Source organism: Galleria mellonella, unplaced genomic scaffold, assembly GCF_026898425.1.
Source record: "Galleria mellonella isolate WM207_F2 unplaced genomic scaffold, CSIRO_AGI_GalMel_v1 utg78, whole genome shotgun sequence".
Classification (NCBI taxonomy): Eukaryota; Metazoa; Arthropoda; class Insecta; order Lepidoptera; family Pyralidae; genus Galleria; species Galleria mellonella.
This window is the reverse complement of record NW_026442151.1, coordinates 6,754,275-7,667,500: the sequence shown is the minus strand read 5'-3', so window position 1 is coordinate 7,667,500 and position 913,226 is coordinate 6,754,275. Positions and strand designations below refer to the sequence as shown.

The window sequence follows — 913,226 nt, the reverse complement described above, 5'->3', positions numbered from 1 at the left end:
GTAGTGGAATTAAACAAAATAAATCTACTCATATAACTATTGATTAAGTCATTGAGTCATCAAGATTATAGATAGTAAGATTCCTTACCTCGCCATCAGATTTCCCCAGAACGGACTTGAGGCACCAGTCAGGTGGCGCTAGTGTGTCCACGAGCGCGACCGCGTCCGGCGTCACTTGGGCACACAATCGTAGGATACCTTCGCGGAGGAGTAGACCCTGTGTCCCTGAGAAGTAGCCTCCCTGGAGACAATTAATTTTATATTAATTTTTTTTAGGCAAGAAGCTGACACTCCACCTGATGTCAAATAGTAACCATCGAGGGGAGGGATTGTTAATAATGCAGACTAAAGATCCCATTGCTAGCAATATACCCAAACAGGTCAACCCTACGTGGTCCCATATGGAAACCATCGTGCTGAATTCCAAGTGTATTCAACACGGTGGGCTAACTGACCTGTCTTTTCATTCTCACCTATCACTCACTGGTGCCCCGCCAGCGTATATCGTATTACGGTAATTCTTTAAGAAGGTATCCCTTTAGTTTCACCACCATTCACCCCTAAAATTGTCCCTAATTCAAACTGCTAAAGAACAATACTCTTCCTGCTTATTTCTGGCACCGTCCGGTGTTAAGTCCGCCATATGTACACAGAATTTTACTGTGCATTAAAGTTTAAATAAAAAATTTGGTTAACACTTACAATATACAGTGTCGCCAGTTGCTTCTCCAATATGAAAGCACCATACAGCGAAACCAGCCTCAGTAGAACATTCCTACACGCTGCGTCTGGGAAATTCTTCACGGTGCTGTAGAAATTATTTAGTACGTAGTTCTGAAATAAAGAAAGAAAGGAACCACCAAGTTTAAAGTACCAAGATAACAAACAAACTCACATTCCAACATTTATAATGTTTAATAAAGATAGTACCTCTCCATAAACAACGGATAAAGCGACAGCATTGTACGCCTGCGATTCATTCTTCGCCTGGAAGTTGTCTCTGCCAGCGCTCTTCAGTTTGGCCACTTTATCGTACGTCGACTTCAGGGTGTACGCAGTCAGCCATTTGTACATGTGAATGATATCTGATGAAAAATAATATTTTTAATATATTCATTGGTATATTTTATATACCACTGAGGTGGCAAACAAGCATACGGTCCACCTGATGGTGTTTTTTTTTTTGATGGGTGAAAATGGTATAGTAACCCCGCCTGCGCTAACGGGATACGCTGACAGAGCACCAGGGAAGGATGATAGATGAGAATGAAAACAGGCCAGTTAGCCCATTAGACGAATTCAACAGGAATTAACCATGATAGTTTCCAGGAGGAACCGCGAGGAGGTCGACATGGTTGGGTATATTGCTAGCAATGGGATTTTCAGTCTCACATACTAACAATCCCTTCCCCCCTGATGGTAAGTGGTTACCGTAGCCTATGAACGCATGCAATGCCAGAGGTATTACGCGCGAAACCTCTTTATCCCCCTTTTGAAGAACCCCATAATACTTTTATTTCAAACTTTTGTACATAACAATTTATAGTTAAGTTAATTTTAGTGAATTTACACACACGCAAACACGTATACAGGCACACATGCACGCACACAATATATTTACATAAATCAAACCATAATGTAATAATGGTGGGCCCTGATGATTTAGCGGTTTAATACATTGCCTCATCAGGAAAACAGGAAAAAATCGACGAACCCTGGTATTGTTAGTAATAAGGTCTAATAGCCCCGTTGCTAGCAACAGACCCTCCAGGTCGACCTCCACGCAGTTCCTCCTGGAAACCATCATGGTTAATTCTTGTCGAATTCATCACGGTGGGCCAACTGACCTGCATTCATTCTCACCTATCGTCTTCCACTGGTGTCTCATCAGTGTATACCGATAGCGCGGGCGGGGTTACCATTCCATTTTCACCCATAAAAAAATATACTTGTAATTCACAAAAATACTAACTGGTGGGTTCTATGATATCCTCAATGGTGTTCCAGGGGCACGTCTCCTGCAGCAGTTGGTCCACGTTGTCCAGGAAGCCGAGGGTGCCGAGCGGTGAGTCGTCGGCGGTGAGCTGGCGGCGGCGCGCCCACACGCCGAGCAGCCAGTTGCTGGCCTGCTGCACGAGCAGGCTGTTCTCGCCCTCGTACGTGCAGTTGGCGTCGTTATCGTTACGGATGTCACCTATGCCAGCCGCTGGATGGACCAAAACAAAATTACATCAATTTGTAGTTGTACAAAATCAAGTATTCCATTTAAGAGGATTCAGGACGAATTTTTTTTTTATACAACTTAGAATGGCAAACAAGCTGACGGCCCACCTGATGGAAAGTGGTAACCGTCGCCTATAGACATGAGCAGTACCACGGACATAACAGAGTATACTGTTTCGCCCATGATACCCCCCATGCGTTGCCATTCCTGAGGACTCAGGTGTTACTCCTCTGTACCCAGTAAATTCACGCCATATCCCTTCCCTTCAAACCGAAACATAGCCATGCAAACAACTGCTTTACGGTTGAAACACGAATGGGACAGAGGTATCCAAGCAATCGACTTTTGTACAAAGTCTCCCTCTTATAAAATATGGCAAAATATCTTAAAACATCTCCAAAGCCTAACTCCGGTTCCCACGGGAAAGAAAGGGGTGACACAGAATAGACCATTCGATCCTTTCCCGTGGGTGTCGTAAAAGTGGACGAAGGGAGGGCGAGAGATGGGCAGCAGCATCCCTCTTAAAATATCTCCTAAGCCTAAATGCGGTTGCCAACCCGCTTGCGAAACGTGGCAACTACTCAAAACCCCTCAAGGGGGAGGCTTATGTTCGACAGTGGAGAGTTAGAGGCTGATATGGTAGTGATAATGATGATGACGAAATATGGCAACATTCTAATTATCTTATATTACAATAGGATATTGCTGGGGGGAAAGGGATTGTTAGTAATGGAGACTGAGAATCCTACTGCTAGCAATATACCCAATCAGGTCGACCTCCTCGCGGTTCCCCCTGGCAACTATCATGGTTAATTCCTGATGAATTCATCATGATGGGCTAACTGGCCTGTTTTCATTCTCATCTATCACTCTTCACTGGTGCTCCGCCAGCGTATCCCGTTAGCGCAAGCGAGGTTACCATTCCATTTTCACCCATTAAAAAAAAAAAAAAAGGATATTGCTTGAAACAGAGCTGGCTGGAAGATACATCAGTTACTTGTCCTGACAAAAAAAAAATCTACGACTTACAGTAACAATATATATTGATGACAATTTTTACGTCAATATATATTAAGACTCTTTTTCGTTTGCATAATTAAAAAACTTTGTGACGTTTGAGTTTTAGTTTATCTGACATCTATGTTTCTGTCTTTACAAATCCTATATATTGTAAAATATTAAATACTGATTAAATGTTATTGTCGATTGCCGTTCATTAGTTTCCTTCTGTCTTTCAACTGCAAGATAAATGGAATCTTTCAGCAAGCAAGGTTAGTGGCTGAATGCAGTAGATATCCTTAGTCACTACAATGACTAATACGGAAGATCGTTTGCCGTGTAGTCCCAGCACAGAATGGACCATCCTTTCTTTTCCCATGGGTGTCGCGAGAGGCAACTAAGGGAACTTAAAGGACGAGGGGATGAGCAGCAGTGTCTCTCTTAAAACATCAAAAGCCGAACTGCAATTGTTAACCCATACCCCCTTATGGGGAATGCCTATGTACAGCAGTGGGCAGTTAATGGCTTATGGGAATGGAAAATCATAGAATTTCTACTAACAGTAGTCAATCTTCAAACACTGGCACTATGAATACTAATGACAATGGAATTAAACAAAATAATTCTAATTGACTCAGGTTTTAAGTCGTAAGTAAATTGTTACTAACAAAATGGACCAAATTGTAGTCTGAATAATAAAGTATATATATACCACCAGAGGGAGACTTTGTACAAAAGTCGATTGCTTGGGTACCTCTGTCCTATTCATGTTTCAACCGTAAAACAGTTGTGTTTGCATGGCTGTGTTTCGGTTTGAAGGGTGGGATATAGCGTGAATTTACAGGGTACAGAGGAATAATACCTGAGTCCTCAGGAATGGCAACGCATGGGGGGTATCATGGGCGAAACAGTATACTCTGTTATGTCCATGGTACTGCTCATGTCTATAGGCGACGGTTACCACTTTCCATCAGGTGGGCCGTCAGCTTGTTTGCCATTCTAAGTTGTATATATATATAAAATACCTTTCAGGTAGCCGTGTCCGCCGCACGCCTCCCTACAATGCTGTATGCCGTCGCGCGCCGTCCAGCCCAGCGCCGGCTTCGCGGCCGACGACAGCGCGTGCATCTCCACGCCGCGCTGTGCAGCCAGCTCGTCGTTGCCTGCGAGTGCATCAGGAAACAACTTGAACTTGAAACTTGACAACTTTACATCACGTGACTACACTAACTAACCTGTAGTTTTTTTTTACAATGGAATGGTAACCCCGCCTGCAGGAACTGTACACGCAGTGAGAGAGGAAAATTAAAATTTCCTGAAATTTTCAGGGGTAGCCACATGGAAGTCGAGCTAATAGAATATGTTATTAACAATGAGACTAGTAGTCCATAATTCCTTCCCCCCCCCCCCCCTCCCACTATACGTAATATTATTTTGCCAGACCAAACGCGTACCGTGAGCTGCACTAGTGTAAATTGGCCCTATAACGGACCTTAGATTAAAAATATATAGACTGGTAATATAAAAGAGAAAGAACATATAAATATATATATTCTTGAGCACAATATAAGCTCGAAAAGGATTTGACAGCAATATGAACTATATAAACGATTGTAATATTCAATAAATTAGATTTGCATGCCTACAATTTTAAGGCAATTAAACAGATGTCAAAAAGTTTTGTCACGTGGCTCTTATAATGTCAAATGTCTGTTTAAAGCAAATAAATATTTCATTTCATTTCATTTTAATAAATTACGTATTTATTACTGAAAGTATAATAAATTAAATTCATATAACTTTTTTATTTATGAACCGATTGAAGTAAAACACTAAATGTTAAGTGGATTAAAGCGAAACGTTTTAGTGGAAACCGCGTTCAAATCGGTTAAGCCGTTTAAGATTAGCGTGCACAAACGTACAGACAAACAGATACAAATTCTAAAAATCATTGTTTTGAGTTCTATTGCGTTCATAAAACCCCCTTACAATAGTTTTTCTTATATATCTCCCATGTACAGACAGCGACCAGTTACGATTATATTATATACTAGCTGTTGCCAGCGACTTCGTCCGCGTTTCCGTGGTTTTTCGTAAAATAAATAGCCTAAGTCTTTCCTCACGGTTCAGTGGTTTAGATGTAACGGACACATTTCCCTTCACTGCTCTGCTCCTATTGATCGTAGCGTGATGAAAGTATACTATAACCTGCCCAGGAGTATGAAGAATAATTGTGCCAAGTATCGTTAAAATCCATTGAGTAGTTTTTGTTTCTATAACGAACATACAGACAGACAGAGAAAAATTTTACTGATTGCATTTTTGGCACCAGTATCGATCACTAATCACCCCCTGATAGTTATTTTGGAAATATATTTCATGTACAGAATTGACCTCTCTACAGATTTATTATAAGTATAGAGGATATATTAATACATATATTGCGATAAGCAGAAACAATGGAATAGCCAATGTTGCAACTCGACCATCTCTTTCCCTCACACTATTTATTAATTTTTCGTAAAATACGTAAAGTACAAATTACAAGGACAATTTCGTTGCGAGACACTGCCTTCTGCCAATTCGTATAAGGTTTAAATTTGTATACGTACCACCCATAATGTTTGCTATAACCATATTCATATGGGTCTCCCCGAGCCAGCAGGAGAACACCTTCATTGCATACGTAGCAGCCAAGTACGGGAGCAGTCTTATTTGCTGGAATAAAAAAAAAATTAGTAAACTGTATTATTTGAGTCAATACTAGCGGTATTGTATACTCTACCTTACACTAGCGATAGGGGGGGAAAGGGATTGTTAGTAATGGAGACTGAGAATCTTATTGCTAGCAATATACCCAACCAGGTTGACCTCCTCGCGGTTCCCCCTGGAAACTATCATGGTTAATTCCTGATGAATTCATCATGATGGGCTAACTGGCCTGTTTTCATTCTCATCTATCACCCTTCACTGGTGCTCCGCCAGCGTATCCCGTTAGCGCAGGCGGGGTTGCCATTCCATTTTCACCCATAAAAAAGAAAAAACCACTAGCGGTAGGGAGGAAAGGATTGTTAGTAATACGTTGTTAACAATATACCCTAACAGGTCGACCTCCACGTGGTCCCCCCTGGAAACCATCGTGCTGAATTCCAAGTGTATTCATCACGATGGGCTAACTGACCTGTATTTGATTCTCACCATACTGACATGTATTCACATCTCTCTAAGGAGAGGAGATGACAAACTAACCCCCGGCAGAAACACAGTCGGACGGGGTTCAGGGCACCAGGGAGAGAAACCGGCGTACAATGCGGGCAGTATCTAAGAGCACCGCTTTCTGCTTACTTCCCAGGAGTGAGCTGCTTCGGAATCCCAACCGTCTGAGATGTTGTCCCAGACTGTTTGGGATAAGACCGTTCACCGATAGAACGATTGGAATAATTTCGGTGGACGTCACCCCCACATTTCGGTCACCTCGTGAGCCAGGTCGAGATATTTTCTCTTTTTCTCAGTTTCGGCTTTCACGAGGTTCTCGTCATGCGGTATGGCGACATATTATTATATTATTAAATTTTGCATACCAGTATTTTGGTGAAACATGCAGCTCGAGGGGGCAAAAGGGATTGTTAACAATGGAGTTTGACAGCCCCATTGCTAGCAATATACCCTATTAGGTCGACCTCCACGTGGTCCCCTTGGAAACCATCGTGAACAATTCTTATTGAATTCGTCACGATGGGCTAACTGACCTGCTTCATCCTCACCTATCATCCTTCACTGGTACCCCGCCGGTGTATCCCGTTAGCGCAGGCGGGATTACCATTCCATTATCACCCATCAAAAAACATGCAGCTCGAAGTATACACAACTAAATATCTAATATAACCATGTTTAATGCAAATAAAAAATTGTAGAAAATAACTTTGTGGCTTTTCCATGGTTTGTGACAGAAAAATTATTGAGAAACAATGGTCTATAGATTGAAATACACACTTGCTGTTGATATTCCAAGACTGGCAGCTCCTCAGTTGAGTTCTCCGGTCCGAACTGCTTCCTCACACCGGAGTATCTGATGGCAATCACGATCGCTTTCTGTAGGTATGTTGTTATAATGCTTGTTATGTGTACGCGACCACCTGGTGAACAATTTAATATTTATTTTATAGATCATCCTTTCCCAAAGTGCGCGATAACGCCCCTTGTAGGCGCTGCAGGCCTAAAGGGGGAGGTAAAAGACCGAGAAAAAAAATGGGGGCGTTGTTGTTGGTGATTGTTGATCTTGAAGTAATAGTGGTTTTTAAGTAGGTGAAAAAATGTTTTCTTTTTTATACAACTTAGAATGGCAAACAAGCTGACGGCCCACCTGATGGAAAGTGGTAACCGTCGCCTATAGACATGAGCAGTACCATGGACATAACAGAGTATACTGTTTCACCCATAATACCCCCCATGCGTTGCCATTCCTGAGGACTCAGGTATTATTCCTCTGTACCCAGTAAATTCACGCCATATCCCACCCTTCAAACCGAAACACAGCCATGCACACACAACTACTTCACGGTTGAAACACTAATGGGACAGAGGTACCCAAGCAATCGACTTTTGTACAAAGTCTCCCTCTGGTAATTTGTTGATCTTGAAGTAAGTGGTTTTTAAGTAGGTGAAAAAATGTATTTTATTTATTTATTTAAGGAACACCAACAGCATATTGCATTATAACATATAGGTATAACAAACATTAAATATAATACAATATTAATGCACACGCCTATTATAGGTATTCACAGCATTCACTTTAACATAGTTATACAGTGTAAGAAAATGAAGTAACAATTATATTATTATATATTTATACTTTATACAATATAAATATATTATGAATGAATGGATGGAATGGAATAAGCGCCCTGCCGCGGTTTGTCCAAGAGACAACAGCATGGGGTTCTTCAAAAGGGGGGTAAAGAGGTTCCTTCAGAGTCGGCAACGCGCGCGTAATACCACTGGTATTGCAGGCGTTCATAGGGCTAACTGACCGGCTTTCACCCTCACCTATTATCATTCACTGGTGCCCCGCCAGCGTATACCGATAGCACAGGCGGGGTTACCATTCCATTATCATCCATTAAAAAAAAATCAAATTCTATGCAACTTCATACAACGGAGGGGGCAAGTTGTATGAAAAATTATTTTGTATCTAATAATTAATAAGTTTGAATTTTTTTTATACAATTTATAAACTTTTATAAAAAAATGTTTGTATTTATATGTATAATCTAAAAAGTAATAGTAAGCAAATAGTGAGCTCCCTGCAGAGGTTTTCCCAAGAGACTACAGCATGGGGTTCTCCAAAAGGGGGGTAAAGAGGTTTCCTCAGGGTCGGCAACGCGCGCGTAATACCACTGGTATTGCAGGCGTTCATAGGCTACGGTAACCGCTTACCATCAGGTGGACTGTATGCTTGTTTGCCACCTCTATGGTATAAAAGAAAAAAAAAAGCATACCATACCAGATAATATGCCCATAGCGGCACCAAATCTCTTACTGGGATCCTTGAATGGCGTTCGATAATTGCCGTCATCGTCGACGCCACCCAGTTTATCCAAAGCGGCCTCCTTCGGTACGTGATAGTTGTCAAAGATTACAAATCTGAAATATAATTAAATAAAATGTTTGTATTTTATATACATATTTACCAGAGGGAGACTTTGTACAAAAGACGATTGCTTATGTACCTCTGTCCAATTCGTGTTTCAACCATAAACCAGTTGTGTTTCAGTTTGAAGGGTGGGATATGGTAGTGAATTTACTGGGTACAGAGGTTTAACACCTGAGTCCTCAGGAATGGCAACACATGGGGGGAATCATGGGCGAAACATTATACTCTGTTATGTCCATGGTGCTGCTCATGTCTATAGGTAACAGTTACCACTTTTCATCAGGTGGGCCGTTAGCTTGTTTGTCATTCTAAGTTGTTATGCGGGGGTCGCTAGTAGTTGCCACGCTTAGCAATCGTAGTTAGACTTTGGTGCTGTTTTAAGAGGGATGCTGCTGCCCATTGCTCGACCATATTAAATTCCCTAAGTCACCTCTTACGAAACCCACGGGAAAAATGGGCTGGCCTATTCTATGACTGGACCACACCTAGTTACTTACCCATTATCAACACCATTGAGTCCGATTTTCTCGCCAATGTCGCCAACAATAACCCCTGGGTATGGTTTCAGTGTTTTTGGATCTCTTATAGGCACGACGAAGGTGTGCAGCCCGTGATCTTTACCTTTTGATATCAGTTTGGCATATAAAATGGCATGGGTAGCACATTTACCTGAAATATTAATGAAAAAAAAAAAAAAACAATTTAAAACCGAGTTAAAAAAAAATAATTGCAGTAAAACCTTTTCTTTTTATTTGAAAACGAAACTACTTATCCGATTCTGATAAAATTTCTATGGAATGAATGTGTAAATATATCCTTTTAGATAAAAAATTCCATTGTTTCTGCCTACCCTAATGGGAGACAGGCGTGACAGATATGTATGTATGTATGTATGTATGTATAAAAAATAAAATTTTCCAAATTGGTTTACAACTGACAGAGTTATGAGGTAACATTTAAAAAGTACAACTGAATTGAAAATCTCCATTTTTAAATTTGGTTGATTAATAAATTTTTACTAATATTATAAATGTGAAAGTGGATTTGTTTGTTTTATTTATTAATTTATAGCGCCTTAACGGCTTAACCGATCCCTATGTTTGCTACACAAGTGCCATATGGGATGGAAGAGGATATAAGCTACTGTTTAATTTAAAGTACGCAATGACGTAGATAGGGCGGGGGGGGGGGGGGGATTTAGGCCCGTTGCTGTTAAAATGAAAGATCCCAAGAAAATTAAACAGTTCGTTTTTGCGAAGTCACTTAATTATGACTTCTGCCTTATCAAAAAGTTTTTTTTACCCTATTTTAAACATGGCTCTATCTAGCTAAGCTACGTACGTACGCCTTATACGGGTTTGACCGTCATTCGAATATTAATTAAGGGGGGGAAAGGGATTGTTAGTAATGAGGTCAAATAGCCCCATTGCTAGTAATATACGGTCTCAGGTCGACCTCCACGCGGTTCCTCCTGGAAACCATCTTGATTAATTCTTGTCGAATTCATCATGGTGGACCAACTGATTTCCATTCATTCTCGCCTATCATCTTCCACTGGTGCCCCGCCAACGTATACCGTTAGCGAAGGCGGGATTATTATGACATTTTCACTCATTAAAAGAAATAAAAAAAAATAGATTAATTAAGAAAGATATGTTCAAAGATATGTCTCGATTTCGTTCGGATATTACATATATCCGATCGAAATCGGGACGGGTCGTCAGTTCATTATTAAAATGTAAATACGTATAAATGCATTGCCATTGTAACAAATATTGAGTAGTCACTCATTTAGTATTCCGTGCATTTATTCTATTTAATTAACTATGTTGAAGTAAATTCTGTGAATACCTTTAATAGGCGTGCGCATTAATATTGTATTATATCTAATATTTGTTATATGTATATATATAACAATCTGACACGATCTTAAATATTGATATATGTAACGAATCCTATTACGTCAATCACTAAGTTGTAAACAATTTTGACATTTAAATATAGAATTAATTTAAATTTCAATAAAAAATTTGAATCTAGAATAAGATTTTGAATTTGTCGGTCGGCAAACTAGGCCAGACCTGTATCTATATTCATGAAGTATCTGAATTCATGAAGAGTTCCAATGGGAATGTTATACGGGAACTACACAATTAAAAGTGAACAACGCCGGGGGAAACGGCTAATAAACAAATAAATATTTATAAAAAAAAACCTATGTGCCATGCACGTGACACACCTAGTATTGCAGGCGTCCATAGACTGCAGTAACCGTTTACCATCAGACGAGCTGTATGCTTGTTTGCCACCACTGTAGTATAAAAAAAATCCCAATTAAAATCGAGTTACAATTTTATAATATTAGTTTTATAATAATAAAAATATAAAGAAAAACATACCAAGACATCCGACCCAGAACTTGGCAGCTTCAAAATCGGGTGAATTTAGCACAAATTGTTTCTTATCCGGCAAGTATGTGGCAGTCGTTCTCATACCTTTGGCGTTTGAACCGTGGGACACCTCCGTCAATGCAAAACAACCCCCAATTTTCCCATCTTTAAGGTCATCCAAGATCTCGAAGTGGTGTGATCTGCCATTCCCTTGTATCGAGTTAAAAAACAACCGAAATGTCAATGATAATTTAACTGCTAAGGAACTGTCAAACATAAATATAGCCTCAGCTTCCGCTTGGAATCGTTTGGGATCTTCAAAAATCTGAAATTAAATGTAAAATTCTTTTATGCAACACAGAATGACGGACAAATGTAGCAACCCACCTAATAGAGGTGGTATACTAGCAATATACCCTGTCAGGTCGACCTCCAAGTGGTTCCCCCTGGAAACCATCGTGGTTAATTCTAGTTGAATTTGTCAAGATGGGTCAATGACTCACTTTCATTCACATCTGTCATTTCTCACTGGTGTCTCGCCAGCGTATACCGATAGCGTAAGCGGGGTTTTTTTATGGATGAAAATGGTATGGTAACCATGATGAATTCATCAGGAATTAACCATGATAGTTTCCAGGGAGAACCGCGAGGAGGTCGACCTGATTGGGTATATTGCTAGCAATAGGATTCTCAGTCTCCATTACTAACAATCCCTTTCCCCCCGCGCAGGCGGGGTTACCATACCATTAACACTCATAAGAAAAAATAGAGGTGGTAACTATAAATTATAAACATGAATAGTCTATACCGACTTTTAAAAAAAAAGGTTACTATACTCATCTTCATGAATAATAATAGTATATTTTATATATGTTTAAAGTAGGTAAATATTATATTTATGTAATATTATTATATGTAATATATTTATATTATTAATACACCAGAGAAAAACTTTGTACGGAAAGTCGTTTGCTTGGGCAACTCTGTTCCATTCGTGTTTCTGCCGTGAAGCAGTTGTGTTTGCATGGCTGTGTTTCGGTTTGAAGATGTGGTATATGGCAGTAAATTTACAGGGTACGGAGGATTAAAACCTGTGTTCTCAGGAATGGCAACGCATGGGGGGTATCATGGGCGAAACAGTATACTCAGTCAGAAAGTGGTAGACTTCCATCAGGTGGACCGTCAGCTTGTTTGGCCTTCTCTGTAGCATAAAAAAAAATGTTGTTCATACAACGTTTGTCCGGGGGAACGATTTTCCCAATGTTGTTTTGCTGAAACAGTGGCGTATGGCGGCGGTTCCTGCATGATGTGGGCTGGTATTTCCTTAGAGGGAAAAACTGAGCTTGTTTTCGTGCCTGGGGGCGGCCGAGGAGGCGGGCTAACAGCTGATCGGTACATCACCGACATCCTACTCGATCATGTTGTGCCCTACGCAAGGTTTGTCGGCGATGACTTCGTGTTAATACAAGATAATGCCCGCTGTCACACGGCACGAGTCACTCGGCAGTTTCTTGAAGAGGTCGAATTGCGCACGATGGACTGGCCTGCGCTCAGCCCGGATATGAATCCCATCGAGCACTGTTGGGATGAGCTTAAAAGAAGAGTTCGGGCAAGGAATCCAGTCCCTTCAAGCGTAGATGAACTAAAGGCAGAATTGTTAGAGGATTGGGACGGCATTCCTCAAGAAAATGTCAAAAAATTGATAAGATCAATGAAAAACAGACTGCAGGCTGTAATAAGGGCAATACAAAGTATTGATTTAATATATATTTTTTAATTTTTACCATTTTTTTGTTTATTTTCCAAAATATGGGACCTAGGCCCTTTTCCTAAATTCAGACATCATTTACTTAAGAAATAATTGATGAATTTCAATGATAATGACATCAAATTAAAGCTGACATCTTAAGCTTTCAAATGCCATATATAGTACAAATCTCCTTTATATTAGTATAGTACTTTCTATTACTCCTTCATTTGTACTAGTGTCAGTGAATATCAACACATGGTCATTTTTGTACACTCTTCCTCTTGTAAAGGGTTAATGGGTTGTTAAACATAATGCTGGCAAACTATATATGATTATAGCAAGTTTAAAAAATTAAAAGTAAATATTTTGAGGTAAAACTTACTTTTTCATATGGAGTAAAGTCTTCATTAAATATAGCATACATTCTTTTGACAGTTATATGTCTTTCTTCATCTAAAGTAAGCGATGCATCTGTATATTTGAATAATGGATGATTTTCCATAAATGTCCATATTTCATTCTGAAATTAATTAAAAATTGTATGATTCCAATTATAAAAGGAACAAAAATGGAATGGTAACAGGGTTTTGGTTTATGCTGCTACCAGTGAGGGATGATAAGTAAGTATAGGTCATATTGTCAATATAAGGCTGAAAAAAGAGGTCTTGCATTGGCTTATTTAAGATCCTTTTTTAAGGGGAAAGGGGAGACGCTGACCCCTTAAAAATGGCATATATGTATTTTAAGACATATCCTCGCCTAGCTCTAAGCTAGCTCACAGCTCTATTTTTTATTCTATGGTGGCACTAGATAATTCAAGTGTGGCCACAGTCTACCCGCTCTGTTAAATATGCCTATAAGAACTTAATATTTTTTTTAATCTGTTAAAAAATATAATAAATAAATTTTTGGTTGGACTCATCATAGCTTAATTAAAATAATATCCCAGTCATTACCCATACATTGCAGAAAATAGGTCTCCCCCATAGACTGCCATAAGGAACGATCCTGAGCCACCTGCATCCACTGACTCCATGCAATGCATTTGAAGTCATCCAATTATCATACATCATCCATTTTTATTTCTTATAACAATCTATATATATATAAAAATTAATGCCACTTTTCTTTGTAAATTTATAACTCAAGAACGTGCTCACCTATCCAAACCAAACGTTTAGGCTTTGTTCGGACTATTTAGTAGATGGTGTATGAGAAGTTTGCACAAAATCGCTTGAGCAGTTCTTCATTTATCACATTTTTTGTAACAAATGAATTCAATAAATGGCCGAAATTTTTTTTTTAATGGGGATTCTTTTGTCAAATTCAAACTTTTTTTTTAAGATAGGGATTGTGCTGTCGAATTGAAACTTTTTTTCAGTGTTGGCATTTTTTTTTGTTTGAATAAATGAATTTGATGTTAAAATAATTTTTTTTATTATTTCACTTTATGCATAGCGAAGCACATACCGGACCACTAGTATATAATATACTGTTCTAAGTAACAAAAAGGGTCATCAGAGTATTTGTCTCAATAAATATTGTAAAGAACATGTTTTGTGACATATTTTAATGGTTATTGAGGATAAGTATGCAAGAGAATAGGATGAGCTATGAATGTAGATTAAACAATATATAACATGTTAAGTTAAACAACTAAATAACTTCTTATTATAATTAAATAAATTATTAATTAGATATAAGACACCGTGTGTGTTGGAAAGCCGCATAAAGGTACCCGAAACTGATCGAAAACTTTAATTGATAGTATATTTAATAATTTTTGTCTATAGGCCCTAGTTAACGCTTTCTATCTGGTGAACCAACTTCTTTGATATTTTTATTTGATAAAAAAATTAATACTTATGTAAATGGGCCTCTTAAGGTGTAAAATAATCCCTTAAAAGTATTCACTGATCAATAATTCCATGTACTAAATAAATAATAGCTTTGACTTACTTTTAAAGAAATTGTGTTCAAATTTTCATAAATGAGTTTCATACGGCGCCAGTCAAATTTAACATTTTTTCTATATCTGTCCAAAGGTCCAGAAGGTAAATTCGGGAAATATTGGGCAAGTTGCTCGTCGGTAACCGGTAATGATTTACTTTGTTCCATTTTTTATTAAATTCAACAACAATAAGCGATTGATTAAATGGAAACTAAAATTTTAATTAACTTATTTAAATTAAATTGTACATAACTACAATTTCCACAGTTCACATGTAACGGCGAAGATAAGTTAATAAGTAAACTAAACTTTGGACACAAATTATAAATGCGTTAGATTGACTGTCAAGTAGGTAAAAGTTATTGATACCTATATATATATTATATATAGACATGATTAGTTAACGATTACCGACAATGGCAGTGTTGCTAGATGGAATTTTTTATTTTTACTCAAACGTCAAATATTTTTCTCCAAGTCGTTACGATTTTCAGGACTTTTCCCAATCACAAACGTATCGTTTGTCACTTCGTTTTGTCATGTACCGTAAATTGTAAGAAAAAAATCCATTTCTAGTTTTATTTTATCTTATTACCCTGTACGACTAATGTCGCCCTGTAAAAAAGGCGCATAATGTACACTCTATGTTAGAGAGCCATTGCTTAGCTTTTGCTCATATCTTAAGGTAAGCACCAGACTATGTTGGGGTGGGTACGCCGCCCCACCCCATCTCTTTTAAATACGCCGATGCCCATCCTCTGTTTTAATACCTTCAGTCATATATTTTAATATATTTACATTTAATCTATAAATTTTGTAAAATTTATAGATTAAATGTAAATATATTAAAATAATACTAAAACTAACTAAAAAAATTATTAAAATTTAGCCACTCCAAAAATTTCTTCAAATATTTAATTTCCCTAAGATTCACATAAAGAAATTTTTTACCCAAAATTACGATAAAAGTATCAAACTTGGCAATACTGAACAATGACATGAATATTGTTATTCGCATGAAAATGATAATAAACTTTTAGTAATGGGGGGGGGGGGGAGGAGAGACTAGCAGTCCCATTCCTAGCAATATACTGTCGAATCGACCTCCACGTGGTACCCCCTAGTAAACATTGTGCTGATTTCCGAATGTATTTATCACGATGGTCTAACTGACCTGCCTTTTTATTCTCACCTATCATCTCTCACTGGTTAGAGTATAACGGGCTACCGTTATACGCAGGCGAAGCAACCATTCCATTATCATCCATTAAAAAAACTATCAAGGGCAATAGGTAGAAAACTGTAGAGACCGCCGAAATTGAGTATAAATATTCATACTTCTGCTGATTTTCAAGCCAACTTTCCTAGATTCTTTTACCATCTATCCAATCTACTTTGGATTTGAAATCCGTCTTCCCCAGTAAGAACAATATTATCGGCCAACAGTATACACTAGTATATTTATTATTTGAAAATTACTCACCACACTTATAGTCTCCCAAAATGTGTAGTGAGCCATAGGTTTATTTTACAAACTTACAAATTTTGTATATTTTAAAAATATATCTATTTTGTCATTAAATATAACAATATCTGGCTGCTGAGCAATTAGAGAATTGAGCAGAGAAATAGCCTGATAAGTGGGAGTAAACTGAGCAGTACAGGTGCAACCGACCGTGCGGATGGTAATCGACAAGCACGCAATCGCATGCAGCGTTGGGGTGCGTACAAAGAACAACGGCTGAGAGTTGCAGGATTGTCTATTCCGCCGTTGAGCAACAGATAATAGTTCATCATCAAATTACACTTTCGCCTTACCTCGAATAGTATAGTATAGTATTATATTATTAGTGATCAGGACATCAGTAAGCGATGATAGGTGAGGATGAAGCAGGTCAGTTGGCCTGTCGTAATGAATTCATCAAAAATTAACCTCGATGGTTTCCAGGTAGAACCGCGGGGAGGTCGACATGATAGGGTATATTGCTAGATTGCTTACTAGCTACTCAATTGGTGAATTTGTCATAATGGACTAAGGGACTTGCTTCATCTTCACTTATCATCACTCACTGGTGCCCCGTCAGCGTATACCGATAGCGAAGGCGTGTAAACATTCCGTTACCATTCATTAAAAAAAAAAGTAAAGAATATGGAATTAGTGATGTGCCACGTTAAGCTGTCTCGAATATCTATTGAGCACTCAGGTACTCGAGTACACTATTAACGGAATTCTAATACACGGTGAACAAATATTGGTTTCAAGTAATTGTGAAAAGGTACGAAAATGCTATTAGTATCTATTTTTTTGTTTTAATAATTTTTTTCCTTACTGCAAAGGAACTATTTTTAAATAATAAAAATTTTGCTTATTACCATTATTAAATATGACTTTAGTTGAACCAAAATGTTAAAAATTGTCGAATGCCGTAAAAGGCCAACTCAGCCTAGATAAAATTATGAATGACTTGACTGCGATTAATATAGTACCAAGTCGTGTTCACTCGATTGAAGTATTGATTCGATAACACAGAGCTCATCTACACAAAGCTACTACGGAATGATTATTTAATTACATAGTACTTTTCTCACTGCACCAAAGTCTAATAATGAAAGTCTTACTGTTAAAAAAATATATATTACTAGTTGTTTCCCCGTGTGAATCAGTATATAAAATATTTTATGTGTTAAGTTAGGATAATAATCTATCCGTGAATCATTATTAATTCAAATCTAATCAGTCGTTGATAAAAAAGTATTGAAAGCATGAATGAGCAATAAACATCTAAATATTCAACATCTTTACAAATTAATACATTTATAATATTAGGATTAGAAAGATGTAAAGAAATCACCTGGACATATTAATTAATACTCGATAACATTATTAATAATCGATTCTGAATATTTAATCACCAATACAGAAGGTTATCGTTAGGCGGCAATACCGGCATCCACAACACTAGTCAAAAACGTCACTTTTTTCAAATGTTTTGTTTGTTTCAATATTTATTAAAATAATATGCTTTTTTTTCTTTATAAACTAAGTTTACAAATTTAGTTTAGGAATTTTCAAAATTAAAAGTATAGATAGAAGTGAATTATTCGATTTTGTTTTATTTTACTGTTTCAAATATGGACAAAAGTAAGTACCTAAATCCATTAATTACGATTTGTTTTTTTTTATTATCATTTTCACAAAATTCTTTCGAATATATTAATTCTTTTTTATTGTTAATATATTTAGTTTTCATTTAGCCAAATTTTAAATCAATATAGGTATAATTTGAGTGAAGTAATCAGTGTAATTATCAACTCTACCCACATTAACTAAATAACTATCTATTGAAATTTAAAAATAGAATATATATTTAAAAAGTAGAACTAAAATCTTAGACTTTGAGAAGAGAGCGTGATGTTTTTTTTTATGAATCATGTTAAGAAATGGACAATGGGTAAGTAAATAATAGATAATAATAATATCTACTGACCAATATTTTAGATAACCTATGTCAACATATACCGATAGAGCAGGCAGGGTTACCAATAACCTAGATATATGATGTGTTATTGTTAAAGAGGAAAAAATTGTTTGACACAAGTTCCTATATGTAATGTAATATAAATTACTATTGGACTATAGCGTTGTCTCTCATTTGAGCCATCGAGCATATGAGTCGTAGCTAATACGGCCAGTCCAGCTCTGCCCAGAAGCATAGAAGCTTCTTGGGATCTTCATAGCCCTCACAGAGTGACCTCACTGTTCCGAGCATATTTAAATGTTGAGGGGCACAGCTTCACATTCCAGGATTATGTGAACATCTGTTTCTTCGGCGTTAAAACAGTTTTAACATTCAGAAAGCTGTCACACAAGTCCTAATTGCAAGCTTTATGTTGCTATCAAGTTGATCATTACTTATCTTTAAATTATTTAAGATTTTTTTTTATAAACAAAGACGGGAGGGTATATCCAACTATGCTAATAATGTTCAGTAAAGAGGTAACAGAGAATGGCTCGCTTATACTTTGGAGACACCTCCAAAAGCAAGTAAAGCATGAACCATATCAGACACCTTTGTGTATAATAAAGAATGGCGGTAGGATCTTTTAACACCAGAGGGTGTCTATGTTAGCTTATTTGACCCACATTGGTGAATTCACTAAGAATTAGCAGTGGGTTCTAAGGGGGGGGGGGGGGAATACATATATTCAATAGTGGATAGTTAATGGCTGATGTGATGATATGATGATGATGAACAGATGATTATTGTGACAAACTACCCTCAAAAAGTGGCTTTTTAACAAATATTTCTACATTTTTCATTTTATTGATGTTAGATCATAGATTGTGTTTATCATTGTTATTATAGTCTTTATAAAGTAATAATTTCCAATTATTTAATAATTTAAAGACAATTTTTTTATTCTAAATTTATTTATTGTAAGATTAATTAGTAACTTAAAAAAAAATACTTTTTTTTTATACAACTTAGAATGGCAAACAAGTTGACGGCCCACCTGATGGAAAGTGGTAACCATCGCTTATAGACATGAGCAGTACCATGGACATAACAGAGTATACTGTTTCACCCATGATACCCCTCATGCGTTGCCATTCCTGAGGACTCGGGTGTTATTCCTCTGTACCCAGTAAATTCACACCATATCCCACCCTTCAAACCGAAACAGCCATGCAAACACAACTGCTTCACGGTTGAAACGCGAATGGGACAGAGGTACCCCAGCAATCGACTTTTGTACAGTCTCCCTCTGGTAATTTGCAAGCATAATATTAGCTGAATATGGAACTGTCTATGTATTAAATGAGAACTCTGTATCGCCTATTCAAAGCAAATCAAGTCTTCAATACCATAGGAATTTCTTTTTTGTAATGGATGGTAATGAAATGGTAACCCCACCTGCACTAATGGTATACACTGCTGAGTACAAGTGAGGGATGAAAAGGTAGGTCAGTTTGCCCAATGTGATGAATATTTATTTATTTATTTTACACTTTATTGCACCAAGTAAAAAGACAAATAACAAATACAGTAAATATTAATGAGAAGTGATACAAAAGGCGGCCTTATCGCTAAGCAATCTCTTCCAGACAACCTTTGGGTAGAGGACCTGGAATTCAGCATGATGGTTTCTAGGGGGGGACCACGTGGAGGTCAATTTGACAGGATATTGCTAGCAATGAGACTGGTAATTCGCATTACTAATAAACCCCCTCTCCCCGATACCATGGAAATTGACGCTAAGGCAATAACAAACCTGTTTTTGAAAGTAAAAGTTTTTAGCTTTTAATTTTCATCATCAGATTTCAGGCACTACATAGGTTTTGTCAGGACAAATCAAATGAGCTTAAACACGATGGATTTCTCACGCGTAGTTTACGAGTTCCTATGGCCATTTTCTGTCGTCATCTTCAGATCACCTTAATGGTACCGTGATGTATTGTCACGGTACTTACATAACTATGCCAAAATTTAGTACAAGCTGTTAAAAAATTGATCGTAAATTTGAAAAGGAATATGTAAAGGTTTACCTTTAACTTTCCACTGCTGAATATAAGCTTCTCCCTAGGGAGGTTTTGCCAGTAGTTGCTGCGTTTGGCAGGTGGATTGGCAACTGCTAACTGCGGTTTGGCTTTGGAGATATTTTAGGAGGGACGCTGCATTCTATCCCTCGCCCTCACGTAGTCGCCTCTTACGACACCTATGGGAAGGGAAGAGGTGGCCTATTCTATGCCGGGACCATAGGGGCACTGGTACTTATTATATATTAAATAATGTTAAATAAAAGTAATTTTAAATTGTAAAAATGGCACACATAGCTACACATTTAGTTGCGACATCTAATCACGTCCATGTCTATGGTCTTATTTTCTATAGGTACTCTGTAGTCCTATTTTCATTGGACATTATAAAAGGGACATTTAAAAAAGCCAATCGCGAGATGGAACCAATGCAATATGCACGTAAGCTATTAACTCGGTCCAAGTAATAGAACGCCCCCTCTCCCCCCCCCCCCCTCCAATCTCGCCCACCCTTTTATTAGCTTTGCAAAATGAAGCGCTCTTGTTCTTTTTTTAAAAGTGGCCATTATTCGAAATAAGATTGTTTATGTGTACCCGACGAAAAAGTTACGTTGTGTTCCCTTCAAAAATTAAAAGCTTGTTCCTGATTTACGACGCAATATGCAAAAATACAAGAAATTGTACAACGTTTTCCTTAGAATAACTTTTAGTAATTTTCCACGCTGTTTTCTTGGAATATCTGTCGGCTATGATTTTCAGGTACAAGGCTTTGTGTTTTTTTTTTTATTAAAATATCTTTTATTTTTTAATGCCATGGTATATAAGTTTATGAAGAATGTACTTCAGTTAATAATACTGAAGTTTTAATACTGAATAAACATCGAATTCCATTGTAATTTGTCATTATAATAGGAGTCGGGTATTTTTATACGTCCGTACCACAACTTTTGACCTTAAAACTTAAATCATTCTACTTTCGCGGCTTTGTTAAGTTAGTATTTAATATATATAAATATAGTAAGCTAAATTAATATATAACCTACTATGTACCAAATTTCATTCATATCCGTTCAGTAGTTTTTGTGTGAAAGAGTAATAAACATCTATCCATCCTTATCAATTTCCGCATTCATAATATTAATAGACTCCGACTGTCATGGGGGGAAAGGGATTGTTAGTAATGGAGACTAAGAATCCTATTGCTAGCAATATACCCAACCAGGTCGACCTCCTCGCGGTTCTCCTTGGGAACTATCATGGTTAATTCCTGATGAATTCATCATGATGGGCTAACTGGCCTGTTTTTATTCTCATCTATCACCCTTTACTGGTGCTTCGCCAGCGTATCCCGTTAGCGCAGGCGAGGTTACCATACCATTTTCACCCATAAAAAAAAAACTCCGACTGTCAAAAACTGGGGGAAGAGCTTATTAGTAATGCGGACTACCAGTCCTATTGCTAGCAACATATCTTGTCAGATCGACCTCAGCGTGATCCTTTCTGTAAACCATCATACTGAATTCCTAGTGTATTCATGACGATGGGCTGACCGACTTCCCCTTTCATTCTCACTTATCATCCCTCACTGGTTTGTCAGTGTATATCGTTAGCGCAGGCGGGGTTACCGTTCCCATTATCGTCAATTAAAAAAACGACTTCCAAAAATTAATTTTTCAACCAACTTCAAAAAGTAGACTTCAATTCGGTTCAATTTTGTTTGTTCGTTATCTCGTCAATCTAAACTGATTTGGAAAATTATTTTTTTTTTATCTGAAAAGATATATTTACAGATTGTTCTCGTGGAAGTTTTATTAAAATCGGTTCCATGCTTTAGTTAGATAGATAGATAGATAAATAATTTATTTGCCTTACTTACAGCACACAAACAATAAAAGTAAAAATGCAAAGTGAAAAATGATAAAAAAAGTACAAAAAAAAAAATACAAAAACAAAATCAGAATGCATAAAATTAGTAACGATTTTTTTTTCTTCATGCGTGTGCCACAGTAATACAAAATGGCCACAACTCAGTTTTTTGCTTTGTCCTAAAAAGAGCAAAACACTGATATTCTGTTGTGGCCAAAAGTGAGCCGCTAAATACTACTGAAAAAATAATAATAATAAAAAAAAAGTTATTAGTTCATAATGACTGGTTTTGTCACAACTGAAGTCTTTTTTTGGAACACGATCTTTAATTATCTTCAATTTAAAAAGTACCATTCCTGATTCGCCGTTACGTATACTGTCGTAAAGTATTTCACTTTTAAGACACGTACCAGACTTTTACTGTTTAAACGTGAGTCCTGAATTTCGGTGATTTCAAGAGAAATAAAAAAGGTCTAATATCTGTACTGGATTTTACGTATGAGACGTTAAAAAAATATATATAGATTTTTTTGGTTATGGAATGAGCTCCATGCCGAGGTTTTCCCAAGATATTACAGCATGGGGTTCTTCAAAAGGGGGGTAAAGAGGTTTCTTCAGGGTCGGCAACGCGCGTTAAACCCCTGATATTTCAGGCGTTAATAGGCCATCAATGTCCAAAAACATAGATATTGGAGCGGTACCAGTGTTACCTATGCCTAGTAAAGGTGGATAATACATAGCAATATCTATATATTGCAGTTACAATATCTATACATATATTGCCCCGATATGTGAATGTGAATGTGAAAAAGACTCCATTTTCCGCACTTAGCCTCTCATTTGGGCCATTGTGCGTATGAGTCGTGGCTAGTGCAGCCAACCTAGCTCCGTCCAGAAGAGCAGAAGCTTCCTGGGTTCTTCACAGGCCTCACGGAGCGACCTCACCGTTCCGAGGATTTCTAAACGTTGATGGGCCACAGCCTCACATTCTAGGATTACGTGAGCTGCCGTTTCTTCGGCGTTGAAACAGCCTCGACATAGAGGGCTGTCTGTGGCTCCTATTGTGTATAGATGTTTGTTTAATGGACAATGACCCGTTATTGTCCCTATCATTGTTTTGAGGTTTTTTCTGTCTAGATGTAATAAACGTTTTGATAGTCGTTGATTCAACATAGGTACGGCCAATATAGGTATTGCCCCGATAACAGATATATTAAATGTCGGTTATCCAATATATAATAACTAAAAGAAAAACTCTCGTAATGAATACAGGTATCCGACTGGTATTATCGATATCAAAATAGGTGATCATCACTGTCCAGAAATAGTGGTTCCCAACGGATTTCGGAATTCGGTTGTATTTTTTTTTTGTGTCTCATCGTCATATCAGCCGTCGTGTCTATCTATCCACTGTTAAACATAGATCTCCTGCATAGACTGCTAAAAGGAACGGTCCCAAACCTCGTCCGATTTGAGCAATTTGACCTCGTCACTCCATTTAGTGTGATTATGTTTATAATTTTAATTTATTAAAATACATATACTTTACATTTTTGGATGTTATGTATTAAAAAAAATGTTTGTAAGTACATTTGTTGCTTAATTACGATTAAATAGTTTAAATAGTATACTGTCCTACTCAACCCACTGAAACTGCGCAGAGATGTTGTATCTCTGTGCATTTTCTATCGAATTTATCATGGCGAGTGTTTTGAGGAGTTGTTCGGATTGATCCCTGTTGCTGATTTTCACCACCGTACAACCCGTCACAAACTAAAGTTTCATCCCAATCATCTGGACGAGTGGCGGTCTTCCATCGTGCGTTTTTCAAGGCACTTTCTTCCACGCACAACCATTCTTTGGAATCAACTTCCGGCAGCAGTATTTGCAAACCGATACGACAACATAACCTTCAAGAAAAGAGTATATTCCTTTTTAAAAGGCCGGCAGCACACCTGCAATGCCGCTGGTGTTGTGGGTGATCATGGGCGGCGGTAGTCACTTACCATCAGGTGAGCCACATGCTCGTTTGCCCCCTGTGTTGTAAAAAAAAATTTAGGTAATACATGTTGTTTTGTTATTAGTACAATGGTGTACAACAAATAGATAAGACTGAATTCACTAGATAATCCCTTGTATGATTATTTAACGCATGCGCCGTAAACGCTACGTCGTGGTAAACTTTTCCAACGGAAGTTTCGGCCGTCAGTGCTGAAGGAACGGACGGGGGTGGTGCGCGTCTGTCGACCGCAAGTTTTACGAAATGCGTGCGAGAGGTGCGAATTAGAAATTTATATGGGATATATGTATTTTTGTGTTTAAATATATAGTATTTAAAGCTTTATGTAAAACTAGTTGCACCTATCCCGTGGCTTTTCCCGTGATGTCTAGTAGCCTATAAAAGTTATAGAAATGAGCCGTCAAATGCAAAAAGACTAGTAGTTCTAGAGATTAACGCGTTCAGACAAACAAACTTCCACTTTTTTATTATTATTATTATTATTATTATATTAAATAATGTTTTGTTATTTCACATATAAACAAAGCTATTATTCATACTCGAAAATTAATCTTAAAGTTATTGTTTCACTCTTGCACCACCTACCCACTTCTATCTGTTCTCCTTTAACCAAGGTTGTCTGTAAGAGTATAATAACTTTCACGATTTTGCTCTATAGAATAGTTCTTTACATTATGATAAAATTAATTATACGACCAAATAAAAAAAAGGGTTTTACAACCACACTGGTGGATTGCAAATAGAAACCGAAATTGTTTAAAAATTGCCAAAGATATTGTACATATACATATTTATTTATTTATTTCGTATTGCTTTCTGTAATATGGTTAGTAAATATAAAAAAAAAAAAACTATGTACACTGTTGGGTATAGAAAGTAGGAGAGAAATATATATATATAATTTTTGAAAATTTTCTTCATTTGAAATCAAAACATGATATTCTTGCAATTGCCAATAAATATCCCATAATTATTGAAAAAATAAAAGACGGTGAAAAATGATACTTGTTAATTTTTTTTTATTTTGCCTTCATAAATTATACAAATGTATATATTAAAAAAAAAATCGAATTGTTTATAATTACTCCTCTCCATCCAAAGGTTGCCTGGAAGAGATCGTTTTTAGCGATAAGGTCGCCCATTGTTTTCTCATTATGATTATTTCTTGTAATTGTTTGTATTTATAATAAGTTTACTATTGTAATCTTTTGGAGGAAACAATAAAGTTATTTGTGTGTATTGTACTCGTAAGTTATGCAAATATATTCTATTTATTATTATAATGCATTCATGTACATAATATAGAATTGTTACAATGCTCTTATGTTTTTTTTTTTATTGGGTGATAATGGTATGGTAACCCCGTCTGCGCTATCGGTATACACTGGCGGGGCACCAGTGATAGATGACTGATGAGGATGAAAGTAGGTCAGTTAGCCCATCCTGATGAATTAAACTAGAATTAGTCACAATGGTTTCCAGGGGAAACCACGTGGAGGTCGACCTGACAGGGTATATTGCTAGTAATAGGGTTATTTGACCCCATTACTAACAATCCCTTTCCCCCCAATGCTCTTATGTAGAGTAAGTACATGAAACCCTGTTTGGGTGTAGCAAAATTATATTGATAGGTAGCTAATATACATGCATTAATGTCAATTTATGTATATTTATATATATGTATATTATTTGTATCTATGTATCTATACCAAACAATTCGTTAATTAATGTATTAAGATTTTTATTATGGGAGACAGACGTGACAGATATGTATGTATGTACCTATATACATACTTTTATTATGTATTGTCAAATTGGTTGTTGATCAGTGGGATTTTATAAGCCAAGTGCCCTTGAAACTGGTGTTCATACATGATAATGAATTCAGAATATTAACGATGCAAGATATATATAGCAAGATATACAGAGATATAAGGGTAGTCTTCGATATTCGATTCTCTGTCTACAATGAATCAGACCTGTCGTAAAGTTAAATATTTATATATGGAAAAATAATATTATTAAAACTAATATTGTAAAAAAAGATTTGTTTTTTTTTTGTAATCGTTAAATTCAAATTTTAAAAATTCTTTGACATATGTCTTATCGCTTTTTATTAAATATTATTTAATTTTATTAAAAAAAAAGCCAAGCGTAACTGACAGGTTGCAATATTTATTTATTTATTCTTTATTAACGACATTAAAAAAAATTGCAATAAGACGGACTTAATGCTCCCAATAAATCTTTGGAAAACAGAAATGTATATATTTACTCGTATGTATTTAAGATTTTTTTTTTTATATTTCGAAATTTCTTTTTTTTTTTTTTATTAATTAAGTCTTACAAAGAACAATATACATTATAATATTTTGTATGTTTGTTACAGTTGCAACGTTGGTGCTAACTCTCGCCTATTTACAATTTGCTCTTAGTTTCGGTAAGTGATCTCTTTTCTGCTTTAATTCCGCTACCATTAGTATGCATGCGATAGCCAACGCTCTGAGACTGACTAAGTACTATGAGTGACTAGAATTTGTTTTTATTGTTAGCTGTTGTAATGTCTGTGTACGTCACTTAATACTAATTATTATTTTTGCTTTCTATTATTATATTATATTTTTGGTATACAAAAGATCTACAACTTTCCATATGAGCCGATCCCGACCGCTATTATGTCCACTCACGTTTTGCAATGTGTTTCACATCTACACGAATTATTTATTTCTCATGTTATTTGTTAACAAGTTTAAGTGCGTTTTACATTTTGTTTAAATAATTTAATCGATTGATATAAATAAGAGTATAATTTGAGACTAATTAAAGAATATTATATCTTATGCCGTTTCGGTCCCGCCATAGAATGGGCCACCCCTTTCTTTCCCATGGGTGTCGTAAAAGGCGACTAAGGGAATTTATGGTCGAAGGATGGACAGCAGTGTTTCTGATATTAAATGAGCCAAATGTCGATTTAGTTGAAGATTAGGCTGTGTGGCTTAGCTCCTTTGCCTTTCCCACTGTGATTAAATTAATACTATCCATTTTGTTGAGTAAATAATAAATGTTGACACGTTTTTGACACTTTCTAATCTACTAATATAATATAAGCCCATAAAAAATCCTGAAGAAATAAGCTATCAAATGCAAAAAGTATTTTTCAAATTCGACTGGTAATTTTAGAGATTAACGCGTCCTGTTAAAACCTGACGTAATAGAAATGGCAACATCGAACGTTCTTTTTTGATGGATTTAAAACTTGTAGTTGACGTTTTACTTTTTTTATTCTTCTACCCGTTATTAAAAATCATACATCTTTAGTTTGAACGAATGAACTCGTTCTGTGAACATATTTAATTTCTTATTAATAAAAAGTTATTTCTAACTATTTCGAGTATCTTATTGCTCCTTGCTCCACACGTCTTAAAAGACACGTCTAAACAAACCTTTCCGCTATATTATATCAGTTGGTATAGATAGAACATCGTTGGGTGAATAAATTTCTCTGTAGATTTAAAAAAAAATACCAATAAGTGTAATTCATTTAAAAAAATCAAAGCCAGAGTAAACTGAAATAATTTTATACGATCGAAACGAATCAACAAATCGATCATCAAAGTGAATTATTGGAGCGGACTCGAATCGAGTCTGGTGGTCGTTGCGATGCGATCAATCGTGAAGCAAATCGCGCCATTTGAGTGATCATCTCGTTAAACACGAGTAGGCAGATACTGCCTCTCAGCGTAACAGGATTTTGTTATGAGGCAGGCATAGAGCGTAAATGAGAGAATTCCAGATAGGCGGCGTAAATCTTAGGCGTAAATCTAACTAATAGGGAGGAAAAGGGATTGTTAGTAATGGGGATTAGATAGATAGATACTCTTTATTGTTTCCTCCGAAAGATTACAATAATAAACTTATTATAAATATAAACAATTACAAGAAATAATCACAATGAGAAAATGGGCGACCTTATCACTAAAAACGATCTCTTCCAGGCAACCTTTGGATGGAGAGGAGTAATTATAAACAGTTTGATTGGAGGCACAATGAAAATTTATTATTTCTTAATAAGATTTGAAGATATGATACATGTAATAATGTAAAATATATATCCTTACTCATTATATACTATTATATACATATACACATACATATACATACATTTATACATACACATACACATACATACATACATACATGCATATAATCATCTACACAGATACAGATTAGTGACTCTATTACTAGCCAATATACCCTATCAGGTCAACCTCCTCGCGGTTCCCCCTGGAAACCATCGTGATTCATAGTGAATTTGTCACGATCGGTTAACTGACATGCTTATCATCCCTCACTGGTGCCCCGCCAGTGTATACCGTTAGCGCAGGCGGGGTAGCCATTCCATTATCGTCCATTAAACAAAATCAAACTAATATAATTGTCTTGTAACCAGACAATGACTGTACATGGGGGATATTTAAAAAAAGAGGTCTTTAAAATTTAAGGAATTTTATCTGTCTGCCTGTTCCGGTATTACGCCAAAACTACTACATCGTATTGGATATGCTTTTCAGTTGCTTTGCTGTTTGCTGACGTATGTTTTTGAAATGGTATTGCCTAGCAATGCTGTAATAAATATGCGTGTAGCTCCCGGCATAGAATAGACTACTTCTTTGTTAGTAACGTGGACTAGCGGTCCCATTGCTAGCAATATACCCTATCAGGTCAGCCTTCACGTGGTCCTCTCGAAAAACCAACGAGCTGAATTCCAGGTGTGTTTATTACAATGGGCTAACTTAGTGTTTTCCAACCTTCTTGTGCCATGCCCCAGAACATTTCTAAAATTTTTATGGCCCCCGTACATAATTTTTCCTGACAAACTTTACTTGACGACTCTAATCGCCCAGTTGATATTTTAGTAACATCAAACAAAATTATACCTAATAAATATTTACAGCATTTTTTTTAAAAGTTACTTTTTCTGTTAAATTTGGTACCGATATCTGCTCGTAGCATTGCATTTAAATTGCCCTGAGCAAGAGGGTTAAAATCGCTTCGACTCCATTTTTTCGTTGCCCACCACACTTTGCACCATCCCCACGTTGGGAAACACCGGGCTAACTGATCTACACTTTCATTCTCAACTATCATCCCTCACTGGTGTTTCGCCAGAGTATATCGTTAACGCGGTCACGGTTACCATAGATCCATTTCACCGATGGCATTTGGAATATACGATAATCGATCTAAATACGTACATTACGTAGTTATTTGGATTTCATTAATTATTATGTACGTGTAAAGGGGGTTACAAGAATTCTAATTAATTATTGACTCGTCACTAATTCTACATCGCCGTGTAGGTCCCGGCATAGAATAGGCCAACCCCTTCCTTGCCCGTAGGTGTCGTAAGAGGCGACTATGGGAGCTTAACGGTAGAGGGATATGCAGTAGCGTCTTTAGGTAGGTTTTGGAGATGTTCTAAGAGGAACGCTGCTCTCCTTTAATCGCACCTTACGACACCCACTAGTGATTGTTAATAATGCGGACTACCAGTCCCATTGCTAGCAATACACACCGTCAGGTCGACCTCCACGCGCTGCCCCCTGGAAACCATCGTGCTGAGTTCCAGGTGTATTTATCACGATGGGCTAACTGACCTGCTCTTTCATTTTCACTTATCATCTCTCATTGGTGCCCCGCCGGTGTATACCGATAGCGCAGGCGGGGTTGCCATTCCATTATCATCCATTAAAAAAAAAGACACTCACGACGAAGGAAGGGGTGGCCTATTCTATGGCGGGATCATATCCGTTTCAGACCTGAACGATACCGGCGTGAGTTGTAACTTTAAAAAATTCTAAAACCGGCGTGAGTTGTAACTTTAAAAAATTCTAAAACCGCGCGCAATTTATTTTTACGCACGAAGCTGAAATAACATGATAGTGAGATTCTAAACCAGCCAATAAGAAATCATTTTAGTGGCCAGGTGGTGCAGTAGTCTCGTGTGTGCCGGCGAGATGGCTTGGCTCCAAAACACGAAAATATATTTAATCTGAAAGAAAAAAAATCTTGGGTCTGAAAGATATATGGCAAGATAACGTAACACACATAATAATATTTTTATTTGTACGTTAGGTAATGTGTTTATGTGTTAATGTAATTATGTACGAGTATGCACAACCATTATCTTCATTGTTTATGGCCGTTTTCTAGATAACCCCATTCTGATAGTATATTTTGTATTAATATGTATTTCAACTATTGTATCTTATCTTTTATTTGCGTATGGGGGTCAGCTAAGTCGTTGCACGTCGATCTATGTGTTTCCCCGTGCTTTATGCCATCATTTCATAGATCCTAAATGTTACCTTAACGATATTCCGCGGTTTAAGATATCTGTAGTCCCCTGGTTTTGGATAAGCCGTTCCCAGTAGACTCATACGCATACTTGCCAATGAATCGCAGTTGCACATCAAGTGCTCCATGGATTCCGATTTCTTACCACAAAGTCTGCACAGTGTGTCCGAGATAAGACCCATCTTGTATAGTATATGCCTTACTGGTATATGTCCAGTTAAGGCACCTATTATGAGTCTTGCCTGTTTTCTGCCACCGCTGTAGATGAGTTTATCCGAACCCTCAGCGTTGTCGTTTAAGAACTTTTTAGAATGCCTAAGAAAACCCTTCAAAGTCCTCCATTCTTTTGCTGTTTTTCTCTTACATACTTCTTAAGGGCAGAGTTATTTAGTTAACAATGCCTGATGCAAGTGCACTGGCCCATGTATTTCAACTAAATTAATTGTGTAAAAAAATTATAACATACTTGGACAAAGGGAATTTTTAAAATTAGAATTTTGTCGTTAAAGTCCGTTTTTTTTTTTGCTAAGCATTAAGTTATGTGTAGAAAGTCCTCAGCCAAAGTAAGTTTTTAAGCTCTTCGATATATCGAGAATATATTATGACTAAGCGCGCGTCGACTTGCACAACTTAACTGAAACTTCACGACGTTTGTTTAAGTAGTGTTTTAGTTAAAAGTAAGTTGATGCGGAGTGCTGTAGGGGCTTATAGTCGAGCCAACTTATCGTTCCGCTTCTAGTGTTTATATAGGTCTTATGTTTATTTTCTTGATACAGTAATTAGTCGTACGACTATAATAATATGTACCACTGACTTAGCTGACCTCATATCAGTGATTCCCAACCTTTTTTGTGCCATGCCCTACTTGAACATTTTTTTTTTATACCACTGAGGTGGCAAACAAGCATACGGCCCACCTGATGGTAAGCGGTTACCGTAGCCTATGAACGCCTGCAATACCAGAGCTATTACGCGCGCGTTGCCGACCCTGAAGAAACCTCTTTACCCCCCTTTTGAAGAACCCCATGCTGCAGTCTCTTGGGAAAACCTCGGCAGGGAGCTCATTTCATAACCTGAGTGTTCGTGGGAGAAAACATCTCTGAAACCGCGTTGTACGCGACCATTTAGGCTGTAAGGTATGAGACATTTCTAAAATTTGTATGCCCTCATACATAATTTTTCCCGACAAACTTTACTTAACGACTCTAATCGCCCAGTTGATCGCCCAGTATTTTGGTAACGTCAAACGAAATTATACCTAATAAATAATTATAGCATTTTTTTTATTTACCTTTTGTTTGTTAAATTTGGCACTGATATCTACTCGTAGCATTGCATTTAAATGATCCGGAGCAAGAGGGTTATAATCGCTTCGTGTTCATTTTTTAATTTCCCCTCCTAACTATCAAATTGCCCCCCAGTAGGGCGTGGGCCCCACGTTGGGAAATACGGCCTTATATTATATTGGCGATAGTTTTCGCCATGCTGCAGGGGTGGCCAACTGTCGATTGTGACTTTTAGTCCAGTCGATCGTGGCAAGGCAATAAAATGTTTTGCTAATTTAGCGGAAGATGCTCAGACGCAATGCTCACACTAATATAAATAAATAAGTTACTAAGAATAATTTACAGTTTCATGTTTTCCCTCTTAATAAAATAAAAAATACTACAACACTACATAATAGTGTACTGAACTATGTTGTTTCGTTTGTGATTTTAAGAAGCATGTAATTGGTAGATTGCGCAGGGCTTCGTTAGTTTACTAACGAAGATTTTAGATTTAGTCAAGTCGGCCACATCTGCCCATACTATTTTTTTTTGATGGGTGAAAATGGTGTGGTAACCCCGCCTACGCTAACGGGATATGCTGGCGGAGCACCAGTGAAGGGTGATAGATGAGAATGAAAACAGGTCAGGTAGCCCATCATGATGAATTCATCAAGAATTAACCATTCCAGGAAGAACCGCGTGCAGGTCGACATGATTGGGTATATTGCTAGCAATGAGATTCTCAGTCTCCATTACTAACAATCCCTTTCCCCCCGTATCAATAGTGTTAATGTAACAAAATTAATTCGACTCCAAGTAATAATAAATGTTTACACATACTGCAAATGCCTCGTCTGGGTGGGGGGAAGGGATTGTGAGTAATGCGAACTACCAGTCTCATTGCTAGCAATATACCCAGACATGTCGACCTCGACGTAGTCCCCCCTGGAAACCATCGTGCTGAATTCCAGGTGTATTTATCACGATGGGCCAACTGGCCTGCTCTTTCATCCTCACCTATCATCCCTCACTGGTGCCCCGCCAGTGTATACCGATAGCGCAGGCGGGGTTACCATTCCATTATCATCCATTTAAAAAAAATGCCCTCGGTATTTCAGGCGTCTATAGTCTATATTAACCGCTTACCATTAGGTGGGCCGTATGCTCGTTTGCCACCTCAGTGCTTAAAAAAAACGCTGCCGAAACACCTCTTGTATTAATTCTATAATTTACATTTACCTTGGGTTATTTACGTGAAGGGTTTCCAATTCCAATAATAAGTACCGTACGAACACCAATTGCCTGTTTCCCAAGTGAGGCGTAATGAGAAAATGTACAGCCAACGAACCCATCTGTGGCCGCAAACCAGAACACGAACACTGTCCATTTTATAAGAGTATTTTCTTATATTAAATACTAAACGTATCCTGCGGTTCTGCCTGAACCAAATAAAGTATAACCTACCAATGTACAAAATTTCAAATCCGTTTTTTTTTATTTTATTTAATTGGCACATAAAACAGATCACAACCATAAAAAACTTAAGTAATAATAACATTTGTGATTCGGCTAGGCTATAATCCAATTACATTATGTGCACAGCTTGAGTAATTCATGAGAAGCAAACACATAAAATAAAAAAAAATACTTAAAATGTTATATAAATATATAAAAGTTAAAACTATATAAAAAAAAAATTCAATCATATTCTACAAAATAGAAAACAAATTCTTCCTAAAGAGTAAATATTTTGTACCGAATATGTCGATGGATTTGTGGTCGAGCAGTAAGTCGTTATAATGACGACACATCCTTACCACAGGATTGTAATAAGAAGTGTTATTTTTGTAGACTTGTAATGTAAACAAATTATGAGTAGGATTACGTGCTTTGTTGTAGCTCATATGATATGGCGTGAATTTACTGGGTACAGAGGAATAACACCTGAGTCCTCAGGAATGGCAACGCATGGGGGGTATCATGGGCGAAACAGTATGTGTGTGTACTGTTATGTTCATGATACTGCTCATGTCTATAGGCGACGGTTACCACTTTCCATCAGGTGGGCCGTCAGCTTGTTTGCCATTCTAAGTTGTATAAAAAAAAATTAAATTAAGCAGTAGAGATGGCGAATCTATGACGTTACGAATGATTTTGTACAGATATAGTATTTAGTATTAGTCGTTTATGCGTGAAAGAGCAACAAACGTACACTCATTCATCCATGGATACAAACTTTCGCGTTTATTGATAAGATATATTTAGAATAGATCCTTTTAAGGTGTAATTGGAATCCTTTTAGTGTTATTTTAATAGTAACTTGTTATATCCTCCTCTCTCACTCCTTATACCACTCCTTCCTTTCCCGTGGGTGTCGTAATAGACGACTGAGGGAACTTGTATGTCGTGGAATAGGCAACACCGTCCCTTTTAAAACTTCACGAAAGCCTAACTGCAAATGTCAACCCGCCTGCCAAGTGTGACAACTACAGGCAAATCCTCTCTTATTAGGGCGGCCTATGTCCATCAGTGGACAGTTATTATATATAATTATATTCGAGAAAAAATTTCAATTTCTCTGTCAAAGCACTCTCTTAAATGGATCCCAACGATATTGCTTTCACCCTGTGTAGTATGTATATTCGAAACACACTGTTCACCATAACGTCGCAGAGGTAGTCATAGAAGCTTATTGTAACCCATCGAGTAATTATTGATAATTGAACCCGTTCCTAAACAAACAGTAAATGCGTAACCTATGAAATCGTGGTTGGGTATCGCTTTATGAATAGTTTAGTAGGAAATCGAACTATGGGACGGTTTAACCGATCGAAATTATAGGGCCCTGGTAAGAAAGTTCTTTGAATGGATGTCGGCGTAACACACCGCATGTATAGAGTTATTTTGTTATGTAAAATGTAAATGTGATCATATAGTGTAATTAGCTATTGCCCGCGGATTCGCTCGCACGTAAATCTTAAAGATAAATGGTTGTATGGAAGTTTGAGGGGTGAAATTTTCAAAAAGTATGAAGTATATGTTTGTTAGTTTAATCAAGAAACACGAATAGTACGTTTCAAGCAGATAAGATTTTTTTTTTATTTTTATATTAACGTTTCCATCCCATTTCTTTCGTTTGGGGTTAAATTTGCAAAAACGACTAAATACGTGCTTATGTATTTATTTTTACTGAGAATCTTTAATATAAAATTTCGTTCTTTTTACTTAACAACGGTCTCTTTATATAAATTTTAACCTCTTTTTTTACACTAACAATTTTTACCTCTATTTTATAATAGAAATTTCCACCCTGTTTCGCCCGATTGGGGTTGAATTTCCAAAAACGATGAAATACGTACTTATATATGTATTTTTGCCGGGAAGTTTTGTTAATCATCATCTCCTACCCTTATCCCAATTATTATTTGCGGTCGGCGTAATATGTTTTCCTCTTCCATTCTTCTCTATTCCCAGTCATTTCCGCATTCACTCCCATTCTGGCCATATCGTCTTTCACACAATTCATCCATGTCTGTTTAGATCTTCCTCTGCTCTTATAGCCATCTACATTAATTTTTAATACTTTTTTTTTTAATATGTTAATATTACATTTAATTCTTTTCACTTAAAAATTTTGGGAATCTAATATAAACAACAACCCTTAGTAAATAGATTTTCAAAACCGCTGAAATACAATAAATACGTATTTTATTTATTTCTAGCCAGAAGCCTGCTAATGAATTTTCATTTCTAACTTTGAAAATGACAGGCTTTCTTACACTCGTTCATTACTCATTTTACTCCTTCAGAGATGGATTTTCTAAAAATCTTAATGGATCGTTCACATCCTAAAAATGCATGTACTCTCAAAATTTAAAATTTTTAAGCCCTATGGTTTGCCAACCCGCTTGCCAAGCGTGGTAACTACTGGATAAACCGCTCAAGGGGAATCCCAATAATGCACCTATCGGGGAGGCTTGTATTCACCAATGGACAGTTGATGACTGATACCATGATGGTGATAATGATTACAGAAAATTCGAAATTATCAGGCAATATTTTTTTAATGAAATTAAACAATTTTCTTTACCAAGAAACATGGGTCGAGAAAATTTTTCAGCCTCTTATTCTAATATGGCGCGTCCCGCTGTCTAATTATTATGGGAGCTATGGGAGGCTCAAAAATTGTTGACGTTATTTTTTGCATAATCCTTCAAGAAGAGTTTTGTTTCACAAGTAATTTTAAAAGGATATTAATTATATTATATATAATTTAACTCTTCATCAAAAATTATTTATACATATCAGTGGTCGCCCCGTGGTCGAAATTCGACCATAACATATATTGTAATAAATGAATTTATTACGGTTTGACATTCAGTAAGACTATGGACAAATAATATTAATCTATTCTTAATTTGACCATTTGAGACTTTGTACAAAAGTCGATTGCTTGGGTACCTCTATCCCATTCGTGTTTCAACCGTGAAGCAGTTGTGTTTGCATAGCTGTGTTTCGGTTTGAAGGGTGGGATATGGCATGAATTTACTGGGTACAGAGGAATAACACCTGAGTCCTCAGGAATTGCAACGCATGTCCATGGTACTGCTCTTGTCTATAGGCGACGGTTACCACTTTTCATCAGGTGGGCCGTCAGGTTGTTTGCCATTCTAAGTTGTATAAAAAAACCATAGACTTTAACAATAAACAAAATAGTTTTAAAAAAAAATATTAACATTCTGCATTTCTTCTGTATATAAACTGTAAGTGTGCGAAATTTCATACTTTGCCGTCCGCGCAATTTTGCTTCACATATTAATATATAGATACTACTACTATTATGTTAAGAACCGGAAATGATCAGAACTCATCACTGCCGTCATCATCATCATCATCATCTTACATATATCTACTAGCGACCCGCTTCGGCTACGCACAGTTTTTTTAAACAAAATTCTTACTGATGTCAGTTTTTACAAATGAAAGAATTATTAAAATTGGTTAACTAGTTTTTGAGTTTATCTACTATAAAAAAAAATCTAATCTTTACTCTTTATACTAAAAGTTTATTATATAATTTACCAAAGACTTAACCGAGCAATTTATACAGAAATCTGGATGAACTGATAATAAACTTTTGAAAATTTATTCAACTAAAGTATAACGTAACCACTTTTGGAATTTCGATATTGGCGTTCACAGTTCCGGGAAATTTTCGCAATCAGAAAATTCCAGAACGCCGCGGCCAAATGTTTTAATTGCTGACTCTTCAGCCTAGCTTTAGTTCCTTTCAGTGAGCATGGATCCTGCCTCTAAACATTTTATCATTTATCGTGCTTCGAAACATTTCCAATCTTGATTTTGTATCATATACTTTACAGCTGTATTTATTTTAATTCTCCATATTGGAATGTTAAGTCCGCCTCCGCTATCGGTAGACGCTGACGGGGCACCAGTGAAAGATGATAGGTGACGATGTAAGCAGGTCAGTTAGCCCATCGTGACGAATTCCACTAGAATTAACCATGATGGTTTCCAGAGGAACGACTTAGAAGTCGACCTGAGGGGTTTATTGCTGGCAATGGATCAGTTAGACCCCATTACTAACAATCCCTTTCCCCCCTTGCAGTCATATTAGCATGGCTATGTCTCAATTAGAAGGATGTGGTAATGAAATTATTGGGTATACAATAATTTCATTACCACATATATACCATAAAGACACTACATCTTACACCTGAAAAATGTTAACCGTAGTAACAAATGTTTGTGGGCTGAATAGCATGGGAGTTAGTATGTCCAGCAGTCTTCTAGTCTTGGATTTAATATCGATACCAATCCAATTTATAATAATTTTGCACTCATGAAATAATAATTAGATATTAGATCAAAATTGGGATCTGTTTGCAATAGTTTGTATTAGCAAATTACACTAATTTGCATCTATCAGAACAATATGGAACATTAAATCGCTAGTGTTGCAATCTTCCTTTGGTTGGTTCTAATATGCAACAGTGATGGTTTTCACTAATTTGATTTAATTGCAATTGACTAACAGATATATAGTCCACATGAAATATGCTTTAATAATACTCCAACAACTATAGAATCTCTGATAATACAAGAATATACAGTGCCGAGTCAATCACCATTATTCCCCGTTCTAAAGAACACGCTACAGCTGTCAAAGGGCAAACATTTTCGAATAAAAATCTGAACGAAATCAGAAAATATGGCGCGGCCGGGGTCGAGCACTTACATTATGTGAAGGTAAAATAAGTATTTGTTCGTATACTTCGGTGTATTACATATTGGTACAGATATAAAAATAACACATTGGTAGATAAACATCTGTACATATTCTCATATCTACGTATGAGTTATTTAGGGTTAGACTGTAGAAGCTTGAAGTGTAGTAAGTAATATTACATTCACTTACATTGTCTTACAAAGAGGATATATTAAAACATATCATATCAGCCTTTAACTGTCCACTGCTGAACATAAGTCTGAACATAAACCTACACCTTGGGGGATTTTGCTAGTTGCCACGTCTTGGCAGGTGTATTGGCTACCGCAGTTAGGCTGTAGAGATGTATTAAGAGGGACACTGCTGCCTATCCCTCGCCCTCCCTTAGTCGCCTTTTACGACACACACGGGAAAGGAAGGGGTGGCCTGTTTTACGCCGGGACCATATGGTAAACATATGACTAATATTTAACACATATTGCATGTAGTCACAATACAAATCCTAACTTTTTGATATACCTATTTCAAGGATAGAAATATTTTATAAGACATTACAACTCATTTGATGAGAACTATAAAGAGAAAATACTTTTATGGTCCGAACGTTTGATGACCTTAAAATCTGTTGTAGGTTATATTTTTTTTTAATATACTAAAATGGAATTATTATCCCTTTTGTACTATTGGTTTGAGCTGACGGGCACCCATGGGGTCAGTTGACATATGATCAAATTTACCAAGAAGAAATCATAAAGTTTTACATGACTGATAGATGGACACAGTCCGATAAACTAAGATAAAGTAAAAAAATATATATTGATATACTCGTAATTAAAAGAAATCTAGAAAAAAAAAGCATAAAATAAACTACACGCTAAGACTTAAATATGAACGTAAGCATGGACTTAGGCCAATGAAATCTTGAGGGCTTAATAAGAAAACATGTTTTTAATTTAGAAACCACTCGCAAGAATACCCAACAAATGACTTTGCTCTCAAAGACGATTAAATGAGAGACGATTGAATTCTGATAAAAGATTTCAACTCGAATGGCTCAGACTTATTTAAATCTTTGAACGTAAAATAGTTACAACCTTTCGTTTGCATTCGCATTGTACTTTCGAGTATATTAGATCTTTTTGCAGAGATAAATGCTATTCTGAATAGAATTTGTTCTAAAAATTGTATAGCTGTAATTTACAGTATGTTTTCTTTTATGGATGATGATGGAATGATAATCCAGTCTGCGCTATTAGTATACGTAGACGGCCAGTTAGTTCATCGTGACGAATTCCATAAGAATCAACCAAAATGGTTTCCAAATGGAAAGCGTGTGGAGGTCTACTTGATGGGGTTATACTGTAGTTATATTATCGTCTCTCTTAAAACATCACCTAAGCCTATCTGCGGTTGCCAATCCGCATGGTAAGCGTGACAATTTTTAGCAAAACCAAATGGTTTTTTTGCTAGTAGTTTGCTTATTTTAAGAGGGGCGCTGGTCCCCATCTCTAGGCCACTTACGTCACCCGCTGAAACGGAAGGGATGGCATATTCTATGTTGGAACCACAAGTAAAATATTATAGTACATTCTCTAATATTTGTTATGCCTATGTTTAGCAGTGGACAAATATGGTATGGTATGATATGGTTTGTTAGTCTTATCTACCACCTTCCTTAAACGTAATGTATTAACTGTGGAACCTAAAGTTTTGTTATTCTCTAGTTAGACTTCAGAGAAAATACATTGGCTAGTATTAATAATAATTGAATTTTGAATGAAATAAGTAAAAGGATGCAGGTATCAAGAATAACCTAGATGGAATCTTTCGTGATCATCCTTACTGTGGTATGCCTATTGTTCCATAAAGGATTTAAAGTTTCCGGAACCAGCGTGTATTCATGAGACAAAATGGGTAAAGTACAATTTATGGGGTGCAAATATGAAATGTAAGTTGGATAAATCGTGATATCTATGTCACAGCGAATTGAGATTACCAGCGATTCCATGAAATATGTATCACGAAATCTGAAAATATTTTAATCAAGCTTTCTGTCTGAAAAAATCAGTCTTATAAGAGATGTTCCATAGGTAATACGAGTACGTTGTATTTTAAATATACAATCAGGTATGTGGTTACTATTTTCCTGTAAAAGTTTTTAAATCTTGTTAAGTCTGGACTGCGTATTTAAAATATGTGTAAACAATGCAAAAGTTTAAAATTAAGTTACGTAAGTAAGTTACGTAAGATACGTTGTGTCGCTAAACTAAATCAATGAATTTTCGGCGTCTTTTTTAATTTTGTGGTATCTCTCAGTATTGCATAAAATTGCCTGTACTCTTATTCCCCCACGTCATGTACAAAGATGCAGACTTTTAGCCTCTCTTCTATTCAATTCGGAAATAAACTACTTCAATATAGAAGCAATAATAGGAAATAAGATGCTAAATATAGAAATCCAACCCTTAGATTTTCGGAAATGGGTGCAATCCTACGGGATTTAGCGTGAATGTGAGCACGAATTATTGATGCTACACTCTCGGCGCGCGCCATCCTCTGCCTTATATGGTTCACTTTTTAGCGATCTCTAAGTGGTTTCTTTTCATTTTTTTTCAGTAGAATAGATAATATACCATTCGTATCTTTCGAGAAGTTTTTTTTTATAATACAAAAGTAGCAAACAAGTCACTGTAGCCTATGGACGCCTGCAACATTAGGTGTGTCACGTGCACGTTGCCGACCCTGAAGAAAGGGGGGAAGGGATTGCTAGTAATGCGGACTACCAGTCCCATTGCTAGCAATATACCCTGTCAGGACGACCTTCACGTGGTTCCCCCTGGAAATCATCGTGCTGAATTACAGGTGGGCTAACTGACCTGTTTTTCATTCTCATCTATTATCACTGGTGCCTCGCCAACGTATAGCGATAGCACAGGCAAGGTTACCATTTCATAATTATCCAATAAAAGTAAAAAAACCTTGAAGGAATCTTAATATATCCTTTTTGAAGAAGAAAGAGGCAATAGTATTTATCAATTTATGTTAATAATAATATTATTTGAAGTAATGTTCATTTCATAATCATCCGACCAAAGTAAGATTGTTCAGAAATCGTCTATTCTTATACAAAACAGCTAAGTAGTGGCATTGTCTTGCGGCGTCTATTTCCTGATTCGTTAAAGTGAGTTGGCATATTCGAGTTTGCGTGTAACAACTCGGATCTCATATCTCATCGTTATTTGACATTTAGTGACATTGTAGTTTTTAAATTGACTTTGAAAATGGGCCAGTCACTCTTTTTGAGGGGATACGTCTTTTAATATTTTTAATTGGTAAAAATGGACGGTAACCCCGCCTGTGCTGTCCGTATACGCTAGCGGGGCATCAGTGAGAGATGATAGGTTGAATGACGAAGATAAATGCAGGTCAGCTAGCCCATTATGAGGGATTCGATAAATATTTACCACGATGGTTTTCAGGGAGAATTGACTTGGTATATTGTTACCAATGGGTCTGTTAGACTTCCCTTTTCCTCCTTCCCTTAAAAGGAGAGGATGATAGTAATGGAGTCTGGTGGTCATTTTGTTACCATCTGAGATCGACATACACGGAACTTTGGAAACTATTATGGTTTAATCAAAGGGCCAACTGATTTGACTTTTTTCTCATTAATACCCTGCGACTGTAAACCAATAGTGCAGGTGCGGATACCATGTTCATACATTAAAAAATCTAATATTTTTTTACCATCATTATATCAATCTTTAACTGTCCACTGCTTAACATAAGCCTCCACCTTGGGGGGGGGGGGGGGGGGGGGGTTTAGTAGTTGTCATGCTTGGCAGGCGGATTGGCAACCGCAGTCAGGCTTTTGACACGTTTTAAGTGGGACGCTGCTGCCCATCTTTTGCCCTCCCTTAGTCGCCTCTTACGACACCCACGGGAAAGGAAGAGGTATACTCTTACAGTATACTCTGTTATGTCCATGGTACTGCTCATGTCTATAGGCGATGGTTACACTTTCCATCAGTTGGGCCGTCAGCTTGTTTGCCATTCTAAGTTGTATATAAAAAAAAGGTGGCCTATTCTATGCCGGGACCACAGGGGACACAGTATTTTTTTATAAGCTACTTAATAATCTTTACTGATAACTTCATAGTTAATTGTTCAGGAACACATGAATACTATCCAGTGAGTAACTTAGTTCCACCGGCTCAATCCCAGCGGATTCTGATAGAAACCCGTCCATTTGCTGTGACGCGGCGCGGCTACGAATTATTGATGTCTTCCAATGTCGCGCACACCTGGCACCTGGCGCCTGGCGCCTGTTGATGGAAAGTTTTCGAAAGCGGATTAGCATACTGAAATAAATTGGCCGTCCCACTGTCACCGGTGTGTCGCACGTGTCGTGTGCAATGAAATCCTGGCGGAATATGTCGCGTTAAATAACTAATAGAAAAATATACCATCAAATTCAAAACATCTTTGATAAAGGTACTTTCTTAGTTATACAGTACTATCATACCTACTTGTACAACAATTAGACTATTGACCTAAAGTTGTCTTGAAAAGATTGCTCTCAGCAATAAGACCGCCTTACTGTACTTATACAATTGTATCGTTGTGTTTGTTATTTGTCTTGCTTATTTCCTATATTGTATAATGCAAATAAAGTATACTCATTCATTTATTCATCTTTATTCTAAAATAGATTTGTTTACAAGCACTTTAAAATCGTAATCTTTAGACAAGTCTACTGCAAGGTTCGAAAAGTTGTTATCTGCTGAGAAAAATCCGCAAGAAACTCAACATTTACTATTTCAAATCTCTGTTAATGTTATATGTAATTATTTAAATGTACCTACGATGTCTAAAACTGTATCATAAGTTTTTACAGGTAAATAGTACCTACATAACTGCTTCTTTATTGCCGACAATTGTGTAATTAAAATATGTATAAATAAAGCGAAAGGTTAAAATTAACCATGTACGATCGACTAACATCGTGCACGTTTGTCATTCAACATTTACCAGAAGGAGACTTTGTACAAAAGTCGTTTGCTTGAGCACCTCTGTCCTATTCGTGTTTCTACCGTGAAGCAGTTGTGTTTGCATGGCTGTGTTTCGGTTTGCAGGGTAGGATATGGTAGTGAAGTTACAAGGTACAGAGGAATAACACCTGAGTCCTAGCGTTGTATTTCATTAACGACGTGCTTCGGCTCCAAAATAGCAGGATGTCAGTAGATTCTGGAAAAAAACACCTGAATCCTCAGGAATATCAACGCATGGGGAGTATCATGGGCGAAACAATATACTCTGTTATGTCCACGGTACTGCTCATGTCTATAGACGACGGTTACCATTTTCCATCAGGTGGGCCGTCAGCTTATTTGTCATTCTAAGTTGCATAGAGAAAACTCAATCGTTTAGTGTGTAATCGTGCTCATTTCAACTTTCGAAAGCATCCATAGTGTTCGAATTTAATTGGTATCATGTAATATTAACAAGTGGCAATGGGCTGGTCACATAGCTCGAAAAACCGACAACCGATGGGGAAGAAAGCTTCTTGAGTGGCAACCACGTACAGGTAAACACAGTGTAGGACGACTCCCCACTAGATGGAGTGACGAGCTGATATGCGTTGCAGTCAGTGGATGCAGGTGGCTCAGGAATGTTCGTTATGGCAGTCTATGGGGAGGCTTATGTCCAGCAGTGGATGTAAAATGGCTGAAATGATGATGATAATGAATTAACAGACTGGTATTGTTTCATTGACCGAACTATATGGGATTAATCGTATTATGAATCCCATAAAGCGATATTTAACCCCCCCTAAGTACACCATTAGTTGGTTATCAGTTTATGTACTAATGACGATGGCACGGTTTATTTCCTCGCCTTAATTACAAAATGATTAACCAATTGATGGAATTGGTTGATATAAGGCCGCGCATAACTTATTAGATTGTGTTTGTACGCTTCGTAGAAACTTTCAGTGGAGCATTAAGGTAATCAATTATTGAAAATTCACCATGTACTCCCATTACGCAGTGTCATGAATAATGTTCGTCCGATTTCTGAAAAGGAAAACGTTGTGGTTCACGCACGTTACGACTTATACTCAAAAGGCCTCGAGTTAGAATTTGGTGAACGAACATATTGGTGATGGAGACGTTAATCAACGATCCATTAATGGATATATCAATTTAATCCAACTGATGGTAGTAGGCTTATTTCCGTGCAATGTTGGATTTTTATGGGATTTGTGAAATACTGAGTGTTACGTTCACCTTGTGGTGACAAATGCTTGATTACCCCTATATAGCACTACTATATTAGGGGGGAAAGGGATTGTTAGTAATGTTGGCTAACAGTCCCATTGCTAGCAATATACTCTGTCAGGTGGACCTCTATGCGGTTTCCCTTGGAAAGCATCGTGCTGTATTCCAGGTGTGTTCCTCACGATGGGCTAACTGACTTGCTTTTTTATTATTCACTTATCATCCCTCAATGGTGGGTTACTACTCATCCATTACTTTATTACAAAACTCCTGTTAGGGGGGGGGGGGGGAGTGGGATATTGTTAGCAATGGGAACTATAATATCCATTGCTGTTTGTAAGAAATTGCTTTTAGCGATAATATATATATATATATATATATATATATATATATATATATATATATATATATATATATATATATATATATATATATATATATATATATATATATATTCTATATAAATACTCCCAGTATACATCTCTTTAAGCAATTATTATTATTATTGCTAGCAATAAATGCTTCTTCCATCCTTACCTATCTATCCATCTTTCACTGGTGCCCCGTCAGAGTATATCGATAGCGCAGGCAGAGTTACCATTCTGTTGTCATCAATTAAAAAAATCTGACCTCAAGTTTCGTCATACACTGGTACCTCAGCAGCCACATAAGGTTACCATTCCATTTTCATGATATAAACATTTCTCTCTCTGTTAAAAATTATCTAAATAAACAAAACCAGTTATTTTAATGTAATAACTAAATTACTGAATCGATTTTGATAACATTTCTATGGGATCAAACTTTAAGTACATCATTTTAGATAAAAAGGAATTTTCCAAATCCGTGTGTATAACTGACAGAGTTACGAGGTAATAAACAGGAAAAAATAAATCCGAATTAAGGACCTCTTTTTTGAAATCGGTTTAAAATGTAAATATACTTCGCCTTTGCATAATCAATATTTAATGAAAATATGATAAAGCGAGTTAGTAACGAAATTTCATTAAATTAGCTACCATCTCATCCTTGGTTAAACGACTCTTGTACCAGTTTTGAGCAAGTCTTTTTTTATTAAATATACAAAGGCAATCTCAGACGGTTTTTTTTTACCAAGTATGTCAATATTGTCTTTGAAATGTAATTTAGATTAGAACAACAGATAGAGCTTTTGACTAATATAGCCGTTTCGCCTGTCTCCACTCGCCCCCGAGTCCGTTATCTTCGTTTCCCATGGGAATTCCTGCAAAGGGCAATTATATTATTTAAAGAAACCCCACAAAATTGAAGTTAAAAATGAATCAGTTGTGGTTAATTAGTTTTGTCCTAGATAAGTGTCAATGAATTTTTCCGTGAACACAATTTTGTTTACGACTTGTATGAAATAGAAATACTCCGGACGTCACCACCTCCGTCCAGCTTTTTTTTTATACAACTTAGAACGGCAAACAAGCTGACGGTCCACCTGATGGAAAGTGCTAACCGTTGCCTATAGACATGAACAGTACCATGGTCATAACAGAGTATACTGTGTCGCCCATGATACCCCCCATGCATTGCCATTCTTGAGGACTCAGGTGTTATTCCTTTGTACCCAGTAAATTCACGCCATATCTCACCCTTCAAACCGAAATAGCCGTGCAAACATAAATGCTTCACGGTAGAAACACGAATGGGACAGAGGTACCGCAGCAAACGAATTTAGTACAAAGTCTTCCTCTGAAATCTCCAGATATCCTAAATAATATGATTTCCATTGAAAAGAATGTTACTTGAATGTTATTCATTCGAGGCGCGCTATATTCGAGCAATACGTCTTCCACGATGCCGTTATAAAGTGCCCGAATGCGATTTTAATGTGTCGCACCTCAGGTGATCGGGAATTTGCATTATTCATGTCCGGGTTCGATTCCGGGGCGGCGCGCTCGGCTCGCGGATTTGTTCCGCTCCGGGCGGCACGGTATCTTTATGAAAAATTTACGTGCCGTTGATGGTAAGGCGAGCGAGCGGTTTAAGTTTGCGTATAGATTTTTAGTAGCATAAAAAAAAAGATAAATCCACGTAAACTCTTCCTAATGGGTCTATGTTTAGGTATTAATATTACAGAGGGAGACTTTGTACAAAAGCCGATTGCTTGGGTACCTCTGTCCCATTCGTGTTACAACTGTGAAGCAGTTTTGTTTGCATGGCTGTGTTTCGGTTTTAAGGGTGGGATATGGCGTGAATTTACTGGGTACAGAGGAATAACATTTGAGTCCTCAGGAATGGCAACGCATGGGGGTATCATGGGCAAAACAGTATACTCTGTTATGTCCATGGTACTGCTCATGTCTATAGGCGACGGTTATCAATTTCCATCAGGTGGACCGTCAGCTTGTTTGCCATTCTAAGTTGTATAAAAAAAAAATGTGAAAATGGCTTTGTACGTTTGATGACTTACCGCTCGGTAAGGGGGAGAGGGATTGTTAGTAAAAGGAACGTTAATACAATAGGTATATCTAACAATTTACCCTGTCAAATTGACCTCCAAGTGGTTCCCCCTGGAAACCATCGTGATTAATTCTTGTTGGATCCGTCACAATGGGCTAACTGACCTAGTTTTAACATCCTTCACTGGTGCTCCGCCAGCGTGTACCGATAGCGCAGGCGGGGTACCTTTCCATTTTCAGCCATTAAAAAAAAGCCGCTTAGTCAAGCGTTATGGAATCGTTTTAGATAGATGCTAGTGGAGTAGTAACTCTGCCTGCGCTACCGTTACTTGCTGGCGGGGCACCAGAGAGCGATGATAAGTGAAAATGAAACTTAGATAATTTTTTTTTAATGGAATGGAATGGATAATGGAATGGTAACCCCACCCGCGCTATTGGTATATACACCAGCGGGGCATCAGTGAGGGATGATAGATGAGGATGAAGCAGGTCAGTTAGCCCATCGTGACGAATTCAACAAGAATTGTTCACGATGGTTTCCAGGGGGAACCACGTGGAGGTCGACCTGATAGGGCATATTGCTAGCAATGTCGAACTCCATTGCTAACAATCCCTTTCCCCCAACTTAGATCAATCTGTTCACAACTGATAGAGTGATGAGGTAACAACGACAAAAGAATACAAAAGATTTGAGAGCCTCCTTTTTGAAGTTGGTTGAAAAACGCGTAAGGACATAAAGCTTTCAAAAAGGTTAGTGTACAGCGATGCTTATTGGATCCTCGTGCTATAATATGTTGTATGGAACTACGACAAATTTCCTTACACGATCAAATTAATATGCAATTAATGAACACGTCTGTCACTGCCTATCCCATAACCATTATATCATGACTCGTGCACCTCATCTCGGAAGTTCGACGCTAATCTACCGCCTGTCAGCTTCAGTTGAGTCGACGGCGTTTATCAACCGATGAATTATTCATAGACTAATTTTGTATTTTTTTTTTTTTTACATTTTCTAACTGCGGATACGAGAATAAATTTTATAATTTTTCAATAATGTTTTTTATGTATTTATTGAAATTTTATTGACCAATAATGGTATTGGAAAAATTGTATTTCGTAGTATGGTACCAGCATAGAATAGGCCTTTTCCGTGAGTGTCGTAAGAGGCGACTAAGATGAGGCGAGGGATGGGCAGCAGCGTCCCTCTTAAAACATCTCCAAAGCCAGTTAGGCTTTAAAGAATTGAATAAAGAAGGGAAAGGATGTGTCAGTTGCGAGAAAGACAGGTATATACTCTTTGCCGTGTTCGTTCGTTCTAATTAATGTAATTAGAAATATAATTTCTATCACATATCATTTAGCGTTCAATTTGAATAAAATATCTTCTAAATTTGATTTAATATACAGACAGCTGAGATAAATGTGGATGATTATTTGGCTGTAAGTTTGTAAAATTGACTGAAGATTTAAATTTTAATATCATCATCATCATATCAGCCTTCTACTGTCCACTGCTGAACATAAGCCTCCCCTTGGAGGGTTTTGCCAATAGTTGTCACACTTGGCAGGCGGATTGGCAATTGCAGTCAGGCTTTAGAGATGTTTTAAGAGGGACGCTGCTGCCCTTCCCTCGCCGTCCCTTAGTCGTCTTTTACGACACCCACGGGATAGGAAGGGGTGGCCTATTCTATGCCGGGACCACACGGCCTACTACACTATAGTTATTGAAAATTCTACAACAAGTGCTGTAATGTATGTAATATTGGTGTAATAAAGTTAACACTTTATACATAAATACATACATAAATATTTTTATACATATATGTATTCTTTTTTTTTATACCACTGAGGTGGTAAACAATCATACGGCCCACCTGATGGTAAGTGGTTACCGTAGCCTATGAACACCTGCAAGCACTACAGAGTGCTACAGAGGTACTACGCGCGCGTTGCCGACCCTGAAGAAACCTCTTTACCTTTTGAAGAACCCCATGCTGTAGTCTCTTGGGAAAACCTCGGCAGGGAGCTCATTCCACAACCTGAGTGTTCGTGGGAGGAAACATCTCTGAAACCGCACAGTACGCGACCATTGAGGCATTGACATGAGGATGAACTCCTTGTCGATGGCGAGCCGTACGATGGTAGAAAGTGGCTGTGGGCATCTTATTGAACAATTCCTAATAACAATGTATATTTTATATATAAATACCTATATATAAGAAATGATGTATCTGTATGTAAGTCACTAAACATAGCTGTCAATATAAACAGTACAGTATCATATGCCACATCAGTATCGTATGTCTAGCGTATTACCGTCAAACGATGAGTAATAGCGCCACCGCCCACAATACGAGCTGTCTGTCCCCATCAATCACTAGCAGCCAGGTACCGACGTTATCCGCACGGGTAACCGGTTAACAATGTCATACCGGTTATTGCTAGTTGCAGGTAAATCTATACGGGGGTGAAGTCGAAACCATTAGTGTTATATTAATGGTTAAACTGTACATTTCTTAACCGATTTCAAAGAAGAAGAAGGTTGTTGAATAATCCTGAATAAGGATTTTGAGGAACCACTCGATTTATTTAATTAATTTTGTGATAGATACAAAACGTTGTCCTGTTATACGAATATTTTTAATGAGAATTAACTTTTTCTGTTATTTGTGGTCACCATGGCAACGCGTGCGTTTCTCAGCTGCCAGTATTATTATCTATTTATTTATTTGAATAATTGAACCAAACTAAGCTCTATATATATATATATATATATGATAACATGTTTGTATTTATACAATGGACATATAACAGTAGGATATTTAACAGTTGTATAATAGGGTTGTATTTTTTTTATGTTTTTTACCTTTTAACTCCATCAGTTGGAATCCAATTTGGATTTTTTTTTTATCTGAAGGAACATACAGATTAATTATAGTTAGAAATTTTATCAAAATCGATTTATTAGTTTACTTAAGTAGATCTATTTATTTTTGATTAACCAACCGACTTCAAACAAAAGGAGATTCTTAATTCGGTGGCATTTTTTTTAATGTTCGTTACCTCATAATTCCGTCAGTTTTTTTTTTATGGATGGAAATGGTATGGTAACCCCGCCTGCGCTAACGGGATGCGCTGGCGGAGCACCAGTGAAGGGTGATAGATGAGAATGAAAACAGGCCAGTTAGCCGATCATGATGAATTCATCAGGAATTAACCATGATAGTTTCCAGGGAGAACCGCGAGGAGGTCGACCTGGTTGGGTATATTGTCGATTTGGAAAATTATTTTTTTATCTGAAAGGATATACTTACAGATTTGTTCTATAGAAATTTTATTAAAATCGATTCACTAGTTTAGTTTTTAAATACTTATTAGAGGGAGACTTTGTACAAAAGTGGGCACCTCTGTCCCATTCGTGTTTCTACAAGTAAGCAGATGTGTTTGCATGGCTATGTTTCGGTTTGAAGGGTGGGATATGGCAGTGAATTTACAGGGTACAGAGGAATAACACCTGCGTCCTCAGGAATGGCAACGCATGGAGGGTATCATAGGCGGAATAGTATACTCTGTTGTATATCCATGATACTGCTCATATCTATAGGCGACAGTTACCACTTTCCATCAGGTGGGCCCTCAGCTTGTTTGCTACTCTAAGTTGCTTAAAAAAACTTAATTTGTTTTTTTTTTTGGAATACAATTTAAAAATTTGTATTTAAAATATGAATACAATTTAATTGTTATTAAAAGATTATTAATTATATTTTCTTATTGCAGAATCGAGACATGTAGTGTTCGTTATAGTAAGTCAGCCAGAGCCGTACCACGCGAGCGTCGCCGCACGGCTCAAACAAGACATTCAAAACCAAGTATTGGAAATAGATAAGGTACCTATATTTTTATTTATATGGTACTAGCTTTGATGTCTTATGGAACCGAAACATGGTCCAACACTAAGAACAGGGGGAAAGGGATTTTTAGTAATGTAGACTGAGAATCCCATTGCTAGCAATATACCCAACCAGGTCGACCTCCTCGCGGTTCTCCCTGGAAACTATCATGGTTAATTCCTGATGAATTCATCATGATGGGCTAACTGATCTGTTTTCATTCTCATCTATCACCCTTCACTGGTGCTCCGCCAGCATATCCCGTAAGCGCAGGCGGGGTTACCATACCATTTTCACTCATCAAAAAAAACACACTAAGAACAAGGAATTACATAGAAGGAATGATAACTGCTCAAAATTAAAGGGCTTGGATTATCCCGAAACTAGTCGAGAACTTTCGACAAAAATACATTTAAGTCGATCCGGTTTTTCTTACAGTTAAAATAATAAGATATATCTCTACAGAGTGAAGCAAAAGTGCATATAACCCACGAAGAATTCCCAGTGCCAGGCGGCTGGACCATAATACCCCTGTTACGGCCACTAATAAACAAGTACAAGAATACTGACGTGCGATGGGCCTTATTTATCGAGCCACACACGGCGGTCAGGTGTCGCAATTTGTTCAAGGCTCTGGATGCAGCTGACAAACAGGAGGTATAGCTGAATATATACTATACAACGTATATATGTATAGATGTATGTGTGTATCGTATGCGTTTTATTGGGAATTGAAATATCGAGCTCCTTTTCAGTGGACTTTAAAAGGAGGTTCGTAATTTGTTTTTTTTTAACTTTGTTACCTCATTACTCCGTCAGTTGTGAACCGATTTGGAAAATTCTTTTTTATCTGAAAGGATATACTTACAGATTGGTTCCGTAGAAATTTTATCAAAATCGATTGATTAGTTTAGTTTTTAGATCAAAATATCTAGTGTTGTTATAATTGAAGTCAGTTTTTATGTTAGCCACAATATGTTGGAGTTTTAATACTGGCTGTTGACACTGAGGTTTTTTAGAACAATGTATTGTTTTTATGTTTATTCTATGTCAGATTTTTATAAGATATTTTTCATATTTTTTTCACTATACTTATTACTTTATATCACAAATACATGTATGTTTTATTACTGCATCCTGCTATTTACAACATAATACAGTGGTACCATGATATATTTAAGTATATAAATTTCGTGTAGTGAAAGAAATCCTTTCCCTCCTCTTTCTTTCTCGTAGGTGTCGTAAGAGGTTTTTCTAAGGCTTTTGATTATGTAGAACATGACACATTGCTGAAAAACCTAGCTTTTTATGGTGTCAAAGACAATGCTTTAAAATTAATCAAATCATATTTATCAAATAGAATTAAAAAAGTTGAAGTAAATAACGTTACTTCAAACGGGTCGCTTGTGCGAATGGGTGTACCTCAAGGGTTTATCCTGGGACCATTCTTATTTTTAGTTTATGTCAATAATCTTCCATTTGCCATGGATAAGATAGATGTGGCGTAGTATTATTCACAGATCATACTTCTTTTTGATTTTTAAAGTTGATAGATTAACCAAAAATTATGACGATGTGAATAGTGGTTTGGTTTACAGTTAATAATCTAATGTTGGAACGCTAAAAAAAAACAAAATGTTTAATTTTTTCTCTATCTAAATCATAATTCCAATTTTACTGTAAAATTCAATAACGAAGCTCTTGATTTTATAGATTCTATTGTTTTTTTTTGGAATCTCTCTTCATAATAAAACTCAGTGGGGTCTTTACATTAAAAATTTTGCAACTGGATTAAGTTCTGCGGCGTATGTTGTACCCAGGGTTAAACAGTATACTAATATTTAGACTGCTAGATTAATTTTAGTTACTTTCATAGTATGCTGTCCTATGGAATATTATTGTTTTATTTCTATTTTATTTATTCATAAATAAAATAAAAATAAAACATATGGAATTCTTGTTAATAAATAAATAAACAATAATTTGTATTTGAATGTCATAATAAGTACAATATAATTCAGAAGCAGAATATGAAAAAATAAATGAAATTAGGTACAAAAACAAAACTTACGTCCTTTCTTTTATACCACTAAGGTGGCAAACAAGCATACAGCCCACCTGATGGTAAGTGGTTACCGTAGCCTATGAACATCTGCAATACCAGAGGTATTACGCGCGCGTTGCCGATCCTGAAGAAACCTCTTTACCCTCCTTTTGAAAAACCCCATGCTGTAGTCTCTCGGGAAAACCTCGGGAAACGTCAATTTAAAGTAATCTCTTTACTAAGAGATATTTTTATTATGTAGGATGTAATGTGGATTGGTTACCCGTTGAGTGATGAAGAACCGACTATAATTCATCACTTCGCGTTCTACGAGGATCTAGAGGAGGAAGGCGGATTTGTGTACCCGAATTTCGCAAGTGGTTTCGCTATGAGAATGCAGCTTGTTTATTCGTGAGTAACAGCATGCTGACTCTAGTTATACATAGGTAATATGGATACCGATCCGATATCTATATATTGGGTTTCTCTGAACATTGATGGCGTAAGAAAGGTCATCACCCATTTCGATATCGCCCATATCGATCGGTCTTTTTTTTTATACAACTTAGAATGGCAAACAAGCTGACGGCCCACCTGATGGAAAGTGCTAACCGTCGCCTATAGACATGAGCAGTACCATGGACATAACAGAGTATAATGTTTCGCCTATGATACCCCCCCCCCCCCATGCGTTGCCATTCCTGAGGACTCAGGTGTTATTCCTCAGTACCCTGTAAATTCACGCCATATTCCACCCTTCAAACCGAAACACAGCCATGCAAACACAACTGCTTCACGGTTGAAACACGAATGGGACAGAGGTACCCAAGCAATCGACTTTTGTACAAAGTGTTCCTCTTGTATCTATTTTCGAATATGTTAAAAGTCTGTCTTCCAATATTATTTATTGAATAACAGAAACAGAATTTTAACATATTCTTTATTGGACCAGTATACTGATATTGTAGCTAAAATATATATAGATATTGCTATATATGTATTACCTAACCCTAGTTTATATTTAATTTATTAATATTTGTAGGAGTAAATTTTCGATTTGTGTAACTGTGAGCCCATAGCTTGTAACATGTAATTATGCACAAATAAATCATTCAATTTACTTTCATTAATTTTTATTTTTTAATTAAAAATAATATATGTATAAAACGAGGAGCGGTTCTAAGCTAGCTCGCTACACTCACTGCGTCGCCGATTTTTTAAATTACCAAAATTCGATTAGAGGTTATGGATAAATGAGTTTATTATCTACATAAATTTAATGAAAACGACGCTGCAAATTCGAGTTCTGTTGCATTATCACCCGGTGCCACATTTTTGTTCGGTACAGCGTATGATGCATAAACGCTCGAGGGGTTAATTAAAATATCGTTCCCCTATAGATTCCTTAAGCAAATAGAAGGCGGCGAACGTAAGCTGGAAGCTGACTTCTCAATAGACCCGGCGTTCGAGCTCGCAAAATTGGTGTACGGCGGTGCACACAATCCTGGCCCACTGCTCACTCCCGATCTCAGCTTCTGTGTAGTGTCCGGGGACAATTGTGCCACGTATCCACGCCAGTTCGATATATGTGTAAGTAATTTTAGCATTTTTTCTTTATTTTTTTTTTACCAAACAAGTTCTATGCATGTGTACCTCTCTCTTACACGCGTTCCCGCCGCCAAATCACTTCCTAATGTGATCAAGTACCCGTGTCGAAATGATTACGTGATTTATAAGAAGTAATAAGAGAAATAGACAGACAGACGCGAATGGTGACTTCGTTTTATATTATTTAATCTATACTTCTATATATTTGACTGAAACAACAAGTGTCTTTAAAAAGAACCTTCATATTATGTTAATTAATAAATGTTACAATATCCTAAATAAATAATAATGATAAACATAAATAGTCATTATTAGTCGAAAATGTAGTCTCATTTTAATTTGATCACGTAACTACACAGTAGTGTGGTTTGTCTATGATTTTAGTGCTTACACTCGCAGCTCACATTAATCTGTAGAATTGTCAGGTTTCAAGTGCCCATAGGAAGCCACTATGTCTCTCTAAAAATCGCGTTCTCGGCAGGGTAGTGCCATACCTGAGGAGTCGATATACTTCGCCGTGAAGACCTGGAGCGGATTTCACTCTACCAGGGCGAAGGTGGTGAAGAAAACTTGGGGCAAACATGTCAGTAACCTGCTGTTCTACAGCGACAAACCAGGTATGGTAAGATTCCAATAGTTAATAATTTGACCCTCACCACGGCCAGTAATGGGCAGGTTGTTTTACATAAATGAGATCCCGAATTCGAATCCTGGTAAGGCCAATTTAGGGAATACAGTATAGACTCGGATCTCACTGAGTATTGGATTATGTAGATTATTTATAAACTACATCGCTACAGTTAACTGATGTGCTCGTAAATGTAATGTACTTTTTTCTCCAGATCCATCTCTCCCCGCCATAGAGACTGGCGTGCCGAACTCCAAAACTGGCCATTGTTTGAAAACCATTGCCATACTGAAGCACGTGGTGAACACAGTTCGGAATATGCCACACGTCAAATGGATATTTCTGGCCGACGATGACACTATACTGGGGTAAAAATTGCTTAAAACTATCATCATCTCCGTGCCCTTATGAATTCAAATGATTGAATTTGGACTTAATATATTATTACGCAAGATTTTTGGGTTTACGACCGGCCACCTGCTTGACGTTAACCCTCTTTGGAGGAGAAAGGATTATTAGTAATGTGAACTACCATTGCATAGCAATATGTCAGGTCAACTTCCCCGCAATCCTTTCTGGAAACCATGGTGGTGAATTCCAAGTGTATCCTGCCTTTTCATTCTCACCTATCATCTCTCTCTCTCAAAAAAAAACCTCTTTGGGTATGCATTTGTTAGTGATATCTGTCACCTGTAACTGTAACTGTCACGGAGGAAAGGATTGGGGGAAGAGGGAGATGTTGGGAGTAAGGGAGGTTTATGTAAGTCGTCTGCTTGGGTAACTCTTCCACTCGTGTTTCTGCCACCTTATAGTTCTGCTTGCAGGACTGTGTTCCAGTCAGAAAAGTGAGATATGGCAATAAATTACAGGTTACTAAGGCATAATACAGTAATCCTCAGGAATAACAAGGCATGAGGTACTATGGCCGTCACAGTATATTCAATGATGTGCAAGGTACTGTTCATGACTATAGGCGACGGTTACCACCCACCAGATTAATCATCAGCTCGTTTGCCATTTAAGTTGCATAAAAACGTTGGACGTGTTGATTCTATCTCAAGTTGAACAGCTTGACACGGTAACGCAGTATCTAGGCTCGTTAATCCTCTCACCACAATGGCAACCCAAAAATTCAGAAGAATCTAAATATGGCAACCAACCGTGCTGTGAAAGTTGTTAAGTCTGGTTCAAATATATTTAGGTCGTCGTCTTCGAAGGAAGAACCTCAAGTTGAGATATTTTCAGGGTCCATAGATTGTGCGAGGTGCTCAGTTGTTACCGGGGCGGTAGTGACGTCACAATACTCGGGGAGCGGTACGGTTATGGTTATGGGAAAAAGGAAACTGCCGCTAAAGGTAAGTTTTTATTGAGTTCTACATTCAAAAATTAAGCTGTGATGGTATTCATTCATTCATATTACCTGGTAACTGTCCACTGCCCCAATAACTGTCCCCAATAAGGGGGTGTTTGACAGGCGGATTGGCAATCGCAGTTAGATCTTTGGTGATGTTTTAAGAGGAACTCTGCTGCCTATAATATCGGCTTCATGACAATTACCTTTTATGGGCGACACTTTGTCCTTCTGAACGACTTATGACTTACAGTTTACAGCGATAGGTGCTGTGCACTATAAGTCACTACTTGTGTTTTTCTTGTGTTACCCATCGTTGGATCTATTTCTGTTTTTTATTTCTTATATTCATTATCGTGTCTATCCTATATATTTATCAGTGTCTATATGTTAAACTTATATATTTATACACAACGTATCGTGCACACATATGTCCATGAGTTACGTATTTAGGGCCTATTGAAAATCAGTGTCGTAGCTTCAGATATGAAACTACGACATACACTGAGTTAGGTTTTTTGCACAAACACTGCTATATTCATCTTCTGTTTTTTTCTTCTTCTTTTATTCTAATTTCAAAATAAAATAATAATGTTATTATATAATTGTGTAATCTTAATTTCTATATTGTTTTGTCATATGTTACATGTATAATTTATTAATTTTTTTTTTTTTCTTAAAAAGATATAGTATCTAATGAATGGTTAATTATTTAAGTGAAAAATTTGTTCAGTGTATGTGCAAATAAATAAATAGAATAAATAAATAAACAAATATATGACGATTTTACTACCGTTTAATTTTTTTTTTATGGATAGATGATAAATGATCAATGAAATATGAGTGTAGAGTGCACATAACACTGACGACAGGCTACGACTACATCACGGGTGGCGGCGGGACGGCGTTCAGCGTCCGCGCGGCGCAGCTGGTGTCGCGGTGCGCGTGCGGCGCCGGCGCGCCCGACGACATGGCGCTCGGCGCCTGCGCCGCGCACCGCCTCAACATCACGCTCACACACTCGCCGCTCTTCCACCAGGTACTCGCTGAATACTGTTTCTTTTTTTTGGATGAAAATGAAATGGCAACCCCGCCTGCGCTACCGGTATACGCTGGCGGAGCACCAGTGAAGGGTGATCGATGAGAATGAAAACAGGCCAGTTAGCCCATCATGATGAATTCATCAGGAATTAACCATGACAGTTTCCAGGGGGAACCGCGTGGAGGTCGACCTGGTTGGGTATATTGTTAGCAATGGGATTCTTAGTCTCCATTATTCATCCAATTCATTCATCCAATATTCCCCCCCCTCCCCCTCCCGCGTAATGTATTCACGACAACCTTACATTGGGGGAAAAGGGACTGTAAGTGATAAGATTTAACAGCCCCATTGCTAGCAATACACCCTATCAAGTCGACCTCCACGCGGTTCCACCTGGACACCATAGTGGTTAATTCTAATTAAATTAATTGCTATAGGCCAACTGACCTGCCTTCACCCTCATTTCCCACCCTACGCTGGTACTACTCCCTAGTATATACCAAAGGCGCAGGCGAGGTTACCATTCCATCTTCACCCATTAAAAAAAACAACCTCTTAAAAAAAGAATCTCTTCCATTTGGAAGTCACGTCTTCTAAAAGCTTAATATGCTATATATGGCATTTACAGAGCAAAATAATCCATCCATCAATGTAAATACATAATGGGCGACACAGTATACTCTGTTATGTCCACGGTACTGTTCATGTCTATAGGCGACGGTTACCACTTTCAATCAGGTGGGCCGTCAGCTTGTTTGCTATTAAGAAAATCCTAACAGCCCACATAATTACAGGCTCGTCCCCAAGACTATTCCCGCGAGGTGCTAGCCCGAGACCGCCCCGTCTCCTTCCACCGTCACTCGTCTCCAGAACCTCACAGGGTGTACGCAACCTGGTTCCAGCACGACGACATGGCGCTCAAACGGAGACGAACGAAAGACGAGCTTTAGTTGACGGTATAGAGATGAATTTCCATTGTCACAAAATATATGTGCCACATTTGCTTACTGTTATAATCACATTGTAACTAGATGTCTAAGCATAGGGGATATTTAAGGGGAATTGTTAAGAGGAGTCTTAATAGAAGGTAAGCCCATATTTTTTTAGAGTTTTTCTGTCTGTATGTTTGTTCCAACGTACTCAGAAACTCCTAAATTGGATGCTATTTGAACAGTAATGTTCCTGAAGGCCTAATTTAAAATCTGGTACTTGTTTTATCTTAAAACGTCATCTATAAGTGGTCTATTTTATTTGGTTTCCTTCTGAAATTCATACATACGAAGTAACGGGCGAAAGCTAGTTAGATATAAGGAACCAGTGTTACCATGTTCGTTCACGCTGATCTCCTAAACGGCTCGAACGGCTTTAATGAGGTTTTGTAAAAGCATGTTTACTCCATTTTTGACTTGACGGATGTTGTTCACCCCTTGAGGAAGGTGGAGGATCGTTGGGAAGATTCCCATTACTAGATCTCTTGTGTGCAACCGTGATGAAGATGCCAGGCTCATACAATTGAACCGCTGATTTCTTTTTTATGGATGGTATTGGAATGGTAACCTTGCCTGCGTTGATGGTATACGCTTGTGGGGCACTAGTGACAGATAGGTGAGAATGAAAAGGCACATTAGTTAGCCTATCATGATGAATACACCTGGAATTTAGCACGATAGTTTCCAGGGGGGACCACGTGGAGGCCGATCTGACAAGGTATATTGCTAGTAATGGGACTGGTAGTTTACAATACTAACAATCCCTTCCCCCAAACCGTTGATCTGACTCTTGTATTATAACAATTGGAGAAAGATGAAGTGAAAGGTCTCTCGAGGCTACTATCTCCAACTTAAGGGGGGGGGGGGGAGGGAGGGATTGTTGGCAATGAAATTTGACAGCCCCATTGCCAGCAATATGCCCTAATAGCTCGACCTCCACGTGGTTCCCCCTGGAAACTATCGTGAACAATTCTTGTTGAATTCGTCACGATGGGCTAACTGACTTGCTTCATCCTCACCTATCATCCTTCACTGGTGCCCCGCCGGTCTATTCCGATAGCGCGGGTGGGGATACCATTCCATTATCACCCATTAAAAAAAAAACTTGAGTAGGACAGTTTTGATTCCGTTAACAAATAATGAATCCTGTAGATGGCGGTAGGAGGCGGCACCCATATTAGCATGACATATTAAAAATAGATCGATAGAATTCAATACGAGTACTTTGTGAATATGGCAATGCTCCCAGAATGTAATCTCCTTCCCTTCAGACCCCTAAAAAGCGGCTAGGGTTGTCACAAATTACGAATTCATGTACATGGAAAGGAGAATGATAGACATAGATTTAGTGATAAAATTATTTTTATTTTTTAACTCTATTTGATAAAACTGTTATTAAAAACTGTTGCTGACTGTTTATTTAGCTATTTTTTTTTATATAAATTTTATTCGTGTACTAAAAATTATATAATATTTCATTTTATATAAAATTGTCTTATAGCTGTTAGCTTGTTTATTATAGTTTTTATATTCATGTTAAAATGTCAACTAGATGTTTAGGTTAATAGTGTATTAAACCGTATTATAAGGTTCCGTAGTTTTTTTACAGCATGAGGGAGGGGGGGGGGGGAGTCGTGTTTTGGATATTTTGCCTATCGGCCTATCAAAGAAGAGTTTGTAAAAATTTTTGTAAATCTACATTTTTTTTGGAAAAATTGTAAAATTGATATTTTGTAATGACAACAATGACGAAGTTACAATGGTCTTCATCATTTGTCTATGGAATGCTAAAAATATACAAAAATCTTATAACCATTTGTGACAATCTTTGAACAATGCCCCATCAGTGTACTCGTGACAATGGCCGATGAAACCTGCGGGTCTACCATGAAATGAAATTCCGAAATTTCGGACTCAATTTCGTGTGTTTGTTTATACCAAATTCGGACCAATAAATGGAGTTTAACATTTCGTTCGTCATACATCCTATCGTAAAAGTCCAAAGGAACAATATTTTAACATTTTTAATATTTCCCCAAACGGTAAGTATTATGTAATTTTAACATCAAATTTGTTTCGTTTGGCTCCGAAATTTCGGAAAACACTTCATGGTAGGCCCCACTGGTCGAAACGTCGAGGTAATTCAGGTAAATTGACATAGTTTACCTAAATGATTTCGTAATTCTTATCTCTTATAAAGTGTTAAGTATAATATCAAATAATGATCTTGCGCAACGAGCAGTTCGACGTTATAGAAATAAAGTGGCTTAGATTATATAGATAGAGTGTCGAGTGTCAAAAACAGGACAAGTTTTTATCAGCTAATTGTCAAATTAGCTTACTCGTTTTGTTTATCAGTGTTCTACATTTACTCATAAAATGTATTTTGACGTATTCTTTAATAAATAAAATGAGTGTTTACGCATTAAACAGATGTAGAAATTATTAGACAAAATAAATATAGAAGTTATAAAGGAGTTTTACCAGAGGGAGACTTTTAAAGTAGTTTGCTTGGTCACCTCTGTCCTATTCGTGTTTCAACCGTGAAGCAGTTGTGTTTGTATGGCTGTGTTTCGGTTTGAAGGGTGGGATATGGCAGTAAATTTACAGGGTACAGAGGAATAACACTCGAGTCCTCAGGAATGGCAACGCATGTGGGGTATCATTGGCGAAACAGTATACTCTGTTATGTCCATGGTACTGCTCATGTCTATAGGCGACGGTTACCATTTTCCATCAGAGATGGGCCGTCTAGTTTGGCATTCTAAGTTGAATAAAGTCACTCATAACTATTTATCACACAAAATTGTATGAAAAAGTTGTCCCGTTTTTCTCGAAACATTTGTATGGTGACACACTACCTATATAATATAAGTATATCGGTTATATGCATTTAAAATAAGTTTATGTAGTCGTTGTGTTCAGTATTGTTGCATTGTAAGTACTTGTGTAAACATATCAGTTCTTGACTTTAATAAATTTAATATTTTTCTAATAGCAGTTTCATTTCTTAGCATATTAATTGTATTCATACAATTCATGAATGAATGAAAACTATCGTTCCATTCAAGGAATAAATTCCCTACAATATGCACACAAGGGGGGGGGGAGGGATTGTTAGTAATGGAGATTGAGAATCCCATTGCTAGCAATATACCCAACCAGGTCGACCTCCTCGCGGTTCCCCCTGGAAACTATCATGGTTAATTCCTGATGAATTCATCATGATGGGCTAACTGGTCTGTTTTCATTCTCATCTATCACCCTTCACTAGTGCTCCGCCAGCGTATCTCGTTAGCGCAGGCGGGGTTTACCACACCATTTTCACCCTTAAAAAAAAAGATATGTACACAAAAAATATTAATAATTATTATATCAACCTTTAATTGTCCACTGCTGAACAAAGGCCTTCCCTATAAGGGGAGTTTTGCCAATAGTTGCCATTCTTGGCAGGCGGGTTGGTAACTGCAGTTTGACTTTGGTGATGTTTAAAGATGGACGCTGCTGCCCATCCTTCGACCTATACCTTAGTCGCCTCTCACGACACCTACGGGAAAGGACGGCGTGGTCCATTCTATGGTGGGACCACACGGTACGTTATCAATAATTAACTTAATTATAGAAAATAAAGATAAAGAAGCAAAATGAAATGGTTTTATCGCTTAATAGCGATTTTTTTATGCAACTTAGAGTGGCAATCAAGCTGATGGCCCACCTGATGGAAAGTGGCAACCGTCGCCTATAGACATGAGCAGTACCATGGACATAACAGAGTGTACTGTTTATACCCCCCATGCATTGCCATTCCTGAGGATTCAGGTGTTATTCCTCTGTACCCAGTAAATTCACGCCATATCCCACCCTTCAAACCAAAACACAGCCATGTAAACACAACTGCTTCACGGTTGAAACACGAATGGGACAGAGGTACCCAAGCAATCGACTTTTGTACAAAGTCTCCCTCTAGTTATCGAAGTCGCTGGCGGAAGACCCAAAAAAAAAAACAATTTTATAAATATAACTAAATTTAATTCTAAAATTAATTATTACAATAAGTGTCTTCAAATCGATGTGTGATCCGTAAGTGAAGTTATATCGAATCAAACATAAAGGAAATGGGTATTTTTGCTGTGGGAATTGAAATGTTGACTCGACGCAGGTGTCTTTCTCGGTAGCGCACCTTCTTGCGTCATGCTAGGTGGTCCGATAGGTATCTACTATAATACTCTGGTAAATAATAATAATAACAATATAGTGTTACAAACAAACAAACACCCGCGTTTAATACTAGTAGAATAGGATAAACAAATTTCAACTTTTAACCGGTTAGCACACTTACGCTGTTTTAATTTGGTACAGCCCTAATTAATTACTACCCTCTTGTCCTCGCTAATGGAGGTATTCAGTATCTCGGAGTGACTTGCTTTGAGCCGATACCTGGAGAATATTCCAGTCACGTTGCTTAATAAACAAGGGCTTTCGCTTGTTGCGAAATCAAATTAATCATTTTGGCATAATCAATAGATATCGGAGATATTTAAGTATATATAGTATCGATTAGGTATCACAATAGGGGATACAGGAGGGAGAGATTGTTTGCAATGGGGTCTAACTGCCCCACTGCGGGGGGAAAGGAAATGTTAGTAATGGGGTCAAAAAGCCCCATTATTAATTACTAGCAATATATCATGTCAAGTCGACCTCCACGTAGTTCCCCTTGGAAACCATAGCAGCTAATTCTAGTTGAATTCGTCAGGATGGGTTAACTGACCTGCTTTCATCTTCATCAATTATCTATATTATTACTGGTGCCCCACCAGTGTATACCGATAGCGCAGATGGGGTTACCATACCACTGTCACCCTTTAAACAAAAACTGCCCCATTGCTAGCAATACGCCCAATCTGGTTGACCTCCACGCAGTTCCCTTGGAAACCATTGTGATGAATTATTGTTCAATTTCTTACTTGGGTCTAACTGGCCTGGCTTCATCCTCAACTTTGTTTATCATCTTACACTGGGGTCCTGCCGGTGGGGTATCGGTATAAGTAGGGCAGACAGGGTAATCATTTCATTCGGGGGGAAAGGGATTGTTAGTAATGGAGACTGAGAATCCCACTGCTAGCAATATACTCAACCAGGTCGACCTCGCGGTTCCCCCTGGAAACTATCATGGTTAATTCCTATTAAATTCATCATGATGGGCTAACTGGCCTGTTTTCATTCTCATCTATCACCCTTCACTGGTGCTCCGCCAGCGTATCCCGTTAGCGTAGGCGGGGTTACCATTCTATTTTCACTCATCAAAAAAACAATTCCATTCGCCTCTTTTAAAAAAAAAAAAAACAGAAACCACATACAGCTTCCTATGACGAGGTTACGTCGCCGAAGAAACGGCTGCTCACGTAATCCTGGAATGTGAAGCTGTGGCCCATCAACGTTTAGAAATTCTCGGAATAGTGAGGTCGCTCCTGTGAATATCCCAGGAAATTTCTGTGCTTCTTAGCAGAGTTAGGCTGGCTGTACTAGCCACGACTCATACGCACAATGGCCCAAATGAGAAGCTTAGTACGGAAAAAGAGTCCAATTTACGTTACATTTATTTTAATAGGATAGTTGGGTCGATTATCTAAATTTGTCTTTCAAATTTAGTCGTATGGTCCCGGCATAGAATAGACCTTCCTTTTCTGTGAGTGTCGTAAGAGGCAATTAACGGAACTAAATAGTTGAAAGACGGGCAGCGGCGTCCCTTATAAAATATCTCTAAAAATCGAACTGCGATTGCCAACCCGTCTGCCAAACGTGGCAATAACTGGCAAAACTCCTCTTAAGAAGAAGGCTCATGTTCAGTAGTGGACAGTTAAAGCCTGAAATGATGGATCTTTAAATTTTAAATTTGGTTTCACAGCGATATCTTAAGCCAAAGGACCAATATAAACTACATTTCTAATAGGTTTAAGTCAAAACTATCTTAAATTTAGTTTATGATCATTCATCAAACATTATATTATTTAATTTACAAATTGTTTTTGTTAATGTCATGTCATGTCATTTACTCTCTCTGTTTATCGTAATGGTTGACTGGTAGAAAATGCCATCAGGCATTAAGTCCGCCCTGTAGACATATTCTAATGTGTGCAAAAGTATAAATAAATAAATAAAACAGTAATTTCACGTAATTATCAATTTAAAATATTAAGAGATAAGTTAGAAAAACGATCCTTCAGAATTGACCAGACTGTAGTGGACGAGAAGACATTTTTTTAATAAAATTAAAATGGCATGGCAACCCCACCGGCGCTTTTGACGTACGCTGGCCTAAGAACAATTCCGAAATCTTTGACGCTGGCGGAGCACTATTAATTAAAGAAAATATATGAGTATCTTTGGGGGAAATATTCCAATTTCCTTAAAAAGATTAAAATAAATTCATTTTAACGCTTTATAATTTTTAATTAATGTTTTAGGCGGATAAACTTCAGCATCCCTTCTACAAATTATCCAGTAGGATGGGATTACAGTTTAAACATATTCGTAAATTCATCTAGTGGAGTATGAAGCACAGATTAGGCTAATGGCCCGTAAGTACTTAACGGAAAACGTACATAGACTTTACTAAGCTGTACTTAACAACAAAAACTCTCTAGAGATGCTTTTAATACTCTCGGTTGTTACCAATATGTTATAGATATGCTATATATTTTAATAAAATTATAAAAGATCAGATAAATATAAGAATCGTTTAAATTTATCTAGAGTTTTTTGTTACGCCTTGACCAGACACTTTCAATTATCTCTCTCCATCCTAAGGTTGCCTGGAAGAGGTCGCTATTTAGTGACAAGGGCACCTATTGTTGCCTCTTTATCTTGCTTTTATGTATTTAAGTTTATATAATTAAGTACTTATTTTGTTTATATACCTATTATTAATGTGTATAATTTACTAGCGGCCCGGTACGTGCTTCGCTACGTATAAAGTAAAAAAATAAAAAAAAAATCTTAACATCAATATCGCTGACAATTTGCTTTAATCGAACCACGTCCAAAATGAAATGACCGAATGGATGACATAACAACATGCTTGTACTATCGACACTGAAAAAGTTTCAATTTAACAGCACAATCCCCATCTTAAAAAAGTTTGAATTTGACACAAAAATCCACATCCCCAAAAGCAAAAGATGTATAAAAGGATATATATATATATATATATATATTATATATATATATATATATATATATATATATATATATATATATATATATATATATATATATATATATATATATATATATATATATATATATATATATATATATATATATATATATATATATATATATATATATTTATATATATTCAAGACCATTTTTTAGAATTGCAGGGTCGTAGCAAAATCACAGTTTAAGTTAGGCCAATGAAGTTATTGGTAGGGCAGAAACCATAATTCACTTTGAAAAAGCGAATCTAATTTTCAGTGGGTCTATTTTAACAGGTAGGGCATTGATAATTAATGCCCCCCCCCCCCCCCTCCAGCTACGGCCATGCAGTGATGTATTATGTAATGTGTTTTTGAAGAATCAGAATCAACCTGGTGCATCCTCCAAGAGATTATAACGCCTTGTTTTTCCTGGTGATGTTTGAGGGGACCACGGAAGACATAGTAGTTTATGGCTATAGACAAGGGTTTCCACTTCACGTAGTCCATCAGTTTATTTACCATTACTAATCTATCAAATGAAAGGAATCAATAAAATCATTACGTTAAATCTTTGTATTCAACGAAGAATTGCAAAAACCAATCTTCAAAGTCATCAGGACTTTGAAGATCCCCAAACGCAATCTGCCAAAGTGTTTGACATGTACGTCACAAGAAACGTTATTTATTCTAGCAAACTTTCCACGTACTTTGGCAACTTGTGAAAGGATCAAAGAGGGGTCAGGTCGGACCAATTTGTCATTCGTCACGCGATACTTCGATAAGTACTAAAAACTTACATTTTTCATTATGGGAAACTTTCGAGTGGCGTCCAATTCCCAAGACTTCAACAGAAACTAATATTCGCCCTTGTTGTTCAAGAGTTACAGACGATTTCCGTCTGTTACAGACTCGAGGGTGTTTCATCCGAAAAGATGTAAGTCCGAATAAGAAAATATGCCGTCACCTGGCTATATTAAGACCGGCATCGTCGCGGTTACACCGCCGACTTATTACGATAACTTTTCGGAAACTCATAAACGGTTAGGGTCTTATTGGCTTTAGGCTTGTTAATATGGAACTGTTTAAAAATCTCGGAGTTGCACCCTATTCGACCGCATGATACCGTATTTTTATGATACAAATTGCCAAATTAACTAGGAATCGGTCATAAAATCGGAAATTTTTCTGTATTAATCTAGTGTGATTAGTTAGCGATTTTAAGACTAAATTCGCGTATTTAATCTGCGAATTAAAACAAATATCTGCGAGTACATTATATTTTGGTTAGGCATTGGTATTACCAATTTGGTATATTACCAAATTGGCAATATGGATATCGATTCAATATCCATATATTGGATTCTTTTGGACATTCATGGTGGTAAAAAGGTCATCACCCATTTCGGTATTGCTCATATCGATCGGATATCTATTTTCGAATATTGTCATAGTCGTAGAATACTGACGGATCTATATATGTAATATTTGTCAGATCCGTCAGTATTCTACGAATATGACGATATGTTAAGTTTGTTTTATCCAATACAATTTTTTGGATAACAGATTATATAGATATTGCTATATATTATTGACCGCTTATTTTAATAAATAACGAGATAAGTCCTAGATATATTAGATTGAAAATAGGTATTTTCGAATACCTCTTTGATTTAAGAATATAGGAGATTTCGCATCGCAACAAACTGTTTTTTTTTTGTCCACAAACAAAAACGGCAGCTTTAAACATCACAATATTAAAACAAAACCTGAATTATTAAAATTGGTTTCGAATTGGTGACATAATCGCGTAACATACAGGCTAATTCTGAAGCGCCATTTATCTAAACCTATCTCTTAATATACTATTTTAATTTTATGCGTTTCCATCATAAACTAAAATTATATTTGACTTAAATTTGTTAGGAAAACAGTTCATATTGGTACTTACAATAGATAGGTAGATAGATAGATAATTTATTTATACCACTTACAGCATACAAATTACAATAAAAAAAAAAACATAATACACGATAAAAGAGACAAAAGAATGAAAACAAAAAAGCACAAAACAAAAAAAAAACAAAATATATAAACTAACAATCTCCCTTCTTTCTCTTCCTTCATGCATGTGCCGTAGTAACATAAAATGGTCACATCTCAGTTTATTGCTTTGCCCTTAAAAGAGCAAAACACTGATATTCTGCTGTGGTCAAGAGTCAGTCGCGAAACTCCTCATTAAAAATAATAATAAAAAGAAATATAAATAAACTGCATTGTATGTGTCCATTACATTCGCCTCCATTTGATATTATATTTTAACTAAATAAATAAATAACAGATACCATTAGATGAGACAATAAAGATTTCGCTGTAATATCAAATTAAAGTTTGAATTTAAGAGACAAATTTAGAGCTATAGCGCTTTAGAATCGACCACAAAGTCACAATTTTTACAGACATTTTTACAGTTTAGTGCTTAGTATTTCACTCATAGAAATGTTAATAATACCACAGAAATTATACAAAGTTTCTGTTTGAGGGCACGGTTAATAATTTATAATGCTATTTGAAACCGCTTGCTTGCATCTGAAAATATCGCTGACATTTGCAACAACTTGAAACTTACGTTTGGATCATAAATTAAAGATAGTACTTCTACGGTTTGGACAAATATTTATTTCTGTCTGTTTACAAGTATATTTATAGTTTTAGGGTTTACAGGGTACAGAGAAATAACACCTGAGTCCTCAGGAATGGCAACGCATGGGGGGGGGGTATCATGTGTGAAAGAGTTTACTCTGTTATGTCTATGGTATTGCTCATGTCTATAGGCGACGGTTACCATTTTTGATCAGGTGGGCCGTCAACTTGTTTGCCATTCTAAGTTGTATAAAAAAAAAAGTTAATAAATGGTTCATCTTTGAGCGTGTGATTTCAACTTTTTATTTTGCATAACTGCCTACCTATAATGTTTGTACTAATAAAATATTGTTATTCTAAGTTTAATTTAGTTGATTGTAAGTATTAGCGTTGTTATATGCATTAGTTAAATCTTGTTTTTAATTGCAAAAACCTGTAATAAGCTTTTTATCTTTAATGTTTTTTTTTATTATGCAATTTTCTAGCTGTTGATTTTAATAATAAATATATAAAAAATGATAAAGTTGGTAGATAATACACTCATAAGGTGGGCCGTAAGCTTGTTTGCCGTTTTGGCGGTATAAAAAAATGTAGTGTGTAGAAATGGTCGAATGCCATTAATTTAATTTAAAGAGATCCATCTTTAAATAGCAAACAGCTAGCCAATTTTAAATCGTGAAAAGATTTGCAACTGTATTTTAGAAAGACAATATTTCACAGTCGGCCCGTCCGTCCATCCGCTAAGAGCTACAGACCTGATCTCAGATTGTTTAGCTGTGATTAATGGTGGATCCAAACATTCTGCCGCTACCCTTACTCTATAGTACCATTCATTAATTCTCTGTTCCAATTAACGCCGTGTCTATGGTAGCGAGTTTGTTGAAATACAATACAATACTTACTGAGTTTGAGTACTTTATGAGCACACGAATATGAATCGAAGAGAATGAGAGTTCAATGAATTGATTTGGCATTAATCTCTTTATTATAATAATCTAACTACATAATACAAGTCAGAGTGTGGTGTTTAGTGCCTGAGTGTCTAGTGTCTGAGTGTCTAATGTCTGAGTGTCTAGTGTTTGGTGTCTGGTGTCTAGTGTCTAGTGTCTAGTGTCTAGTGTCTAGTGTCTAGTGTCTAGTGTCTGAGTGTCTAGTGTCTGAGTGTCTGGTGTCTGAGTGTCTGAGTGTATGAGTGTCTGCTGTCTAGTGTCTAGTGTCTAGTGTCTGAGTGTCTGAGTGTCTGAGTTTCTGAGTGCCTGAGTGTCTGGTGTCTAGTGACAAGTATATAGTGTCTGAGTGTGTAGGGACAAGTGGGTGAGTGTCTAGTGTCTAATGTCTAACTAGTGTCTAGTGTCTAGTGTCTGAGTGTCTGAGTGTCTAGTGTCTGAGTGTCTGGTGTCTAGTGTCTGAGTGTCTAGTGTCTGAGTGTCTAGTGTCTGAGTGTCTAATGTCTGAGTGTCTGGTGTCTGTGTGTATAGTTTCTGAGTGTCTAGTGTATGATAATTTAGTGTCTAAGTGTCTGGTGTCTGTGTGTGTCTAGTGTCTAGTGTATGATTGTTTAGTGTCTGAATGTCTAGTGTCTGATTGTATAGTGTCTGAGTGTCTAGTGTTTTAGTGTCTAGTGTATGAGTGTCTCTGAGTGACTGATTGTCTAATGTCACTCAGACACACTGACACTAGACATTCAGACACTAGACACTCAGATACACAGTCTCTAGTGTCTACACTCTGATACTAGACACTCAAACACTAGTCAGTCACACACTAGATACTCAGACACAGTCTCTAGACACTAAAATACTAGACACACTGACACTAGACACTCAGACACTGGACACTCAGATACTCGGACACCTAAACACTCAGATACTCGGACACTTAGACACTCAGAGACTAGACACTTAGATTCTCGGACACCTAGACACTCAGATACCGGATACCTAAATACTCAGCTATAGTGAACCAGAATCCGCGCAAACCATGTTTTGTATCCTGAAAGATTATCATCAAAAGAACATTTTATGTAACAAAACTGTATATTTCGTGACATTGCACATTCGCTGTATACGAGTTAGAGGGATTTGGACTACATGAATCTATACGTTTTAAGAAAGCCTCAATGTCAGCGTAAATTACAAACGGTAATTTCAGTTTTCTTTGATATTTATCAAAAAATAATTTATTGCTAGAAATTTCACGACCAAACCAGTCTTTTTTCGTTTTATTATTACTTGGGAGTTCAACGAGACGATGTGTACATTCATTTTTTTTTTTATGGTTTTTTAAACGTTCTATCTCGGAAAAATGCATCAGACAACCATCACACACGTGTACTGCAACATGTCTACTATTAATTTGTTTACTAACCAATCTAGATAAATTCTTAATATAACAATAATGTCCACTGAGTCCGTTAAGGTTAACTTAACCAACTAGGAACGAGTCTCGTCAAATGAGCTTTTTTGGGAGGCCGCCGCCGTGTGAGCCAGAATCCACGCAAACCAACTACTGTTGTAAAATTTTTTTAAATAGGTGCGCGTCGTATACACTGGCGGTGTCTCAGTGTGTGAGGATCAAAATGCAGGTCAGTTATCGTGACGAATTCAACGATAAATTAGTCACGATAGTTTCCAGAGGGAACCGCGTGGAGGTCGACCTGATTTATTATTTATTGATAGCAATGGGGACTAACCTCCCCATTACTAACAATCCCTTCCTCCTGTTGTTAAGATTGAATTGCTAAAAAAAATCTACTTTAACTCTGGCAAAATCAGTTATTTCGATTTAAAAATTAAACTACTCAATCGAATTTGATAAAAATTTTGTGGGACCAATCTATAAGTTTGTCTGTAAGAAATTGCTCTGGCGAGACGACCGTATTTTGTATCTTTATGTGTATATTTTAATCTGTACTTTATGCTATTGTATTTCACTTGAATTGTTTATACACTAGTCACAAAAATTAAGGGATGTACAAAAAAATTCCAAATTTTTGAGTCATTTTCAACGAGCTGTAACTGGAAGGAAAATGATGGTACAGCAAATGGAAAAAAGCAAATTGTAGCTCCAAGTTTTAGCTCTAGTTTTCAGACATGACTATGAATTTTTTTCGTGGTACGTTTTAGGTAATACTAATGCCGGCGGTAAGACAGCAGTTCAAAAAAATCGAGAAAATTTGTAAAAATTTTTTTTTATATTTCTTAAAAAATTAATCTCTTTCATCGAAAAAATAATGATTGTAAGATATTTTTTTTTTTGAAAAAATAAAAATCGAAAAATTGCTCATAATGGTGATTTTTGCAAAATGTCTAGTGTATGTTATTGTTTATTTTTATGTTATCGGTGCTATAAAGAATTAAATAAATAAAATAATTTGTATCCTTTTTAATAAAACAAAATCTAATCGGTTTACAACTGAGTTATGAGATAAGAAAACAAAAAAAAAAATACAACCGAATTGAGACCTCGTTCTTTCTGAAGTCGGTTGAAAATTGCATGTTTTAAATCCCTCAATTGACGGCCATGTCTCATTCGACAATTGCCAAAAAAAGTTGCAACAGCTCTTTGTTTAATATGATATCAACTTAAAAAAAAAAACTTCTTTTACTTACTTCCACTCCATTACCGTCGAATTCAAATTAGTCTGTCCGCGCCAGACTTGTGGGTTTATTGGAGCGATCCACTTTCTAGATTTTTCACTTCTTTTATGCGCTGTGACTCTTTAGTTTTTTATATGTTTGGATAAAAATATTTAGATTAAAATTAGATAAAAACCATAACAAAAAGCTATAGCAGAATATTTATAACAACATTTCCATAATATATATAATAAATAAATATTTAGGCTAAATAGTTCCCGCCATTTTAATTACATATTTACTGTAGTCGCTTATTGTCTTTAAAAAGAATGTGTAGATCTAAGGGATTCATAAAAACATATAACATACCTTTCATGAACCTATTTTGTTTATTAACCTCCTTACATTGCATAAATAAAACATCGAGCATCAAAAACGTGACAAAGCTTAGTCAACTAATTTTTTTTTTTTTTTTAGTACGTTTGTTCCGTTTGGAACAGGCTAAGGTCGGAGGCCATGCTGCCTAGTCTTCAAAAAGATAATTTGTCTGGAATTTAGTCAACTAATTTAACGTTTGGCTGACAACATTTTCTTTTTAAGAAAAAAACGAGCTATTATTTAGTGTTGCCAGTAATTGAATTAAAAATTTCCCACATCATCTCGATCTTTTTAATTTGAATTTTTTGTTGCTTATAAATGAATATACATGTAATAATTAAAACGGTAGCAATTGTTAATTATTTAAAAATGAAAATATAATTTATGTCTATACTCAGATGTAAATCAAAGTATTTAGTAATCATAAGTAACATTACGAATCATTATGCACTGTTTATCTTGTTCTTTTAAATATATTTTTTTAATCATTTTTATTTTTCAATTTAACCTTACAATATCAATTTCTCCTACATGCTTAGTATTTATTAACTGTACGTATTGGTAATTCGATTTACGCATACAAGAATAAAAAAGTCGATCTGTTTTTAGGGAAGCATTTGTATGGAGTCAAGCTATGTATATAATTTAAACATCAAAATGAATTATAATGGACAGTCCATTTTTTATTATTGAATTGTATTCTTTATATATTGAATTTATATTTTTGCAAGAATTTTGTATCATTTTAATATTAGTATGTAAACTATCTATATATATATATATATATTTTATCCAACCTAGAATGGCAAACAAGCTAACGGTCCACCTGATGGAAAGTGGTAACCGTCGCCTATAGACATGAGCAGTACCATGGACATAACAGAGTATACTGTTTCGCCCATGATGTCCCCTATGCGTTGCCATTCCTGTGTACTCAGGTGTTATTCTTCTGTACCCTGTAAATTCACTGCTATATCTCACCCTTCAAACCGAAACACAGCCATGCAAACACAACTGCTTCACGGTAGAAACACGAATGGGACAGAGGTATCCAAGCAAACGACTATTATATAAAGCCTCTCTCTGGTCTATCGTGAATTTATGTTCGTTATTTATTAATATATCAGCCGTTAACTGGACATAGCTTTCCCCTTTAAGGGCAGTGGGTGCCAGTAGTTGCCACCCTTGGCACGTGGACTGGCAACCGCAGTTAGGCTTTGGTGATGTTTTAAGAGGGACGCCGCTGCCCTTCCCTCTACCTTTAAGTTATCTTGGTCGCCTCTTATGACCTATTGGAAAGGAAGTGCGGTCCACTCTATGCCGGGACCACACGGTATATCTACAGTTACTAAGTACATTATTTTAGATGGGTCTTTAGTTTTTCTTATCATTTCACGTTATATAAAAGAGTTTGGGTATATTTATATAAATATATAAAATATTGCTTTATTAAATATATCAAGTATTGCTTTATTACTCTATTCAATAATGCACCGCCTATTTATTTCTCTGTTCGCCCAATGGTCGACTGGTAGAGAACACCGTCCGGTGTTAAGTCCGCCATATCCACATAGAATTTTACTATGCATTAAAGTTTAAATAAACAAAATAAACATTTAAAAATGATATTTACTTTAAATTGCAGTACAACGAATTCGATGCACAGAGAAGACGGTCGCAACTCCACGGATCTAAGTTAATATATAAACCAGAAATAGCTTTCCAATATGGCGCCCGCTTGTACAGAAACGTCGGGAATATTCTTATATTTGGTTTGCAGGACTCTCAAATCTGGAGCGAGGCAGCCTTTGAGGCAAATGCAAATAAAGAGAGCCGTTTTTCAACCAAATCGTAAATCAAGGCACTCCGGGGGAGCGATGGGGCATAGCGCGCGTAAACTTTGTCCAATACACTCGTAGCACGTTGACTAGTATTTCACTGTGACTTCGTTCGCTACATATTGCCTTAGAGGTTTATTAAAAATAGTTTAGCATCTTTATCAGGTTTCTTGGTATAATGAATTACATCAAATTCGAATTAACTAATCCGGAAGCGAATTGAGAATTTACTTAAATAATAAATAATTAAATATAAAATAATTATTTAAGTGAATTCTCGCTTTCGTGTTTGTTTGTGTGTATGTCACGCGATATCATTGCCTGGGCGTCTATGATAGACGAAGTAAGAATAAGTCTTGAAGTCAAAGACGAAACATTATACTTATTTTTCTTCATTTGCCCTTCACAAAAATATTTTAAAGAGTACTTTACAATTCACTTTTTTTTATGCAACTTAGAATGGGAAACAAGCTAACGGCCCACCTGATGGAAAGTGGTAACCGTCGTCTACATGAGCAGTACCATAGACATAACAGAGTATACTGTTTCGCACATGATACCCCTATGCGTTGCCATTCCTGAGGACTCAGGTGTTATTCCTCTGTACCCAGTAAATTCACTGCCATATCCCACCGTTCAAACCGAAACACAACCATGCAAACAGAACTGCTTCACGATAGAAACACGAATGGGACAGAGGTAGCCAAGTAAACGACTTTTGTACAAAGTCTCCCTCTGGTAGTATCGTTTCCCTGTTTGTATTGGGTATTTTTTATAATATTGTTTTTACTGTTTATCAAGTAGAATTACTAAATGAGTTGCTAAGTGGAAAAAACCGAGATCGACCGGACCATGATGCCCAAAGAAGATTCTTATAAAAAAAGTATATATAATATTATAAAAATCCCATTTTTTATTTTCCCATACAAACTGTACCTAGTTTCAATTAATCGTCGTACCACACCTACTATACAATATATATTAGAAAAGGACATAGTCTAATATTTATTACGATCACGCGGACGAGGCCGCGGGTTAAACTTAACAAAATAATACTATCTTCAGAAAGAAAAAAAGAAATATTTTTATTCAAGTAAACGTATAAAATAAAGCATTTTTTAACAGTTAATTATCCAGTAGTAGTTAATTAACACACAAGAAAACAATTCTAGCCAAGAAGAGTAGGCAAAAAACTAAGCTGTAACTTTTTAAAAAAAAAATTATAAATAATAAATTTAAACTTAGAACGCACTAATCAATTTAAACTTGGAAAGTAAATTATAATACTTTACGACTCAATAGAGTCTAAGCTAGTAGGGTTTCATTTTATAACAATTCCCGTTACACAATGGACAACCACCGCCGACAGCGTGTGAGCACTTATCAAAAATGTATTCAAGTCGAAAGAGGAGTCGATCTCGAAGCTTTGTGCACCAATTACTGAAAAAAGCCTTTTCACATCACCGAAGGTAACATCGATGGAAGAAGTGCGCACATTCACCACCGGAACGAAAATGGTTTTGAAAAAATGGTAAATAGAGAGGAAGACTTTGTACAAAAGTCGATTGCTTAGGTACCTCTGTCTCATTCGTGTTTCAACCGTGAAGCAGTTGTGTTTGCATGGCTGTGTTTCGGTTTGAAGGGTGGGATATGGTGTGAATTTACTGGGTACAGAGGAATAACACCTGAGTCCTCAGGAATGGCAATAACATGGGAGGTATCATGAACGAAACAGTATAGGTCATCGTGATGAATTCAACAAGAATTGTTACGATGGTTTCCAGGAGGAACCACGTGGAGGTTGACCTGACAGGGTATATTGCTAGTAATGGGGCTATTTGAGCCCATTACTTACAATTCCTTTCCCCCTTTCCTTCCGGTTAGGTCAGTCAACCCATAATTATGGTATGAGTTCGGTTAATTCATCACGAAATGGTTTCCAGGGGGATCGCGCGGAGATATGTACCTGATAGGGGAGTTGGAAGGGATTAATTAGTAATATAGACTACTAGTCCCATTGCTATATTGTTAGTAAGTCGATCTCTCCACAGTTTCCACTAGAAACCAATTTGTTGTAATCCTGGTATATTACGTATCACGATGGGCTAACTGACCCGCCTTTCCATTTTCACCTATCATCCCTCACAGCTGCTAGCGTATACTGCTAGCGCATACCGATAGCGTAGGCGGGGTTAACATTCCATTATGATCCATTAAAAAATCCATCCATGAAATAATCCGGTTCGGGGTATATTGCTAGCAATGGGAACATTACTTTCCATTACTAACAATTCCCTTGGTAATTATAATGATGGAAGAATGGGGAATTAATAAGAATTAATAAAATTACGGATTCCTGATAAAATAAATTTTCATTTGACAGATATATATCTGTCAAAATGTATTGTCAATATCTTTTTAATTAAAACTAAAAATGACAAACTAATTTTTTTTTAATGGGTGATTATGGTATGGTAACCCCGTCTGCGCTATTGGTATACACTGGTGGGGCACCAGTGAGGGATGACAGATGAAGATGAAAGTAGGTCAGTTAGCCCATCCTGACGAATTAAACTAGAATTAGTGACGATGCTTTCCAGGGGGAACCACGTGGAGGTCGACCTGACAGGGTATATTGCTAGAAATAGGGCAAATAAATTTGACCCCATTACTAGCAATCCCTTTCCCCCAACAAACTAATTTAACCTACACAATTATAAAAAGGTTTTATATAAACAATTAGTGATAACACATTTTCCAACACCCTTCCCACTTACATTCCAGTCATAAGAGTTTATAATAATTATTTCAGCACTGAAATCCACATTGGCCCTCGCGGACGGATTACGCAAGAATTACTATTCCGAAACGTGTTAATCCGCCCCCTACCGAAAGACGTATGTTCACATCTTTGCTATAAATCACAGAGTACATTCATATATAAGAGATGATACAAATACTATATTATAGTTTGAGTGTTGTAATAAAAGAAGATTAATTTCCACGCATCTGGCCTCTGAACACATTCATCATGGCAACCCCTGTATTTTTGTACAGTCATACATTATTCCCTAGTTCCTACATTACATTTGACTTATTTGTTGGTGTTTATATCACTTGATTTTGTATACTATAGTCTAATTCATGCCTATATTCATATATATATATATAGTATATATATATTCCCATTCGTGTTTCAACCGTGAAGCAGTTGTGTCTACATGGCTGTGTTTCGGTTTGAAGGGTGGGATATGGCGTGAATTTACAGGGTACAGAGGAATAACACCAGTCCTCAGGAATGGCAACACATAGGGGGTATCATGGGCTAAACAGTACTCTACTCTGTACTCTATACTCTGTTATGTCCATGGTACTGCTCATGTCTATAGGCGACGGTTACTACTTTCCATCAGGTGGGCCGTCAGCTTGTTTGCCAGTCTAAGTTGTATAAAAAAAAAAAATTCATAAAAAAAAACTAAAACCTACAAATGTATTTTAAGGTGAAATTTTTTATTTTAATAATAGAACTGTTTTCTCATTTTATAATTGAGAATTTAGGAATTTACTGAAATAAAAAGAGACAAGTTCATTAGATTAAATAGATTTATAAGTTTTTTGAAATTTTTATGAATAAGTAGGTCAGATTATATAGATAGAATAGAACAGAAAATATTTATTGCCAGAAAAAGACAATTACAAAAAAAAACTACAAAAATATTACATATATAAAAAGTGTCTCATTTTTGGCAAAAGGGACTGGCTCAGCTGATGCTGTGAGTGTCGTATTGCAATGTAATACAGCTGCACAGCGCTGGTTTTCAGCCAGTTCCTCTCTTAATATTAAAATTAAAGTCAAAAACGTGATAAAATAGCCATTGATAGATATATTTGTATTACTAACAGCACACAAATAACGAATATAAATACATACGAAAATAAAAAAAAAAAAAACTAATAAAAAATACATATACAAAAAAAAAAGGAAAATACATAAAATAAGTAACATATTTTTTTGTTTTGTGAGAGTGCCACAGTAACAGAAAATGGTCACAACTCAGCCTCAAAAGAGCAGAACACTGATATACTGTTGTGGCCAAAAGCCATCCAATATAGTCATCTAAATTGACATTTGGCTAAATCAATTTGACAATTTTTTTTTTAAATACACCTTTAATTGATGTGTTCATATGGCCTTAAGCTTGGTAGGGACGAGTGAGATGTTATTGTTCAGGTAAACTTAGATTTAAGCATTTTTGAATAGTAATTTTTCACTTTTTACTAATTTATAACATTGTATATTGTCTGCTTAATTGTTGTGACCATATTGTTGGTGTGTTTTTTTATAAATAAATAGATGAATAAACAAAAGGCGCTATTGTTTTAGATTTGCGGGTAATTAGATTAAAAATATCCCAGACTTTTTTTCAATTTTGAATTTGGAACTAATTCTTCTAGTGTTATATAAATACGTGTAAACATTTGTGTGCATTGGTTATATAGACAGAGTGCCTCCATACAAATGCTTCGAGAAAAGTGGGTCAACTTTTTCATACAATTTTGCGTGATAAATAAGTATGCGTGTTTCCTTTCTAACTTCTATATTTATTTTGTCTTATAAATTCTGCACCTTTTCAATGCACAAAAACTCATTTTGTTTATTAAATAATTAAATATACATACGTTAATTCAATTCAATTCAAACTATTTACTTAAGAATACACAGTTTATGTATGTATTTAAAATGCATTATTTGTATAGGTATATAGAACATTAATAAATATATTTATATAATCTAAGGTTGTAAATTAATATGAATGTCTTATTAAATATGGCGGCCATTTTCAATTATTTTAAAATAAAAACAAAGGGAATTAAAGTAATTATTAAAGATAAGCATCATTACGAATCACTGTTTATCTTTTTCAAGGATTAAAGCAAGTTAGTTGGCTCATCGAGACACAAACAGGGTTATTTTTCTTTATCATGTCCTAAAAAAATATTGTAGAAAAGGAAACAGAGTTGCATCAGTGTACGCAGGAAATTGTTAGGCATTGTAAAATTCGTAACTTTAAAGATATTTGGATATTTGTTTTTGATGTTTTCACACCTGAATGACTGATCTGATTTGTATGGCAAATTTGTGGAATGCAGCTAGGAATCTACAATTTCAAGGAGAAGAATTTAAATCAATTTTTCATTTGACAAATGAGACAAAATTTGCATGCATAAAGCTAAATACACTGTTTTGATTTAATACCATTTATACTAACCTCATTTGGAGCAAATAAATTGTTATCATTATAAAATTCATTTTAATTTTATATAAATTATTTAAATGTTATATATATATATATAAAGCCGTTTCAAAGGTGTTTGTTACCAAACTCCTCCGAAACGGCTTTACCGATATTTATGATATTTTGTGTGCATATTGGGTAGGTCTGAGAATTGGCCAACATCTATTTTTCATACCCGTCAACGATAATTTTTTTTTTATTTTTCTGACAATTTTTTTTATTTTTATTTTATTATATATTAGCATTGAAAAATACATACAACTTTAAATTTTCATCGTTTTAAGATCAACCCCTGTATATTAATTGCGATTTTTATATTTCGCAATAAATGGTAAAACAACGTTTACGGGGTCAGCTAGTATATATATGTAATTGTCTTGCAAAACAGGTATATACACTTATAGCATATATTTGAATACATATTTGAATAAGAAAACGAAGGAGAAATGCGGTGGACATTTCACCACAAAGTGATTTTAAACGACCCGCATTCAGCGAGCTCTTGAAACATTTTATAAATTGACATTATCTCAAGATAATCTGTGTTCAGAGTAATACTCGATTCAGAGACGGGCCGGGGTGAATGGACATGAACATAACGCCGTCTAGAGCCTTCACCGCTTGTCCAATTTATTTTATTGCACTTTATATCGCCGTTCCGTTTCTCCCACGACCACTCGTAAAGCTGAGCGTCTATTTGGTATGTTCTTTATTTAGATAAACAACGGTTGGGATTGAGATTCGAGATTTTTAGATTTAAATATTAACCGAGTTCAGTTAGTAATTTTCCCCAATAATGGGAAAGTGTTTTCTATATAATATTTTACAACAAAAGTAGTTTCGTATCGTATCAATCGTTAACTGTCCACTGCTGAACATAGCCTATCCCATAAGAAGGTGGGGGAGGGGGGTTATGCTAGTAGTGCCACGCTTTGCAGGCGGATTGGCAACCAAAGTTTGGCTTTTGCTGCCTATCTCTCCACCATAAGCTCCCTTAGTCGCCTCTTACGACACCCACGGAAAAGGAAGGGGTGGCCTATTCTATGGCGGCACCTATAAAGCTTCCACTTATAACAGACTATTTATTTATATACATACATCAACATCGTCCATTCGCATTTTTGTTGTAAATTTAACTTTTATTTGCAAAAAGCAACGGATGTTTCTTGGCCGTTCTCATCTGAACTAGGCGGTACGTGGTAGATTAAAAAAAATACTATTCGAATGCTTATAATTAGGTTTACTTTTATAAAAAATATTTGTGTTTTATTTCTTTTATTCACTTATTCTGTACTGCCCGATCTGTTATCTGTTGTGATAACACTTTTTCTACTTCAATGAATCCTAACGCAGTGGTTTTTTTTTATATACTACTTAGAATGGCAAACAAGCTGACGGCCCTCCTTATGGAAAGTGGTAACCGTCGCCTAAAGTTATGAGCAGTAGCATGGACATAGCAGAGTATACTGTTTCGCCAATGATACTCCCATGCGTTGCCATTCCCGAGGACTCAGGTGTTATTCCTCTGTACCCAGTAAATTCACGCCATATCCCACCGTTCAAACTGAAACACAGCCGTGCAGTAATATTCTAAGCATATTTAGTAGAAATGAAACAGATATCCAGCTACTTAGACAGTTGTCGGATACCAGATACTAAATGATTATGATAATTTCGAAAAATATACTTATATATAAATGATTTTTTGTATATTATTATTTATGATTATTTTCAATTAAAGGTAAAAGAGCAAAAACTTTGAGTAAGACTTTGCTAGCAATGAGACTGGTAGTTTTTTTTTTTTTTTTTTAATGTTTTGCGGTGCAGTATTTAAGGCATCCCGTCCTCGCTATTGGATACGGGTGACGGAATGCCTATACAAGAGGGTACATGGTGGACGAAATTTAGATGCAATATTTGAGGAGCATTACGGCCGGATACTGCAACGAAAAAAGAGTATGTGGTCGGCCCCCAAACTGGCGACCTCTGCTGTCTACCGGTCTCCAGTTCGAGGGACGACCGATTACCGGCCGTAAGAGATGACGCAGGGCGTTTATGAAAACACACAAACAAAAACACACAGGGCGTGTATAATGGCGAACTGAATGATGCAAAGACTGGTAGTTCGCATTACTAACAATATCTTCCCTCCCAGTATAGACGTTTATCAGTAGAACGTGAGGCAAAAACTCATTTATTTGTCACTGGTCAAATAGATTATTTGACCTCCTAACAATCCCTTTGGCCCTGTCATCAGGGCCAAAGGGATTGTTAGGAGGTATATGTATATTTTAAATAAATATAAATATGAAAACAAAAAAAGTCTCTTTCTTGAAGGCGAGAAAAGAGTAGTAAATAAAATCAACAACATAACAAAGCGGTAAAATATATTGTTTTTATTGCAGTAGGTACAATATAACACTAATTTAACGTTAACCTCATTTTATCGTCGCGTTATAACATAATAGTCGGGTAAGAACCATACGTATTATCCGGGCTCGGTCGCCGCGACCTCTGTAAATACGGATAAAGGGATCTTTATATCTTTATGAAAGGCATGTTGGAACGAATAGCTCGTACATATTCTACGGACGTCGTCAAATTTACGATTTGTTGACAGATTTTTCCTTGAATGCCTTTTTAGCCCACTGTTACAGGGAGGAGTGTAATGTTTTTTTGATTGTTTTTTTTTTTTATGCAAATTAAAATTGGCAAACAAGCTGACGGCCCACCTGATTGAAAGATGCAACCGTCGCCTATAGACATGAGCAGTACTATGGACATAACAGATTATACTGTTTCGCCCATGATACCAATGTGTTGCCATTTCTGAGGACTCAGGTGTTATTCCTCTATATGTATAGATATGTGAAAATATATGAATCGCCTTGTAGTTAGATTCAAATACATACAGAGGCTGGGGGGAATTGGTATATATTAGTATGTATACATGTGTATAATTAAAAATAATTGGTTATATTGTTTGCCATTATAAATTGTATAAAAAAAACGTTATGAAATGAGCTCCCTATCGAGTTTTTTCTAAGAGATTACCAGCATGAGGTTCTTTAAAAAAGAGGTAAAGAGGTTTTTACAGGATTGATAATGCTCGCGTAATACCCCTGGTATTGCAGGCATTCATAGGTTACGGTGAACGATTATCATCAGGTGAGCCGTATGTTTGTTTGCCATTTCAGTAATATAAGAAAAAAAAATGTAAATAAAAACTTATTTAATTAACTAATTAATATAATCTTAAATTGACTTAAATCTAATTTAAATTCCTAATGTTATTATGTACCAGAGGTAGGTATTACCAGAGGGAGGTACCCAAGCAATCGACTTTGTACAAAAGTCGATTGCTTGGGTACCTCTGTCCCATTCGTGTTTCTACCGTGAAGCAGTTGTGTTTGAATGGCTGTGTTTCGGTTTGAAGGGTGGGATATGGCGTGAATTTACTGGGTACAGAGGAATAACACCTGACTCCTCAGGAATGGCAACGCATGAGGGGTATCATGGGCGAAACAGTATACTTTGTTATGTCCATGGTACTGCTCATGTCTATAAATGACGGTTACCACTTTCCATCAGGTGGGCCGTCAGCTTGTTTGCCATTCTAAGTCGTATAAAAAAAAAAAATACCTATCCTCAACAATATATTGTGTTTTGTAAATAAATAAAATAAAATTTAGTACCGAGTTAAATTCTACCGTGGTGTAAGTCAGGTGAACTTGGCTCAATTTACCTCAAACAGGCACTGCATTCAGCACTTTTGTTGTTTTATCTCATCAGTGTTTCATCTACGTTTTTTATAGGGTCCTGCTTGTACATTTATATTTAAAAATGAGCTACTCGATGCTCTGCCCCGGTTTTTCACGGGTGAATGATTTTTAAACACAATATATTTTTCGAGGGGGGAAAGGGATTGTTAGCAATGGAGTTTGACAGCCCCATTGCTAGCAATATGCCCTATTAGGTCGACCCCCACGTGGTTCCCCTTGGAAATCATCGTGAACAATTCTTGTTGAATTTGTCACCCGACCGCGCTATAGGTATACATCGACGGGGCACCAGTGAAGGATGATAGGTGACGATGAAGCAGGTCAGTTGGCCCACCATGATGAATTCGACAAAAATTAACCATGATGGTTATATAATCATTCTGCGTGGAGTTCGACCTAAGAGGGTATATTGCTAGCAAAGAGGCTTTTAGACCTCATTACTAACAATCCTTTTCCCCCCAACTGACTATGCTTAGACCTCGCCTTGTAGGCCCCGGCATAGAATAGGCCACCCCTTCTCTCCTGTGGTTGGTTTATTTATTGATTTATGGTGGAGGAATGGGTATCAATGTCCCTCCTAAAACATCACTAAAGAATAATGCGGTTGCCAAATCGCATGCCAAGCGTGGCAACTACTGGCAAAACTCCCCTTATGGGAAAGGCTTATGTTCAGCAGTGGACAATGTCCGGCTGAAATTATGAATGATGATAAAAGAGATATGAACGGAACCATCGTCTCGTAACCGCTTCGTTTGTGCTTACTTGGTTTTCTTTACCGTTACATTCCAGAGCTTGGTTTTTGTTTTAAAGAAAAAAGTTGTTTTCATTGAAGATAGTTATTTTGTGATACCTGGATAAACTTAAACGTTAAACGGTGTGGTTTTACTGGTTAGTTGCTTAGTTGAAGATCTGTAAACTTATATGGTACTGTTCATGTCTATAGGCGACGGCTACCACTTTCCATCCAGGCGGGCCGTCAGCTTGTTTGCCACTCTAAGTTGCATAAAAAAAAATTACAATCGACTTAATTCGGTTCAAAAACCTCCTTTTTTGTAGTCGGTCAAATATAAATTTAAATCCAAATACACTTGTACATACGATACGATAGATTGTTATGTGGTTTGGGTATTTATTTAAATTACTATTTGCTGGTTGCTGGACATTCTGAGGTTGTGTGATTTAATTATGCAATGCAAATTACAAAATAGCTACTGCCTCCTGTTTACACTAGGGAGACATTGTACAAAAGTCGATTGCTTGGGTACCTCTGTCCCATTCGTGTTTCAACCGTAAAGCAGCTGTGTTTCGGTTTGAAGGGTGGGATATGCCGTGAATTTACTGGGTACAGAGGAATAACATCTGAGTCGTCAGGAATGGCAACGCATGGGGGGTATCATGGGCGAAACAGTATACTCTGTTATGTCCATGGTACTGCTCATGTCTATAGGCGACGATTACCACTTTCCATCAGGTGGGCCGTCAGCTTGTTTGTCATTCTAAGTTGTATAAAAAAAAAAATTAATTTGAACCGACTTCAAATAGACGGATGTCCTCAATGTAATTGTTTTTTACAAGTATTTTTGAGTAGTAATTTTTTTATGTTTGTTACACCATAACTCATAACGAATTAATGATAAGGTCCTGCTTAGAGTTAAGGAAAAGAGACAAATTATAAGAACTATTGAGTACATACAGAAAGGGAAAAGATGTTGGGACACTTGATACGACACGACGAACTTATAAACATTATAATAGAAGGTAAGATAGAAGGAAGGAGGGGAAGAGGGAGACCGAGACATAGTTACATCAGGCAGATCAAGGAAGGAGTTGGTGTCGTGTCGTATCAAGAGGTGAAGAAACTCGCTGAAAATCGTAGTGAGTGGCAAGAGCTCCACCGACAAGAGCGTAGCTCTTAAATAGGATAGATAGATAGACTTCATAATTCAGTTAATTATGGCCCATTCCATGCCGGCATAAAATGGCCCATTCTTTCCTTTCCCATAGGTTATGTAAGAGGCGACTAAGGCAATTTAACAGTTGTGGATTGAGCAACAGTATCCCTTTTAAAACTTTACCAAAGCCTAACTGCAGTTGCCAACCCTGCCAAGCGTGGCAACTACTGGTTGGTAACAACTAACCTGATGGTGATAATAAAAGTAATGCATAACATATTACAAAATAATAATTTATTTCTTAAATTTATTCATTTTAGATAACTTGGATCCATTTTTGTTAGTAAGTAAATATAAATCTACCCAAAATATATAATATTAAGAAATGATATACTATGCCATACTATGTTACAATTTTCATAATACTATGACAGAGTTTACTGTTAACCCATGAGTGTAATATATTGCCAGCTTCCAAAGATATTTCCGAACTAAGATCGAGTAGCTAGCTAGTCGTTGTAGATCGTATGCAGTTTGGAAAGTTATACGAAACTCAAACTGCATATTGTCGAATAATAACTATCGTGAGTCATACTCTATTGTATGTTTCAAAATAGGGTCACAAATATTTCTAATTAAATAACAATTTTCTTTTATTTATTTATTTATTTATTTAACTCTTTATTGCACCATAAATAAAAATATACAATGAACAGTGAAAATTATCCTTTTTATAATTTTATATTCTTGTTTTTATTTACTTAAGTTGCATGAAAATTTAAAAAAAGAATAATTATTTTATTAACGTTGATCATTATTGATAAGTTTATGTCAGTTGTTATTATATTTTATTTATAAAAAATACATTTTCAATTACTATTTTCATGTAGGTAGGTATTATTTATTGTTATTTTTTTTTTAATGGATGATAATGGAATGGTAACCCTGCCTGCACTAACGATATACACTGACGGGGCACCAGTGAAGGAGGATAGGTGATGAAAAGGCAGGTCAGTTAGCCCATCGTGATGAACACACCTAAAATTCAGCACGATGGTTTCCAGGGGGACCACGGGGAGGTCGACCTGACAGAATATATTACTAGCAATGGGACTGGTAGTCCGCATTACTAATAATCTTTTCCCCTCCTTATTTATTATTCATTATTATTTAGTTAATATTTGTAAATTATTTATAGAATAATTAATAGAAAAATAAACATCCAATATGTATACAATATTCTAGGACATAATAATATACTTATAGTAAATTGTGATCGTCCAAATACAGAGAGCATAATATTATTTTGGCCCTAAGAAAGCATTAGATAAGCAGCGGTCGCCACAGATGGCCTCAACAAAGACCCATCCTAATTAAGCCCCTAATAAGAGCACTGCCCAATAACCTATCGCCGGTTAGACAATATGGCGGCGCCGTGTGGCGGGAACAGAAACAATAAGGGATATTTTGTTATTGACACAGTAACAAGATCAGATCCAGTCGCGCCCGGCCGCGGACCTGACTTGAATTTTAGATCGACGTACGATATTTGCGACTGTCTCCAGTGTTGTACGACATTTATCCTTACTGCTCGGTACATTTGGGGGGAAAGGGATTGTTAGTAATGGAGACTGAGAATCCCATTGCTAGCAATATACCCAACCAGGTCGCCCTCTTCCCGGTTTCCCCTGGAAACTATCATGGTTAATTCCTGATGAATTCATCATGATGGGCTAACTGGCCTGTTTTCATTCTCATCTATCACCCTTCACTGGTGCTCCGCCAGCGTATCCCTTTAGCGCAGGCGGGGTTAGCATACCATTTTCATCCATTAAAAAAAAAAACTCGTTACATTAACTAGTGTTTACTTGCGATAATATATGTTAACTTCTGAAAGGCTTCGACTGTTTGTTTAAAAAATATATAAAAAAAAAAACATTAAATATTAATAATTTTGTTTCACAAATGTTATACAATAAGAATAAAATGTGGTATCAGTAAAGCATTCCCATCCAGACAACTTTTAGGTAGAGAAGAAAATAAAGAAGATATAATCTGATTGAATTTCACTAATTTAAAATTGTGTTCTATAAAAAAAAAAAACTGACTTAATTTGTGGCAAAATCTGTTATTTTGATAAAATTTCTATGGGTAAGTATATTCTTTCAGATAAAAAAATCCATATCATTTTCCAACTGATGGAGTTATGAGGTAACAAACATGAAAAAAATACAACCGAATCGAGAACCTTCTTTTTGAAGTCGGTTGAAAAGAACAAAGTAACTGCTAAAGTAAGGTAGAATTAATTAATAGAGATATTAATATTTAATTAATTGTGAATAACCGAAATCACAATAAACTCGGATACGCATAAAAACTCCATTAAGAATTAATTTATAAAGCATTATTAAATATGCAGTTAGTAGAAAGATAAATGTACTAAACTGGTTATTATTGTGGTATAACTAATATAATTTTATCATTTGTTTCTCACTCCTCGAGACTATCACAATTCAAAAATGAAATCTCTATTATTATCGACCGCAATACTCGTTCTTATAGCAAAAGGGAACTGTGGTATTATAAAGGGCGCAATAGACTTGGTGAAAGAATCAGCTGAAGTTGTGCTAGACAGTGGAAAAAATTTGATTCATCCGTCACCAATTTCTTCACCAGAACATCAATTCCGAAGACCTTCTGGCGTTATTGGTCATCCGAAACGTCGAGGATTAATCTCAGAAGTTGTTCACGGATTTAAAAATGCAGTTCATTCTGTTGATGATGGTATTACTCATATACTCAAGGGCGGTGGTGAACATGGCGTAACTGATCAAGGTAAAGGTACTATAGAAAAAGCATCGGCCCCATTAAACTCAGAACACAATATTACAAGTAGTCTAGATGATCAACGTGTGAGCTCTGTGGGAAAACTACTAAGTAAAATTCCATTCACTCCAGCTTCTCATATTGAATATGTTACAGTCAAGCAAGATACGGTAACTGTAGCTGGACAAATTTCTTCCAGCCAAGGGTACAATGGCGGAGATGATCTATTTAATCAAGGAATAGGCACTGTAGGAAATGTAGCTGGAGAAGTTCCTGCCAACCAAGAACCTCATGTGGTAGATGGTCTTGTTAATCAAGATTTGGGTGCTGAGCAAATTTTGCTTAACCAAGGACCAAATGTTGAAGTCGGTATAGTTAAAGAAGGTATGAGTGCTGTGGGGAATGTAACTGGACAAATTCCATTCAACCAAGAGTCTAATGTTGAAGACGATCCAGTAAATCAAGGAGTGGATGCTGTGAGAAATATAACTGATGGAATTCCACTAAACACACGACTCAATATAGGAGTTGGTGTAACTAATAAAGATATGCATGCTGAGGGAAATGCAGCTGTACAAATTCCAATGCACCAAGGGTCTAATGGAAATGATCCAGTTAATCCAGAAATAAGTACAGTGAAAAATGTATCTGGACAAAATCCATTCAGCACTGAACCTAATTTTGGAGGCCAAGGAAATCAAATAACGAATCCCGATTCGCACACATTAAGCAGTGATGCACCAGAATTAGATATTAGGCGCGAAATTGAACAATGAAATTTGTAAATATCATGGGTAGATTAGCTGATAATAAAATTCAAAATTATTGGCAATATTAAGCAAATTCTTCTGTGAAACTCATCGTGGTTTATACTCGTAAACGTGTGTATATAATTTATAATGTATTTTTACATACAATACACATACAGTGAAGTGAAGTTGCATTAAAAGACTTCATTAAAATAAGATGAGAGCAGGTAGTAAACCTTAATTTTTTTTAAATAAAATACATTATATATTTTATGCTGTTTTATTTTATTTATATTCATAGTCTCTGTAACATTTTAAAGCTAGTTTTTAATATATAGAAAGAGAAAGACAGAGAGAGAGAGAGAGAGATAATGGCATAGCAACGAAGTGCAAACATAAAAGAAAAAATTAGAATATATATTTTGAACGAATGATTATATTTTATTTGTATTGAACTATTTTTTTTTTATACTACTTAGAATGGCAAACAAGCTGGTGGTCCACCTGATGGAAAGTGGTAACCGTCGCCTATAGACATGAGCAGTACTATGAACATAACAGAGTATACTGTTTCGCCCATGATACACCCCATGCGTTGTCATTCCTGAGGACTCAGATGTTATTCCTCTGTACCCAGTAAATTCACGCCATATCCCACTCTTCAAACCGAAACACAGCCATGCAAACATAGCTGATTTACGGTTGAAACACGAATGGGACAGAGGTACCCAAGCAATCGACTTGTTAACTTTATTCTATAAATATTTTTATAGAACAAAAGGAAATAAAAGAACTCTTCTAAATAAAAGAACTAAATCTTACTAATATATTAAAATTGTAACAAAACCATGTCTGCCTTGCATTTTCCGATTTTTTTCGAAAAGAAACCTTCCACAAATCCCTTTTAGCTGTCATTCCATCCACTTTTTCTTCGGTCGTCTCTTTTCTTTACATCCATCCACTTTCATACTTAGCATTTTCTTTAAAACACGGCTTTCATTTCTGCCCATGACATGACCATACCAAGACATTCTAATATTTAGCAACTTCTCCGTTTGATTAAGCGTTATTAGTATAGATATATTTGTCGTGCGACAATGGAAACACAGTCTAACCGGAACACAACACAAGAGGAATCCCAAACGAGCTCTTAATAATACCTCTGTATGATATCGCCTCTGAATTCAGTAATGGTTTGCTTACTTATTTCAGATTTCCACTCAGATTTGTCATTTTGGACTTTATCTCGATAAGTTTAAGGTTTATTTTTATATTTGACATTAGAATGGTATGGCAATAATAGTTAGAATTGAATTTTGGAGTATATCTCATCGTATAACGACGTGGAAACGAGATTGTTGCGTGGAAAACAGGATATCCGCATTCTATTTTTAGAGGATTTAGTCAATATTTGTTTGTAAGATAATCCTTACTGATAATAAAATAAATGTGAAAATGAGTTTGTTTGTTCGTTTGTTACCTGTTAACGTCGTAACGGCTAAACAAAACTCTATGAAATTTGGTATACATATTATATGAGTTCTTTTTTTTTGCTGGGTGAAAATGGTATGGTAACCTCGCCTGCGCTAACGGGATACGCCGGCGGAGCACCAGTGAAGGGTGATAGATGAGAATGAAAACAGGCCAGTTAGCCCATCACGATGAATTCATCAGGAATTAACCATGATAGTTTCCAGGAAGAACCGCGAGGTCGACCTGGTTGGATATATTGCTAGCAATGGGATTCTCAGTCTCCATTACTAACAATCCCTTTCCCCCATATTATATGAGTTAAAAATAGGCGAGAAATATAACTCGTCTATAATTGGGCATTTCATTCAGATGCTGATCTAGTCGGCTGGCTCACATCTGAGTGAATAGCTTTAATTAAATGTTTAATTGCTTTTCCTTTTGGACCAAATGGACCAAATTGTAGTCTGAATAATAAAGTAATGTTATTATTTTTTAAAGTTCTAGAAAATTCACATAAGTCAAAAATCAAACTTAAGGAGAGGATGTAGCAAACTAAACTAGTCGGCCGGGGTTCAGGGCCCCAGGGAGAGAAACCGGCGTACAATGCAGGCAGTATCTAAGAGCACCGCCTTCTGCATCTTTCCCGGGAGTGAGCCGCCTCGGAATCCCAACCATCTGAGATGTTGTACCAGACTGGTTGAGATAAGACCGTTCACCAATAGAACGATTGGATTGATTTCGGTGGACGTCACTTCCCATATTTCGGTCACCTCGTGAGCCAGGCCGAGATATTTTCTCTTATTATTATTATTATTAAAAATGATAATTATAATTCATATATTTGCTGAAAAACACGCTCACACAGATATAGATTATTTTCTCTATCCTATATGTCTATATACATGCAGGTTTTTTCTCCTTCGGGGTAGATATGGTGTTCACTAACATGCATATATAGGGAGGAAGGGGTAGTTAGTAATGTGGACTAACACTCCCATTGCTAGCAATGGGAGTGTTACCCTGTCTACCTTGTGTGTGACTACCCTGTCAGGTCGACCTCCACGTGACCCCCCTGGAAACTACTATCGTGCTGAATTCCAGGTGTATTCATTACGGTTACCACTTCCCATCAGGTGGGCGGTCAGCTTGTTTGCCGTTCTAAGTTGCATAAAAAAAAATTATTTAAGCAAAATCTAGTCGAATTACTATTTCACATTACACTCTATGATAACCTAAGTTTCCTTGCAATATATTGCTATGATTTATTGCCATTCCGTGTCACGGGCGGCGCCATTTGTGACAACTTTATGATTATTGTGAAGCCGTTGTTTTTGCTGGCTGTACCCCTTCGCGACGGCACCGCTTCTGCGTATCCCTGTGATTTATTGGCCATTGGCGATATAGGCCAATTCAATAAATAGTTCGTGACGTAATTTCACTATTTTGGTATTGAAAAAGTCGACGATCCCGTCTGACTGTCTCTCCGCTTGGTTCTTCTAAACCACGCGATGGATATCGATGCGGGTTTCATCATCATTATCATCATCAATTTACAGGACCTTAAAAGCATAACACCTTAGTCCTCTGGAATGGCAACGCATGGAAGGGTATCATGGGCGAAACAGTGTACTCTGTTATGTCCATGGTACTGTTCAAGTCTATAGGCGACGGTTACCACTTTCCATCAGGTGGGCCGTCAGCTTGTTTGTCATTCTAAATTGCATAAAAAAAATAAAGTTCTCGATTTGGTTGTATTTATTTTATATTAGGTAACAAACCTCAGAATTCTGTTATTTATAAACCTATTTGGCAGAATCTTTTTTCATTTGAATGAATTTGATTTTCAGATTACTTCTATTGAAATTTTATCAAAATTTGATTAAATAGTTTGGTTCTTAAAATAACAAGTTTTGCTAATATTGAAGACGATTTTTTTTATGGAACAATATTTACCTATTTGTTTTTTTTTTATATGTAAGATTAATAAGAAAAAAAAAAATAGAAAATATACGATTGTATGTTACTGTTTCACCAATAATACCTTTCTCCTTCCTTTTTTGAAGTCAATGAAACGAAATACAGTAAAAGATACCAAACTGAATGTGGCCTAATTCTTACTAAAACAAATTAATGGAAATTTGAATGCGGGTAGCTAGTTAGTATAATCACAGTTTAACTCTGTTATTTTGAATTTCACAGTAGTTATATTGTCAAAAAGAAGTTAGGCTTACATTTTCCGTAATCACATCACAGGAGTGTACAAATCCTCGCCAACGTGCGGTGGGCTAATTGAGCCCGTTTGCGGCACAGTTGGGGATATCTTGTTAGGGCAAGTGTAATGATGGGGTTACGGCGGAATACACGAGTGCTGTGACACGGCGGCGTTAACGCGGGAAATTGCGGTAATTTGTATGCCTTTAATTTTCTACACTTACTTTTATATTAGTTTATAGGAAAGTTATGGTATCATATCTATTGTAGTTGAAGATAACAGATAGATAGATAGATATATAATTTATTTGCATTACTTACAGCACACGAATAACAACAGATATTGGTGAATACTCAAAAAAAAATGAATATAGATAAAAAAAAACAAAAGGAAAATATCTAAAAGAGGTAACATAATTAAATAGTTTGTTAATTAATTAAACGGTTTATTAATTGCACATGCTGGGTTGCCCTATTTTTTCTTATATTTTTTTTTTGGAATTTAGAATAGCAAACAATCTGAATGTCACGTATTATTCTTTGTTTAATATTTAGTATATAAGTCGCTATGTGGCATAAAATGGGCTACCTCTTTCTTTCCGATGGGTGTTGTAAAAGGAAACTGATGATACTTAATGGTCGAGAAATGGGCAGCAGAGCTCCTCTTAAAACACCAACAAAATCTAACTGCAATAGCCAACTTATTAAACATGGCAGTTTTTTTAATGGATGATAATGGAATGGTAGCCCCACCCGCGCTATCGGTATACACCGGCGGGGCACCAGTGAAGGATGATAGGTGAGGGTGAAGTAGGTCAGTTAGCCCATCGTGACGAATTCAACAAGAATTGTTCACGATGGTTTCCAGGGGGAACCACGTGGAGGTCGACCTAATAAGGCATATAGCAAAGGGGCTGTCAAACTCCATTGCTAACAATCCCTTTCCCCCCCAAACATGGCAGTTACTACCAAAACCAAGGGGGGTTTAGGGGGGATGGATGGATTGGGGAAGGACTGTTATTTAGCTAGTTAATATTAGGCCTAAAATATATCTCGTATTAATTGTTGAAATATATGTGTCTACCAATCTCATTATATTTATTTATTACACAACGATAGCTATTAACGTTATTTGTACATTTGCCTTCCATTCTCATGTTTCTGTATGTATTTATAGGTATATAATATTTTTTGTATATATTATATTATTTTACCAAAGGGAGACTTTGTACAAAAGTCTATTGCTTGGGCACCTCTGTCCCATTCGTGTTTCAACCGTGAAGCAGCTGTGTTTCGGTTTGAAGGGTGGGATATGGCGTGAATTTACTGGGTACAGAGGAATAACACCTGAGCCCTCAGGAATGGCAACGCATGGGGTGTATCATGGGCGAAACAGTATACTCTGTTATGTCCACGGTACTGCTCATGTCTATAGGCGACGATTACCACTTACCATCAGGTGGACCGTCAGCAAGATTGCCATTCTAAGTTGTATAAAAAAAATATTATTAGTGTCTACAATAAAGTATTAATAAATAAATTAATTAACAGTTATATTTATATGTATAAATATAACGTACCGCACTTTCCGGCGTCGCGGCGACGTTAGTTCCACCCCACGTATGTATATGATGGTAGATGTAACAACGAGGTTACGCCCTTACGTATTCAGGGATAATTGTGTTCACCCTTACATTTATATGTTGGTGTTGATCTGAAAATCCCATTTATCTTGCGACGGTTTGCCACTAGTAGTGTTTATTGTTGCCGTTCATTGTAACCATGATTTTTTTTATACGGTGATAATAGAATGATCCAAACGCTCTATTCGTTCGTTTTTAATCATAAAAAATATAATTCACTTTCATCAATAGCAAATAGCAGCGAGTGTGACATTAAGTCGTTGCTAGTGAGAATCACATTTGTGATTTGTCACACGTGATATGTTTATAACTATGTTTAAAAAATAATAATTCACCTATATGATAAAGAATTGAATGTAACAATAATTTCCAAGTCTAAATATATGCGGAAACCATATTAGACGCGGACAGAGCGGCCGATATCTCCACATTATTTCCGTGGTGGTGTTACGCTCGATTAGACGTTTGAGAGCCAAGATTTACAGTCCTTAACTTCTGGTATGGTCTACATAAAAATATTGTAACATAATAAATATAAATGAATATTTTTGTCACAAACATAGTCCCAAGTGAGTAAACCGAAATTTGTAAAAAATCACTGGAACACTCTCTAATTACACTAGTTTACAAAAAAAAAAAAACTTTTTTTGATCATAAAACGAAAAATATATTATTTATGTAGGCAATGGACTGTAGTTAAAAAATATATATTTTTATTTTTCGTAGCACGTTACAATCTAATATATATATAGAGGTCTTTGTTCTTGATCTACCCGCAATTGTTTAAATACTTTTGTCGTTCTATTTTGTAAACAACTGTGTGATTCATAAGTCTTATTTTTATATAAAAATGTCATCTAGAGTGTGTAAACTACATCCAAACCGATTTTATTACGTTTGTGGGAAAATTGTTCAGTTAAATCGTGGTTTTTCTATAACAAAACCATTGCAAGAAGCCTATTTACATTATTTTGGATTTCCGGTCTCAAATCAAGATAAAGATTGGGTTCCTCATGTGATTTGTACTAACTGGTTGCATTAATTGGCAATTAATTAGTTCTCAGCTCCTGGTATTCAGGTAAAAATAAATCATTGAAATCAATTAATAATAGCAAAATTACGCGGTAACAAACATAAAAAAGGCAGCCGAATTGTGTTTCATCTTTTTTTGAAATAGGTAATTATTTTAATTAAAATAAAATAAATAAATATAACTACTTTTTCTGTTGACCTTATCGTTGTATAGTTAATTTAAACCGCTAGTTGGCAATCGCCAGTTTATCTTCTAACCCAATTTAAGGGTAAATGTCTGGAGTTGTCTTAGCAGCGTACTGTCGATTAAAGGACTGAAATTATTTAGGGTTATTCTACAATCAATTTATTAAACAGTACTCAGCTACTCTTTTCATAGTGATTGGTTAAGTCGTTAAGGTGTTATAAGGTAACAAACAAATAAACAAACTCACATTCACATTTGCAATATTGGAAAGGATATACTACTTTTTATTTAGTATTTTTTTTTTATAAAAAAAACACAACCAAAGTAAAACCCTATTTCGTTTTAAAGTCGGTTGAAAATGTTCGCACAATATATGTACAGTGCGAGCATTGTAGCGGATGCACCATACTAATGTTGTTATGAAATATGGTTTTATTTGCTTAACGGATGCTTATGTTTTGCGCTGTGGGTAACTATAATTGGCTAATATGTAGTAAATGTAATTTAATATCTATTCAATTTTGTAAAAAGCTGTTGTTATCCCAAATAAAATAAATAAATAAATAATTGCATTAAATTTACATACACCGGTTTTTTTTCAGCCCACGTGAAAACTAAAGTTAAAAAAGGCTTTTATAATAATGTTATTACATATTATGTTATATATTATATGTACCTTTCCTTGACTGTTGCTGAAAGAGTACTCTTTTAGAGTTAAGCTCGCCTTTGTACATTTGATTACCTCAGTCATATTTTTATGTATAATAATCGGGTTTTTTTTTTGTTGGATGAAAATGGTATGGTAACCCCACCCGCGCTAACGGGATACGCTGGCGGAGCACCAGTGAAGGGTGATAGATGAGAATGGAAACAGGCCAGTTAGCATTCATCATGAAGAATTAATCATGATAGTTTCCAGGGGGAACCGCGAGGAGGTCGACCTGGTTGGGTATATTGCTAGCAATGGGATTTCTAGTCTCCATTACCAACAATCCCTTTCCCCCCCTAATAATAGGGTTTGACAATATATGGCCAAATACACCCCTTTCTGTTGTTTGTCATTCGATATAATGAATAAAATTCTATCTTATGATACTAAGAAGAGAAGGATACGTAAACCATATAATTCGTAGAGAAGATAAGCTTGCCTCCTGTTACATTGAAGACAAACATGCTCAGAATGAAGGTTATGTCATGCTGTTCATGTCTATAGGTGACAGTTACCACTTCCCATCAGGTGGGCCGTCAGCTTGTCATTCTAAAATGCATAAAAAAAAGGTTTACCACAACGTTAACAGCAGTTAACAATTACCACTAACTGCACCTTCGTTACCAATATACCCTGTCAGATCGACCTCCACGCGGTCCCCCCTGGAATCAACGTGAACGTCAGTCATTCGTCACAACACAATAGGCCTTATTGGTGGAGGGAGACTTTGTACAAATGTCGATTGCTTGGGTACCTCTGTCCCATTCGTGTTTCTACCGTGAAGCAGTTGTGTTTGCATGGCTGTGTTTCGGTTTAAAGGGTGGGATATGGCGTAAATTTACAGGGCACAGAGGAATAACACCTGACTCCTCAGGAATAGTAATGCATAGGGAGTATCATGGGCGAAACAGTATACTCTATTATGGCAGTGGTACTGCTCATGTGTATAGGCGACGGTTACCACTTTCCATCAGGTGGGCCGTCAGCTTGTTTGCCATTCTAAGTTGTATAACAAAAAAAAAACTCAATTATCGTATGCCAATGGCGCAGTAAGGTTTCCATGACATTTTCAACCGATTTGAAAAAGTAAGAAGTACTCAATTAGGTTGATTTTTGTTTGTCACCTCATAATTGTGCCAGTTGAAAACCAATTTGCTGAGTTATTTTTTTTTTTTTATCTGAAGGGATATACTTATAGAATGGGCTCATTGAAGTTTTATCAAAATCAGTTTAGTAGTTTAGTTGCCAAATCAAAATAACTGGTTTTGCCACAATTAAAGTAAGTTTTTTTTTTTGGAAAACAGTTTTAAATTATTCTCCTAGAAATAATACCTTTGACCCCATTATGAATATAGTCGTGAGCATATTATTTTAAATTTTGTTATTTAATTTAAATAGAAAATACCTAAAATGATCAGGAATTCATTAAACAAATAAAACAAAGTGTTTAAATTAAATTAATAAAAAAAAAACAATTTTTTATTAAAAAAAAAATTTTTGGTAAATGCAAATGAGTTACCGATACAAACAACCAAAATACATTACGCTACTATTATTCGTAATTATGGCAACTAATGGTTTAGTCGACTCCACTAGTCTAAAATAGAAGCGGTTTTCTATCAAAAATCTTTTTGATATATTTATATAATTTTTGTAACAAAATTTTTTTCACAGAACTATAACTATTTTCAATAATATATTTTTTTTAAAGTAGAATTTAAGAGAAAGAAAAAAAAAATAAGAAAATGATAAAAAAAAAACACATAGGACACCACTTAAAATTATTAAGTACAACTTTTAGAAAATAAACTTACAACCTCCAAGTGTATTTACATTAAAAAGATATTTTTCTGTGAAAAAAAATATGTTACAAAAATATATATTATATTATATATTACCTACATATACTGTTATTAGATATATATAACTAATTCAATTGTTTTTAATAGAGAATAATTTAAAATCTATATATAGTTACGTATTCATAATAATATATTAAAAAAAATTGAATAAAAAAAAAACTAATTAAAAAATATATATTATATATACTAATAAGTTTACTATTGTAACCTTATGGAGTTTCCTCCGTAAGATTAGAACAAAGATCTATCAATAAATATGTGTTTTTTTTTTAATAATTTATCCTCTATTAATAATAATTGAATTATAAAATATTATTATTAATATAATTAATATATTAAGTAGTAACTGGCAGTTTCAGAAGGCACGCTTTCATATAATTATACTCATTTATATGTACTTACATTTTAAATGTATATACAACATACATAATTTGCTGTACATATTGCTAATGAAGGCATACTGAGTAATTTATTACCTATATGTAATGTAATGTAAGTAAAAGCCATTCTAATATAATTAATTACTTATATAATTTAAATTTAGCTAATTTCACATCAAAATAATTCCGTGTTCTGTTCGATTTTTAAATATAATAACTGTCAATTAATTTATAATATAATATAACAAAAAAATATATATAATCTACAAATTCAATAAACACTCATTAAAAGAGAGGACAAGGTAGTGGAAGGACTTAGAAACTGTCAATAGAGGACATACGTACTTTTTTTCCTATAGGTTAGAGGACAGGGTATTTATTAAAGCGGACATAAGTCGAGAAGGTGAAAACTTAATTTAATATAATAAATTAGAATGGCCTTACAAAAACAGTCCATTAACTACAAAACTACAATTGAAAACATTATTGCTATCCTATATATACCTTAAATTCAAAGCTAGAATTCCACTGTTATTTTGAAATAATCCTTCATTACATACCTATTCAAAAACATGTAGGTATTACAACAATGCCTCCTAAATTAAATTTATAGTTAAAACTATTGAAGCATTAATAGTAAATTAATAAATATATCTTATTTCACATTCATATATAAATACACGTGAAGATGTCATCTCATTTAGTAAAATAAACTTAATTAGTTTAAACATAAATCACATTTCTCAATTATAGATTGTCTATAAAAACATACCACGCCCCTCCAAAATTCAAAGAATTAAAAATGTGCGAGTAAAAATATTTACAAGATATCGACCAAGAAGTATAACCCTCCTCTATCCGGATCGCCATTAGAGACGTGTCCTCACAAACACAAACAGAGCACCATGTCTGAACATGGTTACACACATTGAAGTAAAAGTTGGAGACGCGCGCTATGGTAACATAGACAATCTACACTTCCATACATTTAATAGACACACTTTTTACAGTATCACACTTTGAGATTTATCCCTTCTCACATATACTTTTTCGCTTTTATTTTAAATATTTACTAGTATGGCGACCCAACAAGTTTAATAATAATTGTATTTAATATCGTGACTAGTAATATATTACAACGAAATAATATTTTATATACAGCTTGGGAATATCGTGAAAAATTTACCTATTAAACTTTTTTAATGCCTAAAAAAGTTTAAGGCACTAATTTCTTCGAGTAAGGCACTATCGCACCAGCTGGAATATTTATACGTCTTTATACTATTTTTTTTTATTGTGTACAATTTGATTTTTTTTTTTTTTTAGTAATTGCAAGTTGTCAGTTTTTGTAATATAAGTATCCAATATAAAAGAATCTCCGTTAGAAAATTGTGTAAATTCCACCAACCTCAAAAAATTAGCTATGTAGTTAATTTTTAACTTAAACAAAGACAATCTATAGATTCCTTAATTTATAGTATTTGAAAGTACATATAGTACGTACATATAGCCAATCTGGCTATATGCACGGCTTTGTTCCTTTGCTTATTCTGATTTTTTTTAATAAAATTACCATTGTCTGCTCTATATTTGAAGTGAATAAGTCAGTAATTTATACCATTGTTTTAGAAACACTGTTATAATAAAATTACCATACATCTCTCATGTTTTCGAAATTCAAATATTTTTATTACTTGCAACACTTAAAATACTCAAATCAGTAACAGACCTACATTATATCGAACAAAAAAACGTTCATTCATTAAATTTTAAATTTTTACACTACAAACTAGCTTTTTTATGATACCTATCGATGTTGATATTTTAGACAGAGGTATATTACAAGAAGTTATACAAAACTATGAATATTCATTTTATTATTTCAATACTACTAAATGGTTGCACAAATTCATTTTCCAGTTTCGTCAATATAAGGGCAGTGCTGATTTTTAATACAATGATTATTTATTATGTGCGTATCATTTTAAGAGATGAATTCAGCAATTCATTATTCATCTACTATATGAAATAACCTCTGCATGTTTTCGAGATTCGAATATTTTTATTGCTTGCAACATTTGAATCATCTACCATATAAATTTATGCGTGTTTTTGAAATTCGAATATTTTAATACTTGCAACACTTGGAAATGTTAGTGTTGGAGAACAATCTAGAATCTATAGACGAGTACTTTGTTCCGTCAGTACCGGTCGAGGCTGGTGGAATCGCGGCTGGTGACGTCGCTGGCGGCGTCCGTGGAGGAGTCGCTAGCGGTGCTGGTGCCGCCCGTGTCGCTCGTCAGCCCGAGGTCGGTGGTCGGATATCAGAGGTGCTCGTCGTGGTTGTTCAGTGGTTGCCGCTCGGCGTGATCCGAGGGGCGGTTGCGTTTGAAGAAGCCACACTGGAACGATTGTTTTTATATGATTAGCAACGCTAAAGAGGATAACAATTCCCATAGTCCTGCGGGGAATTCTTAGCAATGGAAAGTAACAGTTTTATAGTCAGTAATAAGCTTTTATCAGATCGAGGTAGACCTGCTACATTATCTAAACTGAAAGTTGAATACTATTTCAGCTAATTCTTGGGGAATTTGTCATGATAGACTAATAAACCTAACTTCATCCTCATTTATCAACCCTTACTTGTACCCCGTCAGCGTAAACCAATGTATAAACACTTACACGTAAAAAAATATTCTCTGATGATTTATGGTATTTTGTCAACCCGCCTGCCAGGGGGGAAAGGGATTGTTAGTAATGGGGTCTAACTGACCCATTGTTAACAATATACCTTATCAGATCGACATCTACGCGGTTTCTCTTGGAAACCATCGTGGTTAATTCTAGTGGAATTCATCACGATGGGCTAACTGACCTGCTTTCATCGTCATCCATCTTTCCTCGCTGGTGCTCCGCCAGCGTATACTTATAGCGCAGGTGGAGTTACTATTCCATTATCATCTATTAAAAAATACCACTTGCCAAACGCGGCTACTTCTGGCAACCCTTGGTATATACGTACTATACGGGATGGAGGAGAGCATAGACTACTTTTTCCCCGATCAGACGCGGGTAAAAGCTAACTAAATTTCAATTAAAAATTAAGTTTAATTTAATTACCTTATATAAAGCATAGATTAGTAAGAGCAGGAGTAAAGCGCCAATAACAGCAGCTAACACCACAACCCACAGCGGTATGGAACCGCTTTCAAGCGCTTCCAGCTGCGGTGTGATCACAGTATTAGCTTCGGCTATCTTCCACGACTGGTCCTGCGGCCGGCCCACTGTTGGCAGTGATGTGACTCGAGCGGCTGTTAGCGTTGATAGCTTGACTGGGCGCTCCCTGGAGATCTGGAGACATTAATTAAAATTATTAATAAGTGCCACACATGCCGTGTAGTCCCGGCATAGAATAGGCCAGGCTTTCTTTTCCGTATGTATTGTAAAAGGCGACTAAGAAAACTCAATGGTCGAGCGATGGGAAGTAACGTCCTATTCAAAAAAAATTTTTTTTATACAACTTAGAATGGCAAACAAGCTGACTGCCCACCTGATAGAAAGTGGTAATCGTCGCCTATAGACATGAGCAATACCGTGTACATAACAGAGTATACTATTTCGCCCATGATATCTCCCATGCGTTGCCATTCCTGAGGACTTAGGTGTTATTCCTCTGTACCCAGTAAATTCATGCCATATCCCACCCTTCAAACCGAAACACAAACACAGCTGCTTCACGGTTAAAACACGAATGGGACATTACTAAAAACTAACTGTGGTTGCCAACCCGTCTGCCAAGTGTGGCAACTACTGGCAAAACCTCTCTTATGGGGAAGGTCTAAGTTTAGCAATGGCCAGTTAACGGCTGATATAATAATATAATGAGTGGCACACAATCACATCTATCGCCTGGTCCCCAAGCCAGGATACCCTGCGTTATGAGAACCCAGGCAAAGATTAAAAAGGTACAATCCAAAATACTTAATCCCTAGCCAATTTATGTTTATAGCCAATATTTGTTTCCTCTTTCGTCCAGATCGAAAAACGAACTTAATGAAATAATGATTTGAAATCATGTGGTCTTTTAACGACTTCCAATAATAGAAAGATACACTATCCAAAGAGTAAGGCAAAAAAAATATATATTTCTGGCAAATAAATATATATTATGGTACTCGTACTAAAAAGTGAAAATTTTACAGAATTAAAATTAATTTTTTTATTTCATATTATAAATATATTATATATTTGTAATAAAGAAAAGATTTATAAATATGTAAAATAAATAAAAAAAAAATAAGTGTTCTAAATTCTCATAAAAGTTATATTTGATTTCTCGTCCTATAGGACAGGTAGACTCAATAGGACAGCTAAATTAAATGCACCACTTTAAATACACTTCTTTCCCTTCCTTAACGATAAATTCTATTCAAAGATTCGTTAACTGTCAACTGCTGAACTTACGCCTCGTCTTGTTGACTTATACCAGTAGTTGCCATGCTTGGCAGATAGATTGGCAAACACAGTTTAGATTTATTGAGGTTTTAAGAGGGGCATCACTGCTCAATCCTCAACAATTAAATTTCCTTAGTCGCCTCTTACTAAATTTGAAACGAAGGGATGTTCCATTCTGGGCCGGGACCACATTATTCTAATATAATTAATAAATAATAATAATTCTTCTCACCAGGGGGAGACTTTGTACAAAAGTCGATTGCTTGGGTACCTCTGTCCCATTCGTGTTTCAACCGTGAAGCAGTTGTGTTTGCATGGCTGTGTTTCGGTTTGAAGGGTGGGATATGGCGTGAATTTACTGGATACAGAGGTATAACACCTGAGTCTTCAGGAATGACAACACATGGGTGGTATCATGAGCGAAACAGTATACTCTGTTATGTTCATGGTACTGCTCATGTTTATAGGCGACGGTTACCACTTTCCATCGGGTGGGCCGTCAGCTTGTTTGCCATTCGAAGTTGTATAAAAAAAAATAAGCTATTAATCTTACCTCGTTTAAGACTGTAGCATTGATCCTGGACCTCAGAGCGAGCCAGATCTCCTGATCCTTCAGTAGGACACCAGTCCTGCATCTCACGACTGCACACTTGTATTTCTGTTCACATTTTTCTAACACCTCTTTCAACTGATTATCCACCTGTGGAAAGAAGTATTTTTATAATTACACCAAATTGTCCAGAACTTAAACTATCATTAATTTTTTTTTAAATTATCACAACAAGAAGTTTTACAATTCGACTTTTTTGTATAAATTTACTACATGACATCTATTCCAAGGACCTACATTAATGGCCTATTGATTGCTCCAATAAATAATGCTAATATTCACCCTCCAAACTGAACACCATAAGGTAATGGTATAGCTGCGATGGTCCATAGTGAAACAAAGAGAAACAAAATTACCTACTTATGCTGGCAATGTTACATTAAAACTCCCCTTGATACATTTAAACAGATATTTAGAAAAATATAAAATAATAGTTACCATATCTTGACGACGCCGCCTGCTGTATACTCGCCTGCCGCCTGATGAACCGTAGCTGCTCTCGGCGTGCATACTGGATTGACCACCTGGAAAACGTTGGCATCAAAATTAATCACGTTACTTTACAAGTAATATATGTTTTAACACAAGTTTAACTGATTAATTTCAATACATTAATCACATATAGTTGTATCAGTCGTAAACTGACCCGTGCTGAATATAGCTCTCCCCATAAAGAGGCTTTTGCCAGTAGTTGCCATGCTTGGCAGGCGGGTTGGCAACTGCAGTTTGGCTTTCGGTATTGTTTTAAGAAGGACGCTGCTACTCTCCACCTTAAACCTCTTAGTCGCCTCTTACGACACTCTACAAGAGTACTAACACTGTTCCATCTAGTTCTTCGTATTGTGACAGCTAATATTTTTTTGTTTCTTTCTTTTTTTTTGTAGTAGTAAAAGGGCACTAGCAAAAATAGTTATTATCTAACAAAATATAAAATTTTGAATGGAAGCTAGTTGTAAAAAGAAATTATAGTATAATTGTAAAATAATTAATTTATTTAAAAACTTGCCTGATTGTGAAGAAGAAGAATAATAGTACCCGCCGCTATTGCTCGCTTGTGCACCTCCACTGCTGTGGTAACTGCCACCGCCAGCATGGCCACCCTGATATGAAACGCCGCCAGCATAACCACCATTGCTGTAACTCCCACTTTGAGAGCTTGCACCACCCCCACTATTTGTAACATCAGCGATTCCATATTTAAACTCGTTGTTTGAATCCTGAGCTGCATAAGCTCCAATTCCCCCGATATTGTCTTCTTCCTCATCACCAAGGACAGTCAAGCCACTATTACTGTGGTAAGTCGAAGAACCGGCCTTCATGACATCAGAATTGACGGTTTCAGTTGTAGCCCACGAGCTATGACCGAACCCTTGTCCAGAACCACGACTATTATAGGAGCCCTGATTATATTGGCGAGATCCTTGAGCAAATCCGCTGCCTCCTTGCACGTGACTATGTTCAGATCCTTGAGAGTAACCTTGTCCATAGTTATGGCTGTAGCTCCCACTAGATCCTTGGTTGTTTTCTCTGTTACCGTAACTGAAAATATAGTTTGAAATTAAAATTACACAATAAAATTAAGATTACCAGAGGGAAACTTTACACAAGAATCATTTCTTTGAGTATTTCTGTCCCACTAGTGTCTCTGCCACAGAACAACTATACTGGCATGATTGTTTCGGTATGAAGAGTGAAATATGGCATTAAAATCACAGAGCAGTCAGACATTAAATCATAGACACTAGGAATGTCAATGCATGAGGTACACTATGGGCATCACAAAGAATACTATAAAGTCTATGACACTGTGACGATTATCTTTTCTATCAGGTAGTATGGTTACAATTCTTAGTTGCATAAAAAATATTATATAGTTATACTTACAGATGGAAAGAGCTTCCAGCTTCACCCTCATGTCCCAAATCTCCGTATTCAGTACTACTTTCAACCTGTGATATAATATTTCCGTCTTTATCATATGTAATTGTTCTGTTTTTGACTCTTACGATCTTCCCACCCTGATTGTAACCTTCACCTTCGGCAACCTGCCAATTGCCTTGGGCATGACTTCCCCCACTGTAACCGCCTTGGTTATAGCTACCCTGACTACTGTGACTTCCATAATCACTAGCCTGACTTCCAGCTGCTACTTTCGCAGCAATTCTCCTTCTAACCAGCTCTTGTTCGTCTTCTGTCAAACCTGGGTCATAAGACTCGCCCCATGTCTTGTTGAATGTGAAAGTGTGGCCATTGCTAGCGGTAACCTGTCCACCGGAGCCCTGATTAACACCGAACTGCCTATGGGTAGACTGTCCCCCTGATACGAAGCTACCACCACCTTGCCCAACCGAAGCTTGATTGTCACCAGACTGACTATAATCCCAGTTCACTGTAAAGATGCAAGATTATATTAATAGATACATCTCATAAGAAAGAAGCTATTTTTCTGTTATGAAGTAGCAATCAATTTTGTGATGTTTATCGAACTCACCTTGTCCATAATAGCCGCTACTACCAAGTATTTCAGACTCCTTATAAAGATCGGTAGATAACATAGCTGAAAATTAAATAAATGCATTAATAACAATACAAATATGTAGTGATTTATTACATATCATTGGGTCCCCCCAATTAATATAAAAGACTACAAAATTTTCACAAATATTTTTTAAATTAATAAACGACAGAAAATCTATCTATCTGATCAGTCTGCATCAAGCTAAGCTGGACGTTTGTATCATTTTTAATATCATTTCTAATAGTTCTGTCCTAACCTCATCCACTGCTGCCACACAATATACGTTATGTCATCCAGCCCTCAGGTTAATGGTCAACAGAATATGACTTAAAAATAATCATCACCTTCCTGCTCTCACCCCAATTATTTGGGGTCGGCATAATATGTCTTTATTTATATTACACAATGTTTTGGTTTATGATTTTACATCCAGCCGTTTGCTTGACGTCAACCCATGTATGGAAATGCATCTGTTGGTGTTACCAGCCACTTATGATGTGGAAGAAAGGATTGAGGAAAACAAAACGGGGGACGTTGGAAGCGAGTAAAAGTTGGTAAAAAAGGAAAAGATAAGAGACACAGCGCTGCAGTTGCAAAGAAGATATTGGTTTACAGCAGTGTCCACTATTTGGTCACAAATTATAAGAAGTAATAACTGCATCTCACCTTCTTTCTCTTTGGTAAGATAGAACGCATAGGGTGTCTGTACGAACAATTCTTCTGGGTTTATATGTTTCGCTATGTCGCACTTCACGTTGCCTACCGTCTGTGGTTGCACCAGCATATACATAAGGTTCTCTCCTGTAATGATGCAATAGTTGATTTGAGAAAAAATCAATTTTTAATGAATAGAAATGACATACTGTTATGTCCATGATACTGCTCATATCTATAGGCGACAGTTACCATTTTCCATCAGGTGGGCCGTCAGATTGTTTGCCATTCTAAGTTGCTTAAAAAAATGATCCTCATTCCTAAAGAGTAAGGTGTTATTCCTCTGAACCCTGTAAATCCATTGCCATATGCCACCCTTCAAACCGAAACACATCCATGCAACACAAGTGCTTCACGGTAAAAACACGAATAGAACAGAAGTACCCAAGCAAATGACTTTTGTACGAAGTCACACTCTGGTAAATGATTAAATTGACGTTCTTTCGAAGTACTAATAATGGAGACGCCAGATATATAACAACTGTTGTTCCTACATACCATCAAGAGTCTGGTATGGCCACATGATAATGATTTCTGCCTCGTTCACAGTAGACGGGCCTTCATTCTTGATGTTATATTTGTGTATCACTTGTGGTCCGAGTTTGGTGTCGTCCTTCAAATCCTGCGATTGGTACAATGAGCCATTGTAGTGGAGTTCAGGTGGATCTGATGTTCTGTAAAAAGAAAAAGCGTAGACTTTTATATCTTCTTAATTAGAACAGAAACTTACTGCTAGAATAATACAGAAGCATACAGAAGGGCGTTTTATTAAAATCATCGTCATCATATCAGCTTTTAATTGTTCACTACTAGTAAAACCCTCCAAACCCTCCCTTGGGGGATTTTGCCAGTAGTTGCCATGCTTGGCAGACGGATTGGCAACCGCAGTTAGGCTTTGGAGATGTACTAAAAGGGGCGCTGCTCACCCATCCCTCGTCCTCTTTTAGCCGCACCTTACGACACCCATGAGATGGGAAGAGGTAGCCTATTCTATGCTGGAGCTACACAGCTAATATTTTTTAAAAAGGATATATTATATTCGCTAACAGAGCAGTTTTTAAATAATCAATCGAAAACATTGAAAAATAGTCAATTGTTTTTGGAAAATGACAGATAAGAAGTACGTTGCCATCCTTGTTGCGTATGCTCTTAAAGAAATAATATCTTTTAAATTCATACCCAATATTAGAAAGAATAGCTCGAGTCACGACATCAATGATCATGTGTTTGACGTTGTCGTAGTTAGTGCCCTGTTCAGGGTTGGTCGAATTGGTCTCCATGTCGAAGACCAGCTTCCTCACGCGAGCGTCCACCTCCAGAATTATACGGAAGTTTACCTGAATCGGAAATAGGACATATGTTTAGAAAAACCTTCTTTAACAATTAACGAAGATTTTGGAAAACTGAAGACGAACTTTTGGTCATTAACAATACTGGACTCTTTTATGAAATAAGTATGTACAAAGGTACCTAATTGAAAATTCGTAATATAGATAACCTATCAAAAACTAATAACAGAAATAGATAAATGATTAAAATTGCGTTCTACGAAAAAAAAAATCGACTTCAAATGTAGCAAAACAAGTTATATTGATTCAGAAACTAATCTACTAAACCGATTTTGACAACATTTTTATGGGATCAATCTGTTCCTAAGTATATTCTTTCAGATAAAAATAATTTTCCAAAGCTAAGAGCATTTATAACTGACGAAGTAATGAGGTAACAAACATAAAAATACCACCGAATTGCAAATATGTTTCTTTTTGAAATCGGTTGAAAATAAGTCAGGTTGTCAGTAAGGAGCAGCAAGTAACTCACTTTCTGTCCACTAGCCAGTGGATTGCCAAGGTCACACTTCAAGGTCCTGTTCGCACTCGGCGCCGTGGTCATCATGGAGCAGTATATGGGCAGTGCGTCTGCGTTGTCCTTGTCCAACCTCTCCATCTTGGCGTACGTGACCCCAGCAGGGAGACCAAGGTAGTAACCGGCTTCAAACGCGTCCTCGCCCGAATTGTCCACTTTGATATCAATGTTGATATTCTCGCCAGAACCGAGAAGGTATTTTGCGACAGGGCTGTGGATAAACAAATTATAAACTATTACAATTACTACTGACTAGCAGTTTCCTGTGGCTTTGTCTGCGTGTTAGCATATAAAAAGTACGTTTTGTATTTAGGATATAAAGACACGTTTTTGAAAATTCCCACGGGGTTTTATAAAGTTCCATAGGTTTTTACGAATTCTACGCGAAAAAACTTACTAGGTTTACTTGTAATACTTATAAATTACGAATACTTTCGTGAATATGCAGGATAAAATTGAAATTATTAGCATTTTAAAGACTTATCTAGCAGTGAAACTGAACACTTTTTCTAAAGGAACAAGAAATGGAAAAATTTCTCAATTTTGAATCTTATTAATAAGCCATATTAAGCTAATATAGTATGTACACTAAAAATTTTAAGTAAATTTTTGACCTATGTTTCTTTAGTAGACATTATCAAATTCACGAATAGAAAACTCTCATAATTTAAACACTTATTTTATATCACAGAACTGACAAATAGACATACAGTTCGTTTGATGGTATACGGTCACTGTAGTCTATGGACGCCTACAGCACCTAGAAAGTCATGTGCGCGTTTTCGATCCCTAAGAAACCTTAATACACCCTTTTTTGAAGAACTCCATACTATAGTCCGTAGAGAAAACATCGGCAAGGAGCGTGTTCCACAGCTTGAGCGTTCGCGGGACGAAATTCTTCTGAAACTGCATTGTACCCGACTATTTAGGTTCCAGTCTATTAGTATGAATTCCCTGTTAAGATATTCTGTGTGAATTTGAATGATTACTCACGTGGTGACAAACATCCTCAAGTCCGGTATACAAATGTTGTCGGGGCCGCAGTTCTTCTGTATGTTGAGCGAGTCAGTGTGGACGATGCTCTCGGTCTGGTCAAGAACGGGCGGCACTATGTCACCGGACGGCTGCGTTATCAGGCGATAGGTCATCTTCGCTTCTATCGGAGTTAGCTTGTCACGTATCTCTTCCTGTAAATATAATATTTGGATGGTTACTTTAAAGATGAAATTTTGTTTCATCCTTAATCGTAAATGCGACCAGGGCCTCTAGACAAGTGGCAAGCGAATTCGTCGATGGAATCGACACCGCTAGCGAGTCCGTGAGACAGAATGAGATAGCAACGCCGGATGACTTATTCCAACTCACGAACTCTCTAGCGATGTCGATTCCATCGACGAATTCGTTTGTCACTTGTCTAGAGGTCTAGTGTCTGTTTAGAATATTTATTAACAAGTTTTTCTGCATTCTGATTCCGATTATTGTTGAAATAATCTATTGATATAAATGGAAAATAATTTTGTTTTTTTTTTTAATTGATGATAATAGAATAGACATCACGCCTATATTAGTATATATTTTGTGGTATTAATGGATGGGTGATAATGCGAATATGCTGGCGGATATCAGGCCAGTTAGCCCATCATGATGAATTCATCATTAACCATGATAGTTTCCAGGGGGACATATATATTCGATATATTGTTCTGGTATTAATAAAATAAAGTTAGAACAATTGGCTCATCTTGACGAATTCTCTTAAAATTTACTACAAAAGTTTTTATTGGAACCATGTACGACCTGACCTGGCGATAGGGAATATCATTACCAAATTGGCAGCTTATTCCCATTATTAGCAATTCCTTTTCCCTTATTTTTTTTTTTTTTTTTTTTTTTTTTTTTATGCAACTTAGAATGACAAACAAGCTGACGGCCCACCTGATGGAAAGTGGTAACCGTCGCCTATAGACATGAGCAGTACCATGGACATAGCAGACTATACTGTTTCACCCATGATACCCCCATGCGTTGCCATTCCTGAGGACTCAGGTGTTATTCCTCTGTACCCTTAAATTCAAATCCCACCCTTCAAACCGAAACACAGTCATACGAATAATTTCCCTCTGTGAAACACTGTGTCTTATCAGTTTACTATGAAGGTATAATTATACTCTTTAAACTATAATTTGATTTGGCCATCTACATTAATATGGGGGGAAAGGGATTGCTAGTAGCGGGGTTTTGCAGGACTATTGCTAGCAATATACCCTGTCAGATCGCCCGCCACATGATTCTCCCTGGAAACCATCGTGGTTAATTCATTATTTCAGAGCTAACTGACCTGCTTTCATCCTCATCTATCATCCTCCACTGGAGCCCAGCCAACGTATACCGATAGTGCAAGCAGGGTTACCACTCCATTACCATCTCATTTAAAAACTTACATTAATATATATGTATGCAAAATAAAAATTTCAAAAAGTTGATCTCACTGCAAATGGCAAATCAAATGATCGAAATACAGCAACTTTAACAACTTACATCAAGGTAAGCGGTGATGTTCCTGCAGGAATGTTGTTTCTGGGTGACTAGAATGTGCGTCGTATAGTTCGTCTCTCGGCTTTCCAGGAACAGTCGCTTCGTAGTCTTCTGCCTCGAGTCCAGCTCCACGGTTACTTCGAAGTCTGGTATAATAATGTACTATTTAATTGACAATCTTTTGCAGCGACATTACGAGGGTTAATAGTGTGGTAACTTAAATTATATACATAGAGTGTCTCCATACAAATGCTTCGAGAAAAACAAATTAACTTTTTCATACAGTTTTGCGTAATAAATAGTTACGAGTGATTCCTTTATAACTTCTATATTTATTTTGTATTATAAATGTATGCATCTTTTTAATGCGTAAACACTAATTTTATTTATTAAATAATACGTCAAGATACATTATATGCGTAAGCATAAAGAACACTGATAAAAAAAACGAGTCAGCTAATTTGATAATTACTTTGTGTTTTTATTCTACTTTTTTTTTTTTTGATGAGTAAAAATGGTATGGCAACCCCGCCTGCGCTAACGGGATACGCTAGCGGAGCACCAGTGAAGGCTGATAGATGAGAATGAAAACAGGCCAGTTAGCCCATCATGATGAATTCATCAGGAATCAACCATGATAGTTTCCAGGGGGAACCGCGTGGAGGTCGACCTGGTTGGGTATATTTTTAGCAATGGGATTCTCAGTCTCCATTACTAACAATCCCTTTCCCCCCGTTTTTATTCTACTGTAAATTGATGGTTTATGATTTACGTAGCCTTATATACGTGACTAGTTTTAAAACTCTTATGATATTATGAAATGTACTGATTCGTGGACGAAGTAGTTTTATGACATTAGTACAGATAAATATTTTTGAATTAAAAAATAATTTATGAAATTCATATATACTTATATATAATACAAAATAGAAGCTATTTTATAGTGTTCATAAAATATATATGTAATTTTTGGTAATTGTCATAAACAAACTTGAAACTAGGTGTTACTATCAAATATTGCATAGTTAAATATTCTTTTGATATTAAGTTAGTTTTAAATTCGACTAATAAATAAACATAATACGAACAGTTACTTTTTCTTTTTTTTTTTCTACTTTTATAGTGATATTTTAACATCGAAAGCACCATGGTGAGCAAACATGTAGTTTCAATTTTAGACATTTTTATGAAATTTTTAATCACATCCCAACAAATTAACAAATATTTATTTCAAAATATAAATTGTAAACATACAAGTAAAAATTTAAATGAGTACAAAATAAATTTGTAATTTTAATTTTGTGTAATAATAAAAAAATATAATTGGACCTCTCTAAAACTTGTAATGTTCGAGATACGTTTCAAACTTAAATATATAAAATTATTTGAAAAAATGTCTAAAATTTAATAATCTAGTTATAATTTAAATAAATTTAGTCACTAATTTTAACGGTGATGGTGAATTTTAAATTTTATTGATAACAGACGCTACTTCAACCACTCACCGAAGTAGCAGATATATCCCTCCGCTTGGAAAAAAGAATACAGAGTGTGACTCAAAACTTACTGAATAGGACTACCAATAAAACTTAACCTATTTACTTAACTTACTTAAGTAGATCATATACGTTTATCAAATGTACCAGAAAATTTAAACTATGACGTATTAAGAGATCTGAGTTAAAATATACAAAGTGAATTTGAAATTATTAGTATAATTTTAAGTGAGTATTCGAACACTGAAATTAAACATTTTTCACAAAGGAAATTGACGTAAAATGACAAAAAAAAAATCCCCATTTTTCCTGAACTAAGTGTTCTCTTCTCTTATTCAAACTTTCACAGTTTGGGAGCTGAATAGGCTCCGAGCAGTGATTTAATAATTTGCCTGAAAATGCCTCATTTAGAGGTGAAACACGTATTGCACGAAAAGGTGAAATACGAACAAAATGGCAGTCGAAGATAGACGGTTAATATGGAAGGTTATGGAACTTTTGGTAGTAATAGTTATAGTCAATTTTAAAGTGTTGGCAATCACATACATACTAATGTTAGCGGAATTAAACAAAATAATCCTAATCAAATAACCACTTCTAATTTTTTATTAACTCAATTTATTTTACACCATATTTTTTTTGGAAATAATATAAAATTTCCCTGCTAGAATATATTATTGAAGGAAGCTAATATTTTCATTTTAACTTAATATAATTATGAAGAAATTTACGAAATATTATTAAATATGAAAATATAAATAATATTAATAAAAAAATACTAAATAAATATAACATTACAACTGAATTACAAGTATTTTTTATTGATGTTAATGTTACATTTATTATTAAACATATTGAAATAAAAGAAAAGGAACTCACTGATCTGTTGGTCGACATTGACACCGCTGTATGTGAGACAGAACATGATGTTGGCGCAAGTGCCGCTGGTGCCGTTTGGCAGCAAACAATTCTTATCAGTGAGCGATATGTACTTTTCACCAGCGAAACTCACTTCAGCCGTCACTTGGACGACCGGACGAGATCTGTAAGGAGAATATTTAAATTTGAAACAGCACATTCCAAAAACAAAAATGATAGTCTATAGAGTGCAGATTCCTAGACTTTTAGTAAAAATTTTACTATTTAAATTTAATTACAAAACTAAATAAAGATATACATGTACATCCAACTTTAACATTTTAGATGAAACGATGATTATACAATGTGTAACAAATGGCAAACAAACTAATATTTGTGTAATTTAATTATATCGCTAGAATGTAGTCATTCTACACAGCAGATTGGATTTTAAATAATTGTCTGTCCATCATATGTATATGTAAAAATCATAAGTCAGTATATTAGTAATAGTATAGTTGCAACAATCAAGTTTTTATTCCATCTAAAACAAAATTTTCCATCTTAAAACAAGTATGAGAAGATCTCAAATTATAAAACTACTCACTTGAAAAACACAGCAGTGTCCGATTTGTAAGCGCCGACAACCAAATCAGGGTAATTGTTGTCATCTAAATCGATGCCTCCAGATAATGAGAAGCCGAAGGTGGACAGCGTCGGAGAGACCTCTTCGGCTGTAATTGCCTGAGAATATTTCTCACGGATCCCGGCGACGCTACCCTGGTATATGTAGACGACACCACGACCATTCTCACCAGCGTACGGAGCACCAACTGCGATATCTGTAATAAACGTTATATGTTAAAGCATTATCCATATATTATAAGAGATTTTAAGGAACCAAGGCAAAGTGAAACTTTAAACTTAGTCTACTTGGCTACCTTTATCTTATTCGTGTTTTGTTTCAATATTTACCAACCATATTATGGAAAGCAATAAGAAATAAATAAATAAAATAGTCCCACTATTTAGCATAGATCTCTTCCTACAGTTGTAAAATATTAGCATTCTATTACCACACAGACCTGGCGTCCTGATAAAGAGCTTTATTTCAAAGCTTTCCTTCTTTTGTACTGGATAATTATATTAAGTTACGGTAGTTGGAGTTAGTAATGGATATAGTAATAGTAGGAGTTAAAAATAACACTGTGACAAAAAAGTGGTGTAATATTGTTTTATTTTTTATCAAGTTCATTTACCTCCAAATCCGTCATAGTTGATGTCACCCAGTGACGTGACAGCCAAACCGAATCTTCCCCTCGACACCTCCCCAGTACGTGAATGGTATTTTGTGTATGACTGAAAACAAAGAAATATAATTTGGAATTTCAATACTGATTAGTTTAATTTTAAAGTACATTTACCTATTAATTGCCATTGTCAGTTACTTAAATGATATTAAGTACAATAATGCTTATTATATGGATTTCAACTTCAAAAATCTCATTCAGTACAGTTCTTAGTAAAAAAATTTGTAATCTGCAATCACTTGCAACATGGTACAACGTGTAGAATTTTGTGTTATTTCTTTATATCGGCTATTTGTTCAGAATTATTTTGTTTAATTCCACTATTATTAGTATGTGTGTGACTGCCAACGCTCGAAAATTGTAATAGTGGTGGTCAATCTTTTAGTGTTGGCAGTCACATACATACTAATAGTAGCGGAATTAAACAAAATAATTCTAAACAAATAACCAGTGATATGGACTTCCGCAAAATAACATCTAGTTCAGTAAAAAAATATTTTTATTTCATATTTGGCGTAGCTAATATAGTTAACTTTTGAGAAGATGATAGAAAACTACAGAATCTTTGAGGGTAATAAGTTGTGATTAGCTAATTATTTAAAAATAAAGAAAGAAAGAAATAATTTATTCAAAGAATCATGCAACTCACACAGTAGCACACAAAACAAGAACAAAAAAAAAACGAAAATAAAAAAACAATAGTATAGTAACTTACCCTGTCTTTCCCTTGGTATACGATGTAGACTCTTCCGTGCTCGTACCCATCGCTCCTGGGTTTTACAAACATGGGTGCACCGATGACGATATCATCAGCACCGTCGCCGTCGAAGTCACCAGCGGCGAGACAGTAACCGAAATAAGCACCTATCTGACTTCCAGTCAGATTCTTTATGGCTTGCAATTCCCATGTGTACAATACAACCTGGAACATTTTACAATTTTATCTTAATGTATAAATTACTACTAATTTTGAAACCATCCAGGACCCTTAGTCTTAAGCAGCTATGACGCGAGCGCTAAACTAGTTGAGCTTTCTCAAGCAAATTACACGTAAGTTAAACCGATAGCTATTACACTAAATTATAATGTGGACTTTAAACAATAACATTTTTTCTTGCTTTAACTTTATATACCTTATCGTTGCTATTCTCAACAAAGGGATACTTTGTATAAAAGTCGTCTGCATAGATACCTCTGTCTCACTCTTATTTCTGCCGTGAAACAGATTCGTTTGCATGGCTGACTTTAGATTTGAATGGGATGTGGCAGTGAAATTACATTAGTCCTCAGAAATGGCCACACTTGAGGGGTAAAATGGACATAATAGTGTATTCTGTAATGTCATAGTCTATAGGCGACGGTTACTACTTTCCATCACGTGGACCGTTAGCTTATTTGCTTCTTATTCTAACTGTCAAATAAAATCAATATTTCTGTACGAAATCCAAGTAATTTGCAATCCTTTATTTATTATGAATAAAACTAAACATTTTTCGTAAAAAAAAGGAATGATCGAAAAACAATATTCATTATTACTGTTCTAATATAAAAAGTAATCCAATAACAGAATCAATTAAACTAACCAAGCCTTTTAAGTCAGCTCCTCTAGGAACACCTACTGCAACACTTTGGATGCCGGGTCCTTCGAAATCTCCAACGGTAATGGAATAGCCCATGTACGAATTATCAAACTTTGGATTAGATTCGGTTGTTCCAATAAGATAAGTTGAATTTCTGGAGTACAGCCTACCTAAAATTTTAATAATCAATGTTAGTAAATGCAAGTAAATTATAAATTGATAGAATCAGTTCCTGAATTGAATGTGTATAATATTAATAAAAAAAAATTGCTTACTGATATTTTAGAATTAGGTAAAGCAAAAAACAAACTATCAACAATTCTCAATTCAGAAACCGTTAGACTTTCAAATCATTCTAACTTAGTTACAAGTACAAACCATACAATCATGACTTCGTTAACTAAATTGTTTAATATTAAATGATACATTAAAAACTAATTTCATCTAATGTTTTAGGCATATCGATTCTGCGTGGAAATGAAATATCTACTTTATCTATTGTGCTATATACAACATAGAACAAGAACTAATTTTGAATAAATTTTACAAAAAAAAAATAATTACTTTTAAAGAATTGATAAATAAAATATTAAGTCCAAACATCTAAGACAATAAACACATATGACGACTAAACATATGACAACATTTATTTGACATATAGATTTATTATTTATTATCCACATAAAAGATACAGATATAAATTTACATTACAGTGGCAAGAAAAACAATCTGTAGACAATGCAGCAAGAAAGAAAAGTTACAGGCGAATTGATGTTTGAAGAAACAATACTATATCTTTTAATGGATAAAACTATGTATAATCATAATGAATTGTGACCTACTAATATTGAAGTGATAATGATGATCAAGTGACACTATGACAGGCAGATGAAAGTAATATTAGAGAAGTTGATACAAGAATTTAAATCATTACTCAATGACATTTACATCGTACTATTTAATATGATATTGGAATTTACAATTTAAAATTGAAAATCTTACGCTTGTTTATTATTAGAGTTCACACCATATGAACAAGCATGATGAAATTATATTTTTAAATTAATAATGTTAAATTTATCACCAAAGCCACGTTATAGCGACCAAATATTATAAAAAGCCAATGAACAAAAAATATTTATTGTATAATTAGTTTTAGGTTTTCAAGCATGGACGCTATTTTCTGTGTTATGAATGTTGTTTGAAGCGTTAATAAAAACCTTTTTACCATATTACTTTAATTGGGGAATATAATTTGTTTATGTAACATTATTTTCTGTTTTAATGTACATATTTATTATATGTGGGGATTTGATATCAATATATATATTTAATATATATGTCTCTTTACCAATTTAATTTCTATCGTTGCTTACATTATTACCGTCTATTTATGTGGAGTTAACAAATAATGTAATACTAAATGCAATTACAATTAAAAGATGACCTTTCGTGCAGTGTTATAAACCGATATGTATTCACTACAACTAAAATAAATGAATATAACTAATTTAGGTCAAAGGTAGGAAGTTTTAAATTTACACAGGTATCTGGAAGAAACCTAGGTTGGTTCCTACACCATGAATTAAGGAAATTATTGAACTACTGTTCCGCAATTATTAAGGCAATATATACTAATATATTAATACAATTATTTTATATTTGTTCTGTTACTTCAGAATATGTCATTATAATACAAATATTGAGGAACAGTTTTAGTTTAAATCTATTCTTCACGTTCGAGTGTAAGCGTTGCAGAGCTTTTAACTCATCAATGTAATGGATAAGCTTATAATTCTCATTATATTGTTTAGTTATATTATCCCCAAATTATTTTTATAGTCAAACAAAAAACTCATATGTATGAATAACGAAATTATTAATATTATTAGTATATTGTTCGATAATGGCAAGTTTATGGTGGTTCCCGAACATTAAAGAACGAGATTTAACCAGTTATAAATGGTCAGATGGTCGGTAGGCGATTATTTTAGAATTAGGCGCTCATAAGCCTGTGTTATGAATGTATGGCACATAACATAGGCGTAAAATATGTTATGTCCGGTTAAAGAAATTAAATGGTCATTTGGCGATACGTTAGCTGTTTACCTTCTTCTGGTATTGATGACATAAAGTACTGGTTGTGTTCGATGGTAATATCTATCGAAAACGTTCGCCCTGTGGATTTGGATTAAAATTTTATAATAATATATTTATACTATATTTGACTTCCTAATTTAATGTTACTATGTCGTTGATTTCAATTAAGTCGTTCAGTGTTCGCATTGGTTTCTAACTACGTATATATAAGATTTGACAGAGATTCGTGAACTATGATTTTTCACAAGTCTAAATCGATCTTGATGTTGTTAGGATCGACTAAATCATTAATAATAAAACTCTTATAAATTAGATAAACTACGAGAATATATAAACGATGTTTATCGAGCGTACCTATTGTATATCGAATTAATAAAATGTAAAATTATATTGTAAATATAAATGACAACTATAAATAGGATAATAAGAGAGTTTAACAATACTTAAGTTCACTGTATTAATCACCCGTGTAGATAGAAGATGATAATTCGACATCACAATTTGAAGAGAACAATAACTGACAACATGAACAGTCACCAAATATGAATATACCACCGCCTACAAAAATATAAAAAAAAATTGGAAATAATATATCATATTTACCTTGCCAGTAGAAGCTTCCAGGTGCACCCATAAACAACCGCGTGCCATCCTGTAAAAGACGTAATTTATGTGTTAAATTTTTACAATAATAACAAAATGCCATTTAATATAGTTCCACATTATTTCTCTGTATACAATTTTGCATCAGAGACAAATATAAAGATTACAGTAAAAAAAAAATAAGTGATGTAAAAAGGCGCCAAATGCAATTCAGATTAATGACCGGCCTCTCCTAGCCGTAAGAGTTAAGACTCTTTCAACAAACCTTGAATGGATTTGCTTGAAGATTCCTCGTTTAGAGCAACCTTTTCCAAAGTGGGCGATAACGCCTCCTTGTGGACGCTGCAGGCCTCAAGGGTAAGAGACTCAAAAAAAAATGGGGGTGTTGTGTAGAGGCTTGGGGGGTGATTTGTAATTTGAAGTAATAGGGGTTTTTAAGTAGGTGAAAAAATAGGGGGAGGGGGGGCTAAAAATAATTTATTCTCAAAGTGGGCAGTAGACAAAATAAGTTTAGAGGTTGGGAACCTCGAAACTTATTAGAGGTTGAAAACGTGCATGAACTAAATGTCTGTCGGAGATTGATAGCTCATATGGAAGGTCATTATGCGCGTACTTATTATACATATTTACTGATATATATTGTATTTTATTTTTATTTATTTATTTTTAACTATAACATTTAAGGCGATTGGTACACATGTATGCCTGTAACTACTAATAAACTGTCAGTTTATCTCTTATTAGGTTTGCTGGAAGAAATCTCTTTTAAAGATAAACTCGTCCTTGTGCACTACTATGATTATTTATTTTAATACAATACCTTTTTGTGTACAATAAAGAATAAGGTTGTAGAACTTCCGATAGTAATAGTGGTGGTCAAACTTTGAATGTTGGCAGTCACACACATACTAATGGTAGCGGAATTAAACAAAATAATTTAGCGGAACTAAACAAATAACCAGTACCACAAAAATACCTAAACGATTACGTTAATACGTTAATTCTCATCTCTTATAAAACAAATCGCTAGTATTTCAATAAAATACTTGTCGATACCATAAGCACATCGTATCGAATGTTTTACGATGGTTCAATGTAGAGGGCTGCTCCATTTTTATGGGCCCACTTATGGTAATGCAAGAGCTCGGCCTAATTGCAATGGGACTGATAATAATACGGGTTTATAAGTGTGTGAAGTCCTTTTATCACACTTCCTGAGTGCTGACGAACTTAAGAGGATCTACAATTATACCTGTCGATGCTGTTGAGACATAAAAAAACATGTTTGAACATACCGATCTATCCATTGAATTTGTCAAATCATCACGTCATTTTGTTATTAAAACTATGATTACTATTTTATAGAAATTAGTAAGTACTTATGTAGAAAATTGATGCGAAATTTAATAATCAGTTGGAGACATGATAAATATACACAACTTCGTTAGAATATATTAAAATAGAAAGCATAGGGAAGGAATTTTGAAACTTACAAGCTCCCTTAGTTGGTAAATATAAATAAATAAAAAATAAAATATAATTTAAAAGAAAGAAAAAATGTAAAAATAAGGTTGTTGAATGGAATTAACTCTTAAAATTACACTTAAAATAACATGGGAATATATAAACAAAGGTATATCCAGCTTCCACTTCGTTTATGTAATAATTTGTGACTTTGACAGAATCGTGTAATCCTTGAGATACAGGGATTGGATATAAGTTATAGGATACCAGCGGGAACTTTCTAATATACATACATATAACATTATCGAGAACATTCTAAATAATTATAATTATGTACTACAATATATTGGGTATATTCTTAATATGGGCTAATTTAAGTTTTTTTTTATACAACTTAGAATGGCAAACAAGCTGACGACCCACCTGATGGAAAGTGGTAACCGTCGCCTATAGACATGAGCGGTACCATGGACGTAACAGAGTATACTGTTTCGCCCATGATACCCCCCATGCGTTGCCATTCCTGAGGACTCAGATGTTATTCCTCTGTACCCTGTAAATTCATGTCATATCGCACCCTTCAAACCGAAACACAGCCATGCACACACAATCGCCGATTCTCATAATTTGGTACAACTACCAAGTAGATAAGAAGCAGCAAAAAACAGACATACAAACTAATGCTCACGTGTGGACATGCCACACAAGCACTCGGTGATTTAAGTGTGGGTACAACGAACAAAACCTGGGAATAAAAGTTGAAATACAGTTTACCGATGTACAGCACCCGTTTGACGTATAAGTATATATTATGTTTTTGTTGCATTTGTTAGTTTGATTTCCATTCAATCATTTCAGCGAACTAAAGTGTTAAACATAGAATATCAGCATTATCATGACATTAGCCATTATCCGTCCACTGCTGGACATAGGCCTTCCCAATAGACTGCGTGAAGTGAACGATGTGACGAACTCAAATGCATTACAGAGAGTCAGTGAACGTAGGTGGCTCAGGACCGTTCCTTCTGCCAGTCTACGAGAGAGGCCTATATTTAGCAGTGGACAGGTAATGTCTGAGATGATTCTGATGATGACGATTTATATTAATGATGATATTTATTCACTAAAAAGGGTTAAAGAAAATTTTCACAAAATCATTCCGTTCAATTCCTCAATGCAAATCGCTAACCACAATAAATATTGAGTCAACATAGAATCAGGATGCGCGCGCGCCGCCGTTGCAGCCCAATGAATAAATATGCGAATACGGCTCACGTCACGCCATATAGAGAACAACATGCGGTGCCCATGGGCAGCGCTCACGGCTTTCGGGCATGTTACGTAGGGGCACAATGTCAAAACCATAGTTTATGGGAACGTTGATCATGTCTAACTGCTGTCACAAGATTGCCGGTGGAACGGGGTTCTTTAAATTGTATTTAAAAAGGGAATATTAAGGTTCCTTCAAAGTCTGCAACGTGCACGTGACACCCCTAGTATAGCAGGCGTCTATAGGCTACAGTGACCGTTTACTATCTGATTTTTTTATACCACGAAGGTGGCAAACAAGTATATTATTTGCCACCTTCGTGGTATAAAAAAATAAGCATGTTATAAATGAGTTCCTGTATCTCGCGTTTGGCCTATGTCAAATGGCCAGTAACTAAAGTATTCTATCTGCTAAGGTAGGATATAACTTACTCATGTACTATATTTCATTCAATAGTTTTTGTATGAAAGCGCAACAAACATACTCGTACATTCTTCCATCCATCATTACAAACTTTCGCTTATATTAATTATAGCTATTGCCTGCGATTTTGGCCGCATGACCGAAACATTTTATTATTAGTTAATGTGCTAACAAACTAAATATAGAAATTATAAAGGAAGCACTCATAATTATAAAAAATATTTATCACGCAAAATTGTATTAAAAAGTTGACCCGATTTTCTCGAAGCATTTGTATGGAGACACTATCTATATAATCTAAGATTTCTTACTATGTGTTTCATTTGAAATTTCAAGATCTGCGTAGGTATTATTATATTCCAGTTACAGTAGATAGTAAAATTTCTACCGCTGGCTTTGAATTGAAAAACAAAAAATATATTATCTATTCAAAATGGCGGACAAAGGACTCATAGAAATAAGCGCAATAAAGAGAAAGCAATAAATGCAACTAGACGTGAATAATTGAATATTCAATGGTGCATCGCATAAATATTGGAAGCATTTAAAATCCAATACGTTTTGCGTACACCTGCGCCTGCGCAGTGCCCGCGTCGCACCATTCAATTGAAACATTGTGCGAGATTCAATGAATATGTACGAGGTGTGGCGAGAATTAATTTTAATGGCGAATTCTGAGGATATTATTAATAACGACCTAACTCGTTAACCTGCGGAGTATTGGTCCGAAGCGGTTCCATGAAACTACAGTTTACAAACTTGCAAAACACCTATTCAATAATAAATCTCCTAATAAATATTGTATTAACATAAAACCCGCATAAAATGGGCACAAAGACACTCATTTAAACAAAGTCAAATATGTTGCAGGTGCATACAACAAACATATTTTATCATAAACGCTATCTCTAGCAGATATATTGTGCTTAAGTAGTAAGGTAATTATGTAAGATTTCATAATAGGCACATTCTTAGTGATAGTAATTCTGAAATTAGGTTATCTATTATCCAAAGAATGATAAGAAACAGCAGTCAAAGAGTGGAAAATTTTAATAGCAAATGCTTACAGAGCCGAAGGTACAATAATAATACAGGTAATGATTAATTGGTCGAAAGAAGAAATATGTTAACATAAACCTACTTTTGTTGAGGATTCGATAAAACAACAAGAACTTACACCACTTTCCTTGGAAATAAACGAATTTCGCCTTTGATCTGAGAAATATCAAAAACCATATAAAACGATGATTCCAGAAATAGAAATAGCAGTCCCTGTCGGCGGCTGTAAGCTGAATAATGGCGGGAATGAAAAAGCAATCGGCTTAAAATAGCGTATATCGGAGACAAATCCCCGTTCGTCGCCATGTTAAGCGAAGGTGCACGGGCGTTTTCCCGCCAACAGCTATTGTCTGCAAATGGCTACCGCTTACGCTCGCGTTCCGAAGCCATGTTTGTAAAACAATGTTGTAACGTCAAAGAATTTTGTTTTATACCCTACGGGGGACAATTCACTGCTCTAAAAACAGTGACGTGACGTGTTTGGACAGTACAAATAGTGTATTCAAATGGCTATATTAGCCAAAGACCACCATCTATGACATCAATTTGTTACATTTATAATTATCATGTCTTATATACAATATTATAATAACAATCGCACTAAAAACGAATTCTAGGTGATGCTAATTAGCATTATTTAGACATGTACATACATTTTTGCACGGGGTTGCCAGATATTTTGATTTTTACCCAAACGCAAAATATTTTTTCTTCAAATTAATACTTACTCTACTACGTCTATGGTTTTAATTACCTCATCCTTTTTTAATTATTTGTCGATGTAGTCACTACATTGTAGCGGGACATTTTTTTTTTCACTCGTTCTGAGCGTGTAAAGTGTCTACTTAAAAAAATTCTAAGTAAAGGAAATTCAAAAAATAGTTGAAATATGGCGCAATATTCAAATTAAAATCCCCAAGACAGGTTTAATGTTTAACAGGAAAACCAACAAATAAATGTTATTATACATTTATTTGTTGGTTTTCCTGTAAAGTTTATTATTAAGTAAAAAGGAAAGTAGGTACAGACACGAAACTTATCGAAACAAACTTGTAATTAAAGTTGTAACACAATACACAATTACAATAACATTTAGGTCACAGTACGTGCTATGAATAACACTGGAATACGTTGAAATTTACCTACGTTTAATGTCATCTTGTATCGGGGCATGTCGAAGCTGTATACTATTAAATTAGTATTCAACACGGGCGTTGAATAGGAATGAATCGCGTCTGCTTCGCGCCTCCGTCCATTGCGCCAATCGTTCGACGTTTGTGACAAATTTATTAAAGTGCCAACAAGCGATTTTATTGGCATATTTGATGAGAAACCGATCAATAGAGTTCACAGAAATTATCACAGTAAAAAACATTCAAGTTCAAAGTATCAAATGTTAATATTACTACTATACTATTACTACTAAATTCTACTATTTCATTTCAGGAAATCTACCTTAACAAATCAAGTAAATAGATGTCCTTGAGTTGGCAGCCTGGTAATGTGTAAAGGGGTTATCCTAGTACCGATACCAGTCTCTCACAAAGATTGTTTTGAATGTAGCTGTAAGTTTTATTATGTTGTTATTTTATGATAGACATAAATGAATAAAATAAAGGAATAAACTACTACAATATATCTATATTGAAGCACAAAATTATGATTAATGTAAAAATAGTCTACAAATAGGTAGTTCATGTAAAATTAATTCACGAAAGTCAATCTATGAAATTGTCCTTTAATCAGTCAACAACGTCTTTTTGTTACACCTACTCTTTATGTTGTATCAAATTAATTCGTCAATAATAAATACAAACACAAAATAGTCTTGCAAATCAATAAATAATTAAAACTAATAATTAAAATTACAGCAATTACAACATCTTCAAAGTACAGCAAAACAAAACATTAAAGTGCCTATTTCTACTAATTTTTTTTCACACAACATGGCCATATTCTTTTGGCGGGAAGGCAAAAGACACCTATCGTGAGGTCACACACTGGCCGCATGTGTAACAGTAAAAAAAAAAAGAATTTAATATTTTTAAAACCACTTTATACTATTGCATTTGCCTTGACGATTGTGTAAAATTGTTTCTATCGACAATAAAAATAAAATAAACAAATAAAATACACGTGCAATACACTTCCTGTATGAGAATGCTAACAGAGATCCAGAGATTACGATCGAACAACAACTTCTGCCCAAGGCAACCGACGAGATATCATCGCTTTCGCCGAAAGAAATAAAACCACAAACATTTTATAAATCTCCGTTGTGATCTACTGTAACACGAGAACAATACGTGATTTTATTATTAAGTGATATTTTATTAAGAAACGAAATAAAGTATTCGCATAATAAAATATATGCTTTGTAATTATTTTATGTATTAAAATCTTTGAATGTTTCATCGACAATGCTGTCAGAATGATTAAACTTAAAAAAATTTAAGGTGGCCCATTTTTGTCACATAGGTACTTAGAAAATAAGACATTTTTGGTATTTTACAGAATTTGTCTTTTACATATAATAATAGCATTAATATAAATTAATTATATATAATTCATTGTTTGTATTGTAATTTCATAATGGAATATTTTTTTTTATATTGTCTATATAATATTAGTTGAAATACTTTTTATTTTTATAAAATATTTTACTACTTTAATCACGTTATGTTTACAACTTTATTTTTCTATGAATAATATGAGTATATTTGATATTAGTCGTAATACTATAATCAAATGCGTTAATGGCATTTTAAGAAAAGGGCAATGGCCCCAGTGTCTTATTTTTATAAGTACAACATATTTGTTCTCTTAACCCTTCTTTGCATAATGGTAGAAATTTCCATCATAGCATTGAATGCCCAGAAATTATATAAATGAACAAGTTCACTTTAAGTTGATCGTGTCTGGATACCTTTTTAATGTCCGTTGCAGAAAAGAAACATAGCCGTCAAATTTAATTTGTAAAATTTTTTTTTTAATAATTTTTCTCTTAATTTTGAACATGAATTATATCACCTTGATTTATTTAACCAATAAAAAAATCATGCAAAGAAGGGTTAAGTTTTTTTTTTTAAATTTGCAAGTTGTAATAAAAAGACAGTTTTTCAGTCAGTCAAATTGCCAGGAATAAACTTAATTTAAAAAAAAAAAGTTTTTGTTTGCTCGATTAAATTTGCTATATTTTATTTAATTTAAATTTATTAAATTCACATGCATAACCGATCTATGAATAAATCATTCCTTGACTGAGATAAAAACAGCTTGTGTCCTATTCCATCCCAAATTGATAGTAAACATACGCTAATATTCGTGACGATTGCTTGAGTTATCAGAACGTCAAGACAGGAAGTAACAAACAAACAACTTACACATATAAAATATTACTAAGGAAGTAATAATAGTAACTTATAAATACTTAATAATGATAAAGTTCGCATTCAATGATATATGCCCACGATAATGCAGTGTCATCTTTATTGTTCCAGTAGGAGATAACGGTAATAAATAGTGCGAGGGTCGGACAGACCCCGAGTAGGTGCGGTTAGAATTTAAATCGGTTAATTAAGGGTTAGAAATAAATTATTTACCGTAAGGGGGCATGACACGAGAGGATAAATGGATAACTATATTCGTTTCGTAGAAAAAAAATGTTTATAAGACTTTGTTTGATTCGATTTTTTTTAATTCCGCTATCATTAGTATGCGTGTAACCAATAAATTATTCTAGGCAAAATATCTTTTATATGTGTGTTATTACTTATAATCAATCAATGTAGACACGCATGGATTTGCTTTTAAATTCAATTTGATTTATTTATTTAAAGTACAGTAAAAGTTCCTTATTCACGCTTCCTTAATTCGCGTTCACTATTCGCGAAGTAAAAAATTGCGACCCAATTCCTATATTCGCGTCTAAATATCCCTTTATTCATGGATCTTATCTGTACATATTAATAAAAAGGATTCGTTATCCTTTGTAAAGGCGTTGGCAAATGGACTAAAAAAAAATTATAACAAACCTAAACAACTACGCCTAAAATATGTTGGCAAATGCTGTCGCCGCTGTATAAGTGGTTCGGTTTTCTATATTTACGGTTTCTTTATTCGAAGCATTTTTAATGAACGTATACCCCGTGAATAAAAAGCTTTTACTGTACTATTAAAAAAAAAAAGGAAAATAATAGCATATGCAAATAGCAGCACTTTTTTATTGTCTCCGTATGTATGACATTCATACTTGCATGTTTCTATAATCATTCAGAATCAAACTGTCACAGCGCAAGGAAAAAAGTCCAATTGTCTCCCAAATACAGAGCAGGCATAATAAAAGAGCAATAAAATGCCTCCCAATAAAGCGTACTATTTTCGAAATAGGAATCGTCCGCCATATTTGTTTGTTTTTTTGCATTGGGAACAATAAAAGGTTTAATAATTCATAAGGAGAGGACTGCGCGCGCAGTCGCATCACGTGCGCGCGCGCCTCCACCATCACGATGGTAATTCAACATGGCAAAAATAATGCTATTCCCACGACCGTAAAACCACGTTTTACATGATACTCTCCACTGTTTTTTGATTTGTATTATGTAGTTCGATATAAAACTACTAAATGTCTTAGTAATATGTTGGATTTTGTAATAAAAATAATTTTACGATGAAATCTCCAAACGAATTGTCATGTATGTCATAATTTATGATGTTTCATGAGAAGTATGTCCTTAAACATATTTAAAAAAAAATCTGATCGTAAAAAAAAATGCATAAATTCATATAATAACTCGTGTCCTGTAGGAGGTTACAATTCCATTTCCAATCATTAATTTTTAAATAAATAATGAAATATGCCGTCTTACTTAGGTTACGAGTATTTTATCATGAAATAATGCGCACAGGCAGAAATACAAATAATGTGCCCATTGTTTTTCTGCCTAAAGTGTAAAGTCAATGCAGTATATAATAGGGATATTTGCGCCTGAACTTTCAAAATCAACAACACTTGAGGGATGCCGTTCATGTCTATGGACAGAGGAGAACTATTTTCCTCAGGCTGGGCGTCAGATTGTTTGCCACTCTAAATAGTTTAAGAATTATTTTCTTTAATTGTAAAAAAAATAATTACCTTGGCAACACCAGCTGAGAAGCCTGCTTGGCATACGCCTGACTTACGTTGACCGTGACTGGCTGGAAAATTAACAAAAAAAAAAATTATATATTATAAATATGTTAAAAAAAATAAACTGAGGGCAATGCTATTTGGCACAGTAGCATGCTCTAGAGTTATCGCATATAGTGCATACCATACCATTATCGTATAATGATATTCATGTTATATATTTTTTATTTATTGAAACTTTATTAATATTTGAATTATGATTAACTAAGCTGTACTTATTATTGCTTTAGATTAAGCTTGAAAAACATTAAAATGTAAGATTTTATTAAAGGTATATATTATTAAATAATGTAGTAAGAAAGTCAATTTCAGACAACATTTAATTATTAAATGATTATACATTAAAAGAATATAATATTATTTTATAGTCATAAATTAATCTTATATATTGGAGTTATAGAACTACAAAAAGAATTAAAAACAAAATACAGAAGACATGAATTATTTATTATTTTGTCAAAGAAATAAAATGCTAAGTGCTTTTCTAAAAATTTACATCTATGTATATATTTATATGTGTGTTTGTCTTTATGGTTAACCTACAACCACATTACAGTCTGTCGAGTCAATATGAAAAATAAAAAAAAAATTATAGTTTTTTTTTATACTTTTAAAAATATTACATCAATACTTTTGACGGCATCAGTCCATGTTGAAAGACCTTGTTCTTAGCTTAGAAATTAGGAAACACTCCTCACTGCTTTAGTCTGTATGGGGTTGCAAAAACAGAAAAATCTTTCTTTTATATTTATTATGTTTTGTAAAGAATTTCTTTGGCTCAGTCTAGTGTAATAATCAATGTTAAACTTTCTGTTTATATATACTTTAATAATAAATACATATTTACATTTTACTTGAACATATTTTTAAAATTCGTCTACCTTTATCTAATGCTAAAATAAAAAATATTATTCCATCTGTGCACCTACACATTTCTAATCATATTTGTGGTCTATCATGCAATTATACGAATAAATTGATAAATAATAAAGAAAATAAACTACATATAACATTGTGAAATAATAAATATACTCAGTACGTATTTTATAAAAAATACTTTGTCTACAATGTGAAATAATCTAAAGGTAGTTTTGGTCAAATATTACTAAGCATATGAATATAAAATTCGTGATATAATTTATACAGTGCGTTAATATAAATAACATCAATATTATATATATAACCTTATTACACAGAACTCACCTTCGTCCACGATTCGGTGACCTAGACAAAGTGTAATATATAAATAGTTGCACATAACCTAAATATTCTATATCTGTGATGATCATTTAAAAAAAATTAAAAATACTTATTTTTATATAGAATAATATAATATTTTAATTAAATATATATTAATAAAATAGACGTACGAATATGTAAATGAGATAAGATCGTCGTTTATATTATTAGAATAATTTCAGTTTTTTTTTAGCTGTATCGATTTGTTCTTGTGCCTTTCCTTTCAAAGAAAAATGTCATCGTAATGAATTAGTATTTATACTAATTCTATTATCAATTTGGTTTATTTCAACGTGCGCATTCGTTCAATCGAATGTATCAGATTATCACGGATTTTTGATGAAACATGTTGAAATTATGAAACATTGTATTTTTTATTACAAAGTATGTAACTTGTCAAAAAATAATTTTTGAATGAATAAATGAGTATATTTTATTTGTATTATACTATATAGGGAATAAGCAAGACAATTATCAAATGCAACGATACAGTTGTATAAGTACAATAGGGCAGTCTTATTGCTGAAAGCAAGCTTTTCAAGACAACCTTAGGGTAGCGAACTAGTTGTTGTACAAGTAGGTATAATAATATTGTATTATTAAACCAGTTTAGAATAACAGCGTAAAACATTATGGAAAATATTTATTCTGATTTACAATATTATAAACTAAACAATAAAATACTAAAAAGTTTAAAAAAGATATAACTTATATATAAAATTACAGATCGGCAAGTCATGGCAATTTTGCGTAGCCATTAGTGAAGGAAATGACCTCGAGCTTTCGCTGCGGCTCGCTATAGCCTTTTGAATTTAACCATACAGTTAGATGGAGGGGTGGACTTGTGGTTTATGCTACCTTTTAATGGTGTTGATTTTGATGCGCCATTTTGTGTGATACCTTCGTCGATGAATTTCACAAGAATTAACCACGATGGATTCGTCGGGTATATATTTCTTTCGATCGTGTGTTTTATTTGGATATATTATATATTGAGTATCCAGTTTCCATATTGAGTTTCCAGGGAGCACCGCGAGGAGGTCGACCTGGTTGGGTATATTGCTATATATAATATTACCCACCCTAGGTCAAAGTGCCTAGCGTAAATTGTACAAAAGCTTTAAGTTGTTAAATTTAATTATGTCACTAGTTGATTTCAACCCAGGTTCCTTTTCAAAATTATCTAGTAAATGTAAACGCCATTGAAACGCGAACCTTTGTGCAACTCACAGTAGACAAAATACGTAATTCATAATTGTATACTTACTCGTCCGACATGGCGAGATTTCCTCCACGCGATCAGCATCCAAGGTCTTGGCGATGAAGCACGTGCCAACTGGATCACGCTGATTCAGTTTGTGCGACACGAAAGAGACGAAGCGAGGCGCGCATGCCTGTAACAATGAATACGTTAGTACCAATGTATCTATCATAATTTTTTTAAGAATGGCAAAGCTGACAGCCCGCCAGACGGAACGTGGTAACCGTCGCCTATAGACATGAGCAGTACCATGTACATAACAGAGTATACTGTTTCGAACTTGATATATTCCATGCGTTGTCATTCCTGAGGACTCAGGTGTTATTCCTCTATACCCTTTAAATTCACTGCCATATCCCAGCATTCAAACCGAAATGCTAACACATACACACAGCCATGCAAATACAACTGCTTCACGGTTGAAACACGAATGGGACTGTGGTGCCCAAGTAAACGACTTTTGTACAAAGTCTCCCTCTGCTAAGTCAACATCGTTTTACACTAAATAAAAGGATGCCCGCAAAAGAACCAATGTAATCGACATAGACTGAAGGATAAGCTATGGCTGCTTATTTTCAATTTTTTTTTTCGATTCTTATAAAATAAATGTACATTCCTTGAAATACAAACATTAAATGATTTACGACCACCGTACAAACTCCAAACATCCTATAACGTTTTGAATATTTGAATTACGTAGAATCATAACATAACTAAAATAACATCCCAAGAATAATTCTTACGTGTATAATGAACTTCAAATTGAGCAGTACATATAACACTGTTTAACTTAATTTATTTCTATATATTTATTAACTGAACGTTGTCTCGCATCCACACAACCGTGGCTCGAAACACTTACTCCCAAAATAGGGTTAACTTTAAACATTTTTAACTAATTGACCAGTGACAAATAAATGAGTTTTCGCCTCACGTTGTAACGATAAACGTCTATACTGGGAGGGAAGGGATTGTTAGTAATGCGAACTACCAGTCTTGGGGGGAAGGGATTGTTAGCAATGGAGTTTGACAGCCCCTTTGCTAGCAATATGCCCTATCAGGTCAACCTCCACGTGGTTCCCCCTCGAAACCATCGTGAACAATTCTTGTTGAATTCGTCTCGATGGGCTAACTGACCTGTTTCATCCTCACCTATCCTCCTTCAATTGCCCCGCCGATATACGACCATTCTGTCGGAAAGTGCGTATAAACTGTTCTGGAATGCGAGAACACGAATGGGACTGTGGAGCCCAAAGCGCAAACGACTTTTATGTCCCTAACAATGCTTCAGTTCTGGTCTGACCGCCGTGCGGTCAACATCGTTTGTCACGCCATCTAAAAGGATGCCTCAAAAGAACCAATGTCGACATAGACTGAAGGAAGAGCAGCGCGTCGTATTTTCAATTTTTTTCGAAACTCGGCAAAATAAATGTGAAATTTTTGAAATCTCAAACATTAATGGGGATGATTTGACGACCAACCGTCCACAAGTCCAAACATTCAGAACGTTTTGAATATTTGAATTACGTTCAAGATGACCCACGTTCAGGACGTCCTTCCACTTCACATTCCGACGAAAACGTATATAATGAACTTCGAACTTGAGTTAATGGGGACCGTCGTTTAACGGTCAGACAGGTGGCTATATATTTATTAACAAAACCGTGGTCCACGAAATTCTAAGAAACGAACTTCAAATGAAAAAAATTTGCGCCAAGATCGTTCCGTGAGTTTTTGAAAAAATTCCATTACGGTGACCGAACACCCCCTTGCCGGATTTGGCCAGTGTGACTTCTTCTTGTTCCCAAAAACCAAATTGGTACTTCGGGGGCACATTTGTAACATAAATGATAAAAAAAGTCTATACTGGGCAGCTGAGAAACCTACAACCAGAGGACTTTCAAGGAGCCTTCTCACAGTGGAAACGGCGTTGGCACAAGTGCATTATGTCACAGGGGGAGTACTTTGAAGGGGATAAAATTGATTTACCTGAATAATTGTAAAATAAAATTTTTAAAAAACTTTTATACGTACTTTCCGGACAAACCTCGTATACCGATAGCGCGGGTGGGATTACTATTTCATTATCACCCATAAAAAAAACTACCAGTCTTATTGCTAGCAATATACCCTGACAGGTTGACCTCCACGTGGTCCTTCCTAAATTAAAATTTAGGTTAATTTGAACAAAAATATTTCATTTTTTCTTTCTTAGTTTTACAACCCTTTTAATAATAATAATAAATAGATTTATTTTCTCTTCACAATTCATTACAGTGAAATACAATGGCATATGCTTATATTAAAGAAATTATCCTAGAAATCATCCTGCTGAATTCCAGGTGTATTCATCACGATTGACTAACTGTCTTTTCATCCTCACCTATCATCACTCACTGGTGTCCCGACAGCGTACATCGATAGCGCAATAAAAGAAACGGTTTAAGTCGCTGTTTTTTTAAGGAGCAAAATATACCTACTTATTTCTGTTACTATTCGTTTGTATTTTAAAACTTAAAATTCATTAAATAAACACAATGTAAATCCACTATTTTACTTAAAAAGAATGTTACGTATACTCCCCTAGTTCATGACGTAATGAAAACAGTTTCACATGCGCGTGCGCAGCTCTAGTTAATAAAGATCAAACTAATACCGGCCGCGTGTGGGCGCCATAGCGGTGCGTATGTAAACAATTGGTGACATCTGGCGGAAATTGCAGGTTTTTTTTTCGTTATTTCTTAATATCTTATTCCGTCGTTACTGATTCTTAAAATAGATCTTATTAGGGCTAAAATTATTTTCAATCGACTTTAAAAGGGGGGAAAGGGATTGTTAGCAATGGAGTTTGACAGCCCCATTGCTAGCAATATGCCTTATTAGGTCGCCCTCCACGTGGTTCCCCCTGGAAACCATCGTGAACAATTCTTGTTGAATTCGTCACGATGGGCTAACTGACATACTTCATCGTCACCTATCTTCCTTCACTGGTGCCCCGCCGGTGTATTCCGATAGCGCGGGTGGGGTTACCATTCCGTTATCATCCATTAAAAAAAACCGACTTTAAAAAGAGGGAGGTTCTCGGTTCGGTTGTATTTTTTTATGTTTGTGACCCCATAACTCCGTCAGGTGTAAACCGATTTTCGGAATTCTTTTTTTTTATTTGAAAGTATATAACAGTTGACTGTAATCAAAAGACCACTCTTTGGAATCAACTTCCAGCAAATTTCCGAACCGATACGACAACATAACCTTCAAGAAAAGAGCATTCCTTTTTAAAAGGCCGGCAAAACAGTTGTCATCATGGGCGGCGGTATCACCATCAGGTGAGCCGCATGCTCGTTTGCCCCCTGTGTTGTAAAAAAAAAAGACTAATTTCCCAAACTTGCTTCTTATTCATAAAAACGTCAAATGCCTCATAAAGCTATTTCAGCTTTTCTTTGGTCCTTTTCATCATCACCATATTAGCGTTTAACTATCCACTGCTGAACATAAGCATCCCCTTGGGGGGTTTTGCCAGTAGTTGCCACGCTTGACTGGCGTATTGGCAACCGCAGTTAGGCTTTAGAGATGCTTTAAGAGGGACGCTGCTGCCCAACCCACGCCCTCCCTTAGTCGCCTCTTACGACTCCCACGGGAAAGGAAGGGATGGCCTATTCTATGCCGGGACCACACGGTCCTTTTACTTTGCGTTATCTTCCAAATTTGAAGGAAAGTGAAAAAACAGTCTCATAGTTAAAAGAGGTTTGTTGTAAGTTTTTTTTTATACCACTGAGGTGGCAAACAAGCATACGGCCCACTTGAGCCGTAGCCTATGAACATTTGCAATACCAGAGGTATTACGCGTGCGTTGCCAACCCTGAAGAAACCTCTTTACCCCCCTTTTGAAGAACCCCATGCTGTAGTCTCTTGGGAAAACCTCCGCAGGGAGCTCATTCCACAATCTGAGTGTTCGTGGGAGGAAACATCTCTGAAACCGCGCAGTACGCGACCATTGAGGTTGTAGGACATGAGGATGAACCCCCTGTCGATGGCGAGCCGTACGATGGTAGAAAGTGGCTGTGGGCATCATATTGAACAATTCCTCTGAGCAGAATCCATTGTACAGGCGATAGAACACGCAGAGTGAGGCAAAATCTCTCCTAAGACTCAAGGGTTCGATACCACTTGAGCCTGGGATCATCGACAATTCTCATAGCTCGTCGTTGCAACGAGTCTAAAGGTTCAAGCTGGTATCTAGGTGCTCCGGCCCATAAGTGACAGCAGGTTGTAGGTTACTTTATAGATTAAGGGCTTTATCTCAAAATAACAATGGATAACTCTTAATTCCTATTTATGCGTTTAAAAATAGCCAACGGGGTCAGCGCGGTCGTCCTGTCCCTTTATGGTCGATCCGTAATGTCCTTTTTACGATCGATTAATAGTGATCGTAAAACCCTAGTTCAACACGCCAGTTTAATGACAGTTAGCTAATTCAACCGTGACCATAGTTACTTATATCAATTGAAGGGGCTTTTTGAAAAAAATGTATCAATTAATGGAAAATTTAAACAAAATTTAAAAACGCTATCAAAGGGAACAATTCAGCTATGTAATTGAACCTAATTGTTTTACTACAAATAAATTAAACACGCGATAAACGGGTGTTCAATACATGTTTAGACAAAATCGTATCTAACATCTGTTTATGTGTAAACAAAAGAAATTCAGTGTTAGTAAAAACTAGGGATCCGGCCCGGCTTCGCACGAGTAGATGTAATTTTCTAAAATAATATACAGCCTATGTTGCTCGCAGAGAATGTAGCTTTATATCGGCGATGGAATTTTTAACATCGGTTAAGTATTTTTTTGAGTTTATCCATTACAAACAAACAGTTAAAAGTGTGTAAAGTAATAAATTTCATTATAATATAATGTATAGAATTTATTATTTTAATTAACAAACATTATTACACTAACTAAACAATTTTTTATTAATTTAAACAGAGTTTTGTTAAACATGTTTTAGTTAAACGCTGTTTAGTTAAACATTATATTATTTTTTTTTGTAAAAAAAATTACAGTTTCAGGTATTATCACTTTTACAGTAAATAAAATATTCTACTGCGTCAAGGTTTAAAAAGGTATTTTATTGTTACAATTAAATAAACTTAACAGAGAAGACTGGTATATATATATATATATATATATATATATATATATATATACATATTTATTATATATATTATATATATATATATATATATATATATATATATATATATATATATATATATATATTACCAGAGGGAGACTCTGTACAAAAGTCGATTGCTTCGGTACCTCTGTCCCATTCGTGTTTCAACCGTGAAGCAGTTTGCATGGCTGTGTTTCGGTTTGAAGGGTGGGATATGGCGTGAAATTACTGGCTACAGAGAAATAACACCTGAGTCCTCAGGAATGGCAACGCATGGGAGTATCATGGGCAAAACAGTACCCTCTGTTATGTCCATGGTACTGCTCATGTCTATGGGCGACTGTTATCACTTTCCATCAGGTGGGCCGTCAGCTTGTTTGCCATGCTATGTTGTATAAAATATATATATACATATATATAATGTAGACTGATAGTCATACGTATTTTTTCTTTTGTTAACTTTTTGTTAACCTTTACATATAAGCATCATACTAACTTACAAGAATTTTACAATCACTCACTTGCAACTAACTAATAGAGTTAGTTAACTCATTATGAGTAAACCGAATACGTACAGATGACTAAGCGAATGACCAGTTCAATGGCCGGCATGAGTCAAGTGTCTGACTACGTTTGACTGTCTCGGCAAATAAAAAAAAAAACATATTGTTCGATATTTAAATTCTTTGTGAGGTTTTATGCAATATTAATTTAATTGTAAAAGAAAAAAACAAGACTTATTTAGTGAGTTTTATTTTTTTTTTAATGCATGATTAATGGAATGGTAACCCCGCTTGCGCTAACGGTATACGCTGGCAGGGCACCAGTAAGGGATGATAGGTGAATAATGATAAAGCAGGTCAGTCAGCCCATCGTGATGAATAGACCTGGAACTCAGCACGATGGTTTCCAGGGGGAACCGCGTGGAGGTCGACCTGACAGAGTATATTGCTAGCAATCGGACTGGTAGCCCGCATTACTTACGATCCCTTCCCGCCTTAGTGAGTGAGTATTTATTTAGTGACGTATAGAGTGGTAGGTACCCTCTCGTATCTAGCTGGCTTTTTTGTTATAACTACAGGAAATAATTTATCATAACTTAGGCACAATATTATTATTTTTTTTTTTATTTAGACTTTAATTGAGCAAAAAAAAAAAGCTTTTTATTTGTACACTATTGTTTTGTTTTTGTTTATTTTGTTCTTGTTTTGTTGCTACTGTGTGAGTCGTATGCTTCTTTGATTAAATTATTTCTTTCTTTAAATGTTATTATTCAAAACATTGGAACTCGTCGATCTGTAAAGCTAAAAATGTTAACACCAGGGGGCGCACTCATACTATATATTATATAAAAATAATTACAAACAGGCTCTATGTGAATCCGATTTAGAAATTACCGTCATAACAGCAAGATAAGGGGGGAAAGGGATTGTTAGCAATAGAGTTCGACAGCCCCATTGCTAGCAATATGGGCATATTGCTAGCAATAGGGCTGTCAAACTCTTAAGGTCTCTCTTAGGTCTAAGAACTCTATTAGGTCGATTTCCACGTAGTACCCCCTGAAACCATCGTGAACAAATCTTGTTGATTTCGTCACGTTGGGCTAACTGACCTGCTTTATCCTCACCTATCATTCTTCCCTGGTGACTCGCCGGTGTATACCGATACCGCAGGCGGGGTTACCATTCCATTGTCATCCATAAAAAAAAATTGCAGGATATAATCCATCTCTTAAGGGAGTAAAGTCCCAACAGTGGGACGCCTAATGGACCTTAAATAAATACAATACTACAAGAAGTACAAAACTATTTGATTTATGACCTATAAAAAAAGAATGCGTTCAAGATGCGCGCGCATTCTCTTTTATCGGTCATTGTATGAGTAAATTCTAGAGCCGCTGACCCTACATTATTTTATGTATATTTGTTTGTATATTATTAACCGACTTCAAAAAGAAGCTTCTCAATTCGGTTGTATTTTTTTTTCAATATTTGTTTACCTCATAACTCCGTCAGTTGTAGACCGATTTAGAAAATCCTTTTATTAACTGAAAAGTTGTACTTACAAATTGATATCATAGAAATTTTATCAAAATCGGTTCGGCAGTTTTGATTTTAGATCAAAATAGCAGGATTTATGACAATTGAAGTCGATAGTAAAGGTTCTAAAAATGGGACTATAATAAAAAATATATACATATATATATATATATATATATATATATATATATATATATATATATATATATATATATATATATATATATATATATATATATATATATATATATATATGCATTATTAGGTGTCTTTTCACTTTTCGATTCACTGCTTATCCCAAAGGTTGACTGGTAGAGAATGCTACTAGCATTAAGTCCGCCTTTTGGATGATATTTTCTTTTACTCAATAGAGTTATTAAAATAAATAAATTCACACGGGTAAACCCGCGGGTCAAACAAGTTATAGATAGGAAAGGTAGAAAAAATTTTACTTTCATAAAACAAACAGGTCTGGCGGCGGTGGGGTTTTGGTCTATATCTTATGCATCGTTTCAAAGGGCCGCCGGCTGACCCATTTTCCTATTCCAGCGGCTGTTAGCAGACCGCGTTATTCTCGGACTCAGAAATAGGACAGCTTGGCCCGTGTCAATTGACGTAACGAAATGCATTACCTACTTGCGTAACGCATTACTTTTTACGCTATAGTTATTAATAGTTATTGATTGGAGATAAAGATGTTTGGTTACAGCACTAGGTACAATTTTAATTTGATAATTTAAAAAAACTACTGTCTTGTAGACACTGTAGATAGATAGATTAAGAGACTACCGACTAAACCGTCTTTCAAAAAAAGCGTTCACGCTCACTTTTTATTTTTATCCGAGCAGTAAGTGCTTTATATTATTCCCAAATTCGTGTATAATATAGTATATATCATACATGTGTAAGTATATTTGTCATTCATATATATTTATTCGTTTATATATGTAATTTTAGTATGTATGTATATCAATAATTACTAGTACCACATTCGAGTATTCTGACATTTCCCTATGGTTGACTGGGAGAGAATGCTTTTAGCATGAAGTCCGCCATGTACACATATTTGTACTAATGAATAAATAAATAAAATAGATAATTTATATGCATTACTTACAGCACTCAAATTACAACATATATATATATATATATATATATATATATATATATATATATATATATATATATATATATATATATATATATATATATGCTTTATATACAAATCCTTTTCTATTCCACTTTCTCCTTTTGAGTTCTCAATGTTGACTGAAAGAAGTCCCTTTAAGGGATAAGTCCGTCTGTGTGCATTTTGTTATCACCTAATATCTATATTATGAGTGAATGTACAATAGTATATAAATAAATAAAGATGGCCGTGTGGTCCTGGCATAGAATAGGCCAAACCTTTTTTCCCGTAGGTGTCGTAAGAAGCGATTAAGAGAAATTAATGGAAGGGAAGGATGGATGATGAGGAACAACTTAGGGTGGAGAGATGGGCAGTAGCGTCCCTATTAAAACATCTCCAATATCTATTTGCAGTTGCCAACCCACCTGCCAAGCGTGGCAACTACTGGCAAAGCCCTTTATAAGAAGCCTATATACAGCGGTTAACAATTAACGACTCAAACAATATGGTAAGGAAAATGTCTAATTAATTAAATAACATCATTTCTTATTGTTAAAATAATTGTCATAACAAATCAATATATGTGCACGATCAGTAAACAAAAATCATCGTTTTGTTTGCGTCATTCAATTAGGTCATTGCAACCACAAACAACATAATACTGGTCAGACAACTGAAGGTTAATTTTTAGTTGCAAATTACCTGTTTTATATAAGTATGAATGGAAAACAAGCTAACTTTAAATTTAACTTTCTAACTATCAAACTATATACGAGGTAGACTTTGTACAAGTAGTTTGCTTTGACACCTCTGTCCCATTCGTGTTTCTACCGTGAAGTAGTTGTGTTTGTATGGCTGTGTTTCGGTTTGAAGGGTGGGATGTAGCAGTGAATTTACAGGGTACAGAGTAGTAACACCTGAGTCCTCAGGAATGGCAACGCATGGGGGGCATCATGGGTGAAACAGTATACTCTGTTATGTCCATGGTACTGCTCATGTCTATACGCGACGGTTACCACTTTCCATCAGGTGGGCCGTATACTTATTAGACACCTCAATGGTATAAAAATGTAGATAAATATATAAATAGATATAGCCTGAGTTGTAAAGTTATGTACCTTGCGACTTTGTTCCTAACATCTTCGTGTCAAAGGGTACGCTTAACATATGTTTAGTAAAAGATTAAAAGGTCAATGTCCTACGGAGGCAGCGTTAAATTTCCCTACAATGTCGGTAGTTGGCATACACAATGGTTGTCTGTCTGTCTGTCACTACGCGAGTTGTAAATCAAAAGACGCCGTTCACCTCTGTTCACGATTATTGCCGGTTAATATTGTTTGTTACTGTGTAGATTTAGTAGCTATACGTTAACGTAAATAAAGTTAAAGCCATTTTCTTAAAGATGTATAACGTGAATTGGAAAGATAATTTCACGATATTTCCTTCAAGATAGGTTTTTTTTATAATACAGCCAAACGAGCATGCGGCTCACCTGATGGTAAGTAACTACCTCCGCCCATGATCACCCGCAACACTACAGGCATTGCAGGTAGAGAAGAACGAGTCCGAAAGACCTCAATATTCATTACCTATTCATACCATCTTATAATGTATTAAAATAATATTTTCCTGATATTATAAATGTGAAAGTGAGTTTGTTTATTTGTTACCTTTTATCGGCTTAACAAATTCAAATATGACATTTGGTAAGGAATAGAATAGAATAGAAATCATTTATTCAAATAAACTTACATTGAAGCACTTTTGAAAAGTCATTACATTTTTTTTAATTTACCGCTCGTTCGGAAAGCTGTCTCATCACAAGAAGAACGAGCAAGAAACTTGCGTGATGCTCTTTTAAATAATTTTATTATTATTTTACATTTTTAAGTTTAATTGTGTGAATACAAACCACCAATTAGCACTAATTCAATTAAATACTCAAAAAGAAAAAAAAAATTGAATACATAACCAACTGGTTAAACAATTAATAAGAGGAAATCAGTCATAGTGATTAGAGCAGACCAGTCCCTACAAGCAGCACCCGTTCACGAGTATGACGGATGAGCCAGCCATCACTGCGCTCGACCATATTTTAGGGAGCCCAATGACCCGGCCCACCACGCCGCCACAAGTCTGGACATTTTAGTGAGCATGACTACTCAAAACACTAGACCACGTCAAAGCTACTCACAATTGCCATCTGATAGTTATAGTATTCACATTTTACATAAGAATGCATGCGGCAATTAATACAAAAAACCGCTACGCTTTCATATTTCTAAAATTAATCAATTAAATCAAGAAAGCAATGAGAAAAAAAAATTATAACGTTGTATGCTAATAAACTAATTATTTACTTGATATGTTGTCATCTATGAATTCGTCTATCCTGTAATAGGCTTTCTTACATAAAAATTGTTTAATATAAGATTTGAATTGCCTCTCTGTCAGATTTAATGCAGATTCCGGCAGTTTATTATAAAATCTTATGCAATTACCATAGAATGAATTACTGATTTTGTGCAGACGGCATTTAGGTAAAATAAGCTTATTTATATTGCGTAAGTTTCTACTTGTACAGTCTTTGAGTTTTTTAAAACTCGCTAAGTTCTTCCGTGTATACATAATATTTTCATAAATGTATTGTGAAGTAACTGTGAGGATATTTGAGTCTTTAAAGCACTGACGTAATGACTCTCTTGAACCCATACCATAAATAGAACGTATGGCTCTCTTTTGTAAAACAAATATAGTATTTATATCGGCTGCTTTACCCCACAGCAGTATGCCATAAGACATTATGCTATGGAAATAACTAAAATATACAAGTTTAGCCGTCGCCACGTCTGTTAATTGCCTAATTCTTCTAATTGCATATGCAGCAGAACTGAGTCTACTGGCCAATTTTGAAATATGGGGCCCCCATTGTAATTTCGAGTCCACTGTTATACCTAAAAAAACTGTATCATTAACAAAATTTACTATTTCGTCATTAAGCAATAACTGTGTATTTATTAGTCTTACATTAGGAAGTGTAAATTTTATACACTTTGTTTTGCTGGAATTTAATAATAGGTTATTACATGTAAACCAATTTAATATTGCAGACATAGCACAATTTACATCGTCTAATTGATTACTTTGACGTCCAATTTTAAACACTAACGAAGTATCATCCGCAAACAGCACTATATCTGCAATTTTCTCTACCATAAAGGGAAGGTCATTTATGTAGATTAAAAAGAGAAAGGGGCCTAAGATTGACCCTTGTGGAACGCCCATCTTAATATTAGCTCCCTTAGATTTTACACCGTCAATATCTACAGTTTGAACCCTATCCTCTAAATAAGTTCTCATTAATTTTAGATCATTATCTCTTATACCATAATGTTCGAGCTTGTACAAAAGCGTTTTATGATCCACACAATCAAATGCCTTTGATAGGTCACAAAAAACTCCGAGTGCATCCTGTGACCTCTCCTAAGATTCGAAAATATGTGTCATTAGCGCAACACCTGCGTCAGTGGTAGACTTGCCGGCGGTGAAACCATATTGCTGACTGTGAAGCAGTCCGTTAACCCTGAAGTGATGTAACATTTGATTTAACATTATCTTTTCAAACACCTTACTTAGAACTGGCAAAATAGATATAGGTCTATAGTTCCCTGGCTCAAATTTATCTCCTGATTTAAATAGTGGGATTAATTTGCTAAATTTCATTAAATGTGGAAAAACGCCATTATCAATACATTTATTAAAAATAGTGGCTAGATATGGAGCAACAATATCTATGAAAGAACTAACTACTTTTACAGACATGCCCCAAAGGTCTTCCGTATTTTTTAAATTTAGCTGTTTGAATATTTTTATGATATGAAAGGGGCTAACATGTGAAAATTTAAATCTTAAAGAACAACAACCGATATTAGTCTCTAGTAATTTTTTTGCTCGAGATTGAGATGAGTCCAGAGAAGATGTAATATCAATCGGAATATTAGCAAAAAAATCTTCAAAAATATTAACTACATCTTTTGTTGTTGTTATTAATTTATTATCATAATTTAATGTAAATTGATTACAGGCTATTTTAGATCTTCCAGTTTCTTTATTTATAATGCTCCAGATGGTTTTAATTTTGTCAGAAGACTGCTTAATTTGTTTATTAAAATAATTAGACTTAGCCATAATACAAACTTTTTTAAAAATTTTAGAATAATTTTTTACATAAGTGGTGAATTTGTCATCAAATCGATATTTTTTTTGATCGTATAAATCAAACAAAATATTTCTACTTTTAAGTATTCCTACTGTTGCCCATTCCGTGAATTTAGATTTAACATGAACTTCTTTTTCTTGAAAAATTGTTCATATTCTCCGGATAAAATATTAATTAGCTTGGTGTAAAGATAATCAGGATTATTACTAGATTGTAACAGCAAATCCAATTTATTTTTAATCGCGCTTTTGTATTTATTAATATTGTAAACGTTTATTTGTCTTTTTGATTTTTTATTATTGTTGACTTTATTGATTTGACTGCTAAACTTAACAACTTGACCACAGTGATCTGAAGGAAGTTTATTTATTATGAATTTTTCTGTATACTCGCAGTTACAAAAAACATTGTCAAGACAAGTAGCAGACGTGGCAGTTACACGAGTGGGTTCATGAAAGACATGACATAAATCAAATGACTGAAATAAACTAATAATTTTTGTACATGTGGGTGTGTTACAAAGAATATCAACGTTAAAATCTCCACATACAATAATTTTTTTAATACTATTAAATACTTTTTTTAAAATATCCTCCATCACCCCTTCAAAAACATTGTAATCACTATTAGGAGGCCTGTACACACATATAAGGATATAATTTTCTAGTTCTATACAAGATAATTCTATACAACACTCAATAGAAAGTCTAACAATGTCAGCACGTTCCTTTACTTTAATATTATTTCTTGCAATTATCATAGACCCGCCTCTGTTAACTGACTTTCTATTGAAGCAGCTGACAACGTTATAATTATTTAAATTGAACATCATATTGCTTTCTTTAAGCCAATGTTCTGTGAAACAGACAATATCAATATTATACTTTTCTAAAAATAATTGTATAATTAACTCGCTGCCGGGAAAACTTTGTATGTTCTGATGAACAATTATTAATTCTGATTGCTTTCCCTTTGTCTTTGTGAGCAGTTTAAATCTGCAGTCATAGTACTTATGTCACAAATATTAATAGAATTATCTGTTATGTCAGCATTTTTATGTTTAAGTTTACCATGTAAACTGTTCATGTAGTCAATATTATAAGCCACTAAAGTGGCTATTTTATTTTTAGATGATTTAGAAAGATACATTGTATCTTTTGTCAAATAAAAATCACTAATAAAACTATTAGTATCAAAAAATGTCAAAATGTCACTATGACGACATGTCAATGTATGTAATAAGTTATTCAGGTAATGTACCTTACTGTTAATTTTTTTATGAAGATGTCTATTTGTGTAAGGAAAAGCGCACAATACAATCTTATACACATTTAATTGTAATAAATATTCAATTCCTTTAATTACATCCTGTCTATTTAATTGAATACTATTACCAAAAAAATAACACAATTGTGGTCATATTGTTCATTTTCGTAGACTTAATTTTATTTATTTGGAGTCGTAGTCGCCACTAAGGTAACTTAATGGTCGAGTGATTGACAGCAGTGTCTCTCTTAAAACATTAACAAAAGCCTGTCGTTGCCAACACGCCAGCCAAGCGTGGTAACTACTTGCAAATATTGTAGTTTATTTTTTAAATCGAAAAAAACTGGTTTATCACAATTGAAGTTTTTAGTGGAGCACAATTTTAAATGATTTATTCCTAATGTCCAGTAAATTAACATAAGATTTTTTTTATACAACTTAGAATGGCAAACAAGCTGACGGTCCACCTGATGAAAAGTGGTAACCGTCGCCTATAAACATGAGCAGTACCATGGACATAACAGAGTATACTGTTTCGCCCATGATACCCCCCATGCGTTGCCATTCGTGAGGACTCAGGTGTTATTCCTCTGTACCCAGTAAATTCAAGCCATATCCCACCCTTCAAACCGAAACACAGCCATGCAAACACAACTGATTCACGGTTGAAACACGAATAGGACAGAGATACCCATGTAGTAATGCAATGAACAAAACATAATTGCATTATGCGCTTCTCTTAACTACACTGATAGGTAATATTGCCAATTCTACTCTCATTATTGATAAAATGTTGATTACAGCTGGAAACGTATACGCCAATAGATTCCTTTAAGTGGATGGAAGATTGTGTTTCTATATACAGAAGAATGTAGGTGAATCCGGCTGTAATAAGCATTATAACAGATAGTTATCGGGCCTTACACAGTTGTAATTTCTGCTTGCGAAATGGCAACACTCAAAATCGATTAAGCACCGATAGTTGCGCGCGCGCAGCGATGTTTAACTTTAAGTGGAATGTGCTGTTCACACGACCGCTTCACTATAGATCAGTGATTCATGTTTGATGGTAGATAATAAATCTGCTGGTATCTGTGTATTTCTAACGAAGTTAATATTATGTGGAGCTGAAATTTGCCCAGTGAATGGTCATTCGCGAGATTGTAAAATATCATTTATCTTGTCCTTTCAAAATGGATCGTAATATCACGTCAATAGAACTGATTTTTAAATGTCACTTTCGGAACATATCACTAATTCAAGAATTAGAAAATTGATTCGTATTTGATGTAAAAAAAAATGAAGCTGTTAATATCTGTAATTTGTAATAAAATCAATAATATATATAAGGAGCATAAGAAGACTTTGTACAGAAGCCGTTTGCTTGAGTGCCTTTCTCCCATTCGTGTTACTGTTGTGAAGCAGTTGTGTTTACATGGCTGTTTTACAGTTTAAAAGGTGGGATATGGCAGTGAAATTACAGGGTACAGAGACATAACACCTTAATTTTTAAGTATGGCAAAGTGTGAATGGTATTTTAGGCATAATATACACTCCGTTATATCCATGATACTTTTTATGTCTATAGGGGATGATTACCGCTTTACATCAAGTGAGCTGTCACCTTTTTTCTATACAACTTAGAATAGCAAATAAGCTGACGGCCCACCTAATGTAAAGTGATAACCTATCGCCTATAGACATGAACAGTACCATGTACATAACAGAGTATACTGTTTCACCCATGATATCCCTCATGCGTTACTATTCCTGAGGACTCAGGTGTTAATCCTCTGTATCCTGTAAATTCACGCCATATCCCCCTTCAAACCGAAACACAGCCATGCAAACACAACTGCTTCACGGTTGAAACTCGAATGGGACAGAGGTACCAAAGCAATCGATTTTTGTACAAAGTCTACCTCTGGTGAGCTTTTTTGCCATTCTAAATTGCATATAGAAAACAAATTGCAATATATGAGATTCTAGAAAGTCATTTTGCTACACTTTGCACTTTATAGCATGATGCAAGGGACAGGTCACTAAAACTATAGAAAAAAATTACAAAAATTCATAAACTATATTATACAAGATCACGACGATCATGACCTTGTATAACTTTAAAAAAAATTCTAGTATTTTTCTCAAAAGACAAACAAAAAGAAACCAAACACCTACTATTTAAAATGGCATCCATAAAAACAAACATACCTTAGCTACTACGTTCACCTGCAACTAGATAATGATAAAAAGTAAGCTAACCGACCGTCGCAAGCGCCGTTAATTTTTACGAATCCAACCTATTTAGGGAGTTAGTGAGAAAATACCGTGTAACAGTGTGCGCAGCGGTATTCCACACTGTATATGGGTCCCGGACCTTTCATTCAGTTCCTGGTGCAGTTAGAAAGGGAAAAACTCGGACTTTAGATTCTCTGCGGTAAATATAGATGGCAGTATGTTACAAAATGGCGGCTTTTAGGTTATATTTTAAAAAAATTATAACTTTTGGCTCTATTTTCTCTATGTAAAGAGATTTAGCGTGAATATATTAAGTACATAGTTTAAAAATAATTACCTCGTATTTAGAAAGTTGTATAAGCTAATATTAATATGTTAAAGTAAGTAAAAATGGATAGAACAACAGATATTTGTTACACTTTCACGCAAAAACTACTGAGCAAATTTGAATGAAATTTGATACATGGGTAAACATAACACTTGGGATAATCGTAAACTAACATCGTAACATGGGATTAAAATATTAGGATTTCTCTAATATTGTTACGCGTTACTTATCTTTCTTTATTTCCGTATAAGGCCGCGGTGTGACATTTGCGCGTGCGCATTTCTCTTCCGAAACGTAGAACAGATGAATCTAACTTGACACCTTTTTATGGGCCGGGCCAATTATGGCGTACGGATATGACATTACAACAAAGCCCATCATTCAGGGGTTTCGCTTACAAATACGGTTTCTTTTGTGGCGTTCAAGGAGAGATGATTTGTGAGTCGCGAAGATGACCAGAATGACAATGAGAAACGGTGATATTATAATGTACAGTTATTTATTCAAACATGACGTCGGAGAGCAATAAAAATTTACAAATTTGTAAGTACATAATCGATAATGTCAGATTAGAAATTAAATAGTATCTAATCATAAATCATATAAGTATGTATGTGTCATTATGATTATGTCATATCATCTACTGTGAATTTTTTTTAAATTAATGAAGCTAAGACTGGTACCTGACTCACGAAAAAGGAAGGATTATGTGTTTTTTTTTATGGGTGAAAATAGAATGGTAACCCCGCCTGCGCTAACGGGATACGCTGGCGGAACACCAGTGAAGGGTGATAGATGATAATGAAAACAAGCCAGTTAGCCCATCACGATGAATTCATCAGGAATTAACCATGATAGTTTCCAGGGGGAACCGCGAAGAGGTCGACCTGATTGGGTATATTGCTAGCAATGGGATTCTTAGTCTCCATTACTAACAATCCCTTTCCCCCCAAGGATAATGTGTTGGATGTGCGTGTATTTATGTTAGTTACCAATGGAAGAACTTATATACAAGTCGTTTGCATTGAAAAAAAAAACTAATGTGTACTAGATATTTATTTGTTTTTTTTTTTGTATAAATATTATTATTATTATTAAAATAAATATGGCGGAAGTAAACTTGTTATTTGAACAGTAACTTCGACTATTGTGCTTTTGTTACGCTCATCAATTTGATGAACCGGATATAAAATGTCAGTACAAATCGGTAGCTTCAACCTTGACCCAGTCTGAAACGAATTCTCGTGTTAAACCAACTGTAACTTTCACGCGAATTACGAGTCGACGATAATGATTGTCAGATGGGTGAGATTTTCAGGTCGCCTTTATTTTTGGTTTATGTTACACAATATCTTCATTAGAGGGGAGGGGGGGAAGGGATTGTTAGTAATGCGAACTACCAGTACCAATACTAGCAATACACTCTGACAGGGCGACCTTCACGTGGTCCCCCTTGTAAACCATTGTGCTGAATTCCTGGTGTATTTATCACGATGGACGAACTGACCTGCCTTTGCATTCTCACCTATCATCCCTCACTGGTGCCCCGCCGGTGTATACTGTTGACGCAGGCGGGGTTACCATTCCATTATCATCCATTAAAAAAAATATCTTCATTTCAGTATTGCCATGTCAATTATATTTTAATCAGAAATTGGGTCACTCACGTTGTAAAGCTACAATAAGTGCTGCTTTTCTTTGCGTTGCCAATAGTTGCCACGCGGGTTAGCAACCGCAGTTAAGCTTTGGAGATGTTTTAAGACACATATTAATCAATATTAATTTTATTATGATAGATTTATACTTCTTTTTTAATTTTTTTTAATTTTTTTTTTATATACAACTTATAATGGCAAACAAGCTGACGGCCCACCTGATGGAAAGTGGTAACCGTCGCCTATAGACATGAGCAGTGCCATGGATATAACAAAGTATACTGTTACGCCCATGATACCCCCCATACGTTGCCATTCCTGAGGACTCGGATGTTATTCCTCTGTACTGTAAATTCACGCCATATCCCACCCTTCAAACCGAAACACAGCTATGCAAACACAACTGCTTCACGGTAGAAACACGAATGGGACAGAGGTACCCAAGCAATCGACTTTTGTACAAAATCTCCCTCTGGTAATTTAACGCCAAAAATTCTAATTTAGAATTAATTGAAACCTACCTACCTAACGGTCTAGGAAGTCACACCCTTGCAGCATGACAGTACTTTGTAAGGCGGATTTCTTCGCTGGCTATAATTATGTACAGTCGCGATCAAATACCGTTAGCACTGAATGAAAGGTAAAATGCTATAAATGGAAAACTATGTTGCTAACTGTACGCAACTTGAACCCCGTTATTGACACATGCTTGGGATGAGCTAAAAAAAAGCACCCGGTTTCACTTGTCTTACTAATCCCCATAGCACAGATATATATATGTAAAAATGCCTATAGTGTACCTTTCTATGACTCGTTTTTACAGCTTTTCAACCGACTTTAATAAAAAAGGTTCACCAGAAGGAGACTTTGTACAAAAGTCGTTTGGTTGGACACCTCTGTCTCATTCGTGTTTTTACCGTGAAACAGTTGTGCTTGCATGGCTGTGTTTCGGTTTAAAGGGTGGGATATGGCAGTGAATTTACAGAGAGTACAGAGGAATAACACCTGAGTCCTCAGGAATGGCAACGCATGGGGGGTATCATGGGCGAAACAGTATACTCTGTTATGTCCATGATACTGCTCATGTCTATAGGCGACGGTTATCACTTGCCATCAGATGGGCTGTCAACTTGCCATTCTAAGTTGCAGAAAAAAAACGATCTATATATAAAACAAATATTAAATTTCTTAATATTTGTTTTATAGATAGAAATCGTCATGATGGGCTAACTGACCTGATTTCATCATCACGTTTCACCTATCGCTGGTACACCGCCAGCGTATACCGATAACTCCAACGGGGTTACCATTCCATTATCATCCATAAATAACACGAGGCAAGCAGAAAATATATATATATATATATATATATATATATATATATATATATATGTATACAACTTAGAATGGCAAACGAGATAATGTGTTAAGAAAACCTTCAACCGAGGTCTACACTTTCCTTTAATATCAGCAAAGGGTTCAACGTGGACGGTATAACATAAATTACGTTTACTACAATGATCTGTTATCTATTGTAGAGGAAATTAGCTTGCCAAAGGTCGACCCTATCGGCGGTGGAAGCGTTAAGGAACCGACCTAGAACTTTATATAGCCAGTCTCATATCTCTATATTTATAACTAGCTTTAACACACTGCTTCACCCGCGTTAAACAGTATTCATCGTCGTCATATCAGCCTTTAACTGTCCAATGCTGTACATAAGCTTCCCCTTGGGGGTTTTGCCAGTAGTTGCCAAGTTTGGCAGGTGGATTAGCAACCGCAGTTAGACTTTAAGGATGTTTTAAGAGGAACACTACTGCCCATCTTTCGCTCTCTCTTAGTCGCCTGTTATGACACCCACGGGAAAGAAAGGCATGGCTTATTCTATGCTGGGACCACACCGTCAGTACTTATTACATTATTGTTAAAATGTGAATAAGCGAATAATGTAGGAAACAGATAATTAAATAAAGTAAAATAAATGCAATTTATTTTATTTTAGTTATAAAATGTAATTAAAAATAATATAAATACCTAATTAACCTAACACTTACATGACTATGTATGGCGATATATGTACTCACTCTACTATAAATATATGTAATATTTAGCGTCTCAAGTGAATAATAATGCTTCGGGCAGTAGTCGAGATAAAATGAAGACAAAGAAATCATTACAGGGCCTTAATAACAATGCTTTTCGCTAGGCCCCTCCCTTTTTCAATACTTGCAGTATTTATGTGCGCGCGCGCATCCGATGCGTGACCGCTAGGCGGGCGACCGCGTGCCGCGTGCGCACAATAGAGCATGTGATGATCGCTTTCGGAGAATTAAGATTAATGGTGCACGCATTGTGTTATAGGTAATAATATGTTGAACACACGATTTGTCCATTTAATTTATAGCTTTTTTAAATACATATATAAAAATACTTTTTTCTCAAACATGCTTGGAAATGTGAGCATTATTTTGACAATCTTCTTAGGGATAAATCAAAATTGTCGTACTGGCCAGATATATGCGGGCAGCGGCTGGCAAAAGTTGTATGAAAATCCATATCTGTCGTGTTTTGCGGCCAGATAAATTACCATGTAAACTCATATCTGTCCTGTAATTTAAAAATGGAATGACCTTGTACTTCGAAATATGGCTACCAAGGAGGTAACTAATAAAAGGTTTTATTCAAATTTCGAACTGGCTTGCAAATAGAAAGCTGTTTATTGAAAAGAAAAAAAACAAAGTAACATTATGGCCCGTGAAAAATTATTATTGTTCGTTATTCTTCATTGAACTTAAAAAGTAAAATTGTGTTTTTGATTACCGCGCATTGTTTGAGAAAAGTACTATACAAGCTTTGGCCACAACTAGGCATTGATAGACTCGCATACCTGTGTGTGCCTCGGCTACGCCATGGCCCACATTTGCACGTTCATCCATCAATGCCTCAATTGCTGGCCACTGCAGTAATGTATTATTTAATATATCAATGGTGTAGCATAATCCTTTTGATTTGGGGAGAGGGGAAGTGATTTTTAATAATGCGGACTACCAGTGTCATTGCCAGCAATATACCCTGTTAAATCGACCTCCACGCGATTCCCCCTGGAAATCATAGTGGTTAATTTTGGTTTAATTGGTTCCTATGAGCCAACTGATCTGCCTTGTTCCTCACCTATCATCCTTCACTGGTAACCAGCCAGCGTATACCGATAGTACAGGCGCGGTTACTACTCCATCTTCACCCATTAAAAAAATTAGTTTTGATTTGGAGAGTAAGGGATATTTAGTAATGTCTGATAGTCCATCAGTTTTATTGCTAGCAATATAACCTGTTAGGTCGACCTCCCTGCGGTCCCCATTAGAAACCATCGTAATTTATTTTCAGGTGTATGCATCACGACGGACTTTTTTTTATACAACTTAGAATGGCAAACAAGCTGACGGCTCACCTGATGGAAAGTGGTAACCGTCGCTTATAGACATGAGTACCATGGACATAACAGAGTATACTGTTTCGCCCATGATACCCTCCATGCGTTGCCATTAGTATGGACTCAGGTGTTATTCCTCTGGGGTGCTAGGTCGGAAAACCTCCTAGTGCGCCCTGGTCATTGTATGGTCGCTTGTCCTGGTGGATACGTCCGGCGGGAACGGCGGCTGACAATGGCTGGGGACGGTGCACCAACGTAAGTGACGTCTGCTTAGAGATGTCGCTTACCGACGGCTAATATTCCGACAGTGGTGTACACAAGTCCTTGGGCCTGTCGTGTTCGTTCGGGGAGCGGGTTCTGTCCCGCGACGTAGGAGTGGTCGGCGGACCCGGCGGGTGCTTTGCTGCACAGCCGGGCTGGTTTTTGTGCCACCGCCGGAAAACCGTAATCCCTCACGAAGGTGTGGTCATGTTTCGCACCCGAGTGAGGGGACGGAGGCCTTGGCTTAATTGCCTGGGCCGCGAGGAGACAACCTCTATAAAAACCGTTTGTTTAAGCTCCGGTGCCTGGCGAGGGACAGTTCACTCTGTGGAGCACGCCGCTGGATACTTATTTCGGTCGGCGTGTTCTGCGGAGTGGGCGGGTCGGTGACGTAACATCGGCCACAAGGGCACCAACCTTTGGGCACCTGCCGCACCCAAAGCGTAGTAGGCCGTGCATGGAAGCAGGGGGCTACCCCATGCACGAAACCAATCCCCCATATTGGGAAATTCATGGAATCTCAACTAAACAAAATAAAAAACATTGACGTAGTGTCCGTGAAGGACGGAGAAGATGTGGTGTCCGAGAAGGACAGTTGATGTGGTCGGCGCTTCATCGAGAGCTTCTGCTAAGATGAAGAGGCAGAATTATCACGCGGCCACAGACATCCAAAAAAGGGGAGCCTGGGTATATTGAGGCTATTGAGGGCTTGGAAGCGAATCCAAAGTCGCTTAGTACGCTCGGATTTGGTGGACGCCAGGGAGACATGGCCTTTTCGGCCTCAGAGGCCAGTGATGAGGAAGGTACAGAGGTGGCTATGCGAGAGGTAGAGCTTGACCGCAGAAAAGTAGACGCGTTACGCGGTCGCAAACCAAGAGTGGCTTATCACGGCTGCCGACCCCGTTCGCGTCCAGAGATTCGTCGGTGGAGTCAACTGCCCGGAAAAGAAAGCGTGATGGTAACTGGTCTCTGATTCCAGAGACTCGAGCGTCGATGTTGGTGGAGACTTCAGGAATACAGTTGTTGGTGGTTCCGGCCAACACTATCATGAAGTGGGGAAGGCCACGACGCACCTTGTTTCTAAGACAATAGCTTTAGGCTATTGTCGGAGGATGTGGCATCCCAGTCGGGACCTCCCAAGAAGAAGGGAAAAGGGAAGGGCAAGAAGTCCCCTCCCCAAACCTCTGAGAAGCAAACGGTGGCGGAAGCGTCCGTTGCCAGGTTGAAGAAGGCGATGCACGCCAACGCGATGCAACTCAGGCAAGCAGTCCGCAAGTGCGGTAATTTAAAGGGGGCTTCCGTTAAGGAGCTGAAGGAGGGTATATCCTCCTTTGAGATGTTGGCAGACAGGCTTGGTGTCGACCTGATCCCGACTTCTATGGCACCAGTGCTGGCAAAAAACCAGCGTCGGAGGACGAGGTCAGGGAGCTGAAGCGCCAGGTGGCAGAGATCCTTGAGGACAGGAATCCGCACCGCGAATAGGCGTGCTGCTCCCCCTCCACCACCTCCAGCGAGGCATGAGAGATCCTCCCTTATTTGCTTTGACCTCCGGAGATCCTGGGCTTTGATCCGGACGAGTTTAAGGCGCAGATCTTACAATCTGTTGGATGTAAACCAGAGGATGGACCTGGTCTGCAAAAATAACGGTCCTCTTGCCTCCCCGTCCAACATCAGTGCTCACTTTCTCGATGTTGAGGGAGAAAAGGAGATGATGTTTGATTATCCAAAAAAAGAATTCCGCGACCTTGCGAAGCCAGCGGCGGGTATCAAAGCCCGCCTTTATAACGTTCAGGCGGCCGGAAGGGTCAGCAACCGCAACCTTTGTCAGATCTCTCTTAAGGTCCTGGATGGGAACTGGCCGTCGCTGCCGACGATCCTCCCCCGGGAAAATCCAGAGGCTATGGCTTCAGAGGAGACTTGGACTGAGGTGTCCAGGCGCAGAGGGCGTCAAACTCAGATGCGGGATAGGCAGATGACTGCTAAACAGCATTCTCGTCGTGCAGGAGGCCCGGCCCAACAGCCACAGAAGAATGGCGGTGGCAAGCCCTCCCAGCAATTCCGTGCCCCGCGTTCAGCAGCGGTGGTATTGGCTCTGAACCCCGAGGCTGAGGGGCGCGGAGTCACTTTCCCAGATTATCCGGGAGACCAGGAGTAAAATCAGTCTCCCACATGGGGATCGGGGGGTAAGAATGAAGGTGGCAGCTACGGGCGCCCGGATTATTGAAATCCTGGGCGCTGAGAATGGTGGTCATGCGGATCAGCTGGCTGAGAGGATCAGACAGGTCCTACCTGAGGATTGGGTAAAGGTGTCCAGGCCTTGCAAGACTGCCGAGATGAGGGTACTGGATTTGGACGATGCTGTGACCCCTGAAGAGGTCGCAGAGGCAGTCGCTAGGGAGGGGGGTTGCCGGCCGGATGAAGTCAGGGCCGGCACAATCCGCAGAGGCCCCTCCGGCCTAGGTACCTGCTGGGTCAGAGGACCCGTCGTTGCGATCAAATGCATTACGACGGCGGGTCGTCTTGGCATTGGCTGGGTCAAAGCCAGGGCCGAGCTTCTTAGGGCACAACCCCTGCGCTGCTTCCGGTGTCTTCACATCGGGCACGTTCGTACCAAATGCACACTTGCGGAAGACCGGAGCGGACTATGCTTCCGCTGCGGAGAGGCTGGCCACAAGGCGGCGGTCTGTAATGCCCCAAAGTGCATGCTATGCTCGGCGGCGGGTCGTCCTGCCAACCACCGAGTGGGGGCAAAAACCTGTACCCCCCCTCAGGGGTGGAAAAGAGGGCCAACTATGACCCCTACCGCTGGACCTTCCCAGAGGGGTTGCAGGAGGCGATGGAACTTCGATAAATGCACCATCGCATCCTGCAAGCGAATCTGAACCACTGCCGCGACGCTCAAAATCTTCTTTTTCAGAGCGTCGCAGAAATGGGAGTGGATTTGGTTGTGTGTTTATCCCTCTAGGGGATAACTGGTTCGGCGATACTGATGCGCTGGTTGCGGTAGGAAGTTTTAGGAAAAAGGCCGTGGGTCTCTTCAGTTCGTCCGGCATCGTTGGTGTGAGCTGGGGGGAAATTCGTCGTCGGGGTGTACTTCTCTCCCAACAGGAGTTTTGCTGAGTTCGGGCAGTTAGATAGTAAAACAATTTTCAACCCGTATGATGGTGCTCGGTGACCTCAATGCGAGATCAATGGCGTGGGGCGACCGGGTTACCACTGCTCGCGGCAAGCTCCTGGAGGATTGGGCGGTCGCGGCGGGCTTAGTGGTCCTAAACCACGGGTCATTGTGTGCGATTTAATGGCGAGTCGATAGTTGACATTTCGCTCGCCAGTTCTACAATCGCACACAATAGAGTAATGGCCGAGGTGGAGAGGTCTGACCACCGTTATATTCGGGACGTCTTTCCATGGCCCCGGCCCATGATCATAGGCACGTCTTCCCCAAATGGGCATTGAGGCGTCTTGATAGGGACGTCTTGATGGAGGCACAATCAAAGTCGTCCCAGGCCTGTGGAGGTGGAAGGGGAGGCACACCAGTTCACGGAGGTATTGACGCAGATATGTGATGCGTCAATGCCTCGAGCCGGTCCCCCTCCTACTCGGCGACAGGTGTACTGGTGGTCGGAGGAGATAGCGGCCCTCAGAGACGAATTGGGGGCCGCTCGACGTCATACACGCGGTATCGCCGCAGAAGGACGGGCCGCACCGCCGAGATTTGAGCTGTATAGGATCTATCGGGGGAAGACGAAACCCAATATCACCAGCGCCAGGAGAGGGCCAGGAAGGACAGAAACTCTCGAGAGGGATCCATGGGGGCGCCCGTATCGTACGGTACAAAATGCGCCCCTGGGCGCCCCCGGAAGCGGAACGCATCCCGCCTCAACAGCTGGAAGAGGTACTGGCTGCGCTTTTCCCAGCGCAGCCGGAGTTAACCCCCTCCCATGTTACCGCGGAGCCATGAGGTTAGTGGTGCCGGAAGGGGCCACGAGAGTCTCCCAAGGATAATAGGCTCCGGGCGAAAAACACCGCCCCGGGGCCTGATGGAATACCCGGCCGCGTTCTAGTCAACCGTCTCCGGGACCTGTTCGACGGGTGCCTGGAGACCGATTTCCCGACGAGTGGAAATGGGCATACGGAAGGAGGGGCACCCCGCAGGTATATATATTCCGTCCCATAGTACTATGGGGGATAAATGTTTGAAAGATATATATCGCCTCATATATAGTCCGATTCGGATTTCAGCACCATCGATGCCGTCGCTCGTGTTCGGGCTCTCTCGGATAGGCGACGTCCTGCGGTGAGGTGCTGTTGGCGGTGTCGCTCGACATCAAGAACGCCTTCAACACTCTGCCATTTGCGTGCATTAGAGACTAAAATATCATCAGGTGCCTCCCTCTTAGGGACGTAATCGGGGCCTACCTAGAGCACAGGATAGTGCACTGCGTGGGACAGAATGGGGCGGTAACGTCGAGGGAGATGCAGCGTGGTGTCCCACATCGGTGCTAGGACCGATCTTGTGGAACATCGGGTAACTGGAACTTGCGGGGTGCTCTACTTTCCGGCAGCGATGTTGTCTGCTATGCAGATGACACACTTGTTGTTGCCAAGGGGAGGACTTACAGGGAAGCTGCCCGTCTTGCCACGGCAAACGTGGCACTCGTCGTCGGTCGTGCGCGTCGCCTTGGGCTCCATGTGGCGCTGGAGAAGTCGGAGGTACTATGCTTTCACAGACCCCGACGAGCGCCAAGAGGGAGCCCACATAATGGTCAGTGGCCAGAGATTGGTCGTCAAGCCCCATATGAGGTACTTAGGGCTTGACTTAGACAGTCGCTGGAACTTCCGTAAGCACTTCCAGAGGTTGGCCCCCCGCCTTATGGCGGCTGCCGGTGCTCTAAGCCGGCTGCTGCCAAACATAGGAGGGCCAGGAGGGAGCGCACGTCGCCTCTATCTTGGGGTGGTGAGGTCCATGGCCCTGTAATAATATGGAATAGGGCCCTGAGCAGGCAAAATGTGGCTTGTTTAAACAGGCCACATAGGGCCATGGCAATCCGCATTATACGCGGATACCGCACTATCTCCACGGAGGCGGCGTGTGTGATGGCGGGCTCGCCGCCCTGGGACTTGGAGGCCAATGCCTGTGCGTCGGTCTATGAGTGGCGTGCAGAGCGGAGGCGCCAGGGTGCCGAGCCTTCCAGGCTGGAAGTTGCGCTGCGGAAGTACCACATTCGACGGGTCCTGCAGCGGGAGTGGGAACAGCGGCTGGCCGATCCATCGGCCGGCCGAAGGACCGTCGAGGCTATCCGTCCACTTCTTAAGAAGTGGATGGATAGGCGGCGAAGGCCGCTGACCTTCAGGATGACACAGATACTGTCCGGGCATGGGTGCTTTGGGCGATATCTGTGTCATGTCGCGCGCAGGGAGCCGACGGAGGAGTGCCATGCTTGTGGAGCGGACCAGGACACGGCGGAGCATACGCTGGAGGAGTGCCCAGCGTATGCCGATGAGCGTCGTATCTTGTCCGCGATAGTGGGGACCGATCTCTCACTGCCCGCCGTGGTTCGGCGAATGGTGAGCAGTGAGAGATCGTGGGAAGCGATGCTCGCCTTCTGCGACGCCGTCATGTCGCAGAAGGAGGCGGCGGAAAGGGAGCGGGAGAGTGCCACTTTCGCACCGTCAATCCGCCGCAGACGAGTCAGACGCAGAAGGAGGGGCGCGCCCAGTTCCGCCCCTCCTCCTTCCCCACTAGGGCCGGGGTGATACCTGTGGGAAGGTATTGTCCCAATGGTCCTGGGGGATGTGCTAATATACCGGCGCATCCTCCGAGTGGTAGGGTGAGCACGCCATCCACCCTATCTTGAGAGAGGAGACCTGTTCTTACCATCTGGGGGCGGGTCGCTGCCGTCTGAGATGTGGTGAGTGCGAAAGCGAACCCATGTCTCCGACATATGGCACCTCGAGGGTATATCGTCTGGTTTTTGGTGGGTATACCCCCACCTTACGGGGGAATTCCCACAGTACCCATTCACCTCCCACAAGGTGTATGGGTCTGCATAAAGCATTTTCCAGACGTTAAAAAAAAAAAAAAAAAAAAAAAAAAAAAAAAAAAAAAAAAAAAAAAAAAAAAAAAGGTGTTATTCCTCTATACCCAGTAAATTCACGCCATATCCCACCCTTCAAACCGAAATACAGCCATGCAAACACAACTGCTTTACGGTTGGTCACACGAATGGGACAGAGGTACTCAAGCAAACGACTTGTACAATGTCTCCCTCTGGTAACTAACTGACCTGCCTTTTCATTCTCACCTATCATCCCTCACTGGTGCCCCGCAAACATATACCAGTAGCACAGGCGGAGTTACCATTCCATTCGCACTCATTAAAAAAAAATATTTAGGTAACTACTATAAAAGGATTACAAGACCTAATCACAGTTGAATTATATTAACAACATAAATAAAGAAAATTAAACATATTCTCAAATAGAAATGCCTTTTCAATTAAACAACATGCTCATACATACCATATTGGGACCGGTATTTCCTACCACAAACACAATTATTATAATAAGACTCCGCTATATATTAACTGTCATTATATTGCGCCAATCCAGTGCAGTTTCTAACTTATATGGCATTGTTAAACAAATAAGCTGATTAGCTTTTAACAAACGTACGGACACGAAAGTGATTGATTCTGAGCTTGTTCCGTTGCGTTTCGTTAAGGCGATCCTCTATTATTCTCTAGAGTAGATATCCCAGACTTTAAAGATAATGGCACACCCACCAAATACCTTTTATTTTATGGAATCCCATATCAAACGATTTCAAATTAAAAACACTGTAATTTAAATAAAAAACAAAAGCTTTTATTATAAAAAAATTTAAAAGTATAACAATTTATAGTTTCTTTTGATTTTTAATGTGAAGTAAATGAAATTAAACAATTTCAAATTAAACAATGTATACAATGAAACCACTGTTTACATAATTTCGCGGAACCTTGGAAGTTTTTTTTACGGAACCCTTAACTTTAACCACTTTAGGATTCGCTGCTCTAAAGGTTAGGATTATAGTATCTCTAATCTATAATTAGGATTGTTAACTACGACTAAATATTGTAATAACTACCGGTTTAACTTAAGTGTAATTAGATCGAGAAGGTTCGACTTTGTTAATTCACATCACAGCCGCTCATTAATAAAGATCACGAATTGATTCCGAAACTAGTTGAGCTTTCTTGATCTAATTACAAGTAAGTTAAACCGGTAGTTATTATATTAAAATATAATGTGTGTTTATGAAATTTTAAACATTTTAAATTTTTAAAAAATTTATTTTACAAAAAATCGACTTCAATTATAGTAAAAAATAATTATTACTGTAGCGTATTTCGTATAGTATAATGTACTATACCTATTTTGATAAAATTTCTATAATACTAATCCGAAAATAGTAAGCAGTAGAGCTAGTAGTCTTTTATTCTTTATAAAGTATTACTCTAAATACTTTTCTAAATTAAATTTTGTTGCCTGCAGCTAAATCGCAAACTAGATAGCTACAGAGGATCGCCTTAAACGAACGTTATTTAAGGCATTGACGTCTGAAGATTTATGTTTAATTAAAAGTATAGCAATGATAGTGTAGGTATATGTTAGATAATCCAGTTGATCAAGCAAAATGCTCGCTTTCCACACGAGTAACAAGTTTTCGAGCTTTATACTGTGTCAAATTTCGGTCTTAGACTAACACAGAATACTGTTGTCTGTGGCAAATACTAAATATATACAAATATACAAAAATATATACATACACATATACAAGTATTTAACTATAACCGTCAATAGATATATATCTTTCCATCTGATAATGGCTGGAAAGAAACCATATAGTATATTAAAAAAGAATTAAAAAAAAAATTTTTGAATTTTAAAAACACCAGAAAAACTATAGAAGTGGTATCATTTTGAAGTACGACGTCCACCATCTACAAGCTTTACATAATCGTAGATTGGAATTGGATAAATCTGTGTAAAATGTCCATTTTTTTTATACAACTTAGAATGGAAAACAAGCTTACGGCCCACCTGATAGAAAGTGGTAACTGTCGCCTATAGACATGAGCAGTACCATGGACATAACAGAGTATACTGTTTCCCCCATGATACCCCCTATGCGTTGCCATTCCTGAGGACTCAGGTGTTATTCCTCTGTACTCAGTAAATTCACGCCATATCCCACCTTTCAAACCGAAACACAGCCATGCAAATACAACTGCTTCACGGTTAAAACACGAATGGGACAAAGGCACCCAAGCAATTGACTTTTGTATTATCCAAATTCATTCAAGTAAAACAGCGGCTTAATACGAGTTAAAGTTGAAGGCAAAAAATAAATAACATAATGTAACGTGGTAGAACGAGAGGGAAAAGGAATTGTTAGTAATGGGGATTAATAGCCCCATTGCTAGCAATATACTATATTAGGTCGACCTCCACGCGATTCCCCCTGGAAACCGTCATAGTTAATTCTTGTCGAATTCATCATGGTGGGGCCAACTGACCTGCCTTTTCATTCTCACCTGCCATCCTTCACTGGTGCCCCGCCGGTGTATACCAATAGCGCAGGCGGGGTTACCATTTTATTATCTCTCATTAAAAAAAAAGAGCGCGTTCTGTCTAAACGTACTCAAGGTCTGGTGGACAATAGCATATATATTGCTAGCTCGCATCCACTGACGCCGCGCCGTATTAAATTATTGCATATCGCCGACTCTTGGCTATTGATCATTTGGCGTAAGTCATTGACGATTTGATAATTTTTTTTTATACAACTTAGAATGACAAACAACCTGACTAAAAGTGGTAACCGTCGCCTATAGACATGAGCAGTACCATGGACATAACAGAGTATACTGTTTCGCCCATGATACCCCACATGCGTTGCCATTCCTGAGGGCTCAGGTGTTATTCCCCTGTACCCAGTAAATTCACGCCATATCCCATCCTTCAAACCGAAACACAGCCATGCAAACACAAGTGCTTCACGGTTGAAACACGAATGGGACAGAGGTACCCAAGCAATCGACTTTTGTATGAAGTCCTTCTCTGTCCAAAGTCAAATCTATTTAATATTATTCCTTTAAATTAAGCGTATTATTCCTTTTTATATAGGTATGTTATTGTATTGATGCTTTCCTGGGTAAGCGTATTGGGAGATTGTAAAGCTCATCCAGTTGATGTGATAAATAAATAAACAAATAAATATCGTAATTTAGCACATAGCATACTATATATACTAATTGGCGCAGGCAAATGAGCAGGATACAACTAGTCTTAAGTAATATTATTATTATTCCGCTGTAAGTTTATGTTTTGTACCAGCATCTCGATTAAGAGAAAATGTACACCGTCCGCTGTTCATAGTGAAGTCATAGACTTATGCACTCGCTAAGAAATGCACGGGCGACGTAATGAGCCTTATAGTGCATCTCTGGTGCAACACGGCGAATTTGTTTAAAATACCCCGCGGATTTGCATAAATGAGCACGCTTTATCTCGACACTGGAGTTTAATTTTTAAGGGACTTTCAATGGAGATGTTTCTAAGTTCCACTATTACTCGTATGTGTATGTGTGCGCACGTGTGTATGTACGTGTGTATGTACGTGTGCGTGTGCGTGTGGATCTGTGTTTTGTGTATATATTCCGCGATATCTTCGTGAATTAAAAACCGATTTTGATATTTTTTTTATTTTTTTTTTTTATATATATACATTTTTTTTTATAGATCTTAGAATATATATATATATATATATATATATATATATATATATATATATATATATATATATATATATATATATATAGGACTCAGGTGTTATATATGTACCCAGTAAATTCACGCCATATATCAGGTGTGCAGGTGTACACACAGCATGGTTGAAGCAGTTGGCAAACTGTGTATATTATTAATTATATATATAAAAAGGATATATACCTATTAAATAAACAAATGCAAAAATAACAAAAATATAAACAATATAGATATATCAAAGAAACTTGACGGCTGTTTGTAAAACATGTTTGAAGGCATTCAGACGCCAGTTGGAAATATCAATTTGTATAACTGTATATGTGTTTGTAGATGTTTATACAATTCTCTTAGATTATATATATAAAGTGTGTCCATAGAAATACTTCGAGAAAAACGGGTCAACTTTTTCCATACAATTTTGCGTGATAAATAGTTATGAATGGTTCTTTTATAACTTCTATATTTATTTTGTCTTATAGTTTTTGCATCGTTTCAATGCGCAAACACTCATTTTTGTTATTAAAGAATACAATAAAATACATTTTATGCTTAATTATATAGAGCACTGATAAAAAAAAAAAAACGAGACAACAAATTTGACAATTAGCTGACAAAACGTTAACACGTTTTTGAGGCTCGATGCTCTATCTATACAGTCTAAGAAAACTCTCTAAACAAATAGCCTTGGAATATCCATTATATTAAAAAAAATACCTTTTTTATTCTGAATAAGAATTAATTTCGTCCCGACTGTGGGTCTATGCTACGATCTATCATCGACCGAGACTAATGTAGGTACACAGAATATAATTTTCTAATGAATAGATTTTAATGAAGATTCGCCGTTAACAATAGAAAAAATTATGTTAACATATTGAATTAGGGATCCGTTGTTGTATAAATTGGATGCGGCGACTTAGATATATTTGTGATGTATAAAAATGTTAACATTTATACATTTTTTTTTATACAACTTAGAATGGCAAACAAGCTGACGGTCCACCTGATGGAAAGTGATAACCGTCGCCAATAGACATGAGCAGTACCATGGACATAACAGAGTATACTGTTTCGCTCATGATACTCCCCATGCGTTGCCATTCCTGAGGACTCAGTTGTTATTCCTCTGTACCCAGTAAATTCACGCCATATCCCACCCTTCAAACCGAAACACATCCATTCACTAGTATCCCCATAATCCCCTTCTTTTTGAAGTCGGCTATAAATAAGTATAATCTACTAATATTTAATCAAAACTAATAATAAATTGATAATATAATTCTACGTGCCCCCTCTAAATTGGACAAATCACGTATTGTCAAGTTTTTTTAACACTTCTAACGTTTCACGACCAGCGCGTGACCAATTGAGAGTAATTTTACCAATTACATGTTAATGCCAGTTTAAGTACCATAATATTAATAGATTTGAACATTCCTCCAATGCCATTATGTTGTCAGCTGTGATAATTGTGTTATTCATCAAGTTAAATAACAATGAGAAATACATTAATATAACAAAAAGGATAAAATAACTGTCGGGAATATCTGATGCTCTCAATGTTGTATATATAATCTAATAAACAATATATATAAGGCATATATATATATATATATATATATATATATATATATATATATATATATATATACTAGAAAAATTCCAAAAGCGACAGGGGGGAAGAAAATTGGGGAGAAATAGCACGATTTCGTGTAGGTAAGTAGTAAAAATCGAGGGGGTTGACGGGGGTAGGGGGGGATGATAGGTAGACGAGGGACAATAGGGAACGAAAACTAACTATTTCAACAAGAAAAAAACGACGAAAAAAGACAATTTACGAGTGATTTTTTGAGATTTCGAAAAAACAATAAAACTACTTGCAACAGGGGGTAGAAAGGGGTGAGGGGTGCAAAAACGATTTTAAACTGTAGGAAGCAACGAAACAACAACTTTGACAACAAGAGACAGCGAGAAAACAGCGAAATTGACTGGAAAAAATCCCTTTCAGGATAAGTCCGCCTGTATAACCTAATATCTATATTATATGTGAATGTAATAGCATATAAATAAATAAATAATAATGCAGTTCACATTGCGATGGGACACTCAAAGCATCAGCTGAGCCGGTTCCTTTTGCTCTAGTACGGGACACTTTATGTATATGTATTTTCTATATTTTATATTGTGATTATGTGTTTACCGGCAATTAATGTTTTCTATTCTATTTTAAGGTTCTTATATATATATATATATACAGTAAGTGTAAACAGTCGTATAAGGAACTCAATTAATATCAGTTACTTGACGGTCCACAAAAAATTACTTACAACTGGAAAAATTCGGAAAACAAGACCACCGCACCCGCTAAATAAGGCACGGTAGCGAAAAAGAATTGCAAAAATCCCACGTGAAGTATATATGAAAATTCTGAAAGAGTGGAAACAATAAAGTGATGTGCCGTAAATGGAGGCATGCCCAGCCCCATCGTGGATAGCTGTCGGCGGCCATATTAGGTGCGCGTGCGCAAGAACTGAAGCATCCGCGGGCCGCCGCTGACAAATCACCGCACAATTTGTTAGCCCGGACCCTTTTTGCTGTGCGTGGTCAGATTTTATTTAATTACACCCAATAAACATTATTGTGGCACGAAGACTGCAGTTGAAAGGTTTTAAAATTAAATTTTCTGCGGTCATCTTTCATGCTATATAAAAACTAAAACACTGTAACTAGGTACTCCATAAATTCTATTGGTAAAAATAAAAAAAATATTTATCAATCAATACCTATAATAATATTGTAGCTAATTATTGTCTATACATGGAAGATATATAAGAAAAACTATTGTTAGGGGGCTTTATGAACATATTCATGTTTATCTGTACGTTTGTGCACGCTAATCTCAAAAACTGTTTAACCGATTTAAATGAGGGTTTTCTCTAATGCGTTGCGGTTTACTCCACTTAACATTTAGTGTTTGTTTTATTTCAATCGGTTCATAAATAAAAAAGTTATATGAATATAAAGAATCACATATAAAATGCTATAAAATAACCGATCAGTTGAATTGGCTGAAACTTTATGAAGGTATTAGGTACGTAATTATTTTTTATACGTATAAGTATATAATACAATATAAGACCGGATTTATGAACAGTTCCAATGGTAATGTTATGCGGGAACTGCATAGTTAGAAGCGGGCGACGCCGCGGGAAACAGCCAGTTTCTAATAAAGTAATTAGTCCTTTAATTTACATGTAACTAACCTATTAATGTAAATAATCTATTTATTGATTTATTTTAAACACAAATTCAAACTCGATAAAGTTCAATATAGAAGTACTATTGTAATTTAGAATTTATTGCATGGCACGTTCCCACATAAACACACATGCTTTTGGTGAGACAATACAGATATGCATTTAGAAACGCGGAGATATCTCACCATCAATCAGTCTACCTATGTCCATTTAAAGATACTTCGGCACGGTCATAGAATAAATATTGTCAGAGGTGCACATTGATACATTTCATTTTTAGATACTTAAAATACCTACACCGGCTTTAGTTTGAGAATTTGTGAATTTAGATTGTGAAAGCTGAGGCTTTTTCCAAATAACTAAATCCATTATATTAATACGTTTATTACGCTTCGCAATCAATAGATACATTTTGCTTAGCTAAAAATCTACTATCTTCAAGAAAATTATAGCTAGTGTCACTCGAGATGATGTAACGAGAATAATACATTTTAGGCACTCACGTAAAAAAAAATAGTGGGTAATTATAATATAAATTTTACCCTTTTGCAACAATCTACCATGAGCATTGCCATGTTTAAGAATAATTTCCAAGAGGGGCTGGCCCCTTAAATAAAGGCGTATATGTCCTATAAAATATATAAATAAGATCCATACCAAAGGGAGACTTTGTACAAAAATTGATTGCTTGGGTACCTCTGTCCCATTCGTATTTCAACCGAGAAGCAGTTGTGTTTGCATGGCTGTGTTTCTGTTTGAAAGGTGGGATATGGCGTGGGTACTGGGTACAGAGGAATAACACCTGAGTCCTCAGGAATGGCAACGCATGGAGGGTATCATGGGCGAAACAGTATACTCTGTTATGTCCATGGTACTGCTCGTGTCTATAGGCGACGGTTACCACTTTACATCAGGTGGGCCGTCAGCTTGTTTGCCATTCTAAGTTGTATAAAAAAAAAGATCCACTCGCATCCTGGAATGGGCACCACACCATTTTGGAGTAGGCATAGCGCACTCGTCCTCATCTTAAATACACCTATAACCGTGGAACATATTTGAATTATTATGAAATAAAGACGCACCGACACCAACGCGCAACTGTTTACCTATCCCCAAGTAGTCTGGGGGAAAGGGATTGTTAGTAATGAAGACTAAAAATCCCATTTCTAGCAATATACCCAATCAGGTCGACCTCCTCGTGGTTCCCCCTGGAAACTATCATGGTTAATTCCTGATGAATTCATCATGATGGGCTAACTGGCCTGTTTTCATTCTCATCGATCACCCTTCACTGGTGCTCCGCCAGCGTATCCCGTTAGCGCAGGCGGGGTTACCATTCCATTTTCATCCACCAAAAAAAAATCCTCAAGTAGTCTATTCTCTTTCTCTCTCTTCAGTTGTACACTCTTGAAAGAGTGGTCGTAGTTTTTATAATAGTGGATCGTCGATGAGGCCCTCCTTCACGATTAAGGTCCTCGCAATGTGTCTCTATCTATTTCTGTTCACAGCCGAGCGAGGGCATTCAAAAATAAACTGCTGTGTGGCCGTTTAGATGAGGTCAGTCCATAGCATTGGTGATCTACCCCGAGAATATTTGCCCTGTACCACTCCTTGGACAATTAGACGTTCCATACAATCTTCATTCCAGATGATATGGCCGAAGTACTTAAGAGTTCCTATTTCAACAGTCGATAACAATATCTCTCTGATTTTCAGTTCGTTCAGAATGGAAACGATAGTTCGAAAGGCAATCCAAGGTATTCGTTACCAGCACCACATCTCTAGAGCATCAATTTCTCTATTCTAGTCTATTCTACAAATTCGTTTAATCTATGACACGGTTGAGTTGTGAATAGATGCGCGCGCGCAACCGGCGCGATGCGGTGTGACGAGGCGACATTACTATATCTGGCGATTTATCGAAGGGGTATTTATTAGCAATTATAATATACAGCTCAATATGTATGCAGTGATAGACATTCATACAATGTTGGCACCAACGAGCGAGAGACGGACAACGCTTGACTTTTGACACTTTAACGACTTAATGCCTGCGAATGCGGACGCCGACATTATCGATTTTCTTACGCACAGCAGACGGTAATTTTGTTAAACATTAACAATTTGACTCTTACTTATATGACAAGATATATTACGTAACCTTCGTTCCAATAATACTCTCCAATTATCTTTCCCCTCTCACCGTACTGGTTACGCTTCAAACTCTTTTCTCCTACATTCTTCACGACTCTGGAACGCGCTTCCTGATGCCATTAAGAGACTACCGACTAAAACGTCTTTCAAAAAAAGCGTTCACGCTCACTTTTTATCTTTATCCGAGCAGTAAGTGCTTTATATTATTCCCAAATTCATGTATAATATAGTATATATCATACATGTGTAAGTATATTTGTTATTCATATATATATATTTATTCGTTTATATATGTAATTTTAGTATGTATGTATATCAATAATTAGTAGTACCGCATTCGAGTATTCTGACACTTGCCTATGGTTGACTGGGAGAGAATGCTTTTAGCATTAAGTCCGCCATGTACACATATTTGTACTAATGAATAAATAAATAAATAAATAAGATATGTATAATTTATTGGATATTAAACATACTATAGAGAGGCTGGAAATCTTATAGGTTTCAAATTTCTATACAGAATTTTATATATCAAACAAGCATGTCCACCAGATTCACTATATTAATACTAGACCCTAAAAAACATCTTTACCTCCCTTGAAGAACTCCATGCTAAAGTATCAAAAATAGTTGTTCGCACGGGTAGATAATCAATCATAACCCATGGTATCCTACTGCTGGGTAAAGGCTTCCCTCAACTGTTTCTGTTACTCAATTGCTGGCCAAGCTGTGTCAATTTTTGTAGACGGATAGATAAAATTTTCAAAAATAATAGGTATATACGTTTTTATAATAAACTTCCAGATGATGTTTTACATTTAAACGAAAGAAAAAAGACATATGTACATATATTAAAAGGATTCTCTGTACAAAAACATATTATAAAATAAATGACTACCTAAATACCAAAAATGCATGGATTTGAATATATAGTATTAATGTGAATTGTATTGTATTTTTTTTAAATTAATGTAATTTATATATAGTAATTATTATAATTATAAAATAGACGTATCATAAGAATCTGTAACAGATGTATATGAATAAAGATGATTGATTGATTGATTGATTAAATAATGATAATCATCATCATCATCACAAATAAAGATTAAGCGCCCTCTGGTGTCAAAAGTTTCTCAGTTACATATAATTTCTACGTCGCTACCGGACGACTTTACGCGCTATGCCATGCGAAACACCACATGAGTTTCTTTACTTTGTATAGACTTATTTGAAGCTTTAAATAAAAAAAAAATACATAGCCAGACATGAACTGAGGCCTTTTCCAGAATCGTCGAAAAAAACCCCGATACGTCAGTGTCTTTTTACAATAACATTAATCGTCCTGAGAGAACGATTAAAGATTCCGCGCGCGCCCCTCCGCCGTGCGTGCGCACACGACAGACAAATGAAACAAAATGCCTAAACAAATTGCGCGAACAGCCGACAAGCTGGACAGCCTGAGAGCGACCGCTTTTTGCACTAATTCGGCATTCCGAAATAAAAATTCCAACTCCATAAGTGGAAAGGTAAAAACAATGCATCTGAAAGCCGGCGAGCCCTCGACATGCGATCACAGGGGAACGCAAAAAGTCATGCAGCGTCGATGATAGCTGCTGATGAATAGCTAGTGAGAAATAAGATAGAGGCTGTAATAAAAATTAGCTATTAGCTATTTTAGGAATGCTATGCGTTTAGAATAAAGATGATCGACTCGTTTTTGCCATGGAAAAAGAATTATTATTGCGCTTGACTGAATCAACAAGATCTTTTTACACATGAATATGGATTCTTTATCCTTAAAATTAAAATCGATTTTTCATTGTTAAAACTTTTTAAAAATATTTCAATATATAGTGTAATTATTTATATTGGCTGTACTCACGTTTTTGACTAGTTTTGTACTCAATAGATAAATAGATAGATACTCTTTATTGTTTCCTCCAAAAGATTACAATAGTAAACTTATTATAGATATAAACAATTACAAGAAATAATCACAATGAGAAAATAATGGGCGACCTTATCGCTAAAAGCGATCTCTTCCAGGCAACCTTTGGATGGAGAGGAGTAATTATAAACAATTTGGTGGGAGGCACGATGAAAAATTGTGTTTGTTCTAAATATGGAGATGTGATACATGTAATAATATAAATATAATACAATTATAACTAAATGACATCTATACTTGGAAAATATTAGACGAAAATTGATATAAAGTACCTTAATAAGATCAATAGACGTTGTACAAAAGTTGTTCGGGTACCACTGTCCCATTCTTGTTTCTATCCTAAAGCATTTATATTTGCATGACTGGATGGAGAGGAGTAATTATAAACAGTTTGATCGGATGCACGATGAAAATTCTATTATTTCTAAATAGGAACCTTTATTAATGAGCGCGGTTCACGGTTGTACTGTGCGACCAGTGCACTGTTGAAACTACTCGAGCATCGTCGAATTTAAAATTAATACATAGATAGTTGCCACGCTTGGCAGGTGGATTGACAACCGCAGTTAGGCTTTTAGAGATGTTTTAAGGAGAACCCTGCTACCAGTTCCTTTACCATTAGTTGCCTCTTACGACAGCCACGGGAAGGGAAGGGGCGGCATTATTATATAAGTAACAATATAATTATGAAGGGGGGAAAAGTAAATTATGAAGGGATTGTTGGCAATGGAGTTTGACAGCCCCATTGCTAGCAATATGCCCTAGTAGGACGACCTCCACGTGGTTCCCCCTGGAAACCATCGTGAACAATTCTTGTTGAATTCGTCACTATGGGCTAACTGATCTACTTCATCCTCACCTATCTATCTATCTATATATATATATATATATATATATATATATATATATATATATATATATATATATATATATATATATATATATATATATATATATATATATATATATATATATATATATATATACACTCACTACTTCCTATGCCAATGTGTTAGGTTGACTGGAAGAAATCTCTTTTAGAGATAAGTTCGCCTTTGCTAACATTGTTATTAACTTATTGTTGTTACTGTATGTTTTAGTGCAATAAAGAATATATATATTAAATCAAATCGAACCTAATCAAAAATCAATCAAGTTGAGTACGTAGAAACGTCCCAACCGGCCTATCAGACATTATCCATATGGGACGCAATTTGTCAATCGGGTTTATCGACGTCTAACTGGGTAACCCCAGCCCGAGGCACTATCTGGCGGCCTGGTGACCCAATACAGCTCCATTATGACGGGTTCGACCCAATTGCAAATGTCAACGGGCCATTTTAGCCACCCTAGTGGAATTAATGGCCCGGTATTGTTCTCCTGTTAATGAAATCTGTTCGCCTTGTTGTTTTAAGGTTATATTATTGTAGTATCGATTATTTTAATATATTTTTAAACAGTTTCCAAAAACAGAAAATTGTTAATGTTTTTTTTTAAAAAAAAACACGTTACACGATTTTAATATTAGGAATGCTAAAATCTTCTAACGATTGACGGTTATTTGTTACTCTTTCACGCAAAAACTACTGAATGCTGACACAAGCTGACGGTCCAACTGATGGAACGTGGTAACCGTCGCCTATAGACGTGAGCAGTACCATTAACATGACAGAGTATACTGTTTCGCACATGATACCCTCCATGCGTTGCCATTCCTGAGGTGAGTCCTCATGTGTTATTTCTCTGTACCCTGTAAATTCACTGCGAAATCTCACCCTTCAAACCGAAATACAGCCATACAAACACAACTGCTTTACGATTGAAACACGAATGGGACAGAGGTACCCAAGCAAACAAACTTTGTACAAAGTCTCCCTCTGGTAAATTGTATAATACATTAGTCAGAAAAATTTTAAATCGTTAATATTATTAACGTTTGAAGATTAATTTAATATTAAATTGTTTGTTCTCGGATGTTATCCGGTAATAAAGTGAATATGGCTTTATGAAATAAATATTTATGAATGAAACGCGATACTAGCGGATATGAGCGTTCAGCTGAGAGACAACTGTGAGCCAACGACTCAATAGGAATTACACCACACTTTTTGTCTAATAATTTTTTTTTTTTGATGTATGAAAATGGTATGGTAACCCCGCCTGCGCTAACCGGATACGCTAGCGGAGCACCAGTGAAGGGTGATAGATGAGAATGAAAACAGTTCAGTTAGCCCATCATGATGAATTCATCAGGAACTAACCATGATAGTTTCCAGGGAGAACTGCGAGGAGGTCGACCTGGTTGGGTATATTGTTAGCAATGGGATTCTCAGTCTCCATTACTAATAATCCCTTTCCCCCTATCCTATAATTTATTTGACGTAACATCAAGACAGAGGCACAGAGCTCTCTCTCTTATTGAACTCAAGTGCTATCTCCAACAACCAAACTGAGATTAAGCACTTATAATAAAGTTATTTATTTAAACTTTAATGCACTGTAAAATGTCTATGTACATTTGGTGGACTTAACACCGGACGGTGTTCTCTACCAGTCAACCATTGGGCGAACCGAGAAATAAGTAGACGGTGCATTATTGAATAGAGGAAAAATATAGTAATATTCGATATATTCATATAAATAATGTCTTTGAACTTCCAAAAAGAGAAGGATTTCGATTCGTATGTATTATAAATACTACCTACTTTTTTTTGTATATATTACGTCATATATTCGTTACTAACTTTTTGCCTGCTAAACTGCTATACGATAGAAACACAAATGGGACAGAAGTACCCGAGCAAACGACTTTTGTACAAAGTCTATTGATCTTATTAAGATCGAAGTACAGATGTCATTTAGTTATAATTGTATTATATTTATATTATTACATGTATCACATCTCCCATATTTAGAACTAACAGAATTTTTCATCGTGCCTCCCACCAAATTGTTTATAATTACTCCTCTCCATCCAAAGGTAGCCTGGACGAGATCGCTCTTAGCGATAAGGTCGCCCATTGTTTTCTCATTGTGATTATTTCTTGTAATTGTTTATATTTATAATAAGTTTACTATTGTAATCTTTTGGAGGAAACAATAAAGAGCATCTATCTATCTATATTACTAACAATTGTTAGCCTTAATACGTCTTTCTCGGCTTTATGTGTTGGCGTATGGCGGTGACGTCACGCGAGCTCTAACAATGACCCATATAGTTCACGGCTCGTCTTGGCACACCCTTCCTGCTACACCCATCAGGGCAGCCCGGTTTGTCGTGCTCGCTTGAGACGCTCTTACCCTAACACTAACTTGCGACCAACTTTAAATAATTAAACACAAAAAAACCGACTTGAAATGTGATAAAATCAGTTATTTTATATATATAAAAACTAAATTATAAAATGGAATTTAATAAAATTTCTACTGTACCAATATGTAGGTATTTCCTTTCAGACAAGAAAAAATCTTAAAAAACATAAAAACAACAACAAAATTGGGAACATCCTAATTTTTAAAGCTGGTTGAAAAAGGAAGACGATCTTCGGTAGTATTTTTTTATGTTTGTCACCTCATAACTCCGTCAGTTATCCAATTTTTTATTTGCAAAGATAAAAGTACTTTCAGATAGATCCTACAGGAATTTTTATTAGTACTTTAGTTTGTTTTTTTAATGGGTGATAATGGAATGGCAACCCCGCCCGCGTTGTCGTAATACGCTGGCGGGTCACCAGTGAGCGATGATAGATGACGATGAAAGCAGGTCAGTTAGCCCATCATGACAAATTCCACTTAAATTTACCACGATAGTTTCCAAGGGGAACCGCGAGGAGGTCGACCTGATAAGGTGTATTGTTAGCAATGGGTCAGTTAGACCCCATTACTAACAATCCCTTTATCCCAGAATATTTAGTTTTATAATATTAATAACTAGTTTTGCAACGATAAAATCTGTATTTTTTTGTGAAACAAATTCCACTTAATTTAAAATGAACAAGACACATCGATCAACAGAGAAAGAGTACGTAAACGCAATATATTTAAAATAATAAATTTTAGAAAGCGTACCTAAACGAGATAAAATTACATGTTAATTCCCATCAATCAGGATTTTACTTCGCAAAGAAAGACATGCGGCTTTAAAAGCTATAAAATTCATATGACATACAATTACTCCCCCCCCCCCCCTCTTACCCCTGCTTTCTTTTTACCCTTCTACGTGAGACTTTAAGCTTGTTTAATTAATGAATGTCTACCTAATTAGTTTTGGGAATTGTTAGTAACTGGAATATGTTATAACATCGTTAGTAACATCCCCATTAATCCCCCCCCCAAGTCATCATGGCTAATTCATTATGACGTTCCAACTGACCTGACTCAATTCTGATCATCACTCACTAGTACCCCACCAGCGTGCAGCGATTGTACAAGCGGGGTTATAACTTCTTTTACTTAATTTTTTTTCTTCTAAGTTCCAGTAGTGTTTTAAAGGTGAACTTACCACAATGGGACCGTTGCTACCGCTGCTGCTGAGGGTGGCTCCCAGCCACTGGTACGACTTCTGGTCGATCTGATTGCGGTGACTGTCCTCGTTGTTATCTAGAACAAATAAATATTTTCTTTTTAAAACGTAAAAAATATTAATTCACTCTTGCGCCACCTACCCACTTCTATCTGTTCTCCTTTAACCAAAGGTTGTCTGTAAGAGGTTGCCCTAGCGATAAGACCGCCTTTTGTACCTTTACGTGTATATTTTAATCTGTATTTTAAACTACTGTATTTCATTTGAATTGTTTATATGTTATTGCCTATTTTTATGTTTTTGGTGCAACAAAGAGTTAAATAAATAAAACAAATAAATATTTATTTTCACCATAATAAAAATAATAAACAAGTATATATATAATTTAAGACTGCGTCCCATATAATAAAAAGAAACTTTTAAATGGTCGCGTATTGCGCGGTTTCAGAGATGTTTTCTCCCACGAACACTCAGGTTATGGAATGAGCTCCCTGCCGAGGTTTTCCCAAGAGACTACAGCATGGGGTTCTTCAAAAGGGGGTAAAGAGGTTTCTTTAGGGTCGGCGCGTAATACCTCTGGTATTGCAGGCGTTCATAGGCTACGGTAACCGCTTACCATCAGGTGGGCCGTATGCTTGTTTGCCACCTCAGTGGTATAAAAATTTTTTATTTTATTTAAAAATTAAATTACTGAAGTGATTGTGATATAATTTCTATAAGACCAATTCGGTATATACATGTATATATCGTGAGGTGATCCTAACATAAGACGTAAAGAGAAACGTAAAGGCTTCTCTCGTCTATTTAGTATATTATGTATCCTATATGAACGCTCACATCGATCAAATTGACATCAATTTTGGATCCATCAATAGCAGATGTAACTTATTGAGGAAAATTTTAGACATAAGTTCTTAATCTACTTATTATTCAGATATTGTTATTGTCATTGTTAATAATTATTAAATATTACAATAGTGCATGTGGTGTTCGCCTGTAAAAGACTTTTTATATTAGGCAAAAATATTTTTTGTGTTATTAATTAAGTAGCATGTAAAATGTAAAAGTTGTATGTGAACCTTATTAAATAAATAAATAAATATATGCTAAGTTAGGTAAAACCTACCAGTGTACCAAACACATGGATATTTCTTACTCTTTCACGTTCCCGTACACGCGGGAAGAACTAGTATTGCATATTTCAATCAACAATTACATTAGAATTATCTACAGAACTGTCTATAAATAAGTAATCATTTTTCTGCATTAAACATAAACCAACAACTTGAAAAATAAACATTATGAAGTAAACCCGTCGACATATAAAATCTCTTATATAAAATTCATTGGTACACGCCATCATTTGTATTCAATAAATTCATCGAATGTATTATTAATATATATATTATTACTATAATTCAACCAGCATCCACATATAGTGATGCTCAATACATATTACACGCCATATTTGGCGTTATGTGACCACTAAATATTACGTGACAAGAAATATCATATATAATAACTTAATTCGTATACCAATACATTCGTCTTCGGAGAAAATTCAATTTTATTGAAACAAAAAACAGTACGTTGATGGATGGAACGTTTTGGTACGGGAATGCGCGTTTCCATTTAATACACATCCGATAATAACGTTTTTATATTATTTATGATTTTATATTTATACATTGAAGTTAATTAATAATTAAATTTAAAATATAATAATTAATTAATTAATTTTAAACTGCGTCATTTACACATATTCTAATTACACTATCAGAACAGCGCGATGAGTATTTTTTGCAGCTAAATAGTACCTACATACCTGCTTTTAAATGTAGGCGATAAATAAACAGGTATGTAGGTATTATTTACATGTAAAAACTTTTCATCGCGTTAAATTCCGATAGTGTATTTAAAATATTAATACTCGTTTTTCAACCAACTTCAAAATACTCTTCAGTCGAAATAGTTTTAACTAAATAAGATTTAGTTAAAACTATTTTTAATTGGTATTTATTTTTGATGCATCAGTAAATTATATTTGCGACAAAGGCATTTAGGAAAAAACTAGTTTATAGAAGAGAAAACGTGTTATATCCATAATTTAAGACTATATTCCTTTAAAAATCCGACTTCTGTTGTAGCAAAACAAGTTATTTTGATTTAAAAATGAAACTACTGTACCGAATTTAATAAAAATTCTATATGACCGATCTGTAAGTATACTCTTACAGATAAAGAAAATATTTTCCAAATCCGTTTACAACCGTCGGAAATATGAGGTAACGAACATAAAAAAAGTACAATCGTATTGAGAATCTGCATATAAAAGTCAGTTGTCAAAAAAAAAAAGAAAACTTGTCTGCCGTGACACAGTGAACTCTCGCAATGGGCGTGAAGGTACGTCCCACTGAAATACTATGCTCACATCACTAAAAGGGGCGTAATTTCTCAAGTCATAATTAATATTTAAGTGAAAGCGTACGTTATTTTTAATTATCCTTCGAGTACGCATTGGTGAGTTAATAACGGGCTCACGAGTCCATTCCGGCCCTCAAGACGGATCGCCCCAGGTTCTCCTCGGATTATAGGGTATTATGTATTAAAAAATGCAAGCCACGTGATTGATTAATCGTGTTTTAATAGTAAACAAAAATGTTGAACAACTATAATTGTAATTTTTAAGGAAGTAATTTTTTCTTGAATGGAAATGATCCTTGTTACTATTATTATTATAAATATAAAAGTTAGTTTGTTTATTTGTTTGTTACTTCTTAATAAAACAGCTTAACCAATTACTATGAAATTTGCTATACACGTACTATATGGAATGGAAAAAGACATAGGTTGTTTCCTATACCAGTCAGTGAGTACATATCTATGACTATTTCAAACAATTTTCAACTATTTCAAAAAATCATATAACAAACTTTGCCATTATTTAAATGCATTTGTCAAACTTAGTCAACATCTAAATGTATTTTGTCAAACTTAGTCAACATCTAAATGTATTTTGTCAAACTTAGTCAACATCTAAATGTATTTTGTCAAACTTAGTCAACATCTAAATGTATATTTGTCAAACTTAGTCAACATCTAAATGTATATTTGTCAAACTTAGTCAACATCTAAATGCATTTTGTCAAACTTAGTCAACATCTAAATGCATTTTGTCAAATTTAGTCAACATCTAAATGCATTTTGTCAAACTTTATAATTATTTAATCGTATTTGTCAAAATTTTATAATCATTATCTAAGCTGCTAGCTAACGTGCAATGTGACGTTAAGAATTAACGTGCTAACTCTTAATAAATTAACTGATACTTATTGATGTGTTTTCTTAAACTTCATTAACCAGAAATTGAACCTCATTAACGTAGAGGCACGTACCTGCCACGTTACAAGCTACGGTGGTCATTAATATTAGAACAAGCGGTCACCCTAAAGACATTTGCATAATATTAAAGTTGGTCATTTTATCATGTCACCCGTCAGACTTAATGACAAGGGCAGCTAATGAGTTACATACGTCACACAAACATTGCCCGCTGCCGACGTGGGCCGGGGACACGGCGACTAATCGCATCCGACTCGGCCTTTTAAACTGATTAAGTACAGTCGGCCGGGGAATTCATATTATTTTTTTTTTGTAAAATAATTTTTAAATAAATTAGAGAGAATTGGACTTTTTTTCATTTATTATTGTTCCTGTGTTTATTACAGACAGTCGATGAATTATTTTTCTTACGCGAATTAATCAGAGAAATACTGTTTATTTATTGTTCCTTTCAAAATATAAGGATTAGGAACAGTAGAATATTTACCAAAAAAAAAGAAATAATAAAAAATAAATCGCATACCTAAATAAGCCGTCCTAGTACTTAAAAAATAAAATAATACAAGAAAATATTAAGTTAAACAATTTTTTTTTAATATTTCCATTAATATATTTTACATATAAATTTTCTTTAAGTCAATTTTTGCTAGAAACTTTAAAAAAAAATATGGTCCATTATTTAATTCTAGTGCTCACTCTGGTATAATCTTTAGTATTTATTTGACATAGTATTATATAGTAACACCATGTATTAGTATATAATAAACACAAAATTTATTTTTTAAGAGTCTTCTGAACAAACAAGAGTCACAAGAGAATCACACTATAAAATCAATTAATTTAAAAAAATGGACTTCAAATTTATTCTAGATACCTTTTACAGCACTACGGAGAATCTCACTACAACACAACCGCAGATAAAAAAGACATTGTACTTTTTTATGCCACAAATTAACGCTTTTGTACTCGACGTCACATAATGACACGTCTGTCTCATTAACTGCTACTGTATTGCTCAACTGTTTTTAGGGTTCCGCACTTAATAATTATCATCATATAATGTTTTTTCTATTTAATATAATAGTTTCCATTTGTCGACGAAACTAATTCATGCATTCTCTTCCAGCCAAGTCTATTCCAGGCCTCTTTCGAGGCATCTTTGACCTTCTTATACGACATGACACTTAGTGCTTCCTTTATCTGTCCCATATAGTTATTTCTCGGTCTTCTCCTACCACTTTTGCCCTCTAATTTTCTTTCTACTATGCTCTTTAAAAAATCGTCATGATAAGATAGTCCAGCATTTTGCCTTTTCTATTCTCTATTGTTTATATTAATGTTCTTTTCTCATTCGTCCTTTTCGAGACTTACTTTTTCTGTCCAATTTATCCTTTCCATTCTCCTCCATATCCACATTTCGAATGTCTAATTAATTAAATATAATATTACACTTTATTGCCCCAAGTAAGTATCTATCTGTCTCCCTATTTGACAAGATTTTATTGTAATCTTTTAGAAAGAATAATAATGAATATCTGTCCATTAGTCTATTTCAATTGAACTCACTCGTAATGCCTTGCCTACTCGGCAATGGTCTAGGCATATAATAGGCTACCCCTACTTTTCCCGTGGGTGTCGTAAGAGGCGACTAAAGGAGGGCAAGAGATAGGCAGCAGCGTCCCTCTTAAAACATCTTCAAAGCCTAACAGCCTGGCAACTAATAGCAAAACCCATAAAGGGATATAAATAAATATTTACCAGAGGAAGACTTTGTACAAAAGTCGATTGCATGGGTACCTCTGTCCCATTCGTGTTTCAACCGTGAAGCAGTTGTGTTTGCATGGCTATGTTTCGGTTTGAAGGGTGGGATATGGCGTGAATTTACTGGGTACAGAGGAATAACACCTGAGTTCTCAGGAATGGCAACGCATGGGGGGTACCATGGGCGAAACGGTATACTCTGTTATGGCCATGGTACTGCTCATGTCTATAGGCGTTGGTTACCACTTTCCATCAGGTGGGCCGTCAGCTTGTTTGCCATAATAAGTTGTATAAAAAAAAAACAATAAAGTAAAAGTAAATAAAAAAATTTAAGATTGTAACTCAATTTTATAAGAATAGAATAGGTAAAAACACGTTAAATACATAGATATGTATCTCCTGACAATTGAAGGCGCATCCTTACTACTATTTGATATTATAAATGTGAAAGTGAGTTTGTGTGTTTGTATGTTACCTTATAGCGCCTTAACAGCTTAACCAATCACTGTGAAATTTTCTATACACGTACTACTGAGAATGGATAAAGAAGCTTTTTATCCCGGTCAGAAAACATGTCCCGGTCACGTGAACAAAGTCGCAGGCAAAAGCTCGTTATTCGATATATAAAAAAGACAGTTTAACTTTAAAAACACTAAAAAGCTTAAGGTTGGACTGGGAGAGAATGTTTTTTGTACCAAACATTTTTTTTACAATATAATTAATAAAGAATAAATTAATTAACACGGAACCCTCAACGCGCCAATTCGCTCGCACTTGACTCGAGTTTTTTAATAGTTCTTTAAGCATTTTTCTAACATAGTGGTGTAACAAAATGATATACGTAGTTCACGAATCGTGAACGAACTCAGGTGACTCATCAGTATGACATTTCTGTTTATATTCACATATCCAGTGTTCCAATTGAGTCATATTGACTTTCTACTGGCACTTCGTGGTTTCGGGAACGATCACCAGTCTTTAAATAACGAGACCCTAAAGTTTTATGGCGTTATGATGGTGATTATTACGATGAGTAATTTTAAACATGATGTTCGTATGTACTTGTGAAGAGCATGGATAATGAACAAAAACACATGTAGAATTTAAACATTGTTTTAAACAAAAATAGAGTATTTGCACATATCTATTTACATTTAGAAATGTAGGAAACATTTATTTATAAACACAGAGCAAACGACCAGTTTACAATACCGACACCATTTTACACTAATGGAAAAAATTAAGATTTGAATTTTTTTTTTGATCCCTTAATTTTTTCCATTAGTGTAATAATAATTCTATATTACGACACTGGCTGGTACCACAAGTTGAAAATAAACATATATTTTAAAAAGAAATAAATATTTTTAATAATTATTTTAAATTTACGATTAGATTTTTAAATTGTATTAAAAATATATGAAAACGTATATGTAATTTGATGTTTCATTATTACTATATATTACAAGTAACCTACACTAAATTCGAAACCTATTTTGATAAATCTCTCTTATTTTTTAATAATAAGTTATTAATTTAATAAATTTAATTAGTAATTAATAGAATAATTAACAAATTTAATTAATTAGTTTATACGATAATAAATAATTCAATATATAATATAAACATTCGTATCTTATGTCCCTTTGAAATATCATAATTGTATACTTATAACAATACAATATTCAACTGATATTTATAAAAAATGTCACCTTGTGGTCCCGGCATAGAATGAACCACCCCTTCCTGACTCGTGGGTGTCGTAAAAAGCAAATAAACGAATTTAATGATTGAGAGATGGACAGCAGTACCCCTCTTAAATCATCATCAAAGTCTAATTACTGTTGCCAATCCGCTTGCCAAACGTCGCAACTACTGGCTAAACCTCCCTTATGGAGGAAGTCTAAGTCCAATAGTGGACAGTTAACGGCTGACACAATCGAATACAGTTTAAACAAACAAAGGCCAAAAAATTAATAAATATTCAACAAAATTCAATTCCTATTAAAAACCGCAAACGCTTTATTTTGCATTCATTTAAATATCCCACTTTTACTATATAAAACATAACAACCCTCCAAAAATATGAAAAACAAATTACTATCTGTCCCATTCGTGTTTCAACCGTGAAGCAGTTGTGTTTGCATGGCTGTATTTCGATTTGAAGGGTGGGATATGGCGTGAATTTACAGGGTACAGAGGAATAACACCTGAGTCCTAAGGAATGGCAACGCATGCGGAGTATCATGGGCGAAACAGTATACTCTGTTATGTCCATGGTACTGATCATGTCTATAGGCGATGGTTACCACTTTCCATCAGGTGGATCGTCAACTTGATTGCCATTCTAAGTTGTATATAAAAAAAAAATACTAAGAGAATTTCGTATAAATTCCGAAAATAAATTAAGCACAATTTACAAATAACTCGCATTCAAAAAATTCATTCGATACGCACGAAAAGGTCAGCGACATACGTAATAAAATATTTACGTTGTTAAACTTAAAGGCCAGTTGTATTACGGAACCCTACAAAATTAAGAATGTACCAAATGATATAAAGAACCCAAGATGTACAATCTGTGATGACCTTTATGGTGCAACTACTGGTTTAACCATAATATATAACAGCTTGATTCCCGCACTATTAATATTTGTAATATGCATGTAATGTAATATACACATGTATATAACACATGTTACACAGCAGCTTCTATACCCGCACTACGAATATTTGTAATATACATGTAATGTAATATACACATGTACATGACCTGGCTTAACACATGTTACCTAGCGGCTTCGATCCCCGCACTACTAACATTTGTAATATGTATGTAATGTAATATACACATGTATATAGCACATGTTACACAGCGGCTTTTATCCCCGCACTACAAATATTTGTAATATGCATGTAATGTAATATACACATGTATATAACACATGTTACACAGCGGCTTCTGTCTCCGCACTACAAATATTTGTAAATAGCATGTAATGTAACATATATACACATGTATATTACAAACATTAAGACAATTTTTTTTAATTTCAACAGCATTTTATATTACTATTTATAACCAGAGACTAAATGGTGAAAATTTTTATAAATTTTTAACCGACTTCAAAAAGAAGGAGGTTCTTAATTCGATTGTACATTTTTATATTTGTTAACTCTTAATTCTTTTTTCTTCTAAAAGCATATACTTACAGATTGGTCCTATAGAAAAATAATTATCAAAATCAGTTCAGTAGATTTGTTTTGAAATTTAAATAATTGAAATAACCAATTATTAACCAGTTATTTTACTGCTGTATTTATACGTATAGTTATTTCACAGCAGTAAAATAACTAGTTAATAATTAGTTTATATTAAATTCTTATAAAACCATAAGAATTTCTCATTTTGTTTTTAAATGTATTAATCTTGTTTTTTTTTTTATATCAATGAATGAATATGGATGGAACCCAACTTTTAGCTGTTCGAGACTCCACCTCCTGTAGGTTTTTCAAGTTAAGTGCTACCCAAAAAACACTTAATGCTTGATGTTTATCAATACAGTACCTTATAATCAGGTTCCATATTTGTCACGGCACTAAAGCCGTGTTGGTACAAAATTACATGTCATTGAATGTCGGAACTGTATAAAGGACTAGTTTAAAACCGCGACTTCATCCGCGCGACCGAGAAAAATATTTGAAGTGAAGAAGAAGAAAGATTGTAGCCATTTAAAGCCAAATAGCCATTAAAGCAATTTTTTAACAGTTCACTGTCAATGTTCTTAATTTTATCCAACACACACAATGACAGAAACATAATGATGATGTGTCCTTATATATCTGACAGCTTTCATAGCGCAGCGGTAAGTATTGCGTAAATTGCGTAAATAATAAGAGTTCGATTCCCGGTTGGGCTAATTTAGGAAACTTCGGAAATATTCCAGATCTGGGTGATCTTGTAAATGTGTCCTTAGATGTTTGTTGGTTGGTAACTTTGTTTGTTGGTAGTTGGTTGTTTGGTAGGTATAGTAGCATATACACACATATATAACACGTAATGCAGGGGGGAGGGATCATTAGTTACTTTGCAAGGTTTATTGCTAGCAATATACCCTGTCAGGTCGACCTCCACGTGGTACTCTAGGCGGGGTTACCATTCCATTATCATCCATTAAAAAAGCAAAACAAGTGCGAATCGGACTCGCGTAATGAGGGTTTCGTACAAATTCATCAAATTTAGTTTTTTTTTATGTGAAATTACTAGAAATTTGCGGTTTCACGCAAAAACTATTGAACGGATTTGAATAAAATTTAGTACACAGGTAGATTATGTCCTAACTTAACACATAGGATACTTTATGTACTGATTCATGCAAGCGAAGCCACAGGACCCTGCTTGTTTGTCTATGTGACAGTAAACGTTTATTTTATTTTCAGTAATCAATTAATAAGTGATTTCTTGTAATTGTTTGTATCTATAATAAGTTTACTATTGTAATCTTTTGAAGGAAACAATAAAGAGTATCTATCTATTTTTTATTAATTCTTTTTATCGTAATTCAAATTTATTACATTATTTTATTTTATATTACATTAAGAGACACGAATTGTTCAGTATGATACCCAACTTAGACGCGTACGGCGCGTTTTCAGAGATGTTTCGTCCCACGAATGCTCAGGTTATGGAATGAGCTCCCTGCCGAGGTTTTCCCAAGAGACTACAGCATGGGGTTCTTCAAAAGGGGGGTAAAGAGGTTTCTTCAGGGTCGGCTTTATTGTACGTAACGACCCTAGTATTGCAGGCGTTCATAAACTATGGTTACTGCTAACCGTCATGTAAGTCCTGTGCTTATTTGCCACCTCAGTGGTATAAAAAAAAATACAAGAATAAAATTTGTTATTTTATTCTTGTATTTTTTTTCTTCTTCAAAAATTCTTCTTTTTTTCAAATATACTATCTATTTTTTTTTATACAACTTAGAATAGCAAACAAGCTGACAACCCACCTGATGTAAAGTGGTAACCGTCGCCTATAAACATGAGCAGTACCATGGAGATAACAGAGTATACTGTTACGCCCATGATACTCCCCACGCGTTGCCATTCCTGAGGACTCAGATGTTAGTCCTCTGTACCCAGTAAATTCACGCCATATCCCACCCTTCAAACCGAAACACAGCCATGCAAACACAACTGCTTCACGGTTAAAACACGAAAATCTAGTTTCTTTCCAATCATTACCAGCCACTTTATTTCTATACAACTACATTTATGTATAGTACATCAATACAGCTACGCTTAAAGTAATCGATTGGCGATAATCGTTATGTGATAATGCAAATCGAGTCATGTTATGACAAGAATGTTTTTTTTTTATAGTCCACTCTAATGTACCACAATTTTGGTCATCCGCCGTATTCGCCGCTTTATCTGATGCCACGAAATTGATGGTTAACAAGAAGTGATATTGGTGGTTTTTTTTTTTTTTTTTATTAATCGCGACGAGAGATTGATGTCTTAATAATAAAGTTTTACGGTCGACAAGAGCGGAAACTTATTCTGTCAATATCGATTATTATCTTTGAATAATAGCTCTCGTGATTAATACGAGTACGTATGGGAATGTAATTATTTCGCGTCCGTCGGAACAGTTATATACAACCGACTTCAAGGAAAGAAAGGTTCTCAATTCTATTGTAATTTTGTTTTATATTTGTCTTATATTGTTTTATATTATTTGTTTTAGATTTGGAAAATTGATTTTTTTTAATTTGAAAGAATAATATATCTAGATGCTATAGAAGTTTTATAAAAATCGGTTCAGTATTTTCATATATGTATAATGGTTATATTTAATTCATTGATCTACAAATAATCTCACTTGTATATATTGACATTTTCTTGTCTTTTTGGCTACATTTTTTGTTTTTTTTTTATGTGTATTGTTTTTTGAATATTTTTTTTTATATTTGTATGAATTGTTTTTTTTATTGTTGTTTTAAAACTGTAAATAGCCGTCCGTGAAATCACTGTATAGTTTGCACAGAACAGCGAACTGTGAAAATAAATAAACTGCTACAGCGTAATGCTAAGTGCTGGCCACGTTGGCAATTAAATGTAGCAAATAGCCCCCTATTGTGGGGTTTTGGCAGTAATTACCACGTTTGGCAGGCGTATTGGCAACCACAGTTAAGCTTTGGTAATGTGTAAACTTTACCATAGATATATCATAAAATATACTGTGAAGATCACGCCCATATCATTCTTGAAAACTAAGGTATACATCCCCATATTCAGTATAGTAAATTATATCTACCAAATTACACTATAATATCTATGTTTTCCCCCTAAAAGCGTTCAAGCAAACATGTTTTACAATCGAGCATCAATAAACGAAGCTTATATTTTATTTGGGCTATAATGAAAGGAAACGAAGCAATTATTCGGTCCAGTGATTCCATAAACTATGGAAGTGTAGGAATATCAATAATAAACACGCCTGCATGCACAATGCACCATAGATGACAACATTAATAGACAGATAAACTAGTTAAAAACAGTTTTGCTGAGATGACAACAGTTATAGAAGGAAAAACAGTTTCTGCTAAGATGCTAGCAGTTATAGATGGAATAACTAGTTAAAAACAGTTATTGCTAAGATAAGAGCAGTTATAAATGAAAAAAAAAAACTAGTTAAAAACAGTTTTTGTTGTTATTAATAACTAGTTTTATTGTTAGCGATTAAAATCCAGATTTTATGATTTTTATGTAATATTTCATCTATCAATCATTTATTTATTCGCAGTCGCCACCTTGTGGACAATGAGGCATCATCAATATCCTCCCGCATAAGGCGGGTTTTGCCACACTTGGCAGGCGGATTACCGCAGTTATAGCTTTTGGTAATGTTTTAAGAGGGGCTTTGCGGCCAATCCCTTGACCATTAATTTCCCTTAGACCAATCTGTGAGTATTACCTTTCAGATAAAAAAAAATAATTTCCAAATCAGTTACAATTTAGGGAATTATGAGGTGACAAATAAAGAGACAATGCAACCGAATCGAGAACCTCGTTCTTTTTGAAGTCGGTTGATTAATTTTAATATTATTTACAACTGCAAACCCCCCTCCCCCTCCCCTCCTTACGGAGGTAGCCTATGTTCAGCAATGGACATTCAATGGGTTATATAAAAATAGTATGAAACCAGTAAGGCTGCACCTCTATTAAGACAAAATTACTGCCGCTATGTCACGGTCAAAAGGTTCCGTACCTACATGCAATTAAAGGACAATATGGAAGCGTCCCTTTTATTTTTAACCGACTTCAAAAAACGAGGTTGTCAATTCGGTTATATTTTTTTTTAATATAAAATTCAAATGGGACCAACACGGGAATAAATTTTCTAGATAGATAGATAATTTATTTACAGCCTACAAATTACAATACAAACATACACATAATACACAGTAAAAGAGATAAAAGAATGAAAATAAAAAAGCAACAAAAACAAAAAGCAAAATATATAAACCAACAATTTCCTTTCTTTCCTTTTCCTTCGTGCGTGTGCCATAATACAATAATACAAAATGGTCACAACTCAGTTTATTGCTTGGGGAGAAAGGGATTGTTAGCAAAGGAGTTTGACAGTCCCAATATTACTAGCAATATGCCCTATAAGGTACGTGGTTCCCCCTGGAAACCATCGTGAACAATTCTTATTGAATTCGTCACGATGCGCTAACTGACCTGCTTCATCCTCACCTATCATCCTTCATTGGTGCCCCGCCGGTGTATACCGATAGCGCGGGTGCGGTTACCATTCCATTATCACCCATTAAAAAACAAACACAACTTCTTAACGGTAGAAACACGAATGAGACAGAGGTGCCCAAGCAGACAACTTTTGTACAAAGTCTCCCTCTGGTGACTATAAATACTATGCTAGTAAAGTCACAAGCCCATTAATACAGTCAATCAAAATCATTCAAACATGAAAGAACATCCAAACATTAATTACACTGTTCCACAGCTTTAGGGCGGACCCCCTATATTACTGTTTGACAATAGCTCATCAGATATCTCTTAAACAAAGGGCTGTAATTACAAAGATTTATTGTACCGATTAATTGGTTACGTTAATTAAACATTTATCTGAAATAGAAGCAGCTGGTCCTATCTGGATTGGATTATAGCAACATTAATAGATAATAGAAAGGGTTAATAACCCTTTCTTGCAGTTGGTAATAAATATTACTTACTGACAAGACTACAAGTGAGTCTATTACCTATATTGGATACTAAATAAATAGACAGATAGATACTCTTTATTGTTTCCTCCAAAAGATTACAATAGTAAACTTATTATAAATACAAACAATTACAAGAAAATATTACACTGAGAAAACAATTGGCGGCCTTACCGCTTGTATTTGCAACTTCGTTTTTTTTTATGCTACTTAGAATGGCAAACAAGCTGACGGCCCACCTGATGGAAAGTGGTAACCGTCGCCTATAGACTTGAAGTACCGTGGATATAACAGAGTATACTGTTTCGCCCATGAAACCCGAAATGCATTGCCATTCCTAAGAATTCAGGTGTTATTCCTCTGTACTCTGTAAATTTACTGCCATATCCCACCCTTCAAACCGAAACACAGCCATGCAAACACAACTGCTTCACGGTAGAAACACGAATGGAAGAGAGGTGCCCATGCAAACGAATTTTGTACAAAGTCTCTCTCTGGTGATCCCTCGTACACTTAAGGTTTCAACTGGTCCTATCTAGATGGACTGACTGCTGATGATGTCATTGAGACAATGATAATGAATGTAATAATCAAGAAGGAACTTTGTTAACACGAATTAGAAAATCGCATTCAAGTGAACCCAAGAGAAGCCAGGTGACTCGTATTGTTTGCCAGCTCTCTCCGAATGTCATCGCTTCGTTTCAAAACCCGTTTGTGGAGTGGCAAACAAACGGTTCAAGTAAATTTCATGTATTCCGAATATATTATAGTAAATATTTAGTTTAATATTCAGTACACGTGTTCTAACTGTTTCACCCGGTGGTAGGGAATTGGTAATTTTTTCTAAATAGCCCCGAACATATGGCAATGCGCCGACTTGTCCTAAAGCAAACAACACTTGTACAATTGGTGTCAGACAACATATTTAATACACTAACGACTCGCCCCGGCTTCGCACGTGTCTATAATATAAGAATTTCTATTTTTTTTAAATAAAATATAATTGAATGTTTCTCGCTGATTGATGTAACTTTCTATAAGCACAAGAATTAAAAAGAAATATATTATTTGTTATATATATATATATATATATATATATATATATATATATATATATATATATATATATATATATATATATATATATATATATACACACACAAAACATTCTGACAGTTAAAAAAAAAATAGTAGGACATTTTAGTAACTGCGATCCCAGTACAGAATAGGCCACCCCCTTCTTTACTGTGAGTGTCGTAAGCGACTAAGGGAGGGCAAGGGACAGGAGGCTGCTTCATTTTCAAAACATCATCAAAGACTAACTGCGGTTGCCAATCCGCCTGCCAAACGTGGCAACTACTGGCAAACTTCCCCAAGGAGGAGGCTTACGTTCAGCAGTGGACAGTTCAAGGCTGATATGATAGAGTAGGTCACCATGAGACCACAATTGTAATATTAATTGACACACATTACAAAAAAAATCATACCAAAAATGAGGTTGATAGTGATCAATCAAGAAACAACATACGCACAATTAACCACAAGTGGTCCGGGCAATTCATTCAATTTCAATTTAGTACAATTGGTGCTACGGTCGGACCACTGATTGATTGCTACGTTATTTACTATAAGAGATTATTAAATTATTCAATTATAAATCTAATCAAATCCGTATTGTATGAATTGTATAGTTTTGTTTTTTTTTATTTTATTATACCACTGAGGTGGCAAACAAGCATACGGCCCACCTGATGGTAAGCGGTTACCGTAGCCTATGAACGCCTGCAATACCAGAGGTATTACGCGCGCGTTGCCGACCCTGAAGAAACCTCTTTACCCCCTTTTGAAGAACCCCATGCTGTAGTCTCTTGGGAAAACCTCGGCAGGGAGCTCATTCCATAACCTGAGTGTTCGTGGGAGAAATCATGTTTAATTAGTTTTAATAACAACATGGTAAAATATATATATATATATAGAGAGAGAAAGTACATATATATAGATTATACATAGATAATTTATTTGCATTACTTACAGCACACAAACAACAATAGACATAAATGCGCAGTGAAAAAAGATAAAAATATACATATTTTTCAAATTTTCCATTCATACGTGTGCCATAGTGACACAAAATGGTCGCAACTCAGCTTACTGCTTTGCCCTAAAAAGTGCAAAACACTGATATTCTGTTGTGGCCAAGTGAGCCGCGAGATTCCATAGAAAAAATATTTATAAAAAAAAAAGAAAGAAAGAAGAAATATAGATAAAATACATTATATATATATATATATATATTAAAAATAAAAAATAATAAAAAAAAATCAAAACGATATTTTTATATATTAATTTTGAAAAAAAAAACCATTTGATAACATGTAAACAGCCAAATATTAAAATAAAATCGATTGTAGGCGCCCAATGCGATTTATAACCAATACATGTAACAAATGTACAATGTACATTTTATCAAATTTGAAAATTCAGGTATTTAAGGGTTAAAAATCTCCCATAAAAGCATGAGTTGGTTTTTTTTTTCGCATAAATTCATCAATGATTTCATTACAATGTCAACCCTAAACAAGAGGTCGTTGAACTGGGCATGTGCGCATACGCATGGACTCGTAATAAATGGCGCTTCTGAAGGAGTGCAAACGCATCGGGCATGACCTCGATACGGAGAGGCGCTAGACGTGCTAGTGTGACCATGTTTTATGATTTTAGTCATATACTAAAAATATATATGTCATTTTATTAAATTTTATACAATAATAAATGAACTTTTTTAATAACCCATATTGTATTTTTACCTATGACTTTGTCCGCAAAACTGGAATGAAAAAACCATATTTTCTTTACAATCCTAAATGCTAATCTTCTTAGTTATAAAATTGTTCTATCTCTTTCTTTTGTGCTAAATTCTATATTATAATTTAAAATAGACAAAACAGTGATATATTTAAAACAAATTTGTAGAAGATTTTAGTTTTTATGAAAAATAAGGGTACATGTATACCAAATTTCATAACAATTGGTTATCGCATAAAGCTCTATGATATACAATGACCAGATAAAGCAAATTTACTTTTACATCTAGTATATAATTACCGTGTGGTCCCGGCATAGAATAAATCACCTCTTTCTTTCCCGTGGGTGTCATAAGAGGCGACTACGGAGGTGGAAGGATAAGCAGCAACGTCCCACTTAAAACATCTCCAAAACCTAACTGCGGTTGCCAATCCGCCTGCCTTGCGTGACAACTACTGGCACCCCCCTCCCCCTTAAGGGGGAGACTATGTTAATGAACAGTTCAAGGCTGATATGATGATGATGATGATACCCTAGTAGTAGTTGAAAATAAAATTAGTAAGGATTCTAATATATTAATACTTTATCCACCATTTGTACGAAACCATGGTCACCCTACATCCACTTGAGGCAACTCATTGATTTATGTTTTATCAGTGCACGATGCGTTAATATTGTGCAAAGCTCTCGACTCGATTTAATGCATTCGAATACTTTAATACGACGTGCACTCAAGTTTACTGCATCTATTTCTTTCAACGATCAATAAAGCAAAGGTTTTGTAACAAACATTTGATGTCTCTATTCCATTTATAGGATACCAAGTTTTACCCGCGACTTCGTCTGCCCGATCGGGATAAAAGCGTATGTTCTTTTCCGTCCCCATATAATAAAGTTGCCAAAGGTTGCCTGGAAGAGATCGCTTTTAGCGATAAGGTCGCCCGTTGTTATCTAACTGTAATTATTTCTTGTAATTGTTTATATCTATAATAAGTTTACTATTGTAATCTTTTGCAGGAAACAACAAAGAGTATCTATCTATCTATATTTATTGAATAGTTAGTACATAACAATTTCACATGTAAATATTTTCATACATCTTACATTATCCTGTAGTGTGATTTAACTAAATCGTAAAACCATAAGGATATAATTTTAAAATTGGTGTTCACAAAATAAATTACTTCAATTGTGGTAAAACCATATACATATATTAATTTAAAAACTACTGCACCGATTTCGATAAAATTCCTATGGGAAAAATCTGTAAATATATCCTTTCAGATAAAAAAAAAAAGAATATTCTGAATCAATTTACAACTGATAATTTTCAACCGTGAAGCAGTTGTGTTTGCATGGCTGTGTTTCGGTTTGAAGGGTGGGATATGGCGTGAATTTACACGGTACAGAGGAATAACATCTGAGTCCTCAGGAATGGCAACGCATGGGGGGTATCATGGACGAAATAGTATACTCTGTTATGTCCATGGTACTGCTCATGTCTATAGGCGACGGTTACCACTTCCCATCAGGTGGGCCGTCAGCTCGTTTGCCATTCTAAGTTGTATAAAAAAAACTATCTTCTTTTTGACCTCGTTTGAAAATAGAATCGAATTGAGAACTTTGAATTTAAAAGAAATTCATTGAATAATGTTCTATATATCAAGTGAACACGACTGGCCCTTACGCACGAGCAACTGCGTACAGATTCATTAGCAATACGCGACCGATTTGCGGTTTGCAATCGACACCCCGCGGCGTGCGATACTTGCACCGCTGCCCCTGGACTATACCGGTGATTGATGCGTTGATTCGATTGATTAATAAACACAATACAACTGTTGTGGGGAGAAAGGGATTGCTAGTAATGGAGACTGAGAATCCCATTGCTAGCAATATACCCAACCAGGTCGACCTCCTCGCGGTCCCCCCTGGAAACCATCATGGTTAATTCCTGATGAATTCATCATGATGGGCTAACTGGCCTGTTTTTCATTCTCATCTATCACCCTTCACTGGTGCTCCGTAGGCGTATCCCGTTAGCGCAGGCGGGGTTACCATACCATTTTCACCCATCAAAAAAAAAATACAACTGTTGTTTTAATACCAATAATAAAAGATGTGAAAGATGCACAAGGTTTTTTTTTTTATTTAATAAATGACCTATTTATTTTAACTTGTATCTTAATTCTAAAGCATGCAAGTATAGTAGTAAGGGCGAAAGGTATTGTTAGCAATGGAATTTGACAGCCCCATTGCTAGCAATTTGCTCTATTAGGTCGACCTCCACGTGATTCTCCCTGGAAACCATCGTGAACAATTCTTGTTGATTTCGTCACAATGGGCTAACTGACCTACTTCGTCTTCACCTATCATCCTTCACTGATGCCCCGCCGGTGTATACCGATAACGCATTCCTCTGTACCCTATAAATTCACGCCATATCTTCACCCTTCAAACCCAAACACAGCTATGCAAACACAACTGCTTGACGGTTGAAACACGAATGAGACAGAGGTAGCCAAGCAAACGACTTTTGTACAAAGTCTCCCTCTGGTATACCTTAGATCACTTACAGACTAGCCCCAAAACATTTGCTATTCCAAGTAATGCAAAAATACGTAAATACCAACTCGACGGTTGGAAATAATTCGTAAAATGGATTTATGGCGAGACCAAGGAAACAAACCAGTCTGCCGAAACAAGTGTCGACTAATATTTGCGTTTCGCATACATACCGGTTTAAGTTGATGTCATTATCTATTCGACTCGCTCTAATGGATCTTTTAGTCTCTTTCTTATGATAGTTCCATCTTTATGAATATTACAAATGTTTAAATTTATTTGGTGACTCAAGACCGTTCTTTGTGGCAGTCTGTGGGAGAGAGAGGGGGGAAAGGGATTGTTAGCAATGGAGTTTGACAGCCCCATTACTAGCAATATGCCCTATTAGGTCGACCTCCACGTGGTTCCCCCTGGAAACCATCGTGAACAATTCTTGTTGAATTCGTCACGATGGGCTAACTGACCTACTTCATCTTCACCTATCATCCTTCTACGCATATTCCAGCATACGACCCACCTGATGGTAAGTGGTTACCGTAGCCTATGAACGCCTGCAATACCAGGAGCATCGCACTTTGGTGACCCAGTATTGGGTACTATTAAATGTACAAAATGTATTAAATATGTAAATCCAATAAATTGAGTTCACCATCATCATCATTTTAGCCTTTTTCAACATACATTACTTACATAGAAAAGAGCATATTCCTTTTTAAAAGGCCGGCAGCACACCTGCAATGCCGTTGGTGTTGTGGGTGATCAAGGGCGGCGGTAGTCACTTACCATCAGGTGAGCCGCATGCTCGTTTGCCCCCTGTGTTGTAAAAAAAAGACTTCTCCCACAGACTTTTTTTTAATGGATGATAATGGAATGGTAACCCTGCCTGCGCTATCGGTATACACTGGCGGAGCACCAGTGAAGGGTGATAGATGAGAATGAAAACAGGCCAGTTAGCCCATCATGATAAATTCATCAGGAATTAACCATGATAGTTTCCAAGGAGAACCGCGAGGAGGTCGACCTGGTTGGGTATATTGCTAGCAATGGGATTCTCAGTCTCCACTACTAACAATCCCTTTCCCCCTAATATAACTTAATTTGAATTAATTAAAAATAAAATGAAATTCAGTAGGTATCATAATAAAAAAAAACTAAAAAAATAAGAAGATACTGTTGGGCGGAACGAAGTTCGCCGGGTCAGCTAAAATAGGCTATATTAAGTTTTGAAAATTCTACAAGTATCCATCCGTGCGAAGCCGCGCCAGATGGCTAGTAGCGTATAATTGTAAACATGCTGTATATACTGTAGCGCAATATCGCCAGATCGTTACCCACTCGACATTAAATACCGTTAATTGTTGACGTACCGAGAGGAAACCAGCAAAACAAACAACAGCAAGTAAACAAGTTGGTGGCAAATTGATCGAGCCGTTGTGACGACCAGTACATGGCCGGATGCAGTCAATTCACGAAATTCTATGAGCCCACGCGACACGATTCGCTTGAGGACAGACCTGTCCACTGCTCCATTGAATAAGAAATACTAGAAGATACATTTAATTTCTTTTTTATTTTACTTTTGAAACATATTCTCGTTTACATATCACGGATTTCAAACTATAATGACATGCTAAAATCGTTTTTAGACATAATTTATATAATTATTAATTTATACCGTTTATGTCGTATAGTCCCGGTATAGAATGGGCCTTCCCTTCCCGTGGGTGTTGTAAGAGACGACTAAGAGAACCTAATAGTCGAGAAATGGGCAGTATAGTTCCTCTTAAAACGTCACTAAATTACAGAACCGCCAGTCAAGCGTAGCAACTACTGGCAACCCCCCCCCCCCCCCCTTATGAGGGAGACATATGTTCAACAGTGGACAGTTAACAACTGATATAAAAATGATAATGATATGACTAATTTATGGTTTATTTAATAATCTTTAAAAAAGGCAACGCATGAAGGCTGCAGTGGGTGTCACAATTACCACTCCAAATTGTCAATCCAAAGCTCTCTGTGTCAATTTAATGTAAAGAACATGCGTTGTTTGCTGCAACAAATAATACAATCATTCAAGACAGGTCGACCTCCACGTGGAAATCATCATGCTGAATTCCAGGTGTATTCATCACGATGGGCCAACTGATCTGCCTTTTCATTCTCACCTATCATCCCTCACTGGTGCCCCAGTGAATACCGATAGCGCAGGCGGGGTTACCATTCCATTATCATACATTTAAAAAAAATACAATGAGTTACATAAACTTTTTATTAAAGTGCGCCCACATTGCTCTTCCATATAATTTAAGGTTACGTTCATAAAAATTTATGTAAACAACATATGATCGTGTAGGTTTGTCTGTATGCAAACAGAATCACTATTACAACAACAGAGAGAGCCTACAGTTGATACTGGTAATACGAAGGAACAACGACATTTAGTTAAAATGTCCCAGTACAAACACTTATCCAAATACAGTCTCACTTTTTATTATTACCTACCGTGAATTATAATTGTCACATATATAATACAAGAAAAATATAGAAGTTACATATTTAATACAAGAAAAATATAATTGTCACATATTTAATACAATAAAAATATAATTGTCACATATTTAATACAAGAAAAATATAATTGTGACATATTTTTCACCACATTTGCCCTTCATACGCTTTCTGTTTTTACCTAATGGTTAGCTCGTAGAGAATGCCATATTATGGCATTAAACTCGCCACTTGTACAAAGTTTTATTGTGCAATAAAGAACAAATAAATAAATGTGCATCGTTGGGCTATTAGCTGGAGAGTGCATGAATTCGTCGTTCCTCCCCCCCCCCCCATATATCCTGTCAGGTAGACGTCCATGTGGCCCCCCCCTGGAAACCATCGTGCCAAATCCCAGGTGTATTCATCACGATGGGAGAGCTGCTTTTTCATTCTCACTTACCAACTCTCACTGGTGCCTCGCCAGCGTATACCGTTAGAGCAGGCGGGGTTACCACTCCATTATCATCTATTAATAACAACCAAATGGTACTACTAGCAATGAGGCTACTAAACCCCATTACTATCAATCCTTTCCCACTCCCCGCGAACGTGGTCGCGGAAGAATACTAGTGTTATTATATTTGACTGTGCTTTAAACTAACACTTGGGGGGAAAGGAATTGTTAGCAATGGAGTTTGACAGCCCCATTGCTATAATATAATATGCCCTATTAGGTCGACTTCCACATGGATCCCCCCGGAAACCATAGTGAACAATTCTTGTTGAATTCGTCACGATGGGCTAACTGACCTACTTCATTCTCACCTATCATCCTTCACTGGTGCCCCGCCGGTGTATACCGATAGCGTAGGTGGCGTTACCATTCCATTATCATCCATTAAAAAACAAACTAACACCTTAGTTCCACGAACGGCATCGGGTTAATCCAACTAGTTCATTAATGCAATCAATACAGGCACCAATAAACGGACGTGGGCAACGATATTTGGTGGTGTGGGCGCGTGTACCGGGTGGGCGGGCCGTGGGTTCGATTCCCGCCACGTGACATTGATTATGTGACAACAGTGAATGAAATTGTTTTCGTAATAGCTACCGCCGTCTGTGTGTTTGTATTAATCTCTACTGGTATTCAGAACAGGTTTATAGAAGTGATAAAGCTATCTGTAAATGGAAAGACTGGTAACTGTCGAGTTGGACTAAAAATAAATTTTTGTATCTAGGTTACTTGCTTTAAATGTAAAAAAAAAATACATACAAACTATATTAATATTTTGCTACTGCACCTTCACATGAAGGACTTAGATACAAACTAAGCCGGCGACTTCGTCTCCGTAACTATACCACTGATTTCATTATTAATATATCAGGGTATTTACTGGGTACAAAGGAATAACACCTGAGTCCTCAGGAATGACAACGCATGGGGGGTATCATGGGCGAAACAGTATACTCTGTTATGTCCATGGTACTGCTCATATCTATAGGCGACGGTTACCACTTTCCATCAGGTGGGCCGTTAGCTTGTTTGCCATTCTAAGTTGTATAAAAAAAAACCTTTACGTGAAGGACTTAGATACAAGCTAAGTCGGCGACTTCGTCTCCGTAATTATGCCACTGATTTCATGATTAATACGTCAGTCGTTTGCTGCTAAACATAGGTCTCCCCCATATAAGGGAGTTTTGCCAGTAGTTGCCATACTTGGCAACAGCAGTTAGGCCTTGGGGTTAGTTTAAGTGGTACGCTGCTGCCTATCCTTCGACCGTTAAGTTCCCTTAGTCGCCTCTTACGACACCCACGGGAACGAAAGTAGTGGCCCATTCTATGCCGGGATCACGCGACAGTAGGTTATCAAGCTTTTTTTTAATGGGTGATAATGGGATGGTAGCCCCGCCCGCGCTATCAGTATACACCAGCGGGACACCAGTGAGGGATATTACGTGATGATGAAGTCAGCTCACTTAGCCCATCGCGACGGATTTGGCAGCACAGTAACATCATGGGATGACCATGGCGTTATTTTAGTATACAAATTTTATTATCATATGGAACACCTACTATGTATGAATAAAATAATATACATGTATCCAAGGCCAGGCGTGGGCAAATATAACCAACGTATATCATTTGTCGTTACAAAATTGGTAAAGGTAGAAGTAATCTGTTTAAATACATTTGTTTTTACCGTAAAATCTATTGAAGAATTAAATAAAAATTAATATAGTCTATTCCGTGTCGGGTCGTGTGGTCCCGGCATAGGATAGACCACCCTTGCCTTTCCCGAAGGTGTTGAAAGAGGCGACTAAGAGAGGACAAGGGATGGGCAGCGGCGTCCTTCTTAAAACATCTCTAAAACCTGACCGCGACTGCCAATCCGCCTGCCAAGCACGGCAACTATTGGCCTGTAAGTATGCCCTTTCAGTAAAAAAAGAATCTTAGTAATCGGTTAATAACTGACAGAGTTAGGAGGTAACAAACATAAAACAGAACTACCGAAGCTAGAACTTCCTTCTTTTTGAAGTCGGTTGATAAGCCGTATGTGTATTCTTATTTTTTTTTTTATTTTTATTTAAATTGACCGTAAAAGAATTTTGATTTTTAGATCAAAATAATTGGATTTGTCAGAATTGAAGTCGATATATTTTTCCTAAGACCCTAAATTGTTAGGGGCCAAGCCCACTCTGGGGAATAATCCTAAATACGCCAATAGGCATAAATACTACAAAAATAGAACGTACAACCCGCCATAAACTAAAGTTTCATCCCAACCATCTGGACGAGTGGCGGTCTTCCACCTTGCGTTTTTCAAGGCATTTTCTTCCACGCACAACCACTCTTTGGAATCAACTTCCAGCAGCAGTATTTCCGAACCGATACGACAACATAACCTTCAAGAAAAGAGCATATTCCTTTTTAAAAAGCCGGCAGCACACCTGCAATGCCGTTGGTGTAGCGGGTGATCATGGGCGACGGTAGTCACTTACCATCAGGTGGGCCGCATGCTCGTTTGCCCCCAGTGTTGTAAACAAACATAAACAATAAACAGAGCATTATATAAAGGTGGCGACGTATGTTATTTGTTACAAATGTGTACTTCCCATGATACCCAGGTCAAGCGTTCGACTCCTGTCGCTACTCTATTTGGCAATGCCGATGCTATCCGATAGAGCACGAATGTCTTGGCGTGCGATCGCGCACCGCGTGCGATATGAGACAATCGCCATTTCTGTGTTTAACGCTTCATTTAAGGACATTACAAACATTATCCTACTTAAATGGACGCGCGAGTAAAGGCTAATTCACAGTAGATTACTAAATAAATTTAATATTGCTACTTACTTTATATCATTCTAATATACCGGCCAGACTTATTTCAGAGCGGGTTAACCATACTCACCCTTAGGGGGGGGGGGGGAAGGGATTGTTAGTAATGCAGACTAAAAATCCCATTGCTAGCAATATACCTAACAAGGTCGACCTCCACGCGATTCCCCCTGGAAACTGTCATGATTAATTCTTCATGATGAATTCATCATGATAGGCTAACTGGCCTGTTTTCATTCTCATCTATCACCCTTCACTGGTGCTCCGCCAGCGTATCCTGTTAGCGTAGGCGGGGCTACCATACCATTTTTATCCACCAAAAAAAAAAAGTCTAGGAGAATATATAATATGCCTTTTTTAAGAGACTAGAAATGGACTAGAATATTCATAGTTACTGTTTTTTTTTAGCAACTTAGAATGGCAAATAAGCTGACGGCCTACCTGATGGAAAGTGGTAACCATCGCCTTTATAAGCAACTACTCTGTCATGTCCATGGTGTCTATACACGAGCAGTTTTTGAAAATTATGACCAAAAGTTAAAAAAAAAAAATAAGTAAGTAATAATCCGTGTGATCCCGGTACAGGATGGGACACCCCTTCCTTTTCCGTGAATATCGTAAGAAACGACTAAGGGAACTTAATAGTCGAAAGATGAGCACCAACGTCCCTCTTAAAATAACATCAAAGCCTAACTGCGGTTGCCAACCCTCTTGGCAACTATTGGCAAAACCTACCTATTACCAGCAGTGGACGGTTAATGACTGACATGATGATAATACGGGTAATATAACAATCATAAGTAATCCAAAACTCTATATCAGGGGTTCCCAAGCATATTTTGTCTACTGCCCACTTTGAGAATAAATTATTTTTTAGGGCCCCCATTTTTTTCGCCTACTTAAAAACCATTATTACTTCAAAATCAACAAATCACCCCCCAAGCCTCTACACAACGCCCCCACTTTTTTTCTGGGTCTCTTACCCCCCCCCCCCCCCTTTAGGACTGCAGCGCCCACAAGAGGGCATTATCGCCCACTTTGGGAAAGACTGCTCTATATGTATAAAAAAGAAAACATATACAAGGATAGAAAAACAAATCTAGTGTCATCCACCACATTCGTCATAATTTTGGAACCACAGATAACATGGGTGCATGCCTTACTTTTTCAGTTTTACCATTTGTTTTTATAAAAACGACTACAATTTGTTCATTATAACAAACGCTTTAGGAATCCGTAATTGAATTGATCATTCGGCGCACGCGCAGCGCACAAGATCATTGGCGCTATACAGAATTTATATAGGAGACCAACATGCAAATGTATCAGATACGATCTGATAGTAACACGGTGATAAATACCATTCATTGATATTTAACAATGATTGTAATGGCGAACAAACATATCAGGGTTCTCAAAAGAATCAAATATCTCTGATCAACTTGATACCGTGGGGGGATAGGGATTGTTAGTAATGCGAACTACCAGTCCCATTGCAATTCACTCTGTCATGTCGACCTCCATGTAGTCCCCCCTGGAAACCGTCATGTTGAATTCCAGGTGTATTCATCACGATAGGCTAAGTAACTTGCCTTTTCATTCTCACCTCTCTTTTTTTTTATACAACTTAGAATGGCAAACAGGCTGACGGCCCACCTGATGGAAAGTGGTAACCGTCGCCTATAGATATGAGCAGTACCATGAACATAACAGAGTATACTGTTTCGCCCATGATACCTCACATGCGTTGCCATTCCTGAGGACTCAGGTGCCACGCCATATTCCACCCTTCAAACCGAAATACAGTCATGCAAACACAACTGCTTCACGGTTGAAACACGAATGGGACAGAGGTACCCAAGCAATCGACTTTTGTACAAAGTCTCCCTCTTGTCTCTCGCTGATGTGCCAACGTACGTAATATACCGTTAACGCAGGCGGGATTACCATTCCATTATCATTCATTGAAAAACCTTAATACCGACTCGTCCTTGATTTATAAAATCTATACACTAATATTTAATATAAAGAGAAAAGATTTGTTTGTTTGTTTGTAGCGGATAAACTCAAAAACTATTCAACCGATTTTAAAAATTCTTTCACATATAAAAAGCTATAGCAATAAATTTACTGGATACAGAAGAATAACACCTGAGTCCTCATGAATGGCAACGCATGGAGGGTATCATGGGCGAAACTGTATACCATACGAGTACTCTGTTATGTCCATAGTACTGCATATGTCTATAGGCGACGGTTACCACTTTCCAATTAGGTGGGCCTTTTAATGGGTGATAATGGAATGGTAACCCTACCCGCGCTAATAGTATACACCGGCGGGGCACCAGTGAAGGATGATAGGTGAGAATGAATGCAGGTCAGTTAGCCCATCGTGATGAATTCAACAAGAATTGTTCACTATGGTTTCCAGGGAAACCACGTGGAGGTCGACCTAATAGGGCATATTACTAGCAATGGGGCTGTCAAACTCCATTGCTAATTGTCAACGTGTAACATAGGACATATAATGTTTTCGAAAATTCTATCTACCTGTGCGAAGTCGGGCTACATAACTAGAATGTAATTCCAAATAATATTATCATAACAATCCAGTTTAATTGCCGAATAATCGCATGCGCAGGTCAACAGTTAACAGTTATGGAGACAACACATTTTCTTTCATGGTTCAGATAAGAGAGTCCGTAAGATAACGCCGGTTCGAGCTGCATGCAAATACGTAGGGAGGGGATAGGTTAATAGTTAAGAAAATATCGATAGATATTTAATAGATAAATCTGTAAATTATGGCGCCGCAACTTCATAATAGAATAAAACAGAATTTAACAGACTAGAACAGAATAGAACAGACTAGACCAGAACAGAATAGAATAAAAAAACATTTATTGCCAGTAAACACACAATCACAATATAAAATACTTGTTAAATCCCGCTGCTTTGCTTGAATTAAGGTAAAAGTACTCTTTTTTTTTATACAACTTAAAATGGCAAACAAGCTGATGGCCCACCTGATGGAAAGTAGTAACCGTCGCCTATAGACATTAGCAGTGCCATGGACATAACAGAGTATACTGTTTCGCCCATGATACCCCTCATGCGTTGCCATTCCTGAAGACTCAGGTGTTACTCCTCCGTACCCAGTAAATTCATCGCCATATCCCACCCTTCAAACCGAAAAACAGCCATGCAAACACAAATGCTTTACGGTTGAAACACGAATGGAACAGAGGCACCCAAGCAATCGACTTCTATACAAAATCTCCCTCTGGTATAAGGATCTCCTCTGTCTGTTAGAAGTATCAAGAAATATATCTTTAAATATCGTCGACTAGCGAATTATACGTGAAATACTCTTTTACACCTTACGACCGGTATCTTGTCGAAACCGTTAAGCAGATTATATTCCTAGACTAAACTTTAGTGATAACAAAACCATATCTGTACGTAATTTTCATTAACAGGTTAATTTATTTGAATATTTAAATCATTTACAATGCTTACCTATGCTGGGTGACATACAAACCTCTAATATAAAACATTACCATTTAAACGATGGACTTAATTAAAATTAATCTACTTAGTGAAATAAATTAAAATAATTATATGCATTTAAGCCGTCTATAAAATAAACACTGAAGAAAGTTCGAAATATATATATATATATATATATATATACGTTTCGGATAAGCAAATAAACTGTCGATTCACCTGGTTAAAAATGATAACTAACAACTATAATATACATATGAATATGAGATATGAGACATCAGTAGACTGACATACACTGTGACAGTATGTTTACCATTCATACATTACTCCTACTGAGATCCAAAGAGTTTCCTTTCCTTGTAAATTCACTACAATGTCGTACTCTTCAAGTCGAAATACAGATATTTGAAAAGAGATAGCACCAAGACTTCAGTAATGGCAACGCATGGAGCGAAGACATCACAGTGCATTCTGTATTAGCCATGGTACTGTTCATGTCTATAGGCAATGGTTACCACTCTCCATCAGAGAGCAATCAGTTTGTTTGCCACTCTGAGTAACATATCAGCTGTTAATTATCTTTGATAGTCTTCCCCATAAGGGGGGATTCGCCAGTAGTTACCACGCTTGGCAGACAGGTTAGCAACCACAGTTTGTCTTTCGATGATATTTTAATAGGGACTCTACTGCCCATCTCTTCACCATAAGCTTCCTTAGTCGCTTCTTACGATAACCATGGGAAAGAAGGGGATGGCCTGTTGTATGCCCTGACCTACACGGCGATACCATCATATACGTATTTCATAAGTAGCTTATATAGAACATTCACTGTATCGATAAATTAGTATCGACATTTATCCATCGATACCAGTTCATCCCTAAAAAGACCCGCTATCAGTCTCCGTTTCGGTGTGGTATTTCACAAGCCCATTGTAATCGATGGCTCCCGTAAACCATAGCCGACTTATCAGCATCTTTCTTATCACGGCACTCTCTATTCTAGGAAGATGCGTGCCCCTATTCTAAAATAAGCTTACAATAGAGATTCAAAACGCTTTTTCCGTTGATAATTTGTCGAAGTTTATAAGGTTAACCTCAGTTGATGTTTCCGGCTTTTGTCGATTTACATATGACCCTTTTGTGCTGTTATTTCAAATAAGTATAGTCGTGTTCAAATATCGATGATTCGAATCGAATATTTTTTATGCAAGTCTCACACGATATCGACAGTTTTGAATCGATTTTCATGTTTCTGCATTTTATAGGATTGTCCCGTTAGTTCCATACGAGAAAATATGTATGTGTTGGGGGGAAAGGGATTGTTAGTAATGGAGACTGAAAATCCTATTGCTAGCAATATACCCAATCAAGTCGACCTCGTCGCGGTTCTCCCTGGAAACTATCATGGTTAATTCCTGATGAATTCATCATGATGGGCTAACTGGCCTGTTTTCATTCTCATCTATCACCCTTCACTGGTGCTCCGCCAGCGTATCCCGTTAGCGCAAGCGGGGTAACCATACCATATTAGATCGTATGTTTATCTAAAAAAAACCGAGTCGGCTAATTTGACAATTAGCTGACAAAAGGTTGACCTGTTTTTGAGGTTCGAGACTCTATCTATTATAATCTAAGGATAAATATCACAACAATATTAGTGAATTTGTTTGTCTGTTGATTTGTTATCTCATGACGCCAACCGTAATAAAATTTATAATACACGCAAATATAAGATGAAGAAGGTCTTAGAATACTTTCGTGTAACAATAATTAGGTTACTAATATAACACTTTCACTGCCCTATAACCCGTTAAATCGATTTTATTCGATTACATTCGTTAACATTCGTAATTAGCGTAAGCCCAGCGTATTAGCGTTACGAAATCGGAATGGGTCACGTGGGTGTGCGTGGGCGCATCGTAGGCGATACCTGCTCCCACAGATTAGATTCGCTTTCAATTTAATCAATGCTGTTTTGGAGCGTGTTGATGACTACAGAATGTCACGACTGAATATTAATACGCCAGTGATTGTCATAGTAATTCGCCAGAGGACCAGAATTATCGACGTACCCAGTTCAGCGGTATCCAAATACCTCCTAATATCTCCTCTCCATCCAAAGGTTGCCTGGAAGAGATCGCTTTTAGCGATAAGTCGCCCATTCTCATTATGATTATTTCTTGTAATTGTTTATATTTAAAATTAGTTTACTATTGTAATCCTTTGGAGGAAACAATAAAGAGTCAACGTTGAGTATCTATCAACCGTTAGAGCAAACGTAATCTGGACACCGTGTACCACCAAGCGCAGTATGGGACGACCTGTGGCTAGGTGAAGCGACAACATACGTAGAGTGGATGATAAAAATTGGAAACGAAGAACTAAAGATCGTGCTCAGTGGCGTGTGTTGGGTGAGGCCTATGTCCAACAGTGGACTACAGTAGGCCGATTATGGCGAGTACTAATATCGTAACTATACAATATACACGGACAGACAAACTGTACAATTAATATTATCTACCTTCAGGGGGTTTTGTCTTTCCAATAATACTGGTACGCGCCCCCATAGACCACAGCTGTCACTATAATCATCATTATCAGTATCAGCCTATATGTCGTAACTTCACAACATAGGATACTTTATATACTTTCCCCACGCGGGCAAAACCACGGGATACAGCTAAGAATTAAATATATAAGGCGTGAATTTACAGAGTACAGAGGAATAACACCTGAGTCCTCAGGAATGGCAACGCATGGGGGGTATCATGGGCGAAACAGTATACTCTGTTATGTGCATGGTACTGCTCATGTCTATAGGCGACGGTTACCACTTTCCATCAGGTGGGCCGTTAGCTTGTTTACCATTCTAAGTTGTATAAAGAAAAAAAAATACATCGTGACTAAAAAACTAAGCGTAAAGAACACCGGCCTGTATTAATTCTAACTGAGTTAGTAGGGGGAAAGGGATTGTTAGTAATGGAGACTGAGAATACTATTGCTAGCAATATACCTAACCAGGTCGACCTCCTCGCGTTTCTCCCTGGAAACTATCACGGTTAATTCCTGATGAATTTATCATGATGGGCTAACTGGCCTGTTTTCATTCTCATCTATCACCCTTCACTGGTGCTCCGCCAGCGTATCCCGTTAGCGCAGGCGGGGTTACCATACCATTTTCACCAATCAATAAAAAAAAACTGAGTTAATTTTAAAACTATATAACTCAAAGCACATTTTGTAAATATGAGTACATTCCGGCTTGAGCCACGTCATTTGTTCCCACGCCAACTCAGTTAAATATAGGCCGATAAACACAAGGGATATTACGTTTAGCAGAAAAATAGCTTTCAAACGGCTCTGTCGTAATCTTTCTGGCGTTCGAAGTGTGATGTATTGTGTACCGTGGATATAGTAGTTCATTAAAAACTCACACCGGCGAAGTCGAATTACTATAATTCTTTTTTTATTGCATTTTGTCGGCCATTGTAACGTATAGATCGTAAAATTCATATTACAATTTCCGGTTAAAAAAATATACTAGCTTTTACTCGCGATTTCGTCCGCTTAATCAAGATATTAAAAAAAAGAAAGAAAGAAATATTATTCAAGTAAACTTTGATTTAAGCATTTTTAAATAGTATTTTTTTTTTTCATTACAGCCTCATTAAATGAAATAAAAAATAGCATATGTCCTTCTAAATTCCATATAGCATCTGCAAACCAAATTTTTTAGTGACTTACCAGAGGGAGACTTTGTATAAAAGTCGATTGCTTGGGTACTTCTGTCCCATTCGTGTTTTAACCGTGAAGCAGTTGTGTTTGTATGGCTGTGTTTCGGTTTGAAGGATGGGATAAGGCGTGAATTTACTGGGTACAGAGTACAATTTACTGAGTCCTCAGGAATGGCAACGCATGGGGAGTATCATGGGTGAAACAGTGTACTCTGTTAAGTCTATGCTACTGCTCATGTCTATAGGCGACGGTTACCACTTTCCATCAGGTGGGCCGTCAGCTTGTTTACCATTCTAAGTTGTATAAAGAAAAAAAAATACATCGTGACTAAAAAACTAAGCGTAAAGAACACCGGCCTGTATTAATTCTAACTGAGTTAGTAGGGGGAAAGGGATTGTTAGTAATGGAGACTGAGAATACTATTGCTAGCAATATACCTAACCAGGTCGACCTCCTCGCGTTTCTCCCTGGAAACTATCACGGTTAATTCCTGATGAATTTATCATGATGGGCTAACTGGCCTGTTTTCATTCTCATCTATCACCCTTCACTGGTGCTCCGCCAGCGTATCCCGTTAGCGCAGGCGGGGTTACCATACCATTTTCACCAATCAATAAAAAAAAACTGAGTTAATTTTAAAACTATATAACTCAAAGCACATTTTGTAAATATGAGTACATTCCGGCTTGAGCCACGTCATTTGTTCCCACGCCAACTCAGTTAAATATAGGCCGATAAACACAAGGGATATTACGTTTAGCAGAAAAATAGCTTTCAAACGGCTCTGTCGTAATCTTTCTGGCGTTCGAAGTGTGATGTATTGTGTACCGTGGATATAGTAGTTCATTAAAAACTCACACCGGCGAAGTCGAATTACTATAATTCTTTTTTTATTGCATTTTGTCGGCCATTGTAACGTATAGATCGTAAAATTCATATTACAATTTCCGGTTAAAAAAATATACTAGCTTTTACTCGCGATTTCGTCCGCTTAATCAAGATATTAAAAAAAAGAAAGAAAGAAATATTATTCAAGTAAACTTTGATTTAAGCATTTTTAAATAGTATTTTTTTTTTTTTCATTACAGCCTCATTAAATGAAATAAAAAATAGCATATGTCCTTCTAAATTCCATATAGCATCTGCAAACCAAATTTTTTAGTGACTTACCAGAGGGAGACTTTGTATAAAAGTCGATTGCTTGGGTACTTCTGTCCCATTCGTGTTTTAACCGTGAAGCAGTTGTGTTTGTATGGCTGTGTTTCGGTTTGAAGGATGGGATAAGGCGTGAATTTACTGGGTACAGAGTACAATTTACTGAGTCCTCAGGAATGGCAACGCATGGGGAGTATCATGGGTGAAACAGTGTACTCTGTTAAGTCTATGCTACTGCTCATGTCTATAGGCGACGGTTACCACTTTCCATCAGGTGGGCCGTCAGCTTGTTTGCTATTCTAAGTTGTATAAAAATAAATAAAAAAAAAAGTTAAAGCTTTTAAAGGCAACAAATAAACACTCACTATCTAACAATATTAATAGACATAAGTAATGATGATCATCGTACTGTTGAACATAGGCCTCCCCGTTAGACTATATAGATAAATTAAATATACCCTGTAAATTCACTGCTATATCCCACCCTTGAAATCGAAACACAGTCATGCAAACACAACTGCTTCACGGTAGAAACACAAATGGGACAGAGGTGCCCAAGCAAACGACTTTTGTACAAAGTCTCCCTCTGGTAAAAACTGGTAACATTAATTATCAATATGATATCGATCTGCGGCGTTAATCTATAGTTCGGAAGAACAGTTCTTGTGTAACGTGTAACAAATAGTTCTTTAATGCTATTAAAATGAACTAGATGGGTCGTTATGATAAAAAATTGCTGTGTAGAACACATTTCTCACGGTGCGATTAGGAGCGTTTGTAATTTATTAACCGCTTTTAATTGAATTTAAATTAGTCTATAGGAGCGTTGGCGTCTTCGGCGACGGTTAGTTACGAGCTACTGTTGTACGCTTCTAACAATCCAGGTGTTGCCAGTTTATTCGCAGTTTGTTCCGATGTTTTTTCGCTAATTTGGGTAAACAAATTTCTTTGCACGTTATTTTGGAGAAATGAAATTCTTGAAGAATAGTAAATTTGCGCAGTTTTTTTGGACAGTATTGGTATTTTTATACGAATGTATAGCAATGCAATGTACGTATATGATAAAATATATCAATGAATTTAACAAAACAGGATTACGGTAAGAGGAGTGGGGGAAAAAAAAATTAATTGTTGAAAATAGCATTTCTTTTTGTCGTTAGTAGTTTTTGTGGCACATGGCAAATTGTACTAAAAATCAATACAAATTTATGATTCGGTAAAAGTGAATGATTTGTTGGGTATAAATAAAAAATGGTATATACAAATTAAATTCCATAGCGGATTTGTAAATTGTTATTTTAGTGATGGTATTTCAGTTTAAATCTTTTTGTGTTTCAGCAATGCGATATGGTCACTTTCCTCATACGTTGAAAGCTTAAAAATCAATTCGTACGTTCTTAAAATAAGCATCAGATGCGACCAAACTTAGTTTTCGGGGGTCGCATCGTTTATATTTATTTAATATGTACATGATAGTGAAATGGTAATCCCTCCTGTGTTAACAGTATGTGGTAACGGACCGTGGAATGTAGGTAATAATGAAAAGCCAGGTCAGCTAGCCCATTACGATAAATATGGAGTTCAGTACGATAGTTTTCAAGGGGGACCACGGGAAAATCGACCTGACAATATATACAGTGGCGCATTACTTTTTAATTGGACGATATTTGAATGTTTATAACTCAATCAAGCTTAAACGGCTGGATGTATTTTAATAAAATTTGTTATATTAACTGTAATCTATTTAATATCTTGAATTAAACTATTAGAATTAATCTAGCTTTTAAACACAAATTGCGCATTTATTTCTTAGAAATATCACTTTTCCTTTAAGCTTCTCCTGCTGGTTACTCTAAGTCATAGATTACTATTTGCTCTTCTATTGCAGTTGTTTTATTTAATTGTTTTATATAGTAATATTTTATGTATTTATTTATGTATGTATATATTTATTTATTTAATATATTATGTATATGTTTATATTATTAAGTATTGCTTTATTTTTCTTGTATTCAAAAATGCACCGCCTACGTATTTCTTGGCTTGCCCAATGATTGAATAGTAGAGAACACCGTCCGGTGTTAAGTCCGCCAAATGTACATAGAATTTTACTGTGCATTAAAGTTTAAATAAATAAATAAAAAATTAACATAAATAGATACTCTTTGTTCCATCCAAAATATTCTAATAATAAACTTAGTAAAAATAAAAAATATACCCTAAGGCTGCAGGTAAAGTTGAGAATACACTAAATATTTGATAAATGCAGGTACTCAAAATTCTGAAACTTCTTGATTACAACGTATAAGTTACGCGGGCCCCTACATTACCAGGCCTTCGTTAATGCATCCTGATCACGGTCCGGAGCATAAAATTAAACCCATTGTGCAACCCAGAAAGATGCCTTCGTTTATTTAGTGCGGTTTGCGGAATCTCGAGAGCTCCGCGTGATTCATTGTGTTTGCATTGTCCGAAGTTCCGACGACCCGCCGGCCATCTTTATTAGGTCACAGCGCTGTCAGTGTTGCCAACTCGGTTTCAGGTTATGGGGCTAACTATCTCATAACAACTCATTCACTTTCCTGTACTGGGAACTGTTTTTTATAGAAGAGGTTTGGGTACATTGATAGTAGACTACTACTGTCAATACATGCCAAACAGCTTAATCATTTAATTAAGCCAGTAGTTGCCACGTTTGGCAGACGGATTAGTAACCACAATTAGGCTTTAGAGATGTTTTAAGAAGGACGCTGCTGCCCATTCCTTGCCCTCCCTTAGTCGCCTCTTACGACACCCACAGAAGAAAGGAAAGGAAGGGGTGGCTTATTCTATGCTGGGACCACACGACCATTCAACAAACTGACTAATATGAGGTATTATTTTGTGATGTCTGTTCTGCTAATGTAAGATGCTTTTGTTCCCTTAATCGCTTTTTTTTTACAACACAGGGGGCAAACAAGCATGCGGCTCACCGGCGGCACCTCATGGGCGGCGGTAGTCACTTACCGCCGCCCATGAGGTGTGTGCCCATCACCCACAACATCAACGTCATTGCAGGTGTGTTGCCGGCCTTTTAAAAGGGAATATGCTCTTTTCTTAAAGGTTATATTGTCGTATCGGTTTTATGGTGAAAAACTGTGGTAACATTACTTGATACTTACTTGGTCACTTGAACTTTTGAAGTAAACTGAATTAAAATAATTTAAAAAAAAGGTTGAATTCAATATGGTAAGCCGAATTAAAATAATAAAAAAAAAATATGAGGTTCAATAAGACTGGGCTTCATCGAACCAAAAAGTGCTAAATTGGCAACATTGGTCACAATTTACGATCGTCGAAAATATTCAGAGGATTTCGCCATTGTGGCTAATATGTTCTGAGAAACTGAGTAATTTTTTTTTATGTAAATTACACTTTTCGCACATTCTCTCTCTTGAGATTGTTTCTCGTCAGATAATAACATTCCGAACTCTACGGTAGAATTTTATAACATGAGGTGTTAAAAATGTAGCAATAAGACAAGCCTAATAATATAAAATACAGATTCTGATATCTCCGTTGGTTCTATGTCTATTTACGTAATGTCCATTGTTCATTCCCATTAATAAATAACACTCAATTTCCCATTACTGATCCATAAATTCACCATATAGTCCCGACATAGAATGGGCCACCACTTCCTTTCCCATAAAAGTTGTAAAAGGCGACCAAAGGAGCTTAATAGTCGAAGTATGGGCAGCAGTCTCTCCTAAAAGCAGCAGTCCTCTAGCCGCTCACGATCAAAGGTCCCGAGTAACGAGAGGAGTAATGGTCCCGAAACTAGTCGAGCTTTCTCGTCCTATTTGTATCTCGTCTATCTCGTCTTATTTACATGTAAATTAAACCGGTATTTGTTACATTAAAATATAACGTGTACTTACGAAACTTTTAAGAATGAAATAGATCATAACCACAAGAATAAATACTCTTTATTTTACATTTTTCGCGTGGTCCCGGCGTAGAATAGGCCACCCCTCCCTTTCCTGTGGGTGTCGTAGGAAGCTGCTAAGTGTGCTTTATGGTCGAGGGTTGGGCAGCAGCGTCCCTCTTAAAACATCACCAAAACCTAACTGCAGGTGCCAACCAGCCTGCCAAACATGGTAACTACTGGCAAAACACCCTAATAGCAAAGGTAATATAGTTAACGTCTGATATGATTATTCATAAATGCAATTAAATGTGGATTACCTTATCAGGTGCCTGTCACCTTGGGGCACCATCACCAAAACAGCTATGATTGTATGCCTGTGTTTCAGTTTGGAGGAAATAATGTACCAATAAAATTACAGATTACATATTCATAACCATTTCAGCCTTATATATTATATAATATATTTCATTAATTTATTATATAACACATATTTCATTAATTAAAATATATATTTCATTAATTAACATATATATTTTATTATACAAAACAAAATCGTGTCCAATTTAATAAAACTAGCTCAGAAACAACACTTAATATTTAAAAAAAGAATCATTAAAATTCTAACAGTATTTGCGAAGATATTTAACATACACATTTAAGTACATACAATAAAAAAATACAGTAGAAATACTAACCGCATTACCGCATATTTTCTTTAAAATACTGTACAACACTATCTTAAACTTGCAAGCTAAAAGACATTACGTTACATGAACAAGCAATAAATTCATCTATACTTACCCACTTGTATCTAGAAACAGAAGTCACTGCAGAAGAAAATGATTAAGGGCCGCGTGCAAACAGACGTATGTTATTATATCATTTGACATGAAGCATTATGGTCGTAGGACCATTTGCGACGGGAACAAAGCGCAGGCGCAACGGCGCGGCGGGCGCAGCGCGGTGGCATCGCACTGCGATAGTGACGTACCAAGTTGGCCCTTTCATGTCATTCGAGTATTTTAGTACTTGTTAAAAAATAGAATCGAATTTTAACGAACTCGAATTTGAAGACTTGAACAAAAATTCGAGTAATTGTATTGGTATTCAAGTACTTTAACAGACTGGAATAATTTTTTAGTTGATTTTTAAAGCTACTTTTTAAAGATATAACAGGTACACGATGATTTAACCATTTGTACTTTGAAAATAAAAAAAAAGTAATCAAAAGATAAAGTATAAATATAAAAACTTACATCAAAACACATGGCAGGTGGGCCGTCAGCTTGTTTGCCGTTCTAAGTTGTATAAAAAAAAAATTATCCTAACAACAATAAAGGAGTAGCCGATGCGATTTCGGCCTTTAGATTCGAGTACCTCAATTACTTGAAATCTGTATTCAAATATCATGTGTCCGAATTCTGTACAGTGAATATTCGAGTACCTAACAGGTATTCGAGTGAACCTGTATCGGTCCATCACTACATTGCGGTATTAAATCAGGCGCGTGCTGTAGCCGACATGCGCCCGCGCATAGTAGCCGAATATATGTGTCAGTCTTCAAGATTTAAACATGAGAAATATAAATAGGCATTATTATAGGCATATTTATAAATTTATCTACTCATATATATCAAAGAAGGTTAATATTTAAGTCTGTTTAGCCTACAGAACTACGTGAAATCTTTGTACTTTGTACAAAAGTCGTTTGCTTGGGTACCTCTGTCCCATTCGTGTTTTTACCGCAAAGTGTGTTTGCATGGCTGTATTTCGGTTTGAAAGGTGGGATATGGCAGTAAATTTACAGGGTTTAGTCAGTCCTCAGAAATGGCAACGCATGGGGGGTATCATGGGCGAAACTGTATACTCTGTTGTCTATGGTACTGCTCATGTTTATAGGCGACGGTTACCACTTTCCATCAGGTGAGCCGTCAGCTTGATTGTCATTCTAAGTCGCATAAAAAAAACAACAAAACAGTCTAAAATGCTTTGTTTTAAAAAATAATACACAAACATTTATTAACTTAGATTATTGAAATTGATTTAACTAGATTAACCAATACCCTAATTAAATCATAATACAAAATGTAATAAATACAGACGATGACAGACAGACGTAATAACTACTCTACATATCATTTATAATCATCGATTTTTTATTAGAGTTTTAGTTTATTTAATTAAAACTGCATGGACTATATTTATCGTATTTCTCAAAAGTATAAATAGATAAATAGATACTGTTTATTGTTTCCTCCATAAGATTACAATAGTAAACTTATTTGAATTATAAATACAAACATATTTAATTCTATCTACATCACATAAAACAAAAACATCTTTGAAAAATACCCAACTATATTTTTCACAACATTTCAAAAGGCAGTCCAACTGGTGATGTTACTAAATCAATCTCTTATATTGAATCTACTGACAATTGGTTGAAAAAAGAAAATGTGGTACAAATAAAAAAAAAGAATATCAGGCAACACCGTATAAGGCCTAATCTACACACGGCGCAATACGTCAGCGTTGAATAAATAAAGGTCCGTTCTCAAATGGGAATGTCCGTTTGTATCAAGAATCATATTTATTTGCCAATATGAAATGGACTGATGCCATCTCTTGTCGTTTGATTTATGCCGCATTTATAGTTTCCTTATTTGTTTCTGCTCGGAGATTTGTACGATTAACGAACTGCGTATACATTATCTGATCCGCTTTCTATATCCGCGGCTTTGTACAACACTAATCATTTTCTGCCTAGTCTTTTACCTTTTTTTTTTTATTAAAAACAGTTAATCGTGACAAATATAATAGTTATTATTATTTTTATTTCAACCGCTAACTGTGCATTGCTGAACATAAACCTTCCCCATATTTTTGGAGAGTTTTGCCAGTAGTTGCCACGCTTGGCAGGCTGGTTGGCAATCGCAGTTAGGATTTTAGAGATGTTTTTAAAGGGACGCTGCTGCCCATCCCTCGTCCTCCCTTAGTCGCCTCTTACGACACCTACGAAAAAGGAAGGGGTGACCTGTTCTATGCCAGGACCACACGGTGATGTAAAAGAAGAGGTGGCCTATTCTATTCCGGGACCACACGGTGATGTATAAGAAGGGGTGGCCTATTCTATGCCGGGACCACACGGTGATGTTTAATCAATGTTTTCGTTCCAAATAATTCTTTATTTAGAACAAAAACGTTGATTACAATATTATTGAAAAACGATGATATCCGCTGAAGTATAAAACACGTGTCGCGAATACCAATGTCTCCTCTTTATTGCAAGATTCCATAATAAACCAAGTAAAATGTGTAGTTATATTAATGAAGACAATTTTTAACAACTGTATTAAAAAAAAAGAAAACTTAAAAATAGCAGCCTATATTTTATTTTCAAATGTGTGCGTGTGTGTGTGTGTGTGTGTGTGTAAATTTGTGTGTGTATGCGATAATAAATTAACTAGTAATTTCTATATTCTTAAATTTAAAAAAAAAAAAAAAAACTACACATTATATGTAGTATTATTTTTTCAAAATAAAGCAGTCAGTGAATTATGTGCAACTAAATCACCGCTGATATAGCTTATAAATTGTGCATTAAATATGGCTTCTGCTAGAATTTGACGTCATGTGTTGATCTGCTATACAAAAATATCAATCAAGTAGAGTGACTCTAATTGACAATAGATGGCGTTAAAACATAAAAGTGTGAAAAATACTATATAACATTTTATTAGGTACAACTACACAATTACAATATGCAATGCTGTACTTACATTTAACCTTGTCGAAGTCCATAAGCGTGCAGGACTGCAGGGGCCGGTACCCGTAACCCCGGGTGGTGTCACAGCGGTACACCGCGCCGGGCCTCGTCACGTTCGGTACGTGGTAGGGCTCCGCTTCTGGTGCGCCCACCAGCACGCTGCAAAGACAAACTCCACTTAGCTAATCGGTCGCTTTTATACAACTGTCAAAGAATAGTCGATATTTTCAGACATAAGAAGTTAAGATAAAATAAATTAAATATATTTTTATAGATTTATTATAATAAAAAAATATGTTTAATATTAATATTATAATAAATATTATATATTTATAAATTTGCCTGGAAGAGATCGCTATTTAACGATAAGGCCCCCCATTGTTGCTTCTTGATTTTATCTAATTATTTAATGTAATATATTCATTTTGTTTGTGTGCATATTTTTAATCTTTATAGTCTGTACCATTCTTTGAAGGGAACAATAAAGAGTTTTCATTCATTCATTCATCATTCATTCATTCATCAATCATTCATCATTCTTTTATTCATCATTCATTTATTCATCATTCATTCATTCATCATTCATTCATTCATTCATTAGAAATATAACCCTGCCTGCGCTATCGGTGTACGCTAACGGAATATCGTTGAATAATAGTAAGAGAGGATATAGTCGGGTTAGATGGATCCATCGTGACTAATTAACCGAGAATTAACTGCAATGGTTACCTTGCTAGTTCCCACGGAGAGTATGTAGTATAATTTGCTAGCAATACCCCCCGCCCCCCTCCCCCAATCTAATTATATTTACCACTCTATAGAATTGTACAATTGCACAATTGCAACATTTTAGAACTGAAGCATTGTTTAGGCGCCAAAAGGTCACAAACAAACAAACTTGTGTGTTCTACTTTCCATTAGTTTGTAAATAATACAGTTTATAAAGAAATTTTAATATTTGTTACTCAAAACGTCGAAACAGATTTGATGGAACTCTCATACACAAATACACTATACCAGGGCTGACTTGACTGGACCCAAGATCTACTGTTTACTGACGAAACCCTGTGCGATCTACCAGTTACATACTTCTTGAAATCTCAAATAAAACAATATATTTTATTTTGTTAAGAGGGAAAACATAAAACTAAAAATTATTCTTAGTAACTACTTATTTATATTAGTGTGAGCATTGCGTCTGAGCATCTTCCGTTAGATTAGCAAAATGGTGACGTGTGAACGGTTGACCACCCCTGTTCTATACCCCAAATTAACACAAACTACATTTACTGTTTAATACCTTATTTAATTCACTCGGACAAAGCGGTGTGATACTATTAGTTCATAAGGTAAGAATTAATGTTGAATGAAACACGACTTCGAAAGGGCGCCGTGCTCCTATTGGACCAACTTTTCGAAGTCCTTTTTTTATTTGTATCAACTCTGCCGGACCAGCGGGGAAGAATTTAAAAAATGTGTTTACATCATCGTTGCATTGTACTTTAGAGAAAAAGGTTTGGGGTGCTTGATTAACGGAACGTTATGTCATCACTAAAGTCCGTTTCACAATAGAGAGAGACTTTGTACAAGTCGATCGCTTGGGTACCTCTGTCCCATTCGTGTTTCAACCGTGAAGCAGTTGTGTTTGCTTGGCTGTGTTTCGGTTTGAAGGGTGGGATATGGCGTGAATTTACTGGGTACAGAGGAATAACACCTGAGTCCTCAGGAATGGCAACGCATGGGGGGTATCATGGGCGAAACAGTATACTCTGTTATGTCCATGGTACTGCTCATGTCTATAGGCGACGGTTACCACTTTCCATCAGGTGGGCCGTCAGCTTGTTTGCCATTCTAAGTTGTATAAAAAATATAGAACCTTCCTGTTAACACTTCTTTGCATGATTTTTTTTATTGGCGAAATAAATCAAGTTGATATAATTCATGTTCAAAATTAAAGGACAAAAAAATAAATTTGACAGCTATGTTTTTTTTTCTGCAATGGACATTAAAAAGGTATCCAGACATGATCAGCTTAAAGTAAACTTGTTCTTTTATATAATTTTTGGCCATTCAAATTATGATGGAAATTTCCACCACTATGCAAAGAAGGGTTAAATCCTTAGTAATTTATTTTTTTCATCGTGTACTCCCTGCATAGAATAGGCCACCCCTTCCTTTCTCGTGGTTGTCGTAAGAGGCGAGTAAGGAAACTTAATGGTAGAGGGATATAGCAGCAGTGTCTCTCTTAAAAAAATTTCAAAGCCTAACTGCCAAGTGTGGCAACCAACCTGCCAAGTGTGGCAACTACTGGCAAAACTCCCCTAAGGGGAGAGGATAGGTTCAGCAGTGGACAGTTTTTTTTTTTTTTGATGGATGAAAATGGTATGGTAGCCCCGCCTGCGCTAACGGGATACGCTGGCGGAGCACCAGTGAAGGGTGATAGATGAGAATGAAAACCAGGCCAGTTAGCCCATCATGATGAATTCATCAGGAATTAACCATGATAGTTTCCAGGGGGAACCGCGAGGAGGTCGACCTGGTTGGGTATATTGCTAGCAACAGTGGACAGTTAACAAGTAACTTCGCCTGCACTATCGATATACCCTAGACCATCTGGTCTGGCGTATCTATACCAATGAAGGATGATAAGTAAGAACGAAAGATGCTAATGGGTGATGATGAATCAGCCAACAGAATTATATTGTTTACTTAGATTATATAGATAGAGTATCTCCATACAAATTCTTCGACAAAAATAGGTCAACTTTTTTATCTATGTGTGCGTAAATCGGGTTACCAGTATGTACAGTTATTACTAAATATGTGGGAGTTTGTAATAATAAGGTTTAATTGAAAAATAAAAACGAAACAAAATTCTTATTTATATATTTAATAGAACAAGGTAAACAGTGCATAATGGTTGACAATGATGTTAATTTTTTATTGAATAATTTGATTTATGTATCTCGGAATATAAGACATAAATGTGTGTTTTTAAATCATTGCAAATGATCGCCATCTTAGTTACTACGTGTATATTAATTTATAAGCAATACGTCATCATCGTATCAGCATTTTTGACAATAGTTACCACGCTTAGCAGGCAGGTTAGTAACCGAAAGACACGAAGAGACAGAGACGAGAGAAATAGGAACGCTGCTACATATCGCTCGACCATTAAGTTCGCTTAGTTACCTTTTATATTACGTTTATATTATATCAGAAAAAAAAATCCAATTTCAAATTTAATAAATCGACAGTACTTGGAAACTTTTAATACAAATACTTGCAACACTGAGAAAACACGCCATTTTGTATTAATAAAAAAAAAATTACATTTAATTTAAGTGACTAAATTTAGACACGTTTTTTTCACTCGATGCTCTATCTATATGTAATCCAAGATTGTTTACTACGAAAAACATTGTTCGATGCTTTGATTGGAAGGAAGGGGGTCACACTATCGCACGGCGACGCTGGCCGGCAGCCAGCACGCAAATAGACGGGGTTCAATCTCCGGCGGGCCACTTGGCGAATCGTATTTCTATATCGCTGAATCAGTGGTGATTTGTATGGCTTAGCGAAGACTGGTGTTGACGTGACACATTGTAATCTATTATTTTATATTGTCATTATTAATTAAAACGGCTCACTAAGCAGAGCTCACTGTGCTGCCTTTTTGGTAGAGGAACATTGGATGTATCATTCCTTTGTAGGTATTTTATTTATTTATTAATTACTAGCGACCCGTCCCGGCTTCGCACAGGTGGACATTTTTACATTTTAAAAAGTGGCTTTTAAGGCTGCACACGCTACGGAAGCTTAAAAATGGAGTAACTTCCCCCGTTTTCCCAACATTTCCCTTCACTGCTCTGCTCCTATTGATTGTAGCGTGCTGAAAAGTATACTATAACCTGGCCAGGAGTATGAAGAATAATTGTACTAAGTTTCGTTAAAATCCGTTGAGTAGTTTTTGTTTCTATAACGAACATACAGACAAAAATTTTACTGATTGCATTTTTGGCATCAGTATCGATCACTAATCACCGCCTGATAGTTATTTTGGAAATATATTTCATGTACAGACTTCACCTCTCTACAGATTTTTTATAAGTATAGATTAAATATCGCTTACTAATTAATATTATAAATATAAATGTGAGTTTTTATTTGTATGTTATCTTATAGCCCCTTAACGGCTTAACCAATTACTATGAAATTTGGTACACACGTAATATTATATAAGGGATGGAGAAAGATATAAGATACTTTTCATTCCATGATAGTAAATATAACAGGTCACGCGAACGAAGGCACAGGTAAAAGCTAGTAGTCTATATACACAATAGAAACCAGAGGGAGACTGTACAAAAGTCGATTGCTTGAGTACCTCTGTCCCATTCGTGTTTCAACCGTGAAGCAGTTGTGTTTGCATGGCTGTGTTTCGGTTTGATGGGTGGGATATGGCGTGAATTTACTGGGTACAGAGGAATAACACCTGAGTCCTCAGGAATGGCAACGCATAGGGGGTATCATGGGCGAAACAGTATACTCTGTTATGTCCATGGTACTGCTCGTGTCTATAGGCGACGGTTGCCACTTTCCATTAGGTGGGCCGTCAGCTTGTTTGCCATTCTAAGATGTATAAAAAACAACTGTACTCCATCGGTTTTCACTAGATATTTGTCACGTTGATGTTTATGAAATCTATTAGAGGATTTTTTTTGATGGATGAAAATGGTATGGTAACCCCGCCTGCGCTAACGGGATACGCTGGCGGAGTACCAGTGAAGGGTGATAGCTGAGAATGAAAACAGGCCAGTTAGCCCATCATGATGAATTCATCAGGAATTAACCATGATAGTTTCCAGGGAGAACCGCGAGGAGTTCGACCTGGTTGGGTATATTGCTAGCAATGGGATTCTCAGTCTCCATTACTAACAATCCCTTTCCTGTACCTGTATTTACATATAGGATACGTTTTACCCTAAATCACGATTTAAATTTCACGGATTACAGTTAACATTAAGAATAAGTTATCACAACACAATATAGGTAAACTAAACAAATTAACAAAGGCGCCCAGTTCGTGTCACATCGGATGTGCGCAGGAGTCGAGCGTGTCGATTATTTCTGGCGCCGGAAGAGGGGCTTATTTTGAGCACGTTTCACCTTAGCTAGATGCTATAAATGCGTGCGTTGCGCCTGTGATTAAATAAGCAAATTTTAACATTGATAAACCAAAAAGTGGACTATGCGTGATAGAATCCGAAACGAGGATACCCGCAAAAGAACCAAAATAACCGACACAGCCCCAAGGGTAAGCAAGCAATATGTCGAAGAAGTGACAACCAATGGGGAAGAAAGGTTTTTTAGGAGCGACCGCGTACGGGTAAACGCAGTGTAGGACGACCCCCCTCTAGATGGAGTGACGAGCTGAAATGCGTTGCAGGGAGTCAGTGGATGCAGGTGGCTCAGGACCGTTCTTTATGGCAGTCTATGGGGGAGGCTTATGTACAGCAGTGGACGGGTAATGGCTGAAATGATGATGATGATATTTATATATTATTCTGTGCTATAACATATATAACCGAATATATATGTGTGTGTGTGTGTGTGTGTGTGTCTGTGTGTGAGTGTGCGTGTGTCTGTGTATGTGTGTGTGTATGTTTCTGTGTATGTTCGCGCGCGCGTGTATGTGTGTGTGTGTGTGTGTGTGTGTGTGTGTGTGTGTGTGTGTGTGTGCGTGTGTGTTTATGTGTGTGTGAGTGTGTGTGTGTGTGTGTGTGTGTGTATGTGTGTGTGTCTGTTTCTGTGTATAGGTATTTTGTAAAATTAATAAATACAAATCATACATAAACGTGAACACATGTCACTTACTTGCTTACTGAACACCTGTCCCCCATAACAAGTTCCTTTAAAGGGTGATAACATAATTATTTTAGCAATTTCCACTTTAGCAACAGATGCGAGCGGCGATCCAGAATTAGGGATCCGCAGGTGTGACTCACATGGCGGGATGCCAACGCCACCTGGATTGTTTTTAGTTTTATTGCGAAACTGACCTGTCGCTTTGACTGTTGCTTGTTTTTGAAATTTATTTATAAGCTTTACATACATATACCTACTTACATACATAGCTGTATACATAGTCTATGTGGTCCCGGCATAAAATAGACCACCCCTTCCTTTCCCGTGGTTATCGTAAGAGATGACTAAGGGAAGGCGAGGGATGGGCAGCAGCGTCCCTCTTAAAACATCTCTAAAGCATAACTGCGGTTGCCAATCCGCCTGCCAAGCGTGGCAACTACTGGAAAAACCCCCTAGAGGGAGGCTTATGTCCAGCAGTGGGCAGTTAACGGCTGATATGATGACGTTGATGGTACATATATAATTTATCTATACTATATTAAATTATATATTATAAAAAATATATTATATTAAATTTAATTTTATTTACTCTCCATAATAATCCTATTTCATATAAATATGTGTTATTCTTTCACGCAAAAACTACTAGACGGATTTGAATGAAATTTGGTACATAGGTAGGTTGTTTCTTTTTACGCAACTTAGAATGGCAAACAAGCTGACGGCCCACCTGATGGGAAGTGGTAACCGTCGCCTATAGACATGAGCAGTACCATGGACATAACTGTGTATACTGTTTCGCCCATGATACCCCCCATGCGTTGCCATTCCTGAGGACTCAGGTGTTATTCCTCTGTACCCAGTAAATTCACGCCATATCCCACCCTTCAAACCGAAACACAGCCATGCAAACACAACTGCTTCACGGTTGAAACACGAATGGGACAGAGGTACCCAAGCAATCGACTTTTGTACAAAGTCTCCCTCTGATTACATAGTTATTTTAATTTAAATACCCATCAAAATACATCCAAATATCCACAAGTAAGTTCTCAATATGAACGCACGCATGTAAATCCATTCCCTTGCTTGACGTCTATCTAATTCTTTCGTTACGCACCAAACTACAATGTTTCCCCCTTTTACAGCTCGAAACTGTAAAATCATGGGCAATAAAGATATTTCCCGACACCGTGAAAGGCGGGCGTGGCATGACCGATCGACGCAACGGGGCTCGCATGGTGTAATCGTATAGTTGGATACTATTCACCATGTGACTCCATGATTTTGGATATTGCAAGTATAATTCTAAAATAATTACATATAAGTAGATATATAAATAAATAAATAGATACCCTTTATTGTTTCCTCCATAAGATTACAATAGCTAACTTATTATAAATACAAACAATTACAAGAAAATATTACACTGAGAAAACAATGGGCGACCATATTTATCGCCAAGAACGATCTCTTCCAAGCAACCTTTGGATAGAGAAAAGTAATTTAAACAGTTTGACTGAAGGCATGAATTCGTTTTTTAAATACATATAGAAATATGCATACTTACGCATATATACTTACACATTCGAATACATAATATTAGCTTTGTGAACGCTTACTTCTTAATAAACAATATTTTATAAATTGTAAACCCATAATTGGCTGTAAGTATTAAAAATAACACTAAAATATTATATATTTTAAGAGCTGTCAATTTAATAACAATAAATAAATAAATAAGTAAGAAAATGTAAAATTGTGGTCCACAAAAAAGTCGATTTCTATAAATTAAATTTCTGTAAAATCAATCTATATCTCTGTTATGTCCATGGTACTGCTCATGTCTATAGGCGACGATTACCATTTTCCATCAGGTGGGCCGTCAGCTAGTTTGCCGTTCTAAGTTGTATAAAAAAAATATCATTTCAAATACAAACATAATTTTCCAAATCGGTTTACAATTGACCGAGTTATGAGGTAACTATAAAAAAGTACATACAAATTAAGAAGCTGCTTCTTTTTGAAATCCGCGTTGATTTTGGTGAATCTTGAAACACGTTTACCGTTTACTTATAGACGGTATGTACACTATACATTTAAATATCTATTCGAAACGGAATGCATATCGAATCTGTGACAGGAACACACCCACGGCAGACCTCGCCTGAACTAATTCACCATGTAATTCCGGTTAAAGGATGGAACAAGCGACTTAAGATGTATTGTACACCCATTCCTACTAATTAGGTACACATTCATCATTATTTCAGCCGTTATCTGTCCACTGCTGGACATTGACCTCCCCATAGACTGCCATAAGGAACGATCCTACGCCACCTGCATCCACTGATTATCTGCAATGCGTTTGATGTCGTCACTCAATCTAGTGTGGGATCGTACTACACTGCGTTTGCCTGTACCGGGTCGCCACTTAGCAACCTTTCTTCCCCATCGGTTATCGGTTCTTCGAACTATATGACCAGACCAGTTATAAATACACATTGGTACATATTAATAGAACCTGATTATCTATGACTATCTTTGACTGTTGGCCGTTTGGTCCCGGCATAGAATAAACCACCCTTTCCTTTCCCGTGGGTGTCGTAAGATGCTAAGGGAACTTACTGATCAAGGGTTGGGCAGCAACGTTCCTCTTAAAGTATCACCTAACTGACCCAACCCGCTTACCAAGCATGGTAACTACTAGCAAAACTGCCCAAATTGTAGGCCTTCTTCATCTTCAGCAGTGGACAGAGAACAGTTGCATCGTCATCATTAATATCTTTGATTGCAAGTATCATTTTTATCCCTTCTTTGCATAATGGTGGAAATTTCCATCATAACATTGAATGCCCAAAAGTTATATAAAAGAACAAGTTCACTTTAAGTTGATCGTGTCTGAATACCATTTTAATGTCCGTTGCAGGGAAAAAAACAGCTGTCAAATTTATGTTTTTAACCATTTTTCCTTTAATTTTGAACATAAATCACATTAATTTATTTCATCAATAAAAAAAAACATGCAAAGAATCGTTAACGACTTAAAATAAGTGATTCCCAATTCAACTGTATTATTGTATCACTACATCGATTTTAATGATTCCTTTTTACACACATGCTTCGGATGTATGATTACAAACAGTATTATTTTTAACTCCAATCCGCAGTGCGAGACGAGTGGCTGTGACGCAAAGCGCCGTACTCCCCTTGAAGAATACTGCCGGAGGAAGTCGAAACAATTGTCGGAAACGACAAACATAGTAAGTTCATACAATTCTCGTTAAATATACATATGTATATACTAGTATACATATAGACATAGTATTATTTTTAACCAATTTAAAATGGGGAAGGTTTAAAAAATGTAGTTGAATATTTTTGCAACCTACTCCATTTTAACTATAAGTATATCCCTTCAAATAAAAAAGGAATTTTCCAAATGGATTTATAACTGACAGAGTTATAGAGTAACAAATATAAAATAGACAACCGAATTTGAAAGTTCCTTCTTTTTGAAGTCGATTGAAAAGCGTCAGACGGATAGATATATAATTTATTTGCATTACTTACAGCACACAAATAACGACAGACATACACGAAATGCGAGATAAAAGTAAAAATATACAAAAAAAAAGGAAAATACATAAAGGAACATAATTTTTCCTTTCGCCCTAAAAAGAGTGAACGAGAAAAGAACATTAATTAAAATAATAGAGAAGAGAAGAGGCAAAATGCTAGGCCACCTTATACGACTTAACGATTTTTTAAGAGCATAGTAGAAGGAAAAATAGAGGGCAAAAGAGTTAGTGGAAGACCGAGGAATAACTACATGGGACAGATAAAAGAAACACTAGGTGTCATGTCGTATAGGGAGATCAAGGATATGGCCTGGGATAGAGCTGGCTGGAAGAAGATGCATGAATTAGTTGCACCGACAAGAGGAAACTCTTAAATGAAAAGAGAGTGTATGCTGTACATACCGTCGCCTACAATACCAGGGGTATTACGCGTGCATTGCCGACCCTGAAGAAACCTCTTTACCTGTAGTCTCTTGGGAGAACCTCGGTAGGAAGCTCATTCCGTAACCTGAGTGTTCGTGGTTGAAAACATCTCTGAAACCGCGTTGTACGCGACCATCTAGGCTATAAGGGTGAACTCCATGATGGCGAACCGTACGATGGTAGACAGTGGCTGTGGGCATCATATTGATGAATTCCTCTGAGCACAATCCATTGTACAGGGGAGTAAGGAATTGTTAGCAATGGAGTTTGACAGCCCCATTGCTAGCAATATGCCTTATTAAGTCGACCTCCACGTGGTTCCCCCTGGAAACCATCATGAACAATTCTTGTTGAATTCGTCGCGATGGGCTAACTGACCTACTTCATCCTCACCTAACATCCTTCACTGGTGCCCCGCCGGTGTATACCGATAGCGCGGGTGGGGTTGCCATTCCATTATCGTCCATTAAAAAAAAATCCATTGTACAAGCGTTAAAACACGCAGAGTGCAAGCAAATAATAATTCTAAAAATTATTCAATGCACTTAACACTTTGTTCCACTATCATACATTACAATCACTGTCAATTGTGTATTAATAATGCCTACTCCTATCAATTGTCAGTACCAATAATAAATATTGAGGGAAACCACAAATTACAAAACAATATGATTATTTTATATTAATAGTAGATAACTAATATTGCTGTTTATAAACAGAAGAATCGGTTTACGTCACATCAGTTATATGCCCAGTACTATTATAACCTTAACAAATACTTATGAATATATAAATATATAAGTTTTTTAGTGGATTTTTTTTATTTGGTGGAAATGGTGAAGCAATTGTGTTTGCAACGCTGTGTTTCGGTTTGAAGGGTGGGATATGGCGTGAATTTACTGGGTACAGAGAAATAACACTCGAGTCCTCAGGAATGGCAACGCATGAAGGGTTTCATGGGCAAAACAGTATACTCTGTTATGTCCATGGTTAAACCTTTATGATTTCTTCACCATGTGCTAACTGACCTGCCTTCATCTTTACCTATCATCTATCATTTGTGCCCTTCCAGCGTATACCGTTCCATTTTTTTTATATACAACTTAGAATGGCAAACAAACTGACGGCCCACCTGATGGAAAATGGTAACCGTCGCCTATAGATATGAGCAGTACCATGAACATAACAGAGTATACTGTCTCGCCCATGATACCTCTCATGCGTCACCATTTCTGAGGACTCAGGTGTTATTCTTCTGTACCCTGTAAATTCACTACCATATCCCACCTTTCAAACCGAAACACAGCCATGCAAACACAACTGCTTCACGGTAGAAACACGAATGGGACAGAGGTGCCCAAGCAAACGACTTTTGTACAAAGTCTCCATCGAATAAAAGTCTAGATAATTAATGAGTAGGCAAACACAAGCTATCATTAAAATCACAGTGTGAATTATTTGCAACACTTTTTTTTTTATATATAACAGCTGCCGATCGATGACATTATAACTATCCTGCTACCGTTGTTTGCAAGTCGCTAAAGATTTTGTTTCCACTCTGTATATAGAAGACGACACTACGTCCATGCAGCGCTAACTCGCTACAATTAGCAGGTCGAATTGAGCGCTGTGCCAAATACTTGACGCTCGCCGACGGTACCTCGAGAGGCTGATTGAACGTAATTACAGGACTAAAGACATTAGTCAGTCGTTAACTTGTCTTTGTGGAATTGTTACTGTTTATTCATTTATTCCATTGTATCCAAATTCAAAACGGGAAAGGCATTCTATGCCGGGACCACACTGCAACATATATACAACGTTTCTATGAATAATATTATAGTTCGTTATCAGAGTACTTTTTAAACCATCCTTCGGAAACATAGCTCGAGTACCGACAACTGATGGGGAAAAAAGGTTGTTGAGTGGCGACCCCGTACAAGCAAACGCAGTGTAGGACCCGCCACTAGATGGAGTGACGACTTGAAATGCATTGCAGAAAGCCAGTATGTGCAGGTGGCTCAAACCCGTTTCTTATGGCAGTCTGTGAGGGTTGCCTATGTCCAGCAGTGGACGGATAATGACTGAAATGATGATCCAAATTCAAAATACACATTGTTTATGTGGGCTTATATAAATTAATTGTATTTTTATAACTATTTTTAATGATATCAAAAGGGAATAAAACACCTGCTCGCGCTGTCGGCATACGGGATACCAAAAAGTAAGGCTAGGTAAGGATGAAAAAGCAAAGCAGTTAGCCCATCATGACGAATTTAACAGTAACTATTTATTTATTTATTACATTACTGTCATATGGATTTATACTACATAGTTCAGGCATTGCAACGGGAGCGAGAGAGATAGACATCATATCACAGGAATAGAAATTTTTATCACTAGCAATGGATATAAAATAGGCAGGAAGTAATCCTCAGGAATGGCAATGCATAAGGGATACCATGGGTATAATAGTGCACTCTATTATATCCAAGGTACTGTTCATGTCTATAGGCGACGGTTACCAATTACCATCAGCTGCTTGTTTGCCATTCTGTGATGAAAACAGGTCAAATTTGATCCAAGGGATTACTCTTCAATCAATGTATTTATACCGTGATGACAAAGTCTTAAATCGACAATTAAGCACTTTGTATCGATTACCAGTTAAAATAACTTTAAAAATCCGCTCTATTAATCTAATATAATTTTAAAAGAGAAAACATCTTAACAAATTGAATTTATTGCTACCATTATAACCGTTCTGTTTTATAGTAAGAATAAATGATACCAGTCCAAACGACACGACATTGTGCTGAAAGCTAATTCCTTGCGTATTCCCATTAGATAAATAATCAGGACCACTTGTCTTCTCCTCGGTCTGATAAACAAACAAACAAACGAAAAACAGGAAGCTATTTTGCATAGCAATCGCACCGGTCGCTACAGTACCTGAGACGTAGCGTTCTCTTAGTCTAGGAACTAGACATGGAAATAATTGCTATTTTTAGTTCATTATCATTTTATGAAATTATTTTCTATCGTCACAGTTATTAATGCTTGTGAAAAATAACCAGTTATTAATTCACATTGAACAATATCATATTCGTATCCAACAGGATTTATTAATAATGGGATTAACATCTGAGATGATCTAAAAATACCAAAAATGGCGTAAAAGACTCAGAAGGGCTGATCCCAAATAAGGAAATAGATGGTAAACTGATATCACTCGTATTGACCTAATAATATATTACTTTTACAATTAAAATTACCATAAGTACCATAAAGAATTTTGTACCGTCCAAGATGCTCTTTATGTCTACATACGATGGGAAATGGTAATGGGATGGGAAACCTTGCGGAAAATGGCAACAGTTAGCTTGTTTACTATTCTGATTAAAAAAAAAGTACGAAATTTTATTTTTATGATCAATGCGTTAAGTCTAGTCAGCCGTCACGAACGTTCAATTGACTGCGATAAATTTCACGATTAAATAAAAACTCTGCGTAGATTTGTGATTTTTCACAAATTGCTACTTTTAGCAGACAATGTGAAGTAGCAGGTGTGACATATGATTTTGCATTGTAAATTTTCTCCAACTACTTCTGTAAATATTCCAAGCGTACTAAGGAGCGGTGTATTTTATGTTAAATACAGCTTTGTGGATGCCGGCAGGTGGCCCTGCTGCCGTGAAATATCGCCCATGTGCAGTGAATGTATAACAAGATGTTGAGACATTGCGGAGACAAAACTATTAGAATACATTAGCGGTTTCTCAACAAATACTCTTTTGTTAAGGAAATGTTTTCAGAGATTAGTGTCAAATGGTAGTGGATCATCATGCAACCTTTTTTTATTTTATGCATTTGGGCATTACGAATTATTATAAATAATGTGACATCTATGCTGTTGTATTGGCATATTTTCATTATTGAGTCGTATCAGTACTGTACTGATTACCGAATCCATAAGCGGTTATCATAGGTTTACACTTGGCACTTAATATTTTAGATAGATATATATATATATATATTGTTTCCTCCAAAAGATTACATTAGTGATGGCAACGCATGGGGGTTATCATGGGCGAAACAGTATACTCTGTTATGTCCATGGTACTGCTCATGTCTATAGGCGACGGTTACCACTTTCCATCAGGTGGGCCGTCAGCTTGTTTGCCATTCTAAGTTGTATAAAAAAAAAGATACAAAAAATAACAAAAAAATATCACAGTGACAAAACAATGGGCGGCCTAATTGCTAAAAACGTTCACGCTCACTTTTTTACTTTATCCGAGTAGTCAGTACTTTATATTGTTCTCAATTTCGTGTATAATATAGTATATGTCATATATGTGTAAGTATATTTGTTATTTATATATATTTATTCGTTTATATATGTAATTTTAGTATGTATGTATATCAATAATTACTAGTAGCGCATTCGAGTATTCTGACACTTCCCTATGGTTGACTAGGAGAGAATGCTTTTAGCATTAAGTCCGCCATGTACACATATATGTACTAATAAATAAATAAATAAATAAAATGAAAACGATCTCTTAAAGGCAATCTTTGATTGGAGAGGAATAGTTATAAAAAATTTAATCAGAGGCATGATGAAAATTCTATCACAATCGAAGTCGGTTAGGGGGAAAGGGATTGTTAGTAATGGAGACTAAAGATCCCATTGCTAGCAATATACCCAACCAAGTCGACCTCCTCGTGGTTCTCTATGGAAACTATCATGGTTAATTCCTGATGAATTCATCATGATGGGCTAACTGGCCTGTTTTCATTCTCATCTATCACCCTTCACTGGTGCTCCGCCAGCATATCCCGTTAGCTTAAGCGGGGTTACCATTCCATTTACATCCACCAAAAAAAAAAAAATCGAAGTCGGTTTTTTTTTTGTGGAATACAATTTTGAATTATTCTGCGAAAAGCCCACTTGCTTTCCACGTGTTGTACAAAAGGTTAGAGCTGTTATACAAGATATATAAATATTGAATCTTAAAACTATTAGGGTAAGTATTAAATTCGCAATATGCATGTATTACGAGGTTAGCTCGCGTGCCGTCCGCCATTCTCACGACAGTGACGTACCATAACGCGGTAACGAGTTGCAATCTTCTCATTGAGACAATCAGCTAAGAAACCGCGAGGGTGCACCGATGCGGGCACCGGGAACCTCTACCCGCTTAATATGTACTGCAGTTTTATTGCTGGATATATTAGAGGGCTTCGCGGAGAAATTAGTTTGCCCCTGGTTTTATGTTGACTTACCTCAGGAATTGTTAATCGTTAATGTTGCTCAATTTATGTACCTATATATTTAAAAAATATATATACAATACTAAATCTTATATATTTTTTTATTATATCAGCACTATTATAAAAGGAATGTTGCGTTGGTTTGGTCATTTGGAGAGGATGGATGAAAGAAGAATTACGAAAGAGATTTATCGAGCAAGAATTAATGGAGATGTCGGTAGGGGCCGCCCTCAACGGACTTATGTTGACCAAATAGGCGACGTGCTGAAGAAGGGCCAAATTAAAAGTACCTGTAACCGGCGAGCGTGTATGAAAAGATTGATGAATGTGGAAGAAGCGAAAGAGGTTTGTTTGAATCGAAGCATTTGGCGTTCCATTGTTTCTGCCTACCCTAATGGGAGACAGGCGTGACAGATATGTATGTATGTATGTATATCAGCACTTAACTTAAAATACAGAGGAATAAGGGTACAGAGAAATAACATCTAAGTCCTCAGGAATAACAACACATGGGGAGTATCATGAGGGAAACTATGTCATGTCTATAGGCGACAGTTACCACTTTCCATCACGTCAGCTTGTTCGCCATTCTAAGTTGCATAGAAAAAATACATTTTCAATTTAATATTTCGTTCAATTTAATAGTTTTTTTTTTTTTTTTTTATTAATCATACGAGAGAAGTTTGGACTAACACATACTTGAATTGTATCTTTTAATGTACTTACATTGTTAGCAATTTAGTTGTATTTATATTTACAATCTGTAACGTTCAAATCACTATGAAATGTTTACCAACATAACGTTAATAAGGAACGCCTTATTTAACGTATGTTTAGCCCCGCGTCGGCACCTCAAACGGCCGACAATGACAATAGTGTCTACTTGTAATCAGTCGCCCTACATTTCGTAGATACGTGTATTGTGCGGTGACAGTGTGCGCTTACGCAACTGTACCCAAATGCAAATGCAGGAGAAAGTTGCGTAGGAGCATTTTTATTGAGACCACATCAGTTCGGCCAATTTGCGAAGGCGTTTGCTTTTGGAGATCGCAGTACTCATATCTAGTTGATAAAGATGTAGTCATCTCTATACCGCAGTAGTTACTGTTTGTTGCAGCGATGTCGTAAAGTACTGGTTCTCTCAAATTCAGATTGCAACGAAAATTATGGGAAATCATTTCTTAATTTTTTTTTTTATACAACTTAGAATGGCAAACAAGCTGACGGTCCACCTGATGGAAAGTAGGCAGTACCATGGACATAACAGAGTATATTGTTTCGCCCATGATACCCCCCATGCGTTCCCATTCCTGAGGAGTTACCCTTCAAACCGAAACACAGCCATGCAAACACAACTGCTTCACGGTTGAAACACGAATGGGACAGAGGTACCCAAGCAATCGACTTTTGTATGAAGTCTCCCTCTGGATTTCATTGGGTACTTTTATTATTGTCATTTGAGTAACATGTTAAAAAATTAAATACGGCACCGTGTTGTTAGATTTATTCGAATTATTATTATTTTATGGCCGATTTTATAGCAGAATGATAGTTTTTCCTTTTCCTCAGAGCATAGACTTGTAGTTTTATTTTTATTTTTTAGTAAAACACTAAATACAAGTAGATTTTGATTTTGTCGGCAAAAAAAGTGTATCAATCATTTTATTATTTTTTTTAATTAAGAAAAAACTGCGATGTATGGCGTGATGATAAAATATTGAATAATAAACAAAAATTCATGTGGATTAAAATTGCAATACACAAAAAATTTTGAAGAGATAAAACTAAAAATTGTAAATCAAATTTTACATATAAAAATAGCTCTTATGTCTTTACGTTTAAGTGACATTTAGTACACCAATACAAGAGTGACACCTAGATAGCGTGTAGGAAATGTGGGAATCACGTATATTTTAACTGATTCATAGTCATGAGGGTGAATTGTCGTATAGGGGTTGTACGAAGGGTACATTTGATTTAAGGAATGGAATACAGGCATAAAATTATATGCCTAATGGCAAGTTAAGTCTTTAAGTTTTTTATTTCATATTATTGATTGACATAAATTATAGTATATGTTTTGTTTAATGGGTTCTTTTATTATTTAAACCCTGTAATGGGACTGTCGCATGTTTGATATAGGCGACGGTTACCACTTTTCATCAGGTGGGCCGTCAGCTTATTTGCCGTTCTAAGTTGTAAAAAAAAATCTATTATAATTGCAATTTGGACAGAAACGTTAAAATTGATCGTAAACTTCAAACGTTAAACAGAAATCTCATGTATAAATACTATAAAACGGGTAGCATTATAATAAAGAGCACTAAAATAGTAGGATGTTAGTTACTACAAACAGAACTCCATGTCTGTCTAACGCAATCAGACTGTCAAAACAGTTCAACTTCGACCGAGAGGTCAACCGATGAATCCAACTCAGCCGGGCAGCGTTCGGAAAACTACGCCACATCATTTCATGCAAAATACCTCAGAATTTGAAGACGAAGGTCTTTAAGTGAGTGAGTGAAAGTTCATGAAGGGATCCGAAACATGGTCCTACACGATTGCCCGTATGTAAAAGGTTCGAATCACTCAGCGGGCTATGGAGAGGGCCCTTTTTTTTAGCATGATAATGGAATGGTGCCCAACCTCTGTCCTATTCGTGTTTCAATCGTGAAGCAGTTGTGTTTACATGGCTGTGTTTCGGTTTGAAGGGTGGGATATGGCGTTAATTTACTGGGTACAGAGGAATAACACCTGAATCCTCAGGAATGGCAACGTATGGAGGGTATCATGGGCGAAACAGTATACTGTTATGTCCATTGTACTGCTCATGTCTATAAGCGACAGTTACCACTTTCCATCAGGTGGGCCGTCAGCTTGTTTATCATTCTAAGTTGTATAAAAAAAAACCTGTGCTATCGGTATACACTAGCAAGGCACCAGTGAGGGATGAGAGATGAGAATGAAGACAGGTCAGTTAGCCCATCGTGATGAATTCAAATCAAAATTAGTCACGATAGTTTTCCCAGGGGAACCGCGTGGAGGTCGACCTTATAGGGTATATTGATAGCAATGGAGACTAACCTCCCCATTACTAACAATCCCTTCCCCCTATGGAGAGGGCTATCCTCAGTATTTCTTTGCATGATAGAATCCGAAACGAGGATGTCCGTAAAAGAACCAAAGTAACCGACATAACCTGAAGGATAAGCAAGCTGAAGTGGCAATGAACTGGTTACATAGCTTGAAGAACCGACAACCGTTGAGGAAGAAAGGTAAAGAATGGCAACTCCGTACGGGCAAACGCAATGTAGGACGATCCCCCACTAGATGGAGTGACAATCTCAAATGCGTTGTAAGAAATAAGTGGATACAGGTGGCTCAGGACCGTTCCTTATGGCAGTCTATGGACAAGTCCCGTATTCAATAGTGGACAGATAATGGCTGAAATGATGATGATGATGATGACGATGATGAATATTACTGTTCTTTTTTTAAATAAATCCTGATTTGGGCATTACTCTATACTCTCTGTAATGCCAATGGTGTTACTCATATCTATACGCGACGGTTACCACTTTCTGCAGCTCGTTTGCCATTATTCTAAGCTTGATAAAAAAAAAATGCACAATCAATGAAATTAAGTGTATGTACTTTTTAAACGCAATAAAAACATAAAACGACCGTACATTATTCTTACAACATAAATCCCATTACCTTATAGAGATCTCACACAGATACTGGAGCGAGTACGACCCTATCTTATCTATATTGGTATCAAGCTATCCACAACGCGCTGGAATCTCACTAAATAATTAGTGCTGTAATCGCGGCTAAGTACGGAAAATAAGTCACAAGCGGTAGCGGACAGTAATATCCATTTCTTATTAATAAATTTGCATGCATTTTATTTGAATCGATTTATATATTTATTTATTTATTCTTTATTGACCATATTTAAAAAAATGGTACAAAAGGCGGACTTAATACTATATAGCATTCTCTCCCAGTCAACCTTTGGCTAAACAGAAATTTAATTATGCGGTGAAGAAATTCAAAATTGCTGTAGATAAACAATTAGGTACACGTACGTATCGATATACTTATAAATATATACTTATTTAATTTATTATTAACCCTTGGTATCTCATTGTTGAGCAAAAAATCTCCCCATCTCCTTTTAAAAGTTCCTATTCTGCGCCATCTTCAACCCATTTAAAATCCTATCCATTTTAAATGTGACCAGGTCATCTAATCTAGGACATTTTTATACACAGCTGCTGAATGACTATATATCCACACAGTAATGATTGTATCAGCATCATCCAGATGAAATTGCTCATGAAATTACAGAAAATTGTGACTAAATTTCATATAATTTTAAGTTTTTTTTATCAAAATTAAAATAGCAAATAAGCTAACGACCCACTTGATAGAAAGCAGTAACCATCGGCTATAATCAAGAACGGGACCGACAGAACCGTGTACATCACAGAGAACATACTGTGATGCCTATAATAGCCTTATGCGCTGTCATTCTTAAGAACTATGGTGGTATACCTCCAGAGCCTGTAATTTCACTGCCGTATCTCACACTTTAAACCTAAATAAGTCAAATACCCGGATAGGACAAAGATAATCATACAGACACACTTTTATAGAAAATTTCTCAGTGGTATTTTTTTTTTTTATATAAATTGAGGCTAAACAAGCATGTAGTTCACCTGATAGTAAGTAATCAGAAGCATTGCAGGTGTTCTGCCGGCCATTTTTAAAGGAATATGCTCTTTTATAAAAAAGTAAAAGATGAGTGCGTTTACTAATTAAATAATGTTGCCACGACCATAATAATTTGATGGAGAGAATAGAGAAAGAATACCCGGAAGTGATAATAATAAAATTATAATTAAAACGCACAATTTGTAAAATCGCTTCTCCATTGTACCATACTCATAATGCGTTTACGATGGTAAAGTATGGAAATTTATGGCGAGCAGAGACGTGCGATAGCTGTCTTGTTTATTGTGGATGGTGCTGTGAACTTGGGACCACCCGGATCGTAACCCGCTGCTCGCAGCCACGTCACGATGCTCAAATCTATGTAAGCAATAGATACTAACTCTCTCTCTCTCTTTCATTTTCTTAAGATCCTTAACTATTTCCTGTTACCATTTCCCCGGCTCTAAAATACAACTTTTATACAACTTAGAATGGCAAACAAGCTGACGGCCCACCTGATGGAAAGTGGTAACCGTCGCCTATAGACATGAGCAGTAGCATGGACATAACAGAGTATACTCTTTCGTCCATAATACCCCCCATGCTTTGCAATTGCGTGATTAGTTCCCGCATCGTTTGTCACTAGGTAGGTATGTACCTATATAGTTATTATGTATATTTTTGATTTATGTACATCTCTGCTTTTCACTATAGAACCATGTCTGATTTCTGAAAATAAATATTTACTTTATAGCTCATAATGTTTTAATCGAGATTAAAAAATGGGCGAATCGCTCTGAACTCATAATTATCTAATTTTAACCCCAGGTACAGGGAAGGAGTCAGTCAGGTACAGTCAACGACAAAATTTAATAAATATCAAAACATTAAAAATAAAAGATATAAAATCATAAGCTGTAACCCGTGGCTTTGCCCGCGTAAATGAAATATATACATATAATGAAAGTGACTAAAGCAAATAATGCAAATACGAGCATGTATAAACGTTTTTTTTAATGGGTGATAATGGAATGGTAACGCCGCTTGCGCTATCGGTATATGCAGGCGGGACATCAGTGAGGAATGATAGGTGAGGATAAAGCACGTTAGTTAACCCATCGTGACGAATTCAACAAAAATTACCACGACTGTTTCCAGAGGGAATCGCATGGGACCTCCATAATCTAATCTGATAGGGTATATTACTAGTAATGGGGTTGTTAGATCCCCATTACTATAAACTAACCCCCCCCCCACCCCTCCCACATATAAACACAGTTAGAAGCCAGTTCCCTTATGTCTACTCCAAAAAAGACATAAATTGTATGACTTTTTCTGGCATTTTTGCAGAGAACAGGGTTAATGATTTTTTTGCTATTTTACGTAATTATAAGGCAAAATTTCATGACAGATTAATGGCAACAAGTAATAATATTGTAAAGACTGTATTTCTCACAGCATACCTGACGACAAGAGATTTTATAACGAAATAATTTAAATTGGTATTTTATAATTGATGTATATTTTAAAAATAATAATAACAATTTATTTAATTAATAATATAAAAATGTTAACTATGGGTATATACCTGAAAATAAAGAGATTTATTATTATTATTATTATTAATGCATTTTTAAATCGCAAACAAGCATAACCTGTCTATAACATTAAACTAAACTAACATAGTTTATAATATACATATAATACAGAAATAACAATGTATGTATTATAATTTTTATTTGCTATCTGTACACACGCAGAGCCGTTGTTTTTTTTTTTAATCAAATCATTCGACACCTGTCTCTGGGCGGCGCGGCGTGCGTGCGTACGGGATGCGCGGGCGCACGTGCCCTTTCAATGCCCCGTGTTATGATGTAAGTAGGTAGATTTTTATACGTATCCATTTATTATAACTCGAATGCATTGATATACATAATTTTATATACGTGTACCGAAACAAAAAGCACACTTAAAGTAATCAAGCTATTAATTTATAAAAATAAACTTATTTGTTCTTTGATTAGAATTATTTTGTTTAATTCCGCTAACATTAATATGTGTATGACTGCCAACGCTAAGTTAACTTAATTAACACCTAATTCAGTAAAAAAATAAAGTAAGCAAGCAAATTGTCAAAAAAGCTTTCTTTCTTTCCTCTTTCTTAAAACATATTTTTAACGGGATTAAAATTAAATGGTAACCCTGCTATTGGTATACGCTGGCGAGGCATCAATGAGGGATGACTTAGTGAGAACGAAAGCAGGTCTTTTAATCCATTGTGACAAATTCTTTAAGTATTAACCACTGTAGAGTTCTATAGGAACCGCGTGGAGGCCTACCTGATACGGTATATTCCTAGCAATGGAGCTGTTAGACCACATTACTAACAATGCATTTCCTCTCAAATAAACATTGTCATAAATATGCATCTATACATTGGTATATTTAAGGTTATTTTCCAGGGGCGCTCTTATCGTCATCATATTAGCCGTTAACTCTCCACTGCTGAACATAGGCCTTCCCCCATGGAGGGGAGGGGAGCTTGCTAGTACTTGCCACGATAGCTACGTTGGTAATGTTTTAAGCTGCACATCCTTCGACTTTTAAGTTTCTTTAGTCACCTCTTATATACAACTTATGAGTTATTTTTATTTAAAAACAAAACTACTGAAACAATTTTAATAAAATTTCTATGGAACTAATTTCTAAATATATTCTTTCAGATAAAACAAGAATTTTCCAAATTACTTTACCACTGACGGAGTTAGAACAAACTAAAAACTAAAAAATAATTGTAAACCTCCTTTTTTTGTAAAGTCGACCGAAAGAATATCGAATACTAAGATGTGGCTTAATTATAGAAGACTTTGTCTAATAGGGTAATTAATAGTATGTACAAGTACGTAGGAGCGAGGTTAAAACAAACAGCCATCGAAACAGGTAAGTAAACAAGATAAAGTGTTGTAAAGGGCGTTAATCCGATAACAAAGTTGTAAGAGCACCTTTCACGATTCGATCAGGATTAAATAGAGCTACCGTAGAAAAATTACTTTTACCTGAGGAAGATTTTTTTTATACCACTGAGGTGGCAAACAAGCATACGGCCCATCTGACGGTAAGTGGTTACCGTAGCTTATGAACACCTGCAAACATGTTTTTTCCCCGGACATTATTTTGCAGAGCCTTCTTGAATGCGGGTTATTGTGCAAGGAATTTGTAACTAAGATTTATTTCTATTGATCATCTACCTATGAAAAAATTGGATTTTCCCTGACAACAAAAGTGTAGACACTTTAAAAACCCCTGCCAGACGGCCACCGAACGCTCTTCAAACTTGGATAAATACGGGGAATTCCGGACGGATGACAGCCCTACTTAATTACCTCTGTCCCATTCGTGTTTCTATCGTGAAGCATTTATGTTTGCATGGCTGTGTTTCGGTTTGAAGGATGGCAGTGAAATTACACGATACCTTAGTACTCAGGAATGGCAACGCATGAGAGGTATCATGGGCGACACAATATACTCTGTTATGTCCATGGTAATGTTCATGTCTATAGACGACGGTTACTACTTTCCATCAGGTGGGCGGTCAGCTTGTTTTGGGGCTAACTTGTATTATTGTAAATATATGTATAATAATACTTGCTGTATTAAAATTATCCCGGCATAAAATAAACCACCCCTTCCTTTCCCATAGGTGTTGTAAGAGACGACTAAAAGAGGGCGAGGGATGGGCAGCAGCGTCCCTCTTAAAACATCTCTAAATCCTAACTGCCAATCCGCCTGCCAAGCGTGGCAACTATTGGCAAAACCCTGCAAGGAGAGGCTTATGTTCAGCAGTGGACAGTAGAAGGCTGATATGATGATGATATTAAAATTTAAATCGTCAGTCAATTTTACAAACTTGCAGCCGAATAATCATCGACATTTATCTCAGCTCCATCTACATCTAGTTTAAGTAAACACTTTTAAATAAATCAAATTTAGAAGATAATTTATTCAAATTTAACGTTAAATGATATATGATAGAATTTATCATTATATTTCTAATTACATTAATTAGAATAACACTCTAACAATAGGCTTAATAGATTAAACTAAATATTTACTACTGTATTATTATAAGACTGATTACACAATTTTACATAATCATTCTACAACGTAATATGTTTTATTACCCGTTAGCGTAGTCGGGGTTACCATTCCATTTTAACCCATCAAGAAAAATCAAAATAAAAAAAAAACAAGAAAAAAATTTTTTATTGTGTTAATCCTAGAGTACTGAACCTTGATAACATTTCAGGCACATCACGATTTTAGTAATTTATCCTTACATTGCTGGTTACATTACGAGTTATTATTTTTTATAGTGGTATTGGAATGGTAACCCCGCCTGCGTTATCGCTATGAGCTGCGAAGCACCAGTGAGGGATAATAGGTGAGAATAAAATGGCAGGCCAATTAGCTCATCGTGTTAAATACATCTGCAATTCAGCACGATGGTTTCCAGAGGAGACCATGTGGAAGTCAACCTGACAGGGTATATTGTTAGCATACGCTGTTACCTCATTACGAGATATTTAAAAAACATCAGACGCCATGAAAACCATTTTTAAAATTTTCATCTATTTTTCTACTTCTTTATTTAGTCTAACTTCAATTAACTTGTCAACAAAAATTCTAAATATTATAAAGGCATGAAATCTTTCGCCTTTTACGTGCATACGTCTGCTCTATAGCTTCGTATCCCTAACCTTTCTATATTTATAATGGCCAGGTATTAAAATATCCAACGGAGGAAGTTGTAAGACATAGGGAGTCCGTTTTATTTTTGGGATGTTTATTTGTGAAAGTTTTTATAATAACGTTGTGAAATACATCTTGAGTTCACGTTGAGGATAAAGTTAATATATAATGGACTGAATTCTACTTTACAATTACTTAACAATGTTAAAAATAGATACAAATTAAAAGATAAGTATATTCATTAACGTAAAATACAAATTTCTAACTGGTTATTTAATTAGAATTAATTTGTTTAATTCCGCTAACATGTGTGTGACTGCCAACTCTCAAAGATTGACCACCACTATTACTGTAAAACATTCGCAGTTTGGGTGCCAAACAGTTAACACTAGATTATAATTTGCCTCATTTAGAGGTGAAACAACGTATCGCAAAATGTGCGTGAACAAAATGGCAATCGGAAATTATGACTTATATGGGAATCTTCTGATTATGATGTGATGATCAATCTTCCAGTGTTGGCAGTCACGCACATACTAATGGCAGTGGAATTGAACAAAATAATTCTAATAAAATAAAATGTTTAATAAAATATTTTCACATGTCTAATTCTGAAAGCTACAAAAATAATCTCCTAAGTAGATACAGCTTGCTTTATCAACATATTAAGCACGGAACTAACAGTGTAACTCATTATAGCTCAAACACTGCAGCTCATTAAATCATCACGTTAGATTAAGGGTATTAGCTAATTGTTTATAGTTAACATAAATTCAGCGGTACATTTTAAAGGCACCTACTCCTTAATCCTATTTTCTTTGTCACCCAATGTCTACATTATAGCTTCGATTTAAAGAAAATAATAATTATATGTCACAGCTTTTCCGCCACTAGTGCTCTTTAACGCTTTCCGTTTTCCATCATTTTCTTGCCCTTATCCCAATTATTTGGGGTCGGCGTAATATAATTTTATTGATATGACAAAATGTTTCGGCTTTTGACTTTACGACCCGCCGCCTACCTGATGTCAACCCTCTTTGGGAATGCATTTATTAGTGGTATCTGCCACTTACGGTATGGAGGAGAGAATTGAAGTAAAAGAAGGAGATTGGGAATGCGTGAGGGAAATTGGTAAAAAAGAAATAAAATATTTATTCCTTTAAAAACCACCAAGAGCATAACTGCGGTTGCCAACCCGCCCTGCCAAGCATGGCAACTACTGGCAAAGCCTTCCTTATGAGAAAAGCCTATGTTCAGCAGTGGACAGTTGACAGCTGATATGATGATGTTATCATGTAGATGTTGCAGTCAAAACTCTTAACCAGTCAAAAGTATTATTGACTAGCAAAATCAGTCAAAAGTACTTTTGACTGAACAGGTTGGTCAAAAGTGGTTTTGACTGAAAATTTGCGGTTAAGTTAGATTAAGTTGGATACTTTTAAGTGTTATTTTAGTCAAACGTATTATGGACATATGGCATACGGTCAAAAGTACTTTTGACTGTTTTTGCTAGTCAATAATACTTTTGTCTAGTTAAGAGTTTTGACTGCAACATATACACAGTGAATTTAAGTCCTATAAACAAAAATACCTATCTATAGTTACTTCATTGAACTGAACATGATGAGTACTCAATTTAGCGAAGTACGATTCCATTAATATCAATAAATCGATTCAATTTGTACACTTAGATACCAAAATAGAACAATGAACAAAGAGTTCTATATAGCAGGCCCTCGCTAACTGACGGCGCGCTAAAATGGTGATAAAGCCCAGAGAAAGGTGTAAAACGAATGTCACTGATAAAGGCGAGGCCACAGGTGTATTCAAGAGGGGCCCAGGTGGGCCGTTCCTACTCCAGAATAGTCTGGTACCTTGAGATGTGAACAGAGTTTTTAAATAAATAATGTGCCTTTATACGCCAATTCGACAGGTGTTTAAAAACTCGGATGGGCAAGCTTCGAAATGAATATTCCACACTGACAGGATGGAAGCGACGCGACAACCGTAAAAGATAACGCTACCACACACAGATAGAATTACCGCAAGGATGTATGCGAGATTAAGTTGTTTGATAAACCTTATAAATTGAGACGTTAATAATATATGTAGTATATTATATTGATAATTTTTTATTCATGTTTAGATAAATAAATGAATTTAATTGAAAATGGTGTATTTTGTGACGGACCAATAATCGATTGGAAAGAAAATTCCGTATATAATTGTAATAAGCAACTTGGCCAGCTAGCCTTTTCAACTAACTTCAAAAAATGGAGGTTGTATTCTTTTTTTTTATGTTTGTTACCTCAATACTCCGTCATTTATAAAACTTTTTTTATCATTATCTTTTTTTTATATGAAAAGATGTACTTACAGATTAGTCCCATAGAAATTTTATGAAAATCAGTTTAGTAACATTTTGTTTTTAAATAAAAAAAATTGGTTTTGTTACAATTAAAGTCTTTTTTTTTTTTTGTGGAACACATTCGTAATTATTATATATAATATTTTATATCAATTTTTGACATTACATTTCTGTACATATCTATTTATTTATTTATAGGATCACCAACATAAGATACAGCTAAACATTTCAATACAATACACTGGTAGATTAGATCTTACTGTTCTTACATTTATAGGCAACCACAGCATGCCTTGTGTTTGATAAACATTAAAATATAATTAAATTATTAAATGTCATTATATGAGTAAAGATATTAACAATATGAATAATAATATAATATAAATAATGGAAACTGTATTTAAATTATTATAAATAATAAACAAAAATAATGTAATGGGGAGGGTACATCAACATTTTAATTTAGTCATGAATACAGAGTGACTATCGTTGTGAATATCAAGTTCAGGCTTGGTTTTTACAATATCGTTATACAGACGCGTTATGCGGACGATAGGTGATTCGCGACCCAAGTTTGTTCGGCAAGCTGCATTACATATATAGATTAAACATAGTATCTGCGATCATTTCTAAATGTATAGCTTTTCTATAGTTGCATATACATTATTAACGAAGTATGTATATTTTTTTTTATTGAATAAGATCCTTTCAGCCTCCACAATATATAATATAATTATAGTCATTACCCATCAAGATAGGTAAATCAATACTATACATGAATATGTATAGTATTGATATATATATGAAGAATTGTTCGGATTGATACCTGCTGCAGATTTTCACCATCGTACAACCCGCCATAAACTAAAATTTCATCCCAACCATCTGGACGAGTGGCGGTCCTCCACCGTGCGTTTTTCAAGGCACTTTCTCCCACGAACAACCACTCTTTGGAATCAACTTCCAGCAGCAGTATTTCCGAACCGATACGACAACATAACCTTCAAGAAAAGAGCATATTCCTTTTTAAAAGGCCGGCAGCACACCTGCAATGCCGTAGGTGTTGTGGGTGACCATGGGCGGCGGTAGTCACTTACCATCAGGTGAGCCGCATGCTCGTTTGGCCCCAGTGTTGTAAAAAAAAATACATGCAATATAGAATAATAATATGAGGAAATAAACAAATTCACGTGCCGTACCAATTAATTCAATATGAATCAGTCACATATATTCGACTGTGATTGGAAAAATAATAATAAACTCTTTATTGCGCGCAAAGCAAGAAGTATAACAAAGTATAATAATACAGAATGTGCATATACAAAGACGATCTTATCGCTAAAAGCCATCTCTTATAAATAACCTATAGAAAATAGCTGCCATTATATATAATAAACAATAACTGTAGATTGAATAGATAGATGTATAATTAAAGATCGTGCCCCATAAAAAAGTGAACAATCAATTGTGACAAAACCAGTTATTTCGGTCTAAAAACTAAAGTAAAGAATCAATTTTGATAAAATCTATATGGAAACAATCTGTAAGTATATAGTTTTAGATAAAAATAAAAAAAGAATTTTCTAAATCAGTGTAAAACTGTCAGAGTTACGACGTAACAAAGAAAAACAATCGAATTGTCTGAATTGTCGAAATCTTTTGTTTTGAAGTTGGTTGATTTTGTATCACCTACACACAAATAATCCAAAAAGGAATGTTAGGTTTGTTTTTTTTTTTTTTTTTTTTTTTTTTTTTAAATTAAAAAAAAAAAAAAATAAAAAACCTAACCTAACCTAACCTAAACCGTCAGGAATGTTGGGTTAGTTTGGCTTCTTACAGAGGATGGATGAAAGAAGAATTACGAAAGAGATTTATCGAGCATGAATGAATGGAGATGTCGGTAGGGGTCGTCCTAAACGGGCATATTTATGTCAATCAAATAGACGACGTGCTGAAGAAGGGCCAAATTAAAAGTACCCGTAACCGACGAGCGTGTATGAAAAGATTGATGAATGTGGAAGAAGCGAAAGAGGTTCGTTTAAATTGAAGCATTTGGTATTCTATTGTTTCTACCCACCCTAATAAAAGAGAGGCGTTACAGATATGTATGTATGTATGTACACACAAATAATAACATTCACAGATAGACATGCACATTAAATTTATTAAGACATGCAAAATAATTCTTTATTATTTCTGTGTATGTGCCTTAGTAACATAAAATTGAGTCAATATAGTGACAAACGTTACAAGCGCTGGTAGTCAAATGTGTGAAGAAATTAATGTATATTTGGAGGTGCGAAAAAACAACGTCATTGACTGAGTTTATATTGTCATTCGTTTAAATTCTGACAAAACCGTTTTCAACATCAAGCCTTAGTAATTCCTATTTAAGATATTGAATTAAAAAAACTATTTTCATTGACACATCATCATCTTCACCCACTAATACACCGTTGGTGTAAACCAAAAGCACAAGCGGAGAAATATCACAAGTTATTTATTCTTTACTTTAATACAGGTATGCATGTAATATTAGCCATGTCAATCCCGGCATAGAATAGGCCTTCTTTTAACGTAAGTGTCATCAGAGACGACTAAAGGAACTTATGGCTGAGGGATAGGCAGCGGCGTCCCTCTTAAAATATCACCAAAAGCCTAACTGCAGTTGCCAACCTGCTTACCATGCGTGGCAACTACTGGCAAAAGCCCCCTTGTGGAAGAAGCTTATGTCCAGCAGTGGACGGATAATGACTGAAATGATGATGACAATAACAGATATGTGTTTAAGGCGGACTTAAAGCTAAAAGCATTCTCTTCCGGTCAACCTTAAAGAAGTGTTTGAATATTCGAATGCGATTGTAGTATTAATTGACATACATACATACAAAAATTTACATAGAAATAGCAATAAATACATATTAAGAAATATACTTGAGAAATACTACATTATACACGAAGATGAAGATAGCATAGATTATACTTATTTCTCGGATAAATTATAAAAGTAAGCATAAACCTTCTTTTAGAAATTGAATTGAATTGAAACAATCCAATTACTGTTTCAATAAAGAAAGTCAGTGATCACATATCTATACAATAAACTTTAGATACGACATTCCATACCAGAGATTTTAATCGAATGATTACTGAACTACACCTTACCCCTGATAATTCAATAATGAAGCCAGTATTCTTTGTGGTATGCGTTAACCATTAGCAGCTTCACCTTTAGGTATCTCTCGGTATCTACATAATACCATCATTGTACTATAAACATGGTATAACAACCAATTAATGCTCACGGTCGCAATCCGGCCAGCGCGGTTCACGTAATGTACAAAAATAAACGGTTATTGGTGCCGAGGTGAACGGTGGCTGATACTGACCAATTGGTTGTACGCGTTGGTGTTTATCAGTTATCTGGAGTAATGTAAGTGTAATATTTATCAACAGGTCTCTTTGCCTATAACAATAGGATCTCTGTATGAACTATATCAAGTGTGAAAATCTCCAATGTTTTTATAAGAGACAATTGAGCTCACGGCTCACCTGAAGGCGTAGTATTTTTTTTTTATTAAATGGATGATAATGGAATGGTAACCCGCACTATCGGTATACACAGGCGAGGCACCAGTGAAGAATGATAGGTGAGGATGAAATATGTCAGTTAGCCCATCGTGACGAATTCAACAAGAATTGTTCACGACAGTTTCCAGGGGGAACCACGTGGAGGTCAACCTATTAAGGTATATTGCTAGCAATGGGGCTGTCAAACTCCATTGCTAACAATCCTTTTCCCCCCGAAGGCGTAGTATTATATTTTCAGTACTGAAGATAATGGGAATGGTCTGACAGTAGCCCATAACATTAGCGACACCAGAAGAGTTGCTGATATATATCTGACTTTTAAGAAGATAGTTCATCCTGGCATTTCCGCACTTGGCCTCACATTCTTAAATTCTGGATTAACGCTTTTAGGATAGCGTTAAAAGCTCCGGATATTAAAGGCGTTCATAGGCTATGGTAACCGCTTACCATCAGGTGGGTCGCATACTTGTTTGCTACCTCAGAGGTATAAAAAATTAAGATTTTTTAGGATTACATTGCATACAAAAGCGAAATTGACTAGGCCCAGTTATAAAATCGGATCAAACCCAGAATTTGTCAACCTTATGAGACTACGGTATTTAATAATGCATCTATAAATATTTTCCGAACAATTCATCATTTCTTTAGCACTCAATAATCATTTGATATTCGAAATCTGTAGATACGAATTGATATAGTCGTTTCTCCATAGCCTGAAGCCCCATACGTCTTCATCACAGCAATATCGGCTCACACAATCGGCAACCATAACGGGAGCCGAACCCACATGCTATTACATGCACAACAACGGCCCAACTAGGGTCAGCGTGGCCGTAAACCGTACAGTGTCGGGTTACGCGTGCCCGCGCTCCAATTTCACTATGTGGTACGTACAGACAGACGGACCACCAGCACAGCACCGTGCGAATCGTGTGCACCTTATGGCATAGATAAAGAAATAATGCTTCGCTTTTACTTTAACACATTTTTTATAGTTGGAGATGCATTTGTTCGGACTTCCCGTTCTCGCTATTTGATACGCATGACGAGATGCCTGCTCTATTGGACACATTGAGTATAGGTACATATGTATTTGAACGTAGAGTGCAAGTTAAGGGACACATTATAAAATAAACTACTACTGAAATAATAAAGTGTTCGGCCTTCGATTGAGCAACCCCAATCATTTTCCGGTCCCCCATTTACTGAAAAACTTTTAAACTGTTACTTTTTTTACCACGAAGTTGGCAAACAAGCTTACAGCCAGTGTAGCCTGGAGGAAAGAGATTGTTACTCGTAGTAATGGAGAGGTTAGTTCTCATTGATATCAATATACCCTATCAGGTCGATCTCCACGCGGTTCCGCCTGGAAACTATCGTGACTAATTTATCGTTGAATTAGTCACGATGAGCTAACTAACCTTTCTTTTCATCCTCACCTGTCCAAACTTCGCCTACGCTGTCGGTATACACTGGCAGAGCACCAGTGAGGGATGATAGGTGAGATGAGGTCAGTTCAGTTAGCCCACCGTGATGAATAAAGCTGGAGGAATTCCGCACGATGATTTCCAGGGGGATCCACATGGAGGTCGACCTGATAAGATATACTGCTAGCAATTGGACTGATTTTCCTACATTCATACATTCTAAGTCGCAAGCAAAGACTAGTCTATAATAATACTGGTACTATTTGTATCACTTTTCCAATAAATCGATGGAGAACTATGAAGGTCGACCACATACAAGTTAACATACAAATGATGACTCCTTATTTATATATGACTCATCATTTATTATTATGTATGAATATTTTAATATTTAATACAATTGAAAGCGGAGTGGTATATGAAATAATATTAATAATCATCAAAACAACTTCATATAACTGATTATTTTATTAGAATTATTTTGTTTAATTCCGCTAACATTAGTATGTGTGTTACTGCCAACACTCGAAGATTGATCACCGCTATTACTACCAGAAAAGTAAAACATGTGTCGCGAAATGTACGTGGACTGAATAATGAATGGAGATTGATGAGTAATATGAAAGGTTGTAAAACTTCCGGTAATTATAATAGTAGTGAATCTTCGAGTGTTGGCAGTCACACACATACTAATGGTAGCGGAATTAAACAAAATAATTCTAAACAAATAACCAGTGATATGGACTTCCACAAGATAATACCTAGTTCAATAAAATGTCAACAATTTCATATATTTTACATATAATAAACTATATCTAATTACTATATACCACTACTAGCTTTTGCCTGCGACTTCGTCCGCGTAACCAGGATATATTTACTCTGGTCGGGATAAAAAGTAGCCTATATCATTCTCCATTCCATATAGTAAGTATATACATACGCAATTTTATAGTGATTGGTTTAGTTAAGACGTTATAAGGTAACAAACAAACAAAATTCACATTCACATTTGTAATATTAGTAAGGATTAAGGATATATATATTCTGTATCTACGACGTTCTCACATTGAAAAAATATTTTCCCAAATTATAGCATGACATGCCATTTCTACTTACTTAATACGTTAGTCGTGTTGAGAAATATGCTTCACATACCTGAAAGAGACAAAAAACATTATTAAAAAAATTACAGTCGGAATAATCAATAACATCCATCTTTTCTCCCACGAACGCTCAAGTTAGATAGATAGATAGATAGATAATTTATTTGCATTGCTTACTTACAGCACACAAATTATAACTTACATATACAGGGGGAAAGGAATTGTTAGTAATGGAGACTGAGAATTCCATTGCTAGCAATATACCCAACCAGGTCGACCTCCTCGCGGTTCTCCCTGGAAACTATCATGGTTAATTCCTGATGAATTCATCATGATGGCCTAACTGGCCTGTTTTCATTCTCATCTATCGTCCTTCACTGGTGCTCCGCCAGCGTATCCCGTTAGCGCAGGCGGGGTTAAAATACCATTTTCACTCATTAAAAAAAAACATACATATACAAAAAAAAAGCGATATAACATAAATGATAAAAAAAAAATACATAAAGCTAAATACAATTTTGAGTTGTGAGTGTGCAATACAAAATGGTCACAACTCAGTTTATTGCTTCGCCCTCAAAAGAGCAAAGCACTGATATTCTGTTGCGGCCAAAGCGAATAGGGTAACAATAAAACAATACTACCAGATTATCCATACAGTAAACAGACAGATATACAGTAAACAGACAGACATAACAGTTTACCTAGCAGACAAATGGAACATGAAATTATGGAATGAGTTCCCTGTTAAAGTTTTTCCAAAAGACTACAGCATGAGAGTTTTCAAAAAAGAGGTAAAGAGGTTTCTTCAGAGTTGGCAACACGCGCATAATGCCTTTGATACTTTCAGCGTTCGTAGGTTACAGTAACCACTCACCATCAGGCAGGCCGTATGCTTGTTTGCCACCTCAGTGGTGTAAAAAAAAATTGTACCATTGAACCCTAAATATATTTAACACTACACAAGTTTTACTTGTAACGGTTTAAAACAATTTCAATGCATATACCACGCCATTTTCCTATTTAATATTCATAATGGCGACCCCGTACCCACACTACGAGTGTTTTGGTGATGCAAAAAACGTAGGTAGACCACCGGTGAAGATAAGATGATAAAAGTATCGTTAAATTTTATGCCTTTTGCCATGTTCACCTAATTTAATTCACTTCTATTCGATGTGTCAATATGGCCAAACATCAATAGATATTTTAAAAAATCCGTATTTTGAAAATTATGACTGGTACAAAGAAAAAAAATTGCTTTTTTTTAATGGGTGATAATGAAATAGTTACTCCACCTGCACTAACAGTATACGCTGGCGGGGCACCAGTGAGAGATGATAGGTGAGAATGAAAGCAGGTCAGTTAGCCCATCGTGATGAATTCCACTAGAAGTAACCACGATGGTTTCCAGGGAGAACCACATGGAGGTCGACCTGATTAGTAACATTGCATAGTAACAATGAGACTGTTAGACCCCATCGCTAACAATCCCTTTCCCCCAAAAAAGAAATTGTGGTTACATTCATACCTCCTTTTAGAGGTACAATTAAACTTCAATATGAAAGAATTGGGGGAAAGGGATTGTTAGTAATGGAGACTGAGAATCCCATTGCTAGCAATATACCCAATCAGATCGAGTCAGAAACTATCATGGTTAATTCCTGATGAATTTATCATGATGGGCTAACTGGCCTGTTTTCATTCTCATCTATCACCCTTCACTGGTGCTCCGCCAGCGTATCCCGTTAGCGCAGGCGGGGTTGCCATACCATTTTCACCCATCAAAAAAAATATGAAAGAATTTCAGAATGTCATACTTTCAACCGACTTCAGAAAAAAGGAGTGTTTCAATTCGGTTGTATATTTTTTATGTTTGTTTTAGAAACCGATTTGGAAAATTTTCTTATCTTTTCTTATCTTTCTTAACTTTCAGTTGGATCGCTTGGAAATATTATCAAAAACGGTTTAGTAGTTTTAAATCAAAATAACTGATTTTGCGACGAAGTCGATGTTTTTTCGTGGAGCAAAATCATAATTTCGTTGACCGAATTACATTTTTTTACAAGCATACAGCCCGGCGCATGGTAAACGGTCACTGTAGCCTATGGACGCCTGCAACACTAGGGGGGGTCACGTGCGCGTTACCGACTTTAAAAAAAATTATTTTACCCTTTTTGAAGAACCCCATACTGTAGTATCTAGGGAAAACCTCAGCAGGGAACCCATTCCACAGCCTGAGCGTTCGTGGGAGAAAACGTGAAATATATGAGACATATATTTCACATTTTTTTATACAACTTAGAATGGTACACAAGCTGACGGCCCACCTGATGGAAAGTGGTAACCGTCGCCTGTAGACATGAGCAATACCATGGACATAACAGAGTATACTGTTTCCATTCCTGAGGACTCGGGTGTTATTCCTCTGTACCCAGTAAATTCACGCCATATCCCACCCTTCAAACCGAAACACAGCCATGCAAACACAACTGCTTTACGATATATAGTAAACTATAAATACCAAAGATTTATAAACACGAAAACACGCCACCTGTCAATGTCATGTTTAAACTAGTGAATCCAAAAATAAGCGTTAAGCCATATTTACATTTCTTAAGTCATGATTAACAACCATATGGCGTTATGTCATGCGCGTGGGCAACACAGAAATAATCATACCGAGAAAATGTAAGTGAGACTGAGTCAATGGTAGTTTCAATCACGTTTTAATGACTTTGTAATCATTGTATACGTCATACGTGATTACGAATTAAATAATTACTACTACATCTATTTGTAATGTGTCATGTACCTATATGTATCGATTATAATACCGTGTGATCACGGCATAGAATGGGTTACCCCTTCCTTTCCCACGAGTTTCGTAAGGTATTTAATCTAATTTAATGGCCAAGGGATCGGTAGCAGCGTCCCTCTTAAAACGTTACCAAAGCCTTACTGCGGTTGCCAGGGGGGAAGGTCAGGTTTATCAAGTCCTTCACGTGGTTCCTCCTGGAAACCGTCGTGTTTAATTCTAGTTGAATTCGTCAGGATGGGTTCAACAACCTACTTTCATCCTCATCGGTCATCTCTCACTGGTGCCCCGCCAGTGTATACCAATAGCGCAGGCGGAGTTACCGTACCATTATCACCTATTTAAAAAAAAACTACGGTTGCCAATCCTCTACCAAACGTAGCAACTACTGACAAAACCCACCAGAAAGAGGAGCTCTGTGTTCAACATAAATGATAATGACTAGATTATGTTTGGTTTATAAATATAACCGATTTATCGTCGTATCGACTTTGCTTTACTCTAAATAAACAATTGAGTTTAATATTACTCAATATTGCACACTTACATATTTATATACATACATACATACATATCTGTCACGCCTGTCTCCCATAAGGGTAGGCAAAAACAATGGAACGCCAAATGCTTCGATTCAAACAAACCTCTTTCGCTTCTTCCACATTTATCAATCTTTTCATACACGCTCGCCGGCTACGGGTACTTTTAATTTGGCCTTTCTTCAGCACGTCGCCATACGTCCGTCTAGGGCAACCCATACCGACATCCCCACTCATTCTTGCTCGATAAATCTCTTTCTTCTTTCATCCATCCTCTCCAAATGACCAAACCAACACATTCCTTTTTCAATTTTTGTTACTATATATATATATATATATATATATATATATATATATATATATATATGTGTGTGTGTGTGTGTGTGTGTGTGTGTGTGTGTGTGTGTGTGTGTGTGTGTGTGTGTGTGTGTGTGTTTGTGTGTTAATAAAAAAAATTATCCAATTAAATAATAATAACTATATACATACAGATCTCTACTTTTACAAGCCACAAACACGCTTGACGTTATTTTTATTCTAGTTTCACGTGGTCCGGATAGAGGTCGCCCGGACCTTACGCCACCGTAGTTGGCAGTGAATGGAGTGACGTCACGCTGAATGGTTGCCCACGCGCATACGCCGTCGCACCATATGGCCGAACCATAGAGTACACATGGCTCGGACTAGTTCATTTGCATTCCGATGTATCTGATAGAGAGCGACTGTCCATCGCGTATTATCTTAAAATTCTATAGATATATATCTTATTCTATTATTATTCTTTTAAACTTGATTTTTAGTTCGTACGCATTGGGATTATTTTTATTTTTTATATATTTTTTTTTTATACAACTTAGAATGGCAAACAAGCTGATGGCCCACCTGATTGGAAGTGGTAACCGTCGTCTATAAATATGAGCAGTACCATGGACATAACAGAGTATATTGTTTCGCCCATGATACCCCCCATGCGTTGCCATTCCTAAGAAATCAAATTTACAAAATACAATTCCGAAAACCGCATTCAATTAGGTCTAGTACTTTTTACTTGAAGCCGAAACAACCATCGTGTAGTTACAATTTTATTAATATTAATAAGTTTTTTTTCTATACTGACTATAGTGGCAAACAAGCATACGGCTCGTCCGATGGTAAACGCCCGTTGCCGACAAGACGTACAAGATGTAAAAGTAAGTTTATTTGTTATCTCTTAACGCCTTAACCGATCGCTATGAAATTTCGTATACACATACTATGTTTCATTTTGTTTAATGGTATTTAACCAACTATGTTTATAATACGAAAATATTATTATATTCTTTGATAGAAATTATATCTTACCAGAGAGAGACTTTGTACAAAAGTCGATTGCTTGGGTACCTCTGTCCCATTCGTGTTTCAACCGTGAAGCAGTTGTGCTTGCATGGCTGTGTTTCGGTTTGAAGTTTTGGTATATGGCGTGAATTTATTGGGTACAGAGGAATAACACCTGAGTCCTCAGGAATGGCAACGCATGGGGGGTATCATGGGCGAAACAGTATAGTCTGTTATGTCCATGGTACTGCTCATGTCTATAGGCGACGGTTACCACTTTCCATCAGATGGGCCGTCAGCTTGTTTGCCATTCTAAGAAAGTCTTTCTCGAAAAGTGGGGCTTTGCTAGTACTTGCCACGCTTGGCAAACGGATTGGCAACCGCAGTTGGCCTTTGGAGATGTTTTAAGAGAAACACTGCCATCTATTACTTGACTATTAAGTTCCCTTAGTCGCCTCTTATGACACCTACTGGAAAGGAAGGGATGGCCTATTTTATGCCGGGGTCATACGGTCAAATATTCAATTACTCACTACCGTAGGAGTTTTTTTTTTGATGGGTGAAAATGGAATAGTAACCCCGCCTGCGCTAACGGGATACGCTGGCGGAGCACCAGTGAAGGGTGATAGATGAGAATGAAAACAGGCCAGTTAGCCTATCATGATGAATTCATCAGGAATTAACCATGATAGTTTCCAGGGAGAACCGCGAGGAGGTCGACCTGGTTGGGTGTATTGCTAGCAATGGGATTCTCAGTCGCCATTACTAACAATCCCAGTTCCCCCCGGAGTGAGTAATTGAATATTTTTACAGCGTCACCAAACCCGCAACTTGATCCTCCTTCTTAAGGTAAAATAATTGGAAGGATGTGGCAACACTGTGTTTTTCTATATAATATGACTACTATAGTATTGTACATTTTGTTAGTAAACTTCGCAGAATGCTACCTTGTTCATTGCAGACCGCAATAGCGTCAGCATCGCAGCGCGAACGTCATCGTCGATCGATCAAAATTTGTCATCTCTGCAAAGTAATGACCTCACAGCGCGCGACATTTAGCGAATTACTCAAAATGTTAGTGATTCACAACCTCTTCATATAAGTTTACATCATGTAAGTTTACAAAGAAGGGAGGTGAAGTCATTGGCATGTTTATTTTATTTATTTCAACTTCAATACACAAAAATAGACAAATGTATATATATAATATAAGTAAATGCAAGTATGGCGGTCTTAATACCATATGTTTTTAAAAGAAAGCTTTATAAGGGTAACTAAGCGTTTTCCCAAAGAAACATGGGCATAATATCTAAAGATTGTGTCCCACAATTGCACTAAATTTACTGGGTACAGAGGAATAACACCTAAGTCCTCAGGAATGGGGGGAAAGGGATTGTTAGTAATGGCGACTGAGAATCCCATTGCTAGCAATATACCCAACCAGGTCGACCTCCTCGCGGTTCCCCCTGGAAACTATCATGGTTAATTCCTGATGAATTCATCATGATGGGCTAACTGGCCTGTTTTCATTCTCACCTATCACCCTTCACTGGTGCTCCGCCAGCGTATCCCGTTAGCGCAGGCGGGGTTACCATACCATTTTCACCCATAAAAAAAAAAAAAAAGTCCTCAGGAATGGCAACGCATGGGGGGTATCATGGGCAAAACAGTACACTCTGTTATGTCCATGGTACTGCTCATGTCTATAGGCGACAGTCACCGCTTTCCATCAGGTGGGCCGTCAACTTGTTTGCAATTCTAACTTGCATAAAGTTGGTCTTTCGCCCATAATACCCCCCATACGTTACCATTCCTAAAGACTCAGGTGTTATTCCTCTGTAGCCTGTAAATTCACTGCAATATCCCACCCTTCAAACCGAAAAACAGCCATGTAAACACAACTGTTTCACGGTAGAAACAAGGGACAGAGGTGCGCAAGCAAACGACAAAGTCTCCCTCTGTTAGAACCGTCACAGAGTCATTTCACACACGATTCATTTGTTCCAAATTTAGAGCCAAATAATATCGCAAACAACAAATCATTTCGCTCAAATCGTTTACGTAACCAAAACAATACAGGACAAGTAAATATTTTTTTAAAACTTCACTCATATTCGCAAGCAAAATAATGAGTAATCACTAATTCAAAAGTAAATGAACGAATTAATAAATTGAACGATTTGTCATCAGGGAAACCCAAGCCGTGCGTGACAGGCTGACATTACGCAGTGCACCTGGAGTTTGGTCTAGTCAAAATACAGGCAAGTGCAAGCTCATGAAATATATATGATTGATTCATGATTGAAGATTTACTGGAAGAGAACTCTTACAGGGTTAAGCTCGCCTGTTGTAAATCTTCATTTATTATAAACTACTATTTACTATGTAATTTTTGTGTACAATAAAGTATAAATAAAAAAATAAAATTGATTCACGTAAAGGTAAAAACCGTGGGGTGTGCTGACAACTACTTTATGAACGACTAACAACCGGCCGCGGCTTCACACGGTTTTTTTTAAATAAAATATAGCCTACATTTCTCGTTATCAAGGTATAACTCTCTATGAGTGAAAGAATTTCAAGTTTTTTGCACAGAAAGCTGTTGTATCCTAAATAACCGATCAATCGTCTAATCGCAATGCGTCCGTAATCCTTATATGTTGCAATTTGCATTACACAAGTGCCATATTTTGCACGTGTTTCTGCTTCAACAATGGACAACTGTCCATAATTGTCGCTTGAAGACGGATTCACGTTGCTTAGACAATGGGGTTTGACGCCCGGATGAGTTGACCATTATGCCGTCAGATGGCGCTGGCGCCCGGCCACAGGCTTTGTATGCGCGGGCGCACACAGCAACGGATGCACACCAGCGACGGAAACGCCGCGTTCAAGTTAAATCGATATTAAAAATCAATTAAAGTCACCATACGACTTAATTATACCACAAATATTTGATAACAGTTTTAAAAAGAGGAGAGATATTATTCAATTCAACTATATATTTGTGCATTAGATTATAATTTATACATACGTTGAGTACATTACGCAATATCTTAGTTGATTCTGGACCGATTTTTATGTTACTTTTTTAATGAAAGGGTTTACCAACACGACGAATGTCCTATAACAACAAATTAAGGTTTATTTTAAAACGAAAGCATATATATATATTTAAATTACCAGTTTTTAAATTAAACTTCAAATGATATTACTATGAAAACCATATCCAATTTGGTGCAGTAATTTTCACGCAACTACCGGAACAAATATACAGATACATAAACAGACAGACAAAAATTCTAAAAACTATTGTCTAAGCTGTTTTTGATCGTATTAGAACCCCTCATATACATTTTCAAGTACAGACATAGTCCAGTTACAATTTCATTATTGTTTTATTTATTTATTTATTCAAAAATTTATTTAAACGAACATTAAATACAATACAATATTCACGCACATGCCTATTATAGGCATTCACTGTGTTTCAATTGTAACTCATGTACATTTTTAAAAAAAATAAAATAAAATTATAATAAAACATCCTGTAGAATAGCACTCATGAAATACAGTGAACATTCAAAACAGCAAAAATGATGGCTGCGAACATAAAGTGGAATGAGTGACAATAAAAACGATCATAAACTAGACATATTACATACAACCCGTCCAAACAACCTCAGCGGCGGACTCACCTGACTCACCTTGACTCATCAGCTGCGACATTGAACGGTGATATAACGCTTCCTTCATAATCTGCGTTCGATAAAACCACTATCAATTACTAAACTATCGAAGTACTTTATATTATTCTCAATTTCGTGTATAATTTAGTATATATCATATATGTGTAAGTATATTTGTTATTTATATATGTTTATTCGTTTATATATGTAATTTTAGTATGTATGTATATCAATAATTACTAGTACCGCATTCGAGTATTCTGACAATTCCCTATGGTTGACTGGGAGAGAATGCTTTTAGCATTAAGTCCGCCATGTACACATATATGTACTAATGAATAAATAAATAAATAAACTACTATTTTGTGATAAATACTAGTATTAAAATATATATTAATGTAAATGGAAAATAAATTTGATATAAAATGTTTAATAATATTTATTTATTTATTCTTTATTGAGTACATTACAAAAAAAACTTTTTGGTAGAAGAAATACAATACATATATAGAGGGGGAAAGGATTGTTAGTAATGAGGTCTAATAGCCCCATTACTAGCAATATACCCTCTTAGGTCGACCTCCACGCGGTTCCCCCTGGAAACCATCATGTTTAATGTTCTTGTCGAATTCATCATGGTGGACCAACTGAGCTGCATTCATTCTCACCTATCAACCTCCACTGGTGCCCCGTCGGTGTATACCGATAGCGCGGGCGGGGTTACTATTCCATTTTTTTTTATACAACTTAGAATTGTAAACAAGCTGACGGCCCACCTGATGGAAAGTGGTAACCGTCGCCTATAGACATGAGCAGTACCATGGACATAATAGAGTATACTGTTTCGCCCATAATACCCCCCATGCGTTGCCATTCCTGAGGACTCAGGTGTTATTCCTCTGTACCCTGTAAATTCACGCCATATCCCACCCTTCAAACCGAAACACAGCCATGCAAACACAACTTTTTTACGGTTGAAACACGAATGCAAGCAAACGACTTTCGTACAGTCCCTCATTAAAAAAAAATCATATATAAATAACTATATATAATACAAATGTATGTCTATTATAAACCAAAAACCAACGAGAAATACTATAAGTTAATAGATGTATTAGCGTCACACAGTGCTGTCCTGGTGTATCGTATCATATTGATTGATTCATTCAGTGAATCATCACCGCCAAGCCCAACCCACAACTGATAGACATTTGAGAATTAATCGAGGACTATATTTTGCCCTCGACGTCTACCACGTGCCACGTTCATTGCCCAGAATAAAAATACTACCAACTATTTATGTATTTATTTATTATAGTGGAGGGATGAGCAGCAATGTCTCTCTTAAAACATCTGTAAAAACCTTTATTAATTTTAATTATATATATATATATATATATATATATATATATATATATATATATATATATATATATATATATATATATATATATATATATATATTAGACATTTGAAGTACAAAAGGCAATCTTATCGGTAAAACAGTCTCTTCCAGACTTTCTCTTGTTAGTCTCATTAAATATTTTTAATAAAAAAAAAACATTACTCAAAAAGTACGCAAGGATAAAATGAAGTGGCAATGAGCTGTACACATAGCTCAAAGAACAAATAACCGAAGGGGAAGTGAAGTTCTTGAGTTAGAACCCCGTAAAGGTAATGAAGGACGACCCTCGACTCGATGGAGAGACGACCTCAAATACATTGGAAGTTAGTGGATGCAGGTGGCTCAGGACCGTTCCTTATGGCAGTCTGTGGAGGAGACCTATGTCCAGCAGTGGACGGATAACGGCTGAAATGACGATGATGATAATGTATAGGAAAATACATTGGGAAAATATTTGTTTTTAATGAAAAATACTTTATCTATTTTAAACCTCAAATCAGACATCTGATAACTGAGACATGTTTTTTTTAATGGGTGAAAATGGAATGGTAACCCCGCTCGCTCTATACCGATGGACACGGACGAGACACCAGTGAAAGACGATAGGTGAGAATGAATGCAGGTCAGTTAGCCTACCATGATGAATTCGACAAGAATTAGCCATGATGGTTTCCAGGGGGAACCGCGTGGAGGTCGATCTGAAGCAAGGCCTATAGTAATATACCCTATATTGGTAGCAATGAGGCTATTAGACCTCATTACTAACAATTCCTTTCCCCCCAACTGAGACATGTTTTTATTATGATAAATATTGACCGAATCACTATAAGACATTAAAAAAATTCTAACAGTCACCAGAGTCCATAGCGTTCATATATTAAGATTCTTAACTCGTTCCGAACTAAGATACATCACTTACTGTGTACTAATATGAAATGACAAAGTAGTGAAAGCAAAAAAAAAAATGAGAGCGAACTTGCAAAATGGTACCAGTGGGCGATAAAAGTTAATTTATTGCCACCGCCAAGAGAGAGGCGGTCACACAACTGGCATTCGAGTCGAGCCGAATTAATAAGTAATCAATTACAATTTCAATACATGTAATACATAATGTTACATTATGTCCCAGTATAAAAACCCTTCGGCTGAATACTGCTTGTAAATTATCATTTACAAGAAATAAATCAAGGGTACGGTTCTGAAAGATTTCTCGCCACAGAGTTCACTTTCAAAATTAATTTAAAAAAAGATTATTGATTGAAAAGCAAAAATTAGATATTCCATCAAATTACCTTTATATATATATATATATATATATATATATATATATATATATATATATATATATATATATATATATATATATATATATATATATATATATATATATATAATAATCGGGTATATATATTTATATATATATATATGTATATACATACATATATATATATAAATATATATATATATATATATATATATATATATATATACACATATACGTACATATATACGCATAAATACATACAAATATACCACACTAACACAAATATATATAACACACATAAAACTGGAAATACGTAGGACTAAGTAATTATAAGGATAGGTAGTGGGATTTAACTAATCTATTGGACCAATTTGTAAGTATATCCTTTCGGATAAAAAAAGAATCTTCCAAATCGGTTTACAACTGACGGAGTTGTGACGTAACAAATAAAAAAAATATAAACGAAAAACTACCTTCCTTTTGAAGTCAGTTAAAAATGAGCTAGCAAATGATAAAATAAAAGATACATTTTCCTCCTTCGAGCCGTTTCATATATTTCAATAAAACACTGCGGTACCCTGATTTGTCCTTAGCAATAAACAATTATGATCTCACGTCTCAGTCGAGCGTACTGACATTTAGAGCATTATCGTGCGCACGCGCATATTAGGTCAAGGAGACCAATACTGGGATACGTTCGTGGAATTACACTTAGCAGCGGTAAAAGGAAATTGACACTGACCCTTCACCAAGGTTTTGGTGAATATGGAGAACAATTAACTATGTTTACGTGTTTAAATTCATTTAACATGTTTTTATTATTAATTTAACATTGACATAATATTTTTTAGGTCAATTATTTATTACTGTGTTCATTTTTAGTCGCCAAATGACTATGTGCCGTCTAAATCAAGGCATAAAATAGGCCACCCATTCCTTTCTCGTGGGTGTCGTAAAAGGCGACTAAGAGAACTTCAAAGTCGAGGGATTGGCAACAGCGTCTCTCTTTAAACATCGCCAAGGCCTAGCTGCGATTGCCAATCTACCTGCTAAGCGTGGCAACTACTAACGGCTGATATAAACATGAATAAACTTTTTTTTATTTTATTCATTACTAGCTTTTACCCGAAACTACGTTCACGTGATTGGATCAATGATGTGCCTCTCCATCTCAAATAATACATGTATTCCAAATTTAATAGTAATTAGTTAAGCCAATAAGGCATTATGAGGTAAGAAACAAAGTCATTTTCAGCATCATCACCTTATAAGCTTTTTCGGCTTTACCACTATTTGCCACGCTTGGTAAGGGGATTGGCAATCGCAGTTAGGCTTTAGAGATGTTTTAAGAGGGACGCCGCTACCCGTCTCTCGCCCTCCCTTAATCGCCGGGAGGCCTACTAAACATCTCTTCTCACTTTATCAAAATGTTCATGTTACATGTAACGACAAAGATGGCTGGAAAGCTACTGGCAAACATCACTCCCTTTTTAGGCAGTCGGTTAAAGAGGTCATACATACATACATCAAGTTCAAAGTCGTATTAGAATTGGTTTAATTAATTTGGCGAAACGAGCTGACTGTACCAATTAGTGAAGTGTCCAATTAAGTGGCAGTCATGTAACAAATTGTAATATTGGTGAGTTGTATTTCATTAATTCCATTCATCATTGTCATCATCCGTGTGATGACGAAGTTAGAATGCAATGTCGATGACATTTGACAATTGTCGCTCCACTTAATGCAATAAGAGGCGACTTAAGTACTAATTTTTTTTATGCAACTTAGAATGGCAAACAAGCTGCCGACCCACCTGATGGAAAGTGGTAACCGTCGCCTATAGACATGAGTAATACCATGGACATAACAGAGTACACTGTTTCGCCCATGATACCCCCCATACGTTGCCATTCTTGAGGATTCAGGTGTTATACCTCTGTACCCTGTAAATTCACATATCCCACCCTTCGAACCAAAACACAGCCATGCAAACACAACTGCTTCACGGTAGAAACTTGAATGGGACAGAGGTGCCCAAGCAAACGACTTTTGTACAAAGTCTTCCTCCCTAAATAAATAAATAAATAATCTCTACTAAATTTATAAGTATGAAAGTGAGTTTGTTTATTTGTTTGTTACCTTATAACGCCTTTACTAGGACACTATTTATCCCGGTCAGCGGACATATACAGGTCACGTGGACGAAAACGCGGGTAAAAGGTAGTTAATATTATAAATGTGAATATTTGTAATCGTGGATATCAATGTTTGTTTGTTAGTCTCTCACTCAAAAACTGCCGAACGGATTTGAATGGAATTTGGTACACAGGTAGGTTAAATCCTAATTTAGCACATAGAATACTTTATGTAGTTATTTATTCACACGGGCGAAGCTGCAGGATAAAGCTCTCTCTCTTTCTTTCACTTTCCATTTAAGAGTTTCCTCTTGTCGGTGCAACTAATTCGTGCATCTTCTTCTAGAACAGAGCTTGTAATATTATAATAAATGAAATTTTATAATGATGCTTCAATGTTTGTTTCTAATAACCATAAACCGCTAAACCTATTTCAATGTAATTTTGAAGACAGGAAGACGAACTAAGATTGATTAGACATAGTACATTTAAATAAATACACATACTGTTAACAAAGTTTAAAAAGAGTAACTGTTGAGTTTCTTGCGGGCTCTTCTCAACAGATACCAAGTTTCCGAACTTAGCAATAGATTAAAAAAAATACGATTTAAAAGTGCTTGTAAACAAGTCTATTTAAGGAAAAATTATTTGAACTTTGTATTTGAATTTTTTTGACACATTACATACATTTTGGATACGCGAGCAAAACCGTCAAATGTAAGTAGTACTATAAAAATACCAAATGTTCACATTCAGAGTCGAATAAAAAAATGGGCTCATGTCTTCTTTCGAGAGCAATATACTTGTCTTCCATTTCGACACCAACAATAGTATTGTTTACAGTGTAAAGTAAACGCAGACTCGTGAGGTCGTCTGCGGACGCCATATTGGAATGAGGTCATGGATATTGCGCCTGCGCAGACGCATGTAAGGTCGTGGATCTTCGACACATAATCTGTTTTTTCGTTACTAACCGCACATACTTAGCAAATTACTCATTTCATTTTTCAGTCTACTTAAAAAAATTAGATCGTTCTACTATACTATTAACGAATACTTGAATGACAAGCAGAATTTATCTTGTAATTTATAAATAAATAATTAATTATGAATTGATAATGATTTAAGACATAGCTAAAACTGACATTGCTGAAATTTTATTATTAAACTATTTATTAATTAATTCTACAATATGAATATAAATAATTATAAACTACAGAATATTTTAAATAACTATATAATACTAATAACAATTACGATATGAATAGATACACATCAATACTTTAATAATTGAATAATAAAAATAATAAGAAAATACGTAGCTATCGTGATACAATTTCAATGACTGGATAATATTGTAACAGATCCTTAGACTATTTCTAAAGTGAAAAAAGTGTTGTCCTTCTCTCTCTTACTTGCTGTACCCAACAGTGGTCTATAATTGAAATATTATCTACTATTTATATTATGGAATGCAATAGGAAATAAATAAATAAATAAATTCACTTTTTTATGTCGATTTATCTTTTTTTTAAATGTAACGGTCTATGGTCGTTCAAATTTTGATTATTTTATTACACAAACTAATTAGTGTCTCTATTTTATGTGTGAATCTCTATTTTACCAGAGGGAGACTTTGTATAAAAGTCGTTTGCTTGGGTACCTCTGTCCCATTCGTGTTTCAACCGTAATGCAGTTGTTTGCATGGCTGTGTTTCGGTCTGAAGGATGGGGTATGGCGTGAATTTACAGGGTACAGAATTGAGTCCTCAGGAATGGCAACGCATGGGGAGTATCATGGGGGAAACAGTATACTCTGTTATGTCCATGCTACTGATCATGTCTATAGGTGACGGTTATCACTTTCCATCAGGGGGGCCGTCAGCTTGTTTGCCCTTCTAAGTTGTATAAAAACAGACCATAGATATTCACATGAAACTTTCTACACATTTCTTCAAAATTGAATCAGCTATTTATGATGATGACGATGATACCAGCTGTTAACTGTCCACTGCTAAACCTCCCGCTTAGAGAAATATTGCCAGTAGTTGCCACGTTTAGCAGGCGAGTTGGCAACCGGAATTAGACCCGGCATAGATGGACCACCCTTTCCTTTCCCATGGGTGTCCTAACAGATGAGTATGGAAACTTAATGAACAAGGGAAAGGCAGCAGCGTTCCTCTTAAAATATCACCAAAACAAACTACGGTTACCAAGCGTGACAACTACTGGCGTAACAACCCAATAGGACAAGAATTGTGTTCAGCAGTGGGTAGTTAACGGCTTATATACATAGTTTGTTTGAACGCGCCAATATTTTATGGCTACGGTAACCGCTTACCATCAGTTGGACCGTATGCTTGTTTGCCACCTCGTTGGTATAAAATAAAACCTCAATAAATCTAATTTTACAAACTTTCCCCTGTTATAAATAAATGAATTCTTGATTAAAGGTAACTAGGATCCATACAATTTTAGCACAATATTAATTTGTACCAAATCGAAACCATTAAATTAAATTATTATATTAATATATGTGACAGTGATTATTTTATTATTAGTTATGCAAACAAAGTGACGAGAAAAGATATACCTAAATAAATACCCGACTACCATGTTAACATTCGCCAAATGTAACTTTTACTACCCAGAACACGAGTTAAAAGATAAACTGCACGATAAACGGACCGCGTCCTTTTTGATGTCGCCGCTTCCCTGAACCTCCACAAAGGTCTGCTGTCCCGCTAAGTGCTCGGCGTCGAGTTATCAGCATCTGAACCGATCTAAATCTAAATTAATTGAAGCTTTATACCCGTTACTATTGTTCACACGACGAAATGAGTAGATTTCGCTCCACAAAAAAAAAGATTTTTTAACCATGACTAAATTAATAGTAATCTTATAAAAAAAAAAAAACGAATAAAACAGTAAACGATGGACTGTTTAATAGATTTAAAAAAAATGCTTTTTTGATTATCGAATTCTATGTCCACAAGTAGACTTAGACAGATGTAGACAGCAATGAAAAACAACGTCACCAATTTTGATAAAATTGATATGGGACTAAACGACATACTATCGACGACAAGAGAAATTTTTATTACTAAAATTGTATTTAACAAAATAAAACCGACTTCAGTTGTTTTCCTACAACCAGCCAGTTATTAAAAACTAAACTACTGAAACGATTTCGATTATTGTACGCACACTGCCCGCTAGTAATTAATGCTCCTTTCCACTCAGGGTTTGCTGGAAGAGAACTCTTACAGAGTTAAGCTCGCCTGTTGTACATCTTTATTTTATATATATTATATGTTGTAGTATTTTTGTGTACAATAAAGAATAAATGAATAAAATAAAATTTCTACGAGATCAATCTGTAAGTACTTACAGATATATCCTTTCAGATAAAAAGAATCCAAATCGGTTTATAACTGACGGAGTTATGAGACAGGAAAGATAAGTAAAAAAATACAACCGAGTTGAGAGCTACCAACTTTTTTTGCCCATATGCAAAAGCTTCAAATTACTCAGAGGGCTATGAAGAGGGCTATACTCGGAGTTTCTTTGCGTGACAAAATTCGAAATGAGGATTTCCGCAAAAGAACCAAAGTGACCGATATAGCCCGAAAGATACGCAAGCTAAAGTGGCAATGGGCTGGTCACAAAGCTCGAAATGTCGACAACGGTTGTCGATTTGTCGAGTTGTCAGTTGTCGGATATCGGATGAGGAAGAAAGGTTCTTGAGTGACTGTCAAGACCTCAAATGGCTCAGGACCGTTCCTTATGGCGGTCTATGGCGGTCTGTAAAGATATGCTAATATGTATGTGAAAACTTTATCATAATTTATTCAGTAGATTAGTTTTTAATTCAAAATAACTGATTCTGTTACAAAATTGTGATCAAAACCAGTAATTTTGAATTGAAGTCGATTTTTTCTGAGATACAGAACTTTAATTCCTTCTTCACAATAAATTGAGGTTATTGACTTTACTATATTAAGTTGGAAGAGACTTGGAAAACAGTGTAATCGGATACTTGAGTAATGTTCTTTGTTATTAATGTTCATTTACTGTATATGAAAGTAGCGAATGATTTCAATACATAATATAGCTAAGTATTTATTGTTCCACATGGGAATGTTAAACGATGCCACGCTTGTTTCTGAGAATCTTATCATGGTAAAAAACAAAACAAGCTTGAAATACGAGTGAATATTATAAGGTTACTTCTTACTAATATTTAAAAAAAAATTTAACTGGACAATGTCTGTACGTAATTGTTTAAAAAAATAATGGAAGGAGTTTTAACATTAGCAAAAGAAACTACCCCTAAACCTAAAGCGCATTTAACGGTTTAACCAATCACTAAGAAATTTGGTATACACGCACTTTATGGGATGGAAAAGGCTATAGGGTACTTTTTATACCGTTCACTAAATATCTCGGTTACGCAGACGAAGACGCGTGTAAAAGCTAGTTAAATTAGAGAGACGACACATTTACGTAATTCCAACATTATCTCGTCATGGAGAGTCGCGGTATTGTAGTAATAAAAACGTAATGTAAACGTAATAATTATGATAATGCAGTAAAGATGTAATCCCAATATGATACTGTGCACATAACAAATTCATATTGTGATACTCAGATAATGACAATCTATCACTGGTGCCCCGCCAACGTGTATCGATAGCTTAGACGGAATCACCATTCCAGTTTCACATACTTAAAAAAAATACTGCAGCTGCCCTGCGAGAAGCTGAAGACCGTGCACAATGGAATAACATCATAAGAGAGGAAACGGACACCTTTCAAGGACACGACCTTCAGTAATGAAGAGGACGAAGAGAAAGAGAGAAAAAAATACACTTATGTAGGTACAACACTCCGCAATTGATCATAATTCTTCATTAATTTCAGTAACCATCTTCATTACATAATGATAATATTATCAAGTTATCATGAAATACTCTTTATACTCGTTAAGTAGTTTTGAGTTGTAATTCATGTCAGTTGGTCGTATTTTGAGTTTGGGGATGCCCGACTAGTTTCTAACACGATAAGAGCCCTATATATATATATATATATATATATATATATATATATATATAATTTTACCCCTCCATTTTCTATTTCCGCAATGAACAACTTTAATAAATTAAGTAGACAATTAGATATTTATATATTTCATAGTAAAATATCCACAGCGAGAAATATATTGTGTAGGCAATTCTTTGACAACGACCTATCTGTTTTCCATTGAACACATTTGTTTTTTTTTATATTATATTATTCACTATGTTATATGTAATGCGCATGTTTGCTTCACGTATGTGGGTGCCTAAGATGAATAATCCTATACTCTTTGAATGATTCATCTGAGGTAAGCACTGGTAAATTTTATATATTATATTACGTCTGTTAGTGAAAACCTAACTAACTAACAGTAATAAGTAAACCTAACTAACAGTACCTTTATTGTTGTTATCTTGTAATTATTTTTTTATACAAATAAATCTTGGTTTTCTTTTTACCAGAGAGAGACTTTGTACAAAAGTCGATTGCTTGGGTACCTCTGTCCCATTTGTGTTTCTACCGCGAAGCAGTTGTGTTTGCATGGCTGTGTTTCGGTATGAAGGGTGGGATATGGCGTGAATTTACTGGGTACAGAGGAATAACACCTGAGTCCTCAGGAATGGCAACGCATGGGGGGTATCATGGGCGAAACAGTATACTCTGTTATGCCCATGCTACTGCTCATGTCTATAGGCGACGGTTACCACTTTCCATCAGGTGGACCGTCAGCTTGTTTGCCATTCTAAGTTGTATAAAAAAAAAGGAAAAAAAACAAATGAATAAATATGTATATAATACTACATGTGTATATAATCTAGTCATACGAAACGGCTTATTCCACCCGCGCAACGTCGATCTAATTAAATAATTAATTCTAAATAAAGATATTTGTTCGATTACCTAATGTGAATCAACACACACTTGATTGATAATTACACAGAAAAGTATGCCGGTGACTTGAGCGAGTGATATGGCGACGGGCGCGAGGTTATCGGCTGACATGCAACTAGGAGCACATGACATGCACGCGACACCCGCTTTTGATCTCGCTGACGGTTTCAAAAAGAGAATGTTTTCAATTCGTATTTTTTGTGTAAATATTTTTTTTTATACAACTTAGAATGGCAAACAAGCTGACGGCCCACCTGATGGAAAGTGGTAACCGTTGCCTATAAACATGAGCAGTACCATGGACATTTCGCCCATGATACTCCCCATGTGTTACCATTCCTGAAGACTCAGATGTTATTCCTCTGTACCCTGTAAATTCACGCCATATCCCACCCTTCAAATCGAAACAGAGCCATGCAAACACAACTGCTTCACGGTTGAAACACGAATGGGACAGAGGTACGTAAGCAATCGACTTTTGTACAAAGCGTCCCTCTGGTTGATTGTATAATAGAATGGAATCTCTTTATTGTACCATTCAAAAATAATCACATTATATTTGTAAATTCGTATATATTGTTTTTTTATACTATGAAGGTAGGCAACAAGCATATAGCTCGTCTGATGGTAAAAGGTCACTGTAGCTTGTGGACGCCTGCAACATTAGAGGTGTCACGACCCTAAAGAAAACATCTAGACTTCAAAATAATTTGGAACAAAATAGTGACTTACAATCTCCTGTTATAAATATAATTTAACTCAAAAGTATTACAAAGACATATTGAAAAGTTACACAAGAACACACATTTAAACCCCCTATGGTAAACCACAGACATTACAAGAGATAGCTCCGGCCAATAAGTGATCAATAAAATGAACGCATTCGACCACAGCTGCACCACATCGACGCATCCAAAGTCATTACTTATCTTTACCATTAGTCGGATAGAGACCCACTTGTTGGCGACTCGAACCTTTACTAATGACATATAGACAAACTAAAAAAATCATTCACATAGAGTTTATTTCGTATGCGTAACCACCATAAATCAAGTGAGAAGCGACGTCGCACCCCACACAACAAAAATAGCCCCGTTCACGACTGAATTAAGTAAAAAAAAGTAAAAAAGGGCGCGCGGTCTGCGCGGACGCATGTGTTGGGCATGTGATGCGCCGGTCATGTTTCCGGTTCCTAAAATGAAATTTTGCGGTGCATTGTCTATGGGGTCGGGATGTGTCAAAGATAATAAAACTGTATCGGGAGAGGATACGAAATAGACAATCTGTTATCTACTGTTTGAATGTAATAAATCTAAGCCATTCATCAATATAGAGTAAAAATACCAAAAAGACAAATATGAAATGTGGAAAACAACTGTCTACATTTTATTTTGTAAATATTAACAGCAATATTTAAATAATTAAAAGTATTTTTTGACAAAGAAGCCAATTAACAAATCTATCTACTTCGAATACCAATTAATTTGTAGCTTGCAGCATGTCATTCGGTTTTCGGATTCCGTAACCAAAATAATACAAAGAAACCCTTATAGTGCGACTTCATTCGTATTTTGGAGCAAAAACCCATCCATATAAGTATTAATCATCAATGTTTGCAAGAACACAAAGATCTGACTATACACAGCATACATAAATGCAGTTTCTGTCTATACAAGTACACAAGAAACCCACTCACACAGTAATAAAAACCACAATATGTTAATCCCGCATGACCCTCATCCGAGTACATGATTGCAATATTTAATTCTACTCTATTAATTTGTAAAGGGTGATAAATTAAAAAGCAACAAAGGGCACATTGTGAAATAACATTAAATACCTAATAGTTAATACACATTGGATCTATCTATTAAATACACATTGATATCTATGTACTAAAAATTTATATCTGCCTATAATTAACTTACATATTAACACATATGATTTTTAAAATTTATATTCATTTTATACATATGTATAGACACATTTACCATGTTATATTATTATTTATTTATTTAGATAAACTATGTATTTGTCAGTGTTAATGTTTAAATTATACATATTGCATCTATCTATTGAATGTACAAAAAGTAATATCTGTCTATAAGTAACTTTTACAAATATTATTTTTATAACTTATATTCATTTTCTAAATATATATATTTTTTTTTCTTTTTATCTATGTATTTATGAGTTTTAATGTTTAAGTTGTTGGTGAATTAACAATTAAGTAAATAAATATTTTCTATTATAAATCTGAACAAGATAATTCAACACTACTCAAATAAAATTTACATAAAGAAACAATTTTGGCTTCCCTTATGGGGGAGGTCTATGTTTAACTAGACTTTCAGGAACGTTGCTACTTCTTCGACCATTAAGTTCCCTTAATCGCCTCTTACGATGCCCACGAGAAAAGAAGACCTAGCCAATTCTATAACAATGGCAGAATGGAATTAAATTATTTAGAAAGTGTCCAATAATTAAATGTTATTATGTTTGTACATATATTGTGATTGCTAAGGGATCAAATTGGGAAACTGTCAAGTTAGTTGGTAAATATAAATAAATAAATGCCAAGATCACACGACGAACGATGATGATGATTCACGGTATAGTCACACTTCTTTGCTGACCAAAATATATTTGTTATGTAAACATACATGTTGCTTGGAAATGTCAGCGCGTTCGTTCGTTGATTTTTTATAATACTATTATGATTTTATTATTATTAATCGAATGAATAATCGATGTAATAATGCTAAGTATAATAACTTGGACCTGGCCAATAATGAATTTGCATGTTTTAGACTATAAGCCAATACTTCACAATAAACCAATTAAAATAAAAACAATGTTCTGGCAAATAAATCTTTCTAATCTAACGATTTTTTTAATGAGTGAAAATGGCATGGTACCTCGCTTGCTCTATCGGTATACACTGGCGGGGCACCAGTGACAGATGACTGATAAGGATGAAGAGCAGATCAGCTAACCCGTCGTGACGAATTCAACGATAAGCTTGTCACGATAGTTTCCATAGAGAACCGCTTAGAGGTAAACATGATAGGGTATACTGATAGCAATGGGGACTAACCTCCCCATTACTAACAATCCCTTCCCCCAATTCGTAACGATTAGCAACGTGTATAGCTGAACAATATTTGTGGCACGCACTATTAGGTGGGCAAAGTATGACAAATACACTACAAAGAAAATGACTCATGCTGCACACTTAATCTTTCTAATCCTTACTAATATTATAAATGTGAAAGTTTGTTTGTATGTTACCTATTAGCGCCTTAACGGCTTAACCAGTCTCTAGTAAATTTGGTATCATCATTATATATATATAGAGGGAGACTTTGTACAAAAGTCGATTGCTTGGGTACCTCTGTCCCATTCGTGTTTCTACCGTGAAGCAGTTGTGTTTGCATGGCTGTGTTTCGGTTTGAAGGGTGGGATATGGCGTGAATTTACAGGGTACAGAGGAATAACACCTGAGTCCTCAGGAATGGCAACGCATGGGGAGTATCATGGGCGAAATAGTATACTCTGTTATGTCCATGGTACTGCTCATGTCTATAGACGACGGTTACCACTTTCCATCAGGTGGGCCGTCAACTTGTTTGCCATTCTAAGTTGTATAAATATATATATATATATATATATATATATATATATATATATATATATATATATATATATATATATATATATATATATATATAATAGACATAGTTAAAAAATGTTAACTATTTATTATCAAGCATCGCCATTAGTTCTAACTTCCTTGTAGATAATAACATATTTGCAGTACCGTCATAAAACGTTTCCAGACACTTGCGATGACTGACAAGAATATTTGTCCATTAACAACCGACTTCAAAAAGGAGATTCTAAATTAAATTATATTTTTTTTAAGTTTGCTACCTCATAACTCCGTCAGTTGGGGGGGAAAGGGATTGTTTGTAATGGAGACTGAGAAGCCCATTGCTATTGCTAGCATGGGATATTGATAGCTATATTTATGATGATGACGATGATACCAGCTGTTAACTGTCCACTGCTAAACCTCCCCCTTAGGGGAATATTGCCAGCAATTGTCACGTTTAGAAGGCAATTTGTAAACCGCAGTTAGGCCCTGCATAGATAGGCCACCCTTTTCCTTCCCATGAGTGTCCTAACAAGCGAGTATCGGGGGGAAAGGGATTGTTAGTAATGGAGACTGAGAATCCCATTGCTAGCAATATACCCAACCAGGTCGACCTCCTCGCGGTTCCCTCTGGAAACTATCATGGTTAGTTACTTGTGAATTCATCATGATGGGCTAACTGATCTGTTTTCATTCTCATCGATCACCCTTCACTGGTACCCCGCCAGCGTGACCCCTTTTTTTTTTCAATAGATGATAATGGAATGGTAACCCCACCTGCGCTATCGGTATACGCTGGCGGGGCACCAGTAAGGGATGATAGGTGAGAATGAAAAGGCAGGTCAGTTAGTCCATCGTGATTAATGCATCTGGAATTCAGCACGATTGTTTCCAGGGGGACCACGTGGAGGTCGACCTGGTAGGGTATATTGCTAGCAATGGGACTAGTAGTCCACATTACTAATAATCCCTTTTCCCTCAGCGTATCCCGTTAGCGCAGGCGGGGTTACCATTCCATTTTCACCCATCAAAAAAAAGGATTTATAAAATTTTTTTTTGGGGAGGGTCACCCTTATCATTGTAGGGTATGAAAAATAGATGTTGGCCGATTCTCAGACCTACCCGATATGCACACAAAATTTCATAAAAATCGGTAAAGCCGTTTCGGAGGAGTTTGGTAACAAACACCGTGACACGAGAATTTTATATATAAGAAGATGTTGAACGGAAGCACGGGTTCGTGACCTTTGAGGTCTCTCAGTAATATCGGCGACGTTATTGAACAATAATACAATTAAACTGAGAGCTCTCATTACTCCGTGATATCCGTGCCAGACGTTTCGTATGACCGCTGACTGTGTAAACAAAATATAACGCATGACATCATCGTCACGATGCGAATGTGATTTTTAGCACACTCACATCGGAATCGATTCGCATCGATGGCGATTATTTTATTTATTTATTTATTCATTAGTACAAATATGTGTACATGGCGGACTTAATGCTAAAAGCATTCTATCCCAGTCAACCACAGGGAAGTGTCAGAATACTCGAATGCGGTACTAGTAATTATTGATATACATACATACTAAAATTACATATAGAAACGAATAAATATATATAAATAACAAATATACTTACACATATATGACATATAATACACGTAAGTAAGTATTTTACTTACTGCTTGGATAAAGTAAAAAAGTGAGCATGAACGTTTTTTTTTAGGGAGAGCCGTAAGGAGGTCGACCTGGTATATTGCTAGCAATGGGATTCTTAGACTCAATTACTAACAATCCCTTTCCCCCCGACCGAGACATTTTTTACTGACTGAGGACGTTTCAGGGCTGCCAAGTGCATATTTTTGGGGGAAAGAGATTGTTAACAATAGAGTTTGACAGCCCCATTGCTAGCAATATGCCCTATCAGGTCGACCTCCACGTGGTTCCCCCTGGAAACCATCATGAACAATTCTTGTTGAATTCGTCACGATAAGCTTACAGACCTGCGAGGTCTGTTAGCTTATCGTGACTAGGTGAGTCCATCCTCACCTATCATCTTTCACTGGTGCCCCGCCGGTGTATACCAATAGCGTGGGTAGGGTTACCATTCCATTATCACCCTTAAAAAAAAATATTTTATATCTATTTTTTTTTCGTAATGATTTTTATTTACGAACGACGCGCTAACAATGACAAATTAAAAATAATATTATTTTATATCGTACGACAACCTAAGGTCGATGGCCCATTCGTATCCTGGTGTGATTAAATTTTTAATGTCATCGGAGATCATCATTTATGTAGAATATGCATTTTTTTTTATAAATTTATACGTGACTTTTTAGAATTATGTATAATATAGTATTATTGTTGTAAAGATGTCTGTCTGTATGTTATGAACTCGAAATTTGTTTAAATGCTATAAAGAAATTTTGAGAACTGCGCAGTGAGAGTATTCTGTTCTTTACCAATGAATATTACAATCTAAATATATTTATTACAAAATAAATATATAAATAAAGCCAGCAATAGTTCTTTTTGTTGATTTTTATTTAATTCGGGAATACACGGAACCCTTCGTGTGCGAATTGTACTTTTGCACTTGACCGATTTATTGAAATAAACTATGGTGTTTACTATAGACTTATGTTACACTTATACTATATTATGTTATGTACATGGTACTGCTCATGTCTATAGGTGACGTTTACCACTTTCCATCAGGTGGGCCGTCAGCTTGTTTGCCATACTAAGTTGTATAAAAAAAATATCAATTTTAAATAAATAAATATTTCCACAGTATAATAGATCGATCTTAACAATATTAACACAGAAAAAAAATGTATAATTAACACAGAACTAAACCTATTTAATAAAAAAAAAGAATCATCGAAATCGTAGAATTGGCGGATAACGTGAATATGCACAAAAATTTAAAAAAAAATTACTATCGAATTAGAAATTAAAATGAAGACGATATTTGAGGAGGAAGTTTATAATTAAATACTAAACAGATGTCACAACAGAAAATACGTTAACGGCCAAATCATCTTTTTATACAAATGACGATTTAATAATAGTAACAAATTAACATGTAGGCGAGTTATTATTTACATATTATATATATAACATACCTTTTTCTTTGACCTTCCACGTGTGATTGCACAGTGAAACCAAACATAGACTTGGATTCGCCAGTGTAAACCACCCTTGAGGGTATATCAACATTAAACCCCATTACACCGGCGCACGCGCACAATAATACACATAAAAACCACGCCATCGTCAACTTGTCACTTCACAGGTGAATAAAAAAAAAAATAAAGCACTTATATTTGTGAATGATTCCTCATAGTTCGTTCGGGGTGCAAATACGTGTTCGGGTTCGTAGGAGACGGCGGGAGGGTGACGCGCGTACGCTCCGCACGACGGTCGCTATTCAACTAACATATGAATCGGCTCGAGCGCGACGCCTCGACTTCAGTGAAGTAATCGCAGAAAATAGTCGGAAAATCGACGGGGAACTGTTGAGTTTTCATGATTTCCTAGTACTATGAGTCGTTTTGCACTGAAACGTGATTGACGCACGTGTCACGTAGGTCAGTTATATATATATATATATATATATATATATATATATATATATATATATATATATATATATATATATATATATATATATATATTATTCGTTTTGTAATATCTTCAAACTATGCCCCTTGCTAGGTATTGTTCATATAAAAAATATAATAACAATACACTTATAAAATAGGAGTGTCTCTTTATGTCAAATAATTTACGATAATGTTCCACAAATAAAGACTTCAATTATAGTTAGCTTAGAATGGCAAACAAGCTGACGGCCCACCTGATGGAAAGTGGTATCCGTCGCCTATAGACATGAGCAGTACCGTGGACATAACAGAGTATACTGTTTCGCCCATGATACCCCCTATGCGTTACCATTCCTGAAGACGGTGTTATTCCTCTGTATCTTGTAAATTCACTGCCATATCCCACCCTTCAAACCGAAACCATTGTTCAGCCATTTAAATATTTTTTTTCTGAATAGGGTCGACCTAACCACTTGGCGGTATGAAATGTACTTTATAATCTAGTCTCATACCTACCAAATATACATATAAAAACTTCATAAAAATCGGTTGAGCCGTTTCAGAGTTCGACCACAAACATCATGATACGAGATATATTTTTATATATTAGATATAAATATAAATATGGAAATAAATTATTAAATAACAAACTATATTGTCTTTACATTAAACAGACTTAGATTATATAGATAGAGTGTCTCCATACAAATGTTTCGAGAAAAGCGGGTCAACTTTTTCATACAATTTTGCGTGATAAATAGTTATGAGCGTTTCCTTTATAACTTCTATATTTATTTTGTTTTATAAATTCTGCAACTTCTTACATTGCAAAAACTCATTTTATTTATTATATAATTAAATATTGATACGTCAAGATACATTAAGTGCGTAAGTATATACATAGAACACTGATAAAAAACGATATCAGCCAATTTGACAATTAGCTGACAAAAAGTTAACCCGTTTTAGAGATTCGATGCTCTATCTATATAATCTAAATAAACAGGATATTTATTATTTAAATTAGAAGGATTAAAATGAAAAAAAAACACCCAAACATTTTATCATAATTAAATTCATCAATTTATTACGATTTTATTATACCTACACAAATAGAAAAATAACAAGTGGTGTATAAAAACCTTCTCTTACAACAAGTGACGCTGTAGCTACTTAAAATTAAAACATAAACCCAAAGAACATACAAGCTTATACAAACAAACAAACATAATTTCAATTAAAAATACAAATTTATAGAAATAAGATACAAAGCTATACAGAATATCAAAAGTGTGCTTGTGTGTATATTTTCACATTGCAGAATCTCGTATACAAGAAAAAGAATCATTCCCCGATATAAAAAAAAAACAATACTATATGTAGTTAGGTATACTTGAAATATAAGGCTATGACAATATTTTTATAACATCAAAATTATGTATGAACAGTCTTTCTTCAATAATTAACAATTCAATTCGCACAATATTTATAACTATATTTCTTGCTCGTAAATTCCTTCTCTAGTTAATACCAACGTTTGGGGGCAAAAGAGATTGTTAGTAATGGAGACTGAGAATCCCATTGCTAGCAATATACCCAACCAGGTCGAGTCAGAAACTATCATGGTTAATTCTTGATGAATTCATCATGATTGGCTAACTGGCCTGTTTTCATCCTCATCGATCACATTTCACTGGTGCTCCGCCAGCGTATACCGTTAGCGCAGGCGTTACCATACCATTTTCACCCATCAAAAAAGAAAATACCAACGTTTATTCAAAATTACAGCCCGCAGGAATATTTCTTTCAGTGTAATATATTAGATTATATAGATAGAGTGTCTAAGTACAAGTGCTTCGCTAAAAACAGGTTTTTTTTTTATACAACTTAGAATGGCAAACAAGCTGACGGCCCACCTGATGGAAAGTGGTAACCGTCGCCTATAGACACGAGCAGTACCATGGACATAACAGAGTATACTGTTTCGCCCATGATACCTTATGGTAACTTTTGTTATCCATGTTACGTGATGGGGTTACCATAATCTTCATTTTCTACACATACAGGAGAAATTATATTGTTAGATTAAATAAAAAAATGGTTTAAAATTTAATTGAAACTAACCATCGTTTTAATTAATACACGTTTGTAAATTTTAACCAATACGATCATATTTAAATTTATATAATAATAATATAATAATTAGATATTAGTTTAAATTAAAAAAACCTACTTAGGCTGTCAGTCAGTCTCAGCCTGTCAGTCTAATTTTTAATCTAGTTACTTGCAACACTGAATTAATAGCGCGCTTTGTCTTGATTAAAAAATCTATTAAATTAAATCAGCCAAATTTCAAATTAGCCAATTAAAAGACACGTTTTTGATACTCAATGCTCTATCAATATAATCTAAGTATATTACATTTCAATGAAGGCTAAATTATTATTTTTGGAATCACTAAGTGACACTATACCCCATATGTTACAGTATCGTGCAGAGGACAGCTCACTAAAATTATACAAAAAAAATTACAAGATCGTCACTTCCAAGAAATCCATTTGATTGTTAGAAAAAATTTCGATCTAAAGACCTCACTAGCATACATTTCGTTTAAACTGACAACTGTCAAAATGTCAGCTGTCACTTGCACGCATGCTATTCAATAGTACTTAATGAAAATGTAAACAAAGAATTAATGTAATAACCCTATAAATAAACTCACGTATGTGTGCCTCGGCTACGCCTCGGCCCACATTTGCACGTTCGTCCATCAATGCCTCAGTTGCTGGCCGCTGCAGTAATGTACTATTTTATTAAGTTGTATTGAACAAATTATACAATTCAAAGAGAATAAAATTAAACACACTTCCAGCATCCAATGTCGCAGAGATTTTGATCCCATATAGCATTAAAATATGTACATATACTACTGTCGTATAGAGAAATTACTTCCTTTTAGAATTCTCATAAATACATTTAAAATATTTTAATCAGTTACAACATCCAACTTGTCCTGGTTTTGTCTTATTTTTATTTCGTATCGTAACGTTTAAACCGTTAACTATCCACTGTTGAACTTAGGCCTCCCCTTTAGGGGAGAAGAGGAGGGTGTTGCCAGTAATTACCATGCTTGGTAATCTTTTTTTATATATATATATTTAATGCACGATTTTTTTTATTGTTAGAGACAAACGAGCGGACGGTCCACCTGATGGAAAACTGCTACCGTCGCTCATGAACGCTTGCAAGACGATAGGAGTTGTTTGTGTGTGGTCGGCCTTTTAAATGTGTGTGTAGGCACATTTTTCAAGTATTGTAAGGGAAAAAAACCTTGAAAAAAGGACCTTATTCCACAACCTATATGTACGAGATAGGAATGAACGGAACAATATTATAATCGAAAATACTCTTGACCATTCAACAGTTCCTATACATGGTGATATAAACAGCTATACACGCCTACATATATTTAAACACGAAACGTGACCAAATAAGGTTCGAAGTACACTTGCGTTTGCGACGAGCAGTTTGAAAATTATTCAATATATATATATATATATATATGCCGCTGCCAATGCCAATGCCGCTGGTGTTGTGGGTGATCATGGGCGGCGGTAGTCACTTACCATCAGGTGAGCCGCATGCTCGTTTGCCCCCTGTGTTGTAAAAAAAACTATTTGCTTATTGGCCATGTGATCCCAGTATAGAATAGGCCACCCCCTTCTTTACTGTGAGTGTCGTAAGCGACTAAGGGAGGGCAAGGGACGGGCAGCTGTTTCCTTTTCAAAACATCATCAAAGACTAACTGCGGTTGCCAATCCGCCTGCCAAACGTGGCAACTACTGGCAAAATCCCTCAATAGGGAGAGGCCTGTGTTCAGCAGTGAATAGTTAACGGCTGATATGATGATGATGATTTGCTTATTATAAAAATTAAATAACCAAATAGTCAATCTATACTTATAATAAATCTGTAGAGAGGTCAATTCTGTACATGAAATATATTTCCAAAGTAACTATCAGCGGGTAATTAGTGATCGATACTGATGCCAAAAATGCAATCAGTAAAATTTTTGTCTGTCTGGCTGTCTGTATGTTCGTTATAGAAACAAAAACTACTAGACGGATTTTAACGAAACTTGGTACAATTATTCTTCATACTCCCGGACAGGTTATAGTATACTTTTCACCACGCTACGATCAATAGGAGCAGAGCAGTGAAGGGAAATGTTGGGAAAACGGAGGAAGTTACTCCATTTTTGAGCTTCCGTCGCGTGTGCAGCCTTTATGGCCACTTTTTAAAATGTAAAAATGTGCACCCGTGCGACGCCCGGACGGACCGCTAGTTTATAATAAAAGACGTTTAATTTATAACATCAAAGAATCTAGAGAAAAAAAATATGGGGAATTATTACTAATATATTCTATGTAGGTTGCTTTTTTTTTTAATTTTCATTCCTTTATCTCTTTTACTGTGTATTATGTGTATGTTTGTATTGTAATTTGTGTGCTGTAAGTAATGTAAGTAAATTATTTATCTATCTATCTATCTACCCAATTCGTAATTATCATCATATTGTTATTACTCCTCATCTATCTACTGTCGATAATAGACCTTCTCTCCATTACACCATGATTTAAAATCCTGTGCCAACGTCATCTACGCCTTTGACAATATCCTCCGACGATCTAACAATAACTCTTGGTGATACATACAAGTAATTTACATTAGCAAGGGGGAATGCATAATTTTGTCTTAAACCATAAAAAAAAATTACTCCAATATTTACCACAATTTAATATAAATATGCAAAATTTATGAAAATAAAGTCTCTTTCATCACAATATACTTTTTCTCAAACATGCTTGGAAATGTGAGCATTATTTTGACAATCTTCTTAGAGATGAATCAAAATTGCCGTACTGGTCAGATACATGCGGGCAGCGGCCGGCAAAAGTTGTATGAAAATCCATATCTGTCGTGTTTTGCGGCCAGATAAATTACTATGTAAACTCATATCTGTCCTGTAATTTAAAAATGGAATGACCTTTTACTTCGAAACGTGGCTACCAAGAATTTAATAAAAGGTTTTATTCAAATTTCGAACTGGCTTGCAAATAGAAAGCTGTTTATTTAAAAAAAAAACAAAGGAACATTATGGCGCGTGAAAAATTATTATTATTCGTTATTCGTCATTGAACTTAAAAAATAAAATTGTGTTTTTGATTTCCGCGCATTGTTTGAGAAAAGTACTATACAAGCCCTGGCCACAACTAGGCATTGATGGACTCACGTATGTGTGGCTCGGCTACGCCTCGGCCCACATTTGCACCTTCGTCCATCAATGCCTCAGTTGCTGGCCGCTGCAGTAATGTACTATATCACTTAAATAATATAAAAGGCGACGATCACTTAAATAAATAGAAGAAAAATCTAAGAATTGCACATTTTAATAGGTAAAACAATAAATTAATCATTTAGTTACAAATTTCACGTGCTTATAATAGTCACTTGGTCTAGAAATTACTATAATAAATGGAACATACTTTTAAAAAAAAATAAAAAAAATGTACAGCAATACCTCGTACTTACCTGATAAATAGGACTGAACAATAATCGAGTAAGTCAAATTCACGTAATTCGGGGTATTTTTTTTTAAGCAACTTAGAATGGCAATCAAACTGACGACCCACCCGATGGAAAATGGTAACCGTCGCCTATAGACATAAGCAGTACCATGGACATAACAGAGTATACTGTTTCGCCCATGATACCTTACTTATGGTAACTTACTAACTATAATATAATCGTTAACGCCTGCATGTGAACTCCTAGCCCCTAAGTTATGCGTCCAAATATTAATAAGACAAAAAACTCCATTAATAAAGTAATATACCTGGAATTAAATATCCGGGACCGAAAAAAAAAAAAGTTATGCGTCCATTTTGCAGGACACGTTCAAATATGCACATTACTTTAACGATAATGTAGGTAAAATGTAAGTAATCAAAATTTGTGCGACATCATCATTACCTAGTATAAAACAAAATCGCTTCCCGTCTGTCTGTCCCTATATATGCTTAGATATTTAAAACTGTACAATGGGTTTTGATGCGGTTTTTTTAATAGATAAAGTGATTCAAGAGGAAGGTTTATATGTATATTATAGTTGAGAAACACTGATAATTATAGAGATTTCTAATGTGATGTCGTCAATAAACCCATTTTTGGCGCTTACATTGTAAAACGCTAGCTCAGTGATTCTCAACCTTTTTTTTGTTGCGGCACATATTTAACGATTTCAAAATTTGGCGGCACACAAAGATAAAGATAAAAATTATTTACTTACTACACACACACACACACTGCATAAATAGTTTATGACAAAAATTTTAAATATTTGCAAAATTTGGCAGCACACAAAAGTGCCGCGGCACAGTGGTTGAGAATCACTGCTAGCTAAACTCTACGAAATAGATCAAAATAATGTACTACAGTATTATACACTTTAAGAAGGTCTACAAAAAAAGTCCGCGATGGTATTTGATTATCTCTTAGGAATAAACCGCAATAACCATGTTTTTACCTTTACTTTTTACGAAAAATAATGGCTTAATTACGAAGCGATTTCAAACAATACAGCATTAATCCTTATCCAGTTAAGTACCTTAAATACATTGTGCATTTAATATAGATCAACATAGCCCTTTACAGCATGTAATTTAAATGAATATTTTCGTAGATATTACAGATTTAAAATGCAAGGACATAGCGGTTGCGGCGGCACCGGCCGGGGGGCAGCAGCGGTATTTAGTATCAGCATTGCATATGTGCAAAGCCGGGGCGGGTCGCTAGTTCAAACAATAAAATCAACAATATTTAATAATCGCATAATTCCGGGTTCGCGTAAATCAGAGTAACGTAAGTCGAGGTATTACTGTACTTGCCATGCTAACACGGTGTTTCTGTATGTGTATATGTTACGTCGTTTGTGTGTGTAAATTTTATGACGTTTTTTCAATTAGTGTTTCTTTTGGAACAAAACATACTGGTTGAACACTGTCCTAAAAGAATAATAATAATTTATAGTATCTTCTAGTACCGTATATAGGGTGAAATCGCTAGTCGTACGTAAACTATAATACACTCTTATTGTTGAGGGGGAAGTAGTAAGAAGACATTTTTTTAATGAAAATAGTAGAATGGTAACCCTACCTGCGCTAACGGTAAACACAGTGAGGGGTGATAGGTGAGAATGAAAAGGCAGGTTAGTTAGCTCACAGCTATACCCTGGGAAGGGATTGTTAGTAATGGGGATTTACTAGTTCCATTACTAGCAATACACTCTATCAGTTCGACCTCCACGCAGTTCCCCTTGGAAACCATCGTGGTTCTTGTGGAATCTTGTGGAATTTCTCACGATGGACTAACAGACCTGCTTTCATTCTCACCTATCATCGCTCACTGGTGCCCCGACAACGTATACCGATAGCGCAGGCTGGGCTACTATTCCATTATCATCCATTAAAAAAAAATATTAAGTGAGATCGTGATCAATCGCGGGACCCATTAATAGTAAAAAAAAATACCTAACGATTTCACCCTGTATAAACTTCGCTCTTCACACATTTTCGTATAAAATAATAAAAATAAATTAACATAATAATACGACAAATCCACTAATATCTTGTCAATGAAAATGTAACCTTACCGCACATTAACATTTGGTTCTGATTCGATTACACGTGTTCCGCTTACGCTACGATTTGGAAAATTTGAACACGCTGGGCGTGCTTTTCTTCTGCGGCTTGTTCTCGGTCACCTGGAAGGGAATATTAAATAGTATATACAGCCATACTTTTTTGTCAACCTAATACACCCTGTATTGCTAGCAATGGAGGGTAAGTATAAAGGAAAAAACGGTACCCTTATAGGATCACTTCATTGGCTGTCCGTTCGCCCGTTCTGTAAATAACTTTTTTCTTAGGAACGCGTGGAGGTATCAATTTATTATATAAAATTAATATAATATACTCAGGTTCACAATCTCTTAAAGCAGTGGAAACATCAAGCTTCTAAATCGACGCAATCAAAAAATACAGCCGTTTATATTTCATTTATATCGCATATTTTGACATTCGCAAAGGGAATCAAAAGCTATAGGGTACTTCCCGGTGTCCTAGAATCATGAAATTTGGCAAGAAGCGATGTCATGTAGCACAAGTAAAGACAAAAATCCGAAAACCGTAAATTTGTAGTCATTTCACAAAAAAAAATTGCTAATTTTGCACGGAACCCTCGTTGCGCGAGTCCGACTCGCACTTAACCGACTTTCTTAAACCCATTATAATATACTGATATTCATACTTAAACATTTTTTTGTCGACCTAATTTTAAAATTGCTAGCAATGGGATCCAACAATCTCTCCTCTGATTTCTGCACATTTGTCTAAACTGTCGATTTTTGGAAGAGAAAGAATTGTTAGTAATGATGTCTAGCTGACCCATTGCCAGCAATACACTCTATCAGGTCGACCTCCACGCAGTTCCCCCTGGAAACCATCCTGGTTAATTCGAGTGGAATTCGTCACGATGTGCTAACTGACCTGCTTTCATCGTCACCTATCATCCATCCCTCACTGGTGCCCCGCCAACGTATACCGATAGCGCAGGCGGGGTTGCCATTCCATTATCACCCATTAAAAAAAGAACTGTCGATTGTCGATCTGCGTGACACTATGGTAGGCACGCTGCTTTGCGTAATTTCCTATTACCGTTCAGTCCAATTTGTTAAACGTACTTTAAACCCACGTGATTGATATCAATCACGACAATTACAATTTTCCATTAAGTGGGTCGTCAACTTGTTTACCATTGCCAATTAGATAAAGAACACAATGTGAAATAAAACGACGCTGCATGAACGTCAGTCTCCTGTCAGCATAAATAAAAAAAAAAAATTTCTTTCGATGCATTTCAAATTCTTTCTTTTCCACTTTTCATGCTTATGACAATAAATACTATTATATATTATTTTTATTTATTTACTAGCCGTTTCCCGCGGCTTTGCCCACGTGCATTAATATTAATATCCTATATGTACTCGTAAGTTGGGATGTAACCTACCCGTTTGCCAACAATTCAAATCTATTCAACCATTTTTTTTTTATACAATTTAGAATGGCAAACAAGCTGACGGCCCACCTGATGGAAAGTAGTAACTGTCGCCTATAAACATGAGCAGTACCATGAACATAACAGAGTATACTGTTTCGCCCCCCATGCGTTGTCATTCCTGAGGACTCGGGTGTTATTCCTCTGTACCCTGTAAATTCACGCCATGTCCCACCCTTCAAACCGAAACACAGTCATGCAAACACAACTGCTTCACGGTAGAAACACGAATGGGACAGAGATACCCAAGCAATCGACTTTTGTACAAAGTCTCCATTTATGTGTGATTGAGTAAAAAATATCCAAACATACAAACTTTCATATTTATAATATTACTAGAATATTTTTTAAATGAACTACATTTTAATAAAACATAATGAGGTTCTTGGTAAATTGAATAAAGAATCGTATTCATATCAGCATCAAACATACATACACATAAAAAGCATCACTCTCTCTTCCACAGTCGGATAAATACTATATAAAATAACTAACTGTTCTCTCGCCAAGCAGGAGTCTCGCCTTGTCCTCCTCAAGTGGCTCTGGTGCCGTGGCGGCGCTCCTGCGCAGCTGCAGCTTCTGCCTGATGGCTTGAGACACTATCACCCTGTGTAAACCCATAGAAATTCATCACTCTCAATGAAAATAATGTATAAGAACGTACAGTAAATGACTGATGTTTCTATGCAAATCAAGAGACCTTTTGATTTAAAATTTGGTCAATTTTTATGTAATTTTTAAGCAATTTATAAAAGAATATAAAGAATGTAATCTCAATTCATCTCAGCCCATACTACATATAACTCAGCCCATGATACACGTAACTCGGCCTATGCTTCATATGACCTAGCTCATGCTACACATAATTCAGCCTATGCTACACGTAACTCAGCCTATACTTCATATAACCTAGCTCATGCTACACATAATTCAGCCTATGCTACACGTAACTCAGCCTATGCTACACATAACTCGACCCTTACTGCACATAACTCAGTTCTTACTGCACACTACTCAGTTCTTACTGTGGGCAGGAGCGCCACAGTACCAACTCCTTCCGTTAGACCGCATTCAGAGTCGGGCGACTCGAATTATCGATAGTCAACGCCTTACTGTCCGACTTGATCCACTGAAACTGCGCAGAGATGTTGCATCTCTGTGCATCTTCTACCGAATTTATCATGGGGAGTGTTCTGAGGAATTGTTCGGATTGATACCTGCTGCTGATTTTCACCACCGTACAACCCGCCACAAACTAAAGTTTCATCCCAATCATCTGGACGAGTGGCGGTCTTCCACCGTGCGTTTTTCAAGGCACTTTCTTCCACGCACAACCATTCTTTGGAATCAACTTCCAGCAGCAGTATTTCCGAACCGATACGACAACATAACCTTCAAGAAAAGAGTATATTCCTTTTTAAAAGGCCGGCAGCACACCTGCAATGCCGCTGGTGTTGTGGGTGATCATGGGCGGCGGTAGTCACTTACCATCAGGTGAGCCGCATGCTCGTTTGCCCCCTGTGTTGTAAAAAAAAAAAAAAAAAAAACATAACCCAGCCATTGCCACACATAACTCAGCCCATGCCGCACGTAAGCCGGCACAGTTTACACTCCAGTACGCACCTCCTGGTGTCGGTCTTGGTGGCTAGCAGTAGATCGAGCCAAGTCCACGTGACATTGTGGTACTCGAGAGTGGGCAGCACGAGTGGCAGATCGCGTACGTCTTCCAGGTTCTTCTCCTTGCTGCCCTTGTATGATACGCGCACCGGCACCTCCGGGATCTTGATGTAGATGAACAGCTTGTTTTTCTCGGCACGCTCCTGTTACACGAGTGGGTCGTCCTTATTAATATTATAAATACGAAAGTGAGTTTATTTGTTTGTCTGTTTGTTTTATATTATTTTGTTTTGTAACACTGCGATGTCTGTACCTCAGATATAGTCCGTCATAATGCTACCTAAATGTTCTGAATAATGATGATTCATATTTTATTTATACCACAAACTTGGCAAACAAGTATACAGCCCGTCTGATGGTAAACGGTCTCTATTAAAACATCTCCAAAGCCTAACTGGGGTTGCCAGTCCGCTTGCCAAGCGTAGCAACTGACAAAACCTAAAGCTTATGTTCAGCAGTGGATAATTAAAGGCTAATTTGATGATAAATAACATTTAAATTTACCTTCATCTTCTCAACATCATCTTTGTCCTTCTTATCTCTTTTCACGTAGAAGTTAGAGTTGGAGTCTTTGTTCTTCTTCTTCACCTTCTTGGAGCCGGTAGAGACGAGTGTAGCAGTGGATGTGCTGGCCTTCAGGGTGCCGTCCTCGTCGTCTCCGTCCTCGATAGAATCAGGGTCCCGTTCGGGGAAGCAGAACTTCAGCATTGTGTTGAAGAACTTCTTGGTGAGACCTTAGAATGGCATTTATAAATAATTTTTTTCTTCATATATTTATTACTAGCTACATCCCACGGTTTTGGGCAAGTTTATCAATACATAAAGTATCCTCTGAGCTATGTTAGATATATAAAATTTAACATATCAAATTTAATTCAAATCCATTTAGTAGTGGAGGGAAAGGAATTGTTAGTAATGGAGACTGAGAATCCCATTGCTAGCAATATACCCAACCAGGTCGACCTCCACGCGATTTTCCCTGGAAACTATCATGGTTAATATCCATACATCCATTTTTACAAACTAACATTTATTAGATATATTAATAGATGAAATTTCAAAAATCGATCTTTAAACGAAATATGTGATCGTGTCTTTTAATATTCATGTGTCAGTAATAGTAACGTATGAGTTATATCATGGATGTTACAGTATATTAACAGTTGGGAGTGGGATTGGGAATGGGGTGGGACAGGGACTGGGACTGGCACAAAGACCGGGACTAGGACTGGGACTGGGACTGGTATGGGACTGGTACTAAGACTGGGACTGGGGATTGGGACTGGAACTGGTACTAAGACTGGGACTGGGGACTGGGACTGGCACTGGTACTAAGACTGGGACTGGGACTGAGGCTGGGACTAGGTCTGGAACTGAGGCTGGGGCTGGCGTTAGTGCAGGAACTGGGACTAAGACTTGGAGCAGGACAGGGAGCGGGAGCGAGCGCGTACCGATCTTGATGGGCACGATGTTGACCTCGAAGTGCTCCTTGACGGCGATGCCGCCGACGGGCGGCCGGTCGCGGCAGAACACGCGCAGCGCCGCGCGCCGCGCCACCGCCGCGCGGCCCGACGGCGTCGCCGGCACCAACACCTGCGCACGCGCACTCACGCTCATACACAACTAGCTTCAGATCGAACATCTGGCTTGTGACACAAATCCTCCAAACACGATCAGTCGATTGCCAACTAACGGACCGTTTACTCTTTTTAAAAATTATTTAATAACTTAGAAAAGAAGAAAATTTTCAATCCTCTGTTTTTGTAACTAAATCACAGGATTGCTTGGCCAATAAGTAAATCGTTGTATTAAAATTAAAAACTTACTAATTAAAAATTAAAATACAGACATACTATCGCATTTTAAATTCAAATATACTGGTATTTGAATCGAATGTATCCATCCAGTATAATACTACTTACAATTTAAAAATATGTTCCATAAAAGAACCGCCTACAAATGTGACAAAAACAATTAACAATAATTTAATTAAAAAATTAAACTACTAAACCGATTTTAATAACATTTCTATGAGACTAGTCCGAAAGTATATCCCTCCAAATAAAAAAAGTCCAAATCAGTTTATAACTAGCGTAACAAATATAACGTAACAAACAAAGAAAAAGAAATCATTCAATTGAGAACCTCCTTTTTTTAAGTCGGTTGACAATCTAATGATCTCCTGACACCTGACAGAAAGTAGTAACAGTACTTACCTCTGGGAACGGTTCATTCGGCAACAGATTGGTAACACGCATGTAGCCCACTTCCAGCTGATGCTCCACGGAGTCGTCCGATCTTGACGTTTTGGTGTACCTGATACAACAAAGCACTATTTGATCTACAAGTTTACTTTGAAGACTTTTTTATTTTATTTTTTATTAAGAAAAAAAAACGAGACCTAAAAAATTTAATATAAAAAAAAAAATAACAAAAAGCCAATTACAGGTTTTCATAAATAAAAACATGATTTAACTAATGCACATGACAACATCAATACTTACAATATTTACTTGAATTCAAATTCAAATGAGGAAAAAGACATTCCATTTTTAAAATATTTTTGTGGCATACCATAAAACACTATTCTTATTTTGAAAAATAAATATTTCACATTCAATAAGAATAAAATATATTCAATTAAAAAAAAAACATTCCACTTTCAAAATTTAATTTTTGTGATATACTATAAAGCACTATTCTTATTTTAAAAAACAGATCATAAGTAAACACATTCTATAAGTATAACGTGTATATTCAAATAAAAAAAGAACGTTCCAATTTTAAATATATTCAAAAAAGACTATATAGAGATGACGTAAACTCACAAGAAGTTGGTGAGTAAGAGGTCGGCGATACCGAGCTGTCCGTCGGCGTCGGTGAGCCGCCAGCGCGCCGACTTGAAGCAGATCTCGTTGTAGCGGTGTGGAGGCGCGTGCGGCAGGCGAGGCGCCGGCGCCGCCGCCGCCGCGCGGACCTCGCGCCACGCACGCACCATCGCGTCCAGCTCCTCGCCCAGCGACCACACGCTCTCCTTGCACTCGTTCACCTGCCGACCACCGCCACCTTTACACACCGCTCCCGCCCCAGCCTCAAACCCCCACCTTATGCCCTATGGCCCCAAGAAATTCCTCGTTATGAGGTTCTTCAAAAGGGAGGGTAAAAAGGTTTCTTCAGGGTGGGCAACGCACGCGTAATACCTCTGGTATTGCAGATGTTCATAGGCTACGGTAACCACTTACCAGCAAGAGGGCCGTATGCTTGTTTGCCACCTCAGTGGTATAAAAATAAAAGGTTTTTTTTACAACACAGGGGCAAACGAGCATGCGGCTCACCTGATGGTAAGTGACTACCGCCGCCCATGATCACCCACAACACCAACGACATTGCAGGTGTGCTGCCGTTGCAGAAGGAATATACTCTTTTCTTGAAGGTTATGTCGTCGTATCGGTTCGGAAATACTGCTGCTGGAAGTTGATTCCAAAGAATGGTTGTGCATGGAAGACAGTGCCTTGAAAAATTAGTTCTCAATACTAGCAATACACACTGTCAGATCGATTTCCACGCCCCCTAAAACCCAATGTAGTTGATTTTCAAGTAAAGTCGCTATGTCGAGCAAAGTGACCCAACTTCATCCTCGCCTATCGATAGCAAGCGTATAACTAGAAGCGCAGGCGGCATTACCATTCCATTTTCACCTCATTAAAAAAAAAATTGCGTCCAGTTCTTCATTCAACGACCACTCACACAAGACAATCCAAAATATTTGTTCTGCCTTACCTGATCATCGAGATTCTTCAGTTCCTCGAGAGCCACGGGATCGTTACCGGTGATGGACCGGTTCTTCAAGTAGTACTCTTTCTCGAGCCGCCGAAGCCGCGCCAAAGACTCCCTCACCTGCATGTAAAAATATATACTCTATGACTTACTAAAACTATGTTAACTCCTTAGATTATATAGATAGAGTGTCTCCATACAAATGTTTCGAAAAAAGCGGGTCAACATTTTCATACAATTTTGCGTGATAAATAGTTATGATTCCTTTATCACTTCTATGTATATTTTGTCTTGTAATTTCTTGCTCTTTTTTATGCATAAGCTCTCACTTGATTTATTAAATAATTAAATATAGACACGTCTAGATACATTATGTACATAAGTATGTAAAACACTAATAAAAAAAAAACGAGTCAGCCAATTTGACAGTTAGCTGTCAAAAAGTTGAGTCGTTTTTGAGACTGGATGCTCTATCTGTATAATGTAAAGGTAAATCGTAAACAAGATAGTGAATTGGAGTGATACATGCGCTTTGTGGTCTAAGAACAAGGAATTACATAGAAGGAATGATAAAATGAAAACTGTAAATCATATGGTTGCATCCTTTCTTCTTATGCATATATAATTAATAAAAAAGACAACGAAAGATACATCATCAGTTGCTATTTTTGTCAATTCATAGCAAGTTAGCGTATAGAAAATGTTATACGGCCGTATAACCCTTTTTTTTCCGTGTGTAAAATCTTCGGGAAGACCGTCCCATCTGCCGGAGGGAGGGCAGCTGTGGTGTGTGGGATTCGTACCCACTAAAAACCACACGACGTACCTCGAGGCGCTTATGTTGGATCCCGGGTTCCCGTTTGTACGACTACCGAGTATCCAATGCGACGGGTCGTCCTGTTGGTGGTGTAAGGCAGGCCTCCTCTTTTAGTTACACGGCCGTATAACCCTACCAAATACAGATACAACCCGCTTGCATACTGTCTACATAAACTGTGTCGAATATATAAATTGTAATGTAAAATTTGTCATTGGCAAATAATTGACATATCAAACATTTTCTATCCACTAGCCTGCTATGAATTGACCAAAATAGCAAGTGATGGTGAGTCTTCCGTCCTCTTTTTACTAATTACATTTGCATAAGAAGAAAGGAAGCAACCATATGATTTACAGTTTTAGTTTTATCATTCCTTGTAACTCCTTGTTGTTAGGTTGCGGTGGACCTGCGTCTGCAGCTTGTGTATGAGGTGGCGCGGGTCCTGGTCCTGGTGCAGGCGCAGCTGGAAGCGCATGCGCGCGCGCCGCTCCAGCGTGCGGCGCCGCTCGGGCTCCACGTGCAGCACCACGTTGTTCACCACGTCCAGCACCATCGCGTACTGCGCACCATCGTACACCGCATTATTATTATTATTATTGAAAAATAGGCATCCTCTAGAACAGTGTTTCCCAACCTTTTTTTGTGCACGCCCCACTTGAACATTTCTCAAAATTTTTATGCCCCCATACATAATTTTTCTCCACAAAGTTTACGACGACTCTAATGGCTCAGATGATATTTTGGTAACGTCAAACGAATTTATACCTAATAAATATTTATTGCATTTTTTTTAATTACTTTTTTTGTTAAATTTTGCACCGATATCTACTCGTAGCAAAGCATTTTTCATCAAATTGCCCCCTTGTGAGGCGTAAGCCCCACGTTGGGAAACACAGCTCTAGATAGAGAAATCTGTGACACTGTGACCTTTCCATGATCTTTCATCATCATCATATCAGCCTTTAACTGTCCACTGCTGAATATAAGCCTCCCCGTTAAGGGTTTTGCCACTAGTTACCACGCTTAGCAGGGGCAATTTGGCAACCACAGTCAGGCTTTAGAGATGTTTTCAGAGGGATATTACTGTCAATCCCTGGCCCCCCCTTAGTCGCCTCTTACGACACCCACGGGTAAGGAAGGGGTGGCCTATTCTATGATTTTTAAGCGCATTATATTACGTGTTAATTATCACTGGGGACTCGGCAGTATCGGGCGTTATTTTATGAAAATTATTGGGTATTATTTCTAATCTAATTTTCTAGAGCAAAACATATGTAAACAAGTTTTTAAATTTAATCTATTATAGGAACTGAATTTTTTTCATTTTTTACAACATGGTAAGAGGCAGTTAACGAGTCAGAGCATAGTACACCCGGGGGTCTACCATGAAATAAAATTCTAAATTTTTGGATTCAATTTCGTGTTTGATATTGGCCCAGTAAATGAAGCTTAACATTTTTTTTATCACAAATGTTACTGTAAAAAAATGTGTTAAAATTGTAATATTAAATTTATATTTCGTTCAGCATCGAAATTTGGAAAACATTGCATGGTAAGCCCTCAGTACAATAGAAAATCTCGACATAAGGTGAGCCACGTAGTGAAGGGGGGAGGTGAGATGAGAGGTGTGAGAAGAGAGAAGAGGGAAGGAGCGCGCGCACCTGCAGCGAGTTGGTGCAGACGTCGAGGTCGTGGTGCATGAGCGTGAAGGAGTCGTAGGGCTGGTGCGCGGCGGCGGGCGGCCAGGCGGCGGGCGGGCGCGCGGCGTGCGCCACGTAGTAGAACTCGCAGGCGCAGCGCGACACGACGCGCTGCAGCTGCGCGGGCGCGGCGCCGCAGCTGGGCCCCACGGTGCGGCCGATGACCCCGCCCGCCGCCTGCCCGCTGCCCACCAGCCGCGGCACGTCCGGCAGCGCGCTGATCTCCGCGCCCGCCCACCGCTCCGAGATCTCCTCCACCGACACCCACTGGATGTTCTCTGCGCACGCGCACGCCTCCCCGTTACCCACGGACACGCATACGCATGCCCAGTCTCGATACCGATCCGATATCGCCCATATCGAACTACTATCCGTTTTCGAATATGTTAAAAGTCTGTATATATCCAATATTATTTTTTTGATAATAGATTTTTAACATACTCGTCATTGAGCCAGTATATAGAATATTGTAACTGAAATATATAGATATTGCTATATATTGCTCACCCCTTGCCATGAACATGTGTCTTTGCTTTAATATTTTAATTTTCAAAAGTAGCGTTTCCTTTGTCTGTGCAAATTTTATTAGCTGATGTATTACTTAATAATGTAATTGTCTTATTTTTTTTTAACTCTATATTTGTTTATTATAAAGAAAATAAAACATCATTCTTTTCATTTGCAGTTTAGGCGCTGAACAATTAACAGTAAAGTCCGAGCAGCAATTTATGAATTTGCCTGAAAATAATTCGTAGAGATGAAACACGTGTTGCAAAACGTGCGTAAACAAAATGGCGGACTAATACAAAAGTTCGTAAATACTTTTGGTAATAACAAATAGTAATCATTCTGAGTGTTGACAATCGCAATCATACTAATGGTAGTGGAATTAAAAGAAATAATTCTAATCAACCAACCAGAGTCTCTAGACAAATAGCAAGCGAATCCGTCAATGGAATCGACATAGCTAGTGAGTCCAAGAGTTGGAATGAGACATCCGACGTTGCTATCTCATTCTATCTCACGGACTCGGTAGCGATGTCGATTCCATCTATGAATTCGCTTGCCACTTGTCTAGAGGGCCAGGAATGTGAATTTCCGCAAAACAACGCCTAGTCTAGACAAATATATACACAATGTTTTTGCCATAGTTATATAATGGAAACTAGTCTCACCGTCGAGCTGGTCGGTGTCGCCGGCGCTGACGGTGGCGTAGTACTGCATGGCGGTGAGGGCGCCGCTCCAGCCGCTCCAGCCGGCGCGGCCGGCGGCGCCGCGCCGCACGCGCTGCCGAACTTCGGCGCGCGCCGCACACAAGATCACGTAGCCGCGCGTCTCGCACCCCTTCAGCACCACTTGCGAGTTCACCAGCTCGACTGCCCACCCACGCGCACACCGTTACATTCACGCCCAAACACCAATTACAGGTGGAAAGGGATTGTTAGTAATTAGGAGATTAATCCTTATTGCTATCAATGTAAATCAGGTCGACCTCCACGCGGTTCCCCTTGGAAACCATCGTGACTAATTTGTCGTTGAATTCATCACGATGGGCTAACTGACCTGCCTTTCATCTTCACCTATCACCTCTCACTGGTGCCCCGGTAGTGTATACCGACAGAGCAAACGGGGTTACCATGCCATTATTATTCATTAAAAAAAAAAACACCAATGACAGAAAAAAAATAACTACTGTCTAAGACATACGTGAAATTTATTACAACGAATCCTCTCTCGGTATAAATTAACTGTAAACTTGTTGTAACTAATTATGGTATATTGTTTATAAAAGTAAATACAATATAGAAGTATATGTAATCTTAACATAGTCTATACACCAATCCATACTTTACATCCATTCTTTATGCATATAAACATATTAATGACATACACTGTTACCTAATTGTAAATAATGAATTGGAGGGTAATTTATTGGAGTAAATAACCCGAGAGCCACTGAACACTCTTCTCGTACAACTAAACTCTTTTCTATACCGTTCGCAAACAATAATGTGTCATATAATAATCCAATATACAGAATGTGCAAATTGTACAATGACATTCATTGTAAATTGGATATTGACATATTTTATCAGAAATTTTTATTGTATCGAAGTACTTTACATACATTGATAACCTAATAGTTTATAAGCATAGTTTGGCAGTTTTGTTTTTGTTTCTTATTTTGTACATAATTTTTCCCCTTCAAACCGAAACACAGCCATGCAAACACAACTGCTTCACGGTAGAAACACGAATTGGACAGAGGTGGCCAAGCAATCGACTTTTGTACAAAGTCTGGTACTACCGCCGCGCATGATCACCCACAACACTAATCAACGCATTGCAGGTATGCTGCCGGCTTTTCGAGCATAAATGACGCTAGGCCGGGGAGTACGATAGGGATAGTGGGAGGATGATACTGACTGAGGCAGGCGGTGACGGCGGCGTCGTCGTCGAGCAGGTGGCGCGCGTGCGGCGCGTGCGGCGCGTGCGGCGGCGGCGCGGCGCCGTCGCCGGCCAGCTCGTCGCTGAACACCACCGGCGCCTCGCCGCCCGCCTCCGCCACCAGCGCCGCCAGCATGCCCGACCCGCCCGCGCCTGCGCCCGCGCCGCTGCCACCCGACTACCCACCGAACAATGTTCAATTTGAGGAAAAAACTTATAATGGACTCTAATATAAGTTTACATTAAATAACCATCCTAAACTGGGGGGAAGGAATTGTTAATAATTTGAACTACCAGTCCCATTGCTAACAATATACCCTAACAGGTTGACCTCCACGTGGTTGCCCCTGAAAACCATCCTACTGAACTCCAGGTATATTCATCACGATGAGCTTAACAGGCCTGCCTTTTCTTTCTCACGTATCATCCCCCACTGGTGCCCCGCCAGCGTATACCGTTAGCACAGGCAAGGTTACTATTCCATTATCATCCATTAATCCCATTCTAAGCTACCATATACCACTCTACAAACTACACGTGTCCTTACGATAATTGGTCTTACTTGTGTGGCATTCGGAGGCGGCGATACCACGTCGGCTTCTCGCTGATGCATTGGTGAAGTTTCCGGATTCTCTTCTTCTTTCAAAGCTTTTGTAGACAAATTCTTCTTTAGTTGCTGTAAAATACATATGTTAAAATTTTACTGGTTTTTTTTTACTAATTTTATAATACAGTCATATACTGCTAAGAGTATCAATACGTAATCGTTAAAGTACCTTGTCATTCAATTTTTCTAATTAAAATAAATTAAACAGCTTTGATATGGTAATGTTACTAATAACACGTTCCATGAACATGTCAGAATGTATGGAATGACTTCCTAATATTATATCCATATTTAGTGCATATGTAACAGTTAATATAAAAGTTATATTACAACTAGTTAAAACCTGTGTATTTATCATGTAAATTTAAAGTACACCAGTTTACAACCGTCAACGCATGTGTTTTACTCTCCGCCAACCTCCCTCATTGCACAATTACTGTATAGTAATCCTTTAAAAAAAAAACAAATCGTTTAAGTTAGCAAGATTTAGATGAGTGCGTACATGGATGCGCATGTATACGTATACGTGTGCGTGTACGTACACAGTTGCGTGTACCTGTGTCTTGATGTAGGTGTCGATAAGTGCGAAGGCGAGGTCCCTGTTGAGCTTGGTCCAGGCGCCGCGCAGGTCGTGCACGGCGAGGCGGTGACCGGCGGCGCCGCCCGAGCCTCCCGCGCCGCCACGGCCGTACGACACGCGCCGCACCGACAGGCAGTAACACTTCTCCATGGCGGGCCCGGCCCTGCCGCCCGCGGCGCCTTCCCTGCCCGCCTACACACACATACTCACATTATATGTCAACCAGTAAGCCGTGTGAACCCTCAACGATGGGGGAAAGGAATTGTTAGTTATAGGGGTTTTTTTTATTGCATTGCATTTTAGCATTGCAGGTGTGCTGCCGGCCTTTTAAAAAGGAATATGCTCTTTTCTTGAAAGTTATGTTGTCGTATTAGCTCTATTGTTAACAATATCAGATCGTCATCCACGTAGTTCCCCTTGAAAATCTTCGTGATCAATTATTGTTAAATTTGTTACGAGGGGCCAATTGACCTGCTTCTATCCTCACCTTTCATTTTTCACTGCCGCATCATCAGCGTATGCTGACAACGCAAGCTCCGGTTACCATTGTATGCTCATCCATTAAAAAAAACAACAACAACAATTCTGTCACGCTGAAATAGCTAAACAGATTTCAATAAAATTTAGTACACAGATAGACTATACTCTTGATTGATATACAGGATATTTTTATCCACACGAGCAACATAGTAAGTTACAGTTAATAATCAATAGTTCTTAGTCATACCAACTCATCTTATACATCCAACATTATCCACGCCTAGATCATGAAATGGTCCTTCGAACCGGATTAATTAAGTATATATTTGAAAAAATCTAATTTTTAAATAAATATTACCTACCTCATCACTATCCCTGTCATCTGGCACGGTCGCCGGTGTCTTTAGCCATATTTCCGCATCGTTAAGGTCGCAATTCATATATACGGTGGTCCAGTTGGCACGTGGTCTCCGCACTAAGCCATCGTTAGCAGCGACAAGCGAGAGTCTGTGCTTGGAGCTGCAAGTGACTCGGACACCGAGCATCTCGATACCACGTTGCATGGACGAGGATGACCAGTAAAACACCTGAGCAAGGACTCTTATTACATTAGCTACATTATGGAGTCAACACATCGATTTTACAACTAACACTTGGTACCCTCAGACAGATAAATACTATTTATTGTTTCCTCCAAAATATTACAATAAACCTATTATAGATACAAACAATTACAAGAAATAATCATAGCGAGGAAACAATGAGCGACCTTATCGCTTAAAGAAATCTCTTCCATGCAGCCTTTGAATCATCGTCATTTCAACCATTATCCGTCCACTGCTGGACATAGGTTTCCCCCATTGATTGCTACAAAGAACGGTTCTGAACCTTTTGTAAAAGGAGTAATTATAAACAGTTCGATCGGAGGTATTGACAAAAATTCTGCAGTATGTGTGTGGAGAGTGGGAGGTGGGGGGAGGGCGCGGTGGCATACCTGCAAGTTGTGCAACGTGAGCGAGACGCTGAGGTTGCGGTAGTGGCGCGAGAGCTGCGGGCGACGCGGCCGCACGTTGCGGAACACGCGCCCGCGCCGCGTCGGCCGCGTCACGCCCGACACGATCAGCTTCAGGCTCTCGAACCATCTGCCGGGGCCACCGTACACGGTCCGTAACATCATACATTACTACTCTTTACCGACGAAACAAGGACAGAAGATAGTCTGTCCATCTCCATCTCAAATACTATGAGTGTGTAAAACTTCGTGACGATTGGCTGTATTGTTAAAGCGCCAAGAAGTAACAAACATATAAATCACGCTCACATTTATAACTAGCTGATGCCTGTGACTTTGTCCACGTGGTATTCGTTATTCCTGTTTAGTATGTATCGATGTATGTACCTACCTATTTATTATGTCTGAGAAAACTGGACCAAAGTTAACATCTTGCCTTGCCTTCACCAGAGGGAGACTTTGTACAAAAGTCGATTGCTTGGGTACCTCTGTCCCATTCGAGTTTCAACCGTGAAGCAGTTGTGTTTGCATAACTGTGTTTCGGTTTGAAGGATGGGATATAGCGTGAATTTACTGGGTACAGAAGAATAACACCTGAGTCCTCAGGAATGGCAACGCATGGGGGGTATCATGGGCGAAACAGTATACTCTATTATGTCCATGGTACTGCTCATGTCTATAGGCGACGGTTACCACTTTCCATCAGGTGGGCCGTCAGCTTTTTTGCCATTCTAAGTTGTATAAAAAAAAATAGGTGATTATGACCTAAGGCAAAGGGTGACAACGACACGATGCTTTGTAATAGGACTTTAATTAAGTAGGTAATGTACTAAGCTGTATAAGTTACTATAGTTTTTTACTTATCCCACGAGAACTCTTTCATATTCTGTGATTAAAAGTATCTAAAATGTTGCCCGCGGATGTAAGGTACCATCGGTTTGAAGGGTGGGATATGGCAGTGAAGTTACAGAGTACATCGGAATAACACCTGAGTCCTCAGGAATGACAACGCATAGAGAGTATAATGGGCGAAACAGTATACTCTGTTATGTCCATGGTACTGCTCATGTCTATAGGCGACGATTACCACTTTAAATCAGGTGGGCCGTCAGCTTGTTTACCATTCAAAGTTTCATAAAAAAAAAACTTTCTTAAAGACTTTCTAAAAAAAAAAAAAAAGAACTAATGTACCTCAGAGTACTCCCATAAAGCAGCACTACGGGCCCCTCTCCGTCAATGGGCTTGGTGTCCATACTCAAATGCACATCCAAGCCTTGCGAGCGGAACGCCCGATACGAGTCGTGCTCCTGTTGATATACATATTTAAATGTCAATAAAAACATAATAATGGTCGAAAGGTAGACAACAGCGTCCCTCTTAAAACATTACCAAGGCCTAACTGCGGTTGCTAACCCGCCTACCAAGCTTGGCAACTATTGGCGAAAATCGTACCAAAGGAAAACCTACTTTCAATATTGGACAGTTGTTGATAACAACTGTTGACAACAGCTGATATCATCATCATCAGAAATAAAATTAATCATTTTCCAACACAGGTCCGTGACTGAGACTACAGATTTAATATTTTTTTGTAAACGAATGACGACCCTACACTATTGGTTTATATAGATGGAACAATAATGAGGCGCAAAGTCAATTAACACATTGTTACTAATAACTGACTAATACACCAGGAATTGAGGGGGGAGGGGCATTATTAGTAATGCAGACCACCAGTCCTATTGCTAGCAATATACCCTATCAAGTCGACCTCCACACAGTCCCCCCTGGAAACCATCGTGCTAAATTCCAGGTGTATTCATCAAGATGGACTAACTGACTTGCTTTTTCATTGTCACCTATCATCCCTCACTGGTGCTCCGCCAGCGTATACAATTAGCGCAGGCGGGGTTACCATACCATTATCATTCATTAAAAAAAATACACCAGAAATAAACCACAAAGGTTTCCAGGAGGGACCGCGTAAATATTGAACTAATAGGTGAGATTGGTAGTAATTGGACTTCCAATCCAGCTTAGTAATGTGTTGGTGAGATTGGTAGTAATTGGACTTCCAATCCAGCTTAGTAATGTGTTGGTCCAAAGGCACCTGGTTGCTGGAGTACTCCGGCAGGCGCGTGGGCGCACAGGGCGCCACTGCGTGGTGGTCGCGCGGGTCGCCCACGGTCTGCCAGCCCAGCTTCAGCGCCAGCCGCAGCGCCGGCAGCGACAACACGCGGCAGTCGTCATACTTGCTCGCCGTCCGGACGAACACGTTCAGCTCGCCCAGGAACCCGATCTTGCCTGTACAGCGATTAAACATAGACGCTCTATCATATATCGTGACAAGGGTGTTCCACAGGGATTAATCCTTGGTCCAGGGGGAGGGAAGGGATTGTTAGTGGTGCTACCAGTCTCATTACTGGCAATATATACAATACCCTGACACGTCGATCCCCACGTGGTCCCCCTGGAAACCATCGTGCTGAATTCCAGGAGTATTCATTACGATGGGCTGACTGACCTGCGACACCCACAGGAAAGGAAGGGGTTGCTTATTCTATGCCAGAATCTTGGCGCAATACACAAAAACAATTCAAAAAATGAAATATGATACACAATTTAATATCCAAATATACACACCATTAGTCCAGTCGAGGACGAGGTCAGTCCAGGTCACCTCCATTTCTTCAGTGGTATTGTACGGGTCGAGCGACACGTGTAGGAGGCAAGTGAACCGCGCGCAGTTGACTGTGAGGCGGCCGTGCATCAAAAGTCGCACCTTGTCCCACCACGCGAGCGGCGCGGACGGGTCGAGGGAAGGGCGAGATACTTGGTCGAATGCTATGGAATATGCGAAATATTTAAATAAAAATTATATTTACTATATTACACATAATACCTACATTCTGATAGAATGTTATTTCAGTCTAAAAAAAACTCTTTTCTATTAATTATACAATAGACACAAGATAAGCAATGTATTCCGAGTTATCATGAAAATGCCAAATATCTTCCTGGCTTATCACTATAATGTAATGTAAAGTGGACTCTCTTTTTCATGCTTAGCTTCTAATTTGGGCCGTTGTGCGTATGAGTCGTGGCTAGTACAGCCAGCCCAGCTCCGCCCAGAAGCAAGGAAGATCAGGAAGATCCCAGGGGATCTTCACGGGCCTCACGGAGCGACCTTACCATTCCAAGGATTTCTAAATGTTGAGGGGCCACAGCTTCACATTCCAGGATTACGTTAGGGCTGCCTGTGGCTCCAATTGTATGTAAATATTTGTTTAATGGGCAATAACCTGTTATTGTCCCCATCATTGTTTTAAGGTTTTTCCCTATCTAGATATAATAAACGTTTTAATAGTTGTTGATTATATAAATTTATGATATTTTTATCCCACCAAACCTCTCAAGGAGTTTCACCTTTATGTACAGGTTGTTCGTAATTGTATAATGCGGGTTGCGGACAGACCGAGGTTGCAGTGCGCGATGACCGGCTCCCAGCAGGGCCCGAAGGCGTAGCTGAACTGCGCCATCTCGCAGCACACGTCGTAGTAGCACTTGAGCGGCATCATGCTGCGCTCCAGCTGCACCGCGCCCCACGGCTCGCCCTGCTCCACCGCCACCGTCCGTACCGCTGCCGTGGCGCGCAACACACGCCATAAACGTCACATTTACAAAAACATCTCATTGAGCTTTGACATTTTAGATTCTACTTCACAAAATATTCAATAAAAAATACTATAAAATTATCATAATATGATAAAAAGCGCTCGGCTAAGGAAGGGCGAGGGATGGGCAGCAGCATCCCTCTTAAAACATCACTAAGATATAACTGCGATTGTCAATCCGCCTGCCAAGCATGGCAATTATTGGCATAACCCCCCAATACCCCCCTAAGGGGAACGCTTATATTCAGCAGTGGACAGTTAAATATGATAATACTTGTATAGGAGATATACGCGCACATGCCAATGGTATGATGGTACATAAGTACAAAACAAAAGCCTCGAGACCCGACCGCACCTAGTTTTTCAAGGTCACTTACGGGGACGAGACCAAGTAGGCACAGGTTCGCATGAACAAAATCACACATAGAAAAAGAAAGTAGGATAACCTATGTCAAATTTTGACGAAGGTATGAAACTAGTGTTCGATTAAGAAGACATAATGAGTGTGGCGGTGGTTACCCCTGGACGGCGGCGCCTCCTCAGCGCCGAGCAGTGTGCCCCACAGGCGCAGCTGGCTCATGCTGAGCAGCGGCTGCGGGAAGTCGCGCAGCAGCAGCTGCCACTGCGCGCAGCTCAGCGACACGGCGCGGCACCACAGCGTCCAGAACTCCAGCCCGTCCTCCGGCCACGGGCTGCAACCGTCACGTACGGTTGTACCACCAATCTTAAACTAACTGCTTACGGTACAGCATATGGACCATAATACTCGAGAAGAGCAGTGTAACTCCATTGCAACATCTATGGTGCTACTCATATGTATTGTAAATAATGGTTTTCGCTTTCTCTACTAAGTAAATCGTCAGTTTCAATGCCACTTCAAAACACTGCAGCGTCAGTGTCAGCAATCAGCAGCCAGTAGCCTGCAGCGGCACGGTACCTGATGGCGGGGAGGAGAAGGGATTGTTAGTAATGGAAATTAGCAATCCCATTGCTAGTAATATACCCTGACAGGACCTCCACGTGGTTCCCTCTGGAAACCATCGTGATTAATTATTTTTGAATTCATCATGATTGCTTCATCATCACCTATCATTCATCACTGGTGCCCCGTTAGTGTAAACCGATAGCGCAGGTGGGGCCACCATTCCACTATCATCCATCAAAAAAGATACCTGTCAGCGTCCATGCGGCGCAGGCGCGGCAGCGCGGCGGCGCCGTGCAGGCTGGGGTCGGCGAGCGCCAGCAGCCGCAGGCGCGCCAGCGTGCAGGCCACGAGGCGGCGGCGCGGCGCCGGCGCGGCACGGCAGCGCTGCACGTATATCTGCGCGTCCTTCTGCCTCAGCGCCGCGTACAGCTCCTCCACCTTGCCCGACGGCAGGAACAAGTGCGGCTTGCACAGCTCCTGCACCTACAAGTAGAGACACGTGGAGTCAAAGACATCAAAATTACATATGTAGTAAAAAAAAGCACCATCACAAGCAACGAGATAAAAAAAAAAATTATGAACGTCCTTATCACTAAACCGCGAATACTTACCTTTGCATCCAACATCGTCCGTCGCTTCTGGCTCTCCTTGTACTCATCCTCGAGTAGCTCGTAGTTGTCTCGCAACTTCACTTCGAATGGATCATCACTCATCTCAATCAAAATCTCCTCGATCTATGTAAAAAAAAAAAAAACAAAATGTATTGTATAATATAATATAAAGTACCGACTATTGCCTAAGCATATTTTTTATGATAATCAATATAAAAAACGGTTAACCAACTATAAACTATTTTTTACCAAAATATTACGTGAATCCGGCTCGAAGGACCTACATTCATGTTTATGCAATAAGACATTTGATTTGCCGAGTTTTATTTTACAGAAATTATAGTTATTAAGATTTAAAAAATATTGTAACCACTACAAACCTTAATGAAAAAATAAGGCGACGGTTACCGCTTTCCATCAGGTGAGCCATCAGCTTGTTTGCCATTATAAGTAGCATAAAAGAAATTTGTAATAAAATAAAGCAACCTTGATATGCAAGTCACTAGGCAGCGGGCTGTCTGCCGTGACTGATTTCTTCTGGATGCCGTGAACCAATTTGATCCATTTGAACAAAGTCACGAAGTCGCCCTGCACGGCGTCAGCGAACCGGTGCTTGTATGGGAATATCACGCGTACGGAATCTACGCTCACCAACCTGCACGCAATAAAGTAGTGTTACCCAAAAAACGTTTGAAATTGATTGTCACTTATCATTATCATATCAGCTTTTGACTGTCCACTGCCGAACATAAGCCTCCCCCCAAGGGGGTTTTGCGTTGCCACACTTGGCAGGCGGATTGCCAACAGCAATTAGGCTTTGGAGATGTTTTAAGAGGAACGCCGCTGCCCATCCCTCGCCCTTCCTTAATCACCTGGTACGATACCCACGGGAAAGAAAAGTGTGGTCAATTCTATGCCGGGACCATACGGCATAATAATAATACAATATTATCTATTAATTATTAAATGACCAAGATATTAGAATAATTAATTGATAAACTGCCACAAAAAACCTATAGCAAATAGAGTCAAAATTAGTATTAAAGCGAAGTCATAGTAAACATACTAATGTATTGTAAAAAAATCAGTCTAAAATTAACAAAGATATTGCATACCCACAAAAAATACAAATTAATTGTAAACCCTCTCCGTTTAGAAGTAGCTTAAAAATCAAAATATATTTACTTTTGTAATTGATAACACAGTATAAAGAACTACTTTTCATACAATAGTTTCTCGAATGGGTCTAAGTAGGGTTACCATCGGGGTGAAAAAGCCGGGAGGGCGGTACCAAACAGTTTTACATTCGATTGGTACCTGTTAAGGGCTAACGCATGTATTTATACTTTTTAATTGTAAAATGTTTATTAAAATTTAGACTGTGACAAAGCTTTCTTTTTTTGTGAAAAAAAAACTGCTCATTGATCACATATCTGTGTTCTAAATTCAAATATTTTCAATTTAATTCCTCTACGAACCATCTCGTCCTCGTCACTAATCTGTGTGATCTGTCAACACATACTGACCAGACTTTATTCCACATAAGCTCGAACCCTTCGTTGGCCTTCCTCTCGACCCTGACGTCATGGTCGTCGGCGACCCGCTCCATCGAGTAGCCCTCCACGGTGATCACCTCGTCGCCGTTCAGCACCATCTTCAGCAGGCTCCACACTATCGACAGACCAATCTCGTGGTCGTACGATATGGTCAGGTCGTCTGTTAAATAATGGACCTTATTACTTTTAATTTAAAAACGTTTCACAAAAATTTAAAGCTGCAAAGTTGACTAATGATTATTTATTAGGGATTCTAGGAAATGAAGTCACAACAGATGGCCGAATGTACACATACTAACTGCCATAATATACTAATGAATAGAGACTTTAGCACACTGATCATAAGAATCATAATTCATTTTTCATATACAGTACTAAATGGTAGCAAGTGCGACATTAGATCGTTGCGAGCGAAAATCGCTCCTATTATTTTGTTACAAGTAATAATATATACTGGTAATACACATAATCTATGTCACTTCCTAAATAACTTACAACTTAATAAATCTCTTTCATTTCTCTCTCTCTCTCTCTCTCTCTCTCTCTCTCTCTCTCTCTCTTTCTTTCTATTGATTTTTATTTGTCCTATTTGCTTCAGTCTTAGGTATATTTCTACCTTATTTTCTTTTATCCGTGCTGTTCTGATTTATCATCGTTAGAATTATAGTTGCATATTATATGTATGTATTTGTGTAAATAAATATCGATATGGATGTATATGTATTAGTAACAATATTTGTACTTATTTTAGTAGTAAATGCACCGCCTACCTAATTTTCTGTTTGCCTCATGGTTGACTAATAGAGAACACTATTAAGTGTTAAGTCTGCCATATGCCTTATATATAATAATTGTGCATTGAAATTTAAAAATAATAATGATAAAAAAAATTACTCAAATAATAATTAATTTACTGTAGCAACAATTTCCTTGCCTATTTACTTACCTGTTGCAAACAACATGTTATTTTCCTTCGACAATATTAACATCAGATTCGTATCGCCTTTAAATGCAATCCTCCAATCCAGCTCCCTGCCTCTCTTCGCCACAGTCTCCGTACTTCTTACCCACTTCTCCTTCAGTTCTCCTATGAAACTCTTTATGGCTCTACAGAGCGTGAGAATCTTGAGATGCAGGTTGACACTCCATTCAAAGTCTACATTCTCCATGAACTGGAAGTCGAGGAGCGCCGAATGTCTCTGCTTGGAAGGCACGTACTCTATCCTCGCCAGTCGAATATAAAAGAACGAGGACACGATCTCGTCAGATTTATAACAGTGCATGGTACCTGAGAATCAAAATGATTAATCTTAAACGGCGTACAAAACCGAGTAGAATTTACAATCTCGTAATTAAATAACTAGCTATATCCTACAGTTTCACCCGCATGAATCAGTATACAAAAATCTTCTACATGTTAAGTTAGGATATAACCTATCAGTGTAACAAATTTCATTCAAATTCATTCAGTAGCATCCTGCATAAAATCTTCTATATATTAAGAATAGAATAGAATAGAATAGAAATCATTTATTCAAATAAACTTACATTGAAGCACTTTTGAAAAGTCATTACATTTTTTTTTTAATATACCGCTCGTTCGGAAAGCTGTCTCATCACAAGAAGAACGAGCAAGAAACTTGCGTGTTGCTCTTTTTAATAATTTTATTATTACTTTACATTTTTAAGTTTAATTGTGTGAATACAAACCACCAATTAGCACTAATTCAATTAAATACTCAAAAAGAAAAAAAAAATATTGAATACATAACCAACTGGTTAAACAATTAATAAGAGGAAATCAGTCATAGTGATTAGAGCAGACCAGTCCCTACAAGCAGCACCCGTTCACGAGTATGACGGATGAGCCAGCCATCACTGCGCTCGACCATATTTTAGGGAGCCCAATGACCCGGCCCACCACGCCGCCACAAGTCTGGACATTTTAGTGAGCATGACTTCAAAACACTAGACCACGTCAAAATACTCACAATTGCCATCTGATAGTTATAGTATTCACATTTTACATAAGAATGCATGCGGCAATTAATACAAAAAACCGCTACGCTTTCATATTTCTAAAATTAATCAATTAAATCAAGAAAGCAATGAAAAAATAAAATTATAACGTTGTATGCTAATAAACTAATTATTTACTTGATATGTTGTCATCTATGAATTCGTCTATCCTGTAATAGGCTTTCTTACATAAAAATTGTTTAATATAAGATTTGAATTGCCTCTCTGTCAGATTTAATGCAGATTCCGGCAGTTTATTATAAAATCTTATGCAATTACCATAGAATGAATTACTGATTTTGTGCAGACGGCATTTAGGTAAAATAAGCTTATTTATATTGCGTAAGTTTCTACTTGTACAGTCTTTGAGTTTTTTAAAACTCTCTAAGTTCTTCCGTGTATACATAATATTTTCATAAATGTATTGTGAAGTAACTGTGAGGATATTTGAGTCTTTAAAGCACTGACGCAATGACTCTCTTGAACCCATACGATAAATAAGCTAGGATATAACCTATCAGTGTAACAAATTTCATTCAAATTAATTCAGTAGCATCCTGCATGGATTTATTTTAAATTTTCACGTTTATATTAGTAATAACAGATATAATTATAGGAAGTGGGATATGAAATAACAATGTTAAAGCGCTTAGGGCTCGTGTCCAATTTGCGTCCTATCTATCAGGACTTGTAAACAATTGTAAAAAATTGTTTTTTTTTTTTTAATTTTATATTCTTTTTTATATAACATACATATCAATATTGTGTATAGTTTCGTTGTTATAATTCTTAATATATGAATTTTTTTTTAACCCCTGTGTGGGTGTAGTCGCATATTTCTGTAGAATAAAGTTTCTTTCTTTTTTCTTTCTTTCTTTCTAAACCGCATTGAGGGAATGCAGCTCGCTCACTCTCAACATGAGTGGTATAAAAAATACTTCAGTTTAGTTGGTATAAAAAAATTACCTTCATAAGGCACCATATCAACAACCTTCAGGCCAGACACGACCGCGCCGGATTTGCTCGCAGTCTTCTCTAGGGTGACTGCGTCTATTCTGGTCATGAGGCACATTTTCTCGTTCACTATAAGGAACAGGTTTATATGTGAGAGCGCTACGTTGACGGTAATATTTGGAGGGTAGTCAGCGGAGGGGAGCGAAGGGCGGTTTGAAGATGAAGTGGACCGGTACTGGTTTAGAGAGTCGGCTAATGTTATGATTGTCTTGGCGATGGATGGGCTCCATTCTAGACGGAGACAGTCCATCATGGCTTCCACCTGAAAGAGATTATATTGGTTAGATTTTATTTTACCATAAAGGTGGCAAACAGGTACAGAACCCGTCTGCTGTTAAACGGTCACTGTAGCCTATGGATGCCGGCAACACGAGGTGTGTCTTATGCGCGGTGCCTTCTTATCTTATGATTTTGACAATTAGTTGACAAAAAGTTGATCTATTTTCGAGGCTCTATGCTCCATCTATATAATCTAAGAGTACTAAGTTTTGTACACTCACTATCGGATTCACACATACACGCAGGCAGCATAGACACAAATAGCGAATACAACCTTGGAGTTGTTCCGTCCGTGGCTGCCCCACTTGACGAGCGCGACGGCCAGCAGCGCGGAGCCCCAGGCGTGGCGGCGGCGCGGCGGCGCCGCCCCCGGCCGCGCGCCGCGCCACGCCGCCCAGCCGCCGTCCACCAGCAGCTCGGCGCTCCACTGCCCGCGGCCCGGGCTCTCCTTCTGCGACTCCTCTGTTGCAGGAGAAGATAAATAGTAATGCAGACTATCGGTTGCTAGCAATATACCCAGTTAGGTTGACCTACCCGTGGTTTTCTCCATCGTGAACAATTCTTATTGAATTCATCACGATGGGCTAACTGACCTACTACATCTTCACCTATCATCCTTCACTGGTGCCCCGCCGGTATATACCGATAGCGCGAGCGGGGTTACCATTCAATTATCATCCATTAAAAACCCGTGGTTTTCTTGGAAACCATCGTGCAGAATTCTAGGTGCATTTATCATGATGGGTTAACTATCCTTCCTTTTCACTCTCACCTATCATCCCTCGCTGGTGCCCCGCCAGCGGATACCGTTAGCCCGGGTGAGGTTACCAGTCCATTAAAAAAAGCCTCCTGTGTTGCAATTTACATAATAGAGTTTTTATAACGGCCCTAGTAGCTATTCACAGGCGGACTATTAGCTAATTGCCACTTTCATAGAATAAATGAAAATATATTACATAGACTCTCTACAAAATATCTATTACTTGTATCCAATAGTTGATCCAATTTGACTTTAACACCAGTACAGCCGACGGACATCTCGCGTTCTTCCAGCAACCGTGTATGTATTTTAACTTCACGCAATTCGGCACACCCTTGCACCACGCATGACGCGAATAACCGCGACATCCATACTGGAGTGGAGGACTCTACAGGGAAAAAAACTGCCAGGTTAGATCTTCCACATTCACACTCTAAACAAGGCAATTTCAATTATGTGTATATATAGCTGAAGTTAAAATTCATTTAATAGTAGGCCTGTGGATCAACACATCACAAAAAGTACCATATGTGGATAATAGTACAGATGACGCGTACTAGTGTATAAGGCGACAATGTTAGAGAAATACAAATAGTGCTTGAAAGAGACAGTAATAAATATAAACAACAGAGATATACTCAATACAGAGATAACAGTACACATTACACTATATATACTCGTAATGAAAAGTACATCTATGTTTATTGTAATTGTCAACTTCATTTGTAAAATTTCAACTTTAATTGTAAAATTGCAACTTTATTTGTAAGATTTCAACTTTATTTATAAAATATCAACTATAATTGTAAAAATTCAACTTTATTTGTAAAATTTCAAATTTCAAATTTAATTGTATAGTTTCGACTGTAATTGTAAAAATTCAACTTTAATTGTAAAATTTCAATGTTATTGAAAAGTGACTGTAATTATTTGAATGTTTTTTGTTTGAATAAATTTAATTTTTAATATCATAAAAAAAATATTTCTGTATTACTTATTCCCTAATTATCTATCAGGAATTAACTCACCCTTTATATTAACAGGTTTAACTTCTAGTGCTTTTGACTTCCTTACTCTCTCCATAACAGTTGAGTACCATTCGAATACTTGACTGTGATTGTAGGTTATTCTTAAAGTACTTATTATCAAGTACAAGTTCAGTATGTCTTTCTCCAACTGCAATCATATTCTTTTATTAATTTAATCCATGAATATTATTTCTTAGTTATTGTTAGTATTAGAAGTAAATTTTTTGTAATTGTGACAAATTTTGTGTGGAATTACCACTACACACACCTTTTCACACAAAAAAAAAGTCATCAAAATCGGCTCAAAATTGGCATACACAAAAAAATATTCAATCAAATCGATGATCTTTTTGTTAATGTTATAAATAGTCAAAACTTACTTTGGCATCGAGTTTCAGTTTGTGTAGGAACAATAATTTCTCGTTATCCGTCATTAGTTGGTACTGATCCATCTGGAAGGCCACGTACACCTGCGGTAGACCCGTCACCTCGGTGCCGCTGTCGTGCACTATCACCGAAGCCGCACTGAATCGCGAAATTACCTAAAATAACATTCGCATTTAGACACCAGAAAGAGGCTTAGTTCAAAGGTCGTTTGGTTGGGTACCTTTGTCCCATTCGTGTTTCTACCGCTAAGCAGTTGTGTTTGTATGGCTATATTTCAGTTTGAAGGGTTGGATATGGCGTGAATTTACTGGGTACAGAGGAATAACACCTGAGTCCTCAGGAATGACAACGCATGGGGAGTATCATGGGCGAAACAGTATACTCTGTTATGTCCATGGTACTGCTCATATCTATAGGCGACGGTTACAACTTTCCATCAGATGGGCCGTCAACTTGTTTGCCATTCTAAGTTGCATAAAAAAAAGAGACTGTTGAAACTCCAGTAGCGGATATATCAGCAGACCATATTCCATTTTTAACCAAAAAACAAAAAAAAAATGATAAAACAATCTACTACTTTTTTCTTACCTGTATACTTTGCAGTGACATCTCAAAATTTGTCTTAGTTGCACTGTTAAGACATTTTATTTTTGTTGTGTCAACTTTTAAACTAAAAATCTGAAATCATACATAACACATAAGGCTAAAACATGTAATAATATTACTATTATTACATGTTTTCACTATTATAACTATTTGAATTACAGTAATAAATATTTTGTTTATTTATATCTAAGGAAGTACTGAACTGAATGAACAAGAATGAATGGAGATGTCGGTAGGGACCGCCCTAGACGGACGTATGTCGACCAAATAGGCGACGTGCTGAAGAAGGGCCAAATTAAAAGTACCCGAAACCAGCGAGCGTGTATGAAAAGATTGATGAATGTGGAGGAAGCGAAAGAGGTTTGTTTAAATCGAAGCATTTGGCGTTCCATTGTTTCTGCCTACCCTAATGGGAGACAGGCGTGACAGATATGTATGTATGTATGGATGAAGTACTGAACTGATCCCAAAAAGTATAAAATAAAACAGAACTTATTATTATATGTATAACTTATATATTTGTGTGCAATAAATCTTTTATTATTGTTATTAACTTTTTAAACTTTATCAACGACTTCAAAACGAAAAAGTTTTCAATGTGGTTGTATTGTTTTTTTTTTATATTACCTTGTAAATTGAACTCTCTTCTCCGCACTAGGCCTCTCATTTGGGCCTTTATACGTAAAGTTTATGTTACCTTATAACTCATTCAATTATAAACCAATTTGGAAAATTCTTTTCTTATCTAAAAGTATACATTTACAAATTGTTCCCACAGAAATTTTATCAAAATCAGTTCAGTTTTTTTTTTACAACACAGGGGGCGAACGAGCATGCGGCTCACCTGATGGTAAGTGACTACCGCCGCCCATGATCACCCACAACACCAGCGGCATTGCAGGTATTTAGTTGTTTAGTTTTTAAATCAAAAGAACCAGGTTGTCTTGAAAAGATTGCTCTCAGCAATAATACCGCCTTACTGTACTTATACAATTGTATCGTTGTGTTTGTAAATTGTCTTGCTTATTTCCTATATTGTATAACGCAAATAAAGTATACTCATTCATTCATTCATTTTCCCATATGTAAAATTGGGTTTATTGTGAAATACAATCTTAAATTATTTATATACCTTTGGTATGACAGGTGATAACCTTGGAATGATGGTTTTCATGTGATCCTCTCCAACCAGATCTGACTTGACCAAATCCTTCCTATGTCTTTTGTGCTTTTGTATGAACTGGTAAATCTCATCTTGGAATGATATAGTTGTATTACTTACTACAGCATGGATTTTCTGAAAAAATACATTAAATTGTATCAAAAAGTTATTATATCAATCAATCACTTATTTGCAAAAATATAAGTAAAAAAATATGCTTTTATTTGCAAAATTTCCCCATAGTTGCCACACTTGACAGTTAGGCTTTGGAGATGTTTTAAGAGGGTCACTGCTGCCCATCTTACTCTCTCCCTTAGTCGCCTCTTACGACACCCACGGGAAAGGAAGGGCTAGCCTATTCTATATCGGGACTGCACGGCATTTAACAACCATATTCAAGTTCAATTAAAAATGATTGATAATGAGGCTATCACTTTAGTCTCTCCGATATACTTATATTAAGTAGTTTGTTATCTGGTAACAGGTTTTATCTTTATTTTTTTATACATGAAAACCAAGACTACATGAGTATACTCTGTTATGTTTTTGGTACTGTTCATGTCTATAAGCGATGGTTACCAGTTTCCATCAGGTAGGCCGTCAGCTTGTTTGCCATTCTAAGATGCATAAAAAAAAAAAACAGAAATAATTTAGCATTACAAAGTAGCAGTTTCTCACAACTAGTTTTGTTTACCTCAACATTCAAAGGTCCATCAGCTTTAACCGTTCCTTCCACCAACAGACTGCATGAAGCCTCTCCTAAACAGTGTTTCTCCGTGAAGACTTTTCCCCTGACCTCCACTAGGTTGGCTGAAAACACGAGCGCTCTCGCCGGCCCGCCAGCCGCACCATCAGCATGCACTTCTGACGCGCTGACGTTCAGCGACGCATTGTTTGTAGCGCCATTTTGAATTGTGATGGATACATTGAACATGTGAACTCCCATAAACTAAACGTGAATTAACAAAATCATTGATCAAAATCATCATCACTTCCTATGGCTTTGCACTTATGAATTCAGAATATAAAGTATCATATATTTTTAGTTATATGAGCTACTCACAATTACATTCAAATTAGGGGGTCTACTATTAACTAAAACTTGAATGTTTAATTCTATTTTATACTATTGTTCATACTGAAATCACTATAATAAACAAAGCTTAACATTTCATTCATTATAAATCCTCCTATACAAGACCAAAAGACCCATATTTAAAAAGTTTTAAACAGCATTTATTATACGATTTTAACACCAAACTAGTGTTTTATCCGGCCCTGAAGTTCGGAATTTTTTTTATGGTAGGCCCTCTGTTCAGCCATTTCAATATAATTGTGTATTAAACATCTTTATCATTTATAATATTATAGTTATAAAATAATTCTATAAATAATAATAAATTTATGCAATCAACAAATGACAAAACAAATGTAATGATTTTAAAAAATGCCATAAATGGTGAAATTAATCAGGTAGTATTTATTATAAGATTTCAGTGGAGAGAGCTGGAGGAGGCCTATGCCAGGAGGCACACCGAATTGAGAGATATATTATAATAAATAGAAAGGGAAAATATGTCTTACTAGGGTTATAGTGAATTTGGAGTAAAAGGACTTATATATATTTGTTATAACAATTGTAGAAGAGTACAAATGTTTTTCTAATAATGTCAACCATCATGATCATTATCATCTTCCTACCCTTATTCCAAATCTTTTTTGGCGTCTGTATAATATGTTTTTTTTTCCTTTCTTCTAATAAAATCAGTAATTGTCATCATCATATCAGCCATTAAGTGTACATTGTTGAACATAGTTCTAGAACCTATCCTATAGTTTTGCCAGTAGTTGCCACATTTGACAGGTAAGTTGGCAAGCTGCCCGTCCTTTGACAATTCAGTAATAAAATCAGTACAGAATAAAATGAGTTTATAGGAATCCTAATACTGGAAAAAGAAAGGTTTACCTGTGCGAACATGATAAGACTTGGAGGCAATTTCTTGTCTCGAAAGTCCAATATCTTTTTTTGAACTATCCTGCTTAATTCTGAGTTTACATCACTTAAGTTGGTAACTTGTTCATCCCCTTCACTTCTAGATACTGAGTTTTGTTTGGACAACAACGGCTTAAGAATGGTCTCCACAACAACACTTCTCTTTTCCTCAACATGATTAGTGATTTCAACACCCTTTATAACAACGGACACTAGTTTATTGATTTCGGAACTGAAAAAACTGCTTCGAAATGATATTTCATCTATATGCTGGAAAAAAATAATTACTTTTTTTACATATTTCTCTTTGGGCAAATTTATCATAGTTATGATAAATTGTACATGTTGGCACAAGTCACAAACTGATTACTTACCAGATGGATAATCATCATCATCATCATTTCAGCCATTATCCGTCCACTGTTGGACATAAGCCTCCTCTATAGACATAAACAACCCTCATAGATGTTTTTTTTTAATAGAGAAAAATGGAATGGTAACCCCATCTGTGTTATTAGTATACACTGGCAGGGCATCAGTGAGGGATTTTAAATAAGGAAGAAGCAGATCAGTTGGCTCATTGTAATAAATTGAACAAAAAACTAGCACATTTCTCAGATAAGATTTTATCTATTTTGCCTACTCACAGAAAGCAAGAAATTAATAAGCATTGATAACAGATATATTCAAAATTTTCTGATTTACATTGAGCTAATGTAAATTGAATAAGCCCAATATTTAATCAATTCCATTAAAAACAGGAGGTACTTGGAAAACAAACTTCTAAATTAACTCTGATTGAGGTGTAATTGGTTTTGTCTAATTTTTTTATAACTTAGGATAGTCTAGCCTAAGGGGTAGATAATGTTATTGTGTAGCACTTTTTATCCTTATAGCAGATATATCTTCTAACCTTGTCAAAGTAGTGTCAAAGAATACATAGATTTTAAATCTAAACATTCTAAATAATTTAAGACTTAATTTTATGAATAATTGAATATTATATTTAGTAATTAAAATGTAAAACTTTGCATGCCTGTATACAGGCTGAATAACTGAAGGAAACGCTATATTATTAAGACCCCTTGTAATACTATATTGAGCACATAAATTATTCAAATTCATTTGCTTTCTGCTTTTCCATATCTAAAATATAACCTTAGCACTTATTTAATAGATAAGAATTATCAACATCGGCCTATGTACCAGATATTTAATTAAATACTATTATTCGGAGATCTGTAAATACTTACTACAAAATATCTATCCTTCGACAGACTCACGTCTTTGAGTATGAATTTAAGCACTGCGATTCTACCAATTTTTAGTCTGATGTGGTACTTTCTTTTGAACAACCATGATAACAGAGCTGGTAACAACCTAAAACATTTTTCTATTATTGTACATTTATAACAAAACAAAAACAATAATAGATTATTGGCATACTATAATCCAACCCTACCATGAAACACACGAGTAAATAGCCACAAAAATAAATAGCAATATGAAAAAGATATTCATTTTGGCGAGTTTATACCATTTCAAAGCTTTTAAAAGAATAATTATCGTATAAAATCGTGATAAAAAACATAATATTTATGTATCGGAATTATTATGATTAATTCTAACCTAATCCCAACTCAAAATGTCAATGTCAATGTCAGACATAATTTTTTTCAGCGCCGACAATGTATTTACATATGTTACTGACGTGGAAGACTACGAAAAAAGGTTGACCACTGCTGATACAACTAGGTGAAATGGACTGAGAATCCCATTGCTAGCAATATACCCAACCAGGTCAACCTCCTCGCGGTTCTCCCTGGAAACTATCATGGTTAATTCCTGAATGAATTCATCATGATTGGCTAACTGGTCTGTTTTCATTCTCATCTATCACCCTTCACTGGTACTCCGCCAGCGTATTCCGTTAGCACAGGCGGGGTTACCATACCATTTAAAAATAAAAAAAAAAACTAGGTGAAATGGGGGTATCATATTATCTCGGGAGGCCTGCGATTGTGGAGTGCAATCGCAGACCATGTCTTACCTCCTACCCTGTCTTTTGTGTCCTTTATCTTGCACGGAGGACCTAAATAAAATAATCAACTGTATTGTGGAAGTTGCTAAGTTACGGTCCAAATATATTTAGGTTGCCTATTGACTTGAAAAAAGAAGAACTAACGTGGTAGCAAAACTTTACATATTATAATTAATGAAATAAAAATGGAAATATAACTCTAACGTTTTATATTTCTTCAATCTCCAACTCATAATTCTTTCTTTTTCCTCTCCAAATCCTTTTTCGTGCAAGTAGTTCGTTTGTGGAACTCACTCCCTACCTCTTTACGGTGCGCTTAATCGTTGCCCATTTTTGAAAACCTAGTTAAATCCCACTACCTATCCTTATAATCATTTAGCCTTACGTATTTCTAGTTTTATGTGTGTTAGTGTGTTATATTTGTATGTATTTACGTGTATATATGTATTTATATGTGTATGTATGTATATATATTTGTGTATGTATATATACATATGTATATATTTGGATGTATGTGTTTATTTATGTATGTTTATATGACTATGCTGTCACAGATATTATTTTTTTACAGATCTATTCTTTTTAACGCGCCACCTACCTATTTATGCTTTAATTCCTTCTATCCAAAGGTTGTCTGAAAGAGATTGCTTAGCAATAAGACGGCCTTTTGTACTACACTATACGTATTGAAAATTGTTCAACAAATCCTATTATGTTGGTGCAATAAAGTGTTAAATAAATAAATAAATATTAAATAACGGTACGTTGATCAAACACGAGTACGGATGAAAGTTAGCCTATTGTGTTAAGTTTCATCTAAAATTATTCAAATGATTTCCAGGGGACCACGTGAATAATGAACTAACAATAGTACATTACTGTAGTGGCCAGCAACTGAGGCATTGATGGACGAACGTGCAAATGTGGGCCGAGGCGCAGCCGAGGCACACATATGAGTCCATCGATGCCTAGTTGTGGCCAAGGCTTGTATAGTACTTTTCTCAAACAATGCGCGGAAATCAAAAACACAATTTTACTTTTTAAGTTCAATGACGAATAACGAACAATAATAATTTTTCACGCGCCATAATGTTCCTTTGTTTTTTTTTTTCAATATCTTTACCGTATCACTTTGATTGAAAACTAAATCAATAGACTCAAAAATTATTTACAGAAAATAAAACAAAGTGAATAAAATCAACATTATAATTATTATTTATCTACAAATTAAACTATACATGATATATTTTTAACAATAAAAAACTTAAGGCCATGATCTCTTGGCGGTGTAACCTTCATACTTTTTCCTTGTTTTCAAGCCCGTCACTATGGTGGAACTCTTGGGGAACGCAGATTTTCCATTGAACAAAGTGTCTTTTTCTGAAATGTTAAAATAATTATAAAAAATAAATCTACGTCCGCAACTTCGTCCATGTTGTGTAGCACATATTGATTGACAGAGATAAAATAAAAGTAGCTGTTTCTCTCTATCCCAAATACTATGTTTATACTAAAATGTCAAGACATTCATTAAACAAATTCATTTTTATATTTCTAATATTAGTAAAAATTAGCAGTAACATGCGAATTTATTTGCATGAATTAGAATAAAAGGCATCCATACATTTTAATTCAGGAATGATCAATCTGTCTGTCATCATCATGTGGTTAATATAATCTTAGCATTTTTATGCAAACTTAAACATTTCTGAACGCATTGCTGCTCTATATTCTTCTACCCTCCTTACCTATCCATATTCCCAATCAAATCTGGGATCACATTGGGGGTAGATGCTTACAAAATCAGTCTGTAGTCCAAGAGAGTGTCGAGCTCAAGTTCCGCTAAGATATCTAATATATCTCTGTCAGCCATGTACTATTCAATCAGCTGCGATCTCCGTGCAACATGATTGGGTTGTCTGGATGAGATCTCTTTCATAAAAAAATCCACCTTTGCTCACAATATTTATAAATATATTATCTGTGTCATTCACAAGAGCAATAAAGAATATTAAAAAAATATTGTATGTTTTTATAATAAACAAAATATATGTTTGTGAGAAAGTATGAATTTCGATTATTAGATTGATTTGAATTTCATAATCTCATTTAATACTTTTTTGAAGTAAAATTAGCCAAAGTGTTAGCTGTCATCCATACAATGTTTTCATGCAAAGAGTATAAAAACTAACATTGCTGATTGTACTGGAAAATTTTCTCTATTTCACTGTATTTGTATACTTAATACTAACCAGGGTGGAATCGTACATAGTTCTCTTGAATATGCAAATTTTTGGGCAAGTCCATTTTCACCAATACATCAAATGGAGTCTTTGTTTCCACTGGTGTTTTGTAAAACTGTTTCAGATCATCTGGAAAATGAAAATAATCACTTTTATTTTTTTATATAATTTACAATTAGGTACAAATTTGATTTGCTATAATTATTGTAATATATCAATCTCTCTTTTAGAAGTATTATATCAGCTGTAAACTATCTACTGTTGAACATAGACTTCCCCCATATGGGGTTTGCCTGTAATTACAATGCTTAGCAGACAGTTTGGAGCCAACAGTAAAAAAAAAATCATCTTAAAACATCACTATAGGATGATGTTTTAAGTTTCTTTAGTGGCTTCTTACAACACCCATGAGAAAGGAAGGGAAATTTAGCTTACATTGGCATTATTTGATATTTATGTTAAGAAGATACAAAATCAATTACTTTCATACAGTGACAAGAAGTTTTTTAATATCTTTAATGTTGCAAGCACTAAGCAAACTGTATGCTTGAACGCTGTCCTTACAATACAGGATGGAAGGGACAGGGTGGCCAAAATGAAAACAGCTGATTCAGATGAATGGTCTGAATCAGATGGCAGAATGTTTTCCCACCGGAAGTGCACCACAATCATATAATGAACGATTTTTAGTATTAATGCAGCGCAATGTTATAAAATTTTTCAACATACTGTGTTCCACAAACTCTTATGGAGTTGACATTACACAGTTGATTCTGTGCGTCACAGTAGAATCTTAATATAAATAATATATTGCTCTTTTTTTGGTACTGCATAGTATTTTACTATAAAATATTATTATTTGTTTATATTATGATATAATACCATAGATTACAGGATTTTAAAAGAAAAAACGAAAGAATGTCCCTTAGACCCTGTATAAAAAATTGTAAAGTTACAAAAGTTTTATGTAAGATTGTAAATTATATTAGAATTCTGCCAATGTTCAATTAGCCATATCACAAGCCTATACACTATTTATATAAATGACACATAGACCTAACTTTATGGCACTGTGGTTGTGTAACACTCAAGTGCAGTATTCAAGTGAGTGATATCCACTACAATCAAAAAAGAGAATTTTTATGCATTAAAAAAAATGTCCATCATATGTATGGTCAATAGTTTATTGTCTATTGTCAGCCATATATATCTATTACTAACTAGTTCTGAAAAATATTACCCTGTCCATATTCAAGTATTTTTTTTCCTTTCCCTAAAAACCTTTTTTAAACAAACTATTACAAATATTAAAAAAAGAATAGCTAATCAGTCCAGTTGTTTTCAAGATATGAGCTTATCAATTATTATTTATAGATAAAGAATAAAGTTACAGATTTAAGGAATATTATATTAAAACTATAAAAAAATGCCTTAATACTTACCAACACATTCAATAGTATGTAACAATGAGTTTGGTACACTGTAACCTGTTTCCTGGTAACATGCTTTTAGTACTGCAAACTTTTTACCGAGGTCTTCAAATTCTGAGTCAGATTTTAAACCATTATCTGTGCATATCTTGACAATGGTCTCTTCAATATTAGCTGGTGGATCCCATGGTTTGTTTGGACGTAAGAACCTATAACATGGTATTAAATTAATGTGACTTTTTGTCATGTATTCAACCTAATGACAAATTCTAATAAGCAGGGGTGCCAACACTATGGGTGCTTGAGTGCTCCAGATTCTACAAGAGATTAAAAGAGGGTGTGGAGCACCCACGATGCTAGACATCATAATGTAATTAAAATAATCCTCATCTCATTATTTGTTGCTTAGGTCATGTTTGCATGTCCAGCAAGCAATATCCATCATTCAGCTGAAATAATGATGATGTGCCCAGTTATCAAAAGAGCTTATACTCTTTTAATAAATAGTGCTTATAAAAAGCTTCGTAGATGCATAAGGGGTGCTTAGAAGCAAGCACCACTACTAATAAAATATCTGTTTTAAGTAGTAATGTGTTCAGAATTTCTTCATAGTTCATTTTTTGTGCATTTTGAAATGGAATATATTGCCTGTAGACATGAACGGTAACACGACAATACACTGATAGTGGTATCCCTCATGGATCTGTATTCTTCATATATAAGATGCTAAGATATTAATGTTGGTCTATAAACACCACAGTTATCTAAATCTTATATATAATATAGCAGTAATTAAAATGTTACTATAAGTACTTACCCTCGTGCAGCTAGAGACTCAGCGGCAGCTTGTATTTTTTTATCGATTTTTGGCAATTTCTTTTGAGCATTGCGTACTGGTATAATCTAAAGAAATAAAGACATTAAAGTTTATGATAATTAATAATGTCAAGAATGAGAAAGATAAAAAATCTAACATAAATAACAATAAAAATAATAACCTGCAAATTGGTACGGGTCACAGGCAATAATACATTTCGTAACATTTTATTATTTAATGTAATGATTTAGTGATTACTGTATACTACTTATAGAAATAATTGTAAATTTATTGTTTATTTAGATTTGCGAAATTTTCAAAAAAACAATTATATTTTTACTCTTCTTCTGACATAACTTTAATATTTCATTATACGACGATTTCATTTGCGATTACATAGATAACACGTCATACAATTTCCTTTGACATGAGCAATTCACAGATTTTATTCTTTAAAGAATATGATTGAAAACAGTTTATTAAGTATTTATGGCTTTTGAATTGATTTATATGAAAATATATAAATTGTTAGGGTAAAAATAATAAATTTCGTATTAAGTAACATTTGTAATTTCGTAAAATAACATGAATCAGAACGTCAAATATTTCTGTTTTTAGTTCTTAAGTCTGCCGCTGCAAGCAGCACTGTCGGCTTGGGATTGTTGTTTCCTATCCGCCATTTTCCTTTAGTCGCCATTGAGAGGTGAAAACTACGCTAAATGACGGTGATAATTTTAAGATTTTGAGTGGTTTCTTTAAAATTGAACCTGTTTTTAGTGTTGTGAAATGAAAATGAAGTGTCTCGGACTACCATGACGCATCAAAATCACCAAACAAACGGTGCAAGTCTCGAGGATTGCCACACTAACTTCTTCGCCTTGGTAAGTCACTTTTACATTGATGAAAGAAGTAGTACGTACTTTTCTTTCGAAATCATTACAATTTAAGCGGTACCAGTATCGAATACTGTTGTTAAGAGATCTCGTGTGGTATGTTTATGAATTCCTAAATAATGAGTCCACGATAAGTATACGAGTCTTGATTCTCGTTTAGTGGACGCTGATACAAAATTCACCTTATTGCTATACGGCAATTGAATCGATCTATTGCGTTAAAGTTTTTGTGTAGGACAATTTATGTTTAGGCTACTAATGACGCTCGGCCGTTAGTCATCCTGGCATCGTTTTCGTCACAGTACAGAGTCATGTTGCGTTGCTAACCCACAAAATGTCAACGCTTTCGGTGAGCGAGGCCACAAGAAGCCACCGGCCCATAGAGGTCATTTTGAATTCACCTGGCCGTAACGCGACCGTAATGCGTTCGCAAGACTAGTTTCGCCAGGTCGAGGAAATAACTTTCTTGCTACAGTTTTAACTGACTGTGCTCGATTTTATGTAAATGTATAGAGCATCTTAACAGGAAGCGCTCGTTGATGCATGAGGATGGCGAAGAAACAGTCGGGGTCATTCATTATCACCGTGTTGTATTGTAGAACCGCTTTGCGTAATGTTCATAGCTGGCGCGAATTTTATCAGATTGTGTTCGGGTGAGGATTAGCGGGTGTGCGGCGCGGGGCGGCGGGGACGGTCGGTCGTCCTCGGCGAGACCGAGAACAGCACGGCGCCACTTCCACCTGACGCGTTGCCACATCTCCGCGCCGCGGCGGCGCGCGCCTGCTTGCACCCGTCTCCCTCTGCGCTCCGCCTATCTCGCCGCGATACAAATTACCGATTTCTTGCCCTGCCTGTTTATTGTCTAATTATTTATGCGTCGTTTGCGGACATCGCGGCTTTTGTCGTGTGGAATTTTTCAATCGCACCGCCCGTGTAGTGAGTGGTGACGCATCGAGTGCTACTAGGTTGTCACTGCGCGGGTTCAATACACCCGCCGCCGCTGCGATCGCACTGACGAGTACGTTTTCGATACGTTCGTCCACTAACTAAATATTATGAGTAGCTAGTACAAAATTTGGATCACGGTCCTTGTCCGAGTCTCGAAGGTCGAATTTAAATATTGAAGTAAGATATTTGAGTATGGATCGTTCTCTAATTTCTTTGACCCTCGTTTGTGAGGTATGCCGCTGACACCGCAGATGTCGCGGGGTCGGCGCGCGCGCACTTCGCCGCTCGCCGGCTGCGCAGGCGTCTTGCGCTCATTCAACCGTTTATGAATGGTCGTAATGATTGTAACTTTCCCATAAGCGGGCCTCCGCATAGACCCTAATTGTGCGCCGCGATTAACTAGCTATTCATACGTCTTTGTCTCGTGTACTTACTATCGGATTCTAGAATGATCACAACGTCGATTACTAGAATGATGGTTCTATTTAAATAAATGACGAAACAAAATAACACTAAACGTATTATACAGCGTTCGAACTACGCAAAGCTGGTATAAGTACTAGACAACTGATGGACTTAAATATATTTTTATGTAAATACAACCGGAACAATACAAAGCGATATTCATGAGCGTTACTATTGTGTAGGAATCGAACTCGTAACCGCAACGGAAAACGAGATAGTGCATTATACCCTTACACCATTCCAAGGTCGTGAGAAATGGCATCCTTCATATGTATTCTCTTCTGAAGACATTGTCCATTGACTGTCGAAATTCGTCGTTAACTTATTCATGGTATCCGACGACCCGCGGCCTCCGCCCTTATCGCCCTCTATGCATACAGAGCACGACTTCAATTTTGCACTGAATGTGCTCATTTCCTTCCCGTTATGAGTCCTTAGTACAGCATATAGCGAGAAAGGCACGGAAAAATGTTTTTCTTATCTAATATCTATTCCGTTCCGCGCCGTGGGAAATGTTTATAGTTTGCTGAAACGATTGTGAAATTATTAAATGATTTTATTTGTATTATATGCAATAAATAAGATTTATTTTCTCTTGTGATTATTTATTATATTGGTAATCTCAAATTTAAACCAGCCTATGGACGTTTGCAATACTAGGGGTGTACACGTGCGTGTTGCCAACCCTGAAAAAACCTAAATATATCTTTTTCAAAGAACATTAATGAATAATATGTTAGGGAAACAAAATGTAAATTGACGTAAAAGTAGGTACTACGTGGTTAAAAGTGAAAACGTAATCCAATGTGTTACTTAATAGGCTTACTATTTGATACTTTAAAGAATGCGCTTTCTAAACTCACCTTAATGTCCCATGTTGACGAATCTGTTCGCTTCAATGAATGTCTGTACAATTAAAATATTTGTCCACTTAATCTATGATTAAACCAAGATTCTTGTTTGAGGAAGTCAGAGATAGACAGAGTAAGCCATGTGCAAATATTCTCCTTTTAAAAACCCTGAATGAAATTCACTGTTATCTAGTCAATTTATGATTAAATTAGGTTTCTTATTCAGAAGTAGATCAATGAGTAAAATCTAAAAGGTCCTTACAAACAGCACCGGTCCTGGGGTAAAGCGAGAGGAGCGGTCGCTCTACGCGCCAGGTGGCAAAGGGCGCCAAAAAGCTGAATCCAAAAAACCATTTCCAGTATTTGCAATGAACGTTGATTTTTTAAAATAAGAGAAAATTTATTTATTTTACGTAAAACCAAAGTAGTGAAGTGAAAGCATCGACCTAAGAGCGAAAGACAATCTCACTTTACCCTATTCAAGGATTCAAGGCCGATGCAGCTTTTTTTATGCAACATAGATTGGCAAACAAGCTGACGGCGCATCTGATGGAAAGTTGCAACCGTCGCCTATAGACAGGAGCAAGTACCATGGACATAACAGAGTATACTGTTTCACCCATGATACCCCCCATGCGTCGTCATTCCTGAGGACTCAGATGTTATTCCTCTACACCCTGTAAATTCACTACCATATCCCACCCTTCGAATTGAAACAGCCATGCAAACATAACTGCTTTACGGTAGAAACACGAATGGATAGACGTACCTAAGCAAACGACTTTCGTACATAGTTTCCCTCTGGTTACAGACTTCTATCCTCTACTATCTTCAGACTCTCTATCTATTCCTCTGTATATATTCATACACGCAAGCCGGTTCTGCAGCCTCTTGAGTGTTCAGTGTCAGACAATATATGTCATAAATAAAATGCAGTGCAGCCAACATAAAGTTACATAAGCAACAGGTAGTTGAAAGTGGAGCAATACGCCAACTGTTATATTGCCCGAAAGGCATACCCATAGCGACAAAATGTAACAAAATAAAAACCGAGTAGCCGTCGTATTGCGGAGCTTAGCCAATCATTGCGGGCCATGGGTCCGCGAGGGCGTGGCCAGGGGCTCGATTCCCATAAAAACAAACCGCTCATAGTTGAGAAGTCGTTCCATCCAAAATCGATGGAAGTCTTACTCCCCTTATTTATAAAAACGTCAAACCTAGAACTGTTTTGTTCCTTTTTTTCGCATTAAATTCGCAATTTGAAAGAAAGTGTAATACCTAGTTAAAATAGGTTTATAGGAGTTTTCAGTCGACTTCAAAAAGGAGATTCCAAATTAGGTTTTTTTTTTTAATGTTTGTTGCATAATAACTTCGTCAGTTCTAAACCGTTTTGTAATTTTTTTTTATCTGAATCGATATACTTACAGATTGGTCTCTTAGAAATTTTATCAAAGTCGGTTCAATAGTCAATCAAAATAACTACTTTTGTAACAATTTTTTTTTTTTTTTTTGTGAAAGATTGTGTCCATCTTTATTAGTTGTTATGAGTAAAGGGGTCAATCTAAGTGACCGGAGATAATCCCGTCGATTGCAAACAATCAAAATTAAGCTCAAAATCGACGAATGATTAGCGTATTACACACTCCAAAAGTACAGCCGATTTTAGAACTTATCGCGTTTATAATTAGAGTTAAATCGCGTCTTTGCGATTACATCCCTTACTAAGTTCAATTGTTTATTTGAACTATATTGAGCTGCGGTTGAGTCCTAATTTTCGAGGAATTGCACTAGCGTGAAGATTGAATTACATACATTTTTTGTCGTTTATTTACATTTTTCTAACATACAGTCAGTAGGTAGCGTGTTTTTATCATTCTCATGTAAATAAGTAACAAGGACAATTGATAATTTCCACGATGTTAAGCGATATGAAAATGAAATGTTTGTGTGTGGAGCTTCGTATAGAAACTATCGCGCCTGTTGACGACCACTTTAGTGATTATTAAATATGAAATAGATCAAATCGTCTTAACATTATAACGATTGCCAGACAAACTGACGACTTGTTTTAGTCATTTTATACCACGACAGTGACAAACAAGCACATTTTGATAAACGGTTTAGACTTTTTTTTTTTATATAACTTAGAATGTCAAACAAGCTGACGGCCCACCTGATGGAAAGTGGTAATCGTCGTCTATAGACATGAGCAGTACCATGGACATAACAGAGTTAGAGTACTGTTTCGCCCATTACTGTTGCCATTCCTGAAGACTCAGGTGTTATTCCTCTGTACGCAGTAAATTCACGCCATATCCCACCCTTCAAACCGAAACACAGCCATGCAAACACAACTGTTTTACGGTTGAAACACGAATGGGACAGAGGTACCCAAGCAATCGACTTTTGTACAAAGTCTCCCTCACACACGACCGGCTTGATAAACGGTTACAATAGCCTGCTATACCAGGGGGCCTACAATGAAATGAAATTCCGAATTTTCTGAATCAAATTTAATGTTTTTGTTCATACCAAAATCGGCCCAGTATATGGAGCTTAAGTTCGTCATAAATCAAGTCAAAGTTCAATAAAAAGATAAATATTTAAATTTTTAAATTGTATGTATTGTATTATGTAATTTTAATATTAAACTTTTGTCTTGTGTGGCTCAAAAATTTTGTAAAACATTTCATGGTAGGCCCTCAGAGCTCCTCGCGTACAATATTTTTATTTTTACTACCTATACACTTGCAGAACATTTTAACAATATCTTTGAAAAGTTAATATTACTTTTTGGAGAATTCTCGTAATTTAATGAAAACATTTATGAACTTAATAATTATATTTTAATATAATAACTACCGGTTTAACTTATGTGCAATATCTTCACAATCACTTGTGATTACAGCGATAATGTACTAAAGATATAGTCATGTACAGGTGATAGATAAATCTCCGCTATACGTAGCGAAGATTCATGTTTTGGAGACGAAACTTCTATGTGTAAATGTTATGTATAAATTATAATTTAATATAGTACATTATCGCTGTAATCACAATTCGTGTTTCTGAAGATTGTGTTTGTATGGCTGTGTTTCGGTTTGATATAGGGATATGGTGTGAATTTACAGGGTACAGACGAATAACACCTGAGTCCTCAGGAATGGCAACGCATGGGGGGTATCATGGGCGAAACAGTATACTCTGTTATGTTCACGGTACTGTTCATGTCTATAGGCGACGGTTACCACTTTCCATCAGGTGGGCCGTCAGCTTGTTTGCCATTCTAAATTACAGGCGTCCATAGGCTACAGTGACAGTTTACATAAAAATAATCATGCTAAGACTAACGGATCGTATGAGTATTATATCCGTATAACAAAATCTACAAACTTGATTATGGATGGCAGAAATATAGCGGGGGGTCGTTATGATAACCTATCGTTGTCACACGGTGTGACAACGCCGCTATCGGTCACTGTGACCGACTACTGTTCTCAAACCGTATTTAATATTATTTAGTTCTCACTAACTTCATGCGATTCAAAGATTTTTCTTTTTTAAATTACATATTTTTTGGAAACGTTTTTGATACTCAATTGCTGCATGCAAGATAGAATTTTAGAAAATAGTATATTAGTAGCTGATATAGTTCAAGGGGTGAAAGAATTTTTAAAAATAATTCACTGAATTGTTAAAAGACTACTGAGTCTTTAAGTTTATCCTTTACATACAAATAGTCAAATCTTTTCCCTTTATGATAGTATAAATTAGCTGACTCTGTAGACATTATTTTGTCCACTATCGCCACCTACCGAGTTTTTTCTTACCAACATAAAAATTATCCTACCTCACAATTTATGGGATACGAGACACATATACAAAATTTATTGCGCTATATGGAAGATTATATGCAAATGGGAGATATGGCCGTGTTGTCTCGCCATAGAATTTGCCACCTTTTTTTTAATGGGTGTCGTAAGATGCGACTTAGGGACGGCGAGAGATGGGCACCAGCGTTTTTCTTAAAACATCTCTAAAGACTAACTGCGGTTGCCAATCCGCTTGCCAAGCGGTTACTGTTAGCAAAACCCCCCAAGGGGGAGGCTTATGTTCAACAATGGACGGTTAAAGACTGATATTATGTTGATGATTATAGTGGGAGATTAACGTCAACGTTTATTGTGAAACGAAATTTTTATATATTGAAATTTAATGATGTAATAATGAAATGAATTTACGATTACTCAACACTCCTCGATTAGTTGTATATCAAGAGATTGAAACGCATTCGTGCCGATTGAAAAGATCACGAATGCGAATTACTGAGTGCTACATATGTGACACGTTCTCGCGTTCCAGCCTCAAGCGCACGTGACCCGTGTCTTGTTTCCTCTTACGGATAAATCAATAATTTGTTATGAGAACTCATTCTATGTCACAAACGTAAACTAGACTTATATTGTTTTTATACAACTTAGAATGGCAAACAAGCTGACGGCCCACCTGATGGAAAGTGGTAACCGTCGCCTATAGACATGAGCAGTACCATGGACATAACAGAGTATACTGTTTCGCCCTTGATATCCCCTATGCGTTGCCATTCCTGAGGACTCGGGTGTTATTCCTCTGTACGCAGTAAATTCACGCCATATCCCACCCTTCAAACCGAAACACAGCCATGCAAACACAACTGTTTTACGGTTGAAACACGAATGGGACAGAGGTACCCAAGCAATCGACTTTTGTACAAAGTCTCCCTCTGGTAATATACAAGATCATAACAATGTAAGCGGTCCGTGAATATCGCTATCACTCCTGATAGCGGTAACATTTGCGGTAACGTTATCAACTACCACTTCGATTGTTTATGTACAAACTAGTTTGCTGTTTTTATCGTGTAATGGCCAATAGGACAGCCTGTAATTGGCTGTGACGGTATTATGGATGTAGATAAAAGCCTTGAAATTATAAACAAAGAATTACTATTAAAAAAATTACGTAGCCACGGAAATATACTATATATTTAGTGACGTATACATACATACCTGTTTTTTTATCTCGAATTAATCAAATCGATAATATTTAAAAGATTGGCTAAATTAATTATCGTATACAACGCCAAGGAAGTAAATTAAGTATTGTTTCAAATGATGATTAAGTTATTTATTTATTTATTTAAACTACATAATAAAATTGTGTGTACATTTAGCGGATTTAACATCAGACTGTGTTCTCTACTAGTCAACTATTAGGCTAATCATTAAATAAGTAGGCGGTGTATTATTAAATAGAGGAAAATTAAAGCAATACTTGATATATTCATATAAATTAAAAGAAAGAAAGAAAGTAACTATATTTCACAGAAATATGCGAGGTTAAACAGAGGTTAAAAAAAAATCATATATTAAGAATTATAATAAAGAAACAACACAAAAAATATTTATCTATACATATATATATATATATATATATATATATATATATATATATATATATATATATATATATATATATATATATATATATATATATGTGTGTGTGTGTGTGTGTGTATATAAAGAATATAAAATTAAAAAAGAAAAAGAAAACTACAATTAATACGTAAAATATTACTGTATAAAACAATGAACTGTAATAGAAGAGCAAATAGGAATCCAATCTAATCTAGTAATCAGATGTTTTCCTCAATAAAGTCATTATGAGACCAACACGAGTATAAACTCTATCGATTGTAAAAAAGCATTATCAAAATTAGTTTAGTAATGATGAAAATCTCGCAATATCAATACGTAACACAAAAAAAATTGTGAATTTTAGAAGTTGTTTAAAAACATCGTCTTAAGCGAATGTGAACGTATGTTGAAAACGTGTTTATAATAAGCAATAATGTTCTCGATTAATTTTGTCTGTTTATTTGTTATCGAAACTCGATTCTATAGAAAAAAAAAACGCTATTGTACTTATCGTTTAGATAGTGAGTTGGTACCCAATTATTACATTTGTTAGGAATTATTATTAGCAAATAATTATATAATACAATGATCCGTTTAATTACAAACACTGTAAATTGCCTAATGATTTGTGGTATTATATGTTTAATAATATCTAATGTGCTGTTTTAACGGTACACTGACAATCATTTTAGAATATTTAGCGTTTAATTACCAAAATCCGCAATTTATTCTATTCGCTATATACTAGTACCTACTTGGTCTTGTTTTTTAGCGACTTCTAAATTATATAGGTTCTCAAACAATACGTCTTTAATTAAAAAAAATAATAATTTTTTTTTGCAATCTGTTTACTATTATGTTAGTACTATATTAATTCTCTGACGTTTTTTGGTTGCAAGTTGGTAAAAAAACCGCTTCCTACGAAGCGAAATCTACGTTTATACGTTTGAGGTCGATATGTTTTTATGGAGCCGAATGTACTTGTATTATTCCTCAAGCAGTCGCCCCAGCCCTTGAGCGAACCTAACGTCCTTCGCCTACTTTATCTAACAGACAGTGCTCTGTAAACGAAGTTTATAACCTAGTTAAGTTACAGACTTGTGCGTTTCACTTTCTAAAATCTGTGAACTTTTTGTCGCCGCTCGCATTTCTTTCTCGCCGTCGGCCTTGTTCGGATACGAGGCAACTTTGTCATAAACAAACCTATAAGTATCGAGTTCTCGTAATGCAAACGAGTATTATTTGTTTACTAGAGTGCAGCACACTGTTGCCACCTCGACAACGAACGGGCTGAGTAGCTGAACTGTGCCAAAAGCGGCTAAATTGCAATATTGCAATAATTCTAATAGTTGCTAAACGAAAAATGTAACATAGAATCATGCAAAATCATCAACAACAAGAATGCTTATTCGACCTAGTATTATTCTTTATAAATATCTTACACGGAAAAATAAAACTAAATTGAGTAAGTACAGAAATGTTTAATTAAATAGAAATTGTAAGAAAATTATTTAGACTTTATATTAGATGACGAGTCGAAAATTTGACAGAAATGACATTAATTTATATTTTGCAGGAATGTAGGTGAATACTAGATAGGAGTATTGAACATTGCCCTTATGCATTCTGCCTTTGAGAAGGCGTGCAAATATTTGGTACATTTTTAAATTAAATAGGTACATGTTTGTAATTTTAATTATAAATATTACTCATAGTTTCCGGTTCCGTCCGAATTTCCTTATTCTTATAATTTTACTTTATTATTCATGTCAATAATAAAAACGATGTGCCTGTAATAACAGTTGTCTAAATAATAATATTATTAAAATATTTCCAGAATTACTCAGATTTAGCCAAAAAAAGTGGCTAACCTGACAACCGTGCTGACGCGTATACAAAAATAATCAAAAATGTTTCGCGACGTGATGAGATCATTCGTGTCCAGCCCTGAGTGAAATATACAACTTACGCGGTCCTTTTCCTCTTGTTTTATTATGAGACACATTCTGGGTCAAGGTTCTGTTTTGATGAGTACGTCGCGCAGGAAACAGTATTGGCCATGTTTTATTGGCCCATGTTAATATTGACGATTGTTAAAATTCATGTTTTTTGGCCATCAGTTAACCTATACGATTGTACGGTTTCATACCATAACTCCTTAAAAGGCGTAAACTAATAAACAAAACTCTTGTAAAAGTATATTGAATATTGCATCGTCATCTTTTTAACTGACTTAAAAAAAGAAGCGTTCAAATAAAAGGCATTCAAGTAACGCATTTTAGAGAGAGTTCAAATAACTTTTTTTTTTATTTAAATAAAAAACATAAGGGGATTTAAATCTCCCAATTTGGCAACCCTTTTCGTATGTTTTACGGAGAATCTCTCGACTGTATTGTACAACATTTTTATTTTGTTTTCGTTGTCAGTATTCGTTAGTGTTGTGACTTCTAGGTAAAAATGATCATTTGGGTGTTGCGTGACGTGGAGGGTGGGGGGAGGAAGGGGAGGGGGATTGTGTTACGTAATACTTGAAAGTCCCCAATGTCCATTCACACTACAATCTAACGTAATCCATTGTTGAATATAGAGACCCACCATAAGGAACAGTCCTGAGTTGACTCAATCATGTTCGACCCCATTGTTTGCATGCATATATAAGATTCCTATCGATGTAATGGTGGTCGATGCTTATAAATAAGTTGTTTTTTGTTTTACTGATTTTATCATCATCATTCTAACTCATCTGTCCGCTATTGAAAATAGCTGTTCCCCATTTTCGCAAAGTGTGATCCTGCGTTACTTTAATGATTTATTCTTTTATTCATAAAAAATAAAATGTCCTACCTATTAGTATTGTTATGTCACTGTCTTGCAAATTGAGAATCTGATGTTAAAAAAAAAACACTTCAATAGCTAAAATAGGTTTATGAGTTGTCGAGTATTAGTCGTTTTTTATAAATTAATAATAGTTAATAGAAGATTCGATTAGTGTCAAATGGAAATAGGGCTTGACTTAAATATTGTCATAGCACTGTGCTTAGAGTCGGTATATACTTTATTTCATAGTAAAATCAATTATGTGGCAATTAAGGTCTTCCGCTAAATTGGCGACAGCGGTCCGAGCCCGCGACCCTGTTCGCCAAATGTGGGTCAAGATAACAGCGGAATGCACATGCAGTGACTTTTTTAGTGGGATGAAAATGTAATGGTTACCCTGTTTGCCCTATCGGTATGCGCTGGCCGAGTATAAGTGAATAAAGATAGGCGTAGATAAAGCCAGGTCAGTTTACCCATCGTGACGAATTTACCAGGAATTTTGCAACTACGATAACGTCGACCGACAGGGGTACATTGTTAACAATGGGACCCACTAATCCCCATTACCAACAAACCATCTCCCCTAGTTTTTTGACGTTTTTTTCAATGGGTGATAATGGAATCGTAACCCCACCTGCGCTATCGGTATATGCTGAAAGCAGGTCAGATAGCCCATCGTGACGAATTCAATAAGAATTAGCAGCGATGGTTTCCAGGGAGAACCTCGTGAAGGTCGATCTGACAGGGTATATTGCTAGCAATGGGGCTGTCAAAACCCATTACTAACAATCCTCTTCGCCCCCCGTTTTTTGACGTTGAAATATATACGTATTACTCTATTTACCTACACAAAGTATATTACTATGCGATACCACTAGAAGAAATGTACGAAAGAATGGAATTGACACATTTTTGACTTATGTCACAAAAATGTGGTCATTTCAACATTTGCAGCTCGATTTCATAACGAAAACCGCAATAGTATTTTATTGTAGCGACTCACGTTTTCAAAATCTTTCGTATTGTCATGCAGTGGTGCAGATTATAATAAAGCGTCCATTTGAAATGTTTTTGATTCGTTATTCGTTTATTTTTTTTTTATACTACTACTAGCGATCCGCCCCGGCTTCGCACGGGTGGGTCGCTACACATCTAATCACATTAGAAATCTCTAAAATTATCAGTGTTTCTTTACTATACATATAAACGTTCCTCTTGAATTCTCTTAGCTACCTTTGTCCTATTCATGTTTCAACCGTAAAGCAGTTGTGTTTGCATGACTGTGTTTCCGTTTGAAGGGTGGAATATGGCGTGAATTTACTGGGTACAGAGGAATAACACCTGAGTCCTCAGAAATGGCAACGCATGGGGGATATCATGGGCGAAACAGTATACTCTGTTATGTCCATGGTACTGCTCGTGTCTATAGGCGACGGTTACCACATTCCATCAGGCAAGGCAGTCAGCTTGTTTGCCATTTTAAGTTGTATAAAAAAAAAACTCTATTAAATAAATCGCATCAGAATCCGATGCGTAGTTTTAAAGATTTAAGCATACATAGAGCAGACAACGGGAAGCGACTTTGTTTTATATGATAATGTTGGTGGCAAACAAGCATACAGCCCGTCTGATCATAGTGATCTGATGATGATCTGATGTAAACGGTCACTGTAGCCTATGAACGCCTGCAATTGATGAAATATGTTTTATGATATGTGTATGTTAACTATATTTCGGAACCGCATTTAACGGAAAACAAGTTTCCCTTGAATAATTTCAATTTTATCGTGTATATATAATGTACACATAAATAATGCAGTGACCTTAATCACACGAGGCGAAAGAATTTTTCGGTCAATGTTTAAGCAATAAATTAATGTCGTTACTTATTGTTAACTTTGTAAGTTAATAAGTTTATAGTTAAGCCACAAAAAAAAAAAAATAAGTAACTCCCTCCGCCTTTTTTAAAGTCGTTTTAACAACTCATACATACATACATATAAAAAGTCATACACATAAAAAATCTAAATATACATGATGATCATTATCATCATATCAGCTGTTGAATGTCCATTACTGAACGTTTAACTCCGCCATAAGGGATTTTTTGCCAATAGCTGCCACGCTTGGCAGGCGGATTGGCAACCGTAGTTTTTATTTTTAATGGATAATGGAATGGTAACCACGCCTGCGCTATCAGTATACGCTGGCAGGGCACCAGTGAGAGATGATAGGTGAGCATAAAGACAGGTCAGTTAGCCCATCGTGACGAATGCGACAAGTATTAATCAAAGTGGTTTCGTAGGTGTAGAGGTCGATCTATGGCAACCGCAGTTTTTTTTTTTGATGGGTGAAAATGGTACGGTAACCCCGCCTGCGCTAACGGGATACGCTGGCGGAGCACCAGTGAAGGGTGATAGATGAGAATGAAAACAGGCCAGTTAGCCCATCATGATGAATTCATCAGGAATTAACCATGATAGTTTCCAAGGGGAACCGCGAGGAGAAGGTCGACCTGGTTGGGTATATTGCTAGCAATGGGATTCTCAGTCTCCATCACTAACAATCCCTTTCCCCCGATGGCAAGAGGTTACCGCAGCCCATGAACGCTTGCAATACCAGGAGCATTACGCACTCGTTGCCGCCCCTGAAGAAACTATATATTTAATATCTATATTTCATATAACATGTCTCGGCCCTAACGTTATCTAAAAATATTTTTTAATGTCAGTATGCCTTGATTAATAAATAAATAATTAAATCTAGATCCGTAGATATATTTTGTCATAAAATTATGTGCTCTTCTGATATTGTTTTATCAAAGGTTATCAAAATCAATAATTGCTCTCTTGTGTCGGTGGGATGAAGTGATATATTTTTTAATGTCTCAATTTTATTTTTAATAGCATGATAATATAAAACGAGTTGTAATGGAATACTCAAACAGAATTTATCGAAAATTTAAACTAAACTGTTTGTGTCTCTTATTCAATTCATACCATATTTATTTAATAACAAATCATTTTTATATCTTGATATTTACATATATAAGTAAATAGTGGTTGCGTCTCTCGTGTTCTTTCTTTACAACTTCTTCAAATCAACCAAAGAATGCCGTAGTTGTCTTATTTTCATTCTTATTTTAATTCCTATACAATTTAAAATAAATAATTCATGGTACAGGTGTACATCTGAGGACTGCCCTTGAAAATTTACTCGTTTCAAGTATCCGGCGCTTGCAAATATTTCCAGCGCCAACGATACTCTGGAAATGGAGACCTTACATAACGACGTTGTTTACAAAACGGCTCTTTTTACATCTTCGACCTCATTTGCAAGCGACGTACAAATCAATGTAGCTCACATAACTTACAACAATACAATTTGCAACCAATTTCCCTCGATTTAAGAATGCATTTAGGATGACACAATGCGGTTGTCATTAAATCTATTGTGCAAGGTGGCAGTACAACTGTTGAAGGGCCTGGTAGTTGGGAAACTCGGCCGGCTGAGGGCATGCGATTCAATTTAAAACGCTTTCACTGCCACCACCCCCACTTTGTCGCCTTCCATTGGTTAGCCGCGAATATGCGAACTCGTTTGCGCGGACCGTCTCGTGCGTTGCGCTCGTACTAATTGTCATAAATATGTTGCCGGCCAACATTTTACGACCTGCCAGGTCCATCTAGACTATTAGGGTTGCCAATCGTCTTTTCCCAGGACATGTTCTGGTCTTTGAAGTGTCTTGAATATATTTTTAACAGCGTTCTCTAATAAGGTCATGTATTTTTAAAATTCACACGCCACTTTTGCATTATGGACGGTCTTTCTTAGGTTACGGACGGGCGAAATTGGAATCGAGAAGTATATTAAAAACAAATATGTTTATAATATTAGATTTTATACGATACGGAACTCTAAGTTCAAAGAATTTGTTAGAAACTAAATGTTTATTAATATTTTAGTAATATTTATCACACATATAATTTTCGAATATTTTGCAAAAAAATTTGATTACTCTTAAATAAAAAAAAATATAATTAATATTATTTTAATTTCGTTTAACCTATTTTAAGTACATATTATTTAATTATTGCCACTCAATTATTGCATCTAAACCAAATTATTTTGGTTATTCCAACTTCAAATCCTTCTTTTTGAAATTTGGGGATGGCAACCCTAATATAGACGCATTGTTCGGTTTATTCAAATTATATTAGGCGGCAATAACTTATGACTGCGATTGAATTTCAAATTGGAATTGTGACGCACTTCGTCAAGGATCGATTTGGCTTTATCCTTACGTTGTAACACGCTGCATGCTGTTCATCTAGTGTAACGCATTGATAAAATTGTAGATCATATTCCTCTATTGTATTACATTAATATTGGTCATTATAGATCTCTCCACTCATTTCAGTGCTTATTCGTTAACAATTTTATGTATTTATAACACAAATTTGTACGTCCAAACAAATTATCTTGCGTACCACTGTTCACCGCGTGCTACTTGCCAAATGGTGCACAAAGCTGTTTTCGTGTCACCGTCACCATAGAGGCTGTAGCCATTCGAACCTCGAGATGTACTTGGGGGGAGTGAGACAACGTTATGATTTGCATTAACGCGAGACAGTGATAGAATAGTAATTTCTCTATCGAGCAGCCTTGGAAGATTCTAGTACGGAGCGGTTGCTCAATTCTTTTTTGTTTCATTTCGAACAGAACAGTACAGTATTGATTCGAAATGGATTTTGATACTTCAGTGAAGTCTTTCACTATCGTTTGTTGTATCGTGTATCAACATTGATTGCATCCCGTTGAGTGTGCGGTTCCCTCGCTTCCCGACTGTCTCCCAGTGCTTTGTATGCACAAAAGCTCGCGACTATTAAGCCGGAGGCTGCATTGTGCCGCAGCATCTAAAGTACTATCCATTCACAATGTAATCTCATGTCCTAAATGCATAAATGCTCTTACTAAATAGTAATAAGTTTTTTTTTTTAATTGGTAATGTACCTATCTGCAGTTTGTTCAGTTTACACCACGTATGTATATGGTAAACGGTAGCAATTTTTGTTTCGTTTTCATTTTTTAGTTTATACTCTATATTATATCGAAGCTTTAGAACGCAAAAACAAATTACAGTTGTTTCGATCATGTAATGAATTAAATATCTGTTGAAGGGGAAACTAATGAAAGTTGCAACAAACTCTCCCGGACACCTACAATAGCGAATTGAGTTCCATTTAAAAACTAGGCCATACCCTCAAAATTCTAGACGGTAAGGTCGCGCCGCGGGGTCGTCGACCGCCGCTCGTGTCCCGTTACTTCGTAACGTAGACGCACATCTACATGCCTCATCCATACCCGTGTCCAGGGTGGACCAATGTTCTGTAGTAATTATTTGGACCACTTGATTAATTTTTTTTTTTTTTTTTTTGTATTAATTTCTTATTAACCGTTTATAATACAGTGGTACCTCGATATATGAATGTTTTGAGATACGAGCCGTCGAGCGAGCGATATTTTGCTTTGAGATGAGAGCAAGATTTGAGATACGAGGAATCGCACGCTGCACCGCTGCACACGACCCCAACATGCGGGGTGGATGTTGGTGTCTAACAGTGTCTCCCACCTCAGACTAACACTTAACAAAAACAACTGAGGTGGTTTTTTGGGAGTACGGATTAATGGTATTTCAATAAATTTCAATAGGGAAAATTGTTTTTAGATACAAGCAATTTGACATATCAGCAAGGTTACGGAACGAATTAAACTCGTACTTGTATTATCCTATGTATCATCCTATTACCAGCAAAATGATTTTTTTTTTCTTTTTATTGTTTATTTATTTTTTTTATTAGTGTTAATAAATTATCTATCTATCTATATGTTTTTTATTTGATGTATAATAAAGTACGCCAAGGGTAGCTCCTCGTCTACGTACTTTTATTGCAATAGTTCTTAATTTATGTCTCTTTATATATAAAGCAATTTCTCTGATCGTCTGCCGTTTAAATACAGAGACAACTATGTAGATTGGACTCATTTTTGCTCCAACGTCGTTTAAAATCCATAAAGGAGCAATTTGCAATAAAATTTACGATAATAGTAAATTATAGTACTATTTATCATGTCTAATCTTTAAATGTTATTTAGAAATAGCATAATTTTCGTATTTGGATACATTATGCTAGAATAGTGTATTTTTTAACTACTTCAGAGATAATTGTTTTCAAACTCACCAGAGGGCCAAATTTTTTTTTTTACTATTTAAGGGTTCCTGTTGATCATGACCTCGTCTGATGGAAAGTGATGATGTGATCTAAGATGGGGCTCGCGGGCCCACGAATTTAACTTTGACTGAACTGAATTTAATTTGGGTATTTCTGTCCCATTCATGTTTCTGCCGTTAATCAGTTGTGTTTGTGAAATCAATGATTAGAGAAGACCTTTCTGATATCAAATAGAGACTTTATACGAACAAAGTCTCAACTGATCTTCAACTCCAAGACCTTTAAGAGTTGACAATGTGTAGATGATTTCTCTGGTGTTACAAATCATTGTATATTTAGATAGCTGCCTGCTTAGCTTAAGATCCGGCGGACCATATGCTTGTGTGTTATTCTATACATTTGGTATATTCATATAGCAAAATCTATGATATAAATTGAAATCTGGTCAAATTGTTTATACTAGTGTGTGAGGACAGAACCCTCTAATATCAGGACTTGTCATGATATATAAATAGATAATTTATGTCTACTATTTGCAGCACACAAATAATAAAAAATATAGTTATAAAAAATACATAAAAAAATAACATAGATTTATAGGTTAGGTCGCTTTTGTCGTACGTGGTGGCGTCTGATTATATTAAAAGTCTGTTTAAATTTCCGATCAACAGTCCTATGACAACACAGAGCACAGTAAATACCGGTAAACCACACCTAATTCACGTGTCGGCCCAATCCATGCTAAATTAGCCCCACCGTCTGCCACATCACATTCCAATACGTTTGCCGGAATGTGGACAATTGGACGTGTGTAGTCTGTTACGTTAAATATAACGGCAAAAGTAGACAGAATGCCTATTATCTAGGGGTGACTAATATATAGTATAACATTTGTATATTATAGTTTTTTTTTTTTGATGAGTGAAAATGGTATGGTAACCCCGTCTGCGCTAACGGGATACGCTGGCGGAGCACCAGTGAAGGGTGATAGATGAGAATGAAAACAGGCCAGTTAGCCAATCATGATGAATTCATCAGGAATTAAGCATGATAGTTTCCAGGGGAACCGCGAGGAAGTCGACCTGGTTGGGTATATTGCTAGCAATAGGATTCTCAGTCTCCATTACTAACAATCCCTTTCCCCCCTGTATATTATAGTTACAATATCTATATATTTGCTCAATAATGGACGTATTAAATATCAATTATTTCATATATAGTATCGAAAAAAAGAACCCGGCTGAAATTATTATAGATACATTAATACGTGAAGCAAAAACTTTGTACCCCTTTTTACGAAAATTGTGCGGACGGAGGAGTATGATATTTGACACACTTATAGTTTGTATAGAGAAGGAGTGCAGAATGCTAATATTTTTATAAAATTATCCATAAAAAATGCATTAAATCTATAAAAAAAGCATTACACACACTACCATGTATTCGACACAAACATGCATATGTACTCCTTTGTTTATTGTTAAGTCGTAGTAAAATTGAGAAAAGATTGATATTGTTTGCTTTTAATATTATTTGTCTATAGTCTTACTTAATGTTAAACATAACCATAATAAATTAATTTATTACAATATGTATATGTTATGATCGAGTTAATATAGATATCTGACCGCTATGGGCGATATCGAAATGGGTAATGACCTTTTTTTTGCAATGAATGTTCAGAGAAACCCAATATACAGATAACGGAGCGATATCGATATTACCCATGCCTACTCTTAACTTCTTATTTATAATTTACTAGCGACTCGCCCGCTATGTACCTGCATTTAAAATCTGTAATATCTTCGGAAATATTCATTTAAATTACATGCTGTAAAGGGCCATATTGATCTATATTAAATGGACAATGTATTTAAGGTGCTTAATTGGATAAAATTTGTGCTGTATTGCTTAAAATCACTTCGTAAATAAGCATTTTTTTTTTTTCACGTAAAAATGTGAAGGATAAAAAATTGTTATTGTGTGCTATCCTTAAGAGATAGACATATACCATCGCGGACTTTTTTGTTGACCTTTTTAAGGAGTACAATACTGTAGTACATTATTTTGATTTATCTCATGGGGTTCAGCCAGCGTTTGCAAATGTAAGCACAAAAAATGTGTTTATTTACGACATCACATTAGAAACATCTAAATTTATCAGTATTTCTCTACAATATTATGCATTTATTATACATATAAACCTTCCTCTTGAATCACTCTATCTATTAAAAAACCGCTTCAAAATCCGTTGTATAGTTTTAAAGATTTAAGCATACATAGGGACGGACAGACAGCGACTTTGTTTTATACTATGTAGTGATTTTAAACAATTACGTTCTTCAAAACATTTACCTTATTTATGAAAAATCATATTTCTTATAAGTTACACGTGTACTGAATTTCATTCACATCCATTCAGTAGTTTTTGTGTGAAAGAGCACCAAACATTTATACATCGTTACAAACTTTCGCATTTATGATATTAATAGGATTGTATGCAAGCAATGCTCAGTTCGGTTTGCTTGGTTGTTCCGCGGCCGCTAGCGCGTGCCGCTAGCATCGCTTCACGCATAACAATACATGTATTTACCATGTATCCGATGTAAAGTCGTACTGGTACTATAATACTAAGAGTGACCCCCCCTAAGATAACTTTCACAATGTGTTATCTCTTCATAATAACTCATTGACGTGCCATCACCTGCCACCGATGCCCACATATCTGACAATTACGCGCTGGTCAATCGGCTTGTAAGATCTGCTACTGGTAATCAGGATAAAGGATATGACCTGGGATAGAGCTGGCTGGAGGAAGATGCATGAATTAGTTGCATCGACAAGAGGAAACTCTTAAATGAAAAAAAAAAAAAAACTGGCAATCACTAATATTTAATAAATAAAATTCACTCGTTCGTTTCATTCATTCATAAGTACAGGGTTTTATTTCGTGATTTGTTTGTACTGATGTATTGGTTTTTACTCCCCTAATCACGACGCCCTTGGAATGAAAAGCAGTGGTGACCTTTTGTATTTCATATGTGTAATATACATATCTATAATGTAATATATATATATCGCTTAATATATATATATATATATATATATATATATATATATATATATATATATATATATATCTTAAGCGACGCAATAAAGAGTAAATAAATAAATATATAATTTAACACATCCTTACTAATAGTATACATAATATACTATGATATTTGGTATACGCGTACAGTATGGGATGGAGCTACTTCTTATCTCGTTCAGTAAATATATCCTGGTCACGCGAACGAAGTCGCAAGTAAAAGCTAGTACATCATATACTGATGCATATGAATAAAACCGCGGGAAATAGTTACTATTTATTATAAAATGTAGATTAAATTGAACTTAATAGAAAGATATTTAAATTGTGCAATAGCGTGTAATATGATTTAGCAAATTTATAATGATTCAATTTCTATCACTTGTTATATATTATGCAATGTACTTGTATGACAACATTACGATATATTCCCTGCGAGTGGCATTATCTCTAGGTCAGTGGGATGCTAAGTCAACGTATACGCGGTTGACATAAGACAATTATGACAAATCATAGTAAATATATAATAATTACGCTTATTGTTTGCGTTGATATTGATCTTTCTAAAGGTTTTACTGCACTATTAGTTGGGGAAGTGAAATCGCTTTGTTTAAGTAAAATGCTGATCGTCTGAGGATGGTATTTTTTAGTTCAGGAGTTCAGCAGTGGACAATAGACGATAGATTATAATGAAATTTTAAAACATAAATTTTGTGTCGCAAAAAATCGTAACAAAAAAAAATTACGAATTACCTCATTGTTTTATAGACGAATAAAATGAATTAATGGACGGAGATGTTTCAAAAACACATTATACACGATGGGGATCAGTACAGAGGTAAATTTGATCCAAAAATATTATTCAGAATTAACGAAAATATCTCGTAACACTGTAAATTAAGTCGCTTAAAAATTCTAACCTTTCCGTTGGGTTCTGGTTACCATAATAAAGTTTAATTATCTCACTGCAATGTGTTTATCCTTCTATAAATTTTATTTTTCGATACAATACCTAACATAATAATAGGAGAAGCTACCAAAATAGATCTCAGTGTAGGTACTAAGCCGTGATCGACATAAATATTGTTTATTTATGAAGACTACTCCACATGAACTGTTGTCCTTGCCCTTGACAAGAAACCAGTATTGTGGCCACGCAAGAATGTAAATCTTGTTTCTAAACTACGTTTTTCCTACTGCCATGTTTCTTTACTAGTAACTAGTTGTCGTTAATGTCGTCGCATTTAATTCCAGGCTAACTGTAGAATTTCTTTGAATATAATTTCAAGTAACGAACGTTGTATTAATTGCAAATCGTTTGAAACATGTTTATATCGATAATTAACTGTAATAAATAAATTAAAAATGTTTTATATATGTAATGAAAAATGGTTATGATGCTAATGAAGTTAATGACATGAATGGCAATAAATGACAACACTGTCATTCATAGCTATTTACTACTCCTCAATTTTACACATTACTTCGATACTTGTTTAGTACAGAGAATTCACTCCGCATCCCACTAGAGTATTATTTACTATCGTAAAAGTAAAATCCAGAATGTTTTTCTAAATAACATTATTAGGATTCTTCAGCATCCGTCGATCACTTCCTGGTATTTTGCGTTTGCTGTCACTACGTCTAGGTGCCAAATGCCCTAATATTCCAATACGCTTGAATTTAACCGGCGGTACGGCTGGATATTCCACACAGCTATAACTAAATTCCTATGAAACGTCTGCCATACTTGTCTTATACGTAATATTGTATAATTTAATACTGTTTATTTTTAGAAAATTGTTCAAAAATAATTTTTACTATATTATTAACAATAAACTATACTCTTAAAATGTTTATTTTCTAGTGAACTAGCCCTTGAGTTACTACAGCTCGCTACCTTAGGTATTTTCCATAATATGTCAAGATGTCACGAACGCTTCACTCGAACCAGAGTACTCCGACTTATTATGTCGACCGTGTCGGTTTGATGTCACAGCCGTTTAATCTGTATCCCTGAGGTCAGAGGTAATCATTTTATCATCACAACACAAGTAACTCCCGTTCGTGCGTACTTACGAGTATAACGAGTTTGGTTGATCCGCCGTCTCGCTCTGCCTGATTGTAAACAGTTTAGATGAAAGAATAGACGATATAACTAGTCGTTTGCCGCCACCCACTCCAGTGTGTGGTAGTTTAATGCCAGCATGTTTTTACGTTTGAAGTAGGTACATACGGTGCGTAGCGGAATATTGCAATGTATTCATCCGGTCAATGTAATGTGAATTCAAAAGTTATGTCTTAATAATTAAACTCTTGACTTGATAAGCTTGCGCGTAAAAATGGCGTCACGTAAAATGTCTACGAACTACACGATGTAGTATCCAATCGCTATCGTCCCTATCTTTTGGCAATTAAAATTTCAACATGTACGTAATCGTGTTAATGTAAAGAGAGATCGACTTGACCAAACGGCTTCACTCATCGTAGATCTTTCTTTGACAGTTAAAAACATGTGCGGTGAATCAGGGCCATTGCATTAAGCAACGCCGATAACGGTGATGGTTGCTGTACTGTCGTAACAATCGGTCGCCCACAATCCACGCCGAAGTTCAGAACTAAAAATAGTACAGTTAGAAAAGTACACTAACATGTTTACAACAGTGGAAATCTACAGAAGATCAGAACTATTGAATTTCGCAGTTTGTCCCATGCGAACTTAACGCTCTCGTGATATTTCCAAAAATTCCTAGTGCCTAATTCCATTGTATAAGAAATCGTAACAAAGTTTCTTCACTCACAAGTTTTGTAAAGTTAGTCATTTTCTCTTTTTTCCCCGGGCACATTGTCATTTAAGTAACTCAATTAAGTATTCTTACGTCATACACATCGTTCGTGTATAAATTCAATTGCGATAGGTTTTTGAGGAGGCCTTCGTTAGTTTCTTCCAATAATGGCATTTTCCTCTGTCGCCTAACTGGTTTATGTTCTTACGGCGCAACAAAATGGCCGTGGCAACAGGTATAGGAGGCGACATACCGTTGTGCGTATGTAACATAATGTCATACATGAATTACATATTGATGACAATGGCGGAAGTCAGCGGACTGTATACGTAGCGCTTCTATCACGCACTGTCCCATTTTCTTTCAAACCTTATGTGCAATGAAAAAAGAATACCATAATTCTTAGCACTACCACCATTATTTACATATAAACTTGGAAAACGTCCAAGGAAATCAAGAGAATCAGGATATATTACCTGCACCTGGCCGATCATTTCAATAATAAATCCCTTATAGGTTTTGTCTAATACGATAAGGAGATTTATCTGTATACTGTCAAGCTTTTTAGTGCTGAGCAAAGGTCTTCTCCATTTCCGGAAGTAAAATCTAGCTGTGTCGTTTTACCACTTTTTGTCTCCGTGTCTTTACCCAGAAATGTCGGTCCATTGATAACGTGATTATCAATGGACCGACATTTCTGGATAAAGATCTCATGGATAACGTGATCTATACCCATGCGGTTGACGTGATCTCCGAAACCTACTCATACTCCAAACTAATCGTTTTCTGGTCCACGTATTTAATACTATTCAATCCAAAAAATAGACGATTCTGCGCTTACCGTTGTAGGTACGGTTTGAATATAAAATCTGCACCGTTTAATTGGATTACGGTTGAGTAAACCCAATAAAGGTCGCTGCGTTTTATAACAGTGCAATCTCTACTTTGTTTACATACAAACTAAAACTAAATATAACTGCCAGTTTTGTTTGAAACTACTTGTAATATCCTTCATGAAACGCTCGTGCAATAATTATTTATAGCTTCTTACCCCCTAAATCTCACCTATTGACGTCACACGTCAAAAATGCAGTAGCGAAGTGCACGGCCACTGCGCCGGGGGCGGTCGCACGCGCAGCTCACCGTCACATCATCCTCGATTGTTTACCCCGCTAGTAAGTAACGTAACGTGCTACGTTGCCGCTCCGTGCTCGCCTCCTCTCACTTTCGCGGTTGCCGCCGTCCCGCTCCACCTCAATATACCCGTCTCGTTTCCTCGACTAGCGGTGCTCGACTTTTTTGGACATGCAGTTTTTTCCGTTCTCGGTTATGATCTCTTTACGGGGTTATTATTGTTTACGGGCAACTGTAATTGCTTTTATTACACGGAAGTTGTCCGTTTTTGCGTCTATTTCAAAGTTGGTTTAACAGATTTGAATAGAACAAATTCTATGCTATGTTTTAGACATTTCAAACTTACAATCGAGTCGGGTCCGTGTACAGCCATTCAAAAGACATCAACGCTTGTGATGCGCTCGCGCATTTTCATTTGTGCACCAGATCAGTGAAGTGGCCGTGATAAGCCAAACGGGAGTAGAGTACATCTGTTATGGCCAGTTATCGTTTAAAAATACTTGTAACACAATGAATGATTGTAGTTCTATTTATGTAATTAAAGTTGTGTCAATATTATCTCCTATCTTTCAATGAGAATGTACTGTAGATGTATTTTTATACAACTTATATAAATTTATATGAAATATAGATTTTTTAACAATATTTATATACACTGTACATAAATTATTTTTTAGTTTAGAGTAAAAACTACAAATAGTTTATGTCATAAGTATCTTATCAGATGATTGCTTCTGATTTTGTTGACAATATTATCATGATATATTACAAAAACCATTCCATTAAAAATTTCTGGCCTCATTTGACTGCCAGCTTTTCAATAGCTTGTGTTTAAGTGACGTAACTCCTCTTTAGAACCGGTTACAGCCGGATTATTCCAGAAAAGGCCCGGCTTTCGCCAGGCTTCATCCGGGTGTTATCGCCGGGTATGTTCGCCAGCTCGTCGCTCGTTTCATATTTTAAATTCAAATGACCGTACAATTTTTGTGGGCTTTATAACCGGCCTTTCCGGAGAATGTGTTCATGTAGAACCTAATCACTGGAAATTAAAGTTCATTTTGCAATGTCGTTTCCCAAACCTATCTCTATTATTAAAATCAAAAATATATTATGTTATAGATCATCAAAAACTAAATTAAATGAAATTTTGTACTGGTTTTTGGATTAATGATTTCGGTTCGTTGTAATATATTTTTTAAATATTTCATGATTTGGAGCATTTATGTTTTTGTAGTGAATTGTCAAATAAACTAGTTTTGAAAATAAAAGTTACTATTATACACTTCACACTAACTTTTACTCATGACTTCGTCCGCGTGACCGAGATGAAAATAAACCTATATCCTTCTCCGTCCCAAATAGCATGCTTATACCAAATTTTATAGTGATTGATAAAGACGTTAAGGCGTTATAGAATAACAAACATACAAACTAAATTTCACATTTATAATATTACTATGGATTAGTTTATTTAGTTAGTTTAGATATGATCCTATATATGTACATAATAATATAATATGGCGCTAAATAGACCAACCTTGTATTAATTTAGCGACGTCTTTAGCAATTTTTATAAAACTATCCATATCCCGAGACTGTTCACGTAAATTTAAATAAAAAAATATCTTATATTTTAATCCAAGATGATCCAAGGACGAACCTTCTGTGTATCAAAGTAATTCATTCAACCGTTAAAGCGTGATTCGTCGTCAATAAATGCCCAAACGCTTGCAAAGATGAAAAGGAACTTTTAGAATTTTAGTAGAATATCGATTGTAGTTTGAACTGATAGGACTTTGGTACAATTATTGTTTATATAGTAAATATAATATTATCATGGTATTGAAAAAGATGCGTTAATGTATAAAAAAAAAATGGCAGTCCATCACGTCATACAATAGAAAGTGAAGCAGGCGTGCGCGGGCGCATCGGGCGCGATAGAAAGCGGCCGGGCCCGTCTACCGAACTCACATTCACACCAACAAACATGGCGCATTCTTTACATCAACCAGCGATAGCAACATAGTAGTGATTTGTTTGAGAAGGAAAGTAAATTAAGTACTTTGTGGATGCGAAAGCTGTCCAAAATCACACAATCGCTTACATGGAAACAGTTAAATGTTTTGTTGTACAACTGTAATTAGTATTATCATATTTATTCATGAATATATCGATTAAATTTTTTTTTGATGGATGATAATGGAATGGTAACCCCTCCTGCGCTATCGGTATACCCTAGTGGGGCCCATCGTGACGAATTCAACGATAAATTAGTCACGATGGCTTCCAGGGGGAACCGCGTGGAGGTCGACCTGATAAGGTATATTGATAGCGATGGGGACTAATCTCCCCGTTACTAACAATCCCTTCCCCCCTATCTATTTCTATTGGTTTAAAGTTTTGTATGCATGTTTTATGCTGTATTTTCTTTGTATATGTTTGTACTGAATGTGTCAATTTTTAGGTTTGGTTTGAATATGTACAAGGGCTTCTCAAGTATATATCATTATCACATCAGCCTTTAAGTGTCTATTGCTAAATATAAGCCTTCCACTTGGGGGGTTTTACCATTAGTTGCCACACTTGGCAGGCTGGTTAGTAACCGCAGTCAGGCTTTAGAGACCTTTTTAGAGAGACGCTGCTGCCCATCCCTCGTCCTTCCTTAGTCGGCTCTTAGACACTCACGAGAAAGGAAGGGATGGCCTATTCTATGCTGGGACCACATTGCCAATATATAATAAATACATACAACGACCTAAACATTGCTTTGTTGTAACTGCATACTAAAAATAAACTTTACTTGCACTGTTTCAAACTAGCGAATGTTTAAAAATATTTATGAAAAGTTCAGAAAGTTGTCGGAATGTTTTATATTTACTACATTCATTAAAGGTCTCAGTACGCTTCGGGTTAGTGTGGTCAGGCTCATTTGGCTTGTTTTTGCCATTGGCTGCCCAACCGGATATTGTAGTGTCTAATAAAAAAGCCGGTCAAATGCGAGTCGGACTCGCGCAACGAGGGTTCCGTACAAAATCGACAAGTTAAAAAACATCTTTTGTAATATGACTACAAATTTACAGTTTTAGGATTTTTTCCTTTACTTGTGCTACATGACATTGCTTCTTGCCAAATTTCATGATTCTGGGTCAACGAGAAGTTTATTACACTATAGGTTATTACCCTATAGGTTTTGACTCCCTTTGCGAATGTCTAAATATGCGATATAAATGGAACATAAACGACCGTATCTTTGGATTGCGTCGATTTAGAAGCGTGATTTTTTCACTACTTTAAAAGATTGCGGACCTGAGTATATAATATTAATTTTAAAATAATGTTCTCACACATTCCTAAAAAAAGTCCTACAAGGGTTTAGTTTTTTCCTTTGAAGGTACGGAACCCTAAAAAAGGACTATGTAACTGTATATACTGCATTCTTTCAACAACTTCAATAGAACCTATTCACCCATTAACTTAATTTACATCAAATTGCGGTTCGACTGTGAACTACACATTGTTTTAGATATGAGAGCTCTTATCAGATATTAAAACCATTACGCCCAAAGGAGGGTTCCTTTAACACAAAACTTGTTTGTATGTAATTATATCGTCCCCTTCGATGTGAGGTCGGGTCGAGCCGTCGTCTGCCAGGTGTGGTGTGGACGGTCGCCCCTCGCGCGCTGCACATGGTAACCTCGCGGAATCAAGTCCATTGAACTTTTATTAGTTCTATTTAAGTAGCTGAACGCCCACTACTGATCGGCCTTTGGAAATGTATGCATCTTTTAATATGTTTTCATTTTTATTACTCGTTTTATTGCAATACTTTTTAAAGTTATGTTATTGTAAACTGCGATATTGAATCAGTTTACCAGAGGGAGACTTTGTACAAAAGTCGATTGCTTGGGTACCTCTGTCCCATTCGTGTTTCTACCGTGAAGCAGTTGTGTTTGCATGGCTGTGTTTCGGTTTGAAGGGTGGGATATGGAGTGAATTTACAGGGTACGGAGGAATAACATCTGAGTCCTCAGGAATGGTAACGCATGGGGGGTATCATGGGCGAAACAGTATACTCTGTTATGTCTATGGTACTGCTCATGTCTATAAGCGACGGTTACCACTTTCCATAAGGTGGGCCGTCAGCTTGTTTGCCATTCTATAAAAGTTGTATAAAAAAAAGTTTATTAGTCAACTATTGGCATACTAATTTTAAATTCAAATTAATTTATATCACGCCAGTAATATTACGGGACAGGCAGAATTGAGCGCGAACAAACATACGTCTATTTTCAAACTACTTCGAAATGAATAAGTTTTTAAATTTGGTGTATTGTTATTTTATGTAAGAAGTCTTTTTTTTTATCTTAAAAGATATACTTACAAACTGATCTTATAGAAATTTATTCAAATTCTGTTCTGTGCTTTAGTTTTAAATCAAAATAACTGGTTTTGCTACAATTTCCTTCGGTTCTTTTTTGTGGCCCAAAACCTTAATTATTATTCTAAATTTCGTCGGATACACTTTCATTAGTGTCTGGTGCAAGTAAAATCTAATTATTTTTAATTTCGAAAACAAATGCAAATGCAACAATTTTCGCAGTTTCTCAAACGGTTAAAATTAATTTAGGAAAATAAAATCATCATGTCTATTTATTTACTACGTACATACGAGTCTGTTACTCGTCCTCAAGGTGTGTACAACGGAAAATTTTATCCACCGAGAACAAAAGTTTGCATGTACGCAAACCATAAAACTTGGACAGAAAGCGTCTTTCTTATTGGACATTTCTTGCACAAGGCGCAGCCGTCTCTTCCGGGAAGGTGTTTTGGCTGATCCCTCTTCCACCTTGGTACCTCTGCTGGACGCCTGCCAATTACGTATTTAGCACAAATTCGAGGTTTCATGCATTCTCGATTCATCCTTATTAATTAAATTGTTTATTCAATTTATTCTTGGTATGAGTAGACTACACTTTTGTTAATTACATTCTTGTGGGGTAAATAATTCGAACGATAACTCAATGATACTTTCGGGTTTAAAGAAGCTGACTGAAGTACATTGTATAATTTGTAAATTACATATTTTATTTTTATTAAACTTTTAAATATAGGATTCAGAAATGATGTCTTCATTGATTCGTTTATAAAATTGAAAGACAATCGACTCCACATGAGATCTTACAACTCCCGTGAAACATTAGAACTGAAATAATTTTATTATGGATTTCTTTTCTAGAGGCCTCCTATTATTTTATTCTAAAGCCATGCTAATTCTTAAATGTACTAGGTATAGTAATTTTATTTGATCGTCGTTGACTCCATTACTGATCATCCAATCTCTCTTTACAGACCGAACTCTATGGCATAAAATGGCGTAAGCTCGTGTGGGGGGAGACTAGAGGCGGCGGCGAGGGCGAGGAAGGTGCGACTCCCCTCGCCGACCCTGTGATCAGCAGCTACGCTCGTTGCCTCGCCGGCGACATCCTGTGCGTCTGGCGGCGCGTGCCAGCGCCCCAGCCGCCCGATATCTACGAGATGAGCGCGCCCGCGCCGCCGCCTCTCTCCCTCCGAGCCGCCAAAGAGCTCTGGATCTTCTGGTACGGCGAGGAGCCCGACCTGAACGGGCTCGTTGCTCCAGAGTTGATTGCAAGTCGTGAGTATTGCCACAACTATTTATACCACTAAATTGGATTTTAAATGTGCAATATTTAGTGATGTATATTCAAATATTCTCTACTGTTCTAGAGGTCACTAAACCGGTTAGGAACATCCGTTGTGTGGTGGTGCAGGTGCAGTCTATATGGATAGGGTATTGTACATGTTAAACTGGTGATAAAGTTGCTGGGTGCAAAATATTGACGCACTAAGATAGTTTCATTATAAGATATTAATCTTGTTTTTTTTTTTTCTACGGATGAAAATGAAATAATATATCCGTCTGCGCTATCGGCATACACTAATGGCACACCAGTGAGACATAATAGGTGAGGATGAAAGCAAGTCAGTTGGCCCATCGTAACGAATTCCACAATTAATTCTAGAAGCAACCGCGTGAGGGTCTCGTCCTGTTCGCGTATGTTGTTAGCAATCACTAACAATCTCTGTCTCCGACGAATCTTGTTAGGAGTCGCCTAAAGTAGCATTTTAACATTTCGCAGAACAATCGGGCAATAATTTGTCACGACGACTAGAAGTAGCATAATACCTCAACTTAACAGCTCGTTAAGCAAACCGGCGCGGTGCAGGTCTTCGATAACAATTAACCCTCAGATTATAAAGGTCTTGCGAAGTCATCCTCCGAACAATAAATATTCCAAGAAAGTGGATCGCGGGGAAATGTTTCATTAATTAATCTATAGATTCAGATACCAATCTCTGTAGTAATAATGAAATACTTACGTCAGATAATTCCAATACTCTCATTGTTTACGCCCAATCATTATTCAGCGTACGTTCGATCTATTTACAATTAAGTAATACCTAGTAATATTTGTGTAGGAAATATAATAAACTTCACCTATTAATTAAGATACTTCCAAAGCAAGAGTGTAGTCCCGTTTTGTCTGTATATTTTGTATGCTATTATGTGTTCAAGTATGCGTAAGAGTCTACTGGGAACGCCTTATCCAGAGGCAGGCGACTACAGATATCTTGAACCGCGGGATATCGTTAACATATAGGATCTATGAAACGATTAATGCCACCGTTTCTTTGCGGAATAAAAAAAATTTGTTACGAATCAAAATGTCTTTGTAGCCAAGTTGATATATTTTCTATGTAACGTGTCTACGCTATATATCGTAATTTATTTTGTTGTAGAGCAAAATACGCTGATATATGGTGCCATTATTGCAATCAGTTACAAGTGATTGATGTAGTGACATTTTCTTTTCATTTTATGTTTTTTAACCGACTTCAAAAAAGAAGGAGGTCGTCAATTCGTTGATATTTTTTTTTAGTTTGTTGCCTCATAACTCGGTCAGTTATAAACCAACTGTTGTTCAAGTATAACAACTTGTTAAACTAATCGCATAATTTTTTTTTAAAGGATGTTTTCTTGCAGATTGGTTCCATGGAAATTTTATTTAAATAGATTAAGTAGGTTTTTATATAAAAGTAACTAGTATTACCACAATTGAAGTCGGTTTTTTTTTGGAACATGATGTTTAGTTTATTTTTTTTATTTTCAATATTAATGTGATTGTATAGCGCCTATTTTCATTTATATTTGTTTATGCTTAAACATCTGAGTAAAAATGAATATATTTTGGAAAGTCATAATAGTAATATTATATTCGACAACTTAAAATTGCCCAATACCTTCTCGTAGTTGCACTACCTACTCAAATAATTTACGTCGCGTTAACCATTTCTCACTTTGAATTTATGACAATACACTACAATATAGTAATAAGTCGTGGGAGTTTGCTATATAATATTTCTCCGTATCAGGTAGATCTGAAAACCAGCCAAATACATTACATTGTCATTATATATGGTTGTACATGGCTCAAACTGTATTATATAATTTCATTTCTAGGTATATCTCTAATTTTTTTATACCACTAAGGTAACAAACAAGCATACCGCCCACTTGATTGTTAGCGGTGAATGTAGTCTATGAACGTCTGCAATATCAGGATCATTATGCGTGCATTAATCGTAAAGAAACCTCTTTATCCCTTTTTTGAAAAACCCCATGCTTTCTCATGTCTCTTGGAAAAACCTCGACATTACATGAAGTAATTAAAATAATTTTATATTTTAGTTTATATAAAACAAAATTTTGTTTCGTTGACAAGATCAACGCTTATACAGAATTGGCTATTTTTTTTTTAATATTCGTTATAGTCCAAATAAGTTTTTAAGCTTTAATAAGTAACAAGCATCCATAAATACATACGAGTATCTATATTTTTTTGTTACACTATTTCCTGTTTCCAATTACTAAGATTGAAATCTTAATTGGACGACTTAAGCTACAAATATGATATGTCTAATAAAGTAACCTGTCATACGATATGTAACTTGGATATAAAACAAACCGTGGGGAGATCATAGGGGTCGAACCCCCGCACTCCTCCGTCCGCCTACACGTTTGTCAGAGAAATAAATACCCAAGTATCTAGTACTTACTTCTATAGAATAAGTAAACGGTCTATGTTGACATATAAATTTATGTACGAAATGGCCATTAGACCGTTCCTGATACAGTTCATACATTGCTATTGGTCAATGAAGTCGGTTCTCGGCCGAAACACTTTAAAAATTTAATTTTACAATAAGTACGAGTACTTGAACAAGTAAGCTGAAATTAGGCAACTAATCCTGTTCATCATCATTGCCTTGTCCCTTGTCGTTATCCCATTTATTTGAGATCGGCGCAATATGTCTTCTTCCGCAAATCCCTGTCAACTGTCATTTCCGAGCTCACTCCTCTTTTATGCGTAACATCTTTCACACTGTCCATCCACCTTCGGTCGTCCCCTTCTTTTACATCAACTTTCATACTTAACATTTTCTTTAAAACATTTCATTTCTTAAGCAAGTAATCCTGTTATCGGATGAAAACATTTATAAAGAAAATTATTTTGAAATTTCCTGTGAGGAACAGTTAATTCTTATGGGGTGTAATGACGGTTTAATTACTGAGAAAGGAATTTGTGGAATTCTCATCGGAAGTAGAGAAAATGGGGTGTTGGCTGGCGCAACCCTATTGGTAATTAACCGAATTCTAAGTATTTGCTAATTAATCATAATAGACATGATGAACCTCAGACATTTTCGTTTATACGAAATTTTTAAGCCAACGTGACATAAACAATCAAAATCATATAATTTCTAAAATTATATGCAATATTCATTTTTTAACTGAAGGCCAATTTTACGAACGAATTTCATTATTTTGATCCAAAACTCTGGATTTACGTAGAATTACACTTCACCCAGTTCTCTAGGTTTCTCTATCGCATAATTGCATACTATGTCCAATTCGTATCTTTATAATATTTACGTTTTTTTTTCTTACTAATGCCATTAAAGTATCAAGTACCTATTCGCTCAATGTATATTTTATCTCAACAACATCGCCTTACAGTTCAACGAACTGTTCCTACGCTCCATTCAGAAAAATACTATAATACTACACTTCGCTTCCGTAGTAAATGTAGGTGATATTCGATGAAATGAAATATGATAGGTCAAGGCTAAAATTACATATAGCTATATGTAATTTTGCACTTATCACCATGCACGTATCATCATCATCATATAAGCTGTGAACTGTCCACTGCTAACTGCCTCACCTTTTTGGGGATTTTGCAAGTAGTTGCTACGATTGGCAAGCCGGTTGACAATCGCAGTTAGGTTTTGGTGATGTTAAAAAGTGGTGATGTTGCCCATCGCTCGACCATTAATTTCCCTTAGTCGCCTCTTACGATCCCCACGGGAAAGAAAGTGGATTTCTACATACGTATACATACATATTTGTCACGCCTGCCTCCCATTAGGGTAGGTAGAAACAATGGAACGCCAAATACTTTGATTCAAACAAACCTCTTGCGCTTCTTTTTTTTTTTTTTACAACACAGGGGGCAAACGAGCATGCGGCTCACCTGATGGCAAGTGACTACCGCCGCCCATGGTCACCCACAACACCTACCTACTTCTTCCACATTCATCAATCTTTTCATACACGCTCGCCGGTTACGGGTACTTTTAATTTGGCCCTTCTTCAGCACGTCGCCTATTTGGTCGACATACGTCCGTCGAGGGCGTTCTCTAATGACATCTCCATTGATTCTTGCTCGATAAATCTCTTTCCTAATTCTTCTTTCATCCATCCTCACCAAATGGCCAAACCAACGCAACATTCCTTTTTCGATTTTTGTCACTACATTGTCTTTCAGTCCACACTTCTCTCTAATCACACTGTTTCTTACTCTATCTTTTAATGTAATACCACACGTACTTCTATCAAAGCTCTCATTTCTACAGCATTTATCTTACTTTTATGCTTACATACATACATATCTGTCACGCCTGTCTCCCATTAGGGTAGGCAGAAACAATGGAACGCCAAATGCTTCGATAATTTTTATGCTTCTTCTGCCAAAAGTGGATTTCTATTCCGTTCTATACCGGGACCACACGACAAATCTATATGTATATATAGTTGTAATCTCTTATATATTTTATTTTCTTTATGGAACAGCAGTGATATCTGTAATTAATTTTATCTAAATGACTGATCACTATTATATAAAAAGGCTTATTAGTATTATTGCTTTTTTTAAATATAGTTTATATGTGTTTTAAGGCATATTTTTACATTAGCTGTTCAATCTCTGGCTGAAGTGATTCATTGTAATTTGACAAAATGTCTGCAAGGAATCCATTACCTTTGACCAACTTCCGGCGTTTCATTCAAATGTTACCGATAATGTACAGCGTACATTGCCAATATGCGACCCTGTTACTTTAATGGGGACATATGTATAGAAAATTCCAAAAATCAAACTCTGCATAAGTCGTTTCCGTTTAGTGTCAACAGGTGATCTGGACTCTGGGTTAGTCGTTTGGCTTTGTTCCTTTAATTAGAGTTTTTTTTTGTATGAAATCTAATTAGATATGTCATTTTTTACTTCGACTTATATTTGTAAAACAATCTAAGTAAATATATATTACCATATAACATTCGGTAGATTTTAACATTGGTCAAACTATAAAATAAATTAATAAACAGTCAGATTTGCAAGTTTAATTCATTATTTGTAATTTCTTAGTCGAACTTCATTATACTGATTAAAATATTTTCTTTCTTTGTACGAATTAAACCCAGTGTTTTTAATACAAACATGAATAATTATTTATTTCACTGAACTGAGAAATCCAATAGTCGAGGATTGAACTTGCCGTACTGAATTTTAATGGTCGATTAAACCAAAATCAAACTTATAATTGGATATATTAATTGATCGATGACGTTAGACATGTAAACAAGTTAGAATATCAGGAAACTAATGTCACGTTTGGATACAAAAGCACAATTGATTCATCAATCGACGCCTGCCAAATGTGTAATGTCAAATTTAAAGTACTGCGAACCATGTACGCGGTTAAGAGTTTCACGAACCTCATTATCCTCCCGCTACTCGTATTTATTCCAATTCAATCGTTGCGCTTGCGTCCGCGCCCTCTACCAAGCAAGTTCACGCCTCAGCGATCCAATCCGAAAATAGAACGTGACATAAATCTACATAAACGCTCTTTATTTCTGTCGCAGTCCATTGTTTTGGTCACGATTCTTATAATTTTCTTTATGACGTTAATACTTTTTATGTACTCGCGTCGGACACCGTATGCTATCGGAAGATTTATACAGCTGCGCTATCGGAGTACATCGCGTCGATTTTGTCCACCTACTGTTTGAGACTTTTTCAATGTCACACACACACATCATTGTACCGTATTACGTGCTATGGAAGGTCAATAATTGTATGTATCGTGTTGACATTGACATTGTAATGGTATGCCGCTACTGTTGCCACAAGTATTATTCAATTTGCAAATTCCAGTCTGTTTATTTTGTCTTAACAATCGACACGCTGTGCTCAGTATTTAGCTGTAATTTGCCAGTCGTTCAACTCGATTTTCCTCTTCAGTATACTTAGATTGTAATTAATTATCAATTTTAAGCGATCAATTAATTGCGAAAATGTAAATTATATCAATAGTTTGGTGAAAAGGATTTTCGTCATTGTAAGGATATGACCGTCACATTGATTTGGTACTTAGCACAATATTAATATAGTCGTAATTTCCAAATTAACGTTAACTATATGTCAGGATTCAGTCACCAAGATCATTGGCAAATAAATAAATTGATGATTACAAAATACGGGCGGAAATAATAACTTATGTGAAGTACCTCTCCCAGAAATTCAAGGTCTGACACTTGAAATATTGGATCACTATTCCAATTTTAGTTCTTCTCACGATATTTCCATTGACATTACGACTATAAAGGGTCGCGTCTGTACTTGTGGTGGCACATCGCGCGTGGTCGTGGCCGTGCTCGTGTACGATTATTTTAACCTTGCAATTCTATTAGTGCGAGCGTTGTTCCATCGGTTGATGCTTATTATGCGATTGAATAATCGCCCCCCCAGTTACGCTGCCTTATTGTTTCCCTTCGTAAGCCGCTTTGCATTAATTAATTTGTCAATAAGTTCATAATTAGGAAACACTTGCGTTATTAATATTACTCGTTCTGCTTTTACATTTTACCAGGGGTCAACATCCCGTTGTTCGTCCTTGACATTTCTTATTTTGCAACGTCTATGGACTATAGTATTCGTTTATCTCAAAGCTGCCCATTTATGTGCTATCGGTAATAAAAACAAGGAACGAACTAATGTATTCTTATCCGTCGATCTTTCAAGGTCTATGTTCGTATCTGTGCTACTCTACAATACAGAGATACAAATATTTGCAGTTGTCATATATATATTTGTCATCACAAGTAATAACAACATGTCGTCACATCGACGCATTGTTGTCGAATACGGTCATTATGTGTTTACGGTGTCAACTTAGGTACTGATTTCTTTGTTTTGCCTCCCATTCGACGTAGATGAGCCCGCATTGTTTTGTGTTATCGTTGACATCCTAAGAATAAGGCGTGATGGACACAACATGTTTGTTATTGCGACCCAATTTTATTAATAAATAAACAAGTTGAATTTAGGTATGCAAAATGTTTCTATAGTCGTGACAAATTATATTAACAACACAGCAATGAATCCCCTATCTATTGCAGTGGATTATCAAAATCGATTCAGTATTGCCGAACATAATTATGTACGAGTACATACACAAAGACACACGCACACACGTTCATGTTTCTTCTTATTGAAAGTTTCTTTAAATATTTCCAATTTTGAATCCTGCTGCTATCTCAGTTATACTTTGAATTAAATTTATCAGTACTAGTTATTTAAATTTCGTTCCTTATTCGAAAATTGTCAAGGCCATTTCAATTTTTACACCTCATCCCATCGTTACAATCTCATACATTGTAGAAGTGCGCAGTATTAAACGGTATACGATTATAATTTCGAATGTTACTTTAACTATTTAGCAAACAAGTTGTGTAATGTCGCACCTATGTGCTAAGTGGGTGTTGCCCCTGCCTTACTAACTGCCTGATACATTTGTTGAACTTGAATGGGGGCACTAGTGTTTACGTTGTCTACTTACATTTTATTCTATCTCTTGATTGTAAAATTCTCTTTTCACTCTTATATAAAACAATTATTCAGCACGTCACCAAATAGGCGACGTGCTGAAGAAGGGCCAAATTAAAAGTACCCGTAACCGACGAGCGTGTATGACAAGATTGATGAATGTGGAAGAAGCGAAAGAGGTTTGTTTGAATCGAAGCATTTGGCGTTCCATTGTTTCTGCCTACCCTAATGGGAGACAGGCGTGACAGATATGTATGTATGTATGTATAAAACAATTATAAATAATATTGGCATTGCTGTATTTCATTCTGGTCCAGGTATCGAGATCAAGATTTATTTACTTTATTTACCTTTAGTACACACGACAAACTATACACATATTTCAAAGGTACATTTCAATACTAACGAACCGGTTTTATGCTATCTTAAAAATGTTTAACCTATTGACATTTATTATACCTCGATATTTTATAAATGTAAGAACCAATCTTGTCGTCTATATACTGCTTTGCTCTTGTATATTTTGTTCTTGTAACACGTTAATAATTACGTAATTGTTTTTATCAAATCTTCCTAAATTTGTTCTAACACAATTCGTTTATTGTTTTTACTGTTCGTTTGTTGTATCTCTAATTATTAAAATTGTATCAACTAGATTCATCATATTTACATCTTGGAATAGTAATTTTAAAGTGTCCATGTAATTACAATACTCTCATTAGACTGCACCGTTTTCTATAAACATTATCGTACGTGAGTGGGTCACACAGCGTATTTGGCTCGCGCGTCGCTCGCGAGAAGGCCATCTTATCTACCAGTTTTTGTAGGTTGCAACGTAGATTCTACTGCCGTTAGTAATCAGGCATTTGTTATGTCAATAAAATTAAATTGTCCAAACATATTTCATATCATCACAAATATATATTCAACATTTTACAATTCTCTAAAAATACAATGTTTGTTTCGAGTATCGGAGTAGTGAATATTCTGTCCCGATATACGCATGGCTTCTGTTTTCATTGGGATGGCGGGACGCGAACTAAAATAAATCCGTTATTACACCTATAAATCCTCCCGGTCACCCAGTTTCCGCTTATGTAGAAACAGGGCCGGGCTGCAAGGACGAGACTCGGACGCTACGTACGCACCGGCTACCACTTGACGCACGCGTGCATTACCAACTGTATCTTATATTACTACTATTTGTATTCCAATGGAACCAGTATCCGTGAAGGCAAACTTGATTTTTGTTGATTAGCCTTATCGTTCAGCATTAAAGCAACGGCGCTAAATCTCGTACCTGCTGCATTTTAGTCACTGATTTGTGTTAAATACTTGCTATGACGTACTTTTGCAGCAAGAAAATTTGTATTTTTTTTTCTCTTATAAAAAACTGTATTATAAAAATTTGATTATATTGTCTGTGTACCTACAAGTATGTCTTCATATTACGCTTCTTAAAGATAAACGGGACGGAAACCGGTTGCAAACGGTTTGTATATTTGTAATATGTCTTTGTCTCCAGACACGTTTCCTACGGAAGCTAGTCTGTTTATGATATCTAGTTTTCTCCTGATGGTACCCTACACTACGTATTTTTCTTCTGCATTATACATATGCACTGTTGCTCTTATATCCAACATTTCATGTGTAAAATAAAATACGTCCTTTCTCATTTCCAGAGTGACAATTAGAATTGATAATGTTCTATTTGCGTTTTAAAGTACATTAAGCTCAAAACATACTTCCGAATATCATCAACTAATACTGTTCTGTTATGAACTTTCAAGGTTTTCCATGAGAACACCCAGATTATTTCACCATTATATTTTGCAATTTTGTTTTGTTATTATAATATCTGACATTCTATGTTAGTGTATACAGTATATACCTTTTCTAATAATTTTCAACGACAAATATTGTCTATTCTCTTTATGCTTTTTGGAGTAAACACTTAACTTTTAGAAACTGATTGGTTTATTTACACACGCCATATGCAGCAGGCTGCACACGATCGAAGGTCAGCGCGACAGCGCCGAACGGAAATAGCCAAACGGCAATTTCCCGTTAACACATACTAGGCCTCGCTTATTGTACGAAAAATGTTTATCAATTGAACTGATTGGTTTTGACTGTAATCAAATTGTTGATAAATATTCTGATCCTTGCGGATCATTTAAACATAAACATTTTCTTCAATGCGATAAGACGTCATGAAATTCTAACGGACTGATACTATTAGCATCCGATTAACTCATTCTATCCTCAAGCATTATCATTATATAAATAGGAAGTACCTGGGTGACTGAGCTTGGCTTAGTATTTTTTGCTTAGTACTGCTTAAGAACGCCACCTATTGTCAAATAACTTTAGAGTTGCTGTGTCGATAAAGCAGTACCAAACACTCATAAACAGCCTGAAAACATGGATAAAACGACGTTTACTAAAAATGAAACCTAGCTAGATCGAGTAATCACCATATATATATATATATATATATATATATATATATATAATTTAAAGGTATTACATTCATTCTCTTCAATGCGATAAGTCACATAAGACGATGTTTATAAAATAGTAGATATGCTTGAACGGATACTGTTAACATCTACCTCATTCTATCCTCAATCATTATCAATGTATAAATAAAGATTCATACTATACAAACTTCTTTTTATTTTGAACTAGGTGTTATCTTGCGGAAGTCTATATCATTGGTTATTTAAATAGAATTATTTTGTTTAACTCCGCTACCATTAGTATATGTGTTACTGCCAACACTCGAAAATTGACAAAAAGTTTATTCGTTTCGTAGTTTAGGCTACCGAACGGTTTACACTAGGCTCCTAGCAGCGATCTAATAATTTGCCTTAAGATGCCTCGTTTAGAGACGAAAGACGTGTCGCTAAACGTGCATGAAGAAAATGACATTCGGAGATTGATGGCTTATATGAAAGGTTTTGGAACTTCTGGCAGTGATAATGGTGGTCAGTCTTCAAATGTCGACAGTCACACGCATACTAATGCTAGCGGAATTAACAAGTGACACAACATTCTGCCAATCTTGAGGTGGATTCCCGCATTTTCGTGCAACAAATTTTTTTTTAATAGGTGACAATGAAGTGTTAACCCCGCTTACGCCACCGGTATACGCTGGCCGGGAACAAGTGAGAAATTATAGTTAAATCCATGGGCAACAATGGGTCTATTAGATCCCATAACTATCGATCCCCCCCCCCCCCTCTCCCACCACCACGCAACCTGTTACCGCAATAACGAAGTTTAAGTTGAATAATATTAAGCGATGCTCATCTCGCAGTATACAGATTAACACGTTTCATTGCCCGGCCGGTATTGTGGCACCGCTTAAATATTTAACCGGGGCCCCTGGTTATAATTTTAGCGGAATCCGCGTTGCAGTACGTGAGCCTATTTTCGAGGAGATTAACGGTTGGGCCGGCGGCGGCGCTAGCGTAGCGGCGGCGGACGGACGACAGCGGATAATCTGTTTAGGCCGCCCCCGCGGATACAGGGCGGGGTTGCTTCCGGAACGCTGTATGTGACATGTAAATCTCAAGGCGGGGGTTATGGACGCGTCTGTGATCTCTAATTTCTTCTTTTTTCGTGATATTTCCGTACAATTGTTTGATGATTCAAACCACATTTTAATTTATCCCATTAGTTGTCTTAAATCTAATTTGAGACACTAAAAACAACAAATTTACACTTACAGGAAATGAGTGTTTCGATATATTTATTCTAGCTATTTCAAATTCATATCTTGCATAATTTCTGTTCTGTTTGACTGTTAAAACATAAACATGTTACTATATTTTGCAAACATCGATATCGACATGGATATTGTAACAGTTATTACATTTTTATATGTAAGGATTTTCCTTATGGATAAATCGATATAGATTCATGGTGAAAAAAACGTACTTATCCGATTTTTATAAGGATTTTTCTCGAGATAATACAAACCGAATTAGATACGCGGCGGAAAAATCTGTACTCATTGTTTACTATACGCATTACACGGGAGTTCCGCCCGAAGGCTGATAGGCACGTGGGCCGCCGGTGGCAAGTGGGAGGATGGGGTGGAGAGACGTAAATGTCATGTTAGACACCCGCGTGGGCGGCGCCCCTGGAACCTCGCCAGGCCCTATTGCTCTCCTAATGGCATTACTTGAAACCACAACTCCTAGTTTTGCTAATTAGGAACCACTGAAAGTTTTTTCCACGCTCGAAATGGCCAGTAATTGGACAATATTGCTCTATAATTTTTCTCATCTAAGATTCAGCTAAGTGAGAAATGCGAGTACATTTTACGCCGTAGAAAAAGTGTTGTGTTCTCATTTGAAAAGAATAAAACAAACCGACGTGATGTTTTGTAGACACATTAGATATTTATATGGGACCGACACGGGAGTCGACCCCTATCGATTGTATAAAAAATTCGATTCAGACATCGTGACAAAATTGTTTTAAAAAATACACATAAACTGGAGACTTACTTTTGGAAGCCACTTAATAATACTTAACTACAATATATGCTCTAAATTATTATTGTATCTCAAAATAAATTAATGTCCAAATGTTCCATCAGTAATATTGGTATGGTGCGGCCGTGGTGTTGACACAGTATGAATAATTGAACCGATGCGTGTCACCTTTTCGATTAGATCGAAAGGACGGTCCAATTACTTGTGTATATACCTGGACGCCTGCCGCTGGCGTACGGATGTATGGAATGCAAATAGGTGGAGTGGGCCGCGGGGCGAGTTCAAGGGGTGTCAAGGTGCCCGCCCGCCACCGTGCCGCGTGTGGGACGCGCCGCCGCAGCGCGTTAATTATTTACACCGCCAACGTCACCGTACCAACTGTATCGTAAGCCTCCGATAATGTTAATGGGTATTAAATCGTCCATACCTGTGAAACCAATGATACCCCGGAGATATGTAAAGGGATCAGCTTAATCGTGTACAATTATGCGCGACGAGAAGCTACGCTTGGAGGGTTGCGATCATGGGTTTTTGATTGACCTCCCCAATTGGCGAACGTGCGTACCAATTAATGGTATTGAAATTATTTTTATTTTATTTATGAAACTAACAATATTTTATAATTAATATACATATATAAATAATACAAAATAACAAATAGGACATATAATATTAAATAGACGGGGATAAATTGCCTACTTCAATTATAAATAGCAAGGCAATATGGCTAGAAATAAAGAAATTAGGCATCTATAAATACATTAATAGGTGTAGACTTTTCCGAGATGTATCCTATAGCTAAATATTTTACAGTTTAATAGATCAATTCTAGTACATTTAATATTGTAATTACTACAAATTCTGAATAAAAATGTGTATTGCTAGGCTATTTTACTTTTATATTGGGTACAAAGTAAAACTTAAAGGCGTGAACCCATCCGTGGACATCTAATATTAATAGATTAAGATCCTCCAAAGATGGAATGAAAATTTTACTGATTATAAAATATTTAATATATTTGCACTTGTTTGTACCATATAACTTTATTAATTTTTGTTTATTCATAATCACAAAATAGTAATATGTAATTAAATGTTTTACATATTATTCTCTTTCGAGTAGTCAATCGCCACAGACCGCCAAATGCTTCTAATTAGGCAGGCAGTTTATTCCACGTTCATTCATCTTTCGTACTGGCTCGTCGGTATCTAGTAATTTTTATTCGACCTCTCTTTAGAGTGTTAATTTAAACGCTATAGGTTTCGTGTCAAACCTTCCTATCGCATCGATGGTGGTTTTAATTAGTATCGCCTTTAACTCCCACTACTCGTTTGCCCCCTGTGGTGTAAAAAAAAATACTTTCGCTTTGTTAATATCGTAACGTTTACATAAAATCTTGAAGCTTACAATATGAAATGTTTCAATATCGCCCATATGTATGGAGATTCGTACGGAAGTGTTTGTTTGTGTGTTTTTATGAATTATATTTAAATGGTTATAGTATACGTTAAGTGCGCTATTGGTATACCTTGACGAGGAGGACGAGTGAATAAGCGTGGGTATTATGGATACCGATACGATATCTATATATTGGGTTTCTCTAGACATTGATGGCGGAAACAAGGTCATCACCCATTTCGATATCGCCCATATCGGTCGGATAACTTCGAATATATTAAAAGTCTGTTATCTAATATTATTTTTTGGATAACAGATTTTTAACATATTCGTTATTGAACCAGTATATAAATATTGTAACTACAATATCTATTGCTATATATTACCCAACCCTATTAGTGAAGGACTCTGGAATACCCGACTTTAGTACTGATTGAAATACCAGTTGACTCAACATGACGAATTCGTAAATGATACACGGTGATTTATTTCTCCATGGAGGTCGAACTGAAAGGATATTCTAACAGTGGTGCTGCCAGTCCCCGTTACTATCAATAGGTTCCTCCCCAAAATCGGGGGTGTTCGGGCTGTCGCTGAGTGCAATCGCAGCGGCTGCGGAGGCGGGCGCGGTCGCGAGCGCGGCGCCCCTATCGATCCGCGCGCCACTCGGCGGCCGCAGCCCCCGCGGCCACTGAGCCCCCTTGTAGCTCCAATTTACGCGACGACCACGTGTCCAACGACCTTCACGGAACATGGAAACACGAATAATTGGAGCTAGCTAGGAGCTATTCAAAAAACAACCCTCTCTTATAGATATTCCAAACTATGTAGCTATTCTCTGCGTAAATTGTTCCAATTATATCTTTTATATTATCATGTATTATGTCCATTTTCAATTTTTAAATTTTCTCTTCCGATGTATCCGATTGCCCTGTACATTTTTTTTTTCACTGATTTATTTTTTAGTTATGTTTAGGGCTTTCTTCTATGCTGATACGGTTTTTATGACGAAATCTGACTAAATGTAAAAAAGAGAACTAAGTTCCTTACTTACTTTTTTTTTTAGTGGATGTTGACGTAATGGTAACTCCACCTCTGTTATACATGTAGGTACAATAGCGGCCCACCAGTGGCGGATGATAGGTGAGGGTGAAGCTGAGTAGTTAGCCCATCGTGTCAAATTCAAAATAAGTCGATCATAAACCGTGAAGAGGTTGACCCGATAGGATATATTGCTAGCAATATGTTTACTAATCTATAATAAGGTTAATAACTTATACTCCGTTTTTACTAATGCAGTTATTTACGAACCAAATTGTTAGTGTAATCTAATTTTTCTTAAATTTTAAATAAATGATTTAATTCTTTAATTTTCTCTATCTATTCAGAGTGAGTCAAGAATTTCTAAATGCCACCAAATCAATAAGTCATTTATCTATACGTCTACAATGCATAACAATGCACATAAACTGAAAGTAGCATCATAACAGTGTATACAAACACGGCGGCGATTGCGGCGCGCGATAAATTAGGTGTGAAGACGCCGATAAATGGTACCTACCGGCACGCGGGACGCTTGCCCGGCGTCGACGTCGCCGCGCGCCGCTCGTCTGTGTACCCGCTCTGATCGATACGCGCCCACCTCGCGGCGGCAACAGCGATTTGTGTATATAACACGCCACTTGCATTTGTATTCATCCCGAGTTTATCTGACGTGGTAAACATCCCACGTCTCAACTCCTGAGGTGCACAAAATTCTCTTTACAGATGCCCAATAGAAACTAGGTCAGCAATGTGTCCCGTCATGTTGTGAAATTGTGCCGGTTTTCACCCCTCGTCTTTTTCATGAAGAATGACCGTAACTTTTCGCTTTATAGTCACGGGTATATATTTGTATAATACATCAGAATCATTACCATCAGTTTAAAGAATTTGTAACAGTGAAATGGAAATGCTTTCCTCAAGTAATGTGGGTTAATATTTTGTGTTATTTTTCGATTTTTTTATTTCTTGGTGGGCATTTTCGTAAAAAGCTATACATTATTAGGATTTAAAATCGATTTTTTTAAGTCTCGATTATAGTATATACTTAATACTCGATCGAGTATTAAGTATATACTAATAATATACCTATGCATATAGTAAACTAGCAACATTACATTGATAAGAAAAAAAAAACTAAATAACCGCCAAATATGGCACGAAGCGCTCCAACCCTAACCAGAGATTGAACCGAGCGGACAGCCTCCCCCCTGGCCAACGCGTTACCTTAATTATTCCTCGGATGAGGGTAATGGTTTGTTACTATGCGTGGACCGAAATCTCGTCTAGTTGTGTACACATCAATTCATCGACATATGCCATCCAATTTCTGAACACGTGCCAACAAGGATCGACTTTCCCAAAGTTCATTGTGGGGGCCAAATGGTTTATACATGTCAAGTTTCTAATAGAAATAAATTCTTCCATGTCACTTATCAATTAGTAGTACTTACTGTTGTTGCTTTATACAAATCATACCTCTAATAATTAGTTTACAAATATATACCTTTGATTGCTAGTTCTTAATAGTAAGTTTATTGTAGAACTGTAATATTAGTATGGATTCCACTTCCTATACAATAGCCCTTGCCACAGTCTAAAAGTAGTTTAGTTCTCGCTACACCATTACGGCCCGACGTTGCGGGATTTACTTAATTAGGCGATTAACTTCCATGATCCTTTGTCGCGACTTCCCTCTTGTCAAATACGCGATTACTCGTAATCGTGCTCGTTGGGATCCAGGAAGGATCCCTACTTACTTAACAAAGATAATATTGAACCTTACCACCATCGTGATGTTACAGTCTCTACAACTGTACATAGCATTTGTTCATCCGATGAGGTTATTTTCAGTACATCGATACCAATAAATGTGAATGTACCTATAAAACTGGAGCGATCTGCAATCCGAAACAGTCGTTTCTTGTTTTTCCATTTAAGCGTTTCGAACGCAACAGGTTGTTTTGTAGGCTAATTGTGGATGCAATTAAATCGTTTCTTTTCGCTTCGACATCGTAGGACGCCTCGTTGCCTGTAATGAGTCTCATTCTGCCTCTTATTGTTCATGTAGCGATCTTGTTCAATTTATCCGTCAACTCTAAGTTGATTCCATTTACGTTCAATTTTAAAAGAGTTCACTTCGAGAGATCTAGACTAATGATCTTTTATCGATATATTCAGGTGGTTTCGTTTTAAATGAGATGATAAGTTTTTACTTTCTCGCGTATCGTCTCGACTGCCCGCCGACTCGTTCCATAACCCGTTCCGGCGAGTTTGTCCGCGGTCAGTGCGACACCTGATCAGGGTAAAAGGGGACATGTGCTTCTGCACATGCCCCTTTATACCTTGTATTATATAGACAGATGTTCAATACTTGCAGGAGCTAGTTTCGGGGGCCGGTCGATGGCCAATGTCGATTTAGCTTGTGGAACTTGTGGCATTCTTGCGACTTGAAGCTCAACCTTCACCCTTACTGTTTTATTATCCCGATTAGTTCGTGAAGTAGGCAATTTAAATGGGTGACGATGAAAACGACCGCACGACACCACTCACCCAAATTCCTTACGATCGCTCCGTAATGGCCGTTTACACGATGGCGGCCTGTCACTGAACTCTACTATTTTAAATATCACCTACAGTTTAAACAGGTTTACGTAGCCATAATACAACCTAAACAATGTTTCCATTTGGTAATTGATACCACTGCCCTTGTTTAAAATGTCATATTACAAAATCCATATTTTTCCTTTATTATTTATTACTATTTTTTTATTAAACGCATTGTTATTGTTAATAGGTAGCATGTATCTGCATAATTCCAGTTTCTGCATTTTTAATAGGTAGACTTACTTTTAAATTAGCTGTATTAATGTAAAAGCTAATTTAATACTGGCAGTTTGGAATTAAATTCTGTGTATTAAAAAAATGTGCAGAATTAGTTAAAGTATAAGATAAAGGTACAAATGCAAGCAAATTGTGATCCTATACAATTTGAGTAACTTGAAAAAGCCTTGGAGTTAAACCTGACAAGATTTTTTAAATTGGCATTCAAAAACTAATTTAAACGTGTACAAGACAGAGCAATTCCGTTACGTTTGTGTGTGCATATTGTAGTTGCAATAAATACTTGTATTGGTATGTGTGACTAACCATACAACGATCCCATAGCGTTACAATTTCTCTCGGCGGGCGGGCGGCGGGCGGTGCTGCCGTGTCGAATGTTGGGCTAGATGAATTATTTCACCGCGGCCTGAGCAGTCGTTGACCCACGCTCGTCGCACGCCTGCCACCCGTTCACTGACCATAATACGCCCTCCAAAAATAAGGGTCTCGCATAGAATGCACAGAGAGGACAGCAGTAGATGTTCAAAACCACTTACTGGAAATTTAAATAAAAAAACCAGTCTTTGAGAAACATCCTTAAATTTAGTAGACGCAAATAAATCGGGATTTCTTATAGATATGCTCTTAGGTTCCTTTATTTATTGATTTTTATTGACCGCACTCAAATAAAAATTTTGGTACCAAAAACTAGACTGTAAAAGTAGACCTAGTCAACCTTAGGGAAAAAAGTTTTCTTTTTCCGTTAATAATTTTCGTTAATAAATATTTCAAGCTTCTAGTAAGTTCTCTTCCCATTCAATTTTTTTTTAATAAATCTTTAAGGTACCTTTAACATCTGTGTTTACAACCTAACTGTTAATACTATCAAATAAGGAAACTCGAGCGTAGACTCTAAGCTTTGCCTTTGTGTGCGTTATTAATCTTTCTATAGATTTGAATATGAACCATAGTTATGAGCTTTCGTTTACCAAAAATTTTAAATTACTATTTTTCTTATCACAGTCACAGTCATCATAGTTTTCTACTAGCTTTTACCCGTGTCTTTGTCCGCGTGACCGGGATAAAAAAAATAGCCTGTAATATACTTCTCCATCCCCTGTATTACAAATTTCATGATTAGTTAAGCCGTTAAGGGGTTATGAAGTAACAAACAAACTTCGCTTTTATAATATTATACTAAGGATTGAAATGCCTATATATCCATCAGTGTTGTTTGTTCGTCGTTAGTTAGCGGCCTTCACAACTTATTTATTTAATGTTTATTAAACTGTTAATTTCTGTTGTCTCAAACAATAAAATTATCAATATCGATTAATGAAGTTTATTTTGTGCACATATTTAACTTAGCATATTTTTATTTTTGACGTATTCAAATATTATGAAATTAATTTACTTTGATTAATTGAACAATCAAATGAATAAATTTATTAAAGACATTTACTTATCATTACAAAATATGTGTTTTCTTTTAATATAATCATTGATGTTTGTGATAGGGTCGACTATCGCCTACGAGGAATTTACGAATTAAAATTAGGCGTTGTATTAACAAGTGTATTGCTACGACTGAACTAAAACTATGAGTACAAAATATACATGGGCGGTTGAGATAGGTAACAAATTATTTATGAATTCAACAATCGTCAAATAATTTGTTAAAATAGAAAAAACTACGCGACTTTATTAATATACAGTTAATACCAGATCAGCATCTACATGAGTCAACACACTATTTTTTATGCTATAACACTCAGAATTCAAGTTTTTTTTTTTTTTTTATGGTAAATTACATTCGCGAAGTATTTGTTATTTGACAAGTAAATTTGACTTGCCCACAATTATTTAAATATTTTTCATTGCCAACGATACTATTAATTTGCTTATTCATAAGTTTTCATGTACCATGTCATTTGCTTAAGTGTTATCTAATCCAAACATTATCTCATAGCGGACGATTCTGTTTGTGATGAGCTCAGATAACACGTTGCTCCCATCGCTATCTGGCTGTGTATCAAAAGGTTCCTGTTTCCACTTGAAGATTTACAACATTATTACTTTAACATAGACCAATTCTTTGAGTTCGTGATTGATTTCACGTTCTCTGTTCTCTTGGCTTTCTTTTCTGCTTATTGAACCTTTAGAAACTTTTACCACGTGTATAATCATAAAATTGATGGTACTTCACATTTGTTCCGCTTGGCCAAATAAATCAAGAGAGTGTGGAAACGACCCGTTAGGTTTATTAATTAGTAGTTTAAATGCGCGTAGGTTGAATGCGCACGCGCAGCCATCATGATTCAATATGAGAATTGTTTGAACGACTGCAAAGAATTGCTTGCACAGATTTTAATTTGCAAACAATTTTTGGTTACGTACTCTTGGCCCATCCGGAATGATATTTTCTCGCGTAACCAACGACGAGTACTAACACAATTCGCAGTAAATTACCGTTAATGGTGCGATGTTGCAATCCTACATAACCTCGACAACAAACAGTTTCTAAGTTGTTGTCTCTCATACACTGAGCTATCTTGTCTAGTCGTATTGTGTGAAAATGTTTTGCGATCTTCAATGTATAAAGTGCCACTGCTGAGTACAGACAGAAAGCGAGGCCGTGGGAAAGGTGTTGAGCTTCCTACTCAACGCTCAGTCGCAACTTGTCATAGTTCATAACGGTGCAAACATTGCCTGTTATAATTATTTGGAATGTTCTAGTGGTTTGTAAATGGTCCGTTTTCTCTCTCAAGTTGTCTTCTGGTTCTTTTTTATTATCTTTTCGTGTAAATTGTAACGGTCGAAATATGGATCAGCCTAGTGATGTAACTATGTGCGCGTGCGCGTAAGAATGTGCCTCTTCGGGGTTGTTGAACGTTGGTTGCGCTTGCGTTCGTTGTTCGGCGTTTTATTAATAAAGTCATAGTGACGTATCGACGTTCTCTCACCGGATCGGGCTATTTATTGATGCGCGCCCGCCACCGATCGACGAGAACCACTGTTGATTGCATTATGCGTTATATTGATCCAACAGCTTGTTTCTTTAACAATCTTCAAATTTTATTGGGCTTGGCATGCCTATCAAAAAAATTGTCTTGATTGCGTCTGACACAGTTTTGTTAGTTATATAATTTGGATCGTTATATAGTTTATTAGTCCATCTTGCTTAATTACAACTATTTTTAATTCAATTGTATATTTTATTAATTTTAATTTTTATTTTAAATTGCAAATTGTATGGACCAGCTACATAGTAGACCTGTATAAAAGCTGAGGACATTAATAAATTACATGTGTAGTTAGATAATTTATGTCTGCATCGTAGTTCTCATTCATGCTAACTGAAAACATCGTGAAGTCAAAGTACGAGTAATCATAAAGAGTTTATCTAACTACTTCGGTTTCTTAGTATTTATTGGTCACTGGTGATTGCTCTGAGCTCTCTCAGTGACTATTTTCATCTCAGAACTATAAGAAACCATTGAAGATATAATTAATTATTTGAAACGTATAAAACTTCTAGAATTCAAGTTTTGAATGGAAACAAAAACTGCGTACTCGTTGAAAATATGTAAACATGAGTAGAATCCGGATATTTTTTATTTATTTTTACCTAAGAGCGAAACTTATTGAGGAGCAATTAAAATTAAGGGTTATGAATTGAAATACACGGTTGTCGACATTGTGCTTGTTAAAATAAAGGCGGCATTAATAGGGTTGTATACGTACAGCTGCGCGTCTCTTGCGCAGATGTTCAAGAGCCGCCCCACGATTGCGTCGGGTGACGAGCACCGTGGCCACCTTCCACTTAACGTGAAATGTTTATATTGAAAAACAGTTTAAATATATCTACTGATACTTTTGAAGGTGAAAAACCGTCTAGCTTCTCGTTAACTAAGATTAGCAGTCTTGTATGCTAAGACGATGCTTTTACTACTAGCTACCGGCGATTTAGTTTATTGAGATGAAAAAATTAACATAGTTGGTAAGGTACATAAATACTAACCCCCTTATCCATATAAACTAAAACCCCCTACAAACCTGTTCTAGTTTTTAGAGTTGTCATTTTCTTTCAAGTTAAAAATTTTATACAAAAAAAAAAGATAAAACAGTTTATGAGAGATTGACGTTTTTAGAAATAAGGGGTTAAATTAATAGTTGGTGGTATTTATAATGTAAACTACTAAATACGTTTGTTCACATTTTATACGCATTATTAACATAGCACTCGTATAACTACGAATAACGTAATCTTATATCAATTCCATGATTAAGTTAAATTCGCGAGTAATGACCGTATCATTTTATTATAATGTAGTTTGCTGCGGGGTCACTTAAGTTATTTATATATGCACACCTCTGTTAGCGCACAATAAACACAGCCAATAAAAGTTCATCGATGAACTGTTGCTTTTTACGACTTCATGAGTTAAGTGGTAAACATGGTGTTTTATTCCACGGATAATCAGAAGAATACCCGTATAATGGGATTAATATCATAAAACGGAAAGAGTGTTAACGTGGTGCGAAGTGGCCCAGCCAGCAACGGGGTAGGGCTTCAATACGGCCCGCATCGGGTGACGGAGGGCGCGGGGTTCGCGGGCGTTCCGTGACGTCGGCGGGGCGACGCGCGCGTGACGTCACGCGCACGTGGGCGCGCGCGACCGGGACAGCAACAGCCGCGGTGCACGGGAGTGACGGAGCCCACCCGCCGCCGCAGAGGGCGCGCGCGAATTGACAGATTTCCACGCGCTCGATACGATCTTGAATTACATTATCAGGCGGCGCCGAACCGGGTTAAATGCCGTATCCGAAGATATCGCCTAAAATGACAATTTTTTAAAAGAAACGTTTCACCATGCAATTGTCGATTTACGGAACGAGCACGCATTATTCGGACTGCTCCGTAACCGTCGTAACCGGTTTTATGGAGCGACAACGCAACCCGTTCGTTTCTAGAAGCCGCTTGTCATGTCTCGTACGAGTTTAATGCACATCGGAGAATGTGCATGGTGCAGCGGGTAGCCTCGTCGCCTTTGGTACGATTGTAAATACATGTAAACAAAGCGAACGATGAATTTTCCGCGACGTTGCCGTCGCGCAGCGCGTCCTCTGCATACATGTATCTATCCGCTGAATGTTTACTCTACGCCCGCCAAATTTTTCTACCCCGCGGAAATCGTAGATGTTTTTGTTCTACGGATCATCGAGTTTTCATTCATGGGCAATAAATTTACATGTCGTAACAAGCCGCGTTTAATTTATCAAAAGACAAGTTGGTAATGATAATGCATGTCACAGAACACTCATATAATCCGTGACTATTCGTCACGTACTATAAAACAGTACAGCCAAACTTTCACCTTTACACTTGAGAATATACAAAGTTAACGTTTCGATTAGATCTAACAAACAAGTATGTCATATCCGTATATAGTTAAATTATTTTCTCATTTCTCGTTTGAATCTATGATACTTATATAGAGAAAGCTATTATTTGGGAAATCTTTGAAAATTAAACACCAACTCATTACTAACAAATGGTTTTTATAGTACGTACACAAAGAAATATTCCAAGGGATGCCAATTGTTGATTCCAAACATTTTTGTTCAGATACCGAATTTACAACATCTATAACCATATAGTGATAACCGTTTCACTTCAGCTATAATGCACCATTGCTTATGTTGTTGTGAGTAAATGTGCATAAAGTGCACTACTCATCTACTCTTTCTTATTTAAAAACTAGCGCAAACACTAACATGATAAGGTTAATTTTCTCGTGCCAGTGATTGCCCTAGCTTAATTCTCGGTGCCTAATGTCAACACAAGATGCGTGGGTGCCCCAATAATCAGTGCTTGTTTTTCCGTGATATTGCTCAAATCTACGTTCTGTTTACAATCAAGTGAGCTACTTGCTGATTGTCCGTGACAAAACCAAATATTGAATTTACCCAACACCTTGACTTTCATTCTACTACACCATTAGTATTCGTAAATTGCGGCTGCACAACTAGTCAACATTGAGATGTTTTTATCTCGTTAGACATTACGTAGCGTTCCGTTATCGCAGCCTTATCTTAGACATTAACCATTAGCGCCGTGGCTTCCAAACAAACATTCCGATGGCAACAATAGTGATAATCGCGAGGCGATTACGTTCACATCAGGACGGGGGCAGCGGCGCGGCGGCGCGCGTCGTCGCCCGCTATCGATCCCGGCGCAAGGTAGTGCCAACCGTCGCACCACCCGCAAAATATGCGACCTTGAACCTTAAACTATACTCATTATTGCATTAAAGAAATGCATCGCATTCGCTTCAGTATCACTACTCATCGGAATTATAAAAATAAAAGAATATTGAAACGAAATACCATGTAGCTCTTACTCTGCTTACAAGACTCCAAACTGGAGCGATGTAGAAATCTTTTCATCTCACCGCGAAACCGCATAATCGTCTTGACCCCGCAATTCGGCTCGCACAGTTTAAACGCGAGAGAACGCTATCCGCCTCACGTCCATTACGTCTTATAAATTGGTAACACCAATTCCCATGGTGGATGCCCCATCGATCGACTTAAATCCTTGAGCAGACTCGATCGCGATAGCGCCGCGGTGCGGGTTAAGTCGTGACTTGTTCCGGTACTTGAGTATATCGGTATTGGAATACAGTAAGCGGACCGTTCGTTTCGTTAACGACCTTGGGATGTGGTGATGGTGTTGAACTGGCGAGCTTGATAATTGCACTCCGTAGGTGCGATCATCATATGTATTCATGCATAACAATAGCGGTTGCTAACATTATATTATATACGATTCCTACTTTTCTATCAAACATCTAATATAGCTTGAGATTTATGCACTGTCTTGAGATATCCCCAAAGTACTAAGCTTTCTAATATCTACTTAACAATAAATTTGGATTGTTCTTACGTTAAGTTGTTCATATTGATTTTAAAATAACATTGAATTTAAAGAGTAGTTTTTGATTAAATATCATCTTTGTTAAACTATCAAAACTTATGTTACGCTGCTTGGTTATACAGTGTACTGGCACGCACCGATTGTATCGTCAACAATGCCTAGTCGGTAGTAGCAGAACAAAGTGTTCTGCTACTCCCGGCGACTGATCTAACATCTCCCGCTCGTCAGGGTATTCTTAAATTAGACGTCTTTCCTTGGCTGCTTGTATTTTTTAATCTTCTGTTTCTAGAAAACCTGTAGTATCTAATTCATCATTGTCAATTGTATGTGTGTGTAATGTATCTAAGTCATATAGGCAGCTCTGCTTATGTCATTATTTTTTAACCTATTACAACGAAAATTACACAAGTACCGTAATATTGTCTTGCGTCAAATTAAATTTAGGTATATCTTAATCAAACACATGTTGTCTTACGTCAATGCAATACGTGCTCTTCGCTTGATTAGCCAATGTTTTATAGTTGATTTCGTGAAAAAATTTTAATATGCATGGAAATTCACAACAATAAGCAGACAAATGAAAACGCTTTATAATGTTGACTTGTGCTAGATACTGGAAAAACTAGTTCAGTTGCGGCGGACAGGAGATGGCACGCGCACACCTGGAACACGAATGTCAAGGCTGCTCACTTGGAAGCGCTCCAGCGTGATGGCTAACGGGTGCGAACGCAAAAAATATCAATATGTCTCATTCTAATAAGCTCGATGGACAATGAACGATAACATTATCTATACAGAAGGCATCACCCCCTGATTGTTTTTGTTCGAGATTATTCCTCAATCTTTGATAACAATCTTTTGTCGTCGTTTTATTGACCGTATACCGAGCTAGAGTCCGGTGCTGCAGTTGCAAATAGGCGTGCGAATATTCAATGTTGTTATGCGGTTGCGGTAGGATCTACAAAGAAATTTCAATGCCAATTATTAGCGGACGCTAAACACTGTTTCGCATGTGTGTCGTACGCGGCGCGCGCGACAAACACAAGCACGTGCGCTGCGGGCCATCGTGACGTCACACGGGTCGCCCCCGCCCCGCCTCCTAGATAGACAGGGACAGCATTATCGACACTAAGCGGCAACGCCGCGCGCGCCGTTTTGTTTTCGCATGTATGTAACGCCGGTGATAGGCCGAGTTTATCTTCCGATTGCGAATGCAACAACGGCTATTTCCAGTGATGCCTACTTGCACCGCGACAAGCTATTTTATTGCCTCTCTATCAACGTTGCACTATTGTAATAGTGTACCGACCTTGGCAATCGGAGATTAATATGTATCATTATACTGCAGTCGAGTGAAAATTCTATTAAACAAATAATGTTGTAAAATTACATCACAATAGTACAATGGAGGCATTTCTTAGTATTATTTTATTTGTATATATTTACTACAAGGAAAAATGTGTATTGATACTAATGTAGAACGTTTAGCTCTAGAATAGACACTCGAAGTTTATTTTGATCTAAGATTCGTTTCTAACCTGCACCAGAAATAGCACCAGGCTCAGTGTAAAGTTCTAATTCAGTATTGCGATGCAACTGTAACCATTCATAATATCACAGTATGCAATCATGCACTACCCAGTTGTATATTATTTCCTCTTAATGATTACCGAGAGAAAATAATATACGACTACAGTTTCAGGGCTGTTTGTTGTCATGTCTTTGTTGTCCGATATAGATATACCAAAGCAGATGCTTCGCTATGCAGTATGTGGGTTGTAGATATTAAACTAGGATAAGTCACATCTCAGCTGGCTAACAAATTAGGCTATTACCCTTCTACAAACATAAATAAAACTTACAAGTTCCGTGGTATCACAAAGACCTTTTGTAATTTCTCCTTCTTTTTACTCTTAAATTCATAGTAAATCCGTTTGGCACATTTATTTACGTGTGTGATCTTGGAAAACAATTTTAGGATCTTCAAAATTATTTAGTTTACTACTTCAAAAATTTAAAATATAATTAATGTACCTTTTAGAGTGATTTACATTATTTTTATTCAAATTTTTATAGGTGCTATTCTGATTTGAAATCTCGAAATAACTGAAACGATCATTCAAGTAATATTTTGTAAATAATATTCCTGATAATTCAACGGTGTATCAAATTTTCCCCATTGAATTTTTCTACACACAGCGATCTGGATTTTAATGTTACTGAAATAACGGAATTATAACAAATTTTTCTCATACTGAAAAAGTAATTATTCTCGTCGATCCAACCTTGATTTTTCTGACTGTACCTGTTATTTGTTTACAGAAGGCGATCAGGGATCGTGGGACAGTGGGCTATCCTACGAGTGCCGTTCCTTACTCTTCAAGGCGCTCCACAACCTCATTGAAAGGTACATATGAGTAATGGTTAAATTTGTCAACAGATATTGTATCTCTGCTATGTGACAATTTCAGTATTACCACACAAAAGTTAAATTTGCGATAGATATGTGACGATGTCTAACATCTACAAAAAAGTTTCTAATAACTGTTTATAGTAAGCATGCTTTTGACATTGTTCAAAAAATGTCTTATGCAAAGAAAATGTTGTGGTTAAGAGCAAAGCTTTCTACGCATGTTTTTGATACCTGTTTATCACAAGTTTAATTTTTTTTTTTTGTAGTATATTACATACACTAAACTTAATATGAAGAGTACATACCATAAGATTGTATTTTTAAAGTTTATACAGTATCATGGAATAGTGCTGTTGCCTAGGATACTGATGGGTAGCCTAGTTTAAACACGAGGAGGGGCTAATGTACATAGTTGCAAGTTATTAATTTAAAAAAAATGTGTTGCCCCATTTATTAATTATAAATTGTTATAACAAAGTTGTTGGTGAATTTCAGAAGTAGGAAGACCAATATGCTTTTAAATGGCGTATCAAGAATAGCTAAGTCATGAGCTAACTCATAAAAATATGAAACTTATAATAGATAAAAATAAAAAAACTATTGCAGCTATCGAAGTCTGATTCTTTAGAACTATATTCTTAACTAGCGGCCCGTCCCAGCGTCGCACGGGTGGACATTTTTACATTTTAAAAAGTTGCCATTAAGGCTGCACACGCGGCGGAAGCATAAAAATGGAGTAACTTCTCCCGTTTTCCCAACATTTCCCTTTACTATTCTGCTCCTATTGATCATAGCGTGATGAAAGTATATTATAACCTGCCCAGGAGTATGAAGAATAATTGTACCAAGTTTCGTTAAAGTCCGTCGAGTAGTTTTTGTTTCTATAACGAACATACAGACAGGCAGACAAAAATTTTACTGATTGCATTTTTGGCATCAGTATCGATCACTAATCACCGCCTGATAGTTATTTTGGAAATATATTCCATGTACAGAATTGACCTCTCTACAGATTTATTATAAGTATAGATTTAAAAGAAATGAATGAATGAATGAATGGTTTACTTTCTCTTCACAGTACACATAGTAGTATAAAGTGACAACTTGAGGTACAATTTGATATGTAAGACCAATTTTGTGAGAGACTAATGCTTGCAGTAGGTTTTGATGAACCTGTGTTACAAATCACCAGTGCCCCAAAGAAAGCAACACAACAGTCTTATAGTAAAAATATGTTTATAAAAATAGGTTTTAGTTTTAATGAAACAAGGAGAAAAGCTTTTCTATGTTAGAAATTACATGAATTTTAAGTACACGTCTATTGAATGGGACGTGACCAATATTGCGACTGGTAATAATAAATAATGAGGCAAATCGCTCTATTCTTATTGAGGACGTAAATAAATCGCTAATGCTGTTCGACTGTAGACGCGATTTGTCGCCGCCGGGCGTCGAAGCGCAGCCACGCGTTTTGACTGCATAAGACAACTGATTAATTAATGTATTTGTAGTAATTACATAGATTACTATTAAAAGAACTTTATTAGGAATAAAATGTTTATTGATTATTTAGATTGACTGGTTTCTCGTTCACACTGGGTTTTTTTTTTTTGGTGGATGAAAATGGAATGGTAATCCCGCCTGCGCTAACGGGATACGCTGGCGGAGCACCAGTGGTGAAGGGTGATAGATGAGAATGAAAACAGGCCAGTTAGCCCATCATGATGAATTCATCAGGAATTAACCATGATAGTTTCCAGGGGGAACCACAAGGAGGTCGACCTGGTTGGGTATATTGCTAGCAATGGGATTTTTAGTCTCCATTGCTAACAATCCCTTTCCCCCGGTTCACACTAGGTTAAAACAAAATTAAAATATAATTTATATTCACACAATAGAAAGTCTGAGAGTGGTCATTGTTTTGATTATGCTGTAAAAGAGTACAGAAAACGATAAAGTTATCATATCATATCGGCCATTAACTGTCCACTGCTGAACATAGGCTTCCCCTATAAGGACAGTTTTGCTAATAGTTGTCACGTTTGGCAGGCGGATTGGCAACCACAGATAGGCTTTGGTCACGTTTTAAGAGAGACGTTGCTGCCTATCCTTCAATCATTCAAGTTTCATAAGTCGCCTCTTACGACCCCACGGGGAAGCAAGGATTAGCCCGTTCTATGCAGGGACCACACGGCTAGGATAAAATACATAAACGGAACAAATCATCAATACGCAGTGTGATCAAAACATAGAATGTTTAATTTATGAACAGACAGTTATGAAACTGAAGCCAAGAACACTATGTCATCGTCATCATCATCACAATTAGCCTTTAACACTCCATTGCTGAACATAGACCTCCCCATAGACTTCCATAAGGAACAATGACTTAAAATAGTATAAGTAAACTTCAAGAAAAGAGCATATTTCTTTTTAAAAGGCCGGCAGCACACCTGCAATGCCGTAGGTGTTGTGGGTGACCATGGGCGGCGGTAGTCACTTACCATCAGGTGAGCCGCATGCTCGGTTGCCCCCTGTGTTGTAAAAAAACACTGACGATGCATTATTCATTGTTGATAATTGGATAAGTTTAAATAAATATCGCTATTACACAATCATTTAATGTCAATTGAGAGATAACAACGTAATTATAACAAGATAACGGTTAACAAAGTTAACCAATCAAATCATAAAGTGAAGGAAAGTTATTTTGGAGAAGCAAATACTTTGTAATACACCATTATTGAGTCAGCAACTGTATCAGATCCCGGCCTGCGTAGGATTCGCACCTGGCGTGTGCGCAGGCGCATCGCCCGTCGTCAATGTAACGCGAAGGTCGTTGCATCGAGACGTTCGCCGCGCCACACCGCCTGTTAAATGTCGTTTTTTGCCCATCTCACGGGTTCGTGCCTCGGGCGGTGCGTTCTTTGGCCAAAATCACCTCGTTAACCTACCGCGGTTGTTCTTCAAATGCTTTGATACACAAATTATGTGTATCAACAGGATCTACATGTTTTTCTTTGTTCGTTTAGGTATTTATCAGTCCAATGCTCATCGCTGCTCTACCTATTTTCAATTGATTTCAAGAAAGAAGCTTCCCATTTCGGAATATAGAATATTATCAAAATCTGTTTAGTTGTTTAGTTTTTAAATCAAAATAAATGTTATTGTCACAATTGAAATCTTTTTTTATACTTTTTTTTTTGTCAAAAAAGACAAAGTCTTTTTATGGACAAAAATATTTAATTATAATCTTTAATAACTAGGAATACATTTAGCTTTTTTAGTTTGATTCAGTAACATTGTGGAACACCAGTACCACCCATCGAAACCACTATTATGGATATAAGTACACGCTACGGTTATTATTTATTACCTGAACCGTCAACGGGAACAGTACCAAGTCCCGATAAGACCCATACCTCACCTACATAAGACTTACAAAAGGTTACAAGTGTAGCCAAGCCGGCTAACTCCCTAGTCTCGAGAATCTCGGATATGAACGAAATCCAAACGAGTCGTTGACCCCGCGGCGGCACGTCAAAGTAACAATGCGCCGGGACGGGATCGCGACGATTTTACGATACACACACTTGTAATAATGAACGTCTCTCTCTCTCGCTGTCCTTTTGTTTTTTGTACACAAACGAGATCGCAACTCACCGGTTGTTGACTAAATGATATCGCTCGTATAGATGGAGAATTAAATAATGTCATTTTTTTACAGTTTCGAAATTTTCGTCGTTTATTATTATTATTTTTTTTGTCGTAGTAAATTATTAAGATAATTTTACTGTAGATCTTAAGAAAGGTATCGCCCAATAACATTTAGTTTCAAATTTTAATAAATGAAGAGTCAACTTTAATGCAAAACATATTCAAAAACAAGTTAGGTATAGATTGGACTATGTTACCATAGCACGCCCCTTCAACTTTTTACTTCAAACCATATACAGACGTAATGCTCTGTTTTTGTTTGTAAAGAGACCTCTTTACTAGTGGTCTGGCCAGGTTCCTTGGTTGAAACCTTGAAAATATTTTTACTCACACATTTTTAATTCTTTGGATTTTGGAGGCGCATGCCATGTTATCATAGACAATCGATAGTGTTTTTAATAGGTCAGTGTAATCTTTGAGTAGTTTTTTTTTTTTTTTCAAAATATATTTTCTGGGATTTTTTACGTATTTGGTACACGATACCACATAACATCAAAATATTAAATACATTTTAATATTTTGATGTTTGTGCTATTTTGCTAATAAATAGGATACGTTTTTTTATATATTTTTTATAAGTACCTAATTGTAGAAACAGGTTAGGTAACGGCGCGAATTGGTTTTATAATCTTAGCGCATTTTTGTGGCTTTGTAGATAACAGGTCGATCAAGTTTTGAATGCCGACCTACGACGAGGATCTTTAACGTATTGTACAAAACAAAGCTAGTATCCGCGTCCATCGGTTTCTTCTCTTACTTTTAAACTATGCAACGGATTTGGATACGAGATTTCATTGTCGCTTAGATTTTTTTAAGTAATCTTACTAATCATCATCATCATCATCATATCAGCCTTTAACTGTCCACTGCTGAACATAAGCCTCCCCCTTGGAAGGGTTTGCCATTAGTTGCCACGTTCGATAGGCGGATTGGCAACCGCAGTTAGGCTTTAGAGATGCTTTAAGAAAGACGCTGCTGCCCATCACTAGCCCTCCCTTAGTCGACTTTTACGTCAGCCACGAGAAAGGAAGGGGTGGCCTATTCTATATTGGGACCACACGATCTAATTTTACTAATATCCATTATAAATTTGTTACTAATTGAAGTAAAGAAAAATAAATGTGACGGATCTTAATAAAACCAATAGCATCTATTGGTTTTAGCAAAATGATAATTTTTAAGAACTTTCCCTCACTGTCTGTCTATCTGTAGATTTATTCGGCATCGCGTGAAAACTAATCCACCAAATTAAATGCGGTTTTCACAGTTGTGTTTCCGAAGATGTAACTTAAAGTCTTGTATATGCTTTATCTTGAGACCCCGTTTAGAAGTCTATTTCATTAGTTTTTTTTTTCAACAACAATAACAAACTCGGTATTTGTATACAATTTGCACAATTTAAGAATTTTCTGTGCAAAAAAACGTGTCTACAATTCTAATAAAGATAATATGAGATCTACACCGAAGTAAACACTATGCATTGTGTTCAGACAAAATTAGTAAAGATATCACGTGATATAAAAAAAATATTTAGGATTTTTTTGTCAAAAAACGGCGATTTCAGTAGTAGCAAAATCAGTTACTTTGATTTAAAACGTTCGGAACCAATTTGATAAAATTTTTATGGAACGAACTTAAAAGTATATGCTTTCATTCGAGTCATGAGGTTAACAAACACAAAAAAGGATACATAGATAGATATTCTTTATTGTTTCCTTCAAATAATTACAAGATTAAATTTATTATAGATACAAACAAATTATAAAAAATTAAAACGTAAAAGCGATCTCTTCCACGCGACCTTTAGTAAGTAGTAAAGTAAATCCTTTTTTGATCTCAGTTGAAAAATTCAGACGGATTGAGAAGCTCAACTTTTTTGGAAGTCGTTTAAAAACTAACAGAATTCCCTATGCACAACGAGACGTAACTAGTTCACAGTATCGCCTTTGTACATTTTTACGACTAAATTACGGCATACTGCCGTCAACATAATTTCACCTTCCTAACGTAAGGTCGGTCTGGGAGCGCTTTCGGCGGGGTCATCGGCCTGTACGGCGCGAAACGATACTCGGTACGATATCGATGCGTGTTGGTCGGTAATACATGTACCTAATTGTAGCACAAACTTGATTGGAAGGGGTTTTAAGCGGTCCAGAGGCTAGATGAGAAAGCTCTCGAATGGAATACAATATGTCAAGATAGTCTTCTAGAACTTACGTGTCTTTTCTACATCTTTGACGCTATCTCGTCGTAATTTTTTCCCGTAATTGGAATTAAGGTATCCAAAATTGAGTATCTCGTAAATATTAGGAATCTATGGTTTAATGCAAAATACTTATACATTCCCCTGTCTTCGTATGGAAAATCATCACTTAGAATTAAATCTTTAATATCTGATACCTATAAATATTCTAAACCATATAAAGATTATCTGTATGCTTAAATTATTTATTTTGGAATTCAAAAATTATTACTAAAATGTCGTGATGGATTTTAATAATATAATTACAATAATAGATTGTTTACAGTTACACCTAAAATAATGTAATTTTTTTTTAATGGATGATAATGGAATGGTAACCCCGCCTGCGCTAACGGTATACGCTGGCGGGGCACCAGTGATAGATGATATGATATCATCCAAAATATTTGGTGAGGATGAAAAGGCAGGTCAGTTAGCCCATCGTGATGAATACACTTGGAATTCAGCACGATGGTTTCCAGGGGAGACCACGGGGAGGTCGACCTGTTAGGGTATATTATTAGCAATGGAACTGATAATCCGCATTACTAACAATCCCTTCTCCCCCAAAATAATGTAATTCTAAAATAAAATGTATATTTACATAACGCAAGCTATTTAGAAAATTGTTAAGTGATCATGATATAATTGTATCATTCAAAAATCCACTTACCTTTAATTATTTCTTGTTAAGTATAAATATTATTTCAAATCTGCTCCCTTAATATGCACTTTTTTACTGCTTTTCCTACCTAAAAAAATTCTTTGCAAAAGTATTTAAATGTAATTTGATGTCTTACTAATTGTTTTTATTAAGTAAAGCCTTATTAAGCGGTTCATATTACGGATTCGAAATTTGAATCGTTCATATTCACATGTCTGTTTTGTTTATTACATTGTACCATCGCCGGCTCACGCGCCGATCTCTCCCATTACGACCGCTTCTTTGCATGCGATCGTGGCACGCCCTTCCAACTTTTTACTTCGATGTGTTTGTTTGCCAATAGTTGCCACGCTGTGCAGGCGGATTGGCAACAGCAATTAGGCTTTGGTGATGTTTGAAGAACCCTTATTATTAAAAATACCTCAACCGTTAAGTTCCCTTAGTCGCCTTTTACGATATCCACGGGGAAAGAAGGGTAAATTATGATAATACAGATAAATTGTATGATCGCAATAATTCTTCCCTTCTTTTTTCCCGTAATTGGATTGCGAAATTTGAATATTAAGAAATTTTGTTTATAAATATCTAAACCATATAAAAGATTATCTGCATGCTTATAAAACATAAATTTTAGTAATAATATATATATATATATATATATATATATACAAATTTTATGTTTTGACAAAATAAATGTATTTGATATTGTAAAATAAAAATTTCTTTATATCAATTAAATATATTGTCCTAATGTTGACTAATCTAGATAAAGCACATACACGATAAGTGGTGATGGTAAATATCAATCTAAAACTATATATTCCTAGAGCTCAAAATAACTTGCGCACTAATTAATTTGTGTACGTATCACTTGGCTTGTATTAATATTCGCTCGGTATGTATCGCCACTGAAATTACTGTATTGGAATCCAAGGTGTCAACAAGTAAATCATATCTATGTCAGTGCATGCAATGCAGTAAGCAAATTGTTTATTAAGAGGTTTAATAATTGTTAATTTAATACTGCAAGTATAAACTGCCGTTATGGGCCCAGCGTAGAACGGCTTAACCCTTCCTTTCCCGAGAGTGTCGTAAGAGGCGACTAATGTGACTTAATGGTCGAAGAGTGGGCAGCAGCGTCCCTCTTAAAACATCACCAAAGTCTAACAGCGCCAAATCTGCCTGCCAAGCGTGGCAACTACTGGCAAATCAGTAGTTGCCACGCTTAACAATTAAAAGACAGTTAACAGCTAATATCATGATGTTGTATAAACTCTACTGACTTCATATGTGACATCGTGGTTTCCGATACGTCTCGAAACAGTGGTGACCCCAACGTGATTCTCTCATCCACTAAGAAATCGTCAAATAACACCCTTCGGATAATCTCTGTCTGTACAGCACGTTTAAACATAGATATAACTCCGTATCACGGGGGGGAAAGGGATTGTTAGTAATGGAGACTGAGAATCCCATTGCTAGCAATATACCCAACCAGGTCGACCTCCTCGCGGTTCTCCCTGGAAACTATCATGGTTAATTCCTGAAGAATTCATCATGATGGGCTAACTGGCCTGTTTTCATTCTCATCTATCACCCTTCACTGGTGCTCCGCCTTTGGCAATGGTATATTGCTAGCAATGGAGCCTTTAGATCCCATTAGTAATAGGATCATTATTATAAAATTAATATAAAAACACAATAAATATACTTACCCATATATAAATAATACATACAAGAAGATAAGAATGGTAAATATGTATGCATGTATATTGAGAGGAGACTGCCAGCTGCACCTATGAAATCGGATCCTGTTGGGTTCCGTCAACGGATTTCACTAGTGTATAAGTTTCGGCGAGTAGTCAGTGAAGCGTATTACATAGTGCTACTCTTTTTCTCGTTGATATCTCACCGTTATACCTCATCAGGAATATAACGCTTGTAGACGCATAAGTTTCCATTTGTGACGATCTATTTCGGCAACCTTGATTGTTCATACCAACCGAGACCAGTTCTGTAATTAACAAACAGGTCACTCGCCATCATGGAATCATAAACAAAATAATAAATTACACCACGAAATAATTACATACAATAACAATAACATATATTTATCAATATATTAAAGACTTTAAGTGAATGGAAATCCCGTCACGAAAACCCCAGAACGTAGAAATAGTGATTTATGGATGAACAGGAGTTACGTATTAATTTAATTTACATGATTAGAACATTTACATAATGGCACACATAACACCTTATGTTATTTAACCGTTTTTTAAACAGAGGTTCTTAATTCGACTGCTGTGTATTTTTGAGAACCGGCCCCCAATTTAAACTATAGTCGGTTGTTCTAGAAAAAAATCTTTAATTATTATAAATGGTATATTGAGGAACTAGCGACCCGTCTCTCCGTAATGTGTGTGGCTTTCTGTAGGTGAAAAAATGTTTAAGTTTGGTTAAGTAATATTTGGGTTTGTCTATTCCAAACAAACATGCAAAAAAATCAAGTCTTTCCTCTTTATAATATTATTATAAAGTAGATTAGTATTTACAAACCCATAAACGTCCTACTTCTGCGCCCTTTTCATAATAAAGATTGTTTGTCACAAAAAACACTTTAATTGTGACAAAACAGTGATTTTGATTTAAAAACTAAACAAAAATACAAAATTGAATTTGTTACAATTTTGTACGGGACCAATCTGTATATTTTTTTTATAAAAAGGAATTTTCCAAATCGGCTTACAACTGATAGTGTTATGAGGTAACAAACATAAAAAAAAATACAACCTATTTGATAACCTCCTTCTTTTTGAAGTCGGTTGAAAAGAGGATTCTAATCTTGGCTTAGCCATGTCTCGGTATTATTTCAAGCCTTCCTTACACCGTTATTGACAATGGCAGGTTCTAAACTACAATTACGATGTGCGTCGCTTACGCAATTAGTTCACGCATACTGAGGCACACATCTCATCACAGTTTATGAGTTGCACCGATTGTTACACTACATGCGCCCGCGCAGCACACACACACAAAGACATTTGCTATGGTAATCGATACTTATACGCAATAAATACTTACGACACCACAACACCTACAATTGTGTCGGTATGTATACGAGTATATGCACACAATGGCATGTCTATATAGAAACATTATGTACTTAGTATGTATGTATTACTCATTGATATACAAAAGCCCAAGATTAATATCTCAATACAAAAGTTTTTGCAAGGAATCCAATATTTACGGTGAATGTACTTACTTTTATGAGGGTTTCTCTAGAAGTTATAATCTTGACAGAGAAAAATATTGTACCATATCGTAATTATCAAAATGTCGCTGGCAGTGACACTTGTCACGTGTGTGTATGTGTGTGTGTGTGTGTGTGTGTGTGTGTGCGTTAGAAATTAGTGCATAATTTGGTTGATTGTCTACTATTTAAGTGCCATTTTTTAGTAACTTTATATGTGGGGTTTTTTGTAAATCAATAGTATTACGCCTATATGCCTTTATATTTCCCCCCCATAATGATTCATTCACAATTGATTCATAAGCATGTACTTGTTTGTACAGTTAATAGTACGTACAAGAGGACAAATATAATACAATGATTTGCTACATATTATAATATCATCTCAGCCATTCATTGTCTATTTTTTAATATATATCAATGGATAATTTATATATTTCTGTTTCTAGCAAATTCGAGCATGAAACAGATGGAAACAGTTACAAATATAACTTAGATTGTAACTGAAACTGTCAAATGAAACTCAATTTAATTTCGAACAATTTAAAATTTATTCTGCTACCTAATTTGTCAAAGTGTGCCTATCTGAATTAAGAAAGAAAGCATCGTCAAGCGTCGGTAAGCGTCAATGGAAAATAATGTGTTTGAATGTTTAGAAAACGAGTAGTACCTAATCAACGTAGGTATCTTAAAACTTTGAATACCTACGGCGGAAATAAAAAAACAATTTTATAGAATAGAAATCGTCTTTATTCAAATAAACTTGTTTACAAGCTTTTTTGAATCGTCACTTTTTAATGACTTTGCTGCCGGATTCGGAACGTTGTTATCTACTGAGAAGAATCCGCGAGAAACTCAACAGTTGCTCTTTTAAATTTACTTATGTACAAGATTATTATATATATGTATAGAACTACAACTTAACGGTGTGGTCCCGGGATAGAATAAGCCACCCAAATCATTTTCCGTGGGTGTCGTAAGAGGCCACTAAGCGAAATTAAGGTCGAGGACTGGGCAGTATCGTTCCTCTTAATAACATCAACGAAACTTAACTGCCCTTGTCAACTCGTCTGCCAAGCGTGATAACTACTGACAATATCCTCCTTATTGGGGAGGCCTCTATTCAGCAGTGCACAATTAACAGCTAAATAAATTAAACTACACGAACCTTAATCCTTCTTTGCATACTGGTGGAAATTTCTATCATAACATTGAATGCCCAAAAATTATATAAAAGAACAAGTTCACTTTAAATAGATCGTTTCTAGATACCTTTTTAATGTCCATCCCAGAAAAAAAAAAATATAGATTTCAAATTTATTTTTTTAACCATTTTGTACATAAATTATATCACCTTAATTTATTTCACCAATAAAAAAAATCATGCAAAGAAGGGTTAACAAAATTTATCTCTTCAAATCTCTGTTAACATTATGTGTTATTGTTTAAAATATATTGGTTATTATTTTGTTGTTATTATTGAGAATTATGTAATTTTCTGACATTTTTTTTTTAATAAATAAGAGATTGATACACGATGCTCTAAATAATATGTTTTTTAATTCCAGATGTCTCCTGTCGAGGGACTTTGTGAGGCTGGGCAAGTGGTTTGTGCAACCCTACGATGGCGACGAGGAGGATGTAGGCAAGAGGTATTGTCGACCAATTATCAACCTTACACCTTATCTGTCACGATCTAGTTTCCAACACGGGTCAGTCGCTATAGATATATGATCCTGAGTACTCCATTCGAAAGTGAAAGTATAGGTATTGATATAAATTGCGTGATATTAAAAAGTTTGTCATAATTATGTGTCAGAAAGTATATGTCATGTGCACTTATATATACTTTTTGACACGTTGTTTTATTGCCTAACTAGTTTTATAACACGCGACCTCGCTGCCCGAGATACATTAATTGAGATAAAAACCTATACCCTATACCCTACTCTATCCTAAATACTATGTTTATACGAAATTTCATGATGATTTAATGACAAAAATCGAAAAAGGAATATTGCATTAGTTTTGCCCATTTAAAAAACATGGATAAAAGAAGTATTACGTAAGAGATTTATCGAGCAAGAATGAATGGAGATGTCTGGGTGGGTGGGATGATGGGGCCGCTCTAGACGGATGTATGTCGACCAGATAGGCGACGTGCTGAAGAAGGGCCAAATTAAAAGTATCCGTAACCAGCGAGCGTGTATGAAAAGATTGATGAATGTGGAAGAAGCGAAAGAGGTTTGTTTGAATCGAAGCATTTGGCGTTCCATTGCTTCTGCCTACCCTAATGGGAGACAGGCGTGATAGATATGTATGTCATGATGATTGGTTTAGGCGTTAACGCGCCAAGAGATAACAACCTCAATTTTGCATTTATAACATTAATTGCTATAAGAGATACTCTCTTTGTCCAAAAAAACTATTATAACTTTTGAACACTTAATCACCGTTTGTTCATCTGTGCCTATAATAATAGTAACCCTAAAATGGATATACCGATTTCAATGCTACCTTTTATACTAAAGCTAATTTAATCGTAATGCCTGAAGGTTTGTTAGTATGAATGTTCGGAAGTACAATTTGGACCGGCTGTATTCAATGGGCCGTGTGCAAACAGATCGTGTAACAGCGACCTTTTCTTCCTATATTGAAATGAAGCTATCTGTGTTGTGCTCACTGAGACATTAGAGCGTAACTTCGTTCCCCTTCATACATTTAAACTATAAAGACGAATCGAAAGCCTTCCCATATAAACTTGACTGGGCTTAATATAAAAGGCTCAATTTTTTGTCAGGAACTCCTCGTGTTTCTGATTATAATATCATATATGCCGTTAACTGTCCACTGCTGATCTTAAACCGTCTCCTATTAGGTATTTTGCTAGTAGTTGCCACACTTAGCAGGCGGGTTGGCAACTGCAGCTAGGTTTTGGTGATGTTAAAGAGGAACAATCCCGCATATTTTTGTGCTTTCTCACTATTCTTAAAATATTTTTTTTATACAACTTAGAATGGCAAACAAGCTGACGACCCACCTGATGAAAAGTGGTAACCGTTGCCTATAGACATGAGCAGTACTATGGACATAACAGAGTATACTGTTTCGTCCATGATACTCCCCATGCGTTGCTATTCTTGAGGACTCAAGTGTTATTCCTCTGTACCCTGTAAATTCACGCCATATCCCACCATTCAAACCGAAACACAGCCATGCAAACACAACTGGTTTACGGTTGAAACAGGAATCCGACAGAGGTACCCAAGCAAACGACTTTTGTACAAAGTCTCCCTCTGGTAATAATGCTAATGACTTCGTTTTCACCCTGTACTTTCAAATTATGTAGTGTTCCATTTGCAATTCTATTTTGTTTTATAGTATTAAATATAATAGAGAATAAGGTCACAAGATTGCCAGTGACAACTGCCGTCAATAACGTAAACAACATATTCATAAACAAACCTCTGTATTGAAGTATTTGTTTTTCGGCTTACATATTAGAAAAACAATATTTGTAACGTTATTATCATATCGTGGGCGTTGCTTTACTTTCCGTGATGTCCATGTATTAAAGATACCAAAACACCTTGTATAGGTCAATAATAAAATTTACTTAGATTCAATATGGAATGACTTATCTCTGCATTTCCTGGAAAAAAAAGTCCATAAAATTCCATGTTTTTGTCAGGCGATGATTACCACTTTCTATCAGGTGGGCCGTCAGCTTGTTTGCCATTCTAAGTTGCATTAAAAAAATAAATTAATAAACATGCCACACTTGTATAAAGGTGTTATCATCGTCATATCAGACTTTAACTGTCCTCTGTTGAGCATAACTTCCCCCTTGGAGGGTTTTGCCAGTAGTCGCCACACTTGGCAGGCAGATTGGCAGCCGCAGTTAGGCTTTAAAGATGTTTTAAGAGGGCCGCTGCTGCCCATCCCTCGCCCTCCCTTAGTCACCTATTACGAAATCCATAAGAAAGGAAGGAGGGGCCTATTCTATACCGGGATCACACGACCCACACAAATATGTTATAGGTATTATGTTACAGGTTCCTATATGTAATTAATTCGATGTATGTTCGTGTTTCAGCCCATGGCACCTGTCGTTCTCGTTCGCGTTCTTCTTGCACGGCGAGAGTACGGTGTGCGCGTCGGTGGACGTGCGGCAACACCCGCCCGTGCGGACGCTGACCGCGCGTCGCCGCCACGCGCTTCACGGCGCTGGTAGGCGTGCTGATGCTAAAGGTTAGTACCTGCTTACTCTACTTATTTTAATTTTGCTACAGCCGTCATATTATAACTCCCTGTCTTTTTACACAATGAAGGCATGAAACAGATATATTGTCAGCTTGACTGTAAGCGGCTACAATATCTCATGAAAGCTTCCAATATCAGACCATTTTGATCTGTGTGATATGACAATTTATATTATACTGGTCTTACTACTAAGTCTCACCCTTTAAAACAGGACACAGTATGTAGGAAATATGCTTGGTGGCAGAATTAGTAGACAAACATGTCAAGCCAGATGTCTTTGTATAAAGTTTATCTTTGTTCTTTTATTATTTTCTATAAACTAAAATGTTGCATTTTTATTATCATAACCATACGTTTAATGTGACATAATAATATGAATACTTGATATTTTTATTTGTGTGATTATTTTCAACAGTCATCCTGGCGCCATTCGGTCTGGAGGGCACGTTGACGGGCCGCGAGTGGACCGACAATGACCCCGCTACCGCGAGACTGCTCGAGGCGTGGCGGCAACTGTACCCACTAGAGCAGGGCTGTGGAGCCGTCGAGGTATAAGATTAAATCTTTTATTTGTTTAATTAGTTATAACATAATTTTATAGATATGTCTTATCGTTATCCGGCCCGAAGGACCATATAAAGCTACAGTGATGTCATTGAATTTTACATTGGTCAGGTGGTGTGTGGCGGGGTCCGCATGCGGTACCCGCTGCCGTACGCACTGGTGACGGAGATGGAGTCGGCGCCCGCGCCGCCGCCCTCCGCCGCCGCGCTCGCGCGCCGCACCATGCACGCGCTCGCCGCGCCCTCGCCGCACCTCCTGCAGGTACGCACCCTGCACTCTACGCAGTCACTACCCACGCACCATATACGCACTCTTCGCGCCCCAACTACTGCACATACACTAATGCACTATACGTACAAGTACACTGTACCGCATTGTACACTGCGTACTGTACGCACTACTCTACACTACACCATCTCTGCTACGTGCATTCCTCTTCGCATTTTCGCCGCCCCTACTGCATGCACGCACTATGCAGAGTACACTACACTGCCCACTGTACGCACTACGTTACACTGTACCAGCGCCGCACCATGATTCGCGCCCTCACCGCACCTACTTCAGGTACATACCGCGCACTGTACACTACGCCACCGCAGTACAGTGCACGCCTTTTATATTACTTGTTGCAAGTACGTGTACGTACTGTGTACTTATCACTATACCACCATTACACGTGCTAGACACGCACTACAGTGGGTTGCCAAATTAATAGGGACAGTCACATTTTTTATAATTTTTGTTCCTCAAGTGCCCCTGATTGCGTTTTTAAGTGGTATAAGTGTGTTTGAAATATGTTTTTATGTTATCAGTATCTCTGTAACTCAAATTTAAAGTGAATTTCGAGTGCTGAGAGATTTATTTATTTTGTAAATATATTTTAATAACGAGAGAGACACGCAGTCGTCCACACGTGTAAAAGTGAAACACGTAAATAATTCTTTTGAACAGTTCATTTGTGGTTTTGTGAAATAATTATTACCTGCAAGTAAGTACTATTTTACTATTATTAAAATTAAAGTATTTTGAGGCAGATTTTAGAACAATTTTTATTTTTATATATTTTTACAGCTTTGGCTATGGGTCGAGGGGTAGATTTGTCTCCGAGAAAAAAAAATCTGAGATTAAAACCCTTCTCCTAACCACAAGTCATTCTCAAAGAAAGATAGCAGAACTGGCCGGCGTATCTAAGTCTGCTGTCAATAAAATAAAGGTCAATTTAGACCAGAATCGGCCACTTTCGCCCAAAAGAAAAGGCAAATGTGGCAGAAAACGTATCACAACAGCACGTTCTGATAGGAAAATTCGGGATATCTGTTTGCAAAACAGAAAGAAAAGTATTGGATTCTTAACTCAGATGGTACAGGAATATGGAATACCTGTTTCTAAAAGAACTGTACAGCGAAGGTTGGCAGAGGAAGGCCTGACAGGTCATCGTCCAGTTAAGAAACCACGATTGACAAATGCGATGAAGAAGAAACGGCTTGCTTGGGCTCGTGAGCACCGCCTGAAGACTGTTGAAGACTGGAATAAAGTCAGTTCTAATGTCAATTTTGTTTGTGTTATATAAAATCATATTTATAAAAATTATGAATAAATTTCTATTTTTTTTTTAGGTATGTTTTTCAGACGAGTCAACATTTGAAATTCTAGCCGACAAAAGTAACTTTGTCAGGCGGCGTCCGGGCGAGAAATTTCACCCTGATTGCATAGTGGAACGTGTTAAACACCCTGTAAAAATAATGGTATGGTCTGTCATAAGCGCAAAAGGGGTTGGGCGCCTCTATATAGTCCAGGAAACCATGAGACAGGACCAATACAAGCAAGTATTAGAAACACGCCTGTTGCCACAACTCCAGGAATGGTTCCCGAATGGGGAGGAATTTGTGTTTATGCAAGATTCAGCTCCATGCCATAAAGCGAGGAGTGTAACCAAATTTTTGGAAGACCACAACATTCCAGTTTTACCTTGGCCTGGCAATTCTCCTGATATGAATCCCATAGAAAACTTGTGGCAAATTACCAAGGCGGAAATTGCCAAGGAAATGATAACTACCAAAGAAAAACTGGTTGAAAAGTTAATAAATATTTGGCATCACAATCCCAAAATAAAAGAAAGTGCTAAACAGTGTATCGAAAGTATGCCGAGGCGGATTCAAGCACTGATAGAAGCAAAAGGAAATGTGACAAAATATTGATAATTTCCTATCATAGTACTTATTATACTTGTTTATATTTTCAAGTTGTTTAAATATTAAATTATTGTATTCTAAATTCATTAAAGATATGTATCTAATATTATTAAATATAATCATAGCCTAAAGTGACGTTTTGAATTAATTATGGACCAATATTTTACAAAAAACCAATATTTCGTGACTGTCCCTATTAATTTGGCAACCCACTGTATTATCTGATACTACACTGCACCATTACTGTACGTGTTCCTGATATAACAGTATACTACTCTATTATAATATGGAATTAATTTCCTGTCTACTATTGGAAGATGGAAACGGAACTTTTTTTTATTGCTAAATCTGTTCTGAGTATACTTCCAAAATTAAAAAAGAAAAAGGAACGAAGTTAAATTGACTATCACTATTGAATTCCTTAGTGGCAGTCAGTTCAACCATTCTGACAATGTTTGATAATTATCTGCATAATAAAATAGTAAAGCAAATGATATTGTGGTACTGCTATTGAGTTGAATGATACCACTCCAGGCAGAGTCGTGCTGCAACGAGTCGTCCGGCGAGAAGCCCGAGGACTTCGTGGACCCCACCCGCAAGACGCCGTGCACCTGCGCCAAGTGAGTGCACGCTCCGCATTATATATACGCTCCTATATTATATACGCAATATTATATTATACAATTTATCTGAAGCGCACGCTCGTGACCCTATCGAATATTTTTTTATGCATTAATCGAACACCAATTTTGCTATGTCGCGGCATATTGTTCGTTCGATAGCGTCATATAGTGTGTATGAATTGTTTATATATAATAGTAGATACGAGCAGTATGTAGCCGTAGAACGAACGTTGTGTGTCTTGCATTTATAATATTTATTTATGAGAATTTCAGTTATGTAGTTGATGAGATGCATTCGAATGAGCCCAGCGCATGTCGCGGTCAACATTGAACCTTATTGCTAGCTCATAAGGCATATTGACCGTGACCGGCGCCGTAGACTTAACCGGGTACTGCCGTGTAGATAGATAGGTAGATGTTATGTTTGTGAATGTTTTTATATAGTTATATATTTATTTTATACATATGTAGTCTTAAGCAGTAGAGGGTTACAGCTGCTTTGCCAACGGACGTGTTGACATGTTCGATGGTGTTGCGCTTCAAGCGACGAACGAATCTCTATCTCTCTCGTGACTAAAATGTCACTTGAACTCATTCATAGAAATTTGCAAAGGTTCCTTCGTCGCCCGACGTCGCGGTCAGGCACTTGTCACACTTTAAACTCTCCTATACATCGAGTCAGCTTATTTTTTGCTTGTTACTGATACTGAATATTTTTGTAATTGCGGTGGCCACTTACTACTTAACATGTTTATGTATTTTACTATTTCGGCCTCGGGAACGATACTCGTACTTATGTCGCGTGCTCTGCATACTCCCAATTAGGTGATAGAAAACCGGTCGTTTACGTTTTATACAGTAAACGTACGTCGACACGCTGTCGAATACGAACCGTAACGCGGTAACCGGAAACGTCTCGAGGCTAGACGAGGCTCACCGCCCGCAAGCTACGCGCGGGGCGCGCACGAGCAGCGCTAGCGCCAAGTCCTGGCGCCAGAGACAGGCACAGAGAGGCAAAGTGTGAGAAGCGCGCGACGCGCAGGTAGGGCCGCGGCCGGGAGTGCGGTCGGCTAGCGTTGTGTTGGTGCAGGTGGCGGCGGCGGCGCGGCCCGCGGCCCCCGCCCTTCCACCGCCGCGCGCCCGCCCGCGCGCCGCGCCGCGCCGCGCCCCCGCCCGCGCCCGCCTCCGCCTCCGCCTCCGCCTCCGCCACCGCCGCCGCCCCCGCCCCGCCGCGCGCCGCGCTCACGTGAGTACCGCAGGGACCGCCTCATGCATCGCTCCTCTCACCGCCCACCGCTACCTCCCCCCTCGCCGGCGCCGCAGACGTCACCCCGAGCGGCCGGAAACGCCGCCGCAGGTGAGCACCCATACGAGAGAGCGACCTCGCCTCGTAGGGACATCGTTACCTAGGTCCATCGAAAACTCCCACGAGCCCGGCCACATCGTCATGTCATATCGAGCAACGAATAATAAAATAGCGCTTGCTCTGCATGCCATAGTGCCTACATAACTTACTGTTATATAAATATTTATCATAAAGTAGTTACGATTACATATACCGCATGAAATAATCGATTGTTTACCGCCATATAATCTGCATGTTCTGTGCCGTATATACGTCTGGGTAACATTTGAAGTTGTGTTTCTTAAACTATTAAGGACATAAGTCAATAAGTATTAAACATTAGCACATTGCTATATCTCCTATGAACAGTTTTGTATTTTATAATGTTTATACTTATGTTATCATAGTTTAATAAAATAAACCGTTGTCACCAACAAACAAATAATGTAATCAATTTGTAAGAGGTGACTTCTTCAACTATTGACTTTTGATAAAAAAAAAAAATGTTGTCATCAAAAATGTGTAACCAATCATTATCTATCTATAACCTTCATATTTTCCATAGGTCTAGCGACCTAAGGAAGAAAAAGAATCCGGTCCGAAGGACTAAAAATAGACTTCTTTTAACTTTTGAGTCGGATATATAAACAGCCCCACACTCAAATTAATAAATGGGGAGTCTGTAGTTGCATTCAATCATTTGTGACAGAAAATATAAAATCGTTCCTAAAGTTTGATCCTCTTATTCAAAAAACTAAAGCTTCCTCCAACTCTATTTCAGTTATTACAGTGTTTTGTTTTCTCTTGCCATTCACAATTGAAATTTATCACTTAATAAAAAGACAAAACACTTCACTACTTAAAATAGTTTTAAGAGAGTTTTCATATTTTTATGAATAAAGGGAGCACACCTGCTCCCCTATAATATTGTTAGACAGCATTATCCTTTGCACGAACCACAACTTCTTACCACTTCATCTGATTGATAGCGAGCTTCGACACGCAGAAAACGATCTATAACGAAGGCAGCCCGAATTTATGTATTGGCCAATCGTTGTGAACTAAACAGTTCGACCGTTATGTTTGAAAAATGTCGGTGGTTGCGGGCACATCTTTTTAACCTTGGTCGCTTTCTGCCTGTTTAAGAGGATTTATAATCGTAAGACTCGGCAACTTGTGTTATTATCTCTCAAAATTAATTAATTAAACATCTGCCTTCCCCCCACCCCTCCCCACCCCCTCTAAGGGTAGAACACTTACAAAAAATTTACGATTTGCCTAAGAAAGAACGAGACAGCAACATCTTGCGTATTGTTCTTTCTCGTGAGCGTAATAATGAAAACCTTATCGATCAATCCTATCTTTTAACTTGTATAATGTGAATAATTGTTTGGTAGTAACCCCCCCCCCCCCCCCGCGCTATCATAAAAACGTCAATCCTCTCATTAGCTATTGAACTGTTTTGTCTCTTTCTTTAGCACTAAATTCCTAATTTTAAAGAATGTGACAACAAAAAACAGTGTAGTAGTTAAAAATTGATTTGTAGAAGGTTTTAGTTTTAATCAATAAGGGGGTTCTCATAGTTACTGTTTTATATACACTGAATATTTGACATAAAATTTATTTTTAAAATTGACAGATAATGTAAATGTTGCCAGTCTTACGATGTAAACACTGTATTGTACAGGTGATTAGATTTAATCATGGAAGTATCATTTGGGACAATTTCTTTCGATGGTGTTGTCTTCAAATCATTTATAAATCTTCCTATATCATATCGCGAAGATCTCTGTGCGACGCCGGCGAGACAAGCGGCGTTGCTTCGTTCCCCTTCGCACATTTCTGATGTGTCTTATATCACTGGTTATTTTTGTTTTGCAAATTTTTATTCTGTGATATGGTAACATCAGTGCAACTACCACGAACATAATAACATCTACCTTACATCACGAGGCTCTAACTCGCTCGATCCATTACGTTTATATGCGCCATCAGGGTTCATCAGGATTTATTGTCAATTGTCATTGTCCAAATATCATTGTAATCAAATTCAAATATCATTGTAAGTAAAAATAAAATAATGTACCGGTGTAATGAAGAAGATATTATTACATCGTTATACTATAAGTATTTAGGAAACTGAAGAACTCTCTAATGGCATACGTATCTAAATATTACTATATCTATCAAATAAATTTTGAAGGCAAGTTTAAAAAATTTTCATATTTCGCTTGTTCCTTGTTATGTTCCTCGGGGAAAGTTATTCAGTTTCTGAAATGCTGTTTCTGGATTTATTGATACTTTTGTTACACCTTGTATAATACTGTATTGTAAATATTTACGTCAGTTTTTTTACGCGTTTAAAATTCAGAGATGCCCGTCTAGTTTCGAGCTTGACAGGAGGTCTTATTCATGAGCGCGGTACACGACTGTGTCGCTATATATATATATATATATATAGTAAATAATATATAAATAAATAATTACAATACAGTATGACTCAAGGCAATTATTGATCAATTAAATAAATATTACATAGTAATTATGTAAATATTACATTTTTTTAAGTTTTAATCTGCAATGAAATTTAAATGATAAAAAAAAATTCGTATATTGGATTAGAAATGTAATTGTTTTTAAAATGTAATGTTAATAAGTTCAAGTATAGAAGTAAATATAACATATAATTGGTTACTATACATTCCTAATCCAGTAATGTAAATTTCCATTAAGTAAATGCACACTAATGCCGTGACATGTGGCAGCAAAAAACGGTATTTATACAGCCAAAGATGCAGTTATAAGAAACGATCTTGTAGTGGTAGTTTTTTTTTTTATTCAATAAATGTTTTTTTTTTTTTTGTTACACTAATGGGGTACAGTGAAGATTGATGGGTGAGGATGAATAAGTAATTAGATCAGTTGTGCCTTTGCTTGTGATAAATTTACTAGTACATCAGTATTTATTTACTAGTACATCAGTTGATATATATATATATATATATATATATATATATATATATATATATATATATATATATATATATATATATATATCTAGTCATTCATATTATAGCAGCTTTTAACTGTCAACTGTTAAACATAGACTTTGTTTCTTCGTCCATAAGGAGGATTTTGCCAGTGTTCAAAATTAACCTTTTTATATACTTTGACAATTATAGTTTTTTATAAAAAAGAAAATTGATAAAACAATTGCAAATAGAACAAAATATACATAATATACTTCAAGTCAACAGACGGTAATTTTATTTACAATATATTGTAATAAATAATATAATATAAATAATAATATAATTAAATACTAAGAACCAGCACATATTACAAACAGCCAGTAGTTGCCACGCTTAACAGGCGGGTTGGCAATCGCAGTTAGGCTTTTAGTGATGTTTTAAGAGAAATGCTACAGGCTATCTCTCGATCATGAAGTTCCTAGTTTCGTAAGCTGGGAGCACACGGTAAATGTCTAGTAGTGTTAGGTAGGAGATGATTAGGGCAATGCACCTCTGGCTGTATGGTGTGTACCGTTTGTTGTGGTGGTGGTGGTGTGGTGGTGTGGTGTGTGACCGTGCGGCGGCGTGTGACAGGGCGGGGTGCGGCGGCGGCGCGGCGGGCGGCTCGCCGGGCAGCTGCGGCGGCGGCTCGCCGGCGGCCGCCGTGTCCGCGCCCTCGTCGGCCGGCGCGCCGCCGGCCTCGCCGCACCACACCGCGCTGCCCTCGCAGGTACTGCCCAGCGCACGCTGCCTTCACACGTACCTACACCTACCTACATACCTTCGCCGCTAATATACTTTAACATCTTTTCTTTTTTAACATCATTTTGGTCCGCACCGAGTTGTGGAAATACAGGTTCTCACGAATGGCGTTATGTACCCTCAAAATCAATTTTTTTTTATACAACTTAGAATGACAAACAAGCTGACGGCCCGCCTGATGGAAAATGGAACCGTCGCCTATAGACTCGAGCAGTACCATAGACTTAACAGAGTATACTATTTTGCCCATGATACCCCCCATGTGTTGCCATTCCTGAGGACTCGGGTGTTATTCCTCTGTACCCAGTAAATTCATGCCATATCCCACCTTTCAAACCGAAACACAGCCATGCAAACACAACTGCTTCACGGTTGAAACACGAATGGGACAGAGGTACACAAGCAATCGACTTTTGTACAAAGTCTCCCTCTGGTAGATTACTGGTAGTAAATCCAGCTGGCTTAGTATCCCGAGGTCTAAGAGCAGACTTATTAAACAATTCTTCCTTGTGGCGATCAGGGCCGTCATTTTTAAAACTAGAGTCATTTCAATTGCCACTTAATCCAAATAAACATAATTCCATCATATATGGTTTTAATGAAATCAGAATAGCAAACAAGCTCATAATTTGTATTAAAAAATTATAACTCTCGCTGATAAATATTATTATTACTATTTAACTCTTTATTGCATCAAAAATATAAAAATAAACAATGGCATATTAACGATTCAACTGAAATACAGTAGCATGGAGTACAGATTAAAATGTACACATAAAGGTATAAAAGGCGGTCTTATATAAAATTCGTTATCATAGATGACTATAGTATTATAAATTTATCCTCGTATCCAAACAGTCGTGTGAACTAAAATTTCATCCCAACCATCTGGACGAGTGGTGGTCCTCCACCGTGCGTTTTTCAAGGCACTTTCTCCCACGCACAACCACTCTTTGGAATCAACTTCCAGCATCAGTATTTCCGAACCGATACGACGACATAACCTTCAAGAAAAGAGTATATTTTTAAAAGACCGGCAGCACACCTGCAATACCGTAGGTGTTGTGGGTGACCATGGGCGGCGGTAGTCACTTACCATCAGGTGAGCCACATGCTCGTTTGCCCCCTGTGTTGTAAAATAAATTGTTGGAAAGTGTCTCTGCCAACTCACACGACTGTTTGATGATAGAAACGAAGCAACTCAACCAGATATAAATCATCTTAATGCAGTCTCTATCTTAAATAGATAGAGACAGAGTGGGAAATAGCATGATTAGAGAGAGGTGTGGACTGAAAGACAAGTGTAGTAGTGACAAAAATCGAAAAAGCAATGTTGCATTGGTTTGGCCATTAGGAGATGATGTAAGAAAGAAGAGTTACGAAATGAATAGAGATGCCGTTAGGGGCCGTCTTGGAAGAACGAGAATTGATTAAACAGGCGAATGTGCTGTATCCATAATCGGCAAGCGTGTATGAAAATATTGATGCATGTGAAGGAAACAAAAGAAACCTGTTTAAATCGAAACATTTAGCCTTCTATTGTTTCTGCCTAGCCTAATGTGAGACAGGCGTTATAGATATATATGTATATGTGCAGTCTCTTTATAAAAGTATGCAATGTTATTTGAACGTAGAGCGGCGGAGGCGGGCCGGGCGTGCCGCCGTCGCTGCACACGCCGGCGCCCACGCCGGACCCGCTGGCGCCGCCCACGCCCGCGCCGCCCTCCGCGCCAGCCAAGCACTACGCGCAGGTACGCTACACTCGCAACTACCCACACGCTACGCTACACTTTTAGCACCCCTCACATGAGCTATCGCCTTCCATAGACACACATTTTTAACCCGTGCAGCGATCGGCTCTAGGCTAACTCGCTATATCCACTGCGTCACCGATTTTTGAAATAACCAAATTTCGAATACAGATTTATCCATAGATTTTTTTTTAATGGCTGAATATGGAATGATATCCCCGCCTGTGTTTTCGGTATACACTGGCGGGACACCAGTGAGAGGTGATAGATGAAGATGAAAGTAGGTCAGTTAGTCCATCATGAAGAATTCCGCAAGAATTAACCACGATGATTTTCAGGGGAAACCGCGTGGAGGTCGACCTGATAGGGTACATTGCTAGCAATAAATTCCCCGGATAAATTAGTTTATTACCTACATAAATTAATGACCTACATAAATTTAATGAAAACGACGCTGCAAATTCGAGCATTATGCAACAGGCGCTATCGCGTTAGCGCGCGGTACTACATTTTTGTTCGGTATAGCGTATGATGCATAAACGCTCGAGAGGTTAATGTACTACATACTATCACCTTTTTTTATATAATCCCCTTTCCCTATACATACCCCAACTTTCATACATACTCCTTGTATCTACAACTCTATATCACAAAGCCGATCACTGACACTCGGCCCTGAATAAACATTCCTTCTGAATCAGTTTTTTTTGAATGGATGAAAATGGAATGATAACCCCGTCCGCGCTATCGGTATACGCTGGCGGAGCGCCAGTGATAGATGATAGGTGAGGATGAAAGCAGGTCAGTTGGCCCATCGTGAAGAATTTAACAAGAAATTAAGGTGACCTAATTTCTAAGGAGGTGGACCTATTATAAGGTATATAGCTAGTAATGGAGGTGTTAAAATCGACGAGTTGTTGAGTGAGCCGTGTTGCGCGTGTGCAGGGCGACTCGCCGCCGGGCGGCGGGCCGGCGGCGGCGGAGAGCGTGCCGGCGGAGCTGCTGCGGCGGCCGCAGCTGCCGCCCGCCGAGCGCCGCGCCGACCCGCTCGAGGACGAGCACTCGCTGCACATGCTCTACGACTACACCACCGTGCTCGCCTGGTCAGTCACACCACAATAGCACCGGCCTCTACCTCCAAACTGTATTGAATGACAAACAAGCTGACGGCCCATCTGATGGAAAGTGGTAACCGTCGCCTATAGACATGAGCAGTAGCATGGACATAACAGAGTATACTGTTTCGCCCACGATACCCCCATGCGTTGCCATTCCTGAGGACTCTCTCTCTCTCCCACCTCTGTACCCAGTAAATTCACGCCATATCCCACCCTTCAAACCGAAACACAGCCATGCAAACACAACTGCTTCACAATTGAAACACGAATGGGACAGAGGTACCCAAGCAATCGACTTTTGTACAAAGTCTCCCTCTGGTGAGCGTATTTACAATATTTAAACATATTGTGACGAAAGCAATTATTTGTATCTAAAAATCAAAATACAGTATCGATTTAAAAAAAAAATCTATGTATCCAATCTTTAGGTATATGCCTTCAGATAATAAAGAATTTTCCAAATCAGTTTACTACTAACAGAGTTATGAGGCAACAAATATAATGAAAATACAACCGAATTCAAACCTTCTTTTTAAAGTCGGTTGAAAAACAAGTAGAACGAATAAACCACTGTTCTACACATGTATCATGTTATTTTACCTGTACTCATGTCTGTAGGCGACGTTTACCACTTTCCAACAAGTAGCTATAGTTTGTTTTCCATTCTAAGTTACATTAAAAAAAAATCTTGGTAATATATTAACACTTGTAACACGCGTTCGTACTCCATCTATCGTTATGTGTATTTACTTAATTAAGTTCGAAGTATATAGTAAAAAAGTTAGTTAATTTAACTATATATTTTTGAATGGTTAATAACGCTGGAATACATTTGGTTAAAATGACTCATTAAATCTAGAGTGTACTAATAACTGTAAAAGAGTTATTAATAAACTGTATAAAACATATGCGAGCAATTGAACGGATATGTTTACATTAAGTTAAACCAAACGTGTATCTTTAACTCGCAACAACAAATAGCCTGTTAGCGCAACAGCGTCGTTCAAGCGTACGATTGTTGTGTTCGTAATAAGGCCACATCTGATTTGCTTCAATGACTCGTATTTCTTACATTCACTGTATGAAAATAGCGACATCTTAACATATTTTTTAATTTTGGGTCTAAGTGTTCTAGGTTGTTCGCCCAGATACTTATTATACTTGGTTTTTATAAGACACGGTATTCCTACCTTGAAGATCAGGTCATTTAAAAAATAATAGTTCCAATATATGAAAATTTAAAATCAAAATGCACCTTTGTTTTTTTTTTTTATACCACTGAGATGGCAAATAACATATTAAAACTGCATATCTGTAGCGGGTCGCTACTATACTGTTATCGGGCACTTTGTACAGTTAAATGATGTAGTGTTAACTGTGGGTGTTATGTCGGCAGGCTGGAGCATCCGGTGAAGCGGTTCAAGAGTGAGGAGAGCACGTTCCGCGAGGAGTTGGCGCTCGGCGCGGCGGCGGGCGGCGACTTGTACGCGGGCCACGACCATACCAGCATGCCTGCCACCACAGACCACGCGCCGCTAGATGTCAAGCAGGAGAAGCACGACCCCGTCAGTATATTATGTCTATTACTTCTTGTTCTTTTTAAATTGCTGATTTTCAATTAGTAGGCAACGCAAACTAAATAGAATATTAGAACTGTTTCTAAAAGGAGAATAACAATTTGTGTTACTTTTTGGTATCAATCTAAGTAACTTTATTTGAAACATAATATTTTTTTACATTCATAAGACCGTAAATTCGTGTAATTATGCAAATGTGAAAACTGTTTATGGCTCAATATAAATGTAATTGACTATATATCGATTAAATCAGGCGGTGTATTTTCCAAAAAAAAAATCTTTGATTAAATCTTTGAGTAAATTATGTGATGTTTAAAGCGCTGCTAATATTCATAAGCAGCTTTTGTGACTTTCCATCGGTTAAGGGTACATAACTTATATTATACTTGTAATGACTTGCGACTTTTTTTTATTTTAAACAATCTAAATTTTGCTTTTTTTGTTTTTAGGAGGACGTAAAAGAGTACAAAAATTTATTCACATTAGACGGTCTGCATCCAACGCTACGAGATCTGGATCAAATATTTGAAAATTCAGACGACGCGGCCAGTGGCGATGAGACGGTAAGACTTGTGAGTGTACACCCTTCTTTACATTCTTTATATTTAACATTTAAGATTGACCTATTGATTTGAATATAATTAAAATGTATGAAAATTAAAATAAAATTATTCATATAGTCGGTGACTATAAATTTTATATAATACAGTACAAAAATTAACTTTTGTCGTTATATTGCAAGAATTATGGAGCTAAAATATCTAAATGATACATAAGCTTATTTTATGTCTATGAAGCTCGATATGATAAGCTGCATACAGTCTTTTGTAACCATAGAGAGAACTTTGATGCGGCAAATAATGAATTGGACAAATTACGTGCGTGTTACCGTAAAATTAACAATTTTTTATTGAGAAATCCTAAATATTTCAATTAAATGTAATTCCGCGTTCTCTTCTAATTTTGGTGGCATGTGTGAGGCGTGTAGTAAGGCAGTAAAATATCAAATATATTTTAAAAGTTTTAGCAATAGTAGAATTATCTATTTCTATGACAAAGTAGATATATAAATGTTATAAATATAAACGTTTTAGTCGCGATCGTGGATCTGTATTTATAATACTACTAAATTTTTGTTAAATTTTTTATTTTATAATAATATTTTTTAATTTTCATTTTCACCTGTCCATGTAATACTGACGACAAATAAAATGGTTGCTTTTTTATTTTGAATAACATTAATAATTTTTCTCAAACATGCTTGGAAATGTGAGCATTATTGTGACAATCTTCTTCGAGATAAATCAAAATTGCCGTACTGGTCAGGTACACGCGGGCAGCGGCCGGCAAAAGTTGTATGAAAATTCATATCTGTCGTGTTTTGCGGCCAGATAAATTACTATGTAAACTCATATCTGTCCTGTAATTTAAAAATATAATGACCTTTTACTTCGAAACATGGCTCCCAAGAAGGTAACTAATAAAAGCTTTTATTTAAATTTCGAAACGGCTTGCAAATAGAAAGCTGTTTATTGAAAAAAAAAAACAAAGGAACATTATGGCGCGTGAAAATTTATTATTGTTCGTTATTCGTCATTGAACTGAAAAAGTAAAATTGTGTTTTTGATTTTCGCACATTGTTTGAGAAAAGTACTATACTAGCCTTGGCCACAACTAGGCATTGATGGACTCACGTATGTGTGCCTCGGCTACACCTCGGCCCACATTTGCACGTTCGTCCATCAATGCCTCAGTTGCTGGCCGCTGCAGTAATGTACTATAATATCAAAATTTATAATATAATATAAATGTATAATATAAATATTATGAAATTTTGTCAATTCTGTAAGGAGTGTATAGTATGTACATTGTATGAGTATATTCGTTTTGTTATTTTGCTAGTAAAGTAGTTGCATATAGTTTGTGAAATCTCTTGATAGCCCTCTGGATAACCTTGAACATGTTGCAATTATTTTAATAAAAATTAAAACAAATTTAAATTATTAGAGATCCGTCCATGACTGGGCACTAGTCATAGTTGTAACAAATGAGTATGGTAACGAGAGTGCGCGATGGTCCGGCAGCTGGCGGTGCAGACGCCGCCCGACTCGAACAAGTCTGCGGAGGAGGCGCGGTACGCGGGGCGGTGCGTGCGCGCCGAGGAGCTGAGCAAGATGTTCCCGACGCCGCCCAGCATGGAGGCGCACACGCAGCCGTCGCCCGGCTTCACGCTGCCCGACGACGCGCCGCCGCCGCACCTGCACGCGCTGCACGCGCTGCACGCGCACGCGCCCGCCGCGCCCGGCGCGCCCGCCGCGCGCCTCGCCACGCCCGGCTCGCCGCCGCCCGACCCCATCGAGGTCTGACATGCTCCACTACACTCCACTCCACTCCACTCCACTCCACTCCACTCCACTCCACTCCACTTATACACCGATACATATAACACACCAAACTAATATTTCACATCTTGACAAAAATTACGAAAAAAGTCCATAAGTGCATTTAACTTGTATATTTATTTATTATTCACATAGATAAAATGCTGACACTATTTTAAATACTATCCGCCCTTTTTTCCTCTGAACAATTGCTCGATTTGCGTGAACATTAGTGACATGCGATTATATGCGTGTGCGCAGGACTGGTCGTACGTGTTCAAACCGCCGACAATGTACAAATGTGTGGGGTCGTCGAAGTACGCGCCGCTGCCGACGCTGCCGAGCCAGCAGCTGCCGCCGGTGGCGCTGCCGCCCGACGCCGTGTACCGGCCGCGCTGGCAGCTCGAGCCGCCCAAGCGGCCGCGCCCGCCCGACCGCGCCGATCGAGCCGACGGCGCCGATACGCCCGACACGCATCGGACAGGTGATACGCTCATAGTACTCATTGTTAGTTTAAACACGCTGCCTCACCTTACCAAGTTACTATCTTTACTTTGCGGATCCCACTACCGTATAAATATTTACATTCATGAGTTTAGAGAGATTTTTAAACCGTCATCATCATTTTAGTCACTAACTGTCCACTACTGAACATAAGTCTTAAGGGAAGTTTTGTCAGTAGTTGCCACGCTTGGCAGGCGGATTGGCAATCATAGTTAGACTTCGGTATTATGAACGCTGCTAGCCATCCCTCGCTCTCCCATAGTCGCCTCTTACGACATCCACACGAAAGGAAGGCCTAATCTATGCTTGGACCACACGGATAAGATTTTTAAATAGCAATATTAAAACTTAGTTTGATCACTACTAGATGGCGCTATGTGTTACATTTATATTTATTACTGCAAAACGGTATGGAATAAAAAACTGATAATATGCCCAGCTACAAAATATTCACTTTATGGAAATATAAAATTTATAGCAATATATATTAATAAAATTATGCATATTAAATTTTGTGAGTGAATAGAAATAATTAGATTAGTAGTGATATAAATATATATTACAAGTAACTTGTAACTGACTCTCAATTGAATTGACACTGACTTATTAACAAACAAAATTAGAGGAGCGACACATTAACCTTATATGTGCAGTATTAAATTAACAATTATATTTTAATAAACAAACAATTTCATCACTGCACTACACACACAAACATAGATACGTCTGCATGTTGAACATTAGAGCTTATAAACGTACTTGATATTACAGCAGGCGTGAAACGGAGCGCATCACCAGCGGCGGAGTCGCGGGAGGCGCGGGGGCGACGCGCGTGCTCGAATGCGCCCGCGCAGAACGGCGGCGGGGCCCCGGCGGCGGCGGGCGCGGTAGCGGGCGCGGGCGCGGGCAGCGGGCCGGGCGCGGCGGCGGGCGCGGCGGCGGCCCAGTCGCCCGCGTCGGCCGCGCACTCGCCCGCGTCGCCCGCCTCGCCGCGCGCCACGGGCGCCGCCTGCCCGCTGCTGCTCAACGTGCTGCTCGCCGACACCGTGCTCAACGTCTTCCGAGACCACAACTTCGACAGTTGCACGCTCTGCGTCTGTAACGCGGGCCCCAGGGTATGTGTACTCTTGTTTGATTTTGTTGTTTTTTAATATTTTGTAATTGGGGTTTCTGAGTTAATCTTAATATCGTCATCATCTTCCTACCCTAATCCCAAATATTTTTATGTATATTACAAAAAAGATTTAGCTTATGATTTTACGACCGGCCGCCTACCTGACGTCAACCCTCTTTGGGAATGCAGGTGGTTTAAAATTGCTTCATGTGGTAGTTCATGAGGAAAAACTACATAAATATATGTTATTGTCTACTTTTCTAATTAATGAGTAATGTTGTGACGGCAGGTGGTGGGCAACATCCGCGGCGCGGACGCGGCCACGTACCTGAGCGGCGCGGGAGCGGGCGCGGGCGCGGACGAGTCGCCGGGCGGGTCGCCCGCGGCCGCGCCCGCGCCCGCCGACGACGAGCCCAGCCGCTGCACCTGCGGCTTCAGCGCCATCGTCAACCGCCGCCTCGCGCACCGCGCCGGACTCTTCTACGAGGTGATACACTTATATTAAACCATATGTATCCTGAACAATTTTTTAAATATTTAGGACAATTTGCCTGTGTTAAACGACTGAGTGTGCTTGGACTGTACATATTTTATTAGCATCGGCATATAGATCAATTGTGTCTACGAAGAGACATGTTGCAAATTTACAAATTTTTCTTATTTAGTTGCAGAACCGCAACATTTGTGATCATTAAGTTTGTAGTTAATTTCATGGTTCGTTTTTTGCTCCAAAAAAAAATTAGCAATTTTCATAATTTGCTTTTTCGTTTTGATGTATCCCACAAGGGAATTAATTATTCATTTCGGTTATACTATGTTATCATCATGTGATAATATAGTATCTGTAGACTGATATAATGATATGATGTTAGTAGACTTTATTATCTATCTTGGCACTACATCTTTTCATCCTGTCATTTTTTTCCATTAAAAATACTGAAATGTGTATATGTGGTGGTGGTTTCGGTCAGGACGAGATGGAGATAACTGGTCTGGCGGAGGAGCCTCGCGTGGCAGCGGGCGGGCGCGGCGGGCTGGCGGAGGTGGCGGGCGTGGTGGTGGCGCAGTGCGCGGCGCTCGCCGGCGGCGGCGCCTCGGCGCTCGCGCGCGCCGCCCGCCGCCACGCCGCGCCCGCGTCGCCCGACGAGCTGCGCCTCAACCTGCTCGAGTGAGTCGCCGCCACATCTTACAATTCAATACACTACTTCTTCAATTATAAAGACGTCACTCGCAGCAGCACTACATGGAGATGACAATTTTATTTAGACATCCGGCTCGAAGGACTATTAGTCTGTAGTCCTTGTAACAGGATAAATGTGTAGAAGTTTATCCCCGTTTAATATAGCCATTATGTACCAACGATTACATAAATAAATATTTGGCCTTCGTGTATATTATCACGAAAGCCATATGTGAAAAGTGGGGGAACTGTGATATAATTGTGTAATATTATCGTGTAGATACTCTGACGGTGGGACGGCGGCGTCGCGCGCGCTGCGGGCGGCGGGCGGCGGCAGCGGGGGCGGGGCGGGCGCCGTGCACCGGTGGCCCTTCATCGGGGCGCGCGCGCCGCGCTCCTCCAGGGACGTAGTGAGGTACGACGCAAATACACTCGGTTTAATCTGTACGTGATTTATTAATGAGTATTGCTGTTGTATTAAATAAATGTTCTGTAAACTTCGATAGATTAATGCGTCGACTGCGTCCCCTTCTCCAAGACGCGATACAAAAGCGGTGCTGCGGCGCGCGCATGTGGGACGGAGTGACGGGCCCGCTGACGTGGCGGCAGTTCCACCGGCTCGCCGGCCGCGGCAACGAGGATCTCTGTGAGCCCCAGCCCGTGCCGCCGCTGCTCGTCGGCCACGATCGCGACTGGATCTCGCTTTCCCCGTACGCGTTGCGCCACTGGGAGCGGCTAGCCCTCGAGCCGTACTCGTACGCGCGCGATGTCGCCTACGTGGTACTGGCGGCCGACGGCGACGTACTAACCGACCCGCTTCGCACGTTCTTCCGGGAGCTGTCGGCCGCGTATGAAGCGCTCCGGCTCGGCCGCCACCACCCGGTGCACCGGATCGCGCGCGACGGTATCGTGCGCGCCGGCTGCGAGCGCGAGCGCGACACGAGCGACGCAGAGTGCGAGGAGTGGGCGGGCGAGCTGCCGCCCGGCCGGCTCGGCGAGTACGTGCGCGCGTACGCGGACGCGCTGCGCACGAGTCTCGTGCCGGCGCTCGCCGCGCTCACTGTCGACCGCTCGCTCTTCGAGAGCGACCGCTCGTCGCCGATGCGGCCGCCGGCCACGCCCGAGCACCCGGGCACGCCGGGTGCCGACGGCGACGAGACCGGCGCGGGCGGCGGCGCGAACGCGAGCGCGGCCAATGGCGGCGGCGCGAGTACGACGGGCGGCGCGGCCAGCGCGTGGGATGACGATGAGAACGGCGCGCCGGCGCTGGTGCTGTACCTGGTGGAGCCGCCCGCCGCGCACGCGCAGCGCCCGCGCGCGCTGCACGCGCTGCTGCGGCTCGCCACGCGGATTCACCATCACTTGCGCCACCACAATCCATTAATTAAGGTGAATTTTATTAATATTCATTGAGACCGTAAGAAAAATTTATATTATTTTTTACACTATGAACTAAACAACGGTACTACCGAAATAAATATTAAACTCCGATTTAGTTTTTGATTACTTACTAACTAAATTATCTATCGATACATTGACGAGTATATGGAACAAATGTAAAAATGGAACACTGCGATAGATCATCTCGCTGGAGGGCGTGTACGAGACGTGGGCGCCGGGTCCGAGCCCGGGTCCGGGCGCGGCCGTGGGCGGCGGTTGCGTGCCGGAGCTGCGCGCGCTGGCCTTCAGCGTGTTCAGCGGCGCGCGCCGCCTGCTCGTGCACGCCGCCAACGGCAAGACACTCACCGGCTTCGGCACTGCCGCCGTCGCCAACCACTTTATCAATAACAAAGACGTGAGTTTCAATAATTTCATTGTCTACATTTAGGATTTTTACCCATACTCGTTATCCGGCTTGAAGGACACACTCGTTATCCGGCTTGAAGGACTATAAACAATATGTAGGAATTCTCCAACTACTTGAAGTAACAATTTCATTGCCGTTATATTATATAGGCATTATAATATTATATTATTGAATTTACGTGAATTTGAATTTATGTTTAATAATATTCAATCCAAATTTACTATTACATTACATACTTACGTAAAAATATAGTTGTTTAATAATATATGTTTCGCAATAATTCTTATTTAATGATATATCTTGTATTATTCTTATTCTAATTGAAGTTTTTTTCAATGTTTAAGTGCTTTCAAATTTTTTAATTACTATTGTAATTAGACACCTGTAGTTTGTATGAGGAAACCAGTTTTTTTTCTACTTGAAACTTATGTGCATCGTATGAGTGTAGTGTAGTAACGGAGGCATGGAACGTGGTGCTGCAGGAAAAGAACAAGGCGCCGTACAAGCTGTTCTCGCCGGCGTGGGTGCTGGCGCCGCCGCGCGCGCTGAAGGAGGTGGCGGAGACGTGGGGGCAGGCGTGCGGCGAGCAGGGCGCCGTGCTGTTCGTGGCCTACTGCCTCTCGCACGACCAGCGCTGGCTGCTGGCCGCCGCCAGCGACGCGCGCGGCGAGCTGCGCGACACCGCCGCCATCAACATACACGTGCCCGCCAGGTGCGCACTACACACCGCACCGCACCACACCACTCACACCGCACCGCACCACACTACTCGCACCGCACCGCACCACACCGCACTACTCACAACACACCACACCACACTACTCGCACCGCACCGCACCACACCGCACTACTCACAACACTGCCCACCAGACAACTTGTCAATCAATCCATATTTACACTAACTATCCCACATATTAGTCATTAGTCATTTATTCAAAAAGCATAACATTAAATTGAATATTACAACCATGCAATAACAATAATAATAAACTTTAAAAATTAAGTATTTTATAGTAAATCAATAATCAAAACTATATAACTAACCTATTGCCAATTCAACTTGCTTATTCTTCACATTATATTGATCATTTCGGTTCTTCTGCGAAAATCCTCATTTTAGATTCTGTCACGAAAAGAAACTACTCTCTCCATAGCTCGCTGCGTAACTTGAAACTTTTGCATACGGGCAACCTTATAGGACCATATTTTGTTTGTAGCTCATCACTGGCAACATGCACTGATGAAAGATCTTCGTCTTCACACTTTGAAATATTTTGAATGATAGTAGTTTCCCGAAAGCAGCTCGATTGGTTGCTACATGGTATGTTTAAAACGTACAATGTGTACGGCAGGTCACGGCGGCGGCGCTGTGGGCCGGCGCGGCGGCTGGGGCTGAAGAAGCTGATGGACTTCACGCTGGGCGTCATGAGCCAGGCCGCGCAACCTTGGCGGCTCGTCGTCGGCCGCGTCGGACGCATCGGACACGGGGAACTTAAAGGTACGTGCCTCGTTGTATTCGCTTTATGGGTTATTCGGCAATGAGTAAAATTTAAATTATAATGTTCAATGTAGATAGTTAATTATATATATATATATATATATATATATATATATATATATATATATATATATATATATATATATATATATATATATATATATATATATATATATATATATATATATATATATATTATATTATATTATATCTATATATATATATATATATATTTCGTTTTATAATATATTAAATATATTAAGTCATTTTGTAATAAAAAAAACGGTCCTTGGAATGAAGATTTTTGTTCTGATATCAAATCGTCATAGTTGTACAATACTGACGGATCTGACAAATATTACATATATAGATCCGTCACTATTCTACGACTATGACGATATTATAAATTTATTTATTTTAATTTTAAAGATTGGTACCGTAGAGTCGTATCGTATTAGTTGTCAGCGATGCTTGTACTAGAGGATTAATGGTTCCAAATAATAGATTGATATACGTACCAAAAAATATATAGTGATTTATAATTTTAAAAATGATAAGAGAGTTTTTAATATATAAAGTATTTAAATTGTTTTTTAAAAGGAATTTTGTAAGCTTTATATTTTTTTCGATCGACAAGACTTATTTCCGTAATAATAAAATGTGACGCATAATTAGTATGTGACGACTAAAACTGTTTTTGACTGATACTTTAAAGATCGAAGCACTACTTTTTGCGGAATAAAATCAACATGCCACTTTTCTATTGTACTCGTAAGTTCCGTAACATGTGGTTAGTGGGCGTATGCGTGTGACAAGAGACAAGTGTACGTGGGTGTAGTAACGTAAGCGTGTGCACAGGCTGGAGCTGGCTGCTGTCGCGCAAGCACCTGTGGCGCGCGTCGATGTCGCTGCGCGAGCTGTGCGGCAGCTGCGCCGCGCTGTACCCCGCCGCGCCGTGCATCCTGTCCGCCTGCCTCGTCTCCACCGAGCCCGACTCGTGCCTGCGCCTCATGGCCGACCGCTTCACGCCCGACGAGCGCTTCTCGCAGGCCTCCATCCACTCGCACCTGCACACGCCGCGCGACGTCACCGCCACGCACATACTCGTCTTCCCCACCTCCGCCACCACGCAGGTACATACACTATGTGCATATACAAAAGGTGGCCTTATCGTTAAAAGCAATCTCTTACAGACAACCTGGCATAAATAATGGATAAGTACAGAGAGAAAGGTAGATGGCGCAAGTCAGACACAGTAAATACAAAAAAGAAATCAAACGAAATGCAAAATATTCTAAATATCATTTATATAAAAATATCATTTACATAAATATACTAAATAGATCAAGGTAAATCACACGTAGTAAACGTCAAAGCAAATTAAAGAAATAGGTAATGAGATCCGTTATTTATTAATATATAGATAATTTAAAAAAATATTATATATTTCAGTCAAACCAAATGCCATTCGAGCCACAAATGGCGAACGGCGAGGACAACGACATGATGTTCCTGAACGTGGACATGGGCGACGAGGATATGGGGGAGGACAACATGGCGGACCTGCTGATCGGCGACATGTTCAGCAACATGTGGGCGCAGAACAGTCCGCGCAACTCGCCGCGCCGCAACGACGACGACCCCGCCAGCCCCGCCTGCCCGCCGCACCACGTGGCCGCCTGCCACCACCAGGACGACCTCTCCACGGTTGGTACACGCACACAAGCACACGTACACACACCGACACCGACACCAACTGATACACTACACGTACTTTATATATGATACAGTGACGACGAACAAATAGTGTGTCTGTACTAATATTATAAAAAGATTTCATTGTTTGTTTACAATGGATGAATTAAAAACTAATCGACCGATTTTAATAATTCATTCGGCTATAGAAAGCTGTTATCAATGAATAATATAAGTTACAATTTAGTTTTAAAAAATCTACTTGCCATTCGAAGCTGGGTCGGATCACTTAGTCATTTTATAAAGTCGCAGCATAATATCATGAATTGTCCATTGTTGAAAATAGGCCTCTCCCTATAAACCCCCCTGTTTTGCCAGTAGTTACCACGCTTGGCGGGCGATTGACAACCGCAGTTAGGTTTTGGAGATGTTTTAAGAGGTACACTCTTGCCCAGCCCTCGTCCTCTCTTAGTCGTTTCTTCCGACATTCACGAAAAAGGAAGGGGTGGCCTATTCTATGCTAGGAGCACACGATGTAGCCTATATGTTATTAATGAATTCAGTGAAGTGAGTGAGTACAATGTGTCGTTGGATAATAATGGAATGGTAACCCCGCCTGCGCTATCAGTATACACTGGCGGGGCATCAGTGAGGGTTGATAGGTGAGGATGAAAAGGCAGGTCAGGTAGCCTATCGTGATGAATTTAATGATAAATTAGTCACGATGGTTTCCAGGTGGAACCGCGTGGAGGTCGAGTTGATAAGGTATATTGATAGTAATAGGGAGTAACCTCCGCATTAGTAAGAATGGGTCGGTTGTGTTGCGTGGTTGTACAGGAGCAGGTGGGCACGGTGCTGCAGCAGCCGCTGGCGCTGGGCTACATGGTGTCGACGGCGCCGCTGGGCGCCATGCCGGCGTGGTGGTGGGCCGGCTGCACGCACCTGCGGGACGCGTGCCCCGCCTTCCTCAAGAACGCGCTGCACCTGCACACCGGCAACGTGCAGGCCGCCGACGACTTCACCTCGCTCACGCAGCGCCGCGACCACAACTCGCACCCGCTCGACTCGCAGACCACCACCGACGTGCTCAGGTAACTAACAAACGTTATATGTCAATACAGTGAACGCTCTATATAAACAAACTCTCTATAAGCAATTCTACTCAGCTTAGTTAGAGAGGGAGACTTTGTACAAAAGTCGATTGCTTGGGTACCTCTGCCCCGTTCGTGTTTCAACCGTGAAGCAGTTGTTTGCGTGGCTGTGTTACGGTTTGAAGCGTGGGATATGGCGTGAATTTACTGGGCACAGAGGAATAACATCTGAGTCTTCAGGAATGGTAACGCATGGGGAGTATCATGGGCGAAACAGTATACTCTGTTATGTCCATGGTACTGCTCATGTCTATAGGCGACGGTTACCACTTTACATCAGGTGGGCCGTCAGCTTGTTTGCCATTCTAAGTTATCTAAAAAAAAAGAAATAAGTAAACATATTTTCAGATGGTAAGTATTTTTATACTTCTTTTTCCCCTATAAGTAACTTTTCCCAATAAGATTTTTTTTTTTATTGAAAGTGGTTTAAATGAGTTGCTTGTATAGAGCGTTCACTGTATGTATACTCTACATACATAGGGTATATGTTATTTAACTTTTTATTTCCCACAAAAAACTGACTTTAATCGTCAAATAACCATTTTATTTTAATTTAAAATTTAATTTCCAAATCGATTTGATATTATTTCTATTAGATTATTCTGAAAGTATATAATATCAGATAAAAAAAATTCTATGAAAAAAAAAGTTATAAGGTAACAAACAAAAGGAATACAATTGAATTGATATCCTCTTTTTTTTCAAGTTGGATAAAAAAGTTTAACATAAATTTGTACTATATATATGGTTATTATAGTGATAGTGCAGCATAGCATAGTATAGCATAGCATGCGTATATAATAATGGGGGGCGGTGACAGGTACGTGCTGGAGGGGTACAACGCGCTGTCGTGGCTGGCGCTGGACGGCGCGTCGGACCGGCTGTCGTGCCTGCCCGTGCACGTGCAGGCGCTCATGCAGCTCTACCACACCGCCGCCGCGCTCGGCTGAGCCACCACCTCCATACAAGCGTGCCGGGGGACCCCCGGGACACCTCGCGGCACCGCACCGATCCAAGATGTCCAATTATAAATGAAACTAGCCACAATGCTAGTCTTCACAACACAACATGGTCCAATTTGGCATATTAATGATTTTTCTAAAATTTATATATTATTATAAATATCGTACCACGTACACCGAGAATATTTCTCACTGAGGGCATTTCATTACTGTTTGTATGGTACTCCGTTTGCGCATATGAAAGCAACCACTTCCATTATGTCTTTCTCTACTTTCGTACTTCCTGATCTCTCTCCACATCTCACGAACCTCATTTACTCTAGTTTAGACTAACCGCAACAAACAAACGGAATAAAATGCAATGAGCTGATTATATTTATGACCTGTATTGTTTTATATAGATAATTTATTACTTATCTCTCATAAGAAACATGTTATAATTTCGGCCATACCTGTATTACTCTATCCTGTGTACCAATAGTCTGGTCAATTTAGACGTTCGAAGTTACCTAAATTCCCACCATGCTGAAAATCAGTAACATTGTTTAAAATATGATTCATAATAAAATTTTAAAGTTCCCCATCTTTCCCCTGTATGAAAAAAAAATTCAAGTATTTATTTAATATACAGGGATTAGTTTAACAACTTGTAAACAAGGGAGAGCTTATCTCTAATAGATCTCTTCCAACCAACTCAGTGTAGTTATTTTGCAATAGTTTCAGATTAAACAGGATCACAACTGACACGTGGAATAGGCCTACTAGGGAAACCACGTTAAAAAAAATGCGATAAGACCTCATAGGTGGCGTGATAACATGAGCATTTTTTGACAATTATAACTTTTACGACTTTTTCAATTGTTGTGAACATTTTTTTTGACGATTACAACTTTTACGACTTTTTGAATCGTTATATCTCGAAAACGGTGACTCGTAGAAAGAAAAAGTATTGATACATTTTTTTTTGTAGATATTTTTATGATCTACAATTTTTGTCTGAAGTATTTTTATGATAAAACTTACCGTTTTGCTGAAAATCGTGAAAATCTAATTTTTTTTTACCTTTGATTTTGAATAATATTTTTTGCATACAGGGGAAAGATGGGGAACTTTCAAATTTTATTATGAATCATATTTTAAACAATGTTACTGATTTTCAGCTCGGTGGAACTTTAGGTAGCTTTATTTTTATTTTTGGTCTAATTTGACCGGAATAAATATGACAAAACTATTGTAAAACTATTCCATAGTGGAGGATTGAAGAGCAATATTGTTAAGACATTAGTCGTCTATCGATAGGATGTCACAAGTTATCTATTGCAATTGTAATATTATTATATTGTTGTGCTAATGTATAAATGAAATATATTATTTTTATTTTACGTTATTATGTTAAACCGGTACGAATTACCAAAGGAGTTAGATATGTGTAATTTTGTAGATATTTTAACACCATCACAGCCGGTGGACAATTCCACATGGTTCTCGTTTTGTCTCAACGCTGTCACTTACGTATAGCAACACTTGTGTTACTCATATTTTAATGTATTATTATTTTTTTATAAGCATTTTTTTTACGTTGAAGTAAAATAAAATAATTTTCTACCATTCTATTTCGAGCTCGATTTGTGAGCGCGGAACGCGTAGTATATACAATTTAGCGACAAATATATTAGGCGAATTGACCATTGTCTTAGTATTCGGGTTTATTAACTCATGTACAGTTTTATACGAGGGAACAATAAGCTCAACCGGGCGCCGCCGCCGGGCCGCCGGGCCGCCGGGCCGCCGGGCCGCCGGGCCGCCGGGCCGCCGGGCCGCCGGGCCGCCGGGCCGCCGGGCCGCCGGGCCGCCGGGCGCCGGCCGCGCGGCCTCCACCACTGCCACACTCGCTCGTACCGGGAGTCCAACGTCGGCGGCGCGCCGCCCTGCGTCCTAGCACACGTAGGATCATCTTCTTATGATCAACATGAACCTCCGATCGGATACCGATTAGTAACACCAATAGTCTACGGTTAGTTTAATAGCTGTAACGACGGGCCCCCTAGATCATGTTTGAGAGTAGCATTTGTATAATTAGACATTGCCGTTTTATAAAAATATAATAGGAGCGGCCGGCCGCAACGCTGATGTTGCCTCGCCGTATCTCCGACAGTTTAGTAGTTATATGAAATTTTCTATTTTAATATATTATAAAAGCGTAAGCAGTAGGTGTGACGTGAAGTGAACTTGTAAATAAGCCCGACGCGTGACGCGGATCGTGTGGTTATCATGTACTTTATATTTTGTCCACGTACACGTTTTCTTTTTTTATTTATATACTTTTGACTGAGTTTTATCAATGTTAAAAATTAGTTTACTGAACAAATCATTTGATATCGAAATTGTTATTATTTTTTTGTTGCTTAGTACACTATTATTTGTATATTGTATTGTATGAGGTGTTGCGAGCGACACGAGCGCCGCCTGGTGTCGGAGGTGGGACGACGTGCCGCCGCCGGCGCACGCTGTGTACGCAGCAGTAGGTGCGGTGCGCCTAGTTGTAGCGGCGGCGAGTCGCACTTTAATTGAATTAATGCCTAGTTGAATATGAAATGTTTTAAATGTGTTACAGCATTTGAGAATATTTAATGATGTTGTATATAGTTTATATTTTGTTTTGTAAAACATATTGTACATAGTGTCGCGTAGTGTCCGATGGATGGAGTTAGTTACTTGCCCACATCGCCTGTGTATAAATAATGGAGCACGTTTTAAAGGAACCACTCGTAATATTATTTTGTACAGTTGTTAAGCGAGATTCGTAGTTGAATTAATTATTATTAGGATTTCGTTTTTGACCTCCTTTTGTTATTGTGAATTTGTCAATTTTTTTTAGGGAATTGGGAATCGTACTGTACATAGAGCTCACCATTTTGTCAAATATTAGCCGTAAGCCGTCGAATCGGATGATTGTTGTGGAAATCAAATTTTCTAAATGAAGCAATCATTAGACATTCAAAATTAGAATAATACTTGATATTAATATAACTTTATAAATAACTGTGAAAATAGATAATAATAATAATGAATAAAATATTACATATTTAATGTGGTTGTTTTATTTGAATTATTGAATTTGATGTGGTTATAATCAATAACTGAGTAATACGCTTACGTACGGTACGTCAGTAACATCTTCATATATATTTATATATATATGAAATTATACATATATATGTATAATTTCATATATTTATGTTTGATAACTACTATAGATGTTTTACATAAACAGAAAGCACTATGTAATGAATGTATTTAGGGCAATATCGTTATCATTAGCTTAACATACGCCGGCAGCACACCTACAATTCCTCTGGTGTTACGAGTATCTATGGGCGGCGGTAGTCCCTTACCGTCAGGTGAGCCGCATGCTCGTTTGCCCTCTATGTTATAAAAAAAATGTTGATGTGTAAAACTTAACATTTCCCCAAATAAATATAGATGGAAAATAAAAAAATGCGCCGTGCTAATATGGTGCGTCCAGTTATCGTATTTTATCGTAGTCATTTGGAGCAATAATAATTATAAATTATTATTACTTGAAACAAACAATAAATCTATCGTAGTTTTAAAAAAAATTCACCACAACAATAATCAATGATTTTTTTATTTTATTTAACAGCTTAGCATTTTTTATTCTAACGCTATGCAGATCCAACGTCAGGATTTGGAATCAAGATTAGATTAGGGAAAAATTTATAAAGAAACAAACTACACGAATTCATTATCCTTCTATATATTAAAAGTATTATCTTGACTACAGATTTAATTATAACAAAATAATAGATTTACAAATATCATTGCTTATTTTTTAATAATAAATAATTCTAAAAATTATAAAAAAATATTTGCATTAATGCTTACTCTGAGACATTTAATAATAACAATATCAATAATAAGCAATCAATAGTAATGTTTAAAACATAAGAAATTGACTAGTAATTTATTAATAATAGAAACAAAAACCTATTTGACCTAATTACAAAGAGTATTATTCATTCATGAACATGGAATAATTCAATATGTTTTTTCACTTATCCCTTATCCATAAAGGTCAATCTTATTTTAATCATAGCAATAAAAAACTATATAACAATATAACTGTACTGTACATTACAATACAATAAAGATTCTCATAAATAATTAGTATTTTAAAAAGTGATTCACAATCACTTGCTCACCATTTATAGTAAGGCTACAGAGAACATTATAAACTATACACCCTGAATAACTTAGGACCTTTCTTTCTTCTGAACGATTTGTTATTCTTTCTAATTGTATAAAACAATCTCACCCTTACAAATAACATCTTCAAATAGTCTATAGGAAAGCAAGGGCAAGGAGAGTCGAAACTGTACATTTTTAATTCCTTCAGTATTTCTTGCCCTATGCTTGTAATTTGTAAGTGTGATTGGAAATATTCTTTAAACTTATTCTCTAATAGCATTAAAAACTCAGTAAAACTATCTGGTGGGAGTATTTTGCAGTTTTTAACATTTATCTGCAATCTAACACTGCACAATCTGGATTCCTCCTCATCGTCCGACATTGCTCTGTAGTGTTTCAAGTATACTTTTAATTTATCACAACAGTGGTGCTCTAAACATTTCAAATAACAATAACCACAGACATACACAAATGCATTCTTATCTGGCAGCCCTATCCTGTAGTCTGTGGTGAAAATCTTTAAAGGTTTGTTAACATTTTCATCAGACTCCTTACAGTCATCTGTATTAAATAGTTCATCTGAAAACTTTTCCATTTCAAAGGAAGTAGCTAAACTATATTTTTTTGACCCTAGCGGTCGCAGTAACATGTTACCAACAAATTTCCTAACGAAACATTTGTTGAAATCCCTAGCAGTACATTCATCCTTCCCTCCGAGCTGTTTTACTTTTTTGAAAAAAATATGTACTTTATTATGATTTAAACGGTTCGTTTTCAAGAAACTTATACCTATACTGTTCAAGTCGTGGTACAGTTGCATTACAGAATTAATTGTTATCTGGAAGCCTTCTATAAACTTCATATTCTGTGTTACATCTGCACCATCGAATTTCCTTACAACTTTTAATGTTTGAAATATTGAAACCATATTTTCCATGAAGTTTGCTTGTACTTGTGTATTTGTATATGCACTTTGATGAGGCGATTCAGCATTCAAAAAGCTACATAGATCGTTCAACATTTTGCAAAAGTCCATTGTGTCCACACTACCTGTAGTTTCCCCGTTATGATAAAAGTCACAAGATTTCAAATTATTTCTAATTACTCTAAGCAACTGTAATGTATCATATATATAAAAAATATTTCTGTTATTCAATAAAAAATAAGGTTTGTCTGGTGTGACAGACCGGGACTCTGAAGCATATAGAAACTCAGATCTTGGATCTGACACAAATGTTCTCACATCTAAACCTATATCAATTAAAGCTGCAATCATATCATCAATCCACACAGACACTTCTGGGTAATAGTCATAGTCTGATATGAAAGAATAAGCTATGGGCTGTATCCAATCTTCCACTATGCCTTGTGCCATAAGAACTATCCCATATTTGGCCAATTTAATGCTTTGGTTTCCATCAACATCATGCAAGCCTATAATTCTATCTGATTTAATATCATAATATAAGTTTGGCTTGAGAAACATGCTGCTAACAGAAATGCTACAGATCTTTTCATTTTCAGACATACAATTAACTTTGCTTTTCATAGCTTTCAGAAGATCACTGGACAATCTAGTGGTTTTTGGAACAAGAAAATATTTCAAATCATCAACTGTGGGTAGACTCAACATGTTCCTTAACATTTCATATGAATTAGGACTAGAATAATATAAGTTAATTGAAAAAAGACTCATTAAATTGACTCTATTCACATTTTTGTCGCTACTAAGATGCCATTTTATATATGTTGACATGCCTTTAGGTAAAAATTTGTCACACATTTGTATAAACAATGAGTTAGTACCACTCATTTCAATTTTTCTTTTCTTTGTAGAGAGATCAGTTTCATATTCAATTTTTCTTCTGTTGCTGTCAGGAGTTTGGGTCCCTTTTGATACTTTAATGACACTTTCACAAAACTCTGACAGGTCAGTACAGGGCGGTGGACTTGGAGTACTTCTTTCACTTACAGTGGGCATTTCATATGACTCAAAATGGTTCAGCTGTAACACTGGATGATATTCATTATAACTATCAGATAACAAATCTGGTGGATTAACAAAATTGTTATATCGGACAGTGTGAGGACTCTCCAATCGAAGTGTAGGGAAAGCATTTTTTGTTAAAAATTTCCTGCCCTCACAAACTACTGATCGTCTCACATATTTGTCTTCGAAATGTGCTTCACATATCCGGTGATTGCCTCTGGTTTTGTTATTATCCAACTTATCTAATAAATCTAGCCGATCAACTGCTTTGAGCCACTCGTACCTCCTGAGGAAAATAATAAAACAGAATTTAAACAAGTATTTAGAAATAATTTAAATAAAATTTGATAAATAACTTATCAAATTAATTATTATGATTTCCTAGTTCCCAGACAACTGATTCAGTTTCAATTCTAAGAATGAAAATTAATATAAATTTAGTTAAACAATAAATTTATTGATATTACCGTTCAGGATCTCCTGGATATGTGAAGAAGGACAAGTGCCTGTTAAGATAAGAGCAGTTTTTACACACTGTACAAATCTTTCCAACCATTTTATAGAGATACGTAAGATGATAGATAATATTAACCAAATCTGTTTAACATGTTGCTTTGATTTTAATATACTAAATTATATATTTTTTTTATTCTTATTCATGAATATATATTACAGAATTACAAAATATTACAGAATTCATTCTAAAATTCGGCATTCGGCCAATCGGCAAATTTATGACAGTTATATGTCATAACTGACAAACGACTCTGACATTTAAAAAGAATGCCACATTAGGCAGCATGGTCTCCGACCTTAGCCTGTTCCAAACGGAACAAACGTACTAAAAAAAAAAAAAGAATGCCACACAGGTACTAATCCTTAATTTATGTCAGAGATCTAAAATCCATTAACTACACAGTAGGCGATATCTTTAATCGATGTCATACTTTTCTACACCGAGTTCCAATTAATATTGACTAATCTTTCCATAATAAAGTAATAATAATAATAATAATAAATAATAATAATAATAAATAATAATAATAATTCTCCGCCGCCTGGATAGATTATAAAAAGGCGTTCGATTCCGTGCCCCATTCATGGCTCCGGAGGATACTCGAGCTGTACAAGATCGACGGTACAGTTCGAGTGTTCTTGGAGGCATGCATGAGGCAGTGGACGACGATCCTGACTATCCAGGGCGAGCGATTGACGGATACCGCTGACCGGATAGAGATAAAGAGAGGAATATTCCAGGGCGATTGTTTGAGTCCACTTTGGTTTTGCCTGTCCCTGAATCCACTCAGTACTTTACTGGAGAATTCGGGGACTGGATTTCAGTATCGGAGAGGAGGTACACGAGTGTCTCACCTTCTGTACATGGATGACTTGAAACTGCTAGCTCCGAGCGTCGAACGCCTGACGGAGCTGCTAAATATCGTAAACGATTATAGCAGCTCTATTAGGATGGCGCTCGGAATAGACAAGTGCGCGGTCCTCCATGTGCAGAGGGGACGGGTCACTCAAACTGAAGGGATCGCCACAGATCCCTCTAATATTAAAACCCTCTCCGAGGCTGAAACATACCGGTATCTGGGCATGTCACAAAACATCGGTGTGAAGGAGACGGATATGAAACAGTCAGTCCGCGAGGAATTTTTTGCGCGCCTTACAAGAGTACTGAAAAGTTCTTTGTCGGGCGCCAATAAAATCCGAGCTTATAACGGCTGGGTCATACCCGTACTCCTTTACACTTTTGGCGTGCTCAGATGGTCTCAAACCGAACTCGAAGCCCTGGATCGGAAAGTCCGCACAACTATGACCCTCCATAGAATGCATCACCCGAAATCGTCAGTCATGAGGCTGTATATCCCGCGGAAAGCTGGTGGTCGAGGCTTGTTAAGCGTTAAGACCATGCACAACCGCGAGATTGACAGCCTCAGGACATATTTTCTGGAGAAAAGAGACGAGGGTTTGCATAGAGAGGTCATAGAATGTGACAAAGGATTCACCCCTCTTTCTCTGGCTAAAGAGGACTGGCGAAAACCCGAAGTTTTGAGTACCTCTCAGCGGGAGGCCGTATGGAAAGAGAAGGAGTTGCACGGAAGGTTCTTCAAAGCCCTTCACGGGCCGTACGTAAACACGAAGACCTCCGTGCACTGGCTACAGTTCGGTGATCTCTTCGGAGAGACCGAGGGTTTTGTCTGTGCAATACAGGATCAGGTGGTTAAGACGAACAATTACCGAAAGCACATTCTGAAGGATGGCACTGAGGACATCTGTCGAGCATGTCGCCATCCTGGAGAGTCACTCAGACATGTGCTTTCGGGTTGTTCAGCTCTTGCCAACACAGAGTACTTGCACAGGCACAACCAGGTAGCCAAAATACTCCATCAAGAGCTAGCTCTGAAGTACGGCCTCGCGAATGAGAGGTTGCCGTACTATAAGTACGAGCCACAGCCGGTCCTCGAAAGCGACAGCGTCAGGCTCTACTGGGACCGATCCATCATCACGAACAGGACTGTTCTTGCGAACAAACCTGATATCGTGGTGATGGACCGAGCACTTTCGAGGGTGTTTTTGGTGGATGTCACCATACCGCATGACGAGAACCTCGTGAAAGCCGAAACCGAGAAGAAGAGAAAATATCTCGACCTGGCTCACGAGGTGACCGAAATGTGGGGGTGACATCTACCGAAATCATCCCAATCGTTATGTCGGTGAACGGTCTTATCCCAACCAGTCTGGAACAACATCTCAGACGGTTGGGATTCCGAGGCGGCTCACTCCCGGGAAAGATGCAGAAAGCGGTGCTCTTAGATTCTGCCCGCATTGTACGCCGGTTTCTCTCCCTGGGGCCCTGAACCCCGGCCGACTGTGCTTCTGCCGGGGGTTAGTTGCCATCTCCTCTCCTTAAGAGGGGAGATGAGAATTTTGGTAAAATTTAAAAATAATAATAATAATTCTTTATTTGGAACAAAAACAGTAGTTACAATATTATTGAAAAACGATGATATCCGCAGAAGTATAAAACTGTGTTGCGAATATCAACGCCCTCCTCCTCATTGCAGGATTCCAAAACAGACATTTATGGTAGCTAGATACATCAATAAAGACATTTTGTTATATTTAGCAACCAACTACAATACTAATAAACTACAATAATTAAAAACAATATATATAATTTAAATACAGTAGCCTACATGTTAACTTAAAAACAAAAAAAAAAAACAAAAAAAAAGTGTGTGTGCGTAAATGTGTGTGTGTGTTTGTGTGTGCGTGTTGCGTGTGTGCTTGTGTGTGTGTGTGTGTGAACGTGTGTATGAGTGTGTGTATCTATGCAGGTGTGAAAAAAATTGTAAATTCATTCGGAAAATTTAATACGATCTTCTGTATCATCATAAGATAAGGATTGGAGAAATTTTAAACATTTATCTTTGCATTTATGGTAAGGTAAAGGATATATATCTAATTCTTTGTTTAATCTATTATATAGAGAGGAACTTATATGGTGATAATGTCGGCTCGCTATAGCAGTGCGTCGAGGTTCAATTTTACAAATTTTATAAGATTTACGCTTCGAATTTATCAGGTTTACTTCATACGGTATTTCAGAATGCTTACGTAGCATAGTATTTAAAATAAATAGTTGTCGAACAGTTAAAACCCGACAGAGCACATACAGTTCCATAGTAGGGAATAAAACTGGTTTTTTAGCCAAAACTTTCAAAACAGCTCTTTGAGCCCGTTCAAGCTTCAGCAATACTGTTTTAACAGCTCCACCCCAGGAGGTGATACAGTATGTTATTATAGACTGTGCGAGTGCATAATAGACAGTTTTTAAGGTGTTGAAATCCATGACACCTCTTAATCTCTTAAAAACAAACATCAACCTTCTTACGCGGGAGACGGTACAATCAACATGTTGCCTCCACGTCATCGAACCGCCCAACGTTACCCCAAGATATTTTATACTTGTAACACGTTCCACGGATATACAATTGCAGGGATTAAGAATTGTTGAAGTTGGACAAAGATGTGGACGAATCGAAAATGCGGAGGAAGGCCGAGAGATACTATTTATAGAGAAGGGGATAAATTTTGTCTTTAAGAGATTAAGTGTAAGAAGGTTTGACTGAAGCCACCTCATGACCTGCCTCATTGCATTCTCTGAATGCATTTGTGTCTCCATCCAGTCATGTCCACTGATGAGGAGAACTGTATCATCCGCATAGGTAACTATTTTGCAGTTTTGAATAGTCAAATTACAAAGCTCATTAATATAAATTAAAAATAAGGTAGGCCCTAGAACACTACCCTGAGGAACACCATAACTGATATATTCATCTTCACTTACATAACCATCAATAGTTACACACTGAGTACGGTTTGTAAGATAGCTTCTGAACATATCAAGAGCTATACCTCTAACACCTACACTTTCTAGTTTGCCAAGCAAAATAGGAATAGAGACAGTATCAAAGGCTTTAGAAAGGTCTAAGAATATACCCACAGATTTTTTCTTATTGTCAAAGTTTTCAGTAATTATATTGGTAAGTTCTAAAACTGCATCCTCCGTAGATTTTTTATTTCTAAATCCAAATTGGTAAGGTGATAGTATATTACGACTATCAATAAATGTTTTTAATCTACGGTTTAGGATTTTTTCAAATATCTTTGAAAAAACGGATAAGACTGAAATAGGTCTATAATTAGAAATAACGTCTCCATCTCCACCTTTAAAAATTGGATGTACTATTGCTTTTTTAAAAGCGTTAGGAAAAATACCCATATTGATAGCACAATTGAATACATATTTTAGTATAGGAATAATTACATGTCTTACTGACTTAATTATAGAAGTAGAGACACCGTCCCATCCAACAGCACAGTTGGTTTTTAAATTAATAATAATATTTTCAATTTCCTCTTCATCCACATCGAAAAAAGCCATAGAGTTGGGAGAAGATTGGCTACAGGTATCATGCCTGTGTAGTAAAGGCGTAGCTGAGTTATGTTGTATTCGAGAATTACCGTTATACCTTGATTCAATGGCGGATGCTAGATTCTTACCAATGTTAGCAAAGAATGTATTAACTAAGTTAACAGAAGATAATGGATTATTATTTAATTTCAGTAATCTTGTAGAATTACTTTGTCTATTCTGGAGATTAGCCATTCTCTTAATCAAACTCCATGTTTCCTTTGGATTCTTTCTGACCCTTTGGATCTCATTCTGTTGAAAATTCTTTTTAATTTTTTTTAAGAGATTATTACAAAAGGTACGATACCGTGTGTAGATTATTTTATGAATTTCATTATTGGGATTCTTCTTAAATTTACGGTATAACTTGTCTCTATGTCGTATACATTTCAGTAGGCCAGGAGTAATCCATGGTCTAATGATGCGTTTTCTACTGGAAATTTGTACATTACGACTATGAGTTTTGATAATGTTAGATACAATACTAACTAAGAGATCAGCAGACGTATTAGGATTACTGGAGTCAAATACAGGAGAAAAGTCTGTAGATTCTATTTCTTTTACAACAGCAGAGATATCACAATGTTGAGAGAAACGCTTTGCAGAAATTGAATTTACTTTAGTAGTGCAATGGAATATAAATAGGAGCATGGTCCGTGATGAGTGAATCAAGAATGATGGTGGATGTATAACATGAAGCGTGCAGCATAACGTGGTCTAAACAATTGTTTTCTCTCGTAGGCAAAAGATGAGCTGGGAGCATTCCATGCATAGCAATCAAATTTAGATATTCGTCGGAATTTGGGTCAGTATTAGTGGGTGCTATGTTGATATTTATATCACCAATTATAGCACAAGTTTTAAAGTTACTTAACGTCTTAAGTGTATTATCAAGACTTTTGTAAAAAGAAATTAAATTATTATATGACGGAGAACGATATATTGCTATGAGGGCAAGATTATTGGCATATTTTAAGATAATACAATTTGCATCCTGAAATTCGGGAATTTCTACAGTGTACTGAAGACCGCTTTTAACATATACCACTACACCATCATTTTGTTTTTTAAAATTAGATTTAAAGGATTCATAGCCGGAAAGTATGGGGATATAAGGGGTTTTGCTCAACCAACATTCCGTTAAAATTATAATATCAATATTTAATTCTATTCTATGAAGTAATGTTATAAAGTTATCAAAGTTACAATTAATACTACGAATATTGACATGAAAAATATTTATTGAGTTTGTGTCAGACTTTAAATTTACAGGAATATCCTCGGGGGAACATCTTAGCGATTCTGATAAAGAAATTTGTTCGATATCATCATTAATTTGATTAGTATTATTCATAAGAGGTATAGAAAAACAACCAAGGCTAAGGAACGCGGATCAAAGTTAAACCAGAGAATGGAATTATAATCAGTGAGAATAGAATCTAATTGAGATAAATTAAGTGTAAAGTTATTAATGTCAGAAAATCTGTAATATAAATTAATATTGTATTGTAAGTGATGTGTATAATTGTGTGTGTGTGTTATAAACAAATGAAGGTAAATAAGTAGGCTAGTGTATACATTATTAAGAAAATTTGTTTGTTTGGAAAAAAGATTAAACAAATATTATAATATACTATCAACATGTAACAAGCAAAAACTGTTTCTGTCACCTGGTTACATAGTCATTTTGATATATTAACTTTCTCCAACACGGTGTCATCTGTTACTGGAATCAAAGTACCATTATCCCTTCTGCGAAGAAATATTTTTCCATGGGATACCCAGCAATATTTATAATTGTTAGTTTTGCAAATTCTCTGGCCAGATAAAACAACTTTTTCATTTTGGAAGACAAATATTCCGATATATAAATAGGAGATGGTGGCCCACTTAGATGAAGCGTTTCAGTAGTTAGTTTAGAGCTTCCCTTGTTATATTTGCGGTACATTGCAATAATTTTTTCTTTCAGTATACAGCTCGTTAAATCTACTATGACAGTTTTACTAGCTTGCTGTTTGGTTTTTATGCGAAAAATGTCTTTTACTTCGCTCGGTAGAACTGGTACATTTAATACACCGCAAGTTTTTATAAACGTCTCTAGAAGAGAACTCTTTGATTCACTAGGAAAAGTTGGAATATTCCTAATTTCCAAACAAGTCGACCTGTTGTTACGTTCGAGAGTTTCTATTTTATCTTCCAGATTCCTTACATACTGTATATCCGCGTTACGGTCAGATTCCAACTTGTCTATTTTTGATTGGAGGGAATCGTATTTATGAGCCAAAAAATCAACAGATGTGCGGAGATCTTCAAACACAGCACACAACCGTTCTCTTATCTTGCTCGTCCCTAAAATCTTTAAACATTTGTTTCATTTCCGTCATAAACGAATTCAACATCTCATCATCATAAAGTGAGTGTTTTCGTTTGCGTGTAGCATTAGTAGCTTCCATCTCATTCAGATTTGGTTCGGAAGAAGAACCATGTAACTGTTCTGAATGAGGTAATCTTAAGACTATGCCTGAGTCACAAAAGGGACGGTCTGGGGCGACAGTGGTGGGCACATTCATCTCTGATTGAGCAATACCAGTGTGAGGTGCAGGTGAAGGCGGAGGTGTGCGCTTAAGTGGTATCGTTAATTATTAAGTAGAAGAAAAAAAAATTACTACAGAAATTCAACTTTTAAATAAAATTTCAATAAAATAATTGACAAACACAATTTTCTTGCAAAAATTGTTTAACAAAAAGATAAGATTGTAATGAGAATCGAGCCTCGAATATTACGTAGAACTTGTCTGTGCTGCCACTCCGCCAACAGATAGTCGTAATAAATTGTTGAATTATAGTATCACTCTTCAGTACCCGTATGTACGTACCCGCATGAAATTTCAGCGACTACGAGTCAAGGTCAAACCTTTGTTTTGTTAATAGTTTGTAAACGGGTATATCACTGAAATGGTCTTCTACAAAACATTGATGCAGTATTTATCGGTACTCACGATGTTTATTTGTCGATGAAATATAGTCCGTCGTGAAGATCTCACTTTGTTCTTGAATTTGGTATAATATTATTTTAGGAATGATAACTTTTACCACAGATTTGAATTTAAAACAATGGAGCTAACACAAACACGTCTTGTTATAACGGCAGTTGCGCGGGTGGGGGGGGGGGGGGGAAGTACTTATTTTTTACCAACATGCTTTACTTGTTTTCAATGTTCCTCTAATTTTTTCTTAAACTTTCTTCCATAGATGGCAGAAACCACTAAAAAGAGCATAATTCGGCCTATTGTCCTATACACAGCAGTGTGGGCCAGCAAAGGTGACGGATGAAAAGGACTAAGTATAGGTGGTACAGGTCAGATGCGAATATTGAGATAGATGTGTGGTGTGATACGAATGGACAAAATTAAGAATCTGTATATCCGAAAAAATATAATAGTAGCGCACCAGTGATAGAAAAGTTAAGAAGTAACCGTCTCTCCTTGTATAGATACCTGATGCGCAGGGACTTGGAGCATGTTTTAAAAATTTAAATTTAAACTATCTATGTTCAAATAGACTTACAAACCACATTCATCAATCTTTTCATACACGCTCGCCGGTTACGGGTACTTTTAATTTGAGGTTTGTTTGAATCGAAGCATTTGGTGTTCCATTGTTTCTGCCTACTCTAATGGGAGGGAGACAGGCGTGACAGATATGTATGTACTTACAAACCAAATTTTTAAGTCGTATTTTCTTTATAAATGCAGAATTCGAAAAGTTGTTATCCTGAGTCACCTATATCCACCGACTCCCTGTAATGTATTTGAGTTCGTCATTACGTCATTGGTTATCGGTTTTTTGAATTCTGTGACGAGCCCATTGTCACTTCAGCTTGTTTATTCTTCAGTCTATGTCGGTGACTTTGGTTCTTTTGTGCATACCTTCATTTTGGATTCCATGATGATTTTTTAATAACAGTTTATATTCATTAAAAGATAGATACAAAATATCTTTCAGTATCTTAATATAAAATGAAATGCTTATTCCCATAAAAGACCTATTAACTTTTTTTAAATAATATTTTGGAACAGCAAGTTTGAATTTTTATCTAGTGTTAAGATTATCGAAATCGCTATTTTTAAAAAACAGATGAAAATTCCTACATATAAACAAAATGTTTGCGTATATGTATTGTGAAGTTACGGTAAAAATATTTGCTTCTTTAAATATCTCTTGTTGATTGACGACTTCCCATAGAATAAAACGCGGGAATTGCATACTTTTGTAGTACAAATATACTTTAACTTTGTCTTATCTTAGGTATTAAATATGAATGTGGATGGCTAGTAAATGCGGAAATAATTATGAACAAAGAGAATGGGAAAGAAATACATATTACGCCGCCCTCAATTAATGAATGGAATAAGGGTAGGAAAATTATAATGATAATGATGGTTGCAGATATTATCCCTAATCTATATTTACAAGGGATGTTAACTCAACAGTCTGTAACACGTCAATCTGTGACTATATTTAAAGAACGTCAATCAAATAGGAAATAATTTGATAATAATTATACAAATATTTTTTATTTATTCATTATTTTATTTAATGTACAAATATAATAATAAAAACATAATTTTAATTGATTATGTATTCAAAAATTAATTTTGTTCATTTATAAATAAAGTATTTATGAAACGTATTTGTAAGGATAAATTATAAGTAAATAAACCTTTATAACAGCTACCTAATGGATTTACTAGCGAGTGCTTTGATCTTATTAGGTTATTTTATTACTATAAACTAAGTTTTAGGTTTATAATCTTATAGAAAGTGAGAATTTATAAAGTCAACTAGCTTTGTTAAATTTTTGTATACGTACTGAAATCAAAATATCTCAGTGCCAGTACTTTTATATAGTGTTATTATATTTCCTATTTACCTTATCGAACTTACGTGACGTTTTGTCATTCATCATAATGAAAATCAACGAAAAAAATTTGTGCGCTTTCGCGTCGTCCGCGACACCAGTGGACCGTGATGGGTGGCTTGACATGCGAGGCGAGGTTGGCAAGAGTTATCAGAAGCGATGGTGCACTCTCAAGGGAAACCTTCTATTTTATTTCGACAAACAGGGCGACAAGGAACCGTTGGGGGTTATTATACTGGAGGGCTGTACAATTGGTTTGTATATATATCTTGTATTTAGTTCTAATGCCATTGACAGGGGGTAAGGGATTGTTAGAAATGGCGATTTACCAGCTCCATTACTAACAATATACTCTATCAGGCTGACCTCCATGCAATTCCCCTTGGAAATTATTTTGGACAATTTTTGTAGAATTTATCATGATGGACTAACTGACTTGCTTTCATTCTCATTTATCATACCTTACTGGTGCCCTGCTAGCATATACCGTGCTGGCGGGGTTACCATTCCATTAACATTGCACAAAAAACAATGCCATTGACAAAATATGATAAAAAAGAACAATATAGTTATATTCCTATAGTGTATAATGATCGGTTGATGGTAATGAAGTTTAACAACTTCTTTGTTAGCAATATTCTCTATCAGGGCGATCTCCACACAGTTCGCCCTAGAAACTAACATGGTTAATTCATGTTCTCACAATAGGCCAACTGGCCTCCTTTCATTCTCACATATTATCTCTCTGGTGCCATGCTTGCATATTTTGATGGTGCAAGTAGGGCTACTATTATAATTTTATCCATTAAAAGAAAACCTGATTACTTTTATTATTCTAATTTAAACCTGTTGATACACTTGTAATATACTTTGTTGGCTTGTACTCCTAATGCTTGACTTAATTCAAGAAATTAAATTCTTTAATTTAGTTTTTTGTATATTTTTTGAAACTGAAATATTGTGAACTTTTATTCTATAGTTTATTATTGTATTAGGCAATCAAATTAATTCAAATAACAAAGAATTCTTTGTTAAATAAATCCATCATGAATGCTAAAGAGAACCATTCTTAGTAAAGTTAATTTTTAATTAAATTTATAATTAAAAATTAATGCTTAAAAGATTAATTTAAAAAATTCACAACTCATGTGATCACACTTATAAATTGTATACTTTATTAACACTACATAAATAATTTTTAATTGAATATATTTTACATTTTAATCTTAATGTAATAACTACCTATTTAGCTTTTTTTTTTATACAATTTAGAATGGCAAACAAGCTGACGGTCCACCTGATGGAAAGTGGTAACCGTCGCCTATAGACATGAGCAGTACCATGGACATAACAGAGTATACTGTCTCGCACATGATACCCCTCATGCGTTGCCATTCCTGAGGACTCAGGTGTTATTCCTCTGTACCCAGTAAATTCATGCCATATCCCACCCTTCAAACTGAAATACAGTCTTGCAAACACGACTGCTTCACGGTTGAAACACAAATGGGACAGAGGTACTCTAGCAATCGACTTTTGTACAAAGTCTCCCTCTGGTAAATGTAAATTACATGTAATTAGATCAAAAACATTTTAATTGTTAACAATTTTCTTTATAATTATGATCATATCATGATTCTATCTTCTACAGAGCTTACAGAAGAAGAGACATACAGTTTCAAAATAGTATTTCAATGTGAGGGTGGGCGTACATACTTTTTCTGCACAAATAATCAGGCTTCCATGGAGGCATGGATGAAAGCTCTCGCATGTGCCAGTTATGACTACATGAAGTTGATGGTAGCCGAGTTGCAGAGGCAGCTGAATGAAGCAGAAGGTCGGTACATTCATTTTTTATAAGAAATTATTTTGATTTCATTAAAAAAATATAATTGTATATTTTAAAGAGTTGTCTTCCAAACGTTTTTAATACAAAATTCATTTAGCTATATTAAATCAATTTTACGCTAAGTGAAATAGATATTTTAAAACCTATTTTATTTTCTTTTGAGTGTTCATCTGTGTAAAAGCATAAGATGATTCTATTGTTTTAAATATGTTTTTTTTATAAAATTTAATGCAAAGATATTATTTTTCACATATGTCGTCTGTAAGTATCTTTGTCAAGTATTTTTTTATTATTATTAGTATTTTACATCACAAATTACATTTTATAACAGTATTTTTTTTTATTGTTATTCTTTTCATGCAGTAACAGCACTAATGGTGAATTAATACCTACTATAAACTTTTTGTTCTTTGCTTTGATAATAATAATTTATTCAACAAAAATATACAGATACAATTACAAGATACATATATATTATATATTGATCTACAGTAAGTGTATCTGGCCTCCATGCGAGAAAAATTCCGTGTTATGAAGGTCAAGCTGTCATATTTTAATAAATTTTCTTATATAAATTTAAGGAATTCATAGAATTAAAGGTTAAACTACAAAGGAAAAACAATGGAAAAAGAATATTAATAATAAATATCTCGACCTAGCTCACGAGGTGACCGAAATGTGGGGGGTGACATCTACCGAAATCGTTTCAATCGTTATGTCGGTGAACGGTCTTATCCCAACCAGTCTGAACCAACAACTCAGACGGTTGGGATTCCGAGGCGGCTCACTCCCGGAAAAGATGCAGAAAGCAGTGCTCTTAGATTCTGCCCGCATTGTACGCCGGTTTCTTTTCCTGGGGCCCTGAACCCCGGCCGAATGTGCTTCTGCCGGGGCTTAGTTGCCATCTCCTCTCCTTAAGAGGGGAGATGAGAATTTTTGTAATGTTTAAATAATAATAATTTATTGGTACTGCTTTTAGAATGAAGATTGTATGTTTTAAACTCTAACCAGCTAATTGTGGATCTCTGTTATTTTTCACAGCCGAAGCCGCAGCTGATGCAGCAGCACTAGTGACCATTACACCCCCGGAAGAGGAGCCCAAAGTGCCACCTCGTGGGCAGAGATATAACCCCTTCAATAGGGTCCCAGAGGGCGACGCTAAGGTCGTACAAGGCAGTCGACATCGTAAGTAAAACACAATATTACTGTTGGGTAGTCAGATTTTTTTTTGTTGGGTGAAAATGGTATGGTAACCCCGCCTGCGCTAACGGGATAAGCTGGCGGAGCACCAGTGAAGGGTGATAGATGAGAATGAAAACAGGCCAGTTAGCCCATCATGATGAATTCATCAGGAATTAACCATGATAGTTTCCACGGGGAACCGCGAGGAGGTCGACCTGGTTGGGTATTTTGCTAATAATAGGATTCTCAGTCTCCATTACTAACAATTCCTTTCGCCTCTGGGTAGTTAGATTAGATACTTATTTTGTGGGATTGAAATAAAAAAAATACTACTAATGTTGTAACTGTTAATATTCTTTATTTCAATTTATCAGAACAAATATTTAATATTTCAACATAATTGATACATACATAACAATCATTATCATCTCAGCAGTTATCTATCCATAATAACAATACACACAATTATAAATAGTATCCCAATGTACCACATCCAGGCAGTACACCCAAGATACTGGCAGCATTACCTCTTTGGATTGCTAAACTGATCTTTTGCGCAAAGCTTAAAAGTTACCAGGGGGGGGGGGGAATTGTTAATAATGGAGACTTAAGGCCCCATTGCTAGCAATGTACCCAAGCAGGTCGACCTCCATGCAGTCCCCCCTCGAAACCATCGTGCTGAATTCCAAGTGTATTTATCACGATGAGCTAACTGATCTGTCTTTTCATCCAGCCCTCATTGGTGCTCCGCTAGTGTATACCGATAGTACAGGCGGGGTTAACATTCTATTATCATCCATTACAAAGAAACCTATCTCTAAAGTTCATATTTCAATTTGATATCACAACGAAGTCGTTATTATAAGGATCAATATGAACAAATTTCCTAATACATTTAAATCAAAATTATTGTGAATTTAATTTATGTACACCCATTTTTTTTTATTATTATTTAAGGACTTTTACCTTATTCAGGTGTATCAGTCCTATCGTACCCTGAACTAATTTCTCAAACAAAACTTCATCTACTTTCCCTAGACGCGGAAAGAGAAGAATTAATGGGCATCAATACTTTACAGAGATGTTAAAAAATTTCTGGCTTTAGTTCAGCTAACATAGATTGAATAAGACCAACATTAAATTTATTTAAATTAAAGTGACGCATGAATTCTCCTTTTTCCTTCGTATTAATAAAATAGTAATTACACGAAATTATCAGATTAAATAAAAAATTTTAGGTTAAGAGATAGGTTTATGTTTTTATAAATGGTGCCTCAGAATCGATTCTAGTTACCTTACTAGCTAGCTTACCATTTTAAGTGTTAAAAATAAGTTTCAATTTTTGGTGTGAATTTTATAATAATTTATGTTTTACAGATAAAGAGAATCTACGGCCCGATTTGCCACGGAAAAAAGTACCTTTCCGTGATATCCACACGACGTACGGACGAAAAATACTCGCAGACAGAAACGAGTGGAGAGTTAAACTGTTAAAGCAGAGGTCAAGCGAGAAACCTCTCATACAACTGTAACTGACGTGTATTTGTTGTCATAATCTCAGTATTAAATTAAAATAAGATTGTGAACCAAAAATATATTGCAAGTAGAGATATCGTTGTATCAATGCACCATAGACATTTTTGTAATATGGATAAAAAACATTACGCCGACCCCATATAATATTTAGAATAAGGGTAGGAAGAAGAATGCACCACAGCGCCATCTAGTCGCACTCTAACTAGACATACTAGATAATTGTTAAATTTACTTAATTTTTTTTTATATTATTATATCAGTCGTTAATAGTCCACTGTTGAACATAGTTCTCCATAAAGGGAGGTTTTACCAGTAGATGTCACGTTTGGCAAGCGAGATGGCAATCGCAATTAGGCTTTGGTGATGTTTTAAAGAGGGACGCTGCTGCCCATTCCTCGGCAATTATGTTCCCTTAGTCGCCTCTTATGACACCCATGGGAAAGAAATGGGTAGCCCATTCTACACGGCAATTTTTTTTTAGTACATTGTAAACGCGCGGACAAACACATTTTTAAATACAAATATGTGTAGAGAGCAGGCCATTGAACCCGCAGTCATTAGAAATGTTAAAATGCTATCCCCAAATTATAAGTTTATTTCTTTAATTATATTTTAAAATCACTTCAAAAAAGAAGGACTCCTCCTTTTCTTCTTAATTTGATTATCAAAAAAATTTGAACGTTATTCAATTCTAATTTTGAATCTTTTAATCAAAGGTTTTACTCGTTGGCCCCATATTATTATTTTTTTTTATTAATACTTGCGTTATATTATGTAATTTTTCTCTCATCTGTATTGATATGATTTACTGATATTTTAAAATGCAGAATTGTTTTAAGAAGTTTTGTTATATTTACCATCATTCCATTGTTTCTGCCTACCCTAATGGGAGACAGGCGTGACAGATATGTATGTATGTATATATGTATGTATGTTATATTCACTTATTCTTTAAATTTCTTGCCAGTGTAAAAAGAAGTGAATGTGTACGATTATATAATATATTGTATATTTTTAAAACTTTACATTTATTTTACATTTATTTTCTGCTAACATATTATTATGCTTAGTTTTTTTTAAATTCATATACAGCTAATGGCAAGTGTTGATCATGCCATTAGTTAATGCAGATCTAAATGTAATTTTCATGTAGGAACAGTTATAATAAAATATAAGAATAAATCAAATTTATACATTGACATAGAAATTTCGGTTATTTGTATATTTTTTTTTTATGTTTAAAATTAAATTGTGCTAATTATGGAATGTTATTACGTAAATAATTTAAGTACAGTTAATGTAAGGAAAATAAAACAACAATATTTGTATTAAGTAGTTTATTTTAAAAATCTTTGTTATATAAACCAACACTTTACAAAAATCAACTGAGACTAAAGGGAGAGTTAACACAAGTACACAGCGACGCATCAACTCGTACGCCTGCCGCAAGCGCGTCTTGCACTCCAACGTTTTGGTATTGTTACTCGCAACTAGAGAACATTGAGCAATACATTGCAACACACGCTCCCGCGCAGAGCGCAATACACATAGCCGCACATTAGCCAAAATTACGCAACAAGGTTCGACACGTTTACGCGCAGTGTTCGTGTGTGCGTAAACGTGTCGAACTCGGGGCGCGTAATTCCAGCTAACGTGCCGCTACACAGTCACAACACGTGGTTCTGACTCGAATACATAACTACAGTGATATCTATACATAACAAAGTGATTGTCAAAATGAATACACGGAAGACAGGTTGAGAATGCCCAGGAGAATATGGTAACAAGTAAGTCTCAGAGATAAACTGAAAATGTCAAACTTCAACATTCTAAATATTGTGTTAATGTATAAAACAATATATACTTCTATAAATAAACGCATCGTGAATATAACGTCCCGCGCTCTGTTTTCATATGCAAACGCGTTGTTATTAAAACTTCGTATACTCTGTCGTTGCAGGGTTCCATATAAAAATCAGAGTGCCCATCTAGGAACGTGATATTAAGGAACACGAGGAAAAAAAAAATCGTGCAAAAACCACATAACACTCAAAATAGATATCTCCCATGTCCATAAACTATGCAAATTATAAATCTACAAAGAAATTAAACAAAGGCATTGCTCTGTCCGCGGATACGTCGCGCGTAAATCGACTATTTCTGTAGAGTGTAAACGCGTAAACGTTTAGTTCTACCGCGACATGTCGACTGTCACGTTAGAAAATACAATGTTTTCTCTCTACAAAAATCATCGAGAAACCGCGTCGTGCCCGCACAACACCTAATACGAAGTATTGTCATAAATATGGATCATATTTGGTAACAATTCCTTAAAGATTAATAGCAAATTATAGACACTGTGCACTAAAAAACAAATGGGAAACACAAAACAGGCGTTAGTATTTACAAAGTTACATTTTAAATCACATTACTAACCAATTTCTCTAAAGCTATCAAAGGAAATTAGTGAAAAACGAGTCTTAAATAAGATTGTTTAAGAGGAAAGATTTAAATAGGAAAACTGTAGTGTAAATATACAAACTAAATTAAAATCACGTATAAAACAAGGCGTAAAGTTATATACAATTTGTGTGGTGGGTGGGAGTTAGATTCTGGCCACTTGATATAGGGAAAAGTTATATTTGGTCTTAGGGTATATAATAACGTTTACAATATTTCATTATATCCACATTATAGTCTAAAAAATAATAATTTATTGCTTCCACTACCGATCCTCAGTCGTTTATTGTCATCTTTAATGTCATGCTTTAAATCTACTAATCTCATTAGGATTAAGTCAGTTTACTAATACTACGAATAATGTAAGTGAATTCGCATATATAGTGCGCAGTTGTGACGTCAGTAGTCATCAACAATGATGTCTACTCATTTCATAGCTGCTATGTTACAATTATAATTGTTATATAGTAAATATGTGGGTTACGTTACAATATAGTGAATCATGTGTGACGAATACGTTACAGTCTTATTATGTAGTACATATTGTTATGAATATTCAATTGTCCAATATATGATCAATGTAAAGCAAAGTGGCCAGGTGCTAGCGTGGTGGGTGTGACGTACTGGAGCGCGTTCCTCTCTACGCCAAATACGCTAATAACACTTGGCGAAAACGAAATAAAGCTACAACGCAAGTGAAGTGAGCGATTTCTGCGTGAAACGGAACGCGCGGCGAACGATCGTCGCTCATAGCTCGAAGCGCTTCTTCCGCTCGGCGACCATACCGACAAGGGGCGTTACGGTCGCTTTGCCGCTGACTGAACAGCGTTTCGACGTTTTTAGTTCTGTGGAACAAAACAATGTCTGTTATTATTTTATTATATATGGGGACAATCATTTCTTCGTTATTTTAAGGCGAATTAAAAAAAAATGCTTTTTTGTATACTTGTTAAGCGATTTTGTAATTTGTTTGCAACTTTAATTTTTCTAGACCAATAATAGGTTAAGATCCCGTTGCTGATTTCTGGCAGGTGAAAATAGGCACGATAAATTTAGTAGTATCATATACATTCGGAGCATTGTTAATTTTACCTGAACGGGCGACAGTTGCAGATTTCTGGTGCTTTCGGTCTTCGCGAATTGTATCTTGGGCTGGCGCGACGGTCTCGCCGCCTCCATCAGTGGACTCGCTCTCGACGACTTCCCCTGAGATATATAACAAGGTTATTGATATGCGGTTGTTCAGTGTTATAAATTGTACTACTCTTAGACTACGTCACTACGTAATTTAAGAGACAGCACTACTCCAATATTACCGCAACTGAAAAATGAATCTATGCAACCAGCTAGAAGCGTCAACACAACTCTATAGTGCTTTGCATCTTCCTTTATCATGTGTACGACCAAGGAGTGGAACTGCTTATGTTTTTTCATCCAAATATAATCTGCACCAATTTAAATCAAATGTGAATAAGCCATTTGTGGTCCCGCGAACTCTCGTGATCATTCGTAGGACCCTTCAATTGTAAAAAAATGAATATTTAGTATTGTACAAGTATTTTCAAAATGTATGTGCCCAAGATATAGATACTGAGAGGTTTTTTTTTATACAACTTAGAATGGCAAACAAGCTGACGGCCCACCTGATGGAAAGTGGTAACTGTCGCCTATAGATATGAGCGGTACCATGAACATAACAGAGTCTACTGTTTCGCCCGTGATACCCCGGTATCATAAAAGACCTAGCTATGTTATTGTATAAAATTTCTAATAAGAGCTGGTTACACAGATCACTTTGTGATCATGATGTATATTATTTTGGACAGAGAATTATTATAAATTGTTGTACAATAAGGACCGTAGCTAGACCCAAGTTTAAGGTAAGGCATTGAGTCTTTTTAGGTAGGGAGGACACTGCCCTTCAATGCTTCCCCTTAGCTACGGCCGTGTGTTCAATAAATCAATATTATATTTATTTTGTTGTTATTTCTAGGTTGTTGCGTAGATCATTTTTCAATTTCATCAATATAAAGGCGGTGTCGACTCTTCAATAACATAACGATTACTTGTTTTATGCTTTTAATATATTTTAAATAAAAATTATACGTCACTATGTTATTTTTTTTTTATTTATCTATAATTAATATTATGTATCTGCAATAATTGAAGAAAAAATATTTATCATGTGTTAAAAAAATTATGTAATAAAAAAAAAAAAAACAATAAAACCCATTAAGCAAAACAAAACCAAATATGTGCAAAAAATATCAATGCTTTTTAAATAAAAAAAAATAAAAAAACAGTTTTAAATACAAACCATTCCTTAAACTTAGGTTAGAAATAATTGTTAATGCAAAAGCTTCTTAAATAATTTTTAAATTTTTTTTTTCTAGGATTATATACATATAAAGGCGAATAAGTCTACACGACTTATTCTATGAGACGGATGTAATGATTTTTTTAGAGACAAAATATATAAAAAAGTTTGTAAAACTTCATGATATTTGTTAGATACGCAGCTGAACGAATTTAAATAAAATATTGTATATAAATTGTCTATACTCAAGATCGTAATTTGTCAAAACTTATTCTGTCGAGACCGATTATATAAATAGGCAAATATTAAGTCAAAAATGTTACAATTCGAGTTTCAAACCTAAATATATATTTCAATTCTAGTTTGTTTAAGAAACATTCGTTCTTTTTTTGTTCTGTGGGGCAAAATTTATGTAATCCAATATATTTCGTAAGATTACAACTAAGTCTTATTTTAGTGGAGTGAAGTCGATGCCAAACTGTTAAAAGTTGAGTTAAATTTTTAAAAATAATTTGTTACCAAAATTAAAATGTACAATTATCTACATAGTAATAGTATATTTAACAATAACATATTTAGTTACTAATAATGTATTCTACCAAAGGTTTGCAATGTCTTAATGTCTACTGGTCAAATGAAATAACATTGGCAATGCGTAGTCTGCGTTCGCTTGCCGGTTACCTGATGGGTTGTTGCGCTGCCATACAGCCGCCAGGTGGCGCAGGTGCGCCCACAGCGGCCCCTCCGCCCTCCCATGCTGTTAGTGCACCCAAATGTACCATGACGCCATGTTGTAACAGAATAGTGGGCCAGTCACTAATTTACCCGGGCTGTTCGCTCAAATTGAGGTACAAATACCATAGAGCCTTAGATCATAGAGTATTCGAATATTTAAAAATAGAATACCTTCCAAAATTGTTAAACTTATAAAAAAAAAAGTAATATTATGTTAGGTGAAAGTTTTTTTATAGACCTTTCAACGTGTTTCTGATAAAAGGGGCGCTTAAAAATATCAACTCTTGACTGCGCGTTTAAAGAGTGTTCGGACACCAATGTAAGATATATTTTTGGAGTCGTAACGATCAATGACGTGATGATTTTTGCATCTTTTTCAACCCTCTTCTAATTTGGTGATACATGGTAAAGATTCAAAATAACCCCCCGCCCCCCTCGCCCCAAACCCAAAATCTTAAAAAGTTTTAGACTATTATCTTTAAATACAGATATAATCTAATTAAATTATGGAAAAGTGCTTAAACACCGTGATAAAAATGTCTAGACAGACATTAAGGTTGCAACGGCGAGTCAAGGCACACGTCGCTTTTCCATTTAGAACTTGCGCATTCAATGAAAAAATAAACACATGTCACTAATTTAGCTTTTTTTTTTTTAAAATATTACACGGAATATATCTTTTTAATGTAAATTATCCAAGGAATTTATACACTTAAACTTCCTCGGGTATACCTGTTTATCCCTATTCGTAAAAATTATATTTTTACTGCAATAAAAAAAGTACTCAAGGTAAAAATACTGTACTCAATTTGGGCGATGTAGAGCAACGAAAAATAATAGACATGTCTAATTTTGAAAAGAATTATTTACAACAGAATGTAATCTAAAATCTAGACTCGAGACGATCGAATACTAAATGGTGATAGTCATCTCAGAAAATTAGAAAACTTGTTTATAAATTGTTTCAATAGAACTTAACGAAAATGGTAACAAACGAATAATTGATCCATCCACAAGACAGTCTACTGATTTCCAATTCTTCTCATTTATGAATAACAAATAGTAACTTATAACTAGGCTGTATGGTCTATGCTCTTTGCCTGTCCAATTTAGACGAATTAAAATAACAACAACAGTAGCACAAATCAAAAATCAATCTATTGACTGAATGTATCGAATTGTTACTAATTTTATTTAAATAGTGTTTCTGTGACAAAACTAGGTTACCTTTTCATTAAGTTTTATTAAAACATACTAGCATGAAATTAATGACAATGGTGATGAAGTTAAACCAATGATATTGTTACGTGCGACGCGTGACAACATGCAAGCGTGCAGATTTCTACTTGAAATATTTATGTCCTTAAGAAAAGTATCATAGCTTAGGCTGTACAAGCGTGTTCTGTCGACTTTGTGCAAATAAAAAAAAAAGGCTAGTTATAAATGGAACATACCGGCGCAGTGTCTTCGATGAGCTGCGAGAGGGTAGACGCTTCGCCGTTTTTCAGATCGTTCGCTTCGGATATCAAATGAGCACGTAGTTGTTTATTTCTGAAATTATATGTAATATAAATATAAGTAAAAGAAATTGTTTTAAAAAGCAGAACTAATAAAAGAATAATTTATGAATTAAGTATTTAATAATTCATCTTTTATTATTATTATTCGTTTTTCTCTCTTGAATAATAAAATCTCTTTAAATAGTATAAAGCATCGATGGACATAACAGAGTATACTGTTTTGCCCATGATACCCCCCATGCGTTGCCATTCCTGAGGACTCAGGTGTTATTCCTCTGTACCCAGTAAATTCACACCATATCCCACCCATCAAACTGAAACACAGCCATGCAAACACAACTGCTTCACGGTTGAAACACGAATGGGACAGAGGTACCCAAGCAATCGACTTTTGTACAAAGTCTCCCTCCGGTAAATAAATAAAATAAAAATAAATCACCAATTTTTATGAAATGCAATCATAAATTTCTACACATAATGCCCTCTAGTAATAACAATTCTATTGCGTACAGATGGCGGTGTATTATAGAAAAATAAGTATGATACGAAAACAGAAGGATATAATTTTAATAAAAAGCATCCAAATAAAATAAATCACCTTATTTAAAAGACATTAGATTTAATTAATTAGATCCCGAAAATACATTCAAATTTGAAGGGTCCAAGTTTGTAGTTACCTGGCGTCGAGCTGCATGATGTGGTTGTGCGCCTGCGCAAGCTGCGCGGTGGCGGTGGCGAGCCGCTCCTCCAGCGCCGCCGACTCCACGCACTTCACTGAGTACTTCTCCGAGAGTGATAGAATTTCGCGTTTGATCTCCTCCATTTCTTGCCTGGAAGTCAAGAGGACAATTCTTATTCTTTGCCAAAATTGTTTTTCCTACTGCCAAGATTGTTTTGTGGAACATAAAATAAATATTTAAATAGTATTTTAATCGAAAAACATATGAAAATTATTTGACGTCAGAAAGGTGACGACTTATTGGCTTGAATATGGCATTATGGCATTATGGCATCGCAAAAATGAGAATAAATACGAGGATCGTCATGAGATATAAATTACGAATGTATTAACATGTCAGAAGACCAAAGCATAGTTTTAAAAAAATTGTTACGTGCGAACACATTTCTATCGTTGTTTTTTATATAACTGTGTACATGACTCGGCCCAGGTTCCCAATGTTTCTGAAAGATCTTTAACAGCGCGTCCTAGCCAAGAGTATCCGGGGCTGTTACTGCACTATTACTGTAGATGAACAACTCACTGGTGTCGCGAGCTGAGCTGCGACAGGTCCCCGGAGTGCGCGCCCCGGCTAAGGAACTCTGCCTTGAACTTATCCACTTCGCGCCGGACTTCACTCTCGTGCGCCTTCCGCATCGCGTCCAGTGCCGCCAGCGTCGCTCGAGTCTCCTCCGCTAACGCTTGCTCCTTGTCCAGCCTGTTATTATAAAATGTTATTTTTTTGTCATTTCGAACCAAACAGATTTCTTATCATTATCGTTAAACTTAAATATTTTCCAATTTTTCATTGTCAATATAAAAGCACCTGCACAAATTTATCGCAGCCAGGGTCTGCATGGAATATTTAATTAAGGTTGCCTCTTATTCCTCTCCGCTATACACGTATCTCTTAAATCTATGAAAATTTACGATTTCGCAAAATATAAACGTTGAAAAAAGCTCAGTGGTGCCAACAATCGGCCTGCCGGTCTTATATTATAATACTGGGCGTTGAAGTTTTGACGCTACAAAACTGTCACCACGTAAACGTCGCTGCACTATGGTAGCGTACCGCAGCTGTTCCCGCTCGGCGCGGTGCTTCTCCTCCATCTCGCGCACGATGCGGCGGTGCGAGCTCTCCATCGCGAGCAGGCCCTTCTCGCACAGCGCGCGCAGCTGCTCGATCTCCTGCTGGTAGCGCGCGCGCAGCCCATCGCCGTGCGTGTCCGCCGCCACCGCGCTCTGCAAAACGTACACGAGTCGGAATGCGATTACGTCGTCGACACATCTATGCAAGACCAGGGAAGGTCGAGTGTGCGAGCGTACAGGAATGACTAACCTGATAGGCGGCCCGCAGGTTCTCGAGCTGCGCCGAGTACTCGGAGTCGAGCGCGGCGAGGCGGCGCTGCAGCGTGCGCGCGCGCTCCCGCAGCGCGCTGCGCTCGCGCTCGTGCTGCGCCTGCAGCTGCGCGCGCGCTCGCCGCGCCGCCGCCAGCGCGCCCGCCTGCTGCGCCAGCGCGCACTCGCCGCGCGCGCGCTCCGCCTGCAGCCTGCCACACAACCGGTCCGTTAACTCTTGCGTCTGCGCGCCTGCCTACCTACGCGCGTGGTAGACGGCTTACCTGTCCAGCGCGTCCTGCAGCTGCTTGCAGTGCTGGCACGGCACCAGCGCTTGCAGAGCTTCGACGCGCCGCCGCAGCGACTCGACGCGGTCCAGCACGGAGCGCGACGGCGCGGCCGCGGTCTCGGTGGCGGGCCGCGCCGCCTCCTCGTCCGCGGCGCTGCCAGCGAGCTGCCGCTGTACGGCCGCGACGGCCGCCTCCACCCTCTCGAGGCTCTCGCCGATCTTCATCGAGTCTTCACTGTTACCCGAACAGTCACTGGAGAAGAGCGCGCGGCACTCGTTCGAGAAGCGCTGGAAGAGGTAGACGAACTCGGCCTCCTGGGCGGGGTCCGTCTCGAGCGAGGAGATCGCGTCCTCGGCGGATCGCCGCGAGCCGTCGGCGTCGCGCGGCGTCGACGCGCGGTACGTGCCCTCGACGACCGCGATGCGCGCGTCGATCGACGCCTTCTGCGCGAGTACATCGGCGAGCTGGTGCAGTAGCGCGCGGCTGTCGAGGCCGGGCGGGCCATCGTCGCGGCGTTCGGACGCCAGGCACTCGCGATAGCGCGCGGCGATGTCGCGCACGGCTAGGTCGAGCTCGCAGCGCAGGTGGTCGTGCGCGGCCTGCCACCACAGCTCCAGGTCAGCACGGTCCTGCGCGGTGAGCGTGAGGCGGCCGCGGCGCGCGTCGTCCAGCTGCCGCTCGCACACGAGCGCGGCGCGGCCCAGCGCGCGCGCCACCTCGGCCTGCACCAGCGTGGCGCCGAGCGCGTCGCGCGCCGCCGCCCAGGCCTCGCGCACGCGCGCCGCCTCCAGGTTGGCGCGCTGTTGCTCGAAGTCGGCGTCGCCCGGCGTCGCGTAGCTAAGCGTCTCGCACGCGAGCGCCGAGCACAGCTCCGCAAGCTTCTCCGTCTTGTACCTGTCGACGGCCTCGGCGACCTCGCTCTGCGAAGCCTTGAGCGCCTCGAGGTCCGCGCTCTGCAGGATCAGCTCGGACTCTCTGAGCTCCTTTGTCTCCCTCGTCGCGTTCATTATGTCGATCTTTCGCGATAATATCCTAGCGAGATAGTCGAGCGAGCTCCTAGTGCCGGTGATATTTTTGTGGCCATCGCCGTTTATCTTACACTTAAGATTATCGATTAGTTGACTAGTTTCGGTTATTTCAGACTTTATTAATCTAGCGAAGAATCTGCTTCCGTTGGAAGACTCGAGGGCCTCCTGAATTCTGCTGACCAAGACTGCCTCGTACGCGAGCTTTTCGGCTAGAATCTCTAAACTCCTTCGCTGCGTCAGCTCGCCAGCCTCGTACAGGGCCGCCTTTTTCCGTGATATCTCTAACAGTTTGGTTCGCAGTTGCTCCTCTAGCTGTACCACTACCTGCGCCACGCTGTCGTTGATTTCATGCTCATGGTTTTGATCATAGTCGACGACACATTTATCGAAGCACTCTTGCAATCTTTTGCTGACCTCGGATAAGCATTTTTCCATTGACCGAATGCTATATTTCTTCTCAAGACTAGGGGATGGAGATCTCCTTGATTTGGCAGCTCGCATCGCGCTCATTTGACATAGACACTCGTTCACTTTGTTTCTTGAATGTATCACTACGCTTTCAAGACTCTGTAACCTGTCCAAAAGATGTCTTTGTGACGGAGTACCGACAGTAGAATTTTCTAAACTCTCGTTAAAACCCGGACTTTCGGTTGATCTCGTCGCTTGACTCAGAGATTCACAGGAATTTGTGAGGTCACGACGACTCTCTAATGCAGATGCGACTTTGGTTTCTAGCGAACTTAAACGTACTAGCATTTTCATTGGTTCCGAACTGGTAGCGCTGTCCAATGACTTTCGTCGAAGTCTAGCGGCTAATCTTTTCATTCGTTTCTCGTCTGTTAAGTTATCAGCTTTAGTTCTATCTTTGGCAGGTGACATACTTTTGGACGGTGAGTTTATCGTAGGAACTTGTTCCCCAGATTCTAACATGGTAATTTTATTTTCCAGTTCTGTTAATTTTTCTTCTACTTCTTTTCCGAGCGTAAATGACTCTCTTCCTTTCAATGATAAACTACGTCTTTTTTCTCTAGATTCGGATTTTTGTATCTTATACTTCAAAGTCCGCACTTGTTTATCTGAAGCTGTTAACTTTTGCGTAAGGTCTAATATTCGAGCTGCCATTAAGTCGATTTCTGATCTAGTACATTGTTCTCTTAGTTTCATTTCATTCCTTAACTTCATATTTGTTATTTCTAATTCATCATACATGTTATGTGAATCGCGAAGTTCTTTTTTCATAGTTTTGATTTCTTGTATAGCTTTCATAAACCGCGCTCGTAATTCAACATATTCTTCTATCAATTTGTTCTTTTCTATAGATTCTAGATTTATGTCTTCATTTATATTACTGAGCTCGCTGAGAGAATTTATACTCTTTCTCTTTTCTTTGGTTGGGGATTCAGCTACCATTCGTCCTTCTAACTCTCGAATTCGTTCATATAAATTGTCGTTGTCCTTAACACTTTTTAACAGTTTATCGCTAAGGTCATTAAGTTCCGACTGAAGTTGTTTAATAGTATCTTGTGCTGATGTCAATTGTCGAGTTAATAATTCGCAATGCTCTGTTGATTCTTTTAAAAAGTTTTGTGTTTCTGTAAGCTTCGTTTCCCACATGGTTTTATCTTGATTGTAAAGCTGCTTTATTGTATCTAGACTTTCAGCTTCTTTTGTTCTTATCGATAATTCTTCTTCTTTCTTTTGCAATGTTATTACTAGTTCTTCCATTTTTTTCTCTCTTAAAGCTGCATCAGACTTAAGTTTACGTAGTCTAGCTAGTTCTGATTCTGCTAAATTAACATCATTTAAGGCTACTTGAAGTTGTTTACGCAAGTCGTCAATTTCGATGGATTGTTTATCGATAGTTGATATATAGCTACGTTTCCTTGGTTCATTCGGTTTCTCGTTTTCGTCTATAACCTCCGATGAACGGTCTTTTTCTTTGGTAGCATCGATTTCATCCTTATCACCTATACTATCTGATCTTGCTGATGTCGTATTACTCGTTCTAGCACGTACTTTTTCCTTGACTTTTGATATTGGAGTACGATTTAGAATAGGCGATGGCGGTGGTTGGGATGCTACGTCTCCCCAGTCGGCACTATCTCGACGACCGCCTTCTGAAGCTGTTCTGTATTCCTCATCTGATGAGAATGGAGCCGATTTTCCGGTAATAGGCGTCACTGGTGTAACGGGTGAAGTAGACGATTCCGAAGTTTGATCTACAGTGTCTTCCCGTAATATCAACGATAAAGGTCCAGAATCGGGTAGTCCTGCAGTTCTTCGAATTGCAGACACCCAGTTGGCTCGAATACCAGCTGTTACAGCGGATAGTACTATATGTTTTCCATCCCACGTCTGAAAAATACGAAATTGTAAAGTTAGATTTAAGATAAATATAATATTTTAAATTGTTGAATGCAGAACTTTCTTTTTTTTTGTACAAATTTACCTTCGTTTCGAATGCGTATCCCGTGGATGCTGACGTGGGCAGTTCAACAACTCTTTCTACACCACTAAGATCTATAACGCCATCCATCAGCCCCCTATGTTCGGCGTGTGGATCCCTGAAGTACAATAGAGCGGCTCCTCTTAGAACGAACCAGTGTCGCGACCATCCCCCCGGTCCTCGCCGCTGTAGCCAGCCAGCTCTCGCGTGCAGCAGTCTTTCAGCGGGCAATTCAACTCGATGTTCCCCTCCTTCAGGATTTTCCACTACATCAGTAGGCTCACTACCCTCACTTGAGGAGCTCGAACTTGCTTCTTCAGGAGGAACAGCTCCGTCTGGAGTACCACGCGGCTGGCAAAGAAAATAAATAAAATTAGAAGTGATATTCGTCAAATTTCGAAAACATTAGAAGAGATTTATAGTGGTCGTTCCTTACGACATCCTGATAATGGAAAAGTATGATGACATAGCGTATTTGTACTCTGTCATCATACGGAGATATAATCTATGATGATGAGCTTACCGGTAAACGATCAGGCGGTGGTAGCCTCGTTGGCCTCTCCAGGGTGGGAGGCAACGCGCGGCGGGAACGTGGGCGTGTCAGCGAAGCAGCGATGTCGCGGAGTTGCTCGTCGTACGGCTGATGTTGCAGCAGAGGGGATCTCACGCCGACAGCTAGAAACGAGAAGTTGTTTTAAAAGTAAGTAAATATGCTTAGTAAATTGAAACTAGAGACTTTATGATGAGACTGTGATGAGTATAACATATCAATTTCTCAGATTTTGCCGATAGTAATAATTCTATTATATTCTATGTTTTTTTTAATGGATGATAATGAAACATGTGGGCTAAGCGACTGGACATTACTAGTCTGTAACCAATACCGGCCTTAGGAAGTGGTAGGCGTTCGAATGGCTTCCAAAGCCGACGTCCAAAAATGTGGCTGAAGTCCAAAAGACGTGCCAACGTTGGAGTGAATACCGTGGATCCTCGACGAGTTTATTTCATCAGGGAGGCGCTGGACGTCAAAAATTTGCTTACAGTTACCTAAGTAACTTTTTTCTTCATCACAAAGGGGGTGGGGTGTAAAAAATTTAAAAAACTTGCCCTGGGGCAGCAGGTAAGCTAAAGCCGGCCCTGTATATAATAGACAGTACATAACATACAATAATGATAGATATCTGTATATTAACGGCACGCGTGTGGGCTGTATTGAGGAATAATTGTAGTGGAATGTATAAATTGCATTCATAATTTGTTTGATAGTTACAATGGCAGGTGGGAAGTGGGAGGCGAACAGTACAGTGGGCGACGACGCAACGAAACAGTACAGTTTGCCACAACTTAATTATATGTCTATTTACACCAGCTGTTCTGGTTTTTAGTTTTATATTTATCAAAATATTTCTTTTCCAAATTTCCAAATCTGTTCATAACTGACGGAGTTATGAAGTAACAAACATACAAAATACAACCGAATTAAGAAACTTTATTTTTGAAGTCGATTAAAATCCAATATTTATGTTATTATTTTCAGTGATCACCGAAGGTACAGTTGTTGTCGTTTAGTACAGTAACGTAAACTATTCTAACAAACAACGAATTATATGGCATTGTTAATCTAATATTTCCATAGTACATATGCATGTGCTCAATCTGTCACATGGCGTATCTCGTAGCTTGCAACTAGGGTTGTCAACAGACCTCATAGCTGTATACAAATTTCTTGAGTTTATAAAGTACATTACTTCGATATATTGCAGAGAGAGAATACAACAAATGCAGATATATTAGTCAGATTTTGGGTAGAAAATGCAACAAATATAAAATGCATGCCCAAAACAGGGTTGACATCAGGAAGGATTTATATTTCTAGTCTTGAAAATAAAATGCCGAAACTTTGGGTAATATATATTTTTTGATAATAAATATATTACGTACCGATTCCAAAATTTTATTTTACATAATATATTCTTGAGACAAGGGTGGTTTGTTTATAATTTAAGTTTTTTTATATGACATTATTATACTATGAAGGTAAAAAACAAGCATACAGCTCGTCTGATAGTAAATGTTTACTGTAGCCTACGGACACCTGCAACACTAGGGATGTCATGCAAGATTTAAATAACTATTTTGATAAACCCCATACTGTATATCTAGGAAAAACCTCGACACATCCTGATGATTTAGGCATATCGCAGGAAACCTACTACATAAAGCCTGACCCGTCAATAACTAACAAGATGCCAAAACAGGACAAATACGTAATTAAAAAAAAAATACACATTAAAATTCAAATATTTTGTCTCCTTGCTACCAGAAGAGGTCTTCGCAGATAATATGTGGCGGAGAGATGAGCTAAATCATTTTCGCAAAAGCTTATAGAAAACTGGTGAAGCAGTAAAGTGAGACTTTTTCTCTGATCAAACTGTTCGGTATTTCTTTAACTATATAAGAAATGTATATGCAATTTATAATGTAACAGAGTATAGTTGACAACCCTAACTGCAGGCCTTAGAACAATGGAATCCATAGTTTCGCTTAGCACGGTCAAGGTCTCAACTAGAAAACTTCATTTATTTTTTCTTGTTAACTTATATATGTATTAGTATTTGTATATATTTCAAGTAGATAGATTCTCAAATGATTCTGATGTTTTGGTTGCAACTTGAATAATTTATAATCATTATAATTATTTATTTATTCATTAGTACATACATGTGTACATGGCGGACTTAATGCTCTCCCAGTCAACCATAGGGAAGTGTCAGAATACATGAATGCGGTACTAGTAATTATTGATATACATAAATACTAAAATTACATGTATAAACGAATAAATATATATTTACTTTTTAATGGGTGAAAATGGTATGTTAACCCCGCCTGCGCTAACGGGATACGCTGGCGGAACACCAGTGAAGGGTGATAGATGAGAATGAAAACAGGCCAGTTAGCCCATCATGATGAATTCATCAGGAATTAACCATGATAGTTTCCAGGGAGAACCGCGAGGAGGTCGACCTGGTTGGGTATATTGCTAGCAATGGGATTCTCAGTCTCTATTACTAACAATCCCTTTCCTCCCGAAATAGAGAGTTTGTGTAGACTATAAAAGGAAATTGTGGCTGTTAAATGGTAAGAGTACCTTCTTCGGTGGATGGCGCGGCGGCAGGTTCAGGCCAGGTGTCCCGTCGCCGCGACCTCGCCTTCTCCTCGCCGTTGATCTTGTCTCTGGTCGGTGGAGACGCTGATGATACTGGTTGGTCGGTGTATACTGGAAAAAAAAAGAAAAAAAAAAATTAAAATTAATGTAACTATGTACATTTGGCGGACTTAACGCCGGACGGTGTTCTCTACCAGTCAACCATTGGGCAAACAGAGAATTATTTCTTTGGTAGGCGGTGCATCATTGAATTGAATGAATATAGTATTAAGTCCGCCTTTTGTACCAGACATTTTTTTTTGTAATGTGGTCAATAAAGCATAAATAAATAAATAAATATAAAAAATAATACTTAAATACATACATATAATATATGAATTAAATATATACATACACAAATAAATACATAGACATTACTATAAGAAACAATTAACTATATTAGGAGAGCAAATGAAACAATCTATGGCTCAAACAAAGTAACCAGCAAGATTAAGTTTAAAAGGAAAGTGAAAAATAATAATAATAAAGGGAATGAACTTTATAAAACGGCCTTTTTTAAGAAATAGGAGTGCGACATATCTTTTTATTTGTTATTTTACTTTAGAAGGTATTTTGTTTTTTACAAAGTCTATGTACGAGTGGGAGACTTTGTACAAAACTCGATTGCTTGGGTACCTCTGTCCCATTCGTGTTTCAATTTCTACCGTGAAGCAGTTGTGTTTGCATGGCTGTGTTTCGGTTTGAAGGGTGGGATATGACGTGAATTTACAGGGTACAGAGGAATAACACCTGAGTCCTCAGGAATGGCAACGCATGGGTGGTATCATGGGTGAAACAGTATACTCTGTTATGTCCACGCTACTGCTCATGTCTATAGGCGACGGTTGCCACTTTCCATCAGGTGGACCGTAAGCTTGTTTACCATTCTGTGTTGTATAAAAAAAAAAAGAGTACCCTGTAATTTCAGTACCATAGCCCACTCTTCAAATCAAAATACAATTATACAAGTTTAAAATTATCTTTGACGAATAAGTCTCTGTTTAATGCACTCATCATGAGAGTACATTTTCGGTCGCATGGCGATGATAATCAGATAGTTTTTTAGGTAGGTATTTAAGGTATTCTTTTACCATCCAAACCCTTTACCGAGAGGGAGAAGGGATTGTTGGTGATGCGGAGTACTATACCATTGCTAGCAATATACCCTGTCAGATCGATCTCCCTGTGGTCTACCCTGGAAACCATCATGCTGATATATTCATCATTTCCTGGTATATGCCAAAGTTTTCCCAAGAGACTACAGCATGGGGTTCTACAAAAGGGGGGTAAAGAGGTTTCTTCAGGGTCGGCAACGCGCGCGTAATACCTCTGGTATTGCAGGTGTTCTTAGGCTACGGTAACCGCTTACCATTAGGTGGGCTGTGTGCTTGTTTGCCACCTCAGTGGTATAAAAAAAAATCATCACGATGGACTAACTGACCAGCTTTTTTATGCTCATCTTTCCTTACATGTGGCCAGTCAGTATATACCGTTAGTGCAGGCCATTAGAGGTTACCATTAAAATGAAACCTTATCAATTAAAAAGTTTCCAGATTTAATATTGTAAATACGAAATTCTGTTCCTAGCAGTGACTGTAATTGGTCTGTGGGTGCATCTTATTAATAACGTCTAGTCAAATACTCGTTTTATTAAGCTGACCTATAGGATTGCGATCTCGGCGGGAGCAAATGACTGTATCGCATGCGCCAAGGTCGCCAGCAAAAATAAATGCGTACGTGAACCCTTTTAGTGGATTATTTACGATGTACTTGTAAGTTGGAGAGGGCGGCGCGGCGGTCCCGCCGTCAAACATTATAAATGTACCTGTCATTATTTGAAATTGTATTGCATATTGCCAACTTTTTGGGGTTCCGCATGACAGTCGGGGAAACGTATTCTTTTTCTTCTTGATATTATAGCGTGAAAGAGCTATTTCTTGAGCAGTGAACTCAATTAAAACATCATAAATTTTCATGTCATCATCACCTTATACTGTTTACAGCTGGACATAAGCTTCCCTGTGGGTGGGTTTTGCCAGTAGTTGCTACGCTTGGTAGGCGGATTGACAACCGCAGTTAGGCTTTAGAGACGTTTTAAGAGGGACGCTGCGCCCATTCCTCGCCTTTCTTAGTCGCCTCTTACGACACCCACGGGAAAGGAAGGGGTGGCCTATTCTATGTCAGGACTTCACTGCAATTTTGCATTACCGTATAGTATTTGGAATAATTTTGAGGTTACTTTTTCAACCGACTTCTAAAAAGGAGGACCTTCATGATTCGTTGTTTATTTTTATATAACATAAAAAAATTAACTATAATTTTTTAACGTTTGTTATCTTATAACTTTGTCAATCATAAATCGATTTGTAAAATTCTTTTTTTGTCTGAAAGGATGTAGTTACAGATGGGTCCTATAGAAATGTTATTAAAAAAGTTTTAGTAGTTTACTTTAAATCAAAATAAGTAAATTTACTATAGTTGAAATCAATTTTTTTCTCTGAAATAAAATCTTAAATTGCTTTTGTCCACCACCGTCGTGTAAAGCTTTTACAAACTCAACAACTTGCGAGGTTATTTTTTTTTTTTTTTTAATGGGAGATGACGATATTGTCGCTCAATATCCGCTGTAATCAGTATACGCTGGTAAAGAACCAGTTAACGATGATAAGCGAGGATGAAATCAGGGCAGTTGGCGGATCGCGACAAATTTACAAGGAATTGACCTGGTTTCTGGGGGCGACCTGACAGGATGTATTATTTGTAATAGGTCATCTAGTCCCCATTAGTAGCAATCCCAATCTACTTGACAGGTTTAACTTGCCTAACTACAAACCTATTTTGTCTATGGTTTAAAAATTAATTTACCGTCTCAATATAACCTGTAAAGCTATCGAGTTTTAAGAGTTGATACTAAGACTTGTGGTGCTTGTCTCGAGTTTTAAATCATGAGTCAGTGTCTTCGTCGACCCTGGATTATAGCTACTGAACCCTAATATAGCGTGTCTGATATGCTCTTGACCTGTTTTATTTGCTAAATCAGCCGGTGGCGCACGCAAGTGGAATTAAGTTGGACTAGCTCTGCGTTGCGGGGTCGATTACAATGTATCGGTAATTGACTCTTAAATGTGCGCTCATCATAAGTAGATTAAGGCAGATAATTTTGCACGACATTACGTGTAATTAGGGTTGCCGCCCGTCCGGTTTTGTCTGGCCATGTCCGGAATTTCGGGTTTCTGACCGGATTTTGTCTGGCCATGTCCGGAATTTTGGGTTTCTGTCCGGATTTTGTCTGGCCATGTCCGGAGTCTTGGGTTTCTGATCGGATTTTGTCTGGCCATGTCCGGAATTTTGGGTTTCTGTCCGAATTTTGTCTGGCCATATCCGGAATTTCGGGATTCTGTCCGCATTTTGTCAAAACGTTTTAAAGGAGAAAACCTTTAATGAACATTTAATTTTCGTATTGAATTATTTAAAAATAAAATATACATTTATAATTAATTTCATCCAATTATTACATACATACTCGTATGTCTGGTTTATTTTTTATCCAATATACAACCCACCTGATTCATAAAAATGTCAAACCTCTCATAAGATTATTTTAGCTATTTTTGGCTCTTTCCTATTAGTCACATTTCCAATTTGAAAGAAAACAGTGTAACAGTTAAATTTGATTTTTAAATGATGTTAGTTTTTATGAATAAGGAGAAATATTTGTGCATATAAATTGTTTGATTTGTGAGGACTCTTCGAGACTTAAAATATTTTTAAAATAAGGTAACCCTACATGCAAGGAGACTTTTTCTTCGTATTTCAGAGGATGTCCATTATAGAAATTGCGAATGTGGTATTAAGCGAACATGACAACATTATCACCAGCGGAGAATGTGTATTTCGAATAGACATCTATGGTTTTTAAGAATAAAGTTTTTTTTTAAACAACTTAGAATGGCAAACAAGCTGACGGCCCACCTGCTGGAAAGTGGTTACCGTCGCCTATAGACATGAGCAGTACCATGGATATAACAGAGTATACTGTTTCGCCCATGATACCCCCCATGTGTTGCCATTCCTGAGGACTCAGGTGTTATCCTCTGTACCCAGTAAATTCACGCCATATCCCACCCTTCAAACCGAAACACAGTCATGTAAACACAACCGCTTCACGGTTGAAACACGAATGGGACAGAGATACCCAAGAAATCGACAAGCATACGGCCCACCTGATGGTAAGTGGTGAAAAGAGTGATAATAAATAAGAAAACGAATACACCGAAGATCTCTTATACGAGTACCTATTTAAAAAAGCGGCGGCTGCGAAAATTCTCTTTGGCGGCGCACGCGCATACGTTTCAATTTATTTGCCTTCGTAAAGACATATCGCTGTCTGTGGCAAATAAATCATCATTAAGGGCAAGGGCACTTTAACAGAATAGAAACAAATTGCAGATAATTTCTTTATAATGTAATTTATTTAAAGTATTAATATAGTGTATTTAGATGCATACTTCTCCTTTAAGGAATTTCAATAGGAGGTGAATGTTCGAATGACATTTGCCAAATAAGAAATGTTATACATATGTAGATAAAACTTGATCTCAATCATGTTTGCTTATTTGTCACGTCTTGGCGCCTAAATATATATGGAAGTTACAGGAACAAATACAATTTTTTTAGCTATGGAGAGCACTATGCTCAGAGCGGCAATGGGCTGGTCTCGTAGCGCGAAGAGAAGTAGTAGCGGAAGTCAGTGGATGCAGGTGGCTCAGGACCTTTCCTTATGGCAGTCTATGGGGGAGGCCTGTGTCCAACAGTGGACAGATGACGGCTAATATAATAATAATGATGATAATGTATATATATATATATATATATATATATATATATATATATATATATATATATATATATATATATATATATATATATATATATATATATATATATAATATATATAATAATGAGTAGGGATAATATTTCTATTATTATATGTATCACATCTCCCATATTTAGAACTAACAGAATTTTTCATCGTGCCTCCCACCAAATTGTTTATAATTACTCCTCTCCATCCAAAGGTTGCCTGCAAGAGATCGCTCTTAGCGATAAGGTCGCCCATTGTTCTCTCATTGTGATCATTTCCTATAATTGTTTATATTTATAATAAGTTTACTATTGTAATCTTTTTGAGGAAACAATAAAGAGTATCTATCTATCTATTTTTTTTCGATCAATCAACAAATCGTGACCATATGTACAAAGTCGCGGGTAAACACTAGTTGTAAATGATTAATGCTTGCATTTGTTAAGGAAATGTATGAATAACACTCCCTTCAACTCGACATTGATTGTACTATTTTATATATTTCGCAGGACTCCCACACTGGCTCCGGAGCTCCGGGGCTCCGGGGCTCCGGGACCGACGTCGAAGTGTCGCGTACGTCGTAAACTATACGTACGTCATAAAGATTTATTGGCGAAAAAATTGCGAACTTTAATAAATATGAATGAGGAGCGTAGACGAGGCGGTGTAAATCAGCGACACCCACTGCGCGCGCGCACCGCATTGTGACGCAATTAGGGTTGCCACATTTATTGGTAATAAAGATGTTAATGGTGTTACTTAAATTTAAATGGCAAATCTAATATTACATAAACTTACAATTATATTACGTAAAGGTTTCTGAGAATTGTCAATTTGTATTTATTTATATGCTTTTGTATAATCACTTTTATAGATATAAGGTTGTAATAACAATGTACACAGGTGGATTTATCCCTTAAAAAGATTTCCTCCTGTCAACCTTGAGAACCCGAAAGGAGAAAGTATCTATAGGGGTTTGTTTATAAAGCATTTTTTTTTATTTTTTATATAATTCAGAATGGCAAACAAGCTGACGGCCCACCTGATGGAAAGTGGTACTCGTCGCATATAGACATGAGCAGTACCATGGACATAACAGAGTATACTGTTTCGCCCATGATACCCCCCATGCGTTGCCATTCCATGCCAGGTGGGCCGTCAGCTTGTTTGTCATTCTAAGTTGTATAAGAAAAAAACACAGGCGGGGCACCAGTGAGTGTGAAAAATGAAAATGAAAAGGTAAGTTAAATAGCCCACCGTGATGAATACACCAGCAATTCAGCACGATGGTTTCCAGGGGAGAGGATCGAGGTTATGGGGCATATTGCTAGCAATGGGACTGATAGTCGGCATTACTAACAATCCCTTCCCCCCAATCAGTCATGTAGTTACTATTAACCTATATTCAACTTAACGCGTCGCGCATTATTTCCCTATCGTTAATTTAACCCTTTTAGTGCCATTGATTTTTACTCATATCTATTTAAAAATTCCAAAGAAATCTTTGTCGTGTTGATGTCATTACCTTTGTCTCTAAAAAAAATGTATCTCCTCCAAAAATTTTCCAATTTTAATATTTTTTTTTACAGCAAGCTAAACAGCGACTGATTTCACGAGCGCTACGACGCTCGTGGCTCTTTTAGTTGCAATGCGCACGTGCGCGATGGCGCTCGTCGGCACTCAAAGGGTTAAAATAAATTATTTCATGAAAATAGGTTTGTTTTTACAAGATTACCTAGTGACAGCCCTATGTTGCCTGTTTGTGATTACGCGGTGGTATCTTACTATGCTGTTATTGTATATATATATTACTATTTTTTTTTTCATTTGTCAAGTCTATTGCAATCTATAGTAAACCAGTTGCTCATATAAAATGAAATACATTCGTTTTGAAATTGTTCTACATATAGATAGATAGATAGATAGATAGATAGATAGATAGATACTCTTTATTGTTTCCTTTAAAAGATAACAATAGTAAATTTATTATAGATACAAATATCATACAATGCAAATATATAATATGAAATGGTAGCCCCATTGCTAGCAATATACCCTCTCAGGTCGACCTCCACGCGGTTCCCCGTGCAAACCATCGTGTTTGATTCTCGTCGAATTCATCACGGTGGGCCAAATGATCTGCATTCATTCTCACCTATCATCTTCCACTGGTGCCCTGCCGGTGTATACCGATAGCACGGGCGGGGTTACCATTCCATTTTCACCCATTAAAAAAAACATCTGTCTATGCCGTCACCAAACTGGATTACTGTACAGGTTGCACGAGATAGGATGAACCTATTAGCCAGCAATCACCCGGAACTGACTCCGATAACATTCTATCGAACGGGGCTTCCAGTTCTCTTTTTACATACGGACAGACATACGCCGTGCCGCATTTATTAGACGAGCAAAAAAACAGGGCAAAAGTATTTTGTGAGGGGCAACGACCGTGCGTTAGTCATATGAGATGTGACGTCACGAAGCTTCATTAAGAATTGTGACTTCGGCCACGCTCGGGGCTATAACGGCCACTTTTGGTGATTCATAAACGATTCATTTCGTAAGTATAATCTAATGAAATTTATAATAATGATGTATTATTATTATTATATACAACTAATGCGATATTATAAAAATCATAAAATAATCATCTCAAGTATAAAAGAAAGAAAAAATTTACCTGTTCTATTTATTTTGCTTTTTTTCTGTATTTTTTATCTCTTTTTACTGTGTATGTTTGTTCTTATTTGTGTGCTGTAAGTAATGCAAATAAAATATCTATCTATCTATCTACTTCATTCTCAATTAAATATTTTAACTGACTGCAAAAAAAGAGGAGCTTCCCAGTTACATTGTATTTTTTCCCCATAACTCCTTCAGTTTTCCGATTTGGAAAATACTTTTTACTTTTATCTAAAAGAATATACAATGACTTCAGATTGGTACCATAGAAGTTTCATCAAAATCGATTTAGTAGTTTAGTTTTTAAATCGAAGTAATTGATTTTCGCACAATGGAAAGAGTTTTGTTCGAAACAAAATCTTAGTTCAAGTTTGTTACGTACATACAATACAAACATCCTAATTAAACTGGTATAGTTAGATAACTTTGTTCTTTTTAATATTTTGTAAAAAATCGCGAAGCAGAGGCGGGTCGTTAGTAATAAATAAATAAATTATTGTCTCCCAGTAATATTTTAGTAATATTACTACCTACAAAATATAATATACGAGTAGGAACAGCACAGATTGTTGTTAAAAACGATTTTTATTAGGCCACGTTTGGACAGTGGAGCAATTTGAAGAGAATTCCATAATCTAGCAGCATGGACGGTAAAAGATCCATTATAGCGTGTAGACGAATGTGAAGGGATTTTGAGGATTAGAGATGTCGTCGAACGGGAGGGCACGTCATGGGGAACTAGAAAACCAAATCGTTCACGAAGATAGGAGGGAAAAGAAGGGTTATATAGAACGGAGTATAAAAACGATATTATATGAAAGTCTCGACGCTTTCGAATTGGTAGACAGTTCAGTTTTGTTCTATAGGCGGAGACAATTTCAAATTTACGTAGACCATATATAAAGGGAGACTTTGTACAAAAGTCGATTGCTTTGGTACCTCTGTCCCATTCGAATTTCTACCGTGAAGCAGTTGTGTTTGCATGGCTGTGTTTCGGTTTGAAGGGTGGGATATGACAGTGTATTTACAGGGTACAGAGGAATAACATCTGAGTCCTCAGGAATGGCAACGCATGGGGGGTATCATGGGCGAAACAGTATACTCTGTTATGTCCATGGTACTGCTCATGTCTATAGGCGATGGTTACCACTTTCCTTAAGGTGGGCCGTCAGTTTATTTGCCATTCTAAGTTGTATAAAAAAAAAAGCGTATACACAAATTCTGCAATCTGTAATCAATGTATAGATATAGTAAATAAGTTTAATATTATATTAATTTATAGACTGCGTTGTTTAGTTTATAAGAGACAGGATACATACACAGACAGGAGACATATTTCGACGTTTCGACCATGTTACACCGACCGTGGTCACGAAATAGACTGATGTAGTGAAAGTCATGTTTCCGCTTTCGATGTAGAAGTTTCTTCTACCCATTCATTATCCCATATTGTATTACATGCAAATTGTGTTCCTATACTGAGGGTTTTTTTTATGGATGAAAATGGTATGGTAACTCCGCCTGCGCCAACGGGATATGCTGGCAGAGCACCAGTGAAGGGTGATAGATGAGAATGAACCAAGATTAATTTTTTTTATACTACGAAGGTGGCAAACAAGCATACAGCCTGATGGCAAACGGTTACTGTAGCCTATGGACGTCTGCAACACTAGAGGTGCCACGTGCACGTTGCCAACCCTGAAGAAATCTTTATATACCCTTTTTGAATTCTGTAGTGTCTAGGGAAAAATTGTCCTTTGTTTACCAAACGAAAAAATCATAACAAAATGATCCGCGTAAAGTGGCCATTTTAACGCTCGAATTAATCTTTGTTCCTGGAATAAATTTGGCCGATAAATTCACGAGTTGCGATTATCGAAATTTGGAACTCTTTTAAAGGTTATCCGGGTGTGACGAAGTGGTTTCTTAGTTTTTTGGGATTTCCGAAGTGAGATAGGAAACTAGGCGCAGATATATGGTAAAAATTGGTGCTGAATTCCAAGTGTATTCATCACGATGGGCTGCCTTTACTTTAGAATAATTGACCTGCCTTTCCATCCACACGTATCACCCCTCATTGGTGCCCCGCCAGTGTATATCGATAGCGCAGACGGGGTTACCATTCCATTATCATCCATTAAAAAAAATATTGTAGATTGTGTCTCACAAAAAAATCTACTTCAATTGTGACAAAATCATTTATTTTGATCTAAAAACTAAATTACTGAACCGATTTTGATAAAATTCAACCTGTAAGTATAAACTTTCAGATAAAAACAAGAATTATCCAAATCGCTTTATTACTGACGGGAGTTATGAGGTAACAAACATAAAAAAAAATTACAAAATTAAGAACTTTATTTTTGAAGTCGGTTGAACTCAATGTCGTCGTTTCATCTTAGAACAGGGGCCCCCATGGCATTTTGCCCTCTCAGCCGTCCTATTGTTACGCCACTGCTTTATGTTAACCTGTGTTACGGTCTGTCGCGTAACACATACATAAAAAGGTGAGCTGAGGACATCCTACCTTTCAACCGACTTCATAAAAAGAGGTTTACAAATTTGATTGTATTTTTTAAGTTTGTAACTGCATACAAAAATATGTAATAGTTACGTGGCCAAATCGTGCGCTAACGATATGAATTCTTACTTCGCGATAATCTTTTGACTGAGGTCATTCAACTTAACGTACAGTCAGCATTAAAAGACGTAACGCTGATGAAATGAAATTCCGAAATTTCGGACTCAATTTCGTGTTTTTGATTATACCAAAATCGGACCAATAAATGGATTTTAACATTTCGTTCATCATACATCCTATCATAAAAGTCCAAAGGAACGATATTTTTTACATTTTTAATGTTTCCAAACGGCATGTTAATAATAATGTGCAAATTTTAACATCAAATTTGTGTTTCGTTTGACTGCGAAATTTCGGAAAACATTTCATGGTAGGCCCTCTGGTATGTCTTTAGGTGGCAACAACGATTCGTGGCACATTTGCATATTACCGCGCTAATATTATACACTAACTATTAACTTATTTTTTATTGACCACGTTACAAAAAAAAATTATACAAAAAGCGGACTTAATGCATTCTCTCCTAGATTTCTTCTACTCCTACATTTTTTATTAAATACTTTTTACCTTTTGGAAAATTTGGAAAATACCACGCAGTAATAAGCGCCACAATTGCTACAAATCCGAATTACCCCCCCCCCCCCCCCCCTTATGGACTAGAAGCTGAGAACGCTCATGAACATATATGTACAATGATAATATTATGGAGAACAGGACTTTTGAAAACCTTAAGGTTTTTTTATACAACTTAGAATGGCAAACAAACTGGCGGCCCACCTGATGGAAAGTGATAACCGTCGCCTATAGACATGAACAGTGTCATGGACATAACAGAGTACACTGTTCCGCCCATGATACCCCCATGCGTTACCATTCCTGAGGACTCAGATGTTATTTCTCTGTACCCTGTAAATTTACGCCATATCCCACCCTTTAAACGGAAACACAACCATGCAAACACAACTGCTGAAACACGAATGGTACAGAGGTGCCCAAGCAAACGACTTTTGTACAAAGCCTCCCTCTGTTAATCTCAAGGTGTTCATCGACTTTTGATGCTAACCGTACCAAGTGACTACTCGTCTTTTGCCAAATGTATTGTTAATCATTATTTCAAATCCGTCAAAAGTATTCATCACCACATTTGCAAGGAATTTTGGATTTTAAACTCGTTGACAAAGTTTAAGATTGGTTTGCAGGAAACGTTTTAACCGACTTGAAGTAGGCAGGAGTTTAGTTTTAAATTAGATTGTATTTTGTTTTGTGTATATCTTCGACTAGGGACTCGGGAGGAGGGGAGGGGGCGGAATGGGCGGTCCGCCTTGGTCATCTGATCCTGGGGGGGTCTAGAGACGCCGAATCAACAATTTAAAAATCTTTTTCACCTATATACTTCAGCTTCGTTATCAGCGAGTAACATAGACTAAATATTATTTTTGAAAATTCTATCTATCCGTGTGAAACCGGGTCGGATCGTTAGTTATATGCAAATATATAACAGTTTTTTAATGCGCTATCGGGATACGCTGGCGGGGCACCAGTCACGGAGGATAGGTGACGATGAAATGGCAAGTCAGTTAGTCCATTGTGACGAATTCCACTACAATTAATCACTGGTTTCCAGGCGGATCCGCGTGGAGGTCGACCTGATCAATGGGTCAATTAGACCCCATTATTAACAATCCCTTTTCCCCCAATATATAACATTTTACTGACTATAAAATAAAAAAAGATTTGAATAGTGTGAGAGGCGCAATAAATTACAACTATACTAGTGTGGTCCCGGCATAGAATACGCCATCCCTTTATTTCCCGTGGATGACATCCAAGGCGACTAAGGAAACTTTATGTTCAGCGGGATGGGGAGCATTGTTTCTTTTAAAACACCACCAAAGTTTAGCAAAACTAATTGCGGTTGCCAAGTCGCTTGCCAAGAATGCAACTAATACCGAAACCCCCCAATAGTGGGAGGCCAATGTTCAGCAATGGACAGTTAACAGCTGATGTGAATGAAAAACAAAATACGCGCCACCACTGCTAGTGGAAACGGTAGAAAGTTAATGAGCGCTCAAACAATTTAATTACTAATTCAAGATCACTGTATATATGATTATTAATTAGCACGCGACTTCAGCCGTGAAACTTTCCAATCTGAGATGGTTTCACTGACAACGCGGTTTCTTTCAATGTATTCTTTCTTTTTACTTTTTTTTTTAATGGGTGAAAACGGCGTGGTTATCCCGCCCAGTTATCACGAATATATCTATCCTGACGCAACTCCGCATAAAAGATAGGCTCTCGACAGTCTGCTATCGGAGGATTCTTGGATACTTCGGTCGTGTTGCTCGACGAAAGTCCGACAATCTGGACAAAGTAATGGTTGTAGGCAAGATAGAGGGAAAAAGACCACGCGGACGTTCGCCTAATCGATGGTCGGACCAAGTGACCGCCGTTACGGGACTGTCAATTGCAGCTGTCCTGCGAGAAGCTGAAGACCGTGCGAAATGGAATAACATAATAAGAGAGGCAATAGACACTTTTCAAGGACACGACCTTTAGTACTGAAGTGGAGAAAGAGAGAGAGATCCCGCCTGCGCTATCGATATACACTGGCGGGGTAGTGAGAGGTGATGAGGATAAACAGGCAGGTCAGTTAGTCCATCGTGACAAATTCAACGATAAATTAGTCACGATAGTTTCCAGGGGGAACCGCGTGGAGGTCGATCTGATAAAGGTATATTGACAGCAGTGGGGATTAACCTCCCCATTATTAACAATCCCTTCTCCCCACTGGAAATAATGCTAATATCATAAAATTGTATGTAAACGATATCTGTCTGATATGAAGACTTTAAAAACGGGGTAATTAAGGCAGGAAAGGGATTGTTAGTAATAAGGTTTGACTGCCACATTGCTAGCTTGCTCTACAGGTCGACCTCCGCTCGGTTCCCCCTGGAAACCATCGTGATTGATTGATGAATTCGTCATGATAAGCCGGCTGACCTGTTCCATCCTCACTTATCATCACTCACTGGTGTACCGCCAGTGTATACCGGTAGCGCGGGCGGGGTTGCCATTTCATTGTCATCCATTAAAAAAAAAACAGTCCCATTGTTAGCAATACACCGTATCAGGTCGACCTCCACAAAGTTCTTATTGGAAGCTATCTAGGTTAATTCGTATCGAATATTCATGCCGTTTTAAATTTTTGTTTAATGACATGTAAACTGAGCGAAATGTAGATGGCGTGACGCCGTGGATGCGCGGACGCAGCGGTACCCACATACCGGCGTGACGGTCACGCTCCGCGGCGCACGCGCACCGTAACTACTGAACGAAAGTGAAACAAAAACCACGCTCTTCCTGCTGCCATTATTTTTTTATGATCAGGTTTTGGCGCTATTTTTGTTATTGACCTATTCTTTTTTATATTTAGGTTTATCCATATTGAAAGAAAAACTTGCTGTGTGGTCCCGGTATAGAACGGGCCACCCCTTCTTTTCCCATCAGTGTTTAAGAGGTGACTAATGGAAAAGTGTGGGTAATACATAGCAATATATATATATATATATATATATATATATATATATATATATATATATATATATATATATATATATATATATATATATATATATATATAAAATATATATAAAATCAAATTTTAATTACACGTATAGAAAAAAAATTAGCAATCTGTAGTTAACGTTGTTGGTAGTTTGTTTGTATTGTACTAGCGGCTCGCCCCGGCTTCGCACGGGTGGACATTTTTACATTTTAAAAAGTGGCCATTAAGGCTGCACACGCGACGGAAGCTTAAAAATGGAGTAGATTCTCCCGTTTTCCCAATATTTCCCTTCACTGCTCTGCTCCTATTGATCGTAGCGTAATGAAAAGTATATTATAACCTGCCCAGGAGTATGAAGAATAATTGTATCAAGTTTCGTTAAGATCCATCGAGTAGTTTTTGTTTCTATAACGAACATACAGACAGACAGACAAAAATTTTACTGATTGCATTTTTGGCATCAGTATCGATCACTAATCACCCGCTGATAGTTATTTTGGAAATATATTCCATGTACAGAATTGACCTCTCTACAGATTTATTATAAGTATAGATTGATTATTTGTTAACTTTAATAAAATAAAAAAAAAATCACAACCCTCACCATTTTAAACTGTATAAATTAATAAAAATAATTACACAAGTAATTATATCATGGAAATAAATTATTAAACGAATTCCGTTTTCTCGTGCAGCTCGTTGACTGGTAACAGGTGTCCATGCCAATAGAATGCAATTAAACGGATGCAATTGCAATGATAGAATGACCATCACACGGTGGTATCGGGTGATCGCGCAACATTCCGTACGTACACGTACTACCTACCTATCGTGTACAATATTGTGTTTCGCGGCACTAAGTACTTCTCGCTCCAATTAGCTTGTGAAACCGAGGTTTTAATGGGCAATACTGTGCAACGGAACGTGTCGTGTCACTTCTATACATCTGTATGAATGATATTGCCGCGTTAGAGAAGGTAATACCCTAAAATAACCTAATAATAACCTAAAAGTATCGATGTCCAATAATTTTGGATTGTATTCCATAAAAAAAAAATCAATTTTAACTTTGGAAAAACCTATCGTTTTGATTTAAGAACTAAACTATGTACTAATAAAACTTCTATGGATTTTTTATTTTTTATACAACTTAGAATGGCAAACCATTATGTATGATCGGATAGATAATATTATGAACTAGTCTCTCAAGAAGTTTTGATAGAGCCGGCAAGATTGAAATTGGGCGATAATTTTCAATATTTCTTTCACAACCACCCTTATGAATTGGCACTACACGTGCTGACTTCCAAATAGTTGGGCATACACCTTCGTGTAGACATTTATTAAATAGATAATGTAAGGGCTTGCATATAGTACTAGCAGTAAATTTTAAAAAAATTGCTGGAATATTATCAGTGCCAGTACCCTTCGATGCATCAAGCAATTTAAGTTCTTTGGAAATCTGTCCATATGTAAATGTTATATTGTGTATTAATGTATCATTACTATAATTAGATTCGAAATTAACATTGTCCATATTAAAATCTTCTGTAACTGATGAAGGTTCAAAGACGGAATGAAAAAAATCTGAAAATAAGCTACATACTTCATGTGGCTCATCAGTTATTTTATTTTTATAGTAAACCGAGTTAGGAATGTCATCAATATTTTTATGATTAGAAACAAATGTCCAAAAAAATTTTATATTATCCTTAATACTACTTTCTACCCTACAAATATACTCTCTATGACATTTTTGTGATTCCTTTTTAAAACGTTCTCTATATAAAGAAAAAATTTCATAGTCTGACCTATTTCCATACTTCTTCCATCTAATCCACGCCTGATTTTTATTTTTGAAAATATGTATTAAAGAAGATGTAAACCAAGGCGGAAAGCGAGACGATTTTGTGAATTTAACTGGAACATGTTTTTTTATTAACCCATAAATAACTTCATAAAAACTATTAACGGCAGATTCAGCCGATTTATCTTTAAATAAATCATCCCAATCTACTTTAGACAATTCTTCATTTATTAATGAATAATTAGCGCCTTTAAAGAAATAATAAGTTTTAATTTTAGAAGGTATACACTTTAAATTAAAGTTGACAGGGACAAGAAAGTAAAAAGGTGGATGGTATTCGTCTACCGGAATAAGAGAGACTGGCGCAGGCAACAATTTACAGTCTACTATATTAGTTAAAACAAGGTCTAATAACATGTTATTTTTATTTCTTACAGTGTTCAACTGAATACAGTTCATTTCAGTACTAAAGGATGCCAGTTTTTTGTCTATTAAAGTAGATCTACTTGTAAGAACTGGTTGTAGATGTAGTCCATTAGAATGCCAGTCAAGTGTAGATGAATTGTAATCACCAACTATGCAGTATGTTTGGATGTTACGTTCATATACTATATGTTCAATGTATTCTGTGTATGAGGAGTATATATCTACATGCTGATTTGGTGGAATGTAAACAGCGCTCAGTAGGCTAGTAATACCGCCGCATAAGCGTATCTCCAACAACACGAAGTCAATAATAGGTGCTGGCGATGGGCATACGGCAACCGGGAGCGGTAAGCAGGGTAGCACGGCGAGCCCACGCAGCACTGCTACGAGCACCCCACCGCCGTCTTTTCGCCCCGTTGATATTCGATCCCTATCACAACGGTATAAACAATAGCGGCTATCAATAAATTCACTATCGAGAATGTCAGCATGTAGCCAGGTTTCAGTCAATATTATAATATCGTAATTATGCAATAAAATATTCATGTGTAACGTGTGCAATTTAGTCCTTAAGCCTCGACAATTTTGATAATAAATAGACAAACAATTATTCATATTTTTCCTTTAAACGATAAAAAAAGGTATATATCTATCTATATATATATATTACTATTATTTATTTTCGAATAATATATATACTTTAGAGTACCTGATACACACATTAAATTATAATAGGCGTAAGTATAAAAATTGGCAAAAATGACAATGCAGCTGGTAAAAGATTTCTTAATGATAATATAATTTATACTATGTTTATATATTAAATTTATATAACGAACACCATTGACTGTATTAATGATACATTCAAAGGTATTATTTAATTTTGACCACATCATGTAACGTACGGATTGCCAAGACAGGTGAGTTGTCACTCTTACGTAATAAAATAACACTATTTTTAACCCACACGTATTTATAGTTTTGAATTTTTGCCTTTTGACGACATTCACGAAACAATAATTTATTTTTCACTGTTAAATGTTCATTTACATAGATTTTGTGTATTGAACCAGACACCGATAGCTGTTCAGAGTTGAGTCCTTTTTTGAGACGGCATGCAGCAAGTACATTATCACGCAAAATTTTTGTGGTGAATTTCACTATAATATTTTTGGGACGGGTATCCTCCCGTGAGGCGTGGGGCACTCGATGTATAGATACGATGTCACTTGATAATATTTTTTGATTTATTGCGGCACCAAGATTAGTTGTGATTGCCAAAAGATTTTCGTTACGCCGTTCTGGTACGTTGGATATTTCTATGTTGCATTCTCTCGCCTGTTGTTCCATGTGACCAATTTTAAATTCTAATGTTTTTATTAATTCCGGTAACTCATTCAGGGGCTTACTATTATGCTCGAGGGTACATATGCGTTGCTCACATATATTCTGTTGCTGATCTATTACACTCAATGAGGTCTCCACAGCCGAAAGACGGTTATTAAAATTATTTATTGATTCTCTAATACCGACATTGTCGGCTTGGAGTCGAAGTATTGACGTATTAATTTCGGACAAAGCGGTAGATATTTTCACAAGTTCATCCGACAAACACGATTTCACTGCAGTCGATATTACGTCCACAATACTTTCATCAATTTTCTTATTCCAAATACATAACTGGTCGCTAAATTTTTTTTCGAGCTCACGGAACATGTCGGTAGTTTCGTTTTCTGGTTGTTTTCGCTTTCGCAGATTTATATAAGTATTGTCCGTCTAAGTTATGAAGTAGCAAATATAAATACAGCCGAATCGAGAACCATCTTCCTTTTGAAGCCAGTTGAAAATGGATACGAACCGTCAGCCAATAGCGACTTTTATTCGATGCATTTTTTAAACAGATCAAAGTGCGTAATGTTTTGATTTTGGGGGCTTTATCAGTAGCTCGCACGCTTGGCAACCACAGTTAGGCTGTAAAGGCGTTTTAAGAGGGACGCTGTTGCCCATCCCTCGCCCTCCCTTAAGACGATTCTTACGACACGCACGGGAAGGAACGGATGGCGTATTCTATGTCGGGACCTAATGGAAGTTGCAAGTAATTTAATTACATTCCCCAGATAATGTGGATTTTTTTTTAAATAAATTAAGATTATTCTTTTGTCACGAATTATACAATAAATATACAGATTATGTATATATTGTATACAAATTAATATACGACACGAGATATGGAGACCATCAGTCCTCAGAAATAATAACTTCTGTACCATGGAGATTACATTTTTTTTTATGGGTGAAAATGGTATGGTAACCCCGCCTGCGCTAACGGTATACGCTTGCTGCTCCTTGCTCTTAGTGCTCCATCAGTGAAGGGTGATAGATGAGAATGAAAACAGGCCAGTTAGCCCATCATGATGAATTCATCAGGAATTAACCATGACAGTTTCCAGGGAGAACCGCGAGGAGCTCGACCTGGTTGGGTATATTGCTAGCAATGAGATTCTTAGTCTCCATTAATAACAATCCCTTTCCCCCTTGGAGATTACATTGTATTTCACCAAACCATTTTTATGAGATGCTATAGTTGTAGGATACTTTTATCTTAATTTAAGCAAGTAAAGCTACGAATTACAGCCAGTGTTACCATAATTGCAAATTCAAATTGATAAACTATTCCGTTCAGAAGGTCGCGTAGTCTAGGGCCATATTTCATGATCTACAATTAGAGGCGACCCTCGAATGCCGTTAGATCGATAATTAGGATCGGCCAGGTGCGCGCACGCACCGCGCTGCCCTGCGTAGGCGCAGCTCGCGTTGCAAATGCGCGGCCTTGCAAATAACGTTGTGCTCACTTTGATAAATGTTCAAAGTATTTATTTATTGAGCTAATGACACGATATTAAACGCTGTCATGGGTAATGGTCGACTAAACTATGCGACGCGTACCGTATTAATTCTAAAATTTTACATAGAGGTAGTTTGTGTGTAGTAGAATCGAAATACTATTTTCAACAAATTTTAAAATGAAGGTTTTTTAATTCGTTTGTTTTTTATGTTTTCTACCTAATGACTCAGTCAATTGTAAACCGATTTGGAAAATTCTTTTTTTAATCTTAAAGCGTACATTTATAGATTGATCTTGTAGAAATTCATTTAAAATCGATTTAGTAGTTTCATTAAAAAAAAAAAAATAACTGGTTTTATCACAATTGAAGTCCGTTTTCTTTTGTGAAATATAATTTTTAATTATTATTATTGATTAAAATAATTATGTCTCATTAGTGTTGTGGTCTTAGCATCGGAGGTCTAAAAATGACGTAAATTCGATTATCAAGTGGAAAAAAAACAATGTATTATGATTCGATGGGGACAATTGAAACTTTTTTACTTGATCACTAATTTGTGTCTATAGTAAGTAGGATCTTTTTTTATATCTACGTACCAAATCCATCATTTTTTTTTTCAAATAAACAAACATTTAAACATTTTGATAAATTTTATGTATACCTAATACAAATATTAGTAAAATGTAAGATACTGTTTAGAAAAAAATAACGACTCCATCGTATACCAGAAAACTGTGACAATATGTTTCGGGGTTTTTCCCAAAAGACTACAGCATGGGGTTCTTCAAAAGAAGAGATAAAAGAATTTCTTCAGGGGCGGCAAAGCATGCGTAATACCCCTGGTTTATATGCTACAGTAACCGTTTACTATCAGGTGGTCCGTTTATTTGTTTGCCATCTCAGTTACATAAAAAAAATGTATCATGTAACGGACTAAAAATTATTCGAATTAAAAACGTAAATCTTTTTTAAAGTTGCTTAAAGGGCTAAAATGAAATAGTTCAGATTTGTTATAACAGGCACGAAGCTGATTCTTAGCTGCAGGAACTTTGTTTATTAATAAATAAACAATAGTTTATTCAGCAAACATTGTTACACTTGCAAAAATGGTTCATACAGAGTAAAATAACATGTAAAGAAGGTGAATATATTAGGGAATGTTCCCGAAATGGTCTCCGCTCAGCGTTATGCTGCAGCCGAGGAATTACAGCGCTGATTTTGAGCGAGAACCATTTGGCCACTTAATTTAAACTAATATGGTAAACATATAAAGTATAATCAGACGTCCCAGTCACAATTTACAAAATGTTACGTTTCTCCAATAATAACGCAGAGCCGAAAATACTAATCAAGAATTTAAGCCTCCGAAAGCCCGTTAACATAAAACTAAAGAATTCATTTACATATTAGGCAGAATTTCTGCATTTAAAAGAACCTCATTTAAATGTTAAAATGTATAATTTGACAAATATAATCTTCGACAACCAGTTAGTTGGAGCGTAAATGGGACATCGGAACAACGGGATGGCGACACAGATGGAAGGATAAACCGCCTGCTTAGATGTAATCGAATAATGCAAGTAGGCAACCAAGGTCATCAGGCAAGAGACCGCGTGCCCAATGATTCCGCTTCCTGAATTATTTATTGGTTGCTGCAGTGATAAATTTAATTGACAAGAGGAATCTGATAGCCACGGCCTGCTGTATGCGATTCAGGTCACGATATGGGAAAACTAGATGATTTGAGGCATTCGTAGCTGCAATTTATCGTGCATTTGTGGTGTAGTAATGAGGTATGTACTCGTACCTAAAGATCCGGATGTACCATATTTCTTGTATGAGAAAATTCGGTTTCTCTTCTCAAATTAGTTCCAGGCTTAGTAGTTCAATTTATTTAAGATTATGCCCAAGACGCTTGCGCCACCTGGTTACTGTAAGCTTCTTTGGAGACCAGACAATCTCAGGGCAATAGTAGAAGACTATATAGTACAGTGGTTCCATGCGTCGTTCTCGAATCTTTTCTGTACCAAGTAGATTTTCTGTATGTTGATTCGATTTGAAATCTGAGATAATTAGGATAGTAAAATTACTGGATACTGATCTTCTTAAACTGCATGTTACAAGAATTACGAGTATTTCCCTAAAGATAATTAGGGCTAATTATGAAAAAAATAGTCATACAGTATATTTGTAATGTCCATATCCAGTTTCCTGCATCATCATATCAGCTTTTAACTGTCCACTGCTGAACATAAGCCATCCACTTGGGGAGTTTTGCCAGTAGTTACGACGCTTGGCAGGCGGATTGTCAACCGCAGTTAGGCTTTGAAGATGTTTTAAGAGGGGCACTGTTGCCCATCCTTCGCCCTCACTTAGTTGCCTCTTATGAAACCCACGAGAAAACAAGTGGTGGCCTATTCTATGCCGGGACCACACGGCTGCATAACCAGCTTCAATTTTTTTATTTGGTCAGGTGAACAGCGTACTTGATTACCTCTCTCGTTGTTTACAAAGTACAAATAATTATGTAGCACTTAACATAATTTGTTATAATTTAAATACCATTTTTAAATTATAACACGCAGATAACATCTGACACCTTGACCCTGTACTTGCGGTGTCTTATGAGCTGAGCTCGTTGGCCTTGTAACACATTTTGTGCTTGAAATAATACACTTGTAAATATACTCATTATTAATAGATGATTAAAAGCAAACAGTGGCTTTAACAGGTCTTTATTCAATGAGTCATTTTAGATTCTCAATTATTATAGAAACGTAGAGACTGAAGACAAGGTATTAAAGATTTTTGGTCTTGAAATCCAATAACTGTTTCAAACTTTCCATTATGAATAAATATAACACATGAGATTTTAAATATGATAGAGGTCTAAACGAAATAAGAATAAATGGAAAAAGGAATCTTCGCCATTTTAGATATAAATTGATCGATAAAAATCAATGGGCAATTATGGTGAGATAAGCAGAATTAATAGGTAATTGATTAAACTACAATTTTAAGTGATTTCATGTGACAACAGGCTACTTCTTATTAATGCTCCATATAATGTAAACCAAGATAGTGCCGAGATGCATCTCTTCTACATTAAGATTAATACAAGCGAGGCGTGTAGATGATGAAACCAACTTCAGTTCTCAATCAGGGCTTATCTCGATCTTGGACGCTGGTCGCTCATAAATTAAGTCCCCATTAAAGGTTACAGCGCCTAGTACTGGTGTACCGCCTCGAACGGTTAACGGACTTTAATTACTTTTAAGGCGACGTCGTCTGACGCGCCTGCTGTTATTTATGGCTGGGGTGCCATCGGGTGACACTAGCCAGGCCTGAGGTGATGTAACTGATGGACCTAGATACTAAGGTTATTATACAGGATATATGGATCTTTTTACACTCTTAAGTTTTCTTGATGCGGGCAATTAATTTTACAAGTTTCTATTTAACTCGACTCGTATATTTTTTGCAAGAATCTTTTGAAGTACGGTACCTATATACTAGATGTTCTCGAGGCACCGTATGCGCGTCATGCCAATCTGTTATTACTATATCATTTTATAATTTGTTCTAGAATGGTTCTTTTCTAGTTATTTATATTCTTAGTGAAAAAAAAAAAGATTCAGAGTTCTAGTTCTCTAAGTTTGAAAGGAGAGTTGATATGTCAAAAAGTTAGTATTTTCTATATTTGTATATGAATGATTCAATGATAATACGATATTAATGTCCAAGAGATGATTAGATGATGGAATCAGGAAATGGTAACAGCATTTTCAAATAATGCGTTACCAGAGGGAGACTTTGTACAAAAGTCGATTGCTTGGGTACCTCTGTCCCATTCGTGTTTCTACCATGAAGCAGTTGTGTTTGCATGGCTGTGTTTCGGTTTGAAGGGTGGGATATGGCGTGAATTTACAGGGTACAGAGGAATAACATCCGAGTCCTCAGGAATAGCAACGCATGGGGGGTATCATGGGCGAAACAGTATACTCTATTATGTTCATAGTACTGCTCATGTCTATAGGCGACGGTTACCACTTTCCATCAGGTGGGCCGTCAGCTTGTTTGCCATTCTAAGTTGTATAAAAAATATATATATATAAAATATATATATATATATATATATATATATATATATATATATATATATAACAATATTTTGCAACTAAAAAGCATATTAAAACGCAATACATTCATATAGGAACCAGAAAAAGTAGGTTGAAAAATTTAAGGTACTGCATAATAACATAAAGATATTAGAATGAATCAATTCGTTACTACTCTTTTACTCATAGCATAGTTCCTTGCTTATAGTAGCAACATGCTTATAGTACAACCTTATTTTAATTGTATATTAAGAATGTAAATGAGAAATCTGTAAGCAGTGCAGTGATAAGATTTACGTCGTGGATATTATTGGAAATGATGGTTGGCAAGTTTTCCGACTTATATCTGATGGATATAGACTCTCAGGACAATGTCATGAATAAAGTGGACTATTAATTAGATTTATTAGACCTTTAGATCTAGAGCATAGATGTAAATGTCGATTTACATTTATATTACTGATATTATAAATGAGAAAGTCTGTTTAGATGTTTGTTAATCGATCAAGCCTAAACGGTTATTTGAGGGAAATTTTGTAAACCAATGGATAATTACCTGGATATTTTATCCTAATTTATTATGTACAAAAATTGTCTACATTCCTCTTTGTGTCTCATCCGTGTTTCTGCCGACAAGCAGCTATTTGCGAGACTGTAGTCTGATTTGAAGGGCGAGATATGATAGTAAAATTTAGGGCGTACACAATTTAGCACTATGGACGAGCGGCATCTGGTGTCGAAATAAAACAATCGGTGATGTTGGATCGTCGAACAAAAATGATGCATTTTATGATGATGATGATGATGAAAATGAAACATTATCAGAATTCGCATTAATGTATATGTATATATATATATATATATATATATATATATATATATATATATATATATATATCTATATATATATATATATATATATATATATATATATATCTCTCTTTTAACAAGAGTATGTTTTTTTATGAATATGTTATAATTTTAGAATTAAAACAGATATCCAACTGATATGAGCGATATAGAAATGGGTGATTAACCTTTTTCCGCTTACAATGTCTAGAGTGAAAACTAAAAAAAAAACAGTTTGACCGATTTCAACTTTCCTGTATTTTGTTACTTTTTTCTTTTAAACCAAATAAAAGAAAAAAAAAAACGCTGTAGTTGAAAAATTTAATTAAAATTCTTAATTTTGTACGGAAATCGCTACTTCAGATAGATGGCGTTAGGATTTTTTTTTGATGGGTTAAAATGGTATTGTAACCCCGCCTGCGCTAACGAGATACGCTGGCGGAGCACCAGTGAAGGGTGATAGGTGAGAATGAAAACAGGCCAGTTAGCCCATCATGATGAATTCATCGGGAATTAACGATGATAATTTCCAGGGGGAACCGCGAGGAGGTCAACTTGGTTGGGTATATTGCTAGCAATGGGATTCTCAGTCTCCATTACTAACAATCCCTTTCCCCACTGGCGTTAGTATTGATAATCGCTGATCAAAAGTTGTAATAAAATATATTATAGATGATACGAAGGATCTCTGTCTATTGCTAAACACAGCCGTCCCTCGCGGACTTCTACATAAGGTTCTGAGTAGGTACCGCCACCTATATTGTAATAGGCGAATGACAAGTAATTTTGCAATTATGAGTAATATATCAGAATTTGCATTAATTAGACATTTGTTACATAAATCCAGCAGCCTACAGTGGTAATGTAGTAAAGTAGGCCGAGAGCTGATGAGATATTTTAATTAGGTACTTAATTAAAGCTAACGGATTAATAACGAATCGACTAAAGGAATCGAGAATCTCAGGAACTAACGTGTTTTTTTCTTTTTGTAAAATGTAATTTAAAATGTCATATTCATGCGGATATATTACGAAATGCTGGAAAAATTATGATTCTTACCTTAGACAACGTATACTATTCTATAATACAATTTTCTGTTTTTCTCGAGTACCTACTCTAAATTTACATCCAGCTCTTGGCCTATAATAAGGATTTATGTCCGTGTCAAAATTTGTAATGGTAATTTTCATTGACAACACACACAGTGGGATGTTAGGTGCTAAATTAACTGTAGGTACGTTTGTTGGTTGCAACGCCGTGCCATATCTGATGCATGCACGTTTGAATTATGACCCTATCTGACGTCATACTCGGGAATGGCTGAACGGAATGAATATTAAGGACCGTGGGATTAATCTTTGACAGTATAATAAGTAATATATTGTTTTTGAACTATTTACGAGTGTTAAAAAGGATATGACGGTTTATTTTGAATTTGTAATACGTAAATACACTTATAAATTCAAAAATTGTAGGTACAAAATTTTGACAGGAGGACGAACTCGGGATATTTTATGGCAATGGGAAATTACTCGCTAAAATCTGGAATTGAATGAGTACATTTTATTTGCATTATACGATATAGGAAATAAGCAAGGCAATTTACAAACACAACGATACAATTGTATAAGTACAGTAAGGCGGTCTTATTGCTGAGAGCAATCTTTACAAGACAACCTTAGGGTAATGGACTAATTGTTGTACAAGTGAATTGAAATTTATTTCCTGGAATTCGCGTTGAAAGCGTGCAGAGTTACATAACTACAATATATATATATATATATATATATATATATATATATATATATATATATATATATATATATATATATATATATATATATATATATATATATCATCATATCAGCTGTCCAATGCTAAACATAGGCTTCTAAATATAATATAAAATAAACTTCCTTTATTAAGAAATTTTGACAATAGTTACGTTAGAACGGGTTGGTAGGTTTTGGTGATGTTTTAAGAAAGACGCTGCTGCCCATCCCTCGACCACTAATTTCCCCTAGCCGCCTCTTATGACATTTACAGGAAAGGAACTTATTCTATGCCGGGAGCACGCGGCCAATTTTTATACGAGTAAGTACAATTGTGTTTTTTTTTAATGGATGATAATCGAATGGTAATCCCGACCGCGCTATCGGTATACACCGGCGAGGCACCAGTGAAGGATGATAGGTGAGGATGAAGTAGGTCAGTTAGCCCATCGTGACGAATTCAACAAGAATTGTTCACGACGGTTTCCAGGGGGAACCATGTGGAGAGCATACTGCTAGCAATGGGGGCTGTCAAACTCCATTGCTAACAATCCCTTTCCCCCCCAGTACAAATGTGTTATGTAAACGGCGCCGGCGCATAATCTTGGCCTGTGCGCCAGCGCCGCCCCCGCGCACGCGCTGTTGCATTTTTACACCCAATTATTAGGCGCGTGCGCATGTTGGCGTTGTTCTATAATTTGTTATACATTCATTATGAATTTGTGAATGGAGCGGCCGGCATTATTGTGACATAATGCGGTTTTGTTTCGTAATTGGATTTAAATTTTATTTTGTCATATGTAACGTGGGCGAGATCGGTGCCATTTTGTTATTGATACCCTAAAATTTGTAACGGTCAGATAAGTTTTTTAATTTATTTTTCAGTGTCATATATTATATGTGTTTGCTTTATGTATTTGTGATATTTTGTGAATGTACAAATTTAATTTGTCACCTAATAAATCTGTAGAGAGGTCAATTCTGTACATGGAATATATTTCTAAAATAACTATCACGGGGTGATTAGTGATCGATACTGATGTCAAAAATGCAATCAGTAAAATTTTTGTCTGTCTGTCTGTATGTTCGTTATAGAAACGAAAACTACTAGACGGATTTTAACGAAACTTGGTACAATTATTTTTCATACTCTTGGGCAGGTTATAGTATATTTTTCATCACGCTACGATCAATAGGAGCAGAGCAGTGAAGGGAAATGTTAAAAATGTCCACCCGTGCGACGCCGGGACGGGCCGCTAGCTATAAATAAACTTTTTTTTAAATTATAATGAAGTTTTTTTAATGGATGATAATGGAATAGTAACTCCGCCTACGCTCTTGGTATACACTAGCGGGGTACCGTTAAGAGAAGATTGGTAAGGATGGAGTAGGTTAGTTGGCCTGTAGTGATAAATTCCTGATATTTTCCAGGGGGAACCGCGAGAAGGTCGACCTGATAGGGTATAATTGCTAGCAAAAGGGTTGCTAATCCCCATTATTAATGGTTTTATCTTCAATGATGAAACTGAATGTGTGTAAAAAATTACTGAAACCTTAAATTTAACAAGAATCAAACAAATTTATCCTCGAGTGTATTAATAATGGGATTTCTTTGAATTTAGTCTCTCGTTTGAGACTTGATAAGTTCTTTTAAAAGGGCTGAGCTGTAAATTTTAACGAGCAATCAGTCAAGAGCAGTCATAAACGTACACGGCGATTGGAAAATGGGGAGACATACAAATTTTGTTTAAAAAAAAAACAAAAATAAATACTACAATTGTAAACACATACACGTCGATGAAGGATAAAATGTTTCGTAAAAGAATAGAGGGTTTACCATAAAATGTTTTCCGCAATTTCAGTGCCGAACGAAACACAATTCTGATGTTAAAAATACATAATACATACCGTTTAAAAGTATTAAGAATGTTATAACATCATTCCTTTTGATTTTTTACGATAGGGCGACGAGAAAAATGTTAAGGTTCATTTACTGGTTAGGTCGATTTTGGTATGAGCAAAAATATAAAAGAAAAAAATTGAAATTTTATTTCCTGGTAGACCCCAGATTTCGCTTAGCAAGAAGTACATTTATGCTCCGAATAAAGCCGGTAGCTACTTCAGTAAAATGATTATGGCACCGATATGAGAGTATACTCAATAGATTGAAAAAAAAAACTATCAAAATCGGTCTTCGACCACGAGAAAATATGGACAAAAATTAATCACTAAATCAAAGAGCAAAATGAAGCCCGAGAACAGTTGGAACAATTGCCATTTTTTCCCCCAATATTTATTGAGGTCCGAGAAAGGTTTCTATAACGAGAAAAAATCCTTGGAATAAGTAACATTTCATTTCTTTCTTTTGCGCGTTGCCGGATTGTCACAGTCCAATAGCTTTTGACAGGACGAAATCTGTCAGATTAGCTAGTGTTAGGATTGTTAAGTACAAACCTTTGGTGTCAATGGGTGTAGGCGCCGCCAAGCTCGGGATCTCGGGCTGCGGCGGCTGCACCCGGGGCCCGGGCCACGTGGTAGTCCCCCCGGAACAGTACCTTGGCCTCGCCGCCCCGCAGCCGTCCGCCACGTCGCGTAGCGTCGACGCATCTGCAGAGTATTCTACGAGTAAAAACGTTTTTATTATATAATAATTTAAAATGTTATCAAAAAAAAAAATTAAAAAAGAAATTGCTCTACTAATAACACAACATATTAAGGTAGCCAAATTAATATGGCTTCAATACGGGGTATAAAGAGCTTTTATAAATGGCATAATCCGTAAAAAAAGAACTATCAAAATCGGTTTAGAAATTACGAGGATCTAAAATAGCCAAAGAATATCGTTGTCACCGCTATCGATAACCAATAGTTTTAGGGTTCCGTATTCAAAATAATTAAATTGTCTACTCTCTTTCTCTATACCTTTTATGATGGTAAATAAGCATACGAACATTTGATGGTAGATAATTACATAGCCTATGGACCCCATGCTCTTAGTCTTTAGGAAAATTTGGGTATAAAGCTCATTCCACAAGTCGAGCTATCGGAAGCTCCTTTGAAACCCTCTGCGTGACCATTTTGTTTCTAGGATAAAGTAGTTCTAAATTATATATCAAGTATTAAGTCATATGGTAGTAAGTATTTAATATTAACATATGTATATAACTCACTCCTAGTTGTTGAAGACTGCAGTAAACTCGCCGTCTGCCCGCCGGGGAAAGTAGCATTTCGTTTATGTCGACCCTACAAACAAATGCATACACACGAATTATAAATACTATTATTATACATGTATAAGATTTATACTAAATCAGGTAGATACTAAATATATACTTAAGGGGAAAGGGATTATTAGTAACGGGGTCTGGTTCCCCCTGGAAACTATCATGATTGGCTAACTGACCTGCTTTTTCATTCTCACCTATCATCCTTTACTGGTGCCCTGCTAGCGTATACCAATAGCGCAGGCAGGGTTACCATATCATTATCACACATAAAAAAAAACCGCTTAGAATAATTATTGTACATGCAAAAATAATATTTACACACTTATGAAACGGAAAATATTGCCGAATTGTAATTAATTTAAAGATTTGCTGGTGGCAATCATCAATATTTAGTAAAACACATTCGTTAATCATTCATTCATAATTTGTTCATTATTCATTCATCATTCATTCATAATTCGTTCATTATTCATTTATCATTCATTAAATTATTCAGATATAATTGTTCAACCAGAATACTTGTCAGCGTGTTTACAAGAAATTAAGCAGAAGGTGTATTCAGTAGTGTTTAGGATTTATTATGATGTAATTTTGGAAATAATCAAATTAAAGACGGAGACTAATTTGTATGACTTTTATAACGAATAACCAACGAACGAATAGAGAACATGAATCAACTTATTTTTGACGCTTTCTTGGCTAACAAAAAAGAATCAGGCGTTTAAATAAGTAGTTTTAAGTTTCATTTACCAATTCATCAAAGCCACGTGTGTCCAGGATGAAACATTATTTGCGTGGAGAAAGAGTTCTTATTGGTCCTTACTAGGGCTGCTACCACCTGAATTGCCAACATCGGATAAACACGGCAAAAATCCCGGACATTTGGGCAAAAAATGTTTTATTCCCCGGACACTATTTTGCCGAGCCTTCTTGAATGCGGGTTATTGTGGATGAATTTGTAACTAAGATTTATTTCATTTGATCTCCTACTTATAAAAAAAAATGGATTTCTCCTGACAACAAGTGTCCGGATTACACCCGGACACTTTTCTAGGACTACAACTAGGACAAATCCGGGGAATTCCGAACGGATGGCAGCCTTACAATAAAGATTTCGCTATGATTTCAAATGGAATCTTCTAATTCAGAGATAAGTTTGGAGCGCTTTAGAATCGGCTCCACTGTTGAAAGTACTCAGCGTCCGGAACCAGCGCAGTTCACCACAATGTTTTCCCGCGGCCCGCCCACAGGATGGGCCGTGAAACGCGTTAGAAACCAGCTTCGTTAATTGTTCGAAAGCACATTGCTCGGCCATTAACGACAAGATCCAGTCGGAGTAACATTCGATTAATTGTCCGAACGTTTCTATTCGATATTTAGTGCTTTTTTTAATGGATGATAATGGAACGGTAACCCCGCCTGTGCTATCGGTATACACTGGCGGTGCACCAGTGAGGGATGATAGGTGAGAATGAAAAGATGGGTCAGTCATCTTTGGAAATCAGCATGGTTTCCAGGGCGGACCACGTGGAGGTCGACCTGACAGAGTATATTGTTAGCAATGCGATTAATAGTCCACATTTCTAACAATCCCTTTTCCCCCTACCAGTTGGATTGGAATAATTCTTCTTTGCATTTGATAGCTCATTCCTCGAGGAAGGTTACAGGCTATTCAATTGCAAGGCACGATCACAGGTAAAGCCGCGGAGTACAGCTAGTTATATAATGAGCACGGTGGACACACCGTGTCTTTTGCTCGGATTCTAGATTTTTTTATTTTTATCACTGTAGTAATCCGCTTTGCGCCTGCGCAGGAAACTGCGGTCGTGATTCATCTTGATATTGTCCTGATTACTACCTTGCAGATACACTAAAGTCTAAAGTGTTTGCTTAATCTCGCCGATAATTAATTAATATATAAAAATTAATATACCGATAGTTATTACATTAAAATTGTACATATATTTTGAATAAACAAATTAAGTTATCTATCTTGAATGAGGTAATAACGGTATTTAAGTTATAAAGAAAACATGTAAAAGTTATATTATTGTTAAGTTTCGTAAGTACACATTATATTTTAATGTCAAGCTCTTCACATCCGCTTATGATTAAGGGTCACGAATTGATCCCGAAACTAGTCGATCTTTCTCGATCTTAATTACACGTAAATTAAACCTGTAGTTGTTACATTAAAATTTAAATGTTAATTCATTAAACAAATAAAAAAGTGAATTTATATTCGTCCACTCACGTTAACGTGAGCATATAAAATTAATTGCGCGAAACATAAAACAAAACAAATCGGTACGCAGGCGCAGGCGCCGGCGCCGGCGCCGCGCCGCGCCGCGTCCCGTTACAGTATTAAGATCGCAGCGATTGCGCCGCCGATGACGGTGACCGTCAACGAATTGGTATTGGTATTCTGAATAGAATAGAATAGAATAGAAATCATTTATTCAAATAAACTTACATTGAAGCACTTTTGAAAAGTCATTACATTTTTTTTTAATTTACCGAACTGAACATGCTGTATCTACCGATATTAAACGTAAGATAAAAATAACAAAAAAAAAAAAACAAAGAAGCGTTTGCTGGCCTTATAGCAATTATCTATCATTATGAAAATAAAATAAAAAAAAAATACACGAAGTTAAATCGTTACAAACAAAAAAAAATCTAATTTAAAAACTGAAAGATTAAAACGAGACTGTTAAAATTCTTGTTGGAGCTACCAGAAAGTATATTCTTTCAGAAGAAAAAAGAATTTCCCAAATGGGTTTACAAATGACAAGGTTATGACGTAACAAACATAAAAAAATTACAAACGAATTCAAAACCTCATTTTTAAAGTCGGTTAAAAATAATGTAAGGTCCTCCCCGAAAGTGAATAATTCAAGTAAAACAGCAGTTGTGTTGAGAACTTAAAGAAAATATATTGAAAGAGAGAAAGAGATGACAGACATGCAATATAATCAGACGGGGTGGATTACAAGAAGGGTTAATAAGCACCCCTCAGTGATGACACGCCCTCTATTCTAGGTGATGACTCGCTGACGCCGCGGCCGCCGCACACTGACTCTGCTGCGTCATCGCCCGTAGCTAGACTACGATAGTATGGACCGACCTTTATAATTTTGATCATCTAAATTAATTCATCATCATCATTCAATTGTTAGTACACTGTTTTAGGCCTCATTCATAGATTGGCATTCAAATTATTAAGGTTTTTCAAAAGATTATAAATTTATTCAAAAAAGGAATTAAGGGATTAAGATCCTTAATAAATCAGGGTTGGCAACATATACGTGATATTCATCTATACTTATAATAAATCTGTAGAGAGGTCAATTCTGTACATGAAATACATTTCCAAAATAACTATCAGGGGGTGATTAGTGATCGATACTGATGCCAAAAATGTAATCAGTAAAGTTTTTATCTGTCTGTCTATATGTTCGTTATAAAAACAAAAACTACTCGATGGATTTTAACGAAACTTGGTACAATTATTCTTCATACTCCTGGGCAGGTTATAGTATACCTTTCATCACGCTACGATCAATAGGAGCAGAGCAGTGAAGGGAAATGTTGGGAAAACGGGAGAAGTTACTCCATTTTTAAGCTTCCGTCGCGTGTGCAGCCTTAATGGTCACTTTTTTAAATGTAAAAATGACCACCCGTGCGACGCCGGGACAGGCCGCTAGTAGTGTAATATAAGAGAGAAAACCTGTTATAATTTTTTTTTTGCCTTGATATATTTATTATATTTTCTGTTCCCCTAGTCTCCTACCCGCCTCTAATAATACCTTCAATGTATCATATAAGTGATTCATTGCATACTCACTCTGTCACTACACGGAGGAAGGTTAGTGAGGTAATAATTTAAATTCATGTTGTGTTGTCAATAAAAGTAATTAAGAGTAATTAATTTAATTCAATAACCTTCAATCAATATTGTAATTAATACTACCTATAGCATAAATATTCAATAGCCATTGCTTGCGACATGGTTAATGGTAAAATTAAACGATCGTCCATAATGGTGATTTTTTTCACCTTGTCACAACCCTGTTCACTTCGCAGACATAAAATGGCGCGTCAATCGCTTTAAAATGAAGGACAAGTAAAGTATTTTTTTAAATTAACTATTTTTATTTTTAGAATTTAACTTTTATTTTGTTATTTTTGGGAGGTTTCATTATACTGAAAGCGTAAATTAAATTATTCAATTATTTTTTTTTATTTTTTTAATATATATAATTGGTCGACTAAAGTCCAAGAATATTACTTACTTATTTAAACTTACTTTCATATTACACAATAATAATTGAATTAAGAAAAATAAATAACTAAAATTTATTTATTTATTTATTACATCCACTGGGTGAGTCTTACAGTCTTCCAATACGCCCACCCAGGAAAGCATGAGTACAATAACATATAAAAAAGGAATATTATACATATATAACAAGAATAATATAAAAAAACGTCTGAACACAAATACTCTGTGGTCACTCGACGAAACTCCAGCAAGTTGGAGGCAAATACATCCAATTGCGGATACTGGCTCAAAATATCATTGAGTAGTTTCAATGCAAGAGATTAGGGGAGCCTGCTTAGCGAACTCTGTTCATGTATGTATGTATCAATGTATGTACCAAACACAATTAGTTCGATCAGTTAATAACTTAAGCTTAAATTTATCAAACTTAGAAAATATAATTTTTAATATTAGTTGGTGAAAATATTAAATAAAAATTATTAGAGAAAAATATATATAAAAATATATATATGAGGTTTGTTTGAATCGAAGCATTTGGCGTTCAATTGTTTCTGCCTACCCTAATGGGAGGCAGGCGTGACAGATATGTATGTATGTATATATATCATGTTATATTTAAAGAGAATAATCAAGGAAATCAAGGGTCTGAGGAATCGCCAATGTATGCATAAGACAAATTATGAAAGTAGTGGAAATAAAAGATGTGACAGAAGAGAAGGCAAAGGTTTATGCCTTCTCTTCTGACTTCTGGCTCTTTCTCTTCTAACTTGATAAATATATAGGTTAATTAAAAACGAAGGATTATCCATACTATTACAAGCACGGTGTCATGTCGCTGGGTGTTGGTATCGACACAAGTCGGGCTCGAGTCCCGCCCGCGAGGTCGCCGAACTTATCACGAACGCTTTGACACGGATTCTTGAGAGCCACATACATTTATATTGTTTTCAATCCGCGAATTATATTTGTACTTAATTGTCTCCCTCTAGCATTACCGAGTAATTCGTATAGGCTTACCATCCATTCGAATTTTGTCGGACATATCCGGATTTATCGGATTTTCGGATAAGGACCGGACTTAATTTATCCGGTTTTTAATATTTAACCTTTGTATTGTACTTTTTATTAAAAAAAGTCCGGATTTTGTAATTAAAAAAATAAAATTTTGAATTTAGACTTCTAATCTTGTGTATCTCATCTCCGTAGGTACGACCGGTTTGTATCAACTTTTTCTAACTCAACTAAAGAACGATTTATATTCTAACAGCGTTGTAACACAATTTGTATAGAAAATTCTTTCTACAAACCAGTGAGTGGATATCGAGCAATTATATCGATTCTGTTTTCCGTCTCGACAACATTAATTGGTCAGTTCAGAAGTTCTGTCACATTCTCGCGTCCATCTACGGACACCACGCACCGGAGGCGCGGAATCTCATGTCCATGGCCCTTTCCGTATATCGCAAAAACATCGACCAGTTGTTTAAAGGTTGGTGTAGACAATGGGGCTAGATTCTAAGGCGCCATTACTCTAAACACATTTCAACGTAAAATTTTAATTTGATAATTTCGTGAAATTACTGTTTTATGGACAATTATAAACTAAAATTATAAATGTTTTTGCTTAAATCTCTTAGTAAATTAGTTCATATTGGCCCTTACAATAAAGATTTAATTGTAATAGTATAGATAAACTGTATTTTGAATTTTAGACATATAATTGGAGAAATGGTGCCTCAGGATCGGCTACAATAAAAAGCGACAGGCCTGTTACATCGAATTGATTTGTGATTCAATTAATATATCAATATTTAGAAAATAATTGAGAATTATTTAATTAGATTTTAGTTACAAATTGTGTTATCTATAATTAGTATATAAGTATTTTTGGGCCCTTATTTTTTTTAATTACTTTGACAAATACTGACTTTATAAATGCAAATTAAATAATTTATTATTATTTATTATGTTTATAGAGCTAGAAACAATATATTTATCTGAATTAATACCAAGTCTTTAATTCTAAGCCCTTAGAAATACAAAAAAATAACACTGTGTTTTTTTATATTTTATTATAAATATTTCATATTACCGTAAGATTTACACGTAATAAAAAATTTTAAGAAAAACATACAATAAAAATAAAAGAAAGGATTACGCAATACAGGAACGTGAGCTTTTAGTGACGATTAAATTTATGAATACCACGAAATCCTGCATCAAATGATGGCTATCTCGAACATGTTTATGGGTCAACGGATATGTTTACATGTAGTTACCCTCATTCTTGGTTTACTGCGAATTGAACGTAAAATAGAACGTTTTAAATCATCTAGATAAATTTATTAAAGGCTCCTGTGAGTCACAAAGATCAGATTAGAACTTGGGGAGATGATATTAAAAAAAAAATGTATTGTCGATGTAAAAACACGCGATATATATTCATGTATTGTTTTTTTTTAATCAAAAGTTTACGACCGGACAATAAAACCAATAATTTGGAATTGCATCATAATACCATTATTATTTTGAGCAGTATTATTATTTATTATTATTTCCAATAGTATTATTTGTTAACCATTTATTTAACTAATAAACAATGTCTATTAAGACTCAATGAGTGAGACCAAATTTATTGCTTTAGTACATTAGAAGAATATCCTATAAAATCATTTATCACGTAAAATGTTTACATCAGTGAGTGTTGAGCTTAATCTTATGACGTCTATGAGGTAATTATTAGGAAAGTTGATATTGACAGTTCTAGTAAATCTATATACAGGGTGTAAATAAACAATTAGCCGTGTAGATTCCGGCATAGAATAGGCCATCCCATTCTTTCCTGTGGGTGTCGTAAGAAACGACTAAGGAAACTTAATGGTCGAGGGATTGGCAGCAGCGTTCCTCTTAAAACATCACCAATGTCCAACTGCGGTTGCCAACCCACTTGCCAAATGTGGCAACTACTGGTAAAACGTCCCTTTATGCTTATGTTCAGCAGTAGACAAGTAATGACTGATATGATGATGATGTTGGTGATGACGAAGAAACAAACAATAATCACGATGTGAACAGTCCACTTTTACGTTTCATATCACTTCATTGAATAAGAATAAATAAATAAATAATAGTATAGGGAACAGAAACCATAACTATTAGAGTAATGAATCATGAAGGCAAATTGTAACTCCAAAATGTTGAACTTTACAATTCTATGAGTCAGATGCGCATGCGCACGTAACCTGATCCCGCACTAATTATGGCGGCGCATCTGTGAAGTGGGCCGATCGTGTCACAACACGGAACCCATAAGATGATTACGAGCAATTGAGGATTTAGGCTGAACAGGATTGGGTATGGCCATACGTTGCCATGTCAACAGTTTTTGGGTCAATGTTTCTTTAACTGATGCTACAATTAGTTCGACCTATTAATTATTTTATGGAAGACAGAAGTAAAATAATAAAAAAGACTCTAATACATAACATACATTAACTATGCCATAAATAAAAAAATATTTTTCAAAATTATTTCAATTATTAATATTTTATCATTTTCTTTTAAATTATGTATTTCGAACTCGAGAGAGAGAGAGAGAGAGATAGAGAGAGGAAAATTTACAATCGTTGAATCAGGATTATTCGTCCAAATAACAAAAATAATGACTTTTCACCTAAGCCCTTGAAATTTCAAGTATACAATTACAAATCGATACAGGGCTTCTATGACGTATACAAGCATACGCCTTTTGATCAAATTAAAAATGAATGAGCTGCCTTTGAAATATTTCACCACTGAAATTTGGACTTTACACAGAAGAAATCAGGACTATTGAAAACCAAGGACACAAACCAGTTCTAAGCTCGTGTCGTCACGGTGCTGGCCGGTCACATTGTTATTGGCCTTCGTGTATTGTATTTCAAGACTAGTGAGTAGGTACTTGACATAAAAAGCGGAGGGAACATCCTGTGCTCAATGAATACTTATAAGGAGTATGCTATAATCGTTATATCCTCTTGAATCAATGCTAAGCTAAAGCTGATTATTTCTTTTTGCATTGGCGTAACTATTTTGGATGTTCTAAAAGCCTGTTATTGAGACAGGATACTTTTTAAATAAGAAACTCACAATATAGTAAGGACAGTTAAAGACGTAGTTCGGGTGATTTTGGAAGCGTCACATTCTATTGTTCTAAATTCAAAACATGGAAAATATGAGCAAAGCAGGCTTTTATGTAGACCGTAAGAACAATGACAAAAGACGTACATATTTGGAAATTGAATTTATATGTATAGTTGAAAGGGAATTCATACCGGTTTACCACATGACCCGGTATACGAATATGATCTTAGATGTTGCAGTAAGTGAATCAAGCCAATAGAGCGACGTTCTGATATCTCTTCAGTCATCACATTACCGCGTAATTCCAGCGGAGGTCATTATGATTATTCATATCATTACCGGCCGACACTAAAAACGCCTACAGAACTGCAAAGCAAATGCCAAGCTGATTTGCGTTCCATTTGCCTCAAAGTGTGTCTATCAGTTTAGAAAATAGTAAATAATATGGACGCACTGCACTATGCTAAGACAACCCCGAGTGGCCGACAATTTGCGCACGCGCCGCTTTCGCCAGGAAGTCGGCATAACCACATCTCATTAGCCGTCACTACTTTAAACATGTAAACACAGTGTTTTGGTCCCGCAGCCTCCGACGTTTCCTCAATGCGTCTAATGGGGAGCTGTGGATGCGCGGGCGCTGCACCGGCGCGGCACATCCGATAAATTGTCTGAGACGTTTATTAGCTCGCAATTAGGCTGATGACTAAGGCTACTGACGTCAAATTTAAAGTGGTCTTTCAGATAATTCAACATGATGGATGCGCAATGACAATATCAATTCTTCGAAGTATAAAAAACTAAGGTACTTAAAAAGGAAAGATCTTTATTAAGACAAGTTGTCTTAATTGATTTTAATTAAATTCCCTCAAGTTTCCATAATGTTAACTAACTTATTAATTCTATATTGCATTTATATAGTTAATTCATCAATAAATATGATAATAAATTGTATATCGTAAGAGATTCATTAAATAAAACAGTGAAAGTTTATTATTTTCCTGATTGATATAGGATAGTAAAATAAATGATTAATCGTTAAAATTATTTATTAAGATGACTTTATGTATACTTTCTGAGGAAGAACTTGAACTGTAAAAGTGAGCCATTTTCTTGCAATGATGATTTTTATCGCCTGATCCAACATCCTGGAGTATAAGTACTAATAATTCTAATATTCATGTGACTTCCTCTCTGCTCCCTTTGTTGTCATGTGTTTTTAAGCCGCTTTTGTATTAACGAATTTGGCACATTCACCAAATCTTTGGCATTAGCCAAAAATGTGGCGTAGCTTACCGGACAACTGCCTTACGAGCCGTCCAAAGCACGAAACAAATCATTTTAATGGATACAAAAAATATTTTTTGAAAATTTTTGATGTTTAAGCTGATAATCGATTTCAGGATATAAACGTAATCAAGTATTATTAAAAAAAAAGACATAGTAATGTGGTAATTTCATAGAAGGATGATTCAACTCACCTTACTCCTCGGGTACACGCTCAACACATCCGACCACCACCTCGCCTCTTCTCTGCAGGTGCCCTTTACGAAGGTGACGCGTTCTGGCGCCGTGATGGCCAAGCTGTGCGGATGACCAGTCACGGTGTCCGCTTCGCTCACTTCCAGGACCGTTGTCATGTCCACGCTGGCTTGAGGGACCGTGTCCGGCTGCGGAAGAAAATAAAGGTAAGTTCTCTTGCAGATGCTAATATTGTTTACAATCGACTTTATTCGAGATCAGAATTCATTGATTGACTGGGGTAAAATGTAGCGTATGTCTTTTCCCATTCCAAATACTACCTCTATTTGTAATGGAAAACGTTAAGATGCCAAAAGATAACAAACAAACAGACATTCACATTAGTAAAAGGATTATTAACCACAATATTCTCAAAGGGATTAATTATTGCTTATTTAAACTGCATAAATTTTATTCATAATAAATTTGCAGTATGATTCCTGCATAAAACAGTCCATCCTTTCCTTTCTCCCTGTTGTCGTAAGAGACAACTAAGGAAATTTAATAGTCGACGAATGAGTTACAGTATCTCTCTTAAAACGACATTAAAAACCTAAAAGCGATTGCCAACCCGCCTGCCAAACGTGGCAACTACTAACAAAACCTCCTTTATGGGGGAGGCCTACGTTCAGCAGTGGACAGTTAACAGCTGTTATGATTATACTATTTTGGAAATAAATAAAAAGATTTGTTTTGACTGTGGTAATGCAACAGTTTAAAAACATGATATTTTTAAATTATATTTTTTTCCTATAATTTGGTACAATTAATGAATAAATCTTAGTATTTTTTTTTTTGTTAAATATTGTCATATAAGAATATAGATAACGATCTTGTTACATCGAAATCTCTCATCGAGTAATCGATGATTTCAATACTAGATGTTTCACATAGATTATATATAAATGTTGTTCATTTATTACATAGGGAATGCTCTCATTCAATGACACAGATAAGGAATACGTTCAAATAATCATTCGAGTGAATGAGTATTTGAACGGAATGTGATTGAAAGCCGCTCAGTTATCCGCCGAGATAAAATCTTTTGCTCTATTAAACTGATTGAATTTACTTCCTTCTATTCATATTCTTACACGTCTAATTAATTTGAACTTTGTATATGTATTATGTTCTTCTAATTATTTAGTATTTCTATCTGTTCTCCTTTAACCAAAAGGTTGTCTGTAAGAGATCGTTCTAGCGATAAGACCGCCTTTTGTACCTTTATGTGTATATTTTGATCTGTACTCCATGCTACTGTATTTCACTTGAATTGTTTATATATATCATTGTTTATTTTTATATTTATGGTGCAATAAAGAGTTAAATCATAATAATAATACATGTAGTTTTTTTTTGTATTTAATGGTCGAGGGATAGACTGTAGTATTCCTCTTAAAACGTACCCAAAATTAAATTGCGGTCGCCAACCCTACTTGCGGTTGTCAAGTGTGACGATTACTGGCAAAACCCTCCAAGAGGGTCTATGTTCAATAGTGAACAGAACAATAAATGGCTGATATAATAATATAAGCAAATATAAGCTTAGGAAAAGGAAATTAACAAAAAAAAAAAAACAATCCTAATGAAATATGGGTCGCGACGATTCATCCCGGCGGATTTGTAAATTTAGAAATATTCATAACATTACATGATTCATTTATGTGTTAAGTCGTGATAGTTTATGAGTCAACGTAAAAATCAAAATCGACGATTCGTATTAATTTACATTATTACAATTTTACGCAAAAATAATAAAAAATCTATTAACCTTTGAATTAACAAATACGTGAACGTAATACTTATTAAACATGTAATTGTAAAATAAAGCCATTTAGGATGTACCTACGTTGTGCTAATTTTCCGGACATTTGCCAGTGGAAAAAAATTTTAGACGACTTTTAATAAAACATTATTCTTTTACTTTCAACAGTTGGGTAAAAAGATATATGGAGACTCGCAAGAAATAGTCATTATTAATATTGGCAGCGGCGGCATTATATATTAAAGGAAGGTGGTGAAACACTAGAAATAAATGGCTTAAGTAATGTGGAAACCCTCTAGCGGTGAGAACTGCAAATGGACGCGTTTAACGGCGATCGCTCCCGGTCTAACCTGCCGTGTGTCTGTAATGTCTCATATAGGGTTACCATTATAACATTTGGAAAGACCGGACATTAAGCGTGACGGGGTTAGTGTTGTGTGTTAATTAAAAAAAAAATCCGGACTTATAAAGTCACACAAAAATACAAAAGCATTTTTTTTAAGTATTGTAATGCGAAAATTTAATATTAATTAAAATGTTTTTCAAGAAAAAATCCGGATATAATCCGGATTCGTAAATTGGAAATCCGGATATGTCCTTAAAAATCCGGACGGAGGGTAACCCTGGCCCCGAACAGTTTCTCAATGTCGCACTAGTAGGGCGAAATTATCATTAGCATTCGCGCCGCTTAGCACTCTGTCGGATGCTGTTAATTAGATAAATCTCAATAAGAGGTTCTTAAACTACGCTTTTAGCTATTTAACCGAGCCAAATATAAATTTTGCATTTTAGTTACACATATAACAATAATTTTACGATTTCAATACCGGACACTCGTTTTTACCTCAACGTTAAAACGTAAGATATTGCTCTACAAATGTCACGAATTAAACTCGACTTATGATCTGTGAATTTTACAAAAACTAACACAATGGTTTCCAGGGGGAACCGCGTGGAGGTCGACCTGACTGTGTATATTGCCAGTAATGAAGTTGTAAGATTCCATTACTGACAATCCTTGTCCCCCAATAGGGTATATTGCTAGCAATGGGGATTAACGTCCGCGATCCATTCAATCTATTACCCCTTCCTCCACCACGCTTCTTGGTTTTCACTAATTGTCTTTCAATTAATGTTTTTTTGCGCTGCGTATATGCCTTTCTTAAATTATATAGATAGAATGTCTTCATACAAATGCTTCGACAAAAGCGGGTCAACTTTTTCATACAATTTTGCGTGATAAATAGTTATGAATAATTCCTCTATAACTTCTATATTTATTTTGTCTTATAAATTTTGCAGCTTTTTAATGCCCAAAAACTTATTTATTAAATATAGATACGTCAAAAACATTGAGTGCGTAAGTATATAGAACATCAATAAAAGAAACGAGTCAGCTAATTTGACAATTAGCAGATAAAAAGTTGACCCGTTTTTGAGGCTCGATGCTATATCTACGTAATCTAAAATGCCTTTACAGTCATAGAGTAAATACGGGATACGCCATAAATTCACCGTTGGTCAACAAAACGCAGATGTTATTCCAATACTGTTTTACGGCCCCGTCTAATTAGATAGCCCAGGATAAGGTACGGAAAGTAGGTATAAATTATTGTTAATTGAGGTGCACAATAAACATGACATTCGCATCGTGCGCGGAACCAGTCGCAGTAGAGGATTGTAAACAAACCTGCTCTAACGTCCTGGTATAGGTGGGCAACTGTTTATCCTGTTTACCATCGGAATTCGAGTATTTTTTTTAATTGATGGTAATGAAATGGTAACTCTGCGTACACGGTATACGCTGGTGAGGCACCCGTGAGGGATGATAGGTGAGTATGAAAAGGCAGGTCAGTTAGCCCATCGTGATGAATAGACCTGGGATTCAGACGATGGTTCTCGGAGGGACCACGTGGGATGACCTGACAGGGTATATTGCTAGCAATGGAACTGGTAGTTCGCATTACTGCCGATCCCTTCTCTCTCCCAAACCCGAGTATTAGGCGTTTAAGAATTGGATAAAAATCCACTGTACGACTAATTCGTCTCAATGGGCTAACTGACCTGCTTTCATCGTCACCTATCATCCCTCACTGGAGCCCCGTCAGCGTACACCGTGAGCGCAGGCGGGGTTACCAGTCCATTATCACGCATTAAAAAAAAACTGTCCACTGCTGAACGTAGGCCTCCCTCTTGAGGGGTTATGTCCGTAGTTTTTGGCTTCGTCATTTCCAAATTTTAAGACGGAAGTTACAGCTCACCCTTCGATCATAAAGCTCACTTAGTCGCGTCTTAACAGCTTATAAGAAATAAGTTAACTATTTTATTACTGTTCAAAATTAACCGTAGACAAGCGTATATTTACACAGGCAATCATAACCGGTAGGTCAAGAGATAAGCACTGACTTATAAGCTAGAACCGTTCCACTTGATAGCCGAGTTCAAGTTTACGAGGTCCCAAGTTGTTGAATACATGAATGCATAATGCAATGGGCATATCTTTTGAGACATTCTAATAGATCGCTTTGCAGGCGCCTTAGACATATCTACCTACACAGTACTATATTAATAAACTTGTCTTAAGGTAGTTGGTTGCAAATTTTTTATACAACTTAGAATGGCAAACAAGCTACACCTGTTGGAAAGTGGTAACCGTCGCCTATAGACATGAGTACCATGGACATAACAGAGTATACTGTTTCGCCCATGATACCCCTCATGCGTTACCATACCTGAGGACTCAGGTGTTACTCCTCTGTACCCTGTAAATTCACTGTCATATCCCATACTTCGATCCGAGACACAGTCATGCAAACACAACTGCTTCACGTTTGAAACACGAATGGGACAGAGGCGTCCAAGCAAATGACTTTTGTATAAAGTCTCCCTCTGGTAAAACTAAACTAAACAAAATTAGACAAGAAATACGATACAAATTTTAAATTATACAACTACATATGTCATCAGCATCACCATCATTTCAGCCATTACCCGTCTACTGCTGGGCATACGCCTTCCCTATAGACTGACATAAAGAACGGTCCTGACATCCACTGACTTCCTACAACGCATTTTAGGTCGTCACTACATCTAGTGGGGGGTCATCCTACACTGTGTTTACCCGTACGTGGTCGTCACTCAAGAACCTTTCTTCCCCATCAGTTATCGGTTCTTCGAGCTATGTGACCAGCCCATTGCCACTTCAGCTTACTTATTCTTCGAGAAATGTCGGTTATTTTGGTTCTTTTGCGGATATCCTCGTTTCGGATTTTATTAAGCAAAGAGACTCCGAGCATATCCCTCTCCATACAATTTACAGGGTACAGAGGAATAACACCTGAGTCCTCAGGAATGGCAACACATGGGGGATATCATGGGCGAAACAGTATACTCTGTTATGTCCATGGTTCTGCTAATGTCTATAGGCGACGGTTACCACTTTCCATCAGGTGGGCCGTCAGCTTGTTTGACATTCTAAGTTGTATAAAAAAAAAAAAATACAACTACATATGTATTGAACAAGAAATAATTAATATAGGTTGAATATACAGAAATTATATCCGATATATTTAGTGTGTTGATTCTAAATATTTCTAGATGTCCGCTATGAAATACGCTTATCGTGTAACAGTAAAGGACTTGATTATTGTTTATTGAGACTGCGCCGACCGCTGCTGTACAGCCAGGGTCGGATTAAGGTACCTGGAGGTCCCCAAGCAGTACTAATTTAGGAGCCCCTTCCTACTTAGGTAAGTGGGTCTTTTTAGGTAAGTTTTTTTTTTGGTGAAGATGGAATGGTATTCCTGTCTGCGCTATCGGTATACGCTGCTAGGGTACCAGTGAAGGGTAATAGGTGAGGACGAAGGCAGGTCAGTTTGCCATAGTGATCAATTGGACAAGAATTAACCACTATGGTTTCCAGAGGGAACCGTGTGGAGGTCGACTTGATAGGGTATATTGCTAGCAATTGGGTTGTTAAATCTCATTACTAACAATCCCTTTCCCCCCAATCTTTAGTTAAGTTGTCATCACCATATCAGCCGTTAACTGTCCACTGCTGAACTTAGTTCCTTTAGTCGCCTCTTACGACATCCATAGGAAAGGGGGGAAGGGATTGTTAGCAATGGGGAGGTTAGTCCCCATCACTATCAATATAGCTTATCAGGTTGACCTCCATGTGGTTCCCCCTGGAAACCATCGTGAACAATTCTGGTTGAGTTCGTCACGATGGGCTAACTGACCTGCCTTTTCATCCTCACCAATCATCTCTCACTAGGGCTGTGCTAGTGTACGAGTATACCGATAGCGCAAACGGGGTTACCATTCCATTATCATCCATAAAAAAAGACACCCATAGGTAAAGGAAGAGGTGGTATGTTTTATACCGGGATCACGGGGCCAGACCCTACACCTTGATGTTTTGAAATTAAGTTTCATTTGAATGTTAACCATAGAGCCTTTGGCAGGGCTGGGCCCCATAGGTACTTGGCTACATTTTCTGTAAATCCGGACCTGTGTAAACCATGTAACCGCTGTAGCTTATGACTACTCGTTTATAATAACCCTTATGGCCATACACTAACATACGTTTATTTCAAATTTTATTGCTTTGCATTTAAAATGCTAATTTGACTAAATATGGTTTCTTAATAGGGTTGTCATATTTACACATATAATAAAAAAATAAAGCTAAAAATCGAGTCAGGGGGATGTTAGAAGTGAAATAGAATATACATCCAGATTTTTTCAAAATTTTTGTTTCTTTGTCTATTTGTCTAAGCGATAAACTTTGTTACAATTTCAATAAGGTTTAAACAATGAAATTACAAGGTACACTTTTAACATTTCAGTCCTCGAGAACGGGAACGCTTGAAGGGCACCACGGATGTCACAGTATATTGTTCGATGCCAATTAAGCTGTCCATGATATCACGTAATTCGCCATGGTTGCAAGTCTAAATTAGGAAAGCTGTCAGCTTGTTTGCCATTCCAAATTGTATAAAAAAAAAAAAAAAAAAAAATCCCACTTAAAAATGGCAACCCTAATTTGAGACAAGTCTTTTACAGTACAAACTTGGATACCCATGTTATTAGATTAACTCAACTGATAACGTAGATTATGAAAGTGTTGCAAGTTATTGCAAGTTTGAAACAATAGCGCGGAAGTGTAGTGTAGTGCGGCTTTTTATGCCGAACAATTAGCTGGTCGTAATAAAAAATACAGATTAATAAAGATAAATAAATAAGTGCATTATTAAATTGATAATAATTACACATCTGTATATTTTTTTTTAATGGACGATAATGGAATGGGAACCTCGCCTGCGCTATCGGTATACGCTGACGGGGCACCAGTGAGGAATGATAGGTGAGAAAAGGCAGGTAAATTTTATAAATATGTACATATATAAGTTTGTTTATTACTACTTAGCGTCTAAACAGCTTAACCAATCACTGTGAAATTTCGTATAAATTTTTTTTATACAACTTAGAATAACAAAAAAGCTGACGGCCCACCTGATGGAGAGTGGTAGCCGTCGCCTATAGACATGAGCAGTGCCATGGTCATAACAGAGTATACTGTTTCGCCCATGATGCCCCCCATGCGTTGCCATTCCTGAGGACTCAGATCTTATTCCTCTGTACCCTGTACACATGTACTATATGGAATGCAGAAGGATATACGCTATATTTTTTTATCCCGATCAGTCAATATATCTCGGTTATGCGGATAAAATCGCGGGTAAAAGCTAGTATACTACACAGTACATTAAAAATCATCATCTTCATCATATCAGCCTTTAACTGTCCACTGCTGAAGTTAAGTCTCCCTCTTGGAAGGGTTTGCCAATAGTTGCCACGCTTGACAGGCGGATTAGCAACATTAGTTAGGCTTAAGAGATGTTTTAAGAGGGACGCTGCTGCCCATCTCTCACCCTACCTTAGTCGCCTCTTACGACACTCATGGGAAAGGAAGAGGTGGCTTATTCTACGATGGGACCACACGTACAATAAATTACATTAAAAATATGAAGGAACAATTTTAACTTAATTCTCAATTGTGAATTCATGAGCGCACTATATAATTATCATTAATAATATATAAATAGTATATTATATATTAAAAATATAATAGAATGAGAAGAAATAAGCCTTTTATACCATATTATCTTTTGGTTAATAAAGTTATTTAAATAAATAAATAACTGTCAAATCTTAAAATCATTAAACGATATATCTAATGTAAGTAGTATATTCATTTATTATATAAATAGGTAGGTAATATATGTATTTATAGTGTATGTATTTACGTAATATTTTATTATATATTTTAATATTTTATTTAACTGTATATTTGTTTATGTATTAATAGTTGTAGCACTTCAGCTGCCCGCTAACGAAATGCTTTCTCACTGTATTGGGTTGACTGGAAGAGATCTCTGTCAGAGATAAGTCCACCCTTGCTCACAATATTTATAAATACATTATTTTATATGTAACTTACAAGTGCAATAAAGAATATATATATATATATATATATATATATATATATATATATATATATATATATATATAACAATTTATAATACATTTTATACATAAGACTTATTTAGTCGATAATAAGTTACCTTATAAATATTATCATTTTGGCGTCCATTACAATTTCAATCTAAGTGAAACAATCTAAAGAGCCTAAATTCGCTTACTTCCGATATTCCTATCAGAAGGCGTGACGTCATAAATCGCAGACGGAGAGTCGAACAATTAGCCCTACAAGTCTGATGGCGTCCTGACCAATATAAGTTGATCTCTATGTCGCTGTTTGAACGTGTAATTTTGCTGGATACAACCAGGAGGGGGAGATCAGGTGATGCGGTTGTTACTATGGTACATTACGTATTTGTCACGGACGAGCACCGTACCGTTCTGTGTCGACCTGATGATATGCCGTGGGATAGTTGGGCCCGATGGTGGTGCGACGGGTTACTATATTTGGTCCGCCTACCCTAATCATTAGGTGTAACACGTAATAATTGTAAGAGTTATCCATCGTGTAATGTTACCTTGATAAGTTGCAAACTAATCTAACAATAGATATGTTTTCGCTACTGTATGTATGATATAGAACGAGACAGCACGTCTGGTGTCTTGTTCTTCCTCAAGCGTGCGGTAATAAATACGTCCAGATAGCTTTTATTGCACTTGTTTAAAAATGGTAATTTTTTATATGGTACAGAGAAAGAGAGGAAAAAGTCTTTTTTTTTAATTATTGTTATTTTTATTTCTTATATCTTTCTTTTACACTACACCCTAAATACTGTATACAATTCAACAGACAATTTTTAAAGTTTTATAAAATAGTATCATCAAATTCTTCCCAAAACGCTAGCCAGTGTCTCAGCGAACCTTAACGGTTATGCAGGAACAGTTAGAGGCGACGCCCACGGTTCTTGTCGCCTTATCCCGAGTTATGAGCTGCGCGCACGCACCATCCGTAGCCGAATAGATATAGGGGGCGGGGGGGATAGCGGTTGTTAAATAAATGAGGTTAGTACGGTGTGGGAACAGCAGGGCAAAGGTTTAATTGCCTTACCGTGGAATATCTGGAGGCAATCTACTTTCCTTTTACGATACATTCATTATTTATATTGTACTAGTATACTCATTTGTTGTCTGTTTAAATTAAAATAATGAAATAATTGTATCTTATTGTCCTTAACAATTTCTTTTTAAATGGATGATAATGGAATGGTAACCTCGCCTGCGCTGTCGGTATACACTGGCGGGGCACCAGTGAGGAATGATTGGTGAGGATGAAAAGACAAGTTAGCTCATTGTAACGAATTTAACGATAAATTAGTCACGATGATTTCCAGGGGGAACCGCGTGGAGATCGACCAGGTAGATTATATTGATAGCAATGAGGACTAATCTCCCCATTACTAACAATCCCTTCCCACCCCCCTTAACTAATATTATAAATGCAAAAGTGAGTTTGTTTGTTTGTTTCCAACTCGGTTTATAACTGACGGAGTCATGTGGTAACAAAAAATAAAAGAAACCAAACCCCTTCTTTTAAAAGTTGGTTGAACAAACATTAAAAAAAACGCTAAATATGAGAGGATCATTTTTTTTCTGATTCACCCTGTATATCAATACCTTTTGTGGAAACCCCGCTTTCACCGTTAGAAAAACCAGGTACTACCTGTTAAAATTGCTTAATTCCCTATTCGTTACACTTCAGTTCGAACGTGTATAATCTATTCTATAATTACTAGGTATTCGTCTATGTCACTTGACTCGTTAGACGGAGCACTTGACGGGTCCACCCTAGGGAAGTACTAAGTCGGACTACGGTATTCGTGTAGTTTATTAATCTTTTAAAAAATAATCGAATCCTGTTTCGATTATTAAGACTAAACCTTTACAAGTGTTCGAGTAATTTACCAGATTCGAGCATTTTTCAATTAACTTTCGAAGCTTAATAATTAAGATAATAAAATTTTAGGTATTCAATAATTTTTCTTTTGTAATTAAGGAAAAAAATATTATAATGATGAGAGAGAGACATAAAAATTTACGATAGACACGTGACTAGTATAATCGCGAGTACTCGAATCCTGTATTTGTGTATTATGTAATCGATTGCCTGAGTACCTATTAGATAATCGAGTCGGCTTGTCTTGGCCATCACTAGTCCACCCCGTAACTGGGTTCGTTACCCCATTTGCAGGGTAATCCATTAATCTGGCCACACAGTGTCCGCGTTCCGGAGATTAGTTGGTCCGTGTTAATAGGCGATAGCGGGCTCGTGCCACTACATGTCAGTTGAGCGATTTGCGTACGCCAAGTTGTGTAGGGTTACCACATTTTATTTTTAGCCGATTACCAAAAAAGCCGGCAAAGTGCGAATCAAACTCGCGCACCGAGGTTTCCGTCCAAACTGTAATCAAAAAACAATTCAAGGGGAAGTACTCAATAATGTTTTGCAAGTATATTTTTAATTTCTAGCGCAACGATTTTTTATATAATTTGAAACGAGTGACAAGACGGTCGGTCCACCTGATCGGAAGCGAAAATCATCGTAATAAGCCGCCTTAACCTCGATGTTTTTTTTTAAATTGAAATACTATTTAGTACATATTCCCATGGCTATTTGTAGGACAAGAATCGATGTTTGCACAACCCTACACAAATATTATGACTAATAACAGTAAAGCAAACCAATATTTAATCTAAACGCCATTCTATAATACATTAGTGATAGCAAACTGAAATAGAAGATAAAGAAAACCCTGTGACAGGAACTTTCCCCGGCTCCATTAACTATGGCAGTCACAAAAGCAATTTGCTAGTTATTTCCTCATAACGCGACGTAATGCGACGCGATTTTATCTACACGCACTAAAACTGTTTTATTATAATTATTACGGAAGCGATTAATCGCTCAACACGATATTTGGTTTGAATATAAAATAAAATTGTTATTATTTATTTATTTATTTTTTATTGCACAATAAAACTTTGTAGAAGTGACGAGCTTTATGCCGTATGGCATTCTCTACCAGTTAACTATTAGGTAAAAACAGAAAGCCTTTGAGGGCAGCGGTAGCGAACATATATTAAACAAAAAAATAACTTTATCTATTCAATATAAATTGACACTATTTGGGCATGTGTGCGTTGGTTTGTCCTTGCTTTTGATTGGGTAGTTCCAAGTTTATTTTACTGGATTTGCAGTAATAACGAATTTGTTGTTGTTTTGGATATTATTTTAATATGTGAGCAAAGGGGGGTTTATAAATGAATTAACTGTTAATTAATTAATGAATTAATTAATTGTTTATTATTAATTATTATATAAATTTACAAGAATTTGAATATATATGAAACGAAGAGGTGACGGTACATAATGCAGGCCAATTATAACGAACGACGTGAATGTGGCTGCTGATTAGTAGGTCGTCGCAATTTGCTTCACACTTCACGTTCTTTTCAGCAACCATAGATGATGCAGTAACAGACACAATAGTAAATATCATACCAAATAATATTATAAATCCAAATAATATTATAAATATATACAAAATATATAAATATAATATATATTAAAACAATGATAGATAAGTTGCAATATAAATATTTAACTATTATGTTTTATGATTGATTGATTAAGTAAAACGTAGTTACAGTTGAATTTGTTGATTCAATAGCTAATTAAACAATTTATTAATATTTAAAAAAAAAAAAAATCACATTATAGATATATTTAATTTTTCCGCAATTAGACGTGTTTATCTCCAACTTGCTGGAGTTTCGTCGGACCAAAGAGTGTTTGTGTTCAGAAATTTAAGATATACGAGGTCTGTCCGGAAAGTTCGTATAAAAGTGTTCTGGAATGCGAGAAAGAGGAGTGGGGAGGCCAGGTAAGCGCAGGACCCCTTCCTTATGTCCCTAACAATGCTTCAGTTCTGGTCTGACCGCCGTGCGGTGCGAACTGGCTTGTCACGCCATCTGTGAAGTTACCTCTTAACGAAACCCCGTCGGCATGGAGCCCGCTTCCGTTGAAGAGCAGCGCGTCGTAATCAAGTTTCTCTCGAAACTCGGCAAGAATGGCCGTGAAATTTTTGCCGATCTCAGAACAGTTTATGGGGATGATGCTGTGAAGGAACCAACCGTCCACAAGTGGCTAAAAAGATTCAGAGAGGGCCGAGAAAGCGTTCAAGATGACCCACGTTCAGGACGTCCTTCCACTTCACATTCCAACGAAAACGTGGAAAGAATTCGAACTTGTGTTAATGGGGACCGTCGTTTAACGGTCAGACAGGTGGCTGAAGAGCTTAATTTGTCCACGAAATTCTAAGAAACGAACTTCAAATGAAAAAAATTTGCGCCAAGATCGTTCCGTGAGTTTTTGAGTAAAAATTCCATTACGGTGACCGAACACCCCCCTATTCGCCGGATTTGGCCCCGTGTGACTTCTTCTTGTTCCCAAAAACCAAATTGGTACTTCGGGGGCGGCATTTGGGGGACATAAATGAGATAAAAAAAGCTACGACGGGGCAGCTGAGAAACCTACAACCAGAGGACTTTCAAGGAGCCTTCTCACAGTGGAAACGGCGTTGGCACAAGTGCATTATGTCACAGGGGGAGTACTTTGAAGGGGATAAAATTGATTTACCTGAATAATTGTAAAATAAAATTTTTAAAAAACTTTTATACGTACTTTCCGGACAAACCTCGTAAAGATGTTATTTCTATTTTTGATATGTGATTTAAATCAAGTTAAAATTATTCTTTTTAATTATACATATGTGTTACTGTACTGATAATTTCCTGGTTGAGTGTACTGGGAGACTGTAAAGCTTACCCAGTTGATGAAATAAATAAATAAACAAAGTCGTGTAGGGTCGTGTACAAACGGTTTAGTAGCCCTATTCGCGAAATACATTGTCGTAACAAAAATTATCGATAGCGGTCCGCTATTCACAGTCTGTGACGGAATGACCGTCTTAAGCGGGCGCAAGTCACAAGATGAAGCGGATATTTAATTTGTTAGGTCAATGACTCTTGTATTTGTAGTTTTATTTAAGAGATAAAATGGGATTTTACAATTATATATAAATATAATTATATTTATATATAATTGTATTAATTTACAGTTTTACTTAGGTTTGCCGAAGTACACAATGATTTGTTTACCAAAAATCTTTTGAATTTAAATTACAGAGTGTAGTAATGAATGAAACTTTATGTAATAACAGTATTATTAATAAATATATCATAAATGATCGAAGAGATAGGCAGCAGTATCCCTTTTAAAACACCATCAAAGCTTACCTGTGGTTGCCAACTCGCCTGTCAAGGGTGGCAACTACTGGCAAAACTCCCCTTATGGAGAAGGCTTATATTCAACAGTGGACATTTTTTTTTGATAGGTATAAATGGTATGGTAACCCCGCCTGCGCTAATGAGATACACTGGCGGAGCACCAGTGAAGGGTGATAGATGAGAATGAAAACAGGCCAGTTAGCCCATCATAATGAATTCATCAGGAATTAACCATGATAGTTTCCAGGGAGAACCGCGAATAGATCGATCTGGTTGGATATATTGCTAGCAATTAGATTCTCAGTCTCCATTACTAACAATCGCTTTCCCTCCAGCAGTGGGCAGTTAACGGCTGATATAATAATTGCGCTTCTAACTTGGACCACACGTTCGCGGGACGTGCATTTCCTACCTGCGGCTTTGTTTGCATTACTACTATATTACAGAGATATCGACGCTTTTTGTATCGGATAGCGGTGAATTCGCCCCGGGGAACGATTCGGACCGATTCCGAACGGGGTTGCGGTTGAATTTGTTCGGATTGACTTTACTGTAATCTTAATTCTCCTATACGTGGCATTCGGATTAATATTAGGGTACATACTCTCTTATTAGAAGTTTTTTTTTTATGCAACTTAGAATGGCAAACAAGCTGACGGCCCACCTGATGGGAAGTGGTAACATCGCGTATAGAGGGGAAAGGAATTGTTAGTAATGGATACTAAAAAATTATTAGCAATATACCCAACCAGGTCGACCTCCTCGTGGTTTCCCCTGGAAACTATCATGGTTAATTCTTGATGAATTTATCATGGTAGGCTAACTGGCCTGTTTTCATTCTCATCTATCACCCTTTACTGGTACTCCGCCAGCGTATCCCGTTAGCGCAAGCGGGGTTACCATTTCATTTTCACCCATAAAAAAAAAACCGTCGCGTATAAATATGAGTATGGACATAACAAGGTATATGTTATACTCTGTTATGTTATACTCAAAATTTATTAAGGTTTTTTTAATGGATGATAATGGAATGAATTAAGTTAATCTTTCGTTTATCAATCCGAACAATTCCTCAGAACGAGTTTAAATTAAGGAGAAGTTGGTGAAAAAATATTATTGATAGATATATTTTAGAAGGTTATGCTTGCGTGCCTCTTTATGTAAAAACTCAAAAAGACTAGACCTACACTACTAAAGTTATGAAACTGTTACGTACACACAGAAAGACATAGGTTTTTGTATCATAAAGATAAACTAATATAAAAAAAAAAAAAACAAATTATTATAATCAGATAAATTATGTTAAATGATAAATAAACAATACTAAATTAAAATAAAATATCAATTTCACTTCCCGCAAATGGAGTCAACGTTACGAACGAATCGCGTTCATCATTCGACTGATAGAGATCTCGATACGTCGTATGCGAAAAGTCGAATTAATTAAATATGATTTTTAATCGATTTCGGATTATATACGACCTCTGATTGTACGCCAGTGGTGAGATTAATCATATTTCGCGATATCGGTTAAATATCGGGTGCAGATGCAGCAAATGTTGTTGGTAGCTACGATGACTTTTACATAAAATATATTATTAATGGCCTTTCAACATTTTCAAAAGATTTAAAAAAAATATAACCAAGTTGGTTATATTTTTTGTTTGTTTGTTACCTCATAACTTTGTCAATTGTAAACCGATTTTAAAAGTTCTTTATCTATCTGAAAGGATATACTTACAGATTGGTCACATAGAAATTTTATGAAAATTTATTCAAAAAAAGTGGTTTAGTTTTTACATCAAAATAACTGGTTTTTTTCACGATTGAAGCCGACTTTTTTTATAGAACAAAAATTTTAATTATTATTATAAAATATAATATTTAATAAGAAATAATAAAGCCTTTATTGTTTAAAGTATTACATTCTTTATTTTCTCTTCACGCTGCAAATTCTAAACTACATTTTTAGCTTGTCCTTTGACATAGGCCTCCTCAAGATCCTTCCATTCTTCTCTGTCTTTCGCTAATCTGTATCACAATTTTCCTGCTGTGCTTTTTATATCGTCTTCCCATCTTTTCTTCCGGCACCTTTTCTTTCTTACCCCATATCTTGGATATTAGACCGGGGTCACCATTGACGTATTTAAGTACGAAGGTGGTAAACCTTTCATCAGATGGACCGTGAACTTGTTCGTCATTCTAAGTTACATAAAAAAAATATCCGGATATGCTACTTTATCGCTACGGTATACGCTGGCGGTACACCAGTGAGAGGCGATAGGTGAAGATGAAAGCAGGCCAGTTAGCCCATTGTGGTGAATTCCAGAAAAAATAACCACGATAGTTTCCAGGGGGAATTGCGTGAAGGTCGATCTGATAGGGTATATATTGCTAGCGATGGGGCTGTTAGTCCCTTTTACTAAAAATAACTTTCTGGGGTAAACAAAGCTCAATCCTCTCCCCCCCCCCCCTTCCCACACTCCTCTTTAAATACATCTCTGCACAATCACCATCTAGTATTGGATGTAACGATCGAGATAGGATCAGATGCGCCGGATGTGCCGTGATATTATGGCGGATGTGACGACTGTCGCAGACAATGGCCATTGTGACTGTAATTATCGTCGGGCCGGAATCCGTGGCATTGTCATGCCCCATTTTCAATGGTTATCTGAACGCAGAGGGAGACTGTTTGCGGGCTAGATTTTATGGATGCGGATGAGCTTTATTACATGTTTTATAATGGATTTTTGATAATACTTTGAATGGCAAGTAAGCTACTGGCACACCTGATGAAAATGCTATCACCAATAGAACAGCACACCCATGGTTGCCAACCGCATGTGTTGCCATTCCAAAGAATTATAGTGTTATACTTCCAGACCCTGTAATTTACTGCCATATGTAATATATGGCATAGTACTTATAAAGAGAAATGATGTAAACCCTGCTTGCTTGCTGCTTGTAGTTTATACAGGCCTTAAACCAGTAAAAAAATCTGGTCGTTGGAAGAAAAATCTACTTATAAACAATTCCTTGCTCTTACAATAAAATACAAAAATACAAATATTATAAATATAATGTCTACAAATATCTACACGTCGTCATCTATTGATGTGTTTTATTTGTTTTACATAGGCCATCCCCAATAACCCTATCAGACCCAAGATTTTTTTCATTCAGATTAAATATATTTTTGTGTTTTGGAGCCAAGCCATCTTACCGGCACGCACGAGACTACTGCACCACCTAACCGCTAAAATGATTTCTTATTGGCTAGTTTAGAATCTCACTATCATGTTATATCAGCTTCGTGCGTAAAAATGAATTGCGCTCGGTTTTAGAATTTTTTAAAGTTACAACTCCCGCCCGTATCGTTCAGGTCTGAAAGAGATAAGGGATATTTTGCCAGTAGTTGCCACGCTTATACGCCTATCAATATTCTGAGGTTTAACATATATATATCAGAATCATACCTAGTCATTAGGCGATTTCTTTTCCTGACTTCTAATTCTTCTATTAGTTATGGCATCTACCAGAAACTTTAAATGACTACAGACTGATGTATTTCAGAACAATCAATTGTCTAAAGCAGAGAATTTGCACTCATTAGAAGTTCTACGTAAATCTCTCCGAGATTTATCTCTGCTCTCAGGGCTGTAAATTCGTCAGGCGATGTCTGGTCTGAACGCCGCAACGGTCTTAGATACGATTCCTGTGACGAGCAAAATATGCATCGGACCATTTGCACAATGAATGTTTGTCGAACAAGGTTTTAAAGTAATTTCATTTCTTGATTAAAGATTTAAATTAAAAACTCAAGCGCCAACGCAAGTAGGTGACCGAATAAACATTTGCCTAAAGGCCATTGGTCAGGTTTAACAGTCAGGGTATGACAGTTTTATTATGGTCTGTGAAGGATATAATGATGGGAGTGCAATCAGGTCTACATATTGTAAATTATACGCAAAACCCCAAAACGAATATGGATTGAACGACTATCATACAAAATTTATTAATATTCCGCTGCTGGGTTGAAAGCTCTCGTCCACTTCTTTTGGCGTGTGGAGAAGTTTTTTAGGTGATGGAGGGTAAAAACGGCTTTACACGAATCATAATACGAATCCCGTCGGCTCGCAGGGTTGCTAGATGCGAAATTTGCTATAGATAGATATATAATGTACTCTTAATTGTTTATTATAAACTTTATCATATAATTACTTTTGTATGATTAATGAGTATACTTATATGTAATTGGCAACACCCTAGCGGGTATTCATGGGTGGGAAGGGATTGTTAGTAATTAATTATTGGAATACCAGTCCCATTGCTAGTAATATACCCTGTCAGGTCGACCTCCATGTGATTGTCGTGTGATTTTGCAGGCTTCGGGACCTAATATTAAGACTCATATAACAATAATAGAAATAACATTAGGTTTTAAATCTCTGAATACAAATACATTATGCATTAATAAAGAATAATTAATAAATTTGAGGTGTGATACGAAAATGATTCGTATTACAATTCGGGAAAAGTAGACTTTTGATCCTTCTGTTTCGTGCAGTTGGACGTTAATAACGTTGTCAAGATAAAAAACTTAAGTAATATACAATTTAAGATGGAATCTATGTTTACGTGTTAGCTTTAACGTGCCGCTGTCGCTGACTGCCGTTAAAGGTTCAATAATCAACTGATCTGTGATTGCCTGATTAGGTTAATCGGCTTACGCTCAACTGTGTCGTTCAACAGCTGGTACACTGACACGGTTTAAACGTAGAGTTTTAATTCAGCCGTTAACTGTACACAGCTGAACATAGGCCTTGGGGGGAAAGGGATTGTTAGTAATGGAGACTGAGAATCCCATTGCTAGCAATATACCCAACCAAGTCCACCTCCTCGCGGTTCTCCCTGGAAACTATCATGGTTAATTCCTGATGAATTCATCATGATGGGCTAACTGGTTTGTTTTCATTCTCATCTATCACCCTTCAATGGTGCTCCGCCAGCGTATTCCGTTACCATACTATTTTCACCCATCAAAAAAAGAAGGCCTTTCCTGTAAGAGGGGTTTTGCCAGTAGTTGCCACGCTTGGTAGGCGGGTTGACGGCTGCAGTTAAGCTTTTAAAGATGTTTTAAGAGGGACGCTGTTGCCCATCCCTCGCCCTCCCTTAGTCGCCTCTTACGACATCCACGGAAAGGGAAGGAGTGGCCCATTCTACGCAGGGACCACACGGCGGCAGCAAACGTAAAAAAATATATGTTATATATTATGTATGAACTGTAAAAATTGAATGTACGAAATATCAAAAGAGAAATTTGATATCCACGTCCTGACACTAGTGTCATGCGTCAACACACATTTTTAAACCAAATTAAGTGGTCATTACATTTCACGTTACTTTAAAATGGCAGCGCTTTTAGGGTTCCTTTGCGAAAATGGAAAAAAAAACAAAACAAAACGCCAACACTGTCTCCCATTCAGTAAGTTAAGATTTTCCTCCAAATTTTTTAACTCTCAAACCACCTGTTATTTTTTTTTAATGGATGATAATAGAATGGCAAACCCGCCTGCGCTAACAGTATATCTGATCTCTTAAAAAAGACGCATATTATAATTTTTAAGTCACTTTTAATAGCGAACAAGTTGACAAACCAAATGATGGTTAGTGGTAACCGTCGCCTATAGGTTGGTAATGGAGTTTGACAGCCCCATTGCTAGCAATATGCCCTATTAGGTCGACCTCCACGTAGTTCCCCCTGAAAACTATCGTGAACAATTTTTGTTGAAATCGTCACGATGGGCTAATTCACCTACTTCATCCTTACCTATCATCCTTCACTGGTGCCCCGCCGGTGTATACCGATAGCGCGGTTGGGGTTACGATTCCATTATCACCCATTAAAAAAAAACCGAATATATTTTTTCGCCCATCCTTCACGCGTTTTCATTCCTAAGATTTCTGATTTACTTCTAATTGTACACATATTTCCAAAGAATTTAAAATGTTACTACAACTTATTCTATATTTATACCATATCCACAACTACGTTACATCCAGATTTTAAATCATAGACAAATAAAAAAATCTCTTATTTTTTAATTCGCAACAACACGGAACCCTAGAAGTACATGTTCATCTCACATTTGGCCCATTATTTTGAATGAACTTTCACCGAGACTGTTTATGTCAACTAAATGTCTGTAGTGTGGCCCACATTAAATGCCCTTATTTCCAGTACACATGCTCAAAATCTCAGATGTCGAGCTCTCCTTATATTTGGACCGCAAAATGTATTTATTACTCGATGTTTCACCTTTATTTAAGTGATAAGAGACGGGCGTTTATCCTTATTAATATTACAAATGGGAAAATGAGTTAGTTAATTTTCTGTTAGCGCTTTGATGGTTTAGTTAAGCCAATTACTATGAAATTTGGTATACATGTACAATATGGAATAAAGCAAGGTACAAAGGTAAGGCCTACTTTTTATCTCGGTTAGTAAACATAGTCCCGGTGAAAGCTAGTATCATATATCTTTTTAAACTTTAAAGCACAATATTTTATTTTATTTTTATTATTATTATTATATATATATATATATATATATATATATATATATATATATATATATATATATATATATATATATATATATATTATGTTTTCGTATTTCGTGTATTCCTTGTCACAGTATCAGGAATAGTCCATAAGTGTTTTTACCCAATTGTGACATATCTACGTATCACACACAAGCCCAAGAGATTTAAGTGATACCAAAAAGCCATAGTTTTTGAATATATTTGCATGCTAATTAAATTAATAAATAAAAATGTAACAGACGTTATTTAGAAAAGAGAATTCCGCTTTTCGGTTTCTAAAACTCTCATCGCTTATAGAATACACCACAGCTCGAGCTCCATCAAGTTGTCTTATTCAAGGGCATCAATGGTGAATGATTTACAGTGTGCACGACTTGCAGTCGCAAATAATCGTTGACACCCTATACAGTATCTATGTGAATGACTAATAAACGAAATGATCTGATAGAATGAGATATATAAAGAATTTCTTCGGAGAAACTAGGTACGATTTATTTAATTGTAAAATAAACAATTTATATAATATGTTGCAGTCAAAACTCTTAACCAGTCAAAAGTACTATTGACTAGCAAAATCAGTCGAAAGTACTTTTGACTGAACAGGTTGGTCAAAAGTCTAACCTAATCTAACCTAACTAGCTTATACGCGGGGGGAAAGGGATTGTTAGTAATGACCTTTAACAACCTAATTGCTAGTAATACACCCTATCAGGTCGACCTCCACGCGGTTCCCTCTGGAAACCATAGTGGCTAATTCTTTTGCACTTGGTCACTATGGGCCAACTGACCTGCCATCATCCTCACCTGTAACCCTTCACTGGTACCCTGTTAGCGTATACTGATAGCGCTAGCGGGGTTTACCATTCCATCAAAAAAGCCAATTCTATGTTCATAAGGGAGGGAAAGAGATTGTTAGCAATGGAGTTTGACAGCCCCATTGCTAGCAATATGCCTTATTAGATCGACCCCCCTCTGGAAACCATCGTGAACAATTCTTGTTGAATTCGTCACGATGGGCTAACTGACCTACTTCATCCTCACCTTTCATCCTTCATTGGTACCCCGCCGGTGTATACCGATAGCGCGGGTGGGGCTACCATTCCATTATCATCTATTAAAAAAAAACCTAAACAGTTCCATTGGGCAACAGTACTTTTAACTGTTATTTTAGTGAAAAGTATTATTGACTATAGAGCTTACGGTCAAAAGTAGTTTTGACTGATTTTGCTAGTCAATAGTACTTTTGGCTGGTTAAGAGTTTTGACTGCAACATATACCTATTTGAGTTATAAACATGCATTGTTTTGTTTGTTACAATTGCTTTACAACTGACTTCAAAAAGAAGGATGTTTCTTTTTTTATATTTGTCATGTCATAACTCCGTCAGTTCTAAATAGTTTTGAAAAATTCTTTTTTTTATCTGAAATAATATACTTACAGATCGGTCATATAGAATTTTTATCAAAATAGATACAGTAGTTTAGTTTTTAAATCAAAATAACTGATTTTGTCACGACTGTCGTTTGCTTGGGCACCTCTGTCCCATTCGTGTTTCTACCGTGAAGCAGTTGTACTTGCATGGCTGTGTTTCGGTTTGAAGGGTGGGATATGACAGTGAACTTACAGGGTACAGAGGAATAACACCTGAGTCCTCAGGAATGGCAACGCATGGGAGTTATCATGGGCGAAACAGTATACTCTGTTATGTCCATGGTACTGCTCATGTCTATAGGCGACGGTTACCACTTTCCATCAGGTGGACCGTCAGCTAGTTAGCCATTCTAAGTTGCATAAAAAAAATAGAAGCCAGTTTTTTTGTGAAACACTATCTTAATTATAGGTGTTTTGTATTTTTTTTTAAAGTTTATACATGTGTAATCTTTTAACTTCCCACGTGTGGTCTACAACCGTTAATTTAAACTCCGTCCAAATGTGTACTTTGGCATTTAAAAACCCTCTTGGTTAACTGACAGTTAAAAAGTAATCCATTTGCTGAATAGATAAGAATAAAAGGGATGACATAGAAACAGTTTGGGTCCGACCACTTATGAACGTAAAAGCTCTTATCACACGTGACAAATTGAAAATTTGTAAAGAAAAAAGATTTCACAGGTCATAGACAACCTCTATGGAGCAATGCTAGTCTTTGCGTGAGTGTTTCCATAATACAAATATTTATTTATTTAAGGAACACCAACAGCATATTGCATTATAACATATAGGTATAACAAACATTAAATATAATACAATATTAATGCACACGCCTATTATAGGTATTCACAGCATTCACTTTAACATAGTTATGCAGTGCGAGAAAATGAAGTAAATAATAAAAACAAACATATAACCCAAGTTGTGAGCAATATCAGAAAATACGATTATGAGTGAATCGAATAAAAAAATATTTAAAAAAAATATATATTATGATAATTAGAGTTAATTTTTATTATTGTACAAAGTGCTTCAGCAATTTATTCCTGTAGGAATTCGAATTAACATACACTATATCAATTTCAGGTAATTTGGCATTTCATTGTATGACGCACGCACACAAATATAGTAACTAACAGAGGTGAAAAAATGGCGGGAATCGTGAACATTAATTTATATTGAAGAGCTTGTACTTTGAGTATACATAAATACGCGATGGGTATTCGTTTGGTGTGACTACGATGTAAATGCAATGAATATTACTTGTAGAAAAATAATAATTTTCAAGTTATAAGCTGATTTTTCGTATACGAGTACATGATACTGACAGAAATGATTGTAAAAATGGCGGCCGATTGCCATATAGGAATTTTTTTTTAATATATGCGTTCTGAAAACAATTGATAATAAAAAATGTAATTTCAATTATAAATTGAAATGTCATTTGTTTATCACAGTTGTCAAATAATTCAAAAGAAGTTAAATGATTGATACAATAAGGCTAGTGTTTGTCAATACGCGGGGGAGTATGCAAATATGCAAATATTATAGCGGAGCTAACTTAGCATCTTCTACAAGATTTTTTTTCAGCGTGATCGTAACGTATCCGTTTTTTTTTTCATTATACAACTAACTTTTACCCACGACTTCGTATGCATGATCGGGGTAAAAGTACCCTATGTCTTTCTCGATCCCATATAGTACGTATATATAAAAAAAAAACACACAGAAATTGGTAAAGCAGTTAAGGCGCTATAAGGTGAAAAACAAACAAACTCCCTATCACATTTATAATATTAGTCAGTAAACAAAATTTTCAAACCTGCCTCACGTTTCAATGATCCAGGCTAATATCCCAGAGGTTCGCTGTCTTAATTCACTGCGAACGTAACATATCCTAGCTCGAGACGTAGGCAATTGATGTAATTGTATACTCGTACACTTACATTATAGCAAGTAGCGGTTTGTGGTCTTTGCCTGGTTATGTAATAAAAAAAGGACCTGAGCGTATAATAATAATTGTTATCCACATAAATGTCAGGTGTTTGTCGTAGCATATCATTTCTAGGACACGTTACACGTTAACCACATCCGCTAAGTACACCGTGGTGCTGTACTAACCTCTTTTTTCTGTTGCATGTGTTATGCAGATTAACTCGGCAACATTTACATAGTAAACAGACTGTATACATGTCGCGGGACGCCGCGAGCGCTAATGATTGTTTGTACATGTCCAAGGTTAAAGAAGATAGCGATTTAATAAGCGGATACGTTTTTAATGTTGTTTACATTAGAGATTTTTAAAATATTAATTTACATACATGTACATAAAGCTCTATTTTGCTTGATATATAACAGAGTATATATAAATGAGACATTGTGATAGTAAAACGGGAAATTTATCGATTTTTTTTTAATTTATTATTTTAGACTGCATTACAAAGAAAAAACGTTTAGTAGAAAAAGAGCACTCAATATAATATAGCAGTCTGTTTCAATCAATCTTTGGCTAAACAGAAATGAAAATAAAAATTGTTATGGTTAATTGTTACACAAATATATTCACAAATTATAGAATATATATGTAAATCGTCAGATATTTTGTAATATTTCAAAATAATGTACTTTTTTTCATTTTTAAAACTTATGCATGTCAAAAACGAAAAAAAAAACGCCAATAAATCGCACTTATACCATTCTCTGATTGTACACAGTCTAATTCTGATATACATTTTTCACACAATTTACTATCGCTCTCTTCCGTGCTTTGTGCCACAACTTGAGGTGCGCCGGCGCAGGCCGCTATACCCGCCTTTTGCCGTTTCCACGACGTTTTAGAGCGAATGCCGAAGCAAATCACTATTTATTACGGCCGCTGTTATTTCGCAACTAAACATACGCTGCAAACTCGAACCAATTTTATGTTTGACGGCCATCTTCCCCCGTGCTTTCAGTTTAGTGCCGTTAGATGTTTAGATCGACCTTACGGTTATGTTGGAGTAATAAGCGAATGGGTGAACCTGTCGGCACTTTTAAACGTGTGTACTGAACGATTTTAATTACTTTATTTTTTAGCTGTTTTTTTATTTTCATACTCTCCCATTTCTTTGACACTTAACACTTATTTTGGATTAGTAAATGTTTCCTAATCATCATCATTATCATCATCATCATCATCATTATCATCATCATTATCATCATCATCATCACATCAACCCTTAACCCTCCACTGCTGAACATAAGCCTCCCCTTTCGGGGTTTTTGCCAATAGTTGCCACGCTTGGCAGGTGGATTGGCAACTGCAGTCAGGCTTTAGATATATTTTTTGAGGGACACTGCTGCCCATCCCTCGCCGTCCCTTAGTCGCCTTTCACGACACCCACGGGAAAGGAAGGGGTGACCTATTCTTTGCCGGGACCACACGGCCACGGTTTCCTAATAATAATAATAATAAATTCGTACAAGAAGATCTCCCTAACTGTTAATTAATAAAAACTCATAGACTTACTTGATGTAACAAACCCGGAAGTCTAAGTTTAAAAACCTAAATAAACAATTCGAGAATGAAAAATAATATGATGAGCGTATGTACCAGGTAAAGCCGAGAAAAAATAATAGAAAACAAATAATAATAAACTAATTATTGCGTACAATAGAGATGTATACAAGGAATTTGTTTGTTATGATAATAATTTAACTTATTTATAGTTCTATTTCAATATAATATAATGAAAATCTAAACAAACGAATATAGGACCGATCATAAGACAGTATAGTATCTAATAGTAAAACAAATCTATTATCTATTAATTGTTATTAATTTCTTTTTAAAAGTGTATACTTTCAAGAAAAATTACAAAATTTTATTAGGGCTGATATACCTGAAGAAGGTTAGGCCCTTAAAGTAATAATAATAATAATAAAAAAAAAATTTTGTATCTTATTCTTATTTTGAAAACAAACGGTACAATTTATAAGATAAAATATTATGTAGTAAATAATTATTTAACCAATAAAGTTTCCCCTTTTTACTATTGCATACATAGCAAACGTGCTTCAAAATACAGCGATAAGTACAAAAAAAAAAAAAGAATATACTAAAATCACATTGAACTCTTCACATTATCCCTAATCAGTCCTTTATACATCGCAATCGAGTTACTAAATATGTCAACACTAGAGAACAATTTATTGTAATTGGTACAAACGTGAAATACAAATGTGTTTTTAGCATATTTTGTCTTCGTAAAATGTACACTAAACAGTTGTAAACTGTTACGTGAGTTTAACCTTTCTATAAAAATAAACTGTACATATACTATTAAGCTTTGATATCCTCACCGTACTTTTTCAATCAAATTATTATTATATTATATTAATTATTATTATACCAGAGGGAGACTTTGTACAAAAGTCGATTGCTTGGGTACCTCTGTCCCATTCGTGTTTCTACCGTGAAGCAGTTGTGTTTGCATGGCTGTGTTTCGGTTTGAAGGAAGGATATGGCGTGAATTTACTGGGTACAGAGGAATAACACCTGAGTCCTCAGGAATGGCAACGCATGGGGGATATCATGGACGAAACAGTATAGTCTGTTATGTCCATGGTACTGCTCATGTCTATTTGCGACGGTTACCACTTTCCATCAGGTGGGCCGTCAGCTTGTTTGCCATTTTAAGTTGTATAAGAAAAAAAAATATATTATAGGAAGTTCTGTTCGTACATGTATTGAGACCATTTAGAATAGAATAGGAAACATTTATTACCAAAAAACCATATTAGGCGAAAGGAATTGACTCAGCTGATGCTGTGAGTGTCCCAATGCAATGTGTTTAGCTACACAGCGCTAGATTTCAGCCAGTCTCTCTCCTAACAAGATACAACAAAAATGCAAACGGGTACAACAGCAATTGCCTCTATTTAATTTTCTTTTCTAAATAAAATAACACATATTACGGCGTAAGCAGCAATCATTTCGTTATTGGTAAGCACAATGCCGATATAAAGCGCTATGAAGTGAGGTTAGAGGAACTAACCTCACTTCATAGCGCTTTATATCAGCTTTTTTACGACAAATTCCCATTTTGAGAGCAAAACTTTATATACCGGTAAAATGTTATGACTTTGCTACGACCGAACAAGTCTCCGAGGTAACTCCGTACAGTCAGGGGACAAGCCTTTCGAGTTCTCGATAATAATCAACGATTACAACTAGATATTCAAATATCCGTCTTGATCATTAACTGATTAACTTACGCTGATACAAGATAGCTGATTACAATTTATTTTGTAGATGTAAACATTGATTTTAAGTGTTGAGGTTCAAAATTGGACATAAATTACATTAGTGTCGGCATAATATCAGTGTTCTGATAGTTTCCACCAAAATTAATGACGGTAATGAATTTTAATCGTTAGAGAATACATGATTATGGCTTGATTCGTGTTCGGATTCAAAATAAGCGCAAGTAGCTTCATTATTCTGTGTTCTGACATTTTGTCAAAGCCAATTTTAAAACAAACAATAATGATTTAATTCATTATCTATGTTTAGATTAAAGATAATAGCATAAGTAATTATTTAAAGGCAACACTAGTCCTTTGACAATATAAAAAAAAAATGCACATTTACTTTTTTTCTGCAACATGGAACAAAGGACATCTTACAATGGTAACTTTCACCACAATGGACATTATTAAATAAAAAAAAAACCCATTATACCCTTCGTACGTTATTAATCCTGAATACTTAGTTTTGATGCTTCTGATATTTGAAATTTCACATATGCCTTAGTCATGCAAAGGCTGTTGTTAAACAAATTACTCTCCTACTTTAAAGTTCTGACTGACCAGTATTATAGTTTCAAGTTCCTTTCAAGTACCTAGCTAGATTCAATATAATTTTATTATTATAAATTCTTTAGGATTGTCTCGATAAGATGTTAATATAGTTTAGAAACTAAATATACAAAATATTAAAAACAGTTTAAACAAATGTCACGTTGAATGACGCCTTTGCACGCTGGAAAAACAAAGCGGCGAGAGGAGCAGGTAATCGGCGGCGGGGGACCGACGAGTGGTGTTGACACGAGCGGGTGTGTTAGCGGGGGGTCGGGCGGGAACCGAGCGTGCGGCGGGCGTCTAGCGGGGAGCGGAGTCCTACCGCCCGAGCGGGGTACGAGCGGTGAAGCGGGTGGCGCGCGTCCACGCGACCAGTAACGCTCGGTCGATTGTTACGAGTCGTCATGTCATTCGAGGATATAATCGCGAGAGTGCACAATAAACCGGCGCTGTGGAATGCCTCCAACCCCGTTTATAAAAAGAAGGCGCTGCACAGAAAGATTTGGCAGTCGATGGCCACTGAAATGAATATGGACGGTATGTGTCGTTTGGTATTACTGTTTTGGCGCGCAATTGGTGCTTGCGAGCGCGCCGCGTGCCGCCACGCCACGTCGCCGAGCGCCCTCTGCATTTACGAATTATGTACTCATTCGATTACACTGCATTTTTAAGATAATTCGTCATTCGTGCATTATTACTTAATAATTGAGCGACATTTATTATCAACGTGGGAGGTCGATTGCCGAGGAATATGTTGTTGTGAATTTATCAAAAGAAAAAAGCAATCGGGAGGCAAATGTGTTTATAAATATGGAAATCACTTAATAATGCGATTTTGGGACTATCTGTTATTTGTAATGTTATTACCTTAGTTATCAAGAAGTGTTGGATATATGACATCTGGCAGAGAAACAATCGGAGGTCCAAAAATTAGAGTCCTACCTACCTACATCATGCCAATATCAATGCAGACAGCAGTTAGTAGTTTTATGAGTCAGGTCAGGGCAGTTTTATTTGGTCATATTAGACGAGTTTGTATCTTTATTATTGACATATCTTGTTGGAAATTATAATTTAAAATGTAACGTTTACGCAGCAAATAAACATATTAACCCTTCTTTGCATGATTTTTTTTATTGGTGAAATAAATCAAGGTGATATAATTTATGTTAAAAATTAAAGGAAAAATGGTTATAAAAATAAATTTGACAGCTTTGTTTTTTTTCTGCAATGGACATTAAAAAGGTACCCGGGCACGATCAATTTAAAGTAAACTTGTTCTTCTATATAATTTTTGGACATTCAATGTTATGATGGAAATTTCCACCATTATGCAAAGAAGGGTTAAAAAACAAGTGTATAAAACGAAAATGTATACATTTTTTATTTATTATTACAATATTAAGCGTAATTAATTATTTTTAACCGATTTAAAAAAGAAGGTGATAATAATTCGGTTATAATTTGTTTTATGTTCGTTACCTCATAACTCCTTCAGTTGTAAATCGATTTGGAATTTTTTTTTCTAAATGGATATGCTTACAGATTGGCCACGTAGTAATTTTATCAAAATTTTCTCATGTAGTTTAGTTTTTAAATCAATATAACTGGCTTTTCCATAACTGAAGTCTGTTTTTTTGTACACAATTAATTTATGTGCTCTCTCTCAAGCAAATATCTCAAAATACAACTGCATCCTATAACTTAGACGCATTTTAAAAAGCAGTAAAGAATTTTGGCTATTTTTTAAGATGAGTAATCCTTTCTAACACCATGGCGACATTCCCATAAACCCCACCACTAAAACATCATGCACATAATTGGAAACGTTATAAGGGAATAACCAGAATAAAGGTACTAAACAGGATGACACGTTAGCAATATAAAATTTTATTATTATACTTAGTTTATTATGAAGGTTATTTCGTATGCAGATCACAAGGCATGTATGCAATTCCTATGAGAAAAAATGCGATGAGCAATGCTCGTACGCTGTTATGAATATTATTATATTATTTATATGATACTGTATTTATGCGTTTTTGTTTTATTTATTCGATCATATACATGTATCTAAAGTCTATGTTGAGCTGTCAAATTATTCACTATTTAAAATTCTATAAAAACTAATTAAATTTATAAATAACTGGATTTATTTTCAATAGATAATTAATATCTGTTAGTATACTGTAGCATTTTATATTGTTTTAATCATAATTTATCCTACCTAAGGTATACCGAAATACTTTTTTATGGATTTCTTATTTGGTTGTTACAGAAACTATTTTGAAGAAACGTTGGAAACATCTTAAAGATCAGTACAGGAAAGAATTGAAAAAGTCTACTTGCGAAAACAGCTCTTACGTGTCTGGGTGGCAGCATTACGACGCGCTTAGTTTTCTAAAAGATGAACTATTGTCAAAGGAAAAATCCAGAAATACAACACTATCTGAAACTGAAAGCATAGGTAATAGTGACGACGGAGAAGATGCTATCGAGGCGAAGAAAGCAAAGATGACACCAAAAGGTGAAATAGACGATCAAGATTCGAAGAAACTCGGCGTTATACTAAAGAAATTGAATGCAACAAAACAGTTAATTGAAACGAAGTTATTGACCATCGAAGACGGACCCCGAAACGATCCTGACTACATGTTCCTTATGAGCGTGTTACCTTCCATCAAGCAATTGACAGAAATTCAGAAGCTTCACTTTAGAGGAAAAGTGAACGAATGGTTATTGGAAACGATAATGCATAATGAGTATTCAAAGCAAGGAGAGTATCAGTCTCAATTTGAAAATAAGATGTTTGTACAAAACCAGATGTGTACAAATAGTGTGGAAAGAGAAGACTGATACATAACTCTTTGATTTTTTATTACGACAGAACTATAACTGTAGTTATTTGGAGTTATGGTTCCTTGAAAATGAAAACAGTTCATATTGTAGTCAGAAATTACATATAAGCAGAGGACAAAGATTCATCTGACCATGATAAAATGTTACCGTGTGGTCCCAGCATAGCATAGGCCACCCCATTATTTCCCGTGGGTGTCGTAAAAAGCAATTAAGGGAACTTAATGATCGAGAGATGGGCAGTAGCGTCCCTCTTAAAACATCCCGAAGGCCTAACTGCGGTTGCCAACCCACTTAGCAAGCGTGGCAACTACTAGCAAAACCCCAATAGAGGGAGGACTATGTTCAGCAGTGAACAATATGGCAATTCCATTTGATATGTCTGCTGCCAACCTCGTATCGTTTTTTTTTTCTAAAAGTCGTTTGTAGGTAAAGTGGTGAAGATCTGTATCCTTATGTACCTGCATTCTTGTTTCATTCGCTTTCAAACTCGTCTTATGTATGTAACATGATTCTAGCGACCAGCTCCCTCAGTGAACATGACAGGCCTGTCTAGGTCTTTTATATACCTATTTGTTTATTTAGTTGTCACTGATGAAATGAGCGTTCCTGTAATTTCAGGTGTAAATGAAAAAACAATTTTTTGTGTAGTCAGATTTATTTTTCTACTCGTAGTGAGTAACTAAATTAGAATAAGTTTACGGGCAAATAGTCGATTTTTTTTTATTATTAAATTGTTCGTTACTATTTTAAGAATTGACTGACTAGATTAATAAACGTCCTTTCACATCTTTTAATGTTTACATAATGATCTTATATACATAATAATAATACAATAACCTTCTTTTATAATACGATAACAATAAAAAAATTGTGATTTGTAAAAAATTATTGCTTACTAACTTTGCCTTGTTAAAACATGGAAATAAAAATTTTCTATTGAAGATAAGGCTGTATGTTTAAGTTCCTTTACCTTTGCTATTGTGGATAAATTGATATTACTATTATGTAGCTTTTTTTTTTTATAGGAGATAATGAAATAGTAACCCCACCCGCGCTATCGGTATACACATGCGGGGCACCAGTGAAGGATGATAGGTGAGAATGAATGCAGGTCAGTTAGCCCATCGTGACGAATTCAACGAGAATTGTTCACGATGGTTTCCAGGGGGAACTACGTGGAGGTTGACCTGATGGGCATATTGCTAGCAATGGGGCTGTCAAACTCCATTGCTAATAACCCCTTTCTCCCCACTACTACATAGTTAACCTGACAGATGTTTTGTTTAAAACATATAAAGAACAGCTTCTATGCGTATAAGAAAAAGAAAAATAGGGTTTTAGCATTTTTTTTTGGACTGCAAAAATAAATATTTGAAGACAAATTAGCCGAATTGGTCCGAGCATTTTCGAGTTTTGCGCTCAGTCATACATTGAGCAATTCATTTTCGTTTCTAGAGATTTTTAATCTTTACAAAGTCTATTACAAGGAAAAGCCTTATTTTGTTATCTTTTCCGAAAACTTAGCCAAAACTATGGTTTTGTCAAAATTTTCGAAAAGTGATATAAATCTCTTCGTATCAAGATACGTTCCATATTTTTATACAAAGTAATGTGTGAATGGTTTCCATTCTCGATGCGCATATCAACGTATTCGTGTAGTGTATTAGTATGCCAATCCCACGGGTTTCTGGTTGCATCCAGCGTCCGGTAGCGCGTGACCGGCAAACGTTATTTCTTGATGTGTTTATATTTTTTTTATATATACTCTTGATCGCGTGTTTAATCATTTATTTCTTGGTACTAAATATAATATCATTATTATGATACATTATATATATATATATATATATATATATATATATATATATATATATATATATATATATATATATATATAATGCAGGCAAATAACTTGATCATGCTTTTATAGCTTGATTTGAAATTTAACAATTTTAAGTACAGAGATGTCTTCTATGCAAACTTTTAATAGCTCACATTCTGTTTTTTACTTTAGTTATTTAATTTTTGAGATTATTCTATAAAAGTAATTTATATCTATTATAAGACCCAAGTGTTTAAATGATCTAAACTAAGACAATTAGGTAAATTCTTTGTATATTTAATTTTTCTTTTTAATTTTTTTTATAATAAAAATAAATAAAGATTAAAGTGTTTCATTGCAATTACTTAGTCCTTTTTTTATTAAACCTTAAAGACTAATTAAACTTTAGCCGGAAATTTAACAGCCTCAAATAAATCTGTTCAAAAGCGAATTTTTTTTAGAAGCTGTTTGGTGATGGGAGATCTCTAACGTAATTTGTCACAGAAGGTTTATGTTATGTTATTTTCGATGTCTCAGTAAACCAATAGGTACGCTTCCATCGCATCAGTAATCGAGCCATTTTAATTCGCTTTTTTTGTTTGTTGCCGCGATCTATGTATGTAGCTGATTGCAAGAATGTACGACACTCGACCCTTTAAATATTGGGCAAACGACACACGGAAGCGCACGCGCAGGGCGCAGGTGGATCATCGTTGTGGGTGCGCCACCGTCGCGCGTCGCGGGCGCATCGCTTGCACAACGAGCGGCCGCATTCCACGCGAGGGCGCGGGAGTGTGTGCGCGCTCGCGTCATTGGGTAACAGCTGGTTGATGTAGCGTAAGGTTTATGTCTTGTTTTGGTATAATAAATCATATTCATGCAGGTAGAAATTGAAATTTACCTTTACTAAAGGGTAACAGGGAATGAAGAAAAAGTGTCTTTTGGTATCACCAAGATATTTTTGTTCACTTCGATAGAGGAGAAATTAATGAGATAAATAAAAATGTATTTAAAATGTATAGTATATATTATATATGTATTAAAAGTAATGTTTATGTATGTATTATATGTATATTTCTTATGTATCATGTGTATCTATCTATCCTATTTAAGAGCTGCGCTCTTGTCGGTGGAGCTCATGCCACTCACTACGATTTTCAGCGAGTCTCTTCACCTCTTGATACGACACGACACCAACTCCTTCCTTGATCTGCCTGATGTAACTATGTCTCGGTCTCCCTCTCCCCCTTCTTCCTTCTATCTTACCTTCTATTATAATGTTCATAAGTTCGTCGTGTCGTATCAAGTGTCCTAACATTTTTCCCCTTCTGTCCTCATGTATCATATAGGTATAATTATTTCAGTATGTTACTATAATTATGTCACATTTTTCACCACATCTGCCCTTTATACATTTTCTGTTTTCACCTAATAATTAGCTGGTAGAGAATGTCATATGGCATTAAGCTCGCCACTTGTACAACGTTCTATTGTGCAATAAATTAATAAAAAAAAAATTAAAACTTTGAGGGAAATCTATAAAATGGATATAACGAAAATATAAAAGTACTTAATTCTTATGTTCACACCTATAGGGAATTTAATTATTAATTATTTCTCTTCTTAATTATTATTCTAACGACCTCTAAAGAGGGGCCTATGCATACACTATAGTAAGATTCCATTGACGCGCACATCGTAACCGTGGGCGATTGTATGCCAATCTCATAATAAAACAATACCGACATTAATTACACTACAATTACGATGGTGATTTGTTAGATAGCAGATACCTATCACAATAAACAGCTACCCACATAGAGGCGGGCCTTATAAATTTAAAACTACTCCAGAAACATTTTGCTAAAACATTCCCCTTAGGGTAAAACGACCAGTAATTGGCACACGCTAGTTCGAACTCGGAATGGTGCTCTGTTTCAATTAGACACCGCAATCGCACGCGATTAATTTTCAAAATTAAGCCATCAGAAAAATTAATAGCATGGAAATAATCTTTATAAGGCAATAATACATTACAATTATATGTTTAAGTATGTGTCCCATTAATAACTAGTGTTCTTTCAACTTAAGTTTGACGCTGGAAGCGATTTGTGAGAAAACAAATTATAGCTGTGCACTCGAGTAGATACTTGGCATTTATAAATATTGCAAAAACTAAGGCCAGGCCAGGCTATGGCACTCGCCATTTGTTTTAGACGTGTTTCTTAATTGACGGTAATACATTTTGAGAGCTGTTCTCATGTTACATCAAAAAGTACGTATCATATTTTGTAACATTGTGATTATCAATTTGAAATAAATGACTGCAATTGTTACGTTAACGTTTAAGTTAAAAGAGGAAGCCATATATTAGGTTATTTTGAATATCCAACGATTATAAGTTATGTAAATTTGTTTTAAAATTCTTACCACATTATAATAAATACTTAGCACTAAAAACACTTAAAATTCACTTTAGACTACCACGCATTGCTTTGACGAGTCAAAGCAATGCGTGGTAGTCTAAAGTGATTTTTTAACAGATGGCGTTACTTACTCTTAATACTGCCAAATACTGTCACTTGCTCTATAAAATTACTGGGACAAAGTGAGTCCTATCATAAAATACCATAATGAGACTGTTGGAGTGATGGGATTACTTGCACTTGTGATAGTTAAAGAGAGAAAATTATATAAGCTGACGCTTTATTCTTTAAATATTGTTCATTACACTATATACCTTGAATAAAACAATATCACCCGTCCATGTCGTGAAATGGACTTGTAAGGCGTCCTGTTCTTAATCCAATTTACAGCAGGGGCTTCAAGCGACGCAAATACCGATTTATGTCTCAACAAATACTGCAAACATAAACAGAACGCTAAATCCTTTGAGGACGTATCTTTAAACTTGCAAGTGTCTTGTCTTTATTTCTTTATTAATGAACCGACGATTTTCGTCTGCATATTTAAAGGAGTTTAAGCAAATAAATTCAGATTTGAATAAACCACGGCTTCCGTTCGCGGTTGTTTACGGCTCCAGCAGGCGAAGCATAAATTTTGCTGGCAAAGGATCTGGCCACTGCAACTTTGTTAGCCGTTTAAATCATAATGCGAAATGGGACGGTGTACGAACATGTTCGGTCGACGATCGTACGTTTAGTGTATGTATTATTTGATTTTTAAGTTCGTTCTGTAATGATGGTGATAGGTATCTCATCAAATCAGCCTTTAACCGTCCATTGCTGAACATAAATCTTCTCCATGGGGGTTTTGCCAGTAGTTGCCACGCTTGACAGATGGATTGGCAACCACAATTAGCTTTAGAGCTATTCTAAGAGGGACGCTGTTGCTCATCCTTCGCCCTCCCTTAGTCGCCTCCTATGACATACATGGAAAAGGAAGGGGCGGCCTATTCTATGGCGGGATCACAGGGCAATTTTTTTACACAAATTATTAAATGGTAAGTTAATAGAGCATGTACCTTACTCGATATTACTCGTCTATAACACAGGTAAATAAAACAGGTCAGGTGCGAGTTGAATACATTCGCCAGAGGTTCTGTACATAAATATATAATATATAAACAAAATTAGAGATACCTATGAAAATTACAATCAGGTTGCCCAAGATATCAAAAATTTGCCCATTAAAGTTAATATAAAATACTAATTTATCTATATACCTGTGTAAAGTCGGGCCGAATTACTAGTATATAATATACCTTTGTAAAGGTCCTACTATCCCTTTTTTTAGTATATTTTCCTGTGTTCTTTCTTCATCCTCCTCTGTCATTCTTTCTTGTTGTGTGTGTGCTATTATGTACGTGTGTGTTTATATATATAATAGTGCGCCACCTTGGGGGGCAAGGGATTGTTAGTAATGGAGATTGAGAATCCCATTGCTAGCAATATACCCAACCAAATCGACCTCTTCGCGGTTCCCCCTGGAAATTATCATGATTAATTTCTGATGAATTCATCATGATGGGCAAACTGACCTGTTTTCATTCTCATCTATCACCCTTCACTGGTGCTCCGCCAGCGTATCATTATTTATTGGTAGAAAATGGTTACCATACCATTTTCTACCAATAAAAAAAAAATAGTGCGCCACTATCCTACCCTTTATTTTTTTTCTCAATTTTCTCTATCTAAAGGTTTTTTGGAAGAGATTGTTTAGCGGTCAGGCCGTCTTTTGTATCACTTCTAATTACAATTTACTATATTTATTATTTTTGATTGGTGCAAAAAATTATAAATAATTACATATAGACATAAAAAAGGAATTAAAGACAGGAAGTTTTTTAGACGTTGAAAAAGCATGTAAGCAAAATCTGGGGCCATAACGTATTGAGTATAAGTCGATACCCACATCGATAGGTATTCGTATAGTCGTAAATCATAAGTGGATGCATGAAGATTGGTGCTGCACCCACACTGTTCCTGTTTCGTATAGTTCCGCGTTTCTCATTAGCTATCACATTAATTTATGTGAGTCGAGTTTGCATATGCATAAGATTCGACTTCCCGGTGATGTGGTCCGACCACTGCATTATTATGATGGAAACGGAATAATTATAAACAGCGACATATATATTACTGGCTTCTATCCGCGACACCGGAGAGGGAGGAAGGGATTAGGGAAGGGATAAGGGATAACCATCGCCTATAGACATGAGCAGTACCATGGACATAACATAACACTCGGAGTTATTCCTCCGTACCCAATAAATTCACGCCATATATCACGGCATATTCACGCCATAGTCACGTTAGGGCGACCTGATAGGGTATATTGCTAGCAATGGGACTGACAGTCCGCATTACTAACAATCCCTTCCTCCCAAATGTATGTACTTACATACGAACGAACGATCCGTTAGATTTTTTATACGTAATTTATTTACGGAAATAAAAAAAGAAAAAAAATCTCTACACATCACTTTATCTACATTAATAAATTAGGAGTTGGCATCTATAATTAAGTCGTAAATAAAATATAACACATTTAATTGGAGTTTACCGCGTAACTATCACATAACATGTTCAAAATTAACTTGGCATAATAATGTAGAAAAAAAAAAAAACTAGTTTTAAGCCATACATATGTCGCAGTCAATACTCTTAACCTGTCAAAAGTATTATTGACTAGCAAAATAAGTCAAAAGTACTTCTGACCTTAAGGTTTTATTCAATAATACTTTTAAACAACAGTTAAAAGTACCTAACATATTTTACCAGAGGCAGACTTTGTACAAAAGTCGTTTGCTTGGGTACCTCTGTCCCATTCGTGTTTCAACCGTAAACCAGTTGTGTTTGCATGGCTGTGTTTCGGTTTGAAGGGTGGGATATGGCAGTGAATTTACAGGGTACAGAGGAATAACATCCGAGTCCTCAGGAATGGCAACGCATGGGAAGTATCATGGGCGAAACAGTATACTCTGTTACGTCCATGGTACTGCTCATGTCTATAGGCGACGGTTACCACTTTCCATCAGGTGGGCCGTCAGCTTGTTTGCCATTCTAAGTATTATAAAAAAAACCTAACCTAACCGCAAATTTGCAGTCAAAAGTACTAATAACCAATAATTTTCCGTTGAAACCACTTTTGACCAACCTGTTCAGACAATAGTACTTTTGACTAGGGGGAAAGGGATTGTTAGCAATGGAGTTTAACAGCCCCATTGCTAGCATTTTTTTTTACAACGCAGGGGGCTAACGAGCATGCGGCTCACCTGATGGTAAGTGACTACCGCCGCCCATGATCACCCACAACACCAGCGGCATTGCAGGTGTGCTGCCGGCCTTTTAAAAAGGAATGTACTCTTTTCTTGAAGGATGTTGTCGTATCGGTTCGGAAATACTGCTGCTGGAAGTTGATTCCAAAAATATGCCCTATTAGGTCGACCTCCACGTGGTTCCCCCTGGAAACCATCGTGAACGATTCTTTTTGAATTCGTCACGATGGGCTAACTAACCTGTTTCATCCTCACCTATCATCCTTCACTGGTGCCCCGCCGGTGTATACCGATAGCGCGGGTGGGGTTACCATTCCATTATCACCTATTAAAATAAAAAGTACTTTTGACTGGTTAAGAGTTTTGACTGCAACATATACACTATCACAGAAAGGTTAATGTTGCATAATACGAAAGCATGTCGACAGGAAATAGTTACGAGGTTTGTCCGGAAAGTACGTATAAAAGTTTTTTAAAAATTTTATTTTACAATTATTCAGGTAAATCAATTTTATCCCCTTCAAAGTACTCCCCCTGTGACATAATGCACTTGTGCCAACGCCGTTTCCACTGTGAGAAGGCTCCTTGAAAGTCCTCTGGTTGTAGGTTTCTCAGCTGCCCCGTCGTAGCTTTTTTTATCTCATTTATGTCCCCCAAATGCCGCCCCCGAAGTACCAATTTGGTTTTTGGGAACAAGAAGAAGTCACACGGGGCCAAATCCGGCGAATAGGGGGGGTGTTCGGTCACCGTAATGGAATTTTTACTCAAAAACTCACGGACAACAAGAGAGGTGTGGGCAGGGGCATTGTCGTGGTGAAGAATCCAACGCCCCTCTCGCGCCAATTCTGGACGAACTCGTGCCACACGAGCTTTGAGGCGTCTGAGCACATCGACGTAGAATTTTCCATCAACTGTCTGGCCTGGAGGGACGAATTCTTGATGGCCAATCCCCCGAACATCGAAAAAAACAATCAACATTGTCTCGGCCCTCTCTGAATCTTTTTAGCCACTTGTGGACGGTTGGTTCCTTCACAGCATCATCCCCATAAACTGTTCTGAGATCGGCAAAAATTTCACGGCCATTCTTGCCGAGTTTCGAGAGAAACTTGATTACGACGCGCTGCTCTTCAACGGAAGCGGGCTCCATGCCGACGGGGTTTCGTTAAGAGGTAACTTCACAGATGGCGTGACAAGCCAGTTCGCACCGCACGGCGGTCAGACCAGAACTGAAGCATTGTTAGGGACATAAGGAAGGGGTCCTGCGCTTACCTGGCCTCCCCACTCCTCTTTCTCGCATTCCAGAACACTTTTATACGAACTTTCCGGACAGACCTCGTACATGTTCGTGTGAAACGAACATGTGTCAGTGTAGGGTTCCGTATATAAATAGTACTCAAAATCTAATATATAAATTTCTCGTGTCGCGGTGTTTGTTACCAAACTCCTCCGAAACGGCTTTACCGATTTTAATGAAATTTTGTGTGCATATTGAGTAGGTCTGAGAATCGGCCAACATCTATTTTTTATACCCCTCAATGATAGGGGTGACCCACTTCTAAATAATTTTTTTGTCAATTTTTTTTATTTTTACTTTATTATGATTTAGCATTGAAAAATACATACAAATTCAAATTTTCACGCTTTTACGATCAACCCTTGTTGTTTAATCGCAATTTTTATATGCCACAATATGGTTGCAAGATGACAATCGAATATAATAATTGTAGTACGATATATTTTCATGTATACTTCTAGAAATAATGTATATGGTAAAACAACGTTTGCCGAGTCAACTAGTAATATAATAACAATTAAAGTTCCAAAAACAAATCGACTTTAATTTTTTTTTATACCACTGATATGGCAAACAAGCAGCCCATCTAATGGCAAGCGGTAACCGTAGCCTATGAACGCCTGCAATACCAGAGGCATTACGCGCGCGTTGCCCACCCTGAAGAAACCTCTTTGTACCCCCCTTTTGAAGAACCCCATGCTGTCTCATAAATAAATAAATAAATCATCATCATCTTCCTACCCTTATCCCAATTATTACTTGGGCTCGGCGAAATATGGTTTTATCCATATTACAAAAAGATTTTGCTTTTAGTTTTACGACCGGCCTGCCTGACTTCAATCCGCTTTGGGAGCTACACATTTAGCTTTATTTTTTTTATTTATTTATTAAAAGGTATACTCAACAGGTTACAATCAATAACATTATAAACATTTAAATAAAGATAATAGTTTGAACTGGGGGGAAAAGAGATTGTTAGTAATGGAGACTAAGAATCCCATTGCTAGCAATATATCCAACCAGGTAGACCTCCTCGCGGTTCCCCCTGGAAACTATCATGATTAATTCCTGATGAATTCATCATGATGGGCTAACTGGCCTGTTTTCATCCTCATTGATCACCCTTCACTGGGGCCCCGCCAGCGTATCCCGTTAGCGCAGGCGGGGTTACCACTGCATTTTCATCCAATAAAAAAAAATAGTTTGAACTAGATTGAGACCCAGACAGGTGTACACACAGCAAGGTTAATGCAGTTGGCGAACAATGTTAAATTATAAATTATATAAAGAAAGCATATGCATGTGTGTAAATAACAATGAAGTACATGCAAATAATAAAAATACATAAAAATAAATATAAATTATTTATATTCTTATTAAAAGGCATGCAAATTTTGTCTCAGCACATGTTAGTACTTTTTAGTGGCTTACATTTTTAAAGTAAAAATTCATCAATTAAATAAGTCCAAATAGTTATTCTAAATACATATTAATTGTTACATTTAATTACTTAATTAACATTTAAATTGGAATCTTGGAAAAACCTCGACAGTGAGCTCATCAAAATATATTGATATGGTCCTTTAAAATGTAACGAAGCACGGAACCCTAAAAGCTGATATTTATATGTCCTTTCTCATCAATACATATAATACGATGCATAGATTAATTGGCAAGCAATTATTTATTTATTGTGGTGTTACGTCAGCGTACCATAGACAACTAGTTTCTAGCTATTAATCAAAATTCGATGTGCCAACCTGACAAGTTTTAAATCCTCCATTTATAAACTAGGCTACATGTAAAAGTATCATCAAAATCATCATACCAGCCTTTAACTGTCCACTGCTGAATATAAGACTCCCCTTGGGGGGTTTTGCCAGTAGTTGCCACGCTTGGCAGGCGGATTAGCAATCGCAGTTAGCCGTTGGAGATGTTTTAAAAAGGACGCTGCTGCCCATCCGTCGCCCTCCATTAGTCGCCTCTTACGACATCCATGGGATAGGAAGAGGTGGCCTATTCTATGCTGGGACCAATTTTCAGATAGGACCACGCGGAGGTCGACCTAACAAGGCATATTACTAACAATCCCTTCCTCCCCTATTTTGTCAGTTATAAATCAATTTGGATTTTCTTTTATCTTTCAGATTCAGATTTCACTTGTAATATAGGTTCTTCAAAACCTACTGCAGGCAACCAGTCTCTCACAAAATTGGTCTTACATATCAAATTGTACCTCAAGTTGTCACTTTATACTAGCTTTTGTGAAGAGAAAGTAAACCACTCATTCATTCATTCATTTGACCCATAGAAGTTTTATCAAATCAATTCAGTAGTTAGATAGATAGATAAATAACCTTTATTACCAGTATTAAGAAAATAAAAAAATACAATAAAAAGAAAAAAAAAACAATGTTGCTGGTAATAGAAGCCGCCTCAGCTGTTGCTATATATGTACAGCTTTAGCGAGAAGTATCTATATAGCGCTGATTTTCAGGCGGCCCCTTAACTCCTTTACCTTTAGCATGCGTGCGGGTCGCCAATACCTATTTCCCGGATGGAAGACTCAACACACTTAACAACAAATACATAAAACATTACAACCAAAACTGAAAAGAACAAACTCTGAATAAATTATCGCACTTTACAATAACAGTATCATAAACAAATTAATAAAAAAAAAAAAAGAGAACGTGAAGTGTAGTTCAGTTTAACTCTTAAATCAACATTTTACTTGAATTGAAGTTAGTTTTTTGTGGAACTCGAACTCAAATTATATTTAATATCAAAGCCGCTTCGTTGGTTACACCATGGTTGTAAGGTTTTTATACCCTACGTCCGACGCGTGAGCCTTATAGAGGCAGTATCGTTCATCAGCCAACTAGATATAGAACTTCCAATAATTATGAATATTTATGAATGCCCGGGAAAAATGTAAGAGATTTAATACCGTAGATGTAAATATATATAGAACGGACACGAAAATCTTTTAATTTCAAATACATGTGATTATATTTGTTGAAATCGTTTGAGTAGAATTTATGGTGATCTAAATGCGACAACCAATTTTTGTACATGAGTCCTCTGCATATGGATACTTCTGACCCACTCTTAACGTCCAAATGAAACTAATATTGGGGGGAAAGGGATTGTTAGTAATGGAGACTAAAAATCTCATTGCTAGCAATATACCTAACCAGGTCGACCTCCACGCGGTTCCTCCTGGAAACTATCATGATTGATTCTTCATGTTGAATTCGTCAAGATAGGCTAACTGGCCTGTTTTCATTCTCATCAATCACCCTTCACTGGTGCTCCGCCAACGTATCCCGTTTGCGTGGGCTGGGTTACCAATCCATTTTCATCCAACAAAAAAAAAAATAGATATCGTAGTGATACCGATATTAGCCATTTTTATTGAGTATTATTTACTGCCAAATATTATGGAATAGACTTACATGTTCGTCCAACGAGTATGTGAGCTCCCCATCGTCGTACAAGACGAACCACCTCCGCTGCCATCTCTGTAACAAATTAAATATTATAAATGTTAATTATTAATAAATACATATAAAGTTGGACGAATGGCGTTTTTACTGTATATAAAAAAATAGCCATTTCGTTATTAAACTCATTTAAAAAGAACCTCCTTCTTTTAACACTCTTTTAAAAGAACATCCTTCTTTTAACATTCGTTTAAAAAAACCTTCTTCTTTTTACACTCTTTTAAAAGAATCACTTTTCTTTTACACTCGTTTAAAGCAACTTCCTTCTTTTTATACTCGTTTAAAAGTGGCTCCTTCCTTTTACACTCGTTTACAGCAACTTCCTACTTTTTATACTCGTTTAATAGAATCACCTTCCTTTTACACTCGTTTAAAGCAACTTCCTTCTTTTAAGACTCGTTTAAAAGAACCTCCTTCTTTTTATACTTGTTTAAAAGAACCTCTTTCATTTTACATTCGTTTAAAAGAACTACCTTCTTTTTACACTCATTTAAAAAGACCCTTTTTTTTAAATAGTTACTCATAATTTAAAATAAACAAACTTCTTTTTGTAATCGATCAAAATGAACCATCTCTTTCTGTAGGCATTTAAAAAGAACCGCCTCGTTTTTTACAGTTACTTAAAAATAATAGTTCCTACACGAGCTAATAAATGTTAGATACGAGAACAGATACAGCCTGTTAAACACAACTACCCTTTAGCATTACCGTAATCGCGTAGACCGGTCGCGTGAGCCGGTAACCAGATTATTAACGAGTAAATGTCATTAGAATTATTGTATTGAATTGAAAAGTAAAGTCACTGAACAATACATAGTACGCAGTTCATTGGTACAAGGTGAACGTGTGGATAGGGGGTAAGTGGGTACATTAGGTACATCTGTACTTTTAAATATTTTAATAGACTTCAAATAGGAGGTACTATTTTAATGGATGCTAATGGAATGGCAACCCCGCCTGCGCTATCAGTATACGCTGGCAGAGCACAAGTGAGGAATGATAGGTGAGGATGAAGCAGGTCACTTAGCCCATGGTGACGAATCTAACAATAATTCAATCACAATGGTTCACAGAGGAAACCACTAGGAGGTCGACCTGATACTAATTACTAGCAGTTTCGTCTCCCCCCAAAAGGTACGTGCGTACGGTACGTACAACGAATCGCAGTTGCACACCAAGTATTCCATGGATTCCGATTTCTTACCGTACAGTCTGCACAGCGTGTCCGAAAATAAACCCATCTTGTATAGTCTATGCCTTACCGGCATATGCCCAGTTAGGGCACCCATAATGAGTCTATAATTATATGCATAGCATTAGTACTATAATATTCTATGGTGGGTAAGGGATCTTCAGAAATAGGGGGGCTAGTCTCAATTGCTAGCAATATACCGTATTAGGTTGACTTCTATATAGTCCCTTCTGGAAACCATCGCGGTTAATTCACAGTGAATTCGCAACGTAGGGCCAATTGACCTGACTCCAACTTCAGCAATCGCCACTTACTGACACCCTACCAGCATATGCCGAAAGGGCAGGTGAGGTTATCATTCTATTTTTACCCCATCAAAAATACATACTATATGAATTATTAAGGTAAATGCACCATTCAAATGCTACGGAGATAATTTAAATTAAAAAAAATCAAAAATTATGAAACAACCGTTGAGAACATGTCCACAAATGATAGTTATTACTTTTCTTGTGGTTTCGATTTTCTTTAGCTTCTTTTGCGTTACAAAGTGTATAAAAAAATTGCCCAATAATATATTTTACCTTTAATTACGTTACGAAATAAACCCCAAGCATACATACACTCTTTATTGTATGTAATTATAAGATACTAAATCATACATATAGTTGCGTATGATTTAGCACAAAATAAACGTGTTTGATGTTACAATAGACTTGCAGACGAGGTGTCAAGGATGGCCAATTGAATTAAGTTATCAATCATGGCGAGAATACGAATCTATCTATGAGAAGTTTGCGAGTGAGCGAGACAGATGGCAGCAGGTAGAGTTGAACTTGTAGGCCTCTTGTTGCAATTTGGGCTTGTAACATATTACAAAATATATAAAATAACATATAATGTTATTTTATATATGTTGTAATATTTTATTTATTAATAATATAATAAAATTGCAATTAAATTATGTCTGTACATCTATACTAATATTATTATAAAGTGGAAAGATTTTATTATTTGTTTACAATGGATAAACTCAAAATTTTAATATTTTTTTTCACATATAGAAAACTACATTATAAGCGAGTAATGTAGGCTATATATTATTTTTAAAAACACAGAGAGCAAACAAGCATGCGGCTAACCTGATGGTAAGTGACTACCGCCGCCCATAATCACCCACAACACCAACGGCATTGCAGATGTGCTGCCGGCTTATTAAAAAGGAATATGCTCTTTTCTTGAAGGTTACGACGTCATATCGGTTCGGAAATACTGCTGCTGGAAGTTGATTCCAGAGTGGTTGTGCGTGGAAGAAAGGATATATTAGTTTCGAAAATTCTATTTACCCGTACGAAGCCGTGCCGGATCGCCAGTTAGAGATACTCGTATTTAAAAAATATTGATAAGAGGGGTCTTAAAAACAGTAACAGAAACTAAAACAATTCTTTTTTTTTTTTATTATTATACCTGTTTGTTCTCTATGTTCGTTTCGGCATCACACAAAAACTACTGCACCAAATTGAATGCAGTTTCACAGCTGCGTTTCTGAAGATCTAACTTAAAATCTGACCATATTTTATCTTGATAAATAATTATTTATTTAAAAAAATCAACACAGGAAAACTGTACTTACAATATCAGCTACCTGTCACATATCTCTGCTGTCAAGCAAAAGTTACGAGTGTTCATGCCGGATATGGTTCGCATTTAGAGGAATTTGGAATCCTTCTTTATAAAGCTAAAACCTTGTACCATAGTGGTTACCTACTTTTCATTCCAGTCACGCAAATGAATCACTTATATAGGTTAATCTAGTGTTAGGCTAACGAACAATTACATATTCTTAGAAGTGATTGCTCTATTATATTACATTGTATCGTTGCATGGAAATACGAGTATTTATAGCAACAATAGCAAGATACTGTTAAAGGTTAGGTTGTATTAAACATAATTAGTGCTTCAGTCGTTACAACCACTCCTACGGCGCGGTCAGGAGATGGCAGATATGACACAAAACGTGCCAACGATACGATACGTGACAGTTGCACTTAGCACGTTCCGATGGCCCGATAATGGTACATTTACCCTACATTATGGGGAAAAATTGTGGCGCATGTTTTGATAAAAAAAAAAGTATATTGTCTTTAACTAACGCCGTGTGGTTCCAGCATAGAATGGGTCACCCCTTCCTTTTGCCATGAGTGTTGTAAGAGGCGACTAAGGGAACTTAACAGTCGAGAGATGGGCAGCAGCGTCCTTCATTCATCAGGTGGACCGTCAGCTTGTTTGCCATTCTAAGTTGTATAAAATAAAATACCTTACAAGTTTGAATACATTAGTGGAATTGTATGTAAATTGTGTTAAACTTTACACTCCGCTCCAGGCGCCCGAAACAGTTGCATAGGGGGTAAAAGGATTGTTAGTAATGGGGTCTAACAGCCATATTGCTATTAATATACCCTATCAGGTCGACCTCCACGCGGTTCCCACTGGCAACCATCGTGATTAACCATTCCATTATCATCCATACAATCCAACATAGGCCTTTTAGGAGGGTTTTGTCCGTAGTTGCCACGCTTGACAGATGGATTGGCTACTACAGAGAGACTTTGGTAGTGTTTTAAGTGTGACGCTGTTGCCAATCCTTTGACCAATAACTTCTTTTAACCGCCTCTTCCGACACAATTGGAAAAAGAACGAATGTATGTATACAATATAATCTATACTTATAATAAATATGTAGAGAGGTCAATTCTGTACATGAAATATATTTCCATAATAACTATCAGGGGGTAATTAGTGATCGATACTGATGTCAAAAATGCAATCAGTAAATTTATCTGCCTGTCTGTATGTTCGTTATAGAAACAAAACTACTCGACGGATTTTAACGAAACTTGGTACAATTATTCTTCATACTCCTGGCCAGGTTATAGTATACTTTTCATCACGCTACGATCAATAGGAGCAGAGCAGTGAAGGGAAATGTTGGGAAAACGGGAGAAGTTACTCCATTTTTATGCTTCCGTCGCGTGTGCAGCCTTAATGGCCACTTTTTAAAATGTAAAAATGTCCACCCGAACCACGCGAAGCCGGTACGGGCCGCTAGTAATAAATATAATAAGTAATACTGTATTTTTTTTTTTTTTTTTTTTTTTTTTTTTTTTTTTTTTTTTTTTTTTTACAACACAGGGGGCAAACGAGCATGCGGCTCACCTGATGGTAAGTGACTACCGCCGCCCATGATCACCCACAACACCAGCGGCATTGCAGGTGTGCTGCCGGCCTTTTAAAAAGGAATATACTCTTTTCTTGAAGGTTATGTTGTCGTATCGGTTCGGAAATACTGCTGCTGGAAGTTGATTCCAAAGAATGGTTGTGCGTGGAAGAAAGTGCCTTGAAAAACGCACGGTGGAAGACCGCCACTCGTCCAGATGATTGGGATGAAACTTTAGTTTGTGGCGGGTTGTACGGTGGTGAAAATCAGCAGCAGGTATCAATCCGAACAATTCCTCAGAACACTCCCCATGATAAATTCGGTAGAAGATGCACAGAGACGCAACATCTCTGCGCAGTTTCAATGGGTCAAGTCGGACAGTAAGGCGTTGACTATCGATAATTCGAGCCGCCCGACTTTGAATGCGGTCTAACGGAAGGAGTTGGTACTGTGGCGCTCCTGCCCACAGGTGAGAACAGTATTCCATATGCGGCCTGACTTGGGCTTTATATAATTTCAGGCGGTGTTCTGGCATGAAATATCGTCTCACCCTATTGAGCACTCCTAACTTTTTGGAAGCTATCTTAGCCTTCTCCTCCAGATGACCGCAAAACTGGACGTCGCAAGATATATCAACGCCCAGAATTCCTAGACTTGACTTTTTATCAAGGGAAGTGCCCTGAAAGTGAGGAGATACGACAAACGGCGTCTTTTTTGCGGTAAACGCGCAGACTTGTGTCTTTTTGGGGTTAAATTGGACAAGATTTTGTTCACCCCAGATCGAAACTTGATGGAGTGAAGTTTCGATTTCAGACACAAGTCTATTCCGGCACTCATCGGTATGTGCCCGCGAGATCTTTGCATGACCGGTATATAATGTATCTCCTGTACTGTCGTCCGCATAGCAATGAATATTACTTATCTGTAACATATCATTGATATGCAGAAGAAACAGAGTCGGAGATAGTACACAGCCTTGCGGGACACCAGCATTCAAAGGTTTTAAATCAGAGCATGCACCGTCGACTACGACCTTAATGCTACGTTCCTTGAGAAAACTGGCGACCCAAATGCACAGTCTCGCAGGCAACCCAAATGAAGGTAGCTTTGAAAGCAGCGCTCTATGCCACACCCGATCAAAGGCCTTCGCAATATCCAGACTAACTGCTAAGGCCTCTCCCTTACTCTCGATTGCCACTGCCCATCGGTGTGTTAAGTAAGCTAAAAGATCACCGGCCGAACGTCCCTGTCGAAAGCCATACTGGCGATCACAGATCAGCCGGTGCTCTTCTAGGTACCGGAGCAGTTGACGGTTAATGATGGATTCCATAACCTTCGAGAATAAGGAAGTGATAGCTATGGGCCTATAGTTAGCTGGATCTGAGCGATCTCCCTTTTTAGGGATCGGATGCACCAGAGCAGTCTTCCAAAACTTTGGGACTATGCCCGATGAGTAGCTAAGCCGAAAAAGACGCGTAAGAACCGGAGCCAACTCTGGTGCGCACGTCCTAAGCACAATTGGAGGAATACCATCAGGCCCACTCGACTTATGGATTTCGAGGGAGAAAAGTGCTCTACGCACTGAGCTATGCGTGAATTTAATGTCAGGCATAGAGCTCCTACAACACGTGATGGTCGGTGGTGGTTTCTCCCCGTCATCCAATGTCGAGTTTGACGCAAAGATGGATCCAAGAAGATCGGCCTTTTCTTTAGCGTTCTGGGCCAACGAGTCATCCTCTCTGCGCAAAGGTGGAAAAGATGACTTACAGAAATTCCCTTGTGCAGCTTTGGCAAGAGACCAGAAAGCTCGAGTCCCAGAGGGCAAACTAGCCAGTCTCTTGCCAATTCTACTAATATGCTCTGACTTCGCTGTGGCTATAACTCTTTTGAAAGACCTAGAGGCAGAGTTATACTTCTTTTTAAGAGCACTGGTGTTAGGATCTCGCGACGCCACACCTTTAGCCCAGGTTAGGAAGCACTCCTGTTTCAGACGAGATGCTGTTCTACAGGAGGCTCCATACCAGGGCTGGGATTTCCCGCCGACGGGCACCACAGAGTTAGGAATAAATAATTCCATTCCCTGAAGCACCACATCAGCAATGGAATCGGCAATGGCGTCGGGATCATCCAGTGTGAAGCAAACCTGCCTCCATGGGTAAGATGCGAAAAAAATCCGCATCTCATCCCAATCTGCCGACCTGTAGTGCCAAATGCGACGTCTACCCGTAGAACGAGGTGGAGTCGGACTCGTAAGAGGCACTTCGCTCCGCACCAAACAGTGATCCGACGATCCAAGCGGGGCTTCGACGGAGATCACATAATTGTCTGGGTGGGTGGTCAGCAGAAGGTCCAGCAGTGAAGGTGAATGGTCCAACACATCAGGGATTCGCGTAGGCGAGGAAACAAGCTGTGTCAGACCATAAGCCAAAGCAAAGTCATGAACAGATCTTCCCGCATAGTCGGTTGTACGCGAACCAAGCCATTCGGCATGGTGGGCATTAAAGTCGCCAACAATCACGACTTCAGCGGAAGGAATCTGCTCAAGCAGGGAATCTGTAGCCATTTGGACGTGCTCAATTAGTTGGTCGGTTTCAGTGTTACCGCTGTGGGACCTGTATAGGCACGCATAGATGCGGGGATGGTCATTGCAATCTACGCGCAGCCATAGAATGGACAGGTCCGTACCTTCAAGAGTCCCAAGGCGTCGATAGCAGATATCCTCTCTGACATACGCACATACACCGGCACGCGAAACAAAACAATGTTCAAGCTTATACCCCGGGTAGGTCAGGTATGATGTTTCGTTAGGAGGGGATATCTGTGTCTCCGTGAGGAAGAGCAATGCCGGCCGCGCCGTTTCTAGGTGGTGGTGGACAGCGTTCAGGTTTGAATGAATTCCCCTAATATTACAGAGGCTCACATTGAGCAAAGGGGATGCCGCAGAAGTCTTGCTCTGTTTGCCCTTGGTCCCATAGAGCGGAATTTTGCCCCCCCCAGAATACGCAGGGCAGCCCGAGCGTGGTTGCTCGAGGGAGGATTCTCCAGCAACATGGCTGCTGGTACCTCCCTGGGGTACGTTATTTTTTTTAAATTCCACTGCCATGGTATTGAAAGATGGGGGGACGGAGTTGGGGGAGGATTTTAGGATAAGGAAGGGGATGGGTATAGGATGGGCCTCCGGACTCCCTCACTCACCATACGGAATGTGGTCGCACTAGAAGTGCAGCCACTTAGCGTCGGTATTCTGTGAGGGTGTGGTACTTCCCCGGTCGAGCCGGCCCATTCATGCTGCAATACCATATGGTATTACAGCGTGGCTCTACCACCTAAAAAATGTGTATAGAAAAATGTATTTAGAAAAATAAAAAATCCCCACTATTTTGTAACTATTGGTTTAATTTAATTCGTGTTTATTGTCCCCCCCCCCCCCCCTTAGGCCAGAATCCGTTTGATACGTAACTTACAGGACACCTGTATATAAACGCATAATCCAAGATACAAACAATCAACGCGCTCAAAGACCTCTGTTGCTAGCCGTCGTCAGTCACGTGGGCGACGGCACACTTATCTCGTTTCGCATACATTAGCATGTGAATATGACAAAACAATGAAATCACTGGCATTCATTATGAGTTGATTATTTTAATCGTTCTCTTGTACCTGTCTGTTCGTATGTGTGACGCTATATATCTACATTGTGATAAATATAACAAGTCGAGATAAGGTGTCTGTTTGTATATATACAATGGATGATTGGGGGGGAAAGGGATTGTTAGTAATGTAAACTGAGAATCCCATTGCTAGCAATATACCTAATCAGGTCGACCTCCTCGCGGTTCTCTCTGGAAACTGTCATGGTTAATTCCTGATGAATTCATCATGATGGGCTAACTGGCCTGTCTTCATTCTCATCTATCACTCTTCACTGGTGCTCCGCCAGCGTAACCCGTTAGCGCAGGCGGAGTTACCATACCATTTTCACCCATCAAAAAAAAAATGGTATGATTAATATCATAATTGACATGATTTTACGAGAATGAAAAAATGGCGGGATTGGTGGACGGTGTACATATTTTTTTATGTAATTTTTTAATACTATCGGTTAACCTTACGTATAATTAGATCGAAAATGCTTGACTACTTTCGCAATCATTTCGTGATCCTTAGTCATGAGCAACAACGAACAAAATATTTTCCTATTATAACTACATGCACTAACACAGATATGACTCCACAGATGCTAAGTCGTTTGTATTTTTTTAATATAACAAATATTAAAAAAATACATACCCCATATCTCCATCAGTTGTAAACCGATCTGGATTTTTTTTTATTTTTATCTGTGGTGATATAAATTTAGTTCAATAGTTTAGTTTTAATCCTTCTTTGCATTTTTTATTGGTGAAATAAATCAAGGTGATATAATTCCTGCTCAAAATTAAAGGAAAAATGGTTAAAAAAATAAATTTGACAGCCATTTTTTTTTTTTGCAATGGACATTATAAAGGTATCCAGACACGATCAACTTAAAGTGAACTTATTCTTTTATATAATTTCTGGGTATTCAATGTTATGACGGAAATTTCCACCATTATGCAAAGAAGGGTTTTTTTTAATGGATGATAATGGAATGGTACACCCACCCGCGCTATCGGTATACACCGGCGGGGCACCAGTAAAGGATGATAGATGAGGATGAAGTAGGTCAGTTAGCCCATCGTGACGAATTCAACAAGAATTGTTCACGATGGTTTCCAGGGGAAACCACGTGAAGGTCGACCTAATAAGGCATATTGCTAGCAATGGGGATGTCAAACTCCATTGCTAACAATTTCTTTCCCGCCTGCAAAGAAGGGTTAAATCAAAATAACTGATGTTGTCTGAAGTTTACCAGAGGGAGACTTTGTATAAAAGTCGTTTGCTTGGCCACCTCTGTCCCATTCGTGTTTCTACCGTGAAGCAGTCGTGTTTGTATGGCTGTGTTTCAGTTTGAAGAGTGGGATATGGCACTGAATTTAAAGGGTACAGAGGAATAACACCTGAGTCCTCAGGAATGGCAACGCACGGAGATACCCTCATGAGTGAAACAGTAGTGTTATGTCCATGGTACTGCTCATGTCTATAGGCGACGGTTACCGCTTTCCATCAGGTGGGCCGTCAGCTTGTTTGCCATTCTAAGTTGCATAAAAAAAACTTTAGTGTTTTAAAGACGTTTTATTCGTTTGTTATTCAATCACGCTTAAACGGCTCAAAGGATTTGTATGAAATTTAGTATCCTGTTTACATTAGATTTTAACTTAACTCATGGGATTATCAACATAATTTCAGCCACTGTCTGCCCACTGCTGATTATAGGCCTCCCCATAGACTGCCATAAGAAACAAGACTGCTCCTTATGGCAGTTTACTAGTATCATTGGTAGGATTTTGCCAGTTATTGCCACGCCCGGTAGGCGAATTGACAACCGCAGTTTGGTTTTCACTGATGTTTTAAAAACGCTGCGGCCCATCCCTCGGCCATTAACCGATAGGCTACTTTAAATATGCTTTATATTAATGCTGATCGACGCGAGTACAACCGCGGGAAGAGAATAGTTTATAATATAAACAACACGTTATCTGTATGTACTCGTAAGTGAAATTTATTTAAAGCAATTCATAGTACGACGAGGCAGCGCAAGTGTCATTCGAAAGCGGCAAACGGTAGGACCCTGAACAGGCCAGATGTAGGCGATACGGCATTGAGCATTAATAAATATAAATATTAATGTTTAAACAATACACTACTCAAGATTAGCGGTGAGATAATTGAATTTTCTAGTAAGTAAGCAGGAGAAATTGAGGCTGACTAAGGTTATCATGTGAGAATTAATTTCATCTTTTGTATTGGACGGTTAATACTATTTTGTCTATGGTCGGAACTGGACAAATGTAATTCTAAACTTACAATATCTAGATGGAGTAAATATCGCCACAGAGCAGGTAATCACTAGGTTATTTAAGAGTGAGCACTGTCGGTATATCGATGAAATTAGAAATAGAATCTATGCAACCATCCAGAAACATCAACATAATAAAAAAAAATTATACGTATATAAAATACAACAATTTGGTTGCATACATTGTAACATACTATATGCAACAAAATAACCCATTTTCTTTCTTGGTCGCATTGTACATATAATAGACTAGGCATAAGCGATTTATTTGTGTTCATGAGTAGGGCCACCAAAATTTTTATTTCTAATTTTTTTTACGCACTTTGAATAGTAAACTCGTTGAAATATCATAGTTACAACACAGAAAAAAAGGTGAAATTTGTTTTGTGTTAAAAAAAAAATAGGAGTCAGTAAGGCCCTCGGCCAGGGCAGATTTTTGAAACTCATTTCATCTGACGTTAAAACATGGTGAATGTATCTTTTGTGATTTAATACCAACAACATCGCAATTATTACATATTCCTAGCTCGATACATCTCTAGGACAATCGTCGACAATCGTTTCGCTTGCAGGGAAAGTCGGTCGGCGAACTAATGGGACGCCAGTTGGGTTGGGTGATACTACCGCTAGATAAGCTTGTCACTATCTGCGGATTGTACTAACTGGATAGATTGTGTGCGGACGGAGTTGCACACTGCAGACACGTTGGCGCGAAACGTGCAAACACAATTTGTTATCTGTGCAATTGTGTTCTTTAGAGTTGAGCAAAGGAACTCGGGTTGTGGGGTCATGGAATTTTTATGATCGTAATCTATATTATACGAGTATTTGGTTTCTTCATTATTGTAAGGAACATTATAAGGGCAAATAATCGTGTCAAATAACATTAGAAAGAGATTTTGCTTAGCAAAATAAAAAATGCGCTTTCAATTGTGACAAAATTAACAATGACTACAAATGTCACTAATATTTTTGTTAGTCTAAAAGAAATAAAATGCAATGACAAAGCTCAAATTTTTCACATTAATAAAATTATTTAAATTTCGAATGCAAACATATATTTGAATTTTGAATTGTGCATCAACAAAAATATCTGCAAAAAAAAAAACAGGCAATAAAAGTAACGAGGATCAAACGTTCATTCAACAATCTATCGAGTGTAAAAGTATTATTAAAAATAGTTGAGAATTGATGTAAATATCGCGTAACGTAGATAATGAAATATATACGACTTGAGAGAGAACTTCAAACAAGTAGGTACGTTTAATAATCAAGCGCAGCTCACGATTTCTTCACCAATGTTAGCTTAGCAACAATGTCATGCGCATTATCTTAATCGTGATCATATGGTTGCATAGAAATAGGTATAAAAAACTAATAATGGTTACTTTCACTAAACATTTCCAAATTCCGAGACGCTATTTACTTAGATTAAGCAAAGATAAATAAACTATAGCAGTCATTAGAAATCCAACAGAAAGCAGCATTAAATTTATCTGTCACCATTAATTATGTGTAATGGCATTATACAAATTCTACACGATAAAATTCTGCAAGACGGATGAACGCAGTTCGGACATCGGAACGCACATGGCCAGTAGTGCAGCTTAATAATAATCGAGTATCGATTTATTAATCGATAATTCGATTGGTACTGCAGAAAAATTAAATAAATAATTATGTATTTTAGTACTAAACATTTTTGTATGTTCACATTATACTTTAACTGTAAGACTAATCAGATCGGATAAACTTACTTTAATTTTAGTCGAGAATGCTTTAAAAATCCCCCATATATTGATAAATGTACGATATAATCGTTTAGTAGCAGTTATTCGTTTTTTTTTTTAATTAATTGAATATCTTGATTAGTACTATCGATTAGACAAAATCCTCGATTTGTTAGCATATAATCGATAGATTTGAGTCATTAATTAATATTACTCATAAATATTACTAAATTATGAGATTATAATCACTTAAATTGATTAGAAAACAATATCAATACGATTGTTAGGCCAATCAATAATTAGATTATTCTACATGAACATTAACGATTTATTTGACAATCGATTATTTATTACGCAACACTAGTGCCATAGTATCGACCAATCGAATCGAGCGAGACTTTCGCGCCAATACAAAACGCGATCCGAACATGAGATTATGAGATCAAATTCCTCTAATAGCTTCATTACATATTCAGACGGCAGGCATTTCACCGTTTCCGCTGAAGCCTTGTTAGTTCTTTTGTAACTAATTAATTAGAATGATATTAAAGATTTTTATTAATCTAAACGGGGCATCTTGAAAAGTTAAGTATTATAAATCAGCAATAATGACTGTTTGTGTTAGTATAACTATAGATAGAAAATACGCCAGTTGCACATTGAGCTATAATGTATTAACGTTTGCGTAGAAGGGATTTTTTTTCTAAATTTGGACAAAGGAAATTTTGTGCGTAGACAAAATGGCAATCGATTGCGTAGGCTATCAAAACGTAGTTTTATAGTCAAGAACAGTACCTTAAATTTAAATTTCTTTAAAGCTCGGTGTCAGATCTATTTTTTATACATATAATTAATATCATAATTTCATTTATTGTCCATTGCCACTACTTTGCTCGGTTATAGAATACTAGATAATATGTCCTCGATTCCATTCCTGGGACTTGATATTAAATTTTTTATATTATTATATCAGTCGTTAACTGTCCACTGCTGAACATAGGCCACTCCCATAAAAAGGGTTTTGTTAGTTGTTGCCATACAACAAAAAATGGCGGGCAGGTTGGCAACCGAAATTATGCTTTGGTGATATTTTACAAGGAACGTTGCTGCTCATTCCTCGACCTGCTGTTTATTTCTCTAATCGCCTCTTACGAATCCCGCAGGAAAGGCACGGGTGGTTCAAGTTATGCCAGGACCACACGGGATATTTAGTAAGAAAAATAAATTATCAATAATCGTACGTATTACGTACCCGCGTAACTTCTTAAAAGGTAACCTATTTTCTCCATCCCTCAATAAAATCCGCATGACAAATATGACGACTGACTGATTGACGGATTAACGTAACAGTGTACTATTACGTCTTCAGATAAAAAGGCAGTTGTCAAGAAAAAAATAAACCGTAACTCTGGCGAGCACGTGTCAGAATTGACGTTTGATTGCGAACCGCGTAGCAGCAACGAAAGCCGCCTCCCTAGCAGTCACGCGAACATTGTTGAACATTGCAAAAACAATATCCCAGATAGTGTACAAGGAGAAATGCAAATTCTATGGTGAAAGTCTTGTTTTGTGCGTATTAAAATAATTATCTTTGTGTACACAAACAACAATGAGGTCGCGTACCGTCGCGGTGGGACCGTCAGCAAACAAAAGATCGTCGCTCAGTTATGCGCTATTGTATAATTTTTCACACTACATTTAATAACTTGATTGTAAATCGATTGTTTTTCTGTATTACGGTGTTCATTGTAAAAGTGAAAGCCGTTATGGTGTAATTACACGATGTTACAATGACACACGTTTTGTAAATGCTTTATTGTTCTTTTCTTTTTCGATGTAAAAATTGTTATGGATTTCATTTTAATTTATGAATTACTAGTTGCATCTTTCGTCTTTGTCTCCGTGAATTTGGGAAATTTGTAATGTTCGCTAGCAGAGCACATTCTACATAATCAATTAGAAACCTTAAAAACTTTTCAAATACTTTTGAAAAACATTCACAGATAATTCCGTCGTTACCATATTTCGGTCTGAATGTTCATAAAGATAAAGCTGTTTCGTCATAATTCGTCACAGATCTTTGTGTAGATCTAGTTCGTCATAGTTTCCATGTCATTGTCACAACGACGACATATATGCGTACGTAAGAACAATGGCGGACATTTCGTACAGACGTTCGCACGGGCTGACCGACTCGTGCGAAATGTAATATTTAAATGAACTGTTTTTGTGGAAAATATTGTCTATGGCTTGTGGGAGACATTTTTTATGCATAAATAAATCATTCTGTAGTAGTTGCTGGTTAAATTATTAAAAAATAAAATAAAAAAGTAATTTTATAATTTGATTTATATTTGGGAAGTGAATAAGTTATATCTTTTATAACTTTTAGATGTCACGTCGACGTACGCAGACCACCCGTGTATGACGGCTTAAAAACAAGTGACCCGGAGGTTGTTGCCTCTGGAGTAGAAGCCGGGGCAATAGGGTACGCCCCACGCTATTGATCGGCGGGACCTGAGATGGCCAGATTGATTGATTTATTAAAACTTTTCCAAACCTTAACTGCAGTTGTGGAACCGCCTACCAAGCATGGCAGCTACTGTAAAAATCTCCCTTTATGGGAGAGGCCTATGTTCAGCAGTGGACAGACAGTTAACGGTTGATATAATAATAATAATCATATATATGTATTAAAAAAACATATTATTTTTAGATTTGTTTGCTGTCGATACTTTCCGATACGTCGCGGGGTGCCTATTCTGATCGGCCAGCGACTGCAATGTTTCCGAATCAATTTAACGTAATCGCTCCCCAAAACAATGAAACAAGTTGCCGGTTGTGTAATGGACGTAATACGAAAAAGTTACGTCGGTTTGTCGGACTGTCGGTCACTGATCGTCATTGCAGTAATAAACATTATATCGTTTTACAAGCATTATGTATTCTAACGTAATAACTAGCGGGGGGAAAGGGATTGTTAGTAATCGGGTTTGACAACCATTGCTAGCAATATACCCTACAAGGTCGACCTCCACGTGGTTCCCCCTGGAAACCATTTTGAATAATTCTTGTTGAATTCGTCACAATGGGTTAACTGACCTGCTTCATCCTCACCCATAACAAACATAATAACTAGCAGTTTACCTTACGTATAATTAGATGGAGAAAGCTCAACTGGTTTCGGGATCAATTCGTGATCCTTGATCCGTGATTAGTGAGAGGACTTTTTTAATGGGTGATAATGAAACGGTAACCCCGCTTGCGCTATCGGTATACGCTGGAGGGGTACCAGTTACGGATGATAGGTGACGATGATAGCGTGTCAGTTAGCCCATCAATCCCACTAGAATTAATCATGATAGTTTCCAGGGGGAACCGCGTGGAGGTCGACCTGATACAGTGTATTGCTAGTAATGGGAAAATTAAACCCCATTACTAACAATCCCTTTCCCACCTTGTGATAGGACTGGTCATATCTCCCACAGTTCCAAGGCACGTCTCTTAACATCTCTAAAAGCATTGGGATCCTTGGTGTCGACATCTCTAGTGACGTACAGTTCCGTGGCCAACTCGAAGATAAGGTGAAGCTGGCATCCAAAAAACTTGGTGTGCTCAATAGAGCGAAGCATTACTTCACGCCGGATCAGCGATTAATGCTTTACAAATCGCAAATCCGGCCCCATATGGAGTATTGTTGTCACTTATGGGCGGGAGCACCTAGATACCAGCTTGAACCCTTCGACTCAGTGCAACGACGAGCTATGAGAATTGTCGATGATCCCATGCTTGCAAGCGGTATTGAACCCTTAAGTCTTAGGAGAGATTTTGCCTCACTCTGCGTGTTCAACCGCTTATACAACGGATTGTGCTCAGAGGAATTATTCAATATGATGCCTACGGCCACTTTCTATCATCGTACGGCTCGCCATCGACAGGAAGTTCACCCTCATACCTTACAGCCTAAATGGTCGCGTACAACGCGGTTTCAGAGATGCTTTCTCCCACGAACACTCAGGATATGGAATGAGCTCCCTGCCGAGGTTTTCCCGAGAGACTACAGCATGGGGTTCTTCAAAAGGGGGGTAAAGAGGTTTCTTCAGGGTCGGCAACGCGCGCGTGATACCTCTGGTATTGCAGGCGTTCATAGGCTACGGTAACCGCTTACCATCAGGTGGGCCGTATGCTTGTTTGCCACCTCAGTGGTACAAAAAAAAAAAACCTTGTAGCAGACATATTCTGAATTGGACACCGCGTATAGTCAAGCGTAGTGCGGGAGCCGTGGTTAGGTGAAGCGATGTGATTTTTACGATGGTTAAAACAGAAAAAGAAGAATTGAAGATCGTGCTCAGTGGCGTACATTAGGAGAGGCTTATGTCCAGCAGTGGACTGCAATAGGCTGATGATGATAATGATATGATCACAAGTTTATACTTTACAAAATGAAATTTTTATTATTATAAAATTGTGACGTATTTCACAAGATTCTCTTAAAATATACCGTTGAAATAAATAGCTAAATAAATAATAACAAGATCAGACGCGCAATAAAGTTAAAGGGCCTATCATATCTGTCATAATACCACAAATTCGTCTGCTTTGCAATCATATTTTATGCAACATTATCGATTATCGATATTTCTTCGAATCGATTGCATTCCTTATCGGCTTTCAGGTGTCGAATGCGAGTACCGAACAGCGGGATGTCGAATTGTAATCGATTTGAAGTGTCGGCCATCTTAATTATTATGTAAGACTATGTATGTATGTACAGTGAACGCTCTATATAAGCAACATTCTTTATATTTTATTTATTCTACTCAGCTTAGTAAAAGAAATAAGTAAAAATATTTTCCAAACGATAAGTATTTACATACTCCATTTTTCCCTGTAAGCAACTTTTCCCAATAAGATTTTTTTTTATTGAAATTGGTTCAAATGAGTTGCTTATATAGATATACTGTATATAGATATGTATATATATATATATATATATATATATATATATTTCAACATATTTATTATTTCTTAATAGAAACAACTACAACAGGGGCGTCACGTTCGCGTTGCCAACCCTGAAGAAATTTTAATATACACTGTCATATTCCACTGAAATAAAGTCATACAAACATGGCTGCTTCATGGTCCAAACATGGATAAGAGAGAGGCAGTTATTTAGGCCATTTTTTGCCAAATCTCCCTTTGGTAAATGGAAATATCATTCATAATTATTCAATTATTAATCATTTAATAATTCATTTATAATTCACACTTGGTTTATAACATTGATTTGGCTTTTGCTGTCATAATGTTATAATTATTTTTTATGAATAAATAAATAATGGCAATTATAAATGACGATTATAAAAAATGTGACTTCTATTCGGTCTATTTATTCTCATGACAAGGCTCTTCACACTCGTGCGAGGTGATAATCGTATCCAATCGATATTCTTGTAGCGCCGGATCGATGTATCACAGCGAGGCGATTTGTCAACACATGCCGAGAGCACACTGTCGGCCGACGGAATCGATCAGAATTAATTAGCGATACGATTGTTCGATTCGATGTATCGCCCCGGTTGCTGAGATTACTCGTGTTTCCAACGCGCTAACGAATTGTTCCCGATTGTGCGCATCGATCATCGTGTGATTTTAATTGATACACGAATACGTGATCTCGATAGGGTATTGAGATCGAATAATCGAATAAGAATCGCGATTCGTTACAGCTCCACAAAGGTTGGCTGTGAGATAATCCGCCATTGTATGTTAAACATTCTTTGTGTCTCGTGTAAAGAATGTTATAATAAAGTTTTTACTGTAAAATTTTTAGGTTAATATTAAAATAACTTATGAAATTATCGTTATATGTAGACTAGCTATATACCCCGGTTTCGCTCCTGGTTATATAGGATATAATAGTCTTATAACGTTCCTCAAGAAAGGAGCTATCAAATGCAAAATATTTTTCAAATCCGATTCGTAGTTTTAAATATTACAAACAAACTTTTTGACTTATTATATTTTTTATGCAACTTAGAATGGAAAACAAGCTGACGGCCCACCTGATGAAAAGTGATAACCGTCGCCTATAGACATGAGCAGTACCATGGACATAACAGAGTATACTGTTTCGCCCATGATACCCTATATGGCATCGCATGGGGCGTTGCCATTTCTGAGGACTCAGGTGATATTCCTCTGTACCTTGTAAATTCACGCCATATCTCACCCTTCAAACCGAAACACAGCCATGCAAACAACTGCTTCACGGTTGAAACACGAATGGGACAGAGGTACCCAAGCAATCGACTTTTGTACAAAGTCTCCCTCTGCTAAAATCTAATATGATATTAGTACAGACGTAAGTAAATGTAGGTAAATTATACGTATGTCTTATATGTAGGCATGCATAATTAATATATAAATTTTATATTATTTTATTTATAATAATAACAAATTATACATGATTATGTTTTTTTTTTCACAAAATAACACTAACGACACAGAGTACAGAACATACTAAATGGCGCAGAGAAATTAACCGTATCAACTTATGGCTAGGGCTGCCAATTTAATGTCATTTAAATTGTTTATTCTAAATTTAAAAATGAGGTAAATCCAATAATAGTTTATCTTCATGAATGTAGTAGGTATTTTTCTATTTACATTTTTCCCCTATTCGATTCCTAGCGCTGGCTGAATATTGCTACTATCCAACAGATGTCCTTAATTTGTTGTAAATATATATACATATATATATATATATATATATATATATATATATATATATATATATATATATATATATATTCTGTATATTCCCAAAGAGTGTTGACGTCAGGCAGACGACCGGTCGTAAAACTATAAACTAAATCTTTTTGTAATATGAATAAAAACATATTACGCCGACCACAAATAATAATTGAGATAAGGGTAGGAAGATGATGATGATTCTGTTTATTGTAAGTATATAGAAAGTTACCGTGTGGTCCTAGCATAGAATCGACCACCTCCCCCCTTCCCGTGTGTGTCGTAAAAGGCAACTAAGGAAACTTTACCAAAGGGAGACTTTGTACAAAAATCGATTGCTTCGGTACCTCTGTCCCATTCGTGTTTCTACCGTGAAGTAGTTGTGTTTGCACGGTTGTGTTTCGATTTCAAGGGTGGGATATGGCGTGAATTTACGGGTACAAAGGAATAACACCTGAGTTCTCAGGAATGGCAACGCATGGGGGGTATCGTGGGCGTAACAGTACACTTCGTTATATCCATAGTACTGTTAATAATTAACGTTAAGTATTTACTTAACGTTAATTATTATAATTACCAAAGTTAAACTGTAGCAAAGAATATTTTAAACAATGTAAAATATGTATTAGGATATCTTTTTGACTGTATTTTTTTGTATCTCTGCTCAATTTCAATGGTAATTAATTTAATTTGAAATAACTTTATCAAAATCTAAGCAAATTGTTTTTTTGTTAAAACATATTTATTTTTGATCGTTGACTTCGAAAAAGTGGAATGAAAAAAAATATCACGCTCTAACTGGATTAGTGACAACCCTATCAATAACGGTGCTGTCAAATATGAAACAGCAAACGGCCGAGTGATTGTGTGATAGGGAGTAATTATATAAATCTATTCACATATAATGGAAGCGATCTGTCTGACATCTGTCTGATTAAAACCACTACAAAGGCTTATTTTGCGAAGTTTTTACGCTTATCTGTTTCTCTATAAATGAATTTATAATATATAGTTAGTTGATATGAATTGTTTTGTTCAATTCCGCTAACATTAGGAATGGCAACGCATGAGGGGTATCATGGACGTAACAGTATACTCTGTTACGTCCATGGTACTGCTCATGTCTATAGGCGACGGTTACCACTCTCCATCAGGTGGGCCGTCAGCTTGTTTGCATTCTGAGTTGTATAAAAAAAAAATATTAGTATGCGTGTGACTGCCAATACTCGAAGATTGACTATTATTATTATTACTAGAAGTTCTACAACCTTCCATAATACCGGAAGGGGTGGTCCGTTCTATACTGGGACCACACGGAATTAAAGTTAATATAAAATACTAATTTATGTTTTTATCTACCCGTGCGGAGTCGGGGCGGAAGACTAGTTGTGAGATATATGTAAAGCTTGTAAAGAGCCAAGTCCATAATGCCGGGCAAGTAATAAAATTAGGTTATCACAAGTTAACAGGCGGCCATAAGATTGGCGGCAACTTTCCAGTCGCGGTCTGATCAAATGGCTGCGTATGCGCATGTAGGGTGACAATGAACAATAATTTTGTATATTTTACGAACTTTTTTTTTAATTAAAATGGTATATATGAATGTTTATATATATATATATATATATATATATATATATATATATATATATATATATATATATATATATATATATATAATATTATATTATATTATATATAATACTATTAATTAATCAGCAATGAGGAGGTCCTGCTTAGGTTTAAGGAAAAAAGACAAATTATTAGAACTATTGAGGACAGAAGGGGAAAAATGTTGGAACATTTGATACGACACGACGAACTTATAAACATTATAATAGAAGGTAAGATAGAAAGAAGGAGGGGGAGAGGGAGACCGAGACATAGTTACATCAGGCAGATTAAGGAAGAAGTAGGTGTCGTGTCGTATCAAGAGGTGAGGAGACTTGCTGAAACTCGTAGCGAGTGGCAAGAGCTCCACCGACAAGAGCGCAGCTCTTAAATATGAAAGATAGATTATATACTGTTATAATTATATTATTATTATTATATAATGAACTGTATATAAAAAAAAAACAAAAATATCTTCAGATTATCTGCACAAATAGACTTTAAGAAATAGATTAAGTTATCAAGACTAGAGTACATTGACTGTTGACATTGAATTCCAAAAATGGATATTTCCTTTCCTGTCCTTATCGTTGGGCGAGTGTGAACACCCGAATAGGGTGTGGCGGCACGTCCGTCCGCAATTGTGATATTACGTGAAAACATGTGTCCAAGTTATGCCAAGTTAGGTAACTTATCATTACTTAATAAGCTTAACTATTATGCTTTACTATAAAGCAGTGTGTGTTACTTTTTGTGAAGTTTATTTATTTATTTAAACCACTCTATACGTATTTGTCACTTAGTTTTTGTGGGCATTTTGAAGGTTTTTCAGCTGCAGAAGTCTTTGATATTATTATTTCAATAGATTTTAACAATATAGTAGTCAAATACAGTCCAAGCACGAACTGTACCATTAAATATTTTTTAATTTTTGGTCGCTGATTGTTTTTTAATATATTTCTTGTGTCCAAAATAAAAAAAAAAATGCTGTCAGTATCAAATGGTTAATATCATGCTTGAATCCAGAGCGCAGAGTGTTATTACATACGTACAGCAATCTGTGTACCGCTACTTGTACCAACCTGCAACAATGAAAAAAGTTGAAAACACGGCGCAGAAACAATATTTAAACGTCCGAACAAATTAAAATACCATTATGATAAATTTCGGCACGCACACCGACTAACAGTTCATTACAATAAGCTAAATAACATACAGGTTGATATAATGAAATAGCTTTTTTTTTTTATATAATTTTACTTCGCAAAAAATCGAATCATTATAAAATTTATATGGGACTTATTGTTTTTGTTTACTGTAATGGGACACAGGCGTACATATATTTATGTATGAAGTTATTTTTTTAAAAGCAAAGCTACAGAGTCAAATTAAGTTTATTTTTTTGTATTATTACTACACAAGAGTTTCTTAAGGTGCAAAATGGTAACATACTTAATACAAGTATTACTAAAAATAGTGAAAATAGCCTTTGTCTTATTCAATCTATGTTAGGTTAGGTTACTTTAAATAAAAAAAAATACTACCGAATTAAGAATTTACTTTTTTTTTAGGTCTATAGATAATGTTACGAGAATGTACTACTTTTTTTTTATATGCAGGCAAAAGAATCAACCCGTATTCAACCAATTCGTCATGTTTTATAAATTACACGGTTATGTCAGAAGTGGGTCTCCCGATACGTTAAAACGTTAACAGATTTTGGAACACTGTTACATAATTATATAGGGCACCATTTTGAGATATTTATATGTTACTAAATTGATTAAATTAATACAGAAGGCGACTGTTTCATTTGACTTTATAAAGGAAGAATTTCTTAATCCGACCGCCTTTTCGGCGTGTAGGTTTATTATTTATTTAATAATTTATTACAACGACGTCATTAAATACTTTACCTAATACGACTACGCGGGGGGGAAAGGGATTGTTAGTCATAGAGACTGAGAATCCCACTGCTAGCAATATACCCAACCAGGTCGACCTCCTCGCGGTTCTCCCTGGAAACTATCATGGTTAATTCCTGATGAATTCATCATGATGGGCTAATTGGCCTGTTTTCATTCTCATCTATCACCCTTCACTGGTGCTCCGCCAGCGTATCCCGTTAGCGCAGGCGGGGTTACCATACCATTTTCACCCATAAAAAAAATACGACTACGAGTGGGGGGAAGGGATTGTTAGTAATACGGGCTACTAGTCCCATTGCTAGCAATAATCCTGTTAGGTCGACCTCCGTGTGGTCTCCCTGGAAACTATCGTGCTGAATTCCAGGTGTATTCATCACGTTGGGCTAACTGACCTGCCTTTTCATTTTCACTTATCATTCCTCACTGGTGCCCCGCCGGTGTATACCGTTAGCGCAGGCGGGGTTACCATTCCATTATCATCCATTAAAAAAAATACGACAACCCAATTGGAACATAAAATTTTCAAACATCGAAGTTTTTTACCTATTTCTAAAAGGAGGTTAGAAATATGTCTGTTTTTCGTATACGCATTATCTCCGCCAATTCTGGACCGTTTTATATAGCAGCCGTTAAGGTTTATTTTACTCCCATGTTGTTTAAATATTAATTTTGCAAGTATTAATGTGTAGGCATGTACAATAATATGGATACCCGATATCCGAAATATATATATTAGGATCCTCTGGACATTGATGGCGGAAAAAAGGTCATCACCCATATCGGTCAGATATCTATTTACTAAAACGTTAAAAGTCTGTTATCCAAATATAATTTTTTGGATAACAGGTTTTAAACATATTTGTTATTGGACCAGTTACCAGATATTGTAACTAAAATATATAGATATTGCTATTATATTATATTAACCACGCCTACTAATATATATTCTTGCGAAGCAAAAATTTATTTCTTTATTGACTTAAATGATTGTTTAGCCATTAAATATACTTACTATCGTATACTTTTTTTCAACAACTATTTTACGTAATCATTTTTTTTTCTTTCATTTAAGAGTTTCCTCTTGTCGGTGCAACTAATTCAATTAATAATTTTTAATTCACGTAATCATTAAAAGTTATAAATTCTTATTAAGTCTTAGATAGATAAAGGTAGTATCTGATGAGCAATGAAACGTAATAGGCTCTTCAAATTATATTGCGGGATAAGTGATAAAAGGTGAGGAAGTTACATTTAACATATCATCGCGCACGGCCAATGAACATCGAACTGTAACATTGTCAATCAATCTCAAGTCGTACATCGCGCTCTACACCTAATTAACAAACTCACGATGGTCTCGGGGCGTTGCCCTCCTATAAATTCGTACGCGCCATAGACAGATCATTCACGGGGCCCGCTTTCGACATCACTGATGTAATTACACGGCGCGCAGAAGTTTTTAATTGCGACACTGTAAACGCGCCACACACGCAAGACGCAATGCAGAAACATTTGAAATCCACAAAGTTTGAATGTTTATAATTTATGGGACAATCCACCTTATCGTTTGGATATAAGTCGCATATTAGTAGCATAATTAATTGGTTTTATTGACACTATCTCATGTTTCTATTGCGGCTTGTGTACTCTGTGTTTTCTTATCTATTCATGCATCATGTTGTCACTGTCGTCTTTAAAAAAAATACTGTCATAGATAGAGAAAAATGTGATTTAATTTGAAAAAAATCCTTCAATTTAATTCACTCTAAATCCTTCTTCAGTTTCATATCACTGCCAAATCTTTAAGGCCAAATATGAACTAAATTTGTAATAAATCTAAGTCATAATTACTAATAATTTTAATTTTTGATAGTTTATAAAATAGTCTATAACACAGCACGAAACTATCAAATAAAAAAAAATAGGTTAAGAGATATGTTTTACGTTTCAGAATCGACACCATTGACTTCAATTATAATGATATAACGACGAACGACGTAATCTTTCACATATATTTATAGGACTTTGGCTAGTAAGATATCAGGCTGAAAAAAAAAACAACAAATGATAATGGAATACAAAAAGTTAGATGCTAAATTAAATATAGTAGTATCTTCATAGATTAAAAAAAATATTTACGAGGATGATAGTTTCATAGACATACGAGTATTAGATTTTTTTTTAAATGGATGATAATGGAATGTTAATTTCCTCTGCGCTAACGGTATACGTTAGATAGGCACCAGTGAAGGATGATAGGTGAGAATGAAAAGGCAGGTCAGTTAGCCCATTGTGATGAATTCACTGGGAAAAGAATACGATGGTTTCCATGGGGAACCGCGAGGAATTCGACTGGATAGGGTGTATTGCTAGCAATGGGCTACTAATCTCCATTATTAAAATCCATTTTCTCTCCTGTGTTTACATTCTTACAGTACGTTTTACTGGGACTATGGTTTACAGATGTACTTTGATTCGAAACAAGCAGTTCTATGCAGTGCAGAGGAAAATGCATCTCCTATCGTCATCAAAATACAAATTGAGAACATTCTTTTGGAAGTCGTACAATAATAGGCCTTAAAATAAATGATCAAATGTAACGTTGCAAAAACTCCAACATTGCTGTGCCATAGTTTTATACAAAATTTACACTATATTTCATAACATTTGCCGAACAAGTTTGTTGTATATTAAACTTATTTAAAGAGCATGATGATTGTTTGCTGAGGCCGAGAGGGCGCGTTCAAAAACAAGGACTGCGTTACACGTTTTCATCATTTTGTTGTCAGTATTGTGACGCAACAAACTCAAATGTCAATCTTAGAGTTTTGAACGCGCACGTGTGGTACGTGGTACGAATGATTGATTGCGATTAGATACATTGGTTTCCCGCGATTTTGAATGTCAATCTTTAGAAACGTCATGATTGTTTTTTTTTAATTATGTAACTGGCAGTTAAGAATTGGATATAGAAAATAACAATAGCACGTTATACTAAATCTATGGAAAAAACGAAATTTTATGGTCAGGTTTCGTAAAGTGAAAAATTTTAATAAATTTCATACAAATACAATTGTATATACAAAATGTAACAATTGTTACATTTTTTATTAAAAACTATTTTAAGTAATCGTTAAAAGTTATAAAAATATTTTATATTACAAAAAAATATCTTTAAATGATAATCTTATAATATTACTATAACGTATAGAGAATAAGAGAATATACAGATTTTAATATTACTGAAGGAAGTCAGTTGTTTCTTTATGACAGTCTATGGGCAAGTCGCTGTTTAACAGTTTACAATTAATGGCGATAAATGTTGTTGATGTTTGTATAATTTAATTTAACCGGCGCTTTTTACTACCGTACCTACGAATGCAAAAGTATTCAAATATTCCATCATCTATCATCATTAAAGTATATACCATAATATAATACATTAGCTATATAAAGTTTTTACTTCAATTAAAATCTTGTTTACTAACTGACCTACCTACAAAGTTTTAAAAGTATTAGAGGTAAAATACGCAGACACTATTTCATCATCATTATATTAGACTTTAACTGTCCACTGCTGAACATTAGCCTCCCCGTTGCGGGGTTTTGCCAGTAGTTGCCACGCTTGACAGGAGGACTGGCAACCTCAGTTAGGCTTTGGGGATGTTTTGAGAGGGACGCTGCTGCCCATCCCTCGCCCTTCCTTAGTCGCCTCTTACGACACCTAGGAAAAGGAAACGGCAACACACTATTTATAACTTTTATACTTTAACAATACGATAATAGAATACTTTTTGTAATACAAATACCGCGAAAAAGATTCATGAAATTACATCGATAATACTAATCAATGACAATTCGTCTGTCATCGAACTAATAACAGCTGTCAAAGCTGTCATTTATTCTACTCTGACATATTAAAAACTGGACGTTTTGGCTCTGGCTTCCCGTTTCACAGTTACATTAAGCCCTTTCAAGACACTAAGACGGTCTTCATATTACATATTAAGTACATAAATTCTTACAAGTATGTTAATATAAGTACATATTGATAATCAGTTTTAATACTCACAAATATAGTAATATATTAATACAATTTCTTAATAACTTAAAACTAATTACCGTGAAATACATATTTTTATTGCGCAAACATATTATTTACGTCTCTGTTAATTATCACGAAGTCTCAATCAAATTATCTCAAACTATTTAATTTGGCGTGCAATATGGCGGATCATTTGTCATAACGCATAGACAATTGGTCTGAGTTTGCGTAACACACTCAAAAACTAACAGACACGCTCGACTTGCAACATGTGATTGATTAAAAAGTTTATTCCATTGTTTTGAGTAGCAACGGCGCCTTTGTAATTATGTACCGTGACCAAGAAATGTCAAAATATTTTTTGTAGTTGCTCGCTTTACAATAAACAAGATTTTTTGCCGATGTTGCTAGATGTAGTTATGAAATTGTTTTAAGTGAGATTGCTAAAGGGAGACATTGGTTCGCACAGTTGCATTGTTGTCTACTTTTATATATATATAATGAGCTGTTGCTCAGTGGTGTAGTACCCTGATTTATAGAACTAAAGGTCATGAACTCAAATTTGATCGACACTAAAAATTTTGTATTAATATATATTTTTTATTTATTTACTTTTTATAATCTACTTACTGTATAACTTAATTTTAAAATTTAAGTTATCAACTAAGTCTCTAGTAATGAAAAACACCGTTAACAAACTAAATTAATCTGAGAAACGGCAACATGTCAGCCACGTTGGAATCTAACAAAATAAGTTATAATATTGAATTTTAGCGCCTGATGCCAATTAATATAGATATGCATCGGGTTGGGCGATATCCAAGTGGACGACGATTTTTTCCCCGCCATCGATGTCTAAAGAAACCTAATATATAGATATCGGAGCGGTACAGATATTATCCTTGCTTAATTTCCAGTACCGAAGACAAAGACCTCGATGGTGTTAAAGAAATCAACAAAACTACAAAGCCATTGTCAAAAAGTAATATGACTTCTCAAAATAGTTACGATATGAATATTCTCAGCGTCATGTTTAACTCTGTTAAATATTTCACTTAACAAACAAGTAATGATCAACATTACATTACTCGATTCGTCACTTAACAGAACACCTCGCGATGTCATGTCTAATAACTTTTTTGTTTGCCGCCCACGGACCGGTCTTAACCCTGTTCGTGCCCAAATATTTTCTTAACAGAAAACGATTGTACAAAGGCGCAATGCGCCTAATTAAGTCCGAGATTTCTCAGAATAATTTCCGTGCTAACAACCGCGCGTCGTGGTAAAAAGACTGTGTGCAAAAGCGACGAAAACCTTATTCAAATTGCTCCCGAATGATTGAGCGAAGTGCTAAGAAACCCATCATTTTAGTGGCCGTACGCGGACAAATAAACTTCGCCTTTCAATGTTATTAAGGACCCTACCGAATTTTTACCCATCAAAAGACTGACAAGAAAAAAAAAAAACAGCCATTTTATGGACGCATCGCTAACAAAGTGCGCGAACATTCGATGTAATGTTTTCAAAATGGCTGCCACAATTCTCGTGTGTGCTCGTGAGTGATTGCTGATGCCAGCTCCGCGGGCAGCATCTTCTAATTGCGATGTGCGTTGACCTTTAGGGTGGATGTTTTTTATTGCAAAGGCTAATCGGCGAGGTGGTCCTGATTTACGAGAGTATTTCGGACAATGTCTTTTACAATGTAAGATTTATTTCATGAAGAAGCGATATCATCATTCATGTTCCTTGTAAGATACATGTGCTTAACGGTTAAAGTTATCTTAGAACCAAAGGTTCGAGATTCAAACTCCAGTACCTGTAAGATTTTATAATTTAAATTTCCAAGCGGTGTTGCGTGTGACGAAGTAAAGATACAATATATTTCTATATTCTTTATTGCACTTGTAAATTACATGTATGTAATATAATGCATTTATAAATGTTGTGAGCAAGGATGGACTTATCTCTGACAGAGATCTCTTCCAGTCAACCCAATACAGTTAGAAAGCATGTCGTTAGTGGGCAGCTAAAGTGCCACAACTATTAATATTTGATCATATGACAATATGTGATCATTCCATTTCTTTTTCAGAGTATCTTAAGAAACAATTATAAGGAATCAAATGTTAGAAGAAGGAAACCCCCATGTCTCACTCAGTATAAGCTCCATGTAATAGATGCGTAGTGTATGCAACATGTCTTTCGGGAAAACAGACTGAGTTATGTAAAAAAATAAAACATATAGACAAATCTCTATTTGTCAACATTAACAACACCCAGGAACAACAAAGAGTTACGGAGATAACTCTTCGTTATTCTCTAGTATTTTATTTTGATTTTATATCAGCCTTTAACTGTCCACTGCTGAACATAAGCCTCTCCTTGGGGGGTTTTGACAGTAGTTACCACGCTTGGCAGGCGGATTGGCAAGCGCAATTAGGCTTTGGAAATGTTTTAAAAGGGACGTTACTGCCCATCCCTCGCCCTCCCCTAATCACCTCTTACAACACCCACGGGAAAGGAAGGGGTGGCCTATTCTATGCCGGGACTACACGGCAACAGTTCTCTAGTATTATATATTTCATAATTAACACTTCTGTATAGTTCTTTGAGAATACGAGTCGTGAATATATATATATTGTATTATTACAACATTCGTATAAGATGTAAAGAAAGTGCTTTCTAATGTGATCGCCCATTTAATTGCTCTGACTGTGATCGTGGACGGTTGGTGTACCATGATAATTATGGTGTACCACGGGCCGAATCGTCTGCTCCTGACCCTGGCTGAATTTGATGGTGTAATGAAGGGTTTTTATTAAATCAACGTCAGAAGTCCATTAAAGAGGGCCCCCGTCAGAGCCAAGGCCATCAATCAAGTGTACAATACGTAACGAGTATACATTTCGGGACATTATATCAAGGAATTGTTAAGCGTCTTACGTCCAGACGTGAGATAAGTATGAATGCTTTAATTTATAAAGGGACTCAGGGAACAGGTATGCACGATGCAAGATTATTAAGGAATTTATTATATTTGTACTATACATGTAGATTTTTTTATTTACATACATAATTTTGGATCTTTATTGTTAAAGTTCTTATCGCAAAGAATGCATAATTCAGATAAAAATAGGATAAAATATCATGGTAGTACGTAATTCTGTAAATTTTTAAGTATTAGGAAATATTTCATTTTTTTTTATGCAACTTAGAATGGCAAACAAGTTGACGGCCCACGGATGGAAAACGGTAACCGTCGCCTATATACATGAGCAGTACCATGGACATAACAGAGTATACTGTTTCGTCCATGATACCCCCCATGCGATGCCATTCCTGAGGACTCAGGTGTTATGCCTCTGTACCCTATAAAATCACTGCATTCACTATTCATTTTATAATTCTTCTGCTTTTTCCGTTCTATCTTAATTATTAAAAGTTTATGAATATGCGTTTATTAACATATCGTGGCAGTATTATAAATTGTCCAAAAATTACTTGCAGGTTCATCGAACAATCCGTATTCTTTCGCCGTCAATGTGAACAAAGTACTATTATCCATCGATTATAAATTATTCTTCTGCGTGAATTGCTCAACTAATGATGGCTGTGTTTCGGTTTGAAGGGTGGGATATGGCGTGAATTTACAGGGTACAGAGGAATAACACCTGAGTCCTCAGGAATGGCAACGCATGGGGGGTATCATGGGCGAAACAGTATACTCTGTTATGTCCATGGTACTGCTCATGTCTATAGGCGACGGTTACCACTTTTCATCAGGTGGACCGTCAGCTTGTTTGCCATTCTAAGTGGTAAAAAAAAATGAATAAATAGTAAATAATAATAATAATAAATCTTTTATTTTCAGGAATATACCCATAGTTTACAGTTATTGTGATTAAAATTTCCTTTTAATGAATTAATTAAATTTTTTACATTATTAATTATACAAACTATTATTATTATTTTTAAAATACACATTAATTACAAAATACTTATAATTTAAATCATTTCATTATAAAATCTTTTGTCTCGTAATCTCACTTTGCCTTGACGTATCTATTTTATTTGGACTTGATACTCGACGTTAAATTAATGTGGGTTTTCCAAATATTCCTTTACAATTTCTTCTGTATCCCCAAGTTTTTCTTTCTCATTTAATGAAAAAATGTTTAAGTATTTTCTTTACACGACAGAGACGGCAAATACCGTGTACCTGTACACGGTTCGCCTGATGGTAAGCAGTTACCGTAGCCTATAAATACCTGCCATGCCAGTAATTTAGAAATTAAATTGCTTGGCAGTGATATCCTTCCCCTTATTTCTGAAGAATGTTCAAAGTTTAAGAACCCCCAGTGGAAAGTGGGCGGTCTGACTTATTTATCACGAGGCACAAGCTTCACAACATTTGATGGGATAAACACTTTTATAACCGCTTTCGGCGATCTACGCGTGTTGCTTTGATGTTGATGAAATTTCAAAACAGACTGATTAATTGTATTAATTAACAATGAAATATAAATTTTTACTTTTCTGTAAATTTGCATATTAAAGCTGTTACGTCAGCAATTATAGCACCATTCGGATCAATGCTTAATGAAGCTATAGGTTTTATAATCGCTTTATTTTAATTAAGCAACCAAATTGTTATCGCCCTTAACATTTAAATGTAAATTTATCTTAATTAAGACTTAAGTTATATGTGCCAATGGCAAAGGGCAATTCTTTTTGTTATTTTTGAATTGAGAACAATAAAAAGAATAACAATTTGAAATACGAACTTTAATTAAACTGGCATTAATCTGTATATCAATAGATATACAGATTAATGCGAGATTGGAGGCAAAACGTTTGGATATTTTTTTTTACTAGACCACACAGGTTCATTGTTGGTCTTACGTCATCAAGACCTAAGACGAAAGGCAATAACTACAATCTTAGATTATATAGGTAGTATCCATTTTTATTAATGCGTGCGTGAATAGGATTGATTTATTGTTTCATGTGTTTATTTATTTATTTCTATGTGGGAGAAATTATATTGTAAAGTTAAATTAAAAAATAAAAAGGCAATTCGTCCTCTCCCTTTCCAGGATGTCGTAAGAGAATAACAATTTCGTAAGAGAATACTAGTGAAAGTAAAGACCAATTAATCGAAACACTATAGTATAGTGACTATACCAATCCGTTTGGCCAGTACGGTAATAGCATGCAAATATTCTTTTCTTCTGGGGAAAAGCGTACCCAATAGAAGGACGTTGAATCAGTCGTCTGTTGGTAATGTTTTTTTTTTTTTTTTTTAATTTGAAGGAATGTAATGGGAGAATGGTTTGCCCAAAGGCTGGAGACAAGCTGCAAGGAATCGTTACCAATGGAGAAATATGGAGGAGGCCTATGTTCAAGAACAATCTGAAAAATAAGATGTTGCTGATGTCAACATTATTTATTTATAAATATTTACAATTTAAAAAAGAATCTGTAATTCAGGAATAAAGGCTATTTTTATTTTTATTTTATTTTACAATGGTTTTTACGTCAATTAACTGGTTCTTATTTATTTAATTCGTCTATTCAAAAGAAGCATTCTGTCCGTCTGTACGCAGTCATAATCTCCGCTACTCGAATCCTTTTAAGTTCTATTATTATCATCGTACTGGACGGCGTCATTAGTGACGGCGGGGTAAAAAATGTTGGACGGTAAAAACGTTCCACTTTAGGGTTCCGTGGTAAATTCCAAAATATATAAGCTCAATTTACATTTTCCAGAGACACCCAGACTTTTAAAGTTTATATTTTCATAATCATTACCAGAGGGATTTAGGGTTCCGTGGTAAATTCCAAAATATATAAGCTCAATTTACATTTTCCAGAGACACCCAGACTTTTAAAGTTTATATTTTCATAATCATTACCAGAGGGAGAGTTTGTACAAAAATCATTTGCTTAGGTACCTCTGTCTCATTCATGTTTCAACCGTAAAGCAGTTGTTTGTGTGACTGTGTTTCGGTTTGAAGGATAGGATATGGCGTGAATTTACAGGGTACAGAGGAATAACACCTGAGTCCTCAGGAATGGCAACGCATGGGGGGTATCATGGACTAAACAGTATTATACTCTGTTATGTCCATGGTACTGCTCATGTCTATAGATGACGGTTACCACTTTCTATCAGGTGGGCCGTCAGCTTGTTTGTCATTCTAAGTTAAATAAAAAAAAAAGTAGTGTATTTTTTTTAACAGATACTCTTTATTGTTTACTCCAAAAGGTTACAATAGTAAACTTATTATAGATACAAACAATTACAAGAAACGATCACAGGACAAAAGGGCACTATTATTGTATACGGAACACATAAAGTACTAAGCAACAGACGATTGGCCGTTTTTAGAGATACTTTAAAAACATGATGGCCCCAGATTTGGACACACTCGCGGCAGTCTCTGTAAATTGGGCTGGGACATGGATTTATAGGTGAGCCGTTTTTTTTTTACTTTTAACATTATCCATAATGGTGGAACGCGTTCCGTGATTGCGCTTCAAAGGAGAACTTGACGTTGATATACTTTGTTTTTTTTTTATTTTTTTTTAAACCACTACCAACCTGTTCAAGGAAATAATTAGGGTGCAGAATGAATATGAATGACTTTACCTTTTTTTTTAATAAGACGTTAATACTGACGTAAGTGGCTAAAAATACATAAATATTATATGTATTTTTTTTTTATTTTCAACAATTAGTACCAATTTTATAATACACAGATTTTAATTGCATTGTGTTGCCATATAGTCCCGGCATAGAACGGGCCACCCCTTCTCTTCCCGTGGGTGTCGTAAGAGGCGACTAAGGGAAGGTGAGGGATTGGTAGCAGCGTCCCTCTTAAAACATCTCTAAAGCCTAACTGCGGTTGTCAACCCGCCTGCCAAGCGTGCAAACTACTGGCAAAACCCTTTAAAGCTTATGGGAGGCGGCAGTTCAGCGGTGAACAGTTAAAGGCTGTTATGATGATGATGATTGCTAGTAATACAGAGTATATAGTAAACCCACCATGCGGACCCCCTAGAAACTACCATTGATAATTCGTGGTGAATTCGTCACGAAGAGCCACCTGATTTAACATTATCCTGATCGTCACCGGTACCTAGCTAGCTAGCATATTCCGACAGCGCAGGCGGGGTTGCCATTCCATTTTCATTATATATATATATATATATATATATATATATATATATTTATTTATTGCACTTGTAAGTTACATATAAAATAATGTATTTATAAATGTTGTGAGCAAGGGTGGACTTATCTCTGACAGAGATCTCTTCCAGTAAACCCAGTACAGTAAGAAAGCATTTCGTTAGCGGGCAGCTAAAGTGCTACAACTATATATATACATATACATATATATCATTCACCCATTCATCATTACAATCATTCGCAGTTATAATATTAATAGAATTCATCAAATCACATTATTTCTACACCGTTTCTCTTATAATGTAAATTTATTTTAAAACATAAAGGCGGCACTTGAATCGACCCTGGACTTGTATGTTTATATTGTGTGTCGGATAACCGGTGGTAAATATTTGGGTAGACGGTCGACGACCTGTTATATAAACAAATAAAACATTTAGACATATACGGCTACTTTTGTATCATTAGTATTAAGGTAATAAATAAAGATTTTTTTTTCCTAAATCGGTTCACTAGCAATAGAATTCTCAGTCTCCATTACTAACAATCCCTTTCCTCCCCAGCAGTTATATTTACATGACTGTGTTTTGGTTTGAAGGGTGGGATATGACAGTGAATTTACAGGGTACAGAGGAATAACATCCGAGTCCTCAGCAATGGCAACGCATTTTGGTATCAGGGGCGAAACAGTATACTCTGTTATGCCCATGGCACATCAGGTGGGCCGGCAGTTTGTTTGCCATTCTAAGTCACATAAAAAAAAATACTATCATCTTGTTGTAACATATTTTCACAAACAATTTATATCATTTATAATATTAACGAGATGCCTATCACCGGACATATATACCCGGACCTTCCACGTCAGTCGTGGCTGCTACCACACAGCAGTGACCGTTCGAACCTTACATAACAAACAAACAGTCGCTCTAGATCGGCCGCCCGATCGAGATCCACGCGTGACCCGTGCGCACGCGCACACACAACCCCTGCACTGTGGACTCTACGATTAATATCATTCATCATATGTGAAGATTGATCTTACGTCTGTCTGTACGACTTGACGTATGTTACGTTCTATTTGTGTTGTATTCGAGTATGAGTTATTTAAATAGGAATAAATTTGACAGCATATGCAGTTGTGAGCACGTTGCGTTGCGTAAACGAGGTCCAGTTTGGGCCAATTTATGAAACGATCTCATCCTAATTGCCCTCAGTGAAATTACGAATTCATCAGAGAATTTGACTGAATCTGACTTCATTGTCACCAATCCTTGCTCACTGATACTCCGTGGGGAAAGGGATTGTTAGTACTAGAGATGCTATTGCTAGCAATATATATATATATATATATATATATATATATATATATATATATATATATATATATATATATATATATATATATATATATATATATATATATATATATATATATATATATAATATAGCTACCTGATATTATATATATATTTGTTTGTTTTGTTTTTGATTTCTTTTGTTTTTGTTTTGTGCGCTACTGTGTGGGCCGCATGTTTCTTTTGATTAAATTATTTCTTTCTTTCTTTCTTGATAGGGTATCAGGTCGATTTCCATGTAATTTTACCTAGAAACCATCGTGGTTAATTAATGAATTCGTCACAATAGGCCAACTGACCTGCTTTTATCCTTACCTATTACTTCTTACTGGCCAGCGTATTATTATTCACCTTACTTTTTCATATACCTTAGTCACCTTAAAATATCATCAAATTTGTGCATTGCTGAAAATAAGCCTTCCTCATAAACTGCCATCAGGAACGTTCCTGAGTCACCTGCATCCACTGACCTCCTGCAATGTATTTGAGTTGTCACTTCATCTAGTGGGGCGGTCGTCAATGCGTTTGTCGTTAGGGGGTCTTCATTTAAGAACCTTTCTTCCTCATCGGTTGTCGGTTTTTCGAGCTACGTGACCAGCCCATAGTCACTTCAACTTGCTTATCCTTCGGCCTGTGTCGGTTACTTTGGTTCTTTTGCAGATATCCTCATTTTGGATTCTGTCAAGCAAAGAAACTCCGAGCATACCCCTCTCTATAGCTCGCTAAATAATTTGAAGCTTTTGTATACGGATAAATGAGTAGGACCATTTAAAAAAAATACGCGAAACAAACCCCATGTAAGGCCGCTAAAAATAAAAACAATTACTATAACGACATGGAAACGGTAATCCATATTGGAAACCGCAGGACCTGTACACCATAGGCAAGACAGCATCACGTTATACAAAACTTCCTTCGACGACCGCAAGTTTTCGAAAAAAAAAAAGGAACATCGATCCATGGACAAGGAACCTGATCGTTTTTAGCACTCGCTCGCAACCACACTACGTGGCGCGGCTAAGGAAATAACTCATAAGCAACTCATAGAATAGACAATAGCTTTTTTTATTTATTTTTAGATTATTTTAAACTAGAGGATTTATTTTTTAAACACTTCTCATTGGAGGTATTTATTTGATTTTAAATTCTTTTTTATACAACTTAGCAAACAAGCTGACGGCCCACCTGATGGAAAATGGTAACCGTCGCCTATAGACATGAGCAGTACCATGGACATAACAGAGTATACTGTTTCGCCCATGATACCCCCCATGCGTTGCCATTCCTGAGGACTCAGTTGTTATTCCTTTGTACTCTGTAAATTCACGCTATATCATTTTTTAATTACTTTTTCTTGATATTTAAATATACAGTATAATAATAATAATGAATTTTTAATTATGTTTATCAAACATCAAGTTATACAAATTTTAATGTAATACAGGATTACTTAATTAATTCTTGGGTTTAAACTCGCGGGATAGATAAAATTATGATAATTAATTAGAAACGGCGGTGTCCCGAGGACTTAAACCAAAATTAACTATAAATTAAACTAAAATTACATTATAACATACATTAAAATTACATTTCTGTTTTTCCAAAGGTTGACTGCGAGAGAATGCTATATAGTATTAAGTCTGCCTTTTGTAACAGACATTTTTTTTTTTGTAATGTGGTCAATAAAGAATAAATAAATAATTAAATAAATAAATAAAAATAAAAAGTTATTAAAACGTCCAACATTAAAGACAGCGCCAATGAGCTCGCCTTTATCACGGTGACGTCAAACGAAAGTGAATTACTCGACGCGAATAGTTCCCATGCGATTTTCCTTTCAGCCGCGATGGCTCGTAAAACTTATATGCAAATTCAGTAATGAACAGCGTTTGGGCGGCGCACGCGCAGCGCGCGACGCGTCCGATGCGCCGGCGACTCCTTTTTTGGTTCTGTTAATTTATAAACCTATCAGCCAGCATCGGTATAATTACGGTAGACGCGGTGGAAGCTGCGCGTGATCAAAGATTACGCATTAAATAGATGGGTTACAAGATTGAGGCTTGATGTCTTTTTACTCTCGTACCAATACATTTGCATTTTCAATTGATGCTTTATCACTGTCAGGGAATACTTAAATTAATTACATTAACACAAATATTCGTTTGAGACCGATCATTTTACAACCATTAAGGACTATCTACATTACAACGGACAGAAGAGGCAAGTGTAATGTCTACTAATATAATAAATGTGCGTGTCTCTAATAAGGAGTATTTGTTTATTTATTTGTTACTTTTTAGCTCCTCAACAACAAGTAGTATGTGGGATGGAGAAGGACAAGCTATAATAAATAATTTTAATATCATATTGGTAAAGTTCTTCATAATTTTTGCATCTTTTTATATATAAATGTTTGTGTTTTTCCATCGACTGACAAAGTAATCTATTGAACGCGAGTCGAACATCGAGAATTATATTACACTATCTGTATTTAAAAGGTCTGTGTTACCGTGAATCAAGTTAAGAAATATCTATTTAAGAACCCAGAAATTTTGTTCAAATTAATCTTTTATTCGTATAAAATTTGTGGGATTGCAGTCGTATGATGATATTGATGGTACTTTCGTCTCGTCGTAATATTAATAGTGCTTAATAGAAACAGCCAATTCTCGGTAAGAATATAGTAAAAAATTCAAAGAGAATCGAGAAACCAATTTTTAAGTCTATTTCGGAGTTATGAGGCAACAAACATAAAAAAGATAACCGAATCGAGAACCTCTTTCTTTTTGAATTCGGTCGAAATCCAAATAAAGTACTCATAAAGTCAAAACGTCCCTATTTCACTTACGAGCACAGTCTATAATAATCATAAACCATATTACTTGTAAATTACATTGTTAATGTATTTATAAATATTGTGAGCAAGGGTGGACTTATCTCTGACAGAGATCTCTTCCAGTCAACCCAGTACAGTAAGAAAGCATGTTGTTAGCAAGCAGCTGCAGTGATACAACTATTAATATTTAGTGTACATAAACAAATATACAGTTAAATAAAATATTAAGATACATAATAAATTATAATCCTTGATTACGACACAGAAGGGCGAATCGAATAATAAAAAAAAAGTGTTTGTGACGAATCGAGCGAGATTTTATGAAACCATTAGAACGCAAGGATTCGATTGGTATCACCGTTGTCCCTCTAATAATCGAGATATTTAACGACCGATGCGGGAATGTTGTTAGGCATTAAACTTGATTGAGTGCTATTGAATGTCCATTTTATAATTACATGCTCTTTGATTGAATTTTCTACAGTACGTATACTTTTTTTTTTTTTTTATACAACTTAGAATGGCAAACAATCTGACGGCCCACCTGATGGAAAGTGGTAACCGTCGCCTGTAGACATGAGCAGTACCATGGACATAACAGAGTATACTGTTTCGCCCATGATACCTCCCATGCGTTGCCATTCCTGAGGACTCAGGTGTTATTCCTCTGTACCCGATAAATTCACTGTCATATCCCACCCTTTAAACCGAAACACAGCCATGCAGACACAACTGCTTCACGGGAGTAACACGAATGGGACAGAGATACCCAAGCAAGGTACCTAACTTTTGTACAAAGTCTCCCTCTGGTATTATCACTGCGCTCAACCGTATTATAGGGCATTCAACGACCCGGTAAATTGACAAATCTCTAATCGAGCTCATAATCATTTAGACATAAAAGCAGATAGCTGGCAACTAGTACTAGCTAGCGACCGCCCGAAATGGTAAAAACCAAGCGCCACTGGCCATAAATTTATGTAAATATGTCTCATTTGAATAAAACATCATTTCTGTTCTAATGACACACAAACTCTGACTCATTACTCAGTGTTTTTTTTTTTCGTTTGCTACCGAATCGTGTTTTAAATTTACTCGTGTTGTGTACGAAAGTGATTATCTGGTTATTAATTTTCCGTTTAATTACTTAACAAATTCAAATGAGGATTTGCACCGAGATAGTTTTTTTTTTGTAATTTAAAATGACAATTTAATGATGAATTTATCATGGGGAGTGCTCTGCGGAATTGTTCGGATTGAGACCTGCTGCTTTTTCTTCGGCTGGCGGTCTTCCGCCGTACGTTGCGTGTATTATTTCTCTTGCTCTCTTTTTAAAAAAAAAAGATGTAGTGTAAAACTTTTGCGCTCTACGAAATCAAAGGGAGACTTTGTCCAAAAGTCGTTTGCTTGGGTACCTCTGTCCCATTCGTGTTACTACCGTGAAGCAGTTATGTTTGCATGGCTGTGTTTCGATTTGAAGGGTGGGATATGACAGTGAATTTATCGGGTACAGAGGAATATCACCCGAGTCCTCAGGAGTGGCAATGCATGGGGGGTATCATGGACGAAACAGTGTCTGTTATGTTCACGGTACTACTCATGTTTATAGGCAACTGTTATCACTTTCCATCAGGTGGGCCGTCAGATTGTTTGCCATTGTAAGTTGCATAAAAAAAATTATGGCTGATTCATCCGTCATACTCGTGAACGAGTGCTGCTTGTGGGCACTGGTTTACTCATGTTCGCTTGTTTATTTCATATATAAATAGAACTCAATGCTAATTATAGGCTACGGTAACCGCTTACCATCAGGTGGGCCGTATGCTTGTTTGCCACCTCAGTGGTATAAAAAAAAACTAATCGAAAAGAGTAACTGTTTTTTCTTACGGGTTCTTCTCAGCAGAAAACGTCATTGCACGAAATAAAACACCCGATCAATACGAATATACGCATATTTGTAGTAGCACTAGTATCATAGCATAGGACATCAACGAATACAGGGAAACGATATATAGATATTGAAGCGATACTGATATATTCAAGATATGCCTACAAAAAACATACTATTGTGAAACAAAGTCTTACTCGTAATTACACAATTTTGCATTCTAAATTCAAATATAATTCAATACATCTATAATGATGCCATTTTTTGAAGAGCAATAAATAAATAATTTATTAATAATTACATATGTATATATAAATATTCAGTTCTTTGACGCATACATAAAAAAGATATCGTATCGCAGTAGCCTTGTGAAAATACTATACTCGTAGACTGTAGGCGACCCTTTATCGCAAACCACTCATCTCATAATTGCAAAATGTTCAATAAGCAGTCTATATAAAATATATAGCGTAATGTAACAAATACTAAAGCCCGGAAGTTAATTTGTTCATATAGAAATTACATGGTTTCATAAAGGGTATTAAATACGTACATTCCTTACTTTGTAACGTCGGGCCGATGACCTTTACAAATGCTCGGGATCCAGGATTTCACTAGTGTTGTGTAGGTGTGTGCCTTGTCCCGATTTGCGTAGATAGATATATAATTTATTTACGTTATGTTATTTGTGCGCTGTTCTTACATTAGCTGCTGGTATATATTTAAAGAAATAAAACAAAACATATAAAAAAAAAAAACAAAAAGAAAGTATATAAAAGAAGTTACACATGTTCGTAGATCGTCCCAAACGTAAGGAGTTTTACGACTTGCCCCAAATTAATTAATTAACGTTTGCTATACCATCTTCACGAGAATATAAAAATATTTGATATAGATAGAAATATTGTCATTTTGAAACATAACCAAATTTTTGACCCGTTTAAGTGAATTTTATAATAGATGAATAAACAAAATTAGACACAATAGAGCAAAATTTGGGAGTAATAGAACGAGTTTATTTACTTGTGATTTCTTTATTTGTATAAATTTTGTTATTATGCACTACAGAGAAATTTTATACCTGAATAAAATACGTAGTATACCTCCTATCTACCTGTATATATATATATATTACAATGCATTTTAGGTCGTCACTCCATCTAATGGCGGGTCGTTACACGGTTCTACACGGTGCGTTTGCCCGTACGAGGTCGCCACTCAAGAATCTTTCTTCTTTATAAAAGAAGACTATTTATTTAAACTTCCACAGAAATACAAAATATTTTCCATTCAACCTTGCGAGTGTTTGACATAAGCTTGAACTGAAGTTATTTATACATATACTATTTGTGCAGAAATGCAATGTCGGATTAATTTTAACGTATTAGTGATTCAGAAATATACCGCACAGAGTCCCGGCTCCTTTCCGTGTCCCGATAGCATGGCTGCGTACAACACTAGTTCTGGCTGATTGCAGGCCTCAACGTGCGGTAGCTAACTACCGTACGTTGCTAGATGTAGATGCCTGCAATGATTAGACCACGGGAACGATGCAGACGTGCGCATTATCTATAATGAAGTAGGCTGGGACAATAATATTCAGTAGGAGTCACTCGCTGTCCCATTAGTGTTGGGATTACAGGTCATAGTGATGACACAGACAACTCAAGTTCATTTACGTTCGTTAATTTTTAAGTGACTTCCAAAGGGAAAAAGTTATAAATTTTTCTATATTTTTTATGTGTATGGTATTTTTAGTGTATATGTTTTTTACATGTTATTTTAAGATTCGATCATAGGATTGTTAGTAATGAAATCTAGCGATTCCATTGCTAGCAATATTATATATCAAGTCGACTATCCCATGGCCAACTCTGAATACCTTCAATTCCTGGTAATTCATTACGATAGTCCAACCGACTTTGTATATCCTCGTTTACTATTAGTCACTAGTACCCCGCTGGTGTAAACCAACAGCACAAGTGGGTATTCCATTTTCATCTCACAAAAAAACCATAGAGCAAGGAGAGAGATTTGTTGGCACAACATTGTAAAAAGTCACAGATAAACCATAATAAATCACCATTTTCAACTACAATACAATCACGTTCAATTACGCAAATTAACAACTATTGGGGTCGCACGGTAATATTATCAACAATTATTACCAAATGACAAAATAACGTGTGTTTAACACGATGTCAACATCAACACAAATTTATAAACGGCGCTAAAGTGGACACGAAACAAGCTGTAACTAATATTGTACTTCTCGGAAATGTACAGACAGACAAACCGTGTTTGAAACATAACATACGTGTAAGGAATATTTTCACAAAGTATATTTTTTTTATGCAACTTAGAATAGCAAACAAGCTGGCGGCTCACCTGATGGAAAGTGGTAACCGTCGCCTATAGACATGAGCAGTAACATGGACATAACAGAGTATACTGTTTAGCCCATGATACCCCCTATACATAGTCATTCCTGAGGACTCAGGTGTTATGCCACTGTACCCTGTAAATTCAATATGTACCTATGTATCACATAAGCAGGGTATATGTATATATGTTTATATTTCTATACTGTGCGTTACATTAACGTACCAGTGAGACTACGAAAGTGAGTCGCAGTATATTTTGAGATATTCACGGTATTAATGATGTCTATAGAGGAAATTGAAATCATTTTTAAATCGTCATTTCTTTTTAATCTACTGCAGGGTTCTGAACATTGTCATTTGTTGAGAAGAATCTACTCTTTTAAATGTCTGTTAACATACATACACATCTATTATAAGTACACATATATATTATTATTTAAATGATTACTATATCTAAAATTACATGGTCATTAAAAAGCCCGTGCATGATCAATTAACACCATGCATGTTTGTCACTCCACTAATTGTTTAGTGTAATAGGCTTTATTCAATAACAATTTTTAATAGCAGTTTTAAATTTATTAAAAGGTAGATCCGAAATATTCTTCGGTGTCTTATTCTAACATTTAACGCCTATTCCCTTAAAGCGTCTATCAACTTTTTTTAAACGATACTTCGGAACAGCAAGTTTGTATTTGTATCTAATATTAGGATTATTGAGATTGCTGTTTTTAAGAAACAGTTAAGGATTCCATTAGTGTCTTATTGATCATTATATTATTGAAAGGTTGTTTGTAAGAAAGGTTGTCTGTAAGAGATTGCCCTAGCGATAAGACCGCCTTTTGTACCTTTATGTGTATATTTCAATCTGTATTTATGTTACTGTATTTCACTTGAATTATTCACTTGTCATTGTATATTTTATTTATGGTGCAATAAAGAGTTAAATAAATAAATATTATATAATTTCATTAAATTAGTGTGAATTTTGAGAATAAAAAAATAACAAAACGTTTTTATTTTGGCGACTACGGCCCATTTGTTAAATTAGTACCAATTTTTATCTCATGAATTGTTGTTGTGAACATTTTAAAATTAATCATGATTTAAAACAAATTAAGTCGACATTGTATTACTGCCTACTCGAGTATTAGTAATTACAATTATCGACTATTCACAAATCGACTCCTACACAACACTAGTCGGGACAAATTAGGTCGAATGAGACTAAGACCATATTAGTGTACGGACCAAATAGGGTTATGTGTTTGTAATTCGTTATATATAACACGAAACACCTTGACATGGGGGCAACCTTGTGGAAAATAGTTCTAAATAAATACTTATAAATTAAACTAGTTTTAAACCGCGACTCCGACTGCATGACTGGGATATTCTCACTGATCGACGGTAGGTTATGTATTTGTAAATATATTCAGCATCGTCATCATTATTTCAACCGTTATCCGTCCACTGCTGGACGTAGGCCTCCCCCATAGACTGCCAAAAGGTACGGTCCTGAGCCACTTGCATTCACTAATTCCCTACAATTGTGACCAGCGTGTGTAAATATATTATTTCAGATAAAAAAGAATTTTCCAATTCGGTTTACAACTGACGGAGTTACGAGGTAACAAACATAAAAAAATAACCGAAATGTGAACCTCGTTCTTTTTGAAGTCGGTTAAAAATACAAGCGAATCGAGAAGCTCTTAATTTTGAAAACCGATTAAAAAATAGAAATAACAAATTGCTAATCAAACTCTACGGTCTCGGTACTAGGCATTCATAAATCGATGCATCTATTCGATTCGGATGAACTCAAAATTTCGCAATCGGACATATCGAGTCGTGATCGGCCTTCGTTACCGTGGGAACGTGGAGTTGAATGGAAAATTATGTGTTCCGTACACTTCAGTATAGTATAGCAACACTTGTTTGGACAATTATGTCTCAAGGGCTCAGGAGATGAATACACGCAGTAAGGTGCATCATCGTTCTTGAATTATTACTGTGTATTGAAATAATATTTTTATAGAAAATAAAAAAAATATATGCTCCCAACACTAATGTAAAATACCACAGTCTGAGACACAACGTAATGGTCTAATCTCAATGGCATGTCCCAAATCATTACATAACAATTCAGGACGCGTTGCTCCTCTATATGTTCCCAACACTAAAGTAAAATACCACAGTGTGAGACACAACCAGTGGTCCAACCTCAATGGCATGTCCCGAATAGTGACATGACAATTCGGGACGCGTTGCTCTGTCTAGACGTGTCAGTTCGACGACTGGTAGGGAAAACTTCCTTATACTAAGTTTGTATAGGAAATGAAAAAAAAAAATGTTCTCAACACTAAAGTAAAATACCACAGTGTGGACACAACCAGTGGTCCAACCTCAATGGCATGTCCCAACAATTCGGGACGCATTGTTGTGGTAGGAAAAACTTCCTTATAGTACAATAATATCCATTAATTAAAACTGGAACAATATAATTTTCACAATTAAGCCGGCATACGCGCACGTGCATCAGCTGACATTTCGCGCGCACCTGCGCTTGCGCAAGCGGCGTGCATCCGAAACTCCCGCGCTTCGGTCTCGATAACGTGCAATTAAATTCAATGGCGTCCGTATAAGACGTTATTGATGTCGTATATTACTTTGTATTTGGGTTGTAACAAGTGTTACGCCCTCTCGTGGCAAGAGTCACGGTCAGCCACGTTGTTGCTATTAAGCGGACGGATAATGTATTGCATTCAAGTCTATTAAGATAAGTCTGAATAAGGCGCAATTGAAACTATTCTACAATCATTATATTAAATAATTGCAAAGTAAATTAATATTAATCATTTAAAATTGTGTTTCAGGAAAAAAATAACTTCAAATGTGGTTTAAACAATTATTTCTATTTTAAAACTAAACTACTAAACAGATTTTAATAAAATTTCTATAAAACCAATCTTAAAGTAAAAAAAAAAATTCCAAATCGGTTTTTAAATAATGGAGTTATGAGGTAACAAACATAAAAAAATAACGACCGAATTAAGAACCTCATTCTTTTTTAAGTCGGTTAAAGTTTGATGGAGGAATATTTGAATAAAAGGTGTAAAGGAGATGGTAAAAGGACGGCGTCTATTATAGAAGCGAAGAGAAAAACATTAGCAAGTGTAATAAAAGAAATTGACTTATGTAAAATTTTTATTACACTGATGAGACCGAGAATCGAACCCGGATCTAATTTACGCGAGGCAATGTGCATTACCAGCACGCTGATTATTCGTTAGAACCTATCAAATGCCCATAAATCAGAGTTCTCCATCTCCCGCGTAGATAATTCCGGTATCATGTAAGATCCCGCGGGACGGACGTGTCCCGGTGAAATGATCCCGGCTAATCCGGGATTAGATTCCGCGTCGGCGCCTTTGTGCGGTGCGCACGCGCAGCCTAATAGTCATGATACGCAATCACACCGTAATGGAGCCCGGGCGCGGTTCGAAGATCCTCCTCGGAATCTAGTAAATTAAATGTCCTGTTATTTTAATCTATGTTATAATAATATGGGAATTAAACGAACATGTTTATACGTATTTTGAGATAAAAATAGTGTACCACTATTTAAAGTTGAAAACATAGACTAGTTGACAATAGATGACACAAACATCCTTGCTAATATTGTAATCGAAAAGATAAGCTTGTTATTGATATCTCTTGATATCTTAATATCTCTACTAATTATCATAAGTTTTGGCATACAGGTATTAGAAAAAAAAAAAACACTAGGCTGTATGTTTTGATTTTCTTTGCGTATCATTTTACAATAAGGATAAATAAAAGAAAAAAATATATATAAAAAATAAAAATAATAATCTTGTAGTTCTAATTTCGATTAAAATTTTTGTTCATTTTTTTTCCAAAAAGTAATAGAAATACGAAAATGTATAAAATGAAAACTAATATTACTCGTAAGTATAGAAATTAATCACGATGGTTTCCAGGAGATACTGCATGGAGGTCAACCTCACAGGGTACATTGTCAGGAATAGGGACTAATGCCCTCATTACCAACAAATTCTTTCTCCTTATACCTATATCTACCCATATATTTATTAATTTTATTTTATTTCCCATTCATTAAAAATAATTATGAACATTATAACAGCAAAAGCCAAATCAATGTTATAAATCTAGTGTGCGTGACATACAAAGAGGAATAAATGTATTTATCCCGAATGGCATATTTCATAGAGGTATCATGGGCTTACAGTATACCTTTATGTCCAGGCACTACTATATATATATATATATATATATATATATATATATATATATATATATATATATATATATAGTTGTATATTATATAAATATATTCTACCATATATATACCTATATGCTGAGAATATACAGCGCTGTGTATCAAATAGTGTCAATTGTTTATATTGTAAATTTATACCATTCCTGTTTGCGTTCTCCATGCATTATCTGCAAGTTTTCTTCTATAGAAGCTAGTCAATGTGACCACACCTCATCTGACAGTTAGCATAGAAACATAGCATAGAAACAATTACATAAATATACGACGTCATTGCGAAACTGCTAGAAGGTTCTCGATAAACCACGCCATTTTGCGGATTGCCGTACAAAATTTTCAATTGGATGAATTGCAAATACATATATATAACAATTTAGGACTCTATTACGAACCTAACCTTCGTTAAATTACCCACGTCACCTTGACCAACGGCATGCCAATGAAGTATTGTTATAGAAACACAATAAATAACACTATCGGTCGCCATTTTGAAATATTTCGCGCCATTTACAGCTACAATGCAGTTAGTGTAAATTAAATAAATATGTATATCTATAAGAATAAAGGAGAAAGATCTAAAATATTATCAAATATTAATAAAAATATTTTTATAAAACCATCTCTGTGGATCAATATACCGATCAATAATAACTATATAAAAATATTTTTACAAAAATGCTTTACAGATCAACGTACGCGCAACGGGGAACTTTATTATTAAAATAAATAATTTATATATTCAATATTACATTTAATTTATACGCACATTATATCATTATTTTATGAACAATTAAACTTTTTTTTATAAAATTTTATGAGGCATTTAATATTCAACATCCTCCGAAATACATTAAAACAAGCAATTTCACCATAACAAAACCTGATTTTGTAAAATATCGCCTATCGATGTCCTTTTAAATGTCTTTCAAAAAGCCATAAAATTTGGGTGTTTTTTTGTAATTTTTTTTATAGCACGTCAATGGTAAGTAAGCAAGCATGTAGTCTAGTGTAAAAATAGCAGCCTACTTTCTTTATTAGTTAGGTAAGAAAGTAATATATATTTGGTCTGAGATACGCCATTCCGATTAAGCAAACATTCAAATCAAATAAAGGTTTGTTCCAATACACACAACTCTATTAAAACAAATTAGTGATGTGCCAAGTCTGGCTGACTCGAGTACTGACTCGAATAGCTAAGAGGCACTCAGTTATTCGAGTAGATACTCAATAGACAGATCTCGAATTCAGCATTCGAATACAGCATTTGAGAACTACGGTTATCGAATACTACTTTTATGTTTATCATGAGTTTTTCTGTTTCAACGTATCTATAATAATATTATAAAGACGAACGATTTGATTTTTTATAGGTTTGTTTGTAATAGATAAACTTAAAAACTATTTAACTGATCTTAACAATAAAACAATTTTTTCATATATAGAAAGCTATATTATCAGCAATATATATACAAATAGAATTCCAACGAAACGTACACTACAGTATTTGAATACTTATCTGAGCTGTCAGACTCGAATCGAGATTCGCTTATTTTTTTGAATGAGTACCAGAAAATTCGAATAAAAAAAAAAGACTGATTCGGCACATCACTAAAACAAATATATAGACAAACTACCGTCACTTCGGTATTCACGGCAAAGAATTCGAGCCGCTTCCGCTAATGTTTCCCATACGATAATGAGCAACTCATCCAACATGCAATAAGCTGCTCGATGGTAATGCGACCTCGTTACAAGGATCATCAGTCAAATGTGAAATACACGGACGAGAAACACGCGCTGTACCGGCGCGAGTTTAATATTTAAAAAATCTTGTGGACTCTACAAACTCTCGGTCAATTTAGAATATTGATCTTGACTTTAAGTAAAAAAATATTTAATTGTAAAATCTTTTCATTGTATCTTTTAAATATTATACAAAGGAATCACTTTAATATAGAACATATTAATGCAAAACTTATTTATTTATACATCTAATAAATCAATTAATTGTAATTTTTTTTTCTTCTTTTTTAACACGGGGATCAAACGAGCATGCGGCTCACCTGATGTTAACTGACCGTCGTCGCCCATAATCATCCGCAACGCTATTCCCAAATTCTTTGATTTTATACAGGATGCTTCTACTAAAAAATTTTTTCACCTATAGAATTTGTAATTTGTTTTATAAGACAATACTTTGATATAATCATTAGCACGTAATACCTCTGGTATTTCAGGCGTCCTTATACTACGGTAAACAGTACGGTACAGTAAAAAAATAAAATTAATCCCGCGGTAAACCGCGAAATATATGATAATATATTATCATACACGAGTATGTGCAGGCACTGACACTATTTCCGCCCGTATTCTCGCCGGTATGTGGGACACCTGTTTCAAGCCCATCGGCTGACCTGAGACACTCTCAATTGATTACTCATTTCAATATTTCTATTTGCGGATGCGGTTTAAATGAGCCCTTAATTCAGAGATCAGGTTGTATGATTATGTAGGACAGTCGGCAATAGGAAGATGTTTTTACTATTTATAGAAGCGTGTCTGTTGTGTATGAAAGCATGGTTTCTTAATATATGTTTCTTGAATCTGGAAGGTGATGATTCCCTATAACAGCAAACACTGCGCGAAAACTTCGCAAAGGATTATATTTTCATAAAAATTGTATTATGTAGCCTTATCGTTGCCTAATCGCTAGATAGGTTATTTTAAAAACAGCGCCATTTGCGATCAAGTGGCAAAAGACGGAATCAAATTTAAATTGTAATTTTAATTCCTTAATCGCTCTGTAGAGGTAGTAGTAATGTTCGCTCATTAATCGCTTTTAGAATGAAATTTTACAGCAAATATTGGGCAATTTTTTTTTTATTAATATGGTGTCAAACAAGCATATGGCTCGTCTAGTGGTAAAAGAAAAAATCTACAATAACCCCCTTTTTTATGCAACTTAGAATGGCAAACAAGTGGTAACCAAAGTGGTAACCGTCGCCCATAGACATGAGCAGTACCATGACAGATTATACTGTTTCGTCCATGATACCCCCCCATGCGTTGCCATTCCTGAGGACTCAGGTTTATTGTTAGAGTATTATCTTCTTGAATTATCTGAATACATTGATGTAGTTCTCATTAAAGTTGACACATCGTGATTTCAGCCTTTTAACTGTCCATAAATGGCTGAACATTTTATTGGCATATATAGATGATACATTTGTGGGCATAGACAGATTGAATTTACAAGGAACTGACTGTCCTGTGTTATCAACCTACACTGTAACAACCTACACTGTGTTGATATCTGAAATGATATCTGAAATAAGTTTAAATTAACAAAGTCCTTGAAGTTACTTTAATTTAAACAAATAGAATGACTAAAATAAACAATTTCGTAGAAACCAATAGTATTATAACAAACCATGGTGAAGAATCATTAAAAACAGCAAACAAACAAAAAACTAATAACAACCTAAGTCTAAACCGCAATGTTAATATAAGATAGCATCACTTTTGTGGTTCTATGGCTGAACAAAACTTATAAAACAAACATGCATTGGTCAGTTAAAATGACCACAATCCAGCTTTGAAACTACATAATAATAATAGACAAAACAAAAGTAAGATATATTTTTTAATAATTCAGAACTTGCAAGTTTTGGAATTACAATTATTGTAATACGAGTATATTACATATTAATTTTCTTCTTGCAATAGTACAGGTTTTCTTTTTATTTTTAAAGTTTAGTATGTTCATTTACGCATATCATGCAAAACTGTATGCAATTAATATTTTTTCCGCTAAATTTCTAAAATAAAATTGCCCAATAAAGATGTATGTATGATAAAGATCATAAATTAATTTGACGAGGTTGATATCAAACATGTAAAATAAAAAAAAAAGACCTTTTGTAGAATAATTTGCATATGGTTGAAATCGCGAATAAAAAAGATGATACGTTAAAAAAAAAAAAAGAAATGTAAAAAAGACAGAAAAAAAAGAAAAAAGTTAAAAGTGGTAATTGTAATACGGGATAATACTCTTTATCAGGATTCACCCGAAGTGTTTTCATTCCATAAATCCGTACAGTAAACTAGATATGTACGTGAGTACCACGCATGCGCAACTGATTTACCACAGTCGGCCACAACGAAAGGGAAACCGAAGCGCCCGCGCAACGCGCAAAAACGACGTGGGAAGCCATCGTAATGTATCCGATTTATATGCCATCAGTCGACTCACCGAATCTGAATTGCATGAATTCGATGACTGATGCTCATGATCATCATGAACCTAAAGACGTCTTAAATTTTTGACGAATTAAAAATAATTTTATTGAACTTTAGTATAGAAAACAGACTATAAACTTAGACCCAAATTCGAGGAAGACAAAGTAGTACCATCATCGTCCAGCCCTAATTCCAATTATTTGAGGTCGCGTAATGTGATTCTATCCACGTTATCCAAGGTTTCGGCTTTTAGTTTTACGACCGGTTGCCTGTCCGACGTCAACCCTTGTAGGGTATGTATTTGTTGGTGATACCTGCCGTTTACAGTATGGGAAAAGAATAAAACAAAGTATACGATGATCCAAAATAAACAGGCTCGGCGAAGACAAACGAGGAGACCCGATCTCAAGTAAAATTATATAAGGCGAAGCAGAAAGAGAGACAATATATAAAATAAATACAAAAGATTGTTCTCTTCTCTCTTACTTGCTATACCCAACAGGGTCCATAAATGAAGTTGACGTGTTATATACCAACCACATTATGGATTAAGAAATAAATAAAATAAAAATAAATACCAAATGAGCATCATAATTTGTGGCCCAAGATTTCTAAAAATGGTTACAGAAGAGACGCAATCTCGTAACTAAAGAATATAGATGTACATATATTTTAATATATTAATTATCATAGACCGCTATGTAAATCACGATTAAAATTTTACTTTTTAATCTATTAAACGTAATTTTTCAAACACAGAAAGTTAATGAATAAAATAAAAAAAAAAACAACGTGACATCGTCTAGAGCTTAAAGCAACTTAAATTTACACCATAAAACTTATCTTTCCCAACACCGAACACAGCAAGCTTTCTGTAATATTTATTCAACGAAAAAATTGAAGCCCGCAGCGTTTTCGTAAATTGCCTATACAACCCTTATTGGGTCTCCATAAAATCTCATGAGATAAGAAATTGAATTTACTCTTGGACCTCATAAAATTTTAAAGCATTTCTTTTAAAGGTTCATTATTTTTTGCCTGATATATTATTATGAGGATCGTGTGTGATCAGATACTTTCGGTTTTCGGTGACATTTAAACGACACGTGAAAGGCCTATTGAACAAGTAAATTTTGAACGTGTAAAAACACAGCAGCTTCAATCGTGACAAATACAGTAGGCACGTAAAATGTTTCGTAGACACATTCGATTCAAATTATTTAAATTTTACAATCCACTGTTCTTTTGTTCTACAGAAAAAAACAGCAGTTTGAACTATTACAAAATTAATATTGGACTAACGAGAGAATTATCATAGTCGGAGTAAAAAAGATATCGAATCTAAGATATAATGGTTTGAACCTGTAGATAACAAAACATTAATGATCTAGGTATTAGACAAAGATACTAAATATCTGACCTTCAGTATAGGACATCCTGTACAGCGCAGGATGTATATGGAATATGTATGACTGAAGGTCAGGTAAAGAAACCGAACAAAAACAATATAATAAAGTACCTACATACAAATCTGAAGCAATTACAAAAATACATTACACAAATTATGCAACCGTACGAATCGGCGACAGCCAATTGACAGCTGTAAAGGCAGTTGTAGTCGACATAATTAATGGCGAAAGTCAAAATGAATAATATAATGAAGGGCAAAGTATCGATAGAGAGAATACATACAAAAGTAAAAGTGTAAACACACGTGGAAAAACGACGGCCCCCGAATAGATAATGTGTCGCCCACGCTCGTCGTTGGCGCCTCTTGGTGCGCTTTCTACGGCTTGCGATAGTAAGTCATAAAATTATCACAAATGCTGTAAAGAACTTAAAGAAAGGTGTCAATTTAGCATACAAGTTCAAATGTAAAAGTATTGGCTATGTTTTCGAAGTAACAATATTTAATAGTAGAACATTCTTCAAAGATATTAAATCTAATTAATTGGTCTAAGTCAATTGTGAGGGTGCTAGCGACCTTTAACTTAAAGACAAGTAAATTTTGCATAAAATAGTGAATGTACAGATAAAACAAACTGATAAATCAAGAGATGTTTTGTTGATACATTAGATTAAAAATATTTTAATATATTGAAACATTTTGCTAAAATTTCTTTAAAACCAATCTGTAAGTATATCCTTTATATAATTATTATAATATATAATTTTCCAAATTTGTTTATAACTGTATAGAATTGAGAACCTTCTTTTTCTTGAAGTCGGTTGAAAATATAATTTATGTTTCATTTGTTATCAATTCATCATATTTAACCGAAGCTGCCCATTGTATTATTATTTTTTATTATCTGTTTAATTAAGGATTTACATGAATAATTGATGCAAATGCAGAGAACAGTAATTACATGTAGATTCTTGGTCTAGATTCCTAATGGATTCTAGATTTTTTTTTATACCACTGAGGTGGCAAACAAGCATACGACCCACCTGAAGACAAGCGGTTACCGTAGCCTATGAACACCTGCAATACCAGAGGTATTACGCGTGCGTTTGGATGGACCAAGAAATGTATTACCGAGACCTTAGCGTAATACAAACATCGTTATGGCAATAGATAATTTTCAATAATCAACCTTGAAATTGTATTAAATCAATAAACAGACATCGCAAGGTACCCGTTAAAACTATTGTCGGGCCATACACTCCTTACACTTTGGTTCATTAAAATTTAATTTATGTGTTACTATCTCGCGGCTGCTAAAATACAGATCAATTAACTTTTTAATTTAACTTTTAATTAAAAATCGTGTGGGGGACGGAAGTCAGGAGGTTCGGCCGACAAAGGTATTATAAATCTACCGGTTAATTTATATAGAAATCTTAAACAGATTCTTATCTAGAATTAGATAAAGTTAACCGAGATTAAAGTTATGCACGGAGCGGATTAAGGTGCACATTTTTGTTTTAATCTAAGTAACATGCTGGAAGTTAAATGTTTTTACTTCGTCTCAGGATCGTTTTTCCATTTTCATGTTTCGATTTCCAAAATTTACCTGAAACAAAGAAATAACTTTTGAGTACATTATATTATTACATATCTTACTAATATAATAAAAAAATATGTCTGCAGACAGAAGATATTTAAAAAAATATGATTATTGTTAAATTAGTCACGATAGGCCTGAAGTTCAGGTGTAATTCATCACGATTGGCTAACTGATCTGCTTCATTCTTAGCTATCATCCCTCACTAGTGTTCCGCCAGCGTATACCACTAGCGCAGGCGAGGTTACCATTTTACATCCATAATAAGTATAAATGTTAAATGTTTATCAAGATCCATAGATAAAGTTATGGCATTAAGATTTCAATGTATAGAGATGAAGCGACACTCAAATGTCTTGTAGGAAGTCAATGGTTACAGGTAACTCGAGACCGTCCTATTCCATAATGAAGGTATATGTTTAATAGTAAACAATAGTAAATTACAATAAACTTGGCTATATTTATTAAAGGCAATGATGGTAAGAGATGGTTTTATAAACTACCTTCTAAACAAAAAAAAATAGTAATACAACATCCTGGATACTTAAGATTAAAAAATACAACAAAAACCGTCGAATACCTTCTTCATTTGGAAGTCAGTGAAAAATTCTGTCATCTACTAAGGGTTGTCATTAATATAAAAATAGATGACATCTGTACACACACACATGTGAATAAATAAAAAAAAGGTTATTTTTTAATTTTTAACGAACACAATTGAGTCACATATGAAACAGAGAAGGGTCGAGATTAAATCGAGGGAGGAACAATTTTGTCCATATTTAAAGGAATCTTATTATATTGTAATAGTATATTACTGAAACTTCATTGGACATGTCAGAATGCCGCCGAGCGGGATTTTATATATTACCAAACATATTATCTATGTACAGATTATTGGAAAGCAATAAATAATAATAAAGCAGACAGACTTTGCTTGCGTGACGCACGCTACCGTGCGCCGGAGTGGCCGCGGGCGCTCGGCACATCTCCGTACACACACGGTTATATCCTGTTGTAATTTGCCGGACTAATTGTTAGCTGTTTTACATATATAACCGCAATTACTACACGTTACTATTTATTTTATTTTCTTTAAAGAAAAATCAAAAGATAGATAATTTTTAAATAATAATTTTTTATACAACTTAGAATGGCAAACAAGCTGACGGCCCACCTGATGGAAAGTGGTAACCGTCGCCTATAGACATGAGCAGTAGTACCATGGACATAACTGTTAACATGGACTCAAATGTTATTCCTCTGTATCCAGTAAATTCACGCTATATCCCACCCTTCAAACCGAAACACAGCCATGCAAACACAGCTGCTTTACGGTTGAAACACGAATGGGGCAGAGGTACCCGAGCAAACGACTTTTGTACAAAGTCTCCCTCTGGTAAAATTGATATTACTAGCTCTATAACGACGATGATAGATAAATTCGTCTCTCTCTCTTCCTCCACTTCATTACTGAAGGTCGTCTCCTTGAAAGGTGTCTGTTACCTCTCTTGTCTCGTCTAGGTCATCTCAAATATCTGCATCTTTCAACTTTACATTCTATATCAGGTGCCGTGTCCTTCTACATTTTTAGACAGACTCGTTCAAACCAAGTTACAAAATTAAGTTCCAGTAATTTACAATAACTGTAATAACTTTTATATGAAACAGGTTGTGTGAATACAATACTTTGATGGTTGGGAAATTGATTTTAATAATTTATTTTTACGATTTCAATTCTTCAGTTACACTTTTGGTATAACTTTATAGTTATTATTATTGTTAAAGATGGTAAACAAGCATACAATCCGTCTAATGGTAAACGGTCACTGTTGTCTATGGACGAATGCAACACCAGGGGTGTCACGTGCGTGTTTGTGACTCTAAAGAAACCTCGTATACCCTTTTTGAAGAACCGCAAACTATAGCCACTAGGGAAAACCTAAAAATTAATAACGCACTTATTACCTAGTTTGTTCAAGACCATTTTCTAAAAAAAAATAGTCCATTATCATTATTTGACACAATTTATCGCAATTAACGAGAATTTTATAATTTTGCTGTTATTCGTTTCCGACAATTGTTTCGACTTCATCCGAAAGTCTTCTTTAGCGGACGTACAGCGTGCATCACAGCATGCCGTCTTTCTTATATACATCGCTAACAAATGAACATAATTTTTAAAAATAATATGTATACAGTAATGTAATGAAGTTACCTAGTGACCACACGAATAACTTAAAAGCTACGAATTTAAGCATAATTCTTATATCGCGCTGTATTTGACAGTGGACACAATATAACCAGCCCGGCCATAACGATGTAAATCACAATTGTAAATCCCTAACTATCACCTTGCAGAACGTGAACACTTTCAAGATATATTTGCATGCACAACTTATTATGCACACCGTGCCGTACCACAATGGGCACAGATCACGCGCTCTTCTTTGTGTCGGTGATGTAAATCACTCGTTTAGACTATTGTAGAACAGGCAGACCTCACGATGCGAGATATTTAAACCCTGGGAACATGCCACAATTTATTTATTAAAATAATATAACAAGAAACAATTAGAATAATTCTAGGAAACACAATCTGTACCTAAACTATGTATATGCAGTCACTAAATTCTTAAATAGTTTCTCAACTCGCAAAACTACTCTTTCTTTTTGTCTTTTTTTAGGAGATATTTCTATTTTAGGTGTTTCAGTAAACGGAGTTGGATATTGTTTGCGATCGGACGACAAAATTGGTCCAGCAAAAATATTAGCAAATTCTTCTATTAAGTCTCTAGTTATGCACTTGACTCCTGACTTTGCGACTAAATTCCTTTGGACCTTTTTTTTTTTTTTACAGCACAGGGGGCAAACGAGCATGCGGCTCACCTGATGGTAAGTGACTACCGCCGCCCATGATCACCCACAACATCAGCGGCATTGCAGGTGTGCTGCCGGCCTTTTAAAAAGGAATATACTCTTTTCTTGAAGGTTATGTCTGCACTTTATCTGTTTTGTACATCTGCATAATAATTAGAGCTATATCGACAACATTTTTCGTTGATTTAGTACAAATAGTCTCAGCTCTGTTTAATAATAAGGCAAGAAATTGGACTTTAACCCACCCCAAGTAATAACTGTATTCTTCCGAAACTTGTACGAGAGTATCTCGTCTCGTACGTCTAAAAATTCTTTAGTTACAAATATATTATCGAGAACAAGGCGCTGTAATTTTACTAAGCGATCTTTCAGACGCAAAAGTGAAGTTAGCGGATCTACAGGCGTCAAAGGATTTTAAAATAACTTTAAGGTTTCCAGTTTTACTGCTTTATTTAGAGTAACTGCTATGGATTTAAGAGCAACGCCTTCTTGTTTATTGTTACAAAGACAGAGCCGATGCATATTTTAGTTAGTTAAAAACATTTTCGTACAATTGCTTACACGCTGACTCAATAAGTTCCATGATAGGTCTAATTCTTGGAAAGTCAATTTTGAATTTGGAACATAGACTCGACTCACTATAATTACATATATATCTAAAACGAAATAATAACTTTTATTAAACATTTTATTAAATAAATACAAGTTTTCTTAAATAAAAAAAAAAAGTCAAATCAATCTTAAAAAACAAAGGCATAGCTGAATAACAACAAAGTAATTAAAATATAGTTACATTAATATAATATTTCTATAAAAATAGTTACAACGAGTTTTATATGTGAATAGAACAGTAAAGTTACAATTAAAGATACAATTACTTCTTTCCTTTTTTGCCTCCTTTACCTGCCTTCAGATTTTTAACAGGTTTTGGTATAGGCTCAGGTTCTGGTTCAGGAAGCGGCGACGGAGGCAACTGCCGTTCCGGCCATTTCCTCTTAACATAATCCGCCAATAGTCGTATATCTATGGTTTTTGATTTTGCCAATTTAGGTCCAGCAAATGCATTCACTATCTCATCAATAAGATCATCATCCAGAGGAGCTCCAGACTTGGATATAGCCGTTGAAAAGTCTTTAGCAGACATAATTACATATTTATCTTTCAATAATTGTAATGCAACAAGAGCTATATCTACCGGATGTTTTCTCGACTTTTTAGCTAAATACTCCGCACGGTTTAGTACCAATTCCCTGATATTAACACCTTGTGGTTTGAAATAGTTGATAGAGCCACCATAAGTTACAACTGTATTCCTCTTCGATTTCATTTCTTTAAGTTGTTGTAGTAAATCCAAAAAATTACTATTTACGAACACGTTATTCATGAGAAGTGTCTGTAATTTAACAGCAGGCGATTTCATTTTAGTAAGCACTAATAGAGCATCATCTGGGGTCATTGGATTGTAAGATAAATCTAGTGTAACTAATTTTTTAGCTTTACTCATATTACCAATCAAGTTCGTAATGGCTTCCCCTGACAATTTATTGTTACTTAGGTTTAAATGGCGCAAATTTGGAGCTACCATACAATTTTTGATGGCAGTACCAAGTCGAGGTCCAGACATAGAGTTCCATGTGAGATTCAATTCTTGAAGGAACTTATTCTCTGATAAACTGCTAAGAAAATTGTAGACGCCTAAAGGAGAAAACAGATTGTTCCATGAGAGGTCTAAATGAGTAAATTTATTGTGTGTTTGAAATGCCTCTGCTAGAACACCAACACCTTTCCCACTTATATTATTATAACTCAAATATATTTTCTTAACGTCGAGGCCAAGAACAATTGCATTTGCTATATATTCCATAGCAGTGTCTCCTAGTTGATTTCTACTTAAATCAAGTATTTTAAGAGCTCTATTTACTGCCAACCCAGCGAATAATCGCCTTGCACCCGCTGGTCCTATTCTACAACCAGATAAAATCAGCTCACAGAGGCAACAATTGGTGGTAAGCATTTCGCCGAGATGGTAACAGGCGTCTTCATTCAAAAAGTTATCAGTTACATTTAAAATTTTAACGTATTTATTATGTTGCAAAGCTATAGCCATTGGACGAACACCAGCTGAATTAACACAGTAATACTTCAAATCGATAACTTCTTCGAGTAAACCCTTTTGGAAAATTTTGACGCAATGTTGATTCATGTCTTTGCAGACAGCCACGTATAACTCTTGGCCATCATCAGGATATATTTTCTTTTCGTCAACAGCAAATAGAGCATTTTCTATGCCGGGATCAAGAACTGCTGGGTAGTTATAATAAGGATGTCTAAAAATTGAACTATCGGACATGCTAATGTATTTCGTACATATTTCGCCACTACCAGGACTATATAGATCTGTTTTATACATAGCACGTTTATTATTTTCTTCTGGAATGGATATTACCAATGACGGCCATTCCTCTATAGGTGGTTCCACGGAACTTTCGCTTTTAGTATCTAATATCATTACATCCACCGTTACCGGTTCATCTTGGAAATCTTCGGAGGACATATCTGCTAATGTTTATTATGTAAACAGCAAACTCAATAAAAAAATCTATTATAAACCTAATAGGAACGATGACAGTAGGAAAGTGAGTGATGGCACACGTCAAATTTCTCTTTTAATGCGTCAACGGTTGCATTTATGTAAATAATGGGTGACATTAATAAGAAGTATGTATATCCGTTTCCCCCATTTTAGTCTAAAATAACACCTAATTATTATTTTTTATGATGTTGATACAAGTGTTTAGATAACTTTCGCTGATAAATTGACGGAATGTGTCAGACGCCATAAAAAACTACTTCGGCTCCAATCAAACCGCCGAATTAAGACGTGACCATTCGTTTATTCGCATGCGGGGGCGTTTTATGTGATTTTTTAAATTTCTCAATCGATTTCTCTGAAACTATCAAAGTTTCTGTTAACTGATTCAAACTGATTGATAATTTTTGATCAAGTCCTAACATTACATAGTAGTCTTTCATTACATCAAGTACTCGACTATAGTATTTTATATATATATATATATATATATATATATATATAAAATCAGGTCAAAACAATATTTTTTCGAAAATTCGACTGTCTGTATGAATGGTACATTGGTTTTGACATCACACCAAAACTACTACATCAAATTGAATACAGTATCGCAATTGTGTTTCTGAAAGTCTAACCTAATATGTGGTATATATTTTAACTTAGTACACTTATAAGTGGGCTATTTCATTAGACTTCCTAATTCATAGGGAGAGCAAAAAAATTTGTTAAAAATAAATTAATTAAATTTATAAAAAAAACATTACACGATTCTAATAAAATAAGGACTAGAGAGTGGTCTTAATAATTTTAACTATTAACCGAGTCAGTCAGTCACAAAGGGACCGCCCTTAGCCGCAGTTTAATTACAAACGCCATCATATGCGCAGACGCACGCAATGCGTTTACGTTATTATAATTATTAACTGACTCGTAATCATAAAATAAAATCCCAGAATAATTGTCAGGATAAGCTAGAATTATTTTTAATACGTTTATGTTGTTTTCATATGTCTTCAACAGGGGAGTAAAGAGGTTTCTTCAGGGTCGACAACGCGCGCGTAATACCTCTGGTATTGCAGGCGTTCATAGGCTACGGTAACCACTTGCCATCAGGTGGGCCGTATGCTTGTTTGCCACCTCAGTGGTATAAAAAAAAAAAGATATGATAACAATTTAAAGAAAGCCGTTCATTTACAGAGATCGAAATTATCAAAATAGTTTTAATCAATGACGACGTCTGTACTGCAGTGGCTTTAGTTTGCTTTAATGAGAATTTAGGAAATGAACTTATATAAATAGATCTAAACGAAAAAAAATGAAACTGAACATTTTTCTCAAAAAAAAAAAATCAATCCAAAAGAGACGAAATATATTGAGCTTTTATTTATTTATTTATTTATTTAAGGACAACTAACAAAGCATACATTTATATGTACTTAAAATACATTATAATAAGGTTACGTTATAAAATGCTGCCTCAATTAAAGGCCGCCACGACACGCGTATTCATAATACATTATTATTAATATGAAAATTTATAAAAACTACAATATTAGTTATACAATAAATAGTTAGACTACAGTAATACTTTGGATTTGAAAGATTTGTATACTTATAATCTATACATATGTGCAATGATACATGCCATGCTGTTATTAAGCTGAATAAACTTAACTAAAGAAACTATACAAAGTTGATTTGAATTTGTTTAAGGTCGTGTGAATAGCTTTTAAAATATTTTGTAATTTTTTGATACATAATGTAGTAGTCTATGCTTTAACAGACATATTTGAATTTTTTTGTGGTATTTTGAGACGTATAGCAGTAGTACATGCCTTAACCGACATATGTAGCATTTAAGAAACCAGCCCAACAATTACCGGACGCATTCCATTTCTTTACGCTTCCGCTTCTTAAATAAGCTCGTCATAATCGATATTTTTATTTCTTTATGTAAATTAGTTAAGAGCGTTTATAGAGTCAAGGCCTTGGCCTTTATTCCGTGCCCTCAGGCTTGACTTTCACTCTACGGCTGAGTGCTGCCCTCCGAGAAAGCTATTTCTAGGTATCCCAGACATTTGACTCTAGTATTATGATCGCCTCGGGATAAACATGAAGGTCATACATTGAACGCTCCATCTCGTTTACACATCTTTGGTTTGCATACCGCTATCACCACTCCGGAAATCCAGGTTACCAGATATTTAGAAGAAGATATTGTGTATTGAAATATTACATATTCTAGCCCGTGTGATTTCGGCATAAGATAAGCTACCCCTTTCTTTCCCGTGGGTGTCGTAAGCGACTTAGAAAATTAAATGATCGAGGGATGGACAGCAGCGTCTCTCTTTAAACATCACCAAAGCCTAACTACAGTTGCTAATCCGCCTGCCAAGCATGGCAACTACTGGAAAATCTTCCAAAATGAAGGACGCTATGTTCAGCAGTGGACATTTAATGGCTGATATGATGATGATGATGATTGTCTATTGAAAGTGAAAATAGTGAAATGAAAACGTTCTATTGATATTCATTTAATAGTACATCGATTTCTAAAGCCATACACCAACAGAATAATAAAACGTATCATTGAATGGATAGAAAAACATAAAAATATAAAATTTTAATGGTTTCCAATTCCGTCATACGTAAATCGGATTTAACATTCCCATCGTTTTATGTGGTACGTAATCTATAACAAAAACATTAATCTGATTTTCTCGGCAGTAACTTTAAAATCCTAAGATCGTAAAAGCTGTAAAGGGCCAAGAAACACATCAATTGATGCTTTAAAGTAAAACCTCGTAACCTGAATCATCATTAATTGGAACGATCTGGCATTCGTCACGCTACGAAACTCGTCTCGATTCAGAGCAACACCGTATGATTATGGATGTCCAAGGCGTATTACTTGAAAACACGGAATCATGAAACATTTATCAACCGACTTCAAAAAGAAGAAGATTCTCGGTTGGGTTTAATTCTTTCCATGTTTTTAAAGTGAAACCCGTATCGCAAAATGTGCGTGAACTGAATAGTGGTAGGAGATTGATGGCTAATATGGAAGGTTGTAGAAATTCTGGCAATAATAATAGTAGGCAATCTTCGAATGTGTCCATACTAATGGTAGCGGAATTAAACAAAATAATTCTAAACAACTAACCAGGGATATGGATTTCGACAAAATAGCACCTAATTCAGTTAAATATTTTGTATGTTTATTACTTGTATTACATGTTTATAACTCTGTTAATTGTAAACAGACTTAGGAAATGCTTTCTTTACCTGAACCTTCTTTACCTTTATAGACTGGTCTCGATAGAAGTTTTATCAGAATGGATTCAATAGTTTGGTTTTGAAACCAAAATAACTGGTTTTACTACAATCGAAGTCGGTTTTTCGTGGAACATAATCTTATGAAATGGAACATACTTTAGCAGAACGCATTTATATACACAAAATTAAGTATCTACCAAAACAGTGTAGTGTCCGAGGTGTAGTTGCTACATCATCTTGATATCATTATCCAATTTTGACAATTTTGTAGGTTGAACATTTTCTCTTAAACTACTTCCAATTATTGCTGGAAAGAAAGCGAGGAGTTTAGTGATAATAATGAAAGATATTCCTAAATCCAAATGAACATAATGAAATTCTAAAATGTTGAGGGAGGATTGTTAGCAATGAGGTCTAACAACTCCATTGCTAGTAATATACCACATCAGGTCCACCACTACGCGGATCCCCCTGGAAAGCTTTGTTTTTTTTTTGATGGGTGAAAATGGAATGGTAACCCCGCCTGCGCTAACGGGATACGCTGGCGGAGCACCAGTGAAAAGTAATAGATGAGAATGAAAACATGCCAGTTAGCCCATCATGATGAATTCATTAGGAATTAACCATGATAGTTTCCAGGGGAAACCGCGAGGAGGTCGACCTGGTTGAGTATATTGCTAGAAATGGGATTCTCAATCTCCATTACTAACAATCCCTTTTCCCCCAACCTTCCTGGTTGAATCTTGTGAAATTCGTCATTATTGGACAACTGACTTGCTTTCGTCTTGTGATTAGAATTATTTTGTTCAATTCCGGTACCATTAGTATGTCCATCAGTTCGGCACCCAAACTGCGGAAAACTGATTTGATCAGCAATCTAATAATTTGGCTGAGGATTTCTCGTTTAGAGTAAAAATAGCAGTTGGAGACTGATGACTAATAAAGAAGGCCGTGGAACTTCTGGTAATAAAAATGGTGTTCAATCTTCGAGTGTTTCACACACTCACACACATACTAATGGTAGCGGAATTAAACGAAATGATTCTAATCAAGTAACCAGTGATATGGACTTCCGCAAGATAACACCTAGTTCAGTAAAATAAATTTGTGACAACCCTGTCAATTTATATATATATATATATATATATATGGGATTCCAAAAGAAAAAAGTGGAACTGCCTCGTTTACAAAGTATGCAAGTGTCGCTTCTACACTGTTTATTCATTCTTAAAGTATGACGCATTAACGATATATGTGAGTACTCGACACCCTGGCCTCTGACCGATTTTTATTAATTATTAAATTACACAGAACATTCGGAAAAGTATCAACCCTATATTCAATAATGCACTACCGAGAATTAATTCGGTATCATTGGCAATTGACCTCCTACTTGTTCGTAATAAGACCCTAACCTTCGACTCTGTAGGTAACTGAAGGTACCTATTGAGCTTTCCCTGGAAATACACGTTGTGAGAGATGAGTAATGGCGTAATGCTCTCTTGTATGGAAAGTGCTGTTAAGGAATTAGGGTTGCCATTCGTGCGGATAGAAGACTTCTTTAACGTGGAGAAATTTAGATAGAGGTCGGATTAAAGAAAATTGTCCATAAAACGATATCAGAATTCGTCTTGGACTTCCAAATTTTCGTTCAATTTACTACTACTTGAAATACATAGACAGAGGCAATATATAGTTTTTTAGAGTCGGTAATGTGCACATAATGCTCCTAATATTGTAGGCGTTAATAGATTACGGTAACCGCTTTCCATCAGGTGGGCCATTTCCTACCTCAGTGGCATAAAAAAAAGATCATGAAAATTTTAGTACATTTTTTTTCTATCTATCTATCTATCCATTTAAAAGCTGCGCTCTTGTCGGTGGAGCTCTTGCTCCATTTGTTAGGGAAGTTTGTGTGGTGGTTTCCCCATTTGCCTTCCACACCGTGGTACACCAGCCAGAGTTACCTGTCTGCTGATATCTGGTCAAAGGCCCTTCCCGAAATAATTTCTTCGGCCCTCTGCCAGTACTAGCGCTGCCACTGTCCAACGCTAGGGAAAGACCTATTAGATGGCGGTCTTTTGTCGCCATGTCACAAGGTCGTCATCGGATTTTTGTGGTTTTTTATAGAAAGGCTTCCGTGCCTTTCACCACATCCTGGTAACGCTGTCGCTGCTTGGACAATTTTTTTTTTATTTTTGTTTTATTGTATATACCTATATAATAGCTTAATTAAAAAATGTAAATTATAAATATAGGAATATTTATTTACACTTATAAAATAAAATAATAAATACATTTAACTGTAAAGAGAAATTATACAAAAGGCGGCCTTATCGCTAAGCAATCTCTTCCTTTGGGTAGTAACTTTTGGGTCTTTTTTAATAATATATCTTTTCCGATATTACAAAGAACTATTCTCTTAAAATACGAACAAATATTCTGTCATGTCAACATATTACGATCAGAATAAACAATAATACATAAAACACTTTCATTTACTACTCTATTTACTTTTATCGCTTATCCTTGCCAACTTGCGAGATACGGCCATTTTTGGTTCAATCGGGAGTTAAAATCTGTTACACAATAATTGTAAAACAGTTATTGTTTTGTCTGGCCATTGGTACATGGCAATGGACTGCTGGCAGATAAGGCGGTAATCGATCTGGGTGCGCCCGCGCAGTCAGGGGCTAATTGTGCCTTATTACTGTTTGTATTGTGCGTATTGCGATTTCGGGTACGGAATAACTCTGGCTGATTAGTTATCTCATACCGACTGTTTGGAGGTAAATTCCTACGGGTTTATACATTGCAAGGCGTAATTAAATTCTTACTAATGTAAATGGGAAAGTGAGTTTGTTGGTTACATTTTAGCGTCTTAACGTCTTAGCTTACCCAATAATCGTGATTGGGTAAGCCACTACTATATGGGATCAAGAAGGATACAGGCTACTACAAAATCGTCAGTAAAAAGTAGTATGCCAATATCATGGAATTCAATTTTAAAAATTGAAAATGTAAGTATTGTGGCATGGTTTTTTCTTGGTCTAATGGTGTCAGCTGTAGATGGCTTTTGCAACCTCACCGAGAGCGTGTAGGGATGAGTACTGAGGACACTCCAAACTCGTGGAGGCCGACCAGTCAGGGTATACTGCAGGCAATGAAGCTGCTAAAAACCTGTAACAATCCTCTCCCTACTGCTTTTATATTTTATGTCTCTCACAAAATAACAACATAATAAAATTTACAGCTACATAGGTTACAATTTAAAAACAATCTTTGTGAGATACTGGTGTCAGTACTAGGATTACTCGTTTTACAGATCTTAACATTTGTTTAATAAACGTCCTAGAGTCACGGACGTTGGCATAGACTGTCGTTCTTCGATTTATGTAATGGGAGTCCCATTATAGGAGTGGAGGTCACTGGGAAGGCACGACAACTGTGTGTTTTTTCGATGTTCCGGTTTCCAATACAAACTCGTCTACAACCCAAAATAATCCGAGCAACAGCAATACGTTCTTTCTCCGCCATTGTTAATTGAAATATGCTAGTTAAAATGCGAGCAATATGGTAATCACTACATAGTATAAAACAAAGTCGCTGTCTCTGTCTGTCCGTCCCTATATATGCTTAAAACTTTAAAACTACGCAACGGATTTCAAAGCGGTTTTTTTTATAGATAGAGTGATTCAAGAGGAAGGTTTATATGTATAATACATACATAATATAGTAGAGAAACACTGATAATTTTAAAGGTTTCTAATGTGATGTGATGTAATGTGCACCTGTGCGAAGCCGGGGCGGGTTGCTAGTATTAGATAAATTGGGACACTTATGACAATGCTTTTTATGGTAATAAAGATTCTTTTTAAAAAATTACTTATTTTCAGGACTAGGGCAAAATATATGAAAAATAAACTCGACGAAGTTTGAAATCACGTTCACAACATTGTTGCACTGTACTTGAAAACCCACGATGCATTTTCTCTTAGCAATAATTCAACCGTTTATCAGTGAAGAATGATAGTGGAGTCAAGCTTAATAGAGAGCAAATATCTATAGATCCACTCATTATTGCTAACAAGACGTACCGTACTTATTCAGAGATGTACAACACAGCTACTAGATAGGTCCTAATCGCAATAAATTGCTAAGGTGCGCACGCGCATGCCCATAAATCAGCGGCGCGCCTGCGCAGCGACAGCGCCGCTCATAACCGACGGCCGATGTTGGTACTATTTGATTTAGAGAAATGGAAAGGCGTGGCGCAGCATTGTTTTCACTTCAAAATTTACGGAACCCAGATAGTCTGTATTTGGTTTTGTAATGAAAGCAGCTGTTTAACTGAACTATCGTTGGTAAGAAAGCGCGCTGATTTACCGCCGGTTAACGGCGAATACAAATAGTACATCGTCAATATATCTATCAAGTTATGTTGTTCGCTACAGCTGGGCTTGTTTACACAAATATAAGTAAACTAGCTGACTCGGCAAACTTTGTTTTACCATATACATTATTTCGAGAACTATACATGAAAATTTCATTATATTCGATTGCCATCTTGCAACCGTATTGCGGCATATAAAAATCGCGATTAAAAAACAGGAGTTGATGGTAAAAGCGTGAAAATTTGAATTTTACGTATTTTTCAGTGCTAAATCATAACAAAATTAAAATAAAAAAAATGTCAAAAAAAAATAAAAAAAAATTCAGGGATGGATCACTTTTATCATTGAGGGGTATAAAAAAGACATGTTGGCCGATTCTCAGACCTACCCGATATGCACACAAAATTTCATACAAATCGGTAAAGTCGTTTCGGAGGAGTTTGGTAACAAACACCGCGACTCGAGAATTTTATATATTAGATTGGATCGATTCGGATTCCTAAACCTGTCCTTAAAATATTAAATTAATAAGTATTATGTTATAAACCACCAAATACTAAACTCAAAGTAAGACTGATTCAGTGATTAATTTATGTTCCTTAGAATAATGATTTCACTGTAATATTTTACTAAAATCCGTCGTGTGGTCCCGGCATAGAATACGCCACTCCTTCTTTTCCCGTGGGTGTCGTAAGAGGCGACTAAAGGAGAGCGATGGATGGACAGCAGCGTCCCACTTAAAATATCTCCAAAACCAAACTGTGGTTGCCAAACCGCCGGCCAAGCCTGGCAAATACTGGCAAAACTAGTGTACATAGCTTATCTAGTATACATTGGTACAGATACTATTTATTAGAGGTGTATTAGTGTGAAGGCAACGCATGGGGGGTATCATGGGCGAAACAGTATACTCTGTTATGTCCATGGTACTGCTCATGTCTATAGGCGACGGTTACCACTTTCCATAAGGTGGGCCATCAGCTTGTTTGCCATTCTAAGTTGTATAAAAAAATATTTGTATAGATAAACTAGCAGAATCCCACGGCTTCGTCCGTGATCCTACGATGATACTGAATATCCTTTCTCATGCATTAACACGGCGACTCCGTACAGGCAAATGCAGTATAGAATCCCACTAGATACAGCGACGGCCTCAAATGCATTGCAGGGGGTCATTGGATGCAGGTGGATTGGGATTATCTCTTACAGCAGTCAATGGGAGAGGATTACGTTCAGCAGGGGACAGTAAACGGCCGAGATGACGATGATGATTCTCGATAGTTATAATTCAAGAAAGGATCAGTTATTTCATGTCGACCAATTTGGATCATGCCGACAATTACTTGGTAAATTGTCTTCAATTTCTCTTTAAAATTCCACAAACAACTCGAGTTCGTACGACGAGAAAAAAATACGTACTGACGTACGTCGAGACGATTCCGGTGATTTCGTATCGTAAACACACGAACGGAATTTTAAAGGAGCCCGTCCATCGAAAGTTGCGGGATTCAGCGTAAAAACTCAGTGCAGTACATACACATATATAGGGATGCCACCTACTAGTTCTTGATTTAAAGGTTATCAAAATAAAAAAATTCGATAAGTTATTTTTTTAGTCGTATTAAGTTCGGTGAACACTTGAATTCAGGGAAACATATTGTTACTGTCGTAATTTAAATGAATGTTTTCAAATAACTATATGTAGTAAATCAAAAAGACAGTCCGTGATTGGCTACTCGGGTTGTGCCAACCCTGACCGAATTTATTTATTACACATTTCGACAGGGCCGGATTTGATTACCCCGTACTTTAATTTTGCAATCGAAGATTTTGTTTTTACTTAAAACTGCATCCATAAAATTTCAAACAAATTTAAATATATAAGGCTATTTTTTAATAATATAAAGTCTGTTTCAATGATGTCTGTTGAATTTAATAAAAAGATAATCAATTTCAATCTTCAATCAAAGAATCTTCGAGATTCAATCAATGAATTAGTTTTCCATTTGTATTTACTTTTAGGCGTCAATAAACAAGTCTTATAGTCGGATCAATAATTGTTTTCATTTTTATTAAACTCTATTGAAACAGCTCACAGTTTGAAAAACATGGTAACCCATAAAATATGGGCCATCAGGCATTCCTACATCCAGCCTTCTCAAACGCAAAGTTGATTGCCCCCAGAGTACCCGATCGAGAGACGAAGATTTAAAATTTTAAAACAGTGGACAAAACACAAAATAACGTTAATTGCTCACTCGTCTCGCTAACATGGGCGCGTGCGCAGCGTTCAAAGACAAAAACATCGGGAACGCCGTAAAAGGGTGGCCACAAAAGCGGCCACAAGAATTCATGAATAAAAATACCGAACCAAAACAAAGTGCCACCAATTAAGGCGCGATCGGAGATCTCTAAGTGCGTTTCGGACGTGTTACTCTGTGATATACCTACAGCGATCACACATTGGCACGTTTAGGATTACTATGTTTCTCTCTAGGAGGGAGGAAGAGGGGGGGGGAAGGTCCTGGCCCCTTAAAAAGGCGCTTATTTACTCTCAGACACATTTTTGAAAAGATTCATTTGCATCCTGGGTTTGGCACCAACCAATTCTGGGGCAGTTACGCTTTCGTCCCTGCTCAGCCTTAACGTCTATACGTCTATGCAATGACTACAGATTATCAAAGAGTGGCGTGACATATCCAGTCACAGTGAATTTAGATTAACGAGCGAATCGAAATACGAGGTTTGTCCGGAAAGTACGTATAAAAGTTTTTTAAAAATTTTATTTTACAATTATTCAGGTAAATCAATTTTATCCCCTTCAAAGTACTCCCCCTGTGACATAATGCACTTGTGCCAACGCCGTTTCCACTGTGAGAAGGCTCCTTGAAAGTCCTCTGGTTGTAAAAAATGCCGCCCCCGAAGTACCAATTTGGTTTTTGGGAACAAGAAGAAGTCACACGGGGCCAAATCCGGCGAATAGGGGGTGTTCGGTCACCGTAATGGAATTTTTACTTCACGGACAACAAGAGAGGTGTGGGGCAGGGGCATTGTCGTGGTGAAGAATCCAACGCCCCTCTCGCGCCAATTCTGGACGAACTCGTGCCACACGAGCTTTGAGGCGTCTGAGCACATCGACGTAGAATTTTCCATCAACTGTCTGGCCTGGAGGGACGAATTCTTGATGGCCAATCCCCGAACATCGAAAAAAACAATCAACATTGTTTCGGCCCTCTCTGAATCTTTTTAGCCACTTGTGGACGGTTGGTTCCTTCACAGCATCATCCCCATAAACTGTTCTGAGATCGGCAAAAATTTCACGGCCATTCTTGCCGAGTTTCGAGAGAAACTTGATTACGACGCGCTGCTCTTCAACGGAAGCGGGCTCCATGCCGACGGGGTTTCGTTAAGAGGTAACTTCACAGATGGCGTGACAAGCCAGTTTAAGCATTGTTAGGGACATAAGGAAGGGGTCCTGCGCTTACCTGGCCTCCCCACTCCTCTTTCTCGCATTCCAGAACACTTTTATACGAACTTTCCGGACAGACCTATTATTTAATAATAATAATAATAACAGAGTATTTTTTAGTTAGTGGACGGTATTCGCAAACAAGTTTGTTGTTCTTTTAGTTCTTATGTAGTTTTGTGTTTTAGCTCTAAACATGTACTTAGTTCTTTTAGTTTAAATATTAAGATTATAAATATAGGCTACTTATTAAATTTACATTCCACAACTTTAAATACTTTGAATTCAAGAGTCCACAAAAACCTTTTTTTTTTAATGAAAATTAATATATTATAAGTTATCAGAAGAAGCACAGGAACTAAACACATACATCTATGTCTAATTTAAAAAAAAAAAAAAAAAGAAACTGACATAATACCCGCGCATTCCCGCCAAGCAAGTGCGACATTCAATCGCATAATTATAAAAAGAAAGCGCTATCTGCACGAGCAAACAATTTAAGTAATTCTATAATATATGTTTAACGTAATAGGGTGTATTATCGTTGGCTCTCGCTCGAGGCGAGACATGACCGCCAGTAATGTTAGCTCGTGCGATAACATTATCAACAATGGGTATTTAGCGAAAGTGGATGAATGAAAACGAAAACTACAACGAACATGATACTTGCGGGGAATAAAACTAATATAGCTGATGCCTTGCGCAGACAGAGGACTTTTTATTTGCGTAGAAATTTTCTTTTAAGTTGGCCTCGCCTTGCTAGGATTTCGAGTCCGACGAGACAATTCTTGGGCAATTTAATATAACCCCTAAAGTTGGACACTACAAAAACATGTTATGTAAGTATTAAGAATAGGTAATAAATATATAGCAATATTTATATATTTGTTACAATATCTAAATACTTGTCCAATAACTAATATGTTAAAAGTCTATTATCCAAAAAATAATATTGGATACCAGACCTAGTTTTAACATAAAAATAGATATCCGACCGATATGGGAGATATCGAAATGGGTGATGTCCTTTCCTCCAGTTTTGCCAGTAGTTGCCAAACTTGACAAGCGGTTTGGCAACCGCAGTTAGGCTTCTAGAGATGTTTTAAGAGGGACGCTGCTGCCCATCCCTCTCCCTCATTTAGTCGCTTTTTACGACACCTACGGGAAAAGAATGCCGGGGCACGCACGGCTAGGACAAGGATACAAAAAAGGATACTTCTTAAAAACATAGCTAAAACCACCAGTTTACCAGAGGGAGACTTTGTACAAAAGTCGATTGCTTGGGTACCTCTGTCCCATTCGTGTTTCAACCGTGAAGCAGTTGTGTTTGTATGGCTGTGTTTCGGTTTGAAGGGTGGGATATGGCGTGAATTTACTGGGTACAGAGGAATAACACCTGAGTCCTCAGGAATGGCAACGCATGGGGGGTATCATGGGCGAAACAGTATACTCTGTTATGTCCATAGTACTGCTCATGTCTATAGGCGACGGTTACCACTTTCCATCAGGTGGGCCGTCAGCTTGTTTGCCATTCTAAGTTTTATAAAAAAAAAAAAAACATGTTTATTGACGTTTTTTATGTATAAGGAGGTAAATGTTTATAACATTCTATGAGGGATGTGTTCTACCATCGAAACTTAATATGCTCTCAAAACATAGCGTTGAAATTACAGGGGCCTCTGTACCCTGTCATGTTTATTCTTGAATATTTGGCAGGGGAGGCCTACGTTCAGAAGCGGACAGTTAACGGCAAACATGATGATGACGACAGTGATATTTATTTTAATTCCTTGTACTCTATGATTGGTCATTATTGATTAAAATCACACGCTGATATTATTTCGGCACGCAATCCGCACCTAATAGCGCAATGAGATTGCAAGTGATTTGCGAAACATTGGTTTCTGTTTTCACCGACATTGGCCGCAAGATCTCTCCAAGTCGGACGTCGATTATGACTGATTTTACTCATGTGATATGAACATGTATTAGCACCTATATTTAATCGCTTACCTTCGCTCTCTTAGTAATTTTATATGTAATCAACACTGACTTAAGACATGTGCCTAAAAAAATTGCGTTTAAAGTCCATGAATTTCGTATGAAGTTGTGAGAGTAGTTCATCATCATCATCACCTTTAATCACTATTGTTATTTCATTGGTAATACAATGTATTATCGTGTATGTATGTTTTTATATTTGTATATATAAATATATGATCATAATGTGTAATAGTTCTCCATTACATATATAATTTATTAGTTAATTATGTCTGTAACTATATATCCATATCAATATTCAACATTTATCACCACATTATTAGATTTCTGTTTTTCTTATGGTTGAATGGAAGAGAATGCTATTTTATTTCTTTTATTTCTATCTATTCGTGCGAAGACGGGGCGGATCGCTAGTCTATTATAAGTTACGAGGTACACTCGTGACTTCGTCCGCGTGACTGAAATAAAAAGTATCAAATTACCAAATTTCAAGACGATGTATTGAGCCATAAAGGCTCTAAGAAACTGACAAATTCACTTTCACATTTCACAAAGGCAAAAACTCAAAACCCCATATGAATACTTTAATTTTATTATCGATCTTAAAAAAATTCGTGTTAACCTAATGTTTATTTTAATTTTATATTTAAGAAAAAAATATCGTTTCTCAAAATTATGTTGATTTATTTATAATCATGTTGTTTAGATTTTAACAAAAAACGCTCCTAGATAAATAACTCTGAAGTACAATAAATATAAATAATTATTACATAACATATTGTACTTGATCAATTTGGGATTATTCATTGATAAAAATAAAATTATAAATAAAATTGTTACTTTTCTTTATTAGTCTATGAAGAAAAAAAAAGATTTTTTAATTGCAAGTGGTCGCCATTTTTACGACCATATCTGCTAGCGTCATGTATTCACAATATAAGAAACTCGTAACACGAAAATAAGTATTTCTCTACAAATAATATTCAAAGCACATCACAATCATAACAAACAATTACGCATTGTCCCATCGCGTATTCATGTATGTATACTCAAACTGCAACTTTTCAATTTAAACTAAATGTTCAGCGATCCCGCCATTTTTTCTCTACTTTATTACTCGTAGATATGTTAATGTACAAACAAGATGGCAGTTAGACCAAAGACAAGAAAAATATATAAAATGATTGACAAGCAAAAAATGGCGCGAGAACTTCGTAAACTGCTGCTCCCGTGACTCATGAAGCGTTGACAATAGTATTAATATTATAATTGCTAATATTTATAATTATTTACCGCTACCATATTAATTATTACAAAAAAAAAAAAAACTATAGTTTTAATATTCATACGTACTTGTAATTGGTGCTCTAGCGTATACACTCATTCTTAATCTTTGTTAATAGTGCATTGCCATAGATAGAGGATAGGACCTAACTATGTCTGTTATAAAAATTGCACGTTACAATATTTCGTAAACTAAGTTCTAATTAATATTTTGGCGCATAGGGTTGTCTACTATTGATTCGACAGATTAAATCGACAGTTATCGTGTAGGTCATAAATGTAATATAAGTTGTGTACTTCTTTGAATAAAATGTAATTAAGCAAATACTTTTTTTTTTAATTTATTATCTAGTAGTACCTTCAAAGGAATATAATTTTAATGACTAGGAAACCTTTTGCATTGTTACATGGCCTTAATTATTTGAATATGAATAGGATTGTATAACTATTAATATCTATGTATAGGAAATAATCACCTGCAGTGTTGAAAGTGTGCAAGGCCAATCGGTCACTGACTAATTTCAAAAGGGAATATTTATAACTAGCTAGTGAGTCATAACTTCCTTAGCATGATTGGAATAAACAGTGGCCTATGCTTTCTATATATTAAAGTACAAATTGAGATGATACGACTAAATTCTTTAAAATAATAATAATAATAAGCGTACAACACTTTTCATCTATTTTTTCACATGGAAAAATCTATCATGGAGAGCCAGTCTTTCTAGGGAGGATAGTGAGTACCGTCGGGTTCCTACCGACTAAAACCTCTATTAGATCGACCTCCACGCGGCTCTCATTGGAAACCATTATGGTTAATTCTCTAGAAGAGGATTCGCCTTGATGGGTCAACTGGTCTGACTTCATACTCATCGCTTCATCCTCCATTACTGCCCCGCCATTATAAACCGTTAGCATATGTACATAGATGCACTATTCCTTCATTATCCATTAAAAAAGACACCCCTGATGATGCAGATGCCCATCAATATTATAACCGTTTATACGGTTTACTATTAGACTGATCCTATACTTTATCAAGACAAACAAAAATAAAAGAAACTTAAAAATATTTCATAAGTACACACCATGTTTGTGAAATAAAAAATAATTTAAACCATAGTGTATGAAAATCTTATTGGAAAACAAACAACCTGTCATAGACAAACACTTGTTTATCTAGAGCAAGGTGAAATGTTGATTATAAATCCTTATTGATTTCTGTCATCGAACAATACAATTCCCAACTCTTTTGGTGCAGTGACATAAGATTTAATTTCCAACGTGAATTACAAGTGTTGCGATATAATTTCTAAGCGTGGGACACAATTTGAGGTTACAATCGAGTAATCGAGTTCTCGCAATTCATTACCGATTAAAGTGCTCGACTCCAAATCGGTTTCGATTAAAAAGAATAGTTACCATTTGTTCTAAATAACTTCACATGGTTTTTGTGTGGATTTAGGTGATTTCGTTGTTTATTAAATGTTAACTATAGCCAATACTATGATTGGTATAAATAATTATATTTATTTATAGATTTTTTTTGATGGGTGAAAATGGTATGGTAACCCCGCCTGAGCTAACGGGATACGCTGGCGGAGCACCAGTGAAGGGTGATAGATGAGAATGGAAACAGGCCAGTTAGCCCATCATGATGAATTCATCAGGAATTAACCATAATAGTTTCCAGGGGAAACCGCGAGGAGGTCAACCTGGTTGGGTAAATTGCTAACAATAGGATTCTCAGTCTCCATTACTAACAATCCCTTCCCCCATTTATTTATAGTTATAATTATATATCAACAGTTAATAATTAACGTAAATGACCGACAGTAGTTTGGGTTACAAAAACAGTAATAATTAGGTTGGGTTTGAGATTTATATGAAGATGATGTTGTAATTTAAAACAAAGGGAATTAATTCATTATTTCATCATTCGTATGAACTTTTAACTGACCACGGCTGAGCGTAGGCCTCCCCTTATCGGAGTGTTTCGACAGTAATTGTCATGCTTGGCAGGCGAGTTGGCAAGTTGGCTGTTAGGCTTTAGTGATATTTTAAGAGGGACACTACTGTTCATCCCTAAATCATTAAATTCCCTTAGTCACCTCTTATGACACCCAGAGAATAGGAAGTGAATAAGGGAACAAAATACTTCTTCTTCTTTCATTAAAAAAGTTCTTAATGACTATCCTATACAAACAAGCATAATGTAATCGAGTTCCATTTACACAATAATTATTTATATTTTTTTGTCCGCGACTTTGTATGCGTGGATTTTGGGATAAAACATAAAGCAGATTTTAATTTAAATTCGACTTTCAGGAATACAAATGGAAAACCACACATAATTTAATGATTTTTTGCGTGTTGTTAGAATAATTATAGTGACAGACAGAAAGACAGACTGACATATAGATGGATAGATAAAAATATATTTAGCATTTTTTTCGATATTATTTCGACTCTTATATATTTTAAGTCCCCTCATATTTTTTTCTTAAATATCTCACGTGCACATCGTCTAAAATTTTATTATACTCATATACATAATCATATACATGTTGTACAGTTCAAATAAATATTCATTTATACATTCAACTAAGAGACTGTTAATCAATGAAAGCCTATTTTGAATATTTTGCAATAAAAAAACAACATTCCTTTATACACAATCGAGTCGGATCCTTTGATTGCCGGTTGAAGTACCGAGGGTCTATTATTAAAAGCATAACAACACTCGATTAATACGATACGAATAATCGTATCTCAGCTGCGAGTACCAACAATCGAGATATCGGATGAATAATCTCTTAATAACAGCATTGGGTCTTTGCCAAATTTTTTTTTTACTATAAATGTTTTGTACTTACAAGTTATTTTATTTGGATTCCTTTATCTTTGCTCAAAGGTACGCTTTTTTTATATGATTAATAGTTTTCGGCCGGCTGCTTCTTACACGTGCATTTCAGAAGTCTAATAACAATAAAACAGATTTTATTTTATTTATTTATTTATTGATTCTTTATTGACCACATTACAAAAAAAACATTTATTTTAATACTATATAGCATTCTCTCCTAGTCAATCTTTGGCAAAACAGAAATTTTATTATGCGGTGAAAAAATTACAACACATACAATAGAGAACTACTGCACATTATTATTATATAAATATACATACATACATGAATACATTAAACAAATATTACAAAAATATACAAATATGTAATACAAATACATACATACAAATATAAATATACATATATAAATATACCTACATACTTATAGATTATATACGATAACACAAATAAACAACGATAGAGATCAAAAGTGATGATGATGAAGATGATGAACTGCTTTCACAGTTTTCGAAGATCACTTCACTTTTAGAAGACATATCAAGATGAATTATATACTAGATTTTAAGTGAGACCTTCAGAATCTTAACTGTGAAAACCGAAAAATTTGATGCAATAGTTTCCGCGTGCTACCGGAATGATCACACAGACAGATAGACAGACAAAATGTTTAATAAATTATTGATTAGCCATATATTTATCTATTCGTCTTATATTAATTTTTCATACATATAAAACACCTAGACAAATACAAACAGACATACATATGAATTTGTATTCATGACACACACAAAACAATCATTTGTGTGTTTGTTTTGTGCGGGGATCGAACTTGCGATCATCGGACGGTAAAGCGGAGTATGCAATGATATGCAAAAACTATTTTTAAATCCCACGTTCTTTAAGCCCGATTAAGTAATAAACATTCAAAGCTTTAAACCCTATTTAACGAGAGATGGTTTGTTACTCTTTTACGCAAAAACTACTGAACAGATTTGAATGAAATTTATTTAACGAGTAAGTTACAAATCTAACTAAGAAAATAAAATACTTTATGTACTAATTCCCGTGGGCAAATCCACGAGATACAATTAGTTTATAATATTAGTAAGATAAAAAAGCTCGGTAAAAAGGAAGACAACTGTATTGATACCAAATAACGGGATAAAGCAATGTAATAAAATACATAAAATGCATATCGATAATCGTATTGTATGAAAAAATATAACAAAACTGGCAATACCACAAAATAAAATTATTGGAAATAAATAACTCGCGAGATCTACAAACCTAAAGAGTAAAATCGATACAACAAACTGATACGACACTCCTAATATGGCAACACAACATGTTACCGCTTACGATTATTTTGTAATCGAACACTGAATCGATTGAAGAATCGTAAAAGGAGTCAATAATATAACGTTTTATTTTGAATTCAAGCGCCAGAAATATTTTATCTATAGAATGAACGCAACGAGATATTTTTTTTCCGTTTAACGCAAAATTTATTTATAACAAATTTATTGTATGGTACTTGGTATTAATGTAATAAACGCGCCAAACAATTTTATAAGTCAATCTGATCGCTAAGAACAAGGAATGAAATATTAGTCTTTTTTTTTATTTATTTGTTTTTTTATGCAACTTAGAATGACCAACAAGCTGATGAAAACGGCCCAACTGATGGAAAGTGACAACCGTCGCCTATAGACATGAGCAGTACTATGGACATAATAGAGTATACTGTTTCGCCCATGATACCACTGTCTGATTGTCGTTTTAGAATATTAGGTCGTTACCCAGAACGTTTCGAACTACTTTCAAATGTTAAATTTATTGATTAAAAAAGGAAAAAAATACTCTATGGTTAATGTCATTGGTAATAATAAACAATGAAAATGGCGTGAATTTACAGGGTACAGAGGAATAACATCTGAGTCCTCAGGAATGGCAACGCAGGGGGGGTATCATGAGCGATACGGTGTGCTCTGTTATGTTCATGGTGCTGCTCATGTCTATAGGCGACGGTTACCACTTTCCATCAGGTGGGCCGTCAGCTTGTTTGCCATTCTAAGTTGTATAAAAAAAAAAAAACACTAAATATTACCTTTTACTACGCCATTTTTTATACATTTTACAAAGTAATAAAACAATTGCATTTAAAAATTTATTACTAAAATATAGCATACAGATATTATATATTATGTATACAGATTAAACATATATTAATTTGCATTATAATGACTAATACATGGCTTAGACGTCATTCTCGTCTCTAACCACTTATTAACATACGCTATTTCTTTGGAAACTATTAGTGAATACTTATCTTAAACTGAATAAACTAGAAATATTCTTATTTATTTATTTAATACTTTATGATACACACCAATTATACATAAAAATATGACAGAGGTAATCAAATGTTCAGGCGAGCTTAATTCTAAAAGAGTTCTCTTCCAGTAAAACCCAAAGTGGAAAGGAGCATCAATGTCATCGGGTAGTACAATGTTTTTTTTCTGATGGGTGAAAAGGGTAACCCCGCCTGCGCTAACGGGATACGCTAGCAGAGCACCAGTGAAGGGTGATAGATGAGAATGAAAACAGGCCAGTTAGCCCATCATGATCAGGAATTAACCATGATAGTTTCCAGGGGGAACTGCGACGAGGTCGACCTGGTTGGGTATATTGCTAGCAATGGGATTCTCAGTTTCCATTACTAATGATCCCTTTTCCCCCTCGGTGTACAATATTGTGACAATTCATGTTGTTAATCTTGAATTAACTTGAAGAAAAAATTTACACCAGTAACAGTTTTCGCCAACGGTAAAAGCATTACGCGTTCAATTGGCTTAATTGCCATTTTATTTTCGAACAGTAATTAAGAAAACTGCAGAAATCACGACCGTGGTAGCCAATTAATTCTTAAAACTGCAATCACGAATCGCCGACTGACGAAATTTCAATAATTCATCAGGCAAGTTTCGCACAAAACGCATTTAATTGTGCAAATAATCGCGTAATTGCTGCCGCTAATGCAGTGCGCTGAGCGGGGACGGGGTGCGCACGAAACTACTGGCCTTGCGCCTGCGCATCACTGCGAGTAATTGTAGTTATTGTTTTCAAGACTTACTTCAACAATAAGAAAAGCATTCAATATCAATATGGAAGGTCATGGGGACTTCCAAATCATATTTAATAACAACCCCCCTCCCACTAGATGGAGTAACGACCTCAAATGCAATGCAGGAAGTCAGTGGACGCAGGTGGCTCAGGACCGTTCCTTATGACAGCCCATGGGGGAGGCAATGTACAATGTACAGCAATGGACTGATAATGGCTGAGATGATGATGATAAAACCAACTCGTATTCGACGTCAAGAAAGAAAGTTGGAAAGAAGCCAGTTATGGCGACCTTTAAATTTGGATCACATTACCTGCTTACCATGCTTGAGGTGTGGTCATTTCGACTAGCTCCAATAAAAGGCTATGAACCTGCTGCATGACATAGTCTCCGCGTCCACCAGGTCGTATATCCATCAGAAAACAAACAAATTTAAAGAGGAAGACTTAATCTAAGCATTACTCTAGAAAGATCGAGAAGATTCAGGAGTAGGTATAAGCGAGTACAGACCGAACTTGTAACGTCACAGTGAGGATGTTTTTATACCTCGAAGGTGATAAATAAGCATACAGCCCGTCTGATGGTAAACAGTCACTGTAGCCTACGGACGCCTGCAACACTAGAGGTGTTACATGCACGTTGACGACCCGAAAGACAGCTTAATACACTCTTTTTTAAGAATCCTATACTGTAGCCTTTAGGATTTTTTTTAATGGATGATAACGGAATAGTAACACCGCCTGCGCTAACTATATACGCTGTCGGGGCACCAGTGAGGGATGATAGGCGAAAATGAAAGAGCAGGTCAGTTAGCCCACCGTGATGAATACATCTGGAGGGGGGAAAGGGATTGTTAGTAATGGAAACTGAGAATCCCATTGCTAGCAATATACCCAAACAGGTCAACCTCCTCGCGGTTCCCCTGGAAACTATCATGGTTAATTCCTGATGAATTCATCATGATAGGCTAACTGGCTTGTTTTCATTCTCATCTAGCACCCTTCACTGGTATGGCGTATCCCGTTAGCGCGGGCGGGGTTACCATACCATTTTCACCCAAAAAAAATATACACCTGGAATTCAGCACGATGGTTTCCAGGGGGATCACGTGGAGGGCGACCTGACAGGGTATATTGCTAGCAATAGAAGATAGTCCGCAGTAATAACAATCCCCCCCCCCCCTATTCCCTAGTTTCTAGGATTGAAAACAGATTGTATTTTTACTACTAGTTCACTACACACAGTCAATATTCTTATAAAATTTACTTTGAAGATAATAAAGTTGTGTGCACATAACTTAAAAGCGAAATTACAAAACCTCAGGCTGTTCAAACAAACAGGTTGTCCAAAGAAAATTATTTTCGCTATCTACCTATACAGCGAACGGAAATAGTCTTTATGGAATTATGATCAGACTTCGCTGGGTATGGTTTATAGCTTGCGGTAGGCTGCGGATATAGTGTAGGGCGGTAGCGATTTTATACCAAAAATGTTAGTATATACAGAGTGAAATCGTTAGCTATACATAAAATTAAGAATATATCTATGCTATAAAACATCATTCCTATCTCATTATCTGTCCACTGTTGAACAAGGCCTTCCCCACAGACTGCCACAAGGAACGGAAGGTAATGAAGGAATGGACCTGAGCCACCTGCATCTACTGACCCTATGGTTGACTGGGAGAGAATGCTTTTAGCATTAAGTCCGCCATGTACACATATTTGTACTAATGAATAAATAAATAAAATATATTTGAGGTCGATACTGCATCTAGTGCGGGCTCGTCCTACACTGCGTTTACCCGTACGAGGTCGCCGCTCAAAAATATATTAGGATAGAAATTGGAAACTAAAATAATTAAAAACGAAAAAATAAATTTCGATCTCCTAACATCTGAACAGGTGTGCACCTTATGGAGGTTTAAAATTGTTTGTCATTTTTCCAATCATTCTTTCCTTTGGTAGCTTACTTGTGTGAGTATCAGTCCTGACTGATTCGGCCGTCCTCTTCGACTGCGTTATTATTAACTATTGGATTGTTTATATATTCCAAAACTGAAAACTATGCAAATTTTTCAGCAAAGAACTCGTCGCGTAATCGCTGTTGCTTCCGCTCTTTAACAAAACCAGGGCGTTGTTAATTAAAATTAATAAATTTATTGTATTCGTCGCCGGGGGCGCGGCGTAGTCGTAAACAGGTAAATGATGTCGGCTCCCTGTCTACTTACCGCTGGACGCTCGATTAGAAACGTTACCTGGAAATAAAAGGAACAACTTGTTAGTTTATTTCGATGAGTAGTACTAAATTTACTATATATTATTATAAACTCAAACGTCGAACTATAATAGTCCAGGGGCCTGTTTATGATATTATTATAGTAAATCATAAATAAATATTGTCAGAAAACAATATTATGTTTACGTATTCATGTAAAAATTATGCATAAATGAATTATTTATATTTTCTCCATAAATGTTTTTTTTATACAACTGAGGTGATAAACGAGCATACGGCCCACCTGATGGTAAGCAGTTACTAATAACTATTTATTACACAAAATTGTATGAAAAATTGACCCGTTTTTCTTGAAGCATTTGTATGGACACACTCTATCTATATAATCTAAGCATTTTTGTTTACACACTTTTGTTTCATTTATTTATTTGTGTATTTTAATAAAATAAAAAAATATTTATTAACTATAACTTTATTTCTTTTACAGACACTAACAGACAAAAATATTTTTTTTTTTACCAAATCTAATAAATGAAGACAAAGGAACACCTCATTCGGTTAAATAAAAAACTTTTTCTCTCGTTTACGATTACTATCTATCCGTAATTATTCAATGGTCACATACGTTCAACGCACACAAAATTTATAAAGTCTTCATTATTTTTTTATGGCTAAAAATTTTTGCTATGTTTTTTTATGGGTTTCGTAATTTTTTCCGCCGGTTCATTATAGTATATAGAATACGTGTACGTCATATTTATGTAATATTAAATGTTTCCTGTCGTAAAGTATGTACGTGACTCAAATTCATGGTTTCAATTTTATATATGTATATATGTTTGTTGGAGAAGGATGGAGAAAATTAGCTGGAGGGATCGAATTAGCAATGAGGAGGTCCTGCTTAGGGTTAAGGAAAAAAGACAAATTATTAGAACTATTGAGAGCAGAAGGGGAAAAATGTTAGGACACTTGATACGACACGACGAACTTATGAACATTATAATAGAAGGTAAGATAGAAGGAAGAAGGGGGAGAGGGAGACCGAGACATAGTTACATCAGGCAGATCAAGGAAGGAGTTGGTGTCGTGTCGTATCAAGAGGCGAAGAGACTCGCTGAAAATCGTAGTGAGTGGCAAGAGCTCCACCGACAAGAGCGCAGCTCTTAAATAGATAGATAGATATGTTTGTTACCTTATAATTGCGTCAGTTGTAAACCGACTCGAATTTTCTTAATTTATTTATTTGATCAAGTGAACGAGCTTTACAATCTCCCAATACTTATTTGAAAGGATATACTTACAGATTGGTCCCATGGACATTTTTACAAAATTGATTTTCAAATTTAGTTTTTATAACAAAATAAATAATTTTGCTATAATTGAAGTTTTTTTTTTTGTGTAATACAATCTTAATTTTTAAATGTTGAAATTAGAACAATGACCCCGTGTACGCTATTAGTTTATGCTGGTAGGATTGAGAGATGATACCAGAGGACGAGGTCAGGTGAAATTAATAAACTAATTGAGCAATATTTACCAGAGGGAGACTTTGTACAAAAGTCGATTGCTTGGGTACCTCTGCCCCATTCGTGTTTCTACCGTGAAGCAGTGTTTGCATGGCTGTGTTTCGGTTTGAAGGGCGATATGGTGTGATATGGCGTGAATTTACAGGGTATAGAGGAATAACACCTGAGTCCTCAGAAATGGCAACGCATGGGGGGTATCATGTGCGAAACAGTATACACTGTTATGTCCATGGTACTACTTATGTCTTTAGGTGACGGTTACCACTTTCCATCAGATGGGCCGTCAACTTGTTTGCCATTCTAAGTTGTATAAAAAAAAAAAGAACAAATTCATCAAGAATCAACTAAGGATAACCTGTATTGATATAGGATATATTTATTCTAATACATGTAGACAGTAGGGAAGGTAATTGTCAGTAATGAGGACTAGCGGCCCCAGTAGTAATATACTCCGTTAAGTTGACCACCATGTAGTCCTGGAAATCATCGTGCTTATTTTCAAGCGAATTCGTCACAATGGACCAGCTGAGGAGACTTCATCCTCACCTATCATCACTAAACTGGTACTCCATAAGCGTTTACATATTAGTACATATAAGCGATTGATTTAAAAAAAAATTGTGAGGTAAAATGCCGGGCCAGTTTATACGTCCTAACGATTTTCTCATACTAAAAGGAAAAAAGAGGGTAAAAGAGGAAGGAGAAGACCGAGGAATAGTTACATGGGACCGATAAAGTAAACACTAGGTGTCATGTCGTATAGGGAGATCAAAGATATGGCATGGGATAGAACTGGCTGGAAGAGAATGCATGAATTAGTTGCCCCGACAAAAGAACTCTTTTAAATGAGAAGATACGAGAGACAGATCCGCGAGTTACATATAGTATTTAAAAAATATTTATTTTTCCTTTCCAACAAAACCATTAAAATGCTCCATCTACATTCCGCGGTAGAACTAAAAATGCGGAGTGTATTACGAACTGATAACAGCGAATGCCGATCTCTGATAAACATTGGCGAGCAATCTTCTGTCTTTCTTTAACTTACAGTGAAAGTGTTTGCTGGAGCGAGCCAACCCACGCCGGCTGAGTCGCTAATGAGCGGGAGAAATGGTGAATTCTTGAAGCTTGGCAGTGAAACCCGGTGAAAGTCCAGACATGTGCTGCTGCCCGTGACACATGTGCTTGATGACTAATCACGGTGACCATAGATACGCTCATTGTGCATATTAGCGATAAATATCGCTGACGTATCTCTTTTTAATATATAAAAATCCTATGTCACGATATTAGTTCACGCTAATCTCCGTAACTGCTCAGCTCGTTATACGTTTGTTTCTTTTGTTTGTCACCTCATAACTCCGCCAGTTTTAAACAGATTTGCAAAATTCTTTTTTTTTTTTCTAAAAAGATATACATAGTTACAGATTGGTCGCGTAGAAATTTTATCAAAATCTTTTCAGTAATTTAATTTTTAGATTAAAATAACTGTATTGAAGTCTGTTTTTTTTATGGGGTTTTTTTTACATCAATATTTATTTTTCACGCCAATCTGCGTAACAGCTGAGTCGATTTCAATGAAATTTGGTACTCGTAAATGTGCATTATTTGCTTCAACTTGAGAGATAAGATTTCTTATCCCAAAAAGAACAAAAGGGTCATTTTTTCTTATACTCTCAATTCATTTTCTTTTGTCCCTATCTTTGTAATAAGGAAAATAGTGTTCGCGGAGTCAAGTTTTCCAAGTCAGGTATTATTTATTATTTTAATGTACTTAAATTATGGCTGTGTATTTGCATTCCTTACCAACATTTTAATTATAAGTAACATTGAGGTCGACTCTGTGACACTATTGTCTAAACTTATCTCTAAAATTTATATTTTCATTTGATATTACAGAGATATTTTTATTCAAATGAAGTAATTTTCTAGTGGATTTATTAAGTATTTTTAATTTAGTTCATATTAATCCTTACAATGAAGATTTTGGTCTGATGTCAAATTGAAATTTTAAATTTAGAAAATGATGCCAATGAATCGAACCCATTACTACATTTTATTTTTAATTTAAAAGTTTGTGCACAGAACGATTGTAATTCGGTTATGAATTATTTGCTTCAGTTCACTAAAGGGATTCCCTAGCGGGTGTTACCGAGGATCGTACGTTTTATTATTTGAAATATTTCAATGTCAATTTAGGTTTTTAATATCGATTATCGTATACGACATTGAACGGCCACTTTCCAGTGTCGTGCCCCACCCGCCATTGTGTTCCGCCATTTGTTTGACTGATCACTTGTCAGCGGCCGACAAATCAAGATCGATTCCGATACTATTCTTAATTTGAATTTATTTCACATTATTACACGTCCCTTTCCCTCTCATTAACCATCATATTAGCTTGTCTCTGTCCAGCGTCGCGCGTGAGCACGTACTAACCAAGAGTACGCGATCGGTTCATATCATTTGTCATGGTAATTTTTTTCGAATAGAGATAAGGGAAATACGCTATGGCACCTAATAAATTAGGCAAATTGATATCACGAGTAAGTAGACTTATTTGCATTCTGATTGGCGTGAATTTACAGGGTACAGAGGAATGACACCTGAGTCCTCAGGAATGGCAACGCATGGAGGGTATCATGGGCGAAACAGTATACTCTGTTATGTCCATGGTATTGCTCATGTCTATAGGCGACGGTTACCACTTTCCATCAGGTGGGCCGTCTTGCTTGTTTGCTATTCTAAGTTGTATAAAAAAAAATAGAGCGTCTCATTACAAGATCATTCTGGAAGACTTCAGAGTTGGTACCATAATGTCTACGGTGAAGATGTAAAGTGAAAGCTGGTAGCCAGATTGAATTGGCGACGAGGAGAGTATTTGAAAAGGTTGTAACTGAAGCTACGATCCGACAGGTCGACATGACAGAATATGAAAATTCACTGTCGTAAATCGGCGCGTGCGCGTAATGAAATAACGTTGAGTTCCGCCAGTTAAAATATGCATTCTCATGTTACCCGGGAACTAGATGTATGGATCATGCATTTGAATATATTATTACACAACGACATACATACATACATGCAAACGGTTTATTATTAATGGCGTATGATTGTGACTGTTGACGAATTAATTGGTCTTTTGCGCAACTTAAAACTACGTCCCTAATTTGCCGATATTTTTTGATGTCGTGTTACGCTATTTCGTAGCCAATTTTAAACTGATTTAGATTCGATTTTATAATTTTTTCTATACCACTGAGGTGGCAAACAAGCATACGGCCCACCTGATGGCAAGTGGTTACCGTAGCCTATGAACACCTGCAATATCAGAGGTATTACGCGCACGTTGCCGACCCTGAAGAAACCTCTTTACCTGAGTGTTCGTGGGAGAAAACATTTCTGAAACCTAAATTTATAAGGTTCCCGTTATAAATCTTATATTTATTTATTGATACTTTATTAACCATTAAAATGCGACGCAAAAGGCACACTTAATATTATAGATACTCTCTACCAGTCAACCTTTAGGACGGGGGTAAGGGATTATTAGTAATGGAGACTAAGAATCCCATTGCCAGCAATATACCCAACCAGGTCGACCTCCTCGCGGAAAACTATCATGGTAACTATCATGGTAAATTCCTGATGAATTCATCATGATGGGCTAACTGGCCTGTTTTCATTCTCATCTATCACCCTTCACTGGTATTCCGCCAGCGTATCCCGTTAGCGCAGGCGATTCCGATATATATATATATATATATATATATATATATATATATATATATATATATATATATATATATATATATATATATATATATATATATATATATATATATATATATATATATACATAGATATTATTATAAAGTGAACGTAAATTTTAAAAATAATATAGTAAAGTCTGCTTATTAATTCCTTGGACGAGACATTTAACAGTTAGTTTTGCGGCGTTTATGCAAGAGTAGTAACACTGATGTAACCCGTGGAATCCGACGTGGAGAGCCGCTAAATAATACCACGTTCACACAAGCGTAGGGCGGAAGGCACGCGTGACCTGGCATTTTGTTGGATGCGCCCGCGATTCCCGGTGACGCAATTTGTAATCATACAAGAAAGTCGGGGCTAATATTTTAAGCTAATGTACTTGGTCTAAACCAGACCTTTTATTCATTTACTAGCTGTTGCCCGCGACTTCGTCCGCATTTCCTTCGTTTTTCGTAAAATAAGTAGCCTATGTCCTTTCTCATGGTTCAGTGGTTTTGATGTAACAGACACATTTCCCTTCACTGCTCTGCTCCTATTAATCGTAGCGTGATGAAAAGTATACTATAACTTGCCCAGGAGTATGAAGAATAATTGTACCAAGTTTCTTTAAAATCCGTAGAGTAGTTTTTGTGTCTATAACGAACATACAGACAGACAGACAAAAATTTTACTGATTGCATTTTTGACATCAGCATCGATCACTAATCACCCGCTGATACATTCTGTACATGAAATATATTTCCAAAATAATAACTATTTTGGAAATATATTTCATGTACAGAATTTACCTCTCTACAGATTTATTATAAGTATAGATAGATTAACTTTTCATTAGAACACTTAAAAATTAATACATACATGTATGTGTGTGTGTATGTGTATATATATATATATATATATATATATATATATATATATATATATATATGTATATATATATATATATATATATATATATATATATATATATATATATATATACATACATACAAATTATATAGCAGTAGCCACCGTATAGGTCCCGGCGTAGAATAGGCCATCCCTTTCCTTCCCGTAACGTTGCAGCGTCCCAGCTTGTGTACATGTTTTACATCTCTAAAGCCTGACTGCGGCTGCCAAACCGCTTGCCAAGCGTGGCAATTACTGGCAAAATCTTGTGGGGAAGGCTTATGGTTAGCAGTGTACAGTTAAAGGCTGGTATGATGATGATGATGATGCAATTTTTGCAAACACTGACAACAAATTAAGAAATTCGAATAAGAAAGAAGAATACGAAGCCATCACTTTATTGTTTAAAAAAATTGATTCTTTTCTCCGATAAAGAAAACATTAAACATATTGCATAATTGGAATTAATGGATGATTACGAAACGCCAATATCGACAGCATCTTTCTATGTTTTAACAGAAAGACATTGTTCTGCCCAATCCAATAGTGTTGAGTCGTTCAATTAAACAATTGAGAGTAAAAATTAACACGGTGTACTGCGCAAGAGTTGCATTTTGTTTCCAATAGAAAGAGGTTTTATTGTGGGAACTGTGCGTTTGGGGTTTTTTTAGATGTTTGATAATTGTAATGCCATTTCCGGTTTATTATTGTTTTAATAAAATAATATGGCTGAAAATGGTATGGTAACCCCGCCTGCGCTAACGGGTTACGCTGGCGGAGCACCAGTGAAGGGTGATAGATGATAATGAAAACAGGCCAGTTAGCCCATCATGATGAATTCATCAGGAATTAACCATGATAGTTTCCAGGGGGAACCGCGAGGAGGTCGACCTGGTTGGCTATATTGCTAGCAATGGGATTCTCAGTCTCCATTACTAACAATCCCTTTCCCCCCAATTGTATGTTTGAAAAGGGTAGTTCCATTCAGTTAGAATTATGTAAGCCATTAACTATTCACTGTTGAACATAGGCCTTCCCCACAAGTAGGTTTGCTACTGAATTGTTCGGATTGATACCTGCTGCTGATTTTCACCACCGTACAACCCGCCATAAACTAAAATTTCATCTCAACCATCTGGACGAGTGGCGGTCTTCAACCGTACGTTTTTCAAGGCACTTTTTTCCACGCACAATCACTCTTCGGAATCAACTTCCAGCAGCAGTAGTTCCGAACCGATTCGACATCATAACCTTCGAGAAAATAGCATATTCTTTTTTAAAAGGCCGGCAACACACCTGCAATGCCGCTGGTGTTGTGGGTGATCATGGGCGGCGGTAGTCACTTACCATCAGGTGAGCTGCATGCTCGTTTGCCCCCTGTGTTGTATAAAAAACTTGTTACGCTTTGCAAGAGGGTTGACAACCGCAGTTACTTTGGTGGTTTTAAGAGGGACGCTGCTGCCTATCTTTTGACCATTAAGTTCCCTTAATCTCCTCTTATGGAGGCTGGCATTCTATGGTAGGACCACACGGCAATATATAACTAACTTATGGTGTGGGATTATGACATTTTTATGTCACATTCTCATCGTTGTGAATGTACATCCTTATTAATATTATAAATGTGAAAGTGAGTTTGTTTGTTTGTTAACTCTTAACGCCTTACCGACTTTACTGATCATTATGGAGTTTGGTATATACGTACTATATGGGTGAAGGATGAGTAAGCTGAAGTGGTAATGGATTGGTCACATAGCACGAAGAACCGGCAACCGATGAGAAAGAAAGGTTCTTGAGTGGCGACCCCAGGGCAAACGTTATATAGGACAAACCCTACTAGATGGAGTGACGACCTCAAACGCATTGTAGGGAGTCAGTGGATGGAGATGGCTAAGGATCGTTAAATATGGCAGTCTATGCAGGAAGCTTATGTTCAGCAGCAGACGGATAATGGCTGAGATGATGATGATGACGATGGGATGGAGAAGGACATGGGTTGTTTATACATATTCTAATCATGCGGACGACGTCGCGAGTAAAAGCTAGTTTTTCAATAAATGTTAAATGTAAACAATTAGAATCGTTAAAGAAAAAACTACATGATCGTCATGTAACATCAACAGGGCGGGGGTGTGCGCGCGCAGTCGGCTTGGCGCCTCAGGCGACTTTCGCTGCGCGGGTCAACGGCCTGTGTTCGCGCCAAAAATAAATTGACGAGGCGCGCGCGTCGCTTGTCGCTGTTACGTCACTAACTCGCGGTTTTGCGGTTGGGCGCTAAGGTAAATAGAAAGAATATTTGGTCAGCACTCATTGGCTCATGGTATCTTATAGGCTCGTGTGAATTGCGTAAAGATTTACGTTTACGTTCACGTTTACGTCGATAGGTTTGTATAGAAATTGAGTTTCCAAAACTATCCGCTAGAGGCGTTATGTTTTCAAAACATTTTTTTTTGCTGTGAAACAGTTGTGTTTGCATGACTGTGGCGGTCTGAAGTCGCCTTAGCCTTTAGGAATGGCAACACGTGAGAACACATGAGTGACACAGTATACTCATACTCTGTTATGTCCATGGCACTGTTCATGTCCATAGATGACGATTACCACTTTCCATCAGGCGGGTTGTCAAAATATTTGCCATTCTAAGTTGCATAAAAACACATTTTCCAGTACTTTTGAACAATTGGTAAAAGAGTACATATACAGAATTAGCTTAGATTAGCACTCGAATAAGAAAGAACGGACACCAGATGTCGCTATCTCACTGTATCTGCAACTAATAACAATTCTATCGATAGATTCCATTGAGTGTACATTTAAAAAATAAAATTAAAAGTAAAAGCTTTCATGTAATACAAAAATGACATTAAATAATGATACTTATTATATTGGTGAACTGAAGATAACTAAAACAATAGAGAGAGTCACATTTGACGCGGTCGAGTGCGCGGGCGCGGCCGGTATCGATTACAAATGAAATCGAGAAGGCGATTGAATACATCCGATTATGGGCACAGATAATCGGGAGTCGCATCGGTGAAACAATTACACGATGAATTATGCTTTCGGAAACACACTTCGAGAGTTAATAGATTGGTTGTGTAATCAAAATGAATAATAGATAATTCATATATGTTTTTCTTTATAAAAACCTTTTGTATTTAATTAATAAGATAGTATTAAATATCATTATTATTACAAGCAGTTAGGAGAAAACAGGATATAAAGATACCTTATTGTTTTTTTAAATAAATAAAAGTATTATGTATTTTTTTTAATATACAAGAAATTATTAACACTTCTTTGGTTCGTTTCAGATAATTAAATGTTGTTTGAATACCACTAGGCTGTTAATAATAACAAAATAATAAAAAAATACCATACTTTACCAATTAAATAACTATAACCATTGTTAGTAGTAAAGATTGGCGGCCGCATTGCTAGCAATATACTCTGTTAGATCGACCTACACGCGATCCTTCTGTAAACTCTTGTGGTAAATTCTTGATGAATTCATCACTGGTGCTCTGCCAGCATACAGATAGCGCAGGCAGAGTAATCACCTATTTGAAAAAATGCACTACTACCGTTTTCATCACAACCTTTTCAGATGTCTTTTTGCACATCAATGCACCGACTCCAAACACCTAATAAGTAAGGCCTGACTCACAGGCGATTCGGCGATTCTCTACAAATTACCATTTAATTGTAGAAAGATCATAGATAGTGCGGTAATGCTTAGCTCTGGTAGTGGTCTCCGACATTAGTCGTAAAAGAAAATTACACTCATACTGTATAATACTGGTTTTATACATAACAGAATTCTGCTCTTAAAAAATCTCTGAAAGCCTAAATGCGGTTGCCAATCCGCCTGTAAGCGTGGCAACTACTGGCTAAACTCTCCTTATGGGGTAGGTTTATGTTCAGCAGACATATAGTTCAACAGACAGTTAACGGCTGATATGAAATAAATGCATATATTTTTTTTATGGGTAAAAATGGTACGGTAACTCCGCCTGCGCTAACGGGATACGCTGGCGGAGCACCAGTGAAGGGTGATAGATGAGAATGAAAACGGACCAGTTAGCCCATCATGATGGATTCATCAGGAATTAACCATAATAGTTTCCAGGGGAAACCGCGAGGAGGTCGACCTGGTTGGGTATATTGCTAGCAATGGGATTCTCAGTCTCCATTACTAACAATCCCTTTCTCCTCAAATGCATATATTTAATTAGTCAATTATTTGACATTGCTTAATCTTTTTATTAAACAGTTACATTACGGTCCGGACGTCAAAATTAAACAGAGAGAAAGAGAGAGTTGCAAATTAAATTAAATTTAAATGAAAATAAAAATTTCAAGCGATAAGTTAATGTCAATAAATTGAATTACTTATTATTATGCAGGTCCATATTCAGTTATAAGTTACTTAATTAAATTAATGATAAAATTAACTGAAATAATTATTAAATTAAGTCGTGATAACAAAAATGGGAACCACAGAAAGTGAAATCACTTGACAACGGAATAGGGGATAAGAAACTTGTTTTTAATTAATTTTAAAACGACTCGAAAAACTGGAGGTTTTTGCATCGCCTGATTTTTTAATCGACTTTAAAAAAGAAGGACGTTCTCAATTCGGTTGCATTTTCTTTTATTTGTCAGACTAAACCTTTTTGGAAAAAGGACAGTGCCTTTAAGACTTAACATCTTAACTAATTGCTATGAAATGTGGTATACACGTATTATATGGGATCAGTAAACTTATCCCAGTCACATAGACGAAGTCCCAGGTAAAAGCTAGTAAATGTTACAAATGCAAAAGTTTGTAACGATAGATGGATGGATGTTACTCTTTCACGCAAAAACTACTGAACGGTTTTCAATGTAATTTGGTACACAGATATATCCTAATTTAGCCCATAGCATACTTTATACACTTATTCACGTCGGTAAAACCGCCGGATATAGCTAGTATATTATAAAGCAAATTTCTTCTGTCTGTTATGCCAAATACTTGACCCGACTACAGGTCAGATATTCGTTTACAAATATCGCATTAATTCGCCAAGGACGCATTCTAAATGCGCTATGTATGCGATTTCCACAAATTAGAATTGGAAACAGCAATGAATAGTCATTACAATCGCATTACAATAAAGTTCGAAATACAATAAACAATGATTTGAATTTAGAATATAAATGTTTCTTTTATCCGGTTAGATGACTTTTCAGAAGGTCACAAGAGGCGTGTACACGTTCAAATATCAAAAATAGAATATGAATAGGTCCCATATAACGCGTGTATAATAGAGAAAGTTCGGTACGTCAACTTTTGGGTATTACATAACATACATGTTTAATTTAATATGTACTTTGCCTCCATGCTGAGATTGGGGATACTCATGACTATAAATTTACGTTTTTAGAGCTGGCAAGTAGTTATAAACTAAATATAATGTGGTTTCACGTCGTTCAGTTAAATTTAATCGCGTATTGACGATGTGGTAATAATAAACACCTAATATTAGATCGGGATCCGTGGCGTTCCATAGACATTTTAAATTTGGAATCATATTCGATATTTATCCTTACGATATAAATTCAAATAAAAACATGATATATAAAATCTATGCAATCAGTTCACTTAATTTGAAAAATTTACAATATAAAATAACTAGGATTATTGTAATATCTATCGGTATCAATATTTTCGATAGAGGCATATTAAGTATAAGTGTAGGCACAACACTATGAATATTAATTTTTTGCATTGATGTTACTGGTTACATAGATTCATTTTTGAGTTTCGTCAATATAATGGCAGTGCCAACTCTTAACGCAGTGATTACTTAAACAGTGCTGTGATAATAATGTAAATCTCGATTGTAGATGCACGGCTGTCGATGACTCGATGTAAGGAAGCGGCTGTTCATCGAATAATCTTTAATTTATTAGTCGAGTCAGCACGAAGCGAGATTATGAAGTACGCCTAGTGCATACTTGTATTAGCATAGATAGAATCGGACGCTGTGAGAATAACAGTAATTATGATTACGTGGAGCCGTTTCAATGGATTATTAAAAAAGGAAACAAAAATGTTTTACAAAATGTTATAATCATATAGCAATTGATATACTGGTAGTTAGATCTAGATCAATCAGTAAAAATTAATTAACCGACTTCAAAAAGAAGAGTATCTCATTTATGTATGTATTTTTTTATGTTTCTTATCGCATAACTACGTTAGTTGTAAACCGATTTGGAAAATTCTTAAAAAGTATATGCTTACAGATTAGTCCCATACTATCAACCATGTTATCAACATCGGTTCAGTGCTTTAGTTTTTAAATAAAAATAACTGGTTTTATCACTATGAAAGTCGGCTTTTTTTTTGTCTTAATCTCACAATCTTTAATGATTACTACGATTTCTGCCAGTGTCATATACAGAGTGACCCGTAAGTAGTGTACCAACGGGTTATGGGAGGTAGTGAGACCTATTATCTAACAAAACAGTTTTTATTATATCATTCCTTCTATGTAATTCCTTGTTCTTAGGTACATACAATTATTTTTGACAGATTCAGTGACAGACTAAATATTAGACACAGACCACAGAGTGAAAACTGTATCAATATTTTCCCGCCAAATATTAACATACTCATAATAAAACCCCGTACACGTGCGATTGCGATGCTGCCCGAGTACGGAGGGTCAACAAACCAATCGCATTATTATTCAGTGGATGTCCAGCCACCGTGAGTATGTAGAAGGGCTTATTATGTAAAATCAACTAGCGACCGATTTCAAAATCCATAAGCAAAACTAATTTATTTAAGAGAAATCTTGTTAACTAATAAAGTATTAGTTACATAATAAAACAAAAATATAAAGGGACATATTTCTTACAAAATTATATTTACGTTGGTAAGTGTTAAATTCTTTTTTTTTTTTATAAATATAAGCATACGCAAAAGACAACTTTTCGTTCTATTTATTGTCTTTTCTTAATGGGTAGTAACGGAAGGGTAACCCCGCGCGTGCTATAGGTAAATGATGGTGGAGCACCAGTGAAGGGTGATAGATGAGAATGAAAACAGGCCAGTTAGCCCATCATGATGAATCGATCAGAAATTAACCATGATAGTTTCCAGGGAGAACCGCGAGGAGGTCGATCTGGTTGGGTATATTGCTAGCAATGGGATTCTCAGTCTCCATTACTAACAATCCCTTCCCCCCCCCCCATGATGAAATCAGGTTAGTTAGGCCGTAGTGACGAATTTCACAAGAATTAACCAAGACGGTTTCAAGGTCGAGCCATAGGCAGCAGCGACCCTCTTAAAACATCAAGTTATCGGCTGATATAATATGATGATGATGACGAATGACAGGAGTATATTTAAAATTAGCGGCCCGTCTCGGCGTCGCACGGGTGGACATTTTTAACATTTCCCTTCACTGCTCTGCTCCTATTGACCGTAGCGTGATGAAAAGTATACCATAACCTGCCCAGGAGAATGAAGAATAATTGTACCAAGTTTCGTTAAAATCTGTCGAGTAGTTTCTGTTTCTATAACGAACATACAGACAGATAGACAAAAATTTTACTGATTGCATTTTTGGCATCAGTATCGATCACTAATCACCTCCTGATCGTTATTTTGGAAATATATTTCATGTATAGAATCGACCTCTACAGATTTATTATAAGTATAGATTATTAATTAACAATGCTAATTATAGGTATATATAAAATATTTAAATTATTCATTCACTAACGACTCCCGATGACGTCGAGTTGAACGCGTCCGAACGCACGCAATTCCGAGTAAGGTATTAAATTTTCTTTACCGAATGCACTTGCCAGCATGAAAAATTGATATTTATCGTCGTGATAATTGAATTTAAATTATTGACAATTACTCATTCGTATGTAAATCCCTTATCATTAACATAGACGTTCAAAAATGCGGGCTCCCATTATGAATTTAATATTTCATGCCATTATACTTTGTTGCAAATTGCAATACGACGAACGAAAGACAATTATCACAGATTGTAAATGGTTATTGAGATTGTGAGTACATCTGTATGCCATTTTCCGGTATAAAAAAAAATTTTTAGTATTATATATATATATATATATATATATATATATATATATATATATATATATATATATATAATCGAAAAAAAAAACGACGACTCCAATTAATAAGAAAATTAAGACATCAGAGTAGATACATAGACTAGACTATCTATCTATCTATATAGATAGTCTCCATACGAATGCTTAAAACGGATCAACTTTTTCATACAGTATTGCGTGATAGATAGTCACGTGTATTTTTTTTTTATAACTTACAACTTTATAATTTCGATTTACAATTTTTACATCTTTTTAATGCATAAAAATTCAATTTATTTATTAAATAGTTAAATATAAATACGTCAAGATACATTATGTGCGTAAGTATATAGAACACTGATAAAAAACGATATCAGCCAATTTGACAATTAGCTGACAAAAAGTTGATCCGTTTTTGAGGCTGGACACTCTATCTATATAATCTAAGATAAAAATAAGGAGGAAAAATTAGATTTTTTTGGATGATGATTATTTGTATGTAATGAATAAACTCAAGAACTACTTAACCGACATTAAAAGTCCTTTCAACTATGGAAAGCTATATTATAGGCGAGTAATAATCCTAATCGATTCCTAAGAAAATCCCAACAATGGAACCCGAAATATAAAAAAAAATGCCTATTACAGCTAATAAAAAATACTACCTTATCTTCTTTTTAGATCGGCAGCCTGTTATAAAAAAAAAAATATAATGATCAAATTTGTTTAGAAACATCGAAGATATTGGTGATCTTATTACGATATACACAAACATACAAACAATTTGTTGTTGGTTCATAAAGATTCCTCCATACCTCTTAGATACAAAATCCAACGAGTAACCGCGAAATAAAACCATTTATTTGTAACATGTAGTTAAGTTCACGCAATCGTGATGCAAGTCTGTGCGACTACCAAGAATTACCATCAGCTAAATCGTGGTAATAATTAATAATAATTTAACAAATAATTACCACGCACTCGTCGCCGGACTTAAATAAGATTTCAGTACCACTCACATTGGCGTGCACTGTATTCTTCTGTGAGGGATCTATAATTAAGAATATTACGCGCAGTTAAAACGTTGTAATAACCATTTGACGTATTTAATTTTTTAAAAGTACTCATTTTAAGTCTATATTTAAATGAATGTTGATTGTATATACATGTTTTCACATGAAAGTACTAAAATAATTTGAAATAATTATATTAAAAATATGTGTGTGATGTATATATATGTCTATTTTTATTTTTATTTATTTATTTAAGGAACACCAACAGCATATTGCATTATAACATATAGGTATAACAAACATTAAATATAATACAATATTAATGCACACGCCTATTATAAGTATTCACAGCATTTACTTTAACATAGTCATACAGTGAAAGAAAATGAAGTTAATAATAACAAACATGTAACCCAAGTTGTGAGGAATATCAGAAAATACGATTATGAGTGAATTGAATTAAAAAATATTTAAAAAATATATATTATGATAATTAGAGTTAATTTTCATTAGAAAGTTGTACAAAGTGCTTCAGTATGTTTTCACAAGAAAGTACTAAAATAATTTGAAATAATCATATTAAAAATATGTGTGTGATGTACATATGTATGTCTAAATTGATTACGTATCTAAAGTTTATATATTAGTTAATAAGATTTATAAGCAAAAGAGGGTCCATGACTTCACGACACAGGTAATCCTAGTGTGAAGTCTTGGGAACAAATGTAAAATTGTAACATATATTTTTGGATTCAATAAATATATAATTTTTTTATATTTAATTTTTTTTGGGTTCAATAAATATTATTATAATTTGTGATATATAAGTTAATAGTGTGCTTCAATTTTATTATGAATTTATGGAAAAAGTTAATAGTTCAAATTAGCACCTCAAATGATGATGATTAAAATGACAGTCAAGAACTTATTATAACATTATTATTGATATATATTTATTTTATTTACTAAATTAATTTAGTTCAACTATTGAATAAGTTCATTAAATAACTATTCAATATTTAATGTTTAATAAAGCAAGTTAATTAAAAAATAATGCATTAAAATAATATAATTTAAATTAATGTCAGCTGATGTAATAAATTTAGTAATAAATTTTTATGTCATTATAAAAGTATCAAGTCTTAATACTATATTTTTTTAAGAATTACTAAATCGAAATAACTCAATCGAATAGAAAATAGACTTTTTTAAGTTTTAGTTTTTTTTGCGTTCTAAAACTACGAGTTGATATTAATTCACATGCCATTAGGGAAGTACCGAGGACTTTTAATTCTTAATAATATATATATACATATATATATATATATATATATATATATATATATATATATATATATATATATATAATTATTTAAATATTTTTGCGTTCTCATAGTACGAGTAGACATCCATTCAATTAAAAGACGCAACATTTCTTTATGTTACCAGATTTTAAATTCCCAACAATTATAGGGCATTTAAACTACAAGAAGTAAGAGATAACAAGGCCAGCTAATAATGAGTCTTTAACTTAATAATAGTTTAAGAAATACAAGATAATTTTCTGTGTTCAAGAATAGTTCTGACACTTTAAAGTTATTTTTACTGATCAATTATAGGTTTTTACAGTAATCACGAAATATATTGAAGTAGATATGGTATTTTTATTGAGCCGTGTGGTCCCGGCGTAGAATGGGCCACCTCTTCCTTTCTCGTGAGCGTCGTAAGAGGAGACTAAGGGAACTCAATAGTCGAGGGATGGGCAGCAGCGTCCCTCTTAAAACATTTAAAGCCTAACTTGCTGGTTGCATATCTGCCTGTCAAGCGTGGCAACTACTGGCAAAACCTTCTAAGGGGGAGGCTTATGTTCAGTAATGAACAGTTAAAATTTGGGGGGCAAGGGATTGTTAGCAATGGAGTTTAACAGCCCCATTGTTAGCAATATGCCCTATTAGGTCGACCTCCACGTGGTTCCCCCTGGAAACCATCGTGAACAATTCATGTTGAATTCGTCAGGATGGACTAACTGACTCATCCTCACCTATCATCCTTCACTGGTGCACCGCCGGTGTATACCGATAGCACGGATGGGGTTACCATTCCATTTTCAACCATGAAAAAAAAATGGACAGTTAAAGGCCGATATGATAATAAAATCTCTTAGACTGGTAGCTTTTCAATACAGCAATATTGTGTGTTAGACGCCACATATGACATCCTGGGGATGAAAGTGGAAACTGAACTCCTTTTCCATCACCATACATACAGATAAATACTATATTAAAACGAAGTCACGACGTCTGTACGACTACGGTCGAATAGTAGAAACATTCTAAGGGCGGTTTGCACGTTTATCCCCACCGTATCCCGGAACTAACATCAATAAGTCATAAATCCAAGCCTGTCAGGACCCGCGAATGGTTAACGGTAAACATTCATTGCTATTATGCACTCCGTTTATTATTAATATTAACTTTTGCGTTTAATGTATTCATTCGAATGCATTCGTGCACTTTATGACAAGTGAACGAACTGCGTTTACTGTTTCACGAGATCGTTTACGACTGCAAGTGCAACCGTGAATTGGATTTTTTTTTCTTTTCCTGATGGAGAGGCACTGGCGTTAACTGTAAACGATATAACTTATGTAATATGCAAGTCGATGTTTGCCAAAATCACCGCATCTATTTTCATATGGCAACTCTAGGCTACATCTATTTAAAGGTTTCATGTTTGCGACTGAAGGACTTGTATCCATGGTCGTGAATAAATTAATAAAAAGAATTTATTTGAAAGCAGGAAAATTGGCAAGTAATTTTTTTTTGTTATACAACTTAGATTGGCAAACAAGCTGACAGCCCACCTGATGGAAAGTGGTAACCGTCGCCTATAGACATGAGCAGTACCATGGACATAACAGAGTATACTGTTTCGCCCATGATCCCCCCCCCCCCATGCGTTGCCATTCCTGAGGACTCAGGTGTTATTCCTCTGTACCCTGTAAATTCACTGCCATACCCTACCCTTCAAACCGAAACACAGCCATGCAAACACAGCTGCTTCACGGTTGAAACACGAATAGGACAGAGGTACCTAAGCAATCGACTTTTGTACAGTCTCCTTCTGGTCATTTAATTACATCTGCTACAGTTGGCATCGGGATCTTAAACTAAACGTTAATAATTTAAAATTGAATTCCACAAAAAAAAACCGACTCTAATTATGGAAAAACCTTTTATTTTGATTTGAAACTAAAGTATTAAATCGATTGTAATAAAATTTCTTTGGGATTAATCTGTTAAATGAAAATAGATTTTTCTAATAACGTAGTTATGGGGTAACCAACATAAAAAAATACAATCGTATTGAGAATTATCTTCTTTTTAAAAGTTAGTTGAAATGTACTGAGATTTCTCGCGCATCGCGGCCAGTATAAATAATTTCGGCAATTATTACACTGGCGAGATACTGCCATTATGCCAACAAAAATTTGCTTCGTTATAATAATTACGAGATCGCGTGCATTTCGGGCTACAGCTGCAGCGCTGGAAGAATTCAAATAAAACGAGAAACAAAGAGAACACTCGCAAATCAAGTTTCGTTAAAACATTTTTTTTTTCTAATGAACAAATCGACGAGTGTATATCTGTTAACAATTTGACACAAAAATCCCCATTAACAAAATGTTCCGTCATTTATTGAATCAATTTGTTACAAAAAATGTGAAAAATGAAGAACCACTCGACCGATTTTGTGCAAACTTTACATAAACCATTTACTAAATAGTCCGAACAAAGCTTAAACATTTGGTTAGGATAGGTGAGCCCGCTCTTGAGTTATAAAATAACAAAGAAAAGTGACTTTAATTTATATATATATGTGTGTGTGTGTGTGTGTAATAAAAAACCGGTATTTAAACGTTTTTAAATCCCACTGTGATATGTCCAATGTGTACATACAAACATGTTGTCATCTATTATATATATAGAGCGTTGCTTGGTTCATTTATTCACATAAATAAGTAGATAAAAATACTGGCAACTGAGAAAGGCAAAAAATAACAGAAAAAGTTGGTTCTCATTAAAAATATTTGTATAACAGGATAACGGGACAACCAGAGGGAGACTGTACAAAAGTCGATTGCTTGGGTACTTCTGTCCCATTTGTGTTTGCAGTTTTACCGTGAAGCAGTTGTGTTTGCATGGCTGTGTTTCGGTTTGAAGGGTGGGATATGGCGTTAATTTACAGGGTACAGAGGAATAACACCTGAGTCCTCAGGAATGGCAACGCATGGGGGGTATCATGGGCGAAGCAGTATACTCTGTTGTCCATGGTACTGCTCATGTCTATAGGCGACGATTACCACTTTCCATCAGGTGGGCTGTCAGCTTGTTTGCCATTCTAAGTTGTATAATTTTAGTTTTTTATTTATAACAAAATCAATTAAATAAATCGAGTAGTTCCTCAAGATCCTCATGAGAATTGATCAAGCGTAGTAAAATAAAATGTCTACCACATTATACAGTTGATGTGATAGTAGATGATACCATATGAGGCGTTTAAAAGAAAACCAATCAGTATATCCTGCATGTATATAATCGTAGAAAAAGATAAATCTCGACACGAGAACTTAACTTTCTATTGGATAATTGAATTTCCTGATTTTCCTAAACAGTACGCATTTCCATAATCACTCACGGCGGCGTAACAAGCAAAAAATAAAGTAACCGTCACCGACTCGGCCCGTCTATGGGCATAGTTTTCCATTTTACTTATTTATACATCACTATACTTGAATCACGGCATCGGGAGTTGACCAATCAATTTTCCCTGTTTTTCTTTTTTTTTGCACTTTTTCTAAACCGGTACACTTAAAATGGACATGTGAAAATGGCGCAAAAATGTGCGCACAACTCACTTTCGATCTCGCCCGCTTCCGTTGATCAGCGCGTGCGCACTCTTATTTTTTAATCGGCCACTTTCAACGTGTCAGCTTATTTAATCTATGGATCATATTTTACTGATCCTATCTAATCATATGAATGATCGTGGACCATCAAGATTACACTAATTATGAATATTATGAGACAAATGTTTAATTTTACATCAATCGATCAGACGCTGTCCGCGTGACCGCGGTATTAGAATTTTAAATGATAAATGGCCGCATGACGAATTATTTTATTAACTCGAAGTATTATTTTTAAATCTTATATTCAATATATATATATATATATATATATATATATATATATATATATAAAGAAATTTATGAACTTACTGTTTGTCGGGAGGAAAGGGATTGTTAGTAATAGGGGGGTATCATGGGCGAAACAGTATACTCTGTTATGTCCATGGTACTGCTCATGTCTATAGGCGACGGTAAAATTTCCATTTCTAGCAGTATACCCTATAAAATCGATCTCCACGCGGTTCCCCCTGGAAACTATCGTGGTTTACTCTAGTGGAATTCGTCGCGACGGGCAAACGGACCTGCTTTCACCGTCGCCTAACATCCTTTACTGGTGCCCTGCCAGCGTATACCGTTAGCGGACGCAAGGTCTTTTTTTTAATGGATGATAATGGAATGGGAACCTCGCCTGTCTATCGATATACACTGACATGGCACCAGTGAGGGATGACCGCAAAACTGGACGTCGCTAGATATATTGACGCCAAGAATCCCCAGACTCGACTTATTATCGAGGGAAGTGCCCCGAAAGTAAGGAGATACGACAAACGGTGTCTTTTTTGCGGTGAACGCGCAGACTTGTGTCTTCTTAGGGTTAAAATGAACAAGATTGCGTTCACCCCAGATCGAAACTTTATCGAGCGAAGTTTCGATTTCAGACACAAGTCTGTTCCGGAGCTCATCGGTATGTGCCCGCGAGATCTTTGCATGACCGGTGTATAATGCATCTCCTGTACTGTCGTCCGCATAACAATGAATATCACTGATCTGTAACATATCATTGATATGCAGAAGAAACAGTGTCGGAGATAGTACACAGCCTTGCGGGACACCAGCATTCACAGGTTTTAAGTCAGAGCATGCTCCGTCGACTACGACCTTAATGCTACGTTCCTTAAGAAAACTGGCGACCCAACTGCACAATCTTGCAGGCAACCCAAACGAAGGTAGTTTTGAGATTAGTGCCCTATGCCACACCCGATCAAAGGCTTTCGCAATATCCAGACTAACAGCTAAGGCCTCTCCCTTATTCTCGATTGCCACCGCCCATCGGTGTGTTAAATAAACTAAAAGATCACCAGCCGAGCGCCCCCGTCGAAAGCCGTACTGGCGATCTGAGATCAGCTGGCGATCCTCTAGGTACCGGAGCAGTTGATGGTTAACAACTGATTCCATGACTTTCGAGAATAAGGAGGTGATAGCTATGGGCCTATAATTAGCTGGATCTGAGCGGTCTCCTTTTTTAGGGATCGGATGCACCAAAGCAGTCTTCCAAAACTTTGGGACTATACCTGATGAGTCAGTTTCTTTTGATGGGTGAAAATGGTATGGTAACCCTGCCTGCGCTAACGGGTTACGCTAGCGGAGCACCAGTGAAGGATGATAGATGAGAATGAAAACAAGTCAGTTAGCCCATCATGATGAATTCATCAGGAATTAATCATAATAGTTTCCAAAGGGAACCGCGAGGAGGTCGACCTGGTTGGGTATATTCCTAGCAATGGGATTATCAGTTTACATTACTAACAATCCCTTTCCCCCCGAAGCGGGTCAGTTAGCCCACCGTGACTATTCTAACAATAAATCGTACGCGATGGTTTCCAAGGGAACCATGAAGAGGCCGACCTGATATATATTGCTAGCAATGGGGCTACTAGGCCCTATTACTAATAATCCCTTCTCCCCCCAGAAGCCGGATCACCATTCCATTATCACCTATTAAAAAAAGTGTTAAAATTTGAAAATAAACAAAACTATTATGATTTATATAAGTCATTAATCAATTAAATAACATATTAGGTAACAGCTATATAAGATCTAATGAACATAAAAGATTGGAAATTGCAACGTCTTGCACACTCAGTGTTTAAATTAAAATGTAATACACGGTAATGAATTGTAATGCATTTTGTCTGTTTGTAAATAGAAAGTGTATTAATTAAATAACGCTCTCCAATATTTAATTATATAAGAGTTGAAAAAGTAAAAAAAAATAATTAACTTTATTATTATGGCAACACGGAAGATTGAAAGTATGTGATACGTTATTGAATGGGCTTAATTATCGGTCTTAGAAGAAAATAAGATCCACAGTTTGTTGGTCCATTTCGCAGTTTGAACGCCGAACGGTTAATACTAAGCTACGAACAGCGATCTAATAGTTTGCCTGAAGATACCTCGTTTAGAGGTGAAACATTTGTTACAAAACGTGCGTGGACTGTAGCGGTCGGAGATTGATATTAAAAGTAGTCGATCATCGAATGTTGGTATGTTGATTGAATTTTGATATATTGTTGAATTTTGGTTGGTGGAATGAATTAAACATAATAATTCTAATTAACTAATAAGTGATAATATAGATTTTAGCAAAATAACACGTGGTTCAGAAAAATAATAAGATTTGAGCCTAAAAAATATTGATCGAGTTCGATCACGTATTATATATACATTTGTTTTTTTTTTTTTTTTTTTTTTTTTTTTTTTTTTTTATACAACTTAGAATGGCAAACAAGCTGACGGCCCACCTGATGGAAAGTGGTAACCGTCGCCTATAGACATGAGCAGTACCATGGACATAACAGAGTATACTGTTTCGCCCATGATACCCCCATGCGTTGCCATTCCTAAGGACTCAGATGTTATTCCTCTGTACCCTGTAAATTCACGCCATATCCCACCCATCAAACCGAAACACAGCCATGCAAACACAACTGCTTTACGGTGTGGTTCCGACATAGAATAGGCCACGGTGGCGATGCTGTCCATCTCTCGCCCATCATTAGTCGCCTTGTACGACACCTATGGGAAAGGAAGAAGTGGCCTATTCTATGTCGGAACCACACCGTAAAGCAGTTGTGTTTGCATGGCTGTGTTTCGGTTTGATGGGTGGGATATGGCGTGAATTTACTGGGTACGGAGGAATAACACCTGAGTCCTCAGGAATGGCAACGCATGGGGGGTATCATGGGCAAAACAGTATACTCTGTTATGTCCATGGTACTGCTCATGTCTGTAGGCGACGGTTATCACTTTCCATCAGGTGGGCCGTTAGCTTGTTTGCCATTCTAAGTTAAATAAAAAAAAACCGCGTCCATCCATTGCAATAATAATAATAAAAAAAAAACATATTTAGTAAAGTACATGCGTAAGATGAGTAAAAAATTACTATGAATTAAAAACTTCTTTCTTTCGGATGTCGCTTAACAATAAGAATAGTGAAATTTCTAAGATGATATTGTGTAACACACACATAAAAAAATATAGTTGAAAGCCTTTTTTCGAAGTCGGTAAAAATGAACAGCAACTGGTACGGTTGCCGTGGAAGCGATATCAAACCGCACTTTTACCGGTAAAACTCATTTGGACGCAACAAATTTTACACTTTTACTTTTGAGAGACCTACTAAAAACAATGATTTGGCAAAAAAATAAAAGATTATAGGTACTGCCAGACAGCCGGTCGTAGGGTTGTCAAAAACTGTCAAGAGTAATACAATTTTTACATTTTCGCGGTTGTCTTTCAACTTTGCATTTATACATTTTTTTAATATATATTTTTTAATTATTTTTTTTTATTTGCATGCTATATGACTTTAGCAAGACATCATAGTATACAATGTTTTACGTAAATAAATATTTATTATATTATTACACACATAATTAAAACGATTATTTATTAATTTTTTATCGCGACTATATTTCGATCCTGTGGCGAGTTATAACCGGATTTCATCAGTTACTTCGTGACTAGTTACAATGACTATTGTTAATGCAATAATTTAAAATAATATAATTTTTTTATTTCTGATTTTATCTCTTCCAACTGTTTCAGAATGCTATATAAAATTAAAGATTGTGTTTCATAAAAAAACCTACTTCAATTTTGGCAAAACCAGTTCTTTTGATATAAAACTCAACTATTAAACCTGTTTTGATGAAATTTCTATGTAACCAAAGTGTAAGTATATCCTTTCAGATGAAAAAATAAATTTCCAAATCTGATTAGAACTGACAGAGTTATGAAGTAACAAATATATACATATATATATATATATACCAGAGGGAGTCTTTGTACAAAAGTCGATTGCTTGGGTACCTCTGTCCCATTTGTGTTTCTACCGTGAAACAGTTATGTTTGCATGGCTGTGTTTCGGTTTAAAGGATGGGATATGGCGTGAATTTACAGGGTACAGAGGAATAACACCTGAGTCCTCAGGAATGGCAACGCATGGGGGTATCATGGGCGAAACACTATACTCTGTTATGTCCATGGTACTGCTCATGTCTATAGGCGACGGTTACCACTTCCCAACAGGTAGGTCGTCAGCTTGTTTGCCATTTCAAGGTGCATAAAAAAAGGTTACATCGATAGTAAATATCGAGCTAATTCAGGTAAATAATTATAGTTTACCTAAATGACTGCTCTAACGTCCATTTCTTATAAAACATAAAACATTTAGTGTGAAAGTTTAAAAATTATTATTACTAGATCGTACATTTGGCAACCCTAGACCCTATGACGAACCGTGGGACTATTTTGTCATAGACTAGTATGGGATGCGCAGACGTGTTAACTTGACATGTACCTATAACTACCTATAGATATCTACGCTTTCACAAATATCCAATACCCCATTCGCCAACGACACTTTGTTTATATGGTCAGCATATTTGATGAGGCAAAGACGTCAATTGACACGTAAATGGTGATCAATATATGATGGTTATAAAAATTTATTTGGAAAGAGTTACGTAAGAAATAACAACTCAATTGATGACAAGACTGTCTTTTGCCAGTTGACGTTTAATTTAACTGTAAGCTACTATGAATACTCACGCTCTTATTCATGATAACGTCAAATGTCGCATAATCCTATATTAGCTATTTGTTTTGTCTCTTTCTTTTATGCTACATTCCCAATTTTAAAGAAATAAAGAAAACAAAAACAGTTCAAAAGTTACACTAGGTAGTAGTTTTAGTTTATATAAATAGGAGAGTTAATTAAAAAAAAAAAAACACTTGACAAGAACGTGAACGACACTGTGACATACGGCCAGACAGACTGACAGATACACGAGAAAATCATATATATCATGATACAATTTCCATAGCTTCTAGTGCAAAGAAAGGAAGTTTAAAATTTCCTTATTTCTCTTTTTTTTTCGTCAGCTTAAATACAGCGGTGATTCGAGATTTATATAAAACAAAACTATTGCTACTGGCACATCTGTTTTTTAATCTATGCCACAAACGGATAAGTGCGATCACGGAATCGACAATAATTGCTTTTAAATAAAAAAAAAAAGTTGCAAATGAATGATTTCCCGCGGTCACCGATGTATTGTCTTCTTCTCTAGAGTGACTTGCAGCATTATCTTCAACTATTATAAGTGAAATCAATTGTTCAGAACCATGTCCTATCCGAGCCGGGTATTTAAAAAAAATCGATAACGAGGTCGCATAATAAATTTAAACCCTTATTCACAAAAATGTCGAATCTCTTATAAATCTTGTTTAATCTCTTAAAAAATTGTTTGACATTATAAGTTGGATAAAAAAAATATTTTAGCTATTGAATTATTTTATCCCTCTTTTACTTTAGCTGTTTGTCTTGTTTCTTTCTTTTACACTAAATTCCCAATTAGACAGAAGGTAGGAAAGGTAATAATCAGTTTTTATAAATAAGGAAATTTGACATTTTTCTCAAAAAGTCAAACAGAATTTAATCCACCAAATGTACATAGTACAAATTTTACTGTGTATTAAAGTTTAAATAAATAAATAAAATACATAAATTTAGCGTCAAAAAAAAAAAAAAAAGATACTATATGGACTTACATTCTCGAACACAAGTTTCATCAAAATTGACACTTCATAATGTATTTATCTAAATATATGCTCATATTCTTACCTGCAACAAAAAAATACAGTTTAATTAGAAATTTTATAATACAATAATGGAATATAAGAAATTTATACACACATTAACATGTCAACAGAATGTTCTGAATGGAACGATTGGATTGGATTGTAGAGAGTGATTGATGATTGATGATATTCAATAACATGAATGATAATGTAATTATCGCAATATTGTAATCAAACCCCCATACACATACATGTTTAAATTTCATATTAACTGGAAAAATAAGCCATTAATCATGTTAATTTGGATAGTCAAACAGTTTCTGTTAACTATTACTTAAAAGGTGATTGGCTCAATAAATCATACGAGTAGTTAAGGGCTTTTATAAATAAGCTAAAGTGACAAATATGAGAGTTTCGCTGCGCAGGCGCAGGTGGTCAAAAGAGCAATCATTTCATCATAGTTTTATTGAATATAGAAGGGCCATATCCTTTTTAATTAATACATTAATTGTTTTCTCAGTGTGAACATTTCTTATAATTGTTTCTATCTATTTATAATAAGTTTACTATTGTAATCTTTTGGAGGAAACAATAAAGAGTATCTATCTATCTATCTATACAATGTAAGTATAGGAAAACTCGAAAGTAAGACACTTTAAAAGTTTAATACAGCATTGCTTATTAATTTCTTGTATTAAGATTGTAATGGTACATTTATTTATTAATATATTTATTTATTTAAGAAAAAACATATAGCTATCAGAACATATAAGATAACTACACAATTGAATAATATTTTATCAGCCAATAAAATTTACACAAGTGAAGGAAACGCACAAAAATAACTTGATAAAGGAATTATAATTATTTTCCTTAATGTTTTACGCTGTTAACTTTCTTAATTGTACAGTACTAACATAACTACTTGCACAACAATTAGCCCTTTACCTTAAGATTGTCTTGAAAATACTGCTCTCAGCAATAAGACCGCCTTACTATACTTATACAATTGTATCGTTACATTTATTAATTGTCTTGTTTATTCCCTATATTGTATAATGCAAATACACTCATTCATTCATTCAAAAATAAAAATATACAATACCGTTGAAAATCATAACAATATTGCCATTAACAAAGTTCAGAAATTAACTATGCCATCTCGCATCATACTATTTGAATATAACACCTAGGCATAAGTATGAAAATAAATAAATAAATAAATAGATTAAACAAAAAAATACATAGAAATATTTTTAGATTAAACTATACAGTTTCCCGATACAATCAAGGATATTACTTCATGATTCATAATAGAAAATATGTATAATTTAGAAATGTGTGATAATATAAAACAATTACCATATCACTGCATATGAATTTAAATATAGATAGATAGATATGTACTATTTATTGTTTCCTCCAAAAGATTAAAATAGTAGTTTCTTGAGTGGCGACAGCGTACGGGCAAACGCAGTGTAGGACGACCCCCCACTAGATGGAGTGACGACCTGAAATGCATTGCAGGGAGTCAGTGGATGCAAATGGCTCAGGACCGTTCTTTATGGCAGTCTATGGGTTGGATGATTTCGGTTATGGGAGGTTTAAGTCCAGCAGTGGACGGATAATGGCTGAAATGTTGATGATGATTACAATGGTAAAAATATTCTAGATACGAACAATTACAAGAAATAAAACATAATTTAAAGAATCTAGCATAAAGGTGATGATAAAATTTAATTCATTTTTAAACGATTTTCCAAATGGTTTTCCATTCGTATGTTATTTTTGTAGTTAAGCGATTACGTCACTAATTCTGATTTGATAATGAGTGACTTTCGAGCTTTTTTTTGAAGAAATTTGGTTGTTTCTTTTTTTTTTATTGAATTTAAAGCATGTACTTCCAGACTGGCCTCATAGAAATTTTATCAAAATCGGTTGAGTAGTTTAGTTTTTAAATCAATAAATAAATAAATAGTTTTGTCTCAATTGAAATTAGTGTAAGTGTATTTATGTTAGACACAATATAAAATTTTTGGTAATCACCTAAAAATGAAGTTGAACAGAGAACCTCTTCTCTTTGAAGTCGGTTGGGACGTGATAAACATGTCACTCCTATCTCTGGCGGGTGTATTACGAAATTCGCCATAGTGCGAAGTATCCGCACTAATATGGTTTGAAGGCTCTATTCATGTAAGTGTAGACAAGTTTGCTGCAGATGTCGCCTCGAGCGGTTGCAAGTTATTGAATTATAAGATGATATCGTCCACTTGGAAGTTTTATTATGTATTCATATATTACAGTCGTATATAATAATAAGAAATAATCTGAAAGTATTTAGCTTGCTTTGAAAAAAAAAACAATAAAAAAAAAAAATATATATTTAAAATGATCACTAATTAATATCGGCCGTTAACTGACATAAGTCTTCCTCATAAGTGGAGTTTTGTCAATAGTTGCCACGTTTGGCAAGCGAGTTGGCAACCGCATTTAGGCTTTGCTGATGGTTTAAGAGGGACGCTACGGTACATTCCTCGACTATTAAATTCCCTTAGTCGCTTCTTAAGACCACGGGATAGGAAGGGGTGGCCGATTCTATACTGGGAACAGACGGCAAATATTTAAAAAAAAATCATAGTAAATATATAAAATAAGTATCTATAATATAGATTTTTCGCAAAACCGTGGTATTTAAAATAATCTGCAATATTGTATGTTTTTTTTAATGGGTGATAAAGGAATGGTAACCCTACCTGCGCTATCGGAATACGCTGGCGGAGCACCAGTCAAGAATAATGATAGGTGAGAATGAAGCAGGTCAGTTGGCCCATCGTGATGAATTCAACAAGAATTGTTCACGATGGTTTCCAGGGGGAACCACGCGGAGGTCGACATAATAGGGTATATTGCTAGCAATGGGGCTGTCAAACTCCATTGCTAACAATCCCTTTCCCCCCTGTATGGACTAGTTATCACTATATATACGTGAGCAAAGAAACCTGTGGTTTATTGTGAGATAGGCTGCGAGTAATGTACGCGAGTGTGTGTAAACCAGAGGAAGACTTGGTACAAAAGGTGATTGCTTGGGTACCTCTGTCCCATTCGTGTTTCAACTGTGAAGTAGTTGTGTTTGCATGGCTGTGTTTCGGTTTAATATGGCGTGAATTTACTGGGTACAGAGGAATAACACCCGAGTCCTCAGGAATTGCAACGCATGATACCCCATCATGGGCGAAACAGTATACTCTGTTATGCCCATGGTACTGCTCATGTCTATAGGCGCTTTTATCATCACCTGTCTTCTATAGCGCAGACGGGGTCACCATTTTACTTTCACCCTATATAAATAAGACACGTGATACCCCTAGTGTTGCAGGCGTCCATAGGCTACAGTAACCGTTTACCATCCGCCGGGCTGTATGCTTCTTTGTCACTATAGTAGTATAAAAATCTAAGCAGAGGACATTCTTTGAGATTATTACCGGTGTACAAGTCAGTCGGTACATTGCAACGCATCGGCCGTGATCAGACTTGCTTTCACCAGTTGCACGCCTGTCAGCGGCATATCAAACGTGTCGTGCCGCCTCTAGATGGTAGGTTCGATTCCTGGGTGCCGTGCGAAATTTACTCGTATGTATGTATGTATGTATATGTAGTGATTTTAAAAAATGTTGATCTTAAACTTTCTATTCGGTTAATCACATATTTATTGGTTTGTAACCGGTGGCTTGGTTAAATATATAATTACACCTGCTTATAATCGATCGATGAGGTCAAGCCACGTTGTTTACAGTCATAATTTGGATGGGTGACCGATCACGGATAAACATGTCAATTTGAAGAGTTCTTCTGTAATTCAAAAGTCATGTAAAGTAATTAGTCCTTCTTATAATTAGTTACACGATATTAACTTTATCCCGAGATATACGAAATGACTATTAACTAGCATTTGCCTGTGACTTCGTATGCGTAGATTTTGGAAGTTTTACCTTGTTGGTAATCTATTGCTGGTAGTCCAGAAAACTTTCGTTGTGTAATAATAAATGACTTAATTTCACGTTAACTAAACGTTAAGTTTATACAGTTTAATTTTTTTTTAAACAACTTAGAAAGGCAAACAAGCTGACGGAAAGTGTATCCACCTGTTGGAAAGTGGTAACTGTCGCCTATAGACATAAGCAGTACCATAACAGAGTATACTGTTTCGCCCATGAAACCCCTACGCGTTGCCATTTCTGAGGACTCAGGTGTTATTCCTCTGTACCCAGTAAATTCACGCCATATCCCACCCTTCACACCGAAACACAGCCATGCAAACACAATTGATTCACGGTTGAAACACGAATGGGACAGAGGTACCCAAGCAATCGACTTTTGTACAAAGTATCCCTCTGGTTATTTATATGCTTTGTATATTCACTTATAATACAGATATTAAGTTATAGCAAAAATGTAACAGGCGGACTTATCTCATAAAGGGATTTCTACCAGCCAACCTTGAGTACCCGGAAAGGAGAAAGTATCTATAGGGTTTGTATATAAAGCATAACATATATAGTGATAAATAATAAATTAATAGTATATAGTTAGTATATATATATATATATATATATATATATATATATATATATATATATATATATATATATATATACATATAAGCAACTTAACTGTCAAACTAATTGTATTGTAAAACTTTTTGTTAGAACTTACAAGGCATGGCCGATTCTTTCTTTCTATATAAAAAATTACTACATTATCAACCATATTTAGCGTTTATTTAACTGATAAATAGTGTCGAGTTAGTGTCAGCTTGCCAAATAGCGTCGAGTGACCCCGCCGCCAAGAAAGTGTGTACCGCCGTCGTTACCTACCGGCCGAGGTCAAGTGTACACTCGATAAGGTTGAATCTATGTAAGACATAGCATATTATTATAATACATTTAATTAATATATTATAAATGGTCGGGTACAGCGCGGTTTTAGAGATGTTTCCTCCCACGAACACTCAGGTTACGGAATGAGCTCCCTGCCGAGGTTTTCCCAAGAGACTACAGCATGGGGTTCTTCAAAAGCGGGTAAAGAGGTTTCCTCAGGGTCGGCAACGCGCGCGTAATACCTCTGGTATTGCAGGTGTTCATAGGCTACGGTAACTATGTACTTACCATCAGGTGGGCCGTATGTTTGTTTTTTTTTATACCACTGAGGTGCCAAACAAGCGTACGGCCCACCTGATGGTAAGCGACTACCGTGGCCCATGGTCACCCAGCAACACCAGACGCATTGCACGTGTTTTCCGGACCTTATAAATTCTTTTCAAAAAAATCAAATCTTAATAAAGTTTAATAATAAATTAATTTATTAGGTTATGTTAAAAAAAACATATCGATTAAAAAATATATATATATATATATATATATATATATATATATATATATATATATATATATATATATATATATATATATATATATATTTAATTAGTTAATATTTGATTAAGTTATCACATTATGTAACATATAATAAAAAAATATAAAAGCAAATATGTGTTTTTGCTTTTTTCCTTTATCTAAAGGTTGTCTGGAAGAGATTGCTTTAGCGGTAAGACCGCCTTTTGTACTTCATATGTGTAATATATATACACATATTGTTTTGTATTATTCTTTAAGTGATGCAATAAAAAGTAAATATTTAAAAAAACACGATTGATTTAAAAATCGTCCTATTTGAAGTCGGTTAAATTTATCGTCAAAAAATATTTATATACATATGTAAAGATCAAAATACTGCAATCCCACTTTTCCCTTCTACCAATCGTGTATGTATTGGAAACTCACCATACTGCCAGTTGCAAACTCATAACTGTCATTTGCGTAGTCGGGCAACAAACCAGTCTCGGTTACGCATGATCCTGTCATGTTAAACGTCATTCGACGATTGATCAACATCCGATAATCTACATACATGACGAGAAATGACCATACAAACGTAGTGGTTAATATTTCTACATTATTTCTAGCGATCTGCTTCGACTTCACTCGGCATTTTTTTAAATAAAATACTTACTGATATTGAAGCTCTTTATAAGTTTTTTTTTATACCACAAAGGTGGTAAGCAAGCATACAGCTCGGCTGACGGTAAACGGTCGGGTCTAGGACGGTCAATAATGGTAAAAGTGCCCGTACGATGTCGTCACTCAAGAACCTTTTTTCCCCATCGGTTATAGGTTCTTCGAGCTACATGACCTGACCACCCCATTGCCACTGGGGGGAAAGGAATTGTTAGTATTGGAGACTGGGAATCCCATTGCTAGCAATATACTCAACCAGGTCGACCTCCTCGCGGTTCCCCCTGGAAACTATCATGGTTAATTCCTGATGAATTCATCATGATGGGCTAGCTGGCCTGTTTTCATTCTCATCTATCATCCTTCGCAGGTGCTCCGCCAGCGTATCCCGTTAGCGCAGGCGGGGTTACCATTCCATTATCACCCATTAAAAAAAAACTAGTCCATACAATATCGCAGATTATTTTAAATGCCACGATTTTGCGAAAAATCTATATTATAGATACTTATTATATATATATATATATATATATATATATATATATATATATATATATATATATATATATATATATATATATATATATATATATATATATATATATATATATATATAGTACTTCCAGCTCAGAAGCTAGTAAACACAACTGTTTACCTTGGTGACAGACACTTATACGCGTTTAATTAACATAATAGTAATGTATTTATTACATAACGATGAAAGCTGCCGTCTAACAGGTCCGTATTACTTAATAGAGAAATTTCGTTGCCACCGACGCGACACGCCTCTCTTGATAGCTAGCGGACACGTGGTGATTCGCTTTACGGATCTGTCCACTGTCTGAATACTGATTGACACGGCGTTTCGTGTTGCAGTCGCTAAAGGGAGTCTATGTACGACGTCGCTTGCATGTAACCTCTTTTTTAGGGCTCCGTAACTCTAAAGGCAGAAACGGGACCCTAATAGGTTCACTTCGTTGTCCGTCCATCTGTTTGTCTGTCAAGACACTTTTCCTTAAGAACGTATGGAGGTGTCAAGTTGAAATTATTATCATATATAGTCTGCAATCTCTTAAAGGCGCGAAAAATCTTTTTTTTTTTCTTTTTTCACCTGTACCATTTCTGCACTAGATAAATTATTATTATCAATTCATTATTTTCTCTTTAATTATATTCTCTAATTGCACTGGGTTGGCTTTGTACAAAAGTCGATTGCTTGGGTACCTCTGTCCCATTCGTGTTTCAATCGTAAAGCAGTTGTGTTTGCATAGCTGTGCTTCGGTCTGAAGGGTGGGATATGGCGTGAATTTACTGGGTACGGAGGAATAACACCTGAGTCCTCAGGAATGGCAACGCATGGGGGTATCATGGGCAAAACAGTATACTCTGTTATGTCCATGGTACTGCTCATGTCTATAGGCGACGGTTATCACTTTCCATCAGGTGGGCCGTCAGCTTGTTTGCCATTCTAAGTTGTATAAAAAAAATCGCTTTTAGAGTTAAGCCCACCCTTGCTAACAAGTCGTTTCAACTAATCGCTGTATCTTACAAATATATAACTAAGTACAAAATAAATAAAATCTTTTATTCAAGTACAATAAAGAATATATATTAAAAAATCAAGTTTCTAAATCGAAGCAATCCGAAGATACGGCCGTTTATACGTTCCATTTTATTTCATATCTTGACATTCGTAAAGGGAATCTAGTTTACCTAGAATCATGAAATTCGTCAAGAAGTAACGTCATGTAGCACAAGTAAAGGATAAAATCCGAAAACCGTAAATTATTAATTATTTCACAAAAAAAAAAAAAAATCAAGCAAGTAACTCCTCTCGTCTTGCAAGCGTACATGGGCGACGGTAGCCGCTTTCCATTAGGGGGACCGTCCGCTCGTTTGCCTCCCTGACTATATAAAAAAAAAAAACTGTTTCTGACTGTACTCCCCAATGCTGCCTCTAATAAAACAATTAATATACATTTCTGTTGACCTTTAGCATCAATAATTTACATATTGTCACATAAAAGCTATTGTTACACGTTAATGTTACGACACAATTTGTAGAAGATAGTTTAGAGCTATTGTCTCATGAGCCAGCAAGCAGGTCGTCCCATTTTCAAATGCTACAGTTATTCCTGTCGATATTTGGGACGAGTATATATTTCCGTTATATGTTTGTAAGATGTTAAATTATATAATTTTATTAATGATAACAACATTATTTTTTAAACTTAACTGAAAACTGATCTACTAAAGCGATTTGGATTAAGTTTCTGAGTGTAAGAAGTAAGACCGACCCGTAAGCATATCTTTCCAGATAAAAAAAGAATTTTCCAAATCGATTTAGAACTGACGGAGTTATGAAGTAACAAATATAAAAAAAATAACCACTGAATTGAGAACGTCCTTTTTCTGAAGTCGAATAAAAATCTAAATACGGCCACAAACCAGAAACATATAAAGTCGAGGATCTTCTTAAGATATAAAAACTAATAAATATGTATGTAATAAATATACAAGGAATAAATACGCATTCAATCAATCAACCTAATAAAGGAAGAGGTGGAAAGTGCGACAAGTTTCCAAAGGAAACGACTAATATGTCCACTCGTCACTAGATGTCGTTTAATTAAACGATATCTAATATTGGTTTGACAAGTAACCATTCCTCAGCCGCTTTATCAGAAAGCAAGCGCATGGATATAGTAATAAAAAAGTAATATATTACTGTAATAAATTACGTCTCAAAGAAGACGACACAGGAATTTCTATATACGGTCAAATCAAAATCATAGCACTAGTAGTGATTACTGGTGATATTGAACATTTTTCCCAAAGAAACATTGGTCGAAAAGTAGAAAAATTTAAAGCTATACTAACTTGATAACTGGACACATGGTACTAGTATAGGAGGTTTAAAATTTTATAATAGTATTTCAAATAATACATTTATTATGGTAATGAATAATAATTTCAACCTGTATAAACAGGTTTGCACTCGCTCGAATCTCTTTAAGAAAAATTCATATCGTTCAAGAACCAATAATCCTGTTACAAGCCTCGAAATGTTTACAAGCAAACACAATATTTGAAGATGCAACCCAAAATGTTGACGATTCAATAATACATGAAGTAAGTGAACACTAATTAGGGGTTACTTAGCACATCGTTGCAGCACAGTTATGTAAAAGAGTAACTGTAGACCCCAGCGAGGAATTAAGGGCAATTTGAGAATGTTATTAAATTAAATAAACGAGGCCCTAAAAAGACGTAAAATTACATGTAACTGGTGTCACGCAGTCACCACGCAACAGTCTTATGATGCAATCATTTAAAATCTCTCGTCTAAAACTTGAAGTGTTAACAGAACTTGTAAGGTAAGTCACTTTAGCTTGTTTTGAAATTATATAACATTGTCATTATAACGATGATGTTTCGTTTTAATTGCTACTTTAAAATAAATTGAAGAGCTTCTTTCAACGCGTCACAAGCCAGATGGAATCAACGCTAATAACAGGTTATGGGTATCATAAGAACGCGGAATTAAAGCTAACTACTAACGTTTAGTGCGGTAAGCCCTTAGCGTTGGATTCCATCTGAGATTCATTACATGAAACTTTCGCTACTGTTACATAACACTTATAGGGCTTATTAATATCTTCTATAGATATAAAATTTATTTTAAGTTATATTTTTATGATTATAAGAATTTTGATGGTCTGGTTCAATTGAGACTTAAATTGCATAGATTATTATCAGCAAGTCCAAAGTAAGAGCTAATATTAAAATTTGTCGTAGTAACTAAAGTTGTATTCTAAGGAAAAGATATGACAAAATTGCAACATATAAAGAAAATATCAATCTATTAGATAAAAAAAAATAACACCAATGCAAAACTTAAAAACCCCAATCAATTAAATCATTCCTTAAATTAACTACCTACAGCAAAACTTGCGTCAAATCTTTTATCACTGTGCTACGGAAGTTTATTAGGAATTTTTTCGTACTCATTAATAATACAAAATTCCTTGATTCTACGTCACAAACATATGAAATACCGTATGTTATAATTATAACAGAAAGCCGTGCACACAACTCTGCATTCCACATCCAGACGTGTTCCTGCGCATTTCGATCGAGAAGTAAAAATTACAAGCAATTAGAGAGGGCGACGACCTCCAGTTGTTTGGTTTTATGAGAGGTTAAAGTTATCTGACTGAATAAAATAGACCTCCTTTATTGTTACGGTCATTATTTACAATCATCATTATAACTGTAGTACAGTTTAAAGATGCTAAAAATTACGGACAAACCTGGTCAGCATATACTTATTAATCGAGATCGGATCAAAGATGGAACAGTTTAATACTTAGAACTAGTATATTTTATCTATTCTTGTACCATTTCAATATTAGTTGCATGAAAATATGCTTCACGTATGACATATTGCAAAATCCACAAAATTTTGCGCAATTCTCAATCTTTAAATGATTATAAAAACATTTCACCAAGATGGTAGTTGAAAGCTTACACATAAGCCATCTTGAAAATACAATGGTAGCATCAAAATGATATAGATAGAAATAACATAGAATCATTATGAAAGGATGAAAAAATAAGTTAGAAAGGAATGAACGAATGAATTAAAAACTCTTTATTGTTCTCCTCAAAGAATGACACAGATAATATTAACAATATGCACACAAAAACTCTTAATTACAAGGAGCAAGGTAAAGAAGCACCGGTAGGTGGCCTTATCGCTAAATAGGAATATCTTCTAAGCAAACTTAGCATTTAATAGAGAAAGATGGATCTAAAGTATGTTGGAGTTCAGACTGCGATATAATGCATAATCATTCACCCTAAATCTCTTTCAACTTGTAAACTGACCATAACTTATCGATGATTTAAAAAAAATATACCAAAAAACTCGGTCAAAAGATAAATACTAATTGAAGAATAATAATCTACATAAAGAAGGATATCCAATCTTGTTCGCGCGTCAAATAAACTGAACTATGAGTCTTGTTATAAATAAATTATTTTCTTGTAGAATAAACGAGAGACTCGACTAATCTCGGTGCCATAACGGAGACAAGCTGTGACGTGTGCATGCATGCTAATTCGTGCGGATTTAGTATTACTTGCGCATACGCAGATATTGTGATTATTCTATAATCTAGTTGAAACTTAATAGAATGATAATAACAATTGTTTAATTAGATGACATAATGAGATAAATGATTTAAATAAAATGTTTTGAACATTAATTTTTAGTTACGATAAGAGTTAATACCCAACATGTAAATACATTTCTGCTGACATAAAATCTAAAGACTGTAGACCTTTTTGCAAGGTACTTTAAAAGGACATAAATAACAAATGATGAATGAAAAGAGATTAATAAAAGTAAACATTCCTTAGTCGGAAATCATAAGAAAAAAAAAGACGAGAATTGATCGACAAAACTTAAAACGAGTTAACAATCTCGTACCTTTAATTTAATAACAATTCCCAGGAACAAGTTTGTCTAGTTTTATGAGCCAGTTCACGGAATGTCCTGCCGGTGTGCCTTGTAGCTGCAGTACTCCCATTTCTTCGTGGTAATCAAGGGTACTGTACTTCCTACTGACCATAATAGGAAGTGACGGGTTCGTGGCAACCAGTTGAATTACATAGTCTCAGAAAAAAGCCATTAGCATCTTCTCTTAGCGTCGCGACTCGCGGGCTTATTTACAAATGGAAAGGCGCGGGAATGGGAATGAAATTCCTAATAAATATGATACAATGACAGATGTTAATGTGAATGTTCCAGGCGAATAGATATTGCCGCGCAAAAAAACAACAACAGAGATTTCAATCGTGGCAAAACGTATTCAACTAATATTTTCAAATGTTAAAAATTAAAATCAACTAACATTAAAAATGGAGGACAAATCTCGATTCGGTTGTATTCTTTTTAATCTTTTTTGCCTCATAATTAATATACTGATTTTATTTTTTTGATGAAGGGATTGGGGAAGGGGTTTGCCAGTGTTTGCCACGCTTGGCAGGCAGTTTGCCAATCGCAGTTAGGATTTTGGTGATGTTTTAAGATGGTCGTTGCTATCCATCCCTCGACCATTAAGTTCCCTTAGTCGCCTCTCTTACGAGTACAACACTCACCAGAGATGGCCAATTCTAAGCCGGGATCTGCACGACTTAATAATAGATCGATGTGTATGTACTTTTTACAATCTATTGCCTTATCAGTTCCTTGACGTATCCGGCAAACAATCAATCACTGGACACGACTCCGATTGCGCAATTTATGTTTATCTAACAATCCGCATTGTTATCGGATATCGAATTACATTTGGTTATAAGTTGATTACTTTGTTATGAGAAATGTAACACAAATTGAATTATGTTTATTTTGTTTATTTGTGTTGACTAAACATTTTTATAGCCTTACTAATATTGTAAACTAGCTGTATCCCGCGATTTTACTCACGTGAGTAAGTACATAAAGTATAATTAATTTAGCATATAGTATATGCTAAATAGGGATAAAATCTACCCGTGTACCAAATCTGTTCTAAATAGTTTTTGACAGTGATCGAGTAAGAAATATCCATCCATCAATTATTTTATAGTATTTTATATGTGATTCTTTAGATTGATATAACTTTTTTTATTAATGAATCGATTGAAATAAAACAAACACTAAATGTTAAGTGGCGCAAACCGCTTTAGTGGAAACCGCATTCAAATCAGTTATGCCGTTTCTGAGATTAGCGTGCACAAACGTACAGACAAATAGACGAAAATTCTAAAAAAATACATTGTTTTGGGTTCTATTACGTTTATAAAGCTACCTTATAATAGTTTTTCGTACAGACAACTACCAGTTACGATTTTATTATGTATATTGATGTGAAAGCGAGTTTGTTTGTTTGTTTGTAGAGCAGGGGTTCTTAAACTTTTAAGATAACGAAACGCCCACCAAATAAATTTTATTTTATAGAACTCAATACCAAACGATTACAAAACTAAAACACTGTTTAAATAAAAACAAAAGCTTTTATAAGACGTATTTTAAAAGTATAAATCTTTATACTTTCCTTTAACTTTTAATGCGAAGAATGAAATTGTTTCACTGTATAAATGTATACGCGGAATCCTGATAACTTTTTTACGGAACCCCTAGGTTCTGCGGAACCCACTTTAGGAACCGCTGATCTAAAGTACAAGACAGGACAATTCAAATATTATTTCATCTCAGAATAGCTAACCTAGATAGCAATTTATGCACTTCGCCCCGTCAGTTGGCAGCGGGCTGACCGCAGCTTCCGCATTGCGCGTGCGCCGCAGACACGCACAAAAAGAATGGCAAATTTGTTTATCTATGTATCTTTGTTTTTTTAGTTGCCGATCAAATTGATAGGAAGCTTTGTTTAAAATGCTATTATGTGTTGTTAAACAGACTTCCTTTTTTAATTACATAGTCGGCTAGTGTGTTTACAAATGTTGGGAGAATTCAAAATATTATATAATATGAAAATATTAATTATTGAGCATATGATTTTTTTATATAGTTTTATATTTATGTAGCATTTTATATATTTTCTTTATTTTACATGTTTGCTTTACATGAATAACTCAAGCTGTGCATATAATGTAATTGGATTGTAACCTAGCCGAATGTAACTACTACATAAGTTTTTTTTTTTATGTTATATGTGTCTAATAAATAAAATAAATAAATATCTAAAAATCCGTGTATCATATGTATTGCGGTTTCAATTGTATTTTTGTGTGTGTGTGTGTGTGTGTTAGGTTACTTTTTTCAATGCCTAATAATAATAAATTTATTTGCATTAAATAGGGTAGGTATCGGTGGTCTTACATTACATAAAGTTTCGTGCCTATTTTGCCATTTACAGAATAGCATGTAAATGTCACATTTTGTAAAATGTAAATGCAAAATGTAAAAACAAATCTAAAGATGGAATGGTGCACCATCCCATCCAAACCACCCGGTTTAAAATGGCGGAACACCAGTGGAGGATGAAATGATGTGGTTGAAGTCAATTAGCCCCTCGTGACTAATTCACTAAGAACTGACGTCGATGGTATCCAGAGGACTCCGTGTGGAAATCGACTTGATATTGTATATTGCTTAATGCTAGCAATGAGACTAATCTCTCCATTACTAAAAACCCCTTTCCAACGGTGTTAGTTGATATTTTTACCAATTGTGATTCGATTTTGCATTCATTGTCACGATTAAACCTAAATTTACTAAAAAATAAAAAATCTTACGATGATTCGATCCCATAGGATTCGAATCTATATCTCTTTGTTATTCAAGCTAAATGTGTCTCCGGTTATACCATGAAAGGAATAGTAATAATCGGCAAATTTTTAATGATTTGTAGATGTTACAGTAGATAAATTATTTATTTAGGCCACCCATTTCTTTTTCTTTCTTTTGGGTGTCGTAAGAGGCGACTAAGGCAACTTATGGTCGAAGGATGGGCAGCAGCGTCTCTCCTAAAACCAAAGGCCAAACTGCGGTTGGCAACCCGCCTGCCAAGCGTGGCAACTATTGACAAAATTCCCCTAATTGTTCGGAAAGCCTATGTACTATGGCAACACTTAACCATTAAAGAACCGGGCGTACAGTGTAACACGTCGTTATTAGACTAGAACGACGTCAATACACCTACATGTTCCTTCAATCGTACGTTTCACAGTGTTGCCATGCAAATTAACTATGCTCCACTTTCTATTAATGCTATTTGAATTATTGACGCTGAAATATTGACAATAATAGCTTTGTGTGTGGTTAATGCCATACGTGTGGAGTAAATGAAGCAGTAAATGTAAGTGCATTCCGTTACGCTACCGTGAAAATGCTACTGTAACATCGCGCGTAAAAGGTTTGTTCACGTTGCCGTGTGAAATGAAACGCCACATTTTAAATTGATCTTTCGCCTTAATGTACTGTTTACGTCCAAAATGATTCAGCACTGCAAGAGTAAGGATGTAGCAGACATTGAAATGTAGATAAATAATAAATAAAGTACCATAGTTTACTTTAATTACCGCAATAACTTCTGTCTCTTATAAACCATAAACTAACGCGAATGTCTTAAAGTTAATAAAGACAAATCGTTTCTAAATGACAAGATATTAATGTCGTCGTCATCATCATATCAGCCGTGAACTGTCCACTGCTGAACATAAGCATCCTTGGGGGAGTTTTGCTAGGAGCTGCTATGTTTGGCAGTCGGATTGGCAACCGCAATTAGGATTTAGTAATACTTTAAGAGGGACGCCCATCCCTCTTCCTCTCTTAATCGTCTCTTACGACACCCACAGGAAAGGAAGAGAGGCGTATTCAATGTCGGGACCACACGCTCTAGATGTTAAACGTTATCTTAAAATTTCAAGTTAATAGTAATAATTTTATAGTCTTTAGGAGATAGGAATGAACTTTATCAAATAGGTAAAATATAGATAAAAAAAATCGTTTACTCTAAAAGTCATTAAGTTAATGCTAAGTTTTATAAGTATTATAGTTAAGTTATTGCCAGCCTGTTTAACTCGCTCGTGTATAAACTTAAAAAGATGATTGTTACCATTTTCAACTTTATTCTGAATTATAGTTGGATATATATTTATTTTATTGTAATTAATAATAAACTAAAAGATAATGTAATTTGTTTTTTCTAAAAATGCAATCAATCTTCACAAATTTGCACGTAATTTGGAAGTAACAACAATAAAGGTGTTGCCGAATGCCGAACTCTTTTTTAAGAAGCCAGTTAATAATCCAACAGAGACAACAAAAAAGCAAAATACTGATAATAGAATAATTATGACAAAAAATCGATAAACAGTAGGTAAACATAAAAAAGTTCAAGTGACGACTTAAGTCGTGATGCTGATCTGGAAATAGATCATAAAAACTATAAAGATGAGCTTAATAGGCTCTTAACTGATCAACGCTTTGAAGTTAAACCCATCATGGGAGCCAGCCAGCCAGGTTATAAATTAAACGACCCACGAGTTAAGTTAATAACTTAGAAATCGATAACCGATAAAATTTCCAGGGATTGGTTATGTTCAGAATTACTATAGTTGAGTACGGCTTTCCCTATTTCATTTCGAGATTCAATACTGATATTGGAATGGATGTTGTGATGGTTTACATCAAGATTGCAAACTTTTAGCGTTATTTTGTAGCGTATCTCATCATTATCATATAAGCCGCTTCCTATTGGGGGGTTTTACCAGTAGTTGCCAAACTTGGCAAGCGCTATGTATCTCCTTATTCATAAAAATTTAAACGTTCAACAAACCTATTTTAATTATTACGTTTTTGTTCTGCATGAGCCGTGTGGTCCCGACAGAATAGGCCACCCCTTCCTTTCCCGTGGATGACGTAAGAGGCGACTAAAGTAACTTAATGGTCGAGAGATAGGCAGCAGCTTCTCTCTTAAAACTTCACCAAAAGCGTATATACATAGGCCTTCCCAATTTGGGGGTATTGCCAATAGTAGCCATGCTTGGTAGGTGTATTGGCAACCGTAGTTAGGCCTTGGTAATGTTTTAAGAGGGACGCTGCTATTTATTCCTCGACTATTAAGTTCAACCCATGGGAAAGGAAGGGTGGCCAATTTTAACATATGTTAGGACCACATGGCAATTAATAATAAAGTTAAATACCAACCAAAATTTAGCAATGTATTTTATCTAACTGTACATTAACTTGACTAAACACCATAAGGGTTTTTATAAACCATAATCACCGTGGTTAGTACAACGCGTATCTGATCCGTTATCGCATTTACGTTGCACATTATTTACGCATTTAAGGACGTCATTAAAACCGCATCATGCTTGTCGATGACCCGGGTGGTTGCATCGTTCATGTGCGCAAGAAAGGACAATATTTTGTGTCGTATTACGCAAGCCATTACGGTTTGTAACTGTAAAATGAACTGAAGAGATTAGTATAGCCAGAGGGAGACTTTGCACAAAAATCGTTTGGTTGGACACCTCTGTACCATTCGTGTTTCTGCTGTGAAGCAGTTGTGTTTGTACGGCTGTGTTTCGGTTTGAAGGGTGAGATATGGCAGTAAATTTACAGGGTACAGAGAATTAACACTTGAGTCCTCAGGAATGGCAACGCATGGGGGGTATCATGGGTGAAACAGTATACTCTGTTATGTGCATGGTACTGCTCATGTCTATAGGCGTCAGTTAACACTTTCCATCAGGTGGGCCGTCAGTTTGTTTGTCATTTTAAGTTGCAAAAAAAAAATTAAGAAATACCTTTTTTTTCGCTGCTTCGTACGTATGGATTTCAGAAGTGAGAAAATTAATGGAATAGACTTCTTCTAGATGGTATATCACACAGAGTGTTTGTCGGTGCTTTTATTTTTGATATAGTTAATATGAGTAAAGTTGATTTGGTCAAATTGTAAACAGTTTTCTTTATTTCACATATATTCAAGATAAAACATACACCAGATTTTAAGTTAGATATTCAGGAACAGTATTTGTTGTGTAATGCCTGAACAAATACACAGGCAGCCAGATAAAGTAAAAAAAAAAAACAGTTTTGTCATCTATTGCTCATATTTATTTTTTTCTTAAATATCTCCCATGTATAAGCATCGTCTAATTACAATTTTATTATTAGAAAGATGTGATTTCATAATTCTTATTTCATTAGTGTGACTACGCCAGAACAACTAAACATTCTAACTGGCACAGAAGAATCGAGAAGTTCTCGAAAGTATTCTTGAAAGCGGATTACTACTATTAATACTAATTACTATTGAAAACTACTAATTTGCTTTGAAACCAAAACCGAAAGTTCTTCGGAAACTAGTGTTAATGTAATCACGAAATTCGGTTTAGAAATTTCGGAATTTCGTCTGACGTTAAACCCTGGTTCGTGTTACGAACATAATGAAGTCATTGCTCTGATAACCCTCGATCTGTATAACCTAGTTCTCATAAATAAATACCTGGTCGATACAAATTACACAACATTCGTTGCCCCATAACGCCCTGCAATCAAATGGTCGCCCAGCGATTTGGTGGTTCCTTGCAAATGTTTTCTTATTATATCAAATACAATCTTGATGGAAATGATTGGTGATTTTGCAACTTGTTTTCTCTTATTTCGTGTGTACAAATTGTTTGGCGCGGCTTTGTTGCACGAATCCGTTATATTCGGTTCCTGAGAGAGTTATGCTTTACTTTTGTTCAAATATATTAAAATTTATTTAACAGATTCAGAGACCCACGTAATATGAAAGAATTATACAAAAGATTAAGAAAATATACATATTTCGTCAGATCACAGATTGTGATTCCCTATCTGCTGCAGTGAATAATCAGGTGTTTTGTTCAAGTCTTCAGTATTTACAACTTTGTTGGCATTGTCTTCCAGCCAGCTTTGGGCAAAAATAGAAGCCAAGTAGACTGAACTAATATTATAAAGAGGAAAAATTTCTTTTTTTGTAAGTCTATTTGTAAAGGATAAACGAAAAAACTACTTGTAACAATTTTAAAAATTCGTTCACCTAGAAAGCTGTATTATCAGCGAGTAACACAGGTTTAATGAAAAAACGTACGAAGCCGAGGCGGGCTACTAGCGTTTTATACTGGTATAGTTGCTATTATGTTTCAATTGTGTTCCCAGGCTTACGGCGTCTACACCACACCCTAAGTTACTCAACGCACAGGAGTTGGAAAATAAGCAAATTTTAACATCACGCGAGTCGTGACTGGAAGTCGCGGTGCGCACCCACCTCGAAATTACCGCATATCTTCAATCTCAATGCTTGAAGGTGCAAGATGCCTAATTGGGGTTCTAAGTTCTTTTTTTATAATATAGATGGCGAGCTACTATGCGGCTCACTTAATGGTAAGTGACTACCGAATAAATATGTTAAATAAAAATTCGATTCCGAAACAAACTTGGATACCTCTGTCCCATTCGTGTTTCTACCGTGAAGCAGTTGTGTTTGCATGGCTGTGTTTCGGTTTGAAGGGTGGGATATGGCGTGAATTTACAGGGTACAGAGGAATAACACCTGAGTCCTCAGGAATGGCAACGCATGGGGGGTATCATGGGCGAAATAGTATACTCTGTTATGTCCATGGTACTACTCATGTCTATAGGCGACGGTTACCACTTTCCATCAGGTGGGCCGTCAGCTTGTTTGCCATTCTAAGTTGTATAAAAAAAAAACACTGCTGCTGGAAGTTGATTTTAATAATATATAATAACATACAAAGCGTAGTTTGTATGACAGTTATTATATCATATTAAAATTAATTGTTAGTAATGCGGACTACGAGTCACATATCCTATCAGGTCGACCTCCACGTGGTCTCCCCTGGAAACCATCGGGTTGAATTTCAAGTCGTCATTACGATGAGCTTACTAACCTGCCTTTTCATTCTCACCTATCATCTCTCATTGGTGCCCCGCCAGTGTATACCGTTAGCGCAGGCGGGGTTACCACTCTATTGACATTTATTAAAAAAAAAAAAAAACTCCATCATTGTACGGAAACATAACGGTCCAAATTATGAAACTGACCACTCGCACGTAAAGAACATAAAAATATATAAGTTGGCAACTAGAAGCAATAGTTTTTGCTAACCGCCATTATAAAACGATAACTAACAATAAAAACGCAACAATAAATCTGCGCATTGACAGATTCAATTACACTGTGACGAAACGGCTCGTTCAACGGCTTATTTTGTGTAATAAACGCGCGGCGGTGTAACCGGGAATTTAGTGTTGCCAGCTCTTAATTTAAGAAAAAAGCTATAAATAAAAAAAAAAAACGCTAATTTCAGTCATTTCACATGTATCGCCAAAAGTAAGAATCGTAATAATCACAATTTCAGTTGTTTATTTTCCACTGTTTATTATCTCATAGATTGCCATAAAGAATGGTCCTAAGCCACCTGCATTCACTGACTCCTTACAATATATTTGAGGGAATCGCTCCATCTAGTGGTGGTCATCCTAAACTGCATTTGCCTGTATCAATTATTAATATTTGCCTATTGTATTTTACTTCGTCATCACAGGAAGCTACCTCGTTATGTATAAACTGAATAAAGTTCAGTAAATAAATTTTTAAATTACAACTTTGCACAAAAGTGGTTTGCTTAGGTTCCTCGGGGGTGAGGGTGTTTCGGTTTGAAGGGTGGTATATGGCAGTGAATTTACAGGGTACAGAGGAATAATACCTTAGTACTCAGGAATGGCAACGCATGGGGGGTATCATGGACGACACAATATATTCTGTTATGTCCATGGTACTTTTCATGTCTATAGACGACGGTTACAACTTTCATCAGATGAGCCGTCTGCTTTTATTGTCATTTTAGTTGAATAAAAAAAAATAAGTTTGACAACTTGTGGCAGAATTGAATAAAGTTTGACAACTTTATTCAATTCTGCCACCGCCATACTATAATATACTAATATATAATATAGAATAGACAATCCTGCAACTCTTAGCCGTTGATCTTTGTACGCACCCCAACGCTGCATGCGATTGTGTGCTTGTCGATTCCTATCGGCACCGCCGGTTCGCACCTGTACTGCTCAGTTTGCTCCCACTTATCAGGCTATTTTTCTGCCCAATTCTCTGATTGCTCAGCAGCAAGATATTGATATATTTAATGACAAAATAGATATATTTTTAAAATGTTGTACAAAATTTGTAAGTTTGTAAAATAAACCTATGGCTCACTACACGTTTTGGGAGACTGTAAGTGTGGTGAGTAATTTTTAAATAAATAAATACTAAAACTTAACAGAGATTAGCTGGCAACACAAAAAATTTGATTTACGTAAATTTAACTGTGGAGAATTAGTTAAACAGCCTTACTTTTTTTTTAGCGAATAACAGTAGTGCACGAGTGGGTAGAGTAGCTATAGGCGTGACGTAACAACTGCCACAGTATCACTTTACAATAGATTATATTATCTGTGTATCTGTGAATGACCACCATTTTTAACAAAAATTTCAATTCTGTCCGGAGTATTACTTAATATTTACAATAGTATTATAAAAGAGATTTTTATGATAATGACTGAATTTATTCAATAACTTTTATTTAATGTTTACTTCAAAGAAACAGTACTATTGTTATTATTCTTTTAACAACTAGTTTTATTACTAGTACTATTAGTTACTAACTTTCTTTTCCATTTTTGATTTTGACCAATAGCTTCCCATTTCCACTGTGTAGTATGTTTCTATTGGTATGCATACGAGAAAGCCGTGTGGTCCCGGCATAGAATAGTCCACCCCTGTGGAAAGGGATTGTTAGTAATGGAGACAGAGAATCCCATTGCTAGCAATATACCCAACCAGGTCGACCCCCTCGTGGTTCCCCCTGGAAACTATCATGGTTAATTCCTGATGAATTCATCATGATGGGCTAACTGGCCTGTTTTCATTCTCATCTATCACCCTTCACTGGTGCATCGCCAGCGTATCCCGTTAGCGCAGGCGGGGCTACCATACCATTTTCACCCATCAAAAAAAAAAATAGGCCACCCCTTCCTTTCCCGTGGTTATTGTAAAAGGAGATTAAGGGAACTTAATGGTCGAGTGATGGCAGTAGCGTCCCCCTTAGAACATCTGTAAAAGCCTAACTGCGGTTGCCAACACGCCTGCTAAGCGTGGCAACTACTGGCTAAATTCCCCTTATGGGGAAGGCTTATATTTAGCAGTGGACAGTTTACGGTTGAAATAAGATAATAGAATAACTATTTTTAAAATAGTAATAACGATGCCTTTCATTTTTTTAAAAACGAGAATTAATTTTTTTTTATACAATTTAAAGAGAAAGGCATTAAAGGGAACGATCAATTCGCTATATTCTTTTTATACAACTTAGAATGACAAACAAGCTGACGGTTCACCTGATGGAAAGTGGTAACCGTCGCCTATAGACATGAGCAGTACCATGGACATAACAGAGTATACTGTTTCACCCATGCGTTGCCATTCCTGAGGACTTAGGCGTTATACCTCTGTACCCAGTAAATTCACGCAAAAAATAAGAAAACATAAAGGATTTAGGTGCCAAATCAAAGGCGTCATTGATAAATTGCAAGCTACTATAACATTCTAGCACTAAATAGACCGAGTGACCCGTGACCCACGACGGGACTGCGTAACTCGAACAACTATTATCGCATCGCGTAACGGATTACTCACAGAAAAGTTCAAAACTATTTTTAACCTTACTTTCAGATAGAAAACCGTTGCTTTTTATATATTTTTTAATAGGTTGTGACAATAAGTCGTGATTATACTAGTTAACTAGCTACATCCCGTGGCTTCACCCGCGGAAAAATCCTATATAACTACTAGCTGACTCGGCAAACGTTGTTTTACCATATACGTTGTTTCGACCACTATAGATAAAAATGTATCCTACTACAATTATTACATTCGATGGCCATTTTGCAAGTCTATTGCGGCATATAATAATCTAATCTAATCTAAGAAAATATGAGTTTGTATGTATTTTGCAATGCTATTATAAATATCATAATAAAGTAAAAATAAAAGAAAAATCTCAAAAATATAAAAATAAATATTTAGGGGTGGGTCACCCTTATCATTGAAGGGTATGAAAAATAAATGTTAACCGATTTTCAGACCTGCCCAATATGCATACAAAATTTCATAAAAATCGGTAAAGCCGCTTCGGAGGAGTTTGGTAACAAACACCGCGACACGAGAATTTTATATATTAGATATACAGTATCCCGAGTTTTAAATTAGGATATAACGTGTGTATAATATTTTTTACGATTTGATACTTCTTAGTAGTTTGTATTTACACAAATTCATAATTTATGTAATTGAGGTTTTTGAAAAAGCAACTTTTGAACAAGTTGAGTTTCTTGCCCGTTCTTTTTAACTAAAACTGCTTTGCGAATTTATTTACTTATTTATTTATAAATTACTTACCACACTTACAGTCTTCCAAAACGTATAGTGAGCCATAGCCTCGGTAGAATAAAAAATACTAATTAAAGAGCATCATCATCATCATCATCATCATATCAGCCTTTAACTGTTCACTGCTGAACATAAGCCTCCCTCTTAGGGGGTTTTGCCAGTATTTGCCGCGCTTGGCAATCGCAGTTAGGCTTAGGAGATGTTTTAAGAGGAAACGTTGCTGCCCATCCCTCGCCCTCTCTTATTCACCTCTTACGAGGTTCAAGGGAAAGGAAGAACTGACCTTTTCTATGCCGGAACCGCATGGAGAATTAAAGATTGTGTTCTATAAAAAAAAATAACTTTAACTGTGACAAAACCAGATATTATGATCTAAAAACTAAACTGTTAAACCGATTTTGAAAAAGTTTCTATGGGACCAATCTGTAAGTATATCCTTTTCGACATAAAAAAATACAACCGAATTGAGAATCTCCTTTTTTTAAAGTCGGTTGAAAATGACTATTAAAATATTTCTTTCTTTCTTTCTTCTATATAGTTAATTAATTAATTTAATTATTAATTTATAATTAATGTTTTCAAATGGCTGTTAAAGCGAATAAAATTTTTCACTTTCTCTGCTAAACCGATTTAAACTAACGCAAATCTATAAAAAAAAAATGTTTAAACATCAGATCGCTACGGTTTAATTAAAACTGTCAAGAATCGAGTTCTGAGTTTTATTAAAACTAAACAAGACATGCCTCTTAACATCAGACACGCTGTCTAACTATTTGCTACTTATTTTTTCAATTAAAAAAATACAGCAAATTTACATATAATTTAACGTGGACCATTTGTTCAATGGCGTATCTTCATTACCTTACTATTATAATAAAATTTTAAGTCGATGTCTGTACACGAGAAATATTTGAACAAAATAGATATGAATCTTAATATTTTTTTTTTACAACACAGGGGGCAAACGAGCATGCGACTCACCTGATGGTAAGTGACTACCGCCGCCCATGATCACCACACCAGCGGTATTGCAGGCGTGCCGGCCTTTTATAAAGGAATATATTTTTTTCTTGAAGGTTATGTTGTCGTATCGGTTCGGAAATACTGCTGCTGGAAGTTGATGCCAAAGAGTGGTTATGCGTGGGAGAAAGTGCCTTGAAAAACGCACGGTGGAAGACCGCCACTCGTCCAGATGGTTGGGATGAAACTTTAGTTTGTGGCGGGTTGTACGATTATAAAAATCAGGATCAGATATTTATCCTTACAATTGTTCAAAACATTTCCCATGATATAATCGATAAAAAATGCATAGAGATGCAACATTTCTACGCAGTTTCAGTTACAACAAATTGCATGCAATTTTTACAGGTGTATTCCTGATAATCTAATTTAAAAGCTGCTGCATTGTTTTTTTTTATACAACTTAGAATGGCAAACAAGCTGACGGCCCACCTGATGGAAAATGGTAACCGTCACCTATAGACATGAGCAGTACCATGCACATAACAGAGTATACTGTTTCGCCCATGATACCCCCATACGTTGCCATTCCTGAGTACTCAGATGTTATTCCTCTGTAACCTGTAAATTCACACCATATCCCACCCTTCAAACCGAAACACAGCCATGCAGACACAACTGCTTTACGGTTGAAACACAAATGGGACAGAGGTCCCAAGCAAACGACTATTTCATTAATATTCCTACTTCAGAACTCTACTTGTACAAAGTAGCGTGTAAAAAGCTAGTCATGAATAAATAAATTCTACTTAATGTACAAATACGTGGATGACTTAATAATGTCACACTTGTCATATTTCAAGATTATATCTGCCTCGAAACAAGTGCCTTCCATTACTCTAAAGATATAGAAATTCATATTTTTATAATCTTAAAATTAATATCATCATTATTGGAGACAAATTACAAATGTTGTGTTGGAAAAATAAAACAGATGCATTTCTAATACGTAGATAAATAACGTATGCATTTTTTGTTGAACCAAGAACGCATTATTCAAGCCCATTAAATTATAATAAAAATTCAAGCGGACACAACAAAGTAAGTTGCTATTAAAAATCACTTAAGAGCAACAGATGTTAGTTGTAGTGGGGAATTAGTTTCGGTGGGATCTAATCTCGGTAGGATAAATTGAACTCGAGGTAGTCGTTTCCGAAAAAGTTAAACAATGACTTGGACGGTTTCGTCACGCTGCACCAGTCCCAAAAGTGCTCTCCTTCCGTTGATGGTTTTAAACAAACAAAAAGTATGTTTAATTGTTTAAACTACTTCTCTCACGGTTTTTTTTTAATGGATGACAGTGGAATGGTAATCCCGCCTGCGCTAACGGTATACGCTGGCGGAGCACCAGTAAGGGATGGTAGTCGAGAATGAAAAAAGCAGGTTAATTAGCCCAGTTTCCAGAGGGGACCACGGGGAAATCGACCAGGTTGGATATATTGCTAGCAATAGGACCCTCAGTCTCCATTACTAACAATCCCTCCCCACTTCTCTCACGGTTAAGAAATTGTCTAACAAGAGCAATCGCATTAGCGATGTTTTAAAAAGAACGCTTCTGCCCATCCTTTGACCATTAGATGCATTCAATTGTCGCTAACAACACTCACGGGAAAGCTGTGTGTGTGTGTGTGTGTGTGTGTGTGTGTGTGTGTGTGTGTGTGTGTGCGTGTGCGTGTGCGTGTGCGTGTGCGTGTGCGCGTGCGCGTGCGCGTGCGCGTGCGCGTGCGCGTGCGCGTGCGCGTGCGCGTGCGCGTGCGCGTGCGCGTGCGTGTGCGTGTGCGTGTGCGTGTGTGTGTGTGTGTGTGTGTGTGTGTGTGTGTGTGTGTGTGTGTGTGTGTGCACCCAAGCAATCGACTTTTGTACAAAGTCTCCCTCTGGTATACGACATAATTAACAGCAACATACTGAAATAATTATACAATATATGTATAGTTTAAGCCAATCTCCGCACCATATACCTATTACGAGAAAGTTTATGCCAAACTTCAAGCTATTAGATAAGTCTTTAAGGTCACAAATTTTATTTTCAAATTTATAATACCAGTACGGTAATATTGCTATTTTTCTATATGTATATCCAAAATTATATGTTAAATTACATGATTAATATAGTAAAACTAATATTACACAAAACAATGCAAGTTGAAATGATAGCTGCTGAGTCAGCAGTGCGTGACGTATGCACTAGTTGATAACCGAGGCGGACAGTGTTAGGCACGACTAGAAAGCCGGGTCATGTCTGGAATTTGATTTACTATCAATATATATATCGCCGTTTGATCCCGCCATAGAAAGGGCCACCCCTTCCTTTCGCGTGGCTTTCGTATGAGGCGACTTAGGGAGTTTAATGGTCGAGGGTTTTTTTTTATAATGAATGATATGGAATGGTAACGCCACCCGCGCTATCGGTATACACCGGCGGGGCACCAGTGAAGTAGAAATAGTAGAGAGTAGTAGAGTACCAGGGCAGAAGTTCAGTAGAACCGATTTTGATAAAATTTCTATAGGACCAATATGTAATTATATCCTTTCATTTAAAAAAATAATTTTCCAAATAGGTATACAACTGACGGAGATATGAGGTAATAAACATACAAAAAAAAATACAACCGAATTGAAAACTTTCTTTATTTGAAAGTCGGTTGAAAATAAAATAAATTTTTAAATATTATATCCATTTTTTAACGCTGTGACACAAAACGACGTACTCATCCTGAAGAGGACTTCCAGAATGAAGCCGAAACAATTGTCGGATACGACATTGTTCATATAGTCGTATGTCGAAATTTTTCCAAGAGACTACAGCATGAGGTTCTTTAAAAAAGAGATAAAGATGTTCCTTCAAGGCCGCTACGCGCGCGTAATACCCCTGATACTGCAGGCGTTCATAGGCTACGGTAACCGCTTACCATTAGAAGATCTATATGCTTGTTTGCCAACTCAGTGGTATAAAAAAAAACTATTATACATATAGATACATACAGACAACATTTGATTCCTATAAATATATTATTATAATCTCCATCGGCCTCACCTCTCCGAGTTCATATTTCACAACCTCGTATTCGGAAACCTAATATTGCTAAAGCCACAAAAAAGTGACGTCCTTAACATCGAAATAACAAAGTCACATTGACTTATATCCTTTTTTAACACATTAGACCCTAATCGTGTTTCGCGGAACCCTCATATTTATTACCTGCACACTTTCCTATAAATATGTATCGATATGAATCGACGCAAAGAATAAAGTATCGATTATTTATCGCCAGATCTCAGCGGTGAGGATTTTTCGAATGCAACACAAAAGCTACGGACGGAATTTTGGTACATTTATACTTTAAATATTTGACCCTTGTAGTCAATATGAAACGGGAATATAAATCTTATTGCGTTACAATACAATCGATGTTCGAATAATAAATAATATTTTTGCAATATGCCGATTTGTTGAAGCGTATGTCAAAAGTATACCATAATTAATATTAATCAAGAAACGGACGACCGTTATGAAAAATGTAAGTAAGGAAGGTACAGATTTTATGGTTATGTTTATAAGAAGGATGGAAAATTTTCGAACTTAATTTGAAGCTTAAAAAAACACATGAAATTTTCATGTCAACACGATTGACAATTTTTTTTTATTAGTTACAAACTCAAAGAAACACTATCTAAAGAATATCTAATATCTATCTTATGTTCTTCTAACATTTTACGCAATTTTTTACGTCTTGAAAAATATACATAATGTTCTCTTTTCATTTAAGAGTTTCCTCTTATCGGTGCAACTAATTCATGCTTAGAGACAGACTTTGTACAAAAATCGTTTGCTTGGGCACCTATGTCCATTTCGTGTTTCTATCTTTCGTGGGATATGGCAGTGTATTTACTGGGTACAGAGGAATAACACCTGAGTCCTCAGGAATGGCAACGCATGGGGGTATCATGGGCGAAACAATATACTCTGTTATTTCTATGGTACTGCGGTACATCTATAGGCGACAGTTACCACTCTCCGTGAGGTGAATCGTCAGCTTATTTGCCATTCGAAATTGCATACAAAAAAATATTTTCTTCCAGCCAGCTCTATTCCAGGCAATATTTTTGACCTCCTTATACGACATGACACCTAGTGTTTTCTTTACCTGTTCCATATAGTTATACATGTAGACAAAATTTATATAGGTCATTTAAAAACAATTTTACATACTTTTTAAGAAAACTGAACTATTCTTATTTACAAAATCTAATTATTCATATGCTAAAATAGGGTTCACAAGTTTTATTATTTTACATTTAACTCATTTTTTCCTTTCTAACTCATTCATTTTTTGAATAAACATACATAGTAGCGATTGCTCAATGAGGCCTTTTATCTCCGGAACCCTAAAATCAACCAAGGAGTCTTCCATCAGCCTTGTCCCCTTCATTCATGTTCGAATCCTTAGCATTAAGTATAGTCGTTTTATTGCCCAGTTCTCCGGCGATAAGACTCCGAAGATGTATGATTATTATGCAAACAGTCGAAAAAAGATAACCCAGACTGGAGGACGATAAGAAACTGCAGGGGTCCGTGTTTTGGCGCCAAAAAGCACAAAAAAAAACTACACCGAAACCGCTTTACAGCGTGAATTTTTATTAAATCATACATCAAAATTGTTATCAATTCATTTATCAGGGATCGGATGACGTCGAAATTAATTTAGAATACAAAATTTGATAAGAATGAAAGCTTTAAGTAGATTTTGACGTGTGAAGTTTAATATGAACCTTAAAGGTTTGGATATGATTGATTGACGGCCTTTTTAGTGGTGGATAAGCATGTTGCTTTTAGTATACAATATCAAGGGATCGAGTCTCGATTAAACCCGAGCTGGTTTGAGGCTCAAACCCAACTTTAACGACTTTTTTTAGACAGGGAAAAATACCTCTATGCTTTAGCTGCATTCTGGACTTAAGTACATCTGTATTGATTTGAGATCCGGACTAGATCTAGAGTGTATTAAAACACATTGACACAAAATGGCTGTCATTATTAATACTGTAACACAATCTTTAAAATAATAACGAAATAAAATAAAAAAAATATGTTACAAAGATAACATAAACAAAGGAAACAAATAAATACTTAATAATCACAAAAGGGATCCTCTCGGAAATATGCTAAAAGTAAATAGAAAACCACAGAAGAACGGTAATCGAGTCGAGTATAGGTCATTTTTTTTTAAACTTTCATAAGCACAGATTATGTTTTAATGTAAGAACTACCAGATTAACTTACAGGTATTTGAGTCGAGAATTCTCGACTAAATACCGAAACTAGTCGAGCGTTCTCGACTAAAATACACGTAAATTAATTCGGGTGTTCTTGACTACACTTACAAATACATGATACATCTACAGTTAGAAAGTTGCAGCAAAGAAACAATTCATATGCTAGTACCAAACGAAGTACTGCAAACATAACAGTATTCGAGGTATGAAAATAAGTTTCTGGAAAGTAATTAGAGGGCGCTAGTGCGAGCGCGCAGTCGAACAATTGAAGTGCGACAGAGAAATGGCGGCATTAACATAAACTGTGTATGGTGACACGGTATTAATGGTAATGAGGCAAGTGCTCTTGTGCGTTCTACTTATAGCATGGTTTCACTGCCGACAAATATCAGGGGGAAGACATTTGGAAAAAATACACTTTGTCAGCTCTTTTTACGTGATGTTCTGACCAAAGACTAAACAGCCATAAGGAACGGTCCTAAGCCGTGCCGTAATTGCCACCTGCATTCATTGAATTACGGCATGCATTGAAGAGTTTGATTATCAATAAGATATTCCTCATCAAAAGATGGCTTCAATCATTAATAAATTACCGACTGCAAAAATGATTATCAAAATTTGCTCAGATTTCTTTTATATATGAATTAAGAATCCTCATTTTGGTACGTTCTTTAATGAAAGTATCCAGAGCTCTTTGTCAAGGTGGTAAGCTAATATGCTTTTTTTATGGAAACTTTTTGCTTGTCAATGGCATTTAAGATTGGTAGTTAAGATTATAGACACAAAACTCACCTTTGTTCTGTAGAGCGGATTGGAGAAGTCCCAGCCTGGTGCAACGAACAGATACCCGCATTTGGATACCTTTCGACTTGCCTGCGGACAAGAAATATATATATATTAAGTATAGAAGTATTTCATATAGTTTATTCGTACAGTCTAAGGGGCAAGTTAAATATTTTAAAAATGTCTCTCGGTTCTGAAGGTTAACTTTTGCTTTATTTTTATAACTTTTCGTGAGAAGAGTTATGTAAATGAAGCGAAATTAAAGACTTTACAGATTCTCTATTTGATCCGATCCAATTATAGTGGAGAGCAGTGAGTGAGCAGAGAGTGGGCAGAGGTGCCTATGCACTTGTACAAAGTCTCGCTCTGGAAATAATGAATTTATTTTTGATTTAACTAAGATCGTCTAAGCGTTTTATTCTTTAAACGCTAAGAAATTAAATTATTCGAGGTAAATATCAAGATTATAAAAAGAATAACTGAATAAGATATCTCACTCGGTACCTAAATTAATGTTTCATCTTGAACAAAAATGTCTGACTCCAAATTCATAAAAATTAAGCTTTATTCCTTAAAAAAAAAAGACAAAACAGCATTCCTCATAACATATTACCCCATCATACTAAATCGAGCAATCATTTAACGTAATTCGTAAACCCCTCATGGTGTAAAGTGAAAACGGCCCGAGTTAAATGAATTTGTTTATTTTTTACAAAAAAAAAAAAAAAAATGGAAGGTGTTGTTAACGCGAAGATCTGACGCGTTAGTCGTGCTGCAAGAGTCTGGCGTTATTAATATTGTAATGTAAAACACGAGTTCAAAATTTAGTTTCTTTTTTTTTTATCTCCAACATGGTGTAAATAAATTTCTTAAAAAGATAAAACGGAAATTTTGTACGCAAGATGGGAGATAAGGGAATAATTAAATTAATTTACGAATACCTTTTCCTTTAAGTAAATTTTGAACAAAATTTGTTTAATTTACTAGCGTTTTATTTTAATTATTGTAGTTACCTAATTATATGTATATTGTTTCAATTAAAATATTTATTTATTATATTAAATACGCAATATAATAACAATTTATGGTTATAACGGAATGGTAATCCCGCCTGTGCTATCGGTGTATGCTAGCGGGGCATCAGTAAGGGATGATAGATGAGGATAGAAGCAGGCCAATTAACCCAAAGGCTGGTTTCCAGGGAGAGCCATGTGGCGGTCGACCTGATAGAGTGTATTGCTAGCAATGGAGCTGTTAGACATTCATGTTAAATATTTTATACGTTCCATTTTAATATCATATATATAGATAGTTATCAGGTTACAACTATCTTAAAATATAATAATACTATGTTTTTTTATATTTCTTATATCTTAACTACCATCGGTTATTAACTGATATGGAATTTTTTTTTTATCTGAAAGGATATGCTTTTATATTCGTCTCATATAAGTTTTATCAAAGTGGGTACTATAGTGTAAGTGTTAAAAAAAAAAGTTTTTAAATAAATAATAGTTTTTAAATAAAAATAATAATAAATAGTTTTGTCACACTTGAAATTGTATTTTTTTTCTGTGGAACACAATTTTAAATTGTACAATAGCGTAACGGATATAGATGGATAGGTAATATCTGATATCTATATATTCAGTTCTTTAGGATATTGATGACCACCCGTTGCAATATCGCTCATACCAGTCGGATATCTATACATATATTTAAGCTCACGAGCGCGTTCTTCTTTTAGATATTATATTTTTTAACCAATAGTTAATACATCTGTTATTGGGCCAATATATATATAGATATTTTATAACTACAATATATATATATATATATATATATATATATATATATATATATATATATATATATATATATATATAACAGGTGCGTTATAGAATTGCGCGTATTAGTTCGTTATAAAAAAAAAAAACAAATGTAAAACGAAACGCGTCGACAACACGTTTAGTTATTCGTTCAGTGGGAATGTGTTCACGATTCAAAAATACGCTTGAAAAAAAAATCATCATTTTGGAATCAGCGTGACCAATCATATATATATATATATATTCCACGTGTATCATCGGGTACGTTGACATTTCGAACAATAAAACAATGGCGTTCCGGTGTTATTTTACACAATATCATCTAAACTCTTTGTGTTGCGATCAACGTACGGCCATTTGATTATAACAGTGATTTTATTGGCCTTATAAATAGTAGACTTTGACATTCATTGATGACGCTGTACTATTAAAATTTTCTTGTAATTTAGATACATAAAATACCAGCTATATCCCGTAATTATACCAAATTTCATTCAAATGGATTCAGTAGTTTTTGCGTGAAAGAGTAACAAACATGAATTCATCCATCCATCGTTACAAACTTTCACATTTTTTATATTAATAGGATTATTTACCGTGAACAGACACATTTTCATCAAACATATGTAGTCAGTAACTCCTGAGGGACCACTAAACCTGAAGATCTTCTTCGGACGACCGGAGTAGCTGAAGGTCCACTTCAACACGATGGATTATGACGTTGGACGCTCTGGAGGCTCGAACCTCGACTTAGATCGACGTACTTTAGCCCAAAATATAGAAAAAGTATACATATTTTTTTCTTATGTAACTTATAATGGCAAACGAGCTAACACCCCACCTGATGGAAAGCGGTAATCCTCGCCTACAGACAAGAACTGTACTGTGAAGATAACAGAGTGCATACCACCCATGATACCTACCCCTCATGTATTGCTATTCCTTCCTAAATTTATATTCATTGTAAATAAACGAAACCACAGAATAAATAATCTTAAATATTGTATTAGAAATCACTTTGTTCAGAGAAACTAATTATTTTTAATTGCGTTTATGCACTGGGCGGAGATAAGCACGATCCCAAAGTATGCACTTGCTTGTGTAAGTAATACAGGCGAAATAATTGATGATTTTATTCTTGAATTCGTTAATAGCTAGTTGTTATCGAAACTAAAGGTTGAAAATTATAATAAGTATAATAATTTTTTTACGTTTATAACAGTTTTAATTAATTTCACTTTGGAACTTGCGCTATTTTTTGACGGAAATTATTTAAATGGTTATTTTTTTAACGTTAAACGAAATAATTATAAGATTATGGCCGACATAAAATCCTAATACAGTAGTGGCAAAACGAGTTATTTTGATTTAAAAACTAAAACAATTAACCCATTTTGATAAAATTTCCATGGGACCAATCTTGTAAATAAAGTCCAGGTTGTCTGTAAGAGAATGCTTTTAGCAATAAGGCCGCCTTTTGTATATGCACATTCCGTATATATACTTCTTGTACACATCTCCACTGTGCGCAATAAAGAGTTTATTATTATTATTTATGATTAAGTATATATTTTCAGATAAATTAAAGAATTTTCCAAAACCAATTATTTGGTAACAAATAAAAAAAAATTATCGATATGAGAACTTCCTTCTTTTTGAAGTCGGTTGAAAATAAAACTTGCTCATATGTTTTTAAAAGTCAAAATGTTTTAAATCAAATTTAAGATTAGAAGACTATAACTTCATCAATATAGTACAAATTCAGGAAATGTTCAACCAATTTTATATTACCTATTTTTTTATACTGTCTAAAATAACATTTAAAGAAAGCACAGAGATGGTCTTTTTTTTATACAACACAGAATGGCAAACAAGCTGACGGCCCACCTGATGGAAAGTGGTAACGGCCGCCTATAGACATGAGCAGTACCATGGACATAACAGAGTATATTGTTTCGCCCATGATACCCCCCATGCGTTGCCATTCCTGAGGACTCAGGTGTTATTTCTCTGTATCCTGTAAATTTACGCCATATCCCACCGAAAGACAGCCATGCAAACACAACTGCTTCACGGTTAAAACACGAATGGGACAGAGGTACTCAAGCAATCGACTTTTGTACAAAGTCTCCCTTTGGTCTAGTCTCAGCGTACATTTTCGTTTTTTTTTTTATGGGTGATAAAGGTATGGTAACCCCGCCCGCGCTATCGGTATACGCTGGCGAGGCACAAGTGAGGGATGATAGGTGAACATGAAAGCAGGCCAATTAGCCTATCGTGATGAATTCCACTAGAATTAACCACGATGGTTTTCAGGGAGAACTGCGTGGAGGTCGACTTAATAGGATGTATTGCTAGCAAAGGGTCAGTTAGACCCCATTACTAACAATCCCTTTCCCCCTTAAAACACAACACATGTTAGTACAGTAAGTCTTAAATTTATCTCAAGCCCGCGAATACATACAAACGTACATTTTTGTACGTCAAAATAACACATTTTCATGTAACCGTATAAGACTTCGTTCAAACTTACCATAGATTACCGAATATTAAATTTACCATAGATTGTTCAAGTTTTTTTTTTAAATCCTGATTCGAAACGTAGATAGAGAAAAAGCGTAATACGAAACATAGTCACAAATGAGTTTTGTATGTTGAGTATGTACTCATATGGAATGATAAATTAAGATATTTTTTGCATTACAATATCAGAGCAATCAGAACAAATGCCTATTACGAAGCTACCAGCTGTCAATGTTAGAACTATGACATTTATCACTGTACTTTTTGTTGGCTGTGCTTGCTCTCGCGCCAAAAAAGTTGCTAACTTTTTATGCCGGCATTTCGCTAACTGTAAATCATTGTGACGTCACCGTTGACAGGTCAATGGCCCTTGTCATATGGAATGTTGTGTAATGTAAGTTATTCGTTTATAATTTATCTTGTGACAGTTGTGGGCCTCATTATGATGCGATATTGTTCCATTCAATTCGAAAATTGCCATATTTTGCAGATTTGAGATGAATGCATGGTGATTACTTTAATAATAAGGAACATGTTCTCTTTTTAGCTCAGTCATTGTACATCATCCGAAACATTTAAAAAAAATCAATAATTATCTGGAAAATAAAAAAAAAAGTAGTAATTTACTAAGCAGTTTATTGGCACAAACATATTTTGGGTTATTTTTTAAAGTTATTTATTTTCTATTTATTTATTATTAGTTCACGTCTCGTGTAATTTAAATGTACATTTTTAAATAATGTATATAATAAAAAAAATATTAACAAATTCGTACTAGAAAATAAAGCGACCTTTAAAGGTGTTTGTTGATCCGAAAATATTTGCTATTTTATATATGATGTACCTTGACCGGACTTTTTCTTAATGGGTGATAATGGAATGGTAACCCCGCCTGCGCTATCGGTATACACTGGCGGAGTAACCCTTTACCCGGCTGGACTGGAAGTCCATTTCTTCCCAAATATTAAAAAAAAATCATAATAAATGGAATTGCACTTTGGACATCTATCACATACGGCCTAGAGTTACTGCCCTCGAGATCACCATAGAAAAATCAAACGAACAAAGCCACCACGCGTTTAAAATGATACTCATATCATTTAACCTACTTGTAGACAAAAATCGCATAAAAACCGGCGCAGCTGTGATAGTTACGTCACAGATCGCACTATGTGTGTATGTGTGTGTGTGTGTGTGTATCATAGACGAACGGTACACCGGACCGTCAAACGGCAATACCGCTACGCTATTAGGGCGACAATGCGCCGGAGCGTGCCGAATGCGGCTGCGCGTGATTCGCTCAGATGACAATCGGAGATATGATCTTGATACAACGGCCAGGGGAACAAACTTACACAACCCTAATAAAGCTAAATATGGTGAAATACAATAACAATATTATTTATTCGACTTCACTAGTAGGGGGTAGGGGGGCGGAGTCATAAAAGTCTGTTCTTCTGGGTGACATTTTCTGGGCAAATAGGGAATGAATGAATGAATGAAAACTCTTTATTGTTCCTTTTAAAGAATGATACAAATTCTAATTCAAAATATCTTTATTTTATTTATTTTTAATTATTTATTCTTTATTGACCACGTTACAAAAAAAAGTCTGGTACAAAAGGTCTGGGTCTGGGTCTCTCCCAGTCAACCTTTGGCTAAACAAAAATTTTATTATGCGGTGAAAAAATTACAACACATACAATAGAGAACTACTGCACATTATGATTATATAAGTATACATACATACATGAATACATTAAACAAATATTACAAAAATATACAAATATGTAATACAAATACATACATACAAATATAAATATATATAATAATAAAAATACCTACATACTTATAGATTATATACGATAACATAAATAAACAACAATAGAGATCAAAAGTGATGATGATGAAGATGATGAACTGCTTTCACAGTTATTCATGTAGGTCTATTACAGACTCTTATGATATGTCAAATCCACCGTCAGTTCGGAATGTTTTCGAGACGAGAAGAACTGACAAGAAACTCAGCTCGTATTCTATTCTGTATTTGTATACATATTATAAAAAATATGTATACATATAAAATTAATACTTATTTATTATAATGTTGCTAGCAATATAGCACATCAGGTCGAGCGTTGCACGTGGTTCCCTCTCGAAACTGCTGAATTCCAGATGTTTTTTTTTATGAGTGAAAATGGTATGGTAACCCCGCCTGCGCTAACGGAATACGCTGGCGGAGCACCAGTGAAGGGTGATAGATGAGAATGAAAACAGGCCAGTTAGCCCATCATGATGAATACATCAGGAATTAACCATGATAGTTTTCAGGGAAAACCGCGAGGTCGACCTGGTTGGGTATATTGCTAGCAATGGGATTCTCACTCTCCATTACTAACAATCCCTTTACCCCCAATTCCAGATGTATTCATCATCGTTAACGCAGGTGGGGTTACCGTTCCATTGTCATCTATTAAAACGCCTAATTCACGTGAACAAAGCTGTAGTTGCATAGATTACACAATTAGACTCAGGCATTTCAAATCGTTTTACTGTCAAACTAGATGCATATCGCGCTGAACTCCGTATATGGCTGTTCCACCTCAACCACAGCTATCTATATCAATTATTACTTCACACCGCACATAGGTATTGAGTACTGGTATAAGTATAAATATCCAGGTAGATATAGTAAGAAATAGTGTGATTAGAGAGAAGTGTGGACTGAAAGCCGATGTAGTGACAAAAATCGAAAAAGGAATGTTGCGTTGGTTTGGCCATTTGGAGAGGATGCATGAAAGAAGAATTACGATAGATATTTATCGAGCAAGAATGAATGGAGATGTCGGTAGGGGCCGCCCTAGATGGACGTATGTCAACCAAATAGGCGACGTGCTGAAGAAGGGCCAAATTAAAAGTACCCGTAACCGGCGTGCGTGTATGAAAAGATTGATGAATGTGGAAGAAGCGAAAGAGGTGTGTTTGAATCGAAGCATTTGGCGTTTCATTGTTTCTGCCTACTCTAATGGGAGACAGGCGTGACAAATATGTATGTATGTATGTATTCAGGTATAATTGGCACTCATTTGCAGTTTGCCGGGCCTCTCCTCACGGGGTTTCACCGGCAGGCGAAGTCCGCGCAAAATGAACCGACACCGGCGTAGAAAACATCAGCAGATTTAGAAGAATCTCCACTATAATGTCTCCCGTGTGAATGTGACCCGAGTATCACCGTACTCGACGGATGAAACCACCAGGGAGGTGGGGGGAGGGCAAACGTCCTGGATTGGTTTTCCCATCATCCCGGAAGGAGATTTGCGATATTCACGAAGGCTTTTTTCCTTCCTGATGATTCCTTGAATTTAACAATAACTACATTAAGGCTTAGGCTGCAGGTGGCTCAGGACTGTTCCTTACGGCTATCTATGGGAGAGGCCAATGTCCCGCAATGGACGGATAATGGCTGAAAAGATGATGATGTCATTAGGGCTTGTGGCCTGTCCTACTAATATTAAGAATACGAAAGTTTGTAAAAATATTTGGACGTTTGTTTTTTGTTATCCAATCGTGCTTAAAAAGCTAATCGGATTTTAACAAATGTAGATATGTCGGTTACGCGAACGAAGTCGCAGCTAAAAAACAGTAATAACAAAGAAAAGTATTTAGTTAGTTACCATGTGATCCCGGTATACAATAAGCCACCCCCTTCTTTTCCCGTGGGTGTCGTAAGAGGCGACTAACGTAGGGCGGGAGATGAGCAGCAGCGTCCCTCTTAAAACTACTCACTAGAGCCTAACTCCTGCCAATCAGCCTGCGAAGCGTGGCAACTACTGGCAAAACCTCCCTTAGTTGGGAGGCCCATGTTCAGCAGTGCTCAGTTAACGGCTGATATAATCAAGACCAGAGGGAGACTTAGTACAAAAGTCGTTTGCTTGGGTACCTCTGTCCCATTCGTGTTTCTACCGTAAAGCAGTTGTGTTTGCATGGCTGTGTTTCAGTTTGAAGGGTGGGATATGGCGTGAATTTACAAGGTACAGAGGAATAACACCTGAGTCCTCAGGAATGGCAACGCATGGTATCATGGGCGAAACAGTACACTCTGTTATGTCCATGGTACTGCTCATGTCTATTGGCGACGGTTACCACTTTCCATCAGGTGGACCGTCAGCTTGTTTGCCATTCTAAGTGGTATAAAAAAAATATAAAATAGAAAACAAAACACAAAAATAGTTATGAGGCACGCATTATTGCGTAGATCCATCAATAAATATAGGTGACACCGTGACGCGGACGCCATTTTTAATTTACATCGACCTAGAATAGCCGTCCGTTATATTGGAACGTTGCAATAAATCGGTTATATTGAAAAGTTTTTATACAGTTTTGAGTGAAAAAAACAGATGTATTTAAGCGCTTTTTTGCGTAAAAGTAGGTGTTATTTGGATTGTATTAGAGTATCTTTGTGGTGCCGGCATGGAATGGGCCACCTCTTCTTTTCTCGTGGGTGTCGTAAGAGGTAACTAAGGGAACTTAATGGTCAAGGGATGGGCAACAGCGTCCCTCTTAAAACATCACCAAATATTAACTGGGGTTTCCAACCCGCCTCTGCCAACCGTGGCAACTACTAGCAAATCTCTTCGTATGGGGAAAGCTTATGTGCAGCATTGGATATGATGATGATGATAAAATTGATGTTGATATAATGATCAAATGAATGTAATTTTTGAAACTTGAAGTAGATATGAAAAATCAGTTAAATAAGTCTAGAATGTAGGTATATTTTATTACCATCATTAATGTCTTAATTCTATTCGGAATACAATAAAATCACAGCACCCATAACTTGTGAAGCTAATACTTTTGCCCATGGCGACCATAAATTTGTCGTGTGACACGCGTAAAACCACTGGAGCACGGGATCATATGGTATAATTTACGGTTATCCTTCTGGTGTTTGGTACAAGTTACTGGAGGAGAGCGCATTTGAGAATACAGAAATGATCGCCTATGCCGCGATGTTGTAAGAACTCGTGCGCCTTTTTATCTACCTTAATATTAAATAATTTTAAACTTTCTCGTTCTTTACACATATTTAAATACATTTTCGGGACTTAACGCAATGAAAGTGTATTTAAATACATTATTTTTTTTATTTCACAGTACTTTTTTGTATTTATCAACCGACTTCAAAAAAGGAGGAGGTTTACAATTTTGCTGTATAAATTTTTGTTTATTACCTTATAACTCCGTCGTTTATAAATCGATTACAGAAATCTCTTTTTTCATCTGAATACTTTTAGAACAGTTAGTTTTTTAATTAAAATAAGTTGAAGTTGATGTTTTTTTTTTTGTGTGACAAAATTTTCAATTATTTATTACTAGATATATTTTTTACTTTCCTTTTGCTTACTACTATTGTAATAAACTTTTTTTTTTATATGTGTGGTTATGAGAATTAAAAATACTGGGTACAATAATTTCTTGAACATATTCAAAGATACGTCCGTCCTTCTAATCCGCTTTCGCTCATAACTTACACCCTACATTGGTGAATGCCCAAGTTCAATAATAAAATTTATTCCAACTAACGCTCATATAAACCAACATTATGGTGACATATCACTTCATTAATCTTCCTTATCCATTTATGAGGTTCTTAATTAGCTATGGTGCGTAGTAGCTCCTTTTGGACACTGGACAGGAATAGTTTATGGATATTTGGTACTATTCGTACACCAAACTAACGGGGTTGTTAGGGGGAAAGGGATTGTTAGTAATGGGGTCTAATGAACCCATTGATAGCAATACACAATTTCCGGGGGGGACCACGTGGAAGTCGACCTGATAAGGTATATTGCTAGCAATGGGACTAGTTGTTCCGTCCACCACGTAGTTGCGAACGAATCTTCACAAAGACGCATCTAAGAGTATATATAAGCAATATATACTCTTAGATGCCCCCCCCCCAAGCAAAAATAGTTGTTTGCCGGGCAAAGCACGAGTGTCTTTTGTACCAAGTCTGCTTCTGATTTATCATTAACATGATCGTCAGCAAACGCTTGTATGTTTGTTTATTTACATATCATTTCTATATTTAGATGAAACCAATTAATCATACAAGCGGAATTATATAGCTGATCGTGTGTCAAGATCGGCTGCGTGGGTTGGGAATGCGACAATGAGATTCTGACGCCATACTTGCAATACACTTCCAGGGTATATTAATTCATTTTATACACCTGCTGCTACATATATTTATCAACCGACTTCAAAAAAAAACTAACTAATTAGTTTTTTTTTATACAACTTAGAATGGCAAACAAGCTGACGGCCCACCTGATGGAAAGTGGTAACCGTCGCCTATAGACATGAGCAGTACCATGGACATAACAGAGTATATTGTTTCGCCCATGATACCCCCCATGCGTTGCCATTCCTGAGGACACAGATGTTATTCCTCTGTACCCAGTAAATTCACGCCATATCCCACCCTTCAAACCGAAACACAGCCATGCAAACACAACTGCTTCACGGTAGAAGTGTTTCTACCGTGGGAATGGGACAGAGGTACCCAAGCAATCGACTTTTGTACAAATTTCCCTCTGGTAACTTGTTTGTGTTTATTACCTCATAACTTCGTTAGTTAGAAATCGATTTGGGAAATTCTTTTTTATCTGAAGGAATATACTTACAGTTTAGTCCCATAAAGATTTTATCAATATCGGTTCAGTACTTTAATTTTTAAATCAAAATAAATGTTTTTGTCACAATTGATGTCGGTTTTTCTGTGGGACACAATATATAATATATATTACAGGCATAAAGGAATGTTTCGATTAATTGCATTTTGAAGACTAAAATATAATTAGAAATAACAGAAATTAAGTAACGGCGGCCATTAGAAGAAATTCATTGGAATCGTTCGGCTTTCTCTTTTCTAATACATATCTCAAAAACTCCTTAGGCGTGGACATTTAAACATTTTGGCAACAAACATTTTATTCGCCAATTCGGCACTAAATCTATCATTTAATACAATAAATTTATCGCAACTTCCGTGTGGCTGTCGAACTGCCATTTGTATAATTGCTAGCTTTCTTTATATGTAAAGTATCACTATATATGAACACTAATTAAAATAGTTGTAGAATAATAACTATCGTGAGTCATACTGTATTGTAATTATTTGTGTCGGCTTTTCTTTTCTCACGTTTTATATTGCATGCGCCGACAAACAGCACGCTGAAGTGAACGGCGCTCATGAATAAGGGCTCCTATTCAGTTCAGAACTAAGCGGACAAAATAGTTGTAGTTTTTTTTTTTAGTAGATGATAATGAAATGGTAACCCCACCCGTATACGATGGATACGGTATACGATGGTTTCCAGGAGGAACCACGTGGTCGACCTAATAAGGCATATTGCTAGCAATGGGGCTATCAAACTCCATTACTAACAATCCCTTTCCCCCCAAAAATAGTTGTAGTTCAATTTATATTATTCATACTGTCTTTTCCCCGTAACTTCCCATGTGTGGAATTTGGATGTAGGTACCCGCTTTTAAATATAACAAGTTCAGAGACACCTGAAGTCTCATTTAATTTGGTGCATAGGTTCTGCGTGATGCCGGACCAAACATACAGACAAACAGAGAAACATTCTAAATACTCTTAATCATCATAAAGTGAATATGGTACCAATATAGAAGTAAACATTATACAAAAGTAGACGGCAAAAAGAATTATAAAAATCGGTCCAGAATTCGCGACGTAATTGCGTATAGACAAATTGAGAAACTTATCCTTTTGGGCGTTACTTAAAAATATAAACCTTTTATTTAAAACTGCCCGCACTCGGTAAGACCAAACACGGTATTTAATATCGGCATTAACGATCTAATTCGCCAGCTCGAAAGTGTAAATAATTCGAATTAAAATAATCGATAGTTTCTCGAGTCGGCGTAGTGGGGGGCGAGGGGGGAGGGTCGTGGGAACTGGGCGACTTGCACTTTCGTCGGCGCGCGCGCTGCTGATGCTCGATAGCGTGGAAGGCGCCGCGGAGTCTGCGCACGAGCTCCCAGCTACGGATTAATCATCGATCTGAACAATCCTTATACGGTCCGAGGACCCGGTGAAAGTTTCTACCAAAGAGCATGAAAGTGCCGCGAAAAACTCGCGGAACGGAGGATTTTGTTATGGACAATGTCATTCGAAATAATGTTATTAAATCGGAATTTACAAATGCGTTTTTAATATCCAGTAAGAAAACTACAAAAACGTGTTGCGAAATAAAAGAGGATAACAAAATTGGACTACAAAATTGTCGCTTTCTATCGAGCCAAAAAATTACAATGCACTATCAAAGTGGACTCGGAGCAAAAACTCTCTATCGACAGTGATACAATCACGAATTTCAACAAACAGTCGACAAAAGACAAATAAATACTGCTGCTACAAATGGTTTTCGCCCAAGAATGGAGATACGAAAGGCTCGTTTAAAACAGATATCAAGATTTGAAACTCAATCCAACCAAAGGGACACTAACGAAATATATTGATCCACTTTGCGATTAAACGATATGCTCGTAAAAAAAAAGATATAAAAAAAAGTTTATTTGCATTGCAATATTTAATAGGAGATAGAAATTGGCTTTAACTAGCCATCACAGCGATAGTTAGCGAAGAAACAAACATATAAATCAAAGTAATTAGTCAGTCCTCGATACCGATCGATCGTCATCCAAAATAGGAGATGTTTCGACAACCAGTGGTAGTCGAAACACCGGGAGGTTGAACCGAACTCGTCACGGACTCGCTACCGACACAATTATCGAATCTAGACCACTCTCACTGAAGCAAAAAGAACTCCGAGACGTAAAGAAAGCAACGTCAGGTGCGCCCCAATTTCACTTTCCAAAGAGTTGCCTTCGTGACAGACGCAAACGAAAACGGACTCATTGAAGAGTGCAATAAAGTATATTGTCGAAATGTGAAGTACACATTGAGTCAGTGAACATTTCATTATCAAGATTTACGAGGAAACCCTTTAAAAGCTGTTAATTGTGAACGCTCATTTCGCTTTCTAACGATTTCTGTAAACATTCCACAAATCTTTTAACAATTAACGAGACCGTTATTGATTTTAATAGACGAATAGTAAAGTTAACGTAAATAACTAACTTTTGATGCATTCGTTATCAGAAATTTAATTACCGTAACCAGACAGGTTATGTAACAAGGAGACGATGGCGAAGTTTGTAAAGCAATAATAAATCATACAAATTTAAATATTTAATGATGAACATCGTTTATCTTGATAACAAGTCATTTTACATACAATTCTTTTTAAAAACATCAACACACTTTCAAGTGAGATAGTATCTCATTGTGTACATCTCAATAGTGGATCATGACGAGCCATTGAGATACAAAGGCGCATGCGCATAGGCGAGCACGCAACTAATGACAGACCATTTAGCAGAAGTATCGCGGTTGCAATCCGATTGAGACATCGGTCACCGTTCTTTTTTTTTTATTGTTTCCTATTTAGACTGGTAGATTCAGACGAGTGATCAGCGTGTAGCGACATCGAAGAAAATAATTATCCATATGAAAACTTATGTATATTTTTATCTTAGATTGTATAGATACAGTGTCTCCATACAAATGTTTCGAGAAAAGCGGGTCAACTTTTTCATACAATTTTTTATAACTTCTATATTTATTTTGTTTTATAATTTTTGTATCTATTTAATGCGTAATAACTATTTTATTTAATAAATAATTAAATATAGATACGTAAAGAGGCATTGTGTGTTAAGTATATAGAACACTGACAAAAAAACTAATAAGCTAATTTGACGAATAGTTGACGACAATAAGTTGACCCATTATAAATGTATTTTAAATGTATTTCTCGGCAATTATGTTAGTGTTTTGGGTAATTTATTATCTAAGAACAAGGAATTACATAGAATTGTCAATTCATAGCAGGTTAGTGTATAGAAAATGTTATACAACCGTATAATCCAACCAAATTCAGATACAACCTGATTGCATACTTTCTACATAAACTGTGTCCAATATATAATCTAGTAATGTAAAATTTGTCATTGACAAATAATTGACATATCTGATGGTGTATCTTTCGTCCTCTTTTTACTAATTATATTTGCATAAGAAGAAAGGAGGCAACCATATGATTTACAGTTTTTATTTTATCATTCCTTCTATGTAATTCCTTGTTCTTAGTTTATTATACATTTTTATTTTTAGACGAATGCCTTGTTCCATAGTTTTGATTAATGTATCAAATTGTGATTTAATTAATGTTTGCATGACTGACTCTTTAAGTTTTATGTGACCATTTTGACATATGACCCTGATTTGTTGTACGCTGATTTACTTTATACGTACTGACAGTACTTATCAACAGGTTTTTGTTTCGCTTATGTGCCAATAATAAATTAAATTTACTCAATTTATTATGTTCAATTTGCATTTGACCATTTATTATTCTTAATAGCTTTTAGTACTAGTGCAGTTTATTATACTATAGTATTTATAATCTACAGGACCGTGTGGTCCCGTCATAGAATAGGCCACCCCTTCCTTTCCCATGGGTGTCGTAAGAGATGACTAAAGAAGGGCGAGAGATGGGCAGCAGCATTTCTCTTAAAACATCTCTAAAACCTGACTGCGGTTGCCAGTTCGCCTGCCAAGCGGGGTAACTACTGCCAAACCCCAGGAGGAGGCTTGTGTTCAGCAGTGGACAGTTAAAGGCTGATATATGATGATTTATAATAAATAACTTTTACCCATTATCGACAACTTGCTTTGGTTGCCTCCGTCACAATTAGTAGTCGAAGGATAAGCAAGATGAAGTGGCATAGGCTAGTTACATAGCTCGAAGAACAGACAACCGATGGGGAAGAAAGGGTCTTGAGTGGCGACCACGCACGGGCAAACGCAGTGACAACAAACAAACCTCAAATGCTGATGAATAAGTAGTCTAGGTAGAACTGTTTACATTTTTTATTACTTCATCATTATATTTTATAAAAACAAAAATTTATTAATTGTAAATCTGTTTCAAATAATTAAATTTATCAAGTAAAAAAGTAACTTCAAAAAGCAGTTTTAACCGAGTTGGAGAGACAATAATTGTACTATAACGTAACTTAGCATTCTTAGTATTTAAAAACATTACCTAGTTACATCATACATATATACATACATAACTGTCACGCATGTCTCCCAATGGAACGCCAAATGCTTCGATTCAAACAAACCTCTTTCGCTTCTTCCACATTCATCAGTCTTTTCATACACGCTCGCAATATCAATACAGCATTATAAGCAGAATTATGTTATAAAACAAATATAAACACTATTATCAAAATGTATCACAATATTTTTATGTTTTAGATAGATAGATACATAGATAGATAATTTATTTGCATTACTTACAGCACACAAATTACAACATACATATACAAAAAAAGCGAGATAACATAAATGATAAAAAAAAATACACTGAATACAATTTTCGTTTGTGAGTGTGCCATAGCAATACAAAATGGCCGCAACTCAGTTTATTGCTTCGCCCCCAAAAGAGCAAAGCACTGATATTCTGTTACGGCCAAAGGGAATAAGGTAACAATAAAACAATACCACCAGATTATCCGTTTTATGCGATAATATCTACATAATTTGTACCAAAACATAACCTATAACTGTGTTACATATTTTTATACTTAAGACCTGCAGTACTATTACGTCAGAGATTGCAATACACTTGTAATACATTTATTATCATTATTTACAAATCATGTATTTTCGAATAATACAAATATAATGAGAATAGTTACATAAACATTAATGGCTGACATTCTAACGATTAGAACACGGTGGTTCAATTATGTATTTAATAATGATGTTTAAATCTTGCTTTTATTCAATTCCAATTTAGTTTTGGCTATATACTGATTAAATGTCACAAATAGAAATTGTTACATACATACATATATGTTTTTTTTATACAACTTAGAATGGCAAACAAGCTGACGGCCCATCTGATGGAAAGTGGTAACCGTCGCCTGTAGACATGAGCAGTACCATGGACATAACAGAGTATACTGTTTCGCTCATGATACCCCCCATGCGTTGCCATTTCTCAGGACTCAGATGTTATTCCTCTGTACCCTATAAATTCACGCCATATCCCATCCTCCAAACCGAAATACAGCCATGCAAACACAACTGCTTCACGGTAAAAACACGAATGGAATAGAGGTACCCAAGCAATCAACTTTTGTACAAAGTCTCCCTCTGGTAATATGGCTATCACGCCTGTCTCCCATTAGGGTAGGCAGAAACAATGGAACGCCAAATGCTTCGATTCAAACAAACCTCTTTCGCTTCTTCTACATTCTTTAATCTTTTCATACACGCTCGCCGGTTACGGGTACTTTTAATTTGGCCCTTCTTCAGCACGTCGCCTATTTGGTCAACATACGTCCGTCTAGGGTGGCCCCTACCGACATCTCCATTCATTCTTGCTCCATAAATCTCTTTCGTAATTCTTCTTTCATCCATCCTCTCCAAATGGCCAAACCAATGCAAAATTCCCTTTTCGTTTTTTGTTCATACTTCTCTAAAAATTGTTACTATAAAATATTAGACTGTGTCAATAATTTTGTGACTTATCATCAATTTTGGATTAAGATTTGATGTTATTATTTCAACTTCACTTTTTATTTTTCTATTGATTTGTATCTATTACAGGATTTTGATAGCATAGAAGATTAGCAAGATTCCCAGATGCAAGAGTGATCGATCAATGACAGTTTCAAACGGCGAGGAACACTCGAATGCTTTCAAGGAAGCATTTACAAAAGCACTACAATTATACGAGATCGGCTACCGCAACGTAATACCGGCCGGAGCCATAAAAAGTCTCAGACGCGACACTCCATACTTGTCTTGAATAGATAAGTGCTATCCGTGGTAGAGGCGGATAACGGACATTAATAAAATGGACTGTCGCGGAAGCTGGCAACTTCACCTGTAGGGTGGCTGGACGCGGTCAAATGGACGCTTCTATATTTGGATGTTTTATTACGTGTACGAAGTATTTTATGATCACCATTTGTATGTATGGCGAATTGATAGGTTTCACTTGTGACTCGTCTACAAATGTGTGCGTACTTTAGCTTCCAAATTTGTTAGTATCTATTTGATTTTATTTCAAAATGAACATAAGATTCATTCATGATAAAATTAATACGAGATTAACATAAAACTATGCGCTATGATATACAAAATTGATTACAAAAATCGGTTAATAATTAGGGCACATCGTATATATATATATATATATATATATATATATATATATATATATATATATAAAAAGCTTTTGAACTTCAGTTAAAATTAACAAGCAATAATAAAATAGAAAATGATACAGCTTCCGATATGGGAAACAAATATCAGTAATATCAAATCAAAGAAATTTATAGAAAATAAAAATATTAATATGATGTCGTATTCAAAGATGCAGTGAAGTGGAAACGTGAAAACATAACATTAGTGCCAGCTTTCCTTTAACAACAAATAACACTATTGGATCAGCTTTGTGAGTGATTAATTAACATTGTTAGAGGGTTCAAAGACGCCGACATGAAAGACACTTTCGCCATTACTGCGGATAAATTGTCACACCCACCGGCGACGACGGTGCGCCGGCGCAAAAGCGTGGCAACAACCGCGCGGGCGGTTCAAATTATTTATTCGCTAATGTTAATTGTCCATTATAATAAGTAGCAGTTATTTTAGTTTCCAATAATAAAAAAAAAGATGAAAAAAGATACTGAATTAAGAGATTAGTGTGGATGACATTTATAATTTAAAAGGTTGTATTTCAAAAGTTTAAGAAAAGAACAATGATTGCATAGATAAAATTAAAAAGGACACTTAAAAATCACTTTCAAATCCTCATCATACCGCATATTTCTCAACCGTTAATTGTTTTAAATTCGACGTTCACAACATAGTATTATAAACATTGAAAATTCTATTCATAGACATCTGGACGATATGCGATCTGACCCTAAGTGGAAAGGTCAGTTAATACAGAGCACAGACAGTACTGGATGGAGGCACGGGTGACCTCATTGCTATTATTACCAATTTTCGCACCTCCGGACTGCATTTATAGTAACCAGCGTAACTAGTTGTGAAGGTCGATTCAGTCAGCCACGTAATGAATGCGTTGGTGATGCAGCAATGACTTTTATACCAAGAATAGCCTGGTACTGTGCAGTTTACCGTACCGCATTGTGGTTTTTGGTTTTATAAGCTTCAAATGACCTCCACGTATTTATTATTAAAACAAAAGCTATTTTTAAGACATTTAATAGAAACATAGATGTGGAAAAAACAGGCGACCAGAGAAAAGGTAAATATATTGTGTAAAAGAATGTTTAGAAGAGAATAGAGTCTAAGTATGACGGATGATAAACATCAACGGAAGAGAAATACATACGAACCAACTGTAGATAAATGGGATACAAGCAAGGCAATAAGGACGTACGTTTCAATAAACGCATAAAACTGTTTAGGCTGTTTAATTAATACTTATAAATTTTTAAATCATTTACAAGTATAAAAACTACTAGATAAGTCAAAGTTTAGAATTCACGAATTTAGAATTCTCGAGTCAGATACATACTCGGAATTGTTATTTCAGATACAAAATATCTTTAGGAACATCTATTTAAGGAAGTCTTAAGGTGGAAAGTAGGTCTTGAGCTGCGAAGCAAGTGCAAAACCAAAGTAGGCCGTCAATCAGTGTGACATCATAGCTGATGATTGCCTGCAATTACCAGGTTTTCACTCAAGCTAGGTTTTCCTCGGCAAACAACTCGCTTTCCACTAACAATTGTTGGGAACAAGCCACTTCGCTCACTTTCTATACTGATAGAAACTATTGACTACAGCCATAATTTCTATGCTATTCCCATTGGAATCTAATCTTTATTGCTTGGAGACAAGAGCTTTGCCAACTGCCGATTGTAATTGGCCGAAGCGAAGTATTGTCAATCGGTTTCTTTTGTAACTCCCGTCGGCCATTAGGCTAGAGACGTAATTGCCCATTGTCTCACTTAAGAAGGGTAATGCGCTAGGTGTTAACTTGTTTATGGAAAGTCCTAAGCAATATCCATTAACTGCATCATGTTAGTTCCATATGGGCTGCAAAATACGACAATTGAAATACACTACGTATAAATTCTGTATATATATAAATCAAGGACATCACAAAACAAAACTGGTACAAAAAAAAACAGGTTTGGAAAAATTATAATTATCCAAATATTATTTTTTATTTAAATATAATAATACCCGTAATAGATAATAAGCAGCGAATATCTTGGCAAATTATTAAAATAATGTGTACAATTTTTATGTCAACAAAACAGTTATCTATCTAGTACAAAACATTCGACAATTTTCGTTCCTGAGTGCACTCCGATACACATAAAGTTAACTAAAACAGAAGCCTTTCTTGAACTCTTAAAAAAACAAAAGAAGGTCAAGTTCAGGTGTACAAATCTAAAGTCATCAACCCCACGTGCCGCGTTTCTTTCAAGACTTCCAAGAAATATATCATCAAGATATAGGTATATATAAAAAGTCGTCCAAAATATTCGCAAGAAGGCAATAAAATTCTCATTAAAGGCTCATATAAACTTTCAACTGCCCTATAAATGGATCAATCCGTCTTTAAAAAGTAGATTGGACGACATTTTAAACTGACAATACAAAATTGGGGCGGTAATTATTCGCAGTGAATTAAGCAATTGGTCGAAGTATTCTCTAAAGAATGTTTCTTGGAAATAATCCAACCTCTGTGGTACAGCGGCAAGTGTATTGCTTTGCGTAATGGGTTTCTGGGTTCAATTCTCCATCGGGCCAATATCGGAACTGAACTTTTCTAAATTTTCTTTGGGTTTGGGTGTTTTAAGTTGCCTAACTCGAAGACCAGTCGAATAGGACGTTTGGTGTGACCGAGTGACATCAAATTTATACAAGGTTGAAAAGAACGATTAATGTGCCTCAAAAATAGAAGACGTACTGCGGAAATTATGAGTCTTGCGTAATAATAGGATGTTTTTCAACGTTATCTACCTTGTTGGTTTTGAGCAAACAAACATACTTCGCAATTATCTTACGTTATCTCATACAATCTCATTCTTGCTTCGTGTAACGTTGATAGATGTGGAATTACCGCGTGGGACTTTTGTTTGAGTAGGTGTGAGATAGGAACCTGTCATTATCAGCCATCGTGGGGTAACACTGATCGCTCTATAATCATAGGGTCGTACAGAATCCCACTAAATCTCGGATCAAGGAATTCATAGCGGCTCGTAGCAGACGCGTTTTTTCAACGCCGCTAAGGATGGGTGAGAAATAATTAACTAAAATAATTAATAATTGCCTTCAACTTTAACTTTGTGTATGCCATCTGCAAATATAAACATATTTATATAGCTAGAAATGAATCATTTAGGCTATTAGGCTCGACAACATATGAATTTGAAAAGACTGTAGATTGAGTTCCCTGCCGGGGGTTTTCCCTAAAGGCTACAGTATGCGGTTCTTCAAAAAGGATATATTAAGGTTTCTAGAGAGTCGGCAATGGGTATGTAATACCTCTAGCGTTGCAGATGACCATAGGCTACAGTGATCATTTACCATTAGACAGGCTTGATGGACGTATGCTTGTTTGCCGCCAAAAAAAAGTGGTATGAGCAAGTTGAGTTTTTACCACAATAACAATTAGATGACAAATACCTCCAACTATCCTATTATAGTTGTAGCCATCACATATATTTATTAAAGTTTCAGGATTCTAAAGACGAGCATTTGTTGTAGTGCTAAAGTTTTATCCTAACGGATGAGTTTTGTTCTCACGGATTGCCATCTAAGGATAAACTGCACTTCGTGCTTAGATGCAGCATTAACTGTACCCAGGATCTTGAGATTAACGACGGATATATCCTTATAACAATTAACGGCAGCCCTAAACAGGTCGTTAGTGGTCTATTATTGCTCTAAATAGTAAACGGTGCGGCGAGAATTTTAATGGCCAAACGTATCTACCGTGCATGCGGTATGCAACGCAGTAATGCGCGCATTTTTTACTGGCGACGCGATGTGCACACAAACGCATGCAATCAGGTAGCGTTCCGTGGCATACCACTTTTTAAAAAGATAAACGGTTTGGTCATATTTAGATTGGTGCAGTTAACTTTAGACTCCTTACATGGTAATGTCTGCGGAATAAACTAAATGCAACAACTAAAGTAAATGTGCTTTAAGAAAGCTGAATATGTAAAGTCATGATTGTTGAGATAGATTAAAAAAAAAGCAGAGTATAGTCGAGTCCAGATTACAATATAAAATGAATTCACTATTTATAAAGTGTTATTATCATTACTTATATTAATAATGAGGTATCGTATTCGTGATTCACAGTTCATCCCAAAAGGTTGAGTGGTAGAGAATGCTTCTAACATTAAGTTCATCTTTTGTACCATATTTCTTTTTGGTTAATAAAGTTAAGATATGTTAATACGTGAATCAAAAACTTTGTACCCCTTTTTACGAAAATTTCGCCGACGGAGGAGTATGTAAATTGGCATACTTATAGTTTCTATACAGAAGGAGTCTAAAATGACAATATTTTTTAAAATCATGCATAAAACTACCATGTTTTTGATATACACACGCGTATATAGGTACTCTTTACAGTAAAAGTCTGTGGTCAAATTGAGAATAGATTAATATTGTTTGTCTTTAATATTATTTGTCTATAGTCTTACTAAATGTCAAACATAACCATAATAAGTTCATTTATTACAAAATATGTTACAGTCGAATTTCAACCACTGGACGAGGAACTAAATAAAAATGAGACAAATTATTACCCGAACGAATACTATCGTAAAGTTGCCATGAAATCATACGCATAGATAAATTTCTTTCACCATAAACATTTTTTTGTACTGTGAATAAATGTAATTTTCATTAAGTTACGAATAACTTAAGCGGCATAGTAACATACGTTTACCAACAAAAAATAGCATTAAAATTCCATAGCACGAGAACAGGTTCTGTAAGTATGAGCCGATTTTGAAGTTGATATAATAGATACGAACGATAGAAGACGACTTGTGTCCGAATTATGGCATGTGCTTGGTTATAACAAGGTAACAACTAGACCATATAGATGGAGCGAGTGACAAAAAACTACCCGAAAACGGTCAGCCAACTGTTAACTAACATGTTTTTATAGGTACTGTACAAAAATTTTAACATATACCTAGTATTGATAAATGTAATAGATATAAAAAGGCATGAATTTTTAGATGAATACAGTTTTATACTTTCCAAAAAAACATACCATTTAACCGTGTGGTCCCGGCATAGAATAGGCCACCCCTTCCGTTTCCTTGAGTGTCGTAAGAACCGATTAAGGGCGAGTGATGGGGTAGTAGCGTTTCTGTTGAAACATCTCCAAAGTCCAACTACTGGCAAAGCCACCCCCCCCAGCCCCAAAAATGGAGGCTTATGTTCAGCAATGGACAATTAAAGGCTGATATGATGATGATGGTGATGATGATGATATCATTAAAAAACAGTTATGCAATTTTTGTTGAAGTATATTTAAACTCGGTCTTTGTAAAAGGCATATGGATATTTCGGTCTCAACTTATATTACTTCCAGAAATCTTGGCACTCATTTCTAAAATTACCGTCCTTGCCTATCGGGCGAAGTTTAAAAAAATTGTAAATTGTATTGTCAGAAAAAGTTGTTTTATAAAACAACCTGTCATAATCGGATATTTCTTGGCCGTGTGTTGTGGTGCGTGATACGAATTTTACGCCGAATCGATGAATGTATCACGCGAACTGGTGTCCGATTGATCAATCGTTATAACTCGCAACTCGATTTAATCCGTTCTCGACAATCAGATGATTTATTAATACTCGTAGTTGAGTTGCGACGGGAAACTTTTTACGTAATGCGAATTTACACGAGCCATTAGAAATTTTAAGGTTTTTTAACCGTGGAAATGGTCAAGTGAGATATTGCGTAATTTACCGGTTGTTACAACGTCTCGACTTTCTACCGGTGGTCATACCGTCGGATATCGAGTGATATCTTTTGACATACTAAATATTTGCAGAAGAGATTGATTAAAGTTGTTTAGGTCGTATCATTCTGGTTATTTATGGCGGAGGCTAGCCGTATGGTTCCGACAAAGAATAGGCCACCTCTACCTTTCCCGTGGGTGTCGTAAGGACTAAGGGGGCTTAACGGTCGAGAGATGGGCAGCAATGCCCTTTTTAAAATGTCACTAAAGTCTAACTGCGACCGCCTGCCAAGCGTGGCAACTACTGGAAAAACCCCCCATTATGAAGAAGGCCTGTACAGGAATTAGGTACTATATCTTGATTTAAACAGTCACTATCTGTTATTGACTGTTTACCGAAACGTCACCGGTGCTAAACAAAGCAATGTTTTTTTTTTTTTTGTATTGTAGGGTTATTACTAATAAAATAATTATTGATTTTTGATATTTTATGTTTACAACACAGGGGGCAAACAAGCATACGGCTCACCTGATGGTAAGTGACTACCGCCGCCCATGATCACCCACAACATCAAATTTATTGCAGGTGTGATATACAATACAATTAATTGTTTCAAAGATGTACTACTTATTTAAATTAAATTTAATTAATCAATTATCTACACAAATGTAAACAATTTGATGGTAACACACTTGAGTGAAGCAGTACTTTCATAAACCGGGAATCACAACAGCGCAAGCGCATAAAACCGAGTAAATACTAAATACGCGTACCAACACTTAGTACACTTAACCCGGTTTTATGTCGTCCTGTTGAGTCACGGCACAAAATCCAATTTGGTGATGATGAACGCGACGTATCGATCGTAAATAACATCATTACATACAATAACCATGAGTTTTTATGCATTCATAAAAAAATACAATTATTCATCTGCCATAAATCACGTTTAATGTGGCGACTGAGTTTAAGCACTTTTGTAAATTGATCGGACGATGTTAGACCTTATTGTGTCATGCAATATTTGTCATAATAATATTTTATATAAGAAAAAAATTAGGTAATAATCGTAAATACATGTAATATGTAGACACGAAAAGAAACAGAAAGAAAAAAAATTTTTTTGTTATATTACAAATTATGTTCGTGGTCTGTCTATTAAATTTTTAAGGCTATATATACGAATGACCTAGTACAAATAGAAGTAACAAATACCTAGTAAATTTATTTATTATTTATTGCATTTAATACATAAAAATATACAATGGCATTGAGAAAATTCAATTAAAATACAGTAGGATAAAGTTATCACTATGGCAAAAAAATAAAAAAATCGTAAAAAATGTCCAATAGTTTTTATTTTTATCTATAGAAACGTTTGTATCTTTTGAGTTAAAATTTTAAGTGTCAGAATACACTAGCCCCTTTATCAATAAAAACTAAAAACTACCTATTTCCTCTATTAGACTGTTTTGTCACTTTCTTTTAATTTGAGAATTTAGCACAAAAGAAAGAGACAAAACACTTCAATAGCTAAAATAGGTTTTATGGGAGGTTTAATGTTTTTATGAATAAGAAGAATTTTAATAGATGATGATGGAATGGTAGCCCCGCCTGCGCTAACGATATACGCTGGCGGAGCACCAGTGAAGGGTGATAAGTGAGAATGAAAAGGCAGGTCAGTTAGCCAATTCCAGGTGAATTCATCATAATGGTTTCCAGGGGGGACCTCGTGGAGGTCGACCTGAGCAATGGGACTGGTAGTCTGCATTGCTAACAATCCCTTCCCACCGAATAAGGAGGGTTAATATTTAAAATATGAGTATGCGAGAGATTTTACGTTATTATGCATAAGGACCGGAATATAATTTTCACTCCAACAAAGTGAAGAACTAAAATATATAAATATGTAAAATATTTTAGAATATTGTTTATTGTTTATTTTACTGTCATTAAAAAAGCTATTACAATTCTATCTTAGCAGCTTACAAACTATGTACACAAAATCATTCATACAAATGCTTTTTTAGAATGGCCCATTGCTTTTTACTGAGTCATTAAAAGAATCTGTGACTGAAATAACAACACGAACGTTAGTCACGTAACAAGATATCCATTGCGACCTACAAAAATTATTAATTTGTTTCCAATGTGTGTGGCTACTTCATTTCTATGCACCGCAATACCTTCAAGCATACATTTATAATTTTCTCTGGGTCATGAAAAACGCCATTAAGTGTAGAACCCCAATAGTTACACTATTTTAAGCAAGAGTTCTATCGTTTCGATTGTTTGTGGGTCTAATATTTTTGGTCGCGTTACAGCACGTCCCTTTAAAGATGGCGCCTTTCATACGTGACGTTCCAGAACGCGGGAAACAATGGAGAACCCGTTATGAATATTGAGAGCTCGAGGATAGTTAAAAGCTAGCTTCACTGATTTTCACCGCTTGTTTAAATAGCTGACAATGAAATCATATGTAGGAATGCTTTGTGGCCTACTACGATACGCAACGCGACCGTTTGCCGCCACTTTCATGCGCCATTTTGCGTTCGATATTCAAAATATCTTTTTTAAAGTCACAGCATTGTGAGAGGTTGTTTATGGAAATACCATAGACAGAAGAAGTAAAGGCATGTTCATTATAATTTGTTCATGAATATATTTATGAGCATCTTAGTAAAAATGTTAGAATCTAGGGTAACAACTATTTGCATCTATGAATACATTCTTGACACATTTGCAAAAATTGTGCGGACAATATTATTGAAAAGATTTTACAGTTTTCTATTAACCACAATCGTTTGGATACAGAAAAATATATAATTTGATATTTATATTTCAGTAAAATATTAAATTAATAAAAAAAAATTCAAAAAGAATTTGACGCTTATTTAAATTTCCTACAAAAAAGGTCTTAATCCAGTGTCTATGCTTTTTTTTATGTCTTACTAAATTATCCATATTGAATGAATATATTTAGATAGTTTAAATATTAAATAATATCTCGTTTTTTTTTTGTCATACGAAATCAAACTTTTTTTGTAAATACAAAAAATACATCGTCCTGAACCATAGACTTAGTATATACTGAACACAGTTTATTTTCTCAAATTGTAGAATCAAGACCAAACCATTTGGCCTCACAAACGACAGCCATAAACTAAACGGCAGTAAAAATTGAATCATATATCAACCATGTTATTTGCTAAGTATTTGCTATTGGATGAGTCAAACTCTAAATAAATATTTATTATTTACAGTCCTGTTTCTTGGAATCACAATTACCAGGTCAAGTAATTATCAAGCAGAATGCTTATATTCCTTAACCTTATTGTTAACAGGAAAAATAAGAATAATTTATTAAAAATAGCACCAGGGGGCATTTAATTGTAATTTTATATGTGTTATTACTCTCCGGGTCATAAACTTTAGACATGAGAGCGAGACCCTTAGTATTTTATATTTGTTATATTATTTATACAGTAAATAAATTGTAAAGTTGATTTTTTCTTTATAGCTGATAGGAAATACGTGTCACACCGTTTGATAGTAAAGCAAACAAAAACGACCCATTAGCCCAAAAATAGTGGAAATATTTTTGTATGATATAATCTTAGATTATAGATTACCAAGTGTCAAAAAAGTGTCGGCTTGACATTTGGCTGACTCAATTCGACCCATAACTTTTTGAATAAAAACAAAACAAGTCATTTTTTCAGTGTTGCAAGTATTATTAAAAATTTACTTACATTAAAAATACTACATAATAATACATTAAAAATTTCCCAGACAAAATTGGATTTTTGAATTTGAATTTGGAACTGTATCGTCCGATATTATATAAATATACGTGTGTTCGTATTGGTTACAAATTTATATACAAGTATTAAATCAAATATAAATGGCAAACAAACTGACGACCCATACAAAAAGTAACCATCACCTATAGACATAACCAGAACCATAGACATTCCAGAAGACATCGATCACAGTGCGAGCCCTACGGGTTGCCATTCCTGGGGACTATAGTAATATGACTCCGTACTCTGAAACTTCACTGTCATATCCTTAAAACAAAAACTGTTATGCAAGCACAGCTGGTTCACGGCAGACACCCGGATAGGGCAAAGGTATCCAAACGAGACGACAAAGACTGTCTTTGGTATTAAATACATTGGTCATGCAGTCATACGAACATTACGCATTGTTATAATAATATAATTACACATAGACAACGTTCTGAATTGACAAGTACTGATTTGGTTCCAGACACTGATAAAATATGATAAGTACATATTTAGTCATACACAAAACTTAAATACCTAGATAACGCGACGATTGTAAAATCGCACGGCTACGTAGATGCCGCAACCGCTATGTCCCTGCATTTTAAATCTGTAATATCTTCGGAAATATTCATTTAAATTACATGCTGCAAAGGGCCATATAGATCTATATTAAATGCACAATGTATTTAAGGTACTTAATCGGACAAGGATTAATGCTGTATTGCTTAAAATCGCTTCGTAAATAAGCCATAAATTCTCGTAAAAAAGGATAAAAAAATGGTTATTGTGGGTTATCTCTAAGAGATAGACATATGCCATGGACATTTTTGTAAACCTTCTTAAGGTGTATAATACTGTAGTACATTATTTGGATCCATCTTATAGAGTTTAGCCAGCGATTGCAATGTAAGCGCAAAAAATGTATTTACGACATCACATTAGAAAGATCTAAAATTATCAGTGTTTCTCTACTATATTATACATTTTTTTTTATACAACTTAGAATGGCAAACAAGCTGACGGCCCACCAGATGGAAAGTGGTAACCGTCGCCTATAGACACGAGCAGTACATATAAACCTTCCTCTTGAATCAATCTATTAAAAAAAAAAAAAAAGATCTAAGCATACTACGGACAGTCAAAATCCATATTATATAGTGATTTATTTAAGCTGCTTTTAATTCAAAATGGAAGACATTTTCATTTCACTTGTAATTTTTTTCGAATCTAAAGATACATACATACGGACAGACAGACATTGATGGCGGTAAAAAGGTCATCATCCATTTCGATATCGATATATTATATATTAATTTTGTGATTTATATTAAGATAATCTGCTTTTAATTAATTCAAAATGGAATATATTTATATGACATTTTCATTTCACTTGTAATTTTTTTCGTTCCTTGAATTCTTCTAAAGGTATCCGTTTCTTATTACAATGTAAGCATGAATAAGATCGGTAGTGCTTCAATGGGTTTTTCTAGACATTGATGGCGGTAAAAAGGTCATCACCCATTTCGATATCGATAATACTAGTCGGTTATTTATATTAATTTTGGGTGTTTCATTTCATATATATTTATTATACTCTTTATTGGGACAATGTATAGGTATTGCTATATATTACCAATCTCTATGATAATCTAGTTTAAAAACTATTTAATTAATATACCAATTAATTCGTATTTATATATTTATATGCTTTTGTACATACACTTACAATATAGATATTAGATTATAGCAAAGACGTACACAGGTGGACTTATCCCTTAAAGGAATTTCTTCCAGTCAACCTTGAGAACCCGAAAGGAGAAAGTGTCTATAGGGTTTGTATATAAAGCATAACATACATGGTGCAAAAAATAATATAACAAATAATAAATTATTACTATAGATAAATAAAATTTTAGTTTCTTTTGAATGTAAATTGCCATAGAATTTTTTGTGTATATGTCACGCAATATATCATGCCTCTAATACTGTTTTCTTTTTGTATTGATCCCTTATTTACTAAGTCACGATATTATACTATGAACTAAACGTTGAAGCACTAGTTACAACTATGTAAAATGTCATCAAAATCTAGTACTTCCTTGTGTGCGCACCGGCGGACTGACAGACATAAATTCTCCGCAGTTTTATTATTAGTTGCATAGATAGGGTAGGTGATTCATGGCAGCTTTCAATCAGATGTGCCGCTAGTGCGCGTCGTAAAAGGATCGCCAGTGTCCATTGAAACGGCCACCAGTTCCGCTTATGGCCGACATGACATATAAACAACAGTGTTAAGTCCACCGATAAACCTATTTAGTTGTTCAAAACAGAAACAAGACGCTAGGTGTTAAAAGGTTGCACACCGTAAAGCCTAGCGTGCATTATAAAGTTAGTGACATGAAACAAGTTTCATGACATTTCACATGTTTCATAATTCATGCATTAGTTGCATGAAACTAAAAGAGTGCTTCGCAAATTTTTTAATAATGCGTGTTTCTTTTTTTTTATACAAGTAGTGTCATGCAACGAAATTTCGTCGTCAAAATACAAAGTGAAACTAATAAGATGTAAATAGGGCTGTCACAGTACATTAGTTTCATATATTCTGACCTTGAAATTAGTTTCGTGCACGTGCGTGTACATGTATTTGCATGCACGTTCCTACGTACGCAATTTCCGAATCTTTTACATTAAAAGTTTTTTTTTTTAATCTAACCAATGAGCCGTTTGACATAAGCAAAATGTTTTATGGCCAGGTATATTAATAGTAAATTTTCAATTAATTATATCGCAATGGTCTATAGTATCTGAACATAATTTCTTATCGTAATTAAACAAGTCGAATCTCGATTATCCGAATCAAATAAAACCAGGTTTTTTCCGTATAATCGAAAATCCGGATAATCGATTTCCTCAAAGTCAAATCAAACAATAATTACGATTTAATATATTTTTTTTATAATGTAAAGAGTTTACACATATATACGTCATTTAGACAGTACGTAATTAAAATTACGGGCTATAAAGAAAATAGATTAAATTAAAAATTTTGTTGAAAATAAGTAGTTATTAATCTTTGACGTAATAAATCACATCTTTTCATACATACATATCTGTCACGCCTGTCTCCCATTAGGGTAGGCAGAAACAATGGAACGCCAAATGCTTCGATTCAAACACACCTCTTTCGCTTCTTCCACATTCATCAATATTTTCATACACGCTCGCCGGTTACGGGTACTTTTAATTTGGCCCTTCTTCAGCACGTCGCCTATTTGGTCGATATACGTCCGTCTAGGGCGGCCCCTATCGACATCTCCATTCATTCTTGCTTCATAAATCTCTTTCGTAATTCTTCATTCATCCATCCTCTCCAAATGACCAAACCAACGCAACATTCCTTTTTCGATTTTTGTCGCTACGTCGTCTTTCGGTGCGGCGTTAATGCGTTGTAACGGCTCTATGGAATCCGATTCGTCCTGTCTTTTCCGGATAATCGATGTTCGGTTAATAGAGATTCTACTATATAACAATATATGTATGAATCTATTGTTAATTGTGTGTAATTGCGAAGTCATATTCGTATGCATTTTGTTAATTTTTTTTTAACCTGTAACAATCTGTAATTGGCTCTCTTTTTTTGTAGCGAAACTGTTGGCTTTCCTTCAATAAAAAAAGAAATAGTTTTCAGAATGTTTACGTAATAGGTACATAGGCATGAGTGATAGTATTGTCGACGGTTGCGAAGAATGTGGTTTTATAAAGATTACGCCGTTTAACTCGCAATGGGTGCGGAGCCACGATTCCGCGAACGACTTACGCTTGCCGATTACAGTCACATGTGTTTAGTATTAAAAAAAAAATATGTTACGCCGGCCGGCCGTGGCGTAACTTCATAATTAAAGCTTGAGAATTACGTAAAATTGTTGCGCGTCGAGTTTTTGTGGTTACACTGCACCGTGTTTAGAGACTGCATTTATATTTCATTTCATGTTTTTATTTATCAAGCGTATTGCTGGCTTCGTTATTATCTGTAGTTAATAAGAGTTGGTTGTGAGGTAGGTTGCGAGTTCGATACTGGCCATTATAAAATGAGATCATTTGAAATTAACCAATAATTTGTGTTTAACAATTTCTTTACTAAAAATCAGGCTGTATAGCTTAATTCCTTTGCCTTTCCCACTGTTAGTAAATATTGTTATAGTATTTTTTTTTGTTGAAGTCCGAAAATGGAACGCCGTCGCTAGTATGACGAAGATCAAAGAGGTTTCTATAATTAATTAAGACAACTGAATAGCTCATCAGTATTAAAATAGAAATTTTTATCAACAAACAATCTACGTGAAAGAAAGAAAGAAGAGATAACATAACAATTAAAAAGGCTTCAAAAATAATATAATTTAAATATATACTAAGAGATTCGATAATAATTTTCATTCTAATATAATTAAATTAAATGTTTCTGAATAGAAAGTCTTTAGATTATATTTACCCATATCTACATAATTTATGGTCGAGTTTACACCATAAGAATACCATTATTCTTGTGATTACACAATACAATTACCTATATATATCTTCTGGCTAACTATAGAAAATTACCAAAAAAATTTACCTCAGGAACGGACGAAGGGAGTCCAGGGAATTATGGTTCGACTTGCGTGCGTAATCTTAACCCGAAATTAGTCGTGAGTGATGCGCGTTTCCATTACACGCTCTTACACGGTTTAGTCACTTTTTCGACTGATTTAGAAAAGAAGAATCTCAATTCGGTTATTTTTTTTATGTTACATTGTAACTCCATCAGTTGTAAACCGATTTAGATATTTTTTCCATCATAAAGAAATATATTTACAGATTAATTTAATACAAATTGTATCATAATCGATTCAGTTGTTTTGAAATCAAAATGACTGGGTTTGTCACAATTAAAATTGAGTTTTAATGGAACACAATCTTAGGAGTTTTCGTGTTTATGTGTCATTAAAAATGTAGACGTTTGTTTTATGATATAGCAAAACTTAAACCCAATGATCAGTAACACAAGCCAGACTTTCGTATAACAAAGTTTGCCTAGAAACTGTAGGTATTCGAGGGTAACATTCTGACACGAATTAGTAATATTACATCCAAATGAGATGGTATGACTAATAGAATAAGAATTAAAATAGCATGTGTTTGTCATTGCAGGAAAATGCAGAAATCTTTACGCTGAATTAGCATACTTTTTATTTTCATAACACTGATCGAAATTCAACTAGCCTTTGTTAAAACATATTTGTGATTTTTTGTTATGTTATTGTAATACTAATGGAAAGCGGCTACCGTCGCTCATGAACACCTGCAACACGACAGGAGCGGCTTGTGCGATGCCTTTATTACTTTTAGCTTAAGTTTTTTTTTTTTTATACAACGTAGAATGGCAAACAAGCTGACGACCCACCTGATAGAAAGTGGTAACGGTCGCCTAAGTTGTGGATTATAGAAATAACTTATCAGTCATTAAAAAAAATATAATGTCTTAGATAATAAGAAGATCGCTTACAAATATGTAGTTTGTTATTATGATATTCTTGCTAAATTTCAATATTTACAACGTGTGGATATTATCGTGTCGCGTGTGACAATGGAAAACGTTTAACTTAATTTTTTCGAGGCATCCAAGCCGCGGGCTGCAATTAGCCATCGATTTGCCTACGCTGTGAGCCCGCCGCGCCGCGCTGCGCCTGCGCGTGCCGCCGCCGCCGCTATAATGCCCGATCGGCGATCGAGATCGATGTGTGAGATCAATGTTCCCTTTACAATCGATGCCGCGATTGAGGAACAATTTCCGAGTACTTATACCAGTGTATAATTGGAACTAAACTCGATACTAGATCTCGTCATGTTTAGAAATTGGATAGGTACAAGTGAAGCCGCCTGAATATCTTTCTAGTCCAATAAATCTTATGAACATTGTTAATGTGAAAGTTTACAAAGATTATTTGTTTAGAATTATTTCGTTTAATTCCGCTACCATTATGTGTGTGACTGCCAACACTAGAAGATTGGCCACTTTTTTTATTTACACTTTATTACTACTAGAAGTTCTACAACCTTTCATATTAGTCATTGTTGTAGAAATTTCCATAGTTGTGAAATATAACAGTGAAATTATGGGGTACACAGGCATAACATCTTAATCCTCAGGAATGGAAACGCATAAAGTGTATCATGGATGGTACAGTATACTCTGTATTTATTGGATAATGGAATAGATAGATTGATAGATACTCTTTGTTTCCTCCAAAAGATTGCAATAGGAAACTTATTATAAATATAAACAATTACAAGAAATAATCACAATGAGAAAACAATGGGCGACCCTATCGCAAAGAGCGTTATCTTCCAGGCAACCTTTGGATGGAGAGGAGTAATTATAAACAATTTGGTGGGAGGCACGATGAAAAATTTAATAACCTCGCCTGCGCTATTGGTATATACTGGTGGAACACCAGTGAGGGACGATAGGTGAGATGAAAGGGCAGGTCAGTTAACCCACCGTGATGAACACACCTGGAATTCAGCATGATGGTTTCCAGGGTGGTTCTACGTAGAGGTCAACCTGAGAGGGTATATTGCTACCAATGGGTCTGATAGTCCGCATTACTAACGATTCCTTTCCTCCCCAGTATATTCTGTTAAGTCCAAGGTCCTGCTCATGTCTATAGGCGACGGTCACCACTTTTCGTCAGGCGAACCGTCAGTTTGCCATTCTGAATTGTATAATCCAATTTTTTTTTTCAAAAAAAAAATAAAAAAGTATATTAAAAGGTCAACTATGTACTTCAAATTCTATTATTCTTTCCACTACATACAGCGTATTCGTTTTAGAGAAATCAAAATATTGAAATAAAACCCAAACAATACAAAGGTGACATTCGAATACGTGTATACATACATTGAAACAAAGACATATCTTTCTTTTTTCTTTAAAATTTCACACGGTACCCAAAATTTATGAGCCTTTAAAACAAATAAGGCGATTCTCTGTGCACAGGCGTTTCACAGGCCAAGTGGGACGGGCAGCGTTTAAATTTTTCACTTATGTCAGCCAAAAGATACTTATAATATAATGCGATTTTATGTTCCTCGTTTCATTTTCGAGTACCGCCTGTTCTGCGCGGGCGTGCAGGGCCTGAAACAATAAAATATGTTTGTAATAGTTGTCAAAAAAATATTGAATTTTCCTCAATGATCCCATTGGTATAATAAATTCGAAAGTATGTAACGATGAACGTATGAATATTTGTTTCTCTTTTACCAAAAAACTACTGAATGGATTTGAAAGAAATTTAGTACACGGGTAGCTTATATCCTAATTTAACACATACATACGATACATACACATCATGGTATGTGCCCCAGCATAGAATAGCCCGCCCTTTACCCTAGCAACGCCCTTACCTTTCCCGTGGATTTCGTAAGAGGCGACTAAGAGAGAGCGAAGAATGGGCAGCAACGTCCCTCTTAAAACATCTCTAAAAGCCTATCTGCGTTTGTCAACCAGCCTGCCAAGCGTGGTAACTTTTCTTATACAACTTAGAACGGCAAACAAGCTGACGGCCCATCTGATGGAAAGTGGTAACCATCGCCTATAAACATGAGCAGTACCATGGACATAATTACTGGCAAAACTGGTCCAGCAGTGGACAGTTAACGGATAAAATAATTAAAAAAGAAACGATATATATATATATATATATATATATATATATATATATATATATATATATATATATATATATATATATATATATATATATATATATATATATATATATATATATATATATATATATATATATATATATATGTATATAATTTTTTTAATATATAAAGAGAAATAACTGTGAGAAATAGCTTTGTATGTACTAGTTATTTATGGGATAACTCCACCGTTATAATCATTCTTTTCCTAAGAACTCTGTATCCTATAATTTAAAACTTTACTGTACAATAAAGTGTTAAAAACAAAACTAATAAACTAATTATATTATAAAAAGGAAAGATCGGACTGACAAGTTAAATACAATGACAGTTATTAAATTTATAGCACTAGCTATAAAGAAATAAATAAATATAGTTCTAGAAAGTTAACCTACATTGTTGTCTTTTTATCTTGCTTTTTATTAGTAAATTAATTTCAATTTTTTGTAAACAAATTCTTAATTTTTATAATCTGTATAATTTTTTTGAAGGAAACAATTAAGTTTTTGTTCATTTACTCATAAAGGGGCGCTTACACGATTAGTTAAACTGCATTCTCCTGAACAATGTTTTTTAATTATACATAAAAAAAATACATACCTACATATAACTTACATACAATCGCATACCTGATCTCAATAGACGTCACTGATAGTGTGTAATCACAATAATTCAATCATTTAATATGATAGGTTATGATAAGACATGGCGAGTGATATTTATAGATAATACTACCTTTATCCCGCGGCTTCACTTACGTCAATCAGTATATGAAGTATTTTTTTTTTATTTACTTTTTTTTTTTATACCACTGAGGTGGCAAACAAGCGTACGGCCCACCTAATGGTAAGTGGTTACCGTAGCCTATGAACACCTGCAATACCAGAGGTATTACGCGTGCGTTGCCGACCCTGAAGAAACCTCTTTACCCCCCTTCTAAAGAACCCCATGCTGATATTCCATGTATGATGAAATGAAATGATAAATTTAATATAATCGATTGATTGGTGTATTGAATATTGTATGTATTGCTATTGTTCAAATATTAATGAATATAATGGAGCGAATAAATTATTAAATTAATACTGACATATTTAAATAACATAATTAAATAATTAATGTAAATAAAAATAAAATTGTATGGACCCAACATTTAAATGATTATGTTTGGCGAAATATATACTTACGCTTTTTATATGTAACATCCTTAGATTATGTAGATAGAGTATCGAGTCTCAAAAACGGGTCAACTTTTTGACAGCTAAGTTTTTTTATTAGTGTTCTATAAACTTACGCACGCGACGTATCTTGACGTATTTATGGCCATATCATCTTTTACACAAAAAATTCACAAATTCACAAGTAAAAAAAATAATATATATATAGTAAAATGAGAAGTGATAAAACCAACTTTTTTTTGTCTTTTATTAGACTTAATATTATAATAGAAAAAAAAAACAGTCACTACAAATTTTACCACATTTGAAGTAATTTTTTTTCGAAGCAAAATCAACTTTTCAGTGATTGAAATAATTTCGAAGCGGGTTGAGTATTACCAGAGGAAGGCTTTATACAAAAGTCGATTGCTTGGGTACCTCTGTCTCATTCGTGTTTCTACCGTGAAACAGTTGTGTTTGCATGGCTGTGTTTCGGTCTGAAAGATGGGATATGGCGTGAATTTACAGATTACAGAGGAATAACACCTGAGTACTCAGGAATGGCAACGCATGGGGGGTATCATGGGCGAAACAGTGTACTCTGTTATGTCCATGATACTGCTCATGTCTATAGGCGACGACCACTTTCCATCAGGTGGGCCGTCAGCTTGTTTGCCATTCTAAGTTGTATAAAAAAATATCCCCTTTATACCAATCCCGATACTAATAACAATATTTCTGACTGCAGGGTTAACCACTTGGAAGATTTATTAAGTAACTGTCCAGTGTCATCATGAATTATGTACTTCTTATGGTAACTGTGTACATATGTCGAAGTCGTTTGACCTGTGTGTCGAAGGTGAGACGTAGTTACGCGGAGACAGAGGTCAAATTCTACCTTTCAATGTTTGAAGAATTTCTGGGCACAATAAATAAGTATGTATTAATTACTATGCATTATTTATTAGTAGTTTTTATGCAACTTAGAATGGCAAACAAGCTGACGGTCCACCTGATGCAAAGCGGTAACCGTCGCCTATAGACATGAGTAGTACCATGGACATAACGGAGTATACTGTGTGACCCATTATATCTCACATGCGTTGCCATTTTTTAATATTATGGTATCGAGTATTATTTATAATATTTATTTATTCATTAGTACATATATGTGTACATGGCGGACTTAATGCTAAAAGCATTATCTCCCAGTCAACCATAGGGAAGTGTCGGAATACTCGAATGCGGTACTAGTAATTATTGATAGACATACATACATACTAAAATTACATATATAAACGAATAAATATATATATAAATAACAAATATACTTATACATATATGACATATACTATATTCTACACGGAAATGAGCAATAATATAAAATTCTTACTGCTCGGATAAAGTAAAAAAGTGAGTATGAACGTTTTTTTTTTTGAAAGACGGTTAGTTTACATTTTAGTTTTAGACATTTTTTTTGATGATGGAGTTTATCACTGAAGGTTTATTATCAGATTATAACTAATCTATTAACAGGCTGACAGTGACAGCCACTTGATCTGGTCATTTATTACGTGACATATGTACAAACAAGAGAAACTATGTGGTATATAAACAAATTTTAAATATTTTTTAAAATAATAATATGAAAAACGACATTAGTAAATTATTCGGAGAAGGGGAGAATTTGGAACTTTGGCGAATTAACATTCCATGATCATTGTAAAAAAAATTAAATATCTCTTAAATTGAAACTACTAACATTTTATTAAAAAGTTTTTTTTTTTTTGTTAGGGAGGCAAACGAGTAGACTGTCCACCTGATGGGAAGCGGCTATCGTCACCCATGTACATCCGCAACATGAGAGGAGTTGTTTGTGCGTTGCCGGCCTTTCAAATGTTTATAGGTACGTTTAAAAAAGAACTGTGAATATCGAAAATAAAAATACTCGAATATAAAAAAAGGTTGATTCTGGAAAAAAAATGAACTTTCGAAAAGAACATTTCCGCGAATACCGTTCTACACGACTTTTGGGTGACAGCGAAATTACCGTAACCGTTGTGATAAAGCGTTGCCTATACAAGTTACGTTTTTACCAATTATATTAAACTTTTTACTGCGTAACAGAAATATGATAGAATAGTGATAATAGTTCTTGTTCGTAACAAATGGACACGAAATCTCAACACAATAACAACTTAGCTGATAGCAATGGAGCGTATACATTGATCTTAGATTTTGGCTTAGCTTTGGCCATGAAGCTGCCACCATAGAATGGGCCACTTTTTTTACAGCACAGGGGGCACACGAGCATGCGGCTCACCTGATGGTAAGTGACTACCGTCGCCCATAATCGCCCACAACATTTAAAAGCCTTTTAAAAAGGAATATGCTCTTTTCTTGAAGGTTATGATGTCGTATCGGTTCAGAAATACTGCTGCTGGAAGTATATCTTCCTTCCTCGTGGGTGTAGGAGGCGATTAGGGAAACTTGATGGTCGAGGGATGGTCAGCTCACGTGTGACTGCTTATAGCGAAATGGTATCCCATTGGTAGTATCTTGCATCTACTTTTAATACACCTATTTGTCTTACTAATATTCAAAAAAAAGAAACGTAAAGAAAAAAAAACATAAACGTATAAGAAAGTTTAAAAATACCAATACCACTACTTCCTATGCCACTGCGTTAGGTTGACTGGAAGAGATCTCTTCTAGAGATAAGTTCGCCTTTGCTAACATTGTTATTAACTTATTGTTGTTACTGTATGTTTTAGTGCAATAAAGAATTTATAATAATATTATTTATTTAAATAGTAGACTTAATTGGTATAGAAAAGTGAATTTAAATTTTAACGTCATCTTTTAATACCATATTTAATGGATATTACGACACCATTTGGCACTTCTGAAATGGCACTTGTCCGACCGGAGGAGCGAGAATCAAAGAAATTAATACACCTGCCGGACTAATATTACATTTGCAATATTTAGTAATTTAAGTTCATGAGTACGTTATCGTTTATTTACATATTACGATTCGACGACGTGACGACAACGAGGTGGGCACGATGTGAGGCCTCCCTAAATATGCGACATACAAATTCATCGATCATCGATTTTGGTTATCGCTAACGAGTCTATAAGATAGAATGAAATGGTGTGTTGCCCAGTATCTTGTTCTTTCCCATTTGAGTGCGGATGAAGCGTGCTTCATTAGCCGTTTATCAGAAGGTAACTGAAATCATGTAACTTAGATATAGTAACAGTTTTGATTGTCAATTTGTTTTATTGTTAAAAGTTTCGTAGTCCATAGTAACATAGCACGTTCCATCATAATACGAAGAATTAACAATGTGTGAATAAAAGTACTTACAAGATTTCAACTAAGGAATATAATATTCCGCTGGCCAGACCGCTACTCACAAACACAAACATAGTACCATGTGTGTATATGGTCACACACATTGAAGTAAAAAGTTGAAGGAGCGTGCCATGTTAACTTGAACAATCTGTACAAATTATATTTTATTGCAAATATAATAACCGAATTGCCTTACGTGTGTTTTTGTCCTTAACAATGGTAATGATGCAAATGCTTACCACTTTTCATCAAGTGGGCTGTCAGCTTGCTTGCTATTTTAAGTTACATAAAAAAATCTGTAAATTTTTTTAGAGTTACAATTTACAATATGCAATTTTGAAAATAGTATTATTATAATTATTACAATTCAAAAGTAACATCATTGCTACAAGTAAATAGTTTCATGCGATTTATCAGAAATACATTATAGGTACATTTGTAAATAAATTTCCATTGTAAAGACGGAAAATTAAATTAACATTATTATCATTATAAAGCATTCGTATAAGGAAAATTAATTGGAATTTTATGTCAATTATTAAATGTAATGTAAATTAATTTTAAGATATTATTTTTTTATCGTTATATGTAAACGTACTCATTCTGACGCATCAGCTCTCAGAATTATATTGCGTAAATATTGTAAATAAAGGTACGAACAGTAAACACAGCATCGTTGACAAATCACTGGGTTTCCGATTATTATTATACTATTAGAGATTTTATGTTAATTGTAATAGATACTATATTGATATGAAGCAGCAGCCGTATCAATACTGGTAGAAGGCCAAAGAGATTTCTGGAAGGGTACAACATCAGTCTCTTGAATTAAGGTGCAGAAAGCGCAGAACTACTGCACTACAATCTTATAAATAGTAACTAATGGAATGAATTAGTCGTCCTGACAAGAGGAATTTGTTAAATAAAAAAAAAAGCGAAATGGATGTATCGAATCGAAATCGACTCGATTCTCATAAAAATAAATCGATATAATTGAGATATCTTTTGATTGAAATCCTTTCCAAAGTATTATTAGGTACATAACAAATGACTTGTAGGCCGAGAAATAAGTAATTTTTCCTGCTATCCTCATCATCATCTCAACCATTATGTGTCCACTGCTGAACATAGGCCCCTCTGTAGATTGCCATAAAGATCTCCCTCCAATTTTCTCGCTATGTTTCTGTGTATTTTGCGTTATTTTTATTTAATTTTATCTGCAGGATGCAATTACAAATGAACGAATTCAGAATCGGCGCTTTTTAAAAAAAGAATGTACTGGGTACAGAGGAATAACACCTGATTCCTCAGGAATAGCAACGCATGGGTGGTATAATGGGCGCAACGGTATACTCTGTTATGTCCATGGTACAGCTCATGTCTACAGGCGACAGTTACCACTTTCCATCAGGTGGGCCATCGGTTTGTTTGCCATTCTAAGTTGCATAAAAATGAACGATTTTGACAATTGAACTACGCAGTAGTGATACCGCGTCAATTCACTACGAGAATTGATCCACTAGTGTGAAGTAAAATCTCTAAGTCGATATGAAACCATTGATTACGGGCTAGAGTATTACCGATCGTTGAAATCATTCTGGTTTGACTGGCAAGTTAAGTATTACGATGTGAAATTACACACGCACTCCGCTTAATAACGGCGTCAATTTTTTCAATCAATCGTTCGTACAAACTCGTCCATCGTGGATTATACTGATAATTGTCTATGATTCACCACTGAGAACAGTATGATAGGATACTATTTTTCCTCTGCAAACTGCAGCTCGCAGTCCGTAGAGGTGAGACGCACTGTACTCACCTTGAAGAAAATTGCCGAATGAAGTCAAAATAATACGAAACAATAATTAAATTACCACTGTTCTGTTGTAAATAAGTGTGAAAGGATGTTTAGCAAACATGTCTACTAGAGGGAGACTTTGTACAAAAGTCGATTGCTTGGGTACCTCTGTCCCATTCGTGTTTCAGCCGTGAAGCAGTTGTGTTTGCATAGCTGTGTTTCGGTTTGAAGGGTGGGATATGGCGTGAAATTACTGGGTACAGAGGAATAACACCTGAGTCCTCAGGAATGGCAACGCATGGGGAGTATCATGGGCGAAACAGTATACTCTGTTATGTCCATGGTACTGCTCATGTCTATAGGCGACGATTACCACTTTCCATCAGGTGGACCGTCACCTTGTTTGCCATTTTAGGTTGCATAAAAAAAACTTTTGATCAAGACATCACAGAGTACACCTGAGCTGTACGGGCCAGCACTAGCCGCTCTAAATCACTAAGCAATATGCAAATTTATAATCCTCTATTTGACAAGTGGTCTTGGGACTAATATTGCTACAAGTTGATTACAGATTTGCACAACTAATTTGAAACTGTCCCCGGTTTGCTCGCGCTGGCGTAACGTAATTATAGTGGGCTTTTCGGATATTTCCAGGTATCACAACTAAATCTTATAGATATGTAATTGGTTATATACCTAAGAAATGGGTATTTTCTAAAATAAATCGAACCCGTAAACTTGTAATCGAAGCGAAGATGCGTAATACCGTGGGATTTAGTCAGCAGTATGCTCTAGCGATTTTATCACTATTAAAGCTATTTTTTTAATTAATGGGACATAATCGTAAATTATTCTTTCAACATATTTTGCCTATATTAAATCATTTTTCCTTTTCTTATCCTCTTATCAATCACTGATACAACTTGGAATAAAAAGTAGCCCAAGTCCATCCCTCTAAATCATAAATAATACTTCTACACCAAATTTCAAGAGGTTTGATTGAGTCGTTAAGACTGTAACAACAAGTAACAAACAAACAAGCTTTCACATTTATAATATTAATAAAGACTACATTATCGAAGAATTTATTATAAATCTATACAAAATTCAAGCCAAACCCGACAGAGAACTAGTTCTCTTCCGACACACTTGCAAGCATTGCTTGACCCAAATATACTAACAAGCAAAATTCAATAAGAGCTTGTAAAAAAGTTATCTACACAATACAGTTTTCCCATTATTTGTAAACCATACGTTTTTTAGTAGTTTGCGTACAAAATTAGCATCTCATTGCCATAATAACAATTCTGGTAGGAGTATCTTGACGAAATGTCTTTACATGTCCGCCGTAACCATTTTGTTATACAAATGGCTTAATCTGCAACCATTTACATAAATTTAACTTATTACTTTAAGAGATTATGGCTTATTCAACTTACACCATGATCCAACGTCATGTTTGGGTAGACACCAAACTGAGTTCTGACATATCGTTTGTTGGGACAATGTTACACAGCTGAATATCGTTGTGTAACCTTTGGATTAGAAAGCTTATCTCCAATTATTACATCTACATATATAATTAAACTGTTAGGCTTTTGTGTGTCTGTGTATTGATAATAAAATATTTTTTTATGCAATTCAGATTGAGAAATGAACTGACGGCCCACTTGATGGAAAATGGTAACTGTCGCCTATAGTCATGGATATAATAGAGTATAATGTATCGCCCATGATACTCTTTATGCTTTACTATTTGTGAGGATTAAGGTGTTACGCCTCTGTACCCTGTAATTTCGCTGCCATATATCATCCTTCAAATTGAAACACAGCCATGCAAACACAACTGCTTCACGGTAGAAACACTAATGGGACAGAAGTACCGTTAGAAGTAAATAAACAACTTTTGTACAAAGTCTCCTTCTGATAACTGGACAGATTATGACGAAAGTTCGGCATAAAGGAATGCGACTAAATAAATCCATTAATTCTGACTGATTTATCAGGTGGCCTAATAATTGTATTTAACTTGTGTAACTGTAATTGTAAACTGTAATTGTATTGATTTTTAAGCTTTTAATGCAATTTGCAATTGCATACTTCACTGCCTGATGGAAAGTGGTAACCATTATCTATAGATATGAACAGCACCATGGATATTTTTTTAAATAACTCGTCATGTTACGATAAAACAAATTGGAAAAGCAAAACCTGGTACACAATTCAACAGGATCAAGCCATCAGTTTTTTTAAAGGGTGAAAATGGAATGGTAACCACGTAAGTATTATCGGTATACACTGGCGATAAACCAGTAAAATGTAATAGGTGAGGACAAAGAGCTCCATTAGCCCATTGTGACAAATACATCTGTAATTAACCATCGCGGTTTCCAGGCGGAACCGAGTGGACATCGAACTTACAAGGCTATACCCTGTAATTTTATGACGTCTTCACACCAAATCCTCTTGTTTAAAAAAAGCAAAAGGCGAGTTTTAGTTTAAATGTTTGTCCCATTAAATGGTTTCGTTACGACCAACAGTTACTATTTGGGCGTTGGACAAATTTAATCATCATCTTCTCCCAATAATTTGGAGTCGGCGTAATATGATTTTGTCCATATTACAAAAAGACTCGGTTTTTAGTTTTACGACCGGCCACCTGACAAATTTAATATTAAATAATATTCTCTCCTAGCCAATCTTTTTTTATAACACACGTGCTCATTTACTAGTAGTGGGTAATATTATATATAGCAATAACTATATACTGGTCCAATAACCAATATGTTAAGTCTTTTATCCAAAAAATAATATTAGATAGAAGACTTTTAACGTATTCGAAAATAGATATAACCGACATCAAAATGGGTATTAACCTTTTTTTTTAGCCATTAATGTCTAGAGTCTAGAGGAACCCAATATATAGATATCAGATCGATATCCATTACCCATGCCTAATTTTCAGCATTATAAAAGACATTTATTATAAATAAGCATTGATTCAGATGCCAAGCGATAATTTGGCTTGTTTCATTAATGTAAAAATAAAGCTCCACTCCTTTATTCCACAAGACAGTGGTCAAAACATTACCCTCATTTGGCTGCACAATTGGACAAGTCCCATGACCTGCATGGAACCTGTCTGTGGTAATATAACTCGTCGCCAACACGCCAAATGAACGAGATTACGCATAGCGGTCGTATCAATGAAAAAAGTGAGTAGGTCACGCAAGTGTTCGGACCACGTCGACGATGTAAGAATTACTTTAGATTGTGTGGCATTTATATGAAGCAGTGTTTGTCAAAGTACAGGTCGCGATCCCCTGGGGGTCACCAAGTCTCTACAAGGGAGACACGTAAGTTCGCGAAACGAAAAAAGCCAAAAAAGTAAAAAAAGCTTGTAAAATGATATTCTTATTAAGAAAATGTTCATCAAAGGGCATTTATTGTAATATAAATTAACAAAATAAAAATAATCATGAGTCACATTAATGTAAAGCGTGCGCTTGTTTTGTGTTAACCAATTATTTCCAACGCGGATCCATTTTTGCTACATTACAAATTAAATCGTTTTCTAAATTTAGACGATTTCTCTGTTTATTTACTTCTTGTATTTAACTTATACGTAACTATAGAAATAAAAAAGAAAAGTTCGGATTTGATATTTGTAATATAATAAAATACATACAGGCTCAGAACCCCAGAGGAGACCTAAGGTGGTCGCGCCGTGAAAAAGTTTGAAAAACACTGGTATAAAGTATGATAGCATGATTTATTTATATATATATAATTGTTGTACACTGTCTGCATTGCTTCTTATTTTGCTGCATGAAGCAATGACAACTTCGTCGAACAACGCTTGACTGTGCTCTAGAGTCCAATCTGATCGCAGCCATTTTAAAGGTACGAAGGAATAGATCTATTTATCATTCTTTATCCTCCTGTAAACAAGAGGGAACAATCCTAATGATGTGCAAAAGTTAACAAGTGTGTGCAGAATAATTGAAATATTGTGACAAGCAAAAAAAAAAATACAGACCAACTGAGAATTTCGTTCCAAGAAGCACCTTTCATATTGTGTCCGCTAAAAAAAAACCTCTAGTAGATATTGTTAACAGCTGTCAAGTGTCCACTGCTGAATATAGCCTTCCCCATGAGGGGGCGTTTTGCTTGCCACGCTTGGCAGGCGGTTTGGCAACCGCAGTTTGGCTTTTGGTGATATTTTAAGAGGAACGCTGCTGCCCATCCTTCTACCATAAATTCTCTTAGTTACCTCTTACAACACCCACGGGAAAGGAAAGGGTGGCCTATTCTATGCCGGGACCTAAACAGCTAGTAGATATTGGGTAACAGAAATTAACAAGGAAAGAAATATTACTGACCTATACTTATAAAATAATTTGTCCTGATGACTATCAATGCACGGCAAAAACTACTAAGTCTAGAAAGCTGAAATTTGGAATGTAGGCTTATTTTATAATGGAAGCATCTCCTATGACAGGATTTTGTAAAAAAAATCAATTTGAATCGGAAACATGACACAACGTATGCAAAGCCGCGGGCAACAGCTAGTACTTTATAAATTTACGCAGTGGTAAACACTATGGAATGAAATATGAATGGTGTGTCGCCAACGCTGAGATGGGAAGATGGCCACGGATATCAATATTGAATTCCACAGCTTGTTGCGTGGTAATAATATATATCTGAAAGATCTCCAATACGTTCCCGGATAAAATGCAAATCGACTGCGCGGGCGCAGCATTTGTCCAGCTAATAGTGTTGCGCGTGATTTACGCACAACAATCAAGATGGCGTCGATGCTTTTTTACGCGATCGGAGATACGCTATTCGTCGAAATATTAAATGTCATTTTAGGGATGTGGATATTTTTTTTTTCATTTGTAAATAGAATTGTTTTATGCCTCTACATTTGTTGGTTCCTTATATTTTTCCAGCAATTGGATTTTTTTTTTATTATTAGGTAGGTTTTACCCATTAGCTTACGGCATCGAGTAAACTTCTATTTATCTATCTCGGTGGAGCTCTTGCCACTCTACGATTTACTACGAGTCTCTTCACCTCTTGATACGAAACGACACCAACTTTTTCCTTGATCCGTCTGATGTAACTATGCCTTGGTCTCCCTCTTCAAGGGAGTAGCCCTTCTATCTTACTTTTTATTATAATGTTCATAAGTTTGTATTGTCGTATCAAGTGTCCTAACATTTAGGAGTAAGCTTATATTAAAAAAAAAATTATTATATAAAAAAAGAAGAGAGAAATTGTTCAATGGTGTATTTTCGCAAATGATTCACAGATAAAATATTCCATTGGCTCAAAATTGTCGCCGTAGGGTACAAATAGCGAAGTGTATGTGACGGACTCGTGATTGTACAAATTTGGTTTTGGAATTTGTATAACGGAAATACAGACAATTTCAATGTAATGACAGGTTATAACGCAAAAAAAAATGCAGCATCAATTGTTATAAAACGCGCCGATGAACGAAGTGATGTGACTAATTTTAATTATAAATAAAAACGGTATTATTTGTCACAATATTAATATAAAAATAACACGAGAGTAACTCCAATGAGATTAATAAAATACTAATAAAAAGATTTATCAGAATACGACGCAGAATTAGGATCGTAATTACCTACAAAGTCACAAAAAATCATTTAGAACTTCGTTCTTTTAGAAGTCGCTTAAAAAGACCATTCATTATTAAAAAAAAGTCAACGAAAAAGTGTTTAATTAATTATATTTACATATAAAAACAGATAACTTAGATAACACCTGATCTAAACTCGTGTCGTTAACCATATTTGCACTGCACCTTAATTAATTTAAATTAATGAGCTGATAGACCCGACCACGCCCCCTACAAAGTGGTCACTTGCAATAAAATCAACAGGGATTTATGACGACGTTTTCGATTTCGAACTAAACACGAATAGTTGAGTGTCACAATCAATGATCTCGGAAATACATTTATCATTGTTAGAAATTAATACCAAAGCTTACATTTTTTTAAAACTCTTACCCATTTATTTATAAAAACTAAAATGTACAAATCTAATCTTTAGCTTCACACTGTTTTGTTGCAAATTTAGTGCAAAAAAAGAGACAAAACATTTCTATAGCTAAAATAGGTTTATGAGACAGAAAGAGATGTTTTTTTTATGAATAAAGGGGTTTAAGTACAATACGTAAATTAGAAAATATATTTTTAGTTAACTCTATAAAAGTTATATCCTCATAAAAATATGATACGGGTATGTCTTTTTATTTGAACAAATACTACATATAAGTTATTCAATGCATTTGATTATAAGTCTTGAAACTTATGGAGGATATTATGATATTAAAAATATATATACATTGTGTTATTGTAAAGACTGTATTCCTCACTGCATACCTGACGACAAAAGATTTTATAATGAAATAATTTAAATTTGTATTTTGTAACTAATGTTTAAAAATAATAATAATAGTTTGTATAATTAAGAATGTAACTGTAAATTATGGGTATATACCCGAAAATAAAGAGATTTATTATTATATTATTGTATTCAATTACGTAAATCAGAATATAGACACAATAAGAAGAAAAAAGCTAATAATATTCATCTCTAATCAAGTATCAAATTCTTTCCTACAAAAGAATTACTAAATCAATATTTTTAATAGAATTTGTATTTATAACCTTAAAAACTCAAGAAAACATATGATATTGGAATTATATAAATGATACACTGTATACAAGAAAAATAGTACAGCATAAAATAATTACCGTAAGTTCATAAAGCTTTCACTTAAGCCCAGACATTGATGGCCGTTTCTGTCGCTAACAGATCTTAACAGTAAATTAAATCGTGATTATGTCACGAAAGCGAATGGCCCATAAAACAATAATAAGATAACCCCCAGCTAATAATAATGAGGTCCAAACGAAGCCCGACGTAAATTAAGCTGTCCCATAAATTGTAATGCTATAGCTGACAACCCTAGCCGGACCGTTAGTCGGCGCACGCGCAGAAAATATGAACGCGCGAAAATCATAAAGCTGGCTGCGCGTGCGACAGTGTCGCGAGTAACGATAGGACATGGAGGTGTTGTTGACAAAATATCTTACGAGAGGTCAGCCGGTTGACTGCTTTGGTCGTAAGAGCCATGTCGGTAAGAAGCATAGGACAAGGTAACACCCTTCGGGACGGAGTCGAGCACAGTTCGGGATGGTATTATTCAAACCAAGCCAAGACATTATGATTTTTTTCGAATCGAATAAAATTGTTTATTAGTTTAACTCTAGATGGCGCTGTATGTTATGTCTAGAACTACACATAACACAACAACGACGACAATTCTCAACCAACCAACTAGCTTCTTTAAACAAGTGACTTACGAATCTATATATTAACACGATACAGTTTGTCTTCTTGAGACAAAAAGCGTTTATCCTTTTCTTTTTTCCCATGCATAGGCTAACGGAAACATGTCTGCTATATGCATGAGACAGATTCCTGAGTGTCATAAGAGGTCACTAAGGGAATTTAATAGTAGGAAGATGGACAGCAACGTCCCTCTTAAAACATTATTAAAATCAGCTGCCAACCCGCCTGTCAATCGTGGTATCTACTGGTAAAACTTCTTTTACGAGGAAGTTTTATGTTCAAGGATGGACAGTTAATGCCTGTTATGACGCTGATGATGCACGAGATAGAACGAGACAACAATACTTAGCGTCTAGATTTCATATGGACGCGGTAACTTATCTATCTATAGAATCGATTGCCTCTTATCTAGGGTGGCAGAACTGGTTCTTTCTTGCATAAGCCATACCTAGAGTACACTTCGCCAAGCGTTTCCCCACCGGCGCAAGCGCAACGTTGTAAACGCCACACGTAAGCCATATTCGGCGGACAAACATTGTTGTCTCTTGCATTACGATATTTGCAAACCACTAAATAACATTTGAGAAAATTATTTTCACCAACGCCGTAGTTATTCAGTAGATAGACTTCCTTATGGAGCAAATAGTAAATAATATATCATAAAACCGATATAGGTAATACAGTTAATCCTAGGGATGCCATTTTATATGTTACTTTAGAACAGCTAAGATTACTCCTATGAATGTACCTATGATGCAATGAGTACCATCGTGATATAAAAATTTAAACTTATGACAATACTATCCGTTTAAAGGGGGAAAGGGATTGTTAGTAATGGAGACTGAGAATCCTATTGCTAGCAATATACGCAACCAGGTCGACCTTCTCGCGGTTCTCCCTGGAAACTATCATGGTTAATTCCTGATGAATTCATCATGATGGGCTAACTGGCCCGTTTTCATTCTCATCTATCACCTTTCACTGGTGCTCCGCCAGCGTATCCCGTTAGCGCAGGCGGGGTTACCATACCATTTTCACTCATAAAAAAAAAATACTATGCAGTGCTGTATATATGACACTTCAGCTATGAACTCAGATGCGGTGAAACATACAAGACGTGCGAAAGACACCATCCTTGACAACTCAAGTAACCTTTATGGTGGTACTTATGGCAACATTAGAAACTCGTATGGCGTAGCGGATGGCACTGATGCAACATGCGCACACGCACCGCTAAACAAGTTAGTGTTCCGGCGCTAATTGTCTAAGCCCAGCCTCGTCTCTGTTCACCAGTTTCCAATTTACGGACGATAAATAAAGAAAACACATTGCGTCTAACCGCAACTCAAATATTAATTGAAAGAAAACAGATTTGTTCGAACAATATAAATGAAAAATGGAAACAAAATAAAATAAAAAAAAAACAATAGTGGCCAGCCTTGGAATTTAGCACGATGCTTTCTAGAGGGGTCATATGGAGGTCGACTTGACAGGGTATATCGCTAGCAAAGGGATTGAAAATCTACGTTATTACTAACAATCCCTTCCCTCCGATCCCCTTCTTTTTGAAGTCACTAAAAAAGAAGTAACTTGAATTGTGAACATATTGATACACAACCTTCTTTTGAAAAACGAATGTAAATAATAAAAAAATAAATGAATATAAATTCATCTGAAGTTAAAAATAGGATGCGCCAGCTCATTTTCACAGTTTATACCACACATAATGACAGAATAGACAAATAGGAATAAAACTTTATGTACATACATGCTATTCGACAAAAGAACGTGTACAATATTTTTCGACGGCATTACTTACCTGAAAAAAAAAGAAAAAATATAAATAGTGGATATACAATTAACATGGAATCAGAAGGGATTGCACGTCCAAATAAAAACTTTGTTGATAATAAATAGAATAATCAAAATCGGTTTAGTATTGACGAAGATATCGCGTAACATAAAAAAATAGATGAAATAAGAATCTCCTCCTTTCCAATATCATTTAAGAAACTAAACTACAACTACTTGATACTTTTAAATAAAACCAAGCTTGACAAGGAGACTTTGGACAAAAGTTGTTTGCTTGGGTACCTCTGTCCCATTCGTGTTTCAACCGTAAAGCAGTTGTGTTTGCATGGCTGTGTTTCGGTTTGAAGGGTGAGATAAGGCGTGAATTTACTGGGTACAGAGGAATAACACCTGAGTCCTCAGGAATGGCAACACATGGAGGGTATGGTATCATGGGTGAAACAGTATACTCTGTTATGTCCATGGTACTGCTCATGTCTATAGGCGACGGTTACCATTTTCCATCAGGTGGGCCGTCAGCTAATTTGCTATTCTAAGTTGTATAAAAAAAAGGTAGAGGACGGCTAGTAAAAAATGGAATATTGTCTCAATTTAGTCGCCAAGAAATAAATTTTACTAACACGAAATACTGTTCCAAGTACAGGGCAGTGCAGACATATCGTTTTATGTCGCACCTTGTATGTTTAAATAATCGATTTGTAAAGCTTCATTCACACAATACATGGATTTTATACGAATCGTTTTCTTCTTGCAATGGTCCATAAAGTTAATTACCAGAGAAACAATACAAAAGTTGTCTGCGTGGATACCTTTATTCTATTCTTGTATATTGTTTTTTTTAATACGATAAAAATAAAATAGTCATATATACTGACGGACAACAGTCAGTGATGACAGATGAAGGCCGGTCAGTTAATCGTAAGTCATCGTGATTAATTTACCGGACCGCGTAGAGGTCGATCCAACGAAGGTATATTGCCAGAAATTGGGTCATTCATTCCCATTGCTTACAATCCCTTTAACCCCTGTTTCTGCTGTGTTCCTATGTTTGCATGGTTGTGTTTCAGGTGACATCGGATGATGACAGTAAAACTATAGGGTATACGAAGGTAAAACACCTTGATCCTTGGGAATGGTAACGCATAAAGGATACCATGTACGTTACAGTATACACTGGAAAGTCCATGGTGCTGTTCATGTACAAAAGTAATGGTTAGATATGCCGACCCTAACAGATAGGCCAACTTGTTTTCTATTTTCAAACGCATAAAGTTGATATTACGTGCAAAAGTCTTACCGTCTTTTTGCGAATCGTTATTAATGACGGATTATAATATCGGATGAGTGTGAACAGGTCTCAACAGTAGCTCCTGCCAACAGTAGCAATCGCGTTTAACTCATTCATTTTATGTATCAACCATTGTTATTCAAATATAATGTCATAAACTTTCGCCAATCTTATTATAATGTTATATTTACAAGCCGTCTATACATCTGATATGTTTAAATGCAATATCTCTATTTGGATAATTGGTAACATATAAATATTACAGTTTATTGTCGAATGCACACAGAGTGTAGAGCCGCTAGCGTATTGAAATGTAATGCAAATGTCTATAGTGATACAGTAATAAATTTAATGTATCACTTACTGACTGTAAAGTTTTTTATTTAATAATTTTACTACTAGATATTTTAATATTTAAATATATGCATATTTTTTTTTTTGTAATTTAGAAACGACTTCAAAAAGAAATGTTGTTCTCAATTCGGTTGTAATTTTTTGATGTTTGTTAAAACCGAATTTTATAAAAAACGATTTAGTGGTTTAGTTTTTAAATAAATTTAACCGGTTTTGCCACAATTAAAGTTTTTTTTTTTTGCGAACAGAATCTTTATTATATGTACCAAAATCTATGAAAATTGTAAACAAATTTATTGCATTTTTATTATTTAATAATATAATTTATTACCTTTCATTTTTAATATCATAGACTTTCTTTTGTTTAGATATAAACAGATGTTCAAAGAGGGTTGACGTCAGACAGGCGGCCGGTCTTAAAACTATAAGGTAAAACTTTTTGTAATATGGAAATAAAAAAAAAAATATTACGCCGACCACAAATAATAATTGAGATAAAGTTAGGAACATGATGATGATAAACAGGTGTTAAACACATTTTTGCAGTAATAAGACTAAACATGTAATGAACACATGTCTATCGCAAGTTTAACCTTTTTTCTTTTGTTGTAAAACGTTTACTTTTGAATTTAATTCACATCCATCGGTAGAACAGAAGATGGCTACGTCACTAACCACAACAAGTGGCAAATACCTCCCAGGAGGCTAATGGAAAATTGCAATACAGCCCGCAAGGAAAGCCAAGAGCAGCGTTTAACGGCGATGTGAAATCTTTTATATTATATAGGAAGTCGGCTTATTGTTTTCTTTTCATAATTGAATTATGGTTTTGTTTGAGGTAAACCATTTATAAAGTCACTAGTTGCCCCCACAACTGTGTCCGTGTGACAGAGACAAAAACATAACCTACAATCTGTTTTAAATGAATTTAATGGAAATGTAAACAAACGACTAAATGCTCCGACCATAAAACAGTCTGCTGAGGTAACAAATTAAATGATTTACCCCGTTAAATCTACGCCGAATCTACCTAATCAACGTCGAAAGATCATGAAGAAATAAAAGACAACTGAGCAAAATAATTATTATTAAATTTAATATTAAAGAGAATTTAAATGAAACATTTATTGAACCTATAAGGCACCAAGAACCGACAAATAATTTTTTTTTTAACAAGAGAATTAAAGAGAATTAAATAGAAAATATATGGGAATGTCATACATTCCCATATATTTCCCAGAAGAGAAACCAGAGAGTGGCGATATTTAATGAAAAATTAAGTTTACTTATCGAAAGTAATTATTTCTTTATAAAAATAAGTAAATTGTTTACTATTATATAATATTTAATTAATAATAAATCAATAATTTTATTCAGTATTTAATTAATTGCTCTTTTTAATAAATTAATTTAAATTAAAATGTACCTAAGGAGTTTTTAAATGTTTACGCGCCTCGCAAAAGAAAGAGATTCTTTTAGTATGAAAGACTCAACATTTTTTGTCGTTTATAAACTCATGTCGTTTGGAATAAATATGAAATTCAACTCGCAGAACACCCCCTAAAAGGTACAGTAATGATTTGGATTACACCTTATATGTGAATCATTCATTTCAGTTCGTGACCCGTCACGTCCGCCGGCCGCGAATTGTTGGCCACCGCTTTGTCACGCGGTGTCTGCGCGTGCGCATTAATATGTGACAACGGCCCACAGACATACATGGACGATAGACGAAGCAAACTTTTCAATTTAAATAAAAATTAAACGTGCCATTGCTATAATAACAACAGAGTCTACAAATGTTTTTTTTTTTCAATTTATGCAAGTAATTTATTATTTAAATCTTCATAAAATGTAAATGAAACCAAAATCTTATCAATTGGAAAAAGAAATTATGAAAATCAGTTTAGAATAAATTCAGAAATGTAGTCACAGACCATAATACTAAACAATCAGACAAATTGAAAACTTATTTTTTCTTTCACATATTTTTAAGACGCTGAAAATGTTTGAAAATAACATTTGCCATATATTATATTCAAGCTTTTATCCGTGACTTCTGTCTTTATTTTTTATACAATTTAGAATGGCAAACAAGCTGATGGCCCACCTGATGGAAAGTGATAACCGTCGCCTATAGACATGAGCAGTACCATGTACCATACATAACAGAGTATACTGTTTCGCCCATGATACCTCCCATGCGTTGCCATTCCTGAGGACTCAGGTGTTATTCCTCTGTAACCACGAACGACTATGACGATATAGGTGTACCTCCTACATAATAAATATGTCACACAGCAAAAGCAATTGTTTTGATAATATATCCATATAAGTTATGTTAGTGTAATGAAATGCCACTTGATCGCAAATCAGTCATAACACGAGTTCATAGCAAATGTTGGCCGTTTTACTGAAACAGCTGCGTCACTGCGCACGCGCATCGGCTCTTCAATAGGGCTGTTAATGTTTAAAAAACAGAGCGAGTAATCACTGTTTTAAATAGATTCACATTTTAACAGCAGCGTAATTATATAAAAAATTGGCTAACTATAATGCGAAAATTGAAATGCATCGATTAAGTTGTAAACGAGGTGCTTTTCTTTATCTATGGATGAAACTCGTAGGTGTTGATAGATCTTTATCTATGGACAAAGTCACAGATAGAGACCCGCAGGTGTTATTATTCTTTATCTATAGCAGAAGTGATCTCAGGTAAATTTTCTTATCTCGTGTATAATAAACAAAGATTTCGGAATAGAATGTTCTTAAAATATAAATTATTAAAAAAATTATAGTTAAGCACTTTTTATTATTTTGTAGTAGCCATCTTTAATCTTATTGGTTACTCTGTACATAGATTAAAAATAGTACGAGTAACTGCGAACTTCGTAGTTAAAAAAATACTTTGAAAAAATATTTACTATAAGTACAAACTAATTTGGTAATTTTAACTATTCGAAAAATCAGCTGGCAATTGGCAACCCTAGTAGAGACAAACGTGGGCGTCAGTCGCGGTGGTCCCACTCTCAGTCCCAGCCAGTCAATGTGCATGCTTGCAATCATATAAATAGTAGATTCAGTATTTATGCAATAAATACATTCTTGTACACTGAGACATGTTCATTCATAAATATCTAGAATGCACCTTAGTTCTCTTTTATATTGCCACGTTGATAGCTATTCCTTTGTATAAATATAAATGTTTAATAAAATAAGTTTCCTAGTAAGTAATTAATATTTAATTTTTTTTTATTTTAACAGTACGAGACGAGACACTCACGAGACGAGGTGATATAAACCACCACCTAACCATCGGAACTCCCCAAGGCTATGGTGCTATAAGCTCCCCTATGCTATAAACCTATGTACAGTAATGGACATTTAACAACTGATGTGGTACTTAATTCTTTATTGTACACACCAGTTATAAGAATATGACAGAGGCGTGAATTTACAGGGTACAGAGGAATAACATCTGAGTCCTCAGGAATGGCAACGCATGGGGGGTATCATGGGCGAAACAGTGTACTCTGTTATGTCCTACTGCTCATGTCTATAGGCGACGGTTACCACTTTCAATCAGATGGGCCGTCAGCTTATTTGCCATTCTAAGTTGTATAAAAAAAAATATCGCATCCGCAACTTTGAGAATCACTTCACTCCATCCATAAAAACGGGATAATCATACAATCATATCATGTAATATAGGAAACTAATACACACCGGATTTCCCAGTGTTGTTCACCTTATAAAAACCGTTGCGTGATGCGCCGAGGAAGCGAACTAACACCTTTCATCACGACATATGATTTTGTACAGTTATCAATCGCACCATCGGTCCGTTGTTATACAATTTTGGCAAATTTTTTTGATACGTTGTAACGAAACAGTTATAGTTCGAGAGGAAGGGGAATTCTTGTAGCAACGTACCTATTAAAACATCACCAAAACCTAACTGCGGTTGTCCATCCGCCTGCCAAGCGTGGCAACTACTGGCAAAACCTTCAAATAGGGGGAGGCCTCTGTTCAGCAGTGAACTAATAACAGCTGATATGATGAAGATGATAAAAGAAATTAGAATTACTCTCTCTCCCATGGAAACTTATCGTCTTCACTGATGGTCGTGACAATGGGCGACACTGTATATTCTATGTACACGCAATGATTAATTATTATAGCGAAGAAACTATTATAATTTATTATGATTACTGTTCCTATCTACCACAGAGGTGGCAAACAAGCATACAGCCCACCTGATAATAAGTGGTTACCGTAGCCTATGAACACCTGCAATACCAGAGGCATTACGCGCGCGTTGCCGACCCTGAAGGAACTTAATTTATATATTTTCAACCTAATGTATCTAAGAAGCATCTCATCGCACATCAATTTGTATTATTTATTTATTTAAACTCTATGTACTTTAGTGCACTAAACACCGGATGGTCTTCTCTACCAGTCTGGTTGACTGGTAGAGACTGGACTAGGCAAACCGAGAAATAAATAAGCGGTGCATTATTGAATAAAGGAAATATAGTTTGTTTTATTATCACTAAAGAGCCTGTTTTTTTCTGGTGAGCACACAAAAAATTAACATGCTGAGATATTACTGAGAAAATTTGGAAAATAAAAGAAATAGTAATAATTTAAAATTTTATACACAAAAAAAACTTGCTTTAGTTGTGATAAAATAAGTGTAACAAGCAACAAGGGAATCAACAAGATTTAAATTAAAAACAAAATAAATTCAGAATCAGTTCAGCTAACTACCTAGATACCTAGACTAATAGATGTAAAATAATATATATAAAAAAAAAAAAAACAGTTTAATTGTGAAACTCTTTTGAAATGTCGACAAAAATAAAAATAAATACAAACATCGATTGTAATAAGTAATCCCTCTGTGGCGATGAACAGACGCTGATGGTCAGCATTATGGGCCCTAAGGACAGCGATTTAATAAAAGATGAAATTATCCATACAATAAAACATCATACACACATACATCGCCACTGTGGTACACACACAGAGACAATAATTTTTTTTTGCACCGTAAATCGTATGGGATAATACGATTTTTCTATATATATATATATATATTCTACAGAACTTTGAAAGTGGAATAAAATGTCATCACCAATTTCGACATGGCTCCCACCAGGCGGATATTTATATTTATTTCTGGCGTCCGCCTAATTTATATATTATATATTGCACAATCGCTATTTAATATATCCGTTATTACGCCAATATACAGATATTGTAACACGAGTATAGCTTCTTCATTATACATACATGGTGGCGGAACTTCCGCAAAAAATAACTGAGTCAGGCTAAATCCTTAGAAGTACTAGTTCGTTCTTTATACCTAAATATTATACATATGTCCTTATACAACATATAAAACAACTACCATTTCAAAATATCGTTAATATAGTAATTGGTGGCCAAGATTATATAGTTGCACTATAATTATTGTTATATATGTATACTGTGTAATTTTTGTCCTACTTTTTTATCTCCCATTTGTTAACCTTAATAAATAAAAAAAAAAAAAAATATCGATGCAACCAAACATGCGTGAGAGCAACTCTAGTGTTACACCACATGGGCGCCGCATTAACTTATAAAAAAAATTTGGCAACGGTTTTCAATTTTCATGGCGATGGCGAAACACGTGATGTAAACTGATAAGGGCAACGACGAAAAGGAATCAATGGAGTCTTCTCCTCCTGTCGGAAGGGTTACGTGGAGGCCTCGGACGAGCCACTTTGACCCAGCTTCAAGTCCGGGGTCAACTACCCCCGGGTCACTGAAATTATATCTCACCGATGTGGTGAGACGGTTAAAATGACACACGAATACTGATACCAGAGGGCGCCACTCACGATTATTAAATCGCATTCTGAATGCTGAACTATCTTGAGGTAACTAACATTCAAACAATTTCTTTCAATTAATATTTTTTTTATACAACTTAGAAGGGCAAACAAGCTGACCTGATGGTAAGTGGTAACCGTCGCCTATAGACATGAGCAGAACCATGGACATAACAGAGTATACTGTTTCGCCCATGATACTCCCCATGCGTTGCTATTCCTGAGGACTCGGGTGTTATTCCTCAGTACGCAGTAAATTCACGCCATATCAATCACGCTACCCTTCAAACCGAAACACAGCCATGTTTTTGTTTCACAACTGCTTTACAGTTGAAACACGAATGAAACAGAGGTACTCAAGCAATCGACTTTTGTACAAAGTCTCCCTCTGGTATATAATAATAATAAACAAATTAGATATCTCTACAGTAATTATAAGTAATTAATAAACGTCCTCAGGGCTCGCCAGACAATTATTTACATCCACTATGATATTTTACTCGTATTAGGAAAATGACGTGAAACAATATTTATTAGAATCCAGTACCTAATTACTGCGTATAATTAGTAGTATTGATGTTTTAATCCGATGATGCTGATTACTTTGCATTTGTCCCACAGCAAGCCTATAATTTTCCAGCAATAAATAAGTACTGAACGTGTTTTAAGTAGCATTAAAATATCACTTAATATTGTTATTAAAAATATTGCTTTCATCAGTTACTTCGTACGTTTTTTTTTATACAACTTAGAATGGCAAACAAGCTGACGGCCCACCTGATGGAAAGTGGTAACCGTCGCCTAAAGACATGAACAGTAGCATGGATATATTAGGAGTACAAATAAGTTTCCGCCGTTTTATTGTGGATGGCGCGGCACGGAGTTTCGGTTAGCTTTCGCAGATGATAACCGGCTTAAAAAATAGTTTCGACATTCAAGACCAACATAACCTATTAATATTATTGATTTGATATTGGTAAAATATAATTTTTATAACTTGAAAATGTCAAAATTTGAGCCAAATAAGCGTCATTTGCGGGAAATATTAATTTACTTCTTTAATTTAAAGAAATCTGCTGCTAAGGCGCATCAATTGCTCGTAGAAGCATATGGTGAGGGTGCTTTGAGTGAGAGAACGTGTCGAGAGTGGTTTCAAAAGTTTAAAAACGGTGATTTCGACGTAGAAGACAAAGATCGCAGTGGAAGGCCAAAAATTTACGAGGATGCAGAATTGGAGGAATTATTGGAGGAGGATTCATCTCAAACACAAAAAGAACTTGCTCTAACATTAGAAGTCACTCAGCAAGCAGTCTCACATCGTTTAAAATCATTAGGAATGATTCATAAACAAGGAAATTGGGTTCCGTACGAATTAAAGCCGAGAGATATTGAACGCCGATTATGCTTAAGTGAAATGCTGCTAGCTAGACATAAAAAAAAGGGTTTTTTACATCGTATCGTAACTGGTGATGAGAAGTGGATACATTATGACAATCCAAAAAGAAAAAAATCATGGGGATTACCTGGCCACGCGTCAACATCAACAGCAAAACCGAATATTCACGGAAAAAAACTTATGCTGTGTATTTGGTGGGATCAGCTAGGTGTAGTGTATTATGAGTTGCTTAATCCGAGCGAAACAATTACTGGAGCCCTCTATCGAACACAATTGATGAGATTGAGCCGAGCTCTGAAAGAAAAACGCCCTCAATACTATTCTAGACACGAAAAAAATATTCTTCTGCATGACAATGCTCGTCCACATGTTGCGGCTCCCGTAAAAAAGTACTTGGAAACACTTGATTGGGAAGTGTTACCCCACCCGCCGTATTCACCAGACATTGCACCGTCCGATTATCACCTGTTTCGGTCCATGGCACATGCTCTGACGACGCAGCGGTTTACATCTTATGAGGATACCAAAAATTGGGTTGATTCGTGGATAGCCTCAAAAGACAAGGAGTTCTTCAGACGTGGAATTCGAATGCTGCCTGAGAGATGGGAAAAAGTGGTTGCAAGTGATGGGCAATATTTTATATAAATCTATATTACCGTTCTTCTATAATAAATATTTAATTTGTGTTAAAAAACGGCGGAAACTTATTTGTACTCCTAATAACAGAGTATACTGTTTCGTCCACGATACCCCCCATGCGTTGCCATTCCTGAGGACTCAGGTGTTATTCCTCTGTATCCTGTAAATTCACGCCAAACTCAGTTGAAAACAGCAGATCTCGCACGGGAAAGATTCAGGGCTGGCAACATTCAACGGATCCATCCGTTCAAGTTCTTAAGCTTGTTTCATAGTATAAATAATTATAAAAAACCCGGTCAAGTGCGAGTCGAACTCGCGCAACGAGGATTCCGTACGAAATCATCAAGTTTTTTTGTGGATTAACTACAAATTTACGGTTTTCGGATTTTTCACTTCACTTGTGTTACATAACATTGTTTCTTGTAAAATTTTATGATTCTCAGTCAACGGGAACGCTTTAGGTTTTGATTCCCTTCGCGAATGCCAAAATATGTTATATAAATGGAACATAAACGGTCGTATCTTTCGACTGCGTCGATTTAGGAGCTTGATTTTTTCACTACTTTAAGATATTGCAGACCTTAGTATATGACATTAATTTAAACTTGACACCACCACGCGTTCCTAAGAAAAAGGGTCTTGACAGACTGACGAATGTCTTGACGGTCAACGAAGTGAACCTATAAGGGTTCCGATTTTAACTTTGGAGGCACGGAACCCTAAAAACCGATGGTTTAAAACTGGTAAGATATGAACGTAAAAGAGCTACTTATCGCATGTCGCAAAGTCAACTATGCCTTTAAAGAAGAGGAAGTGGGTGGGCGACTTATTAACATGGCCAGTGCGGAAATTATCAATCCTTGGTACCTACACAACGAGGTTGCTAAGAGAATGTGCATAAATAATTTAATGCTATTAAGCAATAGCGTTTAACTGACACGTAAATAATTTAATCCTTTCACAAGGAGAACCGATTTTGGTTTGATCAAATTAGTATGTCACATTTTTTTTTATACAACTAAGCAACGCATGGGGGGTATCATGGGCGAAATAGTATACTCTGTTATGTCCATGGTACTGCTCATGTCTATAAGCGACGGTTACTACTTTCCATCAGGTGGGCCGTCAGCTTGTTTGCCATTCTAAGTTGTATAAAAAAGTGAAAAAAAAACACAGGTCATCCCTCATAATGATAATTAACTTATTATATCTGTATATTAATTAGTTGTGAAGCTGTTTATTCATAATTATCGGCATGAAACGTTAATATGATTGACATTATCACGCCTCATGTTTGCAAATAAGTTCTCGATAATTGGAATGCACGCCAATAATGTTGCATTATCATGTTGTTTTGAATGTTTCTGTCTACATCATTACAATTTACCAGAGGGAAACTTTGTACAAAATCCCATTCGTGTTTCAACCGTGAAGCAGTTGTGTTTGCATGGCTGTGTTTCGGTTTGAAGGGTGGGATATGGCGTGAATTTACAGGGTACTGAGGAATAACACCTGAGTACTCAGGAATGGCAACGCATGGGGGTATCATGGGCGAAACAGTATACTCTGTTATGTCCATGATACTGCTCATGTCTATAGGCGACGGTTACCACTTTCCATCAGGTGGGCCGTTAGCTTATTTGCCATTCTAAGTTGTATAAAAAAAAAAGAATTCTACAGTTTACAATTATTAAACTTGTGGCTTTAGACAGTACTTAAAGTTGTCTTGTTAATACCTGGTCTTGTGGTCTAGTCGAAGATTGAAGTCGAGCAATGGACTCGGAGAGGCTCCATTCCAAAGGTTTAACCACACCAGGACCAAGATGCAAGCGAGAACTTTTATGCACAAAGTAGATATCTAAGTCATTCGTTTATTATCCACTCCTGAACATAGATCTAGGCTGGGAGGGATTTGCAAAAGTTGCTTCGCTTGGAATGCGGATTGGCAACCGCAGTTAGGCTTTGGCGATGTTTTAAGAGGGGCGCTGCTCTTCATTCCTCAACTACTAAGTTCTCTTAGTCTCCTCTTACGACCAGCGGGAAGGAAAAAATTGGCCTATTCTATGTCGATCAAAGAGTATATAGCGTCTTTTGAAGGGTCCAGCCTCCCTTCTCCCAGGAAAATTATCTTATATATGCCAATTATAGTATTCTATAATATATACAAGGGTATTTACTATTAATTTCTAAACAAAACATCTCAACACCAAGTCCTCGACATTCGCATTAAGAATACGGTACCAACGAACTCGGCCGTTCTTCGACAAGTTATTACAGGCAAGAACAAATATAGAAACTGCACGTTAGTTACGGCTAACGCGAGAGGTAACTCAGCGCCGTCTGACAGGCTGTAAACGCAGTTAGTGTCCGCAGCTAATGAAACTCCTGAGTTGCTGCCCAACCCACGAAGCGGGCTGCCAAAACCTGAATGCGATTATCTTGAAGTAGGAACAGGGGAGACGACTGTTTTATGTTTTGAAGAACACCTATGCGTTTCTTGCGTATTTGATTCTGCAATAACAGAAATTCTAATATTCTTTTAATTATTTTTTACTAATATTATAAAGAGTAAAGTTATGTTTTTAATATAATAACTACCGGTTTAACTAACGTGCAATTTGGTCGAGATGGCTCGACTAGTTTTTGAACCATTTAGGATCCTTGCATTTATCATCGCGGCACCATCATAAATAAGATGTTTCTAATCTGCGACGGTGACGCCTACAGCTCGCATGGATGATACAGCCGCTCAGGATTAAGGGTTCTGAATGGTCTTGAAACTAGTCGATTTTTCTTGAAAAATTACACCTAGATTAAACCAGTAGTTATTACATTATAAAATATACTTACGAAGCTTTTAACATTAAGTTTTGTTTGTTTGTAATGGATAAACTCAAAAACTATTTAACCAATTTTAAAAATTATTTCGCCTACAGAAAGTTATATTATTAGCGAGCTACAGTGTTGCTAGCTATAAATAAAACTATTGAGGATATTTTCAGTAAGTGCATTTAGTGTTTTCGGTTTTGGTTTCTAAAATCTTCTTCCGCAAAGATAATGACCTTAGAATGTATTTTATAAAATGCTTTTTTATTTCTATATTTCAGAGGCATTTAGGGACAGGGAAATGGTACCAAGACTTTTGATATAGTATTGAAAGTACTACAACAAGTGAACATAACATTCAAGCAAGCCCGTTTGTTTATATTATATTCTTATATTATATAGATAAAGTCTCTCCATACAAATGCTTTGATAAAAGCAAGTCAAGTTTTTTATACAATTTTGTGTGATAAACAGATATGAGTGACTCCTTTATAACTTCTATATTTATTTTGTTTTATAAATTTTGCATCTTTTTAATCCGTAAATACTCTATATGAATAATGCGTTAAGATATATTTTATGCGTAAGTATATAGAATTCAGATAAAAATGTTTTTGAGGCTCTATGCTCTGTATATATAATCTAAGATTATATCTTATGTAATAAAAATAAAGTTTATTTACAAATTGAGAACAGCTCAAATCATAGCACACCGAGAGTTGGTTAAAAACTTCAATCTGGTTCATATAAAGTTACGAACTATGGAACAACGGTAGCCACGTTCTAGATAGGCGACCGTCACAGTCGTGCCACGGGCGAATTCCAGATTCCGCACACCTGTTTCCTGGATCACACGCTGGCGAAATGTATGATTCGCCTTGTTAACATTTTCTATAGGCGAGCTAGCCTATCCATATAGGGTAAGCAATTTCCAACGTTCGCTGCAACTATTAATGACCGGAGACGAGGTATTTGAATAAACCCTACTAAGTACATTCAGTTTCATTGTGTACAAAGACACGAGCTTTAAAGGTCTAACTACGCTTTGTCCTTAATCAAAGGCCTCTTTAACTAATGAAATAACAGAACCAAAAAAAGTCACTTGACATTTTACTCTGCAAAAGAAAATATATCCTTAAAATACACGCCAATAACAACGTTGTTTCGTAGACTTCTAATTTCAGGAAAAAAAAAACTTTTTCATCTAATATAGATGGAAAATGTTTGAAAAGGTATCGTGTGTCCACAAGTAGATGTTATTGTAGCAAAATGGCGGATTAAATTGTCATTGAATTTAAAATAAACTCCATCTATTGCAGTAAGAACTACAAATATCGGTTCAGAATTGGCGATGCAATCACTTAAAAAAGCCATAAAAATATAAACAATTCGAGAGCCCTTTTGGAAGTCATAAAAATACAATAATTACTGTTGACAAAATGGCGTTCCCGCTATTTTATCCATGTGACAGTGACAGACAAGGTAAATGCACAGATTAATAAAGATATTTATAAACTAAGTATTCAAATTACATAAACTATTCAACCCCGTCACTCAATAATGATATATTAATTTATTTAGTGAATCTACCGATCCTGAGTCCAATTATGGGGTCATACAATTACATATATATTAAATTTTTCCAGACCATATTTCGCATTTGCCAATCAAATTATCAGTATCAAGCAAATTGCTGCTTATATTAAATACAATAGAAAATCATTTCACGACTAATCTCCGTATGTTAAAAATTTAAACAAATAAATAAATAAAAAAAAAAATTAAATATTTGTATCATAATTACCCACGTATCTCGATAATACAAAAAAAGATAAAAAGTAAACACTCGTGATGATTATCAATACAACGAAGAGCGGTATAACGATTTTATATTCCGTTGATTATCGTTAACGTTCATTAACTTGATGCAGACTCGATATGTGTAACGTAGTGCGAATAATACGACAGAAAGTTTGCGTGGTAACACGAAACTACAGGGGGAATTGGACCGTGGTGAGACGGTACAAACCACCGCCACGAGCGATTATTATTTAAATATATTTAAAATTTAAATGTTTTTACTTTTTTTTTTTAACTAACAGCAGACGTGCATGCCGCGCTCACCTGACAGTAAGTGATTACCACCGTTTACAGGCATCCACAACATCAGAGAAATTACAGCTGTGTTCTAGGATGGAATATACTCTTTTTTGAAGGTTTTTTACAGGCATCCACAACATCAGAGAAATTACAGGTTGTTGCTTGCCTTCTAGGATGGACTATACTCTTTTATTGAAGGATTCAATGTCGTATTTGTTTGGAGATAATGCTGTTTATAGTTGGTCCCCTAGTTTGGCTCTGTGTGGAAAAAGGTACAGAAGGGCATGGTTAAGGACCGCCACTCATCCAGTCTGGATGAAACTAGCTTCTGACCTTTGATCGATCACTCTAAAATGGAGGACCTGAGTATCGTGTACTGAAGGTCAATGACCTGGATGGAGTTCATAATTTGTACCCAAGTCATACCTATTGTGATTATCGCTACATTTATTAGCATTATTTATCGCTACAGCTCTTCACATAGATCCAAAATCGCGGATATGTCAGAGTCGGATACAAAAGCATGATAAATGTAGGTACTTACTACATATTATTTAAGTTTAGAGTGTGAAGTAAAATGTCGGATTACACTTCATTACTTCATCATATCAGCCATTAACCGTCTACTGCTGAACAAAGGCCTCACCGATAAGGGAGGGTTTGCCAGTAGTCGCCAAACTTGGCAAGCGAGTAACTGCAGTTAGGCTTTTGATGATGTTTTAAGAGGGACGCTCTTACATTCAGCCAAGTATACATTATCTTCATAAAGTCACATTTAACTATTTTAATTCATTCGTTCATTTATTCATTAATTAATTTCTATATATTTTTACACACATAACTAAACAACCTTTTTATATGTGGCCAATCGTGGAATATCATGTAGCACGAATTGATTTTGTGGATATATATATATATATATATACGAGGTTTGTCCGGAAAGTACGTATAAAAGTTTTTTAAAAATTTTATTTTACAATTATTCAGGTAAATCAATTTTATCCCCTTCAAAGTACTCCCCCTGTGACATAATGCACTTGTGCCAACGCCGTTTCCACTGTGAGAAGGCTCCTTGAAAGTCCTCTGGTTGTAGGTTTCTCAGCTGCCCCGTCGTAGCTTTTTTTATCTCATTTATGTCCCCCAAATGCCGCCCCCGAAGTACCAATTTGGTTTTTGGGAACAAGAAGAAGTCACACGGGGCCAAATCCGGCGAATAGGGGGGTGTTCGGTCACCGTAATGGAATTTTTACTCAAAAACTCACGGACAACAAGAGAGGTGTGGGCAGGGGCATTGTCGTGGTGAAGAATCCAACGCCCCTCTCGCGCCAATTCTGGACGAACTCGTGCCACACGAGCTTTGAGGCGTCTGAGCACATCGACGTAGAATTTTCCATCAACTGTCTGGCCTGGAGGGACGAATTCTTGATGGACAATCCCCCGAACATCGAACTCTTTCTCGGCCCTCTCTGAATCTTTTTAGCCACTTGTGGACGGTTGGTTCCTTCACAGCATCATCCCCATAAACTGTTCTGAGATCGGCAAAAATTTCACGGCCATTCTTGCCGAGTTTCGAGAGAAACTTGATTACGACGCGCTGCTCTTCAACGGAAGCGGGCTCCATGCCGACGGGGTTTCGTTAAGAGGTAACTTCACAGATGGCGTGACAAGCCAGTTCGCACCGCAAGGCGGTCAGACCAGAACTGAAGCATTGTTAGGGACATAAGGAAGGGTCCTGCGCTTACCTGGCCTCCCAACTCCTCTTTCTCGCATTCCAGAACACTTTTATACGAACTTTCCGGACAGACCTCGTATATATATATATATATATATATATATATATATATATATATATATATATATATATATATATATATATATATATATATATATAGTTATAAAGGAATCATCATAACTATTTCTTACGCATAATTGTATGAAAAAGTTGACCCTTTTTTCTCGAAGCATTTCTATGGAAACTATCTATTTAATCTAAGAGTACAAACATACAAATTTCATATATATATAGTGATAATAGTGGTAACAACATTTTGTAATAACTCCAAAATTCCAATCACGTCAGTCGCTTAATACATAAATAATGGCCGCGAACAGAGGTTTCTTCAAATTTATGAATTATTTTCAAATTATACTGGCCGTTGTAACTAATTTCATAAAATGACTCCTCGCTTCGTGATTATAAAAAGAGTCGACGTACATATACGAGATTTGATGTGACGATTTATGCGAAAATTTACTTTAAAACTGTTACTTACGCGTTTTTTTTCACTCAAGAACGTTGATTATTTAAAAAAAATATATGTTATGGCAGGTATTGCCCGCGACTTAGCACGTGATGTCGTATTTTCCTTTTTAATTTTTCGCAAATCATAAATATATTATATGATGTCAGACTTTTAAACTTAGTAGTTGTTTTCGCTGTGTGTTGACAGTCAAAATAAACGATTTTTAGAAGTACAGAACTTTGACATTATAAAAATAAAAAAATAAAAACTTGTTTCCATTTAAAAGTCGCTAATACTCGTATATACCATAAATATTGCGTGTTTAATAAAATAATTAAATAATCTCAAGCTGTGAAAAGAGCTCCGTGCAGAGATTTTCCCTAGAGACTACAAGGTTCTTCAAATTATGTTATTTTAGCCGTTAACTGTCCACTGCTGGACATAAGCCTTCCCCATAAGGGGAGTTTTGCCAGTAGTTGCCACGCTTGGCAGGCGGGTTCGCAACCGCAGTTACGCTTTAAAAGATGTTTTAAGAGGGACGCTGCTGCCCATCCCTCGCCTTCCTCTAGTCGGCTCTTACAACACTCACGGAAAAGGAAGGGGTGGCCTATTCTATGCCGGGACCACACGGCTAACTCTACGTTTAATTAAATTAAATTAATAAAAATATTAAAATAAAGTACATGATGAATAATGTTAAGTGTGTACCAGGACAGCATAACTTCAAAGCTTTCATTATAATGTTTATGATTATTTCATAGTCAGATAATGTGCTGTAGTGAGTGTGGAGGTTTCCGTGTCTTACATTGTATGTAATGGTTAATTTTGAAGACACGATGGGTGCAACGCGGGTCGATTGATAATAGCGGTTACAATGTATTTGTAGTTTGGTACTGCCACAGTATTATGGTAAACTAAACACTAATTCATAAAGCACTCGAAAAAAGACAATCGATATATATATATATATATATATATATATATATATATATATATATATATATATATATTCGACTAATTATCCATTTTTCATTCAGATAAATCCATTGAATGTAACTAGTTTATAATATTAAAAAAGAAAAAAAAACATAATAATCTTCCTTAATTGTGTCATTAAATAAAATATAGAAAACTTATTACAAACCCACATCGTACATTACTATACATGGTATTTCTAATAAAAAAAAATATAAATTACCTATGCCTGAATTATATAGTAAAGTTAAAAAATAAAATTGTTTTATAATCTATCTATAATTAAATGGAAAATACCATAATACCTTCATGCGGGCTCTTTACACATATATAAGAGTGATGTAATAGTTCCTAAATATGGGTGATAGGGGGGAAAGGGATTGTTAGTAATGGAGACTGAGAATCCCATTGCTAGCAATATACCGAACCAGGTCGAACCTCCTCACGGTTCCTCCTGGAAACTATCATGATTAATTCCTGATGAATTTATCATGATGGGCTAACTGGCCCGTTTTCATTCTCATCTATCACCCTTCACTGGTGCTCCGCCAGCGTATCCCGTTAGCGCAGGCGGGGTTACCATACCATTATCACCCATCAAAAAAAAAATATTGGTGATATTGTATGTGTTGTAATTTTTTTCACCGCATATTCAAATTTCTGTTTTGCCAAAGGTTGACTGCGAGAGAATGCTATACAGTAGTAAATCCGCCTTTTGTACCAGACATTTTTTTTGTAATGTGGTCAATAAAGAATAAATAAATAAAATAAATAAATATCAATACTGCTACGATATCTATATATCGAGTTCCTCTAGACATTGACTGGGGGAAAAAAAGGTCATCACATATTCCAAAGTCGCCCATTCATTTCAGTCGGGTGCTTCGATTGGATGTTATATATTGAATAAACAATATTTAATACATTCGTTAGTGGAATAATAAATAGATATTGTAACTATTAAATATGAATACTGCTATGTATTATCCAACCTTAATAGGGCGATTAATAGACAACGAGACAGACATATAGAAGTTAGAATTACTCTTAGAGTTTTTCTCCAGCTACTACATATATAACATTCAAATATAAAATAAAATATAATAAATAAATATAAATGCAATACAATACAATTACACCAGTCGTTTGATCCTCAAGCCAGGATACCACATGTTTTTTAATGGATGATAAGAAAATGACAACGTCGCTCCCCCCCCCCCCCCCCCCCACCGGTATACACTGGCATAGGTATACCGGTATGCAATGGTATAGGACTGGTAGTCCATATTACGAACAATCCCGTCCCCCCGGATACCAGATGGAGACTTTGTACAAAAGTCGATTGCTTGGGTACCTCTGTTCCATTCGTGTTTCAACCGTGAAGCAGTTGTGTTTGCATGGCTGTGTTTCAGTTTGAAGGGTGGGATATGGCGTGAATTTACTGGGTACAGAGGAATAACATCTGAGTCCTCAGGAATGGCAACGCATGGGGGGTATCATGGGCGAAACAGTATACTCTGTTATGTCCATGGTACTGCTCATGTCTATGGGCGACGGTTACCACTTTCCATCAGGTGGGCCGTCAGATTGTTTGCCATTCTAAGTTGTATAAAAAAAAATTATGAATAACCAATTAACAAACATCTGGTTGCTAACCCCACAACACAACAGACCCGAGGTATTTCAGAAATATGCATTTAATAAAAAATTGGCTACCAGGAATCGAGCCACCCAGGTTCCACCTCATTTACGCAAAGCACCATGCCCACGGAGATCATCTAAAATTGTGAGAATGAAGAGTCGAGATCGTAATCACGAGCAAGTTAGTTATCTTCAGGACTTACGCTATTATTTGAGCTTATCGTTGCCGTAATGGCAGCTCTACACATACAGATTACAATTAACTACTGATGAAACCAAAGAATCTGGCCGTATCAACGATCTCGCGGTTATTCAGACGCTTGGCTCAGAAATCTGTGTGAATTAATTTTCATAACGCAATCTTAGATAAATAACTAGGGAAAATATATTATTATATGTTCGATGTTTAAGACCGCAAAACTGGTAACATTTACAAGTATATCAAAATTGAAACAAAATTAAACCTACTAATAAAACTAAAACCGTTACTAAAATTCTGGAATAAAATTGCTTATCTTTTGTTATATTAGTATTCTTATTATCAAATATTTGAAAAGCTTTAGAAATCTTAAAAGTCAATTATCCAGAAATAGTTGCCATATTATTGTGACATGTGACAGATATGCGTAACTTATTTTAAGAAAAATATGTTTGAGCGTAAAATAAAGTAACATTTTATGTATGTAATCATTTAAAATATAGAAAACTGTATCAAATCAATGGGCTTTAATATAAATTAACGCAAATATTGCCAGTATTTGATATGAATTGCAATGTACAATCTTCGGCAAGAGTTCTTAATCTACGTCTCAAAAATGTTGATTTTGTCTATTCTAGCACAGATACTCAATCATGTAAACAGGAAAAAGGCAAAGATACAAAGCTATACAGCCTTATCATCATATTCGTTCTAAAACATACTTCTATTCCAAAACGTTCCGTTATTTGCTAATTTTGAAGGTTCGTATATCACAAACCTACATCTGTAGGGAGGTCGATTGATTGATTATAAGTTATTTATAGTATCAAATTCGTTGGAGATTATAAAACTGTACTTACGTTAATGTAAATAAATGCTTGATTGATTAAACATCTGTAAATACTTACATATATGTGTGTGTATATATATAAACCGTGTTTTTACTGCATTATTAAATGTGTAAATTATTTATGCATAATTGACGTCTACGGTTTTTGTATAATTATGTAGGAAATTATCGGTTAGCGTATTCTTAGATACAAAAAACACCATTGTTTGAGACCTTGGATTGTAAAATAATTTGTTAATAACTTGTTACCTTCTAGATATGTTAATAACAAACCAGACAATTGTACAAAAACTTATAATCAACCGATAATTTCGGAATTTGGGGTTTCGAATGACAAAAAGTTTGGTACGTGCGATACCGCAAAATATATGCAATTTTGAACACATCTCCATGTTTTAACATTTCTATGCACGTTCGCTGCGTCAACGCGGAATACTAAAATCATCTGCATGCAAATGTATACATTTGCTTCTTTGATATCATAACTATCGTTTGCCCGCGGTTTCGTCCGTGTGACCGAGATAAATATTGCCTGTTCCATCTCAAATATTAAGTTGAACCGTAAAAGCGCTATGCGGTAACAAACAAACTCACTTTCATATACATATATAATATTTCTTACCAGAGGGAGACTTTGTAGAAAAGTAGATTGCTTGGGTACCTCTATCCCATTCCTGTTTCAACCGTGAAGCAGTTGTGTTTGCATGGCTGTGTTTCGGTTTAAAGGGTGGGATACGGCGTGAATTTACAGGGTACAGAGGAATAAGACCTGAGTCCTCAGGAATGGCAACGCATGGGTGTTATCATGGGCGAAACAATATACTTTGTTATGTCCATGGTACTGCTCATGTCTATAGGCGACGGTTACCATTTTACATCAGATGGGCCGTCAGCTTGTTTGCCATTCTAAGTTGTGTAAAAAAAATCTATTTATATTTTTTTTTTTTACTGTGGAAGGGTCTCGCGATTGGTCATGAACTCATTTGATGGAAAGCGATGACGTGGTTTAAAAATAGATGTCGCGTGCCCATTTATATTATTTATTTATACTTTATTATACCTACACGTTAATAATACATAAAAATATGACTGAGGTAAGTAAATGTATAAATGTAAAATGTATTAGAAAAAAAAAATAAGATTAATTCTTTTCTTTTTTTCTTCTTCAGATGCCTAATCTAATGAAAAATAATCACTGAAAGTTAGCCGAAAGCTTGGCGAATTCATCTTTTTGATTTGCCAGTCGGAACAGAGGTAAATCCCAGTGGGAAAAACTGTGACAAAAAATTATATCGTACTATGTTACGGTAAAATTTAAAAACACCTTATAGATGTAGGTGTTGAATTTATAAAATTGGGTCGTAATTAACTCGAAATCCAGATAGAATAAAAAAAAAAAGGTTTTGTCATTACGTTACCTGCTAGCTGTATATCGAATGACGAATTTACGAAATATCACAAATAATTATAAAAAGATCAAATAATTCAATAAACGAACTATAGCTACCAGCTATAGTGAGGTTTCGGCTAAATTCAGTTTTGACCCGAGCATATTCTTTAATTAAAAAAAAAAAAACTTTTTTTACTTAGCACACTAGTCAACGGTTTCGTATTTCTAGGAATAACGGATTTTTTTTTAATCACAAAAAGCAGCCAGTTGTTTGCAATTCCAATATCAAATTATTACGTGCACAACTAACTAAAAACTTAGTCACACAAAAACAATGCATTCGTCCCCCGGCATTGGTTAAAAATAATGGAATGTTATTGTTTGGTGGCGTCTACATTACACCACAAATCAATATACGAGTATGTTGTTTTCATGTAAATTTTTTTTTTATGCAAATCAGTGGCACGTGTGGTTTTGTCAGTAGGTACCCGTTCAACAAAGAAGTATGGGTGGACAATATCTATATATGTATTTTAGTTATAACATCTATATATTAATCCAATAACGAGTACTTTAAAAGTCTGTTGTCCAAAAAACAGTATTGGCTAAAAGGCTTTTTCTCAAACATGCTTGGAAATGTGAGCATTATTTTGACAATCTTAGAGATAAATCAAAATTGCCTTACTGGCCAGATACATATTATTGTTATTCGTCATTGAAGTTAAAAAGTAAAATTGTGTGTTTGATTTCCGCGCATTGTTTGGAAAAAGTACTATACAAGCCTTGGCCACAACTAGGCATTGATGGACTCACGTATGTATGCCTCGGCTACGCCTCGGCCCACATTTGCACGTTCGTCCATCAATGCCTCAGTTGCTGGCCGCTGCAGTATTGTACTATTAATATATTTGAAAATAGATATTCGACCGATATGGGCGATGTCGAAATAGATGATGACCTGTTCTCACCATCGATGTTCAGAAGAACCTAATATATGGATATCGGATCGGTATCAATATTGACCATGGCTACAAAGTATGATTCATTAAAATTGAACAATCAGGTGCAAAAGCATTAGAAAACATTTTTTAACCACCATTCTAATACTTACTAATATTATAAATGTAAAAGCGATTTTGTTTGTTTGTTACATTATAACGCCTTAACGGCTTAACCAATCATTATGAAATTTGGTACACACGTAATATATGAGATGAAAAAGGATATAGACTATTTATCTTAGTCAATAAACATATCCTGATCCCTTATGTGTACATTTATATCGACAAATATCCAGTTATTTTTTTTTTATTACTAATTCTATTTCCCATATTTCGAGCTGACCCGTCATCCGTATCCAATAACAAGGACGGGTCGCTCTATCATTTACGCGATCCAGATCTAACAAAAAAAAAATGTCGGTCACGCAGATGAAGTCACAGGTAGCTAGCGAACATTAAAGCCGTATGAATAAAAAAAGAGCCAAATATATTATTAATTATGTTTATAGTATATAAAACATACCGTTTGTCGTTTAAAAAAAGAATTTGCATTGTATAATTATCATAACTCATAAAGCACAATCTAAAAATAATTTAAATTCAATGTCGTTTTCACTGACAACGTGACAAAATTAACTAGTTTTAGGTCATCAAAATAACTTTCAAAACTATAAATTTTAATGCAAACCGACAAACCCACGGCCAATTAAAGCCCACACACATTAAAAATCAATAAAAATCTGTCACTTGATACTTAAGGCGAATGGATACTCCTACTCGATTAATCGATATCGGCAATCGATTTAACCACGTGACGTCATTCGGTAGAATAGCTTTTTTGTGTCACATTCATTATTATAATAAAATTGATAACGCTAAAATATATTTTTGCTTTATTTAGAGCAATATATTAAGGTGTAATCGAGATAAAGTCCAAACTAAATTATTGCAATTAAAGTACATTTTGAACTAAAACTCTTTATTGTTCTCCTCAAAGAATGATACAGATAAAAAAGATTAACTATGTATGTATGTATTTATTTTGTTTATGATTTTGTGACAAAATTGTTTATGGTACTTGCAAAGAGCAAAACTTATAATTTATGGTATGCGTGACTAATCAAATTCACATCAAATCTGTCTAAAATAAACTTTCCGTCATTTGAAATAAAGTTTGGTTTATTGTGGGCTGAATCACGTGAATCACGTGAATCACAATAGTTGTCCTTGTATAGCATCATAATTCGGACACCGGCCACCAATACTACAATGAAGTAAAGACTATGAAAAAAAAATAGTCAAGGATTTTAACATTTTTTACAAATAAAAAAAAATAATAATTAGTGTGTTTGTTTCTTCTACTTGTTTTCTGAGTACATGCTTTTTTTTCATAATAATTTGCCTAAGAACAGTAAATTTAATTCTACGTATTAATTCGAAGTAAATAGTAACAATTGAATCCAGCTTACCATATCTATCATGTTATTAATATAATTTATCGATTTCAGCTGTTACGCCCATATTATATTACACGTTAAATATACATTAAACATTCAATTTACATTTCCAACAGGAATGTTAAACAACGCCAATGTGTACCACATAAAAACAGTGCTGGAATGTCGCCTTGTGATCACGAACCAATCGATTTTCTAGCCGTCAATCGATACAAGTGATTTATTCGTTTCGCACTATAGTCGCATCGATTGGCTGAGTCAGGACCGCGTTCTAAACAATTACACGTATTGTATAGTCTGCAATATTTTTTAAGTACTTTTTATGTTTAAATTGATAATTATAGGTTAGATCACTTGCTATTTTCCCGCCTCTGGTTACCTGAAATAATATTCCTAATGACGGCCATACACGATCAAGTTTACCGTCAAGTCGGCAGTGGATTTGAGACGGCGTCCAGTAAATATGACAGTATATGGCTATCAGTGTACATGACAAGTCTACTTGAGTACGCACTGCAACTAGACGCCGCTTCACGTTGCAATCTTGATCGTGTATGGCCATCATAACGCTACATAGCTATTTATATCATCTTACTGATATTATAAATAGGAATTTTTATAAACATGTTCGTACGTTTAGATACTTGATTCTCAACATATTAAAATGTCTCCTAACGCCTTTTAGAGATTTCATAAAAAAAGAAAAGTGAATTCTTAACCAATTTTGATACTTTATTTTTCATTGAATAAACCTTACTTCTGTGCTGGTTTCATATTAATTTTATCACGATTAAAATATTTTTTTAAGAATATACAGGAGAACTCGGATTAAATATATACATTTAAAAATAAACATTAATTAAATTACAATTCGGTTTACTCTTAAAAAATGTAGAAACTTTTTAAGAGTTCGATTTTTCTGCTGTTAACTGTACTTTAACAACACTTGCCTCTCCGATTAGATTCTCATTACTTTAGATGTAGCTCGTAAACCTTTGGACAGACGTGGTCTAACCATACAAGGAAGACGGTGGAGAAAACGTGTGATAATCCAAATACATACATACAGAATATATACACGTCACGACTGTCTCCTATTGGGGTAGGCAGAAACAATTGAATGCCAAGCATTCCGATTTAAACAGAGCTCTTTTGTTTGCTCTACATTCAATAATCTATTCACACAAACGCTCGCCGGTCACGGGTACGTTTAATTTGGTCCTTCTTCGGTACGTCACCTATTTGGTCGACATACGTTCGTAGGGAGACCACTACCAATGTTTCTTATTCGCGTTTAACATAACTCTTCCATAATTCTTTTATGATAAATTGTTTTAACATTACTGTCGCTTCATCAAAGCAATAGTTAAAGTACCGGTTTACTCTAAGCTCTCAAGAGAGATTCTCGGGTTGAGAGAAAATGTTTTCGAACATAATGATTATTTTCAATTTAATTTAGCGAATAAATTGATCAAGAAAATAATTGAGTGTCTAGGTAGACACGTAATATATCATCATAGCAGGATTTAATAAATTGATTGGATGGACCCTTTGATTATAAAATACGTTATACTATATCTATGGACAGACCCGATCACCAAGCGCCACAGATTAAGTATACCTAACCTACGTAGAGATCATAAACTTAGTATAACTTATATAGATCATCTTTTTTTATAGATTAAAAAAGTACCTACGAAGCATTCTTTTTTTATGTCAATACTTTGCTTTTTGGTTTCGTAATCGCTAAACATAGATTAAGAATAATAGCTGTGGCATTCTCTTTCTATGCCGCTAAAAAGAAAGAAAAAGAAATGGCGCAGACCAGGCCCTCGACGATTTGAACAAAAAAAAGTATATGATATCTATGCAACCAGTAGTTAAATTTTAAATTTTACGTTAATGTGGTTACATTCAGAGTGTATTCTGGATTAAATAATATTAAAAATAGTTAAACAATACTATGTATATACATTTATTTGATTATGTTGATACTTCTAAATGGTTGTATAGATTTAATTTTTAGTTCCATCATTATAAGGGCAGTACCGGCTCTTAAATAACGTACATATTTCGCAGTGCGACCATCTTATAGTAACTTTAATGAATATTGAAAAACAAATTAAATGTAAAACAAAATCACCTGTCGCACTTATTATTTCAAAAAAACTTTATTACATCTGATTTATGACGTTATCAAATTAAAAATGTTCAAATGAATATTTTTGTGTACAGGCCTCATTCACTGGATATTTTGTGGTCTTTTCTTGCTACTTCACTGGAATCCTACATAGTTATAGTATCAGAACTTCAGAACTAGGCAACGGTACTTGCAACTGTGTCATCAAATATACCCGTAATATTGTACACATAACTTCACAATATGTCGTAAATTTCGTAAACTAACACATGACGATTTCATTATATCTACATCGTTGAATGTGTGTTTTCTTTAAAGTTTCGTATGCCATCTACTTTGTATACAACGAGTATAGAGTTCGAACAAAGAGACTGCAAAACGTTTTGGTGCTAAGAAACCAAAGTATTTTATAAACACTTACAAAACCAAAGACATCACTCGCGCAGTTTTTTTTTTTTCTAATTTACTACACTTGACCACGAATGGTCTTTACAGTTTTAGGAGAGGGCTTATCGACTGAGAGTTTTTTTTAATGGATGATAATGGAATGGTCACCCCGCACGTGCTGTCGGTATACACCGATGGTACACCACTGGAAGACGATAAGTGGGAATGAATGAAAGCGATTGGCCCACCATAATGAATTCGACAAAAATTAACCACTATGGTTTCCAGGGGGAACCGCGTGGAGATCGATATAAGAGGATATATTGCTAGCAATGGGGCTATTAGACCTCATTACTAACAGTCTCTTTTCCCTATCGACTGAGTGTTGGATTCAGTCAGATGAATTACGACGTAATTATATCTACTTAGAGCTCGGATTTTAACAACCGCTTACCATGGTGGGCCGTATGCTTGTTTGCCGCCTCTGTGGTATAAAAAAAAAGATCCGATTTATAACCCAGTTTCGCTGTCATATCTCGGATTTGGGATACAGTATGCAAGTAACTTGCTTTGCGACTGGCAACAGACACAAGTATACAGGTAAGCCAGAGGCACTAAGAGAGTGGTGGAAAGGGGTCGTCAGTAGTGGGGACTAAGGGTCAGCTGATTATACATCCTTTAAGACTTAACAAGCTGACGGTCCACCTGATGGCATAGTACTATAGATATTGTAACACTGTGTAATCCATAATACCCTTCATGCATTGCTATTCCTGAGGACTAAGTAACTAATTAACTTTCACGAAGTTCCCACTGGAAACCACCGTGGTTAAGTCCTAATGAATTGGTCATGATGGCCAACTGGTTAGACTTTATCATCATAAATCATCAACCAATGCCCACTGGTATACCGATAGCGCAGGCAGATTTATTATTCCATTTTCACCCGGCCTCAAAGTAAAGTCAGAGGCTCTAAAAAGACGGCTGTACAAAATGTCCCTAAAGATGTATTTTCATGCCATGTCCCACACAAACTTTGTAAAAGAATATGACAATTTTAATCTATACTTATAATAAATCTGTGGAGAGGTCAATTCTGTACATGAAATATATTTCCATAATAACTATCAGGGGGTGATTAGTGATCGATACTGATGCCAAAAATGCAATCAATAAAATTTTTGTCTGTCTGTCTGTATGTTCGTTATAGAAACAAAAACTTCTCGACAGATTTTAACGAAACTTGGTACAATTATTCTTCATACTCCTGGGCAGGTTACAGTATACTTTTCATCACGCTAAGATCAATAGGAGCGGAGCAGTGAAGGGAAATGTTAAAAATGTCCACCCGTACGACGCCGGGACTGGCCGCTAGTGTTTACATATGTTAGTTATCATGTAGAAAGTCATACAATTAAAAAGTCTCTTGCAAATTGGAAGACAGAATCTTCCCGAGGACCTCACAGGAGGCGTGGATGATAATCCAAATTGTAATGACATACCATATGTCCGTCTATTCATTTCCTTGTTTAGCAATGCAAACATACCTGAAACGAAAAAAAACATTGTTAAAAATTATTATGATTTTTTTTTTATATACCACCGAGGTGGCAAACAAGCATACGGCCCACCTGATGGTAAGCGGTTACCGTAGCCTATGAACACCTGCAATACCAGAGGTATTACGCGCGCGTTGCCGACCCTGAAGAAACCTCTTTAACCTCCTTTTGAAGAACCCCATGCTGTAATCTCTTGGGAAAATCTCGGCAGGGAACTAAAGCTATATTTACATTATAACAGTTATCATTATCATATCGGCCGCCAAAAAACCACTGCTGAACGTAGGTCTCTTCCTTGGAGGGGTTTTAGCAGTAGTTGCCAAGCTTGGCAGGCGGATTAGCAACCGCAGTTAAGCTTTCGTGATGTTGTAAAAGGGACGCTTCTGCCCATCCCTCGACCACTAATTAAATATTCAAATTAAAGTAATACCAACTACAAATCGACTAATTGTGATTGAGTGTACATGTATATTCACAATAAGATCGCCTTTTTTTTTCTTAGAACTGTACTTATGAAAACAAATCTGTATGTCTATGCAAAGTTGAATAACTAAACGTATTAAAAAAAAAACTGTTATAAGGCTGGATTGGTCTCGGAATCATTTAAAAAATAATATAAAGAAATGGTGTCTCGGAATCGACCCCTCCATCAACTTGCGTTACATTTCAATTTTATGATCAATATGAATTAAATTTCCAATAGATTCATGTCAAAATTATTACATATTTAATTTATGATGATTCATAAATCAAAATGTAACTTCGCGAAATTATCAAATTAAAATACTATGTTAAGGGATAAGTTTAGAGAAATAGCGCTTCTGAATCGACTTCAGAGATTATTTGAATGTTATGGTTGAATGAGTTTTATGGTCATATGAGCAATATGCTCTACTACTGGTTCTCAGAATAATAATTTACTTGTAATATCAAAATGTAATTTTAAAATTAGAAATTTTAGAACAAAATTCATTTTCAAATACCAACAAACCTTAATAGAGAACAATTATTATTCTAAGGACCAGTATTATTTAAATTCAGAATAGAATTGAGTCAAAACTAGTTCACATTTTAATTCTCGTTAGTCAAATTATGAATTCAAATTTTAATTTTAAAGATAAATTTAAGGAAAAGCGCTTAATAATCGACCTTATTGCCTCATAATTTATAATTACAGTTCATATAAAAAAAAAATATGTTGTAAGAGGACAATGACCTCAGTGAAGATTTAATATTTTCAATATAGTTTATAGGCCGACCACAAAAATAATCAAATAATGTTTGTGTCATCATCAACCACGACCAAGTATTGTAACTAATTATAAAACAGTGAATTTGTAGACATAGGCTACTTCTTATTCCGGTCAGGGAACATAACCCGGTCATGCAGACGAAATCACGGGTAAAAACTAGTGTAATTTTTTTTATGCAACTTAGAATGGCAAACAAGCTGACGGCCCACCTGATGGAAAGTGGTAACCGTCGCCTATAGACATGAGCAGTACCATGGACATAACAGAGTATACTGTTTCGCCCATGATACCCTCGTATCATACCAAATCATGATAATTATAAACAGCTATAAACCTACAACATTAATCTATCTATCAGGAAATTTGTACATATTTTTTTTAAATTTAATTTACAATATTAGAAGTATATGCTGTATTAAGGGCACATCAAAGAATCAAATAATCCACTACGGACCAACATTTTTTAAATCTTTAACTTATGATTACAAACTTTAAAGTTACAGTCGTAGAGTCCACAATCCCATAATTTTGATATCTTTACATAACTTTTTGATAAAGGAACGGATGATAACCGTTAAGTTTCGGTCGTGGTGATAACAAGAGCTTGAGAAACTTCGGGGTCATCGACATGACGAAGTAAACATTAGATGTATGTAACATTTATCATAATACTAGCGATTTGGATGAGAATGAGCTCCCTGCCGAGGTTTTCCCAAGAGACGACAGCATAGAATTCTTTAAAAGGGAGGTAAAGAGGTTTCTTCAGGGTGGGCAACGCGCGCGTAATACCTCTGGTATTGCAGGTGTTCATAGGCTACGGTAACCACTTACCATCAGGTAGGCCGTATGTTTGTTTGCCACCTCAGTGGTATAAAAAAAAGAGGAACGCTGCTGCCCATCGCTGAAATATTAAGTTCCATTAGTCGCCTCTTACGACATCTACAGGAAAAGAAGGTAGTGGCCTATTCTATGCCGGAACTACACGGCAAATTAAATATACTCTGTCAATTACTAGTGATTTATTTCTGATATCTACTTACTACCAAATTATAGTGTAATATTTAATAGTCTATTTAACCTACTAATATTATAAATGTGAAAGTGTACAAACGTTTGGATGTTAGTAACTCAATCACGATAAACGGCTGAATGATTTTAATTGAAACACTACACAAGTTGAGTGTATCCTAAGACAAGGGCATCCTATTCATTGATTTCCTTGAAATGGTAAAAAAGCTGACGGCCCACCTGATGGAAAATGGTAACCGTCGTCTATAGACATGAGCAGTACCGTGGACATAACAGAGTATACTGTTTCGCCCATGATACCCCCCATGCGTTGCCATTTCTGAGGACACGGGTGTTGTTCCTCTGTACCCAGTAAATTCACGCCATATCCCACCCTACAAACCGAAACACAGCCATGCAAACACAACTGCTTTGAGGTTGAAACACGAATGGGACAGAGGTACACAAGCAAACGACTTTTGTACAAAGTCTCTCTCTAGTAAATACAGACATTAATTTTAATTTATATGCAAAAGTGCTTGCATCTTGCATTTACACCAATACAGATGCACATATTGTTTTAAGAGATCGATTCGGCACATTAAATTCACACAACATTTTCATAAGATATTAATTAGACATCAATAAAATTGACACCAACAAACCAATAAAAAAAATCCTATGTATGTAAAATATCCCTTATAACACACGTAGATATACTAAATGACTTGGGTAAAGCCACAGGGAACAGTGTATTAATAACCAAGTAATCATTCGAGTCATTGTTGCGATTTTTACATTTAGAAATTGAGAAATCTTTTACTAGAATTGAGATCGAACCCAAATTTTCTATATCTCGAACCGATATTTAGATCACTGGGGCAAGATGAGAAAAAAAAGATGAATTCCAAATAATTGTCACGTTCGTGACGAATAGCTTTTATTTATTTTTATGGAACTTGAAACGGCAAACAAGCTGACGTTGATGGAAAGTGGTAACTGTCGCCTACAAACATAAACAGTACAGTGGACATCAAAGAGTACCCTGTAACTTCAATGGTACCGCTCATGCGTCACCATTCTTGACGATTGAAGTGTTTTATGGGTAAAAATGGAATGTTTTTTTTTAATAGATGATAACGGAATGGTAACCCCGCCTACGCTAATGGTATACGCTGGCGGGGCACCAGTGAGGGATGATAGATGAGAATGAAAGGGCATGTGTCTGTTGGTGGACCAATTAGTTACTTCTGATTGAATTCGTCAGGATGGGTTCTGATGAAACAACACTTAAAGGAACCGCGAGGAGGTCGACCTAATAACATTGTTAGCAATAGGGCTGTTAGATCTCATTTCTTACACTGTAATTTAATTAAAAATATATCTTTAAATAACAGTGATTATTCCAGGTAGTCATTCTATTATAGTATTGCTAATCTCTGCAATCGGGGGGGGGGGGGGATTGTTAGTAACGGGGTCTAACAGCCCCATAACTAACAAGTCGACCTCCACGCCGTTTGCCCTGAAAACTATCGCGATTAATTCTTGTCAAATTCGTCACGATGGACTAACTGACCTGCTTCATCCTCACCTATCAATCCTCATTGCTGCCCCGCCAGCGTTCCATTATGACCCATTAAAAAAAACCCATACAATTAGACGAGCCGTATGCCGCCATCCTTGCTACCCATTACCAATATCACAGGGTTTTTTTTATACCACTGAGGTGGCAAATAAACATACGGCCCACCTGATGGTAAGCGGTTACTGTAGCCTATAAACACCTGCAATACCAGAGGCATTACGCGTGCGTTGCCGACCCTGACGAAACCTCTTTAGCCCCCTTTTGAAGAACCCCATGCTAGAGTCTATTGGGAAAACCTCGGCAGGGAGCTCATTCCACAACATGAGTGTTCGTGGGAGGAAACATGGTAAGGAGTCTCATACATCTACCTATCGACCATAGAAAACTGTTATTTATATGCCGTTAATATTATAAATAAACAAATGAATTTGTTTAATCGTTTATTACCTCTTAGCGTCTTAATGGTTTAAGTAATCACTATAAAATTTGGTATACACGTACTATTTAGGTTAGAGAAGGACATAAACTACTTTCTATCCTGGTAAGTGGACATACCCTGGTAACGAAAATACACGAAAGACGCGGGAAGAAATTAGTTGTAGCCTATCTATCCTATTTAAGAGCTGCGCTCTTGTTGGTGGAGCTCTTGCTACTCACTACGATTTTCGGTGAGTCTCTTCACCTCTTGATACGACTCGACACCAACTCCTTCCTTGATCTGCCTGATGTAAATATGTCTCAGTCTCCCTCTTCCCCTCCTTCAGTCTATCTTACCTTCTATTATAATGTTCATGAGTTCGTCGTGTCGTATCAAATGTCCCAACATTTTTTCCCTTCTGTACTCAATAGTTTTTATTATTTGCCTCTTTTCCTTAACCCTAAGCAGGACCTCCTCATTACCAATTCGTAATAGTGGAGGGAAAGGGATTGTTAGCAATGGAATTTGACAGTCCCATTGCTAGCAATATGCCCTATTAGGTTGACCACGTGGTTCCCCCTGGAAACCATTGTGAACAATTCTTGTTAAATTCGTCACGGTGGGCTAACTGACCAGCTTCACCCTTACCTATCATCCTTCACTGGTGCTCCGCCGGTGTGTACCGATAGCGCGGGTGAGGTTACCATTCCATTATCACCCATTAAAAAAAAATTCGTAATAGTATAAATAGTTGTGGTATAAATTTCAAAATTGTACCATTACCACACGAACTGAATATTAATCACGTAGTGGTCTATTATTAAAGTACAGTTACGTTACATCACAACTATTTGTCGTAAAAAAGTCTAGTGAATTTTAGTCACAGCGCTAGTTGTAAAAAAAACCTGCATAGGAGAGTGTGATACCGTTAAATTTGTTCTAACAGAACTGGCCCGCCGCCGCGCGGCTCATTCACAAAAAGACGCGGTAAAATTTCCGCGCACGCGCATCCAGAGTATTGTTAACTTAATGGCAAAGATGTGCAAGGCAAATATGTGGGCGAGGGGGGGGGGGGGGGATTGTTAGTAATCGGCTTAAACAGCCCCACTGCTAGCAATATATCAGAGCGACCTTCACGCGATAGCCATGGAAATTATCGTGATTAATTCTCGTGGAATACGTAAAGATTAGCTCGAAGAACCGACAACGGATGGGGAGGAAAGGTTCTTGAGTGGCGACCTTATACGGGCAAACGCAGTGTAGGACGACCCCCCACTAGATGGAGTGACGACCTGAAATGCAGGGAGTCAGTGGATGCAGGTGGCTCAGGACCGTTCTTTATGACAGTCTATGGGGGAGGCTTATGTCCAGCAGTGGACGGATAATGGCTGAAATGATGATGATGACGATGATGACGTAACGATACGTCAACTGAAAGTTCAATTTGGTACAAATACTCAAAATGTTTATTCTACTAATGATTCAATTCAAAATATACAAATTGGTGCTTGCAAAAGAAACAAATATTTTACATTTGTCATTAAGTAACCAACGACACACACACATGTGCTACTGTATCGCGCTAATTTATTGATTTTCAATAGTGATGTGACCGAATCGATATTCAAATGGGTACAATCGATTACAATATTTTACATTTAATATTCACCTACTTCACAGTATAATTTATCTGTAAATGCAAATGCTGTAAATAATATAAAAAAAAAAAAAAAATTGATAAATACTTTCCAGATAAAATTTGCATTTCTACTAACTGCTACCTTTTAAGAGACAATGTTCTGATTTGAAGTGTGAAGTAAATTTAAAACGAACGTTTTACTCAACAATTCATTTAACATTTAATTAATTCGAATACTTTGTACAAAAGTCGATTGCTTGGGTACCTCTGTCCCATTCGTGTTTCAACCGTGAAGCAGTTGTGTTTGCATGGCTATGTTTCGGTTTGAAGGGTGGGATATGGCGTGAATTTACTGGGTACAGAGGAATAACACCTGAGTCCTCAGAAATGGTAACGCAAGGGAGGTATCATGGGCGAAACAGTATACTCTGTCATGTCCATGGTACTGCTCATGTCTATAGGCGACGGTTACCACTTTCCATCTGGTGAGCCGTCAGCTTGTTTGCCATTCTAAGTTGTATAAAAAAAAACATATAAACATATAAAGTTTACGACCAATAGTTTGACTCAGACATTGTATTTGGAATTGAAATAAGAAATCGAAAAACAAAAATCGAAAGTCTATTTCGATTGAAACTGTAACTCGAAATGTGAGCTAATGACAGCACACAAGACAAGTCATTCATTCATTGGTTTATAATAATTCACTACATTCAAACTTCGACTCAAGTGTGTAACATTCTTAGAACGACAAGGGAGCAAAAAGTGCGAGACATTTTAACATACAAAGTGGACTGCTTAAATAAATCATTCAAAAGTAGGTATTTGTTTATTTTATTTGAATATTAATTCAAGTAGTTTATAATTTTTTATATGATAAAACTTATGAAATTATTTGAATTCATTACTATTTATATATTATTAAATATTTATTGTTCACAATATCTTTTGAATATATGTATGTATTAGATAGCGTAAATTTGTATATAAAATCACATCAATCGCCTATCGCTCAGCTCGACGGGATACCACATTCTCTGTATGTAATATATTTTACGTCTATATCGGTTTATTATATTATGACTATACATAAATCCACTATTAATAATAATAATAAATAACTTTTATTCAAGTAATACTTTATAATAAGCATTTTTTAATATTCATTTTTTTTTTTATAAAACTACCGCCTAATTCGGAATGCAATTTCCACTGAGAAGATCGGATGAGAAGCAGAGCTGTGGCTTTTTTATAGTTAATAAATTTTTTTTTGATGGGTGAAAATGGTATGTTAACCCCGCCTGCGCTAACGAGATACGCTGGCGGAGCACCAGTGAAGGGTGATAGATGAGAATGAAAACAGGCCAGTTAGCCCATCATGATGAATTCATCAAGAATTAATCATGATAGTTTCCAGGGAGAAGCGCGAAAAGGTCGACCTAGTTGGGAATATCGCTAGCAATGGGATTCTCAGTCTCCATTACTAACAATCCCTTTCCCCCTAGTTAATAAATATGTACGTTAATAGCTAATGCATGCTATTTTAATACATGATACTCTACTTGACATTACGTACGTATTAAATATTTGTGGTTACTATTCGGAACAATCCGCGTCTATTTTAAGTAAAGTTGCTTTACCAAATAAATTCGATCGATTATAATTTACGCCCATACCAAGCGAAAGGCGATAAATTAACCCGACCGAGAATCGAACTTTATTAAATACTTTTTTTCAGGCTAATTCACGTTTCTACGCCCATACCGAGCGAAAGCGTTTACTCGATCATCGACAATTTTGAACGATTAATCATTTGTATTTGATCGTAAAAACTCGTTTACAATTGCTCATAGCTCGGACACAGATGTACTTACTGGCCTATTTGTTTGAGGCGGATTGAGGCCAGCCAATCAAGTTGTACCAGTGTAATCATCGGTCGCTGTTTAACGCCTTTGTACAAAGTTTAACCGCAACATTTGCATAAAATTCGACATGGTTTTTGCTTACAGATGTTCTGAATGAAAGCAGATCAATCATCCGAATCGTTTAGACACGTAAGAGCTGAGCCAAATCATAATTTGTTATACTTGATATCTATTATTATGTATTGTATTTTACATTTTTACAGATCCGTAGGCAAATAACTAAATAAATACATTTTATTTTTTAATTAATTTGTTAAATTAATCGATCTAACATTATTATGAAAAAAAAATCCCAAAAAACGAGATATATCTTTAAAAAAAATTTTTTTGACAACAACGATGTATTGAGTAAGTACGTCTTACTCGAGATACGATGCCCCGAAATATAAAAATGTTTAATGCGTATTTTATGTAATGAATAAAACATTTATTTATTTAATTAATAAATCGTTAGTAGATGCAAATTTAAATTCAAACTAATTTTCATTTAAATGTCATGCTCAATAGAGTATAAAATCGATAAAAACAAACCAACACTAGTTTTTCTTTTTCATTGGAAAAAATAATATTAATAATTGAAAAAATATTATGTAATAATTTAAACAATGTGCCGTAATGGACAACAAAGCCTTCACGATATATATGTATGGTATTTCTGCGTCACGTGATTTTTCCCGCCCACATGCGCGCACGCACGTGTTTGCGCTTCCGATGCAAGTTTTGAATGGACTCATTACAGATTAAGGTCGAATCATATAATAAGAGTATTTGCGCTATGTAATGTTTTTTTTAAAGAATTTTCATAACAAAGAATATAAAAGGAAACCAATTTTCGAGTTAGATCATTTTACAAATGTTCCGACCGACTTTTAAAGAAGTAGGTAAAGTGTTCAATCCTGGTTGATAAAAAATAAACTGTGTATTAATTTTAGGTTCTCGATTAATCTCTAAACGATTGAAATTATTCTTAACAAATTTATAAAGTTAAAAACTTATAAAGCTATCGACTTCATATATATTTCTCCTTTTGCCTTCATATATAATGAAGGCAGTAGGAGAGTCTATCGCTTTATAAGTTTATATAAAGAGTTTGTCTCTCCTACTGCCTTATTTAATATCAATATGCAGAAAACTAAATAAGCAAGTTGTGTGTAGGTTCACAAGGGCAAATAGATAAAACGCCTCCGATTACGCATGTGCGCATGTATGTTTTTAGACGACTACAAAAAAGATAATGGGATACGGGGATAATGTTTTTAGATATATGTATGTGTGGATTCCTAGCGTTGAATAACTTTTTTTTAAACCAAAATGTAACGAAAGCAGGATGTATTATAAGTATTCCTTGTTTAAAAAAATTAGCAATCGTTCAATTATGATGATTATTATAATAAAGGCTTATATGAATTAATTGCGAACAAGAAACCGGCCATGGAAACATAAGAAGTAAACGAGACTGTTAAAGAAAAATACCACAAAAAAATTGTACGCTGCCAGTATAATTATGGATATATCGATAACCGATTATAAACAGCCTTTTGTTTTATTTTTTATTTATAAAATATTGAATTTCGAATTTTATGGAATCATCAAGTGAGGACAGCCGGCTCGTTATAGTGTTGGGACAAGGGTAACTCGATACGGGTACTCGATACTGTCACGCGGAAGTTTTGTCGTGTCATGAGGATATCGTGTAGCCGACTGACTCACTTGTAATTATCGATACGTCATGTCATTGGAACAAGCGAAAACTGATATTGGAAGGTAATAAGCATTTTAAATACTTAAAGTAAAAGCCTGGAACGATAATGTTTAAAATTAATCATGTAACCATGTTTATGGGTAGAGGATTAAAGGCTAAAAAGAAGATATTCTACTTTCTGCATTAAAATTATTATAATATTGTGTAAATAATATCATACCTGCTGAATATAGCAGTCCTACTATGGGGGGAGGGGGTTAGTAATTGTCACGTTTGGCGTGTAATGCAATTAGGCTTTGGTGATGTTTTAAGAGGGACGCTGGTGCTCAATCCTCTACCATTAAGTTCCCTTATTCTTACGGCACCGACGAGAAAGGAATGGGTGGTCCATTCTATGCCGGGACACACGGCCAAGTAAATAATACTAATGATAAATATGATTATCATAAAAAAGATAAAAATTAATCTAATAAAAGGTATTTAAAAAAATTGCGAAATACATTAAGGAATTTGACACATAATTAATTTAACACTTAAGCTGCTAAAATATTTATTTAATCTTAAAAGATCCACGACTACCACAACACCAATACTTGCATATTTATATCGTGTACCAAGTGCATTTAATAAAATAAATAAACATAAAACTTCATATATTAAACTGTATTTATTTTCATGTTACCAACATAATACACATCAGTATCAGAATTACCAAATAATGTCACAAAATTGCAACACCTGTGTATTTATTTACAAACTACGTAGAGAAATAAATTACGAATAAATTAACAGAAGCAAACGTTTCTCGTCCTTGAGGAAAAAAGCTAGATATCAAACATCAGATAACTCGCCCCAAATTTAAGATTAGAACAACGGTTTCGCCGCCATTTTTCTTTTATAAACACGTCTATCGGAAACCTGTCGTGGAGGTAAAAAACAAATTGACCTACATACGGGGACACAAATAAGACTTGCGGACATCGCGACTAGAACTGGTAAGACCGTTAAAAGCCATTGTGTACGGAAATCACAGACAGTCGATTCTGACACTCGATTCGATGATTTTATGGTGTATTAATCGATGAACACGACTGATTAACCCTGTGTGTGGGCAAGAATAATCTATTTGGCTAGTGTTTCTGGGAAATATTTAGCATGCAGAAAATTTAAAACTGCGTTAATACCCTGTCAAATCAAAGCTGTCATGCGTTTGACATACCTGACAGACCTTTAATTAACCAGTTAGTCAAGTTTTTTGATTCCGAATAAGAATTTGTACGGCACACTGTATCGAATTCGGATAGGCGTTTCAATGTCAGATCTTTATGCCCTGCGTCATAATATTTCAAAGACACAAAAATTGTATTTTGAAAATGAGATGATGTTTACTAAAATGAAATCCCTATTCTAAAATATCGTGAATTTGGCTAGAGAACTAAAAACTTTGTTTAAAAAAAATTAAAACTTATCTTTTTCGTGAAATATTCGAAATTCGTAATTTAAAAAAAGAAACCTCCTTATCGAAACCGAAAGTTTCGTTGGACATCGGACAGCCAAGTAGTTGTTAATGCCACATTGCGCATCTAAATTCAAAAGCGTTCGCCGTGCACGTCTTGATATTTTTGACGTTTTAACAATTCAAGATGAGTAAATATCCATAAGTTTGGTTAGTACAACTCTCTCTTAGTACTGTTAAGTGTCACCGGGGTTAGGAAAGGAGGCTGAAACAACTTTTAAGATAAGATTTTACGAGCCTCCACCATCAAAGAGGCCATGCTTGCCGTAATAAACAAATGGAGGGGAATTTATTAAATCTTATATACACAAAACTTATCATTGCGAAAGATTATCTTAAGTAGTATCAGCTTGTCAACAATCGTAAAGCAAGTTCATAAATTGGATTTTTACGTAGAAGATTAAAGCGGAATTTTAAGTTGATTTTTTTTTTATAAAATACTTTATAAGATACACGAAAAAAAAATTTATATATTAGTATTAGTATATAATAGTTCGTCGCCTACCCTTTCTTTTTTCTCAATGTCCTCTACCCAAAGGTTGTCTGGAAGAGATTGCCAAGTGATAAGACCGCCTTTTGTATCACGTATTATTAAAACTAACTGTATTTATTATTTTATAAATGGTGCAACAAAGAATTAAATAAATAAATATTTTCATGTTCAACACAATAAATTACTAAAATACAGAATAGTGTTTTTTCATTAAAAACTAATTAATACACAAATGAAACTGGTTTCATTTTTATACATAAATCTTTCTGATCACTTGACCCACTTACCGCATTCGTGTATTTTTAGTAATAACCGCTAAATCTTAACTGTGTTATTAAATTTTTTCCTTTAATAGCACCACTATTCATACATTCGATTCACGTCAAAAACATGTTGATATTTTATTGCAAGCCATAAAAATACCGACGCATAAACCGCTAGCTCAGCTTCAACATCTATTGAGAACATAGATGTGAATTTCTAGTCGATAGAAATATAGGTACGTGCCCATAGCATCGCAAATTTGCAACCCTAGTCACGTATCGATCCGAATAATTACGATTGTGTATTCGAATATACATATTACTATAGATTAAGGAATCTATAAATGTTGTACTGCCTACTGTGTTACTGTGTGTAAGTAAACACCAAGAGCCGGCACTGCCCTTCTATTTACTAAATTGGAAAATTAATCTGTGATGCTCCAGAAGTATTTAAACAATAAAATTAATATTCATAGTGTTGTACAACTATTCGTACTTAAATATCTATGTCCAAATTGTTGACATCATAAAAGACCTAGGTATTTAATATTGTAACATTTTTTTTATTTAATAAATTTATTGCACTGATTTTTTTTATATTCGAAGTAACACGGTTCTGGCTTCTGCTATTTTGTAAAATAGCAACTAAATTAATACGAAATATTAATCTATCAAACTAATGGCTTTTTAGCAAAATACATATTGGGTATTAAATTGCAACGTGATTTAAATAAAATAAATGAATATTTATAAACATCAAATTTATTTTAAATAACTTCTGTAGACATTTAAACGGCGATTATAAACTGCACGAATTAATTTAATCGGATAAAAGGAATCTGTGCCAAGCAAAAGTTTCATTTTTTACTTTCAATACGACACAGATTAAACAAAAACTGTTAGTTTTAAGCATATTGTTAGCTTCGGTTACTTTCTGCTTTTGCGTGATATAATAATACAGTTTAATTTATTTATTAGAACTCAAAAAAATTATCAATCTATACCTAATTACTTTACAGTTAAATATTGTTAATAATAAATAGAATTTCACATGTTATTCTTTATTTTTAAGTTTGATATTGTTCCTTATTAAAAAAAAAAAAAAATTATTTGATCAGCTACGCCATTGCACAAGCGTATACTTTGTATAATAACATTCTCTATCTACGGTGTTTACAAACACAATACATAAAAAGAAGAAAAAAAAAAAACGTTATAATCGACCTGTATTCAATGATATGACAATCTACTTTTTTTAAATTGCATTATCGAATGTTGGTGAAACTTATTAATCGAATTAAACGGTCACATTATCAGATATAGAGCTCATCGTGTTCCAGATTACAAACAATAGTTCTCTCCGAACGGTCAACAATAGATTCTCGTGAGTTTCGGTATCGATTATATGATCGATACCGTTTACAAATATTTCGACATCGAGATAGTGATCAACTATAGAGTAAGCTTAGTACGGTACCCACTATTCATTCATGACTTAATGGTAACCAAGTATCTACATATATATATATATATATATATATATATACATATATATATATATCAGAGTCAAAACATTTAACCAATTAAAAGTACTTTTATCTACACAAGCAGAGCAAGTTTAGTTACGTTTTTTATAATGGCAACCACAGTTTGGCTTTTAGAGATGTTTTAAGAGACGCTGCTGCCCATCCCTCGTCCTTCCTTAGTCGACTCTTACGACACCCATGGAAAAGGATGGGGTGCCCTGTTCTATGCCGAGATCACACGGCGAACAATACACACAAACAATACATGTATTAAATTTCCTGTTTTTAAGACAATAATTTTTATACACAATAATTATAACTAATCGAACATAGATATAAAATATTTATAACGTTTATGCACAAATATATCCCTATGAAATAGATTATAATCATTCAAATGTTATCGCTAATTATATTAGTGAAACAGCAAAAAATAATGCTATTTGTGGCTTTTATCTTAATTGGAATGTGTCGCGTCAGGAATATTTAAAAGTCTATGTACATTATAGTGCTGCCAACCGTCACGTATTTCACGAGACAGACAGGTCATGTCCCGTATCTATGGTATTATTGTTATTATATAATTCGATAATTATTTTTTATAATTTGACTCGTGACCGTAATAAATAGGCGCCGAATTTAATTAAAACAGTTTTTAACTATAAAAAAACATGTTGCGTGCAGTAAAAGTCTGTAACGAAGTATAGTTTTAAGTCTAAATAAAACGGAATATAATGAAAAATGCAGGGAAGTTTGTCATGGATGAAAAAGAAAAATCTCATATTTTTAAGGTTCATATTCCTTTGCCCCTTTAGACTGAAAAAAAAAGAAGTTGTTTTAGAATTAACAGATTTATTAAATTCAGACTTAAACAGACGAATATAACGGAGTTACAAAGCCCTAATTGGTTGGTTTATTTTTGTAAGCTAATGGCCGCGATATTTATATTCGTATCTCGTACGCTATGGTACTTATACAACGGTAACACATTAAATATAACAATAACATATTTAATGCTTTAAAGCATTTAAGATATTCTATATATTTCTATAATTTAATTGTTTTAAAAAAAAATAATACTTAGGTATATAATAAATAATGACCAAAATATCTCCGAATTTACTGAATTCAAAAGTTATTTCGATTTAATTTATTCTAATAAAAATTAAAAAAATATATACCACTGAGGTGGCAAACAAGCATATGGCTCACCTCTTTGAAGAACCCCATACTATAGTCTCTTGGAAAAACATAACCATGAGATACCATTCCATACCTGAGCGTTATGGGAATAAATATCTCTGAAACCGCGCTGTGTACGACCATCTAGGCTCTAAGGCGTGAAGTTGAACTCCCAGTCGATGGCGAGCTGTACGATGGTAGAAGGTGGCCGTGGGCATCATACTGAACAATTCCTCTGAGCACAATCCGTTGTACAAGCGGACGATAATTAAATATGATTTTAAAGTTTCACGTTTCATACGAATCCTACCGCCCGTTTTGATGTTTCAGGCGGCAGATTTGCCTAACTGGCTGTTATTTTGCTTAAGCAATAATGTTTGTTGTAACTAAAACTGTTGCCACTTATCTATGCAGTACATACCTGCCATATTCAATTTTTTATCTCATCTGTCTAGACCAATTAGCAGTTACATTAGCAGACAATATGTTACTTAATTTATTTTATCCTAGTACATTAGAAGCCATACCGATTTACTAAATCAGTCGATACAATCGATTATTTTAATAGCCTTATCGATATCCTCCATCACTAAACAAGATTGAGGGAACAGATTATAGATAAATCGTTCAATCGATCCTCTAGTGTTCGAGTAACATTCAAATCGATTTAGCAAGACACAACTCATTTCGTAATACATCGCAATGCTGGCTCCGTATCATTTGACGGGGTCCCAAGGTCCCAGTTGTCAATCGTAACATTTTATGTTTGTTTTTGAGTATTGAAAGAGATAAAGGAAATCCTTTGAAGGTATGACATTCACCTGTCTCACAATATTTAACGTCTTCCTTTGATGTTATGACAAGGACGGATTGTCTATGGTAGAGATTTAAATCTATGGTTTAGTTGGCTTTGTACTGTGAACGATTGCTTCATGGTAGTATTTTGAAGTACTAATATTGAAGTAATTAAACATCCGTTCAATGGTCTATTAGCATAAATAATTTAGAACTGTTATTTGAGTACATTATGTATAATTAACGTAGTAATACTCTTAATGTAATAAATGTGAAAGTTGCTAACGGTGGATGAATGTTTGTTGCTCTTTTACGCAAACACTACTGAACGGATTTGGATGTAATTTGGTATACGTATAGGTTATATCCTAACTTAGCACGTACTACATATATTTATGTATTAATTCACGCGGGTGAAGGAGCGAGACATCTTTTTTAAAGACTATGGTATTTTCTAAAAAAATTAACGCAGGATGGAGTTTAATTCGGCTTAATCACAATTGTAACATTCAGTGTCGCGCGTAGTTTTCATGTTAACTTAGGAATTTACATCTCTACGACTGTCTTTGTTCGAATTAAAAAAAAAAAAATTAATTCGAATATTATTTAAACAACTTTCATATTACTTTTTTTTTCACCACATCACATGTAATATTTCATAACCGAGCCATTTCTAATTTTTGACCACGATTCTTTTTTCAAAACTCACCGGCGCGTGTCGCGATACTTTATTTAATGACGTCATTATGTTATAAGTCACGCGACGTCAGAACTGGAGAGTATGTGCCAATTACTCATTTGCACATAATGTTGGTAATAACGATACGGTTATTAAATGAAGAAATCTGAAAGTAAGGAAAGTTGAGAGTAAATACGTTCGTTCTTTAGGCCTTTTCCTCGTACGTACAAAAAAAAAGTTTTGTAGACAAGCGCGAAGTTTCGCTTCGCTGTTTGCTCAGCCCTCGCACTTCTGTCTGTTGAGATTGCGTGCGTGTTTGTTTGTCTCGCTGTTTGTTTAAATACGGTGCAAGTTAAAAGCATAAGCGGAATTATTAATATATTCGTGATCAATTAACCGCATTTATTCAAAGAACCACGATTATACTAAGAATTTCAAAAATACTCGTACTAAGAAAAAACCGCATTCTTATTATTCTTATTTTTTTACACTACAGGAAAACAGTAAACGACCTATCACCTACACGACATATGAACAATACAATTGACAAATGTCATAAATATAATTTATTGTCTCGCATGTGCTAGTCGTGGCCGTGACTTTGTCCGCATGATTGGGATAAGTATATTAATTGACTAAGACGGGATACAAGTTTTTCATTATTATTTCTACAGTAAATACAGTATAATGTGTATACCAATAGCAAAGTAGAATAATTGATACCTAAAAGCCTCAAGAGGTAACAAACAAATTCGTTATTACATTTATGAAATTAAAACTTAAAACATCACCAAAAGCTAACTACGGTTACCAATTCGCCTGCCAAGCGTGGCAAATACTGGCAAAATTCCCCAATTAGGGAGAGGCCTATATTCAGCAATGGACAGTTAAAGGCTGATGTAATAATAATTGATTTATAAAATTTGTAATGGTAGTTAGTTAGAACTAGATTAATTTAAAGATATTATTGTAAATTTATTTTGATTTTAATCATGATATAGTTACATATAAGTATACCCGATTATAATATGGCTCTAACATTTGAAAATTTTGTTTCCGCTATCTCTCATAAGTTGCATCAAACTCTCAATTCTGACAATAAACCACTCATGTTTGCACTACTGCGAATATGTTGAGGCTTTGTTGAGAAACTTGGCGTGTCGCTTAGAGACGCATTGGGCTTGTGTTGAGCAAGAATAGCTGTTGATTTTGCCTCGCTACACAAATATTTTATTCTGTCCATTTCGCTTGACTAAGTGTAGTTACGGAAGTGAGTGTTGTTAAAGAAGTAAAGGGCACATTCTTGTACCATGCAATTACAGTTGTACCCGTTTGTATTTTGTTAAGAGAGGGACTGGCTGAAAACCAGCGCTGTGCAGCTGTACACATTGCACTGGGACACTCACAGCATCAGCTGAGCCAGTTCCCTTTGCCTAATATGAGACTAAAAAATAAAAAAAAAAGTAACCGAAGTTGAACTTTTTTGTAGAACTGAATCATAAAATATTTTCGAAGTTAAAAATATTATAATATAACGTATGTAGTATATAAGTAGGTATTTTATATAGGTAAAGAGAGCTTACGCTCGTATTTGTAAAAAACTGTTTTGTCTCTTTTATGCAATGTTCCCAATTCGAAAGAAAGTGACCAAACAGTTCAATAGCTAAAATAAGTTTGTAGTAGGTTTTAGTTTTTATAAATAAGGGATTTACATTATATAGATGGAGCATGGAGTCTTAAAAATGGGTCAACTCTTGTCACCTAATTATGAAATTAGCTGACTCATTTGTTGTTTTTTTTTTATACAACTTAGAATGGCAAACAAGCTCACGGCCCACCTGATGGAAAGTAGTAACCGTCGCCTATAGATATGAGCAGTACCATGGACATAACAGATTATACTGTTTCGCCTATGATACCCCCATGCGTTGCCATTCCTGAGGACTCAGGTGTTATTCCTCTGTACCCTGTAAATTCAGGCCATATCCCATCCTTCAAACCGAAACACAGCCATGCAAACACAACCGCTTCACGGTAGAAACACGAATGGGACAGAGGTAGCCAAGCAATCGACTTTTGTACAAAGTTTCCCACTGGTAAAAAATAGTGTTCTATACACTTACGCCTTACATAAAGGTACCACAAATAAGGAAAATCCTCGTGACATTGATTGATTTGTTTGAACAATCTATGTATAACAACCATAACTGACGTAAATCACGTTAACAAATAACCTTCAGAAGACCGAATGAAAAAACCCATAACTTGATTTACTGCAAGTCAAACAAAAAATATTATGCAACTCTTTCTTGGGTTTATTATTATTACTTTTTTTAAAACAAGGACAATTTTCTGTTTGATAGTAAGACATCGGTGATCCGTGAGACCTCTGGGAGTTGCTCTGTCTGTTATTAACAATTTTTGAGAGTGTAATGTCATTAAATAAATTGTTTTTTTTTTATACCATAATAGCGGCGAATAAGTATACAGCCCAACTGATGGTAAATGGTCGCTGTAGTCTATGGATGCCTGCAAAACTAGGGATGTCACGTGCACGTTGTTTACCAGAGGGAGACTTTGTAAAAAAGTCGATTGCTTGGGTACCTCTGTTCCATTTGTGTTTCAAAGCAATTGTGTTAGCATGGCCGTGTTTCGGTTTGAAAGGTGGGATATGGCGTGAATTTACTGGGTACAGAGGAATAACACCTGAGTCCTCAGGAATGGCAACGCATCGGAGGTATCATGGGCAAAACAGTATACTTTGTTATGTCCATGGTACTGCTCATGTTTATAGGCGACGGTTACCACTTTCCATCAGGTGGGCCGTCAGCTTGTTTGCCATTTTAAGTTGTATAAAAAAAACGTTGGAGACCCCGAAGAAACTTTAAATTTCTAACAAAGCCAGTCATGTCAACAGATGGTATGAAAATAATTCTCGAACATTCCTTTTTAGCTCCTGTTTTTAAATCTATACTATAATATTTATATATACGTAAGAAGAATTAATTACGCGTTAATTAATGCTAAACACGAGATCTGTTTAATATAGTATATATAACAAACAAACTAATATACGTTACGTTATCTTCCATTGAGTCTTGATAATGAGTATATATATACATATATAACACAATTTCATTGATAACTCTGACTGTAGGTATGAAATGTTGATAAGAAACATGTTCATACATTAATTAGTTCAAATAAACTCAGCGTGGTGACGCAAGAAAGCAATGTGTCACGATCTAATTTCCAGGATGTAAGAAGCGACTAGGGAACAAAGTACATACAAAAGAAAAACAAGAGAGGTCCTACACCGAGTCGCCTGGCCAACTGTAGCAGAAATGAGTCAGAATCTTCCTCTGACATGGAGAGCATTTTTTTTTTATGGATGACAATGGAGTGGTTACCCCGCCTGCGCTAACGGTATACGCTGACAGTAAGAGACTAACAGACTTAAAAAAAAATGGGCTATTAAGATAACGTTCAACTTTTATCATTGCACCGCTCGTCATCGACAGGGAATTCATACCTGCATTTTATAACCTAAATAGTCGCGTAAAATGCGATTTTAGAGAGGTTTCTTCTGTCAGACATCAGAATATCGTGGTTCATAAACTGAAAAGCAAATAGAAATTTCGTTGTTACAACTCTTAGATTACTCTCAGGATATTATCCAAATGCAAAATTCGCTTTTCTTATGAAAAAAGTTGATAATCCGAATTGTGATGTTTGTAACACATTGGACGATGTTCACCATATGATATCCGAATGTACGAAATACAAAACACAAAGGGAAGTATTGATACAGAAATATAGTCTCAAAAGACAGGAGATTGGTTTATTTTCAAATATACTCGCAGAACCACGTTCCGGAATGGCAAAATTTTTAATTACTATATTTTTGTATCAATAATTCCCTTTATCAAAATAGACTACTAAGATATTATGTATTATTTATTTATGTATTTATGTTTTAAGTATGTGAGGTATTTTTTTAAAATTAGGGTATGATGAAGCTGACATATTCTTATAGGATAAAAGCCTATAAATAAAAAAGTTAAATAAAACATTCAGATAGTAGAATGTGCTTCCTGCCGAGGTTTCCCCTACTGATTACAGTATGGAATTCTACAAAAAAGGATGTACTAAAGTTTCTTCAGTGTTGGCAACGCGTACGTGACACCCCTAGTGTTGCAGGCGTCCATAGACTACAGCGACTGTTTACCATCAGATGATATGAATTGTTTGCCACTTTCATGGATTAAAAAAAAATCTAATAAAAATAAAAACATATATACTCACGAAAAAATATTAATTCATTCTTGCACCACCTACTCACTTCTATCTGTTCTCCTTTAACCAAAGGTTGTCTGTAAGTGATTGCTATAGCGATAAGACAGCCTTTTGTACCTTTATACCATTAAGAGACTACCGACTAAACCGTCTTTCAAAAAAATAAAACGTTCACACTTACTTTTTTACTTTATCCGAACAATAAGTACTTTATATTATTCTCAATTTCATGTATAATATAGTATATGTCATATATGTGTAAGTATATTTGTTATTTATATATATATATATATTTATTAGTCTATATATGTAATTTTAGTATATATGTATGTATATCAATAATTAGTAGTACCGCATTCGAGTATTCTGACACTTCCCTATGGTTGACTGGGAGAGAATGCTTTTAGCATTTAGTCCGCCATGTATGTACTAATGAATAAATACATAAATAAATATATCTATTTCGATCCATATTTACGTATTTCATTTGAATTATTCAATTGTCATTGTATATTTTTGTTTCTAGTGCAATAAAGAGTTTATAAATAAATAAAAAAAGTAAAAACATAAGTTTTAAAAATAAATATGAATGATTTAGGAATCACCCAAAGTGTTCATTTTACACAGTCAGGATGTGCAATAAATAATAATAAACAGTGTAAGTATAGGATAATGATGAACACAACAATCTCGCATAAATCATTCTCTATGAGAATTAATTGCTTTAATAACACCATTCCAAGGAATGGAAAGCCAATAAACAAACCGTTATTTACAACATTATTATAATTATGTTTATTATGCAATTAATATGTTTCTCACAATATTTATTGGTAACCAGTTTTTACCTGCGACTTTGTCCGTTGATTTACAGGGATAAAATACCCTGTGTCTTTTTCCATCCGAAATATAAGTCGACACACAAAATATCGCCGTGTCGATCCCTGCATAGAATGGGCCATCCCTTCCTTTCACGTGGGTGTCGTAAGAGACGACTAAGGGAACTTACGATCGAGGAATGGGCAGCAGTGTGCCTCTTTTCTGTGTTAAAACGTCTCTAATAACTTAACTGTGGTAGCCAAACCGTTTGCCAAAAATGGCAACTACTGGCAAAAGTATATGTATGTACGGTGAAGGGTCATGTTCAGCAGTGGACAGTTACCGGCTTAAATAATAACAATAACACAAAATATAGAAAAGAAGCAGTTGTATTTGCATGGCTGTGTTTCGGTTTGAAGGGTTGGATATGGCGTGAATTTACTGGGTACAGAGGAATAACACCTGAGTCCTCAGGAATGGCAACGCATGGGGGGTATCATGGGCGAAACAGTATATTTTGTTATGTCCATGGTACTGCTCATGTCTATAGGCGACGGTTACCACTTTACATCAGGTGGGCCGTCAGCTTGTTTGCCATTCTAAGTTGTATAAAAAAAATATATATATATATATATATATATATATATATATATATATATATATATATATATATATATATATATATATATATATAGAAAATTGACGGTCGTCAAATTGTGCAGGAATCGAACCGGCAACTATTAGAATACAATAAGGTTATGTTAAACCGCAATAACAGCACGGACGCCATAAAACCGAAGTGGGCAGTAACACGTGATGGTGTAAACAAACTGGACGTGCGGTAACCTTGCCGGCATTGTTATGGTCACGACTCTGCGCGCGCGCAGTGAAATGCGCTTTCCACGCGCACCTGCATTGCACTTTGACATCGCGCCCGTACAAGTGTTGGAAATTTCGCTATCGCCTCGTTTAAAGATATAAAATCTATTGATCACATAATAATTAAGATTGCATTTATCAAGTATCACATAAGCCATCCACTCTTCACTGCTGAACACCTTCAAAAGGGGCGTCTTGTCAGTAGTTGCCATGTTTGGCATGCGGACTGGCAGCCGCGGTTAGGCTTTGGTGATTTTTTTTTATACTACTTAGAATGGCAAACAAGCTGACGGCCTACCTGATGGAAAGTGGTAACCGTCGCCTATAGACATGAGCAGTACCATGGACATAACAGTACACACACGTACTATTTCGCCCATGATGCCCCCCATGCGTTGCCATTCCTGAGGACTCAGGTGTTATTCCTCTGTACCCTGTAAATTCACGCCATATCCCACCCTTCAAACCGAAACACAGCCATGCAAACAACTGCTTCTCGGTTGAAACACGAATGGGATATTCTAAAAGGGACGCTGCTGCCTATCCCTCGATCATTAAATTCCCTTAGTCGCCTCTTACGACACATACGGGAAAGAAAAAGGTGGTTTATTCTATGCCGAGACCAAATAGCTATTTTGACACGGCAAATGGCAAAATTATGTTCACAAAAAACTAACTTCAGTTGTGGCAAAACCAGATTTTAATCAAAACACAAAATTTCTGTAACAAACAAAAAAATACAATCAAATTGCAAACTTTCTTTTTTGAAGTCGATTGAAAACAAATCGACTTATCAGTTAGCGATGGTCGCGTCAGATCCTTAATATAACAGTTTTATCTTATCTTGATTATAATTAGAGATAAAGACAAATTATAATATAGATAAAATAATAAATGATAAAATCTAGATCGTATGCATTTAGATGGAGATTTGAATGTCAAAAAACGGTCAAACATTTGATCCCAAAAACGTGGACGGAGTCATAAAAAAAAAAACTAAAAAAAAAAACTGATAAAAAAGTTTATTTGATCACTAATTCATATTTACAGCTTTAATGTATGGAATTTGATACCTGTATGAATGTATGAATGATAATGCTGTGAATAATGATTAACATGACTTTATAATTGAAAATAGCTTTTACTAGTTACTTCGTCCGTGTGACCAGTGGGCCTACCATGAAATGTCTTCCGAAATTTCGGAGCCGAACGAAACACAATTTTGATGTTAAAATTACGTAATACGCGCCGTTTAAAAACATTAAAAATATTAAAATATTATTCCTTTAGACTTTTATAGTAGGATTTATGACGAACAAAATGTTAAGCTCCATTTACTGGGCCGATTTAGGTATGAACAAAAACACGAAATGGAGTCCGAAACTTCGGAAGTTCATTTCATGACAGGCCCCCAGGATATGTTTACTGATCGGGGATAAGTCTATACCCATTTCCATCGCATATAGTATATATTTACCAAATTTCATAGTAATTGGTCAAGCCAATATGCCACTATAAGGTAACAAACAAACGAACAAACTTTCACATTTATAATATTAGTAAGGATTAGTAACTATAAAAAATGAGTAACAGACTGACTTTACGACCACGATAGCCAATTCGCAATATAACAAACCATAAAATTATACAAAGTTTCGTAAACGCCGTTAATAAAGTATGGTAAACAATAATTATTTGAATAATTATACAGCTAGGAGCAAGGTTTGATTGCGAGGTGTGTGCGAACGTGGGAACTGAATACGAAAGTATACGAATTACCTAACACACACGTATCGGGGGGAAGGGATCGTTAGTAATGCGGGCTACCAGTCCCATTGCTAGCAATACACCCTGTCAGGTCGACTTCCACGCGGTTCCCCCTGGAACCCATCGTGCTGAGTTCCATGTGTATTCATCACGATGGGTTGACTGACCTGCCTTTTTTCATTATTTACCTATCACTACTCACTGGTGCCCCGCCAGCGTATACCGATAGCGCAGGCAGGGTTACCATTCCATTAATCATCCATTAAAGAAAAAAAAACACATACGTATCGCACTCGTTATTTCGGAAATCAGAATAAAAAGGCACCTCGACGACATAACATTTGTATAAAAACTAAAAAAAAAAAAAAAGAATAATTAAGATTGTGTTCCGCAGTAAGCCAACACCAATTATGGTATTTTTTTTATACAACTTAAAATGGCAAACAAGCTGACGGCCCACCTGATGGAAAGTGGTAACCGTGAACATAACAGAGTATAATGTTTCGCCCATGACACCCCCCATGCGTAGCCATTCCTGAGGACTTAGATGTTATTCCTCTGTACCCTGTAAATTCACTGTCATATCCCACCCTTCAAACCGAAACACAGCCATGCAAACACAACTGCTTCACGGTTGAAACACGAATGGAACAGAGGTACCCAAGCAATCGACTTTTGTACAAAGTCTCCCCCACAACTGTCGAAGTTATGAGTTAACAAACAAAAAACAAAGTACAATCGAATCGGGAACCTTCTTTTTTTAAGTCGGTTGATATTAGGCCGTTTGTGTCACTGTTACACTTAGAAAGGACGCGAAACGTTATGTAAATCATCAAACGGTTATAATTAAGAAGCCACATTTATATATCAGCCGTTAATTTATTAAAATGTAAAAGCCTGTTAAAAACTAATTAAATAATACTATAATGGCGTCAGGTTAACGACCTGTGACATTAATATTGAAATTGTTAATTGATAATATGTTCAAAGCTAAGCTCGCAGTTTCTTTGCGTGAATCCGAAACGAGGATATCCGCAAAAGAACTAAAGCAACTGCTCAGCCCGAAGGATTAAACAAGCTGAAATGACAATGGGCTGGTCACATAGCTCGAAGAACCGACAACCGATGAGAAAGAAAGGTTATCGAGTGGCGATACCGTATGGACAAACGCAGTATAGGATGACCGTCCACTAGATGGAGTGATGACCTCAAATGCATTGTGGGGAGTCAGTGGATGCAGGTGGCTCAGGACCATTCCTTATGGCAGACTACGGGGTAGGCCTATGTCCAGCAGTGGACAGAAAATGGCGTAGATGTCGAATGTGTTTAGAAACAAATCTAAATAAAGCCCGTATCGAGTTTTATTTAAATAGGTAAATGATTAAATAATTAAGATTGTGATCTACAAAAAAAAAAAAAAAAAAACAATTTCAACTGTGGCAAAAATAGTTATTTTGATTTAAAACCTAATTCATAAAAAGTAATTAACCGACTTTGATAAATCTCTATCACTTGCACCAATCTGCGAGTATATCGTTTCAGTTAAAAAAAAAAAGAATTCTCCAAATCGGTTTTACAATTGATAGAGTTACAAGGTAACAACGAACATAAATTTTATATTAATTTTCTTAATTATACAATACCTACTTGTACAACGATTAGTCCATTACCCTAAGGTTGTCTTGGAATGGTTGCTCTTAGCAATAAGACCGCCTTACTGTACTTATACAATTGTATCGTTACATTTATTAATTGCCTTGCTTATTTCCTATATTGTATAATGCAAATAAAGTTTACTCATTCATTCATAAAAAAGCAACCGAATTGAGAGTACCTCATTCTTTTTAAAAGTCGACAAAACTTCAATTACCATATTGATTGATTCATATCAATCATTTTTATTATTCAACAATCAATTACAACAGTTTACATTCGTACAATTGATAAATTGAAAGAGCCTTGCAAGTCCACCTTTCCTTCCTGCATTCCTATTAACAAAAGATGCGATACGTCAACATTACTATTAGGTAAGAGCCAATAACGTGTCCAAATAAACACAACGTTCCAAGTTCCAAGGTCTCTGCACTTGAAGAATACTATAACAATCAAGGGGCCTGAATTTTTTTTTTTATAGGTGAAAATGGTATGGTAACGGTAACTCCGCCTGCGCTAATGGGATAAGCTGGCGGAGCACCAGTAAAGGGTGATAGATGAGAATGAAAACAGTCCAGTTAGACCATCATGATAAATTCATCAGGAATTAACCATGATAGTTTCCAGGGGGATCTCCGAGGAGGTCGACCTGGTTGGGTATATTGCTAGCAATGGGATTCTCAGTCTCCATTACTAACAATCCCTTTCCCCCCAGGGGTCTGAATTAGGTTATCATTTTAGTTACTCGTACTGTTCAAAGTAGTGGTGGATAATATATAGCAATATCTATGTATTGATCCAATAACGAGTAGGATGAAAATCTGTTATCCAAACAATAATAATGGATAACAGACTTTTAACATAAACGACATGAGCGATATGAAAACGAAATGAGTGATAACCTTACTTCCGCCATCAATGTCCACACGAACCCAATATATAGATATCGTATCGGTATCCACATTACCCATCCCACAACATCACCTAGTTCTAAGTTACTTGCTTAGATTAATACAGATGGAGCAACTAATGTAAAAAAAAAAAACGGGACAACTTTTAAGAAATAAAGTCCTTATTAATTCCCGTTAATTTCTCATTTTGATTTGCGTTATAATAGTAGTCATATATATAAAATAAGTACAAATACACGATTTATAACAATTATTGTATTTTAAATTCACAATCTTTTGCGTTAATGGTTAACTTTTAAGCAGTTAACTGCATCCCGTTAGCACCAGATACATTTCCACGCAGTTTCCTGAGAATGCAACGTATTCGAAACGTATAGCTGAGTAAGACTAAAAAGGGCGTTTACTGTCTATATAAAGCTGGCTGGCCGTGGCTATATAAGTCGAGATGCGCAGGCGCATCTAACGGCTTCCCGCGTGACCTTATTAATTACCGTTCACTCCCGTACCGGCAGTTGTTTTCCTACTATTTTTGTTATGTGAAAAATATTATAGATATATGATTACTGCTATGGTACAGTAGTGGAAATATTATTTTATCAAACTGAAGTTCAAGATTTGAACCTCGATTATGGCATATTTAGGAAAGTAAATTTAATGGATCTGGATATTTCAGTACAATCTATTTCAGTGGCATAACTATTGAAAGCAACTTAGAATAGCAAACAAGCTGACGGCCCCCCCTGATGGAAAGTGGTAACCGTCGCCTATGGACATAACAGAGTATACTGTTTCGCCCATAATACTACCCATGCGTTGCCATTCCTTAGGATTTATCACACTACATCCTAACTTGAGAACAAACAAAACTCAGAACTGTGATTATGCGAAAACGACACGTTTAAGAACCGGATAGATTTAACATCCTGAATATAATGTCCTAGGCAAGCAAATTTAATAACAATACGCAGAATCGAGAGTTTTTTTCGCTCGAGATTTTAAGAGATAAAAATTACTGGACTATAGATACATTATTTTATTGCATGACTATATATATATATATATATATATATATATATATATATATATATTGTTTAGAGATATAATTTACATTTTTGTTTTTGTTGATATTTTTAACGACCAAAATATATCGTCAAGTTAATAATTTACTCGGCGACTCGACGCCTACGGCACACATAAATATATGAGTAACATCAAAAAATTCAAGATTGTTAATCTCTGGACGTCATCGTTCTTGGTATTTGGTCCTTGGTATGGTGCCGTTAATTCGACATAACTGTCGGAGGTAGGCGGTTCGATTCCGTGGAGTCCCGTCAACATTCATCTTGGCTGTGGGAAAATCTTATTACAATGCCGAAACATAAATAATTTTGTTTGTAGTATATATACAAATATTTACTTTATTGTTTCTATTATAGTAATTGTAAAAATTGACTTTTTAAAAATACTTTTTCAACCAAATTCAAACAGAAGAAGGTTCTCATACGGTTATTTTTTTTTTTATTACTTCATAACTCCGTCAGTTGTGAACCAATTTGGAAAATTCTTTTTTTATCTGAAAGGATATACTTACAAATTAGTCCAATAGAAATATTATCAAAATAGGCTTAGTGGTTTAGTTTTTAAATCAAAATAAAACAATTGAAATCGGTTTTTGTGGAACACAATTTAAATATAACGAATTCAAAGTTCAGTGTCATCAAATAATTTTAATAAATAAATAAAGGTGAAACAGTTTTTGGTTAAATATAACAGTTAAAAATAATGATTTAACGCATCACTGTATAACTAGTTCGATATCTCCTGAAGAGAGTATATGTACGAGTGAATATAACATAACATTAACTATTGGACCAAAGAAAATAGATCACGTCCGATATATAGAGCCCGACGCTCACTGAACAGAACACACGAATGTTTTTAAAATAACACGTTATTAAGAATAAGCGATTTCAGTTTTAACAGTTAAATAACATTACAAATAACATATGAAATGAAACTGGTTGATGTGCTACACTACATTGCACGTTGTTTAGACCGTAATCGTCAATTATCCGGCTCGTTATTGATAATTTAACACGTTATTAATCAAGTTCATTAATGGAAATGAGAGAGCACGCGCTATTATGTTTGGTGCAAAATGTTAAGCGGAGGCGACATTGTGATGTTAGTTTAACCGCAATAAAAGAACTCATACGCTTGTATTTTCTACAAATTGCATACTGGACTTGAATATGCTTTGTGTACTTTCAATTATGGTATTATAAATATATGTATATCTCTCCTAAAAATTATAATCAAGACCATAAAAGACGAGAGACTTGCTACCAAACGAAGTGGTCACAAAGTAAGATACTTACTTGCCAAATAAATACGAATATATTTTGATGAAATATGAAGAAAAGATGTGATAGCAATGCGTAAGTTTACACAAAAAGGAACAATAAATTCGAACTCATCTCAACAGAAAGCAAAGGTGATCTTTTCACAATATTTTAAGAAAAATTATATCGACTTTTACTTCAACAAATTTATATTCGAGATATCATAATGTAATAAATAAATAAACGTATAGTCTAGTTATAAACACTAAGAATTAATTGGACTCATCCAAATGGGTTAGTTTCGCTGTTAAAACTTAACAAATATACTTAGTTGAAAGATCTCGCAGCAACATACAATTTCATATTGATCTATAATCGCTCGTCACTTGAACCATACACTATGTGCTGTGCAGTTAATTTTGATCGCAACCGCTGTTTACGTCGCCATGGAAACAATGGCCGTGGTCACAATTAGGTCCAGTTAGTGCGGTAATGTTCAGCACGAATCGATTGTGCAATTTACATGCATTCGAACCTGCACGACCGTTATTGTGGGGGTATCGATGGGAAATTAGACGATTAATATCGCGGTTTTCATGTGATTAGCAATTATCTCAACTAGCTAGCTACATTTCGCTTAGTAAAACGGTTACTGAAATTATTTTAGATAAAACACGAGGTAATTGTGTAGTCTTGTCCTTATTAATGTTACTAATATTGTAAACGTGAAAGTTTGTAAAGATGTTCGTATATAGGGGCACAGGTAAACGGCTGAACGGGTTTTGTTGAAATTTGGTGCATATATAGATCACATCCTTGACTAACCAGTTTACATCAAATATTATAAATGTTAAAGTTTGTTCGTTACCTCTTAACGACATAAGTTTAATATATCGCTGTGACAATTGTGTTTCATAAAAAATAACTATTTGTGTCAAAACCAGTTATTTTAAGTTAAAAACTAAATTACCAATTTTGATAAAATTTCTATGCGACCAATCTCTAAGTAAATATTATCAGCGAAATAAAAGAATTTTCCAAACCGAGTTATGAAATAACGAACATAAAAAAAAAACAACCGATCTCTCAATACGGTCGTTTTTTTTAAGTAAAACGTTCTCATCATCGTTTTTTGAAGTCGGTAGAAAACAGTACGTGTTTCACACTCATCATAACAGTAACTCTGCAAGTGGTCTAAACGCATCACTGACTAAGCACTAAGTCGTAAACAACTGAACAGTGGCTCGCTCCAATAGCTCGATCCATATGGCGCCCGCAAACTCAGCAATATATGAGTATTCTGCGAAACGAGCGCACACATATGGACTACCAGGAACAGTCGTAAAAAGCTGATTGCATCCACTACGCGTATATTGATTGAACTATTTAAATAAACAGCCAGTATTTAGATTATAGAATGCCAGTAAAAAGTACTATCATTTTACATTCAAATTACCAGAGGGAGACTTTGTACAAAAGTCGATTGCTTTGTACAAAGTCTCCCTGATTGGAAAGTGGTAACCATCACCTATAGACATGAGCAGTACCGTGGACATAACAGAGTATACTGTTTCGCCCATGATACCCCGCATGCGTTGCCATTCCTCAGGACTCAGATGTTATTCCTCTGTACCCTGTAAATTCACGCCATATCCCATCCTTTAAACCGAACCACAGCCATGCAAACACAACTGTTTCGCGGTAGAAACACGAATGGAACAGAGGTGCACAAGCAAATGACTTTTGTACAAAGTCTCCCTCTGGTTATTCCGATTGTATGCTATGTTAGTCTATGAATAAAATAAATAAAGACGTGAGATAGAGTTAGTAAACTACAATATATACTCATATCACACGTTAGATGTCAAAGGAATTTAAAGTTTAGCTAGCAGACAGCCAAAACGAAAGCGAGAAGCCGTATCGATTTTCTCTTGTATTTCAGTCAGGCGCGCAGTGCATCCAGACGTCTGGATAGCTTTTATATCCAGCTATAAAACGAACAAATAGTGTGCGACTCCGGCAGTGAATTGCTTGCGATTCAAATTAGATTTAATATCGTATGCCTGTATCCTATCCTTTATTTATTTAGATAAAAATAAACTTTATTTTATTCTGTATGTGTTCAATTAAGATTTTACACATTATATATATATATATATATATATATATATATATATATAACATGCTTCGATTCAAACAAACCTCTTTTATATATATAATCTTTTATATATATAGTTTTAGTGCACTCAGAATGACAAACAAGCTGACGACCCACTTGGTAGAAACCAGTAACCATTATCTAAACCACAAAATACATTGATAAAAAGGAAAAAAATAGATAAAAAAAAAAGAATGACGAAAATATCACTTAAAGTACGCAAAAAGATACAGTCGAATTTAAAGAAAACTCCTTGTTTCTCTTTAAAGAGAACTCGAGAGATAACAGGCTATTAGTTACTTTAACATTCATCATACATTATCTGTAAGGATGCCAACAATAAAATTTGAAAAATGCTCAAGCAACAATACACCCGCGGGCTCATGACTGATTCAATAAGATCAATTTATTTTCCTATCACAATGGTGTCTGGCGTCACATAATAAAACATGGCGACATTCAAGGAATCCCTTTACGACCGAATAAAACCGTTTAAACACTAAAATGTACGCCGTCCATTGTCTCGACCTAAGTACATCAAGGTAGTCTAGACGGCGATATTGCATAGCTAAACATAGACATCTGTTAAGTGTTACAAAAACCCCCTCCTTTTTTGATGTTGGTTAAAAAGATACAACGTCTAATCTAAATCTTTAGACATTTTTTTTATGCAACTTAGAATGGCAAACAAGCTGACAAGCCGACGTTCAAAATACATGGACATAATAGGTATCCAAATGCATATACATATTATTATTTCAGCCGTTAATTGTCCACTGCTGGATATGAGGGAAGTTTTATCAGTAGTGGTCACGGTTGGCAGGCGGGGTGGCAACCGCAGTTAGATTTTTAGAGACGTTTTAAAGAGGAACGTTGCTGACCATTCCTCGCCTTCACTTAGTCACCTCTTACGACACCCATGGGAAAGGAAGGGGTGGTCCAATCTATGCCAAGACTCTATAATGGATATACATTATAGACAAATAAATATAGATAAAATTTGATTTTAGTATGGGTGGAGATATTTGAATTATTTTATCAGTAATTATGGTGGATAAGAAGGACCATGCACCGTGCCATGTAGAGAAAAATAGCTAAAACATGTGCCCAATAGTTGGTTATAATCCATCACTAAAAGAGATGAGAATAGGCGTGTTTTAACATGCTACCTTTTTTAACAGACGAAAATTTACAATAGCTAAATTCAACAAAACTAAATATAACCGTTTTAACGGTTATTAACGTGAATTGTTCTAAATATTCCCAGCGAAATCCGGCGACGGAAGCGTCTCAGGTAGCAGTCTCACGGATGGATATTGTTATTGTTCGTCTAACAAAACACTTGCGATTTCGTTTCGCAAGTGAACATTGCAGTTGCATTTTATGTAGTGCGAACTAAACTGCGAAAACATGTTGATCTGTCCGTTACTAGTAACTGCTGATGATTGACATTCGATGGATATTTATTGAAGGGGTTATTTTTGAAGTGTCCCTATGCAACTCATATGCTTGTGTGTCACTGATATTCAAAAACTCACATTATACAATAGCTTACGGAAGAGCATTGCCCAATAGTGGGATACTGTGAAGATAAAATATGCCGTATAACACAAATCGTCATAGTCATAGAATACTGACGGATCTTTACATGTAATCTTCGTCAGATCCGTCAGTATTCTACGACTATGACGAAATATCAATACAAAATGAATGTGAAATACAATTAGTAGAGAGTCATGCAGATCAATCAATTCGTTATCCTATTTAGAAGCCTATATTAGTAAACTGAACCAGGTCGAACAACCTTGCAAAAAAAACAAAAACAAACCAGCATTTTTGGACAAACATACAGACATGGATGTTGCATTATAGGTGTGCTGACAAAAGCGCAATCTGGCACGTGTGCGACGATTTATTTCGGAAAGCAGGTCGGGGTGAATGGCCGATGTGGCGCGACATCTAATAATAAAGATGCGCCGGCGCAGGTGCACCGGGCAGGCGAAGATGGAGTACGCAAATAGGACAACTAGATTAGGGACGGTCTTTGATATTCAATAATCCATTGTGATACGTTAATGTACAGAATCAATTGAAACGGTCTGCAGACGGATCTGTTTCCGATGTCCGTACATTTGATAATTTATCGCGAGATTTCTACTTCGGTCGCCTTGCGAGTACGTTTTACGAGCTTGAGAACAGTCATTTAAACAACTGATCGATATCAATAAAAAAAATGCTCAATAATATTCAAATATATATTTTCCGCCCATTTTCCTATACAGTTCATAGTAAATTGATATTTAATTTAATAAAATTATTTTTACGTCTTATGTCTAATTGGATAATTAAAGCATTCTGTAACCATTTTTATTAGAAACGCGCGTTGGCTTTGCACGATTTTTTTTTAAAACACAACCTAATAATGTAACTTTCTATAAGTAAAAGAATTTTTAAAATCGGAAAATTACTTATTGAGCGTATCCATTACAAACAAACAATCACATCTTTCCTATTTATATATTAAACAAATAATCTTCACACTTGTAGATTGGGAAGCAAACGACCTGTTATCGACTAGTTATTGAGGTATAACACAATAACCGTTCGGAAAGTTTTTAAAAAACGATAACAGTTATTCAAACGCTGACAGCACACGGCATCACTAACCGCTGAAATATGAGTGAGTAAATATTGTGGAACGGTAGAAACCGCCAAATTGCCGCGGCTCCGTCGTTTACGGGCCAAAACGTGAGATTCGTGATACTCACACCACAAACACTGGCCATACAGTTAACGCTAATATGGTACCGCAATTCTAAACCATAAGTATGTATGTTTTTTTTTTTTTACAAATTTCGACGAAGTCTGTCACGTAATATTATGCTAACATTATTTGAAGGCGAGACGCGTAAATGTAGCAAGAAATTATTCGTTAGAGAATACCTATTTTTATGTAACTTTTTTTTTTAATTAGGGATGTTCTCCATTGGTTATATATTTTTTATATATTTTTTTTATAACCTTTTTTTTATACAACTTAAAATGGCGAACAAGCTGACGGCCCACCTGATGGAAAGTGGTAACCGTCGCCTATAGACATGAGCAGTACCATGGACATAACAGAGTATACTGTTTCGCCCATGATACCCCCCATGCGTTGCCATTTCTGAGGACTCAGGTGTTATTCCTCTGTACCCTGTAAATTCACGCCATATCCCATCCTTCAAACCGAAACAGAGCCATACAAACACAACTGCTTCACGGTTGAAACACGAATGGAACAGAGGTACCCAAGCAATCGACTTTTATACAAAGTCTCCCTCTGGTCACCTTCTCAAACTGCCATACTTTTGAAATTGTCATCGGCCCATGGTCGTTCCTAGCTGATTACGAGGTTAAGGAAAGTCATTGAGGTTAGAGGAAGTTCAACAGAATGCAATAATAATAATGACAGTGGGTGAAATACTAATGAATGATATGTAGTAAACAACTGCGTTACGACTATCGTATTATTTATTTATTTATTTATACTTTATTGCTCAATAAAGCTTGCATGTTATCTACGTTTCCATAGTAGATAAACTTTATTCACTTGCATCGTATCTGCTTCATATTAGATATGTCGCCTTCGGAATATTCATTGGCCGTTCCCTTATCATAACCGGGCCCAGATATAAACCGTGTAATTAATATAGTATGTTGATGCACTCTCGATTGTGGGCTGATGCCGGTGGCCGTAAAACGAACTGGCTTACTGTACAAGTGACATTTACACCGCTCGGTTAATACCCTAACTGGTACGATGTGATAACATATTTGAATCATGTATTGGTAGTGTGATCCTGGCATAGAATGGAACACCATTTCCTTTCCCATGAATCTCAGAAGCGATTAATGGAATTTAATAATCGAAGGATGGGCAGCAGCGTGCCTCTTTAAACATCACCAAAGCCTATGGTTGCCAACATCACCAGAGGGAGACTTTGCACAAAAGTCGATTGCTTGGGTACCTCTGTCCTATTCGTGTTTTTACCGTGAAGCAGTTGTGTTTGCATGGCTGTGTTTCGGTTTGAAGGGTGGGATATGGCGTGAATTTACAGGGTACAGAGGAATAACACCTGAGTCCTCAGGAATGGCAACACATGGGGGGGGGGGGGGGGTATCATGGGCGAAACAGTATGTGTGTTACTGTTATGTCCATGGTACTGCTCATGTCTAAAGGCGACGGTTACCACTTTACATCAGGTGGGCCGTCAGCTTGTTTGCCATTCTAAGCGGTAAAAAAAAACTCGCCTGCCAAGTGTAGTAACTACTGGCAAACTCCTCCAATGTGAAGCCTATGTTCATCAGTGGGCAGGTAACGCTTGAGATGATGATGATGATGACGATTAACCATCTTATTACCTCTATTATTATTATTACCTTAGTTTTAATTAAAAAAAAATAACAGCAAAAAATAGCGTTAAAGTACAGTCATCCTTAAGTTCAACTTAAGACACTATAACCCATGGACGCCTAGAATACACATAGCACCATTCATATTTAATAATATTCAGAACACCATCACATTTTGCGCGTTGACTATTCACAAATATGTAACCGCAAAATTATAATAGAACCCCATAATTTAACTTTATCGGATATCATAATTAATTCAGCCTACATCGTAAAAATATAGGTTTAAATCAAAACGTTTATTTTTTATTCGCACTAGGTAAGCCTGAGGCCCTGACCGGCATTCCACTTTCGTATATAGGCGCAACATTAGTGAAACATACTAATTACTTATATTAAAATTTGACTCTAGCGGTACTACATAATGAAAAGCTAACATTCTGAATTAATTATATCATTCAAATTTATTGATATCGGTTGTCGCCACGAAATGTCGCCAGTGCACTAACAACTAGCCTAATGTAGTTTAAAACTATAAAATAAATTGTAGCTCGATTGAAAGTGAACGCAGGCGCACCTGTGACGCTCACCGTGACCGGTCGCCGGCCGTTCTGCTCTTTTTCGTCGGGTCACTATGGCGCTATAAAATACCGTTAAACATTTCAAACTTGGAACACTATAAACTTACGAAATACGTTCGGAATTTACAAAAAAGGTCCTACCTACGAGTACGTTTGAATCTCGAACTGTCAACGCCATATTGGTTGCACGTGACTCAGTGCGTTCTCGTTGATGCGTCGATGCGTAGAGCCGACAGGACAATATGTACAGAAAAACGTCTCCGTAAGAACGGTGCACAAGAAAAAAGAGGCCCGCTGAAACGTTCACCGTTGCACGGACATGATTGAGTAATAACACATGAATTATTTACGATGTGGTAATTACCTGAGATGCCTTTTTAGGTATTTCGCGGCGGGTCGACTTGTCTCCACTCATATGTCGAATTTTTGAAAAGGCGTATTTTATGTTTATGTTGATAGGCCATGAAAAATTTATTGTATTTTCTTTTCGTAAGTCTTCCGAGGCGGGGTTTATATTGAAAAACAGCAGCGTGCGTATAATGTGCTGTCGAATATTATAAATAACATTGTCTTGCAAGGATTTTTTGCTTGACATAAATTAATACTTTACATAATAAACAATAGTATTCTTAAGCGGCCTCTTTCGAAGGAAGTTCTCAATTCGTCTGATTTTTTGTGGCCACCTTACACGATTACGTCGCCAATTCCGAAGCAATTTTCATTATTCTTTGTGCACGCAATAGGGTCGTGTCGATCCAATATTAAGTTTGTTAATATTGATGCTGCAGTTTTTCTGCGGGGAATAAAAATTTGTTGGGAATCATACGAATGACTGCCGTGTAGCCCTGAGGGCCTACCATGAAATGTTTTCCGAAATTTCGGAACCGAACGAAACACAAATTTGATGTTAAAATTACATAATACTTACCGTTTAAAAACATTAAAAATAATAAAATATTATTCCTTTGGATCTTTATGGTAGGATTTATGATGAACGAAATGTTAAGCTCCATTTACTGGACCGATTCAGGTATGAACGAAAACACGAAATTGAGTCCGAAACTTCGGAATTTCATTTCATGGTAGGGCCCCTGGTATAGAATAGCCCACATCTTCCTTACCTGTGAATGTCGTAAGAGGCAACTAAGAAAATTTTATGGTCGAGAGAGAGAGAGAGAGCAGTAGCGTTCTTCTTGAAACTTCACCAAAGCCTAACTACAGTTGCCAAACCACCTGCCAAGCATGGCAACTACCGGCAAAACTACCCAAGTGGAGTCCTATATTCAGCAGTGGACAGTTTACCGCTGATTTGATAATACAACTCATTGTAATGCAAGCAGACGGCGACCATTTATGGCGTAGTAGATTTAGAACTTTCATGGTACGCATCCATATATCTATCACTTGAGCATTACACAAGAACCCACCGAACACGGTAAATTGACCCAGAAAACACATTTGAATGACCATTCTTGTCTTGGACAGAGGCTGTTAGTAAATAACCTCTTAACAAGTCTATCATTAATTGAAGCTCCTAGATTTACTTGATGCTAGCGATCCGACCCGGCTTCGTATGGGTATATTCTACTGTATATAGTTTTTACCCGCGACATCGTCTGTGTGAGTGGGATAAAAAGTAGTCTATAACCTTCCGCATCCCATACAGTACGTATATACCAAATTTCAAAGTGATTGGTTAAGCCCTTAAGGTGATATAATGTAACAAACGAAAAACAAACTTTCTTTTACATTTATTCTTCATTTTAACCGTTCATTCACTGCTGAACATAAGCCTTTCTCATATGAGAAGTTTTGCCAGTAGTTGCCACGCTTGGCTGGCGGATTGGCAACCGCAGTTAAGCTGTTAAAGATATTTAAGAGGGACGCTGCTTTTAGATTTATTATTCGCTGTTAATGTTGCTTTTTATAGCTGAATAAACTTTTAAAATAGCTTGAATAGTTTGTGAGTTTATCCATTACAAACAAACAATCAAATCATTCCTCTTTAATATATTACCTGCGACTTCGCATGACCGGGATAGATATTTCGCCGATCATACTCTTCATACATTATCTCTCTATTCTTACTCTATTCTTGAGAGATAAGATAGACAGATACTCTTTATTGTTTCGTCCAAAAGATAACAATAGTAAACTTATTATAAATATAAATAATTACAAGAAATAATCACAATGAGAAAACAATAGACGGCCTTATCGCTAAAAGCGATTTCTTCCAGACAACTTTTGGATGGAGAGGAGTAATTATAAACAATGTGATCGGAGGCACGATGAAAAATTCTATTTATTGATTGAAATAAAAAGTAGCCTAATTGTTTCTTCTCCATCGCATATAATACATATACATAAAATTTCATAATGAATTATTATCTGTTAAGGCAATAAGAAGTAACAAACAAACCAACTCACTTTCACATTTATAATATTAGTAAGGATCTGTTTAGTTACTAATGAAGCACGACGAGCCTTGAACTATATGATAGGCCAACATTTCACACTAATAGCTGTGCCGACAACCATTTAAAAGAATATTGCGTAATGTTTGATTAAACACAGAATTATACAACATTTAGACATGGTACTTATTAGAAATTATCATAATGGTGCAATATGCAAGCTGCGAAATAAAGCAATTAGGTAAATACTTATTTGAATGAATATATGCTTGTTTGTTCGTGTGATCCAGGCGTAAAATAGACTACCCTTTTCTTTCCCGTAGGTGTCGTAAGAGGCGATTAAGGGAGGGCGGGAGATGGATAGCAGTTAGATCATATATGATCTAACTTTTATATATATGCACCGACTCGAAGTCGATTTACACGATGGCAGTAGCGGGTCGACACGAAATTATCTAGTTTGGACCCAATAACTGACCCAATGTAAACCTACACGTAGATATGAATCAAACAAAACCTGATAGTACACTCGATTTCCCGCCAAAACACTGACTGATATACGTAGGCAATATGCGTTGGCGCGAAACGTTGACAGCTAGTCTAACCTTACACGACAAATGCTTTTTTTTTCATTTGGTCTTGACACTCAGACCTCAAAGCCCGTAAATGGAGGAAACACTGTTTACATATTTCATCATCAATTGTCGATATCACAGAATGTCGTTATACCATAAAATGGTGGGAAATGATTTAGACAGTTTGAATAAAAACCATTTGAGTGTGTAACATTTGAAAATATGGCTTATTTTATATATACGAGCCATCTTGAGATCTCGTTAATGGTTATAGTTTTGTTTATTTGCATCGATTTAAATAAAAGAATGCTCGATTTCACGAGTTTAAAGTAGTAAAAGTTAATTACGAAGGCGATTTACTGTACGATTCTAATAATTTGAATAAAGTTTACATGAAAAATATTTGAAATAACAATACAACAAACATTTATTGTATTTTTTTAGTAGTTTTACATGTAAAAAATATATGGCGATTTGATTGTGCTTCTCCTATATGTCCAAATTTCATGTAGTGAGTTTGGTTAGATTTTTTATCAATAGATGCCGCTGTGATAAAATTATGCAATATAGATTTATTATACGTCTCTCCTGTTTTATTATAAAAGGCAATGATGTATTGTATACTGGTTTTCATTAGTCTCAATGGACCCAGTTTTGTTTACCATGTCTAAAATTAAAATATCAATTTGGTATTACAGCGACATCTTTATTTTAAGGACCAATATGAACTAAAATTTTAATAGATTTAAAAAAATATATTATAATTTATTTAGTTTATCCATTATTCCGTTAGTCCATTAAACAATAATTTTACAAATCTATTAAATTAAAAAATTAAATCAAGAAATAAACTTAAAGAAATGGCGTCTCTGAACCGATCTAATGGCTAAAATAAGAATGATAAATAGTTTAAAAAATTAACTACTTTTATTATGACAAAATGAGTTCAAAATAAAAAATAAAATCGATTCAGAATTGGTTCAGAAAAGGTATTTCCACCTCCTCGCAGATGTTGCTTAAAAACAATAAATCATGCTCAAATCCGTTACTCGCTAAATGACCATAAAGGACCTTAAATCCGATGGTCGTCAGAATTGACCGCATAAAATCTAACAGTAACTTGGTGACAAACGCGTGTAGGTTTATTGCCATCATAACCTAACGGGTGTTTGTGTAGATTGGTTATTTCTATATTTACTCTCGTCTAAACTGTGACCATAACAATAACACTTACCCATATATATAGGGTTTGGCCGTGTAGTTTTTTTTTTTTGATGGGTGAAAATGGTATGGTATCCCCGCCTGCGCTAACGGGATACGCTGGCGGAGCACCAGTGAAGGGTGATAGATGAGAATGAAAACAGGCCAGTTAGCCTATCATGATGAGTTCATCAGGAATTAACCATGATAGTTTCCAGGGGGAACCGCGAGGAGGTCAACCTGGTTGGGTATATTGCTAGCAATAGGATTCTCAGTCTCCATTACTAACAATCCCTTTCCCCCCTGGCCGCGTAGTCCCGGCTTAGAATAGCCCATCCCTACCTTTCCCGTACGTGTCGTAAGAGACGACTAAAAGAGGATGAGGGGTGGGCAGCAGCGTCCCTTATTAAACATCTCCAAAGCCTAACTGCGGTTACCAATCCGCCTGCAAAGCATGGCAACTACTAGCAAAATCCCTCCAAAGTGGACGCTTACATCCAACAGTGGACAATTAAAGACTGAGATGATGACACAGATTTATAGGATTCCTAATAGCATTAATGTAACAATTGGTAATCATGAAATTGGTGAAAACTCAGTAATACTTTAAACAACACGATACGATAACGACACTGTACGAGATACGACATTGAAAGCTTCAAGAAAAGAACACATTCCTAAAAGATCTACAATACATCTGTAATTTCTCTGATGCTGCGGGGTGCCTATTGGCTGTAATCACTTATCATCGGGTGAGACGTATGCTAGTTTACCTTTACTACTTGTGTTATAAAAAAAAATATTGTGGACATATACAATACTTTTTAATTTATACGAATAAAGCCACAGGAACCTGCCAGTTCCGAACTAAACGCAGACAGAATGACAGACGAGAGGGCATTTAAAACAACCGTTACCGTGGCTTATCAGAATCAGTATGAGTGACATAAGCACGCCCCCGCGCGGATTATGGCTGCGCACGCGCACCCATTGTCGCACTGCGGCAATTTGATACTATCGTATCTGGGAGCGCAACTATATGTTACTATATTTATTGCAACTTATCTACCCTCATTATTATTATTACTTAATATTACCTAATATTCTGGGGGGGGGGAAGATCGTTAGTGATGCGGACTATCAGTTACATTGCTAGCAATATACCCTGTCGGTTCGACCTCTCCATGGTCCCCCCTGGAAACCACCGTACTAAATTCCAAGTGTATTCATTACGATGGGCTAACTGACCTGCCCTTTCATTCTCACTTATCATCCCTTACTGGGTGCCCCGCAAGCGTATACCGTTAGCGTAGGCGGGGTTACTATTCCATTATTATGCACTAAAAACATACTATTTTTCCCCGCTACTTTGTACGTATGGATTTCATGCAAAAAAAAAAATCAATAGGAAAATCAAATAAATTGACTTTTAGTTGACATATCAAGTTAAAACATATACCAGATTTAAAATTAGAATTTAAATTTGTATAACATACTATAATTCAATTTATTTATTCGTTAAATATTCATTTACAGTATAGAAACGTTTTTGAAGTAACCATTTTTTAAACCTACAGACATAGGCAGGTGAACAGCTGCAATACAGTTTAGGAGAGATATTATAAGAAACCTACTTATTTGATATATATATATAAATGTAATTTTATACATGTTTAAACGAAGCCAACGAGCGCCCGATACCATCTACCACGGTATGTTGTACGAGATACATAATATTAAAATAAATGCTTTTTTTTTTTACAATATTAGCAACAGAAAACCAGTTTAAATTGAGATAACGCGACCTTGTCGTATTATATTTAGTTTCTTTTTAGCTAGTGTTAAATTAAATAAGTCCCATTCAAAGACTGTATCTTAAACAAACAAAATATTTCGATTTTTCCAAATGCTGACAAGGAGAGAATGCTACATGGCATTAAATCTGCATTTTGTACCAAACATTTTTTTGTAGTATGGTAAAAAAGAGAATAAATGATATTAAAAAGAGCAATAAACGATATTCTGTCACGTTTCCACTAAATATATGTAGCGCGTTTATAATGTATACAAAGTAATATATATATATATATATATATATATATATATATATATATATATATATATATATATATATATATATATACTTTAACTTTAAAAAATAAAAAATATTTCACGTAACTTTTATTACTTAAGTAACCCGAAAATTGTGATTAGTATTCATTACAAATGGTTACACAACAATGAATTTTATAATATATTAAATTAAACGAAATACGTGCTCAATTAAACTGTATACTTATTTCTTTTGTCGATGTAAAAAAAAAAAAGAAAGTTCCATAATGTTATTTCGTCGTTCATTGTTATTTACTACGCTATTTATATAACGAATGTTATCGCATAGTGTACAGTCACAAGTGAAATGTTTCCGTTTCCGTTAAACAAAAAAACAACAACAACACTTTCAATAATGACAACATTTATATGAGAGTGGACCAACTACCAGTAGAAATTTACTACTATTTAACTAATTTACCAGAGGGAGAGTTTGTACCTCTGTCCCATTCGTGTTTCTACCGTGAAGCAGTTGTGTTTGCATGGCTGTGTTTCGTTTTGAAGGGTGGAATATGGCGTGAATTTACTGGGTACAGAGGAATAACACCTGAATCCTCAGGACTGGCAACGCATGGGGGGTATCATGGGCGAAACAGTATACTCTGTTATGTCAATGGTACTGTCATGCGTAGCCATTCCTGAGTACTCAGGTGTTATTTTTCTGTACCTAATAAATTCACTGCGATATCCCACCCTTCAAAACGAAACACAATTGCTTCACTGTAAAAACACGAATGGGACAGAGGTGTCCAAGCAAACGACTTTTGTACAAAGTCTCTCTCTGGTAAATATATAAATAAAAAATTGCGTTTGTACGTACAAAATATAAGTATACATAAATTTACATATAAACATATTCAATTTTACAGCCTTAAACTTTTACAAACCACAATTAATATGTAGGCTGGTAATGTCAAAGCCGTGAGCACTGTAACCTAAAATTATAACCGTTGGTTAACATACAGTTAACATTAAGATGTAAATGTAGATTACAACATCGTTATCAGATACTATAAAAAAAAAAAGTATTTAAGAACCAAGCCACATAATCAACACACTTGTTAAGATGAATATTTTCAGTAAATTATATTGGAAAATAAATAAAAAAAAAAAAGAATACGGTAACAAATTATTGTCAATAATGAAACATCTAATTGGTGTCGAAGTGAACGGTTATAAGGGTAGAGAAAGACATGAAAAGAGACGGATAATATAGCAAGAATAGGAATAAATACTGAAACGACCTGCAAACCTACATGGGGGGAAAGGGATTGTTAGTAATGGAGACTGAGAATCCCATTGCTAGCAAGATACCCAACCAGGTCGACCTCCCCGCGGTTCCCCCTGGAAACTATCATGGTTAATTCCTGATGAATTCATCATGATGGGCTAACTGGCCTGTTTTCATTCTCATCTATCACCCTTCACTGGTGCTCCGCCAGCGTATCCCGTTAGCGTAGGCGGGGTTACCATACCATTTTCACCCATAAAAAAAAACTAATATCACTCTCAATGGTAGCTTACAAACGTAACCAATATTGCGAGCGGGTTCGCCATTTAATTTAATACCGAAAAAATATTTAAATACGTTCCATAATTACTTACCAGCATTTAAGAAGCCTAATTGTAAACTAAATAATGAGTACTCAACCCAAATTTATTGCAGCATATTTGGAACGTACCTGAAAAAAGAGAGCAGCATTCATTAAAAGTTGCACCTTAAACACGTAATAAAAAGGACTTCTTAATGATATCTGTAAAGAACGTTTTCTGCACAATTTATTAGGCATTCATAAATTTTAAACTAAAGCTTAACATTGGTTTAACGGTTTACAGGACCCTAAACTACCGTTATCCAGTATAATACTACGCTAATAAGAACGAGATTTTTAAAGGTGCAGTCACACCATACGGATAAGGAATACAGTTTTATTTATGCAACTTAGAATGGCAAATAAACTGATTAAAAATAGTAACCCTTACCTTTAGACATGAACAGTACAACAAAAAGAGATGACAGAGTGTAATATTTCACCCATGATACTCTTCATACATTACCATTCTTGAGAGATAGGCTGTTAGATAGATAGATACTCTTTATTGTTTCCTCCAAAAGATTACAAGAGTAAACTTATTTTAGATATAAACAATTACAAGAAATAACCACAATGAGAAAACAATGGGCGACCTTATCGCTAAAAGCGATCTCTTCCAGGCAACCTTTGGATGGAAATAATTAATTGAAGAGGAATAATTATAAACAGTTTGATTGGAGGCCCGTTGAAGATCCTATTATTTCTAAATATGGAGATGTAATACATATAACATATACTATATACACTGTTATGCCTTTGTACCCTGTAATTTCACTGCCATATCCTACCCTTTAAATCAAAAATAAGCAATGCAAACACAATTTCTTCAAGGCAGAAACACGAATAGACAAAGGTAACTACGCAGACGACTTTTGTACAAAGTCTCCCTAAAGTTAGGACAATCTTACTACAATATCGAACTAAAACATCATGTAAGTTTATAACTAAAGAGAAAAGAGCACAACAACAGTTTATTATTTGCTAGATTGTTCTTGACTTAAGCTGTTTTATTTATTTATTGTTTTATTTTGTCATCCGTCAATCAATCAATAACGTCAAATAATATTACTACATTACTGCAATAGCCGCCTTTTCGAGCAAATGCGTTAGTAATGTTCTGTGAATTTATTCTTGCAATACAAGCGAGCATGATTAGAACGTTCTAGAATATTGTTCACGAGCGCAGTAAAACACGTTCACATTACACAAGATTGATATAGATTTTGCTCTATTCTTCGGTTAGTGTAACTGTAACTTAAAGTTTTATTGATATTGTTGTTAGTTGTAAAATTATAAGACAACTTTAGAATCCCACACAGGTTGACCACAAACAAAACATAAGCTTCAAAACTATGTAAACAATAAATGTATACGAATACATTGATCTTGTTTTAATTAAGGCTGTATGTTGTAACCACTTGACCCAGTTTTTATTAAAAAAAAAAAGTAATAATACATATTTTTTGCGAGTGCAATGTATTGTAAAAAGTATTTAATAACACGAGGGCAAGGAGTTTATATTTATTACAGTCATTATATTTTTATACGATTATATAACTGCAATACATCATGTAGTTCTAAACTCTATAAATTAAAAAAAAAAAACCAATGATGATTGATCTTGATGGACCAATTAAACAGTAACCATTTAGTAGTCAGTAGCTAATGAAGGAAACGATATAGTAATAAATAAGTAGCGAATCATCAATCAATGTTGAATTTATGTATAAAGGTATAATAATCGCTAATTGGGAAATGTATGTGAATACATATGAATATTGAATATGATAATAAACCGTTTTTTATTATGGCAGAATACGATAAGGTCTTTGCCGCTTTAAAAATGTTACAGTTTGCATTCAGTATTAAGCCATTTAGCAAGATCGCCAAGATTGTGTAATTTTATTCAGATAACACTGATAAAGTCACTGCGTAGTGTGTAATGCATTTTACCAATTATGCCTGTCCATATGTTTATTATGGGACCTTAGTTTTTCGATTGTAACTTAAAAGAATTTAATAAAGCTATTCTATGGAGTGTCACGGTCGCCAAAGTAATGAATTTGGAATCATTTATTCGTAAAATGAAAATAATAAAATTTTTAGTTTTCTTTATTAATTTTTTTTAAGTACGTTTAATTTCTTAATTAATATAAATATGACAATGCAAAAAAAAATTACAGTTTGAAAAAAATTGACAAGCAATTGACAATGGCGCGAATTCAAGACAGTTTATCATATTGAAGACTAGGCAGCATGGTCTCCGACCTTAGCCTGTTCCACAACGGAACAAACGTACTAAAAGAAAAACAATGGCGCGAAAGCCTCGTAAAATGTTGCTCCCGTGTAGTCCAGTGTTATTATCAAGTGACATAGACTATGAAACGTAGACATGGAGGTAAAAAAAAATCAATAGATATTCGTTTACATCAAACTCTCAATTTAACTGGCCACGTTACGGAATCCTCGTGTTGGAAGTTCAAAACTTCTGCGAAATAAATGCATTTTTTTTATTATGTCAACGACAAAGACATGACGTAACCTCAATTCAGTAGTTTCAAAACGATTTATTGTCAAAATCAATTTTCTATTCCAAGTCATTTGCCAGCACAGCTGGTGAGATATTGAGCTACGGCACGGTATATTGCGTGTGGGCGCCGAGGTCGCACGTACACCGCTCTAAGCAAACAATCAATGAATGAATGACAATTTAAATACACAGATGACGGTACGAGTGCCCTTTGTTGGGACAACAATTAGCCCACATAGTACGAGCCATCGATAAATTATGTGCTAATTACAATGGGTATTTTAATTAATAGTGTCGGTTGCTCTAAGGCACAGCATACACATGCATCTTTAGCCCAGGGGTCGGCAACCTGCGGCTCGCGAGTCACATTCGGCTATTTGGATGTAAAACTGCGACAATTATTTACTTTATTTAAAAAAATGAAATAAAAATCGTTATGAATCGTTTAAGGATTAGGCACCAAACATTATTTATGCAAGTACTATTTATTGTTGGCAATAAAACATTTTTGTGGCTCTTGAAAATTTTCAAATATTGTTAATTATAATTTTTGACTCTTCCGACTCAAAACGTTGCCGATCCCTACTCTATGGGCACAGTAACAGAACTATGTCAAATAACAAATAAATAGTAGCTACCAGAACCTAGAGGTATCCCCATCCAAGCAGACGACTTTTGTACACTTTGTATAAAAGTCGTCTGCTTGTCGAGTACCTGTTAGAAATTAGATACAACAATATTTTAAAGTCTAATCTATTTCTCTAAATTTATCTCCAAAAAATAAAGAAGGAACATAAAAGTCCCAATTACATTATCTGGTTTCGTAGTAAAACGAGTGTATTGTATGGGTGAGTAATTTGTAGCAATATTGATATATAACGTAATGAACATAGATATTCGACTGGTATGGGCGATATCGTAATGGGTAGTCATTAATGTCCAGAAGAACTCAATATATACATATCAGATATTATTGATATCTATATATTGATATAGTAGTGTTTTTTTTATACAACTTAGAATGGCAAACAAGCTGACGGCCCACCTGATGGAAAGTGGTAACCGTCGCCTATAGACATGAGCAGTACCTGTTTACTAACTGTAAACTGTTTCACTCATGATAACCCCCAGATGCGTTGCCATTCCTGAGGACTCAGGTGTTATTCCTCTGTACCCAGTAAATTCACGCCATATCCCACCCTTCAAACCGAAACACAGCCATGCAAACACAACTGCTTCACGGTAGAAACACGAATGGGACAGAGGTACCCAAGCAATCGACTTTTGTACAAAGTCTCCCTCTGGTAAGTAGTGTAGTGACCCTGTAGTAATTTGTGCATACACTGTTTCCCACCGACGCAGCGTACTTTTCAATACTTGTAGCGCCCTTTGCATCATTATAGTTTCTACACACTGGCAGAAACCGTTGCATTATACCAACCTAACTATCATATCTTCAACATCTGCACTTTAAAACAGCATTTTACCAAATACGTACAATCTATTGGGTTTACCTTTCACATTTCAAGTTCCTTAACAATCCCAGTGTACAGCATCCTAACATTTTATCTAAATTGCATCCTTTGTAGAATGGTACAAATTCACATCGAGCTGATACGATCTGTTCGCAGGTACATCTAAGGTCGTTGCTCGGCAGTTCAAGGCTTCGCAATTATTTGTTGCTATCAACAACTCTTTGTTTTATTATCTGACGATGCTTGATGCGTACCTCCAGGCTATGAGATCTGAACGTCACGGAATGGTCGCCTACGAAAATATCTAATCACTTTTGACCACTCCATTCCCTAGTGACTAAGCAGCGTGCTTCGCATAAACGAGACAAAATCTGGGGGTAATTGTTAGTAAGAGGTATTTTAAGAAGATTTTTTTGATAATTGTTAGCGTGATTATATTATCTCGAATGTCTTTGATTACCAGCGAGCAAACTGGTATATCTCCCTAAAAATATTTTGTTATCATAAATTTTTTTTCTGTTTTTAACATTTATTTTTGGAAAGATACAATTCAATATCTATGCTTCTTAATATTTCGACTAAGAACAAGAGAAATCTTTGTATTTCGACACCTAAATATATGTCACTTGTTTGTCAAATAAAAAAATATTTTGATTAATAATATACAACTTTACGTATTTAATACATTATATAAATTATAAAAAAAAAGACTTCATTTGTGACAAAACCGATTACTTATTTTGATTTCTTCTATGGAACCAATATGTAAGTATATATTTTCAGGTAAAAAAAATCCAGTACGTTTTAGAATTGACGGAGTTACGAGGTAACAAACATAAAAAAAAATCCAACCGAATTAAGAACCTCTTTCTTTTTAAAATCAGTTGAAAACATTTTATATAAATAAAATTTACTAACACAAAAGAAGAATGGAAAGAAATAAGATTAGTAAAATATGATTCATATTTCTACAACAAATACCAAAAAAATGGTAACTAACTAAAGAAGAAAAGTGTCACAATATTGTACACCGCTGACATTGACGTTCCTTTTCACTTTAGTTTTGCTGCAAGAGAACTCTTTTAGAGTTAACCCTTAAATACCTGAAGTTTCAAATTTGATACCGGGGTTATAAATCGCACTGGGCGCCTACAATCGATTTTATTTTAATGTTTGACTGTTTACATGTTACCAATTTTTTTTTAAATATATCGTTTTTTTTTACTATTTTTCCCCATTAGTAAACACAGTAAAGGGTACACTTATATATTTTTTAATTTGATTTAAAAAATCATGCTTTTAAGGGTTAAGCTCGCCTTTCTACATTTACTTACCTCTATCACATTTTTACGTATAGTGTGTACAATAAAGTATAAATAAATAAATAAAAATTAAACAGATTAAGAAAACATTCATTTTTGGAGTCGACACTCGACAAAACGGAATAACGGTACAAAATGATGACAATGTATACCTATTTTTAATTCAACACATAACAGTTCCAAGTAGAACTAACCTACTAAAGAATTTATAGACGTGAGCGATATAAATAAATTACAATAATAATAAATAGAGATATTATCGCGTACCTAATAACTAATTCTTATTCCATCCGAGTATAACATACCTGTTTTGAATAACTCTTAAGTTCACTATTACATAGATAACTAATAACTGAACCAAAAGAGATCTTATGCCGATAGACGTTGAAATAATGCGTGATAAATTCGCGCGCAAAATTATAGTTGCATACAAAATGGTATCGTTTCCCCCACAGCAGCAAATATGATGGATTGGCTGTATGGAGCGTGGGTATCGCGTCCTGCGAGTATGCAAATACCTGTATGCTCTGAAGGTTGCTTTTGTGTATTAAAGGTGTTACCTGCGTCTAATATTCTAACCTGCGTAAATTAAAAAATCTATTCACTGTGCCTGGTTTGTATGAATCTGTGCAACCAGCCCAATGAATTTAAAAATTTCACACTATAAAGTATTTTATGAAACCTATAGATAGGGGAGAGCGGCTACGACTCGTACAACGTTGACTCTATGCCGCATAGAATAGAACATATAATGACAGATATACAAAATTATGAATATTCAATTATTTTGTTGTGTTACCTAGAATTATTTTTCAATTTTATCAATATAAGAGCAGTGTCGACTCTTAATTAACGCAGTGAATACACCCTCTGTGTCCGGTGCCAATAAACTATATGAAAAGTAGTTCTTTATATTGTGCTATATAAAACAGGTTTCGTATGAATCATGTACCATTATGATATAAATTTACTTATTAACAAATTAACGATATCTTTACTCCACAGGAATTGAGATTGTTATACGACAAAAAACGCGACTTCAATTGTGGCAAACCCAGTATTTTTTTATTTTTATTTATACAACTTAGAATGGCAAACAAGCTGACGGCCCACCTGATGGAAAGTGGCAACCGTCGCCTATAGGGGGGAAAGGGATTATTAGCAATGGAGTTTGACAGCCTCATTGCTAGCAATATATCCTTTTAGGTCGGCCTCCACGTGGTTCCCCCTGGAAACCATCGTGAAGAATTCTTGTTGAATTCGTCACGATGGGCTAATTGACCTGCTTCATCTTCACCTATCATCCTTCACTGGTGCCCCGCCGGTGTATACCGATAGCGCGGGTGGGGTTACCATTACATTATCACCTACTAAAAAAAAAACCGTCGGCTATAAACATGAGCAGTACCATGGACATAACAGAGTATACTGTTTCGCCCATGATACCCTCCATGCGTTGCCATTCCTGAGGACTCAGGTGTTATTCTTCTGTACACAGTAAATTCCAAAGGGAAGGCTTATGTTCAGCAGTGGACACTTATAGGCTGTTATGATGATGCTGACGATTCTCTTAGTATGGATAACAGCGGGCGGACGGAAGTACATTGACTGTAATAAATACGGTGTTAAATCGACCATATGTGACACATAAGTGCTCATAATTTGAAACTTATGAGTTTTTATGAGGCATAGCCACATATTTCCGTACTTAAAAGCCTTGAAGTGTCTGATAAATATTTGTGAACTACTCCAGCTGTTCGTACGAGTATCGTAGTTGTTATGCCACTAACTAAGCTGTAATGAAATTGTTTTACTGCTTCTTTTAATTTGAATTCAATTGATCGGAACATTAGAATGATATTTTAAACGGATTTTAAAAAGGAGAATTTATTTCGATTTCTGGTATGTGTATGTTTCTAATTCCGAAGAGATATTGATATTTTTGAAATTTTTGCCACTCTAAGTTGTAGAAAAAAAAACCTTTTCCAGTAGTGGCCACGCTTAGCAGGCGGATTGACAAGCGCAGTTAGACTTTACAGATGTTTTAAGAAGGACGCTGCTACCCATCCTTCGCCTTCCCTTAGTCGCCTCTTACGACACTCACGGGAAAGGAAGGGGTGGTCCATTCTACGCCGGGACCACACGGCCAATACTGAGAAAATGACACACTCAAATTGTTTTTCAAAACAGCCGATGTTTGTTATACATCAACTTCGCGGTACGTAAACGTATTCCTGTGATTTACAAATACTAAACAACAAATAAAATGTCCAATAACAATTGGAAACAATGAATGTAAACCTCGATGTGTGGTGTTGGAAAACAGAGGAACAATGGCGGAATGTTTGAGACATGCGGTGTGATGAAATGCGAGCTATCACATCGTAACTCAAGCATCGCAAACAATAGCAGTATTCTTCCCTCGAGAATTCAAACATACGACAAATTGCATCTTTACAAGCATTCCAAGTAGGCATGAGTAATATTGGTAGCACTCCAATATCTATATATTTGGGGGAAAGGATTGTTAATAATGGGAATTTAACGATTCCATTGCTAGCAATATACCCTATCTGGTCAACCTCCACGTGGATCCTCATGGAAACCATCGTGCTTAGTATCAAGTGAATTCAGCATCTTAGGCTAACGTTTCATCTTCGCCTATCATCACTCACTGGTACCTCGTCAGCGTATACCAATAGTGCAAGCGGAGTTACCATTCCATTTTCAAACATTAAAAAAGTCTATACATTGGTTTCTTTTAGACATTGATGACGGAAAAAGGTCATTACCCATTCCAATATCGCCCGTACCGATCGGATAACTACATACGATACGATTTCGATATTAAATATTAGATAACAGACATTTAACATATTCGTTGTTGGACCAGTATATAGTTATTGTAATTAAAATATATAGATATTGTTGTATATTACCCCCACCCCTAGTTCTAAGTAAGATCCCATTATCAATCACCATTCGTCCGATATTTCAAAACGAAACCTTTATTATTATTTTTTTATACAACTTAAAATGGCAAACAAGCTGATGGCCCACCTGATGTAAAGTGGTAACCGTCGCCTATAGACATGACCAGTGCCATGAACATAACAGAGTATACTGTTTCGCCCATGATCCCCCCCCATGCGTTGCCATTCCTGAGGACTCAGGTGTTATTCCTCTGTAGCCAGTAAATTTACGCCATATCCCACCCTTCAAACCGAAACACAGCCATGCAAACACAACTGCTTCACGGTTGAAACACGAATGGGACAGAGGTCCCCAAGCAATCGACTTTTGTACAAAGTCTCCCTCTGGTCTTCATAACATTAAATTGCCTCCATAACAGTACAAGTGCATGAACATAACCAGTTCTCAAAACGCGGTTAACTAACTCAGGATATCTGCATTAATGAACGGAATAATGGGTCGCAATCACATACGGATAGTCAGCGATATTCGCTACTTAATAACTTCATAAAGATATCTCAACAAGATAAAAGGTAATGTGCAGTTTTTATTGGTTACCCTTCGACGACAGGGTTGAGAACTATATGCGACAAATATATACTTATAAAACAACAATGTTGGAAGATCATTTGCATTCAATGCTACGTAAAGTTATGTTTTTATTAAAAATTAAAGTTCCTTGTCTATGGTACTTGTAGTGTTGCCAGCTACAGTACAGATAGATACCTAAAATTATCCAGTGAACAGAATAACTACCAATAACGCGCCTCGGGCGAGTACGGGAATCGGTTAAACCAACTTCGACCACAATACCAGTTACCAATAAATTACTACTAATTAAACATTCTCATATATGCTGTTTCGAGGGCCAACGCCAATGAAATCACTCGTCAAGAACCGCTCATAGTCGTTAATAATTGTATATAATTTTCATCAATTTTATTGCAAAACCGCGTTTTACACTGGCTGTATAATTCAATTTTAAAGTGTCGGATCTTTGGGAATAGGATCAAATTCATATACATTATTTATTGCAAATGTTCGAATTAACATTGAATTTTTTTATACATCACTAGCTATAGCTTAACAACTTACTTTTATTATTGCATACTTTTATTATAACAAATTTTAGAATATTTTAGTAAAATAGGTGTTAACTTGCAAAAGTTAATATCACTGGTAATAATAAAATATGATCACAACTATTTTGATTAATTCCGTTATCATCATTACTACTAGAATTTCAACAATCTTCCATATTGGCCTTCAATCGCCGTCTGCCATTTCGTCCAAGCACGGTTTGCGACACGGGTTTCACTTCTAAACGAGGCATCTTCAAGCAAATTGTTAGACCGCAGCTCAGAACCTAGTGTTAAACATTAGTTTTTCGCAGTTTGAATGCCGAACTGCGGGGAAAAGGGATTGTTAGTAATGGAGACTGAGAATTCTATTGCCAGCAATATACTCAACCAGGTCGACCTCCTCGCGGTTCTCCCTGAAAACCATCATGGTTAATTCCTGATGAATCCCCGATTTCACGATCAAATATCACTATGATGGGGGGAAAGGGATTGTTAGTAATGGAGATTGACAGCGCCATGGCTAGCAATATGCCTTATTAGGTCGACCTCCATGTGGTTCCCCCTGGAAACCATCGTGAACAATTCTTGTTGAATTCGTCACGATGGGCTAACTGACCTACTTCATCCTCACCTATCATTCTTCACTGATGCCCCGCCGGTGTATACCGATAGCGCGGGTAGGGTTACCATTCCATTATCATCCATTAAAAAAAAATATATCACTATGGTTATATTTAAACTGGCAATTACGCGGCAATACAATATTAACATAAACGTTGTACCGCTATTTTATTGACAGCAGTTACGGTATATGTAAAGTGCAACCAAACGCAGTTAATCGGCTTTTTATTCGTAACATAAAAATCCACAAGGACGTGCCTAGAAGAGACGACCTTAATTCCAATATACTAGCTTCATCCGTACCAACGACTCACACACACTTTTTAAATAAAATATCTAACAATTAAATGCAGGCACTCGTTCAGTTTATGCTAATATCGCCATATTGGCATTTTTACATTCGAGTACTTACAGAAAACGAAGCAAATTGATTTTTAACGTATTAATTAGTGTTTTACTTTAACTCGAGCCGCTATCGTATCTAGATTGTGAATATGCTAATATAAAAATGCAACGTGACTCCACGTAACATTTGCTCGGTAGCCATATTGGAAACAAAATAACAAGCTGGTCAATTAAAACTGCAGTTTCCACTACTGAATGTTGAGATTAAATGGAGACCTCTCGAAGAAGCATCGGTGATATCTAAATTAAATTTACTTTGTTATTTGCCGGTAATTCTTGGTGTTCGCTACGCTACATTTTCTTTTACTCTGTTTGTGTTATCTTGGACCCAATATATTGAGATTTATTATATATATATATATATATATATATATATATATATATATATATATATATATATATATATATATATATATATATATATATATATATCTTAAGACTTCAAGGGGTACATGGTTGCCTAAATGGTGTATATTTACCAGAGAGAGACTTTGTACAAAAGTCGATTTCTTGGGTACCTCTGTCCAAACAATCTATTTTCCCCTGCATAAGGAGTTTTTTTTTAATGGATGATAATGGAATGGTAACCCCATCCGCGCTATCGGTATTCACCGGTGGGGCACCAATGAAGGATGATAGGTGAGGATGAAGTAGGTCAGTTAGCCCATCGTGACGAATTCAACAAGAATTGCTCACGATGCTTTCCAGGGGAACCACGTGGATATCGACCTAATAGGGCATATTGTTAGCAATGGGGCTGTCAAACGCCATTGCTAACTATCCCTTTCCTCCTGCATAAGGGGTTAGGTGTTAGTCCCAATTGTCCACTTTTCTTCTGCCTTGGTTATATATTACATACTTTACAATAGGTGATAGAATTTCGTGGAATATTCTACCTATTAAAACTACCAGAAATAAAAAATTTAAGTTACATTAAAAATGGATGTTTAAAACAGACTAGCAACATGCAGTTACGTTTGTACTGACCGCGCGGCTAACGACCGCGTTCAAATAGTCTTTACTATATTTTATTTTGTCTCGATAAAAAATGTTTACAAACGTTATTGGCCATATGTATCCAGAATTAATCTGACAGGTGCACTCGTGAGAACGGGTTTCCGAGTGAATTTGATATGTGACATGGCCGCGCTGTAGACAGAGTGGCTCGTAAACTTTAATTCAACGCATATATTATCGTCATAGAGATTTACTATCGTGTAACGCAATACAACGGCCTAAAGAATGGGAATAAAGAGCGAATAAAGGGTAGACATTAGGCAGCGAAGCTCTGTACTCGTAGCTTGTTTGGTATGCGCCGTACAACTTAATGAAATAGAACGCGTCCAATCTCAATGGTGTGAACATCGTTCTTTTCATAGCTTTTTTTCGTATTGTCTTCACAGAGAATATAAAACTTTAATGCAGCCATCGACTAGAAACAAGCAACGACAAATAAAAGATAACAGGCAAACATTTATCTAGTTAAGCTGTAAATATGTATCAAGTAGTATTCAAGGTTAAAATGTGCTTCAGTGTAAGCAATAGCATGATATGACCGCAGTTAGGTAAGTTTATCTTGAGGCCATCGGTACACGTAAAATATTAATACATTGTACATCGAAGAGTGAGGATAATAAAAACATTTAAATAAAAACAATAAATTGACGGTTTGAACAAGTGTTGAGTAACATTTCCGTTTGCAACCTACTTAGATAAAATGAATCGCTCCATTGATATATAGTGGCAACACATTCCAATGATATCGACTTACGCAGCACCTTTGCGCTCCACTGTACCATTCCGAGCCACGAATTTTTAATTATTACAGCGTCGTAAACATTGATAACGCTGCCGGATTGTGTTGCACACTCCTTCCGTGTTCACAAGTAGGTGTTAAGTGTCAGCTTTAATTGGTCGTATTATAACAGGTGTCGCGTTCGGCCGTTCGACCCACATAATATTGTTTAGTACTAGCAATAGTAACCCATTGTGTTGATAACGGTCCGGAGACAGCTTACGCTGAGTCTGATATCGCATCGTGGGTGTAAATTCGCCAACTCATACATCAACATCGTAAATAACACTCCTTCGGACCACCGCCGAACCATTTTATGGTTTAATCTTTATGGCAAAGTTCATATAATCAGTTTATCGGGGTTGCCATTAAAATCTTAATTAGTACGGTGCTATAAAGACAATATAATGATGTTACTGGCGACGTAAACGTGTATACGATAAACTTACTTATTTTATTGTCCGTCGCACGATGCCCGAAGATAGGCGTTAATTTTCTTCAAGCTAAGGTTTCTGATTTTTTTTTATTTATCAATAAAATATAAATTTTAAAGACATTACCTTAAATCGTCAAATTGCATGACAGTTTTCGGTAATACAATGAATAATTGGCGGCAATTATAAATTTTATTTTACTTATTTCAGTAAGAATAAGAATCATATACATTAGGCGTGTGCGCACACAAAAATGCAGCCGGGGGCGGGCCCCGGGGCCAATGCACCTGGCGATCGCGTCGGTACATTCCTCACGCACTCCTTTTTATCCCTACACTACAACTTAGCCCAAGTCTCGACCATTCTAAACACGTCTTCTGTATTCGGATTGCTTAGAAAAAGGTCAGTTTCAACCAGTGTTACCAGATTGGGTATTTTTTTTTTTTTTGCAATTTTAGAATATTATACTGTTAGCGAAATTTTGAAGAAAGTTTTAGAAAACCATATAACAATATACAAATACAATAAAATATAAAGGCAAAACAGACGATAGTATAAGAGAAACAGAGGGTAAAAGAAATCACTCGATTTAGTCGTTATTGTTTATTGGTAAAATGTAGTAAAAATAGATATAACTTGGTGATTGAATAAAAGTGAAAAAAAAACAAAAACTAATTGGTGAGAAAATATTTAACATATGGGTACAATTATAAAAACGCATCTGGCAACCCCCGAATCGACATTCTCTGGCCATTATGGGAACGGACGCAACATCTCCTACTCGTATTTTCTTTTTTAATTTCAAAATCCATCTCCACGTCTTTATTGCTCGACAGTGTCGATCAAAAACTTTTTTCGACGCCGCGACCCGGAGCCGTGCGGCCAGAACGCGTCAGCGTAGTTTTTAGTATGGAACAAATATTTACATTGTGTAAAATTATACAGCCTTTGTTAGATGGATTTATGGTGCCTTTTAAAGCGGTGGACTTGACGTACGGCAATTAACATGCGCGTTCAAATTGCTCGGATTATAATAGGTTAAGTAGGAACTTTTGATGTTGTAGATACTTAAAGTAATCGCCCTCGTATCAAGACTTCCTTTTAGAACTATTTCAAATATGGAATGTCTACTGTCACAAGAATTACTAAAGTATATCCAATATCTCTGTGTTGTTAATATCTCTATATACCATTAAACAAAGCCGCTTCCCACCGTCTGTACGTTTAGATCTTTTAAACTACACAACGGATTTTAATGCGGTTTTCGCCATTAAATAGAGTAATTCAAGAGAAAAGTTTACACGTATAGTTTAATATTGTTCTATGTTAATTATTGAAATATAACGACAATTGTTCAAGGTGTCAGAAGAAGTCAAGACGACTCGGAGCTTTCATTGACGACGCTGCCTAATCCATTTCAGATATAACATAACAATGTATGGTGGGATTGTTTCTTTTTTATAGGTCTACAAAAAGTTCCATGATGCCATATGTCTGTCTATCTTTTAAGGATACCTTATTAAACTCATCTAATTCATACTCGACACAAAAATTTAAGCATATATGCTCTGCTTTACCACCGTATGTTCCCGTCTTAGAACAGGGCCACACATTCCTTAACCACGGGTGTCGTAAAAGGCATCTAAGGGAAATTAATGGTCGAGAGGATAGGCAACAGCGTCCTTCTTAAAACATCACCAATGCCTAACTGCAGTTGTCAACCCGTCTGCCAAACTACTAGTAAAACTCCCCATATGGAGAAGACCTATGTTCATTAGTGGAAGGTTACCGGTTGATATAATTAAAATAACTATGTTCTACTACCTGAGCAAAGCCGGGGCGGGTCGCTAGTTAAAAATAAAGATTACAGTTGAACATTTAGTTTTAGTGGTGGTCCAGTATGTGAAAAGTATGTCAAAATACTAAATGAGCATTGTTTGTGCGTTCCAGTTTTACGCATTAACCACAAAACGCGGTAGAATGCGTCGGCGGCCGCCGGCGCCACCTCTCGGCCGCACTTAGCATCGTATATGGACGATGTGACCCCAAGTACCAGCAGCTGTAAATTCCTGCGATGCTTAATTAATTACGCGAAATATACCTCTCCTTTACAGGTGATCGGAGATAAATTGACGTTGGCGCCCTTTAAATAAATGCTATAATTTTTTTAGGAAACTTTTCATTAATTCCATTTCTCGTTACGTCATGTTTACGAAAGTATGCAGCAAAAATCAATTCGAATATAATTTCAGTTCATGTTTGGTGAAATTTGGACAAGTGTTATGTCGATCACAACGTTGAAAGATGATAAATCGCCTCTGACTACCTCATTAGGGATTATAATCGTGAGAATATTTCCCTTTGCAACCAACCGACTTCAACTACTATGTGTTACGTGTTATAACTTCGTACACATGGATTTTGAAAGTAAACTTTTTTATGCAACTTAGAATGACAAACAAGCTGACGGCCTACCAGATGGAATGTGGTAACCGTCGCCGATAAGCATGTAACATGGACATAACAGAGTATGCTGTTTCGCCCATGATATCCCTAATACTTTGCCATTCCTGAGGACTCAGGTGTTATTCTTCTGTACCCTGTAAATTCACTGCTATATCCCACTCTTCAAACCGAAACACAGCCATGCAAACAACTGCTTTACGGTAGAGACACGAATGGGACAGAGGTGCCTAAGGGTATCATGGGCGAAACAGTATACTCTGTTATGTCCATGGCACTGGTCATATCTATAGGCGACGGTTTGCACATTCCATCAGGTGAGTCGTTAGCTTGTTCACCATTCTAAGTTGCATAAAAAAGCTTACTTTCAAAATCAACGCGTACTAAGTTATAACACATAATACATAATAGTTGAAGTCGGTTGATTGCAAAGGGAAATATTCTCACGCTAATAATCCCTAATGAGGTTGGCTGTCAGCTTGTATGCCATTCTAGGTTACATAAAAAAATTGTTTTGGTTTGTATTTCCCTTCATATATTTTTTTTTCCTTAAATATCTCCCATCATGTTGGCAATAACTAATGTAAAGTTCTTTTTTTTTTTTATTGATAATTAATGTATCCCTTTTTGTTGTTGGCAATAAATATTTTTTTTTCTTTCTTTCTATACGTACAGACATCTTCTGATTATAATTTTACGTTTGTCACGCCTGTCTCCCATTAGGGTAGGCAGAAACAATGGAACGCCAAATGCTTCGATTCAAACAAACCTCTTTCGCTTCTTCCACATTCATCAATCTTTCATACACGCTCGCCGGTTACGGGTACTTTTAATTTGGCCCATCTTCAGCAGGTCGCCTATAATTTTATTACATGAATAAGGGGTATAGTGTGTGTCCTAGTATAAATATAATATGGCCGTCTGTGTCCGTGACATCGTCCTCGTGACCAGGGTAAGAAGTAGCTTTCTCCATGAATTGTCAAATGACAAATGTCATGATTATTATATGAAACGTTTTGGACACCATTTTTTATGACACTAGAATTGCAAACTAACGGCCCGCGTAATGGATAATGTTAACCGCCATGTACAAGATATATACAGTTTATAAGAGATTTTAGGTAGACTATGACAATTGGGGAGGGGGGGGGGTGTCATTGTTAGTAATTGAGGAATTGAGAACCTCTTTTTTTAAGTCGGTAAATAAAACCGATTAACTGAAATAAAATATTCTATAAATTACATTTGCTCGGAATATACAGCTGAGGAATATATATACCAGAGGGAGACTGTACAAAAGTCGATTGCCTGGATTCCTCTGTCCCATTCGTGTTTCAACCGTGAAGCAGTTGTGTTTGCCAGTTTGAAGGGTGGGATATGGCGTGAATTTACTGGATACAGAGGAATAACACCTGAGTCCTCAGGAATGGCGACGCATGGGGGTATCATGGGCGAAACAGTATACTCTGTTATGTCCATGGTACTGCTCATGTCTATAGGCGACGGTTACCACTTTCCATCAGGTGGACCGTCAGCTTGTTTGCCATTCTAAGTTGTATAAAAAAAAAGAATATATAGCTAGATAGATATATAAGTTGCATTACTTACAGCACCATAATTACAAATATTTTTTGTTATGAATCATAACTGAGGATAAGTTACCGAGACAACGCCGTGAATGACGCATCATAAGGGTTCGTTTATACCATTTCGATACGGAACCCTAAAAACTGCACACGACATACACAGAAGCGCAAACCTGTCGGTGCCAACATTAAATTCGTGTAAACAAATACGCGCGACCCACAAACCCTAACCTGCGCGGGCGCATGTGAAAGCGGGAAACGCTAATTATTTACACTTTAACCCGCGTTATTAAACCAAGGTAGATTATACAGTCTGTTATTATGAAGGCACAAAGGTTTGCCGTTAACGAACTAGCCTACTTGAACGTGTAAACCACAATATCATTGCATTATATGCTCCACTAATACGAACAAGTATGTTGCGAATGGGCGAGGAATGGGCAGCAGCGTCCCTCTTAAAACATCTGCAAAGTCTAACTGCGGTTGCCAATCGTGGCAACTGCTGACAAAACACCACCAAGGAGGAGGCTTTTGTTCAGCAGTGGACAGTTAAAGGCTGATATGATGATGATGATAAAGTTATTATTAATTATGATATAACAGATAATAGACGGGAAAGAGAGGTTCTCCAGTGGTGACCTGGTACAGGCAAGCGTGGAGAAGGGCGACCCCTATCGGATGAAGCGATATAAAAATGATATGTTATTCGCTTGCTAGCCTATCACATGCGACGGCTGGATTGACGGCCATACAGTGGTTAGAATTATTTTTATTAACTGATCACAATGAAAATAAACTATTACACTAAAGTAAAAAAAACACACTCATAAAAAGACCATTTATCGTAAATGAAATTTGTTCAGGACAACGTCTGTCCAGTTAGACAGTCTTGAATAAAATTCACCTATAAATTTACCTACCGAATGAGGAAACTGGCATGACATGCGCATGCGCTCGCCGTAGAAGACATTTGCTTTATAAGCGAAACTTTCACTGGCGCTAGTTAACACAGCACATCTATAAAAATAGCATGCATTTAGTTTAGCAAAGCATGTAAAGTCGGCGTCCATTGTGTCGATCGTTAACTTCCTATTCGCGGCGCGTCACCTTGCGCACGCGCATCCAACATGGCGGGCGTCACTTCGTTAGTGGAGCATTTGTCAAGATAATTGTCCAAACCGCGCCATTTGAGGCTTTGACGTTTCCGTATTATTATGAGCAGCAGTGTCCATTTACAAATTACATAGATTACAAATTAACTGTACCGTATTAGTAAGAGATAAGATTGAAATTTGAGTACGCACGTCGGTGGAAAGAAAACAAATGGTTACCCATCAAACCGTGGCTTTGACATCATGTCACGTGTGACCAAATATAATTGTTTTGTACCCGATTGACTGTTTTTGTTTGGTGTGTGTAAAATAGACAGATATTGTAATATGTCAGTTAGAAATTAGCATAAAATTTGTGCTGAAACAAAACACAAAAATAATAATTATATACCGTGAAAAGTAAATTGGTATCAAGATCATTCCAAGGGTAAAAGATATATAAAATATCGTACCTAAATGCTGAATAGTAATGTGTAAATTCTCCTTATGGAGGAGGTCTGTGTTCAAGCGTGGACAGTTAACAGCAGATGTATTTTTTTATGCTGCTTAAATTGGCAAACAAGCTGACGACCCACCTGATGGAAAGTGGTAACCGTCGCCTATAGACATGAGCAGTATCATGGACATAACAGAGTATACTGTCGCCCATGATAACCCCCATGCGTCACCATTCCTGAGGACTCAGGTGTTATTCCTTAGTACCGTTTGAATTCACTGCCATACCCCACCCTTCAAACCGAAACACAGCCATTCACACGCGACTGCTTCACGGTAAAAACACGAATGGGACAGAGCTGCTCAAGCAAGCGACTTTTGTACAAAGTCTCTCTCTGGTAAGGTGAAATGCTAATTATGAGTCAAGTTGATGATTATGTATGTCTTCGTGAATTTTGAACTGAATTCATAATTATTTTTTATTATTAAATAAATTTACTTTTAAAATGTAAATCGTTCGAAATAAGCTAAAAGCGCCTGTTTAAACTCCGGTCAAACATAAATTCACATAAAACTTGAGTGATTTAAAAAAAAAAAAAACTAAATGTATTTTGTGGTAAAAGATCCCCGACGGTCAAATGGTTTGATTATAAAATGTAGTTTTTGGTTAGGGCCGAATCATTTTCCTCGTAATGACACAAAATATTTAATAGCACGTAATTATTGGCTGATTTCAATCGTTTGTCAAACTATTTGAAACTCGTTTGATGGAAATTTTTGTGGTTCTACTCGTCATTTGATCGTTTTGCCTTCGCAACACGTTTGTACTATCGAATTAGCTTTGGACAAGTTTCCAATATTCCCCTGTTAATGATTGTCTAGCGAGATCCGAGTTTGTCCAGTACAAACAAAAAAATCAGTTCTTCGCTCATTATAATTAATAATTTATATATTCCTTTATATATGCATATTATAATCATCACTTTATGTTATTTATGTTTTTTTTATACAACTTAGAATGGCAAACAAGCTGACGACCCACCTGATGGAAAGTGGTAACCGTCACCTAATGGAAAATGAGGAAATTGGAAAAGAATTGTTAGTAATGCGGATTACCAGTCCTATTGCTAGCAATATAACCTGTCAAGTCGACGTCCACGTGGTCCCTCTAGAAACAATCGTACTCAATTCCAGGTATATTCGTCACAATGGGTTAACTGATTTAACTGATTTGGAAAAGGTGACGGCCCGTCAGCTTTTTAGACATGAGTTTTCAGAGAGGATTGCGTGGAAGTCGACATTTTTTTTATACAACTTAGAATGGCATACAAGCTGACAGTCCACCTGATGGAAAGTGGTAACCGTCGCAATAGACATGAGCAGTACCATGGACATAACAGAGTATACTATTTCGCCCATGATACCCCCCATGCGTTGCCTCTGTACCCAGTAAATTCACGCCATATCCACCCTTCAAACCGAAACACAGCCATCCAAATACAGCTGCTTCACGGTTGAAACACGAATGGGACAGAGGTACCCAAGCAATCGACTTTTGTACAAAGTCTCCCTCTGGTAGTAATGTTAATGCTAGTAATGGATTCACTAGTCTTCTCCTCCTTCCCCAATAGTTAAGATTAATGTATATATGACAGTCACTGGGGCCCTTAATTAATAAAATTTACGCGGTGAAATAACGGGCTTGGTTTGAGAAAAGCTAAATAATTAAATTCAAATGTGAAATTATGCAGGTGTTGCGACGCAGAACAATGGAAAGTGGATGAATTATGAGCATAAGCGACCGTAACTCAATGAATTAATGCATGCTCTGTTTCAATAAAACATAATGGGCATGTAAACAAACATATTCAGTTACTCGAAGACAGCTCCATGAGATATATATTTTTTTATTCAATTTTTTTTATCCATAAACAATTATTCGTATTTCATCACCATTAGTGCTCGTATCATCGCAGCTCCTAAACGAATGGGCCGATTATGATGCGTTTTTTTAATCCGAAAGATGACGTGATAGAGACGGTACTTAGCTACAATTTATGAAGATTAGAGGATCTGTTCCGGCATTTTAGAGGTTAGTTGAAATTTTTAATTTTTACTTAACTATAACAAAAAGTGGTTACTTTTTCATTATGTCTAAATGACACGTCACGTACTATAGCGATCATTATGTATATTTTGTTTACAAAACATCAGTAGTAACGAACGGGCCTCAAACGGGTTACTGATACACGTTTACTTCTGTTTACACAGCCGTTTCACCTGCGCAAGTGACTAGGTACTGTTTATTTGTGCTAAAATTAATAGCAAAGTGGCATATGGCTGTATGGCACAGCAATTATAACACGGTTTGGTTTGACAACTGGTTTTCCTGTATTTGGGTATGTGGGTGTCTTAATCTGGGTACCATATAGGTTGATATTTCGGGCATAGATATTGATATATATATAACTACTTCCGGCGCATAAAGGATGACAGGTTATTTATATTTTTTTTTTGATGGGTGAAAATTGAATGGCGACTCCGCCTGCGCTAGCGGGATACGCTGGCGGAGCACCAGTGAAGGGTGATAGATGAGAATGAAAATAAGCCAGTTAGCTTATCATGATGAATTCATTAGGAATTAACCATGATAGTTTCCAGGGGAAACCGCGAGGAAGTCGACCTGGTTATTATATATATATATATATATATATATATATATATATATATATATATATATATATATATATATATATATATATACAGTGCTATAAGTAATGCAAATAAATTATATATCTATTTATCTATTCGTGCCTCCAATCAAACAGTTTAAATTACTCCTCTCCATTCAAAGGTTGCCTGGAAGAGATCGCTCTTAGTGATAAGGCCACTCATTGTTTTCTCAGTGTAATATTTTCTTGTAATTGTTTGTATTTATAGTAAGTTTACTATTGTAATCTTGTGAAGGAAACCATAAAGGGTATCTATCTATCTATTTTCGTATTGTACATACCATTATTACAGTATGACGCAACGATAACAGAAACAAATACGTAAATTCTAATCTAATTATGAGTAATGTGACATTGAAATTCTGTATTTTAATATTTGCTTTTCATTTTAATTAGCTAGGTACACATTTATATCAAGAAAGAAGCGTGCCTAATCACTAACATCATAAAACATATCCTTACTAATTCCTACTAATATTATAAATATGAAAATTAGTTTGTATGTTGCCTTAGTGTCTTAACTATTTAACGAATCACTATGAAATTTGATACATTTATTATATGGAATGAAGGATATAGGTCACTCTTTCTCGTGTTCAAAGTATATATTTCGGTCACGCGGGCAAAGTCGCGGTTAAAAGCTAGTATAGTAAGGTATATGTCTTATACGTGTAGTTTATTTTAGGAACCTACGTGATATAGGTTTGATTTTCAATTAATATAATAATTTTCCTGTAAATAACAAGCAACTTTTATAATTATATTAATGATTTATCATTATATCGTACAATTTATCGTTGCGATATAATTTTAATTAAAAAGTAAACTACAAGTATAATACTCATATTTTACTTACCTCGCGAACAATATACAGATACAATTAATTTACTAAGACGATATTGTGTTCATATATACATAAAAAAATAAGTGTCTACATATTATCGCATGCATTTTACTCCCCTATTATACCGTGACGATATAATCATACGATATTGAAATGAAATCATACATATCATGCATTGTATGCATTATACTGTACAACTGAAATAAATGCCTTATTCTGAATAAATGGCAGAATAAGTAAATGTTACGTTTACTATAACGTTTTGAAAAATTCCTCTGATTACCTCATCAAGGATTACAGTCGTGAGCGTTATATATAGTTTTTGCATTTAATATTACATTTATAACATAATAAGTAGTAAGCAGCTTTTGAATTTCTCATAGTTCAAATTGAAAGCAGGTATTTTGAACTTTCAGCCTTAAAAAAAAATTCGAGAAACATAATGTCTATGTTCCAAAATTCTCACTCAGCACGACTCTACATTATGGATAATTCTAACTACAAAATTCCATCTGCCAAACTTCATTTATTTTTAAAATTCATAAATGACTCACGCGCATGCGTAAAAACAACCTCGATTGTAGCAGATTTATTAACTGCACACACTTGCAATATGTATTACATTTTTTTTTATTTAACCGACCTTACAAATGCGAAATGTCAATATTGATTATACAATATTCGTTACCGTGTAGTCTCTGTATAGAATGGGCCACCCCATTCTTTCTCGTTTTAGGCGATTAAAGCAACTTAATGGTCGAGGGGTGGGCAGTAGCGTCCTTCTTAAAATATTACCAAAGCCTAACTGCGGTTGCCAACCTGCCTGTCAAACGTGGCAACTACTAGCAACCCCCTTTTATGGAGACTTATGTTTAGCATTGGCCAATTGTCAACTAATACGTACATGTTGAATGACCATTAAAGCAGTTATTCTTACTGGTAAACAGTTAAAAGTCGATTTGTGGATATAAACACCAACGTAAAATTGTCACTGAATTCGGCGTCACGAAGTTAACAAGCCAAAAAGTATGTCAGTCTGAATACACGCGACTCATTCACAAAATCACTACATAGTATGCCAATTGTCCAAAAATACACCTTTCTTTGCCTTAAAAACTTTGTTCAGAGCATAATTCATGCTTCTACTGCCAAAACTGTCTTGTGCTTAAGTAAATTAGTAAGTGAAAATATTTAGTAATCTGCTATTCGGGACGCCACTCAGTTGTTTTGTCTTCCCGGAAACTCTCTACTAACACTTAAACTTTATTGTATGGTATTAAAGTTCAAATTGATTTTTAAGTACTTCAAATCAAATCAAATCATTTATTGCACGAATATGGGTACATTATTATATTTGTCCATTATTCCATATTCTACCATATCAGCGTGTACAATATAAAATTATAGTAATAATAACTGAAAACAATAAAAATAATGTCAATAATAATAAACAAATGTAAAAAATGACGGTTAATTAAACTATCATGGTTAATTTTATCATAGAATAGTCATCATGATGGACTAACATTTGGCTGTTTTCATTCTCATCTTTAAACCTTCATTGGTGCTCCGCCAGCGTCTCCCGTTAGCGCAGGTGGGGTTACTATACCACTTTCACCCATTAAAAAAAAAAACACATTCAGCGATTCATTTTTATATATTAAAATAGTAGTAGATAAGCTATTTAGATATTATGGGATTGACATGTCAAAAAACAAAAAAGTCAAAATAAATCGATTTTTCACCAATTAAACCTTGGTGAAATTGAATGTGCTCTACATTATTTTATTTGGCATAAAAAACAAAAAATCATATACTTATGAGTCAGATTACTGCTTTTAGAACAATACTACGAACAATAAACCCGTACGGGTAATAATTTAACCCGGTTTTTAGTTTACAAATAAAAAATGGGATTACAGTTCTAGGGTTAATGTCCCACTACTATGACAAATCTTATTTATGCAACTTAGAATGGCAAGCAAACTGACGGCCAACCTGATGGAAAGTGGTAAACGTCGCCTATAGACATGAGCAGTACCATGGACATAACAGAGTATACTGTTTCGCACATGATACCCCCTATGTGTTGCCATTCCTGAGGACTCAGGTGTTGTTCCTCTGTATCCTGTAAATTCACTGCCATGTCTCACCCCTCAAAACGAAACAGTCTCTCAAGTCTTTCTTTCCCCATAATAGTAGGTACTATTTGCATGTGGTTCACGCGATTTTTAGATTGGAGTTATTTTGGGATTTCCTTTTATTGCAACTGAGTATTTTTTGTTTCCTCTATCGCCACTTACGACATCTAGAGGATAAATGATAATGATGTATATTATACATACTTCAACACACGGATTTTGTCATCCATATACCCATACTGTGTAATAATATCGTCATAGACGTAGAATACTGACGGATCTGACAAATATTACGTATATAGATCCGTCAGTATTCTACGACTATGACGATATATAACAATAATATAAAAAGGAAGGATTTGGGGTTTTTTGTATCTTGTTTGTTTGTAAAGGATTAACACAAAAACTATTCAATCGATTTTAAAAATTCTTTCACCTATAGACAACTACATTATTAGCGAGTAACACAAACTATATATTATTTCCGAAAAAATAGAGATTATACGAAAATTACTATGAATATTACCAATATATCAAAAATTTGCCTATTAAAGTTAATATAATTTACAAATTTGTCTTTCGATTTACTTTAACGTGCGAAGCAGGGGCGGATAGCTAGTAGTTGATAATTTTACAATGTAATTGAATAATATCATGAAAGGAAAGGCAAACGTCTCTATCGTGTTCTATTTATCGTTTATCTATTCAACCATTCCAAAGCATATTAGAAGATAGAAAAAGTTTTTTACAAATTCTAATTATGGCACTGCGGAGTATTTTCTAAGAATGAGAAAACAGGAAATTATTCATACAAGCATGTAAAGCATATGCCCTACACGGTGATCCGAGAATATATCTATTTAATAGGTAATTATTTGTGAGAAAAATGCATAGGTATCATGGGAAAACAAGAACGATTATTCATTGCTTGTATTATCGAACTATTTGAAAACGCAGATCATAAAATGGTTTTCAAATAGTTCGATATTCAAAAATAAATAAATATCGAGTATTTAAAATTTCAAAAATAGAATTTACAAGAATTCGATACACATAAATGCTCATATCAATGACGACTTTTTACTTCCTTAGTCATCAAAAAAAAATAAAACCTGCTACAAACTAAAACAATTTTAACTATTACAATCTTTTGTCACCATTTTCAAACTAAGAATTTAGCACAAAAGAAAAAGATAAAACAGTTCAATAGATAAAATAGGTTTATGAGATATTTGACGTTTTTATGCATAAGAAGGTTAGTGTTTTAGCTGTTAATTAAGCCCGTCGCCATAATTCTCGTAGGCGGAGCTATTTTCAATATGTAACAATTTAAATATTTGAACATAAATTTAAACCTATACTGAATTCTTCCGTTCGAAAAGACGTCTAAAAACGGTAAAATTTGGAACATAATGTTTTTATTTTACATGTTTCCTTTATAATTAATTTATATTATTTATTAAGTTTACTTTTATTACAATTAATAATACCAACTTATTTTGTCGTAATTAAAACACCAACAGTTGATCACTAGGTAAATTTAATTTTTCTACTGTCTGGAAAACAAGGCTATGATAATAAAAATAGTTAAAAATACAACATTTAATGTTTGTTACGCTCTCATGATTATTAATAAATAAAAATATAAACAAAAATTTGTCTATGGTGGAGTAAATACCAATTCTAACAATTAAGAACAATAATCACAGACAATTGTTATGTCTGTGACAATAATACCTTTTTTTTTTTTTAGTACGTTTGTTCCGTTGTGGAACAGGCTAAGGTCGGAGACCATGCTGCCTCAATAATACCTATTAATCTGTCAAATAGGTTTACGTTTTTGTACACGCAGATTAAGTAATAATTCTTTTTACATAAAAATAATTCTTCACGGATAAAGAACACTTTATACCTAAATGTACTGAAATATCCAAGTGTCTATTTCTATAAATCTATATTTTAACAGGTAAATAGTCTAAATAATAATTAACACAGGAGAAGGTAATTCAGAATATTGTTTCTTAACATAATAATTTTGAATAAAATTAGAGGGTAGGTTGGTATAGGTACATTATTACAAGTATCTAAACTTGCTTAGCTAAAGGTAAAAATAACAAAATCAATCGCTGTCAAATAGAGAGTAGGTACCCAATAAGAAAACGACGTAACTCGAATTTAATAACCCGATGAAATCCGTTAGAACAACACCTGAAGTGGTCAGCCCACGCACACATGTACACATCCGTGTACGGACGCACATCCGAATAGATATTTTGTGTTGACGATTGAAACGTGTACGTTATACATTTTTGATGGCGCAGACTTACCCGATTAGATTCCAAGGCTTCAGCACTATGCTCCTCTTTCTGTCGAAAGCAATTAGTGCACTTGCTCTTATTGAAGATGTTTGGTGCAAATTTCCTGCAATCCGATCGCCCAGACATGTTTCACAGAGGTCAGGGTCAAGTCAACGTTCACTATGTCACCGTGCACAGCATGGTGGTACTGTAAAACACTCACACTAGACGATAAACGCCTTTTTCAAAAAACCGAACACGTAGTTTATCACGCGCGCACCCACCGGTGAGGTATCAGCAAAATCACTGCAAGTGAAGTGAGCGTTAACGTCATATAATAAAAAAACACATGCACTAACACAATCTCCTTCGGCAACCGAACACCGAAGTAGTCGAACAATCGCAAAAAGAATATTCGTTTTTACGTCAAAATTTGAAACATTGAACATCGATATTACAACGAACACGCGGAGTTCGCGAGCGTGCAGCGACACGACCGCCCGTCCATTTTACATCTGATAGAAAACCACTGACTGAACTGAACACAGTTGTTGTTTTACAACTTCTCTTCTCTTGTTTATCGCTGCAACGTAACAGTGCGATTGTAGTGGTGAAGTATGTATGTAGTAGTATTTTAATCTATCTCATTCTATTTCATGAAACTTGTATTATACTATCCTTCTTACACAGTTCATTAATTATGTCCTAACCGTAGCGACATCTAGTAATTACATGGTACGCAAACGACTTGGATGGAAGAAAAACGACGCCTGAGCATGCAAGCATGCATCAGTTTCAATAAATTTGTGCTATTTGTTTTGCTTAGAATTTCTTAAGTATAACAGAGATGGCGCTGATAACATTTTATTTAAGAAAAAATGTTAAAATTCGAATAATAATCAATATCTACAAATTAGGGAGACCAGAGTTTTTTTTAATAGGTGATGGCTACCCCGCCTATGCCATCAACATACATCAGCGGATTATCAGTGGAAGATGATAGATAGAAATGAATCCAGATTAGTTGGCACACCATGATGAATTCGACCAAAAATAACCATGATGTTTTCCAAGGGGAACCGCGTGGAGGTCAACATGAAGGGGTATATTACTAGCTATGGGGCTATTGGACCTCATTACTAACAATCCCTTCCCCCCCCCCCCCGCCCCGAGAGAGACCAGATTAGGATCGATTATAAAGCTTCATAATTTATCTTTAAATCAATCTTACCTGGAAGTACTTTTCAATAATTTGGAAAATAATGATCGTTCTATTCGCAACTAAAATATAAAACCATGCGGTCGATTCTAATATGCCATTTATCTAAACTTATTTTTATTCTAAACAATAAAATATAGTTTTACATTAAAGTCAAAATTACTATGCCTGTAGTCGATTATAGTAATTTCGCGAAACTATCATAATACAATATTAAGTTAACAAATAAGAGCAACCGAAGCTTTTAATTAATTATATACAAAAACCTGGTTAAACATACATTACAATGGGATTTTGAGCATAAATTAAATAGACTATGTGGGTTTTGAGAATTGTAATGTTTATAGATAAAATTATTATATTTAGTTTGTGATTGTCCAATAATTTTGTAAAATAATCAAATTAAATATAGGCTTGAAATAGGTTTAGTGAAATAGCGCCAATTAGTTCAATTGCGTTTTTTTTTTAAACCTCCGCCTTCTAATAAAATTCTATCTTATATTAACATTGGCAAATTGATTGGTATGATTAACTGTTTGATCTCATTTCTTTGCTCTGTAGTTTTTCATTACTATTGTCATTGTCATCATTTTGACAGTAACTGTTATGTCAGTGGTCCTTCATTAGATACAAATTTACAACATTTTAAATAAAATAACATTTGTATGAAATCTATGCAACCATTTCTTTGAAATATTAAGAAATAGTGTTCCCTGCTCTTTACTCACGTCGACTGTCATCATTGTGCTCATTTGTTATATATGCCCATTTAGTTTTTTTTGCAAAAATGAGGTTTTACAAAATAGATTTATATATTTTGTAAAGAATTTGAAAAAAATATTTTAATATGTATTTTTATTACAACATAACAATAGCGTTGTATAACATAAAGAATTGTACGACGTCGACAATTTTACAACACTATGAATTTTTATTTATTTTCTGGTATTAATTGCTTCTGGATAGTTGCATAAATTAAATTTCCTGTCTCGTCTATATAAAGGTGGTTCCGACTCTTCTTGTCATGATTAGATTACTGTTTCAAAGCGTGCCTGCTTTCCTAGGTGTGGTGTGGTTTCTTGTAGGGAATATTTAATTTTTCTAATTTTTACACTCGTACGACTTGAAATCTAACTTGCTCGAAATTCAAATATTGTCAGTGTCGCTATCTAAATCGGTTACTATTTTTATTTCTGTGAACTAATAAATTTCATAACGAATTTGTCGGTCTACGGATACTAAAAAATATAAGCACATTTGCTATTCCCCATTAAATTTCAAGGTGACAATTCGTTTCTAAATTCGCATTTCGTGGGTATTTCACGATAGAGCGTATATATAAATTTAAACATGTGCGGGCGAGTTTAAAATATTTTTCTTAAAAAATTTTTTTATTTAAATTCATTGGCAATAAAAGTTGTGTTCGTTCAGTATTCTCATCCTTTAAAGGCTGTGGTGACTTGTCGCGAATAAATATTTTTAAATATGGAAGAGCTCAGTTTTATACCGGATATCCCTAGCGGGCCTCTAGATGCGTATAGAAATAGTGCTACATTCAATTGGAAACAATTGAAACTGTCGTTAGAAGGAGATATAGACCTCTTAAAACTAAAGGTAAGTCTATGTGTAAGCAGAGTAAATTACAAGCTAGTCTTAAAGACCACACATTGGTTAGTGGGTACTATACTATACATTGGTTAGGGGTGGTTGTTTTAGATAGGGCTGTATTGAAAAGCCTAAGAGAAACATTTTTTCACATGAATTGGGAAAATAATTTTGAAGATTTTTTGTATGTCACAATAACCTTGCTTTTATAAATTCAAGGGAATCAAGTTTTTTCATGATTTTTCATGAAGACGGTGCCCATTTTTGAGATTATAGAGGCCTGAATAAAAATTTTCTAATTCCCGGAATTGTTTGGGATGCTACAATTTGAAAATTGAGCTGCGGGCAAATAAATGTTACATGACCAAAGTTGATCTCTTTGAGGAATCCTATCCAATGATACTATAAAATAGAAATTATTGTGATATCATAACATTATCAAAATTTTTCTATCCTTGGTCCATAGAGCCCTGAAGAGTATAGTTCAATCCACACAGTATATTTATACTCTTTACATATAGCATGTTGTCTGTAACAGGCCATTAAGAATATGGAAAAAAAAAACTATTAAAATGTAACCTATATATATTTGACATATATTTGACTATAAGGAATTGTGATTCAATTTAATTTATTTATTTAATTAAACATGAGACTAAAATTAATCATATTAAAAGTCCCAAACAAGTCCTGCCATTTCTAGCATATATATTTGTAATTACAGATTTAAATAAAATGTTATAATAGCAATAAATATGACATTAAAAAAATATTAAAATTATACATTACATATAATAAATATAACTACAATATATAAATCTAACATTTATATTATGTACTTATATTGTCAGGGATTATAACATTTCTTTAATAGTAATTTATGACTATTTTTAAATTGATTAATATTTAATTTTCTAAATTCATTTAACAAATGATTGTATATTTTTATACATATGTTATATAAAATTTTTTAAAACAGCTATATTAAATAGATTATACTAACTTTGTGTTACTGTTTTTACAGTAAAAATTGCTGGAGTATAATATATTTTTTATTGTCGCCAATTGATACATAATAAATTATTTTTGAACTGTTGTGACAAGTAAAAAATCTATAAAAAAAACAATTTCTCTTGTCTCTTGTTGCAGTACAAAATATGGCAGACCCTAGAAAAGGATCCGCTCTTTGCCCACAATACGGTATCCCCTTCCCTCGAAGAGCAGAAACGCATCACCCAACTTCAATTGAAGAGGATTAATGAATACAAATTCCTCACCAATGAGATGTTCAAGTCAAGTTACAGTAAAAGGGTATGTATTGCATGATGAGCACCTTTTGGCAATTTGTACGGTCCCGTTTATTGTAAGTCCAATTTGACATGCAAACTACGGCTTGTTCATGACAATCGAAATAATAAGCGTGTCAAATACTATTATCAGGGATTATTAGTGTAAAATGCTCAAGATATATTTTTATATTTCCATTTATATCTTTATTACAATAGAATAGAATTCATTTATTTCTTCAAATAAGGTACATTTTATAGATGTTACATTAGAAAAAAATTATAGTTCATACTTTTTCTGCCACAATATTGCAATGTGTAAAATTTTTTTAATTGTTATACATAAGAGGAAAATAAAAATAATTAACTTATCAGAATCAAAAACATACACATTTACAATAATATTTGATCACTCATTTATATATTTATTACTTCTCAAATCATCACTGTCAATACTATATAATTTACAAAATACCTATTTATCTTTTTTAAAATTTATGTTTTTTTGTGATTTAAGAACTTGTTTACTAAATTTTATTTGTGTATTGTTTACTTTGTTTATACATATTTATATAGAAATCATTAGCATCTTTTTTCAAGGATTTCAAACAGTTTTCCAAAAGAAATATAAGTTGAAAAATAATATTTCTTATATTAAATTGATTAATATTAATATATACTGATTATTAATTCAAATGTAGGTATGTAAGTATGTAATAACATTTTAAAATATGTATTCAATAACATTTAACTCAAATAGATTTGTTGTTAGTTGACAACTGGTTTCTTTAAAATATATATATATATTTTTTTTATATCACTGAGGTGGCAATCAAGCATACGGACCTGATGGTAAGCAGTTACCATAGCCTATGAAAGCCTGCAATACCAGAGGTATTACGCACACGTTGCCGACCCTGAAGAAACCTCTTTACCCCCCTTTTGGAGAACCCCATGCTGTAGTCTCTTGGGAAAACCGTAGGCATCATATTGAATAATTCCTCTGAGCACAATCCAATATTTTAATAAATATTTGAATAAATGTTCCAATTTTCTAACAAAAGTAGTAACAGCAACAAAGTAATGCCTACAGTAAGTGTTTACCATCAGATGAGCTGTATGTTTTTTTGCTATCTTTACAGTACAAAAACATTTTGAATTTCACATGGTATGTAGTTACTTAAACTAAATGATAACATGTCATGTCTGACTGTACAGAAAAATATCTAGAACGATTTTCCTTCTTGGAACCAAAGTAATTTCCTGTACTTAGTCATATATTGCAAATTAGCTTTTTACCGGTTTTACTTCGTGTGTAAATTTCAGATAAGAAAAGCAATGAAAAAGACTACTTGTTGATGGCATATTGAAATAAAACATTACCAGTTTTTAAGCTGAAGAAAAGACGTCTAATTTGGTGTAGTAGTTCTTGCGTGATACTGGAACAAACACATGTTTTCCTTCTTTTATCAGAGGGAGATTTTGTGCAAAAGTTGTTTTCTTGGGTACCACTGTCCCATTCGTGTTTCTATCGTGAAGCAGTTGTGTTTGCATGGCTGTGTTTCGGTTTGAAGGGTAGGATATGGTGTGAATTTACAGGGTACAGAGGAATAACACCTGAGTCCTCAGGAATGGCAATACATGAGGGGTATCATGGGCGAAACAGTATGTGTGTGTACTGTTATGTCCATGGTACTGCTCATGTCTATAGGCGATGGTTACTACTTTCCGTCAGGTGGGCCGTCAGCTTGTTTGCTGTTCTAAGTTGCATAAAAAACATGTTTTAGCACCATGTGTGACCAATTGGTCACACTTTGTTACTTTTTTTTTTATAACTTTTTTTATTTTAATAAGTATAATGCTTTTTTCCTAGACGCGAGCTCTTATGACGATAAACGAGGCAGTGCAGTCCCTGAACCCAAGTCTCTCCGTCAAAATGGCCATCGGCATCTACTTGTTCTCAAATGCTCTGCTGTCACTGGGTACAGAACGTCACCTGAAGTTTTATGAAGCCACCATCCTTAACAGAGAGGTGTGTTTTTTTTATTATTATGTGGTCTGGTTTTTTAAAATATCTTGAAATATTAATTGTTAAAACTTTAAAAATTACTTTTCACATATTATACAATATATAAATGAATAATTAATTTCCATAGTTCAGTCTTGTGAAACATGCTCTTCTTGCTGTCAATATAAAGTTCCAAACACAGTTATTTTTACTGTATTTTTATATCAGAGAATATATTTTACCAAACTATTTTGTTGCTGTATACAGCATAAAATTTTTTTTTTGTATTATTTTGCAATAAGGCTGGAATTGTGTAGAGTATAACTTCTCAACCTTATTTTGGCCACCGCCCACTTTGCTAATATCTTTTTCTAGAGTCCTCCAACTTAAACTAGTTACCAATTTGTCACAAATTTAAAACAGCTATTGCCATATTATTTATATTTGAATACTAATTTTCTCTGGGTCTCCTACACCCCTGAATGTCTTAAACGTCCACAAGGGGGCATTATCTCCCATGTTTTTTTTTTAATGGGTGATAATGGCAGCCCCGTCTACGCAAAAGATGATTATTGTTACCAGAGGTCGACCTGACAGGGTATATTGCTGGCACTGAGACTGGTAGCATTACTAATAATAAACTATATTTACTCGTAATTATTCGTAGATATTAGCGAGTTTCGCATTGACGGAGGTGGCGCACGGGTCGGACGCGCGGCTGATGCGGACGACGGCGACGTACGAGCCCGCCCGCCGCGAGTTCGTCATACACACGCCCGACTTTGAAGCCGCCAAATGCTGGGTTGGTAATCTAGGTAATTTGTGTGGATTTATTTTTAATGTTATTTGTCAACGAATGATATTGTTTACTATGGAACAAATATTTTGTGGCTAGTATCTTGGCTTGCCTTGAGGGGGGGGGGGGGTTAATGGGTAATGGAATAGCCTAACCGTGATGGTAACCCTGCCTGCACTATCGGTATACACTAGTGGGGCACCAGTAAGTGATGACAGGTCAGTTACCCTATCGTGATGAATACATTTGGAATGCAGCATGATGGTTTCCAGGGGAAACAAAGTGGAGGTCGACCTGGTTGGGTATATTGCCAGCAATGGGGCCATTAGTCTCCATTATACCCCCATTATATTATTATTAGGATTAGATGAAAATAAAATGGTAATGAAATGAGGTGAAGATGAACTCAGATCAGTTTGCCATCGTGATAAATTCGACTAGAATTATATAGGATGGTTTTTAGGCGGAACAAGTGGAGGTTGACCTGAGGAGTATTTTGCTAGTAATGTCATCTCTAAATCCTATTTCTACAAAACCCTTCTCCCCGGCCTTAAGGGGGCTGGTTACGACGTTGTCACACTTTAGTAAGCAAAAGTTATGAACGTTTTTAATTTATATTTTCCGGTCACGTGGATAAAGTCGAGGGCATAACAATTTTTATTATAGCTTTATTTTCCATATTTTGAAGATTAATTTTACAATATTAACGATTTTTTTTACTTTTTTTTTGTGTTTTGGTGTATAGGTTAAAGCTTCAAATTCAAATTCAAATTCAAATTCAAAAATCATTTATTCATGTAGGACATTTTAGCCGCTTATGAACGTCAAATTTTTACATTATAATTTTATTTTTTTCCCTACCGTCCAGTTCGGTATATAGATCCAACTGAGAAGAACTGGCAAGAAACTCAATTGAATTACTTTTTTTTTAAAAGCCAGTTTATTTACAATGTATATTTATATAGGTGTCTATGTCTAACATTAAATGAAAATTCAGTGCATGAACAACTATTGCCATGCACACTCGTCATTCAAGTAATCGTTTAGTGAGTAATAGGCTTTGCTCAGTAAATATGATTTAACAGATGTTTTGAATTTATTTAAGGGTAATTCCAACATATCCTTTGGTATCTTATTGTAAATTTTTATACCTATTCCCATAAAAGACCTATTAACTTTTTCTAAACGATACTTGGGGACAGCAAGTTTGTCTTTAAATCTAGTATTAATATTATGAATATTGCTGTTTTTTGGAAACAAGTCAAGATTTTTATGAACATATAGGATATTTGAATATATAAATTGAGAAGCAACGGTGAGAATATTTGCCTCTTTGAATTTCTCTCTTAATGAGTCACGACTCTTCATACAGTAGATCGCTCGAACGGCACGTTTTTGTAATATGAATATATTCTTAATATCTGCCGCTTTTCCCCATAGTAATATTCCATAAGAGAGTAAACTATGAAAATAACTAAAATAGACTAATCTAGCAGTATCAGTATCAGTGTACTGTCTAACTTTACGCACGGCAAAAGCTGCTGAACTTAGTTTCGCTGCAAGGCTTTGAATTTGTGCACCCCATTGTGTTTTATTATCTAGTGTGATTCCTAGAAAGACAGTAGATTCTATAAATTCGAGAGATTCGTCATTTAATTTAATATTGCAATTAGTATTAAAACTTTTAGACAGAGAGAAATTAACACATTTTGTTTTTTTAGCGTTTAACATAAGATTGTTAGTTGTAAACCAGTGCAGGAGACACCGCAAAGCACTATTTACATCGTCATAATTATTAGTCATTCTATTAACTTTAAAAATCAATGAAGTATCGTCTGCAAATAATACTATGCCGCATCTATCCTGCATGGCATATGGGAGATCATTAATGTAAACTAGGAATAAAAATGGACCGAGAATAGATCCTTGAGGTACACCCATTTGCACAAGTGACCCGTCAGACGTAGCGTTGCTAATCTTCACTTTCTGTATTCTATCAGATAGATAAGATTTTATTAAATTTAAAGCATTGTCTTTGACGCCATAAAAAGCAAGTTTTTTTAGCAATGTATTATGATCAACGCAATCAAAAGCCTTAGAAAGGTCACAAAAAACACCTATCACATCCATTTTAGTTTCCCATGCAGCAAATACGTGTCTAAGCAACTCTGCACCTGCGTCTGTAGTTGAACGACCTTTGGAAAAACCGAATTGACTATTGTGGATTAAATTATTTAAATTGAAATAACTGACAAGTTGCATAAGGATTATTTTTTCAAAAATTTTACTGAGTGCTGGGAGTATGGATATAGGTCTATAATTTATTGGGTCACTCCTATCTCCAGATTTAAAAAGTGGTATGATTTTACTAATTTTCATTATGTTAGGAAATTTACCTTCATCTATACATTTATTGAAAATAAAAGCAAGAGAGGGCGCAATAATTTCCATTATACTATCCAGTATTTTAACAGATATACCCCATAGATCCTCTGTTTTTTTATTATTAAGCTCTTTAAATATTTTCATTATTTCTACTGATGATGTATGTCTAAAGTTAAATACAGCTGATGACTTGCTAACATTGTCTGTTAGTAAAGTTTCAGCAGCAGACGGGGAAGATTTTAGAGCCTGTGTCGTAATTAATGGAATATTAGTAAAATAAGATTCGAATGTATGCGCGACCTCTGTGTCGGAATTTACCAATTTGTTATTAATATTTAAAGCTATTTTGCTATTTTGAAAATTAACTTTTCCAGTTTCGCTATTTATTACTTTCCAAGTGGCTTTTATTTTATCTTTAGATTTAGTTATTATTTTACCTAAATAGAGAGACTTAGCTGTATGACAAACCTTTTTAAATATTTTCGAATAAGATTTTACATGTTCATGAAATAAGGGATCGGATATATAGCTTCGTTTTTCGTAAAGTTCGTAAAGATTAGCCCTAGACTTATAAATACCAAACGTGGCCCAGTCACAAAACTTTGATTTTACACTAGTTGAAAATGTTTTTGTTTTAAATTCACTGCTAGCTTCATGTTCAATTAAATTAAAAATATGTTCACATACAATGTCCGGGTCATATTGAGGTACTATGACACTAGATATTTTTTGTTCAATTTTATTTTTAAAACGTGCCAAATTCTTTTGTGTTATTTGTCTGCATGTAATTGTTTGAGTCCCTTTGGATCCCTTAGTTTCAATTATAACTTTTTGTCCGTAATGATCAGATCCAAGACAGTCGAAATTCATTTTCACCTTTACTTCACAATTACAAAAAACATTATCTATACAAGTGGCAGAATTTCCTGCGACCCTAGTGGGTTCTAAAAAAAGATTGTGCAAATTGTGATTTAAATAAGTTAATCAATCTTAAGCTTATTGAGCATTCCGATAATAAATCAACATTAAAATCGCCACATACAAATAATGTTTTATTCCTCCGTGCGACTCGTCTCAATGCTTCCTCCATAGCCAGTTCAAAAGAATCAAAACAAGCCGATGGCGGACGATAAACGCAAATTATTATACAAGTAACTAATTCTACGCAAGATAGTTCAATTGTTTGCTCAATAGAAATATTTACAATGTCTTGACGGTTTTTATATTCTACATCATTTTTTAAAATAATAATTGACCCGCCATGAATGGCATTGTTCCTAGCAAAAAAACTAGCTATATTATAATGTTCAAAAGGACAAATTATTTCATATTGTTTAAGCCAATGTTCTGTCAGACATAACACCCGTACATTGTTAGATTCTAAGAAAAGACTTAATTCTAATTCTTTGCTGGAGAAGCCACGAATATTTTGATGAATAATGACCATATCCTGTGGCTTAACCAATGTCGTAGATGTTAGTTTAAATTAACACATGTCACATTATTAGTATAATTAATAATATTACTAATTAAACCCGTTATACTACTTATAATGGGATCAAATTTATACGCTAGTAAACTAGCAATAGTCTTTTTTTTTTTTAGGAAGATAAAAATTACCTCCCGTCATATAATAATTTGTAACAAATTTGTTACTTTCAAAATAAAATATATCATTACAATGATATGTCATCGAATAAATTAAATTATTTATACTATAAATGAACTTATTCTGTTCATTAGTCAGGGATTGAGAGTAGGGAAATGCGCATAATAATATTTTACCTATACCAAGCTCCACTATATTATATAATGATTTTATTAAATTTTTATCAGATTTATATATGCAAACAATTCCGGTAACGCTATTACTAGGGTCGTGTGAATATCATATTTTTCATTTACTATATTTTTTATAATCTTATATATACCTGATCCCGAAAATTATTTATTACTTGTTGCGAGAGGAGTTTTTAATAAACTACCTTTTGCCAAATTCATCTGAATAAACAATTGTTCTCCTGATGGTTTCATGGCTTCCTCCATCATATTCCATTTATACCGGTCTGTAGCAACATCCATTCGATATTTTCCTGCTATTTCCATGATTTCGTCTACCTGTCTTTTTCTTTGTCTTCCAACACATCTTTAGCTATATTTAAAATATTTCACATAGATTTTTTTTTTATTTTACTAGGTTTCTGGAAGAAAACATATCAAACTGGTAGGTTCCTAGTTATGCGACCTTGATTCTAAATTTAAATTCGAACAGTAGGTACGTAATGATAAAGTACGCAACGAGAATAATAATGTAACGGATGTGTAACGGTTTCTGATTTTATAATTGGAAGATTACTATTTGACAATTTTTGTCGGATTATTTTTTTCATACAATTATTTTTTACTATTTAGTAAAAGCGTAAAAGTTTGTTTGTTTATTACTTTTTGTCTCTTTAACGTCTCAACGATCGATTCAACATTGCAATCAACGATTGCCCTTTTCATTCTACATTTTTAACAAGAATTATTAAAATTCATTGTTCATTTCTCGTCATATTGTAAAAGCTATTTGTAAGATATTATTATAGCTATTTGTATGACTGAGTGTACTTGGTTTAATTTCTGTTGGCCACGTGACCCCGCATGTTTCCTAATTGAGCCCATTATAATGTTTATTCAGTTACAGTCTGGTATCTCACAATGGAACAAGCGTTGTAATATATGTGCCAGATGATTACGTCGGTTTTGTTATTATAATATACCGGAGTTGCTTATGTTTGTATTAAAAAATATTGGGTAAAAGTGGAAAATTACTATGTAAGAGAAGCCACTTGTAAACTCTTTGAATTTAAAATTTATTTTTAATGTTTTTGGATTTATTTGAATGATTCAGTCTCCCTTTCTCTCTCTCTCTCTCTTCTCTTTCTATCTCTCTATCTTTCTCTCTCTATCTTTCTCTTTCTCTCTCTCTCTCTCTCTCTCTCTCTCTCTCTCTCTCTCTCTCTCTCTCTCTCTCTCTCTCTCTCTCTCTATCTCTCTCTCTCTCTCTCTCTCTCTCTCTCTCTCTCTGTCTCTCTCTTTCTCTCTCTCTCTCTCTTTCTCTCTCTCTCTCTCTCTCTCTCTCTCTGTGTGTGTGTGTGTGTGTGTGTATAGTGAGAGAGAGAAAAGGGTTTTTTTAGTGGATGATAATAGAATGGCAACTCCGTGCTAACGGTATACGCTAGCGGGGCATCAGTGATAGATAACAGGTGAGAATGAAAAGGCAGGTCTGTTAGCCCATCGTGATGAATACACCTGGGATTCAGCACGATGGTTTCCAGGGAGGACCATGTGGAGGTCGATCTGATAGGATATATTGCTAGCAATGGGACTGGTAGTTCGCATTACTAGCAATCCCCCCTCCCTCCCCGAAAGAAACGGTTACAACATATTTAGGTCAATAGGTAACTTAAAAAAAAAAAGTAGATATAATATTTTTTTTTTCGACTGCCTGTACTGAAGTACATTTATATAATATTTTATCTCTTCATTACTTTTAGTATGTAATAAGGTTTTATTGTTGTTAATTTCTCATTTATCTATTATAAACAAACAGACATTTTCTCTTTATAATGTTAGTATAGACGAAGGCCTCTGAATACAAGCCACTTGTCAACAAGCATTTCACACAGTGCAGTCTGTTTGTTTATGACATAATAATTCTTATCTGCTGTTTGTTCGCGACGCGGCTTACTAAGAAGTCTCTGGTTGCATCTTCTTGATATTTAGCATATTCCATTATAAAGTTTTATTTTTAATGATCGATAATGAAATGGTAACCCCCGCCCTGTGTTAACAGTACGCTGGCGGGGCATCAGTAAGAGATGATAGCTGAAGATGAAAGGTCAATTAGTCCATTGTGACCAAATCATCAATAATTAAGCACGAAGGTTTCCAGGGGGAACCGCGTTGAGGTCGACCTGTTAGGGTATTTTGCTAGCGATAGGGTTAAACCCCTAACTACTAACAATCGCTTCCCTTCCCACCTCTCCCCATAACATGGAAACCATAGTAATAATTTAAAGGTTTATTAATTGACTAATGTTTGCCTCACGGCTTTGCCCACGCGCGAAAAGTTTTTGTACATTGTATAAAATTTTGTTAAGGACGTCATACATTTTGTAAACATCTCTTTTAAAGAAATACACTATATGGACTGTAAGCGAGTTCATATTCCAACTCGCGCTTGACTTTTTTGTGTCTATGACCACAACCTTTTTCTAGGGCTGGATCCACGCCTGGTCGTACCACCATTTTGTTACGTCACTATTGTCTTGTTTTCAGGTAGAACATGCACCCATACGCTGCTGTTCGCGCAGCTGATCACGCCAGACGGCACAAACCATGGGTTACACGGCTTCGTAGTGCCCATACGGAACCCCGACACCTTGGAGACGTATCCAGGACTCATAGTTGGTGACATGGGAGAGAAGATCGGCGTCAATGGGATCGATAATGGGTGAGTTTTATAGCAAATGTTTTGGACTATTTAATTTGGTTCAGGAATAGCACTGCGTAAACATTACGTAATCCGTTCGTTGTGTTCATGTCTATAGATAGGTGACGATTATCTCTCAGTTTTATAGTAGGTTGTAATTCTATTAATCGTTTTTATTAATGACTGGTCCTTCGAGCCGGATAGGTGACAAATAATTTATGAATTCAACAGTGACTAATACCTGTCATGGTTATCGCAGTATACTCTGGGATGACCAAAGTGTAAGTGCAGGGCAAAGTCTATAAGTGGCGCTTATCGTTTTCCGTCAACTTGTTTGCTAATCCCATCAAGTATAGAACTAAATATTATGTAATATATGTATAGATATCGCCGCCGCCGTGTACTCCTGCCATAGAATAGGCCACCCTTTCTATTCCCATCGGTGTCGTAGAAGCGATTATTTAAGTCGAAAAATTTAGTGGTAGAAGGACGGGCAGCAGCGTCTCTTTTAAAAAGTCACCAAAGCTTTCCAATCCGGATGCCAAGCGTGGCAACTACCGGCAAAACTCCCCTTTTGAAAAAGGATTATGTTAAGCAGTGTACAATTGCAAGTTGCACCAAAACCTAACTGCGTTTGCCAACCTGCTTACCAAGCGTGGCAACTACTGGCAAAACTCCACATATGGGAAAGGCTTATGTTCAGCAGTGGACAGTTATAAAAAAATATTGCAACGTTTAAATATTTCAGAGGGGAAATAGGCAAATAGATATATCAAGTATTTATCATTTTATATATAGCGAAGCGATCCGTTTATCAGATAACTGTATCTTGAAATTCTTGAATAGTATACTTTGATGGTTCCGAAGTGTTTATAATGTTTGCCTAATACTTTAGTACTTTATGTTTTTATATGCAATATTACTATACCTTCGAGTACATATTACAGACTTTTTTTTTTATAAATGATAATGGAATGATAACCTCGCCTGTTGTAACGGTACGCGCTGGCGGGGCACCAGTTAGGGATGACAGATGATAATGAAAAGATTGGAAGATTGAAAGGAGATTGGTTGGAAAGGGATTGTTAGTAATAGAGACTGAGAATCCCATTGCTAGCAATATACCCAACCAGGTCGACCTCCTCGCGGTTCTCCCTGGAAACTATCATGGTTAATTCCTGATGAATTCATCATGATGGGCTAACTGACCTGTTTTCATTCTCATCTATCACTCTTTACTAGTGCTTCACCAGCATATCCCGTTAGCGCAGACGGGGTTACCATACCATTTTCACCCATCAAAAAAAATACACCTAGAATTCAGCATGATGGTTTTCAGGTGAAAGTCGACCTGACAAGTTATATTGTTAGCAATGGGACAGGTAGTCCGCATTACTAGCAATTCCTTCCCTCATATTACAATTTCCTTGAAGTATCCTATGTGTTAAGTTAGGTTATAACCTATTTAAATCTATTTAGTTGTTTAAAATGGTTTAAAACCTGAAAGAAATCCAATAAAAAAGAAGTCCAATACCAAACGCGAGCGAAGTTACGGGCGAAATCTTGTAAAAATATAAAATAATGAATATAATAAAACAATTATAATAAAAAAGGCCAGCTGGTCAAGTTGCCAGCAACAAGGGAGGTTTCTTCAGGGTCGGCAACGCGCGCGTAATACCTCTGGTATTGCAGGCGTTCATAGGCTACGGTAACCGCTTATCTTCAGGTGGGTTGTATGCTTGTTTGCCACCGCAGTGGTATAAAAAAGATGATAGTTCGCCAGGCGTCTATTTATAAATCCAGCGCATTATCAAAATAACCGGTTATTATAAATTACATATGAAGTTATAAATATCCAAGTGTGGGCTGGTCAAGTATTAATTTTATTTTATAACATTTCCGCTTATCAACGGTAACTAAATAAGTATAGTTGCATAATAATTGATAAAAATAACTAACTATTTTTTATACAACTTGGATTGGCAAACAAGCTGACAAACCCAGCTGATGGAAAGTGGTAACCGTCGCCTATAGACATGAGCAGTACCATGGACATAACAAAGTATACTGTTTCGCCCATAATATCTCCCATGCGTTGCCATTCCTGAGGACTCAGTTATTTCTCTGTACCCTGTAAATTCTATGCCATATCCCACCTTTCAAACCGAAACACAGCTATGCAAACACAACTCCTTCACGGTAGAAACACGAATGGTACAGAGGTACCCAAGCAAACGACTTCTGTACTGTAATACGATCACAACGACAATCGAAGCCAGTTTTTTTTATGTGGAAAGCAATTCTAAATTATATTTATCAATAATACTCAGTTTCGAGTGCGTAATCTGATATCTCGTGTATGGTGGAATTTTGTTGAGCCATCTGGTATTATGTATGCCTATTGATACTGTATGACAAATAATAACGTTTTATATTCCTGTCACTGATAGGAGTTAGCAGCGAACTTTAATCGTTTTAGTGCCATTTATTTTTACTTTACTCATATCTACTTAAAAATGCTTGTATTTCCTGCAAAAAATATTCAATTTTAATAATTTTTCTATAGCGAGCTAAACAACAACTGGCCCTCTACACAAGTGGCAAGCGAATTCGTGGATGGAATTGATATCGCTAGCTAGTCCGTGAGATAGAATAAGATAGCAACGCCGCATGTCTCATTCCAACTCACGGGCTCGCTAGTGATGTCGATTCCATCGACGAATTCGCTTGCCACTTGTGTAGAGGGCCTGAAATCACGAGCGCTATGGCGCTCGTCGGCAGTCAAACGGTTAAAAAAGTGCGAGCGTAAAAAATCACGAAAAGGTCGCAGTGTCATAGGTTATTCTGTCTGAAAAAGCCCGTCGTTCAATAATAATAATAATAATAATGATAACGTTATCCAAGTATGACTTGCATGTATTACTGCACTAGCTTTAGCCCGCGACTTCGTTCGCGTGACCGGGATATTGTTACTGGACGGGATTAAATGTAGCATACATCCTTATTTATCTTATATAGTGTATAAATTTCATAGTGTTGTTTAAGCTGTTAAAGCGTTAGTTAAATAAACAAATATTTTTTTGTAGATGATAATGGAATCGTAACCCCATCTGCGCTAACGGTATACGCTGTTTTGGCACCAGTTAGTGTTAATAGGTGAGGATGAACGCAGGTCAGTTAGCCCATCGTGACGAATTCCACAAAAAATAAATATGATGGTTTCCAGGGGAAACCGCGTGGAGGTCGATCTGTTAGGGTATATTGCTAGCAATGAGACCATATTACTAACAATCCCTTCTCCCAATAAATCAATATTAGTAACGCTAATAATCCTTCATCATCATCATCATTCCAACCGGTAACTCGTAAGTTGGTAACCGCAGATTCTTTTGATGAAAGATGTTTCAAGACAGACGCTGCTGGCCATTTCTCTACCATTAAGTCCCTTAAGTCGCCTCTTAAAACACCCACGGGAAAGGAAGGGGTGGCCTATTCTATGCCGGGACCACACGGACCAATAATTCTTACTACCTGGTAATTCAATCTAACGCAATATCGCTAGTTAGATCGACGTCAATTGAAGGAAAACACTTATAAATAATATCCATTAATTACGTGATGTCTTTTTCGAACTCAGTTTAGATTAACTGTCCACTGTTGGACATAGGCTTAAATAATTATAAATAAAAAAAATATACATACTGTTGCATAGTTGCCACGCTGAATCAGGCAGGCGGGTTGGCATATAAGCTACCCGTGTAGATTTTTTGATGTTTTTTTTGCGTAAAAAAATAACAAATATTCATCCATCCATCATTACAAACTCTCGCATTATATATATATATATATATATATATATATATATATATATATATATATATATATATATATATATATAACAGACATACTTATGAATACAAATGATTGTATTGTACGGATATCGATTCCATGATCATTGATGTTTTAAAGGTAGCGGCAATCTCGCTTTATATATATATATATATATATATATATATATATATATATATATATATAAACAGACATACTTATGATACAAATGATTGATATTATACGTAGATACAGTTTTTAAAGTATTAATGGAAAATAAAATGACAGTGGAGCGTGAAGGAGCCACAATTGGTGACGGGTGACAAACAAGCTGACGGCCCACCTGATGGAAAGTGCTAACCGTCGCCTATAGACATGAGCAGTACCATGGACATAACAGAGTATACTGTTTCGCTCATGATACCCCCCAAGCGTTGCCATTCCTGAGGACTCAAGTGTTATTCCTCTGTACCCAGTAAATTCACGCCATATCCCACCCTTCAAACCGAAACACGACTTTGACTTTTTTACAAAGTCTCCCTCTGGTACTACAGTGTGGGGTTCTTCAAAAAAGTTATATTAAGGTTTCTTCAGAATCGCCAACGTGCACGTGATACCTCTAGTGTTGCAGACGCCCATAGGCTACAGTGATCGTTTCCATCACACGGGCTGTGTGCTAGTTTGCCACCTTCGTGGTATAAAAAATGTATGCATTGTTTGTATCTGTAATTTTTTTTTAAAATGCAAAGGTCTTCAAATATATACATATAAGTGTTTGTATGGTCCCGGCATAGAATAGGCCATCCCTTCCTTTCCCGTGGATACAATACCTACGAGAAAGGAACGGGTGGCCTATTCTATGTTGGAATTACACAGCAGTTTTATTGTTTGTTTGTTTGTAACACTTTGTTGTACATTAAAGTCTTATAGGGTATAGAGTTAAAAAAAAAATACAATGGCGGACTTATTCCGTAAAAGGGATATCTTCCAGTCAACCTTTGAATGTTCGATAGAAATCGTGTGTTACATATATGGTATCCCTATCTCATTTAGTTGTACATTGCAATTGTAGATGGCAACACTAATTAAAAATAAAAGATTACATATGGACGCTTCTCAGTTACTTAGTGTTTCATATATTTAATAATAACTATAAAAACTATTCTGCCTGTCCTGTCATTGTCAGAACATTGTGAATTAGTTGAGACAAATAAAAAATAGCCAATTAAAAAAAAAACTAGAAAAATAATAGGATTTACAAGTTACAACGCGAGCACAACATTGATACGGATCTTTTTAAAATATTGTATCATTATTTGCAGGTTCATAATGTTCAATCAGTACCGGATACCGCGTGACAATCTTCTGAACAGAACAGCGGACGTGACAGAGGACGGTGTCTACGAGAGCTCCTTCTCTGAACCGTCCAGGATATTGGGCGCTGCGCTGGAGAATCTATCTGCGGGTAATTCTTCTACAATAAATATTTACTATTCTATTTTATAAATAAAATAATCAATTTTTCACTTATATTGGAAAAAATAAAAACTTTGTGTAATCTACTACTAGATGGCGCTGACGGTTATGATCATATGACCATATCGTACAGCGCCATCTAGTGAGGTGTTTATGTATTACCTTAATCGTTTCTCTGCACTTTGCAGGTCGGATCGGCATAATGCAAGAGAGCTGCCACACGATATCCAGCGCGGTGGCGATAGCGGTGCGGTACGCGGCGACACGAAGCCAGTTCGGGGAGCGCGACCGCGAGATACCACTGATCGAGTACGAGCTGCATGTTAGTTGCTTGTTCTGTAAGAGATAACGTACCGTCCGCGGCCGTGCTATATAGGCTGTGCTTAGCTTGAAATTATTTGGTTTGATTCCATCTTAATATATGACATTCCTACATTCCACCGTGTAGTCTCAGTATAGAATGGGACACGTCTTCTTTTTCCGTGGGTGTTTTTTTTTTATTGGATGATAATGGAATGGTAACTCCGCCTGCGCTAACAGTATATGTTGGCGGGGCACCAGTAAGGGATGATAGATGAGAATGAAAAAAGGCAGGGCAATACGTCTTCTTTTTACAACACCTAAGTGGGTGTTTTTTTTTTTCGCCTCGCCATTGGCATGATAATGGAATGGTAACTCCGCCTGCGCTATCGGTATACACTGGCGGGACACCGGTAGGGGATGATAGGTCAGGATGAATAGACAGGTCAGTTAGTCCATTGCGATGAATTCAAAGATAAATTAGTCACGATGGTTTCCAGGGGGAACCGCGTGGAGGTCGACCTGAATATATAGATATTATAACCATAATATATTAGTATTGCTACATATTACTGCAACCGCATATGTAACTGATTGTCAAGTGCAGCTGTCTACCTCCTAAGGCCTGTGCTGTGTACATAAATAAATATTATATAAAATGTTTCATATTTAATTCACCACTGCTTTGAATATTTCAGCAATGGCGCTTGTTCGGGTACGTGGCCACGGCGGTCGTGTTCCGTATATACATCGAGAGCTTCACCAGGGTCTACCTGAACATCGTGGAGAAGTCCAACGCGGGCCTCAAAGTTGATAACTTGGTGAGCCACTAGGATATTTGGAGTGCTTGTGTTCAAGGAACTTTAGATTTGCTGGCTATATAAGTGACTAAAAAGGAACGCGATGATTTTATGATCAACGAGGAATCCGCCTCTAATTTGCACAAATAGACAGAAAGATAAAGTAGTATTTTCTGTTAGTTTTTAGAGGCAATTTTTTTTTATATTATGGGTTATATTATTTATATACTTTGGCTGACATTGTACTATGTAAAGAATCCATCTATCTCCAACCGCTATTCTGACCACGCACGTTTTGCGACACATGTTTCACCTCTAACGAAGTATCATCAGGCAAATTTTTAGGTCGCTGCTCGGAATCTAGTGTTAACGTTTGGGCACCCAATTGCAAAATCGCAGTTGCATTGCATTCGCAATAAACAAATGGTGGTCGGAGATTGATGGCTGATATGGAAGGTCGTGGAACTTCTAGTAGTAATAGTGGCCAATCTTCCAGTGTTGGCAGTCACATACATACTAATGGTAGCGGAATTGAACGAAATAATTCTTATCAAATTACCAGTGGTATGGACATTTTTTTTTTTTGTAATGGATGATAATGGAATGATAACCCCGCTCCCGCTAACGGTATATGACACCAGTGAGGGATGATAGGTGAGAATGAAAAGGCAGGTCAGTTAGCCAATCGTGATGAATTTATCAGTAATTCAGCACGATGGTTTGCAGGGGGAACCGCGTGAAGGGTGCACTGATAGGGTATATTGCTAGCAATAAGACTGGTAGCCCGCATTACTAACGATCCCTTCCCTCCCCCCCCCCCGTATCAGTAGTTAGTTAGCTTAGTATACAGGGGGGAAGGGATTGTTAGTAATGGAGTCTAACAGACCCATTGCTAGCAATATACCCTATCAGGTTGACCTCCACGTGGTACCCCCTGGAAACCATCGTAAACAATTCTTGTTGAATTCGTCACGATGGGCTAACTGACCTGCTTCATCCTCACCTATTATCCTTCACTGATGCCCCGCCGGTGTATACCGATAGCGCGGGTGGGGTTATCATTCCACCCATAAAAAATGTATACAAGTGGACTGACCAGCGGCCCGTTCTGGTGACAGAGTGAGGCGGTTTCAGAGATCCACGCGATGGTGTCCAGCTCGAAGCCGCTGCTCACGTGGACCGTGCTGGAGGCGGCGCAGCAGTGCCGGGAGGCCTGCGGGGGCCACGGCTACCTCAAGGTCGGTATCTTTTTATGTTATGTGAAAAAGTTTAAAATGTTAGATAGTCTTACTACAAAGAAAGTTAAGTTAAAACATTATCTTTATTCTTATAAGACCTTAATAAGTCAATAATTATAACCTTATTTTATTTATAATAAATATAGTATATTTATATTATAGTTATCTATATTATAGGCGTCTAAAGGAGCTTAATGGTTTTTTTAAAACAACTTAGAATGGCAAACAAGCTGACGAGAGATAGAGAGATGAGAGAGAGAGAGAGCTGGTCGAGAGATGGACAGCAGAATCCTTCTTAAAACATCACCAAAACCTAACTGCGGTTGACAACCCGCCTGCTGTTAAGCCTGGCAACTATTGGCAATCTCCTCCCTTTATGGGGAGGCCTATGTTCATCAATGGACAGTTAACACTGATATGATGATGTTGATAATCATGATATCTTTTTTTTAATGATAATATGGCTTTTGAAGGTGCAACGGTATTTGTAATTTTATTAGACATAAGGCCATTTTTTTATTTTCTTCGTCTTTGGCATAAGTACGATTCTGTTCTGCTGTTTGTATCATTTTGTTATGCATTTCTAACACATAGTCGCAAAAAAAAAATCAGTCGAACTGTCAATCACCGTTTGGAAGTCGTGTAAAAACAGAATGACTCGTAAGTCGCAAATAATCATTAATAAACCTTATCCAATACGACTCGATAAACAACAATGTTTGTTTAAAACATTAACAAGGATGTAAATGTGTCAAATGACTCCGTTCCTTATCTTGTTACATACTTTATTTGCACTGTGGATCTTGTATAACATACAGACAGACAGACAAAAATTTTACTGATTGCATTTTTGGCATCAGTATCGATCACTAATCACCCCCTGATAGTTATTTTGGAAATATATTTCATGTACAGAATTGACCTCTCTGCAGATTATTTTGAGAAAAGAATATCAATAATAATAATAGAGAATAGAAGAGCCAAAATGTTGGACCCACCTTATACGACGTGACTATTTTTTAAAGAGCATTCTAAAAGGAAAAATAGAGCATAAGAGGAAAGGAAGACCTAGAAATAACTACATGGGACAGATGAAGGAGACATTAGGTGTCATATCATATAGGGAGGTCAAAGATGTGGCCTGGAATAGAGCTGGCTGGAAGAGAATGACACTCTTAAATAAAAAAATAAAAAATCTTATTAATATTATAAATTTGAGAGTGTGTTTGTTAACCGCTTAAATAATTACTGTTAAATTTGGCACATACGTACTATATTGGATGGAGAAGGATACTGGCTAAATTTTATCCTACTCAGAGAACTTGTCCTGGTCATGCGGACGAAGGCGCGGGTAAAAGCTAGTTATTTTACAAAGCTTACTGTTGCTTCTTGCAGTGTGCAAACCTAGGCGACCTTCGTAGCCACCACGAGGCAACAGTGACGTACGAGGGGGACAACAGCGTGCTGTCTCAGCAGGCGGGCAACTGGTTGCTTCGACAGTACACGGCTGCCCGGCAAGGCAACGCCGTCGACTCGCCGCTAGGGACTGTCGGCTTTCTGGCGGACGGACACCGTTGGCTGGCAGACACGTTCCGGTGTACCACCACCGATCAGCTGAAGACTCCCCAATGTGAGTGTCACGATTTTAATGCCTTCGTCTTGTGTTTTGTAGGCATGAATGTTTAAAAAGTTAGTATAGGTGCTTATTTCTTTTTTAAAGTTTTATGTCATAAAAAAATTATGCATTATGTGATATGCAAAGAGTCTCCAAATACAGGGTAGGTTTTTAATGGGTGATAATTTTTTTTTTTTTATACAACTTAGAATGGCAAACAAGCTGACGGCCCACCTGATGGAAAGTGGTAACCGTCGCCTATAGACATGAGCAGTACCATGGACATAACAGAGTATACTGTTTCGCCCATGATACCCCCCATGCGTTGCCATTCCTGAGGACTCTGGTGTTATTCCTCCGTACCCAGTAAATTCACGCCATATCCCACCCTTCAAACCGAAACACAGCCATGCAAACACAACTGTTTCACGGTTGAAACACGAATGGGGACAGAGGTACCCAAGCAATCGACTTTTGTACAAAGTCTCCCCCTGGTAACCATGTACTGGTAACCCCACCCGCGCTATCGGTATACACCGGCGGGGCACCAGTGAAGGATGATAATAGGTGAGGATGAAGCAGGTCAGTTAGCCCATCGTGACGAATTCAACAAGAATTGTTTACGATGGTTTCCAGGGGGAACCACGTAGAGGTCGACCTAATAGGGCATATTGCTTGCAATGGGGCTGTCAAACTCCATTGCTAACAATCCCTTTCCCCCCAATACAGGGTAGGAGCGACTGGTTGGCCAAAACGAAAACAGCTGATTCAGATTAATGGACTGAACCAGATGTCAGATTATTTCCCCACCAGAACTGCACTACAGCCATATAAACGATTCTTAGTTTTGACGCCGCGCAATGTATTTGAAATTTTACAATCGACGTGACGCGTGTACATACAAGGCGCGCTCAATAGCGCTTTTTCGTAGGTAGTTTCGTACGCTTGTGGCATTGACCTGACTCAGCTGATTCCGCGCATCACGGTAGGATTTTAGTACGAATATTATTGTTTTTTAGTGTTTCTTTTATTCTTTATTCTATTTCTATTATTAGGAAAAAAATATAGAGGAAAAAATGGAAATTTTCTGAAAAGAATTTTCACTGGTTTCCAGTATAGAATAATGATCGGAACTCACTGTTTCAATTGTTGCCAACCTATCCCTTATACCTTGTATATACAAAAACATAAGTTGATGTGTGTGCAGCATAGTATATATATATATATATATATATATATATATATATATATATATATATATATATATATATATATATATATATATATATATATATATATATATATATATATATAATATATATTACTGCTCTCCATCCAAATGTGCCTGGAAGAGATCGCTTTTAGCGATAAGGTCGCCCATTGTTTTCTCATTGTGATTATTTCTTGTAATTATTTATATTTGTAATAAGTTTACTATTGTAATCTTTTAGAGGAAACAATAAAGTGTATCTATCTATCTATCTATCTATATATACTTCTTTCAGTCATAACATCCACATACAAGTGGCTTCTATGCTGGCTTCTAAAGGAGACCCAGGAAAAATATGAATCGGAAATGTCCAAAGGCCTATCAAAGTTCCAAGCGAAAACTAAGTCACAAGTGTACAGGTGGAAGACACTAACGAGGGTGTACGCCGAGTACTTAGTAATTATATTCAGTTTAGAATCCATAGAGAAAAAAGAGCGGGAACTGCAGCCCGTTTTGTACAAGCTGTTCACCCTGTATGGCCTATGGTCGTTGGATAAACACTTGGTGGAGTTGTACCAGGGCGGTTTTGGGTCTGGAGAGGCGTTGGCTCGCCTCCTGCGGTCGGCTGTCCTGGAGTTATGTGGAGACCTGAAGGGCGAAGTGGTAACGGTGGTCGATGCTTTGGCCCCCACTGACTTCGTATTGAATTCCGTTTTAGGAAAGAGCGATGGGAATGTGAGTAGATTTTAGTTACTAATTGTTTCTCTCAGGTTTGTTATATGTTAAATTAGGATGTAACATATTTCTGCACAAAATTTCATTTAAATATGTATAGAAGTTTTTGTGTGAAAGAGTAACTTAGTATTATTTTTCTATATCTTATGAATTTGGGTGAATTAGGATAAAATGCCTCGTTAAACACGAGGCACAGTTAGTAATTTACAAAGACAATGTTTTATATTGTGCTGCGAGGTCCTGGCATAGAATGGACCACCCCTTCTTTTCTCGTGGGTGTCGTAAGAGGCGATACAGGGAATTTAATGGTCGAAAAATGGGCAGCAGCATGACTCTTAAAACTCACCAAAACCTAACGCGGTTAAGAGCGATGGTACCACTCAGACATGGTCATTTCTGAGAGCTAAAGTTAACAACTTAATTCTACTGCCATATTCTACACTTCAAACTGAAATACAGCCATGCTAGCACATTGCTTGAACACACAAATCTTTTATACAAAATATCTCTATGGTGGTGAGGTGTTGGCCGTGTGGTCCCGGCATACAATAGGCCTCCCCTTCCTTTCCCCTGAGTGCCGTAAGAATCGCTAAGGGAAGGCGAAAGATGGGCAGCAGCGTGCTTAAAACATCTCTAAAACCTGACTGCGGTTGCCAATTCGCCTTCCAAGCGTGACAACTATTGGCAAAACCCCCCAAGGGGAGACTTATGTTCATCAGTGGACAGTTAAAAGCTGATATGATGATCTCTGTAGTATAATCGTGTACCAAACATCTTCTCATTTCTATTAATACGCCGATTTAATTATTTTTAATTAATAGATTGAATTTTTCACTCCACAGCTGTACCAAAACATGCAGAAAGCATTTTTCAACAACCCCGGTGTGTTTGAGCGGGCGCCGTGGTGGCGGGAAGTGGTACCATCGTCGAAACTGTAGTCCAGTCGTATATCTGGAGGCCTGTGCAGTGGCTCGGCTCGTCGCTACGCGCAACTGATCCAGGTTTGAATCCCAGTCGAGCCAATTTAGGAAATAGTATTCTAAACTGGCTCTTCTGTGTTCTGGGTTGTGCCGCCATATTTGTTCGGTTGCCCACAGACAGGGTATCTCCTAGTATGAGTCGGGATGTTTGTGTATTTGGCTCGGCACAATAAATTGGTGCCATTAATGGGTACTATGACTAAGGTAACTTGCATTCAGCTATCGTCTTTTTAATTACTTTTTTTTTACTTTACTGGAATTAAACTGGACCTTTAATATATTTTTTCTCAAACATGCTTGGTAATGTAAGCATTATTTTGACAATCTTCGAGATAAATAAAAAATTGCCGTACTGGCCAAGGTACATGCGGGCAGCGGCCGGCAAAAGTTGTATGAAAATCCATATCTGTCGTGTTTTGCGGCTAGATAAATTATTATGTAAACTCATATCTGTACTGTAATTTAAAAATGGAATGACCTTTTACTTCGAAACATGGCTACCAAGGAGGTAACTAATACAAGGTTTTATTTAAATTTCGAACTGGCTTGAAAATAGAAAGCTGTTTATTGAAAAAAAAAACAAAGGAACATTATGGCGCGTGAAAAATTATAATTGTTCGTTATTCGTCATTGAATTTAAAAAGTAAAATTGTGTTTTTGATTTTATTTGAGAAAAGTACTATACAAGCCTTGGCCACAACTAGGCATTGATGGACTCGCGTATGTGTGCCTCGGCTTCGCTTCGGCCCACATTTGTACGTTCGTCCATCAATGCCTCAGTTGCTGGTCGCTGCAGTAATGTACTATAACTTTACAGATACAATATTTTATGTTAATATTAATTATTAAGAGTAGTATTTAGTGAAATTAAATATAAAAAGTGAATAATGTATCCCATTTAAATATAAATATAATTTTAATAAAGGTGTTCCAAACCTAATACAATTTATTTTTTAATACATACTTTAGCATCTTTTATTCAAAAATTAATTTATACATGTGAGTTGGCCTTAGTCATGTTCCACAGAGAGCTGTATTAAAATGTATGTAACGTTGTTACCTTAATAGAAGTATTAATTAATTTTTAATTATATATTATTAATTTGAGTACTGCCAAATGTGCTGGAAACGTTTAGAAGCATTTATTGATATGTTATAAAAAATGTAGTCCTCTATTTTTAGTACAAGTTCCATTAGTCTTCACTCTGAAGTCTAGTTTTTAGTATTTATAAATGTTTTATGAATAATTATTGTATTAATAAATAAAATAGTTTTAAAGAAATGTGAAAATTTCTCTATTTTAAAATAATTGCTATGTTATATTTCCCAGCACTTCAAAGAATTATCAATTAAAAATTATTTTAAAAACCAATTAATAAATTGACTTTGTATAAGTATTAATATTAGAATATCGTTGACGCTAATCAGACTTACTAATACGTTATTATACGTACCTATAATATCAAATTAAATTCAGTATATTAATTGACAAGAAGTCGTATTTGATATACACATATGTATGTATACATTATAAGAATTGTTAACATTTGTTTAAAAACTTAATTCAATCAATATTTATGTATTTTAAATTTTATATGCCTAACTATAGCTAAATATGTGGATTTATACCTATTTTATTATCTATCATATATATTTTATATCATGTTTCTTGCAAATAAATATTAATTCATTAATTCAATAAATTATATTTTTATTTTTATATTATTAGTCGAGTCGCTTCTGATGTAGCGTTTTTTAGGTGTTCAGTAACCTTAAAAATTATTTATATATATTATATATTAACTATTAATAAAATAATTTGTACGGATTACCGATATTCACTGCACAGAAAAAATACTGATTAAATACAGTTTAATCAGTGTTTACCGGTTTTTTACACGTGCAGTGTAAAAAAACCGGTAAAACACTTATTAAACCGTATTTAATCAATGTATTCTCTTTAAATTACTGTAAGTTCTGTATTTAGTTAGTTTTTAAATTAAATTGATTAAAATATATATGCATGCGGTACAAAGAAGGAAGAGGAATAGTTCTTTCTCAGAGTCAAATATTAATATGTATAAATTTTAGAAAAAAAAAATGTATGGTTGACTAACTTGAACATCAATAAAACTCAAAATCGACTTGATTAAGTGTTACAGTCACTTACAATCATTTGTAAACAATTCAAAATATTAATAGAAAAATATTTATTGCTAGAAATAAATTTAATATCTTATTCCAGTGATATTGTATTATACTTTTAACGTCATTAATTTATTTATTTTCACTCTAACAACAAATAGAACGAATGATAATTTTAAATAATAGAATAAATAGTTAAAGCGGCAAATAACAAGTGTTACATATTATTACATTTGACTGTATCGACATTTTTTTTATATATATTTATGTATGTTTATTTTTTTGCTTAATGTTATGAATAATTGTTTTATTTTTGCTAGTATTTTTTCTGTCTTTGTATTTGTGTTTTCTATAAATGGTCTGCTAACTTAATCAGTAGTAACTTGATCGACCAACGCTATGCTAACGCTGCTTCACGCTTGAAACACGAATGGGACAGCGGTACTCAAGCAAACGACTTTTGTACAAAGTCTCGCTTTTCTACAGTTTGCATTTTTTTTTTTTTGTTCTATTATTAAAACAAACGTTTAATGAAAAAATTAATTTTATTAAAAGAAACTGCTCAAGCTCGATTTTATTTGCTCTAGAAGCAACAAGATAATGCTTTTAACTATTTGTAACACCTACTCGATTAATCGATTGAGCATATTTTTTAATTAATTATTATGTTAATACAATGAATAAATTATGCATTTTATTAGTTTTTAAAAATCAGAAAAAATAGATACGCTTAATTAAGCGTAAGTGCTCAAACCAAAACCTTATTGGGCAAAATTTTGTATGTAAATACACGCCGCCATTTGGACAATTTTTATATTCGAGTCAATTCTGTGACACTATTCACTAAATCTTTTTTAAAATTAAAATATTAATTCTATACCACCGCAACCTTATACCTTATACGACACCTTACACCTTATACGACATGACGATTTTTTTAAGAGCATTGTAGAAGGAAAAATAGAAGGTAAAAGAGGAAGAGGAAGACCGAGGAATAACTATATGAGACAGATAAAAGAAACACTTGTCATGTCGTATAAGGTTTATAGAAAAGAAGATGCATGAATTAGTTGCACCGACAAGAATTGAAATGAAAAAAAAAAAAACACCACTTTCTTTATTGTATTTATGAACTTTTATAATAAAAACAGTTAATGGTGTTCGAAACAGTGATTTCACGAAATTAAAATTTTAGGTTTAGAAAATTAATCTTAGATTTAGTTTTATAATACAAATATCAACGCCAAATATTGGCAATACCCAGTGAACTTTACAAGTATGTATTTTGTTATCGTCATATTTCTGGGGCGTATCTCTATGTATTTTAAAATTTCTATACAAATAATAATGACGTTTGTGATTTATAAATTTTACAATAATGATTATTATTGAGTATTATTGAGCACTTTATGTATTTATGTATGATGTTCAATTTGAATTGATTGCATGTCTAAAATAATTAAGGTTTTATTTTTCACAATTTTTATTAATGACGTTTCAGTAACCAAGCTTTTGCAATCGTACCAAATGTCAAATGTAGTTCGAGCCAGAGCAGAGATAATTTATTCTCGGGCATCGTACACTATGCAAAAGAATTAAGAAAAATACGCGGGTTATTGGGAAAATTAAATTACTAAGTAATTTATTGACACAAATGTGTTTGTTTTGTTCGTTTTATACAACTTAGAATGGCAAACAAGCTGACGGCCCACCTGATGGAAAGTGGTAACCGTCTCCTATAGACATGAGCAGTACCATGGACATTTCACCCATGATACCCCCCATGCGTTGCCATTCCTGAGGACTCAGGTTTTATTCCTCTGTACCCTGTAAATTCACGCCATATCCCACCCTTCAAACCGAAACACAGTCATGCAAACAAAACTGCTTCACGGTTGAAGCACGAATGGGACAGAGGTACCCAAGCAATCGACTTTTGTACAGTCTCCCTCTGGTATGTATGTTTTCAGATTTTTTTTTTAAAACTAATAATGAAAAAGCAAAGTAACTTATATAATAGTTATATATTGACTTGGTCCACGCTTGTTTTATTTCCAAAGTGTCTCTTATAACATTTTATTGTATAATGTATACAAAAGCATACAAGTTAAAGTCCAAATTGAATTGACAAGTTGTTTGCTATATCAGAGCGGTGAGACCACGAGTAATGAAGTTTACTTACTCCACAAACGCTTTAAAAGTACTGTTAGCTGAGTACCGTCTTCCAATGCACAGATAATACAAATAAGAGAATTTTGACAAACAGAAGTCCTTACTCGAGTGGTTGCAACCCCTCTATACAGTCTCTTTACATATCAAACTGATTTTGTGTTAAAAATATTTCCATTTTGGGTCATTGTACAATATTTCTGTCAATATAAAATTTCTGTATTAATAATAGAAATCCCACAACTATTATCTTTTATTATAATTTGAAAAAAAAATATATATATATATATATATATAAGAATATTTACCACAGACAAAAAAAGGCCCAATCATACTACGCTTTAAGAGAAACACAGTTCGCTTGAATAAACTGTATGAAACTTTCTTAAATTGTGTCTAAGGACCCGAATTGTACACGTCTCTTGCACACCTTGGAAAACTAGTAAATGTATAATAGTCATAAACAAGTATTAATTAACTATACATACGAGGGTAAAATGAAAAGTTCTCGGCCTGACACAGAGATGGCGTTCTAATCGACAAAAATTTATTTTTCTTGCCTTGTCATTAATTTTTAAACTTATTTTCTAAAATAGTTTATTAACACGAATTTTTGCAGCAAACGTCGTGCATGTTTTTCGTTAAAGTGGATAAATTTGAATATCGTGCGATACATAAAATCTGTATGATGGATGTAAGGGATACGATTTGCTCGGTCATCTCCCCTATTCTAATTTTTTGTTTCTGGGAAGCGGTTTATGTCCGACAAAGAAGTTGAGAGGGTCGTAAATTAATATTGTCATAACCTTCCAGACTCTCACTCCCGGAAAGGAATACTGATGTTAGAGAAACGCTGGTTCAAGTGTGTTTGAAGTCAAAGGAGATTATGTAAAAAAATAAAAATATTTTTTTTTACTTAAAATCGCAGTCTTTCACTGTCAGCCTGAAAACTTTTCACCTCACCCTCATACTATATAAGATTCGTATGGTACTAAAAGTACTAATAATCACGTGATCTTCTAAGTATTATATTGCTCGAATAATGTCTAATTTATAATCTGTAATTGTATTTTATTAAATTTTTATGTTACATCACTCCTTAGAAGTGCCTTCCTCTGTGTATAAATATATTTAGGGCCATATTACACGTGCGATTATTGAACCTGTTTACGAGCTATCGCAGGCGTGTAGTTTGCCGAGATATGACAAAGAATATTATTTTTAAAACTTATGATCATTTTTATATGCCATCTATATACATATATAACGGGATATTCGTGAACTCAAAAGACACCAGAAGCGAAAACGAGAGTCCTTCACAGTCATTTTCGACAACACCATTATCTTGTGTCATCTTTATCCCCCCCCCCCCCTCACCCCCCATATCTTCACGGGCTCTGCGAGCTGCGGCACACAGTGCGCGACGAGCATCTGTGACGCAAAGCGCTAAACGCCCCTGAAGAAGACTTAAAGATGCAGTCGAAACATGGCCGTAGCTAAGAGGGAGTGGGGACATAGATGGGCAGTAATCTACCTTGAAAGACCCAATGCCCTACCTTAAACATGGGTCTAGCTACGGTTCTGAATCGAAACAATTGTCGGAAACGGTAAACACGGTGAGTTCATTAATTTCCCGTTATATATATAGACATGACGAGGATTATTATAAAACTAAATGCTAATGGATTGTCTTGCTCCGAACGTGTTCGCTAATCGCTAGTGTAATATAGCTCTGATCGTGCTGTTAATCTAGATTTATGATGTATAGAATGAGAGCGATGTCTTCTAAAAAATAAACGGAATGTCAAATTAAATGGTTTTTAATTACACCTTACCCATATTTTTATTAAACACCTTTATAACGCTTATACCAAAATATATATCGTTAGAATCAAGGGTTAAATACGTAATATATTAAGATCAGCGATTAATGCTCTACAAATCGCAAATCCGGCCCCACATGGAGTATTGCTGTCACATATGGGCGGGAGCACCTAAACACCAGCTTGAACCCTTCGACTCTGTGCAATGACGAACTATGAGAATTGTCGATGATCCCAGGTTTACAAGCGGTATCGAACCCTTAAATCTTAGGAGAGATTTTGCCTCACTCTGCGTGTTCTACCGCTTGTGCAACGGATTGTGCTCAGAGGAATTATTCAATATGATGCCCACAGCCACTTTCTATCATCGTACGGCTCGCCATCGACAGGGAGTTCACCCTCATACCCTACATCCTAAATGGTCGCGTACAACGCGGTTTCAGAGATGTTTTCTCCCATGAACACTCAGGTTATGGAATGAGCTCCCAACTGAGGTTTTCCCAAGAGACGACAGCATGGGATTATTCAAAAGGGGGTAAAGAGATCTCTTCAGGGTCGGCAACGCGCGCGTACCTCTGGTATTGCAGGCGTTCATAGGCTATGGTAACCGCTTACCATAAGGTGGGCTGTATGCTTGTTTGCCACATGTGGTATTAAAAAATTGGGGTTCATTATTATCAAAATAAATGTTAATAGCAAACTAAGCTAGTAAGTTGCTATCCGTGGCATAGAATGGGCTTCTCCTTTCCGTTCCATTTATTATTTAATTTTTATTATAATAAGTTAGAAAATAAAAGAATAACTAAAACAGTGAATTATAAAGTATTAAAAAAAAACTATTTCACACTGAAAAGTGTTTTTACTTCGTGGATAGGAAAATAATACAAATTTTTTATATCGAAACATTTATTTCAACTATCGTGAATGAACTGGCAAGTCGATAGAGAAAAGGACAACATTCAGTGAGAAAGAGATAATGTTATTGTGCGATAAGTGGGGCGGTATATCATATTTTTATATTTAATTATATATTGTGAACAATAATAATACGGCGCTATGGACTAGAAAAAAGACATTGGGGTCGATTCTGAAGCGCTATTTCTCGAAATTTATCTCTTGACATATATTTTAATTTAATAATTTCGCAAAATTATCGTTTTATGGGCCATCATATGAAAATGAGTTAAGGGGCGCCTGAAAATCAACGCTATATAGGTACAGCTCGTTGGAGGTGTACATATATAGCAACAGCTAAGGCGGTTTCTATTACCAGCAAAATTTATACACATTTTTTTTATCATTATTTTTACCTATAATTATTATTATTGTTGTTTTTGGTATCAAATCTATTAAAACATTAGCTCATATTGGTCCTTACAATAAAGATTTCACTGTGAGATCTAATTTAAATTTATAGAAATGACGTTTCAGAATCGACTCCAGTGTGGAGTCAACGATAGGTTAAGAGCCCAGTACGGCACTTCGTTTCACAAATAACATACAGCGCCATCTAACCCAAGCGGTCGTTAGACAATTGACAGACATATTTTTTATTAGAAATATATATTAACTAAGACTGAAAACACAGATCAATACCAAAAGACATAGTCCTTGATACAAATATTTGTATTATATGGGATCAAATCGGCGACTATTGTAAGGTGAGACGCTGTCTTAAACGGTTACTCTACAAGATCGTTGTCATACAAATATAAAATTTTAATAAAAAAAAAAAATATATTGTTAATAATAGCCAGCATACAGCTTCCTAGATGCGAGGTTAACGACAGTCTTACACGAAGACACTTATTACTTCAAGTAAATCGATTTTAATGATTCTTTTTCATTCGACAAGGACATTACTCCCGTATTGATACCATATCAAATTTGTCGGTTTCTTTTATGAATAAAAATTTTAAATTATAATATTATTTATTGAGTATAGCAACACTTGTGAAGTGTAAGGCGCGGAGTCCATATTTATCTTTCAATAGTTAGTAGTGCATAAAATAATTTAAGTAAGTAAAATATTTACATAATACAATAATTTAAGATTGTAATAAAAAAAACCAACTTCAATTGTGACAAAACTAGTTGATTTAAAAACTAAAATACTGAACTATTTTAATAAAAATACTATTAGATCTATCTATAATGTTTCAGATGAAAATGAATTTTCCGAATCGGTTTAAAACTAACTCAGTTATGAGGTAATAAATATAGAAAAAAATATAACCTCCTTGAAGTCGGTTAAAAATACTAAATGAGTTAAACATATGTTTACAAATATGCATGTTATATTACTAATGATCTGACAGAACCATATATTATTATAAAAATATTAAGTACATATTTATTAGATAGACTATTTATTTATGATACAAAATATATATGTAATGCATAGGTAAATGTGCAATTAAAGGACCCATACGAATAAATGACATCATCCGATCAATCTTATTGGACACATATAGTAGTCTTATTGCTATCAACGTATTTAACTAGTCTTTTTTATTTCGTTGCATTTTGTATATCAAACTTAATAATCAATGAAAAATAAAACGTAATTTTAATATTAAATGTAGAAAAATTGTGATTTGTATATACACATAGTACATAGTACATTAAAGTTTAATGTACAGTATTAAGTTTTAACAAATAAAACAGCGACAACGCATTTTTATTGGATGGGCCCCTTAACGCAAAATTTTTCCTAATAATTCTCACAGAGACACTGCAGTAGTTAATGGGGTTGATTCTAAGGCGACATTTCTCTAAACTTAACTCTAACATTATTTTTTTTTATTTGAAACCACAGCAAAATCTTTATTGTTAATATAAGAGAGGTATTTCCAAAAGGCTACAGTATGGGGTTCTTCAAAAAAGAGCTAAAAAACTTTCTTTAGGGTCGGCAACGCGCACGTAATGTCCCTGGTATTGCAGGCATTCATGCCACGGTAACCGCTTACCATCAGATGGGTCGTATGATTTTTGCCACCTCAGTGGTAAAAAAAAAAATACGCCTCTATTAATTACATCCATAGAAGAATAATTTTACGATATTATCAAATGAAAAGATATGACACCTCGAAATCGATCCCAGTGTCGTATTTAATTAAAAAAATTACCTTCAGATCTTTTACAAAGAGCAAAGTTTGTTTATAAATTATTTATTATTATAATTGTGTAATTATTTATCAATATATATATATATATATATATATATATATATATATATATATATATATATATATATATATATATATATATATATATATAATATAATAACAATTCTTTCAAATTATTTTACATATTGTATAATTATTGTTATAAACGTCAATAGAATTAAATGCATCGCCCAACTCAAAATATTATAGTAAGTTAAAACTTTTAAATATATCTAATATATTTCGTATGAGTATGCTAGAGACCCTCGTAGTGTTACATTTACTAATACAGGATGATATCTAATTCATTACTATTCTTTTAAGGGGTGTTCCAATAATGAAAATTAAATATTTTTTTTCTAATAATCAGTACACGGTGTTTTTGACTATCAAGTTAGTATAGGTGTTAAAAAAATTTGTTAATTTTCGAGATATGTTCATTTGAAAAACATGTTCAGATTTCCTGATAGAACACTCCCTCAAAAGTACAGTAATTATTTCGATTTTAGTATACAATATATTTAAACTATATAAATTTTAACTACTAGCTTCTAATAACTACAACCTTCGATAAGTACCAACCGTGTTACGCAGTCTTCTTTTTTTCATCATGTTGCATTACTGATTGATTTAATTGAAAATGAAGGCACCAATTCTCAAGACAGTGGTCAATGTAAAGTTATGTTCGTTCATTCATAATTTTAAGACAATACTGTAGTGTACAGTACTGTACAGTATCAAATGGCAACGCATGGGGGGTATCATGGGCGAAACAGTATACTCTGTTATGTCCATGGTACTGCTCATGTCTACAGGCGACGGTTATCACTTTCCATCAGGTGGACCGTCAGCTTGTTTGCCATTCTAAGTTGTATAAAAAAAATACTGTAGTATTTGATACTTTAATAAAGTAAAGGACACTTGGGACTCTACAGTGATTATTTCTACAGTAGTTTGACAGAAAAACTAATAAAAGAACAAGTCCTGAAAAGAGTGAATGAGAAATGAACATTAATTTAAAACAATAGAGAATAGAAGAGGCAAAAAGCTGGGCCACCTTATACGATATGACGATTTTTTAAGAGCATAGTAGAAGGAAAGATTGAGAGCAAAAGAGGAAGAGGAAGACCGGGGAATAACTACATGGGACAGATAAAAGAAACACTAGGTGTCATGTCGTATAGGGAGGGCAAGGATGTGGCCTAGGATAGAGACGGCTGGAAGAAGATGCATGAATTAGTTACACCGACAAGAGGAAACTCTTAAATGAAAAGAAAGAGTGATTATTTACCATCAGACAGGCTGTTTGTTTGTTTACCACGTTTATGGTATATATATTTGAGTTTTAGTATTACATTTTGATAAACTAAAAAAATTTACAAGTGTTTTTGTTACAAAAATAGCTTCTCCCGTGCTTATTTCCCAAACTTTCAAAGAAATTTCAAAGTATTCCTTTGTTTTTGGCTGTATTTTGATTGTTTGGTCATTTAATTTTTTTTATATAAACTTGTAATAACCGGCATAAAAGTTTACTAAAAATGGTTTGGTACATTTTTAATACATTTAACCGCAGTTTACTTTTTGTGTTAGCTGTAAGCCAACTGACGTTAGTAATTTAAAGCAAGTGATTAGTGATTGAGATAGTGGAACGTGTCTACGTTTAGGCATGCGAGCATAATTAGTACTAGAACATTTGTAAGAGTTAAATCAATCAGGCAACAATAACTCCGTTCTTAAATATAAACAACCGTGTAAGAAAAAGTACGCTACCAAGTTAATTATTTGTGAGCTAATGTCGGTGGACTGATATGGCTCTCTCGAAGTAAACATTACAATTATAAACACGTACATAACGACTTTATATATATATATATATATATATATATATATATATATATATATATATATATATATATATATATATATATATATATATATATATATATATATATATATATATATATATATATATATATATATATATATATATATATATCAAAAAACTATCTACACCGATACAAAATAATTTTTTACCAATTTTTTTTTCTTTTACAAAAATCTAACGAGTACAATTGACTTTTAAACACACAAATGACATTAGACAATCATGCGCGTATACGTTGTGAGGCATCGATGTATAACTTCGTGTTATTATTTCTTTTTTTTTACCCATTTATTTTATTGCAATGTATTTATTAAGGTCATTTATAACTTTACAGAAGTATAGCAACACTGCAATTAGTATGGCCGCCAGGTAGCGGCTGTTTCAACATAATAATTATTGTGGTGAATTATTTATATTGTATGTTTAGTTAATTGATCAAATATATTAATTATGAATCATTTATATAAGTATGAATCTATATAATACAATTTTATTTTTGTTAATTTGGTCATACAGGGTAACGCTCTGGGTTCGTTACACGCGTCCGTGTAACCTAACTTTAGGCTGCAGTTGAAAATCAGTGTTTTGCTTTTAAGCTAAATTATCACTGAGCTGTAGCTTATTCGGATAATTGCGACACATATGGCGAAAACATATTTTTGTGATCTATCTTTTGTTTTGTATTAAAAAAAAAATAATTTGATTGTATCCATTTGTTAATTTACGTATGTCATACATGACTCAAAGTATTTTTCTATCTATGTATCAAATATTTTTGAATTTTTAATGTTTCTGGCTGATTATTTAAAATGTTCTCGGTCCGCTCGGTTGATCAAGCAATAATAATCTTATTAAGTTGTCACTGAAAATTTGGATTCTCATGAGCACAAATGTACTTGAAAAATTTCAAAGCAAAATATGAAATAGGTGTAGTTTTTAATGGTAAATTCTGTGCCTTTAGTGAGAAAGGGTTCAATTCAAAATGGCCACTTTTCAGGAGAGTTTTGGCTCTCCTATTTTAAATTTTTAAATTTTTAAAATTTTTAAAATTTTTAAATTAAAAACTATTTTAAATAAAGAAAAAAAATTCTGCTGCTTTTATTATTTGCTAATTGAACAAGTCAATGATTGCATTTATAGTAATTTTTTCTCCTCTTTCTTATGAAATTGTCGGTTTTTGTGTAAAACCTATAGTTTTAAAAATAATTCTATTATACCTAATCACGCTTAACAAAAATTTTAAAATTATCATGTGAAAATAGTTTTAAGTTGAATTAAAACTATTTTATTGAAGTATTGAAGAAAAACAATGTTGTGTATTTTACGCTATAAAAAATAATCGCTATTAAATGGTGTAAAAGGGTTCAAATCGAACTGATTCATTTTACACAAAAATAAATTCATATTTAAAGGGTGGTTCTAAGTATCTTGTCATTTTTGGCACTATTTTTTGTAAAATATTATAGTTTTATTTCTAATTATGACTTTTTTACCACAAATATTTTGTTAATTGTAGCCTTTTACATGTTTACTATCTCTATTGTTTTTAAAGATATCGTTACGATTCTTATACCATTCGAAAGAGAAAAATTTGCTTATTTAAAGTAGCCTAAAAAAGAAAAAGGCTATAACTTGAGTTATACCCGTTCTCACTAGAGGCACAGAATTTATATACGACATATTCCATGATTAACGTTATAGTTCGGTAGCAGAGCACTCTTTAAATAACCAATCAAAAACATTGAAAAATGTTCAAATGTTTTTGAAAATTGACAGGTAACTGCGACGTTGCTACACTTCGGTTGGCTAAAGTTATGAACGTACTTAAAGGTTAGAAAATTTAAAAATTTCAAAGACATAAATACAAAAATCCAGACATTTCATAAGTACCTGGCAATGAAGGAGTGAGTATGCCAAAACAATTTAGCTGTTATCACTATCCGTAACAGAACTAGTCATTCTTATAACTGGATTTTGCGCAGAATCGCTCGAGTCACACTCCACCATCAATATTTCGTCAGGACTTTCGTTCCTATCAGAATTACTTTCCGTGTAAGTGCCAGTTGGAGACTTATCTTCTATGACGGCTTTCAAATACGACTCGCGATCCATTATTGCTGTGTCTCTGGCTAAGGCAAGAACATCGAGCGACATCATACTTTTAGACTTCTCCGTTTTACTAATCGGGGGATTTGTGTGCTCAAAAATTACTTCGCGACTGATAGATTTGGTTCTTGACAAATTCGATTCTGTCTTCCAACTGTCGCTTGGAGGTTGCGTATATTTGTTCCCAGTGTTAGTGCTAGTCGATGGTGCACTGGAGTTTCTGGGCGAGCTTGCTGTGAACTTAGATCTCTTCTGTTGGTTGCTCTCCTTCATCATCAGCAGCTGGTCCAATTTGTTTATTGTCTCGTTAAGTTCCAAAGCCCACGCCTCGTCCGTTTCCACTTCTTTTCTATCAATAGGCTTTAGCGCCAGTTCCCTAACACGCAGTCTTAACTCTTGAAGACTAGACTCTTCGTCTTTCTCGTGTTCCTCTTTAGCATCTATTTCATCATGAATAGGATCTCTTTCGGCCCCTACTCCTGGTTCTCTGGGACCTACGGGTATACTGTCTTTTCCTGGAGGATATTCACCTCTTCTTCTGTGTATTTCTTCGGAGATCTCCTCTAAAGCTTTAAGAGATTTGGAGTAACGAAACTTTGCATCCGATATGAGTCGCTGCAACTTCTCTATCTTCTCGTTCTGTGTCTGCAGCTGCTCGTCACAGAGTTTCTTCTCCTCGAAGTATAAGCGGGATTTTATTATGTTACGCTTCAAACTCTCTTCTAGTTGGGCCACCTAGAATTAAAATGAGTGAAATCAGTTTAGTTATACTATCTAGATTTATAGTAAATTTGGATCTTACTTTTCTTTCCGCAGCAATATACGCCGCTGCCTTTTTCTGGTGTTCACGGCCGCTCTCCGCTTTCCTCTTTTCTGCATCCATGACCTGAACAATAAAATAAATAAGTAGATCAAATCACCTATTTAAAATAAAAATTTTCAAGCAATAATTATTTGCATTTAATCACAAATAACATCTTAAATCAAGTCTATAATAATTGATACAGTACTTCCGATTATCTCAAGGAGGAAAAATCTATGGATTTATTTTTTATACAATTAATTATTTTGTTAATTAATTAATTAAATTGCAACATGATGACGATATTTGCACGCTTAACGCAAAAATTACTGGATGAGTGTGTGATGAAATATGGTATGGTAATAGCTTAGTACTTGTGTGGGCATATAGGGGTTACTATGGTAAAATGTCTCAATCCCGTGAGAAAATACAACAAATCTTTGCGCAAACTACGTCGCAAAAACAGCTAGTAAATGAAGGGGTAACGTCTATAGGCCACGGTCAACAATTTCGACAGTGGGCTCACAACGATTTTCCATTAAAAGTTGCTTAAAAATAGTAAACGAAGGTCTCACCTTGATGATAGCATGATTAAGCACTTCCTGCCAGTTACTGTCGAATTGCCACTCGTCCTGCTTGCTAACAAAGCGCTGTTCTGCTAACGTCACAGTCTCCTTCGCTGCCGCGTGAAGTTCTGCAATTAATAATAGCAAGAATAAAATAAAAAAAACTGGCAACCCAGCGCGGAAATGCCGCAAGTGTCTTGGAGACCTTTATATTTAATGGATAATAATGGAATGGTAACCCCGCCTACGCTATCGGTATACGCTGGCGGGGCACCAGTGAGGGATGATAGGTGACGATGAAAGCAGGTCAGTTAGCCCATCGTGATGAATTGCACTAGAGTTAATCACGATGGTTTACAGGGGGAACCACGTAGAGGTCGACTTGATAGGGTACATTGCTAGCATGGAAACACAGCTGCTTCACGATTGAAACACGAATGATGTATTTATTTTACTGAACTAAGTGATATCTTGCGGAAATCCATATCACGGGTTATTTGATTTAAATTATTTGGTTTAATTTTGCTACCATTAGTATATGCGTGACTGCCAACACTCGAAGATTGACCACTACTGTTACTGCCAGAAAGTCCACAAACTTCCATATTAGTTATCAATCTCCGCCTGTTATTTTGTTCACGTACCTTTTGCGACACGTGTTTCGTAAAAGATTGCCATAAAGAACGGTTCTAAGCCATCTGCATTCATGAGTTTGACATCATCATCATTATAATCATATTTGCCGTCATCCGTCCACTGCTGGACATAGGCTTTCCGCATATATTGCCATAAGGAACGGACTTGAGCCACCTGCATTTTGTAGGCCATTTTGTATTGCTATAGCACACTCACAAACGAAAATTGTATTTAGCTTTGTGTATTTTTTTTTTTAATCATTTACGTTATCTCGCTCTTTTTTTGTATACGAGGTTTGTCCGGAAAGTACGTATAAAAGTTTTTTAAAAATTTTATTTTACAATTATTCAGGTAAATCAATTTTATCCCCTTCAAAGTACTCCCCCTGTGACATAATGCACTTGTGCCAACGCCGTTTCCACTGTGAGAAGGCTCCTTGAAAGTCCTCTGGTTGTAGGTTTCTCAGCTGCCCCGTCGTAGCTTTTTTTATCTCATTTATGTCCCCCAAATGCCGCCCCCGAAGTACCAATTTGGTTTTTGGGAACAAGAAGAAGTCACACGGGGCCAAATCCGGCGAATAGGGGGGGTGTTCGGTCACCGTAATGGAATTTTTACTCAAAAACTCACGGACAACAAGAGAGGTGTGGGCAGGGGCATTGTCGTGGTGAAGAATCCAACGCCCCTCTCGCGCCAATTCTGGACCGTGCCACACGAGCTTTGAGGCGTCTGAGCACATCGACGTAGAATTTTCCATCAACTGTCTGGCCTGGAGGGACGAATTCTTGATGGACAATCCCCCGAACATCGAAAAAAACAATCAACATTGTCTCGGCCCTCTCTGAATCTTTTTAGCCACTTGTGGACGGTTGGTTCCTTCACAGCATCATCCCCATAAACTGTTCTGAGATCGGCAAAAATTTCACGGCCATTCTTGCCGAGTTTCGAGAGAAACTTGATTACGACGCGCTGCTCTTCAACGGAAGCGGGCTCCATGCCGACGGGGTTTCGTTAAGAGGTAACTTCACAGATGGCGTGACAAGCCAGTTCGCACCGCACGGCGGTCAGACCAGAACTGAAGCATTGTTAGGGACATAAGGAAGGGGTCCTGCGCTTACCTGGCCTCCCCACTCCTCTTTCTCGCATTCCAGAACACTTTTATACGAACTTTCCGGACAGACCTCGTATGTATGTTGTAATTTGTGTGCTGTAAGTAATGCAAATACATTATCTATCTATCTATCTGCATCCACTGATTCCCTGCAAAGCATTTGAGTTCGTCACTCTATCTAGTGTGAACGCGTCCTACACTGCGTTTGCCTGTACGCGGTTACTACTCAAGAACAAGAAGTTCTTCCCATCGGTCGTCGGTATTTCGAGCTATGTGACCAGCCCACTGCCACTTCAGCTTGCTTATCCTTCGGACTATGTCGGTTATTTTGGTTCTTTTGCGGATATCCTCGTTTCGGATTCTATCACACAAAGAGACTCCGAGCATAACCCTCTCCATAGCGGGGGGAAAAGAATTGTTAGTAATGGAGTTTAACAGCCCCATTGCTAGCAATATGCTTTATTAGGTCGACCTCCACGTGGTTCCCCCTGGAAACCATCGTGAACAATTCTTGTTGAATTCGTCACGATGGGCTAACTGACCTACTTCATCCTCACCTATCATCCTTCACTGGTGCCCCGCCGGTGTATACCGATAGCGCGGGAGGGGTTACCATTCCATTATCATCCATTAAAAAAAAAGCCCTCTCCATAGCCCGCAGAGTTTAACACAATAAACATTAATATAGCCATCTGCTAAACTGGACTTCCTGCTTTATATAAATTTTTACACAACGCTATTCAAATGACAAATTAATCAGTGCCAAGGTTGTGTTCCACACGGGCCACATGTCGAGTTATCTAATCAGCCATTGCTGTCAGTTCAACTCGTCTCACTATTTGTTCGGCAAACAATCGTTTCAGTGTTTGCACACTAGCGCAATGCGCACGCGCAGTGTTTCGCGTAAACATGTACCTACATTCTTGTTCCGCAAAAACATCGACTTTAACATGTGACACAATGAATATGGGATGAAAATGTTTAATCCTATTAATATTATAAATGCGAAAGATTTTTTTTTATGGGTTTAAATGGTATGGTAACATCGCCTGCGCTAACGGGATACGCTGGCGGAGCACCAGTGAAGGGTGATAGATGAGAATGAAAACAGGCCAGTTAGCCCATCATGATGAATTCATCAGGAATTAACCATGATAGTTTCCAGGGAGAACTGCGAGGAGGTCGACCTGGTTGGGTATATTGCTAGCAATAGGATTCTCAGTCTCCGTTACTAACAATCCCTTTCCCCCAAAATGCGAAAGTTTGTAAGGTGGATGGATGAATGTTTGTTACTCTTTCACGTAAAACTATTGAGCGCATTTGATTAAATTTTTGTACACGGCTGGGTTACATCCTTAGATTATATAGATCGAGTCTAAAAACTTTCTATATGATTACGCACACTATACGTATCTTGACGTATTTATATTTCTTTATATAATAAATAAAATGAGTTTTTGTGCTTTAAAAAGATGCAGTATTTAAAAGACAAAATAGATATAAAAGTTATAAAGGAATCACTCATAACTATTTATCACGCAAAATTGTATGAAAAAGTTGATCCGCTTTTCTCGAAGCATTTGTATGGAGACAGTATATTTATATAATTTAAGGTTACGTCCTAACTTAAATTATAAGATACTTTATAAAATCGACTATAACGAACGCACACAATCTGATTTGATCTATATTTCTTTCTTTTTTTTTTATTATTTTTTTTCAGTGGTATTTCGCGGCTCACTTTTGGCCACAACAGAATATCAGTGTTTTACTCTTTTTAGGGCAAAGCAAAAAGCTGAGTTGTGGCCATTTTGTATTACTGTGGCACAAGTATGAAGAAAAAAAAATTGTTACTAATTCTATGCATTCTGATTTTGTTTTTGTTTTTTTTTTTAATTATTTGTACGTGTATCTTTTTTTATCGTTGTTCCTTTGCATTTGTGTCTTTTGCTGTTTGTGTGCTGTAAGTAATGCAAATAAATTATCTATCTATCTATCTATCTATGTACTTGTCTGTAAAAGTGTAACCAAACATTCGTATAACATTGGCATATGACAAAGTAAGACCGTTTTAGTGCTTTTTTCTTTTTGTATTAATTAATTTTTACTGTTATATGTATTGTTGTTTTTTAAATTATTATTTCTTTTTTTCTTTCTTTTCATTCTAACAAACTTTCGCATTTATGATATAATATTAACAGGATAATACTTATAAGAAATTTTGAATCTGTCTTTGAGTTACTAGTAGAAAAAAAATTTAAAGGTTGACTGGTAAAGAACACCGTCCGGTGTTAAGTCCGCCAAATGTATATACTATTTTACTGTGTATTAAAGTTTAAATTAATAAATAAATTGTTCTTTTTACTTGCTTCAATTTTGTATCGATTTCTATTATTCTCTTTGCAATTGTTAGGACTCACTTCTCTTTAATCTATACTAATTATGTAGTTTCTTGTGAAACAAATCTCAAAATATTGTTGTTATGCAATGATTATACGATGTTGGAGCGCCGACGACTATAACAAGCGGCGATCCGCTCGATAAGTGACTTCCTGCGTGTGCGCACCCGCCCCGTAAATATTTTAACGCTCGTAGTAAAAATAGTCTCTCTTTTTATTTAAGAGTTTCCTCTTGTCGGTGCAACTAATTCATGCATCTTCTTCCAGCCGTCTCTATCTCAGGCCATATCTTTGACCTCTCTATACGACATGACACCTAGTGTTTCTTTTATCTGTCCCATGTAGTTATTCCTTCTACTATGCTCTTTAAAAAATCGTCATGTCGTTTTATATATATATAAAGATTTTAAAGTCACACTTCTCCTACCCAAATGTTATTCATAGTTTATCCTTAGTAATGGTAAAAATGTGAAAGTGAGTTTGTTTGGTACCTTATACTCCCTGTTCAATTCAATCAAAAATATTGTAATACAAAACTACTTCATAATTGTAAAACACTTTTTTTTGTTTTTCTTTTGTTTCATTAAAATGTTTTTTTTTTTGTCTTTCTTATTACATCACAATACATGCACATCTTTGCTGGTTTTGTTAAGGGTAAATTTGGCAGAAACTTTGAACCAGAATAAAATTAGATAAAAATAAAAATATAGACGTGCATGTCATCATCATCAACATTTCAGCCATTACCCGTCCACTGCTGGACATAAGCCTCCCTCATAGACTGCCATAAGGAACTGTCCTGAGCCATTTGCATCCACTAACTCTCTGCAATGCAATTGAGATCGTGTGGGGGAGTTTTCCTACACTACGTTTGGCCGTACGCGGTCGCCACTTAAGAACCTTTCTTCTCCATCGGTTGTCGGTTCTTCGAGCTATTTGACCAGCCCATTGCCACTTCAGCTTGCTTAACCTTCGAGTAAGGGGGGAAAGGGATTGTTAGTAATGGAGACTGAGAATCCCATTGCTAGCAATGGGATTCTCAGTCTGATCATCTGATGAATTCATCATGATGGACTAACTGGCGTGTTTTCATTCGCATCTATCACCCTTCACTGGTGCTCCGCCAGCGTATCCCGTTAGCGCAGGTGGGGTTACCGTACTATTTTCACCCATAACAAAAAAACCTTCGGATTATGTCGGTTACTTTGGTTCTTTTGCGGATATTCTCGTTTCATCATAATATAATGACATATATATACCAGATATTGACAGAATGAGGGGAATATTGAATAAATATAGATGAAGAATATATAGCAGAAGCAATGCACAATATTAGTATATATAAAGTGGTGTTCGCTGCGTATCTTGAAACAAATTACAATTTTATTATTTAACGCCCGCCAACGGACGAATTAGGTCATAAACAGAGGCACACACTAAAATTAGGGTTGTCACAGTTACGTGTCGTTTTATAAATTTAATAAATATCCAAAATAATTCGGTAAATATGGAAACTGTAAGAGGTTGATTTGTCATCTATATGTTTGAGATTAATAGATTGCGATACAGTTTTTGTTTTAATGGATGATAATGGAATGGTAACCTCGCCTGCGCTAAAGGTGTAGACTGGCAGAGTACCAGTGAGGGACGATAGGTGAGAATGAAAAGCCAGATCAGTTAGCCCATCGCCCATGAATATACTTAGAATTCAGCACGATGGTTTCTGGGGGGGACCACGTGGAGGTCGACCTGACAGGGCACATTGCTACCAATGGGGCTGATAGTCCGCATTCCTACCAATTCTGTTCTCATAACTGCGATACGGTTTGACAAATCAAAATGAAAGTGGGCGCGTATTATATATATTTACCAGAGGGAGACTTTGTACAAAAGTCGATTGCTTAGGTACCTCTGTCCCCGTTCGTTTCGTTCCAACCGTAAAGCAGTTGTGTTTGAATGGCTGCGTTTCGGATTGAAGAGTGCGATATGGCGTGAATTTACTGGGTACAGAAGAATAACACCCGAGTCCTCAGGAATGGCAATACATGAGGGGTATCGTAGACGAAATAGTATACTCTGTTATATCCATGGTATTGCTCATGTCTATAGGCGACCGTTATTTCTTTCCATCAGGTGGGCCGCTTGCTCGCCATTCTAAGTCGCATAAAAAATTTAAACCTTTCAATTTTCTCTTAGACATCAAATCTAAATAAGAATAAGCCGACACAACTGGGCAGTACAAAGAAATCTTAGTTTCGTGTTTTGACAACCCTAATCCAAATAAACAGAATATCTTAGTGCAGACATTCTGCGTCTATTACGAGTAGTTCGTAAAGCAATAACCATATTAATACTGCGTAGAATGCGCTATCAATGCAGCTCGTTGTGTTCAAAGATTGCCTTATACAGAGTTCTCTTTCATACAGTTATGCAATATTTAGCAGTTCTCTTAATTCACCTTGACTACACAATAGTCAGTTAGTCATATTTTCAATTATTATAAAATATCGCCGTATAGTTCCCGATATAGAATAGGCTACCCCTTCCTTTCCCGTGGGTGTGGGTGGGTGTAAGAGGCCACTAAGGGAGGGCGAGAGTTGGACAGCAGCGTTCCTTTTAAAACATCTCCAAACCCTAACTGCGGTTGCCAATACGCCTGCCAAATGTGGCAACTATTTTTTTTTATGCAACATACAATGGAAAATAAGCTGACGACCCACCTGATGAAAAGTGGTAACGGTCGCCTATAGACATGAGCAGTACCGTGGACATAACAGAGTAAACTGTTTCGCCCGGGATACCTTCCATGCGTTGCCATTCCTGAGGATTCAGGTGTTATTCTTGTGTGATGGATGGAATTCATCAGGAATTAACCATGATAGTTTCCAAGGGGAACCGCGAGGACCGTCGACATGGTTGGGTATATTGCTAGAAATGGGATTCTCAGTCTCTATTACTAACAATCCCTTTGCGCCCATCGTATAATAGTTAATCCATTATTCATTAGTACTTCTTGAGTGTACACAGTATAACAAAGGACAGTATAAAATGAGAAGTTAACCTTCAGAACGAGAAACCGTTCAACATATTATATATCATACGTATTATATAAGATAATTTTACACTTGTTTATTAAGTAGTAAACAATTATGGAATAAATGCATTTGGCGTTCCATTGTTTCTGCCTACCCTAATGGGAGACAGGCGTGACAGATATGTATGTATGTATTGCAGTTATAAACACCTTTCCATGTTAAAAAGAGATTTTAAATGTTAAAAAGAAATTTAAAGTACCTGGGCGTCTACCATGAAATGAAATTCGGAATTTTGGACTCAATTTTGTGTTTTTGTTACGTACCGAAATCGGCCCAGTAAATGGCGTTTAACATTTCGTTCGTCATAAATCCTACCATGAAAGTCCAAAAGAACGACATTTTACCATCGTTAATATCTTTAAACGGTTAATAGTTAGATAGATAGATAATTTATTTGCTTTACTTACAGTACACAAATTATAACATATATAAAAAGCGAGATAACTTAAATGATTAAAAAAAATACATAGAGCCAAGTACAATTTTTCTTTTGTGCGTGTGCCATAACAATACAAAATGGCCACAACTCAGTTTATTGCTTCGCCCTCAAAAGAGCAAAGCACTGATATTCTGTTGCGGCCAAAGTGAATAGGGTAACAATAAAACAATACTACCAGATTATATATACAGTAAACAGACAGATATGACAGTTCATCTAGCAAACAAATGGAACATAGAGGTAACTTGATGGAATGTCTAACTTTTGCCTGTCAATTAAGATTTTTTTTAAATTAATTTTGAAACTGTATTTGGTATCATGTAATTTTAACATCAAATTTCTGTTACGTTCGGTACCGAAATTTCGGAAAATATTTCATGGTAGATTTTATCCTCACCTATCATCTCTCACTAGTGCCCCGCCATAGTACACTGATAGTTGGGGGGAAAGGGATTGTTAGTAATGGAGACTGAGAATTCCATTGCTAGCAATATACCCAACCAGGTCGACCTCCTCGCGGTTCCCCCTGGAAACTATCATGGTTAATTCCTGATGAATTCATCATGATGGGCTAACTGGCCTATTTTCATTTTCATCTATCACCCTTCACTGGTGCTCCACCAGCGTATCCCGTTAGCGTAGGCGGGGCTACCATACCATTTTCACCCATTAAAAAAATACTGTGCGGTAAACATGACGGACGATTGACCGTGACCGATGACCTTCAGGGCCAAGTGCGGGTGGAAACATCTCTCATGGCGCCCCACAGGAAGCATTTATCGGCAGCGTGATAAGACTGTCGGCTGATAACGGACTCTACAGCGTTCCGGTAATTTGGCAATTATTTGTAAGAACTATTGTTTTTAATCATTGATCCAAAGGTTTGAAGCCTTTGTCTGTATGTACCGTTATACCTCTTAAACGGTCATTATCGTGACGGAAAGTAGTAACGAGTGACCATCGCATAAAGGAATAACAAGGACAAAAGAACACAACCACTATATGCGTTGCCATTCTTGAAGACAAAAGTTTTTGCTTTTATATCCACTAATTTCGTTGCCATATCGCATTCATACAAACCTAAAGATAAACATGCAAGCAATGCTGTTAGACGGCAGGAATATGAGTGAGACAGATGTACTAATTGTATTGTATAAGCCGTTAACAGTTGAACGCAGGGGGAAAGGGATTGTTAGTAATAGAGACTGAGAATCCCATTGCTAGCAATATACCCAACAAGGTCGACCTCCTCGCGGTTCTCCCTGGAAACTATCATGATTAATTCCTGTTGAATTCATCACGATGGGCTAACTGGCCTGTTTTCATTCTCATCTATCACCCTTCACTGGTGCTCCACCAGCGTATCCCGTTAGCGCAGGCGGGGTTACCATACCATTTTCACCCATCAAAAAAAAAAAACAGTTGAACACAGGCCTCCCCCTATTGGGGGGTTTTGCCAGCTGTTGCCAAGCTGGCAGGCGGATTGGCAACCGCAGTTAACCTTTGGTGATGTTTTACGAGGGACTCCACTGCCCATTCCGTGCCTTGCTTGCAATATGACTGTAATGCATACGGCCAAAACCGCGGGATACAGCCAGTTCATTATAAATGTAGGGGAATGAAGCTCATACAATTTAAATACCATAAATTATAATACATTTAGAGATACAGATTAGATAGATAGCCGTGTGTGATTTCCTTTCGATCCTCACCTATCATCCCTCGCTGGTGCCCCGTCAGTGTATACGGTTACCATTTCATTATTAAAGCTCTTAAAATTTTAAAAGAATTCTCTGATGATGTTCTCTGTTTTTCTTTATATCCTGTATTTGGGAACAATTTAATTCGATGTTCTTTTAATTCACCTTAACCCCACTCATTGAATATTATATATATATTCTTTATTGCACTTGTAAGTTACATATAAAATAATGTATTTATAAATGTTGTGAGCAAGGGTGGACTTATCTCTGACAGAGATCTCTTCCAGTCAACCCAATACAGTGAGAAAGCATGTCGTTAGCGGGCAGCTGAAGTGCTTCAACTATTAATACATAAACAAATATACAGTTAAATAAAATATTAAATTATATAATAAAATATTACATAAATACATACACAATAAATACATATAATACCTACCTACTTACATAATAAATGTTAAAATAAATGAATATACTACTTACATTAGAAATTTAGTTTAATGATTTTAAAATTTGACAGTTCAATTAGTAAAAACTAAAAAAAAATCTCCTTAATTAATTCACTTACCGCTGGCTCTCTGGAACTGAACTGCCGCCTTCTGGCACTCGGACCTGGCTGTAGCCGCCACACCGACTGCGTCGTAGTAAGGCCTCGATTTGTCAACACATGTGCCCATCCGCTTGGTGAGAGCTTGTAAACGGCGGGAAGTCTCGTTCAAAAGCAAATGGAATGTTTTCATCGACTCCTGGAATGGGGAATTGATATTTTACATAATCTTAGCACCACCTGAGTCCTCAGGGATGACAACGCATGGGGGGTATCATGGGCGAAACAGTATACTCTGTTGTTTATGGTACTACACATATCTATAGGCGACGGTTATAACTTTCCATCAGATGAGCCGTCAGCTTGTTTGCCATTCTAAGTTGTATAAAAAGAAAAAGCATAAAAACAAATTTCTTTTACCTTCAAATTGAGTGGGAGAGGATGCCATTTAACATTAAGTTCACATTTTGTGTAAAAGATTTTGTGCCATAAAAAAAAAACCAAGAATTTCAATCAGTAATATACCCTGTCTTTTTTATGGGTGATAATAGAATAGTGGTAACCCCACACGCGTCATCGGTATACACCGATGGCGCGTATATATATATATATATATATATATATATATATATATATATATATATATATATATATATATATATATATATGATTACATTACAATCAAAACTCTTGCAAGGGTTAGGTATAGAATCGTGTGTACATTCATATTGCAGTTCGTATAGATAAGAGGCAAGGTGCGTCAGTCCATAAGTGATATTAACCCGAGGTCGGCGCGGCCGCAGCGCGATTAGGTCAATAAATTGTACGACCTAGTGCGTTCACAAACATATTTTTATAATGTCACTACTGACGTACTATGTTTTTTTATGAATATCCGATTATATTATAAATAGCTGTGTGGTTTCGACATAGAATGGGCCACCACTTCTTATCCCGTGCATGTCGTAAGTCGTAAGAGGCGACTAAGGGAACTTAATGATGACTTAACGGCGAGTGTCCCTCTTAAAAAATCTCCAAAAGCCTAACTGCGGTTACCATCTCTTTTGCCAAAATCCCCCTTATGGAGGAGGCCTAAGTTCAGCAGTGGAGAAATAATAGCTGATATGCTAAAACTATACGACGGTAGTCGCTTTCCATCAGTTGGACTGTCTGCTCGACTGTTTACCTTCTTAATAATAAAAAACCTAATAACGTAATATTAATGATATCTGTAGTCGATTAGGTTACATTTAATTCCTCAAAATTGTTCTATTTTTTTTCCATACTGATTTCCATAAGAATATTTTATCAAAATTGATTCATCAATTTAGCTGTGTTCTGCGACTTTGCTCGCGTGAATCAGTATATAATGTATTCCATGTATTAAGTTAGGATATAGCCTATCCATGTATTAAATTTTATTTAAATACATTAAGTGCTTTTAAAAAAAAAATAGCTTTCCCCATACTGTCTTAGATGGACGCGCCATATTAGTACTGTAAGGTCAATTTTTTTCTCATTTATCAAGCCAATTTTCTATGCGAAAAAACCAGAGATCTAATAAATATAGAAAAAAGTGTTGCTATAACAAATTTCACACCGACAAATTGATGTACATAATCCGATGTTCAAGAATCGCGTAGATTATTCAAAACAGTTTTTTCATCTTATCCCAGACGAGATGCGAGGTATTACTTACGCGGTGAAATCACATTTTTCTTTACAGATGAGTAATGCCTATGGCGCGATGAGTTAGATACATCGTTATTTTTTTTTGCTTGTAAATATACAATGTATCCAAAAATTTTTTTATACCACAAAGAGGGTATGATGGTCTGATGGTAAACAGTAACAGGCGAAACAGTGTACTCTATTATGTCCATATATATTGTACATTACATGTCAATAGGCGACGGTTACCACTTTCCATCAGGTAGGCCATCAGTTCTAAGTTGCATAAAAAAATTATTATAAGGACAAAATTCTTACTTTTTAATCTTTCTAATGATTGCAGTTCAATTCCTGTATTGTACAAACATTTCTATTCATTTATTACACATATATTTGTATTGCTCTGGGCGTCTTCTATCTACTATAACACTAGTTTATACCCGTGACTTTGTCCACGTGACCTGTTAATTATTGAACTGTTAATTGATCGGGACAGAAAAATAGCCAAGTCCCTATCTCATAGTACGTGCGTCCTGTGACGCCCATTCAGCTGTTCAAATTTAAACCTTCTTTGCATAATGGTGGAAATTTCCATCATAACATTGAATGCCCAAAAATTATTTAAAAGAACAAATTCACTTTAAGTTAATCGTGCCTGGATACCTTTTTAATGTATATTGCAGAAAAAAAACATAGCTGTCAAATTTATTTTTTTAACCATTTTTCCTTTAATTTTGAACATGAATTATATCATCTTGATTTATTTTTATTTCACCAATAACAAAAAATCATGCAAAGAAGGGTTAAACTTGTTTACCATTCTAGGTTGTATAAAAAAATAAAGTAACAATGTAAAATGGAGAACACATCTGCTTCCCTATTAGACCTAATGCCAGTACGTGGTAATCTGAAACCGACTTGATAACTAGTTTGAATGTACGTACGTACTCGTCACTTGTCGCTAATACGTGTAATAAATAAAATAAACCGTGCGAAGTCACGTTACGGTTTTGAACCGGTGTTGGACTGGATTTCTAAGATTTCTTTCATCTTGTTTGCAGTGGGCAACTAAGCTAACGTAAGCTGGGTAGCTAAGTACGAGAATAGCGCTGTATGACAAATTGTTATAGCACTGTTTTCAACTTGGTTTTTATGATTTATTCATTTTATTCTTTATTGACCATATTGCAAAAAATATTTGGTACAAAAGGCGGACTTAATGCTGTATAGGATTTTGTACCAGTCAACTTTTGGTAAAAGAGAAACATCTAGAAAAATATTGATAATATGGAAATTGGGATATGGGAAATAATATAGTATTGCCGTTTTCATCCCTAGGATGTTGTAACACAATAAATGTATTAATGTAAGAGATGGAAACTTAAACTATAACCCTATATTAGGCCGCCTGGCCAACACGGAAATCTGGGGGGAAAAGGATTGTTAGCAATGGAGTTTTAAAGCCCCATTGCTAGCAATATACCCTATTAGGTCGACCTCTACGTGGTTCTCCCTGGAAACCATCGTGAACAATTCGTCACGATGGGCTAACTGACCTGCTTCATCCTTACATATCATCCTTCACTGGTGTCCCGCCGGTGTATACCAACAGCGCGGATGGGATTACCATTCCATTATCACTCATAAAAAAAAAACACGGATATCTATTTTCGCTTCATCCTCACTGGTGCCCACCATTGTAAACCGATAACGCAGGAGGAGTCACCATTCCATTTATATCCATTAAAAAAAAAAGATTCTAACATTGACACGTGGACTTCTGTATTGCAAAATATTTTCTTTAACTAGGTATTATCTTACGGAAGTCCATATCACTGGTTATTTGATAAGAATTATTTCGTTTAATTCCGCTACCATTAGTATGTGTGTGACTGCCAACACTCTAAGATTGACCACCACTATTACTACCAGAAGTTCCACAACCTTCCATATTAGCATTCAGACAAATCGTCATAGTCATAGAATACCGACGGATCTTTATATGTAATATTTATCAGTACCGTCAGTATTCTACGTCTATGACGAAATATTTCCACAAAAAGCCGTTACATTTACTTAGATACACCGTAAATGTTCAGGTTTGTGCCCACGGCCAGAGTCGTATGTCATTATTGTAGGACCATTGTTATGTATAATGCAAATAAAGATGCGACATCTAAGCCTTGTTTGCGTTTCAAAAGGTATGCCCTGTATAAAATATGTGAGTACACAGTATACGAGTACATTGTAGAACTGACACGGCTGAGATAATACTGTGTTCCTTTTGTTATTACAACGAGACGACATATTTCTGGTGAATACAATATATGTTCACGACTGCAATCGCAGATGGGGTACTCATTGATTGTTGCCGTTGTTGTCGACTCCAATTTATAAACAGGAAAGGGAGGGGTGGACCATTTTATGCCGGGACCACACGGTGATGGTGATAAGTAGGTTTTTTTTAACGAGTGATAATGGAATGGTAACCCTACCTGCGCTATCGGTATACACCAGCGGGGCACCAGTGAAGGATGATAGGTGAGGATTAAGTAGGTCAGTTAGCCCATCGTGACGAATTCAACAAGAATTGTTCACGATGGATTCCAGGGGCATATTAGGAGAAAGGAATTGTTATCAATGGAGTTTGAAAGCCCCGTTGTTAGTTTCTTGAGTTGGAATGAGTCAGCCGGCGATAGCATCGCCGGGTGACTCATTCTATCTCACGGACTAGCTAGCGATGTCGATTCCATCCACGAATTCGCTTGCCACTTGTCTAGAGGTCCAGGTCCGTAGCTGGGCAGTAATTTGGCTATCTAAATCTATCTACATTACGCCTGATTGAGTTTGTATAAGTTTATATAGGCATAAAATTTCTGATTTAAATAAAAATAAATTATATTGCTAGTCAGCAATAATATAAATATATATATATATATATTTATATTCTTTATTGCACTACAACATACAGTAATAACAATGTTAGCAAAGGCGGACTTATCTCTAAAAGAGATTTCTTCCAGTCAACCTAACGCAGTGGCATAGGAAGTAGTGAGTGGGCAGTAGTAGTGCAAGACAGAAATTATATACATATATATATATATATACAAATACACACACATATACATATATATACATACGTTAAATACAACATATAAATATCAAATACAAGAGAACACAATATACCACATACATATACATATATATATATATATATATATATGTATATGTATGTGGTATATTTGTGTGGTATATTGTGTAGTTCAATCACAAAATAAATCTTTGTTGGATCACAGGCGGTTGAGTAGTTATAACGAGACCATGGATCTGTATACAGAAATGTTAAATACTACTAGTGATCAAACATCTGCTCTGCCCCTTGTGACCATAGATTTGACAAATACACCAAGCTCCTATAGTCCTAATAAAGTACCTATTAATAGTAGTAAGAAGTTAAAAAAATATGTAAAATTAAATAAATTTATTCGAAAATCAGAAAATTTAGTGAAAAGTCATAAAAAGTGTTTAAAATCAATTATTACTAGGAAGCAAAAAATTGACTTATCAATAGAATTAAATAATTGTAAAGAAAAAATATATAACAAAGATTTAGAAATAGATGAATTATCACAAAAAATTAAACTATTAGAGAAGTCGTTGTCCAATTTATCTTTGAAATACGAATCAGCTGAGAATGAAATACATGAATATTCTGATCAGTTGGATAATTTAATAAAATTGGGTAACTACAACATGGAGCGGTTTGTTTCTCTTACGGATAGATGTCACTGTAATTCACCAGAGTCTGATAACTATATCCAACCGTCCCACCATAATCAGTTGAACATTGATATCTCATCCGTCACGGAACCAGACGTTTCATGTTTACCCACACGAAACAGTACAAAAGTAAATAAATGCAGCACTGTACATGAAACCATCAGGAGAACAATTGTTTATTCAGATGAATTTGGCAAGGATTTAGGTAGTTTATTATCGAACTGCCTCTCGCAACAAGTAATAAATAATTGTTTTCCGGGATCAGGTATATATAAGATTATAAAAAATATAGTAAATGAAAAATATGATATTCACACGACCCTAGTAATAGCGTTAGGGAATTGTTTGCATATGCGTAAATCTGATATAGTTAATTTAATAAAATCATTATATAATATAGTGGAGCTTGGTATAGGTAAAATATTATTATGCGCATTTCCCTACTCTCAATCCCTGACTAATGAACAGAATAAGTTCATTTATAGTATAAATAATTTAATTTATTCGATGACATATCATTGTAATGATATATTTTATTTTGAAAGTAACAAATTTGTTACAAATTATTATATGACGGGAGGTAATTTTTATCTTCCTAAAAAACAAAAAAAGACTATTGCTAGTTTACTAGCGTATAACATTTATGATCCCATTATAAGTAGTATAACGGGTTTAATTAGTAATATTAGTAATTATACTAATAATGTGACATGTGTTAATTTAAACTAACATCTACGACATTGGTTAAGCCACAGGATATGGTCATTATTCATCAAAATATTCGTGGCTTCTCCAGCAAAGAATTAGAATTAAGTCTTTTCTTAGAATCTAACAATGTACAGGTGTTATGTCTGACAGAACATTGGCTTAAACAATATGAAATAATTTGTCCTTTTGAACATTATAATATAGCTAGTTTTTTTGCTAGGAACAATGCCATTCATGGCGGGTCAATTATTATTTTAAAAAATGATGTAGAATATAAAAACCGTCAAGACATTGTAAATATTTCTATTGAGCAAACAATTGAACTATCTTGCGTAGAATTAGTTACTTGTATAATAATTTGCGTTTATCGTCCGCCATCGGCTTGTTTTGATTCTTTTGAACTGGCTATGGAGGAAGCATTGAGACGAGTCGCACGGAGGAATAAAACATTATTTGTATGTGGCGATTTTAATGTTGATTTATTATCGGAATGCTCAATAAGCTTAAGATTGATTAACTTATTTAAATCATTTAATTTGCACAATCTTTTTTTAGAACCCACTAGGGTCGCAGGAAATTCTGCCACTTGTATAGATAATGTTTTTTGTAATTGTGAAGTAAAGGTGAAAATGAATTTCGACTGTCTTGGATCTGATCATTACGGACAAAAAGTTATAATTGAAACTAAGGGATCCAAAGGGACTCAAACAATTACATGCAGACAAATAACACAAAAGAATTTGGCACGTTTTAAAAATAAAATTGAACATAAAATATCTAGTGTCATAGTACCTCAATATGACCCGGACATTGTATGTGAACATATTTTTAATTTAATTGAACATGAAGCTAGCAGTGAATTTAAAACAAAAACATTTTCAACTAGTGTAAAATCAAAGTTTTGTGACTGGGCCACGTTTGGTATTTATAAGTCTAGGGCTAATCTTTACGAACTTTACGAAAAACGAAGCTATATATCCGATCCCTTATTTCATGAACATGTAAAATCTTATTCGAAAATATTTAAAAAGGTTTGTCATACAGCTAAGTCTCTCTATTTAGGTAAAATAATAACTAAATCTAAAGATAAAATAAAAGCCACTTGGAAAGTAATAAATAGCGAAACTGGAAAAGTTAATTTTCAAAATAGCAAAATAGCTTTAAATATTAATAACAAATTGGTAAATTCCGACACAGAGGTCGCGCATACATTCGAATCTTATTTTACTAATATTCCATTAATTACGACACAGGCTCTAAAATCTTCCCCGTCTGCTGCTGAAACTTTACTAACAGACAATGTTAGCAAGTCATCAGCTGTATTTAACTTTAGACATACATCATCAGTAGAAATAATGAAAATATTCAAACAACTTAATAATAAAAAAACAGAGGATCTATGGGGTATATCTGTTAAAATACTGGATAGTATAATGGAAATTATTGCGCCCTCTCTTGCTTTTATTTTCAATAAATGTATAGATGAAGGTAAATTTCCTAACATAATGAAAATTAGTAAAATCATACCGCTTTTTAAATCTGGAGATAGGAGTGACCCAATAAATTATAGACCTATATCCATACTCCCAGCACTCAGTAAAATTTTTGAAAAAATAATCCTTATGCAACTTGTCAGTTATTTCAATTTAAATAATTTAATCCACAATAGTCAATTCGGTTTTTCCAAAGGTCGTTCAACTACAGACGCAGGTGCAGAGTTGCTTAGACACGTATTTGCTGCATGGGAAACTAAAATGGATGTGATAGGTGTTTTTTGTGACCTTTCTAAGGCTTTTGATTGCGTTGATCATAATACATTGCTAAAAAAACTTGCTTTTTATGGCGTCAAAGACAATGCTTTAAATTTAATAAAATCTTATCTATCTGATAGAATACAGAAAGTGAAGATTAGCAACGCTACGTCTGACGGGTCACTTGTGCAAATGGGTGTACCTCAAGGATCTATTCTCGGTCCATTTTTATTCCTAGTTTACATTAATGATCTCCCATATGCCATGCAGGATAGATGCGGCATAGTATTGTTTGCAGACGATACTTCATTGATTTTTAAAGTTAATAGAATGACTAATAATTATGACGATGTAAATAGTGCTTTGCGGCGTCTCCTGCACTGGTTTACAACTAACAATCTTATGTTAAACGCTAAAAAAACAAAATGTGTTAATTTCTCTCTATCTAAAAGTTTTAATACTAATTGCAATATTAAATTAAATGACGAATCTCTCGAATTTATAGAATCTACTGTCTTTCTAGGAATCACACTAGATAATAAAACACAATGGGGTGCACAAATTCAAAGCCTTGCAGCGAAACTAAGTTCAGCAGCTTTTGCCGTGCGTAAAGTTAGACAGTACACTGATACTGATACTGCTAGATTAGTCTATTTTAGTTATTTTCATAGTTTACTCTCTTATGGAATATTACTATGGGGAAAAGCGGCAGATATTAAGAATATATTCATATTACAAAAACGTGCCGTTCGAGCGATCTACTGTATGAAGAGTCGTGACTCATTAAGAGAGAAATTCAAAGAGGCAAATATTCTCACCGTTGCTTCTCAATTTATATATTCAAATATTCTATATGTTCATAAAAATCTTGACTTATTTCCAAAAAACAGCAATATTCATAATATTAATACTAGATTTAAAGACAAACTTGCTGTCCCCAAGTATCGTTTAGAAAAAGTTAATAGGTCTTTTATGGGAATAGGTATAAAAATTTACAATAAGATACCAAAGGATATGTTGGAATTACCCTTAAATAAATTCAAAACATCTGTTAAATCATATTTACTGAGCAAAGCCTATTACTCACTAAACGATTACTTGAATGACGAGTGTGCATGGCAATAGTTGTTCATGCACTGAATTTTCATTTAATGTTAGACATAGACACCTATATAAATATACATTGTAAATAAAATGGCTTTAAAAAAAAAAAAGTAATTCAATTGAGTTTCTTGCCAGTTCTTCTCAATTGGATCTATATACCGAACTGGACGGTAGGGTAAATATAAAATTATAATGTAAAAATTTGACGTTCATAAGCGGCTAAAATGTCCTACATGAATAAATGATTTTTGAATTTGAATTTGAATTTTATATATATATATATATATATATATATATATATATATATATATATATATATATATATATATATATAGTATACCTCGATAGATGGGGTTGATCATAGAGGACTTATATTGTTTTACCATCCATTGTTACCTATGTATCACAAAATAAATAAATAAATAAACAATGATGACAGTCTTCTAATCATTTTTTATATTTAAACTAAAATTATTTTAATTAAATTAAATTACTTTAAAATTAATATGTCTATATGCCAGGGTTGTAACCGTACGAAGTAGCGAAAAGCTAGTATAGTAAAAGTTTATCTCATTATGTACGAGTCATACATATTTCCTCCAATCTCAAAGATGGCGCAGCGGAATATATTAACTAGCATAATCCTTGTGAAGGCATGCAAAAGATGGACAGATTTTATTGCCCTATTGTATTTACGACTACTTAGTACAAATTGAATGGCTTTGTCTCCTATATCTACTATACGAATGTTTGACTGTTTGTTATTCACGCTATGGTTAAATGGCTGAATAAAAGTTCAGGAAATTTAATACATAAATAGACCATGTCATATTTTTTTTTATCTTGATTTATTTAGGCACGTCAGTCCTATCGTGCCTTTATCAATTTTGGGACAATAAATGTATTTATTCTAATAGTCAAAAGATATTACCCGCAAAATCAAATACCAGTAATGGAAAGAATGTCAGGGAAAAATTATATGATATACATAAGCCCCTTTAGTCGCCTTTTACAACACCCACGGGAAAGTAAAGGGTGGCCTATTCCATGCCGGAACCTACAGGGCTATACGAAGTATATCCTTATTAATTCTAATATTATAAATGTGAAAGCGAGTTTGTTTGTTTGTTACGTCATATCATCTTAATGGCTTACGACGACGACCGATGGGGACGAAAGGTATTTGAGTAGCAACCCCGTACAGGCAAACGCAGCGTAGAACGTTTGCAACGCGATGGACTGACCTCATCAAAACGGCCACACAGCAGTCTATTGTGGAATGCTCTCGCTCAGCGGTGAACAGAAGTAGACGGAAACATATTGCGAGGACTTCAATCACGAAGGAGAGCCTCATCGACGATCCACTGTCATTGTGAAAACCACGACCACTCTGTCAAGAGTGTACGACTAAAGAGAGATGTCCAGCAGTGGACAGATAATGGCTGAGATGATGCTACACAGCGTATGTATTAGGTTTTATGATGGATTTCTCAGTTTTTACGGTGAACATTAAATAATTGCATTATAACAACGAATAGCTTCCGTATATCTTATTCGTGTTTCAACCGTGAAGCAGTTGTTTGCATGGCTGTGTTTCAGTTTGAAGGGTGGGATATGGCGTGAATTTACTGGGTACAGAGGCATAACACCTGAGTCCTCAGGAATGGCGACGCATGGGCGAAACAGTATACTCTGTTATGTCCATGGTGCTGCTCATGTCTATAGGCGACGGTTACCACTTTCCATCGGGTGGGCCGTCAGCTTGTTTACCATTCTAAGTTGTATAAAAAAATATTTTGAAAGTAAAATTTACAATTAAAAAACAAAAGAATGATAGGCACAATAGAAATAAATGGCTATTAAAAAAAAAAAAAAGAAACAAAAGAGGTGCAATCAACACAGTACCTACATATGATCAGCCAAGTGTGATCGATGTTTCATATTAAATTGATCGTCCACGAGACCTTGCCAGCTATCACTTGTGAATGATTTATACTTCTACGCGTATTACGCCGTTGTCACTGTATACACTAGCTGTATCTCGCCGCTCCACTCGCGTGAATCAATGTATAAAGTGAAATGTGCTAAGTTTGGATATAACTACAGGTGTTTATAAATTTATTAAATTTACCCATTTTAGTATTCCGTACATAAAAGGAAAAAAAGGAGCCCTAATATAATTACTATTGTCCGTCTGTCTGTCCGTCTATTAAGAATCCTTTTCTCAGGAACGTGTAGAGGTATCAAATTGAAATTAATATTGTACTAAGTCTGCAAAGCCTTGAAGTTGTGAATAAATCAAACTTCTAAGTCAACGCAATCAATGACTTATTATATGTATTTCAAAGGAAATTTGAAACTATAAGATGCATCCCGTTGATCTAAATACCACACAGCACAAGGGAAAAATCCAAAAATTGTAAACTTGTAGTTACATCACAAAAGCACTTTTTTTCAAATTATAATTCACGGAACCCTCAGTGAGCAAGTTCGACTCGTATTTAGCAGTTTTTTTAACAAAAACACCACACACACGCCGCATGGATTTAATATTATTTTGCACATATTTTACAAGATAACATAGTACAATGAACTTTTTCTATTCATCATACATCATCCATTGATCTGATAAACAAAGGTAAGAGCACGCCCCACTTTTTGAATCCATTTTAAAAAGGAGGTTATAAATCGGTCGTGTACATGGTAGGTATCATCATTATTGTGAAATCAATGTAACGATTCCTTTTTTTATCGGCAGATTTTATTATAATACATAGTGGCATACAATAACCGACACTTACTATATGAGGCGGAGAAAGATATAGGTAATTTTTTAAATCTGGTCCGTAAACATATTGGGGTCACGTGGGCGAAGACGCGGGTAAAAGCTTGTATTCGATATTTCAGAAAAATCATTCAGTCATTTATTTGTATAAACATAAATAGAGTTATAAATTTGATATTGTATAATGTGCAAAGCGCTGTTTCACCGAATACAAGTCTTATCCGCGAATTGATTCACGCGCGCCGGATAATAGCTGAAACCGGGATAAAAAGTACCCTATGCCTTTCTTTTCCCAAATATTTAGGTACTATGTATAACCTAAATTTTATGACCACGGACTTAAGTACTCTGCTTAAGACTCAGTATTAGTCGAAGAAACTTGTCAATTATTAAAAAAATAAAAAGAATAATAAGTATTGGCGATTATAATGAAAATGAATAAAAACAACTCACATCAAGTTCCAATTCCAATTTGTTGATCTCGTCTGTGGCAGCGTTCAATTTCTCCAACTCCACCTGTAAATTTCGGAAGAACTTCAGACAGTCGCATGGCACCGAGACGCTGTATGGCGAATCCCATACGTAAGGCAATAGCAAGCAACACGTAGGGACGGGAAACAAACGGGCCATATCACCCGCGCTACCTTGTACACATTCAGATATATACTATCAGCTGATAAAGATAACAGCCGAACACTAACTTTATCTTGACATTTTAAGGCGAATTTACACGATACGCAAAGTACAAAACAAAAAAAAAAGATTACGATTTTTTTTTTATTTCCAATTTTTACTTATATACTTAATACGAATATGTTGAGTCACTTCTGAAATACCGTTAGGATTGTTTCCTGTCCCTTAAATTAAAAGCAACTACTTAATAATAACATTACTTACTTATTCTCAATCTCGGTTTAAACGTGTGTACGGATAGAAGAAAAATTCCAGCTAAAATTACATTTTAATTTATTCACCATGAATGTAATAGTTACAGTATATAATTAGAATATACATGCGATAAATTTTACAATACAAAAATACTTTTTACGCATTCAGTTATCATTTTTAAAATTTTATCTAATTTTCCTTTTTTTTTTTCGAATTACAAAATATAAGATACGACGACCAAAACGAAAACAATCATTGGTAAACATTAACCGCCTTATTCATAAAAAATAAAACCTACTACGAACCTGTTTGAGCTTTTAAACTATTTTGTCACTTTCTTTCCAATTGGGAATGTAGCATAAAGGAGAGAGACAAAACAGTTCAATAGCTAAAATAGGTTCATTAGACGTTTGACATTTTTATAAATAAGAGGGTAAGTATTAAGAAAAAAAAATATATTGTGATAAAAAATTATATTAAAGATTTACATATAGTAGAAGATAATGGAATGATTTTATTTAATTTAAAGTTATACTTTGTTTGACCTATATTTAAATATATCAACTGTTTATATTATGAACACTTCACTTTTGGTAAAGTTAGGTACCACGATCTCTCACGGAACGACTCGATGTGATACGATTTAGTAATTTAATTTAATTTTCGACAAAAAAAAAAGGTAAGAAACATTAATTTTATTTACGGCATCACTATTGGTTTTTATTACAACTATTTCAACGAACTGCTATGTTAGACACGTATTTTACACACATTTTACATATCAAGTCGTACCTTGAGGAGTCAGCCTTAGTTATTTAAATATTTATACAACGTAGGTACTCTATTAGTTTATTAGGCCGACAGACTATTAAGGAAATTTGATTCTTAATATACATACATGTAATGACGATATTTTATTACAATACGAGATTACTGTTGAGTAAAAACTATAGTATCGAGGTAGGTACCTCCAGTTACAGCAGTGCGGGGACAAACACTGTTTTTGTAAAAAAAATTAATGGTGGTTAACCACTAAATGCTAACTGAATACAACATAAACTACATATCCTATCAACATAGTGTAATACATACCAAATTAAGTTATAAGAATAGATGTTACAAGAGATTCCATTAAACCATACGGTGTTGTATAGAATTGACAGCAACCAGTAATGGTAACCATCATTAACTGTGGCCTTCAGTAGGAGTAGGATATATTTATTGCAATTTTAGGCCCAATATAGAATTATCAATAAAACTACAAGCTAAAGTCATAATATAAAATTAGTTGATGTATGATGCCATTAACATAATATGAGACCCATATATCAGCAATTACTGCCATTATTTGAAGGTAAAACTAATAACATTAAAAAAAAAATTGAGAAAGATATGAATTAAATAAAATTGCAAATTTGCTAAATACAAAAATGAAATATGTATATTTTGTGAATATTATAAACCTACTACCAAATTCTTAATTCAAAACGAAAAGTACCACGTGAGATAGGTCTACATAATACATTTTACAAAAATGCTATCATCTAAATGTGATGTTAAATTTAAATTACTTTTTAAATAAAAAATATGTCAACACACAGAATTGCTCGCGCTAAACATAAAAAAAATTGTGATTATTTCATTTAAAACTTTAAACATGGCACATCTCTAATCTGAAAAATAAGTCAGTAATGCTGTGAATATATTTCTAGCAACATTAAATTTATTATAACATTTTATATTACTAATAATAAGAAAATTGACAAACTTAGTTGCATTAACTTAATTCCGTGAACAGGAAACAGTCCTATATGGTACCAAATATGCCTATACACTTATAAATGTGTACTACTTCATACATTGAAGATATTAACGAAATATCTACACGTGAATTTTAGATTTGATTTGGACCAATCAGTGCACCTCACTATCACAAATATATTTACCAGAGACAAAACGACGTTTCACAAGAGATAGTCTATACCCGCTGCCTATAAGCTCAAACTCAATGCCAGAGAGAGTGGCGCCCTCGCAGTTGAACTGTGCCGATATCGTTCCTTTCGTCGAGGGACCTTCGTTTAATTCAAAGCGTGCCCTCAGCGAGCCCACCCCTCTGTCCTCAGAATGCTGCGATAGTTCCGTAAAACGCCACAGAGCTTGCTCGTTCTCGGGGTTCCAAGTGTTTTTTGGCATCGCAATGACATTCTTGACGGCACCATTCATTGGCACACAGACAGACACGTTCAGCAACGGTGACGGGGGGCTCATGGCGTGTAGATTGTACTTATAATCCACTTTAAGATCTGTGTGATCCCTCTCACACTTCCAGTAAGACACCAATTGGTAGGGACATGACGCAGCGCCGGCCTTTGGCCGTATCTGGTACTTCAGTATGTCCACATTGAAGTACTGAGCGGTGGGATTCTTCTCCGATTGACGTTTCAAAAGAGAAGTTAACGCCGGCATATTAAATTCGACGACAGTCGTATCGCGCGTAGACATCATTGCATTGATACTAATCAGCTGTTTATTCGGTAACACGTTATCTAATCTATGTATATTTTTCAGCCGGAAACAAAGTTTCGCTGGATTGGGATTGTTAGCTAGTACGCCTACGATACCGGTGGGAAAGGACAGCATCATGTCGCCTGACATCTTCACTTGACATTTAGACTCCTCTGTACCCCGAAAATACGCGTGTATGATTTCGTGAAAAGCGACTGCCAAAGGTATTGTATCAGCCATACCTATAGTAAGAGGAGAAGGGCCTCTAGAACCTGAGGAGCCGGCAGTTCGGAAATCACCTTCGGAGCGTCTCGATGGTGGTCGCGGAAGCGAAATAGTAGTTGTTGTGGGCGTAGACGTACGAAAATTCGATTGACTCATTTCTCCGACTTCGGAGAATAGGTCGCCGACATCGGCGGTCGAAACTGGAGTCGGACTTTCAAGCAGATGCGATTGATTAGCCTGCAATGGAGCATATGGATTTGACACAGTTCCATGTGGTGAGGTAGGATTGCTAGCTGTGGGACTTTGGAAGAAGTTGAGATCTAATAAATCACTACTAGCTTTACTGGTATTTGCATTAGAACCACGCCTTGTTGTACCAATTTTGTAAAGAGAAATATTTTCTACAGTAGCTCTGAGCTCATCCACACTGGCAGACATCGGACCGCCACCATTACTTATTGGTTTTATTTCCACATGAATCTTACGGTCTCTATCTTCATCTGAATCAGAATCACTTGATGAATAAACACTACCTTTCTCATCTTTTGGTCTGATACAGTAACCTTCTTCATCAACTTCTGGGGAATTTAAGTCTTCTTTAACTGGAACTTCCTCTTCTTTTTCATCTAAATCAGACTTGTCCCCTACATTCGAATTCTCAGTTATCTCATCTTTCTTTTTCTTTGATTTTTTCAATTTGGTTTTTGTTTTTCGGAACCATTTTGATTCTCGTAATGTTGTACGACCCATGTTTTCATCTTTGTCAGGTGCTACAGGAGTAGCTGGTGTACCACTTGGGCTGGAAGGAGCAGAGCAAGGGGCAGCTCCTTCTATACTACCACTAGGTTCATCTTTACTTTGAAAATTAGGAGTGAATAAATTTAAAAGGGATGTTGTTCTCCGAGAGGTTTTACTAGCAAATGTTGGTTCCTTTTTGGCTGCTTTAGCTGGTTGCGCTGGCTTGTGTGAGCCATTAGATACAGTTGAGATTTGATCTGCTTCTGATATTGAATTGTTGGCAGAGCCTGGTTTAGGTAATGAGGGAGGTAGTTCAACTAAATTGGCCTTCTCTATTGCATTGTATTTCTCTATAAGAAACTGTTCTAATAATCTTTCTACAGTTAACTCAAGACACTGATGTTTAAAGTCTCTGTGAACTTGACCCATAAGGTCATGGTTATTCTGTATAATGTCAGCATAAGCATTCACAAATTGTTTCATTTGCTTCAAATGTGCTTCTTCTACATCCTGAAAATGTTTACATGTTTGTGTCATTTTCTTTTCAAAATCCTGCTTTACTAAATTATACTTCTCAGCTAGTTGTCTATATTCCTCATGTAGTTTCTTCAATTTTACTTCTGCCTTCTCAGTGTCCTTGGCGGAGGCATTATCTTTTTTGAGTTTTTCCAATTCGGCAGCTTTAGTTGTATATACATCTTTAGCCTTTTGAAGAGCCTGTTTAGTGCTCTGAATAAGCAGGACTACTTCTAATGTATTCGATTCAGAGTCTTTAACTGCTTTATGCTTTTTGTGCAGTTCATCAGCATATCGAGCAACATCTTTCACAAGTTCACTCACTTTCTGGAACATATGCTGATGTAAATTAGACAGTTTCTCTGCAGAGCATTTGAGAACGCCCCAGAATGGCGCGAATGTACCCTGTGCACAGTTGCTATTCGCTTGCTTAGCTAATTTACTTAATAATTTAGAATTTGTTTCTTCAATATTGGACCTCTCTCTAAAGTACTCTGAGAGTTCTTTGCTGGCAATGAGTCCGTATTTCATGTTTTGATATAATATATCGTATCCATTATGCTCGTTGGAGAAATAATCTACAAAGTTGACACTCATCTTTGCAATTACAAAGGCATTCGTTAACTGATATTTCAATACATTATTATTATTATTTCAATACACTGTCACTCACTGACCTGTATTCTAGGGTCGAGCTCAGAATCACCATTGTCGTCGGCTGGGATTGTGAATGAGGATTCCTCCATTATAGTGCTAGGACTAGGAAGCCACCCAATCACTTAAATTACATCACCGACACAAAAGCGTATAGCGTCACGTTCACTATAGTACCGTTATCATTGATACAAGGAAAAACACAAAGACTGTTATTTAAATTTAGTATTATAATGATAGTAACACAATACAACTTCACGATAACGTGTTTAATTTAGAAAAATAAATAATAAAATAAATTTCTCATTCAAGATGACGTCCACTAACATGACGTAAAATCATAATAATAGACAATAAAGGTAAACTTTTTGATTAATATCGCACATCTAACTCGATTAGGTTAATTCGATTCTATTGGATCGAACATCGATATCCCCTTATCGATGTGTACTTATACAATCAAGAAGATCCATTCTAATAATTTGTGTATTAATTGCAATAGTTTATTTAGAATAGTTTATTCAACAATTTTATTTCAAAACGCATGATATCTCGTTTTATTGTGGTTACATTTAGTTCAGTACATTATCATCATCTTCTTATCTTTATCCCAATTAATATTTGGGGGCGGCGTAATATGTTTTTTTTTATCCATATTACAAACGGATTTGGTTTCTAGTTTTACTTACTCTTTAGGAATGCATTTACTGGTGGTTTTCGCCACGTACGCTATGAAGGAAAGGATTGAGGAAAAAAGGAAGAGAACGTTGGAAATGCGTGAAAGAAATTGGTAAATAAGAGGAATAAAGGACTTATCTGGGAAAAGGGGGGGGGATACCTTATAGTTGCGGAAAGGACTGGGACACTGCAGCGGCTCGAAAGGCCAGGGTCGCATATCCATATGTCCTTAATCTAGAATCGGATAGATTTTTAGAGAAGGATACCTCTGACGTTACATTTAGTTCAGTTCAATTATCATAATTTTCGTTTATATACTGTTGCTATTATGGAGATGCGTAGATATATAGCCCGTAATGGTCACTATATATATTAATAAATAAATATATATATTTAAATTCATTTAAAGCATTCGATTTAAATCGATTCTATATAATATAATTATAATAAGAAACTCAATAAAAAAAGTAATTTGTCTATGATTATATCCCTATAAAGTGAGGTGGACTACTAAAAGTATATGTTTTCTCTTTCATACATGTTCATTATGTATTGACGTTAAGCGTCAGTGCTATATAACAAATTTTTTCACGATTTAGTGTCATAATATGATGCTTTTTTGTGCAGTTTGACGTAAAACAACTTCAATTTGTTCCAATTTCGTTGTTCTGTCTTATTAGTTTTTATATGAATTTCTTTTTACGGGTGACACAACTGGTACATTTTACTAGTTGTTTGGATAATTAACTATCGTCCGCGTGTCCAGAGTTTGTTTCTGAGACGGTGATCATAGTCAATCTGTATGCAACTGTTACGCGTCGCCTCGACTATGTCTTACCAAGGATCACCATATTCGGGCCCGGGAGATGAATATGACTTCGAGGATGACGGGTACGACGACTTGGACGAATATAGGGATCAGGAAGACGCCTTACCACCACCGCCGTTGGACGACAGTGATGAGGGTATGTTTTGTTTACGATTGTGGTTTTATGCCTGTTTGAGGTTTGAATTTCGGTCATTTTCACTAAAACCTGTTTTTCGTGAATAGTCAAGTCCCTCGTCGTTTGTAAATAAACGTTATGCAATTATTGTTAGGTTATAATGGTTGTTAGCGCTGATCTAGACATTGTCTTCCCGCCTATTTCATTATCACCTGATTGGATGACGTAATGAGTTTGTTTGTAGTCACTTTCACCGCAAAATTGCCATGAAACCATTTAATACGATTTTGAAAACAGTATAGAGCATGTAGTATTTAAAAAAGCTTTGGATATTTATACTTTTTTTTTTTAAATGAATGGTAATGAAATGGTAACCCTGCCTGCACAATTGGTTTACGTTTGTGGGGTACCAAGAAGGAATAATACATCAAGTAGAAGTCAGGTCAGTTGGCTCATCATGGCAAATTCACTAGGTTGGTGGTGAAACCACATGAAAACTATTGTTTCTAAAATTGATGTGTACATAACAGAGTGTATTGATAGCAATGAAATTCTTAATTTATATTACTAATAATCCCATTTGCCCCATTAATACATCTTAGTTTCATAATCCCTATTAATATTATAAATATGAAGGTAATTTTTTTTGTAGTGCCTTAATGGCTTAACTAATCACACTAATTGGTTTACACAAACTGATAAGTGATATAGGATGAAGAAGGATAGAGCTTATTTTTTATTCCTGTCAATATCAACATATATGTAAAATAATTCTGATTAAATAACTATTCATCTACTTGCTTTCCAGACACAGAAGAGGCTAGTGAAACAGATGTACCCAAGAATGATGAACCACTTGAAATCAAAGAACAGTAAGTTTCATTAAGATTTAGTCGTTACTTTAATTACTTACTTTTTTTTTATATCAAATTGAATATATTGTAATACCTATTTATGGCAAGCCTCTATTCGGACTAGGTATTGGCTTGACTCTGAGGCACCAGTTCTTTAAATTTGTCTCTTAAGATTTTAATGTAATAGCTTTGCAAAATGACTGTTTTAAGGATCATTAACTGTATTTATAATAATTTTGACTTAATTGTATGTGAATTAGAAATAGTTTATATTAAATTATTTCTAATACACATACAATTATATAATATGGCCATTAGAATATAGATTTCAATGTGATATTAAATTAAATTTTTTTTTAATTTTTTTATTTTATACAACTTAGAATGGCAAACAACCTAATGGCCCACCTGATGCAAAGTGGTAACCGTTGCCTATAGACATGAGCAGTACCATGGACATAACAGAGTATACTGTTTCCCTCATGATACCCCCCATGCATTGCTCCGTCCATTCCTGAGGACTCAGATGTTATTCCTCTGTACCCTGTAAATTCACACCATATCCCACCCTTCAAACCGAAACACAGCCATGCAAACACAACTGCTTCACGATAGAAACACGAATGGGACAGAGGTACTCAAGCAATCAACTTTTGTACAAATTCTTCCTCTGGTAAATTTTAATAGCACTTCAGAATTTTCTCCATTTTTGAAAATACTGCTTGTAATATTATTTACTAAAATATAAGGAAGGAAGGAGGAATTGATAAGTTCCTTTTTTTTTAAATTACATGACATTTTTTAGAAATTTTATGTAGGATTTGCAACTGAGTCAACATTGTACTATAAAAGTATGTAGTTGCATTATCTATTTAAATCTATCTATCTATAGCTAATTCTGATAGGTTTTTCTCTAAATGTATTTTAAAATTCACTAATTTTAGTGATAGACTACCATCAATGTACCATACATTAAATTTTATTCTCTGTCCTTTTATGTAAATAAATTTGTAAATAATCTTCCAGGATGTACCAAGCCAAATTGGCCTCCCTGAACAAACAGCTACAGCAACTTCAGGAAGAAATTCACCCGGAGTTTCTAAGGAGGGTCAAGAGATTGGAACACCAGTTGCATGAGAGGTTACGGCTCAATAGAATATATAAGTAAGTTCATATATGTATTTGACTTTAATATATATATTCTTTATTGTACTTGTAAATTACAATGTTAATGCATTTATAAATATTGTGAGCAAGGGTGGACTTATCTCTGACAGAGATCTCTTCCAGTCAACCCAATGCAGTTAGAAAACATGTTGCTAGCGGGCAGCTGAAGTGCTACAACTATTAATATTTAGTGTACATAAACAAATATACAGTTAAATAAAATATTAAGATACATAATAAAATATTACATAAATACATATACTATAAATAAATATAATATCTACCTACTTATACAGTGGATGTTAAAATAAATGAATATACTACCTAGAATAGAAATTTAGTTCAATGATTTTAAAGTTTGACAGTTCAATTATAAAAATAAATAAATTAAGATTATGACTCAAAGGAAAGAAAATGTAACTTCAACCTTTTCTTGAAAGAGGTAATTGACTTTACTTCTTTCTTAAATTATTCTTGTATTGTTTCTTATTATTATGATTTACATGAGTTTAAATTCATGTGTCTTTCTTTTATTGTCTTTTATTGAAAAGTCATTTAGCACAAGCATTTATCTATTTACTTATTTACGTATTTATTTATTTATATATTTATTCACAATTTGTGTTTGTTGTATTTACATTATTTTCACCGGTAGCTTTCCTGCACTGGATTATCCAAATTAAATTATTTTCTCTCTAACTACACTGGGTTGGCTGGAAGAGATCTCTTTCAGAGATAAGTCCTCCCTTGCTAACAAGTTGTTAAACTAATCATCGCATGTATTAAGTGCAATAAAGAATATATATATATATCATTATTGTCTACTTCCTACCCTTCTCCCAATTATTATTTTTTGAGATTTTGTCGAGACATGTCCAAATTTCTTTTTGATTTTTAGTGTTTTTTAGAATATATCTATGTTATATATATTTTTTTATTTAATTATGATAACCATTTCAGAACCCCTTAGCCATAACTAACATAACAATTGTATAAAATATATTTTTTAAATTGTTCCGATAAGTGCAAATATTAAACAAATGATTTCTTTACAGAGATCACATGTATGATGTGGTAGAAAGGGAGTATATAGCAGAGAAGAAAGCAGCAGCAAAAGAGTTTGAGGAGAAGAAAATAGAATTAAGGGAGAACCTGCTAAATGACTTTGAAGACAAGCGCAGATTGATTGAGAATGAACGACAGAATATGGAACTGAATGGAGATTCTATGGAGGTGAGTTTTTTAACTGTAATCACATATAAATAAATCTTACATATATTATGAAGGAGATACTTACCATGATAATGTATTTCGTCCTGTGGTCCCGGCATAAAATGGGTTACGTCTGTCTTTCCCGTGGGTGTCTTAAGGGGCGACTAAAGAAACTTAATGATTGAGGGATGTCCTATTAAAGTCTTAACTGTTGGTCCCAACCTGCTTGCCAAGCGCGGCAACTATTTATAGACTTTGTTCAGCAGTGGACAGTTTTTTTTTAATGGATCATTTTGGAATGGTATTGCGCAAAACTACCTATTGGTATACATAGGTAGTTTTGCGCAATACCATATTACGCAAAACTACCTATGTATACCATACCATACTACGCATACCCGCGCTATTGGTATACACCGGCGGGGCACCAGTGAAAGATGATAGGTGAGGATGAAGCAGGTCAGTTAGCCCATTGTGACGAATTCAACATGAATTGTTCACGATGGTTTCCAGGGGGAACCACGTGGAGGTCAACCTAATAAGGCATATTGCTAGCAATGGGGCTATCAAACTCCATTGCTAACTATCCCTTTCCCCCCAGCAGTGGACAGTTAAGGCCAGATACAATACAATATAATACTCTATATTGTGTAGTATTTTAAAAAAAAAAACCTTTGAATACAGGTAAAGCCCGTCATGAAGCGTATATTGCGGCGGCGTGCGAATGAGCCCGCCCCAGCGCCGGAGAAGCGGCGGAAACCCCTCACCACGACGCTCACCTTCCAGCTGGACGACAAGGACATCGATGCAGACCTCCGCGCGATATCGAGGCACTCGCCACCGCCCAGGCATCATACCCCCTCGCACAACTCCGCGGCACCCAGGAAGCATCTCAACTCTAGCAGTTGTATGAATCTTTTTAATTGATAAAAATTAATAGTAACTCTTGTGCTGTTGGTTCATGCTGGTGGGGCTGCGGTTAATGGTGATAGGGGAGTACAAAGTCAAGTTATTCTTTCTATCTTCAGTTTATTTTTAATGGGTGATAATGGAATGGTAACCCCGCCTGCACTATCGGTATACGCTGGCGGGGCACCAGTGATGGGTGATAGTGAAAGCAGGTTCGTTAGCCCATCGTGACAAATTCCACTAGAATTAACCACGATATTCTATCTTCAGTTGTACACAGACAGAATGGTCTTGGTTTTTATGACTATGGTTAATTGTAAATCGTTATTCCTCTGTACCCAGTAAATTCACGCCATATCCCACCCTTCAAACCAAAACACAGCCATGCAAACACAACTGCTTCACAGTTGAAACACGAATTTAAATGAATATACATGCAATAAAATCTTACAAGTAAATTAACAATTCCTATGGCGCAGTCATTAGTATTTTAATGGGTGAAAATGAAATAATAATAATATTTCTTTATTATAGATTACAAAGATCCATTTTTGTTAGTAACAATTGACTTAAACTATGTTAGTAGAAAAAAAAAAATACAAAAATCATTTTATGGCCCCTATAATAATTTTGACCCACAATGAGAGGATCGGGCTATCGTATCGTAACCCTGCCTGCGTTATCGGTATACTTTGACAGGGCACCAGTTGTCAATTATAGGTTAGAATAAAAAGGGTCAATTGGTCCGTCCTGACAAATACAACGATTATTAACGATGGTTTCCAGGGGGAGCTGAGTGGAGGTCGACCTGATAGGATATATCGTTTTTACCCTTTCCCTTTCCCCACAGTGATAGGTATGTTGCTATTCACAAAAAAGTTCCTAAACTAATTTTAATCAACTAACCAGTGATATGGACTATTGCAAAGTAACATCTAGTTCAGTAAAATACTTGATGTAATACTTTAATTTATTACTCGATATTCTGCTTGCCTAATTATTGGGGCAAAAACAGGTTTAGAGTCGATTATTTGCAACCACTCGCACTGGTTTAAACAATTTTATTTGCTGCTCTTCGTAATACAAGAATGTATTTAACAGGTGAATCGCCAGTTCGCGAGAGTAGCGATACATCGGAGACGCGCGTGGAGGACGGCAAGTTGTTGTACGAGCGGCGCTGGTTCCACCGCGGGCAGAGCGTCTACGTCGAGGGCCGCGAGGTGGCGCGCTTCCCCGGACAGATACACGCTATCACTGACGAGGCGGTGAGAGCAACATTCGTTGTAATTTGCTCCTAGGATCATGTGTTCCTATTTGAACTTTTTGTTTTTTGATGGGTGAAAATGATATGGTAACTCCGCCTGCGCTAACGGGATACGCTGGCGGAGCACCAATGAAGGGTGATAGATGAGAATAGGAACAGGCCAGTTAGCCCATCATGATTAATTCATCAGGAATTAACCATGATAGTTTCCAGGAGGAACCGCGAGGAGGTCGACCTGTTTGGGTATATTGCTAGCAATGGGATTCTCAGTCTCCATTACTAACATTCCCTTCCCCCCTTCTATTTGGACTATAACTGTTTAAATGCATGTCATCATCAACATCGTATTAGCTTTTAACTATCTACTAGTGAATGTTAGCCTCCTCCTTAGGGTAGTGAAGAGTTGTTCTTTTTAATCACATGTATTAACTATTTTTTTTTTAATATTTTTAGACCCCCAACGTGGTTAGCAGGTGGTTTTGCGCCATTTAGATACCGGTTTTGATTCCCGGTAGGATCGCTTCCTTTATTACATTTAAAGTTAACTCAAGAATGAGTGTTGTGGGTTTTGCTTCCAGATGTTCGTTTTTCATAACTCATAATAACTTTACGACAAGGCAATAGGTGGCATTATTATTATTACTTTGTACTGAAAATAGTTCAGAACTCTGTTGAATTGTACCTTAATTTTTAGTAGTTCATCTTTACACAATAACTCATTGAAACAATTTCGTTTACAGATCTGGGTGAAGAAACAAAACCTCGAGCGGTTTCGAATATACATATCTCAGTTAGCGCGCGGTAAAGTGACGTTAAAGAGACGTGCCTCATAAGGCACCGACTGTACAGTGAGAGTGAGGTTTGTGAGCGGTCTGCGGCGACCGGACCAGTGACCAATGGCGGAGTGCGTGTACCGGCCTTTAGTACAGATGCTAGAGTGTGCATGACCTTCGATACAGTGCTGTCAAATCAAGAATAGGACTGTCAATGTCAACTGTCACTTGAATGGTATGCATTAGTTTACCATATTATTTAGAATGCATACTTTTTCGTATAATGTACATTATTTTATTGAGCTTATATTTTTAATATTTTATTTATTTATTTTCTTTTTTTTTTTACACTAAACTCTATTTGAAACATAGTGACTGAGCATTCTAATTTATTATGGATATGGCAGTATGGAGGCATTACCAGTAGTTGTTAGGCTTGGCAATCTGGCAACCTGGCAAAGGCTTTGGTAATATTTTAAAAGGGAGACTGCTGCCCTTCGACTTTTTTTTATTAAGTTTCCTTAGTCACCTCTTACGGCATTCATGTGAAAGGAAGAGGTGGCGCATTCTTTGCTGTGACCACAGGCAAACGGATTCACCTTACCATGCCATAATAATTATATTTTTTAATATTTTATTTATTTATTATTTATGGATTACATTTTATGCCAACGATATTGGTATATTTTTAAAAAGTGTCGCTAATTGCGTTAATGTAGAAAGTGCATTCTCTTCATTATTTAATTAATTTTATACTGACAGTGTAAGCGCGCACAATATGGCGGAATGTAATTCCTATTCTTATTTTGATAGTGTTGTATTGATCCGATGAATTTATCATGATCTATAAAATTGAAACCTATGAAGTTTCACAGCACTGATTTTTGTTTGTGTCCTTGTAGATTACTGTAAGGTATGGTTTATTTTCACAAAGTTCATATGATGACAATAATTACTTGATAATTATTTATAAAATTTTTATGTTTACTATAAATACCATTGTTTTAGAGAATTTGACAAGATGAACTATTACAGTGACATGCGAATGGATTTTTTATAGTTATTTTTTTTTACATTTTCATTTTATCGTGAACATTGTGTTGTGAATGAATGTTTACAATTAAAACACAAAGTAATTAAGTAATAGAGTGAAAATTTCTTTATCATACTGGAGAATGTATTTGGAATGTTCCAGAAAGAATTTTGACTGGTTTTCAGTTCCGAATAATGGTCAGAATTCACTGTTTTAGTTTTTGCCAACCTGTCCTTTACACCACGTTTACACGTTTATATATATATATGTAATAACATATAATTATATAAAATAAAATCATATAATTTTGACCTGTAAAAAAAGATATAATATATCGATTAAGAAAAAAAGTGGCCAAATTTGAAAATATTACACTAAAACCATGAAGAGTTTTCTCATATATCATTGATAAGTATTAAAATGCTATTTTCACTCTGTCCATGAAATAACTTGCCCATTAATAATTTAATTATAAAAAATGTATAGATGAACGATATGAAATTTATTTATTTATTTAATTTTCATGTACATAACAAAAGTGCATATGGCATTACAATATGAATTCATTTTACTCCATTTATGAGATAACCTTTTCCCAAAACAATTGTTGAAATCCCAATCCCAAAAATATTGCTTGTAATTCTATGGTGGTTCTAGTCAGATCATAAATGCATTATCTTTGACATATCGGTCTCTGTCTATACCACAAGAGATCCGGCATGAAGGTATTATTGATTAGATAAACCCAACGTTAATTTACGAGGGGAGGTTGGTTGGTTCGCAGCCTCAGGTGCATAATGAGTGAAAATATATTGTTTTATATTTTTCCCACATCCCTTTAAGTAAGTAATCAATTAACATAATTCCCTCGCTGTCTTTGAACTTGTCTAGCTTTGAACCCGACTTTTCCACTTTAAACTTCTTTAGTGTCCTTTCTCCCTTTTTATCCACTGCGTCGACTCTTGATTAGACTTTGGATCATACTGACGAATCCAGATCTCTTTAACGGTGACAATACGGTTACAAATTTCGTCCAAATCACTCTGATATAATTCTCAAAAAATTACAACTTTTCAATCGTCGTTGCTTGTCGAGCGATGTGAGCATTCATGGTACCCAATGCTCACAATTTTTTTTCCATGTAGAATGTCTCCAATTCGTTCCTTACTAATCTGTAGTTCTTCTGTTATCTGGCACAGTTTAATTTTTCGATTGGCCAGTACTATTTGTTCGACTTTTTTAATCTATACTTCGGTCGCTCTAGTTAATGGGCATCCAAGGCAAAGGTCGTCTTCACACGTCTTTTTTCCTCGTTGAAATAACCGAGTCCATTTTTTTACTACCGTATATGAAGGTGTCTAATCCTGAAGACCCGATGACATTTCCTCAAAAAATTATTTTGGGGTACTTCCTTTTTTAACAAGGAGTTTCATTACAGCGCAGTGTTTCAAATTGCTAGAATTTCTAGTTTCTTCTGACATGGTGTTGTTGAGTGTTCCAGGGATTGAATGTTAATGAACAAAATTTTTTTTTATACCACTGAGGTGGCAAACAAGCATACCGCCCAATTGATGATAAGCGGTTACCGTAGCCTATGAACGCCTGCAATACCAGAGGTATTACGCGCGCGTTGCCGACCCTGAAGAAACCTCTTTACCCCCCATTTGAAAAACCCCATGCTGTAGTCTCTTGGGAATACCTCGGCAGGGAGCTCATTCCATAACCTGAGTGTTCGTGGGAGAAAGCATCTCTGAAACCGAACTAATGAACTAAATACAAAAATGGGATATTTTTTTATACTTACAAGGAGTCACCCAATTAGTATTATCACTAGTGTGATGATGAGACATTGCCAAGTACTTTAGGTCGCGAACTTATCAGCCTCGCATTATTACAGTCTAATAAAGTTTTCCTATCAGTCTTCCGCCTCTATACCGAGCAATCTTGTCCCCAATTGTCCTGTATTTAATAGGACCATGTCAAGACAATTCACCATTGGTTAATCTTTATAGATAGATAGATACTCTTTATTGTTTCCTCCAAAAGATTACAATAGTAAACTTATTATAAATATAAATATTTACAAGAAATAATCGCAATGAGAAAACAATGGGCGACCTTATCGCTAAGAGCGATCTATACTGGAAAATAAAATATTTTTTTATCTATGTTATTATTAAAACTTGCAAATGCAGTCATTAATGTCACTATCCTATCAGCCGTTAACTGCCCACTGCTGAACATAGGCCTCCCCCTATTGGGAGGTTTTGCCAGTTATTGCCATGCTTTAAAAGTCTGCTAGCTTTTACCTGCGAAATTGTCCGCGTGACTAGAATGTGTTTACTGACCAGGTAAAAAGTAGCTTATATCCAATCCTAATATAAATGTAAAAGTGAGTTTGTTTGTTTGTTACGTCTTAATGCTTTAACCAATCACTAATTGGTATACACGTACTATATGGGATTGGGAAGCACATAAGCTACTTTTTATCCCAGTAGGTTAACATATCCCGTTCACGTGAACGAACTCACGGGTAAAAAGTAATTTAAAAATAAAATTAAATCAAAGAGAATTTTGTAAACAGATCAAAACTAAAAATCCATTTGATTATAAAAATGATCATCTATATCAGTAATACGCTATTTTGAATTGACTAAGATATTGCGTGACATATACACAAAAAAAAATAGAATTGAGAGCAAGTATAGTATTGTCTATGGTAAAAAACATGTAAAGTTGGACTATTCTATAGTGCAAGTAAACAGAAACGGACTGTACACTGTACACACAAAACAGAATAATTTACAAACAATTTCTAACAAAACAATTGTGAACATTCCCTTTCAAACAGCTTGTTTTTGAGCGTCATCTCTAGTCAAGTTCTTTATCAATTATTGGTTATGATAATTTATTTCATGAAATATATGAACAATTTAATTGTGAAACTGTAAATGCAGTGTTGAATTTGCCGCGATGTCAAATGGTACATTCCTATTGGTCGAATTTATCGCGCGCCTTGTTTTTTTTTTTATTTTCCATATGTGGCAAACGGCAATATTAAATAAGAATTCGCGTTGTAATAAAGGCACGTTTATATCTACAGATATTGAGCGTTTAGGAATCGCGTCGTACAATCACTGTCTATTCAAAAGCAGCAATGGCTGACAGAGTAGCTTTAGAAAATAAAATAAAAATTTTTTAATTCATAATTATTTAATGACTATGGTACACAAGCTGACGGCTTACGTTATGGGAAAAAATCGTATTCGTCTCGTAGACATAAACAGAACCATAGACATATTTTGTTATGTCTATAATATTAAGGATTAAAAATGAGTGAGACCGGCGTTTAGAGTATGTCTGTTACCCGTCTGAGATGCTCAATGTCCGTAGATATAAATGGGCCTTAATTTTTTAAATGTATTTTTTTTTTATTTTAAATGTCTGACAAAAGCGTTGAACTTTTTTTTTTATGAAATGTAAATGTCAACAAATATTAATTTAACCGAGTTACAAAGTTACATATTTTATGTAAATATTTGTGGTAATTTCAGAGTAGTTAAAATTTTTTATTGCTCTTTTCAAATTAAGTTGTGTATTATTGTCATCATGTCGTGTCACCTTAGTTTATATATATAGATAGAGCAGCTAGTCTCGAAAACGGGTCAACTTTTTGTCAGTTAATAGTCAAATTAGCCAACTCTATTTTTTATCAGTGTTCTATATACTTACGCACACAATGTATTTTGACGTCTCTATATTTAATTATTTAATAAATAAAATGAGTTATTATGCATTAAAAAGATGCAAAAATTATAAGACATAATAAATATAGAAGTTGTAAAGAAAACACTCGTGACTATATATCACGCAAAATTGTATGAAAAAGTTGAGCCGCTTTTCTCGAAACATTTGTATGGAGACACTCTGTATGTATAATCTAAGGGTATGACATTGTTTATAATGTGCAAAGTGCATTCTTAGCGCGTGTCTGCAGTGACAAAATCTAACAAAACAATGTAATGGTGTTAGTGGTTTGTTTGTAAGTATTGGCTCATTTTATAATTGACCGTAGCACGGCACGATATTGTACGATTTTATTGTCGTGACGTTATAAGAGAATTTTTTATGACACTTAGAATGGCAAATGCGCAGAAATGAAAGCTGTTTTTTAAAGAAAGTGTTAAGTATGACAGCTAATTCGAACTACCAGTCCCATTGCTAACAATATATCCAATCAGGTCGACCTCCCCGTGGTCCTCCTTGGAAACCAGCGTGTTAAATTCCAAGTGTATTTATTACGATGGGCTAACCTTTTTCATTCTCAGCTATCGTCCCTCACTGGTGCCACGCCACCGTATACCGATAGCCCAGGAGGGGTTACCGTTCCATTATCATCCATTAAAAAAAAGCCGTCGCTTATAGACTCGAACAGCACCATGGACATTACCAGAATACACTATCATGCCCATGGTACCCCTTATGCGTTGCTGTTACTGAGGGCTAAGATGTTAAGTCTCCATACATCCTTCTAACCGAAACACAGCCATACAAGCGCAGCTGCTTCACGGCGGAAATACAAGTGGACAGAGGTATCCAAGCAGACGGCTTTTAATTAAATTCTTGAATTTACATACATAATTAAAAAAATCACAATATTTAAATTGCATACATTGTCGTGACAGTAAAATCGTGCAAATCGTGTAAATAATGTCGTGCCACGTAATACGTTAAATTATAAAAGCGCCGATTGGCTAAGCAATAATAAATTTAGGTTATTTGTATTGTTACATTCGGTCTCTGCGGATACTCTTTCAGGCGTCGTGTCAAGCACGACACGCGATAATCGTGCAGTGACAATGATTTTGTAATATTATTGGTGACAAGTTTATTTATAAAAAATAAAAAATCCACGATTGTGTGCAGTATTGTAACATTGTAAATAATATTGTAAATTTCCAATGTATTATACTGATCAAATGTCTGCGTAATGCGTAAATGAAATGGATTTTAGATTGTAACATTTGTTTCAGATTATTTTTTTATAATTGTGATGAATAATTATTGTGTAAATGTGTTGTGACAATTGTAAATATGCGTACGTGAAATTTTACTAAAGTAGATGATATCGAAGCGAGATCTTTTAAATTACATTATTGTATTAAGATGAAATACCTATATGTATTTGTTTTATTTGCATATTGATAAATTGAGGAAGGAAACTGAAGACGTACGTACAACAGAACATGTACGTATTCTGGGAGTGGACCTAGAAAGTTGGATATGGCGTGAATTTACAGGGTACAGAGGAATAACACCTGAGTCCTCAGGAATGGCATTGGGGGTATCATGGACAAAACAGTATACTCTGTTATGTCCATGGTACTGCTCATGTCTATAAGCGACGGTTACCACTTTCCATCAGGTGGGCCGTCAGCTTGTTTGCCATTCTAAGTTGTATAAAAAAAAAAAATCTAATATAGGTAAACAGACATCCTAACTGGCTACTGTTTTTTTTAATGGGTGAAAATGAAAAAATGGCTCCGCCTGTGCTGTGGGTATACACTGGTGGGGTAACAGTGATGGATGATAGGTGAAGACGAAACAGGTCAGTGGCCTGTCGTTACGAATTCCACAATTATTAACTACGATGGTTTCCAGAGGGACATTGACCTTATAGGGCTAATAATGGGATTTTTCCACCTTCATTCCTAATAATCTCTTTCTTCCAACTTGCACATAGGTGAGAATGAAAAGGCATGTCAATTAGACCATCGTGATGAATACACCTAGAATTCAGCACGGTTGATTCCAAAGTCTCCCTTGGAATCAACCACGGGGAGGTTGTTTTGACAGGGTATATTGTTAGAAATAAGACTACCGCTACTAACGATCCCTTCGCCTAATCCCCCCCCCCCCCCCCCCATATGGGACAGATATAATTGAGGCTGAAGAATCGCTCAATCATTTGCTAGTGTAGTGCTAAAGCATGGTCGTTCAAAAGGCGCAGATTTAAGATGCCACGATTCTATTTTATTTAGTCTGTGGCCTTTGACTCCGCTGCCCAAAATTCTGGCCATTCATGACAAATTAAATAATTAAGATTGTTTTCTATAAAAAAAAAAAAAAACTGACTTTCAAGTGTGGTAAAATCAGTTATTTGGAAAAAACTAAACTGTTGAACCGATTTTGATATAATTTCTACGGGAGCAATCTGCAAGTATATATTTCCAGATAAAAAAGTACCCAAATCGGTTTACTACTGACGTAGTTTTTTTTATGGGTGAAAATGGTATGGTAACCCCGTCTGCGCTAACGGGATACGCTGGCGGAGCACCAGTGAAGGGTGATAGATGAGAATGAAAACAGGCCAGTTAGCCCATCATGATGAATTCATCAGGAATTAACTATGATAGTTTCCAGAGAGAACTGCGAGGAGGTCGACCTGGTTGGGTATATTGCTAGCAATGGGATTCTCAGTCTCCATTACTAACAATCCCTTTCCTCCCACTACTGACGTACTTATGAGGTGATGAAGATAAAAAATAAAAAAAAGACTAAACCAAATTGAGAACATCCTTTTTGAAGTCGGTTGATAAGCTACAGAGAACGTTGTTTGTCGGAATAAAACAATATGCTATATAATTGATGGAACGGTATAATGTCATCGTCGCCTATAGACATGAGCTACCTTTAAGGAATACTTTATAACATCCGTGAAACCTCTCATTCATTGCCATTCATGAGGACTATGATGTCTTTTTTCAATGGCTACGAATGGAATGGTAACCCTGCCTGTACTATCAGTTTAAGCTTGCAAGATCATTAAGAGATGATAGGTAAGGATGAAAGCAGAAGGTCTGTCATGAAATGTTATCTAAAATTTCGGGACCGAACGAAACACAAATTTGATGTTAAAATTACATAATAAATACTTATAATAATATTTGGATTTTTATGGTAGGTTTATGACAAAGGAAATATTAAGCTCCATTTAACGGACTAACTTTGGTATGATCAAAAACTCGAATTTAGTCTGAAAATTCGAAATATCATTTCATGGTAGATCCTCAGGTTAGTTAGCCCATCGTGATGAATTCCACAATAATTAACGACAATGGTTTCCAGGAGTACAGTGTGGAGGTTTACTTGATAGGGTATACTGCTATCCATGGGGCTGTTAGACAATTCTAACAATCCCTTTCCCATAAAACTATGGTGTGACACCTCCGTACCCTATAATTTGCATAAAAGTTTATATGTGATTTCCACATGTCTTATTGATGGCTGAAACGTGTTTGCATCTGTTCATAATAAACAGAGAGACGTGGCATTGACTACGCTTTACTGTGAACGCAAATTATTACTAATCGTACGAGATGCTGCCCTCTGGTGACGAGAAATGACCTAGAGGTCTACAATGTACACGAAGGTCTCTGACGTAACTTTTCGGCTTACATTTCGGATATACATAGATTTTATATGACTGGTGAGTATGAAGCTACTCTTACTTTTAGTGTAGTCTACCAGAGTTTACTAGAGGGAGACTGTCCAAAAGTCGAATGCTTGGGTACCTCTGTCCCATTCGTGTTTCTACCGTGAAGCAGTTGTGTTTGCATGGCTGTGTTTCGGTTTGAAGGGTGGGATATGGCATGAATTTACAGGGTACAGAGAAATAACACCTGAGTCCTCAGGAATGGCAACGCTTGAGGGTTATCATGGGCGAAACAGTATACTCTGTTATGTCCATGGTACTGCTCATGTCTATAGGCGACGGTTACCACTTTTAATCAGGTGGGCCTATTTCTCATTTCCGAAGTTTTTATAAATATTTTCCATTGTAGTGATTTAAAGATGATCAAATACTTAATACTATAATACTTATATCTCTATAAGCAGCTAACAGGAATTATTTGTACAGCTGTGAATTTTCTGTAATTTTATTATTATTTAGTAATAAATGTAGGTACACATTTTAACACGAGATGTTTAAGAAAATTAATATAATTCAAAGTAAATATCTAACACGTGCGTGTATGTGTATATGTATTTTACCGACATTAGCTAACAACACATTGTTACTAATAACATGCACTAAAGTCTGAAATAAAATATAATTATATGATATCATTGAATTGAATGGATGTCGGGATTCATTTTGATTTATCTACTGCAAAATTCATACTAATTTTCAAAATTATAGGGCATCTAAATTGTTCTAATTTTAAAATTAATTTACTGGCTGAAACAGACAGTGGACAGGGAAACTGTACAAAAGTCGATTACTTGGGTACCTCTGTCCCATTCGTGTTTCAATCGTAAAGCAGTTGTGTTTGCATAGCTGTGTTTCAGTTTGAAGAGTGGGGTATGACAGTGAATTTACAGAGTACAGAGGAATAACATCCGAGTCCTCAGGAATGGCAGCGCATGGAAGGTGTCATGGCCAAAACAGTATAATCTGTTATGTCCATGGTTACTGCTTATGTCTATAGGTGATGGTTGCCACTTTCCATCGGGTGGGCCGTCAGCTTGTTTGCCACTCTAAGGTCTATAAAAAAAAAACATTATATCAATTATTTTTTTTAATTTAGTAAGAATTTTTGTTCGGTCTTAATAAAACCTCTGTATGTGACAACGCAGATGTGCTCTGTGAGTAATCGACTTACACGAAGAAAAATTTTAACAATACAAAATTTCTATAAAAAAAGAATAAAATTTTTACTTTTATACAGATTTATACACAATAATAGGCAATATAGCGGCAATTTATCGAACAAAATAGTTGAACTGTTACTCAGAAATATTAATAGATCGAAGGAGTGGTGTCGATTTCAGCCGATGTTCTTGCTTGGAACATCTACGTTCCAGAAGTTTGTCGTCAAAATAAAAGCTCGTAAAGCGGTCATTATAAGCTGCCATTTAAATTTGCATACACTTTAGTTTTGGTACAAGGTATAAGGTTATAGCGATTGCTCAAATATGAACAGCTCGAAGTCATTTCATTTTAATAATAATAATCATCACGGACAGGACAGTTCTTGCGAACAAACCTGATATCGTGGTGATGGATCGGGCACTCTCGACGGTGTTTTTGGTGAATGTCACCATACCGCATGACGAGAACCTCGTGAAAGCCGAAACCGAGAAGAAGAGAAAATATCTCGACCTGGCTCACGAGGTGACCGAAATGTGGGGGGTGGCGTCCACCGAAATCATTTCAATCGTTTTGTCGGTGAACGGTCTTATCCCAACCAGTTTGGAACAACATATCAGACGGTTGGGATTTCGAGGCAGCTCACTCCCGGGAAAGATGCAGAAAGCTGTGCTTTTAGATTCTGCCCGCATTGTCCGCCGGTTTCTCTCCCTGGGGCCCTGAACCCGGGCCAACTGTGCTTCTGCCGGGGGTTAGTTTGCCATTTCCTCTCCTTAAGAGGGGATATGTGAATTTTTCAAAAATTTAAAAAATAAATATTTTTCAGAAAACTATTTAATCTATTTTATTACAATTTCCTTACAAACTATGATAGTAAAAAAAAAGAATAGCAATTAAAGTGAGTCATAATAATAATAATATATTTAATGTATTTAATTCTAAATCCACTTTGAATAGAAGGAAGTTCTCATATTCGGTTGTATTTTTTTTGTTTGTTACCTAACAACGTCGTCAGTTCTAAACTTATTTGGAAAATTCTTTTTTATCTGATAGTATTTTATATACATACAGGTTCTTTAATGGATGATAATGGAATGGTAATCCCGCCTGCGCTAACGGTAAACGCTGGCGAGGCACCAGTGAGGGATGATAGGTGATGAATACACCTGGAATTTAACATGATGGTTTCTAGGGAGACCACGTAGAGGTCGACCTGACAAGGTATACTGTTAGCAACGTCCGCATTACTGAGAATCCCTTCCCCCTATACTTACAGAGAAATTTTATTAAAATCGGTTTAGTAACTCAGTTTTTAGTTTAAAATAACTAGTTTAGTAACAATTGAACTCGGATATTGTTGTGGGACACAATCTTTTTTGTATTATAAAATTGTCACATGGCATATACAGCTAGCGGCAGTCACTATCATTCGATACTAGGAAACGGAATTGTTATAAAAAAAATCTCGACCTGAAGCTCTCCTATATTTTTTTAATAAAATAAAAACTCTTCTGAATTATGTTTTGTTTACACAAAAGATCAAAATTTTTAAAAATCAATATGTTAAATTTGTGAAATATAATATAATAAATAAAAGCAGCGATCACTTATAACTTATACCTACCGAAATAGTATCCAGTATTACTGGTAGATATTATAATAATATGTTGATCCATTATGTTTATTTATTGGCATCTGTAAGATAAGCTTTAATATCTCATTTTGATATTTCATATAATAATTAATAATAACTACTTATTTATTATTTTTATTGTAACTAATTATCAGTAACTTATTTGACTTCAAACCATGAAGTGAATTGTACTTATTTTATAATAGGATAAGATGAGTAATAATTTAAGATATTGTCCAACAAAAAAATATGCTGGTACGCTAGTAGATGCCAAGCTTGACAGACGGAAAGGCAGGAATTGATCATTAAGTTTCCTTAGTCACCTTTTACGACATCCACGAGATAGGAAGAAGTGGTCATTCTATGCCGGGACCACACGGCTTATACACACATACACACACACACACACACACACACACACACACACACACGCACGCACGCACGCACGCATGCACGCATGCACGCACGCGCGCACGCACGCACGCACGCACGCACGCACGCACTCACGCACGCACGCAAGCACGCACGCACCCACGCACGCACGCACACACGCACACACGCGCACACGCGCGCTCGCACACACACACACACACACACACACATACACACACACACACACACACACACACTTTTATATATGCAATCATAATAGAGCTGTTACCATCTCATACAAAATAAATTAATGTAACATGACACCGTCGAACTTTGCCATTGATGCTTTGATGCTGTGAGAGGAATTACTGAAAGGTGTGTACGAGTGGTCCAAGTCGTAATGTTAAAATGTCCGTCATTATATTCATAAGCTTGGCTACAAGTTCATTGTTAATTCACACCTACACGCAACTGTCGCGGTGGGTGCATTGCGGGTGTGCCGTGCAATCTACGAGACATCTACATCTTGAACACCATAGATACAAATGTACCTGCCTATAAGTGCTTATTATACTACATATGCTCCTTCCTAACCCGTGGGTGTCGGGGAGAAAGGGATTGTTAGTAATAGGGACTGAGAATCCCATTGCTAGCAATATACCCAACCAGGTCGTCCTCCTCGCGGTTCCCCCTGGAAACTACCATGGTTAATTCCTGATGAATTCATCATGATGGGCTAACTAACCGATTTTCATTTTCATCTATCACCCTTCACTGGTGCTCCGCCAGCGTATCCCGTTAGCGCGGGCGGGGTTACCATACCATTTTCACCCATCAAAAAAAAACCCGTAGGTGTCGTGAGGCGACTAAGGGGAGTTAATAATCGAGGGATTAACAGTAGCGTCCTTCTTAAAACATCACCAAAGCCTAACTGTGGTTGCCAACCCGCCTGCTAAGCGTGGCAACTATTGGCAAGTTACTCCTTTATGGGGGAGGCTTTATTCAGCAATGGAGAGTTGATAATGATGATACTACATATAAGTCAACAATAGGAGATGTCTTCTTACCCCCTTTTTCATTAGGATGCCAAACCTCTTATAAACGTGTTTTTATTTATGCAACTTAGAATGGCAAACAAGCTGACGGCCCACCTGATGGAAAGTGGTAACCGTCGCCTATAGACATGAGCAGTACCATGGACACAACAGAGTATACTGTTTCGCCCATGATAGCCCCCATGCGTTGCCATTCCTGAGGACTCAGGTATTATTCATCTGTATCCTGTAAATTCACTACCATATCCCAGCCTTCAAACCGAAACACAGCCATGCAAACACAACTGCTTTACAGTAGAAACACGAATGGGACAGAGGTGTCCAAGCAAACGACTTTTGTACAAAGTCTCCCTCATGCTCATGTCTATCGGCAACGGTTATCACTTTCCGTCAGGTGGGCTATCAGCTTATTTGGCATTCTAAGTTGCATAAAAAAATAAAAATAAATAAATAAATATTATTAGCATAGGTAGTGCACTATTCTATGTTCGTGTATTAAAAAAAAATATGATGTAAGTTATTATGCATTATTATCGTGAAAATTTTAAAGCGACCATCAGTATTATTGTTTCTTTGAAAGGTCAAAGAATGGCTTCATGTGAAGGAGTAATGTTAGGCAACCTGCCAATAACCGACGTAAAGTTACCTTAACTGTCTGAATACCTAATATGGACTTGGTATTTATAACTATCACAACGTCACAATATTACAACAATTATATTATGAACTAGTTTTTTAGAATGTGAAAGTGAATTTTAGAAGTGGAAGAATCAATGAAATAGATACGAAATATTTATTTATTCTTTACTGATCACGTTATAAAAAAAAAAATGTCCGGTACAAAAGGTGAATTTAATATTATATAACATTATCTCTTAATCAACTCGACTAGTTTTTTTAATTAGGCGTTATAGCTATCTTGAATATAATTTTGAAAACAGCATCTAATTTGGTGCAGTAGCTTTTGCGCGATACCGGAACATAATACAAATAGACAGAGAGAAAAAAATTCTAAAAAAATATATGCTTTGGCTTCTATTTTTCTTAATAAGACTCCTCATATAATTTTTTCTCAAATATGTTCCATGTAAAGACACTGTCGAGTTACAATTTTATTATATACCCTATATATATATACATATATATAGGTTCAGATTGGTGATGACCAAAGTCTAACAGCGGTGGCCAATCCGTCTGCCAAGCGTGGCAACTACTGGTAAAACTTCCCCTATGGGGAAGGCCCATGTCCAGCAGTGGGCAGTTAATGGCTGATATAATAATAATAATATCTCGACCTGGCTCACAAGGTGACCGAAATGTGGGGGGGTGACATCTACCGAAATCATTCCAATCGTTATGTCGGTGAAAGGTCTTATCCCAACCAGTCTGGAACAACATCTCAGATGGTTGGGATTCCGAGGCGGCTCACTCCCGGGAAAGATGCAGAAAGCGGTGCTTTTTTTTATACAACTTAGAGTGGCAAACAAGCTGACGGCCCACCTGATGGAAAGTGGTAACCATCGCCTATAGACATGAGCAGTACCATGGACATAACAAAGTATACTGTTTCGTCCATGATACCCCCCATGCGTTGCTATTCCTGAGGACTCAGGTGTTATTCCTCTGTATCCAGTAAATTCTCGCCATATCCCACTCTTCAAACCGAAACACAGCCATGCAAACACAACTGCTTCACGGTTGAAATACTAATAGGACAGAGGTACCCAAGCAATCGACTTTTGTACATTTTTGTACATTCCCTCTGGTGAGTCTCTCCCGCTCTTAGATACTGCCCGCATTGTACGCCGGTTTCTCTCCCTGGGGCCCTGAACCCCGGCCGACTGTGCGTCTGCCGGGGGTTAGTTTGCCATCTCCTCTCCTTAAGAGGAGAGATGTGAATTGTTTAAAAATTTAAAAAATAATAGTAAAGGATATCATGAGCGTAACAATGCATTCTGTGATGTTCAAGGGGCTGTTCATACTTAGAAGAACGATTACCACTTTCCATCAGGTGATTCGTCCAACTTGTTTACCATTACGACTTGCATAAAATAACATGATTGCATAATCACACGTGTGCAAACGTTATCTGTTTAGGTATGGAGTAGTGGCAGCCATAGATCACGTGGCGTTGTTTTATGCAAAGCCCATACATCTTCTTTAATATAATGGGTAGAAAAGAGAATAGTAACCTAGTGAATGATGATGACGTCAGTTTTTTTTAATGGGTGAAAATGACATGGTAACCCCGCCTGCCCTATCGGTATACACTGGCGAGCTACCAGTGAGTGGTGATAGCTGAAGATGAAAAGGCAGGTCAGTTAGCCCATCGTGACGAATTCAACGATAAATTAATCATGATAGTTTCCATGGGGAACCGCGTGGAGGTTGACCAGATGCCCTATCATATTGATAGCAATGGGGACTAACCTCCCCATTACTAATAATCCCTCCCCTGCAGGTAAGTTGGCTTAACGTGACTAATTTATCAGAATTTTTATGGGTGAAAATGGAATGGTTAAGCTGCCTGTGCTATCGGTATATACTAGTGGGGCACCAGTGAGTGATGATAGGTAAGGATGAAGCTAGGTCATCTGGCTCTCGTGAACTTATCAGAACAAAAACACCATGGTCTCCATGGTAACCACAAAGAGATCGGTCAGTAGAGATGTTAGTAATAGGGATCTAACAGCCTTATTGCTAGTAATATATTCTATTAGGTCGACCTCCACACGGTTTCCTCTGGAAACCATCGCGATTTAAATCTCGTGAAATTCATCATGTTGGGTTACCTACTTTTAACGTCATCTATCATTGATGCCCCGCTAGCGTATACTGATAGCGCAGGCGGGTGTTACCATTCCATTATCATCCATTAAAACAAAATTGGGCTGTCAGATACTCCTTACTAAGAATCTCATCCCTTCTGTAGTATCTATTAGATCCAATGTGCTGATTATAATACTGATGTTAAAGATAAAAAAAAGCGGTCTCACTTTAAAAATTTCAAAGGAAATCATGAAAGTATATGAAGAGATGTTAGCCGTGTGGTATCATAGAATAGGTCACCCCTTCCTATCCAGTGGGTGTAGTAAGAGCCGACTAATCAGCAGCGTCCCTCTTAAAACATCTCTAAAACCTGACTGCGGTTGCCAACCCACCTACCAAGGGTGGCGACTATTGGTAAAACCCCCTAAGGGGAGGCTTATGTTTTTTTTTAATGGATGATAATGATATGGTAACCCCGCCTGCGCTATCGGTATACACCGGCGGGGCACCAGTGAAGAATGATAGGTGAGGATGATTTAGGTCAGTTAGCTCATCGTGACGAATTCAACAAGAATTGTCCACGATGGTTTCCAGGGGGAACCATGTGGAGGTCGACCTAATAGGACATACTGCTAGAAATGGGGCTGTCAAACTCCATTAATAACAATCCCTTTCTCCCTGGGGAGGCTTATGTTCAGCAGTGGACAGTTAAAGGCTGATGTGATGATGAAGAAATGTGTGTAAGACTTTTGATGGTCATATTTCTCTACATGTAAATGGGTAATTTTAATATGCGTGATTAAGTATTTTTCACAGACGTCTAGTAAGATTTTTATTCATCACCAGATAATTCACTAAGCGTGAATTTACAGGGTACAGATGAATAACACCTGAGTCCTCAGGAATGGCAATACATGAGGGGTATTATGGACGAAACAAATTACTTTAATATGTCCATGGTACTGCTCATGTTTATAGGCGACGGTTATCACTTTCCGTCAGGTGGGCCTTCAGCTTGTTTGCCGTTCTAAGTTGTATAAAAAAAAAAGCTAGTTTGTACCACATTTTATTGGTCAATAAAATTTATCTAAATAAAACTTTACCTTGTCATAGTTGTGCATAGAGCGGTTTCAGTGGAATTTTTCAATAGATGTATGAGAAAGAACACGTGATTACGCTCTTGTTCTAC

The 913,226-nt window shown here is 36.0% G+C and overlaps 15 protein-coding genes and 2 long non-coding RNA genes across 31 annotated transcripts in view; 8 read left to right on the top strand and 9 right to left on the bottom strand.

The window, feature by feature from the left end:
* LOC113517319 (peroxisomal acyl-coenzyme A oxidase 3-like) overlaps positions 1–15,350 on the bottom strand; it is a 17,798-nt gene extending 2,448 nt beyond the window's left edge. The window contains exons 1-12 of the mRNA XM_052901538.1: positions 14,979–15,350; positions 13,402–13,539; positions 11,279–11,594; positions 9,377–9,548; positions 8,730–8,869; positions 7,217–7,359; positions 5,836–5,941; positions 4,249–4,386; positions 1,973–2,206; positions 931–1,085; positions 703–834; positions 89–241 (exon numbers count right to left, since the gene is read on the bottom strand). Coding sequence (XP_052757498.1) covers positions 89–241; positions 703–834; positions 931–1,085; positions 1,973–2,206; positions 4,249–4,386; positions 5,836–5,941; positions 7,217–7,359; positions 8,730–8,869; positions 9,377–9,548; positions 11,279–11,594; positions 13,402–13,539; positions 14,979–15,137 — 1,986 coding nt within the window. The 5' untranslated portion in view covers positions 15,138–15,350. The remainder of the gene's footprint in view (positions 1–88; positions 242–702; positions 835–930; positions 1,086–1,972; positions 2,207–4,248; positions 4,387–5,835; positions 5,942–7,216; positions 7,360–8,729; positions 8,870–9,376; positions 9,549–11,278; positions 11,595–13,401; positions 13,540–14,978) is intronic.
* A 2,563-nt stretch (positions 15,351–17,913) lies between these two features.
* LOC113517261 (beta-1,3-glucosyltransferase) lies at positions 17,914–61,533 on the top strand. Of its 3 annotated transcripts, none has more exons than XM_031912483.2 (11): positions 17,914–18,112; positions 26,785–26,835; positions 50,764–50,873; positions 51,342–51,533; positions 53,183–53,331; positions 54,321–54,510; positions 55,010–55,145; positions 55,371–55,524; positions 56,402–56,511; positions 57,380–57,546; positions 58,344–61,533. In XM_031912483.2, exons 1-11 carry the CDS (start codon positions 18,103–18,105, stop codon positions 58,497–58,499), a joined length of 1,425 nt encoding a protein of 474 aa, XP_031768343.2. In that variant the 5' UTR covers positions 17,914–18,102; the 3' UTR covers positions 58,500–61,533. The 3 variants fall into 3 exon arrangements, with proteins under 3 accessions (XP_031768343.2, XP_031768342.2, XP_026757692.2); XM_031912482.2 differs by lacking the exon at positions 17,914–18,112 and adding an exon at positions 18,323–18,422; XM_026901891.3 differs by lacking the exon at positions 17,914–18,112 and adding an exon at positions 24,590–24,651.
* A 35,888-nt stretch (positions 61,534–97,421) lies between these two features.
* Positions 97,422–274,197, bottom strand: LOC113517599 (integrin alpha-PS2-like). Of its 4 annotated transcripts, XM_052901488.1 has the most exons (26): positions 273,872–274,197; positions 214,849–214,994; positions 174,184–174,281; positions 130,773–130,899; positions 129,470–129,490; positions 128,213–128,274; positions 118,863–118,911; positions 118,269–118,337; positions 116,163–116,329; positions 115,295–115,501; positions 114,529–114,628; positions 113,877–114,111; positions 113,291–113,454; positions 110,919–111,061; positions 109,374–109,567; positions 108,336–108,591; positions 107,694–107,851; positions 107,013–107,188; positions 106,467–106,601; positions 105,774–105,839; positions 105,167–105,671; positions 104,289–104,821; positions 103,721–103,806; positions 103,226–103,372; positions 101,338–101,568; positions 97,422–100,619 (listed from the first exon to the last, which is right to left on the bottom strand). In XM_052901488.1, the coding sequence occupies exons 1-26, from the start codon at positions 274,018–274,020 to the stop codon at positions 100,542–100,544; spliced, it is 4,302 nt and encodes a 1,433-aa protein (XP_052757448.1). In that variant the 5' UTR covers positions 274,021–274,197; the 3' UTR covers positions 97,422–100,541. The 4 variants fall into 4 exon arrangements, with proteins under 4 accessions (XP_052757448.1, XP_052757450.1, XP_052757449.1 ...); XM_052901490.1 differs by lacking the exon at positions 118,269–118,337; XM_052901489.1 differs by lacking the exon at positions 129,470–129,490.
* Positions 124,113–125,613, top strand: LOC116413400 (uncharacterized). Its single transcript, XR_004224085.2, has 3 exons — positions 124,113–124,442; positions 124,525–124,643; positions 124,950–125,613. It is a non-coding gene; the product is annotated as an uncharacterized LOC116413400 (long non-coding RNA).
* On the bottom strand, positions 247,343–314,270 carry LOC113517318 (protein hobbit). Of its 3 annotated transcripts, none has more exons than XM_052901487.1 (38): positions 314,103–314,270; positions 313,894–314,020; positions 312,614–312,910; positions 311,342–311,596; positions 310,618–310,782; positions 309,468–309,557; positions 308,873–309,034; positions 308,493–308,640; positions 307,688–307,852; positions 306,979–307,166; positions 306,378–306,687; positions 304,339–304,680; positions 303,363–303,552; positions 302,323–302,491; positions 301,837–301,959; positions 301,473–301,708; positions 300,820–300,992; positions 300,102–300,266; positions 299,270–299,470; positions 298,737–298,930; positions 297,818–297,933; positions 296,609–296,756; positions 295,977–296,201; positions 295,111–295,326; positions 294,510–294,623; positions 293,927–294,125; positions 292,675–292,875; positions 291,461–291,777; positions 290,206–290,358; positions 288,983–289,099; positions 288,031–288,251; positions 287,419–287,518; positions 286,654–286,795; positions 285,707–285,936; positions 285,149–285,345; positions 284,021–284,132; positions 282,063–282,173; positions 247,343–247,999 (listed from the first exon to the last, which is right to left on the bottom strand). In XM_052901487.1, exons 1-37 carry the CDS (start codon positions 314,159–314,161, stop codon positions 282,111–282,113), a joined length of 6,630 nt encoding a protein of 2,209 aa, XP_052757447.1. In that variant the 5' UTR covers positions 314,162–314,270; the 3' UTR covers positions 247,343–247,999; positions 282,063–282,110. The 3 variants fall into 3 exon arrangements, with proteins under 3 accessions (XP_052757447.1, XP_052757446.1, XP_052757445.1); XM_052901486.1 differs by lacking the exon at positions 247,343–247,999 and adding an exon at positions 275,409–279,375; XM_052901485.1 differs by lacking the exon at positions 247,343–247,999 and having other exon boundaries at positions 275,409–282,173.
* Positions 314,271–315,873: 1,603 nt separating this feature from the next.
* On the bottom strand, positions 315,874–319,550 carry LOC113517558 (39S ribosomal protein L50, mitochondrial). The gene is made up of 5 exons (XM_026902262.3): positions 319,353–319,550; positions 319,172–319,257; positions 318,367–318,563; positions 316,934–317,053; positions 315,874–316,061 (listed from the first exon to the last, which is right to left on the bottom strand). Exons 1-5 carry the CDS (start codon positions 319,395–319,397, stop codon positions 315,946–315,948), a joined length of 564 nt encoding a protein of 187 aa, XP_026758063.1. The 5' UTR covers positions 319,398–319,550; the 3' UTR covers positions 315,874–315,945.
* Positions 319,551–319,842: 292 nt separating this feature from the next.
* LOC113517317 (mediator of RNA polymerase II transcription subunit 13) lies at positions 319,843–418,683 on the top strand. Of its 4 annotated transcripts, none has more exons than XM_052901615.1 (28): positions 319,843–320,052; positions 349,195–349,498; positions 376,126–376,210; positions 387,664–387,747; positions 390,192–390,346; positions 390,774–390,907; positions 391,034–391,183; positions 393,649–393,734; positions 394,828–394,983; positions 398,688–398,823; positions 400,490–400,606; positions 401,552–401,709; positions 403,121–403,289; positions 403,751–403,864; positions 405,386–405,661; positions 405,944–406,166; positions 406,958–407,301; positions 407,590–407,787; positions 408,272–408,468; positions 408,761–408,895; positions 408,987–409,869; positions 410,060–410,275; positions 410,770–410,999; positions 411,640–411,785; positions 412,644–412,918; positions 413,238–413,492; positions 414,318–414,571; positions 415,452–418,683. In XM_052901615.1, exons 1-28 carry the CDS (start codon positions 319,984–319,986, stop codon positions 415,579–415,581), a joined length of 5,679 nt encoding a protein of 1,892 aa, XP_052757575.1. In that variant the 5' UTR covers positions 319,843–319,983; the 3' UTR covers positions 415,582–418,683. The 4 variants fall into 4 exon arrangements, with proteins under 4 accessions (XP_052757575.1, XP_052757574.1, XP_052757573.1 ...); XM_052901614.1 differs by having other exon boundaries at positions 403,751–403,873; positions 406,961–407,301; XM_052901613.1 differs by having other exon boundaries at positions 403,751–403,873.
* Positions 418,684–419,356: 673 nt separating this feature from the next.
* LOC128202196 (uncharacterized) lies at positions 419,357–422,547 on the bottom strand. Its single transcript, XM_052901592.1, has 2 exons — positions 422,260–422,547; positions 419,357–422,078 (listed from the first exon to the last, which is right to left on the bottom strand). Exons 1-2 carry the CDS (start codon positions 422,346–422,348, stop codon positions 419,843–419,845), a joined length of 2,325 nt encoding a protein of 774 aa, XP_052757552.1. The 5' UTR covers positions 422,349–422,547; the 3' UTR covers positions 419,357–419,842.
* Positions 422,548–431,310: 8,763 nt separating this feature from the next.
* On the top strand, positions 431,311–436,922 carry LOC113517260 (sesquipedalian-1). Its single transcript, XM_026901889.3, has 4 exons — positions 431,311–431,951; positions 433,349–433,534; positions 434,588–434,731; positions 436,106–436,922. The coding sequence occupies exons 1-4, from the start codon at positions 431,747–431,749 to the stop codon at positions 436,258–436,260; spliced, it is 690 nt and encodes a 229-aa protein (XP_026757690.1). The 5' UTR covers positions 431,311–431,746; the 3' UTR covers positions 436,261–436,922.
* A 664-nt stretch (positions 436,923–437,586) lies between these two features.
* Positions 437,587–821,399, bottom strand: LOC113517313 (protein outspread). 4 transcript variants are annotated; one of them, XM_052901499.1, is made up of 18 exons: positions 820,879–821,399; positions 672,018–672,098; positions 533,643–533,708; positions 490,953–491,141; positions 481,011–481,083; positions 480,295–480,459; positions 452,268–452,396; positions 449,640–449,791; positions 449,120–449,467; positions 445,637–449,025; positions 445,354–445,564; positions 445,087–445,256; positions 444,559–444,732; positions 443,974–444,126; positions 443,231–443,327; positions 441,723–441,798; positions 439,817–439,930; positions 437,587–439,569 (listed from the first exon to the last, which is right to left on the bottom strand). In XM_052901499.1, the coding sequence occupies exons 1-18, from the start codon at positions 820,993–820,995 to the stop codon at positions 439,472–439,474; spliced, it is 5,802 nt and encodes a 1,933-aa protein (XP_052757459.1). In that variant the 5' UTR covers positions 820,996–821,399; the 3' UTR covers positions 437,587–439,471. The 4 variants fall into 4 exon arrangements, with proteins under 4 accessions (XP_052757459.1, XP_052757460.1, XP_052757462.1 ...); XM_052901500.1 differs by having other exon boundaries at positions 480,295–480,447; XM_052901502.1 differs by lacking the exon at positions 820,879–821,399 and adding an exon at positions 747,787–747,791 and having other exon boundaries at positions 672,018–672,099.
* Positions 518,824–523,185, top strand: LOC113517259 (uncharacterized). Its single transcript, XM_026901888.3, has 2 exons — positions 518,824–519,006; positions 520,748–523,185. The coding sequence occupies exons 1-2, from the start codon at positions 518,874–518,876 to the stop codon at positions 521,323–521,325; spliced, it is 711 nt and encodes a 236-aa protein (XP_026757689.1). The 5' UTR covers positions 518,824–518,873; the 3' UTR covers positions 521,326–523,185.
* LOC113517312 (leucine-rich repeat-containing protein 74B-like) lies at positions 588,615–593,242 on the bottom strand. Its single transcript, XM_026901963.3, has one exon. The coding sequence runs from the start codon at positions 592,768–592,770 to the stop codon at positions 591,091–591,093; it is 1,680 nt and encodes a 559-aa protein (XP_026757764.2). The 5' UTR covers positions 592,771–593,242; the 3' UTR covers positions 588,615–591,090.
* Positions 682,666–852,934, top strand: LOC128202187 (uncharacterized). Its single transcript, XR_008253632.1, has 2 exons — positions 682,666–682,927; positions 850,869–852,934. It is a non-coding gene; the product is annotated as an uncharacterized LOC128202187 (long non-coding RNA).
* Positions 823,096–848,584, top strand: LOC113517258 (peroxisomal acyl-coenzyme A oxidase 3-like). Its single transcript, XM_052901506.1, has 12 exons — positions 823,096–823,681; positions 824,822–824,983; positions 826,832–826,990; positions 827,634–827,781; positions 834,471–834,645; positions 839,775–839,917; positions 840,117–840,250; positions 840,927–841,049; positions 842,147–842,266; positions 843,662–843,896; positions 845,387–845,826; positions 846,669–848,584. The coding sequence occupies exons 1-12, from the start codon at positions 823,553–823,555 to the stop codon at positions 846,762–846,764; spliced, it is 2,064 nt and encodes a 687-aa protein (XP_052757466.1). The 5' UTR covers positions 823,096–823,552; the 3' UTR covers positions 846,765–848,584.
* Positions 852,935–858,113: 5,179 nt separating the features above from the next.
* Positions 858,114–889,059, bottom strand: LOC113517491 (SH3 domain-binding protein 5 homolog). Of its 2 annotated transcripts, XM_052901517.1 has the most exons (6): positions 888,745–889,059; positions 883,649–883,711; positions 871,418–871,595; positions 861,479–861,597; positions 860,904–860,987; positions 858,114–860,836 (listed from the first exon to the last, which is right to left on the bottom strand). In XM_052901517.1, the coding sequence occupies exons 1-6, from the start codon at positions 888,811–888,813 to the stop codon at positions 859,919–859,921; spliced, it is 1,431 nt and encodes a 476-aa protein (XP_052757477.1). In that variant the 5' UTR covers positions 888,814–889,059; the 3' UTR covers positions 858,114–859,918. The 2 variants fall into 2 exon arrangements, with proteins under 2 accessions (XP_052757477.1, XP_052757476.1); XM_052901516.1 differs by lacking the exon at positions 888,745–889,059 and having other exon boundaries at positions 883,649–883,863.
* Positions 884,145–888,751, bottom strand: LOC113509281 (F-BAR domain only protein 2). The gene has a single exon (XM_026892595.3). The coding sequence runs from the start codon at positions 888,662–888,664 to the stop codon at positions 885,998–886,000; it is 2,667 nt and encodes an 888-aa protein (XP_026748396.1). The 5' UTR covers positions 888,665–888,751; the 3' UTR covers positions 884,145–885,997.
* A 951-nt stretch (positions 889,060–890,010) lies between the features above and the next one.
* On the top strand, positions 890,011–902,735 carry LOC116413391 (sin3 histone deacetylase corepressor complex component SDS3). The gene is made up of 7 exons (XM_052901532.1): positions 890,011–890,364; positions 891,152–891,215; positions 892,224–892,361; positions 893,420–893,597; positions 894,261–894,483; positions 895,587–895,750; positions 896,490–902,735. The coding sequence occupies exons 1-7, from the start codon at positions 890,202–890,204 to the stop codon at positions 896,580–896,582; spliced, it is 1,023 nt and encodes a 340-aa protein (XP_052757492.1). The 5' UTR covers positions 890,011–890,201; the 3' UTR covers positions 896,583–902,735.
* Positions 902,736–913,226: the final 10,491 nt, after the last annotated feature.

Coding starts and splice junctions, on each gene's coding strand:
- LOC113517261 (XM_031912482.2), top strand. CDS start 18,383: ATGTTTTTTTTTATGAATCATGTTAAGAAATGGACAATGG. Junction 51,534..53,182: donor ATGCAGCTGACAAACAGGAG/GTATAGCTGAAT, acceptor TTTATTATGTAG/GATGTAATGTGGATTGGTTA. Junction 53,332..54,320: donor AGAATGCAGCTTGTTTATTC/GTGAGTAACAGC, acceptor GTTCCCCTATAG/ATTCCTTAAGCAAATAGAAG.
- LOC113517599 (XM_052901488.1), bottom strand. CDS start 274,020: ATGGCGTGGTTTTTATGTGTATTATTGTGCGCGTGCGCCGGTGTAATG. Junction 174,282..214,848: donor GGACTTCGACAAGGTTAAAT/GTAAGTACAGCA, acceptor TATTTGTTCTAG/ATAACAACGAGGACAGTCAC. Junction 130,900..174,183: donor GTAGCAACGGTCCCATTGTG/GTAAGTTCACCT, acceptor TCATTGTTACAG/GCATGCGCGCCTCGCTTCGT.
- LOC113517318 (XM_052901487.1), bottom strand. CDS start 314,161: ATGAATATCTTTTTCATATTGCTATTTATTTTTGTGGCTATTTACTCG. Junction 300,993..301,472: donor CGCCGCATGGACGCTGACAG/GTATCTTTTTTG, acceptor TGACGGTTGCAG/CCCGTGGCCGGAGGACGGGC. Junction 300,267..300,819: donor GGAGGCGCCGCCGTCCAGGG/GTAACCACCGCC, acceptor GCGCCACGGCAG/CGGTACGGACGGTGGCGGTG.
- LOC113517558 (XM_026902262.3), bottom strand. CDS start 319,397: ATGTTACGAAATGTATTATTGCCTGTGACCCGTACCAATTTGCAG. Junction 317,054..318,366: donor ACATACTATTGAATGTGTTG/GTAAGTATTAAG, acceptor TTCATTTTCCAG/ATGATCTGAAACAGTTTTAC. Junction 316,062..316,933: donor CTATGTACGATTCCACCCTG/GTTAGTATTAAG, acceptor TTAACATTTCAG/AAAAAGACACTTTGTTCAAT.
- LOC113517317 (XM_052901613.1), top strand. CDS start 319,984: ATGACGCATCAAAATCACCAAACAAACGGTGCAAGTCTCGAGGATTGC. Junction 387,748..390,191: donor GAGGAGGATGTAGGCAAGAG/GTATTGTCGACC, acceptor TTCGTGTTTCAG/CCCATGGCACCTGTCGTTCT. Junction 393,735..394,827: donor ACGCCGTGCACCTGCGCCAA/GTGAGTGCACGC, acceptor GTGTTGGTGCAG/GTGGCGGCGGCGGCGCGGCC.
- LOC128202196 (XM_052901592.1), bottom strand. CDS start 422,348: ATGGTTGGAAAGATTTGTACAGTGTGTAAAAACTGCTCTTATCTTAAC. Junction 422,079..422,259: donor TATCCAGGAGATCCTGAACG/GTAATATCAATA, acceptor TATTTTCCTCAG/GAGGTACGAGTGGCTCAAAG.
- LOC113517260 (XM_026901889.3), top strand. CDS start 431,747: ATGAAAATCAACGAAAAAAATTTGTGCGCTTTCGCGTCGTCCGCGACA. Junction 433,535..434,587: donor GCAGCTGAATGAAGCAGAAG/GTCGGTACATTC, acceptor TATTTTTCACAG/CCGAAGCCGCAGCTGATGCA. Junction 434,732..436,105: donor CGTACAAGGCAGTCGACATC/GTAAGTAAAACA, acceptor TATGTTTTACAG/ATAAAGAGAATCTACGGCCC.
- LOC113517259 (XM_026901888.3), top strand. CDS start 518,874: ATGTCATTCGAGGATATAATCGCGAGAGTGCACAATAAACCGGCGCTG. Junction 519,007..520,747: donor CACTGAAATGAATATGGACG/GTATGTGTCGTT, acceptor TGGTTGTTACAG/AAACTATTTTGAAGAAACGT.
- LOC113517312 (XM_026901963.3), bottom strand. CDS start 592,770: ATGTCCTCCGAAGATTTCCAAGATGAACCGGTAACGGTGGATGTAATG.
- LOC113517313 (XM_052901499.1), bottom strand. CDS start 820,995: ATGTCTGGGCGATCGGATTGCAGGAAATTTGCACCAAACATCTTCAAT. Junction 445,565..445,636: donor CTGCAGGACGCGCTGGACAG/GTAAGCCGTCTA, acceptor GTTGTGTGGCAG/GCTGCAGGCGGAGCGCGCGC. Junction 441,799..443,230: donor TCATCGAAGACACTGCGCCG/GTATGTTCCATT, acceptor GTGCACTAACAG/CATGGGAGGGCGGAGGGGCC.
- LOC113517258 (XM_052901506.1), top strand. CDS start 823,553: ATGGAAGAGCTCAGTTTTATACCGGATATCCCTAGCGGGCCTCTAGAT. Junction 824,984..826,831: donor AGTCAAGTTACAGTAAAAGG/GTATGTATTGCA, acceptor CTTTTTTCCTAG/ACGCGAGCTCTTATGACGAT. Junction 827,782..834,470: donor ATGCTGGGTTGGTAATCTAG/GTAATTTGTGTG, acceptor TCTTGTTTTCAG/GTAGAACATGCACCCATACG.
- LOC113517491 (XM_052901516.1), bottom strand. CDS start 883,825: ATGGCCCGTTTGTTTCCCGTCCCTACGTGTTGCTTGCTATTGCCTTAC. Junction 861,598..871,417: donor TCAGTTCCAGAGAGCCAGCG/GTAAGTGAATTA, acceptor TATTAATTGCAG/AACTTCACGCGGCAGCGAAG. Junction 860,988..861,478: donor TTAATCATGCTATCATCAAG/GTGAGACCTTCG, acceptor TTTATTGTTCAG/GTCATGGATGCAGAAAAGAG.
- LOC113509281 (XM_026892595.3), bottom strand. CDS start 888,664: ATGAGTGTCAACTTTGTAGATTATTTCTCCAACGAGCATAATGGATAC.
- LOC116413391 (XM_052901532.1), top strand. CDS start 890,202: ATGCAACTGTTACGCGTCGCCTCGACTATGTCTTACCAAGGATCACCA. Junction 892,362..893,419: donor CGGCTCAATAGAATATATAA/GTAAGTTCATAT, acceptor ATTTCTTTACAG/AGATCACATGTATGATGTGG. Junction 894,484..895,586: donor GCATCTCAACTCTAGCAGTT/GTATGAATCTTT, acceptor TGTATTTAACAG/GTGAATCGCCAGTTCGCGAG.